The 1,153,433-nt window shown below is 48.8% G+C and overlaps 5 protein-coding genes, 1 long non-coding RNA gene and 2 other non-coding genes across 11 annotated transcripts; 5 read left to right on the top strand and 3 right to left on the bottom strand.

Moving 5' to 3' along the window:
- Window positions 1-95,090: 95,090 nt before the first annotated feature.
- On the bottom strand, window positions 95,091-107,742 carry ACKR3 (atypical chemokine receptor 3). The gene is made up of 2 exons (XM_061122538.1): window positions 107,612-107,742; window positions 95,091-96,991 (listed from the first exon to the last, which is right to left on the bottom strand). Exon 2 carries the CDS (start codon window positions 96,963-96,965, stop codon window positions 95,877-95,879), a length of 1,089 nt encoding a protein of 362 aa, XP_060978521.1. The 5' UTR covers window positions 96,966-96,991; window positions 107,612-107,742; the 3' UTR covers window positions 95,091-95,876.
- Window positions 107,743-164,534: 56,792 nt separating this feature from the next.
- Window positions 164,535-342,606, top strand: IQCA1 (IQ motif containing with AAA domain 1). The gene is made up of 19 exons (XM_061120125.1): window positions 164,535-164,750; window positions 174,778-175,102; window positions 178,151-178,270; window positions 182,936-183,127; window positions 185,134-185,205; window positions 210,087-210,292; window positions 237,175-237,259; window positions 246,499-246,621; window positions 257,642-257,717; window positions 271,007-271,113; window positions 271,280-271,381; window positions 288,496-288,554; window positions 291,957-292,039; window positions 300,510-300,617; window positions 304,666-304,865; window positions 318,879-318,965; window positions 329,560-329,737; window positions 336,317-336,555; window positions 342,481-342,606. The coding sequence occupies exons 1-19, from the start codon at window positions 164,740-164,742 to the stop codon at window positions 342,604-342,606; spliced, it is 2,499 nt and encodes an 832-aa protein (XP_060976108.1). The 5' UTR covers window positions 164,535-164,739.
- A 17,029-nt stretch (window positions 342,607-359,635) lies between these two features.
- TRNAE-UUC (transfer RNA glutamic acid (anticodon UUC)) lies at window positions 359,636-359,708 on the top strand. Its single transcript has one exon. It is a non-coding gene; the product is annotated as a tRNA-Glu (tRNA).
- A 23,825-nt stretch (window positions 359,709-383,533) lies between these two features.
- Window positions 383,534-455,257, top strand: ASB18 (ankyrin repeat and SOCS box containing 18). Its single transcript, XM_061120124.1, has 6 exons — window positions 383,534-383,738; window positions 405,880-406,002; window positions 409,749-410,016; window positions 430,850-431,354; window positions 453,742-453,855; window positions 455,072-455,257. The coding sequence occupies exons 1-6, from the start codon at window positions 383,534-383,536 to the stop codon at window positions 455,255-455,257; spliced, it is 1,401 nt and encodes a 466-aa protein (XP_060976107.1).
- On the bottom strand, window positions 418,602-464,028 carry LOC133040404 (uncharacterized). Its single transcript, XR_009688956.1, has 4 exons — window positions 463,946-464,028; window positions 453,907-453,953; window positions 420,235-420,398; window positions 418,602-418,744 (listed from the first exon to the last, which is right to left on the bottom strand). It is a non-coding gene; the product is annotated as an uncharacterized LOC133040404 (long non-coding RNA).
- A 10,037-nt stretch (window positions 464,029-474,065) lies between these two features.
- GBX2 (gastrulation brain homeobox 2) lies at window positions 474,066-475,724 on the top strand. The gene is made up of 3 exons (XM_061120122.1): window positions 474,066-474,606; window positions 474,893-474,920; window positions 475,616-475,724. Exons 1-3 carry the CDS (start codon window positions 474,066-474,068, stop codon window positions 475,722-475,724), a joined length of 678 nt encoding a protein of 225 aa, XP_060976105.1.
- Window positions 475,725-508,875: 33,151 nt separating this feature from the next.
- AGAP1 (ArfGAP with GTPase domain, ankyrin repeat and PH domain 1) lies at window positions 508,876-1,086,018 on the bottom strand. 4 transcript variants are annotated; one of them, XM_061122533.1, is made up of 18 exons: window positions 1,085,819-1,086,018; window positions 891,953-892,011; window positions 884,110-884,197; window positions 862,815-862,900; window positions 859,119-859,260; window positions 853,708-853,842; window positions 803,302-803,429; window positions 801,560-801,715; window positions 794,001-794,093; window positions 720,922-721,026; window positions 696,757-696,925; window positions 676,782-676,940; window positions 639,587-639,748; window positions 584,702-584,856; window positions 581,319-581,409; window positions 578,231-578,453; window positions 519,326-519,581; window positions 508,876-517,034 (listed from the first exon to the last, which is right to left on the bottom strand). In XM_061122533.1, the coding sequence occupies exons 1-18, from the start codon at window positions 1,085,979-1,085,981 to the stop codon at window positions 516,831-516,833; spliced, it is 2,574 nt and encodes an 857-aa protein (XP_060978516.1). In that variant the 5' UTR covers window positions 1,085,982-1,086,018; the 3' UTR covers window positions 508,876-516,830. The 4 variants fall into 4 exon arrangements, with proteins under 4 accessions (XP_060978516.1, XP_060978519.1, XP_060978518.1 ...); XM_061122536.1 differs by lacking the exon at window positions 1,085,819-1,086,018 and adding an exon at window positions 923,187-923,301; XM_061122535.1 differs by lacking the exon at window positions 639,587-639,748.
- Window positions 1,032,642-1,032,746, top strand: LOC133041809 (U6 spliceosomal RNA). Its single transcript, XR_009689376.1, has one exon. It is a non-coding gene; the product is annotated as a U6 spliceosomal RNA (small nuclear RNA).
- Window positions 1,086,019-1,153,433: the final 67,415 nt, after the last annotated feature.

The raw sequence follows: 1,153,433 nt of genomic DNA, 5'->3' as shown, positions 1-1,153,433 counted from the left end.
AGGCTATGAGTGCAACAGAGTCCAAGCAAAATCCAAACGAGAATCTGTGGGACTCACCCCCACCCCACCACCCACACAGACACCTCAAAGCTCCTGGCCCTGGAAAAGCATTGCCTTGTCATTGGTCAGAAGCTCCACCTCCATCCAGTCCAGAGAGGTGCTGGGACAGCAGAGGTGTCAGGCCTTTTACAACCCAGGTGCCTGCACAGGAGACCAGGTAGGGCTGGTGTGATGCAGTCTTGGCACCTCCATCCCTGGTCCAGAAGAGCAGTGCAGAGTTCTGTCCCCAGACCATGGGGTAGGATGAGCTGGAGGGAATCGAGAATGAAACTGCACACCCCATCCAGCCCAATAGAGCCTGTGCCCTGAAGACCCAGGACCTCCAAGGGGCTGCCAATCTGGTATGTGGGAGGATAAGCAGGGCTACAAAGCCCTGAGCATCTCCCTGATGCACAGTGGCCATCCTAGGCATTCAGGGGGCTCCACTGGGGGATAGGGACCCTGGTGTGCTGAATCCCGGGCACCGTGGGTCCAAGGCTCACAGTGTGGTGAGTCCAAGGAGCTCATGAAGATGTTGGGTAACACACTGCTCTGCATCAGGCTGAGAACCAAGCTTCAGAAGCCTCACTTGCTGGAAAATTGGGGGATGCCAAGTGCATTGGGGTTAGCATCTCTGTCTCTCCAGCTGGTCATTTGGATTTGCTACTTTGCTTTGGAAAAAAATATAATATCAAGCCCTCTAATGATAACTGTGCAAGGTAAAGCCAATGTCCTCTTCCAGGATGGGAAGGTTGGAGAAATTCAAGAGCTCAGGTGTGTGCAGTATAGGGTCTCAAGGCTGCTTTTATTGCTGGTAGATGTATAATTTGGAAGATAGCTATGATGGAGAGGAGGAGGAAGCCTGGTCTAACACCGAAGTGCTTGGGGAAGGAAGGGTGGATCCTGGGAAAGGAGAGCACAGATATAAGCAGCCCCAGGACAGGAGGCAGGAGGTGGTGCCTGAAACACGGCGATAGTGGGTGAGCTAAGGGCACATGGAGCCGCAGGGAACCCCCCTGGGAAAGGAACAGCTGCAAGTTCACGTCAAGGTGACTTTTCTGCATAGTAAGTTCTCTGCTGGCCTGGCCTTCCGTCAGGTTACATGAGCTGTGGCAGCTCCATCTCGGCTCTCCTTTGAGTCATTATGGAAGGGGCTGTGTCCACACTGGGGAGACAGCAGGTGCTGGGGAGCAGGAAGCCTGAGAGACGTGGAGTTAAGATGTGCAGAGGTGACGTGCAAAGGCGTGGAGCGTGGTGCAGGGTGACTGTCAGCTGCCGTGAAATGACCTGCAGGGTCATCCCCAGGGACCACCAGATGCAGGGAGGAGCTGCCCAGAGTGAGTTCCTGTGATTTGTTATAAAGAAGGCTGCTGGGCAGCCTGAACAAGTGGCAGGAAATCCAGGAAAGGGTGAGGCCTCGGGTGTCATCACACAGACCACTAACCAGTGAGAGTGAGGGGCGGTGGGTGACAGAGCCGCCCCATGTATCTGTCAGGATAGATGAGGTTATGCTACATAACAAACGGTCCCCACATCTCAGTGCCTGAGTAACAGAGTCATTTCTCACTCATACATGTGTCCACTGGAGGGCAGCTGGGGGCACTTAGTCACCCACGGAATCAGGCTGATGGAACCATCTCCACCTCAAACTGAGCTCTGGGAAGAGTCTGGGCAGACAAACGACCCACTTGGAAGCGATGCACTTCTGCTCACAACTCAGGACCATCTGATTCTATGGGCATCAGAAGTACAATCCTATCAGACCGTGGCAGGGGGCCACGGACACCAGTGGTCAACCCCTCAAGCCTCCTGTGTCCCAGTGAGCAGCTGCCCTTGGCATTATGCCCAGGAGCCCCAGTTGCCCACAGCGTCTCCTTATAGATGGAGAAGGGGAAGCCCAACCCACACCTCCCCTGCAGGGACTGGCTCCATCTGAACTGCAGTGGCAGCCTACCAAGGTGGGCAGAGTTTGGCTTCTGCCAAGAGGAAGGGGAATTTAGATACCTAGACCCATGCAACTGGCAGGGCTGGAACGGAACTCTACGGCCTGCATCCTGGAATCTGCAGAATTACTCAAAATGGGGATGTGACCCTCAGGTCATGCAAAACTTGCCCTCTAATGTCAACTGAAGAGCCAGTGATTCATCTTTGATTTTCTAAGGGGAAGCACTTAAGGCTTGTGCTAAGTCAATCAGTTGTCTGGCTCTGGTGACCCCACAAACCATAGCCCACCAGGCTCCTCTGTCTATGGGATTTCCCAGCAAGAATACGGGAGTAGGTTGACATTTCCTCCTCCAGGGAATCTTCCCAATCCAGGAATTGAACCCAACTCTGCTATGTTGGCAGGCGAGTTCTTTACCACTGAACCACCTTGGAAGCCCCACTTAAGACTCAGAGGAAGATTTCCCTTCATCCTGAAGTTAATGTTTTTTCTCTCTGCTGAGAACAGCAACACAATTCTATCAGTAGATGCAGGAATTCCTCCTGGAAGCCTTCCTCTTGGCTGCCCAGCGCTGTCTGCATGTAATTACACTCCACCCCCACCTAGGAGCTGTGAAGGGCAGTTTTCGGGTTCCATCAAGGCTGGTGCTGAGTGGCCTCAAATTGTTCCTGCGACCTTCACTCCTTACTTCCCAGGGTCACACTTGTCATTTGCTCCTGTTTGAGCAAAACCAGCTCTGACCCGTCCAACCTGGACCTAGTGGCTGACAGATTGAATCCAACCTCCCAAAGTGTTCTGTTTGTCTCTGCTATTTTTGAACACCACATAATTGTCAATATTAATTTCAAATATTTGTAAACTATTCCACGAATCACAAGCTGGAGTCATCCAACTTTAAAATATTTCACATTTTAAGAAGTCCAGATATCTGGCTTCCTTTGAAAAATCCAAGTGTTAAAAAAAAAGCTGGGACCTACATCCTTGCAAGGTGATGGTCAGGTAAGCTGCAGCACAGGTAGCCAGGTCCCCAGTGTCCACATCCTAGTCCCCGCCAAGGCCTCCCAGCCCCTCCTGTTGCCTTCCTGGCCCTGAGACAGCTGAGGTGTGGCTTTGCATAGAGGTGTGTGTGGTAAGGTGTGCGAACGCAGCTGTGCTCTGAATTCTAGCCCCTGGCCCCTAGTGTCATGTCCAGATCATGGTGGCCCTGATACTTGCTGAATAAACAACTGAATGAATGAATGTTGAATAGAGAAACACACCAGGCCTTTGAGTCAGGCGCCTTGGCTCACCCCTCAGTTCAGTCGCTTACTGGTGTTTGGGCCATTTACTCACAGACGGGGGCTTCCTTGGTGGCTCAGATGGTAAAGAATCCACCTGCGATGCAGGAGACCCAGGTTCGATCCCTGAGTCAGGAAGACCCCCTGGAGGAGGAAATGGCAATCTGCTCCAGTATTCTTGCCTAGAGAATTCCATGGACGGAGGAGACTAGCGGGCTACAGTCCATGTGGTCACAAAGAGTCGGACGCGACTGAGTGGGTAACACACTGCTCACAGGTGACCGTGTCCAGCTTAGCAAACAGCAGGGTTGTTCCTATTAGGTGACTGCTCTGGTGAATAGGGTTCTCCCTCCATCCCAGCCCATCCTTGGGATCAGCAGAGGCAGTGACCAGAAATAGTCTACTCCTCCCCACACTCAGGCCCTTCAAAGGCACCTGTGTTCAGGCGGGCATGGGTGCAAAACTCCCTGCCTTTAAAGACAGTAAGAGCCCCGCCCCCTCAGCCCCCTGCACACTGGGAGCACTCTCAGCACCCCTGGATGCCCTGGGTATCGCGTTAGTTTCCTTACGCTGCTGCAGCACGTGACCACTCAGGGGCTCAAAGCAGCACCAACTTCTCACCTTACAACTCTGGAGGCTGGAGGTCTCACACAGGGCCCCTGGGCTGCCTCCTTGTCACGTGTCCCCTTGACTTTCCCAGCTTCCAAAGGCCGCCCACATACCTTTGCTTGTGGCCTCTTCCATCTTCAAAGCCAATGGCTGTCTCGCTCTGGCCTCTGCTCCTGTTCTCACATCTTTCTGCTGGCTGACTCTCTGCCTTCTGTGACGACGTTGGACCAATCTGTGTAATGCAGACGTGCGTTCATGCTAAATCACTTTAGTTGTGTCTGACTCTTTGTCCCACGGACTGTAGCCTGCCAGGCTCCTCTGTCCATGGGATTCTCCAGGCAAGAATACTAGAGTGGGTAGCCAATCGCTTCCCCAGGGGATCTTCCCAACCCAGGGATCGAACCCGGGTCTCCTGTATCACAGGCAGATTCTTTACCTTCTGGGCCACCCATGCAGGCTAAGTCACTTCAGTCACGCCCAACTGCATCATCCCGACAATCTCGCTACTTTAAGGTCAACTAATGACTGAGCGACTGAACTGAACTGAATGAGCAACCTTAATTGCTCTTTGCCATGTAATCTAACACATTCGCTGGTCCCAGGGACAAGGGCGGGGCATCTTCAGGGGGAGGAGGCAGTTATTCTGCCACCACAGGCATATTCTCAGAGAGGAATAAGGTGACACTGAAATCCCAACCGTGGGAATTGTCATTCAAGAGAAAACCCCTCTGAGCAAACGCAATCACAGGTTACATTCAACCAGTGCAGCTGGGATCCCCAACTGGCTGAAGTCAGCATCCCAGGACAAAGAGGATGGCTGCCAATTAAATTCAAAGGCCCCTCCCTCTCAAGCTCCTCTACAGAGGCACCGACCCCTCCCTCCCCAGCACATGACTCAGGACCCATCTGCCATCCTTTAATTCAAGAAAGAAAAGAAAGAAAGTGAAGTCGCTCAGTCGTGTCTGACTCTTTTCAACCTCATGGACTGTAGCCTACAAGGGTCCTCTGTCCATGGAATTCTCCAGGCAAGAATGCTGGAGTGGGTTGCATTTCCTTCTCCAGGGGATCTTCCCAACCCAGGGATCAAACCCAGGTTTCCCACATTGCAGGCAGACGCTTTACCATCTGAGCCACCAGGGAAGCCCGACTTAGCTACAGGATCCTTTAACTCAAAGGAAGAGAAAATCCACTCCTCCTTAGAACACTGTCCGAGGCCAGTCCTGCAGCCTGAAGGGGTTGCCCCTCCTTCCGAAGTCAGCAGTGTCAGCGGTGGGCCCTTGGGCTGGCAGCACAGAGAGCTCCGTCCTGCTTCAGCTTGGCCGATCATTGGCTGTGTGACTTCAAACCACTCACACGACCTCTCTGCTCACCACCTCTACCGTCAGGCACCGAACCCATCAGGTTCACACCTTTTATTGTCCTTTCCTTTGCCAGCGGACCCTTTCATCCACCTGAAGCTCTGTACAGAAACCCAGGACGGGAAAGCAGTCAGAGGCAGGGGGCAGGGGCCAGGGTCACAGCCGCCCCTGACCTTTCAGCTACCTGGCAGAAACCCCTCAGAGAGTCCTGGAGGCCCCCTTGCCTGTAGGACCCCTTGGGTCCCTGCCCTCCAGACTCACAGGCACTCCTGTGAGGGTTTTCTTCTGTCTTTAAAATCGGGATCCCACATGGCTGTGTAGACAGTTTTTTAGGGAATAGCCCATGGGCATGTAAAAAGTCCCAGCAGCCTCTTTCAAGTCCTCCTTGGTCATCACAGACTCATGCCACGTACAACTGGACAATGCTGGTCTCAGCAGAGCAAGACCTGGCTTCTTTCAAGCTCGGCTGAAACTCCTGGTTCTACGCAGCCTGTGATCAATATCTCGTTCCTGTGTGTGGTCAAAAAGCCCCGTGATTCAGCCAGAAGCCATGCTCAATGTAGACAAATTGAACTGTTATAACTTGTTCAAATGACTCGATCAAGCTTGTAGAATGCTTCAGAACCCATCTGGATGAAAGCAGCATCATTAATCTCAAACAACATCATTGCAGCAACAACCACAGTCGTGCCAACATTCCTGGGGTCCCACCACTCCGAGAAGCGGACCCAGCTCTGCCGGGGATATTCAGTCTGGGCAACTACTGTGCAAACAAACATCTCCCAGATGAGACAGCATCTGCCCAGGGTGGGCGGGAGGTGAAAAGGAGTGAAGTGCAGTCCTCGGGAGTGAAACGATTCCCAGGCTTGCTCTTTGAGAGCCGGAGCTGGCCTGCTAAACTGTCAGCCACACGCCTCCGCCATCAGGGCTGCGGTCTGGGCAGCCTTTCAAAGACGCCCCCAGGAGACGCTCAAAGCCCTTCTCAGCCCAGCACGGGATGCTGAGTGTTTTTATTGCGGGGCAATCAGAGTTTCTGGAGAGCCAGTGATAACTTAGGAGCCATCCATACACACTTGTTCCCCACACGCATCCTAAATTTTAAGTTCACGTCTGGCCTTTTCTTTTTCCCTTCTGGGCAAGGTTCACAGGTCTGGCCGTGAGAGCCTGTCTCCCTGATAGGAGGACACGGAGGCCGGGCCAGCAGGAGGAGAGCCAGGGAGACTGCGCTCGGGAACAAGTGTCCTGCAAGCCTGCTCCTGGAATTTCACCCCTCCCCATCCCTGCTTCACCCCCAAACCCCAACGAGGACTTCACTCTGGCCGAAACATCAATTCCACAAGGACAAAGTGAAGAGGGGGCTGGAGACATTAGGAAACATAGGACAGGACGGAAACCTCAAGATTTTCTTAACTGTGAGCTTAGTAGAAACCGACAGCAAGGAGCTGGGATTTGCCCATCCTGTCTAGTCAAGGCTATGGTTTTTCCAGAAGTCATGTATGAATGTGAGAGTTGGACTATAAAGAAAGCTGAGCGCTGAAGAATTGATGCTTTTGAACTGCGGTGTTGGAGAAGACTCTTGAGAGTCCCTTGGACTGCAAGGAGATCAAACCAGTCCATCTTAAAGGAGATCAGTCCTGAATATTCATTGGAAGAACTGATGCTGAAGCTGAAACTCCAATACTTTGGCCACCTGATGTGAAGAGCTGACTCATTGGAAAAGACCCTGATGCTGGGAAAGATTGAAGGCAGGAGGAGAAGGGGACAACAGAGGATGAAATGATTGGATGGCATCACCGACTCAATGGACATGAGTTTGAGTAAGCTCCAGGAGTTGGTGATGGGCAGGGAGGCCTGGTGTGCTGCAATCCACAGTGTCACAAAGAGTCGGACACGACTGAGCAACAGAACTGAACTGAACAACGAGCCAAATCTGACCTCACCATAACTTCTACCTGATGTTTCTCCACTTGCCTCTGGAATCATACAGACCAAGTCCAATCTCTTTTAGTAAATCTTTATATGCCCTCCTAAGGACAGAAGACTGCTACCACCCACCTAAGGTATCTCTGTCTCCAGATGAATCCTCTTGGGTCTCCAGGTCCTTCTTTCTCTCCCGGCTGGCCCCCTGCTATGTAAGCTGCAGGTGGGTCCCAGGTGGGAGATGCTTCTCCTGTGAATAGTTTCTTGGGTTTGTCCATCCCTAGAGCTGGATCCAAGGCTGGATGAGATGCATTCATTGAGTAGACCTGGGTGTCTCAGCCTCAGACTAGGGACCAGATGATTCTTTGTTCTTCCAGGTCATCCTGTCCATTGTGAGAGGCTCATCGGCATCCTTGGCCTTTACCCACCAGAAGCTGGGAGCATTCTCTTCCCAGCAGTGACAACCAGAAACATCCCCAGACATTGCTAATGTCCCTTGAGAGGCAAAGTCAAAGTGGGGGAGGACCACTAGGGTAGAATGTTGGATGAGAGTGCCTCCAACGACAAGGTTCAAACCTTAAAAACTCCGTGAACTTTCTAACTTTTCCCAAATCATCTGCTTAAGTCAGATTGTGAAACCACTAAAGGCATGAGACTAATTTAACACACACTCACACCAAAAAAAATTGGCATTTTGAAAGTTCTCAGTGGGTAATGAAAATCATACTGAAAGGTTATGATGGTGAAGGTGAAATTGCAAGAATGCTCAGTCTCCCTTGGAATGAAAGGGGTCAGGGGTGTGCGAGAACTGAGCGGAGGGGAAGATTCCTGAAACCTTGATCCTCAAGGACTGCTCTTTCTGGCTAAGAGCACTCACAGCAGACAGCTTAGCAAATGAACTTCAGGAAATGTTCTTTCCACCTGCAAATGGTGGTTTCCTATAATTTCAGCTGGCGGGAAGAGAGAGAAAATAAAAGAGCCACAGTTTAAATTAAATGGAATAGGATAGTTGGTGCTCAGACATCCTCAAATAAATGGCTGGCTGGCAAAAACCAAGTGAGCTTTAAAGAAAATCAAGAGCCAGCTTTCAGATGTCTCATTGCTGGCTGTAGTGTGGCCAGGATTGTGTATTGGTTTAAGAATGTAGGAGGATGCCTGACCTGAGATTTCAAAGCATCTGATTCTGGTTTGCAGTTAACTCGGAAATTCACAGGAAGAAGAGACATGCCACTCACATCCAACACATTGTAAAATTTCATCCTCAGAGCCCAAAAGATTGGATAGAAAGCCAAGGAGATGATTGCCTCATTGCCTGCCTGATGTATCTCAAAAACATCTTTTTTAGCTTGTTTCTCTTTTATATGGAAAAGTCAGTGGCTAAGATTAAAGCAAGAGATCTTAAACTAATTGCTGCACTGTTTTTACTCCTAAAACTTTTCTACTTGGACCTTCTCTGTGATAGCCACAGCAGTCTAGGGGTCAGGACTGAGTGAAAACCAGCTTTGCTACCTCCTGCCCGTCAGGACTCCCATTGTCCCAGGATCCCATCCTCTCTGCTTGAAACCCTGGGTGACTCCGAGGCCAGGAAAGCAAGCCAGAGCAGAGAAGCTTCTCAAGTCCCATGACTCAAAAGAACCAGGATACAAATGAGAGAATCCCAGCTGCAAAGGCTCCTGCTGAACCAACCCAGACCCTTGAAGTCCCTGATCCCACAGAGCCTTAGTGTTTTCCAAAGAACTTCCTTAGAAATGACCCCATCTCCTTGCGGGAGTCAGATGGTGGAGGCTGGCCTCTGCACGGGGTTTTGACTTATTCTAGACTCATTGGAGTCTAGTCTCATTGGAGAAGGCAATGGCAACCCACTCCAGTACTCTTGCCTCGAGAATCCTATGGACGGAGGAGCCTGGTAGGCTGCAGTCCATGGGGTCGCGAAGAGTCGGACACGACTGAGAGACTTCACTTTCACTTTTCACTCTCATGCATTGGAGAAGGAAATGGCAACCCACTCCAGTGTTCTTGCCTGGAGAATCCCAGGGACAGGGGAGCCTGGTGGGCTGCCGTCTATGGGGTCGCACAGAGTCGGACACGACTGAAGCGACTTAGCAGCAGCAGCAGCAGACTCAGCAGTGGTGAGCTGATACATGTTAACAGCGTCTCAGGTGATTGAGTGTTGTGTTAACTCGCTTCAGTTGTGTCTGACTCTTTTCAACCCTATGGACTAGAAGCTGCCATGGGATTCTCCAGGCAAGAATACTGGAGTGGGTTGCCATGTCCTCCTCCAGGGGATCTTCCTGACCCAGGGATGAAACCTGAGTCTCTATGTTTCCTGCATTGGCAGGCAGCTTCTTACCACTAGCACCACCTGTGGTTGGGGTGGGGCAACCCTGATTTTCAGCAAGTGCCCATTGTTGTTGTTTAGTTGCTAAGTCATGTTCAATTAGAGGTGACCCCATGGACGGCAGCAGCCCAGGCTCCCCTGTCCTCCACGATCTCCCAGAGTTTGCTCAAGTTTACGTCCATTGAGTCAGGGATGCTGTCTAACCACCCTCTTGCCGATTGCCTTGGTGTAAATATTCCCACCATGACCAATTTCAAGCTACTATCATGTAGTCAGCCAGCTCTCCCGACATCTGGAAATTTAACACTCAGCTCTAGCAAGCAAGCACAAGCCACCTCTGGAGTACCAGTGTCAAGCCCCACCCACCCCCTCCCCCTGCTCTTTCTCCCATGCAACACCCCCTCGGTAAGATCTCTAACGAATCTTACTTACTTGAATCTTATTTATTCTTGTCCCCTAAATGCCAGAGCCTTCCCTGGTGGCTCAGCTAGTTAAAAAAAAAAAAAAAAAAAAAAAAAAAAACCACCTGCCAATGCAAGAAATGCAAGAGACACAGGTTCAGTCCCTAGGTCAGGAAGATCCCCTGAGAAGGAAATGGCAACCCACTCCAGTATTCTTGCCTGGAGAATTTCATGGACAGAGGAACCTGGTGGGTTACAGTCCATGGGGTCGCAAAGAGTCAGACACTACTGAGAGCACAGGCACTCATGCATAAATGTCAAAGGGTTAAAACGTTTTTGGCAAGAGAACCAGATTATCTGGTTCTGGGCAAGGCAAAGGGAAGTTTGAGTAAATTTAAGGTTTATTTGTTTTTTTGTGTGTGTGAGAGATAGGGTAGCTACAAAGTAGTACAGGAAACTTTAATGTTCTCAACCCTGAACTCTAAAGAATACACGCTGTACCTAACAATAAATACCACCAGATTTTATCTCCCAGAAGAGGGAAAGGTGATTTATTTTTCTTCAACTCTTCTCAACTAGGGAGTAGCCTGCTTCATACCATGAGGCTAATCTTTACTATGTATCAGGGACTGCTTTTACCCATTAATGTTTTATTGTGGCTGAGTATTGATAATGTCTCCACAAAACAACCAATTCTACTTTACCTCCCTCCACGAAATGAGCTTATAATTTATCTTTAGTAACAGGAAGAACAACAATAAAGAAGCTTCATAGCTTGACTTGAGACATTCAGGTCACTGCTTCCTTCACACTGAAAAATAAATGACCACTTTGATGAAAAGATGACCACAGGTTTGTAAATATATCCTCCACTAGAATTCCCCAGGGCAAAGAGAAAGATTGAGCACACGGCATCTCTAGGACCCATCAGTAGGAGAAAGTGCTTTGTAAACATAGAAGAAATGCCATAACGATCTAGAAAGACTCGGAAGAGACCTTTAATCCTTAAACACATCAAGTAACTTGATATAAACATGAAATCAAGTTAAAACTCCCTTCCCATTCTGTTGCACTTTTATATTTATCCAAGAAGGGAAACAGCCAAAAAGAGTGAATTAAAGGGACAAATGCCTTTTCATGCTTCAGGATTTTCAAGGAGACAATGTGCGTGATTTTATCTTGATGGCCAACCAAACTAGGTTAATGCGTAATCCCTTCACTTAACCTGGGGCTGGGGCGGGGAGTGGGGAGGTGAGGGGTGGGCAGTGGAATATGAGAATGACTTGAGCACTAATTGATGGACTCCCTCTTAAATAAACTCACCAAGTACTCATAACTTGGAAGCAGTTCAGGTCACTCTGTAATTTGCCAGACATGTCCACTATGATCCATACTTTAATGTACAAAGGCAATTCGAGAGCCAACACGGCAAGGTGGTGCCAAGACTCAATCACCATTAACGTGCCTATTAAAGGTCAGCGGGCTGCGCAGCGCGGTTCCATCGTGCGGCAATCAGTCATGTCTAGTGTAACCCAAGGACTCCCCGAGACAGCCCGTAAAGCCATCTAAACTTCACTGCTTGTGAAGGCTAACCTAAGAGCACTGATTACAACCACGGAGTTGACACACATAATTAGGTTAGAAAAGCTCTCTACGCGAAACCAAAGACAGAATCTTATAGAAACAGATGCTTATCCAACTAAAGCTGTTGGGTGAGTGCCATGTGGCTGGGTCTGGGAGACGCCCCAGGTTGGAGCATCCTTTTACTCTCTGCCTCATTGTAACTCTGAGCCTCCATTTAACGGAAGCCAACTGCACTTCCCCGGGAACCAGGCAGATGTAGCATGAGAAGGCATGCCTGCCCTTTGCCCTGTCCCTCACACCTCTTTTAAAGCCTTGGACTCAAACACCAAGCCAGGGATGAAAGGAAACTGGCAAGGGGCTAAGTATAATATAGATGATCAATACAGATCTACTGTATAGCACAGGGAAATCTACACAATATTCTGTAGTAACCTTTACAGGAAAAGAACTTGAAAAAGAATGGATTTATGTATACATATAACTGGAGAAGGAAATGGCAACCCACCCCAGTATTCTTGCCTAGAGAATCCTGTGGACAGAGGAGCTTGGTGGGCTACTGTCCATGGGGTCACACAGAGTTGGATATGACTGAAGTGACTTAGTAGCAGCAGCAGCAGACGTATAACTGAATCACTTAGTTATATGCCTAACACAACACTGTAAATTAACTCTGATTGGTTGGTTGGTTGCTTTAGTTGGTAAGTCGTGTCCAACTCTTGCGACCCGATTGACTGCAGCCTGCCAGGCTCCTCTGCCCATGGGATTCTCCAGGCAAGATTACTGGAGTGGGTTGCCATTTCCTTCTCCAAGGGATCTTCCCAACCCAGGAATTGAACCAGGGTCTCCTGTATTGCAGGCAGCTTCTTTACCAACTGAGCTATGAGGGAAGTCCAACCTAAAATAAAAATTAAATTTAAAAAAAAGGGAACTGGCAAGAGCAGCCTGGTTACAAAGAGAAAAGCAACCATCCTGATATCAGAGCATCTTGATGGTGGCTCCACAATGCTATCAGGGGAGGTCCCAGTCACAGGGGATGGTCCACAGGCTGGGAAGTGGGATAAGGGGGGGAGGAAATGTCCAAGAGGCTGATTAGCGGGCCCCCTTATCTTCTCACACTGAGAGGGTCAAAGAAGGGAGCAGTGAGTGACAGTCAGATAGACCTCAGGAGGCAACACCTGCCTCCACCCTTCCCACCACCAAAGGCTTTTCTTTCTGGATCACAAGTTGGAGAATGCCCAGCCATGGCTCAGCAGACAGGAAACCCTGTCCCTCCCCAAGGGCTGCACTCAGGTAACCAGGGCAGCTTCACAAGGGGCACCAGTCTGTGCGGGTGTCCCCATTTCCTTGAGAAATGCAAGTTTCCTTCCCGTTCTGACTCATTACCCTCCTCTTCCTGCAACTTCACAAACAGCAAAAGGCTGGGATGTTGGCTTGAAGTGGGACATGCGTGACTGTTCCTCTCCCCAAACTTCCTCCTGCATGACCCACTAACCGGTCATCCATTGGCCAGCATCCCTGGGCTCATCCCCACCACCAGACCATCACTAAGTCCTGTCACTCCTACTTCCAAAGTTATCTCGAGTCTGTCCAAGACTGTTCCTTCTCCTCCACGCCTGCCCCGCTCCAGGCCTCTGAAATAATCTCACATTTGGTCTCTCTCCCCCTCTCCTGGCCCCCCTCAATTCTATCCCACATATGACAGCCAGAATGATCCATTTAAATTGTTACTCAATCATGTCAACTCCCCGCCAAAACCCTTTTATGGCTTCCTACAGCCCTTTGGATAAAATCCAAAATCCTTCACATGCCTAAAAGACCCTGCATGATTGAACATAATGAAAAGTAGTACAATTGGAGACCATCTTAAAGACACAGAAGGAGTGAATGCTACAATACCCCAATATGAGCTTATTATTACAAGTCCATATTAAATTTAGCAACGAGTTTCCCAAAGGCCAATCAAAAGTGAAATACTTCATTGCCTGATTGGCAATTTTAAAGAAAATGTTCCATGCAAGTATATCTGGAAAGTTCTCCTGACGCTATACCCAAGGACTTAACTCTTGCCTAATGAAGGAAAACCCTTTCCCATGAGTGATGTGATAAAAAAAAAACTCTCTCTGCAAATCCAAGGGGTTAGGACTAGTACCAGGTTCAAACAAGAAGCTGCCAACAGTAAAACTGCTTTGTAAACTGTAAAGGACATTAACCAATCTTAGGTGATCTAAACTGAAAGTTGTGTTCCATCTCCACACTACTTGTATTGCCTCTCTGTTTTCATAATGAATTGGAAGCATTTGGGGAGGGGGATGGATAGGTGAGGTCGTATGACCAAGGCATTTTGCTTTCTGATGATCTACAAGTGTTTGGTTGGTTTGCTTATTCTAAAATAAAGGAGAGACAGGATTTTGACTCTCAAATAGCCCCTTTCTTGAGTAAAGCTTTGTTGTTCAGTCGCTCAGTCACGTCTGACTCTGCGATCCCGTGGACTGCAGCATGCCAAGAGCAAAGCTTAGGTAAGGTCAAAACAGCAGCACAGTGTGGATGTTCCAGGTCAGAGAAGCGAACACTGTAGGTTTTAGACAAGAGATGAAGGTGTTCTGGCTCTATTCTGTCCTGAAATTTAAGACTGTAACACGGCGCTCTGTGAATTTAGTTCTTTAGGAATAACAAATCCTTCATCATTCCTCCAATTCAAGAGATATCCAGGTGATGATAAAATGTCTGTTTGTTGTTCTTGGCCATGAACACAAGTCAAGAGCGTTTTCAATGGGAAATAGTCAATTGTGTGATGAATCCCAGGAAAAGCCCTATTCTTATTTCAGTACTGTTGGAAGTGATGGTGTGGGCACCCAGCCAAACACGGCAGTAGGGTGGGTCTGACGCCCCCTCCCTGCACCTGCCGGCTCTCCTCCCCCTTCCCCAGTCCAGCCAGTGAGGGTCTCTACCCCACACCCACCCAAAGCACGTGCTCAAAGGCAAGCTGTTTAGAAATACTGGGAACTTTAGAAGCCCTGAGTACAGGTGCCCCTTCTCAGGACCATCTGTATCACGGGTAAAACTGCATAGTGCAAACCCAAGTGTGTCGTTCCAGGGGCCCCCTTGATCTGACCAGTGATTTTCCACTGCGCCCCGGACCTCGGGTAGTGCACTAGGCTTCTGGATTCCTCATGGATCTCTGCTTTCGCAGTAGTCGCTCAGTCTAGGTTTGCCACACAGGGTCTGGCCGACCTTTGTGGGTTGTAGTTCCAGTGACGATATGAATTAGGGCCCTTGCTGTGCCATTCTGTCAGCTGTGTGTAGCTCAGAGGCTGCTCGGAGAGCCCAGCTGGCTTTCCACGCTGCGGTCCAAGCTCTGAGACCTGGCATGTTCATGCGGGTCGGTTGCCGGTTTAAGGAGGCCAGGAGTTTGCCCAGGACTTTCTAAGGAAATTGAGAGAGCCCCTTTCTCCAGCTCTGTCCCATCTGAGAGTCGCCCTCACTCTTTAAGTTCAGAGGGAGGAAGCCCAGAGTCCCCTCTCTGTCTGCCCTGACACTGGGTCAGCGGGGAAGAGGGGATCTTCTCTGGGTCCTCAATGGTACGAGAGGTGGGGGGCCAGGGTGGGTGTACACACGCTGCTCAACTGTTCTGACAGCACCATGGGGTGGGACAAGGAGGAGGTGTCATGGCTTTGAGTTGGGGTGGGCAGGAGGTTGCTGCCAAACCTCTCTGTCCTACTGGGATGTCCCTTTGCTTGTCTCTTGGCCAGAAAGCCTGGGATTTTCTTGGGGCTTTTGTTGTCTGCTCCTGTTGGAAGTCCTGGGTTTCAGGCTACTCCAGCACCCACTCTACTGTATATGGATCATAAAAAGAGGGGCCTGGGGGCTTCTGCCCTTGTCCCTGAGGCCTGAGGTCCTTAGCCAGTCCTTTCGCCGTTCAGAGCTGTCTTAGGACTGTCTGCAGTTGGCTGCTCAGGGTTTTGTTGACTTTAGCAAGAGGAGCAGGATGAGGGTGGCTTGGAAGTTTAATAAGCTGTTAATTTTGGAATAATTCTAGATTTACAGAAAAGGTGCAAAAGCTGGGCTGAGGGTTCCTGTATCACTTTACCCAGTTTTCCCAGTGTTAACATCTTACACAACTAGGGTGCCTTTCTCAAAACTGAGAAATGAACACTGGTATGTCACTATCAGCTAGACTCCTTGGCCATCTCTGGTTTATAGCAGTTTCTCAGCATGTACTTTTTTGATGATCTCATAGACTGGAGGATACTGGTCAGGATTTCACAGCTCCCCTCAATCTGGGTTTGGAGGATGTTTTCTTGTGATGACCTTTGGAAGAAACCACAGAGATACAGTGACCTTCTCATATGAGGCGGGAACATGACATCAGAGAAACTCATCCAGGGAGATCTTAACCTCAGTCCCTTGGTTAGTGTGTTCTCTGTGAGGCCTCTTCACTGTGGTGTGAGGATTCTTCCGTCTTCATCCTTTGTTTTTTGGAAGCTAGTCATTAAATCCACTCACATGTGAAGGTAGAGGACTTTACGGTCCCCTTCTTGGAGCGAGGAGTCCTGCCCAGGTGGCCTGGAATTCTTCTGCAAGGAGGGCTGATCTCTTCTCCCCTTTCTTTGTTCCATCGTCTATGGGATGTGTGTATGGCATCTGCGTGTTTCTTTGATGCTTTGGATTTTAATCCAGTATTGTGCTATCTCTTCCGTTGCCAAATTTGTTCTAGCTTTGACCACTGGGGGCTCTTTCAGGTAGTTCTTCCTCAATTTTAATGGTGAAATTGCTGAAGGGAGCAGAAACCCTCCGTAGGGTCCTCCATAAAACTGCCCTCCTCTACACGTGAAAACTGAGAATGAACATGGAGGTAAGGGGTCTTTGTGCAGTGTTTCCAAAACTACATGTGTGTGTGTATATATATATATATTTGCCACACCACATGACACACGGAATCTTAGTGCCCCAATCAGGGTTCAAACTCACACCCCTTTCAGTGAAAGCATGAAGTCTTAACCATTGGGCTGCCAGGGAAGTCCCTCCAAACCTATTGTTTAAGACCAAACTTTATTTCATTAAGGACAAGGAAGCCTGGCATATCGCAGTCCATGGAGTCAAAAAGAGTCAGCCACAACTGAGTGACTGAACAACAACAGCAGGCTAAGTTCACCCCTTGGAAAAGAAAGAAACTGTGGGCTCCAAATACCTGACTGGGAGACAGCTCATGTGAAGCTCGCTCTGCAGCTCATGCCTGGACTTCGCTGAGCAGCAGAGACAGAAATGCTGCCCTCCCTCCAGGCAGAGACAGAGGAAAGGGACCCATGCACACAGGAAATGCACTTTTAAACAAGCTCCATTTATACAATGCTCTCCAAAGAATTATAATTGTATTGAGCTGCCATTGGAACACTTGGGTAAACACTTAACTCCAGCAGCAACATCAAATGAGAGAAATTTCAACATTGCTTGACAAGAGAGACCAAAATTTACAGTTTCCGAATCAGTAGAAGATATTTTGAAAGAGTAATAACACAAATACTACTGCTCACAGGAGACGGAAATGGAAAAATGAATAAGATCCACATTTACATGCGGATTTATAAAACACTGTCCTAAACATTTTGCTAGCAAGTCTCCATTTGAATCATTGTATATTTACCTAAGCAACAGCAGGAAGAGCAAAAGAGAAAAATTTCTAACTTCTTCTAGGAAAAAGACAAAATAAAAGTGTTGCCATCTTTTTGGATGATTTGTGAACAACAATAAAGACACTATAACACACTCCTTACAAATATAATTCAATCAATAAACTTATATGAGTCAGATTTATATAAACTATAGTTATAAAACATTATCTAAGGATGATAAAACCCTATCAAGTTTCCATCTGGGCCAATAAAAACTAGCAGCAATAAAAAGCAAAGGGAAAAAAGAAAAAACAAAATTGTTTGAGTAGGGGGAAAAGCCTCTCTCTGTGGTTCTGGATTCGCAGAAGCAGCCTCACTGGAAGGAGGGCAACTCACTTCTGCTTTCACCTTCTGCTGTGTGGACAGGGCTTGGTGTAGACGTGTTGTGTCTATGTGTAGACATGGTGTAGACATGTAGATACTTGCTCTTCGTGGAGGATGAGCCTGGAAGGGGAGTGCCCATGAGGACCACTCCCGGGCAGTCTCTTCCTCCGTTCTGGAATCTAAGGCAGGCTGGGGAAAGGGGCTAGGCAAAGAGTCCTCCAAGAGCTGCCCCAGGGACATCAGACAGCGGAGGATGGAGCCCAGGCCAGAGGCGCCGTCTGAACGTGGGAGGGTTGGAGCAGAAGCCAGCCCTGCCTTCTCATGCTCAGTGAGGAGCTGCAACGTGGGGATGGGCCAACCATCAGAGGCTCTGACCTCTGGACCCTGGACCCCTCATGGGGGTTATCCTTGCAGGCGTCTGCCAAACTCCCCATGTGCAACATCGAAACAAAAGGATATTTTGGAAACCTTTAAAAGGCTTCTCGATATTTTTGGTCTCAGATAAGCACTCATTTTTTAATTTGTGCCAGCATCTCTCAGCCAAAAGTACGCTCAGCTCATTATCACGAGCTCTTCTTTCTTGGTGAATTAGCTGCTTGGATGTCAGCCAGTGACTCTTTCGAATTTTCCTGCAAGAAATTTGGCTTGTGTGTTCCAGGTGTCAGATGGGACTGCTGCACACGTGTGACGGATCGTGTCATATACTTGGAAAGGGTTTCCTGAACCATGACAGAGTAAACTGTCTCTAAGTCTGGAATTTGGCAAACATGCCTTCTTTCCCCTGATGCAGGCTGGGAGGGCGTGGTGTTTTCCCTGGGGTCCACAACCTCCTCTATCTGACTGTGGCGAAGCTTTCCTGAGGTGGAGGCTTGTGGTGTGATGTATAAGGGCATCAATTATTTCATCTGTTTCAGCTAGTCTCGTGCACACTTGGATTCTTTCTCCATCAGGGTTTTTAAAGAAGTATTTAGCTCATCTGCAAGAGTCTGGTCATCAGAGCCCCTTTCATCCACCTCCCAGCTGGTCTGTTTCCAATCACTTTGTTCCCTTTGGTCCCACGTGAATGGCTCACAGGACTTCTGCCCCCAGGAGCTTTGCCACCTTCCTCCTTCAGTCAAGAGTCAAGCTTTGTGCCAGGATTAGCACCTTGGAATCAGAATTCTCCTAAGTGGCAATCAGTTTCCCAAACTAGTTTCCCTGCAGCACCTCCTCTGCTCTAAATTCCCATGACTCTGATTAACATGTCACAGAGCCAGCATTCAGAGCACACTTTGGGAAAGGTGGTTGTGGTCAGGTGCAAAGAGGTTGGGTCTTTGTAGGTGCTTAACAGAGCAGGTGAACTTGAACTTGGGGTCATCATACTGCCTCATCCATGTGGAGGACAGGGCACAGTGTCTGACATTCAAAAAACATCCAGTAACTTGGAGGATGAGCCTGCTCTTTCCCCCGGGGTCCTGTCCTCTGGCTTCAGGGTCATGGGGATGCTACCAGACCATCCCCTTGGAATGACTCCCAGACCCTCCAAAACTGTCTGGGTGTGATGAGAGCCAGCCTGTTCTGATCTGCAGTAAATGTCTTTCCCATGGAGGCCTCCCCCTCTCTGTGAGCCTCACAGCCAGAAAATCGAGAAGGAAACTCCAACACTGTTTTGCTGGACTTCTAGTTTCAGCTCAGACGCCTAAAGAGCTTGGAAGTCAGCATTCTCAGCCTTATACTAAGAAAAGCTAGATGAATGTAATAGTAACAACTTTTCTTGGATCCATCAGAGAACTGAGGCTCTGGGCAAACCACCATCCATAAATCTGAAGGACTGGGCTTTCAGGGGAAATACAGGGGAGATTTGCTAACCTGGAGCAGACACCACCAGACGCCACAAGCCAGTAGGAACATTAAGGTGGGAATGAACTGCTGGCATCTGTGTGTGGTGTGACATGTGAGAAGCTCCTGGGGGCCAGAGTCCTGCAGGGGCCCCTCACCTCTGCAGACTTTTCTTCCAGGAACTCCAACAGACTCTCACAGAGAAAATCGGGGTGAATGTAGAGGGTACCTCCTCTTTCCATTGTCCTGACAGAGGGAAGGAAGGGGTAATCATTGTGTAACCCAACCAAGAGCATCCTCCCTACAAAACAAAAGCCTTGCTCCCGGGCAGGGCATTTTTGCAGACCACAGCAGGGCCCCATCCAGCTAGTTACAGGGCACCGTCCCCATTCCTTTCCTCCTGTTGAGGCCTCCAGTTACAATAATAGTTGTCACAGCTGGGTTGCTGTCAGAGCCAACTGAGGAGGGAAAAACCAAGAGGGGAGACAGGGACACTCCAGTTAATTGATGCCCCAATGACACCGTTCAGCCTTCGGGGACCACAGAACACTGGCTGTGAGAAATTGCCCAAGGCACAGACTCCACTGTTGGCTTTTTGGTCCACAGACATGAAACAGTGAGCATCAGACCAGCCACCAATCCCGTCGTTCTTTCACAGTCTGCCGGGGGTGGTCACTGCACACCTATTTTTCGGTTCCCTCACAGACAGCAAAGCATGTCATCTGGTTTCCTCCTTGCCTCCCGGTGATAAAACCATGTGATATTTACAAAGAATAGACAGTTGAAGAGGAAGCTGGTCAAGGTACATGAGACTGCATCAAGTAAACGAAAAGTGATAATGTGCAAGAAAAATTCCAGTTGGACACAAATGGATTTATGGAAGAAATAGATGACCCTGAGAAAGCCACTACCACCTTTCAAAAGACTGTACATAAGCAACCAGAGGAACATAAGAAAGGTATGTTTATCAACATAAATGAGGACAGTGGTTCTGACAAAAAGGATGAAGCTTTCGAGTGTTAGTGATGCCAAATAAAATGTCACCTTAAAGGAAATCTCAGAGATATTTCATGATGTTATAAGAGCAGAGGATAAAATGTTGTAGGCTGATCAAAATTTAGAAAGAAGTATGACAATTTACAGAAGCATAGAAAAGATGTCCACTATGTACCTCTACTTACATAATGAGCAGAAAGCAAGCACTGTACACTCACTGTTGGTAGTTTTTTACCAGTAATGAGCACATTAATTATCAATGTTTCTAATGCTTTTAGGGAATTCCCAAGTGGTACAGTGGTAAAGAATCTGCTTGCCAATACAGGAGATGCAAGAGACTTGAGTTCGATCCCTGGGTTGGGAATATCCCCTGGAGTAGGAAATGGTTGTTCAATTCAGTTCAGTTGCTCAGTCATGTCCTATTCTTTGCGACCCCATGGACTGCAGCATGCCAGGCTTCCCTGCCCATCTCCAACTCCTGGAGTTTGCTCAAACTCATATCCATCAAGTCGGTTATGCCATCCAACCATCTCAGCCTCTGTCATCCCCTTCTCCTTCTGCCTTCAATCTTTCCCGGCATCAGGGTCTTTTCAAATGAGTCAGTTCTTTGCATCATGTGGCCAAAGTATTGGAGCTTCAGCTGCAGCATCAGTCCTTCCAAGGAACAGTTATGAAAAGGCAGTGGCAACCCACTCCAGTGTTCTTGCCTGGAAAATTCCATGGACAGAGGAGCCTGGTGGGCTACAGTCCATGGGGTTGCACCGAGTCGAACACAACTGAGCATGTGTGCACATACTAATGTCTTGAATGATAGTATTCTAAATAAACAATACTTGCACAATTTCTTCATTTTTCTATATTTTTATAATCAATAGCAGGAGACTTATGAAAGATTAAAGGTTATGAAACCATATTAATCTTTCCATTGATTATTAAGATCACTTTGTGTTGTTTCATCTTCCATATTTAGTTCCACAGTCCACACTACTGTACAAAGCGAGGCAGGCCTGTATATGAACAATCACTTTAAACACAAATGGTTTAGACGCAACAGCTAAAAGTCAGAGATTGTCAAATTGGATTAAAAAGAGATGAAAAGATTCAACCATATGCTATTCACAAGAAACTTGTTTTAAATTAAAGACAGCTACATCAAGAGTTAAGGGGCAAAGGAAGATAATATGCAAATACTCATCTAAAGAAAGCTGGTATGCTTAATCGCTCAGTTGTGTCCAGTTCTTTTAGACCCCATGGATGGACTGCAGCCCACCTGGCTCCTCTGTCCATGGGATTTTCCAGGCAAGAACACTGGAGTGGGTTGCCACGCCCTCCTCCAGAGGATCTTCCCAACCCAGGAATCGAACCCAGGTTCCCTGCATTGCAGGCAGATTCTTTACCATCTGAGCCACCAGGAAGCCCAAAAGAAAGCTAGAGGGGCCATACTAACCCTGTACAGAGTAGAATTCAGAACAAGGAACATTATCAGAGATAAAGAGGTTCATTGTATAATGATAAGTGATTAATTCTTACAGAGGACAGCAATCCTAAACATGTATGCACCTAAAGACAGGATGCCAAATTACATGAAGCAAAAACTTGTAAAACTGAAAGGAGATATTGATAAATACACAATTATAGGTGAAGACTTCAACATTCCTCTGTAAGTATTATAACTGACAAAACAGAAAATGAGTAAGGAAATAGATGACCTGAAGAGCAATATCAATTAATTTGTCCTAATTGACTCCCAACATCAGCAGAATATCCATTCTTTTCAAGGGCACCTGGAACATTCACTAAGATAGACTATATTCTAAGGCATAAAACATACCTTAACAATTTCTTCTAAAAATAGAAATGGTACAAAGTATATTCTCAGACCATAACAAATGAAACTGAAAATTAATAAGAAAGATAGCTGGGAAATCCCGAAGTATTTAGAGATTATGCAATACATTTCTAAGGAATCCGTGTGTTAAAGAAGAACTCTAAAGGAAGTTAATATAATGTATGTTTAACTAAGAGAAAATGAGACAAAAATGTGGGATTCAGTGAAATCAGTGCTTGGAGGGAAACTTACAGCATTAAACACACATTTTAGAGAAATATATTTAAATTCAATAATCTAAACTTTCACCCTAGGAAAATAAAGGAAAGAAGAGCAAATTTAACCTAAATGCAAGCAGAGGAAGAAAAAAATAAAAATTAGAGCATAGATCAATGACATTTAAAATGGAAAATAATAGTAAAATTCAGAATAGGAAGTGGTGAAGCTAAAAACTGGTTCTTTGGGAATACCAACAAAGTTAACAGACTTCTAGAGAGACTAATCAAGAGAAAAAGAGAGAAAACACAGATTATTAATATCAGGGATGCAAGAGAGGTAAAAATAAATGGACACATGGATCAATGGAACAGAATAGAGATCCAGAAATAGACCCCTACAAACATGGTCAATTGAGTTTCAACAAAAGTACAAAGACAATTCAAAGAAGAAAGGATAGTCTTATCAATGAATTATGTTGGAAAAATAAACCTACACCTATACTTCCCTCCTTACATGAAATTTAATTCAGTGAATCAGAGGCCTAAACATAGCATGTAAAACCATAAAGCTTTTAGCAAAAGCATAGGAAAAAAAATCGGTGACCTCCTGTTAGAAAAAGAATTCTTAGATAAGACAATGAAAGCACAATTCATAAAAGAAAAAAAATAAATCAATTTGATGCCATCAGAATTTCAAAACAGCTGTTCTGTAACAGAGAATGAGAAGACAAACCACCTACTCACAGAACATATTTGCAAATCATGTAACTGACCATAAACTTGTATTAAGAATATATGAACAAGTCTCGAAATTCAACAACTACCAAAAAAACCCAATTTTTAAAATTTTTATTGGAGTATAGTTGATTTACAGTGTTGTGTTAGTGTCAAGAGTTACAGCAAACTGAATCAGTTATACATATACATGCACCCACTTTTTTTTTAGATTCTTTTCCCACATAGGGAATATATACATCAGTCTCAGTCTCCCAATTCATCCCTCTTCCCTAATTTTTAAAACATGGACAGAAAAAATACAGAGGTATCAAAGAAGCACATGAGAAGATGATCAACATCATTACTCACGAAGAAAACACAAATTAAAGCCACGAGATACTACCAATGCTTATGAAATGATTACAGATTTTTAAAAACCCAACAATGCCAAGTGTTTGCACAAATGTGGAATAATAGGAACTCTCCCTGGTGGCTCAGTGGTAAAGAATCCACCTGCCAATGCAGAAGATACAAGAGACATGGGTTTGATCCTTGGGTCAGGAAGATATCCTGGAGAAAGAAATGGCAACCCACTCCACTATTCTTGCCTGGATAATCCCGTGGACAGAGGGGCCTGGGGGGCTGTAGTCTCCATAGTGTGGCAAAGAGTCAGAAAACGCTGTGCAACTGACATGAACATATGTTGTTTGTAGAAATGCAAATAGGACAACTTTCGAAGAGCAGCTTGACAGTTCTTAATGAAGTTAAAAATACATTTCCTTTGGAACTCAGCAATTGTCTCCTAGGTTCTTACCCAAGAGAAATGAAAATGTATGTCCACAGGAATGTTTGTAATAGTTTTATTCCTGATTGTCCAAAACTGGAAACAACCAAAATTTCTCTCAGCTGGGAAATGGATAAACTGTGGCACAAACATACAGTGGATACTGTTCAGCCCTCAAAGGGTAGACCATTGATTCAAGTAGCCACACAAGTGAACCTTAGATGCTCTGTGCAAAGTGAAATAAGCCAGACCTAGAAAACCATCTGCTACAGTATGCTATTAATTTCACCTTCTGACAAAGGCCTAATATAGGGAGAGAGAACAGATCAGTTTGACTAAGGGCAGCTTGAGGGACTTTGGGGTAGGTTGTAACTGTCTGTACCCTGATTTTAACAGTGGTCACATGACCGTGTGCATTTGCCAAAACCCACAGAACTGTAGTCCAAAAATGTAATGGAGCAGGACCCTATGGGACCTTCCCATGATAGACCCCATGCCCTCCGCCTGCTTCATGTCTGTAAGAAAAGAGCCAAAGAATAAATTTAATCAGAATAATTTAGTCAATGAATAAATTTAATCAGAGAAATTAGAAAATGCAGAAACAAAGGAAAACAGTCAAGACAAAATAATGATAGTTCAACCATTAAACAAAGTCAAGGACACTTAATTCCTCCTCAAGGGCTGTAGATAATAGTCGGAGTCACATCCTTTGAATACTGAAACCCCCATCAGGTGGAAGAAGTTAATTACGTGATGACTATACTGGCGCCATGACATAAGCTGCTCCATCTTGCACAATTCCATGAACTGGCCTCAAGGAAATGGGAACAAACTGATCCCAGAGTTGAAGACTGTACTTAATTAAGATGATGCTGATCAAACCACTGTGTGACCAATTTCCGGAGCTGCTCTGCACATATCCCCCTCCCCCATACGCCCCTTTCCCCCTCATTGGCGGTGAGGAATTGGTTCTTTGGAACATGAGTCCACCTTCTCCCTAGGATTGCCAGCTTTCTTACTAAAGCTATCTTTCCTTTCACAGAACACTTGTCTCTCAGTATTGGATTCTTGAGTGATAGGTAGCCAAATGTAAGCTCAATAACAAAGATCATTTTTACTTTGTACAAATTTAATAATAACCTTAAAAGTCAGTGTCCTTTGTAAGCATCCATTCATTTATATACACAATCTGTCTTCACCAAGTGACCATTTTATGATACAGCCTTCACTTGATTCTGTGTGGTAGCAAAGGAGATAAATACAGTTTCTACTCTCTAAGCTCACTGTCTACTGCCAGCGTTGACAAACTATAGTGTGAGGGCCAAACACAACCCACCACTTATTTATGTAAATAAAGTTTTATTGGAATACAGCCAATAGCCATCCACCTGTGCATCATCTGTAGTAGAGTTGGGTAATTGTCGCAGAGAACTGTGTCCACAAATCCTGAAATATTAACTACCTAGCTCTTCTTAGAAAGTGTTTACCGACCCCTAATGTAGCAGGTCCCAAACTTTATGTTGCCTGAATATCTTTTTGAAGCCTGTTAAACTCAAGTTCTACCTGGAGAATTTCTAATTGAGTAGGTCTGGAGTAAGTCCAGAGATGTAAGTCCACAGATGTCTAGATGATTCCAAAGCAAGTAGTTCTGGGCCACACTTGGGAAAAACTACTTAAGAAACACAGACCTTAAGCAACGAATTGCAATTGAGGGAATCTTCTTTGCAGGATTAAAGTATAGTTCATGCATTAAACTCGAGTTCGACAGCCTGGTCCTTTTAGAAGTTGCTTCAACTATTTGAAAGTGGCACCCTCTGGGTGAAACAATATTTTGAAAACAGATGTTTCAGAAAAATTTATGGACAAGGGGTTATTTTACTCATCTTATCTTCCATTATGAATACATATAAAACTGCTGAAGAATTTGGTAATAAAACCACACATTATTTTAGATTTCAGCCCTAGTCCAGACCAGCCAGGGTTCACCAGGGAGGCAAGACGGCCCCTTGGTGGGGAGGGTCATATCTGTCTCCACATGGGATCCTGAGCAGTGGGAGTGCAGGCAGCTGGGTGGAGGAGACAAAGGGATGCTGTGGGAATGGGGAAGGCATGCTGGAAGAATTGGAGATTCTCCTGGGGAGACTTGGCAGTAATACTCACCACACAACCCCTCCTGCCTCTAAACTTTTCCCCACCAGCACAATCATTCAAACTTCCCTGCTTTCTGAGCATGAAGCGAATTCCTAGCTGGGCCCTGGCATCCCTGACACTTGTAGGATGTAACATAGAATTAAAGGTTAAGGCAGAAGAGAGACCATCTCCAAGGACTAGAGGAAGCTGTTGTGAGATAATTATTACCCATGATCACTACACTTAGCTCTGAGTTTTCTCAAAGCTACAGTGGGGAAAAACAATGAATAAACAAGTCACAAACTCCTCATATTAGCAAACTTCCCTAGCCATGGGTAGGAGTGAGTCAGAGAATAAGAGAAGGGTCAGGAAGAGAGGAAATGTTTGTTTTCGAGGTTGCCCCCAGCAGCCCGTCTCCAACAGGCACCCAAGGGGATCTGTCATTAGGTGACCTCTGTTTGCCTCCATGGACAGCTCTGGTGGTTGATTTCAGGACTCTTGAGTCAGCCCAGAGTCATCTGGTGAATTCCATCAACTTTTGCATTCTAATCATAAGTATTTTAGAACATTACAAGATGAGACTCTGATGGCTTTAATTAGTAATTAAGTGACATCATGACTGGGGAGATTTTATTTTGAAAGTGAAGCTAGCCATGATGCAAAGTGAATTTATTTTGGGTCTCTCATAGCATCTCCTTGGTGGCTTATAACTCTGAAGTCTCACAGAACGTGTGAACTATGTCCAATGTGTGAACATAAACTTTTTTTAAATACTGCTTAGTTTCCAAATATACTTAACTGGAACTCTACATCTGAGGCCAAGATGGTCCTGCTGTATAATTAGTAATGAATTGCTGTCTGCCTCCTTTCAATTATTTTCTTTCTGGTTATGTTTTGACAAACGCAGTATGTCCAACAGGTGGCCCATCTGACCCTCCTCACCAGAGTCCGTGACTGGCGCATTCCACCATGACGGAGGCAAGGGGTTGAAAGCCTGCATGCAACGTATGCAGAAAATCAGAAGATACACTTTGGGCTGGAATGAAAGGCATGCTCGTTGCTCCAGGGACTGCAGGGGCATCGTGAGGCCAACACTGATTTATCCTGTGGAAAACAAGACTTCATACATGGTTCCAAAGAAGCAGTGAAGGAGAAAACTCCAGGGTGCTCTTCTCCATTAACGGTTGTGGGAGGAGCTCACGTGACCGTGGAAAAGAGGTGATCACGGGTTACCTGCGTCCTCATGAGGTCATGAGTTATCTACCTCTCTCTGTTTCCTTCTCAAGATTTGTTTTCTATGAACTATCTTATCAAAAGTCAAACTGAAAGAAGACACCATTACAGGAAATGTCAAATTCTGTCGGTTGAGATGCAAGCCTGACAACGTGCATGACCTAAACGTTAGATCTGTATTCTAGATCACACGAATAGTCACGGTGAAAAGTGACACAGACTACATTTAGACTCTTTACTCTCAGAACATTAATAATGTATTATTAGCAGTGTTAATGTGCTGAAAGCTTTTATATGAGAAAGGAAAAGCTGGCACCAGCCTACACTGTAAGATCATTAATGTCTCCAAGTTGACACATGCATACAAAAGGAGGGTGAGAAAAAAATCAAGATTCTCCTCATTAAAATCCAGAATGGCTCAAATGATCATTAAAAGCCAAATGGGGGAGGGATAAGTTAGGAGTTTGGGTTGAACAGATACACCCAACTGTATGTAAAATACATAAACAACAAAGACCTACCACATAGCATGTGCGTGTGTGCTAACTTGCTTCAGTCAAGTCTGACTTTCTGTGACCCCATGGACTGTAGCCCCAGGCTCCTCTGTCCAAGGGATTCTCCAGGCAAGAATACTGGAGTAGGTTGCCATGCCCTCCTCCAGGGGATCTTCCTGACCCAGGGATTGAACTCATGCCTCTTACATCTCCTGCATTGGCAGGCAAGCTCTTACTACTAGCGCCACCTGGGAAGCCCTTATATATATATATAAAACTGTATATATAAATGTATATATAAAACGGAGTCACTTTGCTGAATACCTTAAAATAACACAATACTATAAATCAACTATATTTCATTTAAAAATATTTTTTAATCCAAATGGTAAAGGGAGGATTCACAGAATATATTTCAAGAAAAAAATAAATAATAAGTCTCAGTCTACAGCTGGGTAACAGGGACATGCAGTCAATGAGACGACATGATCAGAGTGACACTGAGTTGGTCTGGACCCTGAGGGTGTCCTGGATGCTATGGGGTGGGGAGCAGACCAGAGCAGCAGAGCTGCTCGGAAGCAGACCACCAGGGAGCAGGGGGAGGAGCCGGGGAAGAGCGTGGCCTTCAGCCGGAGGACAGAGCTGGGCTGCACGCCTGAGGGCCGTGGACTTCGTGCAGGTCAGACGCGCAGCCATTCTGTCGGGGCACAGAACTGAAAGCCGGACGTCCGGGGTCAATGACCTGGAGACCGAGGCTGGTGGGTGGATGCCCACGGGGCAGACATGGAGGGCCTAGATGGAGGAGAGGTGCAGGGTCGAAGGAGGCGATGGTCCTGCCTCTTCCAGCTGCTCTATAGTTGCCCTCTGGCCTGCAGAGTCCCGCCTCTGCGTTTATAGCACCCTCGATAGGGGGTGTCTGTCTGTCTGTCTGTCTGAGCTTCCTGGGCCTGCCATCGCAAATCACCGCAAACTGAGTGGCTTTAAGCTACAGAACTCACCACTCTGGAGGACAGATCCCTGAAAGCCAGGTGCCCAAGGATCACATACAATGGCTCCAGGGGGCTCCCCCCTGCCTCCTCCAGCCTCGGGGATTCCTGGCATCCCTGGCTCATGTCTGCATCCCTCCAGTCTCTGCCTCTCCCTCTGTGTCTCTTATGAGGAAACTTGCCATTGGCTTTAGTGCCCACGGGATAGTCTAGGATGACTTCCTCATTCAGAATGCCTTACTTAGTGACACCCACAAAGATCTGCCATGAACTTTTAAATGATACATTTTAATTAAATTAATATTCACAGGGGTCCCAGGGATTCTGATGTGGACACACCTTTTTGGAAGCCCCGCCCCCGCTCAACTTACTACATCTGCTTTGTCAACATTTAATGAAGCCTTTTGCTGTGCTTCCTCAAGGCAATGAACAGAGGCAGAGAGGTTGATCTGGGAAGACTGAGTCTTAGGGGGCAAGTGAGGTAGAAAGATGGCTGGAAGGCCCAGGTGGCCTGGGTTGTGTCATTCAGGAGAGCAAGCAGCCAGAAAGGTGATCTCCAAGGCTACGGCCAGAGGGGCCTAGGAGCATCAGATCAGGGGACCCAGGCAAGTGCTGACTTCCTTGCCGTTGACATTGACTTGAGCTTCTCAAGTAAGAGCCCAGGGAGAAGATGCTAGGTATTTGCTTGAAAAGCTGGGCTGGGAACAACTAGGTACTTAATTGATGTGTCCTAACTGTTAGGGTTTCCCTAGTGGCTCAGCTGGTAAAGAATTAGTCTGCAATGCGGGAGACCTGGGTTCGATCTCTGTTTTGGGAAGATCCTCTGGAGAAGGAAAAGGCTACCCACTCCAGTTTTCTGGCCTGGAGAATTCCATGGACAGTCCATGGGATCACAAAGAATTGGACATGACTGAGTGACTTTCACTTTCCCTTTCCAACTGTTAGGGCTATAGAATTTTAAACTGATAGAGCCGTAGAAGAAATGAGGTCTAAAATCTGAGGAATCCCTAGGAAATCCAGCCTGTGACATTTCCAAGTCTGTTTACTCTTGTATTTTGAACAGAATCAGCTTTGCGTTTAACACACAGAAAGCATGGTGATAGGTGGAGCTTGGACTTTTTCTTGGAAAGGGCGTGATTCAAGTCAACCCAGAGGCTGCTTGTGAAATCCGAGTGGCCGGAGCTGTCACGATCCAGCTCTTCCTCGTCCGAAAACCAGCTTGTTTGAAATCAAACCCATTTGTCATCCCACTGACTATTTTCCCTCCACTGCTCCACTCAGGTTGAACTGACCCTTCAGAAGGCACGGGGCCAGCCAGCAAGCATGAAAACATTCCTCCCTGTGGATGGAGGGGGCAGCCGCATCTGGAGGACCAGATGTGAGCAGAGAGAACAGAAGCTCTGCTGTGACTCAGCCTCACTCGGGAAGAATGTGCGTGGCCCCGGCACTGGGTCTGTCCCTGCAGCCCTGTTTTTCTGCTCCTCCGGGATGTTTTGGAAGCCACTGAACCGCCCCGCCTCTGGAACGAGCTCTGCTGGACGTCATCCTGCTCCAGCGACTCTCCAACAGATACCGCAAACTTTCTAAACAGGACGTGTGGGTTCAGACCTGCTGGACGAGAGCCCCCAGGAGGGAGAGCAGCCATGTGTTTGCACGGTGTTTTGTTCTGTTTGTTGGGGTGTCATTGCTTCTCAACGTTGTGCTCGTTTCTGTTATACAGCAGCATGAATCAGCCGTCCGTGTCCATATATCCCTCTCTGTCGCCCCAGGGCATTGAGTAGCACTCCCTGTGCTGTGTAGCAGGTGCCCATTAGTTATCTATTTTATAAGTAGTAGGGTTTGGGCTGCAAGGAGACCCAGCCAGTCCATCCTAAAGGAGATCAGTCCTGGGTGTTCATTGGAAGGGCTGATGCTGAAGCTGAAACTCCAATACCTTGGCCACCTGATGCGAAGAGCTGACTCATTTGAAAAGACCCTAATGCTGGGAAAGATTGAGGGCAGGAAGAGAAGGGGATGACTGAGGATGAGATGGTTGGATGGCATTGCTGACTCAATGGACATGAGTTTGGGTGGACTCCGGCAGTTGGTGATGGACAGGGAGTCCTGGCATGCTGCAGTTCATGGGGTCGCAAAGAGTCAGACACGACTGAGCAACTGAACTGAACTGAGGGTTTGTGTGGTTTGGATTTTCATTGTTTGAATGTTCCACTAGTGACCCAGAGATTCGCCTGAAGCACTGAGTCCACTGGACTAAGGTGACCATCCAGGACAACCAACACCCCCTCCCTGCCCCCGGGAGAGGTCAGTGTTCTGCCCAGGTCACCAGCCGAACTCACTATGCTCCTGATGTCCAGGTATTTTTCCTCCCACAGAAGGCTGCCCACAGCATCTTGGGGGAGAAGCAACCCTAAGATGGGCTTCCCAGGTGGCTCAGTGGTAAAGAACTCTCCTGCCAAAGCAGGAGTCACGGGTTGGATCCCTGGGTCAGGAGGATCCCCTGGATGGAGGGGATGGCCACCCACTCCAGTATTCTTGCCCAGAGAAGCCCAGGGACAGAGGAGCCTGGCGGGCTACAAGTCCATGGGGTCACAGAGAGTCAGACACGACTGAGCACAAGCACGCACACAACCCTAAGAAGGGAATTCAGAAACTCAGCCTCACCCGGGCGCACCTGATCCAACCCCTGCAGAGGAAGCAAAGAAACAAAGGACGTTTGGTTTGGAGAAAAGGAAAACACGACTCGCTCATACGTGAAGGCGGTTTACGAGTCAGAAACCCACGAGTTCGAAAAATAGCTTGTGGCCAGGCTGGGAGGGCTCAGACAGCAGTAAATTCTTCCTGCGTAAATTCCAGGGATCTGAGGGGCATTCGTTACAGGGAGTATTGAATAGAGCCTCTGGATCGCAGCCAGAGGAGCCCGGCCAGGGAACTGACCTGCTCTCCCTTCAGTAAGCTGGAAGCAAATGCAGTGAGTGACACCTTCCTCAGTAGTCTCCAGGCCCCCCGATGAGTGGGAGCGGGGAGCCACGTGACCCCAGTGCAGGGGTGCTCAGTCCTGAGAATAGAGTCTCCCCGGCACCTGCAGGCCCTTCGCTTTCCAGAAGCGAAACTGAACTTAACCCTCCACTTGGCCGTCCACCGCACACCTCCCCAGTCATCCCACATGCCTTTTATAGAGGTTTCAGCTTTTGCCCCGGGATCCAAGTAAACTTCTTTCACTACATTTTATCGTTTCTATATTTTTTACTTTCTTTTCTTCTAGAACGGTTGCCCATCTTTTGCTTGTCTGTTTTTCATGACAGAGAACAGGCTAGATGAGTTTTCTTATAGAACACGTGGCTTTCTGGATCTGCCTGATTGTCACCTCATTATAACATTTTGCGGAGGAATGCTACATAGGCGCACTGGTTGCAGGGCATGGTTATCTCTTTTAATGGGTTATATGTCCTCTGGGAGACCTTCAAGCCAGCGCCTGTGTCATTCTCCTGTCAGTCCAGGAGCACTCCCTTGGCTTCTGAAATCAGATGTTCCAGGCGCAAACTGTGCCTCCCTTACCTGCATAAGTCATTTCTCCCTAGATCCCTGGTTCCCTTTACTGGGGAATGGTGTTTAGAGACCAAGGTGTGGGTGCTAGGTGTGTTCATTGGTCCTGGGATGTCATTTTTTCTTGCCACTATTGGTAAAGAATCTTCCTGCAGTGCAGGAGAGCTGATCCCTGGATCAGGACGATCCCCTGGAGAAGGGAATGGCTTTACACTACAGTATTCTTGCCTGGAGAATTCCATGGATCGAGGAGCCTGGTGGGCTACAGTCCAAGGGATCACAAAGAATCAGACATGACTGAGTGACAAACACACTGTTGGTGACAGGTAATCAATACACTTGTGATCCTGTCTCATACCTCTAATTCAAACCCAATACCATGGTTCTTCCTCACCTCCGCCATTCCATATTTGTGTCTTTCTTCTCCCACAGTGAGTGCCCTGGAACCCAGCAAGATGAATGCATTTACTTACTTTATCTCTCCTACAATATTCACAAAGTAACTTAAAAATTGCAGGGGTTTCCCTGGTGGTCCAGCGGTTAAGAATCTGCCTCCCAATGCAGGGAACGTGAGTTTGATCCCTGATCAGGGAACTAAGATCCCACATGCTGTGGGGCAACCAAGCCTGTGAGCTGCAACTACCGAGCCTGCATGCCACAGCTAAGACTCAACACAGCTAAATAAATAAGTAAAAATTTTTAATTGCAGAATTTTGGCAGCCAAGCTGCTATAAATAGCAAATCTCCTTAGCAACATTCAAAGTTACTTGAATTAATTCTTTTCTCCTGTACAATTAAGATTTCCAATTTGATCCACTGCTAAATTCATTTCTTTATCTTTTTATTCAATACTAGTGTTTGCAGCTTCTGTATTAAACTTTGTTTTTTTGAATAATAAATATATATGGCATGAAGATCACAATTCTATGAAAAATTATATGCAAACAACTATTTCTTCCTTGGAGTAGGAAATGACAACCCACTCCAGTGCTGTTGCCTGGAAAATTTCGTGGACAGACAAGCTTGGCAGGTTACAGTCCATGGGGTCGCAAAGGTCAGATACAACTGATCATATGCACACATGCACAACCCTTTCTTCCATCCCTACTCTCTACTCCATTTTTATTCAATCCCTATAGGTCAGCACTTTTACTAAATTCTACTTTATTTTTTCTGAAGCTCTTTTTTCATAAATATGCAAATATAATCATATATTTTTACTTGTTCTTTTTAACAGTCTTTTGCATCTTAACATCTTCACTTAATAATATATCCTGGAATTCATAGTATGTTAATTCTTAATGATCTCCTTATTAATTTTACTGAGCATATTATTCCATTGATTGTCAATCCATCTCATTTCATTGTCTACACACATCAGTTGAGAAGAAAATTGAAGTTGTGAATAGCAGAGGTTAGAACGGAGACCAGAAAATGGTGATAAATAGAGGTAGGTCAGGTCCAAAGGGTAATTTGATAGAATCCGATGCAGCATGAAGCACAAGCTGGAATCAAGATTGCAGGGAGAAATATCAATAACCACAGATAATACCACCCTTATGGCAGAAAGCGAAGAGGAACTAAAGAGCCTGTTGATGAAGGTGAAAGAGAGTGAAAAGGCTGGCTTAAAACTCAACATTCAAAAACTAAGATCATGAAATCCAGTCCCATCACTTCATGGCGAATAGATGGGGAAAATAATGGAAGCAGTAAAAGGCTTTGTTTTCTTGGGCTCCAAAATCACTGCAGACAGTGACTGCAGCCATGAGATTAAAAGATGCTTGCTCCTTGGAAGAAAAGCTATGACAAACCTAGACATTAAAAAGCAGAGACATTACTTTGCTGACAAAGGTTCGTCTAGTCAAGGCTATTTCCAGCAGTCAAGTAAGGATGTGAGAGTTGGACTATAAAGAAAGCTGAGTGCCAAAGAATTGATGCTTTTGAACTGTGGTGTTGGAGAAGACTCTGGAGAGTCCCTTGGACTGAAAGGAGATCAAACCAGTCAATCCTAAAGGAAATCAACCCAGACTATTCATTGGAAGGACTGATGCTGAAGCTGAAGCTCCAGTACTTTGGCCACCTGATGCAAAGAAATGACATTGGAAATGACCCTGACACTGGGAAAGATTAAAGGCAGGAGAAGAAGCGGGTGACAGAGGATGAGATGGTTGGATGGCATCACTGACTCGATGCACATGAGTTTGAGCAAGCTCCAGGAGATGGTGGAGGACAGGGAAACCTGGTGTGCTTCAGTCCATGGGGTCACAAAGAGTTGGACGTGACGGAATGACTGAAGAGCAATACAGCATTCCCTCTGTGTGGAAGGAAAGGATTCAACAGGAAAAAAAGAAGAAAGGGTCCCCATAATGTCCAAGCAGTGGGGTTCCTTGCAAGCTCAGAAGGGGTCCCAGAGAGCTGCCAGACTGAGTGGAGGACACAGTTCTACACAGCAGATTAACCAACCAACAAGATGCAGTCAGATCCAATGAATGAGTCAATTTTGCAGATTAGAATTTTGAAGCATTTGTGTAGGATTAGCTGTGCAAATGGCACAGCTACAGAATAATAGCCACAAAAGCAGGGGTTCTCAATTAGGATGTCTATAAACCCTCTGAAATTCCTTGCAAAATGAATGGATTTTAGGAGGAAAGCATGCAAAATTTTCAGCAGTTCTTGAAAAGGAGCTGTAACTTAAAACCTTCTTTTAAGGTAAGGAACAGTGATGTGGGAGCCAGAAAACTAATGGATGAGCAGATGGCTGTGGCCGCTGAATGGACTGTCCCAGTCAATGCAGTCAGTGAGGTTGACTTTTCCAGGCTTCATCCCATGTAACCATACAGGCTTTGCATGCATTAGTTCGTGCATCTCTATGAAAGTGTTAGTTGCTCAGTCGTGGCTGAATCTTTGCAAGCCCATGGACTGTAGTCCACCAGGCTCCTCTGTCCATGGGATTCTCCAGGCAAGAATACTGGAGAGGGTTGCAATGCCCTCCTCCAGGGGATCTTCCCAACCCAGGGATCGAACCCATATCTCCTGCATTGCAGACAGATTCTTGACCATCTGAGCCACCAGGGAAGCCCCATAAGCATCCCTATAGCAAGTGTTTATTATTAGTCCTGTCCCAGAGGAGACAGGCAATCCCAAAGCCATGATATTGACAAGTGGTGAAACATCTATTTCTGCTTTATTGACTATGCCAAAGCCTTTGACTGTGTGGATCACAATAACCTGAGGAAAATTCTGAAAGAGATGGGAATACCAGACCACATGACCTGCCTCTTGAGAAACCTATATGCAGGTCAGGAAGCAACAGTTAGAACTGGACATGGAACAACAGACTGGTTCCAAACAGGAAAAGGAGTACATCAAGGCTGTATATTGTCACCCTGCTTATTTAACTTCTATGCAGAGTACATCATGAGAAATGCTGGGCTGGAAGAAGCACAAGCTGGAATCAAGATTGCCAGGAGAAATATCAATAACCTCAGATATGCAGACGACACCACCCTTATGGCAGAAAGTGAAGAGGAACTAAATAGCCTCTTGATAAAAGTGAAGGAGGAGAGTGAAAAAGTTGGCTTAAAGCTCAACATTCAGAAAACTAAGATCATGGCATCTGGTCCCATCACTTCATGGGAAATAGATGGGGAAACAGTGGAAACAGTGTCAGACTTTATTTTTGGGGGGCTCCAAAATCACTGCAGATGGTGACTGCAGCCATGAAATTAAAAGACGCTTACTCCTTGGAAGGAAAGTTATGACCAACCTGGATAGCATATTAAAAAGCAGAGACATTACTTTGCCAACAAAACCAAAGTCAAGGCTATGGTTTTTCCAGTAGTCATGTATGGATGTGAGAGTTGGACAGTGAAGAAAGCTGAGTGCCGAGGAATTGATGCTTTTGAACTGTGGTGTTGGAGAAGACTCCTGAGAGTCCCTTGGACTGCAAGGAGATCCAACCAGTCCATCCTAAAGGAGACCAGTCCTGGGTGTTCACTGGAAGGACTGATGCTGAGGCTGAAACTCCAATACTTTGGCCACCTCATGCAAAGAGTTTACTCATTGGAAAAGACCCTAATGCCGGGAAGGATTGGGGGCAGAAGAAGGGGACGACAGAGGATGAGATGGCTGGATGGCATCACCGACTCGATGGACATGGGTTTGGGTAGATTCCAGGAGCTGATGATGGACAGGGAGGCCTGGCGTGCTGCGATTCATGGGGTCACAAAGAGTCAGACACGACTGAGTGACTGAACTGACTGAACTGACTGAAGCTGATATTCCAGCCCACACCTGCCTAATTCCAGAGACCACATGCTGAAATCAGCAGCAGATCACTTCTCTCCAGTCTGGCCACTGCTGAATTACCCCGTCAGTCCTGCGTACCTTCCTTAGAGGCCGAAGGGTAGCAGGCCCAGAGAAGAGTGGCCACAAAACATGAAACTCACAACCTTGTCACTGAAAAGACCAGTCCAGTGCCCTTCCCAGACTCTCCCCTCCAGTCAGCCACACCCCCGCAGCCTCACCCTGCCAGCTCCTACATCACAGGGCTCCAGCAGGCAGAAAAGGCTGGAGATCTTGAGCCCACCTGGCCCGCAGGAAGGATGCTGTGGCCACCCAGTTCTGGCCAAGTCACTGCCTTCACGCACTGCTGGAAACTGGATTCCTTGGGTGGGTCTGCATTCTGAGTTCCTTGGTAGTAGAATTTTTTCGGTTCTCTGTCCTGAGTCTGGACATTTCTCCACCCTGCCACCTCTCTTCTAGGAAGACTCAGCCTCTCCACCTACTGACCCAGATTCCCACCTGGGTCCAGACCCGGGCTATGATAAGCACTCCCTCTTCCATCACCAGCTCTGCTACATCAACTGCCAATCTGTCTCTTGCTATATAATGTTCTCAGTGTCTGCAAGGTGAGCTCTTCTTACAAAGCACATCATGTTAACAATCAAGAAATTCATGTCAAAGCCAAATGACAGTTTATCATTTTTTAAATTTGTTATAAGTACTTTTTATGAAATGCCCACATCGTTATTACTTCTCTATCCTTAAAAGGAGAGAGTGGGCCATCTCTGCCCCTGCAGGACTGCCCTGCAAGTTCAGAGTTCCTCATGAATATTGATGTCGATAGGGAAATAAACACCACTGATACTGAGGCATCTGATGGGAATACAGTTAATAACAAATGGAAAGAATTCACTGACTGGAAATCGTTACAGCAAAACCTTGTGACTCCACTTTTATTTGATTGCATGTTTTCTGGAAATTGGTCTTTTTCCATGACTTCTCTCCAGAGGGAAGTTAGGAATATTTTTCAATATTTAATAAGGAATCATCTCCTTCTTGAGGACATCCTCGTGTTTCAAATCTGGTGCTGGGCCTCAGCTGAACAAATGGGATTTTTCCATTAGATCTTTTTAGAGAAAACTCAGATTCTGTGAGTCTGGGATCAGCCTGGAAACAGCCTCTCCTGATAACACTGCCATTTAGGGAGCTGGTTAGCAAGAATGTTACTAGCACTTACTCTGTGCCAAGGACAGTTACAGGCTCATGTAGCTACAAACACTAACTCATGTGACACATTCCCCTAGGCATAAGAGCTTAACCGTGTTAGAGGTAAGTCTGTGAACCTGGGCCTCCACACGTAACTTAAAATTCTCTAGAAGTAAAATTTGCTTTTAATGGTAAGCTGTCTCAAGTCAAAAATATGTTAAAGATGGTGTAATTGGAAGTTAGAGGGAAAGAACGATAATTGAGGGGTGATTGCTAATGGCTTTCTTTTGGGGTGATAAGAATATTCTGGAATCAGTGGTGATATTCGTACAACTCTGTGAATATTTTTTTAAAAACGGATTGGATGGTACACTTTGAGAGGGTAAATGCTATAGTGTGTGAATTTCTCTCTATTTTTTTTAACTTAATAAGAGAAAAAGACAAAAATGCAACAATTCTCGTCCTCTGTCTCATGTTCCAACCACCCGGGCCCCACACTGACCATGACTTTTTCCCCTTTGGCCTGCAACTCAGATGGAGAGGGAGGAAACAATAAAACTGAAGAAAGAACGAAAGCATAATGGTGCTGCAAGAGCTGCCAGGGCAGTGGTCCCCACTTCGCGGTGGAAAACAACTTTTGGCTCCCGGAAGGGTTCTCCCTGTCCCTGGCCTGACGCCCTGCCTTGCAGCCCTGGGTTTGGTTTCAGCAACATTCTCCAGGCGGCTACCAAGCTGGGCCAGCCGGACACGCCTGCTGCTTAGTGAGACAGCGGGGAGAGGCCACAGACAAGCAGAGGAGTGGAAAACGTCCTTGCCGGAGGTACACACAGCCTTCAGGAGGAGACAGTGCTGGCACATGGGCAGATGCGCTAGAAGCCCAGCCTGGGAATGGAGGGGGCAATGGGTCCTACTAGGGCCCCAGCAAAGCTTGCCAAAGTAGTGCCATCTGCTTGGGGTTTTGAAGGATGATTAGAAGCCCACCGGGAGGACAGAGGGCACCCTGGAGAACGGGGCTGGGGGATGACCGTGCGTGTTTGGCGCCAGTAAAAGCATATATGCCTGAGAGTGGGAGAGGTCAGAAAGGAAGCCACGCTGAGAAGGGGACCTGGAAACAGGCTTTTAAGAAGGTGAAACGGGAGCGTGCACTGTGAGCCTGAGAACAACCCTCCGGAGGGGCGGACGCTGTTCTGGGGAGGAGGGAACGAGGTGCGGCCAGAGATAATTCTGTTCACATCACTGCCGGGGCTCCTGGCTTCAAGACAGGGATCTCGTCTCATGTTGGAAGAGCTGGTTTGATGTGACTGTGGGTCTTGCCAGTAGAGGCATCCTGGGGACGACATGGGTTCCGAGCTCAGGGTTCAGGTCAGCCTGGACAGAAAGAGTGGGGTTGGCCTGACTGTGGGCACGGAGGCTGTGAGGGGAGGAGGGGGGAAGAAAGGAAGAGGCTAAGGATGGAGCCCTCAGGGGCAAGGAGGTGAGGAGGCCTCACGATGGAGACGGAAAAAGAGAAGGAATGGACACGGGCCAGACGGGGGAGCAGGAGAGGTGGAGCGCTCCAGGGGAGAGACCGCGGGGAGGGTGGGCACCAAGGATGCAGGCTCCGGGAGGCCCTGCAGGTGGGTGTGATGACGGATGGGCAGGACCTCAGCGAAGATGGGGGCCATGTCCAGCGCTGGGACCATCACCGCCCCACACGCATCAGGATGGCTCCTAGAGAAAGAGCTAGTCTCCGCTCTTCCTCGGAGAAAAGGATGCGGCCCAGACGGACCGGGCGGCCTGTCAAACACTGGGCCCAGGGCCAGGGGGACCTGCCCTCCTGACGCACTCCCCTCCCCTATTCGCTCACATCTCAGAGTAGCTACTTTCCTGGGCCAAGTCTGTGCTTCTGATACAGACCACAGAGGGGGCCCCAGAGCAGAGGGCTGGTGTGCCAAGTGGCTCATGTATAAAGAAGCATCTCACAGACCGCATTCCACCAGGCCTGCAAAGCTTCTCCAAACACACTGACGGAAAATGCGTTCTGGAGACATTTTGGAAAGTGGGATTTTCTGAGGTTTACAAAAGGATTTGTTGAGAAAGAATGAGCCATCACTGAAGAAGGGTAACTGTGTGTGGTTACACGAGATTGATAGCGTAGTGATCACACATGCTCACACGCTCACACACACGTGCATGCATGACGGCTCACGTGTAGACCTCCTGGTGACCCCTCACCTGATCACCAGCGGGGGGGTACTCTGTTATTCTGACCTGCATTCTCCTTCTTCTAGGCTCTGATCATCCCAGGCCGTCTCAGCAGACATCATTCCAAGTTTAAAACCTCAAGACCGGGCTCCGCTGGTGGCTCAGTGGTGAAGAATCTGCCTGCCAAAGCAGGGAACACGGGTTCGATCGCTGGTCCAGGAAGATCCTACATGTCGTGGGATAGCAGCCCATGCACCACAACTATCAGCCTTGTGCTCTAGAGCCCAGGAACAACAACTACTGAGTCCTCAAGCTGCAACTACTGAAGCCCGTGAGCCCGTGAGCCCGTGAGCCCATGCTCTGCGACCAGAGAAGCTGGTACAGTGAGAAGCTGGTACAGAGTAGCCCCCTGTAACTAGAGAAAAGCCCGTGCGGCAAGGAAGAGTCAGTGCAGTCAAAAATAAACAGATACTAAAACAAAAAAGCCTTATGACTATCTGAAAAGAAATCGGTTAGACTTTGATCTGAAACTACTCAGAGTCCCATTGACATTCTTTTTTTTTTTAATTAATTTGTTTTTTAATGTCAAAAACATTTCGTATTGGGGCATAGCTGATTAACAATCTTGTGGGAGTTTCAGGTAAACAGTGAAGGGGCTCAGCCATATATATACTTGTATCCATTGGGAGGTTTCTACCAGGCTCAAGTCTATCAGAGAGCTTTCCAAACGAGCTCTCCTGCCTGCCCGGTGGGCTCAGAGATGACCAGTAGATTAGGAAGTGACCAAGAGACATTGCTTATGCTTGGGCTTCCCTGGTGGCTCAGATGGTAAAGAGTCTGCCTGCAGTGTGGGAGACCTGGGTTCGATCCCTGGGCCAGGAAAATCCCCTGGAGAAGGAAATGGCAACCCACTCCTGCATCCTTGCCTGGAAAATTCCATGGATGGAGGAGCCTGGTGGGTTCCAGTCCTTGGAGTTGCAAAGAGTCGGACACGACTGAGCAACTTCACTTTCCTCACAAGAGACACTGCAGCCCTCCCTCTGTCTTTTTATTCATCAGGGTCTGCTCCCCCATGTGGTGGGCACTGCACGCCCCACTGGAGTCCACACTGAGCCAGGATTCCTTGTGGGGCAGAAACATGGACATTCAGATGCACTTTCTGCATAAGGGCATTAACCACACTGTCCTTGACCATAGCAGCTCTAGAGAGACCCTGTAACCTGATCTCATGGTGACCTTCACCTAGGCACCCCCAGAAGCACTTGAACACCCCAGCAAGCCTTGACAGGCCCTTTTCAGAAGAATCTGATTCAGTTGGTGTGGTGGGACTCAGGAGTCCACAGTTTTTTAAATGCTCCGAATGATTGTTCCAACCGCAAGTGTGACCTCTGGCCTTCTTTGGACACAGGCTGATGTCAAGGTGCCAGTACAATGTCTTGTTTTAAACCACCTGCTAGTCTTGGGGCTGAATTCCTCACCCTTTGAATGTCTGTACACTCCATTCAGCCCACAGAGAGTTGACATGACTTGTCACCCTCCTCCAAGATGTTTTATTATAGAAGGGTAAAATAGGCAAGAGTGGCAAATAGCTTTCTCCTTCCTGGCTCAGAGGATCTGCTGCCTGCAAGACTTACTGCTGAAAGTCTGAGCGAGTGAGTGAAAGAAAGAAAGTGAAGTTGCTCAGTGATGTCCGACTCTTTGCAATCCCATGGACTGTAACTTACCAGACTCCTCTGACCATGGGGTTTTCCAGGCAGGAATACTCAAGTGGGTTGCTATTTCCTTCTCCAGGGGATCTTTCCAACCCAGGGATCAAAACACATTGCAGGCAGACGTTTTCACCATCTGAGCCACCAGGAAAATCGCATGAGTGAGTGAGACCCCACCACAAGGGCCAGAGAGGGGCCCCCAGCCTGAGTATGGAGTTTCTCCCATAAAGCCCAGCAGGGGGAATGCATTTGGGAGTAGAAGGAAGAGAAGAGAATGAATGCAGTCAGTCTTGTCCGGTCACCAGTCGGACATACCGTCTCACCTTGTCTTCATATCATCCCACCGCAGGGAGGGGACCCTTGTTCATTCACTCAGGCGTGTCCAACTCTTTGCCACCCCATGGACTGCAGCATGCCAGGCTTCCCTGTCCTTCACTACTGCCTCCCGGAGCCTACTCAAACTCATGTCCTTCGAGTCAGTGATGCCATCCAACCATCTCATCCTCTGACGTCCCCTTCTCCTCCTGCCCTCCATCTTTCTTCAAAGTCCAAAATCAAGGCAGCACCATGCTGTCTCTAAAGACGCTGAGGGAGGGTCCTCTGAGAGTCTCCCAACATCTGGGGGCTCCAGGAGTTCCCTGCCTCCGGCTGCGTCACCCAGTCTCTGCCTTAGTCCTCACATGGCCATTGTCTCTCTGTACTTCGCCCCCCTTGTCCTCTCCTCTTCTCAGAAGGACATCGGTCACTGTATTTAGGACTGTGGATGAGAAATGTCACCTCTCGTCTCAGTAACCAAAGGATGTTGCTGCCATCAAGCCATCGGCCGCTGCAGCAGCCCCCCAACTGTGCACCCTGAGGGGATTCAGGATGGAGAGAAGCAGGAGAATGGCCCTAGATGGTTAGTATGTGTATCAGAGGAATGATTTTAACTTTTTTTTATTGTAGTTGATTTACAATATTGTGTTAATTTCTACTGTACAGCAAAGTGATTTGGTTATACATATACATGTCTGTATATAATCTTTTTCAGATTCTTTTCCATTATACATTATTACATGAATAGCACAGTTCCCTGTGCTTTACAGAAGGACCTTGTTGGTTATCTATTTTATATATACTGGTGGTGATGTAGTCTCTAAGTTGTGTCCGACTCTTGTGACCCCATGGACTATAGCCTGCCAGGCTTCTCTGACCATGGGATTCTCCAGCCAGTAACACTAGAGTGGGTTGCCTTATATATAGTAGTTTGTATCTACTATATGCCCAGACTCTTGTTATTTTCCCATACATAGAAAAATACTAAATTCATTTACTTGAGATGCCTAGTTTTTCTTCGATTAACATCTTGATGCTCCAACTACCGATTTTTGTCGCAAAAACTCCTATATATCCTGGCTCCTCCATCACCTCTTTGGAGGAGTCCCTCAGAGCTTTTCTGAGAGGCTGCCTTCTGGGCTTCAGTCCTCAGCAAGTCCACCAAATAAAACATAATTGTCAACTCTTAGGTTGTGCTTTTTTTTTTTTTTTTCCACTCAACAAGGTCCACTTGAATCCAGGATAATCTCTTCTCGAGATCCTTAACTAGTCACATCTGCAAAGACCCATTTCCAAAAAAGTTCACAAAGTTCACAGGAACCAGGACAGAACCAGGGAGGAGGGTGTCACTATGAAACCCACTACAAGGGGATCGCCATGTTACTCTGATTTCACAGAGGACATAGGGGGAAAAGTTACTGATAAGGGTACAAAACTGGAAAGAAGCAGCACTCAGGGCTGTTCTGTGTGATCGTGAATCTGCGTGTTTGTTCTAAAGAAGGAGAAAGAGAACTCCCAGACATCTGATGACACCCAGAGCAAAGTTCAGTTCCCAGAAATGGCATTTGTTTTGATCCTCCTAGAACTAGGGCGCTTATGTAGATTCTTTCAGTCCATAGACTGTAGGCCACTGTCCAGGGCAGGGCCTCCAGCAGGCAGCCACCCTCCCAGCCAGGATCTGTGACATTGTCCCCAGTGACCGCACCGTGAAATAGAAAGATGCTGCTTTAGCAAACACACACACACTGGTGATTCTCCCTGAATAGGCAAGGATGCTTCCCATGCTGATTAACCAAGACTCACAGGCAAGTCTCTCAACCTGGGGCTCACAAGGCAGCCTTAATTTATGAGGATTGATCATAAATCCTCATTTAATGCAAATCATTCCACAGCTTGTGGGGAATATGTCAGCTGTCACCAGCACCCAGGGGCTTCGCTTCGCTGCCTCCAGTGAGTTGAGCCTGATGCTTGGAGAGAAGGCATGCGAACAAGCCTCTGGAAAAATTACAGAAATCTAGGAAGAGACATCCGAGATCTCCAGACCACTGATCCAAGACTGAAGGGCTGACAACAGAAAATGTGACGCTAGCAAGATGGATCCATCAGTGTGCTCTTGCCGCTGAGAGGCAGAGGGAAGTGGGAGAGAAGGAAATATGGAAAGTTAATTAACCTGCCAAATTTAGAATCCTTCACCTGTAATTTGGAGGCAGAAAGAGATGACAGGGAAACAAAGAAGGAGAAGCATTTCTCACGTGCAAAGAGCATTTAGCAGCTGACTCTCCAATCCCAGCATTGGACCTGAAGACACGTGTGTGCTAAGTCACTTCGGTCATGTCTGACTCTGTGACCTCATGGACTGTAGCCCACCAGGCTCCTCTCTCCATGGGATTCTCTAGGCATGAATACTGGTGTGGATTGCCTTCTCCTCCTCCAGGGGATCTTCCCAACCCAGGGGTTGAACCCGTGTCTCTTATGTCTCCTGCACTGGCAAGCTGGGTCTTTACCACTAGTGCCAGAGGACAGAGAAATAAGGAGACAAGACAGAAGACATTCTACTCCTCAGGCCAGGCTGCTGGGAGAAGCCGGGCTCCAACACAGCTCACCCCATTACACCCAAAAAGTAGGTTTCCCACTAAAAGCTGCCAAGTTTCCCTCTGACTTTAATCAATATCAGCTGAGGACTTCGCCTGCTTCCAAACCCAGTAGCCAGTCTCCGAAAGTATTGGTGTAGATCTTAGCCTGGGCATCGGGTTAGAGATGGTCAAGCTGAGTGGTGTCAGATGGAGCTTCGGGTTCATTGTGTGACTGCTTCTGCAAAGATGCGCAAGCGTGACAAAGCAGAGCCCAGAAATTGGTTTTCAGCAGTCGGGGGCCACCTCTAATACCATTAAATGAATGCTCGGGAATGTTACAGACACAGGAACGGTATCTGTCCAAAACACTTGACATTGCTGGTGTGAGTCCACATTTTCGATCTGATTCGCTCTCCCATACTGCTGCCCCCAAGGATTCTGCTTCTGACCGTCTCCTCGGCTCTTGCCAAGGGGCTAGCTTCCAGGCCTCTCACCCATCACCCCCAACCATGGCCAGACAGATGCCCCGCACATCCTAGTTTCCAACCAGGTCCCTCAGCTGTCCCAACAGAGCGGATGCCCCGGTGCCTCCCCTGCCTGCACACCTGCTCTTCCGCTTCAGCTCCTGGGGGCGGGTTTCAGCTCCTGGGGGGCGGGTTTCAGCTCCTGGGGGGCGGGTTTCAGCTCCTGGGGGCGGGTTTCAGCTCCTGGGGGGCGGGTTTCAGCCCCGCCATCCATTCAGCCTGGATTGGAGGATGTCACCCCCTCTTGGGTCTCAGGCTCGCCCTCCATCTCCACTTAATCCCCTCTTTGTCTTCCCCTTCTCATTTCTTAACTCATCTGATCCCTTTTCCCCCATCGCCCACCCCCCACCACTGAGGTCCTCTTTGGAGACGTTTCCAAGAAGCCCCTGACTGCTGTCTCACCACCGGAGTCCCAGCGGAGACCAGTCCTCCTGGCATTGCGCCCACGTGCCCACGTGCCACCCGAGAGCCTCCCTGGCTTCTAAGCCCACAGAAGGAGGGAGGCTCAGTGTGGCTCCCAGGTTGTCTGCAGTCCCATCCGCCCTTGGTCTCATCCACACCACATCCGGGAAATGCTAACCATACACTTCCTGCCTCAATGCCGCCTCATGGCCCTGCCCCTGTCCACCTTGCCTGGCCCCTGCCTGCACTGCCCTTCTCCCCATCACCAGCCGCATCCGTGCAAAATGCTTTCAGGCTTCTAACCTGTAAAGTCGTCTCTGAACACCACCACCCCCACCCGGCCACCACCTTGCAACATGGTCAGTTCATTTACGCCCCCGTCACCACTGGGCTGTCTCAATCCCACAGGTATGCACTGCTTTATTTAAAATGGAGAACCAACAAGGACCTGCTGGATAGCGCAGGGAACTCTGCTCCATGTTATGTGGCAGCCTGGATGGGAGCGGGGTTTGGAGGAGAAGGGATGCAGGTACATGTATGGCTGAGTCCCCTCACTGTTCACCTGAAACTATCAGTTCAGTTGCTCAGTCGTGTCCGACTCTCTGTGACCCCATGGACCGCAGCACGCCAGGCCTCCCTGTCCATCACCAACTCCCGTAAATTACTCAAACTCATGTCCATTGAGTCAGCGATGCCATCCAACCATCTACTCCTCTGTCATCCCCTTCTCCTCCCGCCTTCAATCTTTCCCAGCATCAAGGTCTTTTCCAATGAGTCAGCTCTTCGCATCAGGTGGCCAAAGGATTGGAGTTTCAGCTTCAGCATCAGTCCTTTCAATGAATATTCAGGACTGATCTCCTTTAGGATGGACTGGTTGGATCTCCTTGCAGTCCAAGGGACTCTCAAGAGTCTTCTCCAGCACCATAGTTCAAAAACATCAATTCTTCAGTGCTCAGCTTTCTTTATAGTCCAACTCTCACATCCATACGTGACCACTGGAAAAACCATAGCTTTTATTGGAATATTGTTGATTGGCTATTTCCCAATACAAAATAAATTTTTAAAAAATTAGTTTAAAAATTTTAAAAAAAACTCCCCCAGACACAAAAGGGGGGAAGGCATGGAGAGAAGTTCTCTGTAAGTCTGAAACCTGGTCTCACGGCCGAGGTCAGACTCTGGTGGAACCGGGGCATCCTGGTGGTGAGGATGAGTGGTGAACTCACACGGCGGTCCCCCCTCTGCCTCCCCCACCTCCGATCTCAGCACTGCCCGCATGAGGGCTTGTTTAGTAGTCAGTCACCCCCCAACTCTGCAAACTGCCAGCTGCTTTTTCTCATGCTTGGAAAGAAGCCCAGCATCCTCTGCCTAAAAGACCCTGTCTGCCCCCAACTTTATCTCACTCCCCTCTCTCCCTCCCGCCTCTCAATGGGGACCACTCACATCGGACCCCTTCCATCCCCCAGACACCCCAAACCCCACCTTCATTGCCTGCCCTTGCCCCATCCCTGATACACCTGACCCTTCTAGTCTCCTCTAAACTCTCCCCTCCCCTAGTCATTGTCCTCCTTTGAGATTTCTGGCTTGCTGGCCGCCTCCCCCACCCACTGACCGGTCAGCCCCATGACAGCAGGACCACACAGGCCTCATCCAGTAGATCAAGGGCCCAGAGGCTCATTAACACTCACTGAAGGGGTGAAGGAATGATGCTGGCCACAGTTAAGCATTGTGGAAAGACTGGCTCTGGGGCCAGCTCGATGAGGGTATGAAACAAAACTTCCAAAACTTATCTACAGCAGAGCCGCCTTCCCTGGGAAGAAGCCCCAGATAAAAGACACCACGTTACAAGGCTGCAGGGATTAAGTCAGATAAGGGGTTTGAGGAGCCAAGCCCAGTGTCTGGCACAGAGTAAGACGCTCGTTATCCCCTCATTTTTGTAAGATAGAGTTAAGCCAAGAGTATATGTGTTTCAATCCTTTCCAGAACCGACTCTTGCTGTCGTTCCTCCAAACTCCAAAAAGGCCTCCTGCTTCAGCTCAACCCTGAGTCATCCAAAGCAGCTCATTACAAAAAAAAAAAAAAAAAATGCTCACTTTATACCTTTCTCAGGCATCTGGAGTTCCAAAAAGGTTCTAATGATTTGTTTGGAAGCAAATGTTTCTTTTTCTGCAGGCAGAAAATACAAGATGAATTTGAAAGCGCTACTTGGAAGGAAGACGGTGAATTCTATGTCTTTTGCCAGTGGAAACTGAAGCCAAAGAAAGACTCCAAAGAGAAGAGGGATCTGAATAGGAAACAGAAAGAAAGAAAGAAAGACAATGGCGATCAGCCCTTAGTCCTGTCTTTGCTTTGAAACCTCCTCCTCGTCAATTTCTGAAAGGAAGGAACTCCCTTTCTTGGTAATGATTAGAAAACTTACCAGAAAGGTTTAGGAAGTGGTGGCAAAGCGTAATTTATGCAGTAAAGACAAATGTCTGTCAAGGACGACAATGTGCCAAAAGGGAAAGAGAGACAGGTGCCCCGAAACAACGGTGGCCGTGGGAGGGTTGAACGGGGACCCCGGGCCTGGCACAGCTGGGCCCAGGAGTAAAGGAGTGTTGCACAGCTATTTGCCCGGAAAGGGGACACATGAAAGTGGTGAGGAGGCGGCCCCCCAGAGAAGCATCTTGGATGGGGTGTGGACAGCACTTGATGGATGGCTGGGGAGCCAGGGGCATTGTGCACAGCAATAAAGAGACATCTGGTAAACTCACTCTCCGGCAGGGAGGGGCCCGTGGTGCACAAAGGCTCCAGCCCACCCGAGGTCCCTGTGGACGGGGGCATGTCACCGGATGGTGTTCCCTGATCAGGGACAGACAGACAGACAACAGCAACAGAACTAACCGTGGGGGCCTTGCTCCCAACCCTGCAGGCTGAGCTGAGGAGGGGGGGCTCAGGGCCCAAAGCTCCAGCCCCCGCGCGCGTGGGCAGAGACCCTTGCACACACCACAGAGCTGACTTCTGAACTCAGAGGTTCAAAGCGACAATCACTCCGCTTGCCCTCCCTGGGTCTGGAAGATTCCCCTGGAGGAGGGCCTGGCAAACCACTCCAGTCTTCTTGCCTAGAGAACCCCAAGGAGCCTGGCAGGCTACTGTCCATAGGGTCGCAGAGTCAGACATGACCGAACCAACATGGCACGCATGTGCGTTTACGGTGATTTATTATGGCAGCCCCAGGGAGCGAATGCACTCAGCTTCTTCAAGGCCAGCCAGACTCAGAAAGGTGGAGACCACCGGAAGTTGGTGCAAGGGACAGCCCAGCCCCCCGCCCCCCAACAGCCCTGTCCTCCTTCCAGCAGCCACCTGTGGGGATCCACGGACGATGAAGAAATCACAGGTCAGAGCAATGCATTTTTTTCCTCCAGGTCACCCTGGAAAAGTCGAGAGCAAGTTTACCAAGACTGCACTGAGCTCTCCGCGTTGCCCCTACCTCCTCCGCTGCGGCTCCAGAGCTTTCCCTGGGGTCACCTGGGGCCCCTGCAGGCTGACATTGCTGCCCCATGCCCCTGCCCCCTGCCTCCCCGGCTTCTCCCAGATGATGATTATTGCGGGAAACCAACCATCCCCTTCACACAGCGTGGGGCTGCGAGATGTTGGAAGCCTGGCCGTGAGGGTAGCCTCAGAACGTACGCAAAGAAAGGGCTCCATTTCCAGGAAAAGTCTAGAACGCTCTGGAAGGAATCAAGCCAAACAGGCTCGTTTCTCACCTGAGCCCGCAGGACGAGGACTAAGGATGGCAATGCTTGTCGTGAGGGGCTGGGGTGGGTGTACTGGGCTGAACAGGGCAGGTTCACGTGTATCGGGAACCTCAGACTCGTGATCTTATTTGGAAACAGGGTCTCTGCAGCTGTAGTTAGTTACACTGAGATGAGGTCCTCGGGGATCACGGTCGGCCCTGTTCCAACAGGACTGGTGTTCTCATCACAGGGGACAGACACACGGGGGAGGCCACGTGACCAGAGACAGGGACCGCAGCCACGCAGCCGCGGGAGAGGACGCGGCCAGGAGGGGCCCTGCCCTGGAGCCTCTGCAGGGCCTATGCTGATTTCACGGCTTCTGGCCAGAATGGCGGGAGAAGAAACGTCTGTTGTCTTTAAGCTCCTACTCCTCTGTCACAGAGGCCACAGGAAGCCAGCACCGTGGGCAACCTCGCCCCAGGCTGTGTGGTCCTGCAGGCTTGCCAGGTGGGTTCCTGCCTGCCCACCCCGTCTTCCTCACTCCCTGGCCCTGTGGCCGCCATGAGGTCACCTGCCCTGCCTCCGTTCCCCCATCTGTGAAATGAATGGGGGCGATGAGCTGTATGCGTTGAACTGTGGTGTTGGAGAAGACTCTTGAGAGCCCCCTGGACTGCAAGGCGATCCAACCAGTCCATCTAAAAGAGATCAGTCCTGGGTGTTCATTGGAAGGACTGATGCTGAAGCGGAAGCTCCAATCCTTTGGCCACCTGATGAGAAGAACTGACTCACTGGAAAAGACCCTGATGCTGGGAAAGATCGAAGGTGGGAGGAGAAGGGAATGACAGAGGATGAGATGGCTGGATGGCATCACCGACTCAATGGACATGAGTTTGAGTAAATTCCGGGAGTTGGTGATGGACAGGGAGGCCTGGCGTGCTGCGGTCCATGGGGGTCACAAAGAGTCGGACACGACTGAGCGACTGGACTGAACTGATGAGCGGTAAAGGAGGTGGCCGTCCGTAAGGCCTCAGGGACAGCACAGCCACCCGCATCGCCTGCCCTCCTCCTGTGATCTGGGCCCCCGCCCCTCCCCGAGGAGTCCCCAGGGAAATCCAGGACACAGGAGCCACTGCTCAAGTCTCGCTGTCCCTCCACTCGTCCCCTCCTGACTCTGGGCTCCTGTTGGGGGGAGAAGGGCTGACTTCCTCTCAGAACTTTCACACCCCACCCCCAGAGTGTCTGCCCACTGCCCCAGCTGCCCCGCAAGGTCAGGATCAGCAGGGCCAGCCTGTATGAATCAAGCTCTCTCCCTAAGTACGTTTCTCCAGGTAGTGACTCCTCTCAGCCCCTCGCCCAGGCCCCTCCACTGGGTCCAGAAGTTGGGAGCTCAAAACTCGCCTGCCTCCTCTGCTGAAGACCCACCTCCCGATCTGCCCAGGACCCTGGTGCTCCCAGGACGCTGGAAGCCCAGTGCTAAACCACACCATCTCGGCAGACCAGGACAAGCTCTTCACACTCACCTCCAGTCCTGCCGGGACCCCGAGTCTGGCAGAAAGTCTGTCCCGAATCCCAGAGTCTTGAGTGAGCCCATTGACCTGAGTGGCACCCCTGTGCATGTCACTCAAACCCGCCCAGGGGTCACCCTCACCGCCTCCCCAGGTACCCACAGCCCAGACAGCACAGGCTGTGTCAGGAGGCGAGAAAGTCAGCACACGTTTCCTCAGCCTTGGTCTGGAGACCTTTATCTTCTGGGTCCCGCCTGATCAGCATCTTCGCGCTGACGGGTTGGTCCCTGGAAACCCAGCAGCTGCCGGTCAGCCCAGGGAGGGCCCCGGGCACAGCTGCTGGTCTGACGCCTGGGCCCCCCGACATCGCTGAAGTGCAGGCTCTTCACCCCCAGGCCCAGCACTGACCACCCATACTGTGTGATCCTGCCGGCCCCCAGGGCGGAGAGACTCACTGTGGGGGGAGCGGGGTTGGGGGAGTGGGGTGGTGCAGACAGACAGGCAGGAAGGAGGACCTGAAAGCCACACTGGAGGGAGCAGGGGTCGGGCAAGTCTGAATCACCCCTCCCCTCTGACCCCAGCATCACAAGCTGGTCCCCAGAGCAGCTCACCCAATCCCCACCATGCACCCTGCTTCCACACCCCCCAGAGAGCACGACTACACTCTGAGCTTCACTTTCAACTCCTAGCTATCACCGCCCCCCAGGTTAGCTCCCTCCCAGCCTGGCAGGCGGTGACTCTGCAGAGACAGGCTTCTGATCACGCTTCTGGGAAACAGAGGAATGAGAGAAACTAACTTACTGGCCCTGCCCATGATGTCTCTCCCATGTTGATGCATTAGTTATATGATTCCTTTTCCATGGCACTGGGATGAATTTGAGGGAGAAAAAAACCATCAGAGAGCCTGGGGGTCCAGGGTATGGGGGGGGCCATACTCCTCACACGTGAAGGTCGTTGACTCTACTACTGCACCCATTTTACAGATGGGAAAACTGAGGCTCAAAGACAAATCATTTTACCAAGATCACACGGCGAGGGCAGTTCTGCACCTTGGTCTCCTGACTCGCGCTTAGGTGTTCATTCAGCAAACATCTATCAAGGCCAGACATGAGCCAGCACAGCTTGGGTGTGGGGAGACAGCAACCAGCAAATGCCAGGAGCTCCTGCCCTTGGAAGAGTCCCAGTGAGGGGACAGGCCCTGAATGAACACATAGGCACCCATCAGTCCTCAGTAAAGAAGTCCAAAGCATGTCTTCAATGCCTGTCTGTTACACAGATGGTCACAAAGTTTCTTAAGCAAAAGAAATCCTTTACCTGACTCCCCAAAATCTTACATGGAATTGCCGCAAGTGATCCTGACCCAAAGCGCTTTCTCTGGAAAGGATGGGACTGGGGAGGGTCCTCAGTGCCCCTCCTGCAGGTCAGGTCAGCCTCCCTCCAGCCCCTAAGGTCTGGGAAACATCAGGGTCTGTGGGTCCCAGAGAGAACCTCAGAGCAATGGCTGGGATCATGTTCCCTCCACGAGCTGGGAGCCATGCCCCACAGACAGGAGGAGCCAGGGGCTGCCCCCTCCCCCTCCCCGTCCTGCCCACTCTGGGTGCTTCCACAGTGAGAGGGAGATGCTGAGAGCCTGGCACCCCCGTAGAGATGGGGCCCCTCCAGGGTGCCTTCCTGGAGACCGATGGCAGTGACAAATGTCCCTTTTGTCTAAAAGGCTCAGATATCCGTAACGGTAGCACCCAGGCCATGGCACATTAGTGGGTCCTGAGAAAAGGGGGCCCTGGGCCACCTCCCCAGGCCTTTATTCACATGTCCACACTCTTTCTGAGGTGGAGACAGATCCAGCCAAGGAGTCAGCGAGGGAGATGGTTGGTTGGTTTCTGGGCAAGGAAGGCAGTTTCCCTCGGGACTTCAGAGAACCCTTTGACTGTGTTTAAGCTGGAGGCTGACTTGCAAAGGGATGCTGAAACGAGGGTGCCAGCTCGGGGGAAAGCACCCTGAGCTCACCTCCCTCTGCCCTCAGCTGCCAGGAAGAAGTCCCTCCCTACCCACAGCCCCGACCCCCAGCTTCAGCTCATTCCTGGGTCCCCTGAAACCTTTAAACCTTTTTGCTGGCTTCTCTCTGTCTCCCTACCTCTCTTCTTCCTCCAACTTTTATTATTCCTGCCAGCTCCTTTCCTGGGCTGCATCCAGTGCTCGCTCCAGAACAGCTGATGGATTGGATTAAAAAGCTGGAAATTATTAAATGGAAATCAAGGTCAGGAAGCCTGGTACTGTCTGTGATCAGTTTCCCGATATTAACAAATGGGCAGGATAAGGCGGGCGGGGCCTGGGCTAGGAGGTGATGAAGAGGCGTCCAGTCCTGCTGCCAGCAGAGTGGACGCTTGTGCCCGGGGGCCCCGGCGGCCTTCCCAGCCCAGTCTCCCACCTGGTGAACACAGGCGTCACCTCCTACCCCGCTTAGGTGGCACCTTAGGTCACCTCGGCTTGCATTTGCCTGTGCACTACGCCCTCAGCTTTGGCACCTAGCACCTGACCCAAACTGGGCGCTCAGCAGGGCTCCTACCTGCCCCACGCATCTTTCCCAGGTGGATGCCTCCTCACTCTCCATTCCCATCCTCCGGAGGGACCAGGGGCCATGGCTGCCCTGGCTTTGCCCCCCCGTAGCTTAATCAGTGTCTGAGGCCGAGTCACTGAAGGTCGCAGTGACGTCCTGAGACAACAGCCCCCACCATGCTTCATGTCCCAGTCCTGAAGTCGGCATCCATAAGTAAACCACACGCCCCACTCACACCTTAAATACAGTCTCCCAAGTAGCCCCCCAACTGTTTCTAAGAACTTAGAAAACCGTCCAGAAGAGCATTAGGACAAAGCAGAGTGCCCAACCCAAGTTTGCTTTTCCAGTTGGCATCGCTGCCACCAGTGGGAAAGGCTCAGTTGCAGAAACTGGGCACCCGCCAGGCCCCCGCCCCCTCTCTGGTCTGCCCTCTCCTCCCCAAATGTTCCCCGGGAAGATTTCTAAGTCCTCAACATCCCATTTGAACTCCAGAAACCGCCCCCAAACCCGCACAGAGCAGCCGGACAGCAGGCTGCGGGGCAAAATGTGGATCCTGAAGGACGGAGAACAAAGCCGTGCTCAGACGCCGGAAGGTCCTACCACCCCGGGAGCCCCTGAGTAGCTGGGTTTACCTGTCTAGGCTTCTCAGGTCCCTCCACAGGTAAGATGCAAATCAAGTAACTCTGAGTGGAAGGTCACCCCCACTTCAGGTACAAAACTCCTCCACACCATCCTAGGGAAGTGGCTGAATGCCTCCTCTTGAATGCCTCTGTTGACTGGAGCCTCATCACCACTAATTCACAGTACACGCTAACGACCTGGGGAATCTCTGCACTGAGCCAGTCTCCGGCTCCTCGCCCTGGACCCCCATCTGGAAGCATGTGAAGGGGCCTAACCCACGTCAGCCTTCAAACAGGTACCACCTCGGAAGGTGCTTATTCCCTGACCAATACTGCCCGTTGGCTTGGACACACCTGGCCAGCCCCAACCCCTCATAAAGTCCAGCCTGGCGCCAGAGCCATCAGCAAGCATACTCTGACCAGGGCACAGCTTGGGGGACCCCCACCCCCACCTGGATATGATGGGCCACTTCTGTCTCAGAGCTTGGGGGCGTCAGGGCAGCCCACCACTGTCCTGACTGTATAGTCACAGCCACTGACTCCCGCATGTCATTTTCAGTTGTCCTGTTGTGAAACCAGCCTTTCCCATCCACTGTCCTTCATCACTTGGGCTCTTCTGTGCGTTAGTGCACGTCTTTAAAATAACGTCTGTTGTTGAAGGGATAGTTAGGGACTTTGGCATGGTCATGTACACACGGTTATATTTAAAATGGATAACCAACAAGGACCTACTGTATAGCACATGGAACTCTGTTCAATGTTCTGTGGCAGCCTGGATGGGAGGGGAGTTTGGGGGAGAAGGGATACATGTATGTGTATGGCTGAGCCCCTTTGGTGCTCACCTGAAACTCTCAAAACAATGTTAATTGGCTATACCTCAATACAAAATAAAAAGTTTAAAGTGTGAAAACATTAAGTGATGTGAAAAATTAAAATAATAACAATAATGATAACCCCTATGGGCTTCGCTGGTGGCTCAGACGGTAAAGAATCTGCCTGCAATGCAGGAGACCCGGGTTTAACCCCTAGGTTGGGAAGATTCCCTGGAGAAGGTAACGGCAACCCACGACAGTATTCTTGCCTGGAGAATTCTACAGACAGAGGAGCCTGAAGGGCTATGGTCCACGGGGTCGCAAAGAGTCAGACGTGACGGAGACTCGCACTTTCACTTTCATTGTCTATCAAGGTATTTCAGTATCTTATGAGAAAGAAACATATGAGACAGCACAATCCAGGCAAAATGGGGAAATTGCGAGCATACAAAAGACAGACAGAGTTAATGCCTCCAGGTCTTTGAAATAAGATGGCAAACTTTCACACAGAGCTTCCTGGAAGAGAGTGCAAGAAGGGGAACACGACAGGCTTCCACTGACAGGTGAAAGGAAGCAAGCGCGCCTCGGGCCAAGACCAATGTTTTCCTGGCAGGAATTCAAAACAGAACGTGTCCCATATTTTCTTAGGTGAGTTCTGTGATGAAACACGATGGGGAAGATTAGCGCCCACGGGGTTCTTCCGGCCGGCGTTTCTCATCCTCGGGCTTGGAGAGGACAAGCAGTCCTCTAGCGCCAGCACGGGGAGGCGGAGGCAGCCCTTTAGGACCACATTTCAGCACCTTCAGCTCAGTTCACTGCAAAATTCGGCCCCCGGGGTCTTTTTGGATCCAGGGTTGTTTCCAGCAAGCAGCCTCCTGCTGTTTGGAATTTTAATCAACAGGCCGTCCAAACGTGCATCCGTGTCCCTGATCACAGGTTGAGCAGAAGGGAAGAGGGTGGAGTCACAGGCCCTGCACCGGGGGGCTTTGGCCAGAGGAGGCTGGCTTTGCATCCTGGCCAGAATGGTCAGACCAACCAGCTACCAGGGAGGAGAAGGGCCCTCAAAGGGCCAGGAGCCCAGGTCCAGGCCCGGGGAGTCGGAGAGGGGCAGGGGCAGAGCACAGCTGTGTGCATCCCGGGGGCCTGCAGAGCAGCTCTCAGCCCCCAGAAGCTGAAGAGCATCTTAGAAGATTGAAGCTCGCCCCTTCCTCCAAGCTCTCACTCAGCCTCAACTCTGGTGTCTTCCTTTCCAGTTTATTTTTCCCTTCTGTTTTTCTGAATATTATTTTCTACTTGCCATTGTTGTTTTCACCCTTAGTTTAAAGATGAGGTCAGCAGGAAGCGGGGGCCTGCACTTTCAGCTCCTCCTTCCAGGAGCCCCTGGACCACTCTGCTTTCCCCCACCCCCAATCCCAGGCCTCCCACCTCCCAGGACTCCTCTCGAAGCTCCTTCAGTGGTGAATTTCTATGAGATGACATCCCTTCCAGGCCAGTGAGGACCTCGCCTGATGGTAGCTCTGGGTCCTGCTGGGGCAGGACCCCTGACCTTGAGCCCCCAGGTCCCCGAGAAGGAACCGAGTTAAACCTGGTCCTGCCTGTGAGCTCCGGGGCCCAGGCACACCCTGTGGGCCAGCTGACTGCCTGCAGCTCCTTCAACCAGGACCTGTCCGGTCACCTGACACATCTGCCCACCTCGTCCACGTGTTGTGAGCACCCACTACGGGCTGAATATCAGAATCTCCTGAGGCTGCCCAGCTCGGTGGAAGGAGCAGGAGCAGGGCTGTGGGTTCACACAGCAGATGTCCATCCTGCCCACCCCACGCGCTGTGGGCAACAGCATCCCCGTCTGTCCGGGGTGCCATAACTAAGCATCGCAACCCAGGCGGCTTAAGCAACAGAAATTCACTTTCGCACAGTCCTGGGCCACGGAAGTCCAAGATCAAAGCTCCGCAGGGTTTCATCCTTCTGGGGCCTCCCTCCTCTCATCAATAGATGGCCCCCTACCTCTTTAATAGATGGCCCCCACCTCATTAATAGGTGGCCCCTCCCTCATTAATAGGTGGCCCCCTCCCTCATTAATAGATGGTCCCCTCCCTCATTAATAGATGGTCCCCTCCCTCATTAATAGATGGCCCCCTCTCTCATTCATAGATGGCCCCCTCTCTCATTAATAGATGGCCCCTCCCTCATTAATAGATGGACACCTTTGCCCTCACACCATCTTCCTGTTCCAAGTCTGTGTTCTAGTCTCCTCTTCTTATTAGACACCAGTCCAACTGGATTGGGCTTCGCTGGTGGCTCAGAGGGTAAAGCGTCTGCCTGCAATGTGGGAGACCTGGGTTCGATCCCCAGGTCGGGAAGATCCCCTGGAGAAGGCAATGGCAACCCACTCCAGTATTCTAGCCTGGAGAATCCCATGGACAGAGGAGCCTGGTGGGCTACAGTCCATGGGGTCACAAAGAGTTACACATGGAGTAACTTCACTTCCGGCTGGATTAGGATCCACCGCTAAGACCTTAGTGTGACTTAATTACCTCTTTAAAGATTCTCTCCACACACAGCCTGAGGCAGGCTCTGGGGTTAAGACTTCAGCATGCAAGTTATGGGGTCCATGGTTCAGCCCAGAATGTACCCCCTAACTGAGCACCTCCAAGGTCACCCTCTCCTTCCATCTGCTCTGCTCAGCAGTGGTCCTCACAGCATTGCCCTGCAGTGAGAACAAACCCCCCATCCCTGCTTCCAACCCCCGCCTCCCAGCCCAGCCCTCATCTCTCTAATCCACCTGCCAAGCTGCCCCCAGTCACCAGGCTGCTTTTTCACTTAACCATCATTGCAGGAGAAAAAGACTAAGTGTCTTTTCACCTGCTGACCCAGCTGCTTCCCCCTCCCACCCCCCCTACCCTGCCCACCAGGCACCCTGAATTGATACAAACTCTCAGGCACAGGTCAGAGCAGCTCTTTCCCTCTCCCTGGACCCAATGTTCCACTTGTCGCTTACTCCTTTACCTGGAAAACCAGACGACGACCCCTCCAGCGGGGCATCCTGCCCTCACCCCCAGGTGAGGGTCACTCCATCCTCTGTGCGCCCAAGGGCTTCATACAGGCCTGTCCCTTCACAAGCTCAGGAGATGCTGTCGGCCCCTCTATCGCCCACCAACTCCAGCCAGCAGAGGACAAAGCCTTTCCATCCCCACATTTTTATTTATTTTTTAGATTTACTTATGTAACTTCTGGTTGTGCTAGGTCTTCGTGGCTGCACGGGCTTTGGTCTTGGTGTGCGGGCTTCTCGTGGCCGTGGCTTCTCTGGTCGTGGTGCGCGGGCTCTAGGCCTGTGGGCTTCAGCAGTTGCAGCCCGCAAGCTCAGTAGTTGTGGCCTGTGTTTCGTTGCCCGGCAGCACGTGGGATCCTCCCGGACCAGGGGGTGAACTGGTGTCTCTTGCACTGCAAGACGGATTCTTAACCACTGGATGGCCAGGTAACCCTCCGTCTCTATACTGATGGTGCCTGGTACGGGGCAGACACCCCCTAGGTCCTAGATAAACGAAGGAATGATTGATTCAGGGAATGAGCCTACAGCCCAGGGGCTCCTCCAATCAGAGTAAACCCAGAGCCTCACAGAGAGCTTATTTTGCAGTAACGTGAGGCTCTAAAACATGAATCACTGTCTCTGAATTCTAAGAAATCAGGTATCAAAGCCTGTAACAGGAGACAGAGCTGTGCAGAGCATTTAAGGAGCTCTGAGCTTTGCAGCATCATTCCGTCTGCCGAGCCTCAAAGCCCGGGGGTGTTCTTTAGGGGGAGCCTTCATCCTGCCTGCCAAGGTGTCCACTTTGGGGAAGGCTGACTGTCTCATCCACGCTCATTCTGCAGATGTGGGTAATTACATGTGAAGGATGCCGGCAGCTCCAGGGAGCGACCGCAAGGAAACGCCAGCCTCCGTCTGCTGGACGCGGCCAGCGGGACAGGTTGTGGGGCACCCCGCCCCGTTCTCTCATCAGCCGCCGGTTTGGGGTTACAGCTGGAGAGCTGGGACTTTCGGTTCTGTCTCAGAAGCAAAAACATTTGAGGGAAAGGGGGAAGTTTTCGGAATAATAAAGAGCTCTCTTGTTGGCGTGGAATCCACTCCTTGGCTTCTAGAGACGAATGCTCGCTGCTTTCTAAGCCTCACGTCTTCTCCTTCAGAAAAACGGGACAAAACCCAAAGCCTTGAACTTGGCCAGGCTCTCAGTCCTGTGCGCCAGAGGCCCATCAGTATTCCAGCCCGTGTGCCCACACCCCTCCCCTGGATTCAGCGCCCCCCAACACAGAACCCACAGCCCCCGAAACAGAGCAGGTAGAGGAGCTGTGCTCTCTGCGCCCTGCTCTCGTTCCTGGCCCTGGGCACGGTCAGCCCCCATCTCAGCTTCCCATAGGGGTTTACAGAACCCAGCCTCGGGAGACGCTGACCCAGGACTGTGAGCACAGTCGCTGGCAATGTCCTCAATTACACGTTCATTCAACAAACCCCGACTGGGCACCTGCCCTATGCCAGGCACTGATGATGCTGCAGTGAAAAAAGTCAGGCCAAACCCTTATCTCTCTCCCTCCGATGCCCCCTCCTAGGCTGTATGGTCACGGATTCCCCAGAGGTCAAAGCTACCTTCTTCTGCCTCCTTCATTAGCATCACTTCCATCCCTTCCCCAAACACAGAAGGGCTTCCAATAACCCATTTCCAGGTTTTTTTTTAATTTTTTAAAACATTTTATTACATATTGGAATATAGTTGATTAATGATGTTGTGTTAGTTTCAGGTATAAGGCAAACTGATTCAGTTATACATGTACATGTATCTATTCTTTTTCTTATTCTTTCCCCTTTTAGGTTATTACAGATTACTGGCCAGATTATAGCACCTACTGTGCTATACAGTAGGTCCTTGATGGTTATCAACTTTAAATGAAACAGTGTGTACATCTCAATTCCAAACTCCCGATCTACCCGTCCTCCTCCACCCTTCCCCCTGGTAATCATAATGAACCCTGGTTCATTCTCTCTGTCTACGAGTCTGTTTCTGTTTTGTAAGTAAGCTCATTTGTATCATTTTTTAAGATTCCTTATACAAGCAATATCATATGATAATTGTTCTACTCTGTCTGACTTCACTTAGTATGATAATCTCCAAGTCCATCCATTTAGCTATCAATGGCATCCTTTTCTTCTTTTTAATGGTTGAGTAATATTCCATTGTATATATGTATACATGTGTCTCTGTGTGTGTATACCAATATACCACATGTTTTCATTCATTCATTGGTCAGAGACGATTTAGACTGCTTCCAGGTCTTGGTTGTTGTAAACAGTGATTCAATGACAATTGGGGTGCATGGATCCCTTTGGACCATCTGTTTGTCCACATATATGCCCAGGAATAGGATTGCTGGATCATATGGTAACTGTATTTTTTTTTTTAAGGAATTTCCATACTGTTCTCCACAGTGGTCTTATCTCTTCTACCTGGTGGTGAGCTAAATGATGCTCAGCCACTCACACAAAAGATGCCCACGTCCCGACCCCTGTGACCCATGAGTGTTTCCTTATGTGGCAGAAGGGGCTTTACAGATGTAATTAAGATGGAGAGATATCTTCTGAGATAGACAGATTCTCCTGTACCCTAAGTGTAGTCACGAGTATTCTTATGAGAAGGAGGCAGGGAGAGAGAATACAGTGTGATGACCAGCAGAGGTTGGGGTGATTACTTGAAGGCGACTGAAGGGGCCATGAGCCAAAGACTACAGGCGGCCTCTAGAGACTGCAAAGACACAGAGCAGATCCTTCTCTAAGAGACTCCAGAAGGAGCCAGTCCTGCCAATGCCCTGACTTGAGCCCAGTGAAACCAACATCAGACTCCTGACTTCCAGAAATTGAAATGACTAAGTGTGTTGTGTCAACTCACTACGTTTGTAGCACTTGTTACAGCAAGCCCAAGAAACTAATACATTCCTTTTCCCTCAAGTGGGGACTTCATGGATCCACTCCGGGAAGGCACAGCATGGGCCATCTAATACTTCTCCAGATTTGCAATAGTCAGCACCTCATTAATTGAGCAAACATTATGTAGCACGTCTGAGTGGAGCGTGGCGCCAATGTGGGGAGTGGAGGTGACAAAGACAATCTTGCTGCCTGGCCTTGAGGAGCTCCCGCTGTGAGGCTGTCTGCACACGTCCAGCCCCAGGGACTTCACTCTGACCCGCTCATCCTCGAAGAGCTCACTCTTAGAAAGTTCTAAGGACCCCTTGAAAATTACCTCTTCCAACAAGCTCTGAGAAAGGCTGCTGCCCAGAAATGAACTCACGTCCCCAGGGGCTCCCTCTGCATTTTCATTGCATGACCTGCAGGTGCGTGAATGTAGCCCACAGCCGTGTGGCTCACCCCTTGACTTCATTACCTCATCCTCTCAAATCCCCGGCCTCTTATGTACCTGCCCTCACTCTGACACATCCTTGTATCTATGCAATTGGTTTTCTTGAAGTCAAGTTAATTTTGCTTATGAGATTGCTTCCTTTTAGCTGCCATCCAGTATTCCTCCCTAACTGTTCACCCAGACCATTCATAGACTTCTTAGCTACCTGTCATTGGAAAAGTATGTCATCTATTGTTCATGTGTGGAAGTAAAAACAGCTACAGTATCCCCCTGCAGTTAACTTCTCCTGACTCCCAGGCATGCCCTGCCAAGGGCCGCTGGACACACATTCAAACATCCTGCTCTCAAATGTCCACCACCCTCACAGTCTCTGCTCTCAAAGCAGCACCAGCTTCTCGCCAAACAAGAAGTGGTTAACGTGCCTCCTCGCCCTCCTCTGTCTGGAGTCCCAGACATCAGTCCTCTGGCATGCACATTCCATGAGCATTAGGGTACCAGGCGAAATCCTCCCAGATTCCGCGGAAGACACATGGAGGCAAAGAGCACACTAGTCAGGAGTCTGGCCTCCAGCAAAGGCTGGTGAAGCCTTCCTTATCAGTCTAGCAGCTGCTGCTGGTCACCCAACACACTCCCCTGTCCCGCCAGCAGAAAACAGATTCCGGTAATGAGGGGCATGCCATTTATTAGGGACAAGAAACCAGTATCACCAGATAGCTGAGTTTAGGAGAACTGGAGGGGAAAGGCCAAAATGTAAATCGGGAGTGACAGCTTCTGTGCATCCTTGCCAAGCCTTCAGCAAAGCATGTTCTCGAACCTTGGGTGTGGGCTCACATCCTGGTCCCAGACAAGACAAAAGAGATGAAGACGACCTTTCTGTAAAACAGAGTAATTTCTCAGAGTCATCGTGGCCATGCTCTCCCTTCCCACTGCCCAGAAGTAAGCACTAATAACAGCTTGTGTTTCCTCTTTCCAGATCTTTCTAGCCCCGAGCATATATACACTGAAAACTATGCTGGGCACATGCAAGTGTCCTTGAAAGGTCCGTTTGGTTTGTTTGTTTCTTCTTTGCCTGCGTATAACTTACGGGTTAGGCACAGTCTTTCCGGTTAACTGTGTGGGTTGGGTTTCCTGTCGTGTCTGCACATATAAACTTACTATTCACGGCAGCCTCGCACCCTGCTGTAGGAACTCATTTGAGCTCTCCTCACCGTTCCTTCCGTGCTGAACCTTTGGGCTGGTTCCAACTACTGGATTGGCCAATAAGTTAAATCAGGTTTCCCCATAACTTGGGCTGTTCCCGATTTTCTACCTCTGAGGTCTTCGTCAACCAGCTGCTTCCATCGTCACGTGTTGAGGCTGGTGTCTCACCTCCAGGCCCTGATTCTCCTCCCATCATTCATTCACGCACAGCCCAGGGTGTAACCACTTGTTACACCCTGAACACAGAGTGAGGTCCCTCTACCTGGCCATGGCCCACACAGTGACCTCGCTGGATGGTCCCTGCTCAGCCTCTCGGTCACCTACCTGGCCTACCCCCCCAATCAATTCTCAGCTCCTTGGACACCTCTGCTGGGGTCATCCTGGGTCTTTGCAGGCAGAGAGTGAGGCTCCCCACTCGTAGGACACTGCTTAATGAATCACACTCATCCCAGCCCTTGCACCGTTCCTGGGATATAGTAGGCATTCGGTTTTGTTGAGTGGATGTCAGAATGAACTCACCGGATCCATGCTTACACACAGACATGCTCATCTCGTGGTGGTAGACCTCCCTGGGTCCACATGTTTGCGCTTTCATTGTCATGATCGGCCACCCCTCCACGCCATGGCCCTCTAACTGATATCTGCCTTTCTGTGTTCTTCCGGGTGACATTCTTGGTGTGCAGGAATCAGAGGGAGGTACTGAGCTCCCTGCGTGCCAGGTAGAGCTCTGCAGGTTTTATCTCACCCGACCTCGTTCAGGAATCACCAAACGTCCTGAATGGCCAGGTCAAGCTCTGCTAGGCTGAACAGTGTCCCTCCAAAACTCACGTCCACCCAGAGCTTGTGAAGGTAACCTCGTTTGTAGATGGAATCTTGGCAGATGTCATCAGGTCACGCTGAGGTCACACTGGGTTAGGCTGGGCCCCCAGTCCAACTTGGCTGGTGTCATAACAGCTGAATGACTTGGCCCCTGAGATTCCCAGGTTGAGGTCCTGATCTAAGATGATAGTCTTAGAGGTGGGGGCTTTGGGAGGGAAAGAGGTCAGAGGGCGGAGGCCCCATGAATGGGAGAGCCAGGTAGCTCACTCCCGGCCACACGAACATGCAGTGAGAAGCCAGCCATGTTTAACCTGGAAATGCACACGGCCCAGAACCCAATCCTGCTGGCACCCTGGTTCCAGAATCCCAGCCTCCACAACAATGAGAAATATGCTCTCTGTAAGCCATCCTGCCTTTGGTACTTTTGGTCCAGCCCCGTGAATTAAGACAACTGGTGTCCTTATAGAAGGAGAAGAGACACAGAGAGATGGGCAAAGAGAGGAGCCACGTGAGGGCAGAGGAAGAGAATGACAGGCTGCAGCTTCAAGTCAAGGAGCGCCCAGGATTGCCAGCAGACCCCAGGATCCAGAAGAAGCCAGGACGCCTTCTCCCTGAAGGTTTCACAGGGCGCATGGCCCTGGGGTACTTGATTCCAGATTTCCAGCCTCCAGAACTGTAAGACAGTGCATTTTGCAGTTTAAGCCATCCAGCTTGTAGCACTGGTTACAGCAGCCCTGGGAAACCATCCCGCCATCCTTCCATCCCTCTTTTCTTCTTTCCCACATCAGCCAGGCGAGTCAGGGACCCCACTTACACAATCCCCCTGCCTCATTAGGCTGATCACACACAGCTAATCCTGCTAGCCTCAGGAGAGGCAGCCAGACGCAGGGGAAGCTACATAACTTGCAAAGTGCACGTGCGTGCGTGCTCAGGCGTGTCCAATTCTTTGTGACCCCATGCACTGTAGTCCTCCAGGCTTCTCTGTCCCTGGGATTTCCCAGGAAAGAACACTGGAGTGGGACTAGAGGGGAGTCACCGCTGTCTCACTGACCCTGGATGTTCCATGTTGTCGGTGGGGAGCCGATGCAGACGCATGCAAGTGGTCTGTGTGTGCGCACACTGGATGGGCGGGTTTGTGCCGAGAGCCGACCCTCTGGGGGCAGTAAATGCCCTGCTCCCAAACAGACCCCAGCACACACAAACTGCATACTCAAAATACCTATTTTAAATAAAACAAATGGTTAAAGTAGTCAAAATACCTCTTCTTTAGAATGATGGTGTTTTTGGTTTAGCTGAGCTAAAAGTTCTTTGCTAATAAAACTGCCTTTTGGCCACATAAAGTGTGCCCTTGGCAGGGAGACGCTCATTTGGTGGCCTTGGCGAATGCCAACCTTGGAGAGAAAAGCACCCCTGGCAGCTGGTGCAATGGACCAGCTCTTGCTGTCAAGCCTGGAGGAGAGGCCTCAGCCAGCATGTCCCAGGAGCCCAGCTGGAGCTCAGAGCTAGGGGCTGAGAAGCTGCAGCAGGAGGCAGATCCTTCTCCTAGCCCAGCACAGACCAGGGGTGAATCCACGGGCAAGTCCAGCACCCTCAACTGTGGACAGGATGGTGGGAAGAGCTCAGTGAACGAGCACCGGTGGTACCCAGGCCAGGGCTGAAACACGTCCTCTGAGACATCACTTCTCTCTGCATCCCTGTGTGCCCGCATACACACACCCACGACACAGATGCAACTCTGGTCCCTTGGGAGAAGACAAGCGGGCAATAGCTATTCTCCACCCAGAGTGGTCTGACATGTTCACAGAAATCTCTGTGGGCCGTGGAAGGAGCAGTTGCTGCCCTCCTGGGTCTTCAGGATGTTAGTTCAAGCAAAGACGAGTGAGGAACACTGACCAATTGGAAAACATGACTGTGGGTCTGGCTGCTTTTCCTTAAATCCCACTGCTCTGTGAGTGTGGGCACTGATGGTCCTGTGGGGTTCCCACACTGGACCCACGTGTGGACACTGGCCAGCCAGGGTGGTAGGTCTGCCTCCCACCAGGGTGCCAGGTGCTCGGCCAGCGTGGACAAGCAGCCCTTGGGCTCAGGGCCCTGTGGCCTCCCCGTGGGGCCCGCCACGCAGGAAGGTCCTGCCCTTCAGAGACACAGACAGAGGTCCATCAGGCTACAAGGCTGCTTCCAGCTCTGCGACACGGTGGCACAGAGGGGCTGGACTTGGCACAGCTGGGTCACAAGACCCTCATCTTCCAAGCCGACCGCTGGGGAGCAGAGAGCAGGAGAGAAGGCAAGGATCAGCCAGCGATCTTCTATGTCACGCTGAATAAGGCCTGCCTGAAGGTCAAGGAGGAGCCCTGAGTGAGGACAGAGGACTCAGATGGTCCTAGAAACCTGGTGGGTGTCATAGTGTGGGCCCAGCACTAACTGTCCCTTAGAGGGAAGTGGAGATGCAGAGACCCAGCAAATAGGGCTTTTTCAAAAGCATGTTTATTTACTGATTTGGCTGCATCGGGTCTTAATTGCAGCGCATGGAATCTTCACTGCAGCACACAAACTCTGCTAGCAGTTCGCCAACTCAGTTGCTTCACAGCATGTGAGGTCTTAGTTCCCCAATTAGGGATCGGACTGGGGTCCCCTGCATTGCAAGGCAGATTCTTAAGCAGTGGACCACCAGGGACATTCCAACTGGGGCTTTCTGCAATCCGTGTAATTAATCCAAGAGCCTGGGGGCCCTTGGGGGTGCTTTAAGAGATCTAGAACTTTCCAGAATTCACACAAAGCTTTTAGCTGCTGACTTTTCCCAAACTAGACACGCCCCTTACAGGGAAGTGTCTGCAGAACGGTGGCAGGCAAGCAGTCCCTTAACTTCTGTGGGTGAGACCCTTCAGAGCAGCAACCAATGGCTACCGCCAAACTATCCTCCTAAAGGATGTAAAAGAAGACTTGGGTTTTAAGTAAGCAGCGATCTTTGCTGCTTTCCATGGAGTAAACATCTCTCCTCGTCTCTTCTGGGTGTCTGGTTCCCGGTTGCTCAACACGTTCTGAGAACCTTTGTGCTTCATGCAGGTGCTGCAGCTGATGGAGGGGTGAGTGAAGTTCAACCTCTGCCCCGGGGACTTCTCCGTCTAGGGTAGAAGGAGGACCATGAGGTCATCGAGGTCAGACTCAGAGATAAGTAGCAACGAGCTACAACCCCAGGTACTTCCAAGGCCAGGCTCACCGTGCTCAGCAGGCAAAGGCCACATTGTCCCGTCCCCAGCCCCCACTCCACACTCAACCCAACGGGAGACCCCCTGACCTCAGACCTCTTTAGTGCCGGCCCCCTAAAGCCAAAAAGGCCAATGAGCTGCCCCTTCAAGGTCAAGCCCAGCTGATTGGCAGTGGTTCCTGCAATCACTACATTTAAAAGGTTTTGAGCCAAGCCTGCGAGAGGGGACTGTAGGGGAAGAGAACCAGGATGGATACACCATGCCTGCCAAGGACACTGAAGGTGTCCATGCGGCCACACATTCACTCCTGACCTGCAGGTATTTATGCATACCTGGTTGGTTTCCCTAGCTGGGCCCAAGTGAATGGCCCAACTTCTTCAGAGCTCCTCTAACTCATAGCTTCCCAGGGCAGCCTCCAGCTACCTGGGAGATAGTTAGCAAAATAAATTTGGATCAGTCAAACCATCCACAACCAAGGAACAGGCTAGAAGGTTGTTATTTAGTCGCTAAGTCACGTCTGACTCTTTTCCACCCTATGGACCGTAGCCCTCCAGGCTCTTCTTGCCCATGGAATTCTCTAGGCAAGAATACTGGAGTGGAGACCCATTTCCTTTCCCAGGGGATCTTTCCAACCCACACCTCCTGTATTGCAGGCAGATTCTTTACCGTCTGAGCCACCAGGCAAGCTGAGGCTAGAAGGTGTGGGCTGATCAAACATTGTCACTGAAGCTGAAGGTAAGTAGTTGTATATGTTTGAGTGGCTGAACTGTAACTCACTGGGCTTACATCACAAGCTGAAGTGTTAACAGGGATGGCTTTCATGGGGCTCGGAGGGGTGACTAAGCTTCCATGTTCCCTCCACTTGCTTTTCAACCAGGTCCAGGGCCAAAGGCTCACTGTCAACTTGACATTATTCTCATAAAACCTTTGTGGAGCCAAAACACAGGAGGAATTTTTCTTGAAGACCTTGACGCCCACCCAGGATGGGGGCACCTGCTCTGGGGGTTACATGTCACACTGGCTGGTCTCCCCAGCCCTCTTCCCAGGGAGGCGCTCTGGGTGCAGCTGTCCCTGCTGCTCTCTGCCCGAAGCAAGGCTCTCCTCCTGTCTCTTTACTGTCAAACAGTCATGCACGGGCTTCATTGTCCATTTGCTGTTGCAGCTGCTGGTGGCCTTTATCGTGGTGACCTGTGGAAAGCCCCTTGACTCATCATTCTAAACCTGCCCCGTGAGGACCACAGGCAGTCACTGGAGTCCTCTTCTGCACTCTTTAGGACGTGTTTGTTTGCACGTACGTGAAATTTGGCCCCAGACACTAATTTCCAACATTAGTGTCTACAGTAGACAGATAACCCTCAAGTTCCTGAACAGCCTTGGACACACCTCACTCCCCTCTTTTCTAAACTAAGCCACGTGGGCACTTGGGGTACCATCACACTGTTGGAGCTGGTTTCTCATTCCTGTGTGATATGGCACTTTGGTGTTGTTCTTCAGTCTCTCGGTGGTGTCCGACTCTTTGTGATCCCCATGGACTGTAGCCCTCCAGGCCACAGATATTGCTTCTATTAATATATAAAGCATACAGAAAGGGTGGTTGAGAGAGTATTCTGTGTGTCTTGATCTCCGTCAGCCAGTCACGAACCATCACTTTCTAATTCATCCCAGCTAACATTGAAAAGAAAACCCTACTTGTTCTCTTGTAGACAGAAGACCTAGGAATGAAGGCGACCGAGGGTCCAGTGATAGCAGCAGGACTCTAGGCAGATGGGTGAGTGATCACAAGGACGCAGTCTTACAAGGTGGCCGTGAAAGTATGTGAGACGCTGGCTGACAAGCCCTGGTCACACACGGGAACCCAGTGAGTTAGGGCTCTTGTCGGGGGACCTGCTGGCAGAAAGGAACAGTACCTTCTCCCATTTCTCAGAATTTAACTCCATGGAGCACTGGTCTCTCCCACCCAAGTTCAGGGTTTGTCTCTTGTTTAATGAGATCTCATCTAAAAACCTGGTTTATTTGGAGAATCTAGCTCTACACAAATGGGAAACAATGCTGATTCATTTATTATTTAATTCATTTATTATTTATCATAATTCATCTTTCAGTCATTTGCTTATTTCCCCATTTTCTGTAACCAATCCAAAGTTGATTGTAATATACATAATAACTTGATTTCTTTAAAAATACCAAGGAAAAGTATGCAGTAAGTCAGGTGAGCAAAGAAAGTGGCTGGAATGAGCTAAAACTTGGCTCTGAGGCTGGTTTGCATTTAAAGATGGCAGTTTGAGCTCAGGGACTTCATCCCCGCCCCACACTTAAATCTTCCCACTGACTTCACCTTCATAATCAGAGAGAAATTCTGTGGCTAAGCTGGAAAAAGATGTTGCTGTCCCCATGGGTCATAAATAAGCAAGACTTTTTACAGGTACTTGACTGGTGGAACATGGACCCGGCCTGTCTTAGGAGTGACCAAGTCAAGCTGTGAGAGAGCAGGGGTCAGAATACCTTGCTGCAAATATCTTTGAAAAATACAAAATGCCATGCCACCTTGGACTGCTTCACCAATATTGCTGGGGGTGCGTTATTGTTTCAATTAATGAACTAGTTCAACTAACTGACATGAAGATGTCATCATTTATCTTTCATCAAAATAAAATCAATAAGGAGTCACTGGGTAATTCTTCATGATGAAACGTAAGCAGAAGGTAGCGCTCTTGATCAGTGAACGTTAAAAACACAGTGCAGATGCTGACAGCTCTGGGTCTGACTCGAGTGGATCCATGGATTTCACACAGTGTTCCCCAGCAGTGCCCAGATTCTCTTGTAGAGGTGGGGAAGACAGAAGCTTATATTTCACGATTTCCACCTTAACCAGAGCAGCTTGGATTTTTCTTTGTTTGTGTTTTATTGCATGCTCAGCTGTGTCCGACTCTTTGCAACCCCATGGACTATAGCCTGCAAGACTCCTCTGTCCATGGGCTTCTCTAAGCGAGAATACTGGAGTAGGCTGCCGTTTTCTCCTCCAGGGGATCTTCCTGACTGAGGAGTTGAACCCACGTCTCCTGCATCACATGCACTGGCAGGCAAATCCTTCACCACTCTGCCGCCTGGGAATGCCTTTGTGCTGTATTACATATCTGAAAAACATTACAGCAGCCTCGAACTAATGCAATCGCCATGTTTACAGACAAGAAAATTAAGGCTGGTCTCCCTGGCACCTGTCTGGAGTCCCTTAGCTCCCTGAGCACCTCGCCCCACCCAGGACCCAGACTCACACCCTTCCCTGGGATCCTCGCTAACACATCAGGCAGCTGCCACAAGTCTGAACTCACCTGCATTTCTGTAATCAAATCAGTCAGAGCCTCCTAGGCTTGGCCTTGATCACGCACTGGGTGATTGGGTGGTTTTATTACAACCAAATATCAAATTAGGCATAACAGGGCAGAACCACACAACGCAGGCAGGCCTGACATTATTCTCATAGGACGCAATGAAAAACAGAGATAGGACATGGTTTGAGGTTATTCCAGAAAGCAAAACACAAAACAAACTCCCTGAGGATAGAGCATAGCCCTCGGGGCATGTGAGATCCGCAGAGGCCTTTCATCCCTGAGTTTAGATTTGCTAAATAATGTCAAGAACCAGAAATGTCAGTGACATCTATTACTAAAGACTATGGATTTTTTTTTTTTTTTTAATGTTTAAAACCTGGGTTTTTACCTCTTGTTCAGCTTGGAGAAATGTCAGGACACATAACATGTGAGACCGGCAAGCCCAGGGAGCGTCCGGGACAGGCTCACAGCCCTGGTATCTCGGATCTCTCATCTGGAATTCATTAGGTGGTAATATTATTAAGCTTCCAGTCACAAAGAAAGGAAAAAAAAACTGTATTAATTGGAAATGGAAGGTATGTGAGTGTCAGCAGCCAGGCCCTACCTCCAGGGACAAGGTTCTCTTAAAAGAAATGTTATTGCAGCAACCAGTTTGTTTTCCTGGCGACCACACCCCATTTCCAAGTGGTTGGAATATGCAGGGCATTGACCTCCCCATGAGCCCTGTCTCCTTCGTCTTTACCCCGCCCTGTGGGGACACAGGACACTTTTTGGAAGGTCAGACAAGCTGTGAACTTGGCTGAGGTCACCCAGCCAAGAGGTAGCAAGGCTGAGTCCAGAAAGCCCCTGGGAACTCCTGGCCCTGTGCCCCACCCTAGGTCCCCTCCACATTCCCAAGCCCGAACTGCTTATAGACGGAACTGCGGGCCCCCAAATTTATATGTTGAAGACCTAGCCTCCCCTCTCAACTCCCATGTGACTGTATTTGGAGAGAATTATGCTTAAATGGGGTCAAGAGGGTGGGGCCCTAACTGGGACTGTGACATGATCAGAAGAGCAAGAGACCCCAGAAATGTCCCCTTCCTCTCTCCCTTCTCCCCAGACATACAAAAGAAAGGCCACGTGAGGACACAGCGGGAAGCCATCTGCAAGCCAGGAAGCAGGCCCTTGCCAGAAACCGAGCACCTGACCTTGGACTCCTGGCTTCCAGAACCATGAGAAAGTAGACATGTGCTGTTTAACCCCCTGGCAGGCTTACTTGGCTGCGGTGGCCCAAACAGGCCAAGAGAGCCACTCTCACCCAAATCCACAGGTGTGAGTAGAAGGCCTTAGAGGCCAAGGGGAAGGGTCCCTGGAAGTCAGGGCCAGAGGCATGGACACTAGGAGCCCATGGACCCGTATTTGGCATGGGGAAGATCACTTGCTATAGGTGAACTGTGCCCTCATCCAAATTCATGTGTCAGAGCCCTAACCCCCAGCTCCTTCTAATGCAACCACGTTTAGAGAGAGGGCATTTAAAGACATCCACAAGCTGAGGTGGTTAGAGTGGGCCCTACTCCGATCTGACTGGTGGACACCAGGGATGCTCACACTCAGAGAGAAGAATTTGTGCGGACACGGTGAGAAGGGGGCCAGGTGCAAGTCGAGGAGAAACGTCTCAGCAGAAACCAGCCCTGTGGACACCTTGACCTTGGACTTCCTGCCTCCAGATGGTGCAGAACCAAACTTCCGTTGTTCAAGCCCAGTCCGTGGCAGCCCGAGCAGAGGACAACCAAGGAATCCTGCAAGAAGTCAGGATGCTGGTGAGGCGTAAGTCCAGGTGATAGAGGACAGAGCCACGGAGAGCCGGGGAGGGCAGAAGGCACCCTCCAGGGAGGCACCATGTCAAGTAGACACTTCCTGGTGAGGCCATTCACCAGTGAAAAGTCAGGGCTGATTCTGTGGAGCCGTGGGGTCCAGGCCAGGCTGGATGGAGTCAGTGGGAGGACAGACCATGAACGTAGCAGGAGTAAACAGCCCTTCAAGATGTTTGGAGTCAAGGGCAGAAATGCTGGGGAAGTGGTGTGAAGGGGACTGAGCATCCAGGGAAGACTTTTAAATTCTGCTTTCCTATGTTCTCAGTAACGAGCATGTGAATTATGTGGGAAACTCAAGACTGCTTCTGTGAACAAGGGGGAGTAGCACGTGGCTGGCATGGGACACGTCCTACAAGATCCGGCCAGACAGTACAGCACACTCAGCAAGGGGTGTGCAGAGAATTTTTCCAGAGAACTGTGGGCCGCATTAAGGGACTAGAAGGGGTTGCTGAGACAGCCAAGTGAGAGAAAGTGAGAGTTTCGTCTGCTCAGTCGTGTCCAACTCTTTGCGACCCCATGGGCTGTAGCCCGCCAGGCTCTTCTGTCCATGGGATTCTCCAGGCAAGAATCCTGGAGCTGGCTGCCATTTCCTTCTCCAGGGGGTCTTCCCAACCCAGGGATTGAACCCAAGTCTCTTGCGTTGCAGGCAGGTATTTACTATCTGAGCCACCAGGGAGACGCCCTAGGACAGTGATTAAACACCCAGAGCTGAAGGGAGGAGAGAGAGAAATGGTGATTCCTGCACCGTGCTTGTCTACTGAGACCGAGGAGGGGAAGGTGCCCTACAGAAGGCAGGCCTCAGAGGGCCTGGCACTTCCGGACCCGCAGCATCATCACAGGAGGGTCTGAGAGTGGGGCCAGATGCCTCTTCCACCCCTCATCTGCTCCTGGAGACAAGCCCGACCAAAGACCGAGGCCAAGTGAAGAGGCCAAAGGGGCCATGCCCCCGCATACAGGGCAGAGCTGATCATGGACATGGGGGTTGATAGACAGGAATTGTGTTTCCCCCTCCCAAAAAATGCTGAAACCTAAACCCGAGGACCTCAAAATGTGACCTGACTCAGATACAAGGTCGTTGCAAATGTAATGAGTAAGATGAGGTCACCGCGGCACAGGGTGGCCTGACTCCAGCATGACTGGTGTTCGTATAAAAAGACAGCTGTGTGGAGCTGGACACACAGGAAGAGCCCCGTGTAAAGACAGGAGATTAGAGTGAGGATCCACAAGCCCTGGAAGGCCAGGGACAGCCGCCAGGGACTGGAGCCAAGAGAAAGGCAGGGATCGGGTCCTCTCCTGGGGCCTCCCAGGAAGCAAAGGCCTGCTGGCACCTGGGTTTCCAGCCTCCGGAACTGTGAAACAATGCTTTCCTGGGGTTTTAAAGCACCAGTCTGCGAGGCCAGCCCTGGGAAACTAATACAGAGGGATAAAGAGGTTAACGGGCAGATTTGAGAAACAGGGATGCACAAATTCCCTGGCTGGGCTGAAGAGTCAGGAGCAAGACGCAAGAAGTCAGACTTGCTGTGAAGAAAGAGGAGAGGGGTGATGAGCGTGGCGTGGGCCCCCGGAAAGAAACGGAGGGTGCCCCCTTGCTCCCCTGCTTTCTCCAGGGTCCTTGGCCAGGTGTTAGGGGTAGGGGCTGAAATAGGAGTTGAGGAGTCAGGGAGAGGTGGGCACATGTGGCAGGGAATGGACAGGAAGATTCTGGAAGAAGGACATCATTTCCAAGGGTCTAGGGGAACCCGCCTAGATTAAATACTGTTCCCTTGACAGCACCAGTCTTCACAGTCTTGGGACTTTTCTCCAGCAGTGACCATCCTGGTACATGACAAGGTGTGGGCTGTTGGTATCAGTTGGGGGTGGGGATTTGCGGGATGGACCCTGAGAAGAAGGGCTACCCAATAGGACTCTGTACCACGAAGGAAATGTTAGGGCCACCAGCCATGTCTGGCTACTGAGCACTCTAAGCTGTGGTTGCAACTGACAAACTGAATGTGTTCTACTTTCATTAATTCAAATTTAAACCACAGGTGACTCTTGGCTACCATATTGGATCCGCGGTATGCGAGCCATGGTGGGCAAAGACAAGGCCAGTTTCAGCCAAGGATCTGGGCCTGCCAAGCTGGAGGCTAGGCTGGAGGCTCATCCAGATGAAAGAACAGGCTGAAATCATTAGAGTCTCTCTTCCCTGAATTAAGCCCTCAAAGGGAAATCAGCCAGGGGCCTAGAAGCTGGTGGATGATTTTTAGGAGTAAAGTTGTGCTGAGGTGTGAACCCTGGAGAGGAAGGTCATTCTCTTAACATCTTTTCTCAGTCGGCCGAGGTCACCGCACCCTCCAAGTACCTCGTGCTCCTATCATGTGCCAGCAGCTCTCTGAAAAGTCTTAAAACATCCCAGACGTGCTGAAGAGCTGCGTCCTACAAAGTTACAGGCCTGACATTTTCATGGCGCTTTATCGGATCCTTGGATCTTTTCCCCAACAATTTTAAAGAAATCCCTTGAGGGGGATAAGATGCCTGTTGATTAATTAAACTCAGTAACCAACCACTAGCCCCCTCCTGGGGCTTGTTAAGCCACAGGGATTCCATAAAGGAGTCCTTGAAGGAACTGCGATGTCTGGAGAAAAATATTTAATCACCTTTCCATCATCCACTAAATTCCTCGCTGGTTTTCCTGATGACAAAATGCATTTTTGGAAACTTGGCAGCTCCTACCCATGCCCCTGTTCCCTCCGCAGTAAAGTCTTGAGAGCCTTCGACGGAGGGCCTGCATGTAACAGAAAAGTGAGCTGGGCTGCGGTCACCCAGCTGGGGACCCAATCCAGACCCGCGGACTCTTCCTTCTGTCCTCTTCCATAGGTCCTGTCACCTCCGGAACACCACTGACCCAGAGAAAAGCAAAAATGTTTTACATTCACCCTTCTTCGCAAAGCTCTGTCAAATTTCTACCACGGTGTATGGTCAGATGCAAGGCAAGTGAAAGAACTGTGAGCAGTCACAGAAAAGAATTCTAAGGACACAGAAAAATAAATGGTAGGAAGTCTCTGCTCGTGCCAGCAACGGAAAAATACACACCCTGGTACCTGTTCAAGCCGCTGATAAGCGGTCCTTCTAAGAGAGTCGGAAATGTGGCCACGGGGCCGGGGTACCACAGCCCCATGCACACACAGAGGGTGCTCAGGCTCCCATATGCCAAAGGCCAAGGAGGCCAGGGGTCTGCCACGTGTTTCCAAGTGATGAAATGTAAAAGACTGATGACAATTTAGCTTACACAGTATTTTTCCTAGATTGATTAAAAAAAAAACAACAACCACGTAAGCCCTTTGTTTTAGCTGGTCGTGGTCTCTGAGCTGCCAGGCCCAGGACCACGTGGTTCTACAGCCTCTCCCCCTAGCCCAGAGAGCTATGGCATGGGGTAAACATCCTTCTGTGGTCTGTGAAGTTTTCATACGTAGAACTCCTAGGGCTCTGGGTTCCCCCCCACCCCATTTATTCAAACCTGATTGGCAAAAAAGTCATTCCAAGAACCCTTATTAAATGCTGTCATTTCAGATGTGAGAATGTAATGGTTATGATGTCATTTGGAGATTTTGAAAAACAACATCATTTTTTTCCAAAATCTGTGAAGTTGGCCTACCCTCTTGAAGTTTGGGTGTTGTCTCAGTAAAATGAGTCTCCCTAGCCAATGTGTTTAGTGGGGAGTAGGCTGGTCCACCCACACGCAGGCGATCGAAAATGGCAGTATTTCCCTCTCACCAAATAGCCCGTGAGGTTTCTCTTACTAAAGCAACATCTAAAGCTTACCTCTGGCTCCTGCTGGTTAAAAATCAATTCTAGCACCCGACTGGGGAGCAGGGTTTCATGATGAATGGACTCATTCTTTGTAGTCTGTTTGGTAGCAGAAGTAAGTCGCTCATAAGCTGCAGAGCCAGACAAGGTAAGTAACTCTGTCTTGTGGGTTTTGTTCTCAGTAGGAAAAAGAAACCATTTAAAGTAATATTTCACAGTTACTTCTTCTGAAAGTTACTTGACAGGTACCAGGGTGAAGGTGGGATTGGGGAGACTGGCCCGAGGCTGGTTTGGAGGCTGTCCCCTCGTCCATCTGCAGCGATGTGTCCACTATCGGATGCTCACAGGACGTGAGAAGGCAGCGCATTGACAACTCGGGTTTTGTTGTGATAACTGCTATTATTTACAGATCCGTCCAATCTTCAGCCCCCACTGCCAGCCACTATTCCCCACAGAAACACTGCAGGTAATTAGAGAGGAGCCTGCCTCCCCAGGGCTGTCGATGGTAAGTCCTGGCACGATTTATGTTGTTTGGTTTTCATTAAGGAAGCCGCAGATAGTTGCTTTCAAAAACCCAGCCTGCCCTGAGGATAGATGTGGTAAGTCTTGGCCAAGTTTATGAGAGTTTCATGAAAGCATGTAAATCCATCAGCTGGATCTGAAAAAGTGAAGTCCTTTGGTTCCCTCTAAGAGCAGGAGTCTCATTCATTCATTCCTTAATTCAGAAAGTATGGATGGATCGTCCCATGTTTTAGACACTAGAAGGACCCAAAGACACCAAGATGAGCAGGACAGCCTCCTGATTAATGGCACCACTGCCCTCCTCCCAACTCCCTTAAGGTGAAAAATACAGTAGAAGTTGGAGAAAATGCAAGTGCAACAAAACCCAGACCCTCTTATATGGCAGGGTGCTCCGGGGTGGGTATGGTTCCCAATGTTCACATCCCTTCTCTGTCACCCCTGAGACTGAAAACCAAGCAATGCAGTATCAAGAGGACCAGGTGCTCATGGGCAGAACGGGGTGGGGAGAGGGCTGCCCCAATGTGGCATGTGGAGTAGATTCTGATTAAGGCCCCTCAGGGAATTCCACCTCCTCCAGGCAGCCCTCAGGGGTCTGAAAGGCAAGCTGGAGCCCCATCCCTCTGCCTCAGTGTTGTTCCAACAGACGGAGTTAATTGACTTTGGGGAATGGCGCCTGATCATGACTTACTCAAACGCTGGCTAAGAAAGAGAGTTACGAAAACTGAGTCATCATAGGTGGGGTCAAGAATGTTTTTTATTTTCCCCACTGTTACCAATTTTTAGAAATATGTGAATACCTCAAATATTATGCACATGACCACAGGGCAGGGTTTTAGAAACTAATCACAGAGGGCTATTAAAATAGAAAAGAACTCTGCATTTGAAATGTAAGAACAAACAACTTCTGGTAAATATGCTTAAAAAGAGGGATAATGTGGAAAGACTCCTTGAAAAGACCAAGAAGGCTGCAGTGCAATCAGAGATCACCCGGTCAACTTAGAATCTGCCAAGGTTTCGGGTTGTGAAATTGAAATAATGGATGGATTCATTTAATAACCATCCTCTGAGGTTCCCATGGGCAGGGTCTGTGGTGGGCACAGGGAAGTCCCAGCGTTGTCCAAGTCTGTATATCACAAACATGCTCTCCTATCCTCAACTGTCCTTTCACGATAACGTTGAACATTGGAGGAAATTAGAAAAAGAATGCTGTTGGACAAAGGGAAAAGGGGGCCAGTCCTGAAAGGACAAGTGTGCTAGGCTGTGTGTTACCAAATGCAAGTCTGTGTGCCCAACACACAGTGAAGCCAAACAAACTGAAAGGTAGGTCGGAGTTTGGACCAGAGAAAGGTTTATTGCGGGAGCCTTGCAAGGAGGTGGGTAGATCATGCCCTGAAAAACCTGGAGCTCCCTGAAAGGTTTTAGCAAAGCATTTTTTTTTTTTATGTTTTTTTTGTTGTTGTTGTTTTTCTTTTTTTTTTTTTTTTCCTTTATTTAAGGTGAGGGAGGGACCTGGTTGATTGTTGCAAACTTCTTTCTCATGTGTGTATGTGTCTGTGGGTGGGTTTTCTCCCCCAGTTTTTATTTATTTGTTTATTTTTAGTTGAAGGATAATGGCTTGGTTTCTTCTTGGTCTTGGAATCCTTTATTCCTGCTGCTGTCCATGTAGGTCAGTCACCCTGTCCTGCAAACGTCCAAGAGGACAGATGTTATTCTCTGTTCTGCAACTTTTTTCCTCCACGTGAATGGAAGAGTGCTGTACTTTTAAAGGTCAGAGCCTTGAGAGCCGGCTCTTCTGTGTGTTTCAGGCTCTAGGCCACATTCTTTCACGAAAGAGCCAGCATGACTCCATCCAGGCAACAAAGCACAGGGGTGAAGGAAGAGAAACAGCCCCAACGTGGACTCAGATCTGTTCTTCCCTATTACACGTGCAGTCAGGGCGGTTATTGCACTGTCTTACCTCTCCCACACTCTTTGAGATGGATGCTAGTATGGGATCCACACTCTCGAGGAAAGGATGAGGGCTCAGAGAGGCTGAGTCACTGGTCCAGAGCGAGAGCATGGATCTAGGTATGTCTGATGACGCCATCTCTGAGCCAGAATGTTCTAGACCAGCAGAGGAAGGCTTCCTTGGGGGATGGGCAGTATGTGCTTTCAGAGCTGGGCTGTGAGCTTGGTGGTCCAGACCCAGGGGAATCCAGAATGAAAGTCTGGCTCACTGAGATGCTGGCTCCCAAGTCTGAGTTGGCAGGATCCAGGAAGACCAGGTGGTATCGGGCCCACCCTGGAGCCCAGGACATTCAGAGAAACACACCCAAAGGTGGAGTGACGCATCACCTCATCTGGCCCAAAGCCGGACCTGACCCCACAATCATCATCTCTCAGACTCCTCCAGTTTCTTGGAGCTGGCTTAGAATCCAAACGGGTCTGCTCTGACTGCATGTTCCCTCATTGAGATGAGCGTTGCCAGAAAGAGCAGTTATTTTCCGTATTCGTGTGATTGCTTGTTAAGTCAGGGAGCCTCTGTGAGGTCTACTTTGTTGCCAGGCTCAACGTGAGACCCGGAGGTGCAGAAACGCAGAAGGGGCCCCCCCAGTTGCCCTTCTCCGGGATTACGATTGAGTGAGAAGCTAACCACAGGGAAACATACCAAGGGCATGCTCTGCTGAGCCTTCAAATCTACGGGCATCCTCTAGATCAAGGAACCAAAAGTAGGCCCTGCACAGAAGCCAATAGCTGCCAGACATTTCAGAATTTTTCAGCAGAAGCAAGACGGCTTTGGTGTCCGGCTTCATAGCCTGCCCCACCTACACCCAGGATCTGGCTTCTGAGAAAGAGCTTTCTATCCACATGCCATAGATATCATTCTTATGAACAGATAGGAAAAAGAATGGTCAGTTTAACAACCTTTGAGTGATCTTAGAAGACTCGACCCAGCTCTCAGAAAGAAAAAACTGGGGGAGGGACTTCCCTGGTGGTCCAGAGGTTGAGAACCAGCCTTCCAACGCAGGGGCACAGGTTCCCTCCCTGGTCGGAGGACTAAGACCCCACACACCTTGGGGCAACTAAGCCCACCAGCCACAACTAGAGAGCCTGCATTCCCCATCGCAAGGTCCCATATACCACAACTAAGACTCGAGGCAGCCAAATAATAAAGTAAGAATAATTTTTAAAAAAAGAAAAGAAATGATGGGGAAAATGAACTGCAAAGTAAAAATCAGTGCACTTCCTTTGCTTAGTTTTAAACCCTCCCCTTCATCTTTTCCTTCCTTTGAGCGGAACCCCAAAAGTCTAATTTCTGTTTTCAGATAGTCCCCCTGGGCTGCAGTCCTGCTTGGCCTTCGTATAACTTCTGACTTTGGCAAATTCTCTAAAATAAATCTGTATTTCATCAGGTGTATCTGCTCCTGAAATCAAACATTCGAGGACTTCACAGCTCAGCAAAGAGAGAGGAGGACACAGAATTCTTTTGCAAATTGGGTCCTTTTTCTGGAGGCAACTGGTGGAAGAGGCCTCAAAAGCAGCCAGTCCTGGGTTCAGACCCAGGCTTCGTCCCCTTACACACTCTGTGGGGGTCTCTTTAACATGAAGCAGGGGTGGTAACCATGCTCAGTCTAGATTCGATGAGATGACGTTTGTGACAGGCTCACCCTGCACTCAACACCCACACGGGGGCTTCCTCCCTCTCATCCCCTCTCAAAGCTCACACTGCACTGGGCTCTGCTCTAGACCTGGCCACCCCCCAATCCACCATCTCCAGCCGGCTGCTCCCATGGTATCATTGTTGGAGCTGCCAAGGAACCAAAACTTGAGCAAAACTGCTGGCAGCTTCTGCTTTTGTCCACCAAGAATGCAGGATTTTGTTGTTGTTGTTTTTGTTTTAATGGAGTGGGTTCCCATTCCCTTCTTCAGGGGATCTTTCCAGGCCAGGGATGGAACCCAGATCTCCTACTTTGCAGGCCGATTCTTCACTGTCTGAGCCACCAGGGAAGTTCTTTCTCACTTTTTCATTTTCATAGTTGACTTACAAAGTTGTGCTAATTTCTGCTATACAGCACTGTAACTCCGTTATTGTCTACCTGCATTCTTTTTTGTTCTTTTCCATTATGGTGGCAACTTATTAGTGACTTATTAGTCACTAAGTCATGTCCGACTCTTGTGACCTCGTGGACTGTAGCCAGTCAGGATCCTCTGTGTATGGGATTCTCCAGGCAAGAATACTGGAGTGGTTTGCCATTTCCTTCTGCAGGGGAATCTTCCTGACCCAGGGATCGAACCCAGGTCTCCTACACTGCAGGCAGATTCTTTGCTGACTGAGATACATAAATCATAATAGACCATAGTTTTTTTTTCTTTGAATCATGTGGACTTTAATACTACTTTATAAGCTGAAGCACATGGAAGTATTTCTTTCACTTTCGCACAAAGAAAAGAAAACCCATATCCTATTTAGTATCTTGGTTTTCAGGTTTCTGAGTGGGAGACCACGGGACACTATGGAAGACTACGGGAGGCAAGGAACACTTTAGGGGCACATTGCAGCCTCCGGCCCCTCAGCTATCGTTTCTGAATGCATCTAGAGGACATGGCCCAGGACACCATTGTTTAATGGATTTAAACCAACGTTCACACTGTCACTGTTTATTGTCACAGCATCTCTCTGAAGGCAGCAGACTGTAGTGTGAAGAGCTTGGGGCTTAGCGTTAAAAGCGCCGTTCTCTTCTTCCATTCGTTCATCTGTTTATTCAACGGCTGTGCTCTGAGTGCCTGGCACAGAGCAGGCACGGAGCTGGGCTCTGGGTGGGCAGCAACGACCTGGTTCCTGATTCAGCACACTCGCGTCAAACTGAGGACGCAGAAAAAACAAAAAGAGGCAGATCCAAGGGGCACGGGAACCCGAGGGACTGTAACTTCTGTGCCTACACTGACCCCATCCTGAGTGAGGACGAGGATTGGACCAAATGCCGTACAGTGAATGCACTTTCTCTGAATTAATCCTTAAAACGAGCCCGTGAAAAAGTCACCACCTGTATCCCCATGTGATGGTCATCAAAACCAGAGCTCTGAGATGCTGTGTAACTCTCCCAAAGTCACATGGAGCTGAAGAGAGAGTAGGACCCAGACCTGCAAGACCCCACAGACTCCAGGTCTTGGCGGTCGCTTCACATCTCTCTGTTTCACTTCAGACGTGAGTTTTCCACCCACACCCCTTTCTGCATTGTCTGCTATTTAAAGCCCCTGAGGCACCTTGATGGTGTGGGTAGGGAGGTTCATGCTTGCAGAGTATGATTAATAAATTCCAGCATTTTCTCTACAAGGAAGTACTCAGTGAGCTAAGCAAGATTTTGACCCTAAAATAGGTCAAACAGATCTGAACTTCATTTGAGGCTGAGATCTGGTCACTTATTAAACATGACTTGTTCCACTGATTTGCAGATTCTTTTGTGCAGCCAAGCTGAACCATGTGAGGTTCGTAAGAGCTGCAAGGAGTCGTGTCCTGCTCAGCCTCCGCTCCCCTCCGGGCTCCGCAGCCCAGGGTGCTGTTGCTTCCGGGTCTACTGGAACCACCGCTCGGTAGGACCTGATTCCATGAGAGTGGGACAGCCTCAGTTTTTTTCAGGTCTTTCTGTCCTACCTGGTGGCTCAATGGTAAAGAATCTGCCCGCAATGCAGGAGACCTAGGTTCAACTCCTAGGTCGGGAAGGTTCCCTGGAGAAGGGATGGCAACACACTCCACCATTCTTCCCTGGAGAATCCCATGGACAGTGGAGCCTGGAGGGCTGCAGTCCATGGGGTCACAAAGAGTCTGACATGGCTGAGGGACTAACGCTTTCTAACCTGCATGATATTGGCACATTCCAAATGTGCCAAAGATTCCAGATGGCCAGGCCCACTTGCCCTCCGTGTATCCCCTGGCTGCTCATGCTTGCCTTTGGTGGCCTGGAAACAGGTCTGGTTGCCACTCCACTGTTACTAAAAGTGCCCATGGATCAGTTCAAATCCACAACCTCAGGCTGTTCCTCAAGTGATTCTAAATGGGTCCATCCTTAGTTCAGATGTCTCTTCCATCTTGATTTTCCCAGGAGATGTGGGACACATTTCCCAGGATGGGTAGAAATATACTAGAAGCACTTTCCTGGATGTTGTGCAAGTCAAGGGTGAGTAAATAATCACAGAGAAGGCCCTCTTCTTCCCTCTTCTTCTCAAAGGGAGAGCTGCTAATTCAACAATTCAGTTGCATCACAATCTCACAATTTTTGTGCAGTCTCACAATTTCACTGCAAGCCACTGATGCAAAGTTACTTTCCCAACAGCTGTCTTTCCCAGCCCTTGAAAAACATGATGACCCTATGGGGGTATCTCCTGAGTCCAGGTTTTCCAAGATGCTCACTGCCCAGGGTGGATCTAAGATGGACTCGAACCATCACTGGCCTCCCCTGTTTGCCTCTGGGTGCTCAGACTTATCAGAAAGAAAAACTCAACTCTAGGACTCTGTGGCCACCCAAATGGTCCTCTGGGTGTTTGAGTCCACATCCTAACCTGAGTGATCATTAGATTCTCTGGGGAAGTTTTAAGACGCATGGATTGTGGGGTCCACTCAGGAATTCCTAAACCAAAACATCCATGGGTGGACCCCAGGAGTCGCTTTGGTTTCAGACCTTCCCAGGGAGCATCTCTGATGCCTAATGCCAGGCTTGGAAACTCTGCCGTGTTCCATGTGAGCACTGCCTGTGAAACCAGCTCTGGGGCCAGAAACACATGACCAGTAAGGAATGGGTCCCACAGCCAACAAAGCTGAAAGGGGTTCTTCACCTCCAGACTTTCCGACCCCTGGACATACCAGGATGCACCTGTCGTTCCCACAATGCGAGGCGGCTGACAAGTGCTAAGTCGTGTCCCACTCTTCGCGATCCCAGGGACTGTAGCCCACCAGGCTCCTCTGTCCATGGGATTCTCCAGGGAAGAATATTGGAGTAGGTGGCCATTTCCTTCTCCAAGGGATCTCCTCAATCCAGGGATCCAACCCAGGTCTCTTGAGTCTGCTGCATTGGCAGGTAGATTCTTTACCACTAGTGCCACCTGGGAAGTCCAGCTCTTCCTAAAAGTGGGTGGTCACAGAACCCCCTTTCTCCACAAGCACTGGGACTCTGGCTACACTGGGCACCCCTGGAGAAGTGCTGCTGGGACCTGGGACCGAGTACTGAGCATCACTTCATCCCTCATCCTCACGGTAGCGTGTGCTCCTCCGAAGCCAGGGCTCTGCTCCCTGGGGCATAACTTGGCTGAAATCCGATACCCCAAGGACAATCCTTCAACCTCCACTGAGACACTTGCCCTGGGTTGTGTCTGTTTATTCTTCATAAAACAAGTGCCAGCCTGAACCCCAGAGTCGGCCATACGAGAAGCCGTCTATAACCTATGACAAAGGAGCCTGGGGCTCTGGGGTTTGGTCACAGAGGAGGGTGATGACGAGCCTGGTCTTCTCGTGATTTGTTTCACCCAGCGGGCACTCGAACCAGGAAGGTAAATGGGCAGGGTCCCCACAGCAAGCTGAGCCCGAGCAGTCCAGAAATGACAAATTGATTAAGTCAGCCTCCAGGCAGGCAACCAGTGACCACACCTAATTACTCAGTGACCGCTCAGGGCCTGACTGTTGAAATTCCATGCCTGTGAGTCACTTGCTCCCCTTCACTGTTGGGCTGTGTCTCCTCCTCCAGCCTGCTTGTTAGCTGGTGCCTCTGCATAGCTGGTGCCTCTGCCAGCGCCGTGGCCTTTGGGCACCAGCAAGCAAGAGGTTCAGCCCTGAGTGCTAGCAAGGAGGTGTTCTAGGTCCCAGGATTCTACATGGGCAGCATTGGAAATGAGGTGGCGCTTTGGGCTTCCTTGGTAGCTCAGATGGAGCTCTCTTTGCAGTGCAGGAGACCTGGGTTCAAACCCTAGTTCGGGAAGATGCCCTGGAGAAGGAAATGGCAACCCATTCCAGTACTCTTGCCTGGAGAATCCCATGGATGGAGGAACCTCGTAGTCCACGGGGTCGCAAAGAGTCAGATACGACTGAGCAATTTCACTTTCTTTCTTTCTTTACCCATGCTAGTGTCAAGTACAGCATTTACTAAAAAGAAAACAGAGAAGAAAAATATCAAGCATGAGGGGGTGGGAGCAAGGAGTGGGAATCAGGAATGCCCCTGCACTCCCCTACCAAGGGCAGGAGACTTGTCAGGTTCAAAGGCAGGATTCACTGACTCAGAGTCTGGCCAGGAACAAGGACCCCACACCTGTCCTTGAGTAGAGAGCACGTTGTTGTTCAGTTGCTCAGTCATGTCCGACTCTGCGACCCCAGGGATTGCAGCACATCAGGCTCCCTTGTCCTCCACCATCCCCCGGAGTTTGCCCAAACTCATATCTGTTGAGTCAGTGATGTTATCTGACCATCTCATCCTCTGTTGCCCTTTTCTCCTTTTGTCTTCAGCCTTTCCCAGCAGCAAGGTCTTCTCCATGAGTCGGCTCTTTGCATCAGGTGGCCAAAGTATCTGAGCTTCAGCTTCAGTATCAGTCCTTCCAATGAATATTCTGGGTTGATTTCCTTTAGGATGGACTAGGTGGATCTTCTTGCAGTTCAAGGGACTCTCAAGAGTCTTCTCCAACACCACAGTTCGAAAGCAGCAATTCTTCCAGAGCACGTAGTACAGGGAACTTGGTAAACAGTGCTGACCGTGCTAAAGAGTCATTCAAGGCTGATGAGACCACCTGGAGATCAGCAGTGGGTGGAGGTGGTACCTGAGCAGAGACCAAGGCCACCCAGCGGGAGAGGCTCTGTGGTCAGGCACAGCCAGGGGGAATTAGGGTTATAGAGACAATGTAGCCACTACTGGAGACCTTGACCAGAGCAGAGATGGGGAGGAAGGACAGCCTGGCTCCCGCCCTCTCACTGAGCCCAGCCTCTGGCCCAAGGTGGCCAGGAGCCAGTGACCAGGTGTCCTCAAAACTGCGGTTTGCAGAAGTCAAACCTTTAGTGCAAAACATTTGGGAGAATGACTCTGACATTCCCCTGAAGGGTGAGCTGGATGGACAGAGGTAAGGTGAGGGACCAACCAACTAAAGAAACCTAGAAAGGGCTTAAACTGAAAGCCCTGGTGGGAGAACGACAGGGTGGCTGCAGACCGTGAGAACAGACAAGTCCATGAGACAGCTCGATTGAACTTGAACTTGAACTTGCCATGTGACACAGCAGGGGGACAGGACTCTTTTACCCCCTACTACTCCATCTCAGTCAGGGTCCCATCAGGAGAAGAAATTTAAACAGGGAAGTTGTAATGTAAAGCTATAAAGTGCAACAAGGAATAACTGGCACACCTTCCCAAAACCTCACCACAGGGCAGTAGAGAAAATAAAAAGAAATACAAATACATACATACATGCACACGTGTGTCTGTATATGAGCATGCATGCTCAGTCACTCAACCATGTCTGACTCTGCACATTCATTTACCTTCACCACAGGTTTTACTTTCCATCTTTTAGAACTGGAATGAAATCAAAAGGCCTGCAGGGGGAGAAATCACTAAGAAACAAACCTATTTACACCACAAGTTCCAGAAAGCCTTAGAAATTTGAGCTCCCATGTGCCAGTGAGTGGGGGATGTGGCCCAGTGGTGAGGTGTCCTACCGGCAGCCCATACCAGTTTGCAAGAACCAGCAGCGACATGTTCGGGACTTTGGTGAGTCAGCTTTTGAAAGCGGCCATTATCAACACTTAAACTACAGAAACTTAGAATTTAAAGCAATTTCTGAAAAACTATGTAGAAGGTCCTCAGAACGCATCACTTCCTAATTCTTCCATCACGTTTAGCTACTTCTTTTCTCGAGGGGACCCTGTTTCGTGTATCTACATACGTGCTACAAGCATCTCCGACAGACTCTGCCTTCAGTGATGTCACATGGCGGCTAGAAACGGACCACGAGGGGAGCACTGGCCACACGGGAGTCGGCAGACACTAGACACCGGGGCTGACTTCTCCTCTAAAAAGTAGTTGCTTAACACTTTCTAAGGCGCCCCTGGATGAGGCTGAAAACCTACCATCTTAGACCCTCCTGTCCCGCCCCGCCTCACACTCTGTCATCCAGAAGAGTAAGGGTGTCCTGTTGGGGGACTGAATCGGGATCTGGGCTTTGAGACCTCACGCACAGCAGATCTTCTTGAAAATAGAGCCATTAAGCAAAATTATCCCCCCAGATGGTAAGACTCGGTGGGCACAGACAAAGGGCTAAAGAAAGGGGCGACTGAGAAGAAGTGCCCCCCGGCTGGTGAGTCTCTCCCGCCAGCCCTCTTCCCCATCCCACTTCCCTGGGTCCCTCTCCAGGGGGCCATGAATCATGCTTACATATCCAAGACTCGAGAAGGATCTGGAATAAGAGACCCATGTGAGATAAAGCCCCCCAGACCCTCACACTCAGGGCACCAAGGTGAAGCATCTCGGTCCATCCATGAGTCCTTCCACAAGCTTTGCTGGACACCAGGGCCCCCCAGCACACAACGTCTCATTGTAAACTGTGGCTAGGTCACCAAAGAGCAGGAGCTATTCGAGAAAAAACCCTCATGTGAAAGTCAGAGGCCAAAACCAACAGGCAGGCAAACAGGGAGAAGGGCTTGCCTGGAGCTCAGTCCACTCAGGGTCCCGTGCGTGCGGGGCCGGGCTGGGAATCAGGACACGGGCTGACCATGTCCGTCCTGTCAATGGGCAGGAGCACCCCCGAAGTGGGCTGACCAGTATCCCCCCAAGACATGCCCATCTGGAGCCGGTGAGGGGGGCCGTCCTGGGGAAGGGTCTTGGCCTGGGTCTTGGCACCTGCATGTGGAGTCCATCCTGACTGAAGCCCCCGTACCCCCACAGTGGCCACATGCCCTCAAGGGCACCCCCAGGACTCTTACGGATCAGGAACCCCAGATCCCAAAGGCAGCAGGTCGGGACAGGTCTAGTCTCTGTAGCCAAACCCACAGACCAGGAGCAGAAGGCGGGCAGCTGGGAGCACAGGCCACTGTACCCTCCTGGCCCCTCTCGGCGGTGCCCGAGGTGTGCTGTGTTCATGGCAGATGATCCCAGACTCCTTACTTTACAGACCCCGGGGGGAGCGGGGAGAGACGTTGTGGAAACCCTGGGAACTGGCTGATGAGAAAAGACCCTGAGAGCTCAGCTTTAAAACGTGGTCTCCGTTCCCGCCACCCCCCGAACTGCCAGAGACCTTCCTGCCGCAGTCAGCCTGCAGCACAGACTCCTGATGAACAGGACAGGAGTCCAGGCTCTCCAAGGACCGCCCATCCCACTGAAACACGGGTCCAGTGGTGCAGCCTGCAGCTGGTGAGAGATGAGCATGCATTCCGCAGAGCCTCCGTCCATTGCCCAGGTCCTTGTCTTGAAACCCCATCTTCCATCCTCAGGATGGACGTGGCCCTGATGACCTTGGCTTCTGACCTAGAAATAGGCTCCTATCACACAGAGCTTAATAGCGTCAGTGCTGATTGACTTCTGGACACTTCAGACGCCTTCACTTTTCCTGGAAGTGTTTCCTTTTAACAGTGACAACATTCCCAAAGCTGTCCTGGGGGCCGCCAGCCCATACCCTGTCCCCAGGGCCTGGCCGCTGGAGTCCTGGCCACCGTCAGGTGGGGATGGGGAGGACATCTCTTTGCAGACATTCCCCCATTCCTCCTGGGATGAATCTCTGCCTCCTGTCAGCTCTGAGCCTCCCCAGAGTCTTCTCACCATGCTGCCAGTAACAACATCTCTGCATCTGGTCATCCATCTCCGCTTCCAGGCTGGGATCACAGAAAACTAGGAAAACGGGGGCTTCCCTGGCAGCCAAAGGGTTAAGAGACCATGCTTCCAACGCAGGGGGCACAGGTTCGATCCCTGGTCAGGGAACTGAAATCCCACATGCTGCATGGCATGGCCAAAAAACTAAAAAATAAAATTTAAACATTAAAAAGGAAAAACCAAAGCCCTAGCTGTCTCTAACATTTTAAAGATGAGCCCAGCGCCTGGCACACCATGGGCATTCAATAACGATGGCCTGATCCGTGATTGAATAAATTAACAGGAGCCAGGGCAGAATAAACCACAGGGAAAGATATTCACAGGCTGCACAGCTGGGCAACGGGTGATTTTTCATTGACACTCCAGCTCCGCACGAAATTCAAATTCTCATTAGAGCACAGCCTAAAACACAATCCCCACTTTAACCACGATCCTGAGAAAGGCAGCGATGGGGGGACCCTAATGCGTTCTTCCTATTGATGACAGCCCCGCGAAAAGGAATGAAAGGCTCAGCTTCAAACACTTTGCTGTGAAAGCCTAAAAGGAAGCAAATTCAGCGTGGTAGCGTGAGGCCCGGGCCCTTTCAGACACACCACGGCCACCGACTCGCCGGGTTTGCGACGCGCCCCGTGACACGCCGCCGTGCCAACCCGCATTCTGAGTCACCCAAGCAGATTTAATGCCCTCGCCACAATGCCTCTCTCGGCCTTTTCTTCTGAACGTGGTTAAAGGGAAGACTCCAACCTACCTAGGAAAGGATTTTAATCAGTTTAGTTCCGGAAATAACTATGGAAATTCAGATTTTTCCATTCTACTGCTTCTGAACGTTATATTCTAACAAATGGCTGATGAAGCCCCCCTTTTTTTCACCCCCTCTTTTATTCCCGCCCCCCAACCCATCGGGAGAAATGACAAGATGGTCAGCCCTTCTGAATCCCGCATGGAAAAGACTGAGTGAATAAGCATATGAAAAGCCAGCAGAAATGAAGCTTCGGAAAATAAGAAAAACATCAACGTTGCCCATCGCTTGTCACACACCCTACAGATAACCAGGCCCCCACCTCGTGAAGAGCCTTCCTCCCACGGTCAATCAACTCAGTCCTCGGGAAGCGCAAGCCTGGGAAACCTAGACAACGTCGTATAGACAATGGCTGACAGCCGGGTCCGGTGACTGTGAACGCGCGCGGACAACACGGGCCCGCAGAACACAGCGCGCCCTCAACAGGTGACACTGGAGACACTCCGGGCCGCAGAGCACGCAAGCGCCGGGACAGGGAAGGAATCTTGCCCAAGCTTGGGAATTCTTGGTGTGGCTTCAGAGGTGCTTCAGAGGGGTAAAGCACTGACTTACCCCTTTTTCCCGTCACTCAGCCGTGTCTATTAGCACATGCACGCCTCTGACCTCTGCAAAAGCCCTTTAATGGAGGTGAAGAAGCCGTTTTAAGGGTGAGAAAACTGAGGTTCGTGGAAGGACTATTATATTACCGGCATCACCCAGTTATTGAGACACAGAATCGAATCTGTCACCCTGCTGTCTTCATGCAGCTCTGTCACCAACTGTGTTCTTTCTGGGGCCTTCTAAACTAAATGTTGTAATTCTCTTGATTTTGCTTTTATTTCTGCTTTTTTTAAAATTGTTTTATTCAACCTACTTTCTTCACAGATTCCTTTAGTTCTGATGTCTTCCTTGCTTTGTGAATCTAATGTTTCCTTTTTCTTCCTTCCTGCTTTAAAGGTGTTTAAAGCTGTTAACGAAAAAAGGAAAGATAAAAGCTCCCAGGGGCACCTCAAATGTTGACTACACTTTATTTGCCTGTGCCTTTTTCACAAGTGTCTTCAATGTAAGCTAGTAATGAACCAAATTTGTGAAATTCAAATGAGAATTTCAGTCTGAATCCTGTGAAATTAATATATCTGCAGGCACCATGAGACTCTCAGTCTGAGTGCCGCATAGGTACTGAAGGTGTGCCTTGCCCTCACCTGTCAGCTAGTGTCCTTCTGCAGAGCTGGGGGGCAAGGAAAGGGGAGCTGGGCGTTCTGGAGACCCCCTTGGATGTACCCCCAGCCCCAGGACCGTCAAGGACCTGCTCCGAACAGATTGTAGGTAGGCAAAGAATAGCAGCCAGAATTCTCATGTCTCGTAGTTGGCTTAGCCAAGACCCAGGTCCCTCCGTCTAGCTCTGCTGACATCTGGGGCCAGCAATTGTTTGCTGGGGGCCGTCTATTCACTGTAGGATGCCCCTTCCCTCGCCTCCACCCACCAGGTACCATAGCGTCCTCACCCCCAGGAGAGACAACCAAAAATGTCTCCAGCCCCTGCCTGATGTTCCCAGGGGACAAAAGCACCCAGTGGAGGCAGATGTGCCTCACCCCTTAAACCTCCACCCACGGGCAGGCATTCACTCTCCATGTTTCTCTGGAACACGTTGTTTCTTGCACAGAAAATGCAGACTGCGCCCGGAGGCTGCGGACAGAGGGGCTCCGGACCTGACACAGGCTCTGTGAGCCCCAGGCCGCTGACCAGCCCTCTGCAGGGTCTGTGGACTTTGACCGTCTCAGAAACCCCGTGAAGCAGGAGCTGTTATCATCCGACTTTATAAATGAGGAAATAGGATCTCCAAGATTCCCCAGGACATGAGCACTGAGGGCTCTCTGGGCTTCGTGTTCAGCTGCCCCAACTCTGACAGAGGTCCCCGTCTTCTAGAAGGCAGACTTCAACGCTATGGTCCAGCCTTTGGCTAGGCCATCCTAGACATGACTGTGGAAGTCGTGTACATGATGGGTGTGTTAGTTCCCAGGTGGTAACGAAACCACACATATGTGTGTGAGTGAGTGTGAGAGCTGAAACCAGGGAAGAACACCCTTAGCATTTTACAGCAGGGTCAAGCCTTCATTAATCACCCAGAAAGCAAAAACCTTGCTGCAAATACAAACTGCCTACAATAAATAATTTAATTTCCTATCAGACCTTCCCCAAACTAGCATCATTCCATATTAAATGGCCCTGTTATCAGTATTTGAGAGTCCTGGCAGGCACTGCCTGTATACACTGTCAAAGGTATACGGGAACTTTCCTTGAAGGTCCAAGACCACAGACAAAGGGGAGTGAAGTGTTTTTGAATACTGGGTGGATTGTTTCAAACATTTAGGTACCATTGCTCAGGAGAGGTGAGATCTCAGTGGCTCGTATCCATACAGAGGCACCCTCCTGGAGCTTCATACTGAAGCCTGGTCCTTAGAGGAGGGAACTTTGGGAACCTTCCTGACCTAATCCACCATCACCACTCACTCCATTCAGGGCAGATTCACCTGAGACTCCAGATTCTGCGATGTCAGGCTTAACTCAGACAGAAAGTCTCCTGGACCCATGATTGATGGTCAGTGTCCTCACAGGAGGAGCCCAACAAAGGCAGAATTTCCACATGCCTGAAAAATGGGGTCACATTGCTGAGCTGCTCTCTCCTGGGGAGACTCTGAGAAAAGGCCAGCTGTCAGTGATTTAGAATTTCTTGCTACTCAGTCAGAGAACTAAACACCGACGTCCACGGGGCCTCATCCCAGTTTGCGGCCAGGCTGCTGGGAGGACTACCGTCCATCATCCCATGAATGGCTTTGGGCCGAAAGGATTTCACATCCGGTGCTTTCAGTGGCATTATGTTTCTCCTTCATTTTCAGGGAACCCAGTAAATAGCTTATACTTTGAACCAAATGGAAAGCCTTTATTCCTGACAATGGACTACCACCTGGGTAGCTTGCAGTGGTCCTCCTGCCCGCTGCCCTTTGGGATAGAGCGTCAGGTGGAAGGGAAGGGGGCAGAAAAGCTTCCCCATCTCCAGCGCCAGGCAGAGCTATCGAGGATCTGATGGCTGATTTCCTCCCCAGTCCAGACCCCACCCCACTGGAGCTCCTGACATCCACGTGGGGTTCAAATGCCATCACTCGTTAGATCACCAGCAGTTTTATTACCATCTCAGAAGGCTGGCATTTTCAAAGACCTTTCTTTTTTTTTTATTTTTATTAAAACTTTTTATTTTTTATTAGGGTATAGCCAACTTGGAGAAGTCAATGGCACCCCACTCCAGTACTCTTGCCTGGAAAATCCCATGGACGGAGGAGCCTGGTAGGCTGCAGGCCATGGGGTCGAGAAGAGTCACACCCGACTGAGCGACTTCACTTTCACTTTTCACTTTTATGCATTGGAGAAGGAAATGGCAACCCACTCCAGTGTTCTTGCCTGGAGAATCCCAGGGATGGGGTCGCACAGAGTCGGACACGACTGAAGTGACTTAGCAGCAGCAGCAGCAGCTTAGCCAACTAGGGCTTCCCTGGTGGCTCAGACGGTAAAGAATCCACCTGCAATACGGGAGACCTGGGTTCAATCCCTGGGTTGGAAAGAGCCCCTGGAAGAGGGCACAGCAACCCACTCCAGGTTTCTTGCCTAGAGACTCCCCATGGACAGAGGAGCCTTGCGGGCTACAGACCATGGGGTCATAAAGAGTCAGACACAACTGCATGACCAAGCACAGCACAGCACATAGCCGATTAACAAACAACGTGGAGAGTTTCAGGTGAGCAGTGAAGAGACTCAGCCATACATGTACATGTATCCATTCTCCCCCAAACTCCTCTCCCAGCCAGGCCGCCACATAACACCGAGCAGACTTCCCCATGCTGCACAGTAGGTCCTTGTTGGTTAGCCATTTTAAATACAGCAGAGTGTACATGCCAAAGATCCTTCCATCACAAGAGAAGCCCAAAAAATGACAGAAGGGCAGAATTCAGACTCTGGTCTCTGCATTTGTGGAGAGCTGCAGGCTTCTGCCTAGCCCATCTCCCCGCAGTGGCCACCACATATCCCAAACCACGCACATAACCTCTGCCAACTCCACGTTTAAAATATTAATTGATGACATTCCCACTGATGTTCTGTGCTCTTGACCTGGGCCTCGGTCATCCCACCTGTAGCCATATTGTCCCGTGCCATTGCTCCCAGGAAGGATGTTATACCAAAGATCAAAGGAAAGTATTCCACTCTGGATAAGCAAGTCTTCAGGGGGTATCCCAGGTGGCTCAGAGATAAAGAATCTGCCTGCAACGCAGGAGAAGCAAGAGATATGGGTTTGATCTCTGGGTCGGGAAGATCCCCTGGAGGAAGAAATGGCAACCCACTCCAGTATTCTTGCCTGGAGAATCCCATGGACAGAGGAGCCTGGTGAACTAGTTCATGGGGTCACAAAGAGTCTGACACGACTGAGCAACTGAACAGGCACACACACAAGCAGGGCAGAGAAGAGGATTTCTGGAAGGAGCAGAGAGGGCTTAGTCACTGGCGCATCCTGCACCCAAGAGATGCACAGGGGTCTGCGACACTGTGTGCTGAGCTCTACAGGGAGATGAAATCTACACGATGTGTCTAGATTCAATTCTTCCTCCTCCCTCCGCACGTCCAGCAGGAGGAAGTGGCGGGTGATTTTCACAGGCTTCAAGAGGTTGGAATGCAGAAAAGCACATGTGGCAGCCTACCCAGTACCCAAGTATGCTGTGGTCCAGCGTGGTGTGGAGCGGCAGAGAGAGACCCTTGAACAGAACTGTCAGAGGAGCCCTGCCTGAGAACCAGAGGACGTCTCAGCAGACGTCAGTGGGGATGGGGGCGGGGCGCCTCTGAATGGCAGAGATGGGGCCTCAACACTGAATTATTTTTGTTTGCCTATTACAGAGCTGTCTTTCCACTAGTCATATATGGATGTGACAGCTGGACCACAAAGAAGGCTGAATGCTGAAGAATTGATGCTTTTGAACTGTGGTGTTGAAGACTCCTGAGAGTCCCTTGGACAGCAAGGAAATCAAACCAGTCAATCCTAAAGGAAATCAGTCCTGACTACTCACTGGAAGGACTGATGCAGAAGCTGAAGCAATACTTTGGCCACCTGATTCGAAGAGCCAACTCATTAGAAAAGACTCTGATGCCTGGGAAAGACTGATGGCAGGAGAAGAGGACGACAGAGGATGAGATGGTTGGATGCCATCACTGACTCAATGGACATGAGTTTGAGCAAGCTCTGGGAGATAGTGAAGGACAGTGAAGCCTGGCGTGCTACAGTCCATGGGGTTGCAAGAGTTGGACATGACTGAACGACAAATTACAGAGCTGAACTTGGGGGTGAAATCCATACCCTGCTTTGCACTGACTATATGGTAAGTATGTTTCTGCCCGAATTTAGGCCACTAGAAAGCACAGAGCAAACTTGCAATCCTTGTCTATCATCAAGAACATGTATCTGGGTCATAATCTCCTCTGATTTCACTTCGCCATCCTCCCGTCCGTTCTCCCTGACCTTGGTGTCTTCACCTGTGGTTACGTCATTATCCACCTGCTCTATTACCATCTGACCTGAATCCTATTTGAAACAAGGCAAGGGATTCCCTGGTGGCGGCTCAGCGGTAAAGAATCCGCCTGACAATGCAAGAGACCCAGGTTTGATCCCTGGGTCGGGAAGATTCCCCTGGAGAAGGAAATGGCAAACCCTTCCAATATTCTCGCCTAGAGAACCCGATGGACAGAGGAGCCTGGCGGGCTAGTCTGTGGGGTTGTAGAGAGGCGGATACGACTTAGGGACTAAACCACAGCAAGGGACACGTGGACCTGAGAACATACATGTGTATCAAGTAGGTGTTTAAAATAACATGTAAGCTGGGTTTCACAACTCTCAGCCCTAAGCCCTCTGAGAAGGGGGAGCCCTCCTGCAGTAGGTTGGAAGCAGGGCCTGGGGGGCTGTCTGCTATGGAAAGCGACATGCCCAGGGTATTTTGCTATAGTGGTGGCAGCCCCCAGGTTCCCAGGTGAGCCTGGAGTCCTGGTCCCGGTCCACCTCTGTGTCGGCAAAAGCTCTCTCTGTTCATCAGTCCCATCAGAAGGGGAGGTGGGGGGGCCGCATCGGGGAGCCAGGCCCTCCTCTGGATTCCTGCCCAGACACGCCCACCAAGCCCCCGCGCCGCTCCTGTGGCCCGTGTAGATGGTCGGGGCTTCCTGAGAGAGCTCTTTCTGACTACTGGTAAGGTGGGTTTACTTGGTGATTGTACTTATTGCATGGTCTGGAGAAGAGGGTCATGGATGGATTATCTTTTAAATGAAGAGTCTGTCTTGACCAGAGAAAAAGAAAGGACTTAAACCACAGAGCCTCAGCAGGGAAGGTTCAAGGCCTGGTGGATACGAGGCTGAGTTCCAGGCCCTAAACCGTTTTGGGCAGACAGCAAACCGGGACTTTTCTTTGCCAATTTTGCATTGACAGGTGCACCTACCAACCAGCTCCCCTCCCTTAAACATAGGCAGAAATATTTTAAAACATTAAACCACAACACTCGCACTCAGATGTTTCTCCTTTCATATAATTTCATCCAAGTTAACCTCCTGGGCTTGGCTTTTCTGGCTGTGCTCCTTCCTTTAAAAATATTTACTAGGTTGATCACCTATGTTGTAAATATTTGTATATTATCATCAAACATGCTGCCTGAATGCCAAACATGCTTTGAAAATTGAGATCCAAACACCTTTTTAGGAAAAAGAAATCTTTATTTAAAAAAAAAATAACTTACAAATGGAAAGAACTCTCTGGAATACAAGGGTTTGTTTCGTGTGCCACGTTACAGCCTGGAAGAGTGTCACTGCATTTATTTTTAACGTCACTTTGCAATAATATTAATGTCACAAACCGCGTTATAGAGCAGTTTTCGTTCCGTATCCCAGACCGGCCCAAAGCACCACACAGATATAAAACTATCGTAAATAAAACATTTCAGCCAAGACTGGCATATATATTTATATATATATTTATATATATTTATATAGAGAGAGGCTTTCAAAACAGCTAACAATTAATGTCATCCTTAGTCAAAACGGAAGTCAAAGTAACCTCAGAACTACGACACTGAGTAGTACATGTCAGCATGGATACCTCCCACACGATATTTAAAACATAAACTTTCAAATACATCGAGAGGGTACATCAAGAGTGAGAAAAATAGAGTCTTAAGATTTAAATACAAAGCCCCATTATAAAACCTTCAGGCAGCACAGAAAAGTCCTATGTTACAGAAGTGCAGCAAGCCTGTCCCGAAGCTGGTGTGACTAGCGGCGGGGGCTTGTCACAGGGGCCCCTCGAGGGTCACGCCGGCTGGAGAACGAGAAAGAAGCCACAGGGACGCAGGCTGCCCCTCTCCACGCCACCGAGGGTCACCACGCCCGAAGCCACTCGGCTTTCCTCCGGAAAACCACGCAGCCCGGCGGTCCCCCCCGCCGGAGCCCAGCGCACAGGTCCAGAGGCCGCGCGGGGCGCCCTCACTTGGCGTTCTGCTCCAAAGCGGAGTACTCGGTCTCCGACACGCGGGAGGCGTCGATGAGCTTGGTGAGGCCCGTTTTGGCCGAGTACTTGAAGATGAAGGCCTTCATCAGCTCGTACCGGTAGTTGCGGTTGATGAAGCTGTAGAGCACGGGGTTGACGCAGCAATGCACCAGGGACAGGCACTGCGTGACGTGCAGCGCCGTGAAGAGGAAGGCCTCCAGCTGGCAGGTGAAGGGGACGTAGTGCAGGATGGAGAAGATGTCCAGCAGCACCACCAGGTGGTAGGGCAGCCAGCACACCAGGAAGACCACCACGTAGGAGAAGATGATCTTCCGGCTGCTCTGCTTCTCCTGGTCGCTGGAGGAGGCGATGGCTCGGGCCAGCAGGAAGTAGAAGACAGCGATGATGGAGAAAGGAATGGCGAAGCCCAGGACCACGGAGACCAGCTCCATGCTGATGAGCCACTCCTTGACGCTGTGCTCGGGGTAGAAGGCCCGGCAGTAGGTCTCGTTGTTGGAGGCGGACGTCACGGTCTTCAGGTAGTAGGTGTCGGGCAGGGACACGCCAAAGGCCAGCAGCCACACCAGGACGCACACGGCGCGGCGCACCAGCCTCTTCTTGCGGCCGGAGGTGCTGGCGAAGTAGGCGACGGACAGGTAGCGGTCCACGCTCATGCAGGTGAGGAAGAAGATGCTGCCGAAGAGGTTGATGGAGAAGATGAGATGGGTGACCTTGCACGTGAGCTCGCCCATGGGCCACTGGTTATGCTGCACGAGGCTGACCACCCAGACGGGGATGGTGACCACCACCCACAGGTCGGCGATGGCCAGGTTCAGGATGTAGCAGTGTGTGTCGTAGCCCGTGGTCTTGGCCTGGATGTTCACCCAGACCACCACGGAGTTGGCGATCATGCCGATCACGAAGATGAAGATGTAGACGAAGGACAGCGTGTACAGCAGGACGCTCTTGTTGGGTATGTGGCCGCACTGCAGGGTGTCCACCGCGATGCAGTCGCTGCCGTTGCAGGGCCAGCTGATGTCGGAGAAGTTCCCCGGCTCCGAGTAGTCCAGGAGATGCAGGTCCATGGTGTCGAGAGCAGCGGTCCAACGGTCTGCGCACAAAAGCAAATACAGTTTTAAAAGATGCAAGAGGAGAATGGATCCCTTAGCAAACGCTCCAGGCCTGTAAGGCACTTTCCCAGCACTCCTGTCTGCTCAGCGGTTTCACGTTAGCTCCCAAGTAGCTTTGCAAAGAAAGGAGAAAAGAAAACTGACCGCAACAGAATCTGAAAAAAAAAAAAACACACCCGGGTTCTAAAACTATGTGAACCTGAATCCATCTCCCTCAAAGAGTGAAAGTGTTCGCTTCCTCTGTCTTTGCAGAACTGTGTTCTCAAGAGGTCACCAGCCTGGACTGTGCCCCGGATGTGAAACTGACACATTCTGGGGGCCAGAGGGACGTCGAGCAGCTGAGCCTCGGCCCGGAGGTGCCTGTGGCCAGCTCGTTTTCCCCTGCGGGTGGCAGAGGCATTTCACCCACGTACCCAAGAGCAGAGGGTGGATCTGTTCCCTGCACTGGTGAGTGACAAGCGTCCTGCTCGGCCATGTCGAGCCGCCTGCGGTTTACAGACCCCTAGAGGTGTGGACGGTGTATGGACCGCCCTGCAGGTTCACTGTGCCCCCATCCACAGCCTCCGACTTTGCCAAGTGGTTCGCAACTCAGAGCCACCAACCGGCCATCTCCGAATGTGGGCCATTGCTGGTTTTCCATCTTTTATTTGTCCAGCTGCTTTGAGAGCAACTTGTACCAAGACCCAAAGCTGGTGGGCCTCGGAAGGGCTGGCTTTTCCCAAAGGTCTTCCCTGTTGACCTGGCATGAGGTTAACACTCTTGACTGGTATCGTCTTAACCCCCAGGAGAATCCAGGCCTGAGGCATTACCATGCCTTGGCAAGACGGCCCGCGAACACCAGCTCCGGGAGCTGCCCAGGGCCATCTTCTCCTGCCGGCCTGCCCACCTGAAGGCTCCGAAATGCCCCCACCACCACCCTGGGTGGACAGCCTCGCTGCGTCCCCAAAGGGAGGGGCTGCAAAATGAAACCATCGGCCCAAGGGTGCCCTGATGGGCATCACCATCTAGAGCAGGGAGTCTGTCTGTTCCTCCTTCTCCCCTGTCACAGGTAAGGAGTGAGTGCAAGCCAAGCTTATTTGCCAAGTTCATCTAAAGTGGACTCCAGGCCACACATGAGAGGTCCCAGAGGATGGGGAAGGATGGTCCCCGAGTCAGGGCCCAGCGGCCGGGCTAACGGTGCACAGAGACCCAGCTAGGAGAGCAGCCCTCTGCTGATCCGACCGTCCTGGGCTGGGATTCGGGCTCCTCCCTCATTAGTGTCTCTTTCGAGTCTAGTTAACCAGTCATCCGCCGCTGCTTTCTCAGGGCACCAGCCCCTGTCTCCCAGAACCACCTCAGAACTCAAGGGCTGAAGACAGAATCTAACAGACAGAAGCTCAAAGCTGCATCCTCCCCCACTCCTGACCTATCAAAAAGCACAGACTCGCTTACCTCTTGCCCTACATTCAAAAGTGACCAAGTGGCTAAGTGGCCAATGCCCTGCCCTGGTGGGGAGAGGCAGGAGCCGCCCGCAGACAGCGAATTATGCCTTTACCTCCAGGGGAAACGAGCAGACACCCCAGAAGCGAGGCCAGCCGCCTGCTGCCGCCCAGGGCACCTCAGCCTCCAGACTCACAGCTGAGCACCTGCCCTAGGACCACAGGTATGGAGCCGGCCCTCAGCTGCTGTCTCTTCGCCTCTGTGAGCGGCAAGCGGCTGCTGGTTCCCTTCCAGGTGACCTGACCGGGCCTCCGCATCCCCTGCTGCTGCTGGACGCAGCTGGACCTCCGAGGAGGAGGTGGTGGAGCCATGGGGCCCAAGACCAGGAAACCTGGTGGTCCTCAGAGCCTCCCCCCATCACCAGGAGGTTGCTCGGGCCCTGGGACCACCGACTTGTTGCAAAACCCGACCAGAGGGCACGCATGGAAAATCAGCAAGGTCAAGTTGAAGTGAAGTGAAGTGAAGTTCGCTCAGTCGTGTCCGACTCTTTGTGACCCCATGGACTGCACAGTCCAGGGGATTCTCCAGGCCAGAATACTGGAGTGGGTAGCCTTTCCCTTCTCCAGGGGATCTTCCCAGCCCAGGGATCGAACCCAGGTCTCCCGCACTGCAGGCAGATTCTTTGCCAGCTGAGCCACAAGGGAAGCCCAAGGTCAAGTCAGGACAAATAAACTCATCCGCCTAAGAGACTGTGGGATGGCCTGTCCGAAGACGCAGCTGGAGGACCCCGAGAGGACATAGACACACAGCGCATGCCTCTGAGAAACCAGGCCTGGACTGGCCTCGGGGTGGGCGGCCACCTCCAGACCCTGCCTTCAAGGTCCTCCTGACCCTCACGCCACCCTGGGCTGCTAAGCAGCCAGGAACTGATGGTGCCCGCTGCACCCCCGACTTCAGGAGAGAGGGAGGGAAGGACTGGGGCTTTGCTCTCCTGCATGGCTCTATGGTGTGACCCCCTTTTTTTTCCCCATCTCCTTAAAATGAAACACATCCACAGCTGAGCGTCATTTCCGATTTGGCCCAGCCACCTCATTCTTTCTGGAGCTGTTAGTAATTGCGCCCGGCTCTTTCAGGAGAAGCATACAAGACACCTTCCAACCTGGCGGGGCCGGTGGGGGTGGGTTCCAACCTTCCGGTGTCATATTTTCTTGTCTTTTCACACTGTTCATGGGGTTCTCACAGCAAGAACAGTGGAGTGGTCTGCCCTTCCCTTCTCCAGTGGACCACGTTTTGTCAGAACTCTCCACTGTGATCTGTCCATCTCAGGTGACAGACTCGCGGCTCAGAGCTCCACTGAGTAACACAAGCCCCTAGGCCACGACCAGGCTGTGATCCATGAAACACATTTGCAGCATGGCATGGGGCTTCCCTAAGGCCTTGTGGTAAAGGTGGTTGCTAGTGGTAAGGAACACTTCTGCCAATGCAGTAGACAGAAGGGACATGCGTTTGATCCCTGGGTCAGGAAGATCCCCTGGAGGAGGAAATGGCAACCCACTCCAGTATTCTTGCCTGGAGGATCTCATGGACAGAACAGCCTGGTAGGCTGCAGTCTGTGGGGTTGCAGAGTTGGCACGACTGAGCGACAAACACTTTCACTTTAGCTTATAAAGCACTTTCAGCCCATGACCTCATCTGACCCGGGTCCCTGCAGAACTCAGCCGGAGGACATGCTGCTGCCCCACAGAGGCGAGCAGAGCGGGGCTGGGACCTGGCCGGGGGTCCTTTCCTCTGCCCGCCCTGGCACAGACCTATCAGGCCTCCACAGACGCAGCCAGAATCCTAGGGTCTGGGCCATGCACAGGGGCTCGAGGAAAAGGAAGCCTGACCGAGGCGCTATGCCCCCACCTCCGTCTTTACCCCAAGGAGTCATCCCGCCCACTGGACACGCCGTGCCCTGCAGCACCCAGGCAGAGGGGCACGGCTCAGTGTGGACAGAGGGGCCACGGGCACAGGAGGCCTACAGGAAACACCAGGAATCTGTGTCCCTCAAGGAACGTCTCCTGCAGAGCAGACCATCCACACTCACACCTCTGGGGCTGGGCCGGCCCTCTGTGTCCCCTGGGCCGTGGCCAAGGTGGGGAAGGGCTCAGGGACCCCATCGGCTCCTTTGGTTTCTGGCCTCTGGACAATGAAAACCCAACTTAATGATCACTCATCCTCTGGGCCCGGAAGGTGACTTAAGAGTTGGTCCCCCGCCCCCCTGCAGTCGTCCTCTCTGTGTCCTCTTGGGCAGTGTGGGGAACCTTCCAGGAGGGGCTGGGGGGACAGCAGAGGCTGGGGGGGGGGGCACCATGCTGGAGCCTGAAAGCCAGCTGGCTCACCGATCACCTACCACCAACCACTGACCAGCGACCAGCCGCCAGCCCAGTAGAGGAGACAGAGGCCCATGCCGTGCCCCCCGGCCTTCTTCCAGGGAGCCCACCGGCCCCTGCCCTCCCAGGGCAGAGGCTGCAGGGGTCCAGAGAAGGAAGGGAGGCCGCCAGAGGGGAGGTGTGAACACAAGCAGTGCAGCAATCCAGCCCCCCGCAGATTCAAACGGGAAGCCAAAGAGGGGCAAATGCCCACAGGAGAGCGCAGCCTGCATCATCTGTCATTTTTCACCTGGTCTGTTTTGGAAACAAACAAGGGCTCTTTTCAGAAAAAGAAGATAGTGTCATATAAAGACACCTGCCAGGTCACATCAAATGCAATCAGTGGGCCTCTGAGCACGTGTCCTGGAGGCCCAGGGCTAACTGTGGGTGGTCCCCATGCCTAAGACAACAATCTTCCTAAGTCACTGTCTTAGATTTTAACAGGTGATGCTCTCAAGATGCTGACCTGAACAAAGATGTGATATAGCAACTACAAAATGTCTACTCAGGCCCCTGGCTCCCCAAGGTCTGGCCAAACCCGAGGGAGGAGGGGTGAGGGAGGCGTCCCATCAACTCCCTGAGGCCACTCAGACCCCCAGAGACCCTTCACCAGAGTCTCCACTTGCCCCCAGGAAAAGCAAGGGGTCATCCCATGCAACTGGAGGGCTCACTGCCTATGCCAACTGGGAAGGATGGGCCGTGATCCTCGTATACATGGTGATGCCTCCAGGCCATGTGGCTGGTCTGCGATGGCGGGAAGGGCAGTGGTGAGGCTGAGGATCCCAGGGCCTGGAGCCGACTCCCACGTCCACATGGACCAGACCCTGTCTGATGCGATAAGCCAGCAGTTCCGTTCCCGTCAGCTTGGTTCAGAGCTCAGGAGGGACAATCACACCTGCCCACTGCCTGTGTCCCCAAGAGTCAGAGCCCCAACCAGGGTGGGCAGGAGAATGAGCGACGACTTCTGACACAGGTTAATAACATCTGCATAAAGATTCCTCATGGAAGGAAAGCAACAGGGCTTGGGATAAAAGATTCTTCCAGTTCTTTGATCTCACAAGTTCACACATTCTCTTCTCAAAATAAATATTCCCAAGAAAATCTATGCAAGGATGTTTATTGAAGCACTATTTATACACCAGCAAAAAATTGGAGACAACATAAATGTCGACCCATAAGGGACTGCAAACTACTGTCTGGAATATAATACAACTGTACAAATAAAGAGGGAATGCTTTTATAAACATGAAAAGTTACACATATATACATGTAAAAAAAAAACCAAGAATTATGTGTATTTTTATAGGTACATATATGTGCATAAGGGGCTTCCCAGGTGGCACTAGTGGTAAAGAACCTGCCTGCCAAGAGATGCGGGTTCAGTCCCTAAGTCAGGAAGATCCCCTGGAGGAGGGCACGGTAACCCACTCCAGTATTCTTGCCTGGAGAATCCCATGGACACAGGAGCCTGGCGGGCTACGGTCCATGGGGTCACAAAGAGTCGGACACAACTGAAGTGACTGGGCACACACCCATGTGTGCGTAAAAGCATGGGAAAAGATCTGCAATGAGTATAAAGCTGGGCTGGAAGTGCAGGATGAGAAGACAAAGCAGGGATTGTAGCGTTTGCTCTACACACTTTTGTGTGATCTGAAACTTGGCATCAGGAGTTATGGAAATTTTACTAGAGGGAAGAATGTCCCACACAACAATGACGGTCCGTGGTCCATTTTTTCTAGACCAGAGGGACCCCGCTGAGAACAAAACAGTAATCAGCGTCCCTTTTTTTCGCTCCTTTTTCCCCAGTGGGTACTGGTTTCTCTCACCAAGCTCCCACTATAGGGATCACTTCCTGTAGATTCTAGGTCCAACATCTGCACCCAGAAAGCACCACACTTCCACCAAGACAGTAAGTAGATTCGGACTACAGGATGGAGGACCAGCGTCTGTCCACCCGCCGCCCTCCCCTATCCCCAACACTGGCATCTGTAAAGAGACTCATCTACCACTCACATCCCCATTTGCTGGAAGGGAGCTGTCCCCTCATCTCTTGGGCTTATTATTCATCAATCAAGGTTCCTCAGCGACCACAGCGCAGCTTCAAGCGGCCTGACACATTCAGCTGCCCCCAGTGGTCTCCCTGAACTCACCCTGCAAGCTGAGGGCAAAGCCAGAAAGAGACATCTCCAAGTTCAGGGTCTCCGTGGGCTGGTGGTTTGGCTTGCAAGGAACATGTCCTTCCAGTGGGCCACAGTCACTCCCTGCAGGACACAGACTGCCCCACATCCAGGTACCCAGCCGGAGTTCCCCAACACTGCCTTCAGCATGTTTGCAATTTCCAGTCACAGACTTGGAACACTCTTCCCGACCAGCCGGATAGGCCCTCCTCTCCCCAGTAAATCCCATCCCCATTTATGCCCTCTATTACTCCCACCTTCTCCCAGCCAGGCCGTATACCTCCACCCACTGTCACTGAGCTGATCCCCTGCCTCCCCTTCTTCCCCCTCAAGCGCCCACCCCCACGATGCCTTACTGCCCATGTACAGGGCAGCCAGCAATGGCACCTGGACAAAGCAGGTGTCCAGTGAATTCATAATCAACGAATCAACAGTGAATCAAGCTCCTGAGCCCAGAAATTTGCAATTATCAATGGAAATGGGAGCCCCGAGGAGACTATTCCAGAACCCTCACTTAAGTCTCAACCGTTTCTATGCCCCCCAATGTTTGTGGAGCCCCTTCTATTAAAGGCATTGCTCTGGGGCGATAACAGACTAGAATCATCACTCCCCACCCACCCCCGGGAACCCGCCAGCAGGTTGGGAAGGCAGGAAGGCAGTGTGGACGCCGCTGGAGCGTGGAGACGGACTTCCGCTCCAGTGACCGATGGGGACCCCCCAGGAGAAAGAGGGTGCTGGGATGGCCAGTGACGTGCTATGGGAGGGTCACCGGACCTGGCTGAGCCTGTCCATGCGGGAGCCACCACGGTCTTGAGCAAGGGTCTGGTTTTGGGGCAGAAAAGGCTTTTGAGGGAGGAGGCAGTACGAACCACACTGAAGGCCTGCAGTGGAAGCCAGGTGCTTGTCAGGCCAGGGTGCAGTGCAGAGAAGGTAACGTGGGCCGGGCCCCCAGGGCACCGACTCGGACGCCGAGGGGACCCTGGGCTCTCCAGGACCTGTGCCCGCAGGTGACCTTCACTGGCTTTTCTGCAACTGGGACTCAACTCATGTCCTCCCAGGGCGGAATTTCACGGAGCAGCTCAGTGTTGTCCCAACATGATCGCTCACCGTGGCTAACCTCGCCACTGGGCACCTGGAAACTGAGGCCAGACAGGCAGGGGGACCAGAAACTCAGGGGTGTGGCTGAAATCAGCTCTGTTCACCCTCCCCACCCCCCAAGGGACTCTCCAGGGGGATGCAGACCCCAGTCTCCTGCAGAAGCCCCGCCCTTTCTATCCAGGAGTGCAATTTACATACAGAAGACCTGCACCATTCCTTTCTCTTTTTTTAACTGATTAATTTATCTTAATTGGAGGCTAATTACAATATTGTGGTGTTTTTGCCATACATCTCCATGGATCAGCCACGGGTGTACATGTGTCCCCATCCTGAACCCCCCACCCACCTCCCTCCCCATCCCATCCCTCTGGATTGTCCCAGAGCACCGGTTCTAAAAGTCCTTAGGAAACTGCACAGCTCTGGGGTTGCTTCATTTCTTAACAGTCCTGCATTAAATCTACGGGGATGTCCGGGAAACTTTCGGCCCAGGCTTGCGGGGCCACCTGCTAGGGCTGAGAGCAGAATGGGGGTGGGGGGCAGTCTGTCTCCCCCCCCCGCCGCCCCCATGTCAAACAAACAGAACAATGCCATCCTGACTGCTGTTATTCTCCACAGGGAAAGAATGCTCTGAGTCATTTGAGAATTCAAAAAAGTAATGAGAGAAAAATCCAAACCCTAATCCAGATAGAGGCCATCTATTTCCAGAGTCCTCAGACACACTTCGCATTGACACACGGGGAGAATTTGGGGAAACAGAGCGAGCCCCACATCCAGAAACCTGACCTGTTCTATTGTGCTCAGCGGCCCGACTGGGAAGCGCGGCACGGGACCCAGGAGGGCAGACCCAGAGGTTCCCACGGCACAGAGGCTGCGTCTCGGTTGGCGGGTGTAACCAGAGCCCTAATTCCCACCCAGCTTAGAAGCGGGACGAGCGGCGGGGGGTCAGCCAGCCTAGAGCAGCCCCAAACCCTGGGCTATACACCGTGGGGTTCCCATCTTAGGCTTAAAACTAGGAGAAGATGTGACAGAGGTTTCCAGGACCGTAAGAGAACTGGGAGGTGTTAGCCATCGGGCTGGCAGGCCCCAGGCAGCCCCCTGCCCTGCCCCCTTTACCTGTCCCCTGCCCGAGGGCACCACCCGAGGGGGTCTCAGCCCCTCCACCTCGGAACAAAAAAGCAGAGTCAGCTTCCAAACCTACTTAGGGCTCGGCAGAATTTTCACCATGAAAATACGCCACTCTCTCATCACTTGAAGAACCAAGCAACGACGTTTGTTTTTTTCCAGTTCTAAGTTGAGTCAATTCTTGTGTAACCAAAGGATCAAAGATTCCAGCAGCAAACCATGAAGTATTCAAAAATCAGAGAACTGCCCCCCTTTTCTCATTCTTTCCTTTTTTTCTGCTTGCTTTCACTTTAATAAAACATATGTCTCCCAGAGCTGTAATTTCCTGGACTTTAAAAACACTTGACATGACACACAAATTTCCACCTACACTCAGGCGATTTGTCTGGAAGCCCTTCTAAAACTATTTCTGTCCCTGAATAAAAACCAAGTTCCGTGGTTGCCTGGATGAAACATACAAATACTTTCTAGCCCGGAATTCCACTCGTGTTCTGCAGAATCACTGAGAACCATCTCAAGTCCTTACACCTTTAAGGTTTTTTCTTCTCCTGCTTACCCTTAGGCTTCATAGAACAACTCTCTTTCGGTCTCAGGTTTGAGTAACCAATTTCCCTGGTGTCTCCTGGAAAACAGGAGCCTCTCTCTCTGCCTGGAGTGATCAGACAAAAAGCCACTGTTCCCGATTAAGTAGGTTTTTTTTGTTTTGGTTTTTTTTTTTTTTTTCCATCCAGAAAGACTATACTTTGCCTGTTCTGGACCTGATTAGAAACCATAATACCTTCTCCAGTCTCTCAAGACTGGCTGTTAATATGGGATAACCTCGGAAGTCCTGACTCAGTTAAGCATCTGCATGCTGCCTGCACTGTACTTTCCAGAACTTTTAAAAATTGACAACTGCAATGCACACCTCTTTAAAACATCAGATGAGCAGCCAAACACAGCTGCAAGTCTCAACTTTCTTTCGCTTTTCCACCCGAATCCCGTGCAGCCCTCCTACCCCACCCCCACCCCCAGGAGCTTGGGGCATGGGGCTCCACAGTTGGTGCACACTGGAGTGTTTAAGGCAGAGACTGGGGAAAAAAGAGCAAATTGTTTCCAAGCTAGAGCTCCCCATGTGCAACTCTGCTTTAGAAAAAGGCTCTGCATCTGGGGAAGCTCAAGGGCTGATGAAAGAAGGGCAAGCAGTTTATCCATTTAAAATCTATGGAAAGTGAAGCGCAGTCACCAGCCGCCTCCACTTGCCTTTCTAGGAGAGCCTATTTGATCTCCGCATTTCCCTGGAATAAATAAAGCGACACAAAGGCAGCATCTGCCCGTTTAAAGAGAAAAGAAAAAGTTACTACATTGAGACTCTGCAGAATGAATGTTTCAGGGGATGTCAGGGCATCAAATACCTTCAAAGGGCTGTAAACCATTTCGGGGAGGGGGGGGCTCTTCTACGTCTGGAAAACGTAATGACCCTGGTGTGAGCAAATGAATTGAAAGAAAGAAAGACAGAGAGAGAAAGAAAAAGGGAGACAGGCAGTCTGACTTTTACAACTTCTCATTCTCCCTGGAACTTACAAGTCTTGGCTAACCACCCAAGCCTGACCTCACTGCAGAGTTCTGAGTCACTTCTCAGATCTTTATGCAGGCGAACAAAATCGAACAAAATTCATGTTTTTTACTTCAAGAGTACACTTACAGTGCAAAATCCTAGACTTGTGTGTGTGCCTTTTTTTTCCCCCAACTGAAGGCAGATTTAACACCTTCTGAGCGAACAGCAAATAGTCAGATTAAGAAGGATGCAGTGGAGAGACAAGACTGCCGTGCTGTATTTAACATTCACTCTTATAGCTTCCGGATTTACAGGCGCTGGTAATCCTCCAGAGCAGTGAATTCAAACCCATTCTGGACCCACAAAGACTCTCAGGCCAGTTTTCTTCTCCGCTGGAGGATGCCTCTTCATAAAGGGCACATCTTTCTAGATTACACGTTTAGGACCAGTTCTGTTTCCCCAGTGGAGAGAACAGAGGAGGAAACGGGTATGCAGCGGCGCCAAGCTGACCCCGATGCCAACTTTGAGCAAGGGGGATGGACAGTCTGCTTGCAAATGAACCCCAGATTCCTCAGTCCAATAGATACACAGAGAGAGCGCCTTCCACTTCAGAAAACAGCCCCTGTTGACTTTCTGCAGCCCACGGGAAGCCCCGAGTTAGCAGCCGCACTTCTCAAGGCAGCACGCCGCCTGCGCTTTCGGAAACCAGACCTGCGGACTCGCCAGCACCCATCAGAGCTTATTCCAAAGAAGAGCTCTGGAAAAAGACTGCTGCGCTTAAGAGCAGACCCCTGCCCGCCGTCCGCACGCCCTGCTGACCCAGCAGCGTTTCCTTACCTGGCGGCTGGGCTTCTCCGGCTCCGGGCTCGCCTTCTGGGTTCAGGCGCTCCGTGCCTTAGGGCTGAGCAGTTTGCACAAGTGTGAGCTTTCTGGGGCTGCAGACTCGCGTTATATACACTGCGGGCGGGCGGCCTCTAGATGGCAGCTTTGTAACCGGCAACTGCTGCTTCCCTCCCCGGGCCCCCTCCCCCTCCATTCCCCCGCCCCGGCCACCCTCCCTCCGCGCGCGCGCGCGCGCGCACACACACGCACACACACACACACATGCTTGCATGCACGCACACACTTGCACGCGCGCGCGTCCTCACCCCTCTTGTAAACCCCGATCTGTGGTTTCCGGCCAGGCTCTCGCACACAAGCAGACTCTGGGGAAATCCCAGCCTGCCTTCATTTGCAGAGTCTAATGGAGCTACAAGGTCCAGACCCTAGGTGGAGGGGGGGAGATGCGTCAGCAGAAGAAACACCGGCAAAGAAACCTCAGCGCTTTGCCAAATCATCAAATATTTATCTGGGTCTCAGGGATATCTTTAATAATCCCATTAACAACAAGAATTCCTTTGAACGCCTCTTAGCTCTAGGGAAGACTTTGTTCCCAAGACAAATTGCTCTGAACTTCTGAACTTCGGTGTTGATTTATTAAGCCTGGGTTGTCTTTGTTAATTCCTCCAAAACAGAAGCAACAGTTTTGGAAGGGGAGCAATGAATCTGTACCACATCATACTACCCCCAAAGGAGGGGAAGGAACATTTGTAACAGATTTTATTTAGATTCTTTTATTTGTAAATCTTGAAAGTCTAGTGAAAATAATGTTCTGAACCACCTACCTAGTGCCAGACACAGATTAGAGGTATCAGACGTGTCTTTTGATAATGTCCTCTTCGGAGGTTAATTTAGCAAATATTTATTTTTATTATTGACATATACATTCTTATCTAGAAGTGGGTGGCTGAAGTTCTGTCTTTGGCGGAATTGAACCTAAACATGTGCTTCACATAATAATCCCCTCTACTGCCCTATTTAGAGAAATCAAGGGTAAGACAGGGACCTGAACTTTCACTTTCAAAACCATGCTTGCTGAGCTTTTCCCCCAGGGTAACGTGCTGGTCCGCGGCTTCTGTTTTGCTTTCTGCCTCCTGGTGTTAGCTCCGTGGCTCAAGTCACTGTATGCAGGCACCCAGTCCTCCCCCCCTCTCCCCAGCCCAAACTTTCTGAGGTTCTTTTTATACTTCTACTAAAAATACCAGCAGACGGCCAAATGCCGAGTCTGGAGAATTGGGAGGTCAAACTCTTAGGCAGCCAGAAGGCCTCCGTGTTGCAGAAAGCCCTCAACAAAAGAAATATTTTGTTTAGATGAAACTTCACCAGCACAGTGGAAATCACTCCAAAATATGAGCTAAGAGCACACCTGCTCCGGGAGGCTCTCAGAGGGGGTCTGCCCACCCTGTCCCTGCTCATCGGGTCACTGTCCTTAACAAGTGGTACGGACCTTCTTCCTGCCCAGTCTCCTGGGCACCCGAAGCCCCATCTCTGAGCTCCCAGAGTGAAAATGACTGTGGAGTAAAGCCGCGGGCCGCCAGGCTGTACACACGCAGGATTTGGGGGGAGTCCACAAGTACACCCTCAGGACTTTCTCTGTCCTGTTTTCTCCCGGCCCGTGACCCTGTGTCTGAGTCTGACAAATGCCCACAGCGGCGGCCCCGGCAGAGCTGCCCTCCTCCGGACAGCGATGCACAGGCTGACCTTCTATGTCTATGAACTTGATCTGTCCCTCAGCGAACGCCATTCTCCTTTGGCAGGTTTGGGGGCCAGACCGAAAGGCAGGATGGGCTTGAATCTGCTCTCAATTAAGTGTGCTGTGTGGAAAAGAAAGCAAGCCTCTTCGCAGATAAACCAGTGAGACAGGATGCAGTTGCTAAAGCGGAGGAAGGAAAATTCAAAGTAGATGTTAAAAGAAAAAAAGAAGACCCGCTTCAGGTCAGATGCTGTGGGGCCCGCACTCCCCGAGAGGACTGGGCTGGGGTGCCTGGCTCAGCGTTCAGAGGAAGGAGAGGGGCGCAGGGATCCTGGTACCAGTTCGGGTGCAAAGCTGCATGCGCCCGCCCACCACCCTCCCGGGTCGAGTACTCCCCTGGCTGTCCCCACCCCCAGTCCTCTCGGAAAACCCAGTCCTGGGGAACTGAGAGGGTAAGTAAGCCAGGTTTTGCAAGGGAAGAGGAATCCATCACCCTGGGACCCAAAATGTCTCTTGGAACGTTTGGAAGTCTGCCCCGCTCTTGGGAGGGTTGTGTTTCTAAGGGAGGGGTTAGTTGGGGAGGAATGGGTTTGCTCACCCCCATGGGAAACTCAGAGAAGCAGGAATGGGTCATTGTGCCTATGGTTATCCAGAACTCATAGTTCCTCAACCCATTCCTAGCCCTGACTACTCAGAGCAGTGGCGCCGTGAAGGGGTGTCCAGTCAAGCCCCCCTTCCCTGTCTGGGATTTTAGACCCCCACAGAGCAGCTGTCCCTATTTGGCTCTGATTTGCCTGTGGATGTGGCCCCATCAACCTCCTGCCTCGAAACCCCAGCTCCCTTTCAGAGGGATCCTGGAGGGCCAGAGCTGTGGTAGGCACAGTAAGGATGGAGACACGGTGGTCTCTGATGGTGGGCAGGGTGGAGGCTCCTGGGGGAGCTCCCAGGGGAGCACAGTTAGGATGGAGACACGGTGGTCTCTGATGACTGCACACGTGGTCCACAGAGGTTCCCCTGCACCGTCGCCCAAGGGCCGAAGACTAACCTGGCCTCAGGGCACGTCTTCCTGGCAACCTCAGCATATCATACCAGGTGTTACGGATTCCTGGAACCAGCCAGAGTCTTGGCCTGGCAGGAGTCATCTCAGCCAGGACTGGACATCCCCCTCTGAACCACAGACGCCAATGCCTGGCATGGTGAAAGGACCTGGAAGGAAAGACAGAGCCCTGCCCGCAAGGGGATGTAGGTCCCAGGCTGGGCTCGGTTCCGATGGGCCTGATTTAGAGCCTGACTTGCACACCATGTATCCTTAGGCATCTTATCTCTTTGGACGCTTAGGTTCCTGTCTTTAAAGTAATTTTAACAGAACCTTCTATTCTTGGCAGGTGCATCTCAGGCTTAGGGCTTCCCTGATAGCTCAGCCGGTAAAGAATCTGCCTGCAATGCAAGAGACCCCAGTTCGATTCCTGGGCCAGGAAGATCCGCTGGAGAAGGGATAGGCTACCCACTCCGGTATTCTTGGGCTTCCCTGGTGGCTCAGCTCGTAAAGAATCCACCTGCAATGCAGGAGACCCAGGTTCGATCCCTGGGTTGGGAAGATCCCCTGGAGAAGGGAAAGGCTACGCACTCCAGTATTCTGTCCTGAAGAATTCCATGGACTGTATAGCCCATGGGGTCGCAAAGAATGAGACACGACTGAGTGACTTTCACTTTCACTCTCAGGCTTAAATGAAAAGATTGAAGGCATCTTGTAGGTCCCAGAAAGTCTATTTCTCTCCTTCCTCATCCCCTGGCCCTGGCCAAATTCTGGTGACACAGAGCACCATTGAAGATATAAAACTAAAGCCTTGCAACATTTTATGAACTCTTTCCTGAACTTTGCGCAATAACAGCTGTGAGTGTGTGACTTGCCAGTCTCTGTGCTAAGTGTTGCATCCTTTCAGTTAATCATCACAGCAGCCCTTAACCTAAAATGTCTTTTTTTGTCCTGCTTTCTTAACTGAGGAAACTAAGGCCCAGAGGGAGTGGACAGCCTGCCCCTGGTGGGGGTAGGGGGGAGTCATTGCCTGTGAAAAAGAGGGAGATTCAACCTGGTTTGCCCAGCTTTCTAGCACAGAAAGACATACTCTCAAAAGAAATGTAAAACGAGTATCAGGGTTCTAAAAGCAGACTCTTGGATGAGAATTCATGGGGCACTGATGTATTAAGGAAGTGCTCCTGAAAGAAGCTGGTGAGTGTAGGGGGAAGGATAACCAGAGGTACCATTTCTGACTAAGTCTCAACTGTAGCCTGATCCCTGATGTCACTCTGAAGCCTAAATTGCACCCTAATTTGTGCCAACCCCAGGCAAGGAAGCTGGTTTTCCTGGTCCTGTATCCTTCGACCAGTGGATTTGGGCTGCTGGGTGATGGGTCAGGGAATATAACCACAGATACTTCCCGTTCTCAACCCGTGTGGGCAAAGCTGCTCTAGGAAATCAAGGTCAGCCTCTCATAGATTCACCCAGTCTCAAACCTGGGCAGTAAACCCACACTAAGGGTGCCAGGGGGGTACACAGAACTAGAAAGGGGTCAAGGGGACCTGGGAGCAACACCACCAGTGTCCACTGCATTAGCCTGTGGGGCATATATTTTATCAGATTTGACCCAGATAGGAGAATATTCTTTAATCAAGACCTGGACCAGCTTGTTTCCACCTCAGGACCTTTGCCCCTGATGTTTTCTGTTCTTGGAATGCTATTTCCAGTAATTGTTATATGGCTGCCTTCTCCTCATTATTCTGTTTCAGGCTTAAATACAGTTGCTTTAGAAACACTTTCTCCACTCTAGCCAAAGAATCCCCCCATCCCAGTCACTCTCTTCATTATTTTGTTCTCTTGGTAACACTTACTCACCATCCAAAGTCATCATTTCGTGTTTGTCTTCTGCCTGCTAGAGTGTAAATCCCTGCAGAGCAAGACTGTGCCTGCTTGGTGTCAGTGCTGGGTCCTTGTGGGCACACTCGATGCCTGGCTCATGGTGAGTGCTCATAAATGTGACCTGAATAAACTTGGACAAATCTCACTTTTAAATCAGGTTTTTGCTCTCCTCCTATTTTGCTCACCTTCCCCCTCGTAGACATGGGGGGTGGGATTTAGGAAAGAGTCCAGGTTAAGGGTTTTGGGGGAACTTAAAATATTAACGTTGAACCAGAAGGTTGAGGTTAGCATATAAACACTATATATGAGATAGATAACCCACAAAGACCACTGTATAGCACAGGGAACCCTACTCAATATTTTGTAATGACTGATAAGGGAAAAGAATCTGAAAAAGAATATGTGTGTGTGTGTGTAAATTGCTGTGCTGTATGCCTGAAACAGACATGATATTAGAAATCAACTATATTTCGATTCTCAAGACTCTTGAAAGTCCTTTGGACTGCAAGGAGATCAAACCAGTCAACCTTAAAAGAAATTAATCCTGAATATTCATTAGAAAGACTGCTGCTGAAACTGAAGCTCCAATACTTGGGCCACCTGATGCGAAGAGCCAAATCATTAGAAAAGACCCTGATGCTGGGAAGGATTGAAGGTAGGAGGAAAAGGGGGTGACAGAGGATGAAATGGTTGGATGGCTTCACCAAATCGATCGACATGAGTTTGAGCAAGCTGCGGGAGATGGTGAAGGACAGGGAAGCCTGGTGTGCTGCAGTCCATGGGGTCACAAAGAGTAGGACATGACTGAGTGACTGAACGGCAACAATACTTCAATTGAAAAAATATAAACCTTGCAAGTGGGCAAAAAATTTGAACAGGTAGATACTTCACAGAGAGGGATCTGCAGATGACCTAAACACATACGGAAAGTGTACAACTTCCTTAGTCGTCGGGAAAATACAAACTAAAATAACGGGGCCAGACAACTGGACCCCCCTAGAAAGAATAAAATGAGATGACTGAATGCTACCAAAGGCTGTGGAACCATCAGAATTCTCCCATACCTCTGCTTCTCAAACTCTGAATGGTGAACGACCAGCATCCTTTTTCAGTTTGCAGTGCGTTGCAGACCAACACGTGGTCCGCTGAGAAGCTCTGGGCCAGCAGCGCCCGCCGCGGGGCCCTCAGGCAGATGCGCCATCTCAAGTGCTGGTCTGCACTGTCGCACAAGGCTGCCGACTGTGGGTCCGTGGCGCATTTCTAGAAGTTTCTAAATGCTCACTCTTGATTTCTGGACCTAACGCTTTGCAGACTGGTAGCAAGCAGCTCACAGCACACACGTCCAGTGACACGCTCTACCCGGACGGCGGAGGTGCAAAATACCACAACCACTTTGGCGGGATTTGCTAAAATTAAACATGCATATACCCTATGACCCACAAGTTCCATTGCAACATATATACACAACTTAAAGGTGTTATATTGCAGCAAAAAAAAAAATATGCCAGAATGTTTATAACAGGACTATTTATAAGAACTCAAACTAGAAATAACCAGACATTAGCCAAAAAGGATCTTGCAGACCTATATCCCTCATGAACATAGACATGAAAATCCTTTAAAAAGCAAATCAAATACAACTGTATAATATGACTAAGTGGGGTTTATTCTTAAAATACAAGGCCAGTTAAACATTTCAAAATTAATAGAATTCACTAAATTAATAAATCACTTGAAAACCTTCAAAACCAATTCATGGTCACTTTCAGCAATCTGAAAATGAAATGATCTTGATTTGATTTAATTTCTTAATTTTATATAACCCATGTATACACTTGATATAGGGCATGTATGAAAACTTAGTTAACATCATACTTAACGCTAAAAAATTGAATAACTTAACTGCATCTAAAATTAAAAACAAACAAAGATACCCACTTTTACCATCTCCTTTCAACATTATACTGGTTTCTGAGTCGGTCTCAATAAAGAAAAAAGAAATAAAGGCAATGGATTGGAAAGAAAATGAAAGTGAAGTTGCTCAGTCATGTCTGACTATTTGCGACCCTCTGGACTGTAGCCTACCAGGCTTCTGCTTCCATGGGATTTTCCAGGCAAGAATACCGGAGTGGGCTGCCATTGGAAAAAAATGTTAAACTTATTTTATTGGCAGTTGACATGATTATTTACATAGAAAAAAATCCTGATTAATCTACAAAACAAATTCGAGAACTAAACAGCCATGAGAGAAATTAAATGAAACCAAAGGGAATGGAGCCTGCCACGCTCCTCCGTCCATGGGATTCTCCAGACAAGAATACTGGGATGGGTTGCTATGCTCTCCTCAAAAACGAATGAGGAAGTAAAGCATGTTCATGGATTGGGAGACTCAATACTGTTAATAGATGAATTCTTCCTAAATTTGTGTGTAAGCTCAATGCAGTCCTAATCAAAACCCCAGAAGATTCTTTGGTAGAATTAACAGGTTGATTTTTATATTTTAATGGTAATTAAAAACATGTAAAAATATTTTAATCCATCTTGAAAGAATGTTGGAGAACTCATACTTTATGATTTTATGACTTAACATAAGGATACATGATCAGTCTGGTGTGGTATTTGCATGCTAGACAAATATTAATAGATACACAAAATACTCCAAAAATAGACACACATGTGCAGTCCATTCAGTTCAGTTCAGTTCACTTCAGTCGCTCAGTCGTGTCTGACTCTTTGTGACCCCATAGACTGCACCACGCCAGGCTTCCCTGTCTATCACCAACTCCCAGAGCTTACTCAAACTCATGTCCATTGACTCGGTGATGCTATCCAACCATCTCATCCTCTGTCATCCCCTTCTCCCCTGCCCCCAATCCCTCCTAACATCATGGTATTTTCCAATGAGTCAACTCTTCGCATGAGGTGGCCAAAGTATTGGAGTTTCAGCTTCAGCATCAGTCCTTCCAATGAACACCCAGGACTGATCTCCTTCAGGATGGACTGGTTGGATCTCCTTGCAATCCAAGGGACTCTCAAGAGTCTTCTCCAACACCACAGTTCAAAAGCATCAATTTTTCGGCGCTCAGCTTTCTTCACAGTCCAACTCTCACATCCATACATGACCACTGGAAAAACCATAGCCTTGACTAGATGGCCCTTTGTTGGCAAAGTAATGTCTCTGCTTTTTAATATGCTGTCTAGGTGTGTCATAGCTTTTCCTCCAAGGAGCAAGTGTCTTTTAATTTCATGGCTGCAGTCACCATCTGCAATGATTTTGGAGCCCAAGAAAATAAAGTCTGTCACTGTTTCCATTTTTTCCCCATCTATTTGCCATAAAGTGATGGGACCAGATGCCATAATCTTAGTTTTCTGAATGCTGAGTTTTAAGCCAGCTTTTTCACTCTCATCTTTCACTTTCATCAAGAGGCTCTTTAGTTCTTCTTCGACTGCTGCCATAAGGGTGGCATCCTCTGAGTATCTGAGATTATTGATATTTCTCCCAGCAATCTTGATTCCAGCTTGTGCTTCATCCAGTCCAGCATTTTGCATGATGTTCTCTGCATATAAGTTAAATAAGCAAAATGATGGTATACAGCCTTGACGTACTCCTTTCCTGATTTGGAACCAGTCTGTCATTCCCTACCCAGTTCTAACTGTTGCTTCTTGACCTGCATACAGATTTCTCAGGAGGTAGGTCAGGTGGTCTGATATTCCCATCTCTTTCAGAATTTTCCACAGTTTATTGTGATTCACACAGTCAAAGGCTTTGGCGTAGTCAATAAAGCAGAAGTAGAGGTTTTTCTGGAACTCTCTTGTTTTTTCGATGATCCAACAGATGCTGGCCATTTGATCTCTGGTTCCTCTGCCTTTTCTGAATCCAGCTTGAACATCTGGACCTACTGTTGAAGCCCGGCTTGGAGAATTTTGAGCATTACTTTGCTGGTGTCTGAGATGAGTGCAGTTGTGCAGTAGTTTGAACATTCTTTGGGACTAGAATGAAAACTGACCTTTGCCAGTCCTGTGGCCACTGCTAAGTTTTTCAAATTTGCTGGCATATTGAGTGCAGCACTTTCACAGCATCATCTTTTAGGATTTGAAATAGCTCAGCTGGAATTCCATCACCTCCCCTAGCTTTGTTCGTAGTGATGCTTTCTAAGGCCCACTTGACTTCACATTCCAGGATATCTGGCTCTAGGTGAGTGATCACAGCATCATGATTATCTGGGTCATGAAGATCTTTTTTGTACAGTTCTTCTGTGTATTGTTGCCACCTCCTCTTAATATCTTCTGCTTAGGTCCATACCATTTCTGTCCTTTATTATGCCCATCTTTGCATGAAATGTTCATTTTACAGTCCAATATACAGTCCATTGATATTCAGCAAAGGCTCCATAGCAATTAGCAAAGTTTAAGACCAATGATATTTACAGTATCATGGTAGAAATCAGATGGTTATTGCCTATAGGGGTGGGGATTAACTGGAAGGGAAATTTCTAATGTGAATGGCCATGTTCTGTATCTTGATTGGTGGTGACATAAGTGTATAAATTTATCAGGTTTTATAAAACTGTATACTTGAGATCTGTGAGTGAAGTGAAGTGAAAATCTTTCAGTCATGTCCGACTCTTTGAGACCCTGTGGACTATACATATACAATCAATGAAATTCTCTAGGTCAGAATACTGGAGTGGGTTGCCATGCCTTCCTCCAGGGGATCTTCTCAACCTAGGGATGGAGCCCAGGTCTCCCGTATTGCAGGCAGATTCTTAACCAGCTGAGCCAGCAGAGAAGCCCTGTGATTTTCATTAAATTTTACTGAAATTTAAAAAGTTGCAGAGTGTACACATTTGTTATTGTTGTTCAGTTGCTAAGTCATGTCCAGCTCTTTGCTACAGCATGCCAGGCTTCCCTGTCTTCCACTGTCTCCTGGAGTTTGCTCAGATTCATGCCCATTGAGTCAGTGATGCTGTCTAACCATCTCATCTTCTGCTGCCCCTTCTCCTTTTGCCTTCAATCTTTTCCAGCATCAGAATCAGAAATACACACACATATATATATAATATATTCAAAGTCATGTTATTTATATACAAATTTAAAGCACTTAAAGAGAAGTATGTATTGTTTGTGGAACTATACAAAAAGCCTACATAGATGGAAGAACGATTATACACCTACCTGAGGACAAAGGTTTCATCAGCAGAGAGAAAGAGAAATACAATGGAGTGAGGAACAGGAGTATGTACACCGTTTCTGTAATGTTTTTATTTCTTTAGGCAAAATTTCTCATCTGTTAAGTCTTACTGGTGGGTGCATGGGAATACGTTATATTACTTGCTGTTCTCCATATTTGAAACTTTTCATTCTTGGCTTTTAAATTTTAAGAAAAGAAAAAAAAAAAAACTTGAGCAGAAAATTCTGAGTGAAGCATTGCTTCCTCTGCTTTTACTTCACTGTAAAGTTTGACACAGAATAGAGTGTTTTCTGATCTCTGAGTGAGCCCAGGAGACTTTTGCCAGGAGAGCGTATCAAAGCATAGAGAACCTAATGAGATACCAAGCACGTCAGGTCAGACTAAGTCTCATTCTTCTGAAGCTTTGGCAACATTCAGAAGTAGTGTGATTTAACATTCCACAAACTTCAATATACAGATTTTAGCTTCAAAGTCTAAAAGCAATTTCAGCTTAAAAAATATCTAAACCTGAAGACAATCAAAGAAGAAATATCTGAGTATATATAATAAAATTATTCCAGCTGCTATGGGTTTTAAGAATCCAAATTTTATCCCTGCTCATAGGGTTATATATTTTCATTTCCATGTAGTTTGAAAATACCTCTAAAGAGCTTAAAACACCATATGAGGTTAAATTAGAATGAGATTCCATTCTTCCTTCCTTCCTCTTTCCTTTTTATTTTTAAATAATCACAAACTTACAGAAAAATTATAAGTGGAGAATAAAGACTCTTCTCTTCCTGAACAATTTAAGACTGAGTTGCTGACATGATGCTCTATCACCCCACTAAATACTTAATGTGCTTTTGTCACAAATAAGGATATTCTCCTTCTTTTATCCCAAAGCAACCACCAAATCTAGAAAATTAACATCAAAACATTTGTGTCTCCAGAGCCCATTCAAGTTTTGTCATTTACCCAACAGTATCTTGTATAGAAAAAGGAGCCTCTGAATCATGGCTTGCCCTGGTCATTTTATCTCTTTCCTTGTCCGTCCAGCAGTTTCTCAGTCTTTCCTTGAGTTCCATGGTGTGGACAGGTTTGAAAATAACAAGACAGTTGTATTGTAGACTGTCCTTCCATCTGGGTTTGTCTGATGGTTCCTTGTGGTTAGATTCAGGTTATGCATTTTTGGCAAGGAGTCTCACAGGTGTGGGCTTCCCTTGTGGCCCAGCTAGTAAAGAATCTGCCTGCAATGTGGGAGACCTGGCTTCGATCCCAGGGTTGGGAAGATCCCCTGGAGAAGGGAAAGGCTATCCACTCCAGTATTCTGGCCTGGAGAATCCCATGGACTGCATAGTCCATGTGGGTCGCAAAGAACCGGACACGACTGAGCGACTTTCACTTTCACTTTTTTCACACGTGTGTGTTCTCTCTGCAGTGCATTGGGGGTGAACAGTGTCCCCTGATTCTACTACTGTACTGACAATATTCACTTGATCCCTTGATTCATTACTGCACTGATGTTCACTTTGATCCCTTGGTTCAGGAACTGTCAGTCAGACTTCACTGTCTTACTCTTTTCTCCCATGTCATTTTGAGGGGAGGGACTTTGAATCTGTGCAAATATCTCATTCTTCCTCAAACTTTCTGTTTATTCATTGACTTATTTATATCTATATGAATTTGTGGTTTCCTGTCTGTGAGTTTCTGTCCATTGCTCTCAGTATCTATTTTTAACTAACTGTCTCTGAAAAGTCCCATTTCTAACGTAGATCAGGAAGTAGGCCTTAGGTCAACCACTGTGGCCAATGAGATGGATCAGTTATGAATGAAATGGTCCTGCTCAATTTCACATGACCAGAGCACAGACTTTTGGGTGGAGAGGCTACCTAGTCTCATACCTGTGCTTGGTGGAGTGAAAAGCTTCTGAATGTCAGGGCAGTCATAAGGCCACATAGGCAGAAGGCTTGGGTGAGGAGCAAAGTGGACGGTCTGGGTTCATGTATTAGAGAGCTGTCAGCTGGACGACAAGATAATTGCCCCCCAGACCAGAACCGGTGATGGACGCTGGCTCAGTATGTGGAAGGACTGTCTGGCCAGTTTAGACATAGGTAGCTGCCTTGCCCTGGATGTCTCATCAACTTGGCCAACCCACGATGGGGATGTGAGCATTTGGAATCAATAAGACTTTCAAAAAAGTATTTATGTTTGGCTGCACTGGGTCTTTGCTGCTGCACGAGGACTTTCTCTAGTTGCAGTGCACGGGCTTCTTGTGGAGGCCTCTCTTGCTGTGGACCATGGGCTCTGGGCGCATGGGCTTCAGTAGCTGCTGTTCGTAGGCTCTAGAGAACAGCCTCTGTAGCTGTGGTGCACGGGCTTAGTTATCTTCCCAGACCAGGGGTCAAACATGTGTCCTCTGCCTTGGCAGGCCGAATCTTAAGCCCTGGACCACCAGAGAAGCCCACAATAGGACTTTTAAAGACCCTTCCAGACTTGACACTCAGAGAGACCCTCCTATCAAGCTCATTTATTTACTGCCTCTCAACTACAAATTCAACCTTTTTCCTCATCCTGTGAAAATGGGTATGATCGCTTTCAATATTTTTACTTTGCGGTTGGCATGGTGTTCAGCTTTGTGGGTGGAGGGGGCCCGAGGAAGCCCAAGAGTGACGGGAGGAAGTGTTTTGCTTCCTAGTTTGGGTGTAGCCATCAGCTTTCCCCAGCACCCCTGGGTGGTTTTTTGGTTTTTTTAGCAGTGGAGTTTTTTGGTACAAAACCTGGGTAACCTCTGATGAGATATTTCTCCATAGACAGTGTTCTGGTAAGACCTGATGAGGCATCGCCATAGCAACATCTCTGCCACCAGAGAGCCCTGGCTGTGCCCTCTTCACTGAGGTCTGCGGTCCCAGCCCTGGGGTTGTGACTGCTCCTATAGTTAATGTCTTTATATTAAAACCTGCCCTGTTCAAGTTGCCTGTGGCCTCTCTCTCCCTTCTGGGCCTGGACCAATACACCCACCTTGTTCCCCATGATGATGTCCCGGCTCCTCCCATTCAAAATCCATCACCCCCTCAAGGATCCAGAGACCTTTTACCTAAATCTGTGGACACTGCCTCAATCACACTTCACTTTATTTATGTTAAATGCACCAAGTTACTAATAGCCTCTCGAGGGTAAAGGGATGTGTCCTAATCACCTGCTTTACCAGAATGGAGGGAAAGAAAGGAGGCAGGCAACGTAACCATCTGGGAGCTTTTCAAACCACACTTTCCTCCTTGAAATTAAGTCCCATGTGTCCAAGCTCAGTCACTAAGTCATGTCTGACTCTTTGCAACCCCATGGACTGTAGCCCGCCAGGCTCCTTCATCCATGGGGTTTCCCAGTCAAGAATACTAGAGTGAGCTGCCATTTCTTTCTCCAGGGGATTTCCCAACCCAAGGGTTGAACTGATGTCTCCTGCATTGGCAGGTGAATTCTTTACCACTGAGCCACGAGGGAAGCCCTGAGGTTAAGTCCCACCAAAATTCAAATCCACCGCTGACTGTCAGCCATGACTGACCATTGTTCCTTAGAACACTGCATCCTGCCACCCCCCACCTACAACAAAAACATTCTGTGAGTCTCTGATCTGGATCCTATTTAGCAATGCTACAGAGATGAGATGCAAAAGCATTTTCTAAACAAAACCCCACACCAGTGGAACAACAGTCCAGGACAAGTTTTCCAAAATGGCTGAAACAAGTTGAGATGAAATAATTAAAATATCACCAAAGAAAACGCTTTCTTCTTCTGAAGTCTGTATTTTTTTCTGAGACATTTCCTTCTTGCTTTACCACATCAGATGCCTACAAACCAAACTGTTCCTCTCCACAAGCCCAACATCTGAACACAAGCCTGGGGTGGGGGTGCGGTGGGGGAGGGCTCCCATCTCCCACCCACAGAGCCAGTTCTGCAGGCCTCTGAGCAGCCGTGTTTCACATATTCTCTCAAACACGTCCAGGGCTGAGGGGTTTCCTTTCCACCTCAAATCTGAAGCAGGTGCATCTCTATCTGTGCCTTAATTTATGGAACAGGGGGTTCTGCTCCAAGCAGCCAGGTCATTTTCAGTCTTGACTGAGCCCCTCAGGAATCTGTTTCCTCACTGTCCTGGTGCTTCCTCATTGGCTTCTCTGTGTCTTGGCCTTTCTGGCCTCAGGAAGAATTCTCTTTAAAGGACGGTAAGCATATATGTGACACAATGTCACCAGTGGCTGCCTTGGTGGTGGGATGTATTCAGTGCTAAGATCTTCCACTCAGTTCCTGGTGGAGCCAAGATCCTTCCCTCGGTGATGGGATCCTCATGTCACCCTCCCCACCTATTCCCCACCAGGAGGATGACCCTGTGCATCCACAGGGTCCCAGGAGATAGGAAGAGAGCTCCCCCTGCCCTCCCACCCTCACCTCGGGTGCCTCGAGACCCACCAACATCAGGCAACCCTGTGGACTGCAGCCCGCCAGGCTCCTCTGTCCATGGGATTGCCCAGGCAAGAATAGTGGAGTGAGTTACCATTTCCTTCTCCAGGGGATCTTCCCAGTCCAGGGGTTGGACCCATGTCTCCTGCATTGGCAGGCAGAGTCTTTACCCTGAGCCATTGGGGAAGCACTTACCCCTTGTACATGACGGTGGACCCAAGGTTGTGGGGCCTGAAGTTGATGCAGTTTGTGTTGCCCTTTTAAGAGGAAGAACTCAGAATTATGACTAAACACACCTGGGCCACTCCAGACCAGCAGGCACAGGAGAAGGGACAAGGGGGACTTGAAATCGGAATGGGAAGAGACATACATTACCTGCTGTCAGCTAAAATGTGTTCCTTCCACAAGTGTTCCAAACTTTGTGATACCATGAGCCTCCCCAGGGGCCTGGGAAGTGAGGAGCCCGTGCAAGTGGCCAGCATGAAGTCCTACGGACATCGCTGTGGTCCCTCTGCTTCTGGCTGGAGGGGGAGGGGTCCCTTGGCACTGCAGCCCCGTTACCCCACCCCCCCATCCCCCACACCCAGATCTGAGTACAGAGACACTTTGTAGAGAAACACACCTCATGGTATCATCACAGTCAGTTTATATTTTCTAATTTTTCTACAATAGCAGACATTTACATTTTTTTCCAAATAAGAATCCTTACCCCCAGAGGAGAAACTGGGGGTCACCAAAGCCCATGGCGATCAGTACCATGCAAAGGATGGAACCAAGGAGGAAAAGACTGGAAGGAAATACACCGAAACTCTACAGGGCGCTTTCTTTGGGTGGAGGTGCCCATGTTGATATGTTCCCTTACTTCTAATTTCACTAATTTTCTCAGTTGTTCACCATGTAAAATAGAAATGAGTGAAATGAACTGTAGATGGATGACAGGGAGGTGGAAAGAGTCCTTTCTCTCTCCCCCAAACTTTGTCCCTTCCCACTGCCCTGAGACATGCCCATCAGGACACACGTCCTCGGTCAGAGACCCCTACCAGGGAGGTCTCCTCTGCTTCACATCTTATTCAGGGTTTCACAAAGCACATTTACATCTTAAAAGATCATCACTGGGCTTCCCTGGTGGTCTAGAGGTTAAGACTCTGCCTGCCTGCAAATGCAGGGGACATGGGCTCAATCCCGGCTCCAGGAAGATCCCATGTGCTGCAGGGAAGCTAAGCCTGAGACCCACGACTACCAAGTGCCCTTCTCTGTGCTCTGTAACAAGAGAAGCCCCAGCAATGAGAAGCCCATGCCCAACAACTGGAAAGCAGTCCCTGCTGTCCACGACTAGAGAAAGTCTGTGAGCAGCCATGAAGATTCAGCATAGTCAATAAATAAATAAGAAGTTTTCAAAAGGATCACCCCCACTTTGCTTTGAGAAATCTTGTCTCCCCCACAAAAAATGTAAATACTCTGAATGAAAGTGATGGGCCAGAAACTCTGCAGAAGTTTCCACAGGAGACAGAGACCATGTTTCAGTCACTAAAATGGGAGAAAAGGAAGAGAACTTGATGATAAAGAGCAAGGCTAGAGTCCAAACTGGAGAAGGGAATGGCAACCCATTCCAGGTTTCTCCTCTAGAGAATCCCATGGACAGAGGAGCCTGGCAGGCTACAGTCCATGGGGTCACAAAGAGTTGGACATGACTGAGTAACTTAGCATGCACAGAGTCCAAACAGGGATACCTGAGTCCCACGGCTTTGGGACCAGCGGCCAGACCAGAAGCTGGGCCTCTGAGCCACCATCATGGTCTCCCTGATACCCCAGCAGGCTCCGAAGGGGTGAGGCCCAGCCTCCTCCAGGTCCCAGCTACAGGAACCAGAGACCCAGGGGCTCAGGTGTCCAAGCTGGTGGAGGGCTTGGAGGTCCGGGCTAAAATATAAACCTGTGCTGGCTGACACTGGAAAGGAGAGGTTTTCTATTTTAAACAGCCTCTAAGACACTGTGTTGTTTGGAAATATTCCATCTTGCCTTTCGGAAGCCATCCTTCTGCGGATTAGGTGGTGAGGGTGGGGAACAGGTGGACCGTTCTCACACAACCGGTGTTGACTTTGGGGTCAGTTAGCGCATGAATAGGGGTGGTAGCCTGACTTGGGGAGGGAGCTGACAGCTCAACCCCCTCGTGTCAGCATAGACAGCCCGCCCCAGGGCTGGGGACTCAGAGTTCCATGGGGAAAAGCTCTTTGAGTTCCCTGTAGGTGGGCTGGAGCACACTTTGCTTCCTGCAGGCCCACAGCTGCACTTGCGAGCAGCCACCTTCAGCTCAAAGTCATGGTGAGGCTCCCCTGGATGGGGGAGTGGCCGGGGGAGGGGCCAGGGGCTCTGGAGCATGAGAGGTCAGCCTCGTGAGGGGGCCTGGGCAAGGAGCCAGGATTTTCTGAAGACGGCATAGAAGTGGGTGCCAGTGAGGTAGCCGCTTGTCCTGCCAGTTAGGCTCCTCCGAGACCAGCCTTCAGGTGGGACGTGAGATGCAGAGGCGGGCAGCGCCCTGTGGAAGAGAGTGCCAAGGGCAGGTGCATCTGCAGTGCTGAGGGACCAGGAAGACCAAGGAGGGGACACCCATGGGGAAGAAGACTCTGCCTCCAGAATGAGGTACAAGGGAGAGACTTCGCAATAAGGCGCCAGGAGCAGGGGACTCAGGGCTGACACAAGGAATGGCTTTGTTTTCACAGCAAAAGTATGATGGCAAGAAAAAGTAGATCCTTACTGAGCCTCAACTCTTTACTGGAGACTTTGCATTTATCTCTGAACCCAGGTAACAGCCTTTCAGAAAGCATCAATACACCCATCTTGCAGATGGGGAGGCTGAGGCTCAGAGAGGTGCCATGTTTTGTGCCCAAAGTCTTGCCCAGCTATTCAGTCTGGGTTATGGAGGTTGAGTCATTTGCTCCCAGAGAACCCGCCATGCCTGGAACTGGTCTAGGGCTTTTGTCACCCTTTGCATGAGACTCTGGCCTGAAACCAAGCAAAGTAGTCCCTCCCAGGCTGGATTCCTCGAAAGATAATGCCATCCATCAGCACGGATTTACTGCCAGTTGACACAAAGAATGTTGACTCACCAGTTGCATCTGCACTTCTGGAAACTGAGAGCTTGTCTCTAACCTGACTAGACGGGTCAGCTCACTGGCCTGGTAGATGAGTGGGCCCCAGAGCGCCCACCCACCCCCGACATCCCCCGCTGGGCCTCGTCTGGCAAAGCAGTGCTCCTGCTCAGGCATTCCAGCCCATTCCACCCGGTCACAGACAGAAAGAATGTAACTGACTTTTCCCCTGCAGCTCCCACACTGCACAGCCTGCCTGCAGAAAGCCAGGCCCTCTGGTGACCACGGGTGTGGGAAAGACAGGGTACAAAATGAGAATCCACAGTGCTGAGCCCAAGTCCGCGATTATCTGCCCTCAGGCTGCACTTGTCAAAGGTCCGTGAGCGTCCCTGGGCGCTCTGTCTGGTCAGATGTCCTCGCCAGCACAGTCACACCACAAAGATTATGTCAGGGATGAGAGTCCTGTGGAAACGTCCTCAGTCACGGTAGAGAAAGTGGTGATTTGCCAACTCTACTCACCCATCATTCCTCTGGAAATAAGTGAGGGTGATTCATGGTTCCCCAGACCATCATCTTCTACTAAATACAAGACATCCTCTGTCGCCCCCTTCTCCTGCCTTCAATCTTTCCCAGCATCAGGGTCTTTACCAATGAGTCAGTTCTTCGCATCAGGTGGCCAAAGTATTGGAGCTTCAGCTTCAGCATCAGTCCTTCCAATGAGTATTCAGGGTTGATTTTCTTTAGGATGGACTGGTTTGATCTCTTTTCTGTCCAAGAGGGATAGAGGCAAGAGAGGATGGGACGGTTGGATGGCATCACCAATTCAATGGACATGAACTTGGGCAAACTTCGGGAGATGGTGAGGGACAGGGAAGCCTGACGTGCTGCTGTCCACAGGGTCGCAAAGAGTCGGATATGATCTGGCGACTGAACAATGACAACAAACACAGACATAATGTCCACCTTCAGAACGCACTCCCTGGGGATGTACCGGGCACACAGCCCAATCCTGTGGGCCTGTCACAGCTCTGCGGGCACACAGGTGGTGCCCCCCCGCTCCAGGTGTAGCACAGGATGGGGGACCCTCCTCCAGTCTCCCGGCACCAGCTGTGGCCATGTTCTCACGCTCAGAACGGCAGCCAAGGAAGGAGGATGTTGCCTGGATGAGCATCTTCGCTCCTTCATGGTTTAGTTAAAAACTGAGTCACTTGGAAACCTACCGGCAGCTTGCCTCCCATGGGATCCAGACCCAACAGTTGGTAAGGATACCTCATGGAGAAGAGCCCTTGAGAGGAATGGGCCCTCCAGCATGCTGTGTATGGGGACCCCGAGGATGGAAGCCTTCTGCCCATTGAGGAGGAACACAGGGTACCCAGAGTCACCTTCCAGGCAGGAGCAAGGGCAGATGGCACACCCAGAAGGGTGACTGAACAGGGACCCATAAAGGATGATGGGCAGTTCACAGACACACCCAGAGATTGTGAAGCATGTTGGGGCCACAAAGGTGGAAGCACCCCCTTTCTGCAGCCCTTCAAGCCTGAAGGGTTGGGTCAGGAGTGAGGATGGAGCCCGGAGCTGGCAGAGCCAGAACAGAGGGGAGGGTTCTCCATAGAAGTCATGGGCTCAGACCAACCTCCCCCAGACAGACAGACAGAGACAGAAACACATCAACCTCTCAAAAGCATCTCAGTTCAATTTTATTGCAAAAGAGGAGAGTTTATCTCATTTCAGATCAACAGAGTTTGTCAAAGATTGCCGTGGGTTCTTAGTAACTCGTTAAAGCTGTTTCACATTTCCTTCCAAGGCTGAACAAAGAAAATTAAGGTTCTCTATTAAATTAAACAACTCTAATTGGTGACCAAAAGCTGCTCAAGTTAAGAGTTTTAAGGCTAGCACATGTATGCCCTTGCTGTCTGCCTTTAGGCAATATATCCCAAAACGGTAATGCCGCCTCTTTAGATACGTTTTTAAATGAGCTAGCTGGCAAGAAACTCATCTAGTAAATATAAGTCACAATTAAATAAATGCTGAACTGTGCTGATGTGAATTTTTACTGGCTGTTATGGCAGAAAAAAGCCAACATCTGCAAGTCTCCTCAGACAATACTCTCCAGCCTCCCTCTGCCTGTGTCACACGGCGCTCCATTCCCAAGCAGAACAAGGGCTCCTGGCCAGAGGTTTGCAGTGTCCTCTCTGCTTCCTCTTGCTCGGTTGGTTTGCTCAAGAAACATGGGGCAGGAGACAGAGGTGAAGGGTCAGGTCAGGGACCTCCACACATAGAACCATACCCTCTGAGCAGAGGTTAACTAGGGAGATGATGAAGAATCTTCCTCTCTTGGTCTTGATCTTGCTAGTTGTTCAGCGGCTCAGCCCTGTCGGACTCTTTGTGACCCCATGGACTGCAGCGTGCCAGGCACCTCCGTCCTCCACTATCTCCCAGAATTTGCTCAAACTCATGTCCATTGAGTTGATGATGACATCCAACCATCTCATCCTCTGCTGTCCCCTTCTCCTCCTGCCCTCAATATTTCCCAGCATCAGGGTCTTTTCCAATGAGTTGGTTCTTCATATCAGGTGGCCAAAATATTGGAGCTTCAGTATCACGCCTTTCAATGAATATTCAGGGTTGGTTTCCTTTAGGATGGACTGGTTGGATCTCCTTACAGTCCAAGGGACTCTCAAGAGTCTTCTCCAGCACCACAGTTTGACAGCATCAATTCTTTGGTCCTGCTTACAGGGAGAAAATACTCCCCAGACTTCATAATAACAGGCCAGACTTATGTGAGTTTTCGGGCTGATTTTGTCTCACTTTTGTGGTCCAGAAGTTTGAACCACAAAAGTTAGTCTGAAGTAGACCTTCATGCAAGAGTCAGACTGAAGTGAACACAAATACCTCTGGAAAAGGTGCTCTCAACCCAGGCCTCAGAGAGTTCCCTGAGACAAAGACCACTGATCATGAGTTCACAAATAAACTCAGAAGTGAAGTCACAGGATACGTGAGCAGACAAGGCACGAGGAATGCTGAGTGAGCGCAGACAGCAAACAGCAAATCCAAACCTGCTGCCACAGTAATGGACTTGTTGGGGAGAAACAAGAAAAGAGGAATGCAGCTCTTTGGCTGCTTTGCATCTAGGATCTTCATTACCATCTGTCTAAATTCCATATATGTGCGTTAATATACAGAACTGGTGTTTCTGATTTACTTCACTCTGTATAACAGGCTCCAGTTTCATCCACCTCATTAGAACTGACTCAAATGTGTTCTTTTTTCTAGCTGAGTAATATTCCATTGTGTCTATGTACCACAACTTCCTTATCCATTCATCTTCCAATGGACATATCTAGGTTGCTCAGGGTTGGGGGACATATATGTATCCATGGCAGATTCATGCTGATGTATGGCAAAAACCATCACAATATTATAAAGTAATTATCCTCCAATTAAAATAAATTAACTAATTAAAAAGATAGGAATGTAGGAAAAGGGAGACATGGAAATGGGAATTAGAAATGTAAATATAGGGAGGACCAACAGGAATGTGTAAGATGCCTGATAGAAATTCCAGGAGGAGAGACATAAGAGGAGGATGACACAGTAATCAAGAAAGATGGATCACATTTTCCAGAACAGATGAAAGACACCAATTTGTAGGTTCAGGAAAAATGACAGTTCTCAAGCAGAATGAATGCAGAGTTCAACACCCAGATATATTATTTAAAATTTTAAGAGTACTAAACATGAAAAAGAAGATCTTAAAAGTAACCCCAGAGAAAAGACAGTATCACAAAAGAATGGCAATTAGGCTGAAATCTGACTTGCCCGGCTATGGTAATGAAAGTTGGAAGTCAGTGGAATAATATCTTTAACATGTCCAATCTAGAACTCTTGATCTAGAATTATAAGCTCAGGATAATTGTCTATTAAGAGTGAGTGCAAACTAGTGCTCTGGAACAACCCAGAGAGATAGTGTGGGGAGGGAGGGGGGAGGGGGTTCAAGATTGAGGGGATGGATGTATACCTGTGGCATATTCATGTTGATGTATAGCAGAAACCATCACAATATTGTAAAGCAATTATCTTCCAATTAAAAGAAATTAACTTTTTAAAAAAGAATGAGTGCAAAATAAAAAGCTTTTGTAGCCACATACCATAAAGTTCACCTGTTTAAGTGCTTTCTAGTATATTTATAGTTGTGCATCCATCACCAAAATCCAATTTCAGAACATTTTCACCACCTCAAATGATACACTTCATTTTAAATTTAGGTTCTACTCAGCCATCAAAAAAAAAAAAAAAAGAAAAGAAATTTTGCCATTTGCAGCAACATGGAGGGACTTGGAGGACATTATGATAAATGAATCTGACAGAGAAAGACAAATTCTGTGTGATATCACTGATAGATGGAATCTTAAAAATACAACAAAATAGTGAATATAGCAAAGAAGAAGCAATCTATCATTCTAGATCGAGAGTTCTAGATTGAACATATTAAAGATATTATCCCGCTGACTTTCAACAGATATGGAGACCCACAGATGTGGAGAACAAGCTAGTGGTTACCAGAGGAAAGATAAAAGGGGAAGGGGCAAGACAGGTGTAAAGTGTTATCATGGGACTATATGATTTCACGTGTGTGAAACTTTTGAAAATTGTAAAGCTCTATAAAATTAAAATTATTTAATTTAAAAAATAAAAATTAACTCAAGTATTCATTCCCCAAGAAGTATTTGACAATAAAATATCAACCACAGACATATATATATATATCAAAAATTAATCTTTTGTACTATCAAAAATTGAGTTTTTTCATCAACAAATCTTCTTTAAAAGTAACTTCTTTAAAAGTTCTAGATCTGGAAGAAATAAAATGATCTCAGGGGAAAAATGATCTGATATTTGTGAAGAAAGTACAAGCAAAGAAAACAATAAAGTTGTGGGGAAATCTAAACAAATTCTGATTGTATATTTGTAGAGCTTATTCTTTCTGGACAAGGATATATAATCTTTTGCAGATAAACCTAGAACAAATTGCCTCTTTTCAGAGCATTTCTTAATTCAGATCTAATCAGTAACTGTGCTTATACCTTTACAGTGTATGATCTAAGTTAAAAAGAAAAAAACAAAAAAGAAGGATAATATTTTTGAACAGTCATTATCTGCATTGAGAGGCTCTGGGTGATTTTTATTTCTTTCTTTATACTTTAATATGTTTTCTAGAGTCACCCTTACAGAGTCTCAGGAGGATGACCGAGCTGGTGGCCAGAGCATCTGCTCCAGGGTGAATGGATATCCACCCATCTTTGTATTTTATAACATAAATCTCACAGGTCACTTTTACTACCTTAAATCTGATTCCTGATTGTAACCATCAAGAACTGATCACACGTTTTATTTAAATTTGTAGTGAAAAAATACAAGTGAAATAACCCTTGCCCTTGTGCAGGGGAAGACTGGCAGAGAGAGACAAGGCAGTCTTCACTGGCCCCTGAAGCCATGAGGACTCCATGGGTCCTTCCTAAGAAGACATCCTTCCTGAAGGAGCCCTGAAGAAGGCTGGGGTCCCTCACAAGCACGCCAGTTATCAAAGTCCCCGTTTTACCTACAACCATCTTCATATCACAATTCCACACACTTGGCCAGTTACCTAGTTTCTTGCGGGGCCATGAGAGGTGAGAAGGGAAGTTCAGCTGGTTTGGTGCTTTGCAAGTGACGGAGCACAGCGGTGCGTTTTCTGCAGTATACATGCGATGAATCTCTGAAAAGGAAGCAAAACCCTTGCGGTCGAAAGATGGCTCCCTCCTCGGTAGTCAAGCCAAAAAGCAGCGCAGAGAGCAGCTGCTCCGTAGCCCACTTCCTTTCCCACAGGCTGTAAACTCGGGCTTTTCAGTTCTTACCCTACTGTGTGTGTGAGCCATGTGAACTGCAACCACGACAAGCTAAATCATGCAAATAATTTCACAAATAAACATGACTTCTCTTTCTAGTAAAATAGAAGTATTTATTGGAAAACACAGCACACTCTCCCCGTAACGGCCGTAAATTCCCAGAAGTTTTATGTTACTTCCCTAGAGAGAAGAGTTCCCAACATACATACCATGAAATCTTCCTATTTTACAACCAAAATGCAAAGCAGAGTGTTAAACAGTTGCTGTGCTGATACTACATCCATAGAGCAGCCCCCGTTCCCTGCTCACCACAGAAGAGAGAGTGTCTTTGGAGGAAAAGAAAGTAGAACAACAGGCCGCAGGTGAATTTCCTGGCCTTAATTGGCTTGAACTCCACTCAAAAGACAAATGGACTCTGTCCACTTGTTTCCTGCACCAAGACCTGTCTGGAATCCTAACATTTGCCTGTCTTTTGTTCCACATCTTGAACATCATGGTGAAAATATGCCTGCGGCGGCCTGGCTCCATGATTGTGAAGGGTAAAACATTCATTAGTCTCTTCTCCCTTTAAATACAACAGGGGGTATTTTTCTGATGGTCTAGTGGCTAAGACTCCATGCTCCCCATGCAGAAGGCCCAGGTTTGATCCCTGATCAGGGAACTAGATCCCACATGCTACAACTAGAAGTTTACATGCCACAACTATAAATTCTGCCTGCTGCAACTGAAAGATTCCACAGGCTGCAATGAACATGGGAGGTCACACAAGCTGCAACTAAGATCCAGAGCAGCCAAATAAATCCACACAGCATGGATGGAGAGTTCCGAGGCCCTACAGACATGGGCACAGGTGCTAAAGAAATACCCAAGTAGAGGTACTGACTTTGAGAGGGTGAATGAAGAGGGAAGCGAGAACATTGTATTCTTGGGCAGGGTGGCAAAAGACAGGGGTGAATGCTGTGGACTCTCCGTGGAGGGGTGTTTCAGAGCTGTGAATGATACCCTTGGCACCAATTCCCAAATGTGTTTGAGTGACAGAGCCCCTGAAAGTCAAGGTGCATGTCTCACATCTTTCAGTTGCTACAAACAGAAGCCCTCTCAACCTCTCTTAAGTTTCCAACAATGAAGGATGTACAGAAAGGATGCAGGGTGATGCAGAGAACACAAGGGAAGCAAGACCGTTATCCTGAGAGTTTGTAGAAAATATGGAGCGCCAGCTGCCTGAGATGTGAGGCTTCTGGGGGGGGTCACATGTCTCTCCCATCTCTGCCCTGATTGCCTGCTGCCATCTGCAGACCAGATTTGTCTTCTTTGGAGTGAAAACCAGAGGCTCTGGTCCCTTATAAAAATGTCCGAGTGCCTTCAATTAAAAATAAATGAAATCCATATTGTGTCTTCTAGATTTCTGCCATGCTTTCTAGGTTTCTTAGATAATTGCCTACACTCTGTACCTCTGCCTTCTTCCAAATCTAGCCCAGATCTTTTTTCCAAGCATCAACCCATTGACTCCTTCCTCAATGTACCTCAAATTCCTGGATTGAGCCAATCATCTTCCCCCCTAAAACCTGCTTCTCCTCTTATGTTCCCTTGGCTCAGGCATAAGACTGTGATCCGTCCATTGGGTCAACCCAGAATGCTGGGACGAGTCATCTCTTCTTGGTCTGCACAGCCTCTATTGCCGTTGATCCAGTCTCCGGATTGCTCTGGAATCTGCCAGCAGCTCTACAGTCTCAGATTCAGACGCGAGCCCTGTGCTCCTATGGCGGCCCCCTCACTCAGCTCCCTGCCTCCAGGCTTGGGGCCACCCCATCAGACAGGCCACCCTGTCACCAAGGCAGCAGCAGGGATGACAGCTGCTCCTGTCACGACCAGCACAACAGCCTCCCCAAGTCTGCGGCCATACTCAGAACCTCTCCAAATCCTGGGCCCCTCATAAAACTATGATCCTTTACAGGGAAAAGATTGGCAAGCTCCCATAACCACTATGTTGAAGAAGCACAATTCAAGGATTAAATAATCTGTTAATTTTATCTGGGGTTCCACTGTCCCTTCAAATTGCTCTGGCAGGCTGATTCTTTCTGTGCCCTGGGATGGAATTGGGGTCATCTCCCATCACTGTTCTAATCACATTCAACCAATAAGAGTGCCCATACTGATCAGGAATGACATTGACCCATGTAGTGATGAAATAAAAATATGTGATTTCATTTAAGAGTACTGCTCCTGGCCAGCCCATGCCGACTGCAGGCCAGTCACCTGCTTGGAAGGGTGGGGGCTTCATCTCGCCTCCCACACACTGTGTATTTGCCATCACCTCCTGAGAATGGGATTGGACACACATCAACATTTCCCCAAATCTTCTCTTCATCTCCAAGCTGGCTTTTGCTGTAACCTCAACATTTGGGGACTTCCCCAGTGGCCCATTTGATAAAGAATCTGCCTGTAATGCAGGAGACACAGGTTCAATCCCTGCAACAGGAAGATCCCCTGGAGGAGGAAATGGCAACCCACTCCAGTATTCTTGCCTGAAAAATCCCAAGGACAAAGCAGCCTGGCAGGCTACAGTCCACGGGATAGGAAAGAGTCAGACACGGCTGAGCTCACAGGCACACTCAGAGTGTGTGAGGAGGTAAAGGTAATGAAACAGCTTTCACTTCTGTATTTGTGTGTGATTTCAAATCACTTATTTGCAATTAAAGGAGGCCCTGATTCAGTTGTTCCCTGATAGAAAATTAAAAATAGTATTTAATAATAGAAAGTTTTAGGTGCATTACTGTTATAACCATTCTTTCCAGTCCCATCTACTTTTTATGTGAACAAGGTGTTTTTAGCACTTACATCTGTATTAGTCATTCTCAAAATGTGGTCCAAAAGCACCTGGGGGTCCCTGAGGCTCTTCCAGGTATCCATCAAATCTTTCCTCCAGCTACACATTTGTGTGCAGCCAGATTTTTCTACATATACTTCAATCAAAACAACATATTACAAAAGATTAAATGTATAAGTAGATATGAGAACTCAGTTGCCTTTTCAAGGAAAGCATTAAAGAGTTTTGCAAAAATGGAAAGCGATGCCAATATTCTATTATTTTGGGAATAGAGCCTTTATTAAAAATCTGCCATTTATCATCACATGTATTGGGTTTATTTTTAATTTTTATTTGAAGTAGAGTTGACTAACAATGTTGTGTTAGTTTCAGATATACAGTAAAGTGATTCAATTATGTGTGTATATATATATATACATACATATACATATTCTTTTACAGATTCTTTTCCATTACTGGTTATAGGTTTTTATAAGATATTGAATATAGTTCAATACACAGTAGGACCTTGTTGTTTAAACAGGTTTTGTCTTCACCACTATCTGCACACAGCCTCAAACTCCTCTTTGGAACATAGCATCCATTTCTTGGGGTCTCAGCTGAAACAATGGAGAAGGAAATGGCAGTCCACTCCAGTTTTCTTGCCTGGAAAATTCCAAGGACAGAGGAGCCTGGCAGGCTATATAGTCCGTGGAGTAGCAAAGAGTTGGACACAACTGAGTGGCTGAGCACAGCTGAAACAGAAAAACCTGGCTCCATTTCAACACCCTGCCGCACACAATGAGCCTGTCCTTGGCGCCCACCCCTGCTCCACACTCTGAACCCCAAAGAGCAAGTCTCCTCCTGTGCACGTTCTCCTCTGTCTGCCCGAAGCAAACTCCTTTTTCTACCCACTAGGATGAGTCCCACTCACGGATTTATACCCCAAATAGCAGCTTGTCCAGAAGGACTCCCTGATCTCCTTTTAGGTTCAAGAACGCATTTGTCACACTATTCTGTAATCACTTTTGATCTCAGTCTCCCATGAAAGATTTGTACTCCTGGAAGGCAAGAACTGTATTCTTTCACACCATATTTTCATAAACTATTTAGCAGAGGGCCTGTGTATAGTAGGTCTTAAACAAATAGTTTTCCATGGATAACTGAACTCAAAGACCCCCAGAGAGAACAGAAACTATGACGGAAAATACTAAGCAGCATGGTATGCCCTGAGTTTTTCACAAGCCACTCAAAACGCAGGGGAAGAAAGTCCACATTGGATTCTCCTACGTGAGCAGTGTCCCAGATCACTACTGCTTTCCTTGAAGGTTACAGTGTGGGTAAGAAACGTCATACGCTTTTCCTCTTATATGTAAACTTAATTCAAACTGAAATGCAGCATCTCTTGGAAGACCACGACACTGCCCAGAATGAAATCTGTACCACTCCTCCCTAACCCAAAACACGTGTAAAGGGGATTATAAATTTCTTGCTGCCAATTTATTCTGATGGCATGAAAGACCCAAGAGAGTCCAAACGCTATAGGGTAATAACTGAACTACAGCCGGTTGGGAACATTTCCAGCACTTTTTAAGGCGGCGTGCCTCTGCATAAGTAGGTGTAGCAATTTTGAAAATGGGATCCTTATCTTTTGCAATTTCTGGAGTCAGTGAGTGGCTGAAAGGCAGACACGGACCAGGATGCATGGGCCCAGAGCATCCCCCGCACTGGTCTCTCTCACTAATTAGATGTCATCCCCAAAGGAGGCCTCACTGGTGATTGGCTCTAAGGCTGTTCTGGAGCCAGATTCCATCATAATACTACATGATTCTGCAAATTATCAGTGTACTCGGGAAATCTGACCAAAGCAGCGAGATGTCTATCCTTAGTGTCCTGAGATCCTTAGCCCTCCTCACTGCACACAACTGCACAGCTGAAAACTCAGTGGCTGTCCTATCTCCTTACCAGCAGGAAGGTTGTGTCCCCTTGTTCAGTTCAGTTCTGTCACTCAGTTGTGTCCAACTCTTTGCAACTCCATGGACTGCAGCACACCAGGTGATAGACACCTTCCCTGTCCATCACCAACTCCAAGGGCTTGCTCAAAACTCATGTCCATTGAGTCGGTGATGCCAACCAACCATTCATCTCATGGTTGGATGAGATCCAACCATCTCATCCTCTGTCATCCACTTCTCCTCCCACCTTCAATCTTTCCCAGCATCAGGGTCTTTTCCAATGAGTCAGTTCTTCGCGTCAGGTGGCCAAAGTATTGGAGTTTCAGCTTCAGCATCAGTCCTTCCAATGAATACTGTCCCCATGATACTGTCCAATGAATAGTGTCCCCATCATGTGCTGGTAAGTGTTTAGCAAACTGGCCCTTGGGGGAAAAAGTCCTAATTTGTAGGTCTCACCAATTTCCACATTGTAAATGCTCCCATTGGGACTGATTCTAAGCACTAACAAGGCAACCGTCACTGAATGTGGAGTTGGGAAGAGAAGCCCAAGCTGGCTGGACCCTACACTGCCACCCCCTAGAGGGCCCCAGGGCCAGCCTAGTCCTTATTTGTGCATCTACCCTACAAACAGTAAGTCCTCGCTGGGTCATCGTGCTGTGCAGAGTCACACAAAAGACAGAGCAGCGGATCTGCACGGGCTGCTGGGGCACAAACGCTCTGCTTCTCACAAGGCAGCACCAAGGTTTGCGGACTTGCCTGGTGCTCCAGTGGCTAAGAATCCGCCTCCCAGTGCAGATAACACAGGTTCGATTCCTGGTCAAGGAACTAAGATCTCACATGCCGCAGGGCAACTAAGCTCGTGCACCCCAACTAGAGAAAGCCTGTGCCCTGCAACAAAGACCCAGCACAGCCAGAAGGAAAAGAAAGAAAGTACCAAGGTTTACAAGTACCGACCATTGAAAAATAGAGATTTTCCCTAAACTAAGAGGACTCAGGCATTTTCCTTTAGATGCACATCTCTGAGCAGGGGACAACGGGGCGAAAGCCCAGCTAGGGCACAAGGGCAGGGTTCTCAGCCTCCTTCATCAGCAGAAAGTGATCTGAGGCCAGACAAGGAATTCAGGCAAGGCATTACCGGGGACCCTGCTCCAGAAATGGGTAGTGAGAATAAGTGACAGGTTTCCCAGCTTGCTCCCTGAGAGAGGGTGAGCTGGTTCCTTATATGGGGTGAGGGCAGAGGCAGGTCCTGACAAACCTAGACAGTGTGTTGAAAAGCAAAATCATTACTCTGCCGACAAAGGTCTGTATACTTAAACCTATGGTCTTCCCAGTGGTCATGTACGGTTGTGAGAGCTGGGAGTGGTCACGAACGGTTGTGACAGCTCCGAAAATTTAGAAGGCAGAGCATCAAAGAATTGATGCCTTTGAACTGTGGTGCTGAGAAGACTCCTGAGAGTCCCTTGGACTGCAAAGAGATCGAACCAGTCAATCCTGAGAGAAATCGACCCTGAATACTCATAGGAAGGACCAATGCTGAAGCTGAAGTTCCAGTATTTTGGTCATCTGAGGCGAACAGCTGACTCACTGGAAAAGTCCCTGATGCTGGGAAGGATTGAGGGCAGAAGGAAAAGAGGGCATCAGAGGATGAGATGGCTGGATGACATCACCGATGCAATGGACATGAACTTGGGCAAACTGGGAGTTGATGATGGACAGGGAGGCCTGGTGTGTTGCAGTCCATTGGGTCGCAAAGAGTCGGACACGACTGGGTGACTGAAGAACAATAAGAGGCAGGTCCAGGGCTCGGGCTGGAGCCATGACTTGGGTGGTTGCCCATCCCTTAGGTAGTGTTGAGTGCAGGAGGTATGCACAATATTCTGTTTTTGCTCCCAGCTCTTCAGAAGTGGCAGTTGGGTTTTTTGGTCTTTATGTATCTTGTTGTCTGTAATTTGCCCAAACTGCTGCATGCACACAGTTATTTTTAGTCCTTCATAGTTTCTTTGTATCTTATTGCTCTAGGAGACGTTTGTCCAGGTGCAAGCTCTGCAGCAAAGTCCCAGGTTCCAGCCTGTCTCACAGGGAGTCACCTAGAAGAGAAACAAGACCACCAAGGTGCATCGGGTGGGGTATGCCACCAATTTCACTCACCACAGGTTTGTGGCAGCAAAAAATAAAAAGAAGACTGAAAATGGCTGGAATTGACATACAACACCAGCATCTGTCTGTCTTTCGTGGTGCTGTTTTTACAGTAAAAGCAAGGAGACCAGTGGAAGTTAAGAGGTTAAAAATGCAAAGTGTTACTTTTAAGAACTTTCAGCAGCTTTTACTTTTATACCATATGAAAAGAAAAAGAATGGTCACAGAGAGGAGCGGGGATCGGGGAAGGTGTCCTGGAGTGACTCTCCTAAAGATTACCAAAGTTAATGCTTTTTACATATCAGTCCAGAAATACATATTCAGGGAAAGACCGGGACATAAACACAGACAGATGCCAGTAAGGAGCTGTGTCATCAGGTTTTCCCCCATTGTCCTAGCTTGGTTTCCCCAAGAAAGTGGAGTTATCTGTGAGAGGGACTCCGGCGGGATTTCCTATGAAGCTATAGTAACCAAGACACTGGTGTTACTGACCCGTGGTCTTGGACTCTTTAATCAAGAGAAATTGATAAGAGGCCAGATGAAAAATTCAGGCAGGGCTTTAATGGAACTCGTGCGCCAGTGCAAAGCGATCAAAAAAACAGTCAGGGTTTCCTTGGCTCACTCCCTGGGGGAGGGGGAGGGGCAACCTGGTGCCTTCCACAGGGGGAGGGGCAGCTTGCATGATCTGCCCACCCTCCTGGGGGTGCTGTACGCAGGGACCACGCTCAAGACCCTGCTTTTGCTCCAACACCTCAGAAGCGGCAGTTGGGGTTTTTTTTTGGTCTTTCTGTATCTTGTTGTCCATAATTTGCCCCAACTGCGCATGCACACAGTTCCTTTTAGTCCCTTATAGTTTCTTTGTATTTCACACAGTTACTTTTAGTCCCTTATAGTTTCTTTGTATTTCGTTGCTCCAGGAGACGTTTGTCCAGGTGCAAGCTCTGCAGCAAAGGGCCCCAGGCCCCTGGTTCCAGACTGTCTCAGTGTTGCCATAAAGACAGATGTATCGGTCGAAGGACAAGAATGTGCCCAGGGGCAAGAGGCAGGCTCAACTGATTGTCAACAAAGACACCAAAGTAATTCCATGGGAAAGGACAGTTTGTTCAGTAAATGGCACTGGAAAAAACCAGACATACATTCTCTTCTCCAGGGGATCTTCCTGGCCCAGGGATTGAACCCACATCTCTTGCACTGGCAGGCAGATTCTTTACCATCTAAGCCACCAGGGAAGCCCCATTGAACAGACCAAGGAAGCTGCTAAGAGGACACAGTTGCACGGCCATTTTGGAAAACTGTTTGATGGTCTCTTATCAAGCTAGATCCAGCAATCTAATTCCTAAGGTTTCACCCTAGAGAAATGTAAACGTATGTCCACAAAAAAATTTGCTCACTGAAACACATAGCTGCTTTTTTCATAACAGATGAGCACTGAAAATAACCCAAAGGCCCATCAGAGGTAAATAGATAAACTGTGGTGCTTTCATTCAATAGAAAAGCACTCAGTAATAATTATTTTTTAAAAAAGAAGAATAAACTACTGGTAAAAGGCAACAACGGGAAAGAATCTCAAAATCCTACTGAGTGAGAGAGGTAAGACACAAACAAGAGCACTGCAGGTGTCCATCTCCTTAAAATCCTGGAAGCTGGGAGTCTGATGGAGACAGCAGACTGTGGACACGGGGCAGGAAGGGGCGGGTGGGCCAGATGGGGACAGCAGCACTGACATGTAGACCCCACCCTGTGGAAGGTGGATGACCGTGGGAACCTGCTGGACAGCACAGAGACCTCAGCGTGGGGCTCCGCGATGACCCAGAGGGTGGGAGGGAAATTCAAGAGGGAGGGAAGACGGTCTTCCCTGGTGGCTCAGACATTAAAGCATCTGTCTGCAATGCAGGAGACCCAGGTTCGATCCCTGGGTTGGGAAGATCCCCCGGCGAAGGAAAGGGCAGCCCAATCCAGTACTCTTGCCTGGAAAATCCCACGGATGGAGGAGCCTGATGGGCTATAGTCTACAGGGTTGCAAAAAGTCGGACACAATTGAGCAACTTCACTTTCAAGCTTTCAATGGCTGATTCATGCTGTTGTACAGCAGAAATTAACACAAACATTGTAAAACAAAAACAATTATACTCCAATAAAAAATAATTAATTAGATTCTTTACAGGCATGTTAAGAAAGTCTCGCAAAAAAAAAAAAGTCCCACCAGCACAGCCTGTTGGGGCCTCCTCTGCCCCGGAGTGGGGTTGCCAGGTTCATCAAGTAAAATTTCAAATTACTCAAGTTAAATTTCAGCTTCAGATAAACCACAAATAATTTTCTTAAGACTAGTGTGTCCCATGCAGTTATCTAGGACATGGGTGGCATGTACATGCATGGGACGTACTTATAGTAAAAACTGATTCATTTTTCATCCGAAATTCAAATGTAACGGGCATCCTGTGTTTTACCTGGCAACCCCGCACCGTGGTTTCCTGTGGCCTCTCTGAAGGCAAGCACTGACTGACCAAGAGGCCGCTCAGGCCAGTCCTCCCCTCCAGTCCTCCTCAGAGAAAACAGAAACAAGCCTGCAGGCCCCAGCCCTTCCAGCTGGCCCGCCCCGGCCACACTCAGCACCAGTTCTGCCCTCTGGTTTCTTAAAGGGTGGAGGGGTGCCCAACCTCCCTCCACGGGTCAGAGTGGGGGCGCCCACCTGGGGAGGGCACGTGGCTTCCCCTGTGGCCACAGATGGAGCCCAGTCTCCGGCTTAAATGAATCCTCCTGACCATCCATTACTTCACATCGTAGAAAATGCATCCTTGCTATGTTGCCGTTTCATTGTGGTCACAGTGCCTGTTCTGCCTTTCTGTTCAAGGGACATCTAAAGCTACTTTGCAGGACACACGCAAACACAGTTCATTAAGTTGGAGTTATACAGTGCTCAATATTTTCAGCCAGTTTTCAAGAAGTCAGACACCAGGTGTGATGTGCCCGGATATTAACTGCAGCGCACAAGGAAAGGGGGGATCTGATTTATTCATGTTGCTTTTCATACCAGGGACAAAAGAGCCCTTTGAATCAAAATCTGTTGAGTGGTTCGGGGGTATAATTTTTAAAAGACTACCTACTTGGAACATAAACACTTTCTCAATAGGTTATTTTTATTTTCCTGGTCTGGCAACTAAAAGAGGTATAATTTGCAAGGGTTGGTTCCCTGAAAGAAGTACATTCAATTGCTTGAAAGGGCATGAATACGTGTCAGTGAAAGAAACTAAATTTGATGAGGAAATTATACCTTTTGCAGAAAGTGCAAAAAATAATAATGAAGGTAGTAGAAAGGACTCCTTTGATCATAAAATTATTATGCATTTTCCCTCTGCAAAAAACCACTAACCTTGGCTCATAAATAACAGTAGCAAAAAGATGAAAATGTGAAATTAAAAGCAGGCCATGTTTAAAAAAAAACAAAAAAAGCAAAACGCATGGAATCTAAGCTGTTCTGAAGAACAGACTAGAAGGTTTTCGTTGTGCCCAGAGGTGTTCCATGGGGGAGGGGGTTGCGCCTTTTGTATTTATGTTGGGGTAGCCTGACTGAAGTGGCTTTAAAACTTGGGGTCATGGATCATTAAGACTCTAATAAAAATTATGAACCTGCTTCCTGGAAAAGCGCACGTACACCCACATAGACACTTTTTTACAGACCATAGCAAGAGCTTCAGACACTGCCCCTGAATTTATTCACAGAGCCCCAGCCAAGAGTCCCCGCGCTAAGCAAAACCTGTGTGTTTACCAACCCCTGCTTCCTGAGGGCTGATCCCCACACAGCCTCTCTCGCACTTACAGCAGAGGCAGGCTGCCTGCTGACCTTTGCCCTCTCTGCCTCCCTTTCGGGAGCTGGCATTTGGGTTTCCCACCACTAGCCTTCCTAGAATGTGATCACAAACCCCAGGGTGCTGACCTGGGTGTTACACTGCCAGGCGACACTACACTCTCCCTAAGAAATAGAACAGAGGCAGGGGAAGTCCCCTGTGCCACACCCCACATGACCCCAGGGCCAGTGCCCTGGTCCCTTTGAGTTTCTCTGTCCCTGTCCGTAGATGGGCATGATGATAGTGACCACCTTAGGAGCTGCAGTGAGGATGACATGACGGTATATATAAAAGGGCTTGAAGGCAGCAGGTACTCTGAAAGTTTAAGAGGCTGGCTGTTCCAGCTATCACATAGTTCAGACACATTGATGTCTGCCCTAACTATCACTGTTACTTCACACTTGGTGATTTACAAAATGTGAAGTATCTCCATTCATTATTCATTCTTGGTAACACAGCACCTGGGCTTCCGTGCTGGCTCAGAGGTAACAAATCCGCCTGCCAATGCAGGAGAGGCAGGTTGGATCCCTCCGTCAGGAAGATCCCCTGGAGAAGGAAATGGCAATCCATCCCAATATTCTTGCCTGGGAAATCCTACAGACAGAGGGGCCTAGTGGGCTACAGTCCATGGGGACATAAAAGAGTCGGACATGACTTAGCGACGAAACAACACAATGCCCACAAGATATGAAAACTTGAGACTGATCCTCCCATTTTACAGGTGAGAAAACTAAGTCTCAAGTGAGTTTGTTCCTCCAGAACATACAGCCTGCAAGTGCCAGGACGGGACGCCCTGTGTGGACCCAGGGATCTGGTCTCTCTCCATCCTTGGGTGGAACATTCTGGGAGGTATTCTCCATGTGGCTCTCAGAGGGTCCCAGAGGATGGGACCCCGTGACCCGCAGTGGGGCCAGTGTTAGGAAGTACTAGGGCAGTCTGAACCCTCCCAAGTTTCCCTCCCTCCAGACCCTGCTCCTGACCCCCAAAGACGACCCCCCAAATAAACTCCATCCAGCTCTGCTTTCCAGAGGGGAATCCCGGCTAAGAGAGATGCCCGCTGTGGGTCTTCGTCTTCCCGCTACTGCCCACCCTTCTTCTGTGCCCGCATCCCTCAGCTGTCCCTGCTGGCGGGGCCTACAAGCCAGTAAGAAACCCTACCTTCGAAAAAGCCACTGCGACTCAGGACTGAGCGGACAGCCGTCCACACATACTGGGCTCCACCATCAGTTTCCACCCCTGGTGGCCTGGGACCGGGCTGACAGCTCTCCTCTCACCCTAGGATGCCCTAACTGAGGCCAGGGCTTTCCCTGGTCACGGCTAACCGACTCTGGGGGCAGAAGCACTGCTCCTGGGCCCCCCATTCCGGGGTTTTGGGTCTTCCCATCCATGAGGAGACGCTGGCAAAGGCAGCGGCCTACGTCAGCTTCCACTAAGACCCTGTCTCCCGGCGTTGACCACTTGTGGGCTGCCTGACGGCATAGCTAGGAGCCTGGTCCCCTCCCTGGACTGGAGTCAGGGGGAGATGGCTGAGCCCTCGGAGACAGACCTTCTCCTTTAGAGCCTCCGCTTTCCACTGGTTCCACACACAGTCTCACGCGCTCTGCCACACGAAGGCCCGCTCATCCTGGTTGGCCGTCTCATGACTGGCTGGTATCTGCCATGTTTACTTCCCACTCTCCGCCAGGCCCCGCCCACGAAACGTAAACAGCGTAATGAACAAAAGCCTGGTCTTCACCGGCGCAGCTTCACAACGGCTGCGTCGCTCCCGGTGTCCCGGTTCTAAACGCCAACCCAGCTCCCCCTCTCCGTCCACTTCGAGAAGACCCCTAGGGCTTCCCTGCAGGCTCAGGTGTATACAATTCGCCCGCCAAGGCAGGAGACAGGGGTTCGATCCCTGATCTGAGAAGATCCCACGTGCCACGGGGAAAGTAAACCCGGAACCACAGCTCCTGAGTCCACGTGCTGGGACTACTGAAGCCGGGGTGCCTAGAGCCTGTGCTCTGCAACAAGAGAAGCCACCGCGATAAGAAGCCTGCACAACACAACCGAGAGGAGCCCCTGCTCAGAGCAACGAGAGAAAATCCCGCACGGCAACGAACACCCAGCACAACCAAAAGCCAAATAAACAAATGACTAAATAAATTATATATATATGTATATAAGAAAGCCTCTAATTGTCAGGAGGATGTGCCAGGAGGCACAGGGGGCAGGGCACAGGAGACCCCTGCCCCCAGGATGATGTGCTCGTTGCCTCTGCTCACCTGTCTTTGGGATGAGACACAGCACAACTCACCAAGTGCTGCGGGTGAGTGTGCCATGGTTCACGCCAACCAACTAGTATTCCACTCATTCCCGGAGTCATAAGCTGATCACTAGTCTCTGTCTTCACTCACAGAGAATTTCACACCTCCATGTGTCTCCGGGGAGGGTCCCACAGTTGTGCCTCTATTCAAAAGCAACTTCTCAACAAGTCTTTTTCAGCTGATATGTCCAGTGGTGGTTGTTCGGTCTCTAAGTGGTGTCCCATGCTCTGTGACCCCATGAACATGAAGGCCAGGCTTCCCTGTCCTTCAGACTTAATTCAGAACCAGTGCCCAGGGCTGGAGGAAAACCAGTCATATTTCACATGGCCTGTCCTCCTGTTTACGTGGCAAGTTTGGGGATGACATAATATTTAAGAACCTGTTCAGCTCTGAGTTGATTGCTTTTTGTACCTTCACTGGAAATTCTGATTTAAGTATTTTCATTTTGCCAGTAATCTTCTACATTAACTATAGAATGGTTGTATTGAGGCTGCTACTGTGATGTATTTGGCCGTTTTCCTAATATTGAATGTTGCTTCTTTACTGAAAATAAAACTGTACCGAGAGTTCCTCCTCTCTTAGGAGAAATTCCCAGAGTGAGTGAGAATATTATCTCACTCATAATATTCCAAATCAGTTCCCCTGGGGCAGGGGATGAAATTATGTCCTTTGATTACTCGTGGGAGGAAACATTTTCCCATCTTATTTACTAATCACATTTATTCTTGTGAATACTCATAATCCTGTCCATTTGTTCACCAAGTACACAACTTGTCTTCTATCAGTTTGTGTGGCTGTCAAAACATAATATGCATATTTATTGTTATTTTTTCACGCAATCCTTTCCTTCATGTAAATTATGATTGTAGACCTGCCTGACTTCCCAATTTGGGAGGTATTTCTGCATCCATCTCTATGGCAAACGTCACATAAAAGCATCCTGTGAAGGCCTGAAGCAAGTCAGGTTCATCTTTTCCTGACTGAGTTCAGATGTTCTTATCCATACAGCTGAAGATATTGAGAGACAGAGTCTCTTGGTCCTGCCATCTGTTCCTCCATCTCCTCAGATGCCCATCGTGGAACTTTTCTAAACAGTATCATATTTTATAATCTCATTTTATTTTCTCTTAATAAAAAAAAGTTCACAATCGTCCCATTTTTTTAAAAAAGTGTGGGTTAAATATAATATTCACTGTTGAGTTCAGTTCAGTCGCTCAGTTGTGTCCAACTCTTTGTGACACCATGGACTGCAGCACGCCAGGCCTCCCTGTCCATCACCAACTCCCGGAGTTTACCCAAGCTCATCTCCATTGAGTCAGTGATGCCATGCAACCATCTCATCCCCTGTCTTCCCCTTCCGCCTTCAGTCTTTCCCAGCATCAGGGTCTTTTCCAATGAGTCAGCTCTTCACATCAGGTGGCCAAAGTATTGGAGTTTCAGCTTCAGCATCAGTCCTTCCAATGAACACTCAGGACTGATCTCCTTTAGGATGGACTGGTTGGATCTCCTTGCAGTCTAAGGGACTCTCAAGAGTCACTGTTGAAGATCAGTAATAATTCTGTGTACTAAAAATCCTGCATCGGGAAGATTCTATTAGAAAAATGAATGAGCCAAAAATGTTTAGTACAGATGGCCGCCTATCTACAAAATTTATCTGATGCAGTATGTGAAAAACAGCTTCACCTTGTTTAAAAATGATTTACAATTTAGGCAATATATAATAATGGCCTTTCTTGTAGCCTCGCGTTGTTCTTGAGTAAATAATCTATTAGAATGAATATTGTGTTTTATCAGTTATATGCTTCCTACTTGTGGAAAGCGTTAGACTGGGAGGCTCAGAGTTTACAGTCTGAAATCTGACAAAGAGAAGAGAGTGAAGCACAGGGCAGATGAGCAGAGGGAAGCAGCTCCATGGAGAGGGAGCATGTGGGAGGGCTGGATGGAGGTGCCTGCGAAAGAGGCCTTATCTCAAGAAGGGAGGATGGGAAGGGCTGGAGCACCCTCAGATTTTCCATGCTCCAAGAAAACACAGAATACTTACCACCCTGTCCTTTGCCACTCAACCAAAGTTTGTTTGATAAAGACATATTTTTTACTTTGGTTGAAAAAAATGGTTTTAGTTATTTGAATTGTGGCTATCAGTTCTGTTTTTCTGGTGGCATCAAAAAAAATGCCATTTTGGCAAATGCTTTGAACTCATTTCATCAAACTGAATATTTATAAAGATTCAGCAAAATGGATTATTTCCTCCTTGTAAACTGAAGAAAGACAGGCATCATAGCTACAGATCAGAGGCAGCAATTAGAATGCTCTATAAAAATATCACACACATCTTAGGTTTTGAATGAAATTGATACCAAAGACTTTAAGAACACCATGCACGTGTAATTAGATTCTGCGCCCTCAGGATGACTCCACGGTGAGAACTGAGAAGCATATCTTTCAACTAGTAAGTCACTTCAGTAACAGATTAGCCCCTCCTCAAAGAAAATCATTGATAACTTTAAAGTAAAATATTTTCATTTGCCATAAGTTGTTGCTGTTGTTCCGTCACTAAGTCATGTCTGACTCTCTGTGACCCATGACTGCAGCACGCCCAGCTTCCTTGTCCTTCACCATCTTCCAGAGTTTGCTCAAACTCATGTCCATTATGTCAATGGTGCCATCCAACCATCTCATCCTCTGTCATCCTCTTCTCCTGCCCTCAACCTTTCCCAGCATCAGGGTCTTTTCCAATACGTCGGTTCTTCTCATCAGGTGGCCAAAGTATTGAAGCTTCAGCTTCAGCCTCAGCATCAGTCCCTCCAATGAATGTTCAGGGTTGATTTCCTTTAAGATTGATTGCTTTGATCTCTGTATAGTCCAAGGGGCTCTCAAGAGTCTTCTCCAGCACCCCAGTTCGAAAGGATCAATTTTTCGGTGTTCAGCCTTCCTTGCAGTCCAACTCTCACATTCATACATGACTACTGGAAAAAACATAGCTTTGACTATACAGACATTTGTTGGCAAAGTGATGTCTCTGCTTTTTAATATGCTGTCTAGGTTTGCCATAACTTTCCCTCCAAGGAGCAAGTGTGTTTTAATTTCATGACAGTCGCTGTCCACAGTGATTTTTGGAGTCCAAGAAAATAAAGTCTGTCACTGTTTCCATTGTTTTCCCATCTATTTGTCATGAAGTGATGAGACCAGATACCATGATCTTAGTTTTTTGAATGTTGAGTTTTAAGCCAGCTTTTTCACTCTCCTCTTTCACCTTCATCAAGAGTCTCTTTAGTTCCTCTTTGCTTTCTGCCATTAGAGTAGTATCATCTGTGTATCTCAGGTTGCTGATATTTCTCCCAGGAATCTTGATTCCAGCTTGTGAGTCATCCGACCCAGCGTTTCTCATCAGGTACTCTGCAGGCATGCAAGCATGCTCAGTCACTAAGTCGTGTCTGACTCTTGCGACCCCATGGACTATAGCCCACCAGGCTCCTCTGTCCATGGGATTCTTCAGGCAAGAATACCATAATGGGTTGCCATTTCCTTCTCCAGGGAGTTTTCCCAACCCAGGGATCGAACCCATGTTTTTCACGTCTCCTACGACAGCAGGCAGATTCTTTTCCACTGAGCCACCTGGAAAGCCCATAGACGTTAAATAAGTGGGGTAACAATATACAGCCTTGACGTACTCCTTTCCCAGTTTTGACATGGTCCATTGTTCCATGTCTGGTTCTAGCTGTTGCTTCTTGGCCTGCATTCAGGTTTCTCAGGAGACAGGTAAGGTGGTCTGGTATTCTCATCTCTTTAAGAATTTTTCAGTTTTTGTGATCCACACAGTCAAAGTACTAAAAGAAAAAAAATCCTCATTATCCATCAATGAATATTACTTTCTGTAATTAATAGCAAATTATCACCGCACTTCCCAAGGCCCAGAAAAACAGAAAAGATGTGCCAATAATCAGACCTTCTAACCACATGTAGAACTGTTCATTCCTATACAAACAAAAAGAGGAATGAAGAAGTGATCCAGAGGGGAATGTTATAGGCCCTATAACTCTTTAAATTACTGGATGGGGGCAGAAGTACAGCTGTCTTGGGATCAGCTAGAGAAGTGATCCATCCCAGGCCACCAGGCAGGGACTAAGAATTCAGTCAAAGAGAATGAGATGCTGGTGTTTACAATAAGTAAAGCAAGCATCACTCCAGCTTTGCATGAAGGTGGTGCTAACCCCAAGGCTTTTCAGGTTTGCCAGCCAATAAACAGTGCTTCTCACTAAGCCCATTGGAGTGGGTTTCTCTGCCATTTACAGCCTAAAAAAATAAACAACGGCTTGCGCAGGAGTTTAGATGAGGCAGAGATTGCTGCAGCTGGTCTGGTAGGAAAGGTTTTTGGCAAGTGGGGGTGGGATTCATCTGGTCTTTGAGGGGCACAGAATGAGGCTAAATGAAGGAAGGGGAGGGCGAGATCGTTTGTGATGCTAGCCAGGAAGGCGTCATTCAGTAAAAGGTCCCACCTTGGTGGAGAAGAAAGGGAATTAAAAACTTGTTCTCTGGGAAGAAGACTTCAATATTAAGAAAATAAACATGGTCATTCTGATGGATGGCTTGGTTACTCTTTCACTGAAGAAATGAGAAACAGCCCGAGTCTGATCAACAGACTGAGATTCCAAATACTCAGTGTTGTGAGAATTCATGGATAAGCTTAGTCTTAAGTCTAGCATTGAAAAAACCCACCCAATATAGATACTTTGTACAGCAATTGAGCAAATTCTCTTAAGTTGAAGAGAGATACATCCTTGGACTCCACTTCTAGGTATATTTATTCAATCAGAAAAAAGTTCTTGTACACAGTGGCTCATGGGCTGCAATGTTGGTCGTAGCATTGCCTATATTAGAAAAACTTGCAAAAAATCCAGGTGTCCGATGAACAAAGAATGGCTAGATATATATTTTTACAATGACTATATAGTAGGAAAAATGAACCAGAGCTATGAGTACTGGATGAAGCTCCCAACAGAATATTGAATGATAAAGGGAAGTCATCAAAGAATACCTACATTATGATAGCTTTTAAATAAAATCCAAACTTGTGAGAAACTGAAGTTTGTGGATACAGTAGAGAAAAGGAGAAGAATAGAAAGTAGGAAATTCAGGTTCATAGATACCTTGGGGAAAAGAAAGAAAGAGCAGATAATCAGTGAGGGATACTTCAGGGTCTTCAACTAAATTAGCAGTTCTTTAAATCTCTGGAGTGGGAATCTATGTGCTCATTATGTAATTCTTTATATCTTTTTAGTTGCATAAGATTTGTCATAATTAAACTTTGGAAAAAAACACTCTACCCAAGTGGAAACTTTTAGTCTAAGCTGAGATGTAGTTGATGATTGTTATGGAAAGCAAAGCTTGTGTGCCTACATTTAAGACAAAGATTTCCCTCTCTGAGCCTGGAGAAGGAAAAAGATTTTCAATAATGCCTCTTAACTTGCTACAAGTTCATACCAGGTCAAAGTGCCACTAAGCTCCTTCACCCAACAATTGTATGTGGCTCCTCCACGGGTGTTTATTTTACACTATGAGCAGCAGCCTTCTTGCCAACCCGCAGGGAGCTGGTTTCAGCAGCCCTGTGAATGCTGATGGCATCATGCCACATGCCACGTGGTTGTCAAAGGCCCACCACACCCCCAAAGTCTCCCTGCAAACTAGATTCCCCTCCGCCTGGGGAGTTGGCAGCTCCAGGCTAGTGCAGATCGCCCAAAGGGCCACTAGTTACTACTGTGAAATTGTAAAGCATGTCTGCATTCAGTATTCCTTTTAGAAATCTTTGTATTGTGTTAGCTGCTCAGTCTCGTCTGACTCTTTGTGACCCCATGAACTGTAGCCTACCAGGCTCCTCTGTCCATGGGATTCTCCAGGGAAGAATATTGGAGTGGGTTGCCATGTCCTTTTCCAGGGGATCTTCCCAGACCTGGGATCAAACCTGGGTCTCCTGTATTACAGGCAGATTCTTTACCATCTGGGATTCTCTGGTGGCTCAGAGGGTAGAGTCTGCCTGCAATGCCGGAGACCTGATTTCAATCCCTGGGTTGGGAAGATCCCCTGGAGAAGAAAATGGCAACCCACTTCAGTATTCTTGCCTGGAAAATCCCATGGACGGAAGAGCCTGGCAGGCTACGGTCCATAGGATTGCAAAGAGTCGGACACAACTGAGTGACTTTACTTTCACTTTTCTTTACTGTCTAAGCCAAGGACTTCCCACGTGGTGCTAGTGGTAAAGAACCTGCCTGCCAATGCAGGAGACATAGGATATGTGGGTTTGATCCCTGAGTCAGGAAGATCTCCTCGAGGAGGGCACAGCTAACCACTCCAGTATTCTTGCCTGGAGAATCCCATGGGCAGAGAAGCCTGGTAGGCTACAGTCTATGGGGTTGCAAAAAGTCAGACACAACTGAGCAACTGATCACTCACGGCAAAAGTAATTCAAAATGGCATGTTGTGCCGTGATGGAAGCCTCACTGCTACTCAAAATAAGTTGCTCTGTTTTGACAGAGAGCATTTCTAAGAAGGCAGAGACCCTGAAGAGTCACTGTGTTTGATGACACTTTACCTGATGACAGCAGGCACTCATTAAATGCTACATAAAGGAAGCCAGTGAAATCTGCTGACAAAGACCCTCCAGGACAGGGTCAGCCCCTCCCTCCTGCATGATGACTGCACTCCGTCTTACAACGTGCCACGTGTTTGGTGGATTATTGTCCCTTTATTTTTTCATGACTCTAAGTGGATGCCAAAAAATAATTAAGGTGCAAACTCTATGGCTGGAAAGGTTCCAAATGGGTAAGGAACAGATATAAAGTAAAAAGAAATGACAAGAGAAGGTGGCATGTGTTAGCATCTTATAAGAGGCAAAGGTGCAAAAAAAAAAAAGCAGCAGCAGCAAAGATGCAGTGGGAACAGAAAAGGTAGTGGGTGGACTTCTGGGTTGGGAAGAGGAGGCAGGTGAGGTAGATCAGCTCACTGCAGGCACATGCATGGACCCACGCACAAGCCCCAATTCTCTTCTGTTGATATTTGCAGATGCAGTTCACATGCTTAAGTCCAGTCAGTCTTGCAACAACCACACGTAGGACAAAGGTTTGGAGTAACATTTTCATTGTACTTCCCAGTGGCTCAGGACTTCCCCGGTGGCTCAGACGGTAAAGCATCTGCCTACAACGCGGGAGATCTGGGTTTCATCCCTGGGTCAGGAAGATCCTCTGGAGAAGGAAATGGCAACCCACTCCAGTACTCTTGCCTGGAAAATCCCATGGATGGAGGAGCGTGGTAGGCTATATAGTCCATGGGGTCGAAAAGGGTCGGACATGACTGAGCCACTTCACTTTCTTTCACTTTCTTTCTCCATTGTACAGAGTCTGGACATGAATAAACCCATCACCCAAATAATGCCTACTAATTATTTTTATTATTATAATAGCCAACTTGGTGGGGTTTTTTTAGTTGAAATATAGTTAATTTACAATGTTGTGTTGGTTTCACATGTACAACAAATACCTCAGATATACACAGTAAGTCCCCTACATTCGAACCTTCAAGGTGTGAACTTTCAAGATGCAAACGTGCGTTCCGTCAAAGTCAGGCATGAGTGATGTTGCAGCTCGCCCTCCATCTCCTGTTGCTGATGACCCTTCAGCCCCATCATCTCTCAGCTCTTCCCCTCCTCCCGTCAGTAACTCGTCTTGCCTGTTCAGTCGATGCCAGCCCATGCGTCAGCTGTTGTACTGGACGACTGTACTTTCTGAAACACTGTGCTTTAAGATTCAAAATGATTTTTTGGGTATTTGTTTTTTACATATGACTTGTGTGAAAAGTATTATAAACCTATTATAGGACAGTACTACTGTATTCATATTAGTTAGGTACCAAGGCTAACTTTGCTGGACTTCCTGAATAAATTGGACTTACAGAGGCACTCCTGGAACAGAATCTGTTTATATGTAGGGGACTTAGTGCATATACATGCTGTTCTTTTTCAGATTCTTTTCCAGTATAAGTGATTATAAGATAGTGAATATAGTTCACTGTGAGATTCCCTGGTGGCTCAGAGGGTAAAGCCACTGCCCGCATTGCAGGAGACCCAGGTTCGATCCCTGGACTGGGAAGATCCCCTGGAGAAGGAAATGGCAACCCACTATAGTATTCTTGCCTGGAAAATCCCATGGACAGAGGAACCTGGTAGTCTACAGTCCATGGGGTCGCAAAGAGTCGACTGAGAGACTTCACTTTGTTTATAGTTTCCTGTGGCATATGGAAGGTCCTCGCTGTTAAAGCGGTTTGAAAAAAAAAAAAAACACACCGGATTTCATACTCTGTGGTGGGAAGAATCCTAAGAAGGCCCTCTATAGAGAGCAGCTCCCTCAATCAAGTCAGAAGCAACAAGACTCCCTTGTGGTCCCCAAGAAAGAACCTCTCTGGTTGGCTTTGGAGAAGTAGGCTGTCTGTGCTGTGAGAGGGCCCCAGGGCTGGGACCTGAGCTTGGCTTCCAGGAGCTGAGTCCTGGAGGCTCAGTCTTACCCTGCAGGGAACTAGATTCTGTCAACAAGCCGCATGAGCTTGCAGAGGACCCAGAGCTCCAGCAGGGAACGCAGCCCAGCCAGAACTAACCTTCAGCCTTGCATGACCCTGTGCAGAGACCCCCAGCCAAGCCACGTGGGACCTCTGGCCAACAGAGACGGAGAGACGCTAACGGATGCAGTTCAAAGCCACGGGGTGTGTGGTCATCAGTTACACATCAGCAGGAAGCATGCCACACGGACAGCACGTCTGCTGTGATTTGCAGTCACTTTTTCTTTTTGCCTTTTGTTCACATCTGATCATTTTTCTCCATTTACCTCTGCCTGAATTCTACACCCACGGGCTTCCCTGGGTGGCTCAGACAGTAAAGAATCTGCCTGTAATACAGAAGACCTGGGTTCGGTCCCTGGGTTGGGAAGATCCCCTGGCGAAGGGAATGGTAACCCACTCTGGTACTCTGGCCTGGGAAATTCCATGGACAGAGGAGTCTGGTGGGGTACAGTCCATGGGGCTGCAAAAAGTTGGACATGAGTGAGCAACTACCACTTTCCGTTTCCCATATTAATAGTAATATAGCCTCCAAATCACACCCACACAAAAAAGGAAAGGTGGCCCGAGTCCAGCTCCTCTTCTAACTCATCCAGGCAATCCTTTGATGACTTCTGATCCTGGAGAAGGGAGAATTTTATCCTGCCCAGACATCGCAGCATTCTGCAGCAGACCCAGGCCCTGGCCAGCGCAGGAGGACGGGGCCAGGCCTTCATGCCCAGCCCCAACCCCGAGGAAACCAGAGCGTCTTTCAGAGCTTGGAGACACTCACCATCACACCACCAGCCAGGGAGAGGCAGGCTTCTCCCAAAACACAGAGATAACAACAGGCCTGGCCTCACCCAGCCGACCCAACCCTTCTCTTTTTTCCTCTTTTTAATTTATGTGTTTATATTAACTGGAGGCACACATGTGTCCTCTGAACCCCTTCCCACCTTCCTCCCCACCCCATCCCTCCTGGTTGTCACCAAGTACCGGCTTTGGGTCCCTGTGTCAGACAGCAAACTCCTTTGATCCTTTGAGCGGTACCTGCAGGCTTCTGGGGCATGGTCATTTTTTCTTGTTCATCCCCATGCCTTTTGGGGGGAACATGGATCATGGCTTCCAAAAGACTTTGGAAAAGAAGCCTTTTCTGGGAGGAGTCAAAAGTTAAAAAAGTTTGGATAGCCTAAAACCAAACCCTTCTATTAGTACACAAGGAAACTAGAGATGGACATATGGGGGGAAAGAATTAATTCCTACTTCACATTTTATAGGGCTTCCCTATAAAATAGAGCTTCTTTGGTGGCTCATGAGGGTAAGAGAATCTGCCTGCAATGCAGGAGGCCTGGGTTCCATCTCTGGGTTGGGTATATTGGATTTCATTAAAATTAGGAAATTCTGTTCGTCAGAAGACATCATTAAGAGATAGGAAAGACAAACCATAGGATTGATTTTTCAACAAATATTTTCAACATAGACTTGTCAGAATACATCGTAGTCTTCTACAAATTAATAAGAAAAAGACAGAAAATTTCATTAAAGTTGGTAAAAGATTTCCAAAGGCACTTCACTCCCAAGAAATGCTCAAATGGCCAAAGAGGCATATGAAAGGGTTCTCAGGACCAGTAATTGTTAGGAAAAATGCAAATTAAAACCACAATGATTGAATAATACCACAATTTCAAAAAAAAAAAAGACAGAAAATACTAAGTATTGGTAAACATGTAGAGCAATCAGAACACTTATTGGTAGAACTGAAGAAGGTATTGCTACAGTGACTTTGGAAAACTTTTTGACAGTATCTGTCGAGGTTGTCCTTGCATGCTCAGTCATGTCCAACTCTTTGTGAGCCTGTGGACTGCAGCCCACCAGGCTCCTCTGTCCATGGGATTCTCCAGGCAAGAATACTGGAGTGGGTTGTCGTTCCCTTCTCCAGGGGTTCTTCCCAACACAGGGATCAAACCTGCATCTCCTGTGTCTCCTGCATGGGAGGTGGATTCTAAGTCACCTGGGAAGCCCCATCTACTGAAGTTAAATATACACACATCCCATGACTCAGCAAGAGATAGGCATGCGCAGTAAGAGATACATGGAAACTTGATTACAGCAGCATCATCTGTAATAACCCTAGTCCATCACTGGTAGAATGCATAACAAACTGAAGTCTGTTCATAGGATGGGAGACTACTCAGTCATGGAAACAAACCTCATCTCCATGCAACAAAGTGAGCGAAACTCACACACACAGTAGGTCAAAGCGACTATGCACCATTGTATAATTCCATCATACATATAAAATCTTCCTTTATGAGGAAAAATTTAACCTTCCGTGTTAGGTAGTAGGAAGCAGACCCAGAGTAAGATTAGGAAGGGCTCAGGGATGCTTCTGGAATTCAGCTTTTCTTCTGCGTCTTGATCTTTCTCAGCTTGTGTTTGCAAGCTGAGAAAATGAGCTGGGTGCTTAAGAGTTTCACAGTTTGGGGCATTTATTATACATTAAAGCAGGGGTACTTGTTAGCTCAGTTGGTAAAGAATCTGGCTGCAATGCAGGAGATCCCGGTTTGATTCCTGGGCTGGGAAGATCTGCTGGAGAAGGGATAGACTACCCACTCCAGGATTCTTGAGCTTCGCTTGTGGCTCAGCTGGTAAAGAATCCGCCTGAAATGCAGCAGACCTGGGTTGGGAAGATCCCCTGGAGAAGGGAAAGGCCACCCACTCCAGTATTCTGGGCTGGAGAATTCCGTGGACTATAGTCCATGGGGTCACAAAGAGTCAGACACGACTGAGTGACTCTCACTCCACTCCAAGCACCTGACCTCTGGGCTATAATGCCTGATGATCTGAGGTGGAGCAGAGGTAATAATAATAGAAATAAAGTGCACAACAATTATAATGTGCTCGAATCATCCCCAAAGTGCCCCTCCCCGGCCTGTGGAAAAGTCATCTTCCACCAAACTGGTCCCTAGTGCCGAAGAGGTTGGGGGCCACTGCTTTAAAGTGCTTGTCACAGGTGTACAATATCGTGATTCGCAATTTTTAAAAGCTATACTCCATTTACACTTGCTATAAACTATTGGCTATATCCCCTGTGTTGTGCAGTATATCCTTGCAGCTTATTTTATGAGTAATAATTTGCGCTTCTATTTGTACCTCTATTATGTCTACTGTAATAATTTGTACTACCCTCCCCCAGCTTGTCCCTCCCACGGCTCCTCCCCTACTGGTAACCACTAACTTGCTCTCTACATCTCTGAGTCTGGAAGATGGATGGGGGAAGAAATGTGCATATAAAAATTCTTACCAGGCTCCTGCCTGACTTTTGAAAACCAAGATTACATTTATATGAAGTCTGGCAGTGTGTTACGGCAAATTAATAGATTAAGTAGATGTTTTCTCTGTTGCTAATCTTCCTCTTAGAGCTGTAGTCAGGGCCACTGGCAATTCAAGTCTTTAAATAAATAAGCCTCATTAATGTATCACTTCTGTTTTATGAACAATGCAGCTGTTACTTGTAATTGGCTCTCTACCCAAGGTACCAAGAACCTTTGTTTCATTATAAGCATTGTGAGCGTAAAATAGCACAAGAGAAGGGAACACATATGAGAGTCAAATAGAAACACAACAAAACAGAAACTGGATAGACACGTGCTGGTTATTCAGAAGTGGTACCAAAATATAGGAGAGAGTCGTTTTTGAGGAAGGTTTAAGACTGAATTTATCAATGGGCCTGTGGAAATCATGTTCATTTTAAAAGACAGCAGGTGTTAAAACAATGAGAAGTGACCTCCTTTGCACCTGGGTTACAAAAGCTGCCCCAATGTGTGTGAAACAAAACAGGACAATGATAAATTAAAAAACATCCTGCTTCTGACTAGTTCCTTTTTATTTTCTTCTCACACTGGGCAGTTTTATTTATAGATAATAAAGGCAGCTTATAAGAAACACACACACAGTTACACTCATTTCCTGGTGGAAGTGATGTTTATTTGACGTAAAAGAGCTTTGGTGTTTGCAGATTCAGTTATCTTTGGAATCTCATCCAGAAAGTAACTTTCAGATTGCTCACATCCCTTTTAAATCAGTTTACTAACATATTCTCAACAAAATTTATCAAATAAGATTTATCTCCAGTTCAAAACATCCTTTGATATGTGATTTAATGGACTGGAGGGAAGCCAAGGTTCACAACCAAAATGTCTTCTGTTTGGGAATGTCGATTTCAGGGAATGGAGAAATTTGTAATTATCACTGTGGTGAAGATGGTATATCCACTGAACCTCGCATATAGAGCAGATCTTTGACACCCACGATTTCTGTGAATCCCCAAATTAGGAATACTGCTAACTGACTTGGGGAATTTGAGCAGACACCTAGACTCTCTTAGGATCTGAAGGAACTAGCTGGCACAGCACAGCATGTGATTCTAATTTTCGCCAAGCACTTTACCTACATTATTCACCTAATCTTTTGCATAATCCTTGGAGGTAAGTGGAACTGTCCCTCTTACAAATTATAACATTCATAGACGTTGGGGGTGTCAGAAAGAGTCAAGACAAGGAATATTAGAATACCAGCAATCTATCAAAGCTTACTTTAATAATTATGAATTGATGAAACCCATGCTTGATTCATTTCCAGTTATGTAAGCAAACATAACAAGCTAGCATGGTATCAGTTTTCTTTTGCACAGATTTAACATTAGAAGCAAAAGCATGTTATAGCAGAGAGTTTAATGTCTGATATTTTAAAACATCCCAGGTGGTACTAGTGGTGAAGAGCCCTCAGGCCAATGCAGGAGACATAAGAGACATGGGTTTGACCCCTGGGTTGGGAAGATCCCCCAGAGAAGGGCATAGCAATCCACTCCAGAATTCCTGCCTGGAGGATCCTACGGACAGAGGAGCCTGGCAGGCTGTGGTCCACAGGGTCACCAGGAATCAGACACCAGAAGCAACTTAGCAGGCACTTATGTGGAATGACATTTTATAGTTAAAACATAGAAAATGCTCTTCACGGCTAAGTTGAGAGGAGAAGACTGTCAAATTCCAGCTGAACTTGAGACCTTTTCACTTCCATCCATCCCGTTTCCTCTGCCTGCTGCTCTGCAGGCCCATCTGAGGAACACATGGGAGCTGAACCAAGGTCCACTCAAAGCCCATCAAGCCAGGGGAGGGACCCAGGCCATCACTCCCCAAACCCCACGGGCAGCCTGCACACCAGCCGCCCTCGGGGCTAAGGGAAGCCGCCTCTGAAGGACGAGTCCTGTCCCACGCACTGCGTGAGGGAAGTGGGGAAAACTGTCAACAAGGCTCAAGTACTGAGTCTTCAGGAAAAAATCATGAACTAAACCTCCAGAACCTTAGCACACAGGCTCGTAACATCCAGTTTTCCAGCTCAGGGCAATTCAAAGACATTGAAGGAGGAAGCCCACCTCAGGCTTTCAGGGATGAGGGGTGGTGGGGACGGGGAGCAGGAGGTCTGTCTCACTGAGGTTCAGAAATATTCCCCAGGCCGCTTCCAGTCACCCTGGCAGAAAATGGAAGGATTGGGACGGAGTGTCTGATGTTCCGGTTGCCTGCAATTCCATCCATGGTCATAAAGCATCCAGCTCCTATTTTCAAATGAACTACAAGCTTATAGTTTGCCTGATTACACTCTAACCTGTTTTTGAGCATCAGTGGAGTGATTAGAGCACTAAAGGAGGGACTTCCGAGGTGGCCCAGTAAAGACTCCACGCTTCTAAGGCAGGGGGCACAGGTTCAATCCCTGGCCAGGGAGCTGGGATCCCACATGCTGCATGGTGCCGACAAAAAATAATTTGCAAATAAATAAAGTATTAAAGGAGAAAAAGTGACACCCTGTGCCTTACAGACTAATAAGCATGATCCTTACGCTGGGGGCTTTTGGGGAAATCTGCAGTTGTGCAAAGGATGGAAGGCACACAGTGTGACCCTGGGTCGCTCCCTGCAGAGAGGCATGCAGGTGTGCTGCTCCCTAGAGATGGATGTGCAGTCTTCCCGGTGCACCTGGGGTGCTGTGGGTTATGGAGAGACTTACCCAACCTGCATGGGCTGCCAACTCCACTGACCCTTCACAGGCCAGATTCCATCATATACATGGCACACAACTTGCCATTTAAACCAGTTTTAAGTATACAGTTTGGTAGCATTAACTGCACTCACAACGTTCCACAAACATCAGCGCTATTTCCAAAGTCGTTCATCACCCAGACAAAAACTCTTGTATTCGTTCAGCAAGAGCCCTCCACCCCTTCTCCCCCTCCAGCCCCTGAGAACTGCTAAACTACTTTTTGTCTCTATAAACGTGCCTATTCTAGATATTCCACATTAAACAAACTCATACAATATCTGTCCTTTGTATCTGGCTTATTTCAAGGTTCATCCATATTAAGACACACATTAGAAGGTTGTTCTTTTTATGGCTGAATGCTATCCCCCTGTATTTATACTTAATCTCATTTATCCTCTCATCTGTACTTCTTGACTTTTCACTGGTCTCACTGCCCCATGATCACATCCACCCTCTGCCCAAGTGGACCCCCCCCCCCCCACGGTCCATAGAGATCAGTCCAAACTTCTCCGGCAGCTACTGAGCACAGACACCATCTGGCCTCACGCTGGGATGCCAAGCTTGTTCCCAGATCAGATCAAAATGGAGACCACCAGATAAACAGCTCCCCACACCTGCTTTTAAGTCTTTGTCCAAGTTATTTTCCTTTGCCTGGAATGTTCTCTTTCTGTTTCCCCAGGTCAAAGCCAGTTGAAATTCCACATGCTGCATCACCCCTTCTTCTTCCCCAAGGGCAGGGTGATTCCTCTCTCTTCTTCTCTAGAGGTGATTCCTCTCTCTTCTAAACTCCCAGGTGACTTGGCACCATGGTGTTTAATCGCCTGAGACCTGTCTCTCCTCTCCCCTCCTCTCCTCTGGGAAGGCAGAATTCCCCAGTCATCACTGTCAACTGCACAGCGTTGCGTACTGGGCCCTGTGTAGAAGGGGTATCAATAAACAGCTGCCCAGTGACATCACACACATCAGACAGAGAGAGATGACTTTTCCCAGAGACCTGGCGGTCAGATTATGAGGCCGTGCAAAAAGACATTTTCATTCTAAATGAAATGTGTGTGTTAGCTGCTCAGTCTTAGCTGACTCTGCAACCCCATGGACTGTAGCCCGACAAGCTCCTCTGTCCATGGAATTCTCCAGCCAAGAATACTGGAGTGGGTTGCCATTCCCTTCTCTGGGGGATCTTCCCAACCCAGGGATCAAACCCAGGTCTCCTGCAGTGCAGGCAGATTCTTTACTGTCTGAGCCATGGGGGTCGATTTAGAGGAAATTACAGAAAGGTGAGTCAGAATAATGATTAGGGTGCCAGATGTCCAGGGAAGCAGAGAGTATGGCCACTAAACAAAATGAACTTGATATTTTCCTGCCCGAAGAGAGACTCTAACAGGAAAGGACTCTGGGATGGACTAGGGAGGACTGAGGGGGCAGAGAGGGTGGAGCTTCTCTGGGCTGTTTTAACTCCGGTGCAGACTTCTCGGGAGACTCACGAGTGAGGAGCCAGGTATCCTGGCTGGCTGAATCACCATGCAGCCCTGGAAAGCAGGGTTCAGTGCAGAGCAGGGACTGGTGTTTCAGAAAAGAAAAGCAGGTTAGGTTCTGGTCTAGTGAACTTCATAGTGGATCCAGAACAGATCATTAAAACGATTTGCATTTGAGTCAGTTCTAATGAGGTGGGTGAACCTAGAGCCTATTATACAGAGCAAGGTAAGTCAGAAAGAGAAATATAAATATCACATACTGATGCATATATATGGAATCTAGAAAGGTGGTAGTGATGAATTTATTTTCAGGGCTGCAATGGAGAAACAGGCATAGAGAATAGACATATGGCCGGGGGAAGAGGGGAGAAGAGGGTGGGATGTATGAAGAGAGTAACGTGGAAACTTACATTACCATATGTAAAAGAGATAGCCAACGGGAATTTGCTATTTGATTCAGGGAACTCAAACAGGGGCTCTGTGTCAATCTAGAAGGGTGGGATGGGCAGGGAGATGGGAGGGAGGTTTAGGAGGGAGGGGACATGGGTGTACCTATGGCTGATTCTTGTTGATGTATGACAGAAGACCACAAAGTTCTATAAAGCAAATACCCTTCAATTAAAAAAAAAAGTGGGGGAAAAAACAATTTGTGGGTTCTTAGAAAAAGGAAGCAGGGACAAGTGGGTTCTCTACAGCAAAACACGCAAGACGATCTGAATTTTCAGTTTCCATAGTGACCAGCCTAGTGGACAAGGACAAAGCTACAGAAAGAGAGCAAGCTCTATACTGGTGACAAACTCGACTGCATCTCTGTCTCACGGACTTGTTGAGGACAAAGAGATGATACGACGGCAGGGGAGGTGGATAACGTGTCAGACTGATGCTCACTTAGACACACTGCTGTGCTGTCAGGCTCTCCAGCTTTCTCACAGAGGACAGTCTCATCAATGGTCTGGATCAAATCGGAGAAAAGACAAGGACCTGGCTGGGATGGTGAGCATGCTGCATGACAGAAGGGGCTCAGCAGGCGAACTCTGCGGCGATTTAGAGGTTTGGTTGACTGTGGCTGCCCAGCAACAGATGGAAGGGGCGAAGGCCAACGTGGGGCCCCTGTTGCTGCCTGATGGAGCACCTGGAAGGTTCTGATCCATTGGTCTATGTCTAAAGGACACGAACAGTGAACACAGATACAGGGCAATTGATGTCAAGGGAACTGGTGTTGAAGAACTTGATTGGGCGTGCTGCAGTCCATGGGGTCACAAAGGGTGACTGAACTGAACTGAACTGAACCCTGTAATTAAGAAGACTTGTGGGAAGCAGACATTTAAATGGGCTTAAACATTTAAAAGGCTGCTTCTGTAAGAAGAGGGCTGTTCTGTTTTGCCTGAGAGCTTTGATGGAAAAGACGAATAGTGAGAGTTGTCCCAAGGCAAGGGGACTTCAAGAGGCCAGAAGGTCCCTCTCTCTGCCAGAGCGTGGCCAAGAAGGGATGCTCAAGAAACAGAAATGTCCTGAGGGCCCGAAGTAGCTGAGACAGAAGTAAATCAGACAAGTGCCGATGGCTCTCCTGGGCCTGTCATTCCCCCAGGAATGTTCCCAGGATAAGGAAGCCTGAGATTATCATTTCCCTGGGTCACTACCACCTCTGCTCCTGGAAGGCAGGATTCATTCGTATCAGACAGATCTCTTCAGCACAGAGAACCACTGTGCTTGGAATAGAATTACTATTCAGTTGCTCAGTAATGTCCAATCCTTTGCAACCCCATGGAGCCCAGCACACCAGGCTTCCCAGTACTTCATTGTCTCCCGGAGCTTGCTCAAACTCATGTCCATGGAGTCAGTGATGCTGTTCAACCACCTCATCCTCTATCGTCCCCTTATCCTCCTGCCTTCAATCTTTCCCAGCATCAGGGTCTTTTCCAGTGAGTCAGTTCTTCCCATCACGTGGCCAAAGTATTGGAGTTTCAGCTTCAGCATTGGTCCTTCCAATGAATATTCAGGACTGGTTTCCTTTAGGATGGACTGGTTCAATCTCCTTGCAGTCCAAGGGACTCTCAAGAGTCTTCTCCAACACCACAGTTCAAAAGCATCAATTCTTTGGCACAGCCTTCTTTATGGTCCAACTCTCACATCCATACATGACTACTGGAAAAACCATAGTTATGACTAGATGGACATTTGTCGGCAAAGTAATGTCTCTGATTTTTAATATGCTGTCTAGATTGGTCACAGTTTTTCTTCCAAGGAGCAAGTGTCTTTTAATGTCGTGGCTGCAGTCACCATCTGCTTTGATTTTGGAGCCCAAGAAAATAAATACAGAATGGGCATCAATCAATGTTTGTCCAAATGACTTCACATATATTCAGAGGACCAAGAAGATGAATTTGCTCAAGAGACCTGGTGGTGTGATCAGGAAGCTGCATAATTAAATACTGAGGACAAAGTCACCTTTTCTAGAGTATCCACATGAGTAAGTAGCAACTTTTTTTCTTAAAGGAAAATGGTTTGGGAAATACTGTCTTTAGTAATATTTGTCTCACAAGAAACCAAAATTTTAAACAAAAATATCCAATAAGATAAGTGTTGCTACCAACAAAAAGATTATAGTTAGGGGTGTGGTCTTTAAAGGGAGAGTACCAGGTGGTCCGAATAGCAACTCTACCATGAACTAGATGGCCTTGGATACAAAATTCACCTCTCTGAGTCTCTACCTGGAAATTTCCACATGTGCAAAATGGGGATGAAAATATTACTTAACTCATAAAATTAGTAGGAAGATTTAATTAATGGATATAGGTCAGGTCCTCAACAGTCCCTGGCATAGAAAGCAAGGCTTGTGGAGTGTAGTCAAAGAACAATTGTGTTTGTTCTCCTGCTATGTGGACCTTGGGAGAACTTGTCTCTCTTGTACTGAATGCCTGCTCTTCTATTTCACAAGGCTTGTATCTTTCAATTGCTGGATTTCATCAACAAGTGCTTTATTTTCTAGAAAAGCTCATGGGCTGTGGCACATATGGAATGCTGCCTATACAACAACCTACACTTGTTGATACAGTTCTTCTACTATCTACCTCTCTCTTAATGCAGGTAAGTGCTGCTTACTCCACACCAGTAATGGAGGTCACAGTTCTCAGCTGGCCCTTTTCTATCTTAAGATATAGCAGAGTGAGGCTGTAACACCGAGAGCCACTGCAGAGGGAAGTCACCCAGCATCCTAAGGACGACTGGCTGCTCCAAAAGATGAAGAGAACATCAAAGAGACCATCAAAGACTGGTGATGTTCTTGAGCCACTGAATAATCAGCTCCAAAACAGCCTCAGCTCTATCCTTGTTGTTAAGGAAGATTATAAATACTCCTATCGTTTAAGCCATTGGACATTAACCCAGTGGTTTTCTGTTACCTGCATTTGAAAACAAGCCAGTTTACACAATGCTGTGTTTCCTGAGAGTTTTCATATTTTGGAATATTAACTACAATCAGTAGAAATGTCCTGGCTCACATTTTTCCCCAGGAACTTTAGAAATATCGCTACCTTTTCATCTGAAATTGAAAGCTACTATGGAGAAATTCAAGACCAGCCAGATTCCCTGTACCACTTCTCCCTGAAGTTCAATAACATACTCAGGATATCTTAAGTGTTGGTTGTTCTATGTCAGTTTTTCCTGGAACACAGTGAGAACTTTTGATCTGCAGACTTCATTCTTTTGTTTCAGAAATGTTTCTTTATACCTTTCAGCTGCATTAGTTCTGAATATGTTCCAGTAGGTACTGCAGGTTATCAAGTTTGCAAATAAATCTCAACAGATACGAAAGGTGATGACACAACAAGGAACCCAAACACTCACAGTGACCTGCTAAAAACTAACATCCACAAGGCATCTTACGCTTACAACGCACTGTCTGTCGCCTTATTTCATTTTCATTAAGCCCAAGAAAGGTAGCATCTGCATCTACCCCGCACCCCTAGAACTGAAGTCAGCGCTTGGTCCAGATACCCAGTAAGGTTTCGAAAGAATGATTGCTACTCCACTTTACAGATGGGAAGACTGCGGCTACAATCATTAAGGACCTGGTCTGAGGCTACGTATCTCAAAGTGGGGATGAAAATGGGCAAAACAGAAAGCGGGACGCTGGCGTGAAGAACAAAGAGCGGGTGAATGGGACGTGGGGCCACTTCAGGGGAACGCTGGGCGGGTCCTCCGCGAGGCAAATTTCCCCGTGAAGGCTTCTGAGAGCTGTTGACTCCTACCAGCGTATCCACCAATGGCGCAGTAGCGTCCGCCCGGCGTGGTTGCCAGGGAAACAACAGGCGGCGGCGCGCAGGCGCATAGTGCGCAGGGGGCGGGGAGCACGCCGGCAGAGCAGACTGCCCCCCGCCCCGCACTGCGTATTGCGCAGGAGTAGCGTCTCCGTTGCTAGGTTCCGCCTCGCATCTCGCTGGGTGGCCAGAGTCAAGTTCCGGAGCCTCCTAAAGGAAGGCTCTGGAATCCCCCGTCTTGGAGACTGTAGGCATTCCCTTCCTACCGCCTTTCCCTTCGCGAAGTCAGAGGATATCCCCATTCCCAGTCCCTCCCTCTCGGAAGCACCTTCCTCCAGCCCCTCTGGTGGAGCCCCGACCCTGCAGCCAGCCACGCTTCAGAGGACAACAGAAGAGCTTCCCGGCAGGCGAGGCAAAGAGGGAAAGCAGCCAACATGTCGAACGAGTAAGTGAGGGGCTGCAGGGTTGCAGCTGCGGGGTGCGCTTCTTCAGGCGAAAAGATAGCTCGCTGTGCATCTTTTCCTTTTCTTTTCTCCAACACCCCTTCCTTTTGCAGTTTTATCTAATAAAGATACACCTCAGCACAGGCTGTCAGCTTCTGTGGACAGGGCATGCCCTTGCCTTAGAGGCTCCGACTCCCCTCGCGCTCCCCCGGCCCCATAGAGAAGAGCCCCTCCAGATGCAGTGCTTACTTTAGGCCCACTAGCCCTTGTGGTCTTATTTCTGAGGAAGCAGTACCTGCCTTCAGTTCATTATCTGCTTTTTTCTTAATCTTTCCCAGCAGTGTTCATTGCTTTATAAAAACACCCTGGCCCCTATATTTAAGTTAAAAGATCCTGAGGAAGCTTTGTTGTACTACTTCGCTTTCCAGCAAGAAACCCTAGTCAGGAGGCACCGAAGAGTCTTCACCCAGCGATGTGCCAGTTACAGAGCAGCAGCCCAGCCGTTATTGCATAATGGTCATCTCAAACACCTGTTACAGTGCTGACTCTGCAGGCACTGGAAATATAATAACTCATGACTCCCCTGCAACGTCAGAGCTGTTAGTATTATTATTTTCATTTTACAGTTGAGGACTCAGGCACGTAGAGGCTAAGGACTTTGTATACAGCAGGAACATGATGCCAAAACCACTGCAGCTCCTGCCTGATTTCTACCTGTCAGTAACCCTGATTTCCAGGTCAGAAAAGAAAAGCGGTGAGACTGAGACTGAGGGCTTGCGGAGTCTTGCGGGTGGGGAGATCGGCAGTTCATTTTCGGAGATGTTGAGTTTGAGGTGCCCGTTGGACATTCCGGTGAGCATAAGTAGGCAGCTGACTTGAGTTCAGACGAGAGGTCTGTGTATGAAATATAAATTCTACAGCTGTTGGCATAAACAGTTTTTATGAGACAGGAGATGAGTGTAGACAGAAGAGAGAACAGGTTCAAGGACTCAGACTTGGCCATCCAACGGCAAGAGATGGAGGAGGAGAAACCCGCAGAGGAATTACAGGCATGATCGTTGAGGAAGAAACATGATTGTGGAGCCCTGGAAGGCAGAAGGAAAATAAATGTAAAGTTTCTCGGAGGAGGGAGTAGCAGACTCTGTCAGAGGCTGCTGAGACAGGCCAGAAGAAAGCTGAGAATTGGCCAAGGGTTTAGCAGTGTGGAGTCCCATGGTGGCCTTGATCTTCATGGCGGAGATGGAGTAGAAAGATGAACTCAAGTGAATGTAGGAGAGAGGAAGAGGGGAGAAACTGTAGACGGTGTAAGGCTGGGTTTTTAAAGGCATTTTGCTGTAGCTGGTGGCAGGGGAAATAGGGTCCGGAGACAAAGATAGGAAACAATAGCCTGTTTGTTTGTTAAAGGGAATGGCCAGAGTGAAGGAAGTGGGGTGAAATGAGAGGAGGAAGACGTGAGGTGACGTCCTTGCTAGCAAGGGCACGGGCCCCAGCATGCAAAGAGAGGAGCTGAGGTCCTTTATTGCAGGAAGATGAGAAGGCAGAAAGCTGAGCACCAAAGAATTGATGCTTTTGGTGTTGGAGAAGACTCTTGAGAGTCCCTTGGACTGCAAGGAGATCCATCCAGTCCATCCTAAAGGAGATCAGTCCTGAATATTCATCGGAAGGACTGATGTTGAAGCTGAAACTCCAATCCTTTGGCCACCTGATAGGAAGAGCTGACTCATTTGAAAAGATCCTGATGCTGGGAAAGATAAAGGCAGGAGGAGAAAGGGACGACAGAGGATGAGATGGTTGGATGGTATCACTGACTCGATGGACATGAGTTTGAGTAAACTCCGGGATTTGGCAATGGACAGGGAGGCCTGGCATGCTGCAGTCCATGGGGTCGCAAAGTCGGACATGACTGAGTGACTGAACTGAACTGAACTGAGAAGACAGGGTAGAGGCTGTTGGTAAAGATTCCGTTTGGAGGGTAGATGTCCTGGTGGGGTGTGGAAAGATGATGCAGATGGTAGATGATGGTAACATTGAAGGGCCGTGGGCAATACCATTAGGTGAAACGAGTTTCAGAATTAGAGAGTGTAGGAAGGAGTAAGGAGAGTGGTCTGGAAATTGAGCGAGGGACAAAGACTTGGCCCTATTCCCTGCCACGGTCAGAGGGCTCTGAGACAAAGGAGGGTCACAGGAAAAGCTGTGTCCTTTAGGGAAGGTCAAGCCTCCCTTGCCCTGGAGAAGGGAATGGCTACCCACTCCAGTATTCTTGCTGGAAGAATTCTGTGGACAGAGGAGCCTGGCGGACTACAGTCCCTGGGGTGGCAAAGAGTCAGACACGACTGAGTGACTAAGACTTTCACTTTCTTTCACTTTAGGCCTCCCTTCGAGCAAGAAGGCTAAGGAATATTTCAGAAAGAGTACAACCAACTAGATAGGAAAATTGGAAAAATCTAAAAGCTTATCATGTATAAAATAACTTGAAAATTCCCATTTTGCAAGATGTAGATTTTTCCACTCAAGCCCATGGTGTGTCTGAATATTCAACTCTTTTTCTTCCCTTCCCCCAACCCAGGCACCTCATGATCCCCCAGTCATAGGAAAACTGCCAAGCTGTAGAAATAACAGTCTGGTCTCTTTCAGCCGTCATATTCAGTCTTTTGCACCCACGGTACTCCTGACTTCAGTATCTGTAACGTTTCTAGGTCATCTGCTGAAGTCTGAAACCAATCAAGTACTTAAAAAAAAATTCTAAGTGGTCCCATGAATAAAATACTGCCTTCTCTTTACAAGGCACATTTAAGATTTCAAGAACACTTTCACATCTGTTATCCCACTCCTCGGTAATCCTGTGGGGCGTGCAGGGCAGGTGTCATTATCCAGATTTGCCACTTGAGGAAGTGAAGACACGAGGTTAAGTGACCTGCCTGAGACCAACTACCTCAGGAGACGGGTTCTGCTTTTAAACTCAGAGTGCTCACACGTTTAAAAACCGCCGTGCCATACCCCCAGAGAAATAAGAACACAGGTCCACAGAACAACTTTCACAGGGATGCTCAGAGCAGCATCACTCCGCAGACCCAAAGAGCAGAAACGCGCCATGTGTCCCTCAACTGAGGAGCAGATAAACAGAATGTGGGATACACCCGCAATGGAACATTATTGGTCAATAAACCGAAATGAAGTGACGATACACACCACAGCCCAGTGGGCCCTGGAAACATTATGCTGAGTGGGAGGAGTTGATCACCCAGGGCCACCTGTTATATGATTCCACTTAGGTGAAACGTCCAGAACAGGCAGGTAAATAGAGACAGATTAGATGAGTGGTTTCCAGGGGCCTGGGAGGATGGGGATAATGGCAAATAGGGAATGACTGCTCTCAGACACGGGGGTTTCTGTTCTGAGTGACCAAAATGGTCTGAAATCAGAGAAGGGTGGCAAAGGGTGCACAACTCTGTGGATGAAAACCACTGATTTCTGCACTTTCAGAGGGTGAACTTGTGGTATGTGACTTCCGTCTCAGTAATGGTCTCAGTAATGGAAACATCCTCTTGCCCCCTTCCTTGTTTCAGGTCGTCTTCCTGGGCGCTGGCTCAGTGGAAGGATGCTGAGACTTTGAGCTCAAGGCAGGGCGGGAGTCAGGCTGAACTGGGGCTGCGAGGGAAGTGGGGGTACACAGGATGGGGGTCCAGGGAGTGTAGGGTTGTAGCCAGTGGACACATGTGGAGGGGCAGTAGGGAAACTGGAACACGGAAGCCAGTCTCCGCGGGAAACAGTAAGGATGTAAGGTTGCATGCTGTCACAGCTATTGATACTTAATATTTCCCTATCAGTCAACAACCTTGCCTGGTCCCTCTGACAAGGGTTCCCTGAAAAGCAGCAGGTGAGGAAGAAAGAGGGTGCAGCCTAAATGCCACGACTTGGAAGGATCAAGCCCCCAGGAAGGTCTTTGGCCAGAAGTTCCAGATAAGAGTTGGCTCTGCTCTGGCCCTGGAGGGAGTCCTGCCTCTGTGACCCTGGATAATGCCAAAGATCTCTTCAAGAAAATTAGAGATACCAAGGGAACACTTCATGCAAAGATGGGCACAATAAAGGACAGAAACAGTAAGGACTTAACGGAAGCCAAAGAGATTAAGTAAAGTAGCAAGAATACACAGAAGAACTATACAAAAGAGATCTTAATGACCCAGATAACCACGATGGTGTGATCACCCACCTAGCTAGAGTCAGACATCGTGGAATGCGAAGTCAAGTGGGCCTTAGCAAGCATCACTACGAACAAAGCTAGTGGAGGTGATGGAATTCCAGCTGAGCTGTTTCAAATCCTAAAAGATGATGCTGTGAAAGTGCTGCACTCAATATGCCAGCAAATTTGAAAAACTTAGCAGTGGCCACAGGACTAGAAAATGTCAGTTTTCATTCCAATCCCAAAGAATGTTTCAGCTTCTGTACACTTGCCTCATTTCACATGCTAGCAAGGTTATGTTCAGTATCCTTCAAGCTAGGCTTCAGCAGTATGTGAACCAAGAACTTCCAGATGTATAAGCTGGATTTAGAAAAGGCAGAGTAACTAGAGATCAAATTGCCAACATCTGTTGGATCATAGAGAAAGCAAAAGAATTCCAGAAAAACGTCTACTTCTGCTTCATTGACTATGCTAAAGCCTGTGACTATGTGGATCACAACAAACTCGAAAATTTTTAAAGAGATGGGAATAAATAAGGTGGAATACCACCTTAGCTGTCTCCTGAGAAACCTGTATGCAGCTCAAGAAGCAACAGTTAGAACTGGACATGGAACAACGAACATGTTCCAAATTGAGAAAGGAGTGTGACAAGGCTGAATATCACTTCATTGCAACTAGAAGGGGAAAAAGTGGAAGCAGTGACAGATTTTATTTTCTTGGGCTCCAAAAATCACTGGAGACAGTGACTGCAGCCGTGAAATCAGAAGATGCTTGCTCCTTGGAGAAAAGCTATGCTAAACCTAGACAGCATATTAAAAAGCAGAGACATCACTTTGCTGACAAAGGTCTGTCTAGTCAGAGCTGTGGTTTTTTCCAGTAGTCATGTCCGGATGTGAGAATTGGACCATAAAGAAGTTTGAGTGCCGAAGAATTGATGATTTCTTATTGTGGTGCTGGAGACAGCTCTTGAGTCCCTTGGACAGCAAGGAGATCAAACCAGTCAATCCTAAAGGAAATCAGTCCTGAATATTCATTGGAAGGACTGATGCTGAAGCTTAAGTTCCCGTACTTTGGCCACCTGATGCAAACAGCCAACTGATTGGAAAAGCCTCTGATGCTGGGAAAGATTGAGGGCAGGAGAAGAAGAGGATGACAGAGGATGAGATGGTTAGATAGCATCCCTGACTCAATGGACATGAATTTGAGCAAGCTCTGGGAGATAGTGGAGAACAGAGGAGCCTGGTGTGCTGCAGTCCATGAGGTCACAAAGAGTTGGACACGACTTAGCAACTGAACAACAAGCCAATGAGTGCACTGAATTAGGGCAGCAAGACTTCCCGGGCTGGGTCTGCCCCAAAGCAGAACCTAGGCATGAAGTTCTAGATGCGTCCCATCCATTTAGTTGGCTGCTGTTTCCCCTGGAGGAGGCCTCCTCTCCCCAAGATCCCTTGTTTTGATGGGTGTGGGGTCTTTATGGGATTCAGGTCACCCCCTGCACCCCATGAAGACAGCCCCCATAGCCTCCATGGGTGGCGGGACACACCTTAATGCTTGCTGGCACAGTAAATGCTTTGAATTCTGATAAATGCCCTTTATCTTTCATTATCAACTCCACCCCTGCATTTAGAAATTATGAGTGGATTTATTTATAGAGCCTTCCGGATATTGTTAGCAAATTCTTGGTAATATTAAATCTGCCTGTCAGTCTCAAGAGTCTGCTTTCTTTGTATCTTGGGTCTCCAGACAGGAACAGAGAGACTGCCTTCTGTGGGATCCAGTCCTCTGCAGCTGACATTCCAGAATTTTCTTGAGCTACATCTCGTGTGGCTTTTGCCAAATGTATTCTTAAATGTTTAATGTTCTTAATCAGGACTGTGAATGGAGTTTCGTTTTTCACATATTTTCCCTGCGTTTAGTGTGGGGGGCTTTTTTCTGTGCCTTGCAACTTTGCTGTACCAATTGACTTCTTACTTTTTGTTACTGATTTCCTTGGATTTTGCAATGATATCATTTACAAAAGCTGTTTTTAACATCTTTTATATTCACCCCTTTTCTATATGCTTCATGCTTTTTTTTTTCACTTGTATTATTTAGCTTTCTAGTGTTTTTCTACCGAAAATATTTTTGGTCTCTGGTTTTCAGCATTTTGAAGAGGGTTGTCATCGTCTTTTCTTTGGGGTGTGTGGGCAGCATTCTTCATCAGGCATTTGCCATAAATGTATTGAGCACCTCCTTGGCATCTGTGGAAATAATCCACCACTTTTACTGTCCTTTGCAGCACACCGTTCAGCTTTCCTCCACGTTGAACTCGTGAACTCCCCAGGTGGCCCCTGCTTGATCAGAGGGAACGATTTGCTTTTGATCTGGTTCTGGGTTTTGTTTGCTGAGTGGAATTTCAGCTCTGAGTTCCAAACAAAATTAGCCTGTCATTTTCTTCTGTAACATTGTCCTGCCAGATCTAGGCCCTGATCCCTATTTAGTCCACACAATGAGAGAGTGTTCTGTCTTGTGGGAACGTGTGTTGAGTCTCTTGGCCTGTGGGGCCTGCGTCACCTGTCGGGTCAGTGAAAGCCTTGGGGGTCCTGCCCCTTCTTGGATGCTGGAAGTCTGGGCTTTGGAAAAACCAAGAACCTGCTCAGCTTCTTTGTGTCTCTTTATCATGCAAACAGTGAGACATCCCAAGCTGAGTGGAATTCTAACTTTCTGATAGTAGCTTTTCGTCGTTATAATAAAGTTGTCTAGCAGAGTGCTGTTTCACTAGCAGTATTTTTTAAATATGGCCGAGTTTGGAGAAATCTGGTACTTGAACCAGAGATTGTGGAGTGGCAGGGGCTGTATTCAGCAACCAAACTCAGTGGGGTGCTGGGAGGGAGGAGCAGTTCAGTTGTGTGTGTGTGTGTGTGTGTGTGCGCACGTGTGTGTGCTGGGTCTTCCTTGCTGCCTGAGAGCTTTCTCTGTTTGCCGAGACCAGGGGCTACTCTTCATTGCAGTGCTCAGGCGTCTCACTGCGGTGGTTTCTCTTGTTCTGGAGTGTGGTCTCTAAGTTGCTCAGGCTTCAGCTGTGGCCCACAGGTTTAGCTGCTTCACGGCACGTGGGATCTTCCTGGACCAGGGATTGAACCCGTCTCCTGCATTGGCGGGTGGATTCTTAAACAGTGAGCACCGGGGGAGCCCAAAAGTTTAGTTTTTAACTGTACATCGTTGTTTTCTTGTGGTGTCCAGCACACCTCTGCCCTCCAGGGTTTGTCCTGACAAACTAGAGTCCATTAGGTTTCAGAGCCTGAATTTTGGAGCCAGGCTGCAAATCCTACGTTCAGATTACACAACTCTGGGCAGTAGCTTCTCTGTGCCTTGGTTTTCTCATCTGTAAAGTGGAATAATGATAACAATCACCTCATAGGGTCTAGAGGATTTATGAGTTAATATATGTAAAGTACTCAGAACAGTGACCGACATGATGTAAATATGAGCCATTACCATCATCTTCATTTGAACCTAAAAGAGTTTTCACATCAAGAGAAGCTTTTCATTTTGGGCCAGGAAGATGAAAATCTCCTATCTCTGCTCCAAGCATAGGAAAAAGAAACGGCAGAAACTAATACAGCACTATAAGTCAACTATACTTGAATAAAATAAAAAATTTTTAAGTATAGAAATCAGTATAGAAACAGTAACACATTTAAGTTCCTTTCTTGTTTTATGAGCACTGACCTATCAGTAGGTTTAGAAATTAAAAGTCCTGCCTATTGAGGTTGTTGTAATATCATGATTTCCACATTTATCTTTCTCTATAAATAAGAATGTTGTTTTGTTCTTAAATTATTTCAGATCCTCAAAATTAACAAAGCAAATGTTTGTTTTGAGTTTAAGGTGGTTTATTGAGTGAGTGGAGTACTAAAAATGAAGAAACAATGCTGTACTTAATTTTGAGAAATGTTCAGAGTATAGGTAGTGACTTACCATATTTAAATAGCTCAGCATGACATCTGGTTAGTGAATGTTAATCATTTGTATGTTTAATTAGAAATTTTGATCAATAAAACAAAAATCAAATTACAAAAAAGTAACATTTTAAATGTTATTTTCGTTTATCTGAAACTTTTATTTTTAAAAATATTTAAATTTTTCTCTTAAATTTATATTAATTTCAGGCAGATGGACATGGAAGTCCTGTTTCTTACTTGTTGTCTCAGCAGATGTTGTGGTTATGCATCTCGTGGTGGTGGGGTGGCTTCTTTTATTTTGAGCGGAGGTGGAGATAGCAGCATGGGTTGGATTGTGGGCTCAGCTCACAACTGTGCAGACGGGGGTTCGGGTGCTGACCTCCCCTCTGAAGGGCAGACTCTACCTCCCCCCGCCAGTGGAGAGATGGGAGCCGCCCTGCCCCGTGGACGCTGCGAGGATGGCACGCGGCTTGGAACTCGGCCGGCGGCTGCGGTTTCAGTGTGTGATGCTCGCGTCCTTACCCACGGGAGGGAGAGGAGCCTGCGTGAGGAAGGGCAGATGGTGGAGGACAGTTCCGGAGGGCTTGTCTGGGGATGACCTCAGGCAGGAGATGAGGGGCTCCCGGTTCAACAAGGTGGGTTGACCAGCATATGTATCTCCACCTTCTCCCGTGATGGCCTCTGAAAAGGCAGTAAGGGCTGTAAACACACAAGGGCCATGAGAACACTTGACCAGAGATAGCAGGGCACTGTCAGGGGACAGAAAGCAGATGTGGGTGAAAGGGAGGGCTGGGATAGAGTGTGACGTGCAGGTCAGCAGAGGTGGGTGACCAGCTGTCGGTAGGACCCTGGGAAGGTCGTTCAGTGATGAGGGGCTGGTCACAGATCGGCAGGGGGCATTTCCGCCCCGGAGAGCAAGGGCTGAGCTGCTCCACTCCTGGTGGCCGAGGCCGGTGCAGGTGACCTGGACCCGGGGCGGGACGCAGGACACAGGTGGGTGCGGGCATGAGAGGCTGGGCTGATCCGGGACAGGCCGTGAGAGCCCGCAGCCCCCTGGACCCACAAGCTCCTCAGGCGGGTGTTTGGAGCCGCCTGCACCGGCACGTTCCTGGGAAGACCTTACGGAGAGAGATGGACATTGGTGGGTTTTACCCTCTTGCCAGGGAGACAGCCAGGATCCTGCCCACCCCTCTTCCCCCGGTTAGGCCCGCTGGTTATAAGAAGTACCTTCCCAGACACAGTGAACTTCCACTTATCTTTTCAGAACTGGATCTTAGATATAAAATGAGAGCCAAAAACTGCCCAAATTTTGAAAGAAAACAAAAGTCTCTTCCATGAGTGTATTGGTCAGAGAAATTGGGAAACCAGAAAGGAATTGGGAGGGTGGCCACCTTTGGTAGAAGAAGGGGGCAGTGGAGGGGGCACCCTTCCATCTAACCCTCCCACTCCTCAGCACCCCCGGCTGTACCCCTCACTGACTCAGACAAGAGTGAGGAGCCAGCCTCCTGGGCCAGCTGGGAACGCAGTTAATTCCAACTCAGCCATCTCATTCTTCAGCTCCAGAATGCAGTGATCTGTTGAGTTGAAATGAACTGAGGAGGTGTGCAGCCGGGGAGGCTGAGGAGTGGGAGTTAGATGGAAGGGTCTCCCCTCCACGGCCCCCTACTTCCACCAAAGGTCAAAGGCTTTTTAGACTATTTACTTGAAAATAATAATTGTAGTCATATCCAAAACTCACATGCACAACAAAACGGAACATATGTGGTCTAAAGAACATTGCAACCACATGCGGTGTTCTCAGCTCATATTTATGGTATGTTACATTTTGTTACACCAGATACCCAGTACCTATGCCTTGCAAAGTAATTTCTGCTTCCTGAACTGTCTACTCTTGTCTTCCCTCAGAGCATATAATAAGATGTGGCATCAGACCCAAGAAGCCCTCAATTCTTTGCTTGATAAAGAATCTCAGAAGATGATGGAACCACAAAGGAATCAAGTGTTCATCTTCCAGATGTTAGCCACCTTCTACATAAAATACGTGCAGATCTTCAGAAACCTGGAGAATGTCTATGACCAGATAGTCCACCCACAGAAACGCATTCTGATCCGAAAAATCCTGGATGCAGTGATGGGTCGCATCCTGGAGCTGAAGAATGAGATGGTTGAGTTGGATTTTACTGAGTTCCATTACTTTGATGATATCTTACAGGATCTAAAGTTGGCGCCTGTAAGTACTTGAGTTTTTTTGTTTTTTTTCTTTAGTTTCTTTTTGTTGTAAATAATATATGTAGGCCTGTAACCAATAATCTACAGACTTTCTAGGCATATTGACTGGTTGTATGTTGTATTGAAAGTTGAAGCATAGCCCTTCAATAAGACTTTACTGCCGTGGACAAGGATGGGGTTCATTCAGCTTTTGGTTCAGATGAATTGTTGCATGGTCCTGAGGTCTGCTGAACACTGGGGTTGTTGTGGTCTTACTTGTCACCACAGTATCTGCCCAAGCCAGTTGAGAGAATGGAGTAGGATGACCCTTTCACAAATAATCCCCCAGTTTCCAACAACAATACCACTTCTTCTGTTTCTTGAAGACATTTCTCTCTGGCCTTTGCCTCCCATCATCTTCTCAGTGAGCAGCCTCTTGGTTGCTGGTTCCTAATTCCCAGGAAGATGCATCTCCTCCTTTGCTTTGAATCAGTGGTGACTCAAATCCTTTAGTAACACTTCTACTGTTTTGATCATTGACCTTGGAATGGGAAACATTCATCTGACCTCCACTAATAGGATGAGATAGTTGGATGGCATCACCAGCTCAATGGACATGACTTTGAGCAAACTCTGGGAGATGGTGAAAGACAGGGAAGCCTGGTGTGCTGTGGTCCCTGGGGTCGCAAAGAATCAGACACAGCTAAGTGACTAAGCAACAGTTTGAAATACCTGTACACAAATGAAGAACAGGAGTTTATACTAGGGTATAGAAACAAGTTTTCTAATAAAGCAAATTCATTTTGTAAATTATTTTTGCAATGGGGTAATTAAGGTAAAAATCAAATTATTTTTTAATTGTGACTATTTACACACAAATGGTCGATGCGCTGATGTTAAATTATTAGATTTAATTCAAAGAGCTCTATAGTTCAATTCGTTGCTATCTGAATTTGAATTATTATTTTAGTAGGCTCAGATAGGATTATATCTCTTTAAAGAAAATTCCTCAAGCTATCATTAGTTCATTGAGACCTAATTGATATGGATTACTGGAATTCTGCAATAATGATCAAAATGAGATATGTTACACTTTCCCCTTTTGACTTTATTTGTGCCTACCTAATGGGGACAATCAATCAATGGGGATGATCAATGCAAAGAAATAGAGGAAAACAACAGAATGGGAAAGACTAGAGATGTCTTCAATAAAATTAGAGATACCAAGGGAACATTTCATGCAAAGATGGGCTCAATAAAGGACAGAAATGATACAGACCTAACAGAAGCAGAAGATATTAAGAAGAGGTGGCAAGAATACACAGAAGAACTATACAAAAAAGATCTTCACGACCCAGATAATCACGATGGTGTGAGCACTCACCTAGAGCCAGACATCCTGGAATGTGAAGTCAAGTGGGCCTTAGAAGACATCACTATGAACAAAGCTAGTGGATGTGATGAAATTCCAGTTGAGCTATTTCAAATCCTGAAAGATGATGCTGTGAAAGTGCTGTACTCAATATGCCAGCAAATTTGGAAAACTCAGCAGTGGCCACAGGACTGGAAAAGGTCAGTTTTCATTCCAATCCCAAAGAAAGGCAATCCCAAAGAATGCTCAAACTACCACACAATTGCACTCATTTCACACACTAGTAAGGTAATGCTCAAAATTCTCCAAGCCAGGCTTCAGCAATACGTGAACCGAGAACTTCCAGATATTCAAGCTGGTTTTAGAAAAGGCAGAGGAACCAGAGATCAAATTGCCAATATCCTCTGGATCATCGAAAAAGCAAGAGAGTTCCAGAAATGCATCTATTTCTGCTTTATTGACTATGCCAAAGCCTTTGAATATGTGGATCACAATAAACTGTGGAAAATTCTGAAGAAGATGGGAATACCAAACCACATGACCTGCCTCTTGAGAAACCTGTATGCAGGTCAGGAAGCAACAGTTAGAACTGGACATGGAACAACAGACTGGTTCCAAACAGGAAAAGGAGTACATCAAGGCTGTATATTGTCACCCTGCTTATTTAACTTCTATGCAGAGTACATCATGAGAAACGCTGGGCTGGAAGAAGCACAAGCTGGAATCAAGATTGCCAGGAGAAATATCAATAACTTCAGATATGCAGATGACACCACCCTTATGGCAGAAAGTGAAGAGGAACTAAAAAACCTCTTGATGAAAGTGAAAGAGGAGAGTGAAAAGTTGGCTTAAAGCTTAACATTTAGAAAACTAAGATCATGGCATCTGGTCCCATCACTCATGGGAAATAGATGGGGAGACAGTGGAAACAGTGTCAGACTTTATTTTTTGGGGCTCCAAAATCACTGCAGATGATGACTGCAGCCATGAAATTAAAAGACACTTACTCCTTGGAAGGAACGTTATGACCAACCTAGACAGCATGTTAAAAAGCAGAGACATTACTTTGCCAACAAAGGTCCGTCTGGTCAAGGCTTTGGTTTTTCCAGTGGTCATGTATGGATGTGAGAGTTGGACAGTGAAGAAAGCTGAGCGCCAAAGAATGATGCTTTTGAACTGTGGTGTTGGAGAAGACTCTTGAGAGTCCCTTGGACTGCAAGGAGATCCAACCAGTCCATCCTAAAGGAGATCAGTCCTGGGTGTTCATTGGAAGGACTGATGCTGAAGCTGAAACTCCAATCGTTTGGCCACCTCATGCGAAGAGTTGACTCACTGGAGAAGACCCTGATGCTAGGAGGGATTGGGGGCAGCAGGAAAAGGGGACAAAAGAGGATGAGATGGCTGGATGGCATCACCGACTCGATGGGCATGAGTTTGAGTAAACTCCGGGAGTTTGTGATGGACTGGGAGGCCTGGCGTGCTGCGCTTCATGGGGTCGCAAAGAGTCAGACATGACTGAGCGACTGAACTGAACTGAACTAATGGGCACAAGCTGTCTTCACACCACTGGCTTCCTCACCTTGTAAGTGAGGGTGGGAGGTAGAGTGAGTCTCTGATGTCCTAACTGTAGGTTTACGTGGATTTAGGTGCTGGGATTGTGACCAAACTGCTCTTTTGTTTCTTCTTTCTCTTCTCTAGCAACAGTTAGATATCCCCATACCCAAGTATTTTTTGAAGGAGAAGCTGGAAATCATAAAAGGAAGAGAGAAAATCCTTTCTCAGATATTAGCAGAAAGTGAATTAGGTGTATCTGCAAAGGTTTGTATATCATTTTAACAAACTTCATTCCATAATCTGTAAAACCTCCTTTTCTGCTGCTCCTAACTGTGGGAGAAACAAGAATATTCTCAGTGCAAGGAGAGCAGCACCCTTTCCCGCATGTTATTCAATCAGAAAGACATTACATAACTTTTGGGTGTGTTTTTGACAAGTCGCAACCACTCCTGTCCAAGAACTTAGAGATCAAAACATAGTATTGGTTAAATCAGAAGCTCTGAGATTGAGTAGTTGGTCGACTCAGTTTAATGTTTCATCTCAAAGTCACCCAGCCTGTGGTCAGAAGCTGAATGTTGTTCATATAAAATAATTAAGTACTGAGTAACTAGGAGCTATAAACGATACTTTCTGAAAATGCTGATTGACCTCCTGTAACTTCAAGTTGAGGGAGACTTCCCTGGGGGTCCAGTGATTAATACTTTGCCTTCCAATTAAGGGGGTGCAAGTCCCATCCCTGGTTGAGGAGCTAAGATTCCACATGCCTCGTCTCCAAAAAAACCAAAAGATTAAAAAAGAGGCAGTGTTATATTCAATAAAGACCTCAACAATGGTCCACATCAAAAAAAAAATCTTAAAAAGTAACTTCAAGTTGAGTGGCACTTAGATCAGCTGGAGTAGACCCTCTCTGGAAAGGGGGGGAGCCCGTAGACCCCCCGGACAGCCCTGGGCAAAGCCCAGTGGGCGCTCTGACCGCTTTCCTCCTTTGTCCCCCGCTATGCATGCAGCTGCACCCTCTGCCCGTTTCAGTAGCTGTCTTGGCTCTAACTCTCTCTGCCTTCTCCTGGATTCTGCGTTTATCTCCCTGCAGCCTCCTGGCCGGCAGCTCTTTCCGCAGGGCACTGCCACCGTGACCTGATGCGTTCCAGCACCCCTCCCTGCCTCCAGAGTGGTGCCTCGCGCCCCCGGCTGGTCTTCACGGCCTCAGCATTAAGGCGGCAGCGGACCGTCCACCCAGGGACGGTGCAGGGTGACAGGCACCGTTAGTAGCCGTGCTGAGACTGTGGGTGCAGCCTCGGTGCATGGGGGAAAACGATGCCCGTGGCCTTCAAATGGGTATGCCCTGGGGGCATTGCCAGCCCACGCCACGGTGTTAAGGAAGACTCCAGGTGTCCCCAGGATGGCAGCGGGGAGGGAGCAGCGCATGCCCTGTCTGCCCACCACCATGGGACGCAGGTCAGGTACTGCTGCGTGTGAGCACACACACCGAGCCCCGAGCTTCCTGTTGTTTTGCACGGGCGGCTTCACACTGCACCCCGGCCATACATACCAGCCAGTCAAGCGGTCCTCTTCCTGCAGAGCCTGGTGTGATGCAGTGTCCCTCCAGACGCCTTGCCTGACCCGCCTCACTCAGGACCACCCCTCCTTCCACTGCTCCTCCCCTGAACATCTGGCCCCTATTCTGCATCAAACTTTCCTCCAAGTAGTCTCCTGGGAATCTGGCCTTGGGGGTCATCCAGCCATCCCTTCACCACCCGCTCCTGGGTCTGTGCCTCCAGTTCCCACGTCACCAGGACAGGCGCCCCCCCCCCGCCACCCGCCCCAGGCACTCCCACCCCCGGGAGTCCCTGGCCCAGAGCGTTGTCACAAAGTGCAGAGTCCACATGATCTCCTGGGAGGGCGGAGAAGGGCGATTACATCACATGCAGCACAGTCACACTAGGACGTCCTCCCTGCCGTTTGTCCTCCCCCCGCCTGTCTTGGTTTGTGCAGGGCCAGCGGTAGAAAGGTTTCTGCCCCACCTTCACTCAGCATTCAGCCTCAGCGGCTCCTCTCTCCTTCTTAGGTCAAGCCATTCATCTCTGTTCTCCAGGCCCCGTTTCTTGGGTACCTAAGGGTGCTCAGTGGAATGTGGGGGTTCCGGGCAACACCCAGGTGTCTGTGTGACTTTCCTGTGCCCGTCAGTGTCTCACTGGACCCCCTGCTCTTGCCTCAAGCTGTTTATATCTTGCAAATATGTACAATGTATACCCCAAGAAGAATTTTGTTATTAGAATTCTTTTTTTTTTTTTCCACATGTGGCATGTGGCATATGGGATCTTAAGTTTCCAGATCAGGGGTCAAACCTGGACCCTCTTCATTAGGAGTGCAGAATTTTAGCCTTTGGGCCACCAGGGAAATCCACCCCCCCCCCCAAGAAGAATTTTGATAAAGGGAAATAACTGCCCACTTCTGCACTGATCATGCTGAGTATTTACTCTTATGGCCTCCACTGACATTCAGATATCTTTGTTGTATTGAGTGGACATCTCAAATCCCTCACATGTATCCCATGAGGGCTGAAATTATTTTCAGAATGGCAGTGTGCAATCTAAAGGAAATAGACAGTAATAACTGACAGTGGCTGAGCACCTGCTCTATGCTTAAGGATTTATACATACATCATCTGATTTATACCAGCATAATATTCATTTTGGGCTTCCCCAGTGGCTCAAATGGTAAAGAACCTGCCTGCAATGCGGGAGACCTGGGTTGGATCCCTGGGTTGGGAAGATCCCCTGGAGGAGGGCGTGGCAACCCACTCCAGTAGTCTCGCTTGGAGAATCCCCATGGACGGAGGAGCCTGGCGGGCTACAGTTCACAGCGTCACAAAGAGTCGGACATTACTGAGTGACTAAGCACAGCACAGCATAGCAATATTTATTTTGGGCTTTCCAGGTGGCGCTAGCGGTAAAGAACCTGCCTGCTAGTGCAAGAGAATTTAAGAGATGCAGGTTCGATCCCTGGGTCAGGAAGATCCCCTGGAGAAGGAAATGGTAACCCACTCCAGTATTCTTGCCTGGAGCATCCCATGGGCAGAGGAGCCTGGCAGGCTACAATCCATGGAGTTGCAAAGAGTCAGACACAACTGAAGCAACTTTGCATGCATGCACGCACTCAATATTCATTTTACCTTCACATCCAAAGTGCATTATTGAAAAGAAGTGCGCCCTACAAATCTGAAGCAGCAAGATGCCCCTGGACACCAGACCCTGAGCAGTTGTGTGAGAGAGCTTCCTTGGAAGGCTCTGGTGCCTCCACGCTGAGGGGTGGTGGGTGCTTTCATGAAACAGGGTGACCTGTCTCACTTCAAATGGGATGAGTCCCTTACTAACTATGGGAACTGCGTGAATTACTTTACTTTCTTCACCCTCAGTCTTCTTTTTATATATGTACTTTAAAAGGGAAAGTGTATCTCTCAGTCGTGTCCGACTCTTTGCGATGCTGTGGACTATAACCCACCAGGCTCCTCTATCCATAGAATTCTCCAGGCAAGAATACTGGAGTGGGTTGCCCTTCCCTTCTCCAGTGGGTCTTCCTGACCCAGGGTTTGTACGAGGGTCTCCCACACTGCAGGCAGATTCTTTACCATCTGAGCCACCAGCGAAGCCCCTTACAGATGAATATTTCGCTGCTTTGGGTATTGGTTGCAACACTCATGATCTTTAGTTGCTACACGTGGGATCTTAGTTCCCTGACCAGGGATCAAAGGATCAAACCCAGGCCCTGCTTTGGGAGTGCAGAGTCTTAGCCACTGGGCCTGCAGGGACATCCCCGGCCTTGGTCACAGTAATGCCTGTCTTGGCCGTTGCTTTGTGAATTGGATGAGAAAGCATGTGGAAAGCATTTCTGGCATCTGTAGGTGCTCAATAAATGGCCCTTCACTCCCTTTCTTGCCGCTTCCTCTGCATCCCCTGCCGCCGCCCCCATTACACGGAGAAGTGACTGTCCTGAGGAGCTGTGGCCCAGTGCCTGCCCGTGGGCCGCACTCTCCTGCTGGACCCACGTGTGGCTGTCACTGCCCCCGAGGCCTAGACAAGGGCTCAGCCCGTGATTGAGTGGTTTTTGGATTCAAACAGCCTCTCCCTTCTGGCTCTGTCCAAGCAGGAGGCTTGGGTGAAGCCAGAGGTCCACAGCTTCGTCTTCCCTCCTGGGACGACGGAGGGCCTCGGGCCGGAGCCCACGCAGGACCCCAGATGCACCCCGCCCCCAACCAGCAGCCACCTCGCTCTCATCCCGGTCCTCAAAAAGCCGTACTGCCCCTCCCTGAGTTTGCCCAAACTTCCCCCACGTGAGATCTCCAAAGAGCATTCTTGAGCAGTTCCCACCACATTATAGATGTTTTAAAGGACAAATATGGACGTGCTGGGAGAGGTTTCCCTTACAAAGTTAAATTCTCCTAAAATGGCCCGAATATTACTCACATTCACTAGATGGTTCTGTAATTGATTTTAAAGCCAGCATTTGCCTTCGTCTATATTTCACATTTTAAATTCTCATAGTAGATATATGTTTTTAATTTCTACATTTCTACTATGAAGTTGGTAGAAGTTGGTAGCCATTTCAGGTTGATTTCGATCCGTTTTCATTGGCATCCCTCGTATAGTCTGCTGCCAACCTAAAACATTGTGGAGCTAATTAGTATTTTGTTCGAAATGGTAGAGGAAGGCTTAACAGGTCCTTACATACAGGTTCACAGCGTGAACATGACATATTATCAAAATATGCATATGCATGGAAAAAAAATGATTTGTGTTGAATGGCTGCAATTCTCTCAGTAGTTTGGAGACTGTAAGCAGGGTGGTGTTAGAAGTAAGTGTGTGATGTTTCTGGAATCAGTTAATGTCCTGAGCGTGTTTAAACATTGATTTACCTTAAATGTTTTTGCAGAAATACCAAGTAAAGCCTATCCCCCTAGAAGAGGCTGTTAAATTGATCCAGATGGCCGAGAGGGCGCGGCAAGGGCGTCTGAGAGCCATGTTCATGAAGCAGATCTACCTGCAGGAATACAGAGCCAAGCAAGCCAGGTTACTCGGCGATAAAGTGGCAGATGCAGGCGCCGCTGCGCTGAGAATCCAGAAGGTATGACCAGGGCAGCCTCGGACATGGGGGACAAGGTGGAGATGCAGACTGGGGGTGGGGGTGAGCTCCAGAACTCAACCTTCCCAAGTCCCACCTCTAGTAGAAGAGTGGAAGTGATAGTGTTAGTCGCTCAGTCCTGTCCGACTCTTTGCGATCCAATGGACTGTAGCCCACCAGGCTCCTCTGTCCATGGGATTTCCCAGGCAAGAATACTGGAGTGGGTTGCCATGTCCTCCTCCCATGTATACCATACTATGTGTAAAACAGTAGGAAGTTGCTCTGTAACACAGGGCGCTCAGCCCAGCGCTCTGTGATGACCTAGAGGGCTGGGATGTGGGAGGGAGGCTCCAGGGGAATGGGATGTGTGGACACACACGGCTGATGAACGTCGTACAGCAGAAACCAGCACAACATTGTAAATCAACTATCCTCCAATTAAAACTTTTTAAAAGACAGTAAAAAAAAAAAAAAGTATAATAGCTGCATCTCCCACCAGCTCCCACTCCACTTTTTTCCCAACCCCACTTGGCAGCTGAATGTCTGTTTTCTGAGGGATTTGAAGTTTCTGGGATATGGGATACACATCTGAGTTCAAAGCTTGAGTTGTACAATTCTTGGATGTTGCTCTGTAATTCTCCATGTTACAGTGGAGATCTTGTAAAACCATGAAGTACCACCCTCAGATTCAGCCCCAACCCTGCAATCTAGGAGTTTCTCTTGAAGAAATATAGGTAGAGGAATCTCACCGTTAAAAAAAAAAAAAAAAAACTATAGGCTATTTGTTTATGCTCTGCAGTTTTACAGAGATTATTTGATATGTCGCACTGTGTAACTTTGAGATGTGTGGCCTCATGGTTAGATATATATGTGCATTTCATTATGATGACCGCAGTAATTGGTCACACTTAACACACGCATCACCTCACATGATCGCCGTTTTTTCTTATACTGAGAGCATTTAAGATCTACTCTCCTAGCAGCTTGTAGGTATAAGATACAGTATTATTCACTATAGTCACCATACCATACTTTCTGCATTCCAAGAACTTGTTCATCTTATAACTGGTCTTTTGACCACCTTCACCTGTCTCCCTCACATGCCCAGACCCTGGCAGCCACAAAAGCTACTCTTATTTCTATACCCTCGTATTTGTAGATTCCACATGTAAGTGAAACCGTAAATTGTTTGTCTTCTTACGACTTATTTCTCTTAGCATCTTGCCCTTAAAATTCATCCATGTTGTCGCAAATGAGAATTTCCTTCTCTTTCTGGCTGAATAATACTTCATCGTATTTATATACCAGGGTTTCTTTATATATTCGTCCATCAACAGACAAGTTGTTTCTGCGTCTTGGCTGTTGTGAATAGAGCTGCGGTGAACATCGGTGTGCGTGTATCTTTTCAAATTAGTATTTTCCTTTTCTTCCGACAAACCAGGAGTGGAATTTCTGGAGCACACAGTAGTTCTATTTTTAATTTTTGAGCACTCTGCTTACTGCTTTCCATAGTGGCTGTACCCAGTTACATGCCCACCGACCGTACTGGAAGCTTCCCTCATCTTCACATCCTCTCTGACACTGGTTGTCTCTTGTCTTTTCAATAACATCCATCCTAACAGGTGTGAGGCTGTCACTGGGTCAGCAGTGGGTTGTGCAGTTGCTACCAGGGTCTTGGACAAGGGTGGATCCTCTTTTGTCCCTGGGTGGACAGAACTGCCTTAGTCCTCCTTGTTTAATAGGGGATATTGGGACAAGGTTCCTCATCAGGGTCCACAGTTGGGTCCTCAGACAGTGGACAGTGGTATAGGCCACTTCTGTGATTCATTCTTTCTTTAAAGACGTCACTGTGATCACAGAAGGAAAAGCACTCATCAGCACAGAGACGTGCGCACCTTAGTGTATCATCAGTGCATCATTTGGCGTGCGCGGGGTGTGTGGGAGAAATGGTGTGACTGTGTTTGATTTATCTTTATGCACTAAACAAGCAGGCGTTTCTTTGTCTTTAGGTTTGGCGAAGTTTCCATCAGTGCAAGAGGACTGAAAGAGAGAGAGAAGAGGAGATGATATTTCTGGGTATGGTAAGTTTCCTTACAGACAAGATCAGCATCTGGTTCTCTTAAAGACCATAGAATCTGTAAGACTCATGTCCTCCTTAGAGAGCCTTTGAGAAAAGAAATAAAAGCAAAAAACATGACCGGTGACTTAAGAGAATGGAATCCCGTGTATTATCTAGAAGCCTCCCTGGGGAGGGGAGGGGTTCTGGAGACGCAGGATCATGTCTGTTTAGATGTCTGTTGGAGTATGTGGGCTACTTGGAAGCAGGGACAAGCTGTGGGCTGCTCACCAGTATCAGCCATGGCCTCCACTGTGTTAATATCTGTTAGTATTCATGACCGGGAGAATGGGTTTGCCCCAGTATAACTGCCTTCTCCTGGGTGATCTCCATGAAGTGAAGTGAAGTGAAAGTCACTCAGTCGTGTCCACTCTTTGCAACCCCAGGGACTGTAGCCCGCCAGGCTCCTCAGTCTGTGGGGATTCTCCAAGCAAGAAAGCTGGAGTGGGTTACCATTCCCTTCTCCAGGGGATCTGGTGATTTCTGAATCAAGAGTTGAACGGATATTTTCCTTAGTTATTACCACACATTTAGCAGCTTCAACAGCACAACCCTGCTCCCTCAGTCTCTGTGGCTCAGGGGTCTGGGCTTGGCTGAGTCCTTTGCTCAAGGGCTCATAGGCGGCAGTCTGGGTGTTGGCTGGGGACGGGGTCTCATCTGAGGTTCAACCGGGGAAGGAACAGTGCCTGAGCTTGTGTGGTTGTGGGCCAGATTCTGTTCCCGGTGTGCTGCCAGGCTGAGCGCATCAATTTTTCCTAGTTGTTCCCTGGAGGTGGCCCCCAGCCCCTTGCCATGTGGACTATCCACGTGACAGCTTGGTGGGGCAGGGAGCTGCTTACAGCCCCATGCGAGGATCAGAAAGTGGTGTGCCTCAGCTTTGCCCTGACAGTGAAAGTGAAAGTCGCTCAGTCGTGTCCAACTCTTTGTGACCCCATGGACTATACAGTCCATGGAATTCTCCAGGCCAGAATACTGGAGTGGGTAGCCTTTCCCTTCTCCAGGGGATCTTCCCGACCCAGGGATCAAACCCAGGTCTCCTGCATTGCAGGTGGATTCTTTACCAGCTGAACCACAAGGGAAGCCCAAGAACTGGAGTGGGTAGCCTATCCCTTCTCCATTGGATCTTCCTGACCCAGGAATCGAACCAGGGTCTCCTGCATTGCAGGTGGATTCTTTAACAGCTGAGCCATGAGGGAAGCTTTGCCTTAGTCTGATGGTAATCAGACAGTCCTAGGGTCCACTCTGTGTTTTTCAAGACAAAAGTTACAGAGCAATGCCCCAAGTGTGGGACCAAATGCTACCTTTTCTATATACAATAGTGTCAAGATCTTTTCATTTACTTTAAATCCTAAAATCTCAAAAAATTTAAACGGTCTCATTTTTGGTTGATCGCAGAACCCCCTCTCTGCTCCTGCATCACTTTTGTCATGATGTGTTCTAAATGACAGATGATGCAGTCAATCGTTTTAGAATAGCATACGTTTTCCTCTGGAAGAAGGAAATGTCAGCCCACTCCAGTATTCTTGCCTGGAGAATCCCATGGACAGAGGAGCCTGGTGGGCTGCAGTTCACAGGATTGCACAGAGTCAGACACGACTGAAATGACTCAGCACACACACACGTTTTCCTCTGACCAGGCGTCCTGACTGTTCCACCTGCACGTAGGCCCCTGTGCATATCCTCTGTTGTCAGCACAGGATGGAGAACAGGGATTATTTTGCTTGAGGAAGGGATTCACTGCCGTGGTGCCAACACCTGGAAGAGCGTCTGTCCCTGGTGAAGGGGCATGTGCCCACCGCACCTGTGTGCAGAGTCTCAGTTGTGGTGCCCAGGCTTTATTGTCTCAAAGAAGATGGTGACTCATCCCAGAGGGGCATGTGTGATTCAAGACGTACCCTGGTTTGATCACCTGCATTCTTGAGTTCCCTTTGATCTTTGATTTTCAAAAACGAGTCAACATATATTTGTGGGATTGAAGACCCCTGGGGTCACAGCTCCTCTTCTGTTTCTTGGTTGGTGGGGCACTGTGAGCATCAAACTGGTGAGTCACTGCCAGCCGTTACAGATCTTTATGAGTTTAAGACTGTGCTGGGTGGAATATTATGCACCCATTAAAAGAGGGAAATCTTGACACGGGCTATGTCAGGGATGAACTTTGAGGATCTTATGCTAAGTGAGACAGGCCAGTCACAAAAAGACAAATGCTGCATGCTTCTGTCTTTATAGGAGATCTAAAGTTGTCAAACCCATAGAAATGGGAAGTAGAAGGGTGGATGCAAGTGCATGGTGGAGGGAAGCCAGCAGTTGTTCAATGGGTATAAATTTTTGGTTTGGAAAATAAAAAGAATTCTCCAAACCTATTGCACAGCAGTGTGAACATACTCAACACTACTGAATGGTTTACTTACAAATGGTGAAGGTGATACATTTTATGTTACATGTTTTTCACCGCAGTTAAAAAAATATTTTTAGCTCAGTGAGACATTGAAATGGATACTGAAATGGTTTTATATGAATCATGACTATTCACATGTCAATACATGTCAAAAAATATGAGTTAAAAATTTAATGAGATACTGTATTTCATGAAATCTAAGATTTCATTCGTTGTAAGATACATTGTGATTGAAAGTGAAAGAAAATATTTGGGCAAATAAATCAAAATACCTCCCTTTTTGTAATACATACATCCCTAATTTCAGATATGTTAAACTGGTAATGGAAGGTGAGTTTTATCAGTCTTATTGGGGAGGGAAGTTTTTTCAAGTTATAATTATATTGAAAGAATTAATATTGTTAAACAACCATACTTTCTCTCTCTAGTCACTGTGTCTGACTCTTGCGACTCCATGGACTATAGCCTGCCAGGCTCCTCTGTCCATGGGATTCTCCAGACAAGAATACTGGAGTGGGTTGCCATTTCCTTCTCCGACGACCGTACTACAGAAGGCAATTTATAGACTCGGTGTGCATGCTACACAACCGATCACTTCAGTCCCGTCTGACTCTTTGCGACCCTACAGACTATAGCCTGCCAGGGTCCTCAGTCCATGAGATTCTCCAGGCAAGAATACTGGAATGGGTTGCCATGCCCTCCTCAGATTCAGTGTAATCCCTATCAAGTTACCAATGGCAATTTTCATAGAACTAGGACAAAAGTTTTTTAAATTTGTATGGAATCACAGAAGACCTCACATAACCAAAGCAATCTTGAGAAGGAAATACAGAGCCAGAGGAATCAGACTTCCTGATTTCAGACTATACTCCAAAGCTGCTGTAATCAAATCAGTATGGTCCTGGCACCAAAAGACACACAAGTCAACAGAACAGCGTAGAAAGCCCAGAAATAAGCCCATTAATTGACCATGGTCAGTTAGTCTCTGACAAAGAGGCAAGAGTATAAATGGAGAAAAGACAGTCTCTTCAATAAGTGGTGCTGAAAAAACTGGACAGCTACATGTAAAGAATGAAATTAGAACATTCAAAGCATCTGCCTGCCACTGCAGGAAACACAGAAGACGTGGGTCCAACCCCTGGGTTAGGAAGATCTCCTAAAGAAGGAAATGGCAACCCGCTCCAGTGTTCTTGCCTGGAGAATCCTTTGGACAGAGGAACCTGGCAGGCTACAGTCCATGGGGTCACACAGAGTACTAACACCATACACAAAAATAAGCTCAAAATGGATTAAAGACTTAATTGTAAAATCAAGTTATAATTACTATAAGGGTGTGATGAGATGTTTATTCTCATACATGATGAGTTAAACTGATTCAGCTTTTCTGAAAGAGGCAACACATCATGAAAATATATCCTTCCCTCCAGTTCTGTCTTTTTTTTTTTTTTTTTAATTTTATTTATTTTTTTTTATTATTATTATTTTTTTTTTCCAGTGGGTTTTGTCATACATTGATATGAATCAGCCATGGATTTACATGTATTCCCAATCCCGATCCCCCCTCCCACCTCCCTCTCCACCCGATTCCTCTGGGTTCCAGTTCTGTCTTAAGTAAATCATCAGAAATAAAGGTTTATGTGCATAGACATCTCCTACAGTGTTGTTTTTATTAATGAAAAATTGGAAATAATCCTAGTGTTCTAGAGTAGGGATGGAGTTTAATGATTTATGGTGGACTTACATTAAAGTAATGATATGCCACCATTAACATAATGTTTATGGCTTATTTTTGACGTGAAAATGCTCAGAGTGAAAATACAGGATTTAGAATTACACATATAATATGGTTTAAGTGAAATATGTACATATATCTATACACATAAAAAAGTTTAAATCATGCTCCTTCTAAATGTCGGGACTTTGGAAGTTGTTTTGATTGTGTTTTCCAAACTGTTTAAATTTTACTGCATTAACTGGGAAAAGACAAATATTTAAAAATAAAAGCAAATGGCCATAGAATATTATCAGATTTTTCTTTTCAGATCTCTGAATTGTTTGACATATATACATAGGTGGACAGGTAGTGATACAAAATTATTTCTCAGTTCCGCTCATTAGAGATACACAGATAAGAGATGTAATGATAAAAACAGTGGTTATGTCCGATTTTCTACTTCAGGAATTAAGCTAGCAGTCAGAAGATTCAATCTAAGATAATCTAAGTTTAACATGAAATTTTATATAAGAAGCAGTTTTGACTTAACCATTTCCATTTAAATGTAATTCAGCTGACATTTACTAAATACCCACGTGTAGTACACTAGAAACTTAGAGAATGGCCAAATGCTCTTTTTCCATGGTGAAGTCTTAATGGCTTACACTGATACCAAATAAAGATAGAATTGCTTGGTTTTTATTGTAATTTTTCTGTTTTACTTTGCTGTTTATATTTGCTCAGCTTAAATAAAATAAGTCTGTTTTACTTTTTCAGCAATACAGAGTTTGGACATTAGAAAGAGGACAGCTTGTCTGTTTTATATTAAATGTGACTTTCTCCAGTTTGCTTTTTCTCCAAGCATGTCTTCTCGGTATTACGTGTTCTATGAAATTTTACACCATTGAGAAATGTATGGATCCAATTTTTAAAAGAATGGTATCTTCTGTTCACTGGCTGATAACCATAAAAATCCATTACCGCAAATCCTAGGAATGTTTTCAATTAAGTCTGTTTTCCACTATATCACTAATTAAGATAGTGTCAACTCATTTTAAAATTTCATTTTTCCATTATTTTATTTTGTTATGTCAATATATAAACCGTTGACGTCTCTGATTAAAACAGTGTTTATATCTTTGTGGGAAGCCTGGCATATTTCCAGGGGTGACTATTTAGTAACTGAATCCAGAATTAGAGCAAAAGACATCATTATGTCCTTAGTTCCTGACCAAATGTTGCCTTTACCGTTGCCATATAAATTATTTTTTGATATTGCCATTTTAAATATTTATATTCTAAAATCTACAAAGGAAAATAAATAGCACTCTAAAAATTCATGTGCAGTTATTTTAATTGGCAGAGCCAATGGAGTGGATCAAGGAGGAAACTTAATGAATGTAATACATTTTCTTCTGTGGATCCCTTTGAAATAATGTGTCCTACCGCCACGACCATGGTGTATTTTATGTTACCCTGAAGCTATCAATGTTTGCATTATAATAAAGAACACTAGGGGACACTTATTATAGAAGAGGAACTGACACTTTGAAATACATCAGCTAAATCCTCAAAACACCATAAAACCCTGCTCATTTTCAAATTCTAACATGAAACAAGCTGCATTATAGATGATTTTTTTGGTCAATAAATTAGACTTCTTTCTCATTAACAAATCCCCAGGTAGGAGTTTGGGCGTCCAGTGAATGCTCCGGAAAGGCAGCTCTCCCCAGAGGCTCCCCTAGGTCCCCTGTCCTCACAACTTCCAGGCTCCTCCTTGGGAACTGCTGTCAACGCCAGAGTGAACCGAGAACCAAAATGAAATGGTCTTTACGATCACACTTGGATTTCAACCCAAACCACGTTCTCCAGCTTGGTTCTGCGCCATATTCGTCATATTTGGCTCCAAATGACCTTTGGTTGTTTTCTAGATACAAATGTACTAAAAAACAGATTTGCTCTGATATATGGGGGTTTGTTTTGCTTTGTTTTGTTGTTGTTCAGTTGCTAAGTCACGTCCGACTCTTTGCGACCCCGTGGACTGCAGCACACCAGGCTTCCCTGTCCTCCACTCTCTCCCAGAGTTTACTCAAACTCGTGCCCATTTAGTCATGGTGCCATCCAACCATCTCATCCTCTGCCGCTCCCTTCTCCTCCTGCGATCAATCTTTCCTAGCATCAGGGTCTTTTCCAATGAGTCAATTCTTCTCATCAGGTGGCCAAAGTATTGGAGCTTCAGCATCAGTCCTTCCAATGAATATTTAGAACTGATTTCCTTTAGGATTGACTGGTTTGATCTCATCGTCCACAGGACTCTCAAGAATCTGCCTGCCAGTGCAGGAGATGCAGGTTCAATCCCTGGGTTGGGAGGATCCCTTGGAGAAGGAAATGGCCACTCCAGCGTTCTTGCCTGGAGAATTCCATGAACAGAGGAGCCTGGTGTGCTACTGTCCATGGGGTTGCAGAAAGAGTCAGACAGGATTTAGCGGCTAAACAACAACCTCAGAGTGGCAGTTGGGTGTTTGGTCTTTCTGTATCTTGTTGTTTGTAATTGACCACCACTGTACATGTACATGCACACAGTTATTTTTAGTCCCTTATAGTTTCTTTGTGTTTTGTTGCTGGAGGAGACTTGTCCAGGTGCAAGCACTGCAGCAAAGTGTCCCAGGTCCCAGCCTGTCTCATTCAGATTTATGAACTTGAAATTAGTCTGTTAAAAGTATGATCTGGAACAGCAGTGCCGTTGGAAAGCCCACAGGGTCCCAGTCTTAAGGCAGCTGCGGAGGGAGAATTCAGGAGATCCCTGGGGCAGTAGGTACCACCCACCATGTACTGTGTGTGTTGTTCCAGGAAGATGTTTGCAAAGCAGGAAAAGAAGTGATGCTGATACAGGCGTGCATGGAAGGCTGTCAGATTGAGCAGGGGGATGAGCGTGGGGAGGATGCTCTGAATAACCCTGTGACTTAGAAGTCCAGCTCAGGAGGCTTTGGGGGAGAAAAAACAACAACAAATCACCATTTTCTGTTAAATAGCATTTTACAGTCTGGTTAACTGGGAACCTTTAGTTTAAGTATTTTTTCTTTTTTTTTTTTACTGAAGTGTAATTGACATGCAGGATCATATTACTTTCAGGTGTGCATCATAGTGATTTGACATTTATATGCATTTAGAAATGATCACCCCGCAAAGTTTTTACAGTATAACTGACTACATTCCCTAGGCCTTACATTTCAGTCCTGTGACTTATTATTTTATAGCTGGAAGCTTGTATCTCTTTATCCCTTTTGCCCGTTTCTCTCACCCCCATCCCTCTTCCCTCTGGCCACTGCCACTTTGTCCTCAGTTAACGAGGGGTCTGTTCCTGTTTTGATGCTCATGTGTTTTGATTTTTAGATTCCACATATAAATGAAATCATATGCTATTGTCTTCCTCTGTCTGACTTATTTCACTTAGCATATTACTCTCCAGGCCCATTACTGTTGCCACAAATGGCAAGACTTCATTCTTTTATACGGCTGAGTAATATTCCACTGTGCATGTATGCTGTATATATTCATCATCTTTATTCATTTATCTATGGGTGGACACTTACGTTGCGTCTGTATGTCAGTTATTATAAATAATGCTTCAGTGAGCATATATCTTTTTGAATGTTCTTGTTTTCTTCAGATCAGTACCCAAAATGAGATTGCCGGATTGTATGGTAGTTCTATTTTTAATTTTTTGAGAAATCTGCACACTTTTTCATAGTGGCTGTACCAATTTACATTCCAACATTATACAAGGATTCCCATTTCTCCACATCCTCACTGACATTTGTTATTTTTTTGTCTTTTTAATCACTAGTCAGACAGGTCTGAGGTGATATCTCATTGTGGTTTTGATTTTGATCTCCCTGACAATTAGTGATGTTGAACATGTTTTCATGTGTCTCTGTTGGCCATCTTTATGTTTTCTTTGGAAAAATGCCTCCTCTTGTCATCTGCTCATTTTTTTATCAGGCTGTTTGTTTTTTGCCATTAGATTGGATAATTTCTTTATATAATTTGGATATTTAACCCTTTATCAGGTATATAATTTGCAGATAACTGTCTCCCATTCAGTAGGTAGCCCTTTAGTTTTGTTAATCATTTCCTTTGCTGTGCAAAAGCATGTAGTTCTATTGTTTATTTTTGCTTTTGTTGCCTTTACTTGCATTGTTGTTCAGTCACTAAGTCATGTCTGACTCTTCGCAACCCCATGAACTGCAGCGTGCCAGGTTTCCCTGTCCTTCACTATCTGCTGGAGTTTGCTGAAACTCATGTCCATTGAGTCAGTGTTGCCAACCAACCATCTCATCCCTTGTCACCTCCTTCTCCTCTTGCCCTCAACCTTTCCCAGCTTCAGGGTCTTTCCCAGTGAGTTGGGTCTTTACATCAGGTGGTCAAAGTACTGGAGCTTCAGCTTCAGCATCAGTCCTTCAAATGAATATTCAGGGTTGATTTTCTTTAGGATGGATTGGTTGGACCTCCTGTCCAAGGGACTCTCAAGAGTCTTCTACAGCACCACACTTTAACAGCATCAATTCTTCAGCGCAGAGAGAAGTCCAAAATAATATTGTTCAGACTGATGTTACAGAGTTTATCGCCTATGTTTTCTTCTAGGAATTTTATAGTTTCAGACCCTACATTGAAGTCTCTAATCCATTCTTGGGGCTTCCCTGGTGCCTCAGTGGTAAAGAATCTGCCTGCCAATGCAGGAGACTTGGGTTCAGTCCTTGGGTTGGGAAGATCCCCTGGAGAAGAAAATAGTAACCCACTCCTTCCCTTGTAGCTCAGTTGGTAAAGAATCTGCCTGCAGTGCAGGAGACCCGGGTTTGATCCCTGGGTTGGGAAGATCCCCTGGAGAAGGAAATGGCAACCCACTGCAGTATCCTTGCTTGGAAAATCTCATGGACAGAGGAGCCTGGTGGGCTGCAGTCTATGGGGTCACGAAAGAGTCAGACGAATCTTAGGAGCTAAACAACAACAACAATCCATATTTTATTTATTCTTGCATGTGGTGTGAGATGGGGGCCCCATTTCACTCTTTTGCATGTGGCTGTCCAGTACTCCTACCAGCGTCTGTTGTAGACTATCTTTTCTCCATTGCATATTTGTGCCTCCTTTGGTGTAGATTAACTGGCCGTATGTGCATGGGTTTATTTCCGGAAGGCATTTGTTGTTATTCTTAACTCTGTTTTATTCTTGCCGCAGGCCCCCAGGACATCAGAAACTCAATGAGGTAGAGGATTCTCTTCCTTTTGTCACCTGATCCCAGGGGTCTTTATCTGTATTCTAGGGCAGGACATTTGCCTTTATTTATCTCAGATTTGGGCCCATTACAGAGTCCACTAATGGAGAAGAGAAGGGAAGGCCAGCCTGCCCAGGTTCAGCTTCTGTTTCCACTACTTAACTCACTTGTGACCTGGGGAGGCAACTTGACTTCTTGGGGCCTAAGTTTCCACACGTGCAAAGTGGAGATAGTGCTGGCACCCAGCTCCTGGATGTGAGTTAAAGAAACTGGTGCCCATAAAGCATTTGAAACTGTGTCTGACACATGAAGTGTTCACTGTTAGTTTTTGAAATGGCTGATCATCGTGGATTTAGATACATCATTCATGATTCAAAATGTTTATCCCATTGCCATTTTTATCTGTTTAAGTTAGCCATGATCAAAATGGTTAATATCCCAGTGTTGGCAAGATGTGGGGGGAAAGGCTGTTGTTTACTGTTGCCGGGGGGTGGGGGGGGGGGGGTGTGGATCAATCCTGCAGCCTCTTACTAGGCAGCTCAGCAATGTCTATTAAAATTGCAAACATGCAGGTTTTAAAAGTATGATCCACGGTACCCATAGAAAGCCATTTTCACACAAAATATTTTAAGCCAGAAGAAACCCATCAGTGAAGAGATACAACAGAGCATAGAGGGTTAAGAGCAGAGACTCTCTAGGTACACGCTTCAGGTCAAACCACAGTCTGCCACTTTCTGGCTGTGTGACTCTGGACAAGTTCCTTGGCCTCTCTGTACCTCAGTTTCTGCATATATAAAATGAAGATAGTAATTGTATTCATACATTTATTTTGAGAAATAAACTATTTCTCAAATAAATTATTTCTGCTTATTTATTATGAGAAATAAATTAATGAATATTTGCAAACCAGGCAAAATAGCATCTCACAAACTGTAAGTTCTGTTGAAGTGTTTATTTTAAAACATTTTTAAAGTCGATAGGACACAAAAGTAGCCAGTTAAGCTCCCACCACTAGGCTAATCAGCTAACAGACTCAACTGTTCTGTTCTAGCCCAGCTGTTAACTAATCAAACTTTACTAAAACTTTTAGAAATTAGATATAACAGGCTAGAAATTGCTTTATTTTTCATTGTTTTGCACCCATTGAAACTGTGGCATGGAGATCAAACCAGTCCACCCTAAAGAAAATCAATTCTGAGTATTCATTGGAAAGACTGATGCTGAAGCTGAAGCTCCAGTACTTTGGCCACCTGATGCAAAGAGCCGACTTGTTGGAAAAGACCCTGATGCTGGGAAAGATTGAGGGCAGGAGGAGAAGGGGATAACAGAGGATGAAATGGTTGGATGGCATCACTGACTCAATGGACACAAGGTTGAGCACATTCCAAAAGATAGTGAAGGACAGGGAAGCCTGGCATGCTACAGTCCATGGGATCGCAGAGTCAAACGTGACTGAGAGACTGAAAAAGGACAAGAGAAAGAAAGATTAACCGTAACTAAAGTATAAGCAGAGGGCAAAACAAAGCCATCAGCTCTGACTCCATACAGCCTTCACGCCACTTCCTGCTGGGTTCGTCTTTCTGAGTAGGTGTGTTTCTATAAACACAGGTATATAAATGCAGAAGTGTTACTCTGAAATGAAATGCTGAAACAAAGGGCTTATTTTTGTAAACTGGGGAACACACACACACATACACATGATCTTAAAACAGACCGACTGACGAGCAGTTTACTCCACAGCATGAGGCATGCCATGAGCAAATTAGAGCAAGAAGCGTGTGGCGTGGCCGATGGGTTGATGGAGTGGCTCTGAGTGCTCCCTAATGATGCCCTCTCAGGCTGTGTCCAGGAGGCAGCTGGAGCTAATTAATCTCCGCATTGACACGGCGGGCATTTGCTGGAGTGGACAGTGGACCCTCTTCCTTCCCATCACTGCTCCATCCTTGCCTCCCGTGACTACAGAGCATGAAAGAGAAGTAAAACCCCCAGGATCATGAGCTGCTCGAGAAAGTTGCCAGCGTTAAATCACTTGTTTGTGACTGATAAATTGGCCAGATTGTCATTTGGACAAATGTCCATTTTATCTTACTAATTTGAAGAAGGATTTTTAAAGACAAAGCCCATCAAACATTAGATAAGCATTTTAAGTTAATGGACCGTAGAGTCCTATTTCTTCACAAACCCAGGAAGCATCATCTTATGTCCTATTTTTACGGCACCATCGATTATTAATATGTATATTTTTGCTGACGGAGGACCTTGCTATAAACGTAGGTTTCGTTAACCAGTTCTGGGTCATTAACTGTGGAAAGCTTGTAAATATAATGGTTTGTTCACATGGGAAGCCTTCATTAAGATGCATTATTCTACAGCTGATATATTTCCATATATAGTATATTATCGTGTTCTCTATTTCCCTTTAATATTCGTAATTTATTTTTAAATGAGTTGCTGTTTATGCGGCGAGTTAACAAATTTGAGTTCCATATGACCAAAGTTGCTAAAGAAGAAAAGATGTTTTAGCCCAAAGGAAAAGCTACTCATTAACATAGGACCTAAATATATTATACCCTTTAAATTCAAAAGCAACTAGAGGAAGAAACTACAAATGACCCCAAATGTATTTTTGTCAGAGAAAGTCTATCTCCAGAAACACGCATGAACACACACATATTAACAGCCCAGCATGGTGTAATAGGGGAAACACACACCCAGAGGACTCAGAAACCTTACTGCCAGCTTCCTCATTAACATAGGATGGCTTGGGGGTGGGGGATGGTCATTAACTGATGGACCTCATTGTCCCCATCTGTTCAATGGGATAATCAGATCCGCACTTCTGTCTCTAAAGATGGATGTAACATCAGTGAAGAGATGTAGAGTGAGAAGGTGTGGGACAGAGTGACATGCAAATTACAAAACTCTGGTGAGGACAGGGAGACTTCTGTTGCGTCATGGATGGTGGCTGTGTCAGAAAGTTGCCTGAACACTCTTGTATAGAACTGTTGAGAGGACACCGGTCAGAGTCGCCTACTCGTTAATTCACTTTTTAATTTTTTTTTTATTTATTCATTTTGGGCTGCCCTGGATCTTCATGGTTGCATGGGCTGTTCTCTGGTTGCGGCTTCTCACTGTGGTGGCCTCTCCTGATGCAGAGCAAGGGCTCTGGGGCACACAGGCTCAGTAGCTGCCTCTCTCAGGCCCAGTAGTTATGGCACATGAGCTTAGTTACCCCGCAGCACGATGGATCTTCCCAGACCAGGGATCAAACCCGTGTCCCCTGCATTGGTCAGTGGATTCATGACCACTGAATCACCAGAGAAGTCCCTCATAAATTCACTTTTATGGATTCGAAGGGGGCAAAGCCCAGCTAAAACACAGTTTCCCTGTGTGACTCTATGGAAAAAATCGAGTGTGATTTACCGTAAGAACAATGTAATATGTGGGGGGCGGGAGGGGAATGTCATATGACTCACTGGTAAAGAATCATAACATTGATGCATGACCTTAAAACAAATTTACACTTTCATCAGAGACTAAGAAATTTGGGTCCTTTGTAGCAGAGATGCATTTGAACTTCTTCATGAAAACAATGGACTTTAGGAAAGATCAGATAAAAATCTCTGTGAATTATAAACTTGTATTTCATGATACCAGGAATGTAAAACATTACCTGAAAAATATAAGAATTGGTTATTTCTCTCAATGATTAGATAAGGGGAATTCCTATCTCTTTATTTTGACACAAAATCATGACTTTGAGTTATATATTGAAGCAAATTCAGATCACTTGTTTTTTAACATTGTTTTTTAAAAATGATTCTGCAATTCTTATTCTAGATTCACTTTTAAAGTAGTTTTAGGGGTTTTTTTCCTAGTCAAAAGTCGTACATTCTCATGTTCTCATTATACTAAACTTAGACAATAGGCTCATTTTGTTAGACATTCTCATGCATATTTTTATTCAGTATTATATGTGTGATTTTCTTTTTTTTCAACTGACCTTATGTCATTAAGTGAATTCTAACAGCATCTCAATTGTGAATTCAAGTAGAGAAATGCCTCCTGGGGGTTATAAATATTTCTTGGGGATTGTGTGTGTGTGTGTTTGCACCTGCGTACTTGCTACATTTAATTATTTCATCCACTTGGAATCTACTTTCATATATATATTAAATATATATGTATATATATATTGACGTTAGTGGTAAAGAATTCACCTGCCAGTGCAGGAGACCTAAGAGACTTGGGTTCAATCCCTGAGTCAGGACTGAGGATCCTCTGGAGGAGGAAATGGCAACCCATTCCAGTATTCTTGGCTGTGAAATCCCATGGACAGAGGAGACTGGAGGGTGACAGGCCATGAGGTCGCAAAGAGCCTCTGAGCACGTGACCTAAAATGAGTCTTTTAAGACTATCTTTTTTCCACATAATTGATTTAAATGTATAGTTTTGCTGATGTCTTTTGTAAATAAGGCCTTGAATTTTGTCATACACTTGTTTCACAGATTTAGAAATGGGCTTTCATGTCTTTCTCTTACCCCTGGGACTTTCTTCACCTGGTGCAGTTCAGTTCAGCTCAGTCGCTCAGTCGTGTCCGACTCTGTGACCCCGTGGACCGCAGCACGCCAGGCCTCCCTCTCCTGGTAGCCCCTAACATCCTTGGGTTTCACCCGCTAAGATGTGGATGCCCCTGATGTAACAATAAAGCACAACCAAGTGCCAGGCTCCGGGACTGGCTTTAGGCTCCATGGACTCCTCGCAGCCTGATGCTGCCCCATCCTTAGGAGAATCGGCACTGTGTTCACTATCACAGAGGCGGCAAGTGGCCCTGCCAAGACATAAACTAGGCTTTCTGTCCCCAAACCCCCGAGCATGGTCTTGGATCACAGAAGCTAGGGGTCGGTTGCTGCCTCTGCCATCTGCCTGCTGTGTGAATTTGGGAATGTTAACTAGCCTCTCTAGTTCCATTTCCTTGTTTGCTGCTGTTTTTTTCCCATTTCTTTATATGATAAGAATACCTGCCTGGCTGGCTTGCTATAAGGGCTAAAACATTGTTTCTCTTCAGTGAGCTTGCACAACAAAAACTCAGGAAGTCATCCTGTGTCTGCCTCTGTGATTCCTGTCTTAGACAACCCCTCCTCCATCTCTCCTTCTCTGCCTGTTCCCTGTCCTCCCCCTCCCCACCTCACTTCTCCCCTTCCCCTCTCCCCTCCCCTTTTTCATCTCCTCCTCCCCCTCCCCTTCCTCTTCCTTCTCTTTATCATCATCCTTGTAGACTCTGTAGGCCATATGGTCTCTGTCCCAGCTATTCAGGGTGGCCATTGTAGTGTGAAAGCTACCATAGGCAATATGTAAATGAATGGGGATGTCTGCATTCCAGTAAAACTTTATTCACAAAAATAACGGGCCAGGTTTGACCTGTGGGCACAGTGACTGAACCATTTTCTAGAGCCAATTAGTTTTTCCTCAAACCTGATTATTATCAGAATCACTTGAAGATTTTACCAAACTACAAAATATTTTTTGCTTCTACCTCACTGCCAGGGTGGAACTAGGTAGGAGTCTGTACTTTTTTTAATGCTCTTCAGGATTTTGAGGGAAAATGTGAACGTGGAAAAAAGGAGCTCATTAGTACATCTGAGGATGTATTCCATCTGAAATAATTTCCCTGAACAAGTTCAGTTCAGTTAAGTCGCTCAGTTGTGTCTGACTCTTTGCCACCCCAAGGACTGCAGCAAGCCAGGCTTCCCTGTCCATCACCAACTCCCAGAGCTTACTCAAACTCAAGTCTATCACGTCAGTGATGCCATCCAACTATCTCATCCTCTGTCATCCCCTTCTCCTCCCACCTTCAATCGTTCCCAGCATCAGGGTCTTTTCAAATGAGTAAGTTCTTCAAGCAGGTGGCCGAAGTATTGGGGTTTCAGCTTCAGCATCAGTCCTTCCAATGAATATTCAGGACTGACTTCCTTTAGGAAGGACTGGTTGGATCTCCTTGCAGTCCAAGGGACTCTCAAGAGTCTTCTCCAACACCACAGTTCAAAAGCATCAGTTCTTCAGCGCTCAGCTTTCTTTATAGTTCAACTCTCACATCCATACATGACTACTGGAAAAACCATAGCTTTGAGTAGACAGACCTTTGTCAGCAAAGTAATGTCTCTGCTTTTTAATATGCTGTCTAGTTTGGTCATAGCTTTTCTTCCTAGGAGCAAGTATCTTTTAATATCATGGCTGCAATCACCATCTGCAGTGATTTTGGAACCCCAAAAAATTAAGTCTGTCACTGTTTCCATTGTTTCCCCATCTATTTGCCATGAAGTGATGGGATCGGATGCCCTGATGTTAGTTTTCTGAATGTTGAGTTTTAAGCCAACTTTTTCACTCTTCTCTTTCACTTCCATCAAGGGACTCTTTAGTTCTTCTTCGCTTTCTACCATAAGCATGGTGTCCATGAACAAAGTGACTACTAAAAACAAGAAAGGAGCAAATATAAAATAAGAATTTTGGGAGGATAAAAGCATGCTCAAAAAAGCAAAACAATAATAACCCCTCTAATATTCTAAATAATTCCAAATAATAAATGGACATAACTGAAAGCCAAATTAATTGTAAAAGATAAAGAAATCTTTTTGTAGCACAGTGCAAGCAAGTAAACAAGAGATGGAAAATACAAGAGAAAAGTTCAGATCAAACTGGTGGTCTGCCATTTATGTAATATTTATTGCAGGAGGAGAAATGGAGATAAAGAAATAACAGAGAAAAATTTACAGAGGGGAAGACATAATTCTGTCTTTTTAGTACACATCTCTTCATTTTGCTTACTCATTTTTACCACGCCATGTGTCATGCAACATCTTAGTTCCCTGACCAGAGATCCAGCCAGTGCATTGGAAGCACAGAGTCTTTAACCACTGGATGACGAGGGAAGTCCCAAGAAGTAATTCTTTATATTGAATTGATCCACCGAATGGAGAATGTGATACGTGAAGAAATGCACTCACCTAGATTCATTGTGATGAACTTTCAAAAGTCTGTAAAGCATCCTAAAAGCAGAAAAGCTTATCTACAAAGCAGCAGTCATTAAAGTCCCAACAAGCTAGTACCCAGCAGCTCTACCTGTTAGAAGAAATATTCTCCAAGGTTGCTAGTAAACTGCCATTTGAGGGGGAGGGACCAAATGAAGACATTTTAGAAATGCAAGTACTTAGAATATTAATGGCTAACTATATCCATTCTGAAAGTTACACTTAAGGGCATGCTTCAACAAAATGAAAACTGAATAAGAGAATGAAGAGTAAATAGAGAAGCCAAAACAGTGGTTAAATCTAAATAGTTACTAATTTTAAAGGTTAATCACAATCTGTGATTATAGAATAGAAGTTTGGGGGAATAAAAGTGAACACATGCAGAGGTCCTAGACTTGCTTAAAGAAATGGTAGAGATACTAATAAATTCTAGACATAGATAGAAATATAGGTGATAATTATTGTGTTAAAGAACTTCAGAATAACTGGCAAAAGATTAAAAATAAGATGTACAATTTATTAACCACTACATGGCAAGAATGAACAAAGCTAACTGCATAAACCCAACAAAAGCTGTTTGTTAGTTACTCAGTCATATCTGACTCCTTGCGACCTCATGGACTGTAGCCCTGCCAGACTCCTCTGTCCATGGAATTCTCCAGGCAAGAATACTGGAGTAGGTTGCCATTCCCTTCTCCACGGTGTCTTCCTGACCCAGGGATTGAGCCCGGGTCTCCTGCATTGCAGGCAGATTCTTTACTGTCTGAGCCATCAAAAGACAGGAAAGGAAAAACAAGAAATTGTGTTAAAAGGTGTAAGATGGCAGAATTAGCTCCAAATATTTTACTTATCTAATGAATAAAATTCCTCTTTTCTGTAATTCTCAGATTGAATTTTCATATCCAGTTATATGCTGTTGAAAGGCAGAAACTTCAAACATACTGATGCTGAGAAGTTTAAAACAAAGGAACATAAGAGTTGTATCCGTGTTTTTGTTCAGTTGCTCAGTCATGTCTGACTCTTCGTGACCCCATGGACTGCAGCACACCTGGCTTCCCTGTTCTTCACCATCTCCTGGAGCTTGCTCAAACTCATGTCTATTGAGTCAGTGATGCCATCCAACCATCTCGTCCTCTGTTGTCTCCTTCTCATGCCTTGAGTCTTTCCCAGCATCAGGGTCTTTTCCAATGAGTCAGCTCTTCGAATCAGGTAGCTAAAGTATTGGAGCTTAAACTTCAGCATCAGTCCTTCCAATGAATATTCAGAGTTGATTTCTTTTAGGAATCACCAGGGAAGTTCGTGATTGACTGGTTTGATCACCTTGCAGTCCAAGGAACTATCAAGAGTTTTCTCCAACACCACAGTTCAAAAGCATCAATTCTTCAGTACTCAACTTTCTTTATGGTCCAGCTCTCACATCTGTACATGACTACTGGAAAAACCATAGCTTTGAGTAAAAGGATTTTTGTTGTCAAAGTAATGTCTCTACTTTTAATATGCTGTCTAGGTTTGTCATAGCTTTTCTTCCAAGGAGCAAGTGTCTTTTAATTTCATGGCTGCACTCACCATCCCCAGTGATTTTGGAGCCCAAGAGAATAAAGTCTGTCACTGTTTCCATTGTTTCCCCATCTATTTGCCATTGAGTGTTGGGACCAGATGCTATGATCTTCCTTTTTTGAATGTTGAGTTTTAAGCCAGCTTTTTCACTCTCCTCTTTCACTTTCATCAAGAGGATCTTTAGTTCCTCTTTTCTCTCTGCCATAAGGGTGGTGTCATCTGCATATCTGAGGTTATTGATACTTCTCCGGGCAGTCTTGATTCCAGCTTGTGCTTCATTGAGCCCGGCATTTCGCATAATGTACTCTGCATAGAAATTAAATAAGCAAGGTGACAATATACAACCTTGACATACTCTTGTCCCAATTTTGATACAGTCTACTGTTCCCTGCCCAGTTCTAACTGTTGTTTCTTGACCTGCATGCAGGTTTCTCAGGAAGCATGTAAGGTGGTCCGGCATTTGCATCTCTTCCAGTTTGTTGTGATTTTCCAGTTTGTTGTGATCCACACAGTTAAAGGCTTTAGCATAGTTAGTGAAGCAAAAGTAGATGTTTTTCTGGAATTCTCTTGCTTTTTCCATGATCCAACAGATGTTGGCAATTTGATCTTGGATTCCTCTGCCTTTTCTAAATCCAACTTGAACATCTGGAAGTTCTTGGTCCACTTACTGTTGAAACCTGGCTTGGAGAATTTTGAGCATTGCTTTACTAGCATATGAGATGAGTACAATTGTGTGGTAGTTTGAGCATTCTTTGGCATTGCCTTTCTTTGGGATTGGAATGAAAACTGACTTTTTCTAGTCCCGTGGCCACTGCTGAGTTTTCCAAATTTGCCGGCGTATTGAGTGCAACACTTTCACAGCATCATCTTTTAGGATTTGAAATAGCTCAACTGGAATTCCATCACCTCCACTAGCTTTGTTCGTAGTGATGCTTCCTAAGGCCCACTTGACTTCACGCTATAGGATGTCTGGTTCTAGGTGAGTGACCACACCATCCTTGTTATCCAGGCCATGAAGATCTTTTTTATATAGTTTTTCTGTGTATTCTTAGTACCTCTTCTTAATATCTTCTGCTTCTGTTAGGTCCATACCATTTCTGTCCTTTTTTGAGCCCATCTTTGCATGAAATGTTCTCTTGGTATCTCTAATTTTCTCAAAGAGATCTCCAGTCTTTCCCAATATGTTGTTTTCCTGTATTTCTTTGGACTGTTCACTTAGGAAGGCTTTCATATCTCTCCTTGCTATTCTTTAGAACTCTGCATTTGGATAGGTATATCTTTCCTTTTCTCCTTTGCCTTTTGCATCTCTTCTTGTTTCAGCCATTTGTAACGCCTCCTCAGACAACCATTTTGCCTTTTTGCATTTATTTTTCTTGGGGATGGTTTTGATCACTGCCTCATGTACAATGTTACGCACCTCTGTTCATAGTTCTTCAGGCACTCTGTCTATCAGATCTAACTCAGATGTATCAGTGAGTTTGGGTTAACTTGGTAGAGTAAGCATATGTGTTTTCTTGTACTTTCTGCCCAGTGAGGAGTGAGCCAAGATCCTGTTCTGAGAGGGAGGATTGAGAGAACTTACGCGTTCAGTGAGACCCATAGCTCCCTCCCTCTACTGGGCTCAGGCAGCCTTGCTTCCACCGCCTCAGGAGCAGGTGGGAGGAGTTCTATCTGCAGAAACTGACCAGCTCAAAAGAAACACATTTGGATACTGATATTCAGATGCCTCAGCAAATATTCAGATACCTCCAACTGGTATTCAGATACCCCCAGGCTCCTCTCTTCATGGGATTCTCCAGGCAAGAATACTGGAGTGGGTTGTCATTCCCTTTTCCAGGGGATCTTCCCAATCCAGGGATTGAACTGTGGTCTCCTGCATTGCAGGCAGAGCTGTCAAGGAAGCCCATCTTCAGATACCTCCAACAAAACAGCTCTGACCCCCAGCAGTCGGCAGCTACCCTACACAGCTTCCAAACAGGTCTGGGAACCTCCCTTCTAAATAAGGGTGATGGTCAAAGAGTTGCCAGTCACTTAGGAGAGACAGAGATGCAACAGAAAAGAAATTGGAAGGAGAAAGAGGAAGAAGATAAAAATAAAAAACAAAATTCTGAAAGTAATAACCTTAGAGAAACAAAAGCGGATTATTGAATCCAGGAATTAAAACGCCATGCTCCCCACCCGCTACCCCAGAGGAGAACCAAAAAACAGGACAGTGCTGTTGAAGAGTTAAAATATAATAATAGAAATTTCAAAAAATAAAGTTGAAAGAAAAAGTTAAGAAAATCTAAAAAGTAGTCAAATTACAAAGTGATGGATGAGGGATATGTGTAAAGAAAATTGCAGGAGTTCCTTGAAAAAAAGAAGGAAACAGAGGAAGGAAATTATAAAGAAACAGTAACCAAAAAAAAAAAAACTTATAACAAAAGGCTAGGTAGTTTCGGATCTAAATTGGGCCCGACTTTCGGTTGTATCCATATCTTGGCTATTGTGAATAGTGCTGCAGTGAACATGGGATGTAGATATCTCTTTAGGTCATTTCCTTTGAATTCAGTTTAGTTCAGTCACTCAGTCGTGTCCAACGCTTTGTGACCCCATGAACCGCAGCACGCTAGACCTCTCTGTCCATCACCTACTCCTGGAGTTTACCCAAACTCATGTCCATTGAGTCGGTGATGCCATCCAACCATCTCATTCTTTGTTGTCCCCTTCTCCTCCCACCTTCAATCTTTCCCAGCATCAGGGTCTTTTCCAGTGAGTCAGCTCTTCTTATCAGGTGGCCAAAGTATTGGAGTTTCAGCTTCAGCATCAGTCCTTCCAGTGAATATTAAGGACTGATCTCCTTTAGGAAGGACTGGTTGGATCTCCTTGCAGTCCAAGGGACTCTCAAGAGTCTCCTCCAACACCACAGTTCAAAAGCATCAATTCTTCTGTGCTCAGCTTTCTTTATAGTCCAACTCTCACATCCATAGGAATATATACACAGAAATAGGACTGCCGGATCACATGGTAGTTCTGTTTTTAATTTTTTGAGGGAAGCTCCAGAGTGACTATACCAGTTTATATTCCCATCGACAATGCACAAGGGTTCCAGTTTCTCCTGTCCAGCGCTTGTCATCTTTTCTCTACTTGGTAGTAGCCATTTTGACAGATATGAGGTGGTATCTCATTGTGGTTTCTGTTTGCATTTTCCTGATGATCAGTGATGTTCACATATTTTCATATACCTGTCGGTCATTTGTGTGTCTTGTTTGGCAAAAATTGTCTATTAGTTCCTTTGCCTGTTTAGGCTATTTTTTTTTAAATTTTTTTATTAGTTGGAGGCTAATTACTTCACAACATTTCAGTGGGTTTTGTCATACATTGATATGAATCAGCCATAGATTTACATGTATTCCCCATCCCGATCCCCCCTCCCACCTCCCTTTCCACCCGATTCCTCTGGGTCTTCCCAATGCACCAGGCCCATAGGCTATTTTTTAAGTTCCATGTGTTCCTTATATTTTTTCCACACTCCTTATCAGATACGTGGTTTGTAAATATTTGCTCCCTTTCTGTAGGTTGCCTTTTCGTTTTGTTTCTTGTTTCCTTGCTGTGCAGAGACTTTTTAGTTTGGTATAGTCTGACTCATCTAGCTTTGCTTTTGTTGCCTGTGTTTTTGGTGGCGTACCCAAAAAATTATTGCTGAGAAAACTGTCAAGAAGCCTATTCTTTATTTCTTGAGTTGTTTTCTGGCTTCATGTTTTATGTTTAAGTCTTTAATCCATTTTGAGTTGATGTTTGTATATAGTGTGAGATCAGGGCTCAGTTTCATTCTCCTTCATGTGTATATCCTGTTTCCCAACACCATTTTTTGAAGCAACTAATCTTTCCCTATTGTTTTGGATTTGGGGGTATGATACACTTGGAGAGACAATTACTGAAGTTTTAAAATTAGGTATGTGTAAAATGAGCATATTTTTAAAAACCACACAAACACATGCATATAATGATGGAAGTTTTTCAAAGTGACACAGGAGCCAACTGAAAGAGCTCCCAATGATCAAAACTGGGACAATTTGAAAAGAAAATAATAAAGCAACACTGGATTATAACCCAAAGTGTAAAATGAATATCCATGAGGCCATATGGATATAAATACAAGATCAAGTAAATTAACAAATGTGAGAGAAGAGACAAATCATCTTTGTTGTGTGATCCCAAATAACAAGAAGCTGTATCCTCAAGGAGAAGAACTTAAATTTTCACTTCTTAATTGGGGTGCACTTAATGACTTTCCAAAGAGGGCAGTGTGAAGTCTAAGTCAGGTGACCCAGGGAAGCATCGTCAGCCGTAAGTCTTGTTCATAATGTGTGCCCTTGATACGATGTGATGAAAATGGTGCTTTATCTCTGTGGCCTTTCTCTCAATCACCCATGATCCCAGCCTGATCATTACCAGGTAGAACTGTGTGTCAATGTAATTGGTTTCCTGTATAAATCTGTGCATTTTATCTTTGGTGGTGGTTTAGTGGCTGAGTCGTGTCCAGAGCTTTGTGACCCCATGGACTGTAGCCCACCAGGCCCCTCTGTCCATGGGATTTCCCAGGCAAGAATACTGGAGTGGTCGCCATTTCCTTGTCCAGGGGATCTTCCCCATTCAGAGGCTGAACCTAGGTCTACTGCATTGCAGGCAGATTCTTTACCAACTGAACCACCAGGGAAGCCTGCATTTGTTTTGAGAGGAAATCCGTGGACTTCCCCAGATGGACAAAGGTATCTGAGGTACAAACCAGGTTGAGAACCATTGGGCTGTATGGAACATTATCAGATGTGCTAGTTCCTTCTCCCCGTATCCACCCCATCTCCTCACTCTATCCACAGCCCACGTTCTCTTTCCACTTCAGACCCTTGGCTTATCTTATTCACTTGTCCAGGAAGAGGAGGATTTGTTTATGCTTCTGATTTGACAAAAAAATCTTTTGAGGTTAGTTAGCTCAGCCTTTGGAGAAGAAAATGGCAACCCTCTCCAGTATTCTGGCCAGGATAATCCCATGGACAGAGGAGCCTGGCGGGCTGCAGTCCGTGGGGTCACAATAGAGTAGGACAGGACTTAGCAACTAAACAGCAAGAAGCTTTGCCCAAGGTTCCAAGGGCTGTTTAACCATCCCCTCCCAAATAGCCTCTTTGGGAAGGAAGGCCCGCAGAAGGTGGGCAGTGGAGGGGCATGCAGATGACCGAGGAGTCACAGACATCTGAGTTCTGACCTTGGATGTACCCGGGCCCCAGGCTCTGTGCCCTGTGTTCTCAGCCGTGTCCAACTTTGCAACCCCATAGACTGTAGCCCGCCAGGCTCCTCTGTCCAGGAATTTTCCAGGAAAGAACATTGGAGTTGGTTGCATTTCCTCCTCCAGGAGATCTTCCCAACCCAGGAATTGAACCCACATCTGCTGCATAATACTTAACCATGGCTCTCTGGAAAGAAACACATGCATGTGTATTCAGACTTATGTTTATTACCACATCATTGATATAGGATATGTACATGCAATTTACAAATAATAGTGAAATATGCACTTCTGTTCCTTGCACATTCAACGTAGCTGTGGATTCTCTCAGAGCACCTTCCTTGATTTTTACTAAACCCATGTATCTGTTGTCAGTCTGTGGTTGCAGTTGACAAATGAGTGTCGTTTCGGTATGAGTGTTGACTGATATTTTTCTTTGTGTTAATGAGGAAGATGAAAGCGAAACAGCAAAATCTATGCCAGGACGTCACTCATTCACCTTTTTTTTTTTAAGTCAGGGACTCCTTTGCTGAATCAGATGATAGTTTTTGAATGCTGGAAGAATATTTCCTGAGTTTTTTGTGCTATTCACAGTGTGACACAGACATGACACACTTTTATGTTTATCTGCACTTTTATTTTCTCTACCACTTTCTGAAGTCTACACAGTCAAATCAAGTAGTAAATCAAGGCTTCGTCTGTCACACGTGTTCATTTCTAGGGTGTAAGTATTCCCATAGCCGACTTCAGGCTGCTAATCGGAATGAACGTAGGAAGATACTCACAGAAGTACAGCATTATACAGTATTTCATCATACAGACAAGACAGGCATAGTACCATCAAGAGCAAAGAAGACAGTAAAATCCAGCACAAAGTAATTATGAATCAATGCATTTTTAGTATTGGTAGCTTGTGTTGTTAACGCAGTTTATTCTTTTTGTAATGTTATATGTTTACTTCTGGCTGTGCTCTGGGTCTTTGTTGCTCTTCTCTAGTTGTGAGCAGAGGTTACTTTCTAGCTGTGGCGCACAGGCTTCTCAGTGTAGCAGCTTCTATTGTGTGGAGCACGGGCTCTGGGGTGTGAGGGCTTCAGTAGTTGTGGCACACGAGCTTAGACATTCTGCAGCACGTGGAATCTTCCCGGACATTAAACCCATGTCCCTTGCAGTGGCAGGCGGATTCTTATCCACTGGACCACCAGGGAAGTCCTGGCATTGTTTTTTCTTGAAATCAGAATACCCAAACTCTTTTCATCAATTCTTGCTTTCTTACTCTATATTCTTTTCTCTCCCCCTAGCCAAGGAGATTTAGAAAAGCTTTACTTTCTGTAACTTGAATGATTTTTGAATGATTTACCAAGTATGCGTTTTTTAAGCTAACTACCCCCATCCCCAGCCAGTTTCTCGAAAATCTACGGAGTGATCTCATCCTTCCTCCCCATGGTGGTGAATCACTCCTTCAAGTCCTGCAAGATCTGATTCTTTCGTTCTGTTTGTACTCCTTGAGGGCCTTGGGTAAGACACTGTTGAAGATACTGACATGTTTCGTTAGTCTCTAATATTTTTCACCAGCACCGTAACCTTCATGATCTCAAACCTTTTGGCTTATATTTTCAGAATCCACCTCCTTTGTTGAATGAAGTCAGTGCTGCAGTAATCCAGGCTGACAGGCTGTCCCACCTGAGGAATAAGGTGCAGATAAAGCATGAAGAGGAATACAGAGACGCCTTAGTCACGATCAAGGATGACTTGAAACTCACAGAGGGTCCTGACATCAAGGAGAACCTTCAGGATCAGATCCGTCATTGGTTCATCGAATGCAGGTAACTCAGGGCCTCTTTCCTGACAGTCTCTGCTGTGGTGGGTGATGTCCTGGGATATTTTTTAAACATAGAAATATGTTGATATATAGATTCATGTGCCTTTCTGGCTTCATTTTAGAAAAGTAAAAAGGCTAAGAATTCAGGAAATCATTTTTTTTATTAAATTGCTTTTTTCCCCTGTTTTATTAACCGTCGTCCATATAGTACTTTCATAACCACAAGAAGTCAAGCATCATGAGTGGCTGACACAGCCCCAGGTTGGCAGGAGCTCACAGCCCGGGTCTTGTCTCGGATCCAGCCGCATGCAGGTCATGCTTCTGGGGGTTGGCCCTAATTGTACGGGGCTCTAGAGTCTCAATCATGGTCCTTTTCCCTCGAGGCAGCTGCTGAATCTGGGACCTGACGCCTGGTCCCCAGGCCTCCCTGAAATGTTGGGAGGGGAGCAGTCCTGGTGACAAGGCATCGTGTACCTTAAGGCCTTTCTGTACTGAGGGTCTGCCTCTACTAAGGGTCTTAATTAAATGTTTAGCAGTTTAAAACCTGTTTGCAAAAGATGCCTTTTGTTTACAAAGAATGTGCTCCTTTGTTAGAGAAGTACAGTAGAACAAACACTTGTAGAACACAGCGCACATTTCCACCCATTAGAGCAGGCACTTTGCAAGCAACCCAGTTGGAGCAGCTTTAAAATCTATTTCAAGAGGGGAAGGAAAGAGAGCAGAGGGTTGTGATGAGTCCCAGAGCTGTGGAGACAGACACACCACTTGTTTTCATTGATGGGCATCTTGCTGGACCACATCAGATTCAGAGATGCTCAGACACCAACTTTGGTGAGCTCGTCAGGACCAGGGAATTTAACTTGTTGGCAACAGAAAGCCAATCTTTCCTCACAAAGTCTTATATTATAAGATGTTTATATCTGTGGCTCCAAAATCCCTGTGGATGGTGACTGTAGCCATGAAATTAAAAGACACATGATACTTGGAAGAAAAGCTATGACAAACTAGAAGGGGTATTAAAAAGCAGAGACATCACTTTGCCAACAAAGATCCATCTAAACAAAGCTGTGGTTTTTCCAGTGGTCATGTATGGATGTGAGAGTTGGACCATAAAGAAAGATGAGTGCCAAACAATTGATGCTTTCGAACTGTGGTGCTGGAGAAGACTCTTGAGAGTCCCTTGGACTGCAAGGAGATCCAACCAGTCCATCCTAAAGGAAATCAACCCTGAATATTCATTGGAAGGACTGATGCCGAAGCTGAAACTCCAATACTTTAGCCACCTGATGTGAAGAACCTACTCATTAGGAAAGACGCTGAGGCTGGGAAGGATTGAAGGCAGGAGGAGAAGGGGACGAGAGAGGATGAGATGGTTGGATGGCATCACTGACCGAACAGGCATGAGTTTGAACAGACTCCGGGAGGTAGTGAAGGACAGGGAAGCCTGGTGTGCCGAAGCCCCTGGGGTTGCAGAGTTGGACACAACTGAGCAACTGAAAAATGACAAATATCTGTGGTAGGCGGATGACTTCTGCAGACCCTGCCTCTTCCCCCAGTGATGTAGACCTAGAACTTCAGTTCTAAAGGAAAGAATGTGGCAAAAGCGATGGTGACCCTGCCGTCTTGCTTGCCTCTTGGTCCCTCACTTGCTGTCTCCCTCTGGCTCTGAGAGCGGTCAGCTGCTGCCCAGCAGAGGGACCCACTTGGAAGGAACTGACAGAGGTTCCCAGCAACAGCCAGCAAGGAGCCTAGGGCCTCCTTCCAGCCGGAGAAGAACAGAGTCCTTTCCACAATCACATGTGTCAGCTCGGAGAGCGTTCTGCCCGAGACGAGCCTTCCAGTGAGGCTGCAGCCCCAGCCGACACCGACTGCAGCCTCGAGGGGGCGGGGACCCTGAGACACAGGTATTCTGCTGAGCCACACCTGGTTCCCCACCCACAGTAACGTGGGTTTCCGTCACTGTTGGGGTGACTTACAATGCAGCAACGGGTGTCTGACGTACATCAGTTCCTTTACAGTGATTCAGAAAAACCTGAACAGTCGGTAAGCTTCTCTTGCATTAACTCTGGGATCTTAACACAGTATCTCCTCAAGAATCCTTAAATTTTGTAACAAAGCTTCTTTTGGAATGTTCGATATCAGAGTTACATGGCTGTGATTGGGGAGTTTGGTCCTTTATTATATAAATAGAGCTTTTAAATATTTATGATTTCTTAAAATTCAAAATTGATTACTTTTGTGAGTTTTTCTCTTTATATGTGTTTTCAGGGATATTTTATAGCAAAATGGGTTCTCTTTTATCAGCTTCCTCCTCAGTCTTCATTGTGATGATTTCGTGGAGACATAAAATATACATAGATAGGTAGGTAGATAGGTATCTCAAAGTTATCAAATTTTACCCTTAAGTATGAACAGTTTGTGTGTGCTCAGTCGTGTCCGACTCATTGCGACCCTGTGGACTGGAGCACACCAGGCTCCTCTGTCCTTCACTGCCTTCTGGGGTTTGCTCAAATTCATGTCCATTCAGTCGGTGATGGTATCTAACCGTCTCATCCTCTGCCGCCCCTTCTCCTTTCTCGTGGCAAAGGGGCTTGTGTAACCCAATAAAGCTGTGAGCCATGCCGTGCAGGGCCGCCAGGACGAAGGAGTCATAGTGGAGAGTTCTGACAGAATGTGGTCCACTGGAGAAGGGAACGGCAAACCACTCCAGTATTCTCACTGCTAGAACCCTATGAATATGAACAGTTTATCTATATTAATTGTATATTATTAAATATTATATATAATTATATAATTTATTATATAATACACATATTGTTTTATATTAATTATAAAGCTTTAGAAAATAAATCAGAGAAAAGATAAAGTTACCAGCAAAGATGTTACCATTTCATTTTTAAAAATAGCATGTCTTTGTGTTACTCAAATACCAAAACCGAGTATTCTAATCACTTGTTCTCAGGTTGCCCCACCACCACCACCTACCAAACCCCCACTTACAGTATAGGAAAAGCTTAATAGGTAGCGATCTCTTCTGGTTTAAAATAGTCTCTTTAAGGATAACTATGTACTTTGAGTATATCTGCAGTCACTTAGGGTGCCTCCCCATCACAAGTGTCCCATTTTCCTTCCCCTTGTGCCATCTGACTGCAGAGCGAAGTCACCAATCCGCGTAGCACCAGCTGGGAGCCGGGGCGAGTGCCTGGGCAGCCGCAGTTCCGGCCTCTCGTCTCCTGAACAGGCCTCATCCCACTGGGATGCTGAGTCCTTCCCAAGCCCCATGTTCCCCAGGAGCACTGGGGTGCCATGCTCAGGCCTCCGGGGACCAGTGGGCTGTCTCACCAGCAGGTCCCCTGCTCCCGGCTCCATCCAGCCCCCTCACGTGCCGCACACACAGAAACACACCTCACATCGCCCAGGCGGTCCGTGATGCTCTCCAGGCACTCCGGAGTCTCTGCCCCAGTCTCGGCACTCATCCCCTCCTGGTCTGAGACCTTTGGAGGGTGCGGCCCAAGGTCCAGGTGGTGTCCTCACTCCGCTGCCTTCTCTTCTCTTCCCCGTTGGCCTGGACCACCAGCTGATTGTTCAGCTTCAGCCTCCTTAGGACATGCATGCTCAGGGCCTGCCTGCGATTCCTTTCTGCCTCCTCCTTGAGCTGCTGGCATCCTCCCCATTCCTCCTCCAGGTGGTCTGTATGACCACACAAACCGGAGCCTGACGACAGCTGTGTGGCCTTGGGAACCGGCTTAACCTCTCTGTGCCATCCATCTCCTCATCTGTGGTACAGGGACCAGACTCAGGCCTACTTCGTGGGATTGTTAAGAGATGAGACTTAGCCCCCAGAGGCAGGCCGTAATCATTCCCGCTGTGTTGTAGCCATCTGCTCACCCCTGGCCGCCTCCCCTGACGCAGCGGACGCCCCGTGAGGACAGTGCCCGCTGTAGAGAAGGGACGGCGGTGATCACATTTCCCTTCCAAGCAGTGGCCTGTGCAGACCAGCAGGGCCGAGGTTTTCTGTTCTTAGCTGATTACATAATTGTGTCTGGAGGAAATGCACTCGAGATGGTTGTCTGCAATCATGGAAATTTAGGTAGAAAGGCAGCTCTTTCAGAAGAATTGCCTTCTGATTAAATCATCTTGGTTTATAATTGAAACCTTCCTTTTCATAGTTAACGAAGATGATCTGCTCTCTGTTCCTGAACTTTCCTTATCAGCAACTTTCTTCTCTTTTCTGAGGACTTCAGGGAACAGATGTGCGCAAATATATTTCCTGCAGATGAGATAATTCTTTACTTTTTAAAAAAAGATTCTTATTTGTTCATTTCTTTTTGACTCTTGGACCAGGGATTGAACCAGTGTCCCCTGCATTGGCAGGGAGAGTCTTAACCACATAACCATTCTTAACCACCAGGGACGCCCTCTTTACTTTTATATAAACTTTTAAAATCCAGTTTAAAAGGTGACATAACCAAATTGAAAGCACTGTGTACAATTATAACCCCAAATAAGCTAAAATATACATAATGTATACCCACATATACAAAGATAGATTCATACATGGATTTTAATTTTTGAAATATGTGTTTGTGTATGCATGGAAAATTTTTGAAAGGATTCACTAGAAACTTTGTTGGCATGGCTACCACAACAAGAATAGTGATGTTGTTCTTGTCGTTCAGTTCAGTCGCTCAGTCGTGTCCGACTCTTTGCAACCCCATGGACTGCAGCACACCAGGCCCCCCTGTCCATCACCAACTCCCGGAGCTTGCTCAAACTCATGTCCGTCAAGTCGGTGATGCTATCCAACCATCTCATCCTCTCTCATCCCCTTCTCCTCCTGTCTTCAGTCTTTCCCAGGATCAGAGTCTTTTCCAGTGAGTCAGCTCTTCGCATCAGGTGGCCAAAGTATTGGAGCTTCAGCTTCAGCATCAGTCCCTCCAATGAATATTCAGAGTTGATTTCCTTTAGGGTTGACTGGTTTGATCTCCTTGCAGTCCAAGGGACTCTCAAGAGTCTTCTCTAACACCACAGTTTGAAAGCATCGATTCTTTGGCACTCAGCCTTCTTTATGGTCCAACTCTCACATTCATACATGACTACTGGAAAAACCATAGCTTTGACTATATGGACCTTTGTTGGCAAAGTAAAGTCTCTGCTTTTTAATACGCTCTCTAGGTTTGTCGTGGCTTTTTTTCCAAGGAGCACACATCTTATAATTTCATGGCTGTAGTCACCATCCACAGTGATTTTGGAGCCCAAGAAAATAAAGTCTCTCACTGTTTCCGTTGTTTCCCCATCTATATGCCTTGAAGTGATGTTACTTTATGTAGTGGTGTTACTTTTTATTTTATATTCTTCTGTACGGTTAGAAGTCTTTTTTTTATGAGTTATTTTTGTAATTAAAAAGCCTAGTTGAAAATATATTAGAAAGTAAAGAAAGGCATGAAGTTAGTTTGGGATAATCTAAAATAAACATTTAAAATGTTAAAACACCCTATTAAAAAAAAAAAAGTAGATTAATACAGTACCTGCAGAGCACGCTTGGAAATTCTCTTTTGATGAGAGAATAGGGTGCCTGGCGGCTGGCTAGTTGAGTTGTCCCCCCATCTGAGATGCTGAAACGGTCATGGGAGACCCCGTGGCCTCCTGGGAGCCATCCTTCCCACTGGCTCTGGGCTTCCTTTGAAGACCCAGCGCTCCCAGCCCAGCCAGTCCCCTTGAGAACATTCCATCCTGGTGTTGCTGACCTGACAGTTTGGAGGCCGAGTTAGAGCAGGTCCCGTGGGTGTGCTGTGTATAATTCACACAGACGTAAAGACCCATTCGTTTGAAGTGATGCAAGATCAAGAGTGGATTTATTTTCATAATCGGATTACATTTATCTGATTGACTTTGATAAAAATCCTTTTCTTTGCTTTTTTAAATCAAAGACAAATAAAAAGCAAATATTGTCTTTTGAAACATGAAACATTGATCAATCCTCAGGATAAATTCCAACAGGGCACACAGTGACAACTAAAAAATGACTTGAAGTTACAATTAACTCCCATAATTTAAAATACTTATTCTTAGCTCATTTAGTCTATACTTGTAGTTGCCAAAACTAGGATTTCTTTCTCAAGTCCATTTTTAAATTATTTTAGAAGTCTTTTTTTCCAGTGTTAAAAGTAATACATGTTCATTGTAGAAACTTTACAAGATTGAGTTTAAGAAGAAAATCTACAATTTTAATATACAGAGATAGCTACTATAAAAATTTTTGGCAAATTGCTCTCCAGTATTTTTCTCTCATGTATAATGTATGTTTCAATTAGTTTTATGAATCCTTTTTCTAATTTTAAAAAATTTAACATCGGATTTCCTTTTGTCCTTAAAATATTTTCCAAAAGAGGTCTTCTGTGACTGTTTAACATTGTGTTGGATGGATGCATTGGCTAATGAATCTGTTTTTATCTTTTTGCCAGATTGATACAGGAACAGTGACTTCTCAGCAATCTTTTAATTAGCATTTATTTTATGATTTGGAGCAGTTGGAAAATCTTTTGGTCTTTTTATTAGTAGTATTTCTTCTGTGAACTGCCTAGTCATTCATATGCTTTTCTTTGTGATGTCTTTTTTATTAAGTGATCTCTAAGCTATAGTTGTTTATATACATTTTTGTGGTGATTGTTTAGTTGCTGAGTCATGTCCGACTCTTCTGCAATCCTGTGGACTGTAGCCTACCAGGCTCCTCTGTCCTTGTGATTTCCCAGGCAAGAATACCAGAGTGGTTGGCCATCTTATTCTCCAGGGGATCTTCCCGACCCAGGGCTGGAACCTGCGTCTTCTGCATTGCAGGCCGGTTGTCTACCACCGAGCCACGGGCGAAGTCCTGCCGTGTGTCACTGGAGGCTACCATATTGGATGACACAGTCATGGGAAGACTTGCTTTGAGATCCTCTCTTGCTATAACTGGTATTTCTCTCAGCTTGGGACCTTCCCTGAACTGCCATCTAAGTTTCACTATCCGTGGCTGAGCTTCATTTTGAAGTACCATAAAGGAGTCTTGGAGGTGACCTCATCCAGCCCCTTCATGGAGAACCTTGAAGTCTATGGAACTGTGGACTCTTGTCACTGAAGACGCACAGTCTCGCCCCCCTTTCTCCACACGGGCATCAGAGCCGCCTGAGCGGCCGGCAGCTCTGATTCTAGGCCTCTGTTTCTCTGCAAATTGTCCCATGTGGGCCATTTCTCCACACCTGCATTTTTTTCATCTTAATTTGTTGAAACGATGCCTGGCATCCAGCTCACCTTCAATCTAGAGAGAAGTAAGACCCCCGGACGGGGTGACAGCTCTAGGACTGGCCCTGTGGCATTTCTCCTGGGCTCTTAGCAGACTCCTCTTAACCCGTGTAATCTTGAGGAATCTGGAAATGGTGTACACGACATGGCCTTGTTCCATTTTTTAAGCCAATGCACCAGGAAATACACATTCTTCCTGAAGAGGTCCTGGAATGCTTTGCTAATCTTTTTTTTAATTTTGAAGATTCAGTTCAGTTCAGTTGCTCAGTCGTGTCCGACTCTTTGCGACCCCATGGACTGCAGCACGCCAGGCCTCCCTGTCCATCACCAACTCCCAGAGCTTGCTCAAACTCATGTCCTTCGAGTCAGTGATGCCATCCAACCATCTCATCCTCTGTCGTCCCCTTTGCCTCCTGCCTTCAATCTTCCCCATAATCAGGGTATTTTTCCAATGAGTAAGTTCTTTGTATCAGGTGGCCAAAGTATTGGAGTTTCAGCTTCAGCATCAGTCCTTCCAATGAATATTCAGGACTGATTCCCTTTAGGATGGACTGGTTGGATCTCCTTGCAGTCCAAGGGACTCTCAGGAGTCTTCTCCAACACCACAGTTCAAGAGCATCAATTCTTTAGCACTCAGCTTTCTTTATAGTCCAACTCTCACATCCATACGTGACTCCTGGAAAAACCATAGCTTTGACTAGGCGGGTCTTTGTTGGCAAAGTAATATCTCTGCTTTTTAACATGCTGTCTAGGTTGGTCATAGCTTTGAAGATTAAGATAGACTTTAAATGCAGTAAAATTTGCCCTTTGGGGTCAATCAGAAGTGGTGGCAAAGAGGCAGGACTCTGGGGTCTTGAAATGATTTTCATCCTCAGCAGGGTGAGCTTGGCTGGGAAATAAAATGCCTCTTCTATTTAATCTAATGATGTGAGGGCACCTGTCATGCTCTGTATCATAAACAAGTACCTTGCAAATCACATGCACGCAGCAGGAGTGGTCTTGAGAGCCAGGCTGCCTGGGTTCAGATCCCAGATCTAACACGTAATTACAGGCTGTGTGACCTTGAACCAGTTGTTTAACCTCTCTGTACCTCTTTCTCCTCATCTTAAAATGAGGGTATCAACAGTATTGACCTCACAGATAGGATAACAGAATAATATATATAAAGCCCTTAGGACAGTGTGTGGCATGTGATCCGGCTTCAGTAATTATTTTAAATGACACCATCATATCAATGACAGCGAGAACAGCCAACACTGTTATCAGAAGGCCAGCACATTCTCAGACACACAAGTTTGCAATGTGGAATAGTTGCCACAGTCAAAACACTCTGCATTTTCGTCCCTGGGTCTGGGCCTTTATATTTGCAGCCGCAAGCATCTTTTCAAAACGCTGCATTCCTGATGGCAGGAGGGACTGGCTGGTGGTGGAGGGGGGGGGGGGGTGCGGAAGGGCTGCAAGGGCTGGGGGTGGGGATAAAGCTGAGGGGATAATGACAAGGCAGGCAAACAAAAATTAGACAGGGTGGAATGCGCTTCTAGTCCCCGGGGTGGGGAGCCGGGATGTGACTTGTCTACAGGAGCGACACGTCTACAGATCACCAGGAAATATACATTCTTCCTGAAAGAGGTCCTGGCATGCTTTGCTAATTTTTTTTTTTTGTAATTTTGAAGATTAAGATAGAGTTTAAATGCAGTAAAATTTGCCCTTTTGGGTACCATTCAGCAAGTGAAGCTTTGTAATTTTAAGGCCTGTGGACCTAGACAGACTTACAGACTCCTCTCTCACTGCCCAGTAGACCTCCCCAGCCACGAGCAGAAATCTGCTGAGAATGGTGCTGGGAAGGTGTTTGGAGCAGGGCAGAACCTCAGAGTTTCCAATCTGCCTGGAAAAGTGAATGTCTCTTTCAGAAAAGACATTCGGATCTCTCCCACCCAGCTCCGTGCTGTCCCCGGCCGGGATCTCCTAGGCCCCTGGGTCTGCACCAGCTTCCATCACTGTTCACTCCTCGGGAAGCTGGGCCCTCCTTCTGGACCTGCGTCCCTGGCCACTGCTCCTCCAGGAGGGTCTCTCCAGGCACTCCCCGTGGATGCTCTTCTGGGACCCCAGGGCTGGGAACAGTTGAGTGTCTTTCCTGGAGTCCGTGACTCACGAGAGGCCATTCATATTCAGATCCGTTGGTTCCAAAAGGCTTGCTGCTCCCACGACACTGAGCTCATGTCCTCCTTATGAACCTCCCAGCAGCAGAAACCCTGTCCTGTGCGTCTGGGACTCCCCTGTCATTTCGTGGGAAGGGATGGCAGTTGCCTACGGCCGGGTTGCTCGTTGGGTACCCCCTAGAAGCCTGGAGCTTTCCATCTCCCCAGCTCCTTCTCTGCCCCAGCCTCTGAGCCTCTTTCCGCAGAGCATGGTGACGGTCTGTGTCAGTAAACGGGAGAGAGCCACAGAGGAACTGCGGGATTTGACAACGCTGGCTGACTCCAATTATTTTGCAGGTGACAAAGCAAACTCAGAGAAGTCAGGTAGCTTGGCTAAAAACTGGGGTCGCTCCTGGCAGAACTAAAGTCAGGGTGAGCAGAGGCTTTCTGAAGCTTGATCATTGTGTCAAACCCGGATTGGTCCTCAGGGGAGAGTTCAGAATTGTTCGGAGGACTTTGCAGGACATCAAAAAGAAGCCACTAGAATGTTCATGATCGATACCTTCCCGGGAATGGGACCAGAGCTCTGTCTGTTCTTTGCCTTTATATTTCAGGTTTTCTACATTGAGCATGAGTTCCTTTCAGAAACTAAAAAGAGATTTCAGGAGGATAGAGGGAAACGGATGGCCAGGGGAGGTGACTGCAGGTCATCATTTCGAATTCCTTGTGTAATTATAGTTTCAGTAAATTCTCCAAAGCAGCTGTGGTCTGTGGAAGAGATGTGAACATGTGTGGATGACTCCTCCGAGAAGGTGAAGAGCTTTTTTCCGCCATTGGCTTTGATGGAAAATATATTAGCTTGAATGGGGGATGTAAGAAGAGGTGGATGAAAAATCAAGGTCTCAGGCATTACTCACAGAGACCTTTGGGACGGGTGCACACCCGCGTGAAATCGCATATTTTGCCACCCATCGTCACAGTAAATCAGACAGAGAGCACCCAGCACTTTAGGCTTAGCCGGGCCCCAAGTCACATGGAAAGACAGGCCCTGAGGCTCCTCTGCAAGTTCAGTGGCCAGACTGCCTCTCTAAGGGCCATAGATTATTCCAGGTCACACCCCCAGCCCCCAGGTCCCCTGCACCGAACCTGTGTGTTTCCTCTGGATTGCGAGCTTTTGGGGGGATGAACAGGGCAGTGATGTCTTCCTCGGGTTTTCACTGAACCCAGCCACGTGCCTGCGATTCAGCAGATGCAGTACATGTGCGGAGCTGAGCTGCAGGTCCAGCCAAACTCTGTAATTAGCATCAGGTCAGACTACAGTGCCTCTCACACTGCAGCTCATGGTACTTCCCTGGTGGTCCAGTGGTTAAGACTCTGCACTCCCAATGCAGGGGCCATGGGTTCAAGCCCTGCTAGGGGAACTAAGATCCCACATGCCACATAGTACGGCCTGAAAAAAAGAAAAAAGAGCAAATCAGCTGAAAAGCTTGTCAGAACAGATCCCCCTTGCCCCCGAAGCTCTGATTCAGTAGGTCCTCAGTGGGAAGAGTCTGAATTTTTTATAATCACCTCCCATTCTTTTCTTGATTTATTGTTGCGTGTGCAATGAAAGCGTGTAACATCACTTATACCCTCTTAGCAAAAACGTGAAGTGTGCAGTATTGTAAACTCTAGCTCCATGCCATGTGGTAGGTCTCTAGAACTTACTCGTCTTGGCTGACAGCAGCGTTGTACCATTTGACTGATGCCTTCCTGTCTCCCCTGGCCCCTGGCAACCCCCTCTCCTCTGCTTCTGTGAGTTTGACCCTTTGGGGTTCCTCACGTGAGTCATGTGTCCTTGTGCGTCCAACTCGCTTCTTGGAGCACGGAGCCCTTGCAGTTCATGCATGTTGTCGCCTATGGCCGGATTTCCTTCTTTTTACAGACGAGTAATATTCAGTCGCGTGTATGGACCACATTTTCCTTACCCATGTATGCATCAACAGACATATTAGGTTGTTTCAATCTTGAGAATAACGCTGCATTGAACATAGATGTGTGTAAAAGAGGAAAACATTCCTCCTGCGTGTGTGTCCTTGACTCACACGCCTTGACCATGCCGCCTCTTGACTCCCGATGTGTGTGGGTTGTCCACACATCAAGCTGGTCTCTGCAGCGCCAGCTGGGGTGTCCTGTGATGCTGTGGAGTTCTGACCTCCCTAGAGAGAGCCTCAGGCCCCCCCCCACCATGTTAAGGGCTCAGCCCTGCAAAGCTGCCCACTCCAGCTTCAGCTGTCTCCCATGCTGCTGACCATTCAGCTGTAAATCTGGGTTTCCAGGACTCCTCCCTTGGCTTTGACATCTGGCTCCACTAGCTCATAGAACTCAGGGCAACACACTGACTTGTTTGTTATAAAAAGAAGTGATAAAGGATAAAAGTGGACCTCCAGATGGAAGGGACACACAGGCAAGGTGTGGGGAGAGGCAACAGCTGCCACGCCCCCCTCCGGACACCAGGCTTGCAGCCCCAGAAGCTCTCCAAACCCCCCGGCTTCGGGAAATTGTCTGGAGACGTCTTCACATAGGCATGACCGACCATAAACTCAGTTTTCATTCCTCCTGCCTGCCTAGTCAATAGAGCATGGAGCTGAAATTTCCAAGCTTCTAATCGCAGCTTGGTCTTTCTGGGGGCCAGCCTCCACTCAGGAGCCCAGCACGCATCACCTCATTCGAACAGAACACTCTCCTGTCACCCAGGAAAGTCCAAGGCATTTAGTTCCTGTGCCAGGAACTGGAGGCGGAGACCAACATACATTTTTTTTGTTAATTCACAGTGTACATATATTACTTTGAGATCCCAATTTTATTTCCTTTGGATATATACCCATATATATATATAGGCTACCCACTCCAGTATTCTTAGTCTTCCCTTGTGGCTCAGCTGGTAAAGAATCCACCTGCAATGCAGGAGACCTGGGTTCGATCCCTGGGTTGGGAAGATCCCCTGGAGAAGGGAAAGGCTACCCACTCCAGTATTCTGGCCTGGAGAATTCCATGGACTGTGTAGTCCTTGGGGTCGCAAAGAGTCGGACACAACTGAGCGACTTTCACTTTCACTTTCATATACCCAGTAGTGGGGATGCTGCATTCTATGGTAACTCTATGTTTAATTTTTTTAAGGAACCTCCATACTTTTTTCCATACTGACGGAACCAATTTACATTCCTGCCAACAGTGGACAAGGTTCCCTTTTCCCCACATGCTCGTCGTCAACACTTATCTTTCCTCTTCGGATAACAGCTGTCCTGACACATGTGAGGGGACACTTCGTTATGGCTTCGATTTACGTTTCCCTAATGATTCGTGATGTTGAGCATCTTTTTGTGTACCTATTAGCCATTTGTATGTCTTCTTGGAGAAATGTCTATTCACTTCCTTTGCCCATTTTAAACTCAGGTTATCTGGGGGTCTTCTGCTGTTGAGTTGTGGGAGTTCTTTATGTACTTTGAATATTAACCCCTTATCAGATACATGGTTTATGAATTCTTTCTCCCATCCTGTAGGTCGCCTTTCCGTTTTGTTGACAGTTTCCTCTGTGGCACCCGAGCTTTTGGTTTCATGTGCTTCGAGTTGTCTGTCTTTACTTTGTTGCCTGTGATTTTGGTGTCGAGTTTGAATTTCTAGCAAGCTCCTGGGAGATGCTGAGTCCTGGACCTGGGGTAATACTTTGAGTAACCTTGGGCTTTCCCAGTGGCTCTGCGGTAAAGAATCCACCTGCAATGCAGGAGACGTGGGTCCCATCCCTGGGAGGATCCACTGGAGAAGGGCACGGCAACCCATTCCAGTATTCTTGCCTGGAGACCCCATGGACTGAGGAACCTGACCAGCTACAGTCCACAGGGTCATGAAGAGTCGGACCCAACTGAAGCACCTTAGCAAGGCCTTGGGTTAGAGGAACCGCCAGCCTCTGCATGCCTTTCGGGGGGAGGCAAAGTGTAGGTAATCCCTGTAAGGAATGTCAGAGAATCACTGAAAAAATTAAAGCCAGTATTATCCTGGAGATATGAAAGCCCCCAAATCTCCTGGCTTTCTGCTGAAGCCACTCAAACTGGGAAAGTTGGATGGCTTGGGAGCCACTGCCTTTATAAGCACTTTATACCCTGCAAGGCTGGACAGGCTATTGTTTGGGTATAAAGTCTTTGGGTTTGACTCAGCAGACTCTTCAGTTCTGTGTTATATGGTGACAGACATCAACACACGTCTTGCTCCAGACAGGAACTGTCATGCCTTTATTTCATAAACAGGTATTTGTCACTTGATAGAATGAGGTCAGAGGAGCTTCAGAATTAACCTTGAACTCTAAAGCTTCCCTTTTCTGTAATTGCTCTGTTGCTGTCTATAAATGATTCTTTTTGAAAACAGAGCAAAGGAACCAAGTTTGGAATGTAAATGTGGACATTTTGCTAACCTACCTTCCCCTGTGTCTGCCTTTCTTAGCCTTGTGGACTCCTGAGTTGGGAAGGGGAGCGGCTCCTTTGACTGAAGAATGGTTGATGAATGAATGATGTCTGTGGTTTAAAATGACAGGTGTGTAAACAGAAATGGATGGACATCTATTTAAACAGAAAATTCTCTGCATTAGTTCCTGAAGTGATCTGTTCTTTATATTAAGTTTCCTATACAGATAAATATTTAAGACAAAAGTGAAAATAAAGCATATTAATCATTTTCTCAACAGAAGAGTAATCAAAATCTAGATAGTCGATTGTGTTATCGGTAATATATTGTCCCTTTTAATAAAATAAATGTGAGCACAGGGTAGGGCAGGGAGTTTCATGTAGGAGTTGAGCCTGAGCAACAGTGATACCTTGGGATGAAGAAGGAGGCTTCCTCCTGGAATGGTAACTGCTAATAAATAGCCCACTAATAAGTAGAAACATCAATGAATAAATCAGATTTTGTAAAGTGAAACCGAGACATCACCTCGATTTATACACTACTCTCTCCTCCTCTCCTTTGAGAGACGGTGAACCCCTCAGTTTCCCAATGAGGGCCACGGTTATTAAGTCCATGTGTAGCCAATTGCCTTTATTGAGTGTAAGTGAATTTATAGGCAGCAAGTGACACTTTCGGAGGCTTCTGTGCGGTGGCACAAGCTGCTTTCTTTAGAACGCAGGAGAAATTTATGAGCCTGCTGACATTAATGGAGGTGGTTGGAAGACTTGGGGGGGGCACCGGCCGGAAACCCCTCCATCCATATATTTTTCATACTTGATGAAACACAGATAAATCTCTGTCCTGGGCATCTGAAACGGTGGGACTGCTGAAGCTCGGTGTCAGAGCTCAGGGGGGAGATTTATCATTTTAGGAGTTCTGCTTTCTAAATCACTGCAGACTCGAGAGCTGGTCCTTTTCACGTTTGTGCAAGAATTTTTGACAATATGCATAAATCTTTAATCAGCCCCAACTTTACCAAATGTTCGGAGCCTCACGTTTGCTAACTGAAATATAGAAGGTGTGGGGTTTTTTCCTCCTCAGGCTCCTCTAAATAAAAGGATATAAAGGCAGGTAGCTCTGTCGAAGGTATTTTTACAAGAAAGCAACATTAATCATTGAGTATTCTGTAAGAAATTAACATTGCCCTTCCCCCATTAACTTTGTCACATATAAATTATAGTTTCTAGAGCTGAAAGGGACTTTAGAAGTTGTCTGATAGGCACACAATACTTACTTTTTAACAATGAATGAGCAGACCTAGCTCAACAGCATCATTTGACACAAGGAAACTCACCAGGCTCCCCAGCTCATGGAGCGATTTGCTCAAATCACACCTCTAATTGGTGACTGCAGCCCTGGTTTCTTCATTTCCAGTTAAATACCATTTTCATTATACATTTAGCTCCCACTAAACGCTTCATTATTGGGTCTACAGATTTATTTTAATGCTTTATTATGAAACCCAAACCACCCGTGTGCTTTTTGTGGCCATCAGTTCAGCTCTGCCGATGGGTCTGGGTAAAGTGTAACACGGGGCAGCCGACCCTGCAGGTTCTCTGGTTGGTCCACACTTGGCCCTGCTGGGGCAGCCGCTGAAACTCATCAGACCTTGGTTTCTCATCTGAAAAATACTAACAGCAGCAAGCCACCTCTCAGGACTGTTGGGGGGATTAAAAGAGACCATGATAGCAAGTTCTGAGCACATAGTACTTAAAACATGAAAACAGGGCTATGGAAGATTCTTTGCAGATCATTTCAACGTGATCGCTAGATCAGGTTATCCAAAAATAACATTGCATTTTTTAAAAATTATTATTCTTGGCTGCTCCAGGTCTTTGTTGCTGTGCGTGGGCTTTCTCTGGTTGGTTTCAGGGAGCGGGGGCTGCTCTCCAAAAGCAGTACTCAGGCTTCTCATTGCTGTGGCTTCTCTTGTTGCAGAGCACGGGCTCTGGAGCTCAGTAGTTGTGGCACATGGGCTTAGTTGCCCCGCAGCATGTGGAATCCTCCCAGATCGGGGATCGAACCCGTGTTCCCTGCACTGGCAGGTGTATTCTTATCCACTGGACCACCAGGGAAGCTCCAACGTTGCATCTTTAAACCAAGATCCAAGGTTGTCACATTTAAGCCCTTCGGTTTACCATAGAGAACCAGCGGCCGATGGAGAATGGAATCCGCCTGCTGGGGGCCTGGGACCTCGCCCTTTCTAGCTGGAAAGGCCATCTGACTTGAAGTGGCCTCTGCTGCTCCTGAAATCATCAGCTTTGCCCAACAAATTCCCTGTCTTGAGGCTGATATTGGTTACAGCCCTGTCTTGGGGCCAGTGTTGGTTACATGACATAAATGGCAGTGTAGTCATCTGAAAAGAGAGGAGAAAAATCATCCAACATAAAATACATGACAGGAGCTACTCAAAGGCATCGCTGGTTCCTCCCTCGCCTCCCTCCGTTTCCTGCCCTTCTCGGTATCCATGGTAACCTCATCCTGGCTCACAGCGTACCATTCCATCTCTTGTTTGGTTTACTCCAAATGTGAATCCTCACTCCAGTTGTGGAGATGTCACTGCCGCCCAGTATCCCCACTGACAGGCAGGAGTGGGGCGGAGGTACCAGGGGGAGGGGATCTCAAGCTCCACACATCCAAAAGTAAGCTGGCATCTCATCCCCTCAGACCTGCCCCCCACAGCCCCTCATCCCAGCAGATGAGAACCCACCCATCCAGTCTCCGAGCATCACCCCAACTCCTCATCCTCTCTCAGCCCAGCACACAGTCGGCTGGAAAACCCCATTAGCTTCAAACTGTGCTCCAAGCCCACTGACCCTCAGGACTCCCCCGGGGCTCAGACAGTAAACCACCTGCCTGCAATGTAGGAGACTTGGGTTCGATCCCTGGTTTGGAAAGATCCCGTGGAGAAGGGAACAGCACCCCACTCCAGTATCCTTGCCTGGAGAATCCTTTGGACAGAGGAGCCTGGTGGGCTCCAGTCCATGGGGTTGCAGTGAGTTGGACACAACTGAGCGACTATCACTGCTTCTGCTCATACACCGACCCCCCAGGCCTCTGACTTCGCTGCCGCCTGGCCTGCAGGCAGCAGCTTCTGAACCATCCTCCCCACAACCACCCTGGCTCCCCAGGTCTGTTTCCAGGTTGATGACAGCGTGTTCACGACATATGGCTGAGTCCATGACGGTCTCACTCAGAGTTACAAGCCTACTTTCTGACTGAAAAGCACCCCCGTTGCTGCTCCCAGGATCTCTGTGGGTAGGAGTCTGGGCTCAGCTGCGTCCTCTGCTCGGGGTCTCACAAGGCTGCAACGGGGTCTCATCTGCACCCATGCCCTCTGGGCTGTGGGCAGCGTTCGGTGTCCCTGGGCTTCCGGACCGCGGGCCTCCGTCCCTTGCTGTGAGCTGGAGGTGTCGTCACGCTCGTGTGTAGTACTGGCTCCAAGCTGGAGTCCCAGCCCCACTCACGAGGAAGGAGGTGCACAAAGGCATGGCCCCAGAGAGCAGGGATCATCCTGTAAAAACCTAAAGCGGGCCATGCCCCTGCCTCCTAAAGTGGCTCCCTTTCCTCTCCAGGAGGGCGAGTGTCCTGTGGCCACCGACCAAGGCCTGGCTCTTCTCAGGGCATCCCAGGGACACCTTCTCAGAGCACCGCCGTGGCCCGGCCTCAGCGGCCTCCTCCACAAGGCGTCTAGCACCTGGGAGATGTGCCTCTATAGTTTCTGCTCCCAGAACTCACCACCGTGCAGCTTTTGTTGTCTCTGCTCATGAGATCCGGGAGAAGGGAGACTAGAGGCTTCCACTTATGTTACTGACTCCGTGTGCCATAGGATGAAGAAGCATATGCTGTGATTGTTTTCCTGGTTCGTAGCCAGCTTGTTTGGGTTCTGCCTTTCCTCTCTGACTCCCTTGTTATTTCAGAGAGGACTTTTAGGTTTCCAAGTCGTTCAAAATTAGACATAAGTGTTTATTCCCAGGAATATAAATAGATCCGTGGTAGGAAAATGCAATATTATATACATCAGGAAAAGCATTATAATCATTTCAGGTCATGCAGAAAAACTATCTGATGAGATGGAATGCCCACTTCTTATTTTAAAAATTCTAAAACAAAGAGAAGGGTTAATTCTTAGCATAATAAAAATGTAAGCTGAATAAAAAACAAGGATTTGTTTAATCTTTTGTTTACTGCTTTTTCCCTGTGCCCAGAACAGCGTCTGGCACATAGTTCTAAACGAGTGCGTGAATGAACGAAGCAGCAAGTATTTTTTAAAACAAAAGAGAGCTATGCACCGAATGAGGAAACACTGTAGGTTGTCCCACAAGAGAAAGGAAAATACAGATGATTTCGTCCCCTAATAATTAGTGCCTGCTTGCTCAGTTGCTCAGTCATGTCCAACTCTTTGGGACCCCGTGGACTGTAGCCTGCCAGGCTCCTCTGTCCATGGAATTTTCCAGGCAAGAGTACGGAAATGGGTTGGTTGCCATTTCCTACTCCGGGCCTAATAATTAGTGCCATAGTATAAATTTTTGTCAATATAGTGACATCAAAAGGAAAGAAGAATATTTTTTAAGAAAGTAGAAAAACTTATTTTTTAAAAAATTAGTGATAGACTGTGAAATAGAGAGATATGAAAGTTTAAGAAGTTTAAGACATCTACAAATGTTGAAGAAATTTTGAAAGATTTGAATAAATGGTGAGACGTGCCATGTTTCTGCTTAAATGGAAGGATGACACGACTGCTCTGGGTAATTTATAGACAGGACACAATTTCAATTAAAATCCCAACAGGATTATGTATTGAACTTGAAAACATAATTATTAAAGTCATTAGGATTAAAATCAGGAAATAAGAACAATAAGGAAGGACAAATGGCACTGTGTTTTCGAGAATATTATAAAGAAAAATAAGGTAAATGCATTACACTAATATAAAAGTACAAGCATAAATCAGTGAAATAAAGAAGAGAGCCCCAGAACTGACAAACCTAGATGGAAATAAATAGCATATGATAAATTAAGTTTAAAAAGTAACAGGAATGGGAAAAATACACTCGCAATAACCAGATTGCCTTAATTGCTAAAGCCAACAAGCAGTAGAAAACAGAGGATTTAACTTCCCTGGAGAAAGGTCACAATTTTCCAACTATAGAAACAAAAATTTTTTCCACTGTTAAAATTACAGTGTCTATATAATAACCGAACCCTAAAATACGACAGAAAGGAAGCCAACCAAAAATAAAATTTATTTTTTATTATAAATTGTTTTACTTTATAGTTTTATTTCATTATAAACATGATTCCTATTTGCCGTAACAAGTAAAATAATACTGCAGTATACACAGGAAAAAAATCAGTGGTCTCCTCCCTCCAGCCCCTCCCTCTTAGCTAATCCAGATGAACAGTGCTTGCCTTCCCCTGCACCTGCAAACATAAACACACACTTGTTTGACGCTCTCCTGTCCGCATTGAATCGGTGATGCCATCAAACCATCACCAACTCAGTGGACATGAACTTGGACAAACTCCAGGAGATAGTGAGGGGCAGGCAGGCCTGCCTGGCCTGCTGCAATCCATGGGTCGCAAAGAGTCAGAACAGGACTTAGCGACTGAACAAGTCCTGTCCCCTTTTATTTTGATAACCCGGATGGATCCCCAGCCCAGTTTTCCCCTTTCATATTCTGTCTTTAGCATCCCCTCTGTTCACTTCCCTGGTGGCTTAGTGGTAAAGACCCCACCTGCCAATGCAGAAGACTTGGGTTCGATCACTGGGTCAGAAAGATCCCCTGAGGGGGGGAAATGCCAACCCATTCCAGTATTCTTGCCTGGAAAATTCCACCGACAGGGAAGCCTGGGCTACAGTCCATGGGGTTGCAAAAAGTCAGACACAATTTAGTGACTGAACAACAACACCTGTTCACACAGAGTCAAGTCATCTTCATGAGAACTGAATGTGTTCATCCACCTAAATATTTATTCAGTGCTGGTGGTGAAAAGCTAAAGCAGAGCAGGTGAAGTTTAGTCCCATGCTGGATTCCACACTGGGGCTTAACCACAGTTATATAACCATTCCCTGCAATCTGATTATTTGCAGTTTCTTATTACATAATGTTTTTGTTTTTTACAGCTTTTGCTAGTACAAAAATGCATCACAAAGCTTTAATATCTCTGCTTTTATTTCAGTAGGGATTCCCAATAGTGGAATTATTGGGTTAAATGTGTACCTATGAAAGGTCCATGCATGTGAAAATGCATGTCTGAATGCTCAGTCATGTCCGACTCTTTGTGACCCCATGGACTGTAGCCTACCAGGCTTCTCTGTCCATAGAATTCTCCAGGCAAGAATACTGGAGTGGATTGCCATTCCCTTCTCCAGAGTATCTTCCTTACCCAGGGATTGAACCCAGGTCTTTTGCATTACAGACAATTCTTTACCATCTGGGCCACCGGGGAAGCCCACGTGTGATAGGTTTATAATGTAAACTTGATAGCTGAAGACTTAAGCAATCCATTGTCTAAGGATGTTTGACAAAGCCAGTAAGTGACTGTGAGTAGTGGGGGATCCTGGGCATCGGCAGAAGCCCAAGGTTGGAATCTTGGCTCTTCCCAGAAGGAAGGAATTGTTTGCCTTTGGAAGAGTCATATAAACTCTCCCATTTTCCAGTTTCCTCCTTTGCAAAATGGGGAGAGAAGGGCTCATCTCACAGAATTTCTTTAAGGATGAAATGAGAAACAATTTGTGAACAGCGTCTGTGGAAATGCTGTGTAACCGGCATGAAACAAATGCACAGGCGATGATCATTTCTACTTAATAAGTGAGTCCAAGAGGTAAGGAGTGCGTGCGTGCTCAGCTGCTCAGTCCTGTCCAACTCTTCACAGCCCCACGAACTGTAGCCCTCCAGGATCCTCTGTCCATGGGATTCTCCAGGCAAGAATACTAGTGTGGGTTGCCATACCCTCCACCAGGGGATCTTCCTGACCCAGGGATCGAGCCCGGGTCTCCTGCATTGCAGGCAGATTCTTTACCACTCAGCCACCAAGGAGATAGCTACAAAATGCAACCAGCATGTAGCCAGGTGTCAATCAACGTCAGTAACAGCTAAAGAAATGCAAATGCAAATTCAAGTTGGGCTTCCATTTTTACACCCAAATTGGTCTAAACCGAGGCATCCGAGGAAGAGGAATGCTAATGCATTGGTGAGACAGGTGAAACAGACTACAGGGGGCTCAGAACTGCTTGGCCCGTTTGTGTTTTAATTCTGCTCTTTCCAGGATGGCACTGGGGCTTTTCTCTGTGGTCTTCCATCATCGGCACCCCCACCCCACCCTGGAATAATTGTCTGGGGCGGGGGGTTGTAGTTACACCAAATTTTATGTTCTCCTGTTTAAAATAATGAGCCAACAGCATCCTGTGCAGAGCATCTGACTTCCGAGAAGAGGTCGCTGCTGCTCGGAGATGCCTGTGAGGTGTGAACGAGGTCACCTGAATTGCCGTGAGTTCTGATGCTCAGCCATTCCAGATGGGCCAGGCTGGCTCCTCTCCGTCTGAGTGCAAGAGGGTTCCTCTGCCCCATTCCTGGCTTCTGCCTCCAGACTATGAAGCCATTTTTCAGGCACAGTAAGGAAACGGCAGGGCTTCCCAGGTGGCTCAGCAATAAAGAATCCACCTGCCAAGCAGGAGCCGCAGGTTCGATCCCTGAGTTGGGAAGGTCCCCTGGAGAAGGAAATGGCAACCCGCTCCAGTGTTCCTGCCTGAGAAATGCCATGGACAGAGGAAGCCGGCAGAGTACGGCAGAAAGAGTTGGACACGACCTAGTGACTAAACAACAACAAAGGAAATGGCAGCAAGATGGTCTGCGTTATGCAAATGCCAGACAGACACCACTTGTACAAAGTAAAATGGGGGCTACCTCCCACCTCCCTGCGTAACATGAGGAGGGGGCAGGTCTGTTGGCCACTGGCCTTGGGCACAGTGGGGACCCGCTTCCACGATGCCTCAGGCAAGGGCTGTTCTCTGAGGCTCTGAGATGTGCGGGACAAATGTCATATCTTCAGGGCCAAAGACATACTGAAAACCCCGTCATGGACCAAGGGTTTGGATTGGGGTTTGGGGAGAAAATTAAGTGAGAACAGCATGGGATCAAATGATGGATGGCTGTGGTTTCAGAGTCATTGGTTTACACGTGTGAACCTTGCCTGAAGCCCATTTAGGGAGGAGATGGTGCAGGTCCCACTCAAGAGCCTAGGACTCAGAAGCCATTATCCTAGGTAATTTTGACTATGCAACATGGAGGTGATGCTTTCCGAGTCAAGAACTAAGGTTGGTAGCAATTGAAGCTGGAAGAAATGTCAGATTACTGGAGCTTTCCAATGCTGGAGCAGCTGGCGGGCATCATCATTTAGAAGGCTAATTCTCTGGCGAGGCGGGGGCCTGGCTGGCTTCTCAGCTTCTTTCGTTCGTAATTTTTCAGGGGTGATCTGGGTTTCATGCTGGGGAGGTATCATTTGATTTTGAGAAATATCCTTCTCTAGTTTGTTGACAAATCTCAAGTTTGATAAATATATTTCATATTCAGAGTTCCTATTCAAATTTTCCTATTTTTAATTTTATTTTGCTTTATTTATTTCATTTTTTAACTGACAAAGCAGAGGACTTTATTGGGAAGGGGCACCCAGGTGGAGAGCAAGAGGGTAAGGCAATCCAGGAGAACTGCTCTTCCCAGGTACTTTTTAGGGAGTGGGTTTAACGAATACCCGAAAGTGTATGTTTTGGAAATTATACTTAATTTAATACAAATTAAATGTAGTTCCAGAAAATTGAGTTGTTGCTTTAATTAATCCCCATGGGGCTTCCCTGGTGGCACTAGTGATAAAGAATCTGCCTGCTAATGCAGGAGACTGCAGGTTTGATCCTTGGGTGGGGAAGATCCCCTGAAGGAGGAAATGGCAACCCACTCCAGTGCTCTTGCCTGGAAAAGTCCATGGACAGAGAAGCCTGGGCGGCTGCAGTCCATGGAGTCACGCAGTCGGACATGACTAAGTGACTTAAGAACTGCCCCCCACCGTAATCCCCATGAGATGTGCCAGCATTTGCTCAGAGGTGATGAAATGCTAAGAGCTCACAAATAGCTGATGAGTCCTGTCTTATCAAGTTCCGCCTCCATTTCTCAGACTTTGTGTTTTTGGATGATTCTCACCTCTTGTTTCTCCTGTTCTGTCGATCTGAGTGAAGTGTCTGTAGTTCAGGTTATTTTTCATGCAGCCGTGTGATGAGTTCCATTTTCTGCATCACTTGGTCCGTCTGGCAGTTGGGATGCCCATTTGCAGAACCTGCTTCGGCCTTGCCTGTTGCAGCAATTTGAGAGCAAATGGAAATTGGTTGGTGGGGGTGGGAGGGGTGTGGAGTGGGGAGGTGGCAGGCAGTGGTACAGCGGTGGCGGATTCTAGCACACACTGCACAGCAACTTTGAAAATCAGCAAAATGATGAAAGTTGAAGATAAATGTCTGTGAAATTAAGATTTAAACTATAATTGAGGGAAAGCTGTGATATAAATAGCCACCACTTACCAAATCAGTATCTTTACCACATAATAATTTTGCAGATGGTGACTGCAGTTTTGAAATCAGGAGAAGATTGCTTCTTGGCAGGAAAGCTATGACAAACCTAGATATTGTGTTGAAAAGCAAAGACATCACTTTGCCAACAAAGTTCCATATAGTCAAGGCTGTGGTCTTTCCACCAGTCACATGCAGTTGTGAGAGCTGGACTGTAAAGAAGACAGAACACCAAAGAATTGATGCCTTCGAACTGTGTTGCTGGAGAAGACTCCTGAGGGTCCCTTGGATAGCAGAGACATCAAACCAGTCCATCCTAAAGGAAATCAACCTTGAATACTCACTGGAAGGACTGATGCTGAAGCTGAAGCTCCAATACTTTGGCCACCTGATGTGAAGAGCCAACTCATTGGAAAAGACCCTGATGCTGGGAAAGATTGAAGGCAGAAGGAGGAGAGGGTGTCAGAGGATGAGATGGCTGGATGGCGTCACTGATGCAATGGACATGAACTTGGGCAAACTCTGGGAGATGGTGAGGGACACGGAGGCCTGGCGCACTACAGTCCGTGGGGTTGCAAAGAGTCGGACACGACTGAGTGACTGAACTGAACTGAACATAGTGGGTGATCACCCACCATCCCCAAGGGTGATGCGTTTGTCCACAAACCTCCCCACCAGCCGCACGCTGCACTGTGTCCAGTTCCTTTCAAAGCTACGCTGGGGAGCTGAGTCAGATGCCAACTGAGTGAGCCCCCAGGAAAGGTTCAGGAGACCTGAGAGGTTTTATGTAGACAGGGATGAAGCTGTCCTAAGATGTTTGGGGAGCAATCTGTAGAAGGGATAGGGGCCAAAGCACTGGGGCGGAGGCAGTTGGTGAGGGAGCTGCTGGGTGTTGACCTTGACCCAAGGCAGTGGCCCCAGTTTGTCTAGATCCTCGCTGGTATGCACCTTCCTTTTTAAAAAGTTCATTTAACAATATCCTTGAGGACACAGTAGAAAATAATTGCGGGGCTTACCCTTGAATACGTAGCTTTTCAATATTGTACATGAGGGACCTGGAGTTGAGTGACTGCCTTCTGCTGCACCCCAAACTGTGAAGGCCATTCAAAGTGGGTGCCTGCCACCTGTCCAGTTTCAGACTGAGTGAGCCCTTTCGATGGAACCTTATTTTTCACTGAAAAGATGACTGACACTCTGGCTGTTAAGACTCAGGTTTGCAGGAGATACTTTCTCCAAAAAGACCCAAGTAAGCCTGAAGGAAAACAAATGAGGGTATTTGTTGCTAATAATAAAATCCAAGCTTTCTAGCAAAGATGACAAGTTTGGAAATCTTGTAGTCATCTCTGTGAGTCTGAGAGCTTCCCATTGCTTAGCTTTAGAGTCTGAGATTGTTGGAGTTGTTGTTGTTCAGTCATTCAGTTGTGTCTGATTCTTTGTGACCCCATGGACTGCAGCAAGCCAGACTTCCCTGTTCTACACTATCTCTAGGAGTTTGCTCAAACTCATGTCCATTGAGCCGGTGATGCCATCCAACCGTCTCATCCTCTGCTGCCTCCTTCTCCTCCAGCCTTCACTCTTTCCCAGTATCAGGGTTTTTCCCAATGAATCAGGTCTTCATATCAGGTGGCCAAAGTATTGGAGCTTCAGCATCAGTCCTTCCAATGATTATTCAGGGTTGATTTCCTTTAGGATTTACTGGTTTGATCTCCTTGTGGTCGCAGGGACTCTCAAGAGTCTTCTCCAACACCACATTTCAAAAACATCAATTCTTCGGCACTCAGCCTTCTTCATGGTCCAGCTCGCACATCCATACACGACTACTGGAAAAACCATAGCTTTGACTAGACGGACCTTTGTCAGCAGAGTGACATCTCTGCTTTTTCATATGCCATCTAGGAGTTATTGATGACTGTGATTTTTGATACCACGCAATGTATATCAGCTTTGGGAAGATTTGCATAAGTCAGTGGACCATTAGTTTTGTAATGATCAAGACCTGATGTTACAGAATCATGTCTGAGTGAAAGATCTGTTCAGGGCACAAGACACATGACTTTTAATGTAGCAGGGAAGGCAAAGTTCTTGATAAGGTTTCAGATTCTGCATCACCACCAGCCTTTAGGAAGGCTGTGGTGTGGAATCAAAGCCAAATATTCACAGCTGTCTAAAAGGCTATTAAAACTTTCCTCTCTTTTCTAATTATACATCCGCGTGAGGCCAGATTTTCTTTCCATACTTCAACCAAAACAACATATTGCAGCAGATTGAATACAGAAGCATATAGAAGCACCCTGCTAAGTTCCACTGAGCCAGAACACTTGCACTCCTGTAATTTTTTTCTTCTGGGAAATATATTCTTCATTAAAAATGTTACTTATGTGAACACCTAATGGGTTTATTATTGTTGTTTGTGATGAAAATGCATATTATAGAAAGTTTGCGGTTTTGATACCTAATACAGTAACTATCACCAGCTAGAACTCACATAAACAAAAGCTTTAGGGATCATCAAAAATTATCAAGCGTGTCAAGAGTGGGACTTCCCAGGACGTCCAGTGGTTAAGACTCTGCCTTCCAATGCAGGAGGTGCAAATTTGATCCCTGGTCAGGGAACTAAGATCCCACCTGATGCAGGGTGTAGCCAAGAATTTTAAAAACAAATAAATAGAACTTGTTTTTTTAAAAAATAGTGTCAAGAGCAACTAAGGCCAAAAGCTTGAGAACATAGAGTCATCTTGAGCATGGGCATCTCTTCTAACTCTTAGATTCTGGATTAATGGAACTAACTTGATAAAGTTTTTCTTTCTCTATATGTAATAAATATAACACTCATGTCCAGGTAGTTTCTCTTGGAAAAATTAACTTTGTATCCCTTCTGAAATTTCTCAACATTGAATTTCAAACTCTGCTTTTTAAAACATAGAAACTATATGGTTACAGAAAACCATGACTATTCCTATCTCTTAACATGTTGGGCTTAGACTCACTGAAATCTAGAGCATGCATGCCTATTTCATGCACTAGTACCAAGTCTGTAATTTGAACAACACCATGTTTCTGTTTTATTTCAAAATCCTGTGTTTATCCTACATTTTAAACAGGAAGAAATATTTTGTGCTTCTGTCGTCATTCTTAACACAAGCATGGAGTATTGCAATAATTTTTTTTAAAAAAAGAGGCAGAAAAGTACAGTCTGCTTTAAGGAGAGAGGTCTGACTCAGAGTAACTATTGCTTTGAGGAGAGAAACCTGCTTCTGAATGTCACCGGGTCCTTCTGCTCCTTAGAGACTGCATGTCCGGCCAGCAACTGGCAGGGAGCCCCGTCCTAATAACCATCACTCATTTCAGTGAGCTTGAGCAGAGCCAGCTCGTCAGGAATGTAGCAGAGAGGGCTGCGCTCCTGGATGTTTATTCTGCCTTTTTTTTCCTCCTCAGGAACTTAACAGGCACTTTTCCTGACTACCCTAATGAAGAAGAAGGAGGTTCCGCTATTATTTTTTCCAACAAGACCCCACAACAGGTACAGATATGCTTGAGAAATAAAGTGTAGCTATATCATAATTGCAATCCGTTAAACCTTAGAGTTAATGAGTTTGCAGGGTTATTAGGTCTTGGCTATTTCCCTACAGACGTTTACACAGAAATACTTTTGGTGTTCATCACTTAATGTACTTTCAAACTTTTTTTAATGAAATTCATGCTTTCTCCTGTCTTTGAAGGCTATGTGGCAACACGTGATTCTCATCTTCTTAGTAAGTGATGACCGTAGGACCTGAACACCTTGGTAGAAAAGAAGGCAAAAAATATTAACTTATAAAAAAATAGTAATATTTTAAAACTGTCTGGAAAGAAACTTAAATATAAAGTAATGTTACTCTATCTCCTTTCACCTATCAGACTGCTAAAATTTTTAGATTGTGATAATAATTGGAGTGGGTAAACATGTGGGGAAAAGTCACTCCTGAACATTGTAGCTGGATACATAAATTAACACGACATTTTTTGAGGGCCATGGAATGAGTAAATATCAAAATGTTTATTAAATATACCCTTTGACCCATAAATGCTATTTAAGGAATTTATACTAAGGAAATAAGAAGACAAGTTGCCATAGGGAACTTGCCATAGGGGAACAGCAAACTTTTTTCATTAGCAGATAAATAGTAAGTAACTCTGCCGTTATAAGCTGAACGCACAGACAATATGTAAATGAATAGGAATGGCTGTGTTCCAATAAAACTTTACTCACAAACATGGGCAACAGGCCACATCTGGCCCATGTGATACTGTTTGCTGATTCTTGCCATAGATAATTGAAATAGCTGTTCTCGTCTTCACTGTTCACATCATTGACAAAGAAGAAACCAGGCTAATGTGTGTTGTGTGAGTCGCTCTGTCATGATCAACTCTTTTCAACCCCATGGACTGCAGCCCGCCAGGCTCCTCTGTCCACGCGATTCTCCAGGCGAGGACACTGGAGTGGGTCGCCATTTCCTTCTCCAGGGGGTCTTCCCCACCCAGGGATCGAACCTGGGTCTCCCGCACTGCAGGCAGATTGTTCACCGTTTGAGCCACCAGGGAAGCCACGTGTTTGTTAGTTGGGTAGTTAGTTAAGTGACGTGAAGCGCTAACTAAGCAATGGTAAAAGCCACGCTGTGGGTGAGATCGTGTCAGTACTGCCGACCCTACGGTCAGCATCCCTGGCCCCCTCTGCTCCTCTGCCTGAGCCCTCGGGGTCCGGCGGAAGCGCTCCCCTCCCAGTCCCCTGTCAGAAGCCAACGTCAGCTGCCAAAGCCTTCTCTCCACCCTCCTGTCCTCCCCACTTAATAACCACCCTCTTGTTGGCAGTTCATCACGGCCTGCCTAGAGTCACTGTCATTTTGATGTGCTGTTATTTCACTTTCTTACGTGTTTAGGTCTTGTCCCTCCAGCTAAATTACCCAGCACAGGTTGTGTCTTGAAAGCCCCTGGCAGGCAGCCAGACATGTTTCATGTCAGTTTAGAAGGGTAACAATTACAGAATTAGGAATGTTGGTGGAATGTCTAAATTGTCCATCAGAAACTCTCGAAAGCAGAGTTGATGTCCAGTCAGACTAAAAGCAAAAGAAGACTGAGGACGTCTGGCTAATACACTAGAATTAATACACAAGGAAATGGGGGCCACAGAGCAGCCTGACTTTAAAAGGCAGGTGAGGGACTTCCCTGGTGGTCCAGTGGCTAAGAGCTAAGAGATTGCAGTGCAGGGGGCCCGGGGTTCAATCCCTGGTCAGGGAACGAGATCCCACCTGCCACAGCTAGTAGCGTTCTCATGCCTCAACTAAAGATCCTGGTTGCCACAGCTAAAACCCAGCATGGCCAAATAATCAATAAACATTTTTTAAAAAGGCAGATGAGTGAAGAGTCAGGACAGCCTTGTGGTGAGAAATCAGAATTCCACTGGGTCTGCAGCCTTAGGCAAGTGTCTGACCCCCTGTGTCTCGGGTTTCTTGTCTGTGAATGCAGATACCAGCAAGACCTGAATCCCTGGACTGAGGAATCATTAGATGAGATGATACACGTAATGTACTCGGAACAGAGTTTGGCACTCTGAAAGTGTTCAGGAAGTCTTAGCAGTTATTACTAATGAGGGGTGGGGAGGAGGGGGAGGAGGAGGGGAGTAGGAGAAAGGGGAAGGGGAGGAAGCTGAAAAGATAGACCAAGCATAATCATTATAGCATGCATGTGTGTAGTCATTTATATTTGTTAAAAAAAAAAAAAAGCAATAAAAAGACTTTCTATGAAGTGAGTATGATCACATTGATGCCACATCCCCCAAAAGATGGAATATAAATAGAACTTCAGACCAGTCATACTTGTGAGTATTAATTCAAAAATTCAAAGTGAAATATTAGCAAAACACCGCAGCCAAGTGGTGTTTATTCCAGAATGCCAGCGTGGTTGTGTTTTGAGTGTCTGTGAATACATTGCATTATCTAAAGAAATCCAAAAGGGAAAACCATAAGTTCATTACTGTGGGTGCTGAAAGGCACTTTACAGAGTCAACTCCCATTCTTGATATTAAGAAAACAAGACAAAAATGGAATACATGGATACTTCTTTAACATGACAAAATATTTTTTAGTTCACAAGTTAATATCATGCTTAAAGAAATTCACAAGAAACACATTGATGTCATGAAAAATGCAAGGATAGTCATCATCACCATTGATGAACAGGATCTATTGAACACTGTTAGACAAGAGAATGAGCGATAAATTGGAATGGAAGAGGGAAAATGATCACTTTTTGCAGATATGTTCTGAACTTAGAAGAGCAAAGAGAATAAACTAAAAAAAAAAACCTTAAGCAACATGAGAAGATGAGGAGTTACAAAATTAATATGCAGAAAGAAAAAGCTTTTATATGTTCAAATAGCAGCTACATTTAGAAAATATAAGAAGAGTCCATTTATAACAGCAACAGTGACACAAAGATAAAACATCCAGGAATAAAGTTAATAATAAATGTGTGATATGTGGAAATAAAAGCTTAAAACGTTCTGAAAAATGAAATTGAGCAGATGGAAAAGCATACTGTGTTCTTAGGTAGGAATGTTCAATGTTATAAATACTTCAGCTCCCCCAAACATCGTTTATACATACAATACGATCCAAATAAAAATACCATAGCATTTTGTTGGAGTAGGGAGTTAGGGCATGCAGAGGGTGACTAATTTGATTTTAAACTTTGGGCAGAAAGTAAATAACCAGAAATAACTAGTAAAATTCTGAGAATGAAGGGTAATGAGGAGGAACCAGCCCTGCCAGGTATTAAAACATGTTTTTAAGAGCCCATTGGTACAGGCAGATGATTAGATGAAAAAGAACAGAAAATCAAGAAATATATCCAAATGCACGTGGAAATTTAGTTTATAATAAAGAAGCCTGTCATCCTTCTTGTATAAAGAAAAGTAAAAAGACCGTTTAATGAATGGGATTATAATAACCAGCTTGTCAACTGGAAAAGAAGAAAATTAAATCTCTGTCTCTTTATACTTTACCCCAGAATGATTCCAAATGGATCAAAGATTTAAATGTCAAACAAAACAAAAGCACAAAAGAACTAAAAGTAGCCAACAAAGAAATATGTCATAACCTCAGAGTGGAAAAAACCTTTTTACCCCTGTTGCATGACCCGGGAGTCATAGAAGAAAAAAAAGATAACTTAAACTACATTAAAAAATATTTTTAACCTCCATGGCCAAACTGACTCCAAGTAAAGTCAAATGACAGATAACACACTGCAAGAATTATTTGTGATGAGTATCACAGATAAGAGATCATTTTTCTAATATATAAAGAGCTCCTATAGCTCTATAAGAAAAAAACTCAGTAACCCAATATTTTTAAAGCCAAAAGATATGAACAGACAGTTCTCAGAAATGAAAATCTGAATGGATTTGAAACATAATAAAAGATGTTCAACATATGAAAAGATGATGAACCCCACATATATAAAGGAAATGCAGATTAAAGCTATGCTGACAGACAAAACTGATAGATTGAATATCATCAAAATTCAAAACCTTTGGACTTCCAAAGACACCACTAAGAAAATGCAAATACAAGAACAGACTGGGAGATTGTAATTGAAAACTTACACCCGATAAAGGATTTATATCCAAAATGTACAAAGAACTCTTACATCTCAGTAATGAGACAAACAATCTAATAAAAAAAAAAAAAAAAAAGATGGGCAAAAGACTCAAAAGGACAGTTCGTAAAGCAATATAGATAAATGGCTAATAAGCACATTGAAAGATGCTCAACACCACTTGTCATTAGGAAGATGAAAATTAAAGCTACAGTGAGGTAACATTTCATAACACTAGGATGATGTACTAATAATAAAAGATGGTAACAAATGTTGAGGATGTCAAGAAGAAGGAAACCTCCTACATTGCGGAGGACATAAAACGGCACAGCACTTTGGGAAACCAGTTTGTCAGTTTCTTAAAAGTTAAATACAAATTCACCAAATAACTCAGCAGTTCTGTTCCACTCTCAGGACTTAATCCAAGAGGGATGAAAACATATGTCCACACACAAAAAATGTACATAAATATTCATAGAAGCATTGCTCATAATAGCCAAATGTTTGAAACAGCCTAAATTTCCATCAGTTGGTGAATGGGTAGGTGAGATGTGAAACAGCCATGCAACGGAATGGTACTCAGCAATAAAAAAGGAACAAACAAAAGGAAAAAGCCGAAGGAACGGGAGTGGCAGAGGATGAGATGGTTGGATGGAGTCACCGACTCAGTGGACATGAATCTGAGCAAGCTCCAGGAGATAATGAAGGACAGGGAAGCCTGGCGAGCTGCGGTCCGTGGGATTGCAAAGAGCTGGACAAGACTTAGCAGTTGAACAACAGCAACGACACAACTTGGGTGAACTTCAAAAGCTTGATGAACCTTGAAAGGAGCCAGACACGAGGGACCACACGGTATATGATTCCGTTTATAGGAAATGTCCAAAAAGAGTAAATCCATGGACGCAGAAAGTAGATTAGTGCTGGGGAAGAAGGGCAGGAGAGGGAAACAATTAAAGGACACAAGGAAATCATAGTGGAATGATGAGATGTGTTAAAACTGATTTACGGTGATGGTTGCACAATGTGATAAACTCACTAAAAATGATTGACTTGGCCACATGGAATGGGTAAATGTAAAGAATGTAAAATACGGCTCAATAAAATCGGACCTATATCTTCAGAAAGAAAACAGGCAGCAAGCCAGATTCAGACCCCTCGATGTCCCAAACACAATAGCTGACTTTACAGGCACTAAAGTGCATCTCTAATTCTGGGAGATTTTACGATAGTTGAAGAACACAAGCCAAATAAATTCAATGTTGGCACTTACACAAAAAACTGAAACAGCTACGATGACATGCTGTTTTTCACCCGTTCAGCTGGCAAACACAAGCACTGTGTCAGTGAGCATGTGGGAAAGCGTGAAGTCGCCCGCATCGCTGGCGGAAGTGTGAATTAGCAGAAACCGGTGGGGGCAGTTTGACAATCTTGTACATGCATGTGATCCAGCGTTTCTCCTCCTAGGAATTATCCAGAAGATATGCTCACACACTTGCAAGATGACATTTGCATGCGTTGATCCCTGGCAGCTTTGTGGGTAATAGCAAAAGATTGGAGATAACCTTGACTTCTGTTGGGAGGAGAATGGTCAAATAAGTTATGAATAGGGAGGAAACGTTTCACTACATGCTTGTTTGTAATTTCTGAAGTGTGGATGGTGTTAATATTTTATCTTTTGAAAATAATAAACTGGGTAAGGATCTAGGTGGAACAAACAATTGATGCACTGAAGTGTATGCTTCACGATAAGGATTTTATCCTCTTTTCAGATACATATATTTATATTATATATTTTATACATATATATTATTTATGTTTCTGAAAGTTTCCAAACTTCCAAAGGCCAAAACATGTCCATTTTCCATAAGCGCACCAGAGCATGAAGGTCCTGGCAGCCATGGTTTGGTTCTATGAGTCGAGGTGAGTCTGACCCCCAAGGAAAATATTGCTATTCTGACAACAAGGGACTTTCAACCCTGTCTAACGACACCCTTTTTATTACCAAATAGTGTACACCACACATATGTCACCTCTCACCTCCCTACGCCTCCCCTACCCAGGATCTTCACTAGAGCCTTGGGAGGTGGGTGAGCCTCAGGAGGATGTCGACTTGGACATGGGACTACAGTTTTTTTTTAAGTCCAGGTGGTGCCTGAATATCCTACTTTGTTCATGATAAAGCTGTTATGAACACTTTTAAAGGTGTGAATTAAGCTCCTAAAAACAACATAGCTACGAATTCAAAAATGCAATATTAGAAAGTAAACCTCAGCATTTCAGTAAATCACACTAAGGCGTAATCAGTGTACATTTGATCCCAGGAGAATGCTTTAGCACAGCACACTAGGGGTAAAATGATATTAGCCCTTTTTAAATTTTATTTATTTATTCAGCATCGTTTAGTCACTAAATCATGTCTGACTCTTCTGGGACACCATGGACGGTAGCCCTCCAGGCTCCTCTGTCCATGGGATTCTCCAGGCAAGAATACTGGAAATGGGTTGCCATTTCCTTCTCCAGGGGATCATCCCCACCCAGGGATTGAACCCACATCTCCTGCATTGCAAGCGAATTCTTTACCACTGAGCCAGCAGTGATTCACTTGGCTACACTGGGTCTTCACTGCTGCTCGGGCTTTTCTCTAGTTTAGGCGGGCGAGCCGGGGCTACTCTGAGGTTGTGTGCACGGGGTCCTCATTGCACTGGCTTCTCTTCTTGTGGAGCACAGGCTCTAGAGAGCATGGGCTCCAGTAGTTGGGGCGCATGGACTTATTTGCCCTGCGGCTTGTGGGATCTTCCCAGATCAGGGAGCAGTGTCTCCTGCATTGGCAGGCAGAGCCTTAACCCCTGGACCACTGGGCCACCAAGGAAGTCTAATATTGGTCCTTTTTTATTTGCTCTCCGAAAGTAACCACTGGACTGAATTTGGTATATGTCATTCTCTTATATTTCTTACCCTTCCAGTTCAGTTCAGTGGCTCAGTCGTGTCCGATTCTTTGCGACCCCATGGACTGCAGCATGCCAAGCCTCCCTGTCCATCACCAACTCCCAGAGCTTGCTCAAACTCATGTCTGTTGAGTCAGTGATGCCATCCAACCATCTCATCCTCTCTCATCCCCTTCTCCCCCTGCCCTCAATCTCTCCCAGCATCGGGGTCTTTTCAAATGAGTTAGCTCTTCGCATCAGGTGGCCAAAATATTCGGGTTTCAACCTCAGCATCAGTCCTTCCAGTGAATATTCAGGACTGATTTCCTTTAGGAAGGACTGGTTGGATCTCCTTGCAGTCCAAGGGACTCTCAAGAGTCTTCTCCAACACCACACTTCAAAAGCATCAATTCTTCGGTGCTCAGCTTTCTTTATGGTCCAACTCTCACACCCATACACGACTGCTGGCAAAACCATTGCTTTGACTAGACGGACCTTTGTTGGCAAAGTAATGTCTCTGCTATTTAATATGCTGTCTAGGTTTGTTACAGCTTTTCTTCCAAGGAGCTTGCGTCTTTGAATTTCATGGCTGCAGTCACCATCTGCAGTGATTTTGGAGCCCGAGAAAATAAAGCCTGCCACTGTTTCCATTGTTTCCCCATCTCTTACTCTTTTAACCACACACATATGTGTCCTGAAACAGTGAATTATTATTTTTTTCATTTGTTTAACATTGCATTTCACACTGAAGGCTAAATGTTTAACTGTGGTTAGACATCTTGCCTCTTTACTTTTTACATTATGCAGGTCGTCCCGATTTGCACCTGTTTGAATCCCAGCTCAATCCACTCACTAATTGTGTGTCCTGGAGCATGGGGCTGATCGCTCTGTGCCCCAGTTCCCTCATCGATAAAACAGGTCGATCACAGCTCCCAGTAAACGTGCTCGGCAGTAAATGAGCTCCCCTTGTGAAGCTCTTAGAACCGTGCCTGGCGATTGTAGTGCTCCAGGTGGAAGTGCTGATTCCATTTTAAGGCGGAGGAAACTGAGCCTCTCAGAGGTGCTGCGGCTTGTCTCAGTCACGTGATCAGTGATGAGCAAAGCCCGAGGGTCCGACAGGGTATGTGTCCCATCAGGGTCTCCGTTCTACCTCCCAGAAGTCACAGCAAGTGAGCACTCAGTGACTATTTATCACATTGAATGGAATTACGTGAGGGGTTTTTGCCTTCCCAGATGGCACTAGTGGTAAAGAACCCACCTAGCCAATGCAGGAGATGCAAGACACTCAGGTTCGATCCCTGGGTTGGGAAGATCCCCTGGAGAAGTGAATGGCAACCCACTCCAGTGTTCTTGCCTGGAGAATCCCATGGACAGAGGAGCCTGGCGGGCTACAGACCATGGGATCATAAAGAGTCAGACACGACTGAAGTGACTTAGCACATGTGGCATTTTTTACAAACTTCCACTAATTCTCCAGTGATGCTAATCCTATGTGAACTAGGTGTTTTTAATCAATATTGTATTCCTTAAAAATTATTTTATTTTATAAAAATTATTGTTTTATTGTTATTTTATTTGTTTATTTTGGGGTCATGCTGCTCTACATGTGGGATCTTAGGTCTCCAACCAGGGCCCCCTGCATTGGAAGCTTGCAGTCTTAACCACTGGACCACCAGGGAAGTTCTTAACCAATATTTTAAATTTTAGAATAAGTGGGTTTTTGTAGGAAATACAAATTAAATCAGAGGTGAAAGAAACCAGCTCCGAGAAGAGATGTATGGAGTCTAGGCAAGGAACACAGGATCTCTTGGCTGGGATTTGGGGAAGAGCTGGGGGCAAGCCTGGAGCAGGCTGCAGCTGAGATGCTAATGAAGCTGAGAACACCCCACCCCCAACCCACTCCCGGTGTCGGTGGGACCCCTGGGAATCAGAGCAGCTCTGAACTGGCAGGGAACTAGATTCAGAAATGTCCAGCCTCTCTCTCCACCTGCCATCTGAGACCCCACTGCTGCCTCTGCTGATGAATCCAGCCAGAGGCAGAGGGCAGGCAGAGTGGAGAGGCCAGGGGGCTGGTTCTGCAGGGTTCGGAGCCGAGCAGAGAAGGGACCCTGATCCACGCCAACACTTCCTTCCAGACTGGAAAGATAATCCTTGTCTTAATCCGACTCTCTTAAATTGCTCTGATGATTTTGGTTTTTTGCAGGTTCTTGACGATATTCTTGCAAGCCAAGATGAAGAGGAGAAAATCAAAAAGAAGAAAAAGGAAAAGAAACAAAAAAAGGAAAAGAAAGAAAAGGAAACAAAAGAGACAAAGGAAAAAAATAAGGTATTTGGAGTTTTAGAAAAATGGGGAGCTTTCTTTTTCCCTGTTTTGCTTTGAATCCTTGCAATAATCTGAAGTCTGTTGAGACTACAGTCACTCATTTCCTTGGAAACCATTCTATCCCCCAGCTGTTTTTCGGTTTTTTTAAAATGTTGGTCGACAGTCAGTTGTCATCTTTTCTATGACTTGTAAATACCTATTAGGCTGAGGAGTGGTTTCAACAACTCAGATACCTCACATAAGTCACATATGTGATCGCTCTGAATGTTCATTCCTCAAGACAGATGATCCCACTCATCCTTGCTCAAGGGTAGAGATAAGGAAAATTTCTTGGCAAACCAAGTGACCACTACAAAGTCAAAACAATCCTGTCTACTTCCTCCAAAGCATATTCATTCCCATTTATCACTTCACGTTGATGTCTCAGACCTGTTTTTAACAGGACTTGTTTCTTAATCCCCAAAGGAAAGCAGAGTTCAGAGTCACTGCGGGCCAGGCCTGCCCTGTGTGGTGGGGTTGCTGGGTGGTGGGCAGGCAGGCAGGTGCTACGTCCTGGGCATGATTGGAGGGGTCTTTACCCTCTGGTACATGGAGAGGCCCCTTCCAGGGAGATGGTTCTCTCCAACATAGACTCCTTCTTTGGGACATAGAATTCTAGCTGGAAGGTAACACCATCCGGAAACCTGAATGTGTGTGCTGTAGCCTTTTGCCCAGACAGATCCTACGTCACAGCTGACCAAAAGCCCAACCTAAATCAGAGTGGATCCTGAAAGGTTATGTCCCTCCGTGACTCTGTCCAGAGGCAGAGAGCCACCTCTAACTCAGGTAGCCAAGGCCACGCTCCTCATATTCCCAGAGACAGGCTCCCCCTGGCCGTCAGACTCTCAAATTTCTCTGTGGGGGAGGCAGCTTGCTGGGTGTGGTGGATGGCGCCTGGGTACTCTGGAGGCATCACGGTGAGGTGATGTCATCAGGGTGTGTCATCAAGGAGTGACTGGACCCAGGAGGCCAAAGTTGTGAGCAAGGGAGAGGGGGTGATGGAGAGTGTCAAACGGGAACACCCGAAGTCCAGGAAAACGCAAGGAATCGCGATGGTGATAAGAGCTAGCATCTTGTTTAGAATTCCTCGGAGTGGGGCTTCCCTGGTGGTGGCCCAGTGGTTGGGACTCCACCTACCAATGCAGGGGGCGTGGCTTTGATCCCGGGTACCAGAGGATCCCACATGCTGCGGGGCAATTAAACCCGTGCTCCACCGCTACTGAGTCATCCATCTAGAGACCGTCCTCTGCAGCAGGAGACGCCTGCACAGGGCAGCGAAAAGTAGCCCCTACTCACCACAACCAGAGAAAGCCCAGCAGTGAAGACCCAGCTAAGCCAATAAATAAGTAAATTCCTGGGCTTGATCGTGGCCGACACAGCAGGCGGGGGCTCGCCCCCTGCACGAGATGAACGGGAATCTCGCAGCTGCCCCCACTGCCCTGTCCCTCTCTAACCCTGGTCCTCTGTTGCTCACTGCATGGACAAAAGAAGAAAGACCCCCCTCCCTCCTCTCCCTGGTCTCCCCCCTCTCCACTGAAGTGGATGCTGGATGCATGCCACCCCTGAAACGCCCCCTCAGGACCAAGGGGCTCCATCCCCAGCTACAGAATGGGGCGCTGATCCCTCACACTCAGTCCCTCCCCAGCAACTATTCAGGGTCTAAGGTGGGTGCTTGAAGTGCGGTTATCCACCCCGCACGGGGCAGCTGCCTTCAAGGATAGTCACCTTAGGGCGGTCCCTGGCAGTCTTGTGGCTTAAGAATCTGTGTTTCCACTGCAAGGGGGCACAGGTCTGATCCCTGGTTAGGGAACTAAGATCCCACAGGCTGTGAGGTGCTGCCAAAAGTTAATTAATTAAATGAAGAAATACAATTATCTTTTTTATAAAAAAAAAAAAAAAAAGGATAAGATAGGGTATAGAGACCCAGCCTCTCGCTGCCCAGGACAACTCTGAAGGGTTCTTCCCGGCCCCCGTGCATCCTGTGGGATCAACTACTAATTTCTCATGATCGCATCCCAGTTCAGCCCCCACCCTGCCCCGTTCAGCCCCCCCCTGCCCCGTTCAGCCCCCCTGCCCCGTTCAGCCCCCCTCTGCTCTGTTCAGCCCCCCTCTGCTCTGTTCAGCCCCCTCTGCCCAGTTCAGCCCCCCTTTGCCCAGGGCTGCTGCTCTCCCTCCCTCCCTCTTGGGGGACGTTCCCAAAAAATAACCCACTCGTCTTCCGTCTTGTTTCCAGGGAACCCCACCCACGGGACCAGCTATCGCCTTATCTCATGGGCTTACAGAGCTTTAAACCTTGTTCCCAGTGTGATATTTTGGAAAGGGTCTGTTTTCCCTTTATAGAGATTAGCTGATATATTCAGATGTTTTTGTCTGAGATCTTTGCCAAGTTTTCTGATTATATTTGTGAGGCTGGCGATTGATAGATGACCAAGTGTTAGAACAATATTCAAAAGAATAAGCGTACAGCTCTGCCCCTGTGGGTAGGGGTGAGTTCACACCCGTGTGAGTTCAACAAAGCTAGTTGCCTCTGTCTGCTGCCTTTTACCCTCTAACCAGGATGAACAATAATAGATATTTTTTCTATGGGTCAAAATGCTGATTTCCACATCAAACTTTGAATAGCTAGTCTCAGGTATGCTTCCTGTTATGCTTTAGGAATGATTTCAGAATAAGATTTTTTAAAGTCAATGGAAAAGATAATCCAATCCCTAAGAAACATACCAACATCATATAAATGTGCCAAGGCTTCTTAGAGATTAACATTTCCTATTTTAATAATCATATTCTCACTTTGTAGACCTGTACTTTTCATATAAATTCATGTCTAAGTAATTCTGAAAGATTATCCCCATCATATGCAACTACATCATAAATGCTGAAATACTCAAACTTTGCTTTTTTTGTCCAAAACCATTCATCATTAAGTGACTCTTTAATAGCTAGTTAATAAAATACTGTCATTCAACAAAGACCAGATTGTGTAGCTGATAATTTCAGATTTTTATGGAACAAGCTTCACTAACAGCAAATTTTAATTTGCAAGTGTCAAACTCACCCATGCATATTTAGAAGAAGAGATGCTTAGAATAAAATTGAAATTCTTCCAATTGTCCCTGTTCCCTATTAGGCACCGCTTCAAAATTATCTTGCCAAGTGGGGGGAGGATTTTAAAAATTAACTGTATCAAGTGAGCTCTCTTTTTGGTTGTTTTGTTTTTTTTATTTTTTAGACTGAGAATTTGGGGGGTACAGACAGATCAGTAGGGCAGTAACTGGTCTTTTGGGTGGGGTTCCCTGGAAACACTGAGGGGGAGGTTGTGAGGGTGGTTCATTCAGAACATCCCCAGAAAGGGAGGGAGGGAGAGAGAGACACAGCAATGGTTAGAAAGGGAACTAAAGAAGGCAGAGAGGGAGCTGGACTGACAGGGGGAGCCGGACTGACAGAGGGGGAGCCGGGCAGGGCAGAGGGGGAACTGGACTGGGATGCGTGTGCAAAGGAGCAGAACTATGCTGAGCATAGCCGTTGGGAGGGGCCTGGAGAGTGAGTGGATCTGAAGGCTGGCCAGGGGTGGCATTCTAGGCAATATCCAAGCCACAGACCCTGAGGACAAGTTCAGAGCACAGGTAACGGGAGCCCGGGGAGGATGTGTGATGTGTGGAGCCCACGGAGGCTGCGGCAGGCGATGAATGAGGACTCGGGGCCGGGCAGAGCCTTCTGCTGAGAGAAGGTGGGTGGATGGTCGTATCCGGGGTGCTACTGACTTGAGTAGATCTGAACTGAGCCCAGCAAGTTGCAGTCTAAGGTCCATTCTTTGTGGCCGTGCCGTGGGAGGGGCTGGGCGTAGAGAAGGAATTGATTGAGGCAGCGAAGTCAGTTAGGCCCAGGGTGGGAGCAGCAGTGAGACCAACAGAGGGGTGACTACAAGGCCTGGTCCCACCCAAGGACAGGTGTGGGCTCCGGGTGGCGGGGTGGTCCGAGTCTGAAGTTTGCGTCCAGCCTCACGGGACATGATGCATTTAAAATCAAACATCGTTCATGAAGTTGAAAGAGAAGCAAGTGGGTTTTGTTGACCTTGTGGATTTTTTTTTCCTGAGAACGTGATGGAGGACAGGGCAGGCACTGCTGGTGGTGGAAAGAGCTGGGCTTTTACAGTCAGCAGTGCAGCAGCCCACCTGTCTGGCTCAGAGACACCCCCCCCCGACCCCTTTGTGACAGCATCTCCTTCCTGGGGCCACCTCTAACCTGCAGGACCGTGACCCTCGCACAGGGCCTCTCGACCCCAGAGCAGCGGGAAAGAGCTCCTGTAGGCACCCCATCAACCAAGAATCTGAGGATGAGTGAATGTCTCTGTGGTGTCTTTGAGATGGTTGAACGCGGAGATGATTGGAAGAAGTTTTGGAGCGTGAACTTGTAGGTTTCAGTGTCCCTCCTTGGATTTCCAATTTATTTGGGGCTTCATAGCATGAGAAAAGAGTTAGGGGCATTGTGGTAGTTCTCTGTAACTGTAGACAAGAGCACCTTAAATTAAAATAACTTGAACTAGCAATCCTATATTCATTTGATCAGCTCACCAAGAAACTTTGCTAACATATTCACGTTCAAACTATGGAAGTTCTCTATTCTTTTCCTGAATCCACCCGGGGATCCTCAACACGAAGATGGTGAAGAACAGAAGGAAATAGATGGATCCAGGCATTTTCTTCTTTAGGGACTGGTGGGCTTCCAAAAATTAGTCTCTCATCCATAGGCAAGAAAGTGGAAATCTACCCAAGCGTCATACCTGATACAAAAACTAGCTCAAGATGTATCATGGACTTTAACATGAAACAATAAAACCTGTAAATAAAAACCTTGGGGAAAAAGTCTTCAGGATCTGGGGCTAAAGAGTTCTGAGACCTAACATCAAAAGCGTGACTCATAAAAGATAAATTTGATTTCATCAAAATATTAATAGCAGTTTTTATGTTCTGTAAAGACCCAGTAAAGAGGCTGAAAAGATAGGCTATAGACTAGGAGAAAATTATTTTCATATTATTTATCTGGCAAAGAATTTGTATCTAGAATACATAAAGAATTCTCAAAATTCAACAGTAAGAAAACAAACAGGTCTTTATTTGGGATCTTTGGTTTTAAACTGGCTTCCCTGGTGGCTCAGATGGTACATTAAAAAAAAAAAAAAATCTTCCTGCAATGCAGAAGACCCAGGTTTGATCCCTGGGTTGGGAAGATCCCCTGGAGAAGGAAATGGCAACCCACTCCAGTATTCTTGCCCAGAGAATCACATGGACAGAGGAGCCTGGTTGGCTACGGTCCATGGAGTTGCAACAAGTCGGACACAACTGAGCAACTAACAGGCAGAGGTATTCAGGCTTGCAGATGAGGAGATCCCCTTAAAGGGGGACCTTGATAGAGGAGAATGGTGGTGCCTCAAGGGCATTTTCTGCAGACCAATAGCAATCTTTGCAAATATGCTTTCAATATCAGCGTAATTTCATTTGCCTCTCTCTGGACCTCATGTTGGCTTTGGAAGAGAAAACACAGGAAAAAAGCACTCTACAGTTCATCCTTACAGCTCTTGTCTTCTCTTTGTTATTTTTCAGTGTTCCGTATGTTCAACCATTTGGAACTATTTTCCTTTATATATATATATATTTTCCCCCTCCTTGGCCACGCTGCACAGCATGTGGAATCTTAGTTCCTCCACCAGGGATGGAACCCACACCCCTTGCATTGGAAGCCCAGAGTCTTAACCACAACCACCAGGGAAGTTCCTGGAACTATCTTCAATGGTTTTGTCCTGTTCCTAACACACAGTCACACAAATACTGGAGAGTCTTATTTATGTTTCCGCCAGCCATAAACAGACTTGGCTTAGTGTTAATTCTTCTGGGAAGATCCTTGGACCTGACTCTATGCAATTTGATTAGTTTGAAAGCTATTATCTTTCTACAGTGCCCCCAGGCCACTTCTGGACTGATTTTTCACTCTTGCATCTAAAAGTGGATTATAATTTCACCCTCAGTTCAGTGAGAAGTCATCAGCCTCTTCCCCATCAGAGCGACCTCACTCCCATCCCCAGGACACAGATCCTGAGGTACCCTTCCGATAATCTGAAAGCCACAAGTGATCAGTCTGACATTTGGGCTTATATGTTCGCAGATATATGCCTAGATGCATACCCCCATCTAAAAAGCCTAACAGATGTGGCCCCACCTGAATTTAACCCCTTTCCACTGATCTGAGACTAAAAGACTCTTCCTCCTTGGAAGAAAAGCTGTGACAAACCTAGACAACGTATTAAAAAGCAGAGACATCACTTTGCCAACAAAGGTGTGTATGGTCAAAGCTATGATTTTTCCAGTTGTCGTGTACAGATGTGAGTGTGTGTGTTAGTCACTCAGTCATGTCTGACTCTTGTGACGCTATGGACTATAGCCCACCAGGCTCCTGTGTCCATGGAATTCTCTAGGCAAGAATACTGGAGTGGGTTGCCATTCACTTCTACAGGGGATCTTCCCTGCTCAGGGATTTAACCCAGGTCTCCCACACTGTAGGTACCATCTGAGTAACCTGGGAAGCCCAACGGATGTGAGAGTTGGACCATAAAGAAGGCGGAGCACCAAAGAATTGATGCTATCTAATTTGTGGTGCTGGAGTAGATTCTTGAAAGTCCCTTGACAGCAAGGAGATAAGTCCATCCTAAAGGAAATCAACCCTGATATTCATTGGAAGGACTGATGCTGAAGCTGCAATACTACGGCCACCTGATGCAGAGCCAACTCATTGGAAAAGACCCTGATGCTGGAAAAGATTGAGAGCAAGAGAAGAAGCAGACAGCAGAGGAAGAGACAACTGAATGGCATCACTGACTCAATGGACATGAACTCGAGCAAACTCCAGGAGATAGTGAAGGATGAGGAAGCCTGGTGTGCTGCAGTCCATGGGGAGGCAAAGAGTCAAACACAACTGAGTGACTGAACAATGACTAGTCTGAGAATCCCAACATAGGAGAACTCCTAGGCAGGCCCCAGAGGTAGAACCTAAAGTGTCCTTGGCATCCCAGCACCTAGAAATTTCCCCACGCGGTAGGTGCTCAGGAAATGTTTACAGGTGAACAAGATACGGTCATAAAGTTAGTACACAAGCCAAAAAAAATCAAAACAAGCAAAACACAAAATGCAGTTCAGTGGCACCAAATAAAGGAATAGAAATTAAAAGTAAATGCTTTGTTTCACCTACTCAGCTGGCACAACTATTATATCACTATGATTATGCTGTAACAGACAGACATCACCTATATGTACAGAAAAGGAAAAAGAAAAATGAAGGGTTCGTTGGATAAAAGTGATGGTGAGAAAGCTGTTTATTTCCTTTGATTTTTAAAAATTTTATCGCATTGTTGCCATCGTGTTCTTGGCAAAATAAATGAGCATTTTTGCAAAACATGCAATATGGCTCTGCCGTCAGCTTGCAGGAGATGTCAAGGTGAGCCAGGCCCCCGCTCCCCGGACGTCCCTCACGGGCGTTTACACAGAGCAGATCCTCCGTGATGTCTACAAGATTTCTGAATGAGTGGGAAGGCTGGGCGTATCTCAGATCCTGTTTCTTCTTGTGACTCACGGGGTCTGTGGGTGGCAACAGCAGCCCACTTAGGTCCGCTGATGAGACGGAGTCGGGCATGTGGGGGACACATGACGGAGAGTGCTGGCTGGCACGGGCTGGAGCTGGGAGCTGCAGGACCCAGGTCCATGGGGACCAGCTCCCCTGTGCACCCCCTTCTCTACAGAAGGCCGTGTGATGACTGGGACCCATGTTCCCACCTTGCTGCCCACTGGCCAGTCCAGCTGTGTGTCCCTGCCCCAGTGCAGAGGGAGTCAGCATGGCTGGCCAGAACCAGCCTGGTGCTGGTTCTTTATAGGGTACGAGCATCAGAAAAATGGGATCCCCCTCCACGGGGGCCCCACAGCCCGAGAGAGCAGGCAAGTCAGGCGCACAAATAGCCAGTCATCTACACGGAGAGGCAGGCGCCGGGAAGGATAAGCAGTCTCAGGGGCGGGCTGTTCCCTGAGAGGCAGGCCTCTCTCATGAGAACTCTCCCCAGTCACTTGGCTGAGCTGGGAGTTGTGGCCGAGAACTTTCCATCAGAGAGAGACGTTGGTCAAGGTGGGCACCCTGACGATGCAAGTGGACTTGTGTGACCCCTTCACAGTGAAAGATTCAGGAAAAAAGCAATGACTTTGGAGTTGAAGTGGGAAAACCTCCTCGTGGCATTTCTCTCTCGCAGTAATTGTCAAAAGGGGAAGTGTTCAAAACAGCCAAAGGCAAAGATCCATCCAGTAAACTATTGACTAAAGAAAGAGCCATCTCTAAAAAGGAAGGCGGAAATGATCCATGTGTTTTCACTCTGGTTAAGAGGTGTCTCCCGAGTTGCCCAGTTACGTCATCACTGTGTGAAACGTCATGGGAACCGCTAGCGCCGCGGTCATTCTGTGCAATCGGGATCAGGTGTTTTCCCAAAACCAGTCCTGCAGTGTTTTGCTTCCCTTGAGAACTTGATATTTATTATAGAAATAAAGCTGTACAAATAAAGCTATAAATCTCATTTTTATTTACATGTGTGAAACACCTATTTAGGAAACAGGCTTGGTGCTGGTTCTTTATAGGGTCCGAGCATCAGCAAGATGGGATTCTCCTCCACAAGGGCCCCAGAGCCCGAGAGAGCAGGAAAGTCAGGCACACAAATAGCCAGTCATCTACACGGGGAGGCAGGCGCCAGAAAGGATAAGCAAATCCCACTGAGCCGCAGAGGGTCCTGTCTACCTGGGAGAATCCAGGACAGCTTCACAGGGGAGGGGACATTGGCCTCGGGTCTAAGGGGGATTTCCCGCAGAAGAAGATGGGAAAATGAATCCTGGTCGGCGGGGGGGGGGGGGGGGGCGCGCGCGGTGCGCGGGTGGGGGGGGGGGGAGGCGCAGCCCTCACCCCCTCCAGCCTCATCCCGCCCACCAGCCAGAGTCATGGCCCGATGAGCAGATGCAGAAATGTCGGACTTCTCCTGGGACCCCCGGTGGCCACCCTGCTCCCAGACCAAGGTCACACTCTCTGAAGGTCATGGCTCATGGGCCTTGTAAGGTTCGTCCCTGCTCTGTCTCCCAGCCTCCTGTCTGTCTAGAAGCTCGCCCCTGTCCCCTACACCCTGCCTTACTGATTTCCAGCTACCCAAAGCAGCCCAGCCTCCCAGCTCAGACCCCCATGGACTGACTGATCCCTCTGTGAAAAGTGCTTCTGCAGTTGTGCTCCCTTCCTTCCCGCCCCTCCCCCCCCCCCCCCCCCCGTCCCTTCCTCCCCAAATACAGACTGATCTGAGTCTCCCAAACAAAAGGGCAACAATACAACAACACGCAGGTCAATAACACATTGACTCTAAAAATACTAAAGATCCACGAATGCTTATTGACCCCTGGAAAGAGAGAAGGATGTAACATCTCTGATAAGACTAGTTAGTTACTTTAGGTGCCCCTCCATCCATGAATCATTTCTTTCCTCCAGGGACACGCCTTCATCCAGCACTGTCACTTTCTTGTTTCTCTGGCTGATTCTTCTCAGAGGACCAGGTGTCCTGGGCAGGCACGGGTGGGTCTCCTGCCCCAGTGAGAGCTGTGACCTCCTGTGGGTCCTGAAAGGTGCGTCAGTTGCTCCATAGGCTTGGAGCCCCCAGCATTTCTGGGCCCAGGTTCTCTCCCAGGTTCTGCCAGGCAGATGACACATTCCGTGAGCTGTGGTTCAGGCAGGTCTTCTGTGACCCCATCCCAAGAAGTGAGGGTCCTCTCAGCAGCCTGGCTCCCTCCGGGGCACTCTCATCACTCCTGGGAGCTGTCCTTCCTGTATCCTCCTGACAGCCACGTGGAGTCGAGTCGTGGAGTCAGGGCAGGAGAGTGGGGAGGGAGCCAGTACGAGGGTAGGCGCTGTCCAACCACCAGGGCGTGTGGCCTCGGGGTCCCAGAAAGGAGGGCACGTCCTCCACCCTGACCCACCAGAGCAGCTTGTCCTTTTCTTGCCGCTCCTCCCGCAAGCCACACAGAGAGCTTCAGGTGCTTTGGAAAACTCCCCATGGACATCATGTAGACAAGCATCCTTCCTTTGTCCTTTGTGGGGGGACAAGAACCAGGTCATCGGGCACTTGACGCTTCATACAGTGTAAACATGATGGCCCAGAAATGTCAGTTGGGGCTTTGCAAGACCTTGCTGTTTGAGGTTGAGAGCAGCCCTGGTGGCATAGGGCGGGGGGTATCTCTGCTGTGGATCAGGGCAGGGCCTCTGCCTGCAGAGCTTGGGGTCCCTGCAGCTCTGGCCTGGCTGCTCTGGGTGGCTGAGCTCTCTCTGCAGCGGAGGCCCAGGGCAGGGAGGCCGACAGGACCAGCCTCTAAGAAGGAGGCCAGGTCTCCAGCTCAGGCTGGGGCTCAGGACTGGATTCCTGGCCCGGGGAGGGGACAGGCCAGCAAAGAAAGGAGCAGTCCCGGGCTCCTGCAGAGCCCGACCTGTCAGGTAGTGGAGCAGAAGGCCGGTGGGGAGCAGCCCTGAAGCTGGGTCACGGGAACATGGCAAAGGGAAGCGGCAGGACTCAGATGGGCGACAGCTCTCAGAGCAAGGAAGGAGCTGGACCTCAGAGGACAGGACCCAGCTCAGGGCGTGGGGGCACCACAGGGAGGTGCCTGAGTCAGGAAGGCCCCTGTGAGCCCGCTGGTGGACCTAAGTCTCAAACCATCCCCGCCCTGGTCAGTGGACACAGCGCCCCCCGCTCAGACCGTCAGCAGGGAAACCGCCCAGGTGGATGGACGAGGGGCCGGACCTTCACCCCACACACCAGGAGCGAACACGTGCTCTCCACAGTCACCGTCACCACGTATGTGCGCGCTGTTCCGTGTCTGATCGCAGCAGATAAGCTATGCCTGTCGTTAACGGGTGTGTCATTCTGCTCTACCAGGAAGAAGATGAGATGTGGAAAATGTCACCGAGTGTCTTCCTTCATACGATGGAGGAAGGAAATAACGTCTACAAAGGTCAGTTTACCAGGACGGGTGTGCTGACTGGCGTGTCCTCGTTGGGCAGACGTCGGTGCCCAGTCATGAGAGGCTTTTGTCATTGTTTACTCGCTCACTCGTGTCTGACTCTGCGTCCCCATGGACTGCAGCACATCTAACTTCCCTGTCCCTCACTGTCTCCCGGAGTTTGCTCAAACTCCAGAGGCTGCAAACATGCAGTTCACTACGAAGTCTGTCTGTCCGTCTCGCTTTTAAAATTGCTTTGAGTGGCTTCAGAGCATATAGGTGGTAAAAGAGCAAGATCAGAAAATGTCTCAATCTCTGTTCTGTTTTAAACCCTTGAGACGTCAGCTGAACCTTCTCTTACTTGGAATGAAAGGAAAGAAGGATTTCCCCTGGATTGTTTAAATTAAGAAAATCAGTGCCGTATGTACAGTAAAACGTTGTGATCCTATTAGACTAAGACACGTGCCTGCACGCTGACACCTAATTCTTTTGTCCCGTGTTCAGAATGTAATCTGGCTCTTTCGGCAAGTGTATGAACTGGCCTTTGAGATGTTCTCATTAAAATTTACTGGAATGGTTGTCCAATTCCTTTGGTTCCACTCCACCCTCACAATAAATCCCAAAACAGAATGACCTGCCAGGGTGACCCTGGTCATTAGTGCTATTTGGAAACTCCTGAGAAATGCCATAAGGGTGTGAAGTAGAATATTTCCATGCTTGAGTCACGCATGTGGCTCCTTCTTTATCTGGCCTTAGCTGGACTGCAGTGGGACTGTTATTTACTTAATATGTATTTTTAACTGATGCATGGTTTCTACCCCCAGTTAGTTGAGCCTCATCCTTAGCAACTCTATCAGAGTCATGGCAGGTTTGATGGGCTGGCTGGTTCAGTAAAATAGGAATGTCTGTGTCTCTCCTGCAGTTCTCTCGCCCACCACTAGTGGCCAGGGTCCCACTTGGCCGGAGACGCTGCACTAAGGCAGAAGCACAGAGAAAGGATGACCTCGGAAGGATTTGGCAACTGCTTTTAAGGGGGGATGGATAAGGTCAGAGGGTAAATTAACATTGATCAGGCGCCCACGACATGGAAGGCGTGTTTTCACGCCCATCTCACTTCTCTTTACAACAACCGGGAAGACATAAGCATCACCCAGCCCAGTCAGCAGATACGGTCGGAGACCTGCCATCATTCAGGCTGAGAATATCAACTCTTCCCTTTCCTTTTCCATTATGGTTTATTACAGGGTGTTGGATGTATCCCCCTCTGCTTGTACTGTAGGACCTTGTTGTTTATCCATCCTGTATATAATAGTTTGCTCTGCTAATCCCAAACTTCCAATCCAACCCTCCCCCTCCCCAACCCCCTCTTGGCAACCATACATCTGTTCTTTATGTCTGCGAGTCTGTTTCTCTTTTGAAGATTAGTTCATTTGTGTCATATTTTAGATTCCACATATAAGTGGTATCATATGGTGTTTGTCTTTCTCTTTCTTACTTCACCTAATATAATGATATCTAGGTCCATCCATGGAGCTGAGAATGGCATTATTTCATTCTTTTTGTGGCTGAGAACTATTCCATTGTACATATGGGACAGATCTTCTTTATCCATTCATCTGTCAGTGGACATTCAGGCTGTTTCCATGTCTTGGCTACTGTAAATAACGCTGCTGTGAACACTGGGATGCATGTATCTTTTCACACTGTAGTTTTGTCCAGATGCATGCCCAGGAGTAGGATTGCAGGGTCACACGGCAACTCTATTGCTTCTGTCAAACGCCCACTCGCTTACATACTCCCTCAGCAAACATTGACTGGCTCCGGTGGGCACGTGCAGTGCTCGCCTGGAGGTGCACAGGCGGCCCATGCCATCTGAGGCTCACTACACACCCAGGGGCGGAGCTGGTGGGCGGGTGGGGACAGTGGCACCAGCTGGCTGGCTTGTTAGTCTGGCCACAGCCACTTCCAAGGGACCTGGCCAGGAATCGCGGTAGTCCACGATTCCTGCAGAGTCCAGGCCCAGCTGGGGTGCCCCTGGAAATCAGGGCTAGGCCCCACACAGAAGCTGCCCTTTGTCACAGGACATTATGTCCTGGTCTGCACACACCGTCTCTTGTCTCATATTCTTTGTATCTATCACCAGCCTTCGAGATACCTTCCAGGCCTTTGAACTGTCAGCTCATTTGCTTCTAAACACCCCCTTCCCCCTTTCTGGAGCCCTGCTGGCTGTCCTTGGGGCTTCTTGCCTGTCTCTCCTTCATTCTCCTGTTACTCCCTCACCATGTGGAGCCCAGCCTCCAGGGGGTCCTGAGAGCAGCCGCCAGTGCAGAGGGAAGTCTCGGGTGCTGGGTACATCTCAGTAGTGTCTTACAGTTGAGAAATGGAGTATTCCTGCCACATCAGTAAACACGGGTGTCACAGCCATCAGCGGTTCCAGCCCTCCAGATGTGAATTTCTGAGCCCTAAGGGCACTCAGGAAGGAGAACAAATGCCTGTTTGGTCTGGCAGCCATGAGGCGGCGGCCACTCCCTACGGTGAGCACCAAGGAACTCGGGATGTGAGACACACAGGACGCCGGCCCCAGAGAGCTGAGATGCATGTGAACTAATGACTTCAGCGAGCCCAGACTCTTGCATCTTCCTGTCCACAGAACAGCGCTAAGTTCCTTAACTCGAGATATCTGGCTTTCTTTAATTCACAAAAATGCTTTTAACGTTCAGACTACCTGCCCTTTGTTGGAAGACTTCTTTACATCTCTGTCTCTTTTGCTGTCTCACATATAGGCTCATCATTAACATCTTTCTAAATTCCATGACTATTTTTTAAATCAGCACACGATCAGGAGTTAGAAAGCGTGGCTCCCTTCACCTCTGATCATAACATCTTGGATGAAGAAAGAAAAGTGGGAGAGCAAAATCCTCCTCTACCTTCACAGGGAGTCAGGCACTTGTGTCAGGAGCTTCTTGATGAGTCAAGAAGCAGATTAGAATCCACATATCCACACTATTGATACTGTGTATAAAATAGACAACTCATGAGAACTTACTTTATGCATGAAACAGGTGACTGATGAGAACATAAATAGACAAAAACAATAGAATGGGAAAGACTAGAGATCTCTTCAAGAAAATTAGAGATACCAAGGGAACATTTCATGCAAAGATGGGCACAATAAAGGACAGAAATGGTATGGACCTAACAGAAGCAGAAGATATTTGGAAGAGGTGGCAAGAATACACAGAAGAAATGTACAAAAAAGATCTTCATGACCCAGACAATGACTATGGTATGATCACTCACCTAGAGCCAGACAACCTAGAATGTGAAGTCAAGTAGGCTTTAGAAAGCATCACTACAAACAAAGCTAGTGGAGGTGATGAAATTCCAGTTGAGCTATTTCAAATCCTGAAAGATGATGCTTTGAAAGTGCTGCACTCAATAAGTCAGCAAATTTGGAAAACTCAGCAGTGGCTGCAGGACTGGAAAAGGTCAATTTTCACTCCAATCCCAAAGAAAGGCAATGCCAAAGAATGCTCAAACTACACACAATTGCACTCATCTCACACGCTAGTAAAGTAATGCTCAAAATTCTCCAAGACAGGCTTCAGTAATACGTGAACTGTGAACTTCCAGATGTTCAAACTGGTTTTAGAAAAGGCAGAGGAACCAGAGATCAACTTGCCAACATCTGTTGGATCTTCAAAAAAGCAAAATGGTTCCAGAAAAACATCTATTTCTGCTTTATTGACTATGCCAAAGCCTTTGACTGTGTGGATCACAATAAACTGTGGAAAATTCTGAAAGAGATGGAAATACCAGACCACCTGACCTGCCTCTTGAGAAACCTGTCTGCAGGTCAGGAAGCAACAGTTAGAACTGGACATGGAACAACAGACTGGTTCCAAATAGGAAAAGGAGTACGTCAAGGCTGCATATTGTCACCCTGCTTATTTAACTTATGTGTAGAGTACATCAGGAGAAATACTGGGCTGGAAGAAACACAAGCTGGAATCAAGATTGCTGGGAGAAATATCAATAACCTCAGATATGCAGATGACACCACCCATATGGCAAAGAGTGAAGAAGAACTAAAGAGCCTCTTGATGAAAGTGAAACAGGAGAGTGAAAAAGTTGCCTTAAAGCTCGACTTTCAGAAAACAAAGATCATGGCATCCAGTCCCATCACTTCATGGGAAATAGATGGGGAAACAGTGGAAACAGTGGCTGACTTTATCTTTTTGGGCTCCAAAATCACTGCAGCCATGAAATTAAAAGACGCTTACTCCTTGGAAGGAAAGTTATGACCAACCTAGACAGCATATTAAAAAGTAGAGACATTACTTTGTCAACAAAGGTCCATCTAGTCAAGGCTATGGTTTTTCCAGTAGTCATGTATGGATGTGAGAGTTGGACTATAAAGAAGGCTGAGCACCGAAGAATTGATGCTTTTGAACTGTGCTATTGGAGAAGACTCTTGAGAGTCCCTTGGACTGCAAGAAGATCCAACCAGTCCACCCTAAAGGAGATCAGTCCTGGGTGTTCATTGGAAGGACTGATGCTGAAGGTGAAACTCTAATACTTTGGCCACCTCATGCGAAGAGCTGACTCATTTGAAAAGACCGTGATGCTGGGAAAGATTGAGGGCATGAGGAGAAGGGGACGATGGAGGATGAGATGGTTGCATGGCATCACTGACTCAATGGACATGGGTTTGGGTAAACTCTGGGAGTTGGTGATGGACAGGGAGGCCTGGTGTGCTGTGGTTCATGGGGTCACAAGGAGTCAGACACGACTGAGCGACTGAACTGACTGACTATATGTATGAAATAGGTTACTAATGAGCACGTACTGTATGTATGAGATAGGTAACTGATGAGAACGTCCTGTACCGTGCAGGGAGCTCTGCTCCGTGCTCTGTGGTGACCTGAATGTGAAGGAAATCCAAGAAAGAGGGGCTGCAGGAACAGGCCCAGCTGATTCACTTTGCTGTGCAGTAGAAACTAACACAACATTGTAAAACAACTATACTCCAATAAAAATTAAAAAATAAATTACTGCAAGAAAAGGCTGGGACTTAAAAAGAAGAAGCAGTATAAGAGTGTTATCTAAATGTTAGGAGAGGAATAGAGAAAGCTGGAAGAGCCCCCATGAAGCTGGACCTTTGCATCCTCCTCCCGCAGGCCCCTTGCTCTTCCTCCCACAAGCCGCTCACACTCACACCTCCGAGCTGTCATGCCTTCTGTTCCCTTTGCCTGGAATGCTTGTCCCTTCAAGCCTCACCTGAGACCCAGGTGGGGTGACAGTCTCCCGCCTCACCTGTGCCCACCCCAGAGCCGCAGTATTCACCTCCACCTGACTTCCAGGGGTGTGGTTGGTTCCATGTCCCCACAGGGGGGCAGCAGTTCTACGAGGACTGGGCAGGTATGTCAGTCACTCAGTCACATGCAACTGTTTGTGACCACATAGACTGCAGCCCACCAGGCTCCTCTGCCCGGGGTATTTCCCAGGCAAGAATACTGGAATGGGTAGCCATTTCCCTCTCCAGGGGGTCTTATCCCAATCCAGGGATAGAACCCAGGTCTCCTGCACTGCAGGCAGATTCTTTCCTGTCTGAGCCACCAGGGACAGGGCATGAATATCATAATTTACAAATAAATCTGGTTTATGGATAAATCTGAATCTAGCCAATGCATTTTATTTTTTTTTTTCATTTATTTTTATTAGTTGGAGGCTAATTACTTTACAATATTGTAGTGGGTTTTGTCATACATTGACATGAATCAGCCATGGAGTTACATGTATTCCCCATCCCGATCCCCCCTCCCACCTCCCTCTCTACCCGATCTCTCTGGGTCTTCCCAGTGCACCAGGCCTGAGCACTTGTCTCATGCATCCAACCTGGGCTGGTGATCTGTTTCACCATAGATAATATACATGTTTCAATGCTGTTCTCTCAAAACATCCCACCCTCGCCTTCTCCCACAGAGTCCAAAAGTCTGTTCTGTACATCTGTGTTTCTTTTTCTGTTTTGCATATAGGGTTATCATTACCATCTTTCTAACTTCCATATATATGTGTTAGTATGCTGTAATGATCTTTATCTTTCTGGCTTACTTCACTCTGTATAATGGGCTCCAGTTGCATCCATCTTATTAGAACTGATTCAAATGAATTCTTTTTAATGGCTGAGTAATATTCCATGGTGTATATGTACCACAGCTTCCTTATCCATTCGTCTGCTGATGGGCATCTAGGTTGCTTCCATGTCCTGGCAATTATAAACAGTGCTGTGATGAACATTGGGGTGCACGTGTCTCTTTCAGATCTGGTTTCCTCGGTGTGTATGCCCAGAAGTGGGATTGCTGGGTCATATGGCAGTTCTATTTCCAGTTTTTTAAGAAATCTCCACGCTGTTCTCCATAGAGGCTGTACTAGTTTGCATTCCCACCAACAGTGTAAGAGGGTTCCCTTTTCTCCACACCCTCTCCAGCATTTATTGCTTGTAGACTTTTGGATAGCAGCCATCCTGACTGGTGTGTAATGGTACCTCATTGTGGTTTTGATTTCCTTTTCTCTGATAATGAGTGATGTTGAGCATCTTTTCATGTGTTTGTTAGCCATCTGTATGTCTTCTTTGGAGAAATGTCTGTTTAGTTCTTTGGCCCATTTTTTGATTGGGTCATTTATTTTTCTGGAATTGAGCTGCAGGAGTGGCTTGTGTATTTTTGAGATTAATCCTTTGTCTGTTGCTTCATTTGCTATTATTTTCTCCCAATCTGAGGGCTGTCTTTTCACCTTGCTTATAGTTTCCTTTGTTGTGCAAAAGCTTTTAAGTTTCATTAGGTCCCATTTGTTTATTTTTGCTTTTATTTCCAATACTCTGGGAGGTGGGTCATAGAGGATCCTGCTGTGATTCATGTCAGAGAGTGTTTTGCCTATGTTCTCCTCTAGTTTTATAGTTTCTGGTCTTACATTTAGATCTTTAATCCATTTTGAGTTTATTTTTGTGTATGGTGTTAGAAAGTGTTCTAGTTTCATTCTTTTACAAGTGGTTGACCAGTTTTCCCAGCACCGCTTGTTAAAGAGGTTGTCTTTTTTCCATTGTATATCCTTGCCTCCTTTGTTGAAGATAAGGTGTCCATAGGTTCGTGGATTTATCTCTGGGCTTTCTATTCTGTTCCATTGATCTATATTTCTGTCTTTGTGCCAGTACCATACTGTCTTGATGACTGTGGCTTTGTAGTATAGTCTGGAGTCAGGCAGTTCCATTCCTCCAGTTCCATTCTTCTTTCTCAAGATTACTTTGGCTATTCAAGGTTTTTTGTATTTCCATACAAATTGTGAAATTATTTGTTCTAGTTCTGTGAAAAATACCGTTGGTAGCTTAATAGGGATTGCATTGAATCTATAGATTGCTTTGGGTAGTATAGCCATTTTGACAATATTGATTCTTCCAATCCATGAACACGGTATGTTTCTCCATCATTTTGTGTCCTCTTTGATTTCGTTCATCAGTGTTTTATAGTTTTCTATGTATAGGTTTTTTGTTTCTTTAGGTAGATATACTCCTAAGTATTTTATTCTTTATGTTGCAATGGTGAATGGTATTGTTTCCTTAATTTCTCTTTCTGTTTTCTCATTGTTAGTGTATAGGAATGCAAGGGATTTCTGTGTGTTAGTTTTATATCCTGCAACTTTACTATATTCGTTGATTAGCTCTAGTAATTTTCTGGTAGAGTCTTTAGGGTTTTCTGTGTAGAGGATCATGTCATCTGCAAACAGTGAGAGTTTCACTTCTTTTCCTATCTGGATTCCTTTTACTTCTTTTTCTGCTCTGATTGCTGTTAGCCAATGCATTTTAAATGAACCAATGAATGTAGGAATAAATGCCCTTGGAAGGTGTAACTGGAAGGCAGAGTTTTTAAAAAATCATAATCTTTTTAATACTCTCTGACTTCAGTTCAGTTCAGTCGCTCAGTTGTGTCTGACTCTTTGCGACCCCATGAACCGCAGCACCCCAGGCCTCCCTGTCCATCACCAACTCCTGGAGTCTACCCAAGTCCAAACCCAAGTCCATCAAGTTGGTGATGCCATCAAACCATCTCATCCTCCATCGTCCCCTTCTCCTCCTGCCCCCAATCCTTCCCAACATCAGGGTCTTTTCCATTGAGTCAACTCTTCGCATGAGGTGGCCAAAGTACTGGAGTTTCAGCTTCAGCATCAGTCCTTCCAATGAACACCCAGGACTGATTTCCTTTAGGATGGACTGGTTGGATCTCCTTGCAGTCCAAGGGACTCTCAAGAGTCTTCTCCAATAGCACAGTTCAAAAGCATCAATTCTTCGGTGCTCAGCCTTCTTTATAGTCCAACTCTCACATCCATACATGACTACTGGAAAAACCACAGCCTTGACTTTAAGGTACACGCATTAGTTTGATAAAAATTAATTTGGGGGACATCTAATGTTCCTATGGGAAGTCCACGTACCCACCCAGCAAAGCTCTTGAAACAACCCACGCCTTGTGTGTAATTTACCTTGCAAGCCCATCAAGGCTAAGAAAACTACAAGCCACTCAGGAGAAGGAAACATGAACCATGATTTTGCTCGTTGGCTGTTGGGGTGTTTGATGAGATATCCATCCTGTCTTCGGTAACTTACAGAAATTCAGTGTCTTCATCTGAGCATTCTTTTCATAAAAATCAAAGGCTTTCCTTCTCAAAAGAAGTATTAGCATTTTAATCACTGACTTTATGCCCCCTCCTTGGCCCACTTCTGAGCAGATAAAAACTACCCCGGTTCTGGCTTCTCCTGCTCTCAGATTAAAAACTCATTCTCTGCTACAGGAAAGAGCAGGCCGTTGTTTCCCTTTGAGAGTCATGAATAGCTTCCTGCATTTATAAATGTCCATGAAATTCTTGAAGGGATTGAGACGTGCCCTGTGCAAAAGTGTCATGGGAAAAACAAAGTTTTAGTGGAAAACTAGGTCCGTTTACATAACCTCTAGGTAAAACCCACGAAGGCTGCTCGGAACTGCTTTATCTGTAAATCAGAGTCACGGCTCCAGAGTGAGGATGTCACGAGGTGCCACTGCTTCCACATAAACAGTCGTATCTTGCTTTCCTTTCTGTTGAATATTCTGGGTCCCTTTCATTATTAAATGCATTGCTTCCTGTCTTATCTATCCCCTGAAAAAGCAAAGTGGCTTCCTTTGAATAACAAAGTCATTTTGCTCTAAAAGATCTTAATGAAGCAGGTGGGTTTTGCTCACAGAGATTTAATCATCAACCAAGATTCAGTCATCATCTGTTAGAAGAGAGTTGTTATTGTTATTGCTGAGTGTTGTTTTTTTTTTAGTCGATAAGTCCTGTCTGACTCTTTGCAACCCCATGGACTGCAGCCCGCCAGGCTCCTCAGTTCATGTGATTTCCCAGGCAAGAAGACTGGAGTGGGTTGCCATGTCCTTCTCCAGAGGATCTTCCAGACTCTGGGATCAAACTCACGTCTCCTACTTAGCAGGCTGAGATGGTTGAATGGCACACAATGAACGTGACTTTGAGCAACCTCCAGGAGTTGGTAATGGACAGGGAAGCCTGGCGTGCTGTAGTCCACGGGATTGCAAAGAGTCAGACACAACTGAGCAACTGAACTGAAATGAACTTGGCAGGTGGATTCTTTACCACTGACCCAGCACAAAAGTCCCAGTGCTATTGACGAATAGAACATTTTAGCACAGTTACATTTTCAAGGGGGAGAATGTACAATTTTAAACCCATAAAAAAGAATGTTAAACCCATATTATTCCTACATTTCAGAGTTTCCCTCAGTGTAAGCTTATGTAGATTTCAGAAAATGCACAGAGAAGGAGCAGTTGCCTTCAGGCCTGTGAATTAACCGCCCTTCATGTACTCACACCTCACAAGCTCACTGCAAAATCTCCCTTCTGGGGGATTCAGGCCAGATGTTTATGACTTAAGACATTTTTCACATCAAAGGGGTGGTATAGACCATGTAGGCAATGCATTCTTGCCCTGAACACTGATGAGCAGGATAGTTCTCTCTTGCTGACACTGTCCATGGGAATGACTATTCAAAGTGATGACTCTTCAGAGCCAGCTTTCCAGTCATTTCCTGTGTGCCCATCCCTGCCACACCTGGCCCACATCTGTCTTGTTCCAGCAGTCCCAGGCTGGCTACCTCCCCCATCGGGGTGGTGATTCTGCTTGAAGTGAGAGTCCCTCAGTCGTGTCCGACTCTTTGCCATCCAGTGGGCTAGACAGTCCATGGAATTCTCCTGGCCAGAACACTGGAGTGGGTAGCCATGCCCTTCTCCAGGGGATCTTCCCAACCCAAGGATGGAACCAGGTCTCCCACATTGCAGGCAGATTCTTTGCAAGCTGAGCCAGAAGGGAAGCCCAAGAATCCTGGAGTGGGTAGCCTATCCCTTCTCCAGAGGGTCTTCCCGACCCAGGAATCAAACTGGGGTCTTCTGCATTGTAGGCGGATTCTTTACCAACTGAGCTATCAGGGAAGCCCTGATTGAACTTTTTAAAAAATATTTATTTATTTGGCTGAGTATTAGTTGCAACACGCAGGATCTTTGATCTTCCTTACAGCGTGTGGTTCTTGGTGGCATTCAGACTCTTAGCTGTGGCATATGAGACCTAGTTGCCTGGCCAGGGATGGAACCTGGGCCCCCTGCACTGGGAGCGCAGAGTCTTAGCCCCTGGACCACCAGGGAGGTCCCTCACCTTGACCCTCACCTCTGACAGATGTCCAGGAGGCACACCCCCAAGCCCCTCCAGCCCCATCATCGCATCCCATTGTCTGAGTCTCAGTGGTGGCTGGGCCACCTCTCACCTGGCCACCTTGCTGGGGAAGAACCCATGGGTGCATCAATTTTATGAAAATTTCACCACTTTTGTGATGTGTTATCTTTTTCTGATAAATTCACAATAGTCACCCTGGAAAAGATCTGGGCACTTTCAACCTCTTCTTTTTCAAAAACCTGCCCCTGAAACTTTGCATCACTGGTAGATTTCTCCTTCCCATCTTCCTAAGATTGGCCAAGGATTGGTGGAGCCCTGCGCAGGCCACACTGCCCTCAGTTTAACTGGGGGGAGACTGCTAAGCCTGAGAGCCCTTGCCAGGCATGAAATCCAGACAGGCCAACCCCTCTGCCCATGCAGTAGCCCAGGAAGTGAGCCGGCCCACCAGACCTGTGTGAGGTCAGCAGTTTGTGATGACCCTCTTCGGCTTCCAGAAACCTCCCTGCCAGCCTCTGGGAGCAGCATCAGGGTGTCCCCCCAGGGCTTGTGCACCCAACCCACACTTCTGGAAAATAGGGTCTCCCTGTTTCCCTCCATTTGTGTCCTGTGTGGCCCTGACTCAGAGCCCTGTAAGAGGACATGCCCCGTGGTCCTGTGTCCCCGCTTGCACTTGCTAAAAACAATGTTTTTAAGTGTTCTTAGCACAGCCACTGTCCCACTGGCCCCTCGCCCCTTGGGGGTGGAGATTGTTAATAAGCAAAGGACCACGTAAGGCCAGCAGCTGGTAGGTGGTAGGATCCCTGACGGGTTCCCCCTGGCCAGAGCCTTGGGGCCATTCCCTGCCTGGCTGTGCACCCTTGTGTGTCTGCCTCTTGTGGCCCTGTTGCTCTGTCGCCCGGAATCTGCAGCTCCCACCACGTCTCATCCCTTCTCCTTTCCTTTCTCACTGCTTCTGCTCACCACCCTCCTTTCTCGTCTGTGTGCCCACTTAGCTCTCTTGAGAATCTTCTCTCCCCTCTGCCTGCAGCGTTGACTCCTTGGCTCCCTGTGCACCCAGACATGCATTTCTGTCTGTGACTGTCCTCTGGGTGTTGAGTAAGTGCCAGCCCCTCCCTGCTTGGTCAGCTGTGTTGGGGGATACACTCCTGTCTGATCTCAGGATCAATGGTCACAGGGGAGGCTGTGCTTGCGAAGCTTCCGCCCCGTCACTCACCACCCGCCGTCCAGACCCAGCACAGGCCCCCTTTCTTCCCAGTCTTAGCCATTGTCAGACGAGGTGGGCCACCCCGTGGTCCTCGACTGCCCTCCCGAGTTGAACAGCATCAGTGCCCCCAAGGGACCAGCTCCCAGCGAAGTGGCCCAGCTGCGTGGTGGTTGCAGGTTTGGTTCCAGCAGATTTTCATCACAGTCTGAACATAAATTCAAGGAAGAGATCTCTTCCCCAACTGGCAAGTCTTTTTCCCTTGGGAGATTCTCCAATCCCACGGCCAGGGTCCAGGGGTCTGCACCTCTGTGAACATTTGGAATTCCCCTTCTGAGAAAACAGTTTTATTTCCATTTATTCCAGTGATTCAAAATTACCCTTATTTCCTCTAACCATCCTCCTAACTGCCAGGGTAAGGCCAAAGGGACATGTAAAATATATATGATTTCAAAAACATCCCAAAAGTAATACAAAAACACAGCTGTTGAATTCGGGATGAGTGATGGGTACTTGTGTGTTCGGTGTTGGCTTTTAATAGGGGCCAAGGTAAATCACGGGTAAGCTGAACTAGCAACAAAGTCTCTCCCATTTCATTGAATCATTTGAATAATAGAACTAATGGAAAACGTATTACAAAAACAGTTACCTGTAATTCCATAACCCCATAATTATTGTTGTTGTTGTTCAATAGCTAAGTCATGTCCGCTCTTTGTAACCCCATGGACTGCAGCACACCAGGCTCCCTGTCCTTCACTGTCTCCTGGAGTTTGCTCAGATTCATGTCCATTGAGTCGGTGATCCTATCCAACCATCTCATCCTCTGTCGTCCCCTTCTCCTCCCGCCTTCAATGTTTCCCAGCATCAGGGTCTTTTTCAATGAGTCGGCTCTTCACATCAGGTGGCCAAAGGATTGGAGCCTCAGCTTCAGCATTTCCAATGAATGTTCAAGACTGATTTCCTTTAGGATTGACTGGTTTGATCTCCTTACAGTCCAAGGGACTCTCAGAAGTCTTCTCCAGCACCACCATTGGAAAGCATCAATTCTTTGGCGCTCAGCCTTCTTTATGGTCCAACTCTCACATCCGTACGTGACTACAGTGGTACCGAAGAGTACCATTTGTTTCATACTTCGTTATTGGAGCTTTTCACATTAGCAGTTTTCTTCTTTATTTTTTAGACGTTGTACAGGCACAGTTCTTCCATTTGGAAAGTGGAAAAGAAGGACATAGGGTGGAAAATTGAGTTTGTGTTATATTTCACAAAACTGCCTTCATTCGTCTTCAAGTAGAAAAAAATTCATTTTCTTTTCCTTTCTCCTTCTGGAGTGCAGACCTGTGGAAGAATAAAGACGAATCGTGGAATTTCCCCCAGGACTATGACCCTGAACTGATCAAGGAGGACAAACGTAAGGAACTGGAGTCGGAGATCAGAGTGCAGGTAAAGCGGCTTTAATGTTAAAGTCCTAGTAAAGTCTTTCACTGCAGTGCTTTTTTATATCGTCCTGTTAGTAACCTACCCAGAATTTAAGCTGTTTCTAACTTCACAAAGAAAACACAAAGCAGGCAAATTGACCTAAAATGTAGTATCTTTTCTGTTGACCTAGGTTGATGAGCTGATGAGACAGGAACTAAAAAACTTAAAACTAGCTGTGAACAGAGAGAAGGAACTATCAGTCAGACCAGGAAAGAAGAAAGGAGGTAAAAAGGTGAGTGATGCTTATGCTCGGGAGGCGGAGGGCAGAACTGAACTGTGACCAGGAGCCCGACCCCAGCGTCCAGGACTGGTCCAGGCGGGCCTCAGGCAGACCCTGGCTGCCCCGGGCTGCTTTCCAGGAAACGTGCCTAACCTGTGGTGACTTCCCTGGGTCCACTATGCACTGGTCTACCAAATGCATAGCCCTCAGGGTTGTGGACTCATAAGTGGGATAAATCTAGTCTGGGAGTGAACTCCCCACCTTCATCACTGTGGATCCGTGGTACCCAAGCCCACAGGTGGGATGAGAACTCTCAAAGGAGCTAGGACATGTGCCTCAAATGCCCACCTGTCTCACCTGTAGATCTGTGTGTGGAGGCCAGAGGCAAAGAGCGGGTTCTTGGAGAGTCAGGGAATCTGATGAATTGAATTTTAAGTTGCCACTCATCCATCTCCTGGTGGTTTAGAGGCCAGCCAGATCCCAATATACAGTGTTATGCACTGGGGTCTTGTGAGGTAATAGAAAATGTTCTGTATTGGTCTCTGCCCCGACTTGCTGGCATGGAGCTCCTGGAACCCTTGTAAATTCCTAAGTGATAAGTGCACTGGAAGCCTCTTTTGTTACAATGAAGCAATGCTGGGTGGGTTTCTGGGTGGCTCCCAAGTTGGGACTTGTTACTACCAGAAAGACCAAGCCTTGATCAGAAGCCTGGAAATCTCAGTTCCGCCCACCCCATTCCCAAGTCAGAGGAAGGGAGCTGGACATGGAGTTAATACCTGATCATGCCCGTGTGAGGGGGTTTCTATAAAACCCCAGTAATCATGGGATTAGGAGAGTTTCCAGGTGGGCGAATGCAACCACATGCTGGAAGGGTGGTTGTTGTTCAGTCGCTCAGTCGTGTCTGACTCTTTGCGACCCCACGGACTGCAGCACGCCAGGCTTCCCTGTCCATCACCAACTCCCGGAGCTTGCTCAAACTCACGTCAGTGATGCCATCCAACCATCTCATCCTCTGCCGTCCCCTTCTCCTCCTGCCTTCAATCTTTCCCAGCATCAGGGTCTTTTCCAATGAGCCAGTTCTTCACATCACATGGCCAAAGTATTGGAGCTTCAGCTTCAACATCAGTCCTTTCAGTGAGTATTCAGGATTGATTTCCTTTGAGATTGACTGCTTGGATCTCCTTGCAATCCAAGAGACTCTCAGTAGTCTTCTCCAACACCACAGTTCAAAAGCGTCAATTCTTCGACATTCAGCCTTCTTTATGGTCCAACTCTCACATCCATACACGGTTACTGGAAAAAACCACAGCTCTGACTAGATGGATCTTTCTCAGAAAAGTGATGTCTCTGCTTTTGAATGCACTGTCTAGGTTTATCATAACTTTTCTTCCCAGGAGCAAGCATCTTTTAATTTCATGGCTGCAGTCACCATCTGCAGTGATTTTGGAGCCCAAGAAAATAAAGTCTGTCACTGTTTCCATTGTTTCCCCATCTATTGCCATGAAGTGATGGGACTGGATGCCATGATCTATTTTTTGAACTTTGAGTTTTAAGCCAACTTTTTCACTCTTCTATTTCACCTTCATCAAGAGGCTCTTTAGTTCTTCTTCGCTTTCTGCCATAAGGGTGATGTCATCTGTATATCTGAGGTTATTGATATTTCTCCCAGCAGTTTTGATTCCAGCTTGTGCTTCATCCAGCCTGGCATTTCACATAATGTACTACTCTGCATAGAAGTTAAATAAGCAGGGTGACAGTATACAGCCTTGATGTAATCCTTTCCCAATTTGGAATCAGTCCATTGTTCTATATTCGGTTCTAACTGTTGCTTCTTGACCTGCATACAGGTTTCTCAGGAGGTAGGTAAGGTGGCCTGGTATTCCCATCTCTTTAAGAATTTTTCAGTTTGTTGTGATCCACACAGTCAAAGGCTTTGGCATCATCACTGAAGCAGAAGTAGATGTTTTTCTGGAATCCTCTTGCTTTTTCTAGAAGGGTAACACACCCCAACTTCGTAGAGGCAGAAGCTCCTGTGCCCAGGAGCCTCCCAGACCTTGCCCTGCACACCTCCTCATCTGGTTGTTCTTCTGTGTCCTTTATTGTGTCCCTTGATGAACTGATAAGTATGTTTCCGTGAGTTCTGTGAGCCACTCTAACGAATTCATCAAACCCATGGAGGGGGTCATGGGAACCTTAGATTTACAGCCTGTTGATCAGAAGCACAGGTGATGATCTAGACATGTGATTGTCATTTGGAGTGGGGTGGGGGCGGTCTTGTGGGATATATCACCCTTCACCTGTGGGATCGGACTCTATATCTCGAGGTCGACAGTGCCAGAATTGAGTTAGATTGTAGGAGCCCCATCTGGTGTTGCAGAAGATTTCTTGATGGAGGAAACCCCCATACAACTAGCGTCAGAAGTGTGTGAACATGGTTCCCCTTGGTCCAGAGCCAGCTGTGCCTCTGGGGCCAGGATCCTCCAGGCAGAGGAGCTGGCAGGAGTGTGGGCTTTCTCAAGTTCCCATGGTCCATCAGCCCTCCCTGTCCCATCAGGGACTCACACACTCCCTGAGTTTGTCACACTCTCAACTGCGTTAGTGATTAGTTTGCCAACCCAGGGGGATGTGTGGTGTCTACAGTGACTCTATCCTGAAGCCTTCTGTGTTGATTTTACAGTTTACAGTTTTATAGCTTGCCTCTGACTCTTCAGATTAACACCTGAATGTCCTTCATGCGCCTCCTTGGAGCCTCCATCATTGTAGCCCAATGCATGCTTAGTCACTCCGTCGTGTTCCACTGTTTGTGACCCCGTGGACTATAACCCACCAGGCTCCTCTGTCCTTGGGATTCTCCAGGCAAGAATACTGGAGTAGGTATCCATTCCCTTCTCCAGGGGATCTTCCTGACCCAGGGATCGAACCTAGGTCTCCTGCATTGCAGGCAGATTCTTCACCATCTGAACCACCAGGGAAGCCCATAGCCTGATGAAGGTTCTCTATATGTAATTTCCACAAGTAAGTGAGGGCACCTATTTATGCCACTCATTGACCTATCGAATTGACTGTCTTCAAAAAGTGATGCTTTAGTGACTGAATGTGGAAATCAAGCCAAACAAAAGGGGAAATGAAGACAGGAGGTGACTGCCCCCTTTCAGCTGAGACTAGGCTTCCTCTTCTTAACCACAGCTGATAATCGGTCTGGCCCAAGGGTACCTTCCGCACTGCTGCTCCTCTCGCTCCTTGAAGCCTGGTGTCTGCCCTCACCACGTCCTAGCTCATGAAGTGTCCCAGGATGGGGCTGCTATGAATTTCCCTCTTACAATTAAACTGGTTGAACACACACTAGATGTGCTCAGGGTACCCCCAACAGATTGATGGTAATTGTGTAACTGTAGAGTTTTGAGTTCTCAAAATTCCAATCCAAGCGACCTTGGGAGACATAAATATGATTTCATTTCATAAGCTGAGACTTAATTAGCTATATTAAATCCCCCCCTTAAGAAGACCATTAGCAGAAGGGGAATGGGCAACCTTGAACATCAGAAAGGAGAAAAAGGACTCAGAGGAATACAACTTATCTGTGTTATTCCAGCTTTATCCAGAGAAGGTGACTTGATCAGAGGTCATACAGCCGCCTGAGCACCCCTCTTGAAATACAGATATGACCTTGGCACTCCATGCTGAAACCCTTCAGTGACACCCTAGTTCCCACAAGGATAAAGGTGACAATCTCCTGCCAGGCTGACAAAGCCATGCCCGACCTGGCACGGGTTCTCCTCTTCAGGCTCATCACCCGCTTCTCCCTCCCTGGCTGTACTCCAGCACCTGACCTTCCTCTCTGTCCTTCAAACACACTGTGCTCCCTCCCACCACAGGACCTTTGCACGTGCTGCTCTCTCTCAAGAACTGTCTTTGCTCCCACCCTCAGTCCCGAGTGTAGTTAAACCCCTACTCATCCCTGGGGTCAGTTCAAGTCCTTTTTCCTCGAGAAAACCTTCTGGGACCTCCGAGTAATTCTGGTTGCTCTGCATGCACTTGACACTGTGCTACAGTGGCTTCCTGGTGCTTCATCGTAGTTTTCATGTTATATTTACTGGCGAGATCTTTTTATTAGTACCTGCCTTCCCATATCTACTGAAGTGCAGAGACTGGGTGACTGTCTTTGCTGCTCACTATTGTAACCTTTTCTGGCACATAGCAAGTCCTCAGCACATGTTATGGAGTTAGTTAACTCATCAAACCTAGATCCTATGCAGATTGACCACTCTCAGCTAGATCAGTGCCTTAAGATGCCACAGTCATGGCATCGGTGAAAATTCAGAGCATCCAGCCACTTTCTTTGCTATTCCATACTCAACAAGCAACCTCCCAGTGAGTTACTGTGACTTCATGTTTATTTTGTAACAAGAGAGAAAGCTACAGCCTGTTTCTCACAGCAATTATACTTCACAGTACAGTTTAATCTACTTAGCTTACAGTTTCGTCCACCTTCTCTTGTGATTTGGAGATCCAAAATCTGATATTGAGGGACAGATCCTCTTTACTAATTGTTTCATTCAGTAGTATTTATTGAGCACTGTATGCCAAGTCCATTTCAAGGCGTTTGAGGTACACAAGGTAACGAGACAGACAGAGAGTGTATTGTGGCAGAAACAAGTTCCCAGGTACACAGGACTGTCAATCAGCCCTGGGTGGGCTGTGGCCCCCATTATGACATCACTGTCATAGCAAAAGGATCCATGGCAGGTGCTCTCTGGGGAGCTGGCCCACTGTGGTCTGGCCCTGGCTTCCACATCCTACCCTGGAGTAACCTGGAGCACGTGTGGCCCCCAGCTTTGACCATGGCCAGTGTGGCAGGTAGAAATTTAGAATTGTCTTTTTAAAGAAACAAGTAAATATTCTACAGCTGAAAAATATGGTATCCAAAAGTATGAAGTCTTCTACCTGGCTTAACAATACTGTGGACATAGTAAATGCAGGTTGACCTCAATCACAAATCAGTAGGAAATACAAACTGAAGTACAGAAAAAAACAAATAAGATAAAGAACAGACAAGAAGGGATATTTGAGGCATAGTCGAATGTTGTAACATATGTACAATTAGAATTTGCCCCCAAAAAAGGAGGATGGAACAGAAGCAATAAATAAAAAAGTAATGTTTGTTAAATTTTCCAATTCAGATGAAATACACCAAGCCATGAATTCAAGAGCTTCACTGAGGTTCAAGAAGAATGAGTCCAGACACATCAGAGTCAAAATGCTGAAAGTCAAAAGACACATTAGAGTCAAAATGCTGAAAGTTACTAGATTCTTTTTAAAAGCACATTTCCTTCAGGGTAATGAAAAATAAGAAAGACTACTGAGTCTCTCAGCAGAAACTATGAAAGCCAGAAGGAATTGAATGGCATCTTGAAGCACTGGGAAAAAATAACTACCAATCTAGAATTCATACCCACTGAAAATGTCCTTCAAAACTGACAATGAAATAGAGATATTTCCAGACAGACAAAATCTGAGAGGACTTATCAGCAACAGACCCATAATATGAAAATACTAAAGGGATATTATTCTTCAGGCTGAAGGAAAATTAGTTCAGATGAGAGAACAGAGAGATAAAAGAAATTTTCAGCTCTGAAAAATGTAAATATTTGGGTAAATATAAAAGGCTAAATACTCTTAAAATAATCTGATTTTTAAAGCAAGAATAGTAAGAGTCATGTGTGTCTACACCATATATACAAGTAAAATATAGAACAGCAGCAGAAGAAAAGGCAGATAGCAGTAAATGGACTTGTGGCATTATTGCATTTCTCAGGAAACCATGAAAGGCTAATTTAAGGTAAATTGTAATAAACTAATGATGTATTTTGTAATTCTTTTTTTTTTCCCTTTATTTATTTATTTATTTTTTCAGTGGGTTTTGTCATACATTGACATGAATCAGCAATAGATTTACACATATTCCCCATCCAGATCCCCCCTCCCACCTCCCTCTCCACCCGATTCCTCTGGGTCTTCCCAGTGCACCAGGCCCGAGCACTTGTCTCATGCATCCCACCTGGGCTGGTGATCTATTTCACCATAGATAATATACATGCTGTTCTTTCGAAACATCCCACCCTCACCTTCTCCCACAGAGTTCAAAAGTCTGTTCTGTACTTCTGTGTCTCTTTTTCTGTTTTGCATATAGGGTTGTCATTGCCATCTTTCTAAATTCCATATATATGTGTTAGTATGCTGTAATGTTCTTTATCTTTCTGGCTTACTTCACTCTGTATAATGGGCTCCAGTTTCATCCATCTCATTAGAACTGGTTCAAATGAATTCTTTTTAATGGCTGAGTAATATTCCATGGTGTATATGTACCACAGCTTCCTTATCCATTCGTCTGCTGATGGGCATCTAGGTTGCTTCCATGTCCTGGCTATTATAAACAGTGCTGCGATGAACATTGGGGTGCACGTGTCTCTTTCAGATCTGGTTTCCTCGGTGTGTATGCCCAGAAGTGGGATTGCTGGGTCATATGGCAGTTCTATTTCCAGTTTTTTAAGGAATCTCCACACTGTTCTCCATAGCGGCTGTACTAGTTTGCATTCCCACCAACAGTGTAAGAGGGTTCCCTTTTCTCGTATTTTGTAATTCTTTAAAATGACACTAAAATATATAGAAAAAGAGTAATAGCAAAGATAAGTAGAAAAATAAAAATTAATTGAAAAGAATACAGGAAAGGAAAAATAGGAATAAAAATAAAAGTGAATTAATAAATAATAAAAAGAAAGGAAATACAAATATGATTGAATTAAACTCAATCAAATCCATAATTACATGAAATGAAAACACACCAAATGTTTTAATTAAAAGACAATAATTTCCATACTGAAAAAATACAAACTTTGTACTGTTTATAAGAAGCACAATTCAGTTCAGTTCAGTCACTTAGTCACATCCAACTCTTTATGACCCCATGGACTGCAGCACACCAGGCTTCCCTGTCCATCACCGACTCCTGGAGCTTGCTCAAACTCATGTCCATCAATTCGGTGACACCATCCAACCATCTCATTCTCTGTCATCCCCTTCTCTTCCTGCCTTCAATCTTTCCCAGCACCAGGGACTTTTCTAATGAGTTGGCTCTTCACACCAGGAGGTTAAAGTATTGGAGTTTCAGCTTCAGCATCAGTCCTTCCAATGAATATTCAGGATTGATTTCCTTTAGGATGGACTGGTTTGATCTCCTTGCAGTCCAAGGGACTTTCAAGAGTCTTCTCCAACACCACAGTTCAGAAGCATTTTGCCTTTTCATACTGTTCATGGGGTTCACAAAAAGATATAAATAAACAAAGTGTGCTCACACTTTAGACTTTAATTTTGGTTGGGGTATAACTGCTTAACAATGCTGTGATAGTTTCAGGCGAACAGCAAAGGGACTCAGTCATACATACACATGTATCCATTCTCCTCCCATACCCCTTCCCATCCAGACTGACATATAGCATTGAGTAGAGTTCCATGAAGAAGCATGCTTTAAACATAATGAATAGATATGTTGAAAATAAAAGAACAGTCAACCATAAACCATTAAAGCACTAACCAAAAGGTACCTAGTGCAACTCAATATCAGACAAAGAAGACTTTAGGTGATAACCACCCTACACCATTCAAACAATGGAAACAGTGAGAGACTTTATTTTCTTGGGCTCTAAAATTACTGCAGATGGTGACTGCAGTCATGAAATTAAAAGACGCTTCCTCCTTGGAAGAAAAGTTATGACAAACCTAGAGAGCATATTAGATAGCAGAGACATTACTTTGCCAACAAAGGTCCATCTAGTCAAGGCTATGGTTTTTCCAGTAATCATGTATGGATGTGAGAATTGGACCATAAAGAAGGCTGAGTGCCAAAAAACCGATGCTTTTGAATTTCAGTGTCAGAGAAGACACTTGAGAGTCCCTTGGACTGCAAGGAGATCAAACCAGTCAATCCTAAAGGAAATGAGTCCTTAATATTCATTGGAAGGACTGATGCTGAAGCTGAAGAAGCTCCAATACTTTGGCCCCCTGATGCGAAGAGCCAGCCTATTAGAAAAGACCCTGGTGCTGGGGAAGATTGAAGGCAAGAGGGAGAAGGGGATGACAGAGGACAGGATGGTTGGATGGCATCACTGACTCGATGGGCATGAGTTTGAGCAAGCTCCAGGAGATGGTGAAGGACAGGGAAGCCGGGCATGCTGCAGTCCATGGGGTCACAAAGTGTAGGACACAACTAAGCAACAGAACAACAACAACACGCCATTCAAACACCTCAAAAAAACAGGATCCCTGCTCCAGTACACACCAGCAAAGCTGCATGAGGAGCCTACCCCATGAAGACGTAGGAGGCAACCCAACATCCTCTGTGGAGTGGTGTGAGAGAAGACCAAAATGTCACCACCCCTCCCTCCCTCCTTGCTGGGATGCATCAGAGGAAGCTAAGTGGACAGTCAGGACCTTCACCAGTTCCCAGTGGTAACAAGTGTCATTGGAAGACCACATGGGGGGGCCAGAGGTCTTGCCCCCCCCCCCAGAAATAGAAGGAACTCCCCCTCACAATGGAGTGAGGAATCTATCCTTCTACCTTCCTGACAGTAACCATACAACACATACACACAATTCCCCTGCCAGAGTGGTGTCAGAGTTTAAACAGAAGATTTAAATTCAGAGTCTCATAGCATAACGGGCTTCCCTGATAGCTCAGTTGGTAAAGGATCCGCCTGCAATGTGGAAGACCTGAGTTCAATCCCTGGGTTGGGAAGATGCCCTGGAGAGGGGAAAGGCTCCCCACTCCAGTACTCAAGCCTGGAGAATTCCATGGACTGTAGAATCTATGAGGTCACAAAGAGTTGGACACAACTGAATGATTTTCACTTCACTTCACAGCATAATACAAAAATGTTTAGGTTTCATTGAAAGTCACTCATCATACAAGAACCTGGAAGATCTCAAACTGAAGGAAAATAGATAGTAGATCTCAAGTCTGAAATGTCAGAGATGTCAGAATTATCTGACAAACATTTTAAGGTTGTCATGATTAAAATGTCACAATGAGTAATTATGAAGCTTCTATATACAAATAAAAAAATAGAAAGCCTCAACAAAAAAGTATATAATACAGAGAAGAACCAAATAGATATTTTAGAACTGAAAAGTACAGTATCCAAATTATTGGTTGAGCTCAGCAGCAGAATAGAGGTGACAGTGGAAAGAATCACTGAATTAGAAGATAGGACAATAGAAATTATGCAATATGAACAACAGAGAAAATCAACTGAAAAGAAAAGATAAACACAGAATCAGGGACTGTGGGACTGTTAAAAAACATCTTGTATTTATGTCATCAGAGTCTCAGAAGATAAGGAGGATGAAACTGAAAAAGCATTTCAAGAAATAATGATTGAAATCTTCCCAAATTTGATAAAGAGATATAAACCTGCAGATTTAAGAAGCTGAGTGAAACCCAAACAAAATAAATACAAAGAAATCTGATCTGAGATACATCCTAGTTAATCTTCTGAATACTGAAGACAAAGAAAAAGTCTGGAAAGCATGGAGGGTGGGGCAGGGGTGGAAAAGTGACTCTTTACCTGTAGGGGAAAAAAAACACCTTAAATGACTGTGGATTGCTCACAAGAAATTGAGGCTAGAAGAAAGGATACAATACTTTTTCAAACACTGAAAAAATTTATATGCCACCAGAATTTATACCCAACAAAACTATTCTTCAGCAGTGAAGAGGGGGAAATCAAGATGAAGGAAAACTAAGATTTTTTCACCAGTAGAATCACCCAGAGAGGATTTCTAAAGGAACTTCTTTAAATGGAAAGGAAAACCTGGAGTATCAGAAGGGAAGAAAGAACTTGTAAGCAAAAACATAGGTAAAAAGCATAGGCTTTTCTGCCCTTTCTAAATTATGTTATTTGATGGAAGTAAAAATTATAATACTATTTGACATGGTTCTCAAGGTATGCAGAGGAGATATTTAAGAAAATGTTAACAAATGATGTTGGTATGAGTTAAAGGATATAAAGGAAATTAAGATTTTTCTACTTCACTCAAAATATGACATGAATAGACTGTGATAGTTATACATATATAATGTAACACCCAGAGCAACTGCCAGAAAACTATGCAAAGAGATACACTCAAAGAACACCATCAAAGTTAAATTCTAAAAAATAAATGTTGAAGTCACTCACAGGATGACAGAAAAAACCAAATAAAGAAACAAAAAATATAACAGAAAAAAAAAATAAAATGGTAGACTGAAGTCCTAACATATCAGTAATTACATTAAATGTAAATAGTCTAAAGACAATAATTAAAAGACAGAGGTTAGCAAAGTGTATTTAAAAACATGACCCAACTGTATCTTCAGGAACCTCATTTGATATATTATGAAATAAGCAGGTGTAAGTAAAAGGATGGGGAAAATATACCATGCAAACAATCAAAAGAAAGCTATTATAATATCACATAAGGTAGATTTCAGAGCTGAGAAAATTGTCAAAGACAGGGAAGAACATTATATGTGGTAAAAGAGCCAATCCACAAAAGACATGGTAATCCTAAATGTTCATACACCAAACAGCAGAACTACAAAATATAGGAAACAAAATCCAATAGAAAGAACAGAAAAACAGAAAACTCTACAATTACAGTTGGAGACTCAACATATCACTTTTAAGAATTGATACAATTCTAGGCAGAAAATCATTAGCAAGGATATCGCAAAACTCAACAACACCAGCAACAGACAGAATCTAGTTGACATTTATAGAGCACTCTACTCAACTTCCCTGATGGCTCAGACAGTAAAGAATCTGCCTGGAATGCAGGAGATCCGAGTTTAATCCTGGGTTGAGAAGATCCCATGGAGAAGGAACTGGCAACCCACTCCAGTATTCTTGCCTGGAGAATTCTATGGACAGAGGAGCCTGGCAGCCTACACAAAGAGTTGGACACTACTGAGTGACTAACACCACCCAACAAAGAGAATGCATATTCTTTTCAAGTGCCCACAGAACATCTTCCAAGGTGGACCATATTTTGTGCCATAGGACATATCTCAATAGATTGAAAAGAGTTGAAATTATGAAGAATGTCTTCCCCTACCACAGTGGACTCACACTAGAAATCAGGAACAGGAAACTAATGAGAAAATGTCCGGGCACAGGGAAACTAAACAACACACTTCTAATTCATAGAACAAAGAAAAAACAGAAATAAAAACATATAACAAAAATATAAGATATAAAAATATCTGGGATACAAGCCAAGTGGCCCTGAGAGGGAAATTTGTAGCCTTAAACACATACACAGGGGCGTCCCTGATGGTTCAGTAGACGAAGAATCCCTGGCAACTGAGCAAGTCAGTCACCCTAGGCCCTCAGCACTTTTGCCATCATGGGCCCCTTCCTGGATGAAAAAAATACTAAAAAGATTACATGACTGGTTTGGTATAAAGGCAAGTATATAGCAATAGGGACTTCACAGGTAGCTCAGTGGTAAAGAATCCACCTACCAATGTCAGAGACACAGGAGATGCAGGTTTGATCCCTGGGTCGGGAAGATGCCCTGGAGAAGGAAATGGCAACCCACTCCAGTATTCTTGCCTGGAGAACCCTATGGTCAGAGGAGCCTGGTGGGCTACAGTCCATAGGGTCACAAAGAGTCAAACGTGACTGAGTGACCAAGTGAAACAGATACAGTAGAAAAAAAAGAGGAAAAAGCTCAAATTCATCAGCCAAGCTCCCACCTTCAGAACCTAGAAAAGAGGAGAAAAAAGTGAGCAGAAAGAAGAAAATAAAGAGCAGAAATCAGTGAAATTGAAAACGGAAAAACAGCACCGAAAGTAAATAAAACAGCTGACTTTTTGGAAATTGTCAATAATTGACAAACCTCTGGTAAGACTAACAAAGAAAAATAAAGTCACAAATTACCAACAGAAGGAATGAAGCAAGGGTTGTCGCCACTGACTGCAGACATAAAAAGAATAATTTAATAAAGGATACTGTAAACAACTCTACACACATAATTTGACAACTTAACACAAGATGGACCCACTTTCCCTAAAAATACAAACTGCCACAACTCATTTGATATGAAATAGATAAATTGACTAGCTCTGTAACCATACAGAAGTTGAACTGTAATTAAAACAATTCCCCACGTAGAATCTCCAAGGCCAGATGATTTACTACCAGAATTCTACCAAATATTCAAAGGTAGATTAACTCCAGTTCTACACAGTCATGTCCAGAAAACAGAAGAAGAAGGAACACTTCCCAACTCATTTCATAACAAGCTAATATTACCCTTAAATGAAAACCAGACAAAGACAATACCAAAAAAAGAAATCTATAAGCCTGTATCCCTTATGAATATAGATGCAAAATTCCTTAGCAAAATATTATCAAATAGAATGAAACAATAAAGGGAATTATAAACCATGACCAAATGGACTTTATTCCAAGAATGCAAGCCTCGTTCAATATTTGAAAATCAGTAATGGAATCAACTATGTTAATGGGCTAAAGAAGAAAAAAAATCACATGATCATATCAGTTGATACATAAAAAGCATTTGACACAATTTAACCCTCACCCATAATAACTTGCTCAGAAAAATTGGAATAGAGAACTTCCATAACGTGATAAATTTACAGAAACACCCACAGCTAACTTTTTACTTAACAGTGAGAGACTAAATGTTTTTTTCCTAAGACTGGGAACACGGCCAGTGTGTCCACTCAGTAAACTTTCATGAGCATAGTGTAGACATTTTAGCCAGTACAGTAGGACAAGAGAAGGAAATAAAAGAAACAGTCCTTATTTGTAGATGACATGAATGGCTATTTAGAAAATCCCAAGGATTCTACAAACTCCTAGAAATAAAAAAGTGCATTCAGCAAGGTTTTAGGATACAAGGGGAACATATAAAAATCAATCGTATTTCTATTTACTAGCAACGAATAGGTAGACACCAGGGTTAAAAATATATCACTTAAAATCACTCAAAACTGAAGTACCTAGGTGTAATGCTAACAAAACATGTATAAGACTTGTATGCTAAAAGAACACCATGCTGATGAAAGAAATCAAAGATCTAAATAGATAGACATACTATGCACATGAATTGGAAGACAAAAGGTTGTAAAGATGTCAATTCTTTCCACATCAGTATACAAGATTAATCCAATTCTTATCAAAATCCCAGAATGATAGTTATAAACATATATAAGATTATCCTAAAATGTATATGGAAAGACAGTGAATCTAGAATAGCTAAAATGACTTTGAAAAAAGAGGAATAAAGTAAAAAGAATCCTTCCTTGTGATTTCAAGACTTGTTACACAGCCATAATAATCAAGACCATTTGCTGTTTGTGGAGGGTTAAATCACGAATCAGTGAAACAGGACAGTTGAGGTATCAGTCAGTTCAGTTCAGTCGCTCAGTCGTGTCCGACTCTTTGCGATCCCATGGACTGCAGCACGCCAGGCCTCCCTGTCCATCACCAACTCCCGGAGTTTACTCAGACTCATGTCCATCGAGTCAGTGATGCCATCCAGCCATCTCATCCTCTGTCGTCCCCTTCTCCTCCTGCCCCCAATCCCTCCCAGCATCAGGGTCTTTTCCAATGAGTCAGCTTTTCGCTTGTTGAGGTATAGGCTTGCACAGATAAGCCTGACTGATTTTTGACAAAGATGCACATGTAATTGAAGCAGAAAGGATGACCTTTTCACTAAATGGTGCTGGAGCAGGTGGACATCCACAGATTAAAAAAAGAAGAAAAACAACTTGACTTCTAAAAAAAACAAAAACAAAAAACTTGACTTCTGAAAAAAAAAAACTTGACTTAAGTATTACATCTTGTACAAAAATTAACTCAAAATGGATCATGGACTTAGATGTAAAATGTAAAACTATAACTTTAAAAAAATATATAGGGTAATATACACAATGGAATATTACTCAGCCATAAAAAGGAATGCATTTGAGTCAGTTCTAATGAAGGGGATGAACCTAGAGCCCATTATACAGAGTGAAGTAAGTCAGAAAGAAAAAGATAAATATTGTATTCTAATGCGTATTTACAGAATCTAGAAACATGGTACTGAAGGATTTGTTTGCAGGGCAGCAATGGAGAAACAGACATAGAATAGGTTTATGGACCTGGGGAGAGGGGAGGAGAGGGTGAGATGTATTGAAAGAGTACCATGGAAGCTTACACTAGCATATGTAAAATAAATAACCAACGGGAATCTGCTGTATGTCTCAGGAAACTCAAACAGGGGCACTGTATCAACCTAGAGGGTGGGGTGGGGAGGGAGATGGGAGGGAGTTTCAAAAGGGAGGGGATATATATTTACCTATGGCTGGTTCCTGTGGAGGTTTGACAGAAAACAACAAAATTCTGTAAAGCAATTATCCTTCAATTAAAAATAAATAATTTTCTTAATTGATGGAAAAAAATACATAGGGAAAATCTTTTGGGTCTAAGGTTAGCAAAGCATTCTTAGAATTAGCACTGAAAGCACAAATCCATTATAGGAAAATTAGAATTTCATCAAAACTAAACATGTTTGCGAAAGAGCCTGTTAAGAGGGTGAAAAGACAAACTACAGGTGGGGAGAAAGTATTCTCAAACCATATATCTGATGAAGAGCTAGTATGTAGAACATAAAAAGAACTCTCAAAACTCAACACTTAAAAAACCAAACAATCTGACTATAAAATGGACTAAAGACATGAAGCGACATTTCACCAAAGTGGATGTGCAGAGGGAACATGAGCACAGAAAGGATGTCTAATGTCATGAGCCATTAGAAAAAAAACAAAACCACAAAGAAATCACTCCATACCCACGAGGGTGGCTGAAATAAAAGCATTGGCAACATCAGGTGCTTAAGAGGACAGGGGCAAACTATTATCACTCTTATTTGATTGGTGGGAGTGTAAAATGGCGTGATCAGCACATGAAATTTGGCATTTCTTAAAAACCAAACATGCAACCATGGGTGTGTGCGCTCAGTAGGTAAGTTGTGTCTGACTCTTTGCAACCCCATGGACTGTAGCCCGCCTCTGCCCATGGAATTTTCCAGGCGAGAATACTCAAGTGGGTAGCCATTTCCTTCTCCAGGGATCTTCCGGACCCAGGGATTGAACATGCACAGAAGGACTCCTGTATCTCCCATGTTGGCTGGCAGATTCTTTACCACCTGGGAAGCCCACAGCAACTGCCATACAACCCAGCAATTGTGCTCATCAGCATTTATCTCAGATAAATGAAGGCTTACACACACACACACACACACACACACACACACATTTGTTGTGCCTTAATCAATTCATAATAGCCCCAAACTGGAAACAACAACTGGAAGAAGAATAAACTATTCATGCATGCAATAACCTGGAAACATTTCCCGAGAATTATGATGAATGAAAAAAGGGTTTTGCTGTTAGAACATTGCTAAAAGGACAAAAATTATAGAAATAGAGAAGGGATTAGAGGTTTCTAGTAAAGCTGGGGTGGCCGAGAGAGCAACTTGAAGGATCCTTGTGGTGATAGGAAACCTTCTTGACTGTATCCACATCAGATCAATATCTTGGTTGTGACCTTGAGAGAAAGTGCTACAAGACGTTACCATTGGGAGACACACCCTAAAGGTTACATCTCTCTGTATCAGTTCTTGGAACTGCATGTGAATCTAACATCATCTCAAAATAAAAAATTTCAACTTTTAAAATGCTGTAAAACATCAAGTATGGCTACGTGCAACCACATACATGAATGTAGTGATCATAATACTGATTGGAGGAAGTCAGACATTGAAGAGTCTGTATTATAAGACCCCATGTCCAAGAACAGGTGACGTGAGTCCACAGAGAAGTCAGAGGAATGGTTACCTACAGACTGGAAAACCACGTGAGAAGAGAGTTCAGGAATAATGAAAATGTGTTCTGGATTTTAAACTGGGTGGCGCTGATGTGGTTCTATGTAAAAAGTTTATCAGCCAGATGTGATGATATTTTACATAAATTATGATGTAATAGAAATGATAAAGCATGAATGAATGGATGAATGGGAAATGGACAGAGTGCATATATACCCTACTGTGTATAAAATATGTAACTAATGAGAGCCTACTGCATAGCACAAGGAGAAAAGAGAAGGACCCATATGTGAAACAGATCACCAGGCCAAGTTCGATGCATCAATCAGGGCACTCAAAGCCAGTGCACTGGGACAACCCAGAGGGATGGGATGGGGCAGGTGGGAGGTGGGGTTCAGGATGGGGACACATGTACACCCGTGGCTGATTCATGTCAGTCGGTCAGTTCAGTTGCTCAGTCGTGTCCGACTCTCTGCGAGCCCATGGACTGTAGCATGCCATGTCAATGTATGGCAAAAACCACCACAATATTGTAAAGCAATTAGCCTCCAATTAAAATAAATAAATTAATTTTTTTTAAAAAGAGAAGGACCCGGAGGGAATCCTGTGTAACGGGGAACACACATCACCTGAGGAGCATGAGATACGGCAAAGAAAGATAGGGGTCAGGCTGGGAGACTCGAACTGCATCCTGTGGGCAATGGGGAGATGCTGGTGGATATTTTAGACAGAAGAGTTCAAGATCTCTGAGCTCTGCCTTAAGGGACCACGTTCCAGCACCGCCCTTCCGCCATCACAGGGATCTGAGTGCGAAGCCCTTGGGGAAGCAGAGGCCGCCTGGCCTTTCCGGCTCCAGGTTTGGGGCCGGATGCTGACTGAGAGGCAGTCAGAACCAAGGACAAGCACAGCTGATTGTGCACTGGGCGCTCTCATCCTTTGTCGTAAGCATCCCAGGACCCAGAAGAAGACCCAGGACGCCCGGCGCCTGCTGAGAGCTCAGGGTGCATGCGGGTGTCGGGGGGCCACTTCCCCTGCCGACCCCTGTGCGCACGAAGTCTCGCTGCTCCAGATCCAGGTCCCACGATTGACTTTTATCATTCCCCACCCCCTAAACCGGCCTCCTCGGCTCATTTCTAGAGCTCATTTTTCTTCATTTTTACTAAACTTTTTTTTTCTCTTCCATTTTCTTCCAGAAAAATAAAAAGAAGAAAGGCAGAAAAGGGAAGAAGGATAAAGACCTGACGGTGGATAGGTGAGGGGTGCACCCTGGGGGTGGGCAACCCAGAGAAGAGCCTGGGACACGGCCAGATCCTCTCGGCCTGGCCTGGGAGAGGCACCGCCCCGCCCGGCTGTACGCCACACCCTTCATCCTGGCAGAATGGGTGGGCGAAGCCCCGGGACTGCCCTGCAGTCCCGCACCCAGACCGGCATCCTCGACTGGGGAGACACAGACTCGGCCCCGTCGCTTCTGAGGCTGTGTGACATCTTAAGCTTTAAAATTCTTGGGGATCTGAATAAGTTTATTAAGAAATAGCATCCTGCTATAGCTTCTGAGGGAATTCTGAGACTTGAGGGCAGACACAGTTCTTATTCCCTGCCTGTCCCTGGGTCTGGCCCCTGGGGCCCTTTATAAATGCTCCTTGAAGCAAAGGATGAGGACTCATCACAAAGGGATGGTTCCATCTCCTTGAGCTTTGTTGGCTGAACTTTGATATTAATGGGTAATTGTAAAAGCTCACTTTAAGCTGAAATGGCCTTCAGTGCTTTAGCATTAGAAATAGTTAGGGCCCAGGTTTTCAAACATTTTCAAGGAGTTTAATTAAAAATCCCCTCTAAGGGAATGTCAGGAGTCATTTTGAATGCATATACCTTTCTTCCCCGTGGGTTTGTTAACAGGTGACAGGTGTTGCTCCCTGGGGTGTTCCCTAGTTCCTCTTTGGACTTCCCAAGTGGCGTTTGTGGTAAAGAACCTGCCTGCCAACACAGGAGACACAGGAGATGCAGGTTCGATCCCAGGGTTGGAAAGATCCCCTGGAGGAGGAAATGGCAACCCACTCCAGTATTCTTGCCTGGAGAATCCAGTGGACAGAGGAGCCTGGTGGGTTACAGTCCACGGGGTTGCAAGAGTCTGATGCAACTGAAGCAGCATAGCGTGCATGCATGCTTGTTCCTCTCTGGGTGCAGTGATACAGTCCCAAACTCTACTTGAGAGAGGACCCATGAGAGAAAAGGCCAGCTTGGGACCATCCACGTGGGAAGTGGGAACCAGCACCCCAGAGCTCACGCCCACCCCGGAACCCCGGCAGGAAGCCTCCGCCGTGTCGCCCAGCCTGGGTGTGGCCTTGGCTCTGGGGAGAGACGGCTTCCTTAGGATACCGCTGGAAGGAGGAGCTGCTGAGTTTCCATTGTTCGGGGAAAAGTTCACGGTCAAAAGCAGGGGCCAACCGCTGCCTGGTCAGCATTCTGAGACACAGGCCCCCAGTTCCTGGGGAGGCACCGCCTACTGGTGACTGATGCCGACGCCTCCTGGGGACACAGGGACATCATGGTCCCTGACCTGGAGGAGGGTCCAGCCCCTGCCTGCACGCGGAGCCGCCTCTGTCTTCAGTGACTCTTCCATGCCACTTTTCTCTTGTGTCCTTCCATCAGTCTTTCTGAGAAGATCCTGCTAAGTGTCTTACTGGATAACCACCCAGAGCTCACCTCAAATCTGCCAGTACAAGCCGACTGCTAAGTTAACATTATCCACTCACTCTTAAAGAACCGCTCGACTGAGTCCCCCTCTGCTCTGACCGCACGGAGCACACACGTGCAGCTCACGGGCCGTGTCCGTTAGACAACGAATGCGTTCTTGGCATATGTTTCTTTACAGTTCAACTGTCATAAATGAGCCACAAGCAATTCTCTAGTGAAATGAAGACGATTTTATGGTCTTTAAAAGTATTTTATTCACTTTTATGCCCAAAAGTACAGAGATACCTAGTCATCTCACTCCTGGAAGACTTTTTATGTTTGAAAGCTTTAATGACTTTAAGAGTTAATGAATGTTACTCATTAAGTAGGATTCAGTTAGTGGGCTAGTTCTCCACCAAGACACTCTAAGACAACTTCTGTTTCTCTCACTCACTTAGCATTAACCTGAAATCAGCACTTTTACCGCAGATGATAAGGTACATAGTTTTAGAGTTAAAGTTTTTTTATTCCATAGCAAGAGTCGATTTCACTGGAAAGATCCAAGTATAGGTTTGTGTTCCAGACTTCTTAAGATATTTGGTTTTAATTATTTTGGTGAATCTTCTTCAATTTTATGTGAATATTTTACATATATTGCTTGTATTAAATATTCAAGTTCAAACACTGCAATTTGTACTTCCTTGATACAGGTCAGATACGTCATCCCAAATTCCATGTACGGTGAAAACTTGCTTACTTCTCAGCTGAGAGCACATTATTGTAAATATATTCGATAGAATAAAATTTCAGTCAACCAAAGGCTGGAGTCATTGAATTAACATCTATCCCAATAGTATTTGGCTTGAATCTCAGTGATGTACTTGAGTCTTTTTTTTTTAAACTTTAAACATCTTATTTTGTATTGGAGTATACAATGTTGTGGTAGTTTCAGGTGAACAAGAAGGGCCTTAGCCGTACATACACGTATCCTTTCTCCCCAAACCCCTCTCCCATCCAGGCTGGCACATAACATTGAGTTCCAAGTGCTATACAGTAGGTCCTTGCTGGTTATCCATTTTGAATTGAGTCTTTTTTTAATCACCTTGAATCATAGAACAAAGAACATTTTAAACATAGTTATACTTAAAATTCTTCAATCTAAAGAAAGACTAGGCTGAACCAAATCATAAAGGCCCCTAGAAATGAAATGGGAAAAGACGAAACATCTCAGAGAGCTATATTGGACCATATTTGAATTTGATCTATCAGAATTCCAGCAACCCAAGTCCCACTTAATTTCATTGGGAGTTTCATTCATTAAGTGGAAAACTGTCTTCATTTTTCCCTCAATTAGAATAAATTGCCAGTGTGCTGGCTACATGCCCATGCCCCCTCCCCACCTTAGAGAAGTGATTTTGTCATCTGTAAACAGTAGAGAAGAGTTTAACATGCTCCTAAAGAATTACTACACTCACAGCTTTTGACATTTTGTCTTTTTTCCCTTATAAGCCTTTGTTCCTTACAGATATTTTTCTTAAACTATTATGCTATGGAGTTAAAACGAAACATCAATTTCGCAAAGGATTAATGATCGACTACAGCTTGCAGATGCTAACTGAATGTATAATTACGGGCCTGTTACATTACTATTATTGGGTAATTTCTAACTCATATTTGTACCATTATGAAGGCTGAGGAAAGGGCAGACTTCAGGAGTTATAGCTGGTCTCAGATGCCTAAAGATATAATTCTTATTAATAGGAAACATCAGATACACCCATGGATGAGTGAAAGTATTGTTTTTAAAAAGCCTAATTCATCCCCAGATTGTAGAAAGGGTCCAAACATCAATTTATTTGTGTACATATGAATGTACTTTGAATCAGATCTGGTTAAAGTCTGCTACATTTGTGAGGATTAGCATAAACATTGCAGATTTGATGTGTTTGCTCACAGAATCGATGGTCTTCTTTTTCCCCAGGACCATTGAGTCTCTGTATAAGGAACTCGTGGAAGAAGGCTTGCTGATCCGGGCACTGAAAGTCAACCTCTCAGATTACATTGGTAAAGTCCACCAACAGTGATGCATGTGTGTGTCACATACGTATGTCACCTCTTGGGGTTTAAGGACCCAACAGAGGGAGGTACCTTTCATCTGTGTTTTATCCAAAATCTGGCCCCTGGTGGCTTGTAGTAAATGTTTGATGGATTGAATTGGTTTGAGCTCTTCCTGCGCTGGGATCTAATAGGTTTGACTGTCTCCCTTAATGTAGGAGAAGCAGGTTTCCAAACCTACTAGCCAGGCTCCCTAAGGCATTCTTTCTGGCTGAAGCTGAATTGAGGAAATGAAGAATTGTTCATGCTCTCATGATTATCAAAATGCCCTAGAGGGAGCACCTGGTATTTCCAACACAGAGTCCTTTCATGAGGAATTCCTTCCAGAATTCTATCTAGGGGCCACCATGGGAGTAATAGGGAGGAATGCACTCCGCTGCTCAATCATGTCCGACTCTTTGTGACTCCATGGACTGTACCCACCAGCCTCCTCTGCCCGTGGAATTTCCCAGGCCAGGATATTGGAGTGGGTTGCCATTTCCTACTCCAGGGGATCTTCCCAACCCAGAGATTGAACCCACGTCTCTTGCATCTCCTGAATTGGCAGGCAGGTTCTTTACCACTGAGCCACCTGGGAAGCCCCAGTTGGGAGGGATGAGGAGAAGATATTTGCTATCACCGTCTTCAGCCAATTTCTCTCTTTTAATGTTTAAAAAAAACAGCCTGAAGACCTGAAAACATATTTAAAGCTTAAAATCTTTCCACCTTAATACAAACCTCATTTTCACTTTTGTGCATTGACAATCAGCGAGGACATTCTCCCACATAACCACAAAAGGATAATCACACTCAAAAATGTTTACATCATACAGTTGATAGTCCTAATTATGTCCTTTGTAACTGTCTTTCTCAATCCAGAATACCATCCGTGAATCATGGAGGTGATGGCCATATATCATTTTCATTCCTTTGCATGTGTGCACACTAAGTTGCTTTCAGTCATGTCCAACTCTTTGCAGCCCTATGGACTGCAACCTGCCAGGTTCCTCTGTCCATGGAATTCTCCAGGCAAGAATACTGAAGTGGGTTGCCCTTTCCTTCTCCAGGGGATCTTCCTGACTCAGGCGTCGAACCCACATCTCCTGCGTTGGCAGGCAGACTCTTTAGAGCCACCAGGAAACCCTTCATTCCTTTCGTCTGCACCAGTTTACAGGCTTTTTCAGTCCTTCCTAATGTTGACAATTTAAAAGTGTCTGAACTGTTTTACAGACTGTCTTTCAGCTGGGTTGGTTTGATGGTTTCCTCCTGACTTGATTCACGTTGAACAATTTTTACAGGAAAAAAAAAATGACAATATTGTGTCCTTCTCAGCCTTTCACACTGGAGGCATATGATGAAGCTTTGTCCCATGATTGGTGAAGTTAACTTTCGTCCCTGATGAAGCTTCCCCAGATCCCTCCATTGTAAAGCATCATTTTCTCCTTTATAATCAATGATAATCTACAGGGGACCCTGGGGGCTCTGGAGATTCTGCTCCCAACCATATTAAAGGTTTTAGCATCCACTGATGATCTTTGCCTGCATCGATGGTTGCTGTGGTGCTCATAAAGGGGGAATGTTCTAGTTCTATCTCCTTTTCTTTATTTATTAGGTAACATTCTTCTGGAAAAATTTCCCTCCCACCTTGCTTTTAAAATTATTGTGATATCAGTGTGGACACATGGACTCTTTTTTTCTTTTTTTAATTGCATTGTAACCCATATCCATGTGATTCGTTCCAGTGTTTACAATGACCCAGTTTCAGCCTGTGGGAAGGAGCAAAAAGGCTAACATTTCCCTTGGATCAAAAAATGATACTTTAATCCCTTTGAAATAGAGACACATTTCCTTCTTGGACACTTGGAAGAACCTTCATTTTTTCTAATGTTATAAGATTTTACCAGGCTGTGTATTGAAATATGTATTGGGTTTCTATTTATTTCTTGTTTCTTCTTCAAGTACTGTAGGGTTTTTTCCTGGATTGCCTTGATTATGTTCTGTTAATTCTGTTTATATGAAAAAATACCACTGTTAGCAGAAGTCTATCTCTTTACTTACAGTTGAGATCTCTGAGTTCTGTCTGCTTTCTCCCTTCACATCATGTCTTTTATTGCTTCACTGAATTCCTGGTATTAGTACAGAGCCTGGCCGATGGTAGAGTCTTAAAGAATTGTTGTTGTCCAGTTGCTAAGTCGTGTCTGGCTCTTTGCGACCCCATGGACTGCAGCACGCCCGACCTCCCTGTCCTCCACTGTTTCCCAGAGTTTGCTCAAACTCGTGTCCACTGACTCAGTGATGCCATCCAACCATCTCATCCTCCACTGCCCCCTTCTCCTCCTGCTCTCAATCTTTCCCAGCATCAGGGTCTTTTCCAAAGAGTCAGCTCTTCACATCAGGTGGCCAAAGTATTGGAGTTTCAGCTTCAGCATCAGTCCTTCCAATGCATATTCAGGATTGATTTCCTTTAGGATTGACTGGTTTGATCTCCTTGCAGACCAAGCGCCTCTCAAGAGTCTTCTCCAGATCCACAGTTCGAAAGCATTAGTTCTTCAGCACCTGAAGAATTAATGGACGTATTTCTCACCTTTCTTCTGGTTTCTTACCCATCTTGGATTTTCTCAGTGCGCTCTTTTTTTGATTTCTGGGTAGCATCTTAAAGTTGCCTGAGGTCAAAGCAGATAGAAATCAGCCTCTGAAGAGTGTCCTCAAATGGAAATGACCCAGTCCAGCAGAACAGTCAAGCTGCCTCCAGCCATGGCTCCCTCTTGCCTTTTCCATGTTTTTCTCATTTCTTCCAGTTAAGGGTCTTATCTTGAAAAGGTGGCAGTGGATCCTCCTAGATCCCCACATAAAAAATAGACAAAGCAAAAGCCCATGGACAGCATTTACACCAAAACAAAATGACCCAAGTTTCCCCTCAAAGCCCAAAGTACAAGCCACTGGGGACAAAAAAAATGGAAAAACCCCACAGTAGCCAGCAAGCACTCCCTGGAGAGCAGAGTGGGACCACGGTAGTAACTGCAGCCGGAACCAGGAGGGGTTTGCCCACTGCACCGCAGATGCGTGACAATGGACAGCCTCAGAATGTCTGAGCAGCTAAGAACAGTCCACCCGCTAGACACTCCTGAAGTTGACCCTTCGAAGACAGGGCCTTATACTGAAAGGGAGCTCTTGGGAGTAGAACTGAATTGGAACAGCTGAATAGGAACAATAGAGATGAAGGAGAGAAAAGATCCAGAATAAATTGGGGGAGAGGAACAGAACCAGGACATCACAAGAAGCAAGCCACCATACTAATAGCAGATAGGAAAACTACAGAAGACAAGGGCTCTGTGGGATTTAAAAAGCTACCCTGACCCCAAGTGTCTTCTCAGCATACGGGAATAGTAGCTCATAAGTTTAAGCAATGAAAAGTTCAAGGTCAAAACCCATGCAAAGCTTCTATTTAAAAAAAAGGAAGAATAAGGAGCAAGGTAACATCACAGAAAGATATACTCATAGAGCAGACATACCTGGAACCTACTGTTTCAAACCAAGCAAATAAACATTAAAGGAAATTATAGAAGGGATTTATAGAAGATACGTAAGAATATACAAAATGGAATTGGAAAAGTGCAGAAATGAGTTGGAAAAACTGGAGTATTTTAAAGGGAAAAATCATTTTAGGAAAAAACTAAATTACAGTGAATACAAGAATGAATAAAGTCAACAAACCAAGCTTTAAGAGAAATGAAATGTGAAATACAGAAACTTTTTAAATAAAACTGGAAATGAAAAGTGAGATTAAAAGATTTGCAAAGAAAGCAGCAAATACTAAAGGTAGGCAAAGAAAATCCACACAGGCAGGCAAAGATAATACACATCCCTGAAGAGGAAAACCAAAGCAAAGGAGGAGAACACATACTGAGAATTTTTACTCATGAAAAATTTCCCAAAACAGAAGTGCAAACCACATAATGGGTGATTATACTTTGTATGTGGGACCATCAACTCTCATGGACCAATGCCAAGACCTATTCTAATAAAAGTACCAGACTTAGGGAAGGAGAAAAACCTTTGGGCATTACCCCTTCTCCTTTTCTGGCTCAAAGCTGGACAAGCAGGGCAAGTTGTCTGTGCCTCGCCAATTCCCCATCCAGGCTGGAGTTGTTTGAGGAGCTTAACATGTGTAATTCCACTCTCTTCTCAACACCATGCAAATCCCAAAACCGACCAGAGTCATAGCAGCTAGGGCTGAAAGAGACTCAGAAGACAGGATGTTCAAGTTCGTCATGTCTGGCCCCCCAAGGCTCAGCTCCCAACGCTGCCCCCTGCCACCCTGGTTCCTTGCTGTGCCCCTCCACATCTGCCCAGCCCTGAGCACTAGCCCTGTGCCCGAAAGCCAGCTCCCACCGCAAGCTCAGGTATGCCAGAGCTAGCGTGTTTCCTTACCCTTTATATCACTGTCATTTAGCATCACAGCTGCTAAGCGGCCGAGGTTATTCAAACTCGATCCTTACAGTGACAGACTTTATTTTCTTGGGCTCCAAAATCACCGCAGATGGTGACTGCAGCCATGAAATTAAAAGACGCTTACTCCTTGAAAGGAAAGTTATGACCAACCTAGACAGCATATTAAAAAGCAGAGACATTACTTTGCCAACAAAGGTCCATCTAGTCAAAGCTATGATTTTTCCAGTGGTCATGTATGGATGTGAGAGTTGGACTATAAAGAAAGTTGAGTGCTGAAGAATTGATGCTTTTGAATTGTGGTGTTGGAGGAGACTCTTGAGAGTCCCTTGGACTGCAAGGAGATCCAACCAGTCCATCCTAAAGGATATCAGTCCTGAATATTCATTGGAAGGACTGATGCTGCAGCTGAAACTCCAATACTTTGGCCAACTGATTCGAAGAGCTGACTCATTAGAAGAGACCCTGGTGCTGGGAAAGACTGAAGGTGGGAGGAGAAGGGGACGACAGAGGATGAGATGGTTGGATGGCATCACTGACTCAGTGGACATAAGTTTGAGTAAACTCTGGGAAACAGTGGAGGACAGGGAGGCCTGGCATGTTGCAGTCCATGGGGTCGCAAAGAGTCAGACACGACTGATTGACTTAGCACAGAGTAGAAAGGAAATGTTAGAAACTGATTCCACCTTGATTTCTTAATATTTTTTATTTCTTATCTTTTTGTTCAATATGTATTTGTTTGTTTGGCTGTACCTGTTCTTGTCCACCTTGATTTCTTAATATTTTTTATTACTCATCTTTTTGTTCAATATTTATTTATCTATTTGGCTATACCAGGTCTTGATTTCAGTATGTGGGATCTTGTTTCCTGACCAGGGATCGAACCGAGGTCCCCTGCACTGGGAATGCAGTCTTAGCCCCTAGACCACCAAGGAAGTCCCTGTTTGTCGTCATTTTTTGTGTGCTTGTATGTTCCTATTCTCTGCATTTATTTCCTCTTTCTGTGTTCATTCACCAGGGCTGCTGTAACAGGTACCACAGTGGGGCGGAGGGGGCAGCTTAAACAACAGAAAATTACTCTCTCCCGGCTCTGGAGGCCAGAAGTCCAAGGCCAAGGCGTCAGCGGTGTTGGTTCATTTTGGAAGCTCTGAGCGCTTCCAGCTCCCCACCTCTGTCCTGCTTCCTAGACCCCTGCTCCCTGGAGGCTGAGCTGTCTTTGGGCTCACGTGGCCTACGCTGACCTCATCCTAGCATCTGGTGTCTTACCCCGTGGTTTGCTGTCAACTCAGTCACTGGCGTTTCTTGGCTTCTGCTATATCTCCCGTCTCTGCCTCCATCCTCATGACCTCCTTCCTGTATGTGTGTGTGTCTGTCTCCAAACTGCCCCTTTTTATAGAGGACACCCTCTTATTGGATTAGGACCCACCCTAAGAATCCACCAGGGATTGAACCCAGGTCACCTGAATTGGGAGGCAGATTCTTTATAGAGTTTCCAGGGAAGCCCCACTCAGACACATTTTAAATGTTTCTTAGAGCCAAGGCTAAAGGGAGATTTTAGGCTTTCTATATCATATGTGTGGGGCTTTCACAGTGTCCAAGTGATAAACAATGTGCCTGCCAACGCAGGAGACATGGGTTCAATCCCTTGGTTGAGAAGATCTCCTGGAGAAGGAAATGGCAACCCACTCCAGTATGCTTGCCTGGAAAATCCCATGAGCAGAGGAACCTGATGGGCTACAGTCCAGGGGGTCGCAAAAGAGTCAGACACGACTTAGTGAGTAAACAGCAACCACCCTAAGAACCTCAGCTTAGTTCATTTCCTCTGCAATGACCCTATTTGCAAACAAGGTCACATTCTGAGATACTGGGAGTCGGGGCTTCCACATACGGATTTTAAGAGGATGCCGCGCCCGACCCATGACACGTTCCTGTTTCTCTTCCTGCTGTTGTCCGAGGTTTCCTTACCCTTTTTCATGCTGTCTATCTCCAGTGCATTTTCCTCCACTATTTCCGTCTTCTGTCCCTCATGGAAGACCTCGTGTCTGCAAGGAATGCTGAAGTCGCTAAGTACTGAATGAGTCCACGGGAAAAGTTGATTACAGCTTCCATGCTGGGAAATAGCAAAACGTAGTAACACGCTTTCGGAATGAGTCTCATCACTTGGCGAAGGGTCCTTCCCTCTCTTGGAACCAGCACCCACCAGTTCAACTTCATCTCCCTAAATAAAATCTGCTGGGGGTCTACAAAACCGGGCACACCTGGGTATTAGCTCTGATTTACTTAGGCAGGAACAGGGGGTCCTTTTCACGTCCCCTCTAATGTCATATTTACAGCGAGAAGTGCAGGGTTGAGCAGTGGCTGCAGGACACCTTCCCGCTCCAGGGCAGGTGAAATTAACCACTCTTCTGTGTATTCCCTGCTCATTTCAGAGCGTGGGGCTCGGAAGCCGTAAGGCGAGCTTTCCTTATCACTCGTCTCCTTCACCAAGACCACTGTCCTTGCCAAGGACTCTTTTCATGTGGAGGCTTTGAAAGGCTGTCATCCACAACAAAACAGCAATCATCACCTAGTTTTTAATTCTCATTTTCTTAGCACTTGAAAGTGCTTTAAAGCCCTCGATATTTTCAGGACTTCATAGGCACATGGATGTATTAATGTCCTTTTAGTGTTTTCATACAGACATAAAGGTATTTGTCATAAGTATATAACGTTGGGAGCTCTGCAAGATCCCAGGTGTTATGAGAAGGAAAAAAAATCAAGAAATTGTGATTCATTTATGAAATATTTTTCCTTCAGATTCAGGTACAGATCAAGAGAGAATCGAGTGAGCATGTAAAAGTCCATCCTCATGACAAATGAAGACAGCCAAACTAATTTTCCTGGTGACCTTATCTAAATTAGTTGGAAAATAACACTTCAGATTTATGACTAGTTACAATTAAGCTCTTTGAAGCCTTCTAATTAAACCTGTAAAGATTTATTTCTATATTATTCCTTTGGTAATCCTTTAAAAATGATAAAAATGTTAATGAATATCACCCTCAAAAGGAGATATTTCTGTTTATCCTAAATTAGACTCAGATCCTTCCTTTCAAATGATTGCATTTCGGGTTCAGATTTACACACGGCCAATACAAATTTCACATCCATTTTAAATAAGTTATTTTTAAAGTTTGTGAAAATGTTAGACATAATCTCTTGGAATAGAAATTAAACCAAACCTGTTGTGTTTTAATTTACTTTATATGTCCTCCATATGTCCTTGCTCTTCACATATATAACATATGTCCTTCACATATGTCCTTGCTCTTCACATATGTAACATATGTCCTTCACATATGTCCTTGCTCTTCACATATGTAACATTCAAAGGTTATTTTTTAAAATACTAGGAGGCTGGTCATACTCAACAGAATTCCCAGTTATTGCAGTGAGTATAGAAATGTTTCTGTGGCTGGAAGCTTTTCTTCAAGCCTTTATCTTAAAAGTTCTTCATGATGACTCTTACGTAATACAATTATATTTGCTCAGAAATATTAAATTTGTATTCTCTGTTCATTTTTGTTGCTGTTGTTCAGTTGCTAAGTCATGTCCAACTCTTTGTGACCCCACGGACTGTAGCATGCCAGACCCCTCTGTCCTCCACCATCTTCCAGAGTTTGCTCAAGTTCATGTCCGTTGAATCGGTGATGTCATCCAACCATCTCATCCTCTGCTGCCCCTTTCTCCTCCTGCCTTCGAATTTTCCCAGCATCAGGGTCTTTTCCAGTGAGTCGGTTCTTCACGTCAGGTGGCCAAAGTATTGGAGCTTCAGCATCAGTCCTCCCAATGAGTATTCAGGGTTGATTTCCTTTAGGATGGACTGGCTGGATCTCCTTGCAGTCCAAGGGATTCTCAAGAGTCTTCACTTGTTAATTCTGCAAACGACTAAACGATGCGGCTCAGACTGGCATAGTTTGCCGTTCATTCATCCTGTTTCTTTTCTCCCCAGGTGAGTACAGCTACCTGGGCACGAGCCTTCGCCAGGTGTCCATAGAACCCATGCCTTCCCTCCTGGATGTCCGACAGCTCATCACCCTGTACGGGATCCTGCCACTAGGTAAGGGCTCCACCTGCCCGGCTGTGCCTGTGCTGCAGGCAGGGGTGTCTGCTCGTGTCTTCCTGGTTGTGGTCAAGGTACACTGCAGTTTAACTCTTCCTACCGAGAGCTGTGACTAAGGGCCGTTCCACTGGATTGAGGCATCCTGGAGCATCCAGGGAGGTACTGCCCGGGAGCACCGCGGTAGTGCCTTGGAGTGTCTGCTTCGCATCCCTTTCTTTTCACTGGCGTCTAGTCACTTCCCAGTGTTGTGTTAGCTTCTGCGCGCAGCGAAGTCAATCAGCCACACACACGTGCACATGTCCTCTCCCCTTCGGACTTCCTTCCCATCCAGGCCACCATGGTGCCTTGAGCAGAGTTCCCTATACCGTATGCTATACAGCATGTTGTCATGAGTTGTCTATGTCACACATGTTCCCAATAGTGTCTATGTGAGTCCCAGTCCCTCCCCTCTCTCCCCCTTAATATCCATACATGTGTTCTCCACGTCTGTGTCTCTATTTCGGCTTTGCAACTAAGGTCATCTATATCATTTTTCTAGATTCTGCATATATGAGTTAAAAGTGAAAGTGAAGTCACTCAGTCGTGTCCAACTCTTTGTGACCCCATGGACTGTAGCCTACCAGGCTCCTCCGTCCACGGGATTCTCCAGGCAAGAGTACTGGAGTGGTTTACCATTCCCTTCTCCAGGGGATCTTCCCGACTCAGGGATCCAATCCGGCTCTTTTACATTGCAGATGGACACTTTACCATCTGAGCCACCAGGGAAGCTATGAGTTAATATACAATATTTGTTTTTCTCCTCCCGACTTACTTCACTCTGTATGACACTCTCCGCGTCCATCCATGTCTCTGCAAATGACCCAGTTTCGTTCCTCTTCTGGCTGAGTAGTATTCCACTGTGTGTATGTACCACATCTCCTCTACCCAGTCCTCTCCCGATGGACATTTAAGTCGCTCTCTTGTCCTGGCTGCTTAACGTTCTGGGCTGAAACCCCTGATGGCCAAACTCTGGAGAAATGATAGACAAAGCCAGCCCCTGCCATTCAAAGTAACCTCAGCCTGAGGTTAAGCTTGCCTTTTATGCATAGGCTCTGTCACCAGCTCCTTAATAGAGCCAGCCCTTCAGTGGAGCTGTATTTCATAGATGTAAAGAATCAAGACTCTGCCAGCTTCCACTGAGGTTCAGTCACAATTGTTCAAACAGACCAGAGTCTGCAGGAAAGTCTGGGCTTGCCGTAAGACATACCTGCTGCCCTCCTTCACTTTTGTGTGTGTTCTCATGACTTCGGTCTGTGTGTGACCTGAGTCTCTGGGGCAGGGGCAGGAACCCCGGTCAGGCTCTGCTCTGATGATCATTCTGAACTGTAAATCGCATTCTGTTTGTTTAATTTGCTTTAAAGTGAGATGGAAATAGTTCGGACACTTCTTATCTTATTCCACTTTGGGTTTTTTTTTTTTCTTTGTTTTTTTGCTGCATCACGTGGCATGTAGGATCTTAGTTCCCCAACCAGGGATGAGACCCTCGCCCCCTGCAGTGGAAACGATGAGGCTGAACCCCTAGACCGCCAGGGAAGTTCCTCCACTTTGACTTCAACAAGAACTTAAAGTTCAGGACTTGCCTGCTCATTCCAAGGAGAATCTGCCTGCCAACTCAGGGGACGCAGGTTCCATCCCTGATCCGGGAAGATCACAGCAGCTAAGCCCATGCACCACAGCTATTGAGCCTGAGCTCCAGAGCCTCGGAGCCGCAACTCCTGAGCTCACATGCAGCAGTTACCGAAGCCTGCGGGCCCTAGAGCCCGTGCGGCACAGCAGGAGAAGCCACCGCTGCGAGAAGCCATCACCACAACAAGAGAGGAGTCCCAGCTCACTGCAAAGCCGCTCGCGCAGCGGTGAAGACCCAGTGTGGCCAAAAATAAATAAATGAGCAACTTTAAAAAGAACCTAAACCTATTGGCAAGAAATAGCTCATTCTTCTTTCAACTTCATGTCGGAAGTAGTACGTGGAATTAGGGGTCAACATAGAGCAGTGCAAATCGCAGTCGTGTCTGACTCTTTGTGACCCCACGGACGATAAAGTCCATGGGATTCTCCAGGCCAGAATACTGGAGTGGGGAGCCTCTCCCTTCTCCAGGGGATCTTCCCGACCCATGGATGGAACCCAGGTCTCCTGCATTGCAGACGGACTCTTTACCAGCTGAGCCACCACGAAAGCCCAGGGTTCGACATAAATAAGATGCATATATAACATAAACATAAATAAGATGCATATATAACATAAACAAATACATAATCCTTGGGGATCAGCATAATTTGGGGTCAATAAAATCAATGTACAATGCTTTCAGGACCCATGTAAATAAACAGATGCGCCCTACACCCCCATCACAGTGTAATGGAAGACAGTAGAGGGCCAAGAACACCAGGGGGTGACAAGATTTTCAGGGAAGGCCTGACCAATGAGGCTGTGGTGGATTCGCATCATCGGCAGGTGTGGGGCGTCGGCTCCAGGCTGCCTTGAGGGTCTGGGAAGAAGTGTGCCCAGGATGCATCCTGCCAGGACCCTCCTCTTGTCACTGAGAAACCTGGAGTCCTCGTGGGGGTCTGCCCACCCCAAGCCACAGACCCAGCAGGGCCTTTGTTCCCATGACCCGTTCATGGGTTTGCAACCTACCAGCAAGTCGGACAGAGAAGCTCGCTCCCGTGGCAGATTGCGAGGGCTCCATCTAAATACCATACGTCTGTAATAGCATCCGGTCACAAACAGGAGTGTGTGTGTCGGCCTGACTGTTCAGGTCGCCACTGCCAGGGTGAGAGATCCTTTGTCTGGACCGCCTGTCTCTGCTGTCGTGGAAACGGGGTCTGCTCCATCGTGACACAGTATCGTCGCCCTCGCCAACCGCAGATGAAGCCTGCCCGGGTTATTTCATTTTAGAGAGAAGGTGCTCAAAACTACTTTCGAGGCTTTTGTGGCACATAACAGGTAACCATAAGCCTTCTTCTGATGACGCAGATCAATTCCCTGTGTCTTGTCGATCACACACAAAGAAAGAGAAGCACAGTTGTACTTAGAATATGAGTATATTTCCAGCTGACCCAGAAGAGCCCAGCGGTGGGCCCAGCGCAGACTTGTGTGACAGCGGATGTTCTGACCGCAGCGCTCCGCAGGATTTCGTTCTGTCCACTCCCTGACGAGTTGGTGCTAACATGTGCTCCGATCATGTTCAGAATGATGGGAGAGATCAAACCCGAGTCCCAGTCTGGACTCAGAGGAGATGGACAGTGTGGTGGAGCACAAAAGCCAGAGACCTCTGAGTGACCCAATGAGTCTCATCATTCCATTATCAAGCATCGTGTTCACTCTGCCCCCACTGACAGGCCAGACCCCAGGGCAGGAGAAACCACCCTAGACTTAACTGCATAACACAAGGAACTCAGCTCAGTATTCTGTACTCACCTAAAGGAGAAGAGAACTGGAAAAAGAATTGATACACACGTATGTGTGTAACAAAACCACTTCTCTGTACGCCTGAAGCCAACAGTGTTGTTAATCAACTGTACTCCAGTGTAAAATAAAAATTCAAAAAAAGGACCCAGGCTACCGCCATCTGGACCTCAGCTTTTCCCCTTTCCCCCTGTATCTTCCTGTCCACTTCACATTCATCTACCCAAGCCTTCAAAGGGCGTAGTTGCTGACAAGCAGAGAATCCCCTGCCCCCTCCCCACAGAATGCTGGAGGTGAGTTATCGCAGGAATGTTCTTTAAAATTACAAGTTTAGGGAGAATGCTGGGGTGAGGGTGAGAGAGAAGTGATGTATTGGACACCCAAGGAGACCCGACCGCTCCACCTTGATGTACAAATCAAAGGTGTCACCTAGCCGGCTGAGACAGGAGGCGCGCCCCTGGTGAGAATGCTTTCAACACATCCATCACTGTTGTCGAGACTGGGGTCACGCCGTGGAGTCACGGCCTTGAGGGATCCTGACCTAAGAACCTCTTGTTTTTTTGGCAGGCTCTTAGAGCCTCTGCTTCTGCCTTTCTTTAGGTTCTGCAGCTGTGCACGAGAAAGCCCCTTTGGTGAAGTCCCTGCTATTGGCCGGACCATCTGGGGTGGGGAAGAAGATGCTGGTCCATGCCATCTGTACTGAAACGGGAGCCAACCTCTTCAACCTGTCTGCCGCCAACATCACCGGGAAATACCCAGGCAAGAATGGCCTCCAGATGATGCTGCATGTGGTCTTCAAGGTATTTGTCACATTTCCCGGGCTCCGGTTCTCCTCCTCCTTTCATGTTAGATTTTCAAATGCTGCAAGGTGAGGTGGTTAGATGGCATCACCACCTCAATGGACATGAGTTTTAGGCAAGCTCCCGGAGACGGTGGAGGACTGGGAAGCCTGGCAGGCTGCAGTTCATGGGGTCGCAAAGAGTCGGACGTGACTTAGCGACCAAATGACAACAATTTCCCTAAGTCACCTAGCACAGACCCTTTCCTTAACTGACATGCACGTCCCTCTTAAACATCCCCTTTGTGTCCTCTGGTAAATTACTTTATCATTGCATCTCGCTGAGCGTCCAACAGCCAGACACAGCTTCTCTCTTGGTAAGCACCCTACTGTGCCATTCAGATCAGCCTCCTCTGTCACGGGAATGCTCACATCTTCCCTCCTGCAGTGCTCACGTCTCCTTAAAAATTAAATCTTTTTTCAGCCCACCTCCCTCTAATAATGGCACCAGATATTTGCATTTGGGGGGTATTCTTTCTCACATGGCTTGTGAACTGCAGTCAGCTCCTCATATCCAATATAAGGAGGAACCCACAGGAAACTAAGCTGACCAGAGTAGTGTAGATATTCAGTTACATGGCATCACAGACTCAATGGACATGAATCTCAGCAAACTCTAGGAGATAGTGAAGGACAGGGAAGCCTGGTGTGCCACAGTCCATGGGTTGGCAAAGAGTCAGACAGGACTTAGTGCCTGAACAACAACAGCAACCCAGTGTCAGGTAGCAGGGTCCTAAAGATGCTACTCAACCCAGCACTGTGATCTTAGACAAACTCTTCACCTCCCCGGGGCTCTGTTTCATCATCACCAAGATAAAGGAGTCAGATCAAACGATACTGTCAGCCCTAAAAGCCATGATTCCATGATACCATTTAGATATAGATGGTGATGGATGGATAGACTTCTGTTCTTGTTGAGTTGCTAAATCATGTCCAACTCTTCTGCGAGCCCATGGACTATAGCCCGCCAGGCTCCTCTGCCCATGGGATTTCCCAGGCAAGAGTACTGGAGTGGGTTGCCATTTCCCTGTCTTGGAATCCTCCTGACCCAGGGATAGAACTCACATCTCCTGCGTTGAACAGGCAAGTTCTTTACCACTGAGCCACCTGGGAAGCTAGGATATATAGATAGATATTAAGAGATAGATAGATAGATAGAGGCAAAATATACACACACACACAAGGATTGCCAAGTTTTAGAGTATTCTGACACTGAATGTTTGTGTATTTATTTAATATTTATTTTTATTTATGTATTTTATTTGGCTATTCAGGCCTTAGTTGCAGCACGTGGATCTGTAGCTGTGGCATTTGAACTCTTAGTTATGGCATGTGGGATCTAGTGCCCCCACCAGGGGTTGAATCCAGGCCCCCCTGCATTGGAAATGTAGCCTCTTAGCCACTGGACCACCAGGGAAGCCCCCACATATTTATATCTAATATTAAAACTGGACAGGATTTCATTTTCATTTGGTTGTGTACTTCAAGGATGTCCTTAGGCTGTTCAGTTCACGTTTGGTTTCTAGAATGCCAGGTAAGCCAGCTTTGACTCTACCAAAACATTCCTGTAATAAGTATTATCCAGTACGTGGAGCTAGGTGTTAGCTCTGCTTCTGCTTTTAGGGGAGATGGTTAGATGTGAGCAGCTGCTCAGACGGGAGCAGTTCCTTTTCCGTCTTCTCCTAGCAGACAAAAAGGAGGAAGTGATGGCCGCGGGATTTCTCCTCCCAGCCACGTGGACCCCACACCGCAGAGTCAGCGCATCTTGGGGTTTGTTTCCGTTTGGCTGCTTTTTTTCTTGACTATGTGTCACATGTTTCTTTTTCTTCATAGTGTATCACTCTGTCGTATCATAGTCATGCTCGGCCATGTCTGACTCTTCACAACCCCATGGACTGTAGCCCGCCGGGCTCTTCTGTCCATAGGATTTTTCAGGCAAGAATACTGGAATGCATTGCCATTTCCTCCAGGGAATCCTCCCAACCCAGGGACCGAACCCACATCTCCTGTGTCTCTTGCACTGCAGGTGAATTCTTTACCCATTGGGGAGGCCTGTTTCTTCGTATGATTAATAAGTTTTTACTGGAGATTAGACATTGTGGATAATATGTTGTTGACACTCTGAAGCATGCTAGGCTTAGTTCTAACAGGCAGTTAAATTACTGGCTGATCAGCTTGAACTTGCAGAAGTTTTGTTTTCCATTTCATTAGTGAGGGTCTATTTTGATTTTGCCCTTAGTCCTGGAAGCTTGTCTTTACTTTGAGGTTTCAGTGGGAATCTTGAGCTGTTTACGAAGTTCCTTTAACTTGGCAGAAGCTAAGGTATGTGCTCAGTTGTTTTACTTTTCCAGCTGTTGCTTTCCACTGAGCTTCTTGGAATCTTCCCCCATGGATGCATACTTGCAAGGTTAACCAAGAACTTGGAGGTGAGCTGGAATTTGAAGCCCAACAGCCTGACTCGTGGCCTCTGTGTACTTAGCCACCAAGCTCAAAGCACTGAGTTCTTCAGAGGAAAGGTAAAACTCATTCTCTTGCCCAGAAGAACGCCTCAGGGAACTCATTCTAAATGCCAGATTTTGTTGACATTGTTAAGTAACCAACAGAAGCACATGCCTGTAAAAACATTGGCATTTCATGAGCATCTGGGCATCACAGACCTTACACCTCTCTGTGTTAACTCAATCACTCCTCACAGTAGCCTTAGGAGGTGGGCAGTATCGTTATACCCATTTTGCTGATTTAAGAAACTGAGGTACACAGCATCTAAGTAATTTTCCAGGGCTGCAATGCCGTGAGGTGAGCCTGATCAGTCTGGGTGCAGAGGCTCCAGGCCTAACACCCGCATTATTCAGCCTCTGAATTAAGCCTCCCTTCTCCACCCACCAAAGGGCTTTGTCGTTCAGACTCTAGGACAAAGCCAAGGGCATGGTTGTTTTATTTGCTCATGCCCCTGAGAAGTTTGTCTTGATATCAGACAAGCTGTCTTGGCATTAATTTGAATCATTGCAAACGAGCATTCTGTGGAGAACAAAATGCTGGATGTCAGATTATCAAGATGTGGATACAGCCTGTGTATCCACCCTGGCCACTCCGCGTCAGAGGGCCTGACATACACCTCATTACGCTTCACCTTTACTGTGTATGTAAGTGATTAATGGAAGGCCCAGAGGTCTCAGGAGTGGGAGTCATTCAATTAAAAATCGCACTGAGCCACGGTCCCCTGGCAGGACTGCAGAGCAGCTATCTGCATTGCAAAGGGGTACTTGCTTTTAATTAATCGGAGAAACGCAGAGAGCCCCACACGTGGGCCTGAGGGCAGCAAAATTAGGATCTGAGGCATTTGCTCGAGTAGGTGAAATAACAGAAGGGCCTGGTTACTCATCACGTCTTCTCGTAAAGAATTCCTGTGGCTGAGTTCCTCTCTGCAGCGCTAAGAATGCAACTCTTAGAAAACATCACTTCTGCCTGGAGGCCTTTCCCTCTCGCACAAAACCATGTGCACGTGGGAACACGCTGGTGAAACAAGTCTCTGATTTGTTTTCCAAGCACAAATTCAGATTTTCCAAAAAAAATTTGAAAATAATTTAACAAAACATTCTATTTTGTTCTCATTATTATGGGAGGGCTTCGTTATTCCACACAGAATAACTCCAGTGTGTTCCTTCACACATGTGTGTACAGCACAGGTAAACAATTGCCACTTAAAATTCTCTCTTCCAGTAAAGCTAGATGGGGGAACAAATACACATCTATTTGGTGGTGGTGGTAGTTTAATCACTAAGTTGTGTCCGACTCTTGTGACCCCATGGACTGTAGCCTGCTAGGCTCCTCCTCCTGCTAGGCCTCCTCTGTCCATGGGATTCTCCAGGCAAGAATACTGGAATGGGTTGCCATTTCCTTCTCCAATACATCTGCTTAGTTAGGACATATTAGAAATGCATCTAACAGTTAAGAACTGTGGGATAAATGATTTTTTTATTTATTATCTTTGGCTGCAGGGGGTCTTCATTGCTGAGAGTGGACTTTCTCTAGTTGCGGCAAGCGGAGGCTGCTCTCTAGGTGCGGTACCCTGGCTTCTCATTAAAGCGGCTTCTCTTGTTGTAAAGCATCGACTCTAGAGCGTGGGCTTCAGTCGTTGCAGCCTAACGGGATAAGTGATTCATATTTAATAGATGTTTTTTGGACAAAAGCTATCCAGGCAGGGTGCCAGCCTCCTCTGGTGTTTTGTGATGGTTGATCAGAGGATGAAGGCGCGAGGAGGACTCGAGTTGTCTGGCCAGGAGTCCAGCACATGCTAAGGAGTTTTTTATTCACCTTCCCTTTTGATTGCCCCAACTCCTGGTGAGGCAAGTATTAATGTGCCCATTTTACAGACCAGAAAACTGAGGCTCAGAGTGCTTAATTTGACCAAACGTACGAGAGAACTAAGGCTTCTCTTAGTTGGAGCTAAGCTGGCACTAGTGGTCAAGAACCTGCCTGCCAATGCAGGAGACATCGGAGATGCAGGTTTGATCCTTGGGTCAGGAAGATCCCCTGGAGAAGGGCAAGGCAACCCACTCCAGTATTCTTTCCTGGAGAATCCTCATGGACAGAGAAGCCTGGTGGGCTACCGCCCATGGGGTCGCCAGGAGTTGGACACGACTGAAGCAATTTATGCACGCACAAGAGAACTAAGGGGCTGGCATCTGGATTTAAGCCTAGGTCTGATTCAAAAGCCGTCACCTGATCCCCAGCTGGCCTTTGGGGGAGTGAAGGCTGGGTAGTCCTGTTGTAGCCATGCATTCTGGGAAACAAACTCACTCAGAAGGACAATGCAGATAGTGGAGTGCAGTTTATTACACCGGCGGGCCCAAGGCAGAGTCTCCTCTTAACCAAGGACCCCGACCAGTTTTTCTGAAAACCTTAGATAGCCTAAGTGTATGTGCTCAAACCCACCTCCCCAAATTCTCTGAATTTAGTCTGAACAAAGGAAAAGAAAGATACAATCAAAGTTAACCCATGATTCATATGCCTCAAGCCTAGGTAGTGAACAGTGGACAGTTATCAATAGGCTTGTGGTCATATACAGTAAGCGTAATAGAATTTATGATTCTATTCGGTCACACAGACAATTAGGGTATTCTTTCAGGTGACGGAGAGTCTAAGTAAGAGTCCTGGGGCTCATCCAGGGGGCATGGTTTTCCAGCTGGTATGTCGTTTCCATAGATACTGGGCATAGAGCTCAAAGTCCACGGTCCGGCCCAAGCTGGAGTCCTGCTTTCAATGTGGAGCCTGTTCTGTCTGTTTCCTCCTTCATCCCCTGGCCCTGTGAGCTCTGTGCCCTCGAACCACCGCAAAGGCCATTCTGGGGCTGGAGTATCAGCCGGGACATTTCAGCGTGAGAAGGTGAAGAACCTAGAGACCGTAGCGTCCTGTTGGCAGGTCCCGCTGTCCCCATGCCTTCTGGATTCCCCCTTCCCTGACCCTCCAGACTGCCCGGGAGAAAAGCCAAGGAGAGGCCAGGGCACCCGGAGGGCAGGCAGAGCAGAGCATCCTCTCTCCTGAGGTCTGGGAGAGACGGTGCCCCCTCCCTGGGGCCCTTGCTTCCTCCCCTTTCTCCTCTGTTAGAGACCTCACCCCCCGAGGGCTGGCCTCAGAGGGAGGCTTCAGAGAGCAGGGCTAAGGGGCCGCCCAGCCAGGGTCGAAGCCACCTGGCCTGCGAATCTGGACCCAAGAGAGCTGAGATGTTGCTCGTGCCTGAGCACCACCCACCGGGGCTCCTTGCTGGGCTCCCAGCCAACCGCCTGTGGCATCCGGCCAAGAGATCTCACCCAGATGTGCTGGTGTAAACTCAGCTGGCCCAGGAGGCAGGAGAAGGGGAGCCCCACCAGTTACGTCTCTGTAGCTCACAGAAACCTCTACTCCTGGTTAATAACCCAGAGATATCATGGATATTCGTGGATGATTTTAAAAATAAAACAGATGTATAATAAACAGAACAAGTACGTCAGCCCTGCCTTTACAAGGTGAAATTCAGGAAGGACAGAGCAAAGACCTACACCTGACCCCCCACCCCGAAACAGAGCTTCAGTGAGGGAGGAGAGGAGAGGACAAGAGAGAAACAGGAGATAGCTGCTCTGGTGGAGCATCAGGTGTGGAAATAGAGGCACCGGGGTGGGAGGAGGGGGCCCGGTGCCCATGAGCCCTGAGTGGCTGCTGTCAGGAAGCAGGGCCCTCCTGTGGGGCCACAGAGAGGGTTTCAGGTTGAGCAAAGGCATCAAAGAGATCCAACCAGTCCATCCTAAAGGAGATCAGTCCTGAATATTCATTGGAAGGACTGATGCCGAAGCTGAAACTCCAATACTTTGGCCACCTGATGCGAAAAACTGACTCATTCAAAAAGACCCTGATGCTGGGAATGATTGAAGGCAGGAGGAGAAGGGGATGAAAGAGGATGAGATGGTTGGGTGGCATCACCAACTCAATGGACATGAGTTTGAGCAAGCTCCGGGAGTTGGTGATGGACGGGGAAGCCTGGCGTGCTGTGGCCCATGAGGTCTCAGACATGACTGGGCAACTGAACTGAACTGAAAGACATCAAAACCTCTCTCTCTCTTTTTTTTTTTTAACCACAGACTTTCTATTTTAGAGCAGTTTCAGTTCACAGTGGCAGTGAGAGCGTCCCACACCCCCAAGGAGGATGGCGGCTCGGAGGGGAGGGCGGTCCCAACCGTGGATGCCCCAGGGTGCCGCCTGCCGTGAGGATGCCCGTGGGTGCCACGAGGCGCACAGGACCAGCTGAGGGCTGCAAAGCACGGTCCACATCTGCTCCTGCTCGGTGGTGGGCAGTGGGGGTGAGCAGGGATGATGTCACAGGCACTAAGGGATTTTTAGCCAGTTTGAAAACCCTTCAAGCAGGGGGTGCCCTAAATGCAGCTAAAAGGTGCCTGGGGAAGGTGAGTGAGGCCTTGTGCCCAGGTGTTAACTCCTGCGCTTCTCAAAGTTGGCACAAGGTCGGGCAGATGGGCGTGAACCCGTTATTTCTGGTGTGGCTGGGAGTGAACCAGGAGGAAGGGGTTCCAGGAGGCAGTCTGGATGGTCTTGTAAGCCTGGCGCCCTCCAGGCATCAGCCTCCACTGATTCCAGCAGTGGTATCAGTGGGCTCCTGCCAGCAGCACTGACCCGCTTCCCCATGCCACCTGTCACAGCCCATCCTCTGCGCCTCCATCCCCAGCTCCCTCCTGGTCCTCTCTTCCACCTTCCTTCGCCTTCCTGCACGTCAAGGGTCAGCCCCGCCCAGCTCTGGACTGTTTAATCCACCTCTGCTCATCCTGTGACTGATATTCACGGTTTATCCCAGCTCACACCCAGTAAGGACTTGGAGTATTGGGTTGGCCAAAAGGTTCATTGAGGTTTTTCATCCGGCGTAACGAGAAAACCGGAACAAACTCTTTGGCCAACCCAGTAACCTGTACAGTTACATGAAAGATAATACAGGGAAATAGAAATTTTACAAATTATCATCTTTAAATAATGGAAGTAGAGAACAAGCCATCTTCACATATTAAACATGGAAACAGAATCCTGGTGACTATAGTTCGGGAAAGTGAGCGCCCCCCATTGCCCCTTGCCCCGGGTCTTCCCCAGGATGGCAGCTCCTCCCTGGCCACTGCCGGCTGCCCACAGCCCCCATTCAGACACAGGAGGGGCCACTCCCTCTGCAGGCAGGGACCGTGTTTCCCAGCCCTCCCTGCTTACCACTGCAGATGCTCAGCAAATCTGTGTGGCTTGGATGGATGGATGGAAGGGTGGGCAGATGGTTGGCTAGGTGGCTGGACTGTCCTTTTCAGTTTGGTAAAGATACAACCCCTAAACCTGGGTTTTCCTGGGGTTCTCTGTAGCAAGCAGAATAGCACGCTTTCAGAAAGAACTTCCACAGCTTCCAAGAGTCATTTGGGCAGATCTAATTAGTAACTCAAGCATGCCAAACACAAACTGGTTTTCATCGTTAAGCCATTATATCCCAACCGAAGAGAATCGCATCCTGATGGCGGATGTTTGACAGCATTTCTTTGGAGAATGCAAAAGATCAAATCCATAAAATTCACGGGGATGGGGAAGTGACTGTTGGCTAGACCTTTCCAGAAATTGAGAAAGCGCGTGTTGGGTGAAATGTATTAGTCTGGAATTGATAATTCGGTAGGACTGCAGAGCCCTCTACTGGCGATGGAAATAAACTATCCCCGGTAACTTCGGAAAAGTTCCGTTGTGAATTAATTACATTTAATTGCCCATGACCTCCAACTATCTGTGGGTAATTTACATGACGCCTTTCCATTACTAAATGAAAATTAAAAGAGCAAAGGATACCATTTTTCATTAACAAATTGGCAAAGGGTTTTTTTTTATTGTTAATGCTTTGTTGAGAAAAGCGTGAAAAAAATTTGTGGCTGGAGAAGAGTGAAGAGAGGGCCTCCAGGAGGGCAGGTGGGCCACACGGGCGCAAGTGTGACAAGCTGGCAGGCAGGTCCTTCGACCTCGGGGCTTCATGGACCCAAAAGGCCCATCTTAAGCCCTGTTTGGTTTAGCGAGAAGGCAGAGAACCATCCAGATGTTCAAAACACAGGGACTAAATCCATAAGTGATGGAGCTTCTTATTAAAAGGCTGTTGGTGAAATAAACTGCACACAGAGTGAACAGGAATATAAAGCAGTGTGGGAAGAGTCATCTCATGCTTGCAAGTATTGATGGAGAGAAAGGTCTGTAAAGACAGGAGACAACTGATGAGTGGTTCTCAGCAAAGGGGGCAGAGGGGGCATGTCTGAATGTATATTCTGAAATTTTTACCAATACTCCTTTGGCGTGGCAAGACAGGACTGAATTTGCAGGGCGCATGTGTCCAAGGGGATGCCCTGGTAGATGCCCTGACTGGCAGGCACCCTGCCTGCTCCCACCGTGGTCCTCCCCACTCCCAGTGGCTATATAGCAGAAAGGGTGTCCCCCCTCAAGGTCATCCTCTCCTGGGCTTTACCTCCCCACCCGGTGCCGTCTGCAAGCTCTGCCCTGCCCACCTTTCCTGTCTCTGTCCCGTGCGCTCCTCGGCTGCCTGTCACGTGGCTCCTGTCCCCTCCACACCACCCGTGACCTCCTGGTTGCCAGACACTCAGGCCAGCACTGCCCACCGTCACCGGCTTCCCGCTGCCCCTCCCTGGGCTCTGAGACCGCCCCTTCTTCTGTGCCCCTTTGACCTCCCCAGTCTCCCCTTCCTTCTCCCCATCAGTGTCTCCACCCTGTGGACCCCACTCTGCGGCCGGGCTGGCCTCCTCCCCTCTCCCCGCATCCCCCACGCATTCCCATGACCCCACTGCAGCCTCAGAGCCCTTTGCAGCCCCACCTCCCTCCTGCCCACCCCCTCCCGACCAACCATTCCTCCTGCCTGGAGGTCCAGCTGCCCTCTGGCTCCCGTGGCCTAAACAGACCTCATCTTTCATCCCTCATATGGTCCCCTGTTTGGATTCCTGGGCCCTCGTCCTCCTGGCCTCCAGGCCTCCCAGCACTGGAAACGCCCTATTTCTTCATCTCTCACCCAACCATCGCCAGGTCTCACTGCTGTTGTCCAGTTGCCCAGTCATGTCCAGCTGTTTTCAACCCCGTGGACTGCAGCACGCCAGGCTTCCCTGTCCTTCACTCTTTCCTGGAGTTTGCAAAAACTCATGTCCATCGAGTCGGTGATGCCATCCAATCATCTCATCCTCTGTCGTCCCCTTCTCCTGCCTTCAACCTTTCCCAGCATCAAGGTCTTTTCCAGTGAGTCAATTCTTTGCATCAGGTGGCCAGAGTATTGGAGCTTCAGCTTCATCAGTCCTTCCAATGAATATTCAGGATTGATTTACTTTAGGATTGACTGGCTGGATCTCCTTGCTGTCCATCTGGCAGATCCTAAATGCCCCTCACACCCATTTCCTGCCCTCCTGTCTCTCCTTTGCTCAAATCCTTACCTCTTTTTCCTCCAAAAGCCTCCTAAACTTCTCCCTGCTTCCAGCCTCAACTCACTTCCCAGCACAACCTCTGGGGACACCCCACCCCCTTTCCGGGAAACAGCCAGCTGGTCATGCTCCTCACCCCACCAGAGGGATTTGTCGGTAACACACCAGGATTGAAGGTCATGATTCAAGGCCCTTATAAACTCCAAACAGCTTCCAGGATAAAAGCAAACTCCGTGGCAAGGCCAAGGCCTTTCTGACACCTTCCAGAATGACCTGAGCAGCCCACGTGGGCACAGCCCTAGCCTGCACCCTGGCTCCTGCCCCTAGTGTGGCAGACGCATGCCCTCCTCCAGGCTGTGGACCTTCTAGAGACCCTTGCAGGCTCTGTCTGCTTTAGCCCTCGTCAGCACCCTCCACGTCTGCTTGCCGCCCTCATCCCCTTCTCCCTCCTTCTGTTGGAGGTGGTCCTTGCTGACACCCATTTTCCTGGGCCTGCCCTCCCAGCCCCACCTCACCATCCCCTCCCACCGGTGGACTCCTTGAAGTCAGGGGCCCCAGCACCCAGCAGAGTGGCCAGCACATCAGAGCTCCTCTGCCGATGTTTTATGAGAGGAAAATGAGAGAATGGATTTCACTCTACAGTGCGGTTGTTTAGTTGCTCAGTCATGTCTGACTCTTTGTGACCCCATGGATTGTAGCCCGCCGGGCTCCTCTGTCCATGGGGATTCTCCAGGCAAGAATATTGGAGTGGGTTGTCATTTCCTTCTCTAGGGCATCTTCCCGACCCAGGGGTCCAACCCGCATCTCCTGCGTTGGCAGGCGGGTTCTTTACTACTGAGCCACCAGGAAGCCCTGCATTCTACATGTGTGCTTAGTCACTCAGTCATGTCTGACTCATTGCAACCCCATGGACTGCAGCCCACCAGGCTCCTCTGTCCATGGGGATTCCCAGGCAAGAATACTGGACTGGGTTGCCATGCCCTCCTCCAGGGGATCTTCCCGACCCAGGGATCCAACCCAGGTCTCCGGCATTGCAGGTAGATTCTTTACCATCTGAGCCACCAGGGAAGCCCTCATTCTACATACTGGACCCAAAATGATAAAAACCACTTTCCTCCCGACAGCCATTCCACTATTTGAAAACGGTTCACTTGCTCCCTGGAGTCTTCTTTTCCCCAAGGAAAAGAGCCTCGGGTCTTTCCATCCTTCCTGGGCCTGGCAGGGCCCAGGCTTCTGTGCCTGCCTTCTCTGCCCAGGACTGAACATGGTCCCCAGGCATCCCCTGAACAGGCTCACCACCAAGGAAGGTCAGAGAAATAGAGATTCACGCTCTGGAGGACAAGACAGTGATGGTTTTTAAAGCCTTTCTTCCTATTAGAATGAAAGGTGATAGGAAGGGACACGGGCCAGGGGTAAGGAAATGCTGTGGAATAGGCATCTTGTCTCCATGGCAACGTGGCAGCTTGCTGCCTGGGTGATGGCATGGGCCTGCGGGTGTCAGACTGACCCAGGGATGCCTCCGGGTTCCACACATCCCAGTGCACACGTTACTGACTTCTCTCTCCACCTTGGCAACCTCATGCATTAAAGGGGGGTGGGGGTGAGGCGCGCCTTGCTTCACACCTGCCATGTTGTGAAGGGGCAGCAGTGGTGTGTCCCAGATCTCAGGCAACTTGTGAATGACCGTTCCTCGTACCGTTGTAGTATCATCCAAGAACTTGCCTGGGAAATGTCTTCTGTTCATTTGATAATCCCTGAGCCCTTCCAAACCACGTGGTCACCCAAGCCCCCCACACAGCCCTGGGAGCCCCAGAGCAGGTGACCGTCCTGAGGAAGGAAATCCTTCACAAGTGCATGTTAGAAACACAGGAAGTGTGGAATTCCCCCACTGCTCAGAAAGAGGGAGCAGTTCCTTAGCGTTCACATTCAGTGGAACATTGTGGCCACGTTTTCAAAACAACTTTAGATGAGAGGCTGGAAATAAGACTGCTGCTTTCACAATTACCCCACGCTAAAAAGATGCCTGTGCTTCCAGTCCATCTATGCAGCTTACCTTGTTAAAAGCAGAAAAAAAAAAAAAAGCAGAGAGAGAAAAGGAAAACGGGGACACTTGGTACTCACATATGCAATTCCCGTTAAGAACAGCCGGACTGAGAAAACACAGGCACACAAACCAGAGCTGGGGAAAAGCCGTTGTTTGCCAACTGGACACAGGAGAGGCCAGTCTGCAGCCTCCACGAGCACCCGAGTTAGCCTGAGACAGGAGACAACTGTTGATGTGAAAATTGTTTTGCCATTGGTTTCCGTTCTAGAGCTAAGATTTTTTTAGGAGGGATTGCAAAGAATAAAAATTGTGCCTTTGTTATTACACAGTATCCTTTTTCTCAGAAGCTGAAAACCTTTTATGTCCAGTATCTCGTTTTCTTATTTTCTTTGGGGGCTGGAAGTAGAGAAGCTTTTGACTTCAACTCCAAATAGCTTTGAGCAGAACAGCAGTTCCTTGGGGCCTGCCCCCGGGGCACTTGAGTGGGTGCAGTGGGCAGGCCAGCTGGAAAGAAATAGCAGGTTCACATCAGGAGCTGAGGGAATGGATGAACTGATGTGGTTGAAAGAGATTAGGACGGGGGTGGACAGACTTGGGGATGGTTCAGTGTGGCCGGTAAAGCCAGGGAGGATGCCTGAGGGTCTGGCTCGAGGAAGTGAGGGGAACTGAGGATGTGGTAGCCAGCACCCTGGCCTGGCATCCTGCTTCTGCCACCATCTAGCTGCATGACCGTGGACGGGTCATGTAGCATTTTTGAGCCTCAGTTTCCCCATCTGGAAACAGGGATGGTGATGATGTTACCTGCCCCATAGTGCTGTAATGAATGTGAGTGAGTTATCACAGGTCCCATCCTCTGAGTAGAGGAAGCGCTGTTCGGTGCTGGCCGTGACCTTGCATGTGACAGAGGCCGCGTGCGACGCGTGTGGCCCGAGCCTGGCTCACTGGCTATTTTGTATGCTTCCCATCAAGCTGCCTTGGGTACTGAGATTGAAACTTGGGGTTCCGGATTCCTAAGCTCTGTGGCTCGGGGTCTAAAACATAACGCCGACCAGAGGGTGGTTGGCTGGCACCATTTCCTCTCTGAACATCCTGGCGCGTGTGGGACTGGACACAGCCAGCCCAGGACCAGACCGGCCCCGGGATCAAGCTGAATCCACTTTTGTCTTTGAACCTGCATAATCTGCTTCCCTTGCTAGGTAGTGCCGGGGGTAAAACAGACCCAGCCAGTGTTCCAGTGACTTTTCCATCATTTATTAAATATCTGTCTTGGTTTAAAAATCACACCTGCTGCCTTAATGATGTTTAAATATATATAAAAATAAGAGTACATAACACTGTATTCGCTGTGACTGGAGACGGCTTTTATCTGGCACAATTTTGCACAAAGCACAAATTGTTGCAAAAATACCCGAACTCCGCTATCATGGGGGAGCTTTGAAGAGATTGTTAGGTGTGTGGCAATTATTCACCGGCCCACGGTAAGTCCTAGCGCTGTCACGAAGCCCCGCTCGCCCCGGGAGAGGCCCAGAGCCACCTTCCAGATGAAACCACGGCCACAAAGGCAGCAGGCCCACGGAGACGAACAAACGGCATCACGGGGGCCCTGGTGCCGAAACGGGCTTTTCTCAAAATGAGCAAACTTGAATCAGCGTGGGAGTGGGGCGTAGGCTGTAATTAAACCTCGTGGCCCAGTTCCCTTCGTTTGCAGCAGAAAACTACTGGCTCATTTCAAGCCAAAGCGGGTGGACGGTCGGTGTCCTTGGAGCAGGATGTAGGGACCCCCAGGGCACCCTGACCACCGGCGCCCACATCCTGCGGCGAAGGAAGATGCAGCGCGCATGCGCAGTGCAGCCTTGCGAGGTGCTGCTGTCCCGGGGGGCCGTCCCCGTCTGTCCTGCTGTTCCCAGGGGGGTCAAGAGTGCACCCCAGAGGAAGCACGTTTACAACCAACCGTTTCTCCTCACAGGTGGCCCGCAAGCTCCAGCCCTCCGTGGTGTGGATCGGAGACACCGAGAAAACCTTCTACAAAAAAGTGCCCCACGCGGAAAGGAAGGTGAGGGCTTCCCAGTGGATTCTCAGTGGGGCCTTTTCCCTTCTCCCAAGGGGGCCCCGTCCCAGGGACCACCTCGATCTCTCAAGAAGGTCTTGCTTCTTCAAGGGAGGAAGGAAACGAGGGGCCAGCGTCCCTCTGCCCTGAGCGCTTGTCTGTATCTGAAAGGATCCAGTGTCTGATTTTTACGAGGCATAATTTAGAAGAAAAAATGAAAGAAAGGATGGAGAAGGGGGGAGGGGAGCCTTAAACCCAAACATAGGATTCACAGTAAGGAACAATCGAGAGAACTCTGCTCGGCCATGGCAAACGGCACACACAGGAGTTATTATTAGGATTTCCTATTGTTCATCATAATAAATAGCCAAAGGCCTGAAATTTATGAACAAAGACGGTGCATAGACCCGCCAAGCGCCCCCACGTTCAGGGTGCCCCCCCCCCCGGGAGCCCTCTGTCAATTGCTTCCTTCCGCCTTTTCTCTCCTTTCAATGGCTCCCCTCCCCCGCACTTCCCCCCACGGCCTCCCCCACAAATCACCAGCAAATTTCCCACAAGTTAAAAAAAAAAATTTGAAGACACACATGATTGTTATTCCACATCAATTTGCACCAAAGCAAATAGTGGTTAACTGTGAATTTCTGATTAAATTCATAAGGATTTTAATCACTTTTGATCCTTATGTATTATACATCATTTTTAGCAGGTAGAGATGATTTGGATTAAAGAATGAAAGCTCAATCTTTTCTTCCCCAAATGAGCCTTGATTGCCCTGTCATTTTGGAAACTCTTAAGAGGACTCATTTATTATTTAATCTGGGAAGCTGGTAGGTAGCTCCCTCTGCTGGCGATGTTGCTACATTTAAAAAAAAGTCCCCACACAGTAAAGCAACTAGACTCCAATAAAAATTAGTTTTTAAAAAATAATAAAATTGTAAAAGTTCACGTAGATGTGAACTTGAAAGTTGCTACAGTAGATATCAAGAGAGATGAAAGGCAGTGTTTAGTCCAAGGTGTCACACACCTAATGTCATCGGAATTTCGGTCTCTTTAGTGGGCAAAGGACCTCCCTCTGGGCATCAGCCTGGAGAATATGAGAATTCAGGAGAAGTGTGTCCTGGGCCTTCACCTTAGTTGGCTGTATGTCCCTGAGCAAGTAAGTTAACCTCTCTGAGCCTCCACCCCCTTAGCTGGCTAAAGAGTTGCAGAGAGACCAGCCTCTGAGTTCACGAAGCCCCCCTCAAGTCCTCTTGAGGACCAGGACCCCCTCAAGCTGTCTGGTTGTCACCAGCAATTAGCTCTGCTCCCCTGTACCCCTGTGTTGAGGGACAATAAGAGGGATGAACAAGCCCATTTGAGAGCCACAGGGGGACGGGCTGGCCGGCTTTGAGGGAGTGCTGACCTCAGGGAATAAACGTGGGTTCAGCAGATGCCCCCCACCCCGGCAAGGGGGGGTCACCGTGAAGGGGCCCCAGAACCCTCCCCTGGGCCCTTTTCTTGCTCACCCCGGGCACAGGCTGTGGTCGCACAAGTGTGGTCCCTGACTAGTCTCGTTCCTGTAGAAGGTGAAGGCCTTTGGTGGCACAGTCTTTGTCATCGACAAATCGCACATTTATTCTGTCCGCCTCTGCGTTAGAAAAGTCTGTCGTCTGTCAGAGGAATTCACTGCACTGGAGACTGAGTCACAGTCTGGGGAAATCCCAGGACGCCTGATGAATACAAGCAGAAGGGACCCCGGGTCCCCAAAAGTCTGCAAGACCAGCTGGGCTGCCTGAGCCAGCCCAGGCTCAGACAGAGTTGCCGGGCGGTGGGGTGCAGGATGCAGACCCCTCTGGCCCTGCGGGGACCCCGGCTCCAGTGCCCTGGCCGGAGAAGGGCCCGGCGGGCAGACAACCAGCCCGCGAGCATCTTCTGGCCCGAGTCCTGTACCTGCCCCCTGGGCAGCGGGGTTCCTGCTGCCTCCTGCCTCCGGGGGCCAGCGCCGGCCCGCTCTCCTCTGCTTCCCTCCCCGCCCCTGGCCACTGACTTCTGTCCTTGCCCAAGTACCCCGGCCACCAGGGCTCAGGGTGGCCGTGAGCATTGGACAGTCCCGCTCTGAAGGTGACCACTGAACGTGTTCACTGCATCCACAGACGAGAGGCTCCACGTGCATCACCTGGCCACCCAAGGACCCCAGCATCCTAACTACCACTCGGCCCAGCCTCCGTCCAAAGGCTCCCCACGCCCAAGGCCCTGAGATCTAGAGAAGCATGTCCAGCTGCAGAGACCGCCCCCCTGCCACGGCCACAGCCCAGAGCACTCCCGGCGGCAGCCTAGGGAGTTCAAGGGGGTTCCAGGAACACCCCTTGGGAAAAGCTCTCACCCACAGTGACTAACTCCACCCTCGATGCCTCCACCTCTGCGTCAAGGCCCTTTCGGGGGTACAGTGTGGAGGCTGGCCCAGTCCTAAGGAGTGGCGGCTCCTGGTGCAGAGCTTCGGGGCGCAGGGACCCCGCGGGCTGCTGCAGCAGACGGCAGAGGCCCCGGGGGCACACGGCGTAGGTCTGGAAGCACTTAGCGGTCCTGGGGAGAAGGAAGGCGGCGTTCCCCTGTTCCGCATGTGCTCAGTCCTCTCTGACTCTTGGCGACCCCATGGAAGGCAGCCCGCCAGGCTCCTCGGTCCATGGGATTCTCCAGGCAAGATTACTGGAGTGGGTAGCCATTTCCTCCTCCAAGGGATCTTCCTGACCCAGGGAATCGACCGCACGTCTCTTGCATCTCCTGCACTGGCAGACAGATTCTTCAGGAAGCTCTAAGCCAGAGAGGGCGCACCGTTGGTCCCCGGCAGCTCTGGGACTCAGACGCAGGCCCCTTCTCCGCACCTGGATGCAGGTCTGGCGTCAGCACCGGCTTCCTGTTCTGCCCTCCGAGCTTCTACTACCCCTGTGTCCGCCCTCCTCAACCCCCGTGCTCCAGACCACGTCCTGAAGACTGCGCGTGGGGCCCTCCAGTCACAGAGCCAACGGTGCTGGGCTCCGGAGCCCCCTGGCACCCCAGTTATCCCCCCGATGACGTCCTCGACGCCCAGCCCCCCAGACACCGGGCGGATGCTGGGTCTGCACCCTCCCCCACCCTCCCCTCCAGGAGGACGGCCGTCCTCTCCACGGTCCTCGGCTGCCCCATCAGTCTATTGTGAGTGTATAAGACGAAGGCAGTACAGCGTGAGGCAGGACGAGACGCTGCTGCGTTTTCTGCCCCATTAGCCTTGTGGCTGCAGCGCGTGGGAGCCCTTCCTGCGTCCTAGTCAGGCCTCCACAAGGGCTGGGTTGGGCCTGGCGGCTGCCATGATTTAATGAAACTGACTGCAGAAAAGCACATGGGGACTGCCGCATGCACATCAGACACGAATTTGAAATCGCCCGCAACAACAAGGTGGGGCCGGCCTGGCAGGTCCCGCTGTAGGGGCATCGGCCGCAAAGGCTGCCAGGGTCAGCGGGGATGTTGGCCAGCATGACGCATGAGCATGTGGGTCTCGTTTATATGGACGCGGCTCTGAACAGGAACAGGGGTGGCCCGGGTGCCAGGGGACTGCTGGCTGAACGGACTCATCTTTCACTTTCATCCCCTCCTAAGGGGACTCACCTTCCACAAAGATGTCACTCTGGAGCCAGCCCAGGATCAACATTTGTTATCCAAGCAGGCTGGTTAAGTTTGTTCATCCCTGCCATTGACAGGACACAGCAATATCATCTCCTGCTTCAGAACAGGCAGGACCACACCACTGTCACCATGGCAACCAGTTTGCAGGGGATGGGCTCAGACCTTGCAAGTGCATCTCTGCCTCCCACCTCTCCCCAGAGTGGCAGTCTCCAGCCCCACCAGGGTCCTGGATCAGACCTCCTTCCAGTCTTTGGGCAGCTTCATGTTACCCCACGCGTGCCATAGTTGCCTCCAAAACCTTGCACTATTCTCCATCAAGCTTCTTAAAAGACCAATCTATTCTCAACCATCCCCACTCACTCTTCAACCCACTACTGTCCACTTGATGCTCTCCAGCTCCATGGAAACCGCTCTCACAAAGTTTTTTGAAACCCATTTTGCCAGTGAGCTCCCATTTATAAAAGTCTGTCCTTTCTTAGCCTCTATCGCTTTGCCTTCTCCTGGTCTCTCAGGCCCCACCAACACTTTCTTCTTTCTCTCCTCCATGCACTTCTAAACACTCAGTGACGCTCACTGAGATGCCATCTCAAGCCCATGGACCTTTTTTCCTTGCCCTCCTTGGGCATAGCTCATAACTTAAAGAAGTCACCACTTAGCCAACAGAGGCTGCAGTCCATCCCCAGTCTGTAGCTCTCCCCTGAGGGTCGGATGCAGACACCTGGCATCAGCCAGAATCATCCATGGGACGCCTCCACCACAATGCTGCCAACGCAGCCAGGGCCTGCCCAGCTCTCCTCCTCCATCTCCACCTTCATCACCCTGCTCCTCCCTAGTTATCCAAAGGGTTATTTTTTTAGTTTAACCATGGCTCATATGCAGATGATACTACTCTAATGGCAGAGAGTGAAGAGGAACTAAAGAGCCTTTTGATAAGGGTCCAAGAGGAGAGTGAAAAAGCTGGCTTAAAACTCAGCATTTAAAAAACTTAAGATCATGGCATCCAGTCCCATTACTTCATGGCAAATAGAAGAGGAAAAAGTGGAAACAGTGACAGATTTTATCTTCTTGGTCTCCAAAATCACTGCGGACAGTGACTGCAGCCATGAAATTAAAAAGACACTTGCTCCTTGGAAGGAAAGCCATGACAAACCTAGATAGCATGTTAAAAAGCAGAGACTTCATTTCACCAATCAAGGTCTGTGTAGTCAAAGCTATGATTTTTCTAGTAGTCATGTACAGATGTGAGAGTTGGACCATAAAGAAGCCTGAGCACTAAAGAATTGATGCTTTCAAATTGGGATACTAGAGAAGACTTTTGAGAGTCCTTTGGACAGCAAGGAGATCAAACAAGTCAATCCTAAAGGAAATCTACCCTGAATATTCATTGGAAGGACTGATGCTGAATCTCCAATACTTTGGCCACCTGATGTGAAGAGCTAACTCATTGGAAAAGACCCTGATGCTGGGAAAGATTGAAGGCGGGAAGAGAAAGGGATGACAAAGGATGAGATGGTTGGATGGCATCACCGACTCAATGGACATGAGCTTGAGCAAGCTCAGGGAGATGCCAAAGCATATCTCAGTCTTCAGCACACACAGGGCAGCCCAGTGTGTGCAGTCCATAGGCTCTCCAAGAGTCAGACACGACCTAGGGACCGAACAACAACAATTGCCTGTTATTATGGAGTTCTTTCCTTGAGCTTTTCATTTTTGCACACAGCCTGGCCCCCGTGGGAAGTTCGGTAGCACAGTCAAGGCCCAACAGACGTCTCTCCCGTCCCAGGCAGCCCAGAGGCATGGATCTGAGCAACGGCAGATTTCTGCAAAGGCCTAGGCTCAGGGTTGGGGTGCTGCCCCTTCGAGAGGAGGTTTCCGTCCTGATGCCCATTTCCGGGGTTTTAGGAAGCCTCATTCCCGGTCACCCCTCTCCTGTGCTCTGCCCTCTTTTAAGCTCCACTGTTGTCCCCAGCCCCCCCCCCCCCCATGCTTCCTGGATGGAGTCCTGCAAAGCCATTGTTCCCTCCTGATGGAGCCTTGTAGGCTCTGGACTCCTGTGAGTGCAGGAGGAAATGGTCGGAAGCTGCCCGGTGGTCTGGCTTCAGGCCCAGACTGTGGGATTTATTTTGCCGTAAAAATCCCATCTTGTTCTCTCTGTGAGTCACATTACAGAAAGTCTCTTCTCAACTGAACCTAACAACACAGAAAAAGGATTATACAGCATGACCGAGTGGGATTTAGCCCAGGCTTAACATCCAAAAATCAATTAATGTAATACACTATATCATTAAAATAAAGGACAGGAACCACACCGTCATCTCAACAGATGCAGGAAAAAAGCACTTGACAAAAGCCAACACCCCTTCATGATTTAAAAAAAAGAAATAAAGAGAAGGAAACTTCCTCAGCCTGATAAAGAGCAACTACAAAAAATCCAGAGCTAACATCATCCTTAACGGTAAAAGACCGGATGTTTTTCCCTTAAGATCGCCTCTTTTCAGTTCAGTTCAGTCGCTCAGTCATGTCCGACTCTCTGTGATTCCATGGACTGCAGCACGCCCGGCTTTTATCCAGCATTATATTGGAGGTTCTCACCAGGGCAATCGGGCTTCCCCAATGGCTCAGCAGTAAAAAAAAAATCTGCCTGCAGTGCAGAAGATGCAGGAGATGTGGGTTCAATCCCTGGGTCAGGAAGATCCCCTGGAGGAGGAAATGGCAACCCACTCCAGTAATCTTGCCTGGGAAGTCCCGTGGGCGGAGGAGCCTGGGGTCGCAAAGAGTCAGGGACAACTAAAGCAACTGAACAGGAACAGGCCCCAGGGCAGTCAGGGAAGAGAGCTAAATAAAAAGCATAGTATTGAAAAGGAAGAAATAAAACTATATTTGCAGATGACATGATCTTGTATATAGAAAACCCAAAGGAATTCACTAAAAGCAGTTTTAAAAACTAACGAAAACATTCAGTGAGATTACAGGGTAAGATACAAGACAAATATACAAAGTAACTTCCTTCTATACACTTACTGTGAAAAAATTAGTATTAAGAAAACAATTCCATTTATAATAACATTCAAAACATAGGAACAGACTTCACAAAAGAAGTGGAAGACTTCTACTCTGAAGACTACAAATCAAAGTTGCTGAAAAAATAATGAAGACCTAGATAAGTAGGAGGATACATCATGCTTGTGGATTGAAAAACTTAATACTGTTAATATAGCAAGAATCCCCAAATTGATCTACAGATTCAGCACCGTCCCTGTCAGGATTCCAGCTGGCTTATTTGCAAGAAATTGACAAGCTGATCTTGAAATCCATACGGAAATTCAAGGGACCCAGAACAGCCAAAACAGTCTTGGAAAAGAACAGAACTGGAGGACTCTTCCCGGTTTGAAAACTTACCACAAACCTGCAACAATCAGGACAGTGTGATGCTGGCCTCAGGAAAGACCTCTCAGTCAATGGAATAGAGCTGAGTCCAGAAATAAACCCTCACATTTACAGTCAATTGATTTTTTTACAGAGGTGCCCAGACAATTCAATGGAGAAAGAATAGTCTTTTCAGCCAATGCTGTTAGGACCATTGGATTGCCACCTGCAAAAGAATGAGGTTGGACCCCTACCTCACACAGGTAACCAATAATGCCTCATAGACCTAAAAGAAAGAGCTATGCCTATAAAATCCTTAGAAGAAAATAGAGACATGAATCTTCGTGACCTTGCATTAAGCAGTGTCTTGGACATCACATCAAAAGCACAAGCAACAAAAGAAAGCTTAAATGGAACCTCATCAAAGCTAAAAATTTTTGTTGTAAAAGAAATCATCAAGAAAGTAAAGAGACAACTCAGAATATTGGCAAACCATTTATCTGACAAAGAATTTGTATCTAGAACATATAAATGACCCTTGCAACTCAACATTACAAAGACAACCCCAATTTTTAAAACGGCAAAAGATCTGAATATACATTTTTCCAAACAAAGTATACAAATGGCTAATATCATTAGCCCCCAGGGAGATACAAGTCAAAATCACAACGCAATACCACTTTACACCCATGAGGATGGCTAAACGAAAGGAAAAAAATTAAGGAAAACAAACAATCACAAGTGTTGGCAAGAGTCTGAAGAAACTTAAATCTTCTGCTCTCTGCTAGGATTGTAAAGTAGTGCAAATACTTTGAAAAAGAGTCTGGCATTTCTTTAAAAGGTTAAATGTAAGAGTAACCATATGACCTAACAATTCAAAATGAAAACATTAGCACATACAAAATCCTATACACAAATGTTGATCGTGGCACAATTCAGAAGAACCAAAAAGTAGAAATAACCCAAATATCCATCAACTAATGAGTGGATAAAGTGTGGCATAACCATACAGTGGATATCATTCAGCAATTGAAATACTAAAGCATACCACAACATGGGTGAACCTCAAAAATGGCATGCTAAGTGAAAGAAACCAGACATACACACACACACACACACACACACACACACGTTTGAATGATTCTATTTGTGAAATATCCAGAATATGCAAATTCATAAAGAAAGTAGAGTAGTGATTGCCTAGGATTGGAGAAGGAATTTGGGGGAAAGTGGGCAGTGACTACTAATGGGTGAGATCTTTTGGGAGCAAATACAAAAATGTTCTAAAATTAATTGTGGTGATGGTTACACAACTCTGTGAATATACTAAAAACCACTCAGACATTTTCTTTTTTTACTATTTTAATTTAATCGGAAGCATGTGTTTTAAATAGGTGGATTATACGGCATATGAATTATATCAATAAAGCTGATCTATACCTTATCAAACCAGTCAATGCTAAGTGAAATCAACCCTGAATATTCATTAGAAGGACAGATGTTGAAGCTGAAGTTCCAATACTTTGACCACATGATGCAAAGAGCTGACTCATTGGAAAAGACCTGATGCTGGGAAAGATTGAGAGCAGGAGGAGAAGGGGGCAACAGAGGACAAGATGGTTGGCTGGCATCACAGACTCAGTGGACATGAGTTTGAGTAAACTCCGGGAGATGGTGAAGGACAGGAAAGCCTGGCGTGCTGCGGTCCATGGTGTCGCAAGGAGAAGGACACGACTGAGCGACTGAAAAACAAGATACCACAATAATGATATAAATATATTAACATATAATGTAATAGTAATAGATCTTTTAAGTCTCCTTTGCAGCTCTCAGTTGCTGTAGGCCCTACACAGGAAGGGAATTGGAGGGGTCAGCGGAGAAGAAGACCCCTGGCACATCCCCCCGAGAGACAGGGCCCCCCAGAGTAGGGTAGGGAGCAAGGTTCTGGAGTCACCACCTCCATGCTGGCAGCCGGGGTCCTGCTCATGAACTCTGAGTAGATCTCCAGACCGCCTGATGCCTCAGGCCAGCACCTCCCCATTGAGGGTGAGAACAAGTCCCTCTAATGGGGTGCCTGTGAGGATCAGGTGAGAGAGTCCACGCCAGGCCCTGAGCAGGGCCCTGGAGCCCCGCAGTTGGTGCCCCCAGTGCTGTGCATGCAGGCTGGGCATAAGTGATGAGCAAGGCAGACGGGCACGGAAGTACAGCTGCCCTGTCCTAGGGTCAAGGCAAGCCCCAACCCAGGGCACCCTGGGAGCTGACGTTCCTGCAGCTTCCCGCTGGGCTTTGCTCCTAAGGGCCCCTTGGCAGGGGTAGTGCTCCTTCTCAGCCTCTCATGGTCTTTTCCCTGTGCCCCGTGAAACCGGGCCCTTCCACAGGTCAGATGGGGGAAGGAAGGAGGCACTCAGCCCTGGGGCCCCTGCTTGGCCAACAGCCCTGCCCCTCCCCTCCCCCCACTGGCACCCACCCCGCGGGCTGCATGCCAACCCCCACCCTCCGGCCCTCTGCCCAGCAGGCTGGCCATCCCCCAACACACAGTGGCCTTGTCCCCAAGGCCCTGCAAGCCATACACAGCTCTGGCACCCCCACGCCCCCTCAGCCTCCAGTGCCCTCCTCTGTTCACTTTTGTTCCCGAGGATGGAATTTATCACACGCTCCCTCCCTTCCCTAGGCGTCCCCAGCCCCATCCTGCAGACAGGCGTGCAGGGCTATCTCTCAGCCTGAGGGTGCAGGACTCACAGGGCAAACATCAGGTGGCCTCATCTCTGTAGAGGAGCTCACAGGTGCCGGGGCATTTCCAGGAAACCCCAGCCTAGGTGAGATCTTTAACTCTGTGTCTAAGTTGCCCCTGAGCCAAAGGGGAGCGGAAGAGGCTCAGATCATGCTCGGGCATCTCCATGGAGGCTCCCCACCACCCCTCACCGCTTCCTCTCCTCTTGCTGCCCTGGTTGAAGGCCCGTGTGTTGCCATGGCAACGTGGCCAAATCTGCTTACCACCACCCCAGACCGGAAATCCTCCTCCCTCCAGTGCCTCACATCTTGCTCCTGACCCTCAGTTAGTGAGGAGGCTATACTGAAATAAAACAGCTTCAGACTACATCCAGACTGCTTCAGAGAGAAGTGGTATCACACCCCGTATCACGGGGTGTTTTCAGACCTGAGATCCGGGACCTCGGATCCTCATTGTCACGGCCATCAACAAAGGAAGTCTTGAGTTCACCTGCAAAGCAGCTCGGAGGAACGCATCAGAACCCATTGTCAACCCCAGGCAGCTTCCTTCCACTTGGAAATCCGCCCCGTTTCCCATGCTTAGGGCTAAGATGCTAGAACGTTCGGTCAGGTGCTTCCCTCCTTCCCCCTGTCCAAATCTGAACACCGGATTTGAGGAAAGGAAGGGCCAGCAATTCAGACCACGCCAACCAGGAACCACGTCCCGAGACCTGGCCCAAGGACACACTCTAGGAAGGTATGTCCAGCAGCCCTGAAATCACATTAGTAAGGGCATCCCACAGTGCATCCGAGGCTGGATTTTCTTTAGCTCTTAACTCTTTTTTCTATATGTGGGTTCATTTCTTTTCCTCTCTGTTTCTCCCAGATGGAACCTAAGCGTCTGAAAAAGCAGCTTCCCAAAATGCTGAAACTCCTGAAACCAGACGACAGGATTCTGATTGTGGGGACCACAAAGCGACCTTTTGATGCCGAACTTCAATCTTTCTGCAAAGTTTACCAAAAAATTATTTTGGTTCCCAGACCAGACTACGCTTCCAGATATGGCGAGTACCCCCTCACCCCTTCCCGTGTGCAGCCAGCGAGGCTGGGCCATCCGCGATGGCCGTGCTGCAGTGAGGGGCCGGGAGGGTAGCCTTCGTCCCCCAGGAGCATCAGAAGGGGGCGTGAGGCCCAGTGTGCCGGGGTCAGCTGGACTCTGAGCTACAAATGCGAATACCAGGTCAGAGGAGCAAAGCGTACACCTCTGTCCTATTGTTAACGTGATCGCTCTTCCCTGGACGGAAAGAAACTGGACAGGGGTTACTATTTTGAGCCTGGAAGGACACAGAAGCCTTGAGGGTGTGAATTGATCTTCCGACAGGTGGATTCGGGTCCCTCGTTTTGTCCCTGTGGTGGTGCTGTCTTTCATCCGGCAGCATTTCTTTTCACGAAGTCAATTTTTTTTCCCCCAATCTTAAAATATTAGTTCAGGAGAACATTGATTGACTTAAACGCTAAATATAAGAGCTTACTTTTTTCCATTTTTTTATTCTTGAACAGACAGATTCAAAATCCATGTTTTTGGAAACCTATTATTAACAGGGAACCATACCAACAAGGGACCCTGGGAGACAGGGCAGTGAAATGGGGAAGAACCGTGAGATCTGGGCTCTGGGCAGACCTGGGTCTGATCCCAGCATGGCCTCTGGATCACTGGTGACCTTGACAAGTGGGCTCACCTTCTGAGTCTCTCTGCTCTCTCACCTGTAACATAGGAGAACTGTGGAGTTCGCAGGGCGGTGGTGACCCTTATGTGAGATGGCTGGAATGCCCAGCACCATCCCAGCCCCCCAAGAGCACAGGTGGTGGTGGAGGAGAAGGGGGGATAAGGTGCTGGTGGTGGTTGTGGAGGAGGAGGATTTCCACGGCTGGGTGGTAGGTGGCTCGGGAGCCGGCAGTGGTGATGATGGGGTCTCCACGTACCCTGCCGTGTGACAGACCTCCCCAGGGGCTGGAAACAACAACGTGTGCCTCTGGTGGTTCTGAGGAGCCACTGGGTTCAGCAGAGGGTTCCCGCCCCCCGAGGCGTTTCATGACAAGCGACTGGAGCTTCAGTCGTCTGAAGCCTGGATAGGCCTGGACATCCGAGACGGTTCCCTCTGTGACTGGATCAGCTGGAAGCTCAGCTGGGGCTGGGGGACCAGCTCTCCATTCCCCATGGCCTTCTGCACAGCACCCGGGTCCCCGAAAGCGCATCCTGAGAGCACACGTTTCAAAAGATTCAGGCGGAAGCTGGAAGGATTCTTGTGACCCAGCCTCAGAAGTCACACAGGGTCATGTTCACCACACTCTGCTGGTCAAGAGAAAGTCCCAGGGGCAGCCCAAGGTCAAGGACAGTGGACGACAGAGCCTGTGGAGGCCAAAGGGCAGCTCCTTGAGGGGTCATCTTGGCCAGTCATGGTGGTGGCGGTGGTGGTGATAGATCTGGTTTAAAGATGGTGATGATGGTGATGGTGTCAGAAATCGTGGTGATGGTGACTGCAGTCTGAGGTTGGTGGTCATGACTGCAGCCTGGGGGTGAGGGAGATGCTGGCGGTCACGGTGGTGCTGGCAACAGAGGAGATGGAGGTAGCAGTGGTACGGCAGCAATGGTTAGCACTGATGATAGTAATAAAATCTACCAGGTCAGACTCGGTTTCTGTTAATCCTTCACAATAGCATCACCAAAACAGGATATATGGTCCTTTCTGGTTGTTCTTCAGCTCCTGGCTAATGTGATGTGCTGAAAGAACAGCCCTTTATTCCCCATACATGAAAATCTCTTATTAGCCACTCGGTTTGCAACATGCACTCATTTCTGTCTCCATAAACTGTAGTCCTGACTTCATAAATCAGTGTTATACACAAAGCCCTGGAAGACTTTGGATGCAGTTACTTCTCCATCACCTAGGGGCTTCTCTGTCTTCTGGGGCCTGCAAGCCCTCCACTGGATCCTCTGCAGCCAACCAGCATCAAAGGGAGAAAAAGATCATGTAAATGATCTCTCAGGGGATTTTAGGAACCAGACCCAGGTGGGGCCCACAGCACTTCTACCCATGTTGGCAAGAATGACTTATGTGATCTCAGGTTCGAGGGGACAGGGCTGTGTAGTTTAGCCCAAGAGATGGGTGGGCACCAGCATGCTCTGCCCACCATGAGTCACTACAGAGGACTCCTTGCTTCCAGCTTCATCGGAGCTTCCTCAGCTCGTTAGCATCTCTCTCTCTCTCTCTCTCTCTCTTTCTCTCTCTCTCTGCCTTGTATATATATTTTTTAAGCTATCTTAATGGAATAGAGTAGTGTATTATTAATTTTCAGGAGCTAGAACGTTATTCTTGACTTTGGATTCAGTAGTTTCCACTGTTTGACAAAACCAGAGGCCCTTTAAAAATGGAGCTATTGATGTCTAACGAGGACAATTGTGTTCTTTTGATGAAGCATCAGGCCTCTCTGGGGACTCAGATCACGTGACAGTGTCCAGCCTGAACCCCTTCCTGCAGCCACGAGGGAGAGGAGGAGAAAGCGTCCCTTCACCTGTGAGCAGATGATGAACCCTCCGCGGCAGCTGTCTTGGGCTCGGGGCTCTGTCCGCTCAGCCACATGCATCTCACATATCTCTTTGCTGGTGGGTGATTTGTGGAGGCCGCCATTCTTGCCAACGTCATAAACGCCGCCTGCTTCCTCCAGTGACCTTGAAGTTACCATAGCCACACTGACTGGGACATCTATCTTAAAGAAAGACTATTCCTGTCTTTGCATTGATCAAAAATGGTCTCTCACAGCCCGTAAAGCCTGGCCTGCAAATTCATAACTTGGGCCCTTGCTTGTCCATCTGTTTGCAGGCAGCAGAGTGCTGAAGGTGTGTGCAACAATCACCATCCAACTTCTCAAATTCCTCCAGGTGGGGAGGGGACAGGTGACGGGGCTGAGAAGCTAAGGGTAGATCAGCCAGAGGAAACATGGTCCTTAAGGTTTACCAAATATAATTCAATATCTACCTCCTTTCCCCAAATCAAGCTGTTTCCTTCAAAATGTCTCTGCAAAGAAAACCCACCCCCTGGTTGATGAATGCCGTGTCTAGTCCCCAGAAATCCCTCTGGGCTTCCGTCTCTCCACGTTCCTAATGCTCTACCTCCTGCCTCTCTTCCCTGGGGTCTGTTCCACTAATAACCCAATTCATCACAGGCTCCCCACCCTGGACCCAGTGTCTGCTCGGAGGAGTCCAGCTCGTGTCTTTCGATTTTTCTGGAATTCTAGACTGCAGAGGCCAGAAGCTCATCCAAATCGTATTATTCACCCCTGTGTGCTTGTGTAAGACCCCAAATGAAACTGAACTTTAAGAGGTGGTGTCCTCTCAGCAGTCAGGGTGGAATCAGTTTGGAATGGCAAAAGCAGAGCTGTCGCTCAGCCGTGTCCAGCTCCTTTCGGCCCCAGGGACTGCAGCACGCCAGGCCTCCCTGTCCATCACCAACTCCTGGAGCTTGCTCACACTCATGTCCGTTGAGTCAGTGATGCCATCCAACCATCTCATCCTCTGTCATCCCCTTCTCCTCCTGCCCTCGATCTTTCCCAGCATCAGTGTCTTTTCCAATGAGTCAGTTCTTCGCAGGGGACCCAAAGACCAGATTCCTTTCAGTCTACAGAAGGGGAAGGGGATGTAGATCAGTCTGAAGAACTGAGAAGCCCTCTGCATACACAAGAAGAAACTGAAATACAGCACCAGGTGCAGAGAGCCCCTTGTCTGCCCTCCGCCCTTGAGACTGAAGCTGTCCTGGGTCCCAGTCTGGGGTGTTTTCTGGCTCCTCAGCTTTAGGGGTTTTCACTTGTGCCATAAGGCGTGTTCCCTTCTCAGCTTCCAAGTCACCACTCAGACCTGTTTGCACAGTTTTTAGATGTAATGAATGTGGACAAGAGACAGACTAGATCCCAAGGGGCGGTGTGGTCTGGTGGTGGTTGTTGCTGTGTATTTTTACCACAGGTTATGTGTTCTGATCTGTGACAGTTGTATTTAGATAAGAGTAATCATTAGCTGCTCCAGGGTCTTTACACAAATATGCTTAGCAATACTCTGTAGTTTATTTCGTGTTAGCTTTGATATCAGTCATTGCTGTTTTAGTGAGTGTTAGCAAACTTTGGTACAAAATGCAGTGTTGCTGCTCTTCAGGTGCTCAGTCGTGTCAGACTCTGCAACCCTGTGGACTGTAGCCTGACAGGCTCCTCTGTCCATGGGATTCTCCAGGCAGGAGTTCTGGAGTGGATTGCCATCTCCTTCTCCAGATGGTCTTCCCCACCCAGGGATCGAACCCATGTCTCCTGCATTGGCAGGTGGGTTCTTTACCACTGAGCCCCCTGGGAAGCCCCGCAAAATGGAATGACTAATAGTAGTTACAGAAATAGCAGTAATAAAGCTATAGAAAACAAAATGCCCACGGTGTATCAGAACGGTTTCTTCCAATTGCTTTCTGTACTTTCTTGTCCTTATTTCTCGCAGGAGCCTAAGGATTAAATCTTTCTACTCCTATTTACAGCTAACCTTAAGATGACTTCAGGTTTAAATAAACCCCCCAAGGAAGTGGCAGCGTAGATGCAGGGGGTAGATGTTGCTTTAGGTCAGATTGGGGGCCCCTATAGCCCTCGCAGGCCTCACTGTGGCCCTCAAGCCTCAAAGACTAACCTCCCACAGCTAGAAGACACCACAGGCCCCGTGGTAACATACCCCCTTCCCAGCAACTCAGCTCACCTTGGAGCCAAGGATCCCCCACCAAGGAGGACAGAGAAATAACTTGGGGCCCCAAAACCAGACTCTCTTGTGTGGGTCATAGTTATGTCCCAAGTCATTCTATTCCTTGACAGTCATTGGACCGTTTCATTTCACCCGGTATTTTGGGGTCAATGTGTTTGGATTATGTAGTCATTCCACACGCCTGACAGTGCTCAGATCATGCAGGAATCTTCATTTATAAAAGACTGACTGTGACCTTCCTCAAGGACGGTCGAAACTCTTTAGAGACATTTAGCCCAACCTTCGCCGTGCCAGGGCTGGCTCTGAGATGGACAGCCTTGTCCCTGCCCAGTCCCTTCCTCACTGTCTGAACACATCACAGTTCAGTTCAGTTCAGTTCAGTCACGCAGTCGTGTCCAACTCTTTGTGACCCCATGGACTGCAGCACGCCAGGCTTCCCTGTCCATCACCAACTCCCAGAGCTTGCTCAAACCCATGTCCGTTGAGTCGGTGATGCCATTCAGCCATCTCATTCTCTGTCGTCCCCTTCTCCCTGCCGCCTTCAATCTTTCCCAGCATCAGGTTCTTTTCCAAGGAGTCAGTTCTTCACATCAGGTGGACAAAGTATTGGAGTTTCAGTGTCAGCATCAGTCCTTTCAATGAACACCCAGGACTGATCTCCTTTAGGATGGACTGGTTGGATCTCCTTGTGGTCCAAGGGACTCTCAAGAGTCTTCTCCAACACCACAGTCCAAAAGCACCAATTCTTGAGCACTCAGCTTTCTTTATAGCCCAACACTCACATCCATACATGACTACCGGAAAAACACATCACAGCAGGTCTCAATTTATTTCCATAGAACCTCTCTTACAGAATGGACACGGTATTTGAAGTGTTATGTCTCAAATGTTGTGTGGGAGACCATCCTGTCTCTAAGGTTAAGAAGTACCAGGGATTATTTCTTCATTTGTCTTCACAGCATCCCCATGTCATAAGTAAAATCTCCCCGTTACCCAAGGTCCCACCGACCCAGCAGCCACAGGGCACCATCCAGTAGATCTGTTCATCTGTGCATGTTTGCCGTTGTTGGGGGCAGAGAGTATACGTCTGTTCACAGGACATGTTCTGCAGTGTCGTACGCCTAACAAAACCAAGCCCTGCAAGGCTGATGGAAATCGGACTGTGTTACAATTCCACATGTATAAATCACATACGGAATGACCTTTGTAACTCAAACAAGTCAAGCTCCTACTTAACCGAACGCTGTAAATTTCCAGTTTTGGAAGAAATTTTGAACATCTTCGAAGGCTCCACCCTAAATCTCTACTGACCTTTTTTAAAGATTTATAATTGGAGTGTAATTGCTTTACAAGGTTGTGTTACTTTCTGCTGTACGGAGTGACTGCTAAATGTTTACATATATCCCCTCCCTCGTGGACCTCCCTCCCCGCCCCCACCCCACCCCCCTACGTCATCACAGAGTCCCGAGCAGAGTTCACGGTGTTGTACAACTGCTTCCTGCTTGGGATCTGTTGTATTAATACACATGATGGTATATCATGTGTATTAGTCACTGGAAGGAGGTGTATATAGTCACTGGAAGGAGAGGTATACTGTCCCTTTTTAAATTTTTTCTTGTCAATTCACAAGGGACTCAGGGATCTGTAGAACTCAGGGCCATTGATGTGCATGCCTTGTGGGTGAAAAAGCCCTCAAGGCAAAGTGTTTGGTTTTTTGGCCCCAGGCTCATACGAATTGGAGCAGACCCCCTGTGCTCTCCTTTCTCGGTGAGAGGCAGGTTTGTCCCGGGGACTGGGTTAACCCTGTTTTCTCTCTGCTGACTCTCATTCTCTGTCTTTGCCATCATCTTGGACACAACAGTTCTGTGGAAGGAGATCATTCAGCGACACGGCGGTGTCATCACAGACACTCTGAGTGTCAGTTGCCTGGCGAAAATCACTGACGGCTTCACACAGGGACACATTGTCCGAGTGGTGAAGGAGGTGCTCACGGAGCGGAGAATCCGCCAGCAGCCCAACAAGCCACTCACCGCCCTCGAGTTCATCGCCTCTCTCACCAGCATGAATCCCGTCTACCAGGAGGAAGAAGACAGCTTTAAGGTAAATGCAGCACCTATCTCATCAACAAAGGCTTGTCACACGCAACACCTCCTCCCTCCTCCATTCATGCATTTGGACTCTGCCATACCCAGTGAAATTTGGAAATGTGAAATTTGGGGTCCACAGTATCTTCTGGCCTTAGCAATAAAGTATGTGTCTTCTAAATCTTAGGAAAATTGTGATCCGTTACCTTATAAGTGAAAATGAAAGTTGCTCAGTCGTGTCCGACTCTTTGTGACCCCTTGGACTATACAGTCCATGGAATTCTCCAGGCCAGAATACTGGAGTGGGTAGCCTTTTCCTGCTCCAGGGGATCTTCCCAACCCAGGGACTGAACTCAGGTCTTCCGCATTGCAGGCAGATTCTTTACCAGCTGAGCCACAAGGGAACCTTATAAGAGAACAGTCAAATTGCAGGATTGAGTAGCAGCTTCAAAACTATTGGATTTGCACACACACACACACACACACCCTGTTCTCATTGGTTTTTACTTTCACAATTCACATAATGGAACAGGTTTTGCCTGGAGAAAACCATTCCCTGAACAGTGTACTTCTGGCCAATGCTGATTTGTCTCATATGTGCCCAGGTTCACTTGTGATAGGAAATTACGAGAAAATCCAGCTGAATTTAGTTTTCTAATTTTTGAACACATTCTGAGATGTTCACAGAATTGTTTTCTTCCAGATCCCTCTGCTATAGGAGGAAAAGAACTAGCCAAGAATGATGTGCCTTCTCCAAGCACTGTCAGAATTAGCACCCTCACCCCCCAAGGCCCAGGCCAGCAGGCAGCCCTCCAAAGCCTTTACATAACATTGAGTACTGTTGTGGTCTCTTTCTGGACCTGAAGGTAGTTTTCTTGGCCAACTAGGAATAGAAAGAAGGAAAACTGTATCCATGAAATTATATCTACCACCATCTTGGCCATTCAGTCACCAGAAAGAGAGTTGGAATTTTCATTCAAGCCTCTCATCTCTCATAGCCTGCCTGGGATTAGGAAAATTCCCTCTACAATGTGTCACCTTTCCACCAACTCTAGGAACTGTTCCCCTTCTGCTTTGCCAGTGATGGGTTAATGAAGATGGAAAATATTCACCACACTGATTTCAAAAATAACAGTCTACACAAGAGTTGACAGACTTTTTCCTTAAAGGGCCAGATAGTAAACGTTTTAGGCTTCAAAAACTACACGGTCTCTGTCACAACTATTTAACTCCTCATCCTGCCTCAAAAATGTCCAGGCACAGTAAATAAATGAATGGGTGTGGCCGGGTGCCAATGAAACTTTATTTGCAAAAACAGACAACCAACCAGCTTTGGCCCATCAGCCATAGTTTCCTGATCCTTGCTCTGGAAAAGTCAGAATAAATATTTCCAACTCCAAGTTGAAGTTTTTGCTAAGCATCTGAATTATACTCATTAACTATTTAAACCTTGTTAGTGTTGATTGCAAATATTAATTCTCTTCAAGTGATATATTCTTGTTAGAAATTCCCAGCTTATTTCTCCTTTGTAAAATGATAATGTTCCTCCCTATTGTGAGGAACTAGGTTTAGGTGTTTTCTCTTAGTTGGGTTTTTTACTGTCTGAAATAATCTCTAGAAGCTTTCTACCTGTTACAGGTACTTGAGATCCAGTGACTAGAATCCATCATATTAATCAAAAGAAGGAAATGCTGCCATTTTATAACCTGGGGTGAGAATGCATATGTTTCTTGCATATGCTTCTCATACTCGTTCTTGTTGGTGGTTTTTTTAACTCCAAACTTTTGTATTTTGTATTGGGGTATAGCCGATTGACAATGTTGTGATAGTTTCAGGCGAACAGTGAAGAAACCAGCCATGCAAATACATGGATCTTTTCTCCCCCAAGCTCCCTTCCCATCCAGGCTGCCACATAACACTGAGCATAGTTCCATCACGTTCGTTTTTCAAAGGAACTAAATCATTTTACCACCATCATCACTAACCCACCCCCCCATCCATTTCCACTTCCTGTCTTTTCTCCAGGATTCGCACAACACCTGGCCCCACCTAGATGTTCAGTTAATTTGTTTAGCGGCACATGGATTGAGCAGATGGCTAGAAGGAATGACACTGTCGCTCTACTGAATAATGAGATTCCGTGGCTGTAGATGCTGGTAACCAGGTCCATCACTGTTACCTTGAGAAGTTTCACCAAACTCTGCTGCTGACAGTTTGTCAGACTGAGGTCTTTCTTGTAGGTTCTCCAGACACATGTACCTGCTCCACGGACGTGATGGAGAACATACTGAATGATAAGAATGTGATAGTCATAAGAGTGTTAGTTAACACTGTTGTGACTATTAGTCAGGCACCCTATGAATTCAGACCTCACCATTGCTCTATTTTGCAGATGAAGAAACTGGGTTATAGTCAGTTTCAAAGAGGTCTACACCCAAGTCCCTGGAACCTGGGCATTTGTCAGATTACATGGCAAAGGGGAATTCAGGTTTCAGACGGAGTAAGGTTGCTAATCAGCTGACCTGAAGACAGATCATCCTGAATTGTCCTCATGAGTCCAGTGTGATCATAAAAATTAGAAGAGGGCATCAGAAGAGAAACAGAAAGAAGGCCACATGAGGAGTCACTGGACCTCCAGGTAGCCCAACACTGCTGCCCAAAGGTGGAGATGAGGCCACCAGCCAGGAGAGCAGGTGGCCTCTGGAAGCTACAAGAGACAAGGGGACGGATTCTCCCCTGGAGTTCCAGAAAGGAATACAGCCTGCAGACACCTTGATTTTAGCCCCATGAGACCCATTTTGGACTTCTGACCTACAAAACTGTAAGATATTAAGTGCTTTGTTTTAAGCCACTGTGTAGTAATGTGCTACAGCAGCCAAAATACAACAGAACCAGGAAAAAAAAAAAACCACAAGAGGCAAAATGGCTTGTTCCAGGTGACACAGCTTAAAAGGAGCAGAGTTGCAGTTGAAACCTTACTCCGAAGCCAGTGCTGTTGAACACAGTCCATCCCGTGTCTCAGTAAATCAGGAATCTGTCACCTTAAGTGCTTGGCTGCCTCACCTTGCATTGAAAGGTAAGCCAAAGCTAAAAGAAGAATGACAAAATCTCCAAGTGCCAGAAACAAAGATAAATCCCAAACACAGGGACAGCCAGATGTCTGGCATGCAGCATAGAGAGAAATAGGAATAGAAATCAAAATGGGTTAGGAGTCGTGGAAGATACAATGACAAATCTGATGTCTCTATGACTAGACCTTTGACATCCCAGTATCACCAAGGAGCATCTTATAAGACTTCTAAACATCCTATAAGACTTGGTTCTGAATGTGGGTTTAGGGAACCACATGGAAGCAACTTCAGTACTGCTCAGGAGCAGAGACATAATGAGAGAAATAGAGAGAGGCCAAGACAAATCTGAAAATCAGAATTCCACAACATTTCAGAAAATCTAGTGCTGAGTACAATCTTCAAACAAATATGATCAAAAGACAATAGTTTAAACAAAAATCTAATTACGTTAGATTTTTAATCCATTATGTTAGATTAGATTAATATATTAGATTAATATAATGAAACTGCAGCTTCCATTAGAGAAACATACAAAGTTTTGAAACAGACAGGCAGAAATGGAGTAAAAACAGATAATTATTAAAAAAAAAAAAAAAAAACACAGGAAACTTAGAAATGAAAAATATAGTCACTAACATAAAAAGTCAAAAAACAAGAGAGATGTGAACTCTAGACTAGAGATGGTCAAAGAACAGATTAGTGGAATGGAGGATGGTTCTAGGGATCTCCCTCAGAAGGCAGCACAGAAAAATAAACAGATAAAACCTATAAATGACAAGTGAGAGCCTTTGAAAACATTGGCACCCAACTAATAGTTTTGGAAGAAGAGAGGAAATACCAGAGGAATGATTATTTGAAGAAATACTTGCTAAGAGCTTTCTTAAGTTAAAGACATGCATTCTTAGACTAAAAACAAATTCCACATGCCCAGCCGAATAAGTAAAACAGATCTACATCTACATGCATTATTGTCCAACTGAGAACAAGATGACAGGCCAGTCTTATGATACCAGATTACCTGCAGAGAAGCAATGGGGGAATCAGATGTCTCCTTGGCAATGATTAATGCCAGAAGAAAGTGAAAGCCTATCTTCAAAGTGCTGAGGAAAAATAACCGGCTGCCTAAAATCTATATCCAGCAAAACTAGCATCCAGGGGATTCCCAGGAAGCCTAGTGGTAAAGAATTTTCCTGGCAATGCAGGAGACGCAAGAGACACAGATTCAATCCCTGGGTCGGGAAGATCTGCTAGAGGAGGAAATGGCAACCCACTCCAGTATTCTTGTCTGGAGAATCCCGTGGACAGAGAAGCCTGATGGGCTACAGTCCGTGAGGTCACAAAGAGACATGACTGAGCTCACAGCACACATACATACATACAAACTAGCATCAAGAGATGGGAGAAAATACAGACATTTTAAGAGAAAAACAAAGACTGAGATGGTGTCCTACTCACACCCCTTCAGAGCACGGCTTGGAAATATCAGATAAAATTGAAAAGGCTCATGACCTACCTACAACCCCAGGAATTCTTTTTCTGGGTATATGCCCCAGAGAAGCTTTCTAATATAAGCTTTCTCATATATATTAAACTTGTGAATTTCAACAGTGTTCATAATGACAAACAATTGAAAATCACCTATAAGTCCATCAATAGGAGAATTGATAAATAATGTTTATTATAGTCATTTAAGGGCTTCCCGATGGCTCACTGGATAAAGAATCCACCTGCAGTGCAGGAGACACAGGTTCAATCCCTGGTTCCTAAAGATCCCCTGGAGGAGGAAATGGCTTTCTCCTTGGAAGAAAAGCTATATTAGCCTAGACAGCATATTAAAAAACAGAGACATTACTTTGCTGACAAAGGTCCGTCTAGTCAAAGCTATGGTTTTTCCAGCAGTCATGTACGGATTTGAGAGTTGTACCATAAAGAAAGCTGAAGAACTGATGCTTTTGAACTGTGGTGTTGGAGAAGACTCTTGAGAGTCCCTTGCACCACAAGGAGATCCAACCAGTCCATCCTAAAGGAGATCAGTCCTGGGTGTTCATTGGAAGGACTGATGCTGAAGCTGAAACTCCAATACTTTGGCCACCTGATGGGAAGAACTGACTCCTTGGAAAGGACCCTGATGCTGGGAACGATTGAAGGCAGGAGGAGAAGGGGACGACAGAGGATGAGATGGTTGGATGGCATCACTGACTCGATGGACATAAGTTTGAGCAAGCTCTAGGAGTTGGTGATGGACATGGACTTCTGGCGTGCTGCAGTCCATGGGGTCACAAAGAGTGGGACACAGCTGAGCAACTAAGCATAAGCACAAACAATAGTCATTTAGTGAAATATGACTATAGAATTTGTAAGCCAAAGTGTTTCTCAGATTTCAAACAAAAGTGAAGGTTGAGAAAAATGTCATTACAGAGCCAGTTGTGATTATTGAGTGCTTTTTTGATATTTTGGCTCCAGTGTTTCTGTCATGTTTTCAACAGTCTCCCTCAGAGTGTTTGAAGCCCTCCCAAGGTTCATAGTTGAGTCATCAGTCCAGCTGATGATCTTGTCTGAACCACAGGGAGCTACTCACATTACCAAGAAAACCTTGGTAACTTGGGATTAGAGCAAGACTCCCAGGAAGTCAAGTGACTTAGCGGGAAGGGCTCTTGGTTTGACCTGGCGAGTGGTCTCTCTGTTAACTCTTTAAGGTGAAAGTTTCAAATAGTGTAGAAATATACAAAACCCACTAAGAAAGAACATACCTTAAATGCCCAGTGTTTAATGGCTGCTTGCCCCCTTCAGCAAGCTTTTCTTTCTTTTTAAGGGCATACCAGTGAATTCATGTCATTTTGATATTTTCCTAAACATCTGTTTGATTTCAGAACTGGTACGCCAAGACCCCTATGGGTAGAAAGCGAGCCTTGGCATTAACAGGAGGTAACAAAGAAAATGAAAAGGACAAAGGAAAAAAGGAGAAGAAAGGGAAAAAGGAGAAAAAGAAAAAGTAATGCCTTTCTGAGGAGCTGGGAATGCAGGTGTCTCTGACTTGACAGAGGAGACTGACCATTGCCCGTCTGAAGACCCACACTGACACGCCATGCCCATCAGCCCTGCCCCACTCAGGTCCTCAGAGGTTGACCACCAAGTTAGCTGTCCATGACAACTATTTCTACAGCTTGTAACTGTTTCTTAGCCTATTTAAAGTTTGCATATAATCCAAACTCACTCTTCACATACTCCACAATCTTTCCAAGTTGGACACTTCATCTCATCAGTACCAGTTGCCAGATTTAAATGTTGATAGTTAGAAAATATTCTAATTTGACAACTAGTTAAGTTCAGTCTGTCATTGATACTACTAGGTTTTTATTAACTCATGTATACTGTATATTATCTTGCACAAATTTTAATAAATTAATTCTTTGCTCTATTCATATCATTTAAATAATGGAATAAAAACTGTTTTTCTTGAACTGACCCAGTAATTTGGCTGCTAAAGCTAAAAAAGGGTTTTTAAATTAATGATTTCAATCTTCTGACTTTATGGGGAGGCTAAGACCCAGGGTCACAGAGCTAATATTTAGAGCATTGAGGCTGAAGTCATTGCCTCAATTCCCAGGTCTTGAGATCTTGAGAAGCACTGGAATACTGGCAGGCCAACAGCTAGATGAAAAGTACTACATGAAAATGGGGTAGAGACATCCCCAGCGGTCCAGTGGCCTTGGGTTCAATCCCTGGTTGGGGAACTAAGATCCCACAAGCCGTGAGGTGTAGCCAAAAATAAAATGGGATAAGAATTGTAGAAGAGAAATGCTAAATAAAGAAGTAAAAAATGCTAAGAAAAAAAAGGATTAAAGCATAGAAAGATGAGGGTCAAAAGATAAATTTCAGTTTTGTATAAACATGAATGGTTATTTGGTAGAAGACGATAAGTGACCCACTTCTCCCTTGTGAGAACACAGAGGAAGGAGACAAGCTGAGGTGGGATAAATTTAATTAAATGTAATTCAAATTAACTGTTGCACAGTTTGGGGCTATGGCACAGAAAGTTCTACAATCTCCTTCTCTGTAGACCAAGCTCCATCTCCAGGCTTTCCCAAGATTTTCAATGGGTTAGATCTTTAATGCCCCCGAAATGACCAGTGGTTCCCAGGCATCTTCTGGCCATCAGCACAGACCCCTCAGCCTGTGTCTGTACAGGACATGGACACAGATTAGGAGAGAAAGAGACAGCCCACGGCCCAAGGGCACCGAATCTGCTCTGCATAAACTGGAAGGTGTCTGAATCTGTTCTCTTCAACAAGCCACTGTTCCAAGTGCACTGCCATAGAGCTGCCAAAGGAACCCGAACTTCTGCAGACTCTGACCCCTTAACCACCCCAGATCATGTCTGGTCAAGGCTCCAAGAGGCCTGAGGGGTGGACAAACTCCCCACCCTGAGCCCAGGAAACAGGGAAACCTTCATCTCTCCAGCGTGGTTCCCCCTCTTCTCACGTGTCGTGGGAGAAAACCCTTGGTTGTGACCCCAGATGGGAACTTCAAGGCTCTAGGGTTTGGTGTTCATTGCAAATAATAGAATCTAGATTATAAAGCCATGAGAATCACTACGTCATCGTCCACTGGCCAGCTCATCAAACCGTAAGCCTGTCAGTGATCCATGTTTAATTTATTTTTACTTACTTTTTGGTTGGCGGTGCCACTCAGCATGCAGGATCTTAGTTCCCCAACCAGAGGTCGAATCTGTGCTCCGTGCAATGGAAGTGCAGATTTTTAACCACTGGGCCACGAGAGAAGCCCCACAATCCATGTTTAAAATCTGAGGTCCTCCTGGGAGAATGATGCAGCCATGTGCTACAACCCCTGATCTTACTGGATGCAGGGAAATGACAGCCTTTACTCATGGGAGAAAAGGAAAATAAAAGCATGCAAAGAGAGGAAGAAGGAAGGGACTGTGGGAAAGAAGGACAGACACTTCTGAGCTGGGGCCTGAGCTGTTTCTGGGCCATGATGTGACAATTCATCCCTCCTGAGAACGTTCTTAAGTGAAGGAGACAGTAATGAATGTCATTAACCCTCATTAAGGGAGCTTCTGTACAATGAAATCTGACTAAAGTGGAATTAAAGCTCTCGGTGACTCTGCCCTCAGCCTGCCCTGTTTTTGGACCCAGAACCACTGCAGGCTAACTCAGCATTCCTTTGAGCATGTTCCCGAGACCGTGGGGCCTTAAACAGACACCTCCGACCAGAACTAGCAGGTTTAGGACACCCTAATGCTGAGGCTTCCCAGGTGACAAAGATGCTAAAGAACTCACCTGCCAAACCAGGAGACATGAGTTGGATCCCTGGGTTGGGAAGATCCCCTGGCAGAGGAAATGGCATCCCACTCCAGTATTCTTGCCTGGGGAAGCCCATGGACAGAGAAGCCTCGTGAGCTACAGTCCATGTGGCCTCAAAGAGTAGGATATGACTGAGCACATCTGCAAAGTTCAAGTGCACAACACTCCAGAAACTATTTTCGAGGTTCTTCCTAATGCTCCATCCATGTGTGGTATGAAGACAGCAATTGTAGGTGGTGTCACATGGTTATTCAAAGAGTGACACCAGCTTCAGCCACTAATGACTTTAAGGGACCCAAACTACTTAGAGAAGTGGCTTCTGGTGCCCTTACAGGTCTGAAGATTTTAACAGAAGCATAGATGATACTAACAAGCACAGAGAAACCACAAAAGACCAATGGGTTTGAAACCAAGAGGGTAGCTACTTCAACAGGAAGGTTTGGAAAATCAAAGGGATCTTGACCCAAAATACGTCTCCCTGCACCACTAGGCTTCCCAGGTGGCACTAGTGGGAAAGAACCCACCTGCCAACGCAGGAGGCAGATGAAGTGATCCCTGAGTGGAGAAGATCCCTTAGTGGTGAAGATCCCCCAGAGAAAGAAATGGCAACCCACTCCAGTATGTTTGCCTGGAAAATCCCATGGACACGGGAGCCTGGTGGGCTACAGTCCATTCAGTCGCAAAGAGTTGGACACAACTGAGCGACTTGGCACCTTGCACTGTTAGAATCACTCCTTCACTGATGCGTGGTCCCCTTATCCATCCCCAGTCATTAGAAAGCACAGCTGCAGTATGCAGGGATGTGGGGTTCATTCTCCAAGCCTATCATTGAGCAGCCCCTATGTGCCAAGATGCTCAAGGGAACTGCTTTGCGGTCTAGAGGGGGAGGGGCCATCAATAAAAGACTTGTGTATCGGCTGCATGGAGCCAGATCCAAACAAGGGGTGTGGGGACCGGGGCACCCACCCTAAGACTTAGCCTAAGGGATCCAGCTTAGCAACGATTTCTGGATGGAGAATCTGAGATTCCATGAGTATATGGCAGGTCTATCTGATTCCTTAGCTCTTCAAAACGGCTGCAGTTACTGCCCATATAACTACCTAAGAGGGCCTATTTAGGGCCCCTGGCACATGGAATGTACTCCCTATGGGTTTATTGCCTTGTAGACATTTCACAGTGCACTTTGCATATTGGGCTTTGGGGTGATAACCCGGAGCCCAGGAGTCTGCTTCCAGGAGTCCTGGTCTCCGCCCCCTACTCCACCCTCACACCCACCACCACCCTCCAACTCCCCCAACCCACGCCCACTGGAAATCATTGGAAATCTCTTGCTTCACACAGGGCAGCTCTCCCAGGTCCTCCACACGGCAAGCAGAGACGGGGTCTCACTCTTACCTTGTGGCCTAGAGATGAAGCATCTTAGAAATTCTGTCTCCACCATCTATTCTAGTAGTTTAGAGCAAAGGCCTTGACTGACCCACCGCCCTTCCTGGCCCCGTACCCTCCGCGTCTTCATCGGGCAGGCGTTTGGTCTCTGCCTTATGGAGCTGTGGTGAGGAGCTATCCCAGCTCTGACCAGTGTGCCCAGCAGAGCCGGGCACCCGGTGAGGTCTCTGTGAGTGCCACCTGCTCTTCCATGGCAGGTCCTCAGCTTCCTGAGATGACAGTGCAGTGTGGTGACGTGATGGGGTGATTGCCCTGAGATACCCTGGCCTCCCCAGGGCCGGTGTGCACGTGCAGAAGCCGGAACCCTCTGCAGGGTGCCCCCATCACCCCCACCCCCAGCCCTTCCCCTTGACCATTTCCCTTGTGAGCCCGTCTGGGGTCTGGGAGGCCTCTGTTGCAGCCTTGGGGACACCGCGGGATCACCTCTAGAGCCCCTGGGTAAAGAGACCACCGCTCCAGCCTGTCCTCAGGTCTCTCCCGGCCCGTCTGGAAAATCAGCCAGCGTCTGGGAGGAGGGTCGTGGCTTCTTGGAAAGCCCCGTGGTCTGGGCTGGGCTGAGTCCAGACTCACAAACGAGCTGGGTGACCTTGAGCCAGTCCAACGATATGCATCCACACACACACACAACACATACACTGCACACAGAATCACACATGCCACACACATACATGCACAGACACATAAACACATGGATAGACATAAAACATACATGAACGGATACTCACATATGTACACATCCCACCCCTATAAACACATGCACGCCCACACACCCATCAGCACATGTTCACATGCACACATGCGTGTACACACCCCCATGGCCCCCACTTTCGCAGCAGGGCTGATGGCAGGTGCCCTTGACGCTGGCATCCCTGAGCCTCAGGGCTTCCCCCCTAGAGCAGCACCAGAGGGAGGCGTCCCCACAGGCCCTCCTGGGCCGGGCAGTGTGTCTACGGGCTGCACTGAGCAAGTGCATTGTGAAGACATCTGCCTCCTCATCCCCGTGGGAGGGGTTTTAGGGTCCCCCACTGCAGCTGGAAAGGCTAACGTGCCCCTCCATGGCTCCCCGCTGCACAGGGAGCAGGAATGGCCGCTCAGAAGAACGCGGCCACAACAAACCCAAACCAGACTCCCCACTCTCCACACGGAGCTCAGAGAGGTTGTCAGCCTTCCCAAAGTCACACAGCTCCTCCAGACAGCACCAGACCACACGCACAACTCGGGGGGCGGGGAGGGAAGCTGGACACCAGGCAAGGTGGGGCCCATCCTGGGGGTCCCCAGGAAGCCATGTGTGTTTCCTTGTCTATGAGACACCTGGGGTGAACCCCATAAACATCCTTCTAGCTCTGAGCTCCTGTTGCCCTTGGGATGGAAGCATTCCGGAGAAGAAGGTCTGTAAGCTGTAACCTGTGACAGTCATCAGGGCCACTAGGTTCACCCCGACTCCTAAACAACTGGGCTCGGACGCATCCCCGAGGAAAGCACCCGCAACATCGCAAGGCAGAGTCCTCTGCCTGCAGCCGAATATTCAGCATCTCTACAGAGAACTGGGGTCGGGGTGGGGGCTACCCCGAGAGAAGCAGACCCAGTGCTGAGGAAAAAGGTGAACAGCTGGAGTCAGAGCTGCTGTGCTCTGCACGTGATTCTCTGAACATCCTGGCTGATTTTATGTCCCAGAATTACAGATTTAGGGCTGGAGCCCTGTCTGGTGAGAGGTCGTCCTCACCCTGGAGAGCAGGGGCAATATTCGTCTGCCCCTGCAGAGTCGGACACGACTAAAGCAACTTAGCACAAACATGCTCTCAGCACCTGAAATTGCCTTTGGAGTCTTTCTTCTGAAGGAGAACTTTCCACTAGTCTTTTATCAAAATGTGAACACTTGTAAGAGGGGATGTGCATTCATGATTTTATTGAGTTATGACACAAATACAATAAAGGCACTTTGCTCACCATCCAGGATATGAAGGGGAGGTGTTGGCAGCACTTTAGAAGCCCACTTGCAGAGATGTCCAGTCAACAGACAAATGGATAAAAGAAGATATGGTACATATATACAATGAAATGTTGTTGCCGTTCAGTCACTAAATCGTGTCTGACTCTTTGCGAGCCCATGGATTGCAGCACGCCAGGCTCCTCTGTCCTTCACCATCTTCTGGAGTTTGTTCACGCTCATGTCTGTGAGCTACCAACTCATCACCAACTCAGTGGAATATTACTCGGTTATAAAAAAGAAGGAAATAATGCGATTTGAGGCAGATTATCATACTAAGTGCAGTAAGCCAGACAGAGAAAGACAAATATCATATAATATTGCATATTTGTGAAATCTAAAGAAAGAAGGTATAAATGAACTTATTGGCAAAAAAGAAAGAGATTCACAGACATAGAAAATGAACTTATGGTTACCAAAGGGGAATGGGGGAGGAGAGGGATAAATTAGGAGCTTGGGATTAACACACACACTATATATATATATAAAATAGATAACCAACAAAGACCTACTGTATAGCACAGGGAATTATACTAAATGGATAATAAACATAGGCAAAAAGAATCTGAAAAAGAATATATGTATATAAATAACTGAATTATATCAATATATGTATATAAAGCTATGACCAATGTACACAGCATACTAAAAAGCAGAGACTTTACCTTGCCAATAAAGGTCTGTCTAGTCAAAGCTATGGTTTTTCCAATAGTCATGTATGGATGTGAGAGTTGGACCATAAAGAAAGCTGAGCACCAAAGAATGGTTGCTTTTGAACTGTGGTGTTGGAGAAGACTCTTAAGAGTCCCTTGGACTGCAAGGAGATCCAACCAGTGAATCCTAAAGGAAATCAGTCCTGAATATTCATTGGAAGGACTGATGCTGAAGCTGAAACTCCAGTACTTTGGCCACCCGACGCAAAGAACTGACTCCTTGAAAAAGACCCTGATGCTGGGAAAGATTGAAGGCAGGAGGAGAAGGGGACGACAGAGGATGAGATGGTTGGATGGCATCACCGACTCAATGGACATGAATTTGAGTAAGTTCCAGGAGTTGGTGATGGACAGGGAGGCCTTTGGTGCTGTGGTCATGGGGTCACTAAGAGTTGGACATGACTGAGCGACTGAACTGAACTTTTGTGTATAAACGGGGCTTCCCAGGTGGTTCTAGTGGTAAAGAACCCGTTTGCCAATGCAGGAGACATGAGAGACTTGGGTTCGATCCCTGGGTCAGGAAGATCCCCTGGAGAAGGAAATGGCAACCCACTCCGATATTCTTGCCTGGAGAATCCCATGGACAGAGGAAACTGGCGGGCTACAGTCCATAGGGTCGCAAAGAATCGGAGGACACAACTGAAGCAATTTAGTGCATGTATATAAATAACTGAATTACCGTGCCATAAACCTGAAACGAACACAATACTCTAGATCAGCTATACTTCAATAAAAAAATAAATAAATACAAGAGAAAGAAAAAAAGAAGTCCACTTGCTGGCTTCTGCTCTGGGTGTGGCACACACGGGCCACTTCCAAAATCATCCACCCAGTGAGATGTGGCATTTTCCTCACCAGCCAGGCTGCCAAGTCCACGAGGCTCAGTGGCGTGGAGGTCTCCTTGGGCGGTACCCTGGCAGGGCTGGACCTGAGCAGATGCTGGTGCCAGCCAGAAACCTCGGTCTCCCCACGGCACACGCGGGGCTGCGGTGCTCCGTGCCCAGACCCAACCAGGTCCTGGGAGCTCCCACGGCTCCCTGAACACAGCAGGTCACCCCGCCAGGTGACCCGCAACAGCCAGAGCGGGGATGACAGCCTCCGTCCTAAAGGACAGATTTTACTCCAAGTGGAAACTAATTGATTCTGCCTCAGCAACTTTCCCAATTTGCGAGAATTCTGCAACTGACGGATGAGCTGATGGGGAACGTTAGCTTTATATAAAACAGTTAGCCGCAGACTTCAAAGGGTTCTCGAAGGTAAATTTAATTACATCCGCCCCAACCAGACATCCAAAATACCCTCGCTTAGCTTTTGTGTGTGTATTTATACTAAGCACAATGCCCACGTCCTGTGACATTAGTATGTCTCTTTACATCATTGAAAATTGGAGTCCTTTGGAACTGGTTAGAGCAAATTATAATGCCCCCAGCCAGGTCCTTTTGTTACGCAGCTCTTCAAAGGGGGTGCCTGCCTGGCCCTCTGAAAGCTGTGGGACCACTGGAGTTCATTTGAGAACCCTCTACCCCAAGTTGGTCTTGCAAATTATTTCTGCCCTATGCAGAGTCTCTTTACTGTCCTCCTGGCATCAAGTGACTTTGAATCTTGCATAATACATGCTCACACATACACAGGGAAGGGATTATTGTGCTGCCAGGATTTAATAGTGTTTATGGTAATGAGCTGAGGGGACGCGGGATGACAGAGGTTTTGTGTTCGTCCCTGGAGCGCGATGGTGCCATGTCCGGTGGCGGGAGAGCGTCCGAGCTGTGTGGGCTCGGCCTGCACCTACAGACCAGCCTCCGCCGTCCTCCAAAGGCCCCAGATCCGGACATGGGCGGCATTTGACCTTGGTGAAGCCCATTCCGGCCTCCTCTCCTGGTCCTGGAAAAAGGAGGCGCGATCAGTCAGCCAACACCTAGATGACAACCTGACCACACAGGTTTCTAGTGCGGCTTCGTGGGCTTGGCTCCTGAGGCTGGGCAGTGAGCTTGCTGCAGGCCAGCACCAAGGGTCGCTCCACCCCAGACCCTCAGCTCTGTGGAAGGTGGACCCAGCCTCTCTCCCACCAGTAAGGAACCGAACTGGGACAGGCACCCCTGTGTGGATGGCAGCTGAGAGCTCGCCACCCCTGCAGAGTCTGGCATTGCTTCTTGGTTGGCCACGACAGCAGGGCTCTGTGCAAAGCCAGCCCCAAAGAACCAGACACTCAGCTCAAGGCTTCTGTCCTCTCCTGTTCTTCAGGGAGCGCCCTGAGAGTTGGATGAAGAGCTGGACCAGTCAGGCGCCTGCCCAGGGGTCCAGCTGAAGGGACACCGGAACAACCCTGGGACCATAGTGCCCTCAACTGGAGCATGGCCAGCACTGCTCTTGGTCAGTCTGGGATGGGGAACTTGCTCTGTTAAGCCCAGGTCATGCCGGAAATCTCTTATTCTAAATGTAAAGGCATGTATCTTGAATACATATGAGTAAGTATCACAGGTATAAATATCATACCTACAAATAAGTATCTTTGTTTACTAATAGAATGCAGGCTATTCTGCCATCTCCAATAAACAAATGTACAAATATTCAAAGAATGCCCATTATTATTTTTTTTTTTCTTGCCTGCTTGGGTGACCTCCACCCCTCAGCCCATCCCTGCCATCTCATCTATTCTGCGAACATTCACAGGAAATGTCCATCACACGATTGTCCCATCCTGGGGACCATGGGACATCTCAGGGATGGACAAGTATGTGTGGAAAAGGGATAGAAGAGTGACCATGAGTGAGAGGAGATGATTATTGAACCAGCAATTCCTTTGGACCTATTCCATGCATGGCACAGGCAGCTACCAACCTCGTGATGAAAGTGTTTCTCAAGAGTGAGCCGACCGAGCACGGGATGGACTTGGGCCAAAGGCGGGTCCTGGCCGTGGGGGGCAACTCGGAGTGTGAGGTTGCTGGGCAACAGAAGGTCTCAGCTGACTGCCCGGTGCTGTGGTCCCAGCAGAGCCCTCACCTATCCGATAGGAAATTGTGCAAGTAAGATCCCAAAGTCCTACTCTTGTAGCAGGTCTTCAGTCACTAACTTCTCCTACCTGATCATTACTGTTGGCCAGGGTCTGCCCAGGAGGACCACACGTGCACGCTAAGTTGCTTCAGTCATGTCCAACTCTTTGCAACCCTATGGACTCTAGCCCACCAAGCTCCTCTGTGCATGGGATTCTCCAGGCAAGAATACTGACTGGGGTGTGTGCCATGCCCTCCTCCAGGAGACCAACCCAGGGATCAAACCCCTGTCTGTTACGTCTTCCTGTATTGGCAGGCGAGTTCTTTACCACTACCGCCATCTGGGAAGCCCCCTGGGAGGACAATGACTTTGGCTTAAAAGATGGACCCGGAAGACTGCTGCTGGCTCTTCCCCCGGCAACCGAAGGACATGTTCTTTATCTCAGCGGTAGTAGCATCAGCTGGCCGCAGCTGACCATCTGGGCCACAACAATGCTGCCACGATAAACATCATCTCAGGCGTAGCTTTGTTCAGTGCCTCGTCTGTCTCTGCTGGATGGATTCTCAAAAATGGCCCAGCTGGGTCAACATTTCATGCACACAGAAATTTGCAAGTAGAAAGTAGCGGGGAGTGAAAATCATAGACTACAGGGCTGTGGCCTCCTGCCAGCCCTCCAGGGCTGAGGTCCCCTGGGTCATGGACACCCCAGCAGAGGATGCCTGTCCATCATTTCTGCCATCCTGGAAACCGGCCGAGGACAGGTGGTAGCAATGTCGGGAGAACCAGGCCCTGTTGGAGACATCTGAAGGATCCGTGTCTGCAGTCACCTTCGGAGGGGCCCCAGTTCCGCCCTGGCTCCACCCTCTCCAGGGTCACTCATTAGTGGGAAAACAGGCAGGCCTTGATGCTTGTGTTGTGATGTGTTAAACAGACCCCAGCCCCTCCTACCACACCAGACACAGAGGGAAAGAGGAAGGGGCAAGGAAGTCGTGGTCAGGAAAGGGTTGAAATAAACTCCCATCACCTTCATCGGAAGGACTAATGCTGAAGAACTGATGCTTTCGAATTGTGGATCTGGAGAAGACTCTTGAGAGGCCCTTGGTCTGCAAGGAGATCAAACCAGTCAATCCTAAAGGAAATCAATCCTGAATATTCATTGGAATGATTGATGCTGAAGCTGAAACTCCAATACTTTGGCCACCTGATGGGAAGAGCCGACTCATTGGAAAAGACCCTGATGCTGGGAAAGATTGAAGGCAGGAGAAGGGGACGACAGAGGGTGAGATGGTTGGATGGCATCACCGACTCGATGGACATGAGTTTGTGCAAACTCTGGGAGATGGTGAAGGACAGGGAAGCCTGGCGTGCTGCAGTCCATGGGGTCACAAAGAGTCAACAGAGCCACTGAGCAACAACCTTGAGAGCAGGGAAAGTGCTTCACTCAGACTCCCATTCCCTGCATTCTCTGGCGAGATGGACACCTCCAAGAGGCGGTCCCCTAGAAGCTGCCACAGGGCACGAGGTGTCCTGCTTGTGACGGTCAGTATAGCCCCCGCTGAGGGGATCGCTGGCAGACATCTGAATTTGCATCAGAATGAGGTACTGAGTGGGGAGGGGAAAGGGAAGCTGCTAATCAACAAATGTAAAGTTTTGATGAAGCAACATGAATAAGCTCTAGAGACCGGTACCCACAGCATCGTACCCATAGTCAACAAGACTCTGCGCATGTGAGCACCATCAGTCGTGTCCGACTCTGTGACCCCACGGACTGTAGCCCACCAGGCTCCTCTGTCCATGGGATTCTCCAGTCAAGAATACTGGAGTGGGTCTCCAAGCTCCCCTCCAGGGGATCTTCCCAACTTGGGGATTGAACCTGCGTCTCTTGTGTCTCCTGCATTGGCAGGAAGATTCTTTACCACTGAATGATCTGGGAAGCCCAGCAAGACTATTTTGTCTGCTTAAGAAAGTAGATCTCAAGTGTTCTTACAACAATGAAACAAATTTGTTTTAAAAAACAAGGTGATGGTGGGAGGACTTTCAAACTATCAATACAAGAGGTAGGAAATCACCATTTGACAATGCTCTTCAAGGCTTCAAAATATGCTCGAGGATAGAATTTTAGAGGGAGTCCCTCAAAAACAATAGAGTTGGTTGTACAGGGCAGAGACCTACAGTAACCAGTCTCTGCCTGTATCCCCTCCTACCTCCTGGATGGTAATCTACCCTCCAACATGATCTGTGACTGGTGATCACAGGATGCAGAGACGATGTTTGAAACGGGTGCTCTGCTGGGGCCATCCCCATGCAAGACACAGAAGAGGCAGATCTTTGGCATGGAGAATCCAGGAATGGATGAATCCATCTAAATGTCTACCCTTGAGTCTAGACACTCTTCCAGTAGGCAACATGGGGTGCACAAGGTAGAGAGAAGATGAGACCCATCTCTGAGAACAGAAGACTAAGAGTCAAGTGCAGGCTCCACTGCAAGCCCACTCTCCGGTTCCCCCCTAAAGACGCCCCCATTTAATCACAGGGGTATGAGCGGTAACGGAGGAAACGGGTGCTGGATGGGAGGGAGTTATGCAGTGAGGAAGGGGACGTAACTGGTTTTAGCTTCTCTGATCATTTACACATGGAGAAATAGTCGTGAGTGAAGGCTGCAAAGACCCAACATTTCAAGAGATATGATATTAACTAGACAGGCTTAATAGTCAAACGGATTTGGAGAAAATGCAAACAAGTGGAAAATCTGACATCTCCTCCTTTTCCTTCTCTCCTTTTCAGGACTGCGGAGGACTTCCCCAGGGGTACAGTGGATGAGAACCCACCTGCCAATGCCGGTGATGCGCATTCGATCCATGATCCGGGAAGATTCCGCTAAGCCGGTGTGCCAGAACTGCTGAAGCCAGCACTCCCTAGAGCCCTTGAGCCACAACTGCTGAGCCCGAGTGCGGCCACCACGAAAGCTGTGCACCCTGGAGCCTGTGCTCCCCAACGAGAGATGCCGCGGCTGCCACGAGAAGCCCGTTCACAACTAGAGAGTAGGCCCCGCTCTCCACAACTAGAGAAAGCCCGCGTGCAGCCACGAAGACCCAGCATCACCACAAATAAATAAAGAGAAAATAAATCTTTTAAAAACTGTTTCTTTAGAACAAAAAAGAACTGGGAATTCAACAAGCCTTGCCCAAAACTAAATAAATCTGCATTTACCCATTGTTTTCTCTTTGCCTTGGCCAATTACATTAGAATATGAGTGTTACCTTATCAAACCATCATCACTGCCCTATCCAGTTGTACATCAACAAGCACACACGTCTCAGCTGACGTCCATGATTGTGAAATGCTAAATCCTGTTGACTTCCATTGACCGTGAAGGAAAGAGCGAAGGTCCCTTGCATAGAATGCTTCTTTCAAAGCCTTCCTTCCTGTTGCCTTGGTGAATCCATGTGGAATGGAGATTGTCTTGGTGATAAGAGGAAGCCAAACCAAGAGAATGGGAAAGATGGTATATTGGGGCCAATAAACTCTCCTTGAAAGTTGGTTTCTTGGAGATGAGCTGGGTACACTATGGTGCTTTCAGCCAGCTCTCCTGCTGGCATTATTAGGTCCATAAACTCTCCTAAGATTCTATGAGCCAAATGGCCTCTCTCCCCGCACAATACCCCCAAGCCCAGGCCCTGACTTCCGTGAAGCGGAGGGATGCTGGCAGCTGAAATGCGATGCTGCTATCACATGGCCACCTCTAGGATGCCTTAGGGCAGCTGGAGGTCAATAAAATGTCTTGGAATCCTGCCCACCAGACCCCATCTGTGCCTGGGGTCCCTGGGACTTTAGTGAGAACACAGCTTGTAAGATGGGGAGAAGGCCCACTGCACAAAACAGATGCCTATTAACTAGGAAGGGTTCACAGCGGACCACAGCGGAGTTGGGAGGTATTTATGCAGTCAGGAAACAGACCACCAGGGAGGGAAGGGGAGGAGGAGGAGCAGCGGTGGGTCCCCAAGGTGGCCTGAAAGGGAAAAAGCATGAATGGCCCAGATCGGTCTTAAAGAGCCTGCCCGGGGCACCAGGACCCACCAGGGCTCCCGGCAGAACCTGCGTGCAGGTGTTGTTTGTGGGTCTTCGCCTGCAGTGACTGTACCGACATGCATCCCTGAGCAGCCCCTCTCCGTGTCGGATGTGCCCTTGAATCTCCCAGGGATCTTGTTAATATGCAGATTCCTTATCCCTTGGTCAGGATTGGGGTCCAAGATTCTGCATTTCTGAGAAATGTCAACCCACTCCAGTACTCTTGCCTGGAAAAGTCCATGAACTGAGGAGCCTGGTAGGCTACAGTTCAGGGGTCGCAAGGAGTCAGACACGACTGAGCAACTCTTTCTTTCTTTCTTTCTTTCTTCCTTTCTTTCTCAGATGATACTGATGCCGCTGGCCCCTGAACACTTTATGAGGAGGAGAGCATCTTGGGCTCCATCCCAGGCCTCGGGAATCAGAGTCTGCCTCTCATCACATCCCCAGGGGACTCACGTGCACATACAGTTTTAGAAGTTCTGTTCTAGACACTACTTACACATCAGAAATCAGAACAAGGGCATCAGAGAACTTCGTGCCCAAGAGCCATGCTTGGTACCCATGAAATGAGCCAATGTAGGGACCATGTGAAGCATCACCTTTGAGTTTCTGTCATCAGGGAGCAACTCCATCACAACTACAGACGCCGCCAGACTGAACACGCGGGCCAGGACGGGTAGTTCATTAGGCAGGACTTGTGTTGTCCTTGTATTTTGTCCCAGGGGCTCCCAAATGTCATTCATTCATGTGCCCATTTGGCCATTTGTCTTGTGGCAACAATGCCCCCAATTTTCTCTGATTTTCAAAAGGCAAGAAACCAATGGTTTTTGTTAAAACGTAGATGTTCCAAAACATGGTAACACAAAATTCCAGAAATTACTCCTGACAGGTCAAAGTCATGTGTGTTTCTGTGAAAACTCAATGAAAACACTAAAACACAAATTGACATACTTTGGGAGGCTTTGATTTTAGGCCTGGCAGGAAGCAGGGATTGCTTGCATAAAGGAAGACAGAAAAGCATTTTAAAAGTTTACCCACTGATAGGAAAATGCCAAGTATTACCAGCAAAGAGTGAGTTAAGTCACTCAGTCGTCTCTGATTCTTTGCGACCCCTTGGACTGTAGCCTACCAGGCTCCTCCGTCCACGGGATTTTCCAGGCAAGAGTCCTGGAGTGGGTTGCCATTTCCTTCTCCAGGAGATCTTCCCGACCCAGGGATTGAATCCAGGTCTCTCACATTGTAGGCACATGCTTTACCGTCTGAACCACCATGGAAATCCAGCAAAAGGAAGCATTAAATTAGTAAGAAGTGAAAGTTGATCTATGCTTTACCCAAAAAGCAAAAACAAAAATTAAAAAAATGAAGAAAAAGAATACAGAACAGGGAAGAAGACCCCAATACAAGCTCAGTTTTGTCACTAACGGGTGCGTACAGACCTTTGGATTCCCTGGTGGCTCAGTGGTAAAGAATTCACCTGCCAATGCAGGAGACACAGGAAACTCAAGTTTGATCCCTGTGTTGGGAAGATCCCCCGGAGGAGGGCATGGCAACCCACTCCAGTATTCCCGCCTGGAGCATCCCACGGACAGAGGAGCCTGGCGGGCCTCAGTCCACGGGGTCCCACAGAGTAGGACACAGTTGAGAGACTGAGCGTCAGCACAGACCTTCGGTGAGACTCCATCTGCCCAGACTTCAGTTTGTCCCTCAAATTGGGCATCTGCGTCCACAGCTCCTTCTCAGGTCTAAGAATCTAAGCTTTCAAAATCGAAGCTTTACATTTTGATGCTTTGCTGTGATTTTCAAAGTAGACTTAAACAGATGCATGTCACATATCATTTTTGGAAAGTGTGAACTGGAAAGACAACCTACAGAATGTAAGAAAATATTTGTATTGAGTTTTTTTTTTCAGTTGGGGCTAATTATCCACAAAAGAGTTGCTATAGATATTTGTGTACAGATTTTTTGTGTGAACATAAATTTTCATTTCTCTGGAATAAATGCCCAGGAGTAAAATTTCTGGGTCTATGAAAATCCCATGTCTAGTTTTATAAGAAATTGCCCAGCTATTTTCTGAAGCAGCAGTACCATGCTACGTTCTCAGCAGCGATTGGTGAGGGATCCAGTTTCTCCGTGTCCTTCTCAACACTTGGTGTTGTCGCTCTTTTATTTTAACCCTTCTGACAGATTCTGCAGAGATATCTCGTTGTCATTTTCATTTCCTGTTCCCTGATGGCTACTGATGCTGAACATCTTTTTTCATGCTTACTTGTCATCTGGATTCAGAGAAATATCTCTGTGTCTTTTGCCCACTTTCCCTCCTTTTAACTGAATTTGACTACCTAAAAAGCTCCGTGCTGCTTTTAGAGGAATAAGAAACATATATCCCTGTCAGAAAAATAAAATAAAATAAAGCAGGAGACATGCATCCTCAAACATTCACGGGAAGACCTGCAGAAATGTCCATGAAAAGCAGCTGAATTTATTAAACAGTCATTGTCGAGAAGCACATTCCGAAGGCAGAAGCCAAAGCTTCAGTGGTTCCTGCCAGATTTCAGAAGGCTCCAGAAGAATATTTCTGTATGATGCTCTTCAACAAGTTAGCATTTGTTCTTATTTTGGGGGGAGGGGTGCGAGGGGGAGCGTGTTCATAATTGGGCTAACACATCCTAGAGGCTCCATCAGAATTTCGTCCACATTCTAATATCCAGGGCTGACTCTAATACCTGGTTCTCTGAGCAGCGTGTTAAGATTCTATTTTGGTGGGAAATGGACATTAGGGAACCCTGGCTTACAATTTTCCAGCCCTCAATCATTTCTTCTCTGCTGTGTTGCATCATTCTGGAAGATACCTGGGCATTCCAGAAAGGAAACAGATTGCCATTGCTTTCTTTGAGAGAAACCCCAGGGCTGGGAACAGGAAATCCTGAGCAGGGGTAGGGGTCCATAGTGAACGCACAGGGCAGCTCCTAGCACGGCACCCTGATCCTTGCCTCACTCTTCACAGCAGCCGCAGAGGTGGAAGCCACCCAAGTGCCCGCGATGGATAAAGGGAAAAACAAGATGCAGTCCGCACACAGTTCAGGCTTGGAAAGGAAGGGGACCCTCACAGAGGCCACAACACACATGAACCTCGAAGACGCTAGCTGTGAAGCAAGTCAGTCATCAAAGGACAAGTCGTGTATGATCCCGCTTGTGTGAGGTCCCTAGAGGAGTCAAAGACACAGAGACGGCAAGTAGGAGGCTGGTTGCCAAGGGCTGGGGGAAGGAGCATGGGAAGCTGGCGTTTGATGGGGACAGAGCTTCGGTTTGGGAAGAGGAAAAATGCTCTCGAGGGGATGGTGGTGATGGTTGCCCAATGACGTACGTGTATTTAAAGCCACTGAACTACAGTCTGTGTGTGTGGTAGTCACTCAGTCGTGTCCAACTCTTTGAAAATGAAACGTTTAGAAATGGTTAAAATGGCAGATTTCACGTTATGTATATATTCCCACGGAATTCCCTGGTGGTCCAGTGGTTAGGACTTAGTGCTTTCTCTGTTATGGGCCCAGGTTCAATCCCTGGTCAGGGAACTAGGATCTCACTAATTAATTTAGGGGGTGGGGTGCTCCAAAATCACTGCAGATGGTGACTGCAGCCATGAAATTAAAAGACACCTGCTCCTTGGAAGGAAAGTTATGACCAACGTAGGCAGGATATTAAAAAGCAGAGACATTACTTTGCCAACAAAGGTCCGTCTAGTCAAGGCTATGGTTTTTCCAGTAGTCATGTATGGATGTGAGAGTCGGACTATAAAGAAAGCTGAGCACCAAAGAATTGATGCTTTTGAACTGTGGTGTTGGAGAAGACTCTTGAGAGTCCCTTGGACTGCAAGGAGATCCAACCAGTCCATCCTAAAGGAGATCAGTCCTGGGTGTTCATTGAAAGGACTGATGCTGAAGCTGAAGCCCCAATACCCTGGCCACATGATGGGAGCCGCCGTCCCGTTGGAAAAGACCCTGATGCTGGGAAAGATTGAAGGTGGGAGGAGAAGGGGACGACAGAGGATGAGATGATTGGATGGCATCGCCAACTCAGTGGACATGAGTTTGAGCAAGCTCCGGGAGTTGGTGATGGACAGGGAGGCCTGGCGTGCTGCAGTCCATGAGGTCACAGAGTCAGACAAGACTGAGCGACTGAACTGAACTGATATATTCCCACAATTTTTTAGAAAAGAAAAGGTGGGTTCTTTACTTTCAGACTCACATTGATCTCATCTTCCAGGTGACTGTCCAGGTCTGCTCAGAAGCAGCCTGGTTTTGATTCCCCAAACCTCCAGGAAAGAATAAAGTGTAACAACCTGGCAGCCGGTTCTCATTACCTTAGGAAGCCAAGACTGCTCTCCTGTTTGCCAGCAGCTGGGGCTGGCTTGATTAGACCCACTGGCAACCCTCCTCTGCTCTTCGAAGCAGCAGGAGAAATCGGCTTTAGAGTAGGAATTTAATGGAAATTCAGGTGTTGTTGGCAGATGAGAGATTTGATGAATTTTTCCTTATCCTCCCCATGCTTGATGGACTCTGCCTTGGGGGATTCAAAGCACTAACTTGGTTCAGATATCAAAGGCTTCCAAGCAAGAATGGACCCTGAAGATGGTTTAATCCAAGCCCAGCTGGGGAAAGAGACCACACAAGACAGCAGGAAAGGACAGACCCAGGCCACTGCCCTCTGACCTCCATCCAGATTTGGACTTTTTGTACTTCTTTTATCACACCATCTAGACCCCCAGCGAGGGTCTTTATTACAGTCAAAGACTCCTGGGAGGAAATGCCTGACTTCTCACCTGTGTCAGGCATGTGCATGCATGCTCAGTCGTGTCTGACCCTCTGGGACACCATGGACTGTAGCCCGCCAGGCTCTTCTGCTCATGGGATTCTCCAGGCAAGAAACACTGGAGTGGGTTGCCATTTCCTCCTCCAGGGAATCTTCCCGACCCAGGGACTGAACCTGAGCCTCTTGTGGCTCCTGCATTGGAGGCGGATTCTTTACCACGGAGCCACCTGAGAAGCCCCTGTGTGAGCTGTCAGCAGATAGATCCATCGTCCTCTGCAGGCAAGGGGGAGAAAGTCCCGGCTCACAAAGCTCATGCCCACAGTCACCGGGTTCTGATACCGTACCCTTGGCGTGACACATTGACACCTCACCGAACGACCATCACATAATCACAACAGGAGCACTGACCGCGTCCCGGCCACGGCCACACCGTTCACGTGTCAGCGCTGTGCTCCTCCCAGCTGACAGAAGACACCTGAGACGCAGAAAAATCAGTGAACTCCCAAGGCGCGCTGCTGGAAGGTGCTGACCCAGACCAGCTGCAAACACTGAGATGGCAAGGGTCCTGCCCAAGCTCAAGGGTTCCGAATGTAAACCCCAGGTCTCTGTGGTCTCAGCTCTTCCTTGGCGAATGGACATACAGCGTGCTGCGGGCAGTGACCCATCACCGTCTCAGGAGTCGCTCCTCCCAACTCAGCTCCAAGTGCTCTGAGCGCCGGAGTGAGAGGACCAGGCGGTGGGTCAGCTGCTGCCCCCTGCTGGACGGCCTGGGCTCAGCAGCCATTTGCTGGGGTCCGGGGGAGCTGGGGGAGGGGGGCGGGCCGCGGGCCGCGGGCCGGAGCGGGCCCGTCCGGGGAAAGAACGCCCCTGTGGGCAGTTCTGTGAGTGGCCAGTGTGGAAAGGTCACCTCTCCACCCCTCTCCCCTCTGCTGGTCCTCCTCCCTCCAGGGGATGGATGGAGGAGCTGTGAGCTGGTTTCTCAGCATCACTAAGACAGCCTCAACCAGCTCCCCTGGGGTGGCCCGTGCTGGTCAAGGAGCCCTAGCTCTCTCCTTCGTCCAGGGGAGGGCTTCCAACTTCGTCCTGAGTCCGGTGGGGGCCGAGGGGGCAGCCCTACCACACCCTCAGCCCCGACACACACACACACCTCCCTTTAAGTTTGCGGCCTGAAGTGTATGGAGTTCAAAGGGGACAAGCCTGTCCATTGACCAAGGCGGTTGACCTCTTGGGACTCCCCGTGGGTGGCTGTCCTGAGCCAGACCTGGGGAGCGAGGCACTCCATGTGAGCTTTAGATGATAAAACGAGCCGCTTGCTTTCGCCTTATTTAGACACAGAATTGTTGTGAGCTGCCAAGCTGTCTTCAAGCTGGTTTCAGACTCCGTGGCCTTTAAGCTACACCAGGTTGCCAGTACGTCATGCAAAGCTAGTCTGCGGCAGTGGGTCAGGGCTGGTGAGGAAGTTTTTGTTTTTTTTTTTAATTAATTTTTAGTTAATTTTGGGGGAAAGTAAAAACGTTCTACATCTCAGTTGTGGTGCAGGGACATGACTGAATACATCTGTCAAAACTTAGTGATAGGGGCTTCCCTGGTGGCTCAGTGATGAGGAATTCACTTATGCAGGGGACACAGGTTCGACCCCTGGTCCAGGAAGATCCCACATGCTGCAGAGCAACTAAGCCCGTGCACTGCAACTAGAGAAAAACCCACGCAGCAACAAAGACCCAGCAGAGCCAAAAATAAATATATAAATTAAATTATTTTTTTAAACTTAATTATACTTAAAGGAAAAATTGAGTTTTTTAAAAAAATTATCTCCTGGAGGGCAGTTTCCTCTTTCGTGGGAGGTTGACCAATTCATGCTCCCTGGTTATATGTGAATCCCCAGATGGAAACCTGGTTACCTGGCAACACCTTTTGCGATTCACTCCAGTGCTGATTTAGTAAACTTTGTGGGCTGTGTGGGCTTCCCTTGCAGCTCAGCTGGTAAAGAATCTGCTTTCCCATTTAAATTCATTTACCGTTTAAAGAATGGCTGTGTGCTCATTGCCGGCTTCCAGGTAGCAAAGTGCCCCAAAGATGGAATGCACTAGATCAAGGATGACTTTTCAGCTCATGGCTCCACCCCCAGGAGGCATCTCCCTCTACTCACGGCTCCTCAAGGCAGCTTTCCCATCAACCTTGTCTTCCTATTTTCCTCCTTGTCTTCTTACCCCAGATGTCCAGTCCTTAACTTCTCTTCCCTGTTATCATTCACTCCCTGGATAATATCCCTCCTGAAGGCCCCAAATATCTTCCAGTGCTGAGGACTCCTGCTTACATATCTCTTGCCTGGATCTTTTTCTCAGGCTAAAGACAGCAGATGTATCTCCACCTGCCAACTCAACATCCTCCTTGGAAATGCAATGGGCAACTCAAACTTAACAAGTCCAAAATCAGACTCTGGTTTCCCCTCCCCCAAAACCTGTTTCTCCCCAGGTCTCCCCCAGCTCAGAGCCTGGAAACGCCATCCTTTCATCGCTCAGACCCCAAAATCATCCTTGGCTCTCTCTTCCTCTCCCTGGCCCATCTCTTCCATCAGGAAATCCTGACTCTTCTGTCTTCAAAATATACCCAGACTCCACCTTCCTCTCATCTCGTCCACGATGCCTGCCTGGACCAGCGCATCAGTGTTCACCTGGACTGCTGTGATAGCTTTCTGGTTCTACCCGTGTCCCCTGCAGCCCGTCCTGAGCCCTGCAGTTCAGGCAGGTCGGCCATCCCTCTGCTCCAATGACTTCCCACCTCCCTGAGCAGAAGGTTCAGCGTCCGGACAATGACCACTAAGTCCTAATATGACTCAGCCCCAATCTACACCCACTTCTCCTCCAGTCTGGTGGCAGCCTGGCTCTTTCCAGACCCACCTCACATGTTCTTCACTCGGGGCCTTTGCACCTGCTGTTCTGTTAGCCTGGGATGCTCTGTGCTCGGACATCTCCCTCCCCTCCATGTTTGCTGACCCTCACCTTTGACCCAGAGCCTAGATGTGTGACTAGTTGTCTTATGAACCATCATATAAAGCCTTGGCAGGTGAGACTAGGTGGTTTTACTGCCTCCACTCTGCACCCCCCGATGGGGTCAGGGAAGAGAAAAGATACAGGACACAGACTTGTCCGATGTGATCAGTCTCTGTGTCACCTGACCCCCACAGGTGGGTGGTCTCAAGCTCAGGGGCGGTGGACTCCCACTCAGGGAGAGTTGCCCTCAGGGATGGCGGGGGGGGGGGGGGTCCCTGTAACCCCAGGCCATCGGGCAAGGTCTCAGGAGAACGAGCCCTCTCTTCTTCCCAGGCACACGTTCTTCCCCCACGTGACGATGCCGTCTGGCTGCCAGGGCAGGCGAGGTGACGGCACGACCAGGGCTTATGGATCCGCCCCACGGCCCATCCATCTGCGGGCAGAGACAGCGCTGCAAAACCGCGTGTTCTCACACACCCGGGCTGCTCTGCCACGTCTGTGTGTGACCAACATCCCCTGTTTTCTGTGTCCCTCTCTGGATTTCTCCCAACTTGCCCCTCGGGACAGTGTGAACCCCCCGCAGAGGCTCAATGCCACCGCTCACATCGTCTGCCAGGTCATACATGGACCTCCACCTCCCTGAGTGTCCTGGACGACCTTGCTTGGTGCCTGGAAATTCTTCTCAGTGATTCTGGACTTCTCCGTTACTCTAGACTCGGAGGTCACCAAACCCTTCTGGACTCTACTCCAGCTGCACCCTGGGGAGGGCTGAGGGCGCCAAACCAAGCAGCGATCACCGCTGGAGAACGCAGTCCGTGTCCAGCACTGGTGAGCTCCAGGCTGGCAAACGTGGGCCCGCGAGACCCTGGGAATGGTCTGCTGCTCTTGAGTAGCTGCTGCTGCTGCTGCTAAGTCGCTTCAGTCGTGTCCGACTCTGTGCGACCCCATAGACGGCAGCCCACCAGGCTCCCCCGTCCCTGGGATTCTCCAGGCAAGAACACTGGAGTGGGTTGCCATTTCCTTCTCCACTCCTACTCTTGAGTAGAAACGACAGCTAACGCTGATTGTTGACTTGCAGTTGCTTCCCCGCTTCCCTCCTCCCCTCTTGCCACCAACGGAGAGGGAGCTTCAAGCCAGAATACATTTGAATGGCAAAATAATTTATGCTTCATTAGGGTGCTGGATTTAAAATTAGAAGTTTCCATGCATAATCACATGGACCGTTTACTCTCATTGTTTTGCCACTCATTAGCGACTCTTCTTGGTGACACTGGAGTCTTCAACCTATTTCTAGGCCACCCCTTCCTCCCCTTTCTATAAACTAGACAGAATTCAGCTTCCTAAAATGCCACCCTGGTCATTTCGTAAGCTGACTCTAATACACATTGAGGAGTTGGGCATCAAATGGCATTGAAGACCTTGCATGCTGACCCACATGCCCGGCCCACAGCATCACGTCTGCTGCTGCTGGCCGAGTCCACATGCCTGTGGTCCCTCTGTATCCCTTTGCTCACTCTCTTCTCTCCATCGAGGAGGGAAGTTTTCTACCTACCAAAACTCTGCCCATGCTTAAGACTCAACTCAAAAGCCACCTGCCCATGAATTCTCTGGTTACTACAACAAGAAGTCTTCTCCTCACCACCATGACTGATGCCCAAGCTGATCAAGTTCCTTATTAAATATTCCTATCTAATTGTCCCTGGAACCAGAGACTTGATTCTACAAGCCTTTGTAGCCCATGATGGGGGCTCACTAAGATGATTCTTTTGGATTAAGGGTAAATGAAAGACAAGCCATGTCTCTCCTTAACCCTTTGTGATAGATCAGAGAACAGTAAGACATGTGATAAACTCAAAGCACAAAGCTTCGCCTACTGTAGGTGCCTCTAAAATTCTCAGGTTCTTGATGCCATCCGCAAATTTTCTCTCTGCTCCTAGTCAGCTTCCTCGCTCATCTAACCACACCAGATATTTCTATTACAGTTTCCACTGCTGTATTCAAGCTCTTAACCCTAACCATCTCTCCTAGCCCTCAGCAAATGACTTTGACTCATATTTCAAAGCAAAAACACCACAAGCCCTCCTCCCTTGCTTTTCGGACCTGGGGACAACCTCACCTCTGTCTTTGGGGCATCTGTTCCATTCTCCTGGCCTCCAGCAACAGGTATCTTCCTGCTTCGGCTGGAGGCCAGGGCTCCCACCTCACCCTGGTGACCAGCCTATCTGGTCCCTCATTTATTCCCCTTTCTGCAACATTTATGACACTTCTCTATAGCCTTATACCTCACTGAAAATACCCATGTTCAAACCTCTGCCACCTCACACAGTCACAGGGATGGCATGGTTAAGTTGATGTGTCAGCTTGACTGGGCCACCAAGTGTTCGGGTACTTGCTTGAATTTTATTTCTAGGCATGTCTGTCAGGGTGTTTCCAGACAAGATTGGCATTTGAATCAGAAGACTGAGTAAAATCAGTCCAACGGGGGCCCCTTCCAACGTGGGTGGGCCTCATCCAATCCGTTGAGGATCCAAATGTTGGGTTGACCAGAAAGCTCTTTCCCGTCTTCTGTAGCATTTTATGGAAAAGCTTGAATGAACCTTTAGGCCAACCCAACAGGACAAGAGGGCAGGGGAAGGGATAATTTGTCCTCTCTGCCTGTTTGGTCCTCGGCCTCAGCCTTTTCCTTCCCTTGGACTAGAACTTAAACCACAGGCTCTCCTGGTTCTCAGGCTTTTGGATTCAGGCTAGAGCTGGACCACCGGCTGCCCTGGGTCTCCTGCTTACAGAGACAGTAGGACTTCTCAACCTCCACAATCACGCGAGCCAATTCCTCATCTACCTCCAGAGAGCTAGTGTGTGTGTTAGTCACTCAGTCATGTCCAGCTCTTTGTGACCCCAGGCCTCTAGCCTGCCAGGCTCCTCTGTCCACAGGGTTCTCCAGGCAAGAATACTGGAGTGGGTTGCCATTTCCTTCTCCAGGGGATCTTCCCCACCCAGGGATTAAACCTTATCTTCTGCATTGTGGGTAGATTCTTTACCATCTGAGCCATCAGGGAAGCCCACAGAGCTATTAAAACAATTCAAGTATTTCATGGCACCCGGCCAGGGCGACCTCAGCTTCCTTTTCACAAAACATAAGCTTTTGCCTGTGGGTCTTTGCTGTTTGCAGTCCAGAGCCCAGAGGTCTTCTCCTTTGAACAGGAGGCCCCTGTTAGTGTTTTTGCCTAATTGACTTTGTTTTGAATGTATTGGTTCATTTAGTCCTTTTATAGTTGAGTCTTGCTGACTGGAAAACTATTCTCTCCCTTTTTATATTTTTATATAACTGTATATAAACCACATCTATTATGTGTTCTCTTATAAAAGAAATAGGTGCTCATTACAGAGAAAATATAATGCAGATGAGTGGACAAAGTGAAATAGAATACATCCTTCAAATCTTTAAATAAATAAACACAGAGTTTTCTTTTTTTTACAAATATTGGATCACAGCATGCATTCAGTTTTGAAACCAGATTTTCACTTAACACTAAACTGTAAACAAATTTCCATGCCATGAAATATCCTCTCATCACAGATTTGCATAGCTCTACAGAATTCCACTGAATCAATGTACCATAATTTATTCAGCCAATTTCCTATTAATTGGATATTTGGGTTATTTCCAACTTGCAGGGGTTCATCAAGTGATCCCTCCCAAAGAAAAACTCCACCACAGAAATGGCTCCCAAGCCTCCAAATGATAGTTTTTCAGCTTCAGCAGTTTTTAGATCTAGTAGCCACTGAGAGCGTGTTCTGGTCGTCTCCTCTGCCCCGTGGACCTGTGTTCCCCACACTCGTGCGTGCGTGCTGAGTCCCTTCAGTCCTGTCCAACTCTATGCAACCCTATGGACTGGAGCCCTCCAGGCTCCTCTGTTCATGAGCTTCTCCAGGCAAGAATGCTGGAGTGGATTGCCGTGCTCTCTTCCAAGGACTCTTCCTGGCTCAGGGATCGAACCTGAGTCTCTGACGTCTTCTGCATCAGCCGGTGGGTTCTTTACCACTTGGGAAACCCCTCTGCACCTGTACCACACTGCTAATCATTGTCACTTTGTACATTACCTTCCAAGGAAGGTCCATCTTTTACATTTTTCTCAAAGTTTTTAAAGTATTCTCATATATGTACAGTATTGGTTGGGGAGGTGATACTTCATCATGATTACAAGAGTATCATTTCTACTATAGAAAAATGAGAAAATTCAGATTTTAAAAAATAATTGTTTAGAGATAGCCACTGTTAACATTTGGAATCTGTCCTTTCAATCTTTCTCCATGCATATAATTTCATAAGTACTTCACCAAAAATAAAACCTGTAAGAACCTGCCTGCAATGCAGGAGACACGGAAGACTCGGGTTGATCCCTGGGTTGAGAAAATCCCCTGGAGGAGGAAGTGGCAACCCACTCCAGTATTCTTGCCTAGAAAATCTCATGGACAGAGGAGCCTGGCGGGCTATAGTCCATGGGCTCGCAAAGAGTTGGACAGGACTGAAGCGACCGAGCATGCACGCAGTATTTTTTTAGTTGATTGACTTGGATTTTCCAAATAACTGTATTATCTGCAAGTAATGTTTGCTCATTTTGATTTCTTTAATATTATTGTTCTTTCCCCTAGTTGTCACATTGGCTAAGCTTCTTGAAGGGTGTAGAATACTGCTAGAGCTCCCCTTGGCCTCAGGCTTCCACACACCAAACCTTGTACTTATGTGATGCTTTTGGCCTCCTTCTAATCTTGTATCTTTCACTCTGGGGGCACTTTATTGGTATCTTTGGGAGAGAATTTGCTTGCCTGGCTTAGGCCCCTCTGGATTCACTTGAGATCTGCCCATCTGAGAATAAGGGACTCTGTGGTCTCTCTGACTCTCTGGAACAGTCAGTCCTCATTGGGTGTGGGTGGGGAAAGTAGGGTCAGGGACTGTGTACCTTGCCTAATTCAGGGATTGCTAGCAAGTTCCTCTGGTTTCAGATCTAAAACCACCGACTTCAGTTGGCTTTCTCAGTAGTGAAGGTAACACTTTGAGTGGCAGCTGTCTGATGCCTCCTCTCAGTTGATTCCAAAGTGAGACAAGGAAGATGTAATAACATGATATTGGCTTGCTATTTTGTTCTTAATGGTAGTAAAAACTAATCTCTGTTTTAGCATAAATATGAGGTAGGTTGGCACTTTTAGAAAGATAATCTCTATCATGTAAGAAAGTATTCTTTGATCTAGTCTACTACAAGTTTTGATAAGAAATAGACATTGCATGTTATAAAATGGTTTTCATGTCTATTGAGATGATGTATGGTTTTCTCCCTTGACATATTATGAGATAAAATTTACTAGTGAAAGTAGCTCAGTCATGTACGACTCTTTGCGACCCCATGGACTATACAGTCCATGGAATTCTGTAAGCCAGAATACTGGTGTGGGTAGCCTCTCCCTTCTCCAGGGGATCTTCCCAACCCAAGAATCGAACCAGGGTCTCCTGCATTGCAGGCAGATTCTTTACCAGCTGAGCCAAAAGAGAAGCCTAAGAATACTAGAGTGGGTAGCCTATCCTTTCTCCAGTGGATCTTCACAACCCAGGAATCAAACCAGGGTCTCCTGCAGTGCAAGCGGATTCTTTACCAATTGAGCTATCAGGGAAGCCCAAAACTTATTAGTAGATTTTTCTTTTTAATTAGTAGATTTTTTTTAAAAATAAATTTGGCAATCCTACAACAAACTCTACTTGGTCATATAAATTCTTTCAACACATTGCTGGATTTGATTTGCTGATGTTTTACATAGAATTTTTGCAATTATATTTGTAATTGAAATTGGTCTAGTTTTATTATTATTGCTATGATTGCTATCATGTTTTTTGTGTTTCACTTTGGCTTTTTGTGAATATTTTCTTGATTATTTTTAAACTTTTGTTGACAAAATTGATGTGCTGTGGTTTTCTGTTCCTGCCTTATTTAGTTTTTGTTTCTTTCTACCTGAAAAAAGTTACCCATTTCATTAAGACTTTCAGACAAACTAAAATATATTTTCTTAAAGATTTAAAATTCTATTCCTTATCTAGTTATAGCCTCTTTTCTCCCAAAGTTACATATTTTTGCCTTCCTTTTGCTTTTTACTGATCTTACTAGAGATTTTTTTCATATCTTTCTTCAAAATAATGTTGAATTTTTAAATCACCTTCAGTTCAGTTCAGTTCAGTCACTCGGTCATGTCTGACTCTTTGTGACCCCATGGACTGCAGCACACCAGGCTTCTTAACTTAAATTCTTAAATTCTGAAGTTAAACCATCTTAACTATTTTTTTAAGTTATTCTATTTCATTATTTTCTAAATTTATTAGTTCTACTTGGTTTCTTGCTTTCTTGGTTTTATTTTTATATTACTTCTCTGTTGCTGAGATGAATGCTTAATTCCTTTATCTGCATTCTTTCTTGATACACAATAAAAGCATCAAAGGCTATGAATTTTCTTCTGAGAACAATATTAGCTGTCTCACATAAATGTTGTCATACAGTGCCCTCATTGTCGTTCATTTGAAACAATTTCTTACACTGATTTGATTTATCCTATAACTTTTGAGTTGTTCATAAAAAGTACTTATATTTGTTTTAAATATCCAAGTGCTTTGACGATTTTGCCTATCAAAGACTACTGTTACATTTCCATTTTATTCACTTGCAGCCAGAGAACATAAATACATTCACTGAAAATGTACTAATATTTCCTTTATGATCTAGGATATGAACACATGTCCATGTAACCCAGACATGTGAAAAGTCTATGTGCTCTTGATTTACATTCTATGAAATAAAATATGTATCTACTGCATCTGTGTATTTATCATATAAAAATAGACAGCATATCTACCCTGCCCAAGACACTGGGCAATTTCCTACTGATTTCTGTCCAGTTATTATCTTGGTTAAGAAGAGTTTTTCTTCTTCTCACACCATTATCCAGTTGGAAGTCACTTGCTCATTTTTCTACTGGGCTGCCTGCCTTCTTTTAATAGATTTGTAAGCATTTTCTCTTCAGTGGGCTTGTGGGTACCCGGACCACTAAGAGTCAGCTTCTCACCAGTGACAGGTCACTGAGGGGAAGAGCAGAAAGGCTGGGCAGTCCTGGAGACACCAAACATCATCCAAACCAGGTGCTCATTGGCTGGCAGGCTGACCTTTGACACACGGGGTCTGGAAGGTGAGCTAAGGGACCCTTCTGCCCTGGATCAGTCCCCATGGAGGCTCCTGGGGTTGACAGGGGAGTCTTACTCCTGTCTGTCTGGGGGATTTCTCCACTCATCCTCCACCTCCCCCAAATCAGGTCATTTTCTGGTTTCAGAGTATGAAGGAACTCTCAACAAAAGCTGCCCTGAATATTTCTGCCTGGTGTCCGTTTCAGTTGCTTTTTTCTTTGCAATAGCCTATCATTATCTTTTTTATATTATGAAGTATGATATATACAGAGAAAGTAAAAAATGAAGTCGCTCAGTCATGTCCAACTGTTTGAGATCCCATGGACTGTAGCCTACCAGGCTCCTCCATCCATGGAATTTTCCTGGCAAGAGTACTGGAGTGGGTTGCCATTTCCTTCTCCAGAGGATCTTCCTGACCCAGGATTCAAACCCAGGTCTCCCACATTGCAGGCAGATGCTTTACTGTCTGAGCCACCAAGGAAGCTTCTATATATATATCTGAAGTATATACAGAGAACTTCACACTAAACATACACACACTCGACTGCTCGATGGATCATCAGTAACACCCCTGTGACCACCAACCAGATCAAGAAGTAAAACTTTACCTGAAATTTCCCACTTTCTCCCTCTTCTCTCTCCTGAAAAATCAATCACTATCTTGATTTACATCCCTGTAGTTTCCTTTCACCTATTTTCTAATCTTTATGTAAACAGTGTCCCATGGAATTCACTCTTTTGTGTTGGGCAACTTTCATCTATTCAACATTGTGTTTGTGAGAGTCAAGCTCTGTTGCAGGTGACTGTGGTAAATTCCCCTTCAACGCTGAATCCTTCCTGTTGTAGGAACACCATTTATTTATTCATTTTACTGTTAATGTACAATCCAATTGTTTCCAGTTTGAGGCATTAGGAGTGATGCTATTATGATATTTCCTGAACATGCTTTTTATGGGAATGTGCAAACATTTCTGTTGGGCATTTACCTGGGAGGGAAGTAAGTTTGCACCTAGATGTGCATGCTTCAACTTGAGTAAATAATCCCAGTTTTCTAAAGTGGTTGCACCAGCTTATGCCCTAGTAGTTTTTGGAAATTGCTTCACATCATCAAAATTAAATTGCAGGCATTCTGGAGGCAGTGTAGAGGTATTTCAGTGGGGCTTTAACTTGCATTTCTTGGGTAACTAATGAAAGTAAACAGCAAATAGATGGGGAAACAATGGAAACAGTGAGAGACTTTATTTCTGGGGGGCTCCAAAATCACTGCAGATGGTAAATGCAGCCATAAAATTAAAAGATGCTTGCTCCTTGGAAGAAAAGCTATGACCAACCTAGACATCATATTAAAAAGCAAAGACATTACTTTGCCAGCAAAGGTCCATCTAGCCAAGGCTATGGTTTTTCCAGTAGTAGTCACGTATAGATGCAAGAGTTGGACTATAAAGCAAACTGAGTGCTAAAGAATTTACCCTTTTGAACTGTGGTGTTGGAGAAGACTCTTGAGAGGCCTTTGGACAGCAAGGAGATCCAACCAGTCAATCCTAAAGGAAATCAGACCTGAATATTCATGAAAAGACTGATGCTGAAGCTGAAACTCCAGTACTTTGGCCACCTGATGCGAAGAGCTGACTCATCAGATGACAGAGGATGAGATGGTTGGTTGACATCACAAACTCAGTGGACATGAGTTTGAGTAAATTCTGGGAGTTGGTGATGGACAGGGAAGCCTGGCGTGCTGCAGTCCATGGGGTGCTCAGACACGACTGAGCTACTGAACTGAACCGACTGAAAGCAAGGCCCTCGACGTTGATGTGCTGCTGCTAGGATACCCTCTATGGGGATGTGTCTGTGAAAGTCTCTGGGATACGTTTACACTTGGTGGTCTCCCTTTTTCTAGTTGATTTGTAGGAATTCTTTATATAATCTGAAAGTGAGCACTTTGACATTTTGCAGATATCTTGCCCCATTTTTTTCTCACGAGATGATGCTTATGAAATATTTTCCAATTTCTTTCATGACTGAAGATCTGTTTCTGATTTCTCATACATGACCATTAGATTGGCTGAAAATGGAGTTCTTTGAGATAGTATTTTCCCCTCAAAACTTTGTGGGGATTATTCTGTTCCGCTTTATTACATGAAGAAAACTGCTACCAATTAGGTAATGTGCGTTTTCTACTATAAACCTGTAAGAGTTGTTCCTTTTTCCTTGAAATGCCAAAATGTCATTGGAATACATTCAGGCATATTTCTAAATATCTTTTCAAAAAGTCTCTTGAAGGCTACTTGAAAGACAATTTAATCTTTTGTTTTTAAAGATGATTAAAGAGAATTTTAATTTGGAGAAGAGATATTCTTCAGCTCAGGAAACTTATCATAGCCCATTTTTTTGTTATGGACTACTCTAATACTGAGTTGGCCAAAAGATTCATTCTGGTTTTTTGAAAAATTGTATGCAAAAATCAAACTAACTTTTTAGCCAACCCAATAAACTGGAATAGATGGGGGGGGGGGGGAGCTTAAAAAACTTAAAGCTTGCTCACAGCTCTGGAGGCTGGGACGTCCAAGATCAAGATGCTGACAAAGTAGTGTCATTCTGAAGCCTCTGTTCTGGTTTATAGGGGGCCGTCACCTCACCATGTGCTCACATGGCCTTCCCTCTGTGTGCCCAGGGAGAGCGGTTCTTCTACAAGGACACCAGTTTTATCAGATCAGCCCTGACGCACACTCAGCACCTCACTGAACCTAAGCCACCTGTTTAAAGGCCCTGTCCCCACCAGAGTCACATAAGCCATTAGGGCTTCAACATATGAGCTTGGCTGGGGACACACTTCAGTCCACAGCATAACTTACTTTGTATTATTTCCTTGTTTACATGTTATATTCTCTCTGCTCCTATTTCTCCTAAGATATAATGAGATTCCTGAATTTGTCTTCAATGTTACTTTTCTTTATATGTCTCTTTTTGTCCCCTTTATAGTCTGAGCATGAGAAATTTTCTGTCTGGTCTTTTAAATCACTGATCTGATTTTCTGCAATCTCCAATCACTGTCTCCATTTCATTTTAAGACTTAAAGTAATGGTTTTCATCTCAGAGCAATCTTCCTTGATCTCCTTTTTTCCATATACACAATGTTCATCTAGATCCTCAGTGGCACCATGAATCAGAGATTTTCTCAAATTTTCTCTCGTTTCATGCAGCAACTGTTTCATAAAGAGACATTTGCTCTGATGACTTAAAATAACCTATCCTTTTGCTCCTCTGAATCACAGTTTGTGTTGGTTTATCCTTGGGTGGGGAAGGAGAGAGGAAACAATGAGATTCGTGGCTTTCTAAAAACAGTAGTTCAGGTGGAGGAATAATTATGTATTATTTCATAGCAAATTACCCCGAAAACCTAACAGCATAAAGCAGCAAGCACTTATGATTTTTCAGTTTCTGTGGATCAGGAATCCGGGCATGATTCATTGGAGGAGGCTCAGCTCAAAGCTTCTCATGAGGTTGCTGTCATATCAAGACTCAACGAGGCAGGCGATTCCACTGCCAGGCCCCGTCAGTGACAATCGGCAGCCTCAGAATATCCACTTTCAAGTTCACTCACCTGGGACCCTCCAGGATGCTGCCTCATCACGAGGAAGCTGGCTTCCTCCAGCAGGAGCAGTTTGAGAGGGAGAGAAACAGCATCCAGAAGAGAAGCTGCAGGCCCTCTGTGACCTAACCTCCAAAGCCAAGCCATCCCCTCTGCTGTACCGTGTCGATTAGGACCAGGTCGCCAAGTCCACACTCGAGGGGAGGGGATGACGCAGTGTGCGGAGATCAGAGATGGGTCAGCAGGGCCATCTCCCAAGTTGCCCACTACAGTTGCATAGATCATGGACCGTGTGTGTCCCTGAGGTCAAAGATTTTCAGACCCAAACGAGAGAAGTGTGTGTGTGCTAAGTCGCTTCAGTCATGTCCAGCCCTTTGCAACCCCATGGACTGTAGTCCACCAGGCTCCTCTCTCCATGGGATTCTCCAGGCAAGAACACTGGAGTGGGTTGCCATGCCCTCCTCCAGGGGATCTTCCAGACTCAGGGATCGAACCCACGTCTCTTATGTCTCCTCTATTGACAGGCGAGTTCCTTACGACTAGTGCCCCGAGAAGACACAGTTTAACCTTACAGACATGGTGCTTTTCCATAACAGATTTGTGTAGACTTGGAAAGAATGAGTAACAGGCACAGCCTGGAGCTTCACCAGTGGGCAGAGTGTTTCTTTCCAGGCTTTTGTTCATTTGTTTTGTCTCATTTTTTAACATACGAAGTGAAACTGAAAGTGTTAGTCACTCAGTCATGTCCGACTCTTTGCCATCCCATGGACTGTAGCCCGCCAGGCTCCTCTGTACAAGGAATTCTCCAGGCAAGAATACTGGAGTGGGTAGCCATGCCTTCCTCCAGGGGATTGTCCTGACCCAGGGACTGAACTTCCATCTCCTGCATTGCAGGCAGATTCTTTCCCATCTGAGCCACCAGGGAAGCCCCTTTTAACATAGAACTGTCTGGAATGGCCGGTGCGATGCTCCCTTCTGAAACATGCATGACTGAAACTGGAAGGCCATCAGAATGTAACTGAGATGCTGATGTTCTCGGAGCACCGGAGGGGCTTGGGGCCCTTCCCCAACCTGCGGAAGAGGCAAGACCCACCCCACACTCAGCCCAGGGCTCCTCTCCACTCACACCTGTGGTGAGCTGGCCCACCCTTCCTCAGTCTTGCCTGCCCTGTTTCTCAAAGAGACTTCCTCAACACTTTTGTTGTGGCGAGGCACTTCGTCCTTAACTTCAACCAGATACACATCTTCTGCACTTTTCTCCCTTTGCTTTATTTCCAGGACTATCTAAGATGGGAGGGCTTCAAACCTGAAAGCAGGTTACAAACTTTGCCCCTGCATCCTTGAATTGGTCAAGGTCAGACCAGGGGTACACAGACGGCTTTGCTCCATCAGGTAGATTTGCTATTTATTTCTTTCTGGCCGCGTCGGTTCTTAAGTTGCCGAACTCTGGATCTCCATCACATCACGCAGGGTCTTTCACTGTGGTGCACAGACTCTCTAGATGTGGCTCACGGGCTCCAGGGCACTCGGGTTCAGCAGATGTGGCATGTGGGGTTTCAGTTCCTGACCAGGGATTGAACCTGCCACCTTTGCATTGCAAGGCAGATTTTTAACCCCTGGACCACCAGGGAAGTCCCTATCAGGTTGATTTTAACTTTTAACCCTCAGAAGTCAAACTTTCCACCTTACAATATTGTGACTTGATAGGTGATGCCCTGTCTTCCCCAGCAGACATCAGTGGCACCCACAATTAGCTGGGTCACTCTTGAAAAACCGTGATTCTGGTGGTCTCGGCTCAGCAAGGTGTCTCTTGATCAGGAGAACGCCCTCTAGCCACTCGAGATTATTTCAAAGCACTTGCCGTTCTTTCTTTATCCAGTTCCCACCTACGTCATAGTCGCTCCTGGGCCTTTGCTCACGAAGTCCTTTTAATGTTCTTGGTCCCTGCCTCAGTCCTTGGTCCTCTTTACTTCCCTCCCATCCCTTCCCCATCTTTTGTCACAAGACTGCATCTCAAAAGAAAGAGCAAAATAGAAAAGAAGGAGGAGGATGAAACTAACAGAGGGCAGATTTGGGCCCAGCGGGGGTCTGAATACAAAGAATGGCCACACAGTTCTGAAGGGCACATCCCAACCCCTACATCTGCATCCTAGCTCCACCGCTTAGCTGTGCGCCCACCAGGAAGTTACTTCACTACTCCATGATGAGAGCCCCTGCCTCTCAGGATGGTGGAAAGAAGAGGTGTTCGTATATGCAGCATCTTTAGAAGACCGCCTCATGTACAGCAGGACTGTATAAGAAGTACACAGTATATACTATATTATATACATATGCTACACTTTTTAGTATATTCTATACCATATACTGCAGTATACAGTATATTATATGCCATATACTACAGTTTTTAGTATATTTATTTTTTTGGGCTCCAAAATCACTGCAGATGGTGATTGCAGCCATGAAATTGAAAGATGCTTACTCCTTGGAAGGAAAGTCGTGACCAACCTAGAGAGCATATTAAAAAGCAGAGACATTACTTTGCCAACAAAGGTTCGTCTAGTCAAGGCTATGGTTTTTCCAGTGGTCATGTATGGATGTGAGAGTTGGACTGTGAAGAAAGCTGAGCACCGAAGAATTGATGCTTTTGAACTGTGGTGTTAGAGAAGACTCTTGAGAGTCCCTTGGACTGCAAGGAGATCCAACCAGTCCATCCTGAAGGAGATAAGTCCTGGGTGTTCATTGGAAGGAATGATGCTGAAGCTGAAACTCCAATACTTTGGCCACCTCATGCAAAGAGTTGACTCATTGGAAAAGACCCTGATGCTGGGAGGGATTGGGGGCAGGAGGAGAAGGGGACAACAGAGGATGAGATGGCTGGATGGCATTACCGACTCGATGGACATGAGTCTGGGTAAACTTCGGGAGTTGGTGATGGACAGGGAAGCCTGGTGTGCTGCGATTCATGGGGTTGCAAAGAGTCGGACATGACTGAGTGACTGAACTGAACTGAACTGATACCACATACTGCAGTACTTACTGGGCTTCCCTGATAGCTCAGTTGCTAAAGAATCCGCCTGCAATGCAGGAGACCTGGCTCAATTCCTGGGTCAGTAAGATCCACTGAAGAAGCGATAGGCTACCCACTCCAGTATTCTTGGGCTTCCCTGGTGACTCAGCTGGTAAAGAATCTGCCTGCAATGCAGGAGACCTGCGTTCAATCCCTGGGTAGGGAAGATTTCCTGGAGAAGGGAAAGGCTACCCCCTGCAGTATTCTAGCCTGGAGAATTCCATGGACCAAACAGACATAGACTATACAAGAGTCGGACACGACTGAGCCACCTTCACTTCACAGTATATAGTATAGTATATTCTCAGCATATCAAGAAGTGTCTGGCATATATGAGAGGTCAAAAAGTGTTTATTGATGGGGGAATAAATTAGGAATTTGGAATAAACAAATATACTATACACAAAGTAGATAAACAACAAGGACCTACTATGTAGCATAGGGAACTATATTCAATATCTGTAATAACTTAGAATGGAAAAGAATCTGAAAAAGAATAGATATAGATATTTTATTATTATTGTTCAACACTAAGTTGTGTCCCATTACTTGCAACCCCATGGACTGCAGCACACCAGGCTCCTCTGTCCTTCACTATCTCCCGGAGTTTGCTCAAACTCATGTTCATTGAGTCAGTGATGCTATCTAACCATCTCATCTTCTGCCACTGTCCCCTTCTCCTTCTGCCTTCAATTTTTCCCGGCATCAGGGTCTTTTCCAATGAGCTGGCTCTTTGCATCAGGTGGTCAAAGTATTGGAGTTTCAGCTTCAGCATCAGTCCTTCCAATGAATACTGAGGGTTGATTTTCTTTAGGATTGACTGGTTTGATCTCCTTGCAGTCCAAGGAACTCTCAAGAGTCTCCTCCAGCACCACAATTTGAAAGCATCAATTCTTTAGCGCTCAGCCTTCTTTACGGTCCAGGTAAGCCTCGGGCTGGTGAGTCCACTGGGTTAGACAGTGAGATTTGAGCCAAGAGCACTTGAGGGCTGACCTTCAAGGAACCTGAGTGTGGAAGGAGTTCTCCAGGACTTAAGAGTTTAGCAAGGGCCTTTCAAGCGCAAAGGAGCACTCAGTCTCAGAAGTGGACCCATTTCACAGTGGAATTATGCCACAGTCACTCTGAGTTAACCTGGCTATGCCTGGAGCTTGTCCCTGACCTGAAGTCACAATGGGGTCTGCATATAAGCAACTGACTGTTTTTCTAAACCATGACCTTCCGCTGGCAACCAACTTATTGAATTTCCTCCTGAGCAAGGCTGAGACTAAATTAGACCGATACTGTTTCCATTTATTCATCAGGCATTGTTGTCTTGCTGCACAGTAGTTCAAGACCAGGAGTATTGATAGAGAAAAACTTCCAAGGCTGGTGGTCTCAAAGACATTATATTCGTCTCTCTGCACAGTTATACCAAGCTCATCAGATGCAAATTGCGTGATGCAAGAAATTTTAGATAACATTTATGTTCTTCTATGAGGATCTGTGTTATTAGTCTTCAAGTCTTCTAACCAGACTTGTACACACAATTTGATGTAAGTCACATACAATATATCACTAAAACCCATGAGTCATGGTTGTTCAGTTGCTCAGTCGTGTCCGACTCTTTGCAACCCCATGGACTGCAGCACACCAGGCCTCCCTGTCCTTCATCATCTCCTGGACTTTGCTCAAACTCATGTCCATTGAGTTGGTGATGCCATCCAACCATCTCATCCTCTGTCATTCCCTTCTCCTCCAGCCTTCAGTCTTTGCCAGCATCAGGGTCTTTTCTTGATACTGGGAAAGATCATGAATCATGGTACCCTCTGATGATTATTTAAACCTCCAAGTGGAACAATGAAGCGATCTTTAACTGATCCAGAGAAAGCCAGGATCTCTCTACCATTGATTGCTTAAATATACGCCATACCTTTCAAGGACAGTGGGTGAAGGAGAAAGTCAAATACAAGATTTCCAAGAAGTTCAAGGGGAAATATTGGTACTTGGTCCCTTCCTCCTCAAATGATGGCTCAGCCCGTGGGGGACTGAGGCATGGTGGGCAGTTGGGGATCCCATGAACTAATCAAAAAAAGGAAAGACAAACAGAAATCAGAAGATTCCACAGTGAAATAAAGAAATTCATGTTGCCTTAAATATAATTTGTGTTAGTTACATTTCAATTCCTAATTTATACATAGCAGGTTGATAAAGAATTACATTATAACAAAATTAGCCAGAATAATTAGCATAGTATATGTGCTACTGATTAAACACCCAGCAGATAGCTTGATAATTAAAAGCAGTGAGTGCCATATTTTGAGGCTTTGTCATCTTATTATCTGCCTAACAAGTGCTTCATCTTTACCTCCCTTCTGATTTGAAGTTTGATAGCAATCTCTAATAATCCTCATTTTATTTCTTTAAGTCACCTTACCCAAATTCCGATCAATTTCCTGTGATCACTACATTTCCTCTCTTTGTATTGACACAAATGAGCTGGTGTTAAATTTCTTTCCAAATGTAAGGCATCTGATGCTACAAAGCATTTGTGTTTGGAATTTCAGATTTAAAATCTCTTTCAAAACCCATCATTCTTCGGTTGGAGAAAGAACCAGAGGCCAACCACAGACTCTCCAAGTTAGTCAGATATCTGAATACAGATTCCCAGAGTTCATTTCTCCTTTCCAGGCAGAGCCCCATTGCCAGAGATTCCAGCAACGTCTCCATCAGGATCCATCAGCAGCCCCTCAAGTGGTCCTGCCTGGTTTCTCTGATGACCCTAGCCTGTGATGCCACTGTTCCTCTGCTCAAGGAGTCTGGGGTAGGCTGCTATCCCTTTAACATTCAGCAAGATTTTCTAATAGAAGACCAGAGTTCAATTACCAAAGAATGGAAGGCTTAGAGAGTTGACTCACATTCTTTGTCCTATGTCTGTTGCATCTCTTTCAACCAATACCAGAATGTGTTCATGACTTTAAAGGCAGAGTGAACACACTACCTACATCAACCAGGAATACTTTCATCTGCAAGTCACAGAAAACACATGAAGAGTACTTAAGGAATAAAGATAGGAAGTCTGGAAATTGGCAGCCTGAGGCTGGGACAAAGGTTCAGAAATGTCATCAAGGAACCATCTGTCTTGCCCCCTCTTTCTGTTCCACCCACCTGAGTATGTTGAGACTTCATCTCATGTCTGTCCCCTCATGACTATATTATGGCTGCCACAGCTCCACACATCATGTCCACATTCAAGGAGAGAAGAAAGAGAAAGGAAAGAAGTGCCAGCCACTACCTCCCCTTTCAATCAGGAAAGCAAAAAACTTCCAAGATGCACCAGAGCAGATCATGCCTGCTCTTACTGGCCACAACTGTGTTACAAGGGAGGCTAAGAAGTCTAGTAGCTAGCAAAGGAGACTAGGGCAGATATTGCTGACTAAGATCAACATAATTCATCACCATGGGCCAGGCCCATTATCGCAACAAAGAAAACCCAGGCTTGTTAGGTAGGAGGAAGGAGAACAAATATTGGGTAGGAAGTCCAGGGCTGGCCCCTCAAATACAGATGTGGACGTGTCAGGGAAAAGCATCAGCATATGGAACAGAAGATGCAAAGTCCTGCAGAGAAGCTGAGAGGAGAGGGGTGTGTTATTCAGGGTTCTCCAGAGAAACAGAAGCAAGAGGATGCGGGGGGACTGTGTGTGTGTATATATATATAGCCTTAAAATAAAGATACACAGGATTTATTTTTTAGGAAATCAACTCACATAACTGTGGCAACTAGTGAGTCCAAAACCTGAAGGGTAGGTCAGCAGGATGGAGACCCAGGAAGAGCTGCAGGTCTAGTCCAAAGGCTATCTGCTAGCAAAATCCCTTCTTGCTTGGGGGACATCAGTGTTTGTTCTATGAAGGTCTGCAACTGATTGGATGAAGCCCACTCAAGTTATGAAGGGTCATCTGCTTTACTCAAAGTACACCAACTTAAACATTAATCTTATCAGAAAACCTCACAGGAACATCCAGAATATGTTTGACCAAGTATCTGGGGTAGCATGGCCCAGCCAGGTCCACACATAAAATTAACCATCACACAGGGAGACAGAAAAGAAAGAGGTGGCAAGACTGAGACACAAGTTGAAGGGGTCTCTATAAAAGCCATATGAGCACATACATACATACTGGGTTGGCCAAAAATTAGTTCAGATTTTTCCACAAAATTTTATGTATGGGTTTCCCAGGTGGTGCAGGGTAAAGAACCCACTTGCCAATGCAGGAGACACAAGAGATGCGGGTTCAATCCCTGGGTCAGGAAGAATCCCCTGGAGGAGGAAATGGCAACCCACTCCGGTATTCTTGCCTGGAAAATCCCACGGACAGAGGAGCCTGGTGGGCTACAGTCCATGGGGTCGGCACAGAGTTGGACACGACTGATCACAATACCAATATATGTATAACTGAATCACTCTGTGTGCCCCAGAATCTACCACAACATTATAAACCAACTACATTTCAACTGAAAAACTATGTTTAATTTTTTTAATTTTAAATATAGAAAAAAAAAAAAACTAGGTGAGGGCAGAGAAGATAGATCACTGGAGGGCACAAACTTGCAACCAGTGAATAGGTAAGTCCTGGAGATATAGCCCACAGGATGGTGATAATAGACAACAGTGCTATACATGAACATCAAACTTTCCAAGAGATTCAAAAAACTTAAGTATCTACACCACAAAAAAAGAAAAAATCTTGCAATTCTGTAACACGACAGAGGTGTCAGCTAACAGTACGATGACAATCGTATCACAATATATAAATGCATCAAATCAACATGACCTATACCTTCAACTTGCACAGTATTATGTGTTTGGTATATTCCAATTTTTAACGTAAGCAAAAATTAACTTTTAAGCTAAACGGCCCAGCCGGGGCCCCTCAGATCATCAGAGTACCCAGGCACCACTGGAGTAGCTGTGTTTTGCGCCCAGGTTGATGGAGGAGATACAGGACCCCTAGCGACAGAGGTTATGGGGGGGAAGCCCCTTATCCCCAAGGAATGCACAGAGACCAGCATCAGTGCCCTGCACTGCCATTGGGCATGGAATTGGATGCTTTAAGCCGAGGTTAGCATCCTTAAGAAGTACAGAGGCTGCCGCTCACACTTAGGTTACTCGTCTGCGTTCACTTATGTGACAACCTTGTCTTCTCTGGACCAGCCGGTCCATCTCTGAATTTAGAAACCAAAGATTTCCCTGCATTCTCCTCAGTTTCAAGTCAGGTCAATTTATAGTCAACCAGACTCTCTATTTAGATGAAGTGAAGAGGTACAGTGGTGTATTAACAGAACGTTAGAAAACGTTCCTTTCAACACCACAGATATTTGCAAGCCCAATCTTAAGGAAAAGGATTTTAAACATTCAGGACAGAGTCTCACTTTGACAAAAGAAGATGTTGATCAGCAGTGCCCTGGACAGCTTGACTTTTTACAACCCCGTGCTCTCTGCTTCTCCTACTCACAGACGCCTTTACTGGCCCCCTCTCTAGGATGCTATCGGAGGCCTTGGGGAGATTAATTCCCGTCTCCCGTGGAAGGGAGCGGGGAGGGCTGCTGGCAGGTGGCCAGTCCCCGGGGCTGTAGCTGACCAGTTTCTTCTATTTATAGGCACGCCCACAGCCCTGGCCACACAGCTGCTGGCTTTGGACTCAGTTGAGAAGACCGATTTGGTTAACACACAGGCGACAGTACAATGTCGATCTCTGATCGCCTTCCCGATTACCCGGTCAACTCAGATTTCGTAAGGAAATTAAAGTCAGCCCTGGAAAGCAGGGATGAGGCGAGACTGAGGGACTTGATCTGCGCTGACGTTCGGCACGTGGACGCCGTGATAGAACTGGCCAACGACGACTGGATGAAGGACCCCTCCGCCCCGCTGCCCCCCGGGGTGCTCGTAGGTAACCGCCACGTATCTGCTGGGTTCCCCACTGTGCACGCGCAAGGGGTGGGCTTTGGAGTGTGGAGGGCGGATGGTTGAAACAGGAGAACGATACATGGCCAGCTCTGTGATTACTATTTATAAACATACGTACATGCTGCCTATATTGTGTATACATATATGTACATAGCATATACCTGTGTGTATATACAGTATGTATCATAGTATATAGCTAAATGTCATAGTATGTATACACATATTTACTATGTATATACACAGTATTCATATACATATACTAGGTTGGCCAAAATGTTCCTTCAAGTTTTTCCATGGCATCTTAGGGAATAAATAATATATATAGGTACCATGTATATAAATATATATAGTATACATACAGATAGATATACATATAAGGTATACTATAAGTATATACATGTTATATATATATATATATTTATATATACTATGTATACATACATATGTGTGTGTTAGCTGCTCAGTCGTGTCCGACTCTTTTCAACCCCAAGGACTATAGCCTGCCAGGCTCCTCTGTCCATGGAATTCTCTAGGTAAGAATACTGGAGCGAGTTGCCATTCCCTTCTCCAGGGAATCTTCCCAACCCAGAGTTCAAACCCAGGTCTCTCACATTACAGACAGATTCATTAACATCTGAGCCACCAGGGAAGTCCTTATACATATGCACACACACACATACACACACACAGTATATATCTGTGTGCTGCACAGGCAATAATTAAAGCAATAAAAAAAGTTTAAAAAGAGAAGAATTAAACTATGGCATCATCATCCCAACACAGGGCCTCTTCTCATTTCCCCACTCTTTTTCTGAGCTAGCCTGTTTGCATGTGTAAGTTCCCTCTACTTACGTTCGTGGGGTAGATATAGTTTTTTGCTCTGCTCTATTGAGTTAATATACCTAAAGTGTTTGCCGTGTTGCTACCTGGTCTTCTTAATTTCAATCACCTATTGAGGTGATTAACCACGAAATACTTAAACCAAATTCCTACAAGAAGGGACTGTGCGTTTACATTTTTACTATCAATAATACTGTAATTAGTGTCTTTATTAGCATTCATATGCTTTTTTTCTTATTCAGGGTTGTGTCCTTAGGATAAATTCTTAGGAGCAGTATTCCTGGGACAAGAATAAATTTTCCAAATTGTTCTCTGAAAGGATTTCTATTCCATCAGTGAGTGTGTGTGTCACGTCCCACCCTGAACATTACGGGTGATTAATACTCACATTTAAATCTCCAATTTAGCCAGCGTACCCTGGCCCTTCTCTAATGCTTACTCACCCGCCCTCTCTTTACTGCTCAGGACCAAGTCTTAACCACAGGGTTTGGGTTCTCTTTGCAGACCTGTTCACATGTGACTTGTCTAGTCAGGTCCTGGGCAATATCTCCTCATGTCTTTATATGCTTTTTGACATCTTGTAGGTCTCCTTCATAGATATAATACCGTTGTCACACTTGCTGAAAATATTTTCCCTGACCTGAGATTAACTTTTAATTGTACCAGGCTGCTTCCCAGCTTGTCAAGTGTGCCCTCTGCAAGTCTGTCTTGACTCCTAAAGGATGTGCATGGCTCCCCTCCCTACACGAGACAGATCCTTTTCCAACATACGTGTGTGAGTGCACACACCTGTGTACCATTGCATGCACGTGTACCATCACACACACACACAAACACGTGCTCATTCATGCAGGCAGGGCACCAAAAGGGAACACACTTGGGCCCTTGGTGCTGGCGAGTGGAGCTGTAATGTGATGAAGGGCAAGATCAGAGCATGGAACTTCCGGGCAAGATCGGAGCCTGGCACTTCCGGGCATGATCGGAGCCTGGCGCTTCCGGGCAAGACCGGAGCCTGGCACTTCCGAGGGGGTGATCATCCCTCTGCTCCTCCCTCCCCCAGCCTCCTCACCCCTCCACCACCTCCGTGTCCCCTGTGCTGCCTTTCACGGGGGGTATAAGCAACCTGCAGAAGGCTTTAGGGAGAAACCAGCTCCTGCTTCTTCTTTTCCTTGGTGTTTCTGATACCTGGGCCCCAGTCAGGGTGAGGGCCCAGCAACCATGTGCCCAGAGAGCACTCCGCCTCTGTTCCGACCTTAGCTCTGCCTGGATGGGGCGGGTCCTCACCGAGAACGCATCAATCCAGAAGCCTGCACTGGGGCGAGGAGGGACTCTGAACTCCTCCACTGCGCTTCCCAGGAGTGCTGAGCTCTAGATTCTGCATTTGCCCTCCCGAGCCAGCCTGCCCACTGCCCAGTGCCCGCTCCTGGGGTGACTTGGTGAGTCGCGTTCTCCTGGCCCCGAGCTCTCTGACCCCTTGTTGGGTGCAGCTAAGGCCAGGTTCTGCGAGGAGCGGGGAGGGCAGAGTATTTGCTCCGGGGACCTGTCCCTGCCAGACGGCCCCTGTGATCTGGCTTCAACGTTGGGCTGAAGGCTCAGCCCCCAGGTGTCAGCTCTTACCTCTGGGCTTGCCCCTTCAGACACAGGCACTGGGGCTCCCAGGGTGCATCTGGAGACCCCATCGCTTCCCTGAGCCCTGCATGCCCACGAGATGCCCTGGATCCCCGCCACCTGCTTTCTGCCGGGATGCTGGCTGGAGCGAGTACCCGCTCCTCTTTCACAGACCTATCCCAGAGGGTTAGGGCTTTGTATATTTGAAGTCCCTGAGTTAAAATTTCATTTCTTGTTCTTTAACAACAGATGTGTGTGTGTGTGTGTGTTGGTCGCTCAGTCATGTCCAACTCTGCGACCCCAAGGACCCCGCCAGGCTCTTCTGTCCATAGAATTCTCCAGGCAAAATTACTGGAGTGGGTAGCCATTCCCTTCTCCAGTGATCTTCCCAACCCGAGGATCGAACCCGAGTCTCCTACCTTACCGACAGATTCTGTTTACCATCTGAGTTACCAGGGAAGCCCAACAGCAACCTTAATTTGTTCTTTCTTTATTCACTTTATTCTGGGGTGCGCTGGGTCTTCATTGCTGACTGCTGGGTTTCTGCAGTTTCGGCGCACAGGCTTCTCACCACGGTGCCTCCTGTGGTTGTGGAGGGCGGGCTCTAGGCCTCCCGCTTCAGGAGCTGCTCCAGGACCACTCTGGCGCGCAGGCTCAGCAGCTGTGGTGCATGGTCTTCTTTGCCCCCTGGCCTCTTGGCATTCCCTTGGATCTCCCCTGACCAGGGATCGAACCTGTGTCCCCTGTATTGGCAGGCAGATTCATAACCACTGGACCACCAGGGAAGTCCAATCTGTTCTTTTGATTCATTTATTAAATAGCAGAAATATTTTCACAATAGGACACACAGTCAGTGCTACACGTTAATATAAATTACAGGTAACATCTTACTATTTTAAATAGCTAAATCTCTCAGTATTAATAACATATTTTTATTAATCCAGGATAAAAATCTAGCCTATCCAACAAAAAGTAAAATATCGTTTATTTTCACGTTGCTGATTTCCCTGCGCCATCTTTATTATCCCCACCTTTTTACTGCGCACTTGAAACCAATGAAATTTGTGTGAAGGGAGTCCTATTTCCCCCCACAGTGAACCTATAGGTTCTAAATCACACCCGTATATTCTTCTCCCTGCCCAACGGCACAATTCAAAAGGGCAGGGACAGGTCAGTGCTGCTGACTTGCTGTAAGGATTTGGGCTTGTTCTGGGTTGTTTTCTATCAGGATGCTGGTAACTGAATGATTAAGCTCATGGCCTTAGGGCACATCCTGTTACCAGTGATTTTATTGCAGGGGAAGCAGTCTGGGCTTGAACCTGGGGTGGAGATGCATGAGGCAGCTGACGTGTGAGAATAGGATTTGAAGGCAACATGACAGGTTAGGAAAGAAGATCTAGTTAGGAAGTGATGGAAGGCGGGCGCCCAGGTCCAGACAGTGAGCTAGATAAGTGACAGACAGAGATAAGTGACAAAGCTGAGAAACGCTGGGAAGGGCTTAGCGGACAGGGACACCAAGTCAGACAGAAATCAGAAGGATCTATGACTGTGATGAGGTTTGAGCTTTTGCTGTGAGCCCAGCAGAACGAGGGGAGACTGGAAACAAGAATAACACAGAGGATGGCACCCCAGGAGTGCAGAGCCCACCCGGGGTCGTCACAGGTAGCCTGTCAGGGGCCTCAAGGAGCCTTGGAGTGAAATGCTCCAGTGGGAAGCTTGGGTTCTGCCGCCCACGAGCTGTGTGGCCTCAGAGAAGTCGCGTTCCCTCTCTGAGTCAGGGCCTTTACTTGTCACTAGTGCGTGAGGTTTGATTACTGCTTCCCAAGCAGGGGTCCCTGAGCAAAACTCCATGGAGGAGCAGACTTGGGACGCGGTCCCTGGAGACCCATGCTGTTGGAGGATGCTGGAGGACAGGATAAAGGCTTGTGTGGTTTCACCAGCAGTAGGGGGGTGGCGTGGGAGTTGGCAGGTTTGGGGGAGGGATTGGTGGTTTGCAGACGCTCTTTGGGAAATATGGCTAGAATCACTGTTGAGGCCCCGTCCAGCTCCATGCTTCTCTCGAGCCATGATCCCCAAATCTCACTGTCTCGGCCTAAAATGGAATGACGCTGCCTTTTTCCAGAGTGTGGGAGTAAACGGGCTCTTTTCCAGGGGAGGGGTAATTGTGAGTCGTCGGGCAACACACCTCAGAGGAACAACAGCCATTTGCATTCAGACGGACACGTGGGGGCTTTAGAACGTGTGGCGAGTGGTCAGAACTTGGGGCAACATCTTGAAATGCCGCACACGTTGGGAGTGGATACAGGAAAGAATTTCAGTTCTCCCAAGGAGGAAGGCAGAGACCAAGGGATGATGAGCAGAAAGACGGGGAGGGACCCAGCAAGGGGCAGGCTCTGAAGATGCCCCCAGACCAGGAAACACAGGGCCAACGATCAGGCTGAAAGGCGTTTCAGGGGAAAGGGAGGCTCAATCGTCCATCCCAAGGATAGCCTTGGTTGAAAGAACTCCGAGTACTATTTACAGGATGATAATTTGCAACAGTAAGATAAGTAGCCATTCTTTCTGCTTGTCAACATAAATATCCAGGGACCATGTTTTGCTCAGTGAGATCCCCATGCTCGTGTGTGAGCTTATTACTCCTGCAAAATAGAGCAGAAAAAAATAATTATTATTTATTTCTGCAGATCCATGTCAGCATCCCAGTAAAAGCATAGGGAAAAGAGGTACCAGCCAGGAAAATGGCAGGAATGACGTGTTCTAGAGAGCCCTTCAGGTGTACATGGGGCCCCTTGCAGGGGGAAGAGGACAAAGGAACTTCAAAATTCAGCCTCAGCAGATAACAGGGCAAAGTGCCAAAAGTACTTGCCCTGCCTGGCATGGGGCAGAAGAGTGGGCCTCAGTCAGGTTTTCCCTTAAACATGCAACTCACCTGTGCCCTTGAGAAGCTGCCTGCTGTCCTGCAAAGATGTACCTGGGATGCCCCGTGGGGCGGGGAAGTGCATGGAAGTCTCTAGCGGGCATTCAATCCCAGTCAGACTCAGACTGGCCCGCTGTGAGGAACCAAGGAGGTTGTCCTGGAGCTGGGCAGTGTGTGTGTGATGAGGGGAACAAGCCTGAGCTCCAGTTCATCCACAATCTGCTCCCTCGTCTTTCCCACCTACCCCCTCCTAACAAAAACCTCCCCGCCAGGACAAAACCCAGGCTCACCTAGACCACCGTTTCTCCTAGATCGTATAGAAGGTCACTTCCCTAGAAAGCCCACTCTGCCCACCCAACACACAGACCCACCTCCTCCCACCACGAGAGCACAAAGCCCTCAGTCTCCATTTCTGAAACACAAAACCTTGCTGAGCTAATCTTTATACCCACTGAATGTTTCATTCTCAAATATGACCTCCTTGAGGTCAAGACCTTTGCCTGGTGTCCAGAGCCAGGCAGAAGGTCTTAGCCCTCTGTGTGTGTGCTCAGTCATTCAGTGGTGTCCAACTCTTTGTGTCCAACCAGACTCCTCTGTCCATGGGATTCTCCAGGCAAGAATACTGGAGTGGGTGGCCATTTCCTTCTCCAGGGAATCTTCCTGACCCAGGGATCGAACTTGCGTCTCCTGCAGCTCCTGCATGGGCGGGCAGATTCTTTACCACTGAGCCACCTGGGAAGTCTAAGAAGGGCTCAAAGTCTGGATGGCCTGCCTGCATGGGCAGGCCAAACTCCTTTGCTAACATTCAGCCAGGTGGACACAGTCTACACTTCCACAGACACGATTGGAGTGAACTCTTTCTGCAAAGAAATATTTGATTCTACTTTCTGCTAAAGCCAAGTTTGTACTGTTTAGTATTAGCAACAGTGGACACAGTCTGCATTTCCACGGACATGACTGGAATGAGTCATTACACAAAGAAATATTTGATTCTGCTTTCTGCTTAAGCCAAGTCTATGCTGTTCAGTATTGGCAACAATGGAATTATTTGACCTCACCTCTTTGCAACGCCTATCAGCTCACTGACTTGAGAGAACACAGCAAGAGAGAAAGGATGGCGGGGGAGGGGTGGAGAGACCCTGCTTGCCCCCCAAATGCATCAACTGTACAATTTGGTAACTGGCGTAATCAAACTACTTAAGAAACAACTGATTACTAATTGCTATTATTAAGGATGTCAGCATTCCATGATTTTGCTGCTGATATATTATATACAAGTCAAGATGCTACTTGAATTCTTGATTGAAATAGAAAAACTAGAGGCATTATGTTATGTTTGGGGTAATGGTATTTAAGCATCTGGAGGCAAGTTAAAGAAATACTAATTGGGTTTTTATTAAGAGAGCTCATGCCGCCGCACATATAGGTGGAGAATAAGTGTGGGTTAACATGGGATGGACAAGGGCCCAGTGGTGTCTGCTGGTGGAATTCGACTCTTCATTCAGTCAGCTCGATATTTAGCATGCCATGTGGTCAGGGCTACACCCACCTCCTTCTGCATGCAGGGGAAGGTCCCCCACGGAAAACTCAACAGTTGAATGTAAGTTAAATAAGCACAACTCCCACCTTGGAGGACTCACATTTGAATGAATGACAAGCGCGTGTGCATCGACAGTGTAATGGACAAGACAAGAGACTGCCAGTGACGTGACCTGGGTTCAAACCTGGCTCTCCCACTATCTGTGTGGTCTTTAACCTGTATGGTCTGTTCTTTTATCTGAACCCTAATTTCCTCACTTAAAACTATAGGATTGTTGGGAATTCCCATGCAGCCCAGTGATTAGGACTCAGAGGCCCAGGGTTCAATTTTTGGTCAAGGAATTAATCCCGCAAACCACACCATGCAGCAAAAAAAAGAAAGAAAGAAAGAAATGGGATTAGTGGGGTCATCTCTCAGGGTGCTTCCAAATGGGACAAACTGGAACTCTAAGACCGACATGTAGTATTTTTGGAGATGGACAAAAACCCTGTTGCCTTCATGGGTGTGTAGAATGGGCCCCACTTTCATAGGAACCGTCGGCTCCAAGTCAGATGGGCAGGAAAGGTGTCTCCTGGTGAGAGGTGGGTTTATGAGCTTGAATTGCCAAAGAGCAGCAGCCTGGGCCAGAGCCAGCCTTGTTCTGATCGTTAGGAGAACAAGTCTGCAGACTATAGACTGTCCATGCTACAAGCAGCCCCAAGTGGAGACAATGATGGAGGAATCGCGTGCAGTGAGGGTTCCAGTAGGTCTGTTTCCCAAGGACTGCTGTCTTTCCCATTTTCCCAGCAGAGGAAAATGAGGCTCAGAGAGGTTGAGTTCCACATCTCAGGTCCCACAGCTGCAGAAGGGGAAACCCAGAGCTCTTCCCACCTATAATTGTCCTATGGCTGCATGCCTATAATTGTCCTATGGCTGCATTCACAGACCGGGACACCAGAGTTCTCACATTCCCTTACTGGGCAACAGTCAATTAGGAGCAGCACACAAACCAGGTATGTTCCCTGACTTACAGTCAAGGGTTCTTGACACAAACCCACCCCAAGACATGTAGCTGAAAGATCCATGAAAAATGTCCCCATGGAGGCTGTGACAACTCTTAGAATTTACATTACACACACACATACAGGCACACATGTGCGCAGACACGACATCAAGAGCATGGAGTCCATCACTTCAAATAGTTCAGAGTATTAAGAAACACTTTTCAAATAGTATTAAGAAATACTTTACAAATAATAAGAATATTAAGGGAAAAAAATGAGTGAATGAGTGGGGTGTCTTGGCTGCAGAATAAAAACAAAAATGGACAGCAGGAAGTCAGTGATGGCGAGGAAGGATGGGGAGACACGGGCTCTGCTGTCTTGGCTGCAGCCCTGATCAGAGCGTGTGGGGGCAGGGAGACCCTGCTCGAAGCAAAATGAAATTAAACCTTTCTAAGTACTTATAAATCAACACCTAATGACACTATCCCACCACCAGCCGGAGCATTGCTCTTATTACTTTGATTCACAAGCCAGGAAAAGATCCGGAATTATGCACAAATTATTGTCCCATCTTCTTAATTAACGCTGATTGCAAAATTCTTGCTAAAGTCCTTGCTAACAGACTCAATTATGCGCTGCCTGAATTGATTCACCCACATCAAGTGGAATTTATTAGAAATACACTTTCCTACAATAACATCAGATTATCTTTGAATATAGTTAAATTATTTAGGAATAAAATAGTTCCAGCAGCAGCCCTTGCTTTAGCTTCAGAAAAATGTCTCCCACCACCTGGAATGAAGATAGTCCTTTGCTTTCCACCAGACACACACCCTAAGCTCTTTTTTTCCCCAGAAGCAGGTTGAATCGCTGTGATGAGATGAGATGTATGCCTTCGAGCTAATGGTCCAGCTTCAAAGCATATGGGCAGGAAGAAAAATCCTGCAGGGTCAGGTCTCAGCTTCCCCCGGTATGAACCGTCACTGCCTGTGGAACACAGTGAAATTGCAATTAGACTAAATCAGGATATTTTCAGAATCAAAATTGAGAAACAGGCTAATAAAGACATAATGTATGCTGATGACACACTTCTATTAGCATCATTCCCCAGCACACTGGAGGGGTTCCAAAGAACAAAAAGAAAGGAAGATGAGAGGGAAGGTGCTTCTCTGCCTTTCCAGGAGGGCAGTGGTCCCTGCAATGGAACACCCTGCTCAGGATAAATATTCCAAGGAAACCAACTGGAAACAGCAAATGCACTGCCCATAGCCTGGTACCAAATACTAAGCCCAGAACCTGGGCATTGAAAAGGGTCTGGGCTCATCCTAGTGGCCGTACCTGGGCACAGAGTAGGTACATAGTAAATATTAATAGACAGAACAACATATGGAAGACACTAAAAATCTCCTGGACTGTCCCTTGAAAGACGAATGTGCATCTGATGGGCTGTGATGGAAAGGAAGGGGCCTGGACAGAGGGAGCAGATGTGCAGCATACAGCCCACCCCCGCCAGGGAAGTGGGACCTGGCTGGAAACAAGGTGTGTAAGTCAGAGGAGAAGGAGGAATCCCTGGGCGAGCAAGTTGGGATTGTATTGTGCGAGGCCACAGATTCTAGACATAGGCATTTACATGTGTTGGGAAAGGCAGTGAGGAGCCATTCAGCAATGGAATGAGGTCATCTAATCTTGAAAACGTTAAAAAGTCTCGCATAGGTAGGAAGGATAGAGGTGGGGAGACTGGTGCCCTGAGACCAGCTAAAAGCACCCACTTCCGTCCTCCTTTACCACCAGAGTCCCTGTGGCAACACAAGGTGCCTGGCTGGAGAAAGAACAACACCATTCCTCCCTTGAAGCCAGGGTGGCCGCGTTCTCATCAATAAAGGGCCAAACAGCAGCTCCAAGATGACAGAAGAAAGAGTCAGTGAATTTGAAAACAGATTAAAAGAAAGTATCCAGTCTGAAGATCAGAAAGGAAAACGATTGGAAATAACATGAACGGGGGCTATGGGACAACACAGATCTGACACATTCAGACAGAATCCAAGAAAGAGACGAGAAGGAGAATGGAGCAGAAAAAGGGTTTAAAGGAACAATTGCCAAATGTTTCCCAAGTTGGATGAAAGATATAAATTTACAGATTCAAGAAGGTTAGCAAGGGCCCCCCTGGTGGCTCAGTGGTAAAGACCCCTGCCTGCCAATGCAAGAGACACAAGTTCCACCTCTGACCCGGGAAGATCCCACACACTGTGGAGCAACTAAGTCCTTGCACCATAACTACTGAGCCTGTGCTCTAGAGCCGGGGGGCCACAACTACTGAATCCATGTGTTGTAACTACTGAAGCCTTCGTGCCCTAGAGCCTGTGCTCTACAACAAGAGGAGCCACTGCAGTGAGAAGCCCTCAACTCAGTTCAGTTCAGTCACTCAGTCGTGTCCGACTCTTTGTGACCCTGTGGACTGCAGTATGCCAGGCCTCCCTGTCCATCACCAACTCCCAGAGTTTACTCAAACTCATGTCCATTAAGTCAGTGATACTGTCCAATCATCTCATCCTCTGTCATCCCCTTCTCCTCCCACCTTCAATCTTTCCCAGCATCAGGGTCTTTTCCAATGAGTCAGTTCTTTGCATCAGGTGGCCAAAGTATTTCAGCTTCGGCATCAGTCCTTCCAATGAATATTCAGAACTGATTTCCTTTAGGATGGACTGGTTGGATCTCCTTGCAGTCCAAGGGCCTCTCAAGAGTCTTCTCCAACACCACAGCTCAAAAGCATCAATTCTTCAGTGCTCAGCTTTCTTTACAGTCCAACTCTCACATCCATACATGACCACTGGGAAAACCATAGCTTTGACTAGACGGACCTTTGTTGGCAAAGTAATGTCTCTGCTTTTTAATATGCTGTCTAGATTGGTCATAACTTTTCTTCCTAGGAGCAAGCATCTTTGAATTTCTTGGCTAAAGTCACCATCTGCAGTGACTTAGGAGAAGCCCTCACACGGCAACAAATAGCCCCAGTCACCACAACTAGAGAGAAGCCCGTACAGCAGTGAAAAGCCGGCAGAGCCAAAAGTAAATAAAGAAATAAGCAATTTTTAAAATTTAAAAATTTTTAAAATAAAGAAGTTTACCAAACCCAAAGCAGGATAGACACAAAAGAAAGAGACAGATGTGTGCCTGGTACCCAATGCTCCACTGCTGTTGAGTCAAATTTGCTATGAGAATTAAGAGCACATTTCACTGAAGTGAGGGGTGGAAAAAGTATGCAGAGGAAGATGCAATCACTTTCCTATTTGAGGTTCATGTGACTCTCCTGCCTGTAAGCCTGCAGGCGTTCCTTACTGCGTATAGCAAAGGCTTGCAAACTGTTGCCTGTTTTTATAGAGTTTTATCAGAACACAGCCCTACCCATTCATTTACATACTGTCCATGGCAGTTCTCATGCTACAATGGCAGAGCTGAGTAGTTGCCACAAAGGCCATAAGATGCACAAAACCTGAAATATTTATTATCTGACACTTTACAAAAAAGGCCCAGCAACCCCTGTCCAACAATGAACAGTTCCAATTTTATAGCCCGTGTCTGAGGGCTTAAAATATGTGCTGTGAACGAACCCACTCCACCACCTCTCCCGGCATCTCTTCACCCACCCTGTACTCCAGTGACTGGTCAATACGGGTGCTACTCACAGCCCACTGAGGGTAGGGCGTGTTCCATAAAGTGTTCGCTGTGACAATTGACAGCAAACCTTTAGAAACATTGACATCAAGACAGTTAACATAATACCCACATGTGTGATTACTGGACTTGGAATTCTGCCTTTTTTCCATTTTGTTTTTTCTTGTAATTAGTTTTAATTGTGTTCTGCAAAAGAATCACTCTATGACAAATTGGGACCAAAAAAAAAAAAAAATCCTTGGACTGTCCTGGTGGTCCAATGGTTAAGATTCCGAGCTCCCAATGTCCAGAGTGGGAGTTTGAGCATCCCTGGTCAGGGAAGAGCCTGTATGCCACATGGCCAAAAAATTTAAAAATAATAAAAAAAAAATGTTTTTAATCCCTAGTCCTTCACCTGAGGTGGTTGAGAAACCCTGGTCTGCCCCAGGCCTCAATGACACCCCCCCCTCCGCAAGCCCTCTTGCCCCTCCTGGCCTTGGGACAGGCCGTCTCTGCTGCTCCGTCTTCACCCACTCTGGCGACACGCCCACCCGTCCTTCCAGGTGGCCCTGTTCACAGCCAGGTGATGTGGCTTGCAGGGTGTTTGCTGGGCATCCACACCTGTGAGGGGGAGGGGAGAGGGCTGGATGGGCAGAGGGGAGGTTGACCTGCAACCCAGGCCCCCCCCACATCTCGGCCAGGCCCCAGGGGAGCATTAGAGCTGACCCGGGTCATGCTTTCCCCACATGAAGTCACCATGGCAGGACCCGTCTACCGGCTCCCTCGGTCTCTAGGTCTGCCCCACTGGGGGCTGTCCCTTTGGGAAGGAGGTGGCTCTCTCCCCAGAAGGAGCTCACAGCGGAGCAACAAGTCCTCCCTAATAGCAGCGTCTGGGCAGCGCACCTCTGTGTCAACCAAGGTCTAGGCCCTCAACTCTGATCCCCAGACCTGCTGGCGGTGGCTCACTTTCTCCCCAGGTCTCCACTCTGCCTGCCTGGTCTCCTAAGCGCCCACCCTCCAGACTGCACCCTGGGCCCCACCAACACAGCCTTGAGGTCAAGGATGCTTGCCTCCTGTTCAGCCCGGGATAACAGGACACAGGTCCCCCAGCTCAGGCCAAAAGAGGAAAACAGACACCCTCAGGGACCATGAGCCATCTTTTCCTTCAATTCCCTCTGTACTTTACTCAGATGCCACCTTCGGAAAAAGCCTGTCCCACCCCTACTTCCTGTCATTCTCATAACTTCCGTGATCCATTCTCATCTTCACACCTGGACACCTATCCATCAGGGATCTCACTCCACTTGCCAGCTAATAGCCATCTAGTCTCGCTCTCTCTTACTAAGTGTAGCCCTCCTTAAAGGCAAGGATTTCTACTCTGAAGCTCTGTAGGCCTCTGGTACCTGAAAAATGCCCCCATCCATGTACACTCAATATAGAATATTTCCAAATGGTATAGAAATTTACCTTTCCACCTGCAAACTCTGAAATATGTTTCACTAAACTCTTCCAAAACTTGATTTTTTAAAAAACCTTTCAGAGGACTTTCCTGGTGGGCTTTTGGTTAAGAATCCACCTTCCAATGCAGGGGACTCAGGTTCGGTCCCTAGTTGGAGAACTAAGATCTCACACACCGCAGGACAACTAAGCCCACTCGCCACAACTACTGAGCCAGCATGCTCTGCATCGTGTTCTCCAAAACAAGAGAAGCCTGGCTCCACAACTAGAGAAGCCCCTTTGGGCCACAACTAGAGAACGCCCATGTGCCGCAACAAAGACCCAGCACAGCCAAAAACTTTTTAAAATTAAAAATCCTTTCACAATTGGATAGATGAAAAAGATCTCTTTTTCTAACTTGCATTTCACATTGGTAAAATTGGATGTTGTGTATATGTTTTGCAGTCATTTCTATTTCTTATCATGCCTTTTATTTTTCTGTTGGAAATTCAAAGTTCTCTCTCTCTCTCTTTTTTTTTTTTTTTTTTTGCAAACAGAAAAATAAGGTCAATGAACTTTCAATCCATCAGACATCACTGGGCTGGCTTTGCTCTGTGCAGAGCTGCAAAACAACCAAGAGACCACCGGGCGTACCCCCCCCCCAATTGCAGGATCAGTAAGCTCCTCATTTCTAGGAGGGATGTAAAGGATGATGAGATATAACCATCAGACCAAGCCAACTTCAGGAGAGAAGCATTTTGCTCCCTGTGTGAGATTCATAAAAAACAATCAGTCTGAACAGGCAATTTGTCTCAAGAGGCAGGAGCTGCAATTTTATCATGTAATTAAATCCCCATGACAGTTGTAAAGAAACGCCATCACCTTTATCAGGGAGAGCTTCAATGAGCTGCTCTCCTGCACGGTTCCCCAGAGTCTGTAAATGTCCTTCCAGGGCTGTTTACTCGTGGTTGTGCCCGCCGAGGACCAGGCTACTCCATCTCCCCCTCGGCCACCGTGAGGGGCGGCGCTCAAGGGCACCTTCACTTCTGAGCATCCAGAAGAGCCCTCCTGGACTCTGGATGAGAGCAGCTCTTGACCTTTGGATGAGATGGCATTTCTGATGAGAAGTGACCGTGTGGCTTGGCAGGATCTGCCCCGAGCTGGGTCTTACTCTTTGGAAATAAGTTAGCGACACCCACCCCCCGCCCCTATTGTATTCTTCCACATGATGGGAATGAGATTTCTTAATAATGTGAAATCAGTACAGACAATTTAAGTCATTATTAATAGATACACTTGGTCTGAGGAAGTACGATGCTTTAATGTTTTGTTAAATGAGGTGTGCTGTGCTAACATTGTTATTTGGAGAGAAGGTTAGGATACGTCCATGTTTCGGATGCTATGTCTGTGTGACTGGCTTCAGGGAGTGTGGATGTGTCCTGGGCTCCTAAAAGCAGAGTCTTACAGGACTTCTCTGGCCGTCCAGTGGCTAAGGCTTCACCCTAAGATGCAGGGAGTGAGTGTTCGATCCCCAGGCTGAGAGCTAAGACCCCACATACCTCCTACCAAAACACAAAATATAAAACAGAAGTAATATTGTAACAAATTCAGTAAATGCTTTTTAAAAAATGGTCCTGAAAGAAACCAGAGCCTTCCATACCTGCCCAGCTTATTATTTTTAAGAAATGTTTTTAATTTTTTTGTGACTTGCTTCTTCCACTTACATATTTTTTGATGTATAGTTGATTTGCAACATGGTGCTACTTTCACAGCAAAGAGATTCAGTTATACATCCATATATATATTATTTTTCAGATTCTTTTCCCTTTTAAGTTATTACAAAATTTTGAGTATATAGACTTCCCTGTGCTGTACAGTAGGTTCTTGTTTATCTATCTTATATATAGTAGTGTGTATGTCAATCCCAAATTCCTAATTTATTCTCCATGGTAACCCTTGGTAGCCCTAAGGGGAAAATTGCTGTCATTTTAAAAAGCTTTAGGGAGGGGGAATGAAGGAGGAGTGGCCTTTAGAAATTAAAAAAAGGAGAGTGAGGATCAAAAACCGTGTGAAAGGAAACCCATAGTAAGACGGGGCTTCCGTGCCCGGCAGGGTGTTATGCTTAGTCGCTTGGTTGTGTCTGCCTCAGTTTGACCTCATAGATTGTAGCCCACCAGGCTCCTCGGTCCACGGGACTCTCCAGGCAAGAATGCTGGGGTGCGGGCCATGTCCTCCTCCAGGGGGTCTTCCTGACCCAGGGATCGAACCTGCTTCTCCCTCACTGGCAGCAAATTCTTTACCACAGAGCCACTGGGAGGCCCAAGCCAGGTGGTACGAATGTGAGACTTAGTCCCTGGGTATTTACAGAAACGATTCATGTAGGAAGCAGAAAACTGACCAGGATAACGGGATGATACATTGGCATACTTGAGAAAGTGCTCAGACTTTCATGATGTCCCCAAAGGGGATGACATCTTGCCTCACTGTCCATTTACTCGGACACTAGACCCCAGAAGGAAGCTAGACCTTGGCCTAACAGCCTAGGAAAGAATCCACACAGTAGCCCTTTTCCAAGAGCACATGGAAACCATGCCTCGTGGCCCAAACACATGGAATGTCGAAGCCCCAAAGAAGCAGGCTGACCCTGTAACAAACCCACTAGCTTCACATATCAGGCTCAGCTGGGTTTTCCACAGAATATCATCAGAACTCATCCTCTGATGCTTCTGATGAAAAGAAAATCAATCATTCATCAATTCAATGGCAGGATGCAAAGACCCTGATATCACATGAAAATAATAATTACCATTTGAACACTAGCTTTTGTTTATCTCATTATCATTGCAAGGTGGATTTTTTTTTTTTCATCTCATTTGATTGAGAAGCAAAAATTCCCTCTTGTTAGCTACCAATGCTACAAGCCTTGGTGGGGAAACAGTTTTTGTGTCTCCCACGGACAAAACATTATACTTGTAAGTCCCTAACATATTCTCTACAACGCTGTATTCACATCCGGTGAACTACCTGGCCAGCTCTTAGAGAGATTTAGTCTGTTCAGATTCTGGGCTTCCCTTTCGAGCAAGGGCTGCATGTTAGAGGCATCTGGAAAGTCTCTCACTTGGCTGATTCTCAGGCTGTACCCTCCAACCAATTACATCAGAATCTCTCAGGCATCAGTGTTTCTAAAGCTCCCGTGATTCTGGAATTCAGCAATGCTTTACATGTACCATGTATGCTATTTCTCCAGTTTGAGATTTTTAGCAAGATTTTCCTAAAGAATGACTCGTATTTTCTCCATCTTCTCTGAAAGATTTTCAGTCTTATCTATGCCTACCATATCTATGCCTACATCTCACTGTATTTTAATGAGATAAACATGTCACAAAATAAAATTATCTTAGTCCACCCTGACTTCTTCCTAGTGACCCCAGAGCTCCAAGTGCCCCCACTTCTTTTCTAAATACTTCCAATCCAACCTTTTCATGATCCATTTAGGGACCTTGCCCAAGACTGATGTCAGTTCAGGCTTTGAGGAATCAAGTTCTCTTCCCATTTGAAAACTAAAATTCTCATCTCCTGGTCCTTCTTCTGTTTTATTCAGTTCCTCAAAGATTTTGACAATTGCTGAGCAACTTTGTATGTAAATTCACTCTTGAAAGAAACTGTTTTTCATATCAACTGATGCAGGCAGAGAAGATTAGTCATGGGTTGCATCTTGAAGGCTATATGTTGCCTTTAAAGGAAGCTGAGAAGGTGAGAGTGATGAAAATGAGATACAGACAGTCCTCTGCCTATAATTTAATAGAATTATTTCATTTTTTGGTATTGAGCTGTATGAATTCTTTATATATTTTGGATATCTTACCAGACATCTCATTTGCAAATATATTCTTTCATTCAGCAGGTTGCCTGTCTGCTTCATTGATGGTTTTGATGTGCAAAAGTTTTCTAGTTTGAATAGGTCCCATTTGTTTTTGCTTTTGTTGCCCTTGCCATAGGAGACATATCCAAAGAAATATCGGTTAGACTGATGTCAAAGAAGTTACTGCCTATATTTTCTTCTAGAAATTTTATGGCTTAAGATCTTATATTTAAGAGTTTAATTCATTTTGAGTTTATTTTTGTATATGGTTTAAGAGAGTGGCCCAGTTTCATTTTTCTCCATGTAGTTGTTCAGTTTTCCCAAAGCCATTTATTGAAGAGATGTTTTCATATCACATACCCTTGCATCCCTTGTTGTAGATTCACTGACCATACGTGCATGGGTTTATTTCTGGGCTCTCTATTCTTTGTGTCTGTTATTGTGCCAGTACCATACTGTTTCAATTACGTAGCTTTGTAGCTAAAGCTGTAGTAATTAAAGTCTGAGAGTATGATACCTCCAGCTTTATTCTTCCTCCTTGAGATTGCTTTGACCGGGAATTCCCACATGTCCAGTGGTTAGGATTTGGTGCTTCCACTGGGGCCAGGGTTCAATCCCAGGTTGGGGAACTTAGACCCTGCGAGCCTCTAGGTGCGGCCAAGAAAATAAAATTTAGAAAAATAAAAGGATTGCTTTCATTCTTTGAGGTCTTTTGTGGTTCTATACAAATTTTAAGATAATTTTTTCTAGTTCTGTGGAAAATGCCATTGATATTTTGATAGGAATTGCATTGAGTCTGTATATTGCTTTGCATAGTATGAACATTTACAATATTGATTCTTCCAATTCAGGAGCACCAAAAATCTTTGTTTGTGTCACCTTCAGTTTCTTTCCTCAATGCCTTTCCATTTTCTGAGTACAGATCTTTTACCTCCTTAGGTAAGCTTATCCCTAGGTATTTCATTCTTTTTGACACAATTGTAAATAGGATTGTTTTCTTCATTTCTCCTTCTGATAGTTCATTATTAGTGAATAGAGATGCAACAGATTTCTGTATATTAATTTTGCATCCTGCAACTTTACTGAATTCATTTCTGGTTCAAGTACTTTTTTGGTAAAATCTTTGGAGTTTCCTATATATAGTCTTATGTCATCTGCAAATAGTACCAGTTTTACTTCTTTCTTTCAATTTAAATGCATTTTCTTTCTTTTTCTTGCCTAATTGCTGTGGCCAGGACTCTGTGTTTCTTGAGGGTAAATACCTTTTTGCCTCTGAATCCCCCAAACCCAGCAACACATCCTAGAACATAATATTACACAAATGATTATTGAATGAATAGGTGAATGAATGGGTGGACTTTGGGCCATTGTGGGAGCTTTTTGTTTGTTTGTTTACTTTGACTTTTTTGATGTCATAGTTACACATACAGCTCTTTTTCTTTAAACAACAACCCTGCTATGCTCCTGATAATCTCCGTGTCCTACTTATGAAACCAATTCCATCTACCATGAGCTATTTTTAAAAGCTCTCACAAAGAACCAAGTCTGTTTCTGGACTACTATTCCCTACCCACTGAAATCAAGCTTGGGTATTTAGGGCACTGTTGACAAATATAACACTTGGAAAGCTAAATTTAGCATAGAACACAGGATAGAATGGCTCTTATCACTGGACTCACCTCCAGGCTTCCACCCCTTTTAAAAATAACCCATGACAACATGCATCAGGTACAAAAGAATGCTCCAGTTTAAAGCACAGTCTCCAGCTGGATCCTGGATTATAGTTGTACATGAAAAGTCTTTCAGAAATGTATCTATTTACAAACTATCAGCCTGAGAATATAACTGGGCAAAATGGCTATGTTTAAAGAAATGAGATATCCAAAGAATTAATATTGCTATTGAAATGAATAAGGCAGTGACATAATTGGGAAATGAAAAGGGAAGAGTCAAAGGTTTTGTTTAGTGGACATTCTAGAAGGGAAATGGTCTTCACAGTGATGCATCATTCTCTGTACGCTGCTGTCTCTTGTGTCCAATGAAACCTGTGTGTTCCTTGCAAACATGATCTGTATACTCTAGCATTGCATTTTCCACAGCACCCAGCAGTGTTCGCAGTCACCCCCATCCCCTACGCTATCTGCCATCCATGTGAGCTCTTCAGCCTTCAAGACACAGTCAGCTCAACCTATGTGCCTGCACAAAGGCAACACAGATGAGCAGACAGACGGCCACACCTCTCCTGTCCCCTTCTGTAGAGGAGATGTGGGCTTTACCGTCGGAAGAAGCTCCAGGCCTTGGGTCAGCCTGTGGAATACATTTATGCCTGTAAATCAGGTCTATGATGAGGGTAAAACACATCTTTATTAAGTTATGCTGCTGTTTAGTTGCTAAGTCAAGTCCAACTCTTTGTGACCGCAGGGACTGCAGCCTGCCAGACCTCTTTGTCCATGTCGTACTAAAATATTCGTGCCTGGCCCAGGCAAGAATATTGTAGTAGGCTGCCATTTCTTTCTCCAGTGGATCTTCCCTACCCAGGGATCAAACCTGTGTCTCCTGCATTGTAGCTGAATTCTTTACCGCAGAGTCATAAGGGAAGTCCCCTTATTAAATCACAAAAGCCAGTGTTAGTTGCTGAGTCGCGTCCGACTCTCTGTGACCCCATGGACTGTAGCCCGCTAGGCTCCTCTGTCCATGGGATTCTCCACGCAAGAATACTGGAGCGGGTTGCCATGCCCTTCTCCAGGGGATCTTCCCGACCCAGGGATCAAACCCGGGTCCACATTACAGGCAGATTCTGAGCCTATCTGATACAGCCTATCTGAGCCACCGTAAGAGCCTCCAATTTCCCGTCCACCCTTTACTGCAAGTTCCACTAAGAAAGACCCAGGGGCCTCTGCTGGGTCCCCCTTTTCGTGGAAAATCTTGATGAAAGGGGCACCCCAGGGAATATAGGACCAAAATAAAGGCCCAACACAGAGATCCTGCTCAGGCTTCAGAAGGGCTTAAAGAGAGTAGGGAAGGTCAGTGGGCTGCTCTGGGGAGTGGAGGAGACTGAGAGAGAGGCACGTGGGAAAAGAGGGTGCCTAGGAAGTCCAGATGCGACTAAGGAGGTGCTGCCTCATGAGCCCTGTCCCTTGATGTCGGAGCTTTTTTCCTGCTGTCTCTCTGCTGGGTGTTTGTCTGCAACACCATGTAGCGATGGGTCCCTAGGCTACCGCTGGTACCCAGAGGATGGCGGCCACTGATATCTCCACTCCCTCCCCCCGAGTCTCTGTGCCTAACTCTCCTGGGCACCGGCTCCACGGCTTCCCCTCCGAGGACCAGGCCGCCCCCTCCTGCCACCTTCCTCCCTGCAGCCTCTGGGCACATGCTTTGTTACAGCTCACAGCTTCCGGGAGCCCCGCTGCACTGGCCCTTCCCAACTTCCTGGCAGGGGAAAACCAAGAACTGGAAAAATATGTGAGAACTGGATTTTATCTATGCTACAAGAAAAAATAACCTCACTAGTCTTTGTTTAAATTTTTTATTGAAGTATAGTTTATTTACAATGATTCAGGGTTACAGCAAAGTGATTCTGTTTCATATATTATATATATGTGTGTGTGTATACATATATATATATACATATATATTCCTTTTCAGATTCTTTTCCATTATAGGTTAATACAAGATACTGAATATAATTTCCCGTGCTTACAGCCTTGTTTATCTGTCTTATATGTAGTAATGCGTATCTGTTAATCCCGAATTCCTACATGCATACATGCCAAGTCACTTCAGTTGTGTCCGACTCTTTGCGACCCCATGGACTGTAGCCCACCAATCCCCTCTGTCCTTGGAATTCTCCAGGCAAGAATACTGGAGTGGCTTGCCATGCCCTGCTCAAGGGAATCTTCCCGATCCAGGGATCAAACCCATGTCTTCTGTGACTCCTGCATTGCAGGTGTATTCTTTATTGCTGAGCCATTAATCCCAAATTCCTGGTTTATTCCTAATTTATCCCTGTCCCTACTTTCACCTTTGGTAACCATAGCTATGTCTGTGAGTCTAACTTCTTTTTTTATAAATAAGTTAATTTGTATCATTTTTTTGGATTCCACATATAAGTGATATATGTGGCTTTCTCTGTCTGACCCACTTCACTTATGGGGTGATGTATGATAATCTCTAGTTCCATCCATGCTGTAGCAAATGGCGTTCATTCTTTTTTATGGCTAATATTCTTATTATATATGTGTGTGTATGTGTGTGTGTGCATGTGTATACCCACATCATCTTCTTTATCCATTCATCTGTTAATGAACATTTAGGTTGCTTCCATGTCTTGGCTATTGTATGTAAATAGTGCTGCTATGAACACTGCAGTGTATGTATCTTTTTGAATTAAGAGTTTTCATCTTTTCTGAACAAATGCTCAGGAGTGGAATTGCTGGGTCATATGGTAACTCCACTTTTAAACCTTATTAATGTTTAGACAATAAAATAAGCCCTGAACTAGTAGCCAGTAACTAGTGAGTTACTAAGAAAGAGCTGTTACCATTCATTAAAAAAAAAACCGTGGCATCTCTCATCTTCAGCAAGAGAGGCACATCTTGGGATAAGTTCTCAACAGCTGGAAGAAACCCGCAGGTCCCAGATGATGGTGCCTTTGGGAATCCCCAGTCTGTCCTACCATGGGGCCTCCGCCCGGGACACCTGTGCAGACCTGGTCATTCACAGTGTCCGGCTGGGTCTCCCTGACACGGCCTCAGGGCCGACACCACCCTTGGAACACACATCCGCTCACCACTGGCCACAGCAGCTAAGGAAGAGGATGAAATAAAAGAAGCCATCCTACACAGCAGGAACAAGCTGCCCGCCTATTTCAGGCTGTCTGCCCGCGTGTTGTGGAGAGCTGTTTGGGAGACACACAGATGGGCCTGGCTCTCAGAGTTCACATGTATACAATCGCAAGGGGGTGGCTGAGCTCTTTGGCGTCTCAGTGGTCACATGATGCTGGTCATACCGAGTGACGGTTATCACATCAGAGCCCACAGGAGTTATAAATACACCACCACCCAGCCCCGGCTGGATGACAATTGAGTAATGACAATAGAAATAGCTCACACTCCAAAAGACCATCTTTCCCCTTCCTGGAGAGCTTTTCTGAGATCATCAGCATTGCGATGGACAGACGGCCAGAGCCAGTTCGAGGGAGGCTTCAGATCTTTCAGAAGATGGAAAAAGAGCCTCAAGCAAGAGCTGGGTCGCCGGTCCTCCAGTACCACGCTGCCTTGGTCACAGGAGACCTGGAGCATCTGAAGCCCCTCATGGACAAGTTCTTCCAGGATGCCAACGTGGTGTTTGAGATCAAGAGAGATGAGATGGTGTGGCAGGTGAAATCCCCGGCCACGTTTGGACTGTCAGGTACCTTTGCTCTTTTAAAGTCCTGTTATTTTTAAGGAGCTGCTAACACATGTCTGAACATATAGCTGCAGCATGTAGACTGCTCACCAGGGTGCTGCATTTAACATGCTTGAAACAAAGACATCGACAAGCCAAACTCTGCGTGTACGATTTTTCAGACAGTTTCTAGGTGATCAGATACGAGCGATCAGATTGGAAAAGCCAAACAGTGGGTGAGGAGTGCCCGTGCGATGCTGGAAGTGGCCTCTTGTCTTTAAAAAGAGATCTGGTTTGGGTGTTGATCTGCCAGAGCCTGGATCTGGCAGCCAGGGGGTTGGGAGATAAAGCACACCCTCCTTCGAGTGTGCCTGGAGCGGGCCCCCGGAGGGCAGGGCTGCACATTTCCTCTGTGAATCTGTGAACTCCAGGGCAGAAGCAGGCACAGAGCCAGCCATGGGCAGGGCGAGACCTCAGGAGACGCTCCTCCTGGATCCCAGGGCAGCCCGGGAAGGGGGAGGAGGGGGAGAAACCAGAGGGCCTCAAGTCCTATATCCCTGCATTCTTGCCACCTGGACGCTGTCGCTATGCACCGGGCGGGCAAACATGCCCCCAGGTAGAGAGAAGCCCGTTGCCCGCATCTGGGGTGGACGGACTAGCTGACCACCAGGCTGCAGCGTGGCTTCCTCGGCTGGAGCTCTGCCCTGGCCACCCTTCCGCCCCTGCCTCCCGATGCCACCCGTTTACCAAGAGGGTCCACATGTTGGAACCCGTGAGGATGCAAGGCTCTGTGATCAGCGGGCCAAGGGCCAGGGCCCCGAGCTCTTGATTCGTGAGCTCTGGCAGACCAAGAATGAGGGTGGTTTCCAGAGCACTGACACAGTCTGCCTGCACCTCACACGGGGAGAAGGGAATAAACCCAGACCCTGCCAAAGGGCTAAGCAGCTCAGAGCAGCCAGCGAGGCGGCAGGGGCTGTGGGGAAGCGGGCACAGGTCTAGTCTGGGCATAACCCCTCCCAGCCAAAGGCACCCCAGCCTTTCCATGTCTCCTCTCCCTCACCTGTCCCAGATCCTGTCCCAGACGGGGCATGCATCTTCCTCCAAAGGGCTATGGGATGATCCAATCAAGAATGCCAACTGCCTGAATGCCTGATTAATGTATTTTTTAATCACATGCTTCATGGCCCTGGACACACTGGCAACATGCTGGAATGATGTAATTTCAAATAGATATTAGTGTCAGCTCGTGGTCTGAATCAAAGTTTCCTTCCTCTTTACCGCCTTAATGTTTCCACCCCTAAGTGTGCTGTTTTTCTGTGGTACAACTGTACGACAGGAAATCAGAGCACCCTGGCAGGGAAGGGATGTTGAGTTATTACCGAGCAAAGGGCAGCCCGGAGCGTTGGTGCTGGCCCGTGGCCTCAGCACGGGCTGGGAAGACAGGATGGACGCTGCTGGCCTCCACGCTCCTTCAGCTCGGCCACCTGACTGCTCCACACTGGTCCAGCAGCAGAGATGACCCAGCCCAGGCTGAGAACTGGGGCCCCCATGCTTCCTGCGGCCAATTCAGTGCCTCATGAAGGGAGCCATTGGGAAGGGAAGACACAGGTTCACAGTCGCCAGCCCCTGGGTGCCACACCCACGATGGAATGCTGGCCCCCTGGAGCTTGTGTCCCAGGAAACCATTCCCACGGAGGATGATGCTAAGGAGTAGCTCAGATGGTAAAGAATCTGCCTGCAATGCAGAAGGCCCGGGTCCTATCCCTGGGTCGGGAAGATCCCCCGGAGAAGGGCATGGCAACGCGCTCCAGTATTCTTGTGTGGAGAATCCCATGGACAGAGGAGCGTGGTGGGCTACAGTCCACGGGGTCCCAAAGAATCAGACATGACTAAGAGTCTAACACTTTCACGCACACACTTTTCACACATCACGTGGAGGGAAGCCTGCTTCTGTTTTGCTCCTGGTGGCAGAGCCTGGAGCAGGGGAGGGGATTATAAGAAGCGGATTGCTGATTCAGGTTTCTGGACTGAGAGAGCTGCCTCAGAAGGGGATTCTCTCGGAGGCCCGATAGAAGCTCATCACCGTCTCCAGGGACCTGGAGGATGGGGCTGGCCCTAAGCTACGGCAGAGCTAAATGGCCATCCATGGCCTCTTCCTATGAGTCCAGGGGAAGACTTTGGCATCTTAGCTGGGTGAACAGAGCTGCTGATGGTGGGTGGAGTAGAGCTGGGAACTTAGCATGCCCTAGTAAATGGAGCACCTGCTTCCTGGCCCCTCAGTACCTAAACTTCCTATCTAGGGGAAATGAGTAGAATCAAGGAGGAGGAGCTGGCCCCTACAAGAATGTATTCTCGCCTGGCGAATTCCATGGACAGAGGAGCCTGGCGGGCTACAGTCCATGGGGTCGCAGAGAGTCGGATGTGAATGTAGGTCACTCTTATCATCAAGGGCCAGATAAATGCCTCCATCAAATCAGACCCAGTGAAGACAGGGGTCAATGTAGAACCACATCCCCGGGGCCTCCGGCCACCATCACCCACCACCAGGACGACAGGCCCCTCTTCTCCCAGCAGTACACAACCTCCAGGCTGGGCCTTGGGGACCCGGGGTCAGGCTAGAACCCTGCACTGCATTGAGGTAGGTAATTATGAGTGGTCTTTCAAAACTGCTCAGCATGGGTCCCATGAAGGAGGTGGCCTGTGAAAAGGGTCTCCTCCACAGCTCATTACAGCCACGGTATCGATTCTTCCATCATAATCAGAAGGCATCCCTGCCATGTGAAATCCTGTCCCTTGAAGTGTATTCACCAGGGACAGCTCTCCCCATTTCCAGGAGCGCTCATGGCTGCTAACAACCTTCCACGGGCCTTTTGAAAGCCCAAAGTTTTCAGAGAAGTGAAATGTATAGCTCCTGCTCCATTCATCCTTCAAGAAAGAGCAACCTTACACACACACAGACACACACATGCGTGCACACACAAAACCCTAAAAAGCGCAAAGAAACAAACCAGGATTGTGCTCAATGCAGACCACCACATCAAAGGATGCTTCTGAAACCCGGCCACTTCCAAGACAACTAAACTTTCTGAGTCCTTTTCTTGAGCAGCCTTGGTGATGTGGGTCAGTTTGTTTTGTCTGTTGTCTTCTCCTCTTAATGATAAAGGGGCTGAAATCGGGGACTCAAAAAGAGAGGGCTTGGATTCCAGAAAAATCCACAGCTCACTTGCCACCCTCCAGCTGCCCCAATTCAGAGCCTGGAAAGTGTGAATTCCACCTTGAATGTTCCTGCTTGTTCAGCTTTTTAACTCCTCACATCTTCCCTGAGTCCCCAGTCACCCTCATATTTGGCAAAACCCTCTTGCTTGTCAGTAACACCCTGCTGCCCGCCGCGGCCCGGATCTCTCGGGCTCGGTTTCAGTCTCCTTCTGTCGCTTCTCTCCCCCAGGTCTCCATCCCTGCCCTCTCCGGGTCGCCCTCTGTGCTGGATCGCCCTCTCTTCCCCCACACTGCCTTCCCTTGCTGTCCCCCTGCCCCTCTCCGTCAGGGCTCTTACACCGCTACCCCTGAGACCTCCCTCCATCCCTCGTCTGTGGTCCAGTCGGACCTCACCGGTTTCTCTGTCCCTAAGTCCCGAGGATCTTTGCGTAGCTCCCCACATGCCCACCTGGCCCCTCCTCCTAACAGATGGTTTCCCTCTATTTCAGTCTTAACGGACACCGCCCCTCACGAGCGCCCCCCTTTCACCTTCCCTCTCCCCACTCGATCCCCAGGCCTCTGGACCCTGGAGTACAAGCGCGAGCTCACCACGCCCCTGTGCATCGCCGCGGCCCAGGGCCACACAGCCTGCGTGCGCCACCTGCTCGGCCGCGGCGCCGACCCCGACGCCAGCCCCGGCGGCCGCGGTGCCCTGCACGAGGCCTGCCTGGGGGGCCACACGGCCTGCGCCCGGCTGCTGCTGCAGCACCGCGCCGACCCCGACCTGCTCAGCGCCGAGGGCCTGGCGCCCCTGCACCTCTGCCGCACGGCCGCCTCGCTCGGGTAAGGACCCGGGGCCCCGCACTCCGCCCCGGCCCCGGCCCCGACCCCGACCCCGACCCCGACCCCGACCCCGAACCCGGACCGCCGACCCCTAACCCCGACCTTCGACCCCGCCCCTGGACTCCCGGCTTTGCGCGGCGTCGGTTAGCGCCCCAGGCTCCGCCCCTGTAGGCCCCGCCCACGGGCCCGTGGCCACGCCCCCAGACTCGGGCCCCCGCCCACCGACCCCGTCCCAGTCCCGGACGCGCTCCAGGCCCCGCGCCGTGTGCCCCGCCCCGTATGCCCCGCCCCCAGAGCCCGAAGCCCGCGGCCTGCACCGCTGTCCCCGCCGTCCATCGCAGCCCCGCGGCGGCCACCAGGCCGCTCCACCCGCGCCCCCCGCCCGGCCTAGGGCCCCAGCCCGGCCCGCGCCGGTTTAATTAGTGCTTGATTGCGAGCGCGGGGGGGGCGGCGCCACACGGAGGTAATGAGCCGGTGATCACCGGCCCGCAGACGCCCGCGCTGGAGAATGCTAAAAGGCCACTGGCGGGGTTGGAGGCTGAAAAATTAGGGTTTTTAATGATAATTTTATGCAGAATAATTGTCACAGTGTGACATAAATGGTTAGCTCCTCGGGCGGGGCTTTGGAGCCCCACAAGCCAGTCGAGCTGTGCCCGCATATTCTAGCACCACCCCTACCCCCACCCCAGGCCCAGGTGCCGGGGTTCTAGAAGTTCTGCCGGTTCCGGGTCCAGCCCCGTGACTGTCCTTGCGGAGGCCTGTCCGCTTTGGGTCCAGTAAGTCCCGGGAGAGGCGGCAGGTCCCCGTGTTATAGCACGGGCCTTCTCTTGCCGCGTTCCCAGCTTTCCTTGTGTCCATCTTGACGTTTCTTTTAGTCAAAATGTTCTAGTCCCTTTTCTCGGGTTTAAGTTTTCGTGGCCTTCTGTCTCTATGGTGAGGATTAAATAAAAGCATCATGTTAAGTGCAGGCAGGCAGGACTGCTGGGCTCTCAGGGATCAAGATGGGGGCACCACCTACCAATGTCACCCGTGTTCAGAGCAGGGACTCAGGAAGCCACGCGGACCACCAGGAGGCTTGAAGGTGACTGAAAACAATATAATATCTAAAAGCAGCATTACTGAGCTGTAATTGCATGTACTAAGGTGCACATGCTTAAAGTATGCAATCTGATAAATCTGGACACAGGAATGCAGGTGAAACCATCCCTATAACCGAGGTCGCGAACCCAACCATCACCAGCAAAATGTTCCCTTGTCCCACCGGAACCTCTCCCCGACTTCTCCAATTTCCCACTGACTGTTTTTTTGTCACTGTGGTTTAGTCCAAATTTGCAAGAATTCTGTGTAAATGGAATGTAGTCTCTTTTGTCTGACATCTTTCATGCAAAAATCTTACTTTCAGATTTTTTTTCTTGAATCACTTTTTATTTTTATTTTATATTGGAGCATAGTTTGATTAGCAATGTTGTCTTAGTCACAGGTGTTCAGTGAAGTGATTCAGTTATACAAGTCTCTTTCTGTGGTTCAGTCACTAAGTTGTGTCGGACTCTTTGGGACCCCACGAATAGGTAGATACATATATCTATTATTTTTCAAATTCTTTTTGCATTTAGGTTATTACAGAATAATAATGTAATTAGGTTATTATTACAGAATAACCTAAATGGGTTATTTAGGTTAGAGCAGAGTTCCCTGTGCTATACACTAGGTCCTTGTTGGTTATCTGTTATAAATATAACTGTGTACATATCAATCCCCATGCTTTTGAGATTGATCATACTGTTTTGTGTATCCATAATTCACTCCTTTTCATTGGTGAATGGTATTCCTTGGTACAGAATAACACAATGTGTCTATCCACTCACATGTTAAAAGACACTTGATCATTTCCGACTTGAGGCTATTGCAAGTAAGGCTGCTGTGAACATTCATGTACCAGCCTTTGTCTGAGTATATGCTTTCATTTCTCCTGGATAAATACCTAGGCATAGTGGTGTCACATGATATGATTAGGAAATGACCAAGCTGTGTTCCAAGTTGGAACTACCATTTTACATTCCCACCAGTTACACATGATTGTTCCTGCTGTTTCCCATCCTAACACTTGGTACAGTCACTCTTTAGCTGTTAGACATTCTATAGGGATTTAGAACTATTCCACTGCAGTTTTGATTTGCATCTCCCTAATAACAAGTGATGTTGGGCATCTTCTCATGTACTTATTTAGCATACATTTATTTTCTTTGGTGAAGTGCTTGTTCAAATCTTGTGCCTTTTAAAAATACTGGGTTGTTTGTTTTTTTCTTAAATTTTGAGATTTCTTTATGTATTCTGGGTAAAAGCCCCTTATCAGGTACGTGGTTAATAAATATTATCTTCCAGTCTCTGGGTTATAGTTTCTTTCCTTAAAAGTGTCCTTTGGAGAACAGAAGTTCTTACTTTTGGTGGAATCTGATGCCTCAGATGGTGAAGAATCTGCCTGCAATGCAAGAGACCCAGGTTTGAGCCCTGGATTGGGAAGATCCCCTGGAGAAGGGAATGGCAACCAGTATTCCAGAATACTGGAATACAAGTATTCCAGGAATACAAGAATACAGTATTCCAGTATTCTTGCCTGGAGAATCCCAAGGACAGAGGAGCCTGGGGATTACAGTTACAGTGCATGGAATTGCAAAGTGTCAGATAAAACTGAGCAATTAACCCTTACAACAGATCCATTTTTTAATTTTAGGGATCATGTTGGGTTATTTTCTCTAAAAAAAAAAAAAAAAAAAAACAACTTTGCCCAACCATGGACACAAACATTTCCTCCTATGTTTCCCTCTAAAATGTTAACTTTATGTGTTACATTTAAGTCTATGACCCATTTTGAGTTAAAGTCTGAATATGGTGTGAGGTAGGGATTAAGGCTTTCTTTTTTTTCTCTGCATGTAGTTATGCAGGAGTTCCAGCACTGTTTGTCAAGGAGCCTTTTCTTTCTCCACGGGTTTGCCTTTGCACTTTAGTTGAAAGTCAACTTAAGAGCATATGTATGGGTTTATTTCTGGCTCTCTTGTCAAGTACACGCAAGACAGGGCAAGGCCTGACTGATTGAGTAAAGACCCAAGGAGCCACTCCTCGATGCAGACACTTGTAGCACTTACTTGCATAGTGAGAAGAAACACAGCCACAGGTTCCAGCTCTGCAGGGTCCTTGCCCTCCACACCCAAACAAAAGGAGACACATTGTGGCAATGTGACTCGCAGGACGCCCTGCTGTAGCACACCCGAATCTGGATGTCAGGTGAGCTTTATAGGCCACAGCTCTGATCTCAGGCGGGCAGGCCGGGAGTCCCAAACCTCACCAGAACCCAGGAAGTGATAAGACACATCTCAGGACAGCCTCCCAGGGGACACAGGGAGGCGTGTGGACAAGGGTCTTATCGCAGCCCCTTAACAAGTTCTGGAGGATTGCAGGGTGCTCTGCCAAGACTTGGACCAGCAGTGGTTCAAACTTTTGTTTGTGTGGCCAGTGTGGATACATGCAAGGCCGCCAGGGCTCCGTCGCAGAGCTATTGCTCTGTGTCTCTGTTCTGTTAGACCTCACTCTATTGCTCTTTTTTGACAGCAGTACCACCTTGTACTGAATGCTGTAGCTCTGTAAGAAATCTTGAAGTCAGGTCACATAAATTCTCCAGCATCATTCAAAGTTGTTTTGGCTATTCTAGCCTCTTCACATTTCCACATAAATTTTAAAATCAGTTTGCCAGTTTCTACCAAAAAAAAAAAAAAAAAAAACCCCACTGTGTTTCCACTGAGGTTGATGTGAATCTATAGATCAATCTGGGGAGACTTGATATAAAAATATTGAATCTTTCAACCCATGAACACAATAAATCCCTCCATTTATTTAGCTCCTAGTTTCTTTTAGCTTCATTTGATAGTTTTTAGTGTACAATGCTTGGATATATTTTTCAGATTTATCCCTAAGTTTTAAATTTCTGGTGCTTTTGTAAGTAGTATTTTTATTTAAATTTCTGTGGTGTTAGCTACTATATAAGTTGATAAGAATTTATTTTTCTGTATTAATTTGAAACCTGCAACCTTGCTAAGCTTAGTATGTGTTCTAGTAACCTCTCATAAATTCCAAAAGATTTCTATGTAGACAATCATGTCATCTTCAGATAAACAGTTTCACTTCTTTTCCAGTCTGGATGCCTTGCTCTTGCTTTATTGCACTAGATAGAACTTCCAGTGCTATGTTGAATAGAAGTAGTAAGGGAAGACAACTTTCCTTATTTCTGTTCTTGGTGGACTGAAAGCTTTAAGTATGATATTAGATGTAGGTATTTTGTAGATGATCTTTTTCAGATTGAGAGAATGCCTTTCTATCCCTGGTTTGCTGACAGTTTTTTCTATGACTGGATGTTGGATTTTCTCAGATGCTTTTTCTGCATATATTGAGTTGTTCCTGGAGCTTCCCAGGTGGCACTACTGGTAAAGAACCTGCCTGCCAACGCAGGAGACGTAAGAAACATGGGTTTAATCCCAGGGTTGGAAAGATCCCCTGGAGAAGGAAGTGGCAACCCACTCCAGTATTCTTGCTGGGAAATCCCATGGACAGAGGAAATCCCAAGGACATAGGAGTTGACCCTATGTGTGTATTTTTAGTCTGTTAATATAATTATTTACACTGGTTGATTTTCAGATGTTAAGCCAATCTTGCATTTTTCAGACCACAATTTATAAATTCCTGGGTTTGATTTGCTGAAAATTTTAAAACATCTGCATCTATCTTTGTTAAAGGTATTGATCTGCAGTTTTTTCTTGTAATGTTTTTGTCTAGTTTTTATACCTGATTGATGCTGGCCTCAAAAATGAGCTGAGAGGTGCTTGTGTAAAATTATTTTTATTTCTTCTTTAAGTGTTTGGTAGAAATCATCAGTGAAGCTGTCTTGGCCTGGAGTTTTCTTTTTGAGCAGGTTTGCAGCTATGAATTCAATTTAATGGCTATAGTGGTATTCAGGTTCTTTCTTGAGTGAGTGAGCTTTGATAGCTTGTATCTTTCAAGAGATTTATCTCTTTTATCTAAGTTGTTAAATTTATTGTCATAAAGTTGTTTTCTATTATCCTTTTAATAGCTGCAGAATCTGTAGAATCACCACTTTCATTCACGATAATGGACATTGTGGTTTTTATTCTTTCTTCCCTGATCAGTCTATTTTGGGTTTTACTGATTTTCTTTTTTGTTTTACTGTTTTATTTTCCATTGATTTCTGATATGATCTTCATTTCCTCTTTTCTTTGCTTATATTGAATTTCCTTTGTTCCTGTCTTTCTGATTTGTAAGATGGCAGCTAATGTCTTTGATTTGATGGGTTTTATTTTCTAATATGACTTCCCGGTGGCTCAGGTGATAAAGAGTCTGTCTGTGATGCAGGAGACCTGGGTTCAATCCCTGGGTGGGGAACATGCCCTGAAGAAGGAAAGGGCAATCAGCTGCAGTATTCTTGCTGAGAAATCCCATGGGCAGAGGAGTCTGATGGGCCACAGTCCACGGTATAGGCTTTCAGTATTATACATGTACCCACTATGTACTACTCTAGCTGAATCCCACATGTTTTAATAGGTTAAAATTTCCTTCTCAATCAGTTTAAAATATTTTCTGATTTGTTTTTTTCATTTGTTTCTTTTGAGTTTTTTTCTTTGAAAGATAGGTTATATAAAAGTGACTTTGTTTCCAAATATTTGGGTATTTTTCAGGTATCTTTCCATTATTTATTTCTAATGTAATTCCATTATGGTTAGAGAATTTACTTTGTATCACTTTGCTCCTTTTAAATTTACTGAGTCTCTTTTGATGATCCAAAATATATTCTATCTTGGTAAAAAATTTCTGTGCATACCAGAAAAGAATGCATGTTCTACAGTTGTTGGGTGGAGTGTTCTATAAATATCAATTAAGTCAAGTTGCCTATATCCTCCCATATCCTTCCTGATTTTCTGCCTACTTGTTTTACATGTTGTTGAAAGAGGGATGTTGAAATCTTTGACTGTAACCCTGGATTTGTCTATTTCTCTTTGTAGTTATATAATATTTCAAAGCTCTATTATTAATTATCAGTACATAGATGTTTAGCATCATCATGGCCTCTTAAAGAACTGGCATCATTATTTAAAGATATTCTTTATCTCTGGTAATAGTCTTTGCTCTAAAGTCTACTTTGTCTGATATTAAAATATCTAGTCTGACATTAATACATATTTCTTTTGACTAGTGTTAGCATAGTATACTCTTTTCCATCTGCAATAGCAATCTATTGCTTTGTAACAAATTACCACAAACTTAGATACTTACTACAGCACACATTTATTGTTTCACAGTTTCTATGAGCAGAGTTTGGGCATGGCTTCACTGAGCCCTCAACTGCAGCATCTCTCACAAGACTGCAATCAAGGTATCAACAAGGGTTAGGGTCTCGAAGGGTCAGCTAGGGAAGGATCTGCTACTAGATTCATATAGTTATAGGCAGAATTTAGTTATTTGGGACTATTGGACTAAGGGTCTCGGTTCCTGGCTGACTATTGATTAAAGGCAGTGCTCAGTTTGTGTCTTTATTTTTCAAACAGATCTCTTGGAGTCAGGGTATACCTGAGTCTTTTTTAATCCAATCTGGTAGTCTTTGCCTTTTAATTGAGTGTTTAGATCATTTACATTTAATAAGATTTTAATATGCTATGATCAAATCAAACAGCCTGTTATTTTTTTCTATTCATATCATCCATTCTTTGTTCCCTTTTCTTCTTTTTCTACCTTCTTCTGAATCAACTATTTTTCATGATTCCACTTTATCTCCCTTTTTGATTTATTACATATAACTTTTTGTTCCATTATTTTAGTAGTTGCTTTAGGGTTCATAGTCTACATCTTTATTTTACCACAGTCTGCCCTCAAGCGATATTATACTACTTCATGTATAATATAAAAAACCATATGACTATTCTTCCATTTCTCTCCTCCTCACCTTTGTGTGATTGATATCATATATTTTACTTCTGTATATAAGTCTCAGAGTACGTTGTTAATATTTTGGTCAAACAGTCAATTATCTTTTACTGAAACAATAAGAAAAAGTTTGTATGTTGATCCACGTGTTTCCCATTTTCAGCTCCCTTCATTGCGTCTGAGATCATCTTCCTCCTTCTCAGAGAACGTTCTGTAATATTTTTTGCAGTGAGGGTCTGCTGGAGATAAATCCCGTCAGCGTGTGTGTGCTTGGGAAAGCCTTTGTTTCATGTGAGTGCTTGCAAGGCGCTCTTGTTGGGCAGGGGATTCTGGGCTGACAGGTTCCCTTCTTTCAGTGTTTTAGACACGGGGCTCCACTGGCTTCTAACTTGCCTTTTTAATGGGAAATCTTCTATCCATCTGTGTTCTTTTGTATATAGTGTCCTTTTTCCTGGCTTTAATATTTTCTCCTTATCACTGACTTTAAGCAACTTGATCATGGTGTATTTTGATGTTGTTTTATCTTTCTTGTCCTTGAGATTCATCAATTTCTAAATCTGTAGGCTTATATTTCTCATCAAATTTGGAAAATTGATGGCAATTATCTCTTCACATTTTTTTCTGTATGATCCCTCCTCTGCCTCAGGGAGTCCAATTGCATGTATGTTATACCACTTGAAGTTGTCCCACAGTTCATTAATACTCTGTTCATTTTTCTCTTATGTAATTGATTTATCATTTGTTCTGAAGTCCCTGATCTGCCATTAATCCCATGTAGTATATTTTTCATCTCAGACACTATAATTTTCAACTTTAGAAGCTCAGTCTTAGGCCTTTTTAAAATATCTTTCTTGTCTTTACTTAACATGTTGAGTCTTTCCTCTAGCTTCTCAAATATACAGAATATAATTAAAATAACCATTTTAATGTTCCCATCTATCAATTCTATCATCTGGGTATGAATAACATTTTATTTTAACTTTGTTCCTTTTGTAAATTTCAGATTCATCTAGGCATAATATGTGGGAGATAAGATATACACATATAAGATTCAAGAGTAGAAATGCTTATGAATACATTTTTTGATGATTTTTTAAAAGCTATAAGTAGACAGCCATTCTGCAGGGATACTAAATGAAGATTAACTTCTGCATCATTTTAACTTACAATTTCTATCCTTGAGACATTTGTTAGGTGATTTGCTGGTGTACAAAGTTGCCTTCTGATGACGGAATTATAGAAACCCCACCTACTTTCAAAAAGCACAGCTCCCACGTTTCATTATTGGATGAACCATTCCTACAAGCATTCAATAGCCAATTGTTGAACTCTATGAGGTGCTGGACTTGTGTTGCACTATAGTCTATTTCCTCAAGATGCTTTCAATTTCAATGGAGAGGAAGGTAATTTACATCAGTGTGCTAGACACTGGACCAAGGGTATGCAGAATACACTATGTGCGTGGAAGTTGAGGGTGTGGGCTGGTAGATTTCAACTGGAAATTTTCTAGGAGACAAAGGGGCATCAATTTTATTAAAGGACATAAACCTACCAAATCAAAGCAAAAGAAAATGGGCAAATTATTAGGCAGTTTTACATTGATTTTATTCAGTTTTGATATTTTTATACCTTACAATTTCATATGTTAGAAGTACACATATTGCTACATTTGAGGTCTAGGTTGAACTCTAGCTGTGCAAGCTTGGGCAAGGTATTTCATTCATCTGTGTCTTGGTATTGTCATCTGTAAAACAGAGATAATATTTGAGCCTTCTACATAGGGTGACCAGGGGAATTAAATGAGCTAGTGTATGGAAAATGCTTAGAAGAGTGCCTGGCACATAGTTAAGAATTATGCAGGTGCTGACTACAACTACTGAGGTCTCTTGTACAATCACTGTGCTATCTCATGGGAATTGAAACAATATTTCACTAACTTTAATTAATATGGGGTTTTGTGGTTTCTTTATCTCCATATTTGTTGGTCATCTATGATTTATTTCCAGTAATATTCCTAGTCAAGAGCATACTCCCAATTTTAACATGTTCCTACAGAAAATATAACCCATCTGATGGTATTCCATGTCTAGGAACACACCATGCCTCCCACCACCCCTCAAAAGTCATGTCTATATTCAGTTTTGTTCAAAATTAAGTTCTACAAATGCAGCATGGTATCCTGGATTGGATCCTGGAGCAGAACATGAACATTAGTGGGGAAAGTGGTGAAATCCAGATAAAGTCCACAGTTCCGTTAATAGTATTGGATTGATGTTAACTTCTTAATTTTGACAAAGGCACCATGATAATATATGATGTGGACTTTACAGGAAACTGGGTGAAGAACATTTGCAAATTCTCTGTACTATCTTTTCAATTCTTCTGTAAATCTATAGTAATTTTTAAATAGGATTTTAAAAACCAAGTTTGCTTCATACCTTGGACTCAAATCTTCCACCTTATAGTCTTAGAAAAAAAATGTGGCTTTTTACTAAGAAATAAGAATGTATCGCCTGCTCAGAACACAAGGGTATTGCAGACCCTAACAGCAGCCCTTAAGACAAGCCAAGAGGCTTACATTCAGTTGTCATAAGGAGCTGAGGCATATGCAGAGCTACTCGGCTTACACAGTGTGATAGGAACTAATTTCCTGACTTCAGCTGGTTTCTCAGAAATCATTCAAATCCAGCACATTGCTTAATAAAGACTTTTAAAATGTCTTTGTATTAAGATGGGCTTTGTAAAGACCTCTTTCCTTTTGTCTTTCTCTTCCTCTTCTTATCCTTCTCATTTTCTCTTCTGTCTCCATGTGTCTCTCTGCATGAGTCTTTCTCCCTGGTGATTTCATTTGACAGTCTTGACTTATTTAAATCCAAGTTATTGAGGAAAAGTTTAAGATAAGTGATGGACATAGCATAAGTTCAGGCGGAACTATGCAACAGCTGACTCAGAATCCCTTCAATATCAATGATTTGATGGAAGATGCTGGCAGGTCCCACTGAACACCTCTACAATAATATAGCCAACTCCCTTGAAGGATGAAAGTTAACAGATGTCAGAGAGGGACTGAGCTTTAGACTGCGGCTTTTCAGCTCTGAAGAGTCCCCCTAAAGTTAGACTCCGAGGAGGTCTGGCTTCGGGTAGTATAAACATTATCACTTTGACAGGAAAGAGCGACTTTTTCCAGAATCTTTTTATACATAGTAGATTTTAGGTCATCCTTAATTTTTTTACCTTTCAGTAGAGAGGGGGTCGTTGACCTACATACAGAGCCATTTCATTTTCTTACTCTTGATGACAATGGTCTCCACACCTAGGGACCCAGTTCTGTTCCAACCCCTTTTAGTCAGCAATTCTCCATGGGTGCAGGACTTTAAAACCTTTGAGTCTCTGAGTTCCTGGGATTAAAAAAAAAAAAAAATCATCTGTGCTTCCTTCCAACCCGCAAGCTTCAGAATTCAGAATTCAACACACAAAAAGGAATATCAGAGCTTTAATCTAGGAACCTTTTGAAGAGATTTTCCCAAAAAGAAAAGTTCCAGTAAAGTTACTCTCTTCACGTTAGTAGCCTGCATGCCAGCCTCGCCCTATTTATTACCAGATTCCACTCCTTGACCCTTTTTAAAATTCTGAGATAATTAAAATGAGAGAAGAATTAGCAGAGTCCTGATTCTTTTTCTCATGTAGAGCTATCTCGATTTATGCAAAAGTGAGGCGAATTCGCTTCCTTCCTGAGCCTGTCAGTCAAAAATCATGCACGTTTACTTCTCCGTCTCAGCTGTGTCAATTCAACTAAATAAAAGTTCATTTTAAGCCAGAATTGGACTTGTGGAAGCAGCTAATTATCTTAGGAGGAAAAGATTATTGAAGAAAACTACTGGGCAATTTTTTTCTAACTCAAACCTGGCAGGATCAAATCTGGGCAGAGAAAAATGAAGTATGCCTTTCCCTGAGGCAAGAAAGGCACTTTCTGGGCAGGATTTGAGCAGGAACAATTATTCTGAGTCCTCACCCCAACCCCAAAGCTTCTGCCTAATAACAAGAGGTTTGGTTGCATGAGCACCAGCTCATGGGCACTGATGCACAATCCAGAAAACAGTCCACTTTCTACACCGCAGATGAGTGAGTGATTCATTATTCACGTGGAGAGTAGAAAACATGATCCAGTTCCACAGGACTGTGAGGCATCTTGAGGAATACCAAAGAACAAGGAGTCAGTGAGGGGCTGCCCTCACTGGATAATTGGATATTTGTACGGGAACTTCACATTCCGAGCTCGTGCAAGTGCCTGACTTGCTATGATCCTCCCCGACAGGCTTGCAAGGCATGGTTATTCCCAGTTTACAAGTTAGAAAGCTGAGGCTCACCAAGAGCCTATGTTTTATCAGTAAAATGGAAAAACATGGGCTCTTGGTAAAAGACTACCAAGTAGAAACCATCAGAACCAGGTTCAAAAGCCAATAATGGCTCTTCCCTGGTGATCTAGTGGCTAAGACTCCCCATTCACAATGCAGAGGGGCCCAGGTTTGATCCCTGGTCAGGGAACTAGACCCCACATGCCACAACTAAGGGTTCACATGCAGCAACTAAATATCCTATGTGCTGCAACTAAGACCCAGCACAGTCAGACAAATAAATCTTTTTCTAAACAATTGAGTTAAAAAAAGAAAGCCAATGTCATAAGAGAGATAGATGTTGAAAGATAACTTCTCCCTTGTTAACCTAACTTTTTTTCAAAAACCGCGAATTGTCAGAAAGTAGCTCTGCTCATCTCTGATCACGACCTTTCAAACATGCTCTGTCATAGGTTTATCCTCTTTCCTTGCCGCTTATAGAACCTCAGGCGGATTCCTCACCTTTCTGGTTGCTTGCCAAGTTCTGTTTGAATGCATACAACTCACTCTTAGGAATTAAAACAGGTGATCCAGGCCAAATCCAATCTTTACCCTCTGGGCAAAATCAGACACCTCAAGAAAGATATACAGATGACCAATAAACAAATGAAAGGTCCTCAACATCATTAGTCATCAGAGAAAAGCAAATTAAAGCCATGAGGAAATATTCTTTATGTCACACTCTTTAGGATGGCTAAGGCAAAAAGACAGACAACACCAAATGTTTGCAGGAATGTGGAGCAACTGGAACTCTCATACATTGTTGTTGGGAGTATATAATGATGTAACCACCTTGGAAAACTGCTTAACCATTTCTTTTAAAGTTAAATATATACCTACCAGCAATTCTACTTCTAAAGATTTATCCAAAAGAAATAAGAACATATGCCCACATGAAAACTTACATTAAAATGTTCATAGCAGCTTTATTCATAATAGCCAAAAAGTGAAAATGCCCATCAGTATCAAAAGGAGAATGAATTTTTAAACTGTGGTATAGCTATGCAATTACATGTGACTCAGAAATAAAATAGAATGAGTTACTTGTGAACGCAACAATATGGATGAATGTCAAAGACATGTTACACTAAAGAAGCCAGATACAAAAAAGTAGAAAATTCTAGAAAAGACAAAACATGGGGGAGAAATCAGAATCATGGTTGCCCGTGGTGACTGACCAGCAGCAAACACAAAGGAACTTTTTGGAGAGATGAAAATATGCTACATCTTGGACATCCCCCATGGTCCAGGGGTTAAGATTCAGCCTTCCAGTGCAGGGGATGCGGGTTCAGTCCCTAGTCAGAGAACTAAGATCCCACCTGCTGTGTGGTATGGCCAAAAAAAATTTTTTTTAATATGCTATGTCTTTATGTCAATATGCATATGTCAGAGCATATGTCAATGTGCTATGTTGATTACACACATCCTCTGCCAAAATTTGTACAGCTGTACTCTTCAGACATGGGCATTTCTCTGTATGCAAATTTTACTTCACTTAAAAAATATATAAAAACACGTATATAAAACTTTTCTCTCATACAAGAGACACAGATATAAAGAACAGACTTTTGGACTCTGTGGGAAAAGGCAAGGGTGGGATGATTTGGGAGAATAGCACTGAAACATGTATATTACCATATGTGAAACAGATCACCAGTCTAGGTTTGATGCCTGAGACAGTGTGCTCAGAGCTGGTGCACTGGGAAGACCCTGAGGGATGGGATGGGGAGGGAGGGGGAAGGGAGGGTCAGGATGGGGAACACATGTCCACCCATGGCTGATTCATGTGAATGTATGGCAAAAAACACCACAATATTATAAACGAATCAGCCCCCAATTAAATCAGAAAAAAAAAACCATTCTCTCATACAAATCAAAGTTCCCCCACCTCACCCCGATCTTTTTGGTGACTGTTCAGTCATTCTCTTCTCCAGACGGAGCTGGGGTTCACATCACTACCTAAAATGAGAGTTGTTGTTGTTCAGTCACTAAGTCGTGTCTGATTCTTTGTGATCCCATGGACTGTAGCATTCCAGCCTTCCCTGTCCTTCACTATCTCCCGGAGTTTGTTCAAACTCATGTCCACTGAGTCAGTGATACCATCCAACCATCTCATCCTCTGCCGCCCCCTTCTCCTTTGGCCTTCAATCTTGCCCAGCATCAGGGTCTTTTCCAATGAGTCGGCTCACTGGAGAATACCCTTGAGAGCCCCGTGGACTGCAAGGAGATCAAACCAGTCAATCCTAAAGGAAACCAACCCTGAATATTCATTGGAAGGACTGATGCTGAAGCTGAAGCTCCAATACTTTGGCCACCTGATGCGAAAAAGAGAGTAGAGTCTTTTATTTCACTTCTCTCCTCCTTCTCCTCCCCTCACGCTGATGCCTCTGGGTTTCCCCCTTCATCCAATGCTGGGGCCAGGGCAGGAGAGGAAGGTTGCCCATTTCTTGTTGAGGAGGGGATACTAGTGAAGCTTCCAGAAAGTCAGATACTCCTTCAATGGAGAGCAGGGCAAACAGTGGAACTGAATTCTCAAAGTTTGTTCCTTCAGTCATTCCTCAGTCCACCAAAATGCAGAATTTCACTTGCAGTTTGCGGGGGGGGGGGGGGGGCCGGACACGGGGAATTTGCCTAAAATATCATTAGCAGCCACAACCACTGAACACTTCAGAAGCAAATTAAATGGCAGCCATTGCTCCAAGGAAAACCATAAGGATAGACATGGCCGGGCAGTTTCCTTCTCCATTCTCCCTGCTACCCTTCAGGATTTGTCCGTTCGTATCAGCTATTTCAATTGTGAATATCTATGCTTGATAGTCTCACAGCTGAGCATCCTGGAAGAAAGGGAGGGAGAAGAAAATACAGAGCAGAAAGGGGCAGGCGGCAGGTCCCCAAAGGAGAGGCTCAGTAGAAGGTCCAGAGAAACCAAGTGGGAGCTGCTCCTCCATCAAAGTCAGGGCAGCGGCTTCCCCATCCTTCAGCTGGAACCAGCCGGGGAGTCAACGCACAGAGGCAGTCTCCCTGCGATGGCTTCATTGGAAAGCATGGCTGTGTTGTCCCCCAAGTCTCCCCACCATGTCCCCTGTGCACCAACCACCCCGCCCTGCAGTCCTGCCTTGCTCAGCATCCAGCCACACTGCTGCCCCCACGGATGGACCCAGACTTGGCCCCAGCCACCCTGCCCCAGGGACGTGTCTCCAGCCCATCTGCCTCCATGTCAACTCCAAGGAGGAACAGTAGCTTAATGATGATTCGACATGACTGGTTCATGACACCCATTACTCTCAGCGAACACACTGGCCAGGAGGGGTTCGGGCAGCAAGTACAGGAGGACAGTGAAGGGCAGTCAGGAGGGTCCAAGGATTTCCAGCAAGTGAAGCTATTGCTCCGGAGACAGATGCTGAACCCACCTGACAGAGGGCTTGAAAGGAAGGTCTGTTTCCCCTCGAAAAACATGTAACTGACCTTTGTGAATTTCACCCTGGTTTTGGTGGTTCTTTGTCCTTGTTGTTGCATTGCTCTTTGGGTACCATCATCCTCTGACGACTGTTGAGTCATTCTCTTCTCCAGCAGTAGCTGGGTTCACATCTCAATCAGGAGGTTCTGACTTGACTGTGGGGTCACCGTTCTCTCCTGGGTGTCTACCCTTGAGATCACTGCTTCAAGCCTCAAAAACCACACCCTCACTGAAAACCAGAGAGAATGAAATCTCCGATGCAGACTTGCCCAGAGGGCTGGTGAGAAGCAGGTTCCTGTTCCCTGCCCGCTAGCATGAGGCCCACCAGCCAGGCAATGTCCTCAGCCTTCTGTGCCTTAGCATCCTGTCTGAAGGTGGTCCAGGAGCCCATGGAGCGCTCAGAGAGGAGACCCTTCCCTCTGCCTTGACCTGGTATACAGAGCATGGAGGATGCTCTCGACTTACTGAATGAACCAATGAATGAAAGGTTTAGAGAGAGCTTCTGGGAAACGCCTAGTGCCTTGCCTGACTCACAGAAGGTGCTCAGCAAACAGTACCTATGGGAGGAGCAGCAGGGCGGGATGACAGAGAACTAAGCCAGACATAGCAGCCGGGGCCTCTGCTCTGCCACCACCTGGTTGGATGGCCCTATCTGAGTCACTGGTCTTCTTCTGAGCCTCAGTTTCCCCACCTACAAATTCCACCTACAGTGCAGACTTGTCGCAAAGCCTAAAGATAACATTCTTCTAAAAAATAAATTAAAAGACCACGTGCGGGGAATGCACTGACGTCCCAGCTCAGAACCAGAGGCTATGAAATACTACTTTTGAGGGTTTTGTGCCACGGGAGGGGTGGGGAGGAGGGAAGCTGGAGAAGGAAAGCCTGGAGCAGGCTCTGTCTCGTGGGGTGCAGGGCAGTTTGGCAGGTGGTGTGAGCGGGTAGGAAGAGGCGAGCGCTGAGGAAGCCGGGCTGAGGTGCTCGGCACCATTTGCATCTGCCCGGTGAGCGGGGATGCGGTGCTGTGGAAAGATGCTGGAGGTGGCTCGGAGCTGTGTGCCAGATGAGGGCTGGGAGTCCTACTTCTCTCCTTACAAATAAGTCAAAATGACATTAATTCAGCCGCCCTTGATGGGTTCATCTCTATTAACTCCAGCCTTTTGGCTCAAGCCACTTTTTCTGTGTACTGTCAACCTTGGGCCCCGTAACAGCTTGTCACGATGATCATTATCAAAGACGGGGAGGAGGGATGGTGGGGGGCTGGGGGAGTGTTTGCCCAAGTTGCTTCGTATCAGAGGCTGTTCAGACAACAGTGTCTCCTTCATCTCATAAGACAGAGACAAGTCGTTTTGACATGGTCAGATGAGAATGTACCCTTGGCTCCTGACAGTGACGGTCTCACGCTGTCTGCCACCAGGGAAGCCCATACTGTCTCCAGGCCTTCCGTATTGTGTCTCCCAGGACAGCAGGACATCTGCTCGAGAAAACCTCGCTTGGCAGGAAAGAGCTCAGCCAAAGCAGAGCTTCCCACACAGTCCTGCAGAGGCTTGGGGGACGCTTTCCTGCTGGGCCATTTCTTCCTTGACTGGAGACCCTGACAAACACAAGGTCAGGTCTTTCAGGTCCCCAAGACTGTTAGTTACACTGCTCTGCTTGTCACTAAGGACCCTCCACCCACCCCCCACGCTCTCCTCGCCTCTCACCTTCTCAGAGGTGCTGCACTACAGCCTTCCCAAGATCTCTGCTTATACCTGGACAGATCAGTGGAAAATCTGAGAGCATTCTGGAAACCTGGAACGCCGAGCTGACATTCTTAGAATCCATGAGCTGCTGCTGTGGCTGGCGGGGGATGGTTCTGTTATTAATAACCTCTGCTGTTGTTCTGCTGTCAGACTGCAACTCTGATTCACTTTGGAAAGTGAATTTGAAAATACTGGCAAGCAAGAAGGAAATAAAAGCACCCTTCACCCCACCATCCAGAGGTGAACACGCTGGCTTGTATGTTTCCAGGCTCTCTTCCCATGCGTGTACATATCTACTCTTTTTTTTAATAGGAGTGTTCGATGCTGTTTCAAACCCGGTCTTTACACATGACCACTGCAGACAGCTTTCCATGTCATTAAACAGGCTCCCACGCCTTCATTTTTAATGACTGCCCAGTGCGTGCCAGCCAAGATGTGCCCCAGTCAATTTGTTGTGTTGTTTTCTCTCGTGCCTGCGGTCTGCAACTTACATCATGACCCGCTCTAAGGAAGTGCCAAGGTTTAGCCAATTAGAAGCTCTTCATTAAAAATGAAAAGGGTATCCTCGGTCCTCCAGAGGCTGGGCCAGTGTCCTCATTCTTCTGAAAGCTATCTTTGTTGCAAAGAGCAACCTGGCCATCAGCCTGTTAGGCTGCGGACGTGGAAAAGAGACCCACTCGTATTTCCCGGTGGACTTCTTCAGAGAGGCTGGGCTGCTTTAAAAAAAAAAAAAAAAGAGCAGGAGAAAATGTTTGGTAATTGTTTGTGAGCGCACACAGGCTCAGTGGCAAAATGAGACGGAACCTTTGATTTCTAACCTCCTGCTGCACTGTTCGAAATTCCTCCCAGAGAGGCACGGAGGAAGCAAACTGAAGCACTCTGATTGTCAAATTTGCATCCTCTCTTAGCTGCTTATTGTCCCAAAGGACGTTTCACATCAAATCGTACTTGTTTGTAAAGATCTTTCACCCAAGACAGACCACTTCTCAAGATACTGCTGATATGGAGGATAGAGAAATATGGAGAGAGGGTTTAAAATATTGCGGGTCCCTGGGTAGAAATGTAAACAGATTTAACGCCAGCGGCTTCCAGCCTGGAAACCCTCAAAGGATCCAGTGCAGAGTCCCAGTCAGGTAAATACCAGGAAAAACAGCAGCCATGCAAAGGAAAACTGAAAGACGTTCATTAAGGAAATGCATCTGTTCAACACACTTTTAGGGAATACCAGTAGTGGGCCAGCCCTGCCCTAGGTGCCAAGAAGCCGAAATAAATACACGTCCATTTCTATATCCAAGGAGCCAACCATCCAAGAGAGACGTGCCGAGAACACTTGAAACACTGGTGTGACGAAGGCTGTACCCGTGGACGGCAGCTTAGGCATGAGGAGCGTGACAACACGGAGGCGTGACCGAGAGGAAGAGGAAGGGAAGACAGGATGCATCCTCAGAACCACACCTGGCCACGTAGGATCCAAGCACAGGATGGAGCACCGGGAAATGAAACTGGCGAGGCCACAGAAGCCGGTTCACGAGCTGTCCTGTGTCCCAGAGGAAGGAGCCTGGGATTTCTCCAGCAAGCAGGAAGAGCCTCAGGGTTTTCAGCCAGCACATGTCTTATGATTCACACTGGAAAGGCTACCAGAAAAGTCTGGGTAGCATGGAGCTCATTAAGATTGGTACAGGAGAAAAATTAGCAGATTGTCCACTTTGGGCAAGAAAGGATTTGGGGCTTCCACAGAGGACCATGACAACAGGGCTGGAGGAAGGAAGCAGTTCAAGTGATTATTGAAGAGATGGAATCGACAGGGCTGAGTGACCAACTGAAGGAGGTGGAGATGGACCTCGGGGAACTGGGAAAAAACAAAGGGTGAGTAACATACAGAGCAAGACCCCGAAGGAAGCAGGAAAGGACCACACCGGGCCACAGGATGGAGAGGGAGTCCCTTCCTTAGATACATGAAGTAGCGGAGGACGGTCATGGAGAAAGACTCTGCCAGTTGTCAAGGTCGCCTCAGCGGCACACAGCAGGAAGGTCGGCTGACGCTGGGAGAATTGCACTTGCTGAATAAGTAGGGGTAGACTGCTGAGAAGGCCGGGAGTAGAATCAAGACCTCTTGGGACTTCCCTGGGGGTGCAGTGACTAGGACTTCACGGTCCCCATGCAGGGGCCCGGGTTCGATCCCTTGTCAGGGAACTAGATCCCACATGCTGCAACTAACAGTTCACATGCCCACAACTAACGATCCTGCATGCCACAGTGAAGACTGAAGATCCCTCGTGTCGCAGCTAAGACCTGGAGCAACCTAAATCATCTTTTTTAAATAAAGAAATAGGGTTTCTTGGGGATGGTGATCAACGTGTGGAACAATCACTAATGGGCAAGGAATGAGGAGCTGGCCTTCAGTCCCAGGAATTGTGGACCAAAGGGCGCTGAGGACCAGTGAAGCGCAGAGGCCAATCTCCATGACAGGGGTTTCCTCCAGGGGCCAAGTGGGGAAGAGAGGGTGGGTGGTGAATGGCTGCCCATAACGTGGCCAGCTGATGCAGGGGATGGCCATGTCCCCTCCACCCAAAGGAACCGAGGATGCCGAGAAGAGAGAAAGAGAGCTGCCCAGGGAAGGAGTGAAGCCAGGAAGGGCTGAGAGGGCCAGGGGCCAATGGGCCAAGTCTCAACAGAGCAGAGATGAGGAGGGCGCCAACAGGAGGGTGGGCTACAGGGACCAGGGTCTCACCCTCTGCAGTCAGCATGTGGGCCCATTAGACTCCAAAGGTGGAGCAAACACGAGGGCAGAAACATCCCAGGAGGCAGCCCAGGAGTAGGGGCTGACGTGGGGCTGCTGTCCTGTCAGTGCCCATGAACGCCAAGGGCCAGCAGATGGAGGAGGGGCTCGGGTCTGTGAGACTGTCCTGCTCTCAGGCTGGGTCAGATTCGGTTAGTTCCCCACCAGTGTCCAGGGCCCCGGTCCAGCAGGCCTATCAGCAGCTGCCCCCTGGGCTTAGGTGGAGATGCTCCAAGTCCTCCCACGTGTGTAAGAAGCTCTAAGGACACTGCCCTCCTGGGAGAGCACAGTCTTGGCACCGGCCTGAGGGACCTGGAGGCGGCAGGAGACACCCACCTCAGGGGGAGACTGGCCTCCCCTGGGAGCCGAGGAAGCCCCGGACAGCACAGTGGGACTTAGCTACCTCCAAAATCCACATTCCGTTCAGGGAGACTTCAGTTGAAACAATGATGGTCCTACAGTTAGGCACAGTTGCATGTTTTGCCCACGCTTCCAGTCGTGTCTGAGGACACCCCAGTGCCAGTCCACTGCCGTGTCCTGAGGGACCGATAGATGTCCTCCCTGGGAGTAGGGCAAGCCTTGCCTCACACCATCACCAAAAGCAGAGGTATATGTCGGCTGATAAACAGCCCAACAGTTTAAGGGGCCCTCCTTACAACCGTGACTTCCAGGCCCTCAACTGCCACCTGTGACAAACAGCCCAGGAAATTTGTCTTTCCAGCATTTGAACCGTATTACCTTTTCCCTGGCGACTCAGACGGTAAAAGAATCTGCCTGCAATGCAGCAGACCTGGGTTGGATCCCTGGGTTGGGAAGATCCCCTGGAGCAGTGAATGATGACCCACTTCAGTATTGTTGCCTGGAGAATCCCACGGACAGAGGAGGCTGGCAGGCTACAGTCCATGAGGTCGCAAAGAGTGGGCCATGACTGAAGTGACTTAACACGCACACATACGGTGCTACTTTGGAAGGTGTGTGCTGTGCTTAGTCGGGCAGTCATGTCCGACTCTTTGCGACCCCATAGACTAGCTCTCCAGTCTCCTCTGTCCATGGGAATTCTCCAGGCAAAAATGCTGAAGTATGTTACCATGCCCTTCTCCAGGGTATCTTCCTGACACAGATCGAACCCACCTCTCTCAGTAGTCACAAATTACAAAGTTTTAACGCTGCATGTGGAGGAAAAATTTCCTACCTGTTTCCACCATTTAGTAACTGGTGAGCCTTGTAGCCTCCACCACCCCCATCCCCAGCTTTGCCGTCATCGCATTTCTTTTGAGGCCCAGTGTGAACTCCTGTATTGCCTGGACACAGTGGAGATCTGGATTCCCGCCCTTGGCATTTGAGGACCAACTCCCCAGGGGAGAAGGGCAATGGGTCCAAAGCCCCAGAAGCGGTAGGCAGGGCGTGCGGGGCTGGGGCAGGCAGGGCGCGGATGCCGGCTCACCGCCCCATCCCAGTGACCGACCTTGACCTCCCGCAGGTGCGCGCAGGCGCTGCTGGAGCACGGTGCCTCAGTGCAGCTCGAGGGCGGCGCCGGCCGGGACACGCCCCTGCACGTGGCGGCGCAGCGCTGCCTGGACGAGCACGCGCGCCTCTACCTGCACCACGGGGCGCGCGTGGACGCGAGGAACGGCCGCGGCGAGACGGCCCTGAGCGCGGCATGCGGCGCAGCCCGGCGGCCCGATGAGCACGCGCGCTGCCTGCGCCTGTGCGCGCTGCTGCTAAGGCACGGCGCGGCGGCAGACGTGCGCGACGAGGACGAGCGCAGCCCGCTGCACAAGGCCTGCGGCCACGCGCGCCCCAGCCTGGCGCGCCTGCTGCTGCGGCACGGCGCCGACGCGCACGCGCTGGACTATGGGGGCGCGTCGCCGCTGGCCCGCGTGCTGCAGACGGCCGCCTGCGCGCCCGAGGCCGAGCCGCAGCTCACGGTGCAGGAGCTGCTCAACCACGGCTCCCCCACCGTGTGGCCCGACGCCTTCCCCAAGGTAAGAGGGCCCCTGGGACAGGCCGCGACTACTCGGCCTGCAGCCCGATGCCATGCCGCGCTTCTCAGACTTTCAGGGGCCGGGGAACCCCCTGGACACGGGTCCAGGTGCAGATTCTGAATCCGCAGGAGACGGGTGGCGGAGTCTGGGTTTCTAGCAAGTTCTCAGTGAAGTCTTGGGACCACACGTTGAGGAGCGAGGGCTGGGAAGCCTTTTCTAGAGTTCCTAGGAGATCAAAAGGTTGGGGTGTCAACGAGCATACTCGAGTGTGACCTTGCCAAAGCGTCCCCTGGGAGTGCCAGGGACTTAGTTCTATGATGCTGTGACGGCTCAAAATATTTTGGCCAAGATATCTTTGGGTGTAATTGGTGAACAATGAAATCAGCCCCTTCTCATATCTGGTATCTGACTTGAAATTAAATACCCTATGTGGTCATCCACCTGATTAATGGGATTACCTCACCACACTCCTGTGAAACACTTCAGACTCCTAACATTCCCCAGCTGGGTTGTCGGTCAAGTGAAGTGTCCTGTCCAGGGTCAAGGTTGTGCAGGGATCTCAACTCTACTTTGCAGACTTGACTCTGAGCAGCTCCTCGCCTTTCCACATGTCAGATCTACACTGAAATGAGACAGATGAAGAATAAAGATGTCTTATCAGATGGACTTCCCTGATAGTCCTGTCGTTAAAACTCCAAGCCTCCACTGCAGGGAGCAGGGGTTTGATCTTTGGTGGGAGAACTAAGGTCCTGCATGCTGACAGGCACAGCAAAAACAAAAAATAAAATCTAAAATAAATTTTGAAGAAAAAAAAAAAAGATTTCTCATCAGAGAAAACAATCAGAGACAAAATGTTTCCAAAAGAAAAGTTCTCAAAATCCTGGTTAGGAGGTTGTCCTCCCCAAAGACTTCATTGAAGGGAGGCCATTCTATTAGATAGGCTTCCCTGGTGGTTCAGAGGGTAAAGCGTCTGCTTGCAATGTGGGAGACCCCGGTTTGATCCCTGGTTTGGGAAGATCCCCTGAAGAAGGAAATGGCAACCCATTCCAGTATTCCTGCCTGGAGAATCCCATGGACGGAGGAGCCTGGTAGGCTACAGTCCACAGGGTCGCAAAGAGTCGGACATGACTAAGTGACTTCACTTTCTTTTCTTTCTTTTTATTCCATTAGATGTAAAATTGGCTATGCTTAATTTAAAATTTATCCCAGTCTTGCCAATCATATGCAAGAGACATATTTTGGCCTGATAGGTCTTACACAAATAGCTTAAAAACTGTTACTCAAAAAGGATAGTATGCTAGATGATCTGAAATAGTGAGATTCACACAGTTCTCAGATGCCAACTTTGCATTGTGGGTGCATACAGAACACAGTTCTTGTCTCTCAAAACATAGGTGAGACATGGAAAATCCACCCAGACAAGTCCCTGGGCGTTCCCTTATTTGACAAACAATATGACTATTTCTTATGCCAACTCTTGCACTGTCTTCAAGTAATTCTCTTGAGATACTCTACTCATGCTCTACTAGTGATTTCAATTTCCTGGGCTCTTGAAAGGGAAGAAATGCCAGCATTTTTATAGTCTATAACATTTATTTTACAGACTTTTATAATATATTCATAATTTACATTTTGACATTTCCCAATATTAGCAGGCTTAGTCCATCAGCTGGTAAAATGGAAACAAATGAAAATCTCCCACCCCTCCAGTTCACACCATGAACCAAGATGCATTTTTCAGCCCTTTTGTTGTGAAACTGCACAAAGAATGAATAAGAGGGCTTCCCTGGTAGCTCAGTGGTAAAGAATCTGCCTGCCAATACAGGAGAAACGGGTTCGATCCCTGATCCAGGAAGATCCCATGGGCCAAGGAGCAACTCAGCCCGTGTGCTGCAACTACTGAAACTGTGCTCTGGAGCCCAGGAGCCACAACTACTGAGCAGCCCACGTGCTGCAACTGCTGAAGCCTGTGTGCCCCAGGTCCTCTGCTCCACAACAAGAGGCCACTGCAATGAGAACCCCACGCAATGCAACTAGAGAGTGACTCCCGCTGACCACAACTAGAGAAAAGCCCATGCTGCATGAAGACCCAGCACAGTAAAAAATGCATAAAATTATTTTTTTAAAATAAGAATGAATAAGAAACAAAACAAGAAAGACTTTCCATGATGAGCCACAGTGAAAACCACCTGGGGCAAATTCTTTTAAAGAGGAAAAAGTCAATATATGTTAATGGTGACTAGTCATACCCTTTGTTGGCCTGGAGGTCCTTCGATTTGAGTGATCTCCATCCAGGTGTCTGTCTGAGGTGTAGCACCCCAGGCAACATTCTAGGGACAGGACTTGCAGCCTGTGAACTCTGTTTCCAGGGCTGGAGGAATTGCCCCAGTTTGATCCAGAGATGCAGGGCAAGACCCAGTGCCTCCCCTCCGGGCCTCCAGGGGCCGTGTCGTGGGATCCCCTCGGGGAATCCTTTGTCAACCACTCAGGAATGGAGCCGGGTCAGTGGGGTGCAGGCTGGGTGAGGTTTGCATCTGGGACCGGCTAGTTGCAGTGCAGAGCCAGGGGCCAGGAGAGGCACTTGGCTCCTGGAAATGATGATGCATCTCCCAGCAAGTCCACACCACTGTGGAAGGAATCGGAGTTTCTCTGAGAAATCTTAATCTCCAGACGGCTTTCACAGGATAGCCGTATGGCCTGCCCTAAACAGGGCCCCGTGCTGGCGACCTGCAGACCTTCCCTCAGAGTTGGTTGAATGAGAGAAGAGTATTCCAGCAACTTCACCGCCCCAGGGCCTGCACTGAATCTTTGGAAATGGGCATCCCACCTCTTTATTCTGAAGATCCCCACACCTCCAGAGGGCATCCCCGCATGGGTGTTAAGGGGGTCCACAACCCCGCCCCCTGGCACCAGCGCTAGGAACAGGTTGTGGACAAGAGCGCGTTCACCACCGCCCTGGGCATCCTCCGAGCCAATGTGAGACTCTGCCCTCGCCGCCCCTCACTCCCCACCCCCATACAACCAAAGCGAACACTCTGGAAATCTGGCAGGAGCATCTTCCTCCACCCAGGCCCCCTGCGCGTGCTCCACCGGGGAAGGGGTCTAATCACCCCGCGGGACATCAAAGGGCAGACCCGACTCGCTCAGCAGCCCCGTGAAGCGCGCAGCAAACACGCTGAAACGAGCCACAAAGACGCTCGGCAGGCAGGACTCAGCGCCATGGCGAGGCGTACACAGAAGCACCGGGGAATGTCACAGAGCACGCCGGCCGTGGGCAGCCGCCGCGCTGTAAATAGATGTAAAGAGACACCCACGGAGCTCAGAATTACTGAGGCAAAAGGTTTCACAGCGAGCTCATGACATAAATCACAGTTCCCCCCCACGCCCAGACAAAGGCGCCAGCACCGGGGCGGGCGGACTCAGAGCAGCCGTCGGAGCCGCGCGCAGTGCGCGGCCGCCGACATCAAAGCGGTGTCACGGCTGGAGACGCTGGTGTGTTGACAATGCCAGGCCTTTCTGCCCGGCTGACCGCTAGTTAACACCAGAGTCAGGTCGGGGCGCAAGGGCAGGTGCAGGCGTGGTGTTAGGCTGCAGCCAGGTTTGAATCCTGGAAGTTGGGACGGAAGGGTTCCCGCCTGGAGGAGAGCCGCCGGCAGGAGGGCGGAGAAACGCACGCGAGGGTGGGTCTGGACTGGTTGCGACTAGTTGAATTCGCAGGTTGGATGCTTGGTCTAGAATAAAGACTTTGCTCACCTTCTGCTGGCCTTCTGCCCCTCACTTGGGCAGTCATAAATAATTCCCGCTTGGAAGGCCTCCCAGGCTTCCCTGGTAGCTCAGCTGGTAAAGAATGCGCCTGCAATGCAGGAGACCCAGTTTCGATTCTTGGGTCGGGAAGATCTGCTGGAGAAAGGATAGGCTACCCTTAGCCCAGTATGCATGGGCTTCCCTGGTGGCTCAGATGGTAAAGAATCCACCTGCAATGCGGGAGACCTGGGTTCCATCCCTGGGTTGGGAAGATCACCTGGAGGGGAGCATGGCAACCCACTCCAGTATTCTTGCCTGGAGATTCCCAAGGACAGAGGAATCTGGCGGGCTATAGTCCTTGGGGTCACAAAGAGCTGGACATGACTGAGCGGCTAAGCACAGCACATAAGGCTTCCCAGTGGCTCTGCAGTAAAGAATCTGCCTGCCAGTGCAGGAGACTGGGGTTCGGAAGATCCCCTGGAGGAGGAAATGGCAACCTGCTTCAGTATCCCTGCCTGGGGAATCCCATGGACAAAGCAGCCTGGCGGGCTACAGTCCCTAGGGTTGCAAAGAGTCGGACACGACTACAGTGACTGAGCACACACACAGACCTGCCCACGAGTTGGAGACATGCCTAAACACCAGTGATGAAAGCTTCCCCCACAGGCATCCTTAAAGCCTTGTTCAACAAACATTTCTAGGAGCGGCTGTGCTCCAGGCTGGAGTTAGTGTTTAATTGACACATAGAGCTGCCAGTCACCTGGGTGAGATGACCATAACTCAGACAACCACATACACCACTATGAAGTTGCTGTGGTGTGAAGGCCCTGCAAACCTTGAAAGTGCCAAACGTGGGGGGAGGGGGGAGGTGCACGGGGGCCAAACCTGGCTGGGCGGAGGTCCAAGGCTCCTTCGAGCTCTTATAGTGCAATCCCAGATCTGAAGGCTGAAGACACAGCTATGTGGAGAGGGGAGGAGAAATCATTCCAGGCAGAAGGAACAGCAGGTACAAAGGTCCTGGGGCAGGAGGAACACAGCAACTTCTGTGGGGCGGGGAGGGGAGGGTAATGCAGTAACTGGAGAGGAACCAGCAAAAGGGAACCAGCTGAGCTGGGACACTAGGCAGAGCCCTCCTTCAGAGTTGGAGCCTTTGTCTTAAGAACAGCGGGAGTCTATTACGTCATCTTAAGCCATCAAGAAAGTGAAAGTGTTTGTCACTCAGTTGTGTCTGACTCTTGGCAATCCCATGGACTAGCCAGTCAGGCTCCTCTGTTCGTGGAATTTTCCAGGCAAGAATACTGGAGTGGGTCGCCATCCCCTTCTCCAGTGGCTCCTCCCAACCCAGGGATCAAACCGGGTCTCCTGCATTGCAGGCAGATTCTTTACCAGCTGAGCCACCAGGGAAGTGACATAATCCAATGAGAACCAGGGGTCGGTGGGGGTGGGGGTGACTTCTCTGCTCAGGGGTAGAAAAGATGCTGGTGTAGAGGGCTGCTGGAAACCACAGACTGTCTTGCACACCAGGTGAGGGATGGAGGTAGCTGGAACAAGGGGAAATGGAGGTGAAGGACGAGAGTGACTAGGGTTCTAGAAACATCTGCAAATCTCATGTCTTGCCTCTCCTTCTGGTCATTGACCACGCTGCCAATATGGACCTGAAGTTTTTGTGTTTTCTTTTTTACCTAATTATGTAATTTGGCAAGGGGACTTCACACTCCAGTTTCCCAGGGTTTTCTGTGAGGGGAATCTGGGTGGAGCAGTAGTCAAAACCCAGGGCTCCTCCACCTGCCTTCACACAGTGGTGTGTACTCACGGTCCCCCACGTGTCAGGAGGGGTAAGCTCTCAGCAACAGCGCGCCTCTGTTTCCCTGGCTCTTGTTTTATTTCTCCATCCACACAGAAAGCAATGTGCCCGTGTGATTTTTCCCCCCTTAATTTTCTTTCTGCCGCCTCATTAGCCGGAGAGAGCGTGCGCGGACCCTAATGACATCAGCGTTGTCAGAGTGATGCAGCCGCCGCGTTTCGGCAGACAGCAAGGAGGCGGCGGAGATTTTTAAACCGTGTTGGCGTAGAAATAATGAAGGCGGCCAGCTGCCTGGCAAACATGAGGGGGCGCGGGAGTCGGGGGTGGGGGCTGGTCAGGGGGTGGGGAGGGCCTGGAGCCCCAAAGAGGTGGAACAGAGGAGAGACAGGAAATGAATTCCCAGAGACAGGCAATAAGACTTTGTCACAGTCCGTGACCCCGGGAGGAGGGGTCTGGAGGAGGGTAGCTCTTCAGAGGATGGGGGTGGGGAGGTCCAGGTTGCATGCAGTCACTGGGAGCCATTGACTGTTTTGCTGAGAAGTGAGAGGGCTGATGGGAGTGTAGCTGGAGGCTCCAGGTTGGCCTGAGGAAGATCTGAAGATGCAGGAACTGCCTGCTGCTAAGCTGCTAAGTCGCTTCAGTCATGTCCGACCCTGTGCGACCCCATAGACGACAGTCCACCAGGCTCCCCTGTCTCTGCCTAGAATACCTCAGAAGACAAACAGGCTAGATGTGCAGAGGTCCAGTGTGAACTGCTCTCTTTAACGGGGCATTTCCTCCCAACGCGGAAAAGGGGCCGGTGGGGTTCAGGGGCTGTTGTGCTCCGGGGAAATGCATGTTGTTGGTGGCTCGTGTAAGCCAGAAATACCAGCACGTCAAGAGCCCACCATGGGGTGCAAGGCTGGGAGACTGCACGCCTGCCTGGCTCTCCTTTGCAGCCCAGCCTCCTGTGTTCACTCTCTGTCTCTCTCCTTCTCTAAAGCCCACTTAAGCCTGGCCTTGTGACCATCATGGGTTAGGGAAAAAACAAATTTGGGGTAGGTAGGGGACTAGAGATGATAATGGTGATATGATTATCAGTTTCAAAGAACAGCTGCTTCTGTCTTCATGTTAAAGTATCTGTGAAGAGATACACAAGAGGAGGGAGGGAAGGATGGAAGGAAGCAGGAGAGGGGGAGAAAGCAAATCCATGCACCAACAGGAAGACCTCATGTCTGAGTCAGGAAGGGCCAACGCACCTCTGCTGCATGGCCCTAGTTTTCAGGTGATCAGGTGGACATTACAGGCAAACGTTCAAGTGGATGCTGGTGGTGATGCAGTGCATTGTGGGAGATGCAGTGAAAAGTGCAGAGGTGGAAACTGGGGAACCCAGCTTGCGTAGCAACCTGCTGACTCTGCTGGGGGGAGGCGGGGAGGAAGAGGCCTCCTGGTGGAGCCCAGGTGGCCAGGAGAGTGTACAGACTAGGACCCTCCACAGAGAAAAGGACCATGGACTTCCCCTGCGTGTCCACAGACCGCGTGTCTGGATCTCACCTTAATCAGAAATGAATACAGGGAAAAATAAATGGATTCATGGGGGAGCAGGAAAAAAATGAGATAGCATCATGAGAATAGAGAGGAAATCTGTACCTCTCCTCAAAAGATCCAGAGGAAAATCTGAGAAATTGTATGCCTGTGTGCCGTCCTGTATGGAATGCAAGATGATACAGCCTTTAAATCCATAAAACCAAACAAGTTAAGATGAGAAATCAACAGAATGGCATGAAAAGGAAGATGGAGGAGATAAATTTATACCAAGAAAGCAAGAATGCAATGGCAGATTAGATTACATTCAGTTCAGTTCAGTCACTCAGTCATGTCTGACTCTTTGCGACCCCATGGACTGCAGCACGCCAGGCCTCCCTGTCCATCACCAACTTCTGGAGGTTGCGCAAACTCAGGTCCATCGAGTTGGTGATGCCATCCAACCATCTCATCCTGTCGTCCCTTTCTCCTCCCACCTTCAATCTTTCCCAGCATCAGGGTCTTTTCCAGTGAAGTTCTTCACATCAGGTGGCCAAAGTATTGGAGTTTCAGCTTCAGCATCAATCCTTGCAATGAATATTCAGGACTGATTTTCTTTGGGATTGACTGGTTTGATCTCCTTGCAGTCCAAGGGACTCTCAAGAGTCTTCTCCAACACCACAGTTCAAAAGCATCAATTCTTCGGTGCTCAGCTTTCTTTAAAAATAAAGAAAGCTGAGATTACATTAAAGGAAGTAGAAGGCAGAACTGATTCCTAAAGAGAATCAAATCAAGGATGCAAGTGAGGGTGCTGTGCTATCTGTCTGTGTGACCCAGATCCAGTCCCTGCTGTCTCTCTCTTCTACTCTGCATCCTGACAGGTTGTGGGCACTGTGGTTAGGACCTTCGAGCTAACACACAGTCCCGTATAGCTGGCTTCTGGCTGGGTTCAGCCAGGGGAGACACCATGGGAAATTGGAGGTGGAGGGAGGAAAAAAGCCAAGGTGTTTCTCATCCTCTTCCTCCATCCTGAGTAGCTTCTATAGCAACACGTTCATCTCCATGGCTCCAGTATCCCCAGACAGCTCCTTCTCAAAGTCACAGCCTCTGCCAGGCAGCCCCTGCCTGATTTGGTTCCAGCCCCCTTTGAATCTCTCATAACAAGAAGCACAGGCTTCACGATTGGTTATTTCTGAGTCTCAATGACATCACCAAAGAACCATATGCCTTCCGAGCTCAGTAAGTCAGCCTTGCCCTCAAAATGGTCCTTTTCTTGGTCCCTAAATGGCTTCCAGCAACTGTTCCAACCAGTTTCCTGTTCAGATCTAGCCTCTTTTCTCTAGAAACTCTGAGGAAGTCCTTCTCTGTGTTTTATTGACCCCAGTTGGCTTCCTGCCCTTCCCCAAACCATTAACGAGAATAGAATGATCATGATTCAATTAATCTAACTGTCTGGAGTGTTGGGAAGTCAACCACAATGTTCACTACAAAGGACTAATGTTAAAAGATCTTAATTGCAAAAGAAAATAAAAGTCAAGAAACTAAAAGACAAAGTGATAGTCATAAAGGGAAGAGAGCCAACTCACAGATAAGTGATGTTTTTGAAGAAGCTACAACAAATGGATCAGAAATAATCATCAAAGACGTAATAGAAGAAAACATAACTGTGCTGAAAAGTCTCAAAGTATAGGACTTGAATGGATGTTCTCTACAAATCAATGATGGGAGACACATACCTATATACAGTCTAGCAAAAACATTCTAAAAAGGCACAGAAAAACCTAGCAAAGCATCCAAGTAGAAAACAGGTTATTCCTAAAGGAGTAAAAATCAGGCTAGACTCTGAGTTCTCTGCAGTATTATCATGGGACAATTAAATATCATCTACAGATTTTTTTTTGACCAGGCCATGTGGCTTGTGGGATCCAAGTTCTCCAACCAGGGATTGAACCCAGGTCATGGCAGTGAAAGCACCAGATCCTAACCACTGGACCACCAGAGAACTCCCCATCTACAGATTTTTTAATTTTTTAATTGAAGGGTAATTGCTTTACAGTGTTGTGTTGGTTTCTGTCATACAACAACTCAAACCAGTCATAGCTATATATATATATATAAACTATATATGTGTATAGTTTTATGTATATGTATATGTATGTATAGTTTTATGTATATATATATAAAACTATATATATATATATTTATATATCCCCTCGCTCTGCAGCCTCCCTCCCACTGCACCACCATCCCACCCCTCTAATTAGTCACAGAGCACCAGGCTGCCATCTACAGATTTTTAAACAAAATGTTTAGATGCTAAAATTGTATATTCAGCCAAGACAGCTTGCATTTTTCTGGCAAAAGAAAGTTTTAGATATCAAGGTTCATAAGACATGCCTCCCGAGTGCTTTTTTTTTTAAAATAAAAACATACTTCTATTTATCCATTATTTATTCAACAGATATTTATTGAGCACCAGCCATTTGCCAGAGTCACACTAGGTGCTTAGGATACCTAATGAGTGACTAGACTGGGGGGAAAGTTTTGCCGCCCTCATGGAGCTTACATTCTAATGGGGGAGACGAGCATTAAACAATGATTATCTATGCTAATGGGCCAATAATAAATAATAAATGGGCCAATAAACTGATAAGGACTGGGAGAGAGGAACCAGGGTAGGAGGCAGCATGTTTTAAAGAGGGTATTAGGATGGATGGTTTTGAGTAGACTTGAGCGAGGTGAGGGAATCAGCTAAGCAGGTGTCCAGGAAAAGAAGAGCCCAGTAGACAAGCCAAAGTCCACGACTCTAAGACTGGAGTGAGCCTGACTCATGTGGAGAACAACAGGGGAACCAGCGAGGCTGAAGGTGGAGAGAACCCATGGGACAGCATCAGGGGGTGAGAGAGCTGGAGGAGGGGACAGACCGTGGGGTCTCTAGGACACTGCAATGACTTTGGCCATTGGAGTGGTATGGCCTGACTAACATTCTATGAGGCTCCTTGTGGTCTCCATGCTGAGAATCTACTTAAGGAGAAGCAGAACAGAAGTGGAGAGGTGGGTTAGGAGGTTGTGGCCACAGTCCACCTGAGGGATAATGGCGTGGATGAGGGTGGTGCTCTGAAAACAGGGAATGCCTGGTGGCCTAGTGGCTAGGATTCCAGGCTCTCACGGTCATGATCCAGGTTCAGCCTCTGGTGAGATCCCACAAGTTGTGCGGCACGGCCAAAAAGGAAAATAAATTATGGATTCTGGATATCTTGTGAAGGTAGAGCCAGCAGGATTTCTTGACAGATTGTATGTAGAATGCGGGATGCGTGAGAAGAGGAGTCAAAGATGACTCCAAGGCTTTTAGCCTGAGATGCTGGAAGGATGGGTGTGCCATCAAGGGGTAAGGGGAAGCTTGGGGGAGAGGAGGTCTGGGGCTGGGGGAGACTCATGTTCTGTTTTCAATGCCTTAAGTGTAAGATAGAGCCAGCCACGAGGAGATGATCAAGTAAGCAGTTGGATATTCAAACCTGGAGGTTGGGAGGGAAGTCTGACCAACCTGGAGACAGACTTTAGAAGGTTGGTGGCCTCTGGATGGTGTCTGAAGCCAGGAAATTGAATGAGATCACCAGGGAGGGAGAGGGAACAGAGAGGAGGAATGAGGACTGAATCCAAGGCCATCCCAACATGAGAAGACGCGTAGGTGAGAGAGCAGCAGAGGAGACTGGGTAGAAGCAGCAGTGTGGGTGGTGAAGGAATGAACGCGTGGCTTCCGGAAGCCAAGGGAAGAACGTATCCCAGTGGAAGATGTGGTTAGCTGTGTCAGAGGTGCTGATACAGCCCCAGGCGAGGCAAAGCCTTGACCACCAGGTGCAGCCAGCTCAGGGGTGCTCTTGGAAAGGGCTGATGGGGTGGGGGTAGGGGAGGCTGAAGGCCAAATGGAACGAGGGTACTCCAGCTGACCAAGAGATGATGGGGAAAGACTGTCTCAGGAATGGGAAACTCAGTCTGCAGATTCTCTCAACTCAACCTCTTAAATATCTCTCAGTCGTCTTTTTCCATCCGGCCTGCCACCAGCTGAGTTTAGGCCACCACCATCTCAGTGGTAAAGAATCCACCTATCAATGCAGAAGACGTAAGAGACCCTGTTTTGATCCCTGGGTTGAGAAGATCCCCTGAAAGAGCAAATGGCTACCCACTCCAGTATTCTTGCCTGGAGAATCCCATGGACAGAGGAGCCTAGTGGGCTACGGTCCATGGCGTTGCAGAGAGTCAGACACGACTGAGCGACCGAGCATGCATGCATCTCTCCCCTGGATTGCAAAAATATCCTCGTAACCCAACACTCTGCTTCCAATGTGGCCCTGTGGAACTCTTCTCAACACTGTAGCCATGGTGATAGTTCTAAATTAAAATCTGACGCTGTCACTTCACCACTCATCACCCTTCAAGGGCTTTCCGGTGCCCTGAAGATAAAGTCCAGCTTCTTATCGTGGCCGACAACACTCTTCCGGCTCTGACCTGCTGTCCTCTCCCATCTCAATTCTCACTACCCACGCACCCCCCATGTCAAACCTCACATCACAGTCAATATTTTTTATATATGTATAATTTATTTGCTTATATTTGGCTATGTTGGGTCTTTGTTGCTTTGTGAGAATTTCTCTAGTTGCAGCAGTCGGGAGCTACTCTTCATTGTGATGTGTGGGCTTCACACTGAAGTGGCTTCTTTTGTTGGGGCAGGAGCTCCAGGGAGCTTGGGCTTCGGCAGTTGTGGCGCATGGGCTGAGTTGCTCCACGGCACAGGGGATCTGCCTGGACCAGGGATGGAACCAGTGTCTCCTGCATTGGCAGGCAGACTTTCATCTACTGCGCCACCAACGAAGTCCCACAGCCAGCACTTTCTGTCCCCTCTCACCTCCCATGTTTGAGAATTCTTTTCTATACCTTGAACATCCTAGTCCTCAGAACTCTCCGCATCTTTTGGAACTCCCATTCTGTGTTGTAGCTTGAATTTCACATCCTCCAGAAATCTTTCCTTGACCAACGCACCAGGCCATTGCAAATCTAGGTCTGACTCGGGTGTCATTTCTAGCACCTGGTGATTCCTCCACCAGAGTACTGTGGCACCTACATATTTATTATTATTACTACTACTACGATTAATATTATTATGAGGCTATGTTGTTTGGGACTGTAAAATTCTGTGAAGTCAGGGCTTGCCTTTGTATCACACAAACATAACCCAATCTCTAACTGCTAGTGAAGTGAAGTGAAGTGAAGTCACTCAGTCGTGTCCGACTCTTTGTGACCCCATGGACTGTAGCCTACCAGGCTCCTCTGTCCATGGGATTTCCCAGGCAAGAATACTGGAGTGAGTTGCCATTTCCTAGGAACTTGATAAATATCTGTGGAACGAATGTCTTAAACAATCTGGTTAAAATAAAGAAAACTTAAATAATTGTAAGGCAGTTTGCAAAACTAAATGCAACTACCAAAAATTATTTCTGAAGGAGATATTTAACATAAAATAAGAGCTTGTACTAATTCTAATCTGGAACACAAACTTCAGGTATTATTAAGGAGAGAGAAGGATTAGTTAAGAGAGGGAGACATCAGAGAAGGGATCATGGCACATCTAGAACACAAAAGATGCTATTTTGATGTTCAGAGAAATATAGGTTATTTTTTTTTATTTTGAAGGTAACCACTAGTAAAATCTTAAATAAGAATACAGAATTCCAAAATATAAAAGATAAATACAAAGAAAATACAAACCTGTATAACAGAAAGCAGACAACAAAGGAAACAAGAAGCATAAAAAATCATAAAGAATAAAATGAGATAGAAATAAGACACGGTAGATTATAACAATAAATGTGAATTTCTTGTTGTTGTTGTCCAGTCACTAAGTCATGTCCGACTCTTTGCAGCCCCATGGACTGCAGCCCACCAGGCTTCCCTGTCCTTCACCATCTCCCAGAGTTTGCTCACACTCACATTCATTGAGTCAGGGATGCCAGCCAACCACCTCATCCTCCTTTGCCCTCTTCTCCTATCGCCTTTGGTCTTTCCCATCATCAGGGTCTCTTCCAGCATCAGGGTCTTTTCCAGTAAGTAGGATCTTCACATTAGGTGGCCAAAGGATTGGAGCTTCAGCTTCAGCATCAGTCCTTCCAATGAATATACAGGGTTGATTTCCTTTAGGATTGACTGGTTTGATCTCCTTGCAGTCCAGGGGACTCTCAAGAGTCTTCTCCAGTACCACAGTTCAAAAGCATGAATTCTTCAGCACTCAGCCTTCTTTATGGTCCAACTCTCACATCTATACGTGACTACTGGAAAAACCATAGCTTTGACTATATGGACCTTTGTTGGCAAAGTGATAGCTCTACTGTTTAATACACTGTCTAGCTTTGTCATAGCTTTCCTTCCAAGGAGCAAGTGTCTTTTAATTTCATGGCTGCAAGTCACTGTCCATAGTCATTTTGGAGCCCAAGAAAATAAAATCTGTCACTGCTTCCAATTTTTCCCCTTCTATTTGCCATGAAGTGATGGGACAGGATGCCATGATCTTAGTTTTTTGGATATTGGGTTTCAAGCCAGCTTTTTCACTCTCCTCTTTCACTGTCATCAAGAGGCTCTTTACTTCCTCTTCACTTTGTGCTGTTAAAATAGGATCATCTGCATGTCTGAGGTTGTTGATATTTCTCAGCAATCTTGATTACAACTTATGATTCATCCAGCCCATTATTTCATGACATACTCTGCATAGAAGTTTAATAAGCAGAGTGACAATATACAGCCTTCCCAATTTTGAACCAGTCCTCTGTCCATAGAATTTTCTATGCAAGAATACTGGAGTGAGTTGCCATGCCCTCCTCCAGGGGATCTTCCAGGTTCCAGGGATAGAACCTGAGTCTCTTGCATCTCCTGCATTGGCAGGCAGATTCTTTATCATTAGCACCACCTGGGAAGCCCCATGAGTTTTTTTTTAAGCTACCCTATTACCAATATAGAGACTCTCAAACACTTTAAAATAACATGAAAAAAAAGGTTATAATTAAAGGGTAGGCATAGGCAATTCTTGGAGAAGGAAGTGGCAACCCACTCCAGTATTCTTGCCTGGAGAATCCAATGGACAGAGGAGCCTGGTGGGCCACAGTCCATGAGGTCATACAGAGTTGGACACGGCTGAGTGATTTAGCAGTAGCAGCAGCAGAGGCAATTCTAGCAAAAACTGAAAATAAAATGATACACTGATCATATGAAGTACAGAATTCCAGGGAAGTGCACAAAATAAGAAGAAAAGATTCACTTGACATTGATAAAGGACACAGTCCATAGTTCCCTGATAGCTCAGTTGGTAAAGAATCTGCCTGCGATGCAGGAGACCCCGGTTTGATTCCTGATTCGGGAAGATCTGGAGACAAGGTAGGCTACCCACTCCAGTGCTGTTGGGCTTCCCTTGTGTCCCAGCTGGTAAAGAATCCACCTGCAATGCGGGAGACCTAGGATCCCAACTCCTGGGTTGGGAAGATCCCCTGGAGAAGGGAAAGGCTACCCACTCCAGTATTCTGACCTGGAGAATTCCATGGACTGTATAGTCCGTGGGGTCACAAAGAGTCAGACACGACTGAGCGACTTTCACTTCACGTCACAGTCAGTAGTGAAGACATAATCGTTAAGAACCTTACATGCCAAAAAACATTATGTTAAAATGGGGAAGTTAACTGAAAAATAATCATTCTAGATGATTTTTACTTCATATCTCAGTCTTTTCCATAGATGAAATGGGAAAAAATATTTAACAGCTTCAAATCATACAGGTGAATATACATGTTGAACTTCGAGCCATGCAAACAGAATACAATACTAATACTCCAAAATCAGACATATTTAAAGCTGTAATATAATACACCAAAAAATTAATAGCAAAAGTTAATTCTTAAAAACAATTTAACTTTTTAAAAATTTCATTGCACACTCCCAAATGAATATGGCATCAAGAGTTACTTAACTGCAGACTAAGAAAGAAAGACAGTGACAACCGTGTGACTCAGAACCAATGGCTCTGACCACACCTCTGTTCAAAGGAAGCACTTTAAAAGTTACTGTTATTGTGACTTAAGGAAAAACACTGCAGGCGGACTCTACCAGATGAGCCACAAGGGAAGCCCAGGAATGCTGGAGTGAGTAGCCTGTCCCTTCTCCACCGGATCTTCCAGACCCAAGAATCGAAGAAAAGCTATGACCAACCTAGATAGCATATTAAAAAGCAGAGACATTACTTTGCCAACAAAAGTCCAGCTACTCAAAGCTATGGTTTTTCCAGTGGTCATGTATGGATGTGACAGTTGGACTGTGAAGAAAGCTGAGCACCAAAAAATTGATGCTTCTGAACTGCGGTGTTGGAGAAGACTCTTGAGAGTCCCTTGAACAGCAAGGAGATCCAACCAGTCCATCCTAAAGGAGATCAGTCCTGAATATTCATTGCAAGGACTGATGCTGAAGCTGAAACTCCAATACTTTGGCCATCTGATGCGAAGCATTGATTCCTTGGAAAAGACCCTGATGCTGGGAAAGATTGAGGGCAGGAGGAGAAGGGGATGACAGAGGATGAGATGGTTGGATGGCATCACCAGCTCAATGGACATGAGTTTGAGTAAGCTCCAGGAGTTGGTGATGGACAGGGAAGCCTGGCATGTTGCAGTCCATGGGGTCGCAAAGAGTCAGACACAACTGAGCGATTGAACTGTACTGAAGGAAAAACATATTGCCAAGTTAATTGAGCGGTCAATCCAAGAAGCTAGGAAGAGAAAAGGAGGAAAGGATTAATAAGATGAAGGCAAAAATTAATGGATTGGAATATTTTTAAAGAGAATTGATCAAAGAAATCCAATAGCTGATTTCTTGACAAAAAAAAATAATTAAAATAGAATTCCAGCAAGACATTAAATATGCAAAACACAGTGCAGAGACAATCACAGTGAATTTCAAATGAGAAAGGGTGCTTATTCCTAGATACAGTGCAGATAACTGCCCCCACCCAAATTTGTTCTCCACCTGCATGGACCCATCTGCAAGTCTCCTAGCTGTCTACAGGGCAGTGTCCCAGAAGCCGGGGAGGAAGGAGAGTGAGGTCAGAGGGCGTGTTCACTAGGTACCGTCTCAGCTTGAGGTTGGTGTGAGTGTCCCTCGCCAGAGATCTCTGCTCCTGGTAAGACACCCCACCCCACTCTCTCACCCTGCAGGCCCAGGGGCGGGAATCAGCGCCACTGCCAGCTCTGAATCAGCGCACTGTTCCTCGTGGTTTTTCTGCACACACACACCTGGCTCAACAAGCCCTGTATCAATAACCCTCCTGGAATAATCCTTCCTTAAATGTGCCCTCTGTTTCCTGTTACAACCCTGACCAGTATACATGCAATGCTGAATTTCTTTTTCCAGGAAAATATAGATGAACAAAATTAAGCCAAGAATAAATCAAAATAAAATATGCCAGTAACTGTGAAAAAATTGAAAATATTATCACCTGCAGCTAAAGGTTCAAATGCAAAGTCCATCATGCTTTCTTATTTCCTACAATTATCTACTTTTCAAAACCTCCCCAAGTATTAAAAAGATAGAAATCGTCTCACTTTTACTGAGTTAACACTTGAGTGACATTAAAATAGACAGTAATGTTAATAGCTCAAAAAGCTAAAACTGTAAACCAAACTTATTTATTAAAAGATGAAAAATATCTTAACAAATTGAATCTACCATTCTATTCAGAAGACCAGCCAAACAGAGACTGTTTTATGAAACAAAAATAGGGCAGTACTGGATCATCTTTTTGTAGTGACTTGGCTAGAAAACATTAAAAGCTTAAATCATAAATCTATAATACAAAGATATTTCCTTAACTTAGAACCAAGTATTTATCCCCTTCATGGTGCTGCTGCTAAGTCGCTTCTGTCATGTCTGACTCTGTGTGACCCCATAGACAGCAGCCCACCAGGCTTTGCCGACCCTGGGATTCTCCAGGCAAGAACAATGGAGTGGGTTGCCATTTCCTTCTCCAATGCATGAAAGTGAAAAGGGAAAGTGAAGTTGCTCAGTCATGTCCCACTCTTCGAGACCCCATGGACTGCGGCCCACCAAGCTCCTCTGTCCATGGGATTTTCCAGGCAAGAGTACTGGAGTGGGGTGCCATTGCCTTCTCTGTGCCATGGCAAACGGGCTTACATAACTTGAGGAAGCTATGAGCCATGCCGTGCAAGGATACCCAAGACGGACAGGTCATGGAGACAGGTAGTGGAGAGTTCTGACAAAATGTGGTCTACTAGAGGAGGGAACCCACTCCAGTATTCTTGCCTGGAGAACCCCATGAATAGTATGAAAAGGCAAAGAGACATAACACCAGAAGATGAGCCCCCAAGTGGGAAGGTGTCCAATATGCTACTGGGGAAGAGCGGAGGGCAGTTACTAATATCTCCACAAAGAATGAAGCCGCTGGGCCAAAGCAGAAACGATGCTCAGTTGTGGATGCGTCTGGTGGTGAAAATAAAATCCAGTGCTGTAAAGAACAATATTGCATAGGAACCTGGAATGTTAGGTCCACAAATCAAGGTCAATTAGACACGGTCAAGCAGGAAATGGCAAGATTGAACATTGACATCTTAGGAATCAGTGAACTAAAATGGACGGGAATGGGCAGACTTAATTCAGATGACCATTATATCTATTACAGTGGGCCAGAATTCCTTAGAAGAAATGGAACTATAAGGAACTATATTCCTTATAGTCAATAAAAGAGTTCAAAATCCAGTACTTGGGTACTGGACAGAAACTGTAAGGCCCTAAAAGAAGCAGAAGAGATTAAGAAGAGATGGCAAGAATACACAGAAGAATTACACAGAATGGTCTTAATTACCCAAATAACCACAGTGGTGTAGTCACTTACCTACAGCCAGACATCCTGGAGTGTGAAGTCATTTGGGCCTCAGGAAGCATTATTACAAACCAAGCTAGTGGAGGTGATGAAATTACAGCTGAGCTATTTAAAACCCTAAAAGATGATGCTGTTAAAGTGCTGCACTCAATATGTTAGCAAATTTGGAAAACTCAGCAGAGGCCACAGGACTAGAAAAGGTCAGTTTTCATTCCAAACCCAAAGAAGTCAAAGAATATTCCAACTACTATAGAACTGTGCTCATTTTACATGCTAGAAAGGTTATGATCAAAATCCTTCAAGCTAGGCTTCAGCAGTATGTGAACCGAGAACTTCCTGATACTCAAGCTGGGTTTAGAAAAGGCAGAGGAACCAAAGATCAAATTGCCAACATTCATTGGATCATGGAGAAAGCAAGGGAGTTCCAGAAAAGCATCTATTTCTGCTTCATTGACTATACTAAAGCCATCACTTCGTGGCAAATAGAAAGGGAAAAGTGGAAGCAGTGGCTGACTTTATTTTTGGGGGCTCCAAAATCACTGCAGGTGGTGACTGCAGCCATGAAATTAAAAGATGCTTACTCCTTGGAAGAAAAGCTATGACAAACCTAGACAGCATATTAACAAGCAGAGACACCAGTTTGCTGACAAAGGTCCATATAGTCAAAGCTATGTTTTTTCCATTCGTCATGTATGGATGTGAGAGTTGGACCATAAAGAAGTCTGAGCACCAAATAATTGATGCTTCTGAATTGTGGTGCTGGAGAAGACCCTTGAGAGTCCCCTGGACTGCAAGGAGATCAAACCAGTCAATCCTAAAGAAAATCAACCCTGAATATTCATTGGAAGGACTGATGCTGAAGCTGAAGCTCCAATCCTTTGGCCACCTGATGGGAAGAGCCAACTCATTGGAAAAGACCCTGATGCTGGGAAAGACTGAGGACAAAATGAGAAAGAGGCAGCAGAGGATGAGATGGTTGGATGGCATCACCGACTCAGGGGACATGAATCTGAGCAAACTCTGGGAGATAGTGAAGGACAGGGAAGCCTGACATGCTGCAATCCATGGGGTTGCAAAGAGTGAGACACAACTTAGCAACTGAACAACAACACAAAATTTATGTGAAACTACTATCCAAGATTATGGTGAAAGATTAGAGACAGTCCTATTAAATTTAGGACTAACATGATGATGCCCACTATCAATTACTGTTATTTAACATTGACTTTTAAAGCTCTAGTCAATGTAATAGGACATGGAAAATAAATGTTAATATTGAGGAGGATAAAATATTGTTACTTGCAAAATGATTGTCTATCTGAAAAATAACCTTAATTTTACCGTCTGAGCCACCAGGGAAGCCCTGAAAAATAACCTTAATTTAAAAAAAAAAAAAGTATACTTATAAATCAACGGGGATTCCCTTGTGCCTCAGCTGATAAAGAATCTGCCTGCAATGCAGGAGACCTGGGTTCACTCCCTGGGTTGGGAAGATCCCCTGGAGAAGGGAAAGGCGACCTACTCCAGTATTCTGGCCTGGAGAATTCCATGGACTGTATAGTCCATGTGGTCGCAAAGAGTCGGACACGACTGAGCGATTTTCACAATGGAAAAAAAGAACACACTATAGAGAAAATGAGCAAAAGACATAATCTAGCAATTCATAAAAGAAAGACAAATGGTTGACAAAAATAAATATTTCAACTTGTATCTATCAAATTTAAATAATGAGATGATCTGGGTAGGAAGAAAGAGGTCCTCTCATACTCAGTTCTTCAAAAAGGGTAACAAATTAGACACTTACAGTTTGGCAGTATGTTTTAAGACCTTTAAAATATACACAGTCTTTGACATGCAGTTCTCCTTCCAGCAATTCAGTATAAGCAATCTAAATAAGAATGGCTGGACACAGAATTATATTCAGAGGTATTCATTGTTGCTAAGATCAAAAAATATTGATTCAACTTACAATAGTTAATTCATTGAATTCATTATGATACATTCATACAATATTATATGGCTACTAAAAATAATGTTTAAATGCTCATTTGTAAGTCTTGAATTGTTCACAATCTATTTTGATGAAAAGTCAAGTTTCAAAACAATATGCAAATCACTAGCTCATTTTGTCATATATACTAATTCCTTTCTAAATACATAAAACCTTAGTATATACAAAATGTTGATAGGTGTTATATCTGAAAAAGAGAAATCTGAAATTTTTGAATCTTGCTTGGGCTTCCCTGTGGCTCAGACGGTAAAGAATCTGCCTGCAATGCAGGAGACCCAGGTTCAATCCCTGGGTCAGGGAGATCCCCTGGAGAAGCGAATGGCAACCCACTCCAGTACTCTTGCCTGGAGAATCCCGTGACAGAGGAGCATGGCGGGCTACAGTCAATGGGTCGCAAAGAGTCAGACACGATTGAGCGACTGACACTTTCACTTTCACTTTCTGTATCTTAAAGGGGCGATACATCTGAAAGAAGCTAGGTAGTGGTTTAGACACTGTGTCCTGTCTGACTTTTGCCACCCCATGGACTGCACCCCTCCAGGCTCCTGCCAGTGGGATTTCCCAGGCAAGAATACTAGAGTGGGTTTCCATTTCCTCCTCCAGGGGATCTTCCCAACCCAGGGATCGAACCTGGTTCTACTATACTGGAGGCAGATTCTTAACCGACTGAGCCAGCAGGGAAGCCCAGAAAGAAGCCAGGCAGGTTGTAAAGGGGGCAACTGCCTTGAGTGTGTTCAGGAGCCCCCGGGGGCAGGATGCTGGCCAGGCATGCAATTGGTTCTGACTGTTGTCTGCTGTGGTTATTTGGTGCCTGACCTCAGAAAAAAAATTGCTTAACCTCAGTTTTCTCAACCAAGACATAAACAGAACAGTTTCACAGCACTTGGTAAATACTAAACCTCAAAAATAGAGAGTAATGAATTTGCCCTCTGGTTATTTAGTCACTAAGCTGTGTCTTGACTCTTTTGCAACTCCGTGGACTGTAGCCCACCAGGCTCTTCTGTCCATGGGATTTCCCCAAAATCAAATCTAAACTCCAGCAAGCTTCTAAATCCAACTACTAATTTACAGAAAGCAGAGAAAAAGCGGCATCCCACAGGGATACAATCAGCAAAATCCCAACAGTGAGAAACTCCACAGGACAAATAACCCAGTTTCTTCAACAAATAAATCACACAAAACAAAAAAGAGAGATCTGAAAATATGTCGTATCAACCAATGTAAAGGTGTTGGTCTTATCTGAATTCTTATTCAAGCAAACAAATGATTGATTTGATACAATGGCATTTAAGAGAAATTTCTGAATTTAAACATAGAGTATATATTAGATGATACTAAGAAACCGGCTTCCCATGTGGCACTAGTGGTAAAGAATCCATCTGTCAATGCAGGATAGATGGATACAGGTTGGATCCCTGGGTCGGGAAGATCCCCTGGAGGAGGCCATGGCAACCCATTCCAGTATTCTTGCCTGGAGAATCCCATGGATGGAGGAGCCTGGCGGGCTGTAGTCTATAGCGTCGACAGAGTCAGACATGACTGAAGTGACTTAGCATGCATGCAGTAAGGAACTATTGTTAATTTCTCAGTTGTTACAATGATTCTGCATTTGTGTTTCTTCTAAATGTCCTTTAAGAGACACACAAATGTTTACAGATGACATGACAGGCTACACCGAGTTTGCTTTAAAATAACCTGAGGGAGGCGGCCTGGAAACGTGGCGAGGGCGAGATGGGCCCTGAGCTGACGGTGGGCACACAAGGGTATACCCTACTGTTCAGTCCACTTTTCTGTGCTTTCAGACTTCTCCATGACGACAACAAAAGAGTTCTACTTTTAAAAAGCAAACGCTCTTTCCATCTTTATGATGAAGCTGATGGACTTAAATTGCAGAATTTGCAAATTAGAAAACAAGCGCAGCCAGTAGGGACTATCTATGAAAATAAAACAGAAAGGCCAAGGGGAGAAAAAAATTCAACAGCAAAGCAACTCTTCTCCCCCAACTTCCTGACACATCAGAAAACTGAAGCCAGAAATTGGGAATGCCATCCTGGTGCAGACAGACTCCTTCCCCACCCCCCACCCCCCAGCCCGCACCCGCCAGTTGTTCTGATTCCTTTTCTCTGAACAGCTCTCCAGACCAGAGAGCCTGCATCAGCATACCCCTCCTGGGAACTCCTTGGCCCAGACTGCTCGGGCTTCTCCGTGCACTCCGCCAGGGGCCCGACCACGACCCTACTGTAATGTTACTGGGATGCTCTTGTTCCCTGGGAGGGTCGAGAGGTCACACAGCCAGGAAGTGGCTGAAGTGGGATGCAGGCACCCCCTTCCAGCTCCCCAGCCTCTCCCACCTGGACCCAAAACCCACCCCACCCAAACTGTGCCTCCCACTGTTTCCGACCAGGTGCTGAAGAGCTGCGCCGCGGTCCCTGCGGTCATCGAGGTTCTTTTCAACTCCTACCCTCAGCTCCGCGTCTCTGAGTCCTGGAAGGAGGTGATCCCTGAAGAAGTGTTTCAGGTGAGGGGTGGCCCACTCTTCCTCCCTTATACAGACTGTCGTCTTACTTACGTTCTCCATTGGGATTTTGTGCTCATATTCAGGAAAGGATGAAACATCTGGGGAAGGAAAGAGAAGGGCAAATCAGGGGCATGTCTGAGTGTTTCTGTTTTTCTTCTGGAGGCTCAGTACTCGCTCAGCCCACAGGTCTGGTTGGGGTGTGTGGGCTGCAAGGACCACCCTGGCTTAGGAAGCTCAGGGCTCCAAGGAGGGTGGGCCACAGAGATCCAGAAACCTGTGTGTCCACTTCACCTTCTGACATCTCAGGATACGACCGAGGCAGCTGCGGGCCCTGCATTCATACATGACAAAGTCCACAGGTGACTGTTGGTTAAGAAAGGAACTTTTTGTGTGTAGAAGCCTCTAGAAAATAGCCCCTCATGTTTTATTGACTTGAGTCCGGTGCAGATTGTACACATGCATGCTAATTCGCTTCAGCCATGTCTGACTCGGTGCGTCCCTATGTCCCTATAGACTGTAGCCCTCCAGGCTCCTCTGTCCATGGGCTTCTCCAGGCAAGAATACTGGAGTGGGTGGCTATGCCCTCCTCCAGCTGATCTTCCTGACCCAGGGATCGAACTTATATCTCCTAGGTCTCCTGCATTGGCAGGTGGGTTCTTTAGCAGGTTCTTTACCACTAGGGCCGCCTGGGAAGCCCCCTGTGCAGATGAGGAATTCGAGGAGATGACCCGTATTATCTGAGATCACCCAAAACAGACTTCCCTCTGACTGGGCAGGAGCCACCCTACAGAAAAGTGCCCAGACCCACTTTGGGTAGGATCTGGTGGTTCAGACGGTAAAGAATCTGCCTGCAATGCAGGAGACCCAGATTCGATCCCTGGGTTGGGAAGATCCCCTGGAGGAGGCCATGGCAACCCACTCCAGTATTCTTGCCTGGAGAATCCCATGGACAAAGGAGCCTGGCAGGCTATATATAGTCCACGGGGTCGAAAAGAGTCAGACACGACTGAGCGACTAACACACACACAAATACACACACACACACAAACACACACACACAGAGTGACTTACACACACACGCACACACACACACACACACACACCATCAGTAGCCATGAAAGGATTCCCCATGCCATCAGGGCTCTTCTCTCTGGGAAAAAGGAAAGAAGTGTGCCGGTTCCACGTGCCCAGACTGACACTCCCCGCCGTCTTTCAGATGCACCGGGCTTTCTACCGGTCCCTCTTCGCCTTGGCGCACACGCCCCGCTGTCTGCAGCATCTCTGCCGCTGCGCCATCCGGAAATCGCTTGGCAGAAAGTGCTTTTCTCTCGTGCCTCTGTTGCCCTTGCCGGAGACCCTGCAAAATTACCTGCTTCTGGAGCCAGAAGGGGTTCTGCACTGACACCCAGCATGTGGCCCACGACACGGCGCTCTTCTGACGGGCCTTGGATGGGGCCTCCCACCCACCCAGTGCACAGACCTCACCCCGCTTCAGGCTCACCTGGGCGCGGAGTTGGTAATAAAAGCCCTTTCTCCCTCTCTCAGGGTTGCTTGTGAGAATTAAAACTGTGAATGTCATAGTACATGTATCACAAAGTACCTTTCCACAGTTCAGTTCAGTTCAGTGGCTCAGTCGTGTCCGACTCTTTGCAACCCCATGGACTGCAGCACGCCAGGCCTCCCTGTCCATCACCAACTCCCGGAGTTTACTCAGACTCACGTCCATTGAGAGAGTGATGCCATCCAACCATCTCATCCTCTGTTGTCCACTTCTCCTCCTGCCTTCACTCTTTCCAGCATCAGGGTCTTTTCAAATGAGTCAGTTCTTCGCATCAGGTGGCCACAGTATTGGAGTTTCAGCTTCAGCATCAGTCCTTCCAATGAATATTCAGGACTGATTTCCTTTAGGATGGACTGGTTGGATCTCCTTGCAGTCCAAGGGATTCTCAAGAGTCTTCTCCAACACCCAACACCACAGTTCAAAAGCATCAATTCTTCGGTGCTCAGCTTTCTTTATAGTCCAACTCTCACATCCATACATGACTACATGGACTGCCTTTCCACAGAGGTTGAACTAAAAGGTGTATGTATTTTTCCCAGAGTTGGTCTCCCTGCTCATGATGGTTCAGCCACAGTCCTGCTGTCCCCACTCCCGGCCTTCAGACCCTCTGACTTAGGGCAGGAAAACATTACACCCCTTCTAGATCTCAGCCCCCCGGGAAGACTCTGCCCCCCAAACATGACAGACATCCACACGCAGAGAGGAGGACGCATGCTTCCGTAACGAGAGCCCTGCCCAGGGGCCCACTGGTGCTTCCAGGTGCATCAGCACCCAGAGCCCCTCGGAGGACGCTGGCGGGGTGGTGGGCAGACACTTTGATCCTGTGCGAGTCTTCTGTCCAACGGCCCCAGCACACCCGGCTGATCCAGCTGTGGGGGACAGTCCAGGATGCCAGATACAGACTCAGGTCCGTGGCAGTTGCCCTCAGCTCAGCCTGAGCATCCATAACAGGAGGAAGCTCTAAAGCCTAGGACTGGATTCAGTTCAGTTCAGTTCAGTTGCTCAGTCATGTCTGACTCTTTGCAACCTCATGAATCACAGCATGCCAGGCCTCCCTGTCCATCACCAAATCCCAGAGTTTACTCAAAATCACGTCCATTGAGTCGGTGATGCCATCCAGCCCCTATCTGTTGTCCCCTTCTCCTCCTGCCCCCAATCCCTCCCAGCATCAGGGTCTTTTCCAGTGAGTCAACTCTTCACATCAGGTAGCCAAAGTATTGGAGTTCCAGCTTCAGCATCAGTCCTTCCAGTGAACACCCAGGACTGATCTCCTTTAGGGTGGACTGGTTGGATCTCCTTGCAGTCCAAGGGACTCTCGAGAGTCTTCTCCAACACCACAGTTCAAAAGCATCAATTCTTCAGCTCTCAGCTTTCTTCACAGTCCAACTGTCACATCCATACATGACCACTGGAAAAACCATAGCCTTGACTAGAAAGACCTTTGTTGGCTAAGTAATGTCTGCTTTTTAATATGCTATCTAGGTTGGTCATAACTTTCCTTCCAAGGAGTACGCATCTTTTAATTTCATGGTTACAATCACCATCTGCAGTGATTTTGGAGCCCCAAAAAATAAAGTCTGCCATTGTTTCCACTGTTTCCCCATCTATTTCCCATGAAGCGATGGGACCAGATGCCATGATCTTAGTTTTCTGAATATTGAACTTTAAGCCAACTTTTTCACTCTCCTCTTTCACTTTCATCAAGAGGCTTTTTAGTTCCTCTTCACTTCTGGACTGGATTAACCACGTTTTTATATCTTTTATATTCTGGTGCTTTGACACCTGGGGCCTTTCGGACCGGGACTGCCCCCCTCCCCACCAGGGTTAGCCAGTTCTCAAAGACAATAAACAATGTACCCCCAAGTATCCTTTTCAAATACAACTCAACCAGTGCAGGGCTCACCCCCTACCACCTCCCTGGTTCTCCTGTCCCTATCCCCCCCACCGCCACCCCAACCAGGGCCACCCAGACACCTGGGGGCAACCCCTCTGCCTCCGAGCCCACAGCAGTTACTGAGATTAGCCAGTCCTGTGCCCAGGTATCCATCCCGATGGAAACTGCAATCAAGGCTCCTGCCCACATCTCCTTCCCCCGCCCCCACCTCCTGACCAACCCTGGTTCTCCCACATGTGGTGTGGCCCTTCTCTTGGGAACTGTAATAAATGATCTCTTCGCTGGTCTAAAGATCTCTCTTCTCATCTGTTGGCCTTGCATGCATGTGTGCTAAGTCGCTTCAGTTGTGTCCAACTCTTTGCAACCCTATGGGCTATATAGCCGGCCAGACTCCTCTGTCCATGGGCTTTTTCCAGGCAAGAATACTGGAGTGGGTGCCCATTTCCTTCTCCAGGGGATCTTTCTGATGCAGGGATCAAACCACTGTCTCCTTCACTGCAGGCAGATTCTTTACGCTGAGTCACCAGGGAGGACCTCGGCTTCCAGATCAAGGGTTCTGAACTCCCCTGGACAGGCTGTGAGGAGCCATGGAGCAGCAGGTGAGAAGGTGTGGTCCCAGCGAGACATTACGTGTGTGCCTGCTGTCACTTCAGTCATGTCCAACTCTTTGTGACCCCATGGACTGTAGCCCGCCAGGCTCCTCTGTCCATGGGATTCTCCAGGCAAGAATACTGGAGTGGGTTGCCATGCCCTCCTCCAGGGGATTCTTCCCAACCCAGGGATTGAACCCAAGTTCCCTGCATCTCCTGCATTGCAGGCAGATTTTTCACCTGCTGAGCCATGGGGAAGCCCCAGGGAGATACTGGGAAGTTCCTTTGTCCTGGAAAGGGATGCAGTACACTGGAGGAGTCCACGGTGACACCCCAGACGTAGGGCTTCAGGTCCAGGCTGCTCCACCGAGCAAGAGGAACCGTTCCTTAACCAAAGTTGGCCGCAGTTTGCTCAGGTGGGAAGTGAATGCATGCGCACCTCTCGGAATGGGGCAGGACTCAGCGAGATCACGCATGACAGCAGCAGGCTTCTCCACTCTGAAGGGATCTTGTTAAAATGCGGATTCTGACTCTGGCATCCACAGTGGGGCCTGGATTCTGTGGGTCTGGGAACTTTAACATCGCTAACGAGCTTGGGTGACACCCCTGCCCCTGGGTGGTCCTACTGAGTGCACAGAGCAAAGCCTTAGAGCCAGAAGTGGTCCAGAGAAGGAAGACCATAAATGGTTCCTTCTATTATTATGATTCTTTTATTATTAGACGAAAATAGCCTAATACTGGGATAAAGACTGTAAAAACGGAAAAGCAAAGTGACGTTATTTATGAGAACAAGTGAGGAAGGCAAACAGTAAGAAATACAGGCCCAGGCACCACTCAGGAGTCCTGGCCTCGAAGGATTTTGCAAATGAGAATCTGAGTGAACCTGCCAGCCTGACACAGCCTATTCTTCAAGCTCCCCTCTCCATCTCATCCTCCTCAGAGAACACTTTGGTTGTATTTCTGAAATGTACTAAATTTTAAATATGTTTTGGAGTCCTGCCACAAAGTAGAACTCTTTTAAAACCATACCACATAGCTTTCAGGACCGTAGTTCCCTGACTAGGGATTGAACCTGCACCCTCAGCAATGAAACCATGGAGTCCTAAACCATTGAAATGCCAGGGAATTCCCCATATTGACTTCACATTTCTAAAACTCTGACGAATAATGACCAATTAGTACATTTCCAAAACATACTTCCCCCCAAATTACTGCTTAAAAACAACATGATTCTCACAGTGAACCTCAGACACCTCCCAGTAACTGCCTGAAATTCCTCCAGGGCTGAAGAATTTGTTTTCATTATTTCATTCCCAAGAATTTTATTGGACAGCAAGCAAGGAAACCAAACCAGTCAATCTTAAAGGAAATCAACCCTGAATATTCATTGGAAGGACTGTTGCTGAAGCTGAAACTCCAATACTTTGGCCACCTGATGCAAAGAGCTAACTCGTTAGAGAAGACCCTGATGCTGGCAAAGATTGAAGGCAGGAGGAGAAGGGGGCGACAGAGGATGAGATGGTTGGATGGCATCACCAACTCAGTGGACATGAGTTTGAGCAAGCTCCTAGAGATAGTGAAGGACAGGGAGGCCTGGTGTGCTGCAGGCGATGGGGTTGCAAAGGGTCAGACTCAACTGAGCAACTGACCAACAGCAAAGCAAAAACTAAAATAACTGAAAAATTTGTGATAGTGATGACTGGGTCTAGTCCTGGCCTGTGCTCCACGTGGGAGGAAGTTCCAAAATGAAGGAGACTTGCAGAATTCCACATAGATAAGAGAAAGAAAAGAGGGGAGGAGAAGGACAAGACTAAGAGAAGGAAGAGAGGAAGGAGGGAGAGAGAAAAGATATTGGGGGAGAGAAGTAAGTTAGCTGAGAAACATCTGAAACTACCTTCTGCTTTAAAGCTAGAATTATCTTGGCTGACTTCTTTTCCAAGGGAAAAAAACATACCCTGGTATTTCTTTTATTAAAGAGTAAAAATGTTTTCCATTCTTAAACAGTTCACATAGAACATCATTACTTTTCTCTCTGAGTATATTACATAAACTCAATTCCATAAGACCTAAACTTTCTTTAATTTTAAATGTAGTGTTTAATGACGCATTCACATGGTTCAAAATTCAGAAGGTAATAAAAGAGCAGATGCTCTTTCCACTAAAAAGGAAAAAGATAGCAGAGGAATATTTTCCCTCCAACTTTATTATCTCTGGTTATACAACTGCCATCTGACCACAGAGAGTCACCCTGGTTCTAGTGACTCCAGATGTGCTAAACAGGATTCCTGATTTATGGCCATGAGTACATGGGACAAAAATGGTGGTGGTTTGGGGGTTATCTTAATCATCAGATGGGATGGAATTCATTGATAGTATTTCAGACTTTAATTCCTGCTAGCAGTTTTCTTAAGGAAAAAATAAAATAACTGTGAAAAAATTTGTAGCAGGGGTGAAAATACAAAATGCACACACGAGGTTCTCCGTCAACGATGGTCCTGAGAAGATTCGCCCCTCTGCAGCATGAGTCAGACACAGCCCACAGGCAGGCAGGGCACAGACAGGGCCCCGTGTGACGTGCCCTCTGCCTAAGATTCTGAACAGCCTTGGGCTCCTCTCTCTAGTGTACTCAAAATCCATCTAATTTTAAGTTACATAATAGGCATCAATTCCGCATGTTTTGAAGAAAATCAAAACGACTCTTTAAGAAGCATTTGCAAATCCCAGTAACCGTATATAAGCACCACAGTTGCCATTTTCGAAATAAACCTTGTTTACATGTTGATAGGGCAGGCTGTTGAACTTTGGCAAAGGACACTTAACCCTCTACAAAAACAGTGTAAAATACAGGCTTGGAGAATGAGCTGGTCTGCGCCAGTGACCGGTCCTGACGGCGGACGTCTGAGAGTGCTTAATCACTGCAATTGTGGATGTTATTAGCTTGCCAAGTGCTTTTCATCTCTTAAGGGCTGCCCAAGGACCAAGTGATAAACCCGGAATATTGCATCTTTCATTCCATTATTTCAAGAATAAATTATTCCTTAGTCAAATTTTCTATGTGCATTTTGGATATTCATAAGTCCCAAAGTTTCAACTAGGATCAATACTGCATCTTACTTTTGGCTTTCAGTAGGCATTTCAAACCCCTGGGCTTGTCTTGAAATTGTCAGCATCTTTCTATTTTAAAACAAAAATTAATCTCATTACATTGCTAAAATAAGCCTAAGGTCAGTTTCTAGGGTCCAGCGGAAGAAGGATTCCAGTCTTGAAACTTATTTTCATGAAGTCCTGCAGGTGGCGCCATAAGCAAACGGTCTTACCCTGCCCACCCACCGGCTCTCCCCAGATTAAAAAGAGAAGAAAACAAGATTTTGACTCACAGGATAAAGGGGAGGAGGGTATAGGAAAACTATAGAATCGTGACATATCATATAGAATTGTGCTGCTATAATTTTTAAAAATCGTAATTAAAATATTGATTATGGCGTTGCCTACTTCCTTTGTATTAAATATGCGCATTTTATAGGCAATGTGTTTCTAAATAAATATAATTTTAAGTTGACTCTTTTATGATGCCATAATGACAGCCCAATCCTCATTTGTGTGTTCAACGTGTCCTTTAACAAAATTATACATTCACCACTGCGATGTAACTAGCTGGGTTTTCAGCCTTCATCTCATCTTCCAGAATGGTATTTCTTCCGTCCTAACACTCTGCTTAATCACTCCAATAAAAAGAGTAGATTTCTTTGTAATGCAATTTGTAAGCAATAAACATGATTGAGAATGCAGTATTCGCTGTCGACTATGTTTAATGCAGGGTTTTAATTCGGTGTGTAATTATTCATTCAGTAGGCACTTTTCCCATTCACATATCTTTTCCCGGATCTGGGAAAAGTTGGTTAAGTTGGGAAAACATCGGGGCAACAGGACTTCCTCCCACTTTGGGCAAGCAGGAGTTTGATACAGATGTTACAGGAAAAGACATTTTTCTTTTATCTGCTAAAAACAGGAGGTCACATTAACTCCTCGTACAGACACATAAAAATGTGATTATGGGTTCTAAACAGAACGCAGTGGGCTCCTAGTTAACACAATGAGATTTCTAGGAAGTGATGCATAAATTCTTCAAAAATGACACATTTCCACGTTTCATTCCAATTAAATTACTGAGGCAGCTAACAGCGATGAGCACAGAGAACGGGGGTAAAATGAAGGTTTTCTTCTTGTAACTCTATCTCTGTGAAAGTATATTTTTATGAGAAGCAGTTAATATTAAGCTATTATTTTTCAGCTGCGCTGGAAGGGATATCTCGACTCTCTCTTGTCGAGCTCTCCCTGGAAGAAGCTGCTCCTTTGTTTCTTGGGTTTGTTAATAAGAAGAGAGAATTGCTTCGCTGGCTTCGCCCGCCCCCGCCCCCCACCCAGGTCTCTGGAGCGAAAGGGCTCAGCCCGAAAGGGGTCCCGGGTGTCCGTCCCCAGGGTCCCAGGGTCGGGCCCGATACTGCCCACAGGCCTGCGGCCGCGTGACTCCAATATGCCCGGAGCTCCACTTGGAACCGCGACGCGGGGCCGGGGGTGAAGGGTGCCCGGAACCCCGCGCCCACCCGCGATCCGCGAACACGCGGGGCCGGTCCCCCCCGCGCCCGGTGATCCACGTCTCCGGATGATCAGTGTCCTGGGACCGGCCGCGCGGGGGGTTCTTAGCCTAGCGGTGCGGGCAGGGGTGTCTGGACGGGGGGAGACCTGTGTGGGCCGCTCGGACTGCCCCCCACCACCCAGCCCCGCCAGGAAAGCCTGGGGCCGTGGGGCCCCCGCCCCGGGACTTCTGGGTTCAGGGCTGCTCCCCCGCAAGCAAGGCCTGAGGAGCGCGAGGCCGCCCAGAGGGAGGCGGGAGGGGGCGTCGTCGGAAGACAAAAGGCTGTGAAGCTTTAAATTCAAAAAAAGATGTTTTCGAAAGCCTCGTCCTGGGGTTTGAAAGGCGCTCCGAGGACAGCGGCAGAGCGATCCCAATCAGAAATGCGATTTGAAGTCCTAATGAACTTGATTGCGTGAACATTTATAATCCCCCATGGCCCTAAATGAAATCAGATATAATCAGAAGATACAGGGAAGGGAGTGTTTACAGCCGACGCCGGGCGGCTGCGGGACGGGGAGACGCGGCCCCGGTATTGATGTCGAAAATGATGGATAACGCGGGAATGGCAAATATACTATTTGTCTAATGGCTCGGCAATTAAATTCCCCTGTAAATGACCCATGCCTCATTTCATCCTAATCTATGGAATTTTGATTGAATTCGTCAGCTCTAATTGAAAAATACTGCACTTTAATGTCTGCATTGCAGTTTCAGGACGAGAGTGGTTTTAATGAGACAGTGCCCCCCTGACCCGGGAATATTTGAGACTTTTATTCGGAATTTAAGGCCAGAAGATTGCTCAGCTGAGCGCTGCGATACCCACCCGCCGCGGTATCCACGTCCATCTATCTCCAGACGCGATTTAATAACCGCACTCGGGGATAAACGCGGCCCCGACCCTCGCACCCATGTGGCCGCCAAGGGCGCCGCATCCTGAGATGAGAGCGGAGGGGCCTTTAAGGTGAGGCCGTGGTGCGCCAGCGGAGGGGGGCTTCCAGGGAGGGGCCTGTCCCCGTCCTGGCCCCCGCGCCCAGTCGCTCTCCACCCCCCACCCCCAAGCCCCGGGCCCCATCACTGACCACGGCCTGCGAGACTTCCCTGGCCAAACCCAGGCGTCCCTCCCGGAGGAGGTGGCCCAGCTGGCTGCGACCCCCGCGCGCCAGGAAATGGGGGCGGCCTCCGACGCGCTTTATATGCAAATGAAGAGGCGAAGCCATCCCTAAGAAATTAGCTACTTGCCGAAGCATATTTACTAGATTGAAATGAATTAAAGAGAAACACTTTAAGTCGTGCAAACGAGATAATTGGGCCACATTAAAACTGGAGATGTTTGCTCCTTTCTCCACACTCTTCCCCCAAAAAAATCAAGTTGAGGGGGGCGGTAAAAATCGCCCCCTACACACACACACCTGAGACGAGACGATCAGGCTCCCGCTGCTCAGAGAACGGACGTCTGGAAGTGCGAGGGGCTGGTCCCCGTGCGGACCTGACCGGGCGGCCCTCGCGCCGGTGTCTGGGCAGCCCCGCTCCCCGGCTCCAAGGGGCCGATCCCGGCCTCGGCCCGCAGGGCGCGCGCTAGAGCCAGGTTCCTGCGGCCGCCGACGCAGGGCGCCGGTCCGCCCTCGGGCCTCGGCGGGCGGCTGCGTCCCGCCTCCCAGCTTCGTCCACCTCGGTGTCCCTACGGTGGGATCAGGATGGGACCCTGGGGAGAGGCGTTTGGATGGAAGTAAGAGGCCAGAATACTCGGCTCGCCTCTGTGTTAGTGGCTCAGTCGTGACTCTTTTGCGGCCCCATGGACTGTAGCCCTCCAGGCTCCTCTGTCCATGGAATTCTCCAGGCGAGAAGACTGGAGTGGGTAGCCAGGCTTTCTTCCAGGGGATCTTCCCGACCCAGGGATCGAACCTGAGTCTCCCGCAGGTTGCCGTCCCCCTCCCCCAAAGAGGAATGTGTTTGAGCTTTGTTCGTTTAGCTCACAGAGTTTACAGATCTTTCATCTAAAATGAAATAATCTGAAACGACGAGAACTCGTCTCCCTGGGAAGGCGGTGCCCAGCGCGCCCTCCTAACGCCGAACTTGGTGATGAGCGCGCCCTGCAGAGGGACCCTCCGAGACCCGGGGCTGTCGGCGCCTCCGCCTCTGCCTCTGCAAAGAGTAGGACGGCCTGCCGACGCAGGGGCGGCGCTTCGGAACTTCTCTCCACCCCGGGCAGGCGTCCTGCGTCCTTAAATACAGTCCTGCGTCCTGACCCATCGGTCAGAGGCTGCCCCAAGTTGAGACTGTCACTCTGAGCGCACAGCCTTGCGCCCCTGGCCGCCCCGCGTGCACCCAACACCTACATCACTCCGAAGGCTGGGGGGCCGCGGTTGCAATTTACAGACACCCACCCCACCCCCCACCATCCTCTGCGGGCCAGGCGCCCTGCCACCATGTGCTACGCGATCTACTTGGGTCCCTACGACCACCCGTGACAAAAGCAATCTATTAATTATCTGCGCTTTGGGGATGCAGTCAGACCGTTGGTGAGACAGAGCAGGCCTTCCCGCCCATTACGCAGATGGAAAAACAGAGGCCGGAGTGGGCTTGGAGGTGCATCCAGACCCTATAGGCCCAGATGTCAGAGGGTCTCTTATGCTTTCCGTTTCTAGGCCCTGCTCAGGGTGAGTCAAAGAACCAGAACTTTACATGGACTTTAAAGAGAGCCGGCGTGGGTTTTCTGTGATCACGTCCAAAATCTGATCATATTTCTGAATGCCTTGTGTAATCACGGAGGTCTGATTTTTACCCCTCTCATTTGTGACAAAGCTTTCTCTTGTAGCCTAGACGTCTAAAATGGAAAGAAATTGAGACTTTTTCTTGTGCAACTGAAGCCATGAAAAATACAGACTTCTCAGACCTTCTAATCCTGCAAAAGGGGAGCCGCCTTCAATTTCCTTGGAATCTCAGAGCCGAAACAAGCCCTAAAGCAGATGTCATTATCCGCATGGCCCATAGGCGGCGCTCTAGATCCCTGAGCGCTCTGCACACTCGAGGTGTTTTGCAGGCTAATAAGTTTGAAGTTTTGAAGCCTTAAGTAAAACTGGTTCCTGCCTTTTCCTCGTGGATTTATTAAATATATGGTACTTCTTTGACTTCTGTTTGCAGATATGAAATAACCTTGTTAGGTTATTAAAATTAAATTGTCAATGCAAATTTTGCTTCCACAATAAATTACTCACTTCTTTACATGTTAAAGAATAAATTTCCAAACAACTTACAATATGCTGAATGCATTGAATTTTAAGGGCTTGAGGGTTAGAAAGAACGTTAAAAACATTAAGAAGTCTCCCCTCTCCTAAGTTTTCTGGGGTTTTCTTGTTTCATTTTGGTTGCAGTTTAAGTGGTAGGAGAGAAACTTGAGGACAGGGAAAATAACTACCAAGAGATAAGGTAGCCCCAAGTGTCCAGGAGGAGAGTTGAGGGGCAGATGGCTGGAAGGGGGCCCACCCGCCCAGCCTGCACCTCTGCCAGGCTGTGGGGTCTGTGACTGTCCTCCATGGCTGCTCCGCTGTGGCCTGGTCGGAACAGGCAAGGGACACGGATGGAAGCCCCCAGAAGCAGCTTTCGAGTCCCCTGTAAGGGGCAGTAGCCTCAGCATGGCCCTGCTCAGTACCTGGGTGTGAAGGAGCTACAAGAATAAATTACCCGCAAGGGGTGGGGGGGTTGTTGTGCAGGATAAATACAACATAGTGAGGTTGAACAGCCTGTCTTTAACACCCTATTCATCATTCAAAAACAAAACACTCTTTCAACAAAGCCACATATGCAAGGAGCAACACACCCCAGGAAAAATGCTTTCATTTCCTGCAAAACGCAGAAATGTACCCTAGGGAAGCGTGGGGTACAGCCGCCTGAAGTCTCCTGGGTTTTTCCCACTGAGTCTCAAAGAACTGCATGCCTCTCCCCCTCATTTTCCTGTCTGGTGTTCTCCCGAAATGAAAACCCAGGCTGGGGTGGGTGTGGGCACGCGGGTAGGGGAGCGGGTCTGCCCTCTACCCTGCCTCTTGGTTCCTCCTCTCTCTAGAGTTTGACAACTACAGACTGCACCCTGAAGGAAAATATAATTGCTGATAGCAAACTTATGCAAATTGAGCACTCTGTATGTTTTCAGAAGATCAATGGAGGAAACTCAAAGAGATGCTTCTGTTTCAGAGGCCAGGAGATCAGCATTTGCAGTTCTCTCTCTTCGATCCCCACCCAGGAGGGGTTGCATACTGGGGGGATGTGAGGTGGCAAGTTGTAGAGGTTTGTTTAGAGACCTGCAAACAAGGATTGCCTTCTTCCAGTCTTCCAGCCTTCTCAGGCTCCAGGCGTTGAGGACACTGTGTGTGTGCGCGCGTGTGTGTGTGCGCACACACGATGAGGACTGTGTGTGTGTGTGTGTGTGTGCGCGTGTGTGTGTGCACGCACACGATGAGGACTGTGTGTGTGTATATCTGTGTGTTTGAACCAGGAAACAGTGCAGGCATGTCCCAGCCTGCCAAACGCAGAGGACCAGGAAACTGGCTCACCCTTTTGGGGCCCATGACTTACCCTCCGGTGGATGAGCAAAGGAGCCCAGGAAGGCGAGGATTCAGAGTCTTGGGGGTGGGGGTGGGCTGGGGTGGGCTGGGAGCCAGGGTTGAGGCCTGTGGCCTGCCTCCACGGACTGCCCTTCTCATGGGCTCTGGTTCTTGGTGGCTTCCAAGTGCCCCCCTCACAGGCGAGTCCAAGATCTACACGGGGCTTCTCCAGTGTGGAAAGGATCCACCCCAGCGATGCGCGGCTAAGCCCTCTCACTTCCTGGCCCTGTAAGCCGGGTGCCCCACGGTTAGTGAGGTGTTCCTCTTTACCTTTTCAGAGGGCCTCCGCATCTACTGCGTTATCTCCATTTAATGGTTGATTATAATCAAACAGCTCTCTCCCTCCTCAGCCCACACCCTCTCCTGCCCTCGAGTAGGAAACGTCTGTCATTTAAGACAGACCTTGGAGAGTCAGAGCTGTCCTTCGGGAAAACCTCAGTGGAGCTGGGTGGGTCAGTTACAGACGTACCTACCCTTGAGGTTGCAAGATGAGCTTATTGATAAGCAGACTTTTTACTACGACCTTTCCCCCCCGGAAGTCAGGGGTGGGATTCACCAGGAGGAGCAGAGGCCGTGCTCAGTCTGCCTCCCCATTAAGCCAACATCCCTCCCCTGTTTACAGCCATTGCCCTGCCCTGTCCTGTGACATCCTTTCTGGGTCACAGTTCCTTAATCGAAGGGGGCGGCAAGCAGAGGAAACGCAGCCCTGCTTTGCAAATATCTCCGCAGAAGAGGAGAGACGAGTTCCGCCTGGGAGCATCCCCGGTTTTCCTTCCGTGGCTGTAGAAGCTGAACTCAGAGCGGCCCCCTTGATGTGGTTGGCGGTTGATCCAAACACTCCCTTGCTCCTTGCAATGCGGTTTCCAAAGGGTTAAATGGATGAACTCTAGGTAAACCTCGTCCCCTTTAAAAGACAACACCCCTGCAGGGGGTCGGGGCCCTCCAGGGGTGGCAGCTGAGGCCCCAGTTTGGGAGGCCCGGGAGGCCCAGAGACTCCAGTCTGGAGTCCCTGGACTGGGTCTCCCAGGACACAGGATCCCCTCCAGAGCGCTGGAAGCGGAGGACACGCTGGCCATCGGTGGCTTCCCACGTGAGCATCAACTGGACGCTGGCTGCGACCGGCCCAGGCCCATCACTGTGTGTCCTCCGCCTGCCAGGACAAGGCGGCAGGGATGGGAGGGGATGGGACGGAGGCGGACAGCAGCTGACCCCGGCGTTCCGGGAGGGGTGCCCGCCCGGCGGTTCCCAACCCAGGCTGGCGCACCTCCTCACCCCTCGGTGCCCTCTGCCCGCCTCCCCGGGCCGCCGCTTCTGCTACCGAGGGATTAGCATCTCTGTGAAGTCCCCGCAAACAATGCCCCCCCTGTGCGGGGAGATGAAAAGTCCGGCGCCGGGTGGCGGGGCGCGTTTGAAGTCCCCGAAAGGTGGGGCCGCGGGGATCCGAGGGGACGGCTGCGTGGAGATGAAGGCAGGTGAGAAGTGCCGCGCGGCCTGCGCCCGCCTTCGCAGCGATCCCAGTCCTGGGGTTCAGGACGGCCGTGGCGGGAGCCAGCCCCCGGGGAACCCAAGCGCGCTCTACTCCCCGCGCCCCAGGCCTCTGCCCCGCAACTACCGCCCTCGGGCCGGCTCCTGGGCGGGCCTCCGCCCGATGCTTCGTCCTCAGAGCCTGGAACCCCAGGACGGCCGGGCTCAGTGCCCGCCGAGGAGCCCTTTTGCGCCGGCCTGGGTGCTTCCACTGAGATGCGCCGGCCCGGGGCTTCCAGGGACAGCGTGGCAGGCAATCCATTACCCCCTCGGCGGTCATGAGACTCCCTCTCCAACCTTCAGGGCTCTTCCGAAAAGGAACCAGGACCCCTGCCTGCGCCCTTGGAAGCCGAGACCCTGGCTCGGGAGTCTAGGCCGACGTGGGGTGGGAGAAACCTGGGTCTCCAGGCGTTCGCAGCCCGCGCCGGGGGTGCGCCGTCAGCGCGTCCGCGCCCGGAGCCCCGGAGCTCCCGGGCGGCGCAGCAGCCCCCAACCCACCCAACCCTGGCCCCCAGATCCCACCCGGGCTCGGCTCGAGGGCCACGCGGCCGTGGCTCCGCGCGTTTCTCCGCTCTGGGGTGGCGAGGGCGGCGCAGGTGTGAGGGTCAGGTTTCCCCCCCTGCAGGGCCACGGGGAACAATTTCCAACTCTTCCAAGGATATGCAAAAAAAGAAGAAGAAAAAGAAAAAGTCTTCACGTTTCTGGTCGGCGGTTTTGTTTGTGCAGTTTTGAAGGTGGGGACACAGAGCAAAACTTTCTACCTAAGAATGCCGCTGCCCACACGGTCCTGTAAAGTGTTTCTTCTTCAGGGCTCTTTAGGAAGAAAAAAAAAAAAAAAAAACCCGTCCTGCTTTCTGCACGGCCGAGGAGCAGAATAAAGAAACCAAAGACTTTTATTTTATAAACCACTTGATCTTTGCTTGGGAAACTCTATTAATTGAATGGGTTTGCCTTTTTTGCCAGTCCCCTTTATCATTATTTATGGGCTTTAAATTGTTTAAAGTTCCCTTGACGTTCAATTTACAAGTTTGGGGACTTTTTTTGTTCTGCCTTTTGTCCTGGAGAAAGACATCGTGTTGGAAGTGCTTTGAAAAGCCAAACACGAGAGGTTGGCAATGAAAGGGAAGCGGCCAGATCCCTTTTAATTCCGTCCTGTTGGTGAATGGCTCTTTTACATAATTGCAGGCGCTATTTCAAAGCCGGCCAAGGGCTGACTTCACTTAGAACCACATGGAGTCTATTTTGGGCTTTCAGATTAAAAAAAAAAAAAAAAAGGCTGAATAAAATAGTTAAAAAAGATGAGGCTTCAATGCTTTCTGCTACTTGCAAATTGGTGTGTCTGATGGGGAATTTTACACAAGCACCCCTTTGTAAGTTCGTCTTGGGCTTGGGAGGGACTGTTCTGGGTTAGCTGGGTGTGAATCCCAATTGCCCTTCCATAAATAAAACCCATCCCAAGCTATTTCCCAACTATTGCCAGGAGCAAGGGCTGCGGCAATGACCAAACGATCAGGCCACTCAAAGTCCCTATAAATAAAAACAACGTGGTTGCCCGAGAAACCGGCCTGAAGCCTGGGACTGGGCGCCGGGCGGGAGCGCCCTGCCCGCCAGGCCTGCGGGCTTCTCTGCTCCCTCGGAGACCCGGGGCTCCCACTGCCTTCTCTCCACGACCACCCGCGACCTCGACCCTGGCAGCAGCGTGACAGCGCGGCGGTTCGCGGTGCTTCCGCCTCCGGGCTGGACTCGGCAGGCCACCGCAAGTCAGCGGCATGAATATTCATTTACTTGTGCACTGAGCATTTTATACTCAGGCTCCATCCATACACCTGCGTGCAAAAGCTGACTGGGCCAGCCCCGAAGCGTGGCGACAACTTAATTACCATCACATTTACTGATGTCTGATGTTTTAAGTGGCCTAATACGGTCTTGACACCAGCTTGGCACCGGCCGAGGAAAGTGTCCAGGGGCTGGGCCAACTTCATCCCGGCGGGAGGTTCCCCTGAAAAAGAAGTTCGCCGAAGTTAACTGGAGTTGGAGGACTCGGATCGCCCTACGGCAGCATCTTTCGGTCTTCCTCACCCGAGAAAGCGGGGCGGGGGCGGGGGCGGGGCAGGGACTCTTACAGGAAAGTTGCAAAGATGTGTGCCGGACGGTTTTCCCGCGCAGCCTGGGCCGCTGAATTACCGAGGGCGCTGCAGTTTGAGGCCGTTGCCAGCTAGGCAGGTCGGAATCGGAAGGATGGCTAAGCCATGTACCTGTCTCTCGCTGCCCATAAATCTCTCCACGGAGCGGAGGAAAAATTCTAAAGGCTTTTATTATCCACTCTCCCCACGCTCTGAACGCTTTGCAGGTTGCTGAGGTGCCCCGAATGAATCTTGTTAATCACGGTGAAACACAGGGATCCTTTTATGACGCCAACAGTCGTTTTCTAAGCAGTTAAGCATTAGATGAGAAAATATGACTGCATTGCATTCCAGAAAAAGCACACTAGTAAATAAAAATTCATATCGATGAGACTTCTCTGAACTCACTAATAAAAGGAGATTAGTATTATAACCCCTGTAGTCAATACTTTCCACGGCAATTTATGGAGGCAAATAATATACCATCAAATTGTTTCAAGTGGACTTATAATTCAATGGACCTAAATCTTCTTGCTGAACTTTAAAGGCAGAATGATCACCAAAATAATCAAAGGCACCTCTGTTTCTCAGAGGATAATCAAAAGAAGGAAGTCCATAGAACAACGTTTTTATGCCAAAAGAGGAAAGTGGATGGCAAATTTGTTAAAATGAGCAACAGCTTATACAGACATGCCAGTGTCAAGCAGCGAAGGGACCCGGCTGTATCAACGTAAAACAAGCAAGGAGTCCGCGCTTTTTTTCCTCTTAGTATTCAAAAAACAAGGTAACCGTTCCCAAGACGGTGTGTCTATTAAGTATCTCATAATGAGAGGCAGTATTTATTATGCTCATAAAGAAATCAGCCTTTTGCCCTGGGCTTCGATTTTTTTCTTTTTTTCTTTCCTTCTGGTTCTTCTTTTGCAGGAGTGAAGAAAGGCGTGCTTACAGAGCCTACACATGCCTCCTTCCCCATGCCTCCATCCCAACGGGAATTCATTTTCCCTCGCTCCGCCTAAGCCACCTCGGGGTCTGGGCGTGAAGGGAGTGGAGGCAATACAGGCAGCGTCCTAATGAATTCCTTTCAAGCCGCCTGCTGCCGGAGCCATCTATTACTGCGGCCTGGAGTGGGGAAACGCGCCGGAGACGTCTTTGTCCGGGTGGTGGTGGGGCGGGGGGCGGGGGCGAAGACGAGGGCGGCAGGCAAAGGGGCCAGCGAGTTTTCTCAGCACTCCGGGGCGCTGAGGAGGCACCCTCCCCTCGCTCCTTCAGGGCCCGTTGGGTGGGCAGCGGGTCCCCGACCAGACTCCCGGCTGAGATGGTGGTCCGGAATTAAGACGTCCCCCCGAGGGGCCTTAGGTTAAAGCCGGAGAAAGAAGAGCGAGAAAGAACAGCGTCAAAGAATCGGGTCGATAAATTCATAAAGATCGATTTATCTTTATCTCCCAATTAAATGTGCTTGTAAGTGATACATAACACACGTCCAACACGGGCCAACTCCCCAACCACTAGCTCCTTGGCGTGAGCTGATTTTTAATGACCGGCGTAACAATGCCCTCTCTCCTCTCCTCCCGAGGTCCGGGGCCTGTCGGCCTTTTCGGGCAAACGTTTAGACCCGGGAAGTAGGAGCTGAGGCCCTGGAGGCGCGTGGAAGCCCCGCGCGCGCTGGCGCACTTTGCACCGTCTACCCTTGCCACGAAACGATGACATTTTAAAACGGAACACAAGAGCTGAAAGTTTGTGTTTTTACTATGCTGAAGGGGATAAGAACTTTCCTGGCACCCGCTCCCTCTCCGCCAATTCCCCTACTCCCAAATTCTGGGTTTTGGTGGGGGTTTTGGGGGGGGGGGGTTCTGGTGTTTTTTTTTTTTACCATTGTCGAGACAGGGAAACTATCCTGAGGGAACGGGCTCCATCCTGCAGTAGGCAGAGGGGAACCGCGCGCCCTCAAGTCCTCGCGCTGGAAACCCGGCGGTGGCGCCGGGGTGAGCGCTCCCTCCGTTCTCAACGTGCTTAATTAGCGCCTATTTACAAAACGCAGCTTTTATTTGAGCAAACATCATAAAGCTTTCATCAGGATAATCTCACGTTATACAATCCGGCGGCGCAGCAACTCCCCCCTTCCTCCCCGAGGATGGAGCAGATAAAGGACTCGCTTTATTATCATAATTATCTTGGCTGTTATTTTGGTGCGCGCCGGCAAAGTGTGTAAATAGGTGCGATGATTAAGAATGTCATGAAAAATGAGAAGGGATCGCTCGCGGGCGGGCCCGGCTCGGGATGGGGGAACCGGGCACCTCCCCGCGCCGCTGGGGACGCCGGGGCGCCGTGAGGAACCTGGAGGGTTCCCCGCAGCGGACAAGGGGTTGCCAGCTCCTGGCAGGCGCCCTAGGGGGCGGATCTGAAAGGGCAAGGGCCTCGCCCCCAACCCCGGGAAGCTCGCCCGAATCCCGGGCGCAGCAGCAGCAGCAGCACCCAGCAGGTTTCCTTCCCAAGCATGTATAAAAGAAAGAAAATAACCCGCGGTTTAGCCCCGAATGCTACCCTCGGAGGCCTCCCCGCCTGGGCTGATGCCGCCGAGACCCAAGTTTCGAGCCTCGGAGGTGCCAACCGCCCCTTTCAAGTTTGCGCGGAGCGGGCCGGGCGCACACGCTCCGGCTCGCGGGCCCGAGCGCTGCGCTGGCAGCGCCCACGGCCAGCTCGCGGCCAGTCGCGGTGGAAGGGGCGGAGTCCCGAATTCGCCCCGCCCACTCTTGGTGGTAGCCAATCGGCGGCGGCTCCAGGCCCCACGTGAGCGGAGCCGGGCCCGGCAGCAGGCAAAATGTGAATGAGAAAGAAGAGCGCGATTTAAAGGTGCTGGCGGCGCCCGCGGAGGACAAGTGCGCCGGCTTCGCGCGCGCTCCCCCAGCGGCTCGCCGGAGGCGACCGACAGCCGGCCAGACAGACGGACGCGCCGACGGCTGCGGGCCCGGGCCAAGGGCCGCAGGAGCGACACGCCAGGGCTCCGGACGTGGGGCCCACGGCGGGCAGCAGCTCCGGAGAAGCCCTCGCGGGGAGGGCCCGGGCGCCCGCTCCACTCCAGGGCGCACGGCCTCACCGCCCGCACCCGCGCCTGCCAGCGGCATGCAGCGGGCCCAGGACTGACGGGGGAGGGGGCACCTGCTCTCCGGGTCCCGCTCGGCCCCTGCCCGTGACTCCAAGCTGCGCTCCCGGCGCCCGGGGGGCTTCCAGGAGGCTGCGCGGCGCGGGGACGTTTCGCCTCTCGCGGGCCTCTCCCGAGCGCGTCTATGAGCGCAGCGTTCCCGCCGTCGCTGATGATGATGCAGCGCCCGCTGGGGAGTAGCACCGCCTTCAGCATAGACTCGCTGATCGGCAGCCCGCCGCAGCCCAGCCCCGGCCATTTCGTCTACACCGGCTACCCCATGTTCATGCCCTACCGGCCGGTGGTGCTGCCGCCGCCGCCGCCGCCGCCGCCCGCGCTCCCCCAGGCCGCGCTGCAGCCGGCGCTGCCGCCCGCGCACCCGCACCACCAGATCCCCAGCCTGCCCACAGGCTTCTGCTCCAGCTTGGCCCAGGGCATGGCGCTCACCTCCACGCTCATGGCCACGCTGCCCGGCGGCTTCTCGGCGTCCCCCCAGCACCAGGAGGCGGCCGCCGCTCGGAAGTTCGCGCCGCAGCAGCTGCCCGGCGGCGGCGGCAACTTCGACAAGGCGGAGGCGCTGCAAGCCGACGCGGAGGACGGCAAAGGCTTCTTGGCCAAGGAGGGCTCGCTGCTGGCCTTCTCCGCGGCCGAGGCTGTGCAGGCGTCGCTCGGTGAGTCGGCGGCGCGCGCGACCCGGGCGCGGGGGCGCGCCAGCTCCGGGTTCCCTCGGGGGAACGGAGGGAACGGAGGCCATGCCCCCGTGGGACCCCCGCCCCCTGCTCCCCCGGCCAGAGGAGCGGGAAGATGGGGCCGAGCTGCGCCAGCGGGGCCTGCGCGGGGACGGGGGCGGGGAGCGTCTTTTAGAGCCACCCAATAAGTGGGGGGTGGGGGGTAAGAGGGGCGTGCGTTTAGCGCCCCGGGGCCAGCTGCTGCGCGGAGCCGCAAATCTCTCCGCCGGCGAGGTTGGCGGAGTCTTGCACGCTGTGACCTGGGGTCCCGGGTAGGTTTCAGCCTCGAGGGCAAGAGGGTTGGGCTGCGCATCTCTGCAGTGCGTGTGCCTGAGGGCGCCGAGACCTATTAACCCCCTTTACCGGGCTTGTCGCTTGCCTGGGGGAACGGCGTGAGGGTGCTGGGGTGTCTGGTGGGAACTTCTCCTAAGGCTACGAAACTTCCCTTTGACCAAAACCCGACACTGTCTGGGGTCTGCACCCCCTCTGCGCCCCCCCTCCCCGGCTCTGGATGCGAAGAAATTGAAGTTCTCCGAATTTTCAGGCTGGGTGGGGGGTGGGTGGAGACGGGGGAGGCAGGATGAATGGTGAACTCCCCCTCAGCCCTCACCCAGCCCCCTCCCCAGGGACAAAGAGGACGCTCTCTCGGGCCTCGCGCCGCCTGCTAACTTCTGCCTTAAGCTGCGGGAGACTGGGAGGGTGCGGAGGAGGCCCGGCGGCCCCTTGAGTGATGGTTCTGGGCAAAGGGCCGTCGCCTGAACTGTCGCCTCCTCTCCCCTGAGCTTTCTCACGCCTCCCCTCCCCTCTCTACCCCTCAAAGGCCAGGAAATCACAATGTGTTAAAGTCAGAGAAAGACAATCCGCTAAGGGGGGTGGGGGGGGGGTGGAATGCCCGAGTGACGGTGGGAACGGGGAAGGAAGGCCAGTGTGCGAAATGTAATAAAACGCCGTTTGGTTTTGCTTTCAGTCGGGGCTGTCAGAGGGCAAGGGAAAGACGAGTCAAAGGTGGAAGACGACCCGAAGGGCAAGGAGGAGAGCTTCTCGCTGGAGAGCGATCTGGACTACAGCTCGGATGACAATCTGACTGGCCAGGCGGCTCACAAGGAGGAGGACCCCGGCCACGCGCTGGAGGAGACCCCGCCGAGCGGCGGCGCCGCGGGCAGCACCACGTCCACGGGCAAGAACCGGCGGCGGCGGACTGCCTTCACCAGCGAGCAGCTCCTGGAGCTGGAGAAGGAGTTCCACTGCAAAAAGTACCTCTCGCTGACCGAGCGCTCGCAGATCGCGCACGCCCTCAAACTCAGCGAGGTGCAGGTGAAAATCTGGTTCCAGAACCGCCGGGCCAAGTGGAAACGGGTGAAGGCGGGCAATGCCAATTCCAAGACAGGGGAGCCCTCCAGGAACCCCAAGATCGTCGTCCCCATACCCGTCCACGTCAGCAGGTTCGCCATCAGAAGTCAGCATCAGCAGCTGGAGCAGGCCCGGCCCTGAGGGCCCAGGGCGAACCACGGCCTGGACCACCGTGGAGAAGCCACAGCTGTGGACAGGGAACCCATGGTGGGCTGCACCATGTCTGAAGCAAACCGCAGAGCCACCCCCCAACTTTGGACATCCCAAGCAAATTGAGAGTATATCCATTAACGAGCTCGAAAGACTGCTTTTGAAGGAGCTACAGCTACACCTGGAAGACACACTAAAATATTTATTATTCTATCCTACTTTGTACATAGATATCTATATAGATTGGATCTCAGCTGCCGTATTTTGAAAGTTATAGGACCAAACTGCCCAGTAACCTCCTCCACCTACATTCCCTGAAGAAAACAAAGCCTCCGCTGCAACTTGCCACGCAGAGCAGCCTCCTTTCCACACTTTTCCAAAGGTAAACATCACGTGCAAGGACAAACACTGGGGTCACCACTTATTTTTGTTTCTGTTCTGGCTTTTTTAGTTGACTGAGAAGCAGACGTTTTAGGGGGCAGCCTGGAAATTCGCTTTGCTTTGGTTTTGCCTGGCTTTCTTTCCTGGGTTGCATATCCTATGAGCCCTGTCTGAAGCACGTCTCCGTTGTGTTTAATTTATTTCAATGTAGTTTATTTTTCCTATAAGTTATGACATTAAAACAATCTCAGTCTTGTGAATAATAAAAAAAAGAAAAGGAGCGAGAAAGAGAAAAAAGACCAATACTTGGGTCTCATAAGTATGTCTAGATTTGACTGTTTAGAGGCACCCTCCTGCCTGCCCTGGCCGAGCAGCTGGTCTGAGACCAGCATCGCATGAACACCCCCTGTCCGGGGCCTCCTCAAGCTGGAGGGACCAGAGCCATCCAGCAGCTCACCAGGTTTTAAATAGAGCAATAGCTCCAATTGGGTTACCAATTCGAGAAAACCTAATTTCCACCTTAGACATCTAACCTCTTCCCTTCTGTTCAGCCTAACCAATATCTGGGAAGCTGGTCAACTTTGGCCAGAGGAGGAGGTGGGCGCCGGAGGAGGGTCAGTGAGTGCGGGTATGGGTGGCTTTGCATAAAGTCTTCATTCCCTAAATCGACGACCGCCTGGGTAGGGGACGCGTTTCCCTCCAAGCATCCCCCGACCTGAAAAGAAGCGGTGCCCGCTCGCGGCGCAGTGCCCGGCACCGAGAGATCGGGTTCGGGGTGCGATCTTCCCGACAGGGGCAGAAACCCAGCTAGCCGAGCCGGCTTCCGGGCAGCGCGGGGCTGGGAGGCGGAGGCTGGCTGCGGGCGCCCGCGGGCCGGCACCTCCCTCTCCGGGCGGGGTCGTAGGGGGGCGGGACCCTACCACCGCCCCACCCCGAGGAACGCCAGCCAGTTGCGGGGGGTCGGCTCGCGGTGCGGGGTGAGCCCTGAGCACCTCCCCGCCTCGGGGGTTGGCTGCAGCCCGCTGGGCGCCGGAGGGGCGGGCGGGAACCCCGGCCCACTCCAGCACCGCGGACCGCGCCCCCGAGCCCGGCCCGTTCCGCGCGCGGCCCCTTTTCCGACACGAAGCACCCGCCCGGACGCGAGCGGCCGGGACCCTCCGGAGAAGGCCGCGGAGAGGCCAAGGGTGACCCAGGGGCGCGGAGCGGGCGAGCGCGGTCACGGAGACCTCGCGGCCGCCGAACCAGCCGCCGGGGGAGCAAAGAGAAGCCGTGGCTTCGCCAGCCTCAGGCTCCCGGGTGGAGGCCCGGGAGCGGGTTTGAGAAGCCGCCGGGCGCCGCGTTCACCGCGGTTCTCTGCCCAAGCGGCGAAACCCATCGCCATGGATCAATACGAATATTGACTTAATTTTTACGGCCTTCAACCCGTCACCTTTCCGCGGCGGAGGGGCACTGGGGACCCCGGTGTCTGCCCGAACTTAAGGCGCAGGGCGAGACCCCGATTCCCGCCGCGTCCCTAAGCTTTCCAGGGACAGAAAATGGCCCCAGCCTGGTTTTTGAGCGCAGTGATGTGGAGTGGCCATTCTCCGAGGGCCTCAGTCCGCTCTTGGCGGCGCGCAGAGCCGTGGGGGCGCCTGGCTGCCCCCTAGCCAGCGCCCTGGGCCAGTGGTGGAGGGGTGCGCCCCGGCCGCTCCCCGCCCCGCGCGGCGTCCGCCAGGCCCGGCCTCTCCGGCCGGTCGCCCGCCAGTGAGCGCGCCCGCCCGGGAGGCCCGTTGGCGTCATCTCCTCGGGGAGGCCCTCCAGGCCCCAGGCCGCTGCCGCTGCCGCTGCAGGGGAGGCCTCTGGAGACACGCCGTCCCCACCCCGCGCACCCGGGCCGGTCCGTTCCCGGGCCGCATAGGTGCCCCTGGCACAACTGTGGCCGGTGGCCTGGATTCCCAGGCCTGCGGGCCAGGGCAGCTGCCGCCTTCCGGCGGGGCGGCGATACCTCCACCTGGCACTCTATCCCTGGGGAAGGAGCCCTGGGTGTTGAGAGCAGGACACGCCCCTCCATACACCTTTCCACCATAACAGGTGTGACACCCCTGTCACCTTTTCCAAAAGCTCATGGTGGGGATGAGAGACACATCAGGGAGGGACCCACTGGCCTTGGCTTCACACACGTGAGGGGGAAGTGAAGCTCCCCAGGAATTCGGGGGGCACCTTCAGGGAGCCCTACATACGAAGGGGCTCAAGCTCCCAGGCCCATCCCCAGCTGTGCTGGCCCTCTGCCTCTGGAAGCTGCAGGAGTGGAGGCCCCCCGGGTACCCCAGCTTTGCAGACACCACACCACTGCCGGGTTGGCCCCTGCCCTCTCTGGGCTCAGTGCCCCCTCCTTACCGACCCCAGGACGCTGGGCGCCCCCTGAGAGCCCAGCCAGAGGAGGCCCAGGCCCCAGAGACAGGCCGAGGGGAGGAAGATAAACAAGCGGCGCTTGATGGCCGCTGTCATCATGGCCGTCATCATGGCTTTCATTTGGCTGCCTAATGAGTCACATCACAGGCAGAGAGAAAAATTGTCAATCGCCCGGGCCCTAATGAATTTTTTTGCAAATTGTAATCAAGCCAGGCCGTCTCAGCTGGCTGATTAATGAGACCCACGAGGCTCGGCCAGCACCTCCGCTTTTTATTCCATCCCGTCCTCCCTGCACTAAATTAACAGCAACTTGTCTGAGCTTCAAATTAACTCCCAATGATTAATTCTGATGGGGGGGCCTGAAGAATAGCTTGTTCTAATAGGCTCTGGCCTGAGATGCTGTTGGAAATTAATACACTTCCCCTTTGGCTGCCGGCTTTAATCCAAGGTTGGGTTTTGACATCACTATATTTGTTGTTACAATAAATTCCACTTACATCTGCAGATCAAATAATTACGCTTGGGAGCACCGCGGACCTGCGCCCCCCCCCCCCTCCCTGCGCTAGGGCTCCTGGGGGCTGTCTGCACCCTGGGTCCACCAGCCGGGGCAGGGGTCTGAAGTGAGGGGGGACTGCAGGAAGAGACACCAAATGGGATGAACCCCAGCCCTAGCCCCTCAGAGAACTGGGTACCCCTGGCCTTTGTAGAACCAAGGGTGCTTTGAAAACCTGAAGTCACATCTCCAATTTCTGGGGCAGGGCCCTCTTAGATTGGTCTCGGGTCTCAAATAACCTCCTCCCCCATGCTCCCTGCAGGGCCTGGGAGTACCCCTCGAGTCAGCGCCTTGGGCCACCAGTGCTTGGATTTTTCCCAACCCCAGCCCTTGCTGGAATTTTGGAGACTCAGCACAGGCTTCTGTGTGGTTTTCCCCTCCAGTCCTCAGGCCCAGGGTGGTTCTTTGGCAGGGTCTTTTCAGCTAAAGAGGGCGAACTGGGGTGGGGTGGGGTGGGGAGGCCTCCCAGGCCTCTGGAGACCGTGTTTGCCTGGCTGGACCATCCAGATGCCATGATTGTCCACGTGCTGGCCCGGCCACACTAGGTATGCAGCTGCCGCAAGTACCTGCCTTGCAAGATGCCCTTTCTCTTGGGGTCAGTGCCTGCTCCTTCTTGCATCTGTTTGTTGGAGCTTAATTGACTTAATCATTTCAACTGTGTCTGGCAAGCCTAGCACGGGCTTCTGTGGCTGCTCCCTCTGTCCCCAGGCCTGTCCCATGCGGAGACACTCTCTGTCCCCCCTTGGCAGAGGACTCTGGTGAGTAAGAAGCCAGCAGGGACACTCTGGCAGCCTTGGGATCTGGTCACCACCTGATTCTCGCCTCAGGGCCTTCTCAGCTCCGTGTGGAAATCCTGAGTGGAGGGTGGGGTGAGGTCCTGAGTGGTTGGAGCACCGTGCATTTCATGGCCTTGGTGGAAGTGTCAATCTTGGGTGACCCACACAGCCTAATGGTCTGCTAGCACCCAGCCATGGCCTCCCTGGAGAGGATGCTCTTATGTACGCACCCTTATTTCCGTCCCGGAAGACCCCAGGCCTCTGCTCAGGCACTCATGACTGGAGCAGGCGGTCTGCTTGGATGCTCTGATGTGCCAACCCTTCCCAGACAGGCAGGGCGCAGCAGGGCCTCATCCTGCCAAAGCTGAATGGCAGGCTCTGGGGTCTAGCCGGGAGCCGAGGTCTGGGGTCTACCAGGAAGGAGGTGCCTGGGCAAAGGGAGGTGGCATTAATCTTCATTTCGGGCCCTTATGGTGTAAACAGGAGAAATATGATCTTGGTAACCGAACGTGAATGCAAATCACACCGTCAGAGTAATAAAGCGCTTGAAACTCCAACACACAAAAGCAACACCATATGTATGAAGACAACCTGCATAAATTATAAATCACATCATAAAAATTGATTGCCTATTTGAACAGTTCAGAAGTGAAAGACCTAAGCTGACTTCCGCCCTCTCTGGCTTTGGGGCAAGGTCAGGGAGCACACGTTTGATAGGCTTTGGACCAGGGTACCCGGGCCCACTGTGGACGGGTCTGCTCCTGTGGAGGCGGGGCGCGCACAACCGGCTCTGTGCCACCAGGAGGGCACAGGCCTGAAACTCTGGAAGCCCTCCGGGCTCGGTGCCCACGAGGATCAAGGCCTGGTCTGGCTGCTCCACCAGACCAAGGAATGCTGCCCTTCCAGCCGGCACACGGTGCTGCCCGCTCAGACTGCCAACTCGGATGCAGAGGTCCCTGCTGAGGGCCGCCCTCCCCACGGAGTTAGCAGCGTGATGGATAGGGTGTGCATGCAGGCGGCTGTGTGCATGGTAGAGTGTTAATGTGTGCAGGTGTGCGTTTCCCTCTCACGTCTAACCCCGCCTGGCCGGGTCTGTTGATTTTCCTGGCTCGCGGGTATCCAAGAGCCGGACACCCCGGAGGAGCCGTTCCCAGGCGCCTGGCACACAGCATCTTCCACCTCCAGAAGCCGGGCCTGCGCCTCTGAGCTCTGCCGGGCTCCTGTTCCACCGCGCGGAGGCCCCCCGGAGCTGGTCTGGGTTCCCCACTTCCCACCCTCCAGCGCCCTCCCGCCAACCGCCAGGGTGCGGCGCCCCCCTTTCTGGTCTCCGACAGTCACCCTTCCCCACCCCCACTCCGCCTCTGGGGTCTCCCCCGGGGTCTGGATTCTGGGCTGCTCTCCTCCCCACCCCAAAGTCCACCCTCGCCCCGACCGCCAGAAGCTCCCCCAATACAAGCTTGGGGCCTGGCCTGCTCGCCTTCCACTGCCTGGGGCAGCCCCGCCCCGGAGCCAGGCCGCCCACTGCGCCAGGCAGAGGCCCACTGAGCCAGGCCCGGCCGCTGGAGAGACGCTGCTGGACCGCGAGGAGGCCCTGGGCCTCGAGGGAGAGAGGAAGGAGGCCGGGATCGACCCGAGGAGGCAGGGAGGCGGTCGGGGGGTCGAGGATCCCGCCCCCCCACCCCCTGCGACCTTGGCAGGGACGCTGTCCCGGGTCCGGAGCTCGAAATTGGAGGAGTGCCCCCGCCCAAAGCGTGGCCGCGGCTGGAGAGCGGCCTAGGGCCCCCGGCCAAAGCCCGGGGCAGAGTCCGGTCTGGGAGGCAGATGTCTCGCTGGACGCCCCCGGCGCCCCCATCTATTTCCCGCCACTGGACCCGCGCCTTTGTCAGGCCTGTCCGGCTCTGGTGTGGCCGCGCGCCCTCTTAAAGGGCCCGGCCCCCCCCCCCCCCCCCCCCCCCCCCCCCCCCCGGCTCGGGCTCCACGGCCGCCCGAATGACAAAGGCCTAAATGGGATTACACCGACCTGATCCCGTGAAGCCCTCCCCCCGCCCCCGGCCCGCGCTCCGGCGGCCTCATCCCCGCACGTTCCCCTCTGCCCCTCCCCAGCCCGACTTCCGCCCGCGCACCTGGCTCGGCGGGACCCTGAAGCCCCCTGAGCGCCCTGGGGGTTTGGAAGTGGCCGCCTGATCCCAGGGAGGGAGCGCGGCCCGGCTCTGAATGACAAAGCGCGGCCCGGCCACCCCGCGGCAGGAAACCGAGAGGGGCTGCCCCGGTCCAGCTTGGAGGGGCCGCAGGGTGGGGGCGGGGTGCGCAGCCCGGCTGTCGGAAACCGCGGCCTGGTGGTCTGGATGGAAGTTGCCCCGAGCATCTCTCCCAGGGGCCACAAGGTAGCTGGGGCCTGGGGCGCACGTGGGAACATGAGGGACTCACCCCTGCACCCAGGGCTTCACCTGCCCTCCTCACGCTGCCCTGCGGGCCCACAGCCAGGCTGGGGCAGTGGGCCCCGTCAGGGCGGCAGTGCAGTGGGGCCTGGATCACTCAAAAACCTCGGCTCTCTCTCCAAAAGCTCTGGGCCCTGAGGCCAAGGCCACTGGCTCACACACCCAGCCCCCTGGGTCAGGGGTCAGAGGCCAGGGAACAAGGACTGGCCTTTTGGGGAAGGCTGGTGATGGGCAACTGTTGGGGAGACAGAGCTCCCCCCAATCTTGTTGGTGGACAAGGGGTGATTGGGGGTGGGGCAGGGCTGGTGATACCTGACCCCTTTTTTGAGTTTTCCTGTTTCTTCAAGTAGAGAGTCCATCATCTGACAAGGATGAAGTTGAGTAGGTCTTCCAGAGAGGGGGGTGCAGAGCAGCACAGAGGACACGGGAGGGGAGTCAGATCTTAATGGTAACCCCCTTAGCTAACCTTGGGCTTCCCTGATAGATGAGTTGGTAAAGCATCCGCCTGCAATGCAGGAGACCCCGGTTCGACTCCTGGGTCAGGAAGATCTCCCGGAGAAGGGATAGGCTACCCACTCCAGAATTCTTGGGCTTCCCTAGTGACTCAGCTGGTAAAGAATCCACCTGCAATGTGGGAGACCTGGTTTCGATCCCTGGGTTGGGAAGATTCCCCTGGAGAAGGGAAAGGCTACCCACTCCAGTATTTTGGCCTGGAGAATTCCATGGACTTAGTCCATGGGGTCGCAAAGAGTTGGACATGACTGAGCAACTTTCGCTTTCTTTCACTAGCTAACCTTGACCAAACCAGCGCACCCCACCTCCCTCCCCTCTACTCTCCCAGCCCCCTACTACCCCTATCCCCCACTCCTCCCACCACCCCCCACACCCCCCTCTACCCCCACATCTGAACCTTTGTGTCTTCTCCTGATGACCTGGCACAAGGTCCCAGACTTCAGGACGCCTTGGTTTCTGGGGAGGTTAACGATAAAGCACAGTTGATGTGCGTGGTAACATCAGGGCCACCGCAGCAGCCTGCCTGGGGCCTCAGTGCACAGTTTTGAACTCAGACCACCTGGGTTCCCACCCTTGGGGGTTTAACTCTCCGACCTCAGTTTCCCCGTCAGCATCAGCAGGGCTGATCCAAGGGCCTGATGTGGGCTCAGGGCGCTGGGCAGCACGGGGCACACGGTTGGCACCATGAGTCACTGTTTCCATTTTTATTGGAACAGAAGCAGGCTCCCCAGATGAAGGCCAGGCAGAACCAAGGGCTGCGTGGACATGTCTGCCTCTGCAGCTGCCCCTCTGCGGGGTGACCTCAAGCACCTCAGTGAGCCCCCTTCCACCTGTCCAACCCGGGTTAGTCCCACCACGTTCACTGTTCAATCCTGTCCTTTGTGGAGATGGCCTGGAATCAGCAGCTCTGTCTTCACTCACTTGACAAAACAGGTTTAGGTCCTGCACAGGTGCCTTCTGCCCTCAAGGAGCCCAAAGTCCATGGAGGGAGAGAGCTGCCTGGGCTGGGGACCACCCAGGGCAGGAGGTACCTCTTCAGCCACGGAGACCGTCTCAACTCAGACTTCTTCCATGAAACCAAATGGCTTCAGTGATCCACACGTGCTAGCTGATGGGATCTGCTGTGATGGCAGCTAAGTGACAACTTGGACCCGAAGTCGGGGGTCCCTGGGGTGGGCCTGGGGGGAGGCAGGAGCCCAGCTCTAGTTGTTCTGCACAAAGCCCGACATCGGCGGTCTTAGCAGCTGTGTCGATTACGAATAATGATGTGACGTCTTGTTTCAGAAGGGGTTTCATCATGCCTCATATTTGTACAATTCCTCCTCGGCACAGACACTCATCTCCCTCCAGAGGGGCCTGGTGGGATGATTAAGAAAGCTGCCAGGAGCCCCAGCCCTGTAAAAGCTAAGATAAGCTTTTCAATGCATTGTTGTTGCCATCTTTAATCAGAAAATCTCCGAGTTGGGTGAAATCCAGCCACACTCAACATTTGATTTTGTACTAACTTGGGACACTCGGCCACCCACATGCAGAAATAGCATAGACCTTCATGTGATCATTCAGAATATTTGTGTTACCAAAGCAGTCATTTTCACATACGTGTATGTGATGATTACTTTTGGGCTTTAGACTATGGATCATTGAAAAATGTTTATCAGTAGTTTTGAAGTGGATTTCCATTTTCCATGACCATGGCTGGAATTTTTTTCCCCCAATAATTTTCATACTTCAGGATTTTGAGAGCTATAAATTGGGAGAAAAGAATGATAATTGCCCATCTCTAAGTGAGAGATTGTTAATTTGGGATTTACAAAGGACTTTCCTTCATGAATAATAGTGAAGACAAATTTGTCTTCCTGCCTCATTTTGCAAAGTCACATTTGTAAAGTCAGGAGGTTTCCATTCTTCCCTCTAATTACACTTTCCCTCCAGAAGGCAGTTCTGCAGTCCAGTGGCAGCCACCCAGGATCGACATGAGTGGACCAGAGTGGGACCCTGAGTTCCCAAGAGCGTCTTGGAACTCTGCCATCTCCTTGCCTCAGCACCACCTGCAGTCCAGGGCGTCTCTACCCGGGGTTTCGGCATCGCTACCAGGTAGTTCTTTGTAGTATGGACTGTCCCACGAATGTCAGAGATGGGACCCAGTTAAATGACAGCCAAAACTGCCCTCCAGGAGACTGGAGCTGTCCCTAGTTAGGAACACTTCTCCTGGGCAGGGGACCTGACCGGCCCCTGGGTGAAACACCCACCCTTGGGCACTCAGTGCCAAAGGGGAAGACAGCTTGTCCCAGTGTGGGGAGACCGGTGTGCCCTGAAGTTCATGGCAAGACCCTCGTCCCCAGCCGGTGTGGGCAAGAAAGGCACGCGGGGCAGAGGACCTGGGCGGAGGCTGCCCCACGAGCAGACATTGACCAGAGCCTGCCGTGGAGCTGCTGCCAGCCCCCAGGACTGCTGGCCAGCTCAGTGCTGCTCGCATCACCAACTGCCTACAGCTCAGTGCCCTGAGGGCTCACCTGGTTCCTCCGCTGCTCGGGTGCCCTCTGGGCTCCAGGATCTGCTTCTGCATCTATGAGAGTGATGCTGGTCACTTGCACACAGCAGTCACAGCCAACCGCAGCTGGGGACAGCCACACGGGATCTCAGAGCTCCAGGCACCCGGGCTGAGCGCTGACCATGAACGTGGGCACTTTCACCCCTGGGAGTTCTCTCTTCCCAAGTCACCTTCCTCTGCAGAGGTTGTCCGGCACATCCGTGGTTCCACGCCCCATCCCTTGAGCTCTGTGTATCTTGGGGGGCACAAGACCTTCAAGGGGGTCCACCCTGGCAGCCCAGAGCTCTTGAGGGGTCTCTGCCGACCTTACTCCCCTCGGGCTTTTCCAGTGCTTCCTCAAAATGAATAAATGAATGATAACAGTAATTATTAATAATAATCATTCTTTTCCCCTGATACTACCCAGTCACCAAAGAAATGGAGGGGTTTGCAGACAAACTTGGAGATGTTTAGCAAAGTCCTTGGTGAGACCAGAGACCACAACTTGCGTGTCATTCAGTCCTTGAAGCCCAGCGTCCACCAACACCCTAGCGCTGCCATCACTTCAGCTGAAGGAATTCGATGGTCCTTTCAGTCATGTTCTCATTGACACTGTCTCTTCTTGGCTGGACCGTCTTGGTCTTGAAATGATGATTTAGTCAGATGAGCTCATGTCCCCTCCAGCCCAGATGGGGAGAGTTCCAACTCCTCCCTCTCCTCTCCCTATAACCCTGCTGAGGGACGTCAGAGGAGTCCCTGGGAGGCCAGCGCGTGGCTGGCGAGAGGACAGGGATGCTAAAGATGTCCATGCTTTCCAAATTAACTGCTCACGTCAAGGCAATCCCAATCAGAATCCCAGAAGGATGATCTGAAAAGTTACTGAATGATTCTAGAGTACCTCTGGAAGACGGATAAACGGATGTGGTTGGGGAATTACTTTTGGTCATTTTGTTTATTTATTGAAATATAGAAATAAACTGCAACTTTGTCAGAACTTATTGCCTGAATGTGTGTTAATGTATTAACTGCATTTTTTAAGGTAAAGTTGCTATGGCATGTAGTGTACGTATAGGAAGTGAGAAGAAATGAAGATACAGCAGATTAGGTAGAATTTAGCATCAGGTTAGCTTTGAAAAACGATGTTGTCATATATGGATTTTAGCACATGCCACCCTTTAAAACCTCTTCTGGAGGAGATCAAATAGCTGTAACCTGGTTAATTTTGGGCAATGGATATTTTGGACTAATATGGACAACATAAATATGTTTTAGGGCTAGTGGATATACGGCATAAGGATTGATGAGAAAAATGAAAACCTGAGCTTTATAGTTTACAATCCATAAACTATTTTATAATGTTCAAAGATAAGATTCCATTATTGATAACATTGAATACAATTACCCTGAACATTGATGGGTCAAAACATTTCACTCGATTATGGAATGTTAACACAGGACTTGTTTTGATTCTTGGATGGACATAATAATGCCAACTAACTTTATTTGCTTTCTTGTTTACATATGGGGGGTTTTGTTTTTAAAGTTATTTTGTTTAAAAAAGCCTCAGTAAAGATTTATTGCTGTTAATAAATAAAGAAATACATGTAGTTGATTATAACATTGCATTAGTAACACAGCAGTGATGCAGTTACATATTTGAACTTCTTTTCCATCATAGATAAGTACCAGATGCTGACTATAGCTCCCCATGCTGGGCGGCAAGACCGTGTTGTTCATCTGTTTTATATACAGTGGTGTGCGTCTATCAACCCCCGGTTCCTAATTTATCCCCCACTTTTCCCCTTTGGTAACTGTAAATTTGTCTCCTATGTCTGTGAGTCAGTTTATTTTTCTGTAAATAAATTAATTTGTATTATTTTTTATATTCCACATGTACATGATATCATATCATATTTGTTTTTATCTGATTTTACTTCACTTAATATGATAATCTGTAAGTCCATCCAAATTGCTGCAAATGGCAATATTTCATTCCTTTTTTATGGCTGCATAATAGTCCATTGTGCACTGTTGTTTGGTTGCTAAGTTGTGTCTGACTTTTGCGACCCCATGGACTGGAGCCCACCAGGCTCCTCTGTCCATGGAATTCTCTGGGCAGGAATACTGGAGTGGGTAGCCATTTCTTACATATGTGTGTATATATAAATACACATGTACATATATATATGTGTATATATATACATACATTTTATATATACATTATACACACACACACATACATACCATGTCTTCTTTATCCACTCATCTGTCAATGGACATTTAGCTTGCTTCTATGTCTTGGCTATTGTAAATAGTACTTCAATGAACATTGTGATGCATGTGTCTTTTCAAATTAGGGTTTTTAGCTTCTCCGGGTGTATGCCCAGGAGTGGGATTGCTGGATCATATGGCAGCTCTCCTTTTAGCTTTTTAAAGAGCCTCCATACTGTTAAGCCTTTCTGACCAGAGCGAGGTGATACCTCATTGTGGTTTTGATTTGCATTTCTCTCATAATTAGCAATGTTGAGCATCTTTTCATGGGCTTGTTGGCACACGTGTGTCATCTTTGGAGAAATGTCTATGGAGGGCCTCTGTAGCTGGGGAATTTTTAAAGAGAAGCATAACGAGGAGAGCACTTTGATAAAACACACATCTAATGTCCGTGAAGGATGGGCCCTCTTCTGAGCCCTTACATTTGTCAATTAATTGAATCTTTACAACAGCCCTCTGAGCTATGTGTTGCATTTAACCAGAGGAAACTGCTGGTGCTTGCTAGAATTTTTTTATCTGCAAAGTGGCAATTTTGTACCATTGTCATCCACACTTTGCAGATTAAAAAAACCAGGGCACAGAGAGGTTAAGTACTGTGCCTAGGTCACACAGCTAGCAACTGGTAGATCCAGGATTTACCTCCAGACAAGCTGGCTTCAGGGCTAGTGCTCATAAGATGATATGATGTAGCTGACAGATTACTCAGAATTAGACTCTAGAATATATGAAAATGTGATCTATGATAAAGAAAGCTCCACAAGTTTGTGGAAAAGTAAGAATAGCTGCATCATGGTATTTGGAAAAACTGGCCAATTAGGGGAAGAGACATCTTTACCTCCCACCTTTACTGCAGATCAATTACAGATGGATTAAAGAGTTCAATGCATAAAAGGAAACCTCCAAGACCTAGAAAAGAGGATTAGGTGAATAATTATCTGCTGAGTGGGGAGGACACCAGGAAAGGATAGCAAAGCCATCTACATAAAAACACTGGAGCTCTTGTTCATTAAAAAGATCATAAAACAATTAAAAGTATAAGGAACAACTGGGAAAATCACTTGTCAGAAACTTGACAAGATGGATTAACACATTTCCATGTGAAGAGCTAGAATATAAGGGAAAGGAAATTGCGGGAGAGTGTAGAAGGACAATTCGTGGAAAGCAATTGTCAGGGAAAGCAAATAGGCAGGGTGACAGTATACAGCCCTGACGTACTCCTTTCCCTATTTGGAACCAGTCTTGTTCCATGTCCAGTTCTAACTGTTGCTTCTTGACTTGCATGCAGAGTTCTCAGGAGGCAGGTCAGGTGGCCTGGTATCACCTGATTGCTGGAAAGCAATCAACAAACTGATTGATTCCACAAACATCTGTAGAGCACGTATTTCTTACGAGACCCTCTTTTGGTCTTGAGAAGGAACTTGCCTTCTATGGGGTGAGACTGACGTGAAACAGACCAATAAATGAATGTGACCTAATGCCAGGTGTCATGAAAACAGGTATGTGACAGGAAGGAGTATAAGGCAGAGTAAGGAGATGGGGAGTGGGAGGTGCCATTTTAGATGGAGGGTCAGGGACCAGCTTGCTGATGCGGTGACGATTGGGTACCTCCCAGAAAGAAGTGAAGGAACAAGAAATGCACAGGTCTGGGGGCAGAGCATCCCAGGCAGAGGGACAGCACTGGGGCTCACGCTTCTGGAGCAGACTGGCAAGGAGGAGCGCCATGGGAGCATGGGGCCACAGAGGTAGCCAGACCCCCGACCGTGGAAAGCTTTAGAGGCTCTGCGAAGGGCTTGGGTTTTATTTCAACAGATACAGGAAGACATTGGAGGGGCCAGAGTACAGGAGCGCATACTTTTTCTCTAATTGCTAATAAACATATAAAACTGTCCAGAGATAACAATTAAAAATCAAAGTGAAGTAGGAAGGTAATTCTTCAAATTAGCAAAGTTTATAACATAAAAATGACATAAGAATCTATATTATTCCTCTAGCGCCACCTGGGAAGCCCCGAAAAATTTAGAATGTAAAACAGTTTGTAAAACCAGATGCTGATATGGTGTAGGGAGGTGGATACTCATTCATGGCTTGTGGAAGTACATCCATTCAATAAATAGCACTTGAAAAGCCACCATGCTTCCAAAATGAAAAGACAACCTACAAAACGGGAGAAAATATTTGCAAATGATGTAACAAACAAATGGATTAATTTCCAGAAATACAAACAACTCATGTAGCTCAATATATGAAAACCTAAACAATCTAATAAAAAATGGGCAGAAGATCTAATTAGACACTCTCCAAAGAAGACATACAGATGGCCAACAGGCATATGAAAAAATACTTAGCATCATTAATTGTTAGAGAAATGCAAATCAAAACCACAATGAGGTATTACCTCCTCTGGTCAGAATGTCCGTCATCAAAAAGTCTCAGTTCGGTTCAGTCACTCAGTCGTGTCTGACTCTTTGAGACCCACATGGGCTGCAGCACGCCAGGCTTCCCTCTCTATCACCAACTCCTGGAGCTTGCTCAAACTCATGTCCAGGGAGTCGGTGATGCCATCCAACCATCTCATCCTCAGTCATCCCCTTCTCCTCCCGCCTTCAATCTTTTCCAGCATCAGGGTCTTTTCCAATGAGTCAGTTCTTCGCATCAGGTGGCCAAAGTATTGGAGCTTCAGCTTCAGCATCAGTGCTTCCAATGAACACCCAGGACTGATCTCCTTTAGGATGGACTGGTTGGATCTCCTTGCAGTCCAAGGGACTCTCAAGAGTCTTCTCCAACACCACAGTTCAAAAGCATCAGTTTTTTGGCACTCCAGTCTTCTTTATGGTCCAACTCTCATGTCCATACATGACTACTAGAAAAACCAAAGCTTTGACAAGACAGACCTTTGTTGGCAAATAATGTCTCTGCTTTTTAACATGCCATCTAGGTTTGTCATAGTTTTTCTTCCAAGGAGCAAGCGTCTTTTAAGTTCATGGGTGCAGTCACCATCCGCAGTGATTTTGGAGCCCCCCCAAAATAGTCTGTAACTGTTTCCATTGTTTCCCCATCTATATGCCATGAAATGATGGGACCGGATGCCATGATCTTAGTTTTCTGAATGTTGAGCTTTAAGCCAACTTTTTCACTCTCCTCTTTCACTTTCATCAAGAGGCTCTTTAGTTCTTCACTTTTTACCATAATGGTGGTGTCATCTGCATATCTGAGGTTATTGATATTTCTCCCAGCAATCTTGATTCTAGCTTGTGCTTGATCCAGCCCAGCATTTCGCATGATGTACTCTACATATAAGTTAAATAAGCACGGTGACAATATACAGCCTTGACATACTCCTTTCCCTATTTGGAACCAGTCTTGTTCTATGTCCAGTTCTAACTGTTGCTTCTTGACTTGCATGCAGATTTCTCAGGAGGCAGGTCAGGTGGTCTGGTATTCCCATCTCTTTAAGAATTTTCCACAGTTTGTTGTGATCCACATAGTGAAAGGCTTTGGAGTAGTCAATAAAGCAGAAGTAGATGTTTTTCTGGAACTCTTTTGCTTTCTCAATGATCCAACGGATGTTGGCAATTTGATCTCTGGTCCCTCTCCGTTTTCTAAATCCAGCTTGACCATCTGGAAGTTCACAGTTCACATACTGTTGAAGCCAGGTTTAGAGAATTTTGAACATTACTTTGCAAGCATGTGAGATGAATCCAATTGTGCAGTAGTTTGAACATTCTTTGGCATTGCCTTTCTTTGGGATTGGAATGAAAACTGACCTTTTCCAGTCCTGTGGCCACTGCTGAGTTTTCCATATTTGCTGGCATATTGAGTGCAGTACTTTCACAGCATCATCTTTTAGGATTTGAAATAGCTCAACTGGAATTCCATCACCTCCACTAGCTTTGTTCATAGTGACGCTTTCTAAGGCCCACTTGACTTTGCATTCCAGGATGTCTGGCTCTAGGTGGGTGATCACAGTATCGTGGTTATCTGGGTCATGAAGACCATTTTTGTACAGTACTTCTGTGTATTCTTGCCACCTCTTCTTAATAATTTCTGCTTCTGTTAGGTCCATACCGTTTCTGTCCTTTTTTGTGCCCATCTTTGCATGAAATATTCCCTTGGTATCTCTAATTTTCTTTAAGAGATATCTAGTCTTTCCCATTCTATTGTTTTCCTCTATTTCTTTTCATTGATCACTGAGGAAGGCTTTCTTATCTCTCCTTGCTATTCTTTGGAACTCTACATTCAAATGGGTATATCTTTCCTTTTCTCCTTTGCCTTTCATTTCTCTTCTTTTCTCAGTTATTTGTAAGACCTCCTCAGAAAACTATTTTGGCTTTTTGCATTTCTTTTTCTTGGGGTTGGACTTGATCTCTGCCTCCTATACAATGTCATGAACCTCAGTCCATAGTTCTTCAGACACTGTCTATCAGATCTAATCCCTTGCATCTGTTTGTCACTTCCACCGTATAATTGTAAGGGATTTGATTTAAGTCATACCTGAATAGTCTCGTGGTTTTCCCTACTTTCTTTCATTTAAGTCTGAATTTGGCAATAAGGAGTTCATGATCTGAGCCACAGTCAGCTCCCAGTCTTCTTTTTGCTGACTGTATAGAGCTTTTCCATCTTCAGCTGCAAAGAACATAATCAGAACATAATCTGACTTCAGTATTGACCATCTCATGATGTCCATGTGTAGAGTCTTCTCTTGTGTTGCTGGAAGAAGTTGTTTGCTGTGACCAGTGCATTCTCTAGGCCAAACTCTGTTAGCCTTTGCCCTGTTTCATTCTGTACTCCACAGCCAAATTTACCTGTTACTCCAGGTGTCTCTTGACTTCCTACTTTTGTGTTCTAGTCCCCTATAATGAAAAGGACATCTTTTGGGGGCGTTAGTTCTAGAAGGTCCTGTAGGTCTTCATAGAACTGTTCAACTTCAGGTTCTTCAGCATTACTGGTTGGGGCATAGACTTTGATTACTGTGATATTGAGCAGTTTGCCTTGGAAATGAACAGAGGTCATTCTGTTGTTTTTGAGATTGCATCCAAGTACTGCATTTCAGACTCTTTTGTTTACTATGAGGGCTACTCTATTTCTTCTAAGGGATTCCTGCCCACAGTAGTAGATATAATGGTCACCTGAGTTAAATTCACCCATTCCGGCCCATTTTAGTTCACTGATTCCTAAAATGCCATTGTTCACTCTTGCCATCTGTTTGACCACTTCCAATTTGTCTTGATTCATGGACCTAACATTCCAGGTTCCTATGCAATATCATTCTTTACAGCATCACACTTTACTTCCATCACCAGTCACAGCCACACCTGGGTGTTGTTTTTGCTTTGGCTCCATCCCTTCATTCTTTCTGGAGTTATTTCTCCACTGTTCTCCAGTAACATATTGGGCACCTACTGGCCTGGGGAGTTGATCTTTCAGTGTCCTATCTTTTTGTGTTTTCATACTGTTCATGGGGTTCTCAAGGCAAGAATGCTGAAGTGGCTTGCCATTTCCTTCTCCAGTGGATCATGTTTTGTCAGACTTCTGCACCATGACCCGTCCGTCTTTGGTGGCCCTACATGACATGGCTCATAGTTTCATTGAGTTAGACAAGGCTGTGGTCCATGTGATCAGCTTGATTAGTTTTCTGTGATGGTGGTTTTCATTCTGTCTTCCCTCTGAGGGATAATGATAAGAGGCTTATGGAAGCTTTCTGATGGGAGAGACTGACTGTGGTAAAAACTGGGTCTTGTTCTGATGGGCGGGGCCATGCTCAGTAAATCTTTAATCCAATTTTCTGTTGATGGGTGGGGCTGTGTTCCCTCCCTGTTGTTTGATCTGAGGCCAAACTATGGTGGAGGTAATGAAGATAATGGCAACCTCCTTCAGAAGGTCCCATGCATGCACTGCCGCAATCAGTCAATGGCCCAGACCCAGCAGCAGGCCACCGCTGACCCGCGCCTCCACCAGAGGCCCCTGGACACTCCCAGGCACGTATGGGTCAGTCTCTTTTGGGGTCACTGCTCCTTTCTTCTGGGTCCCGGGGCACAAGCTTTTTTTTTTGTGCCCTCCAAGAGTTTGTTTCCCCAGTCCTATGTAAGTTCTGGCAGCTCTATGGTGGGGTTAATGGTGACCCTTCCAAGAGGGCTTATGCCATACCCAGCTCTGCTACACCCAGAGCCTCTGGCTCTGCAGCAGTCCACTGCTGACCCATACCTCCACAGGAGACACTCAAACGCTCAGAGTCAGGTCTGGCTCAGTCTCTGTGGGGTCTCCTGGTGTGCCCAGGGTTTTGTTTGAGCCCTCCAAGCGTCTCTGGCGTGTATGGGGTTTGATTCTAAATGCAGTTTCGCCCCTCCTGCCATCATGCTGGGGCTTCTCCTTTGCCCATGGACGTGGGGTATCTTCATTAGGTGGGAGCCAACATTCTCCTGTTGATGGCTGTTCAGCAGAAAGTTGTAATTTTGGAGTTCTTGCAGAAGAAGATCAGTGCACCTCCTTCTACTCCACCATCTTGTGTGTCTGCCACGCCCTGGCTATTGTAAATAGTGCTGCAATGAACACTGGGGTGCATGTGTCTTTTTGAACTATGTTTCTTTGGGTACACACCCAGTAGTGGGATTGCTGGGTCGTGTGGTAGCTCTATTTTTAGGTCTCTCTCTCTCTTTTTAAGTATTTATTTGTTTGCCTACACCGGGTCTTAGTTGCATCATGCAGGATCTTTCATTGCCCACATGGTCTCTCTAGTTGTAGCACTCGGACTTAGCTGCCCCAAAGCGTGTGGGATCTTCCTGACCAGGGGTGGAAACTACATTCCCTGCATTGCAAGGTGGATTCTTAACTTCTGGACCACCAGGGAAGTCCCTATTTTCAGTTTCTTAAGGAACCTCCAGGGCTTCCCTTGTGGCTCAGCTGGTAAAGAGTCTGCCTGCAATGTGGGAGACCTGGGTTTGGTCCCTGGGTTGGGAAGATTCCATGGAGAAGGGAACTGCTACTCACTCCAGTATTCTGGCCTGGAGAATTCCATGGACTGTATGCATGTGGTCATGAAGAGTCAGACACAACTGAGTGACTTTCACTTCACTTCATTTCGAGGAAACTCCAGAGTGTTCTATATAGTGGCTGTATCAATTTACATTCCCACCAAGAGTAGAAGAGGGTTCCCTTTCCTCCTCACCCTCTCCAGCATTTATCATTTGTAGGTTTTGTGTGGTTGGCACAGCTGTCTTCTGGACTCGAGTGTCCATCTGTACCCACTCCAGGCTGCTCTCTCCTGAGGTCTCACCAGGAGACCAGGTGCAGGCTGGCTGGGCATCCCCTGTTCTCACCCCACCCCACCCTGGTAGGGGCAGACAGTGCCTTTCGGTGGTTTTTGTTTGGACTCAATGAAGAACTGACTCATTGGAAAAGACCCTGATGCTGGGAAGGATTGAAGGCAGGAGGAGAAGGGGATGACAGAGGATGAGGTGGTTGGATGGCATTACTGACTCAATGGACATGAGTGTGAGCAAGCTCTGGGAGTTGGTGATGGACAGGGAAGACGGGTATGCTGCAGTCCATGGGGTTGCAAAGAGAGGGACACGACTGAGCGACTGAACTGAACTGAGCTGAGCTGACTAGGTGGCTGGGGTGGTGGGCAGAAGCCCCAAACCTCAGGGCTGAGCTGGTTTGCCACTCTTACTGTGGGGTCCGGGCCTGAGATCAGGGCTCCTATATGTCTCTATCAGCTCTGGGGTACCAGGGCAGACCTGTGGGCTAGACAGGCCCAGATGCTCTGAGAGTGCCAGCCAAGGCCACATCCCAGAAGCCAGCTCCCTGGGGATCCTCAGGGAATAAATTCTTGAGAGCAAGGAGACCCCGTCAGGAGGCCAAGGACTCGATGCCTGGGGCTGCTGAGTGGGAGAGTCAGGGGAGGAGGGGCTCGGTGGGTGCTTTCAGCAGGGCTTGGGGTCTGGTGAGGAGGACTTCATGTGCAAGCACAGCTGGTGTGCAGAGAAGGAAGGTCAGGGCATGGAGATGGGGGGAGGTGAGGGAGAGAAAGGAAAGGTCTAGGGTTTTCTTTCTTGGCGCCGCACGAGGGCTCTGTGTGTTACTGAATGAATGGGCCAACCCAAGTTCTGAATGGACCTTCCACTGAATGGACTGATGGGCCGACCCCTGTTCCGCTCCGGACCTTAGGTGCTGGGCTGTGGCTGCCGGGAAGGACATCTGTGTGAGTGAGGCCATAACTGCCCCCAGTAATACACGTTCTGCTGGGACAATGCCAACCAGAGTGGAGATGACATCCCCGCCTCGCTTGCTATGGGACATGGCCACATGATGGGGTTCTGGACAGACCGCGAGCTGGAAGCCTTCCAGGAAAGTGCCCTTCCCGCCTCTGGGTCTCTTCTCCCGTCTGCAGCCCAGCTCACAGCCGCCGCCTGGGGCCATAAGAAGGAGGGTCGCCCTACTGAGAGTCGAGTGCTGAGCTCATTGGAGTCCACGTTCCCCAAGGACTCCACCCTCCTTGGCAGGGCTTGAGAATTTTTACTTGATCCCTGATGGAACTTGAGTCTAAACTTTCTGTCTTGTGGCAACCACTGCCGATTTGGGGGCTTTCCATTTCTGGCACCATCTGAAATCTACCCAACACAGTGTGTCCATGAAGGCCTCCCCACCTTGCCCTGGTTCTCACTGCCATCCTGTATTAGTTGGGGACTGTGGGTGGTGCCCGGGGCCCACCACCAACCATGAAATTGGGATCTTTAGGGATGAGGCCAGAGTCCATATTCTCTAAAAGCCCCAGGTAATTCCAGTGAACAGCTATAAGAGTTATAAGGGAACAGCTATAAGGGAATGAGTGATCTACATAAACAGAGGAAAAATGGAGTGTATTTGTTCTTCCTCCAGCTATTATGACGTCAGGCACTGGGGGCCCATCTCGCTGCCCATCTGGGCAACTGCATGTGGCGAGCTCCAGGCAGTGAATGAATTTCCTAAGCAATGTGGAGAGGCCAAATGTATTTATTCAATACATTTATAAGCACTTACTCTATGCAAAGAGGAAAGTGAAAGAGTTGACTTAAAACTCAGCATTCAGAAAACTAAGATCATGGCATCTGGTCCCATCACTTCATGGCAAATAGATGGGGAAACAATGGAAATGGTGACAGACTTTATTTTCTTGGGCTCCAAAATCATTGCAGATGGTGACTGCAGCCATGAAATTAAAAGACACTTGCTCCGTGGAAGAAAAGCTATGACCAACCTAGACAGTATATTAAAAAGCAGAGACATTACTTTGCCAACAAAGGTCCATCTAGTCAAAGCTTTGGGTTTTCCAGTAGTCATGTATGGATGTGAGAATTGGACTATAAAGAAAGCTGAGCACCGAAGAACTGATGTTTTAAACTATGGTGTTGGAGAAGACTCTTGAGAGTCCCTTGGACTGCAAGGAGATCCAGCCAGTCCATCCTAAAGGAAATCAGTCCTGAATATTCATTGGAAGGACTGATGCTGAAGCTGAAACTCCAATACTTTGACCACCTGATGTGAAAAACTGACTCATTTGAAAAGACCCTGATGCTGGGAATGACTGCAGGCAGGAGAAGAAGGGGACAACAGAGGATGAGATGGTTGGATGGCATCACCGACTCAATGGACATGAGTCTGAGTAAGCTCCAGGAGGTGGTGATGGACAGGGAAGCCTGGCGTGCTGCAGCCCATGGGGTCGCAAAGGGTTGGGCATGACTTAACGACTGAACTACAATGATCTGGCTTCCTGGTAGACATTAAAGAAAAGGAACAGCAGAAGAAGCAGGGAAGGCAGCCTGGTATCGGAGGTGTCCGTTGCTTGGATCTGGGTGCAGTGTTGGAGGGAGTGATACGTGGTCAGCTCTGGGAGGTATTTTTGGAGAGGACAGTTGATAAGAAGTCATGGCCAGTGTCTGTACATTTGGACAAGCATCTGGCAAGGGCGAGCTGATGTTTACTAATGTGGGGCTTATTGGGGAGGGAAAAATTAATTTCTGCTTTGAAAACAATGCACTTGAGATGACAATTAGATTTCAAAGGCACTGTTAATTGGCTGCCCCAACACCTATTCCCAGCCTCCTTTTCTGTTTCTCCACCCACAGAACAGAGGGCAGAAAGGATAAATATTTGTTTTATATGACTAAGTCCTGCCCAATGAGACAGTTGTAAAGGGAAAATTTGCTGGAGGATGGTGGGAAATCTGGGAATGCCTTTGCTCTCTTGATTAAAAAAAAAAGATAGATGTGGCTAGTTCCATCACTTTATCCCGTGGACATGAACACAATGTCTGGAGCTATGGCAACTGTCTTTTGACTGTGAGGTAGCTTGTGAAGGTAGTGAAACAGCATGAAAGAAATTGAATTAAAAAAATAAACCAAAATACTGCTGAGCCACAGCACCAGACTTGGACTATCTGCTTCCAAATACTTTGTTATGTGATACGATTAAATATCTTTCATGCTTAAGCCTCTCTTACTTGAGTATTCCATTGTCTATAACCAAATGCATTCACAACTATACAACATCCAAATACCTACTCAGCCACGGATATAAGAATCTAGAACTCAGGGCAAAGACAAGGTAAGAAATATAAATTTGGAAGTCAAGGGCAAATATTGAAAGCCCTGGGCCCTGATGAGATTGTGAGAAAGAAGACAATAGGTCAAAGATCAAGTCCTGAGACATCTGGCTTTTGGGAATCTAAAAAGGAGGAGGAGCACCCAGCAGAGGAGACCAGGAGGGACCTAGCATATGGTGGGTGTGTGTGCATGTGTCTATACACACACATACACAAGTGAGACCTTTGGTTTGGGGGTCATGTGCTACATGTCTATGCATTGCTCTGCAATCTGACTATTGAAAATTTATTTTATTTTATTTATTTTTGGCTACCACGGGTCTTCATTGCTGGGTGTGGGCTTTCTCTAGTTGCAGTGCAGGGGGTTCTAATTGCGGTGGCTTCTCTTGTTGCGGGGCATGGGCTCTAGGGTGCCAGGGCTTCGGTAGTTGTGGCACATGGGCTTACTGGCCCTGTGGCATGTCCTGGAATCTTCCTGGACCAGAGATCAAACCTATGTTCTCTGCATTGGCATGAGGATTCTTAACCACTGGACACCAGGGAAGTCTTGCAACTTGACTTCTTGTTAGCAGTATATCACAGTCACCTTCTTACTTCACTACATGTGAAGTGAGAGTGTCAGTCGCTCAGTTGTGTCCAACTCTTTGCAACCCAATGAACTGTAGCCTACCAGGCTTCTCTGTCCATGGAATTCTGCAGAGAAGAATACTGAAGTGGGTTGCCATTCCCTTCTCCAGGGGTATCTTCCCAGGCCAGGGATTGAACCCAGCTCTCTTGCATTGCAGGCAGATTCTTTAGCATCTGAGTCACCAGGGTCTCAGGTCTCAGAATATAGGTCTACTTTTTTTCTTTTTAATGGCTACTATTATTCTATTATATGGCTATTCCATAATTTAGGTGTCATATGTTAAAAAATCTTCCATCCTATTGTTTTATACATGGAATTGGTACGATTAGCTAGCCATTTGGAAAAGATAAAATTTTCACAAATGGAAGATGAATGAAAAGCTTAAATGTAATAAAATACTATTAAATGATAGAAGTGTACCACAAGAGAAATTGAGTTTTGCATAACTGGAGTGAGGAAGGATTTTCTATGCATCAACTAAGGGTAAGAACCATAAAAGTAAAGACTGAGTTGAAGACATAGGTGTTAAAATTCTGTACATTAAATAAATCATAAAATTGGAAAAGAAATGAAACAATGAAAAAAAATTTGTAAGTGTTCTATGTAAAGAGCTAATGTCCTTTAAGTTCACACATCATTAAGACAAAGGTAAATACGCCAAAGGGAAAGTGAGTGAAGTATATGCAAGAGTGTGTTGCTGTTGTTTAGTCACTGAGTCGCGTCCGACTCTTTGTGACCCCATGGAGTGTAGCCTGCCGGGCTCCTCTGTCCTTGGGATTTTCCAGGCAAGGATACTGGAGCGAGTTGCCATTTCCTTCTCCAGGGGCGTCTTCCCAATCAGGGATCGAACTTGTGTCTCCTTCATTGGCAAGCAGACTCTTTATCACTGAGCCACCAGGGAAACCCACATGCTAGGGTAAACAAAAACAAAATGCAATTTGTTATTAAGCATTAAAAATGTCAAGCCCAATACTGTTAAAATGCAGGCAAAGAGATCGTATTCTTTGCCTTTCAAATGGGAAAAAAAACAAATGTTAGCACTATATCAGTGATGTGCTGGGAACCAGAGAGCCTCGTGCCTGAGTGAGTGTTTAAATCATATGAGCTTTTTTTTTTTTACATGAAAAGTTGTTCGTGCTCATTTAAGTTTAAAGAAGTAGGTTATCATGACAATTAAGAACTCCGTATGATTATTGATTGAATCTTGGATGAGAAGAAAATCAGCTATAAAAGACATTATTGGGACAATCGAGGAGATTTGAATATGGACTGCATATTATATCATATCAATGGTAACCGTCTTGGGAGTGATAATGGTCTTGTAGTTACGACAGAGAAAGTCCTTGTGCTTATTTATTTAAGGGTGAAAAAATCATGATGTTGGTAATTTACTTTCAAAGGGTTCAGCATCATGTTTGTGTGTGTACATTGTCTATCTCCTATCTATGTATCTATTATCTATCATCTAATCATATATCATCTATACAGAAATCAATGGGTTAAAATGTTAACAATTGGTGAATACAAATGAGGCATCTCTGAATGTTCACTGGAATATTTTCTTCTTCAGCTTTTCTGTAGATTTGAAAAATTTCAAAGCAACACCTAAAGGGAAGAGTAGGCCGCCAACAGTTTGAAGGTATATGTATTTTTAAAAGAAAAGTACACCTGGGACTTCCCCAGCTGTCCAGTGTTTAAAACTCCACCTTCCAATGTAGACAGTGTGGATTTCATCATCGGGGAACTAAGATCCCGCCTGCCACAGGGTGTGACCATAAAAATTTTTTTTAATAAGTAAATAAATAAATCTGGTTTTGCTTTTTTTTTTTTAAAGAGAAGTATACCTGTAGTTTTTAGAAGCCTGCAAGGACACACATTCAAATGCTATGGGTTCCCATCTCTGGTGTTGGTAGTTGTTATTTCACTTTCTTTCCTTATTTTAAAAATATCAGAAAATTTGAATAAACAGAGAATAAGTTAAAATTGTGAATAATCTCAGAGAGAATCCCTGCCGACATTGGCTGCACGATCTTCTGGAGTGTTTCTATGCACATATACATGTGGTGTGCTAAGTCGCGTCAGTCGTGTCCGACTATGCGACCCCATGGACTGTAGCCTGCCAGGCTCCTCTGTCCATGCGATTCTCCAGGCAAGAACACTGGAGTGGGTTGCCATACCCTTCTCCAATATGTACATGTGCGTATATGTAATTCTGTGTATTTTTTTCCAGCCAAAATAGAGAATTCATGGTATGTACACTGTTCAATAACTAGCTTTTTTTGCAAACTCTGACTCTGCGTTATAAACAAACTCCTATCTCCTGTAAGATGTTCATTGCTTGCATATAGATTAGGGGGGATTTTAATATTTTGTGTGGTATTGCTTACTTTTTAAAAACGTTAATTCATTAATTTGGCTGTGCTAGGTCCTAGCTGGGACATGTGGGACCTAATGTCCTGACCAGGGATTGAACTGGTGCCCCTTGCATTGCAAGGAAGATTCTTAACCACCAGACCACCAGGGAAGTCCCCGGTGTTGCTTACTTTGATGTTTCAGATTTTCTGTGATAATAATGCTGGTGTGATTTTTTAATACTGTATGCTCATTAAGCACTGTTCTAAGTACTTTCTATGTATTAACTCATTTAACCTCAGCCTTCCAATGTATTACCATTATACCCACTTTACAGAGGAACACCCACAGAGTAATAGAAAAGAAACTTTGCATTCTACTATAAGGTTTTTTATTTCTGGTCACACCACTAAGCTTTAGGGATTTTAGTTCCCATAGCAGGGATTGAACCCCGGGCGCAAGCAGTGGAACGACCGAGTCCCAACCACTAGACCTCCAGGAAATTCCCTCTATTACAGGTTCATCACGATAGGGATGTTGCCTAGAAGCTTAAATTATACATAATGACCCATGTCTGGGAACCCTGCCTCCCAGGTGGTGGTCATTAAGCTGAAATGCCATAGTTTAGCTCATAGGAAACAGCCTGACCAAGCCCACCGGGAATGACGGCAGGGAGGAAGAAAGGAATGCATGCCCTGTGGAGGCTGAGGGCACCAGACAGCATCTGACTTTACTGCCTCCCCTTTTACTAATAATATTAAGGGAGCCTGAATTCTAACTCAGGCAAGATGACTCTTTGGCACACGAGTCCACCAGTCTAACAGCTTTCTGAAGGAAGTCACTTTCTTTGCCCCAACAGCTCGTCTCTCCTTCATGGGCCTGTCTTGCGGTGAGCAGTAAGGGCCTGGACTTGGTAACAAGAGGGTCTAGAAAGCCCAGGCTCTCTGGGTGCACAATCCATGTCTAAACCCAATACGGCTTTGGCAATGAGCTTGCCATTTTGTTGCTAAAAGGCAATATTCCATGTTCACACCAAACAGCTCGGGTGCTACGAGAAGCTGCATCCCAGCCCTCCAAGAACTTGGCATCCAGGCCAGCACTTTGTGTTCATTTTCCTGAGTGTGGGTTGGCACAGCCAAGGTGAATGGGATGGGGTAACGTGACCAATTGCCCTGTGTTTCAGAAGGGCACAGGTCTCTGCACACATATGGTCACTGGGTCCTCAGCCAGGAGCAGTGCAGGGGCGCACGTGGTACTTGAGTGTGTGATGTGTATAGTGTGTGTGTGGTGTGTGCCATGAGTGTAGGGTGTGTGGTGTGTGATGTGTGGGGTGTGTGTATGTGTGTGTGGAGTGTGTGTGATGTGTATGGTATGTAGTGTATGGTTTCTATATGGTGTGTTAGTGTGTGTGGTGTGTGTGTATGTGTGGTATGTGTATAAAGTGTGTGAGTGATATGTGGTGTGTGGTGTGTAGTGTATGGTTTGTGTGTGGGTGTAGTATGTGTGATATATGTGTAGTGTGTGTGGGGTGCATGTGTGTAGTGTTTGTGTGGTGTGTGTAGTGTGTGTGCTGTGTTTGTGATATGTGGAGTTTGTGTGTAATAGGTGTGATGTGTGTGTGATATGATAGATGGTGTTTGTGTATGTTGTCTGTGTATATGTGGTGTGTGGTATGTAGTGTATGGTTTGTGTGTGGTATGTGTGGCGTGTACTGTGTGTATTGTGTGTGTGGTATGTAGTGTGTGTGTGGTTTTGTGTAGTGTGTGTGTAGTATGTGTATAGTGTTTGGTATGTGTGTAGTGTTCGTGTGGTAAGTGTGTAGTGTATGTGTGTCATAGTGTGTGTATGGTCTGTGTGTAGTTTGTGTGTGGTATGTGTGGTGTGTAGTGTGTGTGGTTTTGTGTAGTGTGTATGTAGTATGTGTATGGTATATGGTATTTGTGTAGTGTGTGTGGTGTGTGTGTGGTGTGTGTGGAGTGGAGTTGTGCAGTATGTGTGTAGTGGAGCTGTGTGGTGTATGTGTGTCGTGGTGCGTGTGGAGAGGAGTTGTGTATGTGCGTCATGGTGTGTGTGGAGAGGACTTGTGCGGTGTGTGTGTGCACGTGTGCGTAGTGTGCCCTCTGCAGTGTAGTGAACCAGTCCTGTCCCTCCAGCCTGGCGTGCACACAGACCTTGAGGCGGGAGCCGAGCGTGGTCAATACCACGTGCAAATAAATAAGTGCTAATTGCCTGCAGTGTCTTTGGGTGTCAGGTGCGGTTATCGGACCACATTTATGGGCCAATTAGGCTCCTCACCGGACTCGCTGGTGATAAATCGTGGCTTAGCGGCTCTGCGAACGTGCTGGGGCCGGGGGGGCTGCCGGCTGTCCCTGCTCCGAGGAGCTGGGGTCTGCAGGTGGGGGTTCAGGGAGCCTGGCTGGATGCTGGCCTGGGGCCGGGGACAGGGCTGAGGTCCTGCTGCGGCGTCTGGGGACAGCTGGGGGACCTGACTGCCCACGGGAGGGGCAGATGCTGAGCTGGGGGCCTCCCTACAACCTTCCCCCTTCAGCCCCTTCACAGTCACATGAGGTTCAATTTTCTCAACAGCAGAACCACCCAAGAAAATGGTGTGTGTGTGTGTGTGTGTGTGGGTGAACTGGAAATACGGGGTTAGCAGGTACACACCAGTATGCATAAAATAATCAATAAGGATCTACTACGCAGTGCAGGGAACTACATTCAATATCTTAAAATAACCTATAGTGCAAAAGAATCAAAAAGTATATAGATAGATATATTATAGGCTATATATAGGATATATATGGGCTTCTCCGGTGGCTCAGACAGTGAAGAATCTGCTTGCAACGCAGGAGACCTGGGTCTGATCCCTGGGTCGGGAAGATCCCCTGGAGACGGGCATGGCAACCCACTCCAGTATTCTTGCCTGGAGAATTCCATGGACAGAGGAGCCTGGTGGGCTACAGTCCATGGGGTTGCAAAGACTCAGACATGACTGAGCATGCATGCACAGCATATGTGAATCACTTTGCTATACACCAGAAACTGACACATATTGTAAACCAACTATACTTCAGTATAAATCAATAAATATTAAAGGAAAAAGAGAAGACGGTGCCACCGGGACCGCTGGGTGGGCCGTCCGCACCCCAGAGCCCCAGGCAGGGCTGTCTCTGCCTCCTGAGCCCTCGTTCAGGCGATATTTGAGCAGAGCGCAGGCAGTCTGGGGGCCACCAGACGGACACGGAGTCGCGGATCCCAAGTGAGCCGCAGGAGTGGGCGAACGCAAGGGGGTGCCCCGTGATGGTCAAGGGGAGCCTAATGCGAGAGTGGGGGCCAGGCGGAGGGGACCCTCAGGGTGGGGGAGACCTCCTTGCGGAAGGGGCAGTTCTTGGGAGACCCTAAAGATGAGGAGGAGCTGGCGGGCTGGTTGGGGGGGCGGGGTTCTTCCCAGGGAAAAGAAAAGATGGACAGAGGTCCAGAGCAGGAGACAGGCCTGAGTGCTAGGGTGAGGGGCCCTGGGGCAAGAGGCGGGGCTGAGAGAGGTGGGGGTCAGAGCAGGAAACCCCGAGGAGGTCCCCTTTAGGATGGTGGGCTTTCCCATGGGAGCTTGAAGAAGTTTCGAGCAGGGGCGTGGTGAGGTCAGGTCCCCAGGAGGACGGGTGGTTGTGGGGAGGAGGGCTTAGAGGGGCCTCCAGTGGGCAGGAGACGAGCTGTGGTCTGGTGGGAGGGGGCTGGCAGACAGGGACAGAGGGAGGGGAAACACTGGAGCCCCGTGTGCGGGGAGGAGGTGAGGTGGCCCTGGTGAGCCCGGCCTTCTGGGTGGTTCCCAGCTCTGTGTGCTGAGACTGTGGTGAGGGGTCTGTTTGAGCTTTCTTCCTTCAGATTCTCCATCTCAGTTTGCTCCCAACCTGAAAGCTTCCTAATTTTTAATTGACTTGTTTCCATACTTTATTAATCAGTTAAGGGATCATTTCACCAGTTTTGTTGTTCAGTCGCTAAGTCGTGTCTGACTCTTTGTGACCCCAAGGACTGCAGCACGCCAGGCTTCTTCTGTCCTCCACTATCTCCCAGTTTGCTCACAATCATGTCCATGAATCGGTGATGCCATCCAACCATCTCATCCTCTGTCATCCCCTTCTCCTCCTGCCCTCAATCTTTCCCAGCATCAGGGTCTTTTCCAATGAGTCGGCTCTTCGCATCAAGTGGCCAAAGTATTGGAGCTTCAGCTTCAGCATCAGTTCTTCCAATGAATATTCAGGACTAATCTCCTTTAGGATGGACTGGCTTGATCTCCTTGCAGTCCAAGGGACGCTCAAGAGTCTTAGTATGAGTAAAACATACATTAATAAAAAAACCTAACCACTTTCTTCAAAGTCAGTGGCAAACCGTGAGCTTTAAAATGTACCTCAAAATAACTTTTAAAAAATGCTTACTTATGGGGAACAGGTGGACAGTATAAAGAAGAAAAGAAAAACCACTCAGAACTCCTCATAGAGAGATGCCATTGCTAACATTTTGGATATTTTTTTCTGGATACAAGAATGTCTTTATTTACATTGAAAAAGTCTCTTAATAGAAACAACAGTAAAAAAGAAAAAAAAAAGAATGTCTTTAATAGATTAGTCTTAAATACACTGTTTCCTAATTTTTAAATGTATATTGTATCATTTCCCCAGGTGATAAACACAACCTGAAATGACTTATCTTCCCTTATATATGCATACACACACACATATATATATATATATATGTATACTTGAATCGCTTTGTTCTACACTTGAAACCAACATAATATTATTAATCAACTATACTTCAGTAAAAATGTAACTATCCCCCTACTGTTAGACTTTGTGTTGATTCCCCATATTTTATTATTACAAAAACTGTAGCCATGAACATCTTTTACAAAAACGTCTAATTAATCACGTTACTCCTTGGCCACATTCCTAGACATTGAGTTTGCTCATGTAATTAACACATATTTATGGAGCTCCCACTGTGATGATGGCTTGTCTGGACCCTGGATTCCTGGGCCAGAGGAGAGGTTTTCAGAGCCTCTGCACACAATTTCACATCGCTGTGCAGAAATGCTATTGTACCTGGTCTCCATCAGCAGCGTGTTGGGGGCAGCTCCATTGCAGGCTGACCAGCACTGTAAGCGTTCGCTTAAAAAAAAAATGTGGCTGTAAACTCTAGGCACTCAGTCTCGACTTTGTTATCTTACTGACCTGGCAGAACATTCCTCAGGCCGGCAAGGTGCGGGATTCAGCTGCCCACCCCTGGGGCTGGAGAAGCTGTGACCTTTCAGGGGGCAGAAGGGATGCTCTGAGGTTGACGCAAGAGCACCGGAGGGAAGGTGGGAGTGGTCAGAAAGTGGCAAACCAGGATGGACCAGGAGCCACCGAGCGACACGGAGCCCAGGCCAACCTGCCCCCTGGACAGCTCCCTGGGAGGGTTTTGGGTGTCGGCAGAAGGGTGTGTTTGGATGTTGGGGAACCTAAGGGTGGAGGGGCAGAGAGCCAGGGCTGCCCACTCAACAGCTGTTCCCCCTTCCTTATCACCAGACCCGGCCCTACGACCCCCCTTGCAGCCCTGAATGACCCCACGCGGTCAGGCCTGTGGTACGTCAGTGCCACAGGTGGGACTCCAAGGACGCTGAATTAGAAGGGTCAACTAGGCTGCCCCTTCCCTTCTCCCCGCCTGGAAGGCAGGCGCTGGACGTGGACTAGCCCTCAGTGGGAACCGGGAAGAGATGAGCACCCACAGACGGTGGTTGACCAGGTGGCCAGGCCCAGGTGGCCTTCTGGTATGGTCCAGGCGGCCCTGGCCTGCCTTCCTCCTCCAGCTGTCTTCCCTTATTTAAGCCACGGTTTTGTAAAATCTCTTACCAAATAGATAACCAGTATGCATGAGACATTACTTTGCCAACGAAGGTCCGTCTAGTCAAGGCTATGGTTTTTCCAGTGGTCATGTATGGATGTGAGAGTTGGACTGTGAAGAAAGCTGAGTGCCGAAAAATTGATGCTTTTGAACTGTGGTGTTGGAGAAGACTCTTGAGAGTCCCTTGGACTGCAAGGAGGTCCAACCAGTCCATCCTGAAGGAGATCAGTCCTGAGTGTTCCCTGGAAGGACTGATGTTGAAGCTGAAACTCCAATACTTTAGCCACCTGATGCGAAGACCTGACTCATTTGAAAAGACCCTGATGCTGAGAAAGATTGAAGGTGGGAGAAGGGGATGACAAAGGATGAGATGGCTGGATGGCATCACCAACTCAATGGACATGAGTTTGGGTAAACTCCAGGAGTTGGTGATGGACAGGAGGCCTGGCGTGCTGCAGTCCATGGGGCGCAAAGAATCAGACATGACTGAGTGACTGAACTGAACTGATGCACGCGAATGGAACTGACTCCTCCCGAAATCACTTTTCTTTGTCCTTCTGGGGTTTATTTCCTAGAAGACAAGTCAGCTTTGTTATGGTTTGAATTTGGCCTACTGGGGGTCATGTGACTGGATGGCCAGGTGGCATGCTGCGTCCCCAAGGATGGTGTCCCCTTCTGTTGCACAATTTGCAAGACATTTTGTGGTGATGTAGGCTCCCCATGCCATGGGGAAATCTCAACAGAACTAAACACTAGTATGTCCTGCGATCATGTGGTCCTGTCTTTACTGACATGGAAGACTTTGGGGGAGCGGGCAGGGGAGAAACCATCCTTCTGTCTGTAGAAAGAAGCATCTGGAAGGTGCTCAACTGACTAATAGTGGTGACATTCTGGTGGTGGCATTTGGGATGAGTTGCCTTCTTTATGCTTTTCTGATTTGGGTGGTAAAGATAGGATGTATTGTGCATGAGAAATTTTTATACATATATATATTTTTTGGGGATGCTGGAGACAAACATCTCTATTAAAGTCACCAGTAAAATTTTGGCAAATATTTAATAATAGCATCGTGCTAGAATGGGTTTTTTTCCTAGACACTGTGGACACCTTATCACATATCTAGCACAGTGCAGTCCAATGCAAAGATAACATCCAAAACATATGATGTATCAGAGCTTCCCGGACCTGCCAATTCCTGGCTGGAGGAACCAGGGCCTCTTGGAGTTTCTCGTAAATAAAAAAAGTCAGAAGAGTTGCTCCTTGTTTTTTATCTCTTGCCAAGACTACAGCCCCTGGGCCAGTTTCCTCAGGCAAGAGGCTGCCTGACCCTAAGAGAATCCCTTTGGTAAGCGAGTCCAATTAATCATGACAAATAACCCCTCCCCCTCCGCCCCTGCCCCACCCCCAAAACCCAAGGAAAACCTCCAAAGAAGCGATGTAGACATATTTCCATTTCTTTATTAGAAAGAGGCCTCTACTCTATAGCCACCTCTCTCCATTACTTTACACATTTTTCTTTTTTCTTTTTTTTCCCCCCTTAGAATACTGTACAGCTGACACAAAAAATCCCAAGGCAAGAAAATACAAACTGGCATATTTAATCAAAACAAGCTCATATGAAATAACAAGCAAAGTGAAATGTCTGTCAATGGTTTTAATTACAGTACAAACAATATAAATAAAGCATCATTGAGTCATTGTGAAACATAAACTTGCTGAATGAGGTAATATAAAAACAACCGAAAGAAAAAACAACAACAACAAAAGAACCCATCTCTGGATAAACCCCAGGCTACTCTTCCATCTTCTATACACGGCTATTTACAGAAAGAGAGAAATGCGCTAGAATGCGCCGCGTCTAGGCCTTCCCGTTACCTCCCCAAAATGCCTCTTGGTCATCACCTCTGACCTGCTCAGGCTTCCTTCTCGGTAACACACCCAGCCGCAAGATGGGAACCCTGTTCCAACTCAGAGGCAGGAGAGCGGGGGTCTGTCTGGGGCCGGTAGCCGCTCCCTGGGACCCACGTGGTGGTGCCAGCGGCTGGCATGGCCCAACACCAGCCCTCCCGGGGCCGCCAGCCCGCATGCCTTTGATCAAGGGCGCACGGCATCGCCAGAATTCGGGCGCTAAGCCAGGGCGAGGGTAGGAGCCTCAAGAATTTTCTGTATTTTAGATGCAAAAACCCGGTTGTAGGAGAGAAACTGTGCTGCTTTTCAACGTTTGGAGGAGGCGTTATTTCTAAGACCAAGATGCGTGAACGGCCATAAAGCACTTTCTAAGGGTACCCTCTGCCTAGCCACTCGAGTCCATCAGCGCGCCTGTTAATAGTCCTGGAGAGGAAGGGGCGGGGACGCTGGGGCGGGCCTGGGAGGGGCGTGACGTGCTCACGTGGCCAGTGACAGCGGCCTCCCCAGCTCCGGGCTCCGGCGTCTGTCCTCCCAGAGAGACGTGCCTTTTCCCCAGGTGGCTCAACGCATGGCCAGGTGAACCCCCAAGTACAATGGGCTGCCCACCAAGGTCTCTGTATGAAGCTGGGCCCTCAGGGTTTCTAACACAGGCGTCCATGAGGGATGGGGAGACCCAGGGCGTCCTTCGTCCAGCCCCCGACACCCCTTTTAACTTCCACGAGCCAGTGCTGAGTGTGAGCCTCCAGGGGTTGGGCACTCTCTCCGTTTTACAAGAGTATTTGAACCTGCTCAGACATCAGCTTCCAGGCCGGCGTGGGTGCCGCCTGGCAGAAGGGAGATGGGGGCCTGGTCCGATTTGGGGGCAACTGTGCCCAACAGAGAGTGCGTGTACCAATGGGGTTTGCCGCACTCCAAAGGTCCCCCAGCCCTCCCGCATCTCATTTGGTTCCTTTCTTTCATCTGCATCTCAAGACGAAGGTCACGGAATGCTCACTGACCCTGAAATCTGGATCACTCCTAAGTGCTCGAGGACGGGCAAGGCTCTCCCCTACTTCTTGACCAAGACCCTCAGGGGGTCCTTCTGGACAGACGCCAGTCAGACCCAATAGAAGACAAGCCTCACGCCCGCCTCTCACTCACACGGGCACCCTGCCTCACCTTGCGCACCGGCAGCACCTGCGTGGGGCTGGGTGTCCCGGGGCTGGGGGCAGCCTTCAGGACCACCATGCGTCTCTGCTGGGCACGCCTGCCCCAACCCTGCCCTCTCTTTGGCACCGAAGGCCTTTTTTTTTTTTTTTTTTGGATGGGATGAAGGCCTCAGATAAGGACATTTTAACCAAAGAGGCGAAAACCCCCAAACCAAATGCTGTCAACAAAAAAACAACACACTCTTAAGTGAAACGTGGTGAGGAGAGGTTTTCAAGTTCACGGTCACGGCCGCCTTGCTTTGGGGAGGGTGCCTATTACACAGGTGAAACAGAAATATGTCTAAAACATGGGCTGCAAAAAAAAAAATAAAATAAAATCACAGATTAAAAACAGACTTTCTTGTTTTACAGAATCCCCTGCTCATGAAACGTCCTCTAATTTCAACTCGGACCAAGACCACAACAGCCAAACTGGAAAAGAGGGTTTGCTCTATGTTTAAAATCAGCAGACGCCCAAAATGAGACAGGGAATTTATTCATATTTTTAAAAAAATCTATTTCAGGACAGCGTTTGTTTTCTAACGGGAAGAAAATCTGAGGTTTGGAGATAATAATGTCTTAGGTGGCTGAGACAGACGGGGCTGCAAACCCTGAGTGGCAAAGTTTGTCTCTTGGACGTCACAGCATCTTGGGGTCCTGGAACGACTTTCTGGCAGTGACGGGATTCAAAGTGCATCTACCCTAAGTGACCAATCCCCTCCCCTCCCCGCTTCTCTCATCTGCATAACCGGAAGGAATCTGAGGTCTTGACTGATGGGAGACCTGATTTAGAAACCAGAACCGCAAAGAGCAAAGAAGCTGTGTCGCGCTGGGCAGGGCAGGGGGCAGACCACGCCCTTCTCAGCCAGCCGGGTGCGTATCGGCGACCCCGCCCACACCTGAAGGCCCACCAACCACCAGGCTTCCTGAGGGCAGTCACTGGGGGGCGGGGGCTGGTCCAAAGAAGCACGGCTGACTAACGGCTGAGAGAGGAAAAGGCGAGTCTCATGCCAAAGGCCCTTATGTAGCTTTTTTGGTGAAGGATGAGGGTGAAAATGACTCCGAGACACGACTTCACAATGTGAGACCCACGTGTGAGGAGGCAGTTAGAAATAAATTATATTTCCTGGGGAAGAAAGATGTGTCTCTCCAGCACGTTTCTTTCTGTCTGAATTCCTTCCTGACGGCTTTCTCAATTCGTGCGCTTGAAGGACATAAATACAATCCAGGGGAGTTCTGGGAAAGTCGCGATGACCTTGGGGGGCGCTGGAGGGGTGCAAACAGCAGGTTGTGGGGGAGGGCCGCCTCGCCTTCCCACCGTCTGTGCTTTCTGAGCAGCTTCTGAGACCCGGCCCGGCTTGCTCACAGACGCCCTCCAGTGCGACTCGGCTTACGCGCCAACCCAGGCGGGAAGGCGGCGCGCCCCCTCTTGCTTCCAGAACATTCTACATGCAAGGAGAAAGGACCGGCGGGGTTGGAGCCACAGGAGCCCACGTCACCCCCAGGAGCACAGCTCGGGCTGGGGGGTTTGGTCGGGCAGGAAGCGGGGCCCACTCTGAAGGGGAAGGAGGTGACCACCACGGACAGGCGTGGGACAAGGCGAGTGGCACCCCTGAGAAGGAAGCGAGCTCCCGCAGGGTGGGTGCTCACAGACCAAGCACACAGGCTCAGGGAGGGACAGAGGAGAGAGAGAAAGGGAGAAGAAGGCTTTGGGGGGGGGGGGGGGGCGGGGGATAGAAGGAGGGAGGCAGACAGTGGAGCCCTATCTTGCCAACCCAGGGTGCCCTGTAAGAAGCTCTAAAGGGAAGTGGGGCAAAGGCTTGGATGCTGGGCAAGATCGAAGGCGGGAGGAGGGGACGACAGAGGACCAGAAGGTTGGATGGCATCGCCGACTTGATGGACATGAGTTTAAAGCAAGTTTTCCAGGAGCTGGGGATGGACAGGGGGGCCTGGCGTGCTGCACTCCCTGGGGTCACAGAGTAGGACATGACTGAGTGAGTGGACTGAACTGAGGGCAAAGACTCTGAACAGGGTCTGAACATGAGAGCGTCCAGCCGCCTCTGGGTGCCAGAGGAGGCATCTGCAGGGGGGAGGCCTGCGGCATCAACAATGTGGTGGAGAGTGGGGCAAGAGAGAGGGGTGGTCGCGGCCTGAAGCAGCGGGAGTGAATGGCATGAGGGAGACCCCCAGCTGTCCTTCCCTAGAAATGCGAACTCAGAGGAAGTGGAGGGTGCACTTCAGTGGGTGGGTTGAGGGTGCAGGGCAGGGTGGGCTCACTCCTGGGAGGGCAGCCGTCAGAGCCCAGCTCCCTCCTCTGATGCATGAATGGAAAGGGGCACTGATGGGCTCTGCAGGGACAGGGGCGCTGGACGAGAGGGTCCGGCAAACGGGCTCTGCGGCCAACTCCCGGGGACACTGGCTCGTGGCCGTGTGGCCAGCTCGGGGGGTGGGGAGGTGGGGTTCCTGTCCCGTCTGCGTCCTGTTCTTAATAAACACCCACGTGTCCTAAGCAGCCAGCCCCTGGCTGGGCGTCGGGCTGGCACTCATCACATGGGACCCACACCCTGCAAGGCCACTGGGTTTCACTGCTGCTGAAGGACCCGGGGAAGCTGGAAGCTGCTCAGGGCAGGGCGGCGAGGCCAGGTGAACCCAGGTCTGCTCAGCCCTGGGGCTGACTTTCTCATTGGACTGCTCCCTAATGAAGCGGTGACAGCTCCTTTGCAAGCACCGGGGCATGACGCTGGACGTGCGGGGGTGGCACACAAGTGGGAGGCCCCCAGGTGATGATGGAGGCCGAGGCCGGCTGCCAGCAGACCGCTTCAGGCTGCACAGAACCCCAGTGGAGGAGCCAGCTAGGGTCACAGCCACGGCCCGGGGCCCCGCAGGAAAGGGGCTGATGGAAGGATCGCAAGCCCTAGGAACGTAGGAAGAGCTACTCTCTCTTGCACCCGAGGGCCCCACGGTCAGCAAGCACCCACTGCCCTCACCTGCTTTCTGGGTGATTCCACACTGCGGGGAGGCTTCCTGGGGGAACAGGGGGCTGCACCTGCTTCTGGGATCAAAGACTCATGACCGTGACGCTCACCATTCATCTCCTGGGGAAGACAGGGGACGAGAGGGGGGACCTGGGACCCTGTCCTGGGGAACCATCCATCTGTCTACCCTAGTATTCAAGGTGCACCCGCGCGCCGGCAGAAATCAAGGCTCCTTTCTCTGCAGGCTTCCCTGGCCACCAGAGAAATCCAGAGAAGTCTGTGACACCCCCAGGGGCCCTTGTGAGTGGCCACCTGACCACATGCCTTCCCCGGCCAGTGGGTTCCTGGTCAAGGAAAAATTTTAAATTCTGAATAGAAAAGGTTACATGGATTCTACAGCGGTAACTCCCTGGGTCATTGTCATGTCCCTGAACTTACATGAAAATAAGCCATGAAAACGCGACTCCCTTCCCAAACTGGTTATGTCTACCGCAGGCCCTGCGTCCTTGCTTCTCTGGCCTTGGTGTCAGTAAGGCTTTACGATGGGAATGAGAACACTGTCAGCAGAGAAAGGGTTTCTAGTTTGACACTGAAACACAGATGAGCCATCTTTCTTTTAAAATAAAACCCTTGAAACCCACTACCACCTTCTCTCTGTTGCCAAAACTTGGGCTCAAAATTTAGCAGGCTGCCTCCTGGAGCACATCACCATTGCTAAAAATAGCAGGAAAGAGGTCGCCTTTTCTAGGGAGGAATCAACGAAGCCCCAGCGCTGGAGGGAGGGAAGGGAAGAAACCAGCGTAGCATACCGGTCGTGAAAGGCTAAGTGAAAAAAGAAGTCATCTGGGAAAATATTATATTATAAACACATCTAATAATCTGTACACACTCATATACATCCCAAAGAGAAGCCTTACAAGGAATTTCATTTCTTTTCAAAAGAAGGCTTCACTATGATAAAGCATTCCTATGATGGGAAGTAACTACAATGAAATAATTTAATAATTTTGTTTATACTCTATCTGCGTTCACTACATAATAACGTCTATGCTAAGGTGGGGGGGCAATGGGTGTGGCTGGATTAGAACAGTAATGCGTTCTTCAAAAATAGGAAGGACTTTTTTTTTCCCCCTCTATTCACATTTAAAATAACCACACAGTGATGAAACACAGAATTAAAAACCGGGCGGAGGGATTATGGCCCTGTCCTCAAGGTTCCCAGGCCGGAGGCTTGTGCACCTGTTTATCCTGGGAAACGGCCGGATTCCACCGAGCTGCGTGCAGGTGAGAGATGCCCGTGAAACACTGACCCACGGAAAAACTGTGTAAAGCTTTATTTTTTTTCCCCCCACCTACTTTTAATTTTTTTTTTGTTTTTTAAAAAGTCAAAGAAGAGGAAAAACTCTTACAAAATAGAAGGTTTCATATATGAGAGCAAGGGACTTCCCCGGGGGCAGCCGGGGAGTGTGGTCCTCTGTTTTGGTGCTGCCAATCCTGTGCTATCCTTCAAGGGGACACCCCGAATCCCCATCCTACCACCAAGGGGCTCAAGGCACAGTTGGCCCCTTTCTGTAACCTACGGTGTCGCCACCTGGTTATGTCTGGCCACCATGCTGGAGGCGGCCGAAGTCTGAAGCAGCCAGAAACCACGATGACGGCAAATCGGGTGACGTACTGAAATGATGGGCCTGGCCACCAGGTTTAAAAAAAGACAAAAAAAGTCTTAGGGAGTCTCATGAGTCAGTCTGTGCCCCCACATTGGCAGCGGTGGTCAGGGTGGACCTTTGCAAAGCGCTAGGGTCTGGGGTTTGGAGAGTCCCCCGTGTCTGAACACAGCGCTTCCTCGCAGTTAGCAAAAGCAGCGTCGGAGAGCAGTCGTGCTTTCAGTAATGAGCAGTCACGGGCCTCTTCCCCCCAATATGCTTGCTTTTTTTTTCTTTCTCCCCTTTCCTGATTTTAATAAGCAAATGGTACCACCGTCTTATTCTGATGTGCTCCTTTTTGAAAGCTGTATATCACATTAATGGAAGTGTTTACTGCTGGGAACATTTCCCATGTACAGTGATCTGTAACCCTCTTGTCTCAACTAGTTGCATATTATTAGTTCACATCCAGTTCAATTTATAAATTAACAGAGGTGCCATTTGTCTGTACAAAAATCAATGCATATTTATGAACTTCTTTTATTCAAATAGATTTTCAACACATCTCATCTAAAGACAGAATACAGAGGCCTGCGTGACTTGGGCCGCGTGGGCCCCGGAGTGACTGAGACCCCAAGACACCCACCTTGGCAGGAGGACACAAAATATCTCTCTGGTTTGGGCAAAAAAAAAAAAAAAATTAGCCTTTTACACATTTACTGAGTTTACTAAAATGTGCTTGAAATGTTGTGGTTAGCGGAATTCGTGGTTTCCTTTTGAAATTCCAAGTCACTCTTATTTATTTTTTTCCATTTTGTTTTGCACCAAGGAGACTGCAGTCAAATAATACTCAGCAACTGATTTCCTCTCTTTGGACTGAAAAATTAAACAGATACTAAATTATGACAGTGAATTTAGAAAGGAGGGCTCCAAGGGCTTGGGAGAACATGTCTGGGATAATACGCGGCTTCTCAGAGTATTGCGATCACATCGTGGCAATCACCCGAGCGTGCTGTGTAACTACCTCCGCCGCTAATACGCTTTCTTCCCGGTGATGAGTAATCATGTTCTATTAAGCAGCGGTAATGCTGGAAGAACTCAACTACACGAGCGTAATGAAGCCAGTATCCTCCCTGGACAGATTAGCTACAACTGATTTGACACATACCATCATAGGGGCTTCAAACCTGACAAACTCTGCTTGCTTCTGATTTATGCCGTCAAGCTCCTCGGAGAAGAGATGAAATCCAAGTGTTCCGTTTGGTAGAGGTGAAATGTACTGATGTGCTTAACTGCCAGTTAAGGAGAGTCACCCCCTTCCTGCTGGCTGCGTCGCCCTCCCCCACCCCACCCCCCGCGCGCCCCCCCACCGCCCCTTGTGCCCTGCGCGTCTTCTCCGCCGCCGGATGTCCCGGCGCCGGTGTGCTACCATCAAGAACCCAGGCCCTCCGGCCGCTCCTGTGTTGTCGATGAGGGGGAGTCTATGCAAAGGAATCAACGCTGCAGCCTCTTCGCGCCCCTCGAGGGCCGTCTGGGTTTTGTGATTTCGCTGGGGGTGAGGTGGGGGGAGAGGGGTGGGGGTGCGTGGCCGGGGACCACCAGAAGTGAGGGGGACCCGACGGGACTCACGTGGGTGACTCCCCAGGGCGCGCGTGGGAGGCTGCGGGCACACCGCGGTCCTCAGATGACGGTGGGCACCCTCCCGCCGCTGTTGTTGCGGTTAGTGTTCTTCCGGGACAGGTTGGGGGTGGCCATGAGCGCGAAGCGCTCGTCGGGGCAGCCGTATTGCAGAAGGACCTCGGTGCACTCCTGGCTGGAGGCCTGCCGCGCGTAGGCCAGCGCCGTGTTCCCGTGCGCGTCGCGGGCCATCACGTCCACGCCGTACTGCGGAGGCAACAGAGCCGTGTTAGAGTCGCGGGAGGGCGGGGACCCGGCGGTGGGTAGGTGGGTGGGGTCCACCCCGCGTGCGCGTGCGCGCAGGTGGGCGGATACAGCACCGGAGGTGCGGACATGCGCTCCAGGAGGGCTGGGGAGACCAGTGCCCAGTGTCGCTGGCGCAGCCTGGCAGCCCGCGCTCCCCGCTCAGGTGTGTGCTTTTAAGGAAACAAGGTGCTTTCTGCGTCCGAAACGGACCAAGGATAATTCTAGTTCTGCTATTTCTGTTTTGACTTTCCCATTGTAAACACAAAAAGATCACTCTTAGGATCTCAGAGGCAGTTCATTTCCATTGTAGGAAATAGGTAAGGAATACCTAAGAGCACAAGAAGGAAAAAAATCACTTATAATCCCGCTATTCAGAGATAATCTTGGTTAATAGCTCAGTGATTTCCTTCTAATGGTTTTCCTTTGAATCTAAATGCATTTATGGGTAACTGAGATTAAACTGGCACAAATTACCTCTTTTTTTTTTTTTTTAACTGAACACTGCACTCTGGTCATTTTCTTAGGTCATTAAAAATTATTCATATGCGTGACTCCTAAGAGCCAGACAGTATTCCTCCCCATGAGCATAATTCAGTTCCTCTGTCCTCGGTGGCTACACATTTTGTGGTCAAGTTGCCACCGGTGTAAACAGTGCTGTGATGTATGCCCTCATGTTGACTCTATCTCAGGGTCTCTGATGGTCAAGAGTGATGACTAGAAGGGGAAATACAAGATTAAATTACACCAATGTTTTTAACCGTCCGGGTCTTGAGAAAGGGTGGACTGATGATCACTGCTTCCACCACAATGGATGAGAGTCTCATCTCTTGTCTTCAGGAAGCATCAGCATGAAAGGGACTCTTGGCCAATGTGAGGGGGAAAGATGGCCTGTGATTTGTTAATGGAACTAACTGTCTTCTTCCCCCTCAACTTCTTATGTTGAAGTCTTCACCCCTAGTACTTCAGAATGTGCCTGTGGTTGGAGACGGCGTTTTTAAAGAGATAATTAAGGTTAACTGAGGTCATATGGGTAATGCTCTAATCCAATATGACCGAAGTCCTTATACGAAGAGAAAGGGACACCAGGGATGCTCACACACAGAGGAAAGGGCCTGCAAGGACACGGTGAGAAGTCAGCTGTCTGCAAGCCACGGGAGAGGCCTCAAGGAAAAAAGGTCCTGCTGTCACCCTGACCTTGGACTTCTGGCCTCGAGAACCGTGAGAAAATAGATTTCTGCTGTTTGAGTCCCCTCATCTGTGGTATTTTGTCAGGGCAGCCCTGGCAGATTCATATGCAATTGCTTTTATAACAGGAAGCCGAACACTGAGTGATTCTGATACCTCTGCGTCTAATTCTCCCATCACACCCCTCTCAAGAGTCAGGGAGAATATGTACAATGTAGCATCCTTCTTGGCTGTGTTGGACAGACCATGCCCTGCCCTGGGGGTGGGAGGAGAAGAGCCCCCCCACTTCTGGACAGTGTCCCACTACTGTGAGCACACACCTCCCCTTCCTGCCCAGGGACCCTCTCAGTCCAGCTGCCATCCTTGGAACGGGGGACCTCCCCTGGCCGAGGACCCCAAGGGCTTGAAGGCAGCTGCCGCGCAGGGTGAGTGGGCTTCTCGGAAGCAGCTCCTGGCTGGCATCATCATGTTCTCCCTTTTCCTCCCCATTCCAGCTGCATGGCAAATGCCTCAATAGAAATGTAAAACGACAAACTTTTCGTAATAGAAATTAATCAGAAGAAGCCCTCTGACAAACTCCTACCACATCAAATCTCAAGGCGTAGGGTCTGACAGTTCTGCGTTAGGTGAATGAAAAACCCAAAGGGGTGGTAATGGGAAAACCACACCGACCGTTGTGTTCATATCCACCCTCTCCACCCCCCCACCCTCAAAAATGATGTGAGTTTTCCGTAAAAGGAACAACAGGGTCATCACCAACTAAGTTTGACCTGAGGGAGTCACTGCAAAGATGAACTTGACAGAAACTGCAGAAAGTGCTATGCAGAGTGGAGCACTCTGCCTGCATGGGGGTGCACACCCCCCTGAGTTCATCCCTCTCTTTTAAATTGGTGGTTTTGCATGGTCCCTCACAAAGGTGGGCTGAAAGGCAGGGGGCCTACCCCACACCAAAATCCTAACTGCCCGATTCCTAGTATTTCCCACTTTTCAGGTGGATGACCATAGCCTTCACCCAGAAAGACGCCCCTGCCTCGCCTAGGCTCCTCGGCGGGCGCTGGGCCACCTACCCAGATGAGCAGCTGGGCCAGGACCACGTTGCCCTTCCGGCAGGCCAGGTGCAGCGCCGTCCGGCCGTCAGCCTCCCCGCAGGTTTCGTTCACCTCGTCCCGGGAGCCGTGCGCCAGCAGCAGGATGACCGTCCGCAGGTCCTCGTCGGCCGTGGCCCGCAGCAGGTGCTGGCCCAGGGATAGCTCCGTGCAGGGCAGCGGGGCCAGGAAGAGCTTCTGCTCGTACTTGGCCCGGATCCACCGCTCCTTCTCCTCCCTGCAAGAGCCAGCAGACGGGCGCGGTCACAATCCCAGGGTGGGGGACGGAGGTGACCCCTCTGCCCCACAATCCCAGGGTGGGGGACGGAGGTGACCCCTCTGCCCCGCCCCCAGCCTGTGTGGTGTGTGCCCAGGAGGCCGCCAGGGGAGAGGGCATGGCAGAGACAAGTGTGCTCACTGGGACCAGGAAGCCCCCCCACGAAAGCCTGCCCTGCAGCGTACAAAGTGGGTCCCCACCTGGAGCACCGCCTGGGATGTAGACTGTCAGGCCCCATCCCGGCCCCGCCCCCAGCAGAACCCCTGGAGGGAAGCGTTTCACCAGCCCTGCAGGGGATTCTGACACCCTAAGGTGTGAGAGCCTTGATTTCTTTTGCTTTCCGGGTCCACACCATGCAGGGCGGACGCCACCGGCCAGAGGCCCGAGCCTCACGGTTAAGCAGCCACGGTCAGAGCCAGGACCCTAGAGCACATGGCCGGAGTCCCCGGGGCAGGGTGGCGGGCAGACTCCCCCACCTGACGTGACCTTTGAGGGCTTAGCTCTCCACGCATCTGCTCAGGAGGGAGTGTGTGTGTTGAACTCAGGAGTCCAGACACTCCACATTCCTGGGGAAGAAAATGTGGCTGCAGACCACGTGTGAAAGAGCAGCGACTCCAGTGGGGAGTTTGGGAAAGGATGCAAGCAAAGCTCCTGTGCCTGCTGACTTTTCGATCTCTCCAGACACCTGGGGGAAACCCCAGTGTGGGGTCAACAGTTCCTTGACACGCATGCATTCATCACGTATGATATCTGTGTTTCCCTTTTCGACTTACTCTGCGCTGTATGACAGTCTCTGGGTCCATCTACGTCTCTACAAAATGACTCAGTTTCGTTCCTTTCTAGGGCAGGAATAGAGACGCGGATGCAGAGAATGGACCCGTGGACATGGCGGGGTGGGGGGCAGGGATGCTTGGGGGGCACGAACTGGGAGTGTCACTGACACACGCACTACCACGTGTAACACAGACAGCGAGCGTGAAGCTGCTGTATATAACGCAGGGAGCTCAGCTCGGAGCTCTATGGGGGTCTCGATGAGCTCTCAAGATGGAGGGGATACATGTACACACGTAGCTGACTCCCTTCACGGTACAGCAGAAACACACGCAACATGGGAAAGCAATTATACTCCAATAAAAAGTTTTCAAGCAAATAAAAAAGACTGAAAAAAAAAAACCAACCACCCCAAGTCCTTCCCGCCAAACAGCAGCTGGGTTTCTGAGGTCAAGTGTGGTGGGGCCCAGTCTACAGGCAGGCGGGCAGCCCCCTGAAGCTGAGCGGGGGTGCAGGAGGACATCTGGGAGGGAGGGAGTGGAGGTCTCAGGGGGGAGGGGGCTTAAGAATGGCAGCTGCCCCTCCCCCAAAGCACCACCCTGGCTGGGTGGGTGTGGCCACAGGCCCCCCCTTCTCCAGGCTCCAAAGAGGCCAGCGAGCAGCTGGACACACTGGATGGGGGGCTGGGCGGAGATGGGGGAGGGCAGGATGGGAGGAAGAGCTGAAGAAAGAGAAAAAGAAGCCGACAGCAAGGTGTGTTTATACGGACCGGAAGGAAGGGGCCCCGGCCGTCCACTCCTGCCCTCTGGCCGCTACTGGTGGATTTCAATTCTGGCTCCTCAAATGAGGGGTGAAAACCACTGAGAACAACTCAGCAATCCTCAAGGTCACAGCGCTGCTAGGGTGGGGGAAAGGGGGGCAGAGAAATGCCAAAGACGGAAGTGAGACTTCGCAAGGACCTCTTGAAATGAGAGAGTCCCGAGCACAGAATAAAGCGGGGGCAGGGGTGCTGGGGTGGGGAGGGGGCAGCTCAGGCCCGACAGATGCTTTCTGCTGAGGCTGATGAGAGAAGCCGCAGAAGCCTGCGGATGAGAAGGGACTTGATTACCCGTGGAGGCTTACACATGCAGGGGCCCACAGCTGCCCTCCCCTAAAACTCAGCCTTTTCTTTGGGGGTGTCAGCAGGGCACACAGCTAACAAACCGCTCAGAGGAATCACCTGGGGCCTCCGCCAGGCCCGAGAAAGAAAACTCGTTACTGTGACATTTTTTTCTTCCAGGGAAAAAAAAGACCCTGTTTACACCTTTTACCCGTGTTTACATTGCCCCTAGTGATCCAGTGTCGGGTTAGCCCTAATCTGTTTTTAAATACTTAGGCAAACAAATTCTTCCAGGAGTAAATCTGGATTAGTTTTGCTTCACTTCCCGGTCCATACGAGTGACCCCAGAGCGACCCCCGACCCTTTCATTCGGAGATTTCCAGGAGGAACACGTGGCCGCAGCTGAGAACTCACACCCACACCCCAGAGCTCGGAGTCCCGCTGCACACCACCCCTCGCCCGGGCCAGAAGACAGGCACAAAAGCGCCGGTAACATCTTGGAAAATAGTGGAGGAGGTGAAAGACAAAAAACCCTGGACCGGCCGTGTTTTTCATGTTATTTAAAAACCTTATTTAAAATGTATTAAACATATGTTGATGCATTTCATAAATCGCCAAAGAGCAAAACGTGAATTAAATGAAAAGGGACAGTGGAGGAGGGGGGAGCATACATCCAGATTTTCAAGTTCCAATCTGCTAGTTCTCATTTTTTTGGTTGGCATTAAAATCAGACGCCTTTTATTCTGCTCCGGTTGATTTTAATACTCATTGCCAAATCATTCAGGGGTAAACCAGAGGACGGAACATAGGAGCTACCGTGCTAACTGCAATTATCCCCTTTTCTTTTTCATGTGCGAATACCCCAGCCAAAGAACGAGGTCAGACCCACAGCTTCTGGCTGCTCTCCTGTGGTCAGTCCCACCCTCCCCACCCCAGCCTCCCAGGCTCACCTGTATTCACTGAACTCACAGGCATCTGAATCATGAGTGCATTTAAGTGGTCTTTTGCTTTTAAAAACCAGTGTTGTTCCCAATACATAACAAAGGCGGGTCCAGGTTTTGTGGGGCTAAAAGCACATACCATTTAGGGAGTCTTCTTTTTTTTACATTGGTATGTTGCATTTTCATTTTTATTCAGTTCAAGGCATTTTCTTTTTCTTTCTTTCTTTTTTTTTTTTGGGCCACAAGGCATGTGGGATATTAGTTCCCTGACGAGAGATCAAACTCTCGCCTTCTGTGTGGAAGTGTGGAGTTTTAACCACTGGACCACCAAGGAAGTCCCTTGGGGAACCTTCTTTAAGAGGAAGATTCAGGGACTTCGCTGATATTCCAGTGGTTGAGAATGTGCCCTCCAATGCAAGGGACACAGGTTCAATTCCTGGTTGGGGACCTAAGATCCCATATGCCATGGGACAACTAGGCCCTGGTACAGCACTTAATGCTATTTCCAGGTCATGTCCTGTGATTTCTGCCCACGCTCACACGCGGGAGGAAAGCCGAATGCTGTGTGCTTCCTGCAGTGGCCAGAGGGAGGCAAAAGAGAATCGACTTGGAGATAAAAGGCTGCGGTTTTTCGGTGTTGGAGACGCCGGGGTTTGGGTGCTCAGACCTTTGCAACGTCAGAAACTTCAGGGCCTTTGTTTCCTCATCTGTAAAATGGGCACAGCGACATATCCGCAGGCAAGGCGGCTTTGGGACTTAAAGTCTCATGTGTGGATGCTGCTCTGCCTGACCAACGTGCTCCCCCGGCAAAGCAGCAGCCGTGGGCGTTGGGATGACTGAAGAGACCAGCATCTCACGATTCTCGCCACGATCGTGCACACGAGAGCTCACCGTGGGGGAGCTGTGGGTGACACGGTGGTGTCGGTGGCAGGAGCGTGGGGCCTGAAATGCCCACTGGGTACTTTAGGCTGCCTGTAGGTAAGAGCTTCTCTTGGGCAACGTGCTCAGCAGGGTGGGGTGGGGTCCCTGGACAGAGGCCTTGACAAACCCAGGGGGGGGACCTGTGGGCCTCCCACTCCTGGGTGCAGGTGGGCCAGAGAGACTGGGGTGACGAGTGCTCAGAGAATTCAAACCACCTGAGAGCTGTCAGGGCCTCTGGGGCCAAGTCTGGTGGGCCTCTGCCCACGGCCTTGAGATATCTAAAGTCCTCCTGGATGCTACTGGACTCAATCATACCTGTCCCTCCCCTCCCCGCCAAATCCAGGTGTTGAAGCCCTACCTCCCAGTGTGACCGTATCTGGAGACAGAACTTTGAGGAAGGAATTAAGGTTGGATGAGGTCATGGTCCTCATATAAGAAGAGGAAGCTTTCTTGGCGTGCTCAGAGCTAAGGCCACGTGGGGACAGAGCCAGCAGGGGTGTCTGCCGGCCAGGGGGAGGCCTCCACAGAAACCAGCCCTGCCCACAACCTGACCTTGGACTCTCAGCCTCCAGAACTGGGTGAGGCTGGCCTCATCTCCAGAAGATAGATTTCTGGTATTGAATGCTCCCCCACCCCCTCACCCCCCAATTCGTGATATTTTGTTACAAGTGTCATTACAGCAGCTGGTCTGACCAACGCTGGACAGCCACGTGGCCCATCGTCTCCGTGTGGCTTCTATACCAACAGTTAACACGTGAAGGACAGATACTCTGATAGTGACTCCTTTCCTGCGAGCTTTCTTTGTGCACCTGTGGCTGATTCATGTTGGCGTGTGGCAAAAACCACCCCAATATTGTAAAGTGACTATCCTCCAATTAAAATAAATGAATTAATTTTAAAAAGACAAAAAAAAAATCATTCTGTTTATTTACTCATTTGGCTGTGTTGGGCCCTAGCTGTGGCGCATGGGATCTTTGCTGCATCATCTGGGATCTCTAGCTGGGGCACGCGGGCTTTAGTTGCTCCGTGGCACGTGGAGGGGGGGATCTGAGCTCCCCGACCAGGGATCGAACCCACATGCCCAGCACCGCAAGGCGGATTCTGCACCACTGGACAACCAGGGAAGTCCCTAGAATAGCCTGTCTAAAACCAACTGCCCCGAGAAACCACAATGCCAAAGCACAGGTGCACCAATGGTGACTCTGGGATCCCCGGCGTGTCTCAGCCCAGCCTCTCATTTTCCCCAAGGAAGGCCAGTTCAAGAGCAGTGTAGCCAGCAGTAGATCACCTCACCTCATTCCAGTCCCCTGGAGGCCTGCTGCTCACAGCCTCCGTTAGCTAATGAGCTAAAAAATGAATTATTGGCACGGCCGGCCGTCAGCAGAGAGGAAGAGGCCCGGCTGCTCCTCATTTGAGCCCCATGCTGACACACCTTTAAATAAATCAACCGCAAGGGAGCAGGGAAAATGAGAGAACGGGCCACTGATCAGAAGAAAGATACCGGCCCGGTCCCCCCAAAGAGAAGGCAAGACGCGACTGGAGGCACGATGGTAAATATTCTCCTCTCCTTCTTGCCTAAGGGGAAGCCCTTTCCAGGTGACCCGCCGGGCCCCTCTGGGCCCCAGAAGCTGCCTGGTATGTGAGCTCAGAATCCGAGGTCCCAGAGGCCACGAGTCCAGAGTCCTGCGGGGTCTGCTGGGCCTGCAGCCTGACAGATGAGGCTTTGCCACACGCTTGACCTTGAGGGGTGCAGACGTGGCCGAGGCGCCACCAGAGGCAGTCCCGGGGGCACGCCTCACCTGCAACCTGCAGATTTAGTGCCTGCCAGATGGAGTCAGGTGCGAGCACCAGCTCAGGAGGCGCGGACTCCCAGACGCGGGAGCGCGCTTCCTGTGACGGTGCTGATGGTGATGGCGATGCGGTGACGACAGTACCTGGCTTTGTGGACGATGCCTGACCCCCGGAGCACCCACCATGTTTTTACAAGTGACCTACGTGTTGTGGTGGCTCAGTTGGTAAAGAATCCGCCTGCAATGCGGGAGACCTGGGTTTGATCCCTGGGTTGGGAAGATCTCCTGGAGAAGGGAAAGGCTACCCACCCCAGTATTCTGGCCTGGAGAATTCCATGGACTGTATAGTCCTTGGGGTCGCAAAGAGTCGGACACGACTGAGCAGCTTTCACTTGCACGTGTCAGAAGCTGGATACCATGCGTGTGTGACAGCGGAGGTGTGGCCCTATGTGGGGAAGTCCTGACATTAAGGAAAGCCTTCAGGACAAACGAGATGGGGCATTTCTGCGCCAGGCTTCAGGCAGTGGGGGAAAGGGTGGATTCTGTAACTGACAGACGTGGCTTTTCCTTTTGTGAGCTGGGGCAGCCAGAGGTAAAGGCCTGGGGAAGCCCGCACCATCCAGGTTTGACAGGGCAGATGGAGGTGGCCCCGGCTGGGGAGCTGGGATGAGGTTCCCAGACCTCACTGGCTGTCAAGACTGGCCTGTGGAGGAGGAAGCCCTCCGGCTGGTGGGGACTTGCTGGGAAGGGCAGGGGAGCTTTCTAGCCCACGTGGGCCTGAGCGTGGACGAGTGCTGGCTCTGGTCCCCTACTGTCCATGGTGGTGTGAGTGTAACTCCTGGGGCCTATTAAATACACCAGGTGACCCCCACATGGCAAGGATGGCCAACTCAGACCATAACAGAGTCAAGGTTAGAGTCGAGAGGAGATGATGACAGGGGAAATCTGAGGCAGACACGAGCCTTTGTGTTTTGCAGAAGAAAATGTGTAAGGTCAGGGCTGTGGGGGAGGAGCACTTTCCTCCAATCTCTGCAGCAGTGACCCATGTGTGGGCCAGGCCAGGTCCCCCTGTGGGTCCCGGGGGCTGGTTCCACAGGGGTGAGGCCTGCTGGGCTGGGCGCTGGAAGGCCACTGCGGAGCTCAGCTCTGGGGGGATACGGGGTCACTGGCGAGCCAGGTGAGGTCTGCAGGCATCCAGAAGCCAAGGATGGCACCTGGGCAAGACCAGCCAGGTGACAACAAGGACAGTGTCCACGGCGAGGGCTCACCTGCGCTCACGTAACTGAAGGGGTGTCAGGGAAGGCTGGCTGTCCCTGCACTTCAGCCCCTGATATGGGGGCCAGGGCCGCCTTACCCCAGGGAGCAGAAACACTGCAGTGCGATGCCTTGCCCATGTGACGTGACTAGCACGTTGTCCTCAACAATGTTCGCTGGGGTTTTTCTGTGTGTGTAATTTTTTCTTTCTTCCTTCCTTTTTTTAAAAAAGCTTTATTGGAGTAGAGTTGATTTACAATGTTGTGTTAGTTTCAGGTGTATAACAAAGTGTATCCGTCACACATGTATATACACCCACTCTCTTTTAGATTCTTATCCCACATAGGTCTTTACAGAGTGCTGAGTAGAGTTTCCTGTGCTATACGGTAAGTTCTCATTCATTATCTATTTTATACATAGCGGCATGTATATGTCACGGGCTTCCCATGGTAAAGAATGTGGCTCAGTGGTAAAGAATCTGCCTGCAATACAGGAGATGCGGGTTTGATCCCTGGGTCAGGAAGATACCCTGGAGGAGGGCATGGCAACCCACCCCAATATTCTCGCCTGGAGAGTCCCAAGGACAGAGGAGCCTGGCAGGCTACCGTCCACAGGGTTGCAAAGAGCTGGACACGACTGAAGTGACGGAGCAGGCATGCGTGTGTGTCCATCTCTGCTTGTGTTTTACAGTAAACCTTGGCCTTCCTCATCCTTTCTCAAGCTTTATTTCCTAATTCAGCCTGGGCCAAGCAATGGGCTTCTGGTGATCGATCCACAGACAGGTCACTGCTAAATAGCTGGACTCTGTTCTATATTCTAGGAAAATTCCCAGTAGCATCAGAGCTAATGTTTACTAAGTATTGCTGACGTGTTAGCTGTTGGGCAGAGCAATTATCTAGTTTCACCCTGACAACACCTGGTGGGGCAGGTCCTACCACCGTCCCCTTTATTTTACTTATTTGTGGCTGTGCTGGGTCCTCATTGTTGCGTGCGCTTTCATGTAGCTTCAACAAGCAGAGGCTACTCTCTAGTTGAAGCTTTCACGCTCTTAAGCACTGGTTCAGTAGTTGGGGCACCCGGGCTGGGTTGCCCCACAGCATGTGGGATCTTCCCAAGCCAGGGATCGAATCCACATCTCCCGCACTGGCAGGCAGATTCTTTACCCCTGAGCCACCAGAGAAGCTGCCTTCTGTCGTTTTAGGACGTAAAGAAAATCTTGCTGGGTCCCTGACCTGTGATGGCTACCGCGGCTGCTCCTGGTGGTCACGGCCTGAGCTCTTCCTCTGGGCTCTGCTGCCTCCCAGGTAGGGACACTTGACCCCCAGAATGGCATCCCCTGGGTTGTGGGATTCCAGCTCTGTCCCCAATACCCTGCCTGCCTGCTCTCTTCAGCCATCTCAACACCTGGTGGAGGGTCAGGCGTGAGTGGCTTTGCAGAATCTCGAGCTGTACCACCCAGGGTGGAGTCAGCACAAGCCACAGACAGGTGTTTAAATTACTCAAAAGAAGTCCAGCTCCTACAGGCACATCTCCCAGGCCGAGTGCTCAGTGGTGATCGGGAACATCTCTATCACTGGGTCTAGAACACGTTCATCTTTGTAGAGGAAAAGCGCTGATCTCGACAATCTGGCCAGGTCGGGAAGCTGGAGGAGGGCATGGCAACCCGCTCCAGTATTCTTGCCTGGAGAATCCCATGGTCAGAGGAGCCTGGCGGGCTGCAGTCCATGGGCTTGCCACGACTGAGACAACTGAGCATGCATCAGACAATCTGGCCATTTTTCCCTCTCATTTTTTTTTTCTTTCCTTACCAAAAATTATTTGGGAATGAAGAGAAAGGAAAGCACCAGTGCATGTGTGTGTGTGTCTGGGGTGGGGGGGGGGGCGGTGGGCATGGGGTGGTGGTGGAGGGGCTGAGCAAACGGAAGGCAATGCAGATGCCAGCACTCAGGACAGAAGCTGGGTTCCCAGGGGACCTGTCACTGTGGGTGCAATGACGTAACCTGAGCACTGCAAACGCAGGTAGTCGGTGAGCAGCGAAGGGCAGGGTGGGTCTCAAAGGGCTGAGTGAGAGGCGCCCGGACTGGACCTGGGCCACCCTCCTTAAGGAAACCCTTCTTGCTGCGGTGGGTCCCTCATGCGCTCGGGGGCTGGGGGGGCTACAGGATGCAGATGCAGTCCACTGCCACCAGCTGCATTTGGGGTCTGGCAGAGATGGTCCAGCGGGCTGCCAAGGGGGTGACAAGGTTAACGGGTTGGATTCCCAGAAAACACCGCTTTAGTAAATAACCAGGACGCTTCCGACTGGCTTTCAGCTCCATTGTGTGGTCACCAGAGGCAGATGCGGAGCCGTGACCGGACGCCCCCCAGGTCCTTGCCCGTCGTTGAGGCAGGCAGGACGGACGATATTCTGGAAGGATGTCAGGAGTGGTCCTGTGGTGATTCTGGCCTTGGCCTTCCAGCCTCCACAGTCACAGCTTTCTCTGGATAAGATACCGGCGGCGAACAGCTTTTCCCAAAAGCCCGTGCAGTGTCAAATCTCATGCGTTCATTTTTACAGGAAACCCACCCCCCAAATGTTAAAGGGCCAAGAACTTTCTGAGTGCTCGCCACCCTGCTCCTTTCAGAAACATCTATTTGTTTCCCCCCCGCTCGCGGAGTGGGGAAGAATTTTTTTCAATGGTGATTTTAAAGGCGATTTCTGTAGCCAAGTATATTGGAGTGGAGGAGTGTCCTTAGGGAGGACGAGGGGAAATTGGAGGAGACCCGCATGGCTTTAACGGTGACCCAAGAGGACAGGAAGAGGGAGGAAAAGTGCTAGCTAGCAGCAAGGAATTTCCCAAGTGTCTTTTGGCCTCAAGCAAAACAGGAACTGGGAGGGGAGGCATGGTAGAGGGGGCTGGAACAATATGTTAGGAAAACAGAGGGGCTTCCTCTCTCGGCAGGGGGAGACCCCGGCCCGCTGCGAGCCCCGCACGCATGCCTTCTCCCCCGGCCGCGTTGCCAAGGGGGCCGGGCTCGGGATGGACGGAGGAGGAGGAGGACCAACAAAGACCGATGGCTATTTATTCCTTAATTACGAAAGCTTTTAAGAAACTGGCCACTGTAAATTCCACACGCGGAGGAGAGCAGGAGGGGACGGACAAGGATTTATGCTCACGGGGCAAAGACAAAATAAATATCCTGCCTGACTTTGGATCGATATTATGAGTGTTTTTGCCAACCTGCGGGGTGCTTTATGAGCTCGGAGGAACAGAAGAGGATCATTATTAATTAAATAAAGTCAACTGTATTAGGCTTATTACAGTCAAGTGTGCCAGGCAGCAGGTGTTGGGAGCGGCTGGGTGTGGGGCCAGGGGCCGGCCTGGGGAAGCCCAGGAGTGCCATCCCTTGCTCAGTGGCAGGCCTAGGGCACGCGGGCTCAGCCCTGCGTCGTCCTGGAAGGCTGGGGTCCGTGCGCCGGTCTCCCCCTGCATCTCAGGCTGAGGTCCAGGTAGAGGCCTGGGGCCCCTGTGGATTTGCGGTCACAAGCACTGGGAGCCTCCCAGCCCCTTCCTGTCTGGAACTCGACCAGGCTGAGTGGGAAAACATCCCAGGATCCAAGCAGAGATGCAGATACATCATCCCTCTAAACCTTGAGGACAACCTATGGGGCTATTGCTTCGGAACCTCCAAGCAAGAATAAAGGAGAAGTCAGGCTGGGTGACCAGCTTGTGCCGGCCTGGGAGTGAGAAGGCATTTGGTGAATTCATGAACAAACACTGGCTCAACTCCACAACTTGTCAGGAGTCTGTGATGTGTCGGTGGTCTCAGGTGAGAAGAGACCCGGCCTCTCAGGGACCCCGATTTCCTCCTGGAGAGGAAGTTCAAGGCCCCCAGGGGCATCTGCTCTGGAGGTAAATGATGGTAGGCAGGTCCTCGCTGTCGCCTGGGGACTGGGTGAACCCCACACCGTCACCCCAGACATCTCCCGTCTCATCAGATCTACGCAAAGGGACGCCTCCCCTGAGCTTTCTGTTTGGACAAATACTTCTGTATGGACAAATACTTCTGTACATCAAGTGGCACCCAGGGCAGCCACTCACTCAGAGCTTTCAACCACCTCGCTGATGCCCAGAGATGTGGCCAGGATGCAGCTGATGGGCCTCTCCAGCATACAGATGCAGTCCCGCCACTACCAGACCTAGACCCACAGAGGGGGAATCACCGAGCCCTTCCCTGGGCAGCCCCACGAGGGTCTTATCCGCTGGCCTGCTGCGAGCGACCTGCACTGTTTTCTCAGGCTCCATTCATGGGAAAAATTCATCCCAGAAGGAAAGAAAATGGCCAATGTTTACCTGCTGGTTCCTGGATGCAGCCCACCTGTCTCAAACCTGTCACTGACCATTCAGGAGGCCACCAGGTTAGAAAAGGTGGGTGGGAGGGGGGCTGTCTTCCGGATGCAATGGACAGAGCTGGGGGGGTTAGTGAGGGGCCCAGAGGCCAGGTTCAGGAGGCAGATGGACACGGTGAGGAGGCAAAGTGGGGCGGCTGAGAGCAATTTAGAGAAAGTTTAACTCTTAAGGCAATCATTTTTGAACGCACGTGATCCTAGCAGAAAAAGGTCAAACATCAGATTCGTTCCAGAAGCAGATGAAATATTTTCAACATTGTTTTTCAAATTTTTAAGTTCTCAGAATTTTTATTGAAAATATTTTTTTAAGTTTTCAACCTTTCCCCCTATTTTCTAACCTATTGAGAAATAAGGCCACAAAACACAGGGAGTGAAAAGGAAACCTCGCTATATCACCCCGCCTCCACTCATCCCCTCTCTTCTGGTCTCTGTGCTTCCTCCTTGTCATTTCCACTCGCAGACATATTTCATCTCGCTGGGATTTTAGTACAGACACCTCTGTTATTCTGCACAAAGCTAGTCTGACAAATTAAGTTTGTGAGTTAATTTGCAAATTGAGTGTGTGTTTTCACACAGTCACCCTAGCCGAGCTGCAGAAGCCACGCACGCCCTGGATGTTTCTGTAGTCCCACATTAGGAAAAATGCGGACAACCATTCAAAAGCATAAATCCCGATAAGTCTGTGCCAAGTGAGAGGGAGCCCGAGCCAGTCAAGTGAGGCGGTCCTAGATTCCGCGTAATGTGGCATGAAACGGGACGCACCGCGGTGGTACTCGCGTCAGCCCTGGTGCCTGGACCCCCATCACAGCGAATTAAGTTCACCATAACGTGGCTGATGGGACCAGCTTTGGAACATATCACATCATAAACAGATGAGGGAAGAGAAATGGCCCTTTTCCTCCGCTCGGAATACTGTAAAATGGATATAAGCCTCTGCCGGGTGTGCACCAGTGCCCCTTAAACACCAGGGAGCCAAAGCTCCACGGCTCTTAAAGGAGAAATTGAGGGACAGAATGGAGGGAGGCAGAGGGCGAGGCGTGACCCAGTGACTGCTGGCTAAGTGGTCATTAAGCAGAGAGAGACTGAGGTTGCAGGTTACAGAGTGCAAACACATATGGAAAGTGATGGAGAGGTCTGAGTAGGTTTCTAGTAAAAACTGCCAAGTGGTTTTAAGAATTACAGTTCTTGGTAATATTATTATTATTTTTAAGACACAAGACAAATGACTCTGAACAGCAAAGAATCTTAATTTTCCTTTTAGTTTTTTTCTGGGGGCTGGAGGAAGGGGACTGGAAGAAGAATCATATGGTTCCTCAATGGGGAAACAAACAAAACAACAATAACAATAACAAAACAGATTTTAAAAGAGGAAAAGCATTCCAGAAAGCCTGCAAATGGATGGAGGCATTTAAAGCATATGTGCATGTTATTTTTTTCCTCAAACTATGAAAACATAGAAGCATGCTGAGATACTAACACGACTGGGGGGCAACTTGATCCACACTCACACTCCTTACAGAAGGGGTGGCTTGCCAGCAGCTACTCACACCAGGCAAGATGAATTCCATTCCAGTGTAATGACAAGTGAAATTTTACTAAAGACTAGATACCCCTCTTAGAGAAGATCCAACAAATGAATAATGCTGGATTTTCATTCTCAACTAATCTTAAATGTTCAGAACATCAGACCCCAATCTACACATTCATTAGGTAGTTTTTTTTTTTTTCCTTCTAAATTTGGTTGTGACGGGGTGGAGTTGATCACAAGAATAATGCATCGGAAGTGATGTGAATTTGTGAATTCTCTAGAGGAAGGAAAGCATTATTATTAAATAAGATAAATTCTTTCCTTAAAATCACCAAACCTCTGTCTAATGGGATCAGGATGCAGAAACAGGACAGATGTTTTATTTTTCACAATTGACACAGAATTAAACTATTAAGACAGTAAGACTTGAAAACATTGGTGACACGGGATTCTATCTGCTCAGCTTTTTCCTGGAGACGGAAACTTAGAACAGTGGCATAAAGAAGACCTCAAGGATTTACTAGCCCAGGGCTGGTTCCATGTGGGTGCAAGCTCTGCAGCTGAACCTTGAGCTAGAAGGGGCCTGTGCTTAGTTTAATGGTCTGTGGTTGCTGCCTTGAGCTTCTTGATAATTAATTACTGGACAGGGGCCCCAGAGTTTCATTCTGCACTGAGCCCCACAAATTCTCTAGCTGGCCTGGGATGGGCCAGTTGCTTTCAAGTATTGCTGGTGGCAAAGCTATCACCAATCCACTGTAGTGAGGTTTCCATAAATCTAGATTTTTAAAAGTTTTTAAGGCAGTCTTCTGATGCTACATTCTTTCTGCCTTCTGGATGCTAACATTTCCTTTCACAGAATCACTGTTATAGTAAATGATTTATGTAATTTCCAAGTGAAGAACCAGCTACTACCCCACATCTATCCCCCCAGTACATTTTAAAACCTGACTTAGCTGGGAAACTCCATCTGCCTAGCCCTTTCCTGTGGATGGTTTTGTCCACGGCAGGACCACTTGCTGAGGCAGCTGGGTGACCAGGGCAAGTCTCTGCTCCCAAGACCATGCTCTTTCCAATCTTTCCTCCTGCATTAGGATGTTTGAGAGACTTTTAAAAAAGCCTTTTAGAAAAAAAAAAAGGATTTCATCGAGACAGTCAACACTCTAGTTTAAATATGTCAAAAGTCCAGACTCTGGGAAAATCCTATGGAGGATCCTCAAAAAATTAAAAAGAATTACCACAGGTTCTAGTATGCCACTCAAGAAGCAACAGTTAGAACCAGACATAGAACAAGACTGGTTCAAAACTGGGAGAGGAGTAAGACAAGGCTGTATATTGCCATCCTGCTTATTTAACTTATATGCAGAGTACATCATGCAAAATGCTGGGCTGGATAAAGCACAAGCTAGAATCAAGATTGCCAGGAGAAGAATCAACAACCTCAGATATGCAGCTGGTGGTGGTGGTTTCGTCACTGTCATGTCTGACTCTTCGGACCCTATGGACTGACTGTAGCCTGCCAGGTGCCTCTGTCCATGGGATTCTCCAGCAAGAATAGTTGTGTGGGCTGCCATTTCCTCTTTCAGAGGATCTTCTGACTCTGGGATCGAACTGGGGTCTCCTGCATTGCAGTCTGACTCTTTACCGACTGAGCTATGAGGGAAGCCCCACTAAAGAGATATCTCCAAGTGGAGATGCCAGGGACTGAACCGGGGGCCTTATGGATGCTAAGCATGCGCTCCACCACTGAGCTACAGCCCCGACGTGATATGCAGATGGCACCACTCTAAAAGCAGAAAGTGAAGAGAAACTAAAGAGCCTCTTGATGAGGGTAAAAAAGAAGAGTGAAAAAGTTGGCTTAAAACTCAACATACAAAAAACTAAGATCATGGCATCCAGTTCCATCATTTCATGGCAAATAGAAAGGGGAAAGTGGAAGCAGTGACAGATTTTCTTTCCTTGGGCTCCAAAGTCACTGTGGACGGTGACTGCAGCCATGAAATTAAAAGGCGCTTGCTCCTTGGAAGGAAAGTTGTGACCAACCTAGACAGCATATTAAAAAGCAGAGATATTACTTTCCCGACAAAGGTCCGTCTAGTCAAATCTATGGTTTTTCCAGTGGTCACATATGGATGTGAGAGCTGGACCATAAAGAAGGCTGAACACCACAGAATTGATGCTTTTGAACTGTGGTGCTGGAGAAGACTCTTGAGAGTACCCTGGGCTGCAAGGAGATCAAACCAGTCAATCCTAAAGGAAATGAACCCTGAATATTCATTGGAAGGACTGATACTGAAGCTGAAACTGCAATATTTTGGCCACCTGATGCAAAGAGCCAACTTACTGGGAAAGACCTTGGTGCTGGGAAAGATTGAAGACAAAAGGAGAAAGGGGGCGACAGAGGATGAGATGGTTAGGTAGCATCACCAACTCAATGGATACAAATTTGAACAAAATCCAGGAGACAGTGGAGGACAGAGGAGCCTAGCATTTTGCAGTCCATAGGGTCAAAAAGAGTCAGACATAACTTAGTGACTGAACAACAACCAGCAACTTCAATTCTGGGTTTATAGCCAGAAGTGTTGAATGGATATTTGTACTCCTGTGTTGATAGCAGCATCACTCACAATAGCCAAAATGTGCAACTGAAAATGTCATCGACAGAGGAACAAAATGTAGTCTATCTATGCAGTGGAGTATTACGCAGCCTTGAAAATGAAGGGAATTCTGATATAGACTGCAACATTTATGAACTTTGAGGACACGAGGCTAAGTAAAATAAGCCAGTCACAAACAGATATTGTATGATTCCTCTTACATGAGGTCCCGAGAGCAGCCAAATTCATAGAGACAGAAGATAGAAGGGTGGCTGTCAAGGGCTGGCAGGGAGGGGGTGGGATTTGGTGTTTCATGGGGACAGAGTTTTGGTTTGGGAAGATGGAAAAGTTTTGGAAAGAATGGTGGTGATGGCTGCATGACAATGTGAATGTACTTACTGCCACTGGACTGTACACTTGATGCTGGTTAAAATAGTCAACTTTATGTTATACGAATTTTGCCACAATTAAAGATAAAATCCAGAATCTGAATGCTCTTTTATTCCCTCACAAGGACACCACTGTGTGAGTCTCTGATGTTTCATGCCTGCATTTTGATGGCTCATATTATTATACCCCAGGAACTTAAAATGAACATAATATTATTACTGATACTAATCAGTGTGGTCCATATTTGGTTTTCCTGTGGCTCAGATGGTAAAGAATCTGCCTGCAATGCAGGAGACGCAGGTTCGATCCCTGGGTCAGGAAAATGCCCTGGAGGAGGGCATGGCAACCCACTTCAGCATTCTTGCCTGGAGAATTCCATGGACTGAAGAGCCTGGCAGGTTACAGTCTGTGGGGTCACAAAGAGTCAGACACAACTGAACAACTAACAACTTTCACTTTATAATGATCCCCAAATGTCCTCCAGAGTTGAATTTTTCTTCCAATTCCTAAGTCAGTCAGTGAGGAGGTAATGCACTTGGTCACCCCATTTCTTTCATCTCTAATCTAACAACAGTCCCCTCCAAATGCTCTCCCCAACTTTGGTCTTGCATTACATTGATTGTTTCAAGCACTCCAAGTTATTTCTATTGTAGAAGGTCCCCCATCCTGTTTTGTCTGATTCTTCAGGTCATGTATTTTTGAGAACACTACAAAGGCTCGAGGTGCACCCCCATCACATTAGGGGGTGCAGCGTGAGGGCGGTCCCCGATGCCGAGCCTGAGCACAGGGCTAAAGCAGAAGCCCCAGTTCTGTCCTCTGTCTGGAACCTTCTTCCCCTGAAAACCAACAAGTGATCTGGAGGCAGATACCTCGAGCTGGTGAGTCTCCTGTTCCTCTAGACCTTCCCCCAGGTGTTGCGGCATCACTTGGTGATCCCTGATCAATGATTACCTTCTCAAGGGGCAAGACAGAGCCTTCTCCCATTCTCTCATTCTTTCTGTTAATTAATTGGCATTTTCTGTAAAGAGGCACCCCCCTCCTCCTGCCTGCCTTTCTGGAGTATCACTGTAGACTCTTAAAGACTTTAAAAAATGAAGTGCGTCATATAAACCATCATCGACATTAGGCTGTTTGATTCTTAAATTGTTCTGGGTTTGGCCAGCGGAAGCCCCTGTGTGCAGCCCACTGTCCTATGTGACATGTCAGCTTTCGTCCCTGTCGGTCTCCTGCTTCCTGGCACAGCAGGTCCATCCGACTTTCTCAGATCTGGCGTGAGACATTTCCTTAAGGATTCCTGATTCCTTTTCAGAGAAGTCACCATTCATTTTGCTTTGCTTTTGTAACTTAAAATTGGAGACAATTGTAGATTCACATGTAATGGTGTTGGTTTAGTTGCTCAGTCTGATCTTTTTGACCCCATGACTGACAGCCTACCAAGCTTCTCTGTCCATGGAATTCTCCAGGCAAGAATACTGGAGTGGGTTGTCATTTCCTTCTCCAGGGGATCTTCCTGACCCAGGGATAGAACCCTTGTCTCCTGCATTGCAGGTGGATTCTTTACCCATTGAGCTACTGGGGATTCACATGTAGTTAGAAGCAATACAGAGATTCCACACACCCCTTACCTAGTGTCTCCCAAGGGGAGCACCTTGAACACAGCACAGTATATTAATCCCGATGGCTTCCTAGTGATACAATCCAGCCATCATGTTCAGATCTCTCATTTTGCCTGCGGTTGTTTGTATTTGTGTGTATGGATTTAGTTCTACACAATGTCCTTCCAGGTAAGTGTATCTACCTCCGCGTCAGGACATGGAGTGTTTCACTTACAAGGTTCCTTCTTGTCCCCCTTTTATAACCCAACCCACCTCCCCGCTGCCCATTCTCTGCATCCCTAACCCCCTCCACTTTTCTGTTCTGTTTCTACAATTATGCCATTTCAGGAATGTTCTATCAGTGGAATCGTGTGATATGTACTCTCTAGGAACAGGCTTTGTTTACTGAAAGCAATTCTCTGATGACCCATCTAAGCTGTGGTGTGTCTCCCAGCTCACCCCTTTGCACTGCTGAGTACTATTCCGCAGCACGGATGTATCCCAGCTTGTTCAACCCGATCACCCACTGAAGGACGTCTCCTCTTTTGGGCTGTTACAAATAAAGCTGGGTGAATACTACTGGAAAAGGTCTCTGTGTGAACATTAAGTCTTCTTTCTCTGGGATAAATTTCATGGACGGCAGCTGCTAGGTCACGTGGGACTTGTGTGTTTAGTTCTATAAGAAAAGAAGTTTCTTTAGCCACAACACAGGCCATGTGGGATCTTTAACTCCCAGGGATCGGCCCTGTGGCCCCTGCAGTAGAAGCTGGACCGCCAGGGAAGTCCCAGTTCTACTGGGAAATGCCCAACTGTTTTCCAGAGTAGAAGAAATCAGAATTTCAAAACAATAGTTGATGAAAACCGAATTTTATTATGAAAAAGGCACTGGGAGGGCCTTCTGAGTTAGAGGAACACAACATCCCTGTGTTTGAACGAGAACATGGTACCCTGGGGACTGGTGCCAGCCTCTGTCTTCATCCCCCCAACCCCCCGACACTCCTGGGCAGACGGAGAGGCACAGGTTAGTTTCAGAAAGTAGATGGAACATAAAAATGAGCAGACATGCAAATGTGTGTGTGTGGAAAGCATGGCTGAAGAGACAGGACGCAGGGAAGAAAGAGTGGGTTCACAGGGACTTGCCTGGTGGTCCAGTGGCTGAGAGTCAGCTTTGCCATGCAGGGGACCCAGGTTTGATCTCTGGTCGTAGAACTGAGACCCTACGTGCCGAGGGGAAACTGAGCCCGTGAGCTAGTACTGAAACCCATGCACGCTGGAGCCCGTAAGCCACAGCTAGAGAGTCCATGTGCTGCAGTGAAGATGCCATGTGCTGCAAGTAAGACCAGACACAGCCAAAGAAATAAATACATATGTATCTTTTTTTAAAGTGGGAGGACTTCTCTGGTGGCTCAGCGGTAGAGAATCTGCCTGCCAAAGCGGAAGACCCAAGTTCGATCCCTGACCCCGGAAGATCCCACATGCCTCAAAGCAACGAAGCCTGTGCACCACATCTGTTGAACCTGTACCCTAGATCCTGGGAGCCACAGTTCAGCCTGAGCGCCCCAGAGCCAGTGCTTTGCAACAAGAGAAGACACCGCAGTGAGAGCAGCCCCGGCTCCATGCAACTAGAGAAAAGCCTGAGCGGCAACAGAGCTAGCACAGCCAAAAATAAATAAATCAAACTGGGTTCATGCATACACTGTGGGCTTCCCTGACAGCTCAGTTGGTAAAGAATCCGCCTGCAATGCAGGAGAGACCCTGGTTCGATTCCTGGGTCGGGAAGATCTGCTGGAGAAGGGATGGGGTACCCACTCCAGTATTCTTGGGCTTCCCCGGTGGCTCAGCTGGTGAAGAACCCGCCTGCAATGTGGGAAACCTGAGTTCGATCCCCGGTTTGGGAAGATCCCCTGGAGAAGGGAAAGGCTACCCACTCCAGTGTTCTGGCATGGAGAATTCCATGGACTGTATAGTCCATGGGGTCGCAAAGAGTCAGACACTACTGAGCGACTTTCACTACATATACTCACAAGTGAGGACTGAGTTTACAAGGGGGTCAGAAAATGTGTAGCCCCACCTCTGCCGGTTTCCAGTAGAATAAAGTGATGGAAATAACACAGATCTGAACACTGGAAGGTGCACGGCAGACATGCTGGCTGCTCAGCACCGTCCAGGGTCTTGGCCCAAATGGGGCCCTTGGGTCTCCTGGCAAAGCCATGTCTTCATTTCCACACTGCCTCCCCGCCCCTCCCGAGTCTCTCCAGGGCACATTTGGAAATTATTTAAAAAGATAAAATGCCTCTAATCTGTTACCCATTAGAAGACACATGTGAATATTATTTTCTAATTTGTGACTCTTGAGTGTGTGCCTCAAACACCAGAGAGACGTAATTGAAATAATTATGTCTCCTCCTGAATATTTCTATCATGCTCCCGAAATAAGAGGGTGGATGTGTCCTCCTTGTGTGATATGCCCGGGGGTTGAATGGATCCTTGAGAACATCAAAGTGCTGGAGGAGAACAACCACAACACTGCAATTTCCAGCCCGCCCGGCGTTGGCCTGAGCGGCTGGGGCCCCAGGGCGGGCAACGGCTGAGCCGAGAAGTAGGGAGCAGCGGGGTTTCCCGGTAAATCTGGAATCTTCCCTGTAACCCGCTGGCCCCAAACTCCCCGACCCAAGTGACTCATTTGCAGCGGGAGCGCTGCAGTGTGAGGCATGAGCCTGATTTACAACATGAGCGGCGTGGATTTTTTTTTTGTGTTAAATCCAGTTATAGTGCGACTTGAGTGACTAACTCCTGAAAATTGGTAATTTCTTGGTGGTTAGCAGTAGAAGGTCCACCAATGAGAGGCAAGGCGTGCTAATAAATTTATAGGGCATTATATGCCAATTAGACCTCGTCAGCCATTCAAAAGGCAGGGCCACCAATCAGGCTATCATTCCACAAACGCACCCTTTATCATGGACACTCTTGCAATTCAATCCCTCTTTATGTGTTTGAAAAGCAGCATATTAATGCTGACTGTACAGGAATCTAATTTTCAGAGGCCCTTCCGGGTTAAACCACCTCCTCTTTCTTCTCTGCAAACACCTCTTTGTCCTCCATGGGAAACCAGGACTTGACATGATGAAATCTACAAGGAACAGGATTCCTACCAGACTCTGGGTTTCTCCACCAGACACAAGCCCTCAGGGAGCCTCAGGGTTACTGGAATCACAGTGTTATTCAGCCAGGCACCACTCAGTCGTATGCTGGTACCCAAGGCCTCGTGGGCATCCACGTTCATCTCATGATCACTGGACAGTACATCTGCTGGAACACACAGTCCAGGCAACTGGGGGACCCGGAGGCACTGAGGTCAATTCATCCTTTTCGGAACAGTGAGGAAACACATAGGTTTGCTCAGGGAAACAGCATGGACGCTTGCTCTTTGCATTAAAGCAGTTGACTGGACTGACTTTAAGTTTGTATGTTTTCTTTGAAGGAAAAAAAAAATTCACAGAAGAAGTGTATGCTCTTTGAGAAAAGAGCCAATCTGTAGAAAAGTACCAAGTGGGACGTCCCTGGTGGTCCAGCGGTTAAGAATCTGCCCTGCCAATGCAGGGGACACTAGCTCAATGCCTGGTCCGGGAAGATTCTATATGACTCGGGGCAAGTAAATCGTGTGCCGCAACTGCTCAGCCTACACTCCGCAACAAGAGAAGCTGCTGCAACGAGAAGCCCGTGCAACGCAAGGAAGAGCCAGTAAATAAATTAATAAAGTAAAAATAACTGAAGCAATAGCTTAAAAACACATACAAAGTGGGCTTGGCCACTGTCACCCAGGTCAGTGGTCGGGCTTGCCCTCTTTCCGCCTGGGCACGGCCTGCTCTACACTGCACCAAAAGTACAGTCTGCACCCCTTCTTTTGCAATTCCTTGAAGTGACGGATGTCAACTCCCTTCCGACTCTGTACTTTGAAACACAGAATCCACCCCCCAAAGTGAGTTCTTTGAATGTGATTTGATTACACCATCATCTAATGGCCTGTGAAGCATTCATTCTTTCAAGAAATAGCAATTGAGCGCTCACTAGGAGTGAGGCACTGCACTGAATCAGGTTCTGGCTACAGGTTGAGTAGAGACAGAGAGACAAACAATACCTCACAACGGGAAAAGACCTACATCTGTGGTGTTGACTGTGGAAAAGCAGTTCACAGAAGCCACACACGCTGAATATGAGAGAGAATCCGTGTGTTCTTGGTTTTCAACTCTGCAGACAGACCTGGATTTAGTTTACAAAATTTAAAATGTAGCTAAAACCAGATGAGAAAGGAACACTACTTCCTAGAGCCTAAGAACAGACAATGTATCAGTAAATTTTAGAGCATCTACAGCTTGTGATTTGGGCTTCTCTTCATGAGAAACGCTGGGCTGGAAGAAGCACAAGCTGGAATCAAGATTGCCGGGAGAAATATCAATAACCTCAGATATGCAGATGACACCACCCTTATGGCAGAAAGTGAAGAGGAACTAAAAGGCCTCTAGATGAAAGTGAAAGAGGAGAGTGAAAAAGTTGGCTTAAAGCTCAACATTCAGAAAACTAAGATCATGGCATCTGGTCCCATCACCTCATGGGAAATAGATGGGAAGACAGTGGAAACAGTGTCAGACTTTATTTTTTTGGGCTCCAAAATCACTGTGGATGGTGACTGCAGCCATGAAATTAAAAGATGCTTACTCCTTGGAAGGAAAGTTATGACCAACCTAGATAGCATATTAAAAAGCAGAGACATTACTTTGCCAACAAAGGTCCATCTAGTCAAGGCTATGGTTTTTCCAGTAGTCATATATGGATGTGAGAATTGGACTGTGAAGAAAGCTGAGTGCCGAAAAAGTGATGCTTTTGAATTGTGGTGTTGGAGAAGACTGTTGAGAGTCCCTTGGACTGCAAGGAGATCCAACCAGTCCATCCTAAAGGAGATAAGTCCTGGGTGTTCATTGGAAGGACTGATGCTGAAGCTGAAACTCCAATACTTTGGCCACCTCATGTGAAGAGTTGTCTCACTGGAAAAGACCCTAATGCTGGAAGGGATTGGGGGCAGGAGGAGAAAGGGATGACAGAGGATGAGATGGTTGGATGGCATCACCAACTTGATGGACATGAGTTTGGGTAAAGTCTGGGAGTTGGTGATGGACAGGGAGGCCTGGCGTGCTGAGATTCATGGGTCGCAAAGAGTCGGACGCGATTGAGTGGCTGAACTCAACTGAACTGAACTGTGGCTCAAATGGTAAAGATTCTACCTGCAGTGAGGGAGACTCAGGTTCCATCCCTGGGTTGGGAAGATCCCCTGGAGGAGGGCATGGCAACCCACCCCAGTATTCTTGCCTGGAGAATCCCATGGATAGAAGAGCCTGGAGGGCTACAGTCCATGGGGTTGCAAAGAGTTGAACACAACTGAGCGACTGACACATGTGCGCGCGTGCACACACACACACTACAGCCTGTGAATCTCTTAAACAAATGTTTTAAGTTCATGGAGGCAATCACCTCCAGATATATCTACCGCCCACTAACCCAAGAGTAAAAGGCAACCTCTCTGGAAACGCTGGCTCACTGACATGGGTATCAGAAGCAGTTGCCATTTCTGGATGGTGTCAGAGAGTGGCGACTCCAGGGCGGGAAACCACCCGTGCTCCTTGCTGAGTGGTCCTGCGGTTCCCCAGCAGAGCTGGGGCCATCTGACCACTGGAGTCACAGAAGCCTGCACAGCGCTGTTCAGAGAGACCCAGTTACTTGCACAGGAGATTGGAATATACCTCTCAGGCAGAAGGATGCTTCTGAACTGAAGATACTTAGAAATCAACAAATGCAGGAGAAGGCTTTCTCTGAATGACCTGTATCTGCCTACAAGCAGGTCCTCCATAAAAAAGAACTTCATGGCTGTGAATCCCCTCCCTAGGAGTTCCCAACCAGGGAAGAGGGACTCTGACCCAAGGAGAGATGAGGAGTTGGCACCACACCCACACAAACTTTGTCACAAGCTTTCATGGCTCTCATCTGGTCTCCTAGGGACCCATTTATCTTTCCTAAAAGTTGTTTATTCTATAAGCAGTATTTCTTCGCTTCCCGTTCCATCATGAAGATGACTGGTGTATAAAGCTCTCAAATCTCACCATCCTTTTCATATTTACATCTTTCCCAAATGCCCGATGTATGCAAAAGTAAAAATGAATATATTTATGTGGCTTTTCTCCTGTTAATCTGTCCATTGTCAGTTAATTCAGAGGCCCCCACAGACTGTACCTAAAAGTGTAGAGGAAATGTGTTGTTCCGCTACCCCACAGCCTCCCCACTGCTTGTGGAGGGGTGCTGAGACCTGGCAAGGCTGGGACCCAGGAGAGGGTGACCAGCATGAGTGAGGTCCAACATGAAAGGACACTAGAGAAGCTCCCTGCCTTTCTGGAATGGCTATCGCGGAGGCCGAGCCACTCTCTTGCTCCAGTGGGGAATCGGCCCGATCAGCACGTCAACACACTGGACCACCAGGCCTCTGTGAGCGGTCCCTCGGGCTGGGGGACCCTGAGCATGTCTCACATACCTTCCCGAACCCTGGAGCGGGCTTGGTGCTGGTGCTTTATCTGACTTGCCACACCCTGTCACTGCCTTCCGTGCAGGCTGAGCAGCCTTAAAGCCTCCGCACACCTTCCTGCAGGAGGCGGGAGGGTCTCCACTGCGCAGGCCGCCTGTGACACACCCTTGTCCACCAGGATGGCGGGCCTCCCCCCACCTCTGGCTAGATCCTTCTAGACTCCTGGATAATGATTAATCAGTCTGGGCTAAGTGAAGCCCACCTCCCCGGGTTGGTCCTTCACGGACAAAGAGGATGGCTATGTCTCTTGTTGTCACCTAACAGACGCCCCTCTGCGCCTCGCACGGAGGCAGAAGAGGGCCTTTACGGGGGCTGGTGATCAGTTGATCACGTCTGGGAGGATCCCTGCCCAGAACCTCAAATGGTCCTGTCCCCACCCCCCACCCCCACTTCAGCAGGAACCTCCCGGCAGGTAAAAGGCAGATGCTCTGAAGGACAGTGTAGTCTTTCCGGGAGGGGGCGTGGGGGGCGCTCCCCTCTGCCGATGCACACAGCCTGACCACCCCCCAACCTGGGCCCCCTCTCACTCCCACTTGGCCCTTAAATGCCACTGAATGCCCATCCCCTGATGGGCTCCATAATGAGAAGCGCTGTCAATCACAGCTCCATTAGCCGGGACAGACTTTCACTTCCTGAAACAATTTATTGGATTCCCAGAAGCAAATGGGCCTTCTTCCTTTTCAGCCCGGTTTTTAGGGAGCTATTCAGAGGGAGTGTGTGTCCCTTCAGCTCCTGCTGGGCGGCTTTGTCTCCTCCATTTACTCATGAAGACAGTTTCCTGAATTTACCTACCTCCTCTGTCCCAACCCCCCCCCCGCCCCCCCCCCCCACCCCGGAGTATTTGCCAAAACTTTTCTCCCCCCACTGGCTCCGTGGCTACACAATACCCACCAGCTGTTTCCAGCTACTGAACCAGGGAGGGAGCCGTGACTCTTATTTGCAGATTTTTGGAGAGGAGGCGGGGCAGGGTGTGGGGGAGGGGACAGGGGAGGCACACACTTGAAGAAATTAAAACTCAGCCCGAGAAATAAAGGAGCCAGGCTGAAGAATGCGATGGGTCTGAGCTGGAACAGTGGGGTCCTGGGCTTCCCCCACTCCCTTATTTCTGACCAAGAATTCTATAAAGCATAAAGATGCCCGAGCTCAGATTGTTATCGTAGAAGATTTCCAAATTCGGGGACTGTATGCACACTTCCAAGATCTATGTTATGAGTGGCACAGCCTGACTGTGATACGATTTCCAACTGCTTAAAAAAAAAACCCACACGACCTACAACATAAGCACTGCTCGAAGGGTTTCAAAGGTCAGCATCCCTCCCAGTGATGAGTAGAAAGAGAGGATTTGAAATTACATAAAATAATATTTTTCTTCTCCTGCTCTTCTTGAGGAATAATACACACCTTGCAACCACACTTGAGCTGGGAGCCCCTACCCTCGAAGCATAAATCATTTTAACTTTTAACCTGGGAAAACAGGCTGAAGGAGGCAGAGTTATGTTGTGCCTTCTGAGAGTCACATGTCAATAGTAAATCGGGAGTTGGGGTGTGTGTGTGGGGGGGGGGGGCGCGCGTGAACGCCGCTGAGATCCGATCAGGGCAGAATTATGCAGCCACGTAAGAAATAATATCTATTAGGCTAATTTAATCACCGAATACTTTACAGATGAATTAGGATTTAGAATCCAATTATTTCCGACATTCCGACTGTCAGAGCCTGTTTCTGAGCAGGAGGGAGAGATAAGGGAGGAAGAGAAGGGCAGATTTTAAAGATACAGTGAACGAACCACATGGACCCTCTTCTGCTCCCAGGCTGCCGCAAGAGTGGACACGTGACAACTGCCATCAGGCTTTTTTTGGCCATCACCCCTCCCCACCGAGCCCAGTGAATCCAAGGCCAGGACGCGGGATCTGCTATCCCTGACGGACAAGCCATTGTCCCCGGTGGGAGCCCTCCTCCCAGGCTGGCACGCCTTCTCAAAGGAAGCTGGCCCGGCCACATCCTGGGGTGGCCCATGGAGCAGGACTGCTCCCCAGGCCTGGAAAACCACAGGGTGCCCTCGGGGGCCATGGCAGGGGCCTGCCTACCCCTCTTGCAGGAGCATCCTCCCACCCACAGCTCTCTTTAGAGCCGGGTTTTTTTCATAATGGTCAGGGCCTGGGGCAGACAGAAATGAGGAAAATGGTGCAGTCGTGAATGAGTGCTGGGGAACCACCCCCCACCCCTGCCACTTGCCGGGCTCCGGGGTCTACAGTAAGCCAAGACTGCTGGGGACACGGTCAGTGGTTCCAGGTGTGGGGACATGGGGATGGATGGAAACTGAGGCTCGGCTGTGAGGTCAGCACAAGAGACCTGGCAGGAGCAATGCAAGCGAGTAAACAAAACATTCTTGCAACTGAAATGGGACTGATGAATAGATTTGTCTCAGAGTTCAGAGTCTGCAATTACTTAAATCCAAACAGACGCTTCCCTGGAGGAAAATGACTGGAAAAATAGATCTGCAACTCTTTTTTTTTTAGGACAGAAATACATAGGAGGCTTTTGCATCATGGCTGTTTTGCAATTCTCAAAAAGCTTCTATATTCTCATAACAGAGTGGGAATGTTCGGGGGGGGGGGGTGGTGGAAACCTCCACTTAGAAATCATTCCAGAATGATCCTTACAGCATGAAATGAATGAATGAACCCAGCATTTAAATTTTAATATGCCGGTGGGTCACGGGGCTGGCCGTCAAGACTGAATACACTTGTTTAAGTTTATGGCCACCATGCAGACCCCTCCTCTTCAGAAAGGCACAACTAAAGCAGGTTACAGCCCCTCCCCGCGGGGGCCTCCCAGCCCTACCATCAATGGGAGGGAAGTTGGGGTTTACAGACCATGGGCTTTTACGATGGGGGTGCTTCCTGCCTGCCTCGACAGACAGGTCCACCCTACAGATGTGGTGGGTCCTGTATGCTTTCTTCCGCCTGGCACACAATGCATCCTTATTATCCTTCTAATTACTGAGCTGGACACCCCCTGCTCCCTCACCACTAGAACCTTTGTGTGTGTGCACACACACATCTATCCCTTAGATTTGTTTAATTGAGCACAAGGCATTACAGAGGATCTCAGAAGAGACCTTCCTCGTTCTAGGATGATTTATTACAGCTCTTGAAAACACCTGTTCATCAATTTATCCTTTTGTAAAAAGATCAGACTTAATATCCAGTTTCTTTAAAGTACTTATAAAAATTTCCTATGGAATACATTAAGTTAAAAAACCCCACATAATTATAAGAAACTCTACTTCTCTATTTAAGAGTAATTATAAAAAGCTTCTCAAATTAGAGTGATTATTTCTCTCTGTGTATGCATGTACATACACACACACGATTATATGGAATCCCAGTGATACATTCTTGGTAACAGGGGGTGAGGTATTCTCTACATAGCAAAGGTGAGCTGCTAACTGCTTGAAAATAGTCTCTTCAAAGCAAGGCAACAGGAGAACCACTTGAAACGTGCAGGCCTCCTTTGATGAGTGCAGACCAAAAAAAGTCACTTCTTTATGACCAAACAAAAACTATCCTTTAAACTTTCCCTTAGGAAAAAAGTCAGCCTCCAAAGTCATAATATCGATACGACAGGGCTGTAGAGGAACCAACCCTGACATGTGACAAACCCAGCTCCCCACACTGATGGTTGCATCACGGGGAACACACAGGACAAGGGAAGGGCTTCCCTTGTGCCTCAGCTGGTAAAGAACCCGCCTGCAATGTGGGAGACCTGGGCTCAATCCCTGGGTTGGGAAGATCCCCTGCAGAAGGGAAAGGCTACCCACTCCAGTATTCTGGCCTGGAGAATTCCATGGACTGTATAGTCCGTGGGGTCACAAAGAGTCGGACACGACTGAGCGACTTTCATTTCACATAGGACAATGGAAAATCCAAGACCAATCCTCCTGTCAATCACGGATTCACCTGTAAATTCACTGAGTCAGCCAGTCTAGAAGGTGAGGCCTCCTTGCTTCTTCCTTTATTCTTAAAATTTTATTTTATATTGGAGTATGACTGATGAACAATGTTGTATTAATTTCAGGTGCACAACAAAGTGATTCAGTTCTACATATACATTTATATATTCTTTTCCAAGTTCTTTTCCCATTTAGGCTATTAAAGAGTATTGAGTAGAGCTCCGTGTGTTATACAGTAGGTCTTTGTATGTTAAGATAACCAACAATCCCCTTTGTTGGTCACCCATGTTAAACAAAGCGGTGTGTACATGTTGAACTCAATTTCCTACCCCTTCCCTACTGGTAACCGTAAGTTTGTTCTCTGTGAGTCTGTCTCTGGTTTGTAAACACGCTCATCTGTATCATTTATTTTAGACTCTGCACATCATACCATATTTGTCTTTCTCTGTCTGACTTACTTCACTTAGTAGGATAATTTCCAGGTCCGTCCATCCTCTCTTCTTTAAACTTGGTGAGATTCATAATCCAATCGCCACTGCAGGTGAGCTGTTTGCCCCTGACCCGCCTCTTGGGGATCATCTTCCTTTCTGTGGAGGGGGGTGGAGTGACGCTTCCCCAGCCCTCAGCTGCCTGGATGCCTGGGAAAAGCTCTCCCTCCCTGGGAGATCAAATGGGCAGCGGCCTCCAAGCAGGACCTGGTCCGTGAGCCACCGCCACATGCCTAATTAATGACCCTGCTGGTCGCAGCTGGAAGAGCTGAGCTGGGGGTGATTAATTAAATTAGCTGGCAGAGGAAATTACAGTGGAAAAGCCAAAGTTTGATTGCTCCATAATTAACCGCAGTGCAAATAATATCTGCATCTATAACTTCCAGCGATGAGATCAGAAGCCAATTGAATTTGGCACTGATTGAAGCTGTAAATATCCTGTGGTGAAAAATGATAGGTTTGTTCTAGAGGGAAAACTTACAGAAATGGACATCTAGCGAATGTGATCGGGGAAAGGGCACCAGGGGAAACCGCAGGAAGGAAGCCTTACCTTTCAAGCTGCCTTTTTCCAACATTAAAACAACTCCATTTTTTTTCATATTTCTTTTGGATTAGTGATGAGGCGTGATAGCCCATATACCCTGTCTCTACATTTCAGATTTGACTTCCCAGGCCTGGAACCTACGTGAGGGTTCCATTTCCCTTTCTCGTTCCAGGGATTAAAACGCAATCCTCAAATAATTTCATAGGCTGATACGAGGGGATCGCTTTCATCTCCCCCAGAAAAGGAATATTCTATTTAGACCATCAAATGTAGGAGCTATTGCTGCTTTTCTGGATAATGACATTTTTTTTTTCTTTGTAACAATTTCATGTTCAAAATATGGTTTCATTAGCAATAGGATTCTGCTTAAAAGAAAAAAAGTATTTTATACAGATAATTGCCCGGCACAAAACTGCAGAACTTTCAGCAGACGGAAACATGACATGTTCCACCACCCACAAACGTTCACTAGTAAGTCATTTCAAAGCAGAAGTCATGCATTTCTACAGGAAAAGCTCTTGCTAATGACTTGGTGACTTCTGACCAAGAGGAGTGGCATCTGCCTGACAACTGGTCAACATTTTATCCCCATCTGGACACATAGAGAGGCTCTTGGTCAAACGGAAGGGACCCGAGATTAAAAAAGGGACATACAGGGAGTCTGGGATCAGCCGACGCAGCTGACGCAAACCATCATATATGGAATGGATTAGCAACAAGGTTTACAGTGTGGCACAGGGAACTATATTCAACATCCGGTAATAAACCATAATGGAAACAATATGAAAATATATGTATAACTGCTTCACTGTGTTGGGCAACTGAAACTAAAACAAACATTTACATCAACTACATGTGCGTGAGTGCTAAGGTGCTTCAGTTGTGCCCGATTCTTTGCGACCCCGTGGACTGCAGCCTGCCAGGCTCCTCTGTGCATGAGACTCTTCAGGCAAGAATACTGGGGAGGGTTGCCTTGCCCTCCTCCAGGGGATCTACCGAGCCCAGGGATTGAACTCACGTCTCTTATGTCTCCTGCAACTGGCAGGTGGGTTATGACTAGCGCCACCTGGGAAGCCCCCAAAATATACTCCAATAAAATAAATCTTAAAAATGTGACAGACCGTGGCAACATCTTTTTCAGTTGGAGTGTAATTGCTTTACAATGCTGCGTTAGTTTCTGCGATATAACGAAGTGAATCAGCTATATGTATACATATATTCCCTCCGTCTTGAGCCTCCCCCGACCATCCCACCCCTCTAGGTCGTCACAGAGCGTCGAGCTGAGCTCCCTCTGTTACACAGCAGCTTCCCACTAGCCATCTGTTTGACACACGGTAATGCACATATGTGAATGTTGGAGAGTGTCAACATCTTAAACTCGTATATGGTTCAGAAGCGCACGCCCCAGAATTTCTCATGAGTTTCACAATAGTCTACTGGGTAGACCAGGCACGTGTTGCTATTCTCAGCTTTTCCTTAGTGAGGAAGTTGGGGCTCTGGGTGGTCACTGATAGGGCAGAGTCTGACCCAGCCTCCCTCGTCCCAGCCCTCATTCTAGCCTGGGACTCCCCCCTCCCCCGTTTCTAACTTTACATGGTCTTCCTTCCAAGAGACAGTTCCATCCTCAGCCCAGGCTGGGACGTGCCCACAAGCTCGACCTCTGGATGGAGAGAAACACGCGGGCAGGGCTGCGACTGGGGGTTGGATGGTGAGGTCACAATACCTGAAGAGAAAAGGATGGTGTGGCGGACAGATTAAGACTCTCCAGAGCTGTGCACATGTGCTAATTCTTAGTACATGTGACCACACTGCTGGGGCGGGGGGCCTGGAGTCAGAGGGCCTGTGGGGACAGGCACACGGGTCAGCGAAGCAGAGCCAGGGTGGCGTAAGCGGGTGCCTTCCCTTGGAGAAGGCCAGCGGATGGTTCTAGAAGGAACGCAGACTCCTCGATCCACTTTGGACTTCCGACACCCAGAACTGAGAGACGAGGAATGTGTGTGACTTTAAGGCATGGAGTTTGTGGTCATTTGTTACCGAAGCGGTAGAAATCTAAATCCACACCATCAGGAAGACGATTGAGTGAAATATGTCAGGGAGCGCCCTGGACGTCGGGCAGCCCCCGCCCCTCGTGGACACGGGGTCTCCACGGAACCTTCTGTGCCTTCGGCCTGGGGACTCCACAGGCCCCCACACTGCAAACTGCCCTCCAGATCTCCTCCCCAGCTGCCCCTCCAAGCCGCCAAGTCAGGAGGGTTCTGGACTCTCCAGAACTGAGGCTGGAGACTTGAGGAAAGAGGCCATCTGTCCTCCCTTCCTTCCTCTTGTCGGTGAACCATCCTTCACTGGCCAGTTGCATTTGCATGACCTTCCAGCAGAGGCTTAACTGTCTTTGTGTCTGATTATCTTTCCCGGAGTGCCTGCAGAGGGGACAGCCCCGCATCAGATGGGCTGCAGATGTAAAGAGCTTTCTGCCCATCTCTGATGGGTTCTCCAAGCACAGGGCTCCTCTCCCGTCGTGCTGTGTGTGTGGATGTCATTGGCCCCACTGGGAACTGGGGGGCACCGGAGGGAAGAGCTTTTCTTTATTTTTATTTTTTGGCTGTGCTGGGTCTCCGTTACTGAGCACGGGCTACTCTCTAGTCGCGGAGTCTGGCTTCTCGTTGGGGTGGCTCCTCTTGTTGCAGAGTACAGGCTCTAGTGCACGGGGGCTCAGGACTTCTGCTTCATGCGCTTCGCTGCTCTGCGGCCTGTGGGATCTTCCCAGACCAGGGATGGAATCTGTGCCTCCTGCATCGACAGGCAGATTCTTCAATCACTGGACCACCGGGAAAGTTGGGGCTTTTCTTTGCTTCTGACCCAGGAGTCACATCCTGAACCAGCTCCACGGAGCCGTGGCAGGCTCACTTGCTGTCCAGAAGGACCTCAGACCCATCACGATTTCCGACTGCGCCGGCCTTGGATGTTGATCTTCAGCATCAGTGAGACACCTGTTAACATGTCTGGCCACTTCCTGCCTGGGGTTTCTTTCTCTCCTGGATGAAGCCTCCCTGGGTTTCCCTCCTCCCCTCCTCCCACTACAGTTTTGCATGTATCACCTTCTCAAGCCTTTTCTCAGCAGGTCTGTCTCCTCCCCCGGCAGCGAGACCCCCGAGGGTGGGCCTGGTGTCCCCAGGCCCAGGTGTGGGCTGGCGCTCTGTGTGGTGTCGCCCCTCGTGAGGACAGGACTGGAACCTCACCGCTCGAGCTCCGAGGTCACTGCGTGGGGCCACACCTCCTGCTGGGACGAAGGCAGAGCTGGTGGCGAGGAGAGGCGGGCAGTGGGGTGGTCGCCCATCTGATCACACGGATGAGGGCTGCTCCAGGTGGAAAGGAAGGTGTGACCAAGGTCAACGACCTGGCCCAGGGCGGGAGCCTTTGGAGAGTGAGCAGTCTGGCTCAAGGACAGGACTGCTCTAACCCAGAGGGCAGACAGGGTCCAGGGTGTGAGAGCATCAAGTTACAGGAGCCAGGTAAGGACCAAAAATGTGAGGCTGTCAGGAGATACCAAAGTCGTTCAAGAGGACACTTGGCAGTAATATTTATCCACGGAGATCATCCCTTACAAGGCAAAAGGACCCAATAAAATGAACCCTCCTCCCTCCAGTAACTTCTCCTGGGATGCATTCTCCTGGCCATCAGAACCCAGGTGGCGATGATGCTCGACTCCGCCTCTCCACTTGTCCAGACTGTGGGGCCTAGCGATTTCACCAAACACATGTCTAGGTGTTACTGTAAATGGTTAACATCATCGACAGTCAGCTGCTTTTAAGTGAAGATCATTCTCAACCAAGTGGGTGGGTCACACCCAATCAGTTGGAGGCCTTTGGAGGAGGAGAAACCTGGAGGTTTCCTGGAGGACTTTGGCCTCAAGATTGCGGCACTAACTTCCATCTGAGTACCCAGCCTCTGGCCTGCCCTACAGATTTCAAATTTGCCAGTCTTCACTATCACATGAGCCCATTCTTAAAATACATTTTTCTCCTTGTACATGCATAGGTGCATGTGTGTGTGCACGCCTGTGTACACACACACACACACACACACACACACACACAGAATTGGTTCTGTTGCTTAGGAGGAGCCTGGCTGACAGAGCAGGTTTCTGGGGAGAGAAGTGATCTGATCAAAGCGGTGCCGTCCAATCACAATCCTGGAGGGGACATGTGGACCAGCTTCAAGAGACTGAGGAGCATGTGGTGAAGGGTGGAGACAAGGGCAGCATGCTTGGCGGGGGGTTGCAGGGCAGAGGGTACCACCTTTGGGGAGAAAATTGACACCACTTAAATTCTTCAAAAAATCCACCACCTTTGATCTAGTAATGCTCCTTCTAGGAACTCTTTCCTTAGAAAGAAACGAGTTGTAAGCCCCTCAAAGAAGGATACACAAATATGCTCATTGCAACCTTCTTTCAGCATTTCAGTACAAATGTTCCCAAAGTCCAAAGGTGAAGGACCGAAATGATGGCTCAACCATCAGATGAACTACTGCGACTTCATTAAAAATCAGGTTGTAAAAGAAATATGCAATTAAAGAAAGCAGATCATGATATAATACTAGTGATGGCTTTAAAAAAAGGCTATAAAATAGTTTTTAAAGCACTGTTTCTTTTCAAAAATTTTGCATTATTGTTGTTCATTTGCTAAGTCATGTCCAACTCTTTGTGACCCCATGGACTGCAGCATACCAGACTTCCCTGTTCTTCATTAATCTCCCAAAGTTTGCTCAGATTCATGTCCACTAAGTTGGTGACAGAATCTAATCATCTCATCCTCTGTCATCCCCTTCTCCTTCTGCCTTCATCTTTCTCAGCATCAGGGTCTTTTCCAATGAGTCAGCTCTTTGCATCAGGTGGCCAAAGTATTGGAGCTTCAGCATCCGTATATGTAGGAAGACTGTATGTAGTACGTCCTATGCTGACTGGTGGTGACATCACAGATATGTGTGTGTAGATGCACAAACAGTACAGTATACGCAGACATATATGTATATATTTTCAGCTCTCCACGGGAGAGCTTCCCAAAATGTGGACCTTGACCTTCAGAAGGTGTTTCTTTGGGAAGGTTCTGTTAAGTAAGCCTGGGAAGCACTGTCTTGCTCAGAGCAGAGAGTCCACACCCCTTACTGGCAGAAGCCACTGTATGTTTACTTTGGTTCTCAAACACACCTCTGTTTCCAGAAACACCTGTTACCACTCGCTGGAATTAAAATGCACAGGAGTACGTTCTGGATTTGACACAGTCTCCTGGTTCCTATGCCGAAGAAGGTCTGGCTGGTTTACCGCCCATGTTTAAGACGTTCAGGAAAGAGATGCTCTCAAGACTCCAAAAACCACAAAACAGTCTCCTGATGGTGAAAACAGCCTTATGTCCATCACCATATCATACTGGGACCTGTGTGTGAAGAAGGCTCACGATGGGGCGGGTGGGTCCAGGTGGAGCTTGGAATCTCCTTCTGGCTTCTGGAGGTTCCTGTGTGACAAGCCAGCCCCATCTGTGACAACCCGCTTCCATCAGGCCTCCTCTGCAACCCCGGCCTCCGGAAATCTGTCCTCATGGAGGCTTCCCCTGAACAGGCTTCTTCTCCAAATACTGGGTTGGCCAACAAGTTTGTTTGGGTTTTCCCTAAGACGTTACAGGAAACCCCGAACTTTTTGGCCAACCTGATACATTTTGGACTCTGAGCCACCTGCCCTGATCCAGGATTTCAAATCTAGCCCCAGTGGCAGCATCTCTACAGCTCGCTGGGTTGTTCACACATCTATGCTCATGGTCAGAGGCCCCTCTCGGAGCGGGGGACACGATGGACTGTATTGGAGTCTCAGGAGGAGGGAGTCTCAGGCTACTTCAAGTACCTGGGAGCCCTGGCAGGTTCCCTATTTACCTGAAGGTCTTTGGAAACCTAAGTCTAGGGCTTCCCTGATAACTCAGCTGGTAAAGAATCCGTCTGCAATGCAGGAGACCCTGGTTCTATCCCTGGGTTAGGAAGATCCCCTGGAGAAGGCAAAGGCTACCCACCCCAGTATTCTGGCTTGTAGAATTCCAAGGGCTGCATAGTCCATGGGATCACAAACAGTCGGACACGACTGAGTGACCTTCACTTTGGAGACCAAGGACTGGAGATGGTCCAGAGTCCCCGGCCCTCATCCCAGGCCGGGATACTGTTCCCTCTGACGACCGCGGCAGGAGACCTGTGGTGGTTTTGGGGGCCCCACTGATGTGGCCTTTTCTTGTTCTATGTTTTCCCTAGTTTTCTTAATAAACTTAATAAAGCTCCGCCCCTCCCCCCAGGAGGGGAGGGCAGTACTAAACCTTCCCCCCCACCCCAACAGCTTTATTGAGGTGTAATTTATATACAATTCACCTATTTAAGTTTACATACATTTCAACAATTCTGAGGACATTTACAGGGCTGTGCAGCCATCACCACAATTCACCGTTAGAGCCTTTTTATCACCGGCCAAGGCTCCCCCACATCCATCTGTGCTCAGCTCCCACTTCCACACCCAGGCCGTCACTCACCTGCTTTCCTTCTCTATGTGCATGTGTGTGCGGGCTCGGTCACGCAGTCGTGTCCTACTCTATTGTGACCCGTGGACTGTAGCCCATCAGGCTCCTCTGTCTACCGCAGTTCCCAGACAAGAATACTGGAGCGGGTTGCCATTTCCTTCTCCAGAGGCTATTCCTGAACCAGGGGCTGAATCTGTGCCTCCTGCACTGCAGGTGAATTCTTCACCACTGACGAACCAGGGAAGGCCCTTCTCTCTTGATGGATTTGCCTTTTCTGCCTGGCTCCTTTCACTGAGAACTCCAGCCCTATAACTATTCCACTGACAACTGTTAACTAAATGAAAACAGGACTTGCAAATAAAAAAAACACATCTGAGGGAGGGCTTTGCATTGAAGAAATATTTGGCCTAATGTTCAACCAATTCAATGAATTTTTCATACCATTTACACACATTTGTTTTGGCTCAGAAATACCTACTGTATTTAGGTACTAGGTTTTATGTAGACTGTTAGTGAGTATAAATAGACTCTTCTGACATTTAAAATGAACTTGAAATTGCTGAGTTTAAAATCTGAAAAGTAAGAACAGCCTATGCCATGCTGGATAAAACCTGATCGCTAACTTCCCAGAGTACACGATGCGGATTAACCCTCAGTATCTTTAGACATCAACTGGTGATGAAGTTGTCCATTCTGAAGAGACCGTTAGGGTAACTAACCCGAGGATCGGAGAAGTCTCTTTATACGGTGTCTTTATCTACACTCAGTCTAACTCACACCAAAGACATGTCGAAACCTTTTGTAGTGGATCATAAATGGGGGAAAAGAGGAGACTCGAAGACGGGGCTCCTTGGCGGAGTTCTGCTCAGCGTCTGATGGACACTGATGTTAGGAGAAGTGACCCACGCTGACACACGGCTCACACAGGTCAAGAACCTGCAGTTTCTACCAGGTCAGGCCGCTCACTCTCACAGTCGGGCGGTGTGGGAACTCCAGTCTGGAAAGGACTAATGTATTACCAAGGACATCGGGACAAATCTCTAATGAAAACTGTCATTGGACCTTTAATGAGAAGGAGGGCTGGCCACTCTAAAGGACTGTCTGGAAGGCAAAAATGACGGGCTCTTTGTTCCCGGGAAGCCCACAGCCTCCAACCTCCTGCTCTCATTGACAACGGCCCCGAGTTGCCTCTGGAAGCTGGTGGTTCTGATTTGTCTGGAAATGAGCCTGCAGGTACATGCCACCCCCTGCCCCCAGCCAGTCCTGGCTCTTTGACCAGGTCAGAGTTTGAGGAAAGGGCTAGGGGATGGGATGATGCTGATGGTTCTCAGGGGCAGGCTGGCTGAGGGAGGAAGGCTCTGCCAGGCAGGAGAGCTGAGGCCAGATAACTTCAAGTCCAGGCAGGGGGCCTCGACATACAAGGTCTCATTTTAGCCTGAGATGCAGACTATACTCAGGCTTGGGGACAGGAAAATCAAGTCTGAAGATCCAGCTGCAGGGTCCAGGGAACCAGTCCAGGTCCGGGGGCTGAGGGAGGACGCCAGGGCTTGGGAAAATGATCAAAATATAAGACATTCTGCCAAACAGGGATAAGGCGGGAATTCAGGGGGATCTGGGCACAGCAAGGTGATAACGTGTGTACCACTTACTGACCAGGGAGCCTTGGGGGCGCTTTACACACTTCTAGAGCTCGAGATGTTACAGAAGGCCGAGCGCCGGAGAATTGATGCTTTCCAACTGTGGTGTTGGAAAAGACTCTTGAGAGTCCCTTGGACTGCAAGGAGATCCAACCAGTCCATCCTAAAGGAGATCAGTTCTGAATATTCATTGGAAAGACTGATGCTGAAGCTGAAACTCCAATCCTTTGGCCACCTGATGTGAAGAACTGACGCATTTGAAAAGACCCTGATGCTGGGAAAGACTGAAGGCAGGAGGAGAAGGGGGTGACAGAGGATGAGATGGTTGGATGGCATCACCGACTCAATGGACATGCGTTTGAGCAAGCTCTGTGAGATAGTGAAGGACAGAGAAGCCTGGTGTGCTGTAGTCCATGAGGCTGCAAAAAGTTGGACACGACTGAGCGACTGAACAGCAACAAAGGTATGGCAGCAATCTAAGCGCCCATTGGTGAATGAATGGATATAGAGGATGTCATAAACACACACACACACAGTGTACTACTACTTAGCCATAAAAAGATGAAGTTTTGCCATTTGCAACAACATGAATGGACCTTGAGGGTATTATGCTAAGTGAAATAAGCAAGATTGAGAAAGACAAATACCATATGGTTTTACTCATATGCAGAACATTAAAAAAAAAAGAACAAATCAAACCAAACATGGTAATGGTTACCAGAGGGGAAGATGGAGAAGGTGAAATGGTAGAGGGGTTTAGCTTTATGGTGACTGACGGAACCTTTAGTGGTAAGCACACTATAGTGTATACAGAATTCAAAATATAATGCTGGATAAATTAGGGGTTTGGGATGAACAAATACACACTAATACATATAAAACAGATAAACAACAAAGACCTATGACCTACTGTATAGCACAGGGGTCTGCATTCAATATTATGTAGAAAGTGGATAATGGCAAAGGATCTGAAAAATACAGATATACATGAAAAAGTGAAAGTGTTGGTCCCTCAGCCGTGTCCAACTCTTTGCGACCTCATGGACTGACTGTAGCCCACCAGGCTCCTTTGCCCATGGGATTCTCCAGGCAAGAATACTGGAGCGGGTTGCCATTCCCCTCTCCAGGGGATCTTCCCAACCCAGGGATCGAACCTGTGTCTCTTGTGTCTCCTGCACTGGCAGGCAGGTTCTTTACCACTAGTGCCACCTGGGAAGCCCAATGTTATAAGCCACTGTTACCTGAATTTTAAAGGAAAAGATGTTCTTATAGAGACTGTTTATACTTAATGGAAGGTTTTCCCAACTTTTACTCTTAGAGCAGTGTTAGCAGCGGGAGGGCGGGGTTGAGGGTGCATTTCCACAAAGGATGACCATTTTCAGAAACATAACTATCTTTTTTTCCCCTGTCAGATGTCACCCATTGATGTGCAGCTATATAATTATTTGATTTCAGGAAGAGCTACTCCATGTTATAGGAACATACAGGGCATGCCCTTCTCTTTGCCAGACCATCTAGGCGGAGACCGATGGCTGACCCTGAAAGTCCAGTGACTGGGACTTGGAATGCAGTGCAAAATACCTCAGGGATAGTCACTGCTCTTCAGCTTCTGTGATCACACATGAAAATCACTTGTGACTCCTGAGTATCACCTCATAGGTACCGAACATGAAAGTTACAAGGGATGCAAAAGACGTCTACGAGATGAGTCTGCTTCCCCAGAATCAAAGAAGAAATATCATTTCATTCTGTTCTGCAGAGTCGTGCCACTCACTCAGCCACAGAATGGATCCCACAGGAACATACATTATTTTACACTACATCATAAGAAAATAATTGCGTTGTCTTTCCAGAAACGTCGTTCCTGTTTGTCCCAAAGGGCTGGCTCAGTACCAGTAACACTGCAGATACTGATGACGTTCTCTGATCATTCACTTGATTAAAGGACACTGAAGCCAACACGATGTGTGCACACAATAGTTTTCACATGAGCTTGTTGAACCTGACTCCACAGTACATGAACCTGGAGAAAATTCTCACCCTCTAAATACTTGGTGATTTTTTCCCTTCAAAAACAACAGATGACATTTACCTAGAATTCAGGCCTTTATTTAGAAACTTAGGTACTTGTCATGGTGCTGCATATCCTGCTCATTTAATCCTCAAAATCATGATACAAGGCAGGCACTATAATTATCCCCATGACGCTGACAGGGTGACTGAGGTCAAACACACAGAGGTCAAACAGCCCAGGATACATGACAAGTCAGTGACAAACTAAGATTTGACCCCGGTCAGTTGAACTTGAGCCTGAACTTGAACCTCAGCTTCAGAACCAGAACCATCTGGACATGTACCAGGCTTGACCCATGCATCTGATGTGTACCATGCGCCGAGGTCTTAGTGGCTAAAAAATTAAAAACAGCCACTGATGAGAAATTGTATTTCAGACATTCCTTTGAAAGAATAAGTATGCACACAAAAATACCATTGACAGAAGCAGAAACCTTTTCAAGTAATTTTTTGAGGAATAGATGTCAGCCACAAGAATAGTACATATGCTGCAATGCTATTTATATAAATACTTTGGTCACCTGATGCAAACAGTGGACTTATTGGAAAAGACCCTGATGCTGGGAGAGCTTGAAGGCAAAAGCAGAAGAGGGTGGCAAGAGGATGAAATGGCTGGATGGCATCACTGATTCAATGGGCATGAACTTGGGCAAATTCTGAGAGACGGTGAGGGACAGGGAGGCCTGGTGTGCTGCAGTCCATGGGGGTCGCAAAGAGTTGGTCATGACTTTGTGACTGAACAACATCTTGTCCTGACAGAGAGCAAATCCATGAACACTGTTTAATAGAGATCAGCTGGAAGGGTCCGAGGCCACTTCTTGGGGTGACAGAAATGTAACCACAGGAAAGAAGGTGACATGTGTATGTGGTTGTCAGAACTGCTGGAACTCCTGGCTCCCTCAGATGCGTGCAAGACACTGTATCCAGAATATGTGTGCATGCTCAGTCGTGTCTGACTCTTTGCAACCCCATGAACTGCAGCCCACCAGGCTCCTCTGTCCATAGGATTTCCCAGGCAAGAATACCGGAGTGGTTTGCCATTTTCTCCTCCAGGGGATCTTCCCAATCCAGGGATGGAACCCACATCTCTCGCGTTGCAGGCAGACTCTACTGCTGAGCCACCCAGGGAAGCCCAGGCAGAACATACCTTGATACAAATGTTTAAAAATTGCCCTTCCCCACCTCACTAAATAATCCAGTAATTGCAAGATTTCAGGATGTATCGCAACAACCTCACAAGGACATTTTGAGTGAGTTTTTTTTGTGTACATTCGGAATGAGAATAAAGTATTCAAGGGACTGGCACGGGTCTTGCACACTCAGGGCGGCCTGTGAGCGAAAGCCTCCTGCAGTCCGGGCTTTAGTAAATGGATGTGCAGAGTGAGTGGGCTTTGCTGAGCTTGGGGAGGGAGGAGGCCTTGTGATGATGAGGGGGAGAGACAGTGGACGGGAGGAGTCAGGCCAGGGGAGCAGGGTTTTGCAGGCGGCAAGGCCAAGCCACGCTGGGGTGCATGGCTATCAAGGTCAAGGGTGGTGACGATGACACCAATAGACACATGCGGATGTGGGGCCTTCTGGGCCACAAGATAAACCACTCCATGGAATCTCGGCAGAAGCGCTCCAGGGAGAAGCCACGGAGACCCGCAAGCTCATCTTCAGGGGCACAAAGGGTGCCCCAGCCAATGTGTTTGATGGGCAGCACTAGGGTTTGGGAAGGGCACGCCAGAGCCGGTGTCTAGAAGGTCAGCCCTGGGTCCCTCATTAAACCACAGCCCAGGTGGCCATCGCAGGACGCAGGGGCTCAGCACAAGACCACTGTCCAAAGAGCCCCCTTTCGAAAAGCACCAGGAGACGGGCTACTGTAGCAACAACCAGACTCCACCCCCTCACCTTGGGAGACAGGTTTGCACTGTAAATACGCACATTCTCTGCGCTCCGGGTCCCCGTGTGGCTCCCCCTTTGGATAATCACCCAAGTGTCCGTGGGCTGGCCAAATACTGGGGCTGTTCTGCAGAGAGCCTGAAGGAGGGTTAGCAACGGGACAGCAAAGCTTGCCAGGCTGCCTGCGAACACATGGGTCAGGGGACCGCTTTGATGGCGGCTTCACGGCCAGATGAAACCCAGCCTCTGGGGGGGTGGGTGGGGAGCGTGTTTCAGAAATCAAGCACGACCGGCAGGTGCAGAGGACCCGGCAGGCACAACAACGGGGTGAGCGGTGCAGAGGCAGCCGCGGACTCCTATCTCAAAGCCGGTGGCAGCGTTCCCTGCCCTTGAATAAGTGATTCAGCCTCCCCTGGCCCCTTGATTTCCAAACCAGGTGGGCAAACATGAGGAACAGAGTCCTCTTCAACCTTGTGCTGAGACCAGCGAGTTCTCAGGAAGCCGTGATGAAGTCGGAAGGCTCGCTTCCATCTCAGCAGAGCACCCCCTCCTCCAGGAGACGGGCTGTAGAAAACCACACGATGGAGAGGCTGCTGCCAGTCTGCCCTTCCTGCCTCTGCCTGCGTCTCTCCCCACCTCCCGTGAGCCTCTCTCTGCCCTCCGTCTGCTGCTTCCTGCATCCTGATCTCTGCTCGCTGTGAAGGCTGAGCTGGGATGAAGGCGGCTGGCTTAATCTGGCCTCCTGGGGTTTGAGGGGAGGGGAGCGGTCAGGGTCTGGAGGGACCTCGGTTGGGTTGAAGAGCTGCCTGTGAGCATTTACAGAGGAGGGCAGGCGAGGCCTGGAGGTCAGGTCCCAGGCCAGCAAAGCGGCAGCAGGGCAGCCCAGTGGCCGCAGACCAGACGCCTTGGTGCCCGGGGCGGGGGCGGAGGCGAGCTCAGGGATCGTCCTGGCAGCCCCCCAGCCAGCAGCCACTTCATGGGCAGGGGCCACACTCCCACGGCCGAGGCTGCCCTTTCCGGAGCACTTGGCTAGGGGCTTCCCTGGTGGCTCAGTTGGTAAAGAATCCGCCTGCAATGCAGGAGGCCCTGGTTTGATTCGAGAAGGGATAGGCTACGCACTCCAGTATTCTTGGGCTTCCCTTGTGGCTCAGCTAGTAAAGGATTCGTCTGCAATGTGGGAGACCTGGGTTCGATCCCTGGGTTGGGAAGATCCCCTGGAGAAGGGAAAGGCTATCCGCTCCAGTATTCTGGCCTGGAGAATTCCATCGACTGTATAGTCCACGGGGTCACAAAGAGTCAGACATGACTGAGTGACTTTCACTTTCAGTTGGCAGCTGCCTAGAGCATGCCTGCCTCCCTGCAGAGTCCAGGGAGAAAGGCAGGTGCTAGTCCTGAGTGACCTGCAGACCTCCAGACCCTCAGCTCTCAGCAAAGGTGGCGCATTTGACAAGAGGGCTGCGGGTTAAGGAGGGCAGAACATGTGTCTGGGGCGAGGCTTGGCCTTCACCGTGTCCCAGAAGAACTCCATTCCACCTGCGCTATCCACACTGGGGGTCTCCGGGCCTCCCTGGAGCTTGGCCAATGACCTGGGGGCCGCCGCCCCGTCCTGCTCCCGCTCTCCCGCACTAGGCACTGCCGGTCGGTGGGAGGGCCCCACCAGCCCCCTGGTCCCGCCTGCCGAGGTCTCCACCCTGCCTGGGGTGTGGGGACATCGGGTCCGAGAATACTCTGGATAAAGAGATGGACCAAACTCATGCCCAGGGTGGGAGGGGGCAGGACACACCTTCCACCCTTGAGCTGACTGTGTCAGAGGCTGGAGTCAGGACCAAGGCACGCAGAGAAACTGGGCTGGAAGGACACGGAGGGCGCCGGGCCGGCCCCGCTCTCAGCCTCTGCCCTCTCTGCAGCCTGAGATAAGCCTCTGCGGGCGGCCAGTGGCATCTTCCCACCTGACCTGTGCAAGCGCCTCGAGAGACAGGCACGGCTGCTCCCACTTTACAGATGACAAGACTGAAGCCTGGGCATGCTCTGCTAACTTGCACCAAGGGGCAGAGGGAGGACCAGAACGAGGGTGGGCCGTTCCCATAGCTACCACCTTTGTCCTCTCCGGAGAGCTGTTGCCTAAGGCTCTGCAACAGAAAAGCCATTATGCTTGTTACCATGAGAATAAACTCCGTGAAGTGCCCTTCCCGACTCCCAGATACTTTAGGAGACGGAGATGGCTGGGAGTGGGTGCTCCTTATGAGACAGTGCTGGCCGGGGCCTGGGGTTCACTCCTCACCCGGCAGGAGCCTCTCGGGCACCAGTGCCCGCCTCCAAGCTTCCTGCCCTCCAGTCTCCCCATCGGTGTCAAGCAGGCTGGCTCCCTGAGTCTCCTGCTCACCAAGAGATCTCGCCAAGGAAGGAACCCGCCGTCAGGGAGAAAACCTCCCACTCCCGGGTTACTACAAGTCTACGCGAGATCGGTATTTCTAATAAGCACCCCCAAGTGCCCCAGTTTCTTCTCTTTTCTCATACAAAGCGCTCAAAGGCCCCCCAGCCCTTCCCCAGAGCAGACACACAGTCCCAGCCCCAGGAAGCCTGTACTCCTGAGAAACGCTGACCAGCGTCTCCTCCCCTGAGGAAGCAGGCGGGTTGTGACCACGTGTCTGGGGAAAGAAGAACTCAGTGCCTCGGGATGGACGTGCAGGAGACTGACCGGTCATCCCTCGGTGCGTGCTAAGCCCGAACAAGAAACTAAAAACGCTGGCCATCACGTTCTCCGGCCGCCCGTCTCCACCGTGCTCAGAGGGCATCATGGTCCTCAAGCGTCAGAAAGAAGACCACGTGCCACACGGCAGGGGGTGGGCATGGGTGAGGGTGAGGCCCCTGCCCCAAGCAAGGGCCCGCTGGGTGTGGCAGGAGGTGGGGGGGACAGGCCCAGACACGCTGCCATCTGGCCATTCTGCGTCCTACTGAGCCCTGAGGGCGGCCGTGCTGTGTCTCACGGCTGGCTGGTGCCACAGGCAGTACCCTCTGGCCACTGACCCCCCAACAGCCCCGCGGCAAAGCACGGAGGCTCAGAGTGTGGGTTCTGGAGCCGGGCTCCCGGGGACAGACTCTCTGTCACCAGGTACCTGCCGTGTGACCTCCGGGGGGTTCTGGGAAATGTCGAGTATGAGGATGCCGTGCGACAGCTAGGGGACCTGTGCTCAGGGCTGTCAGGATGTCGGGGGGCTGGCAAGGCAGGACGGTGTGGGGGGGGGCTGGTCCGCCCGCCCGGGTGCTGTCGGAAGTGGGCAGGTCGGGGGCTGGCAAGGCAGGATGGTGTGTGTGGGGGGCTGGCCCGCCCGCCCGGGTGCTGTCGGAAGTGGGCAGGCATGCGAGAGCCGGCACACTCGGTCTTCACAACGCTGATGGGCCACATGGATCCACCCTGGAGGTTGTGCTTTGCAGGGAGGATGGCGAATGACTGCCTTCTCAGTCTCCCAAGGACTCGCTCGCCACCACCCCCAGCCTTTGGGGCTCAGCTCACCTCTGGCCTTGACGGCTTCAGGGTGCCGGGTGTCAAGGGCCAAGGTCACCTTGCTTTGGGCCACAGGCTCTTCAGTTGCAAAGATCTTTCACGAGGGCTGCGTGAGAGGCAGTGGTCTGGTTTGGGATGGTTCCCCTCAATGGTATTCGTAGACGGGTGGGCTTATTTCAGGATGTTTGATTCTATACCATTGATCTATATGTCTGTTCTTATGGCAGCATCATGATCTTGGATTATTATAATTTTGTAGTAAGTTTTGAAATTAGGATATATGGTTCTTCCAACTTTGTTATTCCTTTACAAAATTGTTTTGTCTATCTGAAGGCCTCGTGAGTTTCCATACAATGTATGGCATCAGCTTGTCCACTGCTACAAAAAAAGGCATTTGTAACTCTGAAAGAGACTGTGTTGAATCTGTACATTATTTTGGGGAGTCCTGCTATCATAGAAATATTGCCTTTGAATTCATGAACATGGATGTCTTGTCGGTTATTTGTTCTTGTTCAGTCACTGTCATGTCCAACTCTGTGACCCCACAGCCTGCAGCACACCAGGCTTCCCACTGCAGCACACTATCTCCCAGAGTCTGCTCAAATTCACATCCCCTGAGTCGGTGGTGCTATCTAACAATCTCATCCTCTGTCGCCCCCTTCTCCTTTTGCCTTCAGTCTTTCCTAACATTAAGGTCTTTTCAAATGGGTCAGGTCTTCGCATCAGGTGGCCAAAGTATTGGAGCTTCAGCATCAGTACTTCCAATGAATATTCAGGACTGATCTCCTTTAGGATGGACTGGTTGGATCTCCTTGCAGTCCAAGGGACTCTCCAGAGTCTTCTCCATCACCATAGTTCAAAAGCATCAATTCTTCAGTGCTGGGCCTTCTTTATGGTCCAATTCTCACATCCACACATGAAACTGGAAAAACCATAGCTTTGACTATATGGACTTTTGTTGGCAAAGTGATGTCACTGCTTTTTAATATACTATCTAGGTTTGTCATAGCTTACCTTCCAAGGAGCAAGCGTCTTTAATTTTACGGCTGTGGTCATCATCCACAATGATTTTTGAGCCCAAGAAAAAAAATCTGTCGTTGTTATTGTTTAGTCACTAAGTTGTGTCTGACTCTTTGTGACCCCATGGACTGTAGCCCGCTAGGCTCCTCTGTCCATGGGATTTCCCAGGCAAGAACACTGGAGTGAGAGGCCATTTCCTTCTCCAGGGGTCTTCCTGACCCAGGGATTGAACCTGAGACTTCTGCGTTGGCAGGCAGATTCTTTACCACTGAGCCACCAGGAAAGCCACAAAATCTGTCACTTTCCACTCTTACCCCTTCTATTTGCCGAAGTGATGAAACCAGATGCCATGATCTCAGCTTTTTGAATTTGAGTTTCAGACCAGCTTTTTCACTCTCCTCTTTCACGCTCATCAAGAGGCTCTTTAGTTCCTCTTCACTTTCTGCCATTAGAGTGGTATCATCTGCATGTTTGAGGTTGTTGGTATTTCTCTCAGCAATCTTGATTCCAGCTTGTGCTTCTTCCAGTTGGGCATTTCCCATAATGTACTTGCATATAATTTAAATAAGCAGGGTGACAATATACAGCCTTGTTGTACCCCTTCCTAATGTTGAACCAGCCAGTTGTTAGTCTTCTTTAATTTCTCTCAAAGATGCTTTGTAGCTTTCAGTATACAGGTTAAATTTATTCTTCAGTATATTATTCTTTTTGATGCTTTTGTAAATGGAAATGGTACCCTTAATTTTTATTTTGGATTGTCCATTTCTTGTGTATAGAGCTACAACTGAATTTTATGTATTGCTGAGGTCCTTTATTAGCACTAATATTTCATTGTTAATTCCTTTAGATTTTCTATATACAAGATTATGTCATCTGCAAATAGAGACAGTTTTACTTCTTCCTTTCTAATCTGAATGCCTTCGGTTTCTTTTCCTTGCCTAATTCCCTGGCTTGAACTTACAGTACAAAATTGAAGAGGAGTGGAGATAGCGGACTTGTCTTGTTCCTGATTTAAGGGTGGAAGCTTCCAGTACTTTACCATGAAGTTTGATGTTAGCTGTGGGTTTTTCATACATGTCCTTTATTAGGTTGGGGAAGTTTCTTTTTATTTCCACTTTGCTGAGTGTTTGTATCATGAAGGGGTACTGAATTCTGTCAAATGCATTTTCTGCATCTCTTGAGATGACTAGTATTTGCCCTTTAGTGTATCAATGTGGTGTATTATTACATTGCCTCACTTTTGACTGAACCAACCTTGAATTCCTGGGGAAAATGACATTTGATCATAGTATATAATCCTTTTGTACTGGGGCAGACATAGAGATATAGCATCTTTGGGATGGCATACTGGATAGGTCAGGCCCAATTAGAGTCTGGTAAAGAAAGAGGACTGATAACCTGGGTCTTCAGAAATGAGGAATAAAGTCCAGGGACTTGGGCTAAGACTGGGAGAGAGACTCCACACAGGCTGCAGGCATTTGTTTACACTGCCTGGTGTAGACCAGGGCTTCTCAAATTTTAATGTGCCTAAGAATCATCTAGAGAGCTAAAACTCATCACTGGGCCCCACCACAGGGACAATGGGGCCCAAGAATGTGCACTGATGATGCTGCAATAAACCACACTACAGATACAAAGCAAAATAAACACGGACCACATCCTCTACACCAGCACCTGAGGGGGCAAGGGTCACCTGCCTCTCTCACCATCAGCACGCAGGGCCCAGGCACAAAGCCGACCAGGTTTTCCAGACAAAAAGAGCCCAGGAAACTTCTTAAATATGATCCCCTTTCAGCATTAAATCTGCACGATTAAGTGGGTGGATTAATGACTAGTTTCATCTTACAAATGAGAAAATGCCCTGGTTTTTTAAAAATCACTATCATAGAAGATGCTGGGAGGTGGGTCATAGAGGATCTTGCTGTGATTTATGTCGGAGAGTGTTTTGCCTATGTTCTCCTCTAGGAGTTTTATAGTTTCTGGTCTTACATTTAGATCTTTAATCCATTTTGAGTTTATTTTTGTGTATGGTATTAGAAAGTGTTCTAGTTTCATTCTTTTACAAGTGGTTGACCAGTTTTCCCAGCACCACTTGTTAAAGAGGTTGTCTTTTTTCCATTGTATATCCTTGCCTCCTTTGTCAAAGATAAGGTGTCCATAGGTTCGTGGATTTATCTCTGGGCTTTCTATTCTGTTCCATTGATCTATATTTCTGTCTTTGTGCCAGTACCATACTGTCTTGATGACTGTGGCTTTGTAGTAGAGTCTGAAGTCAGGCAGGTTGATTCCTCCAGTTCCATTCTTCTTTCTCAAGATTACTTTGGCTATTCGAGGTTTTTTGTATTTCCATACAAATTGTGAAATTCTTTGGTCTAGTTCTGTGAAAAATACCATTGGTAGCTTAATAGGGATTGCATTGAATCTATAGATTGCTTTGGGTAGAATAGCCATTTTGACAATATTGATTCTTCCAATCCATGAACACGGTATGTTTCTCCATCATTTTGTGTCCTCTTTGATTTCTTTCATCAGTGTTTTATAGTTTTCTATGTATAGGTCTTTTGTTTCTTTAGGTAGATATACTCCTAAGTATTTTATTCTTTTTGTTGCAATGGTGAATGGTATTGTTTCCTTAATTTCTCTTTCTGTTTTTTCATTGTTAGTATATAGGAATGCAAGGGATTTCTGTGTGTTAATTTTATATCCTGCAACTTTACTATATTCATTGATTAGCTCTAGTAATTTTCTGGTAGAGTCTTTAGGGTTTTCTATGTAGAGGATCATGTCATCTGCAAACAGTGAGAGTTTTACTTCTTCTTTTCCTATCTGGATTCCTTTTACTTCTTTTTCTGTTCTGATTGCTGTGGCCAAAACTTCCAACACTATGTTGAATAGTAGTGGTGAGAGTGGGCACCCTTGTCTTGTTCCTGATTTCAGGGGAAATGCTTTCAAATTTTCACCATTGAGGGTCATGCTTGCTGTGGGTTTGTCATATATCACAGCAAGATCCTCTATGACCCACCTCCCAGAATATTGGAAATAAAAGCAAAACTAAACAAATGGGACCTAATGAAACTTAAAAGCTTTTGCACAACAAAGGAAACTATAAGTAAGGTGAAAAGACAGCCCTCAGATTGGGAGAAAATAATAGCAAATGAAGAAACAGACAAAGGATTAATCTCAAAAATATACAAGCAACTCCTGCAGCTCAATTCCAGAAAAACAAATGACCCAATCAAAAAATGGGCCAAAGAACTAAACAGACATTTCTCCAAAGAAGACTTACAGATGGCTAACAAACACATGAAAAGATGCTCAACATCACTAATTATTGGAGAAATGCAAATCAAAACCACAATGAGGTACCATTACACGCCAGTCAGGATGGCTGCTATCCAAAAGTCTACAAGCAATAAATGCTGGAGAGGGTGTGGAGAAAAGGGAACCCTCTTACACTGTTGGTGGGAATGCAAACTGGTACAGCCACTATGGAAAACAGTGTGGAGATTTCTTAAAAAACTGGAAATAGAACTGCCACATGACCCAGCAATCCCACTTCTGGGCATACACACTGAGGAAACCAGATCTGAAAGAGACACGTGCACCCCAATGTTCATCGCAGCACTGTTTATAATAGCCAGGACATGGAAGCAACCTAGATGCCCATTAGCAGATGAATGGATAAGGAAGCTGTGGTACATATACACCATGGAATATTACTCAGCCATTAAAAAGAATTCATTTGAATCAGTCCTAATGAGATGGATGAAACTGGAGCCCATTATACAGAGTGAAGTAAGCCAGAAAGATAAAGAACATTACAGCATACTAACACATATATATGGAATCTAGAAAGATGGTAACGATAACCCTATATGCAAAACAGAAAAAGAGACACAGAAATACAGAACAGACTTTTGAACTCTGTGGGAGAAGGTGAGGGTGGGATGTTTCAAAAGAACAGCATGTATACTATCTATGGTGAAACAGATCACCAGCCCAGGTGGGATGCATGAGACAAGTGCTCGGGCCTGGTGCACTGGGAAGACCCATAGGAATCGGGTGGAGAGGGAGGTGGGAGGGGGGATCGGGATGAGGAATACGTGTAAATCTATGGCTGATTCATATCAATGTATGACAAAACCCACTGAAATGTTGTGAAGTAATTAGCCTCCAACTAATAAAATAAATAAATAAATAAAATTAAAAAGAAAAAAAAGAAGATGCTGCCTGTGGAACCAGAACTATTCTCTGGTCCAGCTCCACATTTCATCATGCAGATAATAAAAAATATCAGTGTGAGGCTTTTGGGAAAACAAGCTGAATATTTTCAACAGACACTGTTGGGTCAGGGATTCAGGCAGGAGAAGGATGTGATTATGGGAAAATCTGGGGCTTGAACCCTTTGACTACACTGGCTCATTCATCAGTTTATGTATCAGCACTCTTTTTAAAAAAATTTTTTTAATTCAGCACTGTTTTCCACAGAAGCTCTAAGGATTAGCACTGACATCGGAAAATTAAGACTTCAGAATCATGACTGAGTAACTTAAAATATCAGGTCTGCTATATGAATGCAAACTAAAATGAATGATGCTTTATTATCCTCAAGTTACCATGAATGGGGCTACGAGATTTTATACATGGAAAGATATTACAGTTACATTATTATACATAATAAATTTACAGTAATAATATCTAAATGCAGACACAGGCTGGTAGGAGTATGAACTGGGGCCAAGGGGAGGAGAGAGAATGGATACATGTAAATGCAGTGGTACCTCTAGATGCCACAACTGGCCATCGGATGTGGCCACGTGATGCCCAACAGGAAAAGGACAAGAGCAGCTGGAGGACCAGAGATGGGTGTCAGAAGTTAGGTCCTGAGTTCAAATGACCTGTCCCTTAGTCCTGGGTGACCCTAGGTAAATGGCTCCAGGACCCTGACCTCACAATCGCTCCACCTGGGAAATGGGGGGGGGGGGTGTCATCCAATGTTGCAGGATGGCTCTGTGCTCAGAAAAAGTGCCCCATACCCTGTGAGCTGGGCTTCCAAGGAGGCACTAGTGGTAAAGAACCCGCCTGCAAATGCAGGAAACACAAGAGACACAGGTTCGACCCCTGGGTTGGGAAGATCCCCTGCAGGAGGGCATGGCAACCCACTCCAGTATTCTTGCCTGGAGAATCCTATGGACAGAGAAGCCTGGTGGACTATGGTCCATGGGATCACAAAGAGTCGGACGGGACCGAAGCGACTTAGCAACGCACACTGTGAGCTCTGGGCCCAGGTTCATTTGCTTCGGCCTCTTCCTCATTATGAGGAAGAGGAAAGCAGAACCTCCCTCAGAAGAAACAAAGTTTCTGGTGTAAAATGATCCAAACATCACTGAGAGGAAGGACCTTCTGGAAAGTTCTCTGCTGTGGAGGAATCAAAACACAGGCAGTTGTTTTAGACTATTTCTAGGCACCTGCTTAGAACATCTCTCATGACACATAACTCAAGCCTAAGGGATCACCTCCACATCACATTGCTCCGTCTACAACCACAAGTGGATGTGGGCTCAGAAGTGGTCAGGGCGCCTACAAGAAACAGATGCTGGCCGATGACTGCATTTTCAGCTTTACATGATAGTAAAAATCCTTACACATAAAAAAATTCCTGACTGTCTCCATGGCTACATTTCAGAAAGTAAATGAGAGCTTTTTTTCAACCCAAGACGGCTCCCTGGTCGCAAAGCTGGCTCCCCCACACTTGGTTTCCTGCAGGATCAAATAAAAGACAGGTTCGTGTGCGGCAGGCAGACGTGATGAACCAACAGCACTATTTCGTCCACCTGTTTCAAAGGCAGATGACAGTAGAGTTATGCTGCAAAACGTGGATCCCACTTTACTTAACCTAATGGAGAACCTTGTTAGATCCGCCTTTCTTATAATTAGGGCCGGTCTATCCCGAGAGCTTAATCAGAGAGTGCTGCCAATGCGTGGATTCCCTCCACACTCCCTGCCTGCAGTTTACTGGAGGAATGGCTCTGTTGTCAACTGTAATCTTCAGGTATTATTTTTGAGGCAGTGTTAATGCACTTCTCATTTGTACATTTCCCTAAATGGTTTAATACTTATAGTGGAATATTTCTGATCTGGGTGCAGAGCTCAGGGAAACCCTAGCTTATTTAGCAACGTGCTAATGAGGACCATCCAGTCAAGGAGAGTCTCTGAGTTACAGCTCTGGGGTCTGATTCGAAGCTGCCCTGCTCCAAGAAGTCACTAAAATATCTGAAGTCAAAGACTAGGTCCCCCGAGCAGCTGCTGGGTTTGCCGAGCCACGGACGTGTAAACTTCACAGGCAGTAAATGTCACTCCTGTGCGGGGGACGGCGTGCCTGCAAACCCAAGGCTCCTTGAAGCCGGCCAGTTGTCCCCACATGCTCAGGACGCTGTCCCCGCCTGGACCTGAGGCTGGGAGGGCAGGCCCCCCCGCTCCAGAGGCTGGGGCCAGGGCATGCCCGCTGACAGGCGTGCCGTGATGACAGAAATGCACCCGGAGTTGCAATTAGTGGCACTGTCATTTTCGGGGGCTCCTGCCAATTAATTAAGCCTGTCAAACAGAAAAACCATGGCGCTCACATGATAATTTATATTGGAAGAGACCAGCCTGCCGGAGCACAGCGGCTCCCTCTGCAAACAGAATTCTTCCCTCCGAGCGCGGAAACGCATAAGAGAAAATAAATAAAATAAAACAACAACACGAAAGGGCGGATGGGGTGGGGTGGGGTGGGGGCTTGGTCCTGCATGGGGAAGAAGAAAGTGAGGCTGTCCTTGGGATAATTGTTAACTCTGATCGCCAGAGTCGAAGACGGGCTGATTAAAACTCCCGAGGAGCCCCCAGCTCTCTGAACCCTCTGCGTCCGTCTGGGATGACAGAATCAGAGGAGTTTATTCATACCATTAAGCCCCAGAGAACTTAATTGAAAGAAGAGCACAGCCCGGACCTTGACAAGCGGGAGGTCACAGTAATTGCTGCCGGACATATTTAACATTAAGATAATCAGGCCATTAATTACCCTTTGGATCATTAAATCAGCCAGTTGCAAAATGAAATTTCTGCCTCTATTACTCACTTGAGAGACCACAGGGGTGGCCTTTAATTTATCAGTGAGCTTGAGATACAAAGGCTGGGCTGGGGGGAGGGCAGGCGGGGAGGGGGGAGGGGGTAGCCCCCCCCCGCACCCCCCTACTCCCCCCGCACGCGGTGGCTCGGGCGGCAGAGGCAAGGCATCAATCCGCCATGCTCGGTGATCGTGGCAAATTAACTAGGTAAGATAACCTCCGCTTCCAAAGGCAGAGGCTGGGGGTATGTAAATAGATGAGGGCAGACAGGGAGATCAGAGTCTGCACACCACTTAGCAGGATAATAAAGGAAATCATCCTTGATTATCAGTGCTAATTTGGACACTGCCGGTAGCTTGTTATGCGTGTTCTGAGTAGCATTTAATTAATTCAATTGCTTGTTAATGAGGGAAGTGACATGTGGGGAGCAGATGTCACCCAACTGCAGATGGGTTCTGGTCATCACAGCAAAGTCCTTTTTTTATCCCCCCCCCATGTTTCTCTCCCTGCCCATTTTTCTTTTCTTTTTTTTTTTTTTAAGGAAAGAAAATAGGAAAAGGTGTCAAGCATAGAGGAACACTCAAAAGAGACAAAACACCGACCTCAGCGGGGCCAAGAACTGTTGAAAAATAATAAGATGAGACAATCCTGGGGCTGCGTGGGTCCACATGTTCCCCGAGGCCGCATTTGGATCAGTGCATCTTTATGCCAGAAATTTGAGCCCGAGATTACGATATTGTGATCTTAACGATCAAACCTAACGAGACAGAGACGTGGCCAAGTGGGGCTGCTTTTAATATCTCGGAGGGAGCGGTGGGGATCCAATTATTTTCAGTTTGGATACATTTCCCCTTTATCAATATCTCCATGTGCATAAATAAGATGAAAGTGGCGTTCAGAAATCAAAAGGACACGGAACTCGGATCACTGGGTGGACCCGCTCGGCCTGCGAGTGTGCAGTCTCTCCCACGCAGATTCCTGACGTCCGGCCCCACGTCCTCCTCCCGGACTGACAGCCTTTTAGAGGTTAAAGACAAGAGGGGTGCCTAGGGGCCCAGGTGAACTGACAAATGACGGAACCCAGAGAAAGGATGCTCAGAGACGGAATGGAATGCACACCCATCGGCAAGCTGGGTTCCCTTCCGAGTGGGATCAAAGAGATGGCGGATGATTTCAGTTGGGCTCAGAGCTTTTCCCAAGGGCTCTTTCATGGAATTGAAAACGCAAGCTCTCCACTTCCAGGTTCCTTTGATTTCCTAGACCAAACCGGCAGGCCCCCAAAGCACCCTGTAAACAGGCTACCTGCCGTGAAATGCAAACAGCAACTGGTCCCTGCACACCCTCCCGCGCTTTGGCCAAAGCCTGCCACCTGCAGACACAAAGATGGGAGATGAAGAGAGAGAGCCGCTGAGCCCAGCAGAGCTCAGCTGCTGCCAAGAGGAATGCGGCTCTGGAGGGCTCTGATCGGCCATGGTAGGACATTCTTTTCCCTGCAAGTCAATCGAAAAAGCTTCTAAAGTGCAAGGGGGATGGGATCGAGAAGAAGGACCTGCCTTCAGTGATGCAGACCGGCCCCAGAGAACACCAGCGCGTGGCTGAGTGTGAGAGGATGCACACCGAGGCTTGTTGAGACAGTTTCATTGTGTGCTGGTAATTTTGCTCACAAACACACGATAGGCTCCGAGGCTGCAAGACCCCCTGACATGTGTATTCCAAGCTAGGCAGCTTTCTGTCTCACTCATCCACTCCAGAAAGATGCACGTGACTGTTTTAACATCTTTACCTCCGAATCGTGTCCTGACACGGGTACTGGAGCCTTGCCTGGTTGCTCCAGGCCCCGCGGGTGTCCACAAGACAACGTACCGTCAGGGGCAACCACACACTCAGGTGCTGACCGGCCTGCACACAGCAGACAGCCCCTCCATAAGCCCCTAACGCTAGTTCTCTCTGTTCCCACCTTGCCTCTACCTCTGCAGCCCCATTTACAATCAATATTTTAAGTGTGTGCTTAAATGGTATCAATAGCAATTAGAGGGGAATTCTGATTCCACCCCAGATGTAGTTAATTGTTACCACATCGATCTCTAACCAGCTCCTTTCTCCAAATTAAACCTCCATCACAGTGGGATGAAGGGCACCCTCTCCCCTCCCACGACAATAAATTTAATATCGAATGCACCGGGAAAAAAAAAATGGCAGTTGTTGCAGAATCCATCCAAAAAAAGATTTTTTTTTTTCTTCCTGGGAGTAATTAAAAGATGCTTTTCTTGACTAATGATCCCCCGGTTTAGGAATGGGAAGTCAATATGACTTTGCCGCCGTCAGCTTCGATTGATCTCCGTGCTGTTCAAGTTTGAACGGCAGTTCTCGGGGCAGCTGAGAATCGCTGGAACCAATTATGAGCAGCCCGAAGCTGGCCTAATCAGGGTGCAGGGGACAGACGGCTGGTCAAAGGACCCCGCTTCCCTGCGTCCTGTGTCACCTGTAGGCCTGGGCGACACCGTGAAAGATGGCTTCAGGTGTTTTTCTTGGAGAAGGGTCTGCCGTGTTCTACTTCCCCATGGTCCTGAGTGTGTGTGTGTGTATGTGTAAGGATCTGCTGTGTTCTACTTCCCCATGGTTCTGAGCCTGTGTGTGTGTGAAGGATCTGCCGTGTTCTATTTCCCCATGGTCCTGTGTGTGTGTGTGTGTGTGTGTGTGTGTGTGTGTAAGGATCTGCCGTGTTCTACTTCCCCATGGTCCTGAGTGTGTGTGCGTATGTGTAAGGATCTGCTGTGTTCTACTCGCCTATGCTCCTGAGCGTGTGTGTGTGTGTGTGTGTGTGTGCGTGTGCATGCGTGCGTGCTGGGGGAGGAACAGCACATTTCTAATTATATGCCACTGTCAGAATGAATCTTCTGAACAAGACAGAATGGACGGAGCTTCTTGGGAAAACAGCTGGGCCCCTTTTCAAAGAATTAGACTGGATATATTGCACTTGGCTTTTCCTCAGATGGAGATAAAAATTTATTAAAATATTTCTTTTTAGTATTACCTTAGGGCCACATTAGCGAGCCCTCCAGCTGTTTGCGCTAGCAAGCACTGCTTTTGCGGAGACAGCGAGGTGGGGCGGGTGGGGGGCGTATCTCTCCTGGTCTTGGGGAGGCAGGGACCAGGCCAGGCATTGCTTCTCACATCGTAGGTGAAATTCCACACGGACATTCCAGGCCAAACTTTTTCATTTTCCTTTCTGTTTGAGGAGAATGCAGGAGGTAGCGGAGGAGGTGGGGTCTGGGTTTTCATGATGCGATTATGTTGAGTGGTTTCTGAGTGTATCTGAGGCTCTCCCTCTGTCCCACCAGGACCACCACCTTCAGACGGGCCTCCTTGCCTGTCTCCGCCTCTTCCTACGACGCTGCTGGCTGCCTCTGGTCCTCCGGGGAACAGGTGGGACATCCAAGAACACATGAACAGCCCCAACAGCCCGCCCTCTGCCCACCCCCAGTGAGAGTGAAAGCTGCTCAGTCGTGTCCAACTCTTTGTGACCCCATGGACTATACAGCCCATGGAATTCTCCAGGCCAGAATACTGGAGTGGGTGGCCTTTCCCTTCTCCAGGGGATCTTCCCAACCCAGGGATCGAACCCAGGTCTACTGTCTTGCAGGGGGGTTCTTTACCAGCTGAGCCACCAGGGAAGCCTGCCCACCCCCAGAGTTGCTGTCAAAGCACTGCCCTTGGCTCACGAGGTCTTTGCTCTGTGGCCTTGCCCTTCCCCATCCCTCACTATATCCATGGCTCCACCTCCCCAGGGGCCCCCAGGCTTCCTTTGGCATTCCTGTCTTTGCCTAAGCCTCCACCACATGCTCCCCACACCACCAGGCCTGGAGAATCACCCCATGATTCCAAGCCCAGCTCAGAAGACATTTCTCCTGAACTTCCCTGAGACCATAGACCCCTCCCGTCTATGAATGCCGCTGGGTCCTGGCATCCTTGGCCGGCTCTGAGCACATACACCGATCACTGCAGACCTAAGGTCATCACCTGGTGACCACTTCTGTTCTATGAGAAAGCACTCGATGAGTATTTGCTGAGTTTAATTAAAAGTACAACTCCAATTACCAAAGGCACAGTCAATTCTCAAACATGCTTTATCTTCTTACGAGTTGAACAGAATTTAGAAACTCCAAAGTTATGCTGGGCAAGACCACATAACCATACCATCCTCACCATAGGAAGTTCATGACAATGACTCCACTTGTGAGAAGGGAAGACTCAAATGTCCGTAAGCTGTAAAGATACAATACGTATAATCTTGCACAGAAGGGGAAGTCATACACTCAGGAACTTAACTAAAACACTCAAGACAGAATAATAAAATACTCTTACATACAGTCTTCACTTATGAAGACAAAACTATTAAGAATTATTTCCCACTTAAAAACTTAACCTACATCTTTGTTTCTAATCATTCCAAACAGTTTCTAGTTATGACAGATGGGAAGACAAACTCTTCTAATTCATGGTATTAAAAATAGTGCATATGCTCCTTTTACACACAAACAGTAAGATGTATAAAGTTAATCTTTTCCCAATTTACTTCAATGTTTTCTGCATTCACACATTAAGCTCAATCGAATTTTCAATCATTTTTCTTTTTTCAGATCTAATTACCCTCTAGGGAAACTACATGTATGAAAAAATACATATTAAAACATGAACTAATCTTTGAAGAATGCCCCTAGTGGATGAACCAGTAGATTTCCATATTAGCGTTATATCAAAATCTAAAAACTATAAAGTGTATCACTTCTTCAGTTTGTAGGACAGTTGCCCACAGGGCATATTACACGACATAACTTATGTAGGAGCTCACAGCACTGAGCTGAGAGGTTTTAAACAGAGAGACGTCATGCACCTTTCAAGGACCCCTACCCGCTCTCCACAGAGCATCTAATACGAAGAGTAGGGTTTATGACACCGGCTTCATTCTCTCAAGTGAACCAAAGGTGGCACCCCAAATTCATTTTTCAGCATTGATGAAGCCCACCAACCTGCCACATCATCACTGCTTATCGGCAGAGACCGACTTCTTACCCTTGTGTTTGGCCCACCCATAGACGGACACCCAGGTTTCCTTGTCTGATCACCAGCAAAACACATGAGCGCTGGTGCTGGGAGACCCAGCGTCCCCCTTCACCGTGCACACACCTGAGACGTGAAGGCTGTGTCCACCCACCACACCTCTGCTTCCGACGCCGGAACATGCCCACTCAGAACAGCCTCGGAGACGGGACAGTCCACCCTGCCTCCGTGAAAGAGGCATTCTCAGAAGACACGTCATTTTATCACCTCTTAGGTATATTAAATATGCATGTATACTCAAAAACGGCTTATAATTGCTGTAAATGAAAAATGAGAGACACAATGGCCTCAAAATAAATGCGTTTTTTTACACTGGGTAACAATTAACAGTAATGAGGAGCCACCACATGTTACGTATGCCGTGCTTGGTTGATTAAATGTGTTAGGGATATAGTTTAGAAAATAAAATATGTTTGGTTACTATCAACTCACTTAGTGAGAGGTCAGAGGGGAGTGGAGCCAATGGAATAGATGCTTATTAAAGACATAAGAATAACAAAATCAAAAGAATCCCAAATTCCGTAATTAGTGTTAACAGCACAGCTTATGCCTATTAGAAATGCATTAATTAAAGTGATATATTCATCAGGTTAGAAGCTTAATACGTCTCTAAGAGAGGGAGAGGAATCCCCAAAGTGTAAAAACAAACGTAAAAAATTAAGGAGCTTGAATTATCTGTGCCTGCGGAAGACCAATTTTAAACACAGACGTTTCGAGCTGGGTTATCAGCCTTCCCACGGGTGGCCAGGGCGGTTCTTGTGGTGGCTGTTGCTAAGGTCACTCCCGGTTCTGTTGAGCAGTAAGCCGCGTGAGCACCCGCCTCCCCGCACCCCTACCTTGTGGAGTCCAGCGAGGGCTTCGTCCGCCCCTGGGTGCTCTCCTCCCAGACACTGTTGGCCAGCTCGTTCCCGATGGACGACATCACCTTGATGAGCTCAATGGGCCAGTCGTCGAGGTCCAGAGACCGGACTCGAGAGAGGTGGGTGCCGAGATTCCGGTGGATCCCTGAGCACTCGATACACATGAGGGCTCCCAAGTTCAGACTGGCCCAGTTGGGATCTGCGGGCGGAGGAAGGGGACGCCAGATGCGATCGGACCGTCATCACTCACTCCCAAGGCCCTTGGATCTCAAGAGCCAAGTGGCTAACCAGACTTCCCACTTCAGCAATCCCTCCTCGGAGTCAGGGCCTTAAACATGCTCCCTTGGACACCACTTGCAACTGTCTCAGGCATCTCAGGAGGTCTGATGTGATGGCGGCAACTTTCAAACATCTAAGGCTCTGGCCAAGGCCTTAGAATTTCCCACACAATACACAACTGAAAGCATTGGTTTGGAGAGAAAAATGCACGTTTGGGTACTTCCACAGGCTCTCCTGGTGGCTCAGATGGTAAAGAACCAGCCTACAGTGTAGGAGACCCAGGTTCGATCCCTGGGTCAGGAGGATCCCCTGGAGAAGGAAATGGCAACCCACTCCAGTATCCTTGCCTGGAGATCCCATGGACAGAGGAGCTTCGTGGACTACAGTCCAGGGGTCGCAGAGCGTCAGACATGACTCAGCGACTAACACACCCAGTGGGCACACCCCTTGAGCAAGCAGACACACAGGGAAACGAAATGAGGCATGACCTGGTGTCTCTCGTGGGATGGCTGCTGATGCAGGGAAAGAGAAGGAAAGAGAGGGACAGCTGGTCATTCCCAAAGCTACAATGCCCCTGGTACCCTCCTGCATCAGGGGCACATCAACGTTCTTAGTGACATGGTGGGCATGCTTGCAAATTTCAAAGATGAAAGAGAGGCACACAACAGTGAGAAAGTTGGACTCTCAGTGATCTTATTTAGGGGTAACCAGCCAAGCAGTTCCCATTTCTCCATCCTTCAGTGCTGGCAAGATGGTTAGGTTTTGGCTCAGCACGGTCAACCCTGACTCAGAACAAATCGGAACAGGCTTTGGGCTGTGACACTGCACCACAGACATCTCATGAGTCCAGGGAACAGCCCTGGGGCGCCTGGTGTGGAACCGCTGACCTGGTCAGAAGCCTGAGGACTCAGGCCCAGGGTCGGCTTCATGCTAGAATCACTAGCTGACTTCCAAAGAGGGGGCTGACCTTGACTGTCAACGGCTTTCACCACTGACAGAAGCAAATAAGGCTTAAATCATCCAGGAATAATCAATACCTCACTCCAGGTAGACTTGAAGAGTCAACAAAAAAACCAGGTAACTGACATCATATTTATTTGGAATCATTCTATAAACGGCAAATGACCAGGAGTGACTTCACGCTAATTCAACAGAAATCAGCCAGCCATTTGTTTAACATTTAACATAGCAAGGCAGGAAGCGGGTGGAGGAGATCATGGGGTGGCAGGAGAAGGGGGGACACACGAGAAGAGGGGTCTGTGACCTCAGAGATGGTCTTGGTTGGGGAAAAAGAAACGAATGCTTGCAAAAATAATAATAATGATAACACATAAAAAGCCAAATGGCTTTGCCACTGTGTCATCTCTCATACCCTTGACCTCAGTCCTTCTGTCTTCCCCTTGTCTTCTGAGAAAACACAGCGCGGTCTTAGATTAAATCCTGCTCCGTGACTGGCTCTTTTGGTGACCTGGGATGTCTAACTTGACCCTTCAGACTGTTCATGTCCCTCTAGGAGTGGGACCCACTGCAGTGCCAACTATTAGTCACAAGAATTAAGGGAGACCATGTCTGGAGGGATTGGACACAGACCTGAGAGATAACGTCATTTTAGAAATGGAAGCTCAGGATCGCTCTTCTCTCCACATTTGTCAAACGTGGCCTCACTCTCAACAAATGGGCCCCAGAGCCTCCCCTGAACCAGTCTCCCCTTCCCACTCACCCTCCCCAGACTGGGCACTCGCCTGCCAGGCCCACTCCCAGAAAACTCTCTCACCCTCCAATTGGCCACACACTGTGAAGCCAGTGAGCCACGGAATATTCCCTTTAAAGGGGTCTTCCAGATGGTGGTGGAAACCATCACGGACATGTCTCCCCATGGAGGTTCTGAGAGTACTCAGATTTTGTGCTGTTAAAGATCTCTGATAAAAAAACACTTCACGTGATGACTTCTCTTCTAACTTCATGGCATGACGTGGCTTGAAAGTAAAATTTAAAATTTTAAACAAAAGAAGATGCTTTAAAGAAGTCCCTCCAGGAACATGCAGAAGAGACCTCTTCTGTCTCCCGGAGGCCACAGACTTGGCCTCACTGTCCTGCTCTTAGCTGCCCTGCCAGCTGGGGTGGGCTCTCTCCCAGGCGGGCTCCCCCCTTCTCTTTGATGTGTGACAGTCCTGAGTTCTTCCTGTTAAGGCACCCCAATCCTGCCTGAGCAGCAGCTGGCCTCTCCCTGAACAATCCAGAGCCACCCAGCCGTGCGTCCTGCTGCCGCCCTGACTCCTAGCGCCTCCCTCCCCACCTCCGGTCCGGCCCACTTTCTGCACCAAGTCTGCACAGGGCGTCCCCCGGGTGTTGGATACGGCACCAATGTGGGCAGCTGACCGAAGCCCTAGCACCGGTGATGTGACTGTGGCTCATGGGGTTGCCAAGAGGCATCAGCAGGACTGGTGATAAGCCAGAGTGGAAAAGAATATGCAGAAGCATCCGCACAGGGACAACTCAGTCACTCTGCAGAAATTAACACAACACTGTAAATCAACTACACTTCATGTAATCAAAAAAAAAAAAGGAGAGAGAGAGAGAAATACTTATGGTGCCATCAGAGAGGCTTCTGTGAGAAGGGCACTGTGTTGAAGTCCAAACATTTCAAGGCCTTCCACGCCATTAAATCACATATCGTACCTTACACACCGGATGACAGACGTGGGTCTGCAGCAGCGTGGGCTGCGTGCGACCACCCCACCCCACTCTGTCCAGGGCGAAGCCTCCCGTCCTCGTGCATACTTACTCTGGGTCTCGCAGTCCACGCAGTGGGAGTTCCCGCGGATGTTCCGTATCGACTGTAAGGCCATGGCCTCACTCTGGCTGGTCAGCCGGGACTGGGCAAAGAGGGAGACATATAAACGGAAGCCGTGAGGACCCTGAGGTAAGTGTGCATGACTGCTAGTAACACCTGGGAACCACCGATGGATCGTGAGCAGACATAACATGAGGTTAGGTTCAAAAATGGGACTCCTCTCTAGATGTCTTTGGGCTTACCAGGTGGGGCTGGAGGGAAAGAACCTGCTTGCCAATGCAGGAGACGTAAGAGATGCGGGGGTTCGATCCTTGGGTCAGGAAGATCCCCCGGAGGAGGAAGTGGCAACCCACTCCAGGATTGCTGCCTGGGAGATTCACGGACAGAGGAGCCTGGCGGGCTACAGTCCACGGGGCTGCAAAGAGTCAGACGCGACGGAGCGGCTGAGCCCAGCACACTGGCTGTCTCTGGGATGGGGCCCAGCTGATGGAAAACACGTCAGGAGCATGTGGTGAGATGCGTCAGATGAGAGACTAGGTGCCCAAGACAGGTCTGGTGGTTCCTCGTCAGGAGACCACACCCCCATCACACTGTGCCTTGGGGACTCACTTCCCATTTCCAATTGGGCCAGTTGTCACAGCAACAAGGCCACCGTGCAGTGGGGGGTTGGGGGGGTGGGGGTGGGGGTGGGTGGAGAGGACTGTGCGGGTGGCTGGGGGCATTTATACTTCAACACATACTTCGTCGTCTTTTCTGAGAAAGTCAGAAAATACAAAGGGGGAAAAGAACAACATAAAAATGAGAAACTATCAGAGTTAAGTTTTATTAATAATTTGATATCTATTCTTCTAGACTTTCTTTGAAAAAAGCACATGCATATAGAGAGAAGTGCTTAAAAAAAAAAAACCAGCACAGTATACGTTACTTTGGAATCTGTCTAATGACGTGGCATCACCTCTCAATGGCGTCACATAACCTCTGGCATCATTTTAATTCATTTATTTATTGATGTGATGGGTATTCAAAAGTTTTATTTTTTTTATTTTAAAATTTGATTTTGGATGTTACTGATTTTCAGTCTTTCGCTACGAAGACTTCTTAGAGAAAGTGTCATAATAACTCTGGCATCATTTTAAATGACTGCATAATATTCCACTTATGATGACTTATTTATGAAGCTTTCTTTGATGGGCATTTAGGCTGTTTCCAGCTTTCCTCTACTATCAAGAGTGCTGTGAAGGATATGTTTACTGCTAAAACTTTACACGAATTCACGATTATTTACTAAGGATGAATTTTTCAAAATAGAGGTGGCCAGTAAAAGGATGTACCTTGTAAGGATTTTAAGGCTTATGATGGACACCTTTAATATAATGGTCAAAGCCAAATAAATCCCAGAGGACACTTGGAATAAGCTTGATGTTTGTGTAAAAATTATTCATAAATTGAAGCATCGTTATGTCAAATTGTTTGCTGTTAAATAATTGATATCTGACCACTTAATCACAAACTACAATTTATTAAGTGCTACCATTAGAGTAGCATAATACATCATTATGGTTTTATTCCCTTTGCTTAGATGCCCAAATATTCAAAGTGTGTTGAACAATTTCTGTTGGCATCTGGAGTGAGTGTGTGTGTGTGTGTGCACGCGCACACATGTGACCGCCTCTGTCTACCTTTATAGCTTCTGGGATTGCCACAAACTGATTATCCACGGGCAGCTAGAATACCTCACAGCCCATTCTTTTCCCTCCAGCTGTTCTTTGTGGGTATTATTTCCATGTTGTGCACCTGCACGCCTGGTCAGCAAATGCCCAAGGTGAACGGGTACGGGTCTGCCTTCCTCTGTGCCCAGTGAGTCCTCCTTCTAGGAGTGGTGCCTGCCCGAGAAGGCACACGTCCAGGGAGAGAGGAAGGGCAGCATCTCAAGGCTGGTGTTTGCATCAGGCCCAAAGGTGAAGCTGGCCATGTTCACAGAGCAGGGAGCTGGGAGGAGACCGGCAAGGGTGTGAACCAGAAGAGGCCAGCGCTGTTCTCCACCTTCCTGAGTCCGATCACCTGGTGTGGGTTCAGAGTCCGACGTGAGCTACTGTGATTTTTATGCAAAATCTGGAGATGTGTTTTGTCTATTCAGCCAATTCCTGTTCTGAAACAGGGTTCCTGAGCTTTGTGGGTGACATGTATCTTTGGTCCCCACTGACAGGAGACTCAGAAGCATCCTGAGTTTGCTTCAGAAGCCACATCTGTGGCCATCCAGGACTTAAGTAAAGCCAAGGTGCTCAGAAATGAAAGGCCCTGACTCTCCCCACTGTGGGTATAAAACTTCTCTTAAAAAGAGAGGCAAATTACATTATAATAATAATGACTGTGGTCTGGTTTACCCTGGTTAAAGAGGGTAATAAAAATAGATACTCCATCTTTCTGAAAGACAGACTCCCTTCTTAATGACAAAGCTGAACATAAATCATTGGCAGAAATTTCTTTAAATGGTTACAAATGAAATTGCAGGTTGAGAGGCCATGCTCTTTCTCCTGGTTTGTAGTTGTTCACAGTCTAAAAAATAAAAATACTCTCTAAGACGTTAGTGTCCCAGAGAAGGGGTTTAAAAATCCAAGCATAAAAATAATGATATTTGAAGGAATACTCTGATTGGAAAAAGAAAATGAGAAAAACGACCTTTGTATAAGGACTATTATGGGGCAGTAATTCAGAAAATGCAGGTTAAAATCTATTTCTCCTGGCTAAACAAATGCAAAGGAATTAATGCTAACTGAATAAAGATACATACCAGGCTTTATCAACAGAATTTAGAAAACAGACTTTTACCTTCCCTGAACTCTCTGCACACTCATATACATGCATACACTTTTTATTGAAGCCAGTACCAAGGGACAGTTTCCTAACCTGAGATGGATTTGAACTGGGCGGGGGACATTTGTGAGAATGGAACAAGGCTTCTTTTTAAACCAGTGCTTCTTTTCCTGAGGGTATTCTGCCTAAAAACAATAAAAGCGGATGTGGACACATAAGCCACAAGGATCCAAAAGATTCCATCCTTTACAATCAAAGGTCAATACTTTATATTTGGGATGACTTTGGGAGAGAAAAGACTTAAAACAGGATACTCTGCCATCTGGTTGAGCTACGATACTAATATACGATGCAGGATACGCATCGACAATGCTTTATTATCTCTGTGATCATTTCCCTTTCTGCTTGGAAAAAGTGAATGTTCTGTGGCCATCTCACAGCCTCACAGGATGCACCCACCCCCCAACCGCCCGCGCCTGTTTCCCTTTCAGGGTCAGTGGCTCCTGATTTGGGGGCTGGGCTGGGGCTGGGGGCCTGGGGGCGGCTGCTCCGGGTCTTACCTTGTTCTTGCTGCTCTCGCATGACTGCAAGCTGGCGAGGATTTGGCTCTCAATGGCCTGGACCCACGCATCTCGCTCCTCGTATGTGGTGGCTTCAAAGTGCCACGTCTGGCCAGTGAGGGACACAATGATAAACTCAAAGTTTTCTTCTTGCTCTGAAACACAGAAGAGTGGTGGGGATGAAGAGTTTAGCTTTCATGAGACCGAGGCCCCTCTGCCAAGTCCCCGGTCATGAAAGGGCCTTTGGGTTCAATCGCGCCTGCATGGGGCCGCGGGCACACACAGGACCGGCCGCCCCGCTGCGGAGATCTGAACCCGCACACCTCCAAACACTCCGGATTCGGTTCCTAAAGCCAGCGTGGCTTAGCTGGGTTTCAATCAATGCTCAGGGGAGGAGGAAAAAGGAAAACCAGCGTGTGATGTCAGCGCCTCTGTGCTGGGCACAGATGAAGCGACTCGAGGATATTGTATTGTAACTGGTGTTCTTGATATTGTAAGTCGGTGCCGGGCTCTGAAATTGACAGCGGGCTGAAAATCAAGTGAACCCTGCTCATCTCAGGGTGCAATTTAATTTCCTTACAAGCCCCTGGCCCCGCTCCACAGATAACACCAGAGCAAAGACGGAGGCCTCGAGGGCGTCTGTCATTTCAGGGCAGAAGACCAGGTACAGTGGGGAAACTCAGTGTGACAAGTGAGCCAAATACCAGGTGATCTGAAGGGGCACCTTGTGGACCAGGAAGAGGGCCCCCATGTTCAAAATCCTGCCCCACCAGCTGGCACACCGGAGTCTGGACAACTCAGCTGTCCTAGGCTCATTTCCTCACCCTTACCACGGGGACAATCCACCTTCTTCAGCGCGTTTTCCACACAGCTCAGGCCGACAAGGGTCTGGGCCAGGAGACCCCCCCCCACGGCCGCTGGGGCACGCTGCTCTCATCTACCCTCCTGCCTCGGACACAAAACAAAAGGCAGAGGAGGTGCTGGGTGGAGACAGCACCGCCAGCTGCGGGGAACCGTGAAGATGTCTGCGAACCGTGAAGATGTCTGCATGTGGAGTTCCGGGCGCCACGTCTCAGAAAATCGGTGGTTTCCCGTCACTGGCTGCTGGACGGCGCGGAGTCACCATCTCCCGGGTGAGCGATCGTTATCAATAATGCGAATGACCCAGCGCCCACCTGGCGGACTGCTGCGCTAGACTCTTGCCTCATTCTTTCTGCTCACATCTGACAAACCTCTGTCTGCCACGCTCCTGGCTCCTTCAGCCTGTGTCCCAGGCACCCCTCACGGCCTCTGACCTCGGAGGGGCCCGTACTGCCCGGGCTGGCCCCGCCCCTTCCCAAGGCCCCGCCTCACTGGGAGCCCTTCAGCCTCTGAGACAAGGATGCTCCCTGGGCCTCGGAAGCACCTGCAACCACCTGCAGGCCCCTCACCACCTCCCCTTTGGTCTCAGAAGAGAAGCAGCTCTTACTCCTGTGACTGAGAGACCCTCTCATCCGACCTCACTGATCCTGGGCAGGTGGGGACCAAACGCTCGTGTCTCTGTCCCGGGGCCAGGGGACCGCTCCCCTAAACAAACACGGACTGCCTGGGAAACGGGCCCGCGCCACCTTTTCACGGAGTCTTTATGTATTTTGAGGACGATAGTATCATGCTCTATGCAACATCAGCATCGCTGCTCTTTCAGAGCTTAACCTGCTGGTGGGGGAAGCCTGAGTCCACGGATCCTGCTCTGAGCAGCTGGTGAAGGCGGGTCAGGGCTTCTCCCACCAGCGCACCAGCCTCACTGGGTCACGTTTCTCCGACAAGAGGGCCCACGACTCCCACCAGCTTCTCACACGTCTGTGACCTTCCCTCCCGGCAACTGTTCAGAGCTCCTGTGATAAGGGTGCTTTGTGGGGGTATGGAAAAGCACTGGGGGGAAAGGAGCAGGTTGCAGGCCCACCCCAAGAAAGGGGCCAAACTGGGCATCATATGGAGCAGACCCAGGACAGCTCAGTGAACGGTTTGAATGAGAGGGTCCATGAAGCGGGAGGGGAAGGGCGGCTGGGATGCCACTGGACATCCAGAGCCAGGAGAACTCTTTTCCAAGAGCCAGAGTGGAATAACAATATTTTCATATAAAAACTGAAAGAGCCAATGACCAAGCGCCCTTCCCTAATGGAACTGTAGAATTCGGAAGATTCTACAAAGAAAATTTGAGCCAGATGGGTTGGTGAGCAAATGAACAGATATATATGTAGATACATCTAAACAAAAACTATACCAAATGCTGATTCTCTTATCATGTCTAATTTGGGGAAAGTACCCAATTCTAGAGAAATTAAAGTGGAGATGGGGACCCAGGAGTGAAAATGCCCTAGGATTTTTTGCACTATTGCCCAGGAGAGTTAAGGACTAACTTTAGACCTCGGTAAATTATGTACACGTGAGAAAATACCAGGGTTCACCTCTATGAGAAAAGAAGTATGTATGACTTCATGACATGAAGCATGTATGACGCCCTAACAAAGAAGACAGAAATTTAAAATATGGTTAAAATCTTTTATCAAACTAGGAAGAGAAGGGAATCCTCTTTCCGTGGACAAACAGTAGCTATGCAAACCCAAAGAACATTATTCTCAAGGATGAAATGTTAGAAGCAATCATTTCACATCAGTTAAAGGAAACCCCAAGGAATCTACAAATGATAAGAAATAATACTTGCAGTTAGTAAATGGGCAAGATAGACGACCAATATAATGAAATGTCCATTGCATTTCTGTATACAAGGATCTAACAGAAATCACATTTAGATGTACCTGTTTATAAATTCATTTTTTTTCATCTGTGAGGGAGGGAAGGAGAGATACAAAGAAATGTGAATGAGCCAAACAGTTCCCTAAAAGCCACAATACGGAGGGTGACTTGGGACTCGTAGTCAGTGTTAGCTGGTGGGAAAGAGAGAACCTCACACCGCATTAAGGTGATGAATCGACTCAAGAGTGTGCGTGGCCAGAGAGGTTTCACTCGTCTGTGGAAGATGAAAGCCTGGGTGGTCCACTAATGATAATGCAACACCAGAAAGGCTCAAAAGAGCAAACAAAAGCAGGGCGTCCCCTGCCCCCAGCCTGGTTGACAGCAGTTCATGAGAAAAGGCTGGGATTGGAAAGGTGAGCCGTGGGAACATGCCTGGATGACCCTGGAAAGCAAAACCATGTTTCACGTCCTAATTGAGAACCCACTGTGCAAACACCCCAAACTCGATTCATCTGACACAGTGTCCTTTTGAGAGGGGGAGTCCAGCGGGGTGACTGTCAAGCCAGAAAGGCACACAATTAATTATATGAACAATGAATATGGGAATCAGAACCCACAGTCCCAATACTTCGGTGACCGAGAGAGCCGCAGCCATAAACGGTAGTGGCTGTGACCGTCCGTGAGTGTGTTGTGTTTCTAGGGTATGAAGCACGTACTCAGGCCCCTCTCAGCCATGAGCAGGTATGTGTCGGGACTTGTGGTCAAGGCGTTCCAATCCATAGTAGCTCACTTTGGTAGTGAAACGCTGACCAAACGTTCTTATGTGAATTTTCTCTTGTTTTAAGCGAATGGCTTGCCCTCACCCTGGAGAGGCAAGGGGACGCTCCTTTAAGTTTTGGCCATGGGGGATCAGGCCACAGCTCTGGAACAAAGATGCCTCAGGTGGTGCCTCTGTTGTTGGGCTGGCCTCTCCCCAGCAGGCCACACTCAGAGGCTCCTTGCTGAGCTGCGGATGCAGACATCTGGGCTACCTGGAGGACGGGGCCCAACTCAGCCCTGGGAAGACGGGGAGGATGACGGGATGGACCACCTCCCATGCCATCTCAGTGCAGCGGCAGCCCACGGTGGGGCTACTCCCAGCCTTCTTTTGGATTTCAGGCCCTGGCGAAGATGTCTTTATACAGAGTCGGTCAGCTAGGTGACCTCACTTCCTGAGGAAGGGATTAAATCTGTGCATGGAGTTTAGTTGCAATCACTCTACACCAGCAGCATCCATGGACCCCAGCTTCTGCTGACGGCTTCGTGTGTTTCCCTGGATACTGCTGGTATGCAGCTGTTTTTCTTTTTGAGGGAGGTTAATATGTTGAAAGTTGCTCAGTCGTGTCCAACTCTTTGCGACCCCATGGACTGTAGCCCACTAGGCTCCTCTGTCCATGGAATTCTCCACGCCAAAATACTGGAGTGGGTAGCAAATGCTTTCTCCAGGGGATCTTCCTGCCCCAGGAATCGAATTGGGGTCTCCTGCATTGCAGGCAAATTCTTTACCAGCTGAGCTACCACAGAAGCCCAACATGTTAACTTCCCTGATGGAGCAGTAGTAAAGAATCCACTGGCCAATGCAGGAGATGTGGGCTCAATCCCTGGGTTGGGAAGATCCCCTGGAGAAGGAAATGGCAACAACCCACTCCAGTATTTTTGCCTGGGAAATCCCATGGACAGAGGAGCCTGGCAGGCTACAGTCCATGGGGTCGAAAATGGGTCAGACATGACTTAGCGACTAAACAATAACAATATGTTAACACTTACAGATACAGTTAAGAGTTTTCAGAACTGAATTAGATCTGCATTATGACTTTCTTTTGCCTCCCAAGATAAAAAAAAAAAAGAAAAAGGATTATAGAACAGTTACATTTTAAATCATGCTACATATGACTTCCATGAAGGAATACCTATTTCTTTGTAATAAATGTACTGCATGGAATAATAAATATGAAAACAATACTATTGGGCTCCAAGTTTGTGTCAGGAAAAACGCTAGGACTTTCTTGGCATCATCTCATTTACTCTGATCACTTTCTTCTCTCAAGGTGGCCAGCACTGCTTTGTTTCTTAAGAATGAACAAGCATTAAAAAAATTTCTCCTAGGGTGTCCCGTGGGAAGTGGAGGGGTCTCCCCACTTCCAAGTGAATTTTTCTGTTACTTTTCCCTCACTCCTGATGGCAGAACATGGTAATGAGCTATTTTAAAGGTAATTTTCCCAGAAACTCCTGGTTACTAGGTGCCATATTTCTCTTTTTTGTATTTTAAAATTATTATTATATTAAAAATTTTTTGACTGCACTGCTTGGCATGCGGGGTTCCAGTTCTCCCCTCCCCACGCCAGGATCAAACCTGTGTCCTTGTCTTGGAAGGCTGAAGTCTCAACCACTGGACCACCAGGGAATCCCCAGTGTCAAATTTCTTTTTAACTCGTCACATCTGGAGAATGCTGGGGACACACGGCTGTGGGTCTGGCAGGCATCAGTTGGGGCCGTTCCAGCTGCCATCTTCCTGCATATCCTGCTCCATAGCGAGTGATCCATCCATATGGGGAGGAGGGACACGCTCACGTACACCAGGACAGTCAGAGCCGGGGATGCTCGTGGCCGCTCTGGTCTGTCCTAGTAGGGGGCACATCAACCAACTGCTCTTATCCAAGTCGGGGCCGAAGAACTCCTTCCATCTCATCTGGGACCTCACCAGACACAGCCCACTGGTTATCCACAGGCGGGAAACCCTCTGCCATCGGGGCCACTACCTGTGGACAGGTGAGAACGCTGCTGACCAGCAGAGGGAAGCAGGGGTGGGATGGACCCAATGCCTGCTAGGTCCCCGGGGTCCCTGCAGCTAGCTCCAGCCACCTGTCCTGCAATTGGTTTGGACAAGCTAATCCATTCTCCTCCCTCCCCCCCCCCCCCCTTTTTTTTTCTTCTGCCTAAATCCATTTAAATTTCCATCACTTCCAAACAAGTCATGATGAATCCAGTGGAGAAAAGATCTGTTCCTAATGGGAGCCTCTGAGCTGCTGCCTGGTCATCATCTTCTTAGGTGAACACATGGTAAACCTCTAGATTTAGTCCTGGCTTGTATTTCTATACCATGGAGCTGACACTCATTAAGTAAACGGCAGATCTGGGGACCTAAATACTAAATATTACCCCTTCGTCTGTGTGGACAGGACATTCACAAGCTCCTCCCCACGTTCAAGCAGGACTTCTATAGGCGACACAGCCCCATTCCAACCACCAGCGGACCAGAAGGACCCCCTCACATCCCTGAAGCGACTCTGGGATGCTACTTTAGTATTTGCGACCAGATAAAAAAATAAAAATAAAAATAATTGGCAGTGAGAGGCCAGTGAGTCAGAAAGACAGAGCATTCCTCTCCAACGTCACCCTCATTTAGAAGATGAGGAATGAGAAGGCTGAAGTTCTCACTGGCTGCATTTCAAGTGTTTTCATTTCACTACTACAAACCAGCTCTTCGTGACCATCACAGCGGCTTATATTTAATTCATTCTGTAAATATAGAATTCAGCCTGCAGAAATTCCTGACGACATCTAAGGGACAGGCTGTTTCTCAGCCTTAGATACACAGGTGATCATGAAAATTCAACCCCCCGGTCCCCTGGTCGTGAAAAAAAAATCAAAGCCCGCCACACCCAGAGCCCGAAAAGAAAGACCAGTGTTGTCTCACAGTGTGACATTCCAGGGCTTAGCGCTTTCATAAAGTTCTGTGATTAGGCTCATAGGGATTTAAACAGTTTTCCGTGTTTAACGGTTAGCTGTGGAAAGTCCACTATAATAGTATTTTAGCACCATGAACCTGTCGAAACCGACCTGCCCAATTATTCCAAACGACATTAATAACACCGGATATTACACTAATTGCGTCCAGTTTCTATGCAGACGAGGCCCCGTGGGGCTCATTTCGCCTCCTTAGGGGCAAGCAACTCAGCCATCAGACTGATTTCACAAGAAATCCCTCCTCATTACACAAGTCCAGGCTGTCAAACTTTTTTTTTTTTAAAGGTTAATGGGCCAATCAGTCATCAATTATTTTTGTGGAATCTTAGCAGGCAAAGGGTTAAAGGGCTAAAGGCAGCTGCAACTGATTTCCACTTGGAGGTTGTTTTCAACAGGGCACGCCTGACAAGGATGCCTTTTGGGGAGCGGTTGGAAGGCGAGACGGACAGAAGCGCGCCTCCCATCTTGAGGGGCGGGAGGTCCGTCTTGAGCTGCCCACCAGGAGAACAAGGGCCCCGTGCTTCTGCGGAGGCTGAGAGGGTCCAGACCCTCCTGCTGGTCGGATGCACAGTGGCTTAGAAGGGCCTGCCAGATGCAGGTGTACTGTGTATGGTGATGCCGAATAGATCTGTTTCTCTCCTGCATTTGCAAGAACTCAAGGGTGTCTGCAGACATCACTCATTCCACGTTCTTCATTGGCCAGATGAGGAGTCTGGTCCGTGTTCCCCAGCTCCCCTACAAAGCTGGAACCTAGACCCTGATGTCCATTTCTATGCATGAAGCTGAGCGTCCTTCTGGATGTAGTTAAAGACAAATACATGATGAAAACCTGTTACTTTAATGGCGCAGAGATGACAGTGTCCAGGATGGATGGGCCACGTGTCCATGGGTAGAGGTGGCCAAAGAGTCGAGGCGTCACCGACTCCAGGCTTTTCGATAGTTACCCTCTCACAGTGCCCCGACCATCGCGTAGCCAAGGCTCGCGGGAAACGGCCGTCCTCTGCGCTCGTGACATCTGTTGTCAGAATTGGGACTTTCGTGTTAGGGTTCAGCGCAGTACCCTGATGACCGTGCCAACAGCAACTCAAACCATTGGTCACGCACGTCTCCTCCCGAGCAGAGTCTGCAATCGGCTTCTCCCTGCTCCTTTTTCCTCCTTCTAACTTTCTGTTTTATGTCGGGGGTAGAGCCGATTAGCAATGTTGTGAGAGCTTCAGGTGCACGGCAAAGGGACTCAGCCGTACACATCTCCCGGTTTCTGCCTGAACCTCCGCATTGTCTTTTCTTTGCATCCTTCAGGTCTTGGGCTCCCACTTTTGGGGTCCTCTCTCCCACAGTGCCCTTCTCCCTTCCTGCCCTGCCATGTCCTAACTAGGAACCTTGAGCTGCCCACTTCGCTTGGCTGGTCTCGGCTCAGTGGTCCAAGGAGGAGTGGGACAGACTATGAAGACAAAGGTGTGCTGTGCCTTCCTTTCTTTTGCCAGGAAAAGACCTTCATCACTAACCCCAAACAGCCTGATGGAGCCTCAGAATCCTTCCCAGTCCAGTTCTCCAGGCTGTTGTTCAGTCACTCAGTTGTGTCCGACTCTTTGTGACCCCAAGGACTGCAGTGCCCCAGGCTTCCCTGTGCTTCACTACCTGCCAGAGCTTGGTCAAACTTGTGTCCATCGAGTCAGTGATGCCATCCAACCATCTCACCCTCTGTCATCCCCTTCTCCTCCTGTCTTCAATCTTTCCCAGCATCAGGGTCTTTTTCAATGAGTCAGCTCTTTGCATCAGGTGGCCAAAGTATTGGAGCTTCAGCTTCAGCATCAATCCTTCCAATGAATACTCAGGACTGATCTCCTTTAGGATGGACTGGTTGGATCTCCTTGCTGTCCAAGGGATTCTCAAGAGTCTTCTCCAGCACCACAATTCAAAAATATCAATTCATCTGTGCTCAGCCTTCTTTATGGCCTAACTCTCATATCCGTACGTGACTACTGGAAAAGCTGTAGCTTTGACTATATGGACCTTTGTCAGCAAAGTTCTCCAGGTAGAACTTTTCCAACTTATTCATCTAAGTTGGAAACCAAGATGGAATGCATTTGCTAGTCTGCCCTTTTCCTAGTTCCTGCACAATCTATACCCTCCGAGACTATGCCAGGCTTGGTCAAACACAGCCTCAGGCTTTTATGCTAATTTTGAGGAGTCCTACAATTTATAAAATAGTTCAATATTTCTGCTTTCAAAGAGTATATTCAATAAGCATGTGGTTTAGATATTTTACCCAATTATGATGAAAATGACCCACGTTTAAGATTTCAGCCCAAACCTACCATAACATTGAAAGTCAGTTTCTATTTATTTTCAGTTTTTTGTAAGAAAAGATAAATGTGAAGAATACAGTGTCTGGGATTGTGCAGACCCAAGACCTATAGCGAAAAAAAATTAGTTAAAAAAATGCCCTCTTGCACTTGAGAAGCTGTTCATTTTAAACAAAAAGAAAAAAAAAATCATTAGTCTTTATAGACACACACGGGTCATGGTTCTCAGGTAAATATTTTTGCAAGCTCTCAGCTTGGTAAATGTATTTGTTTAGCCCAGAGTCCGACTGAAGTGTTGTACTGTGGCTTAATTTAGGACAAGAGCAGAATTCATGTTGTGAAAAAGCGAGACCCCAGAGGGAGGTCACAGAGTTAGGACTGTTTACTGCTCTGCGTTATCACAGGAAGATCCTCATGAAACACAGAGAAGGTTTTGATTTTCCCAACACATTAGACAGAGGTGCGAGGGCAGCCGGAGAGCCAGGCCACGAGACAGCTGTTGCTCCCCGAACCACTGGGGCCCATGTCGCGACTTCTAAATTACGGCGAGTGATTGGATCCCTAAATGAAACCTTCTTAGGAGGCAGAAGGTGGCTGCGTTAACACGCTGCCTGGCACCCGCTCGGGCCCAGGCATCCTGGGAATACTCAAGGCCCCAGCTTTCAGTTTAGAAAGAGAGAACCTAGAGATCCCTGTTGTCATTTACCTGGTCACTAAGTGATGCTCCATACACTGTTACTAAGTGATTCTCTATACGCTTCCCATTTGCTACTCATTCTAACTTACGTTCATCACTTTTCAGAGGTCCCCTGCTCTCCGAATCTGCTGGGACATGGGGCCCAGGACCCTTCCTCTGCCCAGAGCCCAGGGTGAGAACAAGGAGACTCTGACGGGCAGGTTCCGGAACCTTCCACGCTGCCCCCACCTCCAGCTCTCCTCTCCCAGCTGCAGCTCAGCAAAGGGGTGATGACCTGTCTCATCTTCCTTTGAAATGCTGAGGGCTGGAAAAAGCTGGCAGTCTTGCTTCTCTCCCCAGAAAGCCAAATCCTGGAGCAAGCGCCCATGAAAGGGTTTCCTAAATTTGGATTTATCTGTATGAGATCTTGGCCGTTCGTGGTTGAAGAGGGCTGGCTTTGGCCGATCCTGCCCTGTATGGACACATTCCACGGGCCTAAAACGTCTGTGCTTCGTGCAGTGTGTTCCCAGAGATGGTTTGCCATGACGTAAGCCTTTATGACAGTTTCACAGCAACCAGCGTGTACCCAGTTCAACAGTCAGGGCTTCATCTGCCTCTCTCAGTTTCCTTTTCAGCTGTGCTTTGACGCAGGTTTTATGGTCTCCATCTTGGAGAAAGAAATCTAAGCAGGGGAGGAGAGACCCAGCAAGGCCAGGAGTTCATGAAGCGGGGACATGGCAGAGCTGGGATCGGACGCAGGCATACTGGACTCAAAAGCCCAGTTTCTACGTCTGATGGGTCTTTGGAGGACGAGGGTACAGTGGAACTGGGAGAGGTAGTGAAAAACGTCTGGGAAAAAGAAGTTTGACTTTTAAAACCCTCTCTTACACTTTCAGGGGCAATACTTCCTGCTGAATCTCAGCTCCTTGCTACGTAAACGATGCTCAACCTTCTGAATTTTCTTTGAGAGCGTCCATGGCATTTCTGACACTAGGAGCAGTGAAGTGGTGAGTGCGGGCACCGTGTTACCTGTCTCTGGACACATGACCTCACAGACTGTCCCCACTTTACAGATGGGGAAACTGAGGTGCAGAGAGGGCGTGGGGATGGCCCCAGCTTTGAGCTAAGAAGTGGGGATGCGAGAACCAGACCAGGACTATTTGCTTAAGATAGTTTTATGGTTTCTGAACAGGAACCAGGCTTTGACGACAAGTGTATGAATGACTTATGGTGAAGAAGAGCCTGGCTGTAGTGTGGAAGGCAGCCTCAGACGGTGGCCCCACACAGGTCAGCAGGCACACAGGGCTTGGGGAAGGCCACTGGGGCAGGGGGTGGTGGCAGGACACGATGCCAGGAAATCTGAGCCTTCAGCCCTGGGGTCCATCAGGGCTCTCGAGCCCCGAATCCAATGTGGCCTCAGTCTTCTCTCGACCTCCAGGCCACCAGAGCCTGGCTGGAAATTCTCCTTTCTCACCCTGCCTCAGGATCTCTGTCTGACCCTCCCTGGGCCGACTGTCAGCCTGTCCCCTCCATCTGCCTGAGGTCCAGCTCTGGGCACCTGCATCGTGGCAGGAACCCGGGACCTTGATAGGGGGGAGCACGTGAACATCTCCTGTAACGGAACAGGACGTGGATGAGGTGGGCGCCTCAGATCTATGCCTGAGGGCTCCAGAGGGTGGAGAGGACATCGCAGAGTAGGCCGGCCACAGACTGGCCTGCTTGTGTCAGCTCCTAGAGGAGGGACACTCTTGGCCATCCACTGGAGGAAGGAGGGGTGAGCGTGACCGGCCCGAGAGACCAGCCGGAATGAAACTTGCGCTTCTTCACAGTGGGGTCTGGGTGGAACCACGGTGCCTGGCACCTCCGAGTTCCCCCATCTGGCCTTCGTGCGGTGGCCAAGGACCCCAGACAGGCATCACACGCCTGCCTCTGGGGCGAGTTCCAGACCCACAGACACGGAGTCTACACCAGGGCTGAGCCGGCACTTCGGGCTGTACCGAATCCAGCTGGTACTCGACTGACATGTCCCACGCATACGACGTGGGTGGGCCCGACACCCCCAGAAGTGCTCCTGGTTCCCCGATACATCTCTTCTTTACCCATTTACGCTTTTCCATGTGCCTTCTTCTGTAGGAGCAGGGAGAGCTGAAAACTCCCAGAAGAGTCCATGGTTGGCCACCGCACAGTGGGTGATGGTCCGACCCACCCCAACGGTTCAGGGAACGTGAGGACCAAGGACACGCACACGGATCCCGCGTCATTCTGCCAGGGTGACGCTGCTCACAGACCACACAGCCGGCTGCCTGGCCGTGCGTCCTGCTACACAACGTCCGCTTCTGCTCAGGTCTCTCTGTCTCCAGAAACATGTTTCCCTTGGAGTTGAACATTCCCAAGTCCAGCCTCACCCACCAGACTTCAGATACGATTTCCCCTTGGCTTAACAGGCAGCTATGAAGTGAAGAACCACATCACAAACTTTCCATCCCACCTCGCACGCAGGCTTCTGAGATGGAAAAAATAAAGTTGCATTCTTGTTGAAGGAATTTAAATGTCACCAACTTGAGGAAAGAACTGAGTTTTTATAAAGTAAACGGAGGTTTAAAAGTTAGGGCAATATAATACATACAAATAAGGCTTCCAGCTTGGTTTCAGAGATAATTAGCCCCAGTGGACAGAAAAAAAAGTGGAAGAGAACATATTTTTGTTTGTTTTCTACTCCTGCCCATATGTGTCCCTAATTAGTTCTGTTTATTTTCATCCACTCCTGATATTCATCCTTGACTCTTTCCACGAGAACCCAGGAGAAGGGTCACGGAGCTGAGAGATCCGGGCATGTGGCCTGTCTCTGGAAGATGCCAGCTCCCGGTCCTGCAGAAAACCGTCTGACTTGTTTAAACTCCCACCTGTAACGAAGTACGTACCTGGCAGTGAAGATTCAATGAGGAGATGTAGCCCTGGGGCCAGGAGAATGAATATGAGTGAGAAAGGGCTTTGGAGTGAGACCGTCAGGCTCATTTCTTGGTCTTGTCCGTCTGTCATCAGCCTGAGTCCTGGGGTGAGCCCTACCATGTCTGAGCTGTTCTCTCTGGGGTTGCATGGAGGGGTGTGGACAAGCTCCCTGGACGGGGCCTGCCCACCACCCCTGAAACTCAAGTTCTAACTCCCTCTACAGGAAACTCTGGTGTCAACAGTATGTTATGGGTACCTCTGAACAAGTTACTCAAGCGAACCAGTTTAAAATACCATTCCATTTGGGGATGGGTATCTTTAGGGGAACACTCAAGGACTCAGGTTACAACAAAAGTTAGAATGTTTGAAACATGACTTCTCATGAAGGGTCAATTTATAGACAGAAAATAGGCAGTGATACCATATAGCAAAAGATGAGAAATCAGAAAGGCATTCTGATATTTTCATATAGTTACATGAATCCAGTATTATCATCTTAAAAGCTGTATGACATGAGACTTGGTACATACAGATAACAGTCTTGAAAGAAACCCAAAGTAAATGAAGACTGGTCATGTCACTTAACTGAAGATTCATAAATGTAATCGTGTGCTGAACAGAAATGAAGGAAGGTGAGACAGAGAACTGGCCACTGTTTACTCCAGCATCTTCAGGACCACCTAGAGTCCTGGCAGTTGATGGGACCCTGAGTGCACTGCAGTGTTGCCGTATTTAGATTTCAGAGAGCAGAGAGCATCATGGTCCCGCCCCACCCAGGAGTGCTGGGCAGGGCGGACTCTGCAGGTTACCTGGTTGGTCACGGCTGAGAAGTTCCCACTTCTGCAAATCGTCACATTTGTTGTGAGACACTTCCCTGCCAGTGTCTCCAGGAAGACCCCGTGAGCAAGTCTCAGGGGTGCCTCCTCCCCCCACCCCAGTTTGGTATACAACCACAGGTAAAACCAGACCTCACAAATATTGCTTAAAGGCTGGAAGTCAATCAACAAATCTGTTGTGACAAATGCACACACACAAGAAAAACATATCTGATAGGGACAGAGGGAAGAGAAATGATTATGAACCCTAAATTGAAAAACTAACATTAAAACATAGTGAATGAGGACACTTAAAACCCTTTAAAAGACAGCAAAAAATGATACTGCAGGTGACTGTTTCTAAGCTTCTATTTCTTTTCTCTCATTTTTGTCTCTCTTGAGTGAATGCTTTGAAAGAAAATACCAAGGTGGGGGTGGGGGTCAAGCTCCATTGGTACCTTAACAGATGACAGTTTCCCCTTGAGGAATGAAAAAAAAGATTATGATTAAAACAATAGGTCTTTAACAAGCCATCATGAAAATGTAATTTTGTTTTTCAGATTCCTTTTTTTTTTTTTTTTTTTTTTCTGGCAGAGAGCTGGGCTTTCGGTGGCGAGACAGGAGTAATTGTGAAAGGAAGGAAAAAAGGATGGTGATATAAATCAGCAAAGGTTAATGATCGGGATGTGAAGAGGGGGACTTGTTTACAGAAATAGCATGCAATTTAAAATTTACAAGAGATTTAATGCCACTGCTTGGCAATCACTAAAATCAACAGCCCAGAAAACAGTGACATTAAGAAAAATATTACAGTTATAATCATCCCCAAATAAGTCAATTAGTGTTAGGGCACGAGCTTGCGATTACTTGACCCATTTGGCTTGCACTTAAGTGAAAAAAAAAAAGTCCCCCTATTATACCGAGATCGCTGGATTGTGACCTATTTTGCATCGCACATATTATACACCAGCCTCCATTACAAGGGCTGGGGCTGATGGCGGTGGTTTTCTTTTGCCTGGCATCAAAATAATTCTGACCCTTGACATTTGTAATCATAAAAAAAAGGGCAATTTATAATTGTGTTGTTTCAAATGAAGGTGGGGAGGGGGAGAATTCAATCTGCTATTATACAAAAGCAATGATGGCTGTCTTCGGTGAAAAAAGCAACGCAAGTCAATTTGTGAACTTTGGCACCAGACGACCTTTAGAAACACAACAATATACTGAATTTACAAGCGATAGCAGCCCATGCAAATGACGCGGGCCTGGCTGCTTCTGGATTAGAGCTGCAGAGAGCATTACGGAGAATGTTTCCACAAAACAAATTAAGACTCTTACTTAAATGTCACGGCACACTATTGTATTCGGCTACAGATCATTACACCTGATACTAACACTTTTAAAAACTGTAATAACTTGGGAAATATTACACTGAGTGCCCACACGTAGAAAGGGAAAAGAAAAAAAAGAGGAGAAAATAGGTTTCTGAAGTAATTTAAACATCACCAGTCCAGGACGGCAAGGGAAAGGTCAAAATTTAAGTAAGCTGAAAGGAACATGAATGGTAAAAAAAAAAAAAAAAAATCAAACACACAAACAAAAAGATGAAAAGACCACAAGAATGACTCTGCAAACACAATCGGGGTGCATGCAGCTTTGGGCGAATCGCATTTCCATTTCTGCACCAGGAGGGAAGGAAGGTGGGAAGGACAGGGTGAGGGGTGCGGAGGGTGTGGGGGGCGGGAGGGGGGCGGCGTTACCTTCGGTGTTGGTGCTGCTGCTGTAAATATTTCGCAGGCTACCAACACGGTTTAGTTTCCATGCTTTGCGTTTGGCTGCATCCCGAGAGCAGAGAGGGGAGAGGGGGAGAAAGAGAGAAAACAAAAAGGAAAAGAAACAAATGAAAAGGGGAGAAAAGAAATGTCAAAGGAGCACGTGACATCACCTCCGACGTGCAGTTCCCGGGAGGCAGGTGGGCGCCAGGAGGGGGTGGTTCGTCTCCCAGCCGGGCCTTGCCAGGCCCGAAGCGCAGAGGGACTCGGGCAGGGCAGAGGGAGGCCAGCCAGCATCCTTAGCTTTGCACAGAATCTAGCAAAAGCCCAGACAAGGAAGTTCATGCACCGGCCTCGTCCTGCTGGTTCTACACGCACCTAGTGACAACAGAGCAAAGCGGGCCTTGTCCCTGGGGGCTGGTGTGTGTGTGCGTGCTAAGTCACTTCAGCCGTGTCCGACTCTTTGTGATCCCATGGACTGTGGCCCGCCAGGCTCCCCTGTCCATGGGATGCTCCAGGCAAGAAGACTGGAGTGGGTTGCCATTCCCTTCTCCAGGGGATCTTCCTGACCCAGGGATCGAACCAAGTCTCTGCGTCTCCCAGGCTGGCAGACGGGTTCTTTATTGCTAGTGCGTCTTTTGAAGGAGCTACCGAGGCCAGTAGACATAAGCCCTTGGATCTGGCAAAATGCTGGGTGAGTGTCAAATCAAATAGCTCCTGCATATGCTGCAGACCATAGGTCTGTAACTCCCAGAGCCATTAAAAAAAAAAAAAAATGAAGTGTTTTCTCCCCAGACATATTGTGATCTGGACAGGAACCTGGACCAGCTAAACTCAACTCAACACACTGCGGTTGACGATGGTTCCATTTTCCTTCCTACAGGAGGAGGCTCAGGGGCTCTGAACCGAGGCACCCAAAGAGCACACACCCCCTTAAGCTCTCCATTCACTGAAGAAAGCATCCAAGAGAAAAAGACAAACATCAAGAGATCCACAGGGCAGCCCTGGGTTCAGAGTGAAGCACAGGACGAGACCCCACGGGCAAGGCACGCCCACCGCTCCCACTGCGTGTGGTGACGACCTGGAGTGCTAAGCCCCGCTACCCACCTCCCCGACACTCTTCTCCACACACAGGTCCTCACCTCATCAGCCCCACACCCTCCCACCCCCCCGACTCAGGAACTAGACACCTGGGGTAAACAGGTTGCCTCCCATCAGCCCTTCAGAGGAGACATACCGTGAAGAGCAAACAGTTAGACAAGGTGGTTCTTGAGAAACAAGTCTTCAGGCTAATGCGGCTGAAGATCCTGCCAGAGACCCAGTGTGGACAGACAGGACGGCCAGAGTCACCCACGCTCCTGAAGACAGGGCATGATTGCATCACTTTTGACTTCCACAGCCAGGAAGAGAAACTTGTTGAGCCCTGCATGAAGCTTTCGTTGGATAGTGAGTGAAAGCCGCTCAGTCATGTCCCACTTTCTGCGACCCCATGGACTATACAGTCCAGGGAATTCTCCAGGCCAGAATACTAGAGAGGGTAGCCTTTCCCTTCTCCAGGGGATCTTCCCAACTCAGGAATTGAACTGGTGTCTCCTGCATTGCAGGTGGGTTCTTTACCAGCTGAGCCAGAAGGGAAGCCCACAAATACTGGAGTGGGTAGCCTATCCCTTCTCCAGCAGATCTTCCTGACTCAGGAATCGAACTGGGGTCTCCTGCCTCGCAGGCGGGTTCTTTACCAGCTGAGCCATCAGGGAGAAGCACTTGTTTAATGCAGGTATGAAGGGCCAACCCGGGGAGGCAGGTGTGTGTGTTTCCACAGGTGTGTCTGAGGCTCACTGCAGGAAGCCAGGCTGACACCCTGGGTCATGGACCACAACACGAGGCGTGCACTGGTCAGGGGCCAGCTGGCTCACCCCAGCGCATTCCTGGCTTGGGACAGGCTGGCTGGTCTTGCCTGCGGTAGCTTAGGGCCAAACGGCTCAACTTTAGACAGAACAGTGCAGGCTGTCGGGGTGTCAAGTTCTGGGGGCCACAGAACAAACAGGGAGAAGACCAGGTCTCCACAAGGACTTCTGCTGCTGACGCGAATGCCAAGCACTTTGGTGCACACTGGACTTCCTTGGCGCGACAATATGAGATATATTTGAGAAACAGTACTCTATAATCAGGATGCACATTTTATGTTAATGAGAGTAAAAACTAGCTGTGAGTTAGTTGTCACCTGATTCGAAAGGAGAAAAACTGAAGCTGTAACTAAATGACTAAGAAGGACTCTGTGGCTTGAAAACCCAAATTAATAAGAAAAGTCTTGGGAGTCTGGGGTTTAGCAGATGCAAACTGTTGTATACAAAAGAGTTAAATAATAACGTCCTTCTATATAGCACAGGGAACTCTACCCAAGATCCTGTAATAAGCCACAACGGAAAAGAATATGAACAATAATATACATATATATTGCTGAATCACTTGGCTGTATAACTGTTAACACAATATTGTTGTTCAGTTGCTCAGTCATGACCGACTCTTTCCAACTCTATGGACTGCAGCACACCAGGCTTCCCTGTCCTTCACCAACTCCCGGAGCTTATTCAAACTCACGTCCATTGAGCCAGTGATGCTGTCCAACCATCTCATCCTCTGTCGTCCCCTTCTCCTCCTGCCCCCAATCTTTCCCAGCATCAGGGTCTTTTCTAACAAGTCAGCTCTTCTCATCAGGTGGCCAAAGTATTGGAGCTTCAGCTTCAGCATCAGTCCTTCCAATGAATATTACGAATTGATTTCCTTTAAGATTGACTGGTTTGATCTCTGTGCAGTTCAAGGGACTCTCAAGACTCCTTACACGATATTGTAAGTCAACTATATTTCAATAAAATAAATTTTAAAAAGACAAAAAAAGAAATGTCATCTCTAACCTAGTAAGGTTGGTGAACAAGTCCCTTCTACACAGGTCCAAATTTAATTTTCCATCAGTGCAGAAGCTTCCCTAATCTCTACACCCTCAAGGTGTCTTATCTATAAGGTACTGTCCCAGGTAACACCATACCTGGCAACAGGGGCTTCAAGTACAACCAGTATTACAAAGATCATTTGAGACAAAAGAAACCAGTCATAGTTTTTAAGAGTTTCCTTGGGAAATGTTCAGTGGACAAATACCAGGTTCCTCAGGTACATGGGGCTTCCCAAATGGAACAGTGGTAAAAAAACAATCACCCGCCAATGCAGAAGACGCAAGAGACGCAGGTTCCATGCCGGGGTTGGGAAGATTCCCGAGTAGGAAATGGCAACCTGCTCCAGTATTCTTGCGTGGGAAATCCCATGGACAGAGGAGCCTGGTGGGCTACAGGCCATGGGGTCGCAAAGAGTCAGACACGACTGAGCACACATTCATTCAGACACATTCAGGTGCAAGTCATATGTTCACAGAATTAAGCATGTACTCAATAATCTCAACAGCCTAAGCTCTGGCATCTTGGCCCGTGTTTCAAAAGTTCCAGCAAGTCATAGCCACAGAGACTGCACTCCTCAGTGGAAAAACTTACCTCTTTCTGAAGCATTTACATATAAATAGGCAGAATCGGCGCTGGGCACCCCTCTGCAAGGAAGCGGAGCTGGTGTAGAAAACCTCTTTCCTGTCTGCTTTCCACCTGGCATTTTTCAAACCCCAGCCTCCCATTACTGTGTGGATGGATAAGCAGGAAGTGAACTCAAAGCCTGGTTTTCTATTAACCTATTGATGAAATAATCAATTTTAATGTGTAAAATGTCATGCCTTCTTCTTCCTCCTAAACAAATGGACATTTTCTGGCTGATACAGAGGTCCTGAGACACGCATTTGTCTCCTGGGGCATTGACTGCTCTAAATCCACTTGTTTAGAAGCTTCTCAATGAGAAAATACAATCATATTATCATCAATAAAATCTCAGGTTATGTGCAGCGCTGCTGCGTGGATTCACCTTCTGAGGAAACGAGGATGCTGCACCCAACAGACCCAGCAGTAAGCCAACTTGATGCTGCTGGCTGGATGCTGGCTCCATGGACCAGCACATACCAAGGCCATCATGCTGGCAGCATCCTTTGATCTCAGGCCTTTGGATTAGTCTGTGATTCTTGAGGACTTCATGTGGAGCTAGCTCAAATGACTAAATTTCCTGGGTAATCTTTATTTTAATTAAATATTCAGTTCTTAGTAGAGTTCTTTGTCTATTCTTGCCTCCTTTGTCATAGATTAGGTGACCGTAGGTGTGCTGGTCTATCTCTGGGCTTTCTCTCCTGTTCCACTGATCTGTATTTCTGTGTTTGTGCCAGTACCATACGGTCTTGATTACTCATTGCTCTGTGCTGACCTAAATGGGCAGGAAATCCAGAGAGGGGACGTATGTCTATGTATAGCAGAAACTAACACAGCACTGTAAAACAACTATACTTCAATACATTTTTCCAAAAAAAATTTAGCTTTTAAAAATGTTTCTGGAATATAGTTTCATGTTTTTAAACAAAGGCTAACTTACTTTGATTTTCTCACTCATTTCACATAAAACAATGATTTTAACATGAGAATCTCCTGTTACGGGACAAAAAGACAGCAGGGTGTGAGCGTTCCATCAGTATTCCCCATTCTACTCTTCTGCTAATTGGATAAACAACAGTCTTTTCTGTGAGCAGTTTCCAGAATGCCTTATGTGCCGCGTGCATGCTAAGTCGCTCAGTCATGTCCAACTCTCTGCAACCAGATGGACTGTACCCCACTGGGCTCCTCTGTCCATGGGATTCTCCAGGCAAGAATATTGGAGTGAGTTGCCAGGCCCTCCTCCAGGGGATCTTCTGGATCGAGGAATCAAACCTTCACCTCTTACATCTTGTGCATTGCCAGGCCGGTTCTTTACCACTAGCGCCACCTGGGAAGCTCAGAATGCCTTACTTAACTATTGAAAAGGCACAGTGCTTCAACACCACTGTCTCCAATGTTTGAGAACACACATGCACATTTTAATGGACACAGACTCAACCCCACGACATAAAATTCCAGATCTAGTGCAAACTAATCGTCAGTCCCAACGTAGATAGTCATATCTTTGGCCACTTGATGCAAAAGAGGTGACTTGCTAGAAAAGACCCTGATGCTGGGAAAGACTGAGGGCAGGAGGAGAATGAGGTGACAGAGGATGAGACGGTTGGATGGCATCACCGACTCAAAGGACATGAGTTTAAGCAAGCTCCGAGATATGATGAAGGACAGAGAAGCCAGGTGTGCTGCAGTCCATGGGGTCGCAAACAGTTAGAACAACAACAAATATAGACAGTGAGACAGGCCACATATCACTGCAGCCTGCAAATCATTATTTTTCAAAAATTTATTAATAGATTTGTGTTTTATTTTCTTGGCTGCGCCACATGGCATGTGGGATCTTAGTTTCATGAATCCATGCCTTGTACTGGAAGCACTCTTAACCACTGAACCACCAGGGCAAGTCCCCAGCCTGCAAATTAAGTGGATCTTTCTGAATCCCAGTCTTGGTCAGCAGAAACGTCAGTGGGCCTGGGAAAGGAAGGCTTTAGCTGGACACTGTAGCATTCTCCCCATAATGGCGACAAAATATGAACCATGGACTTGGGTGAAATACCAGGCAGCTGCTGGACTATCTCAACAAGAGGTGGTACACAGGGCAGACAGCTGAAGGTTGAGAATTAACAGCAGAGGGGGCAGTGAAACTCAACAGGAGTCTGGCTGGAAGATATTTTCTAAGGATTAAAATTGTGGAAAAGGCAGGTTAAGACAGTACAGAGACTCATGCTCCAAATTATAAGAAAACAAAAAGTTTACTGCCCTCTGATAACAAGGGTATTGTCAATTCCCCTTAAAACTGACAAACAGCCCTCTTGCTTATGAACACTGAAGGTATTACGAAAACCAACTTTAAAAGGAGATCTTTGAATTACAAAGAGAGGAAAAGAGAGGTGACTTTGGTGCAAACGTTGATAAGTATCGGAGCATGGGCACTGGGGGTGTCACGTGACCCTGCCCCTCCAGAGCACAGACCTGCTGATGTCCACATCCTCGCCTGACCGATTTTCTGGGGGAGTGGGCTGCCAGGCTGAGGGGTGGGTGGCCGCGACCCAGCTCGCCCAGGTCCCGATGGCTGCCAGCCGTACATCTAAAGAAGGAAAGCTGGTATAAAGTCTAATTCATGGAACATCCCTCTGAGGTGTCTGAGAGCGACGCACGAGTTTTGTGCACTGCACACTCAACTCCTTATAATTACTAACAGGCAGTCACCACCTTTTCAGAGGAAACAGAGAGAAAGGGAAAACGTGCAAATGATGGCTTTCGACTAAGTCAGAGGAGCTGGAATCACTTAGAGTTAACGACTCCCAGTTATTACACACCTCTTTACATTTGGATACTACGGCTTTTCATCCAAGTTCCCCATGATGATCATAAGGACTTAAAATTTTCTTTTAAAAGAAAATTCATTTTGTTTCTCTAAAAAAAAAAAAAAAAAAAAAATTTTTTTTTTTTAAACTACAGCATATGAATGCCTGAGAACTAATGACACAGCAAAATTCCAACAGAAGAAACCCTTTGAGTAGCTCTCTAAGTGGAATAAACATATCCCACAGTCTGTTGGCATACTCAAACGAGCAGGGTTTTATCCTAAACTCTTCCTCTGTCATTGCACCAGGAGACCACAGACTTATATTAATGTCACCACTGGTCTCCTCCTGACAGCGCTCTTTGTTGATTAGATAAATATTCCTCAGATAGCTGATTAAAAAATGAGGCAGCCAGGAGCGGTGTGTCCGAGCCCTGCCGGCCATGTTGGATGCTCAAGTGTGCGCGAGTTACATCCCTGGCGTGAACGGCGCAGAGCTGAGGAAACGCAGGCTGCAGCCCTCAGAATCAATTATGAGAACTAATAGGATCTCTTTAGCCCGGCGCAGGAAGGGGCTGGGTTGACGAGGGTGTGCCACTCATCTCTAAAGACTGCCTTGTCTCAGCACGAGACAAATAACCCTCTCCCTTCCTACTGGGGAGCGGAAACTTGTACCTCTTGGAGAAGCCAAATGATAACCGTGTTCGATAGCACGGCTCCCTGTCTTCCTTGGATGGGTATTTATTTACTTGGAGAGATGCCACTGGTATAAACGCTGCCGGGGCCGGGGAACTGCCTTGGCTCCGCGGAGCACTGCAGCCGGACCGTAGCACCAGGATGCTGGATAAAGACGGTCCCCCAGGAACCTCTGCAGGCGGGGTCAGACGCTGCTGCGGTTTTGTGTCTCTTCCACTTTAGTGCGCCCGGTGTTCCGTGATCTTTTGTCGGAGCAATTTCATTGTGAGGTTAGAGATTGGAGATTCCTTTTGTGTCGGCCATCTGAACATTCATGTGCTCAACAAGACTGGGTAAATGTTCTGTTCTTTTGTAAAAAAAAAAAAAAAAAAAAGCAGTGGGCTTTTTTTTTTTTTTCTCCCATAAGATGCAACCCCGAAGATTCTTCCACTATGTGAACTTACTACTTTAGCTGTGAAGGGGCTTGACATAATGGTCGTTTCCTAGAGGCTACCACACAGAGAAGTAGTCGTGTTGAAACGTCCATTAAAAGGGTCTTTGAGAGGATTAAACAAAACCAGAGGCCAAGCAAAATAGGACAAATGCGGAGACAGCAAAATAACTTCGTCCTTCCCCGAAGACAAGTGCTCTTTTTGTAATCTGAAGCCATAGAACACAAGACAAAATACCTAACGAAACAGAACTCTGAAATAAGGAATCGATCCTTAATTACACAATTTTAATTCCATTCCCAATAACTCATAACGACTTTCCTAACAGCAAATACAATTTCAACATCGGCGGCTTCTTTAAAGCTCTTACGATTTGAAAACAGCCGAGGGCTTCCACATAGTGGGCTGATGTAGACGAGCACGGAAAACACCATTAACCCCGGAAAACACTGAAAATAAAAACGAAGCGAAAACGCCAGGATACGCCATAAAACCAGAAGTTCCAATTAGGTGGAGCGTCGGTTTCCCTCTCGGCCTAGAAACACACTGAGTCGCAGAGCAAGGGTTCAAGTGTACCCACAATTAATTGGGTATTTCAGTTTGACACTGAGAGTGTAACTTTTAATAGGGACTGAAATAAAAAAGTGAGCTGAAGTAGAAATATCCCCACTCTAGGTTTGGCACATTCTCAGATGGAGATGAGAAATACATCGCTAAGTAATGGAAGCGTCTTTCCGTGTCTTCAAGGAGCAGCTATTCATTTCGAGAAGGGAAGGCTATTGGGGGGTGGCTTGTTAGGACATTGAAATTGGGGCTTCTTGGCCTCTGGGCGTCACTCTCTTCTGGGATGCCACGAGAGTGTGAGAACAGAAGCCACTTTTGGGTGTTGGGTTCTCAGCATCACAAAGGACATTCTGCTTTCTTTTTTAAAGCCTAGTTTTTCAGTGAACAGGGTTGGTTATACGTACTCCGACGATTCTGTAGTATAAGGACTGAACACCTGACCCTCAAAGCAGAAACAAAAAGCAGGGACCTGCCTGGTGATCCCTTGTTTAAGAATCCACCATGCAATGCAGGGGACTTGGGTTCCATCCCTCGTCAGGAAACTAAGGTCCCATCAGCTGGTAAAGAACCCGCCTGCGATGCGGGAGACCTGGATTCAGTCCCTGGGTTGGGAAGATCCCCTGGAGAAGGGAAAGCCTACCCACCCCAGTATTCTGGCCTGGAGAATTCCATATAGTCCAGGGGGTCGCAAAGAGTTGGACACAACTGAGCGACTTTCACTTTCACGCTGCGAGGGAACCAAGTCTATGCTCAGCAACTCCTGAGCCTGTGTGCCCCAACTAGAGAGTCCGCACAAAGAAAGATGCCCCGTGACGCAAGGAAGCTCCCGCATGCCTCGTCTAAGACCCAGTGCAGCCAAATAGAAATAAATAAGTCAATGTTAAAGAAAGAAATAAAAAGGAAACCAAATTCTCACTTAAAAGAAGTGAGGTTTGAATCAGTCTTTTCAGGCTGGATGGTGAGGGTGAAGCTCATCCTTTGCGAGCCGTGCTCAGTTGTGCTCACACAAGCAGGCAGGAGCAGGGTCTGGGAGTGGGTTCGGGTCTTCTGACCTGCCCCGTCTCATGTTCCCTCCCCGGGGGCCAGCTGCTCTGAGAAGCGGGCGGCGGGCACACGGGGACCACCTTAGGCTTTCTGAGACCACCAAAATGACCGATAATGGGAAACACTCATCTTTTCTTTTTTCCTCTTTTCTTCCCTCTTTTTCTTCTTCACAATCTCCTCCAATAAAACACACGGCAACTCTTTTTTCGATTTTTTTTTTTTAAAACACAACATCTTTTTCAGCAGTTCCAGAAAAAAGTTTAATAAAACTTCAAATTGTGCTATCGTATTTCAAAGGCAATGACCAGTTAGAGCAACTAATCAAAGACATAATGATTTAATGACTGCTGCTCGTGCTCCCTGGAAGGGCTGTAATTGAGGGGCTGTGATCACTGGACCACCAGCCTCAACAATGGCAGACGTTGCATTTGATCTGCAATCTTTGCAGCTGACTTCCTACAACCGCGGAGTTAAATGATACACTTTGGGGTTATTCAGTCCATCACGTTCCCCCCCTGTGGCCAGCTGAACCTGAGAAGACTGGGGAAAATATCTGCTAGAAAACCTTTTTAACATTTTGCATTTAAGAAGGACTTCACCGGAAATTCTCAAGAGCATTCTGATTTGTGGCTTGAGAAATCCTGGAAGCCATAAGATCTGTGGTACTTACTGAGTCAATCAAGTACAAAGATCAGAGTGGGAAACAAAAGAAGAATGCTAAACTCCTGATTCTTCTTGCTCTTATGGAAATACATTCCTTTAAACACTAACAGATTTCTTCCCCCTAAAACTGCTTTGACTATAACTTCACAACTTCTTAGCATGGTCCTTGGCTAGCGTGAATGATTAAACAATGTCATTATTATCTTAGGAGAAGCCAATACTGTAGCAACAAAATAAAAAATGTCTCATTTCTTTCATATGAAAATAATTTAAATACATCAACTTTTTTCAGCTTCAAGTAAGAACATATTAGAAGATTCTTAAATATTACTGTAGAAGCAAAATTAATTTCATTGTAGTTTAATATTGAGAATAAACTATGACCACTCTAACCATTCACTCCATTTTCCTTCTAAAGTTCTTATCCACCTACATCTGTAATGATCAGACTTACAAGTAGAGCTCTGATAGACTTGTACTAATTTTGTTTGTAAGGTGTTAAACAGTTACCACGGTTTTCAAAACTGTCCCTTTTAACAGTTGCATTGTGGGATTAACATATATCATAGTTGTAGACATTTGCACTGTAGCTTGCCAGGCTCCCCTGTCCCTGGAATTCTCCAGGCAAGAATAATGGAGTGGGCGCCATTCCTTTCTCAAGGGGATCTTCCCGACTTAGGGATCAAACCTGGGTCTCCTGCATTACAGGCAGATTCTTTACCATCTGAGTCACCAAGAAAGCCCCAGCCATTCCTTACTGTTAAACATTTAGTGATCTCTAATTTTATGCTATAGATACTATATAGGTACAAATAATTGCATACAGAAATATTTATAGATATGCAAATATACATGCTAGAATATAAACTGTATTTCTTTATTTTGCTAAATCTGCTGAGAGGACCCAGAAGAAATAACATTCCAGTAGCAACAAGCATACCTAAACCCCAGATCTTGGTTTCTAATACCATTCCCCAATAAATAGAACCAGGGCACCTTCGGAGAAATGGTTAATTCTAGGACTGAGAGAGGAAAAACACAAGATGAGCCTGAAGCATCTTGCAGTTCTAGGAAGTAAAGAACTGCTAAAACAAACAGGGAAACAAAACCCACCTTCATGGGGGTGATGACAAAAAGGCACAGAAGCCAAATGGAAGAGCTCCCAGTGGCTGAAGGCTGCAACGATGCGAGAACGAAGAAAGACAAAGCAGTGCTGGATCACAACCTCAGGTATAAAATAAACAGCCCACCCGGATATAAGTGATCAAATACATTAATAAATGGGGAGGAGAGGCAAATACTCCAGGCCGAAAGAATTTCAAGTTATTTACATCGGTACCCCTGCTAAAGGAGGGGGTGCATAACTCTCCACTCCACCTTGCTGACAGCGCGTAGCCTCGATGTGATGTGATGAAAATGGCACTTTCTCTCTGTGGTCTTCCTCCCCCAAACCTGTAACTCCAGACTAACCCTGGGAAAAACATCAGACAAAGCCCAACTGAGGGGCCTCCTGCACTATGCCTGACCAGTCCTCCTCAGAATCATCAAGGTCATCAAAGACGAGGGAAGTCTGAGAAAATGCCCCAGCCAAGAGCCGCCAAAGCAGACGAGAGGATGACGTGTCGCGGGGCAGCCAGGGTGCGGTAAGGATGGGACGGAGAGGCGTTAGGTAAAAACTAAGGAAACCTGAATAAAATACAGCTTTTAGTTAGTCCTAATGTACTGATATCAGTTCACCCATAACAAGAAACATACCATACTAATAAAAGACGAAAGTAACAGGGAAAACTGGATGTGTGTGTGTGTAGCATAGGGAGCTATCTGTGCTCCTTCCTCAATTTTTCTGTCTTACATTTCTCTAGAAAATTAAGTCTATTAAAAAAATACCATATGACATGGATGGACATAGACTACCATGCAGAGTGAAGTAAGAAAGAGAAAAATATATTAACACATATATATGGAATCTAGAAAAAGTGGTACAGGTGAACCTGTTTGTAGGGCAGGAATAGAGATGCAGACACAGAGAACGGATGTGTGGACACCAGGGGGCGGGTGCACAGGAAAGTGAAAGTGAAAGTTGCTCAGTCGTGTCCAACTCTTTGCGACCCAATGGACTATACAGTCCATGGAATTCTCCAGGCCAGAATACTGGAGTGGGTAGCCTTTCCCTTCTCTAGGGGATCTTCCCAACCCAGGAATTGAACCCAGGTCTCCTGCATTGCAGGCAGATTCTTAACCAGCTGAGCCACAAGGACAGGGGGTGGGATGAACTGGGAGACCTGAACTGACATATACACACTACTTTTCCAATGACTTGGCTGTTCGCGTCAGGTGGCCAAAGTACTGGCAAAGATCCCGATGCTGGGAAAGATGGAAGGGAGAAGAAGAAAGAGGGCGACAGAAGATGAGATGGTTGTATGGCATCATCGACTCAAAGGACACGAACTTGGGCAAACCCCAGGAGATGGTGACGGACAGGGAAACCTGAGTGCTGCAGTCCATGGGTTCTTGAAGAGTCGGACACGACTTGGCAAATGAACAACTATATACACTACTACGTGTAAAACAGATAGCTAGTGGGGATCTCCCGTATAGCACAGGAAGCTTTTCTCGGGGCTCCGTGACGACCTAGATGAGTGGGATGGGGCAGGAGGTGGGAGGGAGGCTGAAGAGGGAGGGGGTACACATAGACAGGGGCTTCCCAGGTGGCTCAGGGCCAAAGAATCCACCTGCCAAGCAGGAGACCTGGGTTCAGTCCCTGGGTTGAGAAGATCCCCCGGAGAAGGGAATGGCAACCCACTCCAGTATTTTTGCCTGGAGAATTCCATGGATGGAGGAGCCTGGTGGGCTACAGTCCACGGGGCCACAAAGAGTCGGACACGACAGAGCTACTAAACTGCAGTAACAACACAGCTGATTCACTTCCTTGTACATCGGAAACTAACCCAACACTGTAAATGATGCCATAATCAGCGTCTCTGGGCAGGAGTGTTTATGCCTCCCAATTATTTTGTTTCTTTAGAATAAAATGCCAGGAGTGACATTAACTAAACAAAGGGAAAATCTTGTAACTTGTAATATATACAGAGAGAACTATCTCATCACAGTGTATCATTGATTCTACTCACTAAGCCCACTTTTACAAACTAAAGACCATCTGAATCTTCGGGTGGCATCGATATTACGTGTCACGTGCACCACTGAAATTCCTAACATCTTGAACGCCCACCCCAATGGCCAGTTGTGTGAAAAGATGTGTATTTATTATTGTGAAGGTGGGTTTCAGTGTATGTTTGTTAACTAATCTTCTTTAGAAGCAATAATCTACCGATGCTGGTGCTTTGGGTTGCTGTTCTGTTCCCCTGTATTTCATTTAGAATTGCTGATCTTTAAATGATTTTTCCCTTTTAGTGATTTACAATGCATATTTCATAAAAATGCACCATGCCTGGAAAATCCCACGGACAGGGGAGCCTGGCGGGCTACAGTCCGTGGGGTCACAAAAATGTCAGAAAGAACTTTGTGACTGAGTGCAGACAAACATGTTTGAACAAGTTTCCAGCTAACTTTCAGGGTTAGCTGTTAATGACTAAAAAATAAGCTTTGATCCACTGAGAAAAAAGCTTGCTCTTGATAAATTTAGATCTCAGCTTCTAATTAGCACACAAAATCATCCTTTTAATAAAAGTGACAGAGTTTAATGAAGTTAAAGAGGTGAGCCATGCTAAGCTGGCTTCCTGAGATTCCCTGGGACGTATGCCTGCTTATCTACTCCAAGAAGGTCTGAGCTCTGGAACGGCCTCAAGACTGGTCAGGAGACAAAATCAGTGTCTTAAACAGGGATGAACTGTGATAATTACATATGAAAAACAAGTTTGTAATCACCAGTACATCCAGAAAATACTGTCTGACATAGATATGTTTTATCAGGACACATGATGCGAGGTGTTCTTCTGATCCATTTTGTATACAAAATTCTCAAATAAACAGCAAGGAAAAGAAACTAAACCAACTTAATCCAAAGAAGTACTGACATCATGGCCTGATGGTTTTAAGACCCGAGGTGGTCATCCATCACTTTCATGAATGGATAGGGAACATATAAATCTGTACTCCAAATGCATTATTTGTGTTTAAAAAAAACATATTATTTAAGCTTCTAATTCTGTGGGAGAGAAAGTGATGTTTTACAGAGTGGGCAGGACCTGCAAACTGCCCAGAAAAGAGCATGAGGACAGCTACGAACGGCTGCCTCCAGGGAGGAGACTGGCTGCAGGGCGTGTGTCTGGGCTCACTGGGTGAACCACTGAATTGGATCAGTGTGGTGTCTACACTGCCTTCCTCCCAAATGCCAGGTGTGACAAAGAACAGGTGAGGGAGGGGGTGGGTGGGGAAATGGGTGCTCAGGACTCCTGCCGCCCCACCCAGCAGCAGTGCAGGGTGACCGTGGGGTGACTTGGGGCTCTGTGCCCCCAGTCCCCTTGTCATCACCTCCATCAGGGACCTCCAGTACCTCCAGGGATGCCTCGAGGGCTAAGGGAGATGACACACCAAGAGGGGCAGAAAGTCTGGGAGGTCAAGACCACCCAAAGTACGCAGACCCTGGGAAAGGAAGTCTCTGACAGCTTGAAGGACACGTGGGTTGAACTCGTAACTTGTATGACCTTCTAATGAACCTCTACATGAGTTTATGGATGCTCCATGCTCCTTTTTTTTTTTTCAGTGAGCAAAGTAAAAGCAGTGCTGGAAGTATAGCAGGTGTCTTGAGGGCGGGCTTCAAATCTGGCCCCTCCTGTTGAAACAGATTTCATTCTTAGAAAGCATGGTTCAGTTCAGTTCGGTTCAGTCACTCAGTCGTGTCCGACTCTTTGCAACCCCATGGACTGCAGCAGGCCAGAAAGCACAGTCATTAAAAAAACAATCTGAGAACATAGTGAACTCAAGACAAGAATAGTATAAATGGAATGAAATGTGTTACTGAAATAGCTTCCTGTAACTTTTGGTACAGTTCAATAATTTTATGAAGGCCAGACCGTTCAACATGACTCTTACGGCATCATCTGTCTACATGTCTCTCCTTTTTAATGTTTAAACGTCCCATCCGGGAAGGACGGAGGATGCAATGAGTTCGACCCTAAAAGGCCAAGAACCTCCAGCAAAGAGAAACAGATGAAAGGCTTTCTTACCAAAACACTCTGTAACAACAGCTGATGACTATATCATGCGGAGTGGGGGTGACACTATTTGTGGACAATTTTTTTTCACATCCTTTTAGTCATAAAATTTGAACCTGGAAGCAGTTTATGAAACATATAGTAGCTCTCTCTCAGACATAGGAGGGTTGAAGAGAGGAATTCCAAAAGAAGACTCTGCTAGAATTTAAAGGGGAAGACCCGAACTGTCCATGTGACTGGACTTTGAATTTTTCAGATAGCAGGAAGACAAATTTTTATTACATATCCTGGAGACTGCACTGGAGCAGCTTAGAAGGTCTCAAAATTACATCTTCTTAAACAATAAACAGAACATTTTGACAGAGATCAACATATAATCAACCACTAACCATATAGTATCCTGGCTGCAGTATCTGACCTAAATACTCCGGGAATTGAAGGCACAAGAAACATCCATAACCTTCAAAAAAATGTACGATCAAGGGGAAAAAATACAGATGATGAAACTTAAGAAAGTATGGAGGTATTTCTGACAACTGTAGAAATGCAGTTCAGAATGGTTTCAGGAATTATTATTTTTTATAATTCCCTCATTAAAGGCACCATGCATATACATATGTATACACACACACAGAGATGTACAGACACATCCACACTTCTCCACTCCTGGCCACACAGCACTCCAGCAGAATCATCAACTGAGATCCCAACGATAAACTCAGTGATGTCTCTCTTCTGCTTTTAGCTAATGGCAGAAATATATTTTCTAATAAGTTCAACTTGGGTGAAAATGTAAAACCAAATTAGCAAAAATCAATTTCTCTTAGTGGTTCCCAATTTTTAAAAAGCATGCATGCCCCTTTGGATGACTCTGATTCAGCAGCATTCTAAAGTGACTTTATTACTTCTTGTCAATCACGAAGTCAGTATATGCTCACTTGTGACTCGACAAGAGGACCCCTTGTCTCAAGACCCCCGGCACCTCCGGAGGTCTGTTCCCTGCAGGCTGGGAGCTCCACTCATTCTTTCCTGCCTCCAGACCAACTGGGCTTGATGATCAACAACAGCCTGAGGGTCAGCAGGGCTGCCACCAGTGACTTACTGCACGGATGAATAATACGACGTCTCTAATCGAGATGTTGTTATTGTTACTTAGTCGCTTGGTTTTATCCAACTCTTTTGCAACCCCATGGGCTGCAGCCCACCAGGCTTCTCTGTTTGTGAGATTCTCCAGGCAAGAATATTGGAGTGGGTAGCCATTTCCTTCTCCAGGGGATCTTCCTGACCTAGGGATTAAACCTGGGTCTCCTGCATTACAGGTGGATTCTTTGCTGCTGACCACCAGGAAAGCCCTCTAATCAAGATGGTGGGCATCTAAATTTAAAGGCAAAAATGTTTAAATAAAAGGATAGGTGGGAGGTCAGAGAAAAACCCCTTCCAATGACTAGACACCATGTCAAACGTGTGTGTGTGAGCTCAGTCATGTCTGACCCTGCAACCATATGGACTGTAACTGCCAGCCTCCTCTGTCCATGGGATTTCCCAGGCAAGAATACTGGAGTGGGTTGCCATGTATTAAGTCCAATACTGGACTTAAGTGCCCTTAAGTCACTGGGTTGCCTCCTCCAAAGGATCTTCCCAACCCAAGGATCAAACCCATGTCTCCTGAATTGGCAGGTGGATCCTTTAACATAAACGCCATCAAAAAAAAAAAAAAAAATTAGCAGATGGACATCAGACCCTTTTACCCTCTCCCACGTCAAGGTGCCGTGACGGGCAGGTCCGGCATCCTTCCCGCTGTGGGAGGGCTGAGCGTCAAGGTGTCTTCACCTCCCACTCGGGCGGGGGGAGCTCTGAGTGGTTAAGTACGGATGAGTACACGACAATGGCTGCTACTAATCGTTTATTGAATAATGAAACTGACACACCTGATAAAAGGTTTCAATCTTGAGAAAAATGATGGATCGTTCTTCAGTTTACTGGCACTGCCATTTGTGTGACAAACGGTGGGAGAGCCCCAGTTAATCTCCGCAGACCTCCAGCCCGAAGAGGCAGCTCCCAGGCGGAGCAGCCAGGTAATCACCAAGAGCTAATACCATGGCTGCACGCAGCCAGCGAGGGCTAGAGACCGGCGCTTTATCAAGGCTGATCTCCGAATCAATTTGCACAATGGATTTTTTTTTTTTTGGTGATGGGCGAGGGAGAGAAGAGATAGGGAAAAGAAAGAGCCACAACAAGAAAGAAAGATAAGGCCCGGCCAGAGAGTGCACGGTCCTAACGTGGAGAAATGGAATTGTCAGTGGGATCAAAGCATAAATGACTTCCGATCGGCTCGGGATGGCAGACAGATTTTCTCGGTGGTAAAGTCTGATCTGTGGCATCAGAGTGCCCTATCGAGGTTGTTTGTCACCCAAGCAGTGCTGCTGGGCTCGGAATCTGCCTTCCGCCCTCAACGGACACAAGATGTTCATTCTTTTAGTAGATTTTTTTTTTTTTCTGTTATTCTATGGGAGAGTAGGGGGCAGGGAGTGTGGCTTTAAGGACATTAAATATACAACACTCAAAATAGCACACTTATTTCTATGGTATTATGTGTTGTGTCTTATCTTAATTTTGGTACAAATCCAATCAATTCGACAGGCGCGTCTTCTTCCAAGAGACTGACGTAATGTGAAAACCAGAACTTGGTGTTCTGGGCCCTCTGCCTCTCCTTCGTGCCCGTATCACCAGACTGGGGGGGAAGTAACTAAAGAAGATAACGCACAGGGTGCAATTAATATAGAGTTGGCAGAGAAGAAACAGCCAACATTAGCTGTGACAACAATCAACGTTCAAATCAGAAAGGAGCAAGCCTCTACTTACATTACTATCACTGCCCACTGGCAAGGTCAAGACACACGTAAGGAAAGGCAGGGCAAGATTTCAGTTACATGAACAGAAATGAGTATGAGGTGCCCCTGATCAATTACATCACCCCCACTGACTACTCTACAGCATGAAACAGTCGGGGAACACGTCTAAACGTAACCAGGAATTTCAGGCAGGAAAAAAGTGTCAAATGCAGTAGACTTTTAAGGATGGACATTCTCTAAGATGACGATGTTTGCGGAGATGAGAGAATGAAACTACACAGTTATTAATTAGGACACACATGGAGAGTGTGTTATGTAACTTTAAGTGATTAAATGAAAGGTTCTTAACCCAAGCATGAGTGCTGGCGGCATTAAGAGCCTGGGGATCCATGTCTAGTTGGGGACCCTGGGGAAGGTGTCTGTATGAGAAGCACCACCTTGAAAGCCATCATAACCTTCCTTCCAAGGTTAAGTAAGTTAAGGGGGGTGGGGGGAGTTCCTTTCCTGTTTTCAAGTGGAGAACTTCTCACATAGTCTTCAAGTTGCTAACTGCTCAGTTGTGTCCGACTCTTTGCAACCCCATGGACTGAGCCCGCCAGGCTCCTCTGTCCATGGGATTGTCCCATGGGGCAAGAATATTGGAGTGGGTTGCCATTTCTTTCTCCAGGGGATCTTCCCAACTCAGGGATCAAACCTGGGTTTCCTGCACTGGCAGCAGATTCTTTACCACCGAGCTACCAGGGAAGTCCTTTGGTTCATTAAAGGACTGCAAAGAGTCGGATAGGACCTAGCGACTAAGCACTCACGCATATACCCTCTCCTTTCAGCCAAAGTGCATCTAAAACTCCAAGACGGGGCTGGACTAAACAACACTCTGAAAACTTCTTTAAGAGCATCTTGTTGGATTCACGTTTGATAACACAAACTTTGGAGAACACACTGGTTTATATCACCTAAAACCACCCTCGTCCAAAAGAAATACTTTGGAACCCAATCAGTAGCTTGTGTGGGCTTTTCCTTCTCAACCTGGGGACACCAGAAAGCGTCTCTTGCCTTCTCCAGCTTTGCATCTAGGTGAAGGGGCAGGGCCAGCCCACGTGAAATGTTTCAAAGTCACATACACAAAACAGCGCTGTCGCTTGGCAGAAATTGACTGTCAACTGAACTGCATAGATCAACATGAGTTGAGGAAAAGATCACTGGGTCCCCCACCAAAGGGCCAGCCTGTCAGGGTACAACCATCAACTGTGGGCATTCTACACACCTCGCTGTCAGCACCCAGGGAAAGGGTTCCATGTAGGAAACACTGAGTCCAAGATGCAGAGTCTTTAACAAAAGCTCCCGTTTCAGCTCATAAACATGCAAATCCAGGCTTTACAATGAAGCGGTTTTCCTTCACCTTTAATGGTAACTCCTGCCACTACTTAGTAGGGACCTTCCGTAACCCTGTCATGACATTGGTTGTGATGGTGCAGACATCTCTAAGTTGGCCTCTGTGGGGGGACGGGGGCTGGAGGAAGACAGTGAATGGTTCACCCTGGAGATCCACCAGAAGAGGCTGGAAGAGCCCAAGGAACGGGGCCCACTTCTGTGTGGAAGCAGCTTTAATCCATCCCAAAGTGCACCGGGAATGTCCACTGACCCCCGGGTGGGTAGAGCATTAATGGACGTGGTACTCTGGGTGAGGAGAAGGTTTCATCCACACCACTTACTGGATCACCTCTGGGGGTTACCGCCCGAAAGTGGAAAAGTCGCTCAGCCGTGTCCAACTCTTTGCGACTCCATGGACTATACAGTTCATGGAATTCTCCAGGCCAGAATACTGGAGTGGTAGCCTTTCCCTTCTCCGGGGGATCTTCCCGACCCAGGGGTTGAACTGGGGTCTGCTGCATTGCAGGCGGATTCTGTATGAGCTGAGCCACAAGGGAAGCCTGGTTACCGTCTACCACCCTTGACAAACACGGTTTAACTAGAGATCCCTTGAGAGGAAAACAGTGTCCCTGGGCCTGTGTTAGGCGAGCCAGTATAAACTACAAACGTACTGCAAGTGATTTGAGTCCTAAGAGCATTATTTTATTTTAATTATGATTTATAACTTATTTAATTAATTGATTTATATTTGGCGGCGTGGGGTCTTCAATGCTGCGCTCGGGATACTCCCTGCTTGGGATGCGCAGGCCCATCCCTGCAGTGGCTTCTCGTGCTGTGGGGCTCAGGCTCTAGGCGCACAGGCTTCAGTAGTTGTGGTGCACAGGCTTAGTGGCCCTGCGGCATGTGGAATCTTTCCGGACCAGGGATCGAACCCATGTACCCCGCACTGGCAGGCCGATTCACATCCACTGCACCACCACGGAGCCCCAAGAGTATGATGCTAATGCATGCAACCTGAATCCCAAGAAAGGAATTAGGTGCTCTGTCCTACACACACGAATCGCAGAACTCACGGCATCCTGACGGCAGTTCTAAGAGGTGTCATCCTTCCCTCTTATAGCTGGGGGCTCAGGGCAGGAGACACAACGAACTGGCCCAGGCCATCCCATCAGGAAGAGGTGGAAACCCGCTCATGATGGCCTGAGCTCCTGACCACCCCCCAGCTGCCCCGGGTCACTGCTTTTGCCATCAGGACTCCTGATGCTGTTCGGCCGGTGCCTGCCTGGACTGGACTGGCCGTACACCGCGGGAAGAAACACCAGGACAGCAGAGGCTTGCTGGTCACTGAGGACGAACAGGACAGCCGGGCGCCTGCAGTGCTGGCTGTGCCGCCTTCATGGACAGTGGGATTCTGAGCATTTCATGAAAGTTTGAATCTGTGAAGAATCTTTATACTTTTGATCATCGCCCCCCAGGCCCCCGACACTGACTCACAATTCAAGAAGATACTAGAGGAGACAAGTAGAGAAACATTTTCTAAAGTTGGAGCAATGAGTAGAAATAAAACCCTCCCAAGAAATATTTCAGCAAAAAGATAAATTTCTTCTTCTTCATTAGAATAAGGAATTGCAGAGTGAAATGCTTTAATTACCCATGAAGTGAGATGGCCTTACGTGATTGCCTTCGCTTTAAAAGCACTAGAAAGAATACCCTGTATTAAATGCTCCTGTCTTTTTCCAGTTGTAAGAAAATTCTCCATCCCATTCAGCAACCTCTGAAAGTAATCCCACACAGAATAAAACTATTTGAAAACTTTTAATCTACTTTATTTTCAACTGGTAAAGGGATGCATGTAAAAAGGCATTCGTTTTTCTTCTGCATCCCCTTGCGTGTGGTGGTTCTGTAGACCACTCTTTTTAAAAACATTATTTATTTTTGGCTGGGCTGGGTCTCCACTGCTGTGCGAGCTTTTTCTCTAATTCCAGCGAGTGGGGCTACTCTCTAGTTGGGGTGCAGGCTTCTCACTACGCTGGTTTCTCTTGTCTCAGAGCACAGGCTCTGGGCGTGTGGGTTTCAGCAGTGGCGGCACGTGGGCTTGGGAGGTGCAGTTCCTGGGCTCTAGATCACGGGTCCAACAGCTGCAGCACATGGGCTTGGCTGTCCCACAGCAAGTGGGATCTTCCTGGATCAGGGACCTAACCTGCGTTTCCTGCACTGGCGGGCAGCTTCTTTACCACTGAGCCACCAGGAAAGCCCTTTCGACCTCTTTTAAAAATGGTCTGGGGACTGCCCTGGTGGTCCAGTGGCTAAAACTCTGCGCTCCCAGGGCAGGCAGCCTGAGATCAACCCCTGGTCAGGGAACTATTAATAGATCCTGTATGCCACACCTAAGACCCAGCACAGCCAAATAAATAAATAATAGTAATAAAAGGTATGGTTTTCTGATTCAAAAGGTACGGTTTTCTGCACTGTTTGGAAAGAATAAATCCTGAAAACTCAGGAATATAATTGCATGTGGGGAACAAGCTAGAAGATACTGAAATATCTTTCTACTGGCTCTTCTCCTAAAGGTTGGAGAGAGAAGAAATATATGGTGGTGGTGGCTTGGTTGCTCATTTGCGTCCAACTTTTCAACCCCATGGACTGTAGCCCACCAGGCTCCTCTGTCCATGGGATTCTCCAGACAAGAATACTGGAGTGGGTTGCCATTCCCTTCTCCAGGGGATCTTTCCGACCCAGGGATTGAACCTGGGTCTCCTGCATTGCAGGCAGATTCTTTTCAGTCTGAGCCATTAGGGAAAATAAACTGTTTCTCCAGGTATTTTACCAGCAATTTATAACAGTGAGGTCAAAGTAAAAGTCAACTTGTTTGAAACAGTATAGCACCACATAAACTTGCATGTAGATCATGACATTGATGAGGGACAACTGTTGCATTTAATGAGGCCCCCGTAACTACAAGAAGAACACAATTCCTTCCCTGGGGACACGCAGACCCCACAGGGTCACCACCCACCAGCCTCGCCTCTGTGGGCTCTCTGCTCTGAGTCTCCTCGTGATCTTTCTTGGCCCCTGTCCCTCCAGCAAATAACCTGATGGACTCAAGTCTTCTTCCTCTGTTTCATCCCATGTCACTGCGTTGATCACAACCTGCCGTATCATACAATGACTATCTGTGACTCATTTTCCATAGGCAACAGCAACACTGGGGGTTCACGTGCTCGCCTAGAATCTCGCCACATTCCCGGTAGGAGGTAGAGTCTATTTCTGCTGCTTGGAAGCAGGACTTGGTTTTTCCCATAGATCACGGTGGAGTGGACGCTGCGTATCCTCCAAGTCTAGACACAGAAGGAAATGGGGCTCCTTCCTGTGTCTCCCCCTTGACACTTGCCCCCTGCACTGGGAGGACAGCTAGCCACGTGGGAATGGGGGTGCGGGAGGGTACTGTGTAGGTGCCTTGGCCCACAGCCAAGGTCCCAAGAAGCATCACCAAGAGTCAGACATGTGAGGGACCCAGACTGCAGATGCTTCCAGCCCCGGCATTTACAACATTCTGGGTGAGGCCCCAGACACCGAGGAGCAGAGAAAAGGCTTCTCAGCTGTTTCTGTCCTAATTCCCGATCCACTGAGGGCAGGGACGCTTCCAGGGGAGCACTCTGCTCGGCGGCTGGACGCTCCATCTGTCTGTGTGACCGGCTACAGTGGCAGGGCGAGTGGAAAGGGGAAGGTTCTTTTTCTTTATTTGCTTAGCTGTGCTGGTTCTTCGTTTTGGTGCACAGATTCTTTAGTCGTTTCAGTCATGTCTGACTCTGGGTTGCCGTGCCCTCCTCCAGAGGATCTTCTCAACCCAGGGATTGAACCTGTGACTCTCCCGTCTCCTGCATCAGCAGGCAGGTTCTTTCCCACGAGCGCTGCCTGGGAAGCCCTCGTAGTTGTGGTATGCGGGCTTATTTGCTCTGCGGCGTGTGAGAGCTTAGTTCCCTGACCAGGGATGGAAGCCTTGTTCCTTGCATTGCAACGTGGGTTCTTAACCACTGGACCACCAGGCAAGTCTGGCAGGTACTTTTTGAGGGGCAAGACTGCCTTGAAAACAGCAGTTATGACACAAATACAAATTCTGGGGTATTCAACAAAACAGTTAACAAAATTTGAGCTTTTATATGTTTGAAATTTGATTTAAACCAATAAAACTAGGAAAAATATAACATCAATACAACAGAGGAGGGACTCCAATGGCAGAGCACCTGGGGCAGAGTAATGCGTCCAGTGCTAAGAGTGTCCTCGGGGGCCTCCACGTCCTGGTGAGTGACCCACGCTCGGATGTGTCTGGACCTTGGTGTGCGTCCTTGACACTGTCCTAGCTGACCTTCACCTGAAGCACTGGTGCTCAGCCCTGATGAGTTGGAATCAGCGGGCATCTAGGCTCCCCAGAGGCCAGCTGGACCCAAATCTCGGTTTTAAATCAGTGATTTTAGAACCGTCCAGGGAGCTGGCTGGCTGGCCCCTCCCTTGTGCCTGCCTCCACTGGACCAGAGCAGTCACGTCGTACACCTGCCCCCAGAGTCGCCCCCTGTGACCTGACCCTCCCACTCTTACAGGCCTCTCCTGCAGGCGCTGCCTGGCCTGCCAGCATCTTCAGTCCTTCTTCCCCACGGCCAGGGTCCGCTGGCCACCCCATCCTCATTGTCTCCTCCACTCCCTCCTGCCTCCAACCACAACTCAAGGTTGGCAGAAAAAAAAGAAAGGATCGTCTCAGGTCTTTAAGATTCTATTTACTCACTGGGCAGCTCATTACTGGGAAGTGATATAAAAATGCAAGTATCCCAGAGAAGATGGAAAAGCTGACCTCTGCCAGCAAACTGAAACGGGAAGAGACGCCCGCGTGCCTTGACTACGCAACTGCTGCTGCTCGGGTAGAGAAGCCGGGCTCTCCGGAGAACACCCATCCTCACGTTTAGAGACCGGTTCCTGATGGGGAAGAGCATGGGCTGAGGGGAAATTCCAGAGTACCTAAGGGAGGCTGTGAGTGACCCGGGGAGGCAGGGAAGGGGAGCAACTGTCACTCGCGTACCAGTGGAAGGAAGTCTTCACTAAAGATATTTAGGATTTTCTAAAAAGGAAAATAGAAAGGTTTCAAGCCACATTAAACTTGTATATTTCTGTAATTAAGAGGCAGCCAAAAAAACGGATTCATTCAACTATAGGAGAGCTTCCATTTCCTGCTCTAGATGAGGAAAAAAAGGAAAGTCACAGCAGCAAAAGAAAAGAGGGCATCTGGTAGTTATTCAAAAAGCTACACATATTCCAAAGGCCCAGGGCTTCTCTGGTGGCTCAGCAGTAAAGAATCTTCCTGCGATGCGGGTTTGATCCCTGGGTTGGGAAGATCTGGCTTCCCTGATAGCTCAGTTGGTAAAGAATCTGCCTACAGTGCAGGAGACCCTGGTTTGATTCCTGGTTTGGGAAGATCCGCTGGAGAAGGGATAGGTCACCCACTCCAGTATTCTTAGACTTCCCTTACAGCTCAGCTGGTAAAGAATCTGCCTGCAATGTGGGAAACCTGGGTTCTGTCCCTGGGTTGGGAAGATCCCCTGGAGAAGGGAAAGGCTACCTACTCCAGTATTCTGGCCTGGAGAATTCCATGGACTGTATGGCCCATGGAGTTGCAAAGAGTCAGACACGACTGAGCGACTTTCACTTCTTTCACTTTTGGGATGATCCCCTGGAAGAGGAAATGGCTACCCACTCCAGTATTCTTGCTTGGGAAATGCCAGAGGAGCCTGGTAGGCTACAGCCCATGGGGTCACGAAACAGCTGGGTCAACTTGTCGACTAAAGGACAACAAGCAAAGGCCCCAGACCGCCCGCCACAGTGGTGGCTCTTCATGCGGGCACATCATCAGGGCACTGAAGGCAGGTGAGTCTCCCCCCGTCCCCCCCACATGGGGTCACTGTGGGCTGGCGAGTCCTCCCCTCCCTCTCACCTCCTGCTGTAGGAGTCTGATCCCACGGTGAGGAAAAAAAAACTAATGTTTCAGGGGGCGGGATTTAAGAAAGTAGTTGACTTAAACTGTTTACACTGTTTAATTAATCGGCCTTTTCAGGGTAATTACATGTTAATTACAGGAGGTATTCTGCACCCGGTGATGATGAAACTGTATTTTCAAGTTATTGGCTCTTTCTCTTTCAATGTGAGCATTGGATTCACTTGTTCAGGTAAAATCACCAGGCTGTAAACAGGTCATCATCATGTATGCCAGTTTCTAAAACTCCTACCTTAAACCTTAAACCATTTGCTAATTCTGAATTTGCTATTTTCCAACTGTTGTAAAAATATGTTTTTGTCAATATCAGTTCAGTTCAGCTCAGTCGCTCAGTCGTGTCCGACTCTCCAGGACCCCATGAATTGCAGCACACCAGGCCTCCTTGTCCATCACCAACTCCCGGAGTTTACCCAAATCCATGCCCATCGAGTCGGTGATGCCGTAGTTGGGGTAAAATGACAGAAGTTTTTAATGGCTTGAATATTAACTTATTATAATTAAGAAATATTCTTGTGAGCCTATTATATTCAATACAAGTCTTTGTTTCATATGAATTTAAGTCTTAGGGAAAGTCCTAGATAAGCCAAGATTTGTAGGAGGGAAGACCACTGAAAAGACACGACCTTCCAAAGGGAGGGGCGGTCACCATGGAGACTCAAGTGGGAGGCTCCTTTGAAGGTCAGGAGAGGACACCCGTGGAGGGTTTAATCACAGGGCTGATGGGTAGCAAGGGGTCAATAAGTGGGTGCAGTGATTATTGCCAATAGGTGATTAACCTAGATTTCCTGTTTTGTGATTTTCTCTTTTAAAGATACATCACTAATTCTAAATTTTGATAAAAGTTATTTTCTTTTCATGACAGTGAGAAATAATAAATCCTCTGTATGTGTGTATGTGTGAGTGCGTGTGTGTGTGTGTGTGTGTGTGTGTGAGAGAGAGAGAGAGAGAGAGAGCGAGAGCGAGAGAGCATGCAGAACATGAAGCTAAGGACTCCAGTAGTTTCTCTCAGGGCTGCCGAGTGACCATGCCTACAGTACACCCTGATTCTACAGATCAACTGAAGAGGAAAACCATTCCCGCTGCAGAAAGAAGACCAGTCCAAATGAAAACCAAGTCAAAGAACGAAGCTGTAACACCTACTCTTCAATTACGAAGACTCAAATCAGGTTATCGAGGTGCCCAGTGTGCAACTCAAGATTCCACCTTCTACAGCTCCCATACGGGGTGCAACAAGCCCTTGGGAATTTCCTAAAGTAAATCTACCTTGAATATTCCTTGGAAGGACTGATGCTGAAGTTCCAATACTTTGGCCACCTTATACGAAGAGCCGACTCACTGGAAAAGACCCTGATGCTGGGAAAGATTGAGGGCAGAAGGAGAAGGGGGCAACAGAGGATGAGATGGTTGGATGGCGTCACTGACTCAATGGACATTCTACACGCCAAGAATCTGAATTTGGAGGAATTAAAAAATCTTGATTTACGACAGTTTTTTCTCAAACGTACTAACATGTGCTTAACTAGTAGTTTCATAATAGGCAGCATCAAGCAATCATTCTGGCAGGAAAAAAATCCCATCCTTTCAAATCTCACTAGGTTTGGAGACTGACTGGAGGAGGAAATGGCCACCCACTCCAGAATCCTTGCCTGGATAATCCCATGGACAGAGGAACCTGGTCAGCTACAGTCTGTAAACAGTCAGACACGAATGAGCGACTGATGATGCCTGGAGACCGATATTGGGAGGTACACAGCCGGAGCGAGGACGAGGGGACAGGGGACAGTCCTCTGGGCACCAGGAGCAGAGATCACCACGCCCAGGCACATGGACGCACTCCCCACAATGACCAAAGGCGGGTCAGTGGATGGCAGGAAGAACTCATTACTTCTTTTCCTACAGATGAAAATATCGCTAGCTAATTAAAGCTCTTGGCTGAGACGGACACTAACCGACAAGAGATATATCTCCCCAAGCTTGAGACGGTACCTGGATTAATTCAGGAACCCAAACCACTGAGGTCCCATCGCTGTGGTCCTCCCCACGCTACACATGCGCTCGGTGGCCTGCGCCATGAAACAACTTCAGCATTCTCCAAAAAGCTCTCATTAAACAGAAATTAGACGGAGACAAGGGAAGCCTAAAAAATTGACTAGGAGTTCGGATGCTCTCAATGGCTAATGTGTCCGTTTTTCACCTGAAGTCTTCTCCAAATGCAGTTTTGCTATTAGGCAAAACTCAAAGAAAGGTAATCAATTCCAACGAAAAAAGCACTTATCCTGGGAGGACAGTATGCGCGGCGCTTCAAACCCCCTGGCTGCCTGCCAGAACCCAGACAACAGCCATCAATGTCTCTGACTAGGCGAGGAGCACAGGGGCCATGCATAATTGACTAGAAGATGGGCTAGAACGACGGCCAATCAGCGGGTGATCAGAAACGCGTGGAATATTCAGCACCACTTGATTACATGGAGGCTTGTCCTTTCGCTCTCCTCACGAAATCTCTTCAAGGTCCAGAGTACTGTAATAAGATCATTACTGTCAAGCGGTACGGATCGCAGGCAATGAGTCTTCGGATAGGAACTCATACTTCACAAGCTCCCCCGGTCTGTCTCTCTCTCTCTCTCTCTTTTTTTTTGTATTTTACTGCATGCAGAGGCGGCAAGGCGACGAGGTGGCAGATAATGATCACATCACCGCACGGCAACTAGAAAGGCACTTTTAAGAAGAAGCAGGGAGACATCAGCTGAAGAGAAACTAAAACATTTCCCCTCTGCCTTTTTTTTTTCCCCTCCTTTAAAAAAAATTAAATAGAATTAAACTGTGTGCAGCAGTCGCTTTCATGAACTCAGAGATAATGTCATTGAATTTAACCATTTGAGAGATGCTCTTGTGGCAGCAAAGCCCATTACCCCACAGACAAATGGCCAATTTTCTGCATGTCCCGAGTACAAAAGGAGGCTTGTTAGGTTGTGTGTGCATCTCAGGGGCGACGACTGAAGTTTTTTGCCGTACCTTCTTCTTTCATTGGCGGTTAACATCCTGGGCTTAATACCTGCGGCCCCGTTGTGTGTCTGAGATGAGAAAGGGGGTGGAGTTGAAAGGCAGGGGCGCATTAGCAAAGATTCCTAAATAAACACACCGAGTTCATCTCAAGCCACACCCGCTTGAGGGCGAGTGCGTGGAGATCAGACCCGCCAGCAAGATGAGACGGACATCTGATCAGACTTAGATCAGCCCAAGGCAGGGTTCCAATGAATGACGGGGAGCAAGATCAAAAGCCCCCTCTTCCCTCCGATTGTCCTTAAACACGATCACTCCTCAACTCCAAAAGCCCACAAAGAACATCGTCCTCATAATGAATTTAAAAGCTGGGCTGACTGCCTCTGAGTCAAACATCTTTAAGTCCAAAAAAAGTTACGTCATGTCCCCTGGACGTTCTCTAATCCCGCATGTTCTAATTGTCTGCAAAGTAACAGTGATCCTCAACCTTCCCGGAATGTATACCCCCTGCCAGAGACACACGCAACAAGAGCCATGTTGTTTGTAAAGGAGCCGTGTTGTAACAGGGGTCCTGAGAAGAGGCTGGGGTCAAAACTAGCAAAGGAATCGCTGCTTCCAGGTTCTTAAGGGCCATGGTGGGGGTGGTGGGCACCCGGCTGCGATGGGCAGAAGCCTCTCCAGGAGCCTCAGGGCTGACCCTGCCTGCAGAAGGCTCCTCGTCATGCCCGAGCCGCGGAGGGCCTGGCAAGATGGACAGCACAGGGGCACGGTAGATCATGCAGACTTCTGAGCCCCAGAGGCCTGAGGCAGTCCCCCAATTCACACTCATCTGCCCGCCTCTGGCAAATCACTCAACATCACCCAGCTGTAGTCCTCACTTGAGAACTCAACAGTAGATAACGCCACCTCCCCGTCTGACACTGTGGGTTGTACGAAGGATGCAATGAGGTAACACCTGTTTAAGAGCAGTCACTGAACCATGGCTTCCTCCCTGGGGGCTTAAAGGCCTATTCCAACAAGGGACCCAAGACTCTGGGGAGGGAGGGGGCAGTGAACACAACAGGTGGTGATTTGCAGAGTGACTGGATCCATGAATCCCACAAACAGGAAGAGAAGGTCACAGGTTTTATGAACTGAGTGTCTGTGTCCTCCCAAAATTCGTCTGCTGTTCATCACCCCCAACGTGATGACATATGAAGACGATGGTGGGGCCCCTAGGATACGGTTAGTGCCTGTCCAAGAAGGGGAGAGAGTGCTTTCTGTGCATTGAGCAAAGGCCACAGTGAGAAAGCTGACCCTGCAGGCCAGGAACCCAGTGGGTCTGCACCTTGATCTTGAATGATGCAGCCTCCAGAATGGAAAGGAGTAACTTTCTGCTGTTTAAGCCACCTGGTCTGTGGTTCTGTTATGGCAGCTAAACCAGACTGAGACCCAAAGTGTATGGTTTTTATTTGATATTTTCCATTTGCCGAGTTGCTTTTACACAGACTGCATTTTGCATTTTGTCACCATCCTTTTTGTTGGTTTGTTTTACATCTTCAGGAAGAGGAACGAAGTCTCCCCTACACATGAGATAAAACACGGCCCCGTTTCGTTATTGCTGGGGCCGGGGGCACAGACGCAGCGTACTCAGCTAGAACATCTGAGCACGCACCTCCTGGATGCCTTTATCTCCTCAAGTTGCCCGGACGCTTGTGTCTAATGTAGAGCATCTGCGGGTCTGGGGGCTGCATGAGACAGAGACGCAAGAGATGTAGACACGCCATCATGTCTATCTTCTGAGCATGACAGCTTCCGTTTGCGTGCCTGTACCCTTTGTGGTAAAATACACGCAGCGAGGCAAAAGGAGAAAAAGGACGCAAGACATCCGAATGGCAAAGAACACACCGGGTGGACAGTGCTCTGCCTGCCCTTCCTGGACGTTGGTCTGAGCAGATCACATCACACCCCCGATTTCATGGCTAACGAAGTGCCCTCCAAAGACTCTGACAGCTCTACCATTTTTTTGAGAACGTCAAGAAGATGAGAAATTATCTGAGAATCCCCTAAAAGTCAGTTTGACTTGGGAGGTCTCTCCACCCAGGCAGAATTCAAGTCCAGGGTTCCTGAAGAACAACGCCCATCCTGACTTCTGCTGATGGACACTGGAGGCTGTGAGAGTCTTGTGCAGAAGGACTCCGAGTGTTAGGGTCAGTAAAAGGAGGGCTCTGCAGCAGATCTGTACATGTAGAAAGCAAGCTTGAGAACAGCCTGCATTTTTCAAAGGCGAGTCTACTCGTCTGTACGGCAGGAAGGGGAGTGTGTCCTACTGCACCAGGAGTGTCGGTGGCTGGAGCTCCAAGCCACCTTGGGCGTGTCTGTCTCAGCTGCTTCAGTCGTGTCGGACCCTTTGTGACCCCACAGAAGCTGTAGCCCCATCAGGCTCCTCTCTCCGTGGGATTCTCCAGGCAAGATTACCAAAGTGGGCTGCCATACCCTCCTCCAGGGGATCTTCCCAACCCAGGGATCAAACCCACATCTCTCACATCGCCTGCATTGGCAGGCTGGTTCTTTACCACTAGTGCCACCTGGGATGCCCCCAAGCCATCTTACACCAAAATTTCTCATGTGTTCACTTTTTGTACTTTCCCCCCCTTTTTTGGAATAGCAGATATTTCACGCTGGTGCCTCCAGGACCCAAGGTGCTAGGCTGGGGTCCCTTGGGCTCCCTGCACAGACTGCTCTGATGGCCACAGTTTGTTTAGAGATCTGCTTTCTCCACTGGAGAGTGGGCATTCTGAAGGCAGGGCCCACCCCAGTCATTCTTCCATCCAGTCCTAGGCATAGCTCTTGGCCTGCACCAGGTGATTAATGCACTTTCATGGAACTCAATCTAACGCTTTCGTTTGCGTGTACTTAAAAAAAAAAAGGATCAAAAAATCCTTCTCGTTGTCAGCTCATCATGATGGGAATCGTCTGATCTGGCTTCTCCTGCTGTGATCAACTCATCTTTGTTTATTTCTGACCCGCAGACTTCCACAAAGGATCTGTGAGCGCTGTCAGCTTGTATGTGTTTGTGTTGGAAGGACTGAACCCTGCAGGATGGCTTTTGAGTCAACTGCGCCCCACCTAGGATGTCAATGTCTAGAGTAAACCCACATCTACTCAATTTTAGCAAGTTCATTCTTGTGGAAGGAAGCCAGAGTTACCACCTGAGAACTCTCTCAGGAAAAATGATCTGGTTTGTGGGGAGTAGGCAAGTCCATCAGGATATCCAGTGTCTCCTAACATGCCCGCCTCAAGGGCAAAGAACCCAGCCAACCTGGCCCCCTCATCAAAGGTCCTGCATTGTGGGGAAATCGTCTAGGAAGATGTTAACAGTTCTCGGGGTTTCACATTTGCTCTAATTAACTACTCAGTTCAATGATTCAGAGGCACTAACCTACTAGTTTACTAAGAAGGAGGTTCAGTGAAGGAGTCTTTACTGCTAGAAGGAAATATGGTTGATCACGGAATTTTGATGGAGTGGGTGATGGAGACCTCTGACTGTCTTTCCTTTCACGGAAGGCAGCTGCGAAGATTGTAACAAGTAGACACACTGCTGCATTGTTTACAAAGTAGGAGATCCAAGAGTGACCCATGATGGTAACACCTGACAGCTTTCCCAGTCTTCTCTGATTTTCCCCACTAACTACTTCCAAATAACACAAAATCCCATGAGAAAGGCCCCATGCTGGCAGCTTCTTGGTCATCATTATGTTTCCTGGCAGTCACGTGTCCTCCATTGCACGTAACATGGAGCAACCAGCGTGTTAACTGTGCCCACAGAGGGAAGGTGAGAGCATCAAGGTGAAAAGACACTTAAATAACAAAAGAAACAAACTACCCTGCCAAATCCCCAGATTAACCAGCGATGCTCCCAACTGGCCGACATTCAGCATCACCCAATGGTCACAGACGAACCTGAGGCCCCACGTACCTGCGGGCTGCTGCTTTTCTGTAAAAATGAGGATGTAGGGAAAAAAAGTTGTACAATGCTCCTGCAGAATTCTTCATTTCCTCCCCAAGTGTCTTCCAAAATATCAACTAATTAAAAAAACTTTCTCCCTAAGATGAAAAGACACTGATCAATTACAGCAACATCTGTTTTCTTGTGGGCAGGAGGAGAAGGGGACGACAGAGGATGAGGTGGTTGGATGGCATCACCGACTCAATGGACATGAGTTTGAGTAAACTCTGGGAGTTGTTGACGGACAAGAAGGCCTGGCGTGCTGCAGTCCATTGGGTCACAAAGAGTTGGACACGACTGAGCGACTGAACTGAGCTGACTGAAGTGAAAATGAAACTGTTTTGTGACTAATTCAATCACTGCCACTGGGGTTTTAGGCTTCTATAAATAATGACATTTAATGAAAGAGTGATGCCTTTTGTGGCATTTTATTAACAAAGATAACCACTGTGTATTAAATTTGCAGAATCTAACATGAAGTTCTCCATGTTAGCTTTCCCTGATTTTTATAACCCATTGTTGGTTTATCTTTCTTCTGGACCACCCACGCCCTTCTTACATATTCTGCCTGAAATCACAGGTACAGTCCCTGTGAATACATTTCGAAGAATGTATTTATTTTGTTTTCTTTTGTTGTGATGCACGTCGAGCACAAGGGCTCAGCAGCTGCAGTGACTGGGCCTAGTACCTCCTTGGCATGTGGGACTCTGGTTCCTGGTTTCCTGACCAGGGATTGAACCGCGTCCTCTGCTTTGGAAGGCGAACTCTCAACCACTGGACCACGAGGGAAGCCCCCCTGATGTGTGTCTTATTCCCACATTAAGACACTGAGTTCCTTGGGGTGAGAGAAGAACCGAGTTTTGTTTGTCTTATTTCCCACTGAGCCAAACACACAGTGCTTCCTCTGTGCTTGTTGTATGATATTTGATGAAAGAATATAATGATTCACAACTTCAGGCTGTCCTTTGAAAGAACGGAGGAAGACTAAGTCTCATCTGACCTCTGCAAACTGGAGTTAACCATGCTGGAGGCCTCACTTTGGATGGCTTAGAGGGTGCAGCTGTGGTTGGCAATTCGTTGTGATGTTTCCTCTACAGAGTATTTATCCACGATCAACCACACAATGGGTCTAAAAAGACCCAGAATGATCAACCAAGGGATGGAGTTGAGAAGGATAAAATAAATTCCCTTCTGAGACCTTTAGAACAAAGCACCAAGAACCCAAGGGGACAAAAAAAAATAAATTAAAAAAAATCAAACAAAAAAGAAAACAATAACAAAATGCCAAGAAAAAAATAAAACCCCCAACAACAACATGATTTCTGAATCCTCTCTTGTTATGATAAGATTGGGTAAATCCAGACTGGTCCTGCATTTTTAAAGAAACATCTTTGCTCTACCACCTCTGAATTTGATGATCCATATAAAAGTCAGGGTCTTTACATGGAATCTGAGAAATATCAAGGAAGCCACTCTGCCTGCCCCACTCCTAGATTTAAAAGCCGCTCCACACACCTCAAAGACTTGCTTTTTGCCTGGTGGAAAGAGCTTGAGGCAGAGAATCAAGAGACTGTTCTGTCACCTACCAGCATCCTGACCCTGGACAAGAAAGCCACTTAACCTCTCTCCACTTCGCCTTGTCACTGGGGAAACAGGGAAATTAGCACTTGATGCAAACTTGCATGAATGTTATAAAACTAACGAGAACTACCCGATTCGGGACCACGGAACCGGGACTGCAGAGACGACGGGCACAGTTGCAGCCATGATAACCTCTCTCCTGGACCCTGGATAAGAAGAATACCCAGAATGGATGGCAATTCAAAGGCAACGGCAAAAGATGGCAAGTCATTAATGATCTGCAAAATCCCCACTGCCCAGGGGATGTCCAGGCACACGCCCTTCAGCTTGACTCTGGCCATGAGCCCCCAGCCCCTGGGGCTCACATCCTTCCAGAACCTCGGTTCCCTTACGGTGGCCCAACCAGTGCTGGACGTGCCGTAGGGGACCTGGAACTTTGCCTCTCAGGCAGCCCCGGCTCTGACAAAGTATTCCTTTTAATATCTGAGCCAAAATCTGCTTGCTTGAAGGTTCCACCCGCTAGTCCCAATGAACTCCGTCAGGGCCACTCAGGACGCGCTGGGACTGTCTCTCCAAGGCTTGAACACAGTTAGGATGCCCTCACGCCCCTCGGGCCGGGTCACCATCCTCCTTCTCCATATCTGAATTTACTTTTCTTTTTTAAAAAAAACTTTTATTTTTATATTGGGGTACAGCCAATTCACAGCATTGTGATAGTTTCAGATGCACAGCAGAGCAGCTCAGCCACACATCAGACATACACACATATCCATTCTCCTCCAGGCTCCTCTCCTATCCAGGCTGCCACATAACATGGAGCAGAGCTCCCTACACTAACAGCAGGTCCCCGGTAGTTATCCGTCTTAAATAAAGCAGTGTGTACAAGTCCATCCCAAACCCCCTAACTATGAATTCACTTTGGTTGGTCTGTAATCACTGCAGAGTTTAGCCCCCAGATCGGAACCTACCCATTTTCTTAAATATAACTAACAATTCTGAGCAAATCAATTTAAAATCAAGAGTATCACTGATACTTTAACCCCACTGTTCCCAATGGCCTATTAAATAAGAATACAAGTAGTATTCATGATACAGAAAATTTTTTTTTTTAAAAGCTAAATGCCACCTTCACATTTTTCATGGGAAGCCTGGAGGATGCTGGTTTCTAAGAAGCTTACCCTCAAAGTTATACTCAACAGTGAAGTGCCCCATTGCTGACATTCTTCATGAATGGTCTAGTTTTCCCAGGTAAAAACATCACAAAGGTGTTTTTTATCATTACAAATGGGGCCACAGAACTGGAAAATGCTCACATATTTTTAGAGAATGCATATATGGAAAGAACAGACCTACACCTGCTGAAGTCTCCGGGTAGGTGGGTGGGGGGCCTGATGCCCAGTGATGTAGAGGGCAATGGAGACACACACAAGGTCCTCGCATGGTTAGCACCATGGCAGTCAGCCCCTCGCCTGCCCAAGGACACAGCTCAGCTCTCAGCGCTGGGAACACCTAGACACACACCCACCTTTCCAAGGCACTTCTGGCTTAGACGAGAGTTGGCCTATAAAGAAAGTTGAGCACAGAAGAATTGATGTTTTTGAACTTTGGTGTTGGAGAAGACTCTTGAGAATCCCTCAGACTGCAAGGAGATTCAACCAGTCCATCCTAAAGGAGATCAGTCCTGGGTGTTCATTGGAAGGACTGATGTTGAAGCTGGAACTCCAATACTTTGGCCACCTGATGTGAGGAGCTGACTCATCTGAAAACACCCTGATGCTGGGAGGGATTGGGGGCAGGAGGAGAAGGGGATGACAGAGGATGAGATGGTTGGATGGCATCACCGACTCGATGGACATGGGTTTGGGTGGACTCGGGGAGTTGGTGATGGACAGGGAGGCCTAGCGAGCTGTGGTTCATGGGGTCGCAAACAGTTGGACACGACTGAGCGACTGAACTGAATTGAATGTCACCCACACTAGCTTATACCTCGCAGTTCTTCCACACTCAGAACCCCCAACCCCGGAGGGGGCTGGAATACTCTATGATATTGACTCTCTCTATGGGCTTCCCAGGTGGTGCGGTGGGAAAGAATCCACCTGCAGATGCCAGCAATGAGGGTTCAATCTCTGGGTCAGCAGGATCCCCTGGAGGAGGGCATGGCAACCCACTCCAGTATTCTTGATAGGAGAATTCCACGGCGCCTGGCAGGCTGCAGTCCGTGGGGTCACAGAGTCGGACACCACTGAGCGACTGAGCACATATGAGGGCTGGGTTATATTTGAACCCAGTGACCATGTCGGAACTCAAAATATTCATGAAGGAACTCTTTGGTCACAGTTGCTACTCCCATAATTTATGAGACTCAATCCATTCATTTTAAATTGTAAATATAGGAAGATGACAACCGTTCTAGTTAATTCAACTATCCTGTGTAGACCTGTTCTTCTGCAGAAAAGAACCTCTGTAATTGAGTCTGATGAGGGCCAGGGCAGCGAGGAAGTCAGGGAAGCAAGATCCTTATGGCACCAAGGGCCCCCACGTGGACAGAGAGTTTCTGGATTTTCAGGCAACATAGATATTTGATGAGGGCACACTTTTAGTCTTTACCTTCTGAACAAAGACACCGCAAAGGTAAGAAATACCCAGCGACAGAAACTTGGTGCTCAGCTGAGAGCCTGGGCAGAGAGTGGGGCTCCTTTATGGGCTTCGGGGGGACAGTTCAGATGTGCACACGTGCAGCTCTGATCCCTCCCTCAGCAGGGCTCAGGCCAGGCCCTTGGGGGGCCACGGGGGACAGAGACTTCCGGTCTACTGCACTGATGTTAGATCAGGGGCCAGATGTGCCCAGGGGTGTGCAAGAGGCACTGGGAAAGGCACGAGCAACCCACAGCTTCTGCTAGCAGCTCCCCGCCGGCCCTCCACCGCCCGTGGAGGCAGGCCTGGGAGGTGGCCTCAGTAGCTCTGATGCCTCTGGGGTCTCATCGGGTTTGGCCGAGGAGGTGGCGGCAGGGAGGCCAGGGGCTTCTCCTGGGCTCCTCACCCTCAGCGTCACCAGACGGCACATGTCCTTCTGTTGAAGGACATATCCCCGGATGGAGGTCCTCCCCAGATGCCTCCCTCTGGGTCTTCTAACCAGTCCCTCCTTTCCCTGTCACCCCCTGGGGCCCCACACCACCCCTATAGCTCTTCCCACACCCTGCCCATGCCTGCACTGACAGTCCCTGTGGAAAATTCCCACCAATGACCCAGCTGAGGGTGCCATATTTTCCCCGGAACCTGGAGTGAAATAGCTGACTCTCAGTGGAATTGCATTTTTCTCATACTTTATAGAGATTTGAGTCTAGTCGTCTGATCCAACGGGGTGTCTCAAAAACTACACGATTCACCCATTGTATGGACATCGTCTAGAGAACTTGTTATATTTACAATTGCAACTTTTCAGCATGAAGTCAAGCCAAAGAGAATACACTGGCAATAATAAGTCACAGTGCTTTGCAGGAAACAGAAATAGAAATATTTTTAATAATTAAAATTAAACAATCCTCTAAAAATATACAACCACGTTTCACTTTAAGAAGGCTTAGCTTTGATGGTTCTCACAATACCTTTGACTAATAGTTATTAAGAAAATTTTAAAAACTGTGCATCATTGTGAATCTAAAATTATCTCAATTGAACAATGTGTTCTGACTTCAAAGATGTTAAAATGTGGGGGGAAAAAATAAAGAATAATATGCCTTGGATATAGCCTGTCTCCCCAAAATGACTCATTTATTTATAGTTGGGAAGGTAACATTTCCTAGGGAAAAATGATCCGTTTTCTTTTTACAGAGAACTCGTCTTACTTTCTAGTGGAAAGATGTCACGGATATGGCATCACAGGGACGGTCCTCTTAACTACAAAGTGAGGCATAGTGTCCTTTCTAGTCATTAGCACTGAACTTCTGAACACACATCAACCGACACCCATCAAACATGCCCGAGATGCTGTTGTGATTTCTAATTTGGGTGCTTCTGAATCTGTCTTTCTGTTTGCATCACCACCTCGGCAGGAAGGCCCCTAATGAAAGGGTCTGTGGCTGGCTTGGGGCTGAGGATCTGACTCAGCCTCGTCACAGGCTATCGCTCAGAGCCCATGGTACCACCGCAATAACGCAGGAAGTGGAAGATGGAAACATTTCAGGCATCCGATAAGCCTACTGTCATTTCTCGAACTTTCTGCGAACCCACTGGATGACGAGGATGCTGATTTGAACCGGCAGCCCAATTAAACGCGCAACCACTACTAATTTACTTTCAGGCTGGATCTTATTCACACAGTTTTCACTATGCCAGGAGGTGGGTGGAATGAATAGAAAGGATGAAATGTGTGTAATGAAGTGATAGGTGGACTTGATAATCAGTTTCTACCAAGTGGTACCTTTTAAAAAAAAGTCAGTAGTTGAAAACACACGACAAACACAGTAAGATGTTTATCTGTGAAATGGGCCTGAGACCTTTCCCTGAGGCAAATCTTACTCTTCCCCTGGGCCCGTGGGGCACCTGCTCCCCACCTGGCCAGTGGCCACGCATCTTCCTGACTTTACCCCAGTCCTCTTGTAAGAGGGGGTGTGTGGCCACCCATCTGTGGCTGGGGGTTTTTTGCTGAAGTTTTTGGAAGGCGTTGCATCAATGCTCAGCATCTGTGGGCGATTTATTTTCCAATGGGAAGGCCAGCAGTGTCTGAGTGGGTGCTTTGATCCACAATCATTATTTTTCACCACTGCTGATATAACAGAATCATCCTCATTTATCATAACAGGAGAAAATCGGTTTTTATGGGCTAAACTTGTTAGCAGGAAGCTATGGGAGGCAAAATGGTAAGACAGGCACTGAAAAAGGGCTTCTAGACTCTTTCCTGCCACCATGAGAGAGCCCCAACAAGCTCCCTGACACTCTGAACCTTGGTCTCCTCATTATAAATGAAAATGCCACGAACTCACAGAATTACGGTAAACGACATAGCGCGTGTACCGTAAACTCCGCTCCTGCCTTGCTAACAAATGCATCGTGGGTTTATCTCATTTAAGCTTATCTTCAGATATTAGGAAGGAACAGGCACTTTCTTTCACACTCATACTTGCAGTCTGAACAGTCAAAAGAGTATTTCAGAAAAAGTGCAGCAGAAATAGAGAAAGAAAAGGACGTAAGCTATAAAGGTTGTTTCCGGCATACATGGAATCCTTGTTGAAACCAGATTGTTTTACTCTCACTGGTCTCACCAATCATTATTCATGTTACACAACAATGTTTTGACATTTGAACTTTCTTTGAAGTATTTCTTTAACTTGTTTATTACACTGTAATAATTTCACCTCCCACCATGCCTGTGTACCTGTGTGCATGTCCACCTCCACTGGCACACCAAGGAATAAAAAATCTAAGTCCATCAGAAGGAGCCACTTCTGAGAGATCATATGGGCCCAGCCCTGAGCATCAAACCTGACTTCAACAAGTCAGAGGAGAATCAAGACAGACGGTGCCCACGGAAACACTAATGCAGCTCACAAAACACCAAGAGTGATGGGCATTAATAGAGGGGGCAGTTATCATCAGACGAAGCTGAAAGCCAGGATCGGAGTGGCTGTCTTAACTTGAAATTAAGTCGAGCCGGTATCAGGGAAGATTGCCACCTCAGGAGGCTGGTCTTTTTTGGAGGACGACACCGTGGCAAGGCTCAGCTGGAGCGGACACACCCGAGCCCAGCTTGCCGAGGTCGGGCAAGACCAAACAACCTGCCCAGATGTATGCGGGGCTGGGACACCAGTGTTAGCACGGACCCAGCGATACCTGTCAGGAGGTAAGACAGCCAATGTGGTTGGGCAGTCTGGAGGATCAGTGGGTAGAGAGAGGGCCCCCAGTACCACCTTGTAAACAGAAGGCACACGCAGTGACCTGCACCCCCGAGCGTTTGTGGTTCAGGGTAAACGATGCTACAAATGAGAGGAGTGAGAATTACTTTTCAGAAACGCGAACTCTGCCCCTGAAAGTCCTTGGAAGGTGGGCTGGGGCGGGGGGGCGCCTTACCGTCAGCGGTGCCGGAGAGGCCGTCGGCTTTGAAGTTGCTCGTGCTTTTCTTCCTCCGATGCTTCTTTCTGTTGGCGTGAGGGGAGGGGGGCGGGTCGAGCTTGGGGCTGGCGGTGCTGGAAATGCTGGGGCTTGAGCACAGGGGGTCACCCAGCCCCGTGTCTGCCGCCGGACCGGAAAAGGAAAAGAGCGCAGAGGTCAGCACGGAGAAACCAGACTCTGCCAAGGACCACAGCAACGTTCCTCCAGTTACCAAGCCCCGGAAACAGTCTCCAAACCGGGGGCTCAGAGCAAATCTTGTGGTAAAAGGTCAGGGCTCCCCATGCCCGAACACGCCACCTGCCATTCCAGAGCAGGAGCTCCTTTCGGCATCTTCTTTTTGCTCAGGAGGATTTACAGTCCTCCTGTTTTGTTTTTTTTTTAAGACCAGTGCTTCTCCAACTTTATTACTTTAAAAAATGTGTTATTGGAGTAGAGTTGATGTGAAATGTTGCTTTAGTTCCAGGTGTACCCCAAAGTGCGTCAGTGATACATATACACATACCCACTCTTTTTCAAAGATTCTTTTCCCACAGAGGTCATTATAGACCATTAAGTACAGTTTCCTGTGCGACATAGTAGGTTCTTCTAAGTTATTCATTTTATACATAGTCATCTGTATATGTCAACCCCAATCCCTTCTCCTTTCCCCCCGGTTACCATAAGCTTGTTTTCTACACCTGTGATTCCACTTCTATTTTGTAGTTAAGTTCGTTTGAACCCCCACCCCTTTTTTTTTAAGATTCCATATATAAGTGATATCATATCATGTTTGTCTTTATCTGATTTATAAAGTTCTTTATTTTGCATGTTTGGAGTTCTGGAAAAGGAAAGTTGAGGGGGGAGGTTTTTACTTGTTTATTTTTCTCTTCCCACAAATAATTTGATATATTAGGAACAAAAGAAATACTCAGGAATACATAGGAGAGTGTCATCTTAAATGGGGTTGACTCGTGTGTGTGCTCACACACAAGATACAGGTATTTCTGATTGTCTGTCTCCTTCCCTCAACATTCTGTAGGACCAAACATCAGTTAATTACTAGTGAGATGCCACAGGCCACCTCCCTGTCTCACCAATGTCTAGCAACAGTGCTTAGAAGTCCACAGTAGACCCGGCAATTTTTGATTCACTGAACCCTCTCACCAAAATGTTAAAATCAGTGCACAAATGTGATCATTCATTGGAAGTGAAACTCTCAACTTATGCTGTCTAACTTTACTTTATCAGAGAGAAGAACACAACACCCTTAAAAGACATGAAATGAACATGCAATTCAGCAGAATGAACAAGTTCACTGAGAAAGGGATGAAGGAACACCACCCAGATACCTCCAAGCTCCTAAGAATTCATCATTTCATGACAGCGTCTTTGTTAACTCAAAAGACAGAACCTTCTGGCCAACGAATGAATAAACATTCATTCATTCAGCGAACGTTCTTCTGAGCACTTACTGTGAGCCAGTCACTTTTCTAGACGTCCGGGATCCACTGCTGAGAATGACAAAGTCCCCCGTCTGAGTGGCATTTAGACAGCTGAGGGGCCACAACCCAGACTTTGTTACAAGGTGATGAGAGGGGAAAGGAGCCCATGGAGGGTGGACATTACAGAGGTGGTGGAGGGGTGGGGGGTACAGAGAGGGTCTTGATGAGAAGGCAACACGTGGGCCAATGCTTAAAGATGGTGAAGACATGAGAACTCACGTGCATACCTCGGGGAGGAGGAAGTCACCAGAACCTGACCCTAAGGCCAGGTGTGCATGCTGGCAGTGTCCCAGAACCACAGAGAGGAGGACGGGAGACTCAGAGAGGGTGTCATCAGAGAGGAAGAGGGGCTCGGACACTGTCTAGGACCGGCTTTTACTCTGGGCAGCCGCTGCAGGGTTTTGAACAGAAGGATGACCTGATTTTGAATATAAAGATACTTGAGGGTTTCCCTGGTGCCTCAGTGGTAAAGAATCCTTCTGCCAATGCAGGAGAGATGGGCTTGATTCCTGATCTGGGACGATCCCACCTGCCGCAGGGACAACGAAGCCCGTGGGCCATGACCGATGAGCCTGTGCTCTAGGTCCTGGGAGCCACAGCTACTGAAGCCCGCACGCCGAGAGCATGTGCTTCACAAGAGAAGCTACTTCAGTGGGAAACCTAAGTGTGGCGACTGGAGCCGAGCCCCTGCCCGCCACAAGCAGAGAAAAGCCTCTGCAGCAACGAAGACCCAGCATAGCCGAAAATAAATAAGCAAACAACACTTTTATAAAAAGATACTGGAAATCTGAATTGAAAATACTTCTATTTTCTGAACCTCTGGCACATTTTAGCATGTATTAAGAAATATTAAAAAAAAAAAAAAGCTTAGTTTCTTTTAAGCTCTACACCCGGCTCCAGGAATGCCCTAGGAAGCAACTTGCTGACGTCCTAAGACCAGCAGTGCCTTTCCCATCCCTGCATGGTCAGGAGGGTCAACCTTCTTCCCATCCCCGCATGGTCAGGAGGGTCAACCTTCTTCCCATCCCCTGCCGAGCCAAGGCCTCTCGGAGCCTGTCCTGGGAGGGGTGGAAGAGTCAGCCCACAGCTCCTTCCTCCAGGAGAACCTGCCTCCAGGAGACTGGGACTCTAGGTTGAATCTTTATCCACGTGGTCATTTCTTCTTCACTCTCTCCAACTTGCCGCCTGCTCTCCACCAAAGGCACGCCCACCCTGGGTCTGGCTCCCCCCCTATAGACCCTCCTCCCCATCCAGGTCCAGGAAGCATGGCTAACTGCAGGAGGGTTCACTCTGTTGCTAGCTTTTCACCTTTTAAATGGTCCCAGTCTTCTGCAATACAAATCTTTTAAAGAGAGCATTTCTTTTTTTCTTTTTTTTATTTTTTTTTATTAGTTGGAGGCTAATTACTTCACAACATTTCAGTGGGTTTTGTCATACAAGAGAGCATTTCTTATACACATATTTTTTTAATTTTTAAAATACGAGATCCCACTGTATATAATATACTCCATTGTACATAAGACTTTATGTAGACGTCAAGGGGAAAAAAAGGTTAGTCTAGTTGATGTTGTTGTTGTTTAGTCACTAAGTCATATCTGACTCTTCATGACCCCATGGACTGTAGCCCGCCAGGCTCCTCTGTCCATGGGATTTCCCAGGCAAGAACACTGGAGTGGGTGGCCATTTCCTCCTCCAGTGGATCTTCCTGACCCAGGGACTGAGCCCTCATCTCCTGCATTGGAAGGTGGATTCTTTACCACTGAGTCACCTGGGAAGCCTCCAGTCTAGTTAATACTTGTGGACAATTTCAGAGACTTCAGAAGCTGCCTGATACTGCTGAGGCATCCAGGGACCCCAGGATCACTGGCTGATCCTAAAGCAAACGCTTTTACACGTTAGTCAGTGCTCAAGCCTTACGATGAATATGTTTGTTATTTACTTTCTGCCCAGGTTTCAAAAATCTTCATGCTCTGACCATATCCTCTCTGACTCTCAAGTGTTAAGAACCCACCCTCTGCCAGGCTGGGTGACAGGCCATGGGGAAACTGGTCCCAGTGACCATCCCCATCCTCTAATCATGGAGGCTGATGGGGGGGGTACAGGCCAAGACAGCTGCCCTCTGCTGCAGCAGGACTGGTGTTTTGCTATTTCCCTCTGTCCCTTGGCACCACAGTTCAAAAGCATCAATTCTTTGGCGCTCAGCCTTCTTCACGGTCCAACTCTCACATCCGTCCATGACTGGACTAGAGGGTGAAAACCCCTGTCCCCATGGAGTTGACGTCTAAAGACTGAGAGGATACCTGTCTGGTCTCTTGCTTGATACCTCCAGGAAAGACTAGATCTCCTGGGCAATCGGAGTTTGAAGAGGGGGAATCAGATCTATGGCAGAAACACCAAGATCCCCTGGACAAGGAAATGGCAACCCACTCCAGTACTCTTGCCTAGAAAATTCCATGGATGGAGGAGCCTGGTGGGCTACAGTCCATAGGGTCGCAAAGAGCTGGATATGACTGAGCGACTTCACTCACTTTAATCCTATGTAAACAGAAGTGCCACCTACACACAGAGAGAAGTAAGGTGGGGAACCATCCACATGTCCATGGTCACCAAGGCAAGCTGGCTCCGTGGCCTCCCTCGAGAAACACGAACGTGGCTCCAGGAGGAGCCACCAAGACCCAGAGTGTGAGTGACAGAGACAAAGGAACCACGGAGCCTGGGAAAGGGCCAGGAGTGAGCTGGTGTGGGGAGGGTGGAGGGCAGAACAAAGAACACGGGTCCTGATCTGGGCCCTGAAGGCGGGGAGAGAGGCGGGAGGTGAGCTTGCAGAATAACTCAGGGCTCTCATCTAGTAAAAGAAACGGTGATCCCAGGGACCAAACCAGAAAGCAGGGCCAGCTGTTTGAGAGCCCCAAGAATCCCGTCTCAGACAAGGAGGGACACGAATAAAGGAAGTGATGGGCACCCGTTGCTTGGAAACCAAGAAGCATTTCCCGTCCACGGTCTGGCCTGCTGCTCACAGGACCAAGGTCCGCCCAAGAGCACCATCGCCGAAGTCTAGAGACGGCAGGCGAAGCTGGAGCCCCATCTCTTCTCCCCGCCTGGGTCAGTGCTCCAATGCTGGCCCAAGCCCTGCACACGTGATCCCAAGTCTCTCGCTGGAGGAAGGCCAGATAACCACGATGCGGTCGGGTGTCCACAGCGGGTGGGCTAAGCGGGAGTCAGGCACAGAAGTCCCTGGGAAAACCAGGTGCCCCAGGGTGGGGCCCATGGGGGCAGGCACAGCTCAGAGGTGGACAGCTGGGCACAGACAGGCAGCCGCCCAGGAATGAGGGGTCCTGCCAGGAACAAAAGGCTGCGTGTCGGGGCCAGGGGCCTGACTGCAGCAGCAGGAGCACCCACGATGCGAGCGGCCGGCGTCTGTGGCCCCGAGGACGGGGTTGGGGTAGTGGGTAACGATGGAGGCGGAGCAGGGGCAGGCCGGGTGATGGTCAGAGAGGCCTGGGGCAGAGAGGGTCCCCGGCAGCCCTGGCTGTTCTCCAGGCTGGGTGTCATGTCAAGGATGCTCTGGTTTCTAGTGACCTGGGTTCTGCGTCTGGGTGCTGGTATCTGAATGCCTGGCTCCTAGATCCTGAGAATTCCCTTTCAACAGAAGGTGTTTAAACGGTCCCCTGGTTTAAAATACGACCGATCAAAACACACTGGGCTTCCGTACTATGCTTTTCCATCTCCGATGACACCTCCTGCCTGACAAGGTATCCCTCAGCCTGAACAGCCTCTGACAGCCCGGCCCCGGACCCCGAAAAAGCACCTGCAGAACACCATCTACTCCTCCTGAGAACAAATAATGCATCTTGTTTTCTATCAATTAGTGGACACTGGACAGACGGCCCCGTCGACGGCCTTAAACGCGAGAGGGGGCAATGCAGAGGGCAGAAGAGGGGAGACGGGGAGAGAAGAAAGCCACAGCAAAGGAGAAAGGGGAGCGCCTCATTACGCCCCCTCTCACCCGGCTTTGATGGAGGGACCGGGAGTCCCCGAGACGCGGCACTGAGCCGGGATGGGCCAGTCCTCCGCCATCCTGTGCGCTCAATGCCGGCCATTAGTTCTTCCCAATCGGGCATCAATGTTCAACCCACACCCCAAAAAATACATAATACGAGCAATAATGATAACAATCTGCAGGCTCTCGAGCTTCGGGACGTGAAGTATGAGTCAAAGAAGCAGTTTCACTTTTCACTCGGAGAGCTGACAAGCATGACTACAGGGGGAATAAAATAACATTCCGTCCGCATAAATATCAAGCAGCCCGCTTGAGACTGATGGGCCAGGAATGTATTCTTAGCCATCATTCCGGCAGACAGGCCCAAGGACACTCATAACTTATTTTACAATCATTTAGTTTCAGCTCAAGTGGAAAACGTGACAACTTATCTCTGCTGACAAGATGCCATATCGAACCTTACAATTAACTCTCCTCCGATTATCTGCCCAGCCGATCATTAGCTGGGCCATTTTCGATGAACTGTTGCAGGGAGTGTGTCTCGGTGATGGCCGCCGATGCCAGGTGTGAGGATGGGTTTTTGACATCCCCGGCCGCTATTCAAATAGGCCGGGCTCCGTGCCCCAGACTCCCAAGGCCCTGCTTCTCCCAAGGGTCTCCCAGTGTGTGTGCCAGGTGGGGCGGGGCCGGGGGGAATCCGTCCACACTGTCTACGTGGGAGCTGAGCATCCCCATGACTATTAGCACCGCAACAAAACCGGTATCACTATGGCCAGTGCTCCTCCAGTGGATGTGTGCTCCTCACCCCCCAGAGTCTATTTCAGGGAGCCTGGGGCTCTGGAGGGACGCCTCCCACCACTCCTCCTTACTGAGCTTGACCTGCAGAGGGGACACCAAGAATCCCCTGCAGGACTCCCCCAACCTCCCCACATGCACGCTGTCTGGAGGGGCTGCTGATGGTCCCGAGGGCAGGCTGACTGTTAATTTCCTACATGTTGAAGAAAGAGGGCTTCCCCGGTGGCTCAGCGGTAAAGATACCACCTGCCAATGCAGGAGACGCAGGTTCCATCCCTAGATGGGGGAAGATCCCCCGGAGAAGGAAATGGCTACCTGCTCCAGTATTTATTCTTGCCTGGAGAAATCCAGCAGATGGAGGAGCATGGTGGGCTACAGTCCATGGGGTTGCAAAGAGTCGGACACGACTGAGCGATGGAACAACGGGGAATGCTTTAAAAGGCATGCTCACAAGAAGCCTGGAGGGCTTCCCTGGTGGCTCAGTGGTAAAGAATCTGCCTGCCGGTGCAAGGAGACATGGGTTCAATCCCTGGTTCAGAAAGACTCCACGCATTGAGGTGAAGGGAAGTCACAATACCAGGGCTCCAGAGCCCGGGAGCCATGACTGAGCCCATCTGCTACAGCTACTGAATCCTGAGTACTCTAGAGCCCGTGTTCCACGAGAGAAGCCGCTGCAGTGAGCCCAAGCTTCACAATTACGGAGTAGCCCCTTGCTGCAACTAGAGAGAAGCCCAGGCAGCAATGAAGGCCCGGCACAGCCAAAAAATCATAAATAAATAAAATTATAAAACAGAATCCAGAATGTCAATTAAAAAAAAAGGGAAAGGACCATGAATGCATATTAGCTCTTCTTTCTCACTCTCACATAGACCCCACCTTGCTTATTTGGCAGGATTAGGAACCACATAGAACTAAAAAAAAACTTCATGTTTTGGTATTAGGAGAAATTAAAAAATGATCAAAGACAGAGCTATTTGTCGGGGATGGGTGGTGGTGGTGGGGGAGATCACTGGAGAGCTAAAACCTTTCAAACACTCAAGATGAAGTCATCGCAGGAGCCGGTCCATTAAAACCCATTTCCTTCAAGACAAAAGCCGACGGTATAAAGCCAATTTGGACCTTCACGAAGGGCTCTGCTCTCCCTGGAGCTCAGAGAGACGTGTGGGCCGGTAAATAAAGAACCAGGCCACCTCTGCCATCCAAGGAAATCACAACATCCCGGGCCTCTGTTAAAAGGTTGAGTGTGAAGTGAAGTTCAAAACCTCGCCCCTTCTCACAGTCCTTTTGACGGGAGCTTTCAACAGGAGGAGGTTTACTTGAATCCCCATCTCTGAAGATGTTTCAGAGCCCGGCACATTGTCCAGCTCCCTTTGCGGCTGGCGGCGCGCGCTCAGAGGGTACGCGGTGTCAGAAGAAGGGGCAGCGGGGACACGGTGGGGGGCCCGGGAAGATGACAGCTGCTGGGGAAACGGGAGCGACAACACAGCGTCAGACGGACTCACAGAAGTGGGAGGAAAGGAAGACAATAGAAGGGGCCGGGGTGAAGGCAGAAGACGGGGAGAAGGGTGTCCTACCCGGCTGACTTCCGTTCCGCCTCGAGGTCTCAGTCGAGGAAGCCGGACGGGTCGGGATGGGTCTTCATTTACCTGAAGCCCTTCCTTACTGACATATGTTTCCAGAACAGCCTTCAAAATCCCCCAGAAATTCTGATCACTAATTAGGGCACGGGGTTTCGTTCCGAGGCAATGAAGATGTTCTAGGCCTGTGTGATGGTTGCCCCTAAAAGTACTGAACTGTCGGCGATAAATGGGTGAATTATATGTGCTCTGAGTGTTAATTTCAATAAAGCTATTTTCAAGCAAAAGGGAAAAAAAGGCGGTGGCGGGTGGCGGGGGTGTCATTGTATTAAATGGGCTTCCGTGGTGGCTCAGTGGTAAAGAACCTGCCTGCCAGTATACTCCTACACGTGGGTTCCTTCCCTGGGTCGAGAAGATCCCCTCGAGGAGGAAATGGTGACCTGCTCCAGTATTCTTGCCTGGGAAATCCCAGGCACAGAGGAGCGCGGTGGGCTACAGTCTGTGGGGTCACAGAAGAGTCTGACATGACTGAGCAACTAAACAGCAACACTGTATTCAGTGCTCAAAGCCACAAAAGGAGGGAGACAAAAGAAGGTGATGGGACAGGCTAGAAAGTCTGCAGGTCCGGGGTCAAAGCAGGTGGTCCCAGGGGGACTAGGGACATTCAGGAACCTAAGCTAAGCCGTTCCCAAGACTCAGGCCACACCATCGAGCGCGGGGACTTAAGTGGCTGCCTGGGTCTCCAGCCACCCACCAGCACCCGGTTCGACGTCTCAGATAGAGGGTGGACCCTGTGATGGTCATGCTTTTGAGGGAGCCGCCCCACGCCCCCCGTGTCCTACGGAGGACAGCACATGCCGCTGGGGGGAGCCTTGCTCTTCGCAAGCTCCCTCGTGGTCACCCTCTTTCTGAGCCACACCCCCTCCCCTCCACCCTCCTGGGACACACACTGCCCTGCGCTCTTCACCACCTTGCCACCTGCCCCTGCCTGCCCACGACGGCAGGCTCTGTAAGTGTCTCCTCGGGTCCCTTTAGCTTTTCTTCCTGCCAGCTGCTCAGCATGTCCTGATACCATCGCCCGATCTGGGGGAACGCGAGCCAGGATTTTATATTTAGGGGTCAAAAATCAAATTGTTCTCTAGTTGATTTTCAGCTGAATCAAGCTGAACAAGTTTAAATTAATCTGGTGTGCTCCCGAAAAATGCAAAAAGGTGCTCTGAGCAGTACCGTTAGGTGGAAATGAAATCATTTCAAGAGACTCCCACCTCTTGGCAGCCTCATCTCTTTTTACATAATCAGCCACAACCCATTTCTCAAGTTGGGCGCTGATGGTCGCTAAATGACAAAGAGATTCTCTTGCACGTGGGAGGCGCCACTGGCTGAGCAGGCTGGGGAAAGGCTGAGACAAGGAAACTCAGTTAAATAGAGAAGTTAATTAAATGCACGATCCTACTTTGATAACATAAATGTACCGTCTTTAGAAACTTAGCTGTTTCTATGAAAAGTCACTTGGAATCAAATTCCCAACTCCTGCACAAGAAACGGTCCTGACGGAGGTAGGAAGGCAGGCTACAGTTCCACAAGGCCACAGAGGGCTCTGTCCAGGGTCCTGAATGTGCTCAGTTGGTTCATTCTGATCAAGACACAGAAATACACGAAGACAAGGCTGTTCCTTCACGGCACATCCCTGCTCTTCATCTACTGACATCATGTGGTTTGAAAAAGTAGAGCAATGGTGCTCCCAGCTTTAAGAAAACCTGATACACAGAAGCCCAGACTAAAACAGGAGGTAATTTGGTTGTGACAGATCCTTCCATTGCTCCAGGGTCACAGTGCTAAAAAGGTAAATAAACAGTAGAGTGTGCTTGAGCATGCTTAACTATTTCCCTACTGCTTAGACGGACTGCAATTTTTTTTTTTTTACCATAAATCAATACTTTTCATATATTTGTAAATATTCATAATTATTGCATGAGGGCAGTTTACAAGGGAAGGGCCCAAGAAAACGAGCTCTGCGCTCCCCCCCGCCCACGGCAGTGTGTGAGGGGTGGCACTTGCTGGCTGACTCCCATTTCAGCTCTTATTTTGCATGCCTCCTGATGAGGAAGTTCAGGGTCCTCAGAACGGCTGACATCAAGTGGCCGAAGAAGAAGGCAGATGGGGCAGGGAGAGAACCACAGCATGAGTTCCATGGGAAGAAACTAGCCCGGCTGTCGGATCAGAAAAGCAGCTCAAAATTCCACCTGGCTATGTGGCTGGGCACCTCATCTCCCTTGGGTCTCAGCATCTCCACCACATTGGGCGAAAAGGCACCCTGAGCACCTGGCCCTGGCCAGCCACACCCCAACCAGCTCCTTCTCTGTCTCGGGCGACAGCAGCTCCGCCCTCTGGGAGTGCAGGTCAGCAGCTCGGTCCAGCCTGACTCGACTCTCCCTCTCACACCCCTCAGCAATCTGGGAGGACACAGTGCCACACGGCGCCTGGACCTGTTCCCAGGGCGGCACTGACCACCTGCCAGGTGGGTGGACAGACAGACCTGCCTGTCCCGGGCAGGCTGTCTTCTAGAGGTGTGCCAGCCAAACTAACACAGCTCCTGTCCTGGAGAATTTACATCCCAGTGACGAGGTGATGTCAATAAACACGGCGGACACAGACACATACACTCACACAGAACACAGGCGATGGTCACACTGAGCGGAAAGGCAATCCGGGTGGGCGTGAGGATCACTGGCCTGCTCCTCGCCTAGTCCTCAAAACCCATTAAACGTGGCCACAAAGGGGAATCAAGTCTTCGTTTTTAACAGTAATCATTCACAAATACCAAGAGTTGGCGGGGATGTGCAGAAACAGGAACCTCGTTCACTGTTGGTGGGAATGTAAATTGGTGCAGCCACTATAGGAAACAGTATGGAGGTGACTCAAAAAACTAAAAATAGAACTACCACATGAGCCAGCAATTCTATTCCTGCGTATTTATTTGAGAGAAAAAACCCCCACTAATTTGAAAAGATACATGCATCCCAATGTTCACAGCAGCATTATTTGCAGTTGTCAAGATATGGGAGCAACCCGAGTGTCCATCAACAGCTGAATGGGTAAAGAAGATGCGAGATATCTACTTATCTACTGAGCTAGCTAGCTAGACATCTATAGACACATACAATAGAATGCCACTCAGCCAGATAAGAATGAAAAGGTGCCACCTGCCACAACACGGAGGGACCTGGAGGGTATTCAGTGAAACAAGTCAGAGAAAAACAAACACTGGTGTCACTTATATGTGGAGTCTCAGAAACTAACTAGTGAATCTAATAAAAAAAGAAACCGACTCACGGATACAGAGAACAAACTAGTGGTTACCAGCAGGGAGAGGGAAGAGGGGAGGTTGCAAGACGGGGATGGGGAGTAAGAGCTACAATCTACTCTGCATAGAATAAATGACAAGGACGTTCTGTACAGCACAGGGGACACAGCCAATGGTTTATCATAACTATACATGGAATACAACTTTTAAAAATTGTGAGTCACTACGCTGTATACCTAAATCGAATGTAAGACTGGACATCAACTATGCCTTGACTAAAGAAAAAAAACCAACCATCCAATAAGTTGACACTGAGGACTCTCAACACAGAACTGCAATACCAGAAACATACATTACTGATCCCCAAAGAAGATTCTTTGGATGGCATCACTGACTCAATGGACATGAGTTTGAGTAAACTCCGGGAGCTGGCGATGGACAGGGAGGACTGGCGTGCTGCAGTCCATGGAGTCGCAGAGTCAGACAAGACTGAGTGACTGAACTGAACTGAAAGAAGATTATAAATTTAGGGGGCAAAGTTCTGATAGCTATTAGAGAGGGGCTGGGAGCCCAGGACCAGATGACCCTTTCCGTGACATCCTCCCTGCCCCTCTTCCCAGCTCCCACACAACACTGCACCCCTACCACCACCTTCAAAGTGCTGTGATCTGATTCTGGGGGATGTCTTCCTCCCGTGGTGGTGTCCCTCTGAGCTTTAACTTCTTTATGATTGTCTAGCAGCAAGTAGACATCAAACACCAAATATAAGTGCTCAGTAAAGTCTTCCAAAAAAAAAAAAAAGGCCAAGACACAAACTGCAGCACAAAAAACCCTACATATTTAAGGAAAGTCTCTGAATGCCGGAAGAAACAAAAAATCCAATATATCTATCATTGTATATTTATGACCTAGAGGATTTAAATATTATTTAAATGCTGGCTGAAAAATCTGTATTAAATATCCTTCCAGTTTTGAGCCCTTTGGAAAATAAATGATTACCCTATGAAGATGATAAATTGTACCTTCTTTTCAAAAAGATCTCAATTTTCCCTTGGGTGTCATCACATGTAACATTATGTTTGAACTCAACAGTGGCTTTTTTTTTTTTTTTTTGGATGAAATCAAATGGTAATTTGCAAAGTCACAGAAATAATATCTTCTCAACATTTAAAATGATACTTGAAAAACTTGTTGTTCTACATCATCTCACTACTGTCTCCGAAGCCGTGGGACAGGAGGCTTGATTGTGGTTCCCACGCCTTTGTTGAAGGTGGGTGGCAGGCCAGTAAGTGATGCTATCAGGTGCTTCAAACGTCCGGCCGCTTGAAAGGGAGGCCCCGCAGGTCTCAGAAACCCCATTCCTTTCCGCACACCTGGGCCCTAACAATTGCCCCACTCAAGGGGTTGGGGGATAGGAAGCAGGACCCTCTCCTGCCTTAAGCCCCTCAGCCCACAGGAGGAAGGGCACAGGGCTGGTTTGAAGGGTGGGCTCCGTTGGTAATCCCGTCTCAGTGGTTCTGCACAGAGCTCTGGAGCTGGAGAAGGGCAGCGGGCAAGCCCTGGGGACCACAGGTGACAAAGCCCCTGCTCAGACGAGCATGGTCTGACTACAGATGTGCACAAGACAGCAGTCTGCAAGTAACTACCCAGCACCTGCTTTGTGAGAAGCACTGTTTTAGGCCCTGGGGAAACAGCAGAAAGACACTATGTGTTTGCACGTGTGTGTGCTAAGTCACTTCAGTCATGTCTGACTTTTTGAGAACCTAAGGACAGTAGCCCGCCAGGCTCCTCTGTCCATGGGATTCTCCAGGCAAGAATACTGGAGTGGGTTGCCATGCCCTCCTCCAGGGGATCTTCCCGACCCAGGGATTGAACCCAAGTCTCTCAAATTGGCAGGCGGGCTCTTTACCACTAGCGCCACCAGGGAAGCCCATGTGTTTAAAAAAACAGATACAATTAGTGCAAAACCAAACAGACCAATTCAAATGTAATTCGATACTGGACTTGAGGAGGCAAGATGTACTCAGAATACATTTATTTAAAATTGCATCTTGAGCTGCTGTGGGCACCTGTCTCATACCTGTATACTCTTTCAACAAACAAACATTTTTGATAAAAATGTGGATCAACTCTATATTTAAATGTGAGGATTTGTCTTAACGAATTTTTTTTGAAAAGTGTGAGATGACTTCTGTAACTGCCACTGAAAAGAGAATATTTCTCTTTCCCGCTGTTTTAGAATTTTGCTAACCTGCTGCTAATGACTAATGACTCTGCTACATATTTTATGTAGATTCCAAGGCTGGGGTTAATCTCTAACTTCCTCTGCCTGAACACTAGATGCTATCAACTCACTCATGTCTCTAACCAGAGGCAGGTGAGGGTTGGTACTGCATTCATCTGAATAAAGAACTTGAGACATTCAGGTCGTCTGCACTTTGAATTTGGGAATCAGTCTGTGTGGTATTAATAAGATGAGGTTAATGACACTGAAAAAGTGAAAGTGAAGTCGCTCAGTTGTGTCCAACTCTGCGACCCCGTGGACTGTAGCCCACCAGGCTCCTCCATCCATGGGATTTTCCAGGCAAGAATACTGGAGTGGGTTGCCGTTTCCTTCTCCAGGGGATCTTTCCAACCCAGGGATCGAACCCTGGTCTCCCGCATTGCAGGCAGATGCTTTAACCTCTGAGCCACCAGGGAAGCCCATGACATTCACCAGGTCACAAATATTAATATGTATTAGGTAGGATAACAGAGGGCTTCTCGGGTGGTGCTAGTCATTAAGAAACTGCCTGCCAATGCAGGAGATGTAAGAGACACGGGTTCGATCCCGGGGTTGGGAAGATCCCCTGGAGGAGGGCATGGCAACTCACTTCAGTATTCTTGCCTGGAGAATCCCATGGACAGAGGAGCCTGGTGATCTATCATCCATAGGGTTGCAAAGAGTCAGGCATGACTGAAGTGACTTAGCACGCAGGATAACAGAAACTTCCCCAAACCAGATGGCAAATGAGTAGATCAGAGTGGGCTGTTTTGTCTCTACCCAAATCTGGTAGCTAAGATTTCTTCTTTGGAAGGAAACTTGTAGCTTTCTACATTTGGTAAGCCCTACATTCCGATGATGCAAAAACTGCCCAGTGCATTCAGGGACTGGCAGGCTGGCGTGGTACAATGCATCGGAAGCCCAAGATTCTGACCACTTAGGATACAAGCATACCACTGACTCTGGGCTGGAATAAAACGAGTAACTCCCACGGATTGTGCCCACGAGGAACAAAGGCTGTACCAAAGGGTACAAACCAGTCCATCCTAAAGGAAATCAACCCTGAATATTCATTGTAAGGACTTTTGCGGAAGCTGAAGCTCCAATACTTTGGCCACCTAACGCAAAGAGCTGACTCATTGGAAAGAGCTGAGCCTGATGCTGGGAAAAATTGAAGGTGGGAGAAGAAGGGGACAACAGAGGATGAGATGGTTGGATGGCATCACCAACTCAATGGACATGGGTCTGAGCAAACTCTGGGAGTTTGTGATGGACAGGGAGGCCTGGCGTGCTGCAGTCCATGGGGTCGCAAAGAGTCGGACACAACTGAGCGACTGAACAACAACAAAAGGGTACTCAGATGAGCCAGCTCAACTAGGGTGACAACACCCTGCTTCTTCTGGAACAATCCCAGGTTATGTCTGTTTTGCAGCATAATTAATCACATATGGTCACCACAACCTCAATCTCATTCTGCCATCATTTCTGAAAATGACAAAAAGAACAAAGCTAAAAGGAAATCTAATAATTATGACTATTACGCTTCAGGCAAGTAAGAGGTTTCATGAAGGCTGAAAAGCCCGTCTGAAAACCTGCCCTAAATTTCTGTGTTCTATGCTATTGAATCTCATGACCATTTCATGTCAATCTCAAATCGAAAAGCACATCTGGGACGTATAAAGTTTGTAACGTGACACATAATTTTACCTTGCCTGAAAATCTGTCAAAGATTATATTTAGGATAGCTGCCTCTCCCAGTAACCCCGTGGATGAAGACACCATGAATAATATCTCCATTCAAAACCGCAGACCAAAGACCATTTCATTTCTGAAGTGCTGTTTAAAGTATAGCCTTCTTCAGTAGTTTAATAATATTGGCCAGATGAGTGACTCTTATTTTGTCTTTTTCACAAAAATGAGAAATCAGAGTGTAACATCTAAAATTAATGGTGGTGTTTAAAAACTAATATTAAATTACTTCTGACAAAAAAGCAGTTAATAATTCAGCCTTCAGTCCAGAACATTCTTTAAAAAAGAAAAAAAAGAACTGACTTCCTTCATACTACTCTAGTTTTATCATTTTACTTTCAGTATGGCCTTGGAATTTAGGCTTTGTCCTGGCAAAAGTAAAATAAAATGCAATAGAACACAATAAAGAAGAAAGTGTTTGGAGATCTTGACTTGGATTTGCGGGGAGTTCAAAGCATTTTCTTTATCACGGCTAAAATTTTGTCAATATGGTTCCATCAGATACTATGGTGGATCTTTGGGGAAATTGCTGTAAAATAAAATGAAAGATAAGATTGTGCTCCCAAACATAATAACTGACATTTTTCTCCTTTTCCTTGAGCAGGAGCCCAGCCCCCTGTGGCTAACGGAGGGTCAGTGAAGGATGCGGTGGCCCCGGCCGGGAAGTAGAATCCGCCGCCCGCTATTTACCCGGGGATCGCTCATTCCCATTCTCCCCACGCTGCCTCTGATCCCCGGGGATGAGGTTAAAAGAAGCGAGCTCCCACAGCCTCCCCAAGTAGGATGCGACCTCCTTGCCTCAGCCAGCCCCCAGTCCTCAGGAAGACGAGTCCTCCCCTCTTCTCCCCGCCCCTCCTCCCTGCAGAAGGTTCTGGCCATCCGTGATGCTCTCTTACATACACTCTCGCCAACTGTCCCTGCCCACACTCCCTGTGATGTCCAAGCAGCCGTCCCCAGCACTTTCTGGCAACTGAGATCGGTTTCGTGGAAGACAGTTTTTCCACAGATTGGAGGGGGGAGGTTTCTGGATGATCCAAGTGCATTACAAAGACTGTGCCCCTTTTTTCTCTTTTGTGGCCATCTCAGGATATCCTGCCTTGACTTGAAGGTTAGGGTTCATGCTCCGACGTGAATCTGAAGCCACTGCTGATCTGGCAGAGGGGTGGAGCTCCGGCGGTTATGCCGATGATGGGGAGACACAGGTGAAGCTTCACCCACTCACTGGGTGCTCAGCTCCTGCTGTGCAGAGCAGTTCCCAACAGTCCCTGGACCGCTGGGGACCTCTGTCCCACAGCATGGGGCGGCTGGGACCGGCCAGCTGTCTCCTGCTCATCACGGGTTCTGTCACTTTTGGGGGCAGAGGAGACTCTGAGCCCCAAGGTGGGGGGGCTTTTAGGGTTTCCTGCAAGGTTTCCTACCCCAGGTTCCTCTAGGTCCGGGGGGCTCTCACCCAGGTTAGACCCCACCGTCACCCCGCTTCCCACAGTCTCAGACGGGCTCTTGGGAGCAGCTGCTATTTTTAGTGTCCTCTCTGGTTCCCTGGCTCTGGCTCAGAAAAGGAAGAAATCAGGGTATGTATTTTCTTCTTTCTTCCATGAAATTCAAGTTCATTTTCTAATTCTAGATCTCAGGACACTTTTTCCCAGGTGAAGGTGTCTCTTCTGTCCTTTTCAGAGACGGACCTTTGGAACTACAGGTGACTGAGTTCTAAAGACATCCCGGGGGTAGGAGGGCAGCGAAAGGTGCTGGGCTTGCTTGTCTGCCGGGCTGTTTATGTAGCTGGGGCAACTCAATGGGTTTCTGCCCTTATTTCATGAGGGTGAGTGGAAAATAGGGAAAAAAAAAAAAGAAGATACTGGTATTTGTGAAGAGAGCGGGGACTTACAAGTTTAATATGCAAAATGGGCACAAGAATGGGATTCGGTAGGCACTCAAAGTGGCGAACCTACACGACCTTGGCTACTTAGGAATTTAACCAGATCTGTTTTGATTGTGAAGAAAGAGATCAAAATGATGATATGGAGACAGAGTGCAGAGAAACAGGCTGAGCTGAGGCGTAATTTGGAATTGCACAGTATTTTCTAGCCCTCAGAAAAAGCACAGCCTGACACCACTCTCTTATGAGGCGCTACAGCCACTATTCTTAGAAATTCAACATTTATTTTTTGGCAGTGCTGAGAGGCTGGCAGGACCTTAGTTCTGGACGGGGGATCGAATCCATGCCCCTTACAATGGAAGTGCAGAGTACTAACCACTGGACTTCCAGGGAATTCCCACAAATACAACTTTAATACGTGAAAAAAATCAGTAACAAAATGATATCGCTAAGTATCTGACTGTATCTGACTCCACGTCAGAAGAGTCTCCGGAGGAAGCCTGTTTGCTCAAGCCGTGCTCGTGTGGGCAAGGAGAAGGGGTGGGCAAGACCAGCATCCAGAGCCTTGTTCTGGGGTCCGGCTGATGAGAACGTGCACTGACTATTGAACACTGCAGTTTGCTCAACGCCATGAGACTCTTACGCTATGGTTCATCCTATTGCGGACACGTCACGTGTGTAATTCCAGTTACTCCTGGGGTGATGTCTGCTTCCCAGGAGATGGGACGGGCTCTGCGGCTTCCCCGTGGCTTGGCCCGGTGACTCTGAGTTGAATTGGGCCTCCTGCTGTCTCAGTCATGTTCTGCCCTGGGGGGCAACGGGCAGGATGGGGGCAGGGAGCCTGGTGGTGTCCTGCCTCGGGTCTGTTTGCCCACCAGGTCCCAGCTCCCCTACTGCCCACCCCCTGCCCCCACCCCAGAGCTTCAAATCCCCATCCCACCCCCCACCGCCTTGCTCTGCTCCTCCCTCGCTCTACCAACACCAGCCAAGGACCACACTTTCCTGACCACTTCAAGCTGCAAGCTGAACACAGCTCCTAACGAAGAGAAAGGGGAAATTCTCAAATGCTCACCTCTTCACTTGTGCTTTTCCTAACTACAGAATTCACATTTGGGAGCAGTTCAGTTCTCAGACGGTAAAGAGTCTGCCTGCAATGTGGGAGATCCCTGGGTGGGGAAGATCCCCTGGAGAAGGAAATGGCAACCCACTCCAGTACTCTTGCCTGGAAAATCCCATGGATGGAGGAGCCTGGCGGGCTACAGTCCACGGGGTTGCAAAGAGTTGGACATGACTGAGCGACTTCACTTTCTTTCTTTTTTTCTGTTCAGTTCAATGGCTCAGTTGTATCTGACTGTGTGACTCCATGGACTGCAGCACACCAGGCTTCCCTGTCCATCACCATCTCCCAGAGCTCACTCAAACTCATGTTCATCGAGTCAGTGATGCCATCCAACCATCTCATCCTCTGCCGTCCCCTTCTCCTCCTGCCCTCAGTCTTTCCCAGCATCAGGGTCTTTTTCCAGTGAGTTGGCTCTTTGCATCAGGTGGCCAAAGTATTGGAGTTTCAGCTTCAGCATCAGTCCTTTCAATGAAAATTCAGGATATTTGGGATATTTTACATAAAATATTTGTAAAGTATTTTATGTAAAATAAAATATTTGGGATAACTTTATGTAAAACATTTTACATAAGTAGTAGGTATTCATTTCTGAATGCTGGAGTGAGAACAAGGGGAAACAGTTGGATCTTGTATGACTCCCCCACCCCACACTCTTTCTACTCAGGTGCACGCACACCCAGCCCATCTACACACATGAGATCCTGCCAGCTGCGTGACCCTGGCCAGTTATTCAGACTCTCTAAGACTCAGAGCTGTAACAGATTCAGTGAGCAGTGTGTCTAAAGCACTGAACGCAGGACTACGCAGGGCAGATGACTCTGGTACCTTATGGAAGCCTTCGGGGAGGCTCCCTGGGCGGACCCTGGTGGAGACACACCCCGTCCTCCGTCCATGGCATCTCCCAGGCAAGAGTACTGGAGTGGGTTGCCATTTCCTTCTCTAGGAGATCGTCCCAGACCACGGGTCAAACCCGAGTCTCCCACACTGGCAGGTGGATTCCTTCCCGTCTGAGCCACCCAGTCCTCACGCCTAAGATGCTTCAGTTCTAGTGGGGAAGACGATAGATAATAAAATCAACGGGTGACTCACAAAGGTTGGAAGGTGGGACGCGGTATGGAGGGAAAAGAGCAGGGAGGGGGGCTGAGGGCGATTTTAGATTGGGGGTCACAGAGGCCTCCTGGACAAGGTGGTATCTGACGGGACATGAGGGTGGGGAGGCCACGTGGGTGGGGGAAGAGGTTCCCCAGCTCAGCAGGGACGAGGCCCGGGAGCGGGTGGGACCACACGAGGGTCCTGCTGATGCCGATTCAGAGCATGAGGACACCTAAGCGTCTGTAACATCTTCCCCAGTCATTACACGGAGAGCAGCGTTTTCAGGGCGATGCGGCGTCCCAATAAGGGCTTTACTGCAACTTACCTAACCACTCCTCTATTGCTAGTCACAGAAAGTACAGAACCTTAACACATCTATGATTAAAGCCAGTCATGCCATAATCCAACCTTTGGAAATAAGCAGGAACACAGGCACTGGAAGGGTACACATCCCCCAGACTAAAAGTTTTCTGTAGGAGTTTTTTGTTTGTTTGTTTTAAGAGCAAAAAGCTTCTCTGCATTTAAAATTTTTCTAAAATGTAACGCTTTATAATTAGGGAAAACAGAAAGTTATTATCATCAAAATTAGTGAAGGGATCAGTGAGTTAACCCACTTGCAAGAAGAAAGAAGGCAGACGTCTCAGGGCAGGCTGAAACATACATGACTGACACCCATGTGATACGGTGTTCTAGCCACATGATACATAGATGTCACATCCATTGGTGGCACTTTCACACCAGCATATCTATTATTAAGGCTTCTAGAAATCAAAGAATTTTAAAAATGAAAAAGAGCATAATAAATACTATGGGGAAAAAGTGAATATTGTTTGAAAGGACAAATAGTTTCTTTAAAAAAAAAAAAAAAAAAAAACTGTCCAGGAATTTGTATTCATGTGATTTGATGGCTAACACTTTGGTTTATAGTTTTGCCAGCGCCCTGGAAGGCAGACGTGTATAAAAACCAGGGGCTGGTTCAGGCAATAACCCCAACCTTGACTGCTTTAGATGGTATCACAGGATGATAATTTTTCCAGAATGGGTGGCCCGGATGCATGCTGCCGGCTTACAAATCTCATCTGGGGGCCTGACCCGCGTGTCTTGCTGGCTCTGCTCTGCCTTCTGATTGATGGCGGCCTGACGTGCCCCCAGCCTTCAATTTCCCTCTGCACCCCCACCATAAAGGCGTCTCTCCTGGAGATGGTGGGGTGGTGCTCCTGGACACCGGCTTCCGGGGACATTTTGATGTCAAAGGAAAACAGCACTCAGACAGGAGATTTCTGACGGCAGTTTTGGGCAGTAGAGATGGTTATTTCACCTTCTGTATCATTGCAAAGCTTGAGATGAAAGGAACCAAGGAGCCAACGGCTGGTTGCAAGCTGAGTTTCCGGATCTCGTGAAATTAAGTTGAAAATCCTGCAGTACATTTTTCTGCTTTGTAATTATATAATACATTGAAGCATTTCTAAAGGAGCACTGCTTCCCTCAGTTACAACTTCAGAACCCGGATAAGGACTGCATATTTATAAACACCACGAAAAACAGAAAGCCCATGTAAAAAGGTGACTGGTATGGTTGTGATCTTGGCTAAATGTTACAGAGAGATTTCCTGTTGGAGATGAAATCCTGAACTGCAGCCAGGGAAAGATCAGGTGTGGGAGTTGTATAATGTATTTATCAATAATATCATGCTCTTGGATACTGTATTTTAAATGTAATTATAATAATTTTCTTGTAAATAAGAACACATTTTAAGAGACTCTAAAATATATAGAGAAACATTCCCCTGCTAATGCAATGAGATTTTAAAAATCCCACTGCAGAAATAATGTAGCAATTAAAACAGCATTTATAACTAAATATGTTTAAAATGTTTCTTCCTATAAAAGAGCAAAATTTTAAGCCATTTAAAATAACCATCTGTTTCCTTGTGATATAAAATTTTTAGTATCCTTGTGTAATTAATATTAATATCGCTTTCTGTTAATAACCTTATCTGTCAGAGAGTAAAGCAAAGATGTAAGGGAAGATATATTCACTGAAAGAAGTTCAAGAATGCAAAACCAACGTAATGTACAAACTCTAAAGGAGTAGACGCACAGAGAGCCTGAGGATAAGCCTGATCTGCACACAGCTCTCTCTCTCGACAATCTATCAGCTGCCTATCAGTCTATCACCTATCCCTCTACCTACCCACCTACCTACCTACCTTTCTCATTCAGCCGGCCGGCCAGCCAGCCAGCCACCCACCCCAACCTGTCTATCTCTGCTTAATGATCTATCAACCACCCTACCTACCTATCTAATCTCATCTGCCCCTCGGTCCACCCATCCATGCCCTCACCCACTCCCAATTTATCTCTCTACTGCCATCTGTCATCTACCTACCTACCTGCCTGCTGCTGCTGCTGCTAAGTCACTTCAGTCTTGTCCGACTCTGTGTGACCCCATAGATGGCAGCCCGCCAGGCTCCTCTGTCCCTGGGATTCTCCAGGCAAGAACACTGGAGTGGGCTGCCATTTCCCTCTCCACCTACCTACCTACCTATCTCCTTTTAACCATCTTACAACTACTTGTATTTTTACAACCACTCCTCTCTAACACCACTCTCACTCCTTTCCTTCTATTGGTATTTTCAAAAATTTTAAGCCCTCGAAGCATGTATTTGTAAATTCTACAACAGGAAGCAGGGTAGGGCTGGAAGAAGATCTGATCAAATTTTATTCTAAGAATTGAAAAAGTCGTCAGGGAGACAGTATAACTAAAGTTCCTTAAGCTACCTGATTCCTAGGTTGAGAACCTGAGGAAAGTACAGGAATACAGAATGAGTATTTTTCTGTCCATAGAGTGGTATAACGCCATGAGAAAATGTCCTGTATTGCATAAAAATACACAGTGTTATAAAATTATATGTTTTAATGTTGCAAAACCTCACTGAAAGTTTGATTTCATTTCTTGGAAAAGTGGCACATATATATTTGATGAATCTTTTCACACTACTCTACTTATATGTCGCTGGATGTTGGGGGAGTAAGTGAAGCTTTCTCTTTCTCTCTCTCTCTCTTTTTTAAATTACCCTAAAATCGAAAGTTTGCAACTAAAACTGCTGGGACCAAACAAACACAAGAAACTAACTGTACAATTTAGTTTTTAGAGTAAAACTAAAACTGACTGTGAAACTTCTAGACTTCCAGGAGAATAAGGGGTTGAGGGACCTGGACCCTCTGACTCCTCCCAACACACCTCTACCTCATCGTTCTATACCTATGATCACCCATGTGGACACAGGAGTTAGCTTGCAAACTGAATTACTCCTCCCTGAGAATTTGAGGTCACTTGACTGCCCAGATTCAAGCCCAAACCTTTTGGGGATCCTTTTTCTAACCATCCTTCCTACCTGGGGGTCTCCCCTCCAGCTAAGTCCCTTCATCATTCACCCCACAAAGCCCCCACACACCACGCCTTTCCCAGCCTGGGACACACACCCTTCCCTCCACCTGGGAGGCCCACATGCCCTCCTAACAGCATTTCAGGCCAAGTAACACGTCTGTCTTCTCCAGGGCCATTTCCAAGCACACCCTGGGGAACCAACACACATAGTAAAGGGCACGATGTGTTTGTTGAATGAATGAATGAACGGATAAACCACTTTTATAGTCTCAGTAGGAAGAGGGCTTAGTAATTCACACATTCATTCAGAACCCCACTTCTGAACACAAACATGTATATCACAGCTACCCCTTACTATCCTCACTTCACTTCTTACCACTTGACCAAGTACATTTCAGTCTGTTTATTGATTATCTTTTTCCCTTTTCTCCTCCAGAGACCCAGGAATTCCTTCTCGATCCCTGGGTCCACTGCCAGGCTCAGGGCAGTGGCTGACACACCATAAGCGGTCAACAAATATTTGTGGAATACCTGAGGTTAAATATAAAATTAACTAAATGCCATGAAATGCATTTTCACAACCTAATCTAGATTATCCCTGTTTACTTGAGCACTGACCTTACTTATGATTCTGAAGTGCGTTGAGATCACTCAAGGTAGGAAACTCAGTTTTAATCTCTGACCATCAACTAGTTAAAAAATTTGTGCAAGGGACTTCCCAGGTCATCCAGTGGTTAAGAATCCACCTTGCAATGCAGGGATCCGAGTTCAATCCCTGGTTGGGGAACTAAGATCCCACAGGCTGTGGAGCAACTAAGCCCGTGCAATGACTGAAGCGCACGAAACAACTAGAGCGTCCGCACAGCGAAAGGAAAAATACTGCACGACATAACGAAGATCCTGCCTGCCACAACTAAGACCTGATGCAGCCGGAGAAATAAATGTACACTTAAAGAATCTTGCACAAGGTGCCCGCAGGGTCCACTGTGAATGTTTCATGCCAGAAACTGAAACACTGTTTCCATCTTCTCTATTCCAGGTAAGGGACACTGGCTTTGTTAGGAAACAAGTTTCTAGAGGAGCAGGCAAAGCAGTTCTGTTTTAAATCTTAAAAGCTCAGAGAATTATTAGCACAGGAAATTGGCAGAGAGGCCCGGGAGCTCACTTGGCAAGCCTACCACACCACCCCTGTCATCACAGGGCCCGCCCCTCTTTGGGGATGACTCAGTGATGATCCAAGTGGACTCGGGGGTGAGGTCAGTGCATTTAACGAGTGAGGAAGATGCTGTGACAACGTGCGGGCTGTGGTTTCAGGGGTCTGGGTAGACAAGAGGCTCGGGGAGGAGGCAAACGAGAAAGCCAGATGGGGTGACTCTGGACACGGTCACGGGATGGGAAGGGGCAGGGACCTGCTTGACAGGCAGGACACAGACGAGCAGGTGCAGTGACAGCCACGTCACAGTCAAGCTCAGGAGAAAGGACATCTCGGGGAAGGTGGCTGGGCCATCGAGGCCACGTGGACACTGAGCCCTGAATGGCCATGGTGACTCGCCCAGATCCGAGCAGAGCACAGGCTGAGCCATGGAGAGGGAGCCGGGGAGGGCGTGGGAGAGTTGACAGAGAGACATCGGGGCCCTGGCCAGCTGTCCTGCTGCTAAGCCGCTTCAGTTGTGTCCGACTCTGTGCGACCCCATAGGTGGCAGCCCACCAGGCTCCCCCATCCCTGGGATTCTCCAGGCAAGAACACCGGAGTGGGCTGCCATTTCCTTCTCCAATGCATGAAAGTGAAAAGGGAAAGTGAAGTTGCTCAGTCGTGTCCGACTCTTAGCAACCCCATGGACTGCAGCCTACCAGGCTCCTCAGTCCATGGGATTTTCCAGGCCAGGGTACTGGAGCGGGGTGCCATTGCCTTCAGCCAGAAACAAAACCTCAGGAAGACACGCCACGTTCAGCGGGAAGACACGGGGTGTCACATACAGGCGCTGGCAACGGGGTTCATGTTTCTTTTCAAGATGCGTTTGGGAGACTTTAGGGAAACAAGAAAAGAAAGAGGCAGGAAATGAGACAGGACGGATGAGGCAGGGCTGCAGGGCGGGTGGCCAGTGGGTGAGTGGCAGGCACACACCCCAGGAAGTCCAGTCCATAGAACTCACCACAGGAACTGGTCCTTCAGGGTCAGGCCAAGGGAAGACTCATGCGTGAGTGGCCCTGCGTCTGCGGCTCGAGCCACTGGGAAGATGAGATGGTGGGGAGGTGGGTGAGAACACAGATTTCCAGAAGGACGCCTGGTTCTGCTTTGAATTTAACGAGCCTGAGTGAACTGGCCAACGGCCGTGCAAGGTCACTGGTCACGTATGTGCAATGGAGGAGGGGGCGGCAGGCTGGCTGTGACCGTGGTGGTCTTCCCTGTTCAGAGAGCTGGCTGGGCCCACTGGAGCAGGGCGTGGGGTGAGGAGAGAGGCTGAGTCCTGAGCAACATCACCGATGTCAACCCCGCAGGCTGAGGACGCAGACCTCTGGGCGTGGTAGCAGAACCCAGAGAAGGCAATGTCAGAGGAGCCAAGACGGGAGAGCATGTCCAGCACGACAGAGCCGGCAGCGGGCTCGCCGTCCCCGAGAAGCAGATGGCAAAGGGCCACGGAGCGCCTGGACGCTGGACAAGAGCGGGTCCGGCCGTGCGGGGAGAGCGCAAGACAGGGATGGGCCAGAGAGAAGGCCCTCGGTGAGTAACTGGAGACAGCGAGTGTAGACAGGGCTTCTGGGAGGGTGTGAGGAGGAGCGCTGGGAAGGAGCTGGAAGGTCAGAGGGCCCTGGAGCAGGGACGGGAGAAGCCCGAGTGGGCCTGCTTGCTGGGAAGGACCCAAGACCCAGGAGGATCTTCTACAGGAAGCAGACGGGATAACTGCAGGGGCAGAGTCCTTTGGGAGTGAGAGGTGATGGGTCCAAAGGTGGGGGGCGGGGGGCGACGCTTTACAATGGATGCCCCATCCTCCATGAAGGCTGTGGCTCCAACTGCAAGGGGGGCGGTGTGGGATTAGTTAAGCTTAAACAGGGTCGGCAGGGGAGGGCGAAAGTGAAAGATTCGAGAGCACAATGTTTGAAACGGTATGCCGAAAAGTTACACCGTATCACATTTACACTACTCTGTGTCAAAAAGAATGGCAGAAAGTGAAGAAGAACTAAAAAGCCTCTTGATGAAAGTGAAAGAGGAGAGTGAAGAAGTTGGCTTAAAGCTCAACATTCAGAAAACTAAGACCATGGCATCCGGTCCCATGACTTCATGGCAAACAGATGGGGAAACAGTGTCAGACTTTATTTTTTGGGGCTCCAAAATCACTGCAGATGGTGACTGCAGCCATAAAATTAAGACACTTACTCCTTGGAAGGAAACTTATGACCAACCTAGACAGCATATTAAAAAGCAGAGACACTACTTTGTCAACAAAGGTCCGTCTAGTCAAGGCTATAGTTTTTCCAGTAGTCATGTATAGATGTGAGAGTTGGACTATAAAGAGAGCTGAGCGCTGAAGAACTGATGCCTTTGAACTGTGGTGTTGGAGAAGACTCTTGAGAGTCCCTTGGACTGCAAGGAGATCCAACCAGTCCATCCTAAAGGAAATCAGTCCTGAATATTCACTGGAAGGAATGATGCTGAGGCTGAAACTCCAATATTTTGGCCACCTGATACGAAGAGCTGACTCATTTGAAAATACCCTGATGCTGGGAAAGATTGAGGGCAGGAGAAGGGGACGACAGAGGATGAGATGACTGGATGGCATCATTGACTCAATGGACATGAGTTTGGGTAAACTCCGGGAGTTGGTGATGGACAGAGAGGCCTTGGCGTGCTGCGGTTCACAGGGTCTCGAAAAGTCAGACACGACTGAGCGACTGAACTGAACTGAACTGTGTCAAAACTGTCATAATTCCTGTGCTATACAGTAGGTCCTTATTAGTTACCTATTTTACACATAGCAATGTATGTCTTTTCAATACTCTGTAATGGCCTCTATGGGAAAAGAATTAAAAAGGAGTGGGTGTATCTACATGTGTAACTGAATCACTCTGCTGTACATCTGAAACTAACACAACTTTGTAAATCAACTCTACTCCAATACAAACTTAAAAAAAAAAAAAACTCACAAATCTTTCCTGCAACTTTGACCTGCCATTCTGAGTTTGGTTCTCCTGATGTACACAGAGTAAGGTTCCTGCTTGTTACTTTGACCACTGTTTGCATGTGCTGTTCACTCCCCCACCCTCCAGTTCCAGAGGAGTGGATCTTAACCCCAGCTGCACCTGAGAAGTCCCCTGGGGACACCCAGGCTCAAATCAGCCCCTCTCCCTGGCCCCAGAGGCAGTACTTTGGAAAAGCGCCCTCCAGAGGAGGACCAAGGACCCCTCCCCCGGCTCCAGAGCCCCTCCCACCTCCCAATCCCTCCATCCCTCTTTCTCTGATGGGGGTTCCAGAGCCTTTTCCAAATACCCCTATCCACTGCTGTGGACACTTCCCCATTTGCCAGTGACCTTCTGGAAACACGGCCCCATGGAAGAGGCCTCTCATCTCCTAGGGAAGAGTGAAAGTGAAAGTGCTAATTGCTTAGTTGTGTCCGACTCTTTGCCACCCCATGGACTGTAGCCCGCCAAGCTCCTCTGTCCGTGGCTCTCTCCAGCAAGAAGACTGGAATGGGCTGCCATTCTCTTCTCCAGGGGATCTTTCTGACCCAGGGATTGAACCCGCGTCTCCTGCAGGCAGATTCTCTACTGCTGAGCCACCAGGGGAGCAGAGGAAGTCTCAGAATCTCAGGAGACAAGCTACGCCTGGGTCTGTCTGTAGACGCTGGGTTCGCATTCAGCGTGTGCACAGCTGGTGTGCTGAGCCTGAATGCCGAACCTCTTTCCCTCAGCTGCGCTTTGTGGCCTGACCCACCTCGTGGCCTCTGAGTAGGGAGGACACTGAGATGACGCCTGCCAACGTGTGTCAGCCACGTGTTCTCAACACAGGCCCGCAGATAGCCCGGGCCACCCTGGGTCCCCTTCAGGCAGTGTTCCCGGGGGCGGGTGGTACATAGAAAAGCACAGTGGGTGGAGGTTAAAGCACGGCCTGAGATGGATCCAGCCTCCTGCTATTTCTGTTTTCTCACCAAAGTCGGGATGGCACTAGCCCACCGCCCCTGCCCACCCCGGGGTCCTCGTGCCTGGCAGGCAAGGGGCGTTGGATGGACGCCACGTGACGGCATCACTGGCGGTGGTGGCAGGACCACCGTAGGGGCCAGCCACACGCCCTGCCTTCGGTCTTGAGGGGTGTTCTGGGAAGTGGAGTCGAAAGTCTCGCTGTGGATGAGGCACTGCCATGGGTTGGATGCAGTCATTCTCAAGAAAGGAAACAGCCTCCCTTGCCTTTGGGAAGCATTAGCTGGTGGCTGGGAGGGCCCAGGGAGCCCCAGTCTCCGCAGTCAAGTCCAGGGTTTCCTGCCCTCGGTGCTCCTGACTTTGAACAGGATGGTTCTCTGTCTCGGGGGAGTTGCCCCGTGTTCACCAGCTTCTCTGCCTTCTACCCGCCTGGATTCCAGAAGCAAACCCCTCCAACCCCCTGAGCCGCGACAACCTAAACTGTCTCCAGACACTGCCAAATATCCCCAGGGGAAGGACACACAAAAATCACCCTTGGTTGAGAACCTCCAGTCTAGATGAAGATACTGAGGGCCAGAGGGGCCCAAAGATTGGGACCAGGCACCATGGCGACTGGCAAGAGCATTCTTCTCGGCCATCTGTTTAAAATGATTTTCAGACATTTGCCAGGCAACTCGAGAATTGCTGGCCTGCAGGTTCGGAGTTTTCTGCTGTGTCTGATACCGGGGGCAGCATTTCCCCGGGGCCAGCACCTGCTGCTAGAAATAGCTGGTAGGAAAGAACTGAGCAGGGAAGTACAAAGTAACAATGTTCTGATTGGGAGGAAAAAAATACACCTTTCCCCCCTGTGGCCAGATACCCTAGGAAGCTTCTGCTTTCTCCTCGGTCCCACGCAGAGAAAGGGAAGCGGGTTCCGCGAGCAGAAGGAAACTGGGGTCATTCCTTTAATTAGGCCGACCAGCCTGGTGGGGGGAATAGACTGCGGCGGCTGAGCCTGGGACTGCCCAACTCCGAGATGAGAGCCCGCGGGCCCTTTAATACTGAGCAGAGTGGAGGGTTGATGACAACCCCCAGGGGATGGCTTCTGAATGCCAGCCAAGATTTGGGAGAAATGATGAGAAAGGCAAAGTTCAGGATCAGTGAGAGAGGGAAAATGTCTGTGTTTCTTCCCTTAGAACTAGCAAGCCTATGAAAAGATAAACAACTTTTATGATACTTTGTTTCAACACGAAGAATTCATTTCTCCTTTAAGCAAATAGGAGAGGGCAAAACTATAAGCTTTGGAATCGGAAAGCCCTGGGTTTGAATTCTGGCTATTAAACGAGTGCGGTCTTAAAGTTTCTAGGCCTTTTCGAACCTCACTTATCAAACATTGATAAGGACTCTCAGGAAATGGGCATTAGACGGCAGGCACCAGACGCAGAGGGGCCGCTGTACCAACTCAGACTCGGGTAAGATGGCCCACAGGCACACGGAAGATGCTCAACGGTGCTGACGTCAAGAGAAGCACAAATCAAAACGACAACGATGTATCCCTTCACACAGGTCAGAATGGCCAACATCAAAAAGTCTACAAACGATAAACGCTGGAGAGGGTGTTGAAATAAGGGAACCCTCCTACGCTGCTGGGGCCATGTGAGTTGGTGCAGTCACTATTGAAGAACAGGGCTTCCCTGACGGCTCAGCTGGTAAAGAATCCACCTGCACTGCATTGATTCGTGGGTTGGGAAGATCCCCTGGAGAACGGAAAGGCTAGCCACTCCAGTATTCTGGCCTGGAGAATTCCATGGACTGTGTAGTCCATGGGGTCACAAAGAGTTGGACATGACTGAGCAACTTTCACTTTCACTATGAAGAACACTATGGAGGTTCCTTAAAAATTAAAAATACAGCTAACATAGGATCCTGCAATCCCACTCCTAGGAGAATATATCTGGAGAAAACTCTAATTTGAAAAGATAAATGCACTATAGTGCTCATAGCAGCACTCTTCACAATAGCCAAGACAAGGAAGCAACCTAAATGTCCACTGACAGATCAAAGGTCAAAGATGCGGTATGTATATGGAATACTACTCAGCCATAAAAAGAATGAAATAATACCATTTGCAGCAACATGGATGGACCTGGAAATGATCAAACTAAGGGAAGTTAGCCAGATAGAGACAAATATCATAGGATATCACTTAACATGTGAAATCTGAAAAAAAAATGATACAAACGAACTAATTTACAAGACAGAGACAGGCTCACAGAGGAAGAAAATAAACTTAGAGTTAGTAAAGGGGAAAGGGAAGAGTATAAATTAGGAATCAGGAATTTGAGATTAACAGATACATACTACATATAGAATAAACAAAAAGGAACTATTGTATAGCCCAGGGAACTATATTCGCTATCTTGTAATAACCTATAACGGAAAGGAATCTGGACAAGAATAGATATATATATGTATAACTGTGCTAACGACCTGAAGCTCACACAACACTGTAAATCAACTGTTGTGCCCTGGCTCCATTGCTAAGTCATGTCCAACTCTGTGATTCCACGGACTGTAGCCCGCCAGGCTCCTCTGTCCATGGGGATTCCCCAGGCAAGAATACTGGAGTGGGTCGCCATTTCCTCCTCCAGGGGGATCTTTCTGACCCAGGGTTAGAAGTCTCACCCCCATCTCCTGCACTGGCATACGGATTCTTTACTGCTGAGCAACCTGGGAAGTCAACTATAGTTCCGTAGACTCCCAGGTGAGAGCAGTACTGTCATTCACTACCGCCCCCTGCTGGTCACACGCTAAAATTGCCAGCACAGAAGCCAAGGAGAGTAAAAGAGTGCTCACGTTGTGGAAACTAAAGTCAATGAACGGACAGAGAACATCCCTAGAACCCACGTTTATGGCACGCTCTCTGTAATCGCGAATTCAGGGCTGCCTGTCCCTCCTGGAGCTGGCTCTGTGGGGAGGGAGAGACCAAAGGGAGTGCAGGACACACGGACCAGAGCAGAAATGTGTGTTTCTCACGGTGCGTGCGTGCTTAGTCACGTCTGTCTCTTTGCGACCCCATGGACTGTAGGCTGCCAGGCTCCTCTGTCCATGGGAATTTTCCAGGCAAGAATACTGGAGTGGGTTGCCATTTCCTTCCCCAGGGGATCTTCCCAACCCAGGGATCAAACCCACATTTCTAGTGTCTCCTGCATCAGCAGGCAGATTCTTCACCAACTGTGCCACCTGGGGAGGCTAAACTCCTATAAAAAAAAAATGTCCATGATGAAAAAAAAATTTGAAGGTTTGCAAATATGCAAATTTTTGCTTCAGATTCAGGACTGGTTGTCCGATAACCACAGATTCAGGTGGGAAGATGTGTGGTTACACGGCGTGAAGGGAGCAGGCACTCCACACCTTCCACATGGAAGCCTGCAAGATGGGTGTGGCTCTTATACGTGGGGCTGATGAGGTCGGACAGTGGTGCAGGCAGGCTGAAGTGAAATATTCAAGCAGCAGTTGAAGCAATACAATGCTGCCGGCAGCAGGAGATTAAGTGTTGGAGCGAAGCAATCGGGGATGGGCTGGAGCCAGCGGAACAGCCTGACAGCCGGGACAAGGAACCGGCGCCACGGCTGGCGCTGGCAGGAGCTGCTGGCAGGCCTGCGGGCTTGCCGACGAGACACGCAGGGACACTTGCAGGTGGTGCACGCAGCTCACGGCATTGGCTCCGGCCGTCAGCACAGGTGGGACGCCCCTCTAAGTGCATTTTGCCTCAGAGCAAGGTAAGACCACTAAGTATACTACAGATGACCCCCCGAGAGTCCCTCGCTACCCACAGTCATGCTAACTCTTGGCTAACACTTCTGGAGAAAATGACCTATAGAGAAAACGATTAATCCCCCCCCACAAAAAATTCCAGGCTTCCAAGGAGATTCCAGAGACTCCTCAGCCAATAGTTGTTGCAGAGATAATTGCTCTGAATCTATCAATAAAGCCGAGCTGCCCCTTCATTGACTGCGAGCACCAATTTCTTTCACCCAGCATTATAAGTTGGTGTTCACGGGCTCACTCCTGCCATTACGGTGATAAACAGTTTAAACCACAACAGGGTCTGACATGTAGATCAATTCTGGGTCCATAAAGAATCTACACAACAGGTTCTAGGACAGGAATTTACAGCCGCCAGTTTTTATTCTCTCTTGCTGCAAAAATTACTTCTGTCAAACACTTAGGAGAGTGAGGAAAAATGTAAAAAAATTAATTTTTCATGTACTACCAGAGCAGCCTTTCTCAACGCTGAAGCTCAAGATGAATATGTTTCCGCATTTAAAAAATTACTCGGAGCTGCATGTGGCGCTGAGTGGGAGTGGGTCCCAACCCTCCGCGCTGACTGTGAGCCGGCAGACAGCAATTTGAAACCCTGAGCCGAGCTGTCTGCATTTCCTCTCGGGGCAGCTGTGGGTGTCACGTTAGCAACGCCAAATTATATTAGACATTTAATTTTAAACCTCAGGTACTTAAATGTAAAACCTTACCACAGTAATAGTCATAAAGCAGTGGGGCATTCCATCTCACAGAATGGATTCTTCTTTCTCCTCCCCCCACCCCACTTAATTTAACCAGGACCTCCTGTTTTGTGGTTTTGCACACCACAAAGTCATCTAGGTAATTAGGAGTTTGCTCACAGTTGCTTGAAAGGCAGAAAACCCCAGGGTACCTGTGGGTCCAAAGGGAAGACTTGACAAAGTTCTCTGGAGCCAAAGTCTTAATTTAGAGTGGACGATGGGGTAGAGGAAAATGGAACCCCCATGTTATGTATTATTATGTACAATAAAAACGTGGGATAATAAGAAGGCATATTCACCAACACACAGGCACTCGGATTCAAAAGCTGCTGTCGTCCCCCTGCCCCTATTCCTGCGGCTACCACTGGGTAAGCTTTTCTATGACTCTGACATCCAAACCAGGGACACAGGGGAAAAAGATGATTAATTTTAAAAAAAGGGTGGTGTTTGTATTTCACTGAGACTTAGAGAAAAAACACAACAGAGAGCTCTTAATCACTGTTTCTTTTGTGGTTATTTTCCAAGCGTGGCAGGGAATGCGGATGCCAAGTTGAGGTCCTGAAATCCATTCATAACTGTGTTTTCTTGAAGTCAGCCGTCGGATCCTGTGCCCTGGTTTTCATTAACAATTGCTCGGGGTATGGCAGGACGGTACCATTGAGAGGGAAGCCAGGATGTTACTCTGGATGCAAGTGGGCCCCAGTCGCCTAGAATTCTTGACAACATGTGCTCTGAACCAGGAAGTCTAGCTGGAGCCTGGGACTCTGCGATTCTAGCCAACTTCCAGGGGCTGTCAGATACCACTTAGTCCGTGGACCACACTTTGAGAAGCAAGGATCTCGAGCAATGGTTCTCAGACTTCCGCCCACAGCATCATTCCATGGAGGGTCTGTTAGCACAGATGCTGCTGGGCGCCACCCCTGAGTTTTAGATTCAGTGGGTCTGGGAAGATCACCTGGAGGAGGAAATGGCAACCCCACTCCAGTATCCTTGCCTGGAGAACCCCTGGGACAGAGGAGCCTGGTGGGCTGCAGTCCATAGGGTCTCAAAGAATTGGACATGACTGAAGTGACTTAGCACCCATGCACGGGACTGGGATGGGACTTAAGAATCTGTATTTCTAACCAGTTTCCGGGGGATGTTGCCGTCACGGGTCTGGGCAGCCTATCTGAGAAGTGCTGATGCAGAGAGTCTGAGGCCTGGAATCAGGCCTCCTGGGTTCACATGGCAGCTTCACCAGGAGGTGACTTTGCATAAGCGATACTGAGCTCTTCTTGTACCAGAGCCTCCCCGCCTGGAAATGGAGCCAAGAGCGGCACCCACTCCACGGCGAGCAGACGTGACGGTCCACACGAGGGCCTCAATAACATCAGCTCTTTCTATCATGACAGCTGTGTCTCTCTTCAATCATATCTTGGGTGTGACACAGCCACCCGTCCTTAGGAAATACAGATGTGAGGGAAAATCCCTGTGAAACTGCAGGACCCTTACTTCTGTGAAACATTCTGTTGTCTCTCTGGATCTTTGCTACTTGAAATGTCAGCTCTAAGTTTTAAACAAGATGCTAATTAACTCTGCAATTTAAAAAAAATTTATTTATTTATTTGTCTGGGCTGGGTCCTTGTCTCCCTGCGGTGGGCTTTCTCTCCTTGCGGTGAGGGGGGCTACTCCCTGGTTGCGGTTCGAGGGCTTCTCACTGCAGTGGCTCTCGGTTGTGGAGTACGGACTCCAGGCACACAGGCTCAGCAGCTGCGGCTCCAGGGCTCAGTTGCTCCCTAGCACGTGGGCTCTTTCCAGACCAGGGATGAAACCCGTGTCCCCGGTATTGGCAGGTGGATTCTCAACCACTGGGCCACCAGGGAAGTCCTAATGTTGCAATTTTGATCCCTTATCATTCATCTCAAATAGATGGGGAAACAATGGAAACAGTGACAGACTTTATTTTTGGGGGGCTCCAAAATCACTGCAGATGGTGATTGCAGCCATGAAATTAACAGATGCTTACCCCTTGGAAGGAAAGTTATGACCAACCTAGACAGCATATTAAAAAGCAGAGACATTACTTTGCCAACAAAGGTCCATCTAGTCAAAGCTATGGTTTTTCCAGTAGTGATGTATGGATGTGAGAGGTGGACTATAAAGAAAGCTGAGTGCCAAAGAATTGATGCTTTTGAACTGTGGTGTTGGAGAAGACTCTTGAGAGTCCCTTGGACTGCAAGGAGATCCAACAGTCCTTCCTAAAGGAGATCAGTCCTGGGTGTTCATTGGAAGGACTGATGCTGAAGCTGAAACTCCAGTACTTTGGCCACTTGATGCAAAGAACTGACTCACTGGAAAAGACCCTTATGCTGGAAAGATTGAAGGCGGGAGGAGAAGGGGATGACAGAGGATGAGATGGTTGGATGGCATCACCGACTCAATGAAGATGAATTTGGGTAAACTCCAGGAGTTGGTGATGGACAGGGAAGCCTGGTGTCCTGCAGTCCATGGGGTCGCAAAGAGTTGGACACGACTGAGTGACTGAACTGAACTGCACTGAACTGTACAGACCAAGGCAATCACCTTCGGTGGGAAGAGGCTTCCAACCAAATCAAGCATCTGGAAATCAGGGAGTCTCTGATGAGACAGAAGGTGCGGGGGTGCTTTGGATCACACCTGTGACCAGAGGCAAAGAGCTAGTGGGTAGAGGGAGAGTTAGCAAGTAAGGCGGTTTTTTTTTGGGGGGGGGGGCGGGCTGCACTTTGCATTATGTGGGATCTTAGTTCCCTAACCAGAGATCGAACCGTGCCTCCTGCATTGGAAGGACAGAGTCTTAAGCATCGGAGCTCCAGGGAAGCCCCCTAGCGAGTCTCTGTGCAAACGGAAAATTTGTAAAGAATGGATTTTAGGTTCATATGCTGCTTCCAATGCTTTTCCTAAAAAAATATTCTGAGCATGTGGGAGGCCAACACTTGGGGGTGAAACTTATTCTTCTATATTATTACATAGTTATACTCCCCAAACATAACTCTTATGGCACATAAAGAACCAAGCCCAAAGGCTGCTGCCCTAGTCAGGCTGCGCTGGGTGCTCAACAATTCTCAACAGACAAGGAAAGCTCTGGCTGGGGGCAGCTGCTGGGCAAGGCAGGGCCAGGGCGGTGTGTGCACCAGGCCGAGGAGGCCCAGGTCAGCTCCTCCTACCCTCAAACTCGAGCGCGCCTTCTCAGAAAGAGGGCGACGGCAAAAACCTGCTCGGACAGCAAGACAATGCTAACTGAAAAATGGACACACTGCAGAGAACTGGGCAATGCAATTAAGTGTGTGACGGAGAAGGAAAGGGCAACCCATGCCAGTGTTCTGGCCTGGCAAACCCCATGGACAGGGGAGCCTGGCGGGATATAGTCCACGGGGCTGCAGAGCGTCAGACACGACTTAGCGATTAAAACAACGAGTAGGGGGACTACTTGCCCCTCCAAAAAAAAAAGTGACCGTGGCAACAACAGCACATCTTCTGGGACAGAAGCCACAGGCGTTCGGAGCCCTGCACACCTAAAGACCACACAGGGGCGGGAAGAGCACACCCATCTGAAGATAAGATCACGGAGGTCGCCCGCCAAGGCCTTACGGTCGGCAGGTGGAGCGGGGAGGGTCTCTGCTGGAAACACAGCCCCGTCTGCTGAGACGCTGGGCCTTATGGGGCCCCGATGACTGTGAACGCACACGTGTCACCTCACAAGGGAATAAACTGCAGGCGGCTAATGTATAACGATTTCAACCCCATCACTGAATTTCTGGAGGTACTGTCATGATACCAGACGAGAGGTGAAACGCCCGGCCCCTGAAGAGGGTGGAGGCAGAGGTTTGCTCTCCACGGAAGCATCTCATTTTGCCTGAGGAAGGAGCGGGGAGTGGGGTGCTGGGCTCTGGGTGAGGCCGTGTGTACACCCCAGGCCCGCGAGATCACAGCATCCTTTGGCGCTGCCTTCCCAGACCCCGCTTCCCCTCCTGGGCCTGGAGATGCCACTCCTTAAGGCCTCTGCTTGGCGGCGGCTGACGGAGGAGTGTGGGGGTAACCGGCGACAAGGAAGCTGTTTACCCAAAGTACACGTCCTGCGGCAGCAGCTGCTGGGTCTACAGGGAAGACCTGATGCTGAATCTTTTAATTAGAACAAATTATGCTAAAATTACTCTAAAACCCTGTCTGATAGATGACACTCTACAGTGGGAATTCCTTTAAATACCGGTGAACAGGCCACAGACAAAAATGCCACAGGCAAAGCATGTTGCGGTAAGCGGGGCCTCGATGCTGCATAATTCATGCACTCACACATATGTCAAGATGGTTTCCCGGGAGCACATTTGCTTCCCAAGAAGATGTCCACACTTGAAAAAAAGAAAAAAAAAAAAAAAGCAAGGGGGAAGACTCTCCCAAACTTAAGAGGATATACCAGGAACATGGGCCAATGGCTAAGGAGGAAGAATTATGTGTTTTGATTTGATGCCAAGAAAGTGAAGCCTAACCACCTACAGTGGTTCCACACTAATGCTGGAACATGAAGGCCACCTCGTGGAGGGACGTGTGAGCAGGGGCACAGCCTCTCCTAAAGCCTCAGTTTCCCAATCTGTCAAGCGGGGCGAACCTCCACCGCGTCCCTCCACTGGAGTGGGACAAGGGATGACGTGGGTGAGGCTACCGATCGAGGACACAACTGCTCCACAAGTGGACGGCGGGCTGCACACCGTCGGCAGGGCGGCCGCGCTCACAGCAGAGCGCCGCGTCCAGCCCCTGGTTTACAACCGAGGACCGCGAGGCGGCCGCGGGTGCGCGGGGCCGTGCCTCTCTCTTACCACTGCTGACGGCTGAATTTGCAATGACCGTAGCCTCGCTCCACTGGTCGGCACTGGAGACAGAGTAGGACCGCTGCTGCATGCCGTCCGCTCGGCTGTTGAAGGAGCCCAGGCTGACGCCGCTCGCCATCTGAGACCCAGGCGCACTAGTGACATTCCCTAGGAATAAACAAGTCAGGTGAACACCAGTGCGCACCGCACACCCGAAGCCGGCAAGAGTTAGTCTAGGGGCTACGCGCCTGCGCGCCATGGACCTGACGCCGTGCGCACCTGGCCTCTGGATTCACGGAGAGGAGAGGCAACGCCGGAAGCAACAATGCTCCGGAGGAAAGCAGGGTGAAGCAAGCCTCACGGTACTCGACAAAGGAACCCAAGACTTCAGGTGGCTGCAACCACCGCGAGCCAAGACAAAGACGTGCACCGCCATCTCTAGACGGAGCAGCGGTGAAGACAGAAGACCCACTTATGGGGAAAAAAAGAAAAAAACTACTCCTGGCGGGGCCTCCCTGGGGCCGCAAGGGTAAAGAATCCACCTGCCAATGCAGAAGCCTCAGATCGATCCCTGGGTCGGGAAGATCCCCGGGAGAAGGAACCCACTCCAGTATCTTGCCTGGAGAATTCCACGGACAGAGGAGCCTGGCGGGCTACAGTCCAAGGGGTCGCAAGGAGTTGGACACGGCTGAGCGACTAAACAAGGATATTCCAGCAGGCCAGCGAGACAAGGCGGATCCTGGAGGAGTCCTGCTGCGTCGACGTATCGGTGCAAGCAAAACCATCGCCAATAGGATTCCACTGTCTGCTGCCAGAGAGTTAGTCTCATGGGACAGCCATACTTTATTATCAACACAAATCAGAGTTCCTAGATGCAACATGGGTGGCAGAGTCAGGCTCTTAAACCAGGTAAGTTTACTCTTCACCTTGAAAAGAGGCTACATGGAGGGAAAATAATCTTGGCAACTTCACAGCACGCAGTGTGGTGAAAAATGGGTCCGTTTTATACCTAATGATTTGAATCAGTTGCTCAACATCAGAGTGAATTATTGTCACCACAATTTCAGACCCAAAAATATAATTAAGCGCCTTTCTCTAAAGCTCAGCCAATCACACCTTGCTGCTAGGGAGTTCGCTGGATCTATAAAGAGATCTTTGAGGGCATTAAACGTTTTTGTTTTTTTTTAGTTTAGAACCAATTAAATTCTAAATTGTTTCCATAAAAGGTTTTCATAGCCCACGATTTTAAATACATAGAGCATACTGCTGCTGCTGCTAAGTTGCTTCAGTCGTGTCCGATTCTGTGCGACCCCATAGACGGCAGCCCACCAGGCTCCCCCGTCCCTGGGATTCTCCAGGCAAGAACACTGGAGTGGGTTGCCATTTCCTTCTCCAATGCATGAAAGTGAAAAGTGAAAGTGAAGTTGCTCAGTCGTGTCCGACTCTTAGTGACCCCATGGACTGCAGCCTACCAGGCTCCTCCACCCATGGGATTTTCCAGGCAAGAATACTGGAGTGGGGTGCCATTGCCTTTTCCGATAGAGCATACTAGTAGTCCCCAAATCTGGCCAATTACCCATGGAGCTTTTTTAAAAATAGCAGCTGCAAAAAAAAAATTCAAATTTTGATTCCAACGGTCTGGCGGGTAGAGCTCGAAGGAACACACATTTTTCAGAAGGACTTTGGTGGTCCTGGTGAGCAGCAAGAGGTGGAAACCAGGACCCAGCCACAAACAAGGCCCTCAACTGTCATTGCACGAAGCGATTAAAGAAGCAGAAAGATCCAGCTCTTAAAAATATATTTCTACCTTAAAAAATGATGCCGACTATATGCTGCTGTGGAAAGTGGGTGCATCCCGAATATCGCAAGGGAAATAGAAACTACAGCGGAAGCTCTTTAGCACCAAGGACCACCGAGATCAGAGATGCTCTTGAGAAGTGCACCTGCCTTGGCTCCTCGGCCGACCTTCGGGGGTCCTCAGCCAGCCAGCTCCCCGTCTCCCTCCTGGCTCAGATGTTCTGATTCTAGGACTTGCTCGAGCCCCAAGAACATGGAAAGCCTCACGTCCTGAATGATAGCTTCCAAACCAGTGCTGGCACCCGCTCCAGGGGCAGCAGGGGGCCAGGTGTGTGGCATCTCACAAGGATGGGGTGCCCAGGTTCAGCGAGGCGCCGCGAAGAGCCACTGCACATGCTCCTCGGGGTCTTCTCCACCTGCCATCACTTAGGGAGCTGTCCTTGGGTGCACTTCGGCCAGATCCCTGCACAACGGGGCACTGTAACAGGAGCTGAGCGGGTGCTCCCCTCGGGCAGCTCGGCAGGGTCTCCCCTGCACTGACGCCTGAGTCTCCCACCACCTTCTGTTCACACCTTCTCCCCTCTTGGGGAGGACACCCACCGGGCAGCATCCATCAGCTCAGGTACCTCTGGCTCCCTGCTCGGCTGGACCAGGTGGGAATACTAGAGTGTGAAGCGGGGGTGCACATGTCTGGGCTGCCTCCCTGAGTGGGCGCCCGGGGATCCCTGTGCTGGAGGCTCGCTGGGGGTCACTCCCTTCCTCTCCCTTTGGGTCTGGGGTGGTCCTGGTGCCACCTGCACTACGCCCTGGCGTCCCTCTGCCCACACCTCCGTCCCTTTGTAAAGAAACCCTTCTGACCAAAAAGGTGTGGTCCTCAGCCTTCTCTTCCCTGTGGGGACGCCCATCCCACGCACCCACCATTTAAGAGGGGCTCACAACCTCTCCCGAGGCGCTGAGGCCCTTTCTGGTTTCATCAGCAGAACTCAGAAAAACACTAACATTTTTGGGACTTCCCTGGGGGGTCCAGTGGTGAAGACTCCAAGCTTCCAATGCAGGGGGGTTGCAGGTTGGACTCCCTGGTGAGGGAACCAAGATCCCCACATGCTGGGCATGTGGCCAAGAAGAAAAATGCTAACATTTTTATGGTGGATGAAAGGAAAAGAAAGCAAACAGGAGGAAAAGCACAGGGATAAGACGCATGTGGGCTGTGACCCCACTCTGAGCCAGGCCCCCCCACCCCAGGCTGGGCTGCCCACAGGGATGCCTGCTGTTTAGTGAGAATGTTAAGGCGATGCTTCCATCCTCCCTTCAGTGCCCACCTGTACCTCTGACAAGTCCTTATCAAGGGTGGGCCTGTGTGTACTCAGTCATGTCCAACTCCTTGTGACCCCATGGACCCACAGAAGTCCACCAAGCTCCTGTGTCCATGGAATTCTCCAGGCAAGAATACTAGAGTGGGTTGCTATTTCCTTCTCCAGGGGATCTTCCTGACCCAGGGATGGAATGCAGGTCTCCTGCATTGCAGGTGGATTCATTACTGTGTGAGACACCAGGGAAGCCCATCAAGTGTGGGATTTATCCACAAAATCTCATTTCATACTACCTTTAGGCACATAAGGCCAAAACACCTGAAAAGCCAAGAATAAGCTCACCATCTATCCATCTTTGGGCTGATGAATCGATTAGGTGACTTTTCCTTTGTTCATTCTGTCTGGGGTGTGGCTCCGAGGACAACCAGCCGCAAACCCTCCTGACACATTTGCTTCCATCAAAAGGTGGACGGGATGATCTAAGTGTGTCTATCCCTGACTACTCAGTACCAGACTCCAGGAATAAGCGTCCACACACACTCAGGTGCCGAGCTCAACCTCAACTCCAGATCAGGGACACAGGAAACGTTCAAGTGGAGACATTCAATAAAGGGCTAATCTTAGGATGATTAGCTCTTCATCTTAAGGTCAAACATCTACCATAGGAAAGCGAAGGGGTGGATTCATTACAAATGTACACGCTAATGAAAAACTATGTGATGACGCTGATTGTACAAGTGGTTTTTCAACTTCCAGCTGCTTGCTGAATGACATTTTTAGCATAGTATGCTGCTGGTGGATCTGCTCTGGGGTTCAGATCCTGAGGGGACCCCCAAGGAACCAAACTGGGGTCTCTGGAGTGAAGAAATTCCTGTAAGGCTATGTGGTCCTGGTGTCTGATTGTAGAATCTGTATGAGACCCAAAACAGCTGTGTGGAATCCTTAGGCAAGCCCACGCCAAGGGCCCGCCAGCTGGCGAGGATCTTCTTATCCCTACATGCTCAGTCATGTCTGACTCTTTGAGACCCCATGGGTTGTAGCCTGCCAGGCTCCTCATGGGGATTCTCCAGGCAAGAATACTGGAGTGGGTTGCCATTCCCTTCTCCAAGGGATCTTCCTGACCCAGGGATCTAACCTGCATCTCCTGCAAAGGAGGCGGGTTCTTTACCACTAGTGCCACCTGGGAGTTTCTTCACTCCAGAGACCCCAGTTTGGTTCCTTGGGGGCCCCCTCAGGAGCTGAACCCCAGAGCAAATCCTCCTGGGAGGCGCTAGTGGTAAAGAACCCACCTGCCAAGGCAGGAGATGCAAAAGATGCAGGTTCGATCCCTGGGTTGGGCAGATCTCCTGGAGGAGGAAATGGCAACCCACTCCAGTATTCTTGCTTGGAAAATTCCATGGACAGAAGAGCCTGGAGGGCTACAGTCCATGGGGTCACAAAGAGTCAGACACGACTGAAGTGACAGGCATACAAAAGAATGAAATTCTGCCATTTGCAGCAAGATGGATGGACTTGGAGGGCATTAGGCTGAGTAAGATAAGCCAGACAGAGAAAGACAAATACTGCATGATATCATGCATACGTGGCACCTAAAAGCCACAACAAAGTGAGTATAACAAAGCAGCAGACACATGGGCAACAAAGGAGCTGTTACCAGCGGGGAGAGGGAAGGGGTAGGGACAAAAACTATTAGGTATAAAATAAGCTTGTACAACATGGGGAATATAGCCAATAGTTTATCATTCTAAATGGAGTATAACCTTTAAAATTGTGATTCACTATACCTGTAACTTGCATAATAACATTGTACTTCAATAAAAAATTTTAAACACATTTAAAAGGATAAAAAAATCAAACAGACATGTACCAACAATCCACCAGAACAACATGTATAAGAATGTACATGGCAGAATTATTCAGAATAGTTCCACACTAGAAACGGCTGAAATGTCCATCCATCCACCACGGGGATCTCGTGGGAGATCCTCAGCAGTAAGATGGAGTGGACCGTGACGTGGGCCACCTCAGGACAGACATCAGACAGGATGTGGGCCCACAGAAGACAGAGCCCAGGGCACCACCAGTCCTGGTTCCCACAAAACCATACCACGGGGCAAACCCAACAGGCAAACCCAACTGTGGAGCAGGAAATGAGACGAGGCCCCCCTCTTCATGTGTGAGTAGGGGGAGATGCAGGCAGTGGAGGGATGGGACCCAGGGGGCTTCCTGGGCTGCCGGCCACCCGCTGCAACTTGACCTCCACGCTCGTCACCCACATTGTTGTTTAGTTGCTCAGTCGTGTCTGACTCTTTGCGACCCTCGAGGACAGTAGCCCACCAGGCTCCTCTGTCCATTGGGTTTCCCAGGCAAGAATACTGGAGCGGGTTGCCATTTCCTTCTCCAGGGGATCTTCCCGACCCAGGGATGGAACCCACATCTCTGTGTCTCCTGCATTGCAGGTGGATTCCTTACTGCTGAGCCACAAGGGAAGCCCCATACACTTAGCTAGAACTTAGGAGTTTGCGCTTTCTAAGTGTATATTCTGGAGAAAGAAATGGCAATCCACTCCAATACACTTGCCTGGAAAATCCCATGGATGGAGGAGCCTGGTAGGCTACAGTCCTTGGGATCGCAAAGAGTCGGACACGACTGAGTGACTTCACTGTATATTAAATCAATGTAATTTAGTCCCCCCGCCCCCCCCGCCACCTCAAAAAAAACTCTTAAAAAAAGAAAAGAAAAAACTCATTTGAATGGTTTGTGAATGCAGAGGTCAGATCAGGAAGCATGAGAAAAAGTCATCAAGGAGCAAGGAGATAGTTTCACTAGCGTTAAGTCCCAAAGAGTGGTCCAGCCCTACGAAGTACGGGATGCTGGCGTCCAGAGGAAGGGAGGCACAAAGGGACCGCGTTGGTATCGTCTCAGTGGTCCCCCCCAGGGTCTGCATTATCACGACAGACATGGTCGACTTCCTGGTCCACTCTGAACTCAGAGGCCTGCTTCCTCAAAGACCCCTTCTCTGGATCATCTGGCCGCTGGCCTTGATGGGCAGGGGTGGCTGCATTACGATGCTAATCCACGGAGCCTCACGCCAGCCCCTTGATATGGAGATGTGTGTGCCCACTGGGCCGGCTGATTAGCGCAAGCTTCCATGTGTCAAAAGCGCCAGATTCTTCCCCAAGAATAATTTTAGCTTTACTTACATCCCTAAAGTGTGAGAGTTGATTTGAAAAGGTACTTACCTCCACCATATGCTATTTTTCTTTAAACAATTTGCATTTCAAAGTGAATATGGCATTTATAGCTGAATGAATATCAGTATGTTGCCTGATCTCACACAAGCATGAAAAAGATGCTGGTTTTCTATTGAACAAGAATGTTTTCATTCGCCAAATGACATCAAAGACAGAATTCCTCTTTTAAGCTATAGGCTTATTACATTAAAATAGCCTGTCCTGATTTAAAAAAAAAAATACCCTGAAATAAGGCTTTTCATAGCATTCAAATAGAGATTCATCAACAATCTTTTTTCTTTAAATACAGACTTCTGCTCACTGCATGTCCTGAGTTTGGTTTATCTTCCATAATGAGATTTGATCCTTCCTACCAGTGCTTCAACTGGGAAAACAATACTTGGCATTTGGCTTACTGGTGAGTCAGCCTGGAAAAGGGCAGAAACTCTTGGTGATGGTGATAATGAAGTTTCATGCAGTCTGAGAGTGGAGAAGAAAAACCCAAAGAGGATTCTGTGAGTGTGTGAGTATGAAACAGACCTTTATTTCCGTTGTGGGACTTTGTAATTTTTTAAAATAATCATAATTATAGGAAAAAGATTGATAGGTACTCACTCTTTCCCTCGGAGGTCTCACCCTTTGAAATACAGACTGCTCTTGGAGGCCTTTTTTTCATTCCTATGTGGCTTCAAATCTTATTAAAAAAATCTCAAGAGTTCAAGGTTACCATGTAAACCTATGGCTACGCCCCAGCCCGCTCTGAGCATGGGAGGTAAAACCAGGTTGGCTGGAATCAGGTCGGGACAGTGGAGGCCTTCCTAACGGCTACATCACTTCAAACTAGGCCTTCGCCATCTGTTCTGTCCTCTAATTATAAACCCAAAAATAATATAATTCACAACACTACCATAAAAAGTGAGATACAAATGATTTAAGTGCCTGTGAGGAGGGCCCATTCACCTCACTATTTGCATTGGAAATCTGCCCTCCTTTTGGCAACCAGGATTTCAGGCTAAGAGGATTTTTTTTTTTTTTCCCAAGGACACCTTCAGTAGCTTTTCTTAAAGATGCAGGCGTTCAGGACTCAGCACTATGTGACAGTTGTTTTGTAAAAGAGCACAGTTCAACACATTTACCACTGAGATAGGAATCTTGTGTTTCTCAGAATGCTATACATTTTGTTTATTTTTTGGTTGTATATCTTCTGCAGTATGCTTACTGGAGAAAAAAGAATATACAGAGTCCAGACTCAGGGGTAATGACAAATCTAATTACTACTAAACAAAATATTGTGGCCATGCCCAGAATTGAAAATCCTGGAATTAAGACAGTCCATGGTTATTTCCTAAAATGTGGAAATAGCTCATTTTATTCCAATTTCTCCCTGTTCTAAAGATGATGCCAAGGGGAAAAAAAAATGGGAGTATGCTTTGCTGTAGGAATTACTTATACTTATTTTGCAAGGTTATACAGATATGCAGATAATGTAAATTAGAAGTCTACCAGAATTGCATCAAATAGATCAACTCATTGTTGAACATGCACATATTTTTCTTAGTTATGACCACAGAAAAGATGTAATATTCTATTACACTTCTTTAATATAACTTCCCATCCATTTCTCCTTATTGTTCCAAAACCTTCATAATAATTTTAGATCTATAACATCTTACTGATTTAATGGGGATAACTTGCCATTAATGGAGATAACCTGCCATTAATGGAGATAACCTGCCATTTTCTTACCTCTGCATTGTTTTGACTGTTTGAAATTTCTCATTACTATAAACAATATTGCAAGGGACATCTACTTTTAGACAATTCCTTAGGCTGATATCCTAGAAGAGTTATATTAATGATTGGGTCAAACAGCATTAACATCTTTCTGACTCATGATATAGGCTATGAATTAATTTTCTTAATGACCAGTGTGGTGTTGGAGAAGACTCTTGAGAGTCCCTTGGACTGCAAGGAGATCCAACCAGTCCATTCTAAAGGTCAGTCCTGGGTGTTCATTGGAAGGACTGATGCTGAAGCTGAAACTCCAATACTTTGGCCACCTCATGTGAAGAGTTGACTCACTGGAAAAGACCCTGATGCTGGAAGGGATTGGGGGCAGGAGGAGAAGGGGATGACAGAGGATGAGATGGCTGGATGGCATCACCAACTCGGTGGACATGAGTTTGAGTAAACTCTGGGAGTTGGTGATGGACAGGGAGGCCTGGCGTGCTGCGATTCAGGGGGTCGCAAAGAGTCAGACACGACTGAGCGACTGAACTGAACTGAACTGAGTGGGCTAAAAGAAGATGGAACCTGAACAAACAAGTCAGGTCATAATTTGTAAAATGGACACAACAGTAACGATGATGATCATAGTGATGAGATAATCATAACAGCCCCTGAGGTTAATAATACAAGGACCAAATTACATAAAGCACTTTGTCAACTGCTAAGCTTCTGAAGATGGTAGTTGTTATTAATTTTGCCAATGGTGAGTTTTCCTTTTCCTTACAGTTTAGTTTTTTTCAGCAAAAATGGTGACACTGCTAATTTGTATTTGACTTTAAAATCTAAAAAGTCTGGATATTCTACTCCTGTTTCCTGTGTGGTGGCGTCCTGGTGTGTGTAAGTTGTCAGACTATTTGCCTTGTATCTGTGTTTTGCTGTTCTAGTGAACACTTTCCATGAGCCCAGGCACTCACTCACTGGATGGTGTTTCTTGAACCCCTGCTCCTGCACACGGACATGTACAGTGTTTAGCCTTGGGACAACTTGACCACACTCTTCCCACTCTTAGTCTCCCCAGCAGAGGTAATGCCGAAGTCATCAGAAGTAGAGTATATAAAGTGAAAGACAGAAAGAGAAGAAATCACGTGCTCGGGGCTAACGCAAGCAAAGGATGAAAGAGAGGACCTCATGGTGAGGACAGGCGAGCTGGAGCGTCCATGGCCCATCCCTCTTACATCTCGTCGCTGGGACGCTGCACCACCGTGGGGACGGATAGAATTTGATGTCTGCTACGATTTAGGATGACACCCTTAAGCCCATCAGAAGGTAAGTTCTAATAACTGGAAAGGGCTTTAAGTATTTACTCCAAAGACAAAGCCTGCGTCTTCCAGATGAGTGGTGTGGCATTCATTCTTGCCAATGACACTGGCACTTCTCATCCTGCCTGTTTATATGTGAGTGATGAACACGTGGCAACCACGCATTCTGAAGATGCTGACGGAGAGCAACCACCGCTTGTGCTTATTTACATGATGCTTCCTTAGCCACAAGCCATTTCTCAATACAGGTTCTATGAACAAGTTTATATGCAGTGGTTATAATGAGGTATGACAACATTACACAAAAGGAGGTTAACACTAAGGATTTTCTTTTAAGTAATAAAACATGAATTTAACACTCACACAGTCAGTTCAGTTGCTCACTTGTGTCCGACTCTTTGCGACCCCATGGCCTGGAGTACGCCAGGCTTCCCTGTCCATCACCAACTCCCGGAGTTTGCTCAAACTCATGTCCATCAAGTTGCTGATGTCACCCAACCATCTCATCCATCCCCTTCTCCTGCCATCTTCAATCTTTCCCAGCATCAGGGTCTTTTCCAATGACTCAGTTCAATAATGTTTAATAAAATACGAAGTCCAAGATTCTCATATCTTGTCTTCTAGTTCCTTATTTGGCTCTATGCCCTCAAGAACTTAGTTTAATTGTTCAGTCCCTTCTCTAACATGTTCTTCCTTCTCCATCTGATATATGCAATAGGTATGTTTTGCACAAAATTCCCTGTGACTGAGCAGCGCACTGTTTGAGGGCAGGTGTCTCTGGCTCTCACTGCATCTTATAAACCCTTTCAAGGAGGCGGCCGTGATGCCCACACCACGGCCCCATGCGCAGGCCTGTCCACCTGGACTTCCTCCTCTCCTCTGCAGGTCTCACAGAATCGTGTCTTAGGACTGAACGGAGACCCTGTCTGGGAGCAGTGAGGACGCCGAGGGACCCCATGTTTGCAACTGTGAGGATGTGAGGGGGCTACTTGCTTGTGAGTCAGGACGTTTGGGGGTTGCCTCCTCACTAGGAATATTCCAGAGAGGGGCAAGGTCTCTGCAGGCGTGGTTACTTGAAATGCCAGGCCACAAGGTTCAGAGCTGGTAAAACATCAGGACGACTAGTTTCTCCTCTGCCAATGTGGGAATGGTTACGTAGCAAGTAGGCCAACCATGGACTTGACTCTGGCACAGGAAGGCTCTAACCTGAGGCCCTGGTCCCAGCCAAGGCCCCGGCCAGCCTTCCTGAAGACCCGTGGGTCATGTACTGATGTCTGTCTCAGAGCTCTGCCTCCCCTAGCCCTTTTCCTACAGTCCTTCCATGCTGACTATTTTGCTGATCATGAAAGCATCGTATCAACAGCTGAAATCCTATTCTCCACTGAACACACGCATTTTTGAGAGGGGAGAAAGTCTCTACAGCAACTTTTATTTACTTATTGGAATATCTGTTCCCATAGAGATGTACAACTTAGTATTGCCAACATCCCTCGTATGTTTATAACAAAAATCATCAAGAATTAACTTGCTTTTGCCAGTTCTTACAGAAAGGAACACTCCATTTGGAGTTTAAATAACTGAAGATGGTTTCCTTAAACTGGAAGGTGTGGCTTTGATTTCTACATGAACTGTACCCCAATGGTCTGAACCACAGAATACTGCAACGGAGGAACTGTTATCTGAAAGCCGACATAGTTACCCTCAATATTTATCACTTACATCTCACATGACGGGTGATATCCAAGAATATTTACTTCATGCAAAAATAATTGCCAGGTCATGACATTAGGAGAGGAAAACAAAGGAAGAGAAATAGTGGTCTACATCTCAAAGAGTTTACAGTTTAATGCCGCAAATCATATAGCACACATTTGCCTAAACCTCAGTGGGAAAAACATATGAACAGAGAAACAACTAACAGTAAGAAGGCATTTCTCCTAAGAGCAGAAGACGCCGAATTAAATAATAGCTTGAGTCATTTCACTTCAGATGTCACCAACTTTCTCAAATTCTAGTCTTAGAGAAACCCCACGAGACATTTTTAACCTAAAAATAATGAATTAGTACTTAGCCACCAAAACCTAGCCCGCTGAAACCTGGTTTATGCAAGCAGACCTCACGATGTGATGCTGACTTGGGGGAGTATTCTCGAGCAAATTAATTCTCAACCAAGAAGGCAAGCATCTGCAAGCGTTCCGCCAAGTTACAGGAGTTTAGCCGACGCGTCCAATTTATAGACCGGCAGGTTCATGCTGTAAACAGAACCCAGGGTGTGGGCGATAATCGGGTGACCAAGGCAGTGAGAAGGGGTGAGAAGCCAGGCTCTGAAGTCCTAACAAGCCTGAGACGTGACCACCGGGAGGGGATCGCTCATCCGGCTCACAGAACAGGCTCTGGAGTTATTACCATGTCTCCTAGACCATCTGAAACTAAACAAAGAAAAACTTTTGTTTCTACGAGACAACCATGGATCCAGTTTTGATGTTGCGTGATTTTTTTTTTTTTAATAGCTATTACCACTGTAGCAGCAGCTTAGCGATTCGGCGTCTGCAGTGTGAGCAGTTTTGATAAACAGCCTCTGCGGGCCACACAACGGGGATAATGTATCCTTAAGTACCGCCAATGAGCTGCCATTCTGCACAGCCAATTACTTCTGTGCGTCTGTCACTCAAAGGAAAAATGACTGAGCCCATTAGATCAAACCTTTGTCACTGTTCCTAATGCACTCTTAGGCCTCATTAATCTCCGGGAGCAGCAACAGAGCCGCCGGTGTCTCATTGCCTCCCCCGATCAGGCCCACGTGAAGCCTCTCATCTCTCCCCCAAGTGCTCCGCGTTAATCAAGCTCTCCTTATTACCCCAGTCCCTGTCACGGCGGAGAGCGCGCTCCCTCTTAAATGCTCTCATTATGACCCATCTTTAGAGCCGGCTAAGTGGAAAAAAAAAAAAAAAGAGAGAGAGGAGAGGGAGAGAGGGAGAAAGAGGACGGGAGAGAAAGAGGAGAGGAAAAAGCAAGTCCGATCACATTAATATTCATGACAATAATTAGTATTCTAGGTCACTGAATATTCATGCTATTAGTTTGGTTTTTTATGGGTTTGCTGGATGTCCTGATTACTGAAGTGTGGAGGAAAACAGCATGGTTGAGACTTTCGATGTCAACGGCGGTTCAGTCCGCAAAACACGTTGAGATCCTTGCCTCCCCCCCACCCCAGAAAAAAAATCAGCTCGACCCTCGGGGATGGCTTTCCTATTTCAAAACCGCTGGGGGCCTGCGTGGGGGGGAGGTGGAGGAGAAGGGAGGGGAAAGGTTTCCCCCCTTTCACAGAGGTCCCAGCGTCAGTCTGGTGAGGATGAAAACACACCCACAAACACCCAACAAAAGACGCACTTTGGGGACCACAAGACAGCTGTCATCTCGAGATGGAACGCTGCAATCAGAAGCTGGGGAGGACAGGAATAGAGAGAGGGTGGACACACAGAACCAGAGCAGGGTGCCCCGTGGAGATTCGGGGACGTCCTGATGGGGACATCTCCTGCTGCCATCGTGGGCAGAGCTGGGGGGTGGGGGGCAGGGGTTTAGTAAGTCTAAGCCACTAAGTCTACCCAACGGCTAAATAAACACTTCATGGCACCTGCAAAATTAATTCAAAGACCTAATTTCTCAACTCTCTTCCTTTTCTTCACTGGTGATGAGCAGGACTATCATGATGGATTCCTGACACAGTGCTGAAGAGTCAGGCTTTGGAAAGGCACAGGTTGTGTTATCTTTAAAGGGATGGAGGTAGGCACTGTTCTCCCGTTTTTGAGATGAGGAAGTTGGGGGTTTAGAGACAACTGCACAAGGTCCTAAGATGGGGGAGGCAGCATTCAGTTTAGTGACTCCAAAGCCTGTGCTGTTGGCCCTTACGTTTTCCTGCTTTCTATTGAAATGTCAAAATAACTGTCAGAGCTGACATAACTCTGTATTCAGTCATATGTGGATACAGTTCTACCAACCTGGCCCAAAACTCATGTCAAAAAGTATTTCTGGACATTTGACCACCTACTCTGGAAAAGTTCTTTTCAGAAAGTTTAGTCGCTCAGTCGTGTCCGACTCTTTGCAACCCCATGGACTGTAGCTTAAAAGGCTCCTCCGTCTATGGGATTTTCCAGGCAAGAGTACTGGAGTGGGTTGCCATTTCTTTCTCCAAAGGATCTTCCCGACCCAGGGATTGAACCTGGGTCTCCCACGTTGTAGGCAGATGCTTTACCGTCTGAGCCACCAGGGAAGTGGAAGTCCTTCCACTTTCTCTGGAAGCATCCCTGAAATGACAGGTAGATTCTCTAAAATGTGACTTCTGATAGGTTCCCTTAGAATGGCAATGTAGGACTTCCCTGGTGGTGTGGTGGATAGGAATCCACGTGCCAATGCAGGGGACATGGGTTCGATCCCTGGTCTAGGAATATCCCACATGCTGCGGAGCAACAAGCTAGTGAGCCACAATTACTGAGCCAGTGCTCTAGAGCCCACCAGTCGCAACTACCGAGCCCATAAGCTGCAACTACTGAAGCCCGCATGACTAGAGCCTGTGCTCCACAACAAGAGAAGCTACAGCCACGAGGAGCCTGTGCACTGCAGCAGAGAGTACCCCCCGCTTGCTGCAACCAGAGAAAGCCCGCACAAACCATCAAAGATCCAGCACAGCTAAAACTGAAAACAAATAAACAAAAAGAATGGAAAAGGCACATGCTGCCCTGGGCATCCTGAGAAAGTGATCTTGGAGGAAGGGAACGATGTGATGGGGAAGGGGGAATTTAATCAGGTCTGAATCAATAAATATCTTCTGGATTCTCCTTCTTCTTGTTGGAGTAGATGCTGAAGTAATTTTTTCAAAAATCCATTGAGAGGGAAATGTCCTATATCCATGTATGTTATCCAAAAATATTTTCTTTCTGCCTTCACACTTGATTGATAATAGTTTGACTCTACATAAGCTTCTAAATTCAAAATGATTTGTCCATGTAACAAATACAAGGTGTCGCTCTTGAGAAGGCCAAGGTCTATAAGAGTTTTCTTCCTTGATAGGTTAACCTCAGTCTTTCCTTAACTTGGATGCTTTGGGGAACTTGTCCATGTTGACAGAGCTTACTCTCCCATCCAATTTGATACTTGACTCTTCAAATGGGAAGACGCTGGCATTTTCTTGGTCCTCTCCAGCATCCTTTCTTCTGTTATATCTTTGATTGCCAGCAGTATCTTTAGCCGTGTACTTTATAGTTTGTAATCCATTTACTCAAATCTTTATTTTTGCAATTTCCCCCCTTAATTTCTCCTCAGAGCTTTCTCCTCAGGTTTTTCATACACTCTTTTGTTTGCTTCATCTTGTGAATGCAAGAAGCAACCTCTTAAATCTTTCTGATGATAGCACTTGTTGCTGCTTAGTCACTCAGTCGTGTCTGACTCTTCTGCGATGGCAGCCTGCCAGGCTCCTCTGTCCATGAGATTTCCCAGGCAAGAAGAGCTGAAGTGGGTTGCCATTTCCTTCTCCAGTACATCTTCCTGACCCAGGAATTGAACCTGTGTCTCCTGCTTGGCAGGCAGATTCTTTATCGCAGAGCTACCTGGGAAGCCCTGATAGTAAGTTGTAATTTCCATTTGCAGTGGAGTCAGGAGCCTCCCCATCTTCACTGCAGCCCTTCTGCTCTGGTTAACTCGCAAGTCCCAAAATGAGACCCAGGCTGGGTCCACAGTATGCAGGTATGACAATGTGTTTTTCCTCCTCCTTCCCAACCCCCTGGCAAAACGTGATGTTAATATCATCAGATTTCCAGCATTTCAATGTCTGAGATGTAGTCAGCATTACAATACTGGCAAACCACTCCCCAATACTAGGAATAGCATAAGGCTCACCCTCCCCCCAAGTAATTTTCTATCCCATTGCCCCTTTTAGACCCACCAGCTTCAGTGGTCTTATTTGTGTGTTTATTGTCTGACTCCTCCAGCCCCCACTGGCGTGTACAGCCCTTGGAGGGAGGGTCTCGTTCCACCCCCTGAAACTCCAGAGCACTAATCAGGGCTGGGCAGGCAGCAGGCTCAGTAAGGATGGTAAGGGGATGGTACAGGAGGCAGAGCAATACACTACCCAAATCATCACACTTGTTGAGATAATCTAAAAGTCAACATCGACACAGTTAGGCATCATGAGACTTGAAAAGCAGAATGCATCATGACTGCACACTAGAAAACCAAGAGAAACATCTGGATAATTATTTCAACTAAGAAAGAGTTAAGATGGCTGGATATAAAAAATACAAAATTTCAGAGCTTTCTTATTTCTTACCAATTAGATGATATAATAGACACCCCCCACCAAATATAACTTTCACATTTCACCAAAAATTATAAAGTGATAGAATGGACTAACAGTAATCTGGTCTATCCTAACAGTAATAGAATAAATTAACATACAGAGGGGTATATAATAAGTTTGAATAAATGGGAAAGAAGTGTGTTAGAATAAGAAACTCAATATAGCTAAGATGTCAGTTCCTCTATTACTAATTCATAGATTAACAGCATGACAATTAGAGTCACAATGAGATTATTTTTAGGGGGAAGAGAAGGTTTCAAGTTATTCTGAAGTTTATTGGAAAAAAAATAAATGGGTGGCAATAACCAAGAAAAACTATAAAATCAAAGAGTAATAAGAAACTATGTTATAGGTTATATTACCAGGTATAAATCGAGCCATGAATCTAAGACAGTGGAGGAAATCCACACAATGTGGAGAAAGTAGGTCAATGGAATAAAATTTTAAGCCCAGAAACATAACTAATTTGATTAAATGAGTTAGTTGCACAAGAAAGGAGACAAAGAGAGTCAGCAGCAAAAGGAAATAACAAAGAGAGAAAGAAGAATTAGTTATGTATTTGAATAAAAAGTTTAACTAGGTTTCCTATTACACATAATAGACTCAAACAAATTAGAGGTTAAATATAAAAAAGGGAAAAAGAACAACAATAAAATTATAAAGCTCTGAAATATATATGTGTGATTTATGATCTTATTTCAGGATTATTAAAGGCTTTCTAAATACCTAAAATAGAAACTATAGGAGTACACGTCTTATGATTTTATTATATACCAAAGGGGGAGAACCTCTATATGTAAATAAGACCATAAAATCAAAAAAGCAAATAGTAAACTGGGGAAGTATCTGCAAAATATATTACAGAGCGTTAATGTCCTTAATATACAAAGAGATCTTACATGTCAATAAGCAAAAGACAAGTGCCTAGTGCAGCAACGGGCAAAGGAGACATCTAAACAATACAAGATAAGAAACACAGGTGGCCGAAAGACAGAGATGTTCAACCTCAGCACGAACCGAAGGAATCCAAATAAGCGAGGCATGAAATACTTTTTATTGCTTCTGAGATTAGCATAGACTCTAAAAGTGTGTAAAAGTGAAATGAGCACTCACTTTATAGACAGAAGTTTATTTTATATAAAACCTCTTTAGAAATGAATTTGGAAATGTGTAACAAGAATCTTGTAAATGTTTCTATCTGTTTACTGAGTCACTTCAACTACAGGCTTTTATTCTAAGACATTAGTAAGTTATGCACAAAGATTTCAGAATAAGTGTATATCAGGTCAGGCCTATGTGAATGTAAAAGTTACTAGAAGGGAAGGCACAAAACATCGATCTGATTCAATAACATGAAGATAGAAAATGAATAGAAACAAACAAACAAAACAAGCTAAAAAGAAACATCAGTTAATCCAGAGTTCTAGACCAAAATGGCAGAATTCTAATGAGTTGACAGTGAAAGATGAGGTTAAGTAGCGTGGTAAGATCTTTGTCAAGTTGCTGTAAAATAACTAACGCCTATCTTTCAGCTAAAAAAAAAATCCATCTCTTAAAAGCAGCAATGATTTACTTTGAATTAAGTTTGCTGGGTTGGAATTCTTCCTATGAGACAGTTCTGTGAACAAGAGGGCAGAAATCGCTCTTGCTGGACCCCCGTTGATGACACTGTCCAGGGCTTAGCTGAGGGCACCACACAGCCGGGAGCCCTGTGACCAAGAGGGCCTCCTTCCCCTAAGTGGTGCTGGGCTCCGGCGGGTGTCATATTCCCACTTCTGAGTCCCTACTTGTTTTTGTCTTTTTTTTAATTAATTTATTTTAATTGGAGGATAATGACAATACCATGACGGTTTTTGCTGTACATCAACATGAGTCGACCACGGGTATATATGTGTCCCCCCACCCCCAATCTTGAATCCCCCTCCTATCCCCTTCCCCACCCTATCCCTCTGGGTTGTCCTGGAGCACCGGCTTTGGGTGCCCTGCTTCATGCACTGAACTTGCATTGTTCGAGTCCCTACCTGTATTCCAAGGAGGATGAAAAATCTACCAGGCTCCCTGAATGGCAATGCACCCGGTGTAGGCTGATTACCCGGTTGTAATAAACCGAGGGTGTGACCGTGGAAAAAGGATTTCATTTGTGCCTCCCATTCACCCAACAGCAAGACTCTTAAAGAGAAAGCAACTGGACATTGCAAACTCAATCCCTTGGCTGAGGCCCACGACATAACATCTCCTGAGGATGTGATAAGGTTTATATGGCATTGGTGTGTTTTCTGTTTGTTAACAAACAAGACATTTTCCTTAGGACAGGAAGTGGTGGTTAAGCTCCAAAGAGCACAAATAGCAAGATGACGTTCAAACCCCAAATCTCACATAGCCCACACAGCTTCAAATTGTCAGGACTCTTTCCTCATCCTACTTGCCTGGCAAGCTCCCACCCTTTCTTCCCACACTCACAGACATTCCCTGGAAGCCTTGTCCCATCTCCTGGGGTGCAGCCAAGCTCATCACCTTGGGCCTTCACACCCCCTTACCTGCCCCGACTATGGGACTGCACTGATTCATCTACGCATCTCTCCCACCACCCAGAGGCTGAGATTCCGGAAGGCAGGAATAACACCTCATATTTCTGCTCCCCCGGAGTGCAGGACAGTGACCAGCACACATTAGAAACTTCATACATGCTTGTTGATTTGAATAAATAAATGGAGAGACGTGGCATGATGGTTAGAAGAGGAAGTGGAAAGTTGGTGAAAGGGTTGCATAGAAGTTCTGGAGGTCAGGAACTTGGGATTCACACAATGCACAATCCCTGGCATGGGACAGATACTCAATAAGTACTTTTTGAACAACAAAAAAAACAATAGATTAATGATGACATCAGCTTTTTATTCACTATAGAAAAATAATTTTTTCTTGGGTACTTTTCTCTCTTCCCATAAAGTTAGCACACCATCCTGAAAGGGAAAATTCACATATCTCTTGGAAGGAAGGTCAGTAGGCCAGGAGATCCCAGAGGGTAACCTTATCTGCTTCCTGGAGTGAACTAATGTCTCTGTTACGAGAAAGCCCAGTTTTACTTTGATTAGTAGCAACAGTTGACATTTGTGTGGTGTTTATGAGTTTCCGCAGTACCTGCCATCACACCTCTGTGACGGAGGCAGGCCAGGCCGGATCAGCCTCATGGAAAGCGTGGTCAGTTACCTACCCAGCACCTCGCAGCACCCGGCAGTAGAACACAGGCTGGCGGACCCCAAATTCTGTCTCCTTTTTATTAGCCTCCTTTTGCCAACAATGTCATTCACACCGTGGAACGATGGGGTCAGCATCATTCCTCTTTAAAAGCATTTAGCATTTCAGAAAGGAAAAAAGGCAGCGTGTTTAAGAGGCAGGGACACATGTTAGGAATGACTACAGCACAGAAATCTATTTTGAGAAAATCGGATGTAAGCTGGAGACAAGAAAAGAAACAACTGAAATCTGTGAAGGGATTCCATTTGTTGGAGGAGTCCGAGTTTGTGGGTGGGAAGACTTTAAGTTCTTCTCACCACCTTTCCTCTGATAAGAAATCACGGAAGGCAAAAGCCAGAGCATGGTTTGCTAAGACTCTTAAACAACAATGAACCACAATACCCTGAAGGGCTTGCATTGCACCCCGAGGCTGGGAATTTCTCAACACATCTATTTCGAGAAACACTGATTTTCTCTGATGATGAACGAAAGACAAATCCTCCTTTAAAAGAGAATGCAAAAAACCAAAGGTGTGTCGAAGAAGACGTAACCGTGACAATACAAAACCGAGAGAGTCTGAAATTTTGTGCAGGTCCAATGGTTTCCTTTAAATCTTGCTCCAAACTGGTATTTCCATTTTTCTATACACTTTTACGACAAATTAGTTAGGACTAATCCTTGACACTCTAACAGTGAATTGATGTTTTTCAGAGGGCCCTTAAATCCTCCATCACGTGTAAGATGCAACTTTCAACCGCCCAGCCCCGGAAAAGCCTAGTGGTCCATGCATCTGTGACTCAAAGAGCCACAGTTTGCTTGTGGGCAGTCCTGGAACCCAAGGGTGTTGGGGGAACAAGCACCCACGGAAGACACGAGAGTGTGTCCCTTAGCCTACAGTCTAATGGGCAAAGCCTCCACTTAACCCGAGAAGCTCAGCACTGTCTCCCACATCGGGGCCACCCATCACTGGAGTCGGGCCGGATCTCTTCGGCAGGTCGGCTGTGAGCTTACCTGAATTTGGTGAAATGTGCAAGCTGCTCATGTCCTTGGACAGGCCGTTGGTTTTTGGGCTGGAGATGGGTGCGCAGGCCGACGTGGCTCGGGGGGGCCTCTTCCCTGGGACTTTCACAGTGGTTCTCAGAAGATCAATCTCTTTACCGTGAACATTCTGCATGTAATCCTGTTCAAAACGTTAAACATCCAAGAGAGATTAAAAGGGAGACCTTCTACAATCTAGGACAAAAGGTTCTATGAGACATCATGAGTCGTCATCCTATGACCCCTCCTCGGTGGTGAGCGCTTTAAAAAATAAGGAGGCTTTGATCTGTCTTGTCCTGGTGGCATCATCATTACACTGAAATCAGCTCTGCCTCTGTGTCCTGAACTAGCCCAGGCCCTGGAGATACAGGAGACGCAGTAGATGCTTCTATGCAGGAGGATAAAGACAATAAGTACAGACGTGAAATCCTACTCTGTGAGTTGATACTTATCAGATGGCACGTGAGGAGCCTGGGCTCTTCCTGTGAGTTGCAGGGAAAATTCCATGGAGTAGGAACTATTTTGTAATAACCTTTTTGTCTCTGATGGCGACACCCCAGAATGTCTAGCTAAGACTGAAGTTGTCTGCTGGGAACTCAGGTAAACACTCTAAGAGGCCAAGCGTTTTGTTCAGGAAGATGTCTGAGGGGTCAGTGGCAGGGTGCTGAAAAAACATGGAGGTCCCTGATGGATGTACAAGAGCTGGATGTTCAAGCAGAAAGCACATCATTTATATTCAGTATGAGGTTTCTTCAAGGGATTCACTGTACTCAGAAGCAGCGTCTTGCTGCTGTCTGTGTCTTGGAGGTGAACGACTAGCAGTTATCATGAAACTAAAGAGAAGTCTAGGTACACAGTGAGTTCTCTGGGCCGTCATCCAATTCCACGTGGAGGAAAACAATACTTAGGAGTCAGCTGATGGACGGGGAGAGAGGAGATGGCGACTGAGAGCCAGGGTGAGGAGTCTCTTGGCACATTAGGGCTTATTGATCTTTTCATGCATTTTTATGGGCAATAAGCCCCCTTGTCTCTGCAGACATATCATTAAACCAACATCACACACTGAGAAATGATGCAGTCTATCTAAATCACTGTTGGGTAACTAATATTTCAAGTGTTTTAAGATTAATCAGGGAAGGAAATGAACAGATTCCTTCCTTGGCAGAATCCTTTGTGTGTGTTTGCTAAGTCGCTTCAGTCGTATCTGACTCTGTGCGACCCCATGGACTGTAGCCCGCCAGGCTCCTCTGTCCATGGGATTCTCCAGGCCAGAATACTGGAGTGGGGTTGCCACTTCCTCTTCCAAGGAATCTTCCTGACCCAGGGATCGAACCCATGTCTCTTATGTCTCCTGCATTGGCAGGCGGGTTCTATTTACCACTAGTGCCACCTGGGAAGTCTGGCAGAGAATCCTGGGGGCATTTGTTTTATGATATCAAAGAAAAACCAATACATATGTATTTAGTATAAGCAATCAAGTTCAAGTCAATCTAATTTTAGAAGGACTACCAAAGGAGCCAGTATGTGGGCTGCAAGGGACCCAGGGAGACGGGAGCAGTGAGCTGTTTCCTTATAGCGGCCCGTCAACAGGGTCAGTAGATGCAGGGAGAAAAGGTGATGGTCTAGCAGCAAACTGCACAGTCAGAGGGACCAGGAAAGTCGGTCAAGGTGTGTGACGGACGCTCAAGAGGAGACACAACGTACTAGGGAAGCCAAGAGAAGGACCCCACTGGCTTCTTTTAATTGCAAGACAAGGTCAGTATTTCAGGAGGTGAAGCAGCTGAGAAGCAGGGACTGGTCTATCCAAAATCAGGAAGTTTTCTGATAGAAATTATGGCCCAAGAAAGAATCCAAAGTCTAAGATTCCAACACAGGGCAGGAACCCAAATTGAGTTGTCAGGACAGACAGAGCCGTCCTCTCTCGGCCATATGCAGGAGGGAGGACCAGCTAAGCGTCACACCTCCCCCTGGAATTATGCAGTTGAGAGTCATGGCCACGTGGGGGCCACCCCAAACTCAGGAAAGGGGCTGGGAGAATTCTCAACAGAGGAGGAGGAAGTGCTGGAAGAGAAACTCCATCACACGAGGGGAGCCTGTGATGAGAATACAGAACCCCAGAAGGTTTGGCGAGCACCAGCCCAGCAAGAGAAGATGCAACAGGGTCATAGGCGACCGCCCAAGGACAGACCTAATATGGCCAATTCTTAGCATAGAACAGAAGCTCCAAAAGCCACGGCTGGACTCAGGAGGAATGTGGGACTGTAGACAGATAAAGGATCAGGGGCTGCACCACAGCGGGGGCGAACTCAGACCAGCTCCTCCAGGGAGGGGCGAGGCTGGGCCTTCCTCAGTGATGATACACCATCCGGATGGAAGCGCCTGCACCGGCTCGGACGCTGTCAGTCGGGGAAGCCGGGGGCATAGGCACTGATGCATCCGGGTCTGGACCAACTGGGCATGTCATTTCCCATCTCTTGGTGGGGGGGGACATCTGCCAGGGTTGGCCATGGGCATGTTGGAAGGAGAGTTATCACGGGTTTCAGGAAGGGAGATGCTGTGTCCAACTGGGAACAGACTAAAGACTCCACTTGAAAGTTAAGATGCTTAGAAACTGCTAGAACCTGCCCCCCCCACCCCCAACATCCACCACAAATATTATTTACTATGAAAAAATTGTGACTTCAAAAGGATGAGGACAAAGGATAGAAAGAAAGTCATTATCCTTAAATTAGGCTGAAGGGTAAGGCAGATGGGAGGAAACACCGAGGTCTCGTGATGCAGCTCATCAAGAGGATGGCGAACAAAAAACACGTGGAAGAAGTGACCTTCAGTCAGCACAGGACCAAGGGTCAAGGGCATTGTGAAAAAAAGGTTGTTCTCAAGCAGTTTGCATTTACTTCCCTTGATACCTACTGAAGAGGGGCAAACCTCAAGTTTCAAAACCAAAGTTAGGACTTGTAAATAATGAATTCCTTCTTGCATAGTTACTCCTTTAAAAATATCAACTTGCTATAACTTTCTTCTTCAATGCCAATTCTTAACAAATTAAAATACAATAACAGGAGTGTAATTGAGCATTTATGGCTTATGGGCTCTGAAATGAGCCTAATCAGAGAGTGACTAAGCCTCAGCATGGCCTCCTTTTTAATAGGCATGTTTTAACATACAATAACCAGGATATTTTATTTAAAATTATTATAGAAATGTACCAAGTGCCAGCTCTCCAGATCTGAATGCGGCGAAGGGACCCATTTATCTTTGGCTCAGCACGGGCTGAGGGAATCTGTTTTTCCTGCCTGGGTTAGGCACTTCAAAGCACAGAAGAATTAGTTCTTAAGAAATTCAGAGGGTAAGTTTGGCAGTTCCTAAATTTCAAGCCTCTAACATTGCTAAAACCTTTACAAGATGCATTTCCTAGTCCACACAAGTCTTTCAGCTTGGTGTTTTCAGAAACAGGTGGATACCTGAATCAGTGGCTTCTAGCTTCTCCCAAGAGAAACCACAGGGGGATTTTTTGGTTTTGAAAGAATTACCCTTTTCATCTGGCCCCATCTTGGGACTTGAGGAATTGAAGCTACAACCTCTAAATAATGTCGCCTCTTTAGAAGTGGGACGTGGGGCACAGTGGTCCAAAGTAGGGACCTCGCAGGGCGAAATAAAGCCTGCGAGCCTGATTTTGATATGCAAATGTTCCAGATACATCCCTTCCCCGTGTTCCTGGTAGAAAAATGCTGATCGAGGATAAAAGGGGAAAAAACCCTTTAACAAGGCATGAGGGTAATTCAAAGCCAAGTACTTTTAAACAGCACTTAACAAGTCCCTGGGGCCCACTCAAGAGCCCAGCCCCCCAGAGGTGCCATCTCCTGCCCCTCAACAGCTTGAAAAAGTAGTAATTGCAAACCTATTTGCATTTTTCTTCTCAAGTTGTCCGTGCTCGTCGCCTGGATTATTTTTTGCAAGCAGGCACCGGAGCGGAGGGACCCATCCCCGACCGGGTGGATGGAGCTCGGTAACCGCGCCTGGCGCCCCCCTGCCACCCGGCTCCGCACCTTTGCCATCCCTTGTTTTTTACATTTTCCTCCTAATTATGTTGCATCTATTGCCGTACACTTAATTAGCTGCATTAATGTGATTTCTTTTCACATAGTCAAGCAATTAAGAGCTATGATTGAGTTTCATTCAATTAGCCTCAACAAACATGCTAATTGATGTCCCAGATGCAAATGAGGTACAGCGAGGGAACCTGCTAGCAACTGAGAGCGTGTCAGGGACCCGCAGCTTCCAGCTTGCTGACGGCAGCGTGGCTCCACGTGGCTCCCACCTTCCTCGGGCCGCCTCTGGAGACGGCGCAGAGCCCCGAGCACCGCGGTGGGTGTACCAGATCCCTCCCGACTGGAGCGTTAATGAGTGCGCCGCGGTAACGGTTTTGTCCTAAAATCTCACGGTTACAACTTTCCAGGACAGGAAGGTCATCACTGAAGAGCACTAAGTCCCAGCCAGGAGACTGGTATCAAGTCCCTATCAAACAAACAAACAAACAAACAAACAAACAAACACCTTCCAGGAGTTCTCCCCATGTAGCCAAGGGAACAATGTGTGAGTCTCATCTTGGCCATCCCAGAGCCCTGTGTGTGTGTGATGGCCTACAGTTCTCAGTAAATGGTGAGTTCATCTTAGTCAGCTTGGGGGCATTTGGCCCTTGAAGTTAAGCTCAAAATACAGCAATCCATCAATAGTCCCTAAAAATACTCTTACTATATTGATTCTCACTGCTTCCCATCCCTTTGTTACCTTTGGCTGTCTGGTGAAAGATGGTTTGCTTCATGTGTTCATAAGGTACCAAAAAGCAGTTTAACAAGATCTCAGAGCGAACCCCAAATGCATCCATGATGTGATTGGCATCTCAAAGTTAGATCATCAGAATAAAACACATAGCTCTGAAATGCAATCAACATCACTCCAATTTCACATATACTTTTTAAAGGTATTAAGACTATTCGTTTCCATAATTACATGATGGAAAAAAATTACAGGAATCTGTATTCCAATTAAGTTTTCTCAATAAGTTCTGGTTCCTAACTGTACATAAAATGTTGAGAAATTTACAATTTTCTATTACTATCTAATATGTTGTCTAAGTGAGATAACTGTTAGGACAGACCAATGCTTTGCTTTGGTCTTTGTGTCATGGCTAATCTAATCAAGCATTTTCTCCTTGCATAATCTAAGTTCAGCAATCCTCCAAGTGTGGTCTTCAACACCCTATCAGGGGATTCACAAGTTCAATATTATTTTCAAAACAACCCCAAGACATTGTTTGCTTTTTCCCTGTGTTGAAATTTGCTTTGACGGTGCAAAAGCAGTATGAGTAATAAATACTGATGACTTCTCAGCATGGAGCAAGACCATGGTAACCAGGTTGTGCTTTGCACATTGTCTTTATTTTACTGATTCCTATGCTTTCAAAATAAAAACAAAAATCAGTTTCATCCAAGGATGTTCTTAATAAACCAAAACCTACCAATTAAAAGCAACTGTAACCCCTGAGCCTTTAAATTTCTCGGGTGGTGCCACGGCAAGTACACTCCAGGGTGGCTGCTGCACTTTGAAAGCAGGAATGCTCTTCCCGAAGTGTTTCATTCACAAGCTGAATTTGTCACTTGTTTGCTGGGGCAACACTTCTACTTGAAAGAAGGACTATGTCAGACACTAACTGTGGTGATTCAGTCTTGGGTGCTTGGCAGATATTTTCTTGAAAATGAACAAAGTAAGTACTGCAAGGAAAGCAGCTGACAGTATTTGTGGCCAGTGATAGAATTTGAGCTTTCTAGTGATGAAGTGAAGTTTGAAAACTTGTAACTCTCACCATGAGATTGATACCTTCCAAATACCCAGAGACTTTTTTCTGACAAGACTGGTGGTGATATTAATGAATGTGATTTGGGTGGTATTAAAAGACCCTGATTTAGAAAAGGCAGAGGGACTAGAGACCAAATTGCCAACATCCATGGATCATCAAAAAAGCAAGAGAGTTCCAGAAAAACATTTACTTCTGATTCATTGACTACATTAAAGCCTTTGACGGTGGATCACAAGAACCTGTGAAAAATTATTAAACAGATGGAAATACCAGACCACCTGACCTGCTTCCTGAGAAACCTGTATGCAGGTCAAGAAGCAACAGTTAGAACCGGACATGAAACAACAGATCAGTTCAAAATTGGGAAAGGAGTACATCAAGGCTGCATATTGTCACCCTGCTTATTTGACTTATAGGCAGAGTACATCATGAGAGGTGCCAGGCTGGATGAATCACAAGCTGGAATCAAGATTGCCAGGAGAAAGATCAACAATCTCAGATATGCAGATGATACCACCCTCAGGGCAGAAAGCAGAGAGGAACTAAAGAGCCTCTTGAAGAAGGTGAAAGAAGAGGGTGAAAAAGTTGGCTTAAAACTCAACACTCAAAAAATTAAGATCATGGCATCCAGTCCCATCACTTCAAGGCAAGTAGATGGGGAGAAATGGAAATGGTTGATTTAAAAGACACTTGCTCCTTGGAAGAAAAGCTAGGAGAAACCTAGACAGTGTATTAAAAGACAGAGACATCACTTTGCTGACAAAGGTCTGAGTGGTCAAAGCTATAGTTTTTCCAGTAGTCATGTACAGATATGAGTGTTGGATCATAAAGAAGGCTGAGTGCTGAAGAATTGATGCATTCGAACTGCGGCAGTGCTGGATAAGACTCTTGAGAGTCCCTTGGACCACAAGCAGATCAAACCAGTCAATCCCAAAGGGAATCAACCCTGAATATTCACTGGAAGGACTGATGCTGAAGCTGAAGCTCTAATCCTTTGGCCACCTGATGTGAAGAACCAATTCATTGGAAAAGACCCTGATGCCAAAGATTGAAGGCAGGAGGAGAAGGTGGTGACAGAGGATGAGATGGTTGGATGGCATCACTGACTCAATGGACATGAGTTTGTGCAAGCTCTGAGAGACAGTGAAGGACAGGGAAGCCTGGTGTGCTGCAGTCCATGGGGTTGTAAAGAGTCAGACATGACTTAGCAAGTGAACAACAACTCGATGAAAAGTATTGCCATTTGGAAATCCGTGTACCTCAGTTAAACAAGCTTTCTCAAATGACTGGTGCTGAATGTCACATGCATGGATACAAGTTCCTTCAAAGTGCAAGATAGGTCATTGAATTTTAAATCAGCAAGGAAGGAAAAATTCATTGAATTCCTAAGCTTTAAGAAACTGTCACACGTTGAGTTTTGGTGGGGTGTCCGAGAAGACCCACAATCTGAAATGGCTATTAAAGTGCTCCTCCCTCAACCCTCCTACACTGTTGGTGGGAATATAAATTGGCGCAGCAGTATGGAAAAGGACAGAGGTTCCTCAGAAAGCTAGAGTTGCTATGTGTTCCAACAATCCCACTCCTAGTCACTTGATGATGTCTGACTCTTTGTGACCCCATGGACTGTAGCCTGCGAGGCTCCTCTGTCCATGGAATTTCTCAGGAAAGAATAGTGAAGTGGGCTGCTAATTCCTACTCCAGGGGATCCCCCTGGCCCAAGGATCAAACCCCCATCTCTTGTGTCTCCTGCATTGGCAGGCAGATTCTTTATGACTGCGCCACCTGGGAAGCCCAAATATCCAGACAAAAATTATAATTCAAAAAGACAAATGCACACTACTGACAACAGCCAAGACGTGGAGACAACGTAAAAGTGCACTGACAGATGAATGGATAGAGTGGTGCACAAAGACAAAGACTGCTACTCAGCCACGAGAAAGAATGAAGTAACACCACTAGCAGCGACGTGGGTGAACCCAGAGATACCATACTGGGTGAAGTAAGCCAGACAGAGAAAGACAAATATCACATGACGTCATTTATATATAGAAATCTACAGCATGACACGAATGACCTCATCTAGGAAACAGACTCACAGCCACAGAGCGCAGGCTTGAGGTTGCCAGGGGAGGGAGGGGGCGGGAGAAGGAGGGACTGGGAGTTTGGGGTTAGCAGATTCAAACTGTTATACATAGGAGGGATACGCAACAAGATGCTACTCCACAGCACAGGGACCTATATTCAGTATCATATAATAAACAATATGGAAAAGAATATGAAAAAGAATGTATACATGAATCGCTGAATCACTGTGCTGCAGAGGAGAAATTAACACACCACTGTAAATCAACTATGCTTCAAAAACAGAAAAGCACACAACATTTTAAAAAAATGAACTCCTCCTTCTTCCAACTAAATATCTTTATGAGAATTTTTTTTTCACACACTTTAAAAGCGCTTTGAAAAAAAGGAAAACAATACTGCTCTGCTCACAATTTCCTTTTGTTATGGAAAATATCTTTTTCCTAAACAATGTTTGTGGGATAGTATGTAATGGGTGGGTTATTATTATTTTAAATGAATTCTAGAATGTCAAATTTTTTTCTGTTCTAATTTCTCCCATGACAAAATCAATAGATATAATCCACAGAAACAAAAACTCATTCAGATTCCTCGATTTTTAAGAAAGTATAAGGGCCCTAGAACCACGAGTCCAGCTTAATGTTCACAAACCAGCCAAGGGCTGGGTGTGTGTGATTTTATGCACCCAACTGGGGGACGAGCAGGTACTAGACATGGTCAGCAAGCTGTCTGTCTTCTCCTGGAGGAGAGGAATAACTCGGTCTTCCCCATTTTCACACTTCACGCATGTCTAGTTTCAAGAGGAACAGAAGTCTGTATAAATCATATTTTTAAAAACCTTTACTTCTGGGCTCAAAAAAAAAAAGGTATGTAAAAGAAGCCACTGTCAGATGCCCTGCCATTCCCAAACTCTCCTTAATGCTATCTTCTAAGGAAATTTGTCTATAAAGACACACATAATATCATCCCTTCAAAGAGAGGGGCAAACGCTCAAGCCCAACACGTGTGAATAATAAACAATAGCCTCATAGACAGTCACCGGCACAGAGGACAGTGACACCCTGAAGATACCATGAAGATATTGTAATACTTCGAGAAATCTTCCAGCCACATCTATTCAGCTCACACACCTCAAAGAGGATAATTTCTCCTTATCTCCACAGGACCACAGTTACAATAGCAAGGTAGGAGGCAGCTTCAAAGAGAAAAGCCTTGGGAGAATCAATTTGGTTTCCCAAGACGGCCAAGAGAATTCCAGAGTCTCACTTCTGGAGCTGCTTCGGAGCGACCACTTGGCCAGTGCGTAACCATGAGAACTCTGGCCGCTGCAGGGAGAAGGCAGCCAGCAAACTGGATGTCTCACAGCGACTGAGGCAAAGGCAAAGTTGACGACGCCTGACTCCGAGCAAAGGCTTCACTGCGCCCGGGTCAGTAACCTAAGACCCATCAGCAGAGAAGGCTGGTGAGGCGTCATGCGAGTGGTGGCACCCTTCCCGTATCAAGGGGCGCTCGACACCCTGGGCCAAACCTCCCCAGAGCACACGCTGTCAGCGCTCAAGTCCATGCTGGGCTCAAGTCCAACATAAGCTCGGTCGCAGGTTAATATGCATGCATGCTCAGCTGCACAGCTGTGTCTGAATCTCTGCGACCCCATGGACTGTGGCCTGCCAGGCTTCTCTGTCCATAGTATTTCCCAGGCAAGAATACTGGAGAGGGTTGCCATTTCCTTCTCCCAGGGATCTTGCTGACTCAGGGATTGAACCCATGTCTCTTGCGTCTCCTGTATTGGCAGGTGGATTCTTTACCACTGAGCCACCCGGGAAACAGGTTAATATAATATACTAAATCAAAATAGAAAACTTCCACAATGAATTATGAATATAATCTTTGTGCTTCTTGATTGTCTCGGTCTTGATTGACCTTGTATATTGAGCTTTACACTGCAAGACAGATTTTTCTCATTTTAAGTTAAATTGAATATTACTCAGTTATAACCCATGCATGCTCAAACCTAGCCTTACAAAATGAATGTGTTGGATATGCAGGTCTCTTCCAGAGGCAAGCATGAGTGAAAGTTCACTGCAGTGAACTTCAAGGAGCCAGCACCATTCCTGGCTCTATGAGTATTTTTATAATTAAATATGGCTTGAAACAACTGGACCCGTACTTAGATCTGACAAAGTCTGAGTTATGTAGGAATAGGAATATTCACCATAATGATAATTAGATCTATCTGAACCTTTTTAAAACTCCAGATTCCTTGGGATGCATTTGCTAGAATGTGAAGCACTTAAAGAAATAGATTTTTTAAAGACAGAAAAAGCACACACAGTTATCTTCCAAGGACACTAATGACAGCTATCTTCTTCTACCGTTTTAACCCAACAAGGACAGAAAAATTCCCACTTCAGTTTTTGCCCAACACAAAATTTCTTCTAATTTCAAAACTTTGACTAGGCCTGTCTAGAAAAAAAATGCTTTTTTGCCTCCCTGATGCAGTTTTGGGAGTGATTTTGTTTTCCTAATGCTATTTACTGCCCACCAAGGTGGTTTACAGTAATATAATCAGATTCATTTCAAATGAAGAGCGGTCAATTCACTGACTAATATAGTTCTCTGGTTTTCTAAATTAAGACTATCTGCAGAAGACAGAGCTTCTCCAGGCCAGAGGATGGCCTCAGAGTAAGAGCGCCTGGGAGGCTCTGTCTGTTAGGGCTTGTGGACTGTTTCATCATCCCGGGTTCTGATTTCTCATCTTTAAAAATAAGGATAATAATTCTTGCTTCAAGCAATCGTTGTCATGATTAACTGAGATAATACATAAATAGCTTGAAAGAATCCCAAAGCCCTTAATAAATGTTGGCTCATACTGCTCATGTCTAATAAAAATACTGAAATATCTGCCCTGTGATTTTATGTGGGCATTTCCAGAAGTATAGGTGTTATCCCCACTGGAGGTAGCCATTCCAACACGATAAGCCATTGGCGGTGACTTGCAATGCTATTTTTCACTTAGCAGGATATGGGAAAGAAACTGTCCTCTGCAAATGCATGACATTTTCTACTTTTTCTTCCCTTTCTCCTTTTCTTTCTTTTTTTTGGTGAGGTGGGGAGAGTCGTGGGGTGGGGGAGACATGTAGAGGGTAGTCAGACATTTTTATTGCAAAACGCCGTCTGGAAAAGATGCAAAACAAAATTGCTAAAAATGCAAGGGAGAAAAATACGGGAGAAAAACAAAAGGCCCCCTTCCCCTTGCTTATTGAGTTCAAAGGCATAACAGGCAAGCGCCCTGCAGCCAATGGGAAGCTACACTAATTTTAAAGCCATAAAACGCTATCAAGTGCCCTGCGGGGCAGGGCTACACTGAAGCTCGTGGCACCTAAATAAGATTCGGTTCATTTACTTCGCAGCTTAGCCTAATGTAATCATCAGCGGATTCTTAGCCTAGAGTTGTAACAGGCAAATAGCCGCTGCGGCAGAGGCGGCACTCCCAGCCATCGACGGGGACGCCGCTAGATTGCTGTTGATTAGAAAATTTTTCAGTTTTGACAAGCACTTAATGAACATAAATCGCACCTTGATTGGTTTCCATTTGGGGCCACGGGCACACCTGAGAAGAAGCCATCCTCCGAGTCTGCATTGCTCCCTTCCTCCCAACACCTTAGCAACCGGCCGGCAACCGGGTTAGAACCGGAGCAGCACACATTTATAAAGTCTAATGACAAAGCCCCATCTCTCGGCAGCAGGGAAAGAACATTCCCGCGCTGTCCCTCACGTCCGAGCTCTCCCACTGAGAGTTCTCCACAGTGACTTGCTGCCAGTGAAGAAAATGGATGCATTTGATTTATCTACCTTTGGTAAGGATTTCCAGCCACAATTAGTAACCCTCACAGGGCCCCAGTGGAAAACAGAGTGAGCTGTTGCTGCTGTTGTTTTACTTGCTAAGATGTATCCAGCTCTTTTGCAACCCCGCTGACTGTAGCCCGCCAGGCTCCTCTGTCCATGGGATTCTCCAGGCAGGAATACTGGAGTGGGTTGCCATTTCCTCCTCCAGGTGATCTTCCCGACCCGCATTGAACCCGCATCTCCTGCATTAGCAGGCAGATTCTTTACCACTGCACCACCTGGGAAACCCTGCAGATTGGGTATAAGGATGAAATATGCTGTGTACTGATAAGGCAATGTCCCATGGATTCCTCTAGAAGCTTTACTCAAACTCACAAGCTATTATAAAAACATATATATACTTTTTTTTTTTAAAGCAAGAAGGCAGAAGACTTTTTCGATGTAAAAAAAAAACATGTTAGGCAGGATCTACCCTATCTGATAGCTTAATTTCTATAGAGACAGGAAGGCTTTCTCTGATCTTGGGCTACTTACGGTCACTCTGTTCTCAACATCAAGACAATGTGTACCTTGGTAAGCCAGCTTTTTGGCCATTTTTTCCCCCTGTAAATCTAAACACTTTCAAACCCTGAGGGCTATATAAATAAACAAGGAATTCCTTAGAGCAGACTTTGATAAAGAATCTAACATTTTTGTGTAAGTGTAAAAGGTATGAGTTTTTCAGTGGTCACTCTTGCCAACAATAGTTGTAGATATTCCTTGAAAATATTTATTCTACTGTGATGGTGTCATTCCATGGGTCTGAAAGCCTTGATACACAGGAGAAATGATTTCTCATACTATCTGAAACTCGAATGAATGCCAGAAGTATTTCCCAGACTACCCAAAGAACAGAGAAAGGCAGCTTCCCTCACCTTCAGAGGGCGCGCGGTAAACACAGAGAGCCCACGCGCGCAGGGCTGGGTGGGTGTTTTCAGACCACGTGGGTTCCAGGCCATCATGCAGGCTATTAGGCCTCCAGAACCCCCCTTGTTCATGAAGGGCCCAGCCAGTTTCTCTGGTATTTCTCAACCAGGGCCTTGGTTAATGTCTGGCATCTTTAAATTCAGCTATTCTCAACAGTTCTCCCACCTTGCAGTTTTTAACATTAAAACTTCAAGCTCCAAAGAGGTATCTGTACACCTATGAAACTCCAGTACTTTGGCTACCTGATGTGAAGAGTGGACTCATTGGAGAAGACCCTGATGCTGGGAAAGGCTGAAGGCAAAAGGCGGAAGTGGTGGCAGAGGATGAGATGGGGAGAGAGCATCACAGACTCAGTGGACAGGCGTTTGAGCAAACTCCCAGGAGATAGTGAACGACAGGGAAGCCTGGCATGCCTGCTTTTTGGAACTTTGGATTTTTTTTCCCAACTATTTTTGATCTGCAGTTGGTTGAGTTGTGGGCTGTACATACCCAATGGTACTGTATGTATATACAGTGGATTATTACTCAGCCTTAAAAAGGAGAGAAATGCTACAACACAGATGAACCTTAAAGGCAGGAGACTAAGTGAAAGCCCAGCCACAAAAAGACAAATACCACGTGATTCTACTGATACGAGGTACTCAGGAGCGTCAAATTCATAGAATCAAAAAAACAGAAGGTGGCTGCCAGGGGCCAGGGGAGCGAGGATTCAGAGTTAGTGTTCAATAGGGGCAGAACGTCAGTTTTACAAGATGAAAACACCCCAGAGATGGATGGAGGTGACTGTGGTACAGCATGATGAATAGCCTTCTCACTACCGAACTATATGCTTAAAAAGGCAAAGAAGGTAAATTTTATGTTATGTGGGTAAGTGAAGTGGAAGTTACTCCCTCAGTCCTGTCCGACTCTTTGTGGCCCCATGGACTGCAGCCCACCAGGCTCTTCTGTTCATGGGATTCTCCAGACAAGAATACTGGAGTGGGTTGCCATGCTCTCCTCCCAGGGATCTTCCTGACCCAGGGATCAAACCTGAGTCTCTGGCATCTCGTGCACTGGCAGGCGGGTTCTTTCCCACTAGGGCCACCTGGGGGTTCCAGTACCGGGCTAAGACTGTGGCATCCGTATCACGTCCCTGTGTGTGGGTTCTCTCCCGACCCTGACATAAAGCTAATCTACCTTTTCTGGGGGGGGGGGGGGGGGGGGCGGGGGGGCGTCTAAGCTATGTAATGTGGGTGGTTTCCTCCGTTCCAATGTCACCAGGATTTTTAAAGCAAAGCCAGAATTACCAAGCATGGGTTTGGAACCCAGGCCGTCTAGGAGCAAAAGCTCGACGTGAAGCCCCGGTGTGGTCCTGCGCGCGGCCACGAGACCCCTCTGCGGCGGTGGCCTGCGTGCTGAGCCCACGCGAGCCCTAGGCAGATGGGGCACAGGGCACAGTCCTCAGGAGGAGCCAGGGAGCACCTCCCGTGGAGGATGGGCAGGAAGGTCCACCTGCACGATGGACATCAGGCGGGAATGAAGCCAGACTGGAGAGGCGTGTACAGACCCAGGGCAGCTCCTGGCACCATGGCTTATTCAGGGGCAGCAGGACCCCGTAAGTGTCCATCGCAGGATGAAGCGGGCGGAATGCTGCAGCGCCATACGGCCAGGACACGCCAACATCGTCTTCCCAGGAAGAAAGGGAGGCCTGTCTTCTCGGGGTTAGCAGTCCTCCATGACTCAGAGTTTCTACCTTTGGAAATTCGGGCGTGGATTCTGTCTGTCCAGCCTTGCAGTCTGGCTTCTGCAACATTCTGGGGAGACCAACGCAGAGTTCTTCCAAGTGTAACTCAATTCTCCACCTCAAGAGACGGGGGTCCACCTTCATGGGCGTGCAGCTGGCCAAAAGGATTCTCTGTGAATCCTCAATCATCCAGTAAAATCTCCTGATTTTATGCAAAGATGGGTCATTTTATTTACTTTATTTTTTGGCCATGCCATGTGGCTTGTAGATCTTCGTTCCTCAACCAGAGAGCGAACCCAGGTCCTCAGCAGTGGAAGTGCGAAGTCCTAACCAGGGGACCGCCAGAGAATTCCAAGGATTGTGTTATTTTAAATGACAGTTACCAGCAGGGGGTATGGGCAAGAGTTGCTCCTTTTACAACAAAAGGTTATCTTCCTTTTTACCTTGAAATTATTTCTTTTGAGAAGAATGCATGCTCTGGAAAGCATCTTACATCTTTTTGTTACTTTGGCATCCATGAAAAAAAAAAAAAAAGTAGATTCCCCCCCCCATGATTTTGAAACTAGAAACTTGTTGAAATCAGCATTCTGATGATAATTCAGAGTCTGAGTCCATTGAGGGGGAGAAAACAAAGAAATGTCAACGGCATACAGAAGCTAAGGCTGCGTGGAAATGGAACGTCTAAGCCACTTGATTAGGAAGGAAGGTGCTTATGAGAAGGAAGTGTCCGGTTCTGCAGGGCAGGGGCAAGTGACCGCACTCCAGTGGCTTCTCACTCGGGCAGCATATAGAACAAGAAGGAAATCCAGGAAGGAGGATTTCAAAACTGTGAGCACCTCAAGTACGCGTCGGTCAGCTGTGTCAGCCAGCCACCCGTACTCAGCGGGAAGCCGGGAGAACCTTCCCGGTCAGGGCCCCGTCGAGTCCTTGGCTCGACCTGCAGCCCCGAGTGAACTCTTGCGGGTCCACTTAGGGATGCCCCCGCACGCAGCTTTGTCAGCAGTTATTTCAGCCGCGCCCTCGACGGCAGCTCCCTCGACAGGGAAGATGAATGGGTGGCCGTGCTGAACTGTGCGGCCCCGAGGGTCCAAGTTCTTTCTCATTATCCCCTCCACTTTTCCATCAAGGTCTCCCTAAGGGCTCACGTTCAAGTCCACAGAGAGCGAATCCAAGGCTCTCGGAACCGGCTGCCCTTCACCCACCCAGACCACAAACCAGCCAAGTGTCAGGAAACCTCAGGATGCTCAGACGTGTCTCCTCCAAGAAGGTCAAGCACTTAGGGCTTGTTAAAGGTCTTATAGTCACATAGGTCTTCAGAGAATCAAAAAAAAAATACATGATTTGAGAGAATAGCATTGATACATATACATTACCATATGTAAAATGGATGGCCAGTACAAGTTTAATGCACGAAGCAGAGCACCCAAAGCCAGTGCTCTGGGACAACCCAGAGGGATAGAGCGGGGAGGGTGGTGGCGAGGGTTCAGGACGGGTGACACATGTGTACCCATGGTGGATTTTTGTTGATGTATGGCAAAAATCATCACAGTATTGTAAAGTAATTATCCTCAAATTAAAATAATTTTTTAAGAAAGAAAAAAATTATTTGCCTTTTTTCCTTTCTGTATCTGAATTTTCATCTTTAATAAATACATAATAATGAAATCATGAAAAAAAAAAATACAGACCACGGGGCCGCAGCAGAAGTCAACAGCTTGCTTTTTACTATTTCAGTCTTATTTACGTATTTAGAGTTGTCTGTGCAAAATGCCACGTGTAGATGAAGGAGCAGTGAAGCTGGTCAGTCCTGAAGGGCAGGTGACCAACCTGTCCCAGTTCCCTGGGGCTTCCTGCGTTTTGGCACCGAACGTCCCGCATATTAGGGCAAACCAGGGCAGTCGGACAATCTACTCCGAGTGCCGACAAAGCCAAAGCAGCTTCGTTACCTTGGCTGAGTTCCTTACGTGCTATCTAAACTGTGTTCTAGGTTCCATTTAATAACAGCATCATTTTAGGTTCTATTTAATAACAGCACTCTTGAGAAAGAAAGAGGAATCAAATCAACTGCTTTGTTTTCTGAATCCAGTTTTTTGTCTTACCATGAGACTCATCCCACCCACCAGCATCAATCTTGGGGTGGGGGGCTCCGACCGACTCCAGGAGTCTCCATTTGCTAAGAGTTCTTGGTGGCATTTTTGGACACACACACTCTGAAGAGACGCAAATGATCTGAAGAAGACAATACCACCACACATCCCCTGGAGCGAACGGACTCTCTCTCTGGGTTTCCCGAGCAGATGCTGTCTTGCCAGTTTCTCAGGGTCTACCTTAAAAGGCATGCTGAGAAGCAGCAGAGCCTGACCCCGTGCAGAAGGGGAAGGACGCGGGAGCTGATGCTTCACGAGAGGTTCCGCCACAGGTCAGGGGCGCGTGCAGTCAGTTATGGAGGCAATGCCATGGGCGTGCAGGATCCCACAGTCCTCCCCACCCTTCCCCTGTCCCCGCCCCCAAAGCAACCACCCCGCAGTGCAGGAATCACCGACCTTTAGGAAGCCCTAGGATGAAATCCACCATTCCCTCTCCCGCCTGTGTTCACATCTCCCCCTCTCTACCTATGCTGCAGGAGGGAGGTGACCCCGGCAGGCCAAGCCAGCCACTGCAGACAGCTCCCGAGCCTCTGGGGAAGGGCAGAGCAGGCCAGGGGGTGTTGCAGTGGGCAAAGGGTAGGGTTGAGACTCCCCGGAGCGCAGAGTCAACAAATCTGGGGGCCAGAGGTATTGCTGGTATCAACTTGTAGGGAACGGTTTCCATCCGGGTAGGATCCATGTTTGGTCAGTTTTCCCTCTAATTCCCAGACGATCACTCCTATGACCTGGCCACGGGTTGGCGATTCTATTCCACTGCTCCGAGAGGGTCTCTTCTCCCTAGGAGGACTGTTTTGGGTTTTCAACGACAGGAAACATGCCCGGGGTAAAAAGGCTTCCTTCAACGACGTCTAGCTGAGGTCAGGGAAGGTTCAGGGACGCCTGTGCTGAGTAAGTTCCAAAATAAGGCCGAGCTGCGTGTCAGAGGGACCAAGGACTTGGGGCTCTTAAATAATCTGTGGTAGGATGCGTCTCAGGGTGAGACATGGAAAGACAAGTCTCGGCAGACTTCTTGGGAAGAAGACGTGGTTGGGAGAGGACCTGACGGAGGAAGGGGAACCTGAAGCCACGGTGACTGGTTGGGGGCGATGTCACGGGGCCACCACCCAAGGCCCCGAGCTATTCATCTCGGGTACGCGAGTTATGACGGGGCCCGGCCACCCAGGGAGGCCATCGGCAGGAGCTTCCCTGGCAGCTGACGCATCCCGAGCACTCGGGAGGCTGGTCGGCCTCACCCCAGACCCACTGCCTGCTGCAAAGCTGAGGACCCCCGGCTTCACGGCTGGCGGCCCGTTTCTGAAGCCACGGTTTCCAAGAGCATGTTGCCCTGCTAGGCTTCCACAAGCGGGCACACAGCTGGGGTCAGGCGCCCACTGCTTGTTTCATCCAAAGGCTGGGTTTGTTTGCTACCCCACCAACCTGTGAGAGTCCCCTGGACCGCAAGGAGATCAAACCAGTCCATCCTAAAGAAGATTAACCCTGAGTGTTCATTTTGCAAGGACTGATGCTGAAGCTGCAGATCCAATACTTTGGCCACCTGATGCGAAGAACTGACTCATTAGATTAAGACCCTGATGCTGGGAAAGACTGAGGGCAAAAGAAGGGGGCAGCAGAGGATGAGACAGTTGGATGGCATCACCGACTCAATGGACATGGGTTTGAGCAAGCTCCAGGAGTTGGTGATGGACAGGGAGGCCTGGCGTGCTGCGGTCCATGGGGTCGCAAAGAGTCGGACACGACTGAGCGACAGCAACAATAAGCCTGTGTGAGACGCCTGCTGGGACTGAAACTTGTCCAAAGGATGATCTTTTCATAAACACTTCCACGGACACCTGTGAAATAAGGAAACCATATCTGTTTCCCTCGAGGATACAAATGACCTCTTCCGGGAGATTTTTTTTTTTTTTTTTTTAAGGGCATCCAATGAAGACATTTTAAAAATACAATAGCTGTGTGGATTTTTTATTTTTTTAGCAAATTAGGAAATGGTCAGCTTCCTGCTTCCAGAGCACCCAAAGTCAGCTAAAGGTAGAACCCAATGCTGCTGGAGCATCTTGTCCAAGCAGATGTCTGAGCAAACCGCCATCTCCGGCAGCCCGGGGAGCCAATGGGAGGGCAATACGGCAAGGCAGGGGCAGGAAGGGCGTGTGGGGTGGCCCTATCCAGCAGCACTGGTCATTGTGGTCATCTGGAGCTTCATTTGTTTTTAAAATTTTATTTATTTATTTTTATTTTTGGCTGTCCTGGGTCTTCGCTGCTCTGCTCGGGCTTTCTCCAGTTGAGGCGTGCAGAAACTACTCTCTAGCCGTGGTGCCCAGGCTTCTCAATGCAGTGACATCCCTTGCTGTGGAGCACTGTGACTTTAAACTGGCTAACACAGGAGCTGCCTAGATCAGCTCAGATCAGATCAGGGGGCGTCCAGCCTTGCAGACCCCGCTCTCTGAGGCAGGCCACACCCTGCAGGTGATGCATGTGACTGCAGTATGACAATCTAGCACGCTGGCCGTTTTCCATATGACTAGATTCAGTCCTTTACGCTTGCTCTCATCTTCCTCGTATGCAAAGGGCCCCAGATTCTTGGGTTTAACAGGGCATCACATCTGAGGTGACCACTGGTGGAGTCAGAGTCCAGGCTGATGGAGCCCTGAGCAATGCATGTGGGCACAGGAAATAAAATGTCCCAGCAGGAAGAGCTTTCCCTGCCCAGCGCCAGGGCAACAGGAAAATGCTGATTTTGAAGGGGCTGCTGGGGCTGCTGCAGGCCCACCTAACATCTGTTTGAATCCTACGTTTGATGCATCTTAAGCCTAATTGCTCTCGACCCCCAACCTCCCTATTATCGGAGTATTACCTGATTAAAATTCTGCCCTCATAAAAGCATGCCAGCTTCCTTTCTGATATATAAACCATCTCATCATCAAAAGTTAGGAGGGTACAGGGTACCTGGCATGGGTAGTCCATCAAGGACAACCACAACCTCTGTAGAAAACTCTGTCTGAAAATGTCCTGTTAAGCCAGGTTCTTTCCTGTGACTCCCAGCAGAGTAACGGGTTGTAGGATCTGCTATTTGAGAGCAATGTAGGTCCCCTGCTCTGTGACCAGTAAGAGGTAGATGATGGACTGTACGGAAATCGGAAGCTACCAACTTGGGCAAGAGTTCCCCTATACTGAACCACTTAGGCATTCAGCACAAGTGGCCAATGAACTTAGTGGTCTTTCTGCCATAATACATCTTACCTTAGAAGCCAGTGTTACAGTGTGACTGGTATCTGAGATCATTCGGTTCCATCCCCTTTTGAGGTTTTCCAGACTCGAATAACTGGGCCATTCTCCACGATGTAGACCTTTGGGACCTAAATTAGCACTACATCTGAATGCTCCTAAATTTCTTATTAAGGGAAGTCAGGATTCTGCCCTTGGACATACCTTTGGTACATCTTCCCATCTGGGACCAAAGAACGCACAGGACTAACTCAGCCACTGGGCATCTGTTGTGTGGGTTCAGTCGCTCAGTCATGCCTGACTCTTTGTGACCCCATGGACTGTAGCCCACCAGGCTCCTCTGTCCATGGGATTCTCCAGGCAAGAATACTGGAGTGGGTTGCCATGCCCTCCTCCAGGGGATCTTTCAGAACCAGGGACTGAACCTATGTTTCCTGCATCTCCTGCACTGCAGGCAGATTCTTTGCTAATGAGCCCCTGGGGAAGTCATACTGGGCATCTGTGGTTCCCAGCACCTTAGACTAGAACATTCCAGGTACCTGCCAAGAAATATACCTGAAACTCACAGCCCTCTAAATGTCCAGCCAAAGTTTGGTTGTGAAAACAGACTCCACGAAGGATTACAATGAAAGTCATGACATCTCTGTGTGGGCTAGTAATTCAAAGTCACCACTAGATTAAGCCACTTCCTTAGGGAACTGTCTACCTGCATCAGTAACTGCAGCTCCCAGGAGACCTGCATTAACCAAATTGCACTTTAATATGACGATGGCTCTTGCCTGCCGTACAATTATAAAGCCCCACTCCGCTCCTTTACTATATTCCAATAATATCCATGCATACATAGGGGAAAAAAAAAAAAGGAAAACAGAGCATTGAGGACCATCACGAGAAGCAGCCTGTTCGGGAGAATTTCTGAAGAACGGATGGCGACCGTATCATCAAGAGGCAGAGATGAAAAGTAAGGGAGTATCGGCCCTCCCACAGGAACATTCCAGAACCATCTCCTGTTGCCACCATCCTTCCCTCTTGGCAAGAAGCAGCCAAGGCCCCTCTGAGGGGCTCAGCAGGAGACTGGAATGTGACTGGAGAGGCATCACCCATCAGACCTCACTTTCTACAGGTCAGTGAGGCCAGCAAGGAGACTGTGACTGCACGTCTCCCTCCAAGGAACAGAGCAAACGGGTCCATAATTAGGTTCTGTTCTTTGATGGGGTTTTTAGGAAGAACTATGCCCGGGAAAGGGCACCTCCCCGTTGATGGAGCAGCTTTGGAGAAAGAACCCCAAAGACCCAGATGGGGGCATGATAGTCACAGGCAGGCCTCGCGGGATAGTGTTAAGTCTCTGGTTTAGGCCACTGGGGAAGCAGCCTGACTCTACGTCCCAAATAACCCCAATAAATCAGCACAAGGAGTCTCCTCAGTCCAAGAAGAAGTGTATATCTTAAAAGCCTACCTACTGGTGAAGCGTGAAAAGCTTCCCTACCAACAGAAGGAACATGCAGAGGGGCCTAAAGACACGCTTGCTTTTGAGCCCAGTTCAGAAAGGAGAAGCCCCTGCTGGAAGACCAGAGGGAAAAGGATAGTTCACCCAAGCCAATAACTGACACGGTGAGGATACCGTCTGTTTACGGTCCTACTGCAAAGGCTTTCCAAAGGTAATTCCTCTTCCTGTTTGGAACCAAAGAATGTCGGGCTAACTCAGTCGCTGGGGATCAGTAGCTCCTGACAACTTAGGACTAGAACACAGCCACTCCAGGTACCTGCAAGGACTATGAAAGTCAAAGTGGAAGTCGCTCAGTCGTGTCCGACTCTTTGCAACCCTGTGGACTATACAGTCCATGGAATTCCCCAGGTCAGAATACTGGAGTGGGTAGCCTTTCCCTTCTCCAGGGCATCTTCCCAACCCAGGGATCAAACCCAGGTCTCCCCCATTGTGGGCAGATTCTTTACCAGCTGAGCCACCAGGGAAGCCCTGGAAGCAAATTCACTCCAGCCAGCAAGTCACACAGCGAGGATACCATTTGCTATTTATCCTATTGAAAAGGTGTTTTCTTGTTAACAAAGGTAAATGTTCCTGAGAGTACAGTGGGGGAAAAAGCCAGAGGAGATGAACTGATACAGTCTTTCCTGGAATTTGGCATTCCACGCCCAGAGCCCATAGCAGCATACCCTCTTCAACTCAGGAAGGCTATGGCTGGGAATGTGTCTGCAGGACACAGATGTGGGCACAGAGGTGTCAAACGAGGACGCTGATCAGAGTGACTCACAACGGTAAACATCACTGAGAAAGTAAGTTGGCTCGCCAAATGTCGGTTCAGTCCACTGGGGGACATGTGCAGGAGGAATGTTATGTAACTATTAAGATGGTGGCATACAGGTGTGCTTGCTGACATGGGCAGGGGCCTGAGATCTGGCATCGTCTAGCGGAGCAGGGAACACGCCGTGTGCACGAGCGGGCTGCAGGCCAGTGGAAGGAAAAGGCATAGACTGTAGACACGGCTAGGAGGATACACCTCAAAATGTGAGCACTCACGTTTCTTAGGGGGTATCTGGGAGAAGTACATTTTCTTCGGTATGTTTATCTTTAACTTCTCACTAATCACAGTGCAATTTTCAAAAAGTACTTAAAATTAAAAGCTTAACGTTGTTGTGCTTAACAATGATGTAGTCAAATGACCACCTAATACTATATATATTCTAATCTACACATACACCTATGTGAAGGCAGATCAACGTCACGCAGGGTTCATGGAATGTGTTGTCTGGGAGAGCCGCGACGACTGTCTTCAGGTTTTACCAAAGCTTTCCTAAAGAGCTCCCCATGGGTAGGAGGTCTACATTTCTCCTAATAATGAAATCACGTGTCTTTTCCTCTACCTTATATAAATCACCAGGATAAGAGATGTCATTACACAGAGGAAACGAACCTGCCTTACAAACTGGCGTGCGTTCTTGGCGGACAATAAAAACTGACTCTGATGCACGAGTTGTGTTCAACCCTTGGTTTTGTTGTTCTCAGCGGCTCAGGCTGACCCTGGGTTTCAATGCGCAGTGGGTTCCCTACAAAAGAACCGTCCAGTTGCGGACTTTCTAAGACGCGACTGGGTGTTCACATGTGCAGTCACGTTCCTGGCCCACGTGTCTGGTGTCTGTTGTCACATGCGTGCGTCCCCCACAAGTGGTTGCGCTTTTGTGTACCTTACTGCACAGTACTGTGGAGAGGACGGCAGCGCAGCATCTTTATTTCAGGCCCAGGACGTCTGGGAGCAAGCGCGGGAGCAGCTTGATGTCGCTGGTACTACAGAGAAGGTACCAGCTGTTGTTCTGTATTACTGTGCTTTCCAAGGTACTGTACTGTAGGATTAAAAATGCTTTTCTCATTGTGTTTTTTATGTATTTTTTGGAGAAAAGTATTATAAACCTATGGTGCTCAGTCGTGTCCGACTCTTTGTGACCCCATGGCCTGTAGCCTGCCAGGTTCCTCTGCCCCTGGAATTTCCCAAGCAAGAATCCTGGAGTGGGTTGCCATTTCCTATTCCATGGGATCTGCCCAACCCAAACTGAACAAGCGTCTCTTGCGTCTCCTGCATCGGCCGGCAGATTCTTTACCACCAGAGCCACCTGGGAAGCCCATAAACTTATTAGCGTACAGTACTGTAGGTCGATTGTGTCAGCTGGGTACCTGAGCTAACTCTGTAGGACTCACGAACAACCTGGGCTTGTGATTTCACCCTCAGAATGGAGCCTGTTTGTGTGTAGACTTGCTGTAGTTGTTTCCTTTTAGTCTAGATTTTCAGATAGATTTCTCTTTTCTCTTTGACTATTTGTTCCTGTCTTTTACTCTCATTTAAAATACTACTTTACTTAAAAAAAAAAAAGCAAAAAAAAAAAAAAAAGAACTACTATAAGAACACCATACAGACTGAAAATAAAGGGTTATTCTGTTAAAAAAAAAATTAGCTAAAAGAACACTGACATATAATATCAAAATAGAATTTAAGGCAAAATCTTTAATTTGGGAAAGAGGAAGACTACATACTATTAAAGGAATGCTCTATTAAGAAAGTAACTTTCATTCTGTTCGTATTATAATAAGATGTAAAATTCATAATATTATAAAATATTCATTTTGCTTTAAAAGTAAATTTTACTAATTAGAAAAAGGAATAATCTAAAATAAAATAAAATGGTACTTTAACCTCCAACGGAGCTGAAAGGCTTGACTGTGCGTGGACCCCCCCCGTGCCCCCACAGCCCAGTGCCTCTAACTTCTCCACGGGAGCGACACTCACGTGTAAACTCGGGTGGTAGGTCAGCACCCCGTTGTCACATAGGGTGACGTACTTCTTCTTCCATTCCTTGTTTAACGACTTGCCACTGCGCTTCAGCAGCATGCCCTACAAGAGAAAAAGAAGCCAGGCGGAAATTAACATAAACCATCAAGTCCTGCATACATATTTTAAAAAAGAGTAGGCACACAGGTAACTTTTAAATTGGTAAACTTCCATTTTCCCTTTGCCATCTTAAAATGGAAATGACACTTATTTTTGGCTTGGTCATTCAGTTTTCCCCTTTCTTTTCCAAAAAATATATATACATTCAACCAATTTCCTTTTGTGTATGTGAGTGCAGAACTTAATATTGTGACATTAACGAGTGCTAAGATGTGCCATTGGTTCAACCAATATAATACAAACCATTGTGATGTGATATATCACACCTTTTCCCATAACTAAACTGTAAGCACATGGAACTCCTAAAAGTATAACAAAGGGCTGTAAATTTCCTCTTCCAAAAATAAGACACTAACCATATTCTTCCTTTACGATATTTACAAATAATAACATTTTATTTTACAGTTTTTCACTTCAGATCTTAATTTATTAAAAATGAAATTCCATTTGCAAACTTAGCAATGGCATTTAACAGATGAACTGTGTATAATTTACTTTAATCCATTTTTAATGAAATCATATTAGAGCTTCTTAAAAACCATTCAACACTTGAAACCGACACACAAGTATATTTAATCCAGTCTTCCTTAGATGACTGATGAGAATTTGCTCTTGTTTTTACTACCAGTTCCCAGCAAACCTTCTGTCTCATTTCTAGGCCTTCTTGAGTGAAGAAAACCGGAGGCAGCCTGAGCTCTGCCAGGCCCAGCACCTGACTCTGCACTTTCTCTTTCCCTGTTGGGGCTTCAGGCCCTCCTGCACACATGCATTCTGAGTTGCTTCAGCCGTGTCTGACTGTGTGTGACCATGGACTGTGGCCGCCGGGCTCCTCTGCCCATAGGATTCTCCAGGCAAAAATACTGGAGTGGGTTGCTATTCCCTTCTCCAGAGGATCTACATGACCCAGGAAATGAACCCAGGTCTCCTGCATTGCAGGCAGATTCTTTACCATCTGAGCCACCAGGGAAGCCCCACGCCCTCCTAGTCAAGTCAGTTTTAAACTTGCGCTTTCACATCTGGATTCGTCTAACTCCCGTCCACAGAAACGAAAACAGGAGAACCTCCCTCCTTGCTCTTCCTCTTGCTGCTCACTTATTAATGTGATCAGGGCTTCCCTGGGGTCCAGTGGTTAAGAATCCGCCTTCCAAAGCAGGGACGCGGGTTTGATCCCTGGTCGGGAAACTAAGATTCCACATGCCTTGGAGCAACTGAGCCCGTGTGCACCAGAACCAGAGAAGCCAGCACACTGAGACTGCTGAGCCCGCGCGCTCTGGAGCCTGTGCCCCACAGCGAGAGAAGCCTGCCCGTGTGCCGCGATGACAGCCAGCACAGCCAAGACAAGGAGAAGCCCGCGATCATCACTATGGCCGAGAAAGACTAACGCGGGTTAATTCACCCAGATGGAGGCAGAGAGAAAACAGTCAGTCTGAGACAGAGTCTGACACCCTAAGGAGGTGAGGCCTCCCAAGAACTTTTACCAGCCCCCATCCGCCTCCTAATTATATCAACCAGGAACCAAAGTCTGAGAAACAACCAAGAAGGCCTTTTTTTTTTGCATGGACTGCAAAAGTCTATTGCATCTGTGACCCCATGGATTGCAGCATGCCAGGCTTCCCTGTCTTTCACCATCTCCTGGAGTTTGCTCAAACTCATGTTCATTGAGTCCGTTTCCCAGTATTATGACATTGCTTTTTTATAGCCAAATTTTACAAATATAATGGATTAAAGAAAGCCGAGCACTGAAGAATTGATGCTTTTGAACTGTGGTGTTGAAGACTCTTGAGAGTCCCGTGGACTGCAAGGAGATCCAACCAGTCCATCCTAAAGGAGATCAGTCCTGGGTGTTCATTGGAAGGACTGATGCTAAAGCTGAAACTGCAATACCTTGGCCACCTGATGCGAAGAACTGACTCATTGGAAAAGACCCCGATGCTGGGAAAGTTTGAAGGCAAGAGGAGAAGGGGACGACAGAGAATGAGATGGCTGGATGGCATCACTGACCCAATGAACATGAGTTTGAGTAAACTCTGGGAGTTGATGATGGACAGGGAAGGCCTGGCATGCTGCAGTCCGTGGGGCTGCAAAGAGTCAGACACGACTGAGCAACTGAATTGAACTGAACTGAGCCATCTGGGGACTCTGACCACGATGTTTATTGTTTCTGAGGGAAAACATTTCAGACTTTGAGGCAACTAACAAGTAAACCTTTGGAAGATCATTTTTTTGCAAGTTCTTATTTAAATAAGCACATGACATAAAGTTGCAGACCTGGATTTCTTGGAATCTAATCCTATATAAACCAAACAGGACACCGAGACCAACAAAGCTAACCAGCTCCACAGAAAAACGTTAGCTACCATCGGAGGTGATACAGGTTTCAGGGCACAGTAAGAACTAGTGTGTATATGGGGTCTCAATTAGTGACAGTGAGTTAGTGACGATGAAAAAGCAACCACTTAACATCATTAAAAGTCCCTCCCCAGTGGGATTTCTACGATTTTAAAACTTAGCCTAACAAAGTCCGACACAGGGACCTCCCTGGTGGTGTGGTGGTTAAGAACCCACTTGCTGATGCAGGGGACACAGGTTCGACCCCTGGTCTGGGAAGCTTCCACTTGCCATGGAGAAAGCAAGCCTGCGCACCCAGAGTTACTGAGCCCACACTCTAGATGCCACGCGCCACAGGCACTGAAGCCCGTGTGCCCCAGACCAACCCCTGATCCGAAACCAGAGAAGCCACCGCCGCCATGAGGAGCCTGCCCGCTGCAAACAGAGAAAGCCTGTGAGGAGCAGCAAGACCCACCGCAGCCAAATAAATAAACAAAATTATACACATTTTTAAAAAGCCAAATAAAATTATACACACACACACACACACACATATATAAACAAGTTCTTCTGTAGGCTCACATTTTCCCACCCTCCATTTCAGATGGAATTCCAGCAATACCAGGGGCCAGGGTTACTGTGTGTGATTGGCTAAGAGCTGCCCCAGTGTTTCAGAAAGCCTTTTCTTTTTAAAGATATTTTACTATTTTTATTCATTTATTCATTTGGCTGTGCCAGGTCTCAGCTGCAGCTGTGGGCTCTAGTTCCCTGACCAGGGATCGAACCTGTGCCCCCCGCATTGGGAGTGCAGAGCCAGCCACTGGGCCACCTAGGAGGTCCTCCTCAGAAAGCTTTTCCTTTCTTCCTCAAATGCAAGACAGGCCGAAGGTCCCACTCCGGGGCTCCGTGAAGAGGGACACACAGAAGTCCTCAGGCCGTCTTCGGGGCACTTTCAGGAGCAAGCCCTGCACTGCCTGGTGAGGGGAATGAAGACTCCTTTCTTGAGGGAATAAAGGGACAATTTACCAGGAGGCCAAGTGAAGAGGGGACATCATAGTTTTCTGGAGACTTAAATTAGGCAATTTATTGGGTGCTAGGAAAACAATATCTTGCAAAAAAAAAAAAAAATCCAAATCTTTACAATCTTAAATAAACCCCGTGGTTCACCTCAGAGGATTATCTCTGATTACCTGCACTATTCAAACACTGCAGAATTCAGCAGGCCTGAAGACCACTCTGGTGTGCTCCGAGTCTCATTTCTGTCCTTCAGTCTTGGCCCCAGCTGGGTTTATCACTCCCCCCGTCAGACACCAGGTGGGGACTGACCGAGTGGCTGCCTGGCTCCTCACTTCACACGTACACACACGTCGGGGCCGCCCGGATGCCAGTCTGGGCAGAGGTGGGTCAGGTAAGGCGCACGTTTCTTTAAGCGGCCTGAGCACGTGCTGACGCGTTTCTAAGCATCGCCGCACGTTCTCTCGCTCACTCGTCCCCGGTCAGCAGCAGGGCAGGGGCTGTTGCTATTACTGTTCCCTCGGTTCAGACGTGAACTCTGACCACAGAGGTGAGGGCACTCGTTAGCTGATGGGAAGTGATGGGATCAGCCACCCTGCCCTCTCCACTCCTGCTGTTAGCACTGCAGGCTGCTAAGTTCAGACCTGGAAATGACCACCGCGGTTGAGCCTACCAGTGTCCCCGCCATGGCTCAGCCCAAAGCCTTCAGTCCCAAAGCACCAGCTCCTTCTCTCCTGGCACAAATCCCCAACCCAAGAGCAGCGGGTCATCCAGGATCCTCAGGTCACTCAGGTCCGATTCCACTCCTGAGGGGTGGTGGCCGATCGGTACTGGTATTTCATATTCACACAGTGAAAGAAATGACAAGCACCCTTCTAACAGGAACAGATTCAAATGTGCCCCCTAAAATCTACTGCACGTGGACCCAGAGGAAGAGGTTTCTGTTTGCTGAATCTTAAGAGTACCCTGAGAATGTCCTAAACACTGAGTGTCCTTGAGAGAGGGGAGACCGCGATGAGGAATTTATGGAAGCACATCTCAAGGCTACTAAAAAATTCCAGGAAGGGGTGGTCAGGGCTATTGTGAGTGGAGAAGGTCAGATCAGGATGGAGGCTCACCGAGGCCCAGTGAGGCCACCCTTCCAGGAACGGCCTCCCTGAACTGTGCAGGGAACGCAAAGTTTGTGTCTACGTTTCCAGATCTCCTGATGAGTCAAGAGAGAAAGAAAAACTGGAGCTTTAGGGATAGCTCCTTATTGTAGAATGTCGGCAATGGATTATACACTATCTGCGTGTAATTCAGGCCAAGCCCAACACATGCGCAGGTCAGACGCAGGCCCCTCTGTGTTTGTGACCTCGTGCCAAGAGTCAGCAGAAGGCAGTAGCGGAGTCTGGACCAAGGCGCTGGACTCACAGCAGGCCACATGGGACCGCCATCCTATCACCCAGACAACGGCCATCCACGGCCTTTCACTTCCTGGAAGGGGAGTCCTGGATTAATGCCCACAGCTCTAGACGTCAGGGTCCACTTGTGCACATATCCATGTGAACCTTTAGTAAAGGTCAGCCACAACACCAAGAGAAACCAGCATGTTCGGTGGTCTCTCCGTAAATAATGAAGAGAGCCCCATCCTGAAAAACATGATGGGAGGCGAGCTCTTTGATGAATTACGGTAGAAAGCTAGGGCTTCGGAGGCAGCAGGCAGGACGAACTCGTGTAATCAGAGGTTCAGTTGGACTTCAAATGAGGAGACTCAGGAAACAGCTTCAGTGGATTCAAGACGTGTTTCCTGTTGCTTCTATTTTTTTTTTTTCTTTCTTAAATTAATTCTGAACACTGATTTTTTAAAGAGTAATTTGTATCAAGTGGGAATCACAGAATAGCAGAATCTCAAGAGGCTCTGAAAGGTGAAACTTTCAGTCCCAAATCTGCTAGATGAACTTTTGTGCAGGATCCCTGCGTGGGGCCACCCTGCTTGAGCATCCCTGTGGACAGTGGGCCCATTGGTCTAGATCCCTTGAGCTGCCCGAGCAGGAGTCCATGGGTGAGCAGAGACGGCGCGGAAGGGCGGGGGGGTTGGTCTGAAAGTCTGGAGCAGAGCCTGTCCCAGCATACCCTGACTTCAAGGGACCAAGGCTAGTTGCTACAAAGGTCCAGTAAGATATCACAGCTACACAGCCAAGCCTGGTCTTACCCCCCAACTCCTTTGGAAGCAAAAGGTTCCAGAGCTCTGACAGGGTTTGTTCTCCTCTGAACACAGTCAGGATCCCCCAAAGTGCCAAAGGGGGAGAACCCATAGCCTCCCTTTAGGACAAACTTCTACCAGTGAACCACAATGCTCAAACATGCCAGAAAGGCCTTCACTGCATCTGGCTGAGCCCCTAGACTGGATCCCCCTGTGCTTCTGCCTTCCCGAACTCACACACTTTCTACTCTAAGCGCCAAGGAAAAGGAAAACCCTAAAAATAGTTCATTTTAAACTTTTGAAGGACGTGAAGCCGTGATCCCACCAGCTAGAAGATGACAGAGGCCGGAAGGCGCTCTGCCGGAGACACGCGGGCGGGCAGACCCCTCAGCGAGCGTAGACGGTCCTGCTGATCCTAAGTCCCTTTGATCCTGCGTGACCCAGGGCAAAACCGCACGGCAGAATGTCAAAATGTATCCTCGGTCTATCTTTCAGATGCCACTTTTGTACATGTAAAAACGATTTCCTGCTTCAGACTGTTTCTCACTGACCATCGACCCCAGTGTAGATGTCAATTATGGTTAATGTTTTATTTGACTCCTGTATGGCTTATGCGTCTGTTTTTAAAAAATTTTATTTCAAAACAATATTGGGCTCATTGTGAGCCAGATGCTGCTTTAAGAGCCTCACAAGTTAAGAATTAACCCCCACAAAAGCTTATGACCACCTGCTGGTAATTACTCTGATTATCCCCATTTTACAGACGAGGCCACTGAGGCACACAGAGGGTATGTAGCTTACCCAGGGCACACAGCCAGCTTGGTAGCTGATCTCAAGATAACTCCCATTTGCACCAGGCTTCATGTTATTCCTGCCCCTGTGTGAGTTGTCTTATGACCATTTCTGATTTCAAAACCTTGCTGGTCCAGACCATGAGAAAAACGGTCTTCTCAGCCCCAGCTTCTTCTCTAGCAGAAACCTCTGAGAATAAGAACTGGCCTCAGATCAAAGATTGAATCCAGAGAATGCTAGGAGTGAAAACTGAAATTGTTAACTGCTAATTCGTGTCCTTCTGTTTGCAACCCCATGGACTATAGCCCGCCAGTTTCCTCTGTCCATGGGATTCTCCAGGCCAGAATACTGGAGTGGGTTGCCATTCCCTTCTCCAGCATATCTTCTGACCCAGGGATCGAACCGGGGTCTCCCACATGGCAGGTAAATTCTTTACCATCTGAGCCACCAGGGAAGCCCTGAATGCCAGGAGATGTGATTTTAAAATATAGACACCACCAAGGTGTGTCATTCAGACCCCTTTCTCCAGAACTCAGAAAGATTTAAGGTAGGCCCTTCATGTTAGAGAAGACCTGTGGATCAGAGACAGGGATGTGTAGATTGGCCTTTGTCTAATGGATGGAATTTGTAATTTGATACAAAAGACACCCATGAGGTTTTTTTTTAAGGAATTACACCACTTTGGACTAAAAAGCACAGAGAAGGTTCAAAATGAAAAGAGGTTCTGGGCTTCCAACCCAAGTACAGCAGGAAGCAGGCTGAGGAAGCTACGTAGCTATGAACACAGGCCACTAGTTATGGAGGAGGAAGGTCGACTCAGACAGAGACCAGGACCCAGGAGGATGCCCCTGGGAGCATAACATCCCCTTGCCCAGAGCAGGGCAGACTGGGTGCCCGGCTGGGTTCAGAACTGGGGATAAGAAACAGCTACAGGTGTCCGGTCCCTCTCCTTCTGGGAATAAGGCATCAGCTGTGGTTCTCCTGTCACTGTATCAGTACCGTGTGACTGTGCATGTGTGGAACATTACTTATCTCTTGAGTACCTGGTCCTCAGACGGAAAGGATTCTACCCCAGGAGCCTCATCTATATACATACCTGACGTGGGTGACAGTCTTGGATGGAAGCCTGATGCCATACAGAATGAGACCCTGTGAATCAGGGTGAGGGTGTTTTGCAGCTGCGAGGGCAGACTGAAGCAGTCAGTCTCCAAAGATGACCCTCAAAAACCCAGCTCGCTGTGTCGTCCCGGGACCCCAGGCTCAATTTAACCAACAGAATGTGCTGGAAGTGATGCTATTATTCTGGCCAAAGCCTGAGGGAGGCCTAACATGCTCCTGTTTTTATGCCCTTGGGAGCCCCAGCATATCCTTAGAAGAAACTGGACCATATTGCTAGGAAGACAGAGACACAGAGAGGCAGAGACCCTGAGACCACACAGGAAGAATGTGGGTCTCATGTATGGGACAGTTGTCACTGACCAGTAGGCATCAACCCCCTGCCAACAGGAGCCACGTCTGCTGATACACTGATACAAGTGAAGGAATCACCATGGGCATCCCAGCCCTAGAAGGCATTTTGTGGGCAGAGATGAGCTGTCTCCAACATCCCAGGTCCAGATTCCTGACGCACAGAATCATGAGCAATAAGAAAATGGCTACTGCTTTAAACCACTCTGATGTGAGTTAATCCCTGGCAGCAGATAACCACTGCGGCACAAGAGCCAGAAGCAGTAGTCTGTGCTCAAAACCAGACGCAATGCCGCCTCCCTGTCAATCATTTCACCCTCCAGACCAACTGCAAAGCTTTCAACATCTTTGGCCTGTTTGCACAGTAAGAAATTGATGGGCTTCCTCCCATTTCAGATTCCCCTTCTCTTACTTGGAAATGGCAAATGCTGGTCTAATTGTTACCATTTTGTTCTTTGATGCCCCAGAAAGGCTGATTTTTTAATGATCTACAACCACAACATCAGACTCCAGGCAGGCATTTCTTGCTTTCTTGGCCCAAGGACCACTTTCTACAGTGGAGCAAAGAGTAGAATTGTCTTTTCGGCTGCAATCTCTTTATTAGCCGTGTGTAGTCCTGCCTGGTCCCAAGAGGTCACTGAAAGCCAAAAGCAATGTTAAGTATACAAGCTTTAAATAACTTACAAAGTTAATGTAATGAATGTAAGTGGCGTCTGAAATCCATCACTCAGTGCCCGTTGCAGCCCCAAGCTGTGATAAAACACCACTCATAAATTTATATTAAAACTCTGCTCGATAGCAATTATTTACCAACAAAGATTTACTGACTGCGTTCAAGGCTGGGGGTCTTAAGCAGGCAAATCAGTCTTTGTTTTGAGTCTCGGGGACCAGTGGCCTTGGTGCCTGAGAGCCCAGAGAGCATCACGACACCAGGAGAACATTTAACGGCCAGGGTCCTACGAGGCAAGGGAGGACCTGCCCGCCGCAGGCTGAGCCATGGAAAGATCAGACCATCAGCAGACACATCCATGAAGCGCTGATCTTCGCTCAGAGGCAGCATTTCTCATCTGCTTTAACAGCCACTGGAGGCCACACACACATTTGACTGAAAGCAAAGGAGAGTCCGCGTGTGATTCAGCAGTCATATAAATTGAATTATCCCACTGCACTGGAGGGTGTACTACAGCTCCCTAATTATCAAGTTTAAAAAGATGGTAGTTTTTCCAGGGTTTGAATCCATTCACACAAGTTCAGAAATGTTTCATATTGCTGCTTCTAAAAAAAGAAGTGCTGTTTGCATCCTTCTTTGGTTCTGTAAGGGACACTGTTAAGGGTGCCTCAGTGTTATGACGATTCCCGTTCTTAGTACTTTTGAGTAGATTCTCCTGATAGCAGTTCAAGGTTTCTACGAATTTCTAAAATATCACAGAGGAAAGCTGGTATCTTTACAATAGTCAAAGAGTATCATCACCAATCACTTAAGTTTCACATTTGCATTCAGTACTTTTACTCTCATCAAGATTGTTCCCATAAAATGTATTAAACTTATCTATTTGTGCCTTGGACAGCAGGAGATCAAACCAATCAATCCTAACGGAAACCACTGGAAGAACTGACGTTGAAGCGGAAGCTCCAATCCTTTGGCCACCTGATGTGAAGAGCTGACTCATTGGAAAAGACCCTGATGCTGGGAAAGATTGAGGGCAGGAGGAGGAGGGGAGGACAGAGGAGATGGTTGGATGGCATCACTGACTCGACGGTCATGAGTTTGAGCAAGCTCCGGGAGATAGTGAAGGACAGGGAAGCCTGGCGTGCTGCAGTCCATGGGGTCGCAAAGAGTCGGACACAGCTGAGTGACTGAGCAACAACAACAACTACTACTTGTGTTTCGCCGACTTAAAAATAAACTAGAAAAGCGCATTTGGTTGAGAGATACATTTCATCATTAGAAACTGGGGAAGCAGAGGGTTCAGATGATCATATGAGGGACAGGGACATTCTTCTCCTGCAGAAGCCCCCCTGATCTGGTGTCACTCCCCGCTTGTCTCCCCAATAGCCTGCTTTTCCAGAACAGAACTTCACTCTCTATCCATCCTGTTCCTGCTCTCTCATTATGCCAAGCTGTCGCTTACAGATAACAAATACACACTTTAGAGGAACATACATGCCTGGACCCAAAGGAGTGGAAATTCATGCACGGAAGTGTCTGTTGCAGGGGTGGGGTCTGCACCCTCCTCCGCTCGCATCCCTGCATCACTTACACACTGGACCGAGCTGACGCTGCGAACTCCCCATCTGGAGAGTTGGATGTAAAAACCTGAGCCTTGGGTTCATTCTTGTTTCAACAGGAATTTCAAGGCCAGTGCACCCTACAGAGACTGTTCGCACTGGGAATCCTGCAGGACTGGGGCTGGCAAAGTCTGTCCTGTGAGCCAAATCTACCTTCTGCCTCTTTTCTGTAAATAAAGTTTCATCAGAATGTGGTCATGTCTGTCCTTACATATGGCTGCTTTACATGGCACGTACAGTTCAGGAGTTGCAGGAAAGATGATGTGACTTGCAAAGCCTAAAACACTTACTCTCTGGCTCTGGAACCACACAGAAGCCATCAGCAGCCACTGACTTAATTTAAAACTGGCACATCCTGCTTTTCCCCCCTAGTTCCCATTTTGCATCCTCCCCTTACTCCTTGCCATTCCTGGGGAAGATCCTGTTACACCTATGGAAACTGGGCTCTGGGCTTCCATAACCTCTACTGAAACAAGCATCACCTGGTCCCTTCGACAGTGGCTGTTCTGGGCTGAATTACAGCCTCCCTGATTCTGATGCTGAAGTCCTAAGCCCAGTCCCTCGAACGTGACTGCATTGGGTGACAAGGCCTTTGAAGAGCCTGTGGTTAATGAGGCCTTTAGGATGGGCCCTAACCCCATGTGACAGGTGTCCTTATGGGAGAAGATTCGGACACGGGCACACACAGAGTGAAACTGGTGTGAAGACACGGGGAGAGACGACCAGCCCCAAACCAGGGAGAGAGGCCTCGGAAGGAAGGCATCACCGTGACCTCGGACTTCCAGGCTTCAGGACTGTGAGAAAATGAATGACTCTTTTTAAGCCCCCTAGTCCATGGGACTGGAACCAAGCAGGACCCGTCGGGGCCTCCCCGGGACGATGCCCCACGCACTGACCTCCCCCCCAACACATGTCCTCTGCCTGCCCTGTGTCTGTAGAAGAAGCTTAATAAAAGTTTTGAATACATTTAATCAGAGAAGGGAAAAGCAATGCAGAAAGCAAGCTATCAAGCAAGACAAAACAACAAATTCTTCAGCCATTAAACAAAGTCCGGGAGCTTCAGTTCCTCCTCCGGGGTGACAGGTAACAGCATTCTGCACTAAGTCCTCTCAGCTGATTTGCGGATAACGAAACCCCGACCAGGTGGGAGAAGTTAACTGGACGCTGCCCACAGCATGGAGACCACAGACCTGTTGCAGCCAGAAGGCTAATGATGCTGAGTCCCGATTACCTCATTACCAACCAATCAGAAGACTGTCCACGGGCTGATCACAAACCCCCCCCTCCCTCCACACCCCGCCTCCCCGACCCTGGTTTTAAAAGCTTGTCCCTGAAGGCCATCAGTGAATTTGGGTCTTCTGAGCACTAGCTGCCTGGACTCCTTGCTTAGCTCCTGCAGGAAACCTTACTTTCCTTCTCATGGCCCTGTGTCCCTAGATTGGCTTCACTGCGGAAGAGCAGACCCAAATTCGGTTCTGCAACAGGACAGCAGCCCTGAAACACTAGTGGAGTGGTGGGCAGACAGGTTGTGAGTTGCTGTAGCAAAGAGAAGTGGTCGGGTCCATCTGGTCCACCAGCGCCAAGCACAGCAGGTGGTACAGCCTGGGCTCGCCACGCATGCCCTGCAGATCCCCATGACAGACGGCATCTTCAGCTCTCAAATCCCAGCTCACTGGAGCCTCACTTTTCACTCCCAGCAGGCCGTGTTCCCTGGGTGTCTGTGAGGCACCTCAGATCCAGCATACACCAACAGACTGGGAATGCTGGGGAACCAGGTCTTTCTGAGCTTGCACAGGCTAGCCCTACATAATCACCCCAATTTATAGATGTTCCTAGTTATATAACAGCTCCAAAACCCAGAATGTCTCCATATATCAAAGCAATCCATCAAAAAATCCGAAACCAAAAATAAAAAGGCGGGGAGGGTGTAAAACCCCACCACTCATTTAAAACGCCCTCCAATCAAATCAGGATGAGTGACCCACATGAGAGGTTTAACAAGGAAAAAGCAAGTGTGACAAAAATGACAAGACTACATATACCGCGGATCAAAACAGCCTGTGGCTCTAGGTGTAGAAAATACTCTTTAGTGCAAGAGGAAAACCAGTAATAACAGTTCATTCTATGCAAGAAAATAACCTCAATTAACTGGCTTCCCCAGACCCACCTCAAATGGAAAAAGATTCTAGCAAACTCATACACGTGAGGCTTGGACGTCAGTGTTGGTAAAAGGAGACGGATTGACTTGACCAGGAGCTGCAAGCTTTGCCCCGACTCCTCCATATTAACTTTCCACCCAGTTTAGAGTGTTTCCATAGAAACAGCAGGAAGCCCATCTTAGCTGAGCTCATTTTTTGGAATAGCGATATCTGCCTCCAAGGCCCCCATCCAGAGGCTCTACTAAACCACAAATGGGGGAGGCTCCGCTCCAGCCTGCGGAGGGAGGTGGGGGAGGGGGCCAAGGGACCAGGCGAGGATTGGGGATCTCTAACCAGCGCCCCCCCGTCTCGTGATGCCCTCCCCTTTCTGGTTAGTAATATTTCTGTCATTCTGCCAGGTTGCAGGGTACAAAGGGTCCCACTTTAATTGAGCTGTCAGCATCTCCGGCAATCCTATAAAGCCCCGATTATGCACGGCGGGGTTAGTGACATACTTGTTATTGTGGATGCCCTATTTGCGAAACCCAAGCCCGCACCACGCGCGGGTCAGCTCACCCGCACGACCTTCCTGTCATTAGCCGCCGATTCCTACCTCACCGCTGAGAAAATCACACGGCGCGGCTTCAAAGCGCCGGCCGGGACTGGATTCGACCAGGAGCTAATCACCCACAAATCCAGCTCAAATGGCAATAATTGGCTAAACTGCTCCCCTCTCCAGAGCTCAGCAGTAATTTGGGATAATAAAGAAAAGAATTATTCAGCCAACTGCCCCAGAATGGATGCCTTGTGACCGACACACTTCACATTTTAATAATGATGGACACAGAATCCAATTTAATTCCATGTTAACTGAATAACAAGATGGAGAACAATGATAGAGAAGGGAAAAAAGTTTGTTGGGTTTTTTTCACCCCACTTTTTAAAAAACCACGTTGACCTGAGGAATGCTGAAGAGATGTGTACTTCAGGTGAATGACGGCTGAATTATGGCTGAATATGAAGTCCCAGCAAGAACCAAATGAATTCATCTAACAGGGTCAGGGAAAAAATAACAACAATGAGCCTATTATATACTGGAATAATTTAAAACAAGAACCAAAAACAGTTCTCACATCTAAAGAAAAGATAGGAAGAAAAAACCTATTCCCGCCAGGATGGACAGACCCTTCTTGATTTTTCCAGTTAACATTATATCTTGATCGCCTTGTTTTCCTTCCCTCTCACCCTGCCTCCGTCTGACACCGGTGTTTCGGCAGCTGTGATGAGAGCTTCAGCCAGGGGACGTCTCTGCGGCCGCCCCTTGACACTGACCACTGTCTGGGGGCCTGAGGGTGCATGACCGAGCAGGACTGCTCCATCACCACGCTCCATCCTGGGCTGGTCCCGACCTCCCACCCAGACCACCCCTGGAGGCGAGAACCACAAACAAAACCACAGGCTAGAGATGGACTCTGCTAGCTCCGAGTAGGTGAGGTGTTTTGTTTTTCACTAAAGAAAATCAAATTGAATTCAGTCTCCCGACTTGAAAGCCAGGAAAACCCAGTGTCCAGACCGGTGACATGAGGCCAGGGGTGGAGGGACCCCTCCTTGCGACAGACGGTGGGCACTGCCCAAAACACTACACAGAGATGGACATGGCAAGGGGAATTCTGCACTAAAAATAGAAAAACCTGTGGCTGCTTCTTTATCCAAGCAAAGGATCCCTAAACCCAGTCACCAGCACAGATACTATACACCCCAGGGCATCTATTAGTGTGCATGGGATTGGGGTGTGTGGGGGCATGGAAATCGAGTGTGTTACATCAGGTGAGCTACGAGTAGATTTCACATCTACATTAACTATGTATAGCCAAAGCTATGGTTTTTCCAGTAGCGTATGGATGTGAGAGTTGGACGAGAAAGAAGGATAAGTGCTGAAGAATTGATGCTTTCCAATTGGGGTGCTGGAGAAGACTCTTGAGAGCTCCTTGGACAGCAAGGAGATCAAACCAGTCAATCCTAAAGGAAATCAACCCTGAATATTCACTGGAAGGACTGATATTGAAGCTGAAGCTCCAGTACTTTGGCCACCTGATGCAAAGAGCCGAATCCCTGGAAAAACCCTGATGCTGGGAAAGATGAAGGCAAGAGAAGGGGGTGACAGAGGATGAGATGGCTGGATGGCATCACCAACTGGATGGACATGAATCTGAGTAAACTCCAGGATACGGTGAAGGACAGAGGAACCTGGCATGCTGCAGTCCATGGGGTCTCAGAGAGTCAGACACGACCATGTATTAGTCATCTGCAGGGAGATGGGTCTTTTCTCTCTAGACAAACACTTCTAAATGTCTTCTCCTGGGACACACTCTGTTCTTGCTTCTGTCTAATCTCTCCTGTGTGTGTGTGTGTGTGTGTGTGTGTGTGTGTATGTGTGAAGTCACTCAACTGTGTCCGACTCTGCGACCCCATGGACTGTAGCCTAGCAGGCTCCTCCATCCATGGGATTTTCCGGTCTACCAATTTCTCGCCCACCTGACTCGGACACCACCCCTGCTCAGAGCTGGTTTCTCTCCAAGCTTTCCCCTGGAAGGCCTCACCCACGGCTGTGCACAGCTCTCTCCAGGGTCCCCGGGAGACTCTATTCCTACTGTATTCAGGCCAGAGCTCCTCATCACACCTACACCAGGCTTCCTCCAGCAGCGCTGCCAAACTGGTGAGAGCTGTCGCCAAGCAAGGCACCTCTGCAGAGCCATCTGCAGGAGACACCCCTCCTCACACTGCCTCCTCCCCGTCCTCAGCTTAAGCACCCTTAGCTCTGGACCTGCTCTGCCCAGCCGGGCCACTGTGAGCCCCGAGTGACAAGCGCGGACCCCGCCTGTGGTCAGTTCTCACATCGGCTGTAGGTGTAAACCACACGCCAGGTTCTGAGAGTTCAGCAGTAAATGAGGAGAACTCTTTATATAGGTTATCTGCGACAGGCTCGGTCAAACAAAATGTATTATTAAGTTTAACTTCACTTCTTTTAATTCTTCGTAATGTGAATACCAGAAGTAGGGTGTGACTACGTAGCTCACGTTCTATCTGATCGTGCTGCCTGCCCAGGTAACATCTGATCCTCCCTGGTGGGCTCCGGCTTCACCGGGGGAGGCACCGTTCTCCTCTGCTCACTGCTGTTTCCTATAACCTGGCACACAGCAAACTTTCAAGAAATGCTTTGTTGAACAAATGAACACATAACCGTAATACATAACACATAACAACCATCACCACAGACGGTAAAACGTTTCATGGAGGTTAAATAATTGAGTAAGGTCATATGACAATCCACCTACAATGCAGGAGACCTGGGTTCAATCCCTGGATTGGGAAGATTCCCTGGAGAAGGGAAAGGCAACTCACTCCAGTATTCTGGCCTGGAGAATTCCATGGACTGTATAGTCCATGGGGTCACAAGAGTCGGACTGAGCGACTTTCACTTTCTTTCATACGACCAGTGAGGAGTAAAGCCCAGACCTGCATTCACTTGTTTGCAGGGCTCCGGTCCTATCATGGTAACCGTGTCTGCCCTGTACTGCAAAGTTGATTAGAAATATCGTTGCTGTTCAGTCGCTCAGTCCTATCCGACTCTTTTTGACCCCGTGGACTGCAGCACGCCAGGCTTCCCTGTCCTTCACCACCTCCCGGAGCTTGTTCAACCTCATATCCATTGAGTTGATGATGCCATCCAACCACCTCATCTCCTGTCATTCCCTTCTCCTCCTGCCTTCCATCTTCCCCAGCATTAGGGTCTTTTCTAAAGAGTCAGTTCTTTGCAACAGGTGACCAAAGGATTGGAGCTTCAGCATCAGCTCTTCCTATGAATATTCAGGTTGATTTCCTTTGGGATTGACTAGTTTGATCTCCTTGCTGTCCAAGGGACTCTCAAGAGTTTTCTCCAGCACCACAGTTCAAAAGCATCAATTCTTTGGTGCTCAGACTTCGTTATGGTCCAACTCTCACATCCGAATGTGAACACTGGAAAAGCCATAGATTTGACTATACAGACTGACTAGAAATGGCAGGCTCATAAAGGGTCCTGTCAGACAGCAAGTCAGTACACATAGTCTTACTGTACAGACGGTAAGTGTGAACTGCTACTCTGGATACAAGGAGGTATAGAGAGAAACAGCCCTCATGGCCTGCCCCTCTGCATTCTTCTATCTAACTCAGTAATTAAGAGGCAGGCACAGGCAGAGGAAGGCAATTCGAACATGGACACGAGTTTCTATCGGATAAATCAAAAGAGGGAGGGATTACTCACTTGGTTTCTAGTTAAGAAAAGAAGAAAGCTTGTGCAAATAGCCATGTTTCGATTTTAAGCCAAGACTTAAACCAGGGCAGCACCCACGTGGTGGGCAGGCTCCCACTGCGCCGCCCACTTGCTGCAGAGGGCGAGCCTCCAGCTCTCTGTAGTGGTGCTTCAGGCAGCCTCCACTGTGGTCTTCAGGCAGCCTCCACTGCGGGTGAGAACCAGCACAGAACGGGAATCCACGGCCAGCCAGTCCCTGGTATTGCCGAGTCCCGGTCTCCAGAAACACTCCACGGGCAATCTTTTTATGAGCAGCACAAGTATTTCCTTTCATGACTATCTACCATCCCAATGATAATGGTGATGATTGGAAACTGTAACTAGTACTACTTAATTTCTTGGAAAGGCTTCCCAGGTGGCTCAGTGGTAAAGAATCCGCCTGCAAGGCAGGAGACCCTAGTTCGATTCCTGGGTCAGGAAGATCCACTGGAGAAGAGATAGACTACCCACTGCAGTATTCTTGGGCTTCCCTGGTGGCTCAGCTGGTAAAAAATCTGCCTGCAATGCAGGAGACCTGGGTTCGATTCCTGGGTTGGAAAGATCCCCTGGAGAAGGGAAGGGCTATCCACTCCAGTATTCTGGCCTGGAGAATCCCATGGACTGTATAGTCCACGGGGTTGCAAAGAGTTGGACACGAGTGACTTTCACTTTCACTGTTCTTGCCTGGAGAGTCTCATGGACAGAGGAACCTGGTGGGTTACAGTCCATGGGGTCATAAGAGTTGGACATGACTTTCACTTTTACTTAGTGACTAAACAGCAACAACTTATGGACACTGAACCATACGGTGAATTGAATAGACAGTAAAAGAGAGAGACCGAGACAGACAGACCATGTTTCTGGAAAAACTAATCTAGTCATCGCCATGTCCTGGGGCTGGGTGTGCTCTCAACGTTACCACTAAATACCCAGGACAGCAGGGTCCCTGGTGGTCTAAAGAAGATTGTGCTGAGTTTTCACTCCTGACAGTCAACTGCCAGCGCTCCTTACAAGGTGTCTGGCTGAAGGGGGCACCCCTGCTCTCAGTCTTTGTCTAAATGAGTGAGTTCAAGAAAAGATACCCAGGACCCCCCAGACCCCCTGGGGACAGGTGCAAAATGGTTCTCTTCCTCCCACGTGGGCCCGCGGCCTCACATCTAAGATGTCAGGTGTGACTTTTCTACAGATTCCAGTGTCTTCCCCTCAGTTTCAGCGGAGGAAAGGTCAAGTTGCTGAAAATTGTGATCAAATGGATACATGTGCTTACAAATGTGAATACGCATAAGGAAAGTCAAGGGTCATCCCTAGGATCACTGCCTTGGGGAGCAGGAACCGGCGTGCCCACCAGGGTCACCAGTGGGTCTTTTCACAGACAGCAGTCAGTTCATCTGTCTGAACGTACCTGGAGCTAAGGAGAGGGAAGAGAGTGGCCAGCATGCGCACCCCCAGATGGCGAGCAGGGGCCACTCTGCTGAATACAGTGCGTGGTGGTGTCAGAGCTGAGCGTGAGGGTGCGGTGGCTTGCATGTGCTTCTTTTTTTCCAAGCATCCTCTACCGATGTGTCTTCTGCTCCAACTTAGTGGGTGTAACAGAGACGGAGAGATGTGCACCCCAAACATGGAGTAAAATCAGTGACGTCCACCACCCCTTACCAACACACAAATTCTGGATAATGTTCTCAACAGCTGTCAAAAATGTGCTTCAGGAAATGTCGTTTAAAAAAAAAAAAAAAATGACTGTACCTGGGACTTCCCTGGGAGTCCCGCAGTTAAGAATCCCCTTGTAACACAGGGGATTCGGGTTTGATCCCTGGTCAGGGAACTAAGACCCCACAGGCTGCAGAGCAACTATGCCCGAGAGCCACAACCACAGAGTTATGAGCCACAGAGATCCCGCATGACACAACTAAGATCCAACCAGCCAACAAATAGACAAATTTAAAAAAATGCTTGCTGAACCAATGACAAGAACAGAGACCAAGTGCTTGAATAATGTATCCTATCAAAAAAGACTATACCTTGTTTCACTCCCAAGTCCTCAAATATCAAAATTTTAAGGTACAAAGGAGGACAAAGTGATGTTCAACCAATCCTCTGAGGTACATTAGGAGAAAAATGACTCCAAGGGTTTCACTCTAGCAGTTGATTGTTAATCAGGACAATTTAATGATGAAACACTGCAAATATTGTGTCAGCAAGTTAAAAATGGTCTTGTTGTTTCAATACAAGAATCACTTAGTCTATACTATATACAAAGTATTGTATTTCATGCCCCATTTACTGTAACATATTAGTGGGTTCAGTCATCAAGTAACAACTGTTTCTTTGCTGGGCTCAGATATTGGGGAGGGGGAACCTATGATGGGAAGAGCCCACTGGGGCTCAGAGGGCTGTACACGCATACAAAGATCTGGTCCTGTTCCTTTATGGGCCCTTCAACAATATTAAATAATTGCACATTTAGATTTTAGCTTATCAATGCTTTTTTTAAAATGCCAACTAACTGAAACACTATTTGACATGTTGCTCTTCATTTAATTATTTAAGATTACTCAGAGAGAAGGCTGGAGAGCAGAGCCTTCTTGCAATGATCTGACTGATTCACTTCACTATTACAATGTCAGAAATATTTATTAGAAAAAAATAGGCTGCAACAATTCTCTGCAAAGCAAAAAGCCACACAATCTTTAATTACGAATTGCTTGCAATCTCTGGTCACTTCTTACGTTAAGAAAAAAAAATCCGAAGTTGAGACTAAGACAGGATATTTCCTGTGTTAGCTTCTCTTTGGTTAAATACTATCCTAGCTACTGTTCATACTTATCTATGATGTGAAAGTAGAAGGTAGGATGAGACAGTGGTGACTGGAAACCTAAGTGGTTAGAAAAAGCTCATTCATATATTGAATCCATAAACTGCCCCTTGAGAAAACAAGAGAACCAAAATGATTTCAGGTTGGTTAAGGGGTAACTCATGACTTCAGGTTGGTTAAGGGGTTTGTAGGAAATGACCGGTGCTCACATAATGACCCCCACAGAGCAGAGTTCTGTATTCTCCTTTTTGCCTCCACTGCCAGGATGCTCAGAGATAAATTTTTCCAAGTAGGTTTTCTGATAAATGTCTTTCCCTTAGGTGCCTTTTATTGTTTTCACAAGTGTCTGGGTTTCTTTCCATGTAAAATCGAGTTGAAAGAAGAAAAGAAGAAAAACAATGGAGAGGAAGGTTTAGCCCCAAACTAAGGGCACAGGAAAGCAGTTAAGGGATTGTTTTGGGAGGGGCGGGAGCCCTGTGGCTGGTGATCTCAGCCTGACTCCCCTCGAGGGGCACTCACGGCGCCTACGCGGCCTTTGCTGGGGGTGGATGCAGAGGCCCCCCGCAGGACCCGAGCTGCCCTGGATCCCCAGCTGTTTGTCACCTCTTGCTGCGGAAAGAGGCTCGGAGCCCGGGCTGAGGCATTTCGGTCTTTGAACTGCTGTGAGGGGCACACAGCGGATCTCCAGACAATAGTTCAGAACTTGCTCGGCAAAGCTTTTTTTTCCCCTTCCTTCAAAGGTTGAAATTTGTTCTACAGATAAAAGTAATGCCTTCAGGGAAAATAACTCTAAGGCATTCCTGGCGAATTTAAGTCCCTCTGAGCATCAAGCTACTATTGTGCCGAGGTACAGTCAACTGGGAATGATAAGCTAGAAAGGGAAAGCCAGAACTTAAAAAACAAAAACATACAAACAAAACAAAAAACTGCTCAGGAAAAATGAGGAAGTTGAAGGCCTGATGCTCCTTGGTCGTTTCTATCTGAAAGCTGGAAGGCAGGAGAACACACACACTTATGGAGATAAAACACGCTCTCCTGTTGCTTAAAGGGAAGGGACAAGATAAAGAGATGCTTGTAGGTTTTAGGAAGCTGACTCTAGCACACAAGTAACAGCCATTTTCCCCTAAGGACACCAGAACGGTTCTCTGGCCTTGGCAAATATCCCCTCCCATCTAAGTTCTTTGAAAACTTCTCATGGGTGGAGAGGGAGTTAATAAAAGAAACAATATGTATAAGAAAATGCAAGGTGCCCAGAGTACGGGCTAATGGAATCTGAGGCTGGCTTTAATTTTAATGAAGAAAGTTGCCAGTAGCAACAAAACTGTCAGCCGCTGCTGAGGACCATTAATAAAGACGGGGACGACATTAGTGCCGGGCATCAGTACAAAAGGTTCCCCTCGCTTCATGCTGTGCTAAATTGGCTGCCCAATTTTTCTTAAGTGTCCATTCTATTTAGAAGACAATTTATTAATTTTTGCCATTTATTGTCAGTTGACAGGCCATCATTTTGTAGCCCGAATTTTAGATGAAAACTAATTGAAAAGACTGGCAGTATTTATGAGGGGTATTATTTGTCAATTACAGCAGCAAAGACTCCTTGCTACCATCGATGTTGATGCCCCAGCTCTTTGGGGGTGAGGACTGGTACGGCTGGCATTAAAATATGAGGGAGTCTCTCCCCACTCATCAGCTCATCAATTTCACAGGCATGAAGGGAAGCCACCTTCACATTATAGGGACCTTTCATGGTAGACGGATACGTTATAACTTTTGACAAAGGGGATGTACACAGCAAGTAAGGAGTACAGATCACGGTGCGCACAAAATATAACTCACGGTGAAATAATTCATATTCATTACTTTTTATCATCTCTGGATAAGAGTCATCCTAACTACTTAAGCCATCTGCCTTCTTAATTTTATACAGTTTAAAAATAATTCCCTCTAAATTGCTACATTTTAAACAAATTCAAGTAGATATATATGTTCTGCCTGTCAGTTTTCCAACTTTAAGGTTCAATGTCTTCAAAAAAAAAACAAACCAAAACACTAAGCCTTATCTTTTAAAAGGAGAAATGATTTTAATCAGTAAAAAGCCCTCCAGAATCTTGCAGCTAAGAAGTTTGATAAACATATTTCTCTAAAGATGTTGTGTTTATATGTTACAGTGTTATTTTTTCATGTTTTAACTAATGTTTCCAAAACCTTGGATAAAATGTGATGGAGTAGTGAATATTAATTTATCAACTAAAGAAACATTAAATTATGTATAATGTTGTATGCCCAGCCTCAGTTTCCTCTCTGTAGTTATGGTGATGGTGGGATTTGAAGATTGCTATATCTTCAGAATTATGTCCCATTTGAATTTATACAAAGTTGAAGGTTTTCACAATTAAGATAAGCATTTCCCCCAAATGGCAATACTAAATTAAACGATGTACAATCATGGCGTCTTGTCATTTACCCAGTACTCTGCCAGAAAAAAACAAAAATTCCCTGAGATCACCCAGGCAGCCTTGTGGAAAGTAGCCATGCTCATCCAGAAGCACTTAAAACAAAAAACACGGCACAGACCAAAAGGGATACTTCAGGATGAACTTCAGGAGACCTCTGGGTCCTCCAGTGCTTTCTCTGTACCCAGTCAATTCCCAAATGACTTTTACACTGAATTCTTGGACATCAGTTACAGGAATACACAGAACATGCTTCTATCAGTCTTTCCTTACCAGCAACTGGCCGTGTGTTTGCTGTCATCCTAAAGCTGGCCTGCTGCCTCAGAGGGGCTCCTCTGTCACGCACACATGGGTGTGACAAGCAAGCCATGTTTTCATGGGCGTCCACTTTTGCAGTTTCTATTTTAAAAGTAGTGGCCGCAACCAAGGTGGTGTGGCCCTCAACGGCCATGTTTTGAGCAGCCCAGGAGGGTCAGGGACAGGAGAGGGGAGGGACCACGTCTGGGGTCCCCATGTGACGCCCAAGAGCAGCAACCCAGGGACAAGCTGAGCCTTTCCCCCGAGCTACAGGCTGCTGGGGCGGAACCCGGGTGGGCTCCAACATGCAAGTCCACACGGAACGCTTGTTCCCACACAAACGACTCTGGGACCAGTAACTAGGGTGGGGTTAGGATGCACATCTTTACGTGTGTCTACAGCGGTGTCCTTGAACACACCACAGGAACCAAGTGGCTCAGACACTAGCCGGCACGAGCTGACCCTTACTTAGAAGAGGTCTTTGGGCTTTAGCCTCAAGTGGCCAGTGCTGTCTGCAGTAACTTTTCTTCTGGTTTTACTGAGAAATAACTGACACTCATCATATAGGACTATGGTTAACTTACAAATGCTGTGAAATGATTCCCACAAAAGGTTCAGCAGACATTCACTTTCTCATAAACATACAGTAAAAAGAAAAGGAAGAGGAAAAGAGAGAAAGGGGCGGGGAGCTTTTCTTTGTGACGAGCGCTCTCAGGACTCACTCTCTTAACAACCTGCCTACACACCATAGAGCAGCCATCACGCTGTCCGTCATATCCCTAGTACTTACATAATTGGAGAAAATGGCTTTACAGTGATGTGTGGGCTCCTGCTGACAACAACTCGTATCAGTCATAACTATACATACGTCCCCTTCCCCTCGAGCCTCCCGCCCCTGCTAGCCCCCCATCCCCACCCCTCTAGGTCACCAGAGAGCGCCAGGCTGGGCTCCCTGTGTTATACGGCAGCTTCCCACCAGCTCTCTGTTTTACACTTGACGGTGCATATCTGTCAATGCTACTTTCTCAGTTCGTCCCACCCTCTCCTTCCCTAGCTCTACTCACAAGTCTGTTCTCCATGTCTGCGTCTCCATTCCTTCTTTGCATATAGGTTCATCCTTACTATTTCTAGAGCTATTCAATGAATTTAGTAAAGTTGCAAGATACAAAATTAATACACAGAAATCCCTTGCATTCCTATAAACTAACGACGAGAAGTCAGAAAGAGAAATTAAGGAAGTAATCCCATTCACCATTGAAACAAAAAGAATAAAATACCCAGGAATAAACCTACCTAGAGAGACAAAAGACCTGTATGCAGGAAAGTATGAGATACTGATGAAAAAAATCAAAGATGACACAGATAGAGCGATATATTATGTTCCTGGATTGGAAGTAGCGATATTGTGAAAATGACTGTACTACCAAATGCAATCTATAGATTCAATGCAATCCCCATCAAGGTACCAGTGGCATTTTTCCCAGAACAAATTTTTTTTTTTTTTTTTACAATTTGTATGGAAACACAAAAGACTCTGACATAAAGCAACCTTGAGAAAGAAAATCAGAGTTGGAGGAATCAAACTTTCTGATTGCAGACTATATCACAAAGTTACAGGCATCAAGGCAGTATGGTACTGGCACTTACTTATCTTCTTAACTGGAAGTCTGTACCTTTTGACCACCTTCCTCCAACTCCCTGTCCCCCTTCCTCTGGAAACCACAAATCTGATTTCCTTTTGTGGGAGTCTCATTTTTTGCTTTCTTTAGAATCCACATATAAGAGAAGTGCTGAAATTTAATGACAACCCTGGCAGGGACATTTATTGGTGGTTCTCCTGGATTAGCCCCCATTTTCATTCCAGCCTGTGTACACAGGGCCAACATGTGGCCCTGGGTCAAGGTCACTGCCTTGTCGCTGCACACTGTGTCCCCAGACCACGCGGGCAGGGTCAGAACTGGACCGAAAGGCGGCCCACGTGAGCACCATCTGGGGGCCTTCTGTTAAGGCACTGCTGGCTTAGATGTGGAGACAAGACGACCTGGGCTTCAGCACAGGAGCATGAGGACACACAGAGCCTGAACTCAGAGCGCACAGCCAGATGCCTCCTGGTGCCACAGTTTGGGGCTGCCCCCTTGCTGGCACCAGGCGAGCTGCACTTTTTCATATACACCCTCCCCAGAGCATTTCAGGTGAGCCACCGAGGATGAGGACAAACCTCAGGGAAGGAGCCACAGCCCCAGGGATGCTAGATTCACATGCACATTAGAAATACGGTCAGTACTTCCGAGACAAGACTGACCTTCCGGGAATGCAGCAGCCTCTGTGCCTCCAGAGATATCCCCTACTCTCCCCACCAAGGGGAAGCAGCCCATGTCTCTGCAGCATGATCAAGGACGCCTCCTCCCTCCCCAGGTGTCTAGCTCTTCAGGTACCAACAGGACTCCTGGTTTCCCAGCATCATGTGGTCTAGATAGAGAGGTCTGAGTCAACATGTATGGACAGCAGCCAGGTGGCTCAGTGGTAAAGAAACCCACCTGCCAATCCCAGAGATTCAGGTTCGATCCCTGGGTCAGGAAGATCCTCCGGAGAAGGAAATGACAACCCACTGGAGACTTCCATGGACAGAGGAGCCTGGCAGGCTATGGTCCACAGGCTTGTAGAAAGTGAGACGTAACTTGGTGATTAAGGACTACAAAAACCCAAAGTTCAGGAATAAGTCTAAAGGGAAGGAAGACACTCTATTTATATTTAAACCTGGAATCACTTCACTTTTAATTCAGTGTAACTCAGCTTTTAAAACTTTTAAAACTAAGATAAAATAAGGCTGGAATTAGGTTTGAACTCAATTAAGTAACTGACTTAATAACTAAATCGAGAAAATACTGATGATGTTTAAATCAGTTCAGTCCAGTCGCTCAGTCGGATCCCACTCTTTGTGACCGTGGAATGCAGCACGCTAGGCTTCCCTGTCTATCATCAACTCCTGGAGCTTGCTCAAACTCATGTCCATCGAGTCAGTGATGCCATCCAACCATCTCATCCTCTGTCATCCCCTTCTCCTTCCGCCTTCAACCTTTCCCAACATCAGGGTCTTTTCCAATGAGTCAGTTCTTTGCATTAGGTGGCCAAAGTATTGGAGCTTCAGCTGCAGCATCAGTCCTTTCAATGAATATTCAGGACTGATTTCCTTTAGGACTGACTGGTTTGATCTCCTTGCTGTCCAAGGGACTCTCAAGAGTCTTCTCCAACACCACAGTTAAAAAGAATCAATTCCTTGGTGCTGAGCTTTATGGTCCAAATCTCACATCCATACATGTCTACTGGAAAAACCATAGCTTTGACTATATAAACCTTTGTTGGCAAAGTAATGCTTCTGCTTTTTAATATGCTATCTAGGTTGGTCATGGCTTTTCTTCCAAGGAGCAAGCATCTTTTAATTTCATGGCTGCAGTCACCATCTGCAGTGATTTTGGAGCCCAAGAAAATAAAGTCTCTCACTGTTTCCCCATCTACTGGCCATGAAGTGGTGGGACTGGTTGCCATAATCATTGTTTTTTTGAATGTTGAGTTTTGAGCCAGCTTTTGCACTCTCTTCTTTCAGTTTTATCAAGAGGATCTTTAGTTCCTCTTCCCTTTCTGCATAAGGGTGGTACCATCTGCATATCTGAGATTATTGATATTTCTCCTGGCAATCTTGATTCCAGCTTGTGCTTCATCCAGCCTGGCATTTCGCATGATGTACTTTGTATATCAAAGTTAAATAAGCAGGGTGACAATATACCACCTTAACGTACCCCTTTCCCAATTTGGAACCAGTCTATTGTTCCACGTCTGGTTCTAACTGCTTCTTGACCTGCGTACAGATTTCTCAGGAGTCAGGTGAGGTGGTCTGGTATTGCCAACTCCTGAAGAATTTTCCATAGTTCATTGTGATCCATACTGTCAAAGGCTTTGACGTAATCAATAAAGCAGCAGTAGAAGTTATTCTGGAACTCCCTTACTTTTTTGATGATCCAACGAATGTTGGCAATTTGAGGCTGGAGAACCCCATGAACAGTATGAAAAGACGTTTAAAGAGAGGACAGCAAAGAGAATTTAGGATTTTAGGTGACATTTCCTTTTAATAAATATACTAATTAGTCTGAAATGCCTGCCACACTACCACAAATCCCCTGGTCCAGCCACATCATCATTTCCTGTCACCCACTAACCAGGCCTTCCCTTCCCTTGCATCCCAAGCGTGACACATGTAACAGCAGCTCATGCATCAGCAAGGCCAGGATCTACGTGGGACGCCTGAGAATAGTGTCTAGTTGAACATCACAAAGGAAGGCCTTCATCTTGTCTTCCTTTAAACCTTTTCTGCTTTGCTTTTCTTTCACAAAACCAGGCAAGGATCCATTAGTCATCCCACTTTAAAATAAATGATGTTGAGGTTTTAGAAGTAACAGAGAGAGGAAAACTGAAAGCTCCCCCTCTGAAGCATCCTCTTGGGATGCAGATCACACCGCAAGAGCCAGCCCACGTCCCGGGCTCCAGCTGCAGAAGTGAACTAAACTTGCAGGGATCAAAACTTCCCAGGACACTGGCTCCAAAACCAAGGAAGACTAAAGAACTCTCTCTCATAACTTGCTCCATTAACTTCTACATTAAAAAAAAAAAAAGTGGGGGTGGAGTGTGGTGGTGTGAAGAGAAGGGGATTAACCTTTTTTTAAATTGCCTTTTATCCTAAAACCCACTAAATTTTTTTTTTTTTTTTTTGGTTGCACTGGGTCTTCGTTGTTTTTGCTTGGGCTTTCTCTAGTTGCTGGGAGTGGGAGCTACTCTTCATTGAGCTGAGCGGGCTCCTCACTGCAGTGTTTTCTCTTGTTGCGGAGGACAGGCTCTAGGCCAGTAGTTGGGCGCCAGTAGTTGCAGCTCACTCTAGAGCAAGTGCTCAGTAATCGTGGCACATGTGCTTAGCTGCTCGGAGACATGTGGGATCTTCCTGGACCAGGGATTGAACCCGTGTCCTCTGCACTGGCAGGCACATTCTTACCACTGTGCCAACAGGGAAGTAAGTCCTAGCCATTTTTGAAACTTCACTCAGGGTGACAGCCACAGCTCAACAGATGATGCAAGTAAAGCTTACGCTAAGAAAACTCCCCAAACCATGGCACTGATGGGTAGAAGCAGAGGCACCAGGCACCGGGCTGGCTTGGACTCACAGCCTTTTGTTCCCACATTTCTAGGCCCTGAGCTGACTCCCCACCATGGAGTTTGTCTGTGGCTACGACTGACCGCATCTCAATCAGTGGCTGGAGAGTCAGCTGATAATCCGCAGCTGCAGTGCAATTTCAGAGGAATTGGTTGGCTCCGCCTCTCTGAAGAAGGGCATAATAGCCACCTGGAAAATAAAACTGTGACAGGGTGGCCTGGCTGATGCCACTTAAGGGAGAGACCTCAGGTCCTACCCAAGAGGATGGGAAAAAAAAGAGGAAGATGCATTGTCTATGCCCTGGGCCACGTGGTTTGCTGACCATGATGCACGGTTCAGTTGGAAGCAGAGAAGAAACATGGTCTTTTCAGTGCAATATTCTATATCTGTTGACCTTGATCAAGTACTGGACCTAAACTAGTTCAGCTGTGACAGAAGTTGCCAAAGCTTGATCATAGGATCACAGGGGTTTTCGTGGGTTTTGTTCTGGGTGTTGCACGTGACCCCAGGAAGTCTGGAAGGTAAGGGGAGGCTGGGTGGGTGGATGCTCCACAGGGTGGATCCACTTTTGTCAGCTGTGTAATTCGGATTCCACATCTTGGGCTTAATCATCCTATGAATCTACACATCTAATTCCTTTTCCTTCCCCCAAAGAAAGCCCAGAACTGGCATATTTACCATACTTGCTTCATTAAAAAAAAAAAGCCAAAACAAAACTGGAGTCATTAGGTGCAGCCCAATGACAGCATTTGGTATTTCTGTACTGGAAGGTGATGAAGATCATGGGCCTTTACTTTGGCATTTTTGCTACTAACGTTGTTTCCCAACTTAACTCTAAGAACAGGTGACATTTCTAGCAGAACCCAAAACAAACAACCATCCTACTCTCCCATCTCAATACATCAGCCTAAGGGTTTCTCACTTTGCTCCCCACAAAAATGAACTCATTTGTTCTACAAATTTCAGCACTTGTAAATGCACTTATCATATTTTACTCCCTAAATGAGGTTGAATAATATATTCGGTCTGATTAAATTTTCATTAACATTCAAAATCATGGTTCAGTCTCACGGTCTGGAAAAACATTCTGGCTTTTTGAGTCCTCAAATAATTACCAGAGGGTCTTGGGAAGCGATACCTACTCTGGCGAACAAAGAAAAACAAAATCATGTCCCAGACTGTCTACAATAGGCAGCAACTGGAGATGGAAAAGAAAGCAAATCCTTAGATGGACCACATCCCCGGGAGACTGAGAGGTTTATCTGTACCTGCCTTGGGGTTAATGAGAAAGAAACAACTAACACCACAAAGAAGTTGACATTCCCAAGTCCAGGGTTTTTCTGATTCAGTATCGGAAGCAGTAAGAAAGGCACAACTTTGGGCCTTAAAAAATTCCTCCCTTAATGTGCCTCTATCACAAGATTTCTATGCTTGAAATAGAGAAGGGGAAGCCCCCCGCTGCCATACAGTCTGTAAAGAAAGACAGATTTCTTGACACACTCTTGGATTCTAATGCCTACATGTGTACTATTTATTGCTTGTCCTCTGAACATATAGAGAGCTCCAGTAAATGGAGAGAGAAATGAAGAAGGTCCTCAAGGAAACGCTCATTGATTTCCCTCCTTTGTGGAGTGAACTACCCAGCTGTTGAAATTAAGGGGTCTTTTGTAAGTTGCCCAACTTTTCGGAGGCACGATCCATCTCCCCACCTCTACCTTCACAACCTCTTTGTTGGAAGATGTCAAGGGTCTATCAGAGACAACGCTGAAGCCGGGACACACAGAAGCGGCCTGGGAGCTATCGGGCTGATCTGGGGTCCACCTCTGTGTTCACTCCCACCGCTAATTCATCATGGCCTGGACAGCTGGACTGATTGCCGGCCTCCCAGCACAAAGCGGGGCCGGCTGACCACCCCTGGGCCCCTGCCGAGGGGGTGGAGGGCTGCCCGCACGGGCTGCAGCAGCCCCGAGATAAGTGCTGGCTGTCAGTGCAAGGACAAAGAAGGGCAGGCCCTGGGGAGAGAAAGGAGATAAAAAAAAAAAAAAATTCCTCACAACTGCTTTATCTGATGAGGGTTATGGCTAATTAATTATAAACTCAATTACCTAACCCTTACTTCAGCAGTCTCTATTCATTAAGAGATAAAACTTGACTGACGGCTAACTTTCTCTCGCACACAGACACACACGGGTGGGCTTGCTTGCACTCATACTTGCTAACACCCCATTGCCTGGAAAGATCTCCGAAGGCACCCTGACCCGTGGCAAGCTGGCCTGATTCCGGTCCCCCTACCCACCGCCCCCCCTTTCCAGCCCCAGCCCCCTCTGCCGCACCATCTCCCATGCTGAGACCCACACTAAGAGGTGACACTCGAGACAACAGACGAGATGTACACGCGCCCCCCGTCTCTGCTGCATGTTAAGTGGATCCTTTGATTTGGGTGTAAAACTGGGAAATCGTCTGGCAGGGCGGTGTTTCCTCTTTCCCAGAGCAAACCTCCCCAGTCAGGAAGAGGCAGGAGAGGGCCAGGCAGGCGCTTCGTATTTTTACATGTCAGTTCCCACCCCCGCCCCCCTAAATTCTGGACAGGCTTGACCTTCTTTTCAGAGGCTCGCACCTCGTCTCAGAGCCCGCAGCCGCTCACAGGCCCGCTTCATCAATAGGCTCTATTCAGCGAAGGTTGTTAATCTCTTTCACCCTCTCCGCTTTGCCCACTTTAATGTATTTTCATGTCTATAAGTTCTTTTAATAAGCTGGGAGGGTCTGGGAGAGAAATACTTAAGGTTTCCTTACTGCTCGTCGCCAAAATTACCTCTGGCGCGCCGCCGACGAGATGGGGCTTCGTGCATCCCAACAGTGGGCCCCCCTCTCTTTCCTTCCCAGGAGGCGACCAGAACCCCCAGCTTTCAGATTGGCAAGCCTCAGGACGCGCTTCCCACCCTCCTCTTCCGGGTCCAGGGGCTCCTGCGCTGGAACCTCCAGGCGGCCTTCTGGGTGTTCAAGGAGGGCCAGGCCGGACATCCGGGCACAGAGCCCTGTGCCTTGCCCCCCATCAGCCTGGCCTCAGCTGCTAATTCTCCAAAGTGGGGAGACCGAGGGGTACGGCTGGTGAAGTGACATGCAGGGCAGATAGTACACCCGGCCGGAAAACCCCAAAACCACCGTGGACCTCACATAGACGCCACAGCCACGCCTGGTGCATCATGGGAGCATCCGGTTTAATGGGGGCGGGGCTTCCTCTGCCCCCGCTTAGCCCTCACCTGGTGCATCATGGGACCATCTGGTTTAAGGAGAGGGGGGAGGAGCTTCCTCTGCCCCGCCCTTAGCCCCTGCCTGGTGCATCATGGGAGCATCCTGTTTAAGGGGAGAAGATGGAGCTTTCTCTGCCCAGCCCCTAGCCCCCACCTGGTGCATCATGGGAGCATCTGGTTTAAGGAGAGCGGGGTGGAGCTTCCTCTACCCTGCCCTTAGCCCCCCCACACCTGGTGCATCATGGGAGCGTCCGGTTTAAGGGAAGGGGGCGGAGCTTCCTCTGCCCCACCTTTGAGTTGGCCCTGGCCCGGGTGTTCACTTCTGCACGTCCTCCAAGCCCAGACCCCCGCGTCTATGGCGCCTCGCTTCCTCTCACTGCAAGAGCAGGGCCTTCCCGGTGGATGCTCACAGTCAGGACCGATGTTCTGCCGGGCACTCAGCACCACGGGCACCAGCGTTCCAGACCAGGCTGGCGCTCAGAGAGCCCAGAGAAGCTGGCCGGCGGGCCCAAGGCTGACCAGCCGGGAGGACACCCGGAGACCAGGTCTCCGGGACGTGAGAGAGCCCCGTGAATGCCGTCGCAGTCCACACCCTGCCTGGGAGCCGCCCCCATCGGTTGTGGGCAGTGAGGGGACACTGCATGGTGACACTGGTTGTGCCCAGGGCAAGACCCTGAGTCAGGGACCAGCCACTGACCCAACATCCCAGGGGAGGACCCCTACCCGCAACAGGGGACGGTCCCCACAGATGGACACAGACCTGCAAGACCACAGATCCCCTGGGATGGCCTTGGTGTGAGTGCGCTGTGGGGTGAGACCATGGAGCTCCCCAACCTTGCTGTACAGTCCTCATCTCTCTGAGTCCCCGATAGCACAACACCTGTCTCCTGGAGACAGTGAGAACAAGAAGGTTGATCATGAACTTGAATACTCTTTGCAAACACACAGCAGCTATCCCAAATGGTTCTGAAGTGTTTCTGGTCAAAGGCTGCCCGCCCAGCAACCACAAGTGAAGAAGAGATGCCTCACCATCACATTTCATTGTGGCCTCTGAATAAAAGCTGCCAGGGTAACGTCACCACAGTGAGTGAGTGTGCATCTGGGATGTGGAGCCCACGACACAGGTGTTGTGGCCCAAGGAAGTCAGGTGATCGTTTTGAGAATTTGAGGAATGTCACTGATTTTTAAAGTAAGATTAGGAAGAAGGGTAGCAGTTAATAACTGTGGCTACTGCTGTTTCTCCTGTATTTAAATGAAACAGAACTTCTCACGACTGTATTTGAACTGCTGTCTCTACAGGGTAGAGGGGTTTCCCAGGCAGAATCCACCTGCTAATGCAGAAGAAGCAGGAGACAAGGGTTCCATCCCTGGGTCAGGAAGATCCCCTGGAAGAGGAAAGGGCCACCTATGCCAGCATTCTTGCCTGGAAAATCCCACGGAGAGGGGAGCCTGGGGGGCTGGAGTCCATGGGGTCACAGAGTCAGTCACGACTGAGCACACACACACAGGGTAGAACATGTGATTCTTCCTCCACGAGTGTCTGTCTCACTGGTCCCTGTGCAGCATATTTTCTTCTCAATCACGCTCTAACCCACCCAGGCTTGCTGCAGTGTCTGCATCGCAAAGAGAAGCTGCTGACGGCAGTGGCCCAGGCACACAGACGTGGGCAGGAGGGGAGTTGGGTGTGTGGGCCCCTTGGGTGACGGCTGGGACGTGGAGAAGCCTGGGTCTTCTTGGAGCATTAATACATCTTGCTTCCTCTCCATTCTGTATCCTCCACTAACGAGGATGAGTAGCAAAGGAGACCAAGGTAGAGAAGCCAAAGATGGAAGGCAGGACAGGTGAGCCTGAAGAGGCAGAAGGACTGCGTCTCAGGGAGAGACATGACCTGTGTACCACTGCAACAGGGAGATAGTCACACTGGGTGCCAAGAACACATTTTCTTCCCACCCAAGGGTGGTGAGGGACTTGAAGCAAGAAGCATGGAAAAACCCTGTGTCCTGGAGAAGGGCAGGGCAAGGAACCAGGTGAGGCAGGAAACTCCAAGCCCTACAGGTAACCACCTGCAGTGGGCAGCTCCCCCAGGTATCCTTGGGGCAGGAGGGTGTCATCACGGTGTCCATGGGAACCCTCTCCAGCCACACGCTGTGAACCTGCTACGCACCCGGGACGTGATGCAGATCCATGCCATGGACCAGCACGGAGGAAAGACCATCGGTGGGAAACGCGATGTCAGCTTGTTTACATCACCACCACCACTACGATAGAAGGATTGCTTTTAAATTTGATTTGGAAATGATGAATACTTGGAGAGACATTCAGAAAAAAACGGTTAATTTCAGTCATATGTGTAGTCATAATTAGGCCTTGTTGGCCAATAGAAGGAAGACATTTGCAACTTTTCCCAGGAAATTATATTCGAGATCCTTCACGAGGTGGACCTCGTCCTTTTTTTCTGAGAAAACTTGATGGCGGTCTTTAGTATTCACTGGCATAATTAGGACTGCAGTTAATTTCATTAAATTCTCTTGCTGCTAAATGAAGCGGATTACGAGACATCTTTTATTGCAAGGCGTGAAATTACAGCCTGTCAGCTGCCAATGGTGGGGTGAAACTAATGAATTACAGGGTAAATAACACCAGAATTAACCAGCCAATTTAACAGAGCGCCACTGAGCAAAGTCATTTTACTTAGAGCTTTAAGGAGTAACATGGCCAGGACACCTCTGAAGCACACGCACGACCAGGGAGCCCTTGCTCCTTCGGACCCCAGACACTGAGAGGACGGCAAGAAGCGAAGAGAAAATAGCCATGGATATGACTCTCAAACAGTGGAAAAGCATTAAGAGCCCAAATGAGAGAAACTGTCCCAAGTATTTACAAGCTAAGGAAGAAGTTAGAGGAAAAAAATGATCAAGGTGCAACTGTGTGTTTCTCACTCGGTTTGTGGAGAGGATCAGGAAAAGTTGATCTGTGTGCTCTGTTGAATGGCTATGTTTGGACACACCAAATACACAAGAACTTTGAAAACAGTAGCTGACAGGTGAATTACACAATCAGTATTAGTCTCATAAGTAGTGATCTCACTATGAACATCACAATCAATGGATATTATTTTCAGCATGCATTATTCCCCCTTTTTGCTAAATCCAAAAATTTGTTGAGATGGTAATTATTCTTTTTTTTTTTTTTAAGGTCTGAAAATGCAATATAACCAGCTCCCAGTATTAGAAGAAAGCTGTCTGCCTACAAGGATGGTTTTATTCACTTTATTCAGAATCTCACCAATTGCAGACTCTCACCCAGGGGCTGTGCTGGCTGTCTGGGGGGAGTAATATGACGACAGATCTTTCCCTGAAGAGGCTCAACACCACTGGGCAAGTCTGATAGGTGAATAGACATGTGCAGGTCTTATAGGAATGACCAGAAATTGATATTAAAGGTTAGTTTTTATTATTTATTTAGCTGCTCCGGGTATAAGTTGCAGCATGTAGGATCAGGTTTCACAACCAGGGAATTGAACCTACGCTAGGAGCGAGGAGTCTTAGCCCCTGGACCACTAGGGAACTTGAGATATTAAAGACTTTAACTCCTCCCACCCTCACGTACTGACCGGACTATGAAACTGTAGGATCTTATAATTCTCAGGTAGGAAGTAACTTTAAAGGTCATCTAGTAAAGTCCAGTTTCTCATTCTGATGATGTGAAATGTATGCCAGGAACAGGATAACTTCATGGGGATTTTGTCCTCCTTGGGAGAAGAAATAGTGGCGCGCTGGGGAGGCAGGGTTCAGGCTGAGACACAGGTCAGGCGCAGGGGTGTCTGAGGGTCCCTGTCTCGGCGAAGGAACTCAGAAAGGCACGTGCCAGGGTCTTGGAACCTAACTGGAAGGGTAGGGATCATCTCTTTAGGAGTGCTGGCTGCAGTAAAGTCACGACTATTCAAAACTAGTGAAAAGATCTGTTTGATAGAATGACAGATTAAATGAATATGGTTAAAACAGTTGGACTCACTCAAACCATGTCCTGTCTTTTCAAAAATGTAAGTTTCTATGCAGAATGAACTTCGGGCTAAATAATCTATGAAGAGGTTCATATTACTTATGAATTTAATAAAGAGCATATACATCAAACAACAACATTTTCACTGCAGATCATTTTACTTTTGGAGAAAGTCAAAAGAGAGAGTCAAGTGAACAGAAATAGGATGCTGAGTCTGAGGAAGGTGTAAAGGCCAGAATGGCCACACTCCAGAGTGGGGAAAAAAAGAAAAAGAGAATTGATGATCCAGGATTTTTCAGTGCCAGCTTCCTTTCTAATGGAGTGCTTTTTTCCCCTTTTTTCTTTAATGGAATTATCTTTTCTTCCTCAGTTTCTGATTCTGTTAACAGATCCACAGTCTTTACAAGGACTTATTCTTAAAACCCAGAGTTTCCCAAAAGGCTCCGTCCCCCTCTAGATTGGAGACATGCCGGGCTCGGGGCCCCCGTCGGCCTGTGTGCCTCCCCCACCGACTCCAGATCAGCTGTCGACCTTCTTGTTCAACGTGTTCAATGTGGGATGTGACAACCACTCTACAGTTTTTAACTTCGTGGGGCAAGGGGAGAGGAAGGCCACAGCCCTTCAGAGAACCAGGGCACCTCTTTTAAGAAGGTGTTCTAACAAGCTTTTCCATCCTGTGGTGTTTCCCGCGGTCTGCACATCACCAATGGCTTTCTTCAAAACCTTTCTCCTCTGAGTCCCAGATCCAAACCTCCACTCCCAGTGCACTGTTGAACAAGATGCCTCTTAAACTCGCCAGCGTCTGTACAGAAACACACCTAACTAAACACACGGCCTCAAACGTGGCAAGGGTGATGGAAAGTAGGATTGAGCATGTAGTGACATGGACAGAAAGAGGAGATGGAATTTGACAGACTCAGTGTACCAGGGGTCCTGGTGGAAGACCCACAAGAGTTGGCATGTGGTTGTGGTCACAGCTATGTCTCTTATAGCAAAAAGGATCCAGATTGCAATCAGCAGAGGGAAAAGGCACCCGGCGTGGAGTCCAGGGGAGACGGGCCTGCAAGGGGCCCCTCCTGGTGAACCCACACAGCGCACACACAGTTCCTTCCTCCAGGAATTGAGACGACTTGTAGGAAGTGCTAGACACCAGGGACCCTCACCAGACTCAGCACTCAGGGCTGGTCCCGTGCACCCTCTTCCCGGCATGGACCCAAATTCCAGGCTCCCTGGAGAAGAGCAGTTGCTCAGCACAAACCACCCTGGTTCTACAAATAGTAGGTACAGCGAGCTGCGCTGATCAGGGATTGTGGGACCCTCCCCACGAAATCCAAGTCCCCAGACATTAGCCAAGAGCCACCCACAGACAGGCTACTCTAGGGTCAGGAGTCAGGCCTACGTGGGAAGTCTCCTGAATAGCTGGTCAGGAGAAGAGCAGCTGGGCAGGCAAGGTGTTCCACCAGGCGGAAGGCCTGGGCACAGGGGCACCAGGGCTGAGCCAGGGCCACGGGGCGGGCCTCCTGAGGGCACAGGCTGGACAATCAACCAGACCAGGAAGAGTCCCAGGCTCCTGGCTTGAGTGAGTCTACAAGTGTCACTGAGATAGACATAGGGACGCAGGTGCTAAGGAAAGAGAAGATCCTCTGTAGATAAGCAGGGCGGGGGGCCGTGAGCAGGGCCTGACAAACTTGTGGGCCAAGTCTGCCCCACACGCTGCTCTTCTGGGCTTCCCAAGTGGCGCTACTGGTTAAAAAAACCCACCTGCCAATGCAGGAGACATAAACGACGTAGGTTTGATCCCTGGGTCAGGAAGATCCCCTGGAGGGGGAAATGGCAACCCACTCCAGTATTCTTGCCTGGAGAATCTCATGGACAGAGGAGCCTGGCAGACTGTGGTCCACAGGGTCACAGAGTCAGATATGACTGAAGCAACTTAGCAAGTGTACACACTATTCTAGTAAAGAGTGTTCAATACAGCGGGTGTATCTGTGTCCCCGGCTGTAACTACTTGCATTCACCTTATTCGGCTCTAGACCCTCTGAAATCACCATAAACAGGATTTGACTCAGGAGGTGGCTGGGGGTCCTTCTCAGAGCCAGGACGGCCCAGCTATGGGCTGCCCCTGAGGCTCCTGGACGGAGCTTTGGTCCAGGACACGGTTCTGTTTCTGCTTAGATGGCCCACCTGGCCTAAGGGCTGGTGGCCTGGAAGCTGCTTTTTCAGCTGTTCACCAAGAGAGCCCAGCAGCCAGGCTGCAACCTCGCCAGGTCCCGGGGACGCATCCTATGGGAAGCTGTAACTGCTGCCCGTGACGAGAATCACTGGGGGCGGGGTGGGGGTGGATAAGATAACCCATTGTCAGTACCCAGGGTGCCAAGCACCAGGCCATTTCTGTGCGGAGGCTGTGGGAAGAAAGCCAGGAAGGCTTCTGAGGGGAGGCAGGGCTGACGGCAGACTTGGGCAGCAGGCCAGGCTAGGTCAGGGTGTGACGGAGGATAAATGCTGCCTGCAAAGGCACAGGGATGAGGCCATACCTATGCCCGGGGACGTGAGTGGTGGGCGCGCCTGTGACAAGGCTGGGGCAGAAGCTGAAAGAGGAGGAAGAGACAGGGATGTCTCTCATACGCCACAGCGGTACCTCACACAAGGTCAGAAGGCATCATGGTGCAGTGGGGACCACAGATTTCTTTTAAATATGGAGACATCTGCTAAATCTGTGCTTTATGTTCTTAACTCCCTGGTGAGTCTAGGTTGTTCAGTTTTTGTCGTGTCTGACTCTTTGCGACCCCATGGACTGCAGCACGCCAGGCCTCCTGTCCATCACCAACTCCCGGAGTTTACTCAAACTCATGTCCATCGAGTTGGTGATGTCATCCAACCATCTCATCCTCTGTCGCGCCTCGCCCCCCCGCCTTCAGTCTTTCCCAGCATCAGGGTCTTTTCCAGTGAGTTGGTTCTTCCCATCAGGTGGCCAAAGTACTGGAGCTTCAGCTTCAGCATCAGTCCTTTCAATGAATATTCAGGACTGATTTCCTTTAGGATGGACTGGTTGAATCTCCTTGCAGTCCAAGGGACTCTCAAGAGTCTTCCAACACCACAGTTCGAAAGCATCAATTCTTTGGTGCTCAGCTTTCTTTATGGTCCAACTCTCACAACCGCACACAACTACCAGAAAAACCACCGCTTTGGCCATATGGACATTTGTTGGCAAAGTGATGTCTCTACTTTTTAATATGCTGTCTAAGTTTGTCATAGCTTTTTTCCCAAGGAGCAAGCCCCTAGGTTGAGGCTCCCCAAAGAATAATGGAAGAGGCACTGAACACTCTTGAGGAAGGAGCAAATGGTAGGCACACAAGTGAGCAAACAGGGAACTGTGGGGAAATGACAGCAGGATGAGGCTGTGAGGAGGGATGCGTGCTTGAAGTAATTGATTCTTTCAGCAACAGCAGAAGAGAACAGACTCTGAGAACCACCTGGAATTGGCTGTCAGGAAAGTCAACACATTCATATCATAACGCCAAGCCGCATCACAACGCCTGGCACATGGCAAGTGCTGGATAAACACTGGGAATTGTTTATAAGTTGCCAAGTGATAAGTAACTATATTTAAAATGAATGTGTGTCTATTCAAAAGTTTCCTAAGGAGTGAGACTGTTGGTAAGTTCTGGGTAGGCACTCACTGAGATGCATCACTGCATTGTTTATTATTACATATGAATCAGTTCAGTCGCTCTGTCACGTCCAACTCTTTGCGACCCCATGGACTGCAGCATGCCAGGCTTCCTTGTCCTTCACCAACTCATACATATCAATCAGTAACTTCTAGATCTAGTTTTCTCTTTTCCATCACAGTCAGGCTTCCTGAAGTCCTGTCTACACTCTGTCCCCTCTTGCTCATTCTTCACCACCGGCCTGTAATCTGTCTTCCTCCTTGTCCCCTCACTGATATCATCAATGACCTCACCATCCTCCAAACCAGTGGGTACTTTGCTTTTCCTATTTGTCCTCCTTTTAAAAGCTGCACCGTCTTTTCCCTATGATGGCACAGTCTCTCAGTTCTTCTCCCGCTGCTCTGGTCATGTTTCTCCATGGGCTCTTTTTCACTTGCCCATTCTTATAACATTCATCTTTCTAAGATGACATTCCAGCCCCACAGTCCCATTCTGTGCAATTCTTTGATCTCATGCAGTCTTATTGTTCTTCAGTTGCCATTTCTGTATTAAATGACCCCCAAGTATACATCTTCATCCGAGGTTTCCCTGATCTAGAAAAACATCCACCAGTTGGCTTGCTTTGGGTACTCAGGGCGTATAAGCTACACTTGCTGTCTTCTGGGGTCCATCCTCCTGTTCTGCTTCTCACCTTGGGACTGGACCAACTTCTAAGAAGCAGACTAAGCCAAAAATCTCAGCATCGTTCCTTCTTCCTCTATCTTCCTCATCCTCCACATCTAACCAAGCCATCAGTACTGTCAATTCCACTCCCATAACATCTCCCAGACACATCCTCTTCCTCTGATTCCCACAGGTACAACCTCCTCAAGCCCAGGAGGCTCTTGCTTAGAAGCACATGTCTGAATGTCAAACCTGGACCAATGGATGTGGAGTTTTGACCCATCACATGACAAGGATTCCCAAGGGAGGGATTAGAAAGAAAGACCAAGAAAGAGGGGATGGTTCTGTTTCTGGGCGCAGAGAACACAGGGTCTGCTCCCTCGACGAATGTCACTGTGCTGTCTCTAAGCCGCTGCTTTCCTAAATAGCATCACGACAGCGGAGGCCATCAACAAGAAAGCGGCTGAGTCTCCTCAGAGACTGGCCATCAACAGGTGTGTCTCCTCTGTGTCTGCGTGGTACTCACCCCGCGGTAAGTCTAGGAGCAGAGAAACTGCAGCCCTGGGTTGCAAGGAGATGGTGAGTCCCCCGAAGATCGCAGTATGATCTGATTACAAACATCCCTCTCACACATTTTGAATAAACAGCTAATATACTCTTAGCTGGAAAATTATTTTGCTCATAAATTATTTCAGATTTTAATTTTCCCCTTTTCTGGTTATACTGCCTCCCTTCATTGACTTTCTCATTTTAAAAAGAAGTTCATAATTCTTTCTAAGTTTCTCTCATCCTGTGCTGGTGACATCTATTTCTGAGCGGAAATCAAGCTACAAAAATTTCTTTCAAATGATGATCATCTGCAAATAAGGAACCGTTTCAGTGTGAAAGCACAGACACCCCCCTTTCCAAGGGCTCCCGGAGAGGAGGCAGCAGCAGCCTCCTCCATCTTTGCCTTGCGTTTCCCTAGAGTAGTGGTTCTCAATGTGGTAGAAGTGAAATCGCTGCGAAGACTGGTTTGAAACCAACTTCCCCTCCCCAGGAGCCCATTCACAAAGCCTGGGGTCTGGATCCTCTGACGCCGTGTTCCGCCGGGTTTGTAAGCCTTCCAGGTGACTCTGATGAACAGTCTTGAGAATCACTTAGAGAATATCATCAGACTCAACCCAGACCAAATGAATCTCGATCTCCGTGGAAGGAGCGTGCGTGAGCATCTATGTGTATGCAGAGACGGAACAGATGTATCTCTGAGATGGAAAACCACTGGTGCGGAGGTTTTCTCGGAGTCCCTTGTGCCATATTTAAGTGGAAAAGAACACTATGTGTTTTCACTTTATTGTGACTCCCTCCTATTGTTTACGAGCTTTTCCCACAAAAGATTGCTTAATACTAGATGCAGACAAAGTCCCTGGTAAGAGGAATACCACGTGTGCGTCTTCTGACGTCTGGACCTTGGTCACACAGAACATCCAACGTGGTTAATTTGCTAAATACTGAAATGTCAACAACATTCAAACAAATGCATGCCTCATTCACTGGAGGTAGCTTAAAGAAGGGCTTTATGTCTGAAATTCCTGAATGGTAAAATTAAACCGAAAAGTCTTAGAAGCTGGATTTTCACTGCAAGTCCAAAACCATTGGGTTCACTTCTAATTTGTGCTTTCAAGAAAAGTCTTTGGTCCATGAGATTCCAAAAGAGAAGTAGTCCTGTTGACTAAATGTCATCTGTGGGAACCCAGATGAGGAGGGAGGATGTGAAATGGTCTCTTCTGGTCCCCGGGCCCTTAGTGCTGGAGTCTATACACCCTGGAGGTACACAGATAAGCCTGGCTTCCTGCTGGCCTGCAAGTCCCCAGCGTGTAGACGCTCTCCTTCAAACCAGGTTTTTTCCTTTTTAAAACTAATGATGGTGGCCAGCACATACATGGGTCAGCAAGGGCCACCTGAAATGATATGCAGCCAATCTGTTGTCGTTCAGTCGCTCAGTCGTGTCTGACTCTTTGCGACCCCATGGACTGTAGCACGCCAGGCTTCCCTGTCCTTCACCATCTCCCGGAATTTGCTCACACTCAAGTCCACTGATTCAATCTGATGATTGCCTAATATTCTGGAGCAAACTATACTGAATTCATTAAGTTTTCTAAACACTTACCCATGGGCAAAATTGCAAGAAGGAATGAATACTTCAGAAAGCACAGTGCCTATTCCTCCTGCTACTATATGAAGAGTTAGAACAAATAATTTTTTTAATGCAAATAATGTTTTTGGCTTTTAATGCAATTATTTTGAAGGCAGACACTCATCAATGGCAGGCTGCTCACCGCCAGCAGTGCTACTGAAGTATTGGTCATGTGGCTCAGCTATCAGTTACAAACGTGCAAAACGAACATTACAGGTTTGTGATATAACGGTCACTCCACCCTAAATACTTCTTGAACTCTCTACTTAAAACGCTCATGCTCACTTAAAGTTTCTCCCTTAATCTGAAAGAGCAATACACTTATTGATGAGAAAGGGGAATCTTCCTCCCAAACGTAATTACCATGAGCTCCTAAAGCTCAATGGGCTTCCCTGGTGGCCTAGTGGTTAACAGTCCACCTGCCAGCGCAGGAGATGGGGGTCCAATCCCTGGGCCGGGAAGCTCTCACACGCCGTGGAGCGACTAAGCCCGTCTGCCACAACTGCTGAGCCTGTGCTCCAGAGCCCGGGAGCCACAGCTGTTGAGCTCACTGCCCTAGAGTTCGTGCTCTGAAACAAGAGAAGCCACCACAAGGAGAAGCCCCAGCACCACAGTGAAGCGTAGTCCCTGCTCGCTACAACCAGATAGAAGTCCGTGCAGCAACGAAGACCCAGCAGAGCCAAAAATAAGTAGCTGTTAAAAAAAAAAAGAAAAAAAATCTGCCTGCAATGCAGCAGACTCGGATTAGATCCCTGGGTGGGGAAGATGCCCTGGAGAAGGAAATGGCAACCACTCCAGGATTCTTGCCTGGGAAATCTCATGGACAGAGGACCCTGGTGGGCTATATAGTCTATGGGGCCGCAAGGAGGTAGACATGACTGAGCAACTAAATAACAACGACAACATTGTTTTATTGTTGATGATGCCTCTCCACATACATTTACTTCCGTGCGAATGCAGACACGATGATGACAGTACTGCATTTCCTGAGCTGTGGTAAGGTGCCATCTACTTTACAGAGGCTTTCTAGTAACTTCTTAAATCCACCCAACAACTCTGGAAGAGGGCTGTTCTATCAATCCTATTCTACAAGTAACCTACCTAAGGTCCACAGAAAGGGTGGGGGGGTTTACCTGAGGTGCACAGCTGGTAAGTTGGGTTTCATTCTGAAGCTTGGATCTCTACACCTTGCCAAAGGTCCTGACCCTGAACATCTGTGTCAAAGCTTGTGCCAGTGCTGAGTGTCGTGATCCTTTATGTTAAATGTTCCATCTCAGTAAACGCTTACTGGTACTTTTTTAATGTAAGGCTCTTGCTGGAGAAGACTCTTAAGAGTCCCTTGGACTGCAAGGAGATCAAACCAGTCCATCCCAAAGGAAATCAACTCTGAATATTCATTGGAAGGACTGATGCTGAAACTGAAACTCCAATCTTTTGGCCACCTGATGTGAAGAGTGACTCACTGGAAAAGACCCTGATGCTGGGAAAGACTGAAGGCAGGAGGAGAAGGGGACGACAGAGGATGAGATGGTTGGGTGGCATCACTGACTCGATGGATGTGAGTGTGAGCAAACTCTGGGAGTTGGTGATGGACAGGGAGGCGTGGCATGCTGCAGCTCAGTTCAGTTCAGTCGCTCAGTCGTGTCTGACTCTTTGCCCCCATGGACTGCGGCACACCAGGCCTCCCTGTCCATCACCAACTCCCGGAGCTTGCTCAAACTCATGTCCATTGAGTCGGTGATATCATCCAACCGTCTCATCCTCTGTAGTCCCCTTCTCCTCCTGCCTTCAATCTTTCCCAGCATGGGGTCGCAGAGCTGGACATGACTTAGCAACTGAACAACGAGGCTCTTTCGATATTTAACCCCAGTAATTCTCAAAACCCTTGAACACATTACCCCTCTGCCTGCCCCACCCACGACCTTCAGTTTACAGTGGCATCTGAGATCTGGGGAGAGGAAGCCATGAGAACCAATGCTTACTGTTGCAGCTCGTCTCTTCCCTCCTTTCTGTGCTCACATCGCTCTTGCCTTGGCTGTTTCTCTGCCCCTTAGCTCTTACCACGGAGGCCCCTTTAGAGAAACTCCCAAGGGAGCTGTTGGGATGCAAACAGGCCCCTCTTATCAGCGAAGCAGGGGGCTGCCTTCATCATCTCCCTGCAAAATCAATGAGCCCTGAGCTTCTGGAATCGCCCATTTCAACTCGTTACTTTTAAAATGCCTGCTCTTAAGAACAGGATGTGCATGAGCACAGTTTGAGATTTGAGGCTCCCAGGGGAGGACCAGTGTGATGGACAGAGCCCAGGTTCACATCTCTGGTCAAGGCCTTGCTGCATGCTGGCTGGAGGTGAAGCCTCACCCGAAGGCCAGAGTTCAGTAGCAGCCCTGGGATTCCCACAGGGACGGGACGTGGTCCCTGGAGGACCACTTCTCTGGCTCTTCTCCCCAGTCAGGTCCCTCACAGATACCCTGGGTCACCGCCACAGCGCTCTGGGCCGCCTGCTGCGGGGTGCTAATTCGACTGTTACTCACTGGATATGGCTTTTGAGCACCCCACCTTTACTAAGGAATTAAGGTAACGGGGAAATTTATGGCGATATTTATAGCCTCAAAAGTTTGCTTCATTCAGAAACCAGGCTGAAGGGTTTTAGCGGCTTGCTGTTCAGTTTACTCTTTTGATTGCTTTGCTACTATGTAAATCAATTTGTTAATGTTCCTTACAAAATGCATGAGCCAGTGATACTGACAAACACACAAAGCTCATTCGTAATTAGCAGTTAATTAGTAAGAAGGAACAGATGCTGTTCGAGTTTCAGCAGGCGAACAGGTTCTGTAAACAATGCTTATAAATCTAAATGAATTTATTAACCACAATACAACTGTCAAGATTTTGTTGGCAACCATACAAAATATGGCGGAATCCCCAAAATGTTTCTGCGATGTATTAATAATCGCCGTGACAGCCAGGGCCTTTCCAGCACCGGCTGGCTGCCCTCAGCTGCTTTCTTTGTCTTCCTGAGGAGCCGTGGCTTAGTCGTCCCTTCTCACCTCAAATTCAAGACGGACTGATTAGCAACAGCGTTTAATATGATGCAAACTTTGTACAACTGAGACGTGACCTTGTCTCAAAGCTTCCAGCAGGGCTGGAAGTCAAGGACCCACAGTCCTCCAGGAACTCGATGACCATCAGGAGAGCCAGATAGGCACCTTCACCCGGATCCCCTGCCCAAGCAAAAGTGTGCCATGCACCTTAGAGGTGGGCCATGGGGTGGGGAGAGGCGGAACCTAGGCCTGGGATAAAGACGGTAAAGACGGAAGGTTTCAAAGGGCAGGGGCTTCAGGGGCAGCATCTTAAGGATGAGAAGTCTGAAAGAACAGACGGTAGATGGGAGGCGGAAACAGGCCGTGGAACGTGAGGTGTCAGGCGCACAGCGCGCTGGGAAACCCCAGATGCTTTGTGGGGCGGCGGGAACTCGGGGAGGCTGCAGGAGGCCGGATCCCGGCCGGCCGGAGCCCCCCCGCACGCCCCCCGCCACGGGCTTTGGCACACGGGCAGTGGGGAGCCTTGGGAGATTCTAGGCTAAGCACTGACGGAAGCTAATTGGCATTTTCTGAAGGCAGCCTTTGGCTTCAGTGTGGGTCAGGGCTGGAGGGGGAACTGGCTGGGGTGGGGGGCTGTCACGCAGTCCAGGAGAAGAGGGGCGTGAGGGCACAGAGCAGGAGTGGACGAGCGAGGCAGCAAGCAGGTGACAGCCAGGCTTTAAGCTACTTTCTTTGCTACCTACTTCCTCAAAGTCATTACCACTCACCACTATTAAGGAATCCAGCGTTCCCGCGAGATTATGCAAATGAAGCTGGAAGGGCGGAGACTTAGTCTGACTGATAAGAGCCATCCCAATAGGCTTCCCAACCCGCCCCCCCCCCCCCCCCCCTGCCCCGCCCCGTGGTCCTTGCAGCCAACCCTTCACATCCTGCCCAGGTCCCCGAGATGGAGCCTCCCCTCTCCCAGCCTTCTAGCCAGCTCCTCCTCGGGTGACCTTTTATTTCAATGGCATGTTCCTGTCCTCTCGGGGGACCTCCTTCATAACAGTCTGCTAGACAAGTAACTGGCAAACACGGAAGGGGACCTCCAGCGGACCGGGCCCTCCTAGACTGACATTCCGGGTGAAATATTTTCTCAAGGCAGCCACAGGATGTGTGGAAGAAGAGCTGGAACGACGGGCCTGGGCTCGGAGAGACGGGAAACTCTGCCCTCCGGACGCTGGTGGACTTGGCACTGGTGGGTGAGGTCAGCTCTGTCCTCAGCTAGTCGGCAGCTGTTCCACTGGGCCCGATGCTACCAGGACTGTGTTTTTAAAGTGTGTGCGGAGCCAGGAGGTGCTAGTGGTAAAGAACCCGCCTGCCAGAGGTGTGTGTTCGATCCCTGGGTCAGGAAGATCCCCTGGAGGAGGGCATGGCAACCCACTCCAGTATTCTTGCCTGGAGAATCCCATGGACAGAGGAGCCTGGAGGGCTACAGTCCATAGGGCCACAAAGAGCCAGACATGACTGAAGCAGTTTAGCCTGCATGCACGCCATGCCAAGCAGCAGGTCAGGGAATCACTGTAGTGGGTTGCAACCGGCAATTTTAAAAAACGGGGGGGGGGGGGGGGGGGGGGGCAGGGAGGGACAGAAAAGAATAGGCTGGAAGGCAGTGCACTTAGTAAGTATGATGTCACAGACCTCTGATATCAGTGAGGCATATATGTGTGTGCACACACACACATACAAACACTGCATCTCAACATGAGATGCATTTCCTACTGTGTGATGTGACCAATGAATTCTGAAATATGTCAAAACAGCTGGTAAAAGATCTGTGGTGACTTTTGCACCAATCACACCATATAAATGTGGCCAAAGTGACCTTACATATTCCCTCTCTCTAATGATACCCTGGAGAGTTAAAGGCACAGGAGAGAGTAACAAGAGGAGGGTGTGTCACTGAGGCCTTGAACAGGAACTCACGTGAAAAAGCAAAGGGATGAGTTTAAAAACCAGCCCCTGCGAAGCCTGAGTCTGTGGGCTTCAGCGGGGCCTCCCTGCCCTTGCCCCTGGGCTGGGCCTTCCCGGGACCCGCAGGGCACAGGCTGCTGCCCCCTAGACAAGGCTGCTCTCTACTCTGCTCTGGGACGACCCCAGAGCTCGGTCACCTGGAGACCAGGATTTCAGGGTCTCCACCCAAACAGCCGAACTTTGGAGATCCCACCCTGGAAGACCACAGACAACAGGGATGAGGTCCCAGCCATGACCCAGAATGACCAGGATACCCTATGGTCAGACCACACCCCAGTTTCACACATCCCCATCCTCCTGGCCACTCCCACAGTGTGAGCTGGCCAGGCTGGCCTCTGGACACCCTGGGACAGTGCTTGTGAGCCTGTGACACCTCCTCTGTGCAGACCTCTTGGGTTTCTCCCCAAAGCAGGACTCTGCAAAGACGAAGACCACACAATGGTCTAAGTAAATTGGCCATATCACCTGGCCCGTGGCAAGCTTCCAGAACTATTGGCTATTAATGTTATTTTACGGTCTTACATTCTCCATAGAACATTCTCCTAAGTTCAGTCCACAGAAAATCAAAAAACTTTCTTTTTTCCTTCTTCCTTTTTTTTTTTTGTGTGTGTATATTGTATGATTCTATCTATGTCAAGCTCAAGAACAGGCAAAACTAGTCGATGGGAACAGAAATCAACAGCAGCTCCACCTTGCTCAGTCGTGTCTGCCTTTTTGTGACCCTGTGGACTGTAGCCCACCAGGCTCCTCTGTCCATGGGGATTTCCCAGGCAAGAATACTGGAGAGAGTTGCCATTTCCTTCTCCAGGGGATCTTCCCAACCCAGGGATCAAACCTGCATCTCCTGCAAGTCTCCTGCATTGGCAGGCGGGCTCTTTACCAGCAGTGCCACCTGGGAGCCCTGGCTCCACCTTGGGAAGGGACAGAGGAAAAACGCGGGGAAAATCTCTAGGGAGACGGTGATGCTTGGTGTTTCACTGCACCGACAGCCTTTCTTGATAGCTGGCGTCTCCCACGCATTCCTTAGGGACAGAAGGAAGCTTCACCCCCCAGAGACGCGTGCAAAGCACTCCTCTCCACTCTCTGCAAAGGCCTCTCCTCTGAAGGCGCCCTCCTGCCTGATCTCCAAGTTCACTTGGAAACCTGATGGGCGCAGCACAGAGATTCCGTCCTGAGACCCTGACGTTTACCCAACACACTAACAGTGCTGCTCAGATCACCAGACAGCAGACAGACTCATCAGTCAACAAAAGAGCTTAGCTACCCAAAAGAACCAAAGAGCAAAAGAGTGAAAGGATGAAGTTATCGCAGGGCTGGGGAGGAGAGAAGACTTCTAAAGGTAATTAACAAAGGAGGCAACACAAAATGAATCGCCAGTCCAAGTTCGATGCATGAAACAGGGCCCTCAAAGCCGGTGCCCTGGGACAACCCAGAGGGATGGGATGGCGAGGGGGGTGGGGGGGGGTTCAGGATGGGGACTCATGTACACCCGTGACCGAGTCATGTCAGTGTATGGCAAAAACCACCACAGTATTGTAAAGTGATTAGCCTCCAATTAAAATAAATAAATTTAAAAAAGATTCTAATCTCAATGTCCAAAATTACTGCAAATAAGGCTGAAGTCAAAAAATAAATAACATACATAATGTAACATATATAAAGGCAAAGGCTCGTTGGAAAAGACCCTGATGCTGGGAAAGACTGAAGACAGGAGGAGAAGGGGTGACAGAGAATGAGATGGTTGGATGGCATCACTGATTCGATGGACATGAGTTTAAGCAAACTCCGGGAGACAGTGAAGGACAGGGAAGCCTGGTGTGCTGCAGTCCATGGGGTCTCAAAGAGTCTGACATGACCTAGCGACTGAGCAACAGCATAAAAGCAAAGAGTTAACATGCTTAATAAATAAAGAGGATTAACAGGACAGTGACGGAGGTACTAGTAGAGAAATGAGCTAACACTGAAACAGGTACTCCACACAAAACAACCCAAGGAGGAGCCAATAAACATGCTTTTAAAAACTGGAAATAAACAGTCTGTTTTTAAAATAGTAGAATGCAATTCTAACATATAAAAATTAAGATTAAAAAACAAATGTATGTGTACACACACACACAATACCCAAATGCAGATGAAAATATGTAGAAATATCACTTGTGAAAGAGTGAACTGGTACATTTTTCCTACAGAAAAAAATGGAAATATTTATTTAAAGCCTTAAAAGTCTTATGCCCTTTGACTAAGCAAACCTGTTAGTAACATATGCTAGGGAAATCGGGACGAATCAACATAAAAAGATGTGGCTCCCTGGGTGTCGTTGCAACCCTTCTGCCCTCGAGTAATAGCAACCAGGGGTTCGGATGGATCCAGGTAAAGGACGCCTCAAAGACGCCTTCGAGGTTCAAAGGCTGGAAAGCAGAAGCAGGTTCCAAACGCCCTCCCTATACAGAGCGATGGAAATTCAAAGACGCACCGTTACTGCTTCATTCACTCGTTCATTCGTGAAACATTCATGGAGCGCCTGTTATGCTACTGACTGCCACCAAGAGTCACGATTTCTTCTGGGAGGGGGCCCAGAGCAGGTGAGACCAACAGGTGACAGAGGTGCTCCAGGAGGGACCGGGGTGACAGAGATGGGGAGCAAGGGTTCCAGACACAGTGAACCCGGACAGAAGTCTGAAAACATGTGGGTGATCGCTGCGAGTTTGGAGGCTCGACACCACGGGTGACTTCTCTTTCTGTCCTTGTATATGCTCTCTAGTTTAAGGACAACGAGGCTGCATTCTTTACTTCTTCCCTGTGGTTTACAAAACAATTCCACCCAGGCAGCATCCCACCCCGCCCCACCTGCCTGGGCCCTTGTGGTTCCTGACCCTCCGCAGGCCTGCGGGCTTCCTTCCAGCTCCGGTTCTGCCAGGCAACCACCCGGGATCCAGCGTCCCCTGCCTGGCTTCTCTCTGCCCTTTAAGCCTCACACAGTGCTCCTGACGACCGCCCCCCCCCCCCCCCCCCCCGCCCCGGCCTGGGCTGCTGGCTGCGGGTCCCCCTGAAGCAGGGCCCTGGCTCCGATCCACAACCCCTGTACCCAGAGCCCACGTGCTGACCGCCCCTGGGATCAGCAGCAAGCCGTCCCGCCTCCCTCCAGAGACACTTGCTGTCTGTTCCAGATTCTCTTCTGCTGCCTCCCCCAGGCCGCCAGCCCTTCCAGCCTCACTTCCTTGTGGCCAAGTCTGCGCCTCAGGAGTCACATGTGACGTCTCATCGCAGAGGAAACCCTGCCTTGTGGGGAGGGGCAGCTCCCCCTTTACCCACAAAGCGGGCAGGAAAGTCACCTTCTCCCTGGCAACTGATCAGTGCCTTGTGCTGCCTGCCGACCCTCATATCCAGGGGAACGTACCCTCCCCCGAGGCTCAGCAGGGCTTGGTCCACACCCAGGCATTCCAGGCAATAAATACAGAAGCAGGCAGGCAGGTGAGTGCTCCCCCCGCTGTTAATCACAGATGTTGACACCAACAAAGGACGGGGAGAATCATTATCTATGAGAACTTTCACACCGCCCTGAATGCTTGTTATTCTTATTAACTGGAATTAAGTTTAGAATGTCTACATTACATAAACTACAAAACGTTTCACCCATTCTAAATTTAATACAACGTATAAAGTACTTGTAAAAGATTATATATGCTTCTGAGCAATTATGTAATCAGGAGTTGATGATTTTGAGGATGCATTTACATACAGGTTGAAAAGTAAGCAATAATTCTACTAAACTGTAAAGAAGATGCTCATGAAACACTGCAGGCAAACCAAACAAGTTCAAGATGAAAATGGAAAGGCACATCAATAATGACGGCAGGGATCACCAGAGGATAATTATTAGAAGTGGAAGGAGGGAGGAGCAAGAGAAAGAGAAAGCAAGCCACAGCCTGGGAGACATACCTGACACAGGAATGTTGTCCAAAACTACCAAGAACTCTTTAAAAATCAACAACAAAAAAACAAATGACCCAACTGAAAAATGAACAGGTCTGAACAGAAGCCTCACCAAAGAAGGTATACAAATGGCCAATAAAGCATGTAAAACGATGTTCAGCATCACAAGTCATTGTGGAATTGCACATGAAAACCATGCGGTACCACAAACACATCTACTGGAATAGCCAGCACCAGAAATACCGACATCGCCAAGGGCTGGCAAGGGTGTGAAGCAACAGGAACTCCAATTCTCTGCCGATGGGAATGCAAAATGGCACAGCTGCCTTCAGTTTGCCTGTTTCTCATGAAGCTAAAAGCATTCTTATCAACAGCCTCAGAATCTTACCACACAATCCAGCAATCCCACCCCATTGTACTTACACAAGTGAGCTAAAACTTGTGTCCATGCCAAAATCTGCACACAAATGTTTAAAGCAGCTTTATTCAAAATGCCAAAACTTGGCAGTAACCCCGGATATCCTTCATTAGATGAAAAGACAAACTGTTATATCCGGACACAGCAATATCATTCGGCACTAAAAAGAAATGAGCTAACCAGGAATGAAAAGACATGGTGAAATGTTAAACGCATATTATTAAGTGAAAGAAGCAAGTCTAAGAAGACTAGATACTTCATGATTCCAACGATATGACATTCTGAAAAAGGCAAAAGTATGGAGACAATAAAAAAAAAAAAATCATTGGTTGCCAGTGGTGGGGGGAAGGAACCAGTGCCCCATGAACAGGTGGATTTTTTGGGAGGTGAATCTATATGATGTAATGTTGCAATGATGGATACATGTCAGTGGAGTTTTGTCTAGACCCAGAGGATGGACACAAGATAAACTCTGGACTCCGGGTGATAACGGTGTATCAGTGCAGGTGTATCAGTTGTAACCAATGCACCTGTGTGGTCCTGGCTGTTGATGGTGAAGGACTCTCTGTATGTGTGGGGAGTGATTATGCTAGAACTGCCTGTACTTTCAGCTTAGTTTTGCTGTGAATTGGAAACTTCTCTAAAAAACCAAATCTACTAATGAAGAAGAGGAAGAGGAGGAGGAAGAAGAGTGAAATGCTGGTGTGTGCCTATGTGCTGTGCTGAGTCATGTCCGACTCTTTGTGACCCCATGGACTGTAGCCCACCAGGCTCCTCTGTCCATGGGATTCTCCAGGCAAGAATACTGGAGCGGGTTGCCATTTCCTTCTCCAGGGGATATTCCCTGCCCAGGGTTGGAACCCACATCTCCTGCATTGGCAGGTGGCTTCTTTACCACTGTGCTACCCAACCAAATTAAAGCCCCAGGGGTGAATCACCAACAGCTCTGACCTCCAGGGACAGCACCCCAGGAGGTGTCCGCATAGCTGTGAGTGCCGTGGGCCACGCCCCTGGGCCCCCTGTCGCTCAGCTGCTAAGTCATATCCCGGGATCCTGTAAATGCATGAAAGATCAGCTACCCAGAACTCACCCTACGGGGACACAGTTTCCATGAGCATCTCAGAAAAGAGCCCTCCACTTCAATTTAGAGTGGATAACTGGTGACTGAGCTTTTATGAGTTAAGTGCTGGACTCACTGAGGGGTGTATCTGAGATGAATGTGACTGTGAATAGCATCTAGTGTAAGATAAGTGATTTTAAAAATTCCAAGGAAGAAGCATTTTGTAAACACCTTTTCCAACCTGCTGTCAGGCAAGTTATCTGGGAGCAGCTTGTTAATGCTGCTGCTTCGTACAGGTGGGAGCAGCGGACCTGGGCTGGCTTGGGCACCCCACTTCCGTACAGCACAGTTTCTCCCCCAAAATGAACCCTGAGTCCCTCTGACCTCCAAGGTATCTCAAGAAAAACATCCAGCATGCAACCGCTCCCCTGAGGAAAGGACACTTTCTTTTTTTTTTTTAATTGAAGTGTAGTTGCTTTACATGTTGTGCTAATTTCAGGTGTAGAGCAAATGGATTCATATATATATATATCCTTTTTCAGATTCTTTTCCCTTATAGATTAGTGGGCTGGGTGCTGTGTGCTCAGTCATGTCCGCCTCTTTTGCAACCCCATGGGCTGTAGCCCGCCAGGCTCCTCTGTCTATGGGATTCTCCAGGCAAGAATACTGGAGTGGGTTGCCATTTCCTAGTACAGGATAGTGAATATGGTTCCCTATGCCATACAGTAGGACCTTGTTCGTTTTCTATTTCATATTTACTAGTGTGTATGTGTGAATTTTTACCGGTGGGTCTCTGAATTATCGCAGGCTTGCTGAAGTGGACACTCTGAGAGAGGAACAAGGAGGGGATCTGACCACTTTGATGCTCTCAGACCAGAGCCCTCCCTGGGCTTCCTTGCACTGGAGGGAAGGTGATGCGTACTGGTGACGGATAGCACATCTTTCCTCACCGAGATTTCCAAAGTGCAAAGAAAAACAAAATCTACTAAATAATTAAATAACTTGGTTCTTCTTGTTCAGCTGCTAAGTCCTGTCCGACTCTTTGTGACTCCATGGACTGCAGTACAACGGACTTCCTTATCCTTTGCTATCTCCCAGAGCTTGCTCAAACTCCTGTCCATTGAGTCACTGATGCCATCCAACCATCTCATGCTCTGTCATCCCCTTCTCCTTTGGCCTTCAATCTTTCCCAGCATCAGGGTCTTTTCCAATGAGTCGGCTCTTCGCATCAGGTGGCCAAAATATCTGCTTCAGCATCAGTTCTTCCAGTGAACATTCAGGGTTGACTTCCTTTAGAACTGACTGGTCTGATCTCTTCAAAGTTCAAGGGACTCTCCAGAGTCTTCTCTAGCATAATTCGAAACCATCAAATGCAGCTAATTTAAGAAGCACCCCGATCCTCCCTCCAGTCCCCTCTCCTGGTGTCTTCAAGAAACGCCCAGAGCCCAGTCTCTCCTCGTCCACACCTTCCTGGGGCTCCTGCTCCGTCCTCATCCTCCTCCTGGGTCAGATCACAATGGCCTTGCACTGGTAGCTACTCCTCGGCCCCCTGCCTCTGTGGGTCAAGAAGGGAAGTACCCTGGCTGCCCCCCGGGGAGCTCTGCTGTCCATGGGCCTGCCCCCAAGCTCCTTACTGTTTTCAGAGAAAGTGTCCAGGTAGAAAGTGTCAACAGAGACTACTTGCCTTTTCCTGAAGCGCCTCCATGGCACGTGTTCCCTCTGCCTTCCCCATGGCCTGCATGGGCATGTGGTCACCTCACACGTGACTCGGGAAGCCCCAGAAAAGCAAAATTCAGGATCACTACCTATGCTTACCTTTCTTTGGGGTGTGTACATGCGTGCTAAGTCACTTCAGTTGTGTCTGACTTTGTGACTCCATGGACTGTAGCCCTCCAGGCTCCTCTCTCCATGGGATTTTCCAGGCAAGAATACTGGAGTGGGTTGCCATGCCCTCCTCCAGGGGATCTTCCCACCCCAGGAATCAAACCAGCATCTCTTAAATCTCCTGCATTGGCAGGTGGGTTCTTTACCACTAACGCCACCTAGGAAGCCCTTCTTTGGGGGTACTTGTCCTAATTCGGTCAAACACACCACCTTCCTGTGTATATACAGCCTTGGGTCACCAGTACCCAAGGTTGCCTGGCTAAGCTTTGGGGACTGCGAGGCCACCTGTCCCCAGGAGGAATCCTCCCAACCTCTGGCATTTTTGATTCCTGGAAGGTTCTACAGAGGGAGGGCCCCCCCCCCCCCCCAGCAGATATCAGCAACCCCTGACCTGGCCCTCTGCATTGGCGTGGGACACAGCCACCCTGTCATCTGCGAGGCTTATGCTTCTCAAATCCTCCGACAGATCTTTGAGTGCAAGCAAATAATTTTCAAGGAAAATACTCCATGAAAATCTTGGAAGCACAATCCAACCCCTCTGACATGATTTAGTGATGAGTCTTATTCTTAGAGGGGTAGCCGGCCAGGCACCCACTTCCCAGCTCACAGGCAGCACAGGAAGGGGTCGGCACTCCAGCCGTTCCTTTGGGGGCCGAGGCAAAGTATCCTGGCAGACCAAAGAACTTTTCAAAGTCATTGATAAGGCTCATTAATGTATCAAAATGTCACCCACTCAATGTGAACCATTAAAAATTATTAGCACAAGCATTAGTAGAAATAGTCATTAAAGTGCAGAAATATCACGGAGAAATATTTGTCACCTTGGAGCTTCAGGACCAGCACTGACTTCCCGCTCCAAAACCCTCAGCCTGGGGTGGCAAGAGATATGCCCTGTGGTCTCAACCCAAGATGCTCAGGTCCGAGCCCTCCTACAGCCTGGGGTTTGCAAAGTCCTCACCTTCACTCGAAACCACGGTACAAGCAAGGTCAGCCATGGTGGACCAAATTTCATTCAAACGTTTGGAGACATAAAATCTATAATTTAACTGATAAATCATAGAAAACATTTATAAAATTGATAACTAATAAGAACCTGTTATATTGCCCAGGAACTCGACTCAGTACTTTATAATGACCTGTGTGGGAAAAGAATCTTGAAAAAAAACAAGAGGTGGTATGTGTATACCATTGATTCAGTTTGCTGTATGCCTGAGACTAACACAACATTGCAAGTCAGCTATACTTTAACACACACACACACACACATTAAAAAAAGGAAACATTCAAACGTAAGACATGCTTATGCATTAGAAGACAAAGTTCAGTTCAGTTGCTCAGTCATGTCTGACTCTGAGACCCCATGGACTGCGGCACGCCAGGCCTCCCTGTCCATCACCAATTCCTGGAGTTTACACAAACTCATGTCACATACATTTTCAGATAAAAATATTTACAGTGGTGTCCTTCTAATAATCTCTCAAGGGGACGTATTTTCTCTTCTCTGCAACTTGAGGAGAAAGAAACACAAACCCAGACTGCAGGCCGTCCCAGGGTTGTGAGACTCCCCCCACCCATCCCCCACCCTAGGGTCCATGGTGGGATTCCTGCTGACCTCTCCAAGGGGACCACCATCGGGTCCTCTGCAAAGGGAAGGCAGGTGGATCCAACTCAGTTGAGGTTAGTGGTATGGAGGGAGCTTCTGTGTATGTGTGTGTGTGTTCAGTTGTGTCCGACTCTGCGACCCTGTGGTCTGTAGCCTGCCAGACTCCTCAGTCCATGGGATTTTCTGGGCAAGCATAATGCAGTGGGTTTGGGAAAACCATTGTTTCTGGGGTTATGAAACTCAACGTTGGTGTGTTTGAATCAATCTGTAGAGAAAAAGGAAGGGCCCCCTGCATATTAGCTTTCATGAAGTAACTTCCAGGAGAGCTAGTTCCATGAGAAAACACTTCAGGGATGAGAAGTAGAGAGATGGAGTCAGGAACAATATGACCCAAGTGCATGATGATGAGGCTGGACTTTGTGGGTCCCTGATAAACCAGATTATGAGAAAAATGCCAGCAATCCCAGCTGGGGGTAGCTAGAAGGAGTCTGAGTGAAGAGCAGAGTGTTCCTTCTGTCCACTGGAGCCAAGAACTAGCCAAGCAACCGTTTCACCTGCGGGGTGGGTACCACGTGAGCCTAATAACTTAGCCTGTGAGTCTCTCCTACTCCTGGTGCATGCACAGTCGCGACGGCTTCTAAATGTCAGAGTAGTCCTTCCCAGGTGGCGCTAGTGGTAAAGAATTCACTTGGTTAAGTGAAAATACCTTAGTCATGTCCAACTCTTTGCAATCCCATGGGCTATACAGTCTGTGGAATTCTCCAGGCCAGAATTCTGGAGTAGGTAGCCTTTCCCTTCTCCAGGGGATCTTCTCAACCCAGGGATCAAACCCAGGTCTCCCGCATTGCAGGTGGATTCTTTACCAGCTGACCCACAAGGGAAGCCCAAAATATTGGAGTGGGTAGCCTATCCCTTCTCCAGCGGATCTTCCCGACCCAGGAATCGAACTGTGGTCTCCTGCATTGCAGGAGGATTCTTTACCAACTGAGCTCTCAGGGAAGCCCAAAAAGGAGACCTGAAAGTCGGATTAAACATTACTGTTTACTGTATATACTGACAAACATGCAAACATACTTAACTTGGTAAGTGAGCAATTGTGCCAAATTTATAAAGAATTAGATGCAATGCTCAATGCAAACATCTTTTGCTTTTCTTAACCGAAAACAAAACATTACCATCTATTTTTCAGAGCAGACATTGAAATAAACACCAACTGCCCTAAGCTGAGCAAACTATTAAGACATTTATATGTGCAGGTGATCATGGAGGAGAGAAGGGCAGGGCAACAGAAGAAAATAACAAATGGACCTAAAATTAATATACTGGTATGTATTTTTTTAGAAAGTCATTTATGGTACTTTTCATGCCATAAGCACAACCAACAAGATGTTAAAAAAATGTGTTCTCAAGCAGATACATTTTAATGCAATTGTGTATATAAACGACTTTGCTTTTTCTTCCCCCACATCCCACACACAATCATTTTAATTATCATTTTTGGAGGCTGAATAATGTTTTGTCGTGTTGATGTACCATAATTTACTAAACCAAATCGTTGGATCAAAAAAAAAAATATGTTCTTTGCAACGAGGCCAAGGCCACCATGCTGACAGCTGTCCAAAGGGCAGTCAATGCTTCTTTCAAAAATCCAGAAGGATAACAGCGCCTGCCCCCTTCGCAGAAGCAGCAGAAATATGTGCATCCATCCCAGAGCCGTTCCCCATCTGTCAACGAGCAGGCAGGGAGGGGGTGGCCACGACACGGGAGGCCCGGCCCCAGAGGCTCCCCCTGCCAACCTAGGCCTCACGGAGTTCTTCTCGGAGACACGCTCAATTTCAACGCAGAGAAACAGGTCTCATTTTCTTCTCATATCATTTCTAGGAGCAATCTGCACCCGTCTACAAATGGTGTTTTGTACGGTTATTCTTGCTGAATTGCAAACAATAAGAAAAGACTTTCATAAATCAACTCCGCGGACTCTCTCCCTCTGTTGATAATAAAAAGCGGGTTTCCATTAGGAAACAAACAACAAAAACCAGGGAAGCCTCCCTCCGACACGGGACACAGAAACACGCTTCCCTTTTGCTGAGGTGATCCAGTCCCGGGATGCATGGGTTACCGTGATACCGTGATGAGTACACATCAAACAACAATAAGCCTGATGTGATGAAGGCAGATTTTTTTTTTTTTTTGGATTCTGCAAATATGAATGTGGGCAGTCTGATGTGAGGACATATCTGATCTAAGTGAGAAAAATATTTTTATTGCTCTGGGAATAGTCACTGTTAACTGAATGCAACAACAAAAAGAGGGGGGGAAAAAAGAGCATGCAGACCCGAGGGAATTACCAAATCAATTAACAAGTAATTCAGGAACTAATTTCTATATTGCCTCTTAGCACAAAATTGTATCTTTAATTTCTCCTGCAATAAGCATCTCTACAATGATCCTAGCACACAGTGCCGCGGTAAATGAGTTTACAAGGATCTCTTTTTGATTGGCTCGACAACATTATTTCTTCACAGTTCAGTGCTACTGTAGCCAAGTGCTCTGAAATATTTAATTATACTGGTAGCTACCAGTTACCAATTTGCAAGACCCACAGTGAGGACTGTACATTTTAAAGAACTAGTAATCAACTAATTAAAACCACAGTGAATTCCAGATACTCCAATTACAAACAACTGCTGTGGAATACACTTAGAGGATGCAAGAGGGGACCTTGCAGAAGGACTGGCTGTACCGTGGAGTGTGGACGCCCCCCACCAAAGACCTCGCAGCGCTGGTGCTGTTGTGAAAACGCATCTGCACGCGCCCCTGGGTGTTGTCCTGGGCCTGGATTTTTAGTATAACGTAGGAAGCCCAGTGGTAGATGAAGCCATGAAGTGTGAAGACCACAGGTTTCGGAAAGAAGCAGATTTGGGTTTGAACTTTGCCTGTCACTGGCTTCATGAACCCCATGTAAAGCTGAGTCTCAGCTTTCTCATCTATAAAACGTGAAGAGCAACAGCACGCAGCCTCCTGGGGTGCTGGACAAGCAGGGAGGCTGCTGAATAAATGCACACACACACACACACACACACACACCCTGGGGTGCTGGACAAGCAGGGAGGCTGCTGAATAAATGCACACACACACACACACACACACACACACACCCTGGGGTGCTGGACAAGCAGGGAGGCTGCTGAATAAATGCACACACACACACACACACACACACACACACACACACCCTGGGGTGCTGGACAAGCAGGGAGGCTGCTGAATAAATGCACACACACACACACACACACACACACACACACCCTGGGGTGCTGGACAAGCAGGGAGGCTGCTGAATAAATGCACACACACACACACACACACACACACACACACACACACACACCCTGGGGTGCTGGACAAGCAGGGAGGCTGCTGAATAAATGCACACACACACACACACACACACACACACCCTGGGGTGCTGGACAAGCAGGGAGGCTGCTGAATAAATGCACACACACACACACACACACACACACACACACACCCCCTGGGGTGCTGGACAAGCAGGGAGGCTGCTGAATAAATGCACACACACACACACACACACACACACACACACCCTGGGGTGCTGGACAAGCAGGGAGGCTGCTGAATAAATGCACACACACACACACACACACACACACACCCTGGGGTGCTGGACAAGCAGGGAGGCTGCTGAATAAAAGCACACACACACACACACACACACACACACACACACACACACCCTGGGGTGCTGGACAAGCAGGGAGGCTGCTGAATAAATGCACACACACACACACACACACACACACACACCCTGGGGTGCTGGACAAGCAGGGAGGCTGCTGAATAAATGCGCACACACACACACACACACACACACACACACACACACACCCTGGGGTGCTGGACAAGCAGGGAGGCTGCTGAATAAATGCACACACACACACACACACACACACCCTGGGGTGCTGGACAAGCAGGGAGGCTGCTGAATAAATGCACACACACACACACACACACACACACCCTGGGGTGCTGGACAAGCAGGGAGGCTGCTGAATAAATGCACACACACACACACACACACCCTGGGGTGCTGGACAAGCAGGGAGGCTGCTGAATAAATGCACACACACACACACACACACACACACCCTGGGGTGCTGGACAAGCAGGGAGGCTGCTGAATAAATGCACACACACACACACACACACCCTGGGGTGCTGGACAAGCAGGGAGGCTGCTGAATAAATGCACACACACACACACACACACACACACACACACACACACACACACACACACAAATGGTTCTTACTGGGAACCAAGTCCCTTTAAATGCAATGATATTTATTTCTTCTCTTGCTCCTTTTTAAAACAGTCAGATCAAACAGTATGAAACTGAAAGATCCAACGTAGAAAAACACAGCCAGTCACAATACAATCAGAATATCTGCAAACATTATTAGTTATTTCTTTTTTTCCTTCACAAAAAAAAAGCTCCAAGAAGAAGAAAATGCCCAAGATGTTACTGTTAACAGTGGAAGGGACACTGGAGTGAGCTTCCTGCCACGTATTAAAGTGTAGTCTTAGGTAAGTCACTCAACCTTCTCAGGACTCAGTTTCCTATCTGTAAAATGGAGATGGCTTCTAGTTTATTAAAAAAAAATCCAACAAAACAGCATATATGTTGTGCTAAGACACTGTAATTCGAGGGCCCACCGAAGAAGAGCATCTGGTCATCTGGGCAAAAATGGGATGACCACAGCAAAAAGTAACTCTTACGGTTAACATACATAATTAATATGCTAATACATAAATATATACATGCATCAATACATATATAAATATACATACTTAGATTCTTCATTCTCTGAGATAAATTGGTGGTTTGGTGATTTAGTTGCTCAGTTGTGTCCAACTCTTGCAACCCCACGGACTATAGCCTGCCAGGCTCCTTTGTCCATGGGATTCTCCAGGCAAGAGTACCAGAACTGGCCATGTGCCCGCCTCCCAAGCCTCTGGTCAGCCTTGGGTCTGGAAGCTGCCCCCACCCTCAGATCTGTCTTGCCAGGTCCACTCACACTCCCAACCCCACGGCCCCTCCTCTCCCAGTCCTCTCCAGCTCCTCCTCAAAGGTCCAGTTCCGTTCAGCCACTCAGTCGTGTCTGACTCTTTGCGATCCCATGACTGCAGCACACCAGGCCTTCCTGTCCATCACCAACTCGAGAGCTTATTCAAACTCACATCCATCAAGTTGGTGATGCCATCCAACCATCTCATCCTCTGTCGTCCCCTTCTCCTCCCGCCTTCAATCTTTCCCAGCATCAGGGTCTTTCCCAATAAAGGTCCAGGAAATTTCAGCTGAAATTTCAGCTCAAAGGTCCAGCAAATTTCAAACTACCCCCCTTTCCCCCTTCCCCCCAACACATGAGGGGCTAAACAAGCATCTAATTGGTTCTCAGATGGTAAATCAATGGAAGACTAAAAAGAGAAGAGGACGAAGAAGAAAAAAAATCACACCAGGACAACTTTAGCTGTCCTTTCTTACAGGCTATGAAATATTTTTGAGTTGTACATATTATGACGTCAAAAGGGTCAGTACCAGGCTTCCCAGGTGCCTCAGTGGTAAAGAATCCACCTGGCCAATGCAGGAGACATGGTTCGATCCCTGGTCCTGGAAGATGCCACCTGCCACAGAGCAACTAAGCCCAGGCACTACAACTACTGAGCTTGTGTTCTAGACTCTGGGAGCCGCGACCAACAAGCCCACGGACCGCACCTGCTGAAGCCCGTGTGCCCTAGAGCCTGTGCTCCGAAACAAGGGGAGCCACCGCAATGAGAAGCCCTCACACCGCAGCAAGGAGTAGCCCCTGCTCACCACAACTAGAGACAAGACGCCCACACAGCAGTGAAGACCCGGCACAGCCAAAAATAAGTAAATAATTTTTAAAAAGCGTGAGTCACTCAGTGTGGCCAACTCTTTGCTACCCCACGGACGACAGCACACCAGGCTCCTCTGTCCATGGGATTCTCCAGGCAAGAATACTGGAGTGGGTTGCCATGCCCTGCTCTAGGGGATCTTCCTGACCCAGGGACTAAACCAGTGTCTTCTTGTGTCTCCCGCATTGCAGGTAGATTCCTTACCCACTGAACCACCAAGATAGGGTCGTGTAAACTGTTCACATTAGGGGAATCAGGTGCAGTGTGTGTGGGAACTCACTGTATGATTTTTTACAGCTTTCCCACACATCTAAAATCATTTCTCAATAAAAAGTTAAAAATTTTAAAGTTCTCCTTTAATCCTGCACCACATTTACTTGTGTTCCCATTCATCCAATTTTAAGCCAAGTGGACATAAACTCTCCTGTGCTAATTATGATAAATACAGTTCCACGCTTCCACTTAGTATTTTCTTCACACTGTTCACACTTTTAAAGAGCCTTGAAACTGACCATTTTAGAGTCTGTATATCCTACTGCTGTTTAGTTGACGGTCACTAATTTAACTCCTTGCTTGTTGAGTATTTTTCGTTCCCAGGGTCTTAATATTATAAATAAACCTGCTATGAACATTTTTGTACACTTAAAGTTTTTTTCCCCTTGCTCCTAGTGAATTATCCTCTTGGGATAAACTTCTAGAAGAGCAATTACAGGGACAAAGTGAATATAATTTTTTGTCCTTTATATACTGCTAGTTTATACTCCAAGAGGGCTGGGCCAATTTTCAGTAACACAGCAGAGCATTTCTAAAATTCTGTTTTTTCCTAATTTTTGTTAAGACCAGGGTTTTACCACATGTTCTTAACTATAAGCCTAAGTACAAAATGATTTCTCATTGTTTTAAATTTCTAATAGTTCAGGTATGAGCAGAGAAAGGCCGCATGCCCATCCATATTTATTTCCTTCTTGTGGATCTTCATTTCCAAATCATCCGCTGTACGTTACTCACATCCCCAGTGGTATGTTGGCACAGGTGGTGCATGTTTCCAGAAAATTGTTTTGCATATTAAAAACAATACAAATTATTTTTCTACAGAAGAATTCTTGGGGATAAACATATTCGTGTTTGGGGGGACGAATTACTATCACAAAGGCTATGGTTGATGTAGACTGAATAATGGGGCAAAAATCTGGCAAATATGAAGACAGTCTAGTTAAAATTTGCGGGTTTGAATGGAAACAATTTTTATAAACAAAATTACATAATGAAGACATTTATTTTGATGACCTTTCTTCTGCAGTGAAAAAGTTTTAGAAGAAGCCAGCTTTCTAAAATCATCTTGATCACTGACAAAGCTTTCACTCTTTGAAGATTAAAAGGTGTACCTCTTGTGCCTAGAGTAGCCTATGTACAAGAATCAGAGTTAAATTTAGAGAAAAGACAGATTAAAATTTATTCTGTATCTTAAACTCTAATAACATAGAGTATGACCTCTCCGATGTAACACATTCTTTAAAAGAAACATGATACTGTTTCAGGGAAAGAAAAATACCTTACACCACTGACCTACTCCATCTACTTTATATATACTTGCTGACCGACTGGCCCTGCCCTGTGGACCCCTAGGAGAGACCACCGGAGGGCACCCCTCCCTACCCCACCCTTCCTGGCGCCCAAGTACGTGGGAGCAGAGAGCATGAACAATGCACTTGTCCACGAGGCAGGGAAGACAGAGGCAAAGTCCCAAGACCTAATGAGGTATCAGGGCAGCGAGGAGAGAGGACACCGCATCTCCTGCAAAGGAACGCACGTGACACGGGCCCTGAGGACAGGAAGGCTGTAAGAAGCACAAACTGAGGGGCCAACCAAAGCTGGGAGCTCAATGTGTACGAGGAGGGAAGGGAAGGAGCCCCGAGGGACCCCCGATGCCCGGCCATCTCTTGCTGCTGGCATCTCTCGTGAGCTGGTCCCTCTCCGGCCCTGTGGGTGACGTTGATACGGCTGCAGCCCAAGGACCACGGTTGGTCCAGGTGCCAGACAGCATGTGCTTTAGAGGACAGCCCCCCATAAACACCCTGCCCTGCTGGAACCCCACAAGGAGGATACCACTGACGTGACCTTTAGCCTGGTTTAGAAAAGATGGTCAGTGTAGGCACAGATTCAATCAGGGGTGGATGGCAAAGGCTCTTGTGGCAACACGTGCTAGATGGTTCCTGGGTGTGACCCCCCACCTCTGCCCTCACAGCTCAGTAACCTTGGCGGGGTGACCCGACCTCCCTCAGCCCGGGACGCCTCATTTGTCATTGGCAGTAAGTTGTGTCTGAGGTTGGGAGAGAATTAAGTGAGGTCATGTGACTAAAGCATCTAACACAGTAACTGATACAGAATAAGCACCCAGGAGGACTGTCAGCGTTCTTACTATAAATCTAACAACAATGATCTGGTCAATTGTGAAGACTTTCTAAGCAGACAGAAACATTAGCGAACAAGCAGAGCAGGGTATGGGTCTGACCGAATTGGGGAAGACTAGCTTTGGGATGGCACTAAGATTTAACAGTGTTTTCTTTATTTGAAATACAGTCCATTTACAGTGTGTTAGTTCTGGGTGTGCAACACAGGGATTCACACACATGCACACACATATACATATTCCTGTTTAGATACTTTTATTCTACAGGGTCATTCCAAAATTCTGAGTATAGTTCCCTGAGCTGTACTGTAGGTCCTGGGTGATCTAGCTGAGATACAGTAGTGTGTATCTGGGCTTCCCTGGTAGCTCAGCTGGTGAAGAATCCGCCTGCAATGCAGGTTCGATTCCTGAGCCCGGAAGATCCCCTGGAGAAGGGATAGGCTCCAGTATTACTCCTGTATTCCTGGGTTTCCCTGGTGGCTCAGCTAGTAAAAGAGCCCACCTGCAATGTGGGAGACGTGGGTTCAATCCCTGGGTTGGGAAGATCCCCTGGAGGAGGGCATGGCAACCCACTCCAGTGTTCTTGCCTGGAGAATCCCAGGGACAGAGGAGCCTGGTGGGCTGCAGTCCAGGGGGTCACAGAGAGTCGGACAGGACAGAGTGACTAAGCACAGCACAGTCTGTGTCCCTTAATCCTAAATTCCTAATTTATCCACCTCTCCCGCTTTCCCCTTGGATACTCACAGGATTGTTTTCTGTGACTGTGAGTCTATTTCTGTTTTGTAAGTAAGTTCACTTGTACTATGTTTTTAGATTTTACACACAGGTGGTATCATACGGTATTTGTCCTCTGTCTGCCTTACTTCACTTAGTATGATCATCTGTAGGTCCATCCACGTTGCTGCAAATGGCATTATTCCATTCCTTTCATGCCTGAGTACCATTCCATTGAATACATGCACATCTTGTTTAACCATTCGCCTGTTGATGGACACAAAGCATGACATTTTGACAGCCAGTGTGATTCTTCCTGCCAGAAAGCAAGGTGCTCACTTGTTTCAGACTTTCTGTTCACAAAGAACGAAATCCAAGCTGGCCTTGAGTGTGAAGTCACTTCAGTTGTGTCCCCCTCTTTGCAACCTTGTGGACCATAGCTTGCCAGGCTCCTCTGCCCAAGGGATTCTGCAGGCAAGAATGCTGGAGTGGGTTGCCATGCCCTCCTCCAGGGGATCTTCCCGACCCAGGGATCGAACCTGCATCTCTTATGACTCCTGCATTGGCAGGCGCATTCTGTACCACTAGTGCCACCTGGGAAGTTGGCCTTAACAGAACTAAGATGCACTGTTGGGACAGGGAGCTACAGGTCGAGCAAAAGGAAACATTTCTTTCCTGTGGGCTGAGGGCCTCTCTCACTGCGGTGGTCCCTCTTGTTGCAGAGCACAGGCTCCAGGGTGCATGGGCTTCAGTAGCTGCAGCTCACGGGCTCTAGAGCACCGGCCCAGTAGTTGTGGGTCACAGGCTTAGCTGCTGCAAGGCAGGTCGGATCTTCCCAGACCAGGGGTTGAACCTGTGACCCCTGCATGGGCAGATGGATTCGTTCCCATGAGACCACCAGAGAAGACCCCGCCCCCCCCTTAACAGTGTATAAAGCGCTTCATCTGCATCACCTGGTATCACCCTCCTGCAGCCCTTCTGGCCAAGGGAAGGGTTAGGTTAAACTGCTCCGCAGACTTTTACACATAAACCCTGGGTCTTGTATTTTGTGGTGCATGTCATTTCTTGCAGCATCTTGAGCATTTTGTACAGACCGCGCCACCACCCACCCACACGGGCCAAAGCGTCAGGGGGCCGTGGAGGGTCTGCCCACTCATGGGAGATGGACAGAAAGAAGTTCCCACCAAGGCATCCAGACCTTCCAGAGTGTTCTGCCAATGACGCTGTGATGGCTGACGAGCCAGATGAAAAGCATGTGATGCCCCCACCTGACCCATTAAATTAATCATTGTAATTGGCGATGTCTGCCGGGATCCAGGCTGGATGCGGTCCTCCCCGGGCGCTGTGCACCCAAGTGAGGTAAATTAGGTTTCAGGGCGCCAGGTCGGTGTCAGCAAATTACCTGCTTCTGGGGAGTGGACTGGGCCCCGGTGGGTGCAGGCAAAGCTGATTTGCCACATGGGTGAGCAGCATCTTCTCAGGGTGCTGGTGCCCAGGGGCCCCGCTGTGGTCAGGGGCAAGCAGGAGCCCCATGGACACGGCCCCGCATGTCCTGGGAGAAGGGCAGGGGACCTCTGTGGTCAGGGGCAAGCAGGAGCCCCATGGACATGGCGCCGGGTGTCCTGGGAGAAGGGCAGGGACCTCTGAGGTCAGGGGTGAACAGGATCCCTGTGGACACGGCTCCACATGTCCGGGGAAAAGGGCAGGGGCCCTGCTGTGGTCAGGGGCAAGCAGGATCCCTGTGGACATGGGTGAGCAATGTCTTCTCAGGGCACTGGCACCCAGGGGCCCCGCTGTGGTCAGGGGCAAACAGGAGCCCCATGGACATGGCTCCACATGTCCAGGGAGAAGGGCAGGGGACCTCTGAGGTCAGGGGCAAGCAGGATCCCCATGGACATGGCCCCACGTGTCCGGGGAGAAGGGCAGGGGACCTCTGAGGTCAGGGGCAAGCAGGATCCCCATGGACATGGCTCCGCGTGTCCAGGGAGAAGGGCAGGGGACCTCTGAGGTCAGGGGCAAGCAGGATCCCCATGGACATGGCCCCAGGTGTCTGGGGAGAAGGGCAGGGGACCTCTGAGGTCAGGGGCAAGCAGGATCCCCATGGACATGGCTCCGCGTGTCCGGGGAGAAGGGCAGGGGACCTCTGAGGTCAGGGGCAAGCAGGATCCCCATGGACATGGCCCCACGTGTCCGGGGAGAAGGGCAGGGGACCTCTGAGGTCAGGGGCAAGCAGGATCCCCATGGACATGGCTCCGCGTGTCCGGGGAGAAGGGCATGGCTGCCCCTTTGCTTCCCTTCCAGTCTCTCTACGGTTTCATCTTGGTCACCAATCTTGCTCCCTCTGTGAAAGCAGATGATGGCTGGATGGCTGACCAACTGGCTGTGAACGGTGTCAGACTTTCCGGGAATGTCGAAAGTCAGCGGCGTTGGTGGCTTTTATTCTGCGGACGTCACACAATCCAGCCCCTCGTGCCTGTTCCAGGTACCAGACCACGCAGGTCAGAGGCCTAGCGGCAGGTTGGCCAGGGGATTAATTCGAGGTTCCTTTCACTGAATTGATAACTGTCGCTTTCTACCCGACTGAGAATCAAACACACGCACGGCTTCACAGCGGCTCGCGGTGATGGCAGGGCGCTGGGGAAGGCCACCACCCAGGCCTCTCTGCCTCTATGTCCTGGGAAGGGCTTCCCCACGGCTTCAGGGGCTACAGGAAAGGCTCTGCTCTCACTGGTGGCTCTCTGCCCCAGGGGTGGCCAAAGTCCCATCAGGGTTCAGGGCTAAAATTCAGAATTTTTTAAAAAGTCACATGAAACCACAAAGGATCTACCGTATAGCACAAGGAATTCTACTCAACATTTGTGATAACCTATAAGAGAACAGACTCTAAAACAGACTGGATACATGTAAACCTGTAACGAGGGGCTGCCCAGCGGGCACTACTGCTAAAGAATCCTCCTGCTAATGCGGGAGACATAAGAGGCGTGGGTTCAGTCCTTGGATTGGGAAGATCCCCTGGAGGAGGGCATGGCAACCCACTCAGTATTCTTGCCTGGAAAATCCCCATGGACAGAGGAGCCTGGTGGGCTACGGTCCATGGGGCCGCAAAAGAGCCTGACACAGCTGAGGTGACTTAGTACGCACGTGCGCATACATGTAACTGAGTCACTTGGCTGAACACTGAAATGAATACAACACTGTAAGTCATCTCTACTCCAATAAGATTTAAAAAATGAAATAAGATGCTCCCAACTTAGGTTAATAAAAAAGAGAAAAGAAAAGAAATAGAAAGTCACATGGAGACACTTAGTGTTTGGTGTATCCATGGATCCCAGAATTAAGCAGCTGACCTGGGTCTCCAGCAGCACCTCAGACCCAGGTTCCGAGAAAGTGCACCTGGGTTGGACTAGGCAGAGCTAGGACCACACAGAGCAGGTGGTTCCCAGGCCCGCCACAGCCTAGATCCCCGCACACACCGCTCTGCCTGCATCTGTTCAAGGTCAATAGGGACTTCTTTCTTTCAAAATATCAACCGGTGGACGAAATTTAAAAAAAAAAATTCTGAAAGCCGGAAGCAAGCAGATGCGGTGTTTTGCCTGTTAATCTCCAAAAGCTCTCTGAGCCTTGCCAGCACTTAAATCTCCAAGAAACAAGCCACCAGGCCGGGGGCACCCAGCCTCACTCAGACAGGCCTGTGGGGCCCTGCTGAGGGGTTCTCGCTGCAGCCGGATTTACAGGGGGGCATTTACAGTGCTCCTCTGGAATCTCCCCTCCCAATTAACCTGGGGAAGCCCACGCCTTAGGCCTCACCAGTTAAGGGGGGCTGGGGGTTGGGAGGGATCTTGACCAGATAAACACCATCGGTCCGTCTGCAGGGGGTGGGGAAGGACAGACAGACAGAGGTGTGATAAAGCAGATAGTATTCTTCACTTTTTCATTCTCTGAAACCCCACGAGACAACACTTAGTGAGTCATTCGTTGCTTCCCCTTTTGTCCTCACATACAAAAGATACATACAGGTATTTTCAACGGTGTGAGCAGGATCAACTGACCAAGAATTCTGTTGTTCAGTTGTTCTGTCGTGTCTCACTCTTTGCGACCCCACGGACTGCAGCATGCCAGGCTTCCTGGTCCTTCACTGTCTCCTGGAGTTTTCAGATTCATGTGCATCGAGTCGGTGATGATATCTAACCCTCGCATCCAAGATTCTACAAATGCAAATGTTCACCCTCTAGTGTGTGTTACTGGGTGCGAGGTGAGGTCTGTGTTTTCAGGGTGAACATCAGAGGCAGGAGGAGTCGGGAAGGGAAACAGGACAGGCTGAGTATGTGGATCATCATATAGAGATGAAAAAACTCGGGAGAGAGGGAAAAAAAAAAAGAGCACACAGCTGCCGTCCCCCAAACAGACCTCCCATCTGCCACCCACGATTTGCATGTCACCTTCTCCGGGCTCATTTGTACTTCATTAACTGCCATTGACTTAACAAGATTTATGCAAATGACACCATAGGAGCTCCCTAACTCCCACTGCAATCAAGTGATTATGTATGTACAACTCTCCACAGCAATGAAAAATTAATACGTGACAAGCCCACTCGCCGCTGAGCCGGGCCTCTGGCTTTTTCTTTTCCTTGCTTTTTGCTTTTACATTTCTATCTGAAGAGACCTGATCGCCATCACTTAGGAGAAGGAGGAGACGGGAAAGAGGAGGAAGATGGAGGAGGAGGAGGAGGAAGGAAAGGCAGACAGAGGAGCAGCAGATCTCTCTGAACCAAATCTCCACTGAGACTTCAGAAAGGACAAAGAACGCAGAGGTGGGCCCAGGTCCTCAAAAAATGGAAGTTATTTTGCAGAAGATAAGTCACATTCTCGATGAGAAAGCTTTCACGGGGGAAGGAGGGGAGACAGGATTACTGCCCACTGTCCATGGGCAGCTCCTCCCACGCTGGGCCAAGGAGAGCCTCCGTCTCACAGCCAACAGGCGAGCTGTAAAACGTGAGCCGGACGCGGTTAAAATAACCCACTGGAACACGCTCCGTCTGCAAAGACATGCGTCAGGCTGCCGAGCGTGTTGGAGACATGGCCTTGCCCGTGTCCCGAAGCGCCCCCGACAAGACTCCTGTGCACCGGGGGGTGGAGACAGAGCCTGTGACGATCAAACATACTGGCCCGTCCCAAAGCCCCCCATCACCACCCGGCCCAGCCCCATGGAGGACCGGGACGAGGTTCAGGATGAGGACTCCTCTGCAAAGGGCCCGTGAGCTGGGGTTCGGGGCCCCAACACGCAGACCCAGTCCCGAACAGGGGCTGAGAGTGGAGACAGGGGCTCAGATGCTGGTGGGAAGGGCAGGCAATGGAGACGGAATGCAGGGACCCTGGGCAACCCCGCACAGAGGCGCGAGGACCCGTGTCCCTGCAGAAGTGCGATGCTGCAGGCGTATCTCAAAAGATTCCTCTCCTAGGGCACAAGGTATTTGTCTGAGGTTGGGGGGCACACGTTTAAACCAAAGCATCTAACTCTGCTTCCTAAGCTTTTTTTTTTCTTGGCTGTGCCGTGTTGCTTGTGTGATCTTAGTTCCTCGACCGAGGATTGAACACCCACGGCAGTAAGAGTGCAGAGCCCTCACCACTGGACTGCCAGGGAATTCCCTTCCTAAGCTTTCTGAAGGCTTCTGGCCAATGGGCAGCATAGGGTGCATGGGCTCACGGGCCAGGTTCGAATCCCAGCCCCTCGGCTTCCAAAGGGGCCTGGTCTGGAAAGCTTGTACCACACAGATTTACTTAAAAAATGAAAACAACATAGCTATGTCAACTGTGGCCATATTGAGGGTTCAAAGAGATATTACGTGAACACTTAACAAATACTAAGCAATCACTTAATCGTTCAGGCCTGCAGTGTCTAGAACATTCCGGCAGGTGCTGCTCTAACTGGGCCCCATCCTCCATAATCCTCTTGCTTCATTTCTACTAGCTGATGTCATCCCTGGCAGGCTGAGGAGTCCAAACTACCTCTAAGGGTCTCTGTTCCTTTATAAAAATACAAATAAATCTGTACGTCTGTGTGCAAACCCACATCAGCCCGTGCGGCCCACAGCAAGGCTCCAATGAACGTGTCCTGAGCATGACCAATCTGGAAATCTGGCTTTGCTGGAATCTAAAAATCCTCGCTGGCATCTCCTCATCTCAGCGTCCCAAGGGACTCAGTATTATCCGGAGCCCAATTCCCAGATGGGGATTCCGAGGGCGGGCATGTTCTGCCTCAAGGGGACTCTGACACGCCAGGTGTGGTCTCGGGGATGCGGGTTTCCCATGTCTGTACATAGAGGCAGCTACGAGAGACAGGAGCTGGCTGGGCTGCCTATGTCAGGATGCCCCAGGAAACCAGACCACGACTGAGGGGTAAACTGGATTATTTTGAACACTGACAACTGAAAGGCTTCCCAGGACAGGATAACCCTTGACGGTCAACCTCCAGCAGCACACAGACTAAAAGCCTGGCCTGTGCAGAGGAGCAGGGCGCAAACCGAGGGAAGGGAGGCCCCACCCACACCGGGGCGGCAGCCAGCACAGCCACCCGAACCCACGGGGGACGCCATCCAGTGTTGAGTTCTAGCAGCCCAGAAAGGAAATGTCCCAGGAGGGATATTTTAAATGACAGGAAAAGAGTTCAATGACTTTCCCAATTCTCTAGTTGACACAGCATCAACAGAATGAAAATTACACGTTAAAATTGCCTTATGTGGAGAGTTAAGTTTATATCAATAAGTAAAGGCAGAAAGAATAAGCAACCATGCCTGCATCTCTATAGGAAAGAAAACCTTTAGGAACACTCAAAACCAGATTCACAGACACAGAGGGCAGACGTGCCGAGGGGGAGAGGGGAGGGGGTGCAAGTGAAGGTTGGGGGTGTGGGGTTAGCAGATACAAATTACTATGCACAGGACGGATAAACAACAGGGCCCTGCTATAGAGCGCAGGGAACTGGGTTCAGTATCCTGTGAGAAGCCAAGGTGGAAAAGAATACAGACAAATATATATATATGTATATGTATATATGTGTGTCGGGGTGTGTTTATGGGGCTTCCCAGGTGGCACTAGTGGTAAAGAACCTACCTGCCAATGTAGGAAACATAAGCAACTTGGGGTCGATCCCTTCGTTGGGAAGATCTCCTGGAGGAGGGAATGGCAACCTACAACCAGTATTCTTGCCTGGAGAATTGCATAGACAGAGGAGGGATTCCATAGACAGGGGGCACACTATAGTATGTGCTCAGTCACATCAGTCGTGTCCAACTCTGTGCGACCCCATGGACTGTAGCCCAGCAGGCTCCTCTGTCTACGGAATTCTCCAAGCAAGAATTTTGGAATGGGTTGCCATTTCCTCCTCCAGGAGATCTTCCCGACCCAGGGATCAAACCTGAGTTTCTTATGTCTCCTGCATTGGCAGATGGGTTCTTTACCACTAGCACCACCTGGGAAGCCCTATAAATACACACCCCATAAATACATATGAATGTGTGTGTATGTGTACATACAGACATATATATTACATATAATTAAGTCACTTTGCTGCACAGCAGAAATTAAACACAGTATTGTAAATCAAGTATACTTCAATTAAAAAAAAAAAAGCGAGAACAGCAAAGAGGAAGGAAGGAGACTGCTCTTAGGGGTTCTCCACGCCAGCCTACACATCAGTTCCCCAGTCTCTGGAGGCACCTTGTGAAACCCTGTGGACTTCCGCCTCTGTCTCACCTGTGATGCTGGGGCCCGCCCACACCTGCGTGCAGAAACTGCCGGGTCCTCAGGTGAAGCCACAGGCTACCTGTTTCAAGCGGAGACTCTAGCCCTCCTGAAGGGTGGCCAGTGCCAACACGAGCTCCTACGGGATCCGTGTCCAGCTACGCAGGGGCAGAGCTGTCATCCTGCCCACGGACTCCTCTTCCCCTTAAGCAGAAAACACTCGAGACCAACCGGCCTTCTTCAGAACTAAAAGACGGCATTTCCAGAAGCCACGGTGCCGGGCTGAACACTTTCATTTCATTTCCCTGGGAACTATCACAGCCAAATAGGTCTTGCGAATTCCCCTTTTCCTTGGGACATAGAGTCATTTGGTACCCGGCTTCTGGGCTAATGAAAACCGATTCCAGGCTAGCGACATAGGCCAAAACAAATGCCTGTGTTCGAGTCCTGTTGTGTAATGAGGAAGTTTAATTAAGGCCCCACATTACAGCTGTAAATGTTCCTTTATATAATAAGGTCTAAATGAAACTGAACCTAATCAAAGTTACAATTCCTTCATTAGCAAATTACAAACAAGAGCGCACAGCTGACACACCGGCTATGATTATCACAACTAATTGCCTCGTTGTTACAAACCAGCCTGCAACCGTGTTCAGATGTCCGTCTGTGAGAGCAAATTAGGGCCACGTCGGGCTATTCCTGTGATCACAAGGGGCTCTTGTACGGGGATCTGATTTACCCCTGTTGCCTGGCGGCCAGCGGCCCAATCAAAGCCGTGCTACAAAGGCAGCCTTTGAAGCCAGCGCAGTCTCGAAACGCACTCCATATGCAGGCGGGCAGACTGCACTTCATTAGGTCTGTTGTCACATTTCCCCTCTTCTTATTCTAATGATCCTATTTTAATACACACAGGAACCTCTTCTAATTGATGTCAAGTGAGTGACTTCTACATTCATCAGCAGAGCACATCAAACAAACCTTGGCGTGCGAGCCAGCCTCACGGCAAGGAGAGACCCGGGGTGTGTCTCCGGCTACAGGGCCGGGCGGGGGTGGGGGGAAGCCGCGTTACCTGTTTAATTGGGATGGCTCGACCGCTCCCGATGCTGTCCGCTCGACTCTCCAGGCCTTTCTTCTCTTTGTCTGGGTCACTCCCTTTCCGAGACTGAAAAGCAAAAATAAAGTTAGCCTTTGGGGAAGAGCTGCGGTTCACAGATTGTGGAGGTGAAACCCACTTGTGCAGCTTCTGCAAATTACACACCTGAAGAAGCCCTGCACGAGCTGTGCGTGTGTGTACCCACGTGTACCAGCTGTGGGTGTACCCCTGTGTACCAGCTGTGGGTGTAACCCCGTGTACCAGCTGTGTACCCACATGGGTGAGCTGTGCATGTACCCATATGTTCCAGCTGTGCGTGTACCCACGTGTACCAGCTGTGTGTGTACCCCCATGTACGAGCTGTGCGTGTACCCACGAGTACCAACTGTGTGTGTACCCCCATGTACGAGCTGTGCATGTACCCACATGTATGAGCTATGTGTGTACCCACATGGATAAGCTGTGTGCGTACCCCTGTGCACGCACACATATCCCAGGAACAGACTGCTGGGCGTCCATCACCACCAAGCCATCATGTTATAGGGAATTCTCTAAACTTTCCTTCCCACTTTTTCCACTGCAAAATCATCTTTTAATTCTTTTGTAAAGAAGTTCAAAATTCAATTACGAGAAACCAATGGACCATACAGGAAAGTAACGCCCAACAGGAAAACACATTCCGAAGCTGCAGTTAAATCCAGCAGAGGAGAAAAGAACTCCTCGCTGCTTGTTTGGGAAACCTGTGACATAAATGTATATATTTAATTAACATCTGAAGGATCTTAAAAATTCTATTAACGTCTCAGCTGTGCAATTCAACGGGATACTCCTAATTCATATCGAGCTGCCATTAACGTTCCTTTTTATTGCTTCTGGATAGTCAGAAAAGAGCGAATTCAAAGTTAAACTGGTGTTAAGATACCACAGAAAATAACAAAGGGGAAATAAAGTTGAAGATATCTTTGGGGGTAAAATATCAGTACTTTGGAGAAAAATGAGTGGCTTTGTTTGCCGAGTTCCTGACAGTTTTCTTGGCAATAATGACGTGTGTGCTCACCCAGGAGGAGGGCGGCCAGCAGGGAGGGTGTCAACGGGGGCCCAAGGGAAGCCACCCCAGGACACTGTGACTTGGGGACATTGAAGGAGCAACCACAGCTAAGTCTCCATCGCTTGGTGGCATGAGAAACTGTGAGCACGATGATTTTCTGACAGATTTATTTTATTATGAGAGAAAGATCTGAGACTCGTCCTCCTTAATAACTGTGCTGACAAGTGACAACTCCACTCCATTACTTTTCAATGGGAACATTACTCACGCAATATTGAAAATGGAGAAACATTTTCATGTGCTTTTCAAATCTGAGATGATATATGAAAGGAGCAGACTTTGTGGTGTCCAGTGCGGCAATGAGAAGCTAATGAAATCCAGTTTTAAAGGGTGTGAGATGGAGCTGCTGAGATATATATATATATATATATATATATATTTTAAATATTAAAGGGAGTGATGTCATGGGGTATAAGGAGAAAAGTTCCCACGACGTAAACCTGGATCAGGGACTGTGATGAGCCCACGGGCTCCACAGAAGACAGGCTGCTTTGATGATGCTCAGAAGCTGACATTATTTACTGAGCACCTACTAAGTGCCAGGCACTGTGCACCTGTGTTTCTTTAGGATGCTAGAAGCTTGGAATGAGGTACCAGGAAACGGAACAAGCAACAAACAGAAAGTTGCGGAAGAATATAAAACGTGATGTTTAACCTTTGGGCTCGGTAGGAAATAAATAGAGATTTATCAATTCCTTGTCATGAACTTTAGTTAAAGAGTTAGGGGCTCACTTTTCTCTTTAATTAATTAACTGTTTAATTACTAACCTGTGGTAAGAGCTATGTAACAGCTCTTACATAAGTTCTGTTTTCCCTATGTCTCAGTTCATGAGAAAGCTGGAATTTGAGGTTACTATTTGTAAATGAGATTCAAAGCTCACAGCGATGACATTTAAAATTGTTTCAAATCAACAGAGACCACTAATGGTACTTTTGGAACTTTAAGAATTCTGAATTTCTAAATCTGGAAATCCATCTTCATTATTCTCTATTAACCAGAATAATTAACAAAACAAACATTAAAAAAATTAACATCTTCCTCAAGGCAGCACATCTGTCTCTACAACCACTCCGTCGTCAGAGAATTCCAGATTCCACAGGAAGCAGGATCAGGAATTAAACTCCATGTCTGATCACATACCCTGAGATGAATGAGGTGGAAACTGAGGGAAAACTTCCCCACCAAAATGCAACAGAAATTCCCAATGACTCTCACACTTGTGTGGAGAGAACCGTAAAACTAAAACTTCATGAAAAAAATAAAATAAAACTTCATGGACAGAGTGGTGGTAATGTGTTAGGCAAAAGGGTTTACTGTGTCTCCATCCCATAGTGACTTTTGGTACAGCACTCTGTGATATATATCATAAACTGGAAATCCAACAGCTGAACTAAAACAAACCCGTTGGACATAAGACACCACAGCACGTATAGATTCCCAGTAAGGTCTCCTGATATTTCTGCCAGCCCTGAGACTACATCACCCACAGCACAGCCTCACAATGCCACTCAAATGGCTCCTTGAAAGCATCAGATCCAAAGCTGCCCTGGGTACCGCTGCCGGGGGGTCAGGAGTGAGTGTGCAAGGCATCCACCTGAGACACAACCAGAACCCTAACAGGAGTGTATCACACCCATCAGAGAAAGTCACGGGGAGCCGGAGGAGTGACCGCAGAGCCTCTGCAAACAGTGAATGCAGCAGAAAGAAAGGCTAGGGTAAACCTAATTACCATCTCCTTCGTCAGAGACACATTCAGCTGCCCCTCAGGTGATAAAGGAAGCTGTGAGGGGCACCCCACCAGCGGCCTGCTCCCGAGAACAAGGAGCTTCACGGCCAAGCACCCTCACTATCACACACAGACCCGCCTTCCCCTCTCCAACCGATGAGGAAGTCCGAGACTGCAGGAACACACTGTCATAGGATCCACGCTCCCTTCCCTACAGAAGACAAAATACCATTCAAACAGCTCTATTTATACTATCAATTCTGCTGCCTTATTTTTTACAGAGTCTCTGTGAACTGGGCAATGGCTTTTCACAATCTTTGGTTACTGGGTGCACTTGGCTCTGTTCTGGGGTGTCGGCATTATATGGCAAGCTTTGAGAAATAACCACGTAAGTGACATCGGGATTACAAAGCTTGAAGGCAGGCAGAGCATGCCGCCGGACAATTTGTGGACACGTGGAGGAAAGAGTTTAAGACGTGGACGCAGATGACAGACACTGCATCCAAAGGAATGCCGATCCCCGATGGGGGGTGGGGGTGGGGTGGGGGGATGGATATTCTGCTCTCTTTATCTGTGACGGGGTTATTTCTAGAAGTAGTAGCAGCCGCCGTGACAGAAAAATGCTCGCAGTCTATGAGCTGCAGGGTGAGTATATGCATGTGTTTTTAAATTCCTATATGTTTGAAAATACGTCCTAATAAAACATTTGAACCACATGTTAATAAATCAGGGCTATGAAACTACTCATCCTAAGAGTATATGTTACAGGACCGGGAATTCGATGGATGTAGCCTTTAAATATTTCTTATTTCAAAATAATTTTTTTTCAAAGAAATAAGCAAGATACGATATCAATTCAGCTTTTTTATTAGTGACTGATGGTTCCTACTGCCTACAGAACACAAAACTTGCTACTATGAGAGAGATCTGCAAGTTTGTAGTCTTTTGTAAAAGGTGTGTGTTTGATTTATTTTTTGCTCAGACTTTTGCTTATTTTTGCATGTGTGTATATACAAACAGAAGCATCTGGGACTGAAGAACGTTAGCCCAGGGCGGCACACTGCAGTCACTTTATAAAATTTATAAGCACGGTGTTTGCAGACTGGTGTGTGTACTACTTAATTAACGCTGGCCTCTTTAGGAGGATCTTCATAAATGAGGAAGCCGAAGCTCCTTCATCTGGGCATTACCGTCCCAGCCTGAGTGGGTTTTTATTCACTAAGATTGGTCGATGTAGGGCACTTCCATCCTCCTAGTACACATTTTTCAATAAATGTGCTTTTCGCTAATTGAAGTCAGTGATTACTAACAATTGCCAGGGATGAGGAGGTTATGACATTTTACATATTTAAGAATAGGAGCAAACCGGTAACAAGGAGAATCTAGTTTCTTAATTGGCCACGATTTCAAGATCAATTTGCCTCTTGTCATTCCCTGGGTGACACTGACATCTAGTGGAGTTATCACTTTGAGATCTTCAGCGTGCAACACCCACCCGTCACCATCACCATCAGCGCCGTCGCTTTGTTCAATGTCAAAACTGGCAGTGATGAAGATACAGGTTTCCAGTTTTTTCCTTCAACGCCATGATGCAAACCCGCTGTGAAGGTAGCTTCTTCATGAGCCCGATTCCGGGTCATGTTCCCAATAGTAACAACAGTGCAATGGATTCAGCTTCTGAAAGGATTTACTCTCAGACCACTTTGCAACACATAGAGACCAAGCCTCGATCCTGCCCTGGTTCACAGGCAGGCCCTCGCATCCACCACCAGCTGCATTAATTATGACATGATCCATGGGGATCTCCAGTCACCATAAGGACGGGGCTGCCCTGGTTCTGGCACTGCCCGACCCGGCCTGGACAGCTGGCCGTGGTCTGGGCGCCTGGACTCGGTGTATACACATGTGCACGGCTCCAACTGTGCAGAGGCGGGGGTCCCATCGCTCTGCTCTCCTCTGGGCAGGCAGAAGCCCCATCCCAGTCCACCTCCTCTTGAACCTGGGCTGACTCTGACAACGCCCCCGCCTGATGGAAAACAAATCCGGCCGTGCAGACAGCAGCGAGGAAGGGCAGGCTTATCACCCGAGTTACTGTTCATCTGCTTCTTCCTGCCTTAACATGTCTCCTCTGGCAGGTACCCAGGACACTCCTTTCCAGCACCTTCAGACCCCAGAGGTGCCCATATAGGTATGGGATGGCACGTGCCTGAGCAGCCCCGTTTCAAAGAGACTTGCCGGCTTCTCGCCTCTTGCCTTGAAGACAGACCAAAGCCAATGACCAAGAAAGGTGACCCTGAGAAGCTGTCATGAGCCTGGGTGGCCCTTCCTCCCGCCATGCCCTAGAAGAAGTGGCAAACACACAGAAGATGCTCTGGTCCACGTTCCAGGGCCCCTCCTCCCCGCTACGCTGGTGTCCCGCTCACGGCCTACCCGCCCTCTCTGCGGGCTCTCCTCAGGTCCATGGAGCCCTGGGTCGATCCACAGCCTGTTCTCCGAGGTGACCCCGCCTCACCTGGAAGCCCCCGCCTGGGTGTGCACACGTGTGACAGGCGGATGGATAAGCCACAAGTGCTGCTTAGGTGACTGCTGCCAGTCTCAGTGTGTCTGAAGAAAGTCCACAGTCCAGCGTCTCGTAGTGGACGTCTTTAAGGATATCAGGTATGCACCTGTATTTTGCACACACCTAAGCACCTCCCTCCCAATTAACTGCTACTTCTGCTTATGCACTAATATAAGTTACTCCGTAACAGCGGGATGGTGAGATAAAAATGAAAGCAAAGGACTCTTCGTCCCTACAGGGAATCTTTCCAGCAACCTCACTGCAACTACTGTTGTTTCCAGTTCAGAGAGGTTGAATTCCTTGCCCAAGGTCACACAGCCCCAGGCAGTAGAGGTCAGAGGCTGAGCCTGTCTGATCCTCTGGCCCTCCAACAGCAGCGCCTGCCAGAACTCACAGGGCATGGGGCAAGGATCCGAGGAAGGGAATAGTTGTGAGGAGGGAGTGTGTGCTGTTGGCAACAGACCTTGGCAATAAGACCATCTGATGGGACAACTGCCGTGGACACGGTGGGAGAGGGCCAGAGGATCTGCTGTACCTGGCACCCTCCTTCACCGTGGAGAACGCCATCTCCAGGGACTTCTGTAGCAGTCCAGTAATTAAGATTCTCCACTTTCAATACAGGCGGCGCGGGTTCGATCCCTGGCCGGGGAACTAAGATCCTGTGTGCTGTGCCAGACAAACAAACAAAAAAACCCCGCCATCTCCAAATCAGGGCAGGGGATCAGGTGACAGACTCGTGGCCACCCCCGTAGAAGCCTCCTGTAGCTCGAGCCAGGAAATACTGAACTTCTTTGTACCAAAGTCAGTAATAATCAATCAAGAAAAAGTGTCAGTCACTCACTCAGTCATGTCCGACTCTTCAAGACCCCACGGATGGTAGCCCGCCAGGCTCCTCTGTCCATGGGATTCTCCAGGCAAGAATACTGGAGTGGGTTGTGATTCCCTTCTCCAGGGGAATCTTCCAAACCAGGGACCAACCAAGAGGAGAAATCATATGGCTGGAAACAGGGCACCCTGACGCTGAACGCTAGAGTTGAGCAACTTTCTGAGAGAAGTCAAATTTCCCTTTCTAAGACAAGGCACTGGACGCTGGAGACATCCTCGTCGTGAGGCTGGCCTGTGCGCTGTGGGATGTGGAACGCCTCCATGGCTGGTACCCACACTAGAGCCCCGCAGGACCAGCCCCACCCAGCCCCAGGACCAGCCCCACCCCGCAGGACCAGCCCCGCCCAGCCCCACCCCCCAGCTGAGGCAACGCAAACCTTCTCCAGAAACTGCCAAATTTCTGGCAGAGCAAAAGCACCTGGATGAGAACCCCTGGTTTAAAAGCCTGTACTTATAATACACAGACCTAGTCCCAGGAAGGAAAGTGTTCTTCTCAAGTCAAATGACTCCAGCCACATGGCAGTAGCTCTGCCTGGAGTGTTGTGTCTGGAGTTCTGGGCTCAACTGCAAAACCTTCTCCACCATTGATTGGCAATGTCTGCTGTGTGCAAGGGAGAGGACAGGGTGGCCGCGCTTTTGTGTCCTCTTGTTGTTAAGGGGACATCCCAACTGCTCAGGGAGCTTTTAAAAAACTACACACGCCTGGGTCCCCTGCACAGATTCTGAGCTCATAAACCTGAGCCCCGAGAGCTGATGTACACCAGTGCCCTGCAAACGGTTCTGAAGAAAAGTCCAAGCGGACAGGCTCGTGTCCGTGAGCCTCTACAGACTCCGAGGAAATCCTCAGCACTCCAGCCTAAGGAGCAGGGCGTTTGTCTGTCTATAGGGTTTACACATCTCATCTCGAAGGTTGGATGCACATGTGTGGGGAATCCTGGCAGAGTCTGTCACCTGCATGTATCGAACAGGACAAGTCGTTAGCTGGAGACCAAGGGAGTAGCAGGACCAGGAACACCTTTATCCAAGCCTCTGGCTCTTCATTTCTGACCCATCAGGACTCCCTGCAACTGAGCAAGTCCCAGCTTGCTCAGCACCTGCATCTCGGCATCCTGCAATATTCTGAGAGTCCACGGAACTCACTGCCCTTCCTGTTCATTGGGTTCGGACACTACACCCGTCTCTGACCACCTGGCGGCCAGAGGACCACTCAGTGACCGTCTCGGGACCCACGCCCCGAGCCCCGGGGGACACTCACAGTGAAGAGGTTGGACCGGCGCTTGGACTGCTTGCGGACAGGCGTGGGTGTGTTGGCCGCGGGCGGCACGTCGATGCGGAGCTCCTTCTGGCTGGTGCTCGGCGTGGACGGCACGGAGGAGGAGTAGTCGCTCAGGCTCCCGCCCCCGTTACTCGTCTGTAACGATCAGAAGCCAAGGCTGTGTTAGGGACACGCTCTGGGAGCCTCACTCACCACCTGCGTGGACCGTAACCCACGGGCCGGCAAATCACACACAGCAGGTGCAGCCGACGGGTGGGCTGGCCTCTCCCACTGGCTGGTGGAATCGGCATGAAGGATGCTTGGTTTCCTTCTAGAAGAGAGCGATCCGCTCAGCGTCATTTCAGTTAAGAAAAGGGACTGAAGGCAGGGAAGTCTCTCTCGTTTAATTTTTCTTGAGAGTGAAAATGTAATTATTTTCTATTTCCTCTGAAAGAGGAAGGGACTGGCTGAACGAAGTGGTTTCTGTGGTCCCTTCACTGTGCTAGATTAGAGGCAGAAAGAGCACAATTGTGCCCCAGAGGACCAGAATCCACATTTTGAAAATGACCTCTTAGCGGGATAAATCGGGGGACTGTGATTGACATATACACACCACTACATATAAAAAAGATGACTAATAAGGACCTGCTGCCGAGCACAAGGAATTCTACTCAGTGCTCTGTCAGGGCCGATATGGAAAAAGAATCTGAGAGAGAAGGGACATGTGTATTAATACATGTATAAATGACACTCCGCTATACAGCAGAAGCTAATGCAACACTGTAAATCGATTATATTCCAAAAAAAAATTAGTTTTAAAAAAAGAAAATGGCCTCTTGGACATGTGGATGCATCTGGAAGACGTTTCAAGATTCAGGGAGAGTTACAGATGCCAGTGGTGGGGACGTTAACAGCCTGGACGGTACCTTCACGGTACCTTTGCAGGGCCCCACTGTAAACGCACTTCCCTTCTCCTCAAGCAACCAAACACAGGATGCCTAACCTTCTCACTAAATCTGTTTAAAAAGTGTCAACATAACACCTGTCTGAGAAATGTGAACCGAAGACAGGAGAGCAGGCAAAAATAAGCCAACAGTTCCCCTCTGGGATTCTGGTTAGGTTCTTCAAAGCGACTTTTATTATTTGCTTCCAAATAAATAGCAAAATGTTGCAATAGAAAGACACTAGTGGGACTTCTCTGGCGGTCCAGAGGTTAAGACTTCAACTTCCAGCACAGGGGTGCAGGTTCGATCCTTCTTCAAGAAGCTAAGTTCCGACATGTCACACACGTGGCCAAAAAAACCCCACAAAATGTAAAACAGGGGAAGCACTGTTGTAACAGTCAATAAAGACTTAAAAAAGTCACTAGTTTCCACAGGGCATAAAGGAAAAGGGGACTCTAACCCAGAACTGCTACCATATTGAAGCATATTGTGGGATGAGCCAATGAGATTTACACACAGCTGCTCAGCCTACAAGAAGACGAGAATGAGGACCAACTCGGGGTCATTTAAATCAACAGCAGAGATGGCGTGGAGACGGAAGCATTAAAGACTGATTCCCATAAAAACACTGGGCCACAGCAGTTTCCGAAGGAGATGTTACGTCAGTTACGGACACGCTGTTATTTGCAAGTTGAAAGAGAAATCCACCTTGGAGCTGGCTGAGCACCCTCTCCGGCAGGCGTGTCCTCCCCGGCTTGCACCTGCCTTCCAGCCCAGCCTCTCAGGGGACCGACATACCTGGCTGATGTGTACGGCGGACACCTGTGCGGAGCAGACAGACGAGTGGCTGGGCGAGTTGGGGAGGGACTTGCAGGGACCTATGGACAGCTGCTGCTTCTTCCTCGTGGCAACAATCTTCTGGGCAACTGCGGGCAAGGAGACAGAGGAGGTCTCTGTGAGGCTGCTCTCCAAACCCAGGGCACGTGGCAGGGGCCCAGGACCGTCTGTCACCCACCGTCCCCTTGCTCCACAGTAACAGAATTCCTGACTTTCAGTGGGGCACAGGACGACCAGGAGAGGTATGACATTCCCTGGGGCTTCCCCTGGTCCATCCTCCTGCCCCCAGCTAAACATGGCCACTCGAGCAAGTTCTGGCCAATAGGATGTCAGCAGGAGGGTCACGTGGCATCACCCCAGAAGCACCCTCAAGAGAGATGCCCTTGGCCTATTTCTCCCTCATGGCCTTTTCCTTCTGGCTGCATAAAAGGTACATATGTTGGCTGTAGCCCTGGCAGTTACCTTGGGAGGTGGAAGCCACACTTGGTGGGACATGAGCCCCTTCTAGGAACTGAGTCTCTGGTTTGACAACCCTGGGCAGACTGTCTCAGAAGCTTTATAGGTAAACCACAGAAAATACATATCTATTTTGTTTAAATCATTCTAATGATTTTTCCCCCCAATTACTTGCAGCAAAAATCATCCTAAATAAGACAAGGGAATTTAAACCAAATCCTTTTGGAAATCAAAAAATCTATTTTATTTATCTATTTTTTTTTTGCATAGCCTAAAGAATTACTCTCAACTCTACAAGCAACTGCATAGAATTATATTCAAGAACATGCAATTATCTCTAAAGACTTTTTAAAAATTTAAATATACAGCTATATACATTGAGAGTTTATCTTAATCAATACAAATCTAAATTCCACCAGTCATAACTTCTCCTGGCAAATAGGCTGGCTGATAAAGCATACTGGATTTAATTGGGAAGGAAGTCAAGGATTAGAAAACTCTTCCTACACCAATAGGTGTCACTCCAGGAGAATAACCGCAGCTTTTATTTGAATAGATGTGTGTCTTTGGGGACGAGCTGTAATTAAGTTCAATGATATTCAATCCTTGTCTTTGCCCAGAGAGTGGCTATTTTTAAAGACATTCATGCGAAGGAACACACACTGTCCCCAGCAGCGGGTTATGACGCAGAAGGAGCACGCACAGTGGCCGCGGATCATTTCTTGTCCAAATGAATACAATGTTAATAAGGAGCTGATCTGTCCACAGCTTATGGCTTTCATGTAAATGAATGATAGTATAAATATGATTAAGTGAAAATGCAATATATAAAAAATGGCTCACAGAGATGAAACAGCAGCCTCATTAGTTACATCCCACCTCCAATAGGCCTCTTATCATCCTGAAAGGATGATATCAATTAATTTATCTTTCCATAGTGTATTGATCATAACCTTCATCAGCTAATCATGTTTAAATTACAGAGGAATATCGCAACACTCTGTCATTTCAAAGCCATTGGCGTATTGATCTGAGGTCTTTGAAGATGCACATCAGAATATTTCAAAAATCACTATGTGAACTCGAAACTAAAACCCAAGAACAAATTCCTACACCTGCAAAACATGTGTTGTACAGGTGAGCTGAAATTCCAAGACCAAAAGTTAAATAACTTACAATCACGATTGTCAGGGTGACTGCCAATTTACTTCCATTAAAAAACAAAAATAAAGAACTTTTTAATTTTATTTTGATGATCAACTCTAATGCATTTTTATTCTCCTCCTGACCTCACAGCTACTATTCAGTTGGATGACCATACAGGATTTCATCTTAAATCTCACAGAAAAAGCATAAACATCAGAATTAAACAGGGCAAAACTATTTGGACAACTCTATAGACATTCTTGACTTCCCTGGTGGCTCAGACGGTAAAGCATCTGCCTACAATGCGGGAGACCTGGGTTCAGTCCCTGGGTTGGGAAGATCTCCTGGAGAAGGAAATAGCAACCCACTCCAGTATTCTTGCCTGGGAAATCGCATGGACGGAGGAACCTGGTAGGCTACAGTCCATGGGGTGGCAAAGAGTCAGACACGACTGAGCAACTTCACTTTTCTTTCTTTCTATAGACACTCTTGGTTAAGTGTTTTATACTCTAAGGGGGAGTTGAGAAACTTTCTAAAACAAGTCGAACACATTATTAAAATCCTCATTTTATGACACTCCAAATGGAAAAGAATTTTCTCTCCTCCCCACACGGAGGCTAGAAAGAGCAAGTCCATGGGCAGAGAGAACCTTTACCCATTAAGACTCCCACAAGGGGACCGAAAGGGCCGTGCAAAGCATCAACCACACATTAAGTACTAAGGTTCTTCTGTCCATGGAATTACTGCTTTGCTACATTTATAACAAAATATGAAGTCACAGCCTCTAATAACTCATAGCATTCTTTTAAGCCTAACTAGAACTTTTAAGCCTATTTGTTTTATTTCGCCATTATTTTTATGTCTACCCACAAATGGAAGCGAGGAAATGAGTTCCAAATATTTTGTGCTAAAATACATAGACTGCTTCAGAAATACAGGGTAACCCATAAAAGTGGGGGACACTTCACAGGGGGACAATGGAAGTAGCTGGCTCCAGAAGGAAGAGGAGACACAGTGACTGGTTTGTAAGGCTGAGCCTCCTTCTTTTCCACAGTGAAAAGCCTCCTGCCCACTGTGGCCACAGAGCTAGGCTGGGCCACGAGCGTGGATGAGGCCCCCCGCCCAGTAACAGCTCAAGGGAAATGGGGTCCCAGAGCAGGGAGGCTCGGTTCTCCTCTAACTACAGTCATCAGCTGCGCCTGGTATCTGTTCTCCTGTAACTATAGCCTTCAACTGCGCTTGACACCCAGAACATTTAAGGTCAGTCGACTTAAAACATGAATCTTACTTGCCCCCCAGATTACACTGGCTGGGCGATCTTTATGATCAGAGATTTTGTCTTCATTTAATCACTCCACAAGTGAGTGTTACATATTTTATACAAATACACGCGACGAATGAATAAAACAGAAACACAACACTTGAGCTCGCTTAAGAGGCTCTGGAGCCTTTATCATCAAGCTGGATGTTACCCGTTTGGGTGGCACGCGCTTGTATAAAGCTGCCACAGGAGCTCAGCCCGAGTCTGAAACGCTGCCGGGGGCAGACCCGGAAAACGTTTGCCCCTTTCCCAGGTGGTGGTGGTGTTCAGTCGCTGAGTCGTGTCTGACTCTCTGCGACTGGGTGAACGGCAGCATGCCGCCAAATGCGAACCAGTTTCATTAACCTGGTATTTATATAGTACTTGGTGCTGCTTTAAAAGTCACTTCCTAAGGACTAAGGTACAACATGAGAAGCATAATTAACACTGCTCCTGTTACAGATGAAAGTTGCTAAGAGTAAATTCTAGGAGCTCTCATCAAAGGAAGATATGCTTCCATTTCTTTTTTATCTATATGCGATGATGGATGTTCACTAAACTTACTGTGATATCATTTCATGATGCAAGCTGAATCACTGCACTGAGCACCTTATATGGTCTGTCAGTTTTAGCTCAATAAAATCCAAAGGGAAAAAATATTAAACACAGTCAAATATAAACAAATGAGTGAATAAGCAAGTGTCACTCCCTCCACAATTTTGAAGTTTTATTTGGGTGATAAATGCCCTTTAACTGTATCCATAATCTCACTGTAGAAACTTCAAATATAAGGAAGCAACTTCCAGGGCCTGGAAAAGGCCTGAGTGGTTCCTGGGGGATGGCAGTGGCCCCTTCTCTACTGGCGTGATGACTTTGAGATCTTTATTTTTCAGCTGTGCCCTTGAGTATGCGTTCATAAATATATTTCCCTTCTTCAATTAAAAAGAAGTTGATTCAAGAACTGAAGCAACCAGAAAAAGCGAGTTATACATTTACTTTCTCCACAGATTTTGAATTTTCTATTGGAGAGATGATAAATGACACGCTTTAATTAGTGTGTAAAAATAAGACTCTCAGATAGCTCCCAAATAAGACCTCATTAAAACCTGGCCTAATGCCCAATTTCTGTTTCTCCTGGTTCTCAAATCATTCGCACTGAAGGAGGAGCAGAAAGAATGAGTCTGGGCCCCTCAAGGGAATCAGGTCCACCTCTCACCAGGATCTGGGGGGCATCCTCCTCCTCTCCCCCCCCACCACCTTTGACCCTTACATCTGAACAATGGGCCAGCAGGCTGAGCATCCTGTCTGCTGCTGTTTAGTCCCTAAGTCGTCTCTGACTCTTTGCAGCCCCGTGGACCGTAGCCCGCCAGGCTCCTCTGTCCCTGGGATTCTCCAGGCAAGAATACTGCAGTGGATTGCCATTTCCTTTCTCCAGGGGATCCTCCTGACCCAAGGATGGAACCCGGGTCTCCTGCATTGGCAGGAGGACTCTTTACCACTGGGTCAGCTGTAAAGAGCATCCTGTCTACTAAGCCATTTAATCCTCACAGTCCCATTTTGCAGATGAGGAAAACAAGGCAAGCGGAGCCATCGGCACAGCAGGGGTTCAGACGCAGTCCGTCTGCCTCCAGGAGTGCTCACAACTCCGCCCTGCCAGACCCCGGCGTGCCCAGGACGGGCCTGTGCACCCTTCCGCCCCGTGCCCGCAGAGACTCTCTCTGACGACCCTCCCTGGTCGTGCTGACCGCCACAACCCGGCTTCCGCCTCTGTGCCCTTGGTTGAAACCTGCCATTGCCAAGCTCGACCTCTGGGCAGCCCTGGGCACCACTGACGGTTCCTCCTCCCCTGACACCAACTCTCCAGGGTCCTCTCTGGCAGAACCTCTTTCTCGGCTTCCTTCGACAGAGATTGGGTGCTGAGGCTCCTGCTTCGGCCATTTCCTCTTCCGGCCAGGGGCTCCCAAATCCACGCAGCCTTGCTTCGCGTCCTTCCCGCTTCTGGGACCGTGGATCCAATGACTGACTACCACACCCCCCTGGATGCACCTTGATGTCCACGTGGCCCAGCCTGGGTCTCACACCATCTCCCAGCTCTAACTGTACCATCCCCTGCGACGCCAGGGCAGAGACAGAGGAGCCAGAAGAGACGGATTCTTCCACCGGAATTTCTCATAAATTCATCTTCACGACCACTGCTTGGACCCTAACTCCATCCGCCCATGGCCGGCTCCTGAAGCAGCCTCTGAAGTCGTCCCCCCATCACTGCCATCTCCAGCATCACTGCCGCCTGCAGAACACGCTGCAGGTGGCCTTGTGAGGGCAGCTCTCCCCAACCTGGTTCTACTAACAGTCCTGCAACACGTCCCGTCACCCACCGACGTCAGAGCTGAAAGTTCTCAGCAAAACAGGGCTCTTCCACGTGTAGGAGGGGTGGGTTCTCCACTCCTGTTATTACTTCTCACGGAGCCAGGGACCCACGGCCCCAACTCTTCTGACCTCTCCCCAAGCCCTCGTGCGAAGGCCCAACCCACTTAAGTGACTGAAGTGGCCGCCAGCTTGGCACAGGCTGTCCCTTCTCCACCCCTGCAATTGGGAGCTGTGTGCCTGGGGCTTGGAGGCAAGGCGTGGGCTCCCCTGCTGCCTGGAACCAAGTCAGTCTGGTTCTGGTTTCCACAGAAGAAAACCCAGATGAGCGTTATTGCTCGGTACAGCTATACCAGTAACAAGGAATCATCTGACCTTCTGGGATCTTATCTCTTAATTGGATCAGAACCCCAGCAGGGACAGGAGGCAATCCCAACTCTATGCGACCACCCTCTGGTATAGTGTCGGCCCCCTGGGCTCCCTGCCCACTGCCACGCCAGACAGAGCCCACCACGCCTCCCACGACACACGGCGCTCTCTGAATCCCACTACACAAGCTGCCACCACGGCCCAGACCTCAGGTCAGATCCTCCTCAGAATCCTACCGCGATCACCAGCTCTCCCAGGTGAGCCGTCCTCTCTAACCAGGAGGTTCCTCCAGGGGGACCCTGCACCCCAAACACCCACAGGTGCTAATGTTTTACCCGGGCCTCGACTGAGCATCGCTGCATGTTTACACACACACACACACACACACACACACACACACACACACACACACACACGGGCAGTCAGGGCCATGCTGAAGGCTGCAATTCTACTTCTCAGCCCTGAATCCCTGGTGCCTGGGGGTAGGAACTGCTCCTCCCCAGCCCAACACGCGATCACTCACACCAGGTCCTGGCTTCCAGCTCTCTACTTACAGGACGAGGCCCCTGGACAGCGGTGTCTCTAACACTCTCTTTGCATTGTACCAGCTGATGTCTGCAACATCCATAATTAAGCACCTAATTCAGTTCAGTTGTTCGGTTGTGTCTGACTCTTTGCGACCCCATGAATCGCAGCACGCCAGGCCTCCCTGTCCAACACCAACTCCCATAGTTTGCCCAGACTCATGTCCATGGAGTCGGTGATGCCATCCAACCATCTCACCCTCTGTCATCCCCTTCTCCTCCTGCCTTCAATCATTCCCAGCATCAGGGTCTTTTCAAATGAGTCAGTTCTGCGCATCAGGTGGCCAAAGTATTAGAGTTTCAGCTTCAACATCAGTCCTTCCAATGAACACCCAGAACTGATCTCCTTTAGGATGGACTGGTTGGATCTCCTTGCAGTCCAAGAGACTCTCAAGAGTCTTCTACAACACTACAGTTAAGCACTTAAGCTTTTTAAAATTTCATTAGCCATGATGACATTTTTGGCATAGTCCAGTGAGTGTTAGCAAATGTAATCCGCAAGATATCTTCTCTCCTCTGAACGATTTACCGGAATCGGTCAATTAACAGGAATGTTGGAAGCGCCACCCGGGGGCCCAGAGAAGGAAGGGAAGGCAGGCGACTGGGTGTGTGACTTGGTCTCATGTCTCACAGAGCCCCAAGCCGGGAGCAATGTCCTCGGCTCCTCATAACCAGAGCTCCAAGGTTCTGCCAGAGACAGGACCACCGAGAACCGCTCAAACACTGGGCTGGGCAGTCCCTCTTGCCCCATCCGTTCTTCACTCTTTATTTACCGAGATCCTACAACCCCACCGGCTCCCTGTCCAGGCCCCAGGGGAGCAGGGGCTTCTCCATCAGGCCGAGGACTGGCAACCCTCTCAGCTGCCTTTCCCCAGTTCCCCGAGTGTACAGGAGACTTAACTCATCAACCAGGTGTGTAAGGATCTGTTCTCGGACGTCCCCCACCACGACCCAATGAGCAACGTCAGCGTCTGCTGTGTGAACACTGCTGTGAGGGCAGCGTGGCCCCACGTGCTCAGGCTGCACTGGGGAGCGGGCGAGTCCGGGCCCGGAGAAGCCGGGGGCTGCGGCTCAGCTCAGCACTGCGGGAGCAGAGGCACGGCTGACCGACATCCCGGAGCCACCATCGGACGCCAGCTGGAGACTGAGTGTGAACCAGGCCAAGCCTGAGCAAGGGGGTGGTCTTCAGCTACTGGGAAAAGCTGGACACAGGCTGCCGAGACCAGGAAGGGTGAGAGCTCTGAGTGAACAATGTTAGATGGGACTCGAAGTATGAATTATAGATCTATTATGGGACTATTTCAATGTTTATAACAGGCATACTTATACAAACCAACTAGCGTGAGATTATCCTTCAATTAAAAAATTAAAAAAAAATCAACTAGTGTGAGACTCTAATTTTTACTCCGCAAAAATATTTTAAAGGCACAATTTGAGGTCGGGGGTTCATTGCTGTTGTTTTTCAGTAACTCAGTCGTGTCTGACTCTTTGCGACCCCATGGACTGCAGCATGCCAGGCCTCCCTGTCCTTCACTATTCCTCAGAGTTTGCTCAGACTCTTGTCCCTTGAGTTAGTGATGCCATCCAGCCATTTCATCCTCTGCCTTCCCCTTCTCCTCCTGCCCTCAGTCTTTCCCAGCATCACGGTCTTTTCCAGTGAGTCAGCTCTTTGCATCAGGTGGCCAAAGTATTGAAGCTTCAGCTTCAGCATCAGTCCTGCCAATGAATATCCGGGGTTGATTTTCTTTAGGATGGACTGGTTTGATCTACTTACTGTCCAAGGGACTCTCAAGAGTCTTCTCTACCATCACAGTTCAAAAAAGCATCAATTCTTTGGTCCTGCTTACAGGGAGAGAAAATACTCCCCAGACTTCATAATAACAGGCCAGACTTATGTGAGTTTTGGGGCTGATTTTGTCTCACTTTTGTGGTCCAGAAGTTAGTTTGAACCACGAAAGTTAGTTTGAAGTAGACCTTCATGCAAGAGTCAGACTGAAGTGAACACAAATACCTCTGAAGAGGTGCTCTCAACCCAGGCCTCAGAGAGTTCCCTGAGACAAAGACCACTGATCATGAACTCATGACCAAAATAAACTCAGAAGTGACGTCACAGGATACGTGAGCAGACAAGGCACGAGAATTGCTGAGTGAGCACAGACAGCGAACAGCAAATCCAAACCTGCTGCCACAGTAATGGACTTGTTGGGGAGAAACAAGAAAAGAGGAATGCAGCTCTTTGGCTGCTTTGCATCTAGGATCTTCATCACCATCTGTCTAAATTCCATATATGTGCGTTAATGTACAGAACTGGTGTTTCTCTTTCTGATTTACTTCACTCTGTATAACAGGCTCCAGTTTCATGAACCTCATTAGAACTGACTCAAATGCATTCCTTTTCTATAGCTGAGTAATATTCCATTGTGTTTATGTACCACAATTTCCTCATCCACTAGTCTTCTGATGGGGGGACACATGTGCACCCATGGCAGATTCATTCTTCAGTGCTCAGCCTCCTTCATGGTCCAACTCTCACATCCATACATAAACACTGGAAAACCCATAGCTTTGACTAGATGGACCTTTCTCAGCAAAGTGATGTCTCTGCTTTTTAATATGCTGCCTAGGTTGGTCACAGCTTTCCTTCCACGGAGCAAGTATCTTTTAATTTCATGGCTGTAGTTCATGCCATTGTCTTATTTCTATCTTTGGTGCTACCACCCAGAGGTAACACTGACTGCCTTTGCATTGAAAGGCTCTTCTGTTAGAACCTTGGAGGGCTTACCAGGCAAATCCTCAACAAATAATGAAAACCACCAGGGGTTGTAAATTTTCCAGTAACAAATAAAAGGTCCCCTAATGTCTCCACTCAGTTTTAAATTACAGTTTGAGGGATCATTAAACGATCCTGTTAATTAAGTAGAAATTAATTACCAAATTATCCGTGTAGTTCTGAATTTGTGACTTAGGAATTAAAAAAAAGTTTGAAGTGATATTTTTCTCAACTCTCAAAGTTAATGAACATTAAAGGGGGGTATTCTGTGTTGTTGGTAATCCTATCCCCATCCCCTAGACGTGTTTTCATCTTATCTAAGTTTTGAGTATAGAGGAAGCTATGCCAGAAAAACTAGCACAAGGAAAAAGAGAGAGGGAGGTGGGGACTGCAGAAGGAGCTATCTCGAAGGCTTCTTGGGCCCTGTGATGCTTGGTGACAACTAGTGAACCACAGGGACCCACAGCCCTGCCTGGCCCACACTCCTTTGGAAATCCTACTATACTTGCTGCCAGATGGAAAATACAGTCAGCTCACGTTCTAAGACGATGGGCCCGTCTCATGGGCCTCTGGACGCCTCTGGAAACTCGAGAGAGGATGCTCCATTTACTTTCCAAGGTCAACGTGTTCCTGACCTTCAACCAGCACTCCCCAACTGGGTCAAGAAACGAACAGATGGCTCACCAGAGGGGAGGCAGTGAGGACGTCAAGAGGAGGGAGGTGGAGAAGCAGCTTAGAAGGGGAGATGGAAACACATGGGTAAGAATCCCGTAAGCAAAGAAGAGTGACGAGCGCAGACTGTATCCTTCAGACCACAGGAGCCACCGAAACTATTCGTGGGCAAGTGACCAGGGCCATGCTTTGAAAGGACACCTGGTCCACCTGGTTTAGAAGATGCGGGTGACTTCCACCTGGACAATGGAGACAGGAGGCGTGTGGGGCTGCGTGTGGACAAGAGGAGGGGTAGGGGAGGGGGCTGTGACCGAGCTGCCACGGTCTTCACTCAGGATCCCGGCTCTGAGACATTCTGCTTTGATATCTACCCTTGGTGCACAGTCGCTCAGTCCTGTCTGACTCTTTCGGACCCCAGGGACTGTAGCCCACCAGGCTCCTCTGTCCATGGGATTTCCCAGGTAAGAATACTGGAGTGGGTTGCCATTTCCTTCTCCAGGGGATCTTCCCAACCCAGGCACTGAGTCTGCATCTCCTGCATTGTCAGGTGGGTCCCTTACCACTGATCCACCAGAGCAGCCGATCTACCCTTAACAAAGATTAATATTTTCAAGGGGGGTGGAGTTCTAGGCTGATTACACATCATTTGATGACTCAAAGTGATCTAAAGGTGAGGAATTGGGTGGAGAGGGAGGTGGGAGGGGGGATCGGGATGGGGAATACGTGTAAATCTATGGCTCATTCATATCAATGTATGACAAAACCCACTGAAATGTTATGAAGTAATTAGCCTCCAACTAATAAAAAAAAAATAAAATAAAATAAAGGTGTTCTTCTAAGGGGATATGAGCTCAGGGATGTAACATTTGCTAAACCCCCAGAGTTTAAAAATTTTCAGAGCAGGTTTGGACATTTAACCTCTTCTAAGGCATAGTTCCTAAATCTGAGTTTGCCGATCTTCCTTAGGGAGACCAGCGCTCCTGTTCTTTGCTGGGTGTCAGATCTTCCTGTCGGCACAGCAACCCACCAGGAGAAAGTCATCATCCTTGTTCTAGCAGAGCTTTCAGCTTTTGTGCCACTACTTTAAGACCACCCAAACGCTCTGTCTGAAGCCAGCTTGACCCCTTCCAAGCCATCCTTCGTAGGGACACGTGGCGTGTGTGCTCAATCACAGTCACGTCTGACTCTTTGCCACCCCGTGGACCGTAGCCCACCCAGCTCCTCTGTCCATGGGCTTTTCCAGGCCAGAACACTGGAGTGGGTTGCTATTTCCTCCTCCAACAGATATATTATCACTCTAAAAGCAGGCCTGGTCTGATCATGTCCATGTTTCAACAGAACAAACTATAAAGCATCAGAATAGTTTTCTAATTATAACAAGTATTATTAAGGAAGGAAATGTTCCCTGTGACTGAACAGATCATAAAATGAATACAGGGGTGTATGGGAAACAAACAAAAAAATGCTCTCCTATGCATTTTCTTTTTGGTTCCTTGTCAGTGAAAACCTAATAAGAAGCTCTGCCAAGAGCCCCTGTGCTCCAAGCTAGTCTTCAAGAGAAAGAGTTTGGTGGTGGACCTCCTTTGAACTTACCCTGTGGACCTCAGCACAAAATATGTCGTTGCTATTACACTTTATAAAAAATCCTTTTAGACCATATACTTTCTTTAAAAAAAAAAAAACAACCCTTTAGACGAAGACAGGCCGTGGTTAAAAAAAAAAAGTCAAACTTGCTTTAATTTCTTCTGGTGAAGCTTTCAAGTTTCCCATGAAGTAATGAAGTCTGAATTCTTAATCTGAGATTCTGTTCTTGTCTGTATTCTTTTTATCTCGTTGTATTAAAACAAATTTATCTTCATTTATGTCGCAATTACCTATTAGGGTTGTTAATTTGCTGGAAATGAAGCTATTGTTTAATTGCTCCTATTAATCGGGGGATTTAAATGCCGACTGTAATAAACAGTTACCTTCAGGACGGAGCAAAGTCATGGCTCCTGACATTAATTTCACAATTTCACAACGAGGGGAAATTTCTACTCTGTTCCCTGCAGCTGGATTTCCCCTGTTCTCACAGAGATCATGAAAGAACATAACATTTTTAGAAACTCAAACTGAAATAAATATGGTCTAAGGAGTGTGTTTTATACGTGTATCCAAGTCTGATGTAAAGTTATTATTTGTGACAAGGGGGACATCAAGTCATCCTGTCGGAAACCACGTCCTACTTTTTTGCGTTTCTTCAGAGCACACTGTCCCTTAAAACCAAGCCCCAGAGTGGAGCTGCCAACATCAGGCTTTGGGACCCAGGTGCTGGTCTGGGGGGCAGTGGGCACCAGGACGCTGACTGCCTGTGGGACCCGAAGGACACAGGGTCCCTGTGTCCACACCAGGAGGACTAGGAACACTCACTTCTCTATAGAAAATGTTTCAACACACCCCAACACCACGCTGCCAAACGTCCTGCAGCTGGTTTTGCCCGCGGCCAGCCTGCCCGGGGCTGGAATCAGCATTTCTCCGCTAGAAAGAAGGAAGACATGCCACACAGCCCCGCCTGGACTCCCCCAGCTTTGCAGCACCGCCTCCAGCAGCCCCATGTGCCGTCAGGATGCCCAGCAGACGGTCAGCTCGGGACATGCTGACGTCCTCTGCTGACACCGAGGAGTCCTCCAGCCCCTCCGTCCACCCTCCCTCCCTCCCTCGGGACCGTGAGCTGGGATTCCAGGCTCCGAAGGACACAGGGTCCTTCTCCAGCCGCTGACCCCCGGCGCCCTCCTGCAAGTCCTCCACACGTCACCTCTCCGTCACCGTGTGGACTCCAGATTCCCCCGTCCAGGTGTAGAAAGGACTTGAGCCCACCCCGCATCTGGCACAAATCCGACGCCTGGAGGACACCTGGAGAACCAGGGCCCCTCCTGGGGACGGGCTCAGGCTCCTGCTGAGTCTGAGGCACCCAGCAGACACACGAGCCACTCCAGTTTCCAGAGGGTCAAAAGGAAACGGGCACCGCAGCGCTGAGGGTGACTCGGCAGGAACGCAGGGGAGGGAGGGACACCGGGCTCGCCCCCTGCCCCCCGCCACGCCCGGGCACAGGGGCGGCCGGGACGACGCCTGCCAGGCGCACGCGGTCAGCGTCCACGCCGGCGACCTGCGCGGTCCCGGGACACGCTCGGCCCTGCCACGGCTCTGCCCGGGAGCCAGCTTTTCCCTCCCACGGGTCGGAGGCGGTGACTTCCCTCTGCTCTCTGGCCTGCCTCGCTCCCGATCTGCTCTCTCATCGCATCTTGGAGCAGCAAGACGCGGCAGGCTGCCTGCCGAATGGGGAGATGTCCGCCGGTCGCCCCGCTGAAGAAGCGGACGGCCCTGCCGTGAGGGCGCCCTTCGGAAGAGACGGTCACACGGCCTCCGTGACCAAGTTCACGAAGGTCTCCCCGGAAGAAGGGCTCGCCAGTCTTGGCCGAGTTCCCGCCAACCTCTCTCCTCAAGCTCGCCGTTTCAGATTGAGCGCCTGCCTGCTTCCTCGATATATGTGTCAGACACGGGACCCGCCGCTGGCGGGTAACAGTGCCCCGAAAAGAGGCGTGTGCTTGTGACAAAGCGGGGATAGTTCCCAAGAGGGAAATGCTGATGGATCAGGAATGTACTACACACACTCGGAGGAATCATCAAAAGCAGGGACGATTTAGGGGAACAAGGGGCTGGGGAGGAAAATAAACTAGGAGTCTGGGATTAACAGATACACATAACTATTTATAAAATAAATAATCCACAAGGAACTACTGTATAGCACAGGGAACTCTACTGATAAAGGTTTGTAATAATCTGTTAGGGAAGAGAATCTGAAGACTATATACATACTGAATTGCTATCTGTTTGCCTGAAACTAACACAATATTGTAAATCAACTGTGTGTGTGTGCACTCAGCTGCTCAGTCGTATCCAACTCTGCAACCTCAGGGACCGTAGTCCACCAGGCTCCTCTGTCCTTGGGCCTTCCCAGGCAAGAATACTGGAGTGGGTTGCATTTCCTCCTCCAGGGGATCTTCCCGACGCAGGGATGGAACCCACGACTCCCGTGTCTGCTGCAATGGCAGGTGGCTTCTTTACTGCTGAGCCATAAATCCACTATACTTCCACTTAAAAAATTAAAAATTTAAAAAGGCAGGAAAAATCAGGAAAGCATGACCTTAATGATTACAGGAGCACAGAACATATCAGTGTCCTGCCTGAAAAATCAGCGACAATCACCACCAGATGAAGGCAGGTCCTGATGAAAAGGAAAATGTGTGTGTGTCCCCCTAGAAGCTGCAGCAAAGGGCACGGGTGTGCCTAGCGGCTCATGCCTGAGGCAGAAGAAGATGAGCAGTCTTCTCAGACTCACAGAAGCCAGGAGCAGGCGGCTGCTACTGGTCGTGGAGTCCGAGCATCACCAGAGAGAGATTCCAGGGGCGGGAGCTGGTCCTCCCGACAGGCACGGAGACCTCAGCAAGGGTTGGAACACTGCTGGCCTCCCAGACCTATGGGAAAAGGACTTCTCCTGCGTAACCTCACCAGCTCAGGAGGAAGAAAGCTCTACCCTGATTTGCCGCACACAGCTACAAGGCTGAGTACCATCCACTCAGTGCTCACTGGGCATTCATTACTATGATGCCGCTTAATGAATAAAGAACTATGAATACACAACAGCAGAGTTTAAAAGCAGCTGGTGGAGCTTAGGTTAATCGCAAATATAAAAGGATTTGCCTAAAGTGTAAATTAAAGAGCTTTCAAAGAGCCAAGCTTTCTGGACCGGGGCTCAGGGATATCCCGCCAAGACCCTGGCGAACAGGGACTTTCACCCAGATTCGGATCAGGCAACAACGACACCGCGTGTGGATCTGTTCAAGAGGCTACGAGATGATTAACTTTCTCTCTCCTTTATGCTCAAGTTGGATGCAAATCAGCATCTTTCAAGACAAGGCAAGTGAAGATCCCAACAAACTGGCAATACAATTTAGATGGCAGACAAGGATCTAAAAGATAAATGGCTTAAACAAAGAGGGGGAAAAATGAACCTGTCACTTCTTCTCAACTCATCAAGCTGTCTTGCGGACAGAGTGGATGATTCTGGAGCAGAGCAGCTTCTGACACCCCCTGAAGGGGAAGGCTCCCCTTGGATGCTTTCCACGGAAGCTCCTTACCATTGTTCCTGCACCGGGAAGGCTCACCTTTTAGATTGTTTTTTAAAGGCCAAATTATAGGTCACAAAATAGACTAACAACACAGTTATGAGTCAGATGAAAGAAACACCCAGGATACAGGCAAATAAAAGTAGCGATATCAGAAGAATACAATTTACGACAAAGGCAGAAGTGATGCAGGAAAAAGGTGACTGCAATGAGGATTTTAAAACATGGAAAAACAGAGGAGACTACCAAGAAACGGTAAAGCCACAGACACAATTATTCAAGCGAAAGGAACTGCACAAAAATGCAAGGGAAGGTGAGGCATCGGTGCTAAGTTGCTTCAGTCATGTCCGACTAACTGCAGCCCGCCAGGCTCCTCTGTCCGTGGGCTTCTCCAGCCAAGAGTACTGGAGTGGGTTGCCATTTCCTCCTCCAGGGCATCTTCCCGACCCAGGGATCAAACCCACGACTCCTTTGTTTCCTGCATTGGCAGGCAGGTTCTTTACCACTAACGCCACCTGGGAAGCCCCAGGAAGCCCAAAGGAATATGAGAAGATGAAGATAAATGAGGAACAGGAGATGAAAGAGGCCTGAAATAAGAAAATACACGAGATGTAAAGGTCATACGCAGATTTTTAAATCGGGAGCCTTGAGACAAATACAGCTAAGCACAAGCACTGGTTTCTCTTTTGAAAATTAATATGGCTCGGTTAACATTGGCCTGACCAAATTTGGGAGGTCCAACTTGCTTCCTGTGGAGACATGCGCTCACAGAAAAAAAGGGAGTTTTAGAAACTTCTTTAATGCCCCCATTTGTCATAAGCACATTCTCCTAGAGATACCATCTAACTTTCAAGAAAAATGGACTTATCTATCGCAACTGAAGCTGTTTTCCTATTTCTGGGAATAGTTATCCTTACAGCAATCTCCATAAAAAAGACATTTTCTTCCTAAAGTGGGGGAGAAGACGTCTTGGTTGGAACCTGGGAAAATCACTCCTCGCCTCTTGGCTCTGTTAATAACAAGCCAGCAGCCCTGCTCCTTGCGTGAGATGCCTTGGAGGAAGTGACAGTGACATGCAGGCTGAATTATACAACGTATTGTGATGCAATTAGGAAGAAGGATGAGATGACAAAACAGATTTCTACTCGGTCTTCAGCAGGGCTGTATGCACTAAGTCATTGTGGGGCTCTTCCCGCCACCCATCAATTATTATTATTTAACCAGCACCACCACACACAGCCCTGCCCTCTCCAGGAGGTGCACGATTCCTTCGGGTAAGTTTTGCCTTTTGCAATATTTAATGCGATACTAGGCATTTAGGTTGGGCTTTCCTTGTGGCTCAGCTGGTAAAGAATCCGCCTGCAGTGTGGGAGACCTGGGTTTGATCCCTGGGTTGGGAAGATCCCCTCGAGAAAGGGAAAGCTATGCACTCCAGTATCCTGGCCTGGAGAATTCCATGGACTGTATAGTCCATGGGGTCAAAAAGAGTCAGACATGACTGAGCGACTTTCACTTTACTTTTTCAGGCATTTAAGTTACATGAATTCAAGGGCCCAAGTAAAGAAACAATATGATACCATAGATTTAATATAGCATCCTAAATATATAACTAATAAGGACCTATTGTATAGTATGGGATTCCCTGGTGGCTCAGTGGTTAAAAAAAAATCAGCCTGCCAATGAACGAGACACGGGTTCAATCCCTGATCCCGGAAGATGCCCTGGAGAAGGAAATGGCAACCCACTCCAGTGTTCTGGCCTGGGAAATCCCATGGACAGAGGAGCCTGGTGGGCTACAGTCCATGGGGACGAAAGAGAGTCAGATACGACAGTGACTGAACAGCAAGTGTATAGCACCAGGAATTCTCCTCAGTCACTGCAATGACCTGTAAGCGAAAAGAGTGGATGTGTGTATGCGCATGACGGATGCACTTTGATGTACGGCAGAAACTAACATGGGCTTCCCGGGTGGCTCAGTGGGGAAAAGAACCCACCTGCCAAGGCAAGAGACACAGGAAACACAGGTTCAACTCCTGGGTCGGGAGGATCCCCTGGAGAAGGAGCTGGCAACCACCCCAGAAACTAGCACAACACTGTAAATCAATCATTCTCCAAAAAAAATTTGAAGCAAAATAAATCAGCATCCTTGATCAATCTTTTCCATACATCACGGTTACTGAAGAGTTAAGTACACAGCTTAGAGAAACTTTGAGAAAGTTTTTTCCTTCAACAAGAAATTGAGTGTATCAATTACCATTGTAATTACTCACAGCACCGCAGGTAATTAAAAGGGATCTAAATCTAATTTTATTTACATTTAGAATACCTGAGGTCATTGCCATCAAGATTTCACGTTTGTGACTAATCGTGTTTAAGTGTTAATTAGAGTTCAGCAGAGAATATTGATTGATTTCTAAATTTGCAATCTGCTGTGATTCAGTCACTATGAGGAAGCCAAACTATCCTTACACACTACCATCCGTTTCTACGAATAACTGAAATCCTTCAAAGAATCCTGCAAGCATTTAATTCTGGAAAGTTTCATTTAAAAGAAACAAAATCACAGAGCTCATAATACTGCACATCCTCCCTGTGAGAAAGCACTTCACATTATATTCAGTGCATCTAGACCCACCTTGGGCTTCCGATGGAGCTCAGTTGGTAAAGAATTTGCCTGCAATGCAGGAGACCTGGGTTAGACGCCTGGGTTGGGAAGATCCCCGGGAGAAGGAAATGGCAACGCACTCCAGTACTCTTGCCTGGAGAATCCCATGGATGAAGAAGCCTGGCAGGCTACAGTCCACGGGGTTGGGGTTGTAAGAGTCGGACACGACTTAGCGGACTATACCACCACCAGACTCACCTTAACACAAAACACCTACAACAATATTTTAAATGAAACAACAACAGTTTCTCTTTTCCCTTAAATTTTGTAATGCAAATTTATAACCCTGCACCAAAAAATGGCAAGAAATGTCATGTGCACACCCATGTCCACACCACCTAGGTTTTATAACTGCCCCGTGTTGCTCTACTTGGCTTATAACACGCCCACCATCCATCCATTTTATTTTTGACAAATTTCAAATATGAGGCAGGCACTGGCGCTCTGCTGCCCAACACACTTCAGCATGTGCATACTTAACACATTCATTAAGTGCTAAGGTTCCTTTTCCTGTGATTAAATGTACACCCTGTGAAATGCAAACATCTCAGTTGTACCACTCCATGAAGTGACAAATGTCACGTAACTCAAATCACCATGAAGACAGAGAAGGCTTGCACCCTCTTAGCGAGCAGTATTGTTTCCCCTCCCAGCCTGCGTCACCCCAAACCCTCTCTACCAGCCCTCCTCACTCCCTTGCAACCACTCCCCTGATTTTTTTAACAGCAGATGACTTTGCCTACTGTATTACTAGAACCTCATATAAATGGAATCGTTCATTTAGCATGAATGCCTGCTTTCACTCACCATCACGTATTGTGAATACATCCATGATAACAAGTTTTCAGACACACATCAGCCCCGGCACACCGAGCTACCAGAATCATGGTTACAAAGTCTTTTTCTCTTCCCAGTGAAACGCAGCAGGTCCCTAGAGAAGACGGGGAGCTTCTCTACAAGTAACACCTAATTATCATAAACTTAAAAAATTTTTTTAATTGGAGTGGAGTTGCCTTACAATGTTGTGTCTACCATACAGCAAATTGAATCAGCTATAGGTACACACAGATCCCCTCTTTTTTGGATTTCCTTCCCAAAAAGGAAAGGTCCCCCTTCATGGATCAAAGCCTTGTGATGGCAAAGAGGCTTGTGTAACTCAGTGAAGCTATGAGCCATTCCGTGCGGGGCCACCCAAGATGGACAGGTTATAGCGAAGAGTTCTGACAAGTCCACTGGAGAAGGCAGACTCCAGCATCCTTGCCACGAGGACCCCATGAGCACTATGAAGAGGCAAAAAGGTGAGACACCAGAAGATGAGCCCCTAGGCCGGAAGGTGTCCAATATGCTACTGGGGAAGAGTGGAGGGCAGTTACTGATATCTCCAGAAAGAATGAAGCCGTGGGGCCAAAGTGGAAATGACGCAGTAAACTCCAAATGCTGTAAAGAACAAGACTGCATAGGAACCTGGAATGTTAGGTCCATGAATTAAGGTAAATTGGAAGGACATGGTCAAGCAGGAGATGGCAAGAGTGAACACTGACATCTTAGGAATCAGTGAACTAAAATTCACAGGAATGGGCAAATTTAATTGAGACGACATTACATCGACTACTGTAGGCAAGAATCCCTTAGGAGAACTGGAGCAGCCCTCAGAGTCAACAAAAAAGTCTGAAATGCAGGGTGCAACCTCAAAAATGACAGAATGATCTTTGTTTGTTTCCAAGGCAAACCTCTCAATACTGCAGTAATTCAAGTCTATGCCCCAACCAGTAATGCCGAAGAAGCCGAAGCTGAATGGTTCTATGAAGATCTACAAGACCTTATAGAATTAACACCAAAAAAAGATGTCCTTTTCATCATAAGGGGATTGGAATGCAAAAGTAGGAAGTCAAGAGATACCTGGAATAACAGGTTAAGTTGGGCCTTGGAGTACAAAATGAAACAGGGCAAAGGCTAATAGAGTTTTGTCAGGAGAACATGCTGGTCATAGCAAACACCCTTTTCCAAGAACCAAAGAGACAACTCTACACATGGACAATAACAGATGGTCAATACTGAAATCAGGTTGATTATATTCTTTGCAGCCAAAGATGGAGAAGCTCTACATAGTCAGTGAAAACAACACTGTGAGCTGACTGTGGCTCAGAACATGAACTCCTTATTGCAAAATTCAGGCTTAAATTGAAGTAGGGAAAACCACTAAGTCATTCATGTATGACCTAAATCAAATCCCTTAGATTACACAGTGGTGGTAATGAATAGATTCAAGGGATTAGATCTGGTAGACAGAGTGCTCCAAGAACTATGGATGGAAGTTTGTAACGTTGTATAGTAGGCAGTAACCAAAACCATCCCCCCCAAAAAAAGAGACACAAGAAGGCAAAGTGGTTGTCTGAGGAGGCTTTACAAACAGCTAAGGAAAGAAGAGAAGTGAAAGGCAAGGGAGAAAAGGAAAGATAAACCCAACTGAATGCAGAGTTACAGAGAATAGTAATGAGAGAAAAGAAGTCCATCTTAAATGAACAAAGCAAAGAAATAGAAGAAAACAATAGAATGAGAAAGACTAGAGATTTCTTCAAGAAAACTGGAGATATTTTCACACAAGGATGGGCATGATAAAGGACAGAAATGGTATGGATGTAACAGAAGCATAAGACATTAAGAAGTGGCAAGAATACACAGAAGAACTGAACAAAAAGGGTCTTAATGACCCAGATAACCACGGTGGTGTAACCACTCACTTAGAGCCAGACATCCTGGAATGTGAAGTCAAGTGGGCCTTAGGAAGCATCACTATGAACAAAGCTAGTGGAGCTGATGGAATTCCAGCTGAGCTATTTAAAATCCTAAAGGATGATGCTGTTGAAGTGCTGACTCAACATGTCAGCAAATACAGAAAACTCAGTAGGGGCCATAGGACTGGAAAAGATCATTTTTTGATCCAACCCCAAAGAAGGGCAATGCCAAAGATTGTTCAAGCTACCCTACAACTGCCTTCATCTCACATGCCAGCAAGGTTATGCTCAAAATCCTTTACGCTAGGCTTCAGCAGCACCTGAACTGAGAACTTCCAGATTACAAACTGGGTTTACAAAAGGCAGAGGAGCCAGAGATCAAATTGCCAACATTCTTTGGATCATGGAGAAAGCAAGGGAGTTCCAGAAAAACATCTGCTTCATTGACTACACTAAAGCCTTTGACTGTGTGGATCACAACAAACTGTGGAAATTTCTTAAAGAGATGGGCATACCAGACCACCTTACCTGCCTCCTGAGAAACTTAGACTGAGTCTAGAGCTGAAGCTCCAATACTTTGGCCACCTGATTCGATTAACTGACTCATCTGAAAAGACCTGATGCTGGGAAAGATTGAAGGCAGGAGGAGAAGGGGATGAGATGGTTGGATGGCATCACTGACTCAATGGATGTGAATCTGAACAAACTCCAGGAGTTGGTGAAGGACAGGGAAGTCTGGTGTGCTGCATTCTGTGGGGTCAAAAAGAGTCGGACACAACTTAGCTACTGAACAACAATCCCGTTTAGGTCACCACAGAGCACTGAGTAGACTTCCCTGCTCCATACAGTAATATGTGTGTGTGTGTCTGTATATATATATATATATATATATATATTATATGTGTGTGTGTGTCTGTATACATATATATATATATATATCAATATATATATATATATATGTATCGATCTCCATCTCCCCATTCACATCACAGACTTCTCTGGTCCTGCCAAGGGTTTAAAAGGAACATAGTGTCCATTTTTTAAGAACATTGCACCTTTTTCTAAATCACACCTGACCTGGGGTATATGTGCTAGCAGTAGATAAGAGGACACAACGACTCTTTAAACCATAGTTCAAAACTCTTTCTACACACGGGAGTCTTCTTCTAATCCACCCTACGAAAACATCCTTCATTAACAAAAACTGAGGAACGTTGCCCTTGGCGACATCATGATTCAAACTCACTGAGAAAAATGGCATTAAAAAAAAAAAATCCACGGTGGACACTATGAAAACAAGTCATAGAATTTCTCACACCTCAACCTAGACACTTGGCAGCAGGTCACAAAAAGTTATCATCTGTATCTCAACAATGTAAAATGTTGAAAACTCAGCAGCGACATGGAACACACAATTCCCAGCATTTACGGCTGAATACAGCAAACTCCTGTTTTTGTTCAGTTGCCAAGTCATGTCCAACTCTTTGCGACCCCATGGATTGCAGAATGCCAGACCTCCCTGCCCCTTACCATCTCCCAGAGTTTGCCTAACGTCATGTCCATTGAATTGGTGATGCCATCCAACCATCTCATCCTCTGTCACCCCCTTCTCCTCCTGCCTTCAATCTTTCCCAGTATCAGGGTCTTTTCCAATGAGTCTGCTCTTCACATCAGGTGGAGCTTCAGCTTCAGCATCAGTCCTTCCAATGAATATTCAGGGTTGATTTCTTTAAGGATTGACTGGTTTGATCTCCTTGCAGTCCAAGGGCCTCTCAAGAGTCTTTTCCAACACCACAGTTCGAAAGTATCAATTCTTTGGCACTCAGCCTTCTTTATGGTCCAACACTCACATCTGTACATGACCACTGGAAAAACCATAGCCTTGACTATATGGACCTTTGTTGGCAAAGTGATACCTTTGCTTTTTATTACACTAAGTTTGTCATAGCTTTCCTTCCAAGAAGCAATCATCTTCTAATTTCATGGCTGCGGTCAGCATCCGCAATGATTTTAGAGCCCAAGAAGAGAAGTAGGCTCCTACCCGACACCTAGTCTACGGCTGCAGGATGATCAGTGACGCTTAAGAACACGGGCAAAAGTCACACTGCAATTTCAACACATCTTAATGTCAAAAAGTGTGAAAATTAAACACACAATCCCGCTGCTTTAACACCCTTCAAGGTGATACTTACAATGAAAAAAGCAAGTGACTGTGAATTTTATCAAGCTATTCAGTGAAGGAAGCTGACTGTTTGTGGTTCTCCCACTGATACTGCTAATGTGACACTGTGTCTGGTAACGATGTGCATGTTTACACACCGCATACGGTTTTCTGATGAAGCTTTGGGAATTCATTTTAAGAGAAAAGATACCAACGTGAATAGAGAAAAAAGACTGAAATGTCTGCTAGTTAATAACCCAAGCCATTAGCATCTATCACAAGAATTAGAGAAAACAATTTGAGAGAAACACTCTCTCTTCACTGCTGACATCCCAAATCCATCGCTGGCTCAGACACAGGGGTAAAAGGCAATTACAGCCTAAAAACTCAACATTAAAGAAGGGCATGGTCAGAGACAGTTTAGAAAATCCAGACTTTTTTCCTTCTTCCAAAAAAAAAAAAAAAAATGTAAGGATAGATGAGAAAGGTATTTAACACAGATTTCTCTTTTGATGGGCAAAAATACAAAAAATGAGGGAGATAAAGTGTACAATAGCTAAAGTGAAAGTGTTAGTCGCTCAGTCGTGTCCGACTCTGTGTGACCCCATGGATTATAGCCCACCAGGCTCCTCTGTCCAAGGAATTCTCCAGGCAAGAATACTGGACTGGGTTGCCATTCCCTTCTCCAGGGGATGTTAGCGACCCAGGAATTGAACCCACGTCCCTGATAGCTCAGTTGGTAAAGAATCTGCCTGCAATGCAGGAGACCCCGGTTGGATTCCTGGGTTAGGGAAGGTCTCCGGGAGAAGGGAAAGGCTACCCACTCCAGTATTCTGGCCTGGAGAATTCCATGGACTGTAGTCCATGGGGTCACAAAGAATCAGACATGACGGAGAGACGTTCTGTTTCACTTTCCCTCCAGTGCAGGCAGATTCTTTACTGTCTGAGCACCAGGGAAGCCCCACAGTAGCTAAAGCCAGCCTTTCAGTGTATTACCAGCCCCCCACGCATCCCACGCATCCCCCACACACACAATGGCTGGGCCTCCGGGCCTGTGAAGCTAACGACCATGCTTTCGCCTTGAGCTGGTGGCACCCCGTGCAGCTCCATCCGTGCTCCTGGGCTGAGGCTGGCCCCTCAATGGAGAGTCCTGCCATCCCGTCAGAAGCCTTAAAACAAGCCCACAAACACCAGTAGCCCCACCGTGGACAGAGGAATGCTGCTGTGTCCCGGGTCTGCAGAAGAAGGAGTCTGTCACAGTGGGCAGCAGTCACGGCCTCAAGCCTCCTGGGTCCCACAGAAGGAACCTGGGATCTCCTTACAAAGCAGAGGTGTACCGCCCAAGAAAAGGACGCCTGGTGAGAAGGCTCCTTTAAGAACACATCTCCAAGAGCAAACTGGTGTCTGGAAGACCGACATATGGATTTTCCCAGCAGCTTCCCCTGGCTGTGAAATGGCTCAAAGGAGGGTTTGGGTCCTCCCTGGCCTCTGACAGCTCCTAGGCACCTGGAGACCGTTAACAAGACAGGAATTCACAAGCATCCCCTGAAAAGATACCTGCGCTCCGAAAGCCTGATTTACTCTCTAATAAAGACTTGACCCTTCGTTTGTGACTTCCTGCCCTTTATCCGCATTGAACTGCTGTTAATATCTCTAGTTCAGCATACAAGAGGCATCACAGGACGTTTATTATAAATCTTGCAAAACACAGAAGGCCCCTTTGCACTTTAATCATGTGCTAACAGTTACAATAAGATTGTATTAAAGATTTAAACTGCCCTACTTAAGCCATTTACCTTCAAACGTCCATTTCCAGGGAATGAATCTGAGGGGTATGAATGTCGAACCCGTGCTCAGATTTATGGCACTGGAGAAAATTCCTCCTGATATAACTCTGATGACTGAAGTCTAATGACTGTAGTTTTATTACTTTTTAAGCACTTAATGGGAAAATTTAGACATTTTCACAAGACCAAGCTCCAACAAGAATGGTGCATTTAAAAAGTGACAGGCTAGGGAAGGTCTCAGAGATGACTTTAGAAAATAACAGGACGAAACACCATTGGTGGGAATTTTAAGGCATCCCTAATAGCATACGTTCGCCTCTGACATTATTAGTTTGGTTTTTTTTCTTCCCCCCTAACATCTTTAATAGTCCAGAGAATATTTAGGAAAGAGTAACCATAGAGAATTTTATTATTCTCCATGTAAAATTTTAAAGCCATTTTAAAAACTCCACAGTCTTTAATTTTTTTCCCCACACTTATAACCACCTACCATAGGGAGGTTACAGAACAAATACCGTAATTATCACCATGTAATTACCCAAGCCTTGGCAAGGAACAACTGTTTCTATCACCAACCAGACTGTCAGCGGGAAAATTATCTTTCAAATGTTCAGAAGCAAATCTGAAAGTTTCCCTTTTACTTGAAGTAAACCCCCCCACTCGCACCAACTTGAGCCCACAGCTGTGATCCCTCAGGTTTCAATTAATGCCGAGGCAGTAATCCCATCAATCACCGAGGACTATAAATTTCTTATCTTTCTCATTAGCTACACCGTTGCACAGCTTAAATATAAACATACCTTGCCACCAGGCTGTAAATCACCCAGCACCAGGCACTCTGCCCACCGACAGAAGGGGCAGGATGAATTCTGCAAACTCGTCGTGTGCCCAGGACAAGAAAACTGATTTACACGTCTCCAAAAAAAAAAAAAAAAGCCAACCCAGGAAGCCACCGAGGTTCACACTGATAGCAGACCTCTTTGAGTTTGCTTATTTGGCTTAAAACTCGGGAATGACCTGTCTTTATTAGTATTACTAAGTTTTATGTGCAAAATCCAATTTTCTGCAGAAATGAATTTTTTGCTGCGTCGGCCAATGATTATCTGGTGCTGGTTACCTGTAGCTATTCATTTTCCTAGACCTACATTCTTCAACTTATTTTTTTAAAGCTGCAAAAAAAGAAAAAGGAAGAGAATCAACTATCGTCTGGAAATAAATCGGGCCCATCTGTATCAAGAGAGACGGCAGACCCGGTGTCAGGGGAAGGGAGAGCCCCTCCAGGGGACTTGCCACCTTCTGTTCCAGACAACTTTATGAGTTGACACCCTGATACCAATATCCTGAGCCTTGTGCACTCTGCCACGTGTTCGTCTAACGCAACTATGCAGTGCGACCCGTTAACAAGAGTTCAGGCTGCTGAATTATCTCCCCGTCGGGTGCAAACTTTATAAAGTGTCGGTCCACTCAGAGGAGCTGGAGAGGACGCTGCCCAAAGCAGCGCAGGGGCTCGGAACCCGGGGTCCCGCTGTTTCGGGAGCTGACCGTGCCTCTGCCGTGAGCTTCCGGTTCCCTATCGCATCCCCTTTCTGCCTGATTTAACTCACTGTATCTTTCAAATGAAAATGGATGTGGAGCATCACCTCACCACCTTCAGTCTGCAAAGCGCCAAGTTGATTATCTCACCTGAAAGGAAGACCAGACCAGACCAGGCGGCTCTGGTCTGCCTGAGGCAGGACTGCCATCTAGTGGCCGCCTCTGCCATTGACCTTCCAGAGAGGCTTGGGCTCCAGGACTGAAATCTTTCTGAGCATCCAGAACTGTCTGGCATGTTCTCAGCTCAGGTCAGTTCAGTCGCTCAGTTGTGTCCAACTCTTTGCGACCCTATGGACCACAGCATTCCAGGCCTCCCTGTCGATCCACCAACCCCCATTCTAGGGCAGCCAAATATGCTATTTAAAGAGCTTCTGGATAAACTGTGATGAGAAATACTTCCTTGGCAGGGTATGGAAAACAGACGACATTAATCACAAATTGCTCTCAGATTACAAACATCCATGACTTGCAGCTAAAAGCCCAAATCTCAAAATAAAAAATAAACAGGTAACTTTTTTTGATGGCATTGAACTGGATCTCAGAAAGATGTGGATTCCACCCCTGAGTCAGTCAGTAAGATCCCTTGGGGTAGGAAATGGCAATCCGTTCCAGGACTCTTGCCTGGAAAATTGCAAGGACAGAGGTGCCTGGCGGGCTACAGTCCATGGGGCCACAAAAAGTTGGATGAGACTGAGCACTCACTCACTCACAAACTGTTATTTAAAAAAAACAAAAAACAATTCAGTAATGTTTCTATTAAGATTTCCTTTCCTAAGTGCTCTAGTGAGGGTTCCTCAAGTTCCTGAGGATTCTTTGCTGATGACTCCATTGAGATTTTTGGCAAATATTTATCAGTCAAATTAGTTTGTCCAACCAGTTCAACCTAAAGGAAATTAGTACCGAATACTCATTGGAAGGACTGATGCTGAAGCTGAAACTCCAACATGTTGGCCACCTGATGCAAAGAGCTGACTCACTGGAAAAGACCCTAATGCTGGGAAAGATTGAAGATGGGAGGAGAAGAGGACGACAGAGGATGAGATAGTTGGATGGCATCACCGACCTGATGGACATGAGTTTGAGTAAACTCCGGGAGTTGGTGATGGACAGGGAGGCCTGGCGTGCTGTGGTCCATGGGGTCGCAGAGTTGGACATGACTGAGCAACTGAACTGAAATGAACTGATTAGTTTGTCATAAAGAGAAAGATTAAGTCAGAAAGAAAGAAAAAAAACAAATACCATATATTAACATATATATGGAATCTAGAAAAGTGGTACAGATGATCTATTTCCAAGGCTTGAATAGAAACCAGTCGCAGAAAGCGTGTGGACACGTGGCGAGAGGTGCGGGGACCAGCCGGGAGAGGAGCGCTGACGTGTCTACACTACCGCGTGTAAAGCAGACAGCTAGTGGGAAGCTGCTTGCAGCACAGGGACCTCAGCTCGGTGCTCCGTGATGACCTCGCGGGGTAGGATGGGAGGGCGGGAGGGGACATCACGTGTACACTCAGCCGATTCACTTCACTGTACAGCAGAAAACTAATGCAACGCTGTCAAACAATTATATTCCAATGTTTAAAAAATTAATTTGTCTTTAAAAGTATTTACAAGGCAGTCAGTGCAACAGAGAAGCGCATGGGTGCCCTTCTCAGCTCTGCAGTGGTGACCCAGATTCAGGGCCTGGTTCCACCTCCGCATATGCCTCGCAGGAGAGGGGGAGTTCGAGGAGTAAGTCATGTGGTGAGACAGAGCACAAGAAATGAGCCAGCCTCGTGCAGAGGGAACACAGGCGCGGGGATGACGGGGATGAAGACGGGGCGTGGAAGGGCTGACTGCGGTCTGGATGCGGCACCTGCTCTCCTGGAGTTTCCAGTCCAGTCGGGGAGCAAGGCCCCTGGATGGGCCTTCACCACGAAGCCCGTGGAGTCCTTACTCTTTATCAGGACCCGCTCTGATCTTTGTACCACGACCAATTCACGGCAGGTGCCCTCTGGTCACCTGTTACCTGCGGGACCCGGTGCCTCACCCCGGGCACAGGGGCAGCAGAGAGGCAGGCTTCAGGGTTCAGATCCCAGATCTGCCCTCTGGAGAAGAAAGGGGCTTCAGGGACCAGAGGCGAGGAGGGCGTGGGGGGAAGTGGGAGGAGCCTGGGGCAAGGAGGAGGGTGGATGTGGAGAGGTGCAGGGGCTGGTGGGTGGGTGGGGGGAGCATGGAAGCCAGGAGCCTCTCAGGACTCTCAGATGGGGGTCTCCACCCCAAAAACAGTGGGGAGTCTCATAAAGACAACAGGAGGTGCGCAGTCTGATTAGCCCTGCAGTTTAAAAGCACAGCAGAAAGGGACTTCCCTGGCGGCTGAGCGGTTAAGACGCTGCACTGCAGGGGCTGTGGGTTCAATCCCTGGTCAGAGAACTAAGATCATGCATGCTGAGTGCTACAGCCAAAAGAAAAAAAAGCACGGCAGAAGGACTAGAGGGGAAGGGGAGACATCTACAAAATGGGAAGTGCAGAGAGGAGCCTGGGGGGCAGGGCAGTGGCCCAGGCCAGGGCATTGGGGGTGGTGGTCACATAGAGTCAGTGACCAGAGAGCTGGGCAGCTAAACCAACAGAACTCGGTGAAGGGCACACAGGAAGGAAGGCAGAGAGGGGGGGAGAATGGCCCCAGCTGTCCAGCCTGAGTGAAGGGGGAGATGCGCCGGGACCCCCAGGATCAGAGGGGCACGTGCAGGGCTGTCCTTAGACGAGCTCTCAGAACAGAACTCTCGGCTGAGCACGCAGATGTCTTAGTTCAGCGGGAACAGGGTGAGGAGGGAAAGGCCAGGATGGAGCCAGGAGGGTCCCGGACGGCGCCCCCAGCCCCAATCCACAGCAAAAACAACTCCCGGCTCCTCCCCAAATCTGCTCTATGAAGAACATTTTTATGTGGAAGCGAAAGTGAAAAATGTACTGCATAGTGCAGTAAACACCTTGGAAACCCACCGCCTCCCGGCAACAAATGCAAACATTTCGCCCTATTTGTCTTACTGCTGTATTTATTAGCTGCATCAAGTAAGTAGATTATCGTTTCCCTTCAGCCCTAAATATTTAAAACATCCTTTCTTGGAGCAGGGTTCCCAAGAGCCACAATGCCATCGGTCACCCACGGGTTGGGGGGCGGGGTGTCTACGTCCATGTGCAGGAGTGGAGGTGGACAGCTGAGATGACTTGCTGGACAACATCCATCCCCAGGGTCAGGTTCTGAGATGCCGATGGAGGTGGGGGCAGGCTTGGCAGTGGGAAAGTCGCCTTTTGTGCCAACAGCAGGCAAAGAGCTCAGCCAGCCAGGCCACCGAGGAAGCTGGAGGTGGAGACAGAGGGGGGCTTCTCTTTGTCCCCAGGGCCCACAGAAAAAAAGCCAGGGTCCCTGCTGACCACAGGATGGCGTGTGTAGAGCGCTACTCCATCGCAGTTTGCCTGCGTTGGTGCCACTTCTGCGCTTTTCATCCCCACGGCTCGGGAAGAGCCCGGGGCATCACATGTCTTGACACCCTCGTTTCTCTGCAAAATCCAGCCCGTCCTCCCCAGAAAGAAGACATAGTAAAGGCCCTCCCAGTGACCCCATCCCAGAACCGCAGAGGAAATGCACAACAGTAAGGCACAGGCGGCGAGCTGGATGTGCACCAGCACGCCGGCGGAGCCCTCGTCTCGGGGGAGGAAGGACCGTGGCGCTTCTCAGCCTCGCGGGGTTAAGCGCTGACCTCCCGGCCGTCGGAGAACCAGGCTGCTGCCCGAGGAAAGCATGGTCTACGAAGCTTCTGTGGAGGCTCGTCCTGGAGATGCCGCTCGTCTTGCTGGCACGTCCAGGACAGGAGAACGCCTTTGATTCATCTCCTAGTGAAACCCTACTACCTCTGCTGGTTTAGAATGCTCTCACGGCAGTTACACCCGCCACTGGGGCTCAAATGAAGGCAACATCAATGCTCATCTTCTCCCATCGAGGGCGGCCCTTCCCGAAACTCGGCGCCCGGTTATAGTTCCTCTCCGTCATCTCTGGTCCTCGGGTAGACACCGGGCAGGGCCGGAGGCTCCAACACGGAGCTCCGTACTTCCCTCCTTTGTGTCACGAGGCTGCTGGCCGACGTCCAGTCCAGCGCTGCATTCTGAATTGAATTGAACTGAAAGTCACTCGGTCTTGCCCGACTCTTGTGACCCCATGGACTGTAGCCCGCCAGGCTCCTCTGTCCATGGGATTCTCTAGGCAGGAAGTCTGCAGCTGCGTTCGACCCACCGTCTTATTTTTATCACGACACCTTGAACTCCCCCTCGACCATTCTCAGAATTTACAGTGGGGGGCTCCTTTCCATGAAAAATCAAATTCGAATCTCAAAGATCTGAGTTTCTGTGAGCGGCACGTACCCGTGAAATGTGGCCTCTGGAGGTGCAGGCAGTCTTGTTTTCATGGTCAGGGAGGAACTCTGACCTCCCTGGGGGACGAGACTGAACGGACCAGCCCAGATTCAGAGCATCTCCTTAGGGTTTTTTCCCCACTGCCATGCGTCTCTCTCATCTTACTTCTCTTCCACAGGGAGAAAAAGGGTGAGTAATTACTTTAAAACCATCTGCTTTTGACTCTGAGACTTCGCCGAAAATACCAAAATAAGATCATTTGAAAGCTCTGATTGGAACCCAAGCACCGACCATAAAGATAAAGGCGGTCTGCCGGAGCGAAGGTAATTAGGAGACGCCTGATAACTATTTTAATTACTGCATTTACACCCAGCTCCACTTCCAGCCCCAGCGTCATTTCCATTTTAAAGGCTGCATTTCCTAGTTGCTGCTTTGCTTTGCTATCAGCAATGTTTAGGATACAGACTCCAAGGCTGCGATCTCTGATTTGTGCTTTTCCATCACTTACTCGTCCTGCCCGAATCCCCGTGGAGCAGAGTTCAGGACCCTGCAGGCACCGTCCCTTACAAAATCTGGAGACACGTGCACCCACGTCTCAGCCAAGCCGCTTACCCTGTGGTTACAGGCCCTCTGTCCACAGCGCCGAGGATTCTTAAAACGACCGTGGGTGTGGTGCTTGCTTTGTGAATTTTCCAGCCATGGGTTCTTAATTAGATGTATGCCATGTTCAGGGGCTGGGGTAGAGGAAGAGAACTGTGTAACATTCTGAGAAAAGGCATCTATTATTTGAATTTCTGTTTCAAAACTTAATACAAAGCAGCTCCTAGGTCTGGATGTTTCACTGCAGAATAGATCAGTGTGGGAAAGACTACGAAATTTAGCTTTTATTCAAGTAGTAACTAGAGACTACGTACTCTCTCTCCATGCTGTTTACTTTTTGCTAAGGATTCTAGGAAAAGAGGCCAGTGGAAATGATCAACAGGTGAGATGAAGAGATATTCATCTTAACCAAGAAGGAAAAAAAGACCTCTTCAATGAATTTTTGGTAAGTTTATAAGAAGGTATAAACTTCATTTTTCTTTAGGTATGAGGAAAAGAAATGCAACCAGCAAACTCAGTTAATTAACAGTAGATACACCGCGGCTGGGCCTTCCCTGCTGGCTCAGCGGTAAAGAATCCACCTGCAATGCAGGAGCCACGGGAGACCTGGGTTCAATCCTTGGGTCGGGAAGATCCCCTGGAGGAGGGCATAGCAACCCACTCCAGTATTCTCGCTTGGAGAATCCCACGGACAGAGGAGTCTGGCGGACAACAGTCCATGGGGTTGCAAAGAGTTGGATATGACTGAAGTGACTGAACACAGACAGACAGACAGACAGACAGACACACACACACACACACACACACACACACACACTGTGGTTACCCAGAGACACTCCCTCTCCCCTGGCCAGCTCAACCCTGTAACAGAGGAGAGTGACTTATCAGTCAACTCAACAGGTCCTCTAGAATCAGTTTTAATGAACAAGTAGGTGTGATTGAAAAGGATCAAAATTTATGGTGAGTTGGTCTGCATCGAGAACACAAGGGGGAAAGCAGATAGAGAAGACTCAGGGCATTTTGTCCTACATCCAGGTAAGGATGTAGGACAGGTAAGCAGCAGGCAAAGACGTCCAGGACCTCCCAGAGGGCAAGCGGGACCAGCTCCCATCTCTGAAAGCCCAGCTCCCAAGGCCGTCTGCTACTTCCAGGATAGTCAGGTATTCTCTTCCAAAGTCCTCCAAGCAAACCCCAGATGTCTTACAGTTATCCTGGGCATCCCTAGGGAGAAGGAACAACGGGGAGCGGTCCCCACCCCACAGCTGGGTATGCTGAGGACGTGACGGGCTGAATCGTGACGGGCTGAATTGTCAGGAACAGTAGGAAGATGCAGATGGAGCCCAGTGTTCTGTGGTCCAGCCCAGCATCCATCCCCAGGCCACCCGGAGGCGATGCTTTCTCGGTAAGGGACTCAGCACCATCTGAGATGATGACTCAATACCTATTGAATTCACGAGCCCTTGCGATGGTAGAGATTCGGTAACAGCTGTCTTTGTGGGATTAAGCAGGAAGTTCATCAAGAGAAATTGAAGTTCCCCGGCATCTCGTGTCATTGGCAACAGCTCAGCTTGTCTTGTCGTTAGCAAAGTTGTAAGAAACATCTGGGTTTTTAGATGTTCCTTTTACTTCAACTGTTGTCTGACTAAAATAGTTAAGTAATTCCACCTGAGTTCTGTGGCTTGTTTTTCGAAACCCTGGATGAATCTGCTTTCAATTCCCATACCACTTATCTTGAAACAGGTAGAAGGGTTAATGATAAAATGCAAAATGCAATAAAACTAAAATGGGAAAACGTTCTGAATCCTGGCTGCAACCGCTCACTCGCTCAGTTGTGTCTGACTCTCTGCAACCCCATGGACTGTAGTCCGCCAGGTTCCTCTGTCCATGGGGACTCTCCCGGCCAAAATGGAATGGGTTGCCATTTCCTCCTCCAGGGGATCTTTCCAACCCAGGGATTGAACTTAGGTTTCCTGCATTGCAGGTGGATTCTTTACCGTCTGGGTCACCAGGGAAGCCCAAGAATACTGGAGTGGGTAACCTATCCCCTCTCCAGGGGACCTTCCCAACCCAGGAATCAAACCAGGGTCTCCCACATTAAGGTGGACTCTACCAGTTGAGCTACTAAGGGAAGCCCTTCTGAACCCTGGAATCAAATGCTTTCCCAATCGTCTACAGACTTTCCCAAACCAGCTGCACGATTTTGGGCATGTCTCTTTCTGTTCTGAAAAAGCTAGACGGGGAAGATAACAACTGCCAGGTTCTGCGAAGGCTGAACGCGCACGTTCTGGCCGGTACCCACTGTGGCTGGCCAGCATCACGTGGACCCGCGGTCACTGTGGTACCTCTGCGTGGCGGGCGAAAACCTGGTGTCCTGTAGCCAGCATGCTAAGGTACACACACGGCACTCAGTAAATGCTGATGGAGGTCAACTCGGGCCAATACCCAATGGTGGGTCTCCGCACTGCTTTTCCTAGCTGCCTTGCAAAAGCACCTAATGCAATTTCTTGTGCATGAAATCCATCCATTGAATCAACGAAACAGATCTGCCACTGAGATGACCAAAGAGAGAAGACACAGGGGCCCAGGACCGGGCCTCAGTAAATTCCACCGTCAAGAAGGAGGCTGGGCAGGGGAGAAGCCCACAGACGAGGAGGATGGGCAGCTGCTCCGGGAGGGGGTGGCAGGTGTCACGGAGGGTGACAGGCGAGGGCAGGACCAGCATGGAGAGTGGCCACTGGACCGGGGCCAGACAGTCATGGGCGAGCTGGTGAGAGCTGGAAGGCCTAGTGGGGAAGGGAGTGCGAAGCGGGAAAAATTAAGACAAAGAGCCCCCCCCTCCCCCGATCGCACAAGGTGTCTCGAGCCCTGACTTCATGGAACTGCTGAGAAATGGCCAGCAGTCTGACCACCCTGCCCAGCAAGGGCCTGCGTCCGCCCCTGCAGGTTGGGTCACCCTCCGGGAAGACCCCCTCGGACACAGCATCACCGGGCTCGGCATCTCCACCGCAGGCACGTTTCCTCCTGCCTTCCCGCAGCAGCCGGCCCCTTTCCGTCCGCAGGAGCTTATCCGGGCCGCCCTAACAAATCCCTACAGTACTGGCAGCTTGCAGTCAGCTGAAGTCTTTATTCTTTCCCAGCTCTGGACGCTGAGAGCCTAACATCTGGGGCTGAGGTCGGGGTGCCTGTAGGGCTGGGCTCGCCGGGGGCTCCAGGGAGAACTCGTTTCTTGCCTCCCTGGCATCTGCGGGCTTGTGGCCCCATCACAGCGGCCTTGGGATCCCTCCGCCCCACCCTCCCGTGGTCCTCCACTGCGCGTGCACTCGGATCCGCGCTGCCGCCTCCTTAAGAGGCAGCTTAAGGCAGCTCCTTTCAGGGCCCAACCGGGATGGTCCACGGTCCATTTTCTGAGGATGCTTAACCACCCTTCAAACCCCTTCCTGCCTCTTAAGGTAGATCCACATTGCCAAAAAATTGATGCTTTTGAACTGTGGTGTTGGAGAAGACTCTCGCGAGTCCCTTGGACTGCAAAGAGTTCCAACCAGTCCACCTTAGAGGAAATCGATCCTAAATATTCATTGGAAGGACTGATGCTGAAGCTGAAACTCCAATACTTTGGCCACGTGATGTGTAGAACTGACTTGTTGGAAAAGACCCTGATGCTGGGAAAGGTTGAAGGCGGGAGGAGAAGCGGACAACAGAGGATGAGATGGTTAGAGGGCATCACAGACTCAATGGAAACGAGTTTGAGTAGGCTCTGGGAGTTGGTGATCGACAGGGAGGCCTGGCGTGCTGCAGTCCATGGGGTCGCAAAGAGTCGGACACGACTGAGCAACTGAACTGACTGACTGACAGGCCAGGGGTTCAGACGTGCACACTTTGGGGGCTGGGGCAGGGGGGAGGTACATCTCTTGCCCGCCACATCATCTCAGGCTGCAGCTCTGCAATCTGTCATTTCAAGACTAATTTTCCTAGCACTGATGGGGGAGAGCCCACCAAAGGCATACTCCCTCCCTCCGCCACCCAGCAGCTTTTCTGGTTGGTTTGAATAAAATTCTGAAATGACTGTTTTAAGACTTGCCTCTCAATTTAGGCTTCTTTTTTCTTTGTAAAGAAGGCTTTGTATTTGGGAAAATGGATACATGAGATTTAGGAATGAATCTTTATAAAGTGAGGCTTACTTTTGCTAATCTGCCAGAAAAGAAAAGGGGATCCATATAAGGAGCCTATTTGGCAACCCTTTGTGATTTTTGTCAAAAGTAATGGTATCAATTCCTTTATTTCCCAAGAGAAATCAATGCACCAAGGAGATAGACTTGCTTCTTCCAGTCTACCGACCTGCAGGTCAGTCTGTAACCACAGCTCCCTGGTGATCAGAGATGCAGGAAGGGGGCTGCGGACAGGTTAAGGATGTCACGTGCACACGGGCAGCAGGAGGTGTACCCAAGCCTCCTGGACTTCATCCTGCACACACACCACTCCCAGGCAGGCCCAGGGACATCACAGCTGACATTCCTGGTCTAAACGGTCAGAACCGGAGATGCTGTGGGCAGGAGGGGCACCCAGATATTTAGGGAAGAGATCTTGACAAGGGGCGGGGGGTCTCAAGACTAGCCTCCTGTCTCCAGGGTTGGTGAATCCAGGCTGGCAGATGCTGGCAGAGAAAGGAGTGCTGAGAAGTCATAAAGACACTGAGGAAAGTGAACCATGTAGAAACTTTTCCCAGGTCTTTTTAAAGCAGGTTACTAACAAGGATACAGAATAAAGTGCCAACTTTGCTTCTGAAGTATTAAATGCCTAGCCTGACTAGATGGACATAGAATGCTTACCACGAGGTAGTGGGATCACAGGTGATTTTAACTGGCTTCCTTCACACTTTTCTGTATTTTTACAAACAAGTGTTATCCTAGTCAGGAACAACATGAACATTTAAATATATGTAAACAGATGATACATGAAATATGCATGTGTATTTGCATGGAAATGGGGTGTGAACCGGGACTCTGAAAAGGAAGAAAGTGAAAGTTGCTCAGTTGTATCCAACCCTGTGTGACCCTATGGACTGTAGCCCACCAGGCTCCTCTGTCCATGGGATTCTCCAGGCAAGAATACTGGAGTCGGTGGCCATGTCCTCCTCCAGGGGATCTTCCCGACCTAGGGATCAAACTGGAGTCTCCTGCATTGCAGGTGGATTCTTTACCAGCTGAGCCACCAGGGAAGCCCCTCTGAAAAGCAAAACTCCACAGAAAGGGTAACAGTTTAGCAGCCGATGGTTATGTGCCCCCAGCCGCCCCCACAGTGCAGGGCTCACTCACGTAGCCTGGGCTTTGTGCAACCTGACGGGAAGCAAAGCTACAGAACAAGGAGCCCCGCCGCCCTATTGTTACCTGGCCAGGTGGGCGGGGGGCACACGCACCTGAGCCCTACTCCTGAGACTTGGCTCTTTTCCACGCTCCCTCCTTACCTGGACCATCGTATTTATAGCACGTGAGTTAGTGACGTACACCCTGGAAGGATTTCCTTGGTCCATCATTTTATCTCCTCAACATCCCACCGGTTCCTGCAGCACGGAACAGTGAGACCCGCACGTCTAACTGCGTTTCTCTGGGAACCACGTGGGGACAAAGGGCAGGAGACACAGAAGGGATGTGGCCCTTGCAGAATGAGGGACAGGCACCCGCAAAGGGCCCCCCAGGAGGGAGACACCCTGGGGAAAGGCAAGGTCTCCAGGAGAAGAGCCCCTGCTCACAGTTTCCAATCTATTTTATGGGCATTTTCACCCCTGTTTATTCTGAATTACCTGATTCACCAGGATATTCGCTGAGGATATTTCATCCCCGGGGATGTGCTTATGAGATCACTGTTCTTCCATGTGTCCTCTAGCAGCAGACTTTCCTTCTTTCGGAAAAACTTCATCAGGCAATACCAACACGGAAAGATGCAGCTGACTGCTCTGGCTGAGTTGGAGTCCAGCCCCCTGGAGCCCTCACTCAGAATACGAGGGGTCCCAGGACCGTGTCCATGCCCACTGACCCTCAAGGATGTGTGTGTTGCCAGCCTCACTATGGAGCCAGGCTCACTTTCTGCCAGGCCTGTGGACCCACCTGGGTGCCTTTGAGAGTGGTTTCATGCAGGAAGTGTGTACTGAACTCAACGGAAATACCTGCAAACTTGGGCCCCGCCCCATCTCCACACACCCCACCCCCACACACCCCAGGTCTGGTCTCTCACAGGCAGGGGCTGGTAAACAGTCTCTGGTTCTGAAAGCCCGTTCTGTGAAGCTGTCCTCCAAGGGGATCTCACATCTCATTCGGGTGAATGTACCCACTCCTACCCAACTCCTCTTCTTGCTCAAAATATTCTGCCTCATTCCAACTCTCCTGAGGACTGAAAATCGTGGGACCCTCCAAATTCTCTTATCAATTCTGAACACTCCATTTGTAAGTAACCCAATAAAAGAATACCTGTACAGAAAAGCCTGTGGCTTGATATGTTTCTCACTGGAGGCACCCAATGTGTAACTAATCCCATTTTCCAAATAAACTGAAAATTTTCTGAGCTGAGATGCTACCATGTCTAATGGGAATTATGCAGTGGGAGAAAATAAAAAGGTGAAAGCAAAACATAAATAAGTGGAAAGTAAGAGGGTGAAGTTATCAACCTTAGGGGGGGAAATGAACTAACAGAACAGGACAAAATAAAGCAAAATAACAAAACAGCACCATGTCAAGAAACTCAAAGACTGGCCCAAGGTAAGTGCATCATTTTCTACCAGAGACTCTCCTGTCCGCATCCCCCAGCCTACTGCTGATCCGCAGAGGAAGCAGCGACTGCCTGTTCTCTGGAAGGGCCCCCAACACCACAGGGGCCTACAGACCGCCTCAGTGAGGCTGCTCACCTGTGCAGCAAAGACCACCGAGGTTTCCCCAAACCGATCAACCCCCTCCCTCCTGCCCGGGAATGTCAGCCTGACTGTCTCTTCTCTAACTGCCAGGCTGCGTGAAGGGCCCACGGCCTCCCCCAAACCGGGAGGCTGATGGCCGGGGCTGCACCCCAGTCCTACAGAGACACCTGCCCTGCCTGGGTGCCGGTGAGTGGCCAGCGTGCCACCTGCCTTCAGATGCAGGGTGCAGACCCCACAGTGCGGCGCCTGGGCCAGCAGAGCTCTTGGCTTCTGTCAAATGAGAATGATGGACCAAGGAAATCCATTTACTATACTAATTTATTCTAAGTGTTATTTATTATAATAAATCCATATATAAAAATAAGTGTATCTTTGGCCGAAACTTTCTTTGCTTCTTCTGTAAAGTTAGATGCGAGACAAAGCTAGGAAAAAAGGGATTTGGGTCCCTTTAACCACAACTACATGATCTCATCTTTGAAAATTTTATTCTCCTCATTCCAATAAGCGAATGAAACTTCTTTTACTTCTGCCTTCGTGCACTGCTGATCCAGTAACTTCACATACTTTATGGAGTGGATCTTATTACAGGGCTCTAAATCGCCTCTTAAACCAGTGTGTTAGTTTTATGATGTCTGTATTCTGCACGGAGATGGCAAAAGGTACAATTATGCAAGAATCATCCTTATGAGCGCTTCGGATGCCTCCTAGTGGCAGCTCACTAAATTGTAAAACTGAGTACTTGTCTTTTGCTGTTATTTTCATTGAATCTCAGAGATCCTGTCACAGATCTAGTTCTATTGCCCACATATCCTATCATAAAAAGAAAACAGTCTGTGTGAATGTGTTTTTGTTAGGTAGCATATCAGAAATAATTCATGATTTATAATTCAAAATTATAGCACTGCATTTAAGCCAAGATTCCTCACAGGTGAAATGGCTTTTATTAAAAAATAATCCTAAAGGAAATCAGTCCTGAATATTCATTGGAAGGACTGATGCTGAAGATGAAACTCCAATCCTTTGGCCACCTGATGAGAAGAACTGACTTGTTAGAAAAGACCCTGATGCTAGGAAAGATCAAAGGTGGGAGGAGAAGGGGATGACAGAGGATGAGATGGTTAGATGGCATCACCGACTCAACAGACATGAGTTTGAATAAACTCTGAGAGTTGGTGATGGACAGGGAGGCCTGGCGTGCTGCAGTCCATGGGGTAGCAAAGAGTTGGACACGACTGAGCAACTGAACTGAACTGAATGATCACTTACTGGAGCACTTTCGATCACTATCAGGTTTAAAAATATAAGAATTACATTGTCAGGACAAAGGTGAAACTTGTGCTGCCAACAGATACAGACCTCATTTCCAGTTTCTGCTTTGCTACTAAGGGGGCTTCCTGCCTGTACTGGCCCCATGAGTCCTGCTGGCTTGTTTATAAAGCTAGGGGTGAACAGACAAGGCCTGGGGTCCTTCCCGATGTGAAATCCTACAAGCCTGCAGGTCAGGCAAGAAAAGAACTTAAATGCAGAAGACTGGTATTTCATTTAAGGTGCAATCTTGGTGCGGGCAGGGGAGTATTCCCTGGCATCTAGATGACTGCACCGGTGCTCAGTACTTTTTCATTCAATTTAAGGACAATGTTACACATGGGGAGTTTCCTGAAATTCCAACGTTCACAGGAAAAAAGCCTCCTTGAACTATGGCTGCACTGGGAGCAGGGCAGGGTCAGGCCACAGGGCTCCCTGCAGACAGAGATGCACACGGGACAGAGACACACAGCCCCAGGTATCCAGCCAGGGGCCTGGAAATGAGAGTGGGTCCAGACGTAAGGACCTGGGCCCTCCCTGCTTCCCTTAGAAGGCACCCAGGAGGCCTTTCTCCACGGTGACACGGGCAGGCTGGTGAGAAAGGTCTGAGGACATCAGGCCGCTGAGGTCACAGCTCTGCCCGGGGCTGGGGGTGCTGGTGCTCAGAGAACCTGCCTGGTCCCCTGAGAGGGCAAGGACCTCTACAGGAGCAGCAAGGGAAAGATTATAAAAAAATAATAATATTTTTATCCCTCCCAGGAGACTGGCTGCCACCTCCTCAAAAGTCAGCTGACTACAGGAAATGCGCTTATCTCTTATATTAAGGGACAGACCTGTTGGAAGTTAATATCTGAACAAAACACTGGAAGGTATGGTTATTTTCTGTCTATAAACAATAAGCGCTTTTCAAATGAAAATATCCAGGGTGGCCAGTGGGCAGAAAAGACATCTGCTGGAGGAAACCTGAGTTGGTTCAGACTCCCTGGAAGGCTGAGGTTTTAAAGCTTTGCAAGTCGCTGACCAGTAGTCTGACATCCAGAGGTGTATCCCAAAGAAATGATGAAGGATGGAGATGAAGCTTTAGGCAAAGAGTCACCACTGAAGCATTAATTCTAAAAACAATAAATAAATTCCGGGGTGGGTAGGGGCACATGACCATGAAATGTCTAATAGAGGATTGGGCCAAAAAGCTGTTATAGTGACTCAATGGAATACAGTATAAAAATTAGAAATTACTTTGTAGAAAAAGTATTTTTGTGGAAAAGCAGATTGTAAAACATTACAAAGCCCAAGACTCTGTCTATTCAGACACATGGGCACCCATGCACATATACCCCACCAGGCTTTAACAAAAACAGCCACTGCATGGTGATCTGACCAGTGGTATTTATTTCCATATTTCCCATCCTTTAAAAACTATTTCTCTTTTCTTTGGCAAGTCTCATGAAACCCAAAACTTACTCATCAAGGTTTTTACACCTTTGTCTCTGGTAAGACAAATCTACAATCCATTTTCCACAGTTTACTTTTCCTGAAATCAGGGAAGACCACGGATCAAGGTATTAATGCATTGCTCCCCTCTTCACCAAGTTCCCAGCGCTCTGCACTAAATACACAAACTAACCGCAGACTCCAGAGCCTGGTCTCTGGGGACCCCTAGCACCTGCTCCAAGTCTGGCTTCCCGACTCACTCCTGGAGCCAGGGTCTGCCAGGCTCCCCCAGTACATAGCATGTAAAAAAAAACCCAAGTCCATGGGGACAAGGTACTATGACCCGCATCAGAGCATCTCACAATGTAAAAGTCAACCCCCCTTGAGGACTACTTTCACCTTTCACGAAATGAACCGATTTGGTGCTGCTAATCTGATGGGTACTGAGTGGTTCCTCAGTGAGTAAAGGTTGATCAAAATCTGGCTATGTCAGAAAACAGACCTGTGGGTGTGAAGGGGGAGGGGGCTGGGGGATGGATGGAGTGGAAGTGGGTTAGCAGATGCCACTATTATATACAGAATGGATAAAAAACAGCAAGGTCTTACTGTATAGCACAGGGCACTATATTCAATATCCTCTGATAAACCATAATGGAAAAGAATGTATAGATACACACACATATATATGTATACTCATATATACATGTATATAACTCAATCACTTTGCTATACACCAGAAATGAACACAACATTGTAAATCAAAGATACTTCCATTTAAAAATACCTGGCTAAAGTCCATGCTCTATAAGTGAAAAAATGTTATAAAAAACAGAGGACTTCAAAAGAACTTGGAAACATCAGCCAGAGATGGTAACAACTTCTGACTACCACAGGGAAGTCACATCTTCATGTCCTTTTGATCAGACACTCTGTTGGAGGGTTAAATAGGTCAAAAAGTACATCACCGTTTAATCATCTCAAAAACATTAGAAAGAGCAGAATGCCGTGGCATTATGAACAGATTATGAACAAAAATAAAAGCCATTTGTATGCTTTAATGATACATCAAGCTAATTCAAGCTGGCTAAAGCCATTAGGAGGACTCCTGGGGCAAAACACGGCTCTGATGCCACACTGCAGCAAAGTAGTCAAAGAACCATTTTCGATGGCATTGATAAAATTAATTCTATGAGCAAAAGATAGGCTCTGAACAAGAGTATCTAAACAGAGCACATCTACTAATAGCATGTTTAATGACCTTGAGTTGGCAGTGTGGGAGTTAATTCAGGCATTTCTCCGCACACATGAGCATCGGGGCCCACTCGACGCTCCCAAGGAAAGCAGCACAGCATGAAAAAACCCCAGACTTAGGGAACCAAACCGCCAGAAAAGATCAAAGCCTCCATCAACACAACAGTCCAGGACACCGTGAGGTAAGAGATGGCTTCCTGTCTCTTGCTGTTTATAACATCATCAATTTTAACGAAGATTTTAAGATGACGCCTACGCTATGTCTTAAAGAACTGAGAGGCCCCTCCTTGAGATGGTTCCTTCTACATGTATCAGAAACTAGTTTAAGGACTATCAAGTTTCACACCTGATTGGGTATCGCGACGGCCAGTGGCTGCAGTCTGGGGAGTATGAACCGCACTGATAATCTAGACATTCCCCTCTACCTAAAAACTGTCATTTTGGATAAATGATTTTTTTTTTAAAAAGGTCTTATAGGGCTCTAGGTGCTTTACAATGTCATGTTTGATTCTACTGTCCAGCCAAGTGGATCACTACATGTATATATACATCCCCTCTTTTTTGGATCTCCTTTCCATCTAGGTCACCACAGAGCATTGAGTGGAGTTTCCTGAGATGAACAGTAGGTTCTCATTAGTCATCTATTTTACACGTAGCAGCGTGCACATGGGCTTCCCTGGTGGCTCAGTGGTAAAGAATCTACCTGCCGACGCAGGTTCGATCCCTGCCTGGGTTGGGAAGATTCCCTGGAGGAGGAAATGGCAACCCACTCCAATATTCTTGCCTGGGACATCCCATGGACAGAGGAGCCAGATGGGCTACCAGTTCACAGGGTCACAAAGAGTCAGACACATATAAACATCAAGTATATAAATGCCAATCCCAATTTTTTAAGCAAATCCATCGATAGTCTAAAGAGGTAACTCCTCTGTAAAAGTCAGTCCTCTGGGCCCTCTGAACATAAGGTGAGATAAACTCTTACTTCTAGACAAAGAGACTTCAGATAAGGGACAAGCTGATTACATACCGGTGACAAATTAATAATCATATTTTAAGACACTTGGGTTATTCAAGGTTCATCACCTCTTAGCCCCACATTAGGGGGTCCAGACCGGCTATTGGTCCCACCTTGACACATTCCCAACCTGTTCACTGCGTTTGGAAGATCTGGTTACAAATCACGTGCCAGATAGCCGGCTTGCCTGTAACACGTGGGTTTAAAACTTCCCACCCCTAAGAACTTGAACTCAATTTTTTTTTTTTCCTGAAGAGTAACTCAAAAGTGTTTCTTTTGTTTTTGTTATCTCTGAGAATTGAGTTTACTACACAAAATGCTGCTGTTTTAGTTTTGGCATTCATGCATTATTTCAATTTGTTAGTTTCTTGCTTAAGAAATTAACTGAATTTGAAAACGCATATACAAGTGGTACTGACAATGTCAAGCTTTATAAAAATAGTTACTATAAATTATGTACACACTTTCTCATTCAAACATAAACAAGGGCTACAAAACCAACAGAGAGACCCCCCAATCCCCAAATCTACACCCCCCCCCCCACTATACACATACACACACACCCTCCGCCCATAAGTTCAATCCAAAGTCTACTCCACATCAGGGATCTTTGAAATTTGGTGAAAAATTATCAAGGATGGAACAATGTGGCCCTTTTGGGGACAACTTGCAGATTCTAATTTCCAGTGGATTAGACCACGTAAAGAGCTACCAGGCAGGGACAGCTGATGATACCCGTGGTCCCAGCACCTTCTTAGACTCAAGCAGCTAACTTAGACACACCTGATGACCGTTTTCCTTTTCTACCTACCCCTGCTCCATTGAGCATCACCCCAGGCGGGTAACCGTTTTCATGTCTTCCCTGTTCTTTGAGAATTTTAAACTAGTCAGTCAGTTCAGTCGCTCAGCCATGTCTGACTCTTTGCCACCCCATGAACCACAGCACGCCAGGCCTCCCTGTCCATCACCAACTCCCGGAGTCCACCCAAACCCATGTCTATTGTGTCGGTGATGCCATCTGACCAGCTCATCCTCTGTCGTCCCCTTCTCCTCCTGCCCTCAGTCTTTCCCAGCAAACTAGTAAACCCCCTTAAAAAGTGTAACTCAAGCAGCTGAACCTTTTTCACCCCATCCTAACAGGCACTAACCACCCATTTGGCCCAGGAAATTCTGCATATCCAGCTTTCGCTGCAGAGCGGGCTGTGGTTGTGGGTCAGGGGAGGGGGTGAGGGGACATGACCTGATGGGCACAGAGGTACCGTGAAGACAAAAAAGGACACACTGGCCCAGCACCAGCAATATGATGTGACTTCAGGAAGCCAACCCTTCAATGAATACAGTTTCCAGGCCTCCTAAGATCTGTCTAACACCATAAGCCCTTAAACTGTGATATAAATATTAGTCACTATTGCAAATGATAAAAAGAACGTATTAACAGATGGCAACTCACTAGCTCACCTTGTCAATACATATTAAATATATTTATATGTGTGGACACACATGGCTTGCTTTTGAACATGAAAAATCTTTGAAAGTACTCCTTTGGAAAAGAAAATATATTTATACATTGGAGCCACTTTATTATTTCATCTATGGCTTTTTCAGTAGTCATATACGGATGTATGAGTTGGACTGTAAAGAAGGCTGAGTGCAGAAGAATTGATGCTTTTGAACTGTGGTGCTGGAGAAGACTCTTGAGGGTCCCTCGGACAGCAAGGAGATCAATCCAGTCCATCCTAAAGGAAATCAACCCTGAATATTCATTGGAAGGACTGATGTTGAAGTTGAAGCTCCAATACTTTGGCTACCTGATGCGAAGAGCCAACTCATTGGAAAAGACCCTGATGCTGGGAAAGATTGAAGGCAGGAGAAGGGGGAAACAGAGGATATATATATATGAACAATAAATTGGCTCCAATGTAACCTCTCCTAAACTAAAGAAAGGAGAAAAACAACAGCAATGATACCAATAAAAAAACAGGTCACCTCACTGGTGAAAATTAAGCTGGTTCCAGGCAAGAATGGGAGAGACCTGACCGACGCGTCCCTCCCCAGATAACAGCAGACTGTGGGGTCGGGGACAGGACAGTGTGAGACGACGCCCGCCCAGGAGAGGAGCCCGGAAGCTGCTCACACGTCATGACGCCCTCACATCTGCAATCAGGTTGCACAGACCGGGCTCGCTAACACAGCGGCTGCCCTGGTTCCCGACCCCGCTGTGATTCGGGCTGCAGACATCGGATGTGAAACGGGACTCTCGGGGCACCAGCGCATCCATCCTTGGCAGGAAGGGCTGGGAAGCAAACTGAGGCTCGGGGAGGGCGCACACGACCTGGGGCACGGCTGTGACCCCTCAGGGCTCAGGCCTCCACGCAGGGGAGCCACACTCAGGGACCGTCCCCAGCAGGGGTGAAACCCAGATGGAAGAGCCTGCAGGAAAGTGCTTTCCAGAACTTGGACTGCAGCGCACATATAAAGAGGTAGGAGGTGAGGCCTAAAGACTGACGCCAATCTTCCTACGATGGGGGCGGCTCTGGATCAACGCCCACCCCCAGGACCACACGAAGAGGAGCCCCAGCCAGCGATGGTCTGGCGATAAGCAGACACAGTGCTTCAAATGCGGTCACCCAGCTTTTCTACCCAGCTACCTAAAATGAAGTTGTTTCTTTTAATAGAAGTGACGCGGATCCAGCCTAGAACAGAAGGTCTCCCACATGAGATCACTCAACTGCCCTTGACAGACAACCCGGTGACAAAATCCAGCAGTCTTGGTGAGAAGGAAGCGGATGGATGGCAATCCGCCGTGTATCTGCGTCTTGGGCGCTACGGTCTTGAGCTGCTCTAACGATTACCGTCAGGGCAGACTTCTGCACAGAAGTTTCCTACTGTTCTATGAACACAAGCTTAAGAAGTCCAACCTTCAGTGGGGAGTAGGCCTTAAATGCGTGTAAAATAGGATGTTCTGAGGATTAACAAACGACCACAGTTTTAGAATACATGTGCAAGAATATTAAATCCTGCATACAACTGATGCTGGGAGGAATAATAGAACAGCATATATATAAAACAAAACTGTTTACAACTCACACACATCTATACCAATTCACTCCAGTGAGTGAGGTGGGGGGGGGGGGGGGGGGAGGGCAAAAAGAGCTCGGATAAGGGGAAATTAAAATGGGTTTCTGTCCCACCAGCTGGTTCCACTTCTCATTCTGTATGAGGCCACTCCTCTTTAGGCATCAGGAATCTTTAAAATACACAAGCCAGATGCCATTGTTTTAGGTGGCTCAGTGGTAAAAATCCGCCTGCCAACGCAGGAGACACAAGAGACGGGTTCAATCCCTGGGTCAGGAAGATCCCCTGGAGAAGGAAATGGCAACCCACTCCAGTATCCTTGCCTGGAGAGTCCACGGACAGAGGGGCCTGGCGGGTTACAGTCTGTGGGGTTGCAAAGGGCCGAACACAACTGACCGCAGCACAGTACAAAAATGATGACATACACCACCAAAACCTTAGAGGCCCGCTCGCTCTTTTTCATAAAAGCCAGAACAAACAAAAAACAGATCCTCCCCTGTCCCTAGGCAAAGATACCCATTCTGTGACACAAGCCCTACTTGCGCTCACCCCACATCCATCACACACCACTGCCACTCATGGCAAAACCAGCCACAAACACGGACGCTGGGTGTAAGGTGGGGGGATTTAAAGCTGTTCAAAGAACGACTGAAATCCACACTTTCCAAAACCCAACCCCAGGAAGCTAAAAATCATGGCTGGTCCATCATGAAGATCTTCCTCCTCCCAAGATGGTTCGGGTAACCCTCCACGGGGCACTTTCACCACCCACACCAATGTCTCCTTTCTCCCTTTAAGCCCTGCTTGGTCTTCGAAGGGTAGAATTTGCTTCTGTTGTTAAGTGGTCTTTGTTCTAGGTTATCACCGAATGTCTAGGCTGGAAACTCCCACCACCGCCACCACCACCTTCCCTTACCTGCCCAGAGGCTGAACTAAAATGCCACGAAAGGTGTGCTCAGCAAGGCCTTCTGCCACTCACACCTGGTTCTTTTACAGAACGTGAAACTTCTCTTTAAAAAAAAAAAAAATCAGGGCACCAGAACAATCACATCCATCGAGAGTGAACTTGACTTCCTGCAATCCTGTTTCTTCCTGTATTCAGGCCCTAATCTGAACAGATGACCAGGGACTTTCAAAAAATTTAATGCCAACCACATGCAGAAATCACCATCTTAGCAGTAACACTAGGGCCGCCTACACTTCCTCTCCCAGACATGGCCAGGGCAAATACAGGGCACAGAACGCCCTGGGCAGTCGGCAGTGGGTGCAGAACGCTCCCAAGAGACATGGGTAACTGGGTCCTGAGTCAGAGTCGCCCACCCAGCTCAAGTATGAGCAGGGAGTGTATTACTTCTCAAAGCGAAGGGAAAGTCGCTTAGTCGTGTCTGACTCTTTGTGACCCCATGGACTGAATTCTCCAGGCCAGGATACTGGAGTGGGCAGCCTTTCCCTTCTCCAGGGGATCTTCCCAACCCAGGGATCGAACCCAGGTCTCCCATATCGCAGGCGGATTCTTTACCACCGAGCCACCAGGGAAGCCCCCGGTGCTCTGTTTTAACAACATGCTTAAGGCTCTTGGCTCCCAGACAGGGGCTCAGTGAAGGCGAGTGCCTTTAGTCGAGCTATGTGACTCTTCTTGAGTTCTTTAGCTACAGAACTTCCCAGTTGCTTCTTTTTCCTCTTGATGATTAAAGTGGATGGCTATTGTTAATTATTTCTAAGTCCTGAGAATATTCCCCATTTGGCTGACACCTACTTTTACCAACTAACAATGATCATTAAGAGCCGATGATCAACAAATTAAAACACATGTCATCTGATTATTGTATAAAATAGAGGGTTTCCCTGGTGGCTCAGACAGTAAAGCATCTGCCTGCAATGCAGGAGACCTGGGTTCGATCTCTGGGTCAGGAAGATCCCCTGGAGAAGGAAATGGCAACCCACTCAAGGACTCTTGCTTGGAAAATTCCATGGACAGAGGAGCCTGGTAGGCTACAGTCCACGGGATCGCAAAGAGTGAGACATGACTGAGCAACTTCACAAAAAAAAAGCAAAAACAAAAACCAACTTTACTTTAAAAATAACTTTCATATAAATAAAAATATTTTAAGGATAAAAATCACAATAGAGATGGAAGTTGCAGTAGAGCAGATGTTATTTCCTTTGCAGACTCTGTATGATTCAAATACTTAATGGCAATTTCTAAAATAATAACAAAATAGATGGGAAATCCAAGCCTGTGCACACACTTCGAGTTGAACATGCCTCACCAATGGAATCACTGAGCAGCTGTCACAGAGAAGAGACATTGTGGGCTTCTACCAGATGACTTCTGGAAAGATCCCTCATCCTGCTCCCCTTGCCCGGGGTCCACCGTGAGGGTGAAAGAGGCATGCCCCAGCACACAGGGGGCCTGCCCACTTCCTGGGACATTCTGGAAGCCTGGTGGGGAAGCCTTGTCACTCCTCATCCCTGATGTTAATTAGTTTATTACATATGAGATGAATTCATTTATTCATGGAGAGTTAACGTTTGCAAACCTCAATGTACAAGTAAAGTCGTCACGTGGAGAGGACATTCATCCATACAACTAAATTCCCATCCTCTTTGTCGGAACTGTGGTGTTAGAGAAGACTCGAGAGTCCCTTGGACTGCAAGGAGATCCAATCAGTCCATCCTAAAGGAAATCAGTCCAGAATGTTCCTTGGAAGGACTGATGCTGAAGCTGAAACTCCAATACTTTGGCCACCTGATGTAAAGAGTTGACTCATTGGAAAAGACCCTGATGCTGGGAAAGATTGAAGGGAGGAGAAGGGGACAACAGAGGATGAGATGGTTGGATGGCATCACCGACTCAATGGACATGATTTTGAGTAAACTCCGGGAGTTGGTGATGGACAGGGAGGCCTGGCGTGCCGCAGTCCATGGGGTCGCAAAGAGTAGTACACGACTGAGTGACTGAATTGAACCAATGCTGGGGATGGGCAGAAATTCTACAAAAGACCACGGAGCAAGACTCCGGGACACGGGCAGCGAGGGAGCCTCTGATGAGAACTCACCCAGCCGGCTGGCTTGGCCCCCAACACGTCTCAGCACCAGAGCTGGGGATGCGAAGCTCCATCTAACCCAAATTCATCCAGAAGAGGCAGCAGCTGAGGATTTGCTTCCCGCCCCACCCATCAGAAACAGGACCCTTTGCCAGGAGCATCCTTGTCCCAGGCCTGGGATGCTAAACCACCCCAGACCCTCCAGTCCCGACCTGCGGGGTCAGGGAGATCGCCCCCTCCCTGGTGCCTCCACAACTCCCACCCCCTGCTCCTCTCCACCTGCAATACCCCCCTTGCCCCCAGCCTCTCATCTGCCATCAGGAGCCTGTCCATGACTGTTTATCCCTTGGGCAACCTTTGGCTCCTTCAGGATAATTTCCCACCTGAGGCACGGCTGTCCTGGAGGTGAGAGATCAAGACTGAGGCAACAACAAGAAGTAACTTCCAAAGGCTGGCACTGGCTCCCGCCACCAGGCCTAATGCTCTGTTACTTTTGGCCAGGCCCGACTCTGTTCTTTCTGTTTCCCTCTGTTCTTTCCGTTTCCTGTCTTCCTAACATGAAACCCTTCAGTTCAGTTCAGTCACTCAGTCGTGTACAACTACTTGCAACCCTATTAACTGCAGCACACCAGGCCTCCCTGTCCATCACCAACTCCCGGAGTTCACCCAAACCCATGTCCATTGAGTCGGTGATGCCATCCAACTATCTCATCCTCTGTCATCACCTTCTCCTCCTGCCCTCAATCTTTCCCAGCATCAGGGTCTTTTCCAATGAGTCAGCTCTTTGCACCAGGTGGCCAAAGTATTGGAGTTTCAGCTTCAGCATCAATCCTTCCACTGAACACCCAGGAATGATTTCCTTTAGGATGGACTGGTTGGATCTCCTTGCAGTCCAAGGGACTCTCAAGAGGCTTCTCCAAGAGCACAGTTCAAAAGCATCAATTTTTCAGCGCTCAGCTTATTTTATAGTCCAACTCTCACATCCATACATGACCACTGGAAAAACCACAGCCTTGACTAGAAGGACAAAGTGATTTCTCTGCTTTTTAATATGCTGTCTAGGTTGGTCATAACCTTCCTGCCAAGGAGTAAGCGTCTTTTAACTTCATGGCTGCAGTCACCATCTGCAGTGATTTTGGAGCCCCCAAAATGAAATCTGCCACTGTTTCCCCATCTATTTTCCATGAATTGATGGGACCAGATGCCACGATGGTAGTTTTCTGAATGTTGAGCTTTAAGCGAACTTTTTCACTCTCCTCTTTCACTTTTATCAAGAGGCTCTTTAGTTCTTCTTCATTTGCTGCCATTTAAACCTTTTTTTTTAAAGGGGGACGAATGAAGACTGAGCGTCTACAGTGAGGCAGAAACGATGCATGTGTGTCCTGCACGTTCTGTGCATAAAGAACGGCCCACGATAAGGGTCCATCTGTGCACAAAGAGGTGGCTGCCGGCACACACGGAACTGGCTGCCGGCCTGCCTCAGGGCGGATGCTCGCCGCCCCGAGTGCGGCCCGGCGCTGAGGGACCCCTCCGGCAGGCAGGGCCCAGGCTCCCGCCCCCCGCGCATCCCCCGCACGCACGCGCGTACGTACCGTCCTGGAAGACGCGCTCCACGTTCAGCCCGTAGGTGGCGCACGTCTCGTAGTACGTGCACCTCTTGAGGTCGCTGGAGAGCTTCCGCGCCCGTGCGTCGTCGATGACCCGCGGGTTGGTGGAGCTGATGGCGTCTGCAACAGACGGGCAAGAAGAGGCGACATGGTGACCCGAGCGGCCTGAGGACGCCCCGCCCCCCGCGGCCCCTCACTCAGCAGGGAGGGGATTCTTCTCAGGCCCTGGAGTGATCAAAGCATCGCTTATCCCCGCTCAGCCCAGACGTCAGATGGCCAGCTGTCCCAGAGGGCCCTGTTCCTGGATATGAAATCACAGCATGTCTGCAAAGACCGGGAGGGGAGGGGGAAATGCAACAACGTTAGTCGCTCGGTCGTGTCCGACTCTTCGCGACCCCATGGGCTGTGGCCCGCCAGGCTCCTCTGTCCATGGGGTTCTCCAGGCCAGCATACTGGAGTGCGTTGCCATATCCTTCTCCAGGGGATCTTCCAGACCCAGGGATCGAGCCTGGGTCTCCCGCATTGCAGGCGGATTCTTTACCATCTGAGCCACCAGGGGAGGGAAGAGTAAGAGTTAAATAAACGTGGTTCCTGAAAAAAACACGGTCACTACGTGCAGTGGCCATCTATGTACAGGCGCCCATGAAACACACCCCGCCCACCAGCACCAACCCCTCCAGGCGCCCTCTGCCCACTGGACACACGCTCGCGGAGCCCCCGCAGGTGCCTGTCCCGTTCCGGCACAGGGAAACCCCAGCGAACCAGAGGGACAGAAGCCTGTGCTCTCACGGAGGGGGCGTCAGGTCAGCCGGGGAGGGGGCGGAAAGTGAGATAGAGCCGAGGAAGGACCAGGGGTGTAGGTGGGCTCAGGGCAGGAGACGGGTCGGGAGGGCAGGGGTCAGGGAAGCGTGCCTGCAGGAGATGGCGCAGGGCGGCAGGGGTCTGGGGCAGGGGGGGTCCGAGTGTCTCGGGTTTAAGGGCGATCCAAGGCTGAGAGCAAGAGTGGGAGGTGACCTGGGGCGCTGGAGGGGTCCACAGACAAGTGTGAGCACCACATCGGGTCTGAACAGATGGCCTGGGTGGGTGGGCGGGCAGGGGACCCCCCAACCTCCTGCAGGATCTGTCTACAGATGGGGAGATATGGGCAGCAAAACAGACATGGGGCACCAGCCACTGGTCTCCTGATAGAATGAACCCTGCATCCCCGCTATTTTTTTTTTAGCTTGGCCTGCGTGAGCCATTTCCATTCATCCCATGACTCCCGAGTTACAGGAAGGGGGATGCGGTCAGGAGGCAGCCACGCGCCCTGCACACAGGACCAGAGGAGGGGCCGAGATGCTCCATCTACGGTGCTACCGTGAGACGAAACACGCTTTTCAGGGATTGTTCCGGACGTGGCACTTTTTCCCGCGGGCGTTGAAGGCTCCTGAGTCACAGGAAACACCCAAGAGCTCTTTAAAGAACAGCCCCCCAGCGGGAGTCTTCTCCACTGGTCCAGGAAACAGCAGCAGACAAGAAACGAACAACCTCTTAGATGTTTGCTGCCGCACAGGAAATGTACAGGCGCTCAGCGTTCTCAGCATTAAACCAGAGCCGCGTCTCCAGGGACCGATACACTGATTCTGTTTTCACTTTCTCTTTCTCCTTATTCCCTGTTTGCTTCTCCTAGCCCCATGCAACAGGTTTAACTGACAGTTCTGAATGACCCCCAGGAAAACTAACTATGACTCAGACTGCTGGCAGGGCCTGTCAGAGGGATTAATTCAAACAGTATCTCATCCTGTCTCACCCTCAGATTAATAAACCTGACTTGGATTTCATAACACCTAAGGAAAAGAAGTATTTTTTTTAAGGTGTAAACATCTTTTAAGAAAATGGCAGAAAAACAGTTAGAAACCCAGGATTTTCAAACGCTGTGGTGTACGTAAACTAGAAAATAAATGCATAGAGCATTAATCCAGCTTAGAACTTATCCTGACTGGGGTTCCCCACAACCCCCCAGGTCTCCTTCCCTGGTGGGTGCCCACCCCATTTCTGTCCCACCCCGGCTTCCACGACACGGCGTCACGTGTCAGAAACAGACCCTAAACTGGAGCACTCTTTTTGTCTCACGTTTCACTCCTGCGACTCTACACCTTTTATCTTTTTTACATAGCTCAGGTTTCACCCTCAAATCAATGCAATCAATCCGCCCGTCTCTAAAACAGGCCGTGTTTAACAAACACCATCCCCTCGGCCCTGATGAATGTCCTCCAGCTCCCCGATAGGACCCAAGAGAGAGCACGTCCACCCACCGCTGGGTGAGGCCCTGCACCCCACGTGTCCTGGAACAAAGAACTTGATTCTCCTTCATCTGCTCCACCCCAGAACCTCTGACGGGGCCATAGGCCCCCAGCACCGCAGGCGGGGGGTGAGGGGGACCTGAGCTGCCCTCACCGCGGTCTCTGGTGCCCCATGCAGTCTGCACAGCAGCAGGATCGGTGTGCAGCGTTCACAGAACGCGAATCCACAAGGAGCTAATGGTCCCCGAGGGTGGAACCTTCCAGAAGTCCACCCTCACTCCACTTTCCCGCCACGAGGGCTTCTACGGTGCTCTGGGAATCAGAAGTCTGGGTAGTGACCCCTCAGGTGAAGACTGTCCCTCCTGAAAACACTCAGGTCCTGCTCCTTTGGGGCGTGGCTTTGCTGAAGTAGGAACAGGTCTGACACAAGCCCTCCAGCCACAGACGCTTATAAAACTGAGGGAAGGAAAGGGGGCTGGTTCCTGCCCTCAGGGCCCCCGGCAGGACTTCCCCAGCCTATGGAGCCATCTCTGGGGCACCCTGAGAACCGGATCATCCTGGCGGGAGACAAGCACGGACTCCCGTTCAGCTGGGGCGGGCCACACAGAGGTGACACGCACCTCCAAGGTCAGCGGCCGGCAAAGACAGGCGCCGAGCACCCCAGCAGGACCTCAGGGGGTGGGCCACGCGTGGGACAGAAGGGAGGGAACCAGCCACGGACTGGACACTGCTGTGCCCACAGATGCCCCCAGGGCCCCGGGAGACTTCCTCCCTCCAAGGCCTGGCAGCGCCATGGTCAACGGCGGCCCGGGGGCAGTGAGGCAGGGTCTGCGTGGCCCCCAGACTCACCACTCGCTACACCCAAACACATGGCTGCAGAAGAGAGCAAACCAGTCAAGGTGGCTTTCTGGCTTGGACTGAATGCCTATCTTCCCTTTGCTCCAGGGGCCCTACTGCACAAAGGCATTCTGCGTCCTGAGCGCAGACCCCTGAACCCAAGGAGCGAGTAAGGAGACGCCCAGACAGATTGCGCTTTGGCTCAGAAATGCCCTGGGCAGGCCTGCAGGGAGAGGTGGCTTGCTGAAAATTAACTGCCTCCATCTCCAGGCAGCTTGGAAAAGCAAGATCCGATTTTAGACGAGCTGCCCACTATAAAATGTCTCGTGTCACGAAGTTTTAGTCCCTTCACTGTACATCCAAAAGTATTACAACACTGTCTGTTAATCAGCTATAACCCAATACAAAATAAGTTAAAAAAATTTTTTTTCTTTAGGAAGTCAAACACCCAATTCTGCACACATCCGACTGAACACAAACCAAGGGCTCTTGCAGGTGGGCCTTGTCTCGCAGTGACCACTAGAGGGCGCTCTGGGCATTAAAAATCTCTCATGTCAGCTGAGTGCAGAATTGATGCTTTTGAGCTGTGGTGTTGAAGACTCTTGAGAGTCCCTTGGACTGCAAGGAGACCCAACCAGTTCATCCTAAAGGAGATCAGTCCTGAGTGTTCATGGGAAGGTCTGATGTTGAAGCTGAAACTCCAATACTTTGGCCACCTGATGCAAAGAACTGACTCATTGGAAAAGACCCTGATGCTGGGAAAGATCGAAGGCGGGAGAAGGGGATGACAGAGGATGAGATGGTTGGATGGCATCACTGACTCAATGGACATGAGTTTGAGTAGATTCCAGGAGTTGGTGATGGACAGGGAGGCATGACGTGCTGCCGTCTGTGGATTCACAAAGAGTTGGACACGACTGAGCGACTGAATGGACTGAGCTGAATTGCTGTCCCAAGTTGGTCTAAATCCACCTCTGCTCTGAAGGCTTCAGTTGTGAGACCACTGGTCATGACATATATGCTTCGAGGGGGGAGGCAGGGTTGGGGTGAGGTCCTCTCCATGAAACCCTAACTCACATTTTACATCCAGCACCCTGAGAAGATGCCTTTAGTTTATTGCACGCTTTTTTTTTCTCCCAGCACACTTCCCCACTCCATGATCCTGGATTATCCTGCCAAGGTGTGGATTACCCTGCTCTAAGTTCCATCAGGCCTGGTGCCCTGCATATAGCTAACTGGTCCTGCTGCTCAGACGCAGTCAGTTTCTTATCTGGAGAAGTCTCACATCAGGGCATGCAAGGACAGACCGGATGTGCTCATTCCAAAGGAATTAACAAAAACAGAACCTGCACCAAGAAATGAAGGGATAAATCCAGGGTTTCTTGGACGTGATTATTATTAAGTTCCTCATTCTTCTGACAAAGCGGTTTTAAAGTTAACGTTCATCTGATGTCCCTGGTGGCTCAGCTGGTAAAGAATCCGCCTGCAATGCGGGAAACCTGGGTTCGATTCCTGGGTTGGGAAGATCCCCTGGAGAAGGGAATGGTTACCCACTCCAGTATTTCAGCCTGGAGAACTCCACGGACTGTACAGTTCATGGGGTCGCCAAGAGTCGGACATGACTGAGGGACTTTCACTTTCGTCTGACTTTCTAAAACAATCCCTGTGACCCCTTAGTTAAGTCACCAGCAGATACCAGCAAGTCAATGAATTTATGATCAAGAGTGTCCTAGGTGATGTCACTTTACTAAGAGATCAAGTTTTTACGTGACCTAGAAAAAAAAAAACAAAACGTACCCATGCAGTAAGATTCTATGCTCTCTGAGGGATCTGCTAAAAATGAGATTTGGATCATAAGACATTAAGAAATACAGCAGAATAAATGAAACTCAGCAATGTATCAAAAATCAGTATTAAAGGTGCAAACAGTAACAGAAGTAACTTTTTAGGTTGCTTATAAATTACATTACTTTATGATAGAGAGAATTAAGATGTCCTAATATAGAAATTAGACTTCCTTTCTTTCTGAAGCCCTTGGGGGTGTAGCGGTGTGTTTTGTTTTGAAGTTGCCAAGTGATTTCTCCACTGAACCAAATGAGGAGACGGGCTGATTTCCGTTTCAGGGATTCTCCCTGTAAAAAGTAAGACTTCAGCAGGAAATTATTTCTTCTTTAAACCGTCTGCAAACCGCCCCCGCCTCTGAAAATACAGGCCAGGAAGCCACCGACGGCTCAGCGGCCAGAGCCCCGTGAGCCCAGCTGCCCGGATGCCACTCACCCTGGGTCCCCACCAGGACCAGCGGGACCTCGCTTGTGTTGCGGTAGTTGGCCATGCGGCTGTAGTAGTGGTAGACGGTCTGGAAGCTGATCTCGTCCTCCAAGCTGAAGACAAATATGACGGCGTCCACCCACATGGCAAACTGGGGAGAAAGAGGGCAGGTGAGCAGGGGGCGAAGAGCAGCATCGGCTCACCTTCATGAGCGCGGGACGGGGGGCGGCCACGTGTGGCCGAAACCCGCTTCTGAAGCGTTGCTAACGGCTTCTCATCCTTAGCACAACACACCTGGGCCAGGGTCTGCACCCGCTTCCCACCCAGGCCACTGCGTCTCCAAAGTCAAACCAGACCTTCTTCCCCACGGGAACGTCCACCCCCGTCCCGACTCAGCCAATGGAAAGCAAACCCAGCACGCACAGAGCCGACCTGGGGACTGATACGTGGGGTGACCCAGCAGCTTCCTGCTGCACCCTAAACTCCCCCCAGAGGCCCCCCAGGAAGCCATGCTGCGACTCCTGACACGGGGCTCCTCCTCTGGGCACCCACAGCTCAGAAGTCCTCCACGCCCAGGGCCAACGACTCTGTCAACAGAAGAGGTCTTCATATTGTCAAGATCTGCTGTGGATGAATTACAGCGCCCTTCGAGGGAATTAGGACCCACTGCCAGAGACATTAACCAAACCAGTGAACGAAATGAGCAAAAAGGAGGGGGAGAAAATGAAAACCCTACAGCGGCCCGGCTCTTCTATCATTTTATTCTTGTTTTACCTGCATCCAGCTGAACTCATATCAGACCCTCTTTCTGGTAAATCAGCCGGAGGCACACGTTAGCTCATGTGATACCCACAGTCACCTTGCAAGTCTGGAGACAAGTGAGCAAAGCACCCCGGGACTCAGAGCTCCCCAGGGTCACACATGCGGCACCAGGCACCATCTGGAGCCAGACGCCCTTCTCTTTAAGGAAAGACCCAAGTGAAAATGGGGGATGGAAATCCCACCTGTTTTCTCTAAAAGAAGCTGCAACTAAGATGCAAGTTCTGACAGTCAAGGCATCAGCTCCGATACATTCGGGGAAAGTTTCCATTGGGTAAGCTGGCGTGCTAAGTCGCTTCAGTCCTGTCCAACTCTTTGCGGCCCTATGGACTGCAGCCCTCCAGGCTCCTCTGTCCATGGGATTCTCCCGGCAAGAACACTGGAGTGGGTTGCCATGCCCTCCTCCAGGAGATCCTCCTGATCCAGGGATCAAACCAACATCGCTTATGTCTCCTGCATTGGCAGGTGGGTTCTTTACCTCTAGCACCACCTGGGAAGCCCAAGCTCTGACTTCTACACATAAATGAGAAGGGGATTCAGTTACCTGTGGAGATTTTCTGTGACAGGACAGAATTAAACCTGAAATTCAGATAGTAACGACTAAACAACAATAACAATAGCAATCATGGCCAATGAAACCTTCAGGGTGGGTGGTGCGCTGAGCCCCCAATTCCTCAAGCTGGAGTTCCCTCTCCAGGGCAGACCTGGAGCCCTTGGGGCAGGTCTCATCACTGTCTAACTCTGGGCCAGGGCGGCCGGCTCGCTGGTCTACCACTGGAGTCAGGAAAAAAAGCACCATGTCTGTGCACCTGTGGACCCACCCGTGTCCATCCCGGGGCAGCGACCCTGGACAGCAGAGGCCCTGAAGCCACTCAACCCGCTCCAACATGCATCTCTGCACATCTCTCAACTTTCTTCTTAGACTCTTAACGGTCGGAGCCGAGGTGTGCTCTCTGAGTGTGAAATTACCCCTGCACACTCCAAAACGTGTATGAGCTGGAATGGCGGAAAATCACCCCCAGTGACTCCCACACTTCACCGACTTCATTCACCTGTTCCCAGCGCCGCTGAGGGAGCCGTCGTGACCGCAGGACAGATGTCCCATGGGCGAAGGTCGACTAAGACAGACTCATTGAGCTTAACTGCCCTCACAAACCTTCCAGGACAGTCAGACGTCGGGCCCTGCCCCGCTCAGAGTAACTGACATGCGCTGACCAGGAGCTCTCCCAGCTTCATAACCTGCTTTTTCCATGTTTAACCGGTCTTTAATGTTTCCTTATTACTAGCACTGACTACGCTGTTTCATCAAAGCTAAAGAAATTTCCATACTTTCACATCCTTGAGATCAGAACGTACCTTAAGGCCTGCTTTGTTTCAGGACTCGACAGTATTTTTCTTTTAAATACTGGCATAGCTTATAATCAGTGACACTTTAGACTCACCGGAACATGGTAACTCCGCACTATTTTTCTGTCGAGCCACACACCCCTCAGTGTATGGAGTCCCAGAACTTTAACCACCCCCATATTCAACATCGTTCACTTAAACCACTTAATTTAAGTGCACTGTCACAGAAGGGTAAGTTCAAGAAAGAACACCAGGGATGTTTTTAGTGCTAAGTTTGCATTAATCAGTCTTGACTATTACCAGCCCTTAGCTCCTTTAAAGTGTTTAGCTGGTAAATCATTATAAAAATAATGTCATAAACTAGGGAGTGAGTAAACCAAAGAAAGAAATTTTTCACACTCAGGCTGGTGTTTTTTTTTTCTCCACAATGCCCATTTTTCAAGGAACTCTCAAAGAGGTCACATCATGCTGCAGCCTCTGGTTTTCAGTGGAGAATGACCTGGGCTGTGAAGGCTGGTGGGCAGCCTGGTGGTGGTGTTCAGATTTCCAAATTCCACCCAGCTTTCTAAGTGACTGCACTGCTCCAGATGAAATGGCAACCCACTCACTCCAGTATTCTCGCCTGGAGAATCCCTTGGACAGAGGAGCCTGGCAGGCTACTGTCCATGGGGGTCACAAAGGGTCAGACACGACTGCAGTGACTTAGCATGCTCTTGAGATGAAACACTTATAAGAAAAGAGTGGGAAGCTATAGAAACTTCCAGATACCAATGCCACTGAGTTGACAAATAAGTGCAAAATCTGCTCTTCCTTCCTTCTTAGAAACACAAAGGGAAAATCAGCCACACAGACCAAACTGCCCCTCCAGGTTTCTGTCTGCAGGAAAACAGGATTAGCCTCTCCCCAAAACTAGACAGCATATTAAAGCGCAGAGACATTACTCTGCCAACAAAGGTCCATCTAGTCAAGGCTATGGTTTTTCCAGTAGTCATGTATGGATGTAAGAGTTGGACTATAAAGAAAGCTGAGCGCTGAAGAATTGATGCTTTAGAACTATGGTGTTGGAGAAGACTCTTGAGAGTCCCCTGGACTGCAAGGAGATCCAACCAGTCTATCCTAAAGGAGATCAGTCCTGGGTGTTCATTGGAAGGACTGATGTTGAAGCTGAAACTCCAATTCTTTGGCCACCTGATGCGAAGAACTGACTCATTGGAAAAGTCCCTGATGCTGGGAAAGATTGAGGGCAGGAGGAGAAGGGGACAACAGAGGATGAGATGGTTGGATGGCATCACCGACTCAATGGACATGAGTTTGAGTAAACTCTGGGAGTTGGCGATGGACAGGGAGGCCTGGCATGCTGCAGTCCATGGGGTCGCAGAGTCGGACACGACTGAGCAACTGAACTGAACTGAAAAGCCTCAGTCACAGGAAACATTCTCAGGGGCCTCTCTCTCAGCTCTCCTGTGCACATCTGTGGAGTCAGAACCTCGAGGAGGAGCCAGAGGAGCACGCCGGTCTCGGTGTGCGCGCTGTACTCACCTGGGCCTCCGGGGGGCCGCCTTCATCTCGGATCAGCAGCAGATAGCTTTGTCCGTCGACGACGATCTCTTTCTTGAACCTGCCACCTGCCACACACACACAAAACACCTTGTTACCCAGGAAAGACAGAGCGTGGGGAGGGCGAACAGACGTGGGCTTCGCTTGTGGGAAAATACGCCCTAGACTGCGGCCCTGGAGGCAGTGCTGAGTGTTTTAGGAGTAGCTTCAGATCTGTCTCCAGCAGCCACTGGGCTTTGCAAGGACTACTCCAGATTCCAATAGCCATCTTTAAGAACCAGGATCGTCTGGGGGCAGAGCACGCAGGCTCCACGCAAGGCCAGGATCGCTGGTGGCTCAAGAGGGGGAGTGCTCCTGCGGGCTTTGTGTGTGGGTTCGGGATGTCTCTCTTGCCCCGGGAACCCGGCTAACACAGGGTCCAGAAACGGAGAGCACCGAAATTCAGCATTCTCTCCTTGGGTTCACGAGACCGAAACCAAATTTTCATGTGCTGTGAACAGGGGGGGGGGGGGCAGCCTGGTCTCCACCACATGGGCGAATCCCAGGGCTGAGAGTCTCTGTATTCTCCTCAAGGGAAACCCAGTTCTTGAAACGCACACACAGAACAGCATGGGGATGGCGTGTCCGGGTTCACAGGGCACAAGGGGACGGGCTGCTACCACAAACGGTTAGACAGAAACTACGGACGACACCTGCGCGAGACAGAGGGGGGCAGCTGGCGACAGACAGCGTTAGAGACCACGCTGGGTTAGGAGCGGGGAGCCCCGGGCCCCTCCGGAACGCCGGCGGGGGCGGGGGACGGCCACCTGGACCGGGCAGGCGCTGACCCCTCCAGCACCTCCCCTCGGCGTCCGGGGTCGGACTGCCAGCCCTTCCTCTGGACAGCGGGAAATACACACACCGCTGGGCTCCTCTGCCACCCCAGAGCCAGACCACCTCTCCACCTTCTGCGCGCTGCGCCCACCCCGGTCAGCCCTATCCCCGGGCTTGGGAATTCGCGCTCTCAAAGAGAGGAACGCGGCTCATTTCAACTCCCCAGCCACAGGGGCCTTCCAGAAATACCAGCGAACTGAAAACTCCCAGCAACTGGACGCCTCCCGAGAACCACGCTGCCAGAACATCCCCTCCGGCCCCAGAGGCTGTGGGTCGAGTTCCTTGCTAGCCCGAGTCACATCTAGTTCGGCGCCACAGTGACCCCTGGACCATGCCGGCCTTCCCTCCCAGAGTTCCGGGGTTTGGGCCACCCCGAGGAAGGATCGGAGGCCTGCAGGTGGGCTGAGGCCCCGTGAGGCTGGGCGGGGGTGGGGGAACTGGATAGGAGGTCACAGGGGTAAGTGAGCACGCACGCACACACAGCCACGCCCACTCGGGCCCCCCTGTGACGGGCAAGACGCGCTTGCTTACACAGCAAAACTCAAACACCGAAGAAAGCCTTCCAGTATGAAGACGGATAAACCCTCATTTTGGTCCCCCTCACTGTGGGTACGGGAAAAAAAAGAGGGCGCACTCCGTGGAGAAGCGCTGGAAGGACACACAGGTGATGGCGCTGTGACAGCGCGTGCGCACTGGACCAGAGGCCTGCGCGTGCGCTTCCGGCTCTGGGTGGACCCACAGTGGGGTCCCTGCGCCCCCGCAGCTCTGCAAACATAAGGCGCCGTGACCCCTGGCATCTTAGCACACGCGGAGGCCGGCCGCTGCCTCGTGAACACAGGTTCCACCTCCACGAGGCCGCCCAGCCGCCCCAGGCATGCTGGGCTCCCGTGGCCAATTCCTCACCCATCTGCGGGGTCTCTAAGGCAGGAGGGGGAGTTCCCGCAGGACCAGCACCCCTCTGCTGCCAGCCGCCACCCCCACTTCCCTGGGAGCTAGCACCCGGCTCCCCAGGAGTGACGCCTGCTGTTGGCCCTGCCCCTCCCCTCGTCTCTGCGCCCTCTGTCTTACAGGGTAAGCACTCGATGGATTTCACATCTCCTGTTTCATTCACCTTCTTTGATATGTTTTTGTAGAGTTACCTTTACAAGTATGTGTCCAGATGATTAGATCACAATATTAACGTTAAGCAAGGTTTGCTCAGAGTTCTTTCTGCTCCTCTGTAACCACAAGCAAAGGCCTCTGGATCTAATTTGCATCAGATCTAAAAGGGCGGGGTGATTGTCTTCTCCATCCCTAAGGACACTTCCCATTCTAAAAATCACTATATATTATTCTCCTCTAAAATATGTAGTTAGTATGTCTCTTAAATATTTTACAATTGCAAATATTAGACACTTGCAGTGGACTTGTGTGTGTTTTCTGGGGTTGTATGTACATCAGGAAACAAATGAAACACTCAAATGCATTTGCCATGAACCCAAAGGTTTGATAATTAGGTAAGAATCAGCCAGGTGTTTAAGCACCCAGATTGTGAGAAAGAATATGATTAATAAGGTTATATGTAAACAGTAAGCTCCTACTGCTGGTAGACTGTCAGGCTCAATAGGAACACAGATCACTGAGTACTGCAGAAACAAGCCCAGCAGGTAAATAAAAGAAGACTTTAAAAGCCATTTTCTATAGTTTACTTTAGAGACACAAAGGGAAAAGGCCTTGGGATGAAGGCGTGGGTGGCAGCAAGCTGGTTTACATTCATCAGGGGCCACTGCCCTTGTTTTGTGAAATTCAAACCCACCATCTGATCCTAGCCATTGGATCTTTCCCTACTGTAATGTTAGAGCACACCACCAAACTCTACGTCCAATTTCATGTTTAATGTAGATTTATAAATGCCTGTTTTCTAATCTGATTTCCAATAAAGTCATCCCTCGGAATCCACAGGGGGCTGCTTCCAAAATCCCCTACATAAAACGGTGAAGAATTTTCACATTACCTACGCACATCCTCTTGTATACTTTAAGTCATCTACAGATTACTTATAATATGTAATACAGTGTAAATACCATGTGAAGAGCTTTAAGTACAACATAAATGCTATGTAAATAGTTGCCAGCATGAGACGAATTCAAGTTTTGCTTTTTGAAAACTTCCTGTAATTCCACCCCCGCCCCCCCCCACACACACACATGTTTCGGATCCATGGTTGACTGAATCTGTAGATACAGAACTATCTACACAGAGAAATGGCTATATCTCCCTGCGGGTCTGTTTGACCCAACTTTGCAACCACGGCCCCACCCTATAAACTTGTTACATGAACAACTGTCAGCCTTCTCTGACTGCCAAATACTATTACATAACCTTAAATCTCCCAAGGGATCATCTTATTTTTAGAAAGTGCGCCCAAACCTGACCCCCGTATTGGGAGCCACTGACAGGCACTTGGCTTAGCCCACCTGTGCACAGGTGTGCAGGGTCCCCTGCACCGCTGTTTACCCACCGAGTCCCCGGGGAAGGCAGGGCTCTCTGTACCTGTGATGACAACTCCATGAGAAGGGAAAACAGAGAGCACTCCTGCACTTTGGTCGATTCCTTCCAAAGATGGCTCATGATCAGCAGAGGCAGACAGCACCACGTTCACACAGGTACAGATGGGCGAGCAGAATCAAGTTCGTCTCTGTGCTTTGGTTTTCTTGAGTTTAGCTGAGCACCAAGCTTGCTTGCATCTCACGGGCACACAGAAAGGGGACGTTCTTCCTGCCTAAATTCAGCCTCATGCCTGTGCTTGCTCAGTTGTGTTCAACTCTCCTGCAACCCCATGGACTGTAGCCTTCCAGGCACCTCTGTCCATGGGATACTCGGGGCAAGAATACTGGAGCGGGTTGACCATTTCCTCCTCCAGGGGAATTTTCCCAACCCAGGGATCTAACCTGCATCTCCTGCATTGGCAGGTGGGTAATTTACCACTGAGCCACCTGGGAAGCCCCACGTGCAATTTTTTAAATTTCAGGTTCATTCAAAGGTTAGTTCTCAATTTCCACCCAGAAAACTGCCCTGGGAGCCTCTGCTGCCCTTGAGCTTGAATTCTTAGGCGGGTCAAGGTAAAAGGTAGACCTGAATGTACCAAGAAGCAGGGATGCTGACATGGATGTGTTACGAAAAACTTACCGGAGAGAAAAGATCATTTTTTTTTTTTTTAATATCTTAAAAAAAGACTTAAAGGAGTCTGTTACAATCCACTGTGCTGTGCTTAGCCAGTCAGTAGTGTCCGACTCTGTGACCTTTTGGACTCCTTGGAGCCCACAAAGCTCCTCTGTCCATGGGATTTTCCAGGCAAGAATTCTGGTGTGGGTTGCCATCCCCATCTGCGGGGTATAATCCACTGGTGACCAATTACTCTCAAGATTTCAAGGTTACTCCTGTGCCCTGGTCTCACGCTGGGGGAGCCAGTTTTGAATCTGGGATGCTGATATAGGTCAAAACAGCTGAGTTCCCTCTACTCTTTAAACTTGAGCTAAGCAGGATGGATCTACAATGGAATCTTGTTAAATATAGGGGCGGTCTACATCAAGAGAGGTATAACCGTCTCACTTGGGTTGGCATTTCTGCTTTAACAAGGGAAAAAAGAAAACCAAATTTTCCTATTACCAAGGGAAAAAAAAAAAGTTTTGTTGGCAGTAAACACTCCCAACAGATGTTTGACATTTCTATTCTTTTGGCTAATTGGACTAAAAATTATTAACATATCATTAACAGGTCTCCAAGAAACAGCAAGCCTTATACTTTATAGTTTACAAAGCACTTCTCTTCCCACTTCATCTCATCCTCCTCACAGCATCCTATGGTGCAAATACCACCAGGAACACCCACATCTAACTGGGTGGATGTTCAGACACTGACCAATCTGCCCCCCGCCCCCCAGACAGGAGGGGGAGAGACTCAAACCCACGCACACCGCCTGGTTCTCACGTCTTCTCTCTCTGTGTGGACTTCTGCTGAGACAGTTCATGGCACACACTATCTGCAAAAGAGCCTGGAAGCCTTCATGTAACTCCCTACACCCACAGGGCAACACCAAGGATGCGGGTGGTGGGGTGTGTCTCTTCGTCGATCCACTCACCACCATGGAAGGGAGCTGTCTTCAGCTGCAAATGATAGTCTGCCCTGTGCCTGCTGGCTAAGTCACTTAGTGTCTGACTTTGCGACCCCGTGGACTGGAGCCCACCAGGCTCCCTCTGTCCCTGGGGATTCTCCAGGCAAGAATACTGGCCTGGGTTGCCATGCCCTCCTCCGGGGGATCTTCCCGACCCAGGGATGGAACCTTCTTCTCTTATGTCTCCTGCATTGGCAGGCAGGTTCTTTACCATTAGCGCCACCTGGGAACCCTTAGGAGACTCAGTGCTTAGGAGACTAAAAAGAAACAGACCTGCCGAACACTTTTTGTGATAGGGAAAACACCTTTGTATTCTGTTACAAGTTCATCACGAAAGGGATACTGCCTCAAAGATTAAATGATACATAACGGCCCATCTCTGGGAACCCTGCCTCCCAGGTAATGAGCATTAAGCAAAAATACCTGTGTTTAGCTCACAGGAAACATCCTGACCAGGCCCACCTGTGAATAACCGCAGACAGGAAGAAATTAACACAGCCCCCTACAGAGGCTGATCCTTGCTGTTGTTCAGTTGCTAAGTACTGGCCTTCAGTTCTGACACCCTCTCGGGGGCCCCAGGTCAGGAGCACCTGGTTTTCCTAGAGGGACAGTTTCGAGATTCTTCGAAGGGGGTCATCTCCTAATTATTTAGGACTGGTGAGATGAGAGGAATACACTGGAGACAACAATGAATCTTTTCATTTCTCCCTGGGAGAACATAAAAAATTTAACCATGTGCCAAAAATTTCTTAAAATGCATTTTGCTCTTTGATAAAAATACTGAAGCCCAGTACCTATCGCTGAGATTCTGGGGAAGTTTTGTATCATGACTTTTAAAAGAATTTTGGATCATATATTTACACTGGGAAAGAAGTTTTATTGGTAACATATTCGATTACAAAATTTAACCAAATCAGACTTCATTTCCTCTGCCAATTTAAAAAAAAAAACTTACATTGTTTTTAAAAAAATCGAGGGGGGGAGGACGACTATAAAAATGTACTAAGAGTAAGGATTCAATTAATGTGTGGTGATTGGTAAGTTAGTTCACAGGTGAAACGCTGGCAGTTATGACTTGAGGTGAAATGGAATTTAACACAAAGGCTATGGTCTTCTTCAACAACTTCATTCCATCTAGACCTGAGTACAGCAAAGACGAAAGATCAGGAAAGAAGTCAAAGTTCCAGGGTAAGAAGAAAAATTCAAATCTTGCTGTAACGAATTTTCCTTTCTCCCATTTCCAATAAAAGAGGTGGGGGTGGGGGGGTGAGTTAAAAATCAGGAAAAAAAATTCACCATCCATCAAGAAAAGATGCAAAGCGTCACATAAGCAACCTTGAAATCACTGGCCTTAAGAATAAAAAGGAGGGGGGGGGGGTAAAAAGGAGGGGACTTCCTTGGTGGTCCAGTGGTCAAGAATCCGCCTGCTAATGCGGTAGACACGGGTTCCATCCCTGGTCCCAGAAGATCCCACATGCCGCAAAGCAACTAAGCTCTTGAGCCACAAACACTGAAGCCTGCTCACCGGAGAGCCCGTGCTCTGCAATGAGAAGCCACGGCAACAAGAAGCCCGCACACAACAGGAGAGCAACCCGCAAGCAGGACCGCAGAGCCGGGTGGGGAGGGGCTCCTGGTCCCCGAGGGAGGAGGGATGCTATGCCGGGAGCAGAAGGGTCTTCCTGTCCCGGCCCGACCGTGGGGAGGCTCCAAGATGAGCAAAGTGCCTGCAACACCCAGACAGCATGGAGGGGCCCCAGGAGGAACAGCACCCACACCCTCCCACCCCCCACAGCAGCGGGCGCCCAGCAGGTTCCTGGAGAGCAGTGGCCTGCCTGTAACAGCAGCTCACCTTGGTCTGGAGGGGACGCCCTCAGAGGACACAGGGACTCATGTTATACTGAGATTCTCAGGGAAGGGAGCACCCAGCCTCAGCCCCGTGTCCAGCACTTCCTGGCAGGGGGCCAGGGGGTGGATTTCGGAGGTCCGGGGAAACGGGAGCGGACAGAGTGGGCCAGCCCTCTGGTCCAGAGAGGTCTCCTCTAGCCTGTGTCCTGTTTCCCCAGGAAACCTGATGCCGGTGGGGGGCTTCCCGGACCTCACCGGGGACGATTCCTAGCTACGAAGCCCTGAGGCAGCCGCAGCCAGCGTGAACCGCCTGAGAAGCGCATGCGTCCTTGCACTGGACTGCCTGTCGGGACCCTGCAGATCTCAGGAAAAGGAAGAAAAGGAGGAAAAAACGGGCAGGGGACTGTGGGAGTTTCCTGGTGGCCTAGTGGTTAGGATTGTGGGCTTTCAACTGCTGTGGCCAGGGTAGAATCCTTGCTCAGGCAACCGAGATCCTGCAAGCTGTGTGGCATGGCCAAAAAAAATTTTTGAAGGGTCAGTGGGGGAGAGTTGCAAAGGAGCCTGCAAAACCCAAAGGGCAGATGGAAGAGAAAATAAAACTCAAAAAGCAGAAGGAAATCCCTTCCAGTCGCTTCCCTCCCTGATGCCACTTATTAACAGGCAGCTTAACAAGAGGAGAGCTCCAGGAGAAGAATCTGAAACAGCGTGAGAAGAGATGGAAGCCTCTAGAACGGAGGACCAAACCGGCATTTTGGAACAAATGAATAAAATGTGGAGAAGTAAGGGAGAGAAGAAAACACCGCTCCAAGCTGAAATTCTGATAAGGAGGAACGGCAGGAAATAAACTCCATCAAGGAGACGAAAAGCTGGAAGTTAACTGACAGGAAGACAAAGGAAACTAAGGAAAGGAGAAGTGCTGCCTCTGACAACAAATACCCAACTAGAGGACTCGGGGGTGAAGGACAGAGGGACTGTCCTGAAATGCAGGAAGACACGAACCTGCAGATCAAAAGAGCATGCGATCTTCCAGGAGAAGACAACAGAGACTCTCTAAGGATGGAGCCTCAGAGGCCCTGCTCAAGAGCTGTCACGCCAGTCAAGGTGGGGGCTCTTATCCTGCAGCGGGGTTCAAGGTGTACCCCCCGGAACATTCTCCAGAGCCTCTGTAGGGGGTTGGAAAATGGCCACTGTAGTATTTTTAAAGAAATGTACAACTGGTTCTGAACCTGTGACAGTAACAAGCAACGTGCACTGACAAGTATGTTACACTCCAACCCACAGACCAAGATAGTGGTGCTGGCTGCATCAGGTAACCTCTCTGCAAAGGCAGAACCCACTGCTGGGGTGTGGGGAGGGTTGCACCATCACCCCAGCCTTCTAAAAACCAGCAACCTGCTTTGGGACCATGTCCCATCTTCTTGGGAGGGACAAGCCGGGTACATATGCAGTGAGTTTTTTGTGAGATGCAAGTCAGTTAAGCAGCAACAATCAAATAGTTACCAGCTGACTCCTGGGGATGTCACTGTGCCTTTAGTGAGCACCATGGTCCATGGGGGCCCTGCCTGAACAGCTCTAGGGAATGAGGCTGGCTGATTTTTATTAATTCAACCTGGAATTCCAAGAATCTCACTGTTCCTACTGCTTCAACACTTCTGGATCTACGTCATGGAAGAGTAACCTTGAAATGGCAGATGAAGTGAATATATCTTTAAAGTGTCACTTGTGTAGTTCAGGTTTTCTTGACATCAAGTACATACAAGCCAAAATTAACTGGATGAAAAGGCAGATGTAAAACGGAAACAGGAGACCCTAAAGCCCTATTTTGTGTTTATAAAAACAGCTTCATTGCCATCCCTGACAAGCAGTGAATCAAATTTATAAACTAGAACTTGTACAAGTTTTATTAATGGAACAGCGCAAGGTACCACAGGGCTACTTAAAGCGTTTCGTAAAAGTGGTACTGCTGCTCAAAAAGAAATCGGAAATTAATGTTTAAGGAAGTGGCTTGTTGCTCAATAGTTATACTGAACTTCCTTACATCTTAACTTCAAGAGCTTTGAGGAAAATGTAAATTGGCAGCTTAACATGTGAAACCCGTTAAGAGCTCTCCCCTTCAAACACCACCTTTTCAAGACCACAGTAAATACGGAAGTCCTGGGCAGGAGTCAGCTGGCTGATCGTCATCTACTAAGGATAGACCCAATTCCACCTTCATTACATTTTATTAGCTTTTCCTCTGCGGGAGGAAAAAAAAAAAGGTGGGGGGCTTCCCTGGTAGCTCAATGGTGAAGAATCCGCCTGCCAGTGCAGGAGACTCGGGTTCCATCCCTGGCTCAAGAAGAGCCCCTGGAGGAGGGCATGGCAACCCACTCCAGTATTCTTACCTGCAGAATTCCATGGACAGAGGAGCCTGGCGGGCTACAGTCCGTGGGGTTGCAAAGAGTTGGACACAACTAGAGACTGAACAACAATGACAAAACAACCATCTGCAAAAACCCCACTAAAACTGCTGTAAGATAGCATGATCACAACAAAACATGTCTCTGTAATCATGGCTGCAGAATCTCAGATACTGCAGAGAGTAAACCACGCCCTGCAGCATCAGTAACCTCAGAAGGCAGGCAGGTCCCAGAGCCCAAAGCATTCTTTCTCTTGTGACGGTGTCCAAGCCCTCTACGGTGGAAAGGGGACACTCGCTGCACAGACAACCTGGACTCTGCCGTCCTCAGCTCACGCTCTAGGTGTGATGCCAACGCCTGGGCATGTAGCCTGTTCCCTTGGGCTCGGGGCCCCAGACCCACTTAGGCTGCCCTGGCTCCACATGCTGGGACTCTCCTGCAAAACTGTCTTGGGAAGCTAGAGCCTGCCCCCTACCCCCAAAGTTCAAACACTATCCTTCCACGAACTGGGTGCTTCTCCCAATAACTCAGCGGCTGTTCCAAAATGGACAGGCAGCCTGCACGGTCCAAACCTCAGGAGACTTGGGGTGACCAGAGGTCTCACTGAGGCCCCTGAATCTGGCAGCTGAGCCATTAAGCTTGGCTCTCGGGACAGACACACACTCTGCTGTCCTGAGAGTGGAGGCTGATAGAGAAGCCTGGTGGGCTACAGCCCGTGGGGCCACAAAGAGTCAGACTGAGCAATTAACACACACGTGGTGTGTTCCTAACCTTAGCTGGGGACTTCCACCTCAGCAAGTGATGCCGGGAACACAGTGAACAAGACAGTATTTTTTTTTTTTTTAATATATATTTTCTTGGCCACATTGCACAGTTTGTGGGATCTTATTTCTCGACCAGGAATGTAACCCACACCCCTGGAATTGGAAGCGTGGAGTCAACCACTGAACAGCCAGGGAAGTCCCCAGGATTTCTGACTGTCAAGGCCAGGAGGAGAAAAAGGAAAAGGATGAGGAGAGCCGGCTGGGTGGGAAATGGGAGGGGACTGGGCACCAGGAACAGACACAGTCCGTGTCCCCCAGAACATACTGGGAACCCCCTGAGCAGATGAGGCAGGGGGGCGTCTGGTTTTGAATCAGCTCTCAGAAAGAGAAAATAGCCATTTCTCCAAAATGATGGGCACCTCCATATATTAATAGAATCTAATATTCAGGTGCTCCTCGGAGCGATTGTGGGTTCAGCTCCAGACCGCCACAATAAAACATCGCAATAAAGTGAGTCACAAGAACTTGGAAGGTTCCCAGTGCATGTAAGTTATGTACTGTACTGTCATAGTCTTTTATGCGTTCAACCGCATTATGTTTTAAAAAGCCAACATAAGTACCTTAATTTTAAACAACTGCTAAAAAAAGGCTGACCAAATCACCTAAGCCATCAGCCAGCCACAACCTTTTTGCCAGAGAAGAGCTTGAAATATTGCAAGAACTATCAAAATATGGCACAGAGACACGAAGGGAACAAATGCTGCTGGGAAAAACAGTGCTAACAACTCACTCGATGCAAGGTAGCCGCAAAACTTCAATTTGTTCTTTAAAAAAAAAAAAATGCGGTATCTGAGAAGTGTCAATAAAACGAGGGATGGCTGGGAGACCGAAGAGGGAGGCTGCTGGCTGGACACCCAGTGCCCACCGCCAGGGGTGTACATGAACCTTCCAGCATCGATTCCTGTCTCTGAAATAGTCTGGTGGTAAATGGAATATATTTAGTGGTGCACATCTGTTTCCTTGGGCGAAAATGTACTTAAGGTTATTTATTTTTAGTGTCCTGCACATTTATTTTAAGCATCAAAAAGGACAAATTACACAAAGGCGTGCAGCTGCAGGACACAGAGCCGACCTGCCCACCTGGCGGCTTTAAACGAGGCCAGATCCCCCGGCCGGGGCCCGAGACGTGTCCAGGGCCAGCACCTCCGCAAGGCAGGCGTGGGCTGGGCTGGGCTGGCCTGCACCCACCCGAGGCCGACAGACGTGACCGCTCTCAACTAGTGTTTCCTGGTGTGAAAAGAACTTATTTAAAAAAAAAAAAAATTTGTGTCACGTGAACTCTATTTTTGAACACACGATTTAAAAATAAACATAGAACTGTCGGTTCACACACAATCCTCTGCATGTAACTCAGGTGTTTGTTTTGAGAAGACTAAAACGGGCTGGTGGCCGTGAGGTGGGACCCCGTGGGGAAGCCCAGAGTCCTCTGCAGGTCAACTCACGACATGTGAACACACGGAAAGGCAGGGGTCCCAGACTGTCTCCGGGAGGGGTCGCCAGACAGTCAATACTCCAGGCCTTGTGGGCAGTAGCCTTGTTTGCCTGAGGCATTTTGTTTATTCTTACAAGCATTTAGAAATGCAACAATGCCCCCCCCCCCACAAAGGTCTGGGGCCAGCCAGGAAGCCAGCACCTCCCCCTCCAGGCTTGCTCCCCTGAGAGACTGCCCAGTGATGGTCCTGTTCTTGCCTTAAAACTGGAGAGAGGAATCCAGGGTTTGCACTTAGCAAAAGACTTTAAATAAAACTTTAAAAAAAAAAAAAAAGCAGCACATGACCTATCACTTTGTATAAAAAGAGCAAAAAGGATTAGTTTCTTAAATTTTTTCTTTACCTTCTAGGAGTAAGAAGACATAATAAACTACTGTGTGTCAAAAGCCCGTATATATGTAACGTGGTTGTTTTGTAAATACACGTTTGTGCAGACTGCAAAAAAAAAAGAAATGCACCAGTCCTTCGACATCACAGACTGGGGGTGACTGCTGTGGGACAGCTGTCTGCCCTCGAGGTTCCTGCTGGGGATGAGGCCCTGAGTGTTGGGACTGTCACCTCCCATTTCTGGGGGGGGGTGGGCTGGAACACTCTCAGGAACCGTCTCATTCCCCTGGAAACAGTGTCAGGACTCAGCGGAGGGTGTCTAGCCGGTGCGTCTTAGGACGAACACGCTGGCGGGCAGGAGGGGCGGTGTGCACCGGATGGCGTCAGCTCAGACAGACCCAACTGTTGTCTAACGTGCAGTTAAGTCCCGCTCTGACTGGTAGCTCAGTCGGTAAAGAACCCACCTTTAATGCAGGAGACCAGGTTCAATCCCTGGGTCGGGAAGGTCCCCTGGAGAGAGGAATGGCAACCCACTCCAGTATCCTTGCCTGGAGAATCCCACCGACAGAGGAGCCTGGTGGGCTACAGGCCATGGGGTTGCACAAGTTGGACATGACTTTGGGACTAAACCACCACTTGAAGCGCCAAAAAAAAAAAAAAAAACCATCTTGAGACTTAACATTTCTCTAGAGAAGATGATCTGTCATTTTGACGGTGAAACTTTCAAGACCCCAGTCTCCTTTTTCCTATGAAGGAAGTGGTTTTGTCTGTCATCTTTGAAGTCAGGAGGTGTCTCAGGGAAGCCCCAGCTGTGTCCCCCAGCACGCAGGCTACTATTGCGGGGCTCTGGGGGTCAAATGACATGATGGAGCGTGTGGAGACTGCCCGGGGATGCTTCCCAGGCGAAGCCAGCGCACACAGCTGCTCAGCCGACCAGGTGTAAATGCCACCTGGAACTGAAGCCATTCATCCTGAAGCCTCGTCTCCTCTCTGGAGCGCCCGCCCCGACCGCAGGCGCCTTGCCCAGCTCTCAGCGGGCCCTCGGTTTCCCCCTGAATTAATTATAACAATACGGGACGGTGTGTTCAGAGTTCCAAACAACCGGCTCAGAGACACATTTTGTCCTGCCAACTCTGTCCATGCCAAAAACATAATCTCCTTACTCTTAATTTTACGGCCTTCTTTTTCTTGTTAAAAATGAAGCAGAACCTGCTTTCTCTTTATTTCTTTGAAGTGCTAGTGATAATTTTAGCCTTCTTCGCCTATTTTAAAGGCAACATCTGATCCTCAATATGGCTTATGTGCGAGGGGACAGAGTTATTTAGCAGGCTGTTTACACAGATCAGGAGGATGACAAGGGTCAATGATAGTGTCTATGGTTAGAGACCGAGTTAGCATTTGAAAGAATTAGGGAAGGTGGCTAAACCACTGCTTTACCTACTAAGCCAACCTACCAGTAGGCTCTTCATAAGGTTTCAGATACTCCTCATCAAAAAATTATCATGTACTTTTAATCACTTGGTTGCAAGTAACATGGTAAAATTATGTGGAAACACTGAACTGGCTAGATTTCAAAACTCCTCAATTTTTATTAGCATTTACAGATTTCGTTCATTGGAACATTAAGCAGCACCCAAGAATGCATTCAGAAATAGGCCTAACATCTGCTGAGCAGTGGTAGCTGACAAAAAAAATTTTTTTAAGTTTATTTGATTTGGAAAGGATTTTTGGAGCTGACAGTTTAAATGCATTTCATATGTCCCAGAAAATAAGGCTGGTATTTACCACATGGCTTGTTTCTAAGTAACTAAGTAAACATTCGTTCTAAACAATTCATTTTTTTAAAAAAATGATTTAAGATACACAGGCTCCTGAGAAGGCTTTTATTGCCCTGACGATACGTGCATCTGTCGGGGAACAATTACAGGGTGTCCTCCAGGGATGCGGGGATTAACAGAGAGACATCCAGCTCGAGGTGACCTGACCGCAGCAGACCCCTACTTCCAGATGAAGTGACCACGGCCAGCATGTGACATCCCACCTAGGAACCGGTGGGGCACGGCGGCAAGCCCAAGGCCAGTGACCCTCACGGGGCACCGTCCGGCTAGACACACCGGGGAGGAGAAGGCAAAGATGGGGGGCTCCTCACCCCCCCAGGCACTGAGGCCACCTGCAACCAGAGAAGCTCCTGACCTCCCCCACAGCTCAGACAGCAACCCCACCCGGGGGAGGGGGGGCAAGAGAGAGAACCCATGGAACTCAGGCCCAATCCACACCACCGGGGACGTGGTCAACTCACTGTTTTTTTTTACTTTTATTTATTTTTTTATTTGGCTGTGCTGGGTCTCAGCTGTAGCACGAGGGTTCTTTGCTTGCAGCATGAGAACTCTCAGTTGCAGTATGTGGGATCTAGCTGCCTGACTTGGGGGACGGGCGGCGGTCAAACCCGGACCCCCCTGCATTGGGAGCACGGAATCTTAGCCACTGGACCACCAGGGAGGTCCCCAGCCCACTTTAAATTCTCTTCTTTTCTTTCGTTTCCATATGACCACGAGGTAGGTCCCAGGCATCTCACACAGAGCCCTACCGTCCTGACCTGAGCTGCACGTAAAGCTTCTGGAATACCTTGGCTGGTCACGGGAGCCTGGTCAAGGACAGGCTGCCTGGGGCAGGGGCAGGGGGCGGGGGGTCACGATCTTGCTCCTGGTGGACGCGAGGTCCTGAAGTCACACCCATGAGAAGAGATGAGGAGGAAGGCTGTTTACCTGGAGCAGAAGACGCAGCCCCAAAGCAGCAGAGCCCGTATGGGCCAGCTGTGCACCCCTGGGCCCCAGCCAGCTCTGTGCCAGCGCCAAGCAGAGTCGTCCACGTGTTTACCCTCTCAGTCCCCGCAAATGACTCTCGGGAGGAAGAGGGGGCAAGGCCACATTCAGGCGGCTGGCTAACTCACCCTGGGCCTCCAGGACCAAGAGTTTAAGTGGCCGAGGCTTCAACCACAGGCATGTAAGTCACGGGCCCTGGCATGGAGGCTCAGGGCTTCCAGGAGGAGGGTGGTCCTGTCCCTGGGGACACTCAGGCATCCAGGCTGTAGTGTCGGGGGGAGGCGGCCCCCAACCCCAGCCATGAGACCCCCCACCGCAGCCGTGAGACCCCACGTCCCTGGATGCTCTGGGGCTCCCGGGTCACCAGCTCGCCTCTGTCCTGTCATCCTGCGCCATCCTTGAAATCACTCGGCCCTCCTCTCCCACCACACACCACGTGGGCCCACAGGCACTAAAGGCAGCACTGGGCATGTGCAGGTCCCTCTCCTGGGAAGGCGAGCCAATTCCCTTCTTCCCCTGAAACCTCTTAAGTCTTTATCAAACTCCGAACATCCGTACAAACAAGAGAAACAGCTGCAGGCTCCTTTCAGCAGGGTTTTTAAGAGTCAAGACACACCCCAGGGCATAATTCAAAAGCACATCCCACATTCTATGACTTATGTTCAGAAAGCCTGACTTCTCACCTTGACATATACAGATCACCTCAAGTTTTCCTTGAGTAGCCGTTATCTTGTCCTACGCTTTTCCTTACTTCAGTGAGACATTCAGGTTTCTTCCGTCCCCCTCTTCCATTTCAGACCTTCCTCTTTATGCGGAAGACAGTCCCTCTCCTCCTCCTACTTGGGAAGGACAAGGGCTTCCCACCCCACCTCGAGCACGTCCCTGCGGGAAAACCCACCTTTCATTCTCTGCCTACACTCTTCGGACCATCCTAGTCTGTTCTGCTTGTCAAACGAAGGGTGCAGAGCCCAGATTCCTACATCCAAGTCCATGTTTTCTGTTTTGGGGTGGGAGGGGGGCTGCTGCACGTGTGGGCTGGACGGACCTGAGAGCAGAGATGGATGGAGGCATCGCCCCCCCGGCACCGTCACAGCCCACCACCCTTAACATCTACCACTCCATCCGCTGGACAGTTTGATCCGTCTCAGAGCTGATGGGTCCCTTCCGCGCCCCCGCCCCCCCCCCCCACCGGGAGGACAGCTGCTGGGGACCAGCCTATCCAGGCCCCAGGTCCTCTGTGTGGCCCGTGGCAGCAGACACGAGGGAGGAACACAGAGATAGATGCCTGATGCTCAAAGCCCTCGGGGACACCACGGTCTCCCAGCTGCAAGGGGATGCATCTCAGGCTACCCACATTCTCCATCAAATCCCCACATAATAATACAGGGCAGCCTGAGTTTCCTTCCTTTCTCATCTTGAAGGGAGTTAAAAACAGCGGCAGACACGAGGGGTCTGTGGCGGGGAGGTGGGGGTGCACGGGGGACATCGAGCTCACAAACACAGGACCCGAAACTCTAATTACACGCCCAGATCCCCCTTCACTGGCCTCATTAGCAGCCATCAGCAGGGCAAGGACGGCAGAGGAGTAATTTCCACCCAATTCTTTTCATCGGAAGTGAGTGACATCTGTGAAATTCCATCATCGGTGTGAAGGGCATATGTAAGCTGACGGACTCTTTGTGACGTTCCACGAGACCAGCGCGGGCCGGCCACTGAGGCCTGGGGCAGCTCCAAGTTCTTTGTGTCACTAAGAAATGATGGGGCAACTTCAACACCAGGGTGCTTCAACGCCCAGGGTGTATTATACACATGCTGCTGTGGGTTAACTTTCCCTAAAAATGTGATCCATTCCAAACCCTCAGTACCTGTGGGCCAAAATCCAGAGCTGGCTGTCTTCATGACATGAGGGAAATGTGGACTCAGACATGGAGAGGAGCCCCTGGACGACAAGGCAGAGACTGCAGACGTGTCCACAGGCCCAGAACCACCCGGGGCTGGCAGGAACCAGGACCCGGACTCTCCCGAGTTCCCTCCAGAAACAGCCAGCCTGTGAATGCCTTGCTCGCAGACTCTCGGCCTCTGGAGCCCTGAGAATACAGCTCTGGTTTCAAGCCACCCAGACTGTGGTCATTTGTCAAGGCAGCCCTAAGGACTTGGATACACACATGCTGTCTCACACACACACATGATTAAAAAGGTTATGTGCATGCCCCAAAATTTTACTCTCGGGATTATTAATACTTTCGTGGACTTACAGGTTCCCGACTGAGTTACCTACTTTTGCACTGCGGAAAGTGTTAGTCACTTAAGTCATGTCCAGCTCTTGTGATCCCATGGACTGTAGCCCACCAGGCTCCACTGTCCATGGGATTTTCCAAGCAGGAATACTGGAGTGGATTGCCATTTCCTATTCCATGGAGATCTTTCTGACCCGGGATCGAACCTGGGTCTCCTTCATTGCAGGCAGATACTTTACCGTCTGAGCCACCAGGGAAGCCCTGTGCATTGCTAATTCACTAATTATAAAAACACACATAATATTTAAATTCATTCCCTCACTTCAAATTGTATCTTTAAAATAATCTAAAGCTACCTTTGCCACAAGAACAAAGTATCAACCAAAATGAATCACACAATGAATGCACGACAGATGTCATTCTCTGAAAGTGGATGAAACCTGCACTCGGGAGAAGGTTGGGGATGTGAAAACAGAAGGCCCTGACCACCTTCTTCTTCTCAGCCATCTAAAGATCCCCACCGCCATGGGTCAGAGTAACACTAAAGGATCGTTGTTGTCACTCAGTCGTGTCCGACCCTTTGCAACCCCATGGACTGCAGCACGCCAGGATTCCCTGTCCATCACCATCTCCCGGAGTTTGTTCAAACTCATGTCCATTGAGTCAGTGATGCCATCCAACCATCTCATCTGCTGTTGCCCCCTTCTCCTCCTGCCCTCAGTCTTTCCCAGCATCAGGGTCTTTTCTGATGAGCCTTTGCATTAGGTGACCAAAGTATTGGAGCTTCAGCTTAAGCATCAGTCGCTTCCAATGAATATTCAGGGTTGAATACACTGAAGGATTTTTACATATTAATTAAAGCAAAAGGACAGCCCTGTGCAGACAGGAGAAGCGCAGGGAAGCCCCAGTGAGCTGCGTGCACAGACAGAGCCCACAGCAACACGCCTCCCACGGAAAGCTCCTGCCCGCGTGGGGATGGCAGTGCTTCAGTCCAGTCGCCGTATAAGAGGCAAGGGGGATAAATCGGTGAGCTTCCCTGGTGACTCAGTGGTGAAGAATCCTCCTGCAACGCAGGAGACCCAGGTTCGATCCCTGGGTTGGGAAGATCCCCTGGAGAAGGGACAGGCTACCCACCCCAGTATTCTTGCCTGGAGAATCCCTTGGGCAGAGGAGCTGGAGGGCTGCCGTCCACGGGGTCCCAGAAGAGTCGGACATGACTGAGCGCCTAAGCTTGTCACGCTTTCGATAACAACGGTGAGGAAATGGCAGGGTCTCACAGCGCACCCAGAGTCCAGACCCCTCAGCCCGGCACCCACCAGCAGCCGTGCCCCAACCTGACCCTTTGCTACAAAAGGAGCTGCAGATGCAGCTGAGCGGTAACGGTGTCACTGACTTCCGGCGCCCCCTGGAGGGGATCCCACTGCTCCCGCCTTCTCCATAAACCTGGGTGGCCCCACGGTACCTGAAAGCTCCAGAACATTCTGTGTTAAGCTTCTCAAGGAAGCAAGCATGGGTAATTGGTGGATGTTAAGGCGCCTGGCAACGGAGAAGGCAGTGGCACCCCACTCCAGTACTCTTGCCTGGAAAATCCCATGGACGGAGGAGCCTGGTGGGCTGCAGTCCACGGGGTCGCGAAGAGTCGGACACGACTGAGTGACTTCACTTTCATGCACTGGAGAAGGAAATGGCAACCCACTCCAGTGTTCTTGCCTGGAGAATCCCAGGGACGGCGGAGTCTGGTGGGCTGCCGTCTATGCGATCGCACAGAGTCGGACACGACTGAGGCGACTTAGCAGCAGCAGCAAGGCGTCCGGCAAGGGTTGAAAACACTTTGCAATTACAGGTTCCCGGACCAAGAGCAAGGACTCTTTATCTGCCAAGGCTTTTCTCATGCACTTCTTTTCAGAAACAGCAAATTCTGGGGTCCTCCTGCCACCACACGGGACTTGCCCCAGCACATGGATGTCAGTTCCCTGGTCTGGAGAAGAGATGCAAAGATGCACCCACCCCGCCTGGTCCCACGGTGGCAGCCCCTGGGAAACAGGGGTTCATGGGGGCTAAAGACTTCCAGGCATCAGGGGGCATCTGCTCACAGATCTTCCAGCACCCAGAGGCCCTGACGCATGTCCACAGTGGGCACCCCTGTAGGCCGCTGGCAATGCCAAGTATAATCCCTTGACCCAGAATCAAACAATGAGAGGACAGGCGGCCAGGTGGCAGGGCCAGCCCCTGAAGGTGAGAGCAAAGATCGCGGACACTCTTTCCCCCGACCCGGGAGCCCCTGGGCACCGGCCCTGCTGAAGGGTGAGACACTTCCACCCTGCAGATGGAAGAAAGGACGTCCCAAGAGTGAACTCGAGATGCCTCCCCCCTTACAATAGAGGTATTCTGAAAATCACAGGACACCATGAAATTCGCATGTTAAGAAGTACTGCCTGGAAAAAAAAAAAAAAAAAGACGTACTGCCTGAAAAGTGGAGGAAGTGGGGCTCCTAGGGGTCACGTTTAGGTCCCTCCCACCAGGGACGGTTTTACTTTTGACGCACAAGCACGAGAGAGAAAGGCTTCCGAGTTCATCAAAATCTAACGGTCCGCCACAAAGAAAGCACAGCGAAGCCCAGACGTGGTGGCAGACACTGCAACGGCAAGAGTCAGCATGATGACAGAACACACCACGGACGGGGCAGGGGAAGCCGGCCCCGGCGGGAGAGCTGGGTACCCCCACCAGCCACACCAGACGCCACGTCGGGCAGGGGAGAGCCAGCATGCGGCCGCGAACCCGGGGCCCAGACCGCGTAACCTCCAGGGCCCCACCCCCAAGTGAAAGCCGGCATATCCCAGGGCCCACAGGCAGACTGGCTTGACAAGGTAGGGTCATCAACCTGCACAGCCTGCCCCGAGGAATAAATAGAAACCCAAGAAAAACAATCTCTTAAAAGACTCTTGGGTGTAATCCAGGTGACCACGGCTAAAACCCACACTCAGACGCAAAGGCACATGTACACCAGCACACCCCGAATAGAGAGGCCAGGAGAGGAGAAAGGGGGCCACCTTCATCGCCTCTCTAAAGCACGCAACTGTCTAGCACCTGTATCAATTTTTCTGTGTCTCAGTATGCTTTTCCTTCTTGACTCCCCCATCCAAGCTTTCACCCCTAATCTCCCTGAAATCATCATGTCGATATGGATAACAAAAACGTGGCTTTCTCCCTCACGTGTCCACCGAGAATTCTGCAAAATCATAGCAGAACCCCAAACAAAGGTGGCCAGAGAATTCCACCTTCCACACACTTCTGAATGATTACGAGGCACCCAGCAACGAGAGTTAAATACTAGAACAGGTGTTACAGGGAACATGGGAAGCTACTGAGAACTACTGCTAAGAAGACATCTAAGGGACAAAACAGGGTGAAATGTTTAACTTAAAAAAAAAGAAAAGAAAAAAGGATAAGATGAAAACAAAATAGGATGGATAACACAGAACGAGGAGGCAAGGGAGGGCTACAGTACAAAGTTGGGTCTCTCCTCGCTCTTCAAACAAGACAAGCGCTGCCATGAAGGAAATGTATAGTTACCTGCATCCATATCTGCAAAGAATGGAACAGCCAGTAAGAAAAAGAAGGAACCAGAAATTCAGTGTCTCAGCGTTGGATTTTTAAAAGGTTACACGGAGAGAAAATATAATTTAGAAAACGGTGTGTGTACACTCTAGCTGGATTTTGGGGACATGGAAGCTACCTGGTTTCCTAGCCTTACTACCATCGTTTTATTTAAAGCGAAAAACAAAATGTGGATATGTTAAACTGAAGAAGTAAAAGCCTCATGGCAAAAGAAATAGCTTATTCTCATGCAAAAATGATTATTCAATGTTTAGAATATAATATAAAAGGGCAAAACATACTCAAATGTATGGTGGTGGTCATCTGAAATACTCGGGTCTATGACTATGGAACAGTCCATACAAATTATATTATAAACTCAACATCCAAAATGAAGACATGTCCAAGCAGTAATATTTAAAGGCATGACACTGGACTCATATGTGAAGGGACAGAACCACCAGGTAAGAGGCATATTTAACAGTATTCATGGTTTCACTCTATTGCTCCCAACGCCAAGATGACGTTAACGTAACTGGTTGGCTGACAATACTACCGAAAAAGCAACATAGCTACGGATTCCTACGGCTTCGTATTTTACTCTTTTTCTTGACATGGGAATTATGACAGTCGTGATTTAGAATATGCTAACGAAAACCTTGGCCAACTAAACTCTCCTGAGCTGGAGACTGTCTGCCAAAAGAGCATACCTTCGGGAGACTCCTCCTGGACATACGTGCCGGTCAGATAGCGGTGGACCAGGGCCGACTTGCCGCTGGCCAAGTTACCCACAATGCCCTGCAACACAGAAATGGACAGTCACTAGGGAGCAGTCAATGTGCCACGCTGTCAGCAGCCTGCAGACACAGAGGGTTGGGACGCACAGCAATCCGAAACATCATCTCATTAAATTCTTCTCCGGGAGGAAAAGGGATTCCAGCACCCTCAATTAACATCACACATCTCTATCAGTCTCCACGGCCTGAACAATCAACACGGTTTTGGACACATGTTGGTTGTGGCATTTTTCTAGATCCCATGAGTGCTGGTTACACAGGGACGGTGCACAGTGAGTCAGCCCGCCAACGTGTATCGGGGACCCTCAAAACTCTCAACAAGGCACAAACGAGGTGAAAGAGGATAGAGAGGCAGTACTGGGTCATAAAGAGAGGAGGGGACATCCTGATACGCTCCATCACGACCTCAGGGCAGGATCAGGAGTCCGGGAGGAACAGTGTCCAGGAGGGACTGGAGGGGAGAAAGCCGCACCAAGGCAGGGCGGAGGTGGAGAGCTGGCCTGGTCTCTGGACACGGGGTCCCACACTGCAGGGCTGAGATGAGGCCACACCAGGGGCCCGCGGTTAAGGCGGCCGAGGCGTTCAACCTCAATGAAACGTGGCTCGAGAGAGATGTGAGGGACCACTGTCCCAGCAGGTAAGGACGCACCATCTCCGGGGGCAAGGCTGGCTTTATCCCACCTTCCGCCAGAGACAGCTCCCCCGTGAACACAGCTGACACACCTGGACACAGGGACCACCCCTCGGGATGCCCTCCCCCTTCTCGGGAGCTCATCCCCCCCACCTTCTGTGTGAAGACCCTCCTGCATGATAACCTCTTCCTCCCCCACTAGGACTGCCCCCCAAACCCACACTGAAGCATCAAATCAACTCCTGCTTAGAAAAAGCAGGACAAGAGCCCTGCCCTGCACACAGTCTCCTCCCAGGAAAAGTCTGCCTCTCTCTCCCACCAGCCAGGCCTCTGGGGTACACCTGCTCCCTCCCTGCTCACCCTGACACCTCCCCCCCAAAAGTTTTTGACCCTATGGCTTCAAAGACACTGCTCAAGGTCACCGACAACTTTGGTTTCTGAAACCCCTCACCTTCCCCTTGCCCTGACCCAGCCCTTCACCGGAAGCTGTAGATGAGGTTCTCTTTCTGCAAACTTCTGCTTTGGGCTTCCTCTTGGAATTCCGTCTCAGCCACGTGGGCTCCTTCCCTAGATTCCCTGGGTTCTGGATTCTAAAGCACACCCGAGGGAGCCAAGGCCACATCCCACCTCCTCGTAAGAAGCTTTGGATTCCCACTGTCATGCCTCAGCCCTGCCCCCATTCAGGTAAACCCACACACACCCAAGGCTCTGCATGGACACACCTGACTATTCTCTCTCCAATCTGTTCAGCATCCTCTGTGACCACATCCTCACCCCGCCTCCCAAACCAGACACCTGGAAGTCATCTCTGATTCCCAACCCGCCCGGAGGACAGTTTGTGAGCATCTCCACCGCCCCACAGGGAAGGTAGTGCAGTCCGTCCACTGGAGCCTCCATCCACTGGAGCTCGTGACAGCCTTTAACTTGTCACCCTGCCTGGGAGCTCCTCCTCCTCACCCCGAGAATACCATAGATTCATTACAATCAACGCTGCAAAAATGTGACGCCCTCATTTCACAACTCTTGGGAAGCCTCCCACTCTGGCTGCAGGCTGGAGTTCAAGAATTTTATGAAAAGATAACAAAGTGTCCCCTCTGCATCCTTACAACCAATCTTGCTGGAGGCACCCTGGCCAGGCGGGAAACACACCCACACTTCACTCACCTGGGCCCTCCTGCTCTTCTTCACCCAAGAGTTTAGGATGGTCTCTGTGCGTCTCTGTACACCCAACACACTTTACCCTGCTGATGTTCCTGGCTCTACCTCCCACCACATCAGGTGCCCCAAGACCAAGAACTAGGTCTTGGATACCCCTCTGTATCCCTACACTCATAGTTTCAGGTCCCAACAAGGTGCTGGGAAATATGGGATGTGTGGGTGAGTGGGTGAGTGGGTGGGTAGATGGGTGGATGGGGTGGGCAGGTGAGTGGTGAGTGGATAGATGAGTGGGCAGGAGGGGGGGAGGAGAAAGATATGTTGGCCGGTTGGATAAATGGATGATGGAGCCAATAACTAGGACAACAAACATATTCATAAAACAGAACACATTTGACATCGTTAAAATTCGACCTAAAACCGTGAACCCATCCTGTCCTCACCAGTCAGGGTCCTTCCGTCCTCAGCTTCCCCTTCCCTGCTTCACGGTCAGCGTGCCAGTGACCAAACCCCATGCTCAGCCTCACCGACTCTGTACACCTAGACCTTTCCCCATCAATCACTGCCCGAAACAAACTCTTATGCATGCATCAGCAAGCAGTTCAGATGTCACCTCCTCTGAGAAGCCTTCTTAATGCCACAGCCTCAAACAATGCCTGTTCCCAAAGCCCCCTTACCACCCTCCTCACTCCACCACCTTGTCTCTTACCTCTATTTGCCCAACATCATATGTTGTAGGTCTGACTCTCTCCAGTGCTGACAAGTGACTGCCTCTCAAGTGTGTCTGGTTCTCTAGCTCCCAGCACGGCCCACAGCAGACGGCTGCCACCCCCACCCTGCCCCCACAACACTGGGCAGATAAATGAATGACTGACTTAACACCAATGAGTAGAAATGAGATGTTTTATCACTACGGCTCCAAGCTCCAGAGATGTGGACAGAACCTAAATAAAGCTGTTTCCTTCCTGATTGGACTCCTGTCTTCCCTCTGCTGTGGGCCTCTATAATCTGAGAATTTTCACCTATTAATTATTCTTTTGCTCAAGGGCACCTGCTGTTTGTCAGCTTCACGCTGAGAAAATCCTAAACAGTATGCCACAGAATTGAATTTTTAATTAAGATTAGGCTGCTTCTTTCCCAAGGAGGAGAGTGCTCGAAATCAAACAATACTCAGTCCATGTTTTCTATGTGTGAAAACACTCTCTCCTTCTGACACGTCAACGATTTGCAAAGAATTAACTCACCCCTTGCAAGGATCAAATCACTCGATCCCCCAACACGGGGCAGGGGGGGAAGGTGTTTTATTTGAACTGAATGGTCACCTCAGACACCTTCTTATGTGTGCACACCATGGGCTTTATTTTAATTTGAAACACTGGCAGAAACTAACAGCCAGCTGTGAGGAGGAAATAAAACAGGGGATGAAAATGGCTCTTTAAGCTGCAAAGCTGTGCTGGGATCTGTGAACGGCTCCTGGATACAAACCAGAGAAGATGGAATCGAGCCAGTCTGGGTCCCAGGCTCAGAGAGAAGCAAGGTAACAGGGGTGAAAGTGCCCTGAAATTTACAGAACCATGTGTGCTGGTGGCGACACGTGACCACCGTGGGCCTGGGCATCCTCGGGGCAGAACTGTCGACTGTCACGCCGCACGAGGTGTCTTTCTAAATTGATTTCTCTACTGCCCACACTCCACTGCTTACCTGCTAAACACGGAGTTGGCTGAAAAGAAAATTGAGGCCTTTGGTTAAAAATCCCAGTTGGGAATTCAACGAAGACACACAAATAGGATGTGACAAGCTGCGGACTGGTGCCCTCCTCTACGAGGCCAGCGATCTCAGGAGTCCTTCCCTTCCTGCTTGGAGGTGAGCGGTCAGTACGTGCTGCCTGCAGACGTCCACAGGGCCCCGAGGCTGGCTCCGCGGCAGGGAGCCCCAGCGCGACCGGCCATTCATCATCTCCCCACCATCTACCCCACCTCGAGAAGCAGACAGCCTGGCGCTGCCCCTCTGGAAAAGGAAGCCAACACTAGGGAATTTCCTGGCAGTTGGGTGGTTAGGACTCAATACTTTCACCGCCGAGGGCCCAGGTTCAATCCCTGGTCAGGGAGCTAGGGTCCTACAAGCTGGACAATGGGGCCAGAAAGAAAGCAAGCAAACATTGACATTTTCCTCTCTGACAGGTTCCAGAAGATTTATGGTCAAACACAATATAAAGAGTCCATTTGGGGCTTGCTATTATGTCACGGACCTGCTGCATTTCTGAAACGGAGTCGGGGTTCTGAGGGGCGCTGACCTAAAAGGCCATCTGTCGTGGGTGCCGTACCCAGCAGGACACAATCGCGGCCCTCTGGGCACACACAGAGGTTGCCCTCGAACAAAGGAGCGTTTCTGCAGATGCTGGGAACGCCTTAGCACAGAAGGGGTCTCCCGAGGAGGCTGGGCTGCCCACTGCTCCTCCCCACAGCAGGAGGGCGCCAGTGGGGGTCCTGGCCCACTCCACACAGCTGAGGGGTGCGGGGAGCACCTTCCCCAGAAGAACTCCAAAATCCTTTGCATTTACTTGTCCATGAGATGCAGTCCACCCCTCCTGTGAATTCCAGCCAGCTTTACGAGAGAGTTCTGTTTCAGGATTGTAAATCCACCTGTTAACACAGCCACCCCACCTCCAGGCATTGATTCCAGAACATTGCACGGTTCGGAAATACCAGCAGAGAACAGGTCTGGGTGGGAGGCACCCTCAGTTATCATGGGCTGGTGTGTGGCTCTGGCAGAACCATCAACACCTTCAGTTCCCCAAACTGGGTCTAAACCAGAGGGTCTGATCCTCAGATGACACTTCAATCCTCAGCTCCCCGCCTCCACCGGCCACACTTCAAAGGCTCCACAGCCACAGGGGGCCCACGGCTTCCACCTCGGGCAGTGAAGAAAGAGAACCTTTCCACGCTGCAGAAAGTTCTGTCTGCAGCGCTGATCAGACACACGAACTCCAGGTTCAAATCTGGCTCCACCGCGTACTAAAGTGACATTCGCTCAGTCATGTCTGACTCTTTGCGACCCCATGGACTACACAGTCCATGGAATTCTCCAGGCTAGAATACTGGAGTGGGTAGCCGTTCCCTCCTCCAGGAGATCTTCCCAACCCAGGGATCGAACTCACGTCTCCTGTATTGCAGGCGGATTCTTACCAGCTGAGCTACCAGGGAAGGCCACATAGTACCTGGAGCTCTTTGGGCACCTTCTTTATTCAACTTTTTAATATTTATTTCTTTATTTTGGCTGCATTGGGTCTTCGTGGAGGTGCACAGGCTTATTTACTCCGTGGAACACGGGGTCTTAGTTCCCGGATGAGGGATGAACCCGTGTCCCCTGCACCGCAAGGCAGATTCTTAACCACTGGGCCAAGCAGGGAAGTCCCCTAGGGCGTGTCTTAATGTCTGAGGCTCAGTCGTCCGCTCTGCAAAGCGGGGACAACTCCGGACCCATCAGGACGAAAGGGGTTAGCTCCCCCAGGCAGGGGCCCCGCGCCCCACACAGAGAGAACACCTTCCTCATCTCAGCACTGTTCCTTCTGTTTCACTCTGCCGGCAGAACCTTACCCCCTTCAGCTGGCTCAGGAGGGCCCATCTGAAACTGGGAAACCTTCCTGGAAATCTCTTGAGTAGCATCTCTGGCTGCTGGCCCGAGACTGCTGACATCATTTCCTGACCGAGGCCCATGGGATCAGCCCTCTGCTGGGGACGTGTCTCAGAGCGCATGGGACAGAGTGGCGCTGTTCTGCAGCTGGGCTTGCAGAACCCACACTTTTGCAGCGCCCTGGGATGGCGGGCCGCGTGGGCTCCCCCAAGGAAGGCGTCAGCGAGGAGGGTCAGACCTGGAAGGAGCTCACCTGCCGTCACCACGGTCAGAGTCCGTCCCATGAGATGTTTCAAACACACACACACAAACACATACACACACAAACACATATACATACACACATGCACACACACACACATACACAAACACACATATACATACACACATACACAAACACACATACACACAAAAAAACACATACATACACACATACACAAACACACACACAAAAACACATATACACACACAAACACACATACCAACACACACACACACATACACAAACATATACATACACACATACACAAACACACATACAAACACATATATATACACACATACACAAACACACACAAAAAAACACATATACATACACACATACACAAACACACACACAAACACATATACATACACACATGCACAAACATACACACACAAATACACACACATACATAAACACATACACACATACACAAACACACATACACACACAAAAAACATACACACAAACACAAAAACACATATACATACACACACAAACACACATACACACACACCAACACACACACAAACACATATACATACACACACACAAACATATACATACACACATACACAAACACACACACAAACACATATACATACACATATACACAAACACACACAACACAAAAACACATATACATACACACATACACAAACACACACACAAACACATATACATATACACATACACAAACACATATATACACACACAAAAACACACATACATACACACATACACACAAACACATATACACACACACACATACACACATACATATACATACACACATACACACACAAAAACACACATACACACACATATACACACACAAACACACATATACATACACACATACAGAAACACACACACAAAAACACATATACATACATACACAAACACACATATACACAAACACATATACATACACACATACACAAACACACATATACACACACAAACACATATACACATACACAGACACGCATATACAAACACATATACACACACATATACACAAACACATATACATACACACATACACACAAACACATATACATACACACATACACACAAACACATATACATACACACATACACACACACAAAAACACATACACACACAAACACATATACACACATATACACACACATACACAAACACACATATACACAAACACATATATAAACACACACAAACACATATACATACACACACATACATATACATTACACACATACACAAACACACACACACACATCCTCCAAATGCCACTTATCACACAGTAACATGGTCATTTAATAGTTCTATTGGTCCTTGCTTCCACCTTAACATGACGGGTGCAAAGTACGGAGGGGCTCAGAGGTATGACTGCAACAGACTCAAGTTATTTTTTATGTCAGTCTATTCCTAAGCTTTAAATCTCCAGGAGATAGTGGAGGACAGAGGGGCCTGGCGGGCTACAGTCCACAGGGTCACCAAGAGTCGGATACGACTTAGCGACTGAACAGCAGACAAAGGTTTGAGTAGCCTCGCTGAATTATTAAAGTTCATAATGAGAACAAAGCTTTTAATTTTTCACTACTCCTTCGTTAACAGTACATAGTCATATTTTCTTACTAATGAATTACAATTATGACTTGATGGCTAGCACAGAGACTTCCCATGACATCCTGCAAAGGACTAGTAAAGCTGTGGGTGGGTGGGTTTGTGAGAGACAAGCCAATAAGTGTCACACACACACACACACACACACACACACACACACACACAGACATGAGACAGAATGGCAGGGGGGCACCCAGCCCTGCACACAGGCCATCTGCCCGCCCATCCATCATGACCATCACAGGCACCCTTGGGGCTCCAGCCCCAACCTCAGCCTCACTTGCAGCCCCTCCACTCCGCAAGACACACCAGACACACCTTTGGGCCCCAGGGGAGGAGACGGCCCCCAGGATGAAGACTTGGGGTGCTCACAGGTCACACTGTGCCTCTTCCTAAGCCCATTCCGAGCCCCCCTCCTGCAGTTGGAGAAACAACCATGCTCAAGGCCAGAGCGACCACTCACCACTTTGAGCTCCGGGACGGATCGACTCAATGTCCATTCCTGGCTGTTCACGAAGGCATCTGTAAAACAGGAGGGTGAACGCAAGTGAGACGCCGTGACTTAACAGGAGGGCAGAGTCAGTACGCCCCCAAGGTGCCACTTTTCAAACCGGAAGGACACGGAAGACGGTCCAGTCCCTGGCCTGGGATCACGTCCCCCGAGCTGTTGAGATCTGCCTGCCACACACGGCTGTTCTGATGCCAATCCGTAACTGTCTGTTAAACCTCATCACCCGCTCCGACCCAAGACCACTAAGTCCTGCCCCAGCCCTTTAGGACCCACACTGTCCTGGGTGTTTAGACCCTTCTGACCCTAAGTGTGGGCCATTGGGAAGACAGTGGAGGCTCTGGCCTTTCTTGAACTGACCCTGATGCCACCCAACTTTGGGTCTCTGGGTTTTCCCTAAAATAATTGTAACTTGTGTGAAATTCCACCAACAAAGTTACAGTAGCTCATGACTGGATTTTGAAAATCCAAGTGTTTACAGCATGTTATGGTTTAGAAGACCTATGTGCTGGACTTCTGATCCCCAATGACACAACAGACACTGAAGATCCAGTCAGGACACTTCGGGGTGATGTGTGATGTGTCGGAAACACCGGGGGTGCCCAGCCACTCTGGGGCCCTCTGCAGGGCCTGGCCCCCCAGTCAGCACTCTCGGGGCAGCCTCCCCTGACCGTCTTGGCCTCTCACCCCGTGTATGGGTGGAGGTGACCGCCCCACAGAGAGGACTCCGATGACCTGATTCCACGTGTCCCCCACCTGCCATTTCCCTTCATGGCACCCCACCCCACCACCCCGTCTGTGTACTTAGGGACGGACAGACAGAGCTGGTAATGAACACGACAGCTACCCCGGAGACCACCAAGCGGAAGGCAAACATCTCTCCCTCCAAAGGGCCCTCCCTCTCTATGCCTTTTCTGAAAATTCCCCAGTTCCTTCATGCTACATGATGACCAAGAAGTCAAATCACAAACGGCCTAAAAGTCAAGTAATGCCAGGGTTTCAAATAGATGCCCGACTTTCTAACCCAACGGATGCAGCAACAGGGCATCGACGTACCCCGTTCAGCTCTACTGGGGGTATCGCAGAGAAGGACCAGAAAACCCTTGCAGAAGAAAGACAGTGACGCAAAAAACTAGACGCCGCCAGCCCTGCCAAGACAGAGGCTGAGGTCTGCCGGCTCAGAGGTCTTCCTCACATGAGAGGAGGACTTCTGGGCAGAGAAAGATGGGACGGGAGGCGCCAGGAAGCTGGAAAGGTCCTCCGAGGCTCAGCTGAGAGGTGTCCGACAGCAGAGACACTGGACTCTGGGGACTCGAATGCCCGGCCAACTGGCAGAGAGTGAGCAGGCCCACTGGAAAGGAGCTCAGAAGGAAAGATGCTCATTCAGGAAAGGGAAGGGCAAGGGCCACTGCTCCCTCCACGGAAGTGAGCCAGCTGGGGGCCACATGTCGGGGGGGTGCACATTAATTTGGTACCTGCACACCCACTCTTTGGCCGGCGGGCACCACCCTAACGTGTCGCAGACAAGCTGTCCCTGCAGACAAGTTAGCCGTGGGTGCTCTAGTACAAGGCCTGCCTGAGCCCTTGTGTGCACTCAGCAAACAGTACCCAACGTCACACCGTCCCAGCAGTGAACAGAGTGATCAAAGAGGTCACCACTCACTCACTCTCTGTCATCAGGTGATCTCTCAGAAAAACAGGAATGCGGATTGTAGGATTGGGGGTGGGGTGACTCCAATGGTCCAAGGAAGTAGATGCCAGTTATTCCATCAACATGAAATAACTGTACCAAGAATATCCCCCAAAGCCGGGCTGTTGCCGTGCTTCTAACAACCCAGGGCTGGTTACGTGCACGTGGATACATTTCTGTGTTCACTCAGTCACGTCCAACTCTCTGCGACCCTATGGACTATAACTGGCCAGGATCCTCAGTCCATAGGATTCTCCGGGCAAGAACACTGGGGTGGGTTCCCATTTCCTTCTCCGGGATACATTCCTGTAAGGAAGGCTAAGTCGCCGACAAAAGCCTCAGTGTACCAAAGTGCAACCATCCCAAAGCCACAGTGATGTGTGTGTGTATGTGTAACCCAACACAACCGACTTGTCCACGCTAAGAACACTTTCAGAAGCATAAAAACTTCATAGTTGCTGATCTAGGGTTAAGGAACCAGCTTGGGGAAAAGGTAATGAGACTTTCTTGTCATTGCCACCTTCCAGTACCCCTCAAATTTTACACCATCTGGCATATAAAAAAAAAAATTCAATAACACAGCATTTAATACTCTTTATACAAAAACAAAGAGGGTAACATGGGAATTAAAATGAGCTTCATTCAGGAATGCTCAGCTGATTTTTAAGCACATGTCACCAAAAGATTATGTTTATCACAACAAATATTACATATTCATAATAACTTAAGCAGGGCTCCATTAAATAAAGATGTGTAATTATATAAACACTGGAACAACGTGTGTGGTGCCTTCTTGCTTGCAAATAAATCTTCCCTCGAGCGGAATACATTTGCTTGTGAGAACTAGATTAATAAAATTAATGCTTAATTTAACTGACCAGAAAAACGTATCTTCCACTTTGAAAGATGTACTTTGAAAACATTTATTGCCTCCATCATTGCCAGATCAGGACAGAATGCCGTCTCCAAAGAGGTTAAACAAAAAACAACAAAAGACGCAGCAAAAGCGGTGCACGCCAGAGACTTCTACGTGCTCCTCCTCTATGGATCGGGGCCTTCCCAGGGCTGCACTCACTAAGCGGGGATGACAGAGCTGACAGCACATCACGGGGTGAGCTGGGTGGGGACCGTGGGGCCCAGACCAGCCGGCTGCCCTGTTTAATGTTGTGATCTGGGCGCGGCTTGGAAAAATTTCCAGACAGGAGGCAGAATGAGAGGAGAATAAAATTTCTTAGAGTGAGAGATGCTGTTGAACAGTGGGCCAGCTCAAGGGAGAACCAACGTTGAACAGGGCTCCTCAGTCCACTTTTATACCCAGGGTATAAGGAGTGGGACAGGGGGGTCTTGCAGGTCATTTGCTGATTGGATGAGGCATGTACACTGGGTGGGGGGAAGAGTAAGGCAGATACCTTCTCCCTGGTGGCTCAGCTGGTAAAGAATTCACCTGCAATGCGGGAGACCTGGGTTCGATCCCTGGGTTGGGAAGATCCCCAGGAGAAGGGAAAGGCTACCCACTCCAGTATTCTGGCCTAGAGAATCCCATGGACTGTACAGTCCATGGGGTCGCAAAGAGTAGGACACGACTGAACGACCTTCACTATGGGGTAAGGAGGGGAGGTGGGTTATGCTGCTCAGGAGGACCTGAAATCCGTGAATAGTTAACGACACGGGGGAGGGAAGGACGATAAGGGTCTGGTTTTTCCCTTCCTGCATTCCAAGACCCTCCTTGGTCTTATCTGCTCTTCAATCCCTGGGTCACCACATTTAAGTTCCACGGTGCAGCAACCCTTGAAGGATGAACACACACGCTTCTGGGGCACATACCCTGGAAGTCTGTGTGTGTGCCTGCGAACACGTGTGCACGTGCACGCGTGCTCGCAGGGCAGTTAGAATCCCAAGTCACAGAAGATGTGCCATTTCAGAAGGGGCCACTCTGAGCGTCACTCGACTGCCCCACTTTGAGTAGAATAATATTAAGAAAACGCATTCCCGCACGCTGACGGAAGTGCAGCTAATGTTGTTCAGTCGCTCAGTCGTGTCTCTTTGTGACCCCATGGACCATGGCCTGCCAGGCTCCTCCGTCCGTGGGATTTCCCAGGCAAGGCTACTGGAGTGGGCTGCTATTTCCTTCTCCAGGCGATCTTCCGAACCCAAGGATCAAACCCATGTCTCCTGTACTAGCAGGCAGATTCTTTAGCACTGAGCCATTTTGAAAGCCCCTGGACTGGAATTTAGAATACAACAGGGCTGGTGACCACTGACTGACTGCACTTAACCTGTGACACCAAGGCCTCTTTGGATGATGTCACGGTGGGGCTGGCAAGGGCCCAGGCTGCAGAGGACCCTCGGTAACTGCCCAGCGGAGTTTAGTAAAGGAAGGTAGTTTGTCGTTTCTTATCATTAACGTGGCTCCACTGCAGATTCCATGTTATCTTTTCAATTTAAATCGTTAACAGTGAAAAGAAACGCTCAAAGAACACCAAGATTAGGGAACTTAAAGTAACAGGGAGCTTTTATCAGGAATGAAAAACTCGGACTATCAGCTTCTTCAGAACAGAAATCTGGAGGCAGTCAGAGAAAGAAAGTGGCCTCCCCGCAGGTGGTGGTCAAAGCACACAGAGGTGGTTACACAAAGGGAAGGGAAATCAACACGACTTGACTCGGGGTGGGGGGAACGGCACGAACATTAAGCAGAAACACTCAGCCCGGTTCTTCTAACATGCATGCATGCTCAGTAGCTCAGTCGTGTCTGACTCTTTGCAACCCCATAGAGCCCACCAGGCTCCTCTGTCCATGGGGTTCTCTAGGCAAGAACACTGGAGTCGGTTGCCATTTCCTCCTCCAAAGGAATCTTCCTGACCCAGGGATCAAACCGGCATCTCCTGCGGCTCCTGCGTAGGCAGGCAGGTTCTTTACCACTGGGCAATGACCAATATATCTGAAGTTGAAGGAAAAGACACCAGCTCCCCGCTGTCACCCTGGTATGCCCACGGGTCACACGCACGGCATGTTATTATTTTAGGACTTGAGAAAGGCAGCCCCTGCATAGCTAAACAGGGACAGCGGTAGAATTCCTGACCAGCTTATTAACTCTGTATTAAGACAAAGTCCAGGGAAGGTCGGATTGGGGAAGTGCACTGTGACCACACAACTCACACTGGCGCTATGATGCCGAGCAAACAGGAAGCTGCCAGATCTGCACTTTCCAAGGAAAAGGTGCCCGGGGTTGGGACAATCAGTGCCAAGCCCCAAGAAACGTGAGATTCTCACTGTCTGGGTCATCCACGTACAGAGTCCTCAGCAGTTTCTTTGTTGTTTTTTTTTACATTCCACTTTCATTCATTTTAAGTCTTTTAAAATATACAACAGTGAGCCCTAAAGGTGAAATACAGATCTGGGGAGACTGTGCTGTGTCAGTGGAGGGTCTGCCCTGGTAAAAGATGTACTGTTCTGGGGAGTGATGTTGCTGATGGGAAGGTGGGGGTGGGGATGCGGAGGGGTAAGGGAAAGCTCTGTTCTTCCCTCTCAATTTTGTTGTAAACCTAAAACTACTCTGAAAAGATAAAGTTTTAAAAGACGTTTTTACAAAGTACACATACACAAGCACACACACACACACAAAGTAAGGGGTGCCAAGTCTGGACCCGGAAGACGGCGGACGCAGATGTACTGACACCACCACACTGTATTCACTCCTGTTTTGGTCCTGACACTGCTGACCACATGGGTCACTGAGGAACACGCGTTTACACACACAGCGCGTAGGAGAAGACACTGCCGGGAGCCAGCTCCTGGTGCCGCCTGGCCCGGGGGAGCCCCGAGGGCGTCAGGTGGGGCTCCTGCCGGTCCAACCAGCCTCCACCCAGCAGCGCCTTAACAAAAGGACCACGTGCTGCAGAGCTGGACCACCGGGCCCGACCACCTCCGGGAGGTCAGCTCCTCTTAGCTCCCCGAGACTCTGCACTTATTTCCGAGGGAGGTGGGCCTTGAGGCCTTCTCAGGCAATCTGAATGCCTGATGCAGGAGGAACGTCGTCATTATACAAACACCGGAGAAAATCCTTTCCTCCGGGCTGGGTTCCTCCTCCTCCAAGCGGGCCTCCATCCTCCTCCCCATGGGCTGCTGTTTTCCCACACTCACAGGCACCTGCATCAATGTGGCTTCGTCCTCCTGTGGAACAGGGTCCACCTGGCTCTGCCTGCTGACCTGTGGGGCGAGGGCAAGCAGACAGCCTTCCACGGAGGGGCTCAGACAACCTGCAGCTGGAAGTAAAAGCCGCCACCATCTACCTGGCAGAGGAAGGACTTGGACCCTGTGGGAGGGGGGCCCCCCACTGCACCCTGTCCCCCAAAACACTCATGTGCACCCTGTCTCTGAAACAGCCTGTGCCCCCTCCAGAGGACACACACAGATCAACCTCGAGGGGTTCAGGAAGGCATCTTAAGCGTGCACCCCGCAGACACCCCAAAGCCCCCTCCCTGTTCTTCTGAGGGAGACACAGCCACAAAGGACTCAGGCTTATTTCAGAGAAAAGCCTCTGTCTGCGGCAGCAAAGCAGCTTTTCTGGGCTGCTGGACAAAAGCAAAAGACGGAGGGGGCTTTCCTTCTGGTAGCTCCCCTTCAGGGCCACCTCCAGCCCCATCCTGGCTCCTCCTTCACAAGGGACAAGACTCTGGACCCCACGGAAGGCTGCTGACACTCACAGAGGGGAGGACAGACCTAAGAGGATCGGGGGCAGGGAGCAGAAACAGACACAAGTCAGATCCAGTAACAAAGCTGCTCAGCTGTTTGTTGTCGCTCCCAGGAGAACTGTGCTGTTTCCCTTGCCCGGGACTTTCTTAAAATTCATCCTGACTCCAAACTCCTTTCAATCCCTGCTTGCTAATAGCACTTAAGTGAGGGACTCAGCCCTGGTCTGTTTTCAAGATGATTCATATGCAGAAAGGCGCGTTTAACCAGGAAATGTAAGGCTCTCCTTATACCACACACACAATAGGCACTCAAGCCATAAAGGTTCCCCACTTTCAACCCCCCTGGACCAAAGAGAACACAGCGAGTGTGGGTGGGCACGGACAAGGATGGATTCCCAATTCACAACTTGCTGCCCATTAGGGATCGTGACCTCATCACCTAATTTCTAAGTGCTAGGAAAACAGGTGAGAAATCATCCAGCAAATATTAACCTCCCACTGGGCAGAAAGCCCCCAGTGCCCCCTTTTCCCCCTGGTGCTACCGGACTATTTGGTATTATTACAGCACCAACTCTTCCACTCTCTTTACTTGACTTGGTGGATCAAAAGTCAAGTCTTAAAACCAGCTGGATTTTGCAAAGTCACTAAAAAAAAAAAAAAGTACTTCCTGTCCTTCAGCAATTTCTTCCAATATCTTGGGAGTTTATTTAATTGCAGGGGATGAAGATGGCTGCAGACTGTATTAACCTTTGGACTCCACCAATAACCAGGAACGCTGACTTAAGATCTTCCAGGAAGATTATCCCTTCATTACGTCCATTTCCGCTGAGCCTGGACCAAGCAGTTACACTCTGACATTCAGAAGAGAAGCATCAAAGCTGTGGCTGGACTTCCTTCTTGTGCATTTCATGCTAAAAATGAGCACCATGTAAGAACAAACACAACAACTGCCTGGCATAATACACACCTTGGGGAAAATGATTAATTAGGAGGGACAATCTTAGTAGCCTATCTGGTAGGGGGACTAAAACCATAATAAAAACTTCAGTTGCTCAGTCACGTCCAACTCTTTGTGAGCCCATAGACTGCAGCATGCCAGGCTTCCCTATCCTTTATTATCTCCCGGAGTTTGCTCAAACTCATGTCCATCCAACCATCTCATCCTCTCCTTTCCCCACAATTCCGTTAGGATCCGGTGACCACAGAGGTTCCAGCCAAATCTGAAATTATATTCGGGGGTTAAAAAAAAAAGAAAAACTCTGAAAGCACAGACGACTTTTGAAAAACAATCTATTATCTCCAGGACTGAGATGTTTGTCTGAAACATCAAATTTCCAAGAATTTTTTCTTTTTTTTTTTACTCTTCTTTTTAGGAACAGAAAAGTGAGGGAGCATATATTTTTAGCTTAAAGCATTCAGAATCCCAAAATATAAAGGGAAACAACAGGGGGGAAGAGAAAGCACAGCTCCAGAGAACAGGAGCGCTGGCAGGCACCAGGGCTCCACTCAGCCTCCTTTCTGAGCCGAGAGAGGAAATGCGTGTCCCTAATAAAATAAGAAATCCATTTCAGTGCAGCAGGAAAGAGCCACACTGCAGGCTGGCTAATACATTAATACGCTGATGACTCTCCAATGGAGGATTTAACGGAAGCTCACTGGCAACAGTTTTCCAAGGGATGATGCGACTTCTTATTTGAAAATCCTGCATCTCTATAATAAATGGAATGGACCATAAATCTCTGGGATACCAGATTCGTTCTGGAATTCCCTGGAAGTTCAAGTTGCTTTCCAGGGGCCTCAAAGACCCTCGACGTGTTAGGGGAAACACACTGCCTGAAACTGCCCACCCTGGCCAGACACTGCAGTGAGTTATTTTATTTTTAGGTGAGTTATTTTACAAACAGGAGGTCCTGGTAAGGCACACAGAACTAACAAGTCACCACCAGCCAGCTGGACGAATTCGAGGAAGTCAGGAGGAGACACCGTGTGTCCCACCACCTCCCGGAATCCTTCTTGCTGACATCCGCCTTGACTGAGCAACAGGCGCACCCCTAGGAAGGGCTCTGAGTAAGAAAGATTGGCCAAAGGCAGCCGGGAAGCTAATCTCATCGCCATAAAACCTGAGACCATGGGCCACTCGGCACAGCAGGTCTCCTGGGCTCCCTCACCCTCCTACTCTCCACCCGGGTGCCCCTTCCCAGTAAAGTCTCTTGCTTTGTCAGCAAGCGTGTCTCCTCGGACAATTCAATTCCAAGCGTTAGACAAGAGCCCCCTTTCTGGTTCTGGAAGGAGCACCCCCCTTCCTGCAATAGAAACAGACAATGTCCTACTCCCACTCCGAAGGCCCCCTCAGTGCAGGGTGACCCATGCCAGGCCACCCAGAAACAACCCGAATCCCACCATCGTCGACACGACTGAGGGTCCGCAGTCCCAGAGCATCTTCTCTCCCCTGAGCCCTGATGTGGCTCAGAATCCTTCTCCACACGACCAGCCTTTGATGGGCCCCTTTCCCTTCTCCCTAAGGAGCCCCCAAGGCAAATGCTGCCTGCCCAGATGAGCTGCAGGGAGGTGTGCAAGCTTCTCACTTCCCGGAGGAAAGCTGATTCCCTTCCCTACCATAATGAAGGATAAGCGTCAAATGGATGCTTTTGAACTGCAGTGTTGGAGAAGACTCTTGGGAGTCCCTTGGACTGCAAGGAGATCCAGCCAGTCCATCCTAAAGGAAATCAGTCCTGAATATTCACTGGAAGGACTGATGCTGAAGCTGAAGCTCCAATACTTTGGCCACCTGATGCGAAGAACTGACTCACTGGAAAAGACCCTGATGCTGGGAAAGACTGAAGGAGGGAGGAGAAGGGGACGAAAGAGGATGAGATGGTTGGATGGCATCACTGACTCGATGGGCCTGAGTTTGAGTAGATTCTGGGAGATGGTGATGGACAAGGAAGCCTGGTATGCTGTAGTCCATGGGGTCACAAAGAGTCAGACACGACTGAGCGACTGAACTGAACCCTTAAGGTGGCAGATCACAATGTGGCCGCGACTGTTCACTCTTTGGAGGCTTATTTCATGGCTCTAGGAGTGGATTCTGGCCACTAAATGCCCCAGGGATTTTCAGAAAGAAGAGTCACCAAGTGTGTGGAGGTTCCATTTCACCAGCATTGAAAAGGGTCACAAAACTTTGGAAAGCAGGAGAGTACCTTCTACTTTAAATATGTATTAGGGTTGCAAGCTACAATGTTATAAAAGGTCAGCTCCCATTCTTCCTGTTAAGCCAACCGCTGCCACCTGAAACCTTCCTATTTTATATTTCAGTTTCGCACACCAAGGTGATCACGGACCAAAGACACTGCTGGCATCTGCAGGGGGCCTCCCAGGACCCCGATCGCCTGGCTCAGCCCCCCTGATGTCCCCAGGCCTTAGCAGTGACACCGGACCCTCCCCCCATCAAGGAAAGGAAAGATGCTGAGGTGGGATGGTGCAGGTCTGAGTCTGGGGTCTTGGACACCTCGCCTAGGCTAACCTTTTCCATCTCTCCTTCCCAAACAAGCTTGGGCTCCAGGGCTTTATCAGATGCCCACCGCAGTCCAGGCCGCAGCTCCTGCCTGGCCCACAAGCCAGCCCCGGGCTCAGGCCACCTTCAGGCTCCTCTCTGTTTCCGGAGCACTACCAACGGGAGCTGGATAAAGACCCACCCAGGGTCTTAGCACAGAGGAGATGGTCAACCTGAACTGCATGGGGACTTACAGCTGAGCCTGGGTAACCACTTCTGGAAGTGGGAAGATTAAGAAGAATTTTCAAACGATGTTTGGTGTGATGAGTAATTGAGAAACCTCACACTGGCTGCCACACTAGGGTCCTGAGACAAGGGCCCTAGGAACACAGAGACCCGGTCCCACCACTAAAACACCAGCTCAAGGCCAAGGACACACAGCCTCTTGCCACTGGCTCCTGGCACTTCTAAGCAGCTGGTGGCTGTTCTCTTTATTAAGTCTGAGTCGACATACATATTAAAAAGTAACTTCTACTGTGAAGCTCAGATGCTGCTGGTGGGAACATGCAGTTTCTTCGTGAAAGTTAAGACAGAGTTGAAACAAGAAAATTTTCCTGGTTAAAATAAATCCAGGGGAAAAAAGAGACAGCGTCTGTGCATGCTAAGTCACTCAGTCATGTCCGACTCTTTTCGACCTTATGAACTGTAGCCTGCCTCTGTCCATGGGATTCTCCAGGCAAGAATACTGGAGTGGACTGCCATTTCCTCCTCCGGGGATTCTTCCCAGGGATGGCTTAGATGTTTTCAATTCATAAGCTGCATTTCAGTCCATCCTGTGCTGGATATAATTGAGTCTGACAGTTTTAATTTCATAAAGAATTGTAGAGTCAGGAATATTTTTTAATTCATGGTGCAATTAATGTTTATAATAAGGGGAGGCTTGCTAACAGATCCAATCCAAACCAGAAGATGACTACAGAATGAGCAAGCAGAAATAACTCCTTTCCTGCGTGCGTACTCAGTTGTATCCAACTCTTGGCCATCCATGGACTGTAGCCCGCCAGGCTCCTCTGTCCATGGGATTCTTCAGGCAAGAATACTGCAGTGGATTGCCATTTCCTTCTCCAGGGGATCTCCCCACCCAGGGATCGAACCTGAGTTTCTTGCGTCTTCTTCATTTGCAGGCAGGTTCTTTACCAATGAGCCACAGGGAGCCCATGAATTCTGTCCCCCCCAAAAACTGTAAGGTCAGCAGAGGAGTGGAGGCCATGTGGCCAGTGGGATCCAGGACTGCACACCCCCAAGAGCAGGGGCAAAATGTACAGAGCCCACTGTGTGTCTGTTGCCATGACCTGCCCATCGCCAGCACAGAGTCAGCTCCCACCTGGGCCTGCAGGGGACACGGGTGAGTGGGCGTGGATGTGGTCAACCACTTCTGAGCTGCTCCAGGAGGCTGAGCATCTGATGCAGGAGACAGTAACCAGCACTGCCCCAGCTGAAGGTGGGAATTCCTGCTTCCAGGAAGCATGTCATTTGGCCTCTCGGGGCCCCATCCCTTAGCCTGGAAGACAAGAAGCCTGCACCTGGTCCCTTCAGCCTCAATCCTAGAATCTTCCCTTCAAGGAACTCCATTCCTTACAGACCCTCAGTGCCCTGGTGCGTGGGGCAGGCCAAGCCTCTCCCAACTTAATGGGCTTGCGCTGACCAAAAGGGAGGTTTCACAGACTTGGGTTCCTTGTGATGGGTTCAGAATGGCCTGTGGCTACCATAACCCCTAACTTACCATAGATAAAAAGCAAATTAAAGCAAAAAGTGTTGGGACAGTTCTCTTTACAGGGTGGGGACGGGGCTTACCTGGAGTTAGCATGTATGACTTTCTCCCACAAGTAAGCCTGCCGCCCTTGCACAGGGAAATAGGTAGTGATTTCAGGCTGCCCCTACCAATGCCAGTGGCTGCTTTATAAGATTAAAACAAATACTGCCCATGAGGCTGTAATGTCCAGCAAATCTAATCACATTCTTGTAGAAGTTCTGTTGAGTCAGCTGACAGCCACGGATCCAGGCCTCCTCCCTGCAGGTTTGGCTTGGGGCCTCCTGTCCAAGAGATGAGGACACAAGCCACCGAGTGCAGAGATGAAGGCCTGCTCCGTCATCACACCTGGGTGTCCACCGAGTGCTCCAGGGCCTGTGTGACCCCTGGGCCCCTCTGTCACTGCCTTCCAGGGTCGGTACGGGTCACGCACAATGGATGAAAAATTGGAAGATAAAACAAGTGCGCCAAGTCCCTCTCCACTGGTCATCCCCACACTGCCGGCCCTGGTACCCGCTCTCCCACGTCCCAGTGCATGTACCGTCTTGGCCTCCTCTCCTCTGTTCTCAGTATAAAAGAACAGCCACTGGTTACAGAGAGGAATGAAAACCTGAAGCTCACGACAGAGGGCTGGCAAGGGTCACAACATCAAGTGTACCCCCCAGCATCTCCGCAGGACTCCACCTCGGTCCCCTTCAAGGGGCATCCTAGGAAGACAGCGCCACCCTGCTCCGCTCCTCTGCTGCAGGCTGGGTGCCCAGCGGTCCCGCACACACATGTGCACCCACTTCCTAGCTCTTGCCCCTGCAAGGTGCCCCCCACTGCACCTCCGCCTGTTCACACAGCACAGAAGCGGCCGTGACCCCACGGCGGCTCGGGTCCAGAGTGCGCACCCACAAAATGCGACCTGGGCGCCGGAAAGCCCCAGCACAGCTGCCGCGCAACACACCGAAACGGGGTCACGGGATGGGTGCCCTCAGCCCGCGCCTGGGCACCAGGTGATGCGTGAGTGAGCTGATAAACCACAGCACAGAAACCACGGCAAGGAAGGTAGTCTGCAATGACGGCCACCGCGGTGAGTCTCGCTGGGCGATGCCTCTGAGGAGGAAGATACGGGGGGACGCGTCTACTGGTTTGGGCCCTGTTTCCCTTCTTTACCCTGGGCGTGGGGGTTATCTTTGCTGTAAGGAAAGGTAATAAAAGAGATGCTTCCTTCATAAAGGAGTAGTTCCTTGTTATGCCTCTAAGAAGCACAGGAGCACAAGAGGACTCACCCACACGGTCACCACGGTAGCAAAGGAGAAAGGCTCTGAAGGTCGGCCTCAGGGTCTGAGCATCGAACTAGGGAGGAAACACAGGAGACGGTCCCCACTGTTTCTGGACGTCTTAGTCCTCAGACTCTGACTGTCAGAGATCCTTTCAGACGGTTGTGAAGTGACCAGGTCCATTGAGGGAGTAAAAGAACAGATGTGAAATTTTACATGTCCCCTGGTGGCTCAGCCAGGAAAGAATCTGCCTGCGAGGCAGGAGACCTGTGTTTGATCCCTGGGTCAGGAAGATCCCCTGCAGAAGGAAATGGCAACCCACCCCAGTCTTCTTGCCTGGAGAATCCCTTGGATGGAGGAGCCTGGCAGGCTGTAATCCATGGGGTTGCAGACAGCCGGACACGACTGACCAACGGCAGCAGGGCATATATTTGGTCCCCAGCCCTGGGGGGCTGCCCATCATTTCCCCCCCCATCACCAACGCCCCGCCGACCACAGTTCAAAGCCACTGCAGGAACCAGGCTACACAGGGAGGCTCCGTGTCAACGTTTTGCCGGTTAAACCGGGAGGAGGAAACCTGAGCCCCCACACGTCCTGGCGCTGACTTACTCCTGGCATTTGTCCTCTAGGTCTGAGCTGTGTTTGCTTTCTAACAACACACGGCCGCTCCGGAGGGAAGGAGTCCCGTGTAGACACAAACAAGGGAGGTGTGCAGCTGGACAGCTCCCGGAAGGGCTGGAGGAGATGCCGAGCAAGGCAGACAGGAGCAAATGCCCCCGGGGGCCCAGGAGATGCACAGGGGGTGCTCCCTGATCCTTTTCATTCCTTTTCCTTTTCGTCACTAAACTTACACCCAAGCGGACGGTTGCCTTCTCGAACCAGACGTGATTTCTGTCACTTGCTATAAAACACTGATTCTTCCGTTAAATCGTCAGGCATCCAAACTGCATCACTTTCCAAATGGAGAGGCCATGACCTCCCACCTGCTAGGGAGCCGCTCACAGGACCTGCTTCTAACTTCACAGGAACGGAGACCATTTCTGGCAGAAAGAGGATTTTCTGCAGGCAAGGAAAAGCTAATTTAAGATCAGTTCTCAGGGAACTCCTCTATTTAATCTCTGTGTCCTCCTACACGATGCCGAGTACAACTCGGATGCCCTTTTCACAAGCGTTTCTGACTGCACCTTCACATGACCATGGAGGGCGGGTCTAGCCCTCCCTCCAGCCCTGGGGTCCGGGTGTGGGGCGTGTTGGTGGCGGACCACATCCTGATCCTGACGCGATGGCCGAAGAGAGTGGCCTAGCTCAAGGACTCGATCCTTGGACAGCTGACCATGGGCGGGTAACGGGCTTAGAAAAGCCTGGCCCCTCTGCCTAACCTGGACAACTCTAAGAATGTCCCCAGCTCCGACGTCCCCATCCTCCCCACCTCCTTGGGGTGCCTGAACCCCGTGTGGGGCCCGCTCGGGAGCCTGCGGCCATCCTCCCATCGTGCAGCCCACCCTCCTCCACCAAGGGGGAGCCAAGCGCCCGCAGCCCCAGGGGCCGGGCTGCCTGCCTTCCAGAGCCTGCAGGCGAGGAGCTGATCTCCCCCGAGGACTGGAGAGCACGGCAGCCCCACCAGGAAGCCCCCGATACCACCGGGCCAGACCTGGGAGCATCTCCTGACACCCCACGTTGGGTCATGGGTAACCGTGCCCCTGGGCCCACAGCACCCTGCCAGTCCCTCACCCAGCCGCCCACGCCTGTTCACTTATCTCAGGAGCCGGCAGGGCGCCAAGGAGCACGCAGGACCAACCCCAAACCAGCCCCACCCTCGAGAAGCAGCCTTCTAGGGCGGAGTACCAATGAGCACACAGGTCTGTAAGCACAGCTCGCCACGCTGTCAGGGCAGGAGCTGTGGGGACCAGGGCAAGGGAGGGGGAGAGGCTGCCCCGGGGGAGACAGCAAGGGGCCCAGAGGTGCTGGCATTTAAGCCTGGGACCTGAGGCTTCGCAGGTGGTAAAGAATCTTCCCAGTGGCAAAGGATCCACCGGCCAACACGGGAGACACAGGAGATGCGGGTTTGATCCCTGGGTCTGGAAGACTGCCCTAGAGGAGGAAATGGCAACCCACTCCAGGATTCTTGCCCGGAGAATCCCATGGGCAGAGAGGCCTGGCGGGATACAGTCCACGGGGCCACAAAGAGCTGGACATGACCGAGCACACACACCTGAGGATGGGGGGGCTGGCAGGGAGGGCGCAGGTGGGCAGCTGAGGGTGCGGGGGGAAGGGGACAGGATGGAGAGCAGGGCGCAGGGCTTCTCACAGGGGTGATGCCACCTGGCCTCTAAGCGTGAGAGAATGACACGAATCCAGCTTTCAGGCTGGTGTATGAGACGCGCCATAAAGTGCCGGCTGCAAGTCCCCCCTGCTCCCCGTGGGCCCAGGCCCTGGAGGTGTGGAAGGAGAAAAGCAGAGATAGAGAGGCTCTCCCCGGACCTCTGAGGGAGCAGGTTCAGGAGGGGCAGGCCGGGTGTCTGGCTGGAGGTGCCAGGTGGAAGGTGGGTGCAAGGTTCTAACACAGGGAAGGGGCCAGAGGCCAAGGTGGGGTCAGGGGTGCATGTAGGTGGAGAGGTCCACACCTGCTGGGCACAAAGGGGCCATCCCTGGGGGGTGCCTGCCAGGAAGCCCCGTCGGGGCTGGGCTGTACATACATAAAACATCTCCGACGAAAGCCTCTTCAAAGGACATGTGAGATCAAACTCACGATGAACTTTTGGGGTCTGAGCTTACTTTGTTTAGTTACATCCTCTGGAGATATCGTCACGATTTTTGGCAACTTACTCTACCTTAAGTGAAGTTGCTCAGTCGTGTCCGACTCTTTGGGACCCCACAGGCTATAGCCTACCAGGCTCCTCTGCCCATGGGATTTTCCAGGCAATGGTACTGGAGCGGGTTGCCATTTCCTTCTCCAGGGGATCTTCCCAACCCAGGGATCGAACCCAGGTCTCCCGCATTGTGGGCATGCTCTACTTTGCCACTGGCTAACTAGCTAGCTGTTATGATGGTGCTCACCCCTTGGAAAGTTTTCACAACATAACTGCCTGTCTATTTCTAGGAAATTTAATTCTGCATCCCTGCCCTGCCTCCCAGGAACCCAGGAGTCATTGGCCACGTTCCCATGCTTGGCCAGGGCTGCAGCCCCTGGGGGCGCGGCCCGCATGATGGGGGCCACATTGAGGTCAGAGGAGAAGGAAGGAAGGGAGAGGCAGGTCCGCAGGGCAAGAAGTGCCCCAACTCCCCATCTCTCCGTCTTTGGGGTTCCTGCTGATGTGAACCTTCGACAGCAGGTAAACTTCACTGAAGGTTCTCCCAGAGATTGCTTTGCAGCACTTGCTGACTAGTGACTTCCCTGTGGTCACACCCAAAAGTGACGATGGTGACCTGATCATCTCACACCCAGTGTTGTCCTGTGGAGGGGGATGGAGGGGATGAAGGGGAACCGGAGCCAGTCACAGACGCACCAGCCCCACCTGGATGTTGGCACATCTCCGATGATGAACCCAAGGCCATAAGCAGATTTCCAAGCTGTGCTAAATTTACTTTTGCTTATCGCAATGGAAATGGGTAAAAGTTCCCACTCCTGGGCGAACGTCACTGGCGAGCGCAGGCTTTAAAAAGGCCCACCTCTCCCCACCCCCTTGACAAGTGCCGGCCACCTGCAGACACTGGCCCGGCTCACAGGCAGAAGGCACCCGGCACCTAGCACCCAGGTCCTCAGAAAGGGGCTCTCGAAGGGAGAGAATCAGACTCTTCCAGTCAACAGCCCCCACCCCAGGGCTCGGGTGCTCTCACTGGAGAGCTCTAAGACCCCGGCTTACAACACAATCAGAAAACACCAGGCAGTGAGCGGCTTCCAAGAAGGCTCCCGACATATTTAAAATAGCCACGAAGCCCTGCCAAACCCCAGGCCCAGACTCCCAAGTGTTTATACGGCTGGATTTAGAACTCTGAAAATAAAACCATTGATTTGGACTTCTCAAAACCAATACTCACACTGGACTGGACGGGGCAAAAAAAACCATGAGCAGAGGGAAAGAAACACAATGACCTCACCCAAAGATACAGCGAGAGCAACGCACCCACCCTGAGCTGACGGGTCCAGAGTGCGGGGAGGCCTTGTCTCTGTCAGAGGAGCCCCACATCGTGCCCCCAAGCACGACTCCTGGGCCAGCAGGGTCACGTCAGTCTCATGTCTGCCTGCAAAGACTGCAGTGTTCACCCTGCCCATCCAGGGGCTAGGAATAAACTGCGCCCTGGGACTTCCCTGGTGGTGACAGCTCTGAGCTTCCACTGCAGGGGCGCGAGTTTGATCCCTGGTTGGGGAACAGGGATCCCACAAGCTGTGTCGTGCAGCCAAAAAAATTAAAGATAAAAAGGATAAGACTAAACCGTGTCACTTCCTGGTTATCATTTTTTTCTCTTAAACTAAAACGTGCTGAAGAGTTTCAAATGCAAAACATTGAATGTTCAGATTGGAGCTCTGAAATTAAATGTAACCTACAGGGCCAGGCCTGCAGGGGGAGTGCGGGGTGGGGGGAAGGAGTGCCGTGCCTGTGGCCACCACAGTCTCAGAAGCCCACCTGGGCCAGACCTTTAAAAAGAATGTTCAGTTCAGTTCAGTTGCTCAGTCATGTCCGACTCTTTGCGACCCTATGGACTGCATCACGCCAGGCTTCCCTGTCCATCACCAACTCACGGAGCTTGCTCAAACTCATGTCCATCAAGTCGGTGATGCCATCCAACCACCTCATCCTCTGTCGTCCCCTTCTCCTCCTGCCTTCAATCTTTCCCAGCATCAGGGTCTTTTCCAATGAGTCAGCTCTTCGCATCAGGTGGCCAAAGTGGAGTTTCAGCTTCAGCATCAGTCCTTCTAATGAATATTTCAGGAATGGTTTCCTTCAGGATGGACCGGTTGGATCTCCTTGCAGTCCAAGGGACTCTCAAGAGTCTTCTCCAACACCACAGTTCAAAAGCATCAATTCTTTGGTGCTCAGCTTTCTATTTTATAGTCCAACTCTCACATTTTACATGACTACTGAGAAAACCATTGCTTTGACTAGACTTTTTTAACTGAAAAAGAAGGTGTTTTCACCTTTATAAGGTGTGGGGTGGGGCAGGGGTCAAAGTCCCTGTAGCTCTAACTTTGCAGGGTTCTTTGTTTCAGAAATCAGTATTTAAGCCCTCTGAGCAGTAAAAGTGAAGCCAGTGCATTGACCCCAGGCACCCATGCATTTATTATTGTCTGACTTTCATTATTTAAAAGCAGAGACATCCCTTTGCCAACAAAAGTCCATATAGTGAAAGCTACAGTTTTTCCAGTAGTCATTTACACATGCGAGAGCTCGACCATAAAGAAGGCTGAGCACCAAAGAATTGATGCTTTCAAACTGTGTTGCTAGAGAAGGCTCTTGAGAGTCCCTTGGATGACAAAGAAATCAAACTAGTCAATCCTAAAGGAAATCAACCCAGAATATTCACTGGAAGGACTACTGCTGAAGCTCCAGTACTCTGGCCACCTGATACCAAGAACTGACTCATTGGAAAAGACCCTGATGCTGGGAAAGACTGAAGGCAGGAGAAGGGGACGAGAAGATGAGATGGTTGGATGGCATCATCTACTCAATTGATCAAACTCTGGGAGATGGTGATGGACAGGGAAGCCTGGTGTGCAGCAGTCCATGGGATCACAAAGAGTCAGACACGACTTAGTGGCTGAACAACACTTTTATCAAACATACGCAGCTGTTGGATAAATTTACTATCAGATAAATTCAGTCCAGGGAAAAAATAGTAAATAGAAGAAATATTTTTAAAACCACTGCCAACACCCCAAAACATCCCCAAGTGTTTCATACAGCCTGGAAGGCAAACTAGCCAGCCCGAGCGCACCGGCAGCCTGGGGCTCAAAACCCAACTCACTGCCTGCCTGCCGGGACAGCATCGGCCTCAGCCCTGCCGGCCCAGACTCCACAGGTGTGAACACACACACACGGCACACACACTCACGTGCCAATTTACCACCATCCCAGCTCCGAAAGCCGGAAATCACAGGGGAATCCAGGAAAACCGCCTTGACCTTTTTATGACAGGTTTTGGTTCGGGAAGATGCCCCAGAGAAGGCATGGCAACCCACTCCAGTATTCTCTCCTGGAGCATCCCATGGACAGAGGAGCCTGGCAGGCTGCAGTCCATGGGATCACGAAGAGTTGGACATGACTAAGCGATTAACATTTTTAACTCTGAGGTGCCGGAGGCAAGGTAGGGAACATCCCTGTTAAGGGACTGACAGCTTGAGGCTCATGAGAAATTACACTTTCGAAATAAATGACAAGAGAAAGGGGGGTGGGCAGTAGAACAAAGACCTGAGACCGGAATCTACCCCAGCTAGAGACCACCGCCCCACACCATCCCATCCCCACAGCTCATAGACCCCCATGCGCTCCCTGACCCTCTCTGTGTGGTCCCCAACTGTGGGTTCCCGGGGCTGCGAGGAGACACTGCCGTTGCTAAACCCTGTCTGTTCATGAAGATGCCCAATGCTGCGTCAGGGTCTAAGAGCCTAAGAAGACGAGAGCCTCTGGCCCCACCACCCGAGGGGCAGCCTGTCTTCCCACCACTCGCCTTCCAGCCCCCAAGCCCCCGGACCACCTCCGTGCAGCAGGGAAGGTCATCGGAGCAGCAGCTAAGCTGGAGCCTGGGTGCCCCTGACTGATGGGGGCTCGGGCACCCTTCTCAATCTCCCCGTCCATCACCACACACGTCTCTCCACTGATAACCCATTGGTCCTGTTGATCTGAGGTTGCAGGAATCAGTGAATCAACAAAAGCAGAGTGCTCCCAACAGCCCAGCCTGGAAAACATCACGCAGGTGTGTGGCGGCTGCTAACTGCCTTACTGTGACACAGCAAAAACAGCTTAAAAATAAGCATGATCGGCCTGGTCCTCAAACAGCAGAGTTTAGTGGCAGGAGCTCCCCGGGCAGGCAGGGGATGGGGGATGGCCTTGTGGCCCCCTCGGAGGTCCTTTGACTGCACGATGCTGGGCAGCACTGGACAGCCCCGCCCCTTGAAATAAACCACAGTTTCTATTTCAGCTGCAGCGACCCCAGTCCGGGCCGTAACAGGCACGAGCCATCCGGCACAAGCAGGACAAAATTCTGTTTCACCAGAAACGACACAACAGACTCTCAAAGGGCCTGGGGTGTGAGTGGCGGGAGCCAATCTTTCTTCTGAAGGTGGTCTGCACCTGCAGGGCACACTGAGGACCCAGGGAAAGACAGAAAGTTCCAGAAGCGTGTTATGAGGCAGAGGGGCTGGCGCTACGAAAGGCAACTAAGCTGCAGGACCCTCCCTGACCCTGAGACCCGGGGCACGAAGGGACACGGCTGGGGCGGGCAAAATGCGCCCCCCACACCCAGGACCCCCCAAAGGCATGCTGAGACCTGACACCTCACTCATGGACACCTCGACAGGCCACAGGCCCTGAAGACGGGGCACAGTCCGAATCTGACTGTCCCAGGGCAGAGACCAGAGGAGAAATCCAGGGAACAGCTGTCTACGACAGAGCCTAAACTCCTGGGCACGGGCGCTTCCCCTCAAGAGAGATGCTTGGGGCTGAAATCCTGCCCTCCCTCAAGTCTGCCCATATAAATCTCTGGCTGTGTCCTGTGAAGCAAGAGGGCATTCCTGTTTATTTTGGAAATGAAGAATCGAAAAGCTGACAGGTCATCTAAACAAACAAGCTGCCTTTCAAAGGCTGGTCACCAGGATAAAGGGCTTTTATCTGCAAGTTTTATCAAGTTGCAACAGACATGCACCAGGAACATCTAAGTCTGGAAATTCACCTGAAATGGATTGTCAGCCGGTATCTAAGGTGAAGGACCCTTCTAGGATTTACCGGGCATTATACGCACAAATCACATTATCACCCCAAAGGCAGACCTGCTACAAATAAAAGCCAGCCTTCAGGGGTGGCTGGAGGTAATTTCTGGACATAAAAGGTATTGGTTAACACCTGCCACCCAGGAAGCTTATAACGGAAAGCCTGACTTGACCTGATGGAACCTGAGGGCTTAATCTCCTTCCCAGAGATCGCTAACACTCTAAAGACTCAGAAGAATAGGAAAATGCCACAAAAATTTCCTGCAGTGTGGAAAACTCATGCCTCAGGAATGCAGATCTGTTCAATACCAACTACGTGGGCTTCCCAGGTACCACAGTGGTAAAGATTCTACCTGCCAATGCAGGAGACGTAAGAGACATAGGTTTGATCCCTGGGCCGGGAAGATCCCCTGGAGGAAGAAGTGGCAACCCACTCCAGTATCCTTGCCTGGAGAATGCCATGGACAGAGGAGCCTGGCGGGCTACAGTCCAGGGGGTCTCAGAGAGTCGGACACGACTGAGTGGCTGAGAGCACACACACCCCTGGATCCTTCAGCTGAGGATGGCGCGCACTTTCAGGGCTGAGCTCCGACACTTTCAGAGCTGGGGTCCACCCACTCCTGGCTTCCCTGGGCAGAGGCTGCTACAGCCCCCACCCAGCTGGCCTTTAACCCGCAGGTCTGAGAAGCATCCCCATGTGTAACAATGTCATGGGACTCATCACGATGGAGCGCACGGGGAATTGGGGAAGGAGAGTATGCAAAAAGCTTTCCTCTGAACCAGAATTTGAAGGTGGCCTTTGAATCTGCAGGTCAGTGGCTATGTCCAAACCTCCCAGGTGGTGTAGGCAGGCAAGTACCCTTTGCGGGGGGAAGGAAGTGAGCTGCAAGGCTCAGCACGTGTAACTCTCAATCCTAGCTTCCTGGCCTACCGAGTAAAGTACTCGTGAATTTTAAATTTTTAACTAACTTAAATACTAAGTATCAAATGTACTATTTTCTGAGTTATAAAATGTTATATATGTGTGTAACGTATGAGTTGTAAATAAAGTAAATATTAAATACTAACCAAAATTCAAACGTGTATTTCAGAGCAAAAAAAGAGGCAAGTACACTTGGAAGAGAAAAAAAGAAGTCAGTGGAACCCAGATTGTAACTTCTTTCCAAGGGGTCATTATTTTTACCCATTTCACCTTAAACAGAAGAAATGAATCTTTCACTGTAAAGGAAAGTAAGACTTCTCGCATACACAGCTCCCCACTCGCCCTGCTTACTGGCCAGGGTATCAGCAGCCCCCACGAGGCGGGGATGGGGGACACGTTCTTGGCGTCCCTGCTTCTCTGAGCCAGAGGGTAGCACACACGCTCCCTCAGGCCCACCTCTTACCCTCACTTCCAGCCCGGAGCTGCCATCAGCCCCGACGTTCCAGGAACACAGGAAACCGAGGTACAGACAGGCTACAGGACGTGCCCGAGGACGCACATCCAGAAACACGGTGATGCCAGCAGCCCCGGCCCCAGCCGACAGGCCGCACGGGCCCACAACCAGCCTGAAAAGGGCTTCACGATGTGCCCGCTGGCACCCCAAGAGAACATAGGAGACCAAACATAGCGGAGCAGCGTCACAGGGAGAAACGTGCTCACCACCGAGCCTCCGCCAGACATGATGTGACGTGTCGTGGCTGGGACCCAACACATCTCCCGGTTAGTCTCAGGCTGATTCATCTGTGAATGATCTACTCCGAAAGGTCAATAATACCCCACCGGAGTCCCCGGATCGTGGAAGGCAGGGTGAGGACGCAGTGCTCAGAACAGCTCTTGGAAATAAACACGTTTGGCTCCTATCAGGAATGACATGAATCCATGTGCTGCAGATGGAGCTTACTTTTCCAGTTATACAAAGGAAGGGGGATGGGGGTGGGGTGGGGAGAATAAGCCAGAGAAGAAAAAAAGACCACTCTGCCCTCCCCACTTATAAACTGAAGGTACAACAGTCAACAACTTAAAAAGAAGCAGTTAAAATGAAGATCATCAAAAAACACAGGATGAAGCAGCGGAAACAAAATACAAGGTTAATTCATACTCGTAGTTTTGAGAATGCATTTGCCCCACTTGGGCAAAGTTACATGTCAGAGCAACCACAAATCCAAGCATATCCACATATGTGAAATGTTCTATTTTGGGGTCTTTTGCTAAAAAAGAAAAAATTACAAGCAATTATTCTAAAGCAAAGCTGCTGGGCCACATAGCTTAGGACCTTTTATTCATACTCATTCTGATCTTCCTGAGAAGGAGAAGGGGATGACAGAGGATGAGATGGTTGGATGGCATCACTGACTTGATGGACATGAGTTTGAGCAAGCTCTGGGAGATGGTGAAGGACAGGGAAGCCTGGTGTGCTGCAGTCCATGGGGTCACAAAGAGTCAGACTCAACTAAGCAACTGAACAATGACAACAACTGGCCTTCCTGAGAATCAGTCACAGGGACTCTAACACCTACTTACATCAACAAGGCAGCTGGACCTCAGGGCAGTGAAATGACTTCTCAGGGCACCTTGAGCCTAAGTTTGCAGCCAAGACCAAACGGATTCCACTGACTCCAGAAGCTGCACCCTCTCCACGCGGCAACGTCTCCCACGATAAACAGAACATTCCTTCCTGCCACCATCATCGTGTAACTCACATACCTGAAATCAGTTCAAGGCAAGAACGCTAAGAGAAAGCAAAGAAAGAAAGGAGCACGGGCTCCAGGAGAATCAGATTAAGGTGAGGCTGGGACAGCACCCACCACCTTGAAGCCAGAAGGACAAAGGACATCAGGATCATGGGGGGCTTGGTGGCCCAACAGGAGCCCAGGAAGCAAAGTCAAGCCACTGGGGCAGCTGCCACCTGTGGGAGTGGCCTTGGGGGCACGGGGGGCAGGCCCAGACTTCCTTCGAGGTCTGAGGTTGCCGCTGCCGTGCTGCGCTCGGTCGTGTCCGACTCTCTGTGACGCTGTGGACTGCAGTCCTCCGGGCTTCTCTGTCCATGGGATTTCCCAGGCAAGAATACAGGGGTGGGTTGCCGTGCCCTCCTCTAGGGGATCTTCCCAACCTAGGGATCAAACCCAGGTCGCCTACACTGCAGGCAGATTTTTTACCATCTGAGCTACCAGGGAAGCCCAAGACCACCAATTCCAGGCCCCCAGACAATGAACACGGCCCCCGTTTCAACATCCCCTGACTCTGCTGTGTGTGGAAGCCTCCGGGGACCAGGAACAAGCCGTGTAAAGAGGCAGCCAAGTCCAAGTGTGAGGGCTGGCTTGTGAGAAGTGCCTTCTAAGACCTGAGTCAACCCTTGCCTAATGCATCTCACTCACCAGTGACTCCTGGGTCCATCTTGTGTCTGCTTCTCAAAAACTGGGAGACAAGTCTCCAGGCTCCCGGCTTTCCCTTCCAAACTAAAAATCCCCTAGTGTCTTTGAATGAACTGAATGACAGGCACAGGGGGCGACAGGGAACACAAGATGCCCTTTGACAAGCATCTCAAACAGATAAGCATCCACGCGCATGAATGTGAATCCCAATGGCACCCAAATGCAGCCCATGGAATAAAGGGAGCGGCCCTACAGGTCAATCAAGTGACTAAGTCAGGCAAAACCTTGCACCTGACAATCGCACCAGAAACAAATCGGATACTTCCAAACAATTCTCAACCAAGGATGGGAAGAAAGGGACCCCCTTTTTCCCTTTCCCTCCTACCAGCTGAAGTGTGCCTCTTTAAATTATCTTCATTGGTCAGATAAGGAGAAGCCAAATAATTGCTTCCCAAGCCTCTGACTGGTACACCCTGGTACTGAAGGAGTGACTGGGACTCCCATCCTCCAATTGCACAAAGGTCACTTCTTTTGTAAGCTTTCTGAACCTTGAGATCCAGGAGGGATGTCAGAATCGAAAAACCAATGCAAAAAAAAAAAAAAAGGAAAAGAAATCAACGAGAAGACATGAGAAAACAAAAGGTCAGGACGCATCTTTGAATTACAGCCAGGCAAACGAACAGATGTGTGCTAACACTTTTTAAACTCTACAAGCATATACAGTTTTGTCTCAAGCAAAGTATTAGCAACAAGAGAAAAGAGAACAAATGGGAAAGCCAAGTTCAGTGGAAATGGATGAGAAAGAGAACGTCTCAGATGGTAACGTACAAACAAGTAAGTATCATTGCCCCACTACACTCTAATGTAAGCGGGACAAAACCTAGACCGAAACGATGTTGGGCAGATGGCACTTTCTCTCAAAATGATGCAAAGACAATAATCGCCCTTCTTTGTGCTAATCTGTTGACCTTAATACCAATTCTGTTCATCACCTGGGGATGTAACTGCAGCTGCACATACTTTATCTCAATTGATGCCCTAAATAAATAAAACCTCTTTTTCATGATTTTACTCACTGTGTCACCATTTTAAATGAACATAATTTTTCACATAATTACAGAAAAAGAACAGTAATAGCCTGAAAGCAATTTCCCATCATAAACAAAAAACTCAAGCCAAAAAAGGAAATAAGGATAAATAAACCTCCTGGAAACAAAAACATTCTTTTTAATACCTGACAATGGCATTAGTCATATAGATTGGAGAAACAGGAATCTTTTTTTTTTTTTTTAAAGGAATTAATTACAGAAATCTCAACCAACTTACTGATCGAGAATCTCCTCTTTTCTACCTGGTAAACTCCTACTGATCCTACAAGACCCAAATCACCTTATCCCTCTGGGAGGCCTTCATTTACTCCATCCCCTCTTTATGGCCATTTACTCCCCTTTATTGTGTCCTCTGGTCATTTCATTAGTTCTTCCCACAAACACTTATTACAAGTCTATGTGCCAAGTCCAGTCCTCTTCATTCTGCAAAAGGAAGAGGAATGGGACACCCAGAAGGGGCTCACTAGCATTAGACCTGGAAGGCCATCAGACCTTCTGACACAGTGGGATTAGTGTTTAGACAGTAAAGAATACACCTGCAATGCAGGAGACCAGGCTTTAATCCCTGGGTCGGGAAGATCCCCTGGAGAAGAGAATGGCAACCCACTCCAGTATTCATGCCTGGAGAATCCCATGGACAGGGGAGCCTCGTGGGCTACGGTCCACGGGGTCGCAAAGGGTTGGACACGACTAACACTTTTTCACACTTCTCGATAAAGTGCTCCAATGCTCCAAAGGAGGTCTGCTGTGCAGAGAAATACAGTCATAACTTCCCCAAAGTACCCATGAAGCTGTGGTTCACAGGATTCACCATCTTTCCCAACAGGCTACGGACCTTGGAAGTCAGGAACTGTGCCCTAGTAAGCCCTGGCTCTCTGCAGAGCACACAACAGAAACTCAAATGCCTCTTAATGCAACAAAACATGAAAACCACCAAAAATACAAAGTGGAACCAGTGCTTTATAGTAGGGTCTTATACTTACAAACATTTTTAACTGTATAACCAACCAGATGGCTGCACTGGGCCCATGTAAAAACTGGAGAGGATTCTTTAGCAGAGGCCCTTTCGAACATTCTTTTGGGGACAGGATATTCCAAGCCCAGGTTGAGATGAAGAAAGACGCTGACAGGTGACTAGGCTGAAACGTGGGCTCCAACTAGAGAAAATTAACATGGCAAGACACAGCCCAAACCTCTGGTGCACACAAAGCATCCCTGGCTGCCCAGCGAGGCTCTGCCTGCGTCCCAGGTGGGCTGTTCCGTCTCCAGGAAAACGAGTCATCAACCTCATAACTAAAATGATGGGGATTTTCCTAAATGGCTACCTGGAATCATTAACCTTTTTTTTTTTAAGTGAATTCCAAAACATTGAGTATCTAATTAGTTCAAAATGTCTCAAATGAGAAACTTCAAGTGACACTCTTTCTTTAAAGCCCTAAATGTCCTCTCAGCAACAAATCAAGTTTCAAAGTGTAGCATGGAAACATATACATCACCATATTGAAACAGACAGCCAGTGGGAATTTTACTGTCTGATGCAGGTAGCTCCAATCTGATGCTCTGTAACAACCTAGAGGGGAAGGATGGGGAGGGGGGTAGGAGGGATGTTCAAGAGGGAGGGGACAGGTGTATACCTATGGCTGATTCATGGTTGATGTATGGCAGAAACCCACACAATACTGTAAAGCAATTATCCTCTGATTAAAAATAAATTTTAAAAAGGTACCCAAAAAGTGGATCAAGTTATTTTAGTCGTTTCATTTCATTGTCACTTTACCTCGCCACTGAAGGTTTTTAAAAAACAAACTATAAAACAGTCTCTTTGCCTACACAAATGGAATGATGCAAATCAAGAGAATCAAAAATTAAACAGCAAAGCCACTCATCAAAACGTGTTGTCAAAAATCAGTTGTAAATGACTGATTTAAAGAGCTAATCTCAGTCCAGGCTATCAACGAATCACTTTATTGTTGTAATCAATCCTCCCAGACAGCAACTTAACACGCCGAAAACACGTGTGGCCCTGGCCTGGCATTGCCCACAGCTGGTCCCAAAGAGTATCTGCAGGCTGGCCAGGCCAGCGCCAGCAAGTGACACCCTACAGCCTAATGAATCATTCATCATTTGATCTTCCTTTGTATTAAATTATAGTGGTGTCAACAGACTCTGCCCCATTACACGTATATCAAGTAACAGGAAACTGCCCTTGATCTGACATAAGGCCTCTCTGAAACATTCTTTCTTGTTGTTGTCAGTGTTCAGTCCTCAGTCATCTCTGATTCTTTGCAACCCCATGGGCTGTAGCCCGCCAGGCTCCTCTGTCTATGGGATTCTCCAGGTAAGAATACCGGAGTGAGTTGTCACCTCTTCCTCCAGGGGATCTTCCCGACCCAGGTGTCGAACCCTCATCTCCCGTGGTTCCTGCATTGGCGGGCAGCCTGTTTACCACTGAGCCACCAGGCGAGCCCCTGAAACATTCCAGGGCTTCCTAAGAGGAATCTGAGGACAACAGCCCTGGAGCCCTGGGAGGCAATGGATGCACATCACCGGGAGAAAGGGGAAGAGCCTTCTCAATGGACAACACCATTAGGGATTAAAAACTATGAGAAATCATCCCATAATAGTAGGAGCTTTTAATCTTTAACCCTCAGTTCAGTTCAGTCGCTCAGTCATGTCTGACTCTTTGCGGACCCCATGGGCTGCAGCACACCAGGCTTCCCTGTCCATCACCAATTCCTGGAGCTTGTTCAAACTCAAAAATCTTTAACCCTAAAGCCTTGAATTAAGGTTATAAGAAATCCATAGCAATGTGATGTGTGAACCTGTGTGCATTCTTAAAATCAGACTCTAACCATCTTACAAAGGTACCTGGTCCAAGACTAAGCAAATTAACTCTAAGAGGCCACTTATATAATAATCAAGTAATCTTTTAAAGTTCCTTTCCAAGAGTCAATTCAAAAATTTAACATCTGAGGGATTTCCTAGGCAGTCCAGGGGTTAAGACTCTGCACTCCTGATGCAGGGAGCAGGGGTCTGATCCCTGGTCAGAAATGGCATGGCCCAATTAAAAAAAATTAACAGCTGAAAGAGTGTAACAAAAGGAAAACTTGCCCCTAGTGACAAATCTCCTCTAAGACCCTTTACACTTGAAAGGACGTCAAAGTTTGCCACAAAGTGGCTGAGATTTAAAGCTAGTGACTGCTCCTCTGCAAACACATCACGTTACAGGTCTGCAACAGCTTACCTGAAACTCTGAAATCCAAACAGGTCTGAAGATGGAAGCCTGACTCACAAGTGTTTAGCAGCCTCTCGGTGGAGAAGCGTATTTATCACACGGAGCGTGAGCATCTCCAGCTTTGCTGCCCTTTGTCAGTGTCTGACTACCAGGTGCTGCCCAACCTCACAGGCCGTGTTCTGCCACACCCACCACTTGACCTTCCTGAAATCCTCATCTTCCAAGTCTGGCAAACCCAACTGGTTCCGTGGTTTAAGGTGCTACGGACCCTCCCGCTGCGGACATTCACAGGGAGACTGGGCCTGGGTTCCATGTCCTCAGAAAGCTACCCGAGAGAATTCTACCCAAAATTCAAAACCTCATTTAAACAGCACCTAAATTTTGCATAAACTACATCCCAGGAAGCAAGAAAGCGGTGGGGCTGCACCTTTTCCTTGGAATTAGATACAGGCCTTACAAAAATCCTGAAAACACTTACGCTTCAAGCCTGTTCGCCAAAAGACAGGCGAAGGAAGTAGTTCTGTGATTACCTAGAACTGTGAAATAAGGCCCTAGAGTTCTGACTGCGTGTCCTCTAATTTAGTTCGCGAACACCGGTTTTCCCACACAACCCACAATGCTAGAGGGTTACTCTCAGATGAAAGTAATTCCACCCTGAGTAAGGACCACAGGGACAAAGCAACCAAGTGTGATTTTAATTATTACTATTGCTACTATTTTATATACTGCCCTAGAGAGAAAAAAAATTCCCGATACACTTCACACCTTTACTATTCCAAATCTACCATCAAGCCATTTGACCAGAAAGGAGACACCCGAACCCCAAAGCTTTTAACTTGCCTGGATAGCAGCCACGGCGGAGCACCTGCCTCCTAAGTGGTGTGTGGGCCAGCTCCACGCCCCCCACCGCCTGCCCCCCACCGCCTTCCCCCCACGGGAGGTGTACTTGTCTGGAACTCAGGCAGCTAATTACTATTTTCTACAAAGCCCGTGAGAACAAAGATGCAAGCCTGCTATCAGAGTAAGAACTGCCTGCCTGCAGAGCTGAACTTCCACAAACACAAGGGACGGCAGAGGTAGCTTATTACAAACCAAGGGTCTCAGCTTTCAATGAGTGAAATAATTCGTGTTGTTTTTAATATTTTAAGGGCATGTGGGAAGGGATGGGAAAATGGTGGGAGTCAAATGCGGTGCCTTCTAAAAAATTCCAGGGCAGGTTAAAACAAAAGGTGTGTGCAGCAAGTTAACTACAGAGAACTGCTATACCTTCATGAATCAAAAAATTCAGATTTTAACACACTGCACATTCGACTGCTTGGTTCCAAACATCTTCCGTCACCTGAAGATGAACCGGAGCGGATGGGAACATGACATCACCTGACTTCAGTTTACCTTAAAAAGAACTTCAGAGAGGGCAGTGGTTTCTTTGTGTTGGCTGGTTTTAATATAGGGCTTGGCAGTCAGCTAACCTGTGAAGTCCACTAAGGAGGAACAGTGTCTCCAGGGGTGGTGAGTTAGCAGTTGAGAACCTCTAATTAAAAATCCACACTACAGTGCTTCACCCACCTCCATCTCTACTGGCAGCAGAGTTTGGTAATTAGCAGAAAGGACATTACTAACGATTTCTCGGTGGTGGAAAAAGACACCCTGACGATATTCTCAGACATCGCTCACAGCCCTCCCCGTGAGAAGAAGGGTGCAACAATCCAGCCATCCCCGTGCCCCTGGCATCTTCCCTTTAGGGTGCTGCCCAGGCAGGCAGAGTTTTGCTGTTTCTGGAGGATTCTGACTCCCAAACAAGTACCAGAAGGTCAGTTGATTCTTGCAAGAGAGTATTACATCTGCCTCCAGAACCTTCTCTGCAAGCCCTCTGGCAGAGCAGAGAACTGAGATTTCAGAATAGGTTGTGGGGCTGTGGTTTTCCTGCCTGAATGCCAGCATACATTCCCAGGAAACAGTCGGGGCACAGAGGGGCTCTCACTACCTGATACCACTTGGCAGGGAGACCGTGGGCAGAGACCCAGCTCTGACCACTGGAGTGAACCCTTTTAACCAGCAGGGAGATAAGTGAGAGCTGCCGGGTGAGCGAGGCCACACAGCAGCATTCACAGACAGGGGCATCTGCAGAGACCAGGCGTGGGACGCGGGAAGAAGCAGCCTTTCCCGGCCAGGCAGCATCATCCGTGTGGTGGCTTCAGGGGCCAAGCCGGGGTCCCTGGGGCAGCCCACGGGTATCACAGGCGGCACACACGCAGTACAGCCCGAGCTCATGGAGAAAGACACCGATGGACAAGGTGATGTCTCCACAGACAGGCTCACAGTGGCCTCAGAGACAGACCCTGAAGGGCACCAGCACACGCGGCCGGCGGCAGGGGCAGTCAAGAACTTCCAGACCCGCAGGACGACTTGGTTGGGGGGGGGGGGGGGGGGGGCGGGGGGACCAAAAAGACCGCAGTACCGGAGTCCACTCCCTGCACGGCCACCTGCCGGCCAGTGACCCGGGAGGGTCGGTCCCTGATCGCTCCCGACCGAGCCCCGGTGTGTTCTACCAGGCAGGCCGCTGTGGAGACCCCCGCCGGTCCCCGCCCACCGTTCCCCTCCCGGGCCGCGCTGCCCACCTCTGCGCGGGGACCCGTCGATGCTCTCCGCGCTGGACGAGTGCGCGTCGACCGGGGCCCGCCGCAGGCTGCTGAAGTAGCCGCGCGACCGCGACGCGACGCTCCGCGGGGAGGGCCCGCCGCCCGGCGCGCCGTCCCTGCGCGCGAAGATGCCGCTGAAAAAGCGCAGCAGCCGGTGCTCCGACGCCGCGCCGGGGCCCGCGGCCGCCGCCGCCGCCCGCGCGCGCTCCAGCCGCTGCAGGTCGCTGTTGTCCAGCGTGCGGTTCTTGCTTTTGCTGCGCTCCCAGCGCTCCAGGTCCGAGAGCGCGTCGTTCTTACTGAGCACCTCACCCACGTCCAGGGTGTTGCGCTTCTCCGAGGGGGGCTGCCCCGAGGCCGCGGGCTCCAGGGCGGCCCCGGGGTCGGCCACCTCCTCCCCGCCCGACGCCCAGGCCAGGCTCCCGGAGCTGCTGTGGCGCCTCCCGCGGCCCAGGGCCCGACCCCGCGGCGCCTCGGGTCGGCTGCAGTGCCTGAAGCTGAGGCTCCGCCGCAGGGGCGCGGCCCGGGTCCCCTCCACGTCCGGGCTGCCCGGCGCGGGTGAGCCCGACTCGTCCTCCTCCTCCTCCATGGCCCGGGGCCTGCCGGTCTGGTCCTCGGGCTCCGGGCCGCGTGCGCAAGGCCGGAGCCGCCCGAGTTCCAGCTGCCCGGTGCTGCGGGTGCGGAAGGTGCGGAAGTCCCAGGCGCGCGGCGGCCGGCGGTCCTCCGGGTCCTCAGCGCCCGCCGCCTCCTCCACGAGCCGCCTGGGCGCTTCCGGGGAGCGCGCGGGCCGGGGCCTCCGAGTCGGACGTGGGTCGGGGCCGCCGGGGCCCGGCGCACCCAGCTGCTCCTTTCTGACCATGGTCACGGAGATGCGGTAGACTGTCTTCCTGGGGGGCGGCCCGCGCGGCATCGCGTCCGCGGGCGGAGACGCGGGTTCGCCGCTGCCGTCCAGCAGATACATGTCTCCCCGGGCCGCGGCCGCCCGCCAGGGCTCCGCCGCATCCAGCGCGCCGCGGGCCGCCGGGCCGCGCCGGTCGGGGCCCCGTCGCCAGGCGAGGCGGAGAGGGCGGGCGCGCCCGGAGAGGGTCCACGCCCCCCCCGCTCGCCGCGAGGGGGGGCAGCGCTCAGGCTGCAGGAACGGTGCCCCTGGCGCCCGCCAGCCCCTGCGCCGCGCGGCCCGAGTGCGGGGGTCCCGGCCCGGGGCGCCGAGCCATGGGCTGGCGGGACCGGGCGGGCGATCAGGCGCGGGGCCGGGCTTGCCGGCAGGTGCGGTCGCGGCGCGCGGGGCCCGGGGCGGGCGGCGGCGCCTGCGGCTTCATTGTCTATGGCGCGGGGCTCACTCGCATCCTCCGGCCTTGTCCACAGAGTCCGCAGCCTCCGCCACTCCCTGGGTTCGGGACGCGCGGGCAGCTGCGCGGGCCGCGGGCGAGAGGCGGTGGTTTAAAATGGAAATACGCGCCGGGGCGGGGCGGGCGGGGGGGCCCGACCAGCAGGGACCGTGGGCCGCGCGCCCAGCCCGGCCGCCGAGTGCCGGGAGCGCGGCGGCGGCAGCGGGCGCGCGGATGCGCGGCCGGGCCCAAGCTCCGGGGTGGATCGCTGCGCGGACCGGAGCCTGGGGTCGGGGACCGCAGATGAGTGTGGGAGGGGGCGGTGAGGGCTTGTTTTGCAAAAGAAAACAAAATATGAGGCCTTTGTCACCTCCTGAGGGTTTTTACGAAGATCCTATCCTCATCAAGGTGCTTAAAGAAGATACAACGCAAAAGGCTTGTTTTAAAAAACAAAGTATCTTAGGTACGGGTCCTAACTTTACAAAGGAGCAATAATGCATTCCTGGTAAGGGCCCAGGAAGGCAACATCAGGCAGGCGATGGGAGTGCGGGTCACACCAGAGCCCTCCAAACAAAGGACCCGCAGTTTCACTCCTAAGTAATATTTTGGGGCATTTTCCCAACGTGGAGGGTAACCTCCTGACAGGCAGGCATCTGCTGTCTGAGGTCAGAGGCAAGAGAACCCAGTGAGGAAGAGGAGAAGGAAAGCTGGCCCGTTCCAGCCCTGCACCTGTTAAGTAGGGCTGGAAAAGGGAACAAACAAACAAAAACAGTACCTAAACTCTGAGCATTCTTGTGAGGACTGAATTAGCTAAGACGTATGTGCAGGCATTCTGTGTAAGCACCAAGCACTTGCCTTTAATATCTAATGTTGGTGTCTCTGCCATCTCTTCCCCACCTGCTACTTCTTGGCTCTCTAGATACTGGTTCTCTGTATTATCCAACGCTGCACGGTATTCAATGGACTTGATCCACATGTTAGTTCTTCATGATGTCCTGAACACAGATCTCTCCAGTTCACTTGTTTGAAAGTTTCAGAAAGAAAATGTCTCATCAAACTGGATGCTTTTCTACAGGCTTCTCTAGGCCTGGAAATGTCAAGACTGCAGAGAGGTGGTTTCTAGGAAAAGTGCTGGAGGCCAGACCAGGTGTGACCGTGGGATTAGACAGCTGTTTGCAAATGCTGATTTCCCTTCTTTAATCTCTTTAATACTTACGGGGCACTTACTGTGTTTATGGCATGGAAGATGATATAAAGATGAATCGAGGTCTCTGTAGGAGAGAGGTTATAATCTAGGAAATCTGAATTTTACCTCAGTGAAATGAGACATTTGGATTTGATGAGATAAAAGTTAGTTTATTTTTTAAGAGATACTTTATGGCATAGAGGACTTTAAGGGCAGTGAAAATACCGTGTACCCTGCATGATAGATACGTATCATTACACACTCTTCCACACCCATAAAATGTGAGCCTAGAGACTATTACACAGAGTAAGTCAGGAAGAGAAAAATTGTGTATATTAATGCGTGTACATGGACTCTAGAAAAATGACACTGATGAACCTATGTGCAGGGCAAGAAGAGACAGAGAGAACTGACCTGTGGAAGGGGAAAGGGGGACAGCTCAGAGCAGCCCTGACGTACGTGCACCCCCGTGTGAGGCAGACAGCCCGGGAGGAGCTGCCGGACGGCACAGGAGCTCAACTCGGGGGGCTCCGTGACAACACAGACGGGGGCTGGGGGGTGGGGCTCAGGAGGGGACACACATGTGCTTCTGGTGATCCATGTGGCTGGACGGCAGAAGCCAATGCAATACTGTAAAGCAATTATCCTCCGATGAAGAATAAATTTAAAAATTTTTTTGAAAACGAGTGAACCCTAATGTAAACTATGGACTTTGGGGGATGATGAAGTGTCAGTGTTGGTTCATCAGTTGTAACAAACTTAGCACTCTGGTGGTGGGATGCTGATGTCAGGGAGGGTGTGTGTGTGTGTGTGTGTGTGTGTGTGTGTGTGTGTGTGTGTGTTAGTTGCTCAGTCGTGTCAGACTCTTGGCGACCCCATGGACTGTACAATCTTACCACTCTGGTGGTGGGATGTTGATGTCAGGGAGGGTGTGTGTGTGTGTGTGTGTGTGTGTGTGTGTGTGTGTGTGTGTGTGTGTGTGTGTGTGTGTGTTAGTTGCTCAGTCGTGTCAGACTCTTGGCGACCCCATGGACTGTACAATCTTACCACTCTGGTGGTGGGATGTTGATGTCAGGGAGGGTGTGTGTGTGTGTGTGTGTGTGTGTGTGTGTGTGTGTGTGTGTGTGTTGCTCAGTTACCACTCTGGTGGTGGGATGTTGATGTCAGGGAGGGAGGGTGTGTGTGTGTGTGTGTGTGTGTTGCTCAGTTACCACTCTGGTGGTGGGATGTTGATGTCAGGGAGGGTGTGTGTGTGTGTGTGAGTTGCTCAGTTACCACTCTGGTGGTGGGATGTTGATGTCAGGGAGGGAGGGTGTGTGTGTGTGTGTGTGTGTGTGTGTGTGAGAGTTGCTCAGTTACCACTCTGGTGGTGGGATGTTGATGTCAGGGAGGGAGGGTGTGTGTGTGTGTGTGTGTGTGTGTGTGTGTGTGTGTGAGAGTTGCTCAGTTACCACTCTGGTGGTGGGATGTTGATGTCAGGGAGGGAGGGAGGGTGTGTGTGTGTGTGTGTGTGTGTTGCTCAGTTACCACTCTGGTGGTGGGATGTTGATGTCAGGGAGGGTGTGTGTGTGTGTGTGAGTTGCTCAGTTACCACTCTGGTGGTGGGATGTTGATGTCAGGGAGGGAGGGTGTGTGTGTGTGTGTGTGTGTGTGTGTGTGTGTGAGAGTTGCTCAGTTACCACTCTGGTGGTGGGATGTTGATGTCAGGGAGGGAGGGTGTGTGTGTGTGTGTGTGTGTGTGTGTGTGTGTGTGTGTGTGTGTGTGTGTGAGTTGCTCAGTTACCACTCTGGTGGTGGGATGTTGATGTCAGGGAGGGAGGGAGGGTGTGTGTGTGTGTGTGTGTGTGTGTGAGTTGCTCAGTTACCACTCTGGTGGTGGGATGTTGATGTCAGGGAGGGAGGGAGGGTGTGTGTGTGTGTGTGTGTGTGTGTGTGTGTGTGTGTGTGAGTTGCTCAGTTACCACTCTGGTGGTGGGATGTTGATGTCAGGGAGGGAGGGTGTGTGTGTGTGTGTGTGTGTGTGTGTGTGTGTGTGTGTGTGAGTTGCTCAGTTACCACTCTGGTGGTGGGATGTTGATGTCAGGGAGGGAGGGTGTGTGTGTGTGTGTGTGTATGTGTGTGTGTGTGTTAGTTGCTCAGTCATGTCAGACTCTTGGTGACTCCATGGACTGTAGCCCACCAGGCACGGGGGTGGGATAAATGGGAAGTCTCTGTACCTTCTGTTAAATATTGCTATGAACCAAAAGCTACTCTAAAAAATAAGAACCGTTTTTTAAAAAGTACTTTAAAACACACTTGACCGCCCTCAGAGGTCTACCTAGACACATAATCACCACCATCACCGACTCGAGCTCCACCCCCTGCCCCTGGCACCGGAGGATTCAGGAGTGGCGGCTCTAACATGTCCTCACTGCGAAGATGGGCACCCCGAGCAGATCAGTCTTGCCAGCTTTGATAGGACCCACAAACCACCAACCTCTACCTCTAGAGCCGGGCAGGAGTCATCTACCAGAATGAGGTTTCCAGAACCCACAGGTCAGGGGAATGTGGAGGCTCAGAGAGGGTGTGCGCTTTTCCCAAGGCTACACAGCTCATCACCGGGAGCAGAACCGGGGCGCACACTGCCCATGCCCACGTCCATGCCTCCGGGTCATTTATTTTGTTAGCTTTCTGCTTTGTGGACATCAGAGAAATCGCGACTATTACTGAATTTGACACTAACCGAACACAAATGATACCTCAACATCTCCACAAGTCTTCATTTATTCATTGCTCCATTTGTTGAATTTATTCATCAAATATATATATATGGAGTATCCACTGTGGCACTCCGCAGTGAGGAGGCAAGGTCTCTGACCTCCAGAATGCACAAACCCGTGAAAAAGGCTGCAGTCCTCAAGTCCAAGTGATGGAACACACACAGATAGGAGGCTGAAAGGACGGTACAGGTACCGTTTAACGGATGAGAACCCAGAGACAGCGAAAGCCTCCAATCTTACAGCTGTCGAGACCTAAAGGTCCACCAGGTCTGTAAGCAGAGAGACTAAAACTCAGCAATGCAGAGAGACTAGATCTCTGTTAGGACCAGGATCCAACACCTGAACTTAGCCTGGGGTCTGTTCTCACCATGACAACTTCAAAACATTGAGATGAATTTTAACATGAAATCAGCTGGCCCATAATTAAGATATAAAATATATCTTGATATCTGCGGCATTCACAAGAGCCCCATAATTGGAGGGGGGTGGCCAGCATTTCTTTAGAACGTGAATACTGTGCAGTTGGGCTTCCCTGGTAGCTCAGCAGTAGAGAACCCACCTGCCAAGGCAGGAGACATGGATTTGATCCCTGGGTCAGGGAGATCCCCCAGCAGAGGAGATGGCAACCCACTCCAGTATTCCTGCTTGGGAAATCCCACTGGACAGAGGGGTCTGTTGGGCTCCAGTCCCGGGGGTCGCAGAGAGACAGACTCGACTTCGGGACTAAACAACAAGCAACACTGGACTGTTAGGGTCCTTCCAATCCCTCCGTGATTGTCTCAAATCCAGCCCGGGTTTTGCACTTTGCCGTTGGAGGACGCAGGCTGCAGAGTAGAAGGTTCCATTTGATCCACCTTAAATGACACTGAAGGAGTGAGCTGTTTCTGCTCCAGCCTGTGTGTCTTTCGGCTTTCGGTGCTTTCAGCCTCACTGGCAGCACCCGTTTCCCACCCCAATTATAGCGATTCCACGTGAGGCCCAGTGGTCTGCACTGGAGAGCCTGGGAGAATGGCTTCTCCCTACTGCTCTGGATACGTGGGCTCTTCCAAGGCTCAGCCAGAACCTGCCACTCCAGAATCTAAATCCTCTTTCTCACAGCCAGACCTGCCTTTGAAAAATAAAAATAATTATACTATATGTGTTCAGGTGGGCATGGCGCTTTCATCTTCCTGTTGCTTTTTAAAGCAGCCCCTCTAGGCCCTTACTTCTTGAATTTTTCCCAGTCATGGAGTATATCTGTATCACCATTTGGGCTTTTAAAAAAAGACAGAGAGACTGGAGTTGATCTTACTGCCACATCAAAACCGAGCAGCAGGCAGGCAGAGAAGCAAAGCCCTGATACTGCAGAGATGCTGGTGTCAGAGAGCGAAGGACTGCAGGGGGGGTCCGGGAGAGGTGGCCAGCCCTATCTACGCCCCCAGACCCCCATTCATCACCCCTGGCAGCTGAAGTTGCTCTCCCAGCCCCAAGCTGATAAAGGTCCTTCGGCCACCCTCCCCTGACATTCCGGTCCCGAGCCATCTCTAGCTGCCTACAAATGAAACATCCCTGGGTGAAAACGCGATCTCGCAAGCCTTCCTTGAGCTGATCAGCCTTGTTTAAAAGGAAACCCATGGTAGTCCGCAGAGCCATCTGCTCCACGAGCTGCCTTTCCAAATAACAGAACATGCCAGCCAGTCATCACCTTTACAGCATCTTGGCAGAACCCCATCTGGGGCCACAGAAACCGCCCGCCACCCCCCGCTGACCTTGTCCTGGCCTCTGCACGCCCACCCCCCAGGAGCTGACAGACAGCCCTCCCCGCCATCACAGGGCCTGTGACGCTCTTTTCTCGCAGCAGGCTGACTGACCAACACATACAGGAAGCAAAGAATGACACGCATGGTTTCCGGAACAATTCCCCAGCAATCTCTTTCGGCCAGAGACTCAAGTCAGATGGAGGAAAGCAGGAGGAAGACTTTCTAAATCTCAGATCTGCTGCGATGCTCAGCCCCGGGCACCACCCTGCAGGGACTGACCTCGTTAGGGACCCCACTGCCCCTCGTTTTCTAAACTGCAGGTCAAACTGGGACTCGAGTGGGAGACCCTTGAATCACAGAAGGATGAAGCTGGTGCTCAGTCCATGAGGCAAGGACGTTCTGATCCAGCAGGATAAAGACCACGGGGGGCCTCCGAGGACCTTGGCAGGATCTTCCCTCAAGGACCAACAACAGTGCAGTCGCCGCCAGCCTAGTGATGGGACCATGTGACATGTATGGACACACAGACATTGAAGGCCTGTGCTCCACACACCCGAGCTTTAACAGGAAGCCCCCATGGCGTAACTGCGACGGGCAAAACAGCCGTTGCGAGTGAGGAACCAGGTCACCACTACTGCTCACGACCGAGCCTGGCTTGACTGAAGAAGAAAGCATCGTCTCAGTCCACACCTGTCCGAAGGCATCCTTGGATCTGAGACTCGGGCAGTTCTGCCCACATGGAAGCCAGAGAGTTGGGTGCCCCTGCAGGTGGGCCAGGAAAGAGGAGGGTGGGAGAGCTAGCCCCGCAGTGTCCCACCAGCCAGGTTTCCCCGCGGGCCCTCCTGCAGATTCCAGGTGACTGCTGACTGACAAGATGCCGGCAGTTGGCACCACGCTTGCACAAGGGTGCTCACACTTGACTCGCTGAGGATTTTGCGTTCGAGACGAATCAGTGGACCAGGGGAAAGTGTGACCTGAGTTAAGAAGGAGGTGGGTAAGAGAAAGGCAGGACACTAGTATTTCTACCTGAAACACTCAAGAAAAGGTTTCCAAAAGGGGAGTGGTATGTGGCTTTCATCCAGAGAAGGGTGCGTCCACCACGGCGCTCTGGGCATCCCGGGCTGGGTCCTTGTTGGTGGGGACAGTCCTGTGCATCGTAGAATGCTTGTTGAGCAGCATTGCTGACTTCTAACCCACTGGACGCCAGTAGCAACACACACAGACAGACACCCCGCACCCCCGCAGTTGGCAGATACTGGCAGACGTCTCCTGGGGGCACAATGCCGCAGGTGGGAAACCACAAGTCCAAAGGCACAAGCTAGACACTCTCAGGTAGAAAGGAGACAAGGGATTCCCGGTACTCTCGACGTTACATTTTACCATTTTACTCATCCAACCAGTCCCGCCTGCTTCTGCATGTAATCAAGAAAAGCTCTAGACAGTCTCTCTATAGAAAGAGAAGCAATTAGTTCCAGCAGATCTCTCCCAAAATACGAAGAATAGCAGCAGTTACAGAGGAGGCCGTCTGTGATAGACACATCATCACTTAAGATTCGTTTAAATGAATAAGCATCAGGAAGGTGATTAAAATGCTAGAAAGGAAAAACATGAGGTTTCACCTACCTTAATTATTTAAAATGCAAAGCAGTGTGGTATTGTGTTTAATCAGAAAATGTCCTAAGCAAGATGCTTGAAGGTTTGGACCCAGGAGTGTGTTCCAGCACGGCCTAGGTGTGGACAGAGTACCTGAGCACGCGGGGGAGCTCAGCGCCACCAGGAGCCCCCGCAGAGACTGTGTGCAGACCGGACGGGTCACAGATCCAGGGCGGGAGAAGCCTGGCCACACGGTCCCCTCCTGAACTAGCTCAGGGTGACCATCACTCCATTCTTCACAAATGGGAACCGCTGTTCAAATTACAGCTAGCGAGGGCTGGAAGAGATCTTCAGTCAGTTCAGTTGCTCAGTGGTGCCCGATTCTTTGCGACCCCATAGACTGCAGCACGCCAGGCTTCCCTGTCCATAATCACCTCCCGGAACTTGCTCAAACCCATGTCCATTGAGTCGGTGATGCCATCCAACCATCTCATCCTCTGTCGTCCCCTTCTTCTCCTGCCCTCAATCTTTCCCAGCATCAGGGTCTTTTCAAATGAGTCAGCTCTTCACATCAGGTGGTCAAAGTATTGGAGTTTCAGCTTCAACATCAGTCCTTCCAGTGAACACCCAGGACTGATCTCCTTTAGGATGGACTGGTTGGATCTCCTTGCAGTCCAAGGGACTCTCAAGAGTCTTCTCCAACACCACAGTTCAAAAGCATCAATTCTTCGGTGCTCAGCTTTCTTTATAGTCCAACTCTCACATCCATATGTGACTACTGGAAAAACCACAGCCTTGACTAGACAGACCTTTGACCCATTTCACAGATAAAGCAGCTGACTCCATGGGAAACCACCTGCCTGAGGCCACAGCAGAGGAGCAGAGGGCCCTGCACACAGCTGGGCCAGGAGCCCCTGGGAAAGGTCTAAAGTGAAGCAGAAACCTCAAGTCCACTTAAGCAGACCAGTGACAAGCAGCTTTTGATTTCAGAAATATGCCTGTGTCAGGTATGAGTTAGGTCCTCACTCCCGAATACAGGAATGTGTCAGAACATCTTCATGGTCTTGCTAAGTGCCAGGCAAAAGAGACTTAAGCTAGAATGAAAGCCAAGCCTCTTACCTGTCACTTTATAGAAACAAATACCAACCCCCGCTGGAGTGACAACCACAGCAGCTCCCACCCACGGCCACCATGGGGCTGCAAGCAAGGATGCTCCCCTTTCTTCCATCCGGCCTCCAGCTCTCTGCAGCGGTTCAGCCGAGGAGTCAGAAGGATTTAATCAAGGGCAACACACAACGGTGCACCTGTCCCTTGAACAGCTGCAAAGCAGCCCTGGAATGTGTGTGGAGCAAACCCAAGCAACTCCTACAGATTACCTAATCCTCCCAGCCTGCGAGGGCAAGAGGGGCTGAGCCCACCTGCTAACGTTTTCCTCTGCAGGATCCCACAGGAGGGACCCCCTCATAATAACATCTGCCCAATGGGGCGGTCCTACAGACACAGCAAGCAAAACCCCTGTAGGGACCCTCCTGACAGCCTCTGCAGTGGGAACCAACGCCGGCGAAGACCAGCCACCTGAATATGTGTGACAACAGCTAGGTGTTTTCCAAGCTGCTCTTTGGACCCACAGACTCCAAAGAGTCGTAAAATCCAGAACTCCCGTGAAACTAAAAGTCGAGGACACAAATAATGCCCTGGGAATTATCAGCACGGTGACAAAGCTCACCTTTATGGATAAAAAGCCTATTTGAACAAGAATCCTCACGACTGCAGCCCATGTGGAATCTGGCTGCAGAGATATCTAGAAATCTTTCATCTGTGCCCAGGGGACGTAAAGGTTTGATATGTTTTTCTCTGAATGCTGAAGACAGCATGTTTAAGATGCCTATTTGAAGCTCAAATCCACCCGCCTACCCCAAATCCACAGTGGGAGACACGTGATCAGCCTCCTGCCTTCATTAGCCAACGTGTCACCAGCTCCCTGGTCCCCAGGCTGGGAGGATAAATGCCCCACAGCGGCTGGCGACAGCAGCCACCCCCTTCCCCCCCGCCCAGTAGATAACAATTTGCATAAGAGCTCTGGGGACAGGAGAGAAGTGGGTCACCAGGATCAGTTCTGACACAATAAGATGGAATAAAACGTCCACATCTTCGCATCTGCCCGCTACACCCTGGTCATCAGCACCCAGCCTGCAAGGATCAGGGGTGAGGGGTTCCTGGAGCAGAAAGCTGAGGGGTGCGGAGGGGCACGGGGGAACGCAGGGCTGGGGGTCTTGGCCCAGGTGACTCCGGCAGGCTCCCAGCTTCTCTACCTGGTTATGACGTTGTGCTAGGCGTGTCTCCTTTAAAAACAACAGCCACCAGCCCTGGAACCTTCCATGAAAAGAGATGGACCAAGGCGGGAATGATGAATAAATCAGCCGTGGGCAGGCGATCTACAGGACCCAAAATCTTGACTGCGTCTCCCCCTCCTGTCGTTTCCGGTCCCCTAGGAGTGCTGCTGAACTGTGAACCTGCCTGGTGACGGACCAGCACAAAACTTTCTAAACTTGGAAAAGGAGGTTCCACCCGCCAGCTCTGGGCACCAGGTGGATCAAAGGTGGCCCGAAAACCTCTACAAACAACCAAGTCTGATAAGCACTGAAGACACGAGCAGCTGGCTAGGCGACGAGGCGGGCACAGAGCGGGGCTTTGGGCACCATGCCAGGGTCTCTCTTCCACTCCACCGCAGGGAGGCGGCCGGGGGAGTCCTCAGTCCATCCAGGTCACCCTCACCTCTCACTCCACAGGGGTCCTGTCCTTCACTGGCCTCCTGGGCCTCCTCCCACAAGGCCACACGCTGAGCTAACGCCATCCTACCATCCTGGCCTCGAACATTCTCTGCCCGCAGCCTCCAGGCTGGCCGTCCTCTCCTAGAACTGCGACCACAGTCATTATATTTCAACACAGCCTCTCCTCCCCAGTCCTTCAGACCCTTGAATCCAGCAAAAGAAGAGCAACATCCCGCTGTCTACACCAGCCACGACCCTGGCAGTCCCCCTGAGACCAACCCCCCGCCCACGCTCACCCCAACCTCCAGCCCCTGGACTGACGCACCTCACAGCGTGTCCACTGGCCAGCAGCACGTGGCCCTCACCCAACCCTCCGCATCTCCAAGAGGCTCTCGTTCAAGCTCAAGTGCGGGGGCCCCAGGCCGAGTGCAGACGATCGCACAGCGGGCGGGGCTGGGCACCACGTCCTGCAGACCCCACTGCGGCCCTGGGCCCCCACCCGCCGCCCCATGCCAGCGATCAGCGCTGACCGCCTCCCTTAGGGCGCCAGGCCTCTCAGGAAGCGTGCAGGGCAGTGGTCCGAGCAGTGGCTCTCCAGCCTCACGACCACACCCTTCTCTCGCCTGCTCAGGGTTGGCACGTCCATCACAACTGCCTCCTCGCCTCAGGCCAGCCAGCCCATGAAACTGCTCAATCATCGCCTGCTTAATGAGACACAGAAACAAGAGCCTCCCTTCCATCTGTCTGCCCTTGGCCTCTCCCAACGTCCCCCCCTAAATGAGGAGTGCCCGCTCCGTCCCCAAGTATCTCCCATCCTCACCGTCCTCCGCTGGGTGCCCTGGGCAGGCAGGCCTGGCACGTCACGCCCCCGGCATAGCCAACTCTTAGGCAACCACCCTTTCTGCTGCAATCACAGACTTTCAGGGCACAATGCCGCCCAGACCCACCAAGACTCCCATCACCTGCAGAGTCAAACGCCCCTTCGGCACCTGCGCCCCAGGCCCCGGACGGCCCCCACCCACCCCCCTGCAGACCCCTGCAGCACAGAGCAGCTGAGGTGCTGGCCTCCTGAAGGGTGCAAATTCTGCGTGACTTTGGGAAAGTGACCTCGGATCTCCACATCAGCCTCACTGATGCCATAAGGTGACAATCCCAGGGCAGATGTGAGGATCAGGTGTGATGAAGGCTGTGAGGTCCTGGCCCCGGGGCTTGAAGCACATGTGTGTGGGCTGCGGCATCCAAGCCTTCATCCCAACACGTCTAACCGCTTGCCAGTCCGGACCGGGCCGTATGGAGCCTCCCCACCACACCCTGCAGGATCAGCCAGCTCCTCTCATCACTGGAGCCCCGGCTCAAGTGTGTGTGTCCATCCCCCCAACACACACACACACACACACACACACACACACCTGTGCACATCCCTTCAGGGCATCAGTCACTTGCTCTGACCTGACACTTGCCACGTGCCATGGACACAGCCATCTACCCCAAGAAGATCAGGGCCGGTAGCTTTCTCTCTTAAACCCCAGCCTTGATCAGCGCTCTGCTGAAGAAATGCTACCCAGCGGTTAAGGTCATTGATCCAGGGGGCTGATTCCAGCTGAGTTGGGGCGGGGGGAGCGGCAGGGCCCCCATTACGTCACAAGCACCAGCAGAGGTCAGCTGACTCGCCAGGCCCCGCACCCGCTCGGATGCTCGGGTTTACTGGGCCACATGGAAAGGCCACCCCCACCCCTTCCAGTGTATCTAGGAAGTCTCCAGCAGTTTAGAGAGAAAGGCGCAGAGGAGAGGGTGAGTCATCTCTTCCCCTGGCCACAAGAAGCCTCAGCTGCAGCGGATCTGGGGTGGCTGCCCCCTGAGAAAAGCTGCCCCTCCCTCGGTAGAAAAGAGGCAAACTCGATGGGGGGAAGAGGAGAGATTGCCCAGAGCCTGACTGCCTGGGGGCGGCGGGGGGGCGGGGGGGGGGGCTCCCCATGACAGAAGCTTCATTTTAGGGAGGAGAGAAGGACTGATGCTGAAGCTCCAATCCTTTGGCCACCTGATGCGATGCTGGGAAACATTGAAGGCAAAAGGAGAAGGGGACAACAGAGAATGAGATGATTGGTTGGCATCACCAACTCAACGGACATGAGTTTGAGTAAACTCCAGGAGTTGGTGATGGACAGGGAGGCTTAGCGTGCTGTAGTCCATGGGGTTGCAAAGAGTTGGACTGAACTGAACTGAACTGCGCCTGTCAGAGGGGAGAAAGTCTGCAACCTGCAGAAAGCTTTCCTTGGAGGTTTCTGGGAAGGTGATGCTCCTTCCCCACCCACTCCAAGGGCCTGAGTCTTGGTCACGCCCACTATGCAAAACAGGGTGGGTGGAGATTCACCCAGGAGTTCCCAGCCCCCCGGAGATGGGGGTGGTGGGGCAGGTTCACTGGGACACTGCAAGCAAAGGCCACCTTCCCAGCCCTGGGCCCTTCCTGCGTGCATGCGTGTGTGCATGCGTGCTCTGTGCTCAGTCGAGTCTGACTCTTTGCAACCCCCTGGACTGTAGTCCGCCAGGGTCCTCCTCTGTCCCTGGGATTCTCCAGGTAAGAATACTGGAGTGGGTTGCCATTTCCTCCTCGAGGGGATCTTCTGGACTCTGGGAGGGAACCACAGCCTCCTGAATGTCTCCTGCCTTGCAGGCAGATGCGTTACAGCTGAGCCACTGGGGAACAGAAGGAAATGCAGGCTGCTGGGCCAAATGCTTAGAACACCCAGGAAGAAATACAACACCTGAAATAATTCAGAACTCTTTACAGAGATGCTACTGATGAGACCTCCCCTAGAGTCAATGCGAGGATCCAGTGGCTCTGAGTACCTGGCATTTTTCAGAAGAGTGGTTTTCATCACTTTTCAAATGGCACATTCAGGGAAGGTCTGGGAGGCTATAGTGAGCCCACGGAGATGGCCACTCTGCAAACACCACCTCCTTGCACCCAAAGTGTCCAGGAAACAACAGCTGTCACTGGACATTTCTGGGCACAAAAAAAAAAAAGTGACACAAGGCAGCAAAATGTTCACGCCAAAGGCCTTCTTCTCAGGAAGACTGCTCTCTGGAATTACAAAAGTTTATGCCTGAGGAGATTTAGCACATGAGGTGGAGATCCAGGAAAGCCACCAGCACATTCCGCCCCCCCCCCCCCCACACACACCCCAGCATTCACAGGCTGCAGTGAAGCCAAGGGATGAACCTGGGCCTGCAGTCTGCTCACACCGCCCTCCCCAGGCCTGCGTGGGGCGGGGCGGCACTAGCCCGCCTCCTGCAGCCAGGCAGAGGGGGTCTCACTCTGTGATACAGACTGGAGAGCAGCGGCGTGGCCAATCTTTGTAAGACACGCACGCAACACACTTTCAATTTACCAGCTCGTTTACAGACAAGATATAAAAAGGTAATTCACATTGATTGAAAATTCCCAGGACCAAAGCCTCCTTGTTGGGGGGTGGGGTGGGGGGCGCGCCGCCTCCCCGCTACTAGAGGTTTAACCCCAGGCTTTAAACCCTAGCACAGCGGGCAGGGTGGGCCGGCCCACCCCCAGCCAGACCTTCTAGCATTTCCACCCAGACCCCCAAAGAGCCGGCTCCCCACCACCCTCCTCCTGCAGCCCAGGGCCTCCAGGCTCAGCCAGACCAGCCCTGGGCTCCTCTTCCCAAGAGGACCAAGGCCAAGGCTGGAGGAAGGCTGGCCAAGGCCAGGTTCAGCTGGGGGGCCCTTCACAAATGTCAGCACAGTTCATCCCATTTTATCCCCCAAAACCCCTGTGCCCTGGGTACGGCTATCATCCCTAACTTCACAGATTTGGAAAGTAAGTCACAGAGGGCATGAAGAGGTGCCCTGGATCTCGCTCCCGGCATGCCCTGCCCCCATCCCCTCCCAAAGCACCCAGTGCACCCAAGGCGAGGGGTGTGGCTGACCCCACTCTGGGGTCTCCCCACTTGCTAGGGAGGCTGGAGTGGAAGTTACGGTGGAGAGGAGGCAGGATGAGAGGGCTTTTGGGAAAGCAAGTCAGAGAACATCACTTTGCTCTGCTTGGGGAGGGGGGTGGCGGGGTAAAGAGGTAACAGACTTCGGGAGCAAGCAGGCAGAGGAGCCAACACACACACACAGCTTCTCCCCGAGTTCCAAGCGGGGAGGGGGCACCGAAAGTTCCAGGCAGTCTGGGGTAGGACAGGCTCCCATTCATCTGAATCTCCAGGGACAAGGCACCAGTCCAGAAGTCAGGATTACCCCCAGATCCCTCCATCCCTCCGTCAAGACCCACCCCGCTCCTTCTTAAGTTCTAAGAAAGGCTGAGCAAATCTGCCTCTCCACCCCCCCAACCCCCACTGTCCAGGCTCTGAAACTGCTTCCGCCTCCAGCCAAACTCCAGGGCATGTCTCCCTCCAACCAAACTCCAGGGCATGTCTCCCTGGAAAACTAAGTGGCCCCAAATCACCCGGCCACTGCCCAGTCCATCTGTGGAACCCCCCTGCTCCTGGGGAGCCCTCTCTCACCCTCCTGACCTGCCCCCTGCCCCAACCCTGGGTGCTCCCACAGCCCTCTCCCCCCTTCTCTTCCCAGCCCTGGACCCTGACCCTGAAAGGCTGCAGGGGAAGTCTGTATGATGCAGCCTTCCCTTTCCTAAAGCAGAAGTGCTCACTTATGAAGCCATCAGTTCTTAGCATCAGACACACTCCAGGTACAATCAGATCAGGACCCAGGCCTGGGGATCAAGAAAGCTGCGCGTGTCCCTCAGGAGACATCCAAACCTTTCTCAGGTTTGCCAATTCACCCCCTCCAAGGGTTACAGTATCAGCAACATTACTTCTGAAGCAAAATCTCAATACTCCTAGCAACAGAAGACATTTATTTTGCTCACAGGAAACGGTGTGCACAAACAAGCAGAAATGCTTTCCAAAGGAGGTCAAAGTGTAAGGGAAAATGTCCATGAATGTCTAAGTGGCTACCAAGGTTTTAATGACCTTGACAACCAAGACAGTTTAATGCGTTCATGATGGCGTTTGAAACAGCGCTGCACCCATCTGCTCCGGCTGCGGTCACAAAGGATCACAGACCAGGGGATTTAAACCACAGAAGTGTTATTTCTGGCAGCTCTGAAGGCCAAAAGTCTAAAGTCAAGATTTCCCCCTCTATGACTTGTAGGCAGTGTTTTCTCCCTGGGTCTTCACGCCATCTTCCCTCTGTGCCTATCTATGTCCTAATCTCTCTTCTTATAAGATCGGACGCCAGTCTTATTCAATTAGAGGCCATCTGAGAGCCCTTATTCTAATTTAATAACCTAAGGGCCCTGTCTCGAAGTGCAACCGTATTCTGAGGGGGTAGGGCTTCAACATATAAATTCTAGAGGGGGACACAATCCAGCTCACACCCAGATGTGCCATAGTTAACAAATACCAATGTTTCCTGGTTTTTTTTTTTTTTTAATACGTGCTAAGTTGCTTCAGTGGTGTCCAGCTCTGTGCGACCCCATGGACTCTAGCCCATCAGGTTCCCCTGTCCACGGGGATCCTCCAAGCAAGAACACTGGAGTGGGTTGCCATGCCCTCCTCCCCGGGATCTTCCCGACTCAGGGACTGAACCCACATCTCTTACGTCTCCTGCACTGGCAGACGGCTTCTTTACCACTAGCGCCACCATTAAATCTGTCACAGTATTTTGCTTCTGCTGCTTACGTTTTGGTTTTTTTGGCCATGAGGCATGTGGGCTTTTGGCTTCCAGACATGGATCCAACCCACACGCCCTGCACCGGAAGGCAAAGCTTTAGCTACTGGAGCTCCAGGGACATCCCAACGGTGATTCTTAAAGAACAGGGTGCATTCAGTGTACAAGAGTCCCGTCTGGATTTACAGAGGGCATTTTTCACAGTAAAGACTCCAGAGAAACTCTGACTTCATCCAGGCACGGCCACGCTCAGCTCGGCTCCTGGCTCCTCAGGCCCCAGTGGGAGCAACAGTCACTAGCTGGTGAAACTCCAGACAGACACACACGCACACTTAGGCTCTTCCGGAGGAAGAAGAATCTCACCTCCCAGGCTCACTGCCATCATCTCGGGGAAATAAGGAAAATTCACTGCACTCGTGTGGGCTGAGATCAGTATGGACTCTTGTGTCTACCTTTCCGTGAACTCTGCTACTGGATTCATTTAAAACTAGGCATGTCTCAAATATGAAACCGTAACTCACGCGTATGACCAGCAATTTCAAGTAAAGACCCCCTGACACCGAGCAGAAGGCACTGCTTTCCCTTTTCTCTTGGAGCTACTTTGTTCAGACTGCGTTGTTCACTAGGTATAAATCAAGATTTTACACTTGAAACTCGGGGGTTTTTTGTCATTGTTGGTAAGTCGTGTCCATCTGTGTCTTTGCAACCCAACGGACTGCAGCACGCCAGGCTCCCCGTCCTCCACTGTCTCCCGGAGTTTGCTCAAATTCACATCCAGAGTCAGTGATGCCATCCAACGATCTCATCCTCTGTTGTCATCTTCTCCTCCTGCCTTCAATCGTTCCCAGCATCAGGGTCTTTTCAAATCAGTCAGCTCTTTGCATCGGGTGGCCACAGTACTAGAGCTTCCGCTTCAGCATCGGTCCTTCCAACGAATATTCAGGGTTGATTTCCTTTAAGATTGATTGGTTTGATCTCCTTGCAATCCAAGGGACTCCCAAGAATCTTCTCCAGCACCACATTTTTAACGTAGCCCTAAAAACAAGTGCCTGGCAGGCTACAGTCCATGGAATCACAAAAGAGTTGGACACGACTTAGCAACTAAAGAACCACAAGACATGTAGGAGGTCCAGCCTGCCAAATAAATGTGTCACATTCAAACCCGGGTATCTGTCTCCACGGTGGTAATAAGGCCCCAGGATAAATGGAAGCAGCACTCTCTCCCACCTGGCGTGCTCATTAGCCATCAGCAGCGGGCCTGACCTACCCCTGGGAACGGGCTGTGGTCATGCAGGGGATGGCCTTCCTGGACATGACACTCTCTTCGCTTGTCTGACTCAGCCTGTGTGACTTTTTAGAAGGATCGAAGCTCCCCGTTGCCTTGCCTCAGTCTGTGCTGCCCACTCCCTCCCCTAGAAATCAGTAGATCACAAACCAGGGTATGATTCCAACAGAGATTCGCCCATAGAACAGGACAGAGCCTCCATGGGTGGGGGTGATTGGAAATCTCCACGGAGCAAATTCAAAATGAATAAACCACTTTGGTGGGGGAGGGGTGGGGAGAGTGTGTGTGTGTATTAATATATGGTTAAAGTAGATTACTCCCCACAAAGGAATCCTGTTTGCAGGCTCTGAGGCGATCCAGGGAGCAACACGGGAGCCACCTGCTTCTCGCCAACGTTAACTGCTCTGCTTGGGACCCAGCTCACACAAGCCTGGCCTGGGAAACACCCTGTTATAATACTGATCAGATAAGAGCTCCTCCCCATCCCCCGCTCTCACTTTGGATGTTGACGGCAGGGAGTGTAATATTGGTGAAATAAAGCGATGTGGATCGAAAGTAAGAGTGAGGTGAGACCAGGATGCTTCTGGACACCTAATTAATTCCATATTCTCAATTCCAGCATGAATTAATTTTTAAAGCATACGTCTGCTTTTAAATCTATGCTGACCTTGGGTGGAATGCACAAATGTTTCTGTTACCACACAACTCAAAATAAAAAAAACAAAAACACCTAGGAATCACTCTGGAAACAGTAATTAATATTCTTTATTCATGAAAGAGCTTTGTTTGAAATATATGATTCAATCAGAAAGTCATTTTCTTTCCAAGTTTGCAGGGCTTCCTATATGAATGCAAATCATATGACAAAGACACAACATAAGGATTGAAAACCACACGGCTTACTCCTTATAAATGTTCAAATTTGGTCCAGATAGAGCTGTGAGAAGCAACTCAGAGATTTCTGATGGAATATGTTGGATATTTTTATTCTCAGTTTCTTGAGACTATTTGCCTTCGTGAAAATGAAGTAAAGCCCCATGATGGAGGCTTTTCAGATGAAATTATCATCAAGCACTGTCACGTGGGATGAGAAGAGACAGTCTTTAAAACAGTCCTGTTTTAAAGAGACAGTCTTTAAACAGTGGGTGAGGACTGGAGCAGGTCCACTTTGGGACTGGCCGGGGGGACTACACTGACTACCAACGCCCAGTTCCTGTCACTTGAAATGTGTCACTGCTCTGTGATCACTGCATCCCCACTAAATACACACTCGGACTTCTGAGGACGACATGCACTGGGCGAACCACTCTCCACTCTGGTCTTCATCTTCAGACAGTGACGGTGTACCGATTCAATTTTTTTTTTTTTTTTGGTCATCATTCAATCAGCAGTACCCGGGATGCAGGATATGGTGCCCTCTTGCAACCAGTCGTGTATCAAAATATTCAATTGGAAAGTCTGTTTCCTTCATCTTGCTATTGTTGTTACATAGTTAAGCAACCCCAGCTGTCCAGGAAATACCACCACAATGAACACATTATTGGGCAGGGAAGAATCAACTGAGGCTCCTGACAACCATTCCACCCGCTACAAAGAAGCCAGGAAAAAAAGAGCCCACGTTAAATACACAGTTATGAATAAAATGCCTCCACTGCCTTTTATCACCTCGTCACAGGCCAGATTGAAATGAGCAGCTAGAGAACACTGATTATAATCTCTTCTCAGTAACAGTAAGATGTTTCTTCTGGTTCTTTATCTGTATTTTTCTGAAACTGACATGTTTTCCTTTGAATAAGAAAGGCTATTTTTGAATGTTAGACTTGGATGTAGGCAGGATTTTTAACAATTTTGTTTATGCTCTGAGTAAGATAGTGGTTTTTTTAACTCTAACATCTCTCTTGTCAAGCCAGCCACATTTAAATCCTTCTTGGAATGTTTCCCCTTTACTACTCAGTGAGAGTGAAAATGTTAGTCCCTCAGTCGTATCCAACTCTTTGTGGCCCCGTGGACTGTATCCCACCAGGCTCCTCTGTCCATGGAATTCTCCAGGCAAGAACACTGGAGTGGGTTGGCATTCCCTTCTCCAGGGGATCTTTCTAACCCAGGTATCAAACCTAGGTCTCCCATATTGCAGGCAGATGCTCTAGCTTCCCACTAGGGAAGCCTACCTAATCCATCCAATAATAAACAAAATTGGGACGGATCAGGTAGAAGTGAGCAGTGACGCTACACCACATTTCCTGCAGCAGCAAAGAGGGGAACCACAGAGCGGTTGGGCAACATTCCCTCCTTCCAGAGGAGGAAACAGGTCAAGGACGTGCTCCAGGCCAGACAGCTAAGGAGTGATGGATGAGGGATTTCCCTGAGGCCAGCCGACTCTAAAGCCATGCCCCTTTCCTTCCCTGGGCTGTGCTGCCTTCTCCCTCCTGTTGATCACTGGAAGAACAGGTATTGCTGTCTTTTATATTTTTGTTTGTCTCCAGCATGAAGCCCTCTTCCCCGAGGTTTCAGCAATCTTTGGGCAACAAAGTTTTGGAATCTCCTGTGTTCACACACATGCCGCAACCCCAGCTGTTCTCTTAGCTCAGTTCAGTTCGGTCACTCTGTCTGATTCTTTGTGACCCCATGGACTACAGCACGCCAGGCCTCCCTGTCCATTGTCAACTCCCAGAGTTTACTCAAACTCATGTCCATTGAGTCAGTGATGCCACCCAACCATCTCATCCCCTGTCATCCCCTTCTCCTCCCGCCTTCTATCTTTCCCAGCATCAGGGTCTTTTCAAATGGGTCGGTTCTTCGCATCAGGTGGCCAAAGTACTGGAGTTTCAGCTTCAGCATCAGTCCTTCCGACGAATATTCAGGACTGATTTCCTTTAGGATGGACTGGTTCAATCTCCTTGCAGTCCAAGGGACTCTCAAGAGTCTTCTCCAACACCACAGTTGAAAAGCATCAATTCTTCGGTGCTATTCTCTTAAGGCCTCTTGATGAAAGTGAAGGACGAGAGTGAAAAAGCTGGCTTAAAGCTCAACATTGAGAAAACTAAGATCATGGCATCTGGTCCTATCACTTCATGGCAAATAGATGAGGAAACAGTGGAAAGAGTGTCAGACTTTATTTTGGGGGGCTCCAAAAATCACTGCAGATGGTGACTGCAGCCATGAAATTAAAAGACGCTTACTCCTTGGAAGGAAAGTTATGAGCAACCTGGACAGCATATTAAAAAGCAGACACATTACTTTGTCAACAAAGGTTCATCTAGTCAAGGCTGTAGTTTTTCCAGTGGTCATGTATGGATGTGAGAGTTGGACTGTGAAGAAAGGTGAGCACCGAAGAATTGATGCTTTTGAACTGTGGTGTTGGAGAAGACCCTTGAGAGTCCCTTGGACTGCAAGGAGATCCAACCAGTCCATCCTAAAGGAGATCAGTCCTGGGTATTCATTGGAAGGACTGATGTTGAAGCTGAAACTCCAATACTCTGGCCACCTGGTGCGAAGAGCTGACTCACTGGAAAAGACCCTAATGCTGGGAAGGATTGCAGACAGGAGGAGAAGGGGACGACAGAGGATGAGATGGCTGGATGGCATCACCGACTCAATGGACATGGGTTTGGGTAGACTCCGGAGTTGGTGATGGACAGGGAGGCCTGGCATGCTGCGATTCATGGGGTCGCAAAGAGTCGGACACGACTGAGCGACTGAACCGATTCTCTTAAGGTGTAATCAATATTGTCACCCCACAGGCCCATGACCAGGGAATTTGTTTAGGGCACTTTCTTGAGGGTGAGTGAACCGACAGGAAGAGTGTAGGGGACATAGTCCCAAGACATAGGAATCCAGCATGTGGGTGGGCAGAGCCTCAGTGGGTGCTGGACCGAGACTGGAGCTGACCAGATGGCCTGGGTGGGGCCCAGCTTCAGAAAGGCTGCTCAGCTAGTCTGCTGTCCAGCCCAGGTTTGTTTGCAAATGAAGGCAAGCCCACCCTCTGGCATGATCTGCATGACTTGTGCTAAGGCACTTCAGCCGTGTCCACCTCTTTGCAACCCTGTGGACTGTAGCCCACCAGGCTCCTCTGTCCATGGGATTCTCCAGGCAAGAATACTGGAGTGGGTTGCCATTTCCTCCTCCAGCGGACCTTCCTGATGCAGGGATCGAACCCACGTCCCTCTCTTAAGTTTCCTGCGCTGGCAGATGGGTTCTTTACCTCTAGCACCACCTCTACAGTTGACATCATTCTGTATTTTCCCCCCAGCTAAATAACCATTACAAAATTGATTTCAAAAAACAAAGGGGTGCCCAAATCTTAGGCATTTCCTAGTAGAAGGAATGTAATGTAAGGCTGATTTTCATCAAGAGAAGACATTTTCATTGATGGTATCTTGCCTTTAATTACCCATCCATCCCTGTAGGCTTTGAAAAAAAGGGGGGGGGGTAGATATTCAAATTAACCCATCAATCATTGTAGAAATCTCTATTTCTTTAGCTTAATTCCGAGAGGCATAATTTCTGGGTCAAAGTGTACAAGCCTTTTATCCATTCACATTTCCAACCTGCTTTCTAGGAAGGGCAAACATTTCAACTCTCCATCATTATTTGGGGGGCTCTCGGTGTTGCCCCACCTACAGCAGCACACAGGCTTCAAGTCACAGTCCAAACCACCCCCAGGACACGGTCGCAGAACGGACGTTTCTATCTCATTTTCATCACTGTTTTCACTCTCTGCTTGTTTGTTCAACACTGGCATCTCAGATTAATTGCATTTTATTCCTTTGCCTATGGAATCTTCATTTATATTTGCATGAGCTCTATAAACATGAAGAATGGCCATTTGGCTGTAACAGTTGGCGCAAGTATGTTTTCCGTTGTCAAATGGAGATCAGAATACATCAAAAACACGGATTTTCAAGAACGCGGATGTGCAGACACCCCGGAGCAGTCTTCTCGACGGCACCAGCTCGCCCGCCTGGTTGGCTCTGCCCACAGAGTGGCGGCCCATCTTGTCTCTGTCTTGGCTGGTCACCAAGGATGCCAACAATCACTGAGACTGGCATCCTCCTGAACCGCTTGCTGGCTCTTCTCAAGAAACATTCCCTAATAAGTCTTTCTGGACATATTACGGGCAGTTGAAGCGAAACTCACAGGTTTGTAATTTGCACGGACCACCTTTTTTTTTCCTACTCCTAAAATCCATACTTTCCCCCCGCCCCACATTGAGTTTTCTGTGCCCTGTTTGGAAGGTATTCTTCAGAAGAGCAGGGTTGGGGTGGGGGTGGAGACCAGGATCATTTGCAGGATCCTCCCGGAGCTCAGAAGATGGGCAAGCTGTAGTATGTGCATTGAGTTTCCCCTTCTTTCTTCTATGCCGTGTCTTCAGTGCCTAGAACTGCCCTGGAGAACAATGGACACATAATGGATGCGGCGTGGGGGCTAAGGAGACAGTGGGATGGAAGTAAATAATCCCGCATGCACCCCCCGCCACAGCTCTCAGAGCAGCCAGGGGCTCCCTCACAATCTCTTCACTCCTCCCAGGTCTGACTGATGCATATTTTCATCTCTTCCATCCAAAGATAACTCCCCAATCGAAAAGACATTTTTCTGATCATCCACTGACATGGGTCATTGTGTTTGATTTACTGAATTCTCTTGCCTTGGAAACTCCACAAATAAACCTGAGCTAGAAATTAAAAAGCCACTACCTTTGATGTAAAAGATACTCTGGAGTAAATAATAAGACAAGCCAGCCCATGACCTAGATGGAAGAGCTGAAGTGCTACTAATTGGCTTCACATTTATCAACCCCATGACACTTGGGCACAGCCCAGATCCTTAAATTAGTGACACCTGATACACTGTACGTTCTGCTGCTGTTCACTGTTCAGTCACTAAGTCACATCCAACTCTTTGCAACTATAGGAACTGCGGCACGCCAGGCTTCCCTGCCCTTCATTATCTTTCAGAATTTGCTCAAACCCATGTCCATGGAGTCAGTGATGCCATCCAACCATCTCATCCTCTGTCGTCCCCTTCTCCTCCCGCCTTCAATCTTTCCCAGCATTAGGGTCTTTTCCAGTGAGTTGGCTCTTGGCATTGGGTGGCCAATGTATTGGAGCTTCAGCTTCAGCATCAGTCCTTTCAATGAATATCCAGGGCGGATTTCCTTTAGGATGGACTGGTTGGATCTCCTTGCAGTCCAAGGGACTCTCAAGAGTCTTCTCCAACACCACAGTTCAAAAGCTTCAATTCTTCAATGCTCAGCTTTCTTTATAGTCCAACTCTCACATCCATACATGACCACTGGAAAAACCGTAACTTTGACTAGATGGACCTTTGTCGGCAAAGTAACGTCTTTGTTTTTTAATATGCTGTCTTGATTGGTCAAGCTTTTCTTCCAAGGAGTAAGCGTCTTTTAATTTTGTGGCTGCAGTCACTGTCCCTCGTGATTTGGGAGCCCAAGAAAACTCTGTAGTGCCCTTTAAAGCCCTGGAATCTCCAGGGCAGTGTTCCTTGGCATGTGGTCCCAACCAGCAGGATCCGCAGAGAGCGTAGCACAGGTGTTAGAAATGCAGATGCTCAGGCCCAACCCAGACCCCCTAAATCAGAGTCTCTGGCGGTGGAGCCCAGGACTCTGTCTCGAGAAGTCTACAGATGCTGCTCAAGCATCTCCAATCACGTGTGCAGAGCACTGCTCTAGGGGGCACTGCTCCAGGACACAGAGGGTGGACATCCTTCCTGCCACTTCTGATATAACAGACCACTTTAGATGAACAGTTTAGCAAATGTCTTAAAACAACCGATTCCATCATGAGCCAAACGTTCTATTTTCCCCCACCCTTTCTTGTTTCACCTGAATTCTGGAAGAATGGTACAGCATTGAAGGATCATCCAAGTCACACATTTTTAAAAGACACATAACAAGGCTTTTAAGTGTGGCAAAGTCAATAATGGAATAATGGAAAAATTAAAATCCCCTGGAAGGAGAGGGCAGAACTGCACCCAAAATGTCACCAGGACTTATTCTGTAACAGAAAAATAAACATCTCTGCTAGACTCAGGGGAAACTGAACTTCCCCTCCGCCCCAGAGTCCTCCAGGCCCAGAGCTCTCTGCCCAGGGAATGCACCCAACCTCCCACTGGCGGCCACCTCCTCCAGGAATCGCACCCCCCCCACCCGTCCCTAAACAGCAACACAACTATATCCTAGCACATGTCAAGGGTTTTCTTTACTTGGTTAGTTTTTTATTGGTTTTGGGGGGTGGACAGGGGGCCCTATGTGTCACGTGGGTAGTTCTCGGACCAGGGATGGAACCCGTGCCTCCAGGATTGGAAGCCCGAAGTCTTCACCACTGGGCCACCCAGGAAGTCCCTCGGGGCTTTAAACAAGCTTTCTGGAAATCCCTAACTGCCCTCACCAAAGTCAGATCATTCAGAGCCCTCCAAGATCCAGAGGAGCCACTGAACTGACCCTAGTGAAAGTTAACTCCGCAGGTGCTGGAAAACCCCAGGCATCTGGGCATGCACATTTTAGATCTGATCACAGCCTCCATCAGCTTTCGGAGGTGGGTACCATAACCCTTCACCTTTTTCCAAATAAAGGGCCAGAGCCTTGGAGGGGCATCACTCAGTCACACAGCAATGCAGGGAGGGAAGGCGCAGAAATCTGAAGCCATGACTCCAGAGCGCCAGCTCCTGCTTTAAGAGACGAGAAACGGTAGGAGGAGGAGAGAGTGTTTGGAGGGGAGCTGCCTGGATCAATCTGTCCCATGTCGGCCACGGCTTTAGCTTGGGTTGCAAGAGGGGTGCCCTACTGCTCACATCCTGGAACTGAGCCCCACGGCCGCCGTTCCGCTGTGGCCTCTGCTCCTGTCTTCACGTAGCTTTAGCTTTATGGCAATCACGCCAAGAGGGCACCACCCTGCTCAGGGGGAAGTGCTTTTCAGGCTGTGGCTGGATACACAACGGACACGGAAAACCCTGTCTCCAGGGCGAGAGCCACTCAGGGCAAGTCACCTCGCTGCTGACTTTAAGGCACTTTGATTGAGAGTCTGACAGTCACCTGCAGGCTCCTCAGGGACCCTCATGATGCAGTGTGAGGAGGGGGCAGAGCTGGCCTGTCCACGGCCCATCAACAGCCCGGATGCAGGGCGAGAGCATCATCACAGTTTCACGACCTGCCCTGAATGAGGGGCTGACGGTTTAAACAGAAACCAAAGCCCACTGCCGGGGGTGGGGCGGGGGGGAGGCGGTGCGGAAGGAGGCTAGGGATGACCAGGCAGCTTCAGGAAAGGAAGACAGAAGGAAGAGAAGGGAGTAGCCCTACGACCACAGTCAAAGCCTCACCAACACTGGCCCGAGACTGCAAGGCTTTCTAAGAATAAAGGGAGGGTGAGGCTCAAGAGGAGAAGTCACTTGTGCTCATCGCAGTCACCCCAGAATTCCTGACCTTCTTTTGTGACTGTATCTGGGGGCAGAGGAGGGGAGGCTGCATTAACTAGAGATGGAATTTTCTGAAATGGCAACAGTCTGCTCTAGACTGATGGGGAAACAGTGGCTACATGGTCCTCGGTGAAGGAAGGGGGACCCCCATGGCCCACCTTGGTGAAGGAAGGGGGACCCCCACATCTCACCTGGGCCCCCCTGAACTGGTCAGCCATGAGCATCGACCATAAAACGATGAGATGAGACTACAACTTTCATGAAAGTTCATACCAGACCTAAAATTCTACCATTAAAAAAAAAAATGTTTTAAATTATTGAAGTATATAGTTGATTTACAATGTTAATTTCTGCCGTACAGCAAAGTGATTCAGTTATACATATGTGCACATTCTTTTTTTTATATTCTTTTCCATCACGGTTTATCAGGAGAAAGTGAATATAGTCCCCTGCGCCACACAGTAGGAGCTTGTTGATTCTATCCATCCTATATGCACCTGCTAGTTCCGAGCTCCCAGTTCTTCCCTCCCCCAAATTCTACCATGTTAACATCAGGAAATCAACCCTGAATATTCACTGGAAGGACTGATGCTGAAGCTGAAGCTCCAATCCTTTGGCCACCTGATGCGGAGAGCTGACTCATTGGAAAAGACCCTGATGCTGGGAAAGATTGAGGGCAGGAGGAGAAAGGGACGACAGAGGAAGAGATGGTTGGATGGTATCACTGACTCAATGGACATGAGTTTGAGCAAACTCTGGAGATAGTGAAGGACAGGGAGGCCTGGCATGCTGCAGTCCATGGGGTTGCAAAAAGTCGGATACAACACAGTGAGTGAACAACAATGAAATCAGGACTCCTTTCCGAGGCCATCACAAGTGATCCCTCAACTGAAAGCCTCAACAGAGAAGGTTCAAACAGTCTGATCTGAAACGTTCCGGCGACTGAGGTGCCCTCGGGTAGATATTTTCTCCCTACTCAGCAAGCCACTGAAATACTCTAAGGGCAGGGTAGACTGTGATTAACTGTCAAGACAGTAAGCACAAACTCATCTGCATGCAGTTGTGACCAAACATTTAACCAGCATCTTCAAAAACAGCAATCCGAGAGGTGCCTTCTGGGGCTTCCCTGGTGGCTCAGTGGGAAAGAAATCTGCCCGCCAATGCGGGAGACACGGGTTGGATTCCTGATCGGGGAAGATCCCACGTGCCTCAGGACAGCTTGAGCCCGTGAGTCACAACTACTGAAGCCCAATCACCCTGGAGCCCATGCTCTGCAATAAGAGAAACCACTGCAATGAGAAGCCCCTACCCCTCACCGCAACTAGAGAAAAGCCCGTGTGAAGCCAAGAAGACCCACCACAGCCGTTAATAAATAAATAACTTCTAAAGTGCAATTTTTATTTAAAAAAAAAAAAAAAAAAGGTGTCCTCTGTGTTGTCACTGGGCACCACGCACTGTCAGGACACAGACCCCCCAAGTCGACTTTCCGGGGCAAGGATGACGGTGCTCCCCCCACCTCCTTCATGGGGGAGCTCACATCTACCTTTGTGAGCAACCCCAGTCCACCTGTGCTTTCCCACAGAGTCAATTATCTTTCTGCTCTCCTTTTCCTCTCTTGTCCGAGGGCAGGGCACAGGGCCACAGTCAGCAGCCCCCTCCCGGACGGGGTCCCCCTGACACTCAAAAGGTGTTCTACACAAGCCATTCTTTAAAGTCAGCACCCTCGGCCTGCCAGGGGCATAACGCCAGCCTCACGGCCACAGTCCACTGTGTGCGTCTCGGTCCAGTCTCAGATCCCCGAGCCCCTTGGGCCAGCTTCTCAGAGGCTGTCTCATAGTCCGAGTGCCAGACTCAGCTCAGCCTTGTGCTTATCCCACGTGGACGGTGTGAATGATTCCTTCCAGGTGGAGACACTGTAGATGACCTCGAACTCAGGAGACCGAACATCTACAAGTGAACTGTCTATTCCAAGGCAGACTACAAGCTACTCGCAGATCAATGGGGCCTCCCCTGTGGTTTCATGAGGCCGGCTCCCTGGAAAGGCCTGTGTGAGCACCAGTGAGTCCGAGAAAGAGCAGCCAGACCTAGGAAGTCCCCCAGGGACGGGCGGACGGATGCGTACACACATCAGTGGACACGCCATGTGACGGGGACGGGAGAGAGCTGGCCTGGAGCTCCGCGCCCCCATCTCACTCCGCCTCCCGATTAGCTAATCGGCGAGAACTCTGGCTGCTCTTGCAGACTCTCTTCTCCCATCCTCCCACCCTGCCTCCAAGGAGTTGGTCCTGACCACCTGCAGCGGAAACAGCTGAGAATCCCTGGACGTCTGCAAGGCTGATCTTCCAGGGTCAGAGAGCTGGCCCGTTTTCGGAGCGGGAAGGCTGCCTGCAGTCCGGCACCCCGCTCTGTGGCTCAAGGAGCCCCCTTCCTGCCCGCCCCCAGCCTCCTCCACCACAGGGCACCGGACAAAGGCAGCCTGCACCTCGGGCTCCATCGCCTGCTTCCTTTGATGAGATCACTGGTTTTCTATTTTCTCGGAAGAAGATCACAGGATGTGGAAGAACCCAATAGGAGCACTGGCTCAGACACTGGCGACCCCTTGAAGAAACAGCAGGAGGGGAGAAAGGAGTCACTTTTAACAAAGTCTACTTGTGAGTTATGTTTCCACCTCAAACTTGTCAACTGCTGGCTTCCCATCCGAAGAAAAGCAAAGAGAATTGTGCTCAGACCCATACGCAAGATGACCTGATCTCCTGGGCCCTGCGGATGGGATTAGGTAAACCCCCAGAGATGCAGTGGGTCTTCCCAGGCAGCAGTGAACAGGGAGGGACCCCTCTGTGTCACAGAGAGAGGGTTTCCAGTTGCCCCCATTCCTGGTTCACTATGATCACCCCCGCCCCACTTCCCCATCAACAAACACAATGAAAAGTAATGGTAAAGGGCATGAAAGGGGAAGCCTTTTCCAGCACATCGTGTTCATGGGCTTCCCCTCCCCAGGAGGGCAGCCGCAGTTGTAAGATGGTTGCTACAGTCCCGCCCAACTCTGTGTCTTTCCCAATCCTCCGAGGAAATCTGCTGTGAAAAGTGATCCCAAGTCACTTTTTTTTTTTCATCTGAAAGCAAGAATTACATCTGCACTTCCTCATCAACAGAGCCCTTGGCCGCCTGGGACTTCCTGAGCCCAGAGGAGCCCCCACTTGACCTCCCAGCGCGCCGCCTTTGCGGGTGGGTCTGACTTTGCACAGCTGGGCCCTGTGGACGCCTCTGCTGACAGCTGTTAGGACATGGGGGGGAGCGTGGAGTGGGGTGAGGGGGCAGGGCGAGTTCTGGCACAAGCACCCCTGCAGTCTTGGCCAAACCAAGCCCAGAAGAATCCCCATCTGGATGCCTGAGCTATAAGGCTCTCCTGGGGGTGGGGGTGGGGGGGCGGTCTGCCTGACATCCCTGCAGGAAAATGCAGAAGGCTCCCCGCTGTCCCAACCCAGGCCTTCCTGGCTCCTAAAACCTCTCCTCCTAAGGTTATCCTGAGGTCAACTCCATCAAGGCCCGTGGCGGCAAGGTCATTCCCCTCAAAGCAGCCCAAGGGCCCGGGAAGGAGGGGTAATGGGTGGTGACGCAGAAGGCCCCAGCCTCCTATTTTTTTAGAAATCCTCCCCACCAATTGCCCCAAACCTCAGTGATGAAAGAAACACACACATGAGCAGTGATTCCACTGCACAGGTAGCGGGACCTGCGAGGTGAATCCCTGGCAGGAGGAAGGCTGAGCTGAGTGGGTGGGGGCACGCACCCAGGGGGTGGGGCCGCTTAAGATGACCCCCCCACAGAAATTAACAGGAAAAGAACAGAACCTCGCATTGCTTCAGCCCCAGGAACCCACACTGGGACTTCAGGCTGAGCAGACTCAAAGTGCAAGGAGATGAAGGAAGAGATGGCCCATCAATAGCAAACAACCTAGCTGCTCACCATAAAAGGGATCAAGACAAACAGATACACAGACAGACACACCAATGCAGGCATGTCTGAGATAATCTTGCGCCCCTGCTAAAAGGATGACCCTGACAGCTGAGCAGGTGAGACATCTTTGTTCAGTTCAGTTGCTCAGTCGTGTCCGACTCTTTGTGACCCCATCGACTGCAGCACGCCAGGCCTCCCTGGCCATCACCAACTCCCGGAGTTTACCCAAACCCATGTCCATTGAGTCGGTGATGCCATCCAACCATCTCACCCTCTGTCGTCCCCTTCTCCTCCTGCCTTCAGTCTTTCCCAGCATCAGGGTCTTTTCCAATGAGACATCCTAAGGTCATCTAATCACACAGAAGAACAGGCTGGCAGAGCACACGGGGAAATGAACACACCTCACCTGCCAAGTGGGCAGCATCAGACAGGGGCACCCGCTCTGTAACGACTGTTTCCTACAGTGCAGTAACCATGTTACAGCAATAACATCATTCGTGAAAGAGGTAACATGCGTATTATTTTTTTGTTTTAATTTAGAGGTCGATGTCACTGAAAGTCGGAGGGGAGAAAAGCAAAACCCTGCATGGGGAAGGAAGGCAGTGGCAGGGAGACCAGCCAGTGGCCACGTGGGCAGGACCGGAACCCCGGCGCCCAAGAAGACGGGGCACCACCAGCTGCAAGGCCCCAGCTCCCTGACATTCACCAAAGAGCTGCTTGAACTGCTCCCAGGGATGCTCAGGCAGGCTTTCATCACACACATACACAAAAGGCATTTCTTTTCTAATTACAAGTTTCCCTAAAACACAACCAAGACATATTTAAAAAAGCAAAAAAGAATTCCACATTTGGGAGCCAATCACGTATTTCTGTAGAGTTGCATGTGCCTGAACTGGATCTGTAAGATTAGAGAGTTTTGTTTTTTTAAAAAAGTTTAAAACTCCCATTATACATTGTCTCAGTTAATGTGTAGGTCTGCATGGCTAAAGCTGGCTGGTGAATGGTTTATGGAAAATACTGTCCGATCATCACCTGGTTATGATCATAACCCTGATCACAACCCTGATCACAACCAGGGCTGGGGACTGTTGGCAGGCGTCAGGCTGGCCATTACAGAAAGGCCGAGACCTGGTTTTTGGGCAAGAACTCACTCAGAGGCAGACAGAATTGCTTCCTAAGCCACCTCAATCCAGCTCAACAGGTCGGGGCTCTTCTCCCCAGTTCTTTCTGTCCCACCAAACATCACAGGGTTCTCCTTCAAGGGCAAAGACCACACCTGTCTCCATGCTCAATCAGGCAGGCTTCCCAAGGTGGCAAAGGGTCTGTCCTTTAGAGTTCGCCCCCAACATTTTCTTAAAGGATGACGGGGGGTAAAAATGGTGGCAGGTAAGGGAACATACAAACGACTCACAGATGCCAGCCGGGCCCGTTCACGGCCTCTGCTGCACACACTCCCAATCAGACAGCTTAATTACAGACCTTCACTGTTTATGGACTAGACGTGCCAGGAAGCAACCAGGAAATGCCACTCGGGACTGCTCTCTCATTCAGCTGAGCCTGTCTGTCTACCAGTGGTAGAGACGGTTCTTGGGAGTTTTAGGATTTCTTGACTTCTGAGCTCTGAGATGGGAACTCTGGGGTGGGACGGAATGTGCGGTTCCTTCCTTTTCTGGAAGACAGTCCCTCTGCCCTGTGGCGGGCTGGCCTCTGCTGACCCTTGATCTCCTGAAGGGAGGACAAACAGCACCTTCCCTCCTGGCCTGGAGCTGCAGGGGACAGTGGGGGTCATTTTTAACTGCGAGGGAAACCATCTGGCATCTCGGGAGATGGGCCAGCTTCAGTCTCCAGCAGAGGCAGGAAATGTTCCAGCGGCCCAGGCTCTCAGACCATGACGTCTCCATACACCTGGGAGTCCAGCCTCTGATGGACCAGACCCACACACCCAGGCACCTCTGGGTCGGGGGATGGTCTTTGCAGTGAGTGATGCTGTGATGCCCACCACCACCCTGGGGGAGGGAAGGTAAAGAGAGGTTCAAGTGCCCGTGAATCAGGCTGCCCTAGAAGCTGACCGCCACTTCCCCAGGGGACACCAATAACCCAGCGGGGATCCTCATGTCAAGGGACACATAAGTCTTCTTGAGCAACTGTAAGTCTCCGAGTCCTTGATGGATAAGTCACAACTAGAAACGATGCAGATTTCCCCCAAAGGGAAACTGTCTACTCCGGATGATCTTATCAACTCCTGGGTCCCTCAAGACCTCGAAAATAATCTGAAAAGGAAGTTCCAGCACAGTGGCCTTTGAAGTTGTTCTTCTCTGCTCCGCAAAGCAGAACTGGACGGTCCAGCCACACAGCGGGCTGAACCACGCCGCTTGGGGTTTGACAGACCAAGGTGCGGCAAGCCTCTTTCTGCTCGGCTGTTATCTCTGGGTGAGAGAGACTCCCTGAGATTCTTCAGCAAACAGAACACACCTCGTGTGCACCCAGAAACACAGTGGACACCCGGCCCCTACAGGCTGGGAGAGGGGGCAGCAGGGACAGATGGACACAGGACGCTCTGCCCCTTGAGATCATCCCTGACGTGTGTACATCTGCCCTGAGCTTCGCCCCTCGCCCCCAGCAGCCGCTGAGCCACGGCTCCAGCTGCAGAAAGAAATTCCCTTCTCGGCCTCTTCCCCTCCTGCCCACCCTGGAAACACTGGGATTTCCCCAGGATTCTCTTCCAGGAGGAGCTCACCCACCCCCGCGGCCTGCTCTCCATCTCCGGATGACCTTCACACGGACACCCCTGCTCAGAGAGGAGCTTGGGGGCCACTGGCTCAACAACCCTTCCCGCTAGCCCACTCAGCTGTCCCGTGGAAGCTCCTAGGCTCAGCAGGAGCGTGGCCAACTCGGAACTCAGCCGGGTCCCTCCCGAAGCCTGAGTGCCACCATGACCCACCCAGCTCCCCGCCCGCGGCCTTTCTCTGCCAAATGCAATCAACCATCAAGTCCTGGAGCGGCTCCTCTGAGATCTCTCCAGAACTGCTGCCCCGCCTCCATCCTCACTGCCATCTCCAGGCCAGTGGTTCTCGGCAGGGACCACCGGATCCAGGCTGTCTGCAGACGTGTCTGGTTGTCACACCTGGAAAGGGGTGCCTTGGCGCCTAATGGGTGGAGGGGCCAGGGATGCTGCTGACCACCCTGCCGAGGCCAGCAGGCCAGGTCAGCCGGCCAGGGGAGCAGGACAGCCCCCCTGCTCCAAGTGTCAAGAGGGTGGACGGTGCAGATATCCTTGTCTTGGGCCACCACCCCCCTCTCCTGGATTACTGCCAGCTGCCCCACCGGACTCTCCCCACCTCCAGTCCCTGCGTGCCCAGACTGTGCCCCGCAGGGAAGCCGGGGCCGCCTCTGGCTCCAGGACACACGTGACCACAGTTTTGTGTGTGCGCGCTCAGTTGTGTCCAAGTCTGTGCGACCCCATGGACCGCATGGAGCCCGCCAGGCTCCTCTGTCCACGGAATTCTCCGGGCAAGAATCCTGGAGTGGGTAAGCCATTTCCTTCTCCAGGGGATCTTCCTGACCCAGGGATCGAATTTGCATCTCCTGAATTGGCAGGTGGGTTCTTCACCACAGAGCTGCCTGGGAACTGGATCGCAGTTTACTCTCCCCTCAGTCCTAGAAAGCAAGGCCAATACCAGGGAACCTCCCCACTCACAGACAGCTGCTAGTCACACTGCAGTTTTTTTTCTGGTCTTTTATCTGGATGGATGGATGGATAAGACAGACTGATTGATTGACTGACTGACTCAGGCTTGCCAGGGGCTCAGGGATAAAGAACCTGCCTGCAAGAGACCTGGGAGACACAGGTTCAATCCCTAGATTGGGAAGATCCCCTGGAGAAGGGAAGGGCAATCCACTCCAGTACTCTTGTCTGGAAAATCCCATGGACACAGGAGCCTGGCAGGTTATAAGTCCATGGGATGGAAAAAGTCAGACATGACTTCACAACTAAACAACAATATATAGACTCTTTTAATGTAAGTGGGAAAAAAAACACCATTTTTTTGGCAAAATTGAGATAGTATTCATCATACTATTTTGCAGCTTGTGGACATTCCCCCACATCATTTTGCGGTTTATCTTTTATCAGTTTATTCACAGTTTTGTAGCAGAGCACACACCAGTTTTCCTCGCTCTTTCAATGTTTATGGGACGCTTGAGATGCAGTCAGGGGACGAGACTAAGCGCGGGTCCCCCCAGGGGTTCCCCTCTCAGAGCTGCAGCCACGGCAGTGCCAGGCTCACTGTTCAAGGACCTAACAGCACGGGGCCAAATGTGGGCATCAGGTCTAACTTCCTGCTTCATGGCCAAGGGCACTAAGGCCTGAGGAGGCAGGAGGGTCGGTACCCAGGCCACAGAGCTGGTATGTGACCAGCATCCTGACGCCCGCCCCTTCACTCCCCTGGCTGACATCCGGAGAGATCTGAAACACGCCGCCCTCTGGCCTGGAGCGTCCATCGTCATGTTCTCCTAAAGACCATTCCAGTTCGCGATCCCGTGAGATGCTGTGCACCCTATGACCCTACAAGGCAGGTCTTATCTTCATTCTACAGAGAAGGGGACCAAGATCTAGAGTGAGTGCCCCACACCACGAGTGGAACCGCACACTGAGTCGGCCACATTTCCAGTTTTCCTGGGGCTGCCGTGTTGAAGCTCTTCAGCTGGGTGCCGTAAGCAGCAGAAATTTATGGTCGCGCAGGCCTGGGGGTGAGGCGTCCGGCAAAGTGTCTGCAGGGTGGGGGTCCCTCTGGGGGTCTGAGGGAGGACCTGACCAGGCCTCTCCCTTCTCTGGGGGGTCTGAGGGCCAGTCCGAGTACTCCTTGGATGGCGGCTCTCTTGCCTTCACCTTCCCAGGGTATTCTCCCCGTGATGCACAAATCTCCCCTTTTTATTAGGACACTGGTCACACTGGATCAGGGTCTGCCCTATCCCGTAGGACCTATTCTTAACTAATGACATCTGCTATGACCGCATTTCCAAAGAAGACATCCTGAGCTACTGGGGAGTCAGGACTTCAGCATATGGATTTTGGACGGGACACAGTCCAACCCACAACAAGTGGTGGACATAAGGATTCCAATGGGCTGACTCATCTCCCAGCCAGGAGGTTCCTGGGAAAGCTGGGTGCAGGGCCCCAGGGGATGGGTTGTCTAGGAGTGGGTGCTCAGGCCTCTGCAAGGCGGACGCTGGGTTCTGGACAAGGCCTCTTCCACCCCAGCATTTACCCGGAGGGCTGGACACCCACATCCTTTTCCAAGGTCAGGACCATTCCCACAATCAGAGAGCATTCCCCTTCTATTCTGTCTCTGAGTCCAGCGACCACAGAAACTCAGCCGGGGTGTCTTTATTCTTCAGAACAGTCAGCCGGAAAATCATAGTGCACACAACATCCCCATCTCTCCGCTTGTGGCCAAAGCCCCGGAAAGGTGTTCCAAGGAGCAAAGGCCCAAAGCACTTGCCTGAAGAAAAGGACAGCCGAGCTGGATGGCTCATTCTCCAGACCCTCTTCTCCGTAAGCTGGGATTTCAAAGCACTGAAAGAAAATCACTATCTACACAGGAGAACGCTGCTGTCCCCACACCCCAGGACGCCACTCCCTGGGGGCACAACTCTGGCAGGAGTGAGAAAGCGCTGGGAAAGGCCTCATCCACAGCTCTGACACTGACTCTGGAAAAGTCGCTCCTCTAGCTGATTCTTCCTAAAATGAAACCCAACTGCACTCCCTGCTTGTGTTTCCTTGTTTCTCAGGGACTGAACCCACTGAGGCCAAACCATTTAAAATAATCTCAGCAGGACTTCCCTGGTAGCCCAGGGGTAAAGAATCTGCCTTGCAATACAGAAGACTCGAGTTCGATCCCTGGTCAGGGAACGAAGATCCCACATGCCATGGAGCAACAAAGCCCGAGCGCTGCAATTACTGAAGCCTGTGTGCTCCGGAGCCCATGAGCCACAACTACAGAGTCTGAGTGTCTGCGTCGAAAGATCTCGCATGATGCAACAGAGATCCTGCATGACGCAACAAATGCCAAAGCAGCCAAATAAAGAAAATTTAGAAAATAATCTCAGGAATTGGAATTTTTCTGAATGATGGATGAAAGAAATTAATCCATTTTCCATACCTGGAAACTCTCCCAAGCTTTTAGAGCAACTGGTATTCCTAAGAAGACTACCAGGTAAGATGAAGGTCAAACCTTATTGGCAGCAAACAGGGGAACTAGAGGATACACCCGCATCTCAGGGAGCTCACCCCTCTCTCTGGATCACGTGACCCTGGGCGGGCTTCTCATTCCAGCTTCCAGAGAGGGCAGCAGAGGCTCAGAAAGACCGGATGCCTTACCCAAGGCCAGGCAATTGAACTCTTGAGTTTTTTGTTGTTCAGTTGGTCAGTCGTGTCCAACTCTTTGCGACCCTAGGGACTGCAGCACACCAGGCCTCCCTGTCCATCACCAACTCCCAGAGTTTACTCAAACTCATGTCCATTGAGTCCGTGATGCCATCCAACCATCTCATCCTCTGTCGTCCCCTTCTCCTCCTGCCTTCAATCTTTCCCAGCATCAGGGTCTTTCCCAATGAGTCAGGTCTTTGCATCAGGTGGCAGTCCTCCCAATGAATATTCAGTATTGATTTCTTTCAGGACTGACTGGTTGGATCTCCTTGCAGTCCAAGGGGCCCTCAAGAGTCTTTTCCAACACCACAGTTCAAAAGCATCCATTCTTTGGCACTCAGCCTTTCTTATGGTCCAACTCTCACATCCATACATGACTACTGGAAAAACCATAGCTTTGACTAGACAGACCTTTGTTGGCAAAGTGATGTCTCTGCTTCTTAATATGCTGTTCGGGTTTGTTATAGCTTTCCTTCCAAGGAGCTCCAAGGTCAGGATTCAAATTCAGGACACCTGCTGCTTATAACAACAGGTGCCTCCTGACCACAGATCCTGCGGCACCAGGTTGTGCAAGATTCGTCATCAGGGAAGAAACATTCATGTTTCCGAGGGGAAGCTGGCCTGGACTTGAAGCCCCTGAAAACCCACACAGACCTGACAACACACAGCCGCCCACCACGTGCACACTTCAGAGGGCTCGGGGGAGGCGGCGGGGTGGGGAGACAGGGACCACTGCTCCATCCGTTCATTCATCCTACGGTGGTCAGGTACGGGGCCCTAAAAACCAAAGCATTTTAGCACAGGCTCCCTCGCTAGAAATCCAATGCTCTTTTCAACACTTTGGAAAAAGTGGGACACCGAATGCGGGGGCAGCCAGCCTCCCAGCTCTCCCGGACACCATGTTCTCACCCAAATAAAAACCAGCATTCTCAGGTTCAACGGGATGATTAAAGGGAGAAAGGGGAGAAATCTGATGAAAACATGGCCACAAAAGCAAGGGGCTCGGGCCTCACTCCGGCTGGGATGCTGACAATCGCCAACGCAGCAGAGAAGGTTCCTCGAAGCCCCTGGGAGGCTCAACTTTTCTGACTGTCTTCTGGGTGGGGGACACACAGCTGGCCCGCAGCACACGTGGTGGGAACGGTTAGAGACGGGCTTCATTCACAGCCTGAGCAACTTGGTTTCGACACAAGGAATAACTTTCTGATGGACAATTTCTCGGCTCCGGTTCCCATGAGAAGCTGTAAACAAGCGTCTTCTGGTGGGATCGGGGGTGGGGGTGCCAGGGTGGGGAACTTCCAAGGCCGGGGCTCTCCACTGTTTTACAGTGTCACCCAGAGGGGCATAATTATGAAAATGACAGTGCTATGACTTGCGTGGAGACTCCTAAGGACGTGAAATGAAATGTAAACACACGTCCACCATCACCTTGTTTACACACACAGCTCTCAAAAAGGAGAACTCTCATCCAGCGACACGCCAGTGCAAATTCATCCCACAAACGACTCCCAGCACCCCAAGGAGAAGAGACACAAAGGTGGGAAGAGCAAGGGAAAAGCCCCACCGTCTGTGTTCAAGTCACAGCTGCTTGTCTTCAAGTTCCAGTGTTCAGGCCCTGTGCACGGGTCTCCCCTCAACCTGAGGCTTAGGGGAAAAATCAGCACCCCCTCACTGCCGCTTTTGTGAGAGGGGCTCAAGCAAAGCAGAACGCAGAAGCCCACCAAGCTCGCCCAGAGGGAGTGGTAAGGCTGCCCGCTGGGCTGCTGACTTTGAAACAGAAATGCCTCCTACGCGAGTTAGGGCCAGGCAGATCCGCCAACCCGGCTGTCTCTGTTTTCCAGCTGCTGGGCTCCAGCACCTTCCTCTGAAACCATGTTGTCCATCCCAACAGGAAAACCAAGGTGACAACACATGCAATAAAGCTCCCCCAGCACGTCCCGGGCACCACGAAAGGAAGGCTGGGCAGACAGCAGCCAGCGGCCGGCTCTCCTGCCTCCTGATTACATCGGGAGGCTATGTTCTGCCGCAGAAACACAACCCCCTCATTGGCAAGGAGAGACAACAGAGCCTCGGTCCCCGGAGAAGCCAGGTGGAACTAGAAAAACAGAAGCATCCAGAGCTTCTCGCTCACAGCCGTGACCTGCCCAAGCCTGCCCGATCGCGGCTCAGAAAACCAGCCGTGTAGAACTCAGCCATCAACAGACGGTCGCCTCACAGCCTCAGGTGTATCTGGCAGCTCACCAAAGCCTGGACCATCATCACGGAGCTGGCGAGGCAGAGGGGCCACCAAAAAGCACATCTCGCAGCCCCAAAACATGGCCTGTGGGTCTCAGCTGCGGCCAAGCAGTCCCCTGGGAACTCAGCTCAGGGGGTGAGAGGTTCAGTCTGAGAGACGGACTGCTAATTCAGCTTGAAACACCGAATGCGGGGGCAGCCAGCCTCCCAGATCTCCCGGACACCATGTTCTCACCATGTATGAACCAGAGTCCGCGGGCCACACGTGCCCGGGGACCCCGACGAAGAGCGGCTTAAAGCAGCCAGAAGGGCAGGTCCCTCCAGTCAGTGGAGTGTCCAGGTGGACTGTCCCAGGTGAGGCTGGGGTGGGGGGGTGCTCCACAAACCTGGACCCCTTCCAGCTCCAATACGGAAGGGGCCCCAGGAGGAAAGAGCTGGGTTCGATCCCTGGGTCAAGAAGATGCCCTGTAGGAGGGCATGGCGACCCACTCCAGTATTCTTGCCTGGAGCATCCCATGGACAGAGGAGCCTGGCGGCTATGGTCCATGGGGTCGTAAAGAATAAGACACGCCTGAGCGACTAACACACACACAGAGGAGGGAACAATCAGAGAGGAAGGGGCAAAGGGGCCCCCCACCCCCTGCTCTCCTGTCAGAAGGTCGACCAGAAGCTGCCACGTCGCACCCCAGCTACGTCTCAGGGGAGCAGCCACCCCCCACAGCAAGAGGGGAAGCGTGGGTCTTTACTCTGAGAACCCAGTTGGGGCCTGGGACCGAGAACCACCTCTACCCCATTAGCATTTCCCACCTGCCACAGGCACGCCCAAGCGCGTTTCCAAGCAGCCTTCATTGCGTTCTCACTGCAAGCATGTTGCATGGATAGTACCCCCCTTTTCCAAGGCACACGGAGGCTCTAACGTCTCACCCCAAAATCCAACCCACGGCAGCTGCTCCTGAGGGCTGACTGTGCGCCCTGGCAGGCCTGGCCCTCCCGGAAGAAGCACAGTGTTAGGAGAGGTGATCCCCGAGTCCAGGAACCGCTGGTGGGAAGGCAGGGCAGCCCCGGCGGGCACAGCGGGGACCACTCGTTCCGGCTCGTGGGCATAAGGCCCCTCTCGGCCAACGATGCCCGGCCAGCCGGCCGACCCCAGCCCTCCCCACCCCCTTAACCCAGCACCTCCCTGGCAACTTCCCGGGTCTGGCTGGTCAGGGGTAGCCAATCCATTGTCCTTCTGGGCGTCACCCTACAAGCCTCACATGGCTTTTCAGTTCAGCTGTCCTGAAGCGCCCTGTCCGAGTCCTCAGGGGGACACCCTTTCATGATCCCCGCCCCCCAGGATCTGAGCGTTAGGACCGATTCAGCTATTTACATATGAAATCGGAAACAGAGCCTTCTCCATGTGTGCTTATCTGCAGGAGGGACGAACCCTGATGACGTGGGCTGCACCCCTGCCCCCCACTTCAGATTCCCACTTGGGGGTCACCCTGGGATCCAGGCCTTGCCGGCGTATTTGCATAAGAAGGCGCTAGCCGGTTGGCCCTGTCAAAATATTTTTTGACGGACCAGAGACGCGTTTGATGACACAGTTCACCGTTGCCAGGGAATGTGTTCACAATATGTTTCCACAATCTGCCGCGGGCTCTCGGAGGCGGGCTCTTTGTTTTGATCGGCTGCGCGCGGGGCTGTCCCTCGGGCTCATATATTATGCAGGCCGGGGAGGCCCACAGGCCTAGGTTCAAATAATTAGGGGGAGGCGGGGCTGACCGTTGCCATGGCGGCGCTACATGCAGATGAAGGACAGGTGCCTGCCGCTGGAGCCACTGGGCTGCCAAACGCATCAAGGCCGCGAAGCAGCAGAATCACTGAAGGTGAAGACTGAGGCCTAACAGTGCCCACTGCCCCCTCCACGTGTCCCTAAGACCTTGACAGGTACACAGAACACGGCTGGGCCACGTTATGACATGACACGGAAGATGCTTCAGCCAAGAGTCTCCGAAATTCCCCCTCAAACATCTCGAGGAAGAATGTACAGAAAAACAGTTAGCAGGAAGTCCAGCAAAACAGTAATGATCCCGTGTAAAAGGTTTTCAGGACGGTGACTTTCCTTTCAACGTGTGCTTTACTTGGCATAATATCTCCCTATGATGCTCTACTTTGTAGTTTCATGTACATGTATTACTACTCTACTGGAAAAAAAAATGCGATGAAGTCTTCCATACACAGTGGTGGAATGGGGAATACCTGCTTCAGAAGTCCTTCGGACTCATGAGGCTTCATAAAAATCTGCTGAGTGATGTCACTGGCTGCCTTCCATGATGTCCGCCCCATCAGGTTAGCAGCAGTGGTCTCCGTGCTGGACGCCTGGTCCCCAGCCTGGAGATGCTCCCTGCCACGCGTCCGTTCTATTCTCCTTCTGCTCTGCAGCATCTGCCTGTGGCCGCACCCTCCTGACCCACCCCCTGCCAGCCTTCCTTCCGCTCCTGGAGCCTCATCAGATCACACCTCACTGCAGAGGCCCACCGGGGCCTGCCCACCCGCACACCCAGCCTCCATCTCCCCTCGCTCCTCCAGGTCTCTGGGCATGTGCACCTGCTCACCCATCCCTCTGCCCAGACCACAGCTCCAAGCTGCCCTTCTGCCAAGCCCACCCCTAGAAACCCAGCCAAGAGCTCTTCCGTGCCGGCCCCACCCTGCCCGGGGTCCCTGACCTCTCCCTGGGGTCCTCCAGGGGGGACACCAGGCTCAAGGCCACAGCCACGGTCCGGCTTCCTGCCCTCTGGTCCAACAGCAGCTGATCCGATGCAGCAAAAGCATCGAAGGTGACGATGCTTCATGAAGTTGCCTCCATCCGTGCCGACGGACTCTCTCCAGCGCCTCCCGAGCCCTGACTCACTGGGGTCTCACGCCCTCTCTCCGCCCACCACAGCTGCCCTGGAGGACGCTGGCCCAGCAAGTGACTGGGGGCCAGGCCGTCTGCCCACGTGGGCCAAGCACACGGCACCCACTCGGGTCATCCCTCCCCTCTCTTCAGCAAGCACGTCCTTCCTAAGTCCAGCCTTCCTCTCTCCAGTCAAGAAGACTTCAGGGCGCATTTCTCCAGTTCTGAACCATCTTCATCACCCTTCAGGCAGAATTCAAAAATAACATTCAAACCACTGAGAAAAATAACCCCCCCCCACCCCAAATTCCCATTCCCAGCAATAAACATGAGCCCTGATGGTGCCCTCTCCCAGGGTGGCGGAAGGCTCGGTTAGGGACACGTTTTCCTGTGACTTCCCCAGAATGATGAGCAAGCAGGCGCCACTCCTGAATGAAGACTGGAACGGACTTGGTATCTCGAGGGCCAGCAATGGAGGCTACAGAGATGAGCACGACCAAAGACTCCAACACCGCACCCCTGGGCGCTGTCAAACCAGAGCAAAAGGACTCAGCTCCCCTCATGAAAAAGGCTGAGCCTTTGTCCCACAAAGTCTCCACAGCATCAAATTAGATAACAACGCATGCAGTCTAGTTGGAAAGGCAACTTTATGAGAACGATGAGAATAAACTCAGTATACATACGTGGTGGTTGGGCCCCTTTCTGCTGGATTTCAACCACGAAACCCACCAGAACCTACAACAACACAGGTTACAAAGCGATGGCCCGTGGGTTGTATCCAGCCTGGTGCGGGTTTTTGTGAATAAAGTTTTACCAAAACTCAGCCATGACCATTTGCTTACGCATTTTCACAAAGCAGCTAAGACGCCGCTTAAGGACTGGACAGCCCTCAAAGCCTAAAATACTCACCGTCTGGCCCTTCCCAGAAAGGGTTCACTGACCTCCGCAGAACTTCTAACCTCAATGGTATTTTGTTCCCAAGAAAAGAAAATTTTACTGTCATTCAAGCTACTTCTTCTTATAGAACTTTAAGAAATACATGATCCTCAAAGAAAAGAGAAGTATCTGTGTAAGAAAAAAATAAAAGGGGGGAAAAAAACACCCGTAAAACCCACCGTCATAACCACAACCATCCTGATGGACTATCCTTCCAAACTTCTAGATGCAGCTGTCCTTTTACAAGATGATGGCATTAACCTCACATCACCACTCACCAAGCACCAGGGCCTGTCCCGTGGGCCTTACCTGGGCCTCCTCACTGATCCATCAAACAAACTTACAAGGGAGAGTGTGCACCTGTATTCGGTTATCTCTGCTCACAATACAGACATAAACGTGGACACCTACATTTTCCCAAGTTTTGACTCTAATAAAATGGAGCAACAAATACTTGTGCCTTCTCTCTACAAATATCTCTAATATTCTACTTTCCTGTAATACTGAATAGAATATTCAGTAGGAAAGAGTAGTCCTAATAGAATATTATAGCAAAGTACACCATTCTCAAATTTCTGGACCAGACGTGTGAACATTTTGAAGGCGTCGGCCCCTTGCAGTCACGCTGCCTTCCAGATGATCTGGCCAATGCATACTCCCTGCCAGGAATGTGTGACAAGGCCCTAAATTATTTTATGTTAACCTTCCGTCAGGAACAGCATTAAACAACCATCACCCTGAAAAGTTCTGGCTGAAACTGAAAGCAAGACGGTGTCGTCGGCAGTTCACAACTTCATACTAGAGTTGTGCAGACACCCTAAATACACGTGCAGACATCATAAATACATCCTAAATACGCACCCTTATGTGTGTGCCATCTTTTAATTCCCTTTCAAGCTGAAGCTTGCAAGGAACTAAAATTTGGTGACAAGGCTGAAAAACTAGGTATTTTGTTGGGGTAATAACAATGCATTTTCAAATAAGAATGGACACAGTCCACAGTTCACTCCCTTTTGGACAATCGGACCCACCATTCCCCCTACCACTGGCAACATACCTTCCTCACGAATATGCAGAGCCACCCTGACCCCGGTCACATGGACCCCCGGGAGGCTCTCCTGCTGCCTCCGCCAGGCTAGTCCAGGGCCCGAGGCCTGCCGGGCATCACACCTTGTCCAGGGAGCCTCAGCCCAACCCACCCCGCACTCCCCACGACTGCAGAGGCGCCATCCTAGAGCCCGAGGTGTGGTTCTCCTGTAGCACCCTGCAGCAGTTCAGGTCCAGGCAGAGGTCACTGCTATGTCTAGGTATGGGGAGAGGTAGCTGCAGATGTCAAGGTTGGGGAGGAAAAGAGATGCACCCCGAGTCCCGACTCGGGACCTGCAGCAGCTCTGGAGGGGCTGTGGCCCAATGCTCTCAGTAGGACCTGAATTCCTCTTAGCCACACACACACACACACACACACACACACACACACACCTCTAACACACATGCACTCACCGTACAGCATACAGGAAAAACATTTTAATATTCAAAAGTCTTTACTAGTTTAAAGAAATATATAAACATTTAACTATGAAATTAATTCTAGCTGGAATATCCTTTTTTATTTTTTGGCTGCACTGTGCAGCTTGCAGGATCTTAGTTCCCAGACCAGAGACTGAACCCAGAGCCCCTGAAGTGGAAGAGTGGAGTCCGAACCCCTGGGCTGCCAGGGAACTCTCTAAATGGAATATTCTATAGCAGGTAAAACGAAAGAACCAGAATGACATGTATTTCTATTTGTTTATTCATTTACTTATTGCTTTGGATACGCCAGGTCTTAGATCCTGTATGTATGTAGTATGTATCTTGTATGTATGTATACATACAGATGCTATATGCATGAAGCATACAGGACCTTTAGAGGCATACAGGATCCAGTTCCAACCAGGGATTGAACTCCAGGCCCCTGCATTGGGACAGTGGCGTCTTAGTCACTGGGTCACCAGAGAAGTCCCCAAAATGATGGGTTTTTTTTTTTTTTTTTCATTCACACTGCAGAAGGACACAGTCAGTGTGCTACCCCATGGGTTCTCACACAGAACACCGTGTTCTAAGGACACACACTCGGGCCACAGTCTAAAGAGATGTGGACGGAAAGACGCAGACCGCCATCAACACGGATGGAGCAGGTGGTGGCGGTGGGCCTCCCTCTGCGTCGCTAACGCTTTCTTTCACAAACACAACCGCAACCACACCCCACAGAGCAAAAGCAAACGGAATTTTTACATCAAGGAGGTACACAATCCCATCGGCATGGTCTTCTCCTTGGATTTTAGAATCTGAACCATTTAATACTCTCAATAGGTAGGACACAAGGTTCTCTCAACGGTTAAGAAGCTGCTTTTCAGCAGAGAGCCCCTTGGGACCATGGCTGCAGAGAGCTGCTCTCCGGCCACCAGCTCCAGGCCGGCTGGCCACTGCTCCAAGCTCTTCTGTGAGTGATTAGCGATGACCAATTCCCCTAGAGGCCCCGCTTCTGGACACACGTGGTGTGATCTAACTTATCCATGAGGCAAGCTCACACTGGAATTATCTTTCCAACGGAAACTCAATATTCCTCTGGAGTACGATACCTTATTAAATCTGACCTTTTGTCGTATTACAAATACTAAGTGTTTCATAAAAGCTGGAAAACACTACAATACCCAAGAAAAATCTGACGTAGAAGGCTAATAACTTGGTGTGGCAGAGAGCAGAAGAGTGTCACTGATTCAGAGAAAAACGTCTAAAGTGAAAGGAGGGGTGAAGAGCCAAAAGTCTAGAAATCCATCCCAACTGTGTCACTGGGAGGCACGCAGACCTTCCACTCTCGCCCAGCCTTGCTGCAAGGACCATGGGGCTGGCAGCCAGCCTGGGAGCCCCAAGGGCGGCGGGGACAATCCAGCACAGGGACGGGGAACAGGAAAGGTGCTGAGCGAGGAGCAAAGACGAGGTCCTGACCCGGGAAGGCGCGGGTCACCCTGAACCCTCCAGGCAGGAGCTCTCAAAGCCACCACGTGCCGAACAAGCAGAGGCTGATAACCCGCTATTTCCAAATGAACTAATTTTCTGTTCCCGAAACATGTTTTGCGAATATTTACCCCAGTTGGCACGAAGCAAGGCAAATTCTGCTGTGTAGGCTGCCGCCCGGAGATTGCTGTGTTGTGACAGGCATTCTCCATCAACAGGCAGAGGTCAGCCTACAGCACACGCGAGAATCCCCAAAGCAGTCAGTCAATACGGATGCACTGTTTCTGCAGCTGCACTGGAAGGTCCAAAGGAAAAGAAAGACCCATTTATGCACACCTCTCCTGGCTGCGGCGGCCTGGAGAACATGAGGCAATCCGCAGGAAAATGAGCTCAACTCTACAATCCGCTCAGATGCAAACTGATGAGCACCGCAGGTAACCCCTGTTCCAGTTCCCTCCCCGCTCCCTCCAGGGAACAGGTGGGTCCCAGCTCACAGGCTTATGCTGACCACGCCTTCCCCTTTCTTAGAGCAATGCTTCCAGCAGGGCTTGAGGAAGGGGGTGGGGCGGGGGGCACGTGCCTGGAGGCTCAGGAGGGAGCAATGTACCACTGTTGTGTTGCAGAAACCAACACATTTCCCCGCCCGCACCCCTCCCCCTGCCCCCCCCCCCCCCCAGTTACAGAGACATTTAAACAAAAAGAAAAGATGCTGCTGGCAGAAGAGCCTGGATGCATCACAATCTACTTCCTACAGGGACTGTCCAGCGTGTGCTTGTGCAAGAAGCAACACGGGTGCATTTCCTGCAAAGGGAAGGTGAAAGCGAAGTTGCTCAGTCGCGTCCGACTCTTTACGACCCCATGGACTGCAGCCCACCAGGCTCCTCTGTCCATGGGATTCTCCAGGCAAGCATACTGGAGTGGGTTGCCATTTCCTGCAATTTCTCTCTGTGTTTCAGGGGTTGGGGTAAATGGTCAGGGCTGAGAACAGAGCCTGGCCCACAGAAACATTATCTAGTGTGGTCTGAATGATCCATGAGACCTACGTGAGTGGCCACAGAACTGCTTCCATACTGGCCGGAGCTCCCAGCGTTACAGATCTGGTTGTCAAAACCAACACTGGCGTTTCAACAAGTCAAAGTTGACTTTGGTGAGCCTACAACTAGGACCCTGGGAGTTTAGTTAAAGAAAGCATGGCCAGACCCAAGGCCATCCTCTTCTACAAGTGTCATCAGACCACACTTACCTGGCTTTGCAGAATGGACCCAGACACAAGATCTAGTCTCTGTTCACCGACCTGAGTGCATGTGGGCACGCAGGTGAGAGGAGTGTGCCCAGTACTTAGAGGGTGAGGATGCTACAGACCGCGGACTGGCCAGAGGGTGTGAGAGAGAGTTAATTTGCTCATTCCAGAACCTGCCGACCATCTGCAAACACTCTATAAGGCCAGCAGGGAAGTCAGGGTGGCCAGGACACGGACCGCTCTAGAAGTTCTTGTCTCAAAGGGTGAAGAGAAATATCAGCTTTTAACCTGAGCTAATTCTACTAAGGGGCTTTCCCGGTGACTCAATGATAAAGAACCCACCTGCCAATGAAAGAGACATAGGAAATGTGGGTTCGATCCCGGGGTGGGGAAGATCCCCTGGTGAAGGAATTGGCAACCCACTCCAGTATTCCAGTTGGGATAATTCCATGGACAGAGGAGCCTGGTGGACTATACTCAATGGTGGAGCAAAAGAGTCGGGCACGACTGAGTGTGCACACACACTCCCACTAAATCTTATTTTGTGTAGCAAAACAAACCAAGAAAATCATTTTGAATGGCTTTCTGTCTATAGGCTCCACACAGAGGAGAGGTGAACAGGATTTTACGCTGGGCAGCAGCAAGCTGACCGCTATGCAAATTTGGAGTCCATTCATCAATTGCAGAATCTATAAAAGGCAGCAGGAAAAAAAACAAAAAAACAAAAAACCTATGGATACCAATGGGCTTCCCTGGTGGCTCAGATGGTAAAGAATCCACCTGCAATGTGGGAGACTTGGGTTCAACCCCTGGGCTGGGAAGATTCCCTGGAGAAGGAAATGGCAGCCCACTCCAGTATCCTTGTCTGGGAAATCCCAAGGACAACGGAGCTTGGCGGGCTACAGTCCATGAGGTCGCAAAGAGTCGGACACGACTGAGCGACTAACGCACACAAACATGGATACCCAGGCGTATACAGGGGTGGAGAGACGGGCTGAATCACATACACTATCGATATATGTATGAAACAGATACCTAACGAGAACCTACTGTATAGCCCAGGGAACATGACCCAGCTCCTCTGCGGCGACCAGAATGTGGAGGAAACCCAAAAAAGAGGGGATATATGTATACATATACCTGATTCATTTTGTCAGTAGACAGTAACACAACATTGCAAAGCAACTATTCTCCAATAAATATTAATTTTAAAAAAACAAAAGCAAAAATCTTCTGAGGGTAAAATATGTTTCTGCCCAATCCTTTACCTAGGTCACAGATAGAGGTTATAACTCAAAAGCAAAAACGTTCTTCACAACAGCAAAGGCGGCAGGAGCAGGAAGCACAGCCCTGATTTGGGGCTTAAATATTTCAACCCCGCTCCCACCCTCCTCTTTAAACCCCAGTGATTCAAAAATGTTTGCACATGAAGAGTCACTTTCTGTGTTTTGGACAAAACAAATGCTAATTCTCTGGACGTTTTAACCTCATTTTTAAAAAGTAGTATTTTGATTGCTAGTCCTCATCTCTTCACATATATTTGGCCTGTGTTTCAAGAATGTTTTTTCCTACATTACAATTAATCCTTAAAATTATAAAGTTACAGTCCCCTGGAAAGGCCACTGCAGCATGCCAAAAATGAAAGCAAATGTTTCCCTTCTTTATTGCAAATTCATAAAATGTGAGCTCTGCCCAATCCCCCAGGAGCTGGTATGACTTTGACTTTTTAATTCATCCGAAGTAAAAACCAAAAAAATTTTAAGATTCACATTTGCTCAGTTTACAAGCGCCTTCAGGGACGTTAATGATGGCATTTATAAACTACACAATATATCCCCCCCTCACTTCAAAAATACAACTAAAAATGCATCTTTCCCAAGCTTTTATTAAGCTATAAAGTGGTTTTTTTTTTAATTATTATGTTCAGGATTTTTTTTTAAACTATTACTTTTTGAAAATTTGTTCAGGGCAAAAACATGTATGAAAGGTCCCCTCCACGCCAGGCATCCAGTGATGTCAAGCTGAACACAGCTGGAGCGGGGTGAGGTTTTCCATAGTCTCACAGGACTGCTTCATGTATTGAGCCAAACTGGCAAAAGGGTTAAGGGTTGGTAGGCAGAAGTGGAAAATGCTAGGTCAAAGGCCACATACCTTGCTAAGGCTTTTATTCCATTCTGTCAATTTTTTTTCCAGAAGGGCTATCCCAACACACATTCATTCCTTCCACTCATGTAAAATGGAAATCCTATGGTCTGACTGTCCCCCTCAAAACTCACAGGTTAAAACTGACCCCCCACCAAGGTGATGGTACCAGGAGGCGGGGCCTTTGGGAGGGTGGAGACCTCATGAATGGGGTCAGCGCCCTTGTAAGAGAGACCCCAGAAAGCTACTCTGTCCCCTTCAGCCACACGAGGACATAAGGAGAATTCAGGGACTCGGCAGACAGCCTTTAGCTCACCATGCTGGCACCCGGATCTCAGACTTCCACCCTCCAGAAACATAAGCTAAAAACTGTTCTTGTTTATAAGCCATCCAGTACGGAGTAGTTTGTTAACAGTAGTTGGAATGGACTAAGAGGAGGACCCATTTCCATATACCTTAGCCAATATGGGGTCTTTGTTTTTAAGACTGCACTTAACTAGATTAACTAGAGGATGAGGTGGTTGTATGGCATCACTGACTCAATGGTCATGAGTTTGTGTAAACTGCGGGAGTTGGTGATGGACAGGGAGGCCTGGTGTGCTGCAGTCCATGGGGCCACAAAGAGTCAGTCATGACTGAGCAACTGAACTGAACTAACTAGATTAAAAACTCACCTCACCCAGTTAATGTTCTTTAAGTAATGCAGCTAAATATATGTATATATTATTTGCCCCTTTATTTCTTTTTATGAACCTGTGCCTGCTCCTTTTGTTGAGGAATTTGCTTTTCTTATTGTTTTATAACAACTCTTTACATATGGAAGATAATCCTCTGCCATATGTTGTATTTTCCCAGTTTTTTATTTGACTTTGTCATTTGCTTAAAGTGTCTATGATGTTCAGAAGTTGTTCACTTATTCAGATGTTATCAAGGCAAACTTCCTTTTTTTATTTTCTGCCTTTGATGGCCATCCCAAGAATATATGACTTTCAAGACCTGTTTTGGAGGAAAGGATTCTGTCTTTGGAATGGCTATAGGCAGAAAGAGAAAAACAATCATTTGACCTAGTTTCATAATAGCCCAGCTCCCCAAGAGAGGCAGGATGCATAGTTATCCTGTGAAGTCAGGAGACCCAAGGAGAGCTGACCCCACTGGCTTAAAATACTTTCTCTTGGCATAAAACGTAGGCTACAATGGCTCAGAGATGAGAGCAATGCCAAATGTACATCTGACCCAAGCTTACAGATAAATTCAGGCAAAATGTAATAAGTGCTCTGCCTAGAAACACTAGAGAGATAATGCTTTGAAAAAAAAAAAAAAATATCAGGCTGTGAGTAAAGAATGGGATTATTCCAGTTTTAGGTCATTTTAGATCATTCCAATTTTAACAATACTGGCAAACTCCTCGGTGGGCCAGTCAGGAGTGTACAGGCGGAGCAGAAAGATGAGGGATGCCGTGGTCAGATGTCCTGTGAAGTCTAGTTCTCTGACCCCCAGGCCCAGGACCCTGGGTGACCGAGCAGAGCCAGGGACGAGGCTCTCCACTGCCAGTCCCTGGAGGTGACAACACCCACCTCCGACCACGTGAGGAAACACAAGGCGTCACCCCCTCCCACTCTTCACGGAAGAGCTCCGCTCACTTGCATTTTAGGAGCAGAGAGACAATCCAACAGAGAAGGCACTCAGCTGGAGGGGAATTCCTCCCGTGGGTGCACCACCCCCGGGCAGAGGTTCACTGACTGCGGGCGGCTGGAAGAACTGAATCTGCTGTAGGAATATCACATTTGGCAAGTGCTCCACGTCGAGACAGCTATGCAGTTAACATTATTCTGCAGAGGCAAAGAAAACGGGAAAGGACAGCACCCAACGTCTGCTTCCCCGTCACACAAAGGACTCACAGTAAAGGCTGAGGGCGTGGCTCCAGCCTCTTCCCCAACCACGTGGCTGTGAGCAGCTGCCCCAGATCCGACCCCAGGCTGCCTGGAGGTGCAGGGTGGGGCCGTGGGGAGGACACACCTAGGGACCCTCGGTGCTCCCCACATTAAGTGAAACTGACAAGGACTTTACACCAGAAACCTCCGATGACTTCACAGGCTTTCTAAAGAGCAAGTCAGTAACCTGCCCCACGCGTCTTGCACCACCACGAAGCTGCAAGGGACTTCTTCCACCTCCTCAAATACACCCTCGTGCACAGGGCCTTCACACATGCTTCCCCCGCCTGGAAAACATGCACTCATGCCCCCTCTGAGACTGAAAGAGGAGCAGCAGCTTCTTAAGCTGGGTCACCCCCTGCTGTCCTCAGAAACCCTCTCCTGACCCCGCTGCTGGCCTGGGTCCCCCACACCCCACCCCTGCACCAGCCACCTCCCCTCAGAGCAGCACTCATCTCACCGAACCGCGTGGTCATGGGGGCGACTCTGAGCCCCCCCCACCTTCCCTTCTAAGTCTCCAAGCACCTGCCTGAGGCCAAAGACCTCATGCCTTAGCTCACCAGCACCCACAGGGTGCCGAGCGCATTCACAGATGCTCCATGAATATCTGGCGAATGAATAAATGAACAGACGTGAACGCAGAACATTTAGGGGCTCTCGTGATCATTTAGCAGAATACTCGTGTGTGTCCCTGTATGTTGTGGGTATAGGGGCAAGTGTCTACAATTTTAATTGTAGGAAGAAAGATTTCTGACACGGCCATACGTTCCTAAATGACAGAGAAGTCTTACAGGCGGCTGCCAGCCAGGTGTCACCCTGGTTCCCCATACAACAGATGGGCGAGGACACCCGTGGTCCACACCACGCTGCAATATGCTAATTCACTGTTAATTACAGCCCTTCCTCCAAACTGCCGGTGGACTGGCAGGTTCTATGGGGAGGGCTGCGCCAATTAGGCACATTCACAAAGGAATATTTTGAAATAATTACCCATTTATTTTAAAGAGTGCCTTTATCAGTAGATTACCTGGAGTAAAATGTGATAAAGTAGTTCTATTTACATGTGATGCATTTTCCTCTTTTCTAGCAGCTTTTTCTCCCCTTGACAAAGGAAACACCCATGTGCTGTGCTCAGATGCTCAGCTGAGTCTGACTCTTCGCCATCCTGTGTGTGCGCTCAGTCGCTCAGTTACGTCCAACTCTTTTGCAACCCCGTGGACTGTATCCCACCAGGCTCCTCTGTCCATGAAATTCTCCCAGCAAGAATACTGGAATGGGTTGCCATTTCTTCCCCTAGGGGATCTTCCTGACCCAGGCATCAAACCCAAGTCTCTCACATTCCATGCATTGGTAGGCAGATTCTTTACTGCTAGCACCACCTGGGAATCCCATGGACAAGAATAGGGTTGAGCTAAAAATCCTTTCCCTAGCCTTTCTCTTTTTCAGGGGAATAGGGTGTTCTGCTAGTTCCTGAATCCAGGGTTTCTATTCAAACAGATGTAATATATGTCATTAACAGAAGCTGAACGTTTTGAGGGGACTGGGCTCCTGACATAGGCATTAAACAAGTTTAGATTACAAGGCAGACCTTGTTATACTGTAAACTTGCCAAATTATTAAGGTACTTATATCCCTAAGACTATCTGCTTCAAAAACTCACATGAAGAGCATTAAATGCAAACTATTTCTATACAACGTGTATTTACTTGCTCACCTTGGGCAACAGAGCATCTATGTACCCACCCATCTATAAAAATGCCCCTAATCATGAAGAGTGAGCAAGACACCTAAAAGATGAAAGGGCACCCAGGGACTATGAAGAAAGCTGAGCACCGAAGAATTGATGCTTTTGAACTGTGGTGTTGGAGAAGACTCTTGAGAGTCCCTTGCACTGCAAGGAGATCCAACCAGTCCATCCTAAAGGAGATCAGTCTTGGATAGTCACTGGAAGGACTGATGCTGAAGCTGAAACTCTAATACTTTGGCCACCTGATGCGAAGAACTGACTCATTAGAAAAGACCCAGATGCTGGGAAAGATTGAAGGTGGGAGGAGAAGGGGGTGACAGAGGATGAGATGGTTGGATGGCATCACCGACTCAATGGACATGAGTTTGAGTAAGCTCCAGGAGTTGGTGATGAACAGGGAGGCCTGGCGTGCTGCAGTCCACGGGGTCACAGAGTCGGACACGGCTGAGCGACCGAACTGAAACCGAACTTAAATCATGAGGAGTGAGCAGGACATCTAAAAGATGAAAGGGCACCCAGACAACCCAGACTAGGAGCTTCATGTAGACGCAGAAGCTGGAATCCAGAGGGGTGGGCACACATGCCCACAAGGGCGCGGCGCCAGCCGGGAGGACGAACCTGAGAGAGAGGCAACGTGGGCGGGCGCGGGTACACCTGAGGCAGGACCCCCCCAGCCCGGCTCTCTGTCCACGGCACAGAGAACCGCCACCACACCCCCAACCAACCCCGGACACACTGCTGACACCCCCAAACTCTGTCCCATCTGAACACGGCTCCTGTTACACCCACTTCACGGACTGGCAGGTTCTCAGGAGTCAAGGGGGCTTCCCAAGGGGCTCCAGTGGTAAAGAACCCGCCTCCAGTGCAGGAGACGCAAGAGACACAGGTTCGATCCCTGGGTCGGGAAGATTCCCCTGGAGGAGGGCACGGCAACCCACTCCAGTATTCCTCCCTGGAGAATCCCCACGGACAGAACAGCCTGCGGGCTACAGTGCATGGGGTCACACAGAGACGCCCACGACCAAAGCGACTCAGCACGCTCGCACACAGGAGTTGGCAGGGAAACCCACACGGGGCCACCTCGCTCCTTCCCTCGGGTGACAGGCTGTGAAGCGTGTCTCTGTTGGCCTGAATAAGCACAAAGGCAAAGGCCAATCCGGCGATCGTCTGGATGGTCCAGGCCCCCACGGCGTCCCCCCTGAGACCTCATTACTGGGGGCAGGAGCCGGGCTGGCTTGAATTATTCACCGCAGCCCTGGCCCCCTGATGATGCACATGAGACAGCTGCAGGGCACGCACATCTGGACCCTCGCTCCGCACGGGCCCCGTCCAGCGGCACTGGCTCGAGCCCGGCGAAGGGTGCAATCCATCATCGGGCACCCCGTAGGCCTGCCAGGCGGGAGGACAGGAGTGCTGGGATGACACCCGCCCAGCGCCCCCTCCAGCACGGTAAACCCGCCCCACAGGCGCTTGAGCAGCAGACACAGGCTTCGCTGGAGAAAGCCTGAAACCATGAGCAACTGGGAAAACAAAAATCCTGCAACGGCGTTCGAATTATGATTAGAAAATAAAGCATGTCTGATGGCACTCCAGTGAGACGACAGGCTGCAGAGCAGAATAACTGTACATAACGATCGACACCACTGTTGACAGAGAACGTTTTGCAGGGGAGTCTGGGGTCCCTGACCAATGGCCTAAGAGGTGGTTTCAGCCCCTGAAGACCCAGGGACTATGTGATCTGAAACTGGGACAGGGAGATGGAAGCATTTCTCTGTCCAAAGTGTAAACATATTTATGTGGCAGCTCCCACAGAGGCATGAAATTCAGATCATGTTTACGACTGACAAATGCTTTTTAAAGAAATGAAGATTCTTATGCCAAGCTCCAATTTTAGCAGGAACTCCAGATTGTATGTTTTATTCTACCTGCAGCAGAGGATGAGACGGTTGGACAGCATCACTGACTCATGAATATGAATTTGAACAAACGCTGGGAGACAGTACAGGACAGAGGAGCCTGATTGCTGTAGTCCATGGGGTTGCAAAGAGCTGGACACGACTCAGCAAATGAATAACAACCAATGGATATACAGTATTTGTTTGTTCTTAACGAGCTCAATCTCCAGCTTATCAATGAGGAAACCCCCCCAGGTGGCGCAGTGGTGAAGAATATGCCTGCCAATGCAGGAGACTCAAGAGACGTGGGTTTGATCCGTGGGTCAGGAAGATCCCCCGCAGAAGGGCACGGCAGCCCACTCCAGTATTCCTGCCTGGAGAATCCCATGGACAGAGGAGCCTGGGGGGCTACAGTCTATGGAACGGCAAAGGGCCAGATACAACTAAGCAATTAAACAACATCACTGACTCGATGGACATGAGTCTGAGCAAAGCTCCGAGAGACGGTGAAGGACAGGGAAGCCTGGCGTGCTGCACTCCACGGGGTCGCAGAGGGTTGGCCGCAACTTAGTGACTGAACGACAACAACAAATCTCAAACAATGTTATCCCAGGTGGCCCCCGAGGGCTTCCAGCTGCCTCCCCAGCTCTCCTTCCCTCTGTCTTCATCCCCCTGGCCCCATCACTTTGGGGCCCCCATCCCCCCCCGGGAACACAACCTCACTGCTTTCTCCCACGCACCATGGGTCTCCCCACAGCTGATCTTACGATTAAAATCAGGGCTCAAGAAAAAGTGCTCAGAGAGCTGCTTCACAGCACCTGGCCACAAACTCTTCCCCACACATCAAGACAGAAAACCACCAAAAACAAGACAAAAAAGGAGGAAGGAAACCACAAAGCCCTCAGTAATAAGCATCCTTCGAAATGACACAGCTCTGTGCAAAACTACCTACTGTGCAGATTTTAAGCCCTGCTTCCCTTTTCTATGGGCTCCTAAGTTTGCTCTTTTGTTGCTCAGTCGCTCAGTCGTAGCCGACTCTTTGCAGCCCCATGGACTGCAGCACGCCAGGCCTCCCTGTCCACCACCCTCTACCAGGGCTTGCTCAAACGCATGTGCATTGAGCTGGTGATGCCATCCAACCATCTCATCCTCTGTCATCCCCTTCTCCTCCTGCCCTCACTCTTTCCCAGCATCAGGGTCTTTTCCAGTGAGTCTGTTCTTTAGTTTCTATTATCCCATTTTTATCATCATTATTACCACCATTAGTCACTGGCTACAACTGCTGCTGCTACTGCTGTGATGACTAGCATGTGAGTCAGCAGGGGTCACCTGGAAAATAAAGAGAAAGGGAGAGGGTGCGTGACCCAGGGTGGGTGATGCTACTTCGAACCTTCCCTTGCATTACAACGTCGCCTTCACTCTTGACCCTGCTCCTCCGAGGCTTCCAGGGCTTTCCAGGTGGCTCTAGTGGTAAAGCAACTACCCAGCAACGCAGCAGATATAAAAGATGCTGGTTCGATCCCTGGGTTGGGAAGATCCCCTGGAGAAGGGCATGGCAACCCACTCCAGTATCCTTGCCTGGAGAATCCACGGACAGAGGGGCCTGGCGGGCTACAGTCCATGGGGTCGCAGAGTCAGACACGACTGAAGTGACTGAGCATGCACACAGGCTTCCAACACGCTGACCTCAAGGCCCTGCGCTGGATGCCTGTCATGGAAAACTGCTCCTCCCAGCCCTCTGAAATAAATAAAAGTCCAGGGACGGCAATCTGCTACTCCGCAGCTGGGCAGCAGCGGAAGGTCAGGAAACGAGCTCAGCACCTCTGGTGCCCCTGGCCTGGGATGGCTCCACTTTCCAAGGAACCACACCCCGCAGATTCCTCGCCAAGCCCTCTCAGCTGGGAACTCCGACCGGCAGGGTTCTTTCCCGAGCCAGGTTACAAAGGGGGGCCAGAAAACACACGCCTTGGAAATTTACAGAATACAGCCGGCCGGCTTTGACTGCAGCTGTCTGCCTGCCCTGGGGCCAGCGATTCCTCCCTGTGACGACAAGCCTGGACGTGGATGGAGGCCAGGCAGAGGGGTAACCCTGTGAGAGTGAGGGAGGGGCGTTGCCAGGCAAGTCGGCTCTGAAAAAGCTAAGAGGCAGAGTCTTGGTCTGGAGACAGAGTCTAAGCCCCCACCCCCCGCACGGCCCCCGCCCACCCCCCCGACAGAGCACGAAGCGCGGGGCTGGGAAGTCCCGGGCTGCCCCATGGCCGGGACACAGCGGGGCTCACGCGTGCATTTCTAAGTCAGGCTCAGCAGTCCCGGGTGCATTTTTGTGTCTAACATATTTTCAAAAGAACAATATTTGTTTTGGTGGAACACAACATCGAGATATCATCTATCCCTTTAAAAATTCTAAAACCCTAACAAACCCTTAAAGAATGTTCCCACCACAGCTGTCGTGGAGCCTGGGAATCCAAGCTTCTGGCAGCAAGAATCTCCTCTCTGCCGCCCCATCTCCAGGAAGATGCCCGGAGCTCGAGAGTTTGGGGGAGACTCCCAATTCATCCCCTGCAGTGGGCAGGGGGCCGCACAAGGTTCGGAGTCCAGCACCTTTGGGTGGGAGAAGCGCAGGCTGAGAGGGGGTCTAGAACAACATTCAATCCCCCCAAGAGTGCAAAGCTAGGCTTTTAGGCTCCCAGCCAATCCCCCCAACACGCAGAACACCCTCCTCCTGCGCTGGGCTCCTGCACCCTCTGATTCCTGCAGACAGCACTGAAGGGAGACAATGATTCCATCTAACAGTAGCCGAATTTCCACATAATTAGCTAGAATTCAGGAGTTCCCTTGTGGTTCAGTGGGTGAGAATCCGCCTTCCAAAGCAGGGGGTTCAGGTTCCATCCCTGGTGGGAGAACCAAAATTTCACATATCGGCCGGTACGACCAGAAATAAACACATAAACATATATTTTTTTAATTAGCTAGAATTCATGAATAAGAAGGTAAAGGTAATCCAAGCACACTGTCTCCAGATGACAGCGGAATGACTGGAGCCCAAGGACCATTTGGCTACATCGTGCTTTGGTCTTCTATAAAATCTCCCGTTTTCCACCTGAGACGCTCCCCTGCTTGCTTCTGGGAGCAGCCTGGGATCAGGGAGAGACGGCTCTGGCCTTAGAGACACTGGGACTCAACCATGTTGGTCCCAACTCTGCTCCCTGGGGACTTGGGGAAAGCCCCTCACCCCCCTGACCCTGTTTTCCCATCCAGAGGATGGAAACAAGAACTGAACACCCACCCATTCTTCCCACCTCCCAGCCTCACTGGGTGAATGAGATAATGCGTATAAAATAGATTTATAAACAAGGATAATTTATAAGAGATGCTGCTCCTTGCTTTGCAGCTCCACGCATCAGTAAGGGCGTCTGCCATTATTCTCCCAGGACTGACGTGTGATTCCTTCAGCAACGTGCATGATTTGCCGTGATGCCCCAATATCGTTTCTGGGACGAGGTTCACCCAGAATGTTGAGAACACAAGCCCTGGTGACTGTTTAATTGAAGCAGGACCTGGTCTCTGAACGTGGAGAGCAGTCTCCCCATCAGTCACACTGTCTTGCCAGCCCTCCCGAAACCCAGGAGCAGACGCATGGGGAAATGACGTTCACCTTGTGAAAACCAATTTGGCTTTCACTAAAAGCTGACCCATTGGACCTCAGCCGTCTAGCGGAGAACACAGCCCTCTCGCCACCCTCCTTGCCTGCACCAGATTCGCCAAGCGGTTAAAAATGGCCATGGGGGGGTGGGGGCAGTGGCACACACGTCTGGGCAGGAATGCCAAGTACGACAGACGGCAAGGAGGCACCTGGCCGCAGCAGACGCCTCGACTCACACCTGGAAGACGGCCAATCTTGGTAATCAATGATCGATATGTACTAGCATCCAAAGAATTCTTCTCTCCAGACAGATAAACACAGTTGCTTTATTGTGTCCATTATAAAACGCATGCTTATCAGAGGAAGTCTAGAAAATCTTTACGAGGAGAAAGGAAAAAACCAGAATTCCAGCTGGCAAGCACCTCTCTGTGCCTGCGGTGTTCTGTGGGGCCCCGCGAACCACGGGGCTGAAGCTGCAGGAGGAAGGGGACACGGCCATGAGCACGGTGACATGAGGCCATGGAGGGTGTGCACGGCTTCCTCTGGGCTCCTCGGATCTCTGGCTGCAACTCCAGGGTCATTGACTAATTGCTGGTTGAGAAGAAATGTTACACAACAAAAACGTGCTGACGGGGCAGAGCTGGCAATTTTTAGAAAGCGGCATTTCCGCGACTCCCGGTTTCTGATGCAGAATAAGTCTAAAAATTTTGGCCTTTTGTAAATGTGCTTACATGTCTTAAAAGCTGCCTTCCTTATGTTTTTCCCTTAGGGCGTCTCGATCATCAGTGTTGCACCTGTTATACATCCACATTTCATTTGGCAACACGGAAAGAAGAAAATAACTCACAGTAACAAAAATAATATGATGCCAAAGGCTGTAGTGCTGAGCGATAAGCACGAAAAGGCTCTGATCAGATGTTGGGTTAGGTCTCAAGTGGCAAGTACCATCAGGGGCTAACTGTCCAGGCCTGCAACAGTTATCAGTCCCTCAGCCCAACTTTGCCCTGTAAAATGAGGATAATATAAGGACACTAATGAAGATGATGCACATGCAATGCACAGCACAGAACACGGACAGCACTCAATACTTAGCCCCACTTATTAACTTTCATATGACTATTATTAAATATTATTACCCAGAAAAGAAATATGCATGTACAAGCTAAAGCCAAATTTTACAAATGGTATAAGGTGACAGGCAATATTACCTTTATACATGCTGGTTGGAGGAGGAACGATACATGTGAACTAAAACAGGTGGGTTTGGGGTGGGTTGGATTTTGTTTTGTTTTCCTTTGCTTTTTGGCCACAGTACGTGGCTCGCAGGATCTCTGACTAGGAACTGAACCAACACCCTCGACAGTGAAAGTGCGGAGTCCTAACCACTGGACTGCCAGGGGATTCCCTTTAAAAAAGAAGCTTTTAATTCTACTCCTGATGCCAAGTTATAGCTGGAGGTTTCCTCAGTTCCTAAGGCAATGGCCATATGTATCTCAAAAGCAAAACAAAATGAACAACTGAACTGCATCATCTGAGACATTTTAATAAGATTCCCCCCATTATCTCAAACAGTTTTTCTTCATCTAAATTCATAAAGAATCAATTAATAGCAAACTTCCCAAAAGCAACAGAAAACTCACCCTGGGGCGTAAGCACTGACAGGGAGCTTTTATCCCCTGAGTGCCAGGACCGGGCGGCCAGGGATGACCAGAGCATGTGCGCTGATGGACGCATGTGCCCCTGGGCGCATGTGCCACTGGACATGTGCGCTGATGGACGCATGTGCCCCTGGGCGCATGTTCCGGTGGACATGTGAACTGATGGACACGTGTGCCCCTGGGCGCATGTTCCGGTGGACATGTGCGCCGATGGACGCGTGTGCCCCTGGACATGTGAGCTGATGGACGCGTGTGCCCCTGGGCGCGTGTGCCCATGGATGTGTGCGCTGATGGACGCGTGTGCCCCTGGGCGCGTGTGCCCCTGGATATGTGAGCTGATGGACGCGTGTGCCCCTGGGCGTGTGTGCCGCTGGACGTGTGTGCAGGGGGTTACACACAGCCACCTCTGGCCTACATGTGGGCAACCAGCCCAAAGCACTCCTTTCTGACACAATGGGATAAAACTAATTCACTAACCATCCAGATTTCGAGGGAACTGTTTCCCCATCAAATGTTTCACCACCAAAACATTTACTACACAAGCAGGGCTTGGCAGAGAAGGAAAATACTCACATACATGGTCAGATACTTTTTTACTTTTTAAAAAAAAAAATCACTGGAAGTTTCATACTTGCAGAAGCTGTTTTTTAATACACAAAGGGAAGAGGTATCTCACAAACATTTACCTACCTCCCCCAGAGCACCTAAACTGCAAACACTTATTCTACACTGAGTCTTCCCACGGATTCGGACTGAACACTACAAGAAGGAACCACCTTCTGATCTCGGTGTTTGGGCCCAAAGAGACAAAGACCCCCGGGTCCTGAGGAATTCACAGTCCAGTGGTGGTGGGACAGGTTGAGAAACAAGCTTAAATTTTAAATTAGTGTCGGATGGCTGACCAAGCTGGAAAAGAGAACCGGCAGGGCTGCAGGCTGGAGAGAGGACGCAGCGCTGAGCAGCTAGCAGGCTGAGGTCTCAGCAAGGACTTGAAGGAAGTGAGAATCCCGCCAGGAGGAGCCCTCCAGGCAGAGGCCGCAGCCAGAGCCACAGTCCTGAGGTCGGCACTGGGAGGAGCCGAGGCCTGGCTGCAGGCGGGGGCGGGGGGCAGGCGATGGGGGGTGCAGGCCGGCCGGGGTGGAGGCCGCTGCAGCAGGGCTGGTAGCCCTCTCCCGCCAGGCACCAGAGAGTAAACAGTTTAGGTTTTCCGGGCCAGGAGACCATCTAGGATGTCACAGAGGTCTCCAACTCTGCCGCCATTGTCTAAACTCGGTCAGGGAAGGTATGTAAGCAAATGACGTGGCTGTGACTCACTTGGACGCAGAGATGTGAATTTCACTGGACTTCCGCGGGTCCCAAAATATTTTCCTTTTGATTTTTCCTCCTTCCCCCAGCCCTTAGGCACTCTCTAACCATAAAAACCATCCTTAGAGCTCAAGAGCAGATGCAGGGGACTTCGCTGGTGGTCCAGGGGCTAAGAAGCCACCTGCCAATGCAGGGGACACAGGTTCGACCCCTGGTCTGCGAAGATCCCACGTGCTGAGGAGCAGCCACAACTACCAAAGCCCTTGTTCTGCAACTTGTTCTGCAACAAGAGAAGCTACCGCAATGAGAAGCCCACGCGCCATAACCAGAGAGTAGCCCCCACCCGCTGCAAGTAGAGAAAGCCCACACGGGCAGCAGTGAAGGCCCCGGGCAGCCAAAAATAAATGCAGTAAAAAAGCAAGGGCGGGCGCAGGACGGACTGGCTCCTGGGACTTGGTAGGGCCCCTGGAGCTTGTCCCGGGCACAGAGGCCATGGTACGCGCACACTCGGCAGTAACACGAGCGACGTGGATTCCAAGCATCACCGAGAAGCTCCTGAGAACAGGCCCCGGTGGGAGGGGCGGAGGCAAAGGGGCCACTCCACGGGCAGTCACAGCCCTGGGTGCCCGGGGTGGGCGGGGGCTGCGGGACTCTTCCTGTGCCCAGGGTGCAGCCACGTGGGGGGTGCCGGCTCGACCGGAAGTGGGGGACAGTAAGAAAAACGGAGGAGGCGTGGTGGTCGACCCTGGCTCTAGGGTCTGAACAACCCACGGGGAAAATGAAATGCCCGCCAACTGAGATGGCCAGGCTACAGGCAGGACACACGGTGGGACGGGGGGCTTCAGACTGGAGGTGAGGAAGCTCACACACCACCCCCACCCCACCCTTAGGAGCAGCCCAGAGGCAGGCGCAGGGAGGCGTCAGTATCCACAACAAGGGGGTAAAGACAGGCCCGAGGCGCCTCGTGTGAGGTCATCGGGTCTGGTTTTGCTGCCAAGTGAGTTACAGAATATTTCCATTCTCGTGGCTTTCTGATGCGAGACCAAGGGCTTGAACCTTGACTTGCCGAATAAATAAATGAAAGACTCCAAGGGGGCGGGGGTGGAGGTAGGGGGGCTCCCTGAAGGCTGTTTATATGCCTCTGAAAGTCGGCAACCTGAGGTTTACTATGGCTGCGATCTGTGCCTGATGGTTCTGAGAGTCTGGAAGGGATGGCCTGTTTCCAAACCTCCTCTGGAAACAGGGACTGGCCTGAGTCAGCCACACAGAGCAACTCTCCTCACGGTCGCGGCCCATCCTGGCCCCTTGTGCCTCTGTGCCCAAGGTCCAGGCACTGCCCTCGCCTACCAGGAAGGACCCCCCACTCACTGTCCTGGCCTCGGGTCAAGCAGGCCTGAGTGCAGGTGCCTAGCCAGCCACAGAGCGGGTGCCCCCTCCCCGGAAGGTCCTAGAGAGCGGAGCAAGGACAAAACCCCTCGGCAGTCTGAGCCAAGCCAGCAGTGGTCAACGGGAACTAGGGAGGTCCACAAAGGCCCCACGGGCGCGATGTCCACAAGCGGTCCTCAACTTTCTCTCTTTCTTCCCGGCCTTGAGATGTGACTCATTTGAAAAGACCCCGATGCTGGGAAAGATTGAGGAGAGGAGGAAAATGGGATGACAGAGGATGAGATGGCTGGATGGCATCACTGACCCAATGGACATGAGTTTGGGTAGACTCCAGGAGTTGGTGATGGACAGGGAGGACTGGCATGCTGCGGTTCATGGGGTCGCAAAGAGTCAGACACGACTGAGTGACTGAACTGAACTGAGATGTAATTGACAGATAACACATGTAAGTTCAGAGCTGACAGTATGACGATTTGACGCACGTACATACTGTAAAACGATTATCACAGTAGGTGAGTTAACACCTTCACCTCATCACATAAATTCCCTTTTTTGGTAGGAACATTTAACATCTACTCTCTTAACAGCTTTCAAGCACATAACCCAGTAATGTTAAGGTTTTCCAGGTGGCTCATCGGTTAAAAACAAAAGCCTCCTGCAATGCAGGAGACGTGGGATGGGTGGGTTCTATCCCAGGAAGATCCCCTGCAGAAGGGCATGGCAACCCGCTCCAGTGTTCTTGCCTGGAGAACCCCATGGACAGAGAAGCCTGGTGGGCTACAGTCCATGAGGGTGCAAAAGACTCGGACACGAGTGAGCGACTGAGCACAGAACTGTTAAGCCAGCACGCTCCACGTTAGATCTCAGAACTTAGCTAATATCTCACGGTCTGTTCCCTTTCACTGACATCCCCCCCACTGCACCCTGGCACCCACCAATCTGTTCTCTGTTTCCGAGGTCTTTCTTCCATGTGGACTTTTCTGAGTTCACATGTAAGTGAAATTGTATAGTATTTGATTTAGTTCTTTTAGCACAATGCCCTCAAGTTTCACCCATGTTATCACAAAAGGCAGGATTTCCTTCTTGTTTATGGCTGAATAATAATCCACTGCGTACACACCACATTTTTGTTATCCACGCATCCATCCGTGGACACATAGCTTCCATGCCCTGGCTATTGTCAATGGTGCTGCTATAAATGTGAGGGTGAAGCTCTCTCTTCCATATACTGTTTTCGTTTCCTTTGGACATATGCCCAGAAATGGGGCTGTTAGATCACATGGTGGTTCTATTTTTCATTTTTTTGGAGGCTTCTCCATACTGTTTTCCATAACGACTGCACCAATTTCATCCCACCACAGGGCTCGAGACTGCCCTTTTCTCCACATCCTCACCAACACTTGTCTCCTGTCAGTTTGATAAAAGCCATTCTAACAGGTGGGGATGAGATCTCATTGTAGTTTCTCTAGTGATTAATGATGCTGAGCGTCTTTTCATGGACCTGTTGGCCATTTGTTTGTCTTCTTTGAAATAGTCTATTCAAGTGCTTTGCCCCTTTGTTAATCAGATTGTTTGGGGTTTTTGCAGGTTTCTGTTTCAGGGCTGGAGAAGGGGCTCTTAAAGCCATTTCTGGAAGGTTCTGTAGGTATGAGAGCAGTGGCCGGAGCCCTGACATCCATCGTGTGCAGTTTTCCAAAGCTGAGTGACCACAACCACTTCTTTATACAGACCCTGACTTGGCAGGGATTCTTTTTTTTTTCTTTTTCTTTTTGTAGCCACGGAATAAAGCCTCACACGATTTTGCAGTCATTTCTAACACACAGGGAAAAGCCATCACCAATTAACACCCTTCCTGTCTGGCTGATTAATTACAGCAAACACCCCCAAGGCCCTCCACAGCTCACCCCCAGGGTCCACTTCTGGGCCCCGCCCACCCCTCTGTACTGGGTGCCAGGACAACAGACAGAGACCGTCTTCCAGGCCTCCTGACTCCCAGCACCCCCACCTCCTGGTCATCTGATTCCTCCTGCGCAAAACCAGGGCAGGAGGACAGAAAACAGACATGCCCCCTGCACACAGGCTAACTCCCTCCAGCTCCCACACACCTGCACGGGCTCTCTCGGCCCACGAGGAAGGCACCAGCCGTGGTACACTGGGGTGCCCTCTTCCAGAAGTTTCTATCTTGGCTTCAAGTCAGTCCTCCAGGAGGAAAAAACAGAGGAAGCATTTCAAACTGATTCAGCCCAGCATCCAAAGGCCTGGGGCCACGCAGTTCACCTGCTGAGAGGAGAACAATGGGCTCATCTGTGTGCCGCACCAGGAGGCCGGGATCTGCGGGAGGAAGCCGCTGGCTGCAGCAGCCTGCCAGTTACAGGCAGCTGAGCCCCTCCGCAGCCCCGAACGCTTACATCAGGAAGCCAAGCTTTGCTTTTTCAGTCTCTTCTTTCTTTATTTTTGAGGGGGGGGAGCTACATAGTACTCGTTTGGTGACATCCTATTTGGTGGGCTCACTGGTGAAGAATCCTCCTGCCAGTGCAGGAGACTGAGGGTTCGATCCCTGGGTCAGGAAGATCCCCTGGAGGAGGGCATGGCAACCCACTCCAGTATTCTTGCCGGAGAATCCCATGGACAAAGGAGCCTGGCGGGCTACGGTCCATGGAGTCACAAAGAGTCGGACACAACTTGGTGACCGAACAAAAACAACGGGTCTCAGTGGAGGCATGCGGGCTTCTCTCCAGCTGTGGTCCTGGGCTCGAGAGCACAGGCTCAGGAGCTGAGGCCCACGCTGAGGCCCACGGGCTGAGCGGTCCCCCGGCATGTGAGATCTTAGTTCCCTGAACAGGGATGGAAGTAGAGCTCCCTGCATCGGGAGGTGGATTCTTAACCACTGGGCCACCAAGGAAGTGGCTTCACACACTTTCTACATAAAGGTACTACTTTAGTGTGTTTGCCCCATGGACTGCAGCCCTCCAGGCTCCTCCACTCATGGGATCCTCCAGGGAAGAATACTGGAGTGGGCTGCCGTTTCCTCCTCCAGAGGATCTTCCCCATACCAGGGATCGAACCCACGTCTCTTGCGTCTCCTGCATTGGCAGGCGGGTTCTTTATCACTGGCGCCATCTGGGAAGCCTACGACTTTGCTGTTCACAGCAAGTAAGAAAGGAATGGGGGCCCTGACTCTCACCTTTCTGCACATAAACGAGAAATAACCAAACCCTCCTCTCTGCCTGGGGATGTGAGGGTCCTCTGCTGAGTCTGGACCACCAGACCTGTCTGCCTTGAGCACCACAGAGTTCCAGAGCTCTCTGCTCCCTGACAATAGGCGGGGGGTTCCAATTTCTCACGCCTGCCTGCCATGGTCACCCTCCCGAGGCCCCCACCATCTGCCTGAGTTTCTGATGTTGTTAGTCAGAACCCCTCCTGTGTAATGTACTACGTGTTCAAATGCAAGGCCTCTGGATGCAAATCCATGTTTCCTCTAACTTACTTTTTAAACATGATGCCTTCGTGACGTCTCAGAAAGTGAAGGCTGATCAATACTGGGTACAATGGCACAGGGTTCCCAAAAGGTCGTCAGGAGGCTTGGTCTCGGCTACCTGCAGGGGTTACGCATTTTGGTTCAAGCATTTAAGGCGTATTGTGAAAAACCAACGACTTTGCCACGAGTCCACCAGAGGTATCTGGGGAGCTAGGATGTCTGTCAGCCCAAGGAGGGGCGGCCAGCACACGGACAGACCGCAGCCCCACTGACCGCAACAGTCACGGGGGGGGACTTAGTTACAGGAGTAGCAGCCCATCAGCAACAGAATCACAGGCATGGGGGCAAACTACTGGTTATGGGGGGAGGGGACCGGGACGGGGGGGTGGAGATTAAGAGTATGGACGACTAGGTGTCAACAACAGAACAAACAAGCTACAAGACCGTATTATACAGCACAGGGAAAGGCAGCCATTATTTTGTAACATCAACAGCTTTAAATGGAGTGTGATCTACATGCTGACTTACAACGCGGTACACTGCAACTCAGCTTCCCTGGCGGCTCAGCGATAAGGAACCCGCCTGCAAGGCAGGAGACCTGCATTCAGTCCCTGGGTTGGGCAGATCCCCTGGAGGAGGGCATGGCAACCCACTCCAATACTCCTTTCGGAGAACTCCGTGGACAGAGGAGCCTGGTGAGCCACAGTCCGTGGGTCGGCAAAGGGTCAGACACGACGAGCAATCATGCAGCAGCACGCCTGAAACTAATGTGTCCACCATGCCTCAGTAAAGAGCAACGGATGCCCACGCAAAAGCCCCTCCATCCGACACATCACGCGCTTCCCTCTCATCTCACTGCATTCGACTTAACTTTTGGACTCATAATTGGGCTGTCCAAGAGTGACGAGCACAAGAAGGCAAAAGCTAGCTGTGAGCATGAAGCGACCACAAATGAGCCAGCTGCAGGCGGCAGAGCCCAGCAGCACTCCCTTCGCTGTCAAGCATGGTTTTGAGCTGAGGCCCTGCTCCAGGGTGTTCTGGGGCTCGGGGCTCTGGTCCCGGGAGACACAGTAACCACCCCACAAGAAGGACAGGAAGAGGGAACAGCAGCAAACCAACAGGTGCCTCCTGGGCGGGCAAGGCGCGGCCCCGGTGTCTCCTCCTATAAGGAAGCAGATCTCATCATCTCCAAGTACCAGCACAGTGGGCACGCGGGCTTCCACATCTGGGGAGCGGGGCAATTCTGTCCCCAGCACTGGCCTTAGGAAACACTAGCTTTCTTTTTCTTTTTGTCCATGAGGGGTCTTCACTGCTGGGCACGGACTGTCTCCAGTTGAGGCAAGCAGGGGCCACTCTGTTGCGGTGAGCAGGCCTCTCATTGCGGTGGCTTCTCTTGTTGCAGAGCGCCATTTCCAGGGTGCCCGGGCTCAGAAGTTGTGTTACACGGACTTAGGTGCCCTGTGGTACATGGAATGTTCCCGGACCAGGCATCGAACTCGCGACCCCTGCACTGGCAGGCGGATTCTTAACCACTGGATCACCAGGGAACATGAGTTTTCTGGTCTCAAGGGTTGGGGTGGAAGAGGAAAGAAGGCTTAGAGTTGATTCCCTGGAGATCTACAATTCTGTTGATTCTAAAAACTGATTTAACAACCAGTATCTATGTGCACAATCCCAACAAAAACAGGCACACAACACCCAGCACCCGGAAGGCCAAGAACCTCAGGGTCTCCCGGGCCCCACCTGCATCCTCCAGACCAGCAGTGGTGCTGCTGAAATGAGAGAAGAGTTGGTGCTCCACTGAACACCTGCTGGTTTCCATTGAACATCTCTGCTCTCCCTGCAGGCTATCTGAGCAATCACTGTGTTTACACAACCATATCCAAGAACACAACCTCCTCAGCATGAGAAACGCCTGACGCCCTGTGAACAACGTTCGTAAAGCAGCATGCCCTTGCTTCCCTCCGAAGAGGAAACGTTTTAACTTTGTGGTTCTCTTTAATATTTTAATAATCTGCCCTAGTTTATGCTGATTTATTCTTAAAGGGCTCCAAGGCAAATGAATGCACCTGTTTTTTCCTTAATTTCCAAAGACAGAGAGGTTCTAAAATAAGACTTCACCACTTCACGCAGCTGTCAACAGCTAGCCTTTGTTCATTGCATGTAAATCATCGATGATAAATATCTCAGCTATATTTGCAGGGAATCTTATTAGTGAGCTCGGTGTGAGCTCGGTTTAGCAGCGGATTTACACCGACAGGAAGTGGTGGGGCGGTCACTCCCCTCTGTTTACATGTCTCACTCCCTCCATCTACCGGTGGTTGCTGAAAATGAGCCCCATAAAAGTCCCAGCTTAAATGTTTCCATAATGGACACTGGCAAATCTATACAGCCCTGTTCCCCCTGGTTATACATAACAGCATAATTTAAGGCACTGTACTTCATTTAAAAAACTGAACCCATATGAGCAGACAAATCCAGGCCATAGTGGAGCAGTGTGTAAAGGAAGGTGGATTCGAGACTTCAGGGAACTGGATGTTCTGAGACTATGTTTCAGTGTGTAGGCTGGACTGGGGAGGCCCAGGGTTGCTATCAGCATTTCTGGCAGTCCAGAGGGCATGCTTCTATAGGAAATCTGCTTTTCTAAGTCAGCGTCAGCTCCGGGAATTGGTGATGAGCCCAGCAGTTGTTTGTGAGGAGTCATAACCATGCTGGAAAAGACTCTTGAGAGGCCCTTAGATTGCAAGGAGATCAAACCAGCCAATATCAACCCTGAATGTTCATTGGAAGGACTGATGCTGAAGCTCCAATACTTTGGCCACCTGATGGGAAGAGCCAACTCATTGGAAAAGACCCTGATAAGGGAAAGATTGAAGGCAGGAGGAGAAGGGGACGGCAGAGGATGAGATGGTTAGATAACATCACCAACTCAATGGTCACAAGTTTGAGCAAACTCCAGAAGATAATGAAGGCCAGGGAGGTGGCCTGGCTTGCTGCAGTCCATGGGGTCACAAAGACTCAGTCGTGACTTAGCGACTGAACAACGACCACCATATTCGCTGGTTCCCCAACACGTCCCTAGTTTTCACCGGCTTCCCCTGGGTGCTGGGCTGGACTTTTCACTCCTCTGCCTGGGGCACTTATTCAATGCTACCCTCTTACTCTCCGAGACCCCTTCTCTGGGGAAATCTGAGCGAGTTCTTCAGGCCTGAAATAAGACTCCTCCGTGCTCCACAACCCTCTCACCTGGCCCGTCCCGGGAATCCCAGGAGCCTCAGACAGAGGGACAGCCCTCCTTCCCTTCATCAAGGCCATCCAGGGGTCCTGGCGCCAACCACTGCCTCTCAATAGGCTAAGATTAAATTTCTTTAAAAACTATTTCAGTGTGTCTGCAACTGTGTTGAGACCATATTTTTTTAAAAACCTAGAAAACTATACACCAGATTCCCAATCCTTTAAAATAACAATATTGTTCATGGAAGGCGGATCGTGGTTCCCAGCACACAGACATGCTCCACGTGAAGGAAGGATGGAAGGACAAAGTAAACGGGTCAGGACCATACGATCATTATAAAAGCCAGAACAAAAGAGGGACAAGAGAGCTATTCCTACGTTTATGACAGAGAGGGACAGAAGAGACCACTGCTGATTCCAGTTTTCTTTTTCAGGCTTAATAATAAAAACAGTATTTAAATAGAAAAAAAAAATCAAAATGCAATTTTGCAACTAAGAACAGGCAGTATTAGAATATGCTTAATCACCAGAAGGGGGCAGCATCTTAAAGACTACGTAAGTCCTTTTCTGTCTTGAGTGAGCTCAGACACTAAAAGCCCATACGAGGCTACAAACACACTAGGTTTCCGTTTAAATATCTCACTCTTCGCTTCCTTTATATCACTTAGAAATATTTTATTACCTGAAAACCTACAATTAAAATTTTAATTAACATGACACATAGTTATGGAAATCCAACCAGTCAATCCTAAAGGAAATAATCCTGAATATTCATCGGAAGGACTGATGCTGAAGCTGAAGCTCCAAATACTTTGGCCACCTGATGTGAAGAGCTCACTCACTGGAAAAGATCCTGATGCTGGGAAAGATTGAAGGCAGGAGGAGAAGGGGACAACAGAGGATGAGATTGTTGGATGGCATCACAGACTCGATGGACAAGAGTTTGAGCAAACTCAGGGAGGCAGTGAAGGGCAGGGAAGCCTGGTGTGCTGCAGTTCATGGGGTGGCAAAGAGTTGGACATGAGTGAGCAACTGAACAACAATAGTTATGATATAAATCGATGCAATTATTGGTACATCCATTTCCTTTCAGAGCGGTGGTACCCTCTTACATTACATGAAAACATTTTTTGAAAATCTCAAAGCCACAGGCAAATCTGATGTACCCTGCCATCTCAGGGTGGCGGAGCTACAGAGCTACAGCCCCATAACCTGGGCCGCATCGTCTGCCATCATCTCACTCCTGGCCAGGGTAACGAAGGCCCTACGTAGGATGGGGCGTCACCTCAGGCTTGTTCGAGGCGTTCAGGCAGCCTTTGAGGCCCTCCTCCAGGAGTCCCCACCCCTCGTCTGATCATCACTGACTGGAGCGCTCAGACATCTCTCCTTCTATGGAGTCAAAATGTGCATTCCTGAGATCCCAATATTCGTGGGGCGACTTGCAAGGAGAAGCTGCACCCATCCCATATTCGATTTCCCAGTTGGTCCTGTCTTCCCCAGGAAAATAGCGTCCCCCTCCCCCCAGTAGCTTAAGCCCTGAGAGGGCATGGATTTCCAGCCACTACCCTCAGCAAAATTCCATGTTCCACAAGTAGCTCACAGTAGCAAAGAGCACAACAGAAGCTCTGGCTTCCCTCTGTCTCAACTCTGCAACGATTTAACTGGTGTCAACTCCCTCCCAGGCATGCCCCACCAGTGAACAAGGAGCCCTGCTCGGAATCACTGATCACACCCACAGCGAGGGGGGCCTGAGTCATTCCCAGAGCACGCTCTGTAAGTCTGGTCACCAGCCACAAGCCCCACCCAGGGTCCTAGTTTCAAAACTGCCAGTCTGGAACCAGTCTCTTCTGGAGCCCAACCCCCCCCCCCAAAAAAAAACCACTGGAAGACACCATCTCGTGCAAAGGAAAGGTCCCCCTCACTCCATCAGCACCAGGCCCTTCTATAAGCCGGGGCACGTCTCCTGGCTCAGGAGTGTGGCGCCCGTCAGCACAGCCCACATCCCGGTGGTCTGAGCTCTGGGGGACAAGCACCGTCCCTGTCTGGGGTGGGGGGGGACAGGCACAGCTCGTGGCTGCCTCACCGACCCCCCCGTCCTCCCAGGCCTGGCCCCCTCAGAATCAGAGCCGCTTCCATTCACTCCATCTCAGACGTGAGGGAAACACACACAGCACGTGGGACACGCTGGCTCCCTGGGGACAGACATGTCACCGAGAAAAAGCGTGGCTGACTCTCTGAACCCAAGCCCATCAGCCTTCAGGACAGGTTCCCCCAGGGACTGTGGTCAGGGGTTCTAGACCCGAGACCAAGTGAAGTGAAAGTCGCTCAGTCGTGTCTGACTCTTTGCGAGCCCATGGACTATACAGTCCGTGGGATTCTCCAGGCCAGAATACTGGAGTGGGTCGCCTTTCCCTTCTCCAGGGGATCTTCTCAACCCAGGGATCAAACCCAGGTCTCCTGCACTGCAGGTGGATTCTTTACCAGCTGAGCCACAAGGGACACCCAAGAATTCTGGAGTGGGTAGCCTATCTCTTCTCCAGCGGATCTTCCCAACGCAGGAATGGAACCAGGGTCTCCTGCATTGCAGGCAGATTCTTTACCAACTGAGCTATGACCACGACGCCACATTATTTTCTGCTCAAGTCCATCACATCAAGTCAGTTCATTGCTATCATGTGTATGGACTTTTTAAAAAATGTCTCTGATCTTTACCTTTGGATCTGATGGACCGGCTGTGGCTGAGGCCGCAGGTGTAATCGGGGGCTATGCTGGTCCTGACCTTCGGGGGAGCCTCCCTCTGCTTGGTCCCTGTCCCAGTATCATCTCCCAGTGAGGAAGGAGGCTGTAGCGGGGAGGGGAGCACTCTGCCATGACCCCATCCACCAGCAGCCCTGCATAGAGGGCATGCCCCTTTCCTTGCATCTCATCCCCAAATAACAGGTAAGGTCCTTCTCAGAGCCTTTTATAATCGTGGCCGGGCTCAGCTTCTCCGACACTTTTCTCCCAGCTCATCACTCGCGTTTATCCACCACCAGCCTCGTACCGGTCCTCACACACGCACCCGGATGCAGGGAGCTCAGCCTCTTTGCCCACCACTAGAGCGTGCACACACCCACAGCCCTGGGAGACGCAGCACCCGAGAGACCAGGGAGGACGCGCCGACGGGTTAATAACACTCATCTTTGTGGGAGAAATTACGGCTGCTTTCTGTTTATATTTGCATGATAAAAAAAATAGAACAGCTTTAAAAATCCGAACCATAAAGAAGTTTCCATTGAGTAAAAACTGGGATAGATGCTGACAGCAAAAGAAAACACACATTCTAATCCTTTTCAGACCTTCTCCTACAGGATCTCGCCTCTTCCTTCCTCTGGACTCTGGAATTCCGTGTCCCTTCACCCGGATCAGCCCCACCTTCTCCCTCCTGGCAACACGTGATGACAAGAACGCCAAGGTGACCATCACTTCCTCTAGACCACCTTCACTCTAAAGGCAGCCATCCCAAAGGGCACATGACACCTGCAGCTGGCAAGGCCCTCTTCACCACGAAGAGCCAGGAGCAACATTTGAAGAGTTCAACTGGGGTGAAAATTCAAACATCAGACATTGGAAGAAAGGCATCTCTCAAAGCGTAAGAGTCAACAGCATCCTTTAATGAGGGCTGGATCCAGGAGGGGCCAGGGAAGGGCGTCTGCAGAACTCCTGGGGAAAGGAGAGCTTGGAAAATGCGGCAGAGAGATTCTTCTAGATGGAATGTCTGTGCCCACCCCCACCCCCCAATTCACATGTTGAAACCTAACCCCCAAGGTGATGGTATTAGGAGGCAGGATGTTTGGGAGGTCATTAGGTCATGAGGGTGGAGGAAATTAGTGGAAATATTAGTGGCTCAGAGTCTGACTCTTTGAGACCCCATGGACTGTAGCCCACCAGGCTCCTCTGTCCACGGGGATTCTCCAGACAAGAATACTGGAGCGGGTTGCCATTTCCTCCTCCAGAGGATCTTCCCCATCCAAGGATCGAACCGGGGTCTCCTGCATTAGCAGGCAGGCATGAAATGGATTAATGCCTTTATAAAAGGGGCTCCAGAGAGCTCCCTGGCCCCTCTGCCACAGAAAGACACAGTGAGAAGATGGCCATGGAGGGAGCACAGCGCCACAGGGCACCAGACCTGCTGGGGCCGTGCCCTGGGACTTTCGGCCTCCACAAGTCCTGACTGACTGATGCAGATACAGTCCGGGTGAAGGAAGCACAGCTGAATTTCAATACGGACACAAACAAGTAAGCGCCCAGCATGAAGGAAAGCAGGAAATCCAAACTGCTGCCAACCTTAGGGGCTAGTTAAAATTCCGAAATAAGCTTGGAGAACAAGCCACATGGGGCCCGCCTGTGCTGGAAGAGTCTTCAAAGAGTCCCATCAGTAACAACAATCCCCCACATCACCTATAATGGGAGCCCAGCTGTAGTCATTGAGCACCGGGATAAATTTTGGTTAAGTCATGACGTTTCTGGCATTCTTGATCTGTAATTTACACTAATAATCCCCAAGTTAAAAAAAAAAAAAGATGCAAAAGGAATAGAAAGAAGAACAATGTGCATCCCTCTGTGAATTTTGAGAAATCCAGAAATTTTCCCCAAAAGGAACTGAGGCATTTGAACGGATAGAGTATAACTTCTTAACGACTCGTCTCTGGAGGCCTGTTAATAGCTCTCCTAAAAGCCAATTACTATCCTAAATCAGGATTTCACTATGTGGAGGAGTTAAACGTCATCAGAGGCCAGACCTGACGGGCGTGCAGGCAGTCACGGAGAGTCACCGGTTCTAAAGAGGTCTGCCCATCTCAGCACGCAGGACAAGCACCAGGGTGAGGGGAGGGGCCCTGGGGGGTTGATCGTGGAAGGCTGCTAGAAGGAGAAAGAACCTCAGCTTTCCCTTCATTCTTAAGATATCTTATATTCTTATTAAGATATCTGATGCATAATAAACTCTGAGAACTACCCTCCCCCATGACAATTTTCATTTAGCAGGGGCTTGAACAAAATCCTCCAGGTAAAGTGATAAAGTTCCTTACACTCAGCAAAGGACTGGACTTCAGCTCCTGGGAAGCTATACAGGAGCCACAGGACCTAGGGCTTCCCACTGGGTCCCCACCTCCACGGAGGCGGCTCCATTCACGACGACCACTGCCCTGAGCATCCTTCCAATACAAGAGATCCCTATGCCACAAAGGAAACCCCGTCCTGCCAGTCCTTCAAGGAGAGTAAGGCCCCCGGTGAGCTCCGAAGCCAAGGCACACCTCCAGTCGTCACCAGGAAGATGCAGAAATCAAAGACAAGTGCCGTCTCTAATTTTCTCTAACTCTCCAGCTGCCTGTATCTCCATGTGCTTTAAAAGACAAGACTCGGTTCTCCTTTGATTGGGACTCCTTCCCATGTTTCCACTTGTTCATCCCTAGGAGAAAGCTCTCCACGTAATGAGGAGATAAGAGGTGTTCGTGTAATTAATCAGTGACATATCAGTAACAGGGGTTCTATTATTATGGCCACGTTTATATTTGGGTAAGACCTCCTTACAAACAGTTCAAAAATTATTCAGTTCGAGGCACTGACTCATCCACTCAAACAAGGATTTAGGGAGTGGTTCCCCAGCAACCTGTACAAGGACGGCCTGACCACAGAGTCAGACAGAGCGTCTGTCTGCAAGGGTCTGAAAACTGCTGCCTCGGCCATTTTCTGTGTCTTGACGGGGTTGCCAGTGACACACATGAATCCTCCTGGTGGAAATTCTTCAAGCTGAATTGCACTCCAGTGAAACGTGCACAAGAGAGCCGCCAGTGAGCACCTTCCCCAGGCCACTGTCCAGCACCCAGTGGGTCCCACTGCACCCAGAACACGCTTGCAAAGGGAGGCGGCAGAGGTCAGCCCGGGTGGTCCACCAGGGATGGACCAATGGCTTCTATTTCTCTCAGATTACACGCCCTGCAGGCGACCTGAGGGCCCAGCCACCTCAACTCCTGCACGCAGGTGTGTGTGTGCAGGCGTGTGGGTGTATATACACACACACGTGATCCCACGCCACAGTGCTGAGTCATACCGAGCCCAGAGCCAACGAACATCCTCACACCTACTGTTTAAACAGGAGACATCACTTTTCCGCCTCGCTTCCCCGACCTGTACCTGACTAGCTGATGAGCCCAACTCCCCTTGGCCCCGCCCACATCTAATCTGTAGTCAGAGCCTGTTTCGACCTACCCGGCGGAGTCTGCTGCGATCCGTAACCTCAGCAGTTCAGTGGTTCCTCCGTTTAGTTTTGGCTGGCACAAACCCGGCAGTGTGTGGCTACGGCTTTTCACCCCCGCCCCGCCATCTCGAGAACTTCAACTAAACAGAAGTGACCAGATCAGCTTTATTTGGGGGATCTGCACAAAACAAGGAGCTGACCACCCCCAGAAGAAATTAAGATGCTGGTGGATACCAATGGCTGAGAACGTGGTGTGTAATAGATCTGAGTGTACCTCTTAACTTTGGGGGTTTTAGGAAGAAAAAATATATATTTAGTAAAAACGGACGCACTTCTGTGGGATCTTTTTTTAAGTCTCTCCTCCAAACCTACCTCTGGTCTCCAGCCTCCACAAGACAGCTGGAACACTCCTTCCACAGACCAGACTCTGCCCTCTTCCCAGCAATTACTGGCCCGAGACAGCCACTCAGGTCCAAACTCCAACAGTGATGGCCACGCGGGGGAGGCCTGCCCAACCCTGGCCTCCTGCAAGCTGCGCCAGGACCTTGGCGTTGGCCTCTCACCTCTATGGATCAGGGAGAAGTGAGGATTATCCTGGAAAATGTGCACATGGGTCTGGAGATGGCCAGTTTACTAGGGAACCATTTCAACTTTAAAACACAGGGGCACCCAGGAGGTTCAAATCCTACCAATAGTTATAAATGAATGGAAAGCCCTTTTGAACATTTTCCCCCAATTCCAGAAACACATTTCATCAAAAAAAAAAAAAAATTCTGTAAATTCTTGCGGAAGCTGCTGGCTGGGGTCTGAGTGTTAGAAAGGAAACACACGGCCCGGCACAGCACGCTGGGTTTCCTGGGACGCTGGGAGGAAGGGCGCTGACCCCAAACTCTGGTTCCCAGCGATGGAGAGACAGGCTGAGTCCCCGGGTGCCCGAGTTCTGGTGGATTCTGGGCTCCCTCGGGCCATCACTCTGGCAGCAAAGATCCTTGATGTCTGTTCCATGGTTTTGATACAAGTCACTGCTGAGAAACATGTTTGCACGTCCTTCTGAAGAGATCCTGCCCTTCACCGTGAGAAGCCCACTCTGGGCGTCCCTTTGATCTCCAGGTTGCCCTTGAAACCTGACCACATGACTATGCACCGAGCCCATGACCCAGCAGCAGCAGACTCTGTCGGTGCCAGGAGCTGCTGCCGCCTCTAAGGGGGTCCCGCGTGGTTCTCAATGGGCCGTCGGGGACGCCTGGGGCAAGACCAGTCTCCAGAGCGCAGGCCAGGCCAGCACACTGGGACCAGGCGGGAGTCCTGGCCTCGGGGCGCTGAAGGCCATGCTGTAACACCCAAAACGGCCACCACACAGGTCACACTGAAACCCGCAGCAGCACCGCCCAGCCGAGAGTGGAGAGCGCAGCACGCTCACAGATCTGCCAAGGTCAGGATCAACCCGGGGCCAGGATGGGCTGAAACCGCGACCGGGAGCCCCGGGGCCAGATCTGGGACCAGAGGTCTCTTCTCCTTCTGCAGGGCTGGCATCACCTCCTGACTCCCCCAGTCTGTGTCCAGCATCACCCCGTCACCTCCTGACTCCTCCCACCTGTGTCCAGCATCACCCCGTCACCTCCTGACTCCTCCCACCTGTGTCCAGCATCACCCCGTCACCTCCTGACTCCTCCCACCTGTGTCCAGCATCACCCCGTCACCTCCTGACTCCCCCAGTCTGTGTCCAGCATCACCCCGTCCCCTCCTGACTCCCCCAGTCTGTGTCCAGCATCACCCCGTCACCTCCTGACTCCCCCAGTCTGTGTCCAGCATCACCCCGTCACCTCCTGACTCCCCCAGTCTGTGTCCAGCATCACCCTGTCACCTCCTGACTCCCCCAGTCTGTGTCCAACATCACCCCGTCCTCTCCTGACTCCCCCAGCCTGTGTCCAGCATCACCCCGTCACCTCCTGACTCCCCCAGTCTGTGTCCAACATCACCCCGTCCCCTCCTGACTCCTCCAGGCTGTGTCCAGCATCACCCCGTCCCCTCCTGACTCCCCCAGTCTGTGTCCAAAATCACCCCATCACCTCCTGACTCCTCCTGCCTGTGTCCAGCATCACCCCATCCCCTCCTGACTCTCCCAGTCTGTGTCCAGCATCACCCCGTCACCTCCTGACTCCCCCAGTCTGTGTCCAGCATCACCCCGTCCCCTCCAGACTCCTCCCGCCTGTGTCCAGCATCACCCCATCCCCTCCTGACTCTCCCAGTCTGTGTCCAGCATCACCCCGTCACCTCCTGACTCCCCCAGTCTGTGTCCAGCATCACCCCGTCCCCTCCGGACTCCTCCCGCCTGTGTCCAGCATCACCCCGTCCCCTCCTGACTCCCCCAGTCTGTGTCCAAAATCACCCCATCACCTCCTGACTCCTCCTGCCTGTGTCCAGCATCACCCCATCCCCTCCTGACTCTCCCAGTCTGTGTCTAGCATCACCCCATCACCTCCTGACTTCTCCAGCCTGTGTTCAGCATCACCCCGTCCCCTCCTGACTCCCCCAGTCTGTGTCCAGCATCAGCCCGTCACCTCCTGACTCCTCCTGCCTGTGTCCAGCATCACCCCGTCACCTCCTGACTCCCCCAGTCTGTGTCCAGCATCACCCCGTCACCTCCTGACTCCCCCAGCCTGTGTCCAGCATCACCCCGTCACCTCCTGACTCCTCCCGCCTGTGTCCAGCATCACCCTGTCACCTCCTGACTCCCCCAGTCTGTGTCCAGCATCACCCCGTCATCTCCTGACTCCCCCAGCCTGTGTCCAGCATCACCCCGTCACCTCCTGACTCCTCCCGCCTGTGTCCAGCATCACCCTGTCACCTCCTGACTCCCCCAGTCTGTGTCCAAAATCACCCCATCACCTCCTGACTCCTCCTGCCTGTGTCCAGCATCACCCCATCCCCTCCTGACTCTCCCAGTCTGTGTCTAGCATCACCCCATCACCTCCTGACTTCTCCAGCCTGTGTTCAGCATCACCCCGTCCCCTCCTGACTCCCCCAGTCTGTGTCCAGCATCACCCCGTCACCTCCTGACTCCCCCAGCCTGTGTCCAGCATCACCCCGTCACCTCCTGACTCCCCCAGTCTGTGTCCAGCATCACCCCGTCACCTCCTGACTCCTCCCGCCTGTGTCCAGCATCACCCCGTCACCTCCTGACTCCCCCAGTCTGTGTCCAGCATCACCCCGTCACCTCCTGACTCCCCCAGCCTGTGTCCAGCATCACCCCGTCACCTCCTGACTCCCCCAGTCTGTGTCCAGCATCACCCCGTCCCCTCCTGACTCCCCCAGTCTGTGTCCAGCATCACCCCGTCACCTCCTGACTCCCCCAGCCTGTGTCCAGCATCACCCCGTCACCTCCTGACTCCCCCAGTCTGTGTCCAGCATCACCCCGTCACCTCCTGACTCCCCCAGTCTGTGTCCAGCATCACCCCGTCACCTCCTGACTCCTCCTGCCTGTGTCCAGCATCACCCCGTCACCTCCTGACTCCCCCAGTCTGTGTCCAACATCACCCCGTCACCTCCTGACTCCTCCCACCTGTGTCCAGCATCACCCCGTCACCTCCTGACTCCCCCAGTCTGTGTCCAGCATCACCCCGTCACCTCCTGACTCCCCCAGTCTGTGTCCAACATCACCCCGTCACCTCCTGACTCCCCCAGCCTGTGTCCAGCATCACCCCGTCACCTCCTGACTCCCCCAGTCTGTGTCCAGCATCACCCCGTCACCTCCTGACTCCCCCAGCCTGTGTCCAGCATCACCCCGTCACCTCCTGACTCCCCCAGTCTGTGTCCAGCATCACCCCGTCACCTCCTGACTCCCCCAGCCTGTGTCCAGCATCACCCCGTCACCTCCTGACTTCTCCAGCCTGTGTTCAGCATCACCCCGTCCCCTCCTGACTCCCCCAGTCTGTGTCCAGCATCAGCCCGTCACCTCCTGACTCCTCCTGCCTGTGTCCAGCATCACCCCGTCACCTCCTGACTCCCCCAGTCTGTGTCCAGCATCACCCCGTCACCTCCTGACTCCCCCAGCCTGTGTCCAGCATCACCCCGTCACCTCCTGACTCCTCCCGCCTGTGTCCAGCATCACCCTGTCACCTCCTGACTCCCCCAGCCTGTGTCCAGCATCACCCCATCACCTCCTGACTTCTCCAGCCTGTGTTCAGCATCACCCCGTCCCCTCCTGACTCCCCCAGTCTGTGTCCAGCATCATCCCGTCACCTCCTGACTCCGCCCGCCTGTGTCCAGCATCACCCCGTCTCCTCCTGACTCCTCCAGGCTGTGTCCAGCATCACCCCATCCCCTCCTTACTCCCCCAGCCTGTATCCAGCATCACCCCCATCCCTCCAGGCACTCTCCACAGCAGTCCCATCTTCTCTGGATGCACAAACAGGTGTCATTTCTGAAAGGCTCCTGTACTCCCTCAGGTTCTCTCTTGAAGGCCTTAGAGATCTTCCAGGGTAAACACAGAACAATAAAACCTTCCTGCTTGCTCTTCAAACAACCACACTGCACAGCTTTCTTCTTACAGGTTTCAAGCTTTGCCACCAACTGTGGCCATACTTCAGGATGTCCCTGTGGTTGAAGGATATCCATGGTAACCTCATTAGGGTTTTTGTTTTCTTTTTAAAATGGCTTCCATTCACACATTTCCATCAGTTTCACACTCAGTCCTTTAAAAACTGAGCATTACAGATAACCATCCTACTTTAGAGTCAAATTCTGTATAAACCAGGGGGTCAGAAAACAAGGTTGGGGCCTTAGCACCTCAGGGCCCAGTGTACGATTTCAAAGCATCAATCTCTTTGAGCATCAGTTTCTTGGTAAGAAAATCCCACTCCACACCTCACACACTTATCAGACAATGTAACAAGCTCTGCAATAGTGCTGCGTGAGCTGGGAAGTCACAGTGTAAGGGCAGCAGGTAGCAGCTGCTCTGCACCACCACCATGGCAGGGCTGCGTCATGACGGCAGAAACTCTAGAGCATCTCCTACCCACTGCTCAGAAACAGAGAAAGCACCTCTCACAGAGCCCAGTTCAAAGATTCTCTCTTGACCTTTTTTTCACCTTCCACCCTGGAGGCTCAGACAGTAAAGAACCCGCCTGCAATGCAGGAGACGCAGGTTCGATCCCTGGGTCGGGAAGATCCCCTGGAGGAGAAAACGGCAACGCACTCCAGTATTCTTGCCTGGGGAATTCCATGGACAGAGGAGCCTGCTGGGCTTCACGGGGTCACAAAGAGTGGGACATGACTGAAGCGAGTAACACTTTCAGCCTGTAGCTGAGCTGTTGGGCATTACTGACGTACCACCATCAAAATATTAGAGGCCAAAGAAACAAAAAAGAAGTAAACACAAAACATCGCTACGATCAATTAATTAACCGATTCCAGATAACTAGGAAAAACGAAGCAGTCTGAGACACCAGGGCACAGGGAGATGAAGGTCATCCGAGCAGGAAGCAAAGCCACCACCTGGTAAACCTTCAATACCAGCCTGGTCCCCAAAACGCTCCTCATGTGGCCTCACGGTGAGACCATCAGGGCTCCCAGGACGCCTCTGGCATGGAGAAAAGGGCGTGGCTCCCAAAAGCCGGCTGCTCATCGAGGAAGCCTTAGTGGTTCGGGGGCTTCCCTGGTGGCTCAGGTCAGAAAAAATCCACCTGCAAGGCAGATGAGGGTTCAATTCCTGGGTGGGAAAGATTGCTTAGAGAAGGAAATGGCAATCCAATCCGGCATTCTTGTCTGGAGAATCCCATGGACAGAGGAGCCTGGCGGGCTACAGTCCATGGGATCACAAACAGTCAGACGCGACTAAGGTACTAAACTTTTCACTTTCACTCCCGAAGCCCTCGTTGGGCAGACTCTTCCAAGTCTGCAGCACACCCTTACCTTACCTAAAAGCTGTAATTTGGCCAATAAGCCCTGAAAATGGGACAAAAGCTGAGGAATCCATCACTTTGTTTCCTGATTTTCTTTCCAAGGTGATTAAACTGGGTATCTTTTAACTGCCACCGGTAATAACAAAACCCTTAATTCTTCTAAAACTCAGACTATCAAAGAAAAGAAAACAATTTTAAGATATATATTTATACATCTAGACAAAAACAGATGCCTAAGATGCAGGATTTGTACAATAGGCAAGTAGAAAGGCATACACTTTAGATGGGTAACTTTCACCCTAAGAACTGAAAAACTGTCAAGCTTTAACACAAATATTTAAGTAGTGCACTGTGATTTTTTTTTTTTTAATTTTGGTGAAAATATACAGATAACAAAAAATTCACCACCCTACACACGTTTAACCATGGAATTCAGTGGCATCAGGGACACCCATCATCATCTTTAAGGTCTCCATCCTCTCACTGCGTGTGTATTAGTCTCTTAGTCGTGTCCAGCTCTTTGTGACCCCACGGACTGCAGCCCTCTGTGCGTGGGATTCTCCAGGCAAGAACACTGGAGTGGGGTGCCATTCCCTTCTCCAGGGGATCCTCTGTCCATGGGCTTTTCCAGGTGAGAATACTGGATTGGGTACCATTGCCTTCTCCAGGGGATCTTCTGAACCCAGGCATCAGACGTGGTCTCCCACACTGCGGGCAGACTCTTCACTGTCTGAGCCGCCAGGGAAGCCCCCACCATGTCCCCGGCCCGCCCTCCTTACTATCCCTGGCATCCTGGTGAGAAGACAGTGGCGTGATCATTGACGGTTTCTCACAAAGATGCCGGGAGTGGTAAGGCGGGCGGGGCACGGGACCCACAGGGAGGCTGCCCAGCGGGTCCCGGGGCCCAGGCCCAGCTCCACTCCCACCATGCTCCGGCTCTCAGAGTCCAGTCCAGATACAGGGTGCCCTGCCTCTCAGGACGGGTGGTCCTGACGAAGCCCCCATCACTGCTGACCCTGGGACAGCCCCTATGAACACCGCCCCCTGCTCAGTAATGGGGGCACCTCCCCCTACCGCCAACCCTATTCACACCAGGCCCAGCTTGGGTTTTTTAATGCACACAAAGGCCATCTACCAGCTCAGAGCCGCAGACATGAGGCTTTTGTGCAGCGCTGACAGAGGGTGACCTTTCAGGAAAGGCCAGCCCGCCCTCCCTCCTGGAGGAGGGGCGGACAGGCCCGCGAAGAAGGCACTTTTTGTTTGGGGCTCAATTAGCCCAGAAGCCATCGCAGGGTGAAGACAATACACTCCGTGCTCAGAAGAGTCACCCAGAAATACCCCCAGCGCCGGCCTGCCCACCGACCACACAGTCATACTCGGAGAGGACTCTGGGCCACAGCCAACCCCAGCAAATGACCTGAGAGCGTTCCGTGGCTTCCAAACACGCACGGGAGTCCGTTGCAAGCAGGCAGTCAGCGAGGCAGCATTCATCCCGGCCAAGGCTTCGGGCAGAGGGTCAAGACAGCTGGGATTAAATCAAAGCTGTCCAGCGGAGGCCACCGGCCATGGGAGTTGAAATGACGCAGGTTCGACCGAGAAGTGCCGTGAGTGGACAGCACCCCGCAGTCCAAAGGCTTGGGACCAACAGGATGGAACCCACTCTCCCCCAGCAAATCCCAGACTGCCCGGATCGGCAGGGTGGGACTATGGGGAGTGCGGAATTAGACACCACGTATTCACATCTCAGGAAAACTCATTCCACCTGCTCCCTTTCAGTTTTTTACGTGGCTACGTGAGAATTTCAAAGGACTCGAGGTTCACATTCTGCTTCCACTGGGCAGATCTGCTAGGAGAAGGCAAGAAAGTGGATTGCAGAAAGACCGCAGAGGTGGAGTGCGGCGGGCAGGGTGTGGATGGCCGATGGACGTCTGTGAAGGAGGCGAGAAGCGAGGGTGACCAGAGGGAGAAGCCAAAGGCAGCTCTGCCAGCCCCCAGGGAGCCCAGGAAAGTGTGCATGCTGACGCAGCCAGACCGTCATGCCAGGCAGCCTGCTGGAGGAGGGTCCAAAGGGATGCGCCTCTGCGGTGCTCACAGCGGTCGTCCGCACACAGCATGACCACTGGTGAACATTCCAGAGATGCACACAACGAAGTTCTCAAGACCAGATGCCGGGTCAACTCATCACAAAGAGGTGAAGGTCCCAGGTCACAGACAGCGCAAACATTCCCTGAGCACCACCTGCGTCCCTGGCTGGAATAACACCTCACAAACCTCGGTGCAGCTGGAGCCTGCGCTGATGACCACACACACATCCTAAGTGCACAACTCACACCCAGGGTACCACCGCCCAAACAGCGGCCCAATTTTAAAAGCCTAGAGAATGAGATGAGTGTCGAGATTGAGGGATTGGATGCAGACCCACGGCACACAGGTAAACGACACCCGAACCCTATCCCTGCTGCAGAGAGCATCGCTCCTGTTCCTCCTGGGAGGAACAAAACAGAGTCACGTAAGATGCAGCTTTAAATGCCATCCCCAGGCAGAGAGAGGAGGACAGATCCACGTGTGCTGGGGAACCCTGGACCGGTCAAGATGTCAAGGGATTAACACGAAGACATCCCTTATTCTACCTGACGCTACTAAATAAGAAATACACACAGATATAAAATGTACTTGAAACCTTCTAAACTCAAACTGCCCCAGGAACCCCATGTGACCTTGACCTTACTCACACGCCCTGCCCCTCTTTGATGTTACATGTGTGATGCAGGGAAATGAGTTAGGTGCCTCCATCAAGCTGCCCTGTGAGCGGACAAGGGCGCTGGACTGGCTGGGAGCAGGCCAGACGGTGTGGCTGGGACCAGCCGTCCAGCAGCTGCCAAGCACAGGGGGTGAGTCACCCCCAGGGGCCCGTGGCCCTGACGGGAGAGTTTCACGGTACCCAGGGGTCAGACAAGGGCCGCAAACCTGCTGTGCAGATTCAGTCTGAGGCTCCTTCTGCTCCGGGCCCTTTGGCATCACTGACTGAGACATTTTCCATCCACAGCAGTTCTGACACCAAACGTGTCGGTCTCTTCCACACCAACAACTGATGGAAAAGTTCCAACTCCCGGTCATCCACGTGGTGCCTGAGATTCAGCACACTCTCCCATCCAAGTACTAACCAGGCCCGGGCCTGCTCAGCTTCCAGGATCAGAGGAGATCGGGCGCATTCAGGGCGGTATGGCCGCAGGCTTAGATTCAGCACAGTGACACTACCCAGAGCTGGTGTCAGGCCCTACAGGCTACGGGCCTGGACCCACGAGCTCGCCCCCACCTCGGGTGCCAGCGAGAATCACTCAGGCGCCTGCCATCCCTCGGCACGGCCAGCTCTGATCCAGGGGTCCCCACCTCCCGTCCTTGGGTTCCATAATTTACTAGAATGGCTCACAGACTCTGGAACAGTCCACCTACCCATTTATTATAAAGGATACAAGTGAGGAGGAGCCGGATGGGGGCCATGTGTAGGCAAGTCATGCGGAAGGTGCATGGGGCCCACCCTCCCGGGAGCTCCAGGTGTTCACTGCTCAGGAGTTCTATTTACAGAGATTAATCTCCAGCTCCTCTTCCCTCCCTGGGGGTCGGGGAGGGGAGGGAAGTCCCAGCTCTGTTTACCTGATCGGTCTGATGACCACTCCGTGATGATCATCATGATCATCATGATCACTCTGATGACCACTCACTCCGTCCCGAGGCTACCCAGGGCCTCCTCCTAAGCCACCCTGTCAGCACCAGCCCAGCTGCCATCCAAGAGGCTCAGGAGTAACCAAGGGCGCTCCTATCACCCAGGAAATGCCAAGGGTTTTTAGGAGATCAGTGCCAGGAACTGGGGACAAGACCAGATACATTTCTTCTCAAGAGACCATACTGGAGGAATAAGCCAGTGATGGCTACCGGGGCCCAGTCACTTAACCCGCTGGCCCCTAAGAAGGAAGAAACGTGCTTTGTAAGCATCCCAAATTGGGACGTGGAAGGTGACCATCCAGAGGGCGAGGAGCAGAACCAGTTATGAGGCTTCAGAGAGCGGAAGGAGGGGAGGAAGGAGCAGGTGGGAACTTCTGCTTTCCATCACAAGCCCTGTCTGTCCCATTACACCAAGAATAAGGAAGAATGAACCACCACCGAAGTCGCAAAAAAGTCAACCGAGAGAGGAGGAAAAACCAGCGAAATCCCATCAGAGGGGACAGGCAGCTACTCTGAGCCAGAGCAGCCTCTGTGGTCTCCCCGTCCACGCCACCTCATCCACCCCTGGGGGTCACTCCCCCCACACCTCCAGCTTGTTTCTAAACTACGGAAATGCCCGGCCCCAGAAGCCAAATGCACTCTCTTGTCCAGACAGGCTCTTAACAGCTTGGATCACCTGCTTCTCTGCACCCCGCCCAAGCACGCATCGCTCCACACTCACAGGTGCCAACGCGCATGGGGCGGGGAGCCAGCCCCCCAGGGCCCCCCTCACCACTCCTGAGCAAGACCCCTTTCAGCAGGGAAGGAAGAGGCGTTTCCGCTCTCAGCAGATTCTCAGCTCCTTTCCTGTTTTTCCTTTTTTTTTTAAGTTTATTTATTTTTAATTGGAGGATAACTGCTTTATGAATACTGTGTGGGTTTCTGCCATGCATCAACAGAATCAGCCACAGGTATACATATGTCCCCGCCCTTTCGAACCTCTCTCCCACCTCCCACCCTATCCTGTTCTGTTTAAGCTGTAAGATTTTTTTTTCATGAACCCTTTCTAAAGTCTTTATTGTTTCTGTTTTAGGTTTCGGTGTTTTGGCCACGAGGCCGGTGGGATCTCAGCTCTCTAACCAGGGATCGATCCTGCACCCCTTGCAATGGAAGGCGAAGTCGTAACCACTGGGGCACCGGGAAGTCTGCGTTTGTTTCATCTTTATGCCCAGGACGCATGTCTGCTGACGAGATGCTAAGAGCCATATCAGCCTCGCGATCGTCCCACAGTGCCCCACACAAAGACGCGCTGTCGGCTACCATACTTTGAAACCTGACGCTCTTTTATGTGGCTAAGCGACCCTTCCGTTCCCCATTCCCCCCCACGTATGCACCCCTCCCCTAGGTGAGGTCTGAGGCACTGGGTTGGCCACTTTTCCCAGGCTAATCAGATGCCACTGAGATCCTACGGAATGCCCAGGGGTCATCCACGAGCAGCTGATGGCAGGAACCAGAGCCTCTGCTGGCCTCCCTTAACTTCTCCCTGCTTTGCCAACCTTGGCCAGTTTTCCCACTCGTTGGGCTTTATGTCGTCCTCGCCCTCGCTGTTTTGCATGTAGGTATTCAATGACACTCAACCCTTCCGGCAGCGTGAGCTGAGCCCTTCCTAGACACCTTCCCAGCCGTCCACACGCACTTTCTCCAGGGCCTCCTCTTCTGCCTCCCACTTGGTCCCAAGCACCGTGCCTGCTGGACCGTCACCCCTGCACCAGGGGTGGCTGAGAGCATCACCTATCAGGGAAAACCCCAGCCGACGCCCAGAACAGACGGCTGTCCCGGGAGCCCCGATAGGACGCCCAGACACACAGGCCTCCGGGAAGAGGTGCACCTCAGGCTACTGGTGTCTCTGCCTTCCCGGGGGGTCACTGCAGGCTGGGCAGCAATGACCAGGGAGGCCTGGGTCCTGAGGACAGAGGGAAGGCTCCGTGGGAGGGTATAGCTTTCTCAGAAGAAAAATCTCCCTCTCCCACATCTTCTTCTCGTTTGAAAAGAAGGGAATACTTTCCCTGAAGTCAATAGGAGATTGTTCGAAAGAGACAAGCCTCCCTCTCCCATCTCAGGAAAACATAGTGACTTTACAGAAAAAAAAGAAAAGGACACCAGAAACAGAGAAAAGTCAAGATAAAAGAAAAGCCGACTCTTTCCAATAAAGCAAACATCTAGAATATTCACTATGCAAATCTGTGCGTTTATACTTTTCCCCAAGGCAGCCCCTTGGGGAATGCGGTTACAGGTTACAGGAATGCGGAAGCAGGTGAAGGGACAGGCAGGTCTGTGGGTCACCAGGGCCAAGCACCTGGCCCCCCAGGGCGTGGACTGTGCTGCGCATGAAGCCAGACAAGAGACAGAGTGGGGGGAGACAGGGGTCAAGGGCGAGGTGGCCACCCACTGACACTCTCCTCAACAGCTTATTCTCAAATCGGCTCCTTGAAGCTTCCCTCAATTGTGTGGCTGCCTGACCTGCTTCCCAAGCTTCAAGCATCACGTCCCACCTGCATGGTTCTCTGCCACCTTCGGGTCCCACTTGGATGCTGTCACTTATTCCCCTTCAATCAACTTTAAACCTTTTATAGAGTACATTTAGCTCAAGTAATATCACTTATGCCACAGAAGACTCAAGACCCTTGGACTGCAAAGAGATCAAACCAGTCCATCCTAAAGGAGATCGATTCTGAATACTCAATGGAAGGACTGATGCTGAAGCTGAAACTCCAATAGTTTGGCCACCTGAGAGGAAGAGCTGACTCATTGGAAAAGACCCTGATGCTGGGGAAGATTGAAGGCAGGAGGAGAAGGGGACGACAGAGGATGAGATGGCTGGATGGCATCACCGACCCGATGGGCATGAGTTTGAGTAAACTCTGGGAGTTGGTGATGGACAGGGAGGCCTGGCGTGCTGCAGTCCATGGGGTCACAAAGAGTCAGACATGACTGTGCCACTGAACAACATTACTCATGAACTAAAGTCTAGGCTTCTTTTTAATACATATTGGAAGATAAACAGAATCAACCAACATGGCACCCAACACAACTGAGGAAGCCCTCGATCATACCAGCTGTGTGGGCTCACCACGGCTGGAGCCCCCACCCGCCGGCAGAGAACTTGGTCTTCAAGTGCCTGCAGTGTGTTTCCAAACCTCCTTACATCCGCTGTACTTATAACTAATTACATCATTCAATTAAATATTACACAAATTGATTAAATGGAAGTTTTAATAAGAGTAACCATAATTACATCATTTGATTAAACATTATACAAATTGATTAAATGGGAAATTCAATAAGAGGGATTTTTTTTTTGCTTTGAAAATGACATAGAACGTTTTGGGAATATTCAGTGAAGACAAGCTGCTTCTTTAAAAGAAAACGCTGTTTAAGTAAATATGCTCAAGTGAAAGAAAAGAAAGTGAAGTCGCTCAGTCATGCCCGACTCTTTGCGACCCATGGGCTGTAGCCTGCCAGGCTTCTCCATCCACGGATTTTTCCAGGCAAGAGTACTGGAGTGGGTTGCCATTTCCTTTTCCAGAGGATCTTCCCGACCCAGGGATCGAACCTGGGTCTCCTGCATTGCAGGCAGACTCTTTACCGTCGGAACCACCAGGGAAGCTCAAGATACCTTTCAAGACAGGGAGGAGGTGGCAAAAATCAAACAGAGGCCACGATGCTGCTTCTGACTTAGTCACGTGCATCTGCCCATGTCCCAGAGGGGCCTCGGGACGACACTGCATGCCTGCCGCACCCCCTGCCAATGCCCCGGGACCACTTGAAGGCTATGCTTGGTCTTGCTCATTTCTGAAGCCTCGGTCGGTCTCCAGCACGTGCTTAGCACACAGTAGGTTCTCATCAGCTTGACTGAAGGCAGCGAAGTCACACACACACACACACACACACACATGACAGCCGGGGACCCTGGAAGGTTGTGGAGAGGCAGCTGCAGACATTTCAGAGGGGACCCGGACTGAGAAGATGGGGAAGGAAATGGCTGTTTCCCTGGAGATGTGAGCGCTGGGCAGGCCCCGCCCCCAGGTGCAGACAAGGGGAGGCGACAGCAGGTGCAGAGATGCTGGGGGGGCAGGGAGGGAGCAGAGGAAGGGAGGAGGATGCAGGGAGTCCAGAGCAGGGGGAGCCCCATCCCCTGGAGAACCAGCCCGACCCGCGAGGACTGGGGACTCGGGTCCTGGGCTCTCAGCACTCATCCACACAGCAGACACCTGCAGGGAGGCCTCAGGCCACAGTCCCCACGGAGCTCCAGGACGGTGGCCGTCGGGGCAGGCGTCAGTGCCGCTAAGCCAACCGCAACGCCGAGGTGTCCTGAACGTCCTGGCGTCGTGCCGCTGTCAGAAGCTGTCGCATCGCACACACTCAGGGCCCGGCCGCAGGGAAGACGGGCCGGCTGAGCCTGAGGGGACGAGACAGAACCCAGTCCCGCAGGGATGCGGAGGAGCCCTCAGTGACGCTATGAAGTTAATACGTCTGTCCGCTGCAGATGTCCAGCAAAATGCAGTGATGCTCAAATTCAAACAGAGGTTGAGCCCAGGCCAGCGCCAGAGCAGAGCGCTGACCGTGGTCTCTGGACCTCCAGGACAGAGTTGGGGGTTGGGGGTTGGGGGGGTCGCCCGAGCGGCCACTCCACTCTTGGGCCCCCTTGGCCTCTTTGCATAAGCCAATCTGTCCTGTCTTCTGGGAGAGCTGTCATTACGACAAACAGTCACAATTTCCCTACCATACAAAAAGGGTTTTCCCAGTAAAATACACATCAGAATAGGGCCTGGGAAATGGATTTCTATACAGGGAGGCAAGGGGGCCAACCTTTTAACCTTCACCACAGACAGAGGACCACATCTCCGTCATCTCACAGTGACGGAGACACCCCTCAGTTGCAGGGTCTAGCGGGGGAGCCACCAGCCCCACGAGGAACTGAACTTCTCATTTAACTGAAATGTAAATAGTCACTTATGGCTCAGAGTGGCCCCACTGGAGCGCGAGGTGCTAGATAATACATTTATATTTAAAGTAGTTTATCATGAAAAGGAAGACACCTGAAGTTCCCGGAGTCATACTACTTGCTAGGCACTGTCCTAAATAACGACCTACATGTACCATCATACCTAACCCTGATAAAGGTGTTCTCATAATAAAACAGAGTAAAAAAAAATAGTTCAGTGGCAAAACATCCTTTGAAGATTTTTGGATATCTGGAACATGAGCAGCTCTGGGTAGATAGACACTTCACAGCGGCCTCTCAGGAATCCTTTCATCACAAAAGACAAAGCAAGTGCATTTTCATAACATCATTAGAATACAAGAGCCTGGCAGGTTCCTCTATGAGTCCCCTTCCACGTGTCACACCGGCAGGCAGGTAAGTCACTCAGTCGTGTCCGACTCTTTGCGACCCCATGAACCACAGCACGCCAGGCCTCCCTGTCCATCACCAACTCCTGGAGTCCACCCAAACCCATGTCTATTGTGTTGGTGATGCCATCCAACCATCTCATCCTCCATCGTCCCCTTCTCCCCCTGCCCTCAATCTTTCCCAGCATCAGGGTCTTTTCAAATGAGTCAGCTCTTCGCATCAGGTGGCCAAAGTATTGGAGTTTCAGCTTCAACATCAGTCCATCCAATGAACACCTTGGACTGATCTCCTTTAGGATGGACTGGTTGGATCTCCTTGCAGTGCAAGGGACTCTCAAGAGTCTTCTCCAACACCACAGTTCAAAAGCATCAATTCTTCAGTGCTCAGCTTTCTTTATAGTCCAACTCTCACATCCATACACGGACACTGGAAAGACCATAGCCTTGACTAGATGGACCTTTGCTGACAAAGTAATATCTCTGCTTTATGCTGTCTAGGTTGGTCATAAGTTTCCTTCCAAGGAGTAAGCGTCTTTTAATTTCATGGCTGCAATCACCATCTGAAGTGATTTTGGAGCCCAGAAAAATAAAGTTAGCCACTGTTTAACACTGTTTCCCCATCTATTTGCCATGAAGTGATGGGACCAGATGCCATGATCTTCGTTTTCTGAATGTTGAGCTTTAAGACAGAGGGCACTAAATGATGAACCTTTTAAAAGCATCCCTTTAATGCCCTTAAAACATACTGCAAAGCTAAGCATGGCTCCTTCACCTTGGTTTATGACACTGCCAGAGGGCACAGAGCCCCACATGAGGGGGCTGGTGCCAGAATCCAGGGGATGAGGATGCAGGCTGACACCGGGCCCCAGGTGCGGCTTACAGCCGGCAGGCCCCCACTGTGTTCAAAGGATGGACAATCTGCCAAAACCCAACGTTTAGGAGAGGAAAGCGTGGATACTTCCTCAGAAGGAGCAGAAAGCTGGTCTCGGGTATTCGGCCTGAGCCAGTAGACTGAAATCTTTCCCCTCCGTGTCGCCCTAAGAGGCCTCCTTGGCCCACTGTACGTCAGACAAGGGCTGATCTCTGAAGACCACGCTCAGAGTAACAGCAATCCCCTTCTCGTCCCGGAGGGTCTGACTGCTCAGAAAGCAAGGCTCAGGGCTGCCATTTACCCCTGGCTCCTCGGTCCAAGGAAGGCATCCTATGCGGTCATGTCTTGGTCATCAGTAGCTTGACCACTTTAAGATTCAAGGGGTAGAGGTCAGGGTTGTGATCATAAAGAGGCTTTGAAAGGTTGTGCAGGATGAACTGCCAAGAAAAGAGCCCCTGATCTGAGAGCTCACGCCCCTCAGTGGGGACGGCGCCCCTGACCTGAGAGCTCACGCCCCTCGGTGGGGACGCAGGGCCCATGGCGGCACATTCTACACAGTCGCAGGGGCGGGCCTGGGGAGGCACACAGCGCCCGACCTTGGGAACAGGAGACCCGCATGTGTGACAGTCTCACTGCAGCCATGTGATCGGGAGCAAGTGCCCCAACCTGCCCGGCCTGTTTCCTTATCTGTAACAGATGGTTGATACCACCCACTTCATGGGGATTTTGACAAGCATTAAATCAAACAGCACCTTCAAGGAGCCGGCACCCCACTACCCATGAGACACTCAGTAAATGCTGGTTCCTTCTCTCCTCTTGCAGGGCTCCTTCCCAAGCCCTAGCAAAGCTAACTAGGATCAAGAAAATGCAGCGACTTCCTAGAATTCACCCAGAAATTAAAAAAAAAAAAAAATCACCCTACCAAAAACAGGATAATTCATTATAACAAGCCAAGTCCCCCAGGGTTGTAATCTATGGAGTTCTAAAACGACAACAACTTCCTGTCCGACTGTAAAAATAGAACAGTGTTTGTCAAAGACACTGGATCCAATTAATGCGTTCATTTTCTCCACTGAAGGAGCCACAGCATCTCAGTCTGAGCCCACGGGGAAGGAAATGGGGGCCGATGAGGGGGTGCAGGAAGCTTCCGGGGGGCACGGCTGTCCACCTGGGTAAGAGTGAACGCAGGTGTGGACCGAAACACAGCCCCCAGGAGGAAGGCATGAGGCAGAGACCAGAGCAAGGGCGGGATGAGGCCACCCCAGGACAGACAGACAGACTAGCCATCCTGAGGGGCGGGGGACACGGGGCAGGTCCAGAGCTCAGAGGTGTGGTCCCGGCTGGGCATGGTCCGGGGTGCAGGCAGGGCTGGGAGGAGACCCTACAGTGTGGGCAGGGGGGGGCAGACAATCCTGTGACCGGCAAGGCAGCCCAGGAGGTAGAGATGTGAACCACAACAGCTCCCCCACAACCCACACACACACTGCAGATGGGGAAGCGGAGCAGCTGACTTGCCCCCGCATGTCACCTGTCTAGAAGGGGCAGAGCCCGGGGCAGCCAGGGAACTCTACAACAGAAGTTACAGGGCAGGAAGGGTTCTAGAAAAAGACGGAAAGAAAGCCCCTGGTCTGGATACTAGCAGGCCTCTCGCTGCAAAGCTCCGGGCATGGGGAGAGAGGTTCACGGTGGCTGAGGTTGAGGAGGGAATTGGGGGCTTGGGGTCTCACAGGGTGGAGGGGCCCAGGGACCCATGTGTTCAAGATCACAGGCTCCAAAACACAGGGAAGAGGCCACGTCCCGCCCTCCCCACTGTCCCGGAGGACCCGCCATCTCCTCCTCACTCCTCAGCCCCACCGCGGCAAAACACGCACTCGCACCGTATAATCACTTGATTATAGCCATAATCTGGTACGATCTGACTACACTGCCGGCTTACTACAGTGTGAGAAAATACAGGAAACGTTTCAATTATGCCCCGTGTAACCGATGTATAAAGGAATCGCTGTCCATCGTGGTGAACCTTAAACGCTATTTCCTTTAAGATAAGCTTGCGACGTCTTTGACTTACAGAGACTTGAAAAGACTACACACATCCTGATCTCTTAAGCGCACAGATGTGGTCTCCATGTGTTAGGAGTTCTGAGTGTCTGCTCATCTCGACAAAGTCCCAGAACCGGCTAGTTTATTTGGGGAAAAACTTCAAGCTGGTTCACGGAAGAGCCCCGCGGGTGAGTGAACATGTACAGCCTTGCGTTTTATGAAACGGGAGAAAAGTCAAGCTCAGAGGACATAAGAGAAGGTGCCTTTCAGCCTGGACTGGCAGGCGGCCCCTTCCTCTGCAAGGAGAAGCAGCTTAGGTTCAAACCTGTCAACAGTTTTTAAGTCAAAGGCCTTCGTTTCCGCCTTAATCGCTAAGTCAATTACAGCTCTAATCCGAAAAAGGTATTTAATGGGCCTTTATCTAAGTTCACGGATATTCTCCCCAAATACTGAATTAGCAGTGTAATCTTCTTGTATCCGCACCAGCCAGGCAGATGGCAAGGGCCTCAGAAACTGCCCGGGGCTGTGACGAGGGTCAAGGTTGGCTGAGGAGGGAGCCGGGCCCTCCGCCTGCACCCCCAGGTCAGTGGAGAGGAAGCCCGAGATAAGGGGCACTCACTGCACACCTGGACCCACTAGGGGGAGTTGACAGCAACCCCAACATGTCAGCCACCCCCCACCGCCCCAGATCAGTGCAAGAGATCTGTAAGCCCTCCCCCTCCCTCCAACACGGCCTGGGACACCTCAACCTAGAAATAACACCGGAAATGGTGGCTAGGACCACACCCCGCTTACAGAGGCCTCTCTGGCCCAAAAGGACATGGGAAGACTGTATCCACTCCAGGAAAACAAACTGGAAAGTGGAGTCAAGGTTAAGACGATGATGAGGGCGGCCCGGCAGCACCCAGTCCGGGGACAGCTCACCTTGGAGGCCTCTCCCCTCCTGTGGCCTCTCCCTGGGGCCCGGAGGCCACAGGAACAGCGCATCCTTTAAGGAAACACTCACATCCTCTGTGTGCACTGAGTCTGATCCATAACTTCTGTGACTTTTCTGACAAGACACAGGAACTCTGAGCAGGGTAGGGGCGCACCCGCAGCGCCCTGAGCGTCCCAGAGCAGCAGGTGGTCCAGCAGAGAAGGAAACACCTGATGCTTACTTACAGCCTGCAGAAAGTGGGGGCATATTCATCAGGAGAATGCTACCACAACTAACGGCCTCAAACTCGGCACCTTAAAACAACACTCACTAGGGATGTCCCGGGTGGTCCAGGGGCTAGGAATCCGCCTTCCACTGCAGGGGGATGTGGGCGCGATCCCTAGTCTGGAAACTGGGAGTCCACGTGAAGCGGGGAACCAGGCCCACTGGCCTCGACTAGAGAGCCCATGGGCCACAATGAAGACCCAGTGCAGCCAAAAGTAAAAAAGTTACAAAACAAAATCACATTAACTGACCACCTTCCCATTCCGGAAGTCAGAGCCTGACCTGGGTCTCACAGGGCTGAAATCAAGGCCCCAGGGAAGAACTCTTTCCTTGCCTTTTCCAAAAGCTTTCAGAATCCACCCACATTCGTGGTCCTGCTTCCGGCATCAGAGCCAGCACCCCAACATCAGCGTGAGCTGACCTTTTCCTGCTCACACCTCCCTCTCTGAACCCCCCACCCCCCGTCTTCCTCTTTCACCTTTAAGTACCCCTGTGATTATGCCGGGCCTACCAGGTAATCCAGAATAATCCCCCATCTCAAAACTGTTAATCACACCTACCAGGTCCCTTCTGCCATATCAGGTAACACAATCGCGGGTTGTGGGGATCAAGGCATGGCTCTCTAGGGGTGATTACTCTGCCCACACCGTGCGGGGAGAGATGAAGGCCGAAGCGCCTTAACCCTTGGGCTTAACCTGCTTCTCAACACACGCTGCAGAGCGGTCCCTGGAGCACTGCTTGTAACTGGGGGCAACAGAGAACAGACCAGGGGGCACGGAACAGGGGTCCAGTGAATTGGTGACAGCACCTGGCCAGACAGCAGGACCACGGAGGACCTGCGAGACAGAAAGAGACTCACCACGCTGACGTCCAAGCGCCACGACGGCAGAAAGGGCAAGCTGCAGAACAGGAGTTACCCGGTTCCACTTGTCTTTCAAAACGAGAAGAACCAACCCTGTCTTACGTCATACACAAAAATTAACTCAGGACAGATCAAAGACCTAAAGGTAGGAGGCAGACCCATACAACTCCTGGAGGGAAACACACAATTAAATATTCAGGGTCTTAGGCAGTTATTTCTTAAATTTAACACCAAAGCCCACCTGACCAAAGGAAAAAAAAAAACAGACAAACCAGACTTCATGCAAAATTTTCCTATGTCAAAAAACACCACCGTGAAAACGGGAGAAAATATTTGCAAATCATATGTCTGATAAGGGCCCAGTATTCAGAATATACAGAGAACTCTTAGAACTCAACAATAAAAAGACAAATAACCCAATTAAAATGTGGACAAGAGATCTGAATGGGCATTCCTCCTAAGATCTGCAAATGGCCAGTAAGCACGTGAAAAGGTGTCCAGCACCACCAGTCATTAGGGAAATGCAAATCAAAACCACCATGAGCTGTGGTTTCACACCCACTGTCAAGACGACAGGTAACAGCAAGTATTGGCAAGGATGTGCAGAAACTGGCCCCCAGATAGAGCTCAGTTCAGTTCAGTCGCTCAGTCGAGTCCGACTCTTTGCGATCCCATGAACTGTAGCACGCCAGGCCTCCCTGTCCATCACCAACTCCCGGAGTTCACCCAAACTCATGTCCATCAAGTCAGTGATGCCATCCAATCATCTCATCCTCTGTCATCCCCTTCTCCTCTTGCCCTCAATCTTTCCCAGCATCAGGGTCTTTTCAAAGGAGTCAGCTCTTCGCATCACAGATACAGCCAGTAGGGACTTACTCAATGACCAAAAGTGTCCACCCATGGATGAGTCCACAAACAAAACACAACACCCACATATGCAATGAATTCAGTCTTAAAAGGAAGGAGATTCTTTTTATTTTTTTTTTTTTATTGGAATATAATTGAGCTACAATGTTGTTAGTTTCTGCTGAGCAGCAAAGTCAAACAGTTATACGTGTCATTCATCTACTCTTTTTTAGATTCTCTTCCCATATAGGGCATTACAGAGTATTAAGTAGAGTTCCCTGTGCTATTCAGTAGGTCCTTATTCCTTCTCTACTTTATATATAGTAGTGTATATACATCAGTGAAAAGGGAGGAAATTTTGATACACGCTACAACAGGGATGAAACTTGAAAGCATCAGGCTAAGTGAAAGAAGCCTGTCACAAAAGACCACAACTTCTATGATTCTTATTCCACGAAATGTCCAGATTAAGCAGAACCCACAGACAATATTAGAGAGAATCTGCTAATGGGTACAGAGGTCTTCTGGAGTGACAAAAACATTCTGGAATTAGATAGCGGTGGATGGTTGTACAAGTCTGGAAATAAAGCAAGACCCACTGCAGACTATACTTTAAAGTGATGAATCTCATGGTAGGTGAATTACATTTCAATAAAGCTTTTATTTTTTAAAACTAAGAAAACATACCGGATGTCGTGGGCATAGAACACCTCAGGAAGCGTCTCCAAGCAGTAACAGTAGTAACTTACTCTGGGAACTCGGATCCTGGAGGTCCTTCAACTTTAACATCTCTTGCAGTTTCTCCGACAGTGAGCACACACCATTCTCATAACAAAAAACGGATTAAAACTTTCGAGAACACTCCTTACAGTGAAAGAACCTTCCACCAACACCAGCATCAGTCGCCCCTGCTCAGCACGAGGCCTGTTGTGGGCAAGGCCTCACCCCCTGCCAGAGAGAAGGTCGCCAAGACCCTAGACGACATCGGCGCTCAGCTCCCTGGACGATTCGCTGTCCCAGGACACGCAAATCACCCCCATCATCCTATTCTCGTGCATTCTAAGCTGGCACATATTTTAAACTTAGTCTTCAATGAAATGCACAATGAACTCTCCCCCTTAATTATAAACAGACCCGTCTGAAGCTATAGTAACACGTTCACAAGCTCAATTCTGCACATACTGAACTCCACCCCACAGGACGTCGGGGCTCCTCATGGAATTACAGCAGACAGCACCGTGTGGCTGAGAGTGTAACAAGTGGTATTATAAACTAGAGCAGCTGAATGTTGCTGCAACTTTCTAATCAAGCCCTCGGAGGCTGCCTCCCTCGTCAGGAACGTGGCCCCATCCCTGGTAACACCGGCAGACGCAGACAAGGCTTCCCGGACGGCAGGGCGAGGCAGGGTGGACTGCACTCTCGGGGGCCCTTATGCTCCTGAGGCCAGGACTGGAGGGTCGCTGGGTTCAAGCAGAGTCAAAGGACATGGATGGAGCTGGGAGAACATTCTGGAAGGGCTCTGAATATTTTCCAGGGCTTGGGAGGTCAGGTTTCAACACATGTGGTTTTCCTGGTCACACTCTATTCTTAGAGTCCATCATGTGCATCAAAGGTGCCGGCAGGCAGGGACACAGAGGCCCCGGGGCAGAGCCGGTCAGACGCGGACAGGCAGACACGTGCCCATGGGGGACAAGGGGGCTGCAGGGGAGGCTCGAAATAGGGGGAAAGCAGGTGGCTGATGTCGTACGGGGAAACATGCTGCGAGGGCAACAGAGCCAAACAAAGAATAAATAACAGAATGAGGGAGACGAGGAACCTGCGCCCAAAAGGGCCGGACGCTCGGGACTCCTCACCCCAGGAGGAGAACGTGGTTACACAGCACACTCACGCAGCACACGCAGAGACACTCAGAGACACACACTCAGAGACACACACACAGACATTCAGAGACACACACTCAGAGACACACACACACACAGACACACAAACACACACTCAGACACACACTCAGAGACACACACACAGAGACACACACACAGACACACACACTCAGAGACATAGAGCACAGAGACACACAGCAGAGAGGAACACACACACAGAAACAGACACACAACACAGACACACAGCAGCATACACGCATGTGTGCACACACACAGAGACACAGACACACAATACAGAGATACACACAGAGAGACACACATCATGCATGAACACTCACACAGCTGAGACAGACACACAAAGGGAGACACACAAGCATACATGAGACACATGGAAACACAAGCACACGTGCACACATACACTAGAGACATACGCACACAGAGACATACAAGCAAAGATGCACACAGAAACACACAGACACACACAGGCCTCATGAGGAGCTGAACAAGTTCCGGGAATGTGAGGTTCACCACGTGTCCCCCGAGTACAGAGCGACACCCTTTCCCAGGCAGAGGGTCTCACCCCTCCACACCAGCGGCCCTGGCCGGGTGCCCAGTACCCCTCCCGCTTCCAGACGGGGCCTGAGGCTCAGAGGCACTGATCGCCAGGCCCCGGGTCCAGGGACGTCTACTTCCACAGCCCCCGCTCTCAGGCCAAACCCACCCCAGTACTGTCAGATGAGCGAACCCGTCCAGGACCAAAACCTCCGTCACACGAGTCGGGCCTGCAGGAAGCACCCACGTGTCACTCATAGCTCAGTGCAAATCAAAAACGCCTCTGCGACTGAGCTAAACAGTCACCGTCACACAGGACCAGACACACGGGCGGGACCTGCTCTGGGTCAGAGGATCTGTGTGGGCTCTGGCCCCACCGTCCACACTGTGACCCATGACAAGACCAGGAGGCCAGCTCTAGTTACGGACTGGTGGGAAGATTAAGTGGGTTCCTCCAGGTTACGCTCTCAAGAGCTCTTGGCACAGAAACGGCCAATAAACGTCATTAACTTGACTGCCATCATCATCATCTCTGGTTCTCCATGTTTCATTAACTCTAGAAAGCCAGCATCCCTGGAACGAGTTCAGACTCCATTCCTCTCACCAAATCAGGAAAACCCCGAGTCTCTGCCCCACACTGCCGTCTTGTTGCGCTGTTTGCAACACTCACAGCGCGGGTCCTCACAAGGGCAGGAACCCAGCAAGCCTTTTCAGCCCTAAAGATGCAACACAGCGCGAGACACAGCCTCCAAGAGGAAAGACGTTTGTGAATCGCGGGGAAGGAGCGCGTGCCTGGGAGGGGTTGGGTGGCCCAGGTGCCCAGCCTCCTCTCCCCTCCCCGGAGCAGCACCCAGCCTCCAGGCTCCGTGCTGAATGCCAGCAGGAAGCAGACCTGCCTGGGTGGCAAGGCCACAGACCCACGGGCTCCAGCAGCCTTCCCAGACCGAACCATAGCCCCCAGGGCCCTGCCGGCTAGGAAACCCGGGGCCACCTCTCGAGTTTCCACCTCTGATCTCCAGAAAGCCAGAGGGCCACAACGGTACCTGCTAAAGACTGGTGTCCTCGGAAAATGATCCAGCCCAGCTCCAAAACACCAGTCTTCAGTTCACACCTGACTTCCACTCTGCCCATGAGGAAGCAGAAGACCACCCATGCTTGTGTTCAAAACACATGTCCACACACAGTCCCGAGAGTAAGTGCACACCGACACTGCACCCCCCTCACTAGGCTCAACACACAACCAAAATGATCCTACACTCCTGACCTCATGGCTTGGTAGAGAAAAAAGTTAAATGTAGCTTCCCGCACTTGCTAAAGCAGCTGGGAAGATTAACACACATTGGTTTGGATTAAGTACACGTATGACTTTACTCCAGGCTTCCCTGGTGGCTCAGCTGGTAAAGAATCCGCCTGTAATGCGGGAGACCCGAGTTTGATCCCTGGGTTAGGAAGATCCCCTGGAGCAGGGAAAAGCTATCCATGCAGTATTCTGGCCTGGAGAATTCCATAGACTGTATAGCCCATGGGGTCGCAAAGAGTAGGACACAACTGGGTGACTTTCACAAGTTTACTCCAACGTGCACCTGTAGAGCAGGGGACAGACAGAGGATGGAGCCCCCAGACACCCTCCCCGCCCAGCCGGGGGTCTCTCACAGGTCCTGACATCCCGGCCAGTCTGAGCGCTTAAAGGGTGAGGGTGAGGGCAACTGTGGTCTCTCTCCTGACACCCCTGTGGGCCTAGGCACCCCCAGATTCCCACAGGAGGACAAGGGGCCAGGAGCTGCCCCCAAGCATTGCTGCACCCCAGATGGCCTAGGTGTGGGCCGCTGGGACAAGCCTGGCTAGAGCCGTGGGATGGGTCCTCCTGTCTGTGGCCACTGGAGCAGTGGCCGAGCCCTAGAAGATGGGGGTGGGTCAAGGACAAAGGGACCTGAGGGGTCCCAGGCCTGTTCCTGAAGCAGGGCTGGTGGGCAGTGTGGGCAGAGGGAGTTGTGACCCCCCAAGCTCCCCAGGGCGCAGCTCCAAGGAGCCCGGGCCACCTCTGCTGGTCAGCCGGAGGCGACCGTGCACACACTCAGCATCTCAGCAGCCCCCCTCTCCTCCCTGAGAACCACCCGGCATGGTTCTCCCCCGAGGCTCCTCCAGGGAGCAGACCCCACCCAGCCCGCAGACACACTCAAGGTCAGCCAGGAGCTGGGGGGCTTGCTTTCCAATCTAAGGGGCCTCGCCTGGCCGCACATGGCAGAGTAGGTGCCCCAGAGCTCCATCCAATCTCCTACGGCGGCCACCGGCCAGCCTCTGATCCAGCCTCCTTACCATGGAGCTTTTTAAACCTCAGATACTCAGAAACGGGCCACAACCCCCAGGCCTGTTCTCCGCATCTCCGGCCTCCGCTCAGGTGTGAACCTCAGAGCAGGCGGCCAAGGTCAAAGGCGGGGGCGGGGGGGGGGGGGGGGGGGGTCACACCTGTGCTTCCGGGCGACATCCTCCCGCCTCGCCCAAAGCAACCTGATGGAAAGACACAAGGGCTGGCCCAGCGGGGAACACCCAGCCAGCTCTCCCTGCTGTCCACCCGGGGCCTGCACACCCAGACACGCGTACGCCCTCCTGGGAGGCGCAGGGCATCTGCGAGTCGGGTGAGCATGGCCCCCTGGGCCCGCAGCCGGGCATCGGGCACTGCACTGGGGCCAGGCTCCATTCACCGACTTGACACAGAGGACAACGGGATGGGCACGAGTGGCCCGGGAGCCCCCTCCTCAGGGTCTCAGCTGGGCAGACCCACCCTGCTGGCCACACGGCCCAGAGGGCAGGACCCCAAGCTCTCCGTGAGACAGAGGGATGGCACGGCTACAGGAGGGGCGTCACAGAGCAGGCAGACCTCTGGCCCCTCTGAGAAGTCACGCTTCCCTCCATAACCTGGATTCCTGGGAAGACGATCCAGCCGGAAGAGCAGACCCGCCAAGCCGCTGCAGCTCTGCCTGGGGGCACCAGGGCCCCTCCATCCCCTCCAGGGCTGCCCCGGGTTCTGGGACACTGGGAACCAACTGCTCACCACCACCCCGGAAAACCACCTCCCCACACCTCTCTCTATAGTTTTATGGGCTAGAGGGAAAGTTTGTTTGACAAGTGCAAAAATATATTTCCAAACAGGCCCAAGGCTCTCAGGAGGGCCTCTCACCCACAGGTGTGTGGATGGAAGGCTCTTTTCCTCCCCAGTCAGAGCTGGGGGGCAGGGCGCCCTGTTGGTGCCCTGAGAGGCTGGCAGCAGGGGGGCCCCCGGGGGCAGCAAGGCTTCTGACTACAGGGCCAGAAGGGTGGCCGGGACCTCGATCCCTGTCAAGCCAGGGAAGCTCCGAGCGCTGCCTGGGTGCCCGGGAGATGCTGGCCCGCTCCCAGCCAGGGACTGGCAACCCAGAGCCCCACCCGCTGCAAACTTGCCACCGAGGAAACCCAAGTCGACCACGAGGTTGGCGAAGCGGGGCCACGCGCTCTGCTGCTGCAATGGCACGAACTCCACCCGGCAGAGCAGGCTAATTAAAACGAGCTGCTCGAGACGACGGCTCCCAGTGACCTGCCAATTAACGCGCTGCCTCACAGACTCCCAAGCTCCTCGTCCCCAAAGCCTGCCTACAATAAACCTTTCTATTCCTGAAGATCACGCTCCCCAGAGCCCTTCTGCAGGCCTCCCACCCAGATGCCACGGTACTAAGAAGCTTCCCTGGACTTCTGGCTGGAAGGAGATGAAGCCTTTGTGCACCCAGGAACGGAATCCGGAGGAGCGGATCGCAGCTCAGGGGCGCCATCAGCTGGGACGGAGGCGGAGGAGACAGCGGCTCTGGGGGTCCCTAAGCAGAGGTTCTTTCATGCGTCAGTCAAAGCTCAGTGAAGCCACTTTCGAAGGGTGGAAATATGACTTCTACTGCAAGGAGCACCAATCAGGAGGGCCTCACACGCCGACAGATGCCCTGGGTGGTCCCTCTCCCCCAGGGCTGGAGTCCCTGCCCTCTGCTCACTCCAGACCCCAAGCCCTGCCATGTGGGAGCCCAACCCATGGCCTCACTGAGGCTCCAGACGGACGCGGTTAACTCAAGTCTCAGGAACCAGGTACCACTTAGCATGCAGACTCGCGGCCACCAGTGGCCAACCAGCCAGCAGGGAGATGAGCCGAAACGCCAAGACTCGACCTGCCCTCGAGGACGACAGTGACAAGGTCTCAGTAGCAGCAGCCACTTACTGATATTAACCGTGGGCCCGCGTCCCGGAAGCTGCTCTCCTTAACGAATCTGAACAACAACTCCTTGGGAGAAGACCCTGACGCTGCGAAAGATGGAGGGCAGGAGGAGAAGGGGGCAACGGAGGATGAGATGGTTCGAGCATCACTGATTCAATGGACATGAGTCTGAGCAAACTCCAGGAGGTAATGAAGGGCAGAGAAGCCTGGAGCACTGCAGTCCCTGGGGTCAGAAAGAGACAGGACTGAACAACAACAACGCAACAGAGGCGTGAGTGCTCCTTGCAGAGAAAAGGAAACCAAGGCACAACTAGAAGGTCATCACACTCCCACCCGTACACCCACTGTGTGTGTGTGTGTGTGTGTGTGTGTGTGTGTCCCCTCCTCGACACCCACTGTGTGTGTGTGTGTGTGTGTGTGTCCCCCCTCCTCGTCGACACCCACTGTGTGTGTGTGTGTCCCCTCCTCGTCGACACCCACTGTGTGTGTGTGTGTGTGTGTGTGTCCCCCCTCCTCGTCAACACCCACTGTGTGTGTGTGTGTCCCCTCCTCGTCGACACCCACTGTGTCTGTGTGTGTGTGTGTGTCCCCTCCTCGACACCCACTGTGTGTGTGTGTGTGTGTGTGTGTGTGTGTGTGTGTGTCCCCCCTCCTCGTCGACACCCACTGTGTGTGTGTGTGTGTGTGTGTGTGTGTGTGTGTCCCCTCCTCGTCGCCCCTGCCTCCGCCCTCCCTGCCTCCGCCCTCTGGGTTCGACCCTCTCTGCACCCACTGCAGCTCTGGATGCCTCAGCCACACCTGGCTGCAGACCTCCGACAGGTGTGTCCACCTGCCCACCACCTCCTCCCCGCAGCCCAATGTGTGGGCGCTGCTCTCCTGACATTCTGGGTGAAGGGCAGATGGAAGAAACTGCCCCCCTTCCCGGAACATCCAGCCCCTGGGGTTCTGGACTTTCTCCAAACAGCCAACGGTTCTCCCTGACCGTGCGACTCCAGCGGGCTTCCCGCCTCCACCACCAGCCGGCGTTTAACACGCCGTGAAATCCCACTCGCGCTGTAAGCTCACCAGGGAACTGTCCCAAACCTGGTTTCCGACACTATTTCCACTTAAAGAACGTTCCCTTGATAGAATTTCTCGGCGCTGACTTCTTTCTCCCTTCCCTGCAATAACTGTTATTTTCAACGCCAGCCCTGTGCAGAATTGGAAGTGGATCTGAGCAGACCCCGACGATGAATGTGGCGGAGAGGAGATTCGACTGCCATTGAGACGATGCTCCAAGTCATCAGTTGAACGCTTCTCCCAAGTCCTGCCCAAGGGGGTGGCAGGGCCTGGATCCAAACCGTCTGCACCTTAACTCCGCACGAGAGTTCTTCAGGGCACCCTGTGAACTTTCTGCGTCTTTGCAAAACAGTTTGGGGCGGCTTGACATAAGCACCCTCCCGTCCCCAGGCTCTTGCTCCATCAGGCTCCTCCCCGGTCACTCAGGTCAGCATCCCTGAAATGCCAGCACACAGCTCTCCACTGTCCTGCACACAGGACCCCCCGCTTCACCTCCCAGACCTGCCAGTCAAGGGAAGGTCAGAAGTGAGCCCCTCTCTACATCCCAGAGAAAACCCCCGGCTTGTCCTTCTTGAGTCTCTAAAGGTGCCCCCCTCACAAACCCTCAGCATGTGCCTGCCAAGAACACGTCTGGGAAAGAAAGAGGATTCAAGTGTTCTCATCAAGGAGCCCGAGACTCTGTCTAGCTCCTCTCTCCCCACCTGCTCAGAATCCACTCTGGAGACACAGAGGCCTGGAAACCCCCTCCCGGAAGACGAAGGGGGCAGAAGGGAGCCGAGTACAGCTCCGAAGAGCGAGACACAGACAGGGCCACCTTTCCCGGGTGGTCCCACCTGTGCGGGGGGTGGGGGTCAGATCATGCCCCCTCCCCTCCTGTGCCCTCGGCTACCTTTCCCGGGTGGTCCCACCTGTGCGGGGGGTGGGTCTCAGGTGACGCCGCCGCCCTGTGCCCTCCCCCAGGGACCAAGCATCGGCTGCCAAGTCGGGTCCCACTAAGCCGCTGCCTCTCTGCTCTGGCATTGATTGGCTCCTGATAAACACTGTTCCATCACCAGAGCGTGCGCTCATGGGTAAGCCACAGGAAGAACGGAGGCTCCCGCTGCCCCGGGCATGGTGTCTGCAGCGCCCGCCTCTCAGGGGGACAAAAGAAGATGCTTCGATGCAAGTCCCGCGGACCGTCAGCGCCACCGAGGCAGACACCCGCCTGCACCGCCAGACGGGAGCCCACGGCATTTCCCGGGTCCGCGGGTCGGGGACAGGGAGGCCGAGAACTAGCATTGCTGACAGCTCTTGGGGGGCATCACGCTGGCACTGGGGGTGAAGGAAGGGCTGGACCATGAACCGAGGAGCCACTCTGCCCGCCCCGAGGAGCTGAGTTCTGTGGGAAGAATGGCTGGGGGGAGCCCAGAGGGCTTCCGTTTTACAAAGAGCTGGCAAGGGGAAGGCGGGGAAAGCGCCCCAGAGGAGACTGCAGGCGCAGGCCCCCGAGTGCCCGAGAGCCGCCCGCCTGCAGCACCCCGGGCACCGACCTCGGTGTCCTTAGGGCCTGCGGTCCCAGCGGCCACCCTGCCCAGCACTCTGGCCCGGACGGGATGTGCGCCAGTCTCACCAGCCCTCCCTGAGACCCACCCAGCCTCCTGAGGACAAATACTGATACAAGGACAGTCCTCATGTTAAACAGCGGGGCCCACCGAAGAGGCAGCCAAGTTCACGGGGCGGAGGGCTGACCACCCCCCCGGCTCCTCCCTCACAGGGGCCCGCACACCTGAGCTGCAGGCCCCAGGGAGAACCCAGGGCCCCTCCTGGCCCCCCACCTGGACGCTCCCATCCCCCACTCACTCAGACAGCTCCCCCTCTCCCTGCGTGACAGGTAGGGGCCACCGAAGCGGCCATGGGGACATCCCGGGCCAGCCCCGCCCGCACCAGGTGAGCTGAAAGCTGGGGAACAAGAGGCAGGGGTGCCGTCACCACGGGATCAAGGTGACCTTCTGACACCGGAACCCGTCACGGGCCTGTGGCAGCTGGTGACTGGGTCCCTCTGCACACAGGCTCCCGTGAGGAGACCAGCCGGGACCCTGGGAGGGTGACCGGCCCTCTTTGCCGGCGGCAGCTCCGAGCGCTCAGGGATCCCTGTGATGAGACCCCAGGCCGGGCGGGAGGAGCTGCCCACTCCTGGGCCACCGTGCCTCCCTGGGCGGTGCCCCGCCGTGCCGGCTGGCACAGGGGCCATGACACCTTTGGGGGGACTGTACCAGGGCCAGAGGGCCCAGCAGCGCTGCCCTGGTCCCCCTCCCGGCCTGCTCCTCACAGAGAACAGATGGCTGACGGATTAGAGGGCTGACCAGAGACTCCCAAACTGTTAACGTGTCCAGGCGTCCCGTGGGGATCCAAACGCAATTACAGCTCGGGCACTCATCCTGCGTTTGTGACATGCTCCCGGCGGGGGGTGGGCGCTGTCTTCCGATCACTCACGTGTCCGGCCTTGCGTCTTGAATGAACAATTCTGAGTGATTCAACGCAGCGGTTCCCAACCTTAGTGGCACCAGAGAGGCTGGTTCTGCGGGAGACAATTTTTCCACAAACCCCCGGGGGGGGGGGGGTGCGGTGGGAGGAGGTGGTTTCAGGATGATACATGGGCATGACATTTCTTGTGCGCTTTGTATCTAGTCTAATGCCACCGGTAACCTGACAGGAGGTAAAAGTGCTCGGCCTAGAGGTTGGGGACCCCTGGTTTAAATGGTTCTCTGATACACACCGAAACTGGCACTCCTAAAACACCCACATGGATGCTCGGAAATATCGATACGCTACAGACTACCCACACCCTAATCAAACACGTGGATGATTCCATGGTCAACTGCAAAGTGCCTTCAGGTGCACGGACCCAGAAAGAACCCAGGCGGGCTTTTGGATTTCTTAGATTTCCCGAATCCAGGTGAGGGGCTGTGGGCCTTTACGCACGAGTGTTTCTGGAAGTAAGTTAAAGAAGAAGAAGTGAGGTCACTTAGTCACGTCCAACTCTTTGCAGCCCCATGGACTGTAGCGTGCCAGGCTCCTCCATCCGTGGGATTCTCCAGGCAAGAATACTGGAGTGGGTTGCCATTTCCTTCCCCAGGGGATCCTCCTGACCCAGGGATTGAACCACGGTCTTCCGCACTGCAGGCAGACTCTGAGCCACCAGGAAAGTAAGTTGGGGGGAGGTGAAAGATTCAAGAGGGTGAAACAAGGAGGAGAAAAATGAGGCCAGGAGCACCGTCTTTCAGAGCATTGATCTCAGCACTTGGATCCCACACCGGAACACAGAGATGGACACGGTCGGGGGCAGATCCCCCGGAGACCGGGTCAGGGTGCCACCGCCCCTGGAGGGCACACGGCAGCCCATCAGCTGAGCACTCAGGGCCCGAAGCACTGGACCTCACTCTGGAGCTAACAGGGCCCGCAGAGCAAGCGCTGTTTCGCCTTCTTGCTTGAGAATGGACGTGACTGTTTCCTGCGACATCCAGGCAGAACCAGCATCCGAAGGCCCTCCTCCAGAGGCCTGGCTCTCAGACCCCCACTGCACCCGTCACACCCCACACGCATTTTCACAAAGCCGCTGCCTGCCGGGATTGCCCGGGCCCTCTTCCTTTCGATGCACAGACACCAAGTGCCTGCCTGCCCCCCACAACTCCCACAGTCACCCCAACCTCGCAGGCCCAGCCTCTCACAGGGACAAGGTAAGATAAGGCTCCCCGACAGGCTAGGATGCAGTCGCCTGGGAGGCTGACATCGTGGGGCACTGAGTGTCCTGGGAGAGACACACTCCTTTCCACACTGCACACGAGATGCATGCTCACCACGCCATCACTGCACACAAGCCCTGGGGTGAGTCTGCAAGGCTGGCGGGGGTGCGGGAGAGATGCGTGAATCTCACGAAGGGAGGCCACGGGGACGAAGCAGCCTGGAACACTGAGGGTCCACCCCCCACTTCCATCCGATGTGCTCGCCTCGGCTTCGCTAACCTTTGTGTTGATGGATTTCACGGCCCCCGCTGGTTTGGCCTGTGCCAGGATGGAAGCGTGGCTTCACATGCTTTGAGGTTTCATTCATCTCCGTGTAGTTTCCCTAGGGTTGTTACCGTTCAGCCGTTCAGTTGTGTCTGACTCTTTGCGACCTCATGGGAGGCAGCACGCCAGGCTTCCCAGTCCTTCACCATCTCCTGGAGTCTGCTCAAACTCATGTCCACTGCAAAGTACTGGAAGAATGTAGCTCTTTTCTCTCACTATGTTATAGATGTTCTGAGCAGTAAAGTGATGTTCACAGAAGCTGGACCAGGAGGAGCCAAGGGAATTTGAAAAGTCGTTAGAAAAGCCGATACGGCAGCCTGGAGCTTCGCTCAGCAGTTGGAAAGCGAATGGCAGATAAGACACGAGGGCAAAGGTTTGCTGAAAGATTTCTTAAGGCCTCTGAACCACAAGAGAAAGCATGTAACTTCAGCAGGGCGGGTACCACGTGGCATCCCGGGGGTGATGACACAGGGCCCCCCTCCAAGTCCACTGCCGCCTCTGCATCCCTGCTCTGACGGGCAGCAGAGAGCACCTCCCTATGCACCATCCTCAACAGCCGTGTCCTCTTTACACTGGCAAGTGTCTCTCTCTGCCCACGTGGTTCCCCTCTGCACGGCCTTCTGGGTAACAGCAGGCCCACCCGGGCCAGGCGGCGTGCACTGCAGCGGCCTGCTTCCACCAGCTGCTTGCCTCCCCTTAACCTTCTCTCACCTGCTTCCAGGCTCACAGCAGTGCTCGCTCCGGCAGCGCAGAAGTAAAACCGCGAAGATACGCAGAAGATGAGCGCCGCCCCTGTGCAAGGACGGCACGTAAGTTCGTGAAGCGTTCCCTATTTTTTTCCATATATACACTACCGGGATTCCCTTGTGGCTCAGCTGATAAAGAATCTGCGTGCAATGCAGGAGACCTGGGTTTGACCCCTGGGTCGAGAAAATCCGACCCAGGGAGAAGGGAAAGGCGATACCCACACTCCAGTATTCTGGCCTGGAGAATTCCATGGACTGTATAGTCCGTGGGGTCGCAAACAGTCAGACATGCATGAGCGGTATTTCTAAATCACCTACACTATCAAGTGTTAAACAGATAGCTAGTGGGAAGTTGCTATATAACACAGGGAGCCCAGCCTGGTGCTCTCTGATGACCCAGAGGGGTGGGACTGGAGGGGCAGGGAGGCTCAAGAACGAGGGGATATATATATACAATTATGGCTGATGCACGTTGTTATACGGCAGCAACCAACACAACATTGTAAAGCAATTATCCTCCAATTTAATATGGAGAAAAGAGAAGTCGCTCAGTTGTGTCCAGCTCTTTGAGACCCCATGGATTGTAGCCCACCAGGCTCCTCCGTCCTTCTGATTCTGCAGGCAATAATACTGGAGTGGGTTGCAATTTCCTTCTCCAGGGGATCTTCCCAACCCAGGGGATTGAACCCAACTCCAGCATCGTAGGTAGAAGCTTTATTGTCTGAGCCACCAGGGAAGACATACACACACACACACACACACACACACACATACATACACATACACACACACACACATACACACATACATACACACACACACATATATATAAAGCATTTCAAAATAAATGGCAAGAACTGTTGACATAAAAAAAGATTCACGGCAGCATCTAAATAAAATCTTCTCAATTCTGTCACAGGAGAAACTGAAGACCACAGAGCTAACGATCACTCGAGGCACAGTGAAGCACACGAGGTTCCAGACCAGCAGTCCCTTGTTCTGGTTCACAGGAGGGCACCCGTGTGTGCTGGACTCAAGGACTGCTGGTGAGATCAGACAAGCCATCGCCAGCAGCCCTCAGAGACCCCCCCCATCACCTCCAACACCCACCCACCCCCAGCTCCCACCCCATCACCATCAGCTGCAAAGTAACCTCCATCTTTGCTGGGAACCGGTGGCATCTTGGAAGGACCCCAGCCCTGTTTGTCGACAGAGATCCATGACAGATGCGCTGATGGCAGGCATGGTTCTGAAAACAGAAAGTCCTCCTCTTGGTGGGATGCCAGGAACCACCAGGAGTTCAACCTGGCTAATCTACAACCAGGCTACTTCCAGACCACAACCTCCACTTTTCTTATCCCTGCTGTTTCTGAAAATCAAGACCCAGAAGAAGTAAGGCTGACCCCACTGCAGGTGGCAGAGGTCTGCAGGGCACTCAGCCATGCGCGCCCCTCAGTTCCACTCTAGGCTCCAATGAGCGACATTCACACTCAAGACAAAAATCCAATGGAGCTGCCTGATTGGTCCGGCCTGCCTTGGTGACAGCTGTTCCCGTGTCCCTGAAATTCTGCCCCCTGACCCCTCCTCACAGACAGACCCTTACAGCTCAGCGCGGAGAACGGCTGGCTCCCCACCCGAGGCAAAGCTGGGCCGCATCCTGAAGAATGAGGAGGGTCCAGCCACAACCCTGGGGGTGGAGAGGCTGACCTTCAAGCAGGGCGGACCCCTGGAGGTGAACATCTCATGTGACAGAGGAAGCGTGCTTCTCAATCCATGTCTCATTACTGAGTGAGAGCCACCCAGTTACATCCGACTCTCTGCGACCCCATGGACAGCAGCCCGCCAGGCTCCTCTGTCCATGGATTCTCCAGGCAAGAATACTGGAGTGGGTTGCTATTTCCTTCTCCAGGGGATCTTCCCGACCCAGGGATTGAACACGAGTCTCCTACATTGCAGGTGGATTCTTTTACTATCTGAGTCACCAGGGAAGCTTACTATTAAGAGACATTTCTAAGTATAGACAGGTCAACTTAAAAAGCGTCAGCACACACATGCTTGACTTTATCTTATACTCTACAGATAAGACATTACAATGTGTAATGAATCCATACACCTCTTCTAAAGGAATACCCAAGACAGAAGTAGCAATAAAGTTATCAATGACAATCATCAACCAGATGAAATAACTTAAATGACGCTTATCTCTCTCAAAGAGATGGGGACTGGGCAAGTGGTCGGGAAGGAAATACAATGTGCTTTTAACTTTGCATGAAAACAGTTCCATGTTGCTAAACATACTTCCGCATTTGCCAAATAAATCCTCTACTTCAAATTACCATCCAAATGCTTAAACTCCACTTCTGGCCTTTGTTTTGGAATCTGTCACTTTTGTTTCACTATTTTCTGTCCTAAAAAACTGTTTCATTTTTTTCCCCCCTAATCACTCTCCGTCATGAAACCTGAACAGCAGAGATACATCTGTTTACATCCTTTGGCACACCACGACCATTGTCATATCTAGGATTTCTTTTCCTCCTCCCAAGAGCCAATTTTCTCTGCCACTGAGAATGCATGGTATAAAGGGATTACAAGCAGCCTGGCCTGCTTTGTTTAATTTATTTGACTGCACTGGGTCTCAGCTGCTGCACACGGGATCCTTAGGTGGGGTATGCAAACTCTTATGCAGAATCTAGTTCCCCAACCAGGGATTGAACCTGGGCTCCCTCCATTGGGAGCACAGAGTCTTACCCACTGGACCAGCAGGGAAGTCCCCATCTTGGGCTGTTTAAGGAAGAAGCATGGACCTTGCTCTGCCAGCTAGTGCATGCCGGCCATCTGTGGCCCACCCTGTCCCCCAGGGTCGGGGGTGGGGGGGTGTCCCCTTCTGGGCCCTGCCTGCCCCACTTGGCCTGAAGCCCCAACCTCGCTCACGCTCTGTATCCAACAAGCACTCAGCAAGCACTGATTGACACTTGGTGCTCTGGCAGATAAGAACATGCACAAAAGGTGCTTCTGGACCCTGGCACTGTGAGAACCAGCAGAGCCAGAACAGAGTCCAGCCTGTCCATCACAAAGCAACATCCTATGGGGCCGGAATTAAAGCAGCTGTCTCTGTCCATCAAGCAAGGCTACAGTTTTTCCAGTGGTCATGTATGGATGTGAGAGCTGGACCATAAAGAAAGCTGAGAGTCAAAGAATTGATGCTTTTGAACTGTGGGGTTGGAGAAGACTCTTGAGAGTCCCTTGCACTGCAAGGAGATCCAACCAGTCCATCCTGAAAGAGATCAGTCCTGAATATTCACTGAAAGGTCTGATGCTGAAGCTCCAATACTTTGGCCACCTGCTGCAAAGAACTAACTCACTGGAAAAGATCCTGATGCTGGGAAAGGTTGAAGGCAGGAGGAGAAGGGGAAAGCAGATGATGAGATGGTAGGATGGCATCACCGACTCAATGGACATGCGTTTAAGTAAGCTCTGGGAGTTGGTGATGGACAGGGAGGCCTGGTGTGCTGCAGTCCATGGGGTCGCAAAGAGTTGGACACAACTGAACGACTGGACTGGACTGAACTGCAGGAGACAGAAAGCTGGGCCGTCGGGGCAGCTCCCTCGAGGTGTGCTGGAGCTGCTAGGTGTTGATTCCCACAAGGAGAATCCACAGGAGAGCTATAACTAACCCTAGTGACATGGCCTCCCGCCTCCCCACAGCAAACACCCGACATCTCCAGGAAGTAAATGGCTTCAGGAGATACTGAGTGTGACCACACGTTAGAAGCAAAAAACTCCACCCACCTCTTCCCCTGCTTCATCAGCAGCAGTTGGAAGAGACCCAGATAGGTTTCAGCTCAGTCTCGAATTTCCTCCAAACAAACCTCACACTAAGGTTTCCCTGGTGGCAGAGATGGTAAGGGATCCACCTGCAATGCGGGAGACCTGGGTTCGATCCCTGGGTTGGGAAGACTCTCTAGTGAAGGGAATGGCAACCCATACCAGTGTTTGTGCCTGGAGCCTAGTGGGCTCCAGCCCATGGGGTCGCAAAGAGTCAGACATGACCGGGTGACTAACACTTTAAGGTTTCACACCCTGGCCCGAAAGGACTGTAGTTAGGATGAATGTGTGGTTTCCAGGAAACCCAGAGTCTTTGAATAATCATCCTGTTCTTCCAAAAGCAAAATGCTCATGCTCTGCTGCACAGGTGCGTGAAGCTGGGTTTCACCAACAGCAGTCTGGAACACTTACACTATTTTCGACAGGACAAGGAAATGAGGGTCATAATGATTTTAACCCCCGGCACTATTATTAACAAGCCCTTTGAAGCTAGATGGGGCATTCGGGAGTGTCAGCCTCACTGAGAACACAGTATCTCATTTTTCCCCGACAGTGGATCATCGAAAGAACAAAATGGCAATAACCAGGATGAGAGAGAGGAGGCTGAGTAAACAGTGTAATTCTACTACATAGGCTGTTGAAGATATTTATATCCGCATGTTGAAATGACTGCTCATCTCATCAGAATATGTTTTAACTCAAGCTGAAATTTTATAACTACTGAAAACCTCTAACCCCAGATTCCAGGACCACTCAGAAGATTTGGTAATGTGACCCTGGACCAGTCCCAACCAGAAGGAAACAAAAGCAATTCTGAAACCTGACACAGAAGGTTCTCCAGAGTCAACATTCCAGCAGGAAGGCAGATTTTCCTGGTTAATCAACTAGAAATTCAAGTCTGACAACTATGGGGGGGCGGGGAGGGTGTGTGTCCAACAGACCTCTGCACCTCCAACAGGCCAGGAACACACAGGCCCTCCCTGGGGGCGGCAGGCAACAGCCCCACACACATCTGGGTTACTTTGCTGTAACTTATGGGGAAGGGGGCTCAAGAGCTCAGCTCCCACCCTTTGAGAGCCTGACTTTCACGAAGCCTACTTCCAGCCCCACTGACTGTGGAAAGAATCCTATTTCTACCCCAGGAAGGCCAGTGATCACCCAAAGAGCATACCTCTTTGGAAAACTTACCTATAATAGAAACTAAACACACATACACACACAAAAGAAGCTAACCACAGACCCATCTAGAGCGGGGGAGTCAATCGGTGCAGAACTCGGGACCTTGTAAGTGATCCTGGGGGGTGTGAGGCTTTCACAGAGGTGAACAGCACCCTCTGTGTCTCTGCTGGCTCCACTCTGTCCTGCCCGAACACCTGATGGACCACTGATGGGGACCTCTGCCACTCATCTCCATCAAGTTCCTGAAACCAGTGTAACCCACATCTGAGTCCTCAATCATCCTCACCGAGATGGCCACGCATGTGTTCGTTAAGCATCTGTTCACCTTCAAGGGCTTCCCTTGTGGCCCAGCTGGTGAAGAACCCGCCTGCAATGCGGGAGACCTGGGTTTGATCCCTGGGTTGGGAAGATCCCCTGGAGAAGGGAAAGGCTACCCACTGCAGTATCCTGGCCTGGAGAATTCCCTGGACTGTATAGTCCATGGAGTCGCAAAGAGTCGGACACGACTGAGTGACTTTCACTTCACTTCACCTTCAAGGTCAGCCTTATAAAAAATGTCCCATCCGGGGGGGGGGGGGGGGGGCTTCCCTGGTAGCTCAGTGGTAAAGTATCCACCTGCTAACTCGGGAGACATGAGTTCAATCCCCGGTCCAGGAAGATCCCACGTGCCGTGAAGCAATTATACCCATGAGCCACAACGTCTGAGCCTCTGTCCCAGAGCCCAGGAACCACAACTACTAAAACTTGCGAGCCTAGACCCTGTGCTCCTTAGAAAGAGAAGCCCCCACAAGGAGAAGCCCCGTGCACCCCAGCTAGAGAGCTGTCCCTGCACCCCACAACCAGAGAAAAGCCCTCACAGCAATGAAGCCCAGCACGGCCAAATTAAAAGTAAGTAGAATTATTTTTAAAAAGAAAATGTCCCACCCAGGTCACTCTGTATTCAAACACTTCCTTGAATGGGGGGAGAGAGAAAAGCCAGGACCTGAGAACAGGGTATGGTCCGAAGCACTCAGGCCCCAGTGGTGCCAGGGGCGGGGGCAGAACACGCGGGCACTGTTGGAAAAAAGCCTGCCAGGCCCTGGGCCGGATGTCATCTCAGATGCATGCTGTGACCCCCAAGTCCATGCGTTCAGAGGACACACGCCACCCCCCGACGCCCCAAAGCAGACCTGCCGGGACATCAGGGCTCAGAGCGGCCACGGCTCCTGCACACGCGTAAGACCCGAGCTCACGGCGGGGTCACAGCTCCGATTATTCTGTAGTCCTGTGAGGAACTAAGGAGCCAAAGAGCCTCAAGGCTGCCGACTTCCTGCTCTTCCCAGGAGCCCTCACCCTACTGAAAAGTGATCCAGAAACTGCTAGAAAACGGTGCGGAAAATAGGATCACTTTTTTTTTTGGCTGCACTGTGTGGCTGTGTGGGATGTTAGCTGCCTGACCAGGGATTGAACCCGAGCCCCCTGCATTGGCAGCTCGGCGTCTTAACCACTGGCCCACCAGGGAAGTCCCGATCACCGTCTTCTCTGGCTCAGTCTGTTCAGAAACAGAACCTCAAACCGCACTGTCTGACCCCACCAAGGAGGAAGCCACATCACATCCGTGGGAGAAGGTGCTGGTGCCCTCTGAGTCTATCTACACCTCCCCCCCCCCACCCCGCTGAGAAGGCTTCCTGCCCCAGGGTATGGTTGCATCTCAGCCCGCCAGCGTTCGGGTCAGAGCAGCAGGTTCCGAAACACTCCAGGCAGCCCCAGTCCAGTGGCAAGCTCCCTCCAACCTCTCACCTAGATGCTCTGACAGTCTCCCGGTGAAGACGCAAAGCTAAGAATTCTTCCCCAGGCACAGTGAGCGTTAGGAATGTCAACCAGAGTCCCAGACTTGGATTTAACAGTCTCCCATTGTGCATGCTCTGCAGGAGTGGAAACTTAATAGCAATGAAGCGGATACCTTGCTTCCTGAAGACCGGCTACACTGTAACTGGGAGGTACTTACTACTGATGTTTCAGCACCTCCCCCCCAGCTCCCTTCCCCTCCCAGAAACTGCCAGTGACACTGAGCTCCTTTAGCTGGAGCCACAGCCAGCCCTCCTCCTCAGAGCCCAGCCTATCCACTTCCGGGGGCGGGGGTGGGGTGGGGGTGGGGATGATGGAAGGGGGTGCTGGCTGGAGAAGGGGATTCAGCTAGCCCATCACAGTGGGGTGGGGCCACATTGCCCAGGGAAGGACAGTGCCTTGACTTGCCCCCTTGGTCCTGAAGAAAAGCCAGCAAATGGGTATACAGGATGCACTCGATCAGATCATCCCCAAGTCCTGAGAAAGGACAGACTCTCAGCTGCACTGGACCCTCCTGTTCCAGGAGTTCAGTTCACACGGGTGAAAATAAAAATGCAGAGACTCCGGAGCTGCTGGGGAGCTCGGCGGGCAGGCAGGGCTTGTGAGGAAGGCCGGCACAGGAGGCCTGGTCAGTGTCCCACGATCAGTGGGTACCGAGGAGGTACAAGCGGCAGAATCCGATGCTGCAACGTCAGGGTGTCTACAACGCAGCCTCAAAGGTCCAGTAAAAACAAAGACGAAACAACAGCAACGAAAAATTTATACAGGTGGTGGTTGTTGTTTCATCTCTAAGTCTTTCTGACTCCTCTGACCCCGTGGACTGTAGCCCGCCAGGTTCCTCTGTCCATGGGCTTCTCCACGCAAGAAGACTGGAGTGGGTTATCACGCCCTCCTCAGGGGATCTTCCCAACTCAGGGATTGAACTCATCTGCATTGGCAGGCAGATTCTTTACCACTGAGCCACCTAGGAAGCCCAAGAATTTTTGTTTACATAAAGGAAATGTGGCAAACCATTTTTTTAAAAAGCCTCAAAGAAATTCAACTTTCTTTTTAAGATCATCTGCATGCAAAACATATAAGTTTATAAGCACTTTTACAGACACATCAAACTCATGTATTAGTATCTGATGGGTGATGAGGATTTATGGAATTTTTTTCCTGGCCTTTTTTTTTTTTTTTAAACAGTGAACAGGTATTTATCAGAAAGAAAATGAGATTTTTATTTTTCGGTGATGGAGGCTGGGAACTGATGGGCTCTTTTGATCTAATAGAAAAAGTGCTGCCTGAAACCACAAGAGGAAACAAAGTCCATTGATTGCTTCCTTTTCATCTCAGAATTCACTTCCACTCTCCTGTGTGCAGACAAGGAGAGGCTCCCTGAAGCCAAGGTCGAGGCTCCAGCCCCCGCCCTGGCCCCTGTGCTCAGGGTGGGTTTCTGCTCTCCGGCTTCCAACACCTGACACCTCTGGCTTCTGGCAACGGGCCCACAGGAACCCACTCTTTGAACTGCACTTTGCTCCCTGGGTCCCCAACTCAGGAGATTCGTTGCAATAAATGAAAGTGAGAAATACACAAACAGTTCCAGCCCAAAGAGCAGTAACCCTGCTTCCACAAAGAGTATCAACTTCACTCCTGGAACAAAGGGATCATTCACAATCTGGGCCCTTATCCACTTTCTAAAAATGTCAGATGGACACTGAGGGCCAGCAGAGACAAATGGTGCAGCCGTTAGAAAGAGGAGGACAGAACGCAGTGGCAGCCTCGCTGCCTAACTCTTCGCGGGCATTCTGCACGGCACTCAAAATGAGAGCAGATTTCACTTTCAGTAACCGACTCAGTAACTGAAACCACGCACAGGCAGGAAGAGCGAGTCCGGGAAGCACACCCAGGTGAAAGACGTGTAAGTGGCCAGCAGTAAAGACTCTGCCTGCACTGCAGGAGACCCAGGAGAGGCGGGTTCGATCCCCGGGTGGGGAAGATCCCCTGGAGGAGGGCATGGCAACCCTCTCCAGTATTCTTGCCTGGAGAATCCCAGGGACAGAGGAGCCTGGCGGGCTACAGTCCACGGGGTTGCACAGAGTCGGAAACGACTGAAGTTACGGACACACACACACACACACACACACAATCTTCACGAGGGTCTGTGTGAGGCAGATCCACACGTCCTGCTGCAGGACTGTGTCCAACAGTCATATGTCCGATAAAGCAAACACGTTTTGCTGTTTCAAAGCAAGAGATCAATGCCTACGTAAGATGAGAACATTTCTTGAATAGTACAAAGAATATTGATCATAATTACTTTGCTATCCATACTCCTTTCCCCCTCCATTTGTGAGCAAGTATTATTTTATCAAGAAAAAAAAAAATTCTCTTCAAATTTAGGTCTATCTAGACCTTGCTCAAGCAACTGAATGACCATTTGGGGAACCATGCCGGGGAAATGATGGCTACAAACATCCCTTCAAATCCACACTTCTTTATTCCATGCCCCCAAATATTGAAAATCCTTTCTTTCTCCATGAAGCTGAGTGCCTCCTCCTCACTTGTTATGCTGCCCTCACTGCAAGGCTAGAACCGGATGAGCACGCTACCTTCGGAGAACATGCCACATCCACCTGTCCTTGCATCCCACCGTCACAGTCTCCTCTGCAAAGCTTTGCGCACTCTGCTCTCAGACACAGAGAGGTCCTGTAGAGTTTTTCTCCAGCCTCCTCGCTCCAGAGAGGGCACACCCAGGAGGTAAGCAGAGGCTTTCCGGAGTCTTTAAAAGCATCATTTCTGATGCTTTTCTGATAACCAGGCTTTGTCCTTTTTCATCTTATTAACTAAAAACGACGCGCTCTCCTCAACAAGGACAGAGAAAAGGGTTGAAAGGGAGGACAATGGGAAGTGTCCCCACCGTGTCTGTTTGTCCCCTGCCCGCCTGTCCTCCAGGGACCCCGAGGGAGGAAGCAGGATGCGTTGGCTCTTGGGGCAGGCCTGGCGTCCACTGTCCACTGGGCCAGACTCAAGACCACGGGGGGACCAAGGTGGAGCTCCAGGCGCAGGTACCAGGGGCTTCCTTGGCCCAGACAGAAAGGCCTTCATTTTTTAACATTTTGTTTTTATGTGGACCCTTTTGAAAGTCTTCATTGAATTGATTACAATATTGCTTCTGTTTGACGTTTTGGTTTTTTGTAGCTCCCCGACCAGGAATCAAACCCACATCCCATACATTGGAAGGCGAAGTCTTAACCACTGGACCACCAGGGAAGTTGCAAGGCCTTGAAATCAGTCCTGAATATTCATTGGGAGGACTGATGCTGAAGCTGAAACTCCAATACTTTGGCCACCTGATGTGAAGAGCTGACTCATCTGAAAAGACCCTGATGCTGCTAAAGATTGAAGGTAGGAGAAGGGGACAACAGAGGATGAGATGGTTGGATGGCATCACCAACTCAATGCACATGAGTTTGAGCAAGCTCCAGAAGTTGGTGATGGACAGGGAGGCCTGTGCTGCAGTCCATGGGGTCCTAGCAAAGACTAGGACATGACTGAGCAACTGAACTTAATGTTTTATACTCAGCACCCTCATGGAACAGAAACCTACATTTCCCTGGCTGCCTCGATGACTCCTTCACATGCACCCTCGCACCTCCCCAGGGCACCCAGCACTAACTCCCCGCGCAGACCCCACTGGAAAGTGTTTTGCACTGAAACATCTTGAAGCTTCTCTTCTCAGAAACAAGTGACTTGTGGAAGGAAGACTCAGTGACCTCTGTCCCACAGGTGGCACCTCCAGGACCGCCCTCACACCTCAGTGTCCCCCCTCCCATCTGATGGGGGAACAGAGAGATTGGAGAGGAAACTTACAGGAGTAGGTCCGGACTTCCCTGGTGGTCCACTGCAAGTGAACACAGGTTCCATCCTTGGTTGTGAAACTAAAAATGCCATGTGCCTCTCGAGATTAAAGAAACAAAAAAGTAGGTTCAACATGAAAACTAAACTACTCATCATGGAGACCGCACGGATCCTGAAAAGAACCCAGAGTCGGAGGCAGGAGGCCAGCGCCCTTCAGCTGAGCCAGAGCCCCTCCCTGGGCACCCCGAGCAGGGACAAGACTCATGCGCATATCTCAAGAGTGCGGGGTTAAATTAACAAGGCCCCTAAAAGAGCAGATGCCTGGCACAGTTTAAGATTCCAAAGCAGTTCCGTGCTCTGCATTCTCGATGCTAACCTCTTTAAGCAAAACTAACGCAACGCATCATAAAACTTCAGCCACAGTGGGAACATTCCTAACACTTTCTCCAAGGAGAAGCTGTGCAAAGCATAAGTTATGAGACGTGGCCGGACGTTTGCACACCCACTGCTGCAATGCCGCACGGGGCCTTCCAGACCAAGGGAGGTCAGCAGATTCGATGAGAAAAAGGCAGGTGTGTGTGCGGGTTCACTGTGCTTCCTCATGATGTCTGAGAGCTTGCATGTAAGAATGTAGCTCCTCCTCTGTGAAAAATACATAAATGCAAAACTCACACTTTAATAAGTGGTTGATGAGACCTGACCAAGTTTTTCTTTCTGCCTCCCACTAGGAAAAAACAAAGTTTAAAATACTACAATGAAGTAGCAGCAGGGACTTCCTGGTTGGTCCAGTGGTTAGGACTCTGTGTTCCCAATGCAGGGGGCCGGGGTTCAATCCCTGCTCGGGGACCCAGATCACACATGTCACAACTTTAAAGACCCTGTGTACTGCAATTAAGAATCGATGCAGCCAAATAAATTTTTTTTTAAGTAACAGCAGGTTCAAAAATCAGTGTCCACTGACTTTTAAAATGGTGTTAAAATGCTACAATAAAGCAACAGTACATTTAAAAAACCTTTCCTGTTTTTTTCCATATGGTAATCAGACTCCCCCACTGGTATTCCTTGTCCAGTTCTTCTCGCATGACACACTTCACTAAAGTCCTCCACAAGGCAAACTCATCCACAGGCGGGAACACCGGTGAGGAGGCGGGAAGGCAAGCCATTCGCAGAAGGACTGACAGCCTGAGACGCTTCGGTCTGGGCCAGAGGAGCGGGGCGGCGCCCTCAGTGGGGGGCAGCCAGGCGTTAGTCTGCTCCAGGCACTGGGCGAGGAGCCAGCAAGGGGCACAAACCTGTGCAGGGAGAACTTCCCGGAGAACAGGATCCTGGGCTAGGAGCAAGCCCCCATCCTCTGTGCAGCGGTGTGCAAGCACACACACGTACACATACACACGTGCACACACACAATGCACAAACATGTGCACATGTGCGCACGCACACAATATACACACATGTACACACGCACATGTGCGCGCACATAACATACCTGTATGTACACACAACACACACGTGTGCACACAGGTACACACACACATATACACACACCAGCTGGGGCTTTTCCTCCAAAGCCTGGGAATGCGGTCGGCACATCCTGGGACAGATGCTGTGTGTGTGCAAGCCAATGCAGTCTAGGACTGAATGACATTTATGACATAAAAATAAGATGCCGGCCCGTCACAGGCATGGTGTGCGTCAGCCAGAAACCACTCTGGTCCCTGCCCTGGAAATTCAGATTTTACACTGTAAGTCAGGAACACCCAGTCTGCACAACCAGAAACACTCAAAGGCTCCGAATAAGCTTATAACCCTATTTTCTTTTCAACAACGTCACAATATGGATCAGGCTTCATAGCTGTCCTCTGAATTTCTCCTGGGAGGCAGGGGATAAGCCGAGGTTTAGCTTTTATCTCAAATGTGCAACAATTATGACTACAGGGCATATTAGCAGCTGCAGAAAATATGAATTAAGAGTTAACCTGAAGCTACTCCGTGTGGCTGGTGAAATATATTAGAAAAAGCCTTCAAGCCTGTCCTTCAGGGGAAAGCATGCTAGTTTTTCCAATGATGGAGGCACAAAATTTTTAATGTGGCTGACAATGCCATGCAGAAAAAAAAAAAAAAAAAAAGGAGGGCAAGAGAAAAGCAAAAAAAAAAAAAAAAGAGCAAGTGATTTCCAGCAGCGAAGCCCCAGATCACTAGGTGACTTTGGCCTTAAAGCATCCATGACCCGCAGCCCATGGCATCTTGATTGCTGAGATAATTACTGGATTGGATTCAGGATTCAATCATTTGAACTTGAAAGCTCCCACAGGTTCAGCACTGTTAATATTAGAAGTGATAATTAGATTCAAAGTGACAGTGTTCATATGGAGGGCTGCAGGCTCCGAGGACTTCTGTTTTACTTGTGGCTGGCAATGGGAGGAGAGAGGGAGACGCTGGACCCCAGGCCATGGGTTCCTGCACTGCTACCCGCTCCCAAGGCCCAGACTCTCTTCTTCTCGCTGCTATTTGGTCCACACAGACCCTCAAAGTCTGGGCCAAACTGCTTCTCTGAGCTTTACTGGCCCTCTCCTCCGCCCTCCTGTGTTCCCAAAGAGTCAGGGCCCTGCCCAGCTCTGGGCTCTGCCCTCCCCAAAAGGACAGATCCATCCATCCCTCCCTGCAGGGCTGTGACAAGCGCCCCGCTCAGCAAGGCCCTCCCTGAGGCCACTGCAGCTTCAACACCCCCACCTCAAGGCTCCCCACTCCAGTATTCTGGCCTGGAGAGTTCCCTGGGCTGTCTAGTCCATGGGGTTGCCAAGAGTCAGACACCACTCAGCGACCTAAAAGAGAAGGAAAAAAAATAACCTCACACACACTCACGCCCCTTCCCTGCTACCTGCTGTCTGCTTCTCCTTGTCATTCCCCCTAGCTGCACGCTTGACTAGCATTTTACTGACCTCTATTTGTCTGTAGCCTCCATCTACCCCCAAAAATACTCACTCCAGGAAGATGAGCTTGCACCAGGTCATTCACTGTTGACCCCCCAATGCCTGCAACCGCATACCCAGTTTAAACACTTCTGTGTGACATTCCGGTTAGAGCCTGCCTCTCGGGGGACCCGGCTCCCGCCACCCATCCACACACAGGTGCTGGGCCCTGCACGCAACAAGCTCCAAGGTGCATGCTGTGGGGACAGGCAGGACCGGACAGGGTGCCGCGCCTGAAGGACACTCGTGCACACACATGTGCTGGGCTCCGCGTGTCTGTGCCGTAAGCAAGGAGATGCCACAAAGAAGGCACACAGCCCCTCCCCATAGGGGTAAGTGAAAGTGAAGTCACTCAGTCGTGTCCAGCTCTTCGTGACTCCATGGACTGTAGCCCTCCAGGCTCCTCTGTCCACGGGATTCTCCAGGCCAGAATACTGGAGTGGGTTGCCATGCCCTCCTCCAGGGGGATCTTCCCGACCCAGGGATCGAACAGGGTCTCCTGCATTGCAGGCAGATTCTTTACCGAGCCACCAGAGGAGCCCCATGGAGGGAAGGAAAATAGTTTTCATAGGAAACTGGACAGTGTATCTGCCCTTGATGGATTATTAAGCTTTCCACTAAAGGAAATGGGGATTATTCCGGATGGGGGGAAAAAAAAGTCAAAACAATGGGAAATGCAAAGTGCTTTAGAATGACAAGCTTTAAAATTAAAAGGTGACGGTCCTCAAAAGACAAGCAAGGAACATGGATGAAGCAGGGGTCTAAGTCATACAGGACTTGAAAGCCAGAAATCCTGGAGAGCTAGAAAGTAGCCCAGCCAGGGCCCTGGGCTCCAAATGCATGTTCACCATGGGAAGAATGTTCCGGAAAGCCGATCCACCACCTGCCGGAATGCATGGCGCCAGGCTCCATCCTGTCCTCCCAGCAAACCTGCCTCCAAGTTCATTGCATGCAGTCCGGCTCACTTATCAGGTGTGAAAATGCAAGTCTGTTCAAGAATGCGGTTAAGAAAACTTCCGAAATGCCAGCGCCGGCCTGGAAGAACTAGACTTGGGAAAGCACCACAGCTCTGAGCCAGTGAGCGCCCCACAGTCTGGCAGCCCCAGCCCAGGGTCTTTGAGGACACGTTTCACCACGACCTACCTCCTACCTGTCGCGCAGAACAGAGAAAGGGGAGGATAAAGCGGAGAGACGGCCGTTTCAAGTGGCATTTCCATGACCAGGATGCTATTCTGAGATCCATTCATCCCGCAGGGGAAGGGGCAGTCACATTCTCACTTCATCTGCAGTGAGGACATAATGAGGGACGGCACCAGCGACCCCCGGGGCCTCTTCAATGATCTTGGCTCTGCACACACAGTCCCTCCTTTCTTGAACTCGGTTCAGCCAGAGACCAGCATGCGCAGGGACCATTGGGACAGAGCTGGAGGCGCCAGACCCTCCCCGGGTCCCTGCCAGCACCTCGGCTCCCCCAGAAAACTCTTGGCTGTGGAAAGCTGTTCAAGTGGACGGCTGCTCTCCTGACACGCAAGCCCGAATTCTAGCTCAGGAGGATGGGGAAGCGGGCAGGAGTTCCCTGCAGGAGGAGAGCATCCTCCCCGCTGCCCCAGCAGGCTGGCCATGGCCCCCGGCCGTTACTTGCCTGGGCTCCGTGGCACCATTGTATAAGAAAGGTCAATACTACGGCTCAGAACTCATCCGGGGAGCCCCACGCAGGGCAGGACAAGGTTAAAAAACACAATGCCTTGACCCTCTGAGAAAGAGAGGAGCCTGCCGCCCTTCCTGGGCGTGGGCTGATCTGTGCAAGGGCTGCCGTGAACACACGTCCGCAGTCACTGCACTTGAACGTCCAGACGGATGCTGCTCGAAGGAGGTGACACCGCTGTCCCTGGTGTCCCGAGATGAGGAAACAGAGGCAGAGTGCACTCCCTGGGCGTAAGGAGGCCATCTGCAGAGGGCGTGTGCTACGATCAAACTGAACAACAGAATTCACACGCGGATACGTGGCTTCCCTGGTGGCTCAGAAGGGTCATGAATCTGCCTGCAATGCAGGAGACCGGGGTTCGATCCCTGGGTTGGGAAGATCCCTTGGAGGAGGGGATGGCAAAGCACTCCTGTATTCTTGCCTGGAGAATCCCATGGACAGAGGAGTCTAGCAGGCTATACACTCCATGGGGTCCCAAACAGTCAGACATGACTAAGCAACTAACTTACACTTATCAATAAGCTTCTCCTTTGACTACATTTCAAGCATTCATCAAAAAAGGTAAATAAATGGCCCTGAAGCCAAAATGGGTTCTGGAGACAAAAGTAGTGCAATCAAGGGCCCAGGCAGGACTTCCTTGGTGGTCCCGTGGTTGCCACCTGGTGGAAGCTGACCACCACTTCCCAGGGGGTCCCCTGCCTGCTGGTGTGGGGGACACAGGTTCGATCCCTGGTCCAGGAAGATCCAACGTGTCTTGGAGCAACTAAGCGCGTGCACCACCACCACAGACAGCCTGTGCCCCAGAGCCCACGCGCTGCAGCTACGGAAGCCCCCCGCCCTAGAGACCATGCTCGGCCACCAGAGAAGACACTGCGATGAGAAGACCACACACCACAACCAGAGAACGCCTGTGTGCAGCCAAAAATCAATACGACACTTAAAAAACATTTTTTTTTTTTTTTTTAATTTTTAAAAAGAGCAGAGGGGAGGAAGCACTGGGGCTGATCAGTTCCCACACGTGAGAAAGTCTCACAGTGGCCTCCGTGCCGGCCTCCCAGGGCCATCTTCTGAGCTTCTCATTCAAGCAAAAGACAAAAGAACAAAGACCCAAAAAATATACCAAAGCCTGCCTGATGATTTTTAAAAACTGGAGTAGGATGCTTGCCATGTGTTTCATCTCAGCCAGAGCGCCCTTTTGCTCAGCAGTCCAAGTGAAACTTTTGATGTGATGCTCGGCACAAATTGCCACCCAGTCTCTAATGATCTGCGGTGCTTCTATACAACGGTGATTACCACAGAGTAAACTAGTGAGGGGTGGGTGCACACCCGTCCCTAAGACCATTCTCCACTCGGTGGACCCAAAAAAAAAAAAAAGGCATGAAGCTTTCTTACATAATTTCCTATTAAAATCCACCTGACTTCCTGCCTGCCACAAATTTTTGGATCTTCATTAGTTCTAAGAGGAAGAAAGGCGAAACCTCTCTCATCAGCGTGTGACTGACGGTGGTTTTTAATGAGCTTGACCATTTCCGATATTTAATGGACTATTACTAGATTGAAAAACAATTCTTTCAAAGCAAAGGCATCCAAAGTAGGGCTGTGACTCCATGCGCTTGATGCTCATTTTTTTAATGTATATTTCTTCATTTGGCTGCACCCAGGTCTTAGTTGCCATATACAGGATCCTTAGCTGCGGCATGCAGAATCCAGTTCCCTGACCAGGGATCAAACCTGGACTCTCTGCACTGGGAACGCAGAGTCCTGGCTCCTGGACCACCGGAAGTCCTGCCTCTGATGCTCATTCACCGCTCACCTGTATCTCCCTTCATTCTCACTATATGGGTGCCTCGAAAATATTTTTTGTTTGGTTTTGTTTTCCTTTCTGAAATCAGTAGCCAGAGATGTTTCTTTTTTTTTCCCCCTTCAACTTCTGCCATGACTGACCTGAAGCACCAATGACAAAATTGCACCGAGGAAAGCAAAGTGTGTTTGTGAACTAACAGAAGCGGCAGTGACTGGCAGGGAGATCCCGCCATCCAGGCTTCATGCTGAGGACCACAGTTCCCCGTCCACTCATCAGGGCCAGCAGGGAGCAGCCTGGCCCACGGCCTGTGCCCCCCCCTCCCCCGCAGACAGGGCGGTAAACAGAGGCAGTGGCTCTGGGTTTTCTCTTTATCTGTTTTAAAACATTAATTGTTGTCATTTTTCACTTAACACACTCAAAACTTCTTCTTTAAGCTACTTTGGGATGAGTTAATTTCAATACATCCACATACTTAAATATCATGCAGCCATGAAAAAGACTGTTGAAGAAAAGGCAAGGAAATGGCAAAATGTCATGGTAACAAAGATTCAGTAGGAAAAACACGGGACACACCACTGTGTAGGTGACACATACCAACCCCTGTAAAGCCCCCAGGTGGGGAAAAGAGAAACCTCCCCCGAGTAACAGCAGCTGCCGCCATATGGAGAGATCATGGGCCATTTTTCTTCTTCTTTAGCGTTTCCCCGTTTTCTATAAGGAGCATGTAACATGCTAATAGTCAGAAAAAAGGTTGGTTCATTCATGCAAATTCTCCTCTTGGTAATCAACTCTGTCTTCTCCATTTTCTCTTCTTCCTGTTGAAAAGTCTAAAACCCAGGCAAGCATCCGCCAGGCGAACAATGTAACCAAGGTACCACTTCTCAGGGTCAGGGCTCCTGCTTACCTTACCTAGAGGCCAAGGTGGGCAGAGGACCACAGTCTCCCCTGCTAGAACCAAGGTCGCTAACCCTGTCCCACCCAGGAGGACACGTGCAGGCATCACTACGCATCTCAGAGCAGAAAGTGGCCACGTGGAGAGGGTCGGTCACAAGTGACAGGACTGGAGAGGGGAAGACCGTCCAGGAGACGAAGACACAGCCCCGGGGGTGAGGCCGAGAGGGTGACAGACGTTCCTGCAGGAGTAGGGGGGGACGGGAGCAGGTCCAGAGCCCCGGCCCCTAGGGACCGGGGAAGGGGCTCGCAAGAGGGTCTCTTCACGCTGAGGAGCTGGGGGGCGAGGCCCCTGCAAGACAAACGCCGTCTCCCCAGCAAAAAGGGAGCCTCCAGTTGGTGTGGGACAGTCAGGGGCTTCAGTCTGGACCACGACGACAAGCTCAGGTTCCAAAGCCAGCCTCTTCACGCTGAGTCCAGGCGTGCAGTCCCCACGTGCTCATAGTCCTCACGGCCACCCAGAACGCCTGTTTTCCAGCCCTGCCTCCAAAACTGCAGTGGAAGCTGACAGAGAGAGCCGGGAAGCCTGACACTCAGCGGTGCCCCCGCCCGCACCCTGTGTGAAGAGCGGAGCCCCAGGGAGGCTGAGTCCGGCGATGCCCAGCCTGCACCGCAGGAGAAGAATCACCTGCAGGGACCCTGACCCCGGTGGGAAACAGAGCAGGGGGCTGTGGTGGGTAGAAGAACGCCCCCCACATCCTGAGACTGTGTCCCCGACAGGGCCACAGGGACTCTGCAGACGTGATTAAGAATCGATTAAGAAGCAGGGGGATTATTTTGGATCATTTGCAAAGTGACCGTGAGGGTCCTGAGAATTCGGAAAAGGGAAGAAGAAGAAACAGAAGAGGTGATGGAAGAGGGGGTCAGAGAGAGATCTGAAGGCTTTACACGGCTGGCTTCCAGGACGGAGGGAGGAGCCAGGAGCCAAACAGCACAGGCGACCTACAGGAGCTGGAAAAGACCCGGGAATGAATTCTCCTCTAGAACCTTTAGACGGAGCACAGCCTGCAGACACCTTAATTTAGGACTTCCGACTTCCAGAACTCTAAGAGGATAAACCTGTGTTGTTAAGTCATTAAGTTAGGGATGACTTGTTACTGCAGCACCAGGAAGCTAATACCGGACCAAGATCACAAGAAACCCTGTCAAAGTCCAGGCAATGACTTGCTCCGTGGAGTCAAGTGCAACGTAACTTTTTTATTTGTATTACATTTGTCATACAGCAAACCAGTAGCCCGCAGAAGACCTCAGCCATGAAGACTGATAGACCAACACTGAGAACTGGCCACACTCACTCCATATAGCTCGGGAGCCTGGCAACAATTTGGCCCATAACTGCATCTTCCAGAGGTTACTGCATCTTCTGGATGGACCTGCATCTTCTGGACACCCCCCTCCAGTAGCACTTCGTGTCCAACTCTTTGCGACCCCCTGGACTATATCTGCCAGGCTCCTCTGTCCATGGAATTCTCCAGGCAAGAACACTGGAGTGGGTTGCCAATTCCTTCTCCAGGGTATCTTTCCATCCCAGGGACTGAACCTATGTCTCTGGCATTGTAGTCCGATTCTTTCCCGTCTGAGCCACCAGGGAAGCCCTGGTAGCACTTCAGTGAGGTTTATGTCAGAGGTACTTCACAGCTTACATTCTTTCTCTGACACAAACTTCAAGGCTTCCGGCTCTGCCCACTTCGGAGAGAAGTGATAAATGTCTGGACACAGAGAAGGCGCATGCACCGGAGGGCTGCCTGCAGTACTTGGGTGCAGATTCTTGCCTCCCCAGCCCTACTTGACCCCCAACATCACACAGAGGCTTAGTGCAAGGGTGCCACACACCTCCCGAGCCCGGCAGGACAGGGATTCTGGAAACCCAGCCCACCACACAGTGAGGCGCACACAGCCTCCGCACGGCCCCATCACTGCAACCACCGCAGCTCCATGGTCTTCCACCTGCTCGGGCGGGCAGGCAGCTGGGGGCCGGAGATCGGCCTGCCCAGCTTCCCTTCTCTCCCCCACCGCTCAGCCTCGACTCCTGCTACGGCTGACAGCCCTGACTCACAGGTCACATGCATGACGGTCAGATGCGCGTGCAAATGTGAGCGCCTCACAGAGGGGATCGCAGGTGGAGACGGGTTAGCACAATAAGGGGAACAAGCTGAATGCAGAGGGTCATCATTCCCTTCCAGCTCTCCGACCCAAAGGCTCAACCCGAGCCCTCAAACATAATACGCCCACTCCCCGGAACTGCTGAGTGGGATGCTGGCTGTGCCACCTCTGCCCTGGGCCCCACGGGTACCATCTGCAGTGGATCCCATGGGCTCTGTGGTCAGGCACCCCCGGATACCAGGCCTGGTTTCTCCATCCACCATCTGTAGAACCTGACATGAGTCTTATCTCAGTCTCTTAATCCTTACTTGCCACGATAACGGGGATTTTATAGATTATTATAATAGGCAGCCAACGTACATAAAATTCTTGGCACACAGTAGATGCCCACTAAATTGCAGCTATTACACCACCAGCACAGAGCAAGCTCCAGCATATGATACAGAAATACCAGGTCCCCGGAGAGGACTTACAACAATTGCTTCCCACGACATAAAAGGACCAGTGTTCTAACTATGACGCAGCAACAAACAGGCTTTCTCACAACCCAGAGAGAAACCTTACCAGGCCCCAAAGGCGGGGTTTGGAGCCACTCCCCACACAGAGTTAGATTCCAGAGCAAGGGGGCTTGGAAACCATCAGCGCGGCCGACAAGGAAGAGAGGAGAAAAACACACAGGAAGACAATCAAGTAACCAACAGCCAAACAGCGATGGAAACTATTCGTCACACACAAGGGCCTGCACACACCGAAGCTCCCAAACAAAGGGTGGAGGGGCGCGTGCTCCCAAAGCTCCTGCAAGAAGCAAACTGGGGAAAGACTATGACAACTGTCACCGACTATGTGACAAGGGCAGTCTCAACCATTTCTCCCCAGGCAATTCCCACCTGGCCTGGGGAACTTCTCCAACCCCATTCTCAAGTTCTAGACCTAAAAGGAGAAGTCCGCAAACAATACCATTATTGCGTGATATCCATAATTAACTATGGATATAATTATGATATCCATAGTTAACTGAGTACACGCTCAGTCGCTCAGTCATGTCCACCTCTTTGCTGCCCATGGACTGTAGCCCACCAGGCTCTTCTGTCCATGGAATTTTCTAGGCAAGAATACCAGAGCAGGTTGTCTTTTCCTCCTCCAGAGGGTCTTCCTGACCCAGGAGTCGAACCCAGGTCTCTTGGGTCTCTTGCATTGGCAGACACATTCTTTATGAAGCTGAAGAAATCACAAAACACCAGTGGAACGATCTGTGTGTGGAGGTGGCTGTCTGTCCCTGGGGGCCTGCTGGGCGAAAGGACAGCCTTGGTCCAGCTGCTGGGCGGGCAAAGACCCCGCTTTCTACCCCTTCCCTCTAGAGTGTGTTGCCTGGAAATAGCGGTGGGGAACTGACTGTCTCTTCTCCTCGTCAGAGGATACATTGATAAAAATGTATCCTTTCTGGGATCAGTGCAACAATACATTATTTTCATTAAAGAAAAAAACCACTTTGATAGAACAATTACCCATCAAGGTCAACATCACAAAGAAATAAATGCTCAGCGCTGTTACTATGAAAATGTCCTTTATTGCATTGTTTAGAATAGCAAAAACTCAGAAGCAACTTCAATACCCAACAATCTGCAGCTAATTCAAAGAAGGCAATGGCACCCCAGTCCAGCACTCTTGCCTGGGAAATCCCATGGATGGAGGGGCCTGGTAGGCTGCAGTCCATGGGGTCGCTCAGAGTCGGACACGACTGAGTGACTTCACTTTCACTTTTCACTTTCATGCATTGGAGAAGGAAATGGCAGCCCACTCCAGTGTTCTTGCCTGGAGAATCCCAGGGACAGGGGAGCCTGCTGGGCTGCCGTCTATGGGGTCGCACAGAGTCGGACAGGACTGAAGCAACTTAGCAGCAGCAGCGGCTAATTCTGAAACGTCCGTTTACTTGAAAGTGTGATAACACATGCAATCCGGCAAAGATGGTCTAGTTTATTACCAGATGTTAAAAACAGGGTGTGAGGCGCTAAACACTGTAGGAGTCGCTACTGTAAGACGTGAGTGGAAGCAAAGACCATCTGAAACGCACATGAAAACACCTAAACACAGATCCTGAAGTGCCTGCTTATGGACTTTTTTTAACCCTGTCCCTACTTTGAATAACCCTACAATGAACACAGATTATAAATGTCTAAATAGTCTACTCAATAGTCTGTTTAAAAATAACAGGATGGGGACTTCCTAGCGATCAATGGGTTCCACTGGACTCTGGGCTTCCACTGCAGGGAGTGAAGATTCAATATCTAGTCAGCAAACTACGAGCCCACATGCCTCTCGGCACAGTCAAAAGAACAAACAAATCGAGTCTGAAAAATAAATGAAGAATCAAACTCACAAGATGGCTATTTTTCAGGCATTCTCCCCACTTACTATTAACGTCTTGACTTGAGTAGGTTTAAATGCGTCCCACACCAGACCTCCACACTGATAATCAAGCCTGGCCAGGAGCTGGACAACCCAGATCCTTCTCCTAAAATCAGACACTGCCCCCCGCCCCCCACTTGCAGTTTCGCGGGTTTGAAGTCTCCCGTCCCACGCCACTTCCTACTATCACTGCTGCCACAGAAGCGCTACAACTTTACTTTCCCCAGCTTCCCTGGGGGCTCAGACAGTAGAAAATCTGCCTGCGATGCAGGAGACCTGGGCTGATACAGTTTCACGGAAGACTCCAGCCTGACGGTATTTCCATTTCAGACGAAAATCAAGACAAGACCACCACCATCCCAAAAGTATGAAGAGGAACACTTCCCAAAACAGCTCACTCTTTTATCGGCTCCACAGTTTCATCCCATCAAGTCTGACTGCACAGTTCTGGGGTAAATGCTACCAAAACTCATACACGCTCACTCACAATCTGCGAGGAAGACAGTGGTCCCTTCACTTCCAGGGGTCTTACGTGGCATCACTTTTCTCAACCCAAAGAAGCATCAAGGGCCTCCAATTTCCAACCACAGGACGGTGGTGAGCTTCCTCGCATCACATAGTCCCTGTAATTCACACTCTCATCTGCACCTCCTTTTGACTTTAATTTATGTACAACAATCTTGCCAGGCTCCTACTGCTGGTAGGTATGTGTTTTCTAAAGGTGTTTTTTTCTTCTCTAAAGAATTCATTCCTTGTTACCATAACTTATTGACAAAAGGCTTTTTTGTGCAATGTAAATCATTTTCCATCCCAGGATTACAAGGGTGATATTCCACATTTTCAGATGATTTTCTTGCTGCAAAAAATAAAAATCTAACTCCCAGCCTCCAAGGAAACAGAGATGAATTATAAGCAGAGGCAACAGCCCTGCGGAGCCTACCCCTGGGAGGAGACAGGCCAGGACATCTGTGCTGCAGCGAAGGTCTTCCCACGGGGCTGCTCTGGGACAGCCATCACAGCTGCTCCCCAGGTCTGCATCGCGGGAACATCCCACGCCTCTGGATCCGTGGTGGAGAGGCCTTGACTTTGAAAAATAGCCATCGGATAGAACACCCACGAAGCCTACCCACTTCATAAACCAGTCCCCTCTCTCGTGATGGAGACGTTCACTTAAGACCACACCAACATCTCCAGTTTCAAAGCAGACATCGACGCGACACAGGAATTTAACGTTCAACAGTCACCACCCCCAAAACGGAGACAAAGACCATTAAAGTGATCAATTTCAATTTTCTTTACTAAGTTCACAGCTGCCCCATCTCATCACCTTAAGAAAGGTAACCCTGACATTTTAAAATGACATTCACACTCTGTGGACTCAGGAGGAACACATGATAAATTTTCAAGACATTTTTTAAATTAAAAAAATATTCGTATTTTGCAATGGAGACGTTTCACCTAGAATTTGCACACGGAATTAGCGTAATGAGAATGTAATACCTAGTCATCAGGCAATATCCAAGAATCGCCCCAAGAAGAAACCTGACCCCTGAAGAGTCCCTCCCCCACCATCCTCTTGGATGTGCACCCCTAGACCCCCCACTCAGGGAGCAGAGCCTTGCTGAGCAGGCTCTCCTGTACAACCTTCTATTTTCCTGCTTTGTGTGATGAGCAAGTCTCCTGGAACCGAGGGGAAGGGGGTGCACGGCTACCTCGGGCTCTGGGGGAAAGCCCGGGGAGTGTGCTTGGCGGGGCGGGGGCGGGGGCATCACACAGACTGGCGGGCGGAACCACGGAGGCACCATCCTCGGACCTCGGTCCCGGGCCGCATTCCACCAGCATCCTCTCCTCCAAGGATCCGCACCTCGAAGGCTCTGCACTTCGCTCCATCGCTCACCACCCCAGGAGCCTCGCTACAAAGTGGACTGTGAGCTTCCACCCTGTCCTGTTCCGGTTACATCTTGGGCCCACACCACCACCCCCCCACCCTGCCTCACCCCCGGCGTAACCCGCTCGCTCGGAGCAGGACTTCTTATCAATGTGCGTGGGTGTCGCTGGGTCGCATAGGGTCCACCACCCTAGCCGTGGGGAGCCAAGTACAGCCAGCTGTCACATGACCACAGCGACTCCCCCATCCCCCACTGTTATGACCCTGATGCTCGTCACCGGAAACACAGATTAACAGCGCCTACACTGTCCCAGGAGAAGGAAACGGCAGCCCACTTCAGCATCCTTGCCTGGAAAATCCCATGGACAGGGGAGCCTGGTGGGCTACGGTCTGTGGGATCGCAAAGAGTCGGACACGGCTGAGCACACGGCACACGCTGTCCCAGGCACTGTGCTCAGCGCTGGCGTGAATCACCCCTTCCACCATCACCCCTTCCAACACAGCACGCCTGGGAGAGACGGACAGCATCGTCCCCGACGGACAGGGGGGCGGGGGCAGGGGACAGTGCCACCAGCCACCGAGGACACAGGGTGGTCCAAGCTCAAACCGAGGCCATCTGGCCACTGACCGCCACGTCCACATCCACCCTCTCAGTGTCTCCCCCGCAGGCATCCAGTCCGGACAGCTCTGTCCCTGGGCACACACTTGCTGTTCTGTCCCTGGATGCCATGAGACACGGGGCTTCCCTGATGGCTCAGTGGGAAAGAATCCACCTGCAATGCAAGAGACAGGTTTGATCTCTGGGTCAAGCAGACTCCTCAGAGGAAGAAATGGCAACCCACTCCAGTATTTTTGCCCAGGGAAATCCCATGGACAGAGGAGCCTGGCGGGCTACAGTCCAGGGGCTCGCAAAGAGTCAGACACCGCTGAGCACACAGGCACACACACACACCAAAAACACAGCTCACAGCTTATCCTGGTGAGGGTGACGAGGGCTGGAGTGGTCACTTGGCGGATGGCCCCCACGCTGGAGTGGGAACCTGGACCCCACTCCCAGAAGCCAGGCCCATCCAAGCAAGCCTGCATCTCTCGTCCTAGGCACTGATAAAACCGGCGTGGAGGAGGCTGCTTTCTCCCCCTGCGAGGCGTCGGCAGTCACCATGCCCCAGAGATGAGCATGCCCCAGATCTGCCCGGGGAAAGAAACACTGCCTCCCCCAAGGGCTTCCCAACAATGGGAAAAGAAGGAATTTCAGAATCACAAAGTCTCCATTTTGCAACCTCTGAGCGTGAACTCATCCAGACGACCATCCAGATGCTCAGCACATCAGAGAAAAAACAACTCAAATGGTCGTGCCCGATGAAGCCCAGCCTCCACCCAGGAAGTCGTCTGGCCAGACAAAACCGGAACGGCTGACACCAGCCTCCGCAACTACCAATTTATAGGAAAACACAGGGGCAGCATGTTCAAGAATTCTAAGGGGCTGCATAGAAAATTCCAGACCAAGGAAGTGTCACCAGGCACACCAGTTCCGTTAAGAAATCAACTCCATGAGAAGAGAAGGAAGACAGCTGTGGGGCCCACCCATCAGAGGGGACATGGGAGATGCCTCGACCACCTGCACTGTGTGGACATTTACTCAGATCCTGCTTCAAAGAGACCGAAAAAAATCATGAAGAGTCCCGAGATGATCGGAAATTTGGACACCAACTGGGTATGTGATGATATTAAGAAACTGTTCTCTTTTTTTTTGACTGAGAGGTGTAGCATACAGGATCTTAGTTCCCCAGGGATCAAACCCGAGCCCACTGCAGAGGAAGCTCAGAGTCTTAACCACTGGACCACCAGGGAAATCCAACTGTTCATTTTTAAGTGTGATAATGGTGATGTGGTCACATGTACATTTTTTTTTTTAAGAGTTCTCCTCTTTAAAAGGTGATACTGAAATATTTATGAATGAAATGATAGGATGGCTTGGACTTGCTGCCAAACAATGCAGATGGGTAGCAGGGTGTATAGAGCAAAGAAGGCTGGCTACTGGGTTGATAGCTACTGAAGCTGGCTGGTGAGTGCCTGGGAGGTGGTTTTGCTATTCTATGTACATTTTATGTGTTTGAACTATTCTGTAAGTTTTAGAAAGCAACACTTCACTCAGAACATTCACACCTAGACTTTTCTTCTACCTTCAGTCACTACACACACACACAGCATACGTATACATGAAAACACACACACACACAATTCTCTACTTTCTGTGCACACATGAGTGAGTACTCCACTCTGAGCCTCAAGTTCCCACATCGACAAATCGAGAATCCTACCTGTATCTTGGAGTTGCTCGAGGATTAAACCGATTAATAAACATAAGCTGATCAGCATGATTCATGTCCAATAATCTGCAAATTGATACCATTAACAGAGCCAGTTTCAAACATGCCAAGGTTGTCCGCTCTGACAGTTCTGCGGTCCCAAACGGTGTGGGGAGGCCACCTGGCTGCAAGAGTGATGAGGCCCACAGTATTTCGAGGATTTAAAAGTGAATAACCCTTCTTTTTTATTCCTTGGTTTGCATGTGGCTTGGAGGTTGTTTTTTTCCAATGAAAACGTCCAGAGTTTGACCTGCTCATCTCTCTCCTTGGACGACAGGAGGAAACACCAGCTGAGCCCAGCCCCACTCCCCAGGGCTCGCTGTGGACGGCTGAGCGCATTGACCCGCACCGGCCACCCTGGCTTCTGGGTCAGGACCCAAGGGGATCAAAGTCAATTCCAGGAAGCCAAGGGGGGAGGGGCGTGACAGAAAATGCCTTTGGGAACACGTAATTTAGGGGGCGTGGGGCTTGGGCTGATGGCAAGTTTTATTTCTGTCACCTTTAAAATTCTGTATTTTTAAAAAAGTATTTGAAGAGAGTGGATGAAAAAAAAAATCAAAGTCGTGAAACTGTCCAGTGCTGGGTTTGGAGACTTGTGAGAAACTCAATGAAACCAATTCACTGATCAGCAGTATCAGTGTTTTCATGGTTCTTAGCTGGATCAAGAGCCAGAGCTGGCAGGAGGCATGAGGCAGAACCGTCATCTTCAGACAAAGGGAAGACAGCCGGCCCCACGCTCTCCTCTGGACGCTGTCTCTGGGCCAAGCTGGAAGGATACGCTCCTGGGTTCAACCCTGGGGCACAGAGCTTGGACCTCCCTACCTGCCCCTTGGGCAACAACCCTCAGTGTGGGGACCCAATGAGGCAACCAGCGACTGAGGTCTCAGTGCCAACAATTATTTCTACTTTTCACTAGGCTTCTTTCTGTAACCAAATTTTTTTTTTTTTATAATTTTATATTTTTTAAAAACTGCTTTGATCTAAACACATACTCTGTTTTTAATAAACCCGTAACCTCACAGCCACTATTTTTTCCCCAGTACACATTAGTCTTTGCAATCTCAATGAAGACAGAATTATAATAAACGCATAAAAATACAGAAATGATAAATATAATTAAGGATAAGGTAAGTAAAGATATTATAGGGGTTTCCCTTGGAGAAGGGCATCACAACCCACTCCAGTATCCTTGCCTGGAGAATCCCATGGACAGAGAGAGGAGCCTGGCGGGCCACAGTCCATGGGACTGCCAACAGTCGGGCCTGAGTGAGCGACTAACACTTTAACTTCAAAAACATTATCAAAGAAGTAATGACATTATAAGAATAAGTTATAATAAATAAAACACATAGCTGTGTTCGAGTTGGGAAAGTCACTGGCTTCTGGTCTCGCTCACTTTAGGGTCAAGGACTGGCTGACCCCACACCTGCAGTATCAGAGACCTGCCTGATCTGAGTGCATAATGAAAGCCCTGTGATGCTGTAGAAACAACAAATCCTCGGGTACCACATACGGGTAAGTCGGGGGAGGCCAGGGCAGGGCAGGACACCGTTATGGACTGACCCGTGTCCACCACCACCACCTCCCAATTCCTATGTTGAAGCCCGACCCCCCGAGTGTGGCTGTATTTGCAGATGAGGCCTTCAAGGAAATAAACAGGGGTAAACAAGGTCATCAATCCAACAGGACTGGCGTCCTCGTAAGAGAGAGACACCAGGACGTGGGCACAGAAAAGGCTACATGGAGACACAGGGAAAGAGGTGTCCATCCACAATTACACCAAGGAGAGAGGCCTCGGGAGAAACCAACCCGGCCAACACCCTGATCTCACACTTCTGGCCTCAAAGCTGCGAGATGATCAACGTCCATCTCCTAAGCCTCCCAGTCTGTGATGGCTTGTTAGGACAGCCCTGCAGATGGACCCTGACACAAGTCCTTCCAATTGGCCCCAGTGTCCCCAGGCAATCAGATCTTACCCTGCAGGACCAAGGATGCTTCTGCCTGCATCCGTCCATCAACAGCAGCTGAGTGGCCGGCTCCTGGGTCAGCCGCATCAGGGAGGGTGACTCCCCCTGCAGAGACGCGGCTGGCGGGGGATCGCCCCCCGCGGTGCACCCTTGCCAGCTGAGGATCCGCACTGCTGACCTTCAGGACATGGAGAAGACCTGCAGTCTCCTGGGGGCCCAGTGAATGCGTGTCCACTCAGCAGACCTCCGTCTGAGCTGAGACGGGGCGGGGAGGAGGCTGGACGCCCACTTCCTCCAAGAAAAGGAGGAGCAGGCAGAGGCTCAGGATTTCAAACAGCTTCCCCAAGGGCACACAGAGAGAAAGAGGAGGGTCAGCCACCACTCAAAGACTCTCCTCTGAGAGTTTGTGCATATGTATATGCGTGTAGCATATGTCCCACCCAGTCAATAGTTACACGACGGAGCAGAAAATGCCAGCGTCTGCTCAGTCACTCAGTCACGTCTGAGTCTTGTGGCCCCACAGACTGCAGCCCACCAGGCTCCTCTGTCCATGGGGATTCTCCAGGCAAGAATAATGGAGTGGGTAGCCAGGCCCTCCTCCAGGGGATCTTCCCAATCCAGGGATCGAACCCAGGTCTCCCGCATTGCAGGTGGATTTTTTTTTACTGCCTGAGCCACCAGGGAAGGCCAGAGAGGAGGTTCAAATGAGAATGTGCTGGGTATGAGAGAAGGAAAGGAAGAACACAGCACTTCTGCTTTATTCCCAGGCCTGGAGCGCAGAGTGGAACAGTCAGGAAGGGTTCCTCCCCCAAGCATTCACAGGGCGTTTATTACTGCCAGGCATGCATGCAGCTGGGGTGCCAACGGCCCAGAGGGACAGGAAGACACAGAGGATACAAGTGTAAGGCCGGGCCAGGAAGGAAGCCCAGGCGATGTGTGCCCGCGGGAACCACCTGGTCCGAGGGAGAAGCAGCCAAGTCCGGGGCGGAGGGAGGGGGGACCCAGAGCACTGAGGCAGCCCAACCATCTGTCACCATGGGAGCCCACACTCAGCTCAGCGACCCCTCCCTGCACCCGCAGGCTGAGTCCCTTGTCACTCAGCCACCCCAACTCTGGAAAGCATCTCACTTCCATGAAGACTTAAGAGACACTGCTGTACTGGGACCATCCCACGAGCCCAGTGGTTAAAACTCCACCTTCCAATGGAGGGGGCGTGGGTTTGATCCCTAGTCAGGAAACCCAAGGTCCCACAAGCCAGAGGGTGGGGCCAAAAATTTTAAGGGAAAAGAAAAAAAGCCTGTTCCCTGGACCCTCTCAGGGGCCCTGGTTCAGTCCATCACCAGGCCTGGTTCGCAGGCTGGCTGCCCAGGCTCAGAATCAAACCACACACACACCCCCCCCCACCCTCGCCATCTTTCTGGTAAATTCATCTGCTGGAATCTGCTAGAATGGGATTCTGACGTTTTCAACCAAGAACCCAAACAGACCAATTTACCAGGCTCCCCAGCTAAAAGGAGGAGAAAAATTCTATTCTCAAAGGCAAAGGCCACCTGCTGAGGGCAAAGACTGCCTGAATTCAGGAGCCTTTTTAGTGCCCTAAACTCTGAAGGTCATCCCAGAACGGCAGCCGGTAACTGCAAGTCCTGGGTACCCGCCTCGCGACAGGTTACTAGGGCTGCAGGCCTCCTCTCCGGGGCACGTCAGCCTTGCCTCTGTGCTCAGCAGGGGGGTTCCCCAGAGCCACACATGGCCTCACTCCAGGGAAGGCGCCATCAGGAGCCTGGTCCTTCCCCGCTCATGCAGTCAAGCTCCACGGAGCTACAGCCACACAGCGGGTCCTGCGTGGGACACTGGGGTCTGGTCTGTGAGGTCCCCGAGCACCTGGAGCCCACGCCGGGGAGAGACTTGGGGGTGTGGGTGGGCACGATCAGGGCTCAGAGCACAGGCTGCCTGCCTGGCGCCACAGCCAGGAGACGTCCGAATATCCTCCAGGGAACACTGCTGCTGCTGCTGCTGCTAAGTCGCTTCAGTCGTGTCCGACTCTGTGCGACCCCATAGACGGCAGCCCACCAGGCCCCGCCATCCCTGGGATTCTCCAGGCAAGAACACTGGAGTGGGTTGCCATTTCCTTCTCCAATGCGTGAAAGTGACGTCGCTCGGTCATGTCCAACTCTTAGCGACCCCATGGACTGCAGCCTACCAGGCTTCTCCGTCCATGGGATTTTCCAGGCAAGAGTACTGGAGTGGGGTGCCACTGCCTTCTCCTGACACAAGCTGAACAGTGAGGACGTCAACTGGGTTAGGAAAAGAGGAGGCACACGCCTGCCCGAGGCCAGAACCTGGACCATCAGGGCCTGAAGCAGAGCCCGAGATGAAAAGGTGGCCCCCAGGGAACTCTCTGCAGAGGAGGTACCCGCAGAGAGGGGCCGGGGCCGGTAGGCCCATGGCCAAGGGCCCCGGATGCTAAGGGAAGCAACTCCACTTTCCTTTCTTCACTTACCCCAGGACTTGTTCTAAAAGGCTCAGGGCAGGGTGAGGCCAGGAATTCCGCCTTCATTCTGAAAGCCCTGGTGAGCCATTAAAGGCTTTTAAGCGGGGCAAGGCCTGGCCAGATTTGTTTTGGAAATCTATTTATGGGTGAGCTAAGCTGTCAAACACGAATTACCACATCGAAGTTCCTGGGCCATCTGAGCACAGAAGCGGAGACAGGCCTGCCTGCACCGAGGGAGTCTGGGAAGGGCCGTCCTCCTGCACCACGTCAATATAAATACATGTTGCCTGCGTACTCATCAGAGACTGGGGACAGCACGCGACCTGTGAAGTGGACCCGAATGCATCTCGGCAGCCTCCTAGGGGTTATCACACGGTGAAAACCTGAAACCCATGAAGTCATCAGTTATATGGAAGAGCTCGGTAGTTTGCCAGCAGGTTTACTGTGGGGGGGAGGGTCTGTTATGTTGTCGGGCCTTTTGGCTTTTTAACTAAGAAAGGCGGGCGACAGCGTGCAAACTCGGGGTGTCCCACAACAACAAACCCACACCGGTTTGCTTCTTGACTCCGCTGGGCCCCCCGCCCACCTACAAGGCCCAGGGCCATGGGGACTCACCTTGCCTTGTATCCCGACACCAGGACTGGGTCACGTGCAGCAGCAGCCCCCGGGGTGCCATCGGGCGGTGGCAGGGGCACCCCGGGAACCTGTCAAAGCAGCAGCATCCCGGGCCCACCCCCCAGCTCCTGGCTCAGCGCCTCCGGCAGGCCCAGGGCTCACACGTGGTCTGGGTGACCCTAGGCCTCCTGCCATCAGAGGACCTCTGCCCTCAAGGCCTCTAGCCCCACGGCCAGGCCCCGGGCTGGGGCCAACCAGCCAGGACAGGCGCGGGGAGGGAAGAGAGAAGGTTTAGGGCAACGCGGGGAAAGGTGGGCCTGCCTTACAAACCTGCAGGAGCACACAGCGGCTCCTGAACGAGAGGGAAGCCCCCGGGCAGGGCATAGACCACTGAGGCTGTGTCCTCCAATTTCACGATCTCAACCCTTTAACACAGTCTGGTGTCAAGGAGAAGCTCGTGAAACCACGCTTTGAACTAGAAAAGCATGAACAGGCTCAAGCAGACTGTAAACCAGACTTGCAGGGACGTGGCCTAACCTGACGCAGCCTGGCCTGTGGAACGACCCTGGGCAGACCTGGAAGGCCGGACTCCAAGCACCACCAGGGACCAGAACCCCAGCTCCACAGAGGGGCCTGGACCAGCCAGGCCCCCCTGCTCTGAGGAACACACAGCGCCACTTCTGACAACATCCCAGGCACCTGGTAATATTCTCCCTCATGAACCTTTTCATTTCCTGGAGACGGAAGCCAAGGGCAGGTTCTCCGGCTGCTGCAGAAGTTAAACGTGGCCCTCGAGGGGTCATGGGGCTGCCGGGCAGTCCTGGGACCCCCAAAGACATTAGGGTCTGCTTCCAGGTCAGAAGTCAAGGTCTACTTTCAGTTCAGAGGTCAGGGTCAACTTCCTGTTCAGAGATCTCAGTCCAGCTATAGGCACACAGGAGACACTTACCAAGAGAGAAAGTGAGGCAGAAACAAGGAAGGAAGTGCAGGGATTATTTTCTTATTCCTGTGTCCAAAAAAAAAAACCGAAAAGGCATTTCCCACCCTGCTATTATCCCTCCAAAGTAAAAAAGAAAAAAGAAAGAATAACACCGGAACTCCCGAGCAGGTAAGTCAGCTCACAGCACTTTGCTGACAGAGGAGGACGTGACAGCTGAAGTGGACAAGGGCTGTCATCAGCCCCGATACACACACACACACACACACACACACACACACACACAGAGCCCCACCAAGAACACATATATGGAAAGCTTCTTAGAAGCAAAACCCATGACTGGAGGAAAGTATACGGAGTCTTCTCCCCACCCCTCCAAGGAAAAGAACTGCCAAGGGAACTCTCCAGAATGCAGAGTTGTCAAAAAGATTCTCATAGCGAAGTTTCCAGGAGGTTTACTCTTGGCCAGAGGACAAGAGAGTAATTTCCCTGAGCCAAGCAAAGGTTAATAATCAAAGGAGTTCGTTAAGCCCGCCCTGAGCTCAGGCTGCCAGGAGGTTAGTCATAAAGCGCTGGATGGAATCTGCCTACTCAAGCAGTTGGAGGAGGGGCAGGAGAGACAGGAACATCCTCACCCGGGAGCCCGTTTCCTAGAAGACTTCCGGGAGGAGGCTTCCCAGCGGGGCGGGCGCTCGCAGATCCCCGCCCACATCCGGAGAGGGTCATCAGTAGGCGGACAAGGCCAGCCTCCCCAGCTGCAAAGTGCTTGATCCCAGTGAGCCTGCAGGCCCATGCACCCCACCGGGCATGCCCACCTGAAAAAGCAGCGTGTGCCAGGGTGACCCCTGGCCAGCACAGAGCTGCGCACGGAAGATCGGAGGCTGGCAGGAGCCGCAGAGGTCGGGCCAGTGGACCTCAGCCCAGCACGACTGAGCTTCTAGCCACCCCATGCAGCCACCCCATGCACCACCCACCAGGCGATGCTCACGCCTGCCTCCCCAGAGGTGGGGCCACCAAAAAAAGTCCTGCAGACATTGCCAAATGTCCTCTGTGGGCTAAATGTGCCCCCTCCCTTCATTCAGCACCACAGATCTTAGCCACACACTAGCATTTTGGAGAGAAATGGGGGTCAGGGGTCACAAAGTGCAAGATACCTCCCAACCCAGAAGACATCCTCTTCCCCAAGGACAGGTGTGGTCCTCAAAGAGCCTACCGACCTGACCCTGGAGAACACGCGCTGACTCCCGGTGCGAGGGCAGAAGACAGCAGCTGATCTGGGAACAGCTTGGAAGCGTTTTTAAAGTTTAACTGTGCTCCCACCGTATCTCCCACCCACTCCACCGCTAGGTATTTACCCAAGAGAAACGAACATGCATGCCCCCAGGAAGAAGCGTACGTGAGCGTTCACAGCAGCTTATTTGTAAGAGCCAAACACTGGAAACAGCTCAATCAAGATCCAACAACAGGATAAGCAGTGGTAAGTGCAAACCGTGGAATACGATTCAGCAATAAAAAGAAGACCACATGACTGATGCACTCGACTAGGACGGATCTCAAAATCCTGATGCTGAGTGAACAAAGCTGGGTGAAGAAAGGTTCCACCAGGGTGTGATTCCCTTTCTGCTAAATTCTAGAAAGTGCAGACAAATCCACAGTGACAGACAGGTGACCCGTGTGAGCAGATGGGGTGGGGTTGGGGGGGCGGCTGGGGCAATGCCTCGGGAGGTGAGAACACCCAGCATCTTGAGGGTAGTTCCGGGGAGGTCTGTCAGCACTCCTCAAATGCAAGCCTTTTGGTGTGTGCAGTTTCTCTTATAGAAATTGTAGGTCTATAAAGCGGTGGAACAAAAGAAATGCAGAAGGAGCACTGCAGCTATAAAATCCACCTCTGAGAGTAACTGTTCCATCCCATGGGGGCACACGACCTTACAGGTAAGTCCTGCCCAAGCAGGTGGGGACTCTCAGTAACAGAACTACACTCCCTCCACCCCGCCCCACACCTGCTGGGAGGATGCCAAGAGGATGGGGGCATGGCCACCACCTGTGCTTCCCACTCCTTCCCCAGCACCCAGGGACCCGGCCCACCGCCCCACCCCGGTCTGCCCCAGCACAGATGGGGAAGCAGGACTAAGCCACGCCTGCACGCGAGTCTGGCCTAGAACCGAACAAGAATGCAGCCGGCACCCAAGGCCCCCGGAAGGGACGCTGCGGACAGCACGCACTGGACGGAACTCCGAGAACCGCCGGCCTGGCGAAGGCAACTACTGGACAAGCCCGGGTGAGCCACCAGCTTCCTGCCCCAGTGCCCGCCTCTCTCTGAAAGAGGGACGGAGCCATCTGAGCCGCTGACCACGCCCACCATGGAAGGCAGATCCTGGGTCGAGCCCCACACGGAAATCTGGCCCGCTCCCCCACAAACCACCACTGGGCGAGCACTGGACTTGGCCGCTTCCGGCTCTGCAACCTGGCTCTGGGTGACCTCAGGCCAATCACACTGCCTTTTGGGGGCATCAGTTCCTCCCTATTAAGTTAATTATAGCTCAGAGAAAAAGCAACTTCTATTGGCACATGTTCAAAATGAACTGCCGACAAAGGTCCATCTAGTCAAAGCTATGGTTTTTCCAGTAGTCAGGTATGGATGTGAGAGTTGGACCACAAAGAAGGCTGAGGGCTGAAGAATTGATGCTTTCGAACTGTGGTGTTGGAGAAGACTCTTGAGAGCCCCTTGGACTGCAAGGAGATCAAACCATTCAGTCATAAAGGAAATCAGTCCTGAATGTTCATTGGAAGGACTAACGCTAAAGCTGAAGCTCGAATACTTTGGCCAATCTGATGCGAAGAGCCGACTCACTGGAAAAGACCCTGATGCTGGGAGAGATTGAGGGCAGGAGGAGAAGGGGAAAGCAGAGGATGAGATGGTTGGATGGCATCACTGACTCAATGGATATGACTTTGAGCAAGCTCCGAGAGACAGTGAAGGACAGGGAAGCCTGGAGTGTCCACGGGATTGCAGAGACGGACACAACTCAGCAACTGAGCAACAAGAAAATGAACGGCTCACCAGCATCTGGATTGTTAAAATGTCACATAATTCGGGTGCCTTAAATTTAAGAGCTATAGTTTCAAGCAGCCTGGAATCAAGGTGTCTCAGATCTTGTGAACTCCGGTGGAATCTTCATAACCATGCTGTTTGGAATCTCTCCCTCCTCCCGCCTGGGAACTTGTCACCACAGGCTGCCAGCTGGAGCTGCATGTCCTCCCAGCGTGGTCCCTGCCACCAACCATAGCAACGGGGTAAAAGCAGGCTGGCAGGTACGGTGTTCCCTGGACCCACGGTGGGAAGACAGCACTTGCGGGAGACACACAGAGACCAGGGGGAACCCCCAGCCCCGTACAGAACTTGGGAGGGTCTGAGAGGTTTCCTTTCTGCATCATTAAAACGTCGCAGAACTTCCCTGAGGTGGTCCAGTGGCTAAGACGCTGGACTCTCAATGCAGGGGGCCAGGGCTCAAGCCCTGGCCAGGGAACTAGATCCCACATGCCCCAACTAAGAGTTCGGTGTCACACTAAAGATTCTGTGCGCTGCAAATAAGACCCGGCACAACCTAATTAGTTAAAAAAAACTTTTTTAACTTAAAAAAAAATCATAAAGGGAGGGAGCAGGCAGTGTTCATGTGTGAGTCCCAAGTTCGAATCTGGACTCAGCCACCTTTAGGTGTAGATGCATTTGGGGCAAAGCTTTAAACCCCAGGCCTCAGGCTCCTGGACTATAAAATGGGCATTTGGACCACCTCTGTCCTAAAGGACACACAGCATGTTAAGTCCTCAACAGGGGGGGGTCCCCCATGCAATGAACAGGTGGTGCTAGGATGGATTTTATTAAGGAAGGGAAAGAGGAGAAGCCAGGAGGGTGCTCATGGATGTTTCATAGAAATTTCTGGAATCCAGAGCAGGCACGGCTGTCAGGGAGGAATCCGGGCAATGGTGTCCCTTACAAGGCAAAGCCACTCCGGAGCAGAGCTGCGCCCCAGGTCTGCAGGCTGAGCCAGACGCCTCCACCTGGACGCCCGCCGAGCATCTACCGCCCTGTGCCGGCTTCTCCTGACCATCCTTGCTGTGCAGGGCATTTTTAAGTACCTGTTGACGTCCTCTGTCCCCCCAAAACTAATCCATAACTAGAGTCTGAAATGGAGCCGTTGGGGCAGGATGAGGTGGGGGGGTGGGGGAGGAGCTGCGGACTTCAGGCCAGCTGGCCTGGGTGTGAGCCTGGCCGTCCACTGCCTAAGTGACAGATCCCAGACAGCTGCCTCCCCCCGGGAGGCTTTCCAGGCACAGGAGCCAGGCCCAGAGAGGACCACGCGTGATTGCAAATGGTCCCCCAACGGAAGAGCAGGAAGTTCTGGGAAAGGGCTCGGCTCCAAGCGGGTCGGCCTGGCACAAGCGCAGCCTGGGTTCTCGGGGGAGAGGAGCTTTAGAAGACTCGGCGGGACGCTGCTCCCTTGCAAACTCAGAGGAAGGGCCGGAACCTAAACAGCAGGGATCGTAACACACACAGCAGACAACCGAGCGGACGGCCAGGGTTGGGGGGTCTCTCTCCACTGCGCCCGGGTCGGCCGCCAGCCCCGTCTCCTGCCCCTCTCTGCACAGTGAGAGAAGCAGAAAGAGGACCACATGGGCTTCGGTCGCAGAAAACACAGGAGGCGCTGGGCCTTCGAGGGCCTTCAAGTCTCGGGGACCCCGCTCGCGCGGATGCAGCTCCTCCCGGCTCCTAACCAAGAACGGTCCTGGCAACAAGACGGCTTCAAGCCGAGAGAGAAACTCACAAATAAACTTAAGTTTCTGATGAAAAGTTTTATTTCCGGCAAGCTCCAAAAAGGCAATCTCAAAGTCATCACTCTTTAAGTCATGGGTTGTTTGTTTTTTTTCCCCAATACTGGAACCCAGGCTTTAAAAAAAAAAATCCCTGTATCTGAATCTAGAAGGAGTTACGTAACAACAGCCGATGTAACAGTAACTATGGAAAATGGATCTTCCAGACACAAGTTTCTGGAAAAGTCGCTGCGATTGGCTTGTGCACAGTGTCTTCCTCCAGGATTCTCAGGCAGCGGCTGCTGAACAATCAACGTGCGGTCACAGCAGGCTGGAGAGTCCTGTTCCAAGGCTTCAAGACACGAACCCGCATTGAGACAACCCTTGTGTCTAACCAGTGATTGCCAAGGCTGCCAGGGGTGACTCTGGGAACAAAACAGAACTAGACCACATGCTCCTGTCCTCTCAGGAAAAGACACGCTAACACACCCACACAAATACCACACTCACAAATGTAATTATACATCACATTACGTTTCTATGAGAGACATACCGGGAGGAGACGGGGGGCCAACGGGGAGCTTGGCTACAAGGGCGAGTGGGGTGACCTCCCCATTTAAGGTAAAGTCACACACAAGTGGCATTTTCTTTTTAACACATGATTTCATTTGTCTCTGGTTGCACTGGGGTCTTTGCTGCTGCATGCAGGCTTTCTCTAGTTGGGGTAAGTGGAGGCCACCTTCTAGTTGTGTCTCCCAGGCTCCAGAGTACAGGCTCAGCGGTTGTCACACACGGGCTTGGGTGCTCCGTGGCACGTGGGATCTTCCTGGACCAGGGATCGAATCCAGCTCTCCCGCATTGGCAGGTGGATTCTTTACCACTGAGCCACCAGGGAAGTCCCTACAAGTGGCTTTTTAATATGTAGAGGAAGCCAAGCCATAAGAATTCTGGTAGCCTGTTGTTGACATGGACAAGCAAGACATCTGAAATCTCCTTCCACCGTGAAAATGTGCGAGGGAGACTGGGCATTCTTTTTAACCTAAACTGTAGGAACAAGAGGACCCCCATCCCATCAGCAGGTGACATGGTGGACTATTACGCTTCCTCCCGCTTTGCAGCGAGAGGCGATCCCCATGAGCAAGTGAGACGGGAAGGGGGAGGAAAGGGCGGACACTCGGGGTGCGTGGAAGGTCACCCCCACCCAGACGAGCGACAAGTGAAGAAGTGACTACTGAGATTCATCCTGCAGTGAGTCCCCCTCCCTAAAAAGCCTGCCTGGACTCTGAAAAGATGAGGGTGACAAAGTGGAGATTAGAAGCCGGGGCTCTGGCTGGGTATTTGAGACCCCACAGGCTCAGCATACAGAAGTCTGGTTTGGAAGCAAAGGCAGGGCGGTGGGCTAAGACGGCCTGAAATCCCAAGTCAGGGGAGAGCAAAGCCTGATGGGCCGGCCCAACCTAAGGGCATCGTGGAGTCAGCCCGTGCTGTGGAGATAGCGGCTGTAGGGAAGACGTCGAGAGGGACTTCCCTGGGGGTCTAGACGTTAGGACTCCACGTGCTCTTGCTGTCGAGGACCTGGGATCCATCCCTGGTCGGGGAACTGTGATCCCACCACAAGCCTCCCAGCACGTCCCAAAAAGGAAAAAAAAAAACAAAAAAGGAGGTGGAGGAAAGATGCTGAGAGACGATACAGGGAAGGAATACGCTGACTCAATTCCTGGAAAGGCCGTGTGGTCACAGGCCAGCTCTGGGCAGGATGTGGAGAAAGCTGCAGGGGGTCAGACAAGGAGGAGGAGGCTGGGATGGCTGGCCCTCGGTGAGGTCATTGCTGGATCAAGGGCAGCCCAGAAGACACGCCGCACGTGGCCCCAGTCGGGGGAACAGGAACTCAGGGCCTAATCAGGTTCTGTAATTAACACTGTAATTAACACTGCTAAGTCAGAAACCACAGGGCCATTCTGCTCCCAGTTCAGCCTGGGATGTGCCCGGAACTCTTAAAGCGCAGAGGTGAGGAGAGTTGAACTAGACACCCACCACACAGGCCATGCACACTTGCGCACGCACACGCATGCGTGCGTGCACACACACACACACAGAGGTGCATTACTCACACCTGCAGCACTGACCATGTGCTCACAATGACACTGCTGTGCCATCAGGATTCGGGACAGCTCCACACCTGCTTCCGCTCTCCTGGCCGACTCGGGAGAGCCAGGGAGAGATGCTGAAGGCTGTCCTCACGGATGGGGTTCCTCCTGCTGCCCTGCACACCGCGCACCCCCAGATGTCGTGACAAGGCCTTCGAGGCTGTGACCCTGCACGTCACTCTGCTTCCAGGAGGTGCTCACGGTGTAACACAACCCAACAAGAAAGTGCCCGTGCTCCACAGCAAGTCACGGGCTGCTCCGAAAAACAAAGCCCTGGACACAGAGGATGGCAGGCCATCCCCTCAGCGAAAACCACCACGGCCCAAGGAGGGGCTGCCCTCCCAAACACACACGTGGTTGGACACAGGATTCAAGTCAGAGCTCAATCCGAAGTTTCCCTTTGGGTTCAAGGCTGAACTGTATCAAGATTAACAACAGAAACTACTCTATATAAAACAGAAAACCAACAAGGAGCCACTGTATAGCACAGGGAACTACACTCAATATTTTCTAATAATCTATAAGGAAAAAAGATATGAAAAAGAATATACATGTACATGTGTAAATGAACCACTGTGCTGTATACCCGAAATTTAGACAACACTGTAAATCAACTATACTTCAATAAAACAAAACATAAATTAAAAGATTAACAACAAAAACCATGCTTCCAAAACACAAGTTCAGCCAACTGCTCCAGCAGAAGATACCTCATATTTTGTTGCCATTGTCCAGTCGCCCAGTCGTGTCTGATCTCTGCGACAACATGGACTGCAGCACAGCAGGCTTCCCTGTCCTTCACTGTACCCTGGAGTTTGCTCAGTCACACCCATGGAGTCGGTGATGCCATCCAACCATCTCACCCTCTGTTGTCCCCTTCTCCTCCTGCCCTCAATCTTTTCCAGCATCAGGGTCTTTTCCAGTGAGTCAGCTCTTCGCATCAGGTGGCCAAAGGACTGGAGCTTCAGCTTCAGCATCAGTCCCTCCAGTGAATATTCAGGGCTGATTTTCTTTAGGATGGACTGGTTGGATCTCCCTGCAATCCAAGGGACTTCGTATTTGATGCACAAGTAACAAGTACCTTGTCCCTGCTGTGTCCGCACCGCACCTGGAACCTGACACCACAACATCCAGATGGTACTGCTTCCAGAAATCCTCTGGATTCCAAACCAACGTGGAACTAGCCTAGGAAAGCTCTGCGTTCTGTTACAAGTAACAGCTGAATGGTCATCCTCTGGATAGAGAGATATACAAAGCAAGCAGAGAAGCAAAGTGATGGGTATGTAAGACTTCACCCTGAACATTCTTTCAACTCTTCCATAGGTTTGAAACTTTTCAATACAACATGCTGAGGAAAAGAGATCTTCCCTGACTTGTTAACATGACTTTCATCTCTCTCAAGAGCAAATGTCTTGTTCACACAAATCCCAGACCCCAGGCTGTGGGACAGACACCCAGAGGGGGTGCCCACAGCCCACCCAGGGGGTCAGGGCTCTGCAGACTCAGGTGCGGGGTCTCCCTTGCCATGCCCCGAGCCACACCAAGCGCCCAGGTGTCTCCAGCAGTGAGCGCAGGGTCCCACCGTTCCAGACCACCCAGAGATTCTTTAATCTCCAAGCAGGTGATCTGGAAACCGAAAATCCTGAGCGTGTCCCCCTCAACCTGCATACCCCACCAGAAGCAGAAGTTCGAATTCTAGAAAAAAAAAAAACAAACACACAGGCTCCGAAGTCAAAGTCTAGAACTCTGAGCCACTCTCAGAAAAGCAGCACTCCCACAGGTCCAGACCCTGCTCACGGGCCAGGCAAGGTTGCCACGACTCTTAGAAGCACATGACCCAACTGCCCCCCACTGCAAGATTCTCCTGCCAAGTGAGTTGAGCGAAAGCACTTGGGGTTTGGGATATTTGAGGGGGAAATTCTAGATTTAGGCAGTAGGCAGAAAGAGACAAATAATTTTCTTATGCCCCAATATAAGATGATCAAAAAAGCAAGTCCAAATTGAGAAACCTGTGTAAAATGGAAATTTTTTTAAGTGGGGGAAAAAAAAAAGTTTCTGTGTGAAGACACGGAGATTTCTTTGGGCAGAGATGAGTTTTCCAAGGCCTCCTTGGGAGCTGAGAGGCCAAGGTGTCCTGTCAATGACTGCTCCTCACCCCACCCCACCCTACCCCACCCATCCCCAGTGGCATAAGCTTCCCATTTTCCGGGGCTCAAATACGGCTTCCTCCAGGAGCTCCTGGCTTCCACTGTGGCAAAGACGGTAAAGAGTCTGCCTGCAATGCGGGAGACCTGGGTTCAATCCCTGGGTCGGGAAGATCCCCTGGAGAAGGAAATAGCAACCCACTCCAGTACCCTTGCCTGGAGAATCCCATAAACAGAGGAGCCTCGTGTGCTACAGTCCATGGGGTTGCAAAGAGTCAGATGCAACTGAGCGACTTCACTTCACCAGGAGCCCCGTTCAGCCTTCCCAGCCCACTGCACATGCAGCCTGAGGCCCGTGCCCGCCCTGACTCACACAACAAGCGGCCTGCTTGCCTCTGCACTGCCTGCACGTGGCCTCTTCCTGTCTATGGACTCGAGCCACCGAGTGAAAAGATAAACACCTGACAGGCTGAGTCATAGAAGGAGACAGAGGCACCAGCGGAGTGACAAGTGACCTGCGCTCTGGGATGGGGACACCCGTCCAGGAGACTAACCGGTGGGGTGAACAGGACCTGAGCGGCCACTGCGGCCCAGGCTCAACTGCACAGGTTTCCCCCCCACAAACCCCGGGAAACAATTCAGTCCCTGGAGAGAGACACTCCCCAGGGGCTGTCGTGCCCCTGACACCCACCGAAGAATCTGCAGAGGGGGAACTGATGGCCCGTGAAGTCCAGATGCCCGCCCCCCAGCCGGGGTGACAGGCAGGGTGACTCCCAAAACCATCCATCGGAGCCCCCCCTGCAGGGGCTGGGTGCTTCCTCTCCAAATCTCAGTGCCTGGGGAACCACTCCTGGTGGCTGAGCACCCCTCCTACCCAAACCCCGGGTCCTTCAGGGCATCTGGAGGTAGAACCCTCCTGCCCCAACACGGGCCCACTCCTGCGTTCCCGGGGTCAGACCTCGCTCTGTCCATCTGGCGAGTCACAGGCCCCTTCGCACCTGCACCTGCCTCTTCTTTCAGGGGGCACATCTGTTTCCCTCCCTGCTCCCCTGCCCGGCCCCACCTTCCCTCACAGCAGCCCAGTTCTGAACCTGCCGGCCACTCCCCCACCACCATCGCGGCCACCGCCTCGCTTCTGTTCTGCCTAGCAAGCCCCAAGCATCACCGCCCCCCCACCTTCTCCAAACGGAAATCCATAATCAGTAGTTTCCCACGGCACAATAAATAAAAGCGCTCCCAGCCTGCTCTCTGGGGCTCACGAGGCTCTTCTTCATCTTCCCACCAGCCCCTCCTCCCCAGGTCCCCGCCGGCTGCAGAGATGGGGTTCTGGATGGTCCATTCCTACAAGCCACCCGCCCGGGGAGCCTCAGCCCTCTGCCCGTTTCCCGCCAGCCTCCCTGTCCTGTAACCCCACTGCTCCCATCTGTGTACCCCAGTCTGCACTGGTGGGGCCTCCTGGGCTAGTTCCCACTGCCCTTGAAGAGGCACTCGGGGGGCACCCGTCTGCCTGCACCCCAGAAGCAAAAGACAGCGCCCTGCCCACAGTCCGCACGCCATAGCATCTCACCTCCCGGACTCCTCACACAGGCCACTTCCCACGCTTGCTGAACAAAATGAGGGGAAGCCTGGCCCTCTCCACTCCCATCCCTCAGAATAAATATTTGCATTGGTACCGCCACCGGAGACTTCACAAGGCACACGCCCCTCTCTTTCCAGCCCCCGGGTCCTTACATGCTTCTTCGGTTGAGTGTGGCCTTTTGGGGGTCGGAGCGGGGGGGGGGGGGGGGGGGGGGTGCAGGGCAGCTCTCAGGACACAGAGGAGCAAAGAAAAGAACTCCTTGAGAGTAACAGAGAGCTGGCAATACTTAGCTTTTTTTCCTTTTGTGTCTCCACATAATTGCAACAAACAGCAGAGACTGAAGAGAGCTAATATGTAACCACTCAGACCGCAGATCAGTTTGAACCCAGAGTTGCAGAAGGGGTTTCCCTTCAGATAGCAACATGGGCACCAGGCACCAGGGTGTGAGATGGATTGGGAGGGGGGCGGGTCTAGACTCAGCCAAGAGAGCCCCCACTGACCACTGAGGTCAAGCAAGAGGCAGGGAGAGCCGCCGGGACCCCAGGGGTTGCTCTGCATTTTCAAGGAAACCATTTCCTGCTGAAGGGTTGCACCTCACTGCTCCGTATATAAAGCTGCAATTATTGCCCCAACCAGGAATGAAGAGCCCATTGACAACCCTAACTCTAAAATCTCAACATCTGAGACAGCGCCGGAAACATATCAGGCACTTGACTGTTTCTGGACAAACACCTGGAAAGGCAAGGGAGGGAGGCAGGCAGGAGGCAGCCACCATCCCGAGGTCTGCGATGCAAACCCTGAGCTGCAAAGAAAGGCTCCTCCAGGCAGGGCCACCAACAGAGTGGGTTCAGGAGCAGCTTCGCTGACCTGGGAGAAGGGCTAACAGGACACTAACAGCCCCACCAGGAACAGGGAACCAAAGGTGCCCTCTATCAGGTGTTCTGATAGGCAGGCCTGTTCCCACGGCCCCAAACAGGAAGCCACCCACATGCCCATGGCTGGGAGAGCAGCTGATCAGCAGAAGCAGCCACCTCCAACCACACACAACACAGTGGAGTCTCACCCTGCACTAGCCAACTTCGCTTTTCTGATCCGGATGCGGGACGTACCCATGTGGTCAGTTTGTGAAAACACCCTCCCTTAGGACCTGGGCATCTACGTCCTATGCCCACCCCCCCCCAAAAAAGAGTCCCCAAAAACTACCACGTCTAAAGTGGTCTCAATCCCTCCAACCCCAAACTCTAAACAGTACAATCATATACAGAAAATCGGAGATCCAGGCTTGACGGTCCAAAGTATAACTGAAACAACTGTCTGTTGGTCTGAGACCAGGTTCACTAGCTTGAACTAAGAGGAGAAGTGTCAGGATAGGAGGAGACCGAGTCACTGCTCACAGCAGCACCCAGATCCATAGAAACCGCAGTGAAGGGCGGGCGGGCAGGCGGGCTGGCCTACGGAAGTGCCCTCCCTGGAAAATGGGCCAATCTTCCCCTCCAGACAAGGATCCCTGGAAACATAAACAGCAGAATGCCAGCCCACTCCACTCTCTCTGGACCCACTTCTATTTATCTCATTATAAAAGCGTGCCCGCGGTCACTGCATCTGTAACACCAACTCCTGCAGCAGCAGCAATCACGTGGAGAATGTGAACGAATAAACTCAGGAAGCGAAGGGTGCCTTGTTTTGGTGCAGGCACTCATGAAAAAAAAATTTTTCTAACTCCTTCAAGTATCCTCAGAAGACCTGGTATAGTGTGTCCATATTTACTAAAAACTCATTGAGTTAAGACTACATCCACTTCCTAAAAGATCCTGCACCCTCTTTAAGACTATTGTCTGAGAATCTGTTAACGGGAGCTTTGCATGCTAAGCTGGAAAGCAACATGGTTCTATTTGCAAGAGCCTGCTGGATGTTGACATTTCTAAGACCAAACACAAATCGTTTGTGAACACGGCCAGTAATTATTTGGAATTCTTCTCCCAGAACCATGAAAAGTGTTTCCCACCCTTTCAAAAAAAAAAAAAAGGCAGCTTCGAAGAAGCACGATGCTAATGACAAGCAGACAGTGCGAGCAGTTTTTAAGATGACACAGTTGCTTGTGTAGAAACAGTGCGCAAACACTCCAACACTGCAGCCCAAAAAAGACAATCCGAACCAAACAGCGAGAGAAGTGTGAGAACTGCAAATGAGCCCCTGGCTAAACAGACACACCAATCTGTTCCCGGAGAGCTCAGGGTGGCCACCTGTTCCGGCTGATTACCAGTGGGAGAAACAAAATGGGAGTGATGACAGCCCCCCTCCCCCTCAAGCTCAGGCCCTGGGCCCCACCCTCCAGCCTATATTTAGTCTGCTCTTTATGGAAAATGTCCCAACCTCGCACACAGACAGCTATTTGGCTGGTTACTCTAAGGGTCCATTAACAGACCTCTTCTGCCGGCACTGGTATCTTCTCTCCCTCTCCCCTTAACTCCCAGGTGCAAGTAAGCCCCTCCTCGCCTGGGTCAGTCATGAGCAGAGGCAGAGGGGAGGGACGGGACCCATCACAATGCCGGCCCTGCCCCTGGACAGGTCATCCCTGCAGCCCCATGTGCAGGCTTCCCACCCCACAAGACAGGAGACTGAAAGTCCCCCTTGGCCCTCAGAGGCCCCGAGCTCCCGGAAGGACGTGGCATGGAGGAGGCCCAGTGCTCAGACCCCAGGACAATCACAGATCCTGCAGAGATTAGAGACAAACATCTGTAGGGTGCGTGTTCCTTCTCAGAGCGAGGTACTTAACAGAGGGGAGGAATTATGTGGCTAAGCACCCGATCAGAGCCCCGAACCCTGGATTTTAAAAATAACTAAGCCTGATCCGCTTTGCCAAACTCAATCACTTAGGCCTCAAAGAATCCGGAGTGTGGGGCCGGGGGTGGGCGGCACGGGACAGGGGTTTGCTTGAACGTTGAGAAACAAGAGACAGGACCAAAACAGTAGTTAAAACAGCCCTAGAGAGACTCACCAACGATAAACACCTGCAGGGCACGCAGGAAAAACAAAGGTTGCAGAACAGGGGATTTCAGCCTCAACAAAATAAAAAGTCAGCTTTGGACAAGAAACAGAGGCGGCAGTAAACAGGGCCCCAGGCTCCGCGTGGAGGCTGCAGCTCCCTCCGGAGTCACTTCCTCCAGGGCCCCCCAACAGCCCTCCTAAGCTGCTAATAACACATAGCTCTCCTTCTTAGGGAAACGCTCTTCTAGCAGCAAAACAACAAACACAAGGACGTATCACCTGCCAAATTATCATAATAAGTGAATACGGAAGAACCTCACTTAAACATGCAGGAGATTTCCCTAAAATTCCACCATCACAAGACAGGAAGGGAACTCCAGGGAACCCCAGGAGTTTCAGGGACTTCTGGTCTACCATCCCTCAGGGACTAAGGAGCGTGTGGTTTAGTCGCCAAGTCGTTTCCAACTTCTTGCAGCCCACCAGGCTCCTCTGTCCATGGGATTCTCCAGGCAAGAATACTGTAGCGGGTTGCCATGCCCTCCTCCAGGGGAGCTTCCAGTCGCTTGTGTCTCCTGCACTGCAGGTGGATTCTTTACCATAAGCCAAAGGGGAAGGCCCGCCCTCGGCGATGCCCATCCTCCACCCACCACGTTCCTTGCAGGGCACTTAGGATCAGCATCATCGTGGAGGCGAAGTGAACCTGGACTTGAACCCATTCAAAGCTGGGCTTCCATCCCTCCTCCACTGTGTTTAAGCTGAGTCACCAGGAGCAATGAGGATGAGGCGACACGCCCTCCACTGTTTGAGAGCGATGCCCATGGAAGGTGCCCGGTCCACCGCTGGACTGCCCTCCCCTTCCTGACCATGCTTCTCAAAGTGCGGTCCCTGGACCGCCAAGCCATCATCCTCTGGAAACTTGTCCACAGCACGCTCTCTGGCCTGCTCCAAACCTACAGAACTAGCAACTCTGCTTTCCCAAGCCCTCCATGTGATCTGACTGCACACTGAACTTCAAGAACCAAAACTCTCAACGTTCCACTGAAGATACTACACTGTTAGCCACGCAGACCTGTCAGTCATTCGTCCCTATCAATGACACAGACTCAACACCTGAAACTCACATACACCAGCAGAAAAAGCACCACCCTTCTGCAGACAGTTGGGATGAAAAAGTTGCCAGGCTTCATCAAGCAAATCTTTCTCTTCCCCTATATGCACTAGAAAAAAATCTCATTGCCACCCAAACACCACACCCAAGTTAACCACCACCCCCTGACCCCAAAGCACCCCAGTCCAACCATCTGTGCTCTCGTGACAAGTTTCAGAACACCCTCTCTGCACGATCAACACCGGTCAGATCACCAGTGAAGAGCAAGAGGACCCAAAAGCCAGAGAAAACCTGAGTCCCTCCTCCAAGTCACACCCTTGACAATTCCTGGACATCCTCCAAGAGCCAGACACGATACACAGCATCGCTGAGGAGATAAAAACGTGCATCACTTGATTTCCCCAAAGAGCCCCCAGTCCTCAGGCTGGACTGGAGTAAGGAGATGAGCTTTGTGCAGGGAGCTGGGGCAGAGAGCCTGGGAGAGGCCAGGAACACGCTCACTTCAGCCAGGTGGAAGGGATGCCTGGATTCTGGAAGGGTCAGAAGCCACTAAGGTATGAAATTTAATCCGGAAGGGACAAACAACCACCTGAGAATTAATTTTAAGGAGGAGACTGTGATACTCATATCAATAACCATAAATCCCCATAGTTACAACTTTGATGAAGCCTGAAATATTATGAATACAGTCAATAGTGTCGAAGAATTATGCTCATCTTAAGGCAGGGAGAAGGTATTTGCTCCCTAATCCTGCAACAACCAGATTAAATAAATTTCCATAGGAAAACAGACTCTTACCACAGTTTTGCCGAGGTAAGCAACTTCACAGAGAACATAAGACCTCCAGCTACTGGCAGCGTCCGCAAGCCCTTCTTCTCTTGGATAAAGGGGGACAGAGGCGCGGATGGTTTGTACATTCGACTTGGGGGAACTGTGAGTCATCAGGAGTTCCGTCGCTCACTCAGAAAGGGCTGGAGAGTCAGCATTGAGGTTGACCAGCCCTGCTCATTTCTTTCAAGCAAGTTTCCCACCCTTTCTGGCCCTCAAAGTGAAGAGCAGAAGTCGCTCAGTTGTGTCCAACTCTTTGCGACCCCATGGACTATACAGTCTGTGGAATTCTCCAGGCCAGAATACTGGAGTGGGTAGCCTTTCCCTTCTCCAGTAGATCATCCCAACCCAGGGATCGAACCCAGGTCTCCCACATTGCAGGTGGATTCTTTACCAGCGGAGCCACCAGGAAAGCCCAAGAATCCTGGAGTGGGTAGTCTATCCCTTCTCCAGGGGATCTTCCTGACCCAAGAATCAAACCAGGATCTCCTGCATTGCAGGCGGATTCTTTACCAACTGAGCTATGAGGGAAGCCCTCTGGGCTTCAAAGGTGGCATCGACATCACGGGATCATCATAAGATGGGTGGAGACACACAGGTCGAGCACTCAGCTCTCTGCTGTACACGATGCTCAATGGAGCGGCTGCATCGTGGAAGGAAGGGGGGGGCCCCTGCCCCATCTTCCCAGGTCCCCCACATGCCGAAGCTCAGCCCTTGAAAACCCCCGGGGGTGCCCTGACCTGGGATGCCAAGCAGAGTTCTCCCGTCGAACACCGGGACTTTTCCAAACCCTCAGAGGAAGCCACACAAACCACCAATGGGGCCAGCAGGGCACTCGGTTCCCCCTGAGCTGCTGCCTGGTGGGTGTGGAGACATGAGACCAGTTAGAGGCTCAGCCATGGCCCAGCTGAATAAGCTGGCTGGGTTGCCATCCTCATCGCTGTTCCACTGCTGGCAAGCTGAATTACAACATGCAATTGCTAATAGAGGCTTTACCCATGCAAGAAGAGCAAGCTTTTTTATCTAACAAGAAAGGCAGCTGATGTGTTTACCTCAACCCCATCAACTCCAGATGTGCTTTTTAAGGAAGAACTGGAGCAGGGACCCTAGGCAGGCTGCTCACCCTGGAGACAGCTGGTCCCAGCTCACGTCCAGGTATTGAGAACACCTGGGGTGCTGGCCACACCTGGGGGACACCCCAGAAAACTGATGGGGTAAATCTGAGAATGGAGGGCAATGCCTCCTTAAGACTCCAGATACTGGAGGAAAAAAGTAAATCTCTCTTAAGCAAATATTTGAAAAAACACTTTCTTCTTTTTTGGCAAGGTGAACGGCAACCCACTCCAGTGTTCTTGCCTGGAGAATCCCAGGGACGGAGGAGCCTGGTGGGCTGCCATCTATGGGGCTGCACACAGTCGGACACGACTGAAGTGACTTAGCGGCAGCAATGTTTCAAAACAAGACTAAGAATTAAATCACACGTCCCGTGCCTTCAAACAGGGTCACAGACCCGCTCAGAATTGGGATTCTCGGTAAGCCCTTTCAACTAAAATCTATACAATTTGGTCCATCATTAAGAGATTTTCCAATCCAGACTCTCTGGGAATCACTTTGAAACAAGCACGAGCAGAAACTTCCTGCCCTTCGACGAGCCTGCTCCTCTCTTCCACAGCAAAAATGCTTCAAGATGCCAGAAAACAGGAAACGTTTCTGTAAATTATGGCACAGTCAAATGCTGGAATGTTATGCCAAGGTGAAAAATCGTTATCTTCAAAATTTTTCATAACATGGAAAAGCGCTCACACTGTGCCAATCAAGTAGTTTTGTGAATCTGACTCCAATTCTGTGCATCTACACACAGAGACAGAAGATAAAGCCAGGCTGGATATCCTCTAAAATGCAGATGATCTCTGTTCATTGTGACAAGCGATTCTTAAATGACTGACTATGACGCGCATATACTTCAAAATTCTAGGAGGTGTACATTTTGCCACAGTACCATCCTCCCCTGCCACGTTCACAGGCAGGGGCAGATGTGTGTTCCTCGGGGCTACTGGGATGCTCCGGAGCTGCGGGGCTACAGGGATGCTCCGGCACAGAGCTCTGACAAACGCATCCGCAGTTTGCATACCCCAGGGCCATGCTCCCCAACCCGGGGTGAGGGAAGAACCCATGACCCATGCCCTACACAACCACAGAAAACTGCTTCTGCGTACTTCTCTTGTCACAGGAAAAATGTCGTCCTGCCACAATTGAGCAATCTTCTCGACTTCCAAGATATCAATGGCACAGATAGAAATCACAACTGCATCTTAAAACTGGCACATCAGTTCTCGGCCTTTTGGCTAAGATCAAGTGTAAAACTGGCACGGAGTGGGGGAACAGTTCATTGTAACAACGAGATTTCATTAGTAGGAGCGGCGGAAGGTGGCTGGGAAGGCAGGGGGGGAGCCTGCAGACTTGGTTTCCAAGGATCCTTTGGTTCAGACTCACCTCTGACCTCAGTCAAATGTTCAGGAGGTCATTAACCTTCCCTGAAGCTCCATCCTCTATAAAATGAAGCTGGCCCACATTCTCCCACAGGGTCAGGACTGCCACACAACGAGCTTGTGAATATAAGAGCATCCTTACTAAAGTTCTTCTGTACAAATGAAAGGTGCGATCCTTGTTAGTAACGCAAAGAAGGGAGGCATATCTGAATGGTTCTTAAAGCCTCATTAAATAAACCACAGCCCTGACACAATATAGACATTCCTTTTTCTTTTAACAGAAAAAATAATAGCCTTGTCAAAGTCCCAAGCAGGATTCATCACTGATTCTGAGTCTCATCAACAAACGACAAGGCTTCCAGCCAAGAAGGAGCTTAAAATCTCAGAGAGTACAGGCAGACAGACATCGAGCTACCAGAAACCATCATCAAGGAACCACACGGATTTTTGTTTTTTGTTTTTTTTTTTCAAAAAAGAAGAATGAAATCACATCCTCTTGCTAGAAAGTCAGACTGGTGCGTGGGGAGTGCCTGAGACCCCAGAGCTGGGCTTCAAGATGGGAAATGGACCCGAGGCAGCAGGAAGGATGCTCCAATGAGGTCTTTGCATGGAGACTAGGCACTCTCGGCCAGCTGCATCCAGCACTCGGGATCAGCTTTCTGAGAGTTTCATCAGACTCCCGTGGATGCTGCCAGGAGAGAGAGAGGAGCAGGGAGCCTTTCACATGAGTGGCCACCGCGCCGGAGCCCAGACCCTGAAGGGACATTCCTGCCCGCTCGCCCAGCATCAGCAGCCCTGCACTGGTCCCCCAGGCCTCCCACAAGTCCTGCCAGAGGCACACGGGAGCCTCTGCCTCTCGAGGAATCTGGAAGCATCTTAAATTGCCAGCGGGGCGGCAGGTGCTCTGACAGCCAGGCCCACAGAAGGCTGGAGCACGGTCCAGATCCTTCCCGGAATTAGCAAGTCCCCTATGGAGACAGGACGCCGATCGGGCAGCAGGGCTGGGATGCGGTTCAAGTCCGTGGGGCCACCAGATGCCAAGGGCATCGACACCACCTTCTCCATCTAACGGGCCAGGCATCAAGCCCAGCCACTCTGGGGTGAGCCATTCAGGCGGAACAGTGCCCTGGCAAGACTGCCCCCCGGCCAGGCCGATGCCCCCTGCTTACAGATGAACCAGAGCTGGGCAATGCCTAAGCTGGGCTTTGGACACACTCCTGGCCAGGCCTCAGAACATCCTCAGCGCTCCTCAACGGTGACCAGAGGGGCTCTTCCTTGGGACAATTCTATGTTATGGACAACCCACCCTTCAGACCTTTTACCATCACTGGCCAACGGCAATGAGAGGGGGGAAGCAAGGGGATAAACTGGAAGCCCAATAGCAGAGACATAAGAACCACAGGGATCCAGAGAAAACACAGGCCCCAGAGAGGCAGAAGTCCGCGGCACCTCTCCTGAGGACCTCTGCCTCGCCTGACTCGCAGGAAGCGTGGGTGACATCCCAGTGCCAGGCGTGTGAAAGTGACACCCCCCCCCACCCCCTCCCAGGGAGCGCTCTTCTGATCTGATCCAGGATGTCGGTAGAAAACACTCTGTAGAGGAAACCAGACTCTGCGCAGGGACAGGTGGGTCGGACCTGCGATGCTGCCAGCAGCCGGGGCTGGCTCTCCGCTGGGGCTAAGTTCCGTTGCCTCCACTGTGCCCCCGAAATGGGCAAACACACCAAAGGGGTTGGCCCTACCCTGCGGAGGAGACCCGCCAGCCAGAGCCTCGCCCCCAGCAGCAGCACTTCTCCAAAGACCTCTTCAACGTCCAGCAAGACGCTCGGCCCCAGCCTGATAACCTGTCACACGGTCCGGGGGCGCCAACCGCTCCGGCCGGCCCGGGGGCTTACGGCTGGGCCGGGTCACTCGGTTGGCCCAGGACACGGCCGCACAGAGTCACTTTCTCAGCGGAGACTCCACAGCCCATTAGCACATTATCGCCAGCGATCCATCTCTGGCGGCGCGCTCGCCGGCCCTCTCGGCCTCCCCCTCTGCTCTCGCCCGGTCTTGCGGGGTGAGAAGCACCGCAGTGCCCACTCGGTGGGGCAGCCCCGTGCCATGGCCCGGCGCGTGTGTACACACGCACGCACACACACGCTCGCGCGCGCGCGCACCCGCCCTCCAGAAGCCCCGCGGCGGCCCGGCCCTCACCTTCGATGGCGATGACGTGCTCCCGGATTTGGTTCTGCAGCACCGGCTCCTCCACGCGCTCCAACAGCTCGTAGATGGAGTAGATGTTGGGGTGGACCGACTCGAAGCGCTGGATCTCGGCCCGGATGGCAGCCGAGTTGGCCAGCTGCTGCTGGTAGTTCATGGTGCAGGCGCCGCGCCCGGAGCCGCGCGCCCCCCGCCGCCGCCGCCGCCGCCGCCGCCCCGCGCCCCGGGGCCCGCGGGCCGCCGAGCCCCGGGCGCCGCAGCCCCCGGGGAGCCGGGCCCGCCGGGCGGCGGGCGGAGGAGGCGCGAGAAGAAAGGAGCGGGCGGAGCAGGCGCGGGGCCGGCCCGCCGACTCAGTTCATGGCCGGGACGCGCGCCCGGGCGGGCGGGCGAGCGAGCGGGCCCCGGCGCCCCGGGTCAGCGGGCCCCCATGGAGCGCGCCGCGGCAGGCGCGGCCGGCCCCCGGAGGACGCTCGATCCGGCGCCTTCCTGCGCCGCAGTCGCCTTCCACCCCTAGGCGCTGCCCTGCCGAGCAGCCATTAAAGCCCAGGCGGCCGCCGCGCTCCGAGCGCCGGGGCCGAGGGCCGGCCCGGGGGCAGTGGCCGCGCCGCTCGGGGCGCCCCGGCCGCGGCGTAAGTCCGCGCGCTGCGTCTTGCGCCGCCCGGCGCGCCGGGGCCCCCCGCGCCGAGCCTGCCGTGCGCCGCCCGCCGAGCCGGGACCGAGCCGCAGGCGCCGTGCAAGCCGCGGAGCCCGCTCCGAGCGCTGCCCGGCCAGCCCCCTCCCTGGCACGCAGGGCTCCGGCCCACGTCGGCCCCGCCCCCGCCCGCGCCCCGCCCGCGCGCCCGCCGCCCGCCGCCCGCCGCCGCTGCTGCGTCCTCCGCGGCGCTTCCCAGCGCGCCGGATCCCGGGGAATTGCGCCAGGCCCCGCCCCGCGCCTGCCTCTGGGCTTCCTGGGACTTGTAGTCCGCGCCGCGTCGGGGCCCCGCCGGGACTGCGGGGAGGGGGCGCGCATGACGCCCCCGGGCCGACGCGCGGCCGGACCCCGGGGCGAGGGGCGGGGCTTTCCGACTCGCGGCCCCCGCGCGCGGCCCCGGCTCCCGCCCCCGGTCCCGGCGCTGCCCGGCGCGCGTCCGGGCGCCTCGGCCCCCGGGAGGCGGTGCGCGACCCCTCCCGCGTTTTTGTTAGTCTCTAAGTGCCTGCTTGGAGGAGCTGCTGCCGCTCGCCTTGGCCCCCGAGCGCGCTTTGTTACCTCGCCTGCCCCCAGCCCCATTTTTAAACTTTCTGTCTCCTTTAGCGAAAGTGACACGAGCGCTTTCTCCTTAATAAACTTAAATTTCTTTCCGAAGGCGAAGAGTCTCCTTAGCCGTGACGGCGCGGGCATTCACACTCCACGAGTGTACTTTGGACCGGCACGCGGCGAGGTGCGGTGACACACCATGGAGGCTCCCTAGGCGTCCTTTTCCCTTAAAATTAAAAAAAAAAAAAAAAAAAAAATGAGCTGTAGGTCTGGGAAGCTGCAGCCCGCTCTGCGTGGGTCCCCAGGCTATGCACCCACCCCAATCCCCGCGTCAGTTCAGCCCGCGGGATCCCCGGGGGCCGGACCGCATTGCAGCAGGGGCCCCAGCGCGCAGGGGGGCTAATCCGAAAGGTTTGAGGCGAACCGGATTGATGCAGAGGTGCTGCGCTCTGGGGCCAGGTTTGCGCGCACCTACAGGCCTGGGCCCTGCCCCCACCCATCCAAGTGGCCTTTTGGAAATAGGGCTCTGCCGCCTGTCATCCCTGATGAAAGCCCACTGAACCTTCACCGGGTTCAGTTGCAGCCTGTGTGGCTTCCGGACGCTGGTATCCAGCATCCTTGAGTTACACTCTCTGGGCTCACAATTCCCCCATAAGAATGTGCCGTCTGCCTTCAGCACTCACAGCCTTTGCTCACCCCCTCCTCCCTCACCCCAGTCCCTCTGGTGTACCCGGCGCACTGAGGCACAGTTCATGGCCCCCTCTGTGATGCGCCTCTGACTAATCTCGCATCCTCAGTAACTGTGGTATCGGAGATACGGACAGTTGTGGCTTCCTCTTTCTTAACCTTTCAGCGGTCAGTGATCCCTCCCCTCCTTGAACCCCTCTTCTCCTGGCTGCTGGGACAACGTGTTCACCAGACTTTCCTATTATCTTCCTGGCTTGTCAGCCCTCTTACCCTCTTAAATAGAGAGAGCTGCTGAGTCTCTGGGTCTCTCTTCTCTTTTCTGTATGCGGGGATTTCTATCTTGGGCTTTGAATGTCCTATACAGGTTCAATTCAGTTCAACCACTCAGTCGTGAACAACTCTTTGCCTCCCCATGGACTGCAGCACGCCAGGCTTCCCTGTCCATTACCAATTCCCAATTACCAAGAGTTGACTCAAACTCTTGTCCATTGAGTCAGTGATGCCATCCAACCGTCTCATCTTCTGTCATCCCCTTCTCCTCCCACCTTCAATCTTTCTGAGCATCAGGGTCTTACGCAGGTTAGTGAACCTCAAATTCATATGCAACTGTCTCCTCAACATTTGTTGGATGCCTGCTGGCAATGTCAGTCTGACTTGTCTCAAGCTGATCTCTTGTTGTGCTCTTCCCCTGCTCCTCCTGAAATTTTCTCCGTCCTAGTTATGGATGGCTCAAGACAGTAAAGCGTCTGCCTGCAATACACAGGCCCCAGCCAGGTTCCATCCCTGGGTGGGGAAGATCCCCTGGAGAAGGACATGGCAACCCACTCCAGTCCCCTTGCCTGGAAAATTCCATGGACAGGGGAGCCTGTTAGGCTACAGCCTAATGGGTCGCAAAGAGTCAGACACGACTGAGCGACTTCACTTTCACTTTTCAGGCCTCCTTTTGCTGGGGCTGACCACCTGCTGCCATCCTTGGTGCCTGTCTCCCACATTCCAAATAGTGTCAGCTCGACCTCTCCAAGACCTAGAATCTCCAGCTTCTCACCACCCCACTGCCCCCACCCCGCTGAACCTGCGGTCTTCTTGCCTCTGTGTTGTTGCTAGGAAATGGATCTAGCAGTTTGTCTCCTTGCTTCTAACCTTGTACCTTATCGTTTATTCTCAAGAAGGCAGTCCTAGTGACCTTTATAAAACTCAAGTTAGGTCATGTTAAGCCTCTGTTCAGAACCCTCCTGTAACTCCTGTCCCACTCAGAGTAAAATCCATCTCCTTCCTCTGGTCTCCAAAGCCATACGTGCACTTGTTGTTCAGTCACTAAGTCATGTCTGCCTCTCTGCGACCCCATGGACTGTATAACCTGCCAGGCCCCTCTGTCCATGGAACTTTCCAGGCAAGAATACTTGAGTGAGTTGCCACTTCCTACTCCAGGGAATCTTCCCAGTGCACGGATTGAACTTGAGTCTCCTTCATTGGCAGGTGCATTCTTTTACCGCTGACGCCACGTGGAATGCCTCCTCTGATAACCTGTCTAAAATGGCATCCTTCTTCCCTAGCAATCCATGTCTTCCTTCCTTGCTGTGGCAGGAAAAATAATGGTCCCCAAAGATGACCACATCCTAATCTCTGAAATGTGTAAATACGTCATCTTACATGGCTTTGCAGATGGGATGAAAAGGGGCTTTGCAGATGGGATGAAATTAATGATGTTGAGATGAGATTATTCTGCGTCCAATTTAATCACAAGAGACCTTATAAGTGGGGAGGCATCGGGGTCAGAGTCAGAGGAGGAGCTATGAAGATAGGTGCATGTTTGGAGAGAGAGAGAGAGAGGTTGGAGAATGCTCCACTTCTGACCTTGAAGTTAGAAGGACGGGGTCATGAGCCGTAACACAGGTGGCCTCTGGAAGTTGCAAAAGGCAAGAAAATGAATTCTCCTAATGGTTCCCCTGCTATTGTTCAGTAGGTAAAGAAACTGCCTGCAATGCAGGAGACCCAGATTTGATTCCTAGGTCAGGAAGATCCCCTGAAGGAGGAAATGGCAACCTACTCCAGTATTCTTGCCTGGAGAATCCCATGGACAGAGGAGCCTGGCAGGCTACAGTCCATGGGATTGCAAGAGTCGGACACCACTTAGCAACTAAACCACCACCAGTCGTTCCAGAAGGAACCCAATCCTGTCAATTCATTTCTGACTTGTGACCTCCAGAACTATAAAATAGTAAATTTGTGTTGTTTACACCACTCATTTTGTGCTAATCTGTTACAACAATGATAGGAAGTTAATACACTAGCTTCATTTTTTTTCTTAACCCTTAGCCCATCCTGATACAGTACATATTTTATTGACTTCTCTTGGGTGTGTTCTGTGTTCCTCACGAGAACACAAACTCTATGAGCGCCAGGATTCCTATCTGCTCTATTCCCTGTTCTATCTCCAGCACCTTTAAGTGTCTGACACATGGTAGGTGCAGAATCATTGCTTATCGGATTAATGGCTTCCCCCATCAAATTGTAATTTCCATAAACACCTGGACCATTTCCCTTCTGCATAGTCCTGGAATATTTCTGCATGAATATTCAACAAGTTAACCAATGAGCAACTACCTCTCCTACTGCAAGCGCTCACTTCTCATCATACTGGGCGTGTAGTAGATGTTCAATAAATATTAGCTGAATTTAAATGAATGTTAGGGGACTTCCTCAGTGGTCCAGTGGCTAAGACTCCACGATCCCAAGGCAGGGGGCCCGAGTTCCATCCCTGGCCAGGGAACTAGATCCCACATGCCATCTGTAGTTGGGAGTTCATGTGCTGCAACTAAGATCCCACGTGCCAAAACAAAAAAGATTTTGCCTGTGGCAACAAATGTCCCGCATGCCTGAACTAAGACCTGATGCAGCCAGATAAACAATTTCTAAAAAGATACCCTGAGAGATGCTCAATGATTCTTGTTGTTCTAAGCCACTAAATTTGGGAGTGACTTGCTCTACAGGAATAGACACTAATGGAGAGGAAATGTTGGAACCTGTGACAGTGTATGCGAATCATGATATAAGTGAAAATACATGACATTTTTGTTTCTTGGTTCATCTTTTATTGAACAAATAAGAGGCCCCTTGAGAAAGACTCGGGCTCCTCCATCAGCTCTGCTTGTCATCCCAGGCTTATCTGTGCCCATGGCTCACCTTCTGAGACAGGTCGTGGGTTTTCTGTTGCTGCCACCAACACACATGTGTGGTTGGAAGTCTGACACGGGCCTCAACAGGGTAAAATCAAGGTATCAGAGGTCACGTTCCTTTCCATGGGATCTGTTTCTGTGCCTTTTCCAGCTTCTGGAGGATGCCCGCCCTCCCTGGCTCGTGGCCTGTTCCTCCATCAATTTCACAGTCAGCAAAGGTGAGTTGAATTGTTTTCACATCACATCGATCTGACCCCTTCCTTTGCCTCCTCCCACTTCCCAGGACCTTTGTGACTATATTGATCGCATCTGATAATCCAGGCTCATTTGCCAATTTCCTGATCATATGATTGATAACCTTAGCCCCATCTGCAACCTTAATTCCCCTTTGCCATGTAGGGTAATATATCTATAGCTTCCAGGCATTGTGATATATTCTGTGTGTAACACATTAATAGACTCTACCACTGTCCAATATGTGTTTTCTGTTGACTATTTGGGGTTGTCGGTATAATAGGAATTGCATTTGAATCTACCTATGTGTAACTAGCAGGGTTTTCAAAAGAAATATTGGGTTGCCAGAATCAGCCTTGGACCTACCCACACCCACACCCTTAGTGCCAAGTAGCATTTGAAACTCTTGAGATTTGTGTAACCTAAGTCCCCTACCACTAACAAGCTCAGAATTCCCCATAGGACCCCACTGCCCCGTTGCAAAGGAATGGAAAACAGAAACACAGAAGAACACAGTCTTCAAAGACCTCATTTCTTTTGCACCTATATTTTTAGGTTATTCACAAGGTTAAAAGAATATCTTTCTAATAGGGAGAGTAAACAAGGTGAGCAGTAGTACCATTTAGTCCAAGGTCATTTTAAAAAGATTTTCATGTTTATGGAATAGCTTAAACTTAATAATGTATGATATATAGTGCTTATCAAGATTTTCAAAATCCCGCTGAAAATGCAAAAGGTTCCTGTATGAAACCCAAGTTTTTTGCCTCCAACTGTCACTCAATTGGGAGTGTGGTTCTTGAGGACTCTTGGGAAGCTTGGGGCCACAGAAAGTGGGACTGGGTAAAGTTCAGCGTCGAAGGAAGTAAATCGAAGCTGAGCCTCTAGTGTTACACTTGCGGAAAGTGTCTTGGCTTCTGCTGTCACTGTCGCTCCTGACCTTTCTTCTCCTTGCTCCTGAGACCAGTTGCTCCTTTCCTCTCAGTCCCAGTTACCCTGAGTCACCAGGAAGGAATCTGCCCCAAACCAAGAGAGTTTGTTGTTGTTCAGTCGCTAAGTTGTGTCTGACTCTTTGACCCCATGGACTTCAGGTTCCTCCGTCTTCCACCATCTCCCGAAGTTTGCTCAAATTCTTATCCATTGACTTGGTGATGTTATCTAACCGTTTCATCATCAAAGTTTCCCAACATCAGGGTCTTCTCATCAGATGGCCAAAGTATTGGAGCTTCAGCTTCAGCATTAATACTTCCTGTGAATATTCAGGTTTGATTTCCTTTAGGATTGACTGGTTTGATCTCCTTGCTGTCCAGAGGGCTCTTAAGAGTCTTCTCCATCACCATCGTTTGACAGCATCAGTTCTTCAGTGCTCAGCCTTCTTTATCGTCCACCTCTCACATCCGTACATGACTACTGGAAAAGCCATAGCTTTGACTATATGGACGTTTGTGGGCAAGGTGATGTCTTTGCTTTTTAATATGCTGTGTAGGGTTGTCACAGCTTTCCTTCCAAGGAGCAAGCTTCTTTTAATTTCATGGCTATAGTCACTGTCTGCAGTCAATTTGGAGCCCAAGAAAACAAAATCTGTCACTGCTTCCAGTTTTTCCCTTTCTATTTGGCATGAAGTGATGGGACCAGATGCCATAATAGCTTGTGACCCTTTAAGCCGAAAACAACAACAACAACAAATCACTATATTTTCTCCAATTAAGGAGTAATTGTTATTCAGAGATGCATTCTATGGGTCACAATTCTTTGTGTTGTATTTAGTTGCTCAGTCGTGTCTGACTCTTTGCGACCCCATGGACTGTAGCCCACCAGGCTCCTCAGTCCTTGGGGATTCTCCAGGCAAGAACACTGGAGTGGTTTGTTACTTCCTTCCACAACTCTTTAAGAGGTTGCAAAACCAATCTTATCAGAAAATAGAATAGAATAAATAGTAGACTATCAATGCCTCATAGATAGTGGGTGTGAGTATTTGTTTAAAGGAACAATTGTTCTGTGAAAGTTTGGTGATTTGTGAAGACAGTAAGGAAATGCTACTTCTCAGAGCAAAGTGAAAGTGAAAGTTGCTCAGCCCTGTCCGACTCTTTTTGACCCATGGACTATAGAGTCCATGGAATTCTCCAGGCCAGAATACTCAAGTGGGTAGCCTTTCCCTTCTCCATGGATCTTCCCAACCCAGGGATTGAACCCAGGTCTCCTGCATTGCAGGTGGATTCTCCACCAGCTGAGCCACAAGGGAAGCCCAAGAATACAGGAATGGGTGGCCTATCCCTTCTCCAGCAGATCTTCCCAGGCCAGGAATGGAACCCTGGTCTCCAGCATTGCAGGTGGATTCTTTACTAGCTGAGCCATGAGGGAAGCCCTTTCAGAGGACAAAGGTATAAGCAAACCCCCACGCCACCCCTGCCTTCTCTCTGGGTCTTTGCTAAGCATAACTTGCCTGCAGTTTCCATGTTGTTTCCAATTCTAGTGCTCTTATAACAAATTACTGCAAACTCACTGGCTGAAAACAGCACATACTTATTATCATAGTTTTGGAAGCCAGAAGCCTTAATGGTGTCATGGGCTAAAAGTCAAAGTGTTGGCAGGCCTGCCTTCCTTCTCGAGGCTCCAGGACAGGGTCTGTTTCCTGGCCTTGTCTAGCACCGGGAGGCTGCCTACAGCCCTTGGCTTGTGGCCCCTTCCTCCATGTTCAGAGCCAGCATCATAGCATTTTAGAATTTCTCTCCCACCCTCCAGCCTCCCTCTTTAAAGGAACTTGTGATTACATTGAGCCCACTGATGACCCAGAAGAATGTCCCCAACCCCAGATCCTTACGTTAATACATCTGTAAAATCCCTTTTGCCACGTAAGGTAGTGTCTTCACAGACTCCAGCATTAGGACTCAGATACCTTGCCAGGCCTTGAATCTGCCTGCCATTGATGCCGACCTTGCAGTGGAAATAGACTTTGCATATTTCACTGAGATATATAGTGGGCTGTTCCTTTGGCTATATCCACATCAACAGAGATTTAGTGACCACCCTCACAGCAAAAACAAAAATCCCAGCCTCTCTGTGGAAAATCTAAGCACTCCGAGCTCTTCTCATGCTTACCTAAATTTAATCTAATATAAAATCCATTCAATAAAATGCATAGGATTATGAAGGGAATCCAATTATATTAGAGTTTTCAAGATATTTAACAATTTATTATTAAGAATATATGTTCTTCTTTATTAACATATTAATTTACAAGGTGTAGCAGTCAGTCTACAAGCAGAACTTTGAATTGCTGATAAGCCTAAACAATATTTTAAGAAATTTATGGTATTTGTGATAGGAAAATATCTGATTTTTCTCACTAACAAAATCTCAGATATTGGTAATATTCTGTGATTTATCATTTACATCTAAAATGGAAGAGAAGAAAATGGTAACTCACTCCAGTATTCTTGCTTGGGAAATCCCACGTACAGAAGAGCCTGGTGGGCTGCAGTCCATGGGGTTGCAAAGAGTCAGACATGACTTAGCAACTAAACAACAATTAAAACTTAGTGAAATTAAAGATGTAAATACTTTCCCATGAGAGTTCATAGACCCCCTGTTTGAGAACAGGACAAAGTGGGCAAGACAAGGTGCCCAGCCCAGGAAGAGGGTTAGGGTCTTCTAAAGCAAGTCTTTTTTTTTTTTCCATTGTGGTAAAATACACATAGCATAAAATTTACCATCATAACCAATTTCAAATACACAATTCAGTAGTGTTAAGTATACTTACATTTTTAGGCGTTCAACCTCCAGAACTCTTCACCTTGCTAAGCGGAAACAATAAACACGTTAAACAACAACTTCCCTCCCTCCCTTCCCCCCAGCTCCCGGCAGCCACCTTTCTACCCTTTGTCTCTGTGACTCTGACTACTCTAGGTGTCTCCCGTAAGTGGAATCATGCAGTGTTTGTCTTTTTGTGGCTGACTTATTTCACGGAGCATAATATTTTCAGTTTCAGTTCAGTAGTGTCCGACTCTTTGCAGCCACATGGACCGCAGCACGCCAGGCTTCCCTGTCCATCACCAGCTCCCAGAGCTGACTCAGACTCATGTCCATCAAGTCGGTGATGCCATCCAGCCATCTCATCCTCTGTCATCCCCTTCTCCTCCTGCCTTCAATCTTTCCCAGCATCAGGGTCTTTTCCAGTGAGTCAGTTCTTCACATCAGGTGGTCAAAGTATTGGAGTTTCAACTTCAGCATCAGCCCTTCCAATGAATATTCAGGGCTGATTTCCTTTAGGATGGACTGGTTTGATCTCCTTGCTGTCCAAGGAACTCTCAAGAGTCTTATCCAACATCACAGTTCAAAAGCATCAATTCCTCAGTGCTCAGCTTTCTTTATGTTGCAATATGTGTCAGAATTTCCTTTCTTTATAAGGTAGAATGATATGCACACACATATGTATGTACACACACATATATATGGTTATGTGTGTATATTCCCTGGTGGCTTGGTGGTAAACAATCCACCTGTGAATGCAGCAGACCCAGGTTTGATCTCTGCGTCAGGAAGATCCCCTGGAGAAAGAACTGGCAACCCACTCCAGTATACTTGCCTGGAGAATTCCATTGACTGAAGAGCCTGGTGGGCTACAGCCTATAGGGTCGACAAGAGTCAGACATGACTTAGCAACTAAACAATAAATATATACATATATATATATATGAATGTATACTACACTTTCTATATGCATTCATCCACTGACTGACATTTCAGTTGCTCCCATCTTTTGGCTGCAGTGAATAATGCCGCTGTGAACATGAGTGAGCAAATATCTCTTGGAGATCCTGATTTCCTTTCTTCAGGGCTTATACCCAGATGTGGGGTTGTTAGACAAGGCAAGTCCTTTTCATGGCTGTTACAGTGATACTCAACTCTACCAGGTTCAGTGTGTTTCCAGACCAGGATTCCCGCTCCTAAGGTTCATGCCAGAGAAAAACATAAGTCTAGACTCAGGGACTTCCCTGGGGGTCCAGTGGTTAAGAAGTCACCTTTCAAAGCGGAAGACACCAGTTCAATTCCTGGTCAAGGAACTAAGATCTCACATGCTGTGCAGTGCAGCCAAAAGAAAATTTTAAAAAAGAAATCTAGTCTCAGATTGTCACGGAATAGACACTACAGAAGGACTTCAGAGTCCCTTTCATGCACCAATAAACTGAGGCCCCCATGGGTGAAGTCATTTCCTGCCCTACTTGTAGAAACAGACCCAGGAGCAGGACTGACCCTGTGAAAGTTACCAAGCCGTGAACTCACACAGGGTGGGGACCAGCGTGGCTGAGGGTGGTGCTGGCCCCAGTGCAGACACTCCAGGGGTTGGTGGGGATGCCCTTCCCCTTGCCTGCTAGGAAAACAGTCACCCAAGAGCTGTGTCCCTAGAATTTTCCCACAGAGCCAGTTGCTGTTTCTTCTCTTCTTTCCAAATGAAGATGAAAGGCAAAGAAGCCTCATTCTCCTAGCAACCCGCTCCAGCCCTCTTCTGCATGTGCCACACAGAGAACTCTGTTCGGTGTTCATGTCGGCTCCTGGGGGCGTGAGAATGCAGGACGCCGAGCTTGGATGTTAAACTGGATGTTTCTAGAGGCACAAGCTAACACACGTGTGTGAATCATTCCTCTGTATACCTGAGTGCAAAATGCATAATAATTCTGAGTATAAGAATTCTTCTCCCATAAAATGGAAGATTAATGTGCTTCTATACACTCTGTGAGCTGATTAAAAAGCTGGTTTCATACACATAGCTGTGGCTGATGAACAAATTAGACATTGAGAAATCAGATGCAAATGAGTAGTTTACAGACAGTTTTGAAATTATATAATCTTCTCCCGAATCATATGAAAACCAAGTAACTGATTTAGGAAGGATCTGTTCAGGCGTCTGCAAGGAGGGTTTCCGTAATGTTTACCAACTTTTTTTTCTCTCATCACATTTGCCATGTATTTTTGCCAGCATCTTTGCCCTTGGGCTTTGTGTTTGTATGTTTTATAGATTATTTGCTACAATATCTTCAGGGGTTCTGTTAAACTTTAGGATTGAATACATTTGGCAAACTGTGCCCTTTGCTGTCCCCTCTGAATATACACAAAATAACAGCCCCCCAGAAGGACTGTTTTTTTGTTCTTCAATTTTTACTTGATTTCCAAATATAGATTCAGCTTAAATATTTATCAACTGGCTGCTAAGTCCTTGGCTGGGCACCTGTCAACGTCATCTTATTTAATCTTTTAAGATATAGCAGGGAAGTGAATGCTGTCCACCAAAGAGGCCCGAGGGTCAGGCAGGAGGTGACCCCCCAAGGCTACAGGCAGACTTGACACCCAGAGTGTGAAGCCCAGTTTTCTGAGTGTGAGCACACGTGCCTTGCTTCTGACAACTACAAAAATGCACAACATGAGAATCATGAGTGAAGTTGTATTTGGGGCAATATGAGGAGTGCCGCCCGGGAGACAGCAGCTCAGACAGCTCTGAGAGGCTGCTCCAAAGAGGCAGGGCGATGGACAACATGTATGTGATTTTGGTGAAGGGGGAATCCATGGAGTCAAGCACATATTCTTTGTGGAAGGTTTCTCCTGGTCTTGTGACGCTTCTCTTAGTCACGAGAAACAGTCGCCACCGTGAAGGATTTCAGTACTTTTCTAGATATGAGGAGCTACAAGAATTGGGCTCATAGAATCAGCTCCTGAGAAGATCTAACTACTAAGGACCTGTCCTGCCAGTTTGCTGGAGCACAGAGGGCCTCATTTCTGCTCTCCACCCTGAACTCCTTCAGGTCATTGGAGGTCGTCAGCTGCAGCGGCTCATGACTTAACCCTCGTCGAGGTAGATGGCAAGCCCACGGCAAGTGCCAACTTGTGGTTGACACCTTCTAACTACATCAAATCTCCTAACATGAGGGGGGATTCCCTGTGGTCTAGTAGTTAGGACTCGGAGCTTTCACTGCCTTAGTTCGGGTTCCTTCCTTGGTTGGGGAACTAAGATCCTGCAGGCGGTGCCGTGCTGGCAAATGAAAACAAAAAGAAAAAAACGAAGGGAATGTTTCATCAGTGTGATCACAGAGATGAGCCTGTTACAAAACACATCGAGGTCAACGGGCATGGTTTCTGTGGAAGAGAAGAGCATTTTCCAGCCTTAACCTCACTCTCTCTTGTTCTCACCAGACTCCATGTTTCGACGTGGGTTGATGCTTTTCTAAGCTGTGACCTACCCAGCTCAACACGCCGCCTGACAGTCATCCTCTCCTGTGTGTTGCCCTCTGCCCCCCTGTGTGAGCCTGCCCTGCAGGGGAGCCCCGTGCCCAGGTGGGGTCCAGGGCACATGGCATCCCGCACACCCGCCAGCTTCCCACGTGAATCTCAGGAACGTGAGACTCTCAGCAGCAGTGGCCATGTGCTCAGACTCACTCCCTCTTCCTGGGACAGTGGTCATCAGGCTGTGTTCCCTGGAGCCCCTTCAGGAAGCCTGCTCACTGAGGGGGTGGGAAGTGAGTATGTGGGGTTCTCCCTTACCCCCAACACAGGCTCCACTTTTTAAATATGTTTTTTAATAGGTAACAGGCAAGGTTCCCCATTAGATTCACTTCAGGACAGTGGAGTTAGTTACTAGGCAAAACACACCAGTGTTGTTCTTGTTGTTCAGTTGCTAAGTCGTGTCTGAGTCTTTGTGACCCCATGCACTGCAGCCCACCAGGCTTCCCTGTCCTTCACCATCTCCTGGAGTTTGCTCAAACTCATGTCCATGGAGTCGGTGATGCCATCGAAGCATCTCATCCTCTGTCGTCCCCTTCTCCTGCCTTCAATCTTTCCCAGCATCGGGGTCTTTTCTAATGAGTCGGCTCTCTGTATCAGGTGGCCAAAGTACTGGAGCTTCAGCTTCAGCATCAGTCCTTCCAATGAATATTCAGTTGATTTCTTTTACGATGACTTTTTTGATGTCCTTGCTGTGCAAGGGACTTTCAAGAGTTCTCCAGCACCACAGTTCAAAAGCATCAATTCTTTAGTGCTCAGCCTTCTTTGTGATGCAACTTTCACATCCATACATCACTATTGGAAAAATCATATTTAGATGATATTTTAAAAGTCAAAAGAAGACTGGTTTGTAACATTTGCAAGTAAATAAAATCCGAATTTTGGTGTCTAAATAAAGTTTTATTAGCACACACATGCCCCTGTGTTTGCCCATTGTCACTGGCTGCTTGCTTTCACAAAACACAGAATTGACTGGTCATGACAGAGACCCCAAGGTCTACAAAGTCTAAAATACTGCTGGGCCCTTTGCAGGAAGAGTTGACCCCTGAGCAAATTTCAGAGGGTCCTGCCTAGTTTTAGAGGGGTTTCTGGAAGACATTGCCTTAACAGTAGACTTTTTTTTTTCCTAATTAAAAAAATTAATCATCTTATCCCATTGACCTTTCTCTCGCTTGAAGAAAATCTGAAAAAATGTTGTTTGCACAGCTGCCTTCTAAGTACCCGAGTGAGTCAACAGCAGAACTTTAGTAGTAACAGAGCAGGGGAAATCCTGAGAAAATGCCAGGGAGTCCTTACTCTGGACTCCCTTTTAGCCACGGCTATTCTGTGGGCATCCTATGAATACATAATAAAGGAGTAGCACAGTGAGTATAGAGCCTTTATTTTGATGCCCATGGGACTGAGTGCACAGGAATTTTATGAATATGCTGACAGTATTCACCAACCTCAGGCAACTCATTTTCAGTTTCATTGGTTATGTTGTGCCAACCAAGTCTCTGAAACAGTTATGTAATAAAAAAGCAAAAAAAAGCTTACTGAGTATCACAAAAAGCTGGGTAGAACTTGGTCAGTGACTTGGAAGGAAAATAATTTGGTGTTCATCAAACCAATATTCACTGAATAGTTAGTGGATGTAGATGTGAAGCTGGGCTATTCCGGGAAGGTAAAAAGAAAAGTGTCTTGGAGTAGCACGAGTCAGCCTCCTCTCCACTACAGTTCAGCTCTGCCCCAAACCTGCATCCCTTATTCAGAGAAGCAAAGCTCTGGAGGAAACTGGAAACTCCCATCCTAAAGTGCTTTGAGCGTCTCAGCTCCATCCTGTTGGATTCCTTCAGAGGCCAACTCTGAGAGGGTTTGAGGGCACAGAGTTGATTTGGGAGGTGATCTCAGGAAGCCAGGATCCCAGAAAGCCTCAGGAAGGGTGGGTTGGGAAACACGATAAGGACGGGAAGCAAGCCCGCTTCGGATGGGCTCCTGAGGAAGGTGTTGCTGTAGGCAACTGGGCCTCCATCTCCCAGGTCCTCTGGAAGAACACATGGGGGTCACCCCCCAGTGGTTCTCATCCCCAACAGATAAGGAAGCCCTGGTATTCACCACCACCGATTTGTTCATGAAGGGCTCTCCTCTGAGGCATCAGTTCCCTGACATTTTTAACCTAGAGGATTCCTGTAGTCACAGGGATCTCAGGTTTCCACAGGGAAAAGCCCGTGTGTGGGTTTGGGAGGTGCACCTAGGGCATAGGAAGCTGTGGTCCCCACACCCTTCTCCCCAAGTTGTGTGCTCCAAGAAGCACGCACCCCGCAGCTCAGTTCTCACGCAGGGGTGCTGTGTGTCCCCGGCTGCCTGCTGCTCTGAGAGACCACACTGCTGGCCCATTCTCCCCCCATCTCTGGGGCTGCAGGATGGAGAAGAGAGTCTGATAACTGGGGGGTGGGGCTGGTGCAGATGAAGGAGCAGAGATGAGCCTCAGGTGGGTGTGGGGGTTGGGGGGACTCCTTTGCCCCAGCCACCACTTTCCTGTCACCTGGAGCAGAGACTTCCTCTCCTGGGCTACCTCAGATGGGCCAGAGGACTGTAGATCAGTGCCTCTCAAACCTTAATGTGCACACAGGTCACCCGTGTGTGTGTGTGTTAGTCGGTCAGTCGTGTCCGACTCTTTGAGACCCCGCAGACTGTAGCCTGCCAGGTTCCTCGGTCCATGGAGTCCTCCAGGCCAGAATACTGGAGTGGGCTGCCATTCCCTTCTCCCTTGTAGATCACCTGGAGTCTCATTAAAACTGCAGATCCCGGTTCAGTAGATCCCAGGTAAGGCCTGAGATTCTGCGCTTAGAAGGTCCAGGTGAAGCCGTTGGTCTCATCTGTGATCTCATCTAGTGGAGTCAGCCTCTAGTGCACCTGGTTCATCAAAAATCTCTGCTTGGGCTTCCCTGGTGGCTCAGTGGTCAAGAATCTGCCTGCTGAGGCAGGGGACACGGGTTCGTATTCCTGATCCTGGAAGATCCCACATGCCGAGGCGCGACTGAGCCCATGCACCTCAGCCCCGAGCCTGTGCTCTGGAGCCCGCAAGTCTCAACCCCCGAGACCACGTGCTGGACTTCCGGAGCCCATGCTCCCCAACAAGAGGAGCCCCACGATGAGAAGCCTGCATACCACAACACAGATTGCCCCCCTCTTGCCACGACTAGGGAAAGCCTGTGCAGTGACGTAGACCCAGCACAGCCAAAAATAAAAATAAATACAATTTGAAAATCTCTGGTTAACCAGGATGGTTATAGAAATGGGGTCTTTCAACGTCACGGCTGTAAATGGAAACATTTTTGTGGTCGCTGTTCTAATCCTGGCAATTAAACTTCTCTCGGAAGTATTTTAGACTGTAGACCTGTTTTCAGAAGCTCACAGTATTTGTAAAAACCAAAGAAGCTTCTAGAAGTTTCTTAGAAATGAATGCCACCCCTTTGTCTTTCCCTCAGAAAGCTAATTTCTCTGGGACTCCAAAGTGCCTGCTGGGCCGTCAGCCCACTTGCTGCCTTCCTGGTTACTAGAGGCACACGATGAGCAACAGGTTCACAGGATGATGTATCCTAAGCAGGAGGAGCTGGGTGTTCTAGCCAGTTCTTCCCCCAAGACCTGGAGTGGGACCTCACGATCCTTGGCTTCTGGCCATGGCCCCAGGCCGGGCAGTTCACCCCACCTCCGCCTTGCCAGCAGACTGGACCACGGGCTGGCCCACTCTGCCAAACCACCCTTCCTGGAAGCGATGCTCAGCTTGACCAGTCCTGTGCTTGTGATGTCCCCATGCCAGACCCCTGCATAGCACCTCCAGATGGCTCTTAATTATGCATGAGAGAACGGAGGCTTGAAGCTAGCTTCAAGTCACCTAGAGCAGAGGCAGCAGTGGGACCAAGGGTCTGGTCCAGGGATCTATCCGGGGTGCCCCTCCATCTAAATGCAAACAGATCCTGCAATACGTGATTCAAACTATGGCTACTGTTAACTTCGTGACTTGGGTGAATTCATTACTGAATTGGGCCTTGGTGTCCCCACCTGTAAAATGGAACATATGATTATGTTTCTGGGGACCTTATTAGTAACACTGGCAATCTTATTAGTAACATCAGCTATTAATTCAAATTACACATATGCAATTATGTTATTCTTGGAATAGGAAGTGGCAACCCATACAGAATTCTTGCCTGGAAAATCCCATGACAGAGGAGCCTGGTGGGCTACAGTTCATGGGGTCCCAGAGAGTCGGACACAACTGAACAAAAGAGCAGGCACACAGTTATAATGTCTAATGCCCTTTTACATTTGTTTTCAAACTCAAAATACGTCTGAATTAGGTTATGCGTGCCCTCTCAAATGCCCACTCCAGTGTTCTCTGTGCGAGGCAAGCAGTGCTCTGGAGATTTGGGACATGATGGTAAACAAAAGTGAGTCACTTCCGTCTCAGCGCCATCAGCAGGGATGGAGGTAAGCAAATACTCTCTCATCACTAATTAACTCATTTCAAGTGTCGCTCCAGGGGACTTGAGGTGAAGTACTCTTTATATCCGCTTCAGTGTCTTCTTTGGCGCAAGTGTCCAGGCCAGATTTCTGTTTTCCTTTCTTTCAGGTTCATGTATTGATTACCCTGGAGCCCCTGACCTTCCCTTTGACCTTGACCATCATGGGAAAGATAAGCTGAATGTCTAGGCTTGAGGAGCAGAATCTGGTAGAGTTTTGGCAGAGGACTGAATTGTTTGTTTGGGAGAGAGAAAGCCAATGTTTGCAGAAGAATAGAGTTGAAAAGCCTTGGATGGTAGAAGGTGATTTCAAGGCTCTGTGGGAAGAGATGGGGAGAGTGAGAGACTCGGTGATAAAAAATTTGGTCTAAAATCTAGGGAGAAAAGTAACATGGCTAATGGGGAAATTTCATTAAGTTTTACTATATGACACATTCTTTTCTTTCCATGGAAGTCAGTAAATTCTGCATTACATGCTCGTGGGTTGGACCCAGATGTGGATTCCTTTGCTGGATGGAAGGAATGTTGAGACTGGGTCAGGGACTATGCAGCATCACTCAGGGTTCCCCTACAGGTACGCGTGTGTGGATGGGGTAGGGGCGGGGTTCCTGGCCTTGCATTTTGTTTATGTAGTCGCGTCTATCAGTTCTGGGTTTGTAGGCAGAAGAACCCCTGCAGCCAAAATGATCCACACAGGGCAGCTCAGCGCTGAGTGGCCAGGATATACGGAGGGTTCAGCAGGGGATGGGAGGCGCTAAGGGGCACCTTTGCAACACACTTCATCTTGCCTGCTTGTGTGGGATGTTTTATCGTGGTGATGGAGCGGCAGGGTGGTGCATAGGTTCTGAATTGGGCAGAGTCCGGGAAAGCTGATGTAATGCGAGCTAATCTTTGTGAAGCCAACTCCTCTGAGTTCAGCCCAAGCTCTTGTATCACCTGTCTCCAGGATGCTAGAGCTCTCCGGAGGCCAAAAAGGCTTTTAGAGATTCTCTAACCAAACACCCTTGTCTTCATGACGCTCTCCCAGGGTCCCAGGGAAGTGGGGAAGGTCCTGGTGGTAGTATCAGATCAATCTAAGATCTGAAAAGACTGGAGATGGGAGAACTTGAGAGCAGATTGTTGAGAGTCAGATTCAGTCTGGAATGTAGAAAGCTCTTTCCCAATGCGCTTCAGCTGAGCTCGCATTTGATGATCGTCTGCTCCAAACAAAGCAGGCTGGAGTCAGGGTCTGGGTTTCAGTATGGAGATCCAGCCTTCTCCGCCTCTGTTTTGTGGTCTGTCCCCAAATCTCTGTTAAAGGTGGAGAGCTCTTGGTTTCTTCTTACACATGATACTCTGGCTTTTCTCCAGAGAAAGGGCTGTTGTGCTCATATATCCTTAGATGGAGCTGGGCTCAAATGGCCCAGGACCTTCTTTAGTGGGCAAGTCTGATGCTACTCCAAAATTCATATGCTGAAGCCCTAACTGCCAGTGCAACTGTATCTGTAGATAAGGCTTTTAGGAGGTTTAGGGTTAAATGAGGTCATAAGGGTGTGGTCCTAATCCAATAGGATTGGTGGTCTTATAAGAAGAGGTGGGGAGATCCTGCCCACCTCTCTCCACTATATATGGACACAGAAAAAAAGTGGCCTTCATCAAGCCAAGAAAAGAGCTTTCACCAGAGCTCAACCGTGCTGGCCCTGTGATCTCCGAATTTCAGCCTCTGCAACTGTGAGAAATGTTTTTGTTTTTCAAGCCACCCAGTCTATGGTATTTTGTGACAACAGCCCCAGCTAAGACAGCTACTATCCTCCTGGCTTTGTGGTTCCATCCCTGTCGGCAACTTACATGCGCTGAATACTGTCATATCCTACCTGGAAAGCAATGAGGCAACATGTAGCAAAAATGCTGTGTCTTTGATCTTGTCATTTCAGTCCTGAGTATCTTTAGGAAGTAATTTAGCAGGAGGGTAAAACTGTGTACATTGAAGAGGTTCACTGGAGTAGTATCTTTCAGGTTCTGAAATCAGAAGTATCCCACCATATGATCCAGCAGTCCCACTACTGGGCTTGTACCCAGAGAAAACCACAATTTCAAAGGATGTGTGCACCCCAGTGTTCATTGAAGCACTCTTTACCACAGCCAGGATGTGGAAGCAATCTAAATGTCCATGGACAGATGAATGGATAAAGAAGATGTGATATATATGTATAATACAATGGAATATTACTCAGCCATAAAAAAGGAACAAACTGGGTCATTTGGAAAGACATGGATGGACCTCAAGACTGTCATACAGAATGAAGGCAGAAAGAGAAAAACAAATATCATATCTTTACACATATATGTGGAATCTAGAAAAATGGTATATTACCTTATTTGCAAAGCAGTGATAGAAACACAGACAAAGGACAAATATGGATACAGAGTGGGGAAGAGGCATGGGATGAACTGAGAGATTGGGACTGACTCCTATATGCTACTGCGTATAGAACAGATAATTAATGGGAACCTACAGTAGAGCTCAGAGATCTCTGCTCCGTGTTCTGTAGTGATGGAAATGGGAAGGAAATCCAAAAGAGAGGAGGTTGTGTGTATGTATAGCTGACTCACTTCGCTGTACAGCAGAAGCTAACACAACGTTGTAAAGCAACTATACTCAAATAACAATTATTTTTAAAACATCAGAAGTATCCCACAGGGTAGACTAGGCAACGGGACAACAGGGTGTCACCTTGTGCAACAGAGATGTGGCAAAGACATCTTTATATCATATGGTTTAAAAGGGAAAAATGATACATTTCGTATACATTTCAGTTAGAAATGTGAAACCTTTGAATCCATGTGCAGGAAGAGAGAAAGAGGGTATGGCAAAATCAAATGAGTTAATTTAGAGGAGTGGGATGTTAGGGAATGCGAAAAATTTAGACATTTTCCCTTTATTGACGTTTCATTGTTTCTACAGAGAACAAAGCAAGGCTTGTGCTTGTCAGCTTCCAGCCCTGGCAGTGCCTCGCCCCGGCCTGTTTGTCCCCTCCAGGCTGAGCTTCCAGACCCACAAGAGGCCTTCCACGCCATGCCAGGGACTCTGTTTCACAAAAGAGCATCCACTTATCACAGGCGTTGCGTCCTCCTTGTTGAGTAAACTGTCCCGTTAGTCCTCGACGGCCTCTTTTGCATCTTTCCATTAACCTCGCACCTCGGCTCACCTCTGGTTAATGGAAAAAACCTCCATGGGGCCCAGAGCCAAGACCAATTTCACTTTTTCACAGCTTTACCCTGGTCGGCCATTTCTCGCTCTGGGGTGTCCGGCGATTTGCTCTTGATGACAAAACCCCCTGGAACCAGATCCTGGTCTGAGTCGGAGCTGGGTCCTCCTGCTGAGTACCCCTTAGCGGAGTCAGGAGATGCCTAGCCTGGTCTTTTGACACCAAGACGGCAGGACTGGGTGCTCCTGCTTTCAGCGCGTGTTGGGGCTGAGTTTCGGTTCACAGCCTCAAAACTCACCCCAGTCCCTTTGTCTGCACGACTGGGGTAAATACCATCTTTCCGGAAATGACTTCAGGTGGGAAGTGATGACTATTTTCCATTTGTGCAGCACTTTTATCAAGTTTTGAAATGATGTCCTTTCTAATGTAAACAAATGCATGTGAATGATAAAACAGGCACAAAAAGGTCGAAAGAGAAAAATAAAACTACGCCTCCTCTACTAGTTTCACTCGTTGAGAGTAATTGTTAGCAGATTCTTGTATACTCTTGTGTCTGTGCCTATTTGCATATATGCATCTATATGTATATTCTGAATATCTTCAAACCAAACCAAACTGGGATCATACCAGGCACTGTCCTAACTATATACCTTGGTGATCTTTATTAGTACATGAGTTTCTTTAGGGGTGGTTGTGTGTTTTTTACCTCTTTTAAAAACAAACAACTTTTAATTTTGTGTTGGAGTATAGCTGATTAACAATGTGATGATAGTTTCAGGCAGACGGCAAAGGGACTCAGTCATACATACACATGTATCCATTCTCCTCCAAACTCTGCTCCCACCCAGGCTGCCATATAACATTGAGCAGAGGTCCTTGTTGGTTGTCCATCTAAAATACGGTCGTGTAGCAGCACAGGTTTTAACAGGCGCTGCAGTGCCTCGCTGTATGGCTATAGCATGATTTAGACTGTTTAATAAGCCATTTGATAGATACTCAGGTTTGTTTTGCTGTAATAAATAATGCTGCAAGTGACCGTTTTGTGCACATAACTTTGTGCACATTAGCAGGGTTATTTGTAGGGTACATTTTTAAAGATGGAAATACTAGGTCAAAGGTAACATGCATTTTAAATTTAGATTTCCACTGATGAACAGCCTCCAAAGAGGTTGCTCTGTTTTATTCTTTTGCTGACAATGTATGAACCCACTACACTCCAGCTCACAATGCATGCAAACTTTAAAATTTTTTGCCAATGATAGTTGAAACGTGGGCTCCTCCATTATTTAATAATGGCTTCATTATTTAATTTGCATTTCCTTCATTATGAGTGAGGTTAAACATCTTTTCACACATTTGTTGGCCATTTATATCTTTGGTTCTGTGAAATGCCTGGCCCTTATTCTACTGGGTATTTGTCTTTTATTATTTTATTAAGGAAATTAGCTCTTTATCTGCTTAAGGATTATAAATCTTTCTCTGGTTTTCCAATAATGTTGGTTTATGAGGTTATTTTTCATGCAGAGAACATTTTAAATTTTTACTTAGCAATTGGAGCCATTTTTCTCCAGTCTCCAGGTTTTAGGGTTGAATTTAGATACTTCTTTTTTTTTTTTTCCTTTGCCACTCTGCACAGCCTGTGGGGTCTTAGTTCCCTGACCAGGGATTGTACCCTCACCCCGCTGCAGTGGAAACTTGGAGTCTTAACCATGTACCTGCCAGGGAATTCCTGATTTCAAGATTATAAAATTTGTGTTAATTTTTCTTCTAGTGTTTTAATAGGGTAAGTTTTTACGCTTAAACTCTTGAACCATTTAAAGCAGCCTTGTTCAACAACTTTCTGGGAAGATTAACGTGGTCTGTGTTGTCCAGTGGTAGGCACTAACCACATACGGTTCTAGAGCATGTGAAATGGGGCTAATGTGATTGAATAAGTGAGTCTTCACTTAGTCGATCAGTCATGCCCAACTCTTTGTGACCCTTTCAATTGTAGCCTGCCCAGGCTCCTCTGTTCATGGGATTTTTCAGGCAAGAATACTGGAGTAGATTGCCATTTTCCTCCTCCAGGGGATCTTCCTGACCCAGGGATCAAACCCACATCTCCAGTGTCTTCTGCCTTGCAGGCAGATTGTTCACCCACCAAGCCATCACAGAAACCCAAATGAGTCTTTACTCTTATTTAATTTTAATTAGTTTAGATTTAAATAGCCACACACGGCCAGTGGCTACCATATTGCAAGTCACGTATCTAGAATTGGGCTTCCCTGATAGCTCAGTTGGTAAAGAATCCGCCTGCAATGCAGGAGATCCTGATTAGATTCCTGGGTTGGGAAGATCCACTGGAGAAGGGATAGGCTACCCGCTCCAGTATTCTTGGGCTTCCCTTGTGGCTCAGCTGGTAAAGAATCCACCTGCAATGTGGGAGACCTGGGTTCGATACCTGGGTTGGGAAGATTCCTCTGGAGAAGGGAAAGGCCACACAATTCAGTATTCTGGCCTGGAGAATTTCATGGACTGTATAGTCGGACATGACTGAGTGACTCATTTTCACTTACCTAGAATTTATTTGGGTGTTGAGATTGCAGGAAGAATCTCTTCCCCTCTCCTCCTGAAGGCCTAACCAGGTGTCCCAATGTCACCTATGGAACCTATCTTTTCCCCTTGATTTAAAATGTCACCTTTATCATATCCTCAATTCCTATGTGCATTTGCGTCTATTTTTGGACACTCTGCTTCCTCCCTTGTTTACACAGAATCTTTGTACCTGCAAAGAGCTTTTAGAAGCTCCTCTACTTACAGCATCTCACAGCGTCAGGATTACTTAACGAAGCATCTATTTGTTAATCTGCATAGGAAATGGTACTTCTTTCCTTGTTTTCTCCTACATTTTCTATCCCACTCTATTTTTGACTGTAACATTTAACATTTAATGTCTAAGCTAAGTGATGGCAGAGAACAGGGGAAAATAGCTAAAGGATTGACATGCGAGATTTTAAGAACTAAAATGCACATGCACATGAACACACATGGATTTTCCAAAGAGTTCTTGGGGAGCCAGCTCAAGGCAAGTGGGGACGGGGGTGAAGGTGGGCTTCAGCACCTTCAACTGTATATTTCTGGGCCCTCTCCTCCTAAGCAGCCGTTACTCCTTGTCCATCCCGAGCCTCTCGCAAAGCTCTTGGTCATGACAGGTATCTAAACCCTGGCTCATTTGTCCCACTCAAGGCGTCAGCTCTTCAGAGGGTCTGTACTCTGGCTGATTTAAGTTTCCTCAGGGGTCCAGCCCACAGCCTTTTACAGCCAAGGTCCCCAGGGACTCAGATGCCACCCTCTTGGGTGGATTCCCATAAAGTCAGCTCTACCAGGCTATCTTTTCAGCATCCCTTGGCCCAGAGGACACTTGTGCATTTTGGTACCACACGTTGGGGTCTGTGCTATTGGACGACTGCCCTGTCTCCCAGCTCTGCCATTTCAGGGGTCCCAGTCAGCCCACCAGTCGGAGCCTCCAGTGGGAAGCAGTCTTCAGTGTTCCCAAGTACACCCCCACCCCCAAGCTCCAGCCCGGGCAGCAGGGTAGCCGTGAGCTTCTGCATCTCAGTCACTATCCAGGTGGGAGAAAGATACAGGCGCCAACAGCCTCTAAAGAGAAATGTCTTGGAGCCTTTGGGGTTTGGAGGGAGGGTCGTGAGAAATGCTTTACACCCCCTCCCTACCGGCCAGCCCTGCTCCTTTGCTACCTATGATCTCCCATGAGCTCCAGTCTCCGCCGAGACAGCCTGCTAGGGGGATTTTGAGGGTCACGGAGCCTGGTCAATCAACTCAGGGCAGGTCCCGGGGGGATGTGTCTTGTTCTCTATATCAGAACCTGAAGTTGGTTATTTCCTATAGTCCTCGGGAATGAGGCTTTCCGTGAAATTCCAAGGTAACACAGGAAAAACATCATGGGTCTAGCCCAGAGCACCTCACTCCACTGCTTTGACTCTTCCCTAATTCTCTTCTCCCTTCCTCTCAACCTTTTAACACACCCTAGTTCTTTTCTCAGAGCTCCTAAGATTGTTTTATTTTTAATTAAAAAAATTTTTATACAAATTTTAAAGGTTACTTTTCATTTTTAGTTGTTGCTAACCACCGGATGTATTCCCCGTGTTGCTCAGCGTACCCTTGAGCCCCTCTCACACCCAACAGCATGTACCTCCCACCCCACCCCTGCACAGCCCCTCCCCACACTGGTGACCCCTAGTTTGTTCTCTGTATCTGGCGGTCTGTTTCTTTTCTGTTGCATTCACTAGCTTGTTGTAATTTTTGGATTCTACGTATAAGTGATACCACACAGTATTTGTCCTAAGATTATCTTAGGAAAAAGTGCGAGGACAATGTGTTAGTCACTCAGTAGTGTTAGCTGCTCAGTAGTATCCAACTCTTTGCGACCCTATGGACTGTAGCCCGCCAGGCTTCTCTGTCCATGGGATTCTCCAAGCAAGAACACTGGAGTGGGTTGCCATTTCCTCCTCCAGGGGATCTTCCCGACTCAGAGATCAAACCCAGGTCTCCCACATTGCAGGCAGATTCTTTACCATTTGAGACACCAGGGAAGCCCACTAGGACAATAGTATTAATAAAATAAAAAGAGAAATTAAAAAGAGTTGGCAAGTACTGATATCCATTATAAGGCTATTTTGCTTAGTATCATAATCTCTAATTACATCCAGATCAATTCAGTTCAGTCACTCAGTCATGTCTGACTATTTTCCACCCCATGGACTGCAGCACGCCAGGCCTCCCTGTCCATCACCAACTTCCGGAGTTTACTCAAACTCATGTCCATTGAGTTCGTGATGGCATCCAACCGTCTCATCCTCTGTTGTCCCCTTCTCCTCCTGCCCTCAATCTTTCCCAGCATCAGGGTCTTTTCTAAATGAGTCAGTTCTTTGCATCAGGTTGCCAAAGTATTGGAGTTTCAGCTTCAACATCTCTCCTTCCAATGAAGGAGTTGATTTCCTTTAGGATGAACTGGTTGGATCTCCTTGCTGTCCAAGGGACTCTCAAAATCTTCTCCAACACCGCATTTCAGAATCCTCAATTCTTCAGCTCTCAGTTTTCTTTATAGTCCAGCTTTCACATCCATACATGACTACTGGAAAAAACCATAGCTTTGACTAGATGGACCTTTGTTGGCAAAGTAATGTCTCTGCTTTTTAATATGCTGTCTAGGTTGGACAGGGAGGCCTGGAATGCTGCAATTCATGGGGTCGCAAGGAGTCGGACACGACTGAGCAACTGAACTGAACTGAGGTTGGTCATAACTGTTTTTCCAAGGGGCAAGCGTCTTTTAATTCCATGGCTGCAATCACCATCTGCAGTGATTTTGGAGCCCAAAAAGTAAAGTCTGTTACTGTTTCCACTGTTTCCCCATCTATTTGCCATGAAGTGATGGGACCAGATGCCATCATCTTGGTGTTCTGAATGTTGAATTTTAAGCCAACTTTTTTACTCTCCTCTTTCACTTTCATCAAGAGGCTCTTTAGTCCCTCTTCACTTTCTGCCATAAGGGTGGTGTCATCTGCATATCTGAGGTTATTGATATTTCTCCCAGCAATCTTGATTCCAGCCTGTGTTTCATCCAGCCCAGCGTTTCTCATGATGTACTCTGCATATAAGTTAAATAAGCAGGGTGACAATATATAGCCTTGACGCGCTCCTTTCCTGATTTGGAACCAGTCCATTGTTCCATGTCCAGTTCTAACTGTTGCTTCTTGACCTGCATACAGATATCTCAGGAGGCAGGTCAGGTGATCTGGTATTCCCATCTCTTGAAGAATTTTCTAGTTTGTTGTGATCCACACAGTCAAAGGCTTTGGCATAGTCAATAAAGCAGAAATAGATGTTTTTCTGGGACTCTCTTCCTTTTTCAATGATCCAGTGCATGATTTCTGGTTCCTCTGTCTTTTCTAAATCCAGCTTAAACATTTGGAAGTTCGCAGTTCACATACTGTTGAAGCCTGGCTTGGAGAATTTTGAGCATTACATTGCTAGCGTGTGAGATGAGTGCAATCGTGCAATAGTTTGAGCATTCTTTGACATTGCCTTTCTTTGGGATTGGAATGAAAATTGACGTTTTCCAGTCCTGTGGCCACTGCTGAGTTTTCCAAATTTGCTGGCATATTGAATGCAGCACTTTCACAGCATCCTCTTTTAGGATTTGAAACAGCTCAACTGGAATTCCATCACCTCCACTAGCTTTGTTTGTAGTGGTGCTTCCTAAGTCCCACTTGACTTCACATTCCAGGATGTCTGGCTCTAGGTGAGTGATCACACCATCGTGATTATCTGGGTTGTGAAGATCTTTTTTGTACAGTTCTTCTGTGTATTTTTGCCACCTCTTCTTAATATCTTCTGCTTCTGTTAGGTCCATACCATTTCTGTCCTTTATTGAGCCCATCTTTGCATGAAATAGTCCCTTGGTATCTCTAATTTTCTTGAAGAGATCTCTAGTCTTTCTCATTCTATTGTTTTCCTCTATTTCTTTGCACTGATCACTGAGGAAGGCTTTCTTATCTCTCCTTGCTACTCTTTGGGACTCTGCATTCAAATGGAAATATCTTTTGTTTTCTCCTTTGCTTTTTGCTTCTCTTGTTTTCATAGGTATCTACATCCAGGTTTCTGCAAATGACATTACTGCATTCTTTTTTATGGCTAGGTAGTATTCCACTATATACACGCACCACATCCTCTATCTTCTTTCATCTGTCGATGGACATTTAGGTCATTTTTATGTCTTGGCTGTTGTGAATAGCGCTGCTATGAATATACAGGTGTGTGTGTCTTTTCGATTTAGCGTTTGGCCTGGATATATGCCCAGGAGTGGGGCTGCTGGATCATACGAGAATTCTATATTTAGTTTTCTGAGGAGCCTCCATACTATTTTCGTAGCGGCTGCATCAATTTACATGCCCACCAGCATGTTGCAGCAGAGCAGAAGTGAACACAACTTTGTAAACCAACTGTACTTCAGTGAAAATAAAGTTCTTTCTGTTTTGGGTGCCTTTGGGGAGGCTTTTTCCCTCTCTGGCAGAATTAGCTTCCCATTCCAGCTCCTCAGGGGGCTTTCCCAGTGGCTCAGCGGGTAAAGAACCTGCCTGCCAGTGCAGGAGACCCAGGTCCGATCCCTGGGTTGGGAAGATCCCCTGGAGAAGGAACAGGCCACCAACACCAGTGTTCTCACCTGGAGAATCCCGTGGACAGAGGAGCCCGGTGGGCTACAGGCCATGGGGTCACAGGGAGTTGGACACGACCGAAATGACAGAACACAGAACAACGCAGCACAGTGCGCCAGTTCCCTAGCAAGCACGTGCCGGCAGCATCCTACCGGCCAGGAGCTGCCACTGGCGGGACCCAGCCCTGGGAAGCCGGTGCAGCCCAGGCGCCCGGCAACGCTTAGCGCAGCTATAGGCTCTCCCCATGGGAACAGGCAGAAATTATGCTGCGCTCAGATAAGAGGTCTCTAATTAATAAGAAGTTTAAAGAAGACCAATTTGTGCTCCACGGCGCACAAATTCCAGAGGCCCGTGGCTATTTAGGGACCACACAGCCATAATGGGCCTAATTGTCCTTTATTGAGGAACGGTATGGCACAGCTAAGAGGCAGGAAAGGGGCTCTGGGAAATAGGTATCACGTGGTTCCACATCCATTTTCTTCAATTGCTCGCGAGCAGAGAGATTTTCCTCGCTGATGAAAAGCAAAGTCTTGTTTTCCTCTGTACCAGTACTGAGTTTTGGAAATCAGGTTGGAGGGCTTTTGATCTTGTGTTTAAGCACCGGGAATCTATAGCTGACTCCTGACAGCTTTGTCAATGCTGGGACACCAGAGTGTGGCCCCATTTATATTCAATTCTCTACATCCTTGGGTCGCAGGAAAAATTGTCTCATACTGATAACGAGCTCCCGGATGAGCAGAGGCAGGAGGAGAGAAGTGGGTCGGGAGAAGTGGGTTCTAATCCGGGTTCTGCGTGCACCTCTGAACCCCTTCGTCTTAGAGTCCTGGGGCTGCTGAAGCATTAGCCCCACAAACTGGGAAGCTGGAAACAGCACAGAGTCCTTCTCTCCTGGTTCTGCATGTCAGAAGTCCCAGATCAAAGGTGTCAGCAGGGTTGGGCCCTTCCGGAGGCCCGAGGTCAGCTCTGTGCCCCTCTCTCAGCTCTGCCAGCATCTGTGGGGTTCCTTGGTTTGAGGAGGCATCGCTGTGTCTCTGTCTCTGTTGACTCCTGGCCTTCTTGAGTATGCCTCTGTGCCTCTTGTCCTCTTTACTTTGTTTAAGATGTTTTTGGGATGTGGATCATTTTCAAAATCTTTATTGAAGTTGTTACAATATTGCTTCTGTTGTTTTTGTTCTGGTTCTTTGGCTGTGAGGCATAAGGGATCTTCGCTTCCAGACCAGGGACTGAACACATACCCCCTGCATTGGAAGGCAAAGTCCTAATCATTGGACTTCAAGGGAAGTCCCTCTTTTCCTCTTCTTATGAGGATGCTAAGTCGTGTTGGATAAAGGGTCTATCTATCTTAGTCCTAGATAACCTCCACTTAATCTTCCCAGGTGGTTCAGTGGTAAAGAATCCACCTACCAAGTGGGAGATCTGAGTTCGATCCCTGGAAGATCCCTGAGAGAAGGGAATGACAACCCACTCCAGTATTCTTGCCTGGAAAATCTCATGGACAGAGGAGCAGGGCGGGCTACATCCCACGGGGTCACAAAGAGTCAGACATGACTTAGTGACTAAACAACAACTAACATCTTAATTACATCTGAAAAGACCCTTTTTCCAAATAAAGTTACATATGTTCATACCAGGGCTTAGGACTTCAGCCTATCTTTTGGTAGGATATGGTTAAACCTACAATAGCCTCTAACACTGGCTTCCACTGTTTGAATTTTTGCTGTGAGTTTTATGAGGCAGATCTCTGGTGCTAAGAGTGGCTTGATCAGCTGTCCTGATTATAACCACCTACATCATCCCCAGGGCTCCTGGAGAGTGTTCCTGGCCCCCACCCCAGTGATTTTAATCAGGGTTCTTCATTTGGTTGCAAAAACCGCAAATTGATGCCTTACAAAGCAAAAGCAGAATGTCACAATTCAGAATTGAAATTAATAAGGTCTTTTAAAAAAAAATCTCTCCCCCATAAATGCCAAATTCTTTTTCGCCACTGTCCTCTGGGCCAGCTGAGTTAGGGTACTTGTTCCCTTGGCATCTTTCTTTCCTCTGAAGGGAATTTCCCTGCAAGCCCCTCCTTGCCATGTTTCTTCTGTGTTCCGGTCCCTTTAATGCTGGGGCCTTGTGGCCAACTCCCGTGCTGTTTCCTGTCTAACAGGCCACCGGCTTTGCTCTTATCAGCGCTCCCCGGCAGCGTGGCTCTGGGCTGTGTCCCTAGATAGGGTGTAATTTCCCCTGGTGCTCGTGGAACCTTCTGTCTGTCCCACCTCTTCTGCTGGCCTCTCCTCGTGTTCAGTGTGGAAACCTCACGCTGGCCCCTGCTGGCAGTCAGGGTGGCAGGGGTGACGCGAGAGCCATACAAAGCCCAGGAGCCTTGCCTCCATGGTCACCTCTTCGTTGCTTTTGCAAAACTGGATCCCAGTCTGACCTTGTCAGTTTCTTCTGATGGCTGGGCTGTGTCGTTGGGAATTGCTGATGTTAACGTCTTTGTCGGTCTTCCTGGAGGCGAGGCTGCTGCCAACATCCTGCCTGGAGTTGCAGGAAGAAAGGGGTCTCAGCCTCCAGGAGATAAACATGTGCTTCACGTGCCTGTCATTGGTGGAAGGCCCTGCCCTCAGTGGGGCCTGGGCACCCCGTCCAGAGGCCATTTGCTTCCCTCTCTCCGGAGGGTCCACTTCCAGGCTTGGCAGGGGTGGGAAGGGGCATTTCCTCTGCTGAGAGGAGGGCTTACCTGAGCCCTCACTCAGCTCTCCCTGGTTGAGCTCCACGCCACCCCTCACTCACCCCAGTTCCTAGACTTCTGGGGGACTCTGCCTCTTGGTTCTTAGAATCCTCATTGCCAGCGTGAGGCTTCTTAGCTGTCAGTCACTTGTTCCGTCGCTCAGTCGTGTCCGGCTCTGCGACCCCATGGACTGCAGCACGCCAGGCCTCCTGTCGTTAGTACTCCTCATTCTCCTTCCCAAGTTTCAGATCTTATTGCTGCTGTTTACTTTTCCACTTTTTCTTACTCGTGTGCCTTTAAAAAAAAAGCCCTTTGCTCTTGGATGACTTTATTGTAATATATTTAATCAGCTGTTGTTTTGGATAGTCATATTGTTTCCATTTTCTGTTATTATAAGGAAGCTGCATTGAATAGCCTTAGGCATATCTACTTATACAACACTTATTCTTATAAATTCTTGTGAAAGAAATTGGTGGATACATACACATATACCAACACATATATTAACTATATATGACACATATGTAACAAGACTTGTGATTTTATATAAGTTCATATATATCATATTAACATATACTCATAGCATGTACTCATGAACTCACACGTGAATGTATGTTTATATATACTCATGCATACTTAATGAGTTTATCATGCTAAGTATATACTATACTGCAACCTAGGTTTGGTATTATCACATATGCTTTTTATTTAAAAAAATGTTTATTTATTTATTTGGCTGTGTTGGGTCTTAGTTGCAGAACATGGCATCTTCAATCATCACTGCAGCACATGAGATCCTTAGTTGGAGTTTGCAAACTCTTAGCTGGGGCATGTGGGATCTAGTTCCCTGACCAGGGATCAAACCCAGGCCCCCTGCATTGGGGAGTGTGGAGTCTTAGCCACTGGACCACCAGGGAAGTCCCTTCATTTATGTACACACACACACACACACACACACACACACATGCACACACACATATACACACATGTACACACACATATACATGTACACACACATATACACACATGTACACACACATATATATTTATTTTTGATTGAAGTATAGTCAACTGACAATGTTGTGTTAGTTTCAGGCGTACATCAAAGTGATTCAGTTATATATATATATATGTGTGTGTGTATATATTCATTCATTTTCAGATTCTTTTCAATTGTAGGTTAAGATATTGGATGCAGTCCCCTGTGCTGCAGAGTCGGTTCTTGTTTATCTACTTTATATAGAGCAGTGTGTATCTGTTAATCGCACACTCCTGATTTATTCCTCCCCCCATCGTTCCCCTGTGGTAACTGTCAGTCATATGTGCTTTTCCCTCATTACTTTTAGGGCTCGGGGGTCAGCTGTTTGGGTTCAAGTGTCCTCTCGTCCAGCCCTGGTCCGTGTGACACGACCCGGCCTCTCTGCACCCCCATGTACTCTCTGGGAATGGGAATGACCGAGTGTCTCCTCGCTGAGGCAGCAGTGAATGCTCACGTCTTTGCCGAGCGTTCCTGCAGGGTCCTGGCTCAGCACCCTGTGCCCAGCCCTCGGGAGGGGTCAGCGGTGCTTGCTCTCAGGGTCAATAGTGGCACTCCCCTCCCACCTGAGCTCTGAGTCACAGTAAACTAAGACAAGACAATCAGCAGGTAGAGGCCTGGATGGCACCTTCTTCACTGACAAGGCCGGGTTCAGGAATGGCCGGCTTGCTCCCTGCCTGCAGGGAGAGAGTGAGTTGTGTCTGGCTGACAGGCCTCGCCCTGTCCTGCCTCCGGCTGGGCTGGTGGAGGGAAGGGGAGGCAGACTCTCCGGGTGGAGAAGACAGCCGGCGAGTTGCTTCAAGGCAGCACCTGGTACTGGAGGCTGGCATGCTGCCTGCCAGCCTTGCTCTCCTGCTGGGAGTGGGGCTGGGTGGGGCAGGAGGTCTGGAGGGCTCTGGGAGAGCCCCTCCTCTGGAAAGTCAGAGGGGTTCCCCCCAGCGGACTGTCCTCTGCACCTGCTGGGCCAGTGGGCAATGGAGGGCAAGCCCCATCTCCAGGACGGGGGGACCATCAGGGCAGGTTCCCTGTGTTCCCCCCACACACAGGTTCCCTGTGTTCCCCCCACACCAGGCCACTGGTCTTTTATGGTTTCCCTTGGGAACTTTAGGAGGCTTTCTCTGGCGGCTCAGACACTAATGACTCTGCCTGAAAGGCGGGAGTTGGGAAGACCCCTGGAGAAGGGAACGGCAACCCGCTGCAGTGTTCTTGCTTGGAGAACTCCATGGACAGAGGAGCCTGGTGGGCTGCAGTCCCCGGGGCTGTGAAAAGCTGAACAGGACTGAGTAACTAACACACCCTTAGGAACTGAGCAGCACAGCCTCTGCCTCCGAATAGCTAAGTCAGCCGAGTCCAGTCAGCTCCAGGTCACGCTCCCCTCAAGGTCACGTGCTCAGTGAGGTCTAGCCCTGTGTTTGACATTCCTATCAGAGCTCCTGCAGTGTGATCAAGTGACATCCTCAGTAGCCCCAAAATTAAATAAATCACCTCCAATCTGAACATAAACCCTCTCTTCATTAAGAAGTCCCTGGGGATAACGTAAACCCAGAAGATTAAGTCCCCTTGCCAGCCAAACTTCAAAGAAGTGGAAGTCCCATGGAATCAAAGTTGGAGTTAAACTTTTTGTCCTTGTGAGTTGGAAGTCAAAGAACTGAAAGACCAAAAGTCATGCTCCCGACTTTTAATTCCTCTCGGCTCTGCCAGGGACCTTCTTGCTGGGATGACAGGCAGACCCCCAGAAAGGCAGCTGGCGGCGGGGGAGTCTCTTCCTCCGGAAAGTCAGGGGTTGCCAGCTTGACCATGCAGGGTGGTCAACTGGTACGTTTGTTTCCAGGGGCTGCTGTAACCTAGAGCCACAAACTGAGGGGCTTAAGAGAGCAGACATTTATCTTCTCACAGCTTGGGAGGCTAGAAGTTCAAAACCAAGATGCTGTCAGGGTCGGTTCCTTCCAGAGGCTCTGAGAAAGAAACCATCCCCTGCCTTTGCCGGCTTCTGGGAGTTGCTGGAATCCTTGTCGTTCCTTGGCTGTGGGCCCATTCCTCCAGCCTCTGCCTCTGTCTTCACGCCAACTGCTCTGCGTTTCTCTGTGTCCCTTTCTGTCTCTTATGCAGGACACTCTCATTGGATGTACCACCCCCCAAGTCGGTGTGCTCCCACCTTGATTGTAAACTAATTACATCTGCAAGCCCGTATTTCCCAGTGAGGTCGCATTCTGAGGTTCTGGATACACCTGCGGATTGCGTACAACTCCCAGTGCCCAGGCCGTGTCCCACACCTTTTAACCCAGGGCCTCTGGGCTGGGACCAGGTGCCAGGTCCTTCTCAACGCTTCCCGCCTGATTCCGATGTGCAGTCACACTTGAGAAGCTCACTTAGGTCTCGGCAGGCCGAGGGAGTCTTTTTTTAAAAGAGACAATAAACTGTGGAAAATTATTTAAGAGATGGGAATACCAGGCCACCTGACCTGCCTCTTGAGAAACGTGTATGCAGGAGACAACAGCTAGAACTGGACATGGAACAACAGACTGCTTCCAGATAGGAAAAGGGGTACGTCAAGGCTGTATATTGTCACCCTGCTTATTTAACTTACATGCAGAGTACATCATGAGAAGTGCTGGGCTGGTTAAAGCACAAGCTGGAATCAAGATGGCCGGGAGAAATATCAATAACCTCAGATATGCAGATGACACCACCCTTATGGCAGAAAGTGAAGAAGAACTAAAGAGCCTCTTGATGAAAGTGAAAGAGGAGAGTGGAAAAAGTTGGCTTAAAGCTCAACATTCAGAAAACTAAGATCATGGCATCTGGTCCCATCACTTCATGGGAAATAGATGGGGAAACAGGGGAAACAGTGGTTAACTTTATTTTTCTGGGTTTCAAAATCACTGCAGATGGTGATTGCAACCATGAAATTAAAAGATGCTTACTCCTTGGCAGGAAAGTTATAACCAATCAAGACAGCACATTGAAAAGCAGAGACATTACTTTGCCGACAAAGGTCCGTCTAGTGAAGGCTATGGTTTTACCAGTGGTCATGTATGGATGTGATGGTTGGACTATAAGGAAAGCTGAGTGCCGAAGAATTGATGCTTTTGAACTGTGGTGTTGGAGAAGACTTTTGAGAGTCCCTTGGACTGTAAGGAGATCCAACGAGTTCATCCTAAAGGAAATCAGTCCTGAATATTAATTGGAAGGACTGATGTTGAAGCTGAAACTCCAATACTTTGGCCACCTGGTATGAAGAGCTGACTTATTTGGAAAAGACCCTGATGCTGGGAAAGATTGAGGGCAGGAGGAGAAGGGGATGACAGAGGATGAGATGGTTGGATGGCATCACTGACTCAATGGACATGGGTTTGGGTGGACTCTGGGGGTTGGTGATGGACAGGGAGGCCTGGCGTGCTGCGGCTCATGGGGTCGCAGAGTCGGATACAACTGACTGACTGAACTGAACTGAGGTGTTACAAGGACCGGAATAAAAGTGCACCCATGTCATATCTGCCACCCTAGTGAGGCAGGCCAGTGCTCGATCTTGTAGGGAGCCCGGGGCACTTGAACAAAGGGTGGGGATGGAGAGAACCTTGCTCCCCACCCCACCCCACCCCATGGGCTGCCTGTCAATCTATGAGCATTGCCTCAAGTCCTTGACCTCTGAGTTACAGTCAACTGAAAGAAATCTGCCATTGAGACATTATTTATTTTTGAATTTGAAGTATAGTTAAATTACAGTGCCATGCTAGTTTCTGGCATACAGCAAGTGATTCAGCTATAAGAGAAAGTGAAAATGTTAGTCGCTCAGTCGTCTCCGACTCTTTGCAACCCAGTGGATTATAGCCCATCAGGCTCCTCTGTCCATGGGATTCTCCAGGCAAGAATACTAGAGTGGGCAGCCATTCCCTTCTCCAGGGGGTCTTCCAGGCCCAGGGATTGAACCTGAGTCTCCTGCATTGCAGGCGGATTCTTTACCGTCTGAGCCACCAGGAAATATACACATATATAACTTGTAGGCTTTCTGATGATGGCCATTCTGATCGGTGTGAGGTGATATCTCCTTGTAGTTTTGATCTGCATTTGTCTAACATTTCTCGATGTTGGACATCGTTTCACGTGTCTGTTGGCTATCTGCAGGCCTGGAGACATTGTTACTGTGTGTTCGTCTCATCTGGGGAGAATCCACCTGTTCTCATGGGACACGGCTGCCTTCTTGCAGAAAGTTCGCTGTCTGAACTGCAGCCTAAGGCCCATTCCAGGGCTTGTTTGCAGCCTCTCCCTGCTCTGCATTAGGAGACCTCTGGTTTGCGTGCCTTGGTACTTTGAGCAGTTGCTCTGCTTCTCTGCTCCGAAGGCTCCCTCTGGGGGTCTGCCCTTCCGTGCTCAGCGGCCTGGCTTTCCCTCCACTGTCCTCATCCTCTTGAGGCCCTCCTGAGCTTCCAGCAGTTAAAACTACTTTCCGAATGGCCCCCTCTCCTTGTCCCAAACACATGGGGTTCGAACCCTGGGCCCAACCTGAGTGCCTTCTTTCCTAATTCCTCGTGGCTTTGGTTCTAACATATTCCTCCATCCTCTGCCTTGTCAACTGCTGAATGAACAAAAGGAAATAAGATTCCAGGTCTGTGATAGCCACCCACTGTTCTGCGTTCTCATCTCCTTACAACTCTGTTCCCGAGTGGGTCATTCCACTGGGGAACGGGCTCCCAGAGGATGAGCATTTCAGCCAGGCTGGACCTGATCTCATTTCTGTCTTCCTGGCTCAGGGCATCTTGGCTGTACCTTCTCGTAGAGCCCTTGTTCCTGAGCTTGTCCTCATAGGGCAGGATGTCCTGGTCCCACAGTGACAGTGTCCCCTTGAAAAGCACCTAAGGAGGCTGCTTTGAGTGTTTCACACTGGTCAGAGTGAGTATCTCGCGAATCTGCTCAGACTTTCTGTAACCACTTGGAATCACGTTCCACCCAACGTCAGTGGTGGTTCCCAGTTGCTCTCATCACAGACTGATGCCGAGTGCCTCCCCCCCACCCCCGACAAGGTGGTCCTCCCAGCAGATGAGGGCAGAGATATCAGATTTCATCGGATTCCACTCTTTCTGACCTGTTGACAACCAAGATCATGTTGACAACACGCCCCCATTCCCATTAGGCCTGGAGGTACATCTCCTACCCTGTTTGTATCCTTTCCTGGCCCAGAAATCTCAGTTATTCCTTTAGTACTGTTTTGGCTGTTGCTAAAATCCCACTCTTTCTCCTAGCTCTTAATCTCTCTCCAGTTGAATGCTCCCAGTCTGCCTTATTATATTGTTACTTTTCCTGTCCTGACTATAAGCCCAAACCATTTTGTTTGATTAATGTCACTCTGATTTCTCCTCGATTTTCTGAGCAAATAAGATTCTTCGAGGCACGGGCCTTTCTGGCTTTCAGATCTGCAGCGATTTCACTGAGTTGATTCTCTGCCTTCACACAAGATGACAGCCATTTGTTTCAGAAGAGATCCTGGTTCTTTTTATTTGTTACTGAAAATCGATCACCTCTGGAAGGTGCATTGGTTTGGTTCTCTGTATTCAAAAGCCAGAGTCAGGGCTTTCATAATGAAGGCGCCTGGAGCCAGCTCGCAGCCCTGTGGGGAACCCTTGATTAGAGTTTAGTCCCTCCAGTCTCTTCTTTGGTTGTGTGTGCAGAATGAAATCAGTGGCCAGTCAATCTAACGCTCTCTGTCTCCCCAGGCTCAGCACCCACATTCTAGCACTGCAACTAACTCTGCAACAAACACAGAGCTCAACTGCCTTCCAGTTTAAAAGCAGACGCTGTTCTACCCACCAAGGTCAAGGTCAAGGAGGGTCTCCTCCAGCCTCAGCCTCACCTGGCGTGCTGGTGTGTATATTTAAATGTCAGCTGCGTCTGCGTGGCTCAAGGTCAAGCTGCAGCAGCTGGCGTGACCACCACCCACGCAGCTCATATTTGGCTAAAGCATCTGCTTGGTTCCCAGAGGCACACGTCTTCGCTAAGGCTTGGGCTCTGCATCCTCCATTCACTGCCCGGGTTTGCTAAGGCTGTCACAGACAGGGAGCATCTGCTAAGTGTCTGTAGCCTGGACTGGGTCAAGGTCAGAGGCTGTTGCCCTTCTTTTTGAAAAACAAAACTGCCCAAAGCTACAGTGACTCGGCAAGGTCAAATCTCACTTTCATCATTGCTGTTCAGTCACTCAGTCGTCTCTGACTCTTTGGGACCCCATGGGCTGTAGCACACCAGCCTTCCCTGTCCTTCACCATCTCTTGGAGTTTGCACAAACTCATGTCCTTTGAGTCAATGATGCCATCCAACCATCTCATCCTCTGTCACCCCTTTCTCCTCCTGCCCTCAATCTTTCCCAGCATCAGGGTCTTAGGCTTAAATTTGCTTGAAATTGTCAGTATCCACAATCTTTGAGTTCTGTCTTACCTAAAGCTTCATTTATCCTGAAGCTTGCAAACCTCATATGTGATCCTGGACTAGGAAGGCTTGGGGCTGGGAGGAGCAGACCAGAAATTCTACTCTCTGATGGCTGGAGGAGGATGGGCTGGCTGAGCATGCCTGCTCTCTTTCCCTGACTTTCCAATCAGGTCAGGGACCCCAGTTCCCTAGAGAAAAGTAAGAGAGAGGACAAGCAGTCTGAGTGTTGAGGGAAACATTCCTCTCATGGAAACCAGTGTAAATGCTATTAATAGCATTATTCTGTTATTAAGTAGGAGGGGCTCCCTGCCTCTGGATATATTAGTGCTGTTGAGAGGTTTTCACTGATAAGTCTTAGGTTAGCTTGCGTAATATAGTAGGCATCACATCCCATGACCATGTAAACCTTGGGACTTCAATCACCCTGTGTGTGTGTGCTCACCTGCTTCAGTTCTGTCCGACTCTTTGTGACCGTATGGACTGTAGCCCACCAGGCTCCTCTGTCCATGGGATTCTCCAGGCAAGAATACTGGAGTGGGTTCCTATTTCCTCCTCTCGGGGAGCTTGCTGACCCAGGGATCCAGCCTGTGTCCACCACACTGCAGGCATATTCTTTACTGTGGAGCCACTGGGGAAGTCCCTCAACCACCCTATTGAAATGTTAACTCAAATTTTAGGCAACACTTCCACCTGAAATGCAGTTAGTTGCCATAGACTGGCACAACTCCAAAGTCTATAAAGTATAAATTTAGAAACAAAATTCAGTGTAGTAGATACATCTTAATTTATCTGAATCCTGGCCAGTCATAACATTTGGAGAACTGACGGTTGTAATTTGATCACTCTCTCTTTTGTGTCCTTGGCTTTGTGATCAAAACACAGGACAAAGGTGATCTATTTTAAGTTGCGGCATTAGAGGAGAAGCTTAAATGACGTGGACCCCTGAGGGATATCCGTGAGACCCCAGGGCTATAGGCTGGATCGGAGGCTTCTGGAGTGTGGGTTTTGCTGTCATTTCCATGTCATTGGTAGCCTTGCCCATGTACTCACAGGAAAGGCTAAAATGAACCCTGTGGTGTTGAATTGGGATCAGAGGTATTAGTATAAACTCATGATTTGATAGAGACAGAGAAATATGGATGTGCATCTAAGATGGGTTACTATGCATACACATATGCATATATGTCTTAGCTCTGTCTCTTAGAGAGCCTGCAAGCAATGATACCACAGTAACAATAAGCGCGACTGCTTCCCAGATCCTGGTCTCTAAACACCAATCTCCAAAAAATGGAATCAGGGGAAAGCAGTTCATCCCAGTGCTGGGGCAAGCAAAATGCAAGACAAAGCTTGTGGTGCCAAAATAAGAAAATGCCCGAGAAAAGAGGGCGCCACAAAGAAAGACAAGAGTCAATGTGAAGGGAGTCCACATGGCCAAAGCCAAAACATTTGGTCAACAGAACAGGTGATGATGGTGTTGAATTTTAACATATAGCACAAAATTAAAAGCCATTATGTGTTCATACTGGTATAAATAATTGAAAAATGAAGTAAATAAATAGGAGAGAAGAGACAGTGCTGCCTTAGAACAGAATATCAAATGCTAAGTAGAGACAAAAAGAGGGAAATAGAGAATAATCATTAAGCAAGCATCTCAGTGTTAACGGTCACAGTCAAGATCCTTCCATGCTAAAATTAATGTGAGAACGTTTGAGAAGAAGTAGGATTTGCACAGTCTCCAAGTAGCTCCCTCAGCATTCTTATCCACTACGGAGAAGAGAGAGTGACTTCACAATGGAGAAACCCAGCCAACAGTAACTTAACCAAATGATCCAGGTAAATGGCAAAGCTAACAATACTTCTTGGCATAATGAACCCCTTGATAAGATGCACTAAAAGGAATGATGTCATTTAGCCTGTTTTTGCTCCAGTCATGAATAAATGTTGGCCAAACCTTAACTGAGGAATGTCTTACAAAACAACCAATTACTATTCTCCCAAGGTGTCAAGGTCATGAAAGACAGGAAAAGACTTCGAATCTGTCATAGACTAGAGGAGACCAGTGTGACCGAACAATGAAATGCAATATGGGATCCTGGGCAGGACCTGGGAACAGAAAAAGGACATGACAGGAAAAATCTCAGACTCTAACAAGGTTGCAGTTTAGTTAATAATTTCACAGCAGTATTAATTTCCAGTTCTTGATTAAACTATACGTGTGTTAATAGTGGCTGGAAACAGGATATGCTACTTCTACAGCTGTTTCTGTGTCTAAATTTAATTGTGGTGCTGAAGAAGACTCTCGAGGGTCCCTTGGACAGCAAGGAGATCAAACCAGTCAATCCTAAAGGAAATCAACCCTGAATATTTATTGGAAGCACTGATGCTGAAGCTGAAGCTCCAATATTTTGGCCACCTGATACGAAGAACCGACTCATCAGAAAAGACCCTGATGCTGGGAAAGATTGAGGGCAGGAGGAGAAGGGGATGACAGGGGATGAGATGGTTGGCTGGCATCACCGACTCAATGGACTTGAGTTTGACCTAACTCCGGGACACAGTGAAGGACAGGGAAGCCTGTCATGCTGCAGTCCATGGGGTCGCAAAGAGTCAGACACGATTTGGTGACTGAATGACAGCAAGAACAACAACAACAACTTTTTTTGAGTCTGAAATTATTTCAAAATATGTAGTTTAAAAGAGAGGGGCAGATCCAGATTTTGTGGGCCCTGAAACTTGTACAATTTTGGAGGGCTTCATTAAGAAGAATACAAAATGATAGATTAAAAATTAGGCACAAAATGAGTATAAAGAGTAAAGAAAGTGCAGTAGGTTTTTTGACACATGCAGTTTGGTAATTGAGTTACTCTCATACTACAAACACTGATGTGGAGAAAAATATTGTTTTTGGTAAGCGCCTTGTTTGCTTTTACCATGTTGCTGCCCGGTGGCAACTTCGCGTGCTGTTTCATCTAGAACCGTTGGACTTTGTAAGGATAAGAGATGTGAGCTATGGGGGCACATGGTCGGAAAGTTCAGTTAAGTTCCGTTCCGTTCAGTTCAGTCACTCAGTCATGTCCGACTCTTTGCGACCCCATGGACTGCGTCTATCACCAACTCCTGGAGTTTACTCAAACTCATGTCCACTGAGTCAGTGATGCCATCCAACCATCTCATCCTCTGTCGTCCCCTTCTCCTCCTGCCTTCAGTCTTTCCCAGCATCAGGGTCTTTTCTGATGAGTCGGTTCTCTGCATCAGGTGGCCAAAGTATTGGAGTTTCAGCTTCAACATCAGTCCTTCCAATGAATATTCAGGACTGATTTCCTTTAGGATTGACTAAAAGTTGGGGTGGGTAAAATACACATCTTTATACACAGATGTGCCTACCATTTGCATTAGTGTTGCAGGTCAGTACAACTTTCATAGAAGTTCTATTGACACAATTCCCTTGGTTAAAGAGAACGGTATGGTTTTTCTGTAACTGTATGTGTGGCATTGTAGGAATACTCCTGATGGGAAAGAATTTCTACTTTAGCTGGACATCCACGAGAACTAAATCCTCAGCTTATAATATTAATGTGTAATGATTGGAAGGTTTTCACAGACTAACTACTGGCTTCTTACTTTAAACTTATTTTCACTCCTCTACGCATCTATCTGTGATCTGGGCACCCAAGGATACCTTCATGCCACCAAGTGGCCAGCGTCGGGGGGAGAATGGATATATGTACATGTATGGCTGAGTCACTTTGCTGAGCACCTGAAATTATCACAACATGGTTAATCGGCTGAACTCCTATATAAAATAAAAAGTAACAAACAGACACACAAAAGCCAGAGTAGCCATCGGCACATCATGGAGTCCTAGAACAGGTGATCCGGTTATTCCTGGCAGCCATCCACCTGCTGAGATAGCTAGAAATACTGTAAACTAGAAAAATATATCCAGTTAGCCCACAGTGAATTCCAGTGCTGTGGATGTGAGAAGCTGACTGACAGGAATAAGAGTAGAGAAAGAGAGATCGTAACCAACTGGCATTAAAGCATCTTATTTTTGCAGTTTTCAAAACCATGTATGACTGTGTCAGTGCTTAGTCAGCCCTTCCTAGAATCTTGGAAGGGTCCTTGCAAGCCAATGGCCCCAAAGCTTGGAGCTCACCGGCTTCACCCTGAGTCAGCCTCGGTTATCCCCCTCAGGGGAAAACTGACCTTTCCTGAAGCTTACTTTTCTCCCACTTTCTGTCCCTGGTTTGCAAACCAGCACCTTGCAGACATTTGGCCAACAAGCCTGTCCTGTCTCTGTTTCCCATGTCCCTCTTTCCTAGTCCCACATTATGGGGCTGCCTTTGTCTCTTTGGCTTCCTTTGTTCTCTTTAAGATGCCACAAGGACTTCCCTGGCAGTCCAGGGGTTAAGACTCTGCACTTCCAAAGCAGGGGCCATGGGTCTGATCCCTGGTTGGGGAACTAAAATCCCACATGCCATGTGGTACAGCCAGAACAAAAAACCCAAAAAACTAAACAAACAAACAAACAAAATACCATGAACAAGAATCCTTTCCCGGAGGAAGCTAGAGACATGGGGAAGATGAGCGTGATCCTGTGCTATGATTTCTTGTCTGTGTTTCATGCTGATAGTTGGGTTTCTACCATGTGAAAGTGAAAGGCGCTCAGTCATGTCCAACTCTTGTGACCCCATGGACTATACAGTCCATGGAATTCTCCAGGCCAGAATACTGAATCCCTTCTCCAGGGGATCTTCCCAGCTGAGGGATGGAACCCAGGTCCCCTGCATTGCAGGTGGATTCTTTACCAGCTGAGCCACCGGGGAAGCCCTTCTACCATAGCCATCACCTATTAATGGCAGCTAGATTGTATGCAGTGCTAGGTGATTCCTGTGTTTTATCCCCACAATCCTCCATGCCTCCTTGGGAGGGGAGAGAGTGGCACTCTCAGTTACTCAGCCACAGTAGGTCTTGAGCAATGATGATCAAAAGCAGATTTGGCCACTGCGATAAAGCGGTCTCAGAGGTGTAAAGCCTTTAATTAAGGGAGAATTGGGGGAGGATCCTGGACAAAGAGTGGAAAGAGTTGACTTGGTGAGAGGTTCAGGCAAAGAGATGAGGACAGTGGCTATACACCAGCTGAAACAGGACTGTTTCACCAGCTGAACACCAACCATGGAGATAGGAAATGATGTCTTTATTTGGCTGAGCTGAGAAAGAGTTTGAGAAATGTTGAATAACTTGCTCAAGCTCACACAGTGGCAGCTCGTGAAGGCAGGAGTTCGTACCTGGTCTCAATCATTGGCTTCAGAGCCTCTAAATTGAAGAGTCTCTAGCCTCTGGCTACTGTTGCTTATTCTGTCCATTTTTGGTGCTGTGTGCTGTGTTAAGGCATTTCAGTTGAGTCCGACTCTTTACAACCCTATGGACTGTAGCCCACCAGGCTCCTCTGTTCATGGGATTCTCCAGGAAAGAACACTGGAATGGACTGACCTGCCCTTCTCCAGGATATCTTCCTGACCCAGGGATCAAATCCGCATCTGTTATGTCTTCTGCATTGGTAGGTGGGTTCTTTACCACTAATGCCACCTGGGAAGCCCTTTTGGTGCTGTTCAAGAAAATTAGAGATACCAAAGGAATATTTCATGCAAAGATGGGTTCGATAAAGGACAGAAATGGTAGGGATCTAAGAAGCAGGAGATATTAAGAAGAGGTGGCAAGAATACACAGAAGAACTGTACAAAAAAGAATTTCATGACCCAGATAATCACGATGGTTTGATCACTCACCTAGAGCCAGACATCCTGGAATGTGAAGTCAAGTGGGCCTTAGGAAGCATCACTATGAACAAAGCTAGTGGGGGTGATGGAATTCCAGTTGAACTATTTCAAATCCTGAAAGATGATGCTGTGAAAGTGCTGCATTCAATATGCCAGCAAATTTGGAAAACTCAGCAGTGGCCACAGGGCTGGAAAAGGCAGTTTTCATTCCAATCCCAAAGAAAGGCAATGCCAAAGAATGCTCAAACTACCGCACAATAGCACTCATCTTACACTCTAGTAAAGTAATGCTCAAAATTCTCCAAGCCAGGCTTCAGCAATACGTGAACTGTGAACTTCCAGATGTTCAAGCTGCTTTTAGAAAAGGCAGAGGAACCAGAGATCAATTGCCAACATCTGTTGGATCATCGAAAAAACAAGAGAGTTCCAGAAAAACATCTATTTCTGCTTTATTGACTATGCCAAAGCCTTTGACTGTGTGGATCACAATAAACTGTGGAAAATTCTTCAAGAGATGGGAATACCAGACCACCTGACCTGCCTCTTGAGAAACCTGTATGCAGGTCAGGAAGCGACAGTTAGAAATGGACATGGAACAGCAGACTGGTTCGAAATAGGAAAAGGGGTACATCAAGGCTGTATATTGTCACCCTGCTTATTTAACTTATATGCAGAGTACATCATGAGAAACGCTGGGCTGGAGGAAGCACAAGCTGGAATCAAGATGGCCGGGAGAAATATCAATAACCTCAGATATGCAGATAACACGACCCTTATGGCAGAAAGGGAAGAAGAACTAAAGAATCTCTTGATGAAAGTGAAAGAGGAGAGTGAAAAAGTTGGGTTAAAGCTCAACATTCAGAAAACTAAGATCATGGCATCTGGTCCCATCACTTCATGGGAAATAGATGGGGAAACAGGGGAAACAGTGGTTAACTTTATTTTTCTGGGTTTCAAAATCACTGCAGATGGTGATTGCAACCATGAAATTAAAAGACGCTTACTCCTTGAAAGGAAAGTTATGACCAACCTAGACAGCATATTAAAAAGCAGAGACATTACTTTGTCCACAAAGGTCCATCTGGTCAAGGCTATGGTTTTTCCAGTGGTCATGTATGGATATGAGAGTTGGACTATAAAGAAAGCTGAACACTGAAGAATTGATGCTTTTGAACTGTGGTGTTGGAGAAGACTCTTGAGAGTCCCTTGGACTTCAAGGAGATCCAGTCAGTCCATCCTAAAGGAGATCAGTCTTGGGTGTTCATTGGAGGGACTGATGTTGAAGCTGAAACTCCAATACTTTGGCCACCTGGTGCGAAGAGCTGACTCATTGGAAAAGACCCTGATGCTGGGAAAGATTGAGGGCAGGAGGAGAAGGGGGCAACAGAGGATGAGATGGTTGGATGGCATCACTGACTCAATGGACATGAGTTTGAGTAAACTCCAGGAGTTGGTGATGGACAGGGAGGCCTGGCATGCTGCGGTCCATGGGATCGCAAAGAGTTGGATACAACTGAGCGACTGAACTGAACTTAACATAGGACCTACATGCAGCTGGAATGGTCAGTCCATGCCTTAAAGGAGCTGAGAGATGGTGAGTGCCTCCCACTGGGAACCATATGGATCCAGGAGTCAGCTCACAGCTCCGGGGTAGGGTCTTTCTCACCAGGGGGATGAGACCCACAACTGCTCAACCTCTGGGTCACTGAAGCCCAAACTGGACTTTGCAAAATTGTTAAAAACAACAACAACAAAATCACACACTGTAGATATGCCAAGAACAGGCTGACAAAATGAGCACACGTGCTGCCGTTTAGTATGAGAATGTCTTCCCCCAAAATCTCATCAATACTGTTGATCTTCCAACTATTCAGGCTTTGTCAGGAAGGCAGGTGGGAGAGGGAGCTGCAAAGTTGGCTTTTTTCCCCCCTCATTGTTGTTTTGACTCATTTGTTTGTGAGTGAGATTGAACACTTTTAGAGTAAATGTTTAGGAGGGCAATTTGTTTATCAAAACTCTAATTGTCTGTACTCTTTTACACATTAATTTTACTTGCAGAAATGTATTTTTTATTCTTGCAAAGGCTCATAACAATAATATTCAATAGTCACTGAGTCTTTATAATATGCCAGGCACTGTTCTAAATGCTTTCCATTATTATCTCTTTTCATCTTTACGACAACCTTTTGGGAAGTAGAATTTTTATTCACATTATACAAATGAAAACATTGAGATAGAGACATGAATTATCCTGCCCAGAAGACACAAAGCTAGTTTATCTTAGCTCTGTAGGTAATCGTAACATCTAGAGATAATTCATATTGATATCAATTAGGAAACTGGCTAAACAAATTTTAGAGAAGCTATTCAATGGAATACTGAACAGCCGGTTGGAAGAGTATCATAGATGCTTACTTATTTACTGAGAGGGAGAGAAGTCTAAGATCTAAATCTATATCTACCCATCAGCTATCTATCTATCTATCTCTATCATCTATATATCATAAAAAATCAAGTGGCAAAATAGTAGTAGCCCACTTAGATGGAAAAAGCTATGTATTACAAACGCATTAATGTATGGGTCTGCTTCTGTTTGTATAGACATCATCTAGAAGCATATATTAGAAACCTATACATGTTAGATAACCTGTTTGTTATTAGTGGGTTGGCCACGAAGTTCACTGGGCCATAACATCATATGAAAAATCTGAACAAACCTTTTGGCCAACTCAATACTTACGGAGCATAAGTGTTGGGAGGGAGAATGAGATCATTTTATATGTTTCAATAGTTTGATTAAAAAAATGAGTGTGCATTAGTTTAGAAATTAAAAAACCAACAAAACGATGTTTCAAATGGATATAATGGGCTTTCTCTCATAGTGCTGTTTTAAGAATAAAATAGGATGATGATGAAACAGCCTAGCCAACTTAAAGGTCGATCTCCGTGAGCACTAATTTTGAGTCTAACCCGATGCCTGGCACAGGGCACACAGGACATCATTCTTTTTTTTTTTTTTCTTATGAGATGCTTAAAATTTCACTTATTATACTTTTTTGTAGCAAGAGAAGACATTGCATGTTTAACACTAACACCCACCAATGTCTTTCAAGTCCTAATAGAGCTACAGTCATGACTGTGAACCCTCTTAACAGAGAAGAACTTCAGCCACTTATAAGCCAGCAGGAAGCCTCCCGACCCTTGTCTCAGAGGAGAGTGGTTGTACTCTGTGCTGCCAATGTCTGCCAGGAGACAGGTGCTCTTGCCACGCTCCTCCATGGCCCTGAGAGACTGCAACTTCTTCATGCCCTTGCAGGACATCGCTCTTGACTGAAGAGTGGGGCTCAGGGGCCAGCCTGGAATGGAAGGGCTCAGGGCTGTGCTTTGAGCAAGGACCCGATCGCTTGAAATCTAAGGTGCTTTTTAATGAAAATAACATGACAAAAGTAGCGTCTGGCTGGTCTAGGTCAGGCTTGTTACAAGGATAAACATGTTACAGAGAAAATAGCCACGAGATTTGGCCCTGAGAGCTGGGTTGGCATCTTAGCTCTCTGCCCCTCACAGGTGTCAGCCTGTGGAGGCTGTGGGAGCCTCGGGTTGCCGTGACCATCAATTAGATAAAGAGTCAAGGGAAAGGCTTTTGTCAATGATAAAACAGGACTCATACATTTTGTTTGATGTATGTAAAAGTATCGTATGAAACCGTTCAACCATCAAATGCTACAGACACCAGAAACAAAACAAAAATTAACTCACAGGGAGCCCACAAAAATGTATTCAGTTTAAGCCTTTAATAAAACTTCTTATTCTTTTCAGAAAAGGCATAAAGGTGGGGGAGGCCCAGGCTCTGTTTATGATGTAGGAAGGTGGGAATAACTGTGGTCCCCCCAACAAGAAAGACCGACAAAAGGCCTGATGTCTAGGGAGTGACTCCGGACTCCGGGAAGGGCAGGGGCTGGAGCACCTGTTTTGGTCCCACCCAGGAGAGGATGCGCTGGCTGACACACGGCAGGTGGGACGATCTCCACCCAGAGCGTTTGCTCTTTGTCACAAGCTCAATGCGGGCCCTTCTGAGAGCGTGCAGTCCCGGGAGCGGGGGACCCTAGGGGAGTCACTCCCCTGTTCATGGTTCTTCTCCGCAGACCTGGCTGCTGGGAAAGATGGGAGAGGGTGGGAGAGAGGAGAAACCTGCCCAGGTGTGGGCTGGGGGAGGGCAGCTCCGCCGAGACCCTCTCACCCAGGAGGCAGGAGCCCAAGTGGGCAAACCCTGTTGCCCCTGCCCAGGGCTCAGATCCACAGTCATTGTGTCGGAGGAAGGCAACAGAAAAGAAACCATCCTGGACCTAGAACATAAGAAATCTTCTCCGGGGGAGACAGAGAGGAAGAGAGGACCCGGACCCAGGGAGCCAGGCCTGCCCGAGAGACCGAGGATGGACCAGGACACCAGCGGTCCATGCTTGCTCTCCCAGGCTCAAAAGTGTGATAAACAAGGAGCAGGCTCTCCGAGGGGATCGGGGAGGGGTGGGGATGGGTAGGGCTGGAAAGAGAAGAGATTTTTTCCAACTTAAAAAAAAAATACAGATTAGTGCTACATTTATATCTGCCTGTTTAAATTCTGTCAACTTTTGAGCATGGTAAGTCATGTTTTCCTTTCAGTTAAGCATTAGTCAGGGCTTCCCAGGTGCACTAGTAGTAAAGAACCTGCCTGCCAAGGCTAGAGGCGCAAGAGACACAGGTTCGATCCCTGGGTCAGGAAAAGCCCCTGGAGGAGGGCATGGCAACCCACTCTAGTATTCTTGCCTGGGGAATTCCTTGGACAGAGGAACCTGGTGGTCCATACAGTCCAAGGGGTCTCGCAGAGTCCAACATGACGGAAACAACTTAGCGTGCACACAGGCAAGCATTGATAAGAGTATCTGGTGATACTAGGAAATAATTCTGTACTTGAGTTTTGTACTCAGCACAGATGGACCCTTCCTCATCTGTAATGTGCCCCAAATGCAGCTTCATTTTCAAGATATCTTGATGCAAAATACAGCGCTTCACCATTAGGTGCAAACACAAACAAAAACTTCAATATTGGCAGAAAAAGCCTAATGTTGAGAGTAGAACAGGAACCCAGAAGAACGCTCCGGTGCCCCAGGGTTTGGGGTCTGAGAGGAGGGTGGAGGAAGGCTACCTGGGTCTCTGCTTACCTGGTCCAGCTCTGGTCCAGCCCAGGTTGCCGTGTGCATCCACCTGCCGGCTCTCCCGGGCACAGGTGAGTGCCGGGGGCTGACTGCAGGCCCTCCGCGGCTCAGTTCTCCAGCTCCCAGCTTGACCTCCCGCAGCCCGGATTCTGGCCTTCGTCACACATCTCACAGCCACCTCCGTGGGGGGCCTTCTCTCCAGGCACAGCTCTCTCCAACGAGGCCCTCGCTGCCAGGCAAGATGAACAGAAATTACTGAACTGAACTTCTAACTAGTTTGAGAATATTATCCTATCCTTGCAGAAATGTTTGTGCCTCCCAGTTTTTCATAAAACTGATTTTCTTTTCTCCCTAAATACAAAAGCTATCTATGGACGTTGACATGTACCAAGTGTGGAGAGAAGGGGAAATGTCAGAACCAAACTTCTCAGCCTAACAGCTCACATCTAGTGATTTGGCTTCCATCTGCCTTTCTCGCTTTCTGCCACCCCCTCTGTAACCAGCCAGGACTGCCCTCTGTGTCAGACACACCTCTGTGTCTGTTGCTGATGATAAGCCCTCCCCACCAAAGGGCTTTAAACTAAAAAAAAAAAAAAAAAAAAAAAAGTTTGAATATGGTTTAAGCTTGTATAGTTACTTTCCAATGTTGTGCTAGTTTCTACTGCACAGCAAAGTGAATCACTATATGTATACACATACTCCCTCTTTTTTCGGATTTCCTTCCCATCTAGGTCGCCGCAGGGCATTGCATTTGTGCTATACAGTAGGTTCTCATTAGCTATCTGTTTTATCCTGTTCAGTTGTTAACTCATGTCTGACTCTGTGATCCCATGAACTGCAGCACGCCAGGCTCCTCTGTCCTTCACTATCTACTGGAGCGTGCTCAGATTCATGACCCTGTAGCTGCTTTATCATGTCCATGTATCATTTTACACAGAGTGTCAATCGTGCCCGTGTGCTCAGTCGCTCAGGCGTGTCCGACTCTTTGCGGCCCCGTGGACTGTCGCCACCGGGCTCCTCTGTCCGTGGGACTTCCCAGGCAAGAACACTGGAGTGGGTTGCCGTTTCCTTCTCCAGGGAACTTCCCGTCCCAGGGGCTGAGTCCGAATCTCCTGCATTGGCAGGTGGCTTCTTCACCACTGGTGCCACCATACGGTATGTATGTCAATAAGAGGGCTTTAAACTTGCCGCAAAACACAGCAAGCTCTTCACTTTCTCTGAACTCTATTGTCTTCCTCCCTCTCCCAATTTATGCTTATGTGACTTGAATGCGCTATCTTGACTAGAGCTTCCGAGAGAAAAGCTCAGCCAAGCATCCTTTCCCCAGCAGAGGCAACAGACTTTGATATTTTCCAAACCCCTCTGGGAAGAAGCAGGATGGTGGTACCAGAATCTCGCCACGTACCGGAAGTGAAACAGATTTCTGCAAGCAAACTTTCTCCAGGGAAATTAGACCAGGCATCCAATGGCCTGGAACCTTAGTCCCTCTCTCCCTTTGTTAAAGCTAAGTTGGAAGGAAAAAGACCTTTGCTAGCATCTCTTCCTCCTTTTGAGCTTCTGCTATCATTATGTGACTCCAGGCTTGGCCACTTGTGCCAGGGTGGGGGCTGCCCAGCGCGTGAAAAGTGACTCTAGTGGGCTCTGAAGACTGGCACAGATGGGTTTGAAGCACTTTCCACACTACTGGGCATGAAGTTTGTTCTTCCCCTTAGTTGAAAAAAAAATGTGAGAAAGAGATTTCCCAACATGTAAGGCAGACATCCCAGGTGGTTCAGTGGTAAAGAACCCACCTGCCAATGAAGGAGATTCAGGAGACATGGGTTTCATCCCTGGGTCAGGAAGATCCCCTGCAGGAGGAAATGGCAACCTATTCCAGTATTCTTGCCTGGGAAATTCCATGGATAGAGGAGCCTGGAAGGCTGCAGTCCATGGGTCGCAAAGAGTTGGACACGACTGAGCTCACACGTGTTATATGATCTTAAGATGAGCTATACCCTCAATGGAGACATGTTTCTTTCTAACTCCTGCCTGCTCGTACCTGCGGAGGGGGGTGGTCAGGCTTCCTGTCCTCTCTTCATTTCCCCTTTACCTTGAAACCTACAGGTTTTTTTTTTTTTTTTTTTAGTTTGCTGTTATTATTATTTAAATAATACTGGATCCTTCCTGACTGCTTAACAGTGGCCGTGACTGTGACATGACCAGCTCTTTACTGTTTTTCTTTACTTTACACATCAGTTGTTTTGCAAACAGAAAAGTTAGCATAGTTATCTGAGTGATTGGGCTACCAGGGAGTAGGTTTCAGTGCTAATTTCTAACCTATAAGTTGAAACGACCTTTCCCAAACATTCTTCTATGGAACACTGGCAAGTGTTCGTGGCTATTCCATGGACAGAGCACCCTGTGATTTAAAACAATTGGTAAAAGGATTTATGGATATTGGTGATTCATGTAGAATGAATATTAGCATTTTAAAGGCTTGTATAAGTGCTGATATAAAGAAGTCTGTTTAAAACTGCTAAACCTAGAGTTTTTTTTTTTAAGGTTATTTGACTCTGGAAAAATTTTCTTAAAGAATTTTCACTCAATTTGAAAAATTCTGAATTGTATTGAATAAATAAAAATTATACATATGTGTGTATATATATATATTTCTTTTAACTGGGCCTACTGCTTCACATGCAGTATAGACGTAGGTTTGGGTTACTACTATAAGAAGAAATTCTGAGCTCCCATTCAAACTCTTCCTAATGATGTCCCCCTTCTTCCATGTGCCATTTGTCCTTTGGGCCCCAAGTGGCTTGTTTCTTTGTTTATCCATCCATCCATCCATGCATCCACCTGCTCGTTCACTCATTCATTCTTTGATATGTTTGTACTTAGAGAATCCAAAATGTTTGCCCTTAGAGCCCGCTTTGGTGAACCTAAAATCTAGAGACGAAGGACATGACCAACGACTCCACTGAAGGACAGAGGAAGGATGAATAATATTGATTAATCAGTTAATTAACCTGACAACTAAATAGATATTTACTGAATGTCTACTGTGTGCACATCAACATTATAGGAATCAGTGAACTAAAATGGGCTGGAATGGGTGAATTTAACTCAGATGACCATTATACATCTACTACTGTGGGCAGGAATCCCTTAGAAGAAATGGAGCAGTCATCATGGTCAACAAAAGAGTCCGAAATGCAGTACTTGGATGCAATCTCAAAAATGACAGAATGATCTCTGTTCATTTCCAAGGCAAACCATTCAATATCACAGTAATCCAAGTCTATGCCCTGACTAGTAACGCTGAAGAAGCTGAAGTTGAACGGTTCTATGAAGACCTACAAGACCTTTTAGAACTAACACCCAAAAAAGATGTCCTTTTCATTATGGGGGACTGGAATGCAAAAGTAGGAAGTCAAGAAACACCTGGAGTAACAGGCAAATTTGGCCTTGGAGTATGGAATGAAGCAGGGCAAAGGCTAATAGAGTTTTGCCAAGAGAACGCACTGGTCATAGCAAACACCCTCTTTCAACAACACAAGAGAAGACTCTACACATGGACATCACCAGATGGTCAACACTGAAATCAGATTGATTATATTCTTTGCAGCCAAAGATGGAGAAGCTCTCTACAGTCAGCAAAAACAAGACCAGGAGCTGACTGTGGCTCAGATCATAAACTCCTTATTGCCAAATTCAGACTTAAATTGAAGAAAGTAGGGAAAACCACTAGACCACTCAAGTATGACCTAAATCAAATCCCTTATGACTATACAGTGGAAGTGAGAAATAGATTTAAGGGACTAGATCTGACAGACAGAGTGCCTGATGAACTATGGACAGAGGTTCGTGACATTGTACAGGAGACAGGGATCAAGACCATCCATGCGGAAAAGAAATGCAAAAAAGCAAAATGACTGTCTGAGGAGGCCTTACAAATAGCTGTGAAAAGAAAAGAAGCCAAAAGCAAAGGAAAAAAGGAAAGATATTCCCATTTGAATGCAGAGTTCCAAAGAATAGCAAGAAGAGATAAGAAAGCCTTCCCCAGCAATCAATGCAAAGAAATAGAGGAAAACAACAGAATGGGAAAGACTAGAGATCTCTTCAAGAAAATTAGAGCTACCAAGGGAATATTTCATGCAAAGATGGGCTTGATAAAGGACAGAAATGGTATGGACCTAACAGAAGCAGAAGATATTAAGAAGAGGTGGCAAGGATACACAGAAGAACTGTACAAAAAGATCTTCACGACCCAGATAAACACACAAATGGAGGTACTGCCAAAACAACCATGAACAAATAAAATCCCTGCCCCTAGGAGAACTAGTAAGACACATAGTACACAAATAAACGGGTGAGACACACAATAAACAAACGCTGAAGCTGCCAGTGTTACAGAGGAAAGTAAAGCAGGCCCAGGGACAGCAGGTCTCAGATGGGCAGGGTGTGAGGCTTGGAGTGGTCAGAAAAGGCTTCCCTGAGAGGTGACATTTTGATCAAAGATGCAGAAGTAGGTAAGGAAGTCGTCTCCAAGTTTCAGCTTAGCTGAAGCGTAGTCTGTACTCAATCAAATGTGTTTATGGAAATGATTAATTATACAGAATAAAGTTGAGTTGCATGGCAGAGCATTGAAATAACTGGCAAAGGTGAATTGCTCTGGCAAACCCCGGTGGTGATCATGAAAATCAGGCGTATGCCTGAGGACCCAAGAGGGTACGACATAAAAACATTCGAAATGGAAAGAGAAGGAAGGGATACATGTGTGCTGAGTCACTGCAGTCGTGTCCAACTCTGTGCGACCCTGTGGACTGTAGCCTGACAGGCTCCTCTGTCCCTGGGATTACAATTATAGAAAATTTGGTGTGCTTCCTGAAAATCTTAAGATCATAATAAAGGGTTGTTTGTGAGGCAGTCATTAGGAAGCCGCATGTGTCCACTTCACGGGTCATGTTGCTCTTTTAAAAAATGTTTTTCTTTTAATTTTTGGCTGTGTTGGATTTTCTTTGCAATGTGCAGACTCATTAGTTGTTCAGTTGATTTGCAACTTGTGGGATCTTCATTCCTCAACCAGGGATTGAACCCAGGTCCCCTGCATTGGAAGACAGAGTCTTAACCACTAGACCAGTAGGAGAGTCCCACATGATGTTCTCACACCAAGCCTTTTGCTGGTAGGGAGAATGGAGGAGCAGATGCCTGGGTCATGGAATCCCAGGGATTTGCCTGGAAGGTTTCTAAAATCTTCATGATGTCACTGTAAGGAACTCACAATGTGTGATGGATTCTGATTCATACAATCACACACAGCTGTTGAAAACCTGTACCCACAGAATGGCGATAAATTGACCCATGTCAGCATAAAGGATGGTTCCTTGTGTTGGTCAACATTAAAAGAACCTGAAGCCCCTTACTCATTTCCAGGGATCTACTCTTTGGAATATTTGTCTTAAACACAATTCCTTAGCTCAGATCAGCCATGGACCTGGCCTTGCCCACTCTCCCCTTCTTGGTCATCACGAACACCAAGGTGGCCTGTCTCCCAAGTTCCATTGTGGCCACAACACTCAGCGGCTCTTCCTTGTTGCTCAACCTGTTCTCAGCAGTGCCAGTTCTTCCTATAGGCTTGGCGGCCTTCTTAGTAGTGAGCTTGTTATTAAAACTGGCTAAGAGGTTTTAAAGACTGTGCTGTGCTTAGTCGCTCAGTCATGTCTGATTCTTTGAGACCCTGTGGACTGTAGCCCTCCAGGCTTCTGTGTCCTTTGGATTTTTCAGACAAGAATACTAGAGCAGGTTGCCATTTCCTTCTCCTTTAGAGGCTCTGCTTTTAGCCAAATGAAACATCCCATGGATGCCAAGCTCCCCTGTGTCCTTCACACCACGCTTGGTTTCCATAACAGATTCTTTGATGTAGGATGATTTAGGTTTAGGGTGGAATCACGTCCTCTGAAAGGCCACACTTTCTGCCTCCTTAGGACGGTTCTGGGGGGAGGTTTCTGCTGCCTGATCAGTCTCCTTCCCCTCACTCCTCTCTTCCCCAAACTGGTTTCTCCTCCTCTGTAGACACAACTGCTGCTGCTGCTGCTAAGTCACTTCAGTCGTGTCCAACTCTGTGTGACCCCATAGATGGCAGCCCATCAGTCTCCCCCATCTCTGGGATTCTCCAGGCAAGAACACTGGAGTGGGTTGCCATTTCCTTCTCGAATGCATGAATGTGAAAAGGAAAAGTGAAGTTGCTTAATTGTGTCTGACTTGTAGCAACCCCATGGACTGCAGCCTACCAGGCTCCTCGTAGGCACATCTAGAAGCTCCCAATTCTGCCTAATTCAGCCAACAGGGTTTGAGGAAAGTTCAGAACAGTTCTCCTTAGGATAAAAAATGAGAATTCTTTTTTTTTTTTATGCACAACGAAGCTTGTGGGATCTTAGTTCCCCCTGCAAGGAAATGTAGAGTCTTATCCACTAGACTGCCAGGCAAGTCCCAATAATTCTTTCTTTCTTTTTCTTTTTTTAATTGTAGTATAATTGCTTTCAATTATGAGCTGAACCTCAACCATTTTTGACAATTCCAAGATTACTTCCCTTGTAATGTTTTAACCTGCCAAAAGATCATGAATGTATAGGGAAGTGTTTTGTAAAAATCATTTATTTCTTGATTTTTGGCCAGGCTGGGTCTTTGTTGCTGTCCCGGGCTTTCTCTAGTTGCGATGTGGGGGCTTCTCATTTCTGTGGCTTCTCTTATCGTGGAGCAGGGGCTCTAGGGGCACAGGCTCAGTAGTTGTGGCACACGGGCATGTGGAATCTTCCCGGGCTGGGGATTGAACCCAGGTCCCCTGCACTGGCAGGCAGACTCTTAACCACTGGACCACCAGGGAAGTCCCAGGAAGCATGTTATTTAAAGTCGTGTTGGAGCTGATGCTCTGAGCTGCGGTGTGGATTTTATTTGGGACCAGGATGCACAGTGGAAGTTATGTCCCTTCTGACTCTGGAAGTTATTTTTCTATGTCCCAGGAAGTGGCAGTGGGCAAGATGAACTTGACTCATGTGTGTTCATTACCAGGGGAGAAAGCCCGCCTCCTGGGGTCCAGCCGTGTCCTGCAGAGTCAGTGTTTTTCTTGTCAGTGGCCAGCTTCTGTGCCCTTATCCACCGTGGTCGTTCCCTTGGGTCCCTTCCAACAGGATGGAGTGGGCACACAGGTGCCAAATGACCCAGAAAGAGGCGGTGAGCTGAGTGCAGAGTGGAAAATGCCTTCCATCCTGGCATTCACCAGACAGCTGCAGGCTCCCCATAGCGGCCTGAGCAACAAACAGGAAGAAAACCTGCTCACGTTCCCAGCACGGAGCAGGGTGAGTGCCTTCTCACGCTTGCATTGTCTATATTTAGGCTTTTCCTTCGCCGAGGGAAACACCTGCAGGTCACGCTCGCGCTCTCTCAAGGTGCTGACCGTTTTTCCTCCAAAAACTAACACGTCTAGGCGTTGATATGTTGCAGTGACACAAAAATAGTCTCACGCCTGCTACCAGTGAAATATGTTAAGGGACCCAAGAAGAGTCAGTGCTTGGGAATTGCCTCATGAATGGATTATTTCTTACCCAATAAAAGCTTGTTTTGAAAAGTTTGGACTTTTAAAAATTATATGTATTCATTGCTGAGCTATCAGAAGCTACAGATAAACCAGGAGGAAAAGTGGGAAAAATACTTGTGATACCAGAGGTAACCATACTTAAGCATTTGCTGTACGTCCTTTTGGAATATTTTCTACATTTTTTATGTATCAATGATACACACCATTTTATAATGTGCTTTTCTTCTTTCAATACGTCATGAATAACTTTCTGTATCAATGAATTAATTTCTGCCACTATGATTCTGGTTCCACTGCCAATGTGTGGTTCTCTCCCCACCCCTCGCCCCACCATAGTTCAGTTCTGTTCAGCTGCTCAGTCATGTCCGGCTATTTGCGACCCATTGGACTGCAGCACGCCAGGCTTCCCTGTCCATCACCAACTCCCAGAGCTTACTCAAACTCATGTCCATTGAGTCGATAATGCCATTCATCCATCTCATCCTCTGTCGTCCCCTTCAGCTCCTGCCCTCAATCTTTCCCAGCATCAGGGTCTTTTCAAATGAGCCAGTTTCTTCACATCAGGTGGCCAAAGTATTGGAGCTTCAGTTTCAGCATCAGTCCTTCCAATGAATATTCAGGGCTGATTTCCTTTAGGATGGACTGGTTGGATCTCTTTGTAGTCCAAGGGACTCTCAAGAGTCTTCTCCAACACCACAGTTCAAAAGCATAAATTCTTTGGCGCTCAGCTTTCTTTATAGTCCAATTCTCATACACGACTACTGGAAAAACCATAGCTTTGACTATATGGACATTTGTTGGCAAAGTAATGTCTCTGCTTTTTAATATGCTATCTAGGTTGCTCATAACTTTTCTTCCAAGGAGCAAGCATCTTTTAATTTCATGGCTGCAGTCACCATCTGCAGTGATTTTGGAGCCCCCCCAAATATGTCTGTTACTGTTTCCATTGTTTCCCCATCTATTTGCCATGAAGTGATTAGGTCCAGATCCCACGATCTTAGTTTTCTGAATTTTGAGCTTTAAGCCAACTTTTTCGCTCTCCTCTTTCACTTTCACCAAGAGGCTCTTAGTTCTTCTTCACTTTCTGCCATAAGGGTGGTGTTATCTGCATATCTGAGGTTATTGATATTTCTCTCGGCAATCTTGATTCCAGCTTATGCTTCATCCAGCCCTGCATTTCACATGATGTACTCTCCATATAAGTTAAGTAAGCAGGGTGACAATATACAACTTTGAGATACTCCTTTCCTGATTTGGAACCAGTCTGTTGGTCCATGTCTGGTTCTAACTGTTGCTTCTTGACCTGCATACAGATTTCTCAGGAGACAGATCAGAGATGGTATTCCTATCTCTTGAAGAATTTTCCACAGTTTGTTGTGATCTACACAGTCAAAGGCTTTGACCTAGTCAATAAAGCAGAAGTAGATGTTTCTCTGGAGCTCTCTTGTTTTTTCAATGATCCAACGGATGTTGGCAATTTGATCTCTGGTTCCTCTGCCTTTTCTGAATCCAGCTTGAACATCTGGAAGTTCATGGTTCACATACTGTTGCATCCTGGCTTGGTGAATTTTGGGCATTGCTTTGCCTGCATGTGCGATGAGTGCAATTGTACAGTAGTTTGAATGGGAGACTAGAGATCTCTTCAAGAAAATTAGAGATACCAAGGGAACATTTCATGCAAAGATGGGCTCAATAAAAGACAGAAATGGTATGAACCTAACAGAAGCACAGGATATTAAGAAGAGGTGGCAAGAATACACAGAAGAACCATACAAAAAAGATCTTCATGAGCCAGATAACCATGATGGTGTGATCACTCACCTAGAGACAGACATCCTGGAATGTGAAGTCAAGTGGGCCTCAGGAAGCATCACTACAAACAAAGTTAGTAGAGGTGATGGAATTCCAGTTGAGCTATTTCAAATCCTAAAAGATGATGCAGTGAAAGTGCTGTACTCAATATGCCAGCAAATTTGGAAAACTCAGCAGTGGCCACAGGACTGGAAAAGGCCAGTTTTCATTCCAATCCCAAAGAAAGGCAGAGCCAAAGAACGTTGAAACTACCGCCCCCCACACATCCGAGTGACTCTGGGGTATGAGGCAGGGGTCCTGCCGTGGAACTCGGTTTGACTGCTTACCGGGTTGTGTGTGTGCGTGTTTGTGCTGTGCTCAGTCGCATCCAATTCTTGGTGACCCCATGGCCTGTAACCCGCCCGACGCCTCTGTCCATGGGCCTTCCCGGGCAAGAATACTTGAGTGGGTTGCCATTTCCTTCTTTAGGGGCCCTTCCCGATCCAGGAATCTAACCCATGTTTCCTGTCTTTCCTGCATTGGCAAGTGGGTTCTTTACCTGGAGATGACATCAAATCCCATCGGTCGAGGGCTCCATCCCTCAAGACTGCCCCTCCCCGCTCTTTAGATGCCAGTCATAAGTCCAAGCTGATGGTTACTGGTGCCTTTGACCTGCTGGCTATAGAGGAATGGTGTGATTATTTTGCTGTAGGAGCTCGCTGTATTTAGGGTAACATTCTACTTACTAGGTCACTGGTTTATTATACGAGGATGCAACTCGGGGACAGTCAGATGGAAGAGATGCATAGGAAAAGATACAGGGAAAGGACATACTTTCTGAACCAACCACTCTTCTTGAATATCCATGTATTTACCATCCCGGAGCTCTCTGAACCTTGCCTGTTGGGGTTTTGTGGAGACTTCATCACACAGGCATGATGGATTAAATCATTGGCTGTAAGTGGATGACCTTGATCTCAAACCCCTCTTTCCCTGCCCTAAGGTTAGGGAGTGGAGCTGAAAGTCCCAACCCTCTACAAACATTGGTTAATTCCCTAGCAATGAGCCTCCATCCTTAGGTGACTTTGGGGTTTTCCCAAAGCCTTTCATTATCATAACACAAAAGGCACCTTTATTACTCTCCTTACAGGAAATTCTAAGAGTGTTCCAACATATATATTTCTTAAAAATCACAATATCATACTGCAGTATAGTTTTTAATGACTGTGTATTACTTTACCATAAGCCATAACTTATTTGATTGGTCCCTTAATTCTTTAATAGGCGAGTAGCTTCCAGTCTCTCACAACTATTCCTATAACAAAAGTTGTACGTTCATCATTTTTAGTTTGTTTTGTATCTTAGTGCACAGAGTTGGATTGTGCTTTGCCTCCAGCTCAGGACGCTCTCATCTTCACTTATTCACTAGAAATATTTCATAGCTTTTTATTCTAGTTTCTTCTTCACCCTATCCCAAGTCTCATTCCCTTATAGATCCCCCTTTTGGATATTTTATGTGTGTCCTTCTGATCTATTGGTTTGGCCAAAAAGTTCACTTGGGTTTTCCAATTTTGGCCAACCCAATATTTTCCAAACTTTGATTTACACACCCGTGTAATTTGGTGAAGTATATTCTAATTCATGTGTTTTAAACTTTGCAGTCCTTAATTTTCATTCAGTGTCATATACTGAGCTTTTCTCTCCTTGGTGTATGTAGCTCATGTTTCTCCTTTTCTGGAGGGTACTCACCACGGGCACCCACTGTTATGTATCTGTTTATTCCTGGTTCTGATCTTTTAGGTTATTCCCTACTCTGTGTTGTCATAAACAACACTGCAAAGAACATCTTCATATGTGTTTTTTAGTGAGAGTTGTCTTGGGTCCTGGAGTGGGACTTCTGGGGTAATATTGTGTGCAATTTTCACTAAATATTTTCAACTTACTCTCTCAAAGAGCTTTGCCAGTTTTTTACTCCTACTGATGGTGTGTGAGGATTCCTGCCTCTCATCTTCCCCAATATTATCTCCTTTTCAAATTTGGGCCAGTCTGTTAGGAACAAATGATAATTTTTATTGATTGAATTTATGATTATTAATAAGTCTATTTTATTCTCTGTTTTGTAGCTGTTTGTTTTTTTTTTTCCCAATTTGAGAATAAACTATTCATAGCCTTTTCTCATTTTCTATGTTTTCCAGATGTGTGTGTGTGTGTATATATATATGTATTTTCATCTTTCTTTATATATAAAAACAGGGACTTTGCTGGTGGTCCAGTGATTAAGACTCAGTGCTTCCACTGCAGGGGGCATGCGTTCTATCCCTGATCAGGGAACTAAGATCCCACTTGCCACATGGCACAACCAGGGGGAAAAAAAAAGAAATCTCAGAGTTCATTTTTAATTACATATGCTAAAGTATCATCTTCCAATCAGTTATGTGCTGAGTATCTCAGAATTGAAATCTTTGCCTTTCAGTTGATTTTAAATCAATTTTCCCCCCATGGCTTTGTCTTTCAGAATCTTGTGTAATGAATAATTTCTTACCCTTTCTTGATTAACTGTATCTTTGCAGTTGTTACAGTCACTAAGTCATGTCTGACTCTTTGAGACATCATGGACTGCAGCATGCCAGGCTTCCCTGTCTTTCACTATCTTCTGGAGTTTACTCAAACTCATGTCCATTGAGTCGGTGATGCCATCCAACCATCTCATTCTCTGTTGTCCCCTTCTCCTGCCATCAATCTTTCCCAGAATCAGGGTCTTTTCCAATGAGTCGGCTCTTTGCATCAGGTGGCCAAAGTATTGGAGCTTCAACTTCAGCATCATTCCTTCTAGTGAGGGTATATTATTTAGAGGTGGTATTTTTGGGACAATGAATGTACATGAGAACTCTTTGGTTATAAGTGAAAGAAATTTAGCTCAAATCAGCACAATGAAGAAAAAGAGAAAAAAAAATTAATTGGGTCACTTAGCTGAGATGTCAAGGTGTGGTATTAGTTTCAGGAAAAGCTGGATCTAGGGGTTCAACGTTGTTATCAGGGCACTGGCTCTGGCTTCTTCTATCCGTTCCCTGTTCTTCTCTGTCTGGGCTTGGTTTTTCAAGTGAGAATTCTCAGTGTGGTGTCAAAAAGGAACACCATCCACTCTTGGCTTATCATGTCCATAGAGATTGCAACTGAGTTTTTCCTGATAGCCCTGGGAAAAGTCGTGAGGGAGACTTTGCATTATGGATGGAGTCTCATACCCAGTCCCAGTCTCATACCCAGAGTGGGAGTGGGGAGAAACACGTCTTTGATTTGAAGCCCTAGGGAAGTCCCCCAGAAAAGAACAGTGGTTTCCTAGACGAGTACTTGCTGGGCAGTTAAACATGTGCTCATATTTCTAACTTTCATTTTTTGATAATACCGATTCCAGAATGGTTGGTGCTCCCCTGGCAGATAGCCCGCTCCACCAACAGAGTCCCCTCAGCCTCAGCAACTGTAGGCCTCCTCCCACCTCCCTGTCTCCCTCCTCCCGTCTGGGTCAGTCCTTCCTCCTGGGCAACAGGGTCCATCAGGGAAGGTCCACCTCTTCCGCCTTCATAGGAGACTAGTGGTCGTGGCAGCTCTCTCTTGCACCACTGGCTTCTCCTCTCCACACATTTTGCCCCCCAAATCACACAGAGAAAGAGGGGTTGCTTTTGTGCCAAGTCAGCCCTCCACGGTCCCCTAAGGTGGTGTCTAGGTAGCCAGACTCTCCAGATCACTATGCTCTCCCCATATTTGACTGTCTTTATTCAGGAATCCCTTGGAACCAGCAGGAAATCCAGAGATGCTGGGGTAGATGGCCCCTGAGTGGGGCCGGATAGGGCCAGATATCACCTAGGAGTTCTGGGCTCAGCCCAGCTGATCTGTGCTGTGACTTAGGGCTGCTTTAGCTTCTGGGTCACAGGTCAATTCGGGGGGAAGAAGCGGAAGGGTCTGGGGGCAAGGGGTGGGGCTAGACTGTAAATGCAACTTGATGCATCAATTGTAATTATTTAGGGCCTGATTGTCCATCTTACCCCTAGTTCCCTATCTCTGTCTGGCCAGGCAGACTTGGGACACCCAGTCCAGCCTTCACTGTGATCCAGTTATCAGGTGTCTTTCTCTTTAGAGAGAACACGTGTAGGGGCTGACTCTGCGGCTGTCTGAGGGTCTGGGCTGTGACTTCCCGATGGAGGAACGGGAGGGCAGAACTGCCTGGGAGATGGCACCCGCTGAAGATCTGGTCCCCTGCCGTCCTCCATGGGGCGAGACGGATGGCCCTCAGGTGAGACAGAAAGTGGGCATCCACCAGGTTACACAAGGGCAGGTCACAAGTTGGATGATGGGTTTCTGGAGACAGCAGACCAGAATGGACTCGAGATGCAGAAGAGACCTCATAGGAAACCATGTGCTCGCTCTGCTGGATGGGAGACAGGGGAAGAGATACGCTTGTCCCTGTCATGGAGGCTGACTGGATGTGAGTTCTCTTCATCGTCCTGATGTGGGTGGAGGCGTGGGTACCACGCTAGTTCTGAAGTGTGCTTTGTGAGCGCTGGATGCTGAGGTCCCCCTGCTGGGCCTCACTTGGGATGCCTGGGGGCAGGTTACTTTTTCTGTCTTGTGGGCTGAGATGCCTAATAACCAAGGATTTACACGTTACTTACGCTACTTATGACCTGGCGCTCTTACTAATAGTCATCAACAGATTCTAAAGTGGAGTATTCATAAACTACAATTGAAGGGTTACTAGCGTACACTGAGATTTGTTTGGTTGGATTCTGGATAAACTGGCTGCCGTTTTCCCACCAAGCCTGTGTCTGTGTGTATTATCAAGGTTCTCATTTAGGGGCAGGTTGTTTTCTTTTTTATCAGTATGTTTTTCATGCTGTCTTCAACTGAGCATAGTGATTAGTTTTAGCAATCAAAAATCAACTTTATTAAGATATACTTTGCATACAATAAGGACTTCCCTGGTGGCTCAGACGGTAAAGCGTCTGCCTACAATGTGGGAGATTTGGGTTCAATCCCTGGGTTGGGAAGATATCCTGGAGAAGGAAATGGCAACCCACTTCAGTATTCTTGCCTGGGAAATCCCATGGACGGAGGAACTTGGTAGGCTGCAGTCCACGGGATCGCAGAGTCAGACACGACTGAGTGACTTCACTTTCACTTTCTGCATACAGTAAAATGCATCCATTTTCTATGTACAATTTGGTGAGTTTTGACGTGTATTATCCGTATAACCACCACCTCGACCAAAATGTAGATTATTTCCAGCACTCCAGAAAGTTCCATGGTGCCCCTTTGCCGTCATTCTCCACCCCCACCCCTCCAGCTTACCACTCATCTGAATATTTACTGAGTATTCAGGAATTTGTGGGGTTTAAACACTTTGCAACACGCTCACAAGGGGTCTGTACTGAAATCTCTCAGTTGGCTGTTGTTCACAGGCCATTAGTTCATAATGGAGAGTCCTGCAGAAGAGCACGTGTTCGTTCTCCTCTCATTTGGTAACACTGGTGACTCACTCCCCTCTGCCTTTCACTTCTACTACAGGTGGGAACCCTGTGAGAATAGCTAGAAGCCTTGGTTTAGAGCTGCACCCTTTCTGAACCATCAAGAGCCTACAGACAGTGAGAGCTGAGCATGGCCTGTCCCCCCTCTACCCTCCAGCGCTTCCCTCCTTCCGGCCACCAGTCATTTCCCCTCCTCCCTCAGAAGGTACCTGATACCTAGACCTGTGTCTTTTATACCAAGGGTCATGACCCTCTGGGATTCGTGCAATCCATTTGTAGGGTTATGATCTGCATTAAAAAAAAAATGAGATACAATAGAGAAAATTACTTAGTGCATTGTACTAAGGAAGAGTGAGCTTCCCATTGGCTCCGTGGTAAACAATCTGCTTGTGATGCAGGAGCCATGCAGTAGACATGGGTTCAATACCCGGGTCAGGAAGATACCCTGGAGGAGGGCATGGCTACCCACTCCAGCATTCTTGCCTGGATAATTGCATGGACAGAGGAGGCTGGTGAGCTACAGTTCAGGGGCTCACAAAAAGTTGGACATGACTGAAGCGACTAACACTTGTACTAAGGAAGAGTAACTAATGTATTGTGAAACTCTTGCTTCATTTATGTTTGTTTGTGTGTTTGCATGTACATAGATGTGTATGTGTGAATGTGTGGACATAATGGGTTACTACACATGGAAAATGTATATTTTACTGTGGGTCACAGACAAGAACAACATTTGAAAAGTACTGGTCTGGAAGAGCCCCTCTGTCTTCATCTTGTGCTGAGGTTACCGGCTGCAGAGGTGGGCGTGGATGTGTCTATAGAAGTCACCCTGGGGTCACCCTGTCCCCCCCGGGATGTTCTGGCTGCCCTTCCCTCCTGCTCAGGACAAAGGCAGGCAGGCTGGTTGGCATCTGTCCTGCTCTGGGCGGGTCCAGTCCACTGTAACGCTGCTGCACCCCCTTGCCCCAGACTCATCACCACTGTCCTGCCCCCAAGGACACAGCCACGGCTCTTCCTCCAGGACTCCATGGTCTCCACACCTGGCTGGCGGCTACCATGGCGGCCACTCTGGGTTGCTGCTGATTCTGCAGGGCTCAAGCCAGATGAGTGTTTTTAGAGCCTGGGGACCCTGGGTCCTGGACCAGCCTGGGTGAGAGCCACCTGGTTGTGGCCTAGGGGCTACCCCATGGGGAATGGTGACTGAGGACAGAAGACTCCAGGAGTGGGATTAGGAGAGGCGGAGGCAGTGTGCAGAGTGTGGGTCACCAGGTTGACTTTGGGGGGACTTGGAGTGATCTCGATGTGCCTGCAGGTCAACCCAGGAGGGACAAGGATGGGTTCTGTGATGGGCAGAGGGGGTCCACTCCAGAGCGACACTGGACATCTTAGCTGGAGACAGCCCCGGGGGCCAGGAAGCTGGCAGGCCCTGCCTCTCTGGAACAGGAGTGGGAGAGCCTCTTGGACTGCTCCGCCTCTCAGAATCAGTCCCTACTTACTCCAAGCATTCTGCCCCAGCCTAGCTGGAGCTCCCCCTCTCCTCCTGCTGGTTCTTGGAGTGTTTCTTATCCTTTTCCATCATGGTTTATCACGGGATATGGAATGGAGTTCCCTGCGCTCCACAGTAGGACCTTGGTATTTATCCAGTTTATAAAAAAATCGTTCACATCTGCTAATTCCAAACTCCCAACCCACCCATCCCCCTCCCCTCCCCCTCAGCAACCACAAGGCGAGGTGTTTGTGTCTGTTTTGTAGATAGGTTTCTTTGTGCCACACTTTAGATCCCACATATAAAGGATATCTGATATTCGTCTCTTTGTGACTTACTTCACCAGTATGATAATCTCTGTCCATCCATGTTGCTGTAAATGGCATTATTTCATTCTTTTTTGTGGCCAAGTAATATCATTGCAGATGGTGACTGCAGCCATGAAATTAAAAGACGTATACTCCTTGGAAGGAAAGTTATGATCAACCTGGACAGCATGTTAAAAAGCAGAGACATTACTTTGCCAACAAAGGTCCATCTAGTCAAGGCTATGGTTTTTCCAGTGGTCATTTATGGATGTGAGAGTTGGACTGTGAAGAAAGCTGAGCGCCAAAAAATTGATGCTTTTGAACTGTGGTGTTGGAGAAGACTCTTGAGAGTCCCTTGGACTGCAAGGAGATCCAATCAGTCCATCCTGAAGGAGATCAGTCCTGGGTGTTCATTGGAAGGACTGATGCTGAAGCTGAAACTCCAATACTTTGGCCACCTCATGCGAAGAGTTGACTCATTGGAAAAGACCCTGACGCTGGGAGGGATTGGGGGCAGGAGGAGAAGGGGACGACAGGGGATGAGATGGCTGGATGGCATCACTGACTTGATGGGCATGAGTTTGAGTAAACTTTGGGAGTTTGTGATGAACAGGGAGGCCTGGAGTGCTGCGATTCATGGGGTTGCAAAGAGTCAGACACGACTGAGCGACTGAACTGAACTGAACTGAACTGAATATTCCACTGCATATCTGTACCACGTCTCCTCTATCCATCATCTGTTGATGGACATTTAGGTTGCTTCCGTGTCTTGGCTATCATGAACAGTGCTGCTATGAACATAGGGGTGCATGTATCTTTTTGAACTATAGTTTTGTCCAGATATATACCCAGGAGTGGGATTGCTGGATCGTATGGTAACTCTATCTTTAGTTTTTTAAAGAACCTCTCTACTGTTTTCCATAGTGTATGTACCAATTTACATTCCCACCAACAGTGTAGGAAGTTTCCCTCTTCAGACTTGGATTATCTTAACCTAAAATGCAGGTGTTAAATCAAATAAATTCAAGTGTTAAATCAAATGTAATTGGAGCCCCAAACACTTCTTGAAGACATTCTACATGCAATTTAGGGCTCCCTATGCAAAAGGGCTGACTCATTGGAAAAGATGCTGATGTTGGGAAAGATTGAAGGCAAGAGAAGAAGAGGACGACAGAGGATGAGATGGTTGGATGACATCACCGACTAAATGGACATGAGTTTGAGTAAACTCCAGGAGGTGGTGATGGACAGGGAGGCCTGGCGTGCCGCAGTCCATGGGGTCGCAAAGAGTTGGATATGACTGAGTGATTGAGCTGGATTGAACTGATGAAAAAGGGCTTCAGGACGCCCCAGAATCCCTGAATTGGACCCCAAAGGAGAATTCCAAGTTCTACCCAAGGCGTGACTGAACATTCAGTGGGAGGCACTGCTCTCAGGCCAGCTCTTGCTCACTGATGCCGTGTTTCTAAGGATACAGGACATTGTCCTGCTCTGCAGCCGTGGAACTCCATTCTGCAGTCAACACATGAGCTCTGCCACTGGTCTGCAGGAGAATCTTTCCTGCCTCCCATTAATAAACACAGTTCATTTAGATGCATGCTTTCTTCCTCTTCAAAACCACACGCGCTTTTGAAGGCTAAGGAAACACATCTTCCTCTTTTATTGCCCATCACAGCCGGGCACATGCACACAGTGGGTGCTGGTTGACTATTTGCTCGGTGGAGCTGCAAAGTCCAAGGGGAATGTTCTCCCTTCCCACAATGGACTGTTTCTCTTTCTAAATCTCCACCAAGAGCTCCATCATGGTTTTCTCCACGGAGTATGAGTCTGATGAGTCTGTGTCAGCTCTGGCTCTTCTGATGCAGGAAAGTATTTTTTTTTTTAATTTTATTTTAAATAACTGCACCTCCAGTTCTGAAACTTGCCTTCTTAATGGAAAATAGCTCCTATGTGTACATGAGTTCCTTGCTGGGGAGGTGGTGTGGGTGTTGGGTGGAGCAGGGAGAGGGACGAGGTGTTAAACACCATGGGAACAGGATGCATTGAAATAATTGAAGGGTGAGGGTGGTGGCTGTGTCCTCCCGTTTAATTAAGTGACTCAGACAGTCATTGGCTAAATGGAGCTTGGTGCAGTGGATGCCCCGACCTGTGTGACTCTGGAGATGGAGGAAGGGCTGTAGCTTGGAATTCAAGAGACCAAGGGATACCCCCCACCCAGAATTCAGCCTCTAAGTCACTCAATGATTTGGGCAGATCACACCTTTGTATTCCAATATCCTCGTCTATA

Source organism: Dama dama, chromosome 20 (genome assembly GCF_033118175.1).
Source record: "Dama dama isolate Ldn47 chromosome 20, ASM3311817v1, whole genome shotgun sequence".
Classification (NCBI taxonomy): Eukaryota; Metazoa; Chordata; class Mammalia; order Artiodactyla; family Cervidae; genus Dama; species Dama dama.
Note: the sequence above shows the minus strand (reverse complement) of the source record. Positions and strands in the feature narration are given on the sequence as shown.

Excerpts from the sequence above, each read along its gene's own strand:
- IQCA1 (XM_061120125.1), top strand. Across the intron at positions 300,618-304,665 it reads GTACGGGATCCTGCCACTAG|GTTCTGCAGCTGTGCACGAG; the intron begins GTAAGGGCTCCA and ends GCCTTTCTTTAG. Across the intron at positions 329,738-336,316 it reads AGACTACGCTTCCAGATATG|TTCTGTGGAAGGAGATCATT; the intron begins GCGAGTACCCCC and ends TGGACACAACAG.
- ACKR3 (XM_061122538.1), bottom strand. The coding sequence starts at position 96,965 with ATGGACCTGCATCTCCTGGACTACTCGGAGCCGGGGAACTTCTCCGAC.
- ASB18 (XM_061120124.1), top strand. The coding sequence starts at position 383,534 with ATGTCGATCTCTGATCGCCTTCCCGATTACCCGGTCAACTCAGATTTC. Across the intron at positions 383,739-405,879 it reads GCCCCCCGGGGTGCTCGTAG|GAGACCTGGAGCATCTGAAG; the intron begins GTAACCGCCACG and ends CCTTGGTCACAG. Across the intron at positions 406,003-409,748 it reads GGCCACGTTTGGACTGTCAG|GCCTCTGGACCCTGGAGTAC; the intron begins GTACCTTTGCTC and ends CTCGATCCCCAG.
- AGAP1 (XM_061122533.1), bottom strand. The coding sequence starts at position 1,085,981 with ATGAACTACCAGCAGCAGCTGGCCAACTCGGCTGCCATCCGGGCCGAG. Across the intron at positions 721,027-794,000 it reads GAGCCATCCCAATTAAACAG|GGCATGCTGCTGAAGCGCAG; the intron begins GTAACGCGGCTT and ends TTTCTCTTGTAG. Across the intron at positions 517,035-519,325 it reads TGGCCCAGCTGCTCATCTGG|TACGGCGTGGACGTGATGGC; the intron begins GTAGGTGGCCCA and ends TTGCCTCCGCAG.
- GBX2 (XM_061120122.1), top strand. The coding sequence starts at position 474,066 with ATGAGCGCAGCGTTCCCGCCGTCGCTGATGATGATGCAGCGCCCGCTG. Across the intron at positions 474,607-474,892 it reads GCTCGGTGAGTCGGCGGCGC|TCTTGCACGCTGTGACCTGG; the intron begins GCGCGACCCGGG and ends AGGTTGGCGGAG. Across the intron at positions 474,921-475,615 it reads GCTGTGACCTGGGGTCCCGG|TCGGGGCTGTCAGAGGGCAA; the intron begins GTAGGTTTCAGC and ends TTTTGCTTTCAG.